General features: G+C 43.0%; 1 protein-coding gene and 1 pseudogene across 2 annotated transcripts; one reads left to right on the top strand and one right to left on the bottom strand.

Annotated features, from left to right (window-relative positions):
* Positions 1–219,564: 219,564 nt before the first annotated feature.
* Positions 219,565–851,654, bottom strand: LOC126299018 (uncharacterized). Of its 2 annotated transcripts, none has more exons than XM_049990655.1 (8): positions 851,620–851,654; positions 465,707–465,769; positions 404,190–404,328; positions 361,629–361,771; positions 328,721–328,841; positions 318,084–318,230; positions 313,665–313,810; positions 219,565–226,367 (listed from the first exon to the last, which is right to left on the bottom strand). In XM_049990655.1, the coding sequence occupies exons 2-8, from the start codon at positions 465,765–465,767 to the stop codon at positions 226,009–226,011; spliced, it is 1,116 nt and encodes a 371-aa protein (XP_049846612.1). In that variant the 5' UTR covers positions 465,768–465,769; positions 851,620–851,654; the 3' UTR covers positions 219,565–226,008. The 2 variants fall into 2 exon arrangements, with proteins under 2 accessions (XP_049846612.1, XP_049846611.1); XM_049990654.1 differs by lacking the exon at positions 851,620–851,654 and adding an exon at positions 708,430–708,462.
* LOC126299638 (5S ribosomal RNA) lies at positions 491,367–491,484 on the top strand (annotated as a pseudogene).
* Positions 851,655–1,153,433: the final 301,779 nt, after the last annotated feature.

The following is a 1,153,433-nucleotide window of genomic DNA, read 5'->3' as shown; positions in this document are numbered from 1 at the left end:
AAACAGAAGTTATGTATGGTGGAAATGGAAAAAAAAATGATTTTTTCAGCTCTGACAGTTTAACATCAGTTATAAGAAACAGGGAAAACGTAGATTGACTAACTGTAGCGTGGATGAACAAAAGATGCATCACAACAAGGAAAGAGAAGCACAGTTTAATGCAGTTCAAGTATACTCACAATCACGTTGTGGACTACTATGAAGTGAATTTTTGTAAACGAGCTGACGAATTGTTTTCGTTTTGTATTTTTCTCCACGTCTCGACAATTTATTTCTACGGTTACTGCTGATTCTATGTTCATTGGACCACCTGTCAATTAGTTCCTGCAATTCTTGTTCTTCTTTACACCTGTTTTCTTCGCTCATTAATGTTTGCTCGGATCACGTACTGTTCATTGAACCACTATTTCGTTGACCCCGCTTAAATAATTCGACCAACTCTTCCCGATTGCGACGGTTAGTATTTGCCTGGATTTTCTTGAATTTAATGGGTACTTTTTTCTCTTCCTAATCTTTTAAATCAGCACGAATGGTCCTATCTGAACTGGCGTTACTGCCTGATGCCAATATCTTCTACTTGTTTCTTTACATGGAAAACGTCGGTGAATACATCCATCAATTCCTTAATGCTGTCAAAATCCTCTCGTAACTCAACGCCCGATTTCTTCACTTCTTGAATTTTCCTGCCGGATTTATTCTTGCAATTGCTAACCTAATTCTGATCCTAACTTTTGTTCTGATTTCTTAAGGTGATCACTGTATTTCTTAAATTGATCTGCAATAGTTTTAAAACGCGCCACATTTTTCTCGTTTGCCTACTTAAAATGTTCGTCTATATTTTTAAAATTTTCGTTTGTCTTTTTAAAAGTTTCGTCTGTCCTTTTGAAAAATTTCTCTCTATTATAGTACTGCTTATCTGCCTTTTAGTCTGTCCTTTTGACCTGTTCTTGGCTAGTTACTAGCACCCGATATAATAGTGACTATACATAAGCATTTGATGATAGGGAATAATTTAGTGGCGATAGGCAACACTCTGGTTACGTTCTCGCGACCACCGGCTGAGGAATCTTCTGTTGCCTGCCAAATTGTCACATTCACTTCACTTAACACCCCTGTTTCTGCTTGTTCTATATTACTACGTAAGTGGTTTGTTTCCCTATTTACGTGCATGGCTCGCCTATATTACTCTCCCGACTACCCATTACTTCAGAACTGTGCGAACTGCCTTGTTGGATATCCATGCTGTGTTAACGGTTTACTGGTTGACTCGTTTCCTTCATATCTACCGTACTCATTCTCTCTTGCTCTATGTGCACGCGCATGAGTTATTCTTGACATAACCAAATACTGACACATAAACCACGCAGTTTTTCCCAAATAACCAAAATTCTGACCTACAAGCCAGACCTAAATTGAAGTTCTTAGCCACACTCGCAAACACATAAAAATATTTTCCCCGAAAGTCCAACGATGTGAACTCTGGACAACGACGGACTTTCACTCACCAACGTATTGTTGTTTTGTACAAAAAAGTACAAATTACTAACGTGCTTGTATTTAATTTTAGTTTAGATTTGGTGATGTTCAATTGTTATTGAGTGTTAGTCCTGCTTTTCCGGTTAAAATCAGTTAAAAGAAAATCTGACTACACACATTAGCGTGTCCAGGCTTCGAAGAACCTGGGTAAGTGTCGAAAAAATCTTACGTGGGTTGTCGGCTGTGGTTGGAGCATACCCCTATTAGTATTATATACGATACGAATCTCTGCTGATCAACAGACTGAGGAACCACTCCAAATGACCACCCCAATAAATTTAAAACAAGGATACTCGTCCGCAATGGAAACGTCTGATTTGAATGAAAGTTAATAGGGGTGGCCTAATTAAGCATGAAACAAATGGTACCACACCACTCATATAGATATATTAATGGGAGACTATAAATGGAAACAAATGGTCGCTGTAACAGTTAGATTTATTCTCTTACGAAACGACAAAGACATGCTTCGAAGGGTTGTAGGGGTTGTATAGGGTGTTGTGATGAACAAATTGAGGATAGGAACCCATGTCCAGAAACAAATGGTCACTGTAACTGCAGAGCGTTGAAGTTACAAGCGTCAGCGTCTGCTGGTAGGCCACCCCTTTGGCAGCAAACTTGACTGTGTACGCCGACAGTCCGTAGGCGGAACGTCTCGTAATGTTGCTTGTTATTCAGTGATAGCAGCTGATTGCCACGATCGGCAGTGGAAAAGATGGAAGTAACTGCTGCGTAGACAGGCCTTGTCTCATATGAATGCGATGCTGTGTTGACACGGTGGGTGACGGTTCCAGACACTGGTTTCCACCTGCAGTTTATTTTTCTCCTGTATACCGAAAAACATTGAAGATTTTAGAGGGTTCCAGGAGAAAAATATACTGCAGATGGAAACTCGTGTCCGAAAATGTCATTCACTGAGGCAACAGAGCATTCATAGGAGACAAGACTTGTCTACACAGAAGCTAGCTGCATCTTCTCCGCCGCCGATCGTGGCTATCAGTCATGATCACCGAATAACAAACGCCATTGCGAGACGTTCCACATACGGTCCATTAGCATAAAAGGTCACGTTTTCTGCTGAAGCGGTGACCTAGCGACTGACGCTGGCCCCTATAGCTTTAACGAGCTGTAGAGTCTTTGGATGACGTTCGCAAATGCGGATTCCTATTCTCATTTTGTTCCTCACGACACCATCTACAACACATCGAAGTTGTTTGGTGGCGTTTTGTAACACCTGATATTTTAAAAAGAATCATTGACAAGTGGACAAGTGATTATAGCTCTAAAGCATGACTTTGGCACTGGTGGGTGGGGAAGATGAAGGACAGTTATGCTAATAATTCGAAGACACAACCAGTGATTGCAGAAGTTGTTAATTAAATATACAAATCACACGGAAATATAGGATTGAATACCATAAGATTACTAAAATGTCCATTGAGAGCAACAATCTACATGCATCACTTTAAAACTGTCCAGATGGCTACTGAAGGGAGTTAACTAACTTCACGTCTGAGCGTCTGAACGCCATTGGCAGGTATGATGATAGCGCATCTTGCCAAACCCTTGGAGCATGGCCGGGCGGAGTGGCCGTGCGGTTCTAGGCGCTACAGTCTGAAGCCGAGCGACCGCTACGGTCGCAGGTTCGAATCCTGCCTCGGGCATGGCGACTGATGACCTCAGAAGTTAAGTCGCATAGTGCTCAGAGCCATTTGAACTTTGGAGCATGATAAGGAAGGCGGTGGCAGCAGCGGCTGGAGATTATGTGTTTAGCCCTCACTTTGTACTAAAGAACAAACATCTTTATGGTGGGAGCTAGGTTCGTCTCATCACTCACCTCTAAAGAAGTCTCTCTCCTATCCTAAATTTTACAAAAGCCCAACATGAAGTCTTTACTCTGACAAAGCCTAATGTGAAGTTGTTTACTCTTTGAATCTCTAAAGTGAAGTGTACTCTTCCAGACCTTAACGCTCTGTGGCTTGGTTGTCTTTTCGCCAGAGCGGGAACCTGCCACCCAATGAGCCCAAAGATAGTGTGTTCCGATAAATGAACAATAGGTAACTGAGTCAAGCAATACTCAAAGTTTTTCTATCTCATTATTCTTAATCCAATCAATCGGAAGGGAAAATGGAGCCAGAAGACGTCTCCCATTCCATGGCATGATTTGGAAGCCGACAAATGGCAAATTTGGCACATAGGCCTGAAATCAAAAATGCGCGAAACCTTGAGAGAGAGAGGGTAAGCCATTACGACAGCCGGTCGCCGTGGCCGTGCGGTTCTAGGCACTTCAGTCCGGAACCGCGTGACTGCTACGGCAGCAGGTTCGAATCCTGCTTCGGGTATGGATGTGTGTGATGTCCTTAGGTTAGTTTCGTTTAAGTAGTTCTACGTTCTAGGGGACAGATGACCTCAGATGTTGAGTACCATAGTGCTCAGAGCCATTTGAACCATTACGACTTCTGCATTCTGAAAATTATGAACAGATGTTTGCTGGAATGGCCATGGACTCAACGCCTTTTTCCACAGAGGGCTAAGGGAAGCAACACTTCTTTAGAAGTTTTTTATCCGTTCGAAAGGGACCTCCTTCCAGAATGTTGTGTCTTTCAGAGTGAACACATTCGGTGCCACAGGTCGTACGGGATGTTAAGGGCGCTAGGTGAATGCCGATCTGGCTGCCTTCTGAAGCATACTCAACAAGTTTACAACCCTGCTGATGTCCTTTTAATAAACGCCTTTTGCTCTCCAGCCATACTCTCAACTTTTTAAAACTCCAGCTTAACACTGAAAGAAGGGAAGAAAAACAACGAAATGAAAGCAGCCACTGCTGAAGCTGCCCAGCTCTGGAGTTACAGGGCAGTGTAACTGAATGACTTCTTGATCAGGGGAATTTGTTAGTTAAATCTGTTAGTGGAAAACGTCAAAGAAAAATGGCCACATAGCATCATCATATTGTATTTTCAGCCAGAAGGATAACTGCCCATCTTGGATTTCCTGCCAGTTTACAAGTAGGATAATCACCCTGACTCCACAGTGACGTCATAGGAATGGGCGAAAAACCCTTCCTATTTTGAATTTCCTACCACTTTTTGAATTTTTAACCATTTCACACAGTGAGGAATAGGCCTATGTCAGAGGGGTGAGGGAGGGGGAGAAATCTGGCAACAATGCATGACGTCAATGTCGTAACGCCAAGTGGAGGTAGAAATTTAGCAGCAATGCAGGCTGTGCCAGAAACCGCCTAACAATGCTAGTAACTCCTGACCACACAGGCTGTGGCAGGTGCGTTAAGATCTATGTTATGAGTTTTAATGTTTTTTCACCGTACCTTAGTCTCTGTTAGCAGTCTTTACTACCATCCGACACAGGAAGCGATAATAGTCTCCTTTAGAACTAATGCTGGAAGACAATCAACAATTTAGTTAATGCTATCTAGTTTTTTTCTCACGTTGAGAAAATAGGCATTCCTCATTGAAATAATATAATTACAGCAAAGATTACAATTAGCATTTTTATGAGTTACATTTAATCGGAGAAGTTACGATCAGTGGCATAGAATATTGGTGGGTAAAAGTAGAGAGAGGTACGAATGTGGCGCTACGGTAAGGCACTTGACACACATTCCAGATGGTAACCGTCACCCAGATGTGGAGTTATGTGCCTTTCCAAGGTCGCTAAGTAAAAACGTTATATTGATTTCTTTGTCAGGCCGCAGCTGATTTTTTTCTCTATTATTCTTCCACCCGAGCGTGCGCTCCGTGTCTAGTGGTGTCTTCATCAATGGAACATCAAACTCTATCTCCCTTCCTTCCAAGATTATCAACAGTAAAAGCAAATTAACTGTGGGAATCTACTGAATTGACACGACTTATCACTTATTCACAAGAATTCTGCCTACATTCTGAGCTTACACGACAACACCTACTGCACTTCATCTAAATAACCTGGAATCGTTCACGGAGTTAGGTGCTTTTCCATTGAGTTCTTTCTTTCCAGTTTGTGCGTATAGAGCTCTAGAAACTGGCGAGTCCTGCCTCTGTCACTAAACGAAAAAACTAAGAGACTAAAGTTACTTAACTTTTACCACAGGAATCCTGAAAAAGAAACTGTCCGGGAATTCACAATGTCAGGGAATAATGGGAGTGAAAAGTCAAAATCAGTCCTATTTTAATTGCTGAGCATCGTCACCAAGGTGGTGATCCTCACACTGATTTCTTGGCAAGGGCCCAATGGGGATGGCGTGTTAGTGTCTTTTCTCTCCTCTCAATTAAGTACGAGAAATTCCAAAAACACACCACGAATGAATTATCCGAATGGGATCGAGATCCAATTTGCGCCTTAGATCGTCAAATTCCGAGGTAGTGGGGGGGCCCTGCCCATAATGCTCCAAACGTTCTCAATTGGTGAGAGATCTGTTGACCTTGCTGGGCAAGATGGGATTAGATAAGCACGAAGACAAGTAATAGAAACTCTTACCGTGTACGGGCGGCCATTATCATGGCGAAATGTAGGCCCAGGACGGCTTGCCATGAAGGGCCGTCTACGCTATTGATCGGGGCTTAATATGAAGCGGGACTCATCACTGAAGACAATTCTACTTCACGCAACGAGATTCCAGGCAGAAGACGTGTCTGGAGACGCCCAGGACAGTAGTAGGATACTAACCTGACTGTCACTCGCCATACGATCCGAGAATCAAGGGTGGTCGTCTGATGTGCCATTTCTTTTCATAGCAGGACTTCCTTGGTTGTCATTCGCGGCACCCTTTCAGCACAGTGGTACGTCGATGATTTTCTGCGGCTAGTTTTGGTGCTCCTCATGGCAAATAGTACAGGGCTTACATTTCAGCAAGATAATGCCCGCCTGCATACGGCGAGATTTTCTATTGCTTGTCCCTGTGCTTGCCAACTCCCACCTTTGCCAGCATGGTCGCTGAATCTCTCGCCAGATGAGAACGTTTGTAGCTTTTTGGGCTGGATTTTCCAACTAGCTCGAGATTTTGACGATATAGCGTCCCAGTGGGACAGTTTTGGACACGACATTACTTATTTATTTATTTATGCATTTATTTTACCTGGCAAGATTAGGGCCTTCAGGCCCTCTCTTACACCTAACCAGCCATACTAAGATTGAACAAGTTACAGTTTCTACATAACATTAAGGGCATATAGCCTATAATGCAGTATTGACGTTAAAGAAAAAAATAGATATTATAACAGTAGTACAATGATAATTATAACAATGAAAATAATTATAACAATCAAGAATAATAATGATAATAATAATAATAATATTACTCTGGCGGACACCCAACTCTATCAATCAATGCCAAGCCGAATAAATCGTTGCATAAGGATCAGAGGTGTAATAACGCGTTATTGACTTCCTCAATTCGTGAAACTCTTTCTCTTGAATAACTCACCCAATTTTTCTGAAAGTGTTATCATTTGTTCGTCTGTACATGTTCATCCCCTCTACAGATTTCCATCCCATTTGGATAATTCTTTCTTGATTGGAGTGTACATTTTTTCTTTTTTTTTTCTTAGAGTGTGTAGGTGTGGGTAAACGCATTACTGTTTGTTCGGTGTCGGTTGGATTAGTGCTTTCATGGATGAGTATGGAGTAAAAAGAGTGGAATGAGTAAAAGCTGCAGCTAGTGTGTATCCAGGTATCTCGAGTAGCAGTGGGGGGCGGGAGGGGCGGGGGGGGGGGGGGGAGGCGGGGGGGTCAGTGGCACTCCGTTTTCTCTCGATACGGCACTGTAGTAGACATGTAACCTAGAGCATAGGCACACAGCTACATGATCTTTTAATTCTGCGCCATTTCGTTTCTTCCCTTGTCAGTAAAATAATGGCAATGTAATTTACTATCACTGAAAGGATTTAAAACATCTACTTATGGGCCACTACTTGGTGGTTTCAATCATGTAGCTAAATGTAATTAGTGCTTACGTTATTGTTTTATTCGGCTTTGCTAATACACTCCTGGAAATTGAAATAAGAACACCGTGAATTCATTGTCCCAGGAAGGGGAAACTTTATTGACACATTCCTGGGGTCAGATACATCACATGATCACACTGACAGAACCACAGGCACATAGACACAGGCAACAGAGCATGCACAATGTCGCCACTAGTACAGTGTATATCCACCTTTCGCTGCAATGCAGGCTGCTATTCTCCCATGGAGACGATCGTAGAGATGCTGGATGTAGTCCTGTGGAACGGCTTGCCATGCCATTTCCACCTGGCGCCTCAGTTGGACCAGCGTTCGTGCTGGACGTGCAGACCGCGTGAGACGACGCTTCATCCAGTCCCAAACATGCTCAATGGGGGACAGATCCGGAGATCTTGCTGGCCAGCGTAGTTGACTTACACCTTCTAGAGCACGTTGGGTGGCACAGGATACATGCGGACGTGCACTGTCCTGTTGGAACAGCAAGTTCCCTTGCCGGTCTAGGAATGGTAGAACGATGGGTTCGATGACGGTTTGGATGTACCGTGCACTATTCAGTGTCCCCTCGACGATCACCAGAGGTGTACGGCCAGTGTAGGAGATCGCTCCCAACACCATGATGCCGGGTGTTGGCCCTGTGTGCCTCGGTCGTATGCAGTCTTGATTGTGGCGCTCACCTGCACGGCGCCAAACACGCATACGACCATCATTGGCACCAAGGCAGAAGCGACTCTCATCGCTGAAGACGACACGTCTCCATTCGTCCCTCCATTCACGCCTGTCGCGACACCACTGGAGGCGGGCTGCACGATGTTGGGGCGTGAGCGGAAGACGGCCTAACGGTGTGCGGGACCGTAGCCCAGCTTCATGGAGACGGTTGCGAATGGTCCTCGACGATACCCCAGGAGCAACAGTGTCCCTAATTTGCTGGGAAGTGGCGGTGCTGTCCCCTACGGCACTGCGTAGGATCCTACGGTCTTGGCGTGTATCCGTGCGTCGCTGCGGTCCGGTCCCAGGTCGACGGGCACGTGCACCTTCCGCCGACCACTGGCGACAACATCGATGTACTGTGGAGACCTCACGCCCCACGTGTTGAGCAATTCGGCGGTACGTCCATCCGGCCTCCCGCATGCCCACTACACGCCCTCGCTCAAAGTCCGTCAACTGCACATACGGTTCACGTCCACGCTGTCGCGGGATGCTACCAGTGTTAAAGACTGCGATGGAGCTCCGTATGCCACGGGAAACTGGCTGAAACTGACGGCGGCGGTGCACAAATGCTGCGCAGCTAGCGCCATTCGACGGCCAACACCGCGGTTCCTGGTGTGTCCGCTGTGCCGTGCGTGTGATCATTGCTTGTACAGCCCTCTCGCAGTGTCCGGAGCAAGTATGGTGGGTCTGACACACCGGTGTCAATGTGTTCTTTTTTCCATTTCCAGGAGTGTAGTTTTCGTCTAGGTAACAAAATGGTTCAAATGGGTCTGAGCACTATGGGACTTAACTTCTAAGGTCATCAGTCCCATAGAACTTATAACTACTTAAAGCTAACTAACCTAAGGACATCACACACATCCATGCCCGAGGCAAGATTCGAGCCTGCAACCGTAGCGGTCGCGCGGTTCCAGACTGTAGCGCCTAGAACCGCTCGGCCACCCCAGCCGGCGTTTAGGTAACAAATGCGGACCGTATGGTTTTACATAACAGGTTAGTTGTATGGAATTCCTATACATTTCTGTTGCTATTTCTTAAAATACTCATTTTTTGTTGTGATATCGTGCCCTGCCGACGGACGATCGTTCCGACAACGAATTGATCTGCACCTGTTTCTGCTAAGCAATTTATGATCCTTAATTAAGTAATACCTCTTAAAATTACACTCTACCTAATTTTACGAGAGAAGAAATATAATACAGAAGTATTAGTAAGGAACTAATCATAATAAAACGTACGACAGAGAGAGGAAATAGAAGACAATAGAAAAGAAGAAATATAAGAAAGACACTGGGCAATATTACTAAAAATATTTAGGAGACGACAGTTTTTCAGTAATTTCAGTGGCTAGGGTACTCCATCTCCAATTTGCTTTCTGCAGTAGCTGAGGAACAACGTGGATCCGAAAGCAAGCCGATGGGCCCTTGAATTATTAGCATTTCATTAACTGTGTGACAGGTTAGATACTGGAAATCTGTCTGCCACTCTAACTCGGTGTCGGATCGAAAGACAACTCTGCTTCTGATTCAGATACATGTTACTGTTTACAGGTTGTATTTGCCTTCGTTCTGCTTCTTCTTTTGTTGGTATCGAGCACTGACCTTATTCCACAGATATAATTCTTGCACAGGGTACATAATTAATTACACAGTCGATCACCAAATCGGAGGTTCAATTATATCTTTACCGATATTTAAATTGTATGAGGACAACCAACGCTAATGCTGTTTTTGGCATAGTATGCTGTAGTAGAAAGACTGCTCTTCCATACGCAGGTGCGCCGCCTGTCTTGAATGAGCGAGATACGCTTCTTTACGGCCTGCCGCGATATATGTGTTTCCATTTTGTCCCTGAGGCTGAGTAGAGATAAACGGCAGCGCTTTTAGTTCTGCAGCCCTGGGGACGGAAGAGAAAGCGGGCGGTAATGAAACGCCACAGAAGTAGCTGCTGATTTGCATCGCAGCCTTCCCCGCAGTCGACGGAGAACGCTCCGGTTCTCCGAGGAGCGATAAATTTCGCCATCCTGGAATTACGCTTTTCGTCCACGGTGATGGTCGATTATTCAGGACGCTGATGAAACTTTCATATTAACGAAAAATTATTCCAAAGAGAGCTCGTACATAATGAGAAAGTTATAAATTTTGTATCCCGCTGGGAAAAGGGCACGTCGCTCCCGCCAGATGATTTTTAGTTCCGACTGAGACTTGTACTGGTGTCGCGCCCACTCCACAAACTCCCGTCCATGCGGCAAGTACATAAATTGCTCTACAAAAACTATGTACGGAAAGAAACTTCCTGGCAGATTAAAACTGTGTGCCCGACCGAGACTCGAACTCGGGACCTTTGCCTTTCGGGGGCAAGTTTTTTTTTTTGACTGCGCGCCTCTTTTTTTGTTTTTTTTTTCACCTATCTAACCTAAAAACAAAGATAGTGCCACCGCCACTTTCATCCTACAGTTAACTAGGACGGCCGTTCGCCACCACTTTAGATTTTGCGAACGCAACAAAAATTAAATATGCCTCTGAACTTTTAATATAAAAAAATAATAAAAGGAGAAAGGAAAGGGTATAATACGTTATTATATTTGATTTGTTGTTCATTTTGTTCTTAGTTTGTTCTTGTGTATTTATTAGGATTCTAAACGCAGGTCTCCTGCCCACTTTTTTTTAATCTTTTTTTTTGTTTATTTATATAGGTATCAATGTGCGAACAGCCATAGTTAATCAAGCCTGGAAAACTAAAACAGAATGTAGACACCATCGAAGATATTAAACGTAAATAACATGAAAAAGAAAGCTACCACGTCGTAGTTAGGCTTCCCATTGACTGCGCCCACTGATAAAGATTGTTCAATATATGCTCGTTTGCAGTTTGTTCTGACCTCATCTGCCACTGCCTGGAACATTCCAGCTGCACGGGGGGCTGTGAAAGGCGCTCCATAGGTAGTTTGCGAAGCATTGTCGATATCTGGTATGCCCGGAAATAGCATGATGTCTTTCTTGCAAATAGAGCCAGAAGTCAAGGAAATTCTTGTGTCCGTCACGACAGAGGTAATGGACCGCATGTCCACGTATCCAGGTGACGGAGTTGGTTCGAGTCTTGGGGTAAAATGTCTCATCCGGAAATAATAACGTGCGTGCAGATATATGCTCCGGCCTAACTCGCAAGACATAAGCCAGCATCTGCCGCACTAGGTGCCAAACCGGTTCCGCCTCTCCGCAGCTGAGGCGGTGCTCGTCAGAATCTACAGTGTTACAACCCACACAATTAGGAGATTCTGCCATGTGGATATTGTAGAGACGTTCTTGCGTCACCAGCTTCCCATTAACGACTACGTACCATTGGGAAACAACGTCGGAATCAAGCATGGCATCGTGTACAGTCTTCCACACAACGCGCCACCGTACGTCAGGATATTTTAGTTCGACCACATTTAGGGGGTGGCGTTGCATCATGTCGTGATAAATGCGTCGAGTCGTGGCCATTTGTGGTGTCGTGAGCGCTACACTGCAATAACTTTGTTCTAAATAGAAACGTCCTATATAAAAGAGGGGCGCTGGGATGTCTTGTAGTGGCACCGGCGCACTTAGTGAAGTAGGTCGTAGCGCCTTCAGAAGCAGACTCGTGAGGCTCGTAGGACAACGGCGCAGCAGACATAAATGTGAGCTAACATAGAGGGCAATGGCCCTATCATGGACGTTGACTAGGCCGAGACCACCTTTTTCCTTGGGGAGAGTAAGAGATACGTATCTGATCTTCAGTAACATACCAGCAGTGACGAAGTATCCCAGCGCTGCCATAATGCTACGAGCCAAGGGTTTCGGGATGGGTTGCGTTTGGGCGACATGCGGTATGCGGGACGCAAGGTATACATTGGCATAATACGCCCGCTGAACGATGTTGAGGGATCGCAAGCGCTGATTTGCAATTCCGGCCCTAATTTGATGAAGAAGGCGTCGATAATTGAGCGTCGTCGCGCGTCGCATGTCGTTCATGAAATCTAAGCCCAAGCAGCGGACAGTATCACTGAAGTGTAAGGGGGCAATGTGTTCCTACGGTAGCCCAATCCCGATGCTCAAGGCGACAGATTTGTCAACGTTGATTTGGCTACCAGAAGCTGTACCGTAGGTAGCAATCCAGTCCAACGTCGCGGCCATATCGTCAGCTCCTCGTATGACGACCATCAAATCATCCGCATATGCGGTGCAGCGATAGATGGAGCCGCCGAACTGTATCCCAGTGAGCCTGTCTCGGAGACCACACAACAAGGGTTCTAAGGCCAATGCAAATAACAATGTTCATAATGGACATCCCTGTCGTACTGATCGGCGGATCGGCATGGGTGCCGTCAGTCTTCCATTAACAAGAACTCGAGAAGTAGCCCCATGCAGAAGGCGTGTCAACACTGTGATAAAGGGGTCGGGATATTCCATGCGCCGTAGAACGACAGTGAGGAAAGTGTGGCCCACACGGTCAAAAGCCTGGCTAAAGTCGATAGACGCCAGGGCTGCCGGCAAACGTCTCACCCTTGCAAGGGAGATGAGATCTCTGTAACGACATAACGCAGTTCTGATGTTGTTGGGTCCCCCCCAAGGACATCTGATCGCTGGACAGGACGTGCAATAGTGTGCCCTAAAGACGTTCTGATAGCAGCCTCGAAAAGATCTTGAAGTCGCTGTTCAATAACGTTAAGGGGCGATAATCGCGGACATTGCAGGCAGCGGTATACCCGGGGACATCAATTCCTGACAAATTTCAACCCAACACGGTACCAACAGTTGTTTAAATGCTCGATAGAACTCTAATGGTAATCCATCGATTCCTGGTGATTTATGGGGAGCACCTTTACCAATGGCGTCGAGCACTTCCTCTTCTGTCACTTCTCCCAGTAAAGTCGGTACCATGTCTGGTGGAACTGTACCGTGGACATGTGCTGAAACGGAGTCTACCGTCGCCATATCAGGGAGCACTGCTGAATAAAGTTGAGCGTAATGCCCATAGAAGGCTTCTGCTATATCTGCTTGTTCTGCCACGTGTCGTCCGTCGTCCGTTATCATGTCGGTTACCAGTGCCCTACGGCGCCTCCTGCGTTCTAGGAGCACGTGGTGCATAGATGGCCTTTCTGATTGTATCATGTCTGGAGCACGCGACCGTATAACAGCGCCTTGTAAATGATGGCGTGCTAAGGAGATGAGTTGCGCTTTCGCGCGATTGACTGATCTGCCGGTCAGGTGAGGGCTCCATAGCAAGACATTCCCGTAGGACGGTGTAATAAAAGTTTTCCGTGCTCCTCCTCCATGCCGCCGCTTCTCGGCCGTAAGCCATGAAGGTGCGCCTAAGAGCAGGCTTCGCACATTCAATCCACCAACTGAGGGTCGATCGGTAACGACCACGACGCTGTAAGGACGCGTTCCACGACTCTTCGATAGCACGTTTACATGTCGGCTCGTCCAGATGGGCGACGTTCAGTTTCCAGGGGGGCCTACTGCGCCACACACGTGCAGCTGGGAGGGCAATGGTGCAAATATAGGCTGTGTGGTCGGTGAATGCAGTGGGCCAGAGCTCTGCTCCTCTCGTCGCCGTCGAAAGAGTGCTTGTGACGTAAATCCTGTCTAACCGACTTGATGAATGACTTGTATAGTGGGTGTATCCAGGAGCTGGGCCATGGATATGGCGCCACGTGTCAATCAGGTGGAGGTCACGCACTAGCATTTCCAATTCCGCACACGGGACGTGATGTGGCTGCTGATCAGACGGAGATAATGTACAGTTAAAATCTCCTCCGATCACCATATCGTCTATGCGGCCCATAAATAGACGTGTGATATCTTCCGAAAAGAAGCGGGCCCGATCTCTCCGTCTCCCTGATCCTAAAGGGGCATAGACATTGATGAGTCGTACACCGTTGACAGTTACTGCCATGGCTCTTGCACTCGGAAAGTACAGTACGTCCGTAGCCTCCAAACCGTCCCGTAGCAGAACAGCCACACCACAATCGGTAGAAGAGGCGTGGGAGATGTGGGCGGTATATCCGTAGAAGTCAGGGAAACTAGCGACACATACTTCCTGTAAGAGGGCCACGTCGACGTCCGCCGCATCAAGCATGCGTTGTAGCATTGTCAGTTTGTGTGGTGCCCTTATCGCGTTGATATTGATTGTGGCTAGGCGAAAGGTGTGCTGCCTAGCCTCTTCACCTAGGGTAGACCCCATGGCAATCAAAGCTAACCGCAAGAGATGCCGGACCTACCAAATTCGTTACAAATTATGCGTCTTTTACGATAGGAGTGGCATCTCCAATGCCACCCCCTCCGCTGTCACCCGTGCCCTCTTTAGGAAGTTCCTCAACATCGTCCGACCACAGTGGCTGCAACACGATGCTGTGTAGCTGATCGGCACCTAAATCTCCCGCACGTACGTCGTCTTTGGTAGAGGTAGACGGAGCGCCATCCATCGACGCGACCTGCTGAATCCGTGGTGCAAGAAGTAACTTGGCACTCGTGGTATGGGCAATTGAACCGTCTACACCACTTAGATTCTCAGCAGGCGCAGCATCCATGCCGTCTGAGGAGATGTCACCGTCTTGACCGGCCGTGTGTAGGAGGCAATCGTCTGAAGGGGTCCGCCGACGTCGCTTCCGTCGTCGAGGCGAACGTTGCTTGCGAACGTGGACATCCGTATCCGAATGTGGGAGGCAATCCAGCGTCGTATCACCTTCCGCTAGGAAAGCCGCGGTCGGGACAATGTTCGCGTCCACGTCCATCGCGTTCTGGATGTTACGTTGCGTCTGGAGTCCGTGGGACTGTTGCTGCTGTTGTTGCTGTGGAGGGGGCGACATATGGGTTGGCATCGGGGGTCCTTCCTCTTCCTCCCTTAGTACTTCTGGCGTCGATGGGTGTGTCTGATCGCCCGTTTTGTCCGCAACTATGGTGCGCATCGTCGTCTGAGCGTACGTGAGGGGCAGGATTGTCGTCCCCGTCGGGGAAACGGAGTCTCCCACTGGTATCTGCGTAATTCGACGTTGTAAGCAGCTCGATCGAACATGGCCTTCCTGCCCACATCCGGAACAGGTACGCGGGTGACCGTCGTACATGATGATTGCACGACAGCCACCGATGTTCAAATAGGACGGCACATGTTTCTTGAGCTCAATTTTAATTTGGCGCACACCATTGTAGACCTTATACGTCGAGAACGTTTGCCACTTTTCTGCAACGTGGTTGATAACATTGCCGTACGGTCGGAAGGCGGCCTTGACAACTTCCTCTGGGACCTCGAAGGGGAGCTCAAACACCCTTACAGTCCTTAGGCCCATGCCTGCATGATCCACCGTCACTGCACCGATATGCCCGTCAGAATGTTTGAATCTGAGAGAGTTCGAGTATTTAGACACCACTCTCGCGCAGACCTCTGCACTGGTCATTTTAACATAAACCACGCTCGCCGTTATAGAAAAATGTATTCCGACGACAGTCGCCGGATTTAAACGTAGATCGTCTCGTATGAACTGTTCTATTTCATAGGCTCGAGGACGCGCGTGATCTGGTTGGAAGGTAATTTTGATCGTATCGTGGCGCCATGTGTGTGCCATAGTCGCACCGAACTTGAAACTAATACAACTCGCGCCGCGAGAAGGTAAACACAAGCAAGCGCTCACGGTCGCGCACGGCGGGGCGCAGCGGACGTCCTCGCCCCACCGCAGCCGAAAGCAGACTGACAAGTGCTCTACCATCTGAGCTACCGAAGCACGACTCACACCCGGTACTCACAGCTTTACTTCTGCCAGTATCCGTCTCCTACCTTCCAAACTTTACAGAAGCTCTCCTGCGAAACTTGCAGAACTAGCACTCCTGAAAGAAAGGATATTGCGGAGACATGGCTTAGCCACAGCCTAGGGGATGTTTCCAGAATGAGATTTTCACTCTGCAGCGGAGTGTGTGCTGATATGAAACTTCCTGGCAGATTAAAACTGTGTGCCCGACCGAGACTCGAACTCGGGCGTGAGTCGTGCTTCGGTAGCTCAGATGGTAGAGCACTTGCCCGCGAAAGGCAAAGGTCCCGAGTTCGAGTCTCGGTCGGGCACACAGTTTTAATCTGCCAGGAAGTTTCATATCAGCGCACACTCCGCTGCAGAGTGAAAATCTCATTCTGGAAACATCCCCTAGGCTGTGGCTAAGCCATGTCTCCGCAATATCCTTTCTTTCAGGAGTGCTAGTTCTGCAAGTTTCGCAGGAGAGCTTCTGTAAAGTTTGGAAGGTAGGAGACGGATACTGGCAGAAGTAAAGCTGTGAATACCGGGCGTGAGTCGTGCTTCGGTAGCTCAGATGGTAGAGCACTTGCCCGCGAAAGGCAAAGGTCCCGAGTTCGAGTCTCGGTCGGGCACACAGTTTTAATCTGCCAGGAAGTTTCATATCAGCGCACACTCCGCTGCAGAGTGAAAATCTCATTCTGGAAACATCCCCTAGGCTGTGGCTAAGCCATGTCTCCGCAATATCCTTTCTTTCAGGAGTGCTAGTTCTGCAAGTTTCGCAGGAGAGCTTCTGTAAAGTTTGGAAAGTAGGAGACGGATACTGGCAGAAGTAAAGCTGTGAGTACCGGGCGTGAGTCGTGCTTCGGTAGCTCAGATGGTAGAGCACTTGCCCGCGAAAGGCAAAGGTCCCGAGTTCGAGTCTCGGTCGGGCACACAGTTTTAATCTGCCAGGAAGTTTCATATCAGCGCACACTCCACTGCAGAGTGAAAATCTAATTCTGGAAACATCCCCTAGGCTGTGGCTAAGCCATGTCTCCGCAATATCCTTTCTTTCAGGAGTGCTAGTTCTGCAAGTTTCGCAGGAGAGCTTCTGTAAAGTTTGGAAGGTAGGAGACGGATACTGGCAGAAGTAAAGCTGTGAATACCGGGCGTGAGTCGTGCTTCGGTAGCTCAGATGGTAGAGCACTTGCCCGCGAAAGGCAAAGGTCCCGAGTTCGAGTCTCGGTCGGGCACACAGTTTTAATCTGCCAGGAAGTTTCATATCAGCGCACATTCCGCTGCAGAGTGAAAATCTCATTCTGGTATGTACGGAAACTTCCACAACCGGAGTGAAGACATCTAAAACTCGCAAGCGTTAATGCAGTAGACATGGAAGTAAGTTTCATTACTAGCATTTATCAAGTCAATGAACGTGAAGTAGTGGTATATAGTAATACATTACCTGACTGTCAACTGATTTCCTGTGTTACACTCAAAATTTGTCCATAGAATCACAGCGTCATAGAATGAGACATTATTGGTGGTTACTCGATGCCATTTGAATTGAGCATAGGAATAATCCCTTTCCTAGCTCATACACTGGTGTGTAAAACTTAAGGACGGAAGCAGCTTTCTAGGGATGTCTCACTGCCATATGAGGGTACGTAATACCCTCAGGAATTTTCTCGAAGTCGGCCTCGGTAGCTGTACGGTCAGCACGGTAGGAGGCTAACCAACGAGGCCTGGGTTCAACTCCCGCTCTGGTCGGAGAGTTTACCCTTTGGTGACTTGCTGTTGTGCTGTACTTACATTCGTATCGTCATAACTGACATTCCACTGTTGAAATGAGTGTATGGGCACGAACCGAAAGCCAACAAACTTATAAAAAAAACACACATTACCGAAGATGGTTATTCTGGTAGTCCAAGTGTTATTGTACGGGGAGGTATAATGCCGCTTGGACATACAGACCACCAAATTCGGTGTACTCACCGGTCAATGTTGTTCTGAGACTGTACTCCTTCCTCCCGTGGGTCTCTTCAGGGGTGCGTTTGGCCCCGACTTCATTCTTATGGATCTCAATGCGCGACCACAGGAATAGCGCAGATGGATGACCTCTTAGAACAAGAGGATATTAGGCGAATGGATTGCCTGCCAGTTGCGCCTTCTTGAATCCCATCGAGCTAACTCAGGTTAGAGCTCACAAATTTTATCCATGCAGTATCGAGCTGAATACATTCATTGATTTTTAAATGCCGTACACTGCAGATCTACCTAAGTGCGGGGATATTGATAGCTACGCTTCATCCGCTGTTCCAGTCTCTGACATTTCCAATGGATTAACATCGAGTTATTAGCGGGTCTGTCGATGTGCGATGGATTCGTCAAACCAGGAACGTAGCGTACAGTCTTGTGAACAGTTCTGTTGTCATGCTGGAATACAGCAGTGTCCTAATCATGAAAATGTGGAAGAAAATGCAACACCTTGTAGCTGAGAATATTGAAAAACACTTCACGGTTCCTGTAGGCGGTAACCTGACGAGTGGGCTCAGGACATGGAACTAAAAATACTTCCAAACCATTTGAGAACCAAATGTGACATGAACGAGGCAAACTGCTGATTAAACGGGTCATTGTCGGTGCACTCGACGCCTTGCGTCTTTTGAGAAGCGGAAAAATCACGACTCGCTATATCACAATATATGTCTCCACCCACCTAATTACGACACACATACCGCTCTCAGTGCTAAGTTCAGGCTTTTGTATGCCCATCTCCACCTACAGGTGATACCACACTTCATGCCTAATGCATACTCGGTCTATTTTATTTGACACTTTTTCGCAGCGAGAACTGTTAAATTAAGGTATGTACTAGATATTTAACAATTAATGAGCAGAATATATGGATATAACAAAGAATAACAATTTGTCATTTCTTGATATTATATGTATAAGAGAGTTCTGCTATAAAAATTGGCAAGATATATTGTAAGAATAAGTTGGTATGCCAAAGAGAAGTCGGCGGAGGTCCACAACAATCTTGCGAGCTCGCTTACACTGAGTTCAGTGGAATGCCAGTTCTGATACAGTTGCAGACAGTAGGCAACAGACACGGCACAATTTTCCTGAAAAGTTATTTCCCGATTGTCCTCAATTTGTGGAGACTTTTCTATATTACAAGAAGAAAAACCAGTTGTCTTTTATCAGCAGGAAAACCGCAGCTTGTTTAGTTGTACCGATTAACTTGTGTTTCGCCACAAACAGGTCTATTGGAAATGTGGAAGAAACGGGTTGCGCATTAGATATTCTAAATGGCAGAAACTGCACAAAAGACAGATCGTAAGACAAGATTCATCTTGAGTTCTATGATGTGGTTATTGACGAAGTCAGTGAAGGCGTACTAAAGCCCAAAATTAGTAGCTGTATCACTTGTTGAGACGAACCCATTCTTTCTGTTGAGTGATTCTTTGTAATAATAATGTCTTAAAATTTTAAAGTGCACTGTCGTGTGAACATTTCTATTCATGAAGATCAAATTCAAACTATTATCCTTTTCCCTGTTTTGAATCGTTACATACCACAGCTTATTATGCCAGCTATAATGAATGAAAATTTAACGAAGTATATTATGAAGTGATTGGTTATTTAGCTGAACTGAAGTTGACGTGATAGTATATCATAAGTACATAATGACGCTACAGCTACTACAGACAACAAAGGATGAATGATTCATGAAGTGTTGTGAATCCAAGCCGTGGTGAAGACAGTGAATGTGAGTACAATTGCCACAAAAATGTCCAAATGTGTGTGAAATCTTGTGGGACTTAACTGCTAAGGTCATCAGTCCCTAAGCTTACACACTACTTAACCTAAATTATCCTAAGGACATACACACACACCCATGCCCGAGGGAGGACTCGAACCTCCGCCGGGACGAGCCGCACAGTCCATGACTGCAGCGCCTTTTCTTTTTTTTATATATGAATTAACTATCACTTGTTGAAAACCACTTGTTATTACCTTTATCTTTAAAGTTATAAAATCCCAAATCTGTAAAGATAATCATGGACAACCTGTATAATGGTTAATAATTAATTGTACCTGGAATGATTCTTTCACAATGTTGCACAGTACGTGTCATCACATAACATCCACACTGAACACGTACTAAATGCAGAAGCTTGCCCTTTGTGGGAATTTCTCTTATGAAATAAACTGTACAGACTTTATCTTTCTTCAAAGGAACATTTTCAACAGTGACTAAAAGCTAATGAACATTTGTGACAGGTGATACATGACATTTGGTATGAAATTTTCACATAAAAGCCATAAAAATGTGAGGGCAAAGTATGCCCTCACAGGCCATAGACCGCTGGGCTAATCCCACGCGGCACTATTGCCACACTTTTCAGTTTGCGTTGCATAGTTTTTTCGCATAAGACATGGAATGTTGTAACATCAGTTATTCTTATTGGCATGACGTTATGTCGATATCATATTTGTTTCTGATTATTGTAGTAAAGATTGCTTCTTACAAATAGTAGCCCCCACAGAAAACACAGTACCTTCTGTATAACGTGAAAGATTTACAGTCAGTATCTTGCATATATTATTTTTAAGATAAATGTTACTGTGTGTCCTGTTTTGTGTTGTTGTCATAACTTGTAAGCCCCTATGAAAGCAGTGACTGTGTTAGTATTGAGAATACTTCTTCATAATCCTCTTAACATCCCAGCTAGTATAAAACTTATGATCATTCCAGTATCTCCTTCCTCTCACTTTGTTATTACACACTGTCCAAAGAATTAATATATTGATCTGTAAATAATTGTAACAATGTGATAGTAAGTACGTGCAGTATTTATACGACAGCAGATTAGTGTAGCTTAACTGAATGACTAATTATTACATGAAATGTGCTCGCTGTGGTCTGATAGCCCACGGTCTGTGCAAAACACCTCCTTAATTAAGAGCAATGGCCTTTTGTGAGATACCAGTCACCAGACTACAAGTATTCATTCCATGCAGTTCCGAACACAGTGTTCACTGGGAAACTGGTTGAGATGGACCAGTATTCATTAACAGAAGCAGTTTGTGTCAAATTCAAGCCGACTGTCATTGACAAAGAATACCACAAAAGTCTAGTCCACGTCGGTCACGTGGTTGCGAGAGGTGCAGCATTCCTTGCAGACAGTTTGGTAAGTGACCGTTGTTCCACAAACAAAAGGAACAGCTTCGTTCGGGGTGTGGTCAAGAGCAAATCCAAACACGACAGGTCGGCTCTCTACGTCGACCCATCTTACCACAGTGAGTCCACTGGCACATATACATCACTCCACTGGCATGGCTTAAGTCTGTGGTGGAGGATCATGTGATTATCTAGTACCCGTCTTATGCCATCTAAAGTGCATCAAACCGAGAAGTGTGCTGTTTTAAGGGGGTGATTAATACACCATCTTATCAAAAATATCCGAACATCTATTAGTTGAATTAAGATAGCGATAAGTACACCCTTCGCATTTATGGCACCTTGAGCTCTCCTGGCCGGCCAGGGTGGTCGAGCGGTTCTACAGTCTGGAACCGCGCGACCGCTACGGTCACAGGCTCGAATCCTGCCTCGGGCATGGATGTGTGTGGTGTCCTTAGATTAGTTAGGTTAAAGTAGTTCTAAGTTCTAGGGAACTGATGACCTCAGATGTTAAGTCTCATAGTGCTCAGAGCCAATTTTGGACTCTGCTGGGGACATTTTTAATAAGATGTCTCAATGTTTGCGAAGGAACGCACCCCTGCCTCAGGATCCGAAATCATAGAAGGTAGTGATTTTGGACGCTAGGGTCTGGAGCGAGTCGACGTTCTAAGTCTTCACAAAAGTGTCCCACTGGGTTCGGGTCGGGGCTCTGGGTGGATCTGTCCTTTTCAGGAATCTTATCGTCTCACAGACGCTGCTTTATGCCAGGGTGCTCTGTCATGATGAGACAAAGAACCTTCGTCTTCGAAATGTTCCTCTACTTTAAGCAGCACACAGGGCTGTAAATGCGTTCACGTGCTTCCACGTTTAGCGTTTTGTAAAGCGCACCAAGGAAACCATACCCCAACCATGAAAAAAACACCCCCATGCCGTAACTCCATCTCCTCGCTACTTCACTCTGGGCACTACACGTGGTAGCAGGTCTACAGCTGTACCTACATGATTACTCAAAAATTCAGAATTGAGTGGCTGGCAGAGGGTTCACTGAACCACCTTCAAGTTATTTTCGGGCAAAACGAACACTTAAATCTTTCCGTTTGAACTTCGATTTTTCTTATTTTGTCACGATGATTATTTATAGCCGTGTATGTGGGCTCCAACAAAACATTTTCGCACTCTGAGGAGGACGTTGGTGACTGAAATTTCATGAGAAGACCATGCCGCGACGAAAAACACATTTGTTTTAATGATCGCCACCCCAATCCGCGTATTATATCCGTAGCACTCTCTCGCATGTTTCGCGACAGTACAAAATCAGTTACCCTTCTCTGTTTTCGATGTCCTCTGTCCAACCTAACTGATGCGGATTTCTCACCGCACACTAATACTCTAGAAGAAGGCGGAAAGCGTAGTGTAAGCAGTCTCTTCAGTAGCCCTGTTGCATTTTCTAAGTGCCCTGCCAACAAATCACAGTCTTTTGTTTGTTTTCTCACAGCATTATCTATGTGATCGTTCCAGTTTCAGTTATTCGTAATTGTAATACCTAAATATTTAATTTAATTCACAGCCTTTAGATTTGTACCATTTGTCGTGTAACCGAAATTGAGCGGATTACGTTTAGCACTCATGTGGATGACCTCCCACATTTCATTATTTGTGGTCAATTGCCAACTTTCGCACCATAAACATATCTTTTCTAAATAGTTTTGCAATTTGTTTTGATGTTCTCATGACTTTACTAGACGAAAAACGACAGCATCATTTGCAAACAACCTAAGACGACCGCTTAGATAGTCTCCTGCTTCGTTTATGTATATCAGGAACAGCAGCGAGCCTTAACACTTCCTTGTGTGACCCCAGATATCATTTCCGTTTTACTCGATGACTTTGCGTCAGCTACTACTATCTGTGATCTTTCAAACAGGAAATCACGAAACCAGTCGCACAGCTGAAACGATACTCCACAGGTACGCAATTTGGTTAGAAGTCGCTTGTGAGGAACGGTGTAAAAGTCTTTTGGGGAATTTAAAATATGGAATCAGTTTGACAACCCCGGTCGATAGCACTCGTTACTTCGTGAGAATTTCACAAGAACGACATTTTCTGAATCCATGTTGCCTGCTACATCTGCATCTACATGACTACTCTGCAATTCACATTTAAGTGCCTGGCAGAGGGTTCATCGAACCACGATCATTCTATCTCTCTACCATTCCACTCTCTAACAGCGCGCGGGAAAACGAACACCTTAACCTTTCTGTTCGAGCTCTGATTTCTCTTATTTTATTTTGATGATCATTCCTACCTATGTAGGTTGAGCTCAACAAAATATTTTTGCATTCGGAAGAGAAAGCTGGTGACTAAAATTTCGTAAATAGATCTCGCCGCGACGAAAAATGTCTTTGCTTTAATGACTTCCATCCCAACTCGCGTATCATATCTGCCACAGCCTCTCCCCTATTACGTGATAATACAAAACAAGCTGCCCTTTTTGCACCCTTTCGATGTCCTCCGTCAATCCCAACTGGTAAGGATCCCACACCGCGCAGCAATGTTCTAACAGAGGACGAACGAGTGTAGTGTAAGCTGTCTCTTTAGTGGACTTGTTGCATCTTCTAAGTGTCATGCCAATGAAACGCAACCTTTGGCTCCCCTTCCCCACAATATTATCTATATGGTCTTTCCAACTGAAGTTGTTCGTAATTTTAACACCCAGGTACGTAGTTGAATTGAGGGCCTTGAGAATTGTACTATTTATCGAGTAATCGAATTCCAACGGATTTCTTTTGGAACTCACGTGGATCACCTCACACTTTTCGTTATTTAGCGTGATCTGCCACCTGCCACACCATACAGCAATCTTTTCTAAATCGCTTTGCAACTGATACTGGTCTTCGGATGACCTTACTAGACGGTAAATTACAGCATCATCTGCGAACAACCTAAGAGAACTGCTTAGACTGTCCACCTGATATCACTTCACTTTTACTATATGATTCGCCGTCTGTTACTACGAGCTGCGACCTTCCTGACAGGAAATCACGAATCCAGTCGCACAACTGAGACGATACCCTATAGGCACGCAGCTTGATTCGAAGTCGCTTGTGAGGAACGGTGTCAAAAGCATTCCGGAAATCTGGAAATACGGAATCAACCTGAGATCCCCTGTCGATAGCGGCCATTACTTCGTGCGAATAAAGAGCTAGCTGCGTGGCACAAGAACGATGTTTTCTGAAACCATGCTGATTACGTATCAATAGATCGTTCCCTTCGAGGTGATTCATAATGTTTCAATACAGTATATGCTCCAGAACCCTACTGCAAACCGACGTCAATGATATAGGTCTGTAGTTTGATGTATTTCTCCTACTACCCTTCTTAAACACTGGTGCGACCTGCGCAATTTTCCAATCTGTAGGTACAGATCTATCGGTGAGCGAGCGGTTGTATATGATTGCTAAGTAGGAAGCTATTGTATCAGCGTTATCTGAAAGGAACCTAATCGGTATACAATCTGGACCTGAAGACTTGCCCGTATCAAGCGATTTGAGTTGCGTTTTCTTCTGGACAGTTCATTGTGTTCGAGCACAGAATAAGTTCCAAAATACTACTGCAAGTCGGTTTTAGCGATATGGCTCTGTAATTCAGCGGATACTCCCGTTTTCTTTGTTGGGTGACTTGTGCAACATTCCAGTCTTTAGCTACGGATCTTTCCTCGAGCGAGTGGTTCTGTCTGATTGCTAAGTATGGAGCTACTGTATCAGCATACACTGATTTAAGGTGCTTCTATACACCGAAGATATCTACTTTTTAGTTCTCCATACATATTCCAAACTCAAACCCTTGCACCGGACTGCCACAGGTTATAGCATGTCTCATCACTCCAGATCACCCGTTTCCAGACATCCACGGTCCAGGACGTCGCTCTCTGCACCATCTCAAGTTTCGCTTGGCATTGACAACAGAAGTATGTGACTTACGAGTATCTGCTCTACTGTTGCATCTCATTATTTTTTACCCCCTATGCTCAAACATTGCTCTGGCCGGAGTGCTTGTATCATTTTGGAACTCAAGAGTGATTTCTCCCAACGACTTTATATGGCTTTTTACAACCACTCTCCGGAATGTTCGATAGTCACTGTCCGTAAGTACGTGAGGTCTGCCTGATAGTGGATTAGCTGTAGTTCCTTCGCGTTTTAACTTCAAAATTGCCTTACCGGCAATCGACTTGGGCAGTTTTGAAAGGGTCGAAACGTACTTGATGGATTTGTTAGATGGCGTCCAATAAGCACCTCACGTTCAAAAACACTGAGCTCTGCTGACCGACCCCGTCTACTGTTACTGCTTCTCTGCTGACAGCCGGCCGGTGTGGCCGATCGGTTCTAGGTGCTTCAGTCTGGAACCGGGCGACCGCTACGGTCGCAGGTTCGAATCCTGCCTCGGGCATGGATGTGTGTGATGTCCTTAGGTTAATTAGGTTTAAGTAGTTCTAAGTTAGAGGGGACTCATGACCTCAGATGTTAAGTCCCATAGTGCTCACAGCCATCTGAGCCAAAAAGACGGAAAAAATATTCTATATGTCAAGAGCATCTCTTGTTACACACCTCTGTTACAGGAGGGTCCGTTTCACCATCCACAAATAATCACCGAAGGTGACAGAATTCTATATACTATATCTGCTTTGCATGGGGAATTTTTGACGCAAGTTATTGGATGCAGAACAACTTACATTTAAAGCTCTTACAAAAATTCTCATCAGATTAAGTTGGCTTTTTGGAGCAACAGATGCACCTTTCAAGGAAACAGCACTCGTATGCCGCGCGGGACTAGCCGAACGGTCTGGGGCGCGGTGCGGTCATGGACTGTGCGACTAGTCCAGGCGGAGGTTCGAATCCTTCCTCGGGCATGGGTGTGTGTGTTTGTCCTTAGGATAATTTAGATTAAGTAGCTACCAGCACGGTAGCTCAGCGTGCTCGGTCAGAGGGTTAGCTACCCTCTGTAATAAAAAACTAAGTGAACGTATCAACAAAGATCCTCAACGGCTGTCATCGGACGTCCACCACGAATAAATTCATCGACCAATATAGAGCAAAATGAGATCTAAAGACTAATAAAATAAAATAAAAAAATTAATAAAAGTAGTTTGTAAGCTTAGGGACTGATGACCTTAGCAGTTAAGTCCCATAAGATTTCACATACATTTGAACATTTTGAGGACTCGTATGAAACACATGAAACACAACTCGCTCTGGTCACGCTAATATCTTGAAAAGAGTCGATATACGTGAACAAGTGTATTCCACACTCCCAGAATTCCTTAAGGTGTTCGATTTGTGCCACATCGCCAATTGATAATCAGGATATGATCGTACGAAGTATCTTCTTAAGTATATGATTTGATTGCAAAATTTTTGAATAATAGAGCCTAGTACGGTACACAAGCGGAAAATGCTTAGCAGAAAAGAAAATAACATCGAGAGTGCCAAAACGTACCCTAACAGCACCGCTAATACTCTGCTAGATGATAGCACACTCCTCAGAAATGCTAATTCACTCACTACATACTGTAGTAAAATTAGATCGGAAGTCAGTATATGTTAAATTTCTACTGACAGTAAACCTATTTTGTGGGTTTACAGTGAAATGAATACCCTTAGCTGCATACAGGCGTTGATATAAGTAACGGGGACAGTTGAAAATGGTTGCCCCGGCCGGTACTCGAACCCGGGCTCGCCTGTTTACATGGCAGACGTTCTATCCATCTTTGCCACCGACGACACAGAGGATAGTGCGACTGCAGGGACTTATCTCCGGCACGCCTTCCGTGGGACCCACATTCGCAACTTATGGTCCCGCACTATATTCATAGTGCCCCTGCCCATTATACTCATTACTCACGGCTTCCCTTAAGAGATCGGGCACTGTTTGTGCATCAGCACAGAAGGAGATGGTCAAATGGTTGGTGAGCCTTTATATATGAAGATGGTATCTGTTCTTTCGCACATGTCCGAAAGAACAGATACCATCTTCATATATATTTTGTAGGTTTCTGTATGAGTTATAGTATATTAAGTTATGAATTTTATCATACAGTAATCCATTTGAGGCGCTGAGAACCATAAGGGCCTAAGGAAAATCACCGTCAGTTGTGAGATTGCAGCATTTATTCATGCTTCCGAAATCTGTTGATCTTATGGTTAGTCAGGTTTATGTGTGCTGTAGGCCCACACTGCATATACGATAATTCATGAAAAGCTGTATCACTGGTTTCTCTGATATTCATTTAAATGTTGGCTCGACGGCGGCGTGCTTTAGGTCCTTATGGATTTCAGCACATCATCTGCATTCTAGTCAAGTGAACGTTTTAGTAGACATTTCCAAAAACGGCACTTTGTGTCTGCTGGTTGTTTACTGTGCGGGAATCGGCTTTCGTGTGCAGTGTAAACACTATGTTGAATCTATTTTAAATGCTGACAGAAAAGTTCAGTCGGAAGAGCACTTGTCCACGGAAGGGAAAGGTCCAGAGTCTCGGTCTGCCACACTGCTTTAATCTGCCAGATAGTTTCGTATCAGTGCACAATCCACTGTAGAGTGAAAATATCATTCTGGGAGTAGAAAAGTAAATTGCCAGAAAAAGTCAGCAGTGAAGGAACAAGTCCTCAGAGAAAAGATCCTTTGACTGAGAGAGTGACGAAATTAAATAAGCGTGACTACAGGCGAACATTTAACAAGGAAGTGTAGAGTTAGCACAAGTAGTTGTTTGGTTCAGCATAAGAATATCTGATTTTCAGCCTGGAAGTAAATTCGTGAACTAATACATCTCTTAGGGATCTTGTAAATTTGTCCGAAAAAGTGGAAAAGCACGAAAACTCCAACTTACGCCAAAATGCGAAATCGAGAGTTGTGAAAGCTTACACATTATTTCGTTATTGTCCTGAACAGTACTTAATTATGTACAAAGCAACAAAATTCCACGAAAACAATTCTTTCTTTTGTCAGGTAAGTTATGCATCATATTATTATTATTATTAATTTTGTTATTATTATTGGCAGTGGCTGTAGTGGTATAAATTTGTTGTTAAGCGTAAATGATATACAGCAGATGCTATTAATTTCACATTTTCAAATCTATCTGAATCTAAAAACTTCTGAAGACTCTGAAGGAATACGCACGAGCCTCACTGCCTATCGCGGAAGTAAGTGATGACTTTCCCCCGGTTGTATAAAAGCGAGCGGTCACTGAATGCCTTGGGTGTTGTTTAAAACCTCTGCTCCAAAAGGAAACAGTCGACAGCCTAAAGTGCCTCTCCGTTTTATGACTAACCTTATTGTGTCTTGTGTAAAAGTTCTGGACAGGCCACTCCGGGATATTAAGCTGCCAGACATTGGTGTATTGTGACAGCCAACTTCATCTCGCGTTTGAAGGCATTCAAGGTCATACAGACCCATTGTATTAATGGAAATCGCCGATGATTAGTCACGATTAAATGCAACTATGTATCGTCTTTCAAAATCAGGGGAAAAGTTACTCTGTATCAACATAACCTATTCGCCCGTCGTCGTTTCATACATAAAACTGATTTGCAAATACGGGCTGAACCGCACAATAACCCTGGGTTCGGTGTGGTGCGGTGGTGGGGGTTGGGGAGGGGGGGGGGGCGGTGGACTGCTGAGGCCTGTTGTGGGGTTGTGAACCACTGAGGGTTAAGGCGGGACGAAGCCTTTCCGTCGTTTCTACGTCCCCGGTTTAATACACAATTGAATGCAACCAGTTTGTGGGATGGAGATCCATGACTGTTGCACCTGATTAATCAATACAGGGACGTCTAACGTGGGTTGTGGATGATCCTGAAGTCGTCGTGCGATGATGTCCATTATGTGTTCGATTGGACACAGATCTGTTGAGCGAGCAGGCCAAGGCAGTACATCCCCACTCTGTAGAGCACGTTGGGTTACATCGGCGGCATGTGGGCGACAGCTATCCCGTTGGAAAATATCCCCGGGAATGCTGTTCATGAGTGACATCACAGCAGGTCGAATCACCAGACTGACATACAAATTTTTAGTTAGGGTGCTTGGGATAACCACCAGCGTGCTGCTGCTATCATAAGAAATCGCACCCCACGCGGTAACTCCTGGCGTATGTGCAGTGTACCTAGCACGCATACAGGTTGGCTGCAGGTCCTCAACTAGCCTCCTTCTAAATAACACACGACTATCACTGGCACCAGCTTTCATCAGAAAACACTAAATATCTCCAACCTGCCCTCCGATGAGCTCTCGCTTGACACCAATGAAGTGGCAAATGGCGGCATTTTGGGGCCAGTGGAATGTACGTTACAGGGCGTCTGGTGAGGAGCTATCTTTGACGTAACTGTTGTGTCACTGCGGTGCCAACTGTTGCTCAAATAACTGCTGCAGATGCCGTACGATGCGCCAGAGCCATGCACCGAGCACAATGGTCTTGCTGCTCAGTCGTGCAGATGTCGTCGTCCGGTCGTCTTGGGACAGTACATTCTCGGGACCACCACTGTACAGTGCCTATATTCCTGCCAAGACTTCCTACAATATCGCAGAAAGAGCAACCAGTTTCTCGTAGGTCTGTTACACGACCTCGTTCAAACTCAGCAAGGTGTTGATAATGGCGTCTTTGTCGCCTTAAAGGCATTCTCGACTAACATCAAGTAAAGCAAACCCGATTTGCATCCTCAAAGTCACGCTACTAGCGAAACACTTATGCGATGGCGCGAAATTGGAAAAGACATCATCTTTCTGATTCAAAAACACTTGTACCAAACTTCATTTATGTCGCACACCTCCTTCTTGGTGCTGCGACTTTTTTCCGTCAGTGTATGCACAAGATGATCTCTTTGAGATGTCAGGGAAGTGTAACACATTATGTATATATCTTTGAGCAATTTTTCTATAACGTGTGTGAAGATGATGGACGTTAATAATGACGGACCGTGCTCTGGGAGGCGAGCCAACAGCGAGTAATTCACAGCACAGACACAAAATGTCAGAAAAACATTGTGCAGAGGTGGCACAAATTATCGTGCCCAGTGTTTCTCGATAGTTAAGTCAAAATAGTCGTTTCGCGATGACAACTAGATCAGTGTGTCGTATGATATGCGAAATTTTCAATTGTGATAGAGACCCAGCGAGCTTTCAAACGCCGGTACAGTGTTAAGTATGTCCGATCCCGTCGATACGTTGTTAAATGATTAAACATGTTCTTGGAAAATAGATTGCAGATTCCTCACACAGGCGGAAGGCAAGGTGGTAGAAACAAGGAGGAAGATATTCGAGAAGCTATGACTCGGAGTCCACGGAAGTCACTCTGCCGTTTATCAGCATAGCTGAATACACCATACACAACATGTCAGAGGATTGTTAGACGGCACTTTAACATGTATCGATACCGTATTCAGCACACGTAAGCAGTGACACAGCTGAATTTCGGAACCGACTGCAATTTTTATGATGATATGTGAGCAGCAGCAAGCGGACGATAAATGATTAATGCGGTGGATGTTCACGGACGATGGCATATTCATATGAGTGGCCGTGTCAACACGCATTACTTCATCATCTGGGACACCGGAAGTTCATATGTCTCATAAGAATTCGAAGAACCAGCCCTAAAGTGAATGTGTTGTGCGGACTGAGCAATTAAAAAGTCTTCGGCCTACACTTTTTTTGTGGAGGAGACTGTTCGTTCCGTCAGTTACCTTGAAATGATATAGCAGTATTGTGTCATCATTTACAGCAAGACGAGATAGTGGACCTCATTATCTGTCAACAGCACGGTGAACTACCGCACTGGGCTCTCATAGTGCGGGAACAATTAAACCAGATATTCAACTATCGGTGGTACGGCTGTGGTGGACCTATTTATTCCATGGCCTCCTAATAGCCCCGAACTAACGCCTATAGATTATTTTCTGTGGGGCTATGTCAAATAAACAGTGTATGCACAATGACTATGGAGACAGGTTACAGAGGCCTTTCAGCAAATCACTGTTGAAATACCGCGCACCACGTGGCGCAACATGGACGCGAGGTGTGATATATGCTATGGTGGACATGTGCTAATGTGGTCTGGTACAAACTTCAGACACAAACTCCACACTCTCCTACACATGTATGGACCGTTAAAAAGCTATAAGTTAGCATAGTTTCTTGTAATATAGCGTTTAACTCTTCTGACATCTCAGCTGGACCACCCTGTATATATATTCCTTTTTGTACCATTCCTTATGATCTTAGCTGCCACTACTTCTTTCTGAAGTCACACTGACTGCCAGTAACTTTTTTCATACATATTGCTGCTATCATGCAGAGAACAAACTCTTTCTGAGGGTTCCTCTTAGTCTGTGTCAGAAATGTGCGTGTGTGGGCGTTTGCAGTCTATAGGTTAACTAAATAAACTAGAATAAGCCTGTTAATTGGGGGACTTCAGAATCACAGATCATTCCCTTGATCAGCTCTACCTTCGTCAAGTATTTGTGTTTGGGGGTAGGGGGTGTTCGGTAGTGTGCCGGCTACACCCAGTCATGCACGGCAGTCGCCTGAAGGGTTCATTCATCGTCAGAGGAGCAGCCCTCTTACTGTTTCCACTTCCACTAGCTACCCAGACAATTCGGGGACACGTGCTAGTACTTTAGTACTCTCTCTCTAATTCACATTCTTCTCAGACATTTCAGCAGCTTGACATTGACAGAGGTCTCTCTCGCTCTTCACATTTTGTTCACCTAGTGGACCTGCCAATGTCTGTACAACATTTTACAAACTTAGATATTAAGCAAACACAACCCCAATACTACCTCCAGACCGTAAGGAAATTAGGCCTTCATTACATGTGTAGAAACGCGCCTACCAACTTTCATTTATGTCGCACAACTTCCTCTTGATGTTGCAATTGTTTTCCGTCAGTGTAGTTTTCTCCCTCTCTCTCTCTCTCTCTCTCTCTCTCTCTCTCTCTGTGTGTGTGTGTGTGTGTGTGTGTGTGTGTGTTTCACTTTCGGGCTGGTTCTTCGAATTCTTATGAGACATATGAACTTCCGGTGTCCCAGATGATGAAGTAATGCGTGTTGACACGGCCACTCATATGAATATGCCATCGTCCGTGAACATCCACCGCATTAATCATTTATCGTCCGCTTGCTGCCGCTCACACCATCGCACGACGACTTCAGGATCATCCACAACCCACGTTAGACGTCCCTGTATTGATCAATCAGGTGCAACAGTCATGGATCTCCATCCCACAAACTGGTTGCATTCAATATTCTGGTAGTTAATTATTTTTTGATGTTGTGATTTCTTTTATATATATATATATATATATATATATATATATATATATATATATATATATGCGTAAACTGAACAGAAGCAATATTTAGGCTAGTTCTTTTTATCTTCTGCCTTTTGTACTGAGCCAGTCTTGTAGGGATATTTCGTTTTGGTTTCGGTAAAATATTTTTGAGTACTCGTTTCTTGCTTGCATATGTTTAGTGTCTATTTTTAGTTACTTGGTTTCAGTTTGTGTCTGATAGATAGTAGGGAATTTTATTTGCTGCAAGGGTAGCTAACCTTCCATTTGGAATCCTTGGAGGGAGCAGGTTGTAACACATCGACTTTTTGAAGACATTTAGAAGACTTGGCGAAGTCTCAGCAACTGTCCAGCCCACGCCCGTTACAGAGAGAGAGAGAGAGAGAGAGAGAGAGAGAGAGCAAAACAACAGTTACGAGCTCGTTTCACAGATGCAGATTTCTTATGCAGTTAAGAGTTCACTGGTAGGGGGCACAAGGCTGCACACCAATTAATTAAAACATTGATTTATTTTAATCTGCTTATTTATGTATTCAGTGCATTCTTTCTAAAAAAAATGTTTGAGGGTACTCCGACATGGGATATAATGCAACGAAGATTAGTTATAACTGAAGCATGGGATATCACCCGTCTGCTTTTAGCCATGACGTCAACAATGTGTCGAACTACAAAAAAAAAAAAAAGTATCGCACTCTTCAGTTGACTATACAGCTCAAATGAAGCAGGCGATACCGACAAACACACAAAGTGGTATCGAACACTTGAGTTTACATCACCTCAAATGAAGCATGCGATTTGAGCCTACGCATATCCTTTTAGCACTACCGTCGCCCACTATTAGCGGGCGAAGGCACTACACGCTTGTCGAACTGGTTGCCAGCGATTCAATCGTCGAGAACGGTGGCCGCAGCTTCGAAATGCTTGAAACAGTCAATGACATCGATTTTACCAACAAAAACTGCAGTGGTATCGTTCGTATTGCAGTTACCAACACGAAAAAATAAAATGAAAAATTTACGTCCGTGAAATAAATCTTTGGCACTCTTCCAAGTTCTCAACATCGTAAAAAAATTACTTTGTCGACGAAAAAGTTTAGGGGTACGCATCCCCCAGGTTGCCCCCGGAAAAACAGCACTCTATATATTAAAAGTAATTTTTCCAAGCAAACACAGTGGGGACAGAGCGATTTACCTGATCACCAGTCATTTAATTCATAAAATACTCAAGATGGCGTATATCTGCACATTTTACAGTGGTCGTTAGTTTCAAATTTATGCTAAGGCAACAGCGGCATTGAGGCAGACTGATACATTCTGCAGTCAGATAACTGGCGCCATCCCACGACCATCAACCTGCATGCCGGGGAGGCCAAAATGCTGCTCGGCAGTAAGATTCAGTACACTTCCGCCCCAGTCATGTTGACTACACGAACCTTTTGTCTATCGGAGGAAGCCCACAGTTTTGCAGTGTCCGATGTAGCAGAACTTCTGAGAGGCGCCCTCTCATTCTCTGTTTGCTGCCATTCTTGGTAGGTATCACTTCGTCGCTAATATTAGTGCGGTAGTTACCACCAATTTTGTGTCACATTTGTTGGTTCCATCAGCCTGGAAGAAAACATGCACTGTTACGTTCAACTTTTGTCAAACATTGGCGGTAGAATGCTTTTAGCAACTCCACTGTGATTGAAATGCAAATACTCGATTTGCACCATGAGAAATCAGCATTAAGGCTCCACCAATGTTAGAGTGGTGACTTTGTCGCGCTGCCCCTGTTTGCATTCTCGCATCTCGTGTCTATTTATGGCTCATTAGTTTTGCCCGTGATTCCAAATTCCTAAATTCATCTCTGGTATTCCGATCAGTACTGTCTGCAAGCATTGCACTAGTTATCATTACTTCTCATGTGTTTCTACGTACTTTCACGTACTTTTGGTTAGCCTGTAGCAAGACTTCAGATCACCGTGTAGTCAAAATTTATCGACTGGTAGGTTCCTTTTTTTGGTGACGAGCCTGCCTCTCATTTGTATGTGTTATCAAGACCTAATTGTAGCTCTCTGCTGCTGGGCTGTAGGTTCCCTGTATTTCCTACATTAATCAAGTATTGGATGTGGCAGTCTAATTCCTTCTGTACGAGAAGTTGTCCAGTGTCTGCATTGTCCAGGGAGCTGAAGAATGTCGGGTGAGATAATTTTATCCTGATGATAGAGAAAACGATGACAGGCAGAGCCCCTCGCATTTCTTCGTCCACAACAACCACCAAATCTACAGACTTGGTGATTGTGACATGACGGGTAGAGAAACAACCCACGATACAGTGCTGATCGCAAGTCACTCTTGTAGATTTCGAAACGAGGCGCTCTAGTAATCCAATACTCCGTCTAATACGAAATTTTAGAGTTATTTGCTTGAGATATCCATACGTTCCTGAGAATGAATAGGAGGATTTCTGCACAAATTAGATATCATTAAGTGCATGTTTGAATAAATTTACAATAGTTGTACAAGTAGTATGGGTTTACTGGTGATTAATACGCCTGATAGTGACGCAGCAATGACTGTACAAATTTATTAAGCACAATTGGATTAAGCTCGATTTTATTACATAATGAAGAGTGGAACACGACACTGCTGATAGGTCAAAAAAAATTAGGAGGCATTAAATGAAGCAGAATAGTTAGGCATGCAGTAGATCCTGTTCGAGCTCTCCAATGACCCCAAAGTCGGCTGTTAGAAAATAATCGGGAATGAGGTGCAATGGTAGAAACTGCTGCAGTCATAATTCAACCATTCATTTTAGGTTAGAATAAGAACATCACTTGATAAAGAAAGTTACATTTATGCTATTGATGTTTATGAAGTAATTTTTGGATACAGTGAGCCACAATGAAATTAATAATAACGCATGGTGCAGAAACGCCCTCCAAGTGAATTAATGTTAGTCCATTTAGCTAACTGTTACTAGTATTAATGTGGTAAGAATATCATTGGAACCGCAGGTCAAAATTTCAAATTCTTCAGCTTTGATTGCCAGAATTCAGAACCTATAACTAACACTTTTTCCGTCATTATGAAAAACATTCTCTTCTTCTTCTTCCAGATCAGGTAGCCAAGTGGGCGCTCCTACCGTTCGAAGCTGCTCTTCTCCTCCGCCAAGAAAGCTGCACAACCTGACCAATTAGGAGGATTCATTCCTCCCTGTTAATGATCTATCATTACTTCGTTAATTGTTACGAGTTTCGCGATTAAACTAAGATACTTGTGGTATCTTCTGAGTTCAACATGTCTGAACTGTTCTATGTCTTTCCTCTCTTGTCTTTCATCAATTTAATTAGTCACAACACTACTTTTGTGTGTAGCCTCGTCCTCACAGACAGGCCACTCAGGTCATTGTAATCCACTGTTTCCCACGCCTGGGTGATCCTGTTTGGTGCCAGTAAGTCTCAGCTTCACTACGGTACATTACAGATCTGAAAGTGAGCGGCGATCCCACCCAGCCTGCCGACCAACGCCTCTCATTTCCTCTGTGGAAGTCTCCAAACCACTTCTCTACCTCGATAGAATAGATTCTCCAGTGCTTTGTATCTACCTTATTTTATCTTCATATTATATGATACGTAATACCATGCACCACTGAAATATGCTGAGACTCTTGTGATGTGCACAGCAGGTCGTACCATATTCCGTGAAGAATACAAGAAGTGATAGTAAGCTGATTCAGTTAAGCGTACTGATAGTACTCGAGGCCCTAAAAGATACTTACCAACCATTACAACTCGCTGACTGTTATAATAACTAGCATGCTTCCAGAACTAATTTTCACTCTACAGTAGAGTGTGCACTGATTTGAAATTTCCTGGCAGATTAAACTTGGTACCCCTACCTTTAATGTGAAAGTGTTCTGCCAACTGAGCTACCCAAACACGACTGACGACCCACCCTCACACTTTCATTTTCGCGAGTTCTTATTTGTACCAGGGGCTCCAGTTCCACAAATTACGGAAGAAAATTTCTGTGAAGTTTGTAAAATATGAGATGAGGCACGGTCGGAAATAAAACTGTGAGGGTATGTCGTGAGTCATGTCTGGATAAATGTCAGTACAGCACGTAGCCACGAAAGATAAAGGTCCCAGGTTCAAGCCCCGGTTTGGCACACGGGAAGTTTGAAGTAGTATCCAAGTCGCCCCCCCCCCCCCCTCCTCCCCTTGGTGATCACACGTACGTCGAAGATGGCATAATTAACATCTTTATGAAGAAATCATTGCATAATTTCTACAGGAAGGCCAAAATCGCATATGCCAACTGCTGTACATAGCGAAAGTAGTGTACGAGTAAGCTTTACGCCTCCAGTATCCTCCAGTGGTTACGTGACCTCTGCCCAAGTGCTGGTCATAGCGTGTTTGCTGGTTTGAAGTGCGTAATTACACGCCTGTGTCACGGGATCCTTATACTCAGTGTTCTTACATTCCTCCTGCCACCAACACGCTCAGCACGAAGATTCCCTGTTCTCGAGAAAGTGTAACAGGGGTTCTGTGGAGTGAATGTGAATGCAATTAACAAATAAATGACGTGTTATCTGAATACCTTCTTAATAAATAATGATCTTCAGTGTGTCACTCGATTGTGCATCAAAGCCATTTAAGTTCTTCCTTGGGAAACGATCGCCGATCGATAAAAATCTCTCCATCTGTCCATCCAGCATTGCAACTCTTTTTTCCAAAGGGTTAGCATTCCCATTTCAGAGGCTTATATGCCTTCAGTCGCACCTCCATTTCCTAGGTGCCATATTTAATCCGTCTCATTATTTTTCTTGAAGTTTACATTGACTTAAAGTGACAGTATTATATCAGAATTATAAAATTTTTCATTTCCTGATTTCTTCTGCCTGTTTCTTCACTACTGTTTTCTTGAAAAAAATAGCACAGTAGCAACATAGAGTACCTCTTGCTTTCTGAACATTTCAGTAAATTCCTGCTTGATCAAGTATTTACTTTTATTATATCCGTTAGGCAGTAGTATCACTTTTAACACTTCCTTTGTTTTGTTAAATCTATGAGTACTTCTTCCAGTGTACCACAGCCATGTTGAGACGGCTTTCTCTTCGCTGTTGTGTCACAGCAGAAGTAGTTGCTCAATAGTGCGTCAATTTGCTCTCTTTTTAATTTGACTTCACGATATTTTCTAGCGCTAGTTGAGATTTCTTCCAATGTCACTTAGATTTAGTCCCCCGTTTTCAACTGAGAGGATCAAAGCGTCAAACTTTACTTCGAAAATTTTAACACGAGTTATAAAATGACCCAAAGCTGAGAGAAATCTTGCTGCTGTGTCAGGTGGTACGTGTAATACATGTTGCATGTCGTCAAGTACTCTCGCGCTACGTTTTGACGCTGGTTCGCACGGTTGCAGGGAATTTCCTAGAGTTTGCAGCTATAGTATGCTTCATATCAGACTTGTTTTCGATACCTAGAATTTGCATGTGGGTGATCACATTTAGTTCTTCCGTGCTTTGCAAGGATATTCCGCGCCCTGTATTCATGGTACGCGATTTAGTTTTGCTTAGCTTCACACATAATACAAGTTAGCATTTGCTAATGACATGCAATGTCTTCTCCACGTCACTTTCACCGATGGTCACAAGACCCACATCATTATATTCTGGCCGTGTATGCACAGCCCTCGTAGCTGTTTATGCAGACTGGCTAGCAGGGGATCAATGACAATGGCAAACAAGGCCATCGACACAGGACGACCTTGTCTCACCGAACTCGTGAACGCAAGTTGCCTAGTTCGCTGACCATTAATCATTATTTAAATGTGCTGTTCTTCAATAACTGAGAAAACATTGAGAAGGTGCTGGTGGCTCACCCTATCGAAAGCCTTCTAGAAATCAAACGTCATTACAGCGCACGAAAGTCTGAGAACATCTACCGTCGCTACTATGTCCCTACATTTTCACACAGTCTTTATCAATACTAGTTTGATATGGGCCATAAATCATCATTTTCTGTCTTCGGGCAGGAAAGCTCGCCCAAGTTTTGTAATCACTATCCAGGGGAGTAATTGGCCTTAGGTATTTAATTGACTCGCTGTGTGGGTATTTCGGAATTAGCATTACAGTAAATTCTATAAATTCCTTTGAGATTTCACTGTCAGAGTCCATTAATTCATAGATACGAGGAGCAATTTCGATTTCATTTGCGCCTGGAAAACCTGGTAAAGCTCTGCTGGGAGGCCCTCAGGCCCGGCTCTTTGTTTCTGGGTCTCTGAGCAATTGTCGTTACCAAATCATTGTCAATCTCTACTATAAGACTTCGAGACGCAGCAATGCTAAGTTTGCCTTGAAGATTTTCTAACACGTCTACTTGTGCTTCGCAACTATCAGAACTGCCGGACATTAGGTCGACAAGGTGGCCATAGATTTCTTTTTTTATGTCATTCTATGTTGTGAGAATAGTCCCGTCAATTCCTTTCATTTATGTGTTTATTTTTCTAAGTCCCTCTTCTTTGCGCGTATTTTAGTAATATCGAAGTTTTTTCCAGGTGAGTCCAGTTTGTACAGGTCCTGCAGACACTAGAAATAAATCTCGGCTATTTTCCTGTAGCGAAATCTTTTTTCCCGACAACAGTGGATTAATATTTTCTTCAATCGAGGTTTTGCGCATTTTAGCCAGCAGGTCAGAGAAGCAATGTAGGACGTGAACTAACTTCCACATTCCTGTCAAGTTTTGTGGAAACACTCGGGTCGTTCGGCATTTTGCAAGTGTGCAAAGTTTAGCTTCCAGTTACTTCTAGCGCGGGAGGTGTCCTGTTTGCCCATATTAATTGTGCATATACACTGAAGAGCCAAAGAAACTGCTACACGTGCCCAATATCGTGTAGGGCCCCGTGAGCATGCAGGAATGCCGCAACACGACGTGTCATGGACTTGACTAATGTTTGAAGTAGTGCTGGAAGGAACTGACACCATGAATGCTGCAGGGCTCTCCATAAATCCGTAAGAGTACGAGGCAGTAGAGATCTCTTCTGAACAGCACGTTGCAATGAATCCCAGATATGCTCAATAATGTTTAAACTCAGAAGAGTGCCCCTGGAGCCACTCTGTAGCATTTGTGGAAGTGTGGGATGCTGAATTGTCCTGCTAGAACTGCCCAAGTCCGTCGGAATGCACAATGGACATGAATGGATGCAGGTGATCAGACAGGATGCTTACGTGCGTATCACCGGTCAGAGTCGTATCTAGACGTATCAGTGGTCCCAAATCACTCCAACTGCACACGCCCCACACCATTACAGAGCCTCCAACAGCTTGTACAGTATCCTGCTGGTATGCAGGGTCCATGGATTCATGAGAGTGTCTCCATACCCGTACACGTCCATCCGCTCGATGCAATTTGAAATAAGACTCGTCCGACCAGCCAACATGTTTCCAGTCATCAACAGTTCAATGTCGATGTTGACGTGCCCAGACGAAGCGTAAAGCTTTGTGCCATGCTGTCATCAAGGGTACATGAGTGGGCCTTCGGCTAGGAAAGCCCATATCGATGATGTTTCGTTGAATGATTCGCACTCTGACACTTGTTGATGGTCCAGCATTAAAATCTGCAGCAATCTGCGGAAGGGTTGCCCTTCCTTCACTTCCTTCACCTCGGACGATTCTCTTCAGTCGTCGTTCGTCCCGTTCTTGCAGGATCTTATTCGATGTCGGAGATTTTATGTCTTAACGGATTTCTGATATTCACGGTACACTCGTGAAATGGTCGTACCGGGAAAATCCCCACTTCATCGCAACCTCGGAGATGCTGTGTCCCATTGCTCGTGCGCCGACTGTAACACCATCTTCAAACTCACTTAAATCTTGATAACCTGCCACTGTAGCAGCAAGAACCGATCTAACGACTGCGCCAGACACTTGTTGTGTTATATAGTCCTTGTCGACAGCAGCGCCGTATTCTGCCTACTTACATAACTCTGTATTTGAATACGCATGCCTACAACAGTTTCTTTGGCGCATCAGTGTAAATGCAGCATGGTCAGTAAAGGTGGTGGGCTTCACTTCTGTGTACAGGATATTAGTTTTTAAGTTATTAGATATGTGTATCCTAGGCAGGCAGCAATTAGTGATGTAATTAAAATCAGGCGCGTCACATTTTGTGCTCTTCCGCATGTCAGTTAAACTGAACTCTTTAATTAAGTAATTCTAGTTCAGCAGAGTGTCTATAATTAGGGATTTGATCTTTGGTACGTCGCAGTGAAAATCGCCCGCTAAAACGATGTTATCGTAATGCGCTCTGGTGAGGAGGACAAATTCATATTTAAAAAAACTTTGCTCTGTTGCGTTGTTTCCTGCCACCAGATTGAGCATATATATTAACGATCCAGGTGTTGTAGGTAGTACAATTTCAAATGGTTCAAATGGCTCTGAGCACTATGGGACTTCACGTCTGAGGTCATCAGTCCCCCAGAACTTAGAACTACTTAAACCTAACTAACCTAAGGACATCACACACATCCCTGCCCGAGGCAGGATTCGAACCTGCGGCCGTAGTGGTCGAGCAGGGTAGTACAAGTGATACCTCTGCTATTCGTGAATTTTTCAAAGTGATTGACTATCATACCCTCCTTCAAGAGTGTCGCTGTCCCAAGTTCACTCCCAGTTCCAGCATTAATCACAGCGATATACCCAAATATATCCTGTATCGCAGTGTCGGTTACTTCTTGTAGTAAAATAATATCAATGTATTCCACATATAGGAAGTCTTTCAAGCCATTTAATTCCAGTAAACGGCGTATGCTGTTGATGCTCGAAGTTATAATTCTGTAGGCTTGAGAAGGGTTCGTAATATGCTTTATAAGTTCAGTTCTTTCATCACACGCATTTAGTATGAAATCTGGAATGAAATTTTCACTCTGCAGTGGAGTGTGCGCTGATATGAAACTTCGGCAAATTAGCACTGTGTGCCGGACCGAGACTCGAACTCAGGACCTGCAAGGTTGGAAAGGTTCGCAGGAGAGCATCTGGAAGGTAGGAGACGAGGTAATGGTGGAAGTAAAGCTACTAATATGAAGAATAGATATAATTGTTTGGAATGTCTTTAATTTCTTCATTTGTAGTTCTGCAGGAACATCGACATATAGAAATTCCTTGCCAGTCGTGTTGTATAGTACTGACAGTTCTCAGCTTAGGATTGTCACGTAGGCCACTAATAAGCAACTGGCAGGTAAGAATAAATTCTTTGTCTTCCGATCACTTACCAGTTGTTCCGACTGTTCCTGGCTTAGCGGAAGAACCATTGTGTATCTACTTATCACAAAGGTGCAAATACAACTACATCAACCAACGCAAAGTAACAGGGCCATTCGACATGATTCAGAAAAGAAGAACAGCACGAGATTGGATTTGGAAGGATTCTTAAATCCTAAAACCAAGGACATTAAAATGTCAAGTTTGTTGATCAGGGTAAAGGGTTATAACAAACTCCTGAAATTTCCTTACTACCACACGCTGCCCACGAGCTGCATTATTTAACAGTTACCAGAGAAGTAGACCCCATCCCCAATCACAGAGTATCCAAATTTACTTCCGGGGCCGTTACTGGCAATCGAGCTATTCATGAAGGTATGTTTCGTCTATGCAACTAAATGAAAGGCAGTTCGTTTTCCTCCATACGCGTTTCCCTTCTTTTATTTATGTAGCATCTTCAGTGGCCTGAAATTCATATAATAAATATATTATGTATTATTTACAATATGCTACTATGCTACATTTTGCCATGTTTTTCTCTTGTTTTTCAGATTAGAGAAAACTTCTGTAGCACAAATTTCGTGGGGTTAAGTGATCGTTTGGTGTTACTTACGATGTAGAGTGTTATTAGTCCATATGTGAGGTCTCGGGGATGTGTTCATTCCGTCCCCATGCTCCAGTTGGCCGATTTCCTGGGTTTTTTTCATCCACACGAATTACAACCATCACCCTCACTTTTCATTTAGTGACCAACATGTGGTGTTAACAGTGTACAGTGTCGCCAACTGTCGCTGTATTTTTGTCTTTTGTCTTTTTTTGTGCTGTGTGTATGGTTTGAAATTTTTCATTAGTTTTGTGTGTCTGTTTTGTTGTGTGTGAATGTGTCGTTCCTTGTGATAGCGTGGAAAATTTTGGGAATAAAATGCTCCAGCAAGGAACGGCACATTCACATATAAAAAATACACACGTACAGTCACACACACACAAAACAAATGAAGAATATTAAACCACTCACACAACACAAACAATAGACGAAAGACAAACACACAGCGACAGTTGGCAACATTACACACAATAAACACACACATGTTGATCTCAAAGTGAAAAGTGAAACTGATGTGTCGTAATAAATGTGGGTGGAAAACCGCCTGAAATCGGCCAGCTGCAGCATGGGGACCGAATGAACACATTTCCAGCACCACACATATGGACTAACAACGCTAGAAATCGTAGCACCAAACGATAGCTGAACCTCACGAAATTTGTGCTACAAAAGTTGTTTCTAATCTGGAAAACATGAGAAAAACATGAATCATATAACACAGAAACATATTGTAATTATTACATAATACATTTATTATGTGTATAAAAAGAAACATGTATTACAGGCCACTGAAGATGCTTCATAAATAAGAGGAACGCAACGCGTATGGCAAAAAACGACTTCAATTTAGTTGCATGGATGGAACATACCTCCACGAATTATGAAGGAACCAGGGAACGACGGAAAACGGAAAAAATGACGAGTAGAACTATTATTCGTGTCCCAGATACACTGTCCAATCACATCAATGTCACCACCTCTCAGAAGATTGAATAAGCAGCACCTTTTGCAGCGCATACTGCTGCGAGACGTGCAGGAAGAGAGACAGTAACGTTCCTGCAAGTTCAAATGGTTCAAATGGCTCTGAGCACTATGGGACTAAACAGCTTGGTCATCAGTCCCCTAGAACTTAGAACTACTTAAACCTAACTAACCTAAGGACATCACACACATCCATGCCCGAGGCAGGATTCGAACCTGCGACCGTAGCAGTCACACGGTTCCGGACTGAGCGCCTAGAACCGCGAGACCACAGCAGCCGGCTTCCTGCAAGTACCGACAGGGATGCGGAGCCATTCCGATTATAGTGTGTGGCCAGCTGCACTAGATTTCTCCTTTAAGAATCCATGGCACCAACAGCGCGCTCGAAGCGATCCCACAGGTTGGGTTTTAATCTGGTGAGTTCGGTGACCAGGGGAGCACGGTAACAACCTGGAGCTCTTCGAACCACGCACATACTCTGCGAGCTGAATGACACGTTGTATTGTCCTGCTAGTAGATGCCATCGCGCCGAGGAAAAACAAACTGAATATAGGTGTGGACTTGGTCCTCAACGGTAGGCGCATACTTGTGTTGATCCATTGTGTCTTCCAGAATGACGAGATCACACAGCGAATGCCACGAATACATTCCCCCGACAAGAACAGATGCAGGACGTCTGCTTTCGACATTTCACACCGTGCACGCCAACGGCCACCTGTCAGATGCAGAGTGAAACGTGATTCATCTGGAAAGGCCACCTATTTCCACTTATTGGACGCCCAGTTGCGGTGCTTGGATGCAAATTCCAGTCTTCGTCGTCGATGAACAACAGTGAACATCGGTGCAAGCGCCTGCTGTGGAGGCCCACACGCAGCAACGTTCGCTGAACGATCATTGAAGAGACACTGTTGATAGCCTCCTGGTCCATCTGGGCGGTCAGTTACTCAACAGTTACACGGCTATACGCCCGTACTCATCTCCACATCCGTCATTCACCCCAGACATCTATGGTCCGTGGTGCAACGTAGTTGCCTCGGCGCCGGTTTTGGATAACACCATTTTGCCATGCACGGTATACTTTAAACACCGTGGCACGAAAACTGATTCCAGACTTGGTTGTTTCGGAAATGCTTCCATCCTCTAGGACGTCAAATACATCGCTCCGTTTCCGCAATATGACAACACCTGCATTGTTTTCCGCGTCCCTCAGAAGCTATATACTCGTATATATTTTCCACTGCTAGTATTTACACCTGCCATTTATGAGTAGTTATTGCAGGTTGACGTCGAACTGTGGCGGTGGTTAAAGGAATGTGACTGAACCGCGTAATATCCAGTAGAACATGATTTCATTTTCATCCCATGAAAAAGAATAGCACAGTCTCTCTACGTACAGTGGAACGTGAACTGAATCGAACTGTATTCGGCTTGTGTTAACAGGCAACCGGCATCGTACTGGCCAACAACAGTTAATGCCCCTACGAGGTGCTGGGTAGTATAAATGGTTCAAATGGCTCTGAGCACTATGGGACTCAGCATCTGAGGTCATCAGTTCCCTAGAACGTAGAACTACTTAAACCTATCTAACCTAAGGACATCACACACATCCATGCCCGAGGCAAGATTCGAATCTGCGAACATAGCGGTCACGCGGTTCCAGGCTGAAGCGCCTAGAACCGCTCGGTCACTGCGGCCGGCCTGGATAGTACGTCGACTTACGGTTAGACTAGTGGTTAGCAATCTTAATTTATTCCCTAGTACTAAAGTATATTTTTGCAAAGGGTAGTGTACTGAAAATATTGGCGCCCGTCTCGTCAGCAATATGCAACACCCACAAAGAATGGCGTGAGTGAGTCAAAACTCAAATAATGCGTAGAACATTGCATCTTCTATACTAATAATAAAACTGTAAAACCACAGTGTCTGTCTGTTTGTCTATTTGAATGTGCTAATCTCCAAAACTACTAGACGAATTTTCGTTGGGTTTCCACAGGTAACGTAAGCGTAGCTTGCTGCAACGTATAGGCTTTATTTCATCAAAATCGGTAACGAAAAAAGAAAAGAAAAAAGATATTGTGATGTAAAGTCTTACCCAAAACATCGTGTCAGTCTGTTTGTCTCTTAGAAAACTTTGATCTACTGAACTGCTAGACAAATTTTCATGGAGTTTTCACAGGTAACTCGTGTTTAGCTTGGGGCAACATATAGACTTTCAAATGGTTCAAATGGCTTTGAGCATTATGGGACTTAACATATGAGGTCATCAGTCCCCTAGAACTTAGACCTACTTAAACCTAACTAATCTAAGGACATAACACACATCCATGCTCGAGGCAGGATTCGAACATGCGACCGTAGCGATCGCGCGGTTCCAGATTGAAGCGCTCTGCCACAACGGCTGGCTATAGGCTTCATCTCGTCAAAATTCTAACACAGGAAAAAAGGTCCGTAATTTAAAGTTTCACCTAAAATCGTGTGCTCAACTAAGTAGTTCGAATGTTTAATAAGCACAGCGTTGTGCACCAAAATACTAATAGAGTGCACTTTTGATTTCTTGGTACACCGGAGGATCAATAGATGGTGTCTATTTTTAACTGAGGTAGTTTATGTCAATGAAAGAATTACGGGCCGAAATCTTATCTTTATTTGATTACGGTATGCGGATTTACTGATTTCGATTTATTTATTAAAAACGTAACGAGAATGCTTTGTTTCCTTCTATATGTTTTCATTATATTATTTGCTAGAAAAACGAATTTATCAAGTTTTCTTCGTGATTTAGGTGTCTACTCATTACATTTTGAGTTAGTATTGTTTACCGATAAAACTCCTGGAAACGGTCGAGTCTTTCTCAATACACTAGAGATGCTAAAAGACAGAACTACGCGGTCTCCAGAACCCAATGAAGATCGTGAGGTGAAATTAGCTGCAGCTCGAGAACATCAGGCTTTATCTGTACCTAATGGAAACTCGGAAACTCCTCCTGAAGTGATGAGCGACGTAACTCTTATCGAGAGCATCTCGCATTATCTGACACCTCGGAACCCTTCAGTCAAAGCGACTTAAAGTATTTTCTCTCCAACATAATATCATAGAACCGGAAATTCTAATGGGGAGTGGCGCACGCGAGCGAGTTATTATACATTGAATTCATATCATACCTAATAATTCACCATTTCGCATTTAATGTGCACATTTCCGGTGAACGTACTTTATGTCATCGCTATAAATGAAGTACAAGGTCAGGCGCTGCGCGTGCGGGTGGTCTCGGCGGAGGTTAGAGTCCTCCCTCGGGCATGGTTGTGTGTGTTTGTTCTTAGGATAATTTAGCTTAAGTAGTGTGTAAACTTAGGGACTGATGACCTTAGCAGTTACGTCCCAGTCATTCTGTCTGTGTGCTACTAACTTGACTTGACTTGACCATGGAGCACTGGTATTGCCGTGGACATGTTTGTATCAATGGTTGAAGTTGCACAATGAGAAATGGCTGATGGCATCGAATCGACTTCTGTCGCTTCTATTATACAAACTTCATAAACGTAGCTGGCATGGTGCATGGAAGAATTTTCTCTTCTCGAACGAGTCCTGCTCCAACCAATTATGCGGTGATGGCTGTTTACATTTTGGACGCTACCCTGGTTACCACAGTTCGGCAGTCTGCGCTGTAGTGTCTTAGTACACTATGTTGGATGACGTAACCGATAAACACCAAGTGTGATGATTTGGTGTGCTGTAACTAATAGGTCAGAGGTGAAGCCAGAAGAACTAGCTGGTAAATGTAAGCAAACAGTAAAAGAGCGGAAGCTCTCGCTACTGGTGTCATGGAGCATATTATAAACATTCATCCCATGACTGCAAGGCCCTAGTGAAGGCAGCTGCCGCCTTAAACGAGAATCCACTGTTGGTCATGTGTAGGTTACCGGCGACACAGTTTTATCATGCTTGCCGTGAGGGCATGGTTGCTAGATGCTGCTCTTGAAAATGCATAACACAGCAGCCTCTTATGCTTCGGAACATAGACTCAGACTATACAGTGTGAAGTTTCCCACTTTGTCGAAAAAGATACAACATCAGTCAGACTTGCCTCGATTGAGCGCCGTGCAGATGACAACAGTTAATAGCATTCACATCATAAAAGGCAATGTACCCGCCCTCTTAGGGCAGGCCATAGGAAACAGATGTACTTCGTATAGTTATGCATCGGAAATGCGTGATACAGAATTTGTCGCCTGTCACCGTCTCAAGCGTGGTTTAAGAAGCTAGTCCATAAAACTGCTTAAAAAAATTGAAATTGAAAGTTCCATTCAGTGTCAGGATAGTTGCGCAAAATCTGTGACGCTCGGCTCACGACCAGAATCAGGGGTGACTTTGCAGTTCGTGTCTTGCTCCTCAGGTACTTGCGTAGCTCATTTACACCGCCTACGTTCGTCTTGTACATCTGTCTGCAATCAGTTACAGTAATAGCTAGTTTTTTACTTCAGTGTTGGTTCCTTGAATTTCTTGCCCAAACTTTTCTCGACAAGCCGAATACAGTGCAGGTTTGTGTACCAGATCACCTCAACTCTCAGCGTTAATCTGGAGCAGGCCGGTGTTGAGTACTCGTAATGTGAAAGGTGACACGCAGACCTCTGGTCCTGACAGCGCCATCAGATCACTACTCCTTCGTAATAAGGGAAATATGAAAACCATCCTCAATATCGGGTTGATTTTGAGCCTGAGGAAAATTTTTTCTCAAGAAATCTAAAATTCTATATTTCAACTGGACAACGTTCAGCCACATGAGACAATGACTATATTAGTCTGTCTGACAGGTAATATTGATTTTCTATTTTGCTCATTCATCTAACGTGTGACCCATTGAGCATATCTGGGAATTGTTTCGGTAACCACTGTCGACTCACAGGAGACTGGCACCCAACTGCGTGGAAGGAGCTTCGCAGGGGGCTACTGAGACCTCTTTCATCCCATGCGATGGCATATAGAGGCACTGGTCACAGTATTTGGGGGTTTGGCTCAAATGGCTCTGAGCACTATGGGACTTAACATCTGAGGTCATCAGTCCCCTAGAACTTAGAACTACTTAAACCTAACCAACCTAAGGACAGCACACACATCCATCCCCGAGGCAGGATTCGAATCTGCGACCGTAGCGGCCACACGGTTCCAGACTGAAGCGCCTAGAACCGCTCGGCCACGTCGGCCGGCCATTTAGGGGTTTCAAAATGCTCAGAGTCAGTGACCATCTACAGATTCGTCATCTTAATCATTTGTGTAGGTCGTCTTTGGTATAAGGCCCTTTTCAATCCCAGGTACAATTAGGTATTGCAGTCGATGTTGCTGTGTATTTGCAATAAAGATTCTGTACTATTATCTGTAAATAAAGAGTTTTTAACATATTTTTCGCCATGTTTAACGTTTCCACGCGCTCAGTAATAACAATGTGATGTAACACAAGAAGAAGCCTTGATTTATTAATGTCAACCTCCGCCCATCGACATCTAACGGAACTGAGTGTACGGCTGAAAGGATTGTGCAGCCGCGAGGGCTGTCGTGGTCGCTCGTCGCTATTCCACTGAGGGGCGAGCAGCTATCGATTGGAGTAGTCTTTGGCAGAGCCTCTGCTCACCCAGCCGTGAACAGCCGCCCGCGCACTAACTTTCTGCCAAGTCTCAAGGCCTAGCGCCAAATTACTTACCCTCTCCTCTCACGCCGCTCGGCACTAATATTTCGATACAGATACTAAGCAACAGACCATCAGGTCTCAACAGTGCCATTAGATACTTATTCCTGGAAATTATGAAAAACAATCTCAACATCAGCGTCCTTTACTCCAATACCGATTTTGCTTCTTTTGCTGTAACTCATCCTCCTCGCCACAGACAGCCGGAGATGGGGACTCAGCGGCAATAGCTCCATTTACTCCTCAACTTGAGACACTTAAAATACACTGGTTTGCAAAAATTAAGGACGAAAGTAACTTTCACATGATTTGTCGCTGCCAAGTAACACAGCTCGATGAAACTTGGACCATACATAGAAAGAACTGCTGCATTATAGTAAAGAAGAAATACGAAATGAGACGAACGGAATCGACATTTTTATTGGTTCAAATGGCTCTGAGCACTATGAGACTTAACATCTGAGTTCATCAGTCCCCTAGAACTTAGAACTACTTAAACCTAACTAACCTAAGGACATCACACGTCTATGCCCGAGGCACGATTCGAACCTGCGACCGTAGCGGTCACACGGTTTCAGACTGAAGCGCCTAGAACCGCTCGGCCACCACGGCCGGCACATTTTTATTCAAAGACATTATTGAAATTGAAGTCACCGGACATTAAAAAAGGCAGGACATCGTTCTTAATAGAGTATGTAATCACCACTGCATGGTGTGAAACGTGCTCCCACCCTGGTCACAAGGTCGGTAAGGAGTGCTTCTAGTAGGATGTTGCAGTCTTCCACCTGTGCAGCTGACAACGGCTGGAAGGTCATTGGTGCATCTGGACTTACTGCAATGCGTCTCCAGAATACCTGTACCACACAAACGATCATGTTCGTTAATGTAGGACTTGCCTTCATATGGTAGCCGCCAGGAACGTTGTCGACCTAGATCGTTTTGGTAGTACGGGTGTTACGGTGTGGGGCAGCATAATGTTGCATAAGCGTGCTGACTTCCAAATCGTTGAACATAGTGTCCTCACCAGTCAACGTTATGGTGACACTGTAATATTTCCAAACGTGCATCTTTCCATGTGGGCATTGGGCCATTACTTTATTTTTATGGAGCACAGTGTGCCAACAAATCTAACAGTGCTGGTTTAGGAGTTCTTGGAAGAATAGAATAATCGGCGGATGGACTGGTCTTCTTGTCCCCCCCCCCCTCCCCTCCTTAAATCTCATCGACAACGTATTAGGTGCGTTGTGAAGACTTCTGAAGCACGGCCACCTGCAACAGCGACTAATCCGGCATTCATCAACCACGCTAATGGAGGAATGGATCGCCCTACCACAAGACTCCTTACCAACCATGTGGCCAGCATGGGAGCTCGTTGCAGAACATTTACGGCCGTCCGTGGTGATCATACATCCTATTAAGAAAAATGTTCCGACTTTGTAATGTCCAGGGGATCATCGCGAATGGCGGTGGCTTCAGTTTAACTACTGTCTTTGAATAACAGTCTCATTTCCGTTCGTCTCGTTGCGTATTTATTCTGTACTACACTGTGCAGTTCTTTCTGTGAATGGTCCAGGTTTCTTCGAGCTGTGCTATTTGGCAATGTCGCATTACGTGCAAATTACTTTCGTCCAATATTTTGCACACCAGTTTATATACAAGTTCCTTGTAGGAGACACTCACTCACTCACTCACTCACTACACACACACACACACACACATATATATATATATATATATATATATATATATATATATATATATATATATATATATATATGCGTAGCCCTATTGCTTCATGATTATTTGCATAATAACTAATTTCTTGCACTTATATGTGAGGAAGTAAAGATTAGTGTTCTCTTTTCTTCGGCGATTAGATTATTAGAAAAGAATCTGACAGTGGCGCTGGGGAAGCGAACCGGCCGTGTCATTTTCTTTGGAACCATCACAGCGTTTGTCTTAAGTGGTTAAAAGAAAAGAAGAGAATTCTATATCGTGATGGTTTTACAGGGGTTTGCGTGTCCAGTGTCTTACCACTGTACCATTCCTCTCAGTCTGAAGTTTTTGGTGGTGATACTGGAGGTGCAGGGCTTTGGGACTGTTGGAATGGATGGAGGGAAAGTGGAATATGTTGATCATGAATATCAGTTGAGCAGTACTGTTAGGTGGTTATAATTTCGCACCTTACAAGCACTCATCCACATACTTTGCCGTGATCTAAAAACACCATTAGGTATCATGTGATACGTTGTACATCGTATATATGAATATATAAAGGAAACTGACATTGTCACGTACGTCTTGTAAATAATCGTTAACGCTTATTGAATGAAAGGTGACGGAGTGTCTTTATTATCAGAACGGCGTAATGAATGATTACCTAACTCATAGAGGTTGGAACGACAGTGGAAATGAAACGGCAGGCGGAACTCAAGCCCAGGGTGGAAGGCCCACTCAGGTGTGGTGGTCCAGCTCCACACAGGAAGTGCCGAGACGGACAGTCCGGACACCTGAGCACGAAGACAGAATACAGGGGCGCTATTGTAATAGGGCGGAAGGATAACCGGATAATAGTTCCGAACTCTGGAAAGCTTGGACGCAGCTGAGAGGAACGAAGTAGTATCACCTCAGAAACCACTCAGGCTGGGTTATTTCCAAGGATTTTTACTCAGAAGCGTACCATTGTACGAGTATAGGTATTTCCTCGCAAACTTGCCGCGCTGGATATAAAAAACTAAAATATGGTTGAAATTTCCTGGCATATTAAAACTGTGTGCCGGACCGAGATTCGAATTCGGAACCTTCGCCTTTCGCGGGCAAGTGCTCTACCATCTGAGCTACCCAAGCACGACTCACGCCCCTTCGTCACAGCTTCACTTCTGCCAGTACCTCGTCTCCTACCTTCCAAACTTTACAGAAGCACTTCTGCGAACCTTGCAGAACTAGCACTCCTGAAAGAAAGGATATTGCGCAGACATGGCTTAGCCACAGCCTGAGGGATGTTTCCAGAATGGTAAATATGGTTGATCGGCATATGGAAGAATCTGTAGAGAGGGTATTCCGTGGTTTCGGCAATATGATTCGCTTTCGGAATTACATGGGTGGGGAGCCGAATCATGCTGGGACTCCAACGGTGGAGAGACAGGGTCTTCCGTTGTGAGCGCCCATGTGGGACGGTCGCTGAGTATCAGTTTTTTTGGTACAGATGGACTTGCTGTCTTTGCCCTCAGTAGAGTTTATAGTTAGGACAGTTAGGCACTGTACTGTTGCGAACCTATAGGATTCTGAACTTCACCTCCAGGTTGGAAGTCGTCGTTGAGTACGCAGCGTTCAATAATTGAGAGCACCTCTTTTGCCTATACTTAACATTGAGACGTTATCTGTACTCCGTCCTTGTGGCTGGGAGTTCGCGTTTCTCGTCTGTACAACACAGAGAGGAGAAGATAGTATTAGAGTGTATTAGTCACAGGACTGCCTTCTTCCGTCCTAGTGTTTGAAAGAGTTTATTTGTGGCTGGAGGTCTTCCATTGTCGCAGACGAGTACGAAAACCATAACTTCGACGCACCGGATGCAGTACATATGGTGATATCGCAAACTGCTTCGGCTTATAAGGGCTATAAAGCTAAACAGCTGGGATCACGTTAGTTTATTTCCACTGAGGTTCCACACGATCGTAGATCATCTTTGAAAGTAGTGTCTTCTACTGTTTGGTACGTAGAAATTGTCAGTAATTTCGCTTTAGTGATATTAGACCGCGCAATCATAATAAGGGGCAAAGTTAGGCAATTGATTAATGATTTTAGTTAGGAAATATAGACAATTGCACTTAAAGGGCTGCCGCGCGGGACTAGCCGAGCGGTTTCAGGCGCTGCAGTCATGGACTGTGCGGCTGGTCCCGGCGGAGGTTCGAGTTCTCCCTCGGCATGGGTGTGTGTGATTGTCGTTAGAATAATTTAGGTTAAGTAGTGTGTAAGCTTAGGGACTGATGACGTTAGCAGTTAAGTACCATAAGTTTTCACACACATTTGAATTTTTATTTGATTTTTATCTACACTCCTGGAAATGGAAAAAAGAACACATTGACACCGGTGTGTCAGACCCACCATACTTGCTCCGGATACTGCGAGAGGGCTGTACAAGCAATGATCACACGCACGGCACAGCGGACACACCAGGAACCGCGGTGTTGGCCGTCGAATGGCGCTAGCTGCGCAGCATTTGTGCACCGCCGCCGTCAGTGTCAGCCAGTTTGCCGTGGCATACGGAGCTCCATCGCAGTCTTTAACACTGGTAGCATGCCGCGACAGCGTGCACGTGAACCGTATGTGCAGTTGACGGACTTTGAGCGAGGGCGTATAGTGGGCATGCGGGAGGCCGGGTGGACGTAACGCCGAATTGCTCAACACGTGGGGCGTGAGGTCTCCACAGTACATCGATGTTGTCGACAGTGGTCGGCGGAAGGTGCACGTGCCTGTCGACCTGGGACCGGACCGCAGCGACGCACGGATGCACGCCAAGACCGTAGGATCCTACGCAGTGCCGTAGGGGACCGCACCGCCACTTCCCAGCAAATTAGGGACACTGTTGCTCCTGGGGTATCGGCGAGGACTATTCGCAACCGACTCCATGAAGCTGGGCTACGGTCCCGCACACCGTTAGGCCGTCTTCCGCTCACGCCCCAGCATCGTGCAGCCCGCCTCCAGTGGTGTCGCGACAGGCGTGAATGGAGGGACGAATGGAGACGTGTTGTCTTCAGCGATGAGAGTCGCTTCTGCCTTGGTGCCAATGATGCTCGTATGCGTGTTTGGCGCCGTGCAGGTGAGCGCCACAATCAGGACTGCATACGACCGAGGCACACAGGGCCAACACCCGGCATCATGGTGTGGGGAGCGATCTCCTACACTGGCCGTACACCTCTGGTGATCGTCGAGGGGACACTGAATAGTGCACGGTGCATCCAAACCGTCATCGAACCCATCGTTCTACCATTCCTAGACCGGCAAGGGAACTTGCTGTTCCAACAGGATAATGCACATCCGCATGTATCCCGTGCCACCCAACGTGCTCTAGAAGGTGTAAGTCAACTACCCTGGCCAGCAAGATCTCCGGATCTGTCCCCCATTGAACATGTTTGGGACTGGATGAAGCGTCGTCTCACGCGGTCTGCACGTCCAGCATGAACGCTGGTCCAACTGAGGCGCCAGGTGGAAATGGCATGGCAAGCCGTTCCACAGGACTACATCCAGCATCTCTACGATCGTCTCCATGGGAGAATAGCAGCCTGCATTGCTGCGAAAGGTGGATATACACTGTACTAGTGCCGACATTGTGCATGCTCTGTTGCCTGTGTCTATGTGCCTGTGGTTCTGTCAGTGTGATCATGTGATGTATCTGACCCCAGGAATGTGTCAATAAAGTTTCCCCTTCCTGGGACAATGAATTCACGGTGTTCTTATTTCAATTTCCAGGAGTGTATAATAAATATGTATTGAACAACAACGTTTATCATTTAGTAGTTTTAGCTGCCTTCATCATTCATTTATGTATAGATTGTAATTTCTATGTAAAAAAGAGCGTTTTGGAGTAGCAACTTTTTTTTTAATCCATACTCCGCAAGCCACCTGACGGTGTGTGGCGGAGGGTACCCTGAGTACCTCTATCGGTTCTCCCTTCTATGCCTGTCTCGTATTGTTCGTGGAAAGACGGAATGTCGGTATGCTTCTGTGTGGGCTCTAATCTCTCTGATTTTATCCTCATGGTCTCTTCGTGAGACATACGTAGGAGGGAGCAATATATTGCTTGACTCTTCGGTGAAGGTATGTTCTCGAAACTTTAACAAAAGCCCGAACCGAGCTACTGCGCGTCTCTCCTGCAGAGTCTTCCACTAGAGATTATCCATCATCTCCGTAACGCTTTCGCGATTACTAAATGATCCTGTAACGAAGCGCGCTGCTCTCCGTTGGATCTTCTCTATCTTTTCTATCAACTCTATCTGGTACGGATCCCACACTGTTGAGCAGTATTCAAGCAGTGGGCGAACAAGCGTACTGTAACCTACTTCCTTTGTTTTCGGATTGCATTTCCTTAGGATTCTTCCAATGAATCTCAGTCTGGCATCTGCTTTACCGACGATCAACTTTATATGATCATTCCATTTTAAATCACTCCTAATGCGTACTCCCAGATAATTTATGGAATTAACTGCTTTCAGTTGCTCGAGATTCAATTGCCATTCCCTGCACCATGCTCCAATTCGCTGCAGATCCTCCTGCATTTGAGTACAATTTTTCATTGTTGCAACCTCTCGATACACCAAACCATCATCTGCAGAAAGGCTCAGTGAACTTCCGATGTCATCCACCAGATCATTTGTGTATACTGTGAATAGCACCGGTCCTATGACACTCCCGTGCGGCACACCTGAAATCACTCTTACTTCGGAAGACTTCTCTCCATTGAGAATCGGTTCTAGGCGCGCAGTCCGGAACCGTGCGACTGCTACGGTCGCAGTTTCGAATCCTGCCTCGGGCATGGATGTGTGTGATGTCCTTAGGTTAGTTAGGTTTAAGTAGTTCTAAGTTCTAGGGGACTAATGACCACAGCAGTTGAGTCCCATAGTGCTCAGAGCCATTTGAACCATTTTTTTCCATTGAGAATGACATGCTGCGTTCTGTTATCTAGGAACTACTCAATCCAATCACACAATTGGTCTGATGGTCCGTATGCTCTTACTTTGTTCATTAAACGACTGTGGGGAATTGTGTCAAACGCCTTACGGAAGTCAAGAAGCACGGCATCTACCTGTGAACCCGTGTCTAAGGCTCTCTGAGTCTCGTGGACGAATAGCGCGAGCTGGGTTTCACACGACCGTCTTTTTCGAAACCCATGCTGATTCCTACGGTGTAGATTTCCAGTCTCCAGAAGAGTCATTATATTCGAACATAATACGTGTTCCAAAATTCTACAACTGATCGACGTTAGAGATATAGGTCTATAGTTCTGCACATCTGTTCGACGTCCCTTCTTGAAAACGGGGATGACCTGTGCCCTTTTCCAATCCTTTGGAACGCTTCGCTCTTCTAGAGACCTACCCACACCGCTGCAAGAAGGGGGGCAAGTTCCTTCGCGTACTCTGTGTAAAATCGAACTGGTATCCCATCAGGTCCAGCGGCCTTTCCTCTTTTGAGCGATTTTAATTGTTTCTCTATCCCTCTGTCGTCTATTTCGATATCTACCATTTTGTTATCTGTGCGACAATCTAGAGAAGGAACTACAGTGCAGTCTTCCTCTGTGAAACAGCTTTGGAAGAAGACATTTAGTATTTCGGCCTTTAGTCTGTCATCCTGTGTTTCAGTACCATTTTGGTCACAGAGTGTCTGGACATTTTGTTTAGATCCATCTACCGCTTTGACATAGGACCAACATTTCTTAGGATTTTCTGCCAAGTCAGTACATAGAACTTTTCTTTAGAGTACATTATGCGAGTTTTGATGGAGAACGTTTTGGAAAAGTAGTGAAACGAAAATTATATCCTAGGAATGTTCTGGGGTGGACTAGAGAGAAGAGAAGGCCTGAAATGAACTTGTAGGTGACTTAAGGAAAGCCACAGTAAACATAAGTGTTGATGGCTGGATGCCGCGCGGGATTAGGCGCGCGGTCTGAGGCGCTGCAGTCATGGACTGTGCTGCTGGTCCCGGCGGAGGTTCGAGTCCTCCCTCGGGCATGGTTGAGTGTGTTTGTCCTTAGGATAATTTCAGTTAAGTAGTGTGTAAGCTTAGGGACTGATGACCTTAGCAGTTAAGTCCCATAAGATTTCACAGACATTTGATTTGATAGCTGGATGGGGCTTGAACCGCCGTCCTCCCGGATCCGAGTACAGTGTAGTAACAACTGCGTCACCGAGTTCGGTACGAGAAGTGGAATGCGAAATAAAACGATTGGTTTTTGCTGGAAGTGTAGGAAATTCGAAGATGTTATAACAACAATTTTTTTCCTACACTGTACTTTCGATCCCCTCTCTCTATATGAACGGAGGTGGGCTTTCATTTGTACAAACTTACACCTGTTCAACTTAATGGTATTAGAATAAAGTAGTTTTTACATTATAATTAAAAAATTTGAAACATTTATATTCGTATTTAGAAATATTTTAAAGAAAATTTTCAGAGGGAGTATAAAAAATACAAAAGGCGAGGAATTAATTGCTTTTAAATTTAGAAAAGCTAGTAAAAAATTGGTTAAAACGGCGCGGAAAGGCGGAATATTTTGAGAACACACACTGCGAATTCACTGAAATTTGAAGGATCTGCTCAGGCAACAGTCTGAGTTAGTTGTGGCTGAAAACGAAGGGGTTAGGTAGATGATGAATGTTGATGGAGAGGCGGGAGTGGATAGTGGGAGACAGAAACGGAAGAGAAAGAATAGGGTTAAGGATGAGCCATGTTATGAAAAGGAAAGGAATAGGGAAAGAAGGAATGGGAGTAAGAGAGCCATGGAAATACTGTGGGAATCCTGAAGTGGAATAGGACAAGGGAGAAAGAGAAAGAGAAGGAGGAAGAGAGAGAGAACGTCGTAGCGGTCTAACAACGGCTCGCCTAAACGACCGTTGAAAGGAAATCCAATTATCAATTGGAGTGCAACCAGATTTTTGATTCCATGTGTTACTCCCGCAGTTAGTGAGTATTCTGAGTCTAAACACTCTTTCGTCTCTCGCGGGATGATTTACTTGTCACCACAGCAAGCTTTTAAAATAAGCAAGGAGGAGAAATCGTAAACGCTATCTGTCTCTGTTTTTTTTTTTTTCCTTCACCTGTCTGGGTATTGTTTTTCTAAGATGGACTTGTGGAAATAGACACATATTTGCTTAGACAGGAATGGGAAAGCACATAACAGCACATTTTGTCTGAGCAATGCTCTTCATTTCTGTGCGAGGATTCGATAGAGATGAAGCTTAACGTCTCGATTTGTTAGCTCAGCTGGAGGCAAGAAGCGGGAGTAGTGCTCTCTAAAGTCATTCTCGAAATGGCCTAAAATTACACAGAATGGACTATATCAGTCTGGTTCACCAGAAATGGATTTTCTTTCCAAAATATTTAGCGGGCTAGTGCAGTGGTTCAGAGAGGGTATGCGCTATCAGACAAGTTTACTGTGGTTTCCCAAAATCGCTGACGCCAAATGTACGCCAGTGTAACTAACTCATCAGTACCTCTATCCAAGTATAACCCATAGGAGAGATTCCATTGCATGTAGATTCGAAACCGTTGTCACGTGATGCTAATTACAGGTGTGAATCAAAGAGTCAGTTGGTACACCGATTAGCCAAGATTAGTTACTGGGATATATGTCACAAATGAACGCCGTTTACAGTCATAATACTGGGAAGAGCCCGAATTTGATGCGATAATTGAAGTATATATGCACAGAAGAATTTAACAAACAAATACTTTGCACAGAAATTGGACGAAAAGAGAGTGCTAGTAACTGTCGGGAGTTTTCACCGGCTAACAAAAAGATGAACTAAAAAAAAAATTACAAAATTAATAACTTCTAATACTTAGAAAGACATTATAATGTTTCAAATGGCTCTGAACACTATGGGACTTAACTTCTGAGGTCACCAGTCCCCTAGAACTTAGAACTACGTCAACCGAATTAACCTAAGGACATCACAAACATCCATGCCCGAGGCAGGATCCGAACCTGCGACCGTAGCGGTCGCGCGGTTCCAGACTGTAGCGCCTAGAACCGCTCGGCCACCCCGGCCGGCTAAAGACATTATAGGATTGACAAAAAAAAAGTTAGGGTTTAACGCCCGGTTGACATCGAAGTCATTAGAGACGAAAGGGCTGACAGGAGTGAGAGAGAAAAATGCGATAAATTAGAAGCGACTGTGGTACATGACGGCATATTACGTTGTCTGTAGGCTGAAGCGTTACGTGTTGGCTGCTTCAGAAGGCTGATAGCAGTGGGACTGACAAGGGGACCACACGACAATCCGATTTTTGTAATTTTCTTGTATTTATGCTACGTGAAGACCAAAACTCCAATATTATTCACCCAAAATAGCTCGATGCCACTATCTAAAATTCTCGAGAAAATCGACTTTGAAGTTTCCGACCGTTTGCAATATGCTAGAGCAAGGTCAGTTTTTATTGACAGGCCGTGTGGCTGTGAGAAAGAGTACTAGCCTACCACCGAGGCGTTTCAGGTTAGATTCCTGGCTGATGCAATTTCTACGGGGATGGCCCCTCCCAGGCAAGTCAGTGAAGTTTAAAATATCTAAAGACGGGAAGAAATCAGCAGCGCTTAGGACTGGTAATGGCGGGTTCGAGCCTCGTTTAGACCTGTATTTCTTTCCTTTTTTCGTTCAGTTCGAATACCTATGCCATTTAAATATAAAATTCGTCAAATATATGCTAACAGATACCTAACTTCTGTTTTTATTTAAAATTCACCTTCTCTTATTTATAATTACTAAGTACATATCTCACAGAAAAATCCAGTTTTCATTGCAAATATACATTCTTAATTAGTGATCCTTTATATAAAGTAGTTTATATATAAAAAATTACAGATGAAATTCTTTTCAAAACCTTACTTATTTCTCGCTTAATAGAAATGTTCATAGAATATGCGCCTTTGTTTGATATTTTGACAACGCTGGAAATCGAACTACGCTACACACGTGGTAGGTAAGCATTCTACCACACAGCCACACCTCCTGTCGAGAGAAAGCGACCTTGCTTTGAAATGTTAAAGAGAAATCGATTTTATCGAGAATTGTTGAGAGTGGCATCGAACTGCATTTGCTGACTGATATTTGAGTTCTGAGATGCACGTACCGTACATTTCAAAAAATACGGAAATCCGATTGCCATGTGGTCGCTATGAGACTGAGTCACTGGCTTCTATTTACGATCTCGGCCTAGCATCTAGACAGCATTCTTTCGTTCAAAAATGGTTCAAATGGCTCGGAGCACTATGGGACTAAACTGCTGAGGTCATCAGTCCCCTAGAACTTAGAACTACTTGAGCCTAACTAACCTAAGGACATCACACACATCCATGCCCGAGGCGGGATTTGAACCTGCGACCGTAGCGGTCGCGCCGTTCCAGACTGAAGCGCCTAGAACCGTTCGGTTACACCGGCCGGCGGCATTCTTTCGAGGTTGGCATTATTTCTTGAGGTTACCGTAAACGGACGTTCCTGCTGCAAAATAGGTCACTTTTCAAGCGCAATCCGGGGATTGGGAGGGGAGGTGGGGGAATTACTGGAGAGATTATGGGTTATCGACCTCACCTCCAAATGACAGTTGAAATTACTCGCCTGACAGTTAGCCAACAGGAGTGGGACGGCAGAAAACATTCCAGCCAAATATCAACAGAGGCGAAAACGACCAACAGAAACGGCGCTCTGGCCATTTGCACATTCATATAGCCATAGTCCAGAAACCTGTGTTAGTGATTGCAGTGTCAAGTAAGAGCTGATAATGCTGAGTAAACACAGTGATTTTATTTTATGTAAATTGTTACGTCGTCAAAGTTCTGAGACTCTATTGTTAAATCAGTTGCATAGCGTAAGTAACTTTAAAATTTTTGGACATATGCTTTACAAGTAATTTGTGCGACAATTTCTTGAAAATTATACTAAAGCGATTTACTTAACGTTGACATAAGAAAAGCCCATAAATTTTCTGTGTTTAAGCAACTAACTGAAATATTCTCATAAAACATATTTAAAACTATTAAATATGCTACATAAAAGAGTAATACGAGCAATAAACGTAACGACCACAGGTTTTCTGATAAAGTGGAACCTATGTTTAGTATGCAGACTGCATTCATTTAATTTCTGATATCTGCTAAGGTCCGCATTTCTAACATGAGCGTGCTGGTCGCGGAATATACTCCGTTGTTGCTCACAAAAGGTCGGTGTGGTTTAAACGCAGCAGATTCGTTATTTTGCCGTGGCTTACAACCTTTTCAAATGACAGGTTAATTTGAAGATAGGGAAAGTTTATACCAAAGGGGCTGAATCAAGGGTCGGACAGAGCCTGCACTTGTGATATCTTAGCAATCCCCACTTACTGAATAAATGCTTCAGTTCAGTCATCATAACCTTTCATCTCATAGGCTTTAAAATTATCTAATACCCAATGGACAGTCACAGATCCTCAGGTTGCCATATTACGTTTTTAGGGTCAATGTCATATGAAATATTTCATGATACATACACTTTCCGAGTTTAGGTGCAATAAATGCCTTTAGTTATGAAATTCCTGAAGTGGCTTTCTTATTCTGTAATTTCAAATTACTGATACGTTTCCTACTATCTTGGTTCTTCCTGCCTTGCAACATAGTGTCTCCTCTTTCTTGAATACTTCAGTTACCTCTGAATGGTAGAATGACTTCGAGCAATAAGTAACCGAATTTCTCTCAAACAGTTGCTCTGAAGTGGAACTTTTTCCGTTAAATTGTTTTCCGCCACAGTTACCTCGCCGCTACCACTGGCAATTTGTACGTCATTTTATGGATGATATGTGGGACGAATGCTTTTTGAACAAGTGATTTTATTTAGTAATTGCAGTTTCGCATGTTGGAGTGCATCTAATTAAAGGTTTGAAGTGGACAACCAGAGAACGATACTGCTATTCTCACAAAGCGGTGGTGTGTGTTTTCATTCTTTTAACGTGGCTGTACTGCTATAAAGTGCTTAATGCGCAGACAGGAGAAAGGCGTGAAAAATTCTTCAACTGTTTCATGGGCCATTTTTGTACCGGTTTAAACCTAACGTGTTAGATATTTTACAAAGGTAACTATGAACCTTGCGCTCTTCTCTGTCATCTGCATATACATGACTACTCTGCAGTTCACACAGGTTCCTGACAGAGGGTTCATCGAACCATCTTGAAACTATTTCTTTGCCGTTCCATTTCCGAACAGCGCTCGGGGAAACGATCGCTTAAATCTTCTCGTGCGAGCTCCGATTTCTCTTATGTTAGTGTGATGATCATTTGCCCCTGTGCAGGTGAGCGTCAAGAAAATATTCATTCATTCGGAGGATAAAGTTGGTGATCAATATTTCGTGAGAGATCTCGTCGCAGCTAAAAATTTTTTTTTTGTACCGGTTTAAACCTAACGTGTTAGATATTTTACAAAGGCAACTATGAACCTTGCGCTCTTCTCTGTCATCTGCATATACATGACTACTCTGCAGTTCACACAGGTTCCTGACAGAGGGTTCATCGAACCATCTTGAAACTATTTCTTTGCCGTTCCATTTCCGAACAGCGCTCGGGGAAACGATTGCTTAAATCTTCTCGTGCGAGCTCCGATTTCTCTTATGTTAGTGTGATGATCATTTGCCCCTGTGCAGGTGAGCGTCAAGAAAATATTCATTCATTCGGAGGATAAAGTTGGTGATCAATATTTCGTGAGAGATCTCGTCGCAGCTAAAAATCCCTTCTTTATGATTGCCGCACCAACTCACGTATCATATCCCCTCTTCCGTGATAATACAAAACGATCCCGCCATCTTTGAACGTTTTCAATGTCCTCTGTCAATCCTATCAGGTAAGAATCCTATAATGCGCAGCAAAACTCCAGAAGTGGACGGACAAGCGAAGTGTAGGAAGATTCTTTAGTGGATTTGTTTGCTTCTTGTAAGTGTTCTGCCAATAAAACGTAGTCTTGGGTTCGCCTTCGCCACAACATTACAATTTACTTCGTTACAATGTAAGTTGTTCGTAATTTTAATCCCTAGTTACTTAAATGAAGTGGCAGACTTCATATTTGTGCAATTTATCGTGCAACCGAAATTTAACAGATTCCTTTTAGTGCCCAAGTGGATGACCTCAAACTTTTCATTATTTTAACTCACTTTCCGCACCATACAACCTTCTTGTCTAAGTCATTTTGCAACTGTTTTTGATCTTCTTATGTCTTTCCTAGACGATATACAAAACCAGCATGTGCAAACCGTCTAAGCTGCTCAGACTACCTCTTCAATTGCTTATATTGAGGGAGTGAACAAAACTGGAAATACCACGGGAATTGCGTGCTTTAACATAAATGTAGGTCACACTATTGTATTTGACCACGAAAGGCACCTGTACCATGTCCTGAATACGTTGCAAGTGTTAGACGCTGTCAGGACAGTGTTCTGTATAGTTGTGAGTGCCTTATGACAGAGCTATGTGAAGTCGAACTTGAGCAAATTTTTGGTGCTCGTATGGTGGGTGCTTCCGTAACCATCCGCTAAGTCACGATACGGATGAAAGCATATGTCGACTAATAGTGAAAGACGATCATTGAATAAGACTGTGAAGAAAAATAAGAGGACGACAGCTGCAAAAGTCACTGCAGGACTAAACGTTGCACTCGCGGACCATGTCAAAACCAAAACAATCGGAAAGGAGCTCCTTAATTAGGGAATAGCAGGGCGAACTTGAATTCCAAAACCATTCATCGGTGATGCAAATGCCGGTAACAGTAAACCGTGGCGCCGAAGTTATAAAACGTGGTTATGGAGCAATGGAAGGATGTCATTCGGTTGGATGAGTCTTGTTTCACAGTATTTCCAACTTCTGGCCGAGTTTACGTCACAAGAGTGAAACATGACGAGGTTTCAGTTATGATGTGAGCATCCATATCGTGTTATTGCATGGGCCCCACAGCCATGTCGTGTTGTTGCATGGGCCCCATGGCTTCTCTGCAAGGTTGTATTACTGCCAAGGATTGTGTGATCGCTTTGGTTAAAGAGGTCTGTCCCATGGTACAATAGTTGTTCCTCAGTGATGATGCCTTGTGGTAAGATGACAATGCGCTGTTCACACAGGTCACGTCGTGCAGGACTTGTTTTGTGCGCATGAGGGGGAGGAATTGTTGCAGCTTCCCAGTCCACGACACTCATCAGATCTCATATTATTGACCCTGTCTGGACTACTTTGGAGCGAAGGGTGCGTGATCGCTACCCACCTTCATTATTGTTACGTGAAATTGCCAATATTTTGCAGGAAGAGTGAAAACTTTACAGGACCCGTATCTATCCATTACGAGACGACTGGAAGCTGTTTTGAATGCTATCAGTTGTCCTACACCGTATTAGGCATGGTATTGAGCTGTGTTTACGGTGTTTCACATTTTTGTCCATCCCCTGCAGATTAAAAACAACTCGATGACTTTCGGTCAGTTACCACAAACTGTTATTTTTCTGACAGAAAATCATGAATCCAGTAGCATAACTGAGGTGATATTCCATAGTTACGTAGTTTGATTAGCATCTGCTTGTGGGAAACAGTCTCAAAATCCTTCTGGAAATCTAGAAATACGGAATCAATGTGAGATCCCCTGTCGATAGGCGACCGGTCTACCCGACGGGGGGCCCTTGCCACTCGACATTTCTGTTCAGCAATAAACATTTTTGTGAAAAAAACCAGCTGTCTTTCGCAAGAACGATATTTTCTTAATCCATGGTGACCGTGTCGTAGATCTACATCTACATCTACATCTACATGACTACTCTGCAATTCACATTTAAGTGCTTGGCAGAGGGTTCATCGAACCACAATCATACTATCTCTCTACTATTCCACTCCCGAACAGCGAGCGGGAAAAACGAACACCTAAACATTTCTGTTCGAGCTCTGATTTCTCTTATTTTATTTTGATGATCATTCCTACCTATGTAGGTTGAGCTCAACAAAATATTTTCGCATTCGGAAAAGAAAGTTGGTGACTGAAATTTCGTAAAAAGGTCTCGCCGTGACGAAAAACGTCTATGCTGTAATGACTTCCATCCCAACTCGTGTATCATATCTGCCACACTCTCTCCCCTATAACGTGATAATACAAAACGAACTGCCCTTTTTTGCACCCTTTCGATGTCCTCCGTCAATCCCACCTGGTAAGGATCCCACACCGCGCAGCAATATTCTAACAGAGGACGAACGAGTGTCGTGTAAGCTGTCTCTTTAGTGGACTTGTTGCATCTTCTAAGTGTCCTGCCAATGAAACGCAACCTTTGCCTCGCCTTCCCCACAATATATGAAGTTGATCGTAATTTTAACACCCAGGTACTTAGTTGAATTGACAGCCTTGAGAATTGTACTATTTATCGAGTAATCGAATTCCAACGGATTTCTTCGAGGTAATTCGTAATTTATGAATACAGTATATGTTCCAAAATCCTCGTGCAAATCGACGTTAGCAATGTGGGTCTGTAGTTCAATGGATTACTGAGTTGGGTTGTTTTGGGGGAAGAGACCAAACTGCGATGTCATCGGTCTCATCGGTTTTAGAGAAGAACGGGGAAGGAAGTCAGCCGTGCCCTTTCAAAGGAACCATCCCGGCATTTGCCTGGAGCGATTTAGGAAAATCACGGAAAACCTAAATCAGGATGGTCGGACGCGGGATTGAACCGTCGTCCTCCCGAATGCGAGTCCAGTGTGCTAACCACAGCGCCACCTCGCTCGCTCTGAATGGATTACTCTTTTTTCGTTTACTGAGTATTGATGTGACCTGTGAAACTTTCCAGTCCTTGTGTACGGATCTTTCGTTGAGCAAGTGGTTGTACATGACTGCTAAAGATGGAGCCATTATATCTGCATACGCTGAAAGGAACCTAATTGTTGCACAGTCTGAACCGGAAGACTTGCTTTTATTAAGTGATTTGAGATGTTTCTCTACGCCGAGGATATCTACTTTTAAGTTTCTTATGTTCGGGGTTGCCCTTAGCTCGAATCATGTTACTGGGCTAGTGGAATATTTACCTCGTCGTCTTTGGTGACTTCCATCGGTACCATAACCGTAGCTACCGCTCAGTGAAGCTTCTGGTGTACTTTACATACGACCAGAATATATTTGGATCTTCTGCCAGATTTCTATACATATTCTCGTTGTGGAAACTATTAAAAGAATGTTGCGTTGGAGTCCGCGCTAAATTTCGAGCTTTAGTAGAAAATCACCATCTTGGAGATTTTGTGTTCTTTTAAATTATCTACATCTACATCTACATCTACATGACTACTCTGCAATTCACATTTAAGTGCTTGGCAGAGGGTTCATCGAACCACAATCATACTATCTCTCTACTATTCCACTCGCGAACAGCGAGCGGGAAAAACGAACACCTAAACCTTTCTGTTCGAGCTCTGATTTCTCTTACTTTATTTTGATGATCATTCCTACCTATGTAGGTTGGGCTCAACAAAATAATTTCGCATTCGGAAGAGAAAGTTGGTGACTGAAATTTCGTAAAAAAGTCTCGCCGCGACGAAAAACGTCTATGCTGTAATGACTTCCATCCTAACTCGTGTATCATATCTGCCACACTCTCTCCCCTATAACGCGATAATACAAAACGAGCTGCCCTTTTTTGCACCCTTTCGATGTCCTCCGTCAATCCCACCTGGTAAGGATCCCACACCGCGCAGCAATATTCTAACAGAGGACGAACGAGTGTAGTGTAAGCTGTCTCTTTAGTGGACTTGTTGCATCTTCTAAGTGTCCTGCCAATGAAACGCAACCTTTGGCTCGCCTTCCCGACAATGTTATCATGCTGTTTTCGTTGTTTCTGCAATAGTGTCCTGACCTGTTTTCTATACCATAGGGGGTCAGTTCCATCTCTTACTAATTCACTTGGTAAAAATCTCTGAACTCCGATCTGTTCTATTTATATTAATGCAAGCCACATCTGGTCTACGCTTACATAGTTAGTTTGGAAGCAGTGGAGAGTATCTTTTAGGAAATCATCAATCCAGTTTTTATCTGCTGTTTTAGACACTTATATTTTGAGTTAATTTTGGGTCGTTTGTGATGTTACGGTATTCAGTCTCGCTGCAACGACCTTGTGGTCACTAATACCTATATCTGGCATGATGCTCCCTATATGCTCAGGATTATTTGATGTTAAAAGGTAAAGTATGTTTTTGCAGATATATACATTTCGAATAGGCTCCTGAACTAAGTTTTCAAAATGATGTTCAGAGAAAGTATTTAGCATAATTCCGGATGATATTTTATGCCTACCACCGACTTAAAACACGTATATTCGCCGACCTTCATTTATCTATCGTACGGCAATACATAAACAAAGATTACAAAACTGCTACATGCGAACATTTAAGCACAGCTCTCCAGCATAAAATAACACAAATAACAACAGCTATATACGAATATCAAGATCTTTTATGCATTTTATCACATCACTAGCCGCTGTTAAGAAATTTTCGAAAGGACCCTTGTAGGCACGTACGGGATATGTTGATACAACCTGTAGTTCGGCACCACAGTCACACGATGGCGATGAAGATTTGTCCTACTTGTAGATAGTGTTTGCATATCTACCATGGCCCGTTCGGATGCGGTTCAGGGTAGTCCAAACTGCCCGAGGCTGGTCGAATCCATCACGTTTGTTCTGGATGCAAGGCAGTTTCAGGCACTGTGCAGGACAGTTTTGTTGCCAGCAGCGTTTCTATTCTCCGATGATATTGAATTCAGTTTCCGTGAGAGTTCCGGCTGGATGAGTGTGGGATGTCTGATCTAGGCTGGTCTGATGAATTGTCGGGCTTTAGTATTGCTATGATTTTTCATTGTTCCATTTTTTTGCGGGGCTGATCCAGATATATAACGTCAGCGAACAAATCTGCCAGCCATTTTTTTGCGTAGTTGCCATTATGCAGATGAAATTCTGTGTGGATTCCATCATTTCCCAGTGCCTTTCCAGGTTTTAGTGTTTTAAGAGCAGCAGAATTTTCTGATACAGAGAAAGCTCTTGAGAATTCGTATTGTTCATTAGTGTTTTTTTTAGCAATATAAGTTTGCGTCTGATATGTCTTGTACGAAGTTTATCTCTTGGTGTTGTTGATGTGGACAGTAAATGTGATCCTATCCTATTAGTTGATATGTGAGTGTTGTCCCTTACTTTAATTATGTTTCCATCCAACTTCCTTAGTAATGACCACGCTTCTCTACTTGATGTCTGAAAACTGTGTGAGTCAACAGTATCTATCCACGTAGTACGTCTGGCTGTATCGAGGTTACGAAGTAAGTTATCAGCTATTTCCGGGTTCCTGCTTTTTATAAATTCATCTTACTGTTTCTCACTAGTTTCATTCCAACCTGGAATATATAGCTTTCTGTAAACCCTAAAGATTGCCGTCTTCGCTGCATTTATCGTAGCTTATGCATTAAAAGCATAGACTGAGGTTATAGTCCTGACTCCATGCTGCTAGTAGAAATATTCCTTCACCCTTTGCATCAAACACCAGATATAAGCTATTGTCTATAACTGTTTGAGTGGGCTACCTCTTTGAAAGAAACTTAAAAAAACTTCTCAACAAAACAGGGATATGAACATCAGCATCCCTCCTCGCAGAAGCAAACACAAGTCACCAGCAACCAAAACAAGAGCGTGGAGACGTGGAGGCAACAACTGATGCTGACCACAGACTCTCCAACGGACATGAATCCCTCATTAGTTGTAACATTGTGCAAAAAAAAAAAAAAAAAAAAAAAAAAAAAAAAAAAAAAAAAAAAAATTGCCTAACAGATTAAATCGGCGATGCGTGTTTCTATCGTCTCATGGTCTACAATGTGGTGAGGCACATCCAACACCAACATTTCTATTGGGCAACAATCCAAATAGCGACCTCTCTTAGAGTAGAAGAACTGGCAGAGGAAGCCCTGCGTGGAGAACACCTTAAAAACAACGCACTACACACAACAGAAGTCCATAAAGATGACGATAGACATGCAAGATATGGTCATGCCCACTAAGAGCAGGACCATGACACAATCGTTAAACAGAACACACGACACTTAACAGACGTACATAACAATGACAGCAGACGTCCGAGACACGATCAGTCCCATACATACCAGAATAATGACACAGGCATAAAACCAGTACATCTAGACACACCGAAACAACATAAACTTATATTAATTCTTCCCTCGCCCGAGGATAGGTTACCGTATAATGAAACAACAACTTCAGAAAAACATGAATATGACACACCAAAATGTAAACCATACACGCAAGCTACACATTTCGTCTACAGCGGCAATACGCACGAAAAGACAACTCAGGTGCAAGTAACAGTTATCAGTGAGGAACAAACGTCAACAGAAAACTTCAATCAACAAAAATTGATCACACACAATGTGGACACTAAAAGCAACATGAACACACACAGAGCTCACACTAAAAAATCACAACAATCTTCAACTAACTAAGACGTCACATCACCCAAAACCGGAAACTACGCCGACCGCGGTGGCCACGCGGTTCTAGGCGCTGCAGTCCGGAACCGCGCGACTGCTACGGTCGCAGGTTCGAATCCTGCCTCGGGCATGGATGTGTGTGATGTCCTTAGGTTAGTTAGGTTTAAGTAGTTCTAAGTTCTAAGGGACTGATGACTACAGATGTTAAGTCCCATAGTGCTCAGAGCCATTTGACCCATTTTTTGAACCGGAAACTACACAAAGAGACAAACACCATGACCCAGTTAATCAGAGTCACAAAACCATGAAGTAAGAAACAAAACAGACTACTATGACATCGAAGAGAACTTGTGCCTAAGTCGACTGAAAAAGTAAGGAGTTTTTCAAACCGCAGTAAGACTGCATCACCAACTCAGCGACCCTATTTGCTACCCCACGACTGAACAAACAGATAGAATGATTCTACCAACCGAAAACCTACCAACAGATAAACTCGAGCTCTGTAATTTTTTACGCACATCACGTGAACGCAGAAATGAAAACCTTAACCTTGACAATGTCTACAAGGACCTGGTAAGGGCGCATACCTCGATTACACCCATAGCAGGCCGAGGTTCTTTGTTTTTACTGAATTTCCACAGCAAAAATCTTGCAGCTTAACTGTATGGGTAGTACGACGGTGGTCCTAGAGCTTGGTAGGCTGATGAAATAGGTATGCGCGGACATATTGTGTCTGCAAGAACCGCACACACAAGATGGAAGAATTCCAGGCCTCCCGAGGCAGTACATGCAGATCACAGGCACGAACAAGGCCAAGCCTGCAATCATTGTACTAAACAATAACATTACAGTAACATAAATAATGCAATTACGCACGCAACAAACGGTTACAGTCGAAATAACTTTAAGCATGAAAACATGGAGCATCTCGTCGATCTACGCCCAGTACTCATTTGATATAGAGCCTTTTCCTGAAGTAATAAAAAATATTGCTCAATTTTCAAATGGCAGACGACTAATTTTCTTAACAGACATAAATGCTAGGTCAACCCTCTGGCACTCTGACAGAACGGACGCCAGAGGACAAATAATAGTCGACGTTATACACGAATGTATACAGGCCAGCCGCCAACTTAGCACGGAAATAGTAGAGTAGGCAGCAATGTCAAAGTGGTTCAAATGGCTCTGAGCACTATGGGACTTAACATCTGTGGTCATCAGTCCCCTAGAACTTAGAACTACTTAAACCTACCTAACCTAAGGACATCACACACATCCATGCCCGAGGCAGGATTCGAACCTGCGAAAGTAGCGGTCACGCGGTTCCAGACTGAAGCGCCTAGAACCGCATGGCCACTGTGGCCGGCGCAGCAATGTAGACATTTCTCTGGCGGACTGCGCATCATTAATACAGGTAGGTAACTGGCAGGTGCTCGATAACACAATAATCATATAAACTAAAACAAACACAGAAACAGACACATGACAACACCTAAGGTTGCTGCTACGCAAAGCAAACTGCCAAAAACTAAGGCACGTGATTGAAGAGTTTCCTCTACATGTTTCCCAAGGAAGCATAGATTACAGAGCTCACGTTATTGCAGACGTCATACAGAGAGCACACGTTGCAGCAATACGTGCAGGGCGCGACGCACCCAAACAAAGGACACCATGGTCAGCATTATTAACAAGACTAAGAAAAAACGCTCGTGATGAACGACGATATTACAAAAAATCAAAGGCAGCACGGCAAAGAGAAATTAGACTTCAACATTATCGTGGCGCTAAAACACGATACAAAGACGAACTACATGCTATCGGGAAAGACCACTGGGAACACATATGGTAGGATAAACTTATATAACAACATCAGGGAGGAACCGTTTAAACTGCATACTGAACGTATTAAGGCTCCTACGGCTTTATCAACACTGAAGAAACCAGATGATTCTACCACAAGAGGCTGGAGATGCACAGCACAGTATCTCCTCAACAAACTACCTTCTGATAATGAGCACACTCAGGACAACCAGCTTCACACCACCCTTCGCAGACTATTTTATGACAAATATGAAGACGAAAGTATCGCCATCCCCCTTTGCTCGCGAGGTAATACACAAAAAGGCTTCGGGCCCTGATGACATTCAACCCCAAACCATCAAACAAGCTGCTCCACTTATCGTAGCATTCCTGACAGACTTATTGAAGCATGCTCTGCTAGAAGGACGAATGCAGAATATATGGAAGACAACAAATGCAGTTATAATCAAGAAAGCGGAGGACAAATACCCGACTGACCCCAAGACATACAGATCAATATGCCTCATTGACATTCTGGCAAAGGTACAGGAGAGACTAGGTGCGACAGACTTCAGTCGCACCGGCAGCTCTTCGGCCTTAGCCCACATCAGTTTTTTTGCGACCACATAAATCCATCGACGACGCGGTAAAGAAGGCCATAGAAATGATACAGCCAATACAAGAGAAATACATAGTAGCAATTCTAATTGACATATATGTTGCTTTCGTCAACCTTTGACGCTGTCTGCAAGACTTAGAGACACGAGTGTTCATTTCGCTCTATACAACAGCCTTAAATATTTTTGTAAAATCCGTATAGTGGAATGAAAGACTGGTCGCCAAAAGGTTATAAAGAGGGTAACAAAGGGTTGCCCGCAAGGATCCATACGCGGATCGATTTTCTGGTACATAGCTAGAGAACCATTACTGAATGCACTAGAAGATAACGACGTGGCTAACGGAGTGACTGCGTACGCTGATAACCTTATGGTCAAGGTATCTGCAAACACCAGGTCCCAGTTAGAGAATAAAGCCACGCGACCCCTTGCGTTCATCGGTGAATGTTGCACGAACAACGAACTCACAATAGCAACAAACAAAGCTGTTTACCTACTTCTAAGAGGCACGCTGAAAAGAAATTCAATTATTAAGTTAAACAACATATCTATAAATGGGAAGCCGTGACAAGATACCTTAGCATTTATATTGACGAACATTTTTACTTTAAGGAACATTCCAGACTAACAATTAACAAAGCGACGAAACTCATGAATAAACTTGCAAGACTGAACACTATAAGATACAGACTACCTCTTCAGACAATGAGGACATATTACACAGCAAAAAAATTGTTCAAATGGCTCTGAGCACTATGGGACTCAACTGCTGTAGTCATCAGTCCCCTAGAACTTAGAACTACTTAAACCTAACTAACCTAAGGACATCACACACATCCATGCCCGAGGCAGGATTCGAACCTGCGACCGTAGCAGTCGCACGGTACGCTTAAAACCATTGTGAGGGGCTGCCAGAGGAGTATTCTACTCACAATCCCGGGGGCTTTCGGGACGACTTCGATTTAGGCACTGTGCGTGGTAGTGGGAGTTTTCCCTATAATTACAAATGGCCACAGCAACTGCCTCCTGGCTGACGTGACAAAATAAGAGGAATAACTGGACAGGACATAACGGAAGTTAAACAAGTGGAGAACTGATACATAGCAGATAGAATGGGACACAGCTGATAAGGGTAGACGAGTCTACTCTTTCTTCCTCAGTACACGAAAGCGGATGAATTTGAAGTTCATAATTCCAACGCGTGTGGTGACGCACTTTCTCACGGACCATGGCCCGCATCCTGTGCATCTCCACAGGTCTGGTGTAAAACAGACTCACACTTGTGTCAGTGGTGAGAATGGCACACCTAAACACATAGTGCTCATCTGCGATGCCATAGGACACATAAAACCGAGTTTAGTAAACCAGGACATAGACAGTTAATACGCAAACAAGATGACTGGAACTCTATAAACAACATTACAGAAGAAGTGTTGCGAGCATTATATGAGGTATAAAAACAGGAGAGACCATATGCTAGAATAAGACAGCTTCCACTTCGGACAGATCAGCAGTACATAGTAAACGACAAAGACACAAGCACAGACACGGAATCGTATACCATATCACACACAGGAAGTGAATACGATGAAGATACAAACATAGCAAAGGTAAGCGTAGGTTCTACAACACTAAGCCGAATCAATCTGGAAAAAAAGCTCTCTGTGTACTGTATGTTATACCAGTTCACAGCCTGTAACATTATCTGAGGAGGTGACATTTCTTCTTCTTTCGCTGCAACGGGTGTGACTGGCTCGAAGTTTTACCGAGCCCTCGCACCTGATACGGCTGACTATGACATTTTAAATCAACTCTCAAGCTCCACTGTTACCTTAAGTTCGGAAACACATTATAACCTAACTAATCTATCGCTTGCGCCTTTGTCCCTCATTTTGGCATGTTAATTTGAAGGGTTGGCCGGATGCCCTTCTTGCGGCCACCCCGTAACCCACGGGACGGAAGCAGAGTACCCCATCTGTCTGCGTCTAGTGTAAATGTGTTTAAAATGTCTGTGAGTCTTGTAACTGAGGCGGGACGTGGGGACCAGCCCGGTATTCACCTAGAGGGACGTGGAAAACCGCCTAAAACCCACATCATTAATCCGGCAGGCGGATTCGATCTGAGGTACGCGCGCCTACTGGAGTCCAGGATGCAGCGCATTAGCGCTCTAGGCTAACCTGGCGGTACAACCTAACTAATCAAGATAGTAAATTAAGTACACCACTTGTAAGACAACATATGTAACAGACGTAGCCACACACCCAGGAAGTATCAAGAGAAGATATGCCACATCATATCTAAATCAAATTTCCATCTCTTGTGTCTTCTATTAAATGCACATTTAATTTTAATTTAAAACCTATTAGGTATCTTATTTATCATCATTATCTAAGTTAGCAACAAGTTTGAACAAAATTGTGTATATGCATTTGTACTTTTTTAAATGTATCTTCCTCGACACCATGACATCTACCAACAGGACAATGCAATTTGTCATACAGCTTGCAGTGTACGTGGGAGGTTCAAAGAGCACCAGGATCAGTTGGTCATAGTCTTCTGGCCATTCTTCGCATTAAAACCCAGTCGAGAATCTGTGGGACCATCTCGATTGGAGAGTTCGCACCATGGATCGTCAGCTGAGACACCTAGCACAGCTGGTCATGGCACTGGGGTCGGCACTGCTCGACATACCTGTTGGTACCTTACGGAACCTCACTGACACTCTTCCTGCACGTCTCGCAGCAGTCACCGCTGCACAGTGTGGTTATTCAGGCTATTGACAGATGGTCACATTAACGTGACTGGAGCGTGTAATACTAGCCAGATAGAATGAGTTGGACATTACGGAATTAGATCAAAATAGATAAGAGATTGTGCGGGTTTCGCTAAGCCGTTGTGAGGAAACTGAGGAGCTGGGAGAGTGGTGTGATGAGCACATGCCCCTCCGTATCCGCATCTAGTGACGTTTGTGGTGCTGAGGGTGACACGGCGGCCGGTCGGTACCATTGTGCCTTGATGGCCTGTTCGGTAGAAGTTTAGCTTTAGATAAGAGATTGTAGTAGACTGAGAGTAGGTCATGTTTCCTACTAAACAGATAGCCTTCATAGACAGTTTATCTGAGACAGAACTATCAGAGTGAAAAAAGAGAAATGTATACAGGTAGTGTTAATATGGAAGGGGATATGATGGTATCGTAGCACATTGACACGATTGTGGCAATTAGAAATTCTAACGTAGAGGGTAGTGTCAGAGTGAACAATACAGCACAGAGAGGTACTCAACTGAGTCTGGCACCTCACCGCTAAGGAGAACATAGGACCCAAAGGATGTTAACATTGGAATTTCAGAATTTAAAAAAATGTATGACGAGGTAAAAGAGGCAAGGGAAGAAGCAAAACATGGAAGAGAAGAAATGAAGAAATGTCCAAGTGTTCTGGATCAGGAAATAAAGGAGCTGCGAAGGAGGCAAGAGAGAACATTTTGTCTTAATGAAATTCAGTATAGAGAGGGGTACTTGAACTGTGCTTGACTTTGCAACTGGCGTTAGCTGGTGAAAAGAATTAATGTGATACAGTGTATAGTTTTGTTGATGCCAGTGGAGCATCAGGACCGTACAGTAAAGAGAGTTTGTGGTTAGTGTTTATCCAAGGGAATTGTAAGGACCAATTGGGGAAATAAATGAAGTATTGTGATTTCATCCAACATTGCAAGTGCACGTGGGTCTTTGTTATACATTAACTGGGGACATTAAAAAAAAATTATTTGGAGCATGGAATGTGTGGGTGCTGCAGTTTTAGTAAGCAAATTACTTGACCTACATAGTTCGAAAGGCCAACTACAAACAGACACAATCCAATACTCATATCCTGCATCAAGATGACCAGCATTCGATAACGAACATTACAGATAACCGTGAAACTCATGACTCAGCTGGAAGGCCAATTGAAACTTATTGTTTTTGTATTTTTTCTGTGCAAGCAGTGGAAACTTATCTAATGGAGACTGAGAAAATAAATGGAAATGAATGGAAGGAGGAGTAATGCATGTGTTTACTAATGACTAATAAATCTAATAATACTAACCTAATAACATCTAAATGACAGTCCATTTACAATGTAAATATAGTACTACGTTAAATGTATTCAATTTCATTCACTTACACATAAAAGGATGAAATAAATAAGTGACAAATAAGAGGAATATTGTCGAGTAATTCAGTCAGAATTCAGTTTTTAATCAAACTAAATATTGTAAATAAATGTAATTAGAATACAAAACATGCGAAGGGCAGCGAAATCAAAATAATTTGCAATTTTTAATCAAATTAAATATTGTAAGCCAATGTAGTTGGGATACATAACATGCTAAGGCAAGCTAACTGTGAAGGTATAATCCATAAGAAAGCAAACAGGTATCATTGTATGTATAATGAATTAACAAGTAAGTTAGGGTAAGTTTAAAGGTTCCTGGACCTTGAGTAGTGTGCCGCATGCTGAGTGAGAACGCAAGCCAAAGACATGGACATTAGTCAGAGTTGGCAACCTGTGGCGTCGCAACTAGTGCGCGATCGCCCATTTGTTTATTAAAAGCTTTACTTCAGAATGTATATGGGCTGCAATGTAAGCCGGTAGAGTATTATACGGTCAGTAACAGACGAATTGTGTCCTGCAGACTGACGTCACGACCATCTGTTGCAGCTGCGCGTGTGAAAGCAGTGAAGTAGTGCTGGCAGGCCACTTACATTATACGAAACTAAAAATATTAATAACTAATAAAGGAATAACCTGAGGAACTTCATATTTGATGTACATCCTTCTGTTGTGAAAAAAAAAACAATATGTCAAAGTCTGAGACCAAAAATAGTTGTATTTTGGAAGGTAGTAAAATTCCAAAGAAAAACTAATTTTCCGACAGTCAAGAATTTAAATAAATACAGTGATGTAGTAGTTCACATTCAGTGACTATGTACGATGATCTGATAACACTTTCAGTGTTCATATATAAATTTGGAAAGTTTTTAGTTTCAGAAAACCTCTGTGACTTTTCTATAATAATAATTTCCATAATTCTAAGTAAATATGTGTATTCAGTGTTAGGGAGCGTGAGAGTATGTGGGACGTTCGGCATTATTACAAATCATTCATGTAATTCTCTGCAGGAACTGGCAAGTGTTCCAACTCTGTAACGTGGGAACGAATCCACTATTGTTTTCCCTGGCAGTGAATGTCGGATGTCCAAGTATGTATGCTTATGTATAAGACAGCCAGAACATTCGCGACTACATAATAAATTTCCAGATATAGAGGAAAGCTTATAGTTCATTTTGTTTTGTTTATTTAATTAGAGAGTTTTGTGTTACTTAATTTGATGACGTAAATGAGCCTATAGAAGTGGTTAGTGCTTGCTAGATTTTGGCGCGAGCCGCGCCCTGGAAGTGAGTTCTCATTGGTCGTAAGTGTTGACAGGCAATGAGAAGCGAGACGGTTGGCCGCCAAGCGAGGAGATATAGTTTTGAGTGTGGGACAGTGAGGAGAGTCGCGAGCTAGCTGGATGTGACTTTTCGCATTATGTGTAAGATGAAGTCTTGGGATGACTTCCGCGTTATGGTCCAGTGTTAATGGTATCTGGTACTGACCAGAAACTGTTTATGAAAACTTTAGAGTGTTATGATAATTCGTTCCGACGAAAATCGCGAGTGAACTTTGAATTATATAGCGTGGCGGTACTGAGTATATTCTTACTGAGTATTTTGTGGCGAGCATAAACTTTTACTAAAGACAACCACTGAATATCGTGTGCAGAAGTAATTGGCCGATCATTGACTGTGTTACAAGTAATTGGTTTCGGAATTTGGGAAGTTAAAAGTTCTGGCTGTTTTAGGTATGGTGATAACTGTGAGCAGAAACTTTAGTAATTTTCGTAAATGTGGACTGATGATCTTGCTTAACGGCAATTAAGATCTATTGAAGGTTTAAATTTGAATTTCATGTTTAAAGTACGAGTGACATCCCCTTTCCGAATCATTTCTTTAAAGTACATATACATTTCAGCAAATTTTACTTATAGCGGCCTCCGGCGTGTAGCTATGAGTTTACAGTTTCCTCAACACAGCTTTTCTGTGATCTCGTAAGTAGCTGCAGTCAGGAGTTTACGTGCGAAGATCTACCGCTGTAAAGAGGTAGGTGAACAAAAATTATAAAAGAAATTGCATTGCAACAGCAACGTATAATCCGTCGCAATTGGTGCATCGCACGCACGCACGTAAAAAATCCGTCGCAAACCTCAGGCAAACAGACGTCGCCATGCGATGATGTGGCCCTTTCTGGAATCGGCGGTAGCAGCATGCAGCTGCGCTAAGGAGAAAGGAGGAAGCAGCTTACAGGTGTGCGGCAACAGCTTCTGTTTGCACTTGTAATGGTGTGAGTGAGCCGCTTCAGTGCCGAAGAGCCTGGCGGGGCGACACTGAAGGCAGATTACCCAGGCCACTGCACACTGGGGACGAGCTGCTGCCGCAGCCGCACATACCCCCATCAAGGACACTAGCAGGCGTCTCACCTACAGTGCTAACTGCTATTAACTCGTGTAATGGCAACATGTAACTCGCCTCGCGTTAGCGCACCACAACAGAGAAGGAACATTCATATGCAGCTTTGCACACGTTAATAGATTAAAGCAACGCAAAACCAAACACCACACATGTTCCTTTTCTGACAACGACATTGGCTGTATATAGCAGCACTATGCTGTAAATATTTCCAAGTCTTCTCCACCTTGAGAGAATTCACATGTGCTACCACACATGCACAAGCTGTATGAAAAGCATAAAGTCTTTTCTTTACTGTGCCTAGCAACCTTTTTACAGCTCATTGTTGTCAGACAAGAGGAGATCAAGACTCAAATTCCGGTATGATGTCCGCTACACCAAGGAGGAAACTGAACAGTTCAAATTCCTAGGTGTTCAGATAGATAGTAAGCTGTCATGGAAAGCCCACGTTCAGGATCTTGTTCAAAGACTTAATACTGCCGTTTTCACTATTCGAACGGAATCGAAATTAGTCTACTTTGCTTATTTTCATTCACTTATGTCGCATGGTATTATGATTTGGGGTAACTCTTCCCATTCTAGAAGGATATTTTTGGCTCAGAAACGGGCGGTTCGGGCAATAAGTGGTGTGAGTTCACGAACCTCTTGTCGACCTCTGTTCACGAGTCCGGGTATTTTGACATTGGCCTCTCAATATGTATATTCCTTATTGTCGTTTCTTGTTACCAATATTAGTTTATTTCCAACAATAAGAAGTTTTCACTCGGTTAATGCTCGGCAGAAATCGAACCTCCATTTGGATCGGTCTTCCCTAACTCTTGTGCAAAAAGGTGTACAGTATACTGCTTCATCCATTTTCAATAAGCTGCCACTCGAATTCAAAAATCTTAGCAGTAATCCACGCGCTTTCAAATCGAAACTTAAGAGTTTCCTAATGGGTCACTCGTTCTATTCTGTCGAGGAGTTACTTGAAAAATTAAGCTGATTCTCATTGTATTGCTGATAGCGATTGCTTAAACTTATGGACTGATTTTCTTTCAGGTTCATGAACATTTATTTTGGTCTGTTATTACTTTTATGGTGTAAGTTCATGTACTGACACGTTCCATGACCTTGAAGATTTGCTCCTCAATTTGGTCCTACGGAATTTGACATGTAAAAAAAAAGTTACAAAACAAACACTTTCTTTCTCCATGAACCATTAAGAAACCCTGGTAAAAAGCAGAGACGTTGAGAACAGGAAGCAAACGTATTATCTACACCTTGCCAAAGCCACCACTCTTCACCACTCCAACATTGACCCTGCCTGGACGACTCTTCCGCTCAGAGAAGGAGACCTGATCGATAATAGCACGTTCTGATAAGCCTACTTAACCGACTGCACACTACGGCTATGCACCTACGATCAGTCAACCCAACTCGAACTGAACTTCGTTTTATATGTTTTTCTTTTTTTTCATATTTGGGTGCCAGTGTCCGTACACTCACATGTCGTGTGCCGAACTCAACGTATCATATTTCTCAGGACAAGTTAGGTTCCTTGGTGTAATTATGTATTATGTGGCAAAATAATATCAGTCGATTTGTGTGTGAGGGATAAAAGAGAAATCCTCCTTTTCGTTGTAAAATTTTTTTGTGATTTGTGTATATGCATTTGTGTAACTATATCTGTTTTCACACTCGCCTTAGCTGCACCCTTTTCAGAACACTTTCACATTTATGAATTTTTACCTTTCTGTTATTGTTTAATGACAACTTGTAACATGAGCTACATAACAAGATCTGCTAATTCCTAAATTATGATGTGCTCTTACGAGAAACTTTTATGCCCATATATGAATAAGTGACATGCACAGAAATCCTTATTTCGGGACATAGTATTGAATAATTCTTGGTACAAGTTTACAATAGTGAATATTTCAGGGTCTTCTTTAATAATAAAAGTGATCTTCAGTCATTGTTTTACTGAGATACATCTTCACATGTGATTTAACGTATTATCTTTTCTATTGTATGTACTTCATATATACATAAAACAGGAGTAATATCTAGTGGAATCAGGTGGTTAGGGCGGAACAGAGTTAATGTTTGCTAACGTTTCAGTGAAACTCACTCTGGCTTTTCATTACTAAGCAGAAATGCACAGTTGTATGTAATACCATTTTCTGTTTCCGGCATGATCACGCGATCACGGGTTTCATGTTCAGCGATATTAGTTTGTCAGGAAGTTGATTTTCAGCAAACCAGTTTACCCATTAAATTATCTTTTCCAACCCTACGACTGCCGATTATAACCTTGTTTCATGTCTGACTCTGGCGCTTTGTTGTGTGTTCCTATAGAAATCTTGTAACGTCCTTCATCAAACTGTGCACTCTAAAATTTTTTAATAAATGTTGAGACTGAGATTATAGAAACGAAAGAGGACATAGAGGAAGATGATATAGGAGATTCGAGATGCGAGAAGAATTTGACAGGCCAGCTCTAACACTGAACAAGGCCCCGATGGTAGGCGACAACCCCATCAGATCTACTGATCACCCTGGCAGAGCTAGCCATGACAAAACTCTTCCATCTGGTGTGCAACATGTATGAGGCAGGGTAAATATACTCAGACTTCAAGAAGAAAATAATAATTACAATTCCAAAGAAAGCAGATGCTTATAGGTGTGAATATTATCGGACTATGAGCTTAATAAGTCATAGTTGCAAAATACTAACAGGAATTGTTTACAAAAGAATGGAAAAACTGGTAGAAGCCGACATTTGGGAAGAACAGTTTGGATTCTGGAGGAATGTACGAGCACCGAAGCAATACGAACCCTACGACTTATTTTAGGAGATAGATTAAGGAAAGGCAAATCTGCATTTATAGCATTTGCAGACTTAAGGAAAGCTTTTGAAAGTGTTGATTGGAATACTCTCCTTGAAATTGTGAAGCTAACAGGGAAAAATACAGGGAGTGAAACGCTTTTTACAACTTTACAGAAAAAAAGATGGCAGTTATAGGCATCGAGGGGCATAAAAGGAAAGCAGTGGCCGAGAAGGGAAGGAGTCGGAGTTGTAGCCTATCGGCGATGTTATTCAATCTGCACACTGAACAAGAAAAATTTGGAGTAAGAATTAAAGTTCAGGGAGCAGAAATAAAAAACTTCGAGGTTTGCCTATGAGACTGTATTTCTGTCGGAGACTGCAAAAGACTTGGAAAGGCAGTTAAATGGAATGGGCAGGAAGATTGAACGGAATATGTAAATGAACATCAACAAAAACAAAATAAGGATAATGGAGTGTTACCGAATTAAACCAGGCTATGCTGAGCGAATTAGATTAGGAAATGAGACGCTTAAAGTAGTAGATGAGTTTTATTATTTGGGAAGAAAAGTAGCTAATGATGGCCACAGTAGGGAGGATGTAAAATGTAGAATGGTAAGAAATGAGTTTCTGAAGAAGAGAAATATAGTTTTAAGTGTTAGGAAGCCTTTTCTGAATGTATTTGTATGGAGCCTAGCCACGTATGGAGGTGAACATGAACGTTAAACAGTTTACACAGGAAGAAAATAGAAGCTTTTGAAATGTGGTGCTACAGAAGAATGCTGAAGATTAGATGGGTAGACCACGTAACTGGTGAGAAGCTGCCACGTAGGACTGGGGAGAAAAGAAATTTGTGGCGCAACCAGACTAGAAAAAGGGATCAGTTTATGGGAGCAATTCTGAGACTTCAAGGGGTCCCCAATTCAGTACTGGAGGGAGATGTGAGGATAAAAATTTTAGAGGCCAGGCGATGAATGCAGTAAGCAGATTCAGAAGGATGTAAGTTGCAGTTGTTATTCGGAAATGAAGAGGCTTGAGCAGGATTGAGTAACATGGAGAGATGCATCAAAACTGTCTTCAGACTGAAGACCACATCAACTATACTGGGATTTACCTGGACCCAATTTTTGATTTGTAGTTAATTACTTCCTTTCATGAAATTACTCAACAGGAAAATTATGGGAATACTGGTACCTGAAGTTCAATGCTAGGGCCATCTATTTTCATTAACTTTCTTAATTAGATTCGTTGTGTAACTTATTTAAACATACGAATTTCGGGGAGTGATCTGCCTTTCGCGAGGCTCACTGATGCAAATCAAGTAAAGGGCTCATATATGTATTTCACAGATTTCTCATATTTCTCCTGTGTGGTTGAAATGCCCTCCACCTCAGCAGAAGGCTGAGGTTATGCATTAGCTCATATATTTGCAATAGGAAAGCTTCCTGAAGTCCTCATCTTGGACAACTCACCCTAAATCCGATCTCAAACCTTCTCAAATTTCTGTAACCTTAATGAGATAAAGTATCCAGCATCCGCTCCATTCCATCCTGCAGGCGCCTTCCAATGATCTACCAGAACATCTGATGTGGACAATGAAGACACGTATGGCCCAGACAATGCAGGAGACGAAGTGTGGTACAGCATTTACCACCTTAGATATACGTAATATGCTACACTCATCAATGAACGAATGACCAGCAGAACTGATTCAACGTAGACAAGCAGGGATAGCGCCTGGCATCATGTATCCGGACATCACTGTGAACCCAGCATACCTTCAGAGAAGAAGATGAAGTTCTCATTAGTGGGTATGAGTGTCGATCTCTTTGGCTCCTTGGTACTATTATCAAGTTCTAATATCCAGCAATGGGTGCTGCGCAAATCCAGATCGGAATGGTTCAGCGACACATTAACTAGATCAGGGTCAGCCATGGCAAGAAAGCAAAACTTCATGCATGCACAATTTCTACATCTACATCTACATCCATACTCCGCAAGCCACCTGACGGTGTGTGGAGGAGGGTACCTTGAGTACCACTATCGGTTCTACCTTCTATTTCAGTCTCGTATTGTTCGTGGAAAGAAGGATTGTCGGTATGCCTCTGTGTGGGCTCTAATCTCTCTGATTTTATCCTCATGCTCTCTTCGCGAGATATACGTAGGATGGAGCATTAGACTGCTTGACTCCTCGATGAAGGTATGTTCTCGAAACCTTAACAAAAGCCCGTACCGAGCTACTGAGCGTCTCTCCTGCAGTCTTCCACTGGAGTTTATCTATCATCTCCGTAACGCTTTCGCGATTACTAAATGATCCTGTAACGAAGCGCGCTGCTCTCCATTGGATCTTCTCTATCTCTTCTGTCAACTCTATTTGTTACGGATCCCACACCAGTGAGCAGTATTCAAGCAGTGGGCGAACAAGTGTACTGTAAGCTACTTCCTTTGTTTTCGGACTGCATTTCCTTAGGATTCTTCCAATGAATCTCAGTCTGGCATCTGCTTTACCGACGATCAACTTTACATGATCATTCCATTTTTAAATCACTCCTAATGCGTACTCCCAGATAATTTATTGAATTAACTGCTTCCAGTTGCTGACCTGCTATATTGTAGCTAAATGCATACGTGGCGTCCGAGGACTAACCTGTCTCGCTCCTACACAGTATATCTCAACGTTTCTCGATATAGCGCAGCATTTCATTTAGCATTGCAATGCTACGCTTTCTCCCAGCATTTTTTGTGGGATTTTTCTATCGGCACAACTTTCTTCGGTTCGGCTGAATTGTTGTGTAAGTTCTGTTTATCCTTCCCCGTATTTGCGTGGTATAAAGGAAATTCGCAGGTCCCCTGTCGATCTCACAAAAAAGGCAGTCTAACCATCGATCATCAAAATCCTTTAAAAATGCGTGCCGTAGAAGACAAGTCTGAAAATGCGGAGTATGTGTTGTAAGAGGCACCCAGTCCTACGCTGTAAACTTCTACTGTTTTTCTGATATGTGCTACGAGGATATGTGGGGCGTCTTTTGGCGCTAATAAAACAAAATTAGTTATTGCTCAATTTATTGTTCAATATACGTCTCGTAGCTGTTTTTTCTGTGACGGCCGGTTTCTGCGTAGGTTGTAGTAAAACTGCTGTCATCAGTTGCAGACTGAGCTTCCCATGTGGCAGATCCACGAAGGAGGCGTCACCGTGCTTCATGTATGGCTAATTTACAAGCCGCCCTGAGAGTGCTCTGTCCCTCTCTGGTCACAGCCAGCATTGTCCCATCAGGTGGACCTCTCTGTCAGAAATCATGAAATCTGATGTCGGCGATGTGTGCTGAACGCGGCCCACTGGTTAGGATGGGCCCTCTGGTCTGTACAGTGCCAAAGTATCTGCGTGCAGCTTGCATCCTAGACTATGGCGTCGGTTATCCGTAGTTAGGGAACTCCTGTCATTACAACAGGCAGGGAGAGTATGACTACACGGAACAGTCTTCCCCAAGATGTTACAATACAGCAATCAGAGAATCGATTGGGAACAACATGTATGCCGTCAATCCTCAATCCTACTGATATGGTGCTTTTAAGCTGGCTGATCTGTGAATTTATATTTAAGTGAGGACAGATTTTGCTGTGAGACGTTGTTCGTAATGACCGCATCAGTCCCGTCTACTTCGAGTCGTTAGCAGTCTGCAGTGCCACTACAACGGGTGCCTCATAGGTCTTGTTGCGTCCTATCTACGAGGGTCGGTCAAAAAGTAATGCCTCCCATTTTTTTTCTACTTAAAAAAATTAAGTTAAGTGAAAAATTTGAATTTGGCGCCATTCCTCAAACCTTCTGCAATCCACTGCAGTAGTAACTTTCTGTGTCAACAGGTGGCAGCACAGCAGAAGTTTGTAAGATGGCCGACATCGATGTTCGTTTGAGACAGCGTTGTGTGATTGAATTCTTGAATGCAGAAGGTGAAACGCCCATACGCATTCATGAAAGACTGAAGAAGGTGTATGGTGTTGTGACAGTGGATGTCAGCACTGTTAGACGATGGGTTCGTCGTTGTAAGGAAGCTGAAGGGCAAACACCGTTGACTGACGAAAAGCGGAGCGGCAGGCCGGTGAGTGCAGTGACTGCACACAACATTCAGCAAGTTGATGACATCATTCGTGGTGACCGTCGGGTGACTGCAGATGAAGTGTGTCGCATTATTTCTCTTAGTAAAGGCAGTGTGATCACGATTATTAAACAATTGGGGTACTCAAAAGTTTGTGCACGGTGGGTTCCAAGAATGTTAACCGCTCAGAATAAAGAGGCAAGGAAAACAATAGCCTCCCAACACTTGCAGCACTTCCGTTTGGAGGGAGATGAGTTTCTGAAAAAAATTGTGACCGGGGACGAAACATGGGTGCATTTTTTTGAGCCCGAATCAAAGAGGCAGTCAATGGAGTGGCGTCACACAAGCTCGCCGAGGAAGAAAAAATTCAAAACTGTGCGATCGGCAGGGAAAGTTAAGGCAACAGTTTTCTGGGATACAGAGGGTGTGATTCTGGTTGATTTTTTGGAGCAGGGATGCACAATAAATTCTGTTCAATACGTCACAACCCTCAAAAAACTTAAAGCACGTCTTCAGCGAGTTCGCCCAACAAAATCAATGGCAGATGTTCTTCTTTTGCATGACAATGCAAGACCACACACCAGTCGTCACACCTCTGACAAGATTGTCAAAATTGGATGGGAAGTTTTGTCTCATCCCCCATACAGCCCTGACCTGGCACCATCAGACTTCCATCTGTTCGGGCCACTAAAAGAAGCTCATCGTGGGATTCATTTTGAAGATGAGGAGGCCGTCAAAACATCCGTGCGTCAATGGCTTAGGAAGCAGAGCTGTGATTTTTACCGTGCTGGGATACATGCCCTTGTTCAAAGATGGACCAAAACTGTAGAGATGGGCGGAGATTACATTGAAAAATGACAAAATGATCCTCAATGTTGTGGTTTTCAACCTATGTAATTGCATTTAAATTTCCTGACAATTAAACGTAGAAAAAAAATAGGAGGCATTACTTTTTGACTGACCCTCGTAATGGATATTACTTAATGTTACGATGGCAACGAAGGCATTTTGGTGTGGTCCTGTCTTACACTTTTCAGCTCCTACTCTCACTCTCACACTCACACACTCTCACACTCACACTCACACACTCTCACACTCTCAAGCAGAAGCGCCCATGTCACACTCTAGGTGACTGAGTAACCGTATCGAAATTTTACGCCTTGTGGCTGGCCTGAACAGACACATCCAGGCACTGAAGCAATGCTGGGCTGTGGGGACTCTCCTGCTTCAGTAATATCTCTGTGCATAACACTCTCCTCCTCATTTCCCTTTGTTTACTAGTTTGATATCTAACATATGCACAATTTCTTTTACTCTGATTATCCGATTTCTTAAATCAACGGTTAAGACCTTAAGCAGTTTTACATTATTTTCCTACTCTGCTTCGTAATTCATTTTTCTAGAATTAGCAATTAACTTACTGCTGTTTCCGGCAAGAAAATGGAACAAATCCAATGATTTCCAATCCGCTGAAAGTTTGTCTGTGGCATTGATATTATGCTCTTGCATTCTGGTACTTCCATTTTCCCTAGGAGCAGCTGAATTTCACACGATCGCTAGTCAATCCGTACCATCTGAGCTGCTGGACAAATGGTGACTAATTCCTTGAGACAGCTGCTGTGATCTCCTATTGACATAACAAAGTCGGAATCCCTTTGTTCCAAAAGTAGTAATATCCCGGCTGTTTGAACCTGCACCCATTTATTAATTAGTTTACATTTGAGTGGATACGGATGGATCGTAAAACACTGGTATCGAGCATTTAAACTTACTACTGGAAATTGTATATCACTATATATCATAGCCTGATACGTATAGATCTTAACCGTAGAAATGTGATAGAAAAATGCTATATTACTAGAAATAAGATTTGTCGGAACCCTGTTGCAAATTCTTTTTCCGCTTCTTATAATCATAATAGAAATTGTTGTGGAGTTAACAGCGTTGCTCTTAGCTGTGTGTGTGTGTGTGTGTGTGTGGCATGGTGAACTACTTCCTATACCCTCTCTACTTCTATTGTGGCATTTCCCAGCTACTAGTCAGTTCTCGTAACAATTTGGCTGTTACTAATCTCTCATCTAGTATACTAAAATGATTTCGTGTCTCCTTCATAACTTTGTTTGGTGTATCCATAGTTTCTTCTGTATACTGCTGTAATTCGGTTTTTATTTTACGCATTGTTTTAGTAGTGTTCAACATACCTTGTTCTATATTCGCGATCTGTGTCGTATGCTGACTTACAGTTGTTTCCGTGTTCTTGGCTATTTCCTGCACCATCCCTCCTGTATTATTTAAGTTCGTGATGTCCTCACTGTCTGCCCTACCAGACATTGTTTTCAGCAGCTTCAGATCAGCGTCTAACCAACTTAACTTCTTTCGTACTGATGACTCCAGAGTTACTTCTGGCAGTTGCTGTAACTGTGTCCTTAGTTTCTCGTAGGATAATTTCATATCCTGATATTCATTCCGTATGTCCGCTAGCGTTTCACCTTTGGCTGCCTCACCAGATAAGTCTATGAACATATATTGTAATCGTCGTACTTCATTTCTAATCTTCCAAATGATAGATGTGAGCTTTAGTGGCCACTTGTAGTTTGTGAGCAACACATTTGCTTGCGGTGAGAATAAGATTCCAGTTTACAAGGATTGGTTCTTAACCACATTTGCCTGACATACGTGTAAGAACACTACGCTCTCGATAATACTTCTGAACATCATCGTCGACACCACCTAGGAGAAAGGAACTATCATGAATCTCTTCCTTCCTTAGTATAAATGTGTATCTCAAAAGGAAATGACAAGCGCTATATCAAACTAAGCAAAATAATGTTAACCTAGGTAACCTAACACAAAACTAAATACCTATAACCTGATAGTCTATTACCGATCCCCAGATCTCAGCTGATATGGTACTTTGTATGTTCGTTTCATCCAGCGCAGTAGCTTCTCTTAATGCTGTAAACCAGAAGGTACTTGTGGTAATGTATCATTGATACCCTTAAAAGGTTTTATCCAACTGGTATGGACTACTGACGTTTTGGGTGGTAACTTGACGTTTACCAATGAAGTCATCTTCACTACATAATATGGTCATTGAAACCACCCTAGTCAAGAATTTCTTAGCTTTACCCTTTGGGATATGAGGACTTGCTAGTAAGACATATTATACACCTCTGTACTAAGGTAACGTACTTGTAATTTGACCAATGCGATATTTACACTCCAAAGTTTTCGTAATAGCACATTTTACTCGTTGTAATTCCTCTTTCAATGTTTTTGCTAATTGTTTCAAGTGTTCGCTATGAGTTCCTAGCTTTGGCTGAATCATGTCAAAAGGTGACAGCATTTTTCGCCCATACACCACTTCCTATGGCGAAAGACTTATTCCTCTCTATGGTTTAGAGTTTTATGTGCTCACTACACAACTTAAGTTCACACTCTAGTCTAAGTGTTAGCTAATCACGTAATGATTTAAGATTTTAGCTATGTTACAGTGGACTCACTCCATATGATTATTTGCTTGTGGGTGAAATGGACTGGTAGGCAACATATTATGTTCTAACAGGCAACATAAATGTCTAATCGCATCAGACATAAAACTGGTTCCTTGATCTGTAACTGTGGTTACCAGTACTCTGAATTTAAGCACCCAGTTGTTAACCATGGCTTGAGCTACAATACCCGCTTTTTGATCTGATATCGCTACCACTACTAGGTATCTCGAAAAATGGTCCATAATCGTTAGTGCATATTTACTCCCTGCCGAAATTCAATTAAATTGTCCTAAAAAGTTTATTCCTATCATTTGAAATGGTTTCTCTGGTTGCAGAGACCTTTGGAGTTGTATTTTCTGGTGATTCAAGTCTATTCAGTAAGCACATGGGATGCAGTTTCTGACATATTGTTCCACATCACCACGTCGTTTTCGCACCATAATCTTACTGCAGTTCGTCTGTCGTTCACTTTTTTACCTCCATGTTCTGACAGCACCTCGAGTGCCTGTCATAGCACTTCAGTTTGGAGTGTTGCAGGAACGGTGACACGTGTTCCACATTTTGTTGACTTGCACAGTAAACATTTGTGTATTAGAAAATGTGGCTGCTTGATGTACTACTTCCAGTCTGTCAGCCTCAACCCAGATGTCTGTAATATCCCGAGTTTTCTACTGATGTGTCCACATTTGAGTGCTTAAATCCAGGCTTGCGGAGTACTTCGTATTGAACCTCGCTTGACTGCAGTGCGCATCTCGTGAGTCGATTTGAAGGGTGCTTCAGTTCCAGTAACCACTTCAAGGCTGCATGATCTGAAACAACTTTAAATTTACAACCATACAGGTAACAGTGGAAATAGGAAGCATTATATCCTCTTTTAGTTACCACATTAATTCGCGTCAGCTTCGTTTCTTCCGGTCTTTCTAATATTCTTTCATTATCATAATTTTCAACCTCCTTCACCCTTCTGTCCATGACGATTTTTTTCTCGATCTAATTCCGTCCTCAAAATCTGTCAAAACCTGAAGTTTTGATTTAAAAATCACGATGATGTGTCTTTCTGCTTCCTGTGTTCCCATGTCTTCTAGATCCCTTTGTACCTCTTGAATCTAGAACACTGTTCTCTTGTTCACGAGAAACTGTGTTATTTTCTGTCCTAATCTCCCCTGGTCGATTCTAAGGATATGTCCGAAGAACTCTCTCCTCCTTTTCGTGGTGATGTCTGAAATTCTCTCTATCTTGGTATACCATTCTTGAGTCATTCGTCATCTAAATTGAGTATCTTCTGTTCTTCGAGGTCCCAATATCCTCCTGAGGATTTTTCAGTCCACCAGCTCCAGTTCCATATGTACTCCTGTTCTTACTGGGTTAGGAGTTTCTGCTGCATGGAAGGCCTTAGGATGGATCACGGTGTGGTAATGTTTCAGTTTTGTATAGATCGAAATATTCTTCTTATTTTAGACCTTCATTGTTAGTTTGAATGCGAAATTCATTTTGTTTATTTGCTTCCTTTTTTTGTCTGTGCTGTTTATATCCATTTTCCTAGGTATTTAAATCTCTACCCTTCTGAATTTACCGTCCTCCTATTGTCATCCATATAGGAACTGCCTTGATGTTTGTCATACACTGTGTCTTCTCAATAGAGATCTATAGGCCTGCTGTAGTTGCTTGTATCTGCAGTTACTTGATTTGTTTAACCATCTGTTTTAACCAGTCTGACATAATCACTATTCCGGCTGCGAATGCTAGACAATCTACTCGTATTCCTTTTTCCTTGCACCCCAGTCGCATTCCGCCCACTCCTTTCATTTATCGTCGCCATACCCTAATCACATTATCAATTACACTGTTAAAGACCAAAAGAGGTGTGTCCATTTCCCTGTCTCACTCCAGGTTTTATCTCGAAGGCCTCTGAAAGCTTTTCTAAACTTGTTCTTGGATGTCGTGTTCTTTGAAGTCTGTTTCATAATTTCACTGGATCTTCTATCCAAACTCATCTCGTTTAAAATTTGGCACAGTGTTCGTCTATCTACTGAATGATAAGCTTTTTTGAAGTCTAGGACTGTGATCGTGAAATGTTTGCTTCTCTGTTTTTGATACGCTATTAAGAGGTTCAGATCCAAAATTTGTTCTACGCATGATCTTTCCTTTTTGAAGCCTCCTTGGTACTCACCAAGTGTGGATTTCATTGTTTTTCCACATTGTTCAGAAATGACTTTCATAATGCTTTATAGGCCACTGCTATTAACGATATTCCTCTGTAGTTCCTGGCCTCCAATTAAACTCCTTTTTTGTGTGTGGGATGTATTAATGCTAACGTCTACCCTTCATAAAGCTGGTCTTCTTCCCAAATCGTACTTGTAATATGTGTCAGTTGGATGATCGCATTCTGATTCGAATACTTCAAGAGTTCTGCAGTGATTCCCTCTTTCCCCAGGAGCTCTGTCAATATTCAGTGTATTTATGGTACTCCCAACCTCTTCTATAACTGGTGGTTCAGAGTCGGCATTTGGTTTTTCTCGTTGTAGCCGAATGTCTCAGTTGGCACTTCACAACTTAGGAGCTCTTAAAAGTACTTGGCTGAGATTTGACTGTTCTCCATGTCTCCAACTGCCGTTTGCGTTCAAAGAAAAGGTAAAAAACTAAATTAAATCAATGCTAAGACAAGATGTAGTAGAAGAAGCGGTCACTTGTTATAGCAGTTCCCTGTGGTCCGTCACGAACAAAGACAGATCTACCCGGCTGGTACTTGATCCCCAACATATCAACACCATAGACGAAACAGACAGATAGACTAGAAACGCTCGAGAAATTACTGTAGCGATTACATGGTGTGCAGGTCCTTACATCCATGAAATTCCGCGTACGTTACTAACAGGCAAAACTGCATTTTGTGTGCTGACAGTACATAGCATTTTTATGTTACAACGGAGTTATCAGTTTAAGGAGTCACCATTAGGACATTCACTAACGGCTGCCTTCCTAGTCCTGGAAGCATTGCGGAACAAAGTGACATTTTAGTTCGATGATGCTTTTATTGTAGAAAAGACTTGGGAAGATCATAATACCATTTTAGATCAGTTACTTAATACTTTCAAGGATCAAAGAGTCACATTTAACTTAATGAAGTAAGAGTTTGGACGCAACGAGGTAGGATCCCTGGGGTGTGTAATAGCTGATAGTGGTATCCAGCTCGACATGGGAGTAAAGTGGCAACATTCGTTGCAGTGCACTTTGTTAGTGCGATTTTCCTACATCAGGAGAAAGTATGCACTCAAGAGCTAACCTATAGTTCTCCTTTGATTGACAGGTCCTTAACCTATTATTCTGCTAAGAGGATTATGACCCCCTTGGGATAATCATTCCTTTTGATTGATAGATCCTTAGCCTATTGTCTTCCCGCCACCCCCCCCCCCCCCCCCCCACCTCAACCCATCAGGAAACCTCCAGCCCATCCACTCACTGATACAGGTACACTTTCAGGTCTGAGTTATTCAAATAGCCCCCTCTTACTCTTATCAATTTGATTGATTACTTAATTAAATTGATCAATTAATTAATCCCTCCCCTCCGGTAACCCACGTCTGCAAATCACCCACTCCTCTCCCCCTCTCCTCCTCTACCCGGAAGTTGGCAGCTCTGTGGTGGACAGGTAGGGATCTCATGACAGGAAATTCAAGGATATGTTCTTTCCATATAAAAAAATTCAGTTTGCGGGGGTTGGATTTCTCTTGCTCATCATTCTCTCCTTTTTCGAAAGATGCAGGTCTTGTAACAAGTAATTAAGTCGGTCGCCTTTCTTTTTAATCCAATCGTGCAGTGAAAACCATCATGAAACACCTATCATTACACAGTATAAATCTTTCTATCGCAAATCATGTACCATCCACTCGACTGCATGGAATAACCAACACACATGCTGCCAGGAGTCGGGGTACAACAGTGGTCCCTGCAAAACGACAACGCAGCCATCAGCTGCCGAGCCATGCACAGGTGTCCGTTTGGATCCCACAACTAACAGATTTGATGTGACGCTAATCCTCCAACTCAAACAAAAGCATGTGACAGCTGCATCCCTTTCATCCTTGACTCCTCAAAAATTTCTGTCAAAACATGTGTTTATCTTGCCAAAGTGGCTAACCCATCCCCTTTTTACCTGTTGGTCCAGCGCCAGCCTAATTGCCAACCGAGCTGTTTGCCTAGCAACCCACCCTCGCAGGTGCAGCTAAAAGATTGCCAGTGCTATACTTACGTCTCAGGTCTATGTAAATAACAGCCAAGTCTCCCTTTGGACGTGCTATAGAAGGTTTTTGCAATGCTTCCACAAACTGTTTACCAAAATATCCCAGAATAGCACGAAATGCATTCCTCCTGATGGTCCTAATGAGGCACCCCGTCCATCACGTTACCATTCCCAGAAATTGTAACATCCTGCTTCGGACAGAGTACCTGTACGATATTCAGTCTTCCTAATTTTTCAGATAAGGAACACCACCGTAGCTGTTCATACTGCCTTTTATACTACCTCATGTTGCGGAAGCAGGCTTCGTTTGGCGCTGACGTTACACATCACACACGGTTGGCAGATCTATGACAACATGTTCCCATTTCCACCGAATGTTCAAAACATGTTCCTGTCGCACTGAATCAGCTTAGCCTGTTTATACATTGGTTGCAGGATGTGGTACATATAGATCTCCCTGACTTCTGCTCAATTCTAACTTAAATTGGAACGATCACATGTGTAAAGCTGCACTGATAGTAGGGTAGCGTCTGAGGAGCAGTTACAAGATGTATAGGGGCTATCTAAAGCCAAGTTTGAATTTTACTGTAACAGACAGATTGGAAAAAGGTGACTCGTTTTGAGATATGAGAGTGCCACGAACATGATTCTATAGTGGCTGTGATCATTAAAAGATTTCTCCATAGAACCCAACACAGGTATGTGTTACATGGAAAGACTTGAGTGCAAATCGCAGACAGAGTTTCTACTGGAAAGCATAACACTAGAGATCTGGAAAGCCTGTTTCCATTTCTTAAGACCGTTATCAGCACACCGTCTACTATATGTGATCATTCTCTATCAACCATCACCTATAACCCAGTGGATATATCGCACAAACTCTGATGTGGCATTGAGGCAGAATTTGTACAAATACTGGAGAAATATCCGACCTGATAACTGAATGGTCAGCGTGACAGATTGCCAGCCTACGGGCCCGGCTTCGATTCCCGGCTGGGTGGGGATTTTCTCCGCTCAGGGACTGGGTGTTCTGTTGTCTTCATCATCATTTCATCCCCATCCGGTCGCTCAGTGTCGCATCGAATGTAATAAGACCTGCACCAAGGCGGCTAGACCTGCCCCGTAAGAGGCCTCCCGGCAAATGACACCAAACGCTCATTTCATTTCCACTGGAGAAATATCTAGCAGTGGCATGAGGGAATTGCAAACACCTGCTTTATACCAAGTTCCTTAGCCGAATATCTTTCTAAATTCAGTGATTTTATTAAGAGCTTACACTGTGGGCGACGTGTAACCGCACTGTTGGTCTGTTAATATACACTCTGGCGATCACCGTCTCTATTCAGTGTCGCGATATTTGTGTGGAAAAAGCACTTCATTCAGAGGTAATTTCATACACAGATTTATAAGGCTTATATAGTTTTTTTAACAAGAATATCGTTAGTAATGCTTGTGAGCACCTTAGAACCAAGACCGATTGTAACAGTAAGATGAATGTTACGATCGTGTTTTTAACATCTGGCGGCTTGTAAGACGATTACGCTTCTCCTTCTAAGACACAGTGGTACCACACGCAAGAAAACTTATGAGACATGTCCACCAATCACTTATTTTCGCTCAGTATTGTTTCGTATCGGCAGCATTTAGTTATTGGCCAAGTATTGTACTTAGTAGTAGGGAATGTGTGAGCATGTGTGTGTGCGTGTGTGTGTGTGTGTGTGTGTGTTCTGACATGTGCAAAGAAACTGGACATGTCCTGTCATAAGGGAAGGTATGACTTTGACGTGCAATACTGCAATAGCGACAAAGGGAATTACAGATTTTTTTGTCAAGACGTAAGAATGGTATAGATATTTCTATTTCCACAGCCACAGTCGTCAGAAGAGGGCATTCATGATAGTTCACTCATTGTTGAATGTCACCCAATTGAAGTTGCAATCGTAATATTTAAGTGTAAGTACAGTGATCAAATGTATGTGTCCGGTTTCCTAGTAATATAGATGTGTGGGGGTGCATGGTGCGAGGTGGCGGTGGCCAGTGGAGGGAACGATTGACATTTCTGGCTTATGGCCAGTTGGGGCACAGGAATACAGCTAACCCAACTGTGTAGCCCTCTAGATTACTGAATAGCGAACTAATTCTCATTATGTGTTTCACAGCCATTGTGATCGCATGTGTTCTCCATAGAAATTTGTGAAGATTCAATATGGACGTGTGTTTGCGCTGGAGCATTAATACCTACCATGTAAATTGTCCTGTTGACTGCTTCTGCACATTTCGCGTCTTTATTTGGTTGGGAGGACATCTATTGTGTTGTGTGTTGTGTGCATCTAGGAGGTGAAAGACGGGTGGAAAACACGTTTGCTGGTTCTCTAGACATGAGAAACACCTTAGTGGACTTAGTAAATTATAAGGATGACTTGGAATCTGTTATATCACCAGCATCGGTATTCGCGAGTTTTCACATAAAGCTACTCACAGACGCAATAAATTTCTCGTTCTCTATGGTTTACAGCACGTTCCACTTCACTGCACTTTGCTAAGGTTTTGGGTTTCTAGGGAAATAATTTCCAGCCTATATCCTCAAAATTATACTGTGCAAGCGATACTGCCATGCAAGCGATATTGCTAAGTGCTTGATATCGAGAAATATCGCTTAAGTGGTATGATATTCCGGTAAACCATGTGAAATACATGTGTTCTTGTAATTCCAGAGTCTGGAGATGGGTGTAGAATGCAAGCAAGCAAGCAGGTCGGGGTCAGAAAGAGTAATACCTATGTGAGGAGGTGAACCGACCCAGCCTTCATACAACAGCTGGGAAAGTGATCTTGGTACTCTGAGGGTGCTTTGGTTTTACATCGGGTCAGTGTGTGTGTGTGGGGGGGGGGGGGGGGGGGGCAGATGACCTGTGACCGAGGGCTGCGATGGATGACCACCCGACCTCGTGGCAAATATCTAGTGCTGTGAGGAGTATATGCGGCTTATGTGCTTATGCTATCTGTCTTTGTGGTATGTGTACAAGTGTTTGGTGGTCGGTAGCTTTATGCACGATGCAGAAATGGTGATTTTGTATGGCGTAGGCTAGGAACTGTGTTTTAACCACATTGATATGTGATGTGGTGAAATAACTGGTTTGTAGATCGGCTTCATGCTGAAATATTCAAGCTTTCCTTGACACTAGCAGAGCTGTGTAATTGAGAATGTATCTTTCCACATTTGAAGATCTTTTGCAGGCTTTACCTGTCAGTGCAATATGGCCATCTGTAAAAATTAGTTTTGCCATTGAAAGTCTCGTCTGCAGAAAAAATGGCGGACAGTGCTCCCTCACCGGCAGCAGCAGCAGTTTGACAGGTAAATTCAGTAAGAGCCAATTGGAATGCTCCATTCATTCACAAGACATCTTTTTTGCAGGGGCATAGGAGCCTCTACACAATAGTTCGAACAAGGTGTGGGCAAGGTATCTACGGAAAGTTCTGAGAGTAACGTGATGTCTTCTTTGTTCAAATGTTCAAAGACAAGTTGAAACAGACCATCCATGTCTGGCGGGATGCTGTCTGTTATCCGCCATTGTGGCATTAGGACGTCTTCAGACCAAGAGCTGTAGGACACCAAAAATTCCAGTCAATTTTCTCTTCTGTAGTACAATGCTTCGAATTCTGTTTGTGTAATTGTTGTGATTATCCTGTCTGTGCTTATACAGTGCTCTCTTTCCAAACACCAAGAATGCTTGTATGATTAACAGTGTTTTTGCCAGCTTGCACAGACATGGTGAAGACCTTTAGCGGTGATAACATGAGCGAACGTTTACCATTTCTGAGACGTATGTTGATAGCAAGATATTACGATTTCTGGGAAAGCTAACACGTGATGGACGGGGTTCCTCGTTACTACCACCAGTAAGAATGCAGTCAGTATTATTCTGGGATATTTTCGTAAACAGTTTCTGAAAGCTTTGCAAAAGATTTCTATAGCGCGTCCAGAAGGATACTTGGCTGTTATTTACATGGACTTGAGACATCAGTATAACACTGACAACCTTTTAGCTGTCGCACAGGAGGGAGAATTAAGCAAACCATCGCATTTGGTAGATGCGTCCTGAGCAAAGCTGAAAGGAATTACTCAATGACTGAACTTGAGGTATTAGCAATTGTGTGAGGAGTTACTAAATTCTGGTACCTACTGATTAGGAGATTAACAAAACTTCACAAAGTTCTAGAATTACTGATGGCTGCGAAATTCACTCACGGATGCCTTGCCCGCTGTGACCTTTATCTACAAGAATTCAGGTTCTATGCTGTGCATGTCCCAGGAACAGGAAACATTGTAGGAGATGGGTACGCATTAGAACTAACAGAACTAACACGTCTGAACAATAATCAGTTAAAGAACATTAATTTTGATGTGCTGTACATACGGAGAGTAACGCGAATTTTGTGGGAACCACACTTACTGATAGTGGGAAGAGGTAAGCCAATAATTCCATCTCGAGAAATGAGAGCAAATAGTTGTTGTGCGTGCCGATAGAGTTCATTAATAAATTAATCTTGTACACACATTTGACAAACGCGCATTTCTGGCTACATAAATGCGCGATCACTTCAGCAACATGGATATGTGTATAAAAAGGGCATTAACCAGTTATGTGCTATTTCAGAAAGCCAAGCGTACAAAAGTCATATACCAACTAACCACATCCTATAATCCCAAGAGGACTACGAGACGTCGCTGCCACCGATTTTTTGGCCAGCCTTGAGAACACTTAGAGGCTCCGAGTACATACTTGCGACCATAGAGCTCATTCCTAGAATTGTTACCTCCACACACCACTTAAGACTGCAAGTGGTAGATCGGTAACTACAGCTTTTATTAACCATTTTCTACCCGTGGTAGGTAGAGTAAAAAGAATGTCATTGGACAACGGACCACAGGTCCGTTCGAGGTGTTCGAAGATTGTCGTGAGTTAGAACAGGATGAAAACGATATACACATCTGAATTAAAAACAGGCTTGGATGAAATTTATTCTTTTATTAACAACGCTTTTCGTCTTCGTGCTGCATCTTCATATTATCCATAGGAACAACAAATTAAGCAAAAATTAGGATATGGTCCTAGTATGCTCGATTCTAAATGTGAATAAAACATTATTATTAGTCTTAATTTTTTCCATTTACAGTATTTTAAAAACCATAAAACGATTCTGTGCTGGATTGAAGTACACATCAAATCAGATAAGCCCACAGAGACCTAGTCAAAAACAACTAATATAATAAAGATAATCTCAAGGTGTCCCACGGAGGCGAGACGCGTTGTTAATAAAATAGTAAATTGTAACCAAGATTGTTTTTATATTAGATATTCTAAACGCGGCTGCAATACCAGACCACCTAATGGAGCGGAAGATATTTTATGATAAACATAGTCTTGCGGTTCTAGGCGCGCAGTCCGGAACCGTGCGACTGCTACGGTCGCAGGTTCGAATCCTGCCTCGGGCATGGATGTGTGTGATGTCCTTAGGTTAGTTAGGTTTAAGTAGTTCTAAGTTCTAGGGGACTGATGACCACAGCAGTTGAGTCCCATAGTGCTCAGAGCCATTTGAACAATTTTTTGGATACACATATCCCATGCCACCTGACCTCGAATCACGCAGAAAGGATTATGCAGGACATAGTGTAGGGATTCTGATTCTACTGCCATCATCAACACAGATCTTGGAGTAAATACTTAGCAGACATTCAGAAGACAATATATCATCCGCTACATGAGGTTACAGGGATGGTGCCAAGACTACTACTTCTGAACTAGCCACAGTAGATACAGTGAGAGGAATTTTGGGTATCCACCTGTTGGATAAAGACATCATCAACAAATAGTATATTTAGCACTGGAAAGGATAAATAAAAAGCCCGCAAGATTCAAGGAAAGCAAAGGGGTTAATACAAAAATGAAGTTCACCATGTGAGGTAAAGTATTACTGAAACCAAGTACAAAGTAAGTAAAATAAATGCTTATATTGCATCATTCACAAGATGATTCTTTTACATATTTTGTGGACCGTTCCGTGTGCAAGGGAAAATACACGACAATACTGTAGAACTGCACTTAATGTGAAGATGCAAATCAAATGGGAGGAAGCACACACTGAGGTGACAAAAGTCTTGGGATATCTCCTAGTATCGTTCAGACCTCCTTTTGCTCCGCACAGTGCATGGACTCAACAAGTCGTTGTAGGTCCGCTGAAGAAATACTGAGTCATGCTGCCTCTATAGCCGTCCATAACTGCCAAAGTTTCACAGGTGCAGGATTTTGTGAACGAAATAACCTCTCGATTATGTCCAACAAATGTTCGATGGGACTTAGGCCGGGCGATCTGGTGGCCAAATCATTCGCTTGAATCGTCCAGGACGTTCTGACTGGCGCATTGTCATTCATAAAAATTCTATAATAGTTTGGGAATATGAGGTCCATGAATGGCTTCAAGCGGTCTCCAATTAGCCGAACATAACCATTTCCAGTCAATGCCGGTTCAGTTGGACTAGATGACTCAGTTCATTCCATGTTAACACAGCCCACTCCATTATGGAGCCACCACCAGCTTGCGCAGTGCCTTGCCGACATCTTGGGTCCATGGCTTCGTGGGGTCTGCGCCACACTCGAACCCTACCATCGGTTCTTACCAACTAAAAGCTGGACTCATCTGACCAGGCCACGGTTTTCCAGTCGTCTATGGACCAACCGATATGGTGACGAGCCTAGGAGACGCGCTAAAGACGATGTCATGCTGTTAGCAAACGCACTGGCATTGGTCGTCTGCTGCCATAACCCAATAAATCCAAATTTCGCCACACTGTCCAAACGAATACGTTCGCCGTACGTTCCACACTGATTTTTGCTGTTATTTCACGCTTTTTTGCTCGTTTCTTAGCATTGATAACTCTACGCAAGCGCCCTGCTCTCGGTCGTTAAGTGGAGGCCACCGGGGCGTGCGTTGTCCGTGGTGAGAGGTAATGTCTGAAATGTGGTATCCTAGGCACACTCTTGACACTGTGTATCTGAGAATATTGAATTCCCTACTAGTTTCCGAAATGGAATATTCCATGCGTCTAGTAGCTCCACCTACCAATCTGCGTCCAAAGTCTGTTAATTCCAATCTTTCGGCAATAATCACATCGGACACCTTTTCACACGAATCACCTGAGTGCAAATGACAGCTCCGCAACGAACTGCCCTTTTATACCTTGTCTTCGCGATACTACCGTCATCTGTGTATGTGGATATCGCTATCCCTTCACTTTCATCACCTCAGTGCATTTCAAACTGGTTCAAATGGTTCTAAGCACTATGGTACGTAACATCTGAGGTCATCAGTCCCCTAGACTTGAACTACTTAAGCCTAACTAACCTAAAGACATCACAGACATCCATGCCCGAGACAGGATTAGAACCCACGACCGTAGCAGCAGCGCGGTTCCGGACTGAAGCGCATAGAGCCGCTCGGTCACAGCGGCCGGCCAGTTTATTTCTAAAAAAAATGGTTCAAATGGCTCTGAGCACTATGGGACTCAACTGCTGTGGTCATCAGTCCCCTAGAACTTAGAACTACTTAAACCTAACTAACCTAAGGACATCACACACATCCATCCCCGAGGCAGGATTCGAACCTGCGACCGTAGCAGTCGCACGGTTCCGGACTGCGCGCCTAGAACCGCGAGACCACCGCGGCCGGCCGTTTATTTCTCACATCAAGATTTTTAAGGAGTAAGAAGATTTATAAGAAAATGCAAAGACAGTACATCTGGTCTCCTGATGTTTAAAAGAAAGTGTGTATATGTAACGAGGAGGTAGTCTGACCCATGCAACGGGGTGACGCAAGATGGTACTCAATATTTTTGCCTATAGGATAGTTGCAATCGTGATCATATGGAATCACAGAGACTGTGAGGATAATCCAAAAGAAGAATCATTGGCCAAACCACGGGATAAATTAAACAATGAGGGTGATTTACATATATTATTGATAATGATTTTTAGTAAGCCCAGTGTGGAGGTAGCACTGCACTGGATCTCTTAGAGATTAGGTATTAATTGAGCCATTGTGAGGTAATGATGAGCTTTTGTGTGAACCTGTTGCGAGGTAGCACTGTACCACGGTATGAGGATGATTAGGAAGATACACAATTTTTATATGAAGATACGTAAGTACTGTAAGAGCTGAATGAGTAAATTTTTTGTACGTTTTATTGCACTGTCAACACGATTGACGCCTGCGCCATTGGAGCAAACCCATACCGAAATGTGGAAAAAGGAGATGTATTCTGAACGACGAGAATTTTAGGCACGGTAAAAAGGAGGACTACAGAACGACTGATAAAAAGATAATTAGCATTCGGCTCATTAAAGTAAAGAAATTCCATGATTAACAAATTTTGATACGACCAAAACAAGGTAAGAAAGTAAGAATGATATTATGTGGTCAGATAATCTGTGACATAAAATAACTATGTCGTCTCGTATTTTTACTGTGAATGGTGAACAGTACTATGAGTACAGGAAAATCATTTGGGAGGGAGTAATTGCAAAAAGTAATTGCATAGAAAGAAGAGCATCAGTTGAGCAGCAAATGGGAATTGGATCATCGGAGATGAAGTAAAAGTGAACAAGAAGACTGATACGGTAATATTGACAGGGCGTGTAGAGTGGTCACGTTAATGCGTTTTCACAGTAGTTGATTGTGAACTAGAAGGTAACAGCAAGATGCTTGCGTCAATATCAGTAGACATTTGAGCTGTAATAATGTAGTGCATGACTGAGTGAATAACAGCATGTAAACTAACCCATTAACAAATCACACCGGACAGCCCAACCTATACTCCTTAGCAACAAGTGTGACAACTGTTATACGTTGAACTCAGTATGAAGCAAGGAACTTGTACAGTCTTGTTCGTGGTTGATCTGTATGTAGATAAAGCCAGTGTGAATTATGCGCTTAGATTAAGGTTTATACAAAATAATTGTGGAACAGGAAAGTTTAGAGTAAACTTTGTAGGCAAATAATATTTTGTAATCTTCATGAATTAATTGTACGAAAGAGGAGTAGTCTATTATGAAAGAAGGAAACAGTGGTCTTTTTGTAATGTATTTTTGCAACACCGTTCGAGGTTACATGGGTTACGCATCTATAAGAGGCACGAGAGAGCTGCAGCTGGATTGAGATAGAAATTACTGGTTAACGATGCATCTGGCGCACCGACGCTGACATGGGACAGTGGCCTTGGCCACACCTGAAATCTGGCAGATGAGTCTGGCATAACAATAATGTCGTATGACACACGATACCACAGTGCACTCAGCTGACCCAAAACTGCCAGGCACGGAGACGAGCAGTGCAGTAGAGGGGCTGTAACGTAGGGCCATGCACCGAATGATCACTTGCTGGCTGCCATGAGCTGACTGTGGAGGGAGCCATCCTGGAGTCCTGCCACCACTACACCACAAGCACTCATTCAGCGACTGTCTAACATCAACAACAAATGAGCCACGCATACTTCAGCAGATCTGGTGGGTGACCGTGCACGTGGGGTCTGCACGTGGATGTTATAAGATATCAATTACATGCTGCCCATAGAACACAATGAACTCATCCTCACGTGTATCACGCATTGACCTACGACGATTCTGATTAATCAACATAAGGTACTGTGCATGAGATATAATTTACGCAAGACACATGAGAGCTGTACACAGGGATGAACAGTATACTTATTTTGAGGCAATGTTGTTTGCTAAGTGAGAAGGGACCATGTAAGTCGTCTCACCATCAGGCATTCCAACTCTTAATCAAGCGGAAGAACATCACAATCTGCTTACGTTTACAAGACATTTATAGCATTACTGAGAGACTGAACATTTACTAGGTAGCAGGAACTTTTACATAGCAAAAACAAGCAAGAATAGTAGAGACCAAATCATAGACTCGAAGAGTTTTTGAAAAAGGTAGGTTGTGGTTGTAAACAATATGAATACCTGGCTGAGTGAACATACACCGATGCATGACGATAAGAGTACAGGAGAGACTTTGTGCTGAGCTGTATCGCGCAAGTTCATTCAATAATTACAGGAAATCAATTCTCCTTTGCTAATCAATGTACATTCAGTCCAGCGAACATTAACTTGTAACTTTAATTCATTTTTCACATGCTGAGCTAGTGGTAGGAACTATCTCGTGTGACGAACAAATCGAATGACCTCGAACCACTAACAGATATTTGCGTTTACGGTATCTTACTGGACCTGACTAATAACTTTCAAGGCGTTGTATATGTTGTAACATCGTACCACAGGAACTGGTCTGTAGGCAGTAATAATAAACAATAATTCGCTGCGTAGTTAAAATGTAAAGGAATTGCCACTCTGATGGCGAATTAATCATGACATTGTCACAGGTGTAAAGGCACTGATCAATGAATATTAGTTATAAAATCTTGCATTAATCAATAATATTGAGCTCCATGTGGACGACATAAACCTTATGCTGTAGTGTAATTCTTACACCATTTTATGTGCCCCATTTACAGTTACCTACTTATGCTCATGAACACATAAAAATTAAAATGAATCTTGATATGGGTCAGTGACGAATTTAAGTAAAGGACAATGATTGCAAAACTGTTCTAAAAGGATGAATGAAATTTGTGAGCTGGTGCTCCCTTTGAACACGATGTTCCCTGTAATAAAGTTTACCTTCACACCAACAATTAGCGTGAATGTGTGGTGGCTTACAATAATTGTGAATGCATTATATGGTAGGATATATCTTTGGGGATAATCCTTTCTCTTACCTAAAAATCCATATCATGACAAGCACACGAAAACCAATGCCATATAAAGAAAATTTCATTTAGGTACTTACGCCATGTCACGTAAAAGCATAATTTTGAAAAAAAGGGAGGACTGATGTTACGTAACTGTTTTCGTCAAAACTACCGTGTACCATAATAAAACTCCAGTAAATTGATAAGCCCACCTAATTTAAATCAATCAAGGCGAAGGTGGTAATATTGACTCATTAAGGCAGCAAGGTATGTTAATCGTTCACTGGGTGTATCTGATGTGGATTACGAGCAGAAGACTGATCGAAGCGTCTATCAATCCAAAAACATCACCTCAAACGTACATATGAAGCTGAGTACCTGCGCTGTGTTTGGCAACAAGATAAGTATATCTAGAGGAGCTGTGGATTTGGGAATCTAAGTTGCTTGTGGGAGGGGTCAATAGGAGTTCTACATCTACATGAATACTCTGCAAATCACATTTAAGTGCCTGGCAGAGGGTTCATCGAACCACCTTCACAATTCTCTATTATTCCAATCTCGTATAGCGCGTGGAAAGAATGAACACCTATATCTTTCCGTACGAGCTCTGATTTCCCTTATTTTATGGTGGTGATCGTTCCTCCTTATGTAGGTCGGTGTCAACAAAATATTTTCGAATTCGAAAGAGAAAGTTGGTTCAAATGGTCCAAATGGCTCTGAGCACTATAAAACTAAACTTCTGAGGTCATCAATCCCCTAGAACATAGAACTACTTAAACCTAACTAACCTAAGGACATCACACACATTCATGCCCGAGGCAGGATTCGAACCTGCGACCGTTGCGGTCACGCGGTTCCAGACTGTAGCGCCTAGAACCGATCGGCCATCCCGGAAGGCGAGAAAGTTGGTGATTGGAATTTCGTGAGAAGATTCCGTCGCAAAGAAAAATTTCTTTCTTTTAATGATGTCCAGCCCAAATCCTGTATCATTTCTGTGACATTGTCTCCCATATTGCGCAATAGTACAAAACGTGCCTTTCTTTGAACTTTTTCGATGCACTCCGTCAGTCGTATCGAGTAAGAATCCCACACCGCGCAGCAGTATTCTAAAAGAGAACGGACAAGCGTAGTGTAGACACTCTCCTTAGTAGGTCTGTTACATTTCTAAGTATCCTGCCAATAAACCGCAGTCTTTGTTTAGCCTTCCCCACAACATTTTCTATGTGTTCCTTCCAATTTAAGTTCTTCGTAATTGTAATACCTAGGTACGTAGCTGAATTTACCGCTTTTAGATTAGACTGATTTATCGTGTAACCCAAGTTTAACGAGTTCCTTTTAGCACTCATGAGGATGACCTCACACTTTTCGTTATTTAGGGTCAACTGCCACTTTTCACACCATTCACATATCTTTTCTAAATCGTTATGCACTTTGTTTTGATCTCCTGATTATTTTATTAGTCGATAAACGACAGAGTCATCTGCAAACAACCGAAGACGGCTGCTTATATTGTCTCACAAGTTGTTTATATAGATAAGGAACAGCAAAATGCCTATAACACTACCTTGGGGAACGCCAGAAATCATTTCTGTTTTACTCGATGACTTTCCGTCAGTGACTACGAACTATGACCTCTCTGACAGGAAAGCATAAATCCAGTCACATAACTGAGACGATATTCCGTAAGCACGCAATTTCACTACGAGCCGCTTGTGTGGTACCGTGTCAAATGCCAATTAAAAATAAACATCAAGTAGATCTCACTGCGTCATTATCCTTCTAGCTTAGGAAGATTTCCACGTGCCACATATAGAAGCCCCTGGTCGTACTTTTCAGTACGAGTCGACTCTAACTAGTACTTTAGTTAATTTTGTCGTTTATATATATACTTTTTTAGCTTTCATCAGTGTTCTTACGAACTATTTCAGTTTGTTTTAATTAGATGTAATCGCATTGAACATATTACATGGTCTTTCATCACGAGCTGTTTTACAGGTCTTGAAAGAGTAACGACAGTTATTCTAAACTAGTGAACCGTTAGCCGTATTTATTGTGAAGCTTCCTGAAGTGCTGTTTCGTTCAGCTTCCGTTTAAATTAATTTTGAATTGCGTCTGTATTCATGTTACAATAATATTTCTCTATCAAAGAAGTAAACGGCTGTGTTTTTAAGAACTGCATGTTGACCACGTAAGTGCTTAATAAAAAATGCAGAGAGAAAGAAAATGGTCTTTATCTGTTGATGAAAACAGCTACCTATTATAGTCACTAGGGAGTGGCAGCATTTGTAACTCCTGTTTCATATTACTTGCTAAAATGTGCCCATGTATTTACTTTGCTCCTTCCTACGGATATTAGAATACACAAATATTTTCACTTCACTCATATTTCTGAGGATCTCATACATTTTTCTCGGTGGCAATGTTACTGTCTGCTCCGATACCGCTCCAGACTGCCATTTCACTCTTTGTTTCATGGCCAGTATTACTGGGACTTCATTTTCTGTTTCATGCCCTCTATTTCCTCATACGTTAATAATATTATGTATGTACCACTCACGGGAACCCCCACACTTCGTTTATGCTGCTGTTCTGACTTCCTTTCCTAACAAGCACTCAGCAGACGCAATAGGTCTGTCGTTTCTCGTTTCTAAACGACTCTAAAATATTGCTCCGTTGCCCGTTGCTTTTTCTCGGAATTGCCCCTCTCAATGGCTTTCGCTGAATGCAACATTCGGATATATCTCATAGCTCTGATCTTTTATACGTCCGTTTTACATTCATCTTTGTCTGAAATAAAGTGTCGCTGTTCAATTTTATCGACTCATAATGCTCATTGTTAACTGTCTTCAGTCTATAACACTCTCACTGTTATTCGCTCGCAGTTGTGTGGTATGGCCTGAAAAGAAACAAAAGGCCATTTACCTCGTAGAAAGATTTTACTGCTGTCATGCCATTTCTGTGTGAGTAACTTTCATATGCGGCTATGGTCTATCGGTGAGAATGTCCTCCGCACATTTCTAATTGCCTTTTGATCTTTCATTTACTGTGTAGTTGTATAGTCAACCGATTGTTTTAGCCGTGAGTGCTATCCGCAGCTAATACCCATTGTAGGCCTTGAATATTTTTTCATTGATACCAATTCTCTCTGAAACACTTATTCAGTACACCAAATAAAAGGATCTCTTTCACTCGCCAGCGGCTCGCTATTTCTTGTTTGCCGGAAATTTATGACGACTGCAAGGATCAGTCTTCATTTGTTGGATGAAGTTTTCATGAGAAAGCAAGTGAGGTTGTAGCAGCGACGTGCACTTCACTTTCTGAATAACATGTGTAAGACGCGACAAAAAGTTTCCGTTTGAGAGAGTTGCTCCACTGCATATATAACGTAGCGCGACTCCGATGCGAGTATGTAAGCACCGACATGTAGGTAAAGGATTAGTGTGACATTCATGTCTTTCCGACGTACGTGCGGCAAATGCTGAAACGTGAACTATGGCGACATTATTGTCAGTCAGTATCATTGTGCTGTTATTCTTTTATTGGTTGCCGAAGGACAAACACTGGTAAACATAAATAGGCAATCCGTCGTCAGGCCACGAGTAGCCTACCGGGACCATCCGACCGCCATGTCATCCTCTGTGGAGGATGCGGATAGGAGGGGCGTGGGGTCAGCACACCGCTCTCCCGGTCGTTATGATGGTATTCTTGACCGAAGCCGCTACTATTCGGTCGAGTAGCTCCTCAATTGGCATCATGAGGCTGAGTGCACCCCGAAAAATGGCAACAGTGCATGGTGGCCTGGATGGTCACCCATCCAAGTGCCGACCACGCCCGACAGCGCCGAACTTCGGTGATCTCACGGGAACCGGTGTAGCCACTGCTGCAAGGCCGTTGTCCAGATATAAATAGGAGAACTAAAAATGTGTAATGGGCAGTACATCTGTGGAAAACCGTCGATTGGGAATGATGCAACAAGGGATGCAGCTACTTCATGGTAATAACGCACGCCCCGATATAGCAAATATTGTCGCGCAGAAGTTACGCCGATTCAAGTGAGAGACATTCGAACACCTGTCCTATGGTCCTGATCTCATCCCATACTGTCATCTCGCTTTCAGTGCGTTGAAAAAGGCCGCGAAAGGTCAACGATTCCTGTCGCATGAGGATGTGCAACTGGCAGCTACGGACTTCTTCGCACAGCAGGAGACTGTTTTACTAAACGGGTATCTTCAAGTTAGTGCGTCGAGGTGACCATTGCCTCAATGCCCAAGGTGATTTTGCCTGATTGGCATACCGATTCTGGACTGAACGGCCTTCAAACGTAAACTTAGCAGGTGTAGAAGTACGAAACCGGAATTTCCCTATAGCTGATGCTAGCCGTCAGTGTAGGGACCGTGAGACCGCGTCTGCAACACCATCTGCTTCCTGTAACGGCTGACGACGAATGTGAACATATAGCAACCAAAGTTCCATACATCAGTATCGGTTTCAAACCCGTAAACATGTCACGTTTTGGTGCCTTCAAACTACCATTTGCGGACAGCATTAGTTTTCTGTTATCATTTGAAGAAAACTGCTGCAGAATCGCATCGAATGCTTGTCAAAGTTTTCGGCGAACATCTTCTCGGGAAACAGTGTATTTCGAGTGGTTCAAAAATTCGAATGTGGTGATATTGACCAGGCAATCATTGTAGGCAAAACCTCCCCTTCCTTCTGCCTCCTTGATTTCTATCTAACCATGTATGTCCGTCCTATCGCCCTCACCCCCACCCTTAAGTACCGCGGCATCACCCTCGACCGTCGCCTCTCCTGGACCCCCAATCTCCGGATAATCCAAGATAAGGCACGCTCCTGACTCCGTCTCCTCAAGCTCCTTTCCGGCTGTACGTGGGGTCTGGACCCCTCCATCATATTCCACACCTATAAATCCCTCATCCGCCCTATCTTCTATTACGCCCATCCTGCCTGGATCTCTGCCTCCCTACCTTTTACAAATCCCTTCAGATCCTTGAACGCCATGCTCTCCGCCTCGCCTATCGTATCCATCTCCCTCCCCCACGCAGATCCTGTATGATCTCATTCCGTTCCCCCACCTCCTCCTTTTCCTCGAATGGATACTGATCCTCTACACTTCCCGTAAACTCGATCCTCCTCACCCGCTTGTCTCACCCATCCTCTACCACCCCCGCCCACTGCCTCGCCTGTATTCCCACGTCCCGCCTGCTCTCCATCTCTCCACCCTCCTTACCCTCTCCCAAGGTGGCTTCCGCCAGCTCCCCGTCCCTGATGATGCCCTCCTCCCCTCCATCTACCGCTCCTACCAACTTTGATCCTCGCCTCCCACTTCCTGTGTTTCTTTCCTTTAAGCATCCTCCCTCCCTTCTCTCTCCTTTTCCCTCCATGCCCCCTTCCTCCACCCCTCTTCCCCCAGGCTTCCCCTCCCCCCCTTCTCCCTTCCTTCCTCTCCCTATCTCCCCTGCCCTTGGCATCTCTGCTCTCCCCTCTCCCTCTCCCACCCCCCTCCTCCTCTCTTGGCAGGTCCCCGGACTCGTACATGCTCAGTGGACATTCGCGCGCCGGAGATCATCGCCTCGTGTTTCTGTGTGTGACGGCGTTCGTGCTCAAGTGTTCCAGTGTTATTCGCGTGTGACAATTTTCGTCTCTGTGAGTGTCCACGTGTCTGAACAATTTTATCCTGGACTCTACACCCGTGAACGGCTCCATGTATTTTAAAAGGGTATGTCTCTGTTTATATATCCATCATATTTATTCTATAATTGTCTTCATTTGTATCTTTTGTTTTCTCTGTGGCCAAAGAGCAGCGTACTATGCCGCTGATGGCCTACCTGTAACAGGCATAAAAATAACAATAAAGAAAAAAAATTTGACCTGAGAAACTCCAAGCGCAGGAAACCACAGAAGAAGTTCGAAGACAACAAACTGGAGGGTTTATTGGATGAAGATGATGCTCAAACTCAACAGGAACTCGCGGAACAATTGAATATGACGCAGAAATCCATTTCTCTTCTGTTGAAAGCTATAGGAAAGGTGCAGAATGGCGGAAAATGAGTTCGGCATGAACTGAATAAAAGACACCAAGCAAATCGAAAGACCACTTGTGAAATGCTGCTCGCCAGCTCTTCATCGAATAGCGACAGGTGAGGAAAATTGATATATTTTGAGAACCCTGAGCGTCGTAAATCGTGGGTGAATCCAGCCAAACCATCGGCATTCACTGCAAGACCAAATCGCTTTGGAAAGAAGACAATGCTCTGTGTTTGGTGGGATCAGAAGGGTGCCATTTATAATGAGCTGCTAAAACCTTAACACTGATCGCTACCTACAGCAAATGATCGACTTAAATAGAGCTTTACGTGAAAAACGACCGGAATATGGAAAAGGCAACGCAAAGACGTATTGCTCCATGATAACGCCCCATCACACGCAGCAAAACGGGTCAGGGAAATCATCGACACGTTCAGTTGGGAAATACTAGGGCATGCGGCTTATTCTCTGGACTTGGCTGCATCCGATTATCATCTGTTTTCATCACTGGGACACGCTCTCGCTGAGCAACCCTTCAAAATGTACGAAAATGGCTCGCTGACTGGTTCGCTTCAGAAGAAGTACAGTTTCTTTTGGCGTAGTATTCATAGTCTGCCTGAGAAGTGAGAGAAATGTATAAATAGCAATGGAGATTATTTTGAATCAAATATAGTTTACCAGTTTCAAACAGCAGACGTATAATTCTTGCAACCAAATTCAGGTTTTATACTTCTACACCTGGTATTATAGCATCTTATAAATAATCGAAACTGTTCAAAGTAAAGCTGATTCATTCATATCAGTGAGAAAATTAAGATGATAAAATTATAGAAGCAGTATTAAGAAAGGTACTAATAATTGAAATGCTTTCATAATCGGTGTCTAAGGGCGCTTATGTTTTATTTGAATTTTTGTTGTAATCCTTTGTGTTTGGTGGCTATTGTTTCCACGGTTCTACTGCTAACAGTCCTACTCAGAAACACAAATTATTACTCATCTACTTTCGGGGCAGGAGCTACTGTCAGCGACGTTATTTAATGACTAAACAATTGCAGTTCTTGCACTTTGCGAATTACACTATCGCTAATTTTTTCATTGTTCAGCACAAAGAACACAACACACATATTATGAAGAACGCGAAACCCCACAGTCATAATAAATTAGCAACCTGTGAAAAGAAACGAAGTATATAGTTACCTTGGTATAAACATCGACGAAAAGCAAAACTTTGACCACTTTTAGAAATTGTCTGGCAGACAAGCATTAAAATCTTGAACAAAATAACAGCAACTGACCAAAGAAGGTTTCAGCTGCCACTAAGTGCCATAGGAATGTACCACAGGAACGTACCACAGAGACAATCTTAATCGTCATTGTAGGCTACGGGACAAGCATTTGGGGTCACATAGCCGGAAAGCTAAGGACAGCACTGGTTCTACGACGAGCACAGCGAAGTGTACTCTGCCCTTGACAGACGAGTACAGAATAACGCTAACTGAGGCGCTGCTGGCAACACTAGACTTGCTACCTCTAGACCTAGTAGTAAGAAACAGAGGTGCACAATATTGGCCCAAAAAGCGGCTGTGATACGGTACACGAAATACTGGGCACAAGAGCCACATCGAATGAAGAAGTAAAGGTTTACATTATTATGAACGGCAAGAAATGTGGGACAGGGCAAAACAGGGAAGTGAACTTTCCATTTCCTTGAATCAAGAATGTCATTCTTTCTTCCGACCAGGGGAGCAACGCACTACCTGTCGGGACGTAGGCCGTATCACGGCCGGTTACTGAAAATACGACAACGCACCACAGAAACTTGTGAATGTGGAGCAAAGGTCTCCCTTGGTAGGTGGTAGCTTTTTGTCGGTCTCAAGGATACTAACTGCTATCCTACAGCGCAGTATGAGGTGATCTATTTTACATCCGTTGCTTCTGTATAGATGGCATTTTGAACAGGTACATCAATTACATGAGCAGTGATGGAAAAATATTTTTTGCCTCTTACAGATGTGCAATAAAAGGATATGTTTTGATCAGTACGGTCAGCACCTCTCATATGACTGTTGTAAGCTTGAAACACTTTCGGTTGAGGCACTGTCACTCACTGTTTCTTTTCGCCGAAATAACATCCAACTTGTCTGAAAGCCAAAACTTGATCACAGTTTGTGGCAGTGGTAACAATGTTATTACCGTTCTGTCGGACGATCGAAATACCCAAGCAATGGAAAATGAGTATGATACATACATACCTGTGCTTCAGTGCAAAGTAACTAATTTTCTGAGTACTGACGTGTTTACCTGACCTTTTATCTGAGCAGGATTAGTATGAACCTCTCCCTTCCTTCTTGAACGTTTCCAAATTCGGTCAGTATGCAGCGCTTAGGAATTTGGGTTTGATGAGTAGTATCTGGTATACTGATACCTCTTCTCTTCTTATCTGGTAAATGTTCAATACTAGTAAACTGATTATCAAAAAATTTTCGATATGGTACATCACAAACCAACTGACCGGCATAGGTCATTACGACTCCGTTTCCTAAGCATTTGTCAGCATATTTTTCATACCAAGTTCCAGCTCATTGGTAAGGTTCCAACCATGCAATTGAACTGTCATTGGACGCTCCAAACCGGAATTTGTACCCACACTGAATCGGCTTTCCTTTGCTAAAGTAACTGAATCCATGACTTCCAAAACAGTGAAGCATAAAGTCATCTTCAGAATGACGTTGTTGGTGTGGTGCAAAATGTTTGAAATTCTCATTCAGCGTGCATAGTAGCTGTCGGATTTTTGAAAACGATCATATTCATCTAGTGGATCGTTGTTACAAACATGCAGTTTTGTCGTAATAAACTCTTTGTGACTCTCATTTCCTGCTTGCCAGTACATTTTCGTCATTTGGAGATATCCCATAAACACAAGCACTTCATTTTCACTGCAATCATCTAGACTGTTACTTTTGGCGGCATACTGATTTATGTATATAACCATTATCCTAATTATTTCTTCATCAAAAATTTTGGTGAAATAATTTGATGGAGTTTTGCCTGCTTTTACCGGGAGTGTAAGCGTGACTGGCCTTCCAATATGACATGCTGCTAAATCATCCTTTGTTTACTCATACTAAATTTCTGTTTTTTTCTATTATTCTGCAATCAGGAGGAGGTGGAGTTGCAGAGCGTGACGCCTGACTTTTGTTTGACGATTAGGATAGTCCGGAAACATTAACAGCTGGTGCTGATGATGTTGTACTATTATCTGTGTAGTCATTGATGGCTGCTATACTTCGATTCACAATTCGTTATGAAAACAATGGAATACAGTTGTTTCGCTTGTAAATTGTCAAGACGTAGATTTTTCTCAGGGCCAGAATCTTCATCAACCAGGTCATCAGTTGCATTATTGGGTGAAAAAAGTTTCACATCTAGTCTATTTTCTGGGACATCATCAGCACAGTACAGTATTTCGCACAGATCATACAACGTAATTCGTTTCCTGCAAACGAAAAAATCTACATCTCATCATCCTAACATACTTCTGAAATGATGACAAGAAAAATATCACTCCTATTCCCGCCAAGCATGTGCACATCCCAAAAATATTCACGGATAACAAAGCTATAACATTCTCGCTACTATACAACATATGTAGTGAACTTTAAATAATTATCGAAATCATAGAACATATTCTTACCCATCCAGAATTATGTATATCCACTAATCCAGTGCAGCTACACATTGAACTTCCCACTATTCAGACACAATACGCAATAACGAACTGATACACATCTCAACAATGTGCATTTAAATTATATTTCATTGTTGAATAAAATTGGTGATAAAATTAATAACATGGAAACAAAAATATTATTTTAAGATTGTTCAGGCCTTGTGGAATGACGCCAGTTTCATCTGGGTTATCCATCGTCATTACGATGCACTTGGTACACATGTTATCACTTGATATACACTTTAAAAAATACAGTAATGTATATATTACATAAATTACAAAAATTATGTATTGATGCGCCTGAGTTTTAGACCAAGAACTACTTCCGTTCCAACACTGTCGCCCCTTTTAAGCGGGAATTTCCAAGGGATATATTAATATGGGAAGGAAATCGGAAATATTTCATTAACTACGTAGTCATATGTTGCGTTAAACGTAAAGAAAAGTAATTTTAAAAACACGATTAACAGATTTTAAGTAATATGATTTTGATTGAGTGGCTAGTATTTCTTATTCAATATGTTGGCGAAATTCGGATGACATTCTCCGCAGTCATCGACTTAAATCCTTTTGTTGTTCTTCCAGCGTGAAACGTTTCTTTAAAATACTCTAAAAATAATTGCGACTAATACATTCCTCATTCATCCACTTGAAGGGAAATATAATACACACTTAAAGTAATGAAAATTGTACTTTTGAGCATCTGTGGTCAAATTTGTAGTCTCATCACATCAAAAACTTCGAAATTCATATTTTTTTCGACGTTCTGTTTTAATTAAGGGAAATAATGAACGAAAACATTTTATTCCTGTGGGACAGAGCTCGTCTGTCTGTCTGTCTGTCTGTGTGTGTGTGTGTGTGTGTGTGTGTGTGTGTGTGTGTGCTAATGTATTTCACAATCACTTTAACATGTTTATTACGTTTGCAGTTTAAAAGGCTGTCAAGGACCAGGCCACTGCACAAGTGCCCAATAATTTAATCTGCTTAAGAAAGATTGCGCGTTAGGAAAATGATAGCTTCGTTGTATCGCTTTGACAGTAACACAGCTGAAAAAATGCTTCAACTGTCAATAAATTGCCTTCGTGAATCTAGGAAACTGCGAATAGGTGTCCGTCTGGCCAATAACGAAGGGCGTCCACAGCTAAGAATTGTGTTCTGCTGGCAGGCCAATCGTGAGGTGATTCTAAATATTCCACACGATAAAGGATGACAGCCAAAACAGTTGCAGGATAAAAAATTTATTAAAATTCTTGACCAAGGTTTCCGTACATATAAATATACCTTCATCAGAAGTAAAAAATCTAAAATTACATCATGCAATGGAGATTAATAAATCAATTGTGCCAAAGGCGCAAAGTTTAAAATCTTGAAATTCTAAATATTGTTCTTTGTGTCTCTGTGCAGAGTGATTCAAAAAACGTTTACAAACTGACATGGCACGTCTGACATACAGTGAGGAGCTATAACCACACAGGAAGCGGTGATCGTAAAGGTCATCCGGGGCTACTAAATGGCGTTGCGTTTATTTAGTCACATGCTACAAATAGACGCCCGCTACAGGAGACGCTCAAAGTTTTAACCAGATCCATCGAGACACACTTGACATCGGCGGTGCATTGGGTGCATTGAACGGCGCACCCTCTCAAAGATACTTGGTGTATCTCGAAGACATTCTGCCGTCGCAACGATCCTGCCGACTAGGTCCTCCGGCGATATAACAGATGTTTCATACACAAGGCCTTCCAGACTCCCCCACAGGAAAAAAATCTATTGGAGACATATCGGGTGATCATGGTGGCCATGCGAGTGGTCCACGCGACCAATCCAGTGGCCGGGTTGGGTTGCCTGCAAATGTGCATTCACTCGTCTGCTGAAATGCGCGGTGACTCCGTGGTGCTGAGATTGTGGCGACGAATAGGCATGGGAACATTGCTCAGCATGTGCGGCACGAGGTACGTGCTACAGTCAAGGCGGTCCGGGAGAATGCACAGCCCAATTAAACAATCTCCGACGATACCAGCCCGCTAGTTACGAGTAAATTTGCGTTGTCAGGCATGCGAACGTGAAACATGTGAGTTCACATCCGCCGACGCATGCAGGTTGTGAATGTTCATCACGCCTTCAAATGAGAACGCCGCCTCATCGGTGAAGAGGACAATCGCTGTGAAGCTTCGGTCTGCTGCGGATTCCTGCAGGAGCTACCCCGCAAATGCCATAAATTGTTGTAGTGCCCGGTCACAATGGCTGGACGCGTTGGAAATGATACGGACGCAGTCCGTCGTGTACAGTGCGCCAGACGGAAGGTTGGGGAGTATCAGTGGCTCGGGATGCACCACATGTACTTGTTGACAGTGTACGCTGTGCCCTTTCGAGAGCGCTTTCTTACGCCACAACTGTCCATACTGTTCGTTGGGGACCAGCATCCGGCTTCTACACAGTCATGAAACTAGCCATTTTTCGCAATCAGCAATGCAGGATGGTGAATAACGTGTGGCACGGTACCTTTCTATCGACATATTTCGCACGATACAATCGCACGGCTTCTTGTCCATTGCAGATGGCCACGCCATAAATCAAATGCACCTCAGCCATTTCGCGATACCTGTATCTAGCCATGTTACGCCCAACGCTTCCACGGCGTGAATGGCGACAGTCTCCGTGCGTTCCGTCCGTGTTTCTATAACAACGCTCTCTCGTCATCGCAGCGCCCTGTCGTGGCTGTGATTACTGATACTTGTATATTCGATGTGTTCTGTCAGTTTGTGAACTTTTTTTTAAATAGCCCTGTATATACGTGGTGAAGTGGAGGGCGGGTACCAGCCTGCATTTACCTGAATGAATGTGAGAAACTGCTAAAGGGTATTCGAGCCAAAAAGACCTTTCATGCCTTTTCTGTGAAGCTACATTACAACATACGATGTCCCTTGAGTGAAGTCGGTTTCATTCCGTATTCTAAGGATTTTGTACAATATGTACCATTTTGCTCTATTGTCGGCTTAGCGGCTTCGCATGTCACTATATAAAGTACTCACAAACGAAGCTGATAGCCCAATCTGAAGCATCCAAACAATGTTTGTAAGTTAACGAACTTAATCGAACATGTAGGTGACACTATGGCAACTCCGTGCTACTGCGACTGTGTGTATGTGTGTTTGCGGTGGTAAAACGTAGGAGTTAAGTGATTTAACATGCTTGTGATTCTGTCTGCCTGTAATTTGATACCATACACTAGGTTAGGAACCGAATTTGATTCACCTCACAAAGGCAGTTCGAAGGAAAGAATGCTTATAGCTACGACAGGAATAGGGTTTTCCTGGAAACTGCCCTTTAACTGTTTATCGGCAGACATCTCGGTGTACAGTAGTAGAAATCAGTATAAAGATATTGGTTTTTGTAGGAAAATTGACTTTGTCGGATCCAATATGCAGCCAAACGGTATCGCATTTGTTGTCAGCAGTACAGCACATAATAGCTATTCAGATGGTGGAGGATGGGACCCGGTATAAGGGCAGTCGGCTGTGTGCGCTGTTAGTGTGTGCCTTTACTGCAGGTCGGACACAGTCACCACTAGTGACAGAGCGTGCTGTGTACGTAAACCATGACTGTGACCGTGCTACACGGAAAACAGTTGTCATTTGACGAAAAGGCAAACATCGTTACGTACAACGAAATGGAATACACTAATAGAGAAATCGGCAAGAAGTTGAACCTCTCAAGTATATATGGACACAACGGAAAATATGGTCAAGGTAGAAAATTATCTGACACATGGAAATGCTTAGTGTTGGGGAAAGCAAGGGCCACAAACAGTTATTCTTCTCAGCTTTAGCTGATTTAGCTGTCAGTAAGTGCGAGACATGTAAGACAAATATTGTAGCATGACAAATATCTAGCATTCAAGAAACGACTGCAGAAACCTTCTATGCCACTCAACCAAAAACAGGCTAAAGTGGAGTTTGCTGAAAAACGTATGACATGGACGTTGGGATAAAGTGATCTTAAATGATAAGAATAAGTTTAATTTAGGTTGTCTGGTTGGATTTCAGCATTTAGACATGATCTGGAACAGAGCAACTGATAAGAATGTACAGAAGAACACTAGAATGAACTCTAAAATTTACACTGAGATGCTAGAGACAGAAGTAATTAGAATGTATGATGACCTAGGGGACGAAAGATTAATGTTCAACAAAATAATGCATCTGTGCACCTTTCTGCTACAACCAAGAAGTACTTTGAAGATAAAGATATCTATGTATTGCCCTGGCCTGCATGTAGACCGCATTTGAACCGCGAGGAGAACCTTTGCGGAGTACTTTCAAGACGTGTTTATTACAATGTAGGGCAATTTCAGGCCATTTGTGAACTGAAAAGTGTGATACGAGGAGAGTGGGTGACAATTTCACTTCAAGAACTACGAACCCTAACAAAATCAATTCCAAAGAGAATTTTTGAGGTAACCAGGAATAACGAAGGTTGGAAAAAGTAATAGCAATGCAGTAATACAGCAGTATAGTGAGTACATTAATACTAATTTACATCCAGGAAATACGAACGACTTATTTTGTTACTCATGTTATGAAAGAAACAGTGCAATTTCGTCATGATCGCTTATGTCTTACATGTATCTACCACTTAAATTTGATACATGTTGCTTCAGGCATAGCAAATTACTTTCGTAGGATCCCTGCCTTTATACTGACTTCCACTGCTGTATCTCTCTGAGCTCTAGGCCGTTCATCTGAACAGAGGAAAATTCGGTCTCTGGAGAATGACTGGGACAGACCAGTACAACTGCAGCAAAACGCCATTAGAAAATGGCAACTCACCGTCCTAGAAGGAACTTTCAATGACCAGATCACATGTCACATAGCGTATTGATTCAAATGGCTCTAAGCACAATGGGACCTAACATCTAGGTCATCAGTCCCCTAGACTTAGAACTACTTAAACCTAACTAATCTAAGGTCATCACACACATTCATGCCCGAGGCAGGATTCGAACCTGCGACAGTAGCAGCCGCGTGGTTCCGGACTGAAGCGTCTAGAGCCGCTCGGCCACAGCGTCTGGAAAAGAGCGTACTGCTGTGGGAACGTGGTCCTGGTGGAATTCGTTTGATGAACGAACAAAGTGGCATAGATAACAGGTAGTGCGGGAGACGATTTTGTAATGCGACAGCCCACTGAGTGCGGAAAGTGCCACGAAAGAATCAGTGAAAGAAACCCATGGAAAAAGGAAGAGCAAAGGTGAGACAACATTTGACGAGAGTTTTCTGTTTGGTTGGTGTTCAGTCCGCAACCATCGACTGCACATTGACCAACGAAGCGCCATGAAACGTCATCAAGAAGACGCTGACCCGCGAGCCAATAGAAAGAGTCCAGCGCCCCCTGTCAGCCCTAATGCAACCAGCCGCACATCGCTGGTCGGCCCCAGTTCTGTCGCTGACTTCGAGAGCATCAGCACTGAGTAAAAGGACGACGTTACTTAGTCCGCGTTCTGCGAGTAGTAATAGCGAGTAAAGTAACTGCATGTAAAAGGCACAGGAAGCACAGAAACCAAGTTGAGTTTTGTTTCATCCCTTAAAAGAAATGAAGGTTTGTATTGTAATTCTTCATGCTTTCCCGGCGATCTGTTGACATCTTGGATATTCGGGAATCCAGCCGGATGTTCGCGTCGTTCTCGCACGATATTTCAACAGCGTGCCTCGCTGTCTTCTTCAGGTGCTACCTGAGACTGGTCCTTGGGTCGATCGAGTCCAGTATTTATGTCTGAGAGGAGCTGGGCGTTCCCTAAACGGTCCGCGCCGAGTCGAGTGTTCCATCTGTGGTCCGAGCCAGGTGGGCGAGCCGATCCCGGTAGCCATCCCAGTGTGTACGTCGCAGATTCCACCGTGGCGTCTGCGGAGGAAGATGGAGGTTCAGTTGGAAAATGACAGGCAGATGGTTGGAATTTAGAGCATGTCGCACTTCTGCCGTCATAAACTGATTCAGTCCCTTGGTGATAGCGATGTCCAGGACGTCTGGATTGCCTCTGGAGGGGTAGCATGTCGGTTCATCGGGTCCACAAACGTGCGCATCAGCTTGCTCGAGGACGTGGAGGAGTCGCCGTCCGTCATAAGTGGTGGTAAGTGAGTTCCACGCCGCAAGCTTTGCGTTAAAGTCACCGGCGAGAAACAGCTTCCCAGGAAGGCGTAACAATGCCTTCGCATCGTCGACGTCAATGTGCGGCTTTGGTGGGCGGTAGACGGCCACAAATGTGACAGTGTCGACCGAAGTCTCGACGGCCACAGCTGTTGCTTCCATCTTCCGCAAAGGAGGCGTCGGTACAACATAGTGCGAGATCGTCCTCTTGATGTAAATGGCTGTACCGCCACCTTGAGTGGGGCGATCTTTCCGATAGCAGAGATAATTTGCTATATTAGCCCTCAGGTCCGGCTTGAGATGCGTTTCACTGACCATGCAGATGTCGACATGCTCATCTTCTAGGAATTGGCGAACCTCCTGTAGGTCGTGGTAAATGCTATCCGCATTGTAGGTGGCTATACATAGGTCTTCATAACGTCTGGGCCTAGGCATGTTAAGCAGGTGTGACTTCGCTGGTGGCTTGAAGCGAACTTCGAATGGCCGCTTCAACTGTCGTGGCAAGAACGGCCGGGAGTGCTTGAATTGCTCGGCTCATCTCGGTGACGGCTGTCATCATGGTCTGCATGTGCGCCAGAAGTTGGTTGACGTCAGCTGCCGCATTTATCGGTTGGGGACGTCCGAAGTCATTGCGCCGGCCGCGAAGAGGCGGAAAAGACGCCGAATTATTCTCAAACGCCGCTGGTGGGGTTGCTGCCGGAGAGGCGTTGCCCCGCAAGACATCCGCTGCTGTCGGAGACTGGAGGACGTAAGCTGCGAGCCGTTGCATCAGTGAAGCTCGCTCCTGTTGCAGTGCATCAGTGTATCGCCTGCTGGCAGGTGTGCTTCGGACGACGTGGTTCCCAGCTCGTCTATTCTTGGCATACGTTCACTCCACCGGATGCACCCGTCGATGTTGCCACGGTGGAGTTCACCACTGTTGTTACCACAGATCTCTGGCAGTCCACGCCACAGGCCCGACAGCAACAGCCACTTCCTCCAGGATTACTCCCAGGCGTCCTGGATCTTATTCGTCTCCGCAATCATCTCTGTAAAGACTGGCGTCTAACCAGGGATCCGGACCTTAAGAGACGTGTCAACCAACGTCGGCGCGACATCAAGGCCGCCCTCATCGCCCACAGGAACCAGCAGTGGGCCACGAAACTCGAGACCTTCACACCGGATGCCAGTCACTGGGATACGGTTCAATTTTTCACTAAACGTCGGACGACTGTTCCTCCGTTGGAAGTTCCTGCAGGTCTCGTCTACACCCCTGAGGACAAGGCCGTTCCTCCGTTGGAAGTTCCTGCAGGTATCGTCTACACCCCTGAGGACAAGGCCAACGCCATCGCCGATGTATGTGAAACTAACTTCATCCCTGTGAACAACCCGATTGACGTCAGTCACGTTCAGCGCGTGGAAGCCGAATTCCGACAATACCTGGAAGAACCAGCTGCTGCGGACGAGAACCAACTTCCGCCCGTCACGATGGAAGAAGTTCGGACATGCATCGCTGGTCTGAACACCACCAAGGCACCGGGGGCAGATGACATACCCAACAGAGCCCTGAAGGAACTTCCTCCAGCAGCCTATATCTGGCTGGCTGCAGTTTATACCTACATATTCCGGACGCTGACGTATCCGGTGGCATGGAAACGAGCTACAGTTATCCCCATTCAAAACCGGGGAAGAACAGGAAGGAACCGGCCAACTATCGACCCATAAGCCTGCTCCCTCATATCAGTAAGGTGTTCGAACGGCTGCTGCTACGACGAATCCGCACCATAATGGATCAACGGAGGATACTCCCGCCGGAGCAATTCGGGTTCCGAAGAGGCCATTCCGCTGAACAACAGGTGATTCGAGTCGTCGAAGACATCACACTCGCCTTCAACAACAGGGAATACTGTGGAGCAGTATTCCTAGACATTTCCAAGGCGTTCGACAGCGTCTGGCATCAAGGGCTCCTATGGAAATTGAAGCAGTACGGCTTTCCCCGATCGATTTTGGGACAGTGTCATTAAAGAAGCCATTGAGATTAAGGTCACAGACAATCTAATCAACCGTGACTCGGGATACCAAATCAGCACTGCCTGGAATCCAGCGCTTAAGCTTGTGAAAACTCAACGCAGGACACTCCGGGATTCCACAAAAAAAAAAAAAAAAAAAAAAAAAAAAAAAAAAAAAAAAAAAATAGAAGTGGAGACTGAGAGAACAGCCGTGAGACAAGGTGTCGGACATTATAGACCAGATCTGACACACCCCAGATCGTGAACTCGACTTCAGAAGACGGCCAGGCCGAGCGCGGACGGTGGAGGGAACACTTTAATGACACTGTCCCAAAATCTTGAGGTCTGTGTCACAATCTTGGTGTCATTGTAATCCATTGAGTGGCCAAGTTCCAGACAATGCACTGCTATGGCTGATTTAGTTGCCTGCCTGAGCCTGGTATGTCTCTGGTGTTCTTTACACCTGATGTCCACAGTTCTGGTGGTCTGGCCAATGTGTGACATCCCACACTGGCATGGTATATTGTAAATACCTGGCTTTCGTAGCCCCAGGTCATCTTTTACATTCCCCAGCATAGCCCCAATTTTGGTGGGTGAGCGGAGGGAACATCGGCGGCCAGAGAGGGACAATGTGGCCGCGTCTGGCGGGCGCGGACCTCATTCGGAAAACACGGCGCGGCGCGGACCGATTAGGGGCGCACAGCACGAAACAGAAGTGGAAATCATAGTAACAGTCATGAGATAGAGTACTCAATATCTCAGATCGGGTCTGACACATCGCGGATGACAACCACAACCATTGAGGATGGCCAAAACGGGCGCCGACGGCAGTCGGAACATCCGCGACTGGAGAGGTCCATTGAAACCGAGTCTGGCGGGCGCGGACCACAGATGGAACACTCGACTCGGCGCGGACCCATTAGTGAACGCCCAGCTCCTCTCAGGCATAAATACTGGACTCGATCGACCCAAGGACCAGTCTCAGGTAGCACCTGAAAAAGACAGCGAGGCACGCTGTTGAAATATCGTGCGAGAACGACGCGAACATCCGGCTGGATTCCCGAATATCTAAGATGTCAAGTTTTGTATTAATTATAAAGTTTTCTGTACAGATTATTTTGGACTTCTGCCACCAGTCCTCGCAGCTTCTCTCCTTCCTTGTCTGTGCCAGTGCTGACTCCCACAGTAGAGGACACAATAACTGGAGCCTTAGAGATGCCGATGATGATGTTTGGTTTGTGGGGCGCTCAACTGCGTGGTTATCAGCGACCGTTCAAATTCCCAACTTTTTCTCAGCCCAATCTCGCCACTTTCATTAATGATGATGAAATGATGAGGACAGCACAAACACCCAGACAGGAGCCTTAGAGAACATACAGAGACAGAGCTGTTATGGTCAGTATTATCATCGCCATTGTCTCTCAGATTCTTCTGCTACCAGCGTCGCGGTTGTTCCTTCTGGATTAATCGCAGCTAGCTGAGGACGTTGCGCACAGGGCGCTCACCCGAGGACTTCCTTGCTACCTGCTAACTGCATCTGCCGGCTGTCTCAACAAGCTGTAGACAACTTCTAATCCCATACAGCAGGTGCCTCTGGTGTTACGCACACTAAACACCCTAGGAGAATTTTGCACAGCTGGTCAATAATTTTGATAGCCAATAGTTCAATACATGAACTTACTAACGTTTAAGTTTCAATGCCTGGTATATTGTAACTCCGAAGTTCATTCTTAACGTATCTCCCTTAGAAATTATGCTCATTGTAACATGTTTTAATTGACTTGTAGTAACCAGCCTGGCACCCAGATCAGTGATGTAACTGAACTTCTTTAGCATAAACTGACCTAACAAAAATTAATTATTCTAAAAATTCAAGTCTTGATGTACATTTTATCTGATCAGGCCATATTTTTCTGCGTTTGAATCATAGGGCTTGGCATTCTACGTGGAGCGAGATATAACGATCTGACATAGAACAAGACGTGGTTTTTAAATGTGAGGCGCATTCTGACGTTAAAGCTTTTCATGAGCAGCTGAAGATACCCATGTGTAGATTGCATGCAATGACAGGTCTTGTCGAGCAGCACAAATGCATGGAATGTAATTGTGGGAACAGCACTAGTGTGTCTTTTCTATGTCAACTTACCGATTTATGGGTGACGTAATCCTTTTGTCAGTATTTATGCATGTTGTCAGATGGCCCATGCTTTTAAGAATTGGAAAAAGTATTACAATTAACTCAGAGAAAGTAAACAAGGCCAGGGAAATAAATCCAGCAGCTGAAGTCCTTGTAATGTCCTGCGGTCTGCAGGAAAGAACTAACCATCAAATTTGAACACACTTTATTTGACTGAAACGCCTTCTCGACGTGCACTAATTTCCAAGCTCAAGGTCAACAAGAAAAACAATAATTCTTGTGGTGATAAAAGCCAGATAAAAGTTACAAGACCATGAAAAGAAATAATAACAACCAAAATACTATGGTACATAATTCCAAAGTGGCATTACTCCCAACAAGATACAAATTTCTACAGAAGACTACGGCGAGTGTCTACTCGGCCAGATCTGGCGTAGCTATTGGTCGGAGCTGTTCTGGCTGTAGGCACACACTGCCGCTCTGACTCTGCTGGCGCGCTTATAACAATGATTCTGTGGAGTGCTACACTTAGTCACATTAGTTCCAATTCGTGGATCTCTGTCACATGGCTTTTCATGAAATAGTGACCCGCTTATGCGCAAGGTCTGTTGGTGTTTACATTCACTGGCGATCTTTTGATGAGTTCCTGAAACGAGGTCGGCAGCCCATCTTGTTTGTCTGTTGTGCAGACCCTCTAACTGATAAGGGGCCGCTACGACAGTCATAGTCAGTTACACTGTGAGGGAAAAAACAATTACTTCTACGGAAAATTTATCAGTTGCTCTAGATTCAATGCCACTGGTAAATCGTAATCTGTTAAAAAACTATACTTCCGTAAGTAAACATCCTCAGTGCTGGCACCACTTCTTCTTGAGGTACAATGACATGTCTTTATCAGAATTACTGTGAAAGCAGGGTTTTTATTTTCTTTTAAATTTTCTTCATTGATGCCTTGGACCTATGCTCTTTTCATGTGCAACATATTCTGTTAAACGCAGTGTTACGTTTGTTTCGTGTTGTGATAACTTTTACTTCTGGTGTTAAAAAGACATAATCTTATTTCATATCATCAGTTAGAAGTCACATGTGATTTGGACCAAGTTGCCATTTTCTACCTCCTTTCTTGACGGAAACACTCCGTCAGAGAGCATCAGGAGCTGTGAAGCGCTCAATTGCAGGACGTCTTCACTTGTTGAAGGCACGCGTGTGTGTAAACTCTCCTGCTTCTGATGGTAGCATTCGTGTAATATCATATACACTGTCACTCACGGATATACAGTAGACTTGCCTTCAGTTCCCTGCAGCATTCAGCATCAGGATGAGCGTAATGAGGTAGGCAGTCTGCACTACTCAATGGATTTCTGTTGTGCGCTAAGTAGAATCTGTAAATAGATACTTAGCTGACGTGAGTAAAATGATGCAGATTATTTCGTTCTCTGATTCGGGGGAGGGAACCAAACAGCGAGGTCATCAGTCCCATCGGATTACGGAAGGATGGGGAAAGAAATCGGCCGTGCCCTTGCAAAGAAACATCCCCGGCATTTGCACAAAGCGATTTAGGTAAATCTCGGAAAACCTAAATTACGATGGCCCGAGGTGGGTTTGAGCCATCGTCCTCCCGAATGCGAGCCCAGTGTGCTAACCACCACGCCACCTCCCTCAGTGATTCTGATTTAAAAACTGAGATGCCGATTAGGATCCGCTATGGTAAAAAGAATCCGTATCGTATGATCCTTGAGGAAATGGATGGGTATCCAGAACATCTGCAAGGCGAAATAATTGGAAAGCTGGATGAGCACTCTTCTATTCTCGCCATACGTGTCGGTGGATCAGTCGGTATAATTATGCTTGCATCCAGTGAGGTCAATAGTCGTGGGGTCCGCCCAGATAGCTGAGTGGTCAGAGACATGGACTGTCATGCCAAGTGGCTCAGCTTCGATTCCCGGCTGGGTCGTTCAGGGACTGGGTGTTGTGTTGTCTTCATCATCATCATCTCATCCCCATCGACGCGTAAGTCCTCGAAGTGGCGTCAACTCAAAAGACCTGCACCAGGCGGCCGGTCTACTCCCGCTCGGGGCGGAGTGGCACATCAGCCGCCGCCAGGTCCAATGGTTAAACACAGTGGGGTGAGACCTGTTTAGGGACTTCCAGTAGCACTATCTTGGTTCACTGCCAGGGCACTGGGAATGCTACAGATTTTATCATTTCGTTTTGCTATTGGGTGAAGGAAACAAAAGAAAAATTCGGAGTAGGTATTAAAATCCATGGAGAAGAAATCAAAATGTTGAGGTTCGCCGATGACATCGTAATTCTGTCAGAGACAGCAAAGGACTTGGAAGAGCAGTTGAACGAAATTGATAGTGTCTTGAAAGGAGGATATAAGATGAACATCAACAAAAGCAAAACTAGGATAATGGAACGTAGTCGAATTAAGTTGGGTGATGCTGAGGGAATTAGATTAGGAAATGAGACACTTAAAGTAGTAAAGGAGTTTTGCTATTTGGGGAGCAAAATAACTGATGATGGTCGAAGTAGAGAGGATATAAAATGTAGACTGGCAATGGCAAGGAAAGCGTTTCTGAAGAAGAGAAATTTGTTAACATCGAGTATAGATTTAAGTGTCAGGAAGTTATTTATGAAAGTATTTGTATGGAGTGTAGCCATGTATGGAAGTGAAACATGGACGATAAATAGTTTGGACAAGAAGAGAATAGAAGCTTTCGAAATGTGGTGCTACAGGAGAATGCTGAAGATTAGATGGGTAGATCACATAACTGATGAGGAAGTATTGAACAGGATTGGGGAGAAGAGAAGATTGTGGCACAACTTGACCAGAAGAAGGGATCGGTTGGGAGGGCATGTTCTAAGGCATCAAGGGATCACCAATTTAGTATTGGAGGGCAGCATGGAGGGTAAAAATCGTAGAGGGAGACCAAGAGATGACTACACTAAGCAGATTCAGAAGGATGTAGGTTGCAGTAGGTACTGGGAGATGAAGAAGCTTGCACAAGATGGAGTAGCATGGAGAGCTGCATCAAACCAGTCTCAGGACTGAAGACCACAACAACAACATTTGCTATTGGATGACAAATATTATTCCACATTTGTTTTCATTTTGTATAACAGAGAAGCTGGTGATCTACGGACTTACTCACATTTGTTCCTTCGTTAACTATTTCTTATCCTGTCGCGCTACGTTGATAATCATTACTTTAGGACCATCTAATCACAACTATATAGCACTATTTTTTCTTTCCATAACAGTTTCGTCTGTATTATTTGTCAGACATCATCATTTGTCGGTAGAGCACTTAGAAGATGCGACAAACACTCTAAATAAACAGCCTACATTACACTTGTTGCTGGAATATTGCTGAGCGGTGTAGGATGCTTACCAGATGGGGTTGCCGGAGGACATCGAAAAACTGCAAAGAACGGCAGCTCGTTTCGTGTTATCGCACAATAGGGGTGAGAGTTCACTGATATGATACGCGAGTTGGGGTGGCAGTCACTGAAACAAAGGCGGTTTTCTTTACGGCGAGATCTATTTACGAAATATTTACAAAAATATTTTGTTAACACCCACCTACGTAGGGAGAAATGATGATCATAATAAAATAAGAGAAATCAGAGCTCGAACGGAAAGATTTAGGTGTTACTTTTTCCCACGCGTCATTCAAGAGTTCAACGGTAGAGAAGTAGTATGAAAATGATTCGATAAACCCTCTGCCAGGCACTTAAATGTGAATTGCAGAGTAACCATGTAGATGTAGATGTAGATCACTCGTCTGTAACATATAGGTACATATTTGTCTTTAAACTAATTCCCTTTATAATCTGGGCAATGTACATTGAGGTTATAAACAGTTCTGGTACCGTCTGTTTATCTATGATGTGTCCATCCATATTATAAAAATGGATGTACATATGTCTGTTTCACATATCCTCCTAAACCACTGGATCGATTTCAACCAAACCAGACAGATTTCTTACTGTCTGGTAATACTTTGGATGTAAGAGCCACTTACCTCTCAAAGGGTTGGTTGTGGGAGTGGGGGTGAAAAAGCAGTATAGCTTTCGACGTGCAGATAACCAGACTCTGTTCATCCTATATTTGAGAATGACAGAACTTAGTTACTAACAACCAACTTTACACATAATTTCAAATCTTTACCACAGTTATTCTGGCTGACATCTCCACGAAATGATGAAAGGAAAAAATACCGCTTACTACGTTTTCGCTGTTGATGCAGTGAAATTACCACATCAACACATTTTAGACAGTATTCACATTTACGTCTATATATACATGCAGAAATGTATTACTGTATGCCACATAGTTCAGGAGATATGACGTCAAATACTGAGTTCCACATACGAGAACAAGTCTTAAAGATTTTTCTTTCCACTTACCGTTCCTTGCCACATGATGGGTCACTAGTAGAATTATTACACGTCCGCCATCACCGTACCCAGTTGCATTTTCTGCTGCTTCCGCGGAAACTATTTATTCTGCCTTGCCAAACAAAGTTTTAGCATCAGGTGAAGTCTTTTTTATAAGGTTTCTGTCAAGGAAATGCGTAGGGACTGCAGCCACAACAAAAGTCTTGGGATATTCATTTTAAATCATTCAAGATTCCGCTGGGCTGCAGCGGAGTCACTAGAACCAGCTGTGGCGCCCTTGTGTCAGTGATTCTGCTGTACAATTATTGCCCACAGATAAAGTATGTTGCTGGGGTCCGCAACAGCAGTCATCTCCGCCTCTATGCCTGTCGTGGCGTGCACTGTTCAGCGTGGTAGCAATGAAGATCGAAGATACGCCGCCACCGCCACCGCCCCCGCCCCTGTCGCTGACATCGCCCACGTCAGCGCCCGTCCTGCAGCCTGAGCCAATGTCCAAGGAGGTGCCGCCCCCAGACGGCCATCACGCCGCCTCAGGAGATCAGTTTGCTGTCAACCCGACCTCAGCATCTGCGCCACTGGATGCGGGGACCGGCCGGAGTTCCCAGTAACTTGCAAGATGGATACCGGGGTCGAACAGGGAACTGCCATCGTTTGTCGTTCCACTTCCTGTCTCCTCATCAACTTCCGCATTCAGTCTTCCCCCCCCCCCCCCCCAGACTCCCCCCCCCACTCCTCCCCGCGCCAATGTCACGTGACACAGCGCTACACGATGATGGTGCGGAGATTTGCGGAGAAGAAAGACGTCCCGTGGTAAAGTGGGTACCTCGTTACGGAACAACAAGTAAGCACAGTCGCTGCCAGACGCGGCAACAAATGATAAACATCAGGGTAGATACACCATCACGAGCTTACATACCCCACCGCTGCTGAAGATTTACTCTCGTCAGAGAGAAGTGCTGCTCAGCCCATTCTGCAGTCATACTCGAAGACGACAGCATCGTCTCACTCCAGAGAGAGCAGCACGAGAGATGTATTAGACAGAGCTAAGTAGCAAAGTTTACAGTCAGTTGTATATTGAGAGAAAAGACTTATCTCTTACTGTATCAAATGATACATCAACGTTCAGTGACAGTTACAAATACGCATTGTCATTCCTTTGGAGATGGATTGTTTCACAGTTAAGTACTTCATCTTGTTCAAGTTATACTTAAGTAACCTAATATTTTGTGTGTTTTAGTGTCCACTAGGCCTCTTCCAGAAGGAAATCTAAGACCCTACCACAGTGCCAACGTGTATTTTTTCGTCCGGTACAACAGTGGAGATGGACAGACTGAAAAGCAGAAAGGATCATATGGACACAGATAGGGGGAGGGGGGGGGAAGGCGGATAGAGAGGGGAAGGGGGAAATGGACAGAAGTGGTCTCCTCTTTGTAGGGAAACGTACAGAGAAAGGAAAGGGGGATATGGAAGAGAGAGGGGTTAGTTATAGATAGGCAGACACAGTGGGAGGAGGAAATGCACAGAGAAAGGGAAGAAGAGGAGATGGACGGGAGGAGGGGGAAGGAGGAGACTGTCTAATAGAAGACTGTCATAAATTCATACCGAGCCAACGCCGGGTACTCGGATAATTGATAGCATAAATTTCTGTTTACAGCCTTCGTAGATGCTGATCTATATGTGTTCTTATTCCTGTTATACAGCTGTTTATCTCCTGCCATCTGCCATACGGAATTTCATTTTCACAGCACTAGCAAATGAAAATTTGTTTATAACCTAAATATAAAACATTCAAAATATAAAGCAACATAGTTTAAATCAAAAACGTATATACTCCAGGTCATTGAAGAGGCCTTGCAAATACTAAAAGCGAAATGCCTAAAGCAAGAAAACATTGTTTTATACAGTTGTGATTAGATGGATCTGAAGTAATAACAATCGTCGCGACATAACGTTTGATCGTGCTTACTACTTCATTCGCTTATTGCAGTATTTAAATTTCGTTATAAGTATATTGCTCGTATCATCTTTGATTTTTGTCGAATATGTAATACTGGATGATGTAAATGATTCGAACTTTAGTAAAATGTTAACTTTCACGGCAGGAAATGTCACAATTCATAAAATGTTCCTGGCTATTATGTCGTGGTCGTTTGGATTTCGCACTTAAACCCAACGTGGATTTAAACTTGAAATCTACGCTACCAAGGCATAACAGTTGGAAATATTTTGCTCAGTGTCATTTCCGGTCGTGAAAGGCTACATTTAACAATTAGACACCTCTACGGGGAGGATATGTCAAGATATATGAGGCACATGGAAGGTCTCCAGAAGAAGAAAATGCAGCGTTAGTGTTCCCTCACATTTCTCTCTCGTTGCAGAGCGGTCAGTGTGTTCCCGCAGTTTCTGAGGATTAAGTGACATGTAGCTCGGCCAAGGCGTAGCGGATTTTCAAGCGGATGGAAGAGGCTTTCCTACGAGAGCGGATTCAACAAGCCCGCCGGGACCGCGCAAGCATGTACTGCTAGTTACTATCTTTCCATATTACTACCAGCAACAAAATGTGTAGTGGTCTGGGGTAGAATTGGCAGACTACTTCATGATAATATTAGAAAACGTATGTTAACAATTTCTAATAGACAGAAGAAGAAATTTGATATTGTAACCCGATCAGACGATCCGCCATTTAGACGCTTCCCGCATGGTTATCAATTTATCCGGACATTCGTTATCTGACAATGAGAGATCTGTGCTATCCAGGGGTGGAACTTTTGCTATTAGTCCGCAAGTTGTGCCCTCGGAAGTAATAATAGCCAGTGTAGAAGCAAACATTCGTAGCATCAACACGGCTACAGCCGAAGAAATCCGTATAGAAACTGTAAGAGTACTGGTTGGCGCAGAGCCTCCAAAAAGTAATTTAACTGTGATAGGAATGCCATAAAACGCTGGAATGAGGGCTATAGTACTATCATTCTCTCCGCTGACTAGGCGAATGCGACGGTTATTTGAATGTGACCGACTATCGTGGTAACATTAACGACTTACTAGGTACGCAGACGTATAGAAAACTGAGTGAAGTCCCCATTGACAAAGTTCTTAGAACTTTATACAGTTGATAAGAAAGTCCTCCAGCGAACAGAGCGTTCAGAAAAGTCTGTTCAGTTCAGCTGCGCAACCTCCAAGACTTTGCGGGTCGACGAAGGTACATAAGGAATATGTTCCTCTAAGACCTATAGTGACTGCTACTTGTTCGTCCATCTATGTGATTTCCAGGTTTTGACAAAATTATTACGACCATATGTCGGCCAATCGGATTCTTATATCAAGATTCGGCACATTTTACCAGTAAATCAAACGGCATAATGGTCCAGCTGGAGGACATATTATTTAGTTTTGGTGTGATACTGCTATTTACTACGGTTCCGCTCAATGACGTGTTACTACAGGTGAATAGAATTTTTCCTCACAATATTGCAGAACTATTTAAATATTGTCTCACAACCATATATTTCAAATGGAACGATGATATCTGTGAACAGACGGATGGCGTGGGTATGGGGAGTCCCTTAAGCCCAGTTGTAGTGAATGTTTTAATGGAAAGATTCGAGGAGCAGGCACTGGAAACTGCCAACAAGAAACGGAATACTTAGTTTCCCTACTTGAATGATACGTTTGTATTGTGGAGGCATGGCAGAGAAGAACTAGGTTGTTTTCACAAGCACCTCAGCGGGAGGCAGGAGGAAATTAAAGTTTCTTGATGAACTAGTTTCCAAGAAAGAAGATGGCATCTTAGACCACACAGTTTACCGAAAACACACACACACACACACACACACACACACACACACACAGACCGTTACCTGCAACGAGAATCGAACCACCACCCACAACAAAAGCCAGGTATCATAAAAACGTAGAATATGGAACATCTGCGAACATAGAGCTGCTTGAGGCGGAATTAAAACCTTTCACTAGCGCATTGCTCAAGAATGCGTACTCGTCCGCTGACGTAAACACAACATTAAGACCACCGCGCAGAAATCACAGCGATGCACAAGCGTCTGTAGCATCGAAATTTTCTCTGCCTTTCACTAAGGACGTTACTAACAGCATAGGAAAAATCTTGAAAGAAAAAAGAACATCGCTGAAATCTCCAAACCCACTCGGAAGATACAAGAACACGTAAAATTGGCCAAGGATGCTCGCAAACCGCTGGAAAAAGCAGGAATCTGCCAGGAAGGTTCATATCAGCGCACACTCCGCTGCAGAGTGAAAATCTCATTCTGGAAACATCCCCCAGGTTGTGGCTACGCCATGTCTCCGCAGTATCATTTCTTCCAGGAGTGCTAGTTGTGCAAGGTTCGCAGGAGAGCTTCTGTGAAGTCTGGAGGGTAGGAGATGAGGTACTGGCAGAATTGAAGCTGTGAGGACGGGTTGTGAGTCGTGCTTGGGTAGCTCAGTAGGAAGAGCATTTGCCCGCAAAAATTAAAGGTCCCCAGTTCGAGTCTCGGTCCGACACACAGTTTTAATCTGCCAGGAAGTTTCAATGTGAAAGTTGTCAGTCATTCCGCCTGTCAAATAATTTAGGTGATTTTGCCTGATCAAGTCTGACAGAGTATCTTTTCTTTACCTGCATTTACCATTATTTTCCGTTCTCGTATTTTCCATGCCGCGCTGGGAGATCACACTGGGACCGGAAATTCTATGTTTTCATTCTCACTTTAATTACAGATGACAGTCAGTACACCACGTAGCTGTTACTACCTGTCCAAAACATGGCTGCATGTTCACTTTGAATGAATGTGGGTGTAATAACAAGTCCATGTAACTAGACAACTTCAGACCGAGGCTCTTGGTTTAGTTTTTTCATTACAGCCTGGAAAGCAGTTGAACTCTATTTTTGAAGTAAGCAATGGTGGCGTCAAGCCGGTGCGACACTATGTCGCCAGATGCAGCCTCGTGGAGTCGTATGTTGGCCATTTCGTATCCGACAACTGAGACGAAGTCTCCAAAATAAAACTAAACTCCTCCCGCACAGGCCATAAGGCCCAAAGGTACCGACCGACCGCCGTGTCATTCTCACCCCACAGACGTCACTGGATGTGGATATGGGGGGGCATGTGGTTAGCACGCCGCTCACTCGGCCATATGTCAGTTTCCGAGACCGACAAGTCTTCAAAAGACGCCTTCAAAATTTCAGCCGTTCAACGGAATGGAACATGATAGGCAGACAGAAGAGAGCGTTTCCTCTATCGTCTTCTGACTGGACAAAACGCCACCTCTTCCTAAACGAAGCATTATGGGGTCGGTCAATATGCCCCCACAAAGTTTCGTCGTACTCTGTATGCAGAGGCGAGGCAGTTTAAGTTTTAGAGAAACTTTAGTGGTTCAGGACTGGAGTTATTTTCTATTTCGAGTTAGTTTGCTCAATAACGATGAAACTCCATCATTAGTAGAAGTGCGTATTTCTCACGAGTGACGATTTCAGTATCTTTTCACATAAATTCCGATGGAATTGAATCGGTGTTTGATCGGTCATGAAGCAGCTCCTGCAACGTATGCCAATTTAATTATGATGATTCTTTCCGCTGTGAGTCACGAGATTGCTTTGACGATTCAGTTAGTATTGGAAAGTGGTGAATTTTGGTAGAAAATCTTTGTGTGTGAGAAACTGCGCTCCCTTAATCCACTCGTCCTTTTACTGTCAAATGATCGGTATGTTAGTGTTATTTGGTTTAGTATTTTTATGTGTGCGCCATGTAAATGTAGTTTCAAAAGTATGCTCCATTTGTGAAATAAACGTTAATAATGCAGCTGCTTAGTTCGCTAAACTTCACTCAAAGGTACGCCACAGCACATTTCTCCATTTCCTGTAATCTTTAGCCACCCTCTGAGAGAAAAATACTTAATATGTTTAGAAAAGGGTGATCCCTGATCGATTGTTCTCTAGTTCACTAATTAAATACCGTTGCACAGTTTTTTCTTTAGGACAGAGAGTAGGGTTGATAATCAACTGAAATTCATGGAACTTCAGATGACGTGGAACTCAGAGCTAAATAAATAATGTCAGTCATATGCTTAGTGAACAAATAGCGCTCGGCTACCCAGAGTCGTTGTTGTAAGGCGAAGTGAACCATTTTCATCAGAATTGTCAACCACGTTTAAATGCACTTAAAATATAGAGTATTTCTCTTCACCAATGTCATGCTTTGATCCTTGGATATACTAGTTACTTCTGTATAATAACAGTTTACGAAACGCATTACCATTCAGTATAGTGGAAATACGTTCGCACTATACTATATAGTATCATGTACAGACGTGCCCTTCGATGTAGAATAGTTTTGTTGTACAGTATTACGTGGCACAATAATTGCTTATTCTGTTGTAATATTACTAACAACACGCAGTGGCAAATGCAGTGCGATTCAATGAAGGACAGTATACTCTTTCCGTGATAAGAAGAAATGAAGCTGAATATCAGTGCTGCCAAAAACTGATAACATCACGTTCCTTATCGAGAAAATACAAAAATAGATGCAAACAAAAAATGAACAGTAAGCTTACAACGTAACTAAATCGCACAATACACACAAACAAAAACGAATATTGGAATCATACAAAAAAAAAGTAATGGAATCACAATTAATAAAATGTTCCGAGCTGTTATGTCGTGGTCGAATGGATTTCACGTTCAAACCCTACGTTTCGTTTCCATCTGTGGTAGACGTTTACAAGGGGGATCGTAGCTTCTTTGAGAGACCGACTCAGACCTTGGCTCGCTACTGACTGCAGCAAAATTCCGCTTCCGCATGCTTCCGCTCAGTGGAATGACGTTACATTTTTTGAATGCCTGAACGCAACTGGCCTTTGTCGATTGCAGTTGTCCGCTGCTGCTATCACCCCATCGTGGAGGACTGGTACACATCTTCTTCAGCACCGGGATCTAAATGACATTCAATTTCACGTCGTCTTCCTTTCTACTGAAATTCCTGGGGTGTTCTACAGTCTCTGTGGCCTCTCTGTGGCCTCTCTGTGTATCGTTTCATGGTATCCGCTTGTGGCTGCCAGTACTTGGAGTCCTATCAAAATGAATTTGGTAGTCTCCTGGCTGCGAAGCATGTTCCGCAAGAGTTGATCAGTGAAGTCTCCCTCCTTTTGCAATTGCCTTTATTCTCTGATAGTCATTTTTTGACCGTTCTTTTTTTAGTACCGATGTACACCTCTACACAATTACACCTATCCCAAGAAGTCCTAAAGTAAAGTTAAAAGTAAATGGGATTGAAACAGTGAACTGTATTAATACAGGATCTCAACATACCACACTATCGGACGGATTCCTTCAGAGAATCATTGCTACTAACGGAAGTATAAAGATGATTCTGACATCTGGTCTTGTTTTAGTAGATGCCTCTTGCCTAAAGAGAACAGATGTGCAGTAGTTCGTTTGAGTAGGTACGAGTGGATGGGCAATGTAGACAGGGAATCCGCGCTAGGTGCTAAAGGACAACTGCACCATAGGGGCAACCATACAGTATTCAAGACAGTTTTAATGACCAACACTCTTCACACACTCAGACATCACAGCACATATATCCCCAGTTTTTCTAAATATAGAATGGTGGGATATTCAAACAGCAGTGGAACTGAGTGGAATGATTTATGATTGTTATGTAAACAGACACCAACCATCATCCTTATCTATCGATCTATCGCCCCGGTTTCCCTCTCACAGTACACTACCTGGACTGTTACCTGTTGTTTATTTAGGATCTAATTTATGACTCCATATGACTGTTAGATGTTTTCCAAGGTAACTTCATCCTGTAGTTTATGACCCAGTGTGTGCATCACTCTCAAACATGGCTCCCCAGCTAAGTCCGACATGGTGACATTACCGTGAACATAGCCCAGTGAAAAAAAAAAAAAAAAAAAAAACCTACGGCGCGAAATTAAAAGAATCTAAATATATTTTTGGTCTATTTATTCAGGAGCGATAAGCGCAGTGCTAAATATAAAATGGCATGTAATGCCAGACTTTTTAATTTTGAAACAACTGCTGCTTTATTTAAACATTACAAGTTCGTCATCCAAAGGCACATGTACGGGGACGTACTAAAACTAATGCCCCCGAATTTTCTATTCTGTTCTCAATATTGTTTGAGCGATTACATGTCACGCATATTACTCGGTTGACTTTCCCGCTTCGCTGACGCAGGATGTCGCTAGAGAGCTCCGAATTTTAGTGTGTAACGTGGTGGTGTGTAACGTAAGTTTGTCAGTGTGCTAAAGGCACCACCATAAACTCTGCACCATACTGCGATACTCTCAGAAAACTGAAAGCATGAATCTGAGGAGTTCTTCCATACCTGGACACCTTCTCTTTCAGCATGACAATCCCAGACAACACACGAGCACTGTGACATGTGCAACAATCTGACGCTTTGGGTTCACTGTCATCGACCATCCTCCATACAATAACGACTTGACCCCATCCGATTTTAATCTGTTTCCAAAATTTAAAGGACACCTTTGAAGACATTTCTTTGATAGAGATGAAATGAGCAAGCAGAACTGATATTGTGGCTCCGTCAACATATTCAGACGTTTGACGGTGATGGTACCAACAAGCTGGTCTCTCGTTTGGAGAAATGTGTTTGTTGTTTGGCCTTCTATGATGAGAACCAAATATATAGATATAAATAATAAAGATTTAGAATGTAAATAAAGTATGCTTTATTTAAAAATCTTTAAATTTTTTGACATAAAAAGTTTGGAGGCATTACTTTTCATGCGACACTTTCACCATTTAAACAATAACTGCTCGGCACTTGTTGTAGAATAGAGAAGAACAAGAATGTTTATTAATTGAAAGGCTCAGAGACTCTGCTGCTCTGTTGGCCAAGCACCGAGAGCCGACTCTATGTAGCGTCGAGCGCCACCAGTATAGACTAAACACAACACTTCCAGCCAGCAAAAGCACCTGCCGGCTGCCGCCTCATCTGTCTGAGTCAAAGGTCCTGTCCGGAATGGCTCTAAGCGGCCCATTCACAGCCCGACCAGTGCGTCGATCTGCTCACCGACCCGTCTGCCAGTGTGTGCACGCAGCAACTGCTTGTCGAGCCCTACCTGCCTAATCATTCGGAATGTGGGCTGCTGGAAGTGGTCGGTGCTAGAAGGTAGTGGTTCACTGAAGGGACGGGGAAAACCGAACTGTTAAAACCGATACCGGTATTTTAGTTCTGAATAACTGATATTTATCAGTACTTGTTTGGTGTCGGTTATAAAAAGTTTCTTTTTATTTGTTACTAACAACAAGGTAAAAAAACGAAATATCAATTAACTAGCAGCAATGCTAAATTTTTTGCCTTTCAGGTAATTTTTTTTTAAAGTTGGGTAATTTCTATGTGTAAAATTTCTATTGTCTTGAAATATTGTTTTATTATAGCAAATGAGAAAAGCTGCCACCGATTATTTAATAACAATGCCGACAGAAAAGAGTGACAAACACATGGTATGAGAACTGGCACAGCATTGCAGAGTTAATAATGTACTTGTTACCTTGTGCAATGGCCTGTTGGGTGGTACACAAGTACATGCAGTGTGGAAGATTTGCCCCATCTGGTCCATATGTTTGTTTCATGCTTTCGTCGTCAGACTTTAGTTCTATTACAGACTGGCATCATCCCTGGTCTCGAAGTATTTTACGACGTGCAGTATCAGGGAAGCACAAGGTTCCATTTGCTCTAAAAGAATAAAAACTGGGTGACCGGCAACAAACTTGCAACAGCATATACCGATAAAACTTAACAATTTATTCAAAGTTCACAATAAAAATAGGAAGAAGCTGATCTGTTGACAGCCTCTACATAATATGCCTTTATCTGCTTGTAGCCCTTGAAAACGGATAAATTAACACGAAAACTACAGTTCGCCAACTTCAGTTTTCACCTAGCACTGGCTGTTTGTAATGCCCAAATAGTGGTATGACCCTCGATTACAATCCAATTTTTGTGTAGAGTTTCAAACAATTAGAATCAATAGGAGAATACTGATGATTTTATGTGGCGTCTAATCACTTACCAGTTTTCAAGGAAAGCACGAATGGTTAACAGTGTAAGTGTCCTTTTATTTGCCTATTTAATTAAAATACTTTAATTGTATACACCTGGAAACTGAGGAAGTGAAAGTTTTTCAATCTTTGTCATATTTTCATTTTTATTGCAGGAAATAACACGAAAAAAGCGGGGAATCGGTCATTTCAGACAAAGGTTATTTTGAGCGCTTTTAACACTCAGGTTAAAATGGCGTTGAAAAAAAAACGATGTAATCCAAAGCTGGTTGTTTCAGCGATAACCACCATCCCTAGTTTGCCACCAATCTGACGCATCCAGACCATGGACGCGCGCAGCTGCTGTAAGATTGCCCACACACAAGCGAACGGGGCGGAGCAGACTCACTCAGCAGTGGGGGTGGGGGTAGGAGGAGGTTAGGACGCCGACTTATGGAGGCTTTTCAGTGAAGGGCGAGCAACTGCTGGCGGTACACTTAAATTAACACATTATGCGTCCCATCCCGTACCCCATCCCGACAGCAGTGAATTTTTCGTCTCATACCTAGAAAGGAGCGCAAATATTGTTTGACGCCTATTATTTTGGGATCATAGTGATCTAAGCACGGACACTGAATGAGAGGGTTCGAATATTCGAATAAGATTGTCTAGAACGAGCGCTTCCATGTACATAACGTTCACTGATTTGGATGCTCTCTTGGGCGATGGGTTAATAGCACAATGAATATAACGCAATAACTGAACTGAACTAAGAGTTGGTACAAAGGGTAAAGCGAAGTCAGATTAGAGTTCCAGGGAAGCCAAACTATCTAAAGCAATGCTGGATTATATCATACTGCACATTTCCCTTTTTGACTTCCTAATATCTTTAAGTACGTTTTAGCGCTGCATGTACAGTGATCTCTCGTGGTTAAATACATATGGATGGAATGGGGACCGGTATGGATGATAAAAAGTCATTTGTACAAGCAATATATTTTTTTCTTTTAAAATAGCTAACATTTAAGAATCCAAAGGAATCGTGGCAACAACGTTATTGAATACATTCGGTATGTTCTATTCATGGCACAAACAGGTTCACTGGATCAAAATTGAATAGGAGGTAGCTTAACACATTATGTGGTGGAATCCCTTGTCTAACGGTGTTTCGGGGTAGTGAACACAGTCTAAGATCAGAGACTGTTTAGTTCACTACTAGACGGCAAAATTATGTAACTCGCCCACACTTACATAGTAAAAAAACTTGCAACATTTTATTCTGCTCGCTACTGTTTCTGATACAAGCAGAGAACGAACGCGGGAGTTCGTTGGTGATGTAAAATCAGTAAAATAGTGGCTGGACAATCATTGGTAATCCATGAAGGTGGTCGTTCTGTTTCTGTTGTTATGTTCTGGGGGTCTCCCCCATTAGAAGATCCATTTCAACGTCAGATATTTCCACTTTATATGGTATAACCACAGGATTTTTATATTTCTTCGAAATAGTTTCCAGTGCTTCCTTGCCGATTTTTTCTCGTATCCCTCGAGCTTTGACACTGTCGTTCCTGTGTAGGAGAAAAGGCAGCTTCAACTTGACATCATGTGTTGCACTTACTATGTAGACAATAGTAAAATGAGCCACACATCTCCTTCTTTAACATTACAGACTGTCCCTTTCTAATTGTTCTTGACAGTGCACTTGGGCACAGAATTTAATCACCGTAATGTTGTCGCAAAACGGTTTTGTAATAAGTGTAAGCACTTTAACTTTCTCCTCCCTAAGTAGTTTACTGCTTTCGGTATAATTTATGTTGCCAATGTCAGTAGCCATATTATGCAGGTTCTGCTGTAATAACGACAAAGCGAAGCGTTCGTCCGTTGGTCTTGTCTTCCTCCCTAATAGCTTTTATATGGTAAAGATCCAAGACGGTTGCACTTCCGATCACGTGATTTCCAGTCATACACTCTGCTTACTTCTTACAAGACCTGCATCTTTCCAAACAGCAGAGAATGATGCAAAAGAGAAATTCAACCCCCGCCAAGTGATTTTTTTTATAAATGAACAATATAACCTTGAATTACCCTTCGTGAGATCCTTCCTCTCCACTACAGAATCGCCAGTTTCCTGGTAGAGGAGGGGAGGGGGAGAGGGAAGGGGATCAGTTAGGGGAGGGAGTGGAGTTACTAGAGGGGAGAGGTTAATCAATTGATGAAATAAATACATAATCAATCAGATTGATAAGAGTGAGAGGAGCTATTCCAATAACTCAGACCTGACAGTGTATCTGTAGCAGCATGGAGGAGGGGGTGGTTTAGAGGTTTGTTGAGGGGGGGGGCATAGCGTAAGTACCTGTCAATCAAAGGAAGGATCCTGTTACTAGAACAATAGATTAAGGAGCTGTCAGTCAAAGGAGAACAACAGGTATGCCACTGAGTACATATCTGTCCCTGATGTAGGCAACCCACACTAACAAAATGTACTCATGTTGGCCTTGTCCCACTACTGCGGCGTTGTTGAAGATTTGACGTTGTACCACATTCCTGATAAATCACAGTATACTCGTGAAATGATCGTATTGGAAAATCCCAAATTCATCCCCACCTCAGAGATGCTGTGTCCCATCACCAATGCGTCCACTATAACACCACGTTCAAATTCACTTTTGATTTTGATAACCTGCCACTATAGCAGCAGTAACCGATCATAAGACTGTGCCAGACACTTGTTGTTTTATATAGGTGTTGCAGACTGCAGAGCCGTCTTCTGCCTGTTCACATATCTCTGTATTTGAATACACATGCCTGTACCTACCAGCTGTTTGGCGCTTAAGTGTGTAGGGAATACACAATCACTAGAAAGAGGATATACCAATAAATAAAAGAAAAAGTCAGACAGTTTCTTCTCCAGAGACTACTGGTCTGCCGAATCGGTAAATGAGCAAACAAGAAAATCAGCGTTACAAGTTCACAAAATACACTCCTGGAAATTGAAATAAGAACACTGTGAATTCATTGTCCCAGGAAGGGGAAACTTTATTGACACATTCCTGGGGTCAGATACATCACATGATCACACTGACAGAACCACAGGCACATAGACACAGGAAACAGAGCATGCACAATGTCGGCACTAGTACAGTGTATATCCACCTTTCGCAGCAATGCAGGCTGCTATTCTCCCATGGAGACGATCGTAGAGATGCTGGATGTAGTCCTGCGGAAGGGCTTGCCATGCCATTTCCACCTGGCGCCTCAGTTGGACCAGCGTTCGTGCTGGACGTGCAGACCGCGTGAGACGACGCTTCATCCAGTCCCAAACATGCTCAATGGGGAACAGATCCAGAGATCTTGCTGGCCAGGGTAGTTGACTTACACCTTCTAGAGCACGTTGGGTGGCACGGGATACATGCGGACATGCATTGTCCTGTTGGAACAGCAAGTTCCCTTGCCGGTCTAGGAATGGTAGAACGATGGGTTCGATGACGGTTTGGATGTACCGTGCAATATTCAGTGTCCCCTCGATGATCACCAGAGGTGTACGGCCAGTGTAGGAGATCGCTCCCCACACCATGATGCCGGGTGTTGGCCCTGTGTGCCTCGGTTGTATGCAGTCTTGATTGTGGCGCTCACCTGCACGGCGCCAAACACGCATACGACCATCATTGGCACCAAGGGAGAAGCGACTCTCATCGCTGAATACGACACGTCTCCATTCGTCCCTACATTCACGCCTGTCGCGACACCACTGGAGGCGGGCTGCACGATGTTGGGGTGTGAGCGGAAGACGGCCTAACGGTGTGCGGGACCGTAGCCCAGCTTCATGGAGACGGTTACGAATGGTCCTCGCCGATACCCCAGGAACAACAGTGTCCCTAATTTGCTGGGAAGTGGCGGTGCGGTCCCCTACAGCACTGCATAGGATCCTACGGTCTTGGCGTGCATCCGTGCGTCGCTGCGGTCCGGTCCCAGGTCGACGGGCACGTGCACCTTCCGCCGACCACTGGCGACAACATCGATGTACTGTGGAGACCTCACGCCCCACGTGTTGAGCAATTCGGCGGTACGTCCACCCGGCCTCCCGCATGCCCACTATACGCCCTCGCTCAAAGTCCGTCAACTGCACATACGGTTCACGTCCACGCTGTCGCGGCATGCTACCAGTGTTAAAGACTGCGATGGAGCTCCGTATGCCACGAAAATTGGCTGACACTGACGGCGGCGGTGCACAAATGCTGCGCAGCTAGCGCCATTCGACGACCAACACCGCGGTTCCTGGTGTGTCCGCTGTGCCGTGCGTGTGATCATTGCTTGTACAGCCCTCTCGCAGTGTCCGGAGCAAGTATGGTGGGTCTGACACACCGGTGTCAATGTTTTCTTTTTTCCATTTCCAGGAGTGTATTAGATCAATGAAACTGAGCTGATGGACTCGGATGATTCACCGTATTTTCTTTCTCAGCCGTAAACAATGCTACGAATGCGAAACGTTACGTACACTGTGTGATTAAGAGTATCCAGATACTTGGCTGAAATTGACTTACAAGTTAGTGTCGCCCTCCATCGGTAATTCTGGAATTCAATATGGTGTTGGCCCACCCTTGGCATTGATGACAGCTTCCACTCTCGCAGGCATACGTTCGATCAGGTGCTGGAAGGTTTCTTGGGCAATGGCAGCCCATTATTCACGGACTGCTGCACTGAGGAGAGGTATCGACGTTGGTAGGTGACGCCTGACACGAAGTCCACTTTCCGAAACATCTCAAAGGTGTTCCATAGGATTCAGGTCAGGATTCTGCGCAGGCCAGTCCATTACAGGGACGTTATTGTCGTGTAACCATTCCGCCACGGGCCGTGCACTATGAAAAGGTGCTCGATCGTGTTGAAAGATGCAGTCGCCATCCCCGAATTGCTCTTCAACAGTGGGAAGCAAGAAGGTGCTTAAAACATCAATGTAGGCCTGTGCTGTAATAGTGCCACGAAAAACAACAAGGGGTTCAAGCCCCCTCCATGAAAAACACAACCACACCATAAAATCACCGCCTCCGAATTTTACTGTTGGCACTACACACGCTGGAAGATGACGTTTACCGGGCATTCGCTATACACACACCCTGCCATCGGATCGCCACATTGTGTACCGTGATTCGTCACTCCACACAACGTTTTTCCACTGTTCAGTCGTCAAATGTTTACGCTTCATACACCAAGCGAGGCGTTGACTGGCATTTACCGGCGTGACGTGTGGCTTATGAGCAGCCGCTCGTTCATGAAATCCAAGTTTTCTCACCTCCCTCCTAACTGTTATAGCACTTGCAGTGGATCCTGATACCGTTGGAATTCCTGTGTGATGTTCTGGATAGATGTCTGCCTATTGCACATTACGAGCCTCTTCAGCTGTCGGCGGTCTCTGTCATTCAACAGACGAGATCGGCCTGTACGCTTTTGTGCTGTACGTGCCCCTTCAGGTTTCCACTTCAGTATCACATCGGAATAAGTGGACCTAGAGATGTTTAGGAGTGTGTGAATCTCGCGTACAGCCGTATGACATAAGTGAGACCCAATCACCTGACCACGTTTGAAGTCCGTGAGTTCCGCAGAGCGCCCCATTCTGCTCATTCGCGATGTCTAATGACTACTGAGTTCGCTGATATGGAGTATCTGGCAGCAGGTGGCAGCGCAGTGCATCTAACATGAATAACGTATGTTTTTGGGGGTGTCCGGATACTTTTGATCACATAGTGTATATTACAAACGCCGATTTAACATGAAATAGATAATGCTCAAAACAATAACAGCGTCCGAAAAATCTCAAAAATGTACATTTATTCGCTGTGATACACACTGAAATTCGGGATGAATTTCATTAATCGCAAATAGTGATTTTCTACGAAATACGTTAGCTACAACATTTGTAACTTACAAAAATTTTCTAAAATTTGGGTTTTTAAGCGTCCGAAAATTCTCAAAATAAACCTATTCATCACGTAATTATACACTGAGGTGACAAAAGTCATGGAATAGCGATATACACATATAGAGAAGACGGTAGTACTGCGATCGAAGATTTATGAGAAATAATCGAGACCTCAGTTATTGTACAATATCCTGCACCAGTAATACTTTCGTAATTATGGATGGCTATAGAGGCATTATGGCTCAATCAACTTTTGATCACATATTGTATTTATTATTTGAAGTCTTTTGAGTGAGCGCGCCAAGTTTCCGTCACTTCCGACAGCATAGCAGCACAACAGTTTCAAAATGGCGTCCGTAGGTGATGTACGTTACAAGCAACGTGCTGTCATTGAATTTCTCGCCGCAGTGAAAGGAAGTGGGGGAATATTCACAAACCCTTGTGCGAAGTCTATGGAGCATTGCTGTCGACAGAAGTACAGTTAGACACTGGGCACTGAGGGTGAGGTCATTAGAAGGCGGTTAGGTGTGCAGCGGTCGGGGAGGCCATCCACGACTGTCACACGTGACAGCCCTGACCTAGCCCCCTCGGACTTCCACTAGTTTGGACCATTAAGGGACGCCATTTGTGAAAGACATTTTGAGGACGATGAGGAGGTGATTCACACAGTGAAGCACTGGCTCCGCTAACAGGAAAAGGATTGGTGCCGACAGGGCATTCACGCCCTTGGTTCGCGCTGGAGGAAGGCCACAGAACAGTATGGACATTACGTGGAAAAATAGAGTATGTAGATAAAACACCATCCCTTCGTGTGTGTAATTTTCATTGCGCTCAGTAAAGAACTGTTGAAAAAAACAATGCGGTGCATTACTTTCTGGACACCCTCGTAGTTCCGATCACCACTGCTAGAATGCTGCTTGTGATTGCGCTGCAGTCACACTCCATGTGACCTACATTAAAATGGCAGAGAAATGTTAAAATGCAAGCAGTAACCTTATGCTCTATCCCATGTTCAAAAATGGTGGGAAATTCAAAATTGTCCTTTGTTAAAATGACCAATATCCCACTTGAGATCTAAAAACGTTTATACTGAGGCCGAGCGGTTCTATGCGCTTTATTCCGGAACCGCGCTGCTGCTACGGTGGCAGGTTCGAATCCTGCCCCGGGCATGGATGTGTGTGTTGTCCTTAAGTTATTTAGGTTTAATTAGTTCTAAGTCTAGGGGAATGATGACCTCGTATGTTAAGTCCCATAGTGCTTAGAGCCATTTGAACCATTTTGATTTACAAATCTACTCAGGTCCGTGAAAAATATAGCGAATATAAATGGCAGAAAGTACCACATTGTGAGGCAGTGGCACTTAGTAGGCATCATCTGCATAGTAGTTCGACATAAATAAACTGTCACCAGTGTCAGACGTTGGACCACAGCACATGTTGTCAGCATGGTCCGCACACTTCAGATGAGAGGGCCCCCCAAGATTCTTGTAATGGGAGATGACGGTATCAGCATAGCGAAGCTGCAGTGGAAAGATAAAAATATAGAAACGCAGCATGAAATGCTTGCTTGAACGTAGCTACAGATGCTAACCAAGCCTGAAAACTGATCTGTTGTTCTTGAGCAAGAGTGGAACCTGCATAATGTCCTTAATGCGTTTCAAGTGTCAATCGTGGCCGCAACACTGTTCTGTGGAGCTGAGAGTGCATTATGTTGGACCTCAGTGTATTCGACCGCCGCCAAATGCCTGGCGCTCGTATAGAGCTGTAACCAAGCGAGCCGAAGTATTTGGCGTTTCAAGAGGCACCATATCGAAGATTCATACCACATACAGGGAAAGAGTAAAAACGCCATCCACTAAGTCACAACGAGGACGAATATTTGTCCCAAATAAGCGCCACTGGCAGTCACTGCCGAGGATTGTGACGAAAATAAGAGGACCAGAGCTGCAAAATTCACTGCAGAACTGAGTGTCGCACTCGTGAACCTTATCAGCACCAAACAACACGAAAGGAGCTACAAAAGCAGAGAATTGCAGAGCGAGCTGGAATTCCAAAACCATTTATCAGTGATGCAAATGCTATCAACAGGGAGACGAGGTGATGCAGATGACTATGGCACAATGGAAAATGACGTTTGGTCGCATGAGTCTCGTTTTACACTATTTCTAACTTCTGACCAAGTTTACATCCCAAAAGTGAAACACGACGGCGTTCGGTGACGATTTTGCCAGACGTATCTTGGTATTCCATGGCCTCTATGTGTCCTCTGCAAGGTCACATTATTGCCAATGATTATGCGACCACTTTGGCTGATCAGGTCTATTCCATAGTAAAATATTTGTTGCCCAATGTTGACGCTCTCTTCCAAGGCATGGCCCCTGTCCACACAGCTCACATCATCTAGGACTGAATTTGTGAGCACGAGGATAAATTGTCGGCAGTTCCCGGCCAACAAATTCATCAGCTCTCAGTATTAAAGAGCCTTTGTGGTCTACTTTGGTGCACAATCGCTGTCCTCCTCTATCATCGTTAACTGAACTTGCCGCTACTTTGCAGGGATTATGGTATATGGTTCCCTTGGATCTGTGTACATGCACTCTCACCTGAACTGCGTTTCTCGATGATGCCAAGTTACAGTTTATAAGGAAGAAAAGGCTTTTCCCATACGAATATTTGGAATCGAGGAATAAACTTAGCGAAATGTCATATCGGTTGCGAAGTATGGGCATGTAGTGACTGCTTGATAGGAGTTCAACATTTCTAATTTAGGGGAATATACAGAGCTTTATATGGACACAGATGTATGCTTGCTTAGAGAAATTCCCGCTATTCTATACTTAGGACAGCTAGGGATACACATGCTGTGATGTTTGAGGGTGTGGATGGTGTTGTTTATTAAAACTGCAACATCTTCGAAAGTGTATGGTTGCCCGTACAGCACAGTTTCTCCTTAGCGTACAGTGTGGATAGCCTATCAACATTGCCCCTGCACTTGTATGTACTACACTCCACTACTACTGATTCTATACATAATAGGAAATGCGATTAATACGATTTGTGTGGTGGAATTGTTTATTACTGGACTGAGTTTAGACGTACTCATAGGAGTCGACGTTCGGCCTGAAAAACAGCACGTCGCTCACTCGGTGTAGTTGAGCCCCATAGTGCTCAGAACTATTTGAACCAATTCTTTTTGTTCACTCGGGAAGAAAAACAATAAAACGGTTACTTTCCGAAGAAACACTGCGGGCAGACTAGGATAAAAACGTGGGTAAATATTCCATCAGAATATATATAATGGCTGGCCACTGTGACCGAGCGATTCTAGGCGCTTCAGGTTCGAATTCTGCCTCGGGCATGGATGTGTGTGATGTTATTAGGTTAGTTAGGTTTTAGTAGTTCTATGTTCTAGGGGACTGATGACCTCAGATGTTAAAGTCCCATAGTGCTCAGAGCCATTTGAACCATCTTTATATACACTCCTGGAAATGGAAAAAAGAACACATTGACACCGGTGTGTCAGACCCACCATACTTGCTCCGGACACTGCGAGAGGGCTGTACAAGCAATGATCACACGCACGGCACAGCGGACACACCAGGAACCGCGGTGTTGGCCGTCGAATGGCGCTAGCTGCGCAGCATTTGTGCACCGCCGCCGTCAGTGTCAGCCAGTTTGCCGTGGCATACGGAGCTCCAACGCAGTCTTTAACACTGGTAGCATGCCGCGACAGCGTGGACGTGAACCGGATGTGCAGTTGACGGACTTTGAGCGAGGGCGTATAGTGGGCATGCGGGATGCCAGGTGGACGTACCGCCGAATTGCTCAACACGTGGGGCGTGAGGTCTCCACAGTACATCGATGTTGTCGCCAGTGGTCGGCGGAAGGTGCACGTGCCCGTCGACCTGGGATCGGACCGCAGCGATGCACGGATGCACGCCAAGACCGTAGGATCCTACGCAGTGCCGTAGGGGACCGCACCGCCACTTCCCAGCAAATTAGGGACACTGTTGCTCCTGGGGTATCGGCGCGGACCATTCGTAACCGTCTCCATGAAGCTGGGCTACGGTCCCGCACACCGTTAGGCCGTCTTCCGCTCACACCCCAACATCGTGCAGCCCGCCTCCAGTGGTGTCGCGACAGGCGTGAATGGTGGGACGAATGGAGACGTGTCGTCTTCAGCGATGAGAGTCGCTTCTCCCTTGGTGCCAATTATGGTCGTATGCGTGTTTGGCGCCGTGCAGGTGAGCGCCACAATCAGGGCTGCATACGACCGAGGCACACAGGGCCAACACCCGGCATCATGGTGTGGGGAGCGATCTCCTACACTGGCCGTACACCTCTGGTGATCATCGAGGGGACACTGAATAGTGCACGGTACATCCAAACCGTCATCGAACCCATCGTTCTACCATTCCTAGACCGGCAAGGGAACTTGCTGTTCCAACAGGACAATGCACGTCCGCATGTATCCCGTGCCACCCAACGTGCTCTAGAAGGTGTAAGTCAACTACCCTGGCCAGCAAGATCTCCGGATCTGTCCCCCATTGAGCATGTTTGGGACTGGATGAAGCGTCGTCTCACGCGGTCTGCACGTCCAGCACGAACGCTGGTCCAACTGAGGTGCCAGGTGGAAATGGCATGGCAAGCCATTCCACAGGACTACATACAGCATCTCTACGATCGTCTCCATGGGAGAATAGCAGCCTGCATTGCTGCGAAAGGTGGATATACACTGTACTAGTGCCGACATTGTGCATGCTCTGCTTCCTGTGTCTATGTGCCTGTGGTTCTGTCAGTGTGATCATGTGATGTATCTGACCCCAGGAATGTGTCAATAAAGTTTCCCCTTCCTGGGGAAATGAATTCACGGTGTTCTTATTTCATTTTCGAGGAGTGTATAATGGTGGTATGCTGAGACGATTTATGGAGACTTTTGCAGAAGGAAAACGGAAACGCTTCGATTAGCGAGAATACTGCTAGGAAGAATGCCCGAAGAATCGTTCAAAATGGTTCAAATGGCTCTGAGCACTATGGGACTTAACAGCTGAGGTCATCTGTCCCCTAAAACTTAGAACTACTTGAACCTAACAAACCTAAAGACATCACACACATCCATGCCCGGGGCAGGATTCGAACCTGCGACCGTAGAGGTCGCGCGGTTCCAGACTGAAGAGCCTACAACCACTCGGTCACGACGGCCGGCGAAGAATCGTTCAGGTTAGGAACTATTTCAGAGGAAATAACACGGGAGATAGCGATCTTGAATCACTGGAGCTAGAATTGAGTTTGTTTAGAGTGCAATATGTGAGAGACATGCGAACAGGACGCTGAAGGGGGCATTCAATAAGAACAGCTTATTGTATCAAAAGGAGAAGAAAGATGATGAGAATATTCTATGGAGATACTGGCAAATATTTTGGTTCGTCTCAGACAAATTCTTCGAGTACAGATTTCATGCAAAAGACCAGAAAAACCTGGTATCTTGAACTTAAGTAATCAGTATAGAGATGCGTTGCAGAGTGCAATAGCTGCCATGGAAGATAATAACGTTATCAAGAACGTGTTATCAATCCACTAATCACTGCACCTAAAACGGATGACGTTGTTCGATGATGTCGAGATCTAAGTGATTTAAACAAAAAGGGATAGGCATATGATGAGAGGTATAAAGTCTGCGCAGATAAAAGAAATACTATTCACGCACCTAAGACATTTATCCTCTTGTATTAAAGTATTTTAAACCACTTTAACCCGTTCGATACCCTGGAAGTCTGACAGCAGCTTGCACCTGGTCTCAGTTGTCCTTTGCTGACGTCAGACATCGTAATTTTCGTTTCGTAGACTAAGAATGTGGATAGTGATCATGATCACATTTTAATTCAACATCGCCGTCCGCACAGTCCTCGGAAGGTCCAGCGGCATCGACTGATCGCCGTGTCATCCTCAAGTGATAGACGTCACTGGATGCAGATATAGAGGGGCGGGCGGTCAGCACACCGCTAAACCGGCCGTTGTCAGTTTCCATGACTGGAGCCGCTACTTGTCGAGCAAGCAGCTCCTACAGTCGCCTCACAAGGGCTGAGTGCACCGCGCTTGCCAACACCCCTAGGCAGACCCGAATGGTCAACCATCCAAGTTCTAGCCAAGCCTGACAACGCTTAACTTCGGTTATCGAACGGGAACCGGAGTCACCACTGCGTCTAGGCTTTAGGCCCTTAATCCAGCGTAGTGTGACATATTCTTCAGACGTTCCTTAATTTACAACTTTAAGTCACATTCACCGAGAAAAGTTTTGTGATATTTTCTGCAGTATATTTCATTAACATTGGGAAGTTAAATAAAATGGTGTTACAAGTTGTCGTCGTATCATGTTAAACGTTAGTTACAGAGGATGAACGAAAATCCGCTACTCGGACGTCACAGTGCAAATCCTTGCATACTAATAGCAAAAACATGTCTGTCACAAAATTTCGTTCCGTGTATATTTGCGCTAGAAAATACGTAGAAAAAGGAAAATTTGGCAACACTGTAATCACGTGAACACCAAATACCTTTATTCCATTTAATGGAGCAGTGCTGCACAGTTTGTGCAGTGGGTAGTTCTGCTTTAGAATACTCGAATTCAAGAGTTCGATTTCTTTTATTTTCTAGGCTTCACGATGTGGTATCGGGCTTCTCAATCGTTATACAGCAAGTGCTACACAAAACATGTGCAATTATTTAATATGAACACATAAATGAGGCTCTTCGTGGACGATGCTGTTGTTCATAGAGAAGTCACAACGTTAGAAAATTGTGGCAGCAGGAAGGCCTGCACAGGATCGGCGCTTGGTGCAGGTGTAGGCAGTTGACACTCAACATAAGAAAATGAAATGTGCTGTGCGTAAATAGGCACGACGACACATTATTGTATGATTACACGACGCCAAAAAATTACCGGGAGCAATCACATCCATAAAGTACCTAGGAGTTTGCGTGCGGAGCGATGATTTAAAGTGCAGTGACAATATAAAACTAATCGCAGGTACGACAATGCCAGACTGAGATTCACTGGAAGAATTTTCAGTTATTACAGTCCACCCGAAAAGAAGGTAGCTTACAAAATCCTCTTTCTGCCAATTCTCGAATATTGCTCGTCAGGCTGGGATCCGTATCTGATAATAATGACAGAGGAAACAGAGAGGATGAAATGAGACCAGCACGTTTCATTACAGATTCATTTAGTGTACGGGAAAGTGTCACGGAGATGCTCAACCAGTTCCAGTGGCTGACGTTGAAAGACAGGCGTTCCGCATCACGGTGTGGTTTACTGTTCAGATTCGTAACGCATATGTCCGGCGGAGAGTAAACCGATGTATTTATTCTTCCTGTGTACATGTCGAGAAAAGGCCGTGAACGTAAAATTAGAAAGATTCGAGGTCACGCGAAAACTTACCAGCAATCCTTCCCGGACCGGAAGAGGACGGAAGTGACAGAGGTCCACAAAAAAATCCTCCACTACACGCTATAAGGTGCTTCGAAGTGTAGATATAGATGTTGAATTCAGAGTACAGTCTTTTTTTGTTCCTCCACCTATAAAGACTTCTTTTCCTTGAAATGTTAGCTCTGTTGTCTTCCGCTCTCTAACTCCACCACGTTTTCCAGTCCGCAGTCAGCATTGTTTCCCTTTTCTTCACTTATACCCCTCCTCAAAAGTACGAAAAGGAAAAAACGCCGACTCCATACCTCTTTATCTTGGTCTATCCCTGCTTCTTTTCTTCTAAATATTTCCCCTGCAACCATACAAAGCACATCGTCCAATTACAGAAAAACGAGACGTGTATGCATCGAAAATCACAAATCGTACACATTTGTGTGCTAATTTATTGTATTAAGCGGGACATGCCTAACATGGAATCGGAATGCAAGTTTTCAAACTTAATTAATAATTCATTGTATAATGTGGAAAAGAGCTTATACAGTACTACTGTATTACAGTGTGCGTTAGTTATTCACGACCGTACAAGGACGCTACTTTTAACACAAAGACAGACAACCCTGACAACGCTGTCAAGCGGCGTAAAACAAGAAAAGAGATTCGGCGCAGCGCCGCTCTGTGCAACAAGGAACAAGTTACGCACCGTGTCGGTACATCAAAGGAAATGGTTCGTTCGTAAGCGCTGTGCTTGTCGGCGTTTCTCGTTTTCCGTTATTACTGAAAGCGCGCGGTCGCACTCTGTATCGCCGGCCGATGTGACCGAGAGACCGCTACGGTCGCAGGTTCGAATTCTGCCTCGGGCATGGATGTGTGTGATGTCCTTAGGTTAGTTAGGTTTTAGTAGTTCTAAGTTCTAGGGGACTGATGACCTCAGCAGTTAAGTCCCACAGTGTTCAGAGCCATTTGAACCATTTTAAACACTCTGGAACACTGTTGGGCACCTACGAACACTCTGCTGCCGTCTGCGCAGTGAAGGAGGTGGATGTTGTTCAGTTAAACAACGGCTTAACTCGGCAAGGTCAAGCATTCCAGAGAAATACACTACCTACACTATTTTCTGCCAGTTTCAGCTGACGAGTAGCAGTTTAAGCGATAACATGATGTCGAACGAAAAGTATGTGTCGCTAACATGTAACCAAAAGATTAAGGTAATAAAGGTGAGTTAGAAAGATAAACACTCTGTGCGCGAAATAATGTTGCGTTTCAAGTGAGATAAAACTCAAATTTAATAAAAGCTTGGAAATACAGAGTTTAAGGCATCCAAGGGACGCCTGGAGAGTTTCAAAGCTAGGCGCAACATTCTGTGAGATGAAGCCTGTGGGGAAGCTAATGATGTGCAGGAAAGGGCAGCAACAGAATGGAAGACAATATCGTACAACATAAAGCGAATTATGACTCGAAAGAGGTGTTCAGTGCCGATGAAACTGGACTGTTTAATCGCGAACTGCTTTCAAAATTTCCAACAATTCGAGGTGAAAAGCGCACCGGCGGAAAAATGTCCAAGGAAAGACTCACTGTACTGCTGTGTGGAAACATGTTGGGTGAAATGGAGAAGGCACGGCTGATCGACAATGCTGCAAAACCACACGTTTCAAAAACATAGGCATCAGTAAGCTTCCAGTCACATGGCGAAGCAATAGAAAGGCGTGGAAGCAGTGCGTCCTTACGGAAGAATATCTGGGCTCTTTTAATACCAAAATGAAAAAAGGAAATCACCAAGTTCTCATTTTCCTGGACAATGCAACCTGCCACCCTAAAGTCAAGTTATCAAACATTAAATTGACATGGTTCTTGCTGGATTCAACCAGCCTCACAAAACCCATGATCCAGGGATTTATTTACATATTCAAGTCCCATTCTAGACGTTTACTGATACTGTTTCCTATACTTAGTGTTGAAGAAGCCGAAAGTTCATTTGCTCTTGCACGGTCAGTGGATTGGCTTGACAGTAAGGGGAACGTTTACCAAGTGTTCCGACAAAGCTGGGTTTGGAGGTCAAGAACAAGACGCTTCTGTGGCAGTCGAAGCTCCAGAAATTGCTGAATTAATTAAAATGAGAAACATTTCATGTAGCGCAAATGACTAAATTCGTTGTGATGACAATGTGTCAACTCACTCCATATTTACTTCGGCCAGAGATTTAATAGAAATTCGCAACACAGAAAATGATCAGGGAGAAACAAAGGAAGAAGAGGAACAAAATGATGTCCCTAGAAAAATTAATTCGTCTGAAGAAGCTTTTGCATGCATAAAGGATGTTACGAATTTGCAGCACACACAGCTTCTCCTAAGCTGTGTTCCAGGACCATAGGTACCCGCTCATACAGCTCGTATCGTCCAGAACTGATTTCGTGAGCACGAGGATGAATTATCGAACATTTCTTGGCCACCACAAGCACATGATCGCAATATCATTGACGCTTTGTGGTCTACCTTGAAGAGAAGGGAGCGTGATCGCTGTCTTCCTCCATCATCGTTAACTGTAATTGCCACTATTTGAAAGAAGAATGGTATAGGGTTCTCTTATCTATTCCGAGACGACAGGAAGCTGTTTTGAATCCCACCGTGTTTCCTACACCATATTAGGCATGTTAATACGTTTCCAAATTTTTGGCGGTCTTTTGTATACATTATGAGAATGGGGGAAACACCAATTTTAAAGCGCAAGTGCTAAATGAGAAGACAGGCATCCACTAGATCTGTTTCATAAGATTTAACTTTTTTGTACTGCCGCTTCCACTCCTCACTACTTAGGTGTGCCAGGAGCAGACATCGAGGAAGGAGGATTGCCTGTTTATTCATTTCATTTATATAAAAAGTATCAGCATTGTTTCTCTCACCCCCCCCCCCCGCCGCCCCCATCTTGTTCACACATAAATGTGAAAGTATGATAGTAGGGTGAATGAACGTATCTTCATTCCTATTTTCGCCCACCTGCTTGTCCGTGGAGATGAATGTAACTCAAAAAGTGTTTGATTGTGTTTTCTTTGGATGAAAGGTAGTATTTTCTATTAACATAGGTACGCCAAACTTAGAAGCTTAGTGCGCGGACAGAGAAGCTCTTTAAGTGTAGTAGTCCACGGGTGCTCCAGCTAAGTTGGGCAGAACGAGCAAAACTTCTTTGAAGCACTTTTCCCCATACACAGCCATGAGTAGCCAGTAAACGGAAATCGTTTACGACAGCACTTACGGCTTGGGTACTAGATAAGATAGACGTGGATACTACCCACTCCGTATTTGGTATGTACCATTAAGATATTCTAATTTTTGCTTTGGTGTGTTATCATCTTAATTAATCATTTTCCTTTCAGTGTTTAAATATTAGTCGAGGATTCAGTGTTCAGATGTGTATAAATCATGCGTTTAGCGGAACTTTTTATTTTTTCGCGAGATTACTGTGTGTGTTCGACCGCTGGCGACGTCTAATGATTACAGAAAAAGAGTAAATACCTGTTTAACGTTTCCTGTAATAAATCCGCTCCTGATTCTTAGAAATAACTGTTGTGAGCCAATGCGCTCCATTCGAGGTCACACTTCAAGTTCCCTTTCGAGTTACTGAACTTAAAAACTCAATGTCTTAGTGCCCTTGTACGATCGCTTGTTAACGTGTCTTGCAGTGCGGGTTCTACTGAACGCGGATAAATTAGTAGAGAATTCGGTTATTCTTCGTATTGTATGGTAAGATTTATTTGACTGACAGGTGCTTAACCTATTGTTCTGCCAAAGGATCCTCCCTTTTGATTGATAGGCACTTAACCCATTGCTCCCCCTCCCACTCCCCTCCCCCCCTCTCAGGAAACCTCACCCCTCGCTACTACAGGTACACTTTCAGGTCTGAATTATTGGATAGCCCCTCTCACTCTTATCAATTTGATTCACTACTTTATTAAGTTGATCAATTAATTAACCCCCCCACCCTCTGATAAACCTACTCCCTCCTACTCTTCCTCCTGTAAACTGGCGGGAAAAAGACTCAGTTTATCGATCATTTGGAGGTAATTTGATTGTAGTGTATGAAATATTGTTCAAACAATTTACACATTGTGTGGAATACTGTTTATTTGAACAATTTAGGGGATGCAAGGCAGTGTATGGAATATATGGAAATTAGTCAAGAGGAAGGATCTCATAACAGGAAATTCAAGGGTATATTGTTTATTTATAAAAATTTGAGTTTGTAGGGTTGGATTTCTCTTGCTCATCATTCTCCCCTGTTTGGAAACATGTAGGTCTTGTAAGAAGCAATTACATGAGGCAAACATGTTGCATAACTTAACACGCGGCACTGCACTCTGGGTGTCTTAACCTAATGTTTGGGCCTCTGTCAGCACTTAACCTATTGTTCTGTTAACTGGTTTTCCATGTAACCCCCATTTCCTTAAACTACTGCACTGCCTTTGATACCAAATTAAGTAATTACTTATGTCCTCCCACCATTTTCTGGTACACTTCTCGAAATTCACATGCTTTTGAATGCCATTATTGGCGCATTATTCTTTGCCACCCACCCCCTTTAACTATTGTACTGCTTTTTACATAAAAATATGCAAATTAACCAAGTGTTCTGCACTTAACCTGCTGTTCTGCTCCATTTCACCCACTCAAGCACACCCTCCCCTTAACTATTGTACCACTTACACCATGTTGGCATAAAAAATTAATGCAAATTATTTAAATCGGTATTCTTCAAATGTATAGGGTAGTCCTTCTTAATTCGCAGCATCCTATTGGTCGGAGAACTCGATGGAATATAGTTTAAGCAAAAGATCACTAGTAAAGGAAACATCTGGCTACCCGACGCCTGACTCCGACACTGGAGCCCAGGTGCATCAGCAAGCCCCACAAAGTGGTGATGTGGCCATCAGCTGCCAAGTGACACACAGGAGTCCATTCGGATCCCACAAGCATGAGGCGGTGGCATCCCTTTCGTACTTGACACCTGAGAGATTACTGTCTAAATACGTGTTCATCTAGGCACCACTGCTGGCGTGATGATGCATAGCTGCAGTGTGGGTCCAGCGCCGAGAAATGTTCCAGTGCTTCCCAGAATAGCACAGGGTGCACTGTTCCAAGCGATCCTAACAAGATACCCCACTCATCACTGAATTTACCCGTCAAACAGCTGCTGTTGCTGGTGTGGGAGCACCATCCACCATGGATTTCTGCAGACGAGACATTCAGCGCCAAAATTATTTTGTACAGATCGCTACATTGCACTGACAGTTAAACCCTGCAAAAGTTGGCTACAGATCATCAAATACATACAAGACTCACAAGATTATTGGGAGCTAGGAATATATTTACCAGTGTAACTACAATTAAATATTACGATTACTGCTACAGTCTGGCACCGATCGATCTATAGGTAATGTCTCCTCTTGATGGCTGTGATTCTGGAATGAATCTCAGTATCTATAGCGCACATAATTTTCCACATAAAAATCTCTCTCATACCTTCGCTGTTATCAATGTGCTGAATCTATACTTCCCTCATGATACGACGCATACTCGTCTTCTCTGATTATGCCACAACATAAGCCACAGTAACTTTACACTGCAACATATACCCTTTTCAGACAAACAGTGCAGTTATCTTTTATATCTGTACAACACCCGATAAAATTATGGTACCCCTACACTCGCACTGGCTGTATGTCTCGATGTCCTTCAGTCCTAGGAAATTATGTGATAAAATCTTTGAATCAGCCCTTCTGGAAGGTGTTGCATCCTACCAAGATTCTCTCAAATAAGTGTTATGAAGGACGGGCATCTGGCACTATGTCTAATAATGAATGCCGCACCTGCAGATGTAATGCTTGGAAAGACATCACTGATGCAGGTTGGTGAACTGTAATCAACATCAGTATCGATAGAATAACAAGGAAAATCCGAGGGTATGCTTAGGGGTGCTGCTGAGGGGATGTATTGTTACAGCCATTTTGCCCATCCTGTTTGTACTCTATAGCAGGTCCAGTTGAACACTTGCATAGCTATATTGTGCAGCCGTTTACGAAATGAATCCATCACCACTTACATTTGGGTATACTCCTCAGTGCACTGAAATCACAGTTCACCATGTCCAAGGCCACAGCTTGTGGTCTTGCAGTAGCGTTCTCGCTTCCTGCTCATGGGGTCCCGGGTTCGATTCCCGGTGGGGGTGAGGGATTTTCTCTCCATCGAGATGACTGTGTGTTGTGTGTCTTCCATCATCATTTCATCCTCATTCACTCGCAAGTCGCCGTAGTGGCGTTAAAGAACTTGTGGAGCGGCGGCCGAACCGCCCAGCGAGGGGTCTCCCGGCCACCAAAGCCATACGCTCATTATTATTATTACCACGTCCAATTGCACCAGCAATTAAACCCTGCAAAGTGGCCTACAGATCGTCATATACAGAAAGACTCTTACTCAGTTACACTGCTCTGCCACTGAGGAAAGGAGCTTGAATATTAGAGTGTGAAACCGATCTCCAACCCAGCAGTATATTACCGCGTACCATGTAGATGTAGTAAACATACAATTCGTTTCTTGCACCAAACAAAAATCTCTCCTTTTACATAATTCGTATAGCTTTTGGCCACCAGGCACTCGTACATATACTGCGAAGACAGACAGCACTGTATATACTCCTCGCAGCACTAGATATTTTCCCGCAGCCGACAGTCACAAGTCATCCACTCTAGACATTTGACAAGTGCGCCCTCAGTGAACTAAAGTCACTCTCAGAACTGTTCTGCAAATTCAGGCTCGTTTCCCTTCAGCACAAACGTGTTGCTGTTTCTGGCCCAGACCTGCTAGCTTGTTTGCTTGCTTGCTTTTCTACACCCATCTCGGGACTCTGGGATTACAAGAACACATGTATTTTTGCATGGTTTGCCTTAATATTATAGCCGTCCAGAGTGGCCGAGCGGTTCGAGGCGCTTCGCCTAGACCGCTACGGTCTCATTTCGAATCCTGCCTCGGGCATGGATGTGTGTGATGTCCTTAGGTTAGTTAGGTTTAAGTAGTTCTAAGTTCTGGGGGACTGATGACGTTAGAAGTTAAGCCCCAGAGTGCTCAGAGCCATTTGAACCATAATATTATATCATTTTCGCGGTACTTCTCGATATCAAGCACACAGCAGTATCTTACTGATCGCTCACACAACATAATTCCGAAGATATAGACTGGAAATTATTTCTCTACAAACCTGAAACTTTAGCAAGCTGGAGCGTGATGCAAACCACCGAGTAAGTAGAAACTTACCCCGTCTGCAAAGACCTTTACGTGAGAAATCGAAAAACGTAGAGAAACTGATATTTCTACTGACGAATACCGATGTCAGTGATGTAACGGATCCCAAATCATCCCTATAATTTACAAAGTTAAATAAGATGTTTCTCATGTCTAGAGATCCAGCAAATGTGTCTTCCATCTGTCTTTCACCTGCTAGATTCACACACTACAATCGATGCTCCCTCGTCTAACCAAAGGCGCGATATGTACAGAAGCAGTCAACTGAACAATTTACATGGGAGGGAATAATGGCCCTGCCAAACTCATGTCCATATTGAATCTTCTCAAATTTCCACGCGATCACGAAAGCTGTTCAACACATACTAAGTATTAGTTCACTACTCAACTGTGCAGAGGACAACATGGTTAAGTCAGCTACATTCCTACACTCCAACAGGCCTTTCCATTCAGACGATTCCTACCGTTAATGGGAAACGTCACAGGTCACCAGCAATGCACACCAAGCGCGCATAGACAGACTCGTCCTAGGAATAAAAACCGGGTTCATATATATTTCATCCTGGTACTTACAACTAAACGTTATGATTGAGGTCTCAGTTGAATGACATTAGACAATGAGTGAAGTATGGGAAATACACCCTGCTCACAGCTGTAGCTCTGGAAATAGAAATATTGGTACCATTCTTATGACTTGACATATTCTTCCCTTTGCTATCACATTACTCCAAGTCAAATCTATACCTTCCTTATGACTGGACATAGTCATTTCCTTTGCAAATGTCGTAACACAAGCACATCTGTTATAAGCCTGATGCTCAAGGCGAACCTACAATGCACCCCCTACTACTAAGTATAATTCTTCATCAATAACTGATTGCGGGCGCTACGAAATAATACTGACCAAAAATCAACGATGGATGGACATGTCTCATAAGTTTTTCTTGTGAGTGCTACCGCCATGTCTTAGAGAGAGAGGCGTAATTGTCTTACAAACCACTGTATGTTAAAAAAACACAACCGTATTACCATCACAATCGGTCTTGATTCTACAGGTGCACACAAGTATCCATGTTAAAAGCTATACCAGCTTTATAAATCCACATACGGCATTACCTATGGATGATGTGCTTTTTCCAGACACTTAGTGAGACAGTGATCGTAGAAGTGTATATTATCAAACCAGCAGTCTGGTTACACGTAGCCCACAATGCAACCTCGCGATGAGATCGCTGAATTTTGAAAGTGATTCGGCTAAGGAACATGTTACGAAACTGATATTTGCAACTCCTTCACGCCAGTAGACATTTCTCCAGTATTTGTAATGTATTCTGTCTCGATACCATGTCAGAGGTTCAGTGATACATCCACCGAGTTATAGGGGATAACTGATTGAGAAGGATCACAAACAGTAGTAGATGTTGTGCTGATTGACATCGTAAGAAATGTACACTAGATTTTCAGATCTCTAGTGTCACACTATCTGTTAGAAATGGTGTCTATGATTTGGAATCAAGTCTTTCCATTCAACCACATAGCTGCGTTGGATCTTATGGAAAAGTTCTTTAATGATTACAGCCAGAAGTGAATCATATTTCTAGCACTCTCATATCTCGAAACGAGCCACCGTTCTCGAACCTATCTGCTACAGTAAAATTCCAATATGGCTTTAGGTAGCCCCTATGCATCTTTCAACTACCCCTCAGAATTTGCGCTACCATCCCTGCAGCTTTGTGCATGTGATCGTTCCAATGTAAGTCGGAGATGAGTAGAAGTCAGAGAAAGCTATATCTACCATCTTCTGCAACCCGTGTAGAAAGAGGCGAAGCTGAGGTACTGCAACAGAACTTTGTTTTGACCATTTGACAGAAACGAAGCCTGCTCCTGCAACATGAGGTAGAATAAAAGACAGTACGGGAATTGGGGGAGGGACTACAAGCAGGTACTAAAGATCCATGTCCCTCAGGGCCCATTCACGTCTATCGACCCAGTACTCTATCGTCTTTATTCTGAACCATCCACCAAAGAAAAATTACAAACTATAAAAGCTCCACTAAGTTCATCCGATAGAGAACTTAATAAGATTTTTATTGCATCTCTGTCTTCCCATATATCGAAAACAAGTACTGCATGCATGCCAGCGATGACCACATGTAACAATCCTCTTAAATATACAGGTACTGATCAGCTGCACAAAAGTTTCATCATCTGTATTGTAAGAGGATGACTGTATCCCATAGACTATACTGTAAGTTGCAAGAGACACTCCCTGTTACCTTTACTGAGAGTGACTTCAGTCCGCTGAGGGCGCTCTTGTCACTTGTCGGGAGTGGATGACTTGTGACCGTCGGCTGCGGAAAAATATCACATGCTGCGAGGAATGTATACGGTGCTGTCTGACTTTGCGGTATATATACAGGTGTCTATTTGGAAACAGCTACACAAATGATGTGCCTTATGTTTTGGCATGATCAGAGAAGATGTTTCAAAAATGGTTCAAATGGCTCTGAGCACTATGGGACTTAACTTCTGAGGTCATCAGTCCCCTAGAACATAGAACTACTTAAACCTAACTAACCTAAGGACATCACACACATCCATGCCCGAGGCAGGATTCGAACCTGCGATCGTAGCGGTCGCATGGTTCCAGACTGTAGCGCCTAGAACCGCTCGGCTACACCGGCCGGCAGAGGAGATGAGCATGTGTCCTATCATGAGGGAAGTATAGATTCAGCACATCGATAACCGTGAAGGTATGAGAGGGATTTTTACGTGGAAAATTATGTGCGCTATAGACACTGAGATTCATTCCAGAACTACAGCCATCAAAAGGAGACATTACCTGTACATCTATTGGTGTCAGATTGTAGCAGTAATTGTAAAATTTAATTGTAGTTACAGTGGTAAATATTTCCTGGCTCCCAATATTCTTGTGAATCTTATGTGTATTTTATGATCTGTAGACAACTTTTGCGGGGCTTAACTGTCAGTGCAATGTAGTGATGTGTACAAAATAATTTTGGCGCTGAAAGTCTCATCTGCAGAAATCCATGGTGGATGGTGCTCCCACACCAGCAGCAGAACATCTCTCGGCACTCGACCTACACCGCAGCTGTGCATTATCGCGCCAGCAACAGTGCCTAGGTGAACACGTATTTCGACAGAAATTACTTAGGTGTCGAGTAAGAAAGAGATGCCACCGCCTCATGCTTGTGGGACCCAAATGGACACTTGTGCATCGCTTGGCAGCTGACGGCCACATCACCAGGGGAGGGGGTTTACCAGAGGGTGGGGGGAGGGGTTAATTAATTGATCAACTTAATTAAGTAGTGCATCAAATTGATAAGAGTGAGAGGGCTATTCAATAATTGAGACCTGAAAGCATACCTGAAGCAGCGAGAGGTAATTCGTTTGTAACGGCTAAGTGCTTGCAGTGCGAGAGCTGTGTTTCACAGTATCGAAGATGAATTATAGCTGATAGCTCTTAAGGTAACAATTTTAAAGTTCATGTGTACTGGATATTTTTTTCGTTTGGATCCATACTACCATCTCTCAAAATATGGAATTCAGTAACACTTCCTATCGCCATCAAAACCTCCTGAGAAGTTGTGAACTGTACCTAATTCGTAATGGTCACTTGTTAATAAGGCAAAGAAATCTTGTTTGTGTAGAATTGGTATTGGACGTACGGTAGCTATGGGACAGTCAACCTGACATTACCTAAATAACCTTAGTCCTACCTTAGAACGATAGCATCAGTCAATTGTTGTGTTCTATAGGCTCAAGATTTGGCCTACTGATAAGATTGAACCTTTTACATATTTCACGCTTGCCACTCGGTGAACAACCTCATTCATATTCTGTATACATTCTTACTGTTGAAATATTGTGACACGTATCCACATCTACTTGCACGATATCCTGTACAGTTCCAATGTTTGTAAATGAGTACAGATTGCTATTCGAGAAGTCCTGTTTGGATGCCATTATCTGGTTTAACAAAGTTATATCTTTTAACATTCCCTGTTGCAGTGTGCATATCTATGATGTGATTTATATGCGCACGACTGCATAAAATTAATCATGAATATTTTACCACTTTAATTATTTGTCATTTTAAATGCATGAACATTATTGCAGGGTTCAAAAAAACTAAAAACATCATATGTGTTGTGTATGAGAAAGTAAGATGACTAGATCTTCAGCGATCAGCAATGCACAGAATGTGTCAATATCTAATACTGATTGCGAACACACACACTGATATACACTGAGGTTACGAACTCGTGGGATAGTGATACGCACATAGGCAGATGGCTGTAATATCGAGTACACAGGGTACATTTGTACTTCATTCATGTAAAAACGTTTCCGATGTGACTATGGCCGCACGGTAGCAATTAACAGACTTCGAAAGGGGAATGGTAGTTGGAGCTAGGCACTTGGGACATTCCATTTCGGAAATCGTTAGGGAATTTAATATCCAGAGATTAACAGTGATAAGCGTGTGCAGAATATACCAAATTTCAGGATTACCTCTCACCATGAACAACGGAATGGCCGACGGCCTTCACTTAACGACCGAGCGCAGTGGTATTTGTGTAGAGTTGTCAGTGCTAACAGACAAGAAACACTGCGTGAAATAACCGCAGAAATCAACGTGGAAAGTACGACGAACGTATCCGTTAGCACAGTGCGGCGAAATTTGACGTTAATGGGCTATGACAGCAGACGACCGATAGGAGCGCGTTTGCTAACGGCATAACATCGTCTGCTACGCCTCTCCTGGGTTCGTCACCATATCTGGTAAACCGTGGCCTGGCCAGAACAGTTACGATTTCAGTTGATACGAGCTGATGGTAGGGTTCAAGTGTCGTTCACCCATGAAGCCATGCACCCAAGCTGCCAACAAGGCACATTTATGGGACATAGCCGAGAGACCAGTTCGTGCCCAAAATCCTGGACCGGCAACACTTCCGCAATTGCAGAAGGCTATAGAGGCAGAATGGCTCAGTATTTCCGCAGAGAATATCCAATGACTTGTTGAGTCCATACCAGGTCGAGTTGCTGCACTACGCCGGACAAATGGGGGTCCGAAACAATATTAGGAAGAGGCCCATGACTTTTGTCATTTTATTGTACTTTTAATTGCATAATCATATCACCATATATATGCTTCAACAAGTATTTTATCATTACACATTTGCATAAATCCTGATTTCCTGCATTAATAACCTAGTTTATGTGGTACTGTTAGGTATATATTTATTTTCCGTTCGTGTTGCGATTCACCTTATGTGCCTGATGAAGAAAAGCATATATATAAGTTATTTTTGTTAATTTACCTGTTAATTTGTTTTATCGCCAAAAAGTTAGTTTACACGTCACTACTGTACAAGAATAGTGATTTGGTAGGGTTCGGGTTAAAGATGTTAAAAGACCCATCGTAAAGATACGACGATGACATGCATACATCTCAGAAGATTTTCGCATTCTGACAGATGCTGAAGCATACCCTTTAATAAAGTCCGCCGGCTGGTGTGGCCGAGCGGTTCTAGGCGCTACAATCTGGAACCGCGCGACCGCTACGGTCGCAGGTTCGAATCCTGCCTCTGGCATAGATGTGTGTGATGTCCTTAGGTTGGATATGTTTAAGTAATTCTAAGTTCTAGGGTACTGATGACCTCAGATGTTAAGTCCCATAGTGCTCAGAGCCATTTGAACCATTTAATAATGTCCATAAGGCAGAAATTGTCATAATGCAAATAAATAGCTTCTGGAGTCTAAGGCGACTATGATGTCTTTTGCAAAATTGTGTTTGACTCTGAGCCCCAACCACAAAAAGTTAATAACTACACTTACTGCCCCACTTCTCTAGTAGTAAACTCACAAATGGGAGGAAGTGAGTATGGTATGCTTCAATTCAACACATATGAATTGAAAAAAATTGTACAAAAAACGGACCAGAGTAGCCATTCCATGTTCCCGCGACAGAAATGTGTGTCCGTAGTCGTGAACGAAGCAGTGAAGTGATTTGTTATGTGAGTGGTTCGGTTCAGGCGTGGTATAATTTTAATCACTGGTGTCAACAGTGCATACGATTCAATCCAGAACGGCACTTTGAGGGAAAGAACAGCATACCGGCACTACAAAAACGTCTTCCTGAAAATGACCTGTCAGTTGTTTGTCAGAAGATGTCCCTGAGAACGCTATGCAATCCATTTCGACAGTGGAAATGTCGCTCTCTGGAGAATGAATGTGGTAGACGAAGATGCCACTAGAAAATAACGAGCAGAAGGGAATCTGGCCGTTGTAGAAGGATCTTTCCAAAAACGAGAAGCAGGTGGAAGATAAGAATGCAAATTTGTGATTGCAAGGTGTTTGTGGAGGAATTATTTTTGGCTTACGGATATTTACGCGTACTGGAGATGCAGCCTGCCAATGTGTGCCACTGCCGCCTTTTCCACACTCTGCCGCTGCTGACCTCATGGGTGTTCCATCCCTGACCCTATGTTCCAAGACCTACCACATCATGAGGGTGCCAGGCACTCAGTCTGCTCGCTAAGGCTGGTCTAAAACGTGACTTTCCGTTAGCAGTGCTTTCTGTGAATGCTACATTTCTTTAAATGGTATTTTTAATTGTGATTTAAAATAACATTTTACAAATTGACAGGTGTATTCCTCTGCGCTGCACCAAACTTCAAATATTCCTCCCGTTATTTGCACTGTTGTACTGTGATTAGTCATAAGTGACAATAGCAGACACTGTGTCGATGCAACGAAACTGATACAAAGGTGGACAAAAATATGAAACACCAATAACGCAACACATTAACATGCCTGATACGGTATAGGAAATCCGTTGGTATTCAAAATAACTTCCAGTGGTCTTTGAATGGATAAATGCAAGTCCTGTTTGGTTTCCACCACGTTTCACACTTGGGACGTAAACTCAGACAGAAGTTGGAAATAGCGTGAAACAATACTCATATAACCAGACTACTTCCTTCCATGGCTCCACAGTTCTTCCTTTTTGTAGTCCACTAATTTTTCGTTACAGTCCTCTTCAATTACCGTCCGTCACTACCACTCAACACGCACTCTCGTCCGCCTTGTGACTTGGTAGATGATGTTTTTATGCCTATCCTGCATGCGGTATAAATCTTCGAAACGGTACCTCTTGGAACACCTCGGCTACCTTGGTTACGGAAGTACCATACGAGCACGCTAGAATTTACTTAGCTCCGGCAAAAAAGTGCATGGAGACTGACGCTGACGAACACGGTTCAAGCCGTGACTGACACTTGCAACGTGTTGACGATATTGCCCATGTACCGTTGTTGGTCAGATACAACAGCGTGACCTGCAGTCTGGGCTAGCAAAAATGGTTGAAATGGCTCTGAGCACTATGGGACTTAACTTCTGAGGTCATCAGTCCCCTAGAATTTAGAACTACTTAAACCTAACTAACCTAAGGACATCACACACATCCATGCCCGAGGCAGTATTCGAACCTGCGACCGTAGCGGTCACGGGGTTCCAAACTGTAGCGCCTAGAACTGCTCGGCCACCCAGGCCGGCCCTGGGCTAGCATCTGGGTTTATTTTCAAGCATGCATATCTCGCGGTGTTTCCACATTTTTGCCCAACCTCTATATGTTATCGTCTGTACAGGCGAGTACTTGTCAGGACCTAAGGATAATGTTTTCTGTAACGAAACTGATAATAAGTTAGTTGTTATGACACTGTAAATATTTGCAACCATTCTTCCCAAGTTGTTAAACGCCAAATATTTAATACATGAGAATTGGCCTCGTTTATGCGCAGTGAAAATTTCACACCAGCAAAACAGTCTGGCTTTAAAACTTTTTGGTAATGAAACAGGTATGAAAGTATTAGTAGCCTGAGGTTGAGAATGATGACATAAATTGCCACACAATACAGTGAGAGTTCCTGTTTATAATATGGATTTAGTCGCTTTGTTACGTTCACAAATGTCTCAACTACGTTTTCAGTCACTCGATAAATAGATATAATTCAAAATATTATTGACAGTAGAACTGAAGAAGTTGCCACTGCTCCTTTGGACTGTCTTCGTCTGAAGGAAGGTTAGTTTATGAGTTTGTGAATGACCTTAACTGAGATTGTATATTACAAGCGTGCAACGTAGAAAACTATTACGAGATGTCATTCTGTATTGAAACCGTAGCTTACCGTGGAACCAGCTGACGCCGGCTACTAGGCCGAGCGAGCCGTGTGAATAATGATGCTGCGTGCAATACGTTACACATACTCTCGATTAATCTGAAGAAGTACTCTTAAATATTAATGGATCTTTTTCATACTTAGTATCGATAACACAACCAAATTGTTAAAATTTCAAATCAATAACTTCCATACTTTTGGAGATATAATTTTTTGCAAAAACACTTAATAACCATGGTGGCATTGTAAAACTGAGCTAAGGACTGTAATGTATTCGTATATAGTATCAACTGAAACTACAACCAAGCGGATAGGTTCACATAATCTAATTTTCTGGAATTTTCTTTAGTTTCATTACCACAGATTTGTCACGTAGTTAAGAGTACTTTGGAAAATTGTTATCTCATTGTGTTTTGGTTGTGTGAATGTTTTGAGAGACTGAGAGAGTGAATGGAGGACATGCGTAAAGTGAGATGTGATATTTTATTAAAACTATGTAAACTTATGGGTGAGCCGAGCGGTCTAAGGCTCTGCAGTCATGGACTGTGCGGCTGGTCCCGTCGGAGGTTCGAGTCCTCCCTCGGGCATGGGTGTGTGTGTTTGTCGTTAGGATAATTTAGGTTAAGTAGTGTGTAAGCTTAGGGACTGATGACCTTAGCAGTTAAGTCCCATAAGATTTCACACACATTTGAACATTTTTGAAATTTATGGGTGAGAAAGTTGTTCTGCAATTTGGGGATTTGTAATTTACGTCCAAGTGAGTTTGAGATTGTAAAAGGCAGGCAGCAGGGGCATTGAGTATTAAATTTATTAGTAACTTATTTTGTGGAAACAAATCATATTTTGTTTAATTAAATTTTATTCGGTTTTGGAATTACGAGATTTCTAACCTAAATTACTTATGGTGTGACAGGCTGACATTAGTAATACCGCGGGAATAGAAGTGCTCAAGATGATCTGACTGGCTGCTTAACATAGTAGCCAATAGGAATTTAGCATTTCCGCGCGTTTCAGTATGGCTTTGTGTTTCAGATCTGTGAGTTGAGATAGCCGCTCAAAAGTCGTCTTCTAGAAAACATCTATGTTGAACTGCGCTGATCAAATATGTACCAAAATGCAGAAATTTTGGCATTTGATCGGTCGGTTCTCGTGTCGTTGACGAAAGGTGACTATTGGGAGTTTTGTGAAGGTTTGAGCCTTGTGCGGTTTTTTTTTTTTTTTTTTAAAAAAGGTATTCGCCTATGAAATTTCATGTCGTACATAAACCCCGCATGGCATGTTGCATGGCGTGTTTCGTGCAGACTGCGGGAAATTCTGGCTAGCACTTCTGCACAAGAGGTCCACTGAACGACGGAATATGTTAACTCACAAGTAGTCGTGGGTGAGTGACTGTTTAGGAAGTTCAAAACATTCAGTCGGACTAAATATATTCTAGAATGAGATTTTCACTATGCATTGGAGTGTGATATGTAACTTCCTAGCAGATTAAAACTGTGTGGCGGACCGAGACTCGAACTCGGGACCTTTGCCTTTCGCGGGCAAGTGCTGCAACGTTCGCAGAAGAGCTTCTGTGAAGTTTGAAAAGAAGGAGACGAGGTACGGGCAGAATTGAAGCTGTGAGAATAAGTTCTGAGTCGTGCTTGGGTAGTTCAGAAAATGTTAGAGCAATTTCCCGCGAAAGGCAAAGGTCCCGAGTTCGAGTCTCGGTCCGGCACATAGTTTTAGTCTGCCAGGAAGTTTTAAATATATTCTGACTGCTTTCGTGTTTGAAGTTGTAACGGAGGCAGTCAGTAACATTGCATAATTGGTGTCGAGATATCAAATATAAACTTGACAGCCATTTTCCTTGTTCTAAAGACAATAAAGCAGCTTAAGAAATTTTTTTAATTTTTTTCAAACCAGTCATGCAACACTACAGAAAGCTTGATAATTGAACTAACTTTCAGAAACTGCTCATGGACTGGAGTTATGTGGTCTTTGCGTGGTAGGTATTTAGTCGAATTATCGCCAACGCTGCTTTTGTCGGATATAACCAGTATCTACCATCCAGACATGTGGACCGAATGCTCAAAAGGTAGTGAGAGACCAAGCCGCCCTACTGCAAGCGTTAAGACCTCCCCCATTCAACCGCTTTCGTAATCATAAATATTAGCAGTTTTATACCGTAAATTACATTACTAGTAATCAGTAATAGTATAAAAGCTCAATAGTCCTCGTGATTTTCCAGACGCAGTTCCTACTCTGATCACTGGCTGCTCTACGTAGCCCACCACAAGTAGGAAAGAGAATATCGAAAAGTCAAGACAACTCTGAAGAGATCGCAGCTTGAAAGAGCCGTCGCTGATAACATAAGTGTGCAGATTGAGTACTTGAATAGTCTGTCATTGAAGTAATTTTGAAAGCGATGACAAATAAATGTGAAATACACTATGAGTGAATAACCCCAAAATTTTCTGCCATCTAGTTGCTAATAAAGACTTATGTAGTGTAGCAGCGGCACATGGGAACAGTAATGTCAGCATTTCCAGGGTCAGATTACAGCTAGGCAATTCTTCTTGTTATGAGCAGGGTTACTCCTCCCCTTCACCCCTTCCTCGCTTCCCACCACCGCCGATTTGCTCGGCCAATCGCCTAGGCGCCCCCTCTTCTCTCGGCCAAGGAGAGTCATTTCAGGTTGGTGCTTTGGAAAGAGAGGTTCATTTTGCTACAAAATATAAAAAGATTAATTTTATTACTATTCTAATTACGTGAGCTTCAACAGCCAAAATCTTTACACTATAAAGAGAAGACCAGGAGCAGTAGAATTATCATACCTGCAAATATTACCATAATTTATGAGGTAAGCCACTTTGACAGTATAAATTGATCATATACTGACATATTCTTCAAAATGATGGTAAATATTAATGTAAGATGTTTTGGCATTACAATGTGCTATAATTTAATAACGGTATGGAAAATTCTGCGAAAATATTTGTTTTATAGGTGAGCTGTATATGCGTGTGTGTGTGTGTGTGTGTGTGTGTGTGTGTGTGTGTGTGTGTGTGTGTGTGTGTACGACAGTGTGCCATCCCACCTAAAAATGCCAATGCATTGCTAACGGCCGGCCGAGGTGGCGCTACAGTGTGGAACCGTGTGACCGCTACGGTCGCAGGTTCGAATCCTGCCTCGGGCATGGCTGAGTGTGATGTCCTTAGGTTAGTTAGGTTTAAGTAGTTCTAAGTTATAGGGGACTGATGACCTCAGGAGTTAAGTCCCATAGTGCTCAGAGCCATTTGAACCATTTTATCGTTATTCCAATAATTCAGCACTCCAAGCATCAACTGTCATTGACACAGTATCTGCGAATTCAGTAATGTTGGCAACTGATGGGTTATGCATGGGGATCGTATCAACCTGTATAGCATCAAAACAGCCTGAAGATGACGCAATGAAGCGTCGAAACTGGTAGCGACAAAATAAAATAAAATCATAAGGACGGCTGTAGGTGTTTTTATTTTTTGTCACGATAGTAAACGGGCGTCGTCCCAAAGACGTCTTGCTAAAAGGATGGACATACAAAAGCTAGGGGTATTTTTTTCTCTGCGTCGTGCTTTTCTAATATGAGACCCCTTTGTTTCTCACTACCGGGTTGCTTTTTTTAGGTCATTTGCATGGAAAATGTTTCGCAAAAAATAGTCACCATTTCGAATATTTGCTTATCATTTTTCATCGGTTTCTAACCCCTTTTGTCGATAACAGCGCCATCTGTCACGCACCGGAAAAAAGTTAAATAAAAGAGTTACGTTTTAGTTACGTATTTTTTGCCGGAGATCCGAATACGCAATAATAAATGGGGGTTCCTATTTAAGATTTCAAAGTTGAATCCATTCCCGCCGTCTTGGGGTGTGGCAGGGGGTCGAGTTTGGTGTCATTAGACTTCCCCTTTTGAGACGAATAACTTTTATTACAACCTTTCTTATCCGATTTGTAGTTTTCCAGGTATTTACAACAACAGTTTTAAATGTATCAACCAGTATACATAGATACATACCATTCACTTTTATTTCATGTATTGATTTCAAGGTGTTTTGGGGCTGTTAGCCATACCACAGTACCAGCAGTATCTTTCTTATTGTGTGGTTGTGTGATGCTGCCGAACACTCATTATAATGACTTTTACTGAACTCATGATAATGACTTACACTGAACTCCACATTCAGGCTTACGATTGCCAACACACTGAGCATGCATATGAATCAGTTTTAAAGTATAATCATCCAAGTGACATTGCATTCGTAAGTGATATACATCCCTTCAAACACTGTATAATCACCAATGGCAAGTTTGCTTCATATTCTTACCGGATAGCTATGAGTTACATTCGCAGTCAATGAAAATTTATCATTTCTTAGTGTCTTAACCTACTGCTCTTACAACTTACACAGCACTGTACATGGATGTTTAGGATTTTCAAGGGATCAGACATGCTACAGTGGGTTCTTCTAGGTATCTGAATTACATGTTTACACAGCTCTCATAAACTGAGGCTGCAGGGCCAACATCCAGTAACGCTTGCAGATGCATTCAGATCAGACGAATTTGACGACTAAGATATCAACGTTAGCAGCAGGTGAGATCTGAATTTATCTGCATGCTGCTGATATTCTACTAACACTGCGAAAACAACGGAACACTTACTTACCCCGATCTCTCTCACAATAACGACCAAGCACATTGTTAGAAAAATGTGTGCATTACACCCTCAAACTATCATACCATAACATGATTTGTTTCTTATAGCACAAACACAGCTATTACGCTGGAAAACAGAACACAGTTCTTTACTAGCAGAAAAATGATCATATCGAAGCACAAAGAGGCGAATATGCTCCTGTTCATGAAAAGAATGACTGAAAAGTGAGGTACTAGCTACCTCCTTCAAGCTTCCTCAGCGCCTTCAGAATTTTTCCCAGATTATGTTTCTCCCGCATAAAAAAGCGTGAATATGTTCACATGACAAATTTTTTTTGGAAAATGTGTAAAGGTGACGAGAAAGATAGAATGAGGCAGCTGGTATCCCACTTTTCAGTCAGAGTCCTTAAAAAACAGCAGGATATTCGCCTTTTTTGTGATGCAATTGGAGGTTTTTTTTCAGCAGGTTCCTTTCTTTTCCGTGCCACAGCATATCATGTCGCTCATATGAAAAGAACTTTATAGGTCAGTAAAATTTCAATAGCTTAATTACGTGAAATCGAAATAACGCTAAACTATGTAATTTTCACCTCATACCGGACTCTGTATCCAAAAACATCTTACATGTGCTTTTGTACTACAAGACCATGGGGTTCCCAGAGCACTTCTGACGATAACGGAGGCTCTTTATACCATATTTCTCCGTGCTACGCACTTTATAAACTACGTTTCCGCCTCACGCCGTATTTTACGTGCTTATATTGCGTGTACAAGTAGGATAAATTTGAGCTTCTATATCTCAGAAACGGCTAAAGATATGAAGAAAATTTCCATGTTTGTTCGAGATCCGGGTCTTATGAATATATAGGAAAACTTTCAGCAATTTCCTGTGCATGGGTGTCTTGGAATACGTGGCTGGGTTTTGCAAACCAAAAACCATGTTTTTTTGGGTGTTTCTCTGTATAATGGATTTCGAAAAATTTACTTTACATATCACTCTCCATCTGATGACAAGACGTTTAACGTTGGAGAGAGTAGCACCACGTTCATTGGTGCACTGTGCAATGCTAGTGGCGTAGGCTTTGGCGATCGTGAAAACTCTAAGTCTGCAAACATTTCTGTGTGCTGCCCCAATATATACTTGATCATTAGTAAGGTTAATAAGCCTAGCCGCTTTGGATGAGTGGTGGAAATGTTTTGATGTCTTACGTGAAACGTAGAACACTTAAAAATGGAATGCTACCCTGCACATTAGATCGCGTTCTGTTTATAGGAAGGTTGGCTTAAGTTTAATGTGTCACCTACATCAATATAAAATTTCCAGTGCACCAAGGCACATCTACAGCGGGAATCAATGTTAGTAAAGGAATAATACTGTCGCCAGTCACAATAGTGTGTGGTGGCTGAGGTGCAGATGGTTGAGAATCTATGCTTATAAATCTACTACTGCAACTAGGTGGGAAACTACTGCAATTAATAGTATGAATCTACTGCTACTACCTCACTGAGTTTGCCATTGCACCTACTAACTGAATGTATGGAATGAATGTACCACTAGTACTTTACTAACTGAGCAATATCGATCACACTCATTTAACAACTTCCGTAGCACATTTTCTTGCACAAACGACCATATAACTGGCTGTGATCTGAGGATCACCAACATTGATGTCTTAGCCATCAAATCCGTCGGATCTATTTGCTTCTGGAACACTGCTGGATACCGGGTCTACACCTGCAATTTATGGGAACTGCGTGTAGACATTCTATGTCACATACCTCAGGATGAAATCCTTATAGAAGTGACTCATCAACATCCAGATCCTTGTCCAGAAAAAGACTTCCAGCACAAGCATAATCTTGAACGGATCAGACCCACATTCATCAGATATTATTTAGAAATGCTGCGGAAACGTTTGACTTTTATGTTTGTCGTTTACGTGTATTGAGATGAAAGTTATTTACAGTATAATGTAAAGAACTGTGTTCTATCTTCCAGCAGGATGAGTGTGTCTATGGTACAAGGATCGAATCGTGTCGCAGTACGTTAGTTTCAGGATGTAATGCACACATTTTTCTAACCATGTGCTTGGCAGTTATTGTGAGAGAGACCGGGATGAGTTTGTGGTCTTCTCTTTTCACAATGTTAATACAATATCAACAGCATACACTTAAGTTCAGACCTCAGGCGATACTGACGTTGATATTTTAACCATCAAATTCATCTGATCTAAATGCGTCTCTGACCCTTGTTGGATACTGACTGTGCAACCTCATTTTACGAGGGATATGTAAACATGTAATATCAGATACGTTCCAGCGACAATCTAAAACATCCATGTAGTGTGTAATGCAAGTTGTAAGAACAATGAGTTAAGACACTGAGAAAGGGCACATTTTCATTGACTGTGAATGTAACTCCTACACCTAATCAATCTTACGAAAACGCTTCTCAATAGTATCTAGAAAGAATATGAAGCAAACCTGGCACTGGCGATTATACAGTGGTTGACGGAATGTGTTCCACAAACAAATGTAATGTTATTTGCATGATTATACTTTACAACCGCTGCAGAGTGTTGGCAATCATAAGCCGGCATGCGGAATTATATAAGTCGTAATGACAGACGCTCATTGTCATGAGTGTTCAACAGCATCAAACCATCACAAAATAAGAAACATACTGCCGGCACTGCGATGGTTGACACACACCCAAAACACCTACAAACGCTATACATTGATATCAAAGGATGTTTTTTTTTAAAATTTTTTAATAATTCGACTTACAGAAAATGTTTTCTGTACAGGAGACAATTGCTAGCTTGCAGACTGTTAATAGCATATATTCGTTGTGTGAAAGCATTACATTTAAACTGCTGTATTGTGGTTTCCGACTTTTCCACTACATTGAAGCTACAGCTTGTGGATAAACCTGTAACCACACGTATTTACATTGTACGCTATACAGAACAACATCACGTATGCCATGGCAGAAGTCTGACAAGTGGTGTTGATGTTGGTGATAATGGGAACACTTCTAGTATGTCAGTCTGTCACTCTGCTGCAGTGCATATACTAACTGTATCTGTCCTTGGCTAGTGGTTCAGGTATATGCTGTGTTGCATGATAATCAAACGGCTGTTATTCTTAGAAATTATTTTAAAAACTTCTGTATGCTTGTTGTCTAGCCTCATTTTGCATCTTTGGGGTTATTAACAAGCATCTTGTAGTGTTTTCGAATACTGAACAGTGGTTACACATGTAGCAAGAGTTTACTTCTTTAAATAATGCGTAGTATTGTACTTACGTGCGTTGTTCCTTTATTTTTTTACTCTCCCTGAGACTGTTGGCATGGTTACCATCATTTGCTGGTTTATCCACAACGGTTGACAGATCTCATACACACATCAAAAAAATTAAGTAGCATCTCGGTTCCGAGAGTTCCGGAACCTGTACAGAAAATTGGAATAGAAATCAATGTAAATATCATTTTCCCCTTTTTGTTGCTCATGAAAACCACACATTGCATGTTGTACCAACATACAGCGAAACCTTCAGAGGTGGTGGTCCAGACTGTTGTACGCACCGGTACCTATAATACCCAGTAGCACGTCCTCTTGCACTGAAGCATGCCTGTACTCGTCGTGGCATACTATCCACAAGTTCATCAAGGCACTGTTGGTCCAGATTGTTCCACTCCTCAACGTCGATTAGGCGTAGATCCCTCAGAGTGGTTGGTGGGTCACGTCGTCCATAAACAGCACTTTTCAGTTTATCTCAGACATGTTCGATATGCTTCACATCTGGAGAACATGCTGGACACTCTAGTCGAGTGATGTCGTTATCCTGAAGGAAGTCATTCACAAGGTGTGCACTATGGGGGCGCGAATTGCCGCCCATGAAGACCAATACGTCGCCAGTATGCTGCCGATATTGTTGAACTATCGGTCGGAGGCTGGCATTCACGTATCGCACAGCCGTTACGGCGCCTTCCATGACCACCAGCGGTGTACATAATGCCACGCCAAATCAGCAGGGAACCTCCATCTTGCTGCACTCGCTGGCCAGTGCCAGTGCCTCCAAACACGTCTCCAAAGAATGTCTGGTTGAAGGCATATGCGACACTCATTGGTGAAGAGAACGTGATGTCAAACCTGAGCGGTCCATTCGGCATGTTGTTGGGCCCATCTGTACCGCGCTGCGTGGTGCCGTGGTTACAAATACGGACCTCGCCATGGACATCGGGAGTGAAGTTGTACATCATACAGCCTACTGCGCACAGTTAGAGGCGGAACACGACGTCCTGTGGCTGCACGAAAAGCATTATTCAACATGGTGGCGTTGCGGTCAGGGTTCCTACTAGCCATAGTCCGTAGCTAGCCGTCATCCACTGATGTAGTAGCCCTTGGGCAGTCTGAGCGAGGCATGTCATTGACAGTTCCTGTCTCTCTGTATCTCCTCCATGTCGGAACAACATCGCTTTGGCTCACTCCGAGATACCTGGACACTTCCCTTGTTGAGAGCCCTTCCTGTCATAAAGTAAGAACGCGGACGCGATCGACCCACGGTATTGATCGTATATGCATGGTTGAATTACAGACAGCACGAGCCGTTTACCTCCTTCCCAGTGGAATGACAGGAACTGATAGACTGTCGGACCCCCTCCGTCTAATAGGCGATGATCATGCATGGTTGTTTACATCTTTGGGTAAGTTTAGTGACATGTCTCAACAGTCGAAGGGACTGTGTCTGTGATACAATATCCACAGTCAACGTCTATCTTCAGGTGTTTTGGGAACTGGTGTGATGCAAAAGTTTTTTGATGTATGTATTAGTGTTTGGATACTTTTGACATTAAATAGTTTATGCGGTTTGCTTATTCCTAAAATGTAAACAGGGTATCGAATAAAATGTGAATACAACCATCCCTGTAGTCGTCAAGAGACACCTGCTGCGGCCTGTGTAATCCTGCCTGGACAGACAGGTATGCTGATGGCAAACATAACGTGTGTACGACTGTGTGTGGTACCTCAGAAGTGACCCATGGACACCTGACACGCAGGATGCTTGCATCAGCCTTGCAACTATTTTCCTTTTTTGGCAGAATATGACATGGCATCATTAATTTATACTGTCAGAGTATCTTAAGTCACAAATTGCAGTAGGATAATTCTGTTGGTCATGGTATTCCCACTACAGTGAATGACAGAACTCGCATAATTGGAATAATAATAAAATCAATTTATTTTTGTATCTGGCGATTGGCCAACTCTCAGATTATAATGGTACGTGGAGTGCTTACAGAAAGAAATGCTCAATACCATGCTGCTAATTGTCTTAATTATGATACAAATGTTGAAGGCAGCTGTTAATTATGCAGCAATATGCTACTGATATATTAGTGATGGGATAGCGTTGCATCAGCGATGTATTCGCGATTTTATGTGAGATGACACACTGTCTCTCTCTCTCTCTCTCTCTCTCTGGCGATTGGCCAACTCTCAGATTATAATGGTACGTGGAGTGCTTACAGAAAAAAATGCCCAATACCATGCTGCTAATTGTCTTAATTATGATACAAATGTTGAAGGCAGCTATTAATTATGCAGCAATATGCTACTGATATATTAGTGATGGGATAGCGTTGCATCAGCGATGTATTCGCGATTTTATGTGAGATAACACACTGTCTCTCTCTCTCTCTCTCTCTCTCTGGCGATTGGCCAACTCTCAGATTATAATGGTACGTGGAGTGCTTACAGAAAGAAATGCCCAATACCATGCTGCTAATTGTCTTAATTATGATACAAATGTTGAAGGCAGCTATTAATTATGCAGCAATATGCTACTGATATATTAGTGATGGGATAGCGTTGCATCAGCGATGTATTCGCGATTTTATGTGAGATAACACACTGTCTCTCTCTCTCTCTCTCTCTCTCTCTCTCTCTCTCTCTCTCTCTCACACACACACACACACACACACACACACACACACGCAGACTTTTCACCTAGAGGACTGAGATTTTTGCAGAGTTTACAATGACATCTGACATCATTAAATTACATGCACACTTTAATGTGTATGTCAAAGCATCCTGACATTGGCATGACATCATTAATTTATACGTCAATGTTTATTACCTCATAAATTATGGTAATATTTTACCAGGTAGGATAACTCTGCAGTTGATGATCCCCTCACTACAGAGTACAGACCTCGAATGGCTCCCATTGGCCAAGAGCAGTGAGGGACCCGCAATGATTGGTCAAGAGCGTCGTAACGCGAGCTGACCGATTACCGCACCCCTACCCAGCCATTTCCTCGCCTCAACTCACCTCCCCTACCAAGGGGTGATCTTGATTATCAGAAGAACAACTGCCTCAGCTGTGATCTGACATGTGAAGTACTGACTTCGCTGTTCCTGTATGCCCAGTGCTACACTTATACTCGATTAAGTATTGTTAAGATTTATGAAGTTCAAGTGAAATCAATTGTAAGTATGGATACTCCAGTTTAACAATGTCATCGGGAATAGTTTAAGTGCGATACTTGAAAATAAGCAGAAAAACTTTGCCTGTGTACTGTAGTGTTGAAAAAATTTCTGTTTTGTGAATACATAATTGTTAAACAAGTGATAAAAGTTACTTAGTGGATCCTTTTTGCATTTTTCGTAGTTTATATCGGTATATGTGCATAACGCTTCAAAATACTTGCCCAACATTGTCAATTATCTAACATACGTTTTCTGAATTGATCTTGCAGTTCCAGTGGTTATGCTGGAAACTGCAATGAATCTCTTTAAATAATGTAAATACGAGGTTACGCTACACGTCAGTCTGTTACCACTACCTCTGTTTGGCATTCACATCTACTGCCTTACCAACTCACAACCAAGTTATCACCTTTCAAACTAAACTAGACCTCGGGTTATGCTTCAGATCCGTCGGCCACCACAATAAAAATTTGAAGAGGGTGCAATGTTACACTCTAGCCAAACATTTCAGTGCTGCTGACAGCTAAAGCACCAAGTGAAAAATTGTACTCGGTGCATTTCTTCGACCATGAATGGATTATACATCAATAACATTGGACGCAAGGTTCTTAGAACGTCAGTCAATAGACAGCACACGACGCTGAATATTGTAATGCTTCTTTTAATTGTTACTTGTAACTTTTAGTTGTAACTGAAATCACAGCCAGTGCTGATGACTTGTTATTGTGGAAACTGTGACTTCTTGACACTTGTGATTTGTAATAGATACTTAATTTCTTCCCCTCCTGTGCAATCTTCTGAGAACTTACTACTACCTCCCTCTGTCGACAACCTGTGCCAGAGATGGTGAGTAGTAATCTGCCTTTCAATAAGCTTCATACCTGTACACAACAACTTGTAATCCAGTACAGCTTCCTCCTCTAGCGATACGCAGGTAAAACACTCTCAGAGAATTTTGCTCAGACGTACTCCGCAATCCACCATACGGTGCATGGTAGGCAGTACTTTGTGCGGATGCTGGTCATTCCGTTTCCTGTTCCACTCGCAAATGGCGCGACGGAGAATAACTATTTGTACCCCTCCGTACAAGCCGTAATTTCTCTTATCTTGTTTTCGTGGACCTCAACGCGGCGTTGGTGGCAGTATAATCGTTCTGCAGTCAGCTTCAAACACCGGTTCTCCAACATTTTCTCAATACTGTTTCGTAGAAAGAACTTCGTCTTCCGTCCAGGGAATCCCATTTTAGTTTATAGAGCGTTTCTGTAATGCTCGAGTGGCACATAACGGCAAAGAATCGAGCAGCACGCGTCCGAATAGCTTCGATATTTTTCTTTAATACGACTTGGTGGGGATTCAAGACACTCGTGTAATATTCAAGAATGGTGGCACAAGTGTTCCATATGCGGACTCCTTTATACGTAAGCTACACTTACCTAGAATTTTCCCAATAAACGGAAGTCAAGAAATCGCCTTCCCTGCATCTGACACTATGTGCTTGGTCCATTTCATATCGCTTTGCAAGATAACGCCTATATACTTGATTGACTTGACTGTGTCCACTAATAATGTAATCAAACATTACAGAACTGCTACTTCTACTCGTAGTACTGACTTATATTTTTCTACGTTTAGAGTAAGCTGCCGTTCATCACATCTAATAGAAATTCTATTATAAAAATTAATCATCCTGTATCATTCTATTGTCACTCAAGTTCGATACTTTCCCGTACACTATAGCGCCACTAGCAAAGATTAGCAGTTTGTTGCTCACCCTATTCGGTACTTGTAATTGCTTATTTCCGATGGCTCAATACGTATACTTTCCTACGTTAACGTTTCATTGCCTGATAGCCCATATGTCCATATCACAGTTGCAATGTCTTGATGTGAAGGATACGCTTTGTAACATCGATAATTAGTTTGTAGCAACCAATATGACGTCCAGATCTATGAACTAACTGAGCTCTTTAAGTATAAACTAACACGTATATATTAGTCATCCTTGAAAAGCCTTAAAGTGTATTTCATCAAACTGCAATATATTTGTCTATGTGAGATATACCCTAACAGGTACGTGATCCTTGTAACGCTAAAGCACACATAGGCTCTAAAGCATAATTACGAATCAATTTCCCTAATTTCATTTTAGTGCTCGGCTCTGTTCTACGCTGTAGTTTTTTTCTGTGGAAATGTAGGATTTTTAATCTTTACTCCCTCTTCACGAAGCCGAATCTCACAATTCACTATTGATTTTTGTGAATGAAGCAGTAAAAGCAGACACACAAATTGACATCATTGTTGTCAAAATATTTGTTACCACCTTTGCTGTAAATTTCTCTTAGTTCCGGCGTTACTTCTTAAAATATCTGTTGTAATATCAGTCGAAAATGTTTGCAGAGAACTTTTTGTATTCAAACGTAAAATAATACTCAAAAGTCGTTTGGAGAGTACTGAATCTGTTTGACTATTTGAAGTTCCTTTTCATAAACATTCACTCATGCTGAATTCTCTAAACCTTATGTTCCAGGTACAGAATGCCAAAAACCCAACGTTAGATACTCCTAATCTGAATCAGTTTCAAATAACGTTGTTTTCACGTAAATAAGTGTATGTGATCGATAGTGTATGAAATTAAATAAGACAGACTGATAAGTTATTAAATGCAAGACAAATATAAATTATCATTTGAAAATGTTTACTTAAAATAAGACAGTAATAGCCATTTAATAAATTTGGCTCTACATATTTGTTTACAATTAATTTTGTGTTACTTACATCTGTCTATGAAAGGAACTGTTGAGAGATCTTCTGAAAGTCTCTTGTATACTGACTGCAGATTGAATGAAACTTGAATTTTTTTCTACATTTTCGTCAGTAAGTAGTTACTATTGTAGAGCTGTTCCCAGTAAGAAGCGAACACCCAGTTCACTGTAGAACAACTGAGCCTTCATTATCAATTTAAAACGTAGCAGAAATTCTTTATGTGAGCATGAGGAATGCAGATGGCTTCAACAGTAACAAACTAAATTTTTAATGGTTCAATGCAGTATGAACAACACTTATACTTTAACATAACGCTGAATGAGTATTTACAACATAGTCCATGTGCTAAATGAGTCGAAGTCTAAGCAAACATTTTCCTTACATATTTAACATTGTATTTGTTAATAGCTTTTGCCGATGGTACGTAAATGCCTGTGAGACGAGAAGACATCTGTCTTGTCCCGCACACAGACATGCTATTTCGTATTTTGATGCTACCTAACGACAACAACGGCGTTGCTGAAGTTTACAGAACCAGACACTTTGGCACGTCAGGTTTTTCGACATCAAATAAATAATTCTCTTAATTTTAAAGGAGATATTGTATCCTAAGAGGAAAAAACTTGTAACCATGTCTTGTATGATACAGCAACCTAGACAGGACGTTTCGGATCTTGCAAGCCGTAAGCAGCGTGTACGCGCTACGTGCGAAAAACAAACACTCTCAACTCCGGTCCAACTGATATTAGCTACAATAACAGCGAATTAGTGGTGATGTGTATGCAGATTCATCATTCTGCATCTTTTTACAAGTTGCTAGCTATATCCGGCGAACTTCGTTCCGCCTCTGAAAATCTTAATGTGTCATAGTTGACCCGACAAACGTTGTTTTGCCATATAAACTATCTCTTGTCTATAAGAATAATGTATATGTGTAACACAATGTATACGTGTAACACAATAGCCGTTGTTGGCGGGAGCTCGTGACACAAACAATAATAATTGCCGAAAACTGTGTAAGGAGTGAGAAAAGGCTTAGGGGGAAGTCCGGCAGTATCGGCCACTATTATTTCTAGCGTTCCTACGGTAGATCGCGCGGATTTAACAATTGCAGCCGGTACACGGCTCGTCCATGAGCACACAAACATAGCGGCAATTTCGTGTCGAAACGTGTTAGCCAGCATTATGAATAAGGCCAAGCACACACGCATTGATTTTTATCGTACGTTAAAATATTGTACGATTAAATTCTTTTAGAGGAACAAACGAGAGCATAGAAACTTCTTTGTTCCATTAAAAGAATTTAATCGTACGATATATTTCCGTACGATAAAAATCGATGCGTTTGCGCTAGGCTTAAATGTTGCTTTGGCGAAAGAAGCGTGCTACCTAGTTAAAGTTCTCGGTCTAGTTATGTCGATTGAAAGAGGGATAGTCGAGTCGTTGCTGTACGTTTTCTTCAATTACCTATCTATCGAATAGTGAAAGACTATCACGGTAGACACCTGGCGGGGATAACTGATCAAGTGATAATTGATCAGTTATCGACCAGGGTTGAAAAATTATTAAATTACTAAAATCGCTATTAAAAAATAGGGGTTGGTGGTAAAAGGGCGAAAATTTAGGGTTGTGTGTATTTTGTAATGCCACATCACAAAAAATTAAAATAAAAAGTTCTGTCCAAAAAAATAAGAAAATTTTTTTGGGTGTGGACCACCCTCATCACTTAGGGGTATGAAAAATAGATTACGACCGATTCTCAGACCTACCGAATATACATGTAAAATTTCATCAGCATCGATAGAGCCGTTTCGGAAGAGTATGGCAACTAACACCGTGACACGAGAATTTTATATATAAGGGTTTTATGAATTCTAATCAAACATTGTGGTGTTCTTGTATTTTTGGAGTATAGTTCCCCTTATTTTCTGTAAGTAAACCGTAACACATATACTTGTCATTTCCTTATACTTATACTTGTCATTTGCTGTCTAACGTGTAAACGACGTCAAGACCAACCATTGAAACATCATTCACGGTCAAGTGGAGGAATAGTGACACATTCCATACTTTACACAGATGAGACAGGAGCCATAGAAGAGGACATCACTTGAGGTACCTTTGGTACTTCCGTGCACGACTCTTGGAAGACCTTCCAACACACATATTCTCTGCAGCTACCTATCGTTTGACAGTATTCAGGGCGATTTCCACCTGCTTACGAACGCAAACTAACTCGTCCCATGTTCTATAACAGCATTCACAGCAGGTCTGCATTGTGGCTGTTGCAGCGTTTTACAGAGCAGTGAATAAATAACTTGAAACAAAGCCTCATTATCTTTTAACCTGTTTACCTAAAAATATTCCTAATTCTATTTAAGGTCTGAGGCAACTAGTACAAAAAGGAGAATTCCATTGAGGCAACAGATAAACATGTGTTAAAAATTATTAGTTTTCTATAACTGTTTGATGCTGTAGTTGCTAACAGACTCAAAAGAAACCTTCATTTAAGTTAAATGTAGGAAATATTCACTCCTCTTGAAAGGAAAAACTAGATGTAACATGACATGTAAAATGAGCTGCTGTAAGTGCAGTATGTGATCAAAAGTATCTGGGCACCTGGCTGAAAATGACTTACAAGTTCGTGGCGCCCTCCATCGGTAAAACTGTAATTCCACATGGTGTTGGCCCACCATTAGCCTCGATGACAGCTTCTACACTCGCAGGCATACGTTCAATCAGGTGTTGGGAGGTTTATTGGGCAATGGCAGTCCATTCTTCACGGAGTGCTGCACTGAGGAGAGGTATCGATATTGCTCGGTGAGGCCTGGCACGAAGTCGGCGTTCCAAAACATCCCAAAGGTGTTCCATACAGGGATGTTATTGTCGTGTAACCACTTCGCCACAGGCCTTACATTATGAACAGGTGCACGATCGTGTTGAAAGATGCAATCGCCATCCCCGAATTGCTCTTCAGCCGTGGGAAGCAAGAAGGTGCTTAAAACATTAATGTAGGCCTGTGCTGTGATATTGCCACGCAAAGCAACAAGGAGTGCAAGCCCCTCCATAAAAAAAAACACGACCACACCATAACACCACCGCTTCCGAACTTTACTGTTGGCACTACAAACGCTGGCAGATGACGTACACAGGGCATTCTACATACCCACACCCAGCCATCGGATCGCCAAATTGTGTACCGTGATTCGTCACTCCACACAACGTTTTTCCACTGTTCAATCGTTCAGTGCTTACGCTCCTTACAACAAGCAAGCCGTCCGTTGGAATTTACCGGCGTGGTGTGTGGCTTATGAGCAGCCGCTCGACCATAAAATCCGAGTTTTCTCACCTCTCGCAAAACTGTCGTAGTACTTTCAGTGGATCCTGATGCAGTTTGGAATTCCTGTGTGATGGTCTGGATAGATGTCTGCCTATTGCAAATTACGACCCTCTCCAACTGTCGTCGGTCTCCGATAGTCAACAGACAAGGTCGGCCTGTACGATTTTGTGCCGTACGTGTCCCTTCACGTTTCCACTTCATTATGACATCGGAAACAGTTGACCTAGAGATGTATACGAGAGTGGAAATGTCGCGTACAGACGTTTGACATAAGTGACACCCAGTCACCTGACCACGTTCGAATTCCGTGAGTCCCGCGGAGCTCCCCATTCTGCTCTCTCACGATGTCTAATGACTACTGAGGTCGCTGATATGGAGTACCTGGCAGTATGTGGTAGCACAATGCACCTAATATGAAAAACGTATGTTTTTTGGGGATGTCCGGATACTCTTTATCACATAGTGTAATCACAAACACCGATTTAACATGAAACAGATAATGCTCAAGACCATAACAGCGTCCCAACAATCTCAAAAATGTGCATGTATTCGCTTTGATATACACTGAAATTCGGGATGAATTTCATTAACCGCGAATAGTGATCTGCTACGAAATAAGTTAGCTGCAACGTTTGTACACAAATTGTACAAAAATTTTCTAAAATGTAATTTTTTAAGCGTCCGAAAATTCTCAAAATAAACCTGTTCATCTCGAAATTATACACTGAGGCGACAAAAGTCATGGGATAGCAATATACACATATACAGAAGACGGTAGTACTGCGATCGAAGATTTATGAGAAATAATCGAGACCTCAGTTATTGTACAATATCCTGCACCAGTAATACTTTCGTAATTATGAACGGCTATAGAGACAGTATGGCACTATGTTTCTGAAGGGAACTTCCAACAAGATGTGAAAGGGCATTGCATCGGTGAGGCTGCCACTTGTACTCTGGTGATTCATGTCAGAATGTTTTCGCAGATTATGGCCGCACGATGGGAATTAACAGACTTTGAAAGCACAGTGATAGCTGGAACTAGGCACATAGGACATTCCATTTCGGAAATCGTTAGGGAATTCAATATTTGGAGATCCGCAGTGTCAAGAGTATGCCGAGAACACCAAATTTCAGGCATTACGTCTCACCACGGTCGACGGTCCCTTAACAACCAGGGGCAGTGGCTTTTACGAAGAGTTCTCAGTACTAACGGACCACCAACACGTCGTGAAATAACCGCAGAAATCACTATGGAACGGAGGACGAACGTATCCGTTAAGGCAGTGAGGCGATATTTGGCGTTAATTGGCAGACGACCGACGTGACTGCCTTTGCTAAACAGCACGACATCGCCTGCAGCGTCTCTCCTGGGCTCGTGACCATATCTGTTGAACTCTAGATGACTGTAAAAACATGGCTTCGTCGGATGAGTCCCAATTTCAGCTGGTAAGAGCTGATGGTAGGGTTCGAGTATGGCGCAGACCCCACGAAGCCATGGGCCGAAGTTGTCAACAAGGAACTGTGAAATTCGGTGGTGGAATCAGAACGGTGTGCACCGTGTTTACATGGAATGGACTGGATCCTCGGTCCAGATGAACCGATCATTGACTGGAAATAGCTATGTTTGGTTACTTGGAGCCATTCATAGACTTCATGTTCCCAAAAATACATGAAATTTTTGACAATGCGCCATGTCACTGGGTCACAATTGTTAGCCATTGGTTTTGAAAACCATTCTGGACACTTCGAGTGAATGATTTGATCAACTTGGTTACCCTGCAAGAATCTCATCGAAGATTTATGAGAAATAATCGAGGCCTCAGTTATTCTACAAAATCCTGCACCAGTAATACTTTCGTAATTATGGACGGTTCGTAGAGGCAGTATGGCTCAGTGTTTCTGCAGGGAACTTCCTACAACTTGTTGAGTTCATGCCACGTCGAGTTGCTGCACTATGCTGGGCAAGAGGAGGTGCGACACGATATTAGGAAGTACCTCATGACTTCTGTCACCTCAGTGTACAAACCGCGAGTTAGCCCGATATCTGTCACTAGCCACACGTGATGTATCCTGGAACCAGTACTCGACTGGTGCGAATATATCATTTTCCTTTCACATTGTTGTTAATACTGGTGCGCTGCCAGTTCTGCACAGCATATTCAAATCCGTTTTTCGAATGACTGGGTTATTTGCAACTCATGTAGTCAATCAATTTTTTTTTCTCATTAGGCTACTAAAAACTATTTAGGCTATAGGGCACAGTTTTTACAATAGAGCGGGAAATGACCTCAGAGAGTACATGCTAGTAGTAGTGGAACAAGAACATGGCTCCACTCTGCAGCGTTGCAAAATTTATTCAAGATGGCGGCAATAGATGTGGCAACGTCAGAATCACTCACGGCAAGGAGTTCAAATTTTGGTAGGAAAATAGATCTATCGAGCTACCTCCACAAACCTAACACCTCGTCTGGCGAGAGGTCAGTCGCTTGACGGCGCGTTTCGGCGCGGGCCCGCCCGTTACCGGCGCTCCGTAAGGTACGGAACCTCGCACTGGGGCGTATCGCTTCCAGTTGGGCGTGCCGCGGCAGTCCTCACTCGGGGAAGTGATGCGTCTCTTATAGCCTCTCCTTCCCAAGTGGCTCTTTCCGCCTTCCCGTGGTGCCAGATGTCAAGCTCGGCTTCCGCCTTGCGACAAAAGGGAGAGCTGCGACCCAACTCGATGCGAAAGCGAAGGGTGCGTGGCACAGGGGGAGCTGTGTCAGAGGACTGAACACCAGTCCCTCTCTGTTCGCAGGGCACAGACCATCAGGTGCTCTGCATGCCGGAGACCTCGTTTGTCGGCGTGGGATCGCGGCGTGACTCGGCAAGTGTGCTTCGCCGCGCCCCTGGGTAACCGGGGCGTGTTCTGACAAACCCAGGAGGTGGTGACATCGCCTGGGCTAGGTTAGATGGGTCCAGACCGCCGAACGACTGGGCGACCGACCCACCACCTGAGTAGGAGTGGGTCCTTGGCCGAGAGGTGGAAGCTCGGGCTAGTAAGCGGCGAAGGGCGAGAGGTGCATCCGCCTCTCCGGAGTGGGGGGTGCACTTGCCTAGAAGCGTCGAGTGAAATCGACGATGACAGAGCCACCGAAGGGGACCAGTGCGCTGGCAATGGCGCGCTGAACCCTGCAGTTCGAAGAGTCTCCTTGGCCTTGGGGCGAGGCTGGTGGGCGAACTGCAACATTCCCCCCCCCCCCCCCCCCCCCCATGCCAGAGGAGCCGGTCCGGGATAAGAGACGGGCTCCCAATCTTTTTTCACTCATCTACATACATGGCTGACCAAGAGACGAGTGACTCGTGTGCGACTTCGAGGGCGAGTATGTCTACTGTCCCCACCTCACAGGAGGAAATGGGACATGAAGATGAAATGTATATGACAGACACTGTCGAATAAGCCAAATTTTGGACTCAAGTATAAAGAATGGAAAAATAAGCCAGGCCGCGGTCCTGGCAATAAAGAACGAGCTCGCTGCCTGGGCTATTGCCAATGCAAAGCTTGAGGGGCGTCTCGAAGAGTTAGAGAAAGAAAATACAAGACTTAGACAAGAACAACCGGTCAAGACATGGGCTGGAGTGGTGGCGCAAGCCGCCACGAAGGCCCAATCAACCAAAGAAACAATTGCAAAGATCTCCAAGAAACCAGACACGGCAATCTTTCTAAGGCCCCTGCCTGGACAAACCATCAAAAACGTGCAAGAGATCTTCACAACTACTATCGACCCAGCAAGAGACAAGATTAAAATTAATAAACTAAAAGCCACAAAAATGTTGTAGTTGTAGATCTTGCCATGGAGGAAGACAGGGACAAAATATTAAACAACTCAAAATTGAACAAAGCCATTAAATGCGAACCACCCAGAAAAAGAAATCCTTTGGTAATACTGTATGACATATCGGTAGCATTAACAGAAAGCGATATATATGAAACCATGTATAATCAAAACTTTGAGGACATTGAATGGGAAACGTTCAAGAACGAATTCAAACTGCGTTTCAAAACGGGACCTGGGGAACGTGATGTTGTCCATCACGTAGCCGAGGTCTCTGGCAAGATGTGGCGCAAGCTAACCGCTATGGGGAAAATATACATTGGTTTCCACGCAATTAATGTTAGAGATTATTTAGTAGTCCCCCGTTGCCACAACTGCAGCGATTTGGACCATGTCCATAAACACTGCGAGAGGAAGCCGGCCTGCTCCAGGTGTGGAGCAGAGGACCACGCAAGGAAAAGTTGTAATAAGAATACAACCTGCATTCCATGTACAAAAAGGGGAAGAAAACCCTGTAATACCACGGGTAGGAACTGCCCAACGTACAGGATGCTAGAACAAAGATTAATTTCTCGAATAGACTATGGCTGAGGCTATACCTGAAATCAGGAAGCCAAAAAGGAAATCCCCAAGCAAGAGGCTGAGGGACGCTCTGAGGGCGAACAAATTTAAAAAATTCATACAAAAAAATCACGCAGTCGCCATCTCTGGTGATAACTATGAAAGACGTGTGCATACAAACTGACCCATGTGAAGAAGATGCTCCCTCTCCTCCCTGCTGGGAACCTAGGTCGAACCAAGATCACTCTCGACCACAAAGGCATCCTGTGCTTGGGAGTTCACTACCCCACAGCAAACAAATAGTAGCCTAACATGTCCAATGTAGGGAAGTGACCAGTACAACCCCATCCTCAGACCCACCTTCCCAGGGAGGAATGGGAATTGATCCCTTACGAGTATACCCCAACCTGGAGCACGCACTGCAACTATCCAGATTGGAGGAGCCGGCAATCCTCACCACTGCACTAAGACATGTGGTACGCGTCGGCCACGAGTATGGCAGAGACGTCACCTTTCCAGTAATGGAGGCTGTAGACAGAATCCAGCTCAAGACAATGAATCTCCCCACTGACTTCAGGGCCCTGCGAGACCTAGTCAAAAAGGTATTTGAAAGCAGGAATGAAAAATTTGACATAAATGAATTATACCACCAATCAGTAATAACAAATGGCAGAGTAGCCCACGACGGGTCCAAAAACTGGCCAGAATCACATATTCACACCTATTTCCCACGTGAGCCAATTAAACGTGGGTCAGATCAACACACACAATAGTAAGCTAGTCCTGCAGGAACTCCGGAGGGTGGTGGAAGAGAAGAGTCTAGATGTACTCTGTTTGCAGGAACCATACTCCTAAGTGGGGCGGATCCCATTCATGGCTCCCAACTGGCAAATAATACACTCTGATACAGAGCCAAGAGCTGTAGTGGTAATCATCAATAGAACATATAGAGCCACCGTACTTGCGCAATATTCTGGCGAACACTGCAATGTTGTGGAATTGCAAACACCCACAGGAGTGATATACATCACCAACATATACTTCCAGTATGGAAGAGAAATAGACGTGTTTTTGGAGACACTCATACAAGTTGCCACGGCATTGCAGGGACGCAGGATGCTCGTAAAGGCGGACATAAATGCAAAGTCCCCCCTATGGTTCAGTGGCACACACGACGAACGAGGGCTCAAGGCCGAAGAGACAATCATGGCACTGCAACTGGTGGTTGCCAATCAGCAATGGTCCCCCCGACCTATTCTGGCGGGGGGGGGGGGGGGGGAGAAGGCACCAATATTGATGTTACATTAGTGACACCAAACCTTACAACAAAAGTCGCTAATTGGAAAGTATGGGACAGAGCAACCACGAGCGATCATAACCTAATAACTTTTACTATTGGAGAAAGGGAGTGCCACTGGGACTTGGGGTGGGAGCTGCAGCTCAATTATAATAAGACTAACTGGGACCGTCTTGCGGAAGAGTGCAACCTTCCGGCATTGCTGGAGGGTGACGAAAACGTGGAAGAGTACGCCCAAAAACTGGTACAAGCGATCACCAGGGCAGTGCGTGCTGCTGTACCAACCAGGAGGAGAGCCGTTGCGGCCACCCCCACACCATGGTCGGTCGAATTAGGACAGATGCGGCAGGCTGTAAGGAGGGCAAGGAGGTACTACCAGCGGAGTGTCGTCTGGGGAGAAAAACAAAGATGGTTGCGGATCTATAGAGAAAGCAAGGATCAATTTCAGCAGGAGCTTAGGGCAGTAAGGATCAGAAGCTGGGAAAATTACGTAAAAAGCCAATTGGCTACAGACCCTTGGGGCGTCCCGTACAAACTAGTACGGGAAAAAATAAGATCACCTATGGTGCTATCCACCGTCAGGGACGGGGACTGGATGACGGGCACATGGCAGGAAACTGCTGAGGCCCTCCTTCGGGTCTTGTTACCTGACGACGAAGAGGAAAACGATACAGAAGAGCAGAAAAGAACAAGGAGAGAAGACCTAAGGGACTATGGCAATAACATCGGAACTTACCCCTTCTCTGAAGAAGAGGTTGCTGCCCAGATCAAGTCCCTCAAAAGGGGAAAAGCTTCTGTCCCAGACGGCATTAATGCGGAAGTGGTGCAATTCCTTGCCCCCCAGCTCGTAGCTCCTCTCACTAAGTTATATAACGAGTGCCTGAGACTCGGGAAATTTCCAGCAATATGGAAAAAGGCAAACATAATCATTATCAAAAAGGGTCCAGAGAAAGATCCCGCCGAAATCAAGTCATATAGACACATCTGCCTGTTAGACTCACTGGGAAAACTTTTTGAGAGGCTACTGGCAAACAGACTGACAGCACACCGTATGCTGTGCGGGATGTATGACAGACAATTTGGCTTCCGGTCTGGGCGTTCCTCATCTGACGCAATCGCCCTGGCCGCCGAGGTCTGTGACTCCACCCCGCACAAGTATGTCGTCGGCATCATGGTGGACATTAGTGAAGCCTTCGACAACCTGTGGTGGCCCTCACTCTTTTCCTGCCTGCGGGATAAGAACTGCCCAGGGCTACTATACGGCTGTCTGAGGAGCTATTGTGCAGACAGGGAGGTCTGGCTATCGGCCCCCAGCGGCATAGTCTGGAAGACTGTGACAAAAGGATGTCCTCAAGGCTCTGTACTAGGACCTCTCTTTTGGGACATCAACATGGAGCCATTACTGGAAGACCTGAAGAACAGTGACGATGTGCTAGAGGTCATAGCATACGCAGACGACCTCCACCTGTTGGTCGGCGGCCGAAGCCGCGAGGACTTAGAGCCCAAGGTAGAGAGAGCCATAAACGTACTTACATCATGGTGTCACAAAACCAAAATGACGATTGCGCCTAGTAAGTCTACATACCTACTTCTTAAACGCCAATTGGTCAGGAATCCAACAGTGAGAATCAATGGCACACCAGTTCTTCGGCGCCGCGAGGCCCGTTATCTGGGTGTAATCATCGATGAGAGGTGGAACTTTGCATCACATATAGATACCGCATCCCAAAAATTCCTGGCATTACTGAACAACCTCATTGGAATTGGTCATAAACGATTTCACCTCCCACCAAACCTAACCAAATTATACCATAATAGCATCTTGACTTCAATACTAGGATACTGATCAGGGGTCTGGGCACACAGACTCACGAGGGTCATGCCTGCCATGGCCGTAAGAAGAGTGCAGCGGAAAATGCTCCTACGTTCAGCAGGGGCCTACAGGACTACACCTGGAGGAGCGCTTTTAGTGCTAATGGCGATATGTCCGCTGGACATAAAAATTCGTGAGCAGGCCGCCTGGTACTGGATGAAGAAGGAAAATCTGGACAAAATTAGGGAAATACTTGGGGTCTATGCTGGGGATAAAAACGCCATCAAAAAGAGAGGGATGGAACTGTGGCAAGAACAGTGGAGCAATGAGGATACGAGACGCAGAACTTATGAATTGCTTCCGGATATAGAAGAACGGACAAAACTCACATTTTTCACGCCAACGAGAGGAATGCTGCACTTTCTTACTGGACATGGACCATACCCAACACATCTATGTCGGTTTGGGAAGCAGGCTACACCAGCCTGTAACTGTGGTGCTGTGCAAGGCACCCCAGAACATGTGGTGTACGAGTGCCACCTCTTCGATGATGTAGCCCATGATCTCAGACAACAATTACCAAATAACGACACGTACCATCTAATAAGGCATGATAACACGTTCAACATACTAAACGAACTAACAAATGAAATATCAAAGAAAGTCCTTAAGAACTTCCTAAGGGACACCCACTAAAAGTAATAAATTGATACCGATTAAGACCTAGTGCACCCCTCCTGCACCGCGCGGTAAGGACATGGCCAGTCGCCTCACGGCTGGAATCCGCCTTGCCCTGGACTAGGAGGGAGGGGGGTACAAAAACACCGGATTGAACCACACACCAACAACGACTTATGTAATTTTTGAGAATAGATGTAGAAGATAGGATAATACTCTAGAATAGACTGCAGCATTAAGTCCTTAGATTAAGTAGCTTAGAACCCCATAGCGGTCAAGTTATAGTATTAACAATAGTAAAATTACCTGTAGTGTAGCGTAGTGTAGTTAGTGTAGAATAAAAAAGCTGCAATTCGTTGTATCATTATTAGGACCCACTAATGTAGTTAGGTAGTGGGTCATTATGTATAATACAATAATTGAATAAAAAATTTTTTAAAAAAAAATCCTAACACCTCCCTTCCCCCAACTCCCCTCTCTCACCCGCTCTTCCCCACCAAGAAAATGCTGGTAAAATTTTGGCTGGAAAAATGGTGGGAGAAAATCAATTTGTCTCCCTCCACTAACCTAACTCGTCCAACCACCACCTCTTCCTTGGAATTGGTGGGAAAAGAACTGAGTCTGATATGCACTGCTAGATAGGATGAATGTAAGTCAGTATTTTACATGCATTGTTTATTTAAACGTTTGATTTGTCATAGACAGTAGCTTCATCAAATGTATTCACCATGAGGTCCAGAGTCCAACTAATGTAGTACACAGTGCCGCCACCAGAGGGCCCTGCCATCCTTTCCATGACGTAATCGAAGATGGTGTTCAGGGTAAGAAATGGCGGGAAAAGTAATCATTCTGTGTCCAGCTGCTGGAGAGGAAGGAGTGTACCTGATTTATTTTTAGTGGAAAGTTGTAACAGTTTATTTAGGCATGGATTTGACATAGTTTATTTATTACACTGATACAAAACACTCACCCTGACGTGCTTGGAGTCACAATAAATAACCTACAGATCTGCAAACTGCTCGTAAATTACCGAAATAATGCAGTACACTGGTGTACAGACAATCAAACAACTTGTAAATTGCCAAAATAATGCATATAAACCCTCTGCAAACACGCTCACTATTTGTAAATTGTCGAAATAATGCACTGCACAGCGTAGACATGTTCACAAAATAAAATACACTGATATACAGACACACTTACTACATGTAAAAGTGTCATAATAATGCATGTATAACACTTCGCAAACATGCTCACAACGTTTAAACAGCCAAAATAATGCAGTGCACAAATTCTCATTACATGTAAAAACGCTTTCGAACTATCTTCAAAAACTTCGACAGCGACGTTTCAGCGACCTGTTTCCTACAGAGGTTCGAGGCAGAATGATGACTGGATGTGTGGACATTCACGGCGGCTCAGCCTGTCCCCTACGCGAGATGCGTTTGGCCTCGCAAATGTTTACCATTGCTGGTGCGCTAATGCATCGCTTTTCTACCTGCGGGTTCAGCGCTGGCCTAATTGCCGAGCGAGATGTTTACCTAGCGACTCACCTTGACAGTTGCAGCTAAAAGGTTGTCAGTGTTATACTGACGTCACATGTCTATGTAAATAACAGCCAAGTCTCCCTCTGGATGCACTATAAAAATCTTTTGCAATGCTTTCCCGGAATAACACAGGATGCATTCTTCCTAGTGATCCTAATGCGACAGCCTGTCCATCATATATCAACCCTTCCCAGAACTCGTAAAGTGCTGCAGAGATAGTTAACAGTTGTCTTTGTTGATGTAGGAGCTTCCGTGATGTCTCAGCTTGTCTGCATGGAAATTCTTGTCCCAACAGGGCCTGTTTACGAAAGTATCCCAGAATAACAACGAATGCACTCTTCCTGAGGGTCCTAATGAGGGACTCTGTCCATCATGTGTTACCCTTCCCGGAAATCGCAACGTCCTGCTTTCAACATATGCCTCAGAAACGACAAACGTTCACTTATATTTTCACAGCTAAAATTCTTCATCATGTCTGTTCATGCTTGCGGAAACACTGTTAATCATTAAACCTTTATTGTTGTTTGGAAAGAGAGCACTGTCTATGTATAGATGGAAAAATCGGAGCCGGCCGGAGTGGCCAAGCTGTTCTAGGCGCTACAGTCTGGAACAGCGCGACCGCTACGGTCGCAGGTTCGAATCTTGCCTCGGGCATGGATGTGTGTGTTGTCCTTAAGTTAGTTACGTTTAAGTAGTTCTAGGGGACTGATGACCTCTGAAGTTAAGTCCCATTGTGCTCAGAGCCATTTGAACCATTTGAAAAATCGGAACAATTACACAAACAGAATTTGAAGCACTGTCCCACAAAAGAGAAAAGTGGCTGGAGTTTTCAGTGTCCTACAGCTGCTACTCTGGTGATGTCCTAATGCCACTATAGCGGGTGAGGGACAGTTTCCACCCCAGAGATGGATGGTCTGCTTCAACTTGTCTTTGAACACTAGAACAAATAAGGCATCACGTTACTCTCAGAACTTTCTGTAGATACTTTGCCCCATCTTGTACGAACCAGACTTTAGAGACTCCTATCCTCCAACGCAAAGGATGTCTTGTCAATGAAGGGAACATTGTGACTGGCTCTTACTGAATTTACACTTCAGACTGCTGCTGCTAGAGTGGGTGCACTACACGCCATTTTTTATCTGCAGACGAAACTTTTAGTGGCAAAACTATTTTGCTCAGATCGGCGTGTCAGCAGAATTGGTCTACAGATCGTCAAATACGGAAAGAAACTTACTCAATTACGCTGCTCTGCTACTATCGGGGAAATCTCTAATATTTCAGCATGAAACCGATCTGATACCCGGCTATATCACCACATACCATATCTATGTAGTAAACACTCAATTCGTATCCTCCACCATACAGAATTATTCCTTCTGCATCCTGCATCTAGCTGCCAACCACCAAACACACGTACATACAGCAAGAAGACAGCATAAGTAGATGCACCGTATATACTTCGCGCAGCACTACATATTTCGCACAGGGTCAGCTGGTCATCCACTGCAGCCGATGGTCACAAGTACTCTGACCCAACACACACACTGGCTTGACATGTGACCACAACACCCTCATCAGACCGAGGTCAATATCCAATCGGTTGTACAAAGGCCGGGTCTGTTCCCCTCGGCACAAAGGTATTACTGTTTCTCACCCTGATCTGCTATCTTTCTTGCTTCCTACAACCATCTCCAGGCTCTGGGATTACAAGAACATGTATTTTCACATGGTTTACCAGAATATTATACCTTTTCCGCGATACTTCTCGACATGAAGCACATAGCAATATCGCCTGCATAGCTGTGTCGCTTGCACAGTATAATTCTCAAGATATAGAGTGGAAATTATTCCTCTAGAAATCCCAAACTTTTGCAAGTGCAGCGAGATGGAACGCGCCGTAAGCCATGCAGAACGTGAAACTTATCTTGTCTGCGAACCCATTATGTGAAAACTCGAAAGAAAATGATAATTCTACTCATGAATACTAATGTTGGTGATATAATAGATTCCAAATCGTCCTTACAATTTACAAAGTGAACTAAGGTGTTTCTCATGTCTAGAGAACCAGTAAACATGTCTTCCACGCGTCTTTCACCTTCTAGATGCAAACAACACACACCACAATCGATCTTCCCACAACCAAATCAAGCAGTCAACCAGACAACTTACATGGGAGGGAATAATTCTCCAGCACAAGCACACGTCCATATTGAATCTTCTCAAATTTCCACACAGAACATATGCTAACACGTACCGAGTATTAATTAGCTATTTAGCTGTCTAGAGGGCGCCACGGTTAGGTCAGATATATTCCTGTACCGTAATCGGCCTTTCCATTCGGACGGCTCCTACCGTAGTCCAGGAACTTGGATAGTTCCCACCACTGGCTACGACTGCCGCACGCCGCTCGCTCCCAGACAGGATCGTCCTAGGAAGTAGGCCACATATATATTTGAAAGCTGTTCTTAAAATTAAATGTTACTATTGCAGCCTTATTCGACAATGTGTGAAGTTTCGGGAACACCCCCTCCTGTGGCTGTGGAAATAGAAATGTTCAAATTTGTGTGAATTCCGAATGGACCAAACTGCTGAGAACATTTGTCCGTACATTTACACACTATGTAAACTAACTTACGCTAAGGATGACACACACACCCACTCCCGGGAGAGGACTCAAACCTCCTGCAGAAGGGGCCGCGCAGTTTGTGACATGGCGCCTCTAACCACGCGGCCACTCCACGTAGCTGGAAATAGAAATATCTGTGCTATTCTTATGACCTGACATAATTTTCCAAATAAGAAAATATCTTCTATTCTCTCTGCGGCTATCGACAGGACATATCCATTTTCTTTGCACATGTCGGAACACATACACATACTTCATAAGCCTGATGCTCAAGGCGAATCCATCACGCATCCCCTAGTACTAAGTATAATACTTCGCCAATAACTGAATGCTGGCGATACGAAACAATACTGGGGGAAAATCGCTGATGGGTGGACATGTCTCGTAAGTTTTTCTTGTGAGTGATACCACTGTGTCTTAGAAAGAGAAATGTAATCATATTACAAACCGCCAGATGTTAAAAACACGATCGCAACGACTATGTTACTGTCACAATTGGTCATGATTCTACAATTGCTCACAAGTATCGCTAACGATATCCAAGTTAGGAACTATAGAAGCCTTATAAATCGAGGTATGTCATTACCTCCGAATAAAGTGGTTTTTCCACACAAATACTGTGACACTGAATGTCGGCGTTGATCACCGAAGTGTGTATTAACGGTCAGAAATTGCGGTTAAACGTCACCAACGTTGTAAGCTCGTAATAAAATCACCGAATTTAGAAAGTGATTTGGCTAAGGAAAGTGTTATGAAGCCAGTATTTGCAACTTCCTCATGCCGCCGCTAGATCTTTGTGCAATATTCTGTGATATGTCCACCGGGTTATAGGTGATGGTTGATTGAAAATGACCACATACAGTGGATGGTGTGCTGATTGAAGTAGTAAGAAATGTACACAGGCTTTTGTGATCTCTAGTGTGTCTGCGATTTGGAATCAGGTTGTTCCATTAAGCCACATTCTGTGTTGGATGCTATGGAGAAGTCTTTTAATGATTACATCCACTAGTAAATTATACTCGTGGCACTCTCATATCTCGAAATGAGTCACCTGTCTCAAACCTAGCTGCTACAGTAAAATTCCATCGTCGTTTTAGATAGTCCCTAAGCATCTTGTAACTGATTCTTAGACTCTGTCCTGCCATAACTGAACCTTTGCGCATGTGATCGTTCCAATTAAAGCCTGAGCTGAGCAGAAGTCTACCAAGTTCTGCAACTCGTGTCGAAACAGGCTCAGCTGAGTTACTGCGACAGGGCCGTGTTTTGACCATTCGGTGGAAATGAGAACATGTTGTTCAAATGGTTCAAATGGCTCTGAGCACTATGGGACTCAACTTCTGAGGTCATTAGTCCCCTAGAACTTAGAACTAGTTAAACCTAACTAACCTAAGGACATCACACACATCCATGCCCGAGACAGGATTCGAACCTGCGGCCGTAGCGGTCTTGCGGTTCCAAACTGCAGCGCCTAGAACCGCACGGCCACTTCGGCTGGCGAACATGTTGTCATTGCTCCACCAACCTTTTACGATGAGGAAGGTCAGCGCCAAACGTAGCCTGCTCCTGCAACACGAGGTAGTATAAAAGACAGTACAAACAGTTACGGTGGTAATCAAAATATCCACGGATGTACTGCCGGTCTATAGTGTCCAACGGGCACAATATTTCGGCGATCAAACATGTCGCCATCATCAGGTGAACTGACGGACTGAGCTCCTGTGAACGTGCCGGTACGGAGATCCGTACACTATGGCTGCTCAGGGGGAACTGGGTTCAGTCGCGGCGGCGGCCGATTTAAATACCCTCCGCCCGCGGCGCGCTCCCTCCGCCGTCCGCGCCCCGCGCCACGGTAGCGCGGTGGAACAGATTGCGACGGCGTCTGAGATGACCGAACCCAGTTACCCCTGAGCAGCCATAGTGTACGGATCTCCGTGCCCGCACGTTCACAGGAGCTCAGTCCGTCAGTTCACCTGATGATGGCGACATGTTTGATGGCCGAAATATTGTGCCCGTTGGACACTATAGACCGGCAGTACACCCGTGGATATTTTGATTATCAAGTACGCCGGGAGAAACTCAAGAATCACAGTTACGGTGGTGTTTCTTATTGGGAAAGTTAGGAAGACTCAACATATTACATGTACTGCAGTCAAAGGAGATCCACATACCTCAGGTTCCATTCACGTCTATCACCCTAACATTCTATCATCGTTATTCTGTACCATACAACAGAGGAACATTGCGAACCAAAAAAGCTCCGCTAACTTCATCAGATAGAGAACTCGGTAAGATTTTTACCACATGCCTCTCTTCCGATATATCTAAAACAAATACCGTATGCATGCCATAATCGAACATATGTGCCAATCGCATTAAATATACAGGTATTGATCCACTGCACAGACCAGTGTTAAGTGTCAAAGTCTGTACTGTAGGAGGAGGAGAAGGACCATATCCCACAGACTATCAGTGGCAAGAGAAGCTCCCTGTGACCCTGTGTCTTTGTTTGAAACATTGTGTTTTTTCTGCTGTAACACACTTTGTGCATTGCCATAAATTTTGTTTTTTCCACGATGACTTTGAGGTCTGTGTCAGGTTGTAACCTGATGTTAACAAGTTTCGATATATTACCTGTCACAGACTAGACGTCGCAGAGTGTAAACCATGTTGTTGCTGCTGCACCCACAACACAACACCCTCTCCTGTCCACATACACACACACTTGATGATTTTAAATAAAAGATAGTCACAACACAAAGGGAATGGAAGAGTTTCATACCATTGTGGAGCGTTTCCAAATTGCTCTCCATCAGTGATTGATGGCCTCTACATTTAAACTCATCTGTCACAGTGACATGATAGCTGGTGGCTCTATTTCCTGTTTCGATTGATCGTCATATTGCAATCATGTACAGTCGTGGACAAAACGAGCGAGACTCCTCGCCTCTTTGTTATGCTGATCCGCACAGCTTAAAAGTCTGCTACACAGCAAAACAGGCAAGGCGACGAAGTGCTACCAACATACTATGCACAGGCGTGAAATTGAAAAACTATCCGAACTTTGTCAGACTGTTTTCAATCATATGTAAGACTATATTAATTCTGATTAGTGTGTTAAACAGAACACGTAAATGTAAGATACAAACGAAAGAAGAAACGCTAATTAATATGAACTGTACTAATAAAAATGAATTTCAGCTTATCGAGATAGCATAGCTGTTTTGGTAAGACAAAGTACCCCAGATCGTTACGAATTAGCAAAATATTATGCGCATTCGGCCGTGAAACGGTCTGTGTCAACGTTCAGACCAGTCATACTGGATTTCCGTTGCTGACCTACCATGAAAGTGTGCAAGTTTAGCAATGCGTGAAGATTTATAACGAAATTCAGTTAAAAATCATTCAGTGCCACACTTCAGTCAATTCAATTATTGACAGAAGCGGAAAAAGTAGGCAGTAACAAGAATCAAATCCTACAAGAGTTTCATATTGACATCCACAGGGCGCCGATACAGAATAAAGGTAGCAATAAAACGTATTGGAGTCGCGAGAATCTCTTATAATTGCTCTACTGATAGTCTATCTGCCTCCATGGAGATTAGAACCCAAAAAAACCAGACCTCCCTTGCAGCGGCAAACACCTTTTACTACGCTAGCAGACAACCCAGGCAGACAGCTCTCTGTTATTACCCCAGACATGAATAAGCCGGCAATTTCGCAATGAAAGTGGCAAAATGATCTGCAGTTTCTGTTGCATACAGCTTTCTGGTCTCAAAAACATGAATTTTCTACCGTCATGTCACCACTAATTTTGCCATTTTCTTTGCGAAATTGCCGCCTTATTCATGTCTGGGGTAATAATAAAGGGCTGTTTGCCTGGGTTGCCTGTTACTGCAAGGGAGGTTTGGTTTGTTTTCAGTTCTAACCTCGATGGAGACAGATAGACTATCAGTAAAGCAATTTTAAGAAATTTTCGCGCCCCCAATACGTTTTATTGCTACCTTTATTCCGTACCGGCGTCTTTTATTCTGTGTAGCAGACTTTTAAGCTGTGCCGATCAGCATAACGAAAAGGTGAGGCGTCTCGCTCGTTTTGTCCACGACTGTACATGATCACTGTTTTAGTGCTAGCCATCCCGAGAAAGTATTGCCTCTCCACCAAGACTCTTTCTCCATCTCGAACAAGCGATGTCAGTCAATCATTATGTGGTAATCAATATGGATGGATGAGATGGAAAAGACGCCGTCAATGTATACTAATAATAAGCATAACAGTTGATAGTGCGAACAGTTTTAGCAATTCTACCATAACTTCAGCACCAACGAATGACACGGCAGCATGCTTCGCAGATTCTGTATCACTGCAAAACCACCCCTCCTCTACTCTGTGACTACCATTGCGAATGTACACTCCTGAAAATGGAAAAAAGAGCACATAGACACTGGTGTGTCAAACCCACCATACTTTCTCCGGACACTGGGAGAGGGCTGTACAAGCAATGATCACACGCACGGCACAGCGGACACACCAGGAACCGCGGTGTTGGCCGTCGAATGGCGCTAGCTGCGCAGCATTTGTGCACCGCCGCCGTCAGTGTCGGCCAGTTTGCCGTGGCATACGGAGCTCCATCGCAGTCTTTAACACTGGTAGAATGCCGCGACAGCGTGGACGTGAACAGTATGTGCAGTTGACGGACTTTGAGCGAGGGCGTATAGTGGGCATGCGGGAGGCCGGGTGGACGTACCACCGAATTGCTCAACACGTGGGGCGTGAGGTCTCCACAGTACATCGATGTTGTCGCCAGTGGTCGGCGGAAGGTGCACGTGCCCGTCGACCTGGGACCGGACCGCAGCGACGCACGGATGCACGCCAAGACCGTAGGATCCTACGCAGTGCCGTAGGGGACCGCACCGCCACTTCCCAGCAAATTAGGGACACTGTTGCTCCTGGGGTATCGGCGAGGACCATTCGCAACCGTCTCCATGAAGCTGGGCTACGGTCCCGCACACCGTTAGGCCGTCTTCCGCACACGCCCCAACATCGTGCAGCCCGCCTCCAGTGGTGTCGCGACAGGCGTGAATGGAGGGACGAATGGAGACGTGTCGTCTTCAGCGATGAGAGTCGCTTCTGCCTTGGTGCCAATGATGGTCGTATGCGTGTTTGGCGCCGTGCAGGTGAGCGCCACAATCAGGACTGCATACGACCGAGGCACACAGGGCCAACACCCGGCATCAAGGTGAGGGGAGCGATCTCCTACACTGGCCGTACACCGCTGGTGATCGTCGAGGGGACACTGAATAGTGCACGGTACATCCAAACCGTCATCGAACCCATCGTTCTACCATTCCTAGACCGGCAAGGGAACTTGCTGTTGCAACAGGACAATGCACGTCCGCATGTATCCCGTGCCACCCAACGTGCTCTAGAAGGTGTAAGTCAACTACCCTGGCCAGCAAGATCTCCGGATCTGTCCCCCATTGAGCATGTTTGGGACTGGATGAAGCGTCGTCTCACGCGGTCTGCACGTCCAGCACGAACGCTGGTCCAACTGAGGCGCCAGGTGGAAATGGCATGGCAAGCCGTTCCACAGGACTACATCCAGCATCTCTACGATCGTCTCCATGGGAGAATAGCAGCCTGCAGTGCTGCGAAAGGTGGATATACACTGTACTAGTGCCGACATTGTGCATGCTCTGTTGCCTGAGTCTCTGTGCCTGTGGTTCTGTCAGTGTGATCATGTGATGTATCTGACCCCAGGAATGTGTCAATAAAGTTTCCCCTTCCTGGGACGATGAATTCACGGTGTTCGTATTTCAATTTCCAGGAGTGTATTCCCAGCGCATGACATATACGCTTCTTGCAGCTTTCGCTGAGATAAACTGTGGTGACAAACTGTAAAATGAAAAAAACTGCTTTCTTAAAACATCGATTCTGTGTGGCATATGCACTCAGAAATTATACTACGTTTGCTTCAGTTCTATAGAAGATAATCGTTAGTAACGGAGAATACCTCTTACAAGGAAACATATAAAGGCGTAAAGTGGTGTATGACATGTGAAATTACACGTATACTTTATTTAATCAATTTGCGGGAGACAGGGCTTCCCCACTTGGTTAGATCTGAAATCTGCAACTCCCACCCCCACTTCCAATGATATAATAAGCACCGAGGAATGAAATGAAGTACGGTATAGGAGCCTCTATGAGAGGTCTCCCACATATGTGTCTATTGCTGGACCCCGTCACAGAGGTCAAAAACCACCCAATGTGATAATTACAGATCATGACACTAAGTACCACAGACCACGGACCAGATGTCAGCCTCCTTTGATCTCGCGACCCCAAACAAAACATCAGATGGAGGCAACTCTTTGATATTGATACCTGAGAAATTCCTGTCGAATCAAATGCTGTCTCTCTCTCTCTCTCCCTCTCTCTCTCTCTCTCTCTCTCTCTCTCTCTCTCAAGTGGCTACTTGCTACTCAACGAGCGTCTGTCATGTGCCACACTAACCCTTCTTTTGTCATGAAGAAAGTAGTGGATACCTGGTAAATAACCAACCGTGCATGTCTTGGAACTATCTCCTCACTCTATCAGTTTGAGTGTCAAATTAATTAAATCGATGCTCTCTGTGAGGGACAGTTTTTGCTTGTCTTCTATTAGTAAATGCTGTCACAGTTACAGTAATAGGTAGATCTGAAAATCCAGTGTATTGGTCATAAAATTTTGTACGTTTCTCACGACTTCAATTTAGCGTTGCATTTTTTAAGTGATTCCCTACATAGCGCAACATCTATTGTATGTGACCGTTCTCAGTCAACCATCATCCTCCTCGCGAATAACCCTGTGGAACCGATGTACACTGTCTACATGATACTGAGGTAGAATGCATTACAAATACTGTTTGATAGTGTGGGCATGAGAGAGCTGCATATATCGGGTTAATAGCACGTTCATTAGTCAAATCAGTTTCTAATTTCAGTGAGAGGGTAATTTTATCACGAGCTTACACTGCTGTCGACGTGCACCCACACCTTTGGCTGATTAATACACACCCATGCGATCAGTGTCTATATTCAATGTTGCAGTGTTTGTATGCATGACCACTTCATTCAGAAGCAATACCATATGTCAATTTATAAAATATTTACGTTGTTCAACATGGATATTGTTAGCGATACTTGTATGTGCCTGTAGAACCAAGAATGCTTTATATGCAGGGTGACAGAAACATAGTCATTGCGATTGTGTTTTTAATAGATGGTCGCTTATAAGACAATTATGTCTGGTACCACTTGCAAGAAAAACAAATGAGGCATGTGCATCCATCGCGGATTTTCACTCAGTATTGTTTGGTGCCACCAGTATTCAGTTTTTGGCAATGTATTATACACTACTGGCCATTAAAATTGCAACACCAGGAAGAAATGCAGATGATAAACGGGTATTCATTGGATAAATATATTGTACTAGAACTAACATGTGATTACATTTTCACGCAAATTGGGTGTATAGATCCTGAGAAATTACTACCCAGAACAACCACCTCTGCCCATAATAACGACCTTGATACTCCTGGGCATTGAGTCAAACAGAGCTTGGATGGCGTGTACAGGTACAGCTGCCCATGCAGCTTCAACACGATACCACAGTTCAAGAGTAGTGACTGGCGTATTGTGACGAGCCAGTTGCTCTGCCACCATTGACCAGATGTTTTCAATTGGTGAGAGATCTGAAGAATGTCCTGGCCAGGCCAGCAGTCGAACATTTTCAGTATCCACGAAGGCCCGTACAGGACCTGCAACATGAGGTCGTGCATTATCCTGCTGAAATGTAGGGTTTCGCAGGGATCGAATGAAGGGTAGAGCCACGGGTCGTAACACATCTGAAATGTAACGTCCACTGTTCAAAGTGCCGTCAATGCGAACAAGAAATGACGAAACGTGTAACCAATGCCACCCCATACCATCACGCTGGGTGTTATGCCAGTATGGCGATGACGAATACACGCTTCCAATGTGCGTTCACCGCGATGTCGCCAATCACGGATGCGACCGTCATGATGCTGTAAACAGAACCTGGATTCATCCGCAAAAATGACGTTTTGCCATTCGTGCACCCAGGTTCGTCGTTGAGTACACCATCACAGGCGCTCCTGTCTGTGATGCGGCGTCAAGGGTAACCGCAAGCATGGTCTCTGAGCTGATAGTCCATGCTGCTGTAAACGTCGTCGATCTGTTCGTGCAGGTGGTTGTTGTCTTGCAAACATCTGCATCTGTTGACTCGGGGATCGAGACGTGGCTGGACGATCCGTTACAGCCATGTGGATAAGATGCCTGACATCTCGACTGCTAGTGATACGAGACCGTTGGGATCCAGCACCGCGTTCCGTATTACCCTACTGAACCCACCAATTCCATATTCTGCTAACAGTCATTGGATCTCGACCAACGCGAGCAGCAATGTCGTGATACGATAAACCGCAATCACGATAGGCTACAATGCGACCTTTGTCAAAGTCGGAGACGTGATGGTACGCATTTCTGCTCCTTACACGAGGCATCACAACAACGTTTCACCAGGGAACGCTGGTCAATTGCTGTTTGTGTATGTGAAATCGGTTGGTAACTTTCCTCATGTCAGCACATTGTAGATGTCGCCACCGGCGCCAACCTTGTGTGAATGCTTTGAAAACCTAATAATTTGCATATCACAGCACCTTCTTCCTGTCGGTTAAATTTCGCGTCTGTAGCACGGCATCTTCGTGGTGTAGCAATTTGAATGGCCAGTAGTGTACTTAGTTGGGTATGTGTGATAGATTCACTGTGATCGGCAGGATTATAAAGTAATTTGTGTGGTGGAAAATTACAGTAGTGACTGTTGTGGCACGCAAAAAGGAAAACAAATAGCCATAAGCAGGATGACAGATTTTACGTGGGAAGTTATGTCCTGTCAGAAGGAGGGTATTCATATTATTATCTCAATGTGAGACTCATCCCAGAGCCATAGCCATCAGGAGGATGTATTTCTGATACTTTGCTCATTGTGAAATGTCACCAGATTGGGGCTGCTATCATAATATTTCATTTTAATTGCAGTGACAAATATGTGACTGCTTTCCTCAGACGACTCTGTGAGCTGTCCATGTATGTAGCAGAGGTAACCAGTGTCCAGAAGGAATTGATGTTTCTGGCTTAAGGCTGTTGCGAGCTGCATGTAAAAAGGAAAGTTCTAGCTGTACATCTAGTCAGTTGTTGCCTGCAGGTGTGGGAGCAAGTCCTGGTGGCGGCGGCCCCTGCACAACTGAATAGTGAACCAATACTTAGTATGCATTGGGCTATCTCCACAGTCGCATGTTTTTTGTGCTTCCTACATGAAAAATTGAGCGATTAAATGCAATCACTGCATTGATGTGTGGATGTATTGATAACATCCGAACTCCACTCATCTCTGGATGCCATCCATAGCCGGGGTGGTGCATTTTGGCAGGCACATGCGTCCATGATTGTGGCTGCGGTCACTGCGGCAGTTTCGTCCGTCATCTGAGAATTGGCACTGGCGGTTTACAATAGGATGTATGCACTGTGTGTGGACATCTGGGAAGTGAGTGGGCTGTATGTACGAATGTTTTCATCGATTTCAGAATTCTATCCATGACAACTACTAGGATCGTGAAATTTCCTGGCAGATTAAAACTGTGTGCCGGGCCGAGAATCGAATTCAGGACCTTTGCCTTTCGCGGGCAAGTGCACTACCAACTGAGCTACCCAAGCACGACTCACGCCCCATCCTCACAGCTTTACTTCTGCCAGTATCTCGTCTCCTACCTTCCAAACTTTACAGAAGCTCTCCTGCGAACCTGGAAGTTTCATATCAGCGCACATTCCGCCGCAGAGTGAAAATCCCGTTCTGGATACTAGGATCGTGATTTAGTGCTCCTCAATACATTGCAGTGCCCTCAGTCTAGTACTGATATTTCTTGTTGTTACCATCTTATTACACAATAGACTCTTTCTTCCTCCTTATTTGCCCCCGTGTAGCTGAGAGAACAAACTTAGGAATTCGGAACTGCTTCACAAAATAAACTTAGCAGGCCTGTCGTGGTTTGGTATTCCACAACCATGATGATATAAATCTACGCCAAAACCTGAAATTTCAAGTATCCTATAACAGAGCATTACTTTCAATCAAGATGTCAAATTCCTGATTGATTAATAAATTTTTTCCAAAAGTTATACTGCTAGCGTACATTTCAGTCCAACCTCACTGCGGATGTTTAAGGACATAGCATGGAATAGAGCTGAAATTTAAAATTCTCAGCTACCTTCAACGCAATGGACTTCCTACCAAATGATGTAACTGTGACAGTATCCACCAATAGGATGGAAGAGAAATCTAGATGAGTGTGGAAAACGTTCAGTTGCAGGATCAAATCTGTACGAACACCCCAGTCCTAGTATCCACCAAAGGAAGCAAGAAAAACCTGTCCCACACAGAGGACATCGATTTAATTAATTAATCAGTCAATCAGTTAGAGTGAGGGAGTATCTGCAAGACATCCACACTTAGTGATTTACCAATTATCCACTACTTTCTTCACGACAAAAGAGGGCTTAGTGTGGCACATGACAAACGCTCACTAGGCGGGAAGTAGCCACTTGAGAGAGGGAGTTGCAGAGAAAGAGAGAGAGAGAGAGAGAGAGAGAGAGCATGTGTTTCGACAGGAATTTCTCAGGTATCAATATTAAAGAGTTGCCTCCACCTGATGCTTTGTTTGGTGTCGTGAGATCAAAGGAGGCTGACATCTGGTTCGTGGTTGGAGGTATTTAGTATCTTGATCTGTAATTAGCACATTGGGTGATTTTTGACAACCTTGACGGATCCAGACGACAGACACATATGCGGGATACCCCTCGCGATGGCTACTATACCGCACTTCATTTCATTCCTTGGTGCTTCAGTTATTACATGATGGGAAGTGGTGATGGGTGTTGCAGACATCAGCTCTACCCAAGTGGGGGAACCCTATATCCCGCAAATTGATTAAATAAATAATATGCATCAATATATTATTGACAATGATTTGAATTTCGTGTTTGAGATCCGTCCTCTCCAGCACAGAGTGAGTCTTTTTCCCATTAGTTTTTTGTAGAGGAGTGTGGAATGAAGGGTTGAGGTGTGGGCTATGAGACATCCTCTCATGGTAGTATCATGGACTAGCTCAGTCAATCCCTGCATCTCAAGGTGATCACACACACTAAAATTTTCCAACGAAACAAAACTTCCAATATGCAGGAGTGTAATTATGTAATTAGAACGTGTAGTTACTGGATGTGATCTTTTCCCGCCAAATAAAGAGACTCAGCCCCTGAAAATTTAATTTTATGCATAACAGCATATCCTCTGCAATGCCACTGACATTTTGTATCATGAAATCCTCCCTCTCCAGTACACACTGAGTCATTTTCCCGCAAGTTTCCAGGTCGGGGAGGATAGAAGGAGTGGGGATGCAAGTGGAGGACTGGAGGATATCCCAGAGGCGAAGGGGTTAGTCAAATGTTGAATTTAATTAATTAGTCAATTAATTCGATATCAAAAGTGTGCTTGTATCAGCAAGTGGGAGAGGGTTTGGGGATTTCCCAGAAGGATGGTGAGGAAGTTGGGAGAGGGCATTTCTTAGAGGGATGGAATGTTCCCAGGGATCATAAATCAACCCCCAGGGGTTCATAAATCAGTTAACAGAACAATTGGCTTAGTAGAGGGGGAGGGGTTACATGAAAAACCACTTAGCAGAACAATGGGTTGAAGTCTTTAAAATCAGTCAGCTGTCACAATTTAATTATTTTCCACATCCATTTGATATCAAAAGTGGGGTAGGAACTCTGTTAACCTACTACTTAAGTTACGGCCTGGGGAACGTTTTCGTCGCATTCCCTGTGTTATCTCGTCCTTCTGGAAGGCACAGTGCGTCAACACACGTACGCATCTATCCTTGGGGACTATATGGTACCTACCAGCATCGTGTTGCACAGCTCGCATAAAATGTGTCGGCTGAAGAGTACCAGGATGAGATTAGCGTATCACGTGCGCACCAGACTCCCTGGCTTTAAGCCATTCGAGAATCTGTGGTATCAACTTGATAGGGCTGTTTGCATCATGGATTCTCAACCGAGAAACCTAGTGCAGCTGACGACGCCACTGGAGTCAGCATGGCTTCACATCGCTGTCAGTACCTTCCAGAACCTCACTAACTCTCTTCCTGCAGGTCTTGCGCGAACTGCGCCACAACAGATGCTTATTCAGGCTTTTGACAGGTGGTTACATTAATGTGAAGGGACAGTGTAGTTCTACATGGTCATGCCGCTCATACCAATAACTTTAAGATAATTCGTCGAGCAAGAGAAAAAAATCGCACTCTCTTGTGCATCTCCCACACTGCACCGACTGCAATCTATGGGCTTTATTTTCATACCTATCTCTCCACTTACTATGAGCAACAGATTAGCAAATGGACAATCGACCACCCTGCGAGACCGGTAACAATTTACCAAGTGACAAAACTGTGTGGGAGCTCACTTTCCAGGACAGCTGTGATGGAAACAGTGGTTTTAAAAGAACCAGAGATTTTTCCTTTCACCAGATACACCATGCCAGAAGATTTATAGCTCCCTTCATAACAATGGAAAGGGCCAGGCCTAAACAACCACAAGCGGCTGCAGCGACAGAATCGTCCCCAGTCCCACCCTAGGCAGTGATAAATCTTCAATATCCTCAGGTCTTCCAACATCATTAACAGTAAATGATAGTTAACTGAAAACCTCAGCTGCCGGCAGGTGTTGTTGATATACCTCGATGGAGACAGCTGGAAATGAGTGCCCCAACCGGGACACGATCCCTGCATCTGCTGCCTACATGCCAGGCGCTCTATCCATCTGAGCCACCGAGGACACAGATGAACAGCGCGACTGCACGGACTTATCCCTTGCACGCTTCCCGTGAGATCCACATTCCAAACAAAACCTGATGGCAACTGAGGGTTTCAATTAATTATCATTTATTCTACAGTAGCTGCACGGTTATCAATGGTATATGTTCTTTCGAGAACAGTTACTATCTTCATATATATATAATTAAAGGCTACCCAGCCATTGACCTTCGTCTGTGCGAATGCGCACACGTTGCCCTAACTCTTACGGGAATCGTCAGCCTAGTGTGCGCGAGTAATGAGTGGATGGGCAAATATCTATTAGGTACACTACGTATGTAGATTGTGGACAGTTGGGAATGTGGGTCTCACGGGATGCAAGGGATAAGTCCCTGCAGTCGCGCTGCTCATCTGTGTCCTCGGTGGCTCAGGTGGACGCCGGCACAGTAGCTGAGCGTGTTTGGTCAGAGAGCTGGTTGGCCTCTGTAATAAAAACAACTGAGTGGAAGGATCAACAAATGAACTTTAACGGATGTCATGTGATGTCCGCAACGAACAAACACAACGTTCAACAACAAACAAAATGAAAAAAAAAAGATGGATAGAGCGTCTGCCATGTAAGCAGGATATCCCAGGTTCGAGTCCCGCAAACATGAAATGATAGACTGAGGCGATAATATTGTGAACCTGGGTGAATGAGTTTTGGTAATTTACTTTCCCTAATACAAAAATGCATTACTTCAGTTTAGTTTAATATCTGCATTGAAGAAACAATAATAAATCGGCAACAGCAACAAGAAATTGTTACTTTTTCGAGTACCTTACCCAATTTCACCCACCCCCTTTTTAAAATGGTAATTTTGCCTTCATTTTCAAAATTTATTCTTCCGAGCGTTAAGTAAATTATTTTAAGCAGTAGGATATATTTTAGTTGTCCATATAAGTCTAAAGAGAATAGCTGGGAACTGAAACTTTTGAATGTCCAGAATTTCGAAAATTAAAAAAAAAAACAGTTACAAGTACAGTAACCAATTTTGCCCCATCTGTCACCGATTTCCGCGCGATGAACTACCAGTGCTACTGGAGAACGCAATGAAATTGATAGATTGAGGCGATAATATTGTTAACCTGGGTGATTCAGTTTTGTTAATTTACTTTCCCTAATACAAAAATGCATTACTTCAGTTTAGTTTAATATCTGCATTGAAGAAATAATAATAAACCGGCAACAGCAACAGGAAATTGTTACTTTTTCGAGCACCTTACCCAATTTCACCCATCCCCTTTTTAAAATGGTAATTTTGCCTTCATTTTCAAAATTTATTCTTCCGAGCGTTAAGTAAATTATTTTAAGCAGTAGGATATATTTTAGTTGTCCATATAAGTCTAAAGAGAATAGCTGGGAAACTGAAACCTTTGAATGTACAGAATTTCGAAAATTAAAAAAAAACAGTTACTGGTACAGTAACCAGTTTTGCCCCATCTGTCACCGATTTCCGCGCGATAAACTACCAGTGCTACTGGAGAACGCAACACTTGGAGAAGGACAACGGCTGCGGTATGTGAACGACGGGGCACCATCCGATTTTCTACCGTTCGTGGGACAGTACCTCACTGCAACGTTTCATAGGCGATAGATTGGTCGAGGGAGTACGATATCATAGCCTCCTCGTCGACCGAATCTGAATCCGTTGCATTACTGGCGATGCTGATATTTAAGGGCACTGCTGTATGCCCAACCCATCGTCGACCTACATGGGTTACAAGAACGTGTGACGATTGCAGACCGCCGGGAACAAGTGTATTTGAGAAAGTACGTGATTCAGTGCGAAGGAGGGCTGAAGGATGTCAGGATTCGTAGTAACTACGTGCAGTGATACCGATAGTGTCTGCTTCAACGTAACAGACAGACGGGGATGAGAGGACAGATTGGCCAAAATCTAGTTTTGACCAGTACTATCTCCTGTACGGATATGTGACACACCCAGGATGTAATATTAGTAACAAGATGCTCATGTCATTTTACATTCACGAAGTATTAGTGTTTAGTGTTTTGGGGTATCTTACGAAGAGAATTTTGAATGGACTAATACAGCAAATTTGTATAGTGAACGAAAAATGCAAGTCGCAGCTACATAGTGGATCCCTGGAGATAACGCCGAGTACTATTAAAATTTTATTTGTGAGAGAAATTATGATAAAAGATTTGAATGGAAGGAAGGAAAGAATTTTTTGGTGTGACAATTTTGTGCAATAAAGGAAGAACATAGGAGTTTGTCGTTTTGTCAATGACGAGGCCATCACAGGCGGTACGCAACCTCGGATCACACACAGATGTGGAAGGAAACTGATCATACCTTTTACAAACTATTCACTCCAGAATTCGCCGCGAACAATTCAGAAGCACCACAGAGAAGATAAATCTATATAGCCGGAGAGAAATTTGAATCCCAGTGCTCCCGAACGCATGTCCTGTGCCTTAGCCCCTCAGCACCGCTTCTTTGCACGATGTGATAGTGACTGAGAAGTGAGTTTATCATTCTTTACAGAGCGTCAATACGGTATATACTAAACTATATCACTGGAAGCAATCGTAACATAAATTAATTTTATGGGTGAAATAAACTGTCGTAAGAAGTAGAATTAATGACTGTCGGAAGTTTCAGAATCAATGTAAAAAGAGGATTGCTACATCATTTGAGTCGTTAGTAAGTGCAAATTGTTTCGTTTCAGTAAAACTTAATGTAGGCTAGTTTCTATTACAGAAGAGATTTCTGCGTGTAATATAAGAACGAACAGTCGACACAGAGAATGTTTCCCTGTGTAGGTTAGTTCGAAACTTGTCGTTCGGCGAGTTCTATGATAATACTCTCGCGCAGTTTATAATAGCCAGGTCTGGAGAAAGTAGGTTGGTGCGGATAAAAAGTAAAACGGGTAGTGCGGATAAAAAGCGAAACGGGCAGGTGGCTAGCGGAAACAGAAAGCCCCATACAGCAGCGCGCTTTAATAGGAGTGGCTCGCGCCGCGCCCTTTGTGTGCGTGGGGGGTGGAAACCAACTTCCCCGGGAACGAGAACTTGCAGGGAGAGAGATGTGCGATGCTGAGGTGTGCTGGCCCCGCGCTCCCCCAAACGTTCCCCGGGGGATGGTCGGTACAGCCGCGCGCAAATGACATGAAGCACGCCTCGAGCATCGGCGCCACGTTAAACAAGGGCCTACAAACGGTAACGAAAATAAAGCTCCTGAGGCACCACAGAAGGAAGACAGGCGGAAAAGACCTTAAAGAGAGATGCGCTAGACGCATTCAACGTGTAACAGTGAAGCACAGGTTGAAGGTCTCCTACGGGAGGCACGTACGGGTAATGATGGCACCTTCTTTTTCCTTTCGTTTCTGAGGTCCTCAGCTGTTCCTATATATTTGTATGAGTAAAGTTGTTATTGGATGTTTCTGTGCTCTAAAAGTTGTTTTATGACACAATGTTATAATTTTTGCTTTCAACCACAGCAGGATTTAGTTCAAATGGTTCAAGTGGCTCTGAGCACTATGGAACTTAACTTCTGAGGTCATCAGTCCCCTAGAACTTAGAACTACTTAAACCTAACTAACCTAAGGACATCACACACATCCATGCCCGAGGCAGGATTCGAACCTGCGACCGTAGCGGTCGCGCGTTTTCAGACTGTAGCCCCTAGAACCGCTCGGCCACCCTGGCCGGCGCAGGATTTAGTCCCAGACTGTTTCATGAGAGTGGACATTATTGGATATATTTCTTCTGGTAGTATATGAAAGCTAATCTGAAATACGTTTCGCTGTAACAGAATCCAAGCTCTTCTCGTTTATGTAGTGAAAGGTCAGGGAAGTGAAGAGAATAACACGTACCACGCGATATAGGATCTTTTTCTAAGTAGAAAAATTACTAAGCTGAGTACTGGCCTAACTTCTAAATTATTATATTTACTGTTGTGTGCTCCAGGTGGAGTGTTCTCAATCAGCGAAAAAGCACAGATGTTGTCTTCTAGTATATTAAATGGCCTGTTAAATAGTATCTAACCGCTTTGATGAAGGGTAAGAGAATTAAAATACTTTTTGATACATATCACCTAGGAAAGAGTCGTAAAGTTTAGGAGGATTCTCAATTACGTGGAACTGACTTGAAAAGAAAACTTAGTTTACTGTGGCGAGAAGTGAAGTGTGTATGACTGGAATAAGTTCAATAGAGTAAAAGACAAGATAGTTCTCATTTTCGTCGCTTCCTAAAGTCTAGAAGAGCAGTGTACTATGTAAACACTGAAAAGTGTGATCATGTACTCGGTGAAAACTGCTGTGCTTTGGTTCGTGTACTTACGATGAACCTAGCAGTCCACACTTGTATAGAGACAGATTTACTTGTAAAACTACGTATGTGTACCGCACTCCGTAAAAAGAGATCGGTCAGGTGAGTTACAATTAAACGAAGTCGACCCCATAGTCTCGGCATACAAATAAGTTTGGATTTTAATAGACACACGCGTTCTCATTTTGATGTTTCTTGAGATGCCTATGAGCAGTTCTCACAACTTCGTCGTCAAGGGCTTTCGTTTTGCCAGTATCTAATCTCACTGAAGAAATGTAAACATTCGACATCGCAAGATGAAAGAGCAGTTGCTTTTACGTTAGGAGAGCTTTCATTGGTTCATAAAATTGAATCTCGGTGATCGAGCTATGAGCATTAGATGTTCCTCATTATATTCACTTTCTGGTTCATTTCATACAAACTCTTTCAGTTCCCAAAGAAATTTTTCCCATTCTGTTAAAAACGAAAAATGTATTTTAAAAAGTAAATGTAACTGTCAGTCTGGACTAGAGTTGACCTAAATCCCTACTAAAAACAGTTATTTTTCGTATATCCCCTCTTTCGGAAATTATTATTCCAGTTATTTGTGTCGGTGGTTGTTGAACTGTTGTTACTTTATTGACTCATTACGGTGTTAATTTAAACATACTATACATTTTAGTCTGTCATTGAGCACTAGAAAAACATTAATGTAGCTATTTTCATCTTTTTTGGAACCCTTCAAAATACGACGATTGACAGTACATTTTATAAATTACGTTGCCTTTAAGCTATTCGTTGATATATGAAACTGACATATTATTAGGCACTGCCCTCCTCTTGAGAAAACTAGTGATCCGTGGTGGTTAGAACCTGTTAAAATCGTGAGAAATACAGACATTTATTTTTATTTTCTGCAGTAAATGGGCAAATGTTTGAACATTTCCCGACCATTTAACACTCATATGCAGTTATAGACAGAAGATTTTTACTAGTGGAATTGAAACAGGCATATATCAATGAAGGAAGTCACAGCACATCACAGCTGGCACATTTTAATGTACCATACTGTTCTGTACGTGCCCGTAACCAATATAAACAACTGGTAGTTTAACCTTAAAACATTTTGATCTTTTGTGCATTTAATAATTAACTTCATTTATGAAAAAGAATAATAGGCAGTCAAGAGAGCGCAACACAGAAAACGGAACCTCGTGAAGAGCATCGCAATTCTCATTAGCTTGTTTTTCACTTAATGGATGTCTTCAAGAAAGTCCTTTCTTCTACGTTTTGAAAGCACGACGAGCATTCGTAAGTTTTAGAATTGTGTAAGATTATCAATAGAAAGACTTTTAAAGAAGTTTCTTCTGTTACGGCTTTGTACTCCTTCACACTTCCATTATCTATAGCTATCGCAGAGTCCCAATTTTGGAGTTTCCCCGTAGATATTCGCTTCCATATTGACTGATACGCTGAATGGCCAGATGAAAACGTCTGTCCTGGAATGTTTCTGACGTGAAAAGACCAACGCGAATTTCCACTTCTATCTGAGTGAAGTGAAATCATATTAACTGCCTTTACATCACATGTGCACGTCTCCAAAAGTGTGGACACGAATATGCACGCCTTGATAACGGCGTATTTCTATACTATTACGCGGACGAAAGAAACTATGCGTTGGTACTGAATGCTTCCCGCCTTCCTGTTAAATGGGGTGACGAAAGTGGAATGTGCGTTCTACTGTCGTAATAAAACATTCAAAAATAGTTGTGAGCAAGAGAAATGATACAGGTGATGTTCTGCAGGTACACTACCTACGCACACCGTCCGTTGTGTCGGTTATCGAAAAAGATTTAACATCTTATATTGAGATTAATTCTGTGACTGTTAATGATCAAAAATTATGTTTGCGTGAGTGCTAGGAAAAATATTAGCAAATGCCGAGAGCAAGCATGTCGCAAAAATAATCCCAGTACCTTGCCGTTCTAATGCAGGGTGATACTGAAGCGACATAAAATATTTACCTGTGTAGTCGGTTACCCGAAACAGCATTTTACCGTATTTATTAAGGCAAAGGACGTTTTTAACCGTCTTTGTATGCAGAACTACCTACAGGATTCAAAACACTGTTCCATCTTCTCAGCACAAATTTTATGCAACAATTTAGCAAAACTAGTTTTTCAAAATTTTTGCAGCATGTGAAACGGTTCAATGAACTGCCTGAATGAAGACAAAAAATGAAGACTCAAACCTTGCGATTGTGTTAATGAGGATCCTAACGGTATTTTGACGTTACAAAGGCTAATCGGTAGGAATATCGGGAGATCCGTATTTAACTTCCTGTTTTACACTAAGAATCGTACCAAATGATATAGTCACAGACAGCGTCTTCTCTGAATTCGAAAATAACATTAAAACGTTGTAAGTATAGTGTCAGACTACTCCTTCCCCTAACACTTGCTACTAAACAGTCAATTCTTACACATATTCTTGAATGCTTGAACTAATGCAAACCAGTGATGGGTTGGCGAGGCGCGGCGACTTGAATGCACCGAGAATTTCTCGAGCCTCTAGTTCTCAAGCAATTCTCGAGAAGCTCACGAGAAATGGCTCGGCGGCGTGTGCCGCTGCGCGCCAGTTGGCTGCGACAACATACGCCGCGCCGCTGTTGTATGAATTGAATGCCGTCGCTAGACAAACACGCTCGCTGTGCTCGTAACTAGTATGTCTCAGGTTTCATTCGAGTAAAGTTGTTATTCAAATCAATATGGACACTCGAAAACGAACGGCATGGTGCTGGCAATACTTTACGTGCAACATTTGTCGTAAAAATCTCCGTAATGTATCAAAAAATATAACAGGCATGATTAGACATCATAAACTGCACAATTTATCGAGCAATAAAACAGCGACGTCCGTGGATACAGAGGCTCATTCTTCCAATAGTGCGAGGCAGACAAAATATTCAGGTACGTGTGGTACAAAAAGTGAATTCCGTGCAAAAGTTCGGATAGTGTCCGAAGCGGTATGCCACGCTTAAAAAAATTGATTTTTTAATCGTACTCCGATAATCTACAACATACCCCAAAATCAAACCTATACTATTCTAGCTTTTGCACGATACGAAATGTAATTTTATTGGACTAGTTGTCGAGCATAACGTATCCCCTCGCAGGAGCACTGATCTAAATCTTACGTTTCTCTTCATAGAGGGAAGTAAACGGTAACAACAGCTAGATGAAGCTCTAGTGGCAATGATAACAGACGATTTTCAACCGCTTTCAATCGTCGAGGATACTGGTTTTCGACGTTTTGTTTCACAGTTGGACCCACAATACTCGATACCACAGCGAAAAAAGTTGTGCCTCATGATTGAGGACAATTACCATAAACAGAAAGAGGCTGTAAACTTGGCCTTGGAAGACTCTACTTGTGTTTCTTTAACGACCGATATTTGGACCTCACTCAATAGTGAGGCATATATTGCTGTAACTGGTCATTTCATTAACACTAATTGGTGCCTGAATGCCTTAGCTCTCGAGACATTCCGTTTCCCGGAAAAGCATACAGCGCTAAATATTCGTGAGGCGTTAGATAACGTGATTTCAAAATGGAACATGGAAAACAAAGTTGTAAGCATCACCACTGACAACGCCAGTAACATGACGGCGGCCGTACAACTTATTCACAGTGGCAACATAGATATGCAACATGTGCCTTGTTTAGCACACACTATCAATTTAGTTGTGAAAAGTTCTTTGAACAGCAACAGTGAGCACTGCATAATGCGGGAAAAGGCCAGAAAAATTGTTAGCTAGTTTAAAACAAGTTGCAATGCTAATGAAAAACTCCATGAGATCCAGGATCTAATAAAAAAACCTGTTCATAAATTGATTCAGGAAACCGAAGCCCGATGGAACAGTATGTTTTATATGCTACAACGTCTAGTGGAGCAAAAGGAATGCATTGCAGCCTGTTTATCAACTTTGTATTCAGTTGTAGAGAACGTCACAGCTGACGAGTGGCGAATTTTGAGCGAATATTTGTGTGTACTAGAGCCATTTGAAGTGGTAACAAGTGAAATCTCAACTGAAAACTACACCTCTCTTCCGAAAGCTATTCCAATAATCAGACAGCTAATCCTAACCGTATGCAATGGGAAGTGGGCTACCACGACAGCGCAAGAGCTACAGCAACAGCTGCACAACTCACTAATAGCCCGGCTAGGATTAATAGAAACAAACAAAGTCCATGCCGTTGCCACAGTTCTCGACGCAAGATTCAAAACATTACCATTTACGAATCCCATTCACTCAAAACATGCCATTGCAAACCTAATTGCAGAGTGCACAAACGTGGTAGAGACTGTACGATCTACTCATCCGGCTGCTAACAACACTAGCCACGAGTACCATGTCGTACAAAACGCCAGCAGTTCCTTATGGGCTTCTTTCGATGAAGAGGTTTCCAATAAAAATCTAATGAAATGCCATTGTGATAGCATAGACCTGGAGGTACAACGATATTTGGAAGAACCGTACCTGCAACGCACGGATAATCCTTTACACTACTGGGAAAAAAATGAAAACAGTTACCCAGATCTAGCTGTTGTGGCAAAAAAAATATCTTGCAATACCTGCAACTTCTGTTCCCAGTGAAAGAATATTTTCGAAAACAGGACTACTTAAAAATAAACAAAGAAGCAGACTAAAAGGCCAATTGGTTAATAAAATTATATTTCTTAACAAAAATCGACGGCAGTGTAGCAATGCGATGTAAAATTGCCTTCTGCTGAACAACTTTTGTTTCCTTTCTTTCTTCAGTAAGTAAACGCATGTACGCAGTTTCTGCATATAAAAGGCTATAGCACTTCTCTTTTACGTTTAAGCATACATGCAGAATGTACAAGGTAATTTATTTTTTAAGAATAAAGCTTCTCTTTTATGCGAATTCTGTGCTTTGTTTTAAACAACAATTCTATGATTTTTGTCTTATGAGACATATACTAATACTTCAGTAAACATTAATAACGGTAGTACAGTTGATATCAATCATAGAATTTCAAAGTTTTCCGAGCACGTACGTACGACAAGTACGACCGCTGCGGCTCAGTGCTTCGTGTACCGAAGGTTTGCGCAATTTCTCAGAGAGCGCAGCACTGTCAACTTTTCGAGCGTACCCGAGAAATTCTCGAGAAATTGCCTTCGCGTCGCGCATTTCTCGAGCGCGATCATAGCCCATCCCTAATGCAAACCAGGAGGTTACAGATGTACGTTTTATGAATCTGTCATGATAATCGCTCAATTCGTGTAGTAATTCTTCAGAATGCTAATGAAACGAAAATTTCTGTCGAGATATTTTCAATTAGGAACAGAAGTGTTGATCAACTGGACGAGTATAGCTGAACGCATTGTCCATCTTAATACATACACTACAACTACTGCTGTAGCTGTGGTGGTACAGTTCTTGTTACACAAGCCTTCACGGATTTCTGAACACAAGAAGTGAGTATGTTCGATGGTTACTTTCCTAACAAAAGAATTTGATCAGTTTTACTGATAATTTGCATGCTGCTAATGTGTTCGCCTTACGATCGGGATTTAGTAGTATTAAAAAGTATGTTTAAGAAACTATTTGGATGTAAACATTAGATAACTGTGTTAGCCGATAAACAGATTCCTTAGATAAGAGTAATTTGTGCCAGGGGATACCCAGTGGAGTTCCTTTATCAGCTAGAAGTATCCAAGGGAATGTAACAGTTGTGATCGGTTTTGATAGAAAACTAGCAGAACTAATAATAAGAGTCATAAAATGATTGACAATACAATGATGTTTATTTCGTACATTGTTTAATATATACACTGATGCTGCACTATGTAAATGGCATTTTGTAAGTAACACAGGATTAGACTAAAAGGCATCTCAGTGCCGAAATCATTCCATCATACTTAAACCTAAACTGATTTGTTGAAAGAAGATCAACTGACAAGAGAAAATACACAAACTGAACAATGTATAATTACAGCTAATTTATTAGAAAAATTTCGATAAAAAACACCTTTCATATACCAAAAACAAGTTGTAACTAACATCGTTGTTACTAATGGAACACTAAAACAAGTGTAGCCAACTGGTAGCGACACAGAAAATAAAAATATTACACAAACAATTTCACGCATTTTTAACAGTTTTAAGTAAAATCTAGTCTGCTGATGGATGCCAGTTGATAAGAGAAAGGAAATATTACTAAGGGTTCATTTATTCTCCTGTGTTTTGGACTGTACAGACTGCGTAAACCCTTCCATTTCTGTAATTATCTAGCAGCTGACAATTATAAGTAGAACGTTTCCTGTAAAGAGTTGTAAGGAATAACTGTTAGGCATCATCATCGTCATCATTAAAATTTATCTATCTGAAACCTCTAAATAAATACAGGACATTCGAAGCAAGTTTTTGATTTTCTTCATAGAAACGAACGAAGTCCTTAGAAATGGTCTATATTGAAAAGAAAAGGAAAGAAGCCACTGTTTCTAGCTAGGCTAAAATAGCACTGCAATACAAACTGATATTCTGCTATTCTGCTCTGTGAAACACATCTGAACATTTCATTTGTATTTGTGCTCACTCAATAGTTTGAGATACAAAAACTCATTTTATACTACACATTCAGTGTCTCGAGAAAAACAGGTAACTTAAGTAGGAAATTTAAACATTTAGTTTCTTTCAAAACGTAGAGCATGTGAATATTAATACTCGACTATGTCACATAATTCCGTTTATCTGATACTATTACAATTTTGCATACAATACTGCCAACTAACACAATTGACGTATATTAGGGTATTTTTGCTTTTTACACATACAGAATTTTTTCCCAAACTAGATCACATACGTACGGAACTACGAATGCTTCTTGTTCTTATAAATAAAATGAACACTGTCAGATTTCTCCTTTGTCACCAATCAGCAATCTCGTGAAAATTTAATTCGAAAATGTATTCCACTTGGTTGGCACACAAATACGTGAACCTCCATCACTTACATGGAGATGCACGTAGGGATTTAGGCCGAATGTAAACTCGTAGGCAGTCATGTGCTGTTAGATACTTCGGTTTACTTCTCACGACAAGTTAGCCAACTGCTGGACTTTTATCATATTTACACTTCGTAAACATAAAATTACTCGGGTATACCCCCACAAAACGTTATATCATTCATAAGAGCAAAATGATGTTTCTTTCCTATACTTGTCTACAAGAGTAGTTATGGATCACTGCCACCAATGCGTACATCAATTTTATCTGATAACTTAGTCAGTAACCACGTTCGACACAAATCAATAAAGTTAAAATGACATACCAAAACAAATTATTTATTGCACAAAATGAAAAATTACATCAATGCGATTTGTCGAAAACTTTAGTAAATTCATAAGTATAACAGCCAACATTTTAAAAAAGGGCTGAATTATCGAGTGAGAGTGATTAACTATTATTACTAAGCAAAAAAAAATTCTCTTTTTAAAAATTAACAGGTTAGTATGCACGTAAGTTAGATATGAGTATTTACCAGTTATGTCACTACATACCATTTTAATTTATCTTGACTAAAGCGACTCTGCAGTTACAGGACCTTTATGTTTATGTATTACCAGAGGGTATTTTGCTTTGAAAATAACTTGCTATGAAGTGCACATTAACGTTCTGCTTTTAATAGTTCTTTTATACCGAAAATTTCGTAAATGTGCGGCATACGTGGCAGTAGACAGAAGAGAGATGATACTTGTTCAGCTAATTCATCTGCGTACAAAAATATTTTTCTTTCATATTCCTGGTGATTCTGCAAGGATTTTCGGATGTTCCGATGATCCTGAATCATAACGTACTTTCATTTTTGCTAATCGTCTCTAGTTTTCAGACGTACAGTTTTCTTCAAAAAGCGTTATGTTTCAATTTCCCCTCGCTGCAGACAGCTGTACCAAGAAATCTGGACCTATCTTTTTATTGTTAGTGTTGTTTTTTATTTCTTTTTTCTGTAATATCGTGGTGTTTAAGATTCTACTGCGTTTACATTTCCATTCAGGTTTATACACTTTTTGTTTCTATTTTCGTAAGGATAATTCTTCCCAAAACTGTAGTTTGGATGCCTAAATTTTCTTCATTTGTGCTGGAATAGGGGTTCTTTAAACTATCCTGATGACTTCTGTTATATTTTTGTTGAATACGCTCTCCACACTAACAGGTAAGACATCACTGACTTTGTCAAGCGAGCACATCTTGCATAGTTCAGAATGCACTCTGGGTACCAAGCTAAGTTATCCCCTCCCCCTCCCCTCCCCTCCCTCATAACAATTGTAAAAGTCGTGTGGAAAGTCTAAAACAGAGAGAAAATGGGTAACTGGAAGTTTCTGTTCTGCAGTGCTATGATATAGGAGAACCAAGAAATCATCACGATGACTGTTACTTTAATGTTGTATGTAGAAAAGGCTTCAACTGAAACAGAAAACGTAAGCAGGAGTGTCCAGATCCGGAGCCAGCAAGGCAATCTGTGCCTCAAAACACAGACGTTCCGTACCAGTGTTTAACATAGTCCCACAGATTCCACTGTCAGACGCCAAATAACAGGACTGTGTCAGTAGCAGTGCATTTGAATAGGAAGGAAGAGGTTCAGTACCTCAGAGTTTCTCCCAGGAAGAACTCAGTGATCTCACATGAGACTCCAGTCTAAGAAAGTATCTGAACCCTTGAGATCTTCTTCCACAGTTCAGTGAAGGTGATAAAGTCGTGCACTGCAAGAATATTCCTGATCGACTTATTAAGATAGTTTACCGGAGTGTGGACCAGAGGATGGGAGGCAAAGCATGAAATGTGTGCTCTTACAAAATGGTAACTGCTATGCACCTGTTTCTATTGCTAAGTCAACACAGATCTATGAGTTTTATGGAAATGTAAAGATGCTCTTGCAGAAAATTTATGATTAACATCAGTTGCTCTCAAGATGGTAAAATTCTTGCTCTGGCTGCAAAGTGGGTATACGAAGTACTCGTGTTTCATATGCATGTGGGATAAGAGCGCACAATAGGATCATTGGAGAAAGATAAATGGCGTACAAAGGAACAAATGACACCTAGTGTAGTGAACATCGTAAACTGACCTTTGGTTGTCAGAGAGAAACTAATTATTTCATCACTACACATAAAACTAGGTCTAATGAAACAATTTGTGAAGACCATGGATAGAAATAGAAAATGTTTCACGTATGTCTGGCGATCCCTTCCTGGACTCAGCAATAAGCAGGAAACCTTCGATACTGCTCGTATTTGCAAACTCATGCATGGATCAAATTGCACTACCAATAATGACATTGTTTTTTCTCTGTTGTAGGGAACATCTTCGACAACCGTAAAATATGCACCTATGAAGGATTGGTGTGCAACATGCTTGCAGACTCTCAGAATTTGGAAGCTAGGATGAGGATGAAGTTCAGTTTATCCACAGCCACTCAAGAATATTTCATGAAAATTTTGGTAAGGTGAGAGGTTCCATCATGGCGCCAAAGTGACGGAGGAAAGGTGTAAGGTTAGACGGAACAGATATACCATACATCTGCTAGAATCTGCAACGTGTCTCTACTGGTAATTCGTACAGGAGAAATTCAAACAGACAGAAATTTCTAATCTCATATCCAGACTCCATTTCCATTGTGTGGTTCATATATACAGTTTGTAACGACTTTTTTAATAGCGAAAGCTATTCATTCAGTCTTATACTTTCGGTTCTATTTATGTATTTCTATAAAATGCGCATTATCTCAAAAGCTAGTGGGAATCAATCAAAATCAAAAACATATTTAGATTCAGCCTCACAAAGTAATCCTGAAATCATTCTTGTATAAATGGCGATAGAGCCATTGTTCCCCAGTGATATAAATATGAATTTTTCCAGTGAAGGTTAACATACGTAATTTCTTGTATAAAGAAACCATCAGGTACACGTTGGTGAGAGGTTATTTCCCCTTCCTACGCAAACACTGACATGCTTAGAACTTTTGAAACACAAAAAAGTCTTAAAATCTTATGAATGCTAAAGACATTTTTCTGCCGTAATATGCCAGTTTGTTCAAATCCATTCAAGACCAATAAAATGCGAATCAGTGTCTTAAAAGCTACTGTGTATTCCACTTAGTAAGCCTTCACATCCCATTATAAGTCAGCGACATATTTTATTGAAAATCACCTTCAGCGAAACTAAAAATCGGTAATGACAATGTAGGGGTTTAGGTGGCAGGGCGATCTGGTTTTTGACGTCCAAACTTAAAGGAAAGTATCTCGCTACGAGTGAACCAGTATTTAACATTAGAAAGAAATTTCAGTGGCCATGACTTCAACATACTCTGAAACCTACGTTCATTTAAACGCTTTAGGTGCGCGTCATGGCTCTGTTTTAAAATGACCTTGATTATCATCTTGAATAGCGAATTTAACTAAAAAAATGAATTATGTTGCGACAAAGATTTGTGATCACCTGTCTGTCGAAGTAAAATATACGACAGATCCCGAAGTTATTTCTTAAAATAAATTGAAAATATGTGTTTTCCTGGCAATTCCCTCAGTTGAATAGATGATTATATGTTTAGTAATATGTACAGTACAAAAGAATAGCATACGTATTTGCTATTGCTAAACTTGTATTATGGTGTAAATGGGCGCCTTCTTTTTAACAGACTTCAAAATTAATTCTAGAATAGCATTTAAGCCGTCTCATTCCACATCAGTCTGATATGGCGTGTAAATAATTTATGGAAAATTTAAGTAAATAGCTAACGAAGCAAGTAATTAACTAAATGGCGCACTAACTTTCGTCTTACACAATGAATACTGTCCTTAATGAGGAAGCGATTTTTCAGTTCTTCTTTACATATGTGTTGGTTAGTTAAAGTATAAAGACTTGAGTGAGAATCATACGGTACAAAACTTGAAACAAGTTCGCTAGGCCGTTCTATTGTTCAATTTACTGTCAACCACAAGCAAGTCGGTCTGTTATGCAAGTTCATCTTGAAAATTAAAAGGAGAACATTAGCGAATACTGATTTGTAAGTGACCTGGCAAATGGGCCTTTTTATATGAATGTGATTGTATAAATTTCTCTGTGACTGGCGTTCATCAGAAAAAATGAAATTGTATTACACTCAAGATATCATTTGTGACAGGTTAAAACTTTGGCGGGGACAGGCCGAGAGTCGAATCTGGACATCTGCGTTTTGTGAGCAGCAAACTTTAGATTGAGCCCCTGGTCGTGTCTCAAAAGTGATTAATGGGATAAACATGCCACGGGCTCACTTACATTCCTTCGAAACCTCAAAGCGGCTCTCTCGCGATGCTGTTGAAGTAGGACTCCAGGGAGAATATATATGGCTGTGAGTTGGATACCACTGAATCATGGCTGTAGCTTAACAACGATTTTTTTAAACTCTTTGTGGAATTTACTCTGTGTTGATTAGATTACTAAGGCGCTATATTCCTAAGGCACTAACCTTACAGGGTCGCAGGAAAGGTTCTTTGGAGTCTAGGAAGATTGGCGAAATTTTACTCTTGGAGGAGTTTATACGATGTTGATCCTAGAGGATCGTGGAAGCAGTTTTCGGTAGCGCCGGCAGAATGGCATTAATTTTGTCTCTGTGGAAGTCACACCGTATTGGTCACATTCCCTCTATATAGGATATTGTGAGAGGCTCTTTGGAGTCTGAGAAGAATTATAGAATTTTGCTCTTCGTGAGTTTGCGGGGTGTTGAGTACATTCCTTTTTGAGACCTGTCCCGCATGATCGTGGAGGGGGCTTCAGCTACGTCGGTTGGAATAGAGGTGTTTTACCATTAATCGATTTTGCGTTGTATCAATGATATTCCTAGGAGTACTAGGCAAATACAACAGCAGTAGAAAGCTGTCGGAATTAAGAAGAACTAACGAGAAGTTGAAGCTTTTACTCCTTCGCTGTTGGCTTGTGCGCCTCAGTCAGAAGAGAAATGTCGGCGGATGTCAAGTACTTGCGTTCACCTACTCGTGTGATATACAGTTTCGACATGTCGCAAATGATATGACAAATAGTTGTCCCACATTTGTAGAGGCTAATCGAAAAATATCGCCGAAGAAGAGAACTGAATGACAGATGTGAGAGTACAGTCTGGTGGATCTAGACATATTTCACATGTACACGACGCCCCTGGAGAGTGAGGTCCGCAGGAGCTGAGACCAGTTTGCTTATAAGCGGAGCACTAGGGCGGCGGCGAGCAGTGCCGAGGCGGCTGCGGCAGCCGGTGTGGGCTCGGCGGCGCCGTTGTCGGGCTGGCCGCCGAAGCCGAAGCCCGCGCCGACGGCGGCGTGCTCCAGGCCCAGCTGGTGCGGCGCGCTCGCCGTGCTGGCGCTGGGCAGCCACGCCGTGGGCGCCGCCTCGGCCGCCGCTGCCACCGCGGGCGACGCCGGCCAGTCGGCGGGGGGCGGCGGCTGGCTGCTGGGCAGCGGCGGCCAGCTCTGGCCGGGCGTCTGCCGGTGGAACGGGCTGGGGCTGTGCGTGCTGGCCGGGAACTGCGCCGTCCACGTCGACGGCACGTGGCTGCTCCCTGTAACAAACATCACAGCCCTCAACTCAACTGTCTATAACGAACACGTGGTCAGAAAAGAAATTTTGTGCCACAACTCATCATATCCTCTCAAATGAACAGATTCCACAGATACACAAGTGATTTCAATAGCACCGCAAAGACTAGTCACAGGAGTGTTACTGTTTACAAAACAGGATTATTTGTGGCTGTTGTATTACATAGCGATACATTGGTATCAGAATTGCAAGTTTCTGTTCAATGCCGGCAGCGGTCGCGCGCGATCGGGCGGGCCCGATGGTGCGCAGCCATTAAGCCACCCCTCCAGCAGTGAGGGCACTCTGCCACTGCGCTATAGGACAGCCGGCAGTAGCTGCTTAGCCCACCCGGGCTCAGTACCACATAACCACGTGACACTACACAGGCGCGGTCTAGTCGACACCACAGTTCGTGCTTAGTACAGCGAAACTCTTCCCCTTTGACATTGATGAGCTGGGCTCTGTTTCTTGTTGCAGTATTTATATACAGTCTTCCTACATTTGGAGAAATAAAAGTTAGGTAAATCTTCTGTTTTTTGTTTGCTAATCATTTCTGCTCCTGTCCAGCTTTCCCACGACAACAACTGCGGCACCACTTCCCAGCCATCCTCTCCTTACCACTAGGTATGAAACTGTACCCAACTGTAAGTACCTCCAGAATTTCGGAAGACGACTGCGCTAAAACCACAAGATGTACAGTAATTAGATACGTATCAGTGGATAGATCATCTCTCCAAGTTCTTAATTGACATTACAGGTGCTCAATATGGATACCGCTTGTCATGCACAAACGTCAATACACGTCCGCAGTTCACTGAAGCTGCTGCTCCAAATGCCTCTGATAACGCAAGGACAGCAGCCCCTTTTGCAAATACGTTGATTTGGTTGTGTATCTGCAGGTGTGAACTAATTCGATGTGTCTATATGGAAAACATAATTTATCTACATGTTCTGACGCACACGACCCCCTGGTGGCTGCTGTGCGACGACTGCGTGGAGCGTATTACGAACCGAAACTTGTTCAAATGTTCAAATGTGTGTGAAATTTTATGGGACTTAACTGCTAAGGTCACCAGTCCCTAAACTTAGACACTACTTAACCTAAATTATCCTAAGGACAAACACACACACCCATGCCCGAGGGAGGACTCGAACCTCCGCCGGGACACCGAAACTTGGATAGATGCTCTATCCACTGATATGTGTCCCTTCTATATATGTCTTGTAGTTATCGCAGAGTCGTCTTCTGAACTCTGTAGCTATTTATGAATAATCCTGTATACTCAGGGTGTTACAAAACAACACGGACAAACTTAGAGGGTTTGTAGCAGTGTCGTGAGGGACAAATTGAGGATAGGAGCCCGTGTCAGGTAACGTCAGCCAACGCTAATGCAGAGCGTCTAAGTTATAGGCGCCGGCAGCAAAAGGTGGAACGTCTAGCAATGTTATTTGTTATCCAGTGAACTCGACTGATTGTCACGATTGCCAGTGGAGAAGATGGAGCTAGCCGCTCTGTACATAGGCTTTGTCTCCTACGAACGGAATGCTCGCTGCATCGGTGGATGACAGTTTCGGACACAGGTTTCCATCTGCAGTTTATTATTTTTCTGTAAACCGAAAAATAGTGGATATTTCAAGGGTTCCGTGAGACAAATAAACTATGCCCGAAGCCGTCACCACAGCGGATCACATTCATGGGATACAAGACCTGTCTACGTAGCAGCTGCCCCATCTTCCCCATTGGCGATCGTGGCAATCATATCTAGGAGAAACCACTCGAAGTGATGTAAAGTGAAATGACCACATGAAACAAACAGTAGGAAAAGCAGACACCTGACAGATTCTTTGCAAGTGTCTTTAGGCAATGTATTTCGTACACGAAAGACGTGCCTTACAAAACATTTATTTGGCCGATTGTTGAGTATTGGTCACCAGTTTGAGATCTTTGCCAGGTTGGATTCATTGAAGAGATAGAACAGATCCAACTAAGAGCGGCACGTTTCGTCACGGGATCCTTTAATCGTCGAGAGAGCATTAAGGAGATGCTTAACAAACTCCAGTGGCAGATGCCACAGAAGAAGCGTTGTGCACCACGCACAGATTTACTATTGCCATTTCGCAAGAGTTCGTTCTGGAAAGAGTCGGCCAACACATTACTTTCTCCCACACACGTCTCGCAAAATGGCGACAATGAGAAAAACAGAGAAAGTAGAGTTGATTCAGAAGCTTAGCGACAATGATTTTTTCCATAAGTCATTCTCGAACAGAACAGGAAAGGGGGAACAGATAATTTAAGAGCAGAACGTTTCTCAGCAACTTCACCTACCTCATCATCTAATATTCGTAACTACCCAGTATACCATACTCGTATATGATCGTATTTAGAGAGAGTTTAGTGAATATATAATCCAACAACTATTAATTTATAGGAATATCTTTGTTTATGCCAACACACCAATAGAACACCTGCCCACCATCATATGCAAAAATGTTTCGAGTATTTTGTTTTAAGTTATACCAACCTGTCATCACTGTATCTCATTTTAAGCGTACCAGTTTCTATATTAGCTCACAGTTAAGTAAAAATGTCAAATTATACCATATGCTACGTATTGCTACATTGCTATCTCCCAAGTCAAGCAGGTGAAAACTAAGTGAAGCATCTCTGTCAACGTATAACATCTCTGAGTTACAAAACATTTTCAGAGCAACTATTGTTTATATGGAGTCAATCTTGTGTACATATTGTGATACATTGTGAAAAACTGGCATTCTAGTATTGCATATAGAGGAGATACACAGCGATATATTAGGAACCAGTGTCCTGTGCTGTGTCAGACTCACTTTAAAAACATTGTGAAAAGCGAAATGAGCTTGAAAGAGTGCAGAAAAGTGATACAAACGTGCGGACAGATAGTCAGCCACCACAGCAACCAGTAGACGTACATTGTAACGATCAGTACTCCCATCCAGCTATTGCAATAACTTCAAGAAGTTAGGCAATTTTTATCTCTGCGTTTGGCTTTCTGTGCTGCGCAGGGCGGGTGCCCCGAGTTCCTAGTGATAATACCGGTAGATCAAGCACACTACAAATTCTCGGAAATCACCGCCCTCTAGGCCACAACATGCTCTGGTAGGTGTCCACAAATAGCAAGGACAACTACGGCTGCCCACCAAATACTGTCTCACCAACTCACAGAACCAAGGGCGTGCTGAAAAGCAATTCCTCCGAAGTTTTAATGAGAAAACCCTTATTTGTTGATACCATCACTGTAGATAGAATGTTGGCTTTTTTGACGGAGTCACAACCTCGCCTCTGCTTGCACTGCTTCATCACAGTCAAAGTGAAGTACTCGAAGGTGTCCTTTATTTTTTGGAAACAGAAGAAAATCCGATAGGACCAAGTCGAGACTGAATGGAGGATGACCAATAACAGTTTACTGATGGCGTTGGATAGTTGCAAATGTCGCATCAATCGTGTGTGGTCTGACATTGTCATGCTGAAGAAGAGGGTGCTTCATGTATGGACGAACTCTTGGAATTCGAAACTCTATTACAGCACGCTTTTTCTCATACACCAACATAATTACGTTACATACTGCCAAGTTACTCGCTACAATTCGAGGCCCTCTAGCGACAGAGAGCTGCAAATATGTATACATGTGGAATAAATATGTATAATGTTAATAACGTTGGTTTTATTTAAAATGCTTTAATAGTTTTCACACCAAAAGTTCGGAGGCATTACTTTGTACCTTGCCCTCATAATCAGAGTAATAAACTAATATTAAAACTGACATTAAAAGGAGAGATATAGTAGCTTACGATACAGACAAGTCTGACTGAAGCAATAAAATCTTAATTTAACCTCGGCAAATACTGTAACATGACAGAAAAAGAAGACATGTTGCCGGTATGGTCGCACTGTGATTGACTGCCACTTACAGCAGTACATCCAGTCTGGCCAGGATTCTTTCCTACTTCCTTGGCAAACATGTTACGGTTCAGAGCTAGCGGAGACTGGGTGACTTTATTATCTCATGTAGGCTTATTGGGCTGAAAAATGTGAATGGCATGCCGTCCCGGTAGGTAGTAGCGGTGCTGAAACTCGTTTCTTTTCCGCTAAGCTTAGAAGACAAAGCTATAGCCCCCTTACAGTAGTAAGAGTTTTGTAGCTACAATTACTATTAGTCGTGTGTTAAAACCAGTAGCGTATTACACGTGCTGACTTTTGCAATGCTATGCTAAGGATTTTCTAACCGTTTGGGTACTGTAGATGTAATAAACTTCAGTGTGCGTTTTATTGAAGTCCTCACATTCCTGACGACCCGGTCATAGTTGAAATTTTAAAGTAATTGTCATATTTTCAACCTCTCGCTGCGTCTTGGTCGCTGTTGCAGGAATCACCCAACTACAAGCAGCTGTACTATGGATTTTCTCACACGAGTCTCATTAGTTTTCTAGGCGCGCAGTCCGGAACCGTGCGACTGCTACGGTCGCAGGTTCGAATCCTGCCTCGGGCATGGATGTGTGTGATGTCCTTAGGTTAGTTAGGTTTAAGTAGTTCTAAGTTCTAGGGGACTAATGACCACAGCAGTTGAGTCCCATAGTGCTCAGAGCCATTTGAACCATTTTTTTCTCATTAGTTTATAAGATGCAGAATCTTTTTCACAAAACCACAGAAAAACATTTTCATGGCAACACGTCGTTTTAACAAGAAACACACCACACAGTTCTACATTTGTAGCTACACACAGAAGAATATAAGCACTAACTCCCCTAGTAAATGAAATGGAAGGAACTGTAACATATTTTACCAAATATATTCTAAGACAAAAACGATGCACAATGAGAGGACTATCGGCATGGGGTGGAAATTGGTAGACGTAATATACATATACAGACAAACAAATTATTACAATTTCACAAAAACTGAATGATTTACTCAAGAAAGAGCTTCACAAACTGAACAAGTCAATAGCGTGTTGGTCCCTCTTGGGCCCTTATATAAGCAGTTATTTGACTAGGCATTGACTGATAAAGTTGTTGAATGTTCTCCTGAGGGATATCGCTTCAAATTCTTTCCAATTGGAGCGTTAGATAGTCAAAATCCCAAGCTGGTTGGCAGACTGTGCCCATAACGCTCCAAACGTTCTCAATTGGGGAGGGACACGGCGATCTTGCAGACCAAAGTAGCAAGCGCGAAGACAGGTAGTAGAAACTCTCACAGCGTGCGGGCTGGCATTATCTTGCTGAAATGTAAGCTCAGGGTGGGTTGCCATGAATGACCACAAAGCGGGACGTGCCGCGCGGTCTAGGGCGCCTTACCATTGTTCGTGCTGCTCCCTCCGTCGGGGGTTCGAGTCCTCCCTCGGGCATGGGTGTGTGTGTTGTCCTTAGTGTAAGTTAGTTTAAATTAGATTAAGCAGTGTGTAAGCCTAGGGACCGATGACCTCGGCAGTTTGGTGCCATAGGAACTTGCCACAAATTTACAGTGGAAGAGCATCAGAGGGGTCCTGCTGTCAAAATAAATGGCACGCCAGACCATCGCTCGTAGTTGTCGAGCTCTATGATGGGGTACAGTCAGGTTGATATCTCACTGCTGTCCAGGACCCCTCGAGACACGTCTCCGGCATGGGATCTCATCGGCTTTGACTTGAGTAGAATTGCCTTCAGTGATGAGTCCCACTTGGAAATGGGCCCCGATGACCAGCGAAGACGTGTCTGGAGACGGGAACAAATGCCTCCTTTTCCGTTCTGATACATGTCGAGCAGACCTTGCAATAAAATCTGTTACTACGTTAACCATAGTGGCTTATCGACTGTTTCGGGCACGTTCCGCTCGTTCTTGCTGATCACAAGCACACTGCAGCCTTGTTCAGGAAATGTATTTTATATTCGGGTCCAACCGAAGGTACTGGAGATATTTAATTTTCAATCCTTGATGGAGCCCTACCTGGAAGGAAACGTCAAAAGCCTCCAATCTAGCGTCCACAGTTGGAAAGCAAATCGTTACAAAATTAAACTGTATTTTTCCTCCATGAAACATCGTGGACAGATTTTGAATGTAGAGCAGGAATTTGATCAAGTTTTCTTTGGAATGAATGGTACGAACCCTCAACGGGTGACATGTTTCAGAATATGAAGAATAATAAAGCTGATGCTGAGCCTTTTTGTATCTGACACTGTAAGTAGTCAGATGCTTTTACTAAAGCTCTTCTTCTAAGAGGGATTACGTTCTACTTCAGAGTGACAATTATTGAACTATAAGAAATAAAATCGTTATAACTTCTGAACGGTTTGCGTTGAGAGATCAAACTGCACGGCTGGTCGCGGAGCTTGATGAGAATTAATATGCACATGTATGGTTTGGTTTAGTGACGAAGTCCACTTTCATTTGGATGGGTTCGTCAGTAAGTAAAACTGGCGCATTTGGCGACTGAGAATCCACATTTCGCAGATCGAGAAGCCTCTTCACCCTCGACGGGTGACGATGTGGTGTGTATTGTCTAGACACAGAATAATCTGTGCGATATTCCTTGATGGCGCGGTGACTACCGAATGGTACTTGAAGGTTTTGGAAGATGATTTCATCCCCATTATCCAAAGTGACCCTGATTACAAAAAGATGTGGTTCTTGGAAGACGGAGCTCGACCCAATCGAAGCAGGAGAGCATTCTACATCCTGGAGGAGCACTTTGCGGACCGCATTCTGGTTGAGACCACTGGCATGGGCCTCGATTGGCCGCCATATTCTTCGGATCCGAACAAATGCGACTCCTTTTTGTGGGGCTTTATTAAAGACAAGGTGTACCTCAATAACCCCAACACCATTACTGAGCTGAAAACAGCCATTCAGGAGGTCCTCGACAGCATCGATATTCCAACGCTTCAGCGGGTCATGCAGAATTTCGCTGTTCGTCTGTGCCACATCATCGCCAAATCCAAATATCTGTAGCAACGTTTACATGTTCAATAAAGTGTGGCACGCCGTAGTTTGTAACTAATTTATGTTTCTTTTCATATAGTTCAATAATTGTCGTCCTGTAAGTGCCTTCATTCAATGGACGTCATCATCTCCGTTTAATGTCTAGACATTTTCCCAGGGTAGTTCGACTCTAGGGTGCTACGAATTGGCGGCACTTCGAGATGCTCTGCAAGAATTTCAGATGTTCCTCTGTTGTTTGGCGTTTGGCCACAGTCAATTCAGTTGCGCCACAATTGGCGAAATAATTTCTTAAGATTATCTCTGACCTTGCGGAGAGATTGAAAATTAACACCAATATTTAACAGTTGAAATAAGGTGGCTTTCATTGTCCTGTACTAAGCATTTATGTACGTTTCGTTGAATTAGCGAAACTTCGTGAAAATTATTTTTCCGTGCTAACAGGAATCTTAGTGTCGTATTATTGCCACACTGTAAATACGAGAAATAATCGTGCGTTCTACGAGGTGACAAAATTCATGGGATGTAGCCGTCCATAATTGCAAAGTGTTTCCGGGGAAGCATTTTGAGCACGAACTGAACTGTCGAACCCAACTCTCCTGTTGGGCAATCTGGGTGGGCAAATCCTTCTCTCGAACTGTCCAAAATGCGCTTCAAATCAATCGCGAACAGTTGTCACCCAGTGAAATGACGCATTGTCATACATAAAAAATCCTTCGGTGGTTGGGAGCATGATGTCCATGAATGGCTGCAAATGGTATCCAGGTAACTGAACAAAACCATTTCCAGTTAATGATCAGCTCACCTGTACCAGAGGACCCAGTCCATTCCATGTAACCACAGACCTCACCACTATGGTGCCACTACCAGCTTGCCGAGTTCCTTGTTGACAACTTCGGTCCATGGCTTCGTGGGGTCTGTGCCATACTCGAATCCTTAGCAACCTCTTACCAACTGAAACCGGGACTCATCTGACAAGGCTACGGTTTTCCAGTCATCTAGAGTCCAACCGATATGGTCCCGAGCCCATGAGAGGCGCTGCAAGCGATGTCGTGCTGTTAGCACTGCGTCGGTCATCTGCTGCCATAGCCTATTAACGAATTTCGCCGCGCTGTCCTAATGGATATGTTCGTCGTACGTCCCACATTCATTTATGCGGTTACTTCACGCAGTTTTTGCTGTCTGTTAGCGCTGACAACTGTACGCAGACACCGCTGCTCTCGCTCGTTAAGTGAAGGCCGTCCATCACTGCGTTCTCCTTCGTGAGAGGTAATGCCTGAAGTTTGGTATTCGCGGCATACTCTTGACACTGTGGCTCTCGCAATATCGAATTTCCTAACGATTTCCGAAATGAAATGTCTCATGCATCTAGCTCCAACCGCCATTCCGCGTTCACTAGTCTGTTAATTCCCGTCGTGCGGCCATAATCGACTTCGGACACATTTTCACATGAATCATCTGAGTGAGAATGATAGCTCCGCTAATGCACTGCCGTTTTATACCTAGTGTAAACGATAGTAACGCCATCTGTATGTGTGAATATCGCTCCCCCTTGACTTTCGTCACCTCATTGTATAAGAGTTGTTAAAAACGTATAACAACATTGCAGTTGTTACTGTTACAAAATTAAACTGTTTTGTACCTGAAAGAAATTGTGCTCCATTTAATGTATTCGTGATTTTGTCGTGGTTCGTAGTTCCAGAGTAGAAAAAGAAATAATGTACAAAACTGCTGTAAACTTTGAATCTATACAAACAAATAATTTTTTTAATGATTTTTTGTATGTAGAATAAAGGTATCACATTAGAAGATTGCATTGTAATCTCGTGACACATTCTTACCATTATTTAAATTTGTAAGTAATACTTTGCCTACTGTGGCCACACTATATTCCCTTCTTTTCTCTCCCGTACGCAGCCTCTACTAAATTCCCCTTTTGCCTTTATCGGCAAGCAGGAGACCGACATGTGCTAATAGCGAGAGTTTCCCTGAAATTATTGTTTCTCTGATAAAAAAAGGTCAGTTTCTCATCTAATCTTTCTTTAATGTTTGGTCTGATGATTCAGAGATGGTAAACCAAAGATTAGGGGCTCGATTCCAGGCTAGTACAACCGTTTTCTTCGCTATAAGTGACTTCCACCTTTATAAATATGTCACGTATCTCTGGAATTTCTAATGTCCTTCGTTCGCCTGTTAATCATCAACTTAAAAAACCCTGCACACTCCCTCCCCGGTCCTTTCTACGTAAGGTGGCTTGCAAAATACAGACGTAGATTTATCTACCAGTTTATCACGTCATCACAACCACGACGCTCTAAAGGTTGCTTTTTAGGATGGGTATTGTACCTAATCCAAGAATTTTAATTTGCTACATCAAGGAGTTTCTAACGGCTCAAGAAAATCTATTCCGAAATGAATATTTGACTCCGTACTAAGTTAGGATATATCCAGACAGAGGAAAACTGTCATCTGGAGCGGGCCTAGTGTGCGGACGAGACGTACTGACAGATTTGAACCACTGAAAGCGTGTTCTGAGTCCCACCTGGAGAGCCCATTCAATAACACTTCCATGGAAAGAAAAATTCGAGGTTCGAGAGCTGTCCCAGCACACAGTTTTAATCTGTAAAATTTTCAAATCCAAAATAGCTTACTTTTATTTTATAATAGCGTGTGGGGGCCTGAGCTGCAGCACTCGCAGATCACAAAATTCGGATACTAGCCACGCCGAAGGTCCACTTCGTCAGTGGCATCGGCCAGTGAGGCAGATGGCTACATCTTATTTGGATAGAGGTGAGTTCTGATTTTTTCTAACTTCGAGTCAAACAGAAAATGATCCTTTTAATAAGGAAGCAGTGGGTTCCTTTGGTGAGTTCTTGTCCAACTACGCTAGTGTGACTCCTGTAAGAGCCACTTTCACAGCCATAACCAAGGTAATGATATCTTATATGTTTGTTTCATTAACAGAAACGCACAGCCTAGAGACACCGAAAACAACCCGTATCGATCAGAACCTCTTGACAGCGTGGCGGCAAGATATTTCACGAAAAACTACAAAAATCAATCAGTATAAAGGAAGAGTCGACAATTTTATTGCTCAGAACTTAACATGTAGCCTCTAGTGTCCATCCTTAATACCGAAAAATTTCGTAACTGTTATAGCGTGGTAATTATTGTAATATTCATTATGCTCATACTGATAGCTGATGATCATATTTAATAAAAGTTGACACATGGTGAATGCTTCACACATACCGAACCTAGGTAGGTTTTTAAACAGGTTAATTTATGCTAACGTTTGATTTACAGGGAACTTTGTTGTCAATATTGACGCTGATGATTTGAAAATGTGTGTTTGATAGTGGTATTTCTGATTCCATGACCGCGAATTATACTTATTACAAAAATGTTAGACTGCGTGGTGTTAGGATTTATAACTTACCTAACTGGTTGTAATTTATTATAAACATTATTCCAAGATCGCTCTTCTCACACCTCACAAGTAGCCATCTTTCATGGGTGTTTAACTAGCTTCAACGCTGAAATCTCGCTTAAATGGACGGAAACGAATAAAGCAAGAATTGATTTTTTTTATATTTACTCCATTTAAGCGCAAAGAGCGAGGTGACGCAGTAATAAGATATTGGAATCGGATTCTGGAGGATAGTAGATTTTAAGGCCATTCATTTAGGTTTCCCGTGGTTTCCCTAAATTGCTGAAGGCAAGGTTCCTTTGAAAAGGACATAGCAGATGTCCTACCCATCCTTCCTCAATCAGAGCTTAGCTTCCTCTCTAATCAACTTGTCGACAACAGGACGTTGAATCACAATCTTATTTCATTCGTTAGTCGTACGTCAGGAGGTCGACAAACGTTGAACCACGACTATCTACTCGTAACACTGCTGAAAGTCTCTTGCTTTTTGATTATTTCAACCGCCCCAGTCGGCTGGAAATATGTCTGACAAGTGGTTCAGGCTGACAAGTGTGAAGCAAAAAATATATCTAGAACACGGTAGCTTTATAGCATGATGGATACGAACTGAAAAGACAGGCAATTATTGAGTGCTGCGATGGAAATCTAGTAATGCAGCCAGTGGATCGACAGGACTGGTTCTTCGTTATTCTTTCTTACTCATTTTTCTGTAACTCACTCTTTCTTCTACTCCCTGAGACTATCTTTTCGGGTTGTTGTGAAAAGGGCCTGTTTTAGACACTTTTCGTGTAACTGTCATCTTCTCGGAATTAGTCTTACAGACTGGTCTTCTGCTATTTTTTATTATTATATTTATATGCTGGGAGAAGGACTGCTTAGAGACCCTTTTGTGTGTGTGTGTGTGTGTGATATCAGCAACCTGTTTTCCGTAATCCCCACCTTGAATAAGCTCTGCACTGTGTGATTGTGCGGCTAACTGAATCTGCGTATGTTCCAGTAGTGATCAGGATAGCTTTTCTTACTTCTCTCTGTAGAGTTTTAGGGACTTTCCGTTGAATCTTGTTCGTGCGTGGCCTGTAGACTGATGTGGCTGAGGACAACAGATGGCTCGCCTTTTCTCAACGTTCACGTTTCGTCAAGCAAGTCATTGAGTGAAGTCGTGGAAATTTTCCACCGAACTCCGTTGAAAATTTTGTCCGTTAAACTGGCGCGTGTGCTGAAGAACGACCTCAACCTTTTTTAGCGTCCCCCCGACTGGACAAACGCCTGGCGAATATAATTGGCGGTTTTTGCGATTGGTCCGCCACTGCCTCCTCCTCCCCCAGAATGTAATGATGCGAGGGTAACGGCGGCAAAGCAAGGTAGTCTGAAAGGTCTTGAGAGAACACTGTTCTGGCGATGGCGTGGTGAGTGAGTAGTGCTCTCAGAGGATACTAAGCTTAAGTTTGAATTTTGGCTGAGATCCGTTCACATTTCCCTTTTCAATGTAGGCAATCCTTGAGTTCACTGAAATTAACAACCAAGAGGATCGTGTGAAGTGAATATTTACTTAGATTCATTGCTTCCTTTTTGCGAAGCATGAGCGCTATCTCTGAATCAAATTATCACCTTAATTAGCGATAGTTGCTTTTCTTGCTAAGTGGAATGAATACCTGGGTATATGTCCAAATTTGTATGTGTCGACTTTTACTAGTCTTAATACACTTTTTAAGGCTTGATTTCAAAGTTAGTGTCTACCTACAATAGGACCATACAACTATATCCCACTCAGTTTCCTGATCAGAATGAATACTCACAAGCCAGAGAAAATGTTGATAGCTACAGATTTCTTGGAATTATTAGATCTTCAGTCACTATGGTAGACTTAGCTTCTTCTGCCCCTTGATATACATTTCTAATGATAGTGCATGCTGATACGCTAACCCTGTGCAACCTCCTTCCGTAGTATTTTCTTTTCTGACTTCTAAGCCGAAACAGGGAATCTAGCGTAGACGACATTCCCTTAGAAGTATTCAGATACTTAGAAGAACATACTATGACTAAACCATTTCAGCTGATATGCCAGGCATGAGAGACGGACGAGATACTGTCAAAAATCACGAAGAATGTAATAATTCCAAATACGTCAAGTAATGACAGGTGTAAACATTACATAAATATGAGTTTAATTAGTCTTCTTTGCAAAATACTGACACGAATTATTTTCAGACGCATGGATATATTGACACAAGCTAACCACGTTGATGATCAACTTGGGCTCCAGAGAAATGTAGCAACAGGCGAGGAATACTGAATTCATGACTTATATTATCATAATTTGAAGAAAAGCAAATATACATTTACTGCATTTGTAGATTTAGACGTTCGATAATGTTAAGTGGAATGTATTATTTACACTTCTCAAGGTAAGAAAAAGGTAAATTCCGCGTTCTGGGCTTAGATCCGCCAGTCGGTCCCTATCGACCACTATGTCATCGTCTGTCAAAGGCCATATTGCATGGGACATGGAGGGGCATGTTGTCAGCACGCCGCTCTTCTGGTCGTCTCAGGTTTCTTGACCTTGCAACCGCTATAAGTAACTCCCCAGTTGACCTCAGAAGGCTGACTACACTCCGTAACACTCCTAGGAAAAATTTCTGGCACTACCAGGAATCGAACTCAGGTCCCCATTGCACCAGTAAGCCTAGCTGATCACTCAACTATGGAGATGGACAATTTTGAAGGTAACAGGGAGAAAACACGAGGAGTAAAAGTTTATATAGTTATTGTACAGAAACCAGGCTGTAGTTATAAGAGTCGAAGGACATGAAACGGAATCGGTTGAGAAAGAAGTGAGACAGGATTGTTGTCTGTCCCCAGTGTTGTTCAGTCTCCATAATGATCAAGTGGTGAAGGAAATCAAGAAATAATTAAGAAAGGGGATCAAAGTTCACGGAGATTAAATAAAAATTTCGTGATTTGCCAAAAACGTAATTCTGTCAGAGTCATCAAATGACTTAGAAGAGCAATTGAACGGAATAAACGTCTTGAAAAGGACTTAGAAGATGAACATCAATAAAAGTAAAACAAGGATAATGGAATGTCGTTGCGGTCTTCAGTCCAGAGACTGGTTTGATGCAGTTCTCCATGCTACTCTATCCTGTGCAAGCTTCTCCATTTTCGAGTAACTACGGCAAATCTACATCCTTCTGAATCTGTTTAGTGTGTTCATCCCTTGGTCTCCCTCTACGATTTTTACCCTATTCACTTCCGTAATTATCCCTTGATGCCTCAGAACGTGTCCTACCAACCGATCCCTTCTTGTAGTCAAGTTGGCCACAAATTCCTCTTCTCCCCAATTCTAATCCGTACCTCCTCATTAGTTACGTGATCTACCCATCTAATCTTCAGAATTCTTCTGTAGCATCACATTTCGAAAGCTTCTATTCTCTTCTTGTCTAAACTATTTATCGTCCATGTTTCACTTCCATACATGGCTACACTCCATACAAATACCTCCAGAAAAACCTCCTGAAACTTAAATTTATAGTTGATGTTAACAATTTTCGCTTCTTCAGAGACGCTTTCCTTGCCATTGTCGGTCTACATTTTATATCCTCTCTACTTCGACCATCATCAGTTATTTTGCTCCCCGTATAGTAAAACTCATCTACTACTTTAAGTGTCTCATTTCCTAATCTGATCCCCTTAGCATCACTTGATTTAATTCGACTACAAACCATTATCCTCGTTTTGCATTTGTTGATGTTCATCTTATATCCTCCTTTCAGGACACTGTCCATTCCGTTCAACTGCTCTTCCAGGTCCGTTGCTGTCTCTGACAGAATTGCAATGTCTCAAAGTTTTTATTTGTTCTCCATGCATTTTAATTCCTACTCTAAATGTTTCTTTTGTTTCCTTTAGTGCTTGCTCAATATACAGATTGAATAGCATCGGAGAGAGGCTACAACCATGTCTCAATCCCTTCCCAACCACTGCTTCCCTTTCATGTCCCTCGACTCGTATAACTGCCATCTGGTTTCTGTACAAATTGTAAATAGCCGTTCGCCCCCTGCATTTGACCTCTGACACCTTTAGAATTTGAAAGAGAGTGTTCCAGTCAACATTGTCAAAAGCTTTCCCTAAGTCTACAAATGCAAGAAACGTAGGTTTGTCTTTCCTTAATCTATCTCCTAAGATAAGTCGTATGGTCAGTATTGCCTCACGTGTTCCAGTATTTCTAATGGAATGTTGTCTACTCCCGGGGCCTTGTTTCGACTTAGGTCTTTCTGTGCTCTGTCAAACCCTTCACGCAGTAACATTTCTCCCATTTCATCTTCATCTACGTCCTCTTCCATTTCCATAATATTGCCGTCAACTACATCGCGTTTGTATAGGCCCTTCATATACCCCTTACACCTTCCTGCCTTCCCTTCTTTGCTTAGAACTGGTTTTCCATCTGAGCTCTTGATATCCATGAAATTGGTTCACTTCTCTCCAAAGATCTCTTTAATTTTTTGTAGGCAGTATCTATCTTACCCCAAGTGATATATTCCTCTACATCCTTACATTTCTCGTGTAGCCATCCCTGCTTAGCCATTTTGCACTTCCTGTCGATCTCATTTTTGAGACGTTTGTTTGCCTTTTTGCCAGCTTCATTTACTGCATTTTTATATTTTCTCCTTTCATCAATTAAATTCAATATCTCTTCTGTTACCTGAGGATTTCTACTAGCCCTCGACTTTTTACCTACTTGATCCTCTGCTGTCTTCACTATCCTGCACCTACGGTACGGCTATCTGTATTGCTGAAGCACGCAAGCCTCCCCACTAACGGCAAGGTCCATAGTTCATGGGAGTAAATCAATCGATGCTGAGAGGATTAATCTAGGAAATGAGGCACTAAATGTAACAGATGATTTTTGCTGTTGGGCCAGTAAAATAACTGATTTAGAGAGGATAAAAAGTGCCGACTGGCAATAGCAACGAAGCGTTTCTGGAAAAGAGAAACTTGTTCACATCGAATGTCAATTAAATAAGTGTTACAAAGCCTGTTCTGAAGGTATATGTCTGGAGTGTAGCCTTTTACGGAAGTGAAATGTGGATGTTAAACAACTGGGACAAGGCAGCGAAGCAGAGAACACAAGCTTCTGAAATGTTTTGCCATACGAAAATGATGAAGATTAGATAGGTAGATCGGATCACTAGCTATTGAATGCAGTTGGGGAGGGAAGGAATTTATGCCACAACTTGAGTGAATGGAGAGATAGTTTGACAGATCATATTCCGTGGCGTCGAGGAATCGTCAGTTTGGTAACGGATGGAAATGTGGGGGAAAAATATTGTAGAGGCACACCAAGGCCTGACCGCAATAAGCAAGTTCAATGGATGTAAGTTTCACTAGTTATGCAGAGATGAAGAACCTTGCATAGGATAAATTAGCTTAGGGAGCTGCATTAAACTAGTCTTTGGATTGAAGCCCACAATAACAAGAATTAATAGTAGGAGAAGTAGTAGTAGCAGCAGCAGCAACAACAACACCATGACCTCATATACGACATGGCTAAGCGATAGACGTAATACTTTACTCCTGTAGTTATGCAGAGATATCGTGATTGTCCCGATGACCAGAACAGGAAAGAGAACAGATCCTTTATGTCCTTTCATGTGAAAGTAATGGTCCTCTCTGTGTCTCCATATGTTCAATACTTCGTTGTAGGTTCGAGTCTGTAGTGACAAACGAAAAATTGATTTTGTTACAAGCTTTACTCTAGCTGTGGTGCAACAGATACCATCACAGAATACTGTACTCATTTCTCAGTGGGATATCCCTTTACTTATGTACAGAAAATGACGTAGTAAAAGGATCGGCAGAAGAAACTTTAGAATCGCCATGCGGAAAACGAAATTACAAGGTAAGAAAGGGGAGAAATTAATTTCTCATTTGTGTCTCCCTTTGTTTCACTGACTATATATACATAGCCGTAAGCCACGGCGCTTGAGGTGCAATAATGAAGTCTTGTTTCGATTTGCCTCCTTTTTTTTCGCAAAATGAAAAGACGGAAGGCTCGTCTACCACTAGCGCTTTAGCAAGACAAGTAAACCGACTCCGCACTGAGCGAAATGCTTTTAGTGCTGAACCGTTCCACCTAAGTAACATGTCACGAACTGGGAGAACCCACATAACAGAACACATCTAATTACGAGCTCCAAATTGTTATTGAAGAATTAATATATCTAAAATACCAGAAAGGCTCATAAAATTGAATTTTCCTCAAAGAATTTGAAACCAAGCGTACCGAAATTTTTAAAAGTTTTGCACTGTTGATCGTTGATCATTAATTAAGTATGTCACAGCAACCTCGGAAAACATTTTCCATGTAATGATGACATATTCTCAGAAGAATATTACTTCGATGTTTTCTTGCAACCACATATTACTTCCAAATATTTTATAGTATGAAATCGTTGCACCGAATGTGATATACACAGCAATTTACAAGCATTTGAAAGTGAAATGGACGAACGGAATGACAGATTTTGAGAGCTGGCAAAGAGGAACGTAGTTTGCACTGCAGAAATCAAAACATACTATTTTGAATACTTAAAATGTAGCTCGTATAAACGGAATAGAAGGCTAAACGAATTTCAGTTTACAAAATTAACTGTTCTAAAACTTTATTCTGAAGCAATTTGGTTTGTTAGCTACAATAAATAAAATTACTTAACAGAGCAACTCATTGCATTCAGATACTGAAAACCTTCTTAATTTTAAATGAATACGTAATGTGCATTATTTCGCATTTTCTGTCGCTCAAAAATGTCTAGATCTCCCTAGAACCGAACATCGGGAATTTCACGGTACATTGATAAAGTGTCGCTTTCGCCATCTCTCGGCAGATTGCCGAATTACAAGCACATCGATTAGAAAACCGCGCTCTCGGCGATCTCGAGCGGAGAGAGACATTATACGCATTGTTGAGAGAAACAATCTTCCGATGAATGTGTTCCATGACAAAGATGCAAAATACATGTCAATTTACGCGGGTTTTTCGAAATATCACAGTTTAATCCGCAAAGAGGACAATGAGCACATAGCTGAAACTAACTGATAACCGTAAAATTCTTCTGTATTTAGGGCCTACCCGCTAGTAAAAACAGTCAGTCAACATTTGATATTTATTCTCAGTTCTAGTTTCTTATGATGACTGCTTGCTTCGGTTCTGCCCTACGGAATGCAAAGACTAAGAAAAGTTATATGGACCAGAGGCACTAACAGTTACTGAGTGGTTGTAATCATCCTTGGTCTATAGTTTACTTGGACTATAGTTGAATGATCGTTGAACTACCATAAGCCTCAAATAAAGTTAAACTCTTCCGAAAATTCATAAAATCCGTCAATATATGTGTCCGTCAATGAGCGCATTGGAACTAATCGTGTTTTTAACATATAACAATTAGGTCTACTTGCCGTATAATGTTAAATGTTGATCGGAAAGCTGTTTACAAATGGCACCAATGTATAACCGACAGGGGAAACCAATGAAACAATAGGAATATCTGTAAGTTGTCAACTTGTCATAAACTGATGACACACAATAACCATTTACATAATTAATTTCAAGATAAAGGAGAAAAACATTACATTTGGTTAATGGGCACCCTGTGTATAACTGTTCAAGAACTTAGGGATCTTAACTCCATTATGTGAATGTAGCGACCATATAAGATCTGCAAGAGCTTAATCAACGAATAATGCTAAACATTCGTTAAGGGAATAAGTTTTCTGTTTTGTTTTTTATTACTGCATAAATGAACAATAAAGTTTTTTCCCTTTGTATTGAACGATGCAGTCTACTTCAGTTTTCCAGAACACCTTTCCACCAGTAAATAGACAACACAGAAAAAAATTATAAATCTGCTTGTAAATAGCTAGCTTTCTGCTTCGCTTCTGAGTTTCCGTTTCCATTCTGTGTGCTGTACCAGAATTTGAAAAGAACGCCTGCGGACCGAGTGCTAAATGCGCTGCAAATCAGTATTTTCCGAATGTGCGCTGCCAGTTGTACGGCAGAGGCACGAAAACGAACTCAAAACTGATTGCTATCGGCGTCCGTTGAACGTAGAGGTGCACCAAATCCCCGATAATTGGATCTGATAGTCAGATATTGTTTTTAGGTCATTTCGGTTCGCCCTCTCGTTGGAATGCCTTGTGTGCCACCCAGAAAAAGACTAATTAACCGAACCAGGGAATGTGAGATACGCATTTGATGCACGGTCTTGCCGAATGCAGCGGAGCAGAAGCAACAAGCCTATGCTATCAGATTAAAAGCATGCGACATTAAAATGCAGCTCGTCTACCCTCGCCTTTATGACGGTTGAGCTCTGTTAGGAAAACTTTCGATGAATGTCTAAATGTCTATGAAGGAATTATATGTGACCTTGTCTGGGGTACTTCACTTAGCTTATATCCATAGATGGACCATCCTTCTGATAAACGTTGGGAGCTACAATCAAAAAACTTTCAGATGTATGATGGAGTTCACTACGGCGCTGTTAAGCCCGTATTCCAGTGATTTAAAATAATTATCGATGTTACTGAGAAACTGTCTGATTCTTGAGAAGCTGGCCGGGGTGGCCGAGCGGTTCTACGCGCTACAGTCTGGAACCGCGCCACCGCTACGATCGCAGGTTCGAATCCTGCCTCGGGCATGGATGTATGTGATGTTCTAGCGGACTGATGACCTCAGAAGTTAAGTCCCATAGCGCTCAGAGCCATTTGAATCATTTGATTCTTGAGAAACTAAAACCAGACTAGCTGCTCAGACTCAGTTGCCTGTATTGTGTGATTTGTCGTTTTTGTGAATATAAACTATTGTATTAGAAGAAGTCAACCACGAACAAACCTATTTACAGATTCTTGTAATCAGCTTTGAAACGTTTGTTCAAAAAATGTTTCAAATGGTTCTGAGGACTTCTGACTTAACATATGAGGTCATGAGTCCCCTAGAACTTAGAACTACTTAAACCTAGCTAACCTAAGGACATCACACACATCCATGCCCGAGGCAGGATTCGACCCTGCGTCCGTAGCGGTTACGCGGTTCCAGACTGAAGCGCCTAGAACCGCTCCGCCACACCGGCTGGCGAAACGTTTGTTACTAAGACGAGAAATCTAAAGCTCTTTTTGTAAGACAAGAGAAATTTTCTTGTTGACGAAGCACATTAATTTTCAAATGACAAGTGCGAAGAGATGCGAAAAAAAGTAGAACTATCAGGAAGAAGAAAATGATGCATGGAGACAGTGGCGGCGTTAGGCGTCTGCGACAGCGGCGACCGCTGACGGCCTCGCGCCGGTAGGAGGCCTCGCAAAAAAGTTATTGAGGGTGTTAAAATTTTAGTTTCTTATTTGTCCGTCTCTATTTCTGTACGAATGTAATAGTATTTATCTAGGGTCGTCTGGCAACATTATGCCAGTTAACCCAAGCGTACAAGTTTGGGACTGCAGACTGGTTGTGGTAGGCCTATTACATTACGCGATTGGCACGGGATATACCTGTCGGGAATCAGCGTATGCGCACTGGACGGTGACAATGCATGGAACTCGAATGAGACTGTTTTGTTGTAGAGTCGTTCACACAGACTAAAAAACTTTTTGTAAAATAAATTATTTAACTATATACTTAGAGGGGAAGTTGGTTGCCATGTTAAACGGAAAATACACTTACTTTCCTTTATACCATATTCACAGTCCTCTTGGTATGCACAGTTATTCCGAATTGACACTTCGATTCAACAACAAGCAAATGCACAATGCTCTGTGGAGGAGACAGTACAGGCACGAGCATTGTCTTGGCCAGTAGTGCCAGCTCTCTAAAAACCAGTCCTGCCAAGTGACACTTCACTCTTTATCAAGTTATTGAAGTGGTACAAGTCAACAAGTCTTTTATCTGTGAAGGTGCGGTTGTACCATTTTCAGCCATACATACTAAAGGAACCCAATCCTAGGGTAAGTAAGCATACAAGTACATTTCTTGGTGTGTTTATTTGGCTGCTATCACACATGCCAGAATAAAAACAAAATATTCTGCCATGTATGATAATCGCGCAGCCTATTCCTCTACACTATGACACTGAGTACTTTAAGTACCCTAATGTACTTATCAACGTATTTAGCACAAAATGTATTTAAATCATCATGTCTGGAGGGCCATCAAGAGACAGACATAGGGAGAAAATGGGAATCAGTTGCATCAAAAAGGAACAGAAAGGCTGAGATGATTATTTCACTTCAAGCTATGAGTCCGAGTATGATGAAATTTCTTAAGAAAACTTCAGTAGTAACTGCTCCAGAGGTTTCCGATGAAGCTCTTATCCAATGGCCTTTACTTTCTGAAACAGAACCAGCTTCAGGGTCGAATGAATCTGTTACCCTTCCTGATATAGCATCAGAGTTGGGTGCAACTGCTGTGATCCGAGACTGTGTGCCGAATAATGACTTCAAAAGTGATGATCAACAACAAACCGTTCATATAAGAGCGTCATTTATAAAATTAGATCCGTGAAAGTGGGTATTTCCAGTAACAGATCTGCAGCGTCATGATTTAATTCAAAATGATTCCCAACAAAACGTAGAGAAACATGATGAAAGTTACCCCAAAGATGCAAATATAAAACCTTTTACTAAATTTCATTTTAGTAGAAAACTGAGTAACGACGAAAAGCAACATCACAGCTTACTCCATATCTCAAGACAAAGTTTATTCCTTGCCGACGTTTTTCATATTTGCAGGCAGATGGTAAAAGAAGGATACTGTGACTGGAAAGATCTGAGCAGGATATTGCAAAGACGTGAACAAAGTTAAGGACACATGTAGTGCTTGATTAACTGGATGGAATTCTATAAAGGAATCAAATACGGGAAAACAGTAGGTAAGGAAAACGAGAGACTTATTAGGAAATCATAAAAGTATTGGAATAACTTGTTTGAAAGATTGATCGATATTATAAAATATAGCTTTACACAATCTGGCGTTTAGAGAGCATCGAGAATCACTTAACCTGAATCAAAACGGAAACAATGGAAATTTTATAGAGTTGTTTAAGGTGTTATCCAAATATGATCTAATACTAAAAGAGCACTTGCAACGTATTAACGAAAAGCAATTTTGTCAGCATTATCTGAGCCACAACATACAAAATTAACTAATTACAGTAATGTCCAAATCTGTTATCAAGGAACTCATAAACAGCCAAACAAGCAAAATATTATGCCTTCATGTTCGATTGTGCCAGGGATTCGAGCCGTGTGGAACAAATGTCAATAATATTAAGATTTTGTAATTCCTCAGCTGGAGAGGTAGGAACATTTCGCTGGGTTTATTGCTGTGTCAGAAACAATGGGAGAGTATTTAACAAATGCCATTTTAAAGGAACTAGAAAATAATGGCCTATACATCCAAAATTGTCGAGGGTAGGAGTATGATAAAGGTGTCAATATGGTTGGCATTAATAAAGGTGTTAGAACAAGAATACTCAATATTAATCCACCAACTTTGTTCACGCCGTGGGGATGCCATTGTTGGAATTTGCTTTTTCCAGATGCCGCTAACGCTTCTGCAACAGCTAAAACGTCTTTCGGCTACATCAGTAAAGTTTATGTGCTTTTTACAAAGTCAAGCAAGCACTGGGATCTTATAAAAACTAAATTGAAATTGGCATTGAAGTCTCTGTCTGAAACACAATAGGAAAGTAGAATCGGAGTTGTAAAAGCGATATTTTTGCAATTTGATGATATCCAAAGTGCAAGAGACCTGGAAAATAGAACTGATGATTCCGAAACTCTTAGCGACAATGAAGCAGTCTTGAAGAAAATGTTAACTTTTGAGTTTATTGTTGCAATATACGTGTGGTATGATATTTTAGTACGTGTCAACGATATAAGGAAACTATGGCAATCGGTTTACCTGAACTTAAAATTTGCTGTTGATACTTTACGTTCATTTCGTGAATGGATTCAAGAATTACGTAACACAGGATTTGAAACAAGCGTTGTAGAAGCTCGATTGTTACTACTAACTAAAATAGTTATGAAATTGAATATCAGTTTACAAAAACAATAACACAGAAAAAACGAATGTTCAGCTGTGAACAAATTGATGAACCTATGAAATCTGCTCAAATGCAGTACAGAGTTAGCTTTTTTTAACACAGTGATAAGACACTATAATAGTCGACACTGAAAATGGATTCAAAGCGCTCAACAAATATTTTGAAAGATTTGGTTTTGTTTACGACATGAATCATTTGAAATAGTTATCCAAGGACGACCTTCGTAAACATTGTAATGACTTAGGTACAATTCTTCGAGAAGGCGAAAATAACGACACATAGCCTTTCAAACTATATGAGGAACTCCAACTTTTAAAATCCAACTTACAGGACTCGATCAAAGACGCAAAAAAACATATTCAGTACACATTAGAAAATAATTTGCGAGAAGTATATCCAAATTTTTCGTAACAATCAGAATAATGCTCACAGTTCCGGTCAGTAAAGCTTCTGCCGAGAGAAGTTCCTCAAAGTTAAAATTGGTTAAGAGATACTTAAGAAGCACGATGTGCCAAGAAAGACTATCTGCGTTGTCAGTACTATCTGAAGTGGAAATAGCGGCTGGTATCAACTATGACGTAATCTTACAAAAATTCAGTTAGGCGAAAAGCCGGAAGTTTCGTTTATTTTAATGTGTGTTTGTTTAATGCAATTTTTATCACTGCAATAATCCTTGTATACTGTAATAATAAAATTTGTTTATAATTATTATTAGTGTATAATTCAACCCATTTAATTCAACATTTTTTTCTGAAAGTGAGAAGTTTGCAAACGAGACGCTGACTTGCACCAGCAAGTGAGAATGTCAATGGTAAAGTTCATTGACAGGTTTTGTACAAGAAAACGATACACCTTGCAATACCACGGAACGTATATCAGATTGTAATGCTGTTTTACATCCCACCAATCTGATTAAAGTCAGATAGTTCGAGGCCGAATTAGATGATAAAGAGACGTCAAATCAGCTAGGAGAACCGAACGTGACTGGTATAGCAAACGATGATCATCTAACTGTAGTCCTTTGAGTTGCAGGAGTTTCGCCTTCACGCGGCGAACTTCCATAATTCTTAAAGGGACGTCTCGAGCACTATCATAAGGGTCACGATGGACAGCATAATAAAATTCCAGAGTCCTCCACATTTCCACCGCTTTGACAGCGCTAAGCGCGTGAGTACAGTGCGAAGTCGAGGTTTGGCAATGGCAACCCACCATTCCATAACTGAGGGATAACGCATTTGGAACGGATTGCCGGCCCATGCGGCAGCAATGATATTGTCCAAAGATGGGTCCGCCAGATATAAAATATTTAGCTTCCAAGTAGGACGACATAGATGTACACGCTGCGAGACGTCCTGAAGAGTAATTGAAATAGCACAGAGGTGAGTGAAGCTGGTAGGGATTACATAAATTGACAAAAGCTGGTTACATAAGGAAGCAGACAAATAAGAACGGTCCAGTCGACTACTAGAAGTACCTATAAAATACGTAGAACGAACTAATGTGGGATATCTGCGTATCCAAGCATCGTGTAGACTCAACGACGCCACCCTATTGTTAAGTTCACGAAAAAAGTTATAGTCGGAAGGCTGATCCACAGACGACAAGACACAGTTGAAATTCCGCCCCCCCCCCCCCCCCCCAATGTTTCGCAGATTTTGACGAAGTAAATAAATGGCACCTTCCTTATAAAGCGCTAGTGGTCATATTTACGACCAGATCCAGGTGGAACATAAAGAAAAATTAAGGTGAGGTCATCAAATTGATACCCAATACCACGACCGTCATCCAGAGTTTCAAAGCCTGTCAAAGAAATACCGCCCTTATAAATCACGGCCATGCCAGTAGAACTTTCTGGCGCAATATTAAAAAAACATGGAATACCCAGGGAGACAAAACACATCAAATAAAAACTCTTGCAAACACACAACATCAGCTTGGGAATCATAACTAAACCGTTGTACGCAGCAGGCTATAATGGTGAGCTTATCATGTTACCATTTAGGGTAAGAAGCGCATATGCCCGCATTAACTAGAAAAAATATATACGCATCACGTCCCGCTCTCCACCACACCGGCAGACGGCAAAGACAAAAGTACTACATTGAAACCTCTCTACCAAAGGTTGCAGATTCCATGCTTTTTTTTTTTCGTCGTGACGCTGCACCGTCAGGTTCAAAACTTTGTTTCACACCACCCGTGACAACATAACGCCTTGAATAACTTCTTGACGCAGAAATACAGGGGGCTCATCAAGGTCCACTTTGGGGACGGAGGCGTCCTCAATGTGCTCAACGGAATGCGAGAAACACTACCGGGAGCGATGAGCTTCCTCATCATATAAAGAAAAGACAGACAGTACAGCGTCTGAAGTTGGCTGCGTCATCTGACTACCTGGAAGAGAATTCAGAGTAACCTGTTGCTCCAACGTATCAGATTGATGAAGGGATCGTATTTCACTAGAAAACTGTAAAGGCAGAACAGCAGACGATGTTTCCCACCGGAACAGACGTTCGTACGGGTGTAGGAAAGGACGCAGATGCAACATTCATTTCAACTCATCAGAACCACCCTCATCTCTGGCGAAACAAGAACCGTAATTGTCGTCGGTATTCAAAGCATCACCACTGGAAGAAGTACCTCCACCACCATCTTCTCTAAGAGGCGAGACTGGCGAGGGATTACATCCAAATCTTCACAATTGTGAGTACAACGGCGTTAAATAACGCTGCCGTTGCTGGCGCCTTAACGGGAACTGGTGCCGCATCTGAACGTGCCGGTAACGGCGGGATATCTTGCGGAGTAGGGGGTAATGTCTCTCGAACGTCCTCAAAAGCTAGAGAAGTACTGACAGCAGATGCAGAGACACTGATTCTGCTGCAGTCAACGAACAGTGTTTTTCATAGGACGACTTTAAAACCGTAACGAGGTGCGGACAACTGTATCCGAGATAGCCACTTTCACTACAAAGGAAGCAGATTCATTCTTGTCCTGTATGCGTAACATGAATCCAGTAACTACAGACATTCAGGTGTGAATGAGTATTCTTTTGAACACGCATTTCTACGATTAGGATACCACTGTAAAATTGCAAGAGATGTTGAGTGGACCAGCAATCTCGCCGGATAAGCCGAGCGACCCCCCCCCCCCCCCGACCCCCCCATGAACCTTGGACCTTGCCGTTGGTGGGGAGGCTTGCGTGCCTCAGCGATACAGATAGCCGTACCGTAGATGCAACCACAACGGAGGGGTATCTGTTGAGAGGCCAGACAAGCGTGTGGTTCCTGAAGAGGGGCAGCAACCTTTGCAGTAGTTGCAAGGGCAACAGTCTGGATGATTGACTGATCTGGCCCTGTAACAATAACCAAAACGGCCTTGCTGTGCTGGTACGGCGAACGGCTGAAAGCAAGGGGAAACTACAGCCGTAATTTTTCACGAGGGCATGCAGCTTTACTGTATGGTTAAATGATGATGGCGTCCTCTTGGGTAAAATATTCCGGAGGTAAAATAGTCCCCCATTCGGATCTCCGGGCGGGGACTACTCAGAAGGACGTCGTTATCAGGAGAAAGAAAACGCGTTCTACGGATCGGAGCGTGGAATGTCAGATCCCTTAATCGGGCAGGTAGGTTAGAAAATTTAAAAAGGGAAATGGATAGGTTAGAGTTAGATATAGTGGGAATTAGTTAAGTTCGGTGGCAGGAGGAACAAGACTTTTGGTCAGGTGAATACAGGGTTATAAATACAAAATCAAATAGGGGTAAGGCATGAGTAGGTTTAATAATGAAAAAAAAGTTAGGAGTGCGGGTAAGCTACTACAAACAGCGTAGTGAACGCATTATTGTGGCAAAGATAGATTCGAAGCCCACGCCTACTACAGTAGTACAAGTTTATATGCCAACTAGCTCTGCAGATGATGAAGAAATTGAAGAAATGCATGATGCAATAAAAGAAATTATTCAGATAGTGAAGGGTGACGAAAATTTAATAGTCATGGCTCAAATGGCTCTGAGCACTATGGGACTTAACATCTATGATCATCAGTCCCCTAGAACTACTTAAACCTAACTAACCTAAGGACATCACACACATCCATGCCCGAGGCAAGATTCGAACCTGCGACCATAGCGGTCACGCGGTTCCAGGCTGAAGCGCCTAGAACCGCTCGGGTACTGCGGCCGGCCTGGATAGTACGTCGATTTACGGTTAGACTAGTGGTTAGCAATCTTAATTTATTCCCTAGTACTAAAGAATATTTTTGCAAAGGGTAGTGTACTGAAAATATTGGCGCCCGTCTCGTCAGCAATATGCAACACCCACAAAGAATGGCGTGAGTGAGTCAAAACCCAGCCATCACGAGGCAAAGAAAATCCCTGACCCCGCCGAGAATCGATCCCGGGATCCCTGGCGGGGGAAGCGAGAACGCTACCGCACGATCACGAGACGCGGGCTAGTAGTCATGGGTGACTGGGATTCGGTAGTAGGAAAAGGGAGAGAAGGAAATGTAGTAGGTGAATATGGATTGGGGGTAAGAAATGAAAGAGGACGCCGCCTGGTAGAATTTTGCACAGAGCATAACTTAATCATAGCTAACACTTGGTTCAAGAATCATGAAAGAAGGTTGTATACATGGAAGAGCCCTGGAGATACTAAAAGGTTTCAGATAGATTATATAATGGTAAGACAGAGATTTAGGAACCAGATTTTAAATTGTAAGATATTTAAAGGGGCAGATGTGGACTCTGACCACAATCTATTGGTTATGAACAGTAGATTAAAACTGAAGAAACTGCAAAAAGGTGGGAATTTAAGGAGATGGGGCCTGGATAAACTGACTAAACCAGAGGTTATGCAGAGTTTCAGGGAGAGCATAAGGGAACAATTGACAGGAATGGGGGAAAGAAATACAGTAGAAGAAGAATTGGTAGCTTTGAGGGATGAAGTAGTGAAGGCAGCTGAGTATCAAGTCGGTTAAAAGAAGAGGGCTAGTAGAAATCCTTGGGTAACAGTAGAGATACTGAATTTAATTGATTTAAGGAGAAAATACAAAAATGCATCAAGTGAAGCAGGCAAAAAGGAATACAAACGTCTCAAAAATTGAGATCGACAGGAAGTGCAAAATGGCTAAGCAGGGATGGCTAGAGGACAAATGTAAGGATGTAGAGGCTTATCTCACTAGGGGTAAGATAGATACTGCCCACAGGAAAATTAAAGACACCTTTGGAGATAAGAGAACCACTTGCATGAACATCAAGTGCTCAGATGGAAACCCAGTTCTAAGCAAAGAAAGGAAAGCAGAAAGGTGGAAGGAGTATATAGAGGGTCTGTACAAGGGCGATGTACTTGAGGACAATATTATGGAAATGGAAGAGGGTGTAGATGAAGATGAAATGGGAGATACGATACTGCGTGATGAGTTTGACACAGCACTGAAAGACCTGAGACGAAACAAGGCCCCCGGTGTAGACAACATTCAATTAGAACTACTGCCGGCCTTAGGAGAGCCAGTTCTGATAAAACTACCATCTGGTGAGCAAGATGTATGAAACAGGCGAAATACCCTCAGACTTCAAGAAGAATATAATAATTCCAATCCAAAAGAAAGCAGGTGTTGACAGATGTGAAAATTACCGAACTATCAGTTTAATAAGTCACAGCTGTAAAATACTAACGCGAATTCTTTACAGACGAATGGAAAAACTAGTAGAAGCTGACCTCGGGGGAGATCAGTTTGGATTCCGTAGAAATGTTGGAACACATGACACACGATTTACCTCAGAAGCTAGATTAAGGAAGGACAAACCTACGTTTCTAGCATTTGTAGACTTAAAGAAAGCTTTTGACAATGTCGACTGGAATACTCTCTTTCAAATTCTAAAGGTGGCAGGGGTAAAATACAGGGAGTGAAAGGCTATTTATAATTTTTACAGAAAGCAGATGGCAGTTATAAGAGTCGAGGGATATGAAAGGGAAGCAGTGGTTGGGAAGGGAGTGAGACAGGGTTGTAGTCTCTCCCAGATGTTATTCAATCTGTATATTGAGCAAGCAGTGAAGGAAACAAAAGAAAAATTCGGGGTAGGTTTTAAAATCCGTGGAGATGAAATAAAAACTTTGAGGTTCGCCGATGACATTGTAATTCTGTCAGAGACAGCAAAGGACTTGGAAGAGCAGTTGAACGGAATGGATAGTGTCTTGAAAGGAGCATAGAAGATGAACATCAACAAAAGCAAAACGAGAGTAATGGAATGTAGTCGAATAAAATCGGGTGATGCTGAGGGAATTAGATTAGGAAACGAGATACTTAAAGTACTAAATTAGATTTGCTATTTGGGGATCAAAATAACTGATGATGGTCGAAGTAGAGAGGATATAAAATGTAGACTGGCAATGACAAGGAAAGCGCTTCTGAAGAAGAGAAATTTGTTAACATCGAGCATAGATTCAATTGTCAGGAAGTCATTTTTGAAAGTTTTTGTATGGAGTGTAGCCATGTATGGAAGTGAAATATGGACGATAAATACTTTGGACAAGAAGAGAATAGAAGCTTTTGAAATGTGGTGCTACAGAAGAATGCTGAAGATTAGATGGGTAGATCACATAATTAATGAGGAAGTATTGAATAGGACTGGGGAGAAGAGAAGTTTGTGGCACAACTTGGCTAGAAGAAGGGATCGGTTGGTAGGACATATTCTGAGGCATCAAAGGATCACCAATTTAGCATTGGAGGGCAGCGTGGAGGGTAAAAATTGTAGAGTGAGACCAAGAGATGAATACACTAAGCAGATTCAGAAGGTGTAGGTTGCGGTAGGTACTGGGAGATGTAGAAGCTTGCACGGGATGGAGTAGCATGGAGAGCTGCATCAAACCAGTCTCAGGACTGAAGACCACAAGAACAACAACAAGCCGAGTGACTCCATTAGGCAGCAACGTCACCTTAAGAAGTGAACTGTCCACTTCAGGTGGAAGACAGTAAACTCTAACCGGAATATATTCGAAAGCCGCATATCCATGGAGGACTGGACTAACGGATCCTTTACTATCTGTACAGATCACCTGAGAACCAACCCGACAGAGAAGACGGTCTGCTTATAACGGATAGTGAAACTCGACAAAAAATGCATACAAATCGGAATCAAAGTAAACAGTATCTATCAGATCAGATGTAACCCGAATCGTATCATTCAACCAATCGTGAATTTCTAGAGAGCTCGATAGCACATATACGTCTACATGACTACTCTGCAATTCACATTTAAGTGCTTGGCAGAGGGTTCATCGAACCACAATCATACTATCTCTCTACTATTCCACTCCCGAACAGCGAGCGGGAAAAACGAACACCTAAACCTTTCTGTTCGAGCTCTGATTTCTCTTATTTTATTTTGATGATCATTCCTACCTATGTAGGTTGGGCTCAACAAAATATTTTCGCATTTGGAAGAGAAAGTTGGTGACTGAAATTTCGTAAAAAGGTCTCGCCGCGACGAAAAACGTCTATGCTGTAATGACTTCCATCCCAACTCGAGTATCATATGTGCCACACTCTCTCCCCTATAACGTGATAATACAAAACGAGCTGCCCTTTTTTGCACCCTTTCGATGTCCTCGGTCAATCCCACCTGGTAAGGATCCCACACCGCGCAGCAATATTCTAACAGAGGACGAACGAGTGTAGTGTAAGCTGTCTCTTTAGTGGACTTGTTGCATCTTCTAAGTGTCCTGCCAATGAAACGCAACCTTTGGCTCGCCTTCCCGACAATATTATCTATGTGGTCCTTCCAACCGAAGTTGTTCGTAATTTTAACACCCAGGTACTTGGTTGAATTGACAGCCTTGAGAATTGTACTATTTATCGAGTAATCGAATTCCAACGGATTTCTTTTGGAACTCATGTGGATAATCTCACACTTTTCGTTATTTAGCGTCAACTGCCACCTGACACACCATACAGCAATCTTTTCTAAATCGCTTTGCAACTGATACTGGTCTTCGGATGACCTTACTAGACGGTAAATTACAGCATCATCTGCGAACAATCTAAGAGAACTGCTCAGATTGTCACCCAGGTCATTTATATAGATCAGGAACAGCAGAGGTCCCAGGACGCTTCCCTGGGGAACACCTGATTTCACTTCAGTTTTACTCGATGATTTGCCGTCTATTACTACGAACTGCGACCTTCCTGACAGGAAATCACGAATCCAGTCGCACAACTGAGACGATACCCCATAGCTCCGCTGCTTGATTAGAAGTCGCTTGTGAGGAACGGTGTCAAAAGCTTTCCGGAAATCTAGAAATACGGAATCAACTTGAGATCCCCTGTCGATGGCGGCCATTACTTCGTGCGAATAAAATAGCTAGGTGCGTTGCACAAAAGCGATGTTTTCTGAAACCATGCTGATTACGTATCAATAGATCTGTTCCTTCGAGGTGATTCATAATGTTTGAATACAGTATACGCTCTAAAACCCTACTGCAAACTGACGTCAATGATATAGGTCTGTAGTTAGATGGATTACTCCTACTACCCTTCTTAAACACTGGTGCGACCTGCGCAATTTTCCAATCTGTAGGTACAGATCTATCGGTGAGCGAGCGGTTGTATATGAGTGCTAAGTAGGGAGCTATAGTATCAGCGTAATCTGAAAGGAACCTAATCGCTATACAATCTGGACCTGAAGACTTGCCCGTATCAAGCGATTTGAGTTGTTTCGCAATCCCTAAGGTGTCTACTTCTAAGAAACTCATGCTAGCAGCTGTTCGTGTTTCAAATTCTGGAATACTCCATTCGTCTTCCCTGGTGAAGGAATTTCGGAAAACTGCGTTCAATAACTCCGCTTTAGCGGCACAGTCGTCGGTAACAGTACCATCGGCACTGCGCAGCGAAGGTATTGACTGCGTCTTGCCGCTTGTGTACTTTACATACGACCAGAATTTCTTCGGATTTTCTACCAAATTTCGAGACAATGTTTCGTTGTGGAACCTATTAAAGGCATCTCGCATTGAAGTCCGTGCCAAATTTCGCGCGTCTGTAAATTTTAGCCAATCTTCGGGATTTCAAGTTCTTCTGAACTTCGCATGCTTTTTCCGTTGCCTCTGCAACAGCGTTCGGACCTGTTTTGTGTACCACGGGGGATCCGTTCCATCTCTTACCAATTTATGAGGTATGAATCTCTCAGTTGCTGTTGCTACTATATCTTTGAATTTGAGCCACATCTCGTCTACATTTGCATAGTCAGTTCGGAAGGACTGGAGATGGTCTCTTAGGAAGGCTTCTAGTGACACTTTATCCGCTTTTTTAAATAAAACTATTTTGCGTTTGTTTCTGGTGGATTTGGAAGAAACGGTATTGAGCCTAGCTACAACGACCTTGTGATCACTAATCCCTGTATCAGTCATGATGCTCTCTATTAGCTCTGGATTGTTTGTGGCTAAGAGGTCAAGTGTGTTTTCGCAACCATTTACAACTCGCATGGGTTCGTGGACTAACTGCTCGAAATAATATTCGGAGAAAGCATTTAGGACAATCTCGGAAGATGTTTTCTGCCTACCACCGGTTTTGAACAAGTATTTTTGCCAACATATCGAGGGAAGGTTGAAGTCCCCACCAACTATAACCGTATGAGTAGGGTATTTATTTGCTACGAGACTCAAATTTTCTCTGAGCTGTTCCGCAACTATATCATCGGAGTCTGGGGGTCGGTAGAAGGAGCCAATTATTAACTTAGTTCGGCTGTTAAGTATAACCTCCACCCATACCAATTCGCACGGAGCATCTACTTCTACTTCACTACAAGATATACCACTACTAACAGACACAAGCGCTCGACCACCAATTCTGCCTAATCTATCTTTCCTGGACACCGTCTGAGACTTCGTAAAAATTTCTGCAGAACTTATTTCAGGCTTTAGCCAGCTTTCTGTACCTATAACGATATCAGCTTCTGTGCTTTCTATTAGCGCCTGAAGCTCAGGGACTTTCCCAGCGCAACTACAACAATTTACAACTACAATTCCGACTGTTCCTTGATCCAGCACGTCCTGTATTTGCCATGCACCCTTTGAGATTGCAGCCCACCCCGTACTTTCCCGAGGCCTTCTTACCTAAAAAACCGCCCAGTCCACGCCACACATCCTCCGCTACCCGTGTAGCCGCCAGCTGAGTGTAGAGAACTCCTGACCTATTCAGCGGAACCCGAAACCCCACCACCCTATGGCGCAAGTCAAGGAATCTGCAGCCAACACGGTCGCAAAACCGTCTGAGCCTCTGATTCAGACCCTCCACCTGGTTCTGCACCAAAGGTCCGCAGTCGGTTCTGTCGACGATGCTGCAGATGATGAGCTCTGCTTTCATCTCGTAAGCAAGATCGGCAGCCTTCACCAAATCAGATAGCCGCTGGAATCCAGAGAGAATTTCCTCAGATCCAAAGCGACACACGTCATTAGTGCCGACATGTGCCACCACCTGCAGCTGGCTGCACCCTGTGCTCTTCATGGCAACCGGAAGGATCCTTTCCACATCAGGAATGACTCCACCCGGAATGCATACGGAGTGCACACTGGATTTCTTCCCCTCCTTAGCTGCCATATCCCTAAGGGGCCCCATTACGCGCCTAACATTGGAGCTCCCAACTACCAATAAGCCCACCCTCTGCGATTGCCCGGACCTTGAAGGCTGAGAATGATCCTCTGAAACAGGGCAGGCAGCTGCATCTGGCTCAGCCAGAGGCAGTGCCTGAAACCTGCTTGTCAGACGCACCGGGGAGGCTTTCTGATCAGCCTCCGGGGACGTCGTTCGCTGCCTGCCACGCCTTGGAACGACCTCCTAATCAACCACAGGCTCAGCCCCACTGCGGGCAGCAACCAGGGCAACCACAGCGGCAGACCGGTCTGGGGACAGACGGGACGAGGTTGACATCCCCGTGATACCCAAGTCTGGCTCCCCACAGTGGTGCCCATTGGCAACAGCCTCCAGCTGCGCGACTGAAGTCAGCGTCGCTTGCAGCTGTGAAAGAACGTATGCCAACTCAGCCCTCATCAAAACACAGCAATCGCAGTCCCTGTCCATTCTAATGGATGTTGAATAACAGTTAATGAAATACGAGTCTGTGCCTAGATAATGCAAGCGAAACACTCAAAGAATGTATTAACTAACCTGTACGAATGCCTAACGACTGCGCTACAATCTGCCTGAATTTACGATTACAGTAACTAAAACTCGAAATTACACCTCCCATACGAAACTCACGCGCAATTTAAGTAAGAATCTACGAAGTAAACACTAAAGCGCGATGCTACAGCTCTCAAATACTATAATACCCCCGAAATTTATGAATTAAACAATGCAAGTACCCAAAAACACGGAAAGAAATTAATTAAACTATCTAACAAATAAGTAAGCTAGGGTTATACGACTTGCTGCTGCAGCTGCTTATCCAACGGCGGCAGGGATCACTCATGATGCGTACTCTTGTAAAAACTGAAATGAATGGTACACCGCCGAGAAATATTCTTGGAAGATTCGACAGACATCATGCGCGGGTAGAGAACGTCGCCGCCGAACAAAGAACAACGAACTGCGCTAGGCAAGAGGGATGTAACACCGACCGATGCACACACAAACATTCGACACATGCAGCGCCGCTCGACAGGTGAGAGTGAAGCTTTAGGCTAGAGTAGGAACGATCTGCTCGCACGACGTGCAGGGCCCAACTTATATAGAGGCAGCATGGCTCACCATTTCTTCAGAGGACTTCCAAAGACTTTTTGAGTCAATGTCACGTCGAGTTTCTGCACTATGCCGGGGAAAAGAAGGTCCGACACGATATTAGGCGATATCCCATGTCTTTTTTTACCTCAGTGTACATCGTGGATGTACAAGTGCAGGTTGCAGACACATGGTTCATGACATATGGAAGCTTAGGTCTGGCTGTGAGTAGTGCATCGATAGCCTAATGGTACCCCCGCACGGTAGCTCAGCGTGATCGGTCAGAGGGTAATAAAAAGAAAACTAAGTCAAGAAATGAACAACGAGCTTGAACGGGTCTCAAGTGATACCCTCCAGACCACATTTAACGAACAATTACGAACAAAATGGAGAAAAAAATGGTAAGACGACCGTTAGCGATAAGCGGCAGGCCGGCCGGGGTGGCCGAGCAGTTCTAGGCGCTTCAGTCTGGGACCGCGCTACCGCTACGGTCGCAGGTTCGAATCCTGCCTCGGTCATGGATGTGTGTGATGTCCTTAGGTTAGTTAGGTTTAAGTAGTTCTAAGTTATAGGTCCCATAGTGCTCAGAGCCATTTGATAAGCGGCATATCCCGGTTCGCATCTTGGTCCGACATTTGCCATTATGCAAATGATGGTTGTCCATATTCGCAACTACGAGTACATTTGATGACTTTCTCTATTTTGTCTCAGCGGTCGTCATGTCCTTCCTCCTCTGTGCGATTCCATTGACGTTTCTGCGAGGACTGCAGGCTTCTTGTTGCAGCTACATCGACAGTTGGAACATGTTGGTGTGTGTCTTCGTTGTGGGACACGATGATTGCGGAGTTAATCACTTCACTGATGGGTGTATAACGTACATCACTATCCAGGGCGACACTGTGTAGCTGGTTTTGAGAAATTTGTGTAGCATGGGGGCTGCAATCGCTACAGTCCCCGGTGGTGATCACAGCGTAGCAGAAGACTTAACGATTTGGCAGAGCCTATGGAACTACGTCAAATACTGGTACAAACTATCACTGTTTACGCTGCGTGACCGCTGCCCGAGGGCGCCGATGTTCTCTCTTCAGCGTCTCGGAGCGAACTGAACTCGTGAAGTTGAATAGAATGACGAGAAATACGACTTAATGCCCACGTATATCACCTACGTGAACGGAAAGATTGGATTTATCACTTTGACAAGAGCATCACTTTGGTGGACTCCAATGATTGGAAGTGAATGTGACAAGAAATATTGTGTTTAACGTGTCAACAGTGGAGCCCTGTGAGGTTCGCGAGTCAATAATAATATCAAGGGATAATACAATCGTGTTACATCGGCCGGTAGTGTAGAACCTCCTTGATCCCCTTTGTAGTTACCCGTTTTTCGGTGTAACATTCCAGCTTCGTTGAGTGCAGTACTATGAAGGAGGAAGTAAACAAGAACTGGACAGTGCAGGCGAGTGGTACAGGCACAACAGTGGCGAAGCGTCCATCAAGGCTCTATGCCTGAGCCTACCCAAAACAATGCAAAATAATTCGTCAGAACTGGTTTTAATCCGATCTAATCACGTAAGTTCGTAAATATTTTCAAATAGTTTGCGTTTTAACTTCGAATATGCGCCATCTAATATAATGATTCACTCCTCTAGCTCTGCAACCAGTAGCTGCAAGGAATTCAGTGCTTGTCAGGAGCGTGGGCAGTAAACCAATTTCTTTTGCCTTGCAGACTGGCTTTCTACAGAGTTGATATGATCTTTAAAAACTGACGTTTGATTTATTTCTTCTACACTACTAGCCATTAAAATTGCTACACCACGAAGATGACGTACTACAGATGTGAAATTTAACCGACAGGAAGAAGACGCTGTGATATGCAAATGATTAGCTTTTCAGAGCATTCACACAAGGTTGGCGCCGGTGGCGACACCTACAACGTGCTGACATGAGAAAACTTTCCAATCGATTTCTCATACACAAACAGCAGTTCACCGGTGTTGCCTGGTGAAACGTTGTTGTGATGCCTTGTGTAAGGAGGAGAAATGCGTACCATCACGTTCCCGTTTTTAATAAAGGTCGCATTGTAGCCTATGGCGATTTCGGTTTATCGTATCAAGACATTGCTGCTCGCGTTGGTCGAGATCCAATGACTGTTAGCAGAATATGGAATCGGTGGGTTCAGGTCAATGGTGGCCGAGCAACTGGCTCGTCACAATACGCCAGTCACTACTCTTGACGAACTGTGGTATCGTGTTGAAGCTGCATGGGCAGCTGTACCTGTACGGAACGCCGTGCTGGATCCCAACGGCCTCGTATAACTAGCAGTCGAGATGTCAGGCATCTTATCTGCATGGCTGTAACGGATCGTGCAGCGTCGTCTCGATGGAACAGATGGGGACGTTTGCAAGACAAAAACCATCTGCACGAACAGTGTGCAGCAGCATGGACTATCAGCTCGGAGACCAGGGCTGCGATTAAACCTTGACGCTGCATCACATACAGGAGCGCCTGCGCTGGTGTACTCAACAACGAACCTGGGTGCACGAATGGCAAAATGTAATTTTTTCGGATGCATCCAGGTTATGTTTACAGCATCATGATGGTCGCATCCGTGTTCGGCGATATCGTGGTGAACGCACTTTGGAAGCGTGTATTCGTCATCGCCATACTGGCGTATCACCCGGCGTGATGGTATGGGATGCCATTGGTTACACGTCTCGGTCACCTCTTGTTCGCATTGACTGCACTGTGAACAGTGGACGTTACATTTCAGATGTGGTACCCCCCGTGGCTCTACCCTTCTTTCGATCCCTGCGAAACCGTACATTTCAGTAGGATAATGCATGACCGCATGTTGCAGGTCCTTTACGGGTCTTTCTGGATACAGAAAATGTTCGACTACTGCCCTGGCCAGGACATTCTCCAGATCTCTCACCATCTGAAAACGTCTGGTCAACGGTGGCCCAGCAACTGGCTCGTCACAATACGCCAGTCACTACTCTTGACGAACTGTGGTATCGTGTTGAAGCTGCATGGGCAGCTGTACCTGTACACGCCATCCAAGCTCTGTCTGACTCAATGCCCAGGCGTATCAAGGCCGTTATTATGGCCAGAGGTGGTTGTACTGGGTACTGATTTCTCAGGATCTATGCACCCAAATTGCGTGAAAATGTAATCACATGTCAGTTCTAGTATAATATATTTGTTCAATGAATACCCGTTTATCATCTGCATTTCTTCTTGGTGTGGCAATTTTAATGAGCAGTAGTGCATTTTTCGCCACTAGGTGGATGCATGCCCGAGTGAAATGATAAGCCATTCAGCAGTTCGATAACAGGTAGCACTACTTCGCGTCGCGTAGCCGCAAGCCGGGCAGGATGAGAAACAGTACTAGCTCATAATTTAAGTTTTTATTTCAAACGCATGCAAAAATAACACATTCATATTTCATAGAAAATAAATATGAAGGCATCACAGAATGTTGTTGCAAGATGGCAGAAAATAGCTTACGAATTTTCTTGGTTCTCAAATTAAAATTTAGTAGCGTAGCCTTACTTATTTCATATGTTGGCAGTTCCGTAGCGTGTCAGTATGTGCTTACGTAGCTATATCGACTGCAGGGCTTAATTTTGGCCTGAACGCGTTCCGGCACCTCCCACAGACCCCCCGACACACGTAGAGTATACCCAAGGTAAGTTGAGTATCATTCCAGAGTTGTGATCGGTACATATCGCCTTTTGTTTACGACTGCCAACAACCTCAGCGATGTAGTAGCAAGGTGACGTCGTATGTTATATGTGTCAATGAGAAATAAATAACGTAAGCCGTGTTTGAATGTGAACGTCTGTTTAATGTACTTCCACGAAATCATTTTATTCCCTGTCGTAATTTATGTAATAGCTACTAATCAAATGTGCATATGGAACACGCATGACTAAAAGTTGGCAGCCTTCCGAGCCGATACGTCCCTTTGTCCACGGCACTCTTGACCTTTCAATCTTTATCTGCCCGCACCACTGTTAGAACATGGTTGACGTTATACAGTAGAGGGGAGCTCCCACAGTGGGCAAATTTGAATTCCCAATGCAGAACTGAGGTTTATACGTTTCACCCGTAAGTCTGTCTGTCTGTCTGCCGCAACATAGTTCTCAAACGAAAGTTCCAATTTTAAAGCCGTTTTCTTATTTGAAAGCTGGTTTAATCGGGACGGTTCTTAGCTATGTTTCTGAAAGTCTGTTCAGTCGTTTAAATTTCATCCGCTATATGAAATAAAAATGTTTTCCGCCAGCGTGCTCTCTTGAAATACGTTACGTAGTCCACAAGAACTACATCACGTTATGTAATGCCAGATTGTAGAGCTCAAAAAGATGAACCTAAATAAAAGATTACCGTTGATCGATAATGATGATTTTTGTGCTGAAGTTATTAGTTTCAGCACCTACAAAGCAGAAAAAGTGTGATTGTGACTCAACTGTGAAATACAAACATATGCTCTCGCTGACTTTTTGTGGTTCTTTTTGAGGTCTACAATTCATTACTACATCAAATGATTTTTCTCTAATAGTTTACGCAGCGTACTGCAAGAGAGCGCGACTGCAGCCCACTTTCTTGCGACTTGACTTACAATTATAGCCAAGCTTATTTCTTGTGCTACCTAAAGTAGCTAAATATATACTAACAGATAGTAAATGAATATATCTGTGAGTTAAAGAAAGAAACATGGAAATCACATAAGTGGTTCTCGAGTTATAATTGCCTATCTGTATGTCTGTTTGTAAATTCAGTCTTTGTAGTCCACGATTCAGACGGGTCGTGTCTACAGCTTTTTCAATTTGAATCAATTTACCTTGTTAGTCATCGATGCCTCACAGAGAAGCCAACAAACAGTCCAACAGGCACTTTCGGAATTCACATTCAACAATATTACTCACTCACTCTACGTACGTCAGTCGCTTGTTCTGCTCGGAAGCGACAGCATTGTTTCGGTTTGTTCGTAGTGTTTATTTACACATTGTGACTGTGAGTGGGCACGAGAGTTTAATAGTTATGTATGCCTTGTAATATTATTTAGATTTCAGATACTTTGCATATGAGATATTTGCCATAAAAGAAAAGGACAGCCAACGAGCTGTAGTTCGTAAATATGCTATGCATCACAGCGCGAGAGAAAAGAGATGAAATATATCTTTTAATGTGCGCCTATACCAAGACGCGCGTCCAGCGCTTAAATACTCTAAATAAACACTTTGGCCCGCTGGGCGCAGATATTTAAAATCATTGCCGCAACGCTTGATAGTAAGAAGCTGCGAAACAGAAGAAAGAACAATCTATCTTTTGATAAGAACTATTCTAGAGACTTCATTAACCCTTGTACTTTTGGTCGCAAACATGTTAAGACGTACTACATAGCCCTACAAGTTGTATTTTTATTTTGTGTAAAAACTATGTGAAACGACGAACAAACATTTCGGTAACTCGGGTGTGGACACAATGTACTTACGCACACGCAAGGACGTTTAATTTTAAGAAGGGACGGACTGACAAAGCGGCGATTATTGGACTGCGCCATTTACAAAAGAAATATCAGCTGTAAGTCATGCATTTATTGTGTATTTGTCAATGTGTAGAAGTTTAAAGCCAATTTGTTCAAAATATATAAATATTTTACGATGCGGCAATTTTCTTCTTATCCTTTTCTTTCACTAGCCAAAAATTATGTTCAAATTGTATATGAGCTTTGTTACAGGTTCGCTCTTTATCGCGGTGTCTCGATTCCATTTAGAAGACCACTAATATGTTCAGCTTCCGTTCTGTTAATCTTTCTCTTACGAAATTCCACTAATTTGCTTTAATTTCCATTTTTATATTCAAATAGGTCCGTTAGGTATTTTCATCGAAGATTCTGATTGCGTGAAGGCAATCCGGGTCGGAAGGTCAATTATTCGCGTAATCAATCCGTACGTCTCCTGAACACAATAGAGAACCGACGCATCGGTTATCAATTAATAATCTCTCTCTTTTAAAGTCGTACTAAAAAACAGCCACGCAGGATAGCCGTAAGTACGCAGTCTAGCGTTAGGTTGCATTTTGTCAGTAAACATTACCAACCAACAGTTACAGCATCTCTATTATTAATAAGCAAGTTCCTCTTCAAAAATTAGTGACTTCTTTAAACCTAATAGACAAAAAGTTAGTGACAGCAATGAAAACCGCAGTTTAGATGTATAATCTACGACTTCGACTGTGGCTGGAGAAGAAAATGCAAACAACAAAGCACACGGTCCTTCTCCTACGTCGTTGTCGCTAAATAAAAATTTCTCTAAGTTACGGTCAAAACATCTGTAGGCAGTAACGATAAATGTAATGGTGATGAAAAGCCAGATAGTTGGTCTATCGAACAATGTACAAATTATAAAGCTAAAAATCCGTGGTTAATTATTTAAAAAAACTAGGATGCCAAGTTTGTAAAAGTGTATCTACACTAGGTGCTGAAAAAACGAAAGGGGTAAAACAGAGTGATCAAAGGGTTTTAGCTCATATGGGACAAATGAAAAAGATCAACTAACGTCTCTTAGGAAAAAACTATTTGATCACCGCACATCTCAAGCTCACGGTTTAGCCAACGAAATCCAGACTAACGCAGAAAAACATCACATTCAGAACTCAGTTGCTTCCATGGTAAAGGAACAAGTAGTTACTGAGCGTGTATTTCGCACAGCTTATAAGCAAGCAAAGTTAAACAGACCGTTTTATGAGTTTGAGACAGAAATTGATTTCCAAATTAAAAACTGTTCGGATATGGGACAAATACTACATTCAAATGTTGCTTGCTCTAATATATAGCTTCATATTTCTAACCAGATGACATTTGTTGTTGTTGTGGTCTTCAGTCCTGAGACTGGTTTGATGCAGCTCTCCATGCTACTCTATCCTGTGCAAGCCTCTTCATCTCACAGTACCTACTGCAGCCCACATCCTTCTGAATCTGCTCAGTGTATTCATCTTTTGGTCTCCCTCTACGATTTTTTCCCTCCATGCTGTCGTCCAGTACTAAATTGGTGATCCCTTAATGCCTCAGAACATGTCCTACCAACAGATCCCTTCTTATAGTCAAGTTGTGCCACAAACTTCTCTTCTCTCCAATTCTATTCAATACCTCCTCATTAGCTATGTAGTCTACCCATCTAATCTTCAGCATCCTTCTGTAGCACCACATTTCAAAAGCTTCTATTCTCTTCTTGTCCAAAGTATTTATCGTCCATATTTCACTTCCATACATGGCTACACTTCATACAAAAACTTTAAAAAATGACTTCCTGACAATTAAATCTATACTTCAAGTGTCTCATTTCCTAATCTAATTCCCTCAGCATCACCCGATTTTATTCGTCTACATTCCGTTATCCTCGTTTTGCTTTTGTTGATATTCATCTTATACCCTCCTTTCAAGGCACTGACCATTCCGTTCAACTGCTCTTCCAAGTCCATTGCTGTCTCTGACAGAATTATAATGTCATCGCCAAACCTCAAAGTTTTTATTTTTTCTCCACGGATTTTAATACCTACTCCGAACTTTTCTTTCGTTTCCTTCACTGCCTGCTCAATATACAGATCAATATACAGATTGAATAGCATCGGAGAGAGGCTACAACCATGTCTCACTCCCTTCCCAACCACTGCTTCTCTTTCATGTCCCTCGACTCGTATAACTGCCATCTGCTTTCTGTACAAATTGTAAATAGCCTTTCGCTCCCTGTATTTTACCCCTGCCACCTTCAGAATTTGAAAGAGAGTGTTCCAGTAGACATTGTCAAAAGCTTTCTCTAAGTCTACAAATGCTAGAAACGTAGGTTTGCGTTTCCTTAATCTTTCTTCTAAGATACGTCGTACGGTCAGTATTGCATCATGTGTTCCAACATTTCTACGGAATCCAAACTGATCTTCCCCGAGGTCGGCTTCTACCAGTTTTTCCATTCGTCTGTAAAGAATTCGCGTTAGTATTTTACAGCTGTGACTTATTAAACTGATAGTTCAGTAATTTTCACATCTGTCAACACCTGCTTTCTTTTGGATTGGAATTATTATATTCTTCTTGAAGTCTGAGGGAATTTCGCCTGCCTCATACATTTTGCTCACGAGATGGTAGAGTTTTGTCAGGACTGGCTCTCCCAAGGCTATCAATAGTTCTAATGGAATGTTGTCTACTCCCGGGGCCTTGTTTCTACTCAGGTCTTTCAGTACTCTGTTAAACTCTTCACGCAGTATCATATCTCCCATTTCATCTTCATATACATCCTCTTCCATTTCCATAATATTGTCCTCAAGAACATCGCCCCTGTATAGACCTTCTACATACTCCTTCCACCTTCCTGCTTTCCCTTCTTTGCTTAGAACTGGGTTTCCATCTGAGCTCTTGATATATCATTCAAGTGGTTCTCTTATCTCCAAAGGTGTCTCTAATTTTCCTGTGGGCAGTATCTATCTTACCCCTAGTGAGATAAGCCTCTACATCCTTACATTTGTCCTCTAGCCATTCCTGCTTAGCCATTTTGCACTTCCTGTCGATCTCAATTTTTGAGACGTTTGTATTCCTTTTTGCCTGCTTCATTTACTGCATTTTTATATATTTTCCTTTCATCAATTAAATTCAATATTTCTTCTCTTACCCAAGGATTTCTACTTGCCCTCGTCTTTTTACTTACTTGACCCTCTGCTGCCGTCACTACTTCATCCCTCAGAGCTACCCATTCTTCTTCTACTGTATTTCTTTCCCCCGTTCCTGTCAATTGTCCCTTATATTCTCCCTAAAACTCTGTACAACCTCTGGTTTAGTCTGTTTATCCAGGTCCCATCTCCTTAAATTCCCACCTTTTTGCAGTTTCTTCAGTTTTAATCTACAGTTTATAACCAATAGATTGTGGTCAGAGTCCACATCTGCCCCTGGAAATGTCTTACAATTTAAAATTTGTTTCCTAAATCTCTGTCTTACCGTTATATAATCTATCTGAAACTTTTTAGTATCTCCAGGGTTCTTCCACGTATACTACCTTCTTTCATGATTCTTGAACCAAGTGTTAGCTATGATTAAGTTATGCTCTGTGCAAAATTCTACCAGACGGCTTTTCTTTCATTTCTTAGCCCCAATCCATATTCACCTACTACGTTTCCTTCTCTTCCTTTTCCTACTCTCGAATTCCAGTCACCCATGACTATTAAATTTTAAACTCCCTTCACTACCTGAATTATTTCTTTTATCTCATTATACATTTCATCAGTTTCTTCATCATCTGCAGAGCTAGTTGGCATATAAACTTGTACTACTGTAGTAGGCGTGGACTGCGTGTCTATCTTGACCACAATAATGCGTTCACTACGCTGTTTGTAGTAGCTTACCCGCACTCCTAACTTTTTTTTCATTATTAAACCTACTCATGCCTTACCCCTATTTGATTTTGTATTTATAACCCTGTATTCACCTGACCAAAAGTCTTGTTCCTCCTGCCACCGAACTTAACTAATTCCCACTATATCTAACTTTAACCTATCCATTTCCCTTTTTAAATTTTCTAACCTACCTGCCCGATTAAGGGATCTGACATTCCAAGCTCCGATCCGTAGAACGCCAGTTTTCTTTCTCCTGATAACGACGTCCTTCTGAGTAGTCCCCGCCCGGAGATCCGAATGGGGGACTATTTTACCTCCGGCATATTTTACCCAAGAGGACGCCATCATCATTTAATCATACAGTAAAGCTGCATGTCCTCGGGAAAAATTACGGCTGTAGTTTCCCCTTGCTTTCAGCCGTTCGCAGTACGAGCACAGCAAGGCCGTTTTGGTTAATGTTGCAAGGCCAGATCAGCCAATCATCCAGACTGTTGCCCCTGCAACTACTGAAAAGGCTGCTGCCCCTCTTCAGGAACCACACGTTTGTCTGGCCTCTCAACAGATACCCCTCCGTTGTGGTTGCACCTACGGTACGGCTATCTGTACCGTTGACGCACGCAAGCCTCCCCACCAGCTGCAAGGTCCATGGTTCATGGGGGGACCAGATGACATCATATCTAATAAATAATTTAATAAAGAGTGACTCCAAATTTTCACTTGTTTTGGATGAAGTCACTTCTCTTTCAAACAGAAACGCTTTGATTGTATACTTTAGAACCTTGCTAAAAGGAATGGAAAACCCCATGACAATTTTTTGACGCTTTTTGAGCTAAATCACACAACGGCATCTGGTATCTTGAAAGAACTTTTAAAGCAGTTAAAATCACAAGGTCTAGGCTATGACTTTTCCAAAGGTCATTTAATCGCTTTGACTTGCGATGGAGCTTCTGTCGTGTTAGGAAAAAAGTCTGGCCTCGCAAAGCAGGTGATGGAAACGTTTCCAAACTTATTCATCTGCCATTGTTTGAATCATCGTTTAGAACTCGCCGTGCATGACACGATAGAAGAAGTGGCGGGAATTAATCACTATAAAATATTCATGGATAAAATTAGAAATATCTTCAGCCGCTCTCCTAAAAATATCAGGAAGCTGGCAGCTGATGATGAAGGTTTGGAGCAAGAAATTTTAAAATCAGTAGTGTGCTTGAAACTTATTGGTGCCCTTCAGTTTATAGGCACTAAAAGCTGCATGGAAAGATTACAGGGCTCTGTACAATCAGTTTTTAGAAGCATCAGAGGACACGAAACAGGACTCAAAACAACGGTCTACTTTGTAATACATTCTAATCTACATATTTTGTCTCCAACCTAGATGTAATGTATGATGCCTCAGAAGAGTTGGTCGATCTATCCCTACAGTTTCAAAGATCAAGTATAAACCTTGTTCAAGTTCACAACGACATTACACTTTTAACAAAAGTGTTTGAAAGTCGGGTTGATGCAATGTGACAACATGCAAATGTAGCTAACATTGCACTGGAAAATATGAACTTTCAATGTGTCGAACCTTCTGAAAGAACAAATATTACTAAGATTTCTCATAAACAGTTTTATCGCAGCTTTGCAAATAATTTGTAATCTAGTCTGTCATCAGCAGTGAATGCATCTGAAAGCTACGATGTTGTTATGAATGACATGAAGGTCATTCACCCCAAATTCTGGCCTAAAAACGTATCGATCACTTACAGAGCAAACGAAATTTTTCGAATGTGTGAAAGATTTAAGATTAATGGCACTCGTGAAATAATAAAGGACTTGAGCGAGTACAAACAGGGTCTGAAACCGGTACTAAGCGGAGAAACGCCAACTATTCTTGTACAGCCACCAATGTTCAAAAACTCTTACCAGTAATAAACAGCATTGCAGTGTCGAGAGCTGAGTGTGGACGTGGCTTTTCTGCAATGAACTTCATTATGACACCAGTGAGATCTTCACTCTACATCAGCACTGTTTGTAGTTTATTACGCATCAGACTTCTGGGACACCTATACCTAGATATGAACCTGGGCGCCATGTAAAGTCTTGGCTGGCGAAGGGATATCGTTCTGCGCTTGCTACACAGTCAAAAGCACGAAGTGATAAAGTGCATAATGAAGACAATGTTGTATTATGGAAATGATTTTCTTAATCCATCTCAAACTGTTTGTGATTGTGTTTGAAATAATTTTGCAATGCTTGCTTTTTCTTCCTTAGTTTGAGTCACTGAGTATGAACTTAGTTAAAACTATGAGCTCAGTTAAAATTCAATACGTCTTACAAAGGTACTTTTTAACAATAAATAAACAACGTATATTCTGTATAAATTGACTGATCATATGCCACTGACTTTTGTAAGAATAACAGTTGTTTGTCATTTTAAGTTAATATGCTGTGTAATAAAATTTAAAGGGAAGTATTTAAACAAAGTTGTATACCCTTAGGTCAAAGATATACGCTGCATGTTGACAGGACTTGTTATTTCATAAGTGAAGGGAAATTAAATCCATATTTCAGACTACAAAATTGTAATCTCAAAATTAGCGCTGAATACTATTTATTATTAATGTGATATTCTTGATTTGGAATCATTTGCAATTTTATCGTAAATGAGTTACCAGGTCGATACCCAATCCGACCGATTTAGTTCATTGGTCATTAGCGTTTTAATTGTTGAACGGCAAATCGAGGCAAAAATCTACTGAGATGCGGGATTCTTAAAGTTTTGAACTTTTGCTTGAAATAGTGTAACATCTTCGTGCAGCCCACTGAAGTAAAATTGTTTAAATAATGGTTTAACGTACAAACCAATTTTTTATATACACAGTATATTGGAAATGAAAAAGTAATTTTAACAGAGCTGTAATGGAATTCTAGAAACTTTGATATTTTTGTGAAATATTCACCAAAGATGGATGATTGTTATAAGTGCGACCTTGAATGAAATGGTCGACTTCGCTGTGAAGTTGATTTTAATTTAAGTGCATGTTTATTTTTGTAATAATTCTCTCCCAATGCCAAATGCGTAGATTGCATTTCCTACAAGATGTATTCTAAGTTAAAACGATTTTCGGTCAGATTGTAATAACAGGTCCCTTTTGACAGTTTGTAGTTTAATAAATAAATATTCAGTTTACAGCGGCTATTCATGAAATATGTTTTTCTAAGTTAAAAGACAGTATGGGCTTGTAGCAAAGAACAAATCTGTCGTCTCTATGACGAGTTTATCATTTTCTGATTATTATAACGTAATGTATAGCGTCACAGAATTTCCCAGTTTAATGGTTAGTTCTGAATAAAATTGGTCATTTTTTAACAGATCTCTCTTTAATTGCTGTTGCTAACAACAAAATCCCACGATCCTTCAATTTTCATAATTGTTTTTCAGTAATTAATTTCTGTAAATATTTGAATACATTATTTTTGTGTGAACCTGTGCTATAGACAGAGAAAGCATTTCTTTGGTTATGCTCACTGCGGGAAGCAAGATATGGAAATATTTAAATTACATGGCATTTTCCACAACTATTGTTTTCGTTTAGAAACAATACCCGTTGGTGCGTATTTTGTAGCCAGGCATAATGTAACTTAATTGCATTACAGTTTTGTTATAGAAGTAATTTTATTTAAACTAATTTCTGTGGGGTCATAATAACCTGTGTTCTGTGTTTACAATAATATATATTCAATAGCGCGAGCAAAACAAAAGGTAATGTTTATTGAGCGATTTGGTAGTCTGTACTGACGATTGTTGAATACAATGTTTTGGCGTCGCCAAGTCCTTCATTTTAAAAAATTGTAAGACATTTCGGAATACAATTGTACAAATCGAAACGGTAGTTAAGTGGCAGCACTGTAAGGAACAAACTTTTTTAAAATTTATTTTGTGCTATTTGGAATCGATAGTGGCGATTAGGAACGGCGCGAGTTGTGGGCGAGGGAGGGGGGGGGGGGGGGGGGGGGAGGCGAAGGCAAAAAAGAGAGTCGATTTTGAATTTTCCTTTCGAACGATAAAGAGCATGAATGTTGTATTTCAGTTTTCATGTCAACTGTTAAATACAGTCAGCTCGAGACAGTAAGAATTGACCATGCTCGATCAGAAGCAACGCTCCTGGTAGCTTCATAACGGGAAGGTTGATCGAAACAGAAATATAACGAAGAGACTTATTTAGACTGTTTGTTTCTTAGCACGGCAAAACTTAGCTCTACGAGGCCACGACGAATTAGAGGTGTCAGTAAATAAAGGGAATTATTTAGAACTTTTGGGTTCCTAGGCAGAGGAAAAACCATACATGAAAGTTCATTCAGCATCCGATGGAGTGTTCAAAGACACATCCTGTGACAGACAGAATGAGTCAATAGCTTGTATTACGAGTATTGTCAAAGAACAAATTTCAAGTGTAATTGAAAACAATCGTTTCATACCAGTACAAGCCGACGAAACAACGGATGACTCAACTACAATCCAAATGAGTGCAGTTTTTCGTTATGCGAATTACGCATCGGGAGAAATAAAAGAAAGAGTCTTTGAGTTTTATGACGTATCCAAAGACCGGAGTGCATAAGGCAGAGCCACGGGTTTGTTCCACATGCAAAGCATCTGGAACATTGGTAAAACCAAATTAGTATTGCAAACATACGACGGCGGCAATGCAGTGGCAGGGAAAAGTTCCAGTGTCCATATTTTTAAACAAGCACATCCTCATTCTCTCTCTATCCACTCCTACGCGCAAAAGTTAAACCCAGTCCTTCTCTCTGCTTGTAAAAAATAATTACGCAAGTAAAGATTGCTGTGGCAAATCCATCAGGATTTCACGCATTTTTAGTTATTTCTGTAAAAGATGTGATTTTATGAGGGCAACTACAAAGTCCTTGTGAAACAACGTGTAATTTTAATTCACCCACTCTGCAAACCATTATTTTTCGCTATGTAGATCTGAAAGCAGCATTTAATGATTAATAAACAATGATGCTTGGAGTGATGATTGTTGACATCAAACAAGAGAGGTAAATAATATACCGGATGATCAAGCTTTTCTTTTTTTTTGCTGCAGCTGTGAAGTTCAAGTATCCAGCATACAAGTTTCTTGTTACACCTTGAAAAGTAAAACTGTGGACATAAGAAGCTGTAAGCTCGAAGTTGCAAACTGTATTACGGCTGTCGCAAGACTAAGATGTGAGGAAATGATTCTGAAATGCAAACTGAAAGCTTAGAGCCTTATAAATTCAGCAGGTGTACCTGAAATTAATTTTAACGAAACAGAAACAACTGTTCAGAAATTAACAAGACAAGCTTTCGAAATAACTGACACATAGTAGTAGACATGGAAACTATATTTAAGGACATTCAAGTAATAGATTTTACAAAACTTCAGGTTATAGTAGGTTCAAATGGCTCTGAGCACTATGGGACTTAACATCTATGGTCATCAGTCCCCTAGAACTTAGAACTACTTAAACCTAAGTAACCTAAGGACAGCACACAACACCCAGTCATCACGAGGCAGAGAAAATCCCTGACCTCGCCGGGAATCGAAACCGGGAACCCGGGCGCGGGAAGCGAGAACGGTTGTAGTAGGCCAAACAATTTCTGCACATGTGAGGTTGCATTACTGGATTAAAATATTTGTTCTCTGAATGTGTGGAACTACTGCTGTTGGGTATTGCCGTTCCAGAGACCTCCGGTTCTTGCGAAAGAAGCATGAGAACATTAACACATGTTAAAACCAATCTTCGCAACATAATGACAAATGACAGACTGTCAAACTTGGAGATTTTGGCTTTAGAGGGGGCGACTGTGAAATTTTCAACCAAACGGCGGTAGTTCGTATCTCGTTTTATCGATGTTAAAAAATGTTCAAATGTTTGTGAAATCTTATGGGACTTACCTGCTGTCATCAGTCCCTAAACTTACACACTACTTAACCTAAATTATGCTAAGGACAAACACACACATCCATGCCCGAGGGAGGGCTCGGACCTCCGCCGGGACTAGCTGCACAGTCCATGACTGCAGAGCCTGAGACCGCCCGGCTAATCTCGCGCAGCTTATCGATGTCGACGCCCACAAAAAGAGCAGGAAGGAGGATAGAACTAATTTAGAAAAGATATAACAGTGAGTTACCATGCATTATATTTTTATTAATGTGTAATTGTTTAGTATTTTATGTATTTATTTATAGCAATTTCTGTAGCAGATCTATGTAAACTCAGTAGAAGCATGCAACTGAGTTGCTTTTGCAGTCTTTTTATTTTACAAGTTTTTGTTTCAATAATTTTCTTTCTGTTCCTTCGACATTCGTAATCCTCAGCCTATCCTATAGAAAATGCCACGCTTCGCCCTTGAGGCACACGGTCGCTAAACATACATATCCCCTTACCCCATGACGCGCAAAATAGTTCGCTTACATGGCGACTGTGTTTTAGGATGTAAAATCCTCAGATCGACGTTCGGATCGCAGTGATTTACAAATTAATATTCACGCGGCAACGACGTCACGAGTGCTTTGTAGATTGGGGGACGAGTAACCTGGGTGCATGATACCACTCGAAACTATAGCAGGGCAGCGCTATGCAAAGAAATTGAGTTCAAAAAGGTGGCAATAGCTCTGCATAAACTTTCCCTCCATAGGAGACGAACAACTGAAAAAAGCAGGACTGCAGATAATAATACTGCGTGCAATGGAGGAGAAGAATAAACCCGTGGATGATTTGCTGTGACAAGAAGGAGAATTTCGTGAAGGGGATATGTAACCAGTTTTGAAAGCTGAGATTATTAGCGTGACGCTCTTTTAGACTCAGGGAAGCCTATTAATATGATATTGCAGAAGTTATACGTCTCCTGACTAAAACAAGAAATGAATATGTAGACTCTTTCACTGAGTGAAGTATGCATTGTAGCCACTACAGATGCAGAAAATAAAGCTGTAAGACACTGGCTGTGCCTTGTGCTGATGTTGTCCAGCATATTTTGGAAATGGATGGTGATGCATAAGGCTTGTTTAACGTTTGTAGCAGAAATGTGAAGGGAGTTAATGAAAATTGTTGGCAATGCAGCAGGGTCACTCAGAATTTCGTAGCGGAATATGAAAGATTGCTGAAAAGGAGGGCAACATTATTGTATCTAATGGTGTCGTCGTGATAAGAGACTCTATAGGAGCGACAAGACTGAGCCCTCCCATGGGATCACAGATTGCACCGCAGAATGTGTACAAAGCAGATGCTTCAGCACTGAACAGGAAGTAATGAGATGGGAAGACCACATCAAGGTTAAGGATCCTGGACCGGGTATAAGAAAGAAGAGAGCTTCATTAAAAGAAAGTTAGTTTGAAGAAATGAAAGATCTCGTCAGTAGATTGAAGAAATAGTGAAGTTCTTCAATTGAAAAAGACATCATCCAGACAGCAGAAGGTAAACAATAGCATGAACATTTGCTTGGGCAGCCATATCTATTGTCACAGGCCAAACGAGAATCTGTTCATTAAGAAATGAAGCAAAATGTGATGTAATAGTAGTAGAGAGATGACCAGTGAAAAAGTTAGGTCATCACTGAGAGACAAACTTCAGAACCTTGGAAGAGTTGCTTCCAAATTCTTGGAAAACAGGTACTGAGCAGTATAGATTTGAAATCTAACATTTTATGAAAATGAGTGATATAAGAATGCTTTTATGTTAAAAGGACAAGTTTATTCTGTCATTTTAAATTTTCAGGAATTACTTGTAAATTAATCAATGTGTGCTTATATTGCAAGTAATGCATGATAATAATAAATTTTATAAGGCTGTAACTTTGTTGCTTATATTGTATCAACTGTTACATCATACATTATGTTATACAGTGTTTACTGTTAAGATAGTATGTGTGACATGACAATGCACTGTTTACTTTCATTATAATAAGTCAATGTTGAAGTGCATTGTTTACTTTCATTATAATAAGTCAGTGTTGAGTTCATGATACCAGGCTGAGTATAAATATTGCTACATTCCTATGTCTAGAACTGAAGTTCATTATGTTAGATTTCATGTGCCTTTCAAATGTAAGGATGACCACAGCCGGTTAGCCTTCAATCTTATGTAGTAATCTGACTGGTAGGTCAACTTATAATGGGGCACTGACTGTGTGTTTTCATGCTCTGCAGAAGCCTGTGGCTGCTTCACAAGGCTACATGCTGGAGGAGACTCCCATGGTATCAGGCAATGCACCTTTCACTGTCAACAAATGGCCATGCTCACCGCACACCAGAAACAACAACCTCAGCCTTCCTCTAGCAGTCATTTAGTGAGTCACTGCCATTATTTTTCATCAGATGCTTCTGCGCCAGTGAAAGTGTCTTTCGTGTGCCGATATTTGAGAAATTATGGGATCTCTTAATTTTATTTCCACATCAGTGTTATACAAACTGCATGTGGTAGCACTGTGATGTAGGTATTTATGCATTAATGTATTTTTGTTAAACAAACTGCATTCAGTAGTGCTATAGTATTTGAGAGTATCATATGTTTTGTTTTGTTTTTGGTAAGTAGACTGCATTAGGTAGTGCTGTTTAATTTCTGTATCTTTCATTTGATAATTAATATTATGCAGAGTGTCCAGAAAAAAGGTTCCAATATATACAGAGGATGTAGTAGGCACCAGAGGAAGGAAAAAAGTTCCTATAAACATTGGTCATAAATCTTGTATCTCCAGCCTGTGTGTGTACGTGGAGGATATCTAACACAATGAGCCCTTTTTCCATGAGACAAACGATTAAACAGCATATGTACTAGATGTTTATGCAGAATAATGTGTTTGCATTGGTATCAAGCACACACCTAACACAAGAACATGTACAATATTCCACACAGTACTGCAGTATGTAGTGTATTGATCAGGTATACACTGATGAGCCAAAACATTATGACCATGTGCTTAATAGCTTGTTTGTCCGTTTTTGAAACGAAATACATCACTGATTCTGTGTATCAGGGATCTGACAGTTTGTTGTTAGGTTTATGGAGGTATATGGCATCATATGTCTACACACCAGTCCTGCAATTTGCGTGAATAATGAGCTGCTGATACACGATAGTGGTACATGACAGTGACCCAGATAAATACCATGGTATTTACATTAGTGGAATTTGTTCACCGAGACATCAATGTGAGTTCACTATAATGCTCCACAAACCGCTGTAGCACAGTTCTGGTTCCGAGACTTGGACAATTATATTGATAAAGATGACATTGCCATTGGGAAAGACATCAATCATGAAGGGATGCAGGTGGTTTATAGATGTCAGCATCTCTTCAAATACTACCACAGATCCCATGTAAGTGCAGGAGAATGTCTCCCACAGCATAATACTGCTCCCACTAGCCTGAAATCTGATTCACCCAAAGATCCAACACATTTCCATTGATTGATGGTCGAATCCTGGTGGTCACTAGCCTGAAATGTGATTCACCCAAAGAGCCAACACGTTTCCATTGATTGATGGTCGAATCCTGGTGGTCCTGTGTCCACTGCAGTTGTAATTGACAATGTCACTGTATCAACATGTGAAAGTGTAGGAGTGGTCTGTTGTGAACCTCCATGTTCATCAATGTAAAATTAGAAGTGTGCTCTGAAACACTTGTGCATGCTGACAGTTTCACTGTTCAACCTGTTTCCACAGGTGCTCACGACAGTAATGTGTGAACATTCATCCAGCTTCACCATTTTCGACATACCTGTTCACAGGCTGTGTGTAATAATAATCTGCCCTTTATTAAAGTCTATTTCTTACCACGCTATGTGCCCACAATGCCACCAGGTGGCATCCAGTGTCACACTGGGTGGTGATCATAATGTTTTGGCTGATCATTATTATTTTCAGACGATGTACCGATAGTGTTCATATGGTACACTGTTGGTTGTGACACAACAGTACTTTGCTGTAACTTGTTCCCGTGTCCGTCACTGGATGTACAGTTCTCAATGGAGGCCTACTATTCAACATAGGAGATGGCAGATATGGTCTTCTGCTACAGGTATGTAGATGGAAAGAGCCATCAGGCATGTAACCTATATGTTGCCAAATATCCATGATGCTGTACACCATCTGTAAAAATGTTTAGTATCCTGTTTCAGCTATTTTCTGAAACAAGATCTTTTGCTTCATGAACAACTCACACACCTGATGTGGAGTAATGGTATTAGAACATGTGGAGGACAATTCTGGAATGAGTGGCCAAAGAATAGCTGCAGCAGAAGGTGTTTTTAAGTATGTTATCTGGACAGTCCTCCATGAACAGTTGCTCTATTCCTATTATATGCAGCCGAGTCCAAACATTGCTGCCAAACAGTCAGCCCACTATATTGCAGTTCCACCAGTGATTTCTCCAAATGTGTGCTCATGATATGCAGTTCTCGGTGCAGGTGTAGTTTACTGAAGAGGTGGGTCTCACAAGAGACAGTATCGTAAATTAGCATAATATACATGTATGGGCCAATGCCAGCCTACATGTAGTTGAAGAGCAATGACACCAGCACGTATTTAGTATCAACATTTGAGTAGGCATCCACTCTGACAAATCACTAATTCCCTACATTCTACACCTCATGCTGAATTGTGCAACATACCATCACTTCATTTAGAACTAATTACCTGTGTTGCTGGAGAAATGTGGTACATGCATGATTGGGCCACTGGCCCATTTTCAGCTTTGCGTGAGTTGACACCTAACACAAATCTTTCAGGAACAGTTGATTCGTCAGGGAGGGCCAATACCTTCACTTGTCCATTCTCCTGATGTTAACCCTATAGATTTTTGGCTTCTGGAAGATGTAAAGATCTCAGTGTGTGCAGTCCCCATAAATAATATCGGTACACTATGAGAACACTTGTTCAATGGCTGTGATACAATCCAGCAACAACCAAGTGTGTTCCAACGAATGCGTGATTCCATGAGACAGAGTGTGGAAGGCTCCTGTGCAATGGATGCTGGTCAAATTTAGCACATGTTGAGAAGAGTAGTGCAGAGATGTAATGACCACTGATAATAGTCGCAGTAGTGGTAGTAGACCATAACTATGAAGATATGAGGTTTACAACCAATGTATGTAGGAACTATTTTTCTTCACCTGTTGCATACTATGTAGATACTGAAAACTTTTTTTCTAGACATCCTGTATACAGGGATTGCATCTGGTAGCACTGTGCATTCAGTCATATTCATTCTAAATACCATCTGCAATAAACTGAATTTGGTAGTGCTGTGACACCTTTTCACTTTAATTTCATTAATGTGTTTCTCTTTTGCTACTATGCCCAAATTCTCTTCCACATTCTCATGTTTATTGCATTTTTTGTAATTGTTATTTTGTTTTATCTGCATTGTAGGTCCAAATATAATAACGGCTGTTTTTCTGCACAATCTTTGTTGATAACTGCTTTGTCTGACACATTACAAACAAACTGTAAATTTATGTGAATGGCTATTGTTAGTCAAACCAAACAACATTAGTGCAATTTACTTTCTATATTCTCTGTACAAATGTTTCTTGGTTTCTCTTTCTCTTAGGTAACTTATGAGTACCAGAGTTCTCAGATCACCCCCCCCCCCCCCCCCCTCCAAGGAGGCTTCTCTTTCCTAAATTATTTCAGAATTTACAGAAAAGTTTTGAGGAAATTTAAGCATATATGTTGCTATCATTGCTGATGTCGATAGCTAAATCATTGCATTTTCTTTCAATTTTGTGTTGCGAGTATTTGGTAACACTTGATGCCAAGAAGAACAGAGACTAGTTAGTTAGCAGTTAGCTGTCTCACCTAACAGAGCCACTGAAGAATCAGTCTGATTGCAGAAAGATGTTAATTTTATGATAAAAAAGTACTCAGTGATGTGTATTTATATGAGCACATCATCTAATGGCAGAGGTGGTTTATGAAATGTGTAAAGTTGAATAGAATAACAAGAAATACGAGTTAGTGCTTGTGTGTGTTTCCCCATGCCACGTCAATGGAAAACTTATATTAATCACATTGCCACAATCAGTGATTGGAACTGAATATGACTCAAGAAATACGGTGTTTTAACATGTAAGCAGTGCAGCCCTGTGAAGCACACAAGTAAACTAATAATATAAAGTTCTAACACATTCATGGTACCCCAGTCAGTAATGAAGCACCTCCTTTATCTCTTCTGTAGATATCTGTTTGATGTCGCAACACTGCAGCTTTGTTGCATTGCAGTGCTGTGGAGGAAGAAGTAAATGAGAACTGGACAATGCAGGTGAGTGGGACAGGCACACTGCCATTAAACATACACATCCTCCCCTCACCCCACATCACCCAAAACAGTTCACTTACAGTACCTCTTCTACTTGACAAAGCATACTTTGAAAGGACATATGGTCTGTACCCATGGATCTATGTATAGTACACATAATGTACGTGAAATTCTTGTCATGCTAAGTAAAAGTCAAAGTTGCATATATAGGTGACATGAGTTGTATAAGTACATTGCTTCTTCTCCCACTCCTAGCACTACATTGCAAGTCCTCTGTATGTGACTTACAAAATGAAAACAATTTTCATTATAACAATAATTCTACACCTCATCCATACCTTGAAAACCTCTGTGAAGTACACGGCAGAGGGTACTTCCCATTGTACCAGTTATTAAGGTTTCTTCCTGTTCCATTCATGTATAGAGCACAGGAAAAATTATTGCTTTTTTAAACACCTCAGTGGGCACTGCAATCAGTCTAAACTTGTTCTTGAAATCCCTACAGCACCAACATTCTTAGATTTATCATTTACAGCTGGTTCTTCAAACTCACTATGTAGGCTTTCTCAGAGTAATTTTTCTCAACCTTCAGGTGTCTTGTCACTAAGTTTCTTCAGTATCTCTGTGACACTCTCCCATGAGTCAAACAAATCTGTGGTCATTAATGCTGCCCTTCACTGTATACACTGATATCCATTGTTAGTTCTATCTGGTACAAGTCCCACACATTAGAGCAGTGTTCTACGATGGGTCACAGCAGAGCTTTGTAAGCAATCTCTTTTGTAGACTTATAGCATTTGCCTAGTATTCTACTAATGAACTGAAGCCTGTCATCCAGTTCACCTACTACTGTGCCTATGCGATTGTTCCATTTCTTATCCCTACAAATTGTTATTCCCAGGTATTTGGATGAGTTGACCAATTCCAGTTATGACTCATTGATATTATAGTCTCAAGACAGTATATGTTTGTGTTTTGTAAAGTGCATAATTTTACACATCTGAACAAAGCAAGTTGCCAATCTTTTCATCACTTTGAAATCATATCAAGATACGAATGAATATTTGTGGAGTTCTTTTCAGATAGTCTCTCTTTATAGATAACTATGTTATCTGCAACAAGTCTGAGGGTACTAAAATACTGTATGTGAGGTCATCAATATACAACATTAACTACAAGGGTCCCAACACACATCCTTGAGGCACACTCAAAGTTACTTTTATATCTGTCAATGACTCTCCATCTGTGATAACTTTTTGCATTCCCCCTACCAAAATATCAATCCAATAACAAATTTAGCTTGATGCCACATTCAATTATGCTTTTGATAACAAGTGTATGTGTGGTACTGAGTCAAATGATTTTCAGAAATCAAGAAATACTGCATCTGCCTGACTGCCTTGATCCATGGCTTTCAGGATGTCATTTGAGAAAACTGTGACTTCGGTTTCCCCTGTTCACAGTTTTTTGAATCAACATGGAGGATGCCATTCTGTTTGATATATCTCATAGCAGTTGAGCTTGGAATATGTTCTAAGATTTTACAGCAAATGCATCTCATGGACATTGAAAATAAGTTTTTTGTTTCACTTCTGAAACACTTATTGTATGTGGGTGTGACTTGTGCTTCCTTCCATTGACTAGGAAGAGGGTTTTGTTGGAGGTATCTACTGTAGACTATGAAGAAAGAGAGGCTAACTGAGACACAAATTTGGTGTAGAATACGTTAGGGATTCCATCAGGTCCTGATGCTTTCTTCAGTTTTAGTGATTTGAGCTCTTTTCTCAACACCACTGACATATATCTATACCACACATGTTTGCAGTGGTGCGAGAATTAAATATTAGCAATACTTGTGGATAATTCTGCATATCATTGCAGTTAGTACCAAGTGAAGAAATATGATCATTAAAAAATTATATGTTAAATAAAACATACTTTAATAGGACTGAGTAGTCATCACAAAGTGATTTATGTCCCAAAATCAAAAAAATATATGGTGCCAATGCATAATGATTTTCATATTAAGACAGAGTACACATCATAAAAGAAGGAAAGGCAACATTTAAATGTTAAAGTAGTTAGAATGAGAGTCATATTCATATTTAAGAAAGCATACTATAAAATGTTACACAAAATTTTGGCACTCTTCCTCTTTTTCTGGCAGGAGCATGGTTTTTTATTATTATTTTTTTTTTATCTTGCTGGTCACGTAAATGACACCACTTATCACTTACATGACATTGCCGATGGTGCTTGGACATGACAGCACAATGGCTCACCGTGGAGTGTGGGGTGCAACTAGGCCATGACATAGTGAGCATGTAGTTTCTAGGAATACTGAGCACAAATTCCACAGATTTCTGGTTGGGTGCAAATTTAACTGGGTGCAGTTTTCATGTAACCATGTCAAACTATCAATCCAACTAATCCAGAAACACTTTCATGAGTTTGAATTTCTTGGATGCCAAAGGCAGTTTGAAACCTTAGGTCCATTTCAGAGTATACAAGTGTGCTGCAAGCAATTCTTTTCATACAATGGACTAGAAAGAAATGGATGATGCGGATGAAGTTCCATACTCCTCGACAGAGCATAGGGGAGTGATGCGGGAGACCCGCAGTGCCGTACTACTCATAGATTTAAATCTTAAAAACAAACAGTTGTGAAAAAATTCCTAAGTTAACAACTCCAAACAAAAAAAAAGAGATACAGTGTGCCACTTTAAAATTTAGGACCTGTCCACATTTTTGGCACTCCAAAAGTCTGTATAAGTTTGTTTGTGCCAGAGACCTCAAAAACATCATGGATAATGTTGAATGTTGACAAGTACCACCTCTTATTTTCTTTTTTGTGACGAATGGTTTTAAAGCCTTTCAGCAATCTAAAAATATGGAATCAACTTTATATCCCCTGTTGACGGCACTCATTACTTCATGATAATAAAGAGTTATTTGTGTTCACAAGAATGATATTTTGTGAATGTATCATCTGGTTAAGATGACATGTACCTCAGATCAGTGAAGTTAAGGTGGTGAATAACCAAGGTTTCCTATTAATCCATATTCCTAATAATAATATTGAAACTATCAGGTCTGTCATCTAAAATGATGATTTTTGCAACCACCAAGCTAAAATCATGAGAAATGTTCAGGAACTTTCCCACATTTTGACTACCCAGTTGAGGGCTGGTTGTATAAAGCAGTTGATCTTAGATTAGGACAGCAAATGAACTCAGATCAAATTGGACTCAGAAATCTGTATTGTATATATGAAGATCTGAGATTGTATAGATATGAATGAGGGTCATCTTTAACAGGCAAAATTTTGCATATCTAGTCAAATTCAACTGTAGTTATCAGCTCACAACCTGGTGACATTACAAAACATTTCCTTTGTCCTGGACAAATACTGTTAGAAAAGAAGCAAATAATAAAGAGGTTGTTATCATCAAAAAATAAGTAAATATGTGAATACCCTTCCCCCACACTGCTGAATCTTGAAAGATACATAGCAGTCAGAAACAGTCTGAAAAGTTTGTAAGGGTATTGCAGGGTAGGTTGGAAAGTATCAGCTATACAGTTAATAAATGCAGATAATAAATGTCATCATTCATTGAGATGGCTCAAATTTAGTATTATTAGTTTAAAAGTTTTCTATACAGATATAGTAGCACAATAAAAAGGGAAATTAGAAGTATTTGCAGTGAATACTACAGTATATGGAGTTTCATAGCAGCCAAGATAGTGGAACGGAACACCTCTTCCATAAATGCTCTTTAGTATCAAACAGAACTAGTACAAGTGCAATAACAAGAACATAATGCCCTATTACACACCAAATTCATCTAAAAAAATTAAACTGTTTGTATTAAAATGTGAACAAACCTTTGCACCTAACTTTGGGATGAAAATTCACATCATCATGGTAGAGGTTGGAATTAAGAATAAATTGTGGTTTCAGGGCTGCATTTAGCTTCTGTCCACCTTCTGTAACTATAGGCCTGACAAAATTACCATCTACAGTTTTTTGCATTTCATCCTTGTAGGGCTGTTGACCCTGTTTTCCTCTCAAGTTTATGCATAATTACAGAAAGATGAAATGCAATAACTGTAAAGTGCACCTTAAAATTATAGTACCTTGTCATGAATGAATGCATTCTTGGACCTTTTCTTTATAGTGTCATAACACATTTTCCAATTGTTCCACACACAACATGTCTCTGTGTTCCATAAATTGAAATCAGTGGCAACTTCTTCCCACATCTTTTCTTTGCTGGCAGTAGTAACTTCATCAGTTGTTTGCATTCCATCGTGTTGTTAAACTTACCCAATATGAGTTCCAGTAACAAATCTTCTTCAGTTGTGAGGAGCTGTGGAGGGCACACCTTTATCTGCTTGTTCTCTTCCATTTTTACAATTCAACACTTCTGATAATAAATACTGTCCATCTATAATGTAGGATTAGCATCTGTAGTCAAATAATCATGTCACTGTTTCATTTTATTAGTGTTGCCTAGTGTGTTTCGTATTAGTTTAGATAAACCTCATTCAGTCAGTTCAAATTTAGTGTTACACAACAAACTGGATTTCTAAACTGAGTTCAGTTTCTGAACCAAGGTCAAAATTGATCTCCTGTCAGTGAAGTTTACACAGTTGGTTGTAAATCTCTTGATCTGAACCTCAATGAAAATCTCTAGGATCACCTGGGACAATGTTGCAAATATTGTAGACAATATCCACAAAATCTGTTCACTGGGGCATATTGTTGCCACAGAAGGTGTTGAACATTAATATCTTTTACACGCATAAACTTGTACTGACCATGTACAGTTAACTGTTTTCAGGGTTCAACAGCATTGTAAATGGGAGGGGTTACTAGTTATTTTGTCCACTCAACTTACATTAAAACATGGTTAAAATCAACTTACATTAAAACATGGTTAAAAATGTGTGAAATGCTAAAAATTAAGGTGCAAAGTAAATGAGTAAATAAAGCCACACAGATCTTGCACATGCCACTTACAAAGCAGTAAAAATTAGTAAACAGCAGACATTTGTGATAGTTTAAAACTTTGTATTGCACCATATGCTAAATGCTGACACCTGCCTTTAGTGATCAGTTCTGCTACAGTTAAAACAGGAAAGAAAATTAGCATTTAGCAATCTGTCAGTATGTGTTCATTAAAGCTCAAGCAAAATGTCTTCCATTTGAGCTGACAAGGTAAACCAGATGGACAATGCAATGATTCATCTAGCCTATACCTCCTCTCTATTTCTTCCATATTTCACTGAGGCTCTCCCACTGTGCTGTCAGGGTAGCATGCTTGAAGGAGGGATACAGTTTAAGAGTGGCTTTTCACCACAGGTCTGAAGTTGATACTGGAAAGTACTATTGCAGTATTCATTGGAATATTCATTGGTTGTTATGTGAAAGAAAGAGAAAGGAGTTAAAAAAGAGCCACTTTGCATTTATCTGCATAACAAAATTTCTCAAATGCAGAAGTGTTGCACATGAAAGATAGGCATTTGCTTTGAGTCCCAGTATACCATGTCGTAGCAACTTCAACATTGCAGTGTATACTATGTAGCAGAGTAAACCATTTCATCTTAGCAATGTTATGAAGCTGTAAAGGTGTCACACATGCTACTACGTCTTTTCAATTAGAGCCCCTGAGTTGTACAGCCTCATTTGCAGTCTGGAAGAAACAGAGAGGAGTGACTGACAAGTGGAAGCTTGTATTCAGCTCACGAGTACATTTAGATCGTTCAGATGGAAAAAAAAAAATTGTGCTTGTGGAAGCAAGGGCAGATTAAAGTGGGAGAGGGGGGTGGGTATTGCCCCCTCCAAGAGTTGAAACTAAATTAAAGTCGAATGGTAATTTTTGTTATCTCTGACAATGTTAATCAATCGGATTTAGAGTTTTGGTCAGTGAATTAAATTCAGTATTCCCAAAGTCATCTTACTTTGTGTGTCCAAGAGAATGTACTACTTGTACCAGTGACTTCTGCCACAGCAATACACTTTATATAAATATATGTAGTGTGCCGTGCACATACATGAAATAAACTGACAAAAATATAACTGTCAACAAATTAAACTACAGTTTTAAAAGTATTTTATTCTCATTTCAGCTTATTTGCATTTAATTTGCTTATCAACTCGGTTTTAACAAAAGGTTAATGAGCTTGTTGCTGTGTGTTAACAGTTATATAAAAGAAGCTACTCAGAAAAAGGTTTTGAACGCTAGATAATTCAAGAAATTTAAAAGTTTTGTGTCAAAATTAAAACACATTTTTTCAGTTGTTTGATAAGTATCAGAACAGCTTAAAACAGTAGTTTTTGAAAGCTTCTTTCCTTAACTTTCAGGGAGAGGACCCCTGGGTCTATTTTGTCTACTAGACAACTGTCCCCACCCACAAAACTTCATTAATTTGCACCTCTGTGGAAGAGATCCCTGTGGAAGTCTGGACATGAGTGTACACTTCTAATGGCCACACACAATGCATTATCTATACTGTGCTGTGGATAAGTAAAGCAGTAACACTACGTGCATGCCCAAAATGTTTCCGTGAGAAGATCAAATACCTCCGTGTCTCGCTGGACCGGAAACTACTCTGGTAGGACTACACTCAACACATGACCAACAAAGCAAGTGCAAGGCTCAAACAACTCTATTCTATGCTTAACAGGCATAGCATACTGAATAGGAGGTTGTCCAGGTCCATGTATACCACACTTATCAGACCTCTGATGACGTATGCTGCTCCCGTCTGGGGATATGCTGCACCCTAACGTCGATGCCGTCTGCAGCTCATACAGAACAAAGTACTCAGAATCATAAACAATGCTGCACACTACAGACCACCGTGGATCTTCACCGGTAATATTGTCTAGATACCATTTTGCAGGTATTCCAAAAGCTCTCCACACGACTGTACAGAAACACGAGACACTCGCGTAACCTGTTTCTCCTTTCTCTGGGGAACTACGACCACAACCATAGATGGAAACATAATAGACCAAAGACACTATTATCAAGAAACTAAACATCTATGATCCATAGCACGTTAACACGACAGTACTGGCAAGCCCCTGCAACACAGCTACTGCTGGCAACCCCAGATGCTTGACCCACCAAAAAACAGGCAATCACAGGGAGGGTGTACTGTACACAAAACGCAAACCAGCCACACACACCCTCTACACTGTGAGCTGATCTATGGCTGATTGCCCAGTAATGTATGATGACCTTGAACTGTTACAGGTATGCAGCAGGCCCTACAACGAGCACCCGCAACAACAAAGGTAATGATGCACGATACCTCGTACTAACATAATCACACCTTGCATGCACTGTCACAGCTAGCAAGCTACTGCCCTTACTACCCATCCTACTACCGCAGAGTTTTTTTTTTTTTCCCCCTTGGCGCTTGCCTTGGCACTTTTTTCCCTCTGCCCTTACAAACTGTTGCCCTTCAATTGCTTTCATCCACTTTCTGTCTCCTGATGGACCATGTCAATGATTAATCCTACCCAGATGCATGGACAACATCACAGCCCACATCCTGTGACTCCTGTTAAGAAAAAAACCTGTTATATGGAGGTGACAATAGAATTTTTGGTTTGTTCACCACGTCGGTGTGGGCATGGAGAAGCCCCATCCTAGCCAAGTAAGGCAATGCATTTCAATAACGAAAACGAACAGAGAAGTGTTTTTCCATTCATAGCCAGCTTATTTTTAAGTAAATGTAGTGTCACTGCAGATACCAACTTATAAAGTGCCATTAATTCTATATTACAATAAACTGCTGCTTTCAGGTGGGCACATGAAGTATTTGATTAATGACTCAGTGGTCATACTTGGGCTGTGAACTCTAGCAAGAAGTGATAACCATAGCTAGTAAAGCTATTTAAATTCAAAAATATATTAAGTTCTTGAATTGAATTTATATGAGTGAAGAAAACAAGCAACATTAAAATGTTTCTGAATGAGATACCTGCTGTGTAATGAATTTATATGAATGAAGAAAACAAGCAACATTAAAATGTGGTTTCTGAATGAGATACCTGCTGTGTAATCTTCAATTATAAAGGGTGACTCACCTAACACTTACACTGCAAATATTACAGAAATCGAAAGTGCTGCAGGTGTGCAGTTCTCACAGAATGGATTGGTAGCCAGAGGCTCATATTGTTAGCCAATAAACAGATTGTAGTAACACTTAGAGTATGTATTTTTGTGCTAACATACACTTTGACATTTACTAACCAAGTGTTGGTTAAATTAGACTGTCAATGGTGTTTGTTGCAGGATTATAGTGAAGTCATTTATGACATATCATATTCTGAAAGGTTCCCACACCAAAACTAGTACATTACTGAACATTACAAGTTGTGTTCAAAATAACTACCAGCAGCAGCAATACATGCTTCCAGTTTGGTCTGCATTGACTGCTGCATGTTGTAGCGCCTCATTGGAGATGTCTGAGCAGGCTTAAGTAATTCATCATTGCATATTATCAAGTGTAGTTGATATGTCCTTGTAGACAGTATCTCTCAGATTTCCCCACAGAAAAAAGTCTACAGGCGTCAAATCTCAGGAACGAGCTGGCCAAGGTATAAGTCCTCTGCATCCAATACAATTATTTGGAAACAATTAATGAAGGCATGCTGTATTACTTTGTGCACTATAGACTGGACAGCCATGATGTTGGTACCATAGGTTCCTCCTTGTCTGCAGAGGAATGTCTTCTAGCATCCATGGAAGATGGTCTGTTAGGAGGCTGTGATACTTGAGTGTGTTCAGTGTTCTGTCTATGAAAAATGGGGCTATGAGCTGATGGTTCACTATCCCATACTGTGTTAACACTCCATGGCACTGACATTGCACCTGAGGAAGTCAATGGGGATTGTCAACAGATCAATAGTGAATGTTTTGCTGGTTTAGCACTTCATGATTGGTAAACATGGCTTCATCTTTAAACAAGATACGTGATACATCTGGAGTATCCTGTTTTAATGCCCATGTACAGAAGTTAATTCTGATAATTGTTTCCATCCAGCTCTTGATGGAGAGAGATGTGATAGGTATGGAACCTACATCGAAGGAGAATGTGTAAGACACTTGCGTGACTCATGCCCATTGTAGTACCAGGTATTAGAGTATCTCCTCACTCAATTCGCATATGGAGTACGGGAATAATGACTGTTTAAATGCCTAGGTGCATATTGTAATTAACATAATCTCATCCTCATGACCCCTATGGAAGCAATGTGTAGGTGGTTGTATATTTCTAGAGTCATCATTTAAAGCTGGCTCTTGAAACCTTGTAAGTTGGAATTTTTGGGATAGTTTGCGTCTTTCTTCAAGTATCTGCTAGTTCAGTTTCTTCATCATCCCTGCAACAGTTTCCCATGGGTCAAACTAACCTGTGACCATTCATGCTGCCCTTCTCTGTATATGTTCAATATCCCCTATTAGTCTTATCTGGTATGACTCCTGAACACCTGACAGATGCACTGAAGTTTTGTATACAATTTCCTTTGTATATTGATTGTATTTTCCTAGTATTTACCAATAAACTGAAGTCTTGCCACTGCTTTGCCTATGACTGAGGCTATTAGATCATTCCATTTCATATCCCTACAAAGTGTTTATATGAGAGGACCAATTGTAATTGCGGCCTACTGATACAGTAGTCATATTGCTTCATTTTGTGAAGCACAAAATTTCATAGTTTTGAACATTCAGATCAAGTTGCTAATCTTTGAACTATTTTGAAACCTTGTCAAGCAGGCAATGTTTCATTATGGATAACTGCATCATCTGCAAAAAGTCTGAGGAGGTTACTTTTAACATTGTCTGCAACAGCAGGAGTCCCAACACTCTTCCCTTGAGCACACCCAAAGGTACTTCTACATCTGCCAATGACTCTTCATCCAAGATAACATGCTGCATCCTTCCTGCCAAAAACAATCCTCAATTCAAACAAAAATTTCACTTCATACCACATACAATGATACTTTTGATAATAAGAATGGGTTTGCTACTGTGTCAAATGATTTTTTGAAATCTAGAAATACTACATCTACCTGGCTGCATTGTTCTTTGTTTTTGGTGTGTTATGTGAGAAAAATGCAAGTTTGGTTTCACATGACTGATGTTTTCAGAATGTATGATAGTTAGCATGAAGGAGATCATTCTGTTTGAGATATCTCAATATATGTGAGCTTAGAATATGTTTTAAGGTTCTACAACAAATAGATGTCAAGGACACGGGACACTTGTTTAGTAGATCATGTCTGCAGCCCTTCTTTTAGACGCTTGTGACCTGTGTTCTTTTCCATCTAGAGGCAATAGTTTTTTATTTGAGGGATCATGTTAATAATATTTAAAAGAAGATGTAACTCAGCCAAAAATTCAGTATAGAATGTGGTGGGGATTCCATCGGACCCTAGATCTTTGTTCAGTTTTGGTGATTTGAGCTGTTTCTTAACACCACTGAGACTAATATCTGTGTCACTCATCTTGGTAGTTGTGTGAGAACTCCACTGGGGAATACCTCTGAATTTTCGTTTGCAAAGGAACATTTGAAAACTGAGTTCAGTGTTTCTGCTTTGCTACCCTCAATTTCCATCCATGTCTCATCCATGACTGTCATCACACTAAATTTGCTATCACTAATAGCCTTTACATATGACCAGTTTCCTTGGGTTTTGTGAAGTACCACCACCTGGTGTGATGGTACAGAATACCATTGAATATATACAGGGTGTTTCAAAAATGACCGGTATATTTGAAATGGCAATAAAAACTAAATGACCAGCGATAGAAATACACCGTTTGTTGCAATATGATTGGGACAACAGTACATTTTCAGGCAGACAAACTTTCGAAATTACAGTAGTTAGAATTGTCAACAACAGATGGCGCTGCGGTCTGGGAAACTCTATAGTACGATATTTTCCACATATCCACCACGCGTAGCAATAATATGGCTTAGTCTCTGAATGAAATTACCCGAAACCTTTGACAACGTGTCTGGAGGAATGGCTTCACATGCAGATGAGATGTACTGCTTCAGCTGTTCAATTGTTTCTGGATTCTGGCGGTACACCTGGTCTTTCAAGCGTCCCCACAGAATGAAGTCACAGGGGTTCATGTCTGGCGAATAGGGAGGCCAATCCACGCTGCCTCCTGTATGTTTTGGATAGCCCAAAGCAATCACACGATCATCGAAATATTCATTCAGGAAATTAAAGACGTCGGCCGTGCGATGTGGCCGGGCACCATCTTGCATAAACCACGAGGTGTTCGCAGTGTCGTCTAAGGCAGTTTGTACCGCCACAAATTCACGAAGAATGTCCAGATAGCGTGATGCAGTAATTGTTTCGGATCTGAAAAATGGGCCAATGATTCCTTTGGAAGAAATGGCGGCCCAGACCAGTACTTTTTGAGGATACAGGGACGATGAGAATGCAACATGGGGCTTTTCGGTTCCCCGTATGCACCAGTTCTGTTTATTGACGAAGCCGTCCAGGTAAAAATAAGCTTCGTCAGTAAACCAAATACTGCCCACATGCATATCACCGTCATCAATCCTGTGCACTATATCGTTAGCGAATGTCTCTGGTGCAGCAATGGTAGCAGTGCTGAGGGGTTGCCGTGTTTGAATTTTGTATGGATAGAGGTGTAAACTCTGGCGTATGAGACGATACGTGGATGTTGGCGTCATTTGGACCGCAGCTGCAACACGGCGAGCAGAAACCCGAGGCCGCTGTTGGATCACCTGCTGCACTAGCTGCACGTTGCCCTCTGTAGTTGCTGTACGCGGTCGCCCTACCTTTCCAGCACGTTCATCCGTCACGTTCCCAGTCCGTTGAAATTTTTCAAACAGATCCTTTATTGTATCGCTTTTCGGTCCTTTGGTTACATTAAACCTTTGTTGAAAATGTCGTCTTGTTGCAACAACACTGTGTTATAGGCGGTGGAATTCCAACGCCAGAAAAATCCTCTGTTCTAAGGAATAAACCATGTTGTCCACAGCACACTTGCACGTTGTGAACAGCACACGCTTACAGCAGAAAGACGGCGTACAGAATGGCACACCCACAGACTGCGTTGTCTTCTATATCCTTCACATCACTTGCAGCGCCATCTGTCGTTGAAAATTGTAACTACTGTAATTTTGAAAGTTTGTCCGCCTGAAAATATACTGTTGTCCCAAGCATATTGCAACAAACGGTGTATTTCTATCGCTGCTCATTTAGTTTTTATTGCCGTTTCAAATATACCGGTCATTTTTGAAACACCCTGTATGATCATATACCTCACAATTTGGTACATTTCTGACACAATAAGGCCAGAAGCTGTACCTTATTGCAAAGTCTCCATGATGTTTTCTTTCAACAGGATAGTGTAGGACTGCATGTTGCCTCAGCCAGAGGGTGTTCAACTGTTGCCCTGGTCAGCATGTTCTCCAAATCTCTCACCAGGCAAAAACAGTTGTTCATGGGTTTCTGAGAGACTGGTACACCGCCACTCACTAACAACAATGATTGATGAACTCTGGCATAGAGTTTAAGCAGCATGGATTGACATAGAAACCCAAGCTCAGTTTGGCATGATGCTTATGCGGGCTACAGCCACTACGGCTGGCTGAGATGGCAGCTATGTGTACTACAAATGATCTAAAATTTTAATTATGTGTTTCTTGTATCCACATGCACCAACTAATATTACTTACAATAGTACAGTTTTTGAAAAATCATTGCATGCTTGTAAGGAGCAGTGAGATGGTAGCAATAAGTGTAGAAATAATGCATGTACATTACAGTTGTTACAACTGTTCCTAACAGAGTAGTCTCAGCCATACCTCTTCCATAATCATCAACAGTAACAGCAGCAGCAGGAGTAGTGGTAGTTGCATCAGCAGCAGTAGTAGTTGTAATAATAGTAGCTGTAGAGGTGGCAGAAGTAGTGGCAGCAGTGATGGTAGTAGTAGTAGCAGCAGCATCAGTACTAGCAGTGGTGCTAGTAGTAGTAGGAGTAGTAGTAGTAGTAGTAGTAGTAGTAGGAGGAGGAGGAGGAGGAGGAGGAGTAGGAGTAGTGATAACAATGGTAGTAGCAGTAATAGTACTAGTACTAGAACTACCATCTTCAATATCTTTGGGGGAAACTGAGTTCAGATATCACCATCAGATTCGTTGAGGTACCATGAGATGTTCCACCACCAACAGAGGCATCAGAGCAGCATGCAAATCAAGTGAAAAAATAAGAGTCAGGAAGGGTCTTCATTGAATAATTTCTCATATCCACCTACAATAAGGTTAGAAATATAGTTCAAAATTATCAGTCCATGTCGCAGTGCTTTAAACTAGAGGACATAAATAAATGGAAAGGATTATTAGTACTTTTGCCTATTGAGTGTGCACTATGGCTTGCTTAAAAGACAATTCGAAATAAATATACATCTTAAGATCAAATCATCTTGGCCTTAAGTTATATTAAATGTCTACGTATTTTCAAAAAATGGTACTAAGTACATGAATTAAACACACTAAATGCTATCCATTTACTTTGGTTTGTCGACACCCTATGATGCATACAAAATATATGACATTAAATTATTAAATTGGAAAAGAAGAGAAAGTTATTTCTTAAGTAAAAAGAAGTATTTTGCAACAGTTAGTACACTGTCATAGGGGGTAAAAATTTAATTTTGATGTCAATTCTACTAGATGAATGAAAATTCATTTTCTTATTTAATGGAATTTCCTGCAATTTCTTCAATAATTTCCTCCAAGTAAATACTGTACTTCATTTGGGCAATGAAAAACACTTACTAAATAACTCTATATAATAAATTCTACTATAACAATAACTATTAGAAGAAGTCTCCAACTCAATATTTTATCAAGTTTTAAGCTATAGAAAAAAAGTAATAAATTCAGATATACAATAATTCAAAACAACAACATGAAAAGTTCATATTATGTTCCTGATGAACAGAACACAAAATGATAACTCTTTTATAAGTACCTTAGAAACCTGTTGATTCACCTTGCAGTCATATTATATTCACAACAAATAATAGTGCCACCCTCTAGTGCACAGCAACAGGACTAGCCAGTTGGAAGAGAATGCTTGATAATTACAGAATAAAAACAAAAATATCAGTGCCTGATAAAAAATCAGCAATTTTGAGTAAAAGTGTTGGTGTGCCAGCCATAAATATGGCTACACATTTATGATTTGTAAAGGGGCATTGATCACTAAATGCTACAGTTGTCAACCTGGGCAGTATATCTCTGATGACAGTGTCCTCCACATCCATGTATTAAAAAGGTGTATTCCAGCTTGTAGTGACTGTATCACCCACAGCTCTTGTGTCATATTAGTTATTACTGATTTTGTAGAATGATTGCAATCCTTAACATTACATTTTTTCCAGCCTATGGATGCCTTCATTCTGGTAGTATTTGAACAGATATCCCTCATTAGAGGGATAAAATCAGTGTTAACTGAACTGATTGTTGCCTGTGGGATTTATTACCAGATGATTAGTGGGAAATAATAAAAATGTGAGAAGAGTTGTACCAGTTGTGTGTCTGAATAGGAGTGGACAGACAGTGAGTTATGCTAAATCAAACTGATAGATAAAGTTTGGTCTTGAATAGTGTGGCAACTAATAGACTCCAGTAATTAATGGATCAGTCGCACGGGTGGCTTGGATTTGCTGGGAAAACATGTCCAGAGTTGAGCCTAGATAAGTTATTGGGAAAAAACTCAAAATCCTGAAGAATTTAGTGTAGGTATTACCACTATCCCACTTTGTTGGTAGTGGGACAAGTCAGAGATAAAGAGAGGCAGAGTTACAGCAGTTCTAGTTATTGCTTTTGGAAATTTTGGAACATGTGAAAAGTTTATGGGGCAGGAAAATGAATGAGATGACACAGAGTAACGTGGCCACTAAAGTTAGATGCAGACGATCTGTAGAGGGAAGGTGGTGGAGTTAGGTGGACTAGGACTTACCATGTTAGCTATGTCTCTTGTATCTGATAGTTTCATTAGTAAAGAAGTTAAACAGGATCAAAGCAGCAACATAAATGTGTTTCCGTGACTATAGTAGCATAAGTAAAGGTGGCATCATCTGTTTATAAACAGTAGTACATACGGTCATGGAAGAGAGTAAGGTTGTCATCAAATGAACTTATAATTATCATTACTTTTATTTTTGGTAGTTAGTGTATCCTTTTTCTGTTTTGCTTATAGATACATTGCTAACTTAAGTATTTCTTAGGCATCTCATTACAATTCATGAATGCATGTCTAGAAATCATGTAGAGAAGCCAGAGGACCTGAGGGATTATTCAGTATTAGGTAACCCAAAAAATGACAGGGCACTAATCAGTAGAATAATGTTTTGATACTGCAGTGGAAAAAACAGCAGACAGAAGGATTATTAGATCAATTTTGTCAGCATAGCAAATAAAAAGTAAAGTGGTCAGTGTCTGATTCACTTGGGATTTGAGAGTGGCTTAGACTGATCTCAGATACCCCAGGGCACTTGAAAAAGATTCATTCCATTTCACAAGACTGTATCTTCAACATGAATGAAAACAGAAACTTGGGGAAGATTTCAACTTATGCAGCAAAACTAGAACTATACTTGGTATCAGTCGTAAGTTGTCAGAAGGAGTCCCCCTGGTGTAGCTAGTTTGCTCTCTCACTCATTCATCAGTTAATGTGTATCAAGTCAAGTTGGCATAGCCACAAAAACCGTTTTGCTTTCTCCATTTCAACAGGCACAATTCAATTATAGCAGTGTGGTGTAATTTTCATTAAGAATACGGCACTGTGCCTCCAAGAGCTCAAAGCAAGTGGCTTATTTAGCGTGTGTAGTCAAGTTGAAAATTTGTTTGCGTATTCTTAGTGCACTTGTTTAGTTAAATCTGCTGAATCATTGTGTAGTTTCATATTTAGCAGGGGCAGATTTGCATATTAATATCTGTGACGTGCAAAGTCACATACTCGTCTGTCATTTGTTTATTTCTTTCAAATAGTCTTTGTACATTACTGGCAGTACAGTTAGCCTTCTGCATTCTGCCGCCAAGCAGTGTGTCAGCAGTGTGCAAGTAGCAGCATTATTGCATTTACTAGGCAGTCTTGAATTTTAATAACAGTTTAAATTTTCTGTCGAATTGTTCGTGCTCTCTGTAGATTAGCTCAGACATTCTTTGTGCAACAGTATTTAGCATGGATAGGGACTGCAACTGCTGTGTTCAGATGCGGGCTGAATTGGCATCCCTTTGCTCCCAGCTTCAGGTAGTGTTGGCTTTGATCACACAGCTTGAGGCTGTTGCCAATGGGCATCACTGTGGGGGTCCGGACGGGGATCTGTCAGCAACAGCCAGCTCATCCCACACATCCCCCAATCAAACTACGGCTGTGGCTGCTTGGGATACTGCCCACATTGAGGCTGACCCCTCACCCATGGTAGAGTGGGAGGTTGTCTCAAGGTGTGGTAGGGGGCGAAAGACATTCCGGAGGGCTGAATGGAAGGCCTCTCCAGTTTGTCTGACGAACCAGTTTCAGGCTCTGTCTCCAGCTGATACTGATCTTTGGGCAGACACGGCTGCTTGTCCTCTTCCAGAGGTTGCCCCTCAGTCTGCAAGATCCGGGTGGGTGCAGAGGGTGGGCTTACTGGTAGTTGGGAGCTCCGACTTCAGGCGCATAATGGGGCCCCTTAGGGATATGGCTGCAAGGGAGAGGAAGAAAACCAATGTGCACTCTGAGTGCATACCAGGGGGAGTCATCCCTGATGTGGAAAGGGTCCTTCCGGATGCCATGAAGGGTACAGGGTGCACCCATCTGCAGGTGGTTGCTCATGTCGGCAACAATGATCAGAGGAAATGCTCTCTGGCTTCCAGTGGCTATCTGATTTGGTGAAGACTGCCAGTCTTGCTAGTGGGATGAAAGCAGAGCTCACCATCTGCAGCATCGTTGACAGGACTGACTGCGGACCTTTGGTATAGAGCCGAGTGGAGGGTCTGAATCAGAGGCTGAGACGGTTCTGCGGCTGTGTGGGCTGCAGATGCCTTGACTTGCACCATGGGGTGGTGGGGTTTCAGGTTCCACTGGATAGGTCAGGAGTCCACTACACACAGCAGGTGGCTACACGGGTAGCAGGGGTTGTGTGGCATGGACTGGGCGGCTTTTAGGTTAGATGGGCAGTACAGAAAGGGCAACAGCCCCAAAGGGTACGGGGCAAAGTCAGGACATGCGGGGACCAAGCAGCAATCGACATTGTAATTTGTCGAAGCTCCGATGGTAAAGTACCAGAACTTCAAGTGCTGATAGAAAGCACCGAAGCTGAAGGTACAGAAAGCTGGCTGAGGCCAGAGATAAATTGTACCGACATTTTTACAAAGGCACAGACGGTGTTTAGAAAGGATAGATTGCATGCAACCAGAGGTGTCATGTTTGTCGCTGTTAGTAGTAGTTTATCCTGTAGTGAAATAGAAGTGGATAGTTCCTGTGAGTTATTATGGGTGGAGGTTATTCTCAACAACCGAGCTAGGTTAATAATTGGCTCCTTTTACTGACCTCCCAACTCAGCAGCATTAGTGGCAGAACAACTGAGAGAAAATCTGGGATACATTTCACATAAATTTCCTCAGCATGTTATAGTGTAGGGTGGAGATTTCAGTTTACCAGATATAGACTGGGACACTCAGATGTTTAGGACAGGTGGTAGGGACAGAGCATCGAGTGACATTATACTGAGTGCACTATCCGAAAACTACCTCGAGCAATTAAACAGAGAACTGACTCACGCAAATAACATCTTGGACCTACTGGTAACAAAGACACCTGAACATTTCGACTCTGTAAGTGCAGAACAGGGAATCAGTGATCATAAGGCCGTTGCAGCATCCCTGAATATGGAATTAAATAGGAATATAAGAAAAGGGAGGAAGGTTTATCCATTTAGCAAGAGTAATAGGAGGCAGATTTCAGACCACCTAACAGATCAAAATGAAAATATCTGTTCCAACATTGACAATGTTGAGTGTTTATGGAAAATATAAGGCAATCATAAAATGCATTTTAGACAGGTACGTGCCGAGTAAAACTGAGGGACGGGGAAAACCCACTGTGGTTCAACAACAAAGTTAGGAAACTACTGCGAAAGCAAAGAGAGCTTCACTGCAAATTTAAATGCAGCCAAAACCTCTCAGACAAACAGAAGTTAAACGATGTCAAAGTTAGCGTAAGGAGTGCTATGCGTAAAGTGTTCAGTGAATTCGAAAGTAAAATTCTATGTACCAACTTGACAGAAAATCCTAGGAAGTTTTGGTCTTACTTTAAATCAATAAGTGGATCAAAACAGCATATCCAGACACTCTGGGCTGATAATGGCATTGAAACAGCGGATGACACACGTAAAGCTAAAATACTAAATACCTTTTTCCAAAGGTGTTTCATAGAGGAATACCACACTGCAGTTCCTTTTCTAAATCCTCACATGAACGAAAAAAATGGCTGACATCAAAATAAGTGTCCAAGGAATAGAAAACCAACTGAAATCACTGAACAGAAGAAAGTCCACTGGACCTGATGGGATCCCAATTCGATTCTTCACATAGTACACGAAAGAACAACTTGCCCCCCACCCCCCCCCCCCCCCCCCTTCTAAAAGCCGTGTACCGCAAGTTTCTAGAGGAACCGAAGGTTTTGAATGATTGGAAAAGAGCTCAAGTAGTTCCAGTTTTCAAGAAGGGTCATCGAGCAGATGTGCAAAACTATAGGCCTTTATCTCTGACATCGATCTGTTGTAGAATTTTAAAACATGTTTTTTGTTTGCGTGTCATGTCATTTCTGGAAACCCAGAATCTACTCTGTAGGAGTCAACATGTATTCTGGAAACAGCGATCGTGTGAGACCCAGCTCACTTTATTTGTTCATGAGACCCAGAAAATATTAGATACAGGTTCCCAGCTAGATGCCAGTTTCCTTGACTTCCGGAAGGCATTTGATACAGTTTCACACTGTCGCCTAATAAACAAAGTAAGAGCCTTCGGAATATCAGACCAGCTGTGTGGCTGCATTGAAGAGTTTTTAGCAAACGGAACACAGCATGTTGTTCTCAATGGAGAGACATCTAAAGACATTAAAGTACCCTCTGGCGTTCCACAGAGGAGTGTTATGGGACCATTGCTTTTCACAATATATGTTAATGACCTAGTAGATAGTGTCGAAAGTTCCATGCAGCTTTTCGTGGATGATGCTGTAGTATACAGAGAATTTGCAGCATTAGAAAATTGCAGTGAAATGCAGGAAGATCTGCAGCAGATAGGCACTTGATGCAGGGAGTGGCAACTGACCCTTAACATTGACAAATTTAATGTATTGTGAATACCTAGAAAGAAGGATTCTTTATTGTATGATTATATGATAGTAGAACAAACACTGGTAGCCGTTACTTCTGTAAAATATCTGGGAGTATGCGTATGGAATGATTGGAAGTGGAGTGATCATATGAAATTAATTGTTGGTAAGGTGGGTGCCAGGTTGAGATTCATTGGGAGAGTCCTTAGAAAATGTAGTCCGTCAACAAAGGAGGTGGCTTACAAAACACTCGTTTGACCTATACTTGAGTATTGCTCATCAGTGTGGGATCCGTATGACGTCAGGTTGACAGAGGAGATAGGGAAGATCCAAAGAAGAGCAGAGAATTTGCGCACAGTGTTATTTGGTAAGCGTGATAGCGTTACGGAGATGTTTAGTAAACTCAAGTGGCTGACTCTGCAAGAGAGGCACTCTGCATCATGGTGTAGCTTGCTGTCCAGGTTTCGAGCGGGTACGTTTCTGGATGAGGTATTGAATATATGGCTTCCCCCTACTTATACCTCCCGAGTAGATCACGAATGTAAAATGATTCAAGCGCGCACGGATTCATTCCAGCAGTTGTTCTTCCCGCGAAAAAACGTGACTGGAACAGGTAAGGCAGGTAATGACAGTGGCATGTAAAGTGCCCTCGACCACACATCGTTGGGTGGCTTGCAGAGAATAAATGTAGATGTAGATGTAGATGTAGCATTTAATGATGGCACCAGGAGTTTAAAGACAGGGGTTGTTTATGTAAGGGGAAGTCTACAGGTCACACTTAAGAGCTCTTTCAAGTCACTGTACATAGTAAACACAGGTATTCTCATTGTGTCAGCCAAGAGTTAGCCATTTCTGATGTATCTGTCTGGAGTGTTTTGTTTGTGTTTCATAATACAAAGGATTCAGTTGTTATAACCCTTTCAGGAAGGACATAAACAATGATGTGAAGAGTTTTGGGAATTCATCTGCATTTGGAAATGGAAGATAATGATTTCCTTTCATGTTTAGTGTACAATGGTGAGGCTACATTCAACTGAAGTGTAAAAGTGAACTGCCACAATGTAGAGTATGGGGAACACAGCACCCACATTCCATAGTCAAGCATAAAAGAGTGTCTCCAAGGCTTCATGTGTTTTGTGCTCATTCTCAATGCCAGGTTTACAACAGATTCCCTATTGTGGAAAAGACAGTTGCATGAATCACATATTTAGATATGTTGTAGATTTGGCTTTTATCACAGTCATGAGAACATGCCAAAAATGCATTTTTCTGCACCAGCAGAGCACCACCACATGAAGAGCATTTTTTATCAGTGAGCTGCCTTAACAGTGGTTCAGATGCAAAGGGTATGTGGCTGTCGTATAGGAGTTCAGGCTACTACCTTCATCACGGTACAAACTGACTGATGGAAAGTAACGCACAGACTAACATGTAATTTGATTGGATAGAGTGAAACTCTGTTTCACCATAAATGTGACTTTTGGCAGCTTAGGGAATCAGAGTATGCAGGAGAAAAATAAAAATACAAAGGATATGGTGAAGTTCAAATCATTAGATAAATATACATGTAATTCAGGCAGAGTATTTTGGTCCATAAACATGCACAAGGTTGGTTGAGAAAATTTAGAAATAATTATCAAAGTAATATTAATAGTAGTAGTAGTAGTAGTAGTAGTAGTAGTAGTAATAACAGTAAGGAAAATGAGATAAAGATGAAGATGGTACACAGAGAGATTCAGAGGATGAAGGTATGATGAGAAGTGACACACTGAATTGAGACTGAGTGAAGAAAAGTGAACAGCCAAAATCAGGTGTCTCCAAGTTGTCAGTCAAGAGAAGGAGGCAAGAGAGCCAAGTGGAGATGTTGAGGAGACTGTGTGCGATGTAACTTAAGGACTATGCTAAAAGAAATCTAAGAACTAAGAGAAAACACAATATATAAGTAGCTATGAGAAAGAGTATAAAGGCCAGACAAAAAGAGGCAGAAATAAAAGGTTAGGGATATAAATGGCGTATAGGACTAATGAGAGAAAGAGAATAAGATAATTGAGGGCCTGTGGTACTGGGAAGGTACAAGTGTGGATTCCTCATGCAGTTTGGTGGATACCTATATTTTAGGACTAATTTTTCCTGGAAGATTATCTAGTTAGATGACAGAATTGGGCTAGTAAAAGCTGTGTCAATGTCCGTGACATAATTCTGTAATGTATGTTTCCCCATAAGGCTCTGAAAATTATTAGTAAAGAGATATTTTCCATGTCCATTCATCTGTGTGACAAGTTTTATACGGGACATGCCTAAAAGTTGCTTAGAAAGATAGCCTGTAAGCTTCTAAGTCATATTAATTTGTTCTGAAGGTAAAATTTATTTATTTGATGACAGTGAAAGTGGTATATGTCAGTGGTTTATGAAGTAGGGTGAATTACATGAATGAGAAACAAAGAGTATTATGATGTTGATTTAGAACACTCCACCCTTTTCTCTCTCTTCCTTTTCCAGTATCATTTCCCATAGCCTCTTGTCCTTTATCCGCAATAATCTTCTATATCTTTCAGTCAGTTCATTGTCTCCTTCTTTCTTTGTGATTCCAATATCTGAACCTTTCTGAGCCGTGCTCATTGCTAATGTTCGGTTTGGCTTACTTGGTTGCTTTCATTGTAAGTAGATAGGAAGTGAAGTGAAAAGATAGGAACTATCATCAGTGTGATCACTGTTGGCCCATTCTATTACTACTCTTAATCCTCCTACTGTTGCTCCTCCTCCTCCTCCTCTTCTTCTTCTTCTTCTTCTTCTTCTTCTTCTCCTCCATTGTCATTATAATTAACTTTTGGCTGATTTAAAACATACATCTTACTTCTCTTCAACTGTTCTCACCTCTAATCATTTAGCTGAATGTATTATTATTATTGTTTAGTATTATTATTAGCTACTGCAGAACTGACTCTCATATACTAGAGCCAACTGTTAGCTTTGCCATATGTTGTGTTAGTCAGATGTTTTTATTGTAGTAAATATATGAATCATCACTCATTCCCCCTCATTTCTGCCATTTATTTATCACTTAGTTCTGATAAATGAATTGATTCTGGACCATGTCATACAAAACTAGGATCAGACCAAAGGGAGGGGAGAAAAAGAAGATGTTTGGAGCTTCTTAATCAATGGGTCTCAGCAGTTTTTCCAGTATCACAAACAATTGAAGAAGATAAAATGTTTCCTTTAATTTCATTCGCTATTATTTTATTGATTATTAATTTTTGAAAGATGCTTTTGTTTTAAATGGGAATTTCGCATTACATAAACACATGCCATGAAAATAGCATTTGATGTTTATCTGGGATCATCCTGTGGAGCAGTATGCATTTTAACTACAACTCCACAAAACAGTTCAAAAGAAATTTTAAGAAAAGCACATAATTACAATGCAAAAATTATCCACATTAATTTTCTTTAAAATTGCCTTTGACTCAAAAATAGTTGATCATGTTAGAGCAAAGATTCCAAATTATCATTCCCAAAAATATAAAATGTTTACCACTAACACATACAGAACTTCATTTAATTTTTTGTCTTCTTGATAATTTTTGTAAACATATCGGGAACAGCAGCAGCTTCAATGAAGTAGTAATAAAATATTATATAGATCAGTCTCGATTGCACAAAATCACTTTTATTCATAAGTGGTGACCAGTATCAACACAATGTGGTTCGTCTTCAGATCATACTCCAATGATGACCTGTGGTGGCAATGGAACAAAGAAGGAACTATTTCAGTTTTTTTTTTCAAATTTTAGTTTGCTGTCTGTCAGACATTTTATATCCCTCAGTAAGTGATCAAAAAATTTTGTTGCAGCCTTGTGCATCACTTTTTGTGCTAAGGACAACCCTAATGTGGGGTAATGAATGTAATTTTTCCTTCAGGTTCAGTAATTATTTACCTCATGATTCTTTTAAAATGTAGTGAATTATTCATGGTGGAATAAATATATTGTGAAGCAGTAGCCATGATGCCTAACTCCTTTAACAGATATATGTGAGGTTACTGTGGGTGAACACCACACATATCATTCTTACAGCACATTTTTTAGCTATGATGTCTTTCTTTCTTAAAGATGAGTTACCCAAAACATTGTTCCATTTGACGTTACTGAATGAAAATCTACAAAATATGTCAATTTACTGATTTGTCTCTCCATAAGATCTACAATAATTCCAAGTGCAAACAGCAAAACTATATTATTTTAGGAGTTGCAAAATGTGCTTTTTCCAGTTTAAATTCTTATTATGCTAGCATGATACAGAAATCCCAGTATAGTGGATACAGTGTATGTTACCAGTTTGGCTGTCAGTAATGCAAAATAAGTGCACCAGGCCTTTGAGAAACAATTTTCTTTGTGAATTTTTGTTATTGTTGTTGCCTTCAGCCTGAAGACTAATTTAAAAACAGCTCTCCACACTATTATATTTTGTGCAAGCCTGTTCATCTCTGAATAACTACTGGAACCCACATACATCTGAACCTGTGTATTGTACTCGTCTCCTGGTCTGCATCTGTCACTTCTATTCCCCATACTCCCCTCCAGTACGAAACTGACCGTTCCTTCATGTATTAGAATTTTTCCTACCAACAGATCCCTTCTTTTAGTCAAGTTATGCCACAAACTTCTTTTCTCCTAAATTTTATTCAATATCTCCTCATTAGTTATGCAATATACCCATATAATCATCAACATTCTCCTGTAGCATCACATTTCTAAAGCTTCTATTCTCTTCTTGCATGAACTGATTATTGTCCATGTTTCACTTCTGTACAAGGCTACTCTCCAGGCAAATGCCTTCAGAAAAGACTTCTTAACACTTAAATTTATATTTGATGTTAAGAAATATCTCTTCTTGAGAAACATTCTTCTTTCCATTGATATTCTACATTTTGTATAGTCTCTACATTGGCCTTCATAAGTTATTTTACTGCCCAGCTATCAAAAGCTTACTACTACTTTTAGTGTCTCGTTTCCTAATGTAATCCCCTGCCCATTGTCTGATTTAATTCACCTACATTCCAGATACTTATTTTGATTTTGTTAATATTCATCCTATGTATTCCTTTCAAGACACTGCCTTTTCCATTCATCTGCACTTCCAAGTCCTTTTCTGTACAAGCTGTAAATTGCCTTTTGCTCCCTGTAAATTACCCCTGCTATCTTCAGAATATAAAAGAGCTTATTCTGTCAACATTGTCAACAGCTGTCCCTAAGTCTTCACTGTGACAGGGTCTGCAGCTTTGATGAATGTTTTGAATGACTTCATGATGCCTTCCTCCACTGCCATTCTCTTTATTTGGTGTACATTTGTATAACTTCAGCCTTAGGGCATTTTCAAGCATTTTATGGATAATTTTTTAATGGTATATTATTCCACATATGTCCTTACTCCTATGACTCCATGTAATTGTCACAAAATAGTTTATAAACAGTTTTTTTCTATTTTAGGAGCATTTTGAGTTGTTGTTGTAAAGCTTTAAGCCTACAAACGCTATAAACATACATTCGCCTTTACTTATTCAACTTGCATCTTCTAAGAGAAGTCATAGGGTCAGCATTATTCCTACATACCTCTAGAATCCAAACTGATCTTCTCTGAAGTCAGCTTCTACCACTTTATTGCCTATTCTGTAATGAGTTTGTGTTAGTATTTTGCAACCATGACTTATTAAACTCAAAGTGCAGTATTACTCACACTAGTCAGAACCCACTTTTTTTGGAATTGGAATTATTACATTCTTCTTGAAGTCTGAGTGTATTCCTGCCATCTCATACATTTTGCACACCAGGTGGAATAGTATTGTTATGGCTGGCTCTACCACGAATATCAGCTGTTCTGAGGGAATGTTGTCTACTCCCGGGTCTAGTTTCAGGTTAGGTCTTTCAGTGCTCTGTCAGTTTCTTCTCACAGCATCATATCTCCCATCTTATCTTCATCTAATTTCTCGTCCCTTTCTATAATATTGCCTTGAAGTTTATTTCCCTTGCATAGCTCCTCTATATATTTCTCCCATTTTCAGCTTCCACTTCTTTGCCTAGTACTGGTTTTCCATCTGAACTCTTGCTGCATCTCTTTTCTCCAAAGGCCTCTTTAATTTTCCTGTAGTTGGTACATAACTTACCTCTAGTTATACATGTTTCTATAGACTTACATTTCCTCTCCAGTCACTCCTGCTTAGCCATTTTGAATTTCCTGTCAGTCTCATATTTTAATCATTTGTATTCCCTTTTCATCTGCTTCATTTGCTGCATTTTTATATTTTTTCCTTTCATGAATTAAGTTTCAATATCTCCCTGTGATGTCGAAGGATATCTACTAGGCCTCATTTTTTTACCTGAGTCATCCTTTGCTGCCCTCTATTTCATCTCTCAAAGCTACCAATTTGTCTTCTACTGTATTCTTTTCCCTGTTTCAGCCAGTTGTTGCCTAATGCTCCATTTGAAATTCTCAGCAAGCTCTCGTTCATTCAAATTATCCAGGTCACATCTTCTTCATCTCCTGCTGTTTTGCTAATTCTTCAGTCTTAATCTACAGTCATAACCAATAAATTGTGGTCAGATTCCACAGGAAATGTCTTACAGTTTAAAATCTGGTTCCAAAATCTCTGTCTTACCATTATATAATCAATCTGAAACCTTCCAATACCTCAAGGTCTGTTCCACATATACAGTCTCCTTTCAAAGTTATTAAACCAAGTGTTAGCAATGATTAAACTATGCTCTGTGCCAAATTTTACCAGGTAGCTTCCACTGTCATCCCTTTCTCTTGGTCCATATTCTCCTCTTATTTTTCCTTCTCTTCCTCTTCGTATTACCGAATTCCAGTCATTCTTCACAATTAAGTCTTCCTCTCCCTTAACTATCTGAATAATTTCTTTTATCATACATTCTTCCAATCTCTTCATCACGTGCTGAGCTAGGTGGCATATAAATTTTTTCTACTGTGGAGGAAGTTGACTTTGTGTCTATCCTGGTTATAATAATGCCTTCATTATGCTGCTCATAGTAGCTTATCTGTATTCCTATTTTCTTTTTCATTATTAGACCTATTCCTGCAGTAAATTATTTGATTTTTGTATTTCTAACTCTGTATTCACCCGACCAGAAGTCCTGTCCATCTTCTCACCAAACTTCAACAATCTCAACTGTATCTTACTTCATCTGATGAAGAATTAGAAATCTTTGTTTATTTGGGAGTCCCTATCACTTGCTCTTGAAGGTTTTGCAATGCTTCACTCCAGGTTACATGGACCACACACTTTGAGAACTTTCAACCTTGAGGTATGAATGTTTCATAAAACAGAAGAGGATGCTTGCATGGTTTATTTAAACTGTCTAGCAAAAAAAGTGAAGCACCCAGAAGGGAGGGGGGATGAAATCCAATTTCATGGGTCGATAGAGTATGTGATGTAATTTTAGTGATTACAAATTTGAGTCAGATTTACAAAGATCTTGATAGTATATGCTCATTTTTTAGTATGAAAAGATAGCAATCGCTTGGTGCAAGATCAGGAGTGTAGAGTGGGTGGTCTAAAACTTCCCAGCTTAAACTGTCCAATAAATTGCTGGTGTGACCTGCAGTGTGAGCTCTTGCATTGTCATGGAGAAGGACAATTCCCTTTGTCAGCATGCCGTGGCTTTTGTTTTGAATCACTCTGTGTAGCTTTCTCAGCGTTTGGCTGTATGCTCCTGCATTGATAGTAGCCCCTTGTTGCATGAAGTCAATCAACAAAACACCATGCCTAATCCAAAACATGACGCCATGATTTTGTACTGGGATACAGTCTGATTGGCCTTCACCTTTACAAGTGCGTGTGTATATCTCCATTCCATGCTCTGTTGCTTCAATTTGGGAGTGATATGCGAAACCCATGTTTCGTCTCCAGTTACGATCTGACTCAAGAAGCTGTCACCTTCTTCGTGATAACGAGTGAAGAACTTCATTGCACACTCAAATCCTTGGTTTTTGTGGTCCTCTTAAGGGGTTTTGGGGTGGGGCCCAATGGGAGCACAGTTTCCTAAACTTTAGGTGTTCAGAAACAATTTTGTAAAGCACTGATCTCAACACCTCAGGAAATTCATTTGAGAGACCTCTTATTGTCAAGCGCCTGTTCTCACGAATCCAACCAGACCAGTCCTCATCACGGATGTTGTCACAGCCATCTTTGAATTCTTGTATCCACTTATGCACTTTGCTTTCACTCATAACAGTAGCACTGTACACTTAGCAAATCTGTTGATGAATTTCTGCAGCAGACAGGTCCCTTGCTGACAAAAACCGTATCACTGAGCACACTTCACATGCGTGAGTTGATAGCCTTAAACATTTTGAAAGCACAGAACAGAACTGCACAGGTTAACTACAGAGCTGAAATTGAGCACAGTTGTTCCCGAGGCATGCCGGTACACGATGCACATGCTCATTGCAGTATGCACGCGAACTACTAGTGCCTACAACAAAACGGACATTACTTAAAATACATGCCTCATATTTAGTGTGTTCCTTATGGTCAAACACATAAGATACAAAGAATAGTAAAAAAAGAGTACAAAATTTCAATAAGAAAACATAAATCACTACTGTCACAAACAGACAGACTTTTTTATGTATTTGGTTTGCATCTTGGGTAACACTGACAACAAGATTGACAGCCAGAGTAGTGTAAATGTGCGTTCCGTGCACAGACAGAGGGACAATATTGTGCAATGTCACCAGTTTTCTCTCTGTCTCACTTGATATGTTAGGCCTATACCACATTCTTCAACTGATTGTTGCCTTAAGTGGTGCATCTCCCTACCTCCCACATTCTTACTTCCACTCTAGTACTCAGAAAAGTTTTGTTGCAACAAGGGACACCTAATATGTAGTCTACAAGATACTATGTAAATAGCAGTTATATATGGAGTACAATGAGTAGAAGTTCTTGCTCTAAATGACTGTTTAGTCAGTAACTGTACACATTTTCTGTACCCAGTCCAGGACTTTTTGGAAACTATTTTAATTACTAACAAAGCAGGATTCAGTTGTGACAGCATAATTAACATTATAAATAATTATGGTTGGATGCAATCCTGTGTGCACATCATCTACATCAGTTTTAGTTAATGAGTGTGCAGGTACCTTAGAAGTGAGTTGCGGGGTCTTACAAGGAGAAATCTACAGGGGTGGCATTGGCATTTTGAAACCATCTATGTGGTGTAAAAGGTTAGGGTCCCATGTATCTCATCCTGCAGCCATTCACCCTGGTGGGCCCTCATGCATGGATAATTGACAGAAAAAAAATTGCATGATGTTATAGAGCTGTAAAATAGAATTTTACTTATAGAGGGCTTGTAGCATAATTGTTAGCATATGAGCATGATGTGCTGAAGCTTATGGGTTCGAGTTTCACCAGGTGCTTCAAAACCTTTTATTTTTAAATTTATATCAAAATTACTTTGATAATTATTTTTATTCAATTAATTGATTTAAATATATATTTTTTAAATGTTTTAATCCTTTGTCACATCACTTCAATCATTGTATTAACTTTATCATTTGCTCTTGTTTTTTCTTCCTAACATTCTATTTTCATTTGGAATCTTTGTGAATGTGATTTTAATTACTTTTATTTATCTATCACAATATTTAAGCATTTGAAAATTCTGATCTATCAGTTAAAAAACAAAAGAAGTAATAGTCTGTTTATACTGACTGTACAGTGGTATCAAAAATGCATTTTTTGTTACATACAAGATGTACATTTGGATGGTACACTTCATACAGACATTAAAAACATAAATTACTGTTGCACTATGGACAAAATAAGGCAGCTGAAGATTCAAATGAGAGAAGGCATTATAAATAAGTGCACAAAATGAGGAACAGAAATGATCATTCCAATAACATGGACAAAAATGTAATTAATATGATGATTAAAATGATATGAAAAAAGAATTAGAATTTTTTAAAGCATTTAAATCAATCAACTGAATAAATATAATGGTCTAAGTCATTTTGCTAAAGATTAAGAAATTAAAAGAATTTGAAGCAGCTGACAAGATTTGAATCCACAACCTTCTGCACACCACGTTTGTTTGCTAATCACTATGTTACGCCTTAGCCTAAGGCTCTAGAACATAATACAAAATTAAAATTTTTTTCAGTAATTACTTCCAAATGAGGGCCCACCAGTGTGATGGGTGCAGGACATGATACCTGGGACCCTAACCTACATCACCATTATAGATGGGCACCTCTCCTGGTTAGCTTTTGTTTCATAGTGTGATGGGGAGTGTTAGAAACATCTAAAACTTGCACTACCATAGCTCCTTCAGAATATTTAATAATACATGGTTCATACATGACAGAGCACCAACCTATTTCTTTCATGGCATGTAATGCACATCATGTTGATTACAAAAATTGTGGATGGTCTGGAAGATGGGATTACTGGTGCATTCCACAGAATTTTTAATGTGCCTGGAGTGCTTGTAACAGGAAGGTAGTCAAAACAAAACTTTTATCAGAGTGAGTAGCACTTACTGGAAAGATCTCTGAGTGTTTAGCCTGTAAGAAGTATTGAAATAGCCTTTTTAAACATATCAGAAGCGACTATTTAGAAACTGGAAGGCTTTTTTCTCCCTCTTTTGGTCTCAGGAACACACTCCAGCAATTTGCATCATTGTTTGATTGCCAGTCTGTGTGTCTATCCACAAATGAAAATCATGTACTCATGTATAAAAGTGAATTGTGTTATGTATCCTATAAAAGACCTGTTTCACTTTGTTTAACTGTCTAACATGATGATTTGAGTTGCTTCCAACTGTTTCATTAGGATTATGGGAGTAGGTTAGGGACACGCAAGTCATCAAAGTGATGTCCAATTGAATGACTTACACCAGACCACTGAACCACATGAAATTATTGTTTTTGCACATACCTGACAGTGGGTTACAAGAGACAATAACTACACCTGGGAAGACAAGAAACTGAAAATACAAGGATGTGGACAGAGAAAGAATTTCATGGAAAACTGAATAGAAGGAAAGAGAATAGACAGAGCAAGGGATGTCAGTTAGAATGACATGCACATGAGTTTAAGGTTAAATTTTGGGAGAGGCATGGGAGCAGTGTATACTTCAAATAAGATTGGCATAGACAAGCATGCAGTCCCAAGGATTAAGCAGGAAGATGAGTCAGTCATGTTTTTGGCCAATATCATGTACAAATTTCAGTTATTTTTCATCTCTGTTGAAGGTATTTTACCAGCTGTATAGCACTGGAACAGAATCTTCTAATTTGTCACCTTACGCTAAGCATTTTGGTGATGGGTTTGTTTTTCAAGACTATAATGCACAAGAACACTCCTCTTATGAATATTTGCCTCTAGGAAGCAGGAACTAACCAAATGAAGTTGTCTGCAGTCTGCAGACTGTGATGACGACATGAACCAGAATGAGAATGTTTGGAACTAGCTGAACTTGCAGCATGATTACAAGAGATCCTCTATGGTCTTACCAGGCTAATATTAGGGACAAAGTCAGATTTAAGGACAAGTTCATTGGTAAATTTTGCATGACTGAGATCTGGGCTAAGACTATGATAGAATTCAATCTATCATTAAGTATTCATATTTACATACATCCCATTACCAACAGATACATTTTATGCAATATGCATGCCATTTAATAGATATGCAAAAAAAAAAAAAAAAAAAAAATTGGCTTGGAGAGTGTCCACATTTCAAGGGTACTATACAGTGAAACAGTGTTACTTTAATAAAAGACTGAGGAGTAGGACATGACATTTTTTACTGCTGTGTGCAAATATAAATGTAGCACAGTAATGACAGATAGCTATTTTGACAAAACTAATGTAGGAGTTATTAGTAATGTAGTTACTGCTTTATTTACACACTCCCGATAAGTTCTTAATCACCAATAAATTGCTGCTTTTATAATGACTTAGGTTATGAATCTTAGTTACAGTACAACCTTTTTTTTTTTTTTTCAAGGATAAAAATTTCTACCTGCAGTGGACTGCCATTTTGATGACATCATATCATCTGTTGATCGCTGCTGATGCACCAGTTCATTAATTGGTGAGTAATTGTTCGTCCTTGCCAAGTTGTCCATCGGTACTGTAGGAGGTGGTAAACAGTTTTCTGGATTTAATCTGAAACATTAATACAGAACTTCATATTGGTTATTACCATCATTCATTTAGTGATTATCATTACTGGGATGGTGACTTTGTTTCATCAGAAGATTTCTCTGAGCATCTCAGAATTTTCCATGCTGAAATTTCAAATTTCCCTGAATCAATTTTTGTTATATTTAAGAGCAAGGTTTACTTTACTAGTTTTTGTGTGTCCACATGACATATTAGTGATTATTCCAAGTTCAACTGTGATTAAAAACAAGATACACATGAAACTGAAGATTTTGTTGTTATTCAATAAATAATATTCAATCATTATACATTATAATGCAGTTACTTAAGCAATGTCACCCTCTCAACTACCTGCAGAGAAGAACACTAAATGAAGATCATGTATGCTCAGGACCAGATTTCAAATGATGTCCTGCAGTCTGCCATTGTCAACCTTAAACAAAGAAGCCACCAGACACCAGAATTCTGGTCGGCTGGTTACCATTACAGAATAACTGTGTGCTTCATAGCCATAACAACCAGTTCTGAATTTGATATGTATTTGCATCTTTTTGTGATACCAAATAAAACAAAATTAAAGACACTTTACTAGTGTAAATAAAATTACAGTGGAAGGGAAAAAAACAAATATTCATGCTTGTAGCGTATCAGTTTTTTTTTTCCACAACAAAGGCAAATTGAACACCATATGCAATTTTGAAAATAGAATACATTCTAGAGCCCAAATAATGGTCTGAAAATTTGCAAACCTGGAGCAACAATGGAAAACTAAGCTTCCTGATACAGATTTGTCAAAATAACGTAGGGACTGCTCCTAATTATGCTGTAATACTTTTTCAGTATCACTGACAAAACTAATGAAATTACAGAAACACAGTGCAATAAACTGTGATTTTCTGAATATACCGATGGAGAGATTAATACCTAAATCTCTACCTAGATACCAAATAGTGAAAATAAAACAACAATTTATTTACAGTTTTATCAAATATCCTATAAATTATATTCCATAATTAGCATAGTTCACCACAATTATGTGCTGTTTTATGACATTGTGTGATAATCTCAAGTTTGGTATATGAGAAATTCTCACAGGAGCATGACTCAGACTATAGACACATGAGTGTGATATCAAAAAAGTTTGATAGTAACTATACATCATGTTTCAGACTAGGAATGGTAATTGTTCAGCTGAAGCATGACACTATGACATAGATGAAAAAGTATTACTTTGTGCTGAAGTTACTAAAAAAGAATCAGAGCCTGAATATTCAATGCTGATCTACAAAATAAGTGTGTTAAAATATGGATCCATATTTGTAATTTGTGTACAAGCTTTCTATGTTCACATCTATGGTGAGAAACAGTAAAAGAGATTAGAATACAGAGAGGCTTCACTGCCCTGGCTCTGAAGCAAGTTGAACAATACTGCCTCATGTTTTATTTAGTGAAAAAAAGTGTGTTCTACGATACTAATGGATAATAGGTAAAAGAATGAAAAAATGACATCCTATGGTTAATATTTAGCTGTAACATTTAGAAATGAAAATACCCTGATTATAGTGGATAAGCACTTTATACAGTACTTCATCTCTCAGCAACATCAGTGATTTACATAAAAATGCTGTTGACACAGATTATCAGTTAAATGACTTTATCAAGGAGAAGACATTGAATCATAGTAAGATAACTTAGCTCTGCTTGCTATAATACCATTCCTAACAGAAATAAATTATTTTTTTCTGCTCTCTGTTCCAAAAGAAGTATACATAGGCCACTATGCATAGTGAAATATCCAAACTCTTATTCCAAGCTGTAATTTTAAAAATCTTATTATTCAGTATATAGATAACAGGTAGCCCATAACAGAGTAAATGGTTCATGTAAAAAATTCTTATTTAAAGAAATATACCAAATTTAGGAATCAAGAAACCCATGTGCACTTGCAAACTTGACTGGCTAATAATTATTTGTTCTATAATTTACATACCTTATTTGAAAGCTATCAGTTTCTTTCCTCTGGCTAATGTCTTGAATATTCTAAAACTGTGTAGTTACAAAGTTCTACCTGTGTAAAACTGTTATTATGGTAAGTATTTGAGAATATTCAAATCTTAGAGTGAGATCCTTTTAAAAATGCAATGTTATTGCCTGGTAGCTCTAATTTTTCTACGATATTGTAGGAACTTTGCATCATAATCAGAATAATGCAGGCACTGCAATATCATATTTACTTGCAATACTGGGAAGCGACTTGCAAGTACAGTGTCTGACCTGTAAGGGAATATAATGGATGTATGAGTACAGGTCATAGATGCATGGTTGATGACTTTGGAAGTTGGGGTCTGGCCATGAGTCATGCATGGATAGCCAAGCGATAAGCGGGAAATCCGGGTTCGAGCCCTGGTCCAGCACAAATTTTCACTCTCGTCATTCTGTTCTACAGCTGATGGTTGTCCTTATTCACAACTGCAAATTCATTTAATGTGTCTAATTTTTTGTTTCCAAAAATGTATAATTTTAGTAAAACAGAATGTTAGTTAATGAAATATTTTATCCGGAATATTTGAGTTTCCAAAAATTTCTTGGTGTGCTTTTCTGAATCTCAGGGATAAAACTCTGTCTCAAAAATTCCATGACAAGAAGTAGAACCTAATGTTTAGGTAATTTAGCAGTATTATACACATCTTTAAACAGGGATTGTGCACAAAACCAGCCAATCTGTCTGCATCCAGAATTCATAATAAAAAATTATTTTGTCATTCCATCAGTGAGTAAATTGTCATGATAATAGTATATAGAACATTTAATGAGTATTGACAATATATTATTGCCCCTTTTTAAATTTTGTTAGAATCCTATAAGTTTGTGTAGCTTAGTGATGTGTTTTAAGCATGATGCTTACTATTCAAAAGCTGATCACCATCAAATTGGGACAGTAATAATCCATGATGCTGTGTAAAGTTAGTTAAAAATTACCCAAAGCTGGCAACAATCAACAAATGGACTTTAGTAGAAGATGAAGACTTCTGAGGCACCACCCATCCATTCTGACACGTCATCAAATTTACATTGTTGAGTATAAAAGTGTGCTTAAACCTTAATGAGATTTAGTATACTCTTTTGTACACAAAATAGTGTTCCAATAAAAATCTTTATAAAAGTATGAATTGTGTAGGGGATGCTTGTGATCTACAACTTTCAGAAAAGCACACAGAGTTAATAGGCAAATGTTTTAGAAACAGTTTCCTTTCAGTTAGATGTAAATATCATGTAGTTCCATTAATCTGCATTTACAATCAGTGAAGAAAACTACATGATCAAATCCAGAATCTCAAATTCACAGATGAGATACATTATGGACTAAGCTACCTGATCAGTTGATATACTACAAAGTTTCTGGTTGATAATATGTCTAAAGAATTAAAACTTATCATAGTATCTTGAACAATTACATATAACATCTTTATCCTAATGAGTTTCTCATCTGCTGGTAACCTAAAGCCATATTTCACACTATAATTTCCCATGTACATTTGGATTGCAAGATTCAGTGTCATAGTCCAGTTCTCACCATGCTTGATGAACTTGATGGACTTTATATGCACTGAATTCTGCTTATGATTAGATATGGCACCACAATGGTTGCTCCACCTTTCTTTGCCTCTCTTCTCTTTGTTAATAACAATGTTGTATGATTGTGAAGGGCATCATATTTTTTTCTTTGAGTGTGTTACTCCAGTTTTATTACAAATATTGAATGAATGACCTTTTTTACTATAGCCTCAATTACATTTTTGTATATATATTATATGATTTTATTTTACATAACTAGAGATACTGGTAGTTATGCTTTTAGTATCTTGTACATACATGATTTTCCCATTAATTGTTCTAATTCAGTTCTTTTTTTTTTTTAAAAAAAAAAACCTTCTGTTTAGCATCACTTTTGAACTTGATGTGCTATATGATTTTGATGATGACTTGGTTGCTCTATAAATAAGGATAGACAAGTTTGTGTTACCATGTTTCATTGAACCAAATAAATGTCATGCATGCTTTTCCACAGCTGTAGTATTTATAATGGAAGTGAGAATACAGACATTCCAGTCTGGATGGAAAACTGATCAAACCAATAGCTAGGCCTACCAGAAAGTTAAAAATCTTTTAATATGGCTACAGTCTAGTGAATTTATTTCCTTTAAGGGCAAGTATTTCCTTTAAGGACAAGTATTTCCAATTATCATTACATACTATTCAAATTACAATTACTTACGGGTATTTGCTACACTGAACATGCAAGAAGTTCAGAGCCTTATCTAATATTTGTTGAGAGAATTCTACAGCAGACTCTGGGTCAGCTGCTGATCCACAATTACGTTTTGTTTCACTCAGAACACATTCACGAAACTGATTGTGGAAACTGAAAGGAACAAAAATGCATTAGATTATGTTTCTGAACTCACTGATGTTTGTATTTTGTGAAATATCCATAAATTTTCAACAAATAAGATACACTAAAACAAATATACTAGTAAACTGATGTAAAATGTTAAGGGCTGTAATGCATTATAGATTTACAGAACAAATATTTAGTTATCTTCAGGGAAAAAATCAAATCATATAAGATATTCATGTCCGCATTGTAAATATTATCTTTTATGAAACAAATATCATATGTAACTATAATATAGAAAAATATAGGAACAAAGGGCTAATATGCTTTGCTTTAAATAATTAAATATTCTATAAATTTGTTAGTTTATTTTTTAGCCCATAGACAGCTTTCAATCTGCATGAGGCATCATCCACATACATATGTGGTGTAACACTTTTCAGTTAAGCTTATGGTACATGAGCCACATTAAATTATATTATCTACAGTTGCCATATACATACTCTAAAGAATAACAGGGACAGAAGCTGTTTGTTTCAATTTGAATTAATAGATCATTTACATTACTTTTTACAAATGCATCAACAGTGTAGAAAGTTGTATCTTGCAGCCAGGTTTATATTGCCATTCTGAAATTAATAATTTTCATCCACCTCATCCCACTTGGTAATTTCTTAATAAATTTTTTTTTCCTAACTGCAGAAAGTTATACACGCTGCATTATAAAAAAATTAAAGCACTCAGAAGATGTGGTCAGGCATCAATTTTACATTGTACACATGCACACCATTACTGGGTATGTAAATGTTCAGAACTGAAATTCACTGTAAAAGATAGAATGGTCACCGGAATATATTTGTGTTGTTCATGTTTAGTGTCAGATGTTCAGTAATCAGTGGAAATACATAGAGATGCCACATATTCATGTGTGACAGTGTTATCAGCACTTTGTGCTGTTTTAAAGGGATCTTATGGAGGATTTTCATTTGGCCAGGTTGTCAAATCATGCAATATCCAAATTTGTGGGGCATTCAGATGTAACTGTTGTCTAACATTGGACAGCATGGGAACTTGAGGGCAGACATATTCATTGTCAAGTTTCCATTTGACAGCATCTGACCACCACAAGGGAGGATTGCCATAGTGTTCCTTCAAACCTGTGCCTGCTATTCAAGAACATGTAACCTTCTCCCAAACCATGCATTGCCTCCACCTGATCTTCATCATATGCCACACCTCACCTGCTCCAGAGCCTGTGTGTCAAATACCTAGCCTATGCATCTGCCACCCTTCCCTCCCACATTCCTAACCTGTGTACCTACATCTCCCTCCAAACTGTGAGGTAAATGACCAAAGGAGATTTATTCTGAAAGCCAGCAAGGTTTTCATTTTTTTGTGTGTGTATGTATGCCGACAACTCAGTAGTTCCACTGTTCAGTGAGAATATCCTTTACTCGTATATTTCTTACATTTTGCCACATCTTTTGAAAGCTAAACATGTGTCATATTTCAAGGAGGAACTTTGGATGTTAGATTTGGGAAAGAACATGTTGAGGAACTGTGGCTCAAGTTTAGAAGAACAATTGACCAAGCACCAACTAGATGTGTACCCAGTAGCAAAGTTCATTATGGGAGGGGCTCCCCATGATATACACTTCTGGAAATGGCAAAAAGAACACATTGACACTGGTGTGTCAGACCCACCATACTTGCTCCGGACACTGCGAGAGGGCTGTACAAGCAATGATCACACGCACGGCACAGCGGACACACCAGGAACCGCGGTGTTGGCCGTTGAATGGCGCTAGCTAGGCAGCATTTGTGCACCGCCGCCGTCAGTGTCAGCCAGTTTGCCGTGGCATACGGAGCTCCATCGCAGTCTTTAACACTGGTAGCATGCCGCGACAGCGTGGACGTGAACCGGATGTGCAGTTGACGGACTTTGAGCGAGGGCGTATAGTGGGCATGCGGGAGGCCGGGTGGACGTACCGCCGAATTGCTCAACACGTGGGGCGTGAGGTCTCCACAGTACATCGATGTTGTCGCCAGTGGTCGGCGGAAGGTGCACGTGCCCGTCGACCTGGGACCGGACCGCAGCGACGCACGGATGCACGCCAAGACCGTAGGATCCTACGCAGTGCCGTAGGGGACCGCACCGCCACTTCCCAGCAAATTAGGAACATTGTTGCTTCTGGGGTATCGGCGAGGACCATTCACAACCGTCTCCATGAAGCTGGGCTACGGTCCCGCACACCGTTAGGCCGTCTTCCGCTCACGCCCCAACATCGTGCAGCCCGCCTCCAGTGGTGTCCCGACAGGCGTGAATGGAGGGACGAATGGAGACGTGTCGTCTTCAGCCATGAGAGTCGCTTCTGCCTTGGTGCCAATGATGGTCGTATGCGTGTTTGGCGCCGTGCAGGTGAGCGCCACAATCAGGACTGCATACGACCGAGGCACACAGGGCCAACACCCGGCATCATGGTGTGGGGAGCGATCTCCTACACTGGCCGTACACCTCTGTTGATCGTCGAGGGGACACTGAATAGTGCACCGTACATCCAAACCGTCATCGAACCCATCGTTCTACCATTCCTAGACCGGCAAGGGAACTTGCTGTTCCAACAGGACAATGCACGTCCGCATGTATCCCGTGCCACCCAACGTGCTCTAGAAGGTGTAAGTCAACTACCCTGGCCAGCAAGATCTCCGGATCTGTCCCCCATTGAGCATGTTTGGGACTGGATGAAGCGTCGTCTCATGCAGTCTGCACGTCCAGCACGAACGCTGCTCCAGCTGAGGCGCCAGGTGGAAATGGAATGGCAAGCCGTTCCACAGGACTACATCCAGCATCTCTACGATCGTCTCCATGGGAGAATAGCAGCCTGCATTGGTGCGAAAGGTGGATATACACTGTACTAGTGCCGATATTGTGCATGCTCTGTTGCCTGTGTCTATGTGCCTGTGGTTCTGTCAGTGTGATCATGTGATGTATCTGACCCCAGGAATGTGTCAATAAAGTTTCCCCTTTCCTGGGACAATGAATTCACGGTGTTCTTATTTCAATTTCCAGGAGTGTATATATGGATAGAGAGATGCTAAATACTATTGTGGTGCAAAAAACACCATACTTTAATTAAAAAACTTGGGATAATGTCTGTATCTTAATGATTAATGAAGTTGTTAAAATGTGGTGATCTTTGTTGTTTGAGTCCGCGGCCACTCTCTGTCTTGGTGGAAAGAGATTACAAATATCTTTATTGAGTCAAAAGTTATTTCATTTGAAAATGTTAAGTGTATCACCCTGCACATAAATATTCCACTTTTACTATAACGTATCAGTCTTCCTCAGTGTTGCAACTGCCTGATGATGTCTCATTTGTGCTCTGACACTGTAGCAACATGTCATACATTACCACATTCTGCCTACCGTAATGACACAATGAATGAGTTACTCATAAGATTATATCACTCACAAGTGTGAATTATGATTCATCTATCATCCCTTCAATGCTTCCATTATTTGGAAACTTTATTAAAATTTACACTGAAGTGAATTACTATAAATCCTTAGCTTCTGTGAAACTAAATCTTTCTTAGAACTGGCCACAAAGGATATTCAGCTATCAGTCAGTAAGACATATATTCAATTTAATAGTTTTTTAGAATACTGCTAACTTTTGTGATGGACAAGGACAACCTTTTATCTCTCCTGTTCTCCTTCAGTATTAATGTTTGTGGTCAGAGGACTTTGTCAGTCTGGGCAGTGTAGTTTTTATACAGATGCTGTAATTCATATTCCAGCCTACCTTTGCATAACAGAAACATGTCTTTTTATTTATTTATTTATTTACATGTGAAGTTCCACAGGACAAAATTGAAGAGGAAATCTCCAAGGTCATGGAATGTGTCAGTACATGAAATTACAACATAAAAGTAAAAAATACCCAGACTCATGAACTGGGTTCAACAAGAGATTCATAAACTTACACCACTTACTGCTTGAACCACCCATTTCTGAGCCAAAAATATCCTTTTAGAATGGGAAGAGTTACCTCAAAATATAATATCATATGACATTAGCGAATGAAAAACACAAAATAGACTAAATTTCATGTCGAAAGATCTTTCAGTTCAGATACCGTTCGAATAGTAAAAATGGCAGCATGAAGTCTTTGAACAAGATCCTGAACGTGAGCTTTCCATGACAGTTTACTATATATCTGAACACCTAGAAATTTGAACTGCTCAGTTTCACCAATCATATGCCCATTCTGTGAAATTAAAATGCCAGGTTTTGTTGAATTGTGTGTTAGAAACTGTAAAAACTAAGCCTTACTGTGATTTAGCATTAGTTTATTTTCTACAAGCCATGAACTTAGGTCATGAAATTGAGCCAATGTTGCACACAATATCCTTTGCTACCATGCTAGTGTCACCAGCAAACAGAAATATTTGAGAGTCACCAGTAATACTTGAAGGCATACCATTTATTTAAATAACGAACAGGAATGGCTGCAACACTGATGCTTAGGGCACCCTGCCCCCCCCCCCTACTTGACTGTACCCCACTGACACTCCACACCACAACCATTGTCAACATTGTGAATAATGACCTTTTGCTGTCTGTTGGTAAAGTGAGAGGTGAACCAATTGTGAGCTACTCACCATATTCCATAATAGTCCAACTTTTGGAGCAATATTTTGTGATCAACACAATCAAATGCCTTAGTTAAATCAAAAAAATATGCCTAGCATTTGAAACGTTTTGTTCAACCCATCCAGTACCTCACAGAGAAAAGAGAACATAGCATTTTCAGTTGCTAAATGACTTCTAAAGCGAGACTGTACATTTGATAGCAAATCCTGTGATGTAAAATGATCAATTATCCTTTCATACACAGCCTTTTCATTAACTTTAGCAAACACTGTTGGCATAGAAATAGGTCTAAAATTATCTACATTATCCCTTTCTCTCTTTTTATAAAGCGGCTGTACTACTGGGTACTTTACTCGTTCAGGAAACTGATCATTTCTAAAGGAAAAATTATAAATATGGCTAAGTACAGGGCTAACATGCACAGCACAGTACTTCAATATTCTGCTAGGCACTCCATCATCTCCATGAGAGTCCTTAGTCTTCACTGATTTAATTATTGACTCAATCTCCCCCTTGTCTGTATCACAGAGAAGTATTTCAGACATAAATCTCAGAAAGGCATTTGCCAAAAAAGTTATATGATTTCCTGTAGAAACTAAGTCTTTATTTAATTTGCCAGCAATACTCAGAAAATGATTGTTAATTACTGTACATATATCTGATTTATCAGTAACATAAATATTTTTACTATGAACTGACTTTATATCATCAATCTTCTGCTGCTGACCAGACACTCCTTCACAACAGACCATATGGTTTTAATTTTATCCTGTGAATTAGCTATCCTATTTGCATGCCACATACTCTTTGTCTTCCTAATAACTTTTGAGGACATTACAGTACTGTTTGTAATGGGCTACTGTAGCTTGATTGTGACTACTTCTAATATTTTGATATAATTCTCGCTTTGTTCTGCATCATATCCTTATCCCACTAGTCAGCCACCCAGGCTGCCTATTACTGCTAGTACCCCGTTTAGAATGTTCTAGAGGAAAGCAACTCTCAAAGAGTATGAGAAATGTGTTAGGAAAGCACTATATTTATCATCTACGTTATCGGCACTATAAACATCCTGCCACTCTTGTTCCTTGACAAGGTTTAAAAAACACTCTATCAGTGTTGGATTAACTTTCCTACATAGTTTGTAATTATATGTGACATTTGTTTGAGTACAAAAGCCTTTTAGTGTTAAAATTTGTGCATCCTGGTCTGAAAGGCCATTCAGCCCTTCACTAACAGAGTGCCATCTTGTAATGAAATGAATAAAGGTTTTGTCATGGTTGTGCTACTGTTCCCCTGCACCCTACTTGGAAAAAACACAATCTGCATCAGATCATATGAATTTAGGAAATCTACCAACATCCTTTTTCTTGCACCATCATATACAAAACTTATACTGAAGTCACCACTTATAACCAATTTCTAGCACTTCCAACAAGTGAATCAGAACCCTCTCTAGCTTGAGCAGAAATGCTTTGAAGGCAGCGTTGGTGGACCTATAAACAACAACAATTAGAGGCTAAGTTTCACTAAGTTCAACGGCCCCTGCACAACATTAAAATATCTGTTCAGTACAGTGCCGTGATATGTCTGTGGACTCAAATGGAATACTGTTTTTTATGTACATAGTCACTCCCCCACCCTGCAAGGAAATCCTTGAAAAGCAGCCTACTAATCTGTACTCTGGTAAAGGATGTCATCTTTAATACTTAATTTATGTATATTGGGTGAATACAACAGTTAATATGATAGTATTGAAACTTACTATGGCCTATTTCATACATACATATTCCAAACAAAGCAACCAACAGCAAAAAAACAGAAGCAATTAACCAATAACAATCTACCACTGCAGCGACAGTATACATGACAATAGTTCGTAGAAACTCTAACTGAAGCACATTTTGGTGTGAAAAATAGGACAATGCATGGAAGAAGAGGAATAAACTGATTAAAAAACAGGATTACAGTCATTAAATGTAACTTTTATGCATATGACCACAATTGCGTGATATTACCTCACAGCAACAGCTGATGATGTGTACAATATGCAAAATCTGAACAACTGGAGTGTATGTGGGAGAAACTGAAGACAGAATGATAGTTTTGACACCAGGCACTAGCCACAGAGGTCAGTCTGATAATGATAAACATTATTATCTGAGGCCTTGAACGAGAACACACTGCACACACAAAATCTGTAACTTGTTGCCAGTAAGAAGAAATGGTCTAAAGATGGGATTTTAACATAAGCATTGAACCAATAATTTTGAAGGAGTATGAGGTAGGAAGTTAAATACTTGGCACTTCTATATATTATATTATATATTAGATAACACCTGATGATAGTAACAACACACCTAGAGGAAATATTGTACCAGGAAGACATTACTGCTTAGATCCAAAATCTCATAATCGGAATATTATTTACATGTGCTGTAGTACAAAGAATTTTGCTCTCTCTTTATTCTATGTGCTTCTTATCAATTTAGTTTTGTAATCTGGATTTATTATAGTGATGAAAAATTTCTCCTCAGGAAGGCATGTTCTGATGCAGTTTGGTCATGTGAACACTTTGTAAGAACTGAAGTGAGCATCAAGTCTAAACACTTAGGAATTTTGACAGATGCCATAATTCTGTTGCAGAGTCCACATGTTGCCAAGGTTGTTTCGACTACACTGCAGAAGTTTTGCTGGAAATCCTTTACACATCCTCCAAACAGTGCCAATCTACACCCATATGATTTATGTGTTTTTGGAGCCCTGAAGGAAACATTAACGGCTGTTGATCTGCTTTGGGCTAAGAGGTGCACATCTTAGTGCAATCATGGTCCTGGAGGCAACTGCAAACATTTTTCCATGGAGGCAATGACCATATTGTCTCACAATGAGATAAATGTATTAACAGTTATGTTGATTACATATGAAATAATAAAATGTTTACTTACTTTTTTTCCATATTTCTCATTTTCATTTGACTGCCCTTTATATACATTTCCATCCTTGTTTACATGCCTATCTGCCACTCAATGCTTCTACTACATGATGATTAGTTATCTTGACTCATCTCACTGTACGTATTCCACCCAGAATTTTCAAGTAGCATGTTAAATTTTCATATTTTATTATGATACATGTTATTGAAATATGTAGCTTTAAGATATAAATGGATTACTAGCAATTCTCATGATAACAGGGTCTTTTAAAATGGGTATTTCAATCTGCAGCAGAGTGTGCTCTATTCTGAATCTTACTGACAGATTAAAAATGTTGTATAAAACGTTGTCAGACTTCTTGTCATGACAGTTCAGGGTAAAACCATGAGCTTTCAATTATTTCCACCATTGATGCTGTCAGGAACAACTGACTGTCAAAATTCTTGCTGTGGTGGCCTTGTATAGCCCAAAGATGGAATCTGATTGGACTGGGACACGGTTTTAATCTGCCAGGAATTTTCAAAATGGTATATGCTACATAATGAAATATTCATTCTTGTAACAATCCCCTGCATGATGACTAAGCCATTTCACCACAATATCCTTCCTTCCAACAGTGCTGGTCCCACAAGTTATGCTGTAAAATGTCAGTGAGTTTGATAAATAGGTGAGAGATACTGACAGAAGTGAAGTTGTGGGGGCACACTGTGAGCTATGACTGGCTAACTTAGTCAGTAAGAACATTGTCCATAAAAGGTGAGGTTCCGGGCTTGAGTCCTAATCCAGCACAGAGCTTTAATCTGCCAGAAAGTGTGAAGGGGATCTTTTGCTTAATGTGTTTGCATGTAGGAACTGTTGTAGTATTTCATTATGAACACAAATAATAATGAAGTGGGTAACACATTTTTCGAAGCAGAATTGTCTAAAATACTACTAATGAGCCTAGCACTTTGGAGCTTTAATTCAAGTGGTTTATGCTATTTTTGGTTTAAGAGAAGATATAAAATGTTGGTAAATTAATAACTCTTAGGATCTGAAGCTATTAATGGAATTGAAGGTAAAGTAGTTTTCAATGTATGGATAATACACTCATGTTCAGAAAAAAAAAACAGAACACCTTGAACAACTAGAGATAGGACATTCCATTCACAGGACATGTACATCAGTATGTTCTGCAGAAATGATTAGCACTTGAACCAGGTCACCTGTGGATTGAATTCCAACATTGATATCGTGGCGCAATGCCACCTACCAGTGAAATGTACTAGCAGCTCTCATTGTCACTATAAACTGAAAGTAATGGATCAGTGTGACTTAAGCAGATGCGCATGATGCCTTGTAGATGTATGCGTGAACCATACCATCAATCAGTAAGTGTGAAAGAGGGCACATTATTGGCATGAGAAAATGTGATGCATCCATCCAGGAAACTGCTGCTCATGTGGGATGAATTGTTTTGGCAGTGCAACCATGTGTTCACAATGGTTCATGGAACGCTGCAGAACAGGATGAGATGGGTCAGGTCACACTACCCAGACCCCCCCCCCCCCCCCCCCCCCCGCCCTCCCCTCTTCTGAGAAGACAGACCTCATCCAAGTGGAATTGCAGGACAAATCTGTCTCCTCTTCAGCTCTGGTACAACTGTGGAAGAGTGTAACAAATCATTTGCTATCAGGAGTGGCAATCCATCACTGTTTATTATGGCATGGGTTACATGCACATTGTCTACCTCTCCACTTACCTTTGATGAATGTGCAGAAACATGTATGGAACAAGATCACTGGGGCCAGAAATGGCATCAGATACTGTTATCAGGTGAATCCAGGTTCTGTTTGTTTGAGAATGATGGCCGAATTTTGGTTCACCACAGACAGGGGGAATGGCATCACAGTGACTGCATTCGCAAAATACATACAGCACTAACTCAAGGCCTTATGGTGTGGGGTGCTACTGGGTACAGCCACAAATCACAGTTGGTACATGTCCAGGGCGCTGTGACCAGTGTGATGTGTAGCCATATCCTCTCTGCACAACACCCCAGATGCCATTTTTCACCAAGACAATGCACTACCACATGTTGCTGCATGAACACACACCTTCTTGGTGTCACAGGATGTCAGTCTTTTGCCCTGGCCTGCCAGATCACAGACTTGTTGCCAGTCACAAATGTGTGGAACATGGTGAAATGATGGGTGCAGCCCTGTGACACGGTGCCAACCACCACAGTGGAACTTTGGAAGCAGCTGAATTCAGCCTAGTGGGCTATACCACAGGATGCTATTAGCACCTTATATGCATCAATTTCATCATGCATGGGACAAGTTATCAGGACCCATGGTGGACCCTGTACCTACTAAGCAGCAGGACACATGCTGAACCAAGCTGACTGAAATGCTTATCATTTCTGCAGAACATACTATTGTACATGTCCTGTGAATATCAGTGTCACACCTCTAGTTGTGCAATGTGTTTTGTTTTTTTCTGAACATGGGAGTATTATTAATATATTTTTAATGAATTATGTTAACATTAACAATGATGGTGCAGATGAAATTACATTAAGGAAATAATTTAGCAGTATCTATACATCCAGAATATTTTGACCAATAACTATGTTTTTATGTGTTTGAGAGATTTGCTTTGTGTTACCCACATTGCTCCCAAACGTCTGTGTCCTCCTATCTTTTTAGATGCATGCCATGAAATTGGAACTTCAACAAAACTGAAAGGTGGTACTCTAACCAGAGTCATGCACTGTGCCATTTAATGAATAAACAATTTTACATAATTTTTTCTGAAGAATTTTAGATATTATTTATATGCTTCTTAGAATATTCTGCATGTTTCTTCTTCTAGAAAGAGCAGCACCAGAGATCAGCAAACATAATAGGAGTGAAACCAAAACATGTGTGTTCACAACTTACCAGCACAGATGCCCTGGTTCATTTTCTCCCATAACCTGATCTAACAGACGCTTATAATGAGGAGAACAGTGTCCTTCTCTCGTGATTGTTGACTGAATGCATGCTGCTTGTTGAAGGTACTCTGAAATTGTGAAAAGAATCCAGGTTTAGACTTAATTCTATACATTCTGGAAGTTTTTGAAAATTGAATAATGCTACTGTTAATACAATTTTTTCATGAAATCATAAAATACTTTGGACAGCATATCAGTGTATATAGAATGTCCAGATATTTGTTCAAAGCTCTTCACCATGTGATGCAATATTGAAGTTTAAAACAAAAATGGTTGTAATACATTCTGCACCATTTCTGAGGAAACCCCTGACAAAATGCATGTTGAGAGATTACTACTCAAAGTTACTACTCTAAAATAGTGTCAATAACTTTTATGTTATAAGTGAAAGGAGGACTTATTGTTTCAAATAGGCTAGGCAAATGTTTTGGATCTGAAATGTGTCATTTTTGATAGGTACATTTTTTAGATGTTTGCCTCATCTAAGCTCAAAAAATGTGCTCTTTCACTCATGAGAACCTGGTGGGAAAGCAGTTCTCAACTCAAAGATTTGTTTTAATATTGCACCTGTCAAAAGCATGAATAACCAGATTTTGTGCCACAGACTGCTGAAAGACATGCTGGTACCAACAGGGATGTGGAGCCATGCCAACTCCAGTGCCTCAGCCAGCTGTGCTAGCTTTTGACAATCCATGCTGTGAACAGCTGATCAAGGTGGTTCCATAGATGCTTGGCTGGGTTTAAATTTGGGGAGTCTAGTGGCCAGGGGAGTATCATAAACTCATCCTGGTGCTCTTTGAACCATACTCTCACACTGCAAGCTGTGTGACATGTTTCATTTTCCTACTGATAGATTCCATCATGCTAAAGAAAACAAACTGCTTGTAGGGGTGGACATGGCCCCAAGGATAGTTGCAACTTGTGTTGATCCATTGTACCTTCAAGAATGACAAGATCACCCAGGGAATGCCACAAAAACATTCCCCACATCATAATGCTCCCTCCTCCAGCCTGGATCCTTTTGACGATTGTTGCAAGATGTTTTCTTTCAGACATTTCGCGCCATACATGGCTTGGCCATCAGTCCAATGGAGCATATAATATGATTCATTTGAAAAGGCTACCCATTGCCACTCAGTGGACATCCTCTTGTGGTATTAGTGTGCCAATTACAGTCATTGACTCCAATGAACAGCAGTTAGCAAGGGTGTCTTTAAACAGCTGCCTGCTGTGGAGACCCATTGAGGAGACGCTGTTGGTAGCCGCTTGGTTCATCTAGGTAGTCAGTTGCTCAATAGTTGCACATCTATTCTCCTGTACACATCTCCACAGCTGTTGCTCACCCTGTCATCTAAGGTCCGTGGTGCACCACCAGTTGCCTCAGTGCTGGTTTTGTATAGTGCCATTTTGCAATGTACAGTATAACTTAACAACAGCAGTACATGAACAGTTTAGAAACTTAGCTGTTTTGTAAATACTTCCATCCTTTGCCTGAAAGCCAATGATCATGCCTTTTGGGCGTCAGATAAATAACTCCGTTTCCATGTTACAGCAGTGGCTGCACAGTTTTCCACATCCCCTGACACATTTCATGTACTCTCCACTGCTAGTGCTGCCACCTGCCGAGTGTAAATGTGTAAATGGTTACTGCACACTGACATCTAAGACAGGCAGTGGTCACATTAGGTGACTGGATCAAGTGTTGTAGGACACAATATGATCAGCAACTGGAGAAGCAAAACTTTGTAGCTGGTGGTCACTGTTGGTAGTGGCAAAAATGCAAAAGCCGCTGTTCAGTGCAGAAGGGCTACAGTTGAACCCTGACTGACATTAGTGATATTTAAACTGGTGTAGTGTTTCAGAAAGTGAATGAAAAATCAAGATGACGTGAAAGTCATTGTAAGCCAAAATCTATAATTCCAAGTCCATGAATATAAACAGGGAAGAGCACTGAGTCATTATGCATTTAGTAGGATACTATGTTACTGGAAGTCTCATTCAGTACTTTGCAGTGAATGTAGGTGAGCGTTTGTCATGTTGATAGATTCGTCTGTCATTGCTTGGTAGAAATGAGGGTTGAACCATGGACTTCTGATTTGTAATCTGACATTTACCTACTTACCTACTGAACCACATTTAAGGACTGACATTCTTATCAACCAGATCACTGCAGCAAAGATTTGGACTATACTAGGAACTTCAAGCAGAGTAGCACAACTGGTGTGATATGAGATCCAAATGGCACATTTGTTTACTCTTATCTCTAGTTACTCAGACAAAGAGACAGAACACTTATACAAGGATATAAAGAACCTGCATGATAAAAGAACTGACTGCCACTTCAGGTTTATAAATGGAGATCTAAATGCCAGAGTGGACCTTAACCTGAAGAAGTTAATGTGTACACTGTGAACTCTTTCATTAAGAAACACCATACTAAAAAGTAGCTCTAACTATGAAACAGACCATAAGCTCACTGACTATCAAAAATATGTTTCCATTTTAAATGACTTTAACACTAGAAATGACCATGGGTTGTGTGTGTACTAGATAGGCAAAAAATGATCAAGGAGAGGAAAATAATTTTGAATATTTATTATCTGAGTAAGAAAAGTTAGTAGCCTCACAAAATAGTTCAAGAAAGATTGTCAGACAAGTCATGTGGTGCAACTGAACATGCTGATGTGAGCTATGATGAAAATAGCTGCAACAAAGGAAAACACTAAGCTTAGTGGAAAGTTAAGCAATGAGACAAAAGGTATGCTATTAAGGAAAAATAAAGCAAAAATTCAAATCAGTAAGAGTGAAATAGAGTTGTGCCACACTGTTAGAAAGAAAAATAAAGGTGACATAATGAAGAAATACATCAGCACATGTGCAACTTCTACCACAATTTATCCAAAATATTGGAGGAGACAGAGCAGCTACCATAAACAGTAGGTAACCATGAAAGCAGCAGTACTTCCAGTAAAAGTACAAAAAAATGCCACTGAACTGCTGAAGAAAGGTAAATCAGATGGGTATTGTAATAAAACAGGGTCTGACAGAGTTTTCTCAGCTAATGAAATATGTGATAACACCTAAATTATAGCCAGATTTGGCCTTGTTTCTTTTATTTATTACTGTGAATGTTAACAAATGTTTCTAATTCTTGAGCATAAATTTTACAATAAATATATTTTTTGTTTATCCATTGATATATTCACTTTATGCAGAGATGCCTTTTGAAGATTAATTTTACAAAATTCATCAGCATATCCTGTTCAAACAAAACTAAATTACCTGCTAATAATTTTAACAGATTATTTAAACTGCAGATAAAATTTATGTCACCATTTATAATTGCATATTTATTCGGCCAATACGTAATTGATGTTGTAACATATGGGTAACAAAAAGGTTCCAGTTCTGATATTGCAAATGTTTTAATCTTCCTTACCAGCTGTTATCACTAAAAATCTTCACATAAATACATGTGCCACTAACTAACTAAACTAACTGTTCTCAAGAAACGTTCACTAAACTAAATTTGATGAATAATCTAAAAACTGAAACCGCACTGATACAGTATTGACTTATTGAAAGTTCTACAAGCCTCAAGATAAAAGAGCTTATATATTATTGTTCACAGATACTGTGTCAGACTGTTTTTGATGTGGACTAAGTTCACATCTGTAAAGCTCTTTGCAGTGTTTGCAGGAGATTGACAATGAAAAGAGTTCTGTGTTTTATGTGTTGAGATTTTCATGTGGAAATGTGAAACAGTGTGTTAACTTTCAAGTGGCATGATAAATAAACCACAATTTCTGACAGCATAACTATTAACTCTGTGCCATGCCATTTAATACCCTGGACCTCGAATGTGGCATTACACAACATCTGAACGTCTCTGGACGCTGACACCTTCTTAGAAGACTGAATGAGTTTTTTAAAAATTGTTCGATGTCACCTTTCTTGCACTTGAATATCCTTCGCTTGGTAAACAGTAAATATTTTTATGTAATGTCAGTGTGAATTATAAACACAAATTTTTTATTGCAAAAGCAAGGGAATAGCATCATAAGTAGGAGCTGCCACTGGGATTATGTGCTGCTTTGGCTGAAGTATTAATAGTTTTTGCATTACAGAGAAGTGCCACAGAAAACCACACTTCGCTGATGAATGTTTTGTAAGCAATATGCTATGAAGAAACATGGAATCTGGATACTGTAGGAACACTTGATTTGGATTTGAAAGCTGCAAAAGAACTTTATACGTGCACAAGCCACAAGTAAATAAAAGCAATTGAAATAAATCTCATGATCTTTGCACAAGGATACAGAAGCAATAATTACAAGCTCAGTATTCAAGAATTATTACAATTGTAACACTCTGGGGTGAAGTTTTTCTAAAATGACCAATATGAGTGCTAACATCAAAGGGAAAAACGGTGCAGAAGGAGTGGTGGTAGATGCAAGGCACAATATTTTTGATGATTCAAGTGATGTATAGGTGGATAAAAGATAAGAATCGAATGAATTGTTGAGATCTGTGTTAGAAAAAAATGGGAGAATTGGGTTCAAAGTTAGCAAATCTGAATCATCAAGGAATTTAAATAAAGGCCCTTTAAAAGAGGACTTGGAATCTTCAGTGAAGTCAAACAGTGAATTTTAAGATCAAGAATGAGGAAAATAGAATCTTCAATTAAAACAAATACTAACCAAATTATAGACTTTAAAAAAGAGATGGAGGCTAGTTTAAAATATATGGCTGCAAGAGTAGACGCTATTGAAAATTGATTAATAGCATTAGAAATTCATTAATTCAAGATAATAATCAGACTAAGACTATTGAATAGCTACAGATGATACAGAAAACTGTAGAAGATAAATTTAGTCATTCAAATACTGAAACAGTGAGACAATTATCTATGTTGTTGTTGTGGTCTTCAGTCCTGAGACTGGTTTGATGCAGCTCTACATGCTAATCTATCCTGTGCAAGCTCCTTTATCTCCCAGTACATACTGCAACCTATATCCTTCTGAATCTGCTTAGTGTATTCATCTCTTGGTCTCACTCTATGATTTTTACCCTCCACGCTACTCTCCAACGCTAAATTTGTGATCCCTTGATGGGATGCAATACAATTATCTAAATTAAATAAAAAGATAGAAAATGTAACAGGAACATAAACCATGATTTATATGTATTGGATAAAAAGTTAATAGAGGTCAAAGAACATTTTGTTACCAAAAATGTGTGTGTAAACGGTGGCATTATATGGTCCAACTTACCAGTTAAAAATTGTCCTAATGACAATTTGCACCCTGTTGACTTTCTACAACATTGTAAAGACAACAATGTGTCTGGTATGCAATACAATTTAAAAATTAAAGTTGTCAAAAAGTTTCTTGAAAGAGATGCATTGTCATGGACAAAATTTAACTTTGGTCAGTGGACATTATTTCAAGATTTTGAAAAAAAAATCTTAACTAAATTCTGGTCAGACTCAGAACAGGCTAGAATTCAGTGAGAATTTTTGAATGGTCATATTCACAGAGAAAGAAATGGCTCTATGCAAGATTTATGTTGGAATCAATTAAGGAAATTAGTTCATGTAGACAATGCCTTTGATGAAATGACAAAGACTGGTGCAGTTAAGAGGAGATTACCTCAAAGGTTACAGCTGGAGCAACTTCATGGGTCATGTGATTCTCCTGACTTATTTTTTAAATATGTTGATATATGGGACAATGTCTCTGGATAGAAATACTGGACAGAACTTTAACCAAGAACATAATTATGTTTGGGGATTGAATCTGGTTTTAATAGGGAAAACTATGGGACGTGAGATAATGGGAGCCACATATTTGGAAATCAGAACAGTGGGGCAAGTGACTATAATGGGAATGTAAGAGACAGGCAGTGGGGTAGAAATGGTGACAACAGGAGTAGAAGTTGGGATGAAGTACATGGAATACATCCAAATTGGAGGCAAGATAACAGAGAAAACTCAAGGCCACCTCAATTCAGGTCCACAGTTTTGGGGGGAACGGAATAAATAACTATAGCACCTCCAATGTTAACTGGAATGGAAGAGGGAAATTCAATGTCAACAGATGGGAACCGAACAGCCAGTATACTTACCATGTGAACAAATTAGAGTTTGATAAAACTATGGGACACCATGAAAGTTAATAATCGTTCAGAAAGTAAATTTGAACATAAAAGATACAGAAATGTGTGTTGGGATTCTACCTGAGTTTTGCAATTGGGCAGAACGTGAAGTAAAGAGTATAAAGAAGGAAGATAATGAGTGTAATAGTTATAATCTGGGGAGATTATATGAAGAGAAAGTAGGTGACTATATGAATACTAGTAACAGGCAGCCACGACCTGAGAATATGATGTTAATGAGATGGAGGGAAGGTGAGGGGAAGGAGGTGTGAATAGGTATACTGAGAGTGATTATGATGAAGCAAATAGAGATAAGTTTGCTAATAGTGAGGAAAGTGATGTTGAAATGGAGGATCAAGCTTATGTTGAAATAAATGTAGATGATGTAATGCAAGTTCAGTGGTGATGGAGTTTTGTGTAGTGGTATAGAAGGAAATGAGGTTACTAGGGAAAATGTTTCAGAGAAACAGATGTTGCCTGCTAATGCTGGTCAGCCTTTAGTCATTTAAGGATTGGGAAGAGAGACTGGAGGAAATTAGAGAGGAAAGGAGAAAATTTTTTAAGATTAACGTCGGATGCTCATAAGAAAAACAGCAGTAATTAAAAATTTTGGGAAATAATTGCTAAAATCAGAAAAATCTCTCATCCAAACTGGTGGAAAGATCTGAAAAACTGACTGAATAAAAATGGAGAACTATAAGTAGTTTGTTTTGTGTATAGCCCATGGTAGAACAAGATGATAAAAAGAAGGGTCATGAGTGGATGCTCTTAATCTATTTAAAACTGAAAGTGAAGAATTTCTTGAAAAGGATTAATTGGAAGATATAATTTTGCAAAAATGGACATAATGTCTTATGGGATAACAGCAATCAGTGATTTTATAATGTTACTTAAAAACCGTCTTGATATCAATTATTTTTATTCATATGACCGGTTTCGGTTCATTCAGAACCATCTTCAGATCTGATATTTCAGTTACAGGAGTAACCCGTCCAAATCCAGCAATTTTCACATGCTACATCACATTGCAATCAAGATGGTTTTTAAGTAACATTATGGAATATATAAATTTTAAAGGAACTGAAAATGATTTATTTTTTTAAAGGGGGAGGGAAAAGATGTAGGTGATGAGCTAGGCTACCAAAATATAAAAGTGAAAATAGATGGCAGGGAAGAGAAATGTTTACGTGACACAGAAAAACACAAAGTGCCTATATTTAAGAAAGAAGTATCAGAAAGAAAATTGCAGAAAATAAAAAGAGGGAGGAAGTAATAAGTACCCAAGGTTCAGAAACCTAATAAAGAACAAAGAACATTTACGTTAACCCTTGAGCAGGCCAGGCATACCTATGTATAAAGTGCACAAAAAAAAAAAATTACCATTCCATTATCGCTTCACAGTTGGGGCCCATACCTATTCCTTCATTAGTGCATCAACTAATGTGGTGATAAGTTGTGTTGTCTCCCATCCAAGTGTGCAGCAGTAACATGAATTACATAGCAAGCTATGCAAGAAAAAGTTTACAATCCATGTAATAACAAGCCCATAAAGAGGCAGTTGTCTACAAGTTAATTAGTAACTGAATAAGCAGTTGGCTGGGATGTGAAGTTACTGTGGTGTTTAATGCTCCAAGAAGGTCATTTCTTAGAGTGACACTCGCATGTAACAAAAGAGTGACACTGTGAAACTTTATTTTATTATTGTTTAATTAAACAGTGCTAGCTCATATAATGTAAATTTATTTTAATGTTATTAAATTAAATAAGATTTGACTGTGATTTTGCTCATGCATGTTGACATTGGTGACATAAATACAGCTACACTTTATAAGAGGGTTGGAATTTTAATAGTGGCAACTATTTATTTACATCAGGTTACCTTCCATTCAGAAAGCTGTTGCACTCAGCAGCTGTTATATTGACTTGTAAATTAAATAAAATTTAAAAATGGCAACTGATGACTGCAATCTATAATTTACAAGTATTTATTTACAGCTCATACAAAACAGATATGTGTTTCAAAGTTTTTCTGACCTTCAAAGTAGTCACCAGCACTGTGTAATTCGTTACCAGCAATGTGGAAGTTGCAGGATACTCCTAGCAGTGCTAGTTGTGTTGACAGTTCAAGCAGCATGGTGTATTTCCCAATGAATTTGTAGCCGTTCTGAAGTGAATGCCGTGAAGTGTTTTCTTCAGTTTAGAAATCGAGTTGAACTTATGAGGGCTTAAGTCAGGGGAGTGCAGTGGGTGGTATAGCACATAGCAACGCCATCAGTCAAACAGATCAGTAACAGCTTGCGCTGTATGTGCTTGAGCATTGTCCTGCAAAATGATGGTCAGGTCCTGCAGAAAGTGTCATCACTTCTGTCTCTAAGCTGGTTGTAGGTTGTGTTCCAAAAATGAACAGCATAGAGATAGAAGTGATGATGCTTTCTGCAGGACCTGACCATCATTTTGCAGGACAATGATCAAGCACGTACAGTGCAAACTGTTACTGATTTGGTTGACTGATGTGGCTGCTAAGTGCTATACCACCTACTGCATCAACCACCTACTGCACTCCCCTGACTTAACTTGATTTCCAAACTGAAGGAGAATGCATTCGCTTCAGAACTGCTACAAATTCTTCAGGCAATAGACAGGTCCGCTTGAACTGTCAACACAACTGGCATTGCTAAGACTATCCTATGACTTCCACATCACTGACAATGGTTTATACACAAAGCTGGTGACTACTTTGAAGGTCAGTATAACTTTGGAACATGTATGTATTTTGTACAAGCTGTAAATAAATAAACTATTAAAGTTCCAGCCCTTGTATGTTTACAAACAGCACCAAGTGCTTGCCCATGTTATGAAAAACAGTGACCCACTTCAGGGTTAAATGAATATGTGTGTAGTGTGTAAAAAATTACTTTTTCTGAAATGTTGGCTTGTGTGAAATAAAGAAATTTTTTGACATTTACATTGGCCACCTTGAAACACTTTTGAATTCTAATCCTAATGCTTATAGACTGGTCCATCACAAATCTAGAAAATTATTCGTCTGTGTAATATCACAGAATTGAAACTATAAAAATATGATCTCTAAAACTATATTCCTTGTCAGTTCAGTTATTTTACAAATGTCTTTGATTCAAACAGCAGATGCAAAGACCAATTAAAGTAATGCAAGAACACTTGAAAGCCACGCACATTAGCAGTACGTTATCATCCGTGAGAATGCAATATGAAAAGCAATAGTGTGAACATCCAATAGAGCCCACCCCAGGTGGGAGCCTATTAAAACCCTGCCGCTCCGTGCTCGTGGTCAGTGGTCACATTATTACTGCTTGCATATGTTTACCTTATCTTATTGTTTTAGTTGTATGTTATGGTGATTGGCATACATGCCACAATCTAATAAAGTTGTACTAACTTCTTGGTTGTGTTGTGTGTCAAAGTTACATGTGGCAATGAGGATGGAAATGTTCTCTCCACATTTTTCAATCTCTATTTGATACTCCATTGCATTTATGATGTCTGATAGTGCTAGTGATGAGTTTTTATGCCAGTTGGTTGATCAGTAAGGGATTCTTACTATGGCATTGGTGCATCTCAGTCAACAGCAGAAGGCGTTTTCCACAGTGCAACACAATAAAACCCAGATATTGCAAATGCTTGCCTCTGTTTTGGGCAGTCTGGGGCTGTCTAAGTCTACATCACCTCCTACATTGTCACTTGCATCTTCTGTTTTACCTGCCGCTACACTGGTTGTGTATTTCCTGCCGTTTCTGACTTACGATGAATCTGTTGAAAAACGGGAAGCCTACGAAAAATGGTTGTGCCAACATTTTCCTGTGTGTGGGTTGACTGATGTTACCTTATGCCTTGCTTTTTTTCATCTTGGTCATTGCCTCAGATGTGTCAACTCTTTAGCCAACTATCCCTCCTGTAGCATCCATCTTCACTCTCTTTTGATAACATGTGACTTTCTTTCAAAATACTACTGTAAACGGAGACACAATATTGTTGTTTGAGTTGAGTACTGTAGGTGTCACAATAAACCAGAACATTCCAATAAGACTTGGGCAGCTGATCTCCACGATTTAAGCCGTCATTGCTACTTTGTCACTGATGTACATAAGCAGCTGTGTGCCGACCAAATGGTTTGTCATTTGGTTGGGCCCTGATTGTATGGTTCGTGAGTGGGCCCTTCAATGTGAAAAACCCTCCTTCTCCAATGTTCTGACTATTGCACAATCATTTGAGGCTTCAAGGGCTGTGAGTGCTCAAATTGAATCGTGGTGTGAGATTGCAGAATTTCAACTCACTTACCCCTGCCATTTGTCCAACGGTTCACAAGGGGAAATATGGTGGCAGCAGTCTGTGTGTGGGCAAAACATCATAAAGGCTGGCCCAACTCCTTGCAGCCATGGCCACAACAGCAGCACAGCAAGCCTGGTAATGAGCAACAACTCAAGTGGTCCATGATTCCCTCTTATCTGTCATGTTTTGTCACTCATGATAGGCCGGCTTGTCCTAAGCAGTGGGTCTTTTGCCACAGTACAGCAAAACAGTCCACATTGCTCCTATTTGCAACACAAAATTCCAACAGCCTATTGCAGATGCTGTCATGAATGTCAGTTGTGTATCGGCAATATCCAATGAAGCCGGTAAGCTTTTAATTGATGTCAAGAATTCAGAAGGCCATGCACATGCAAGTCAACACTGGTTCTGTTGTATCACACTCAACTTGCAAATGTACATGGACTTAGGTTCTCCCCCTTTAATGCCACTGCCACGTACGTTAATCATTTACAATAAACAAAGCATTCCAATGTTAGGTAGTTTTAGGTCCCAGTCATACAAATTAGTGGTTCGTCTGCCATCTTTCCTGGTGGTAAACAATGCCCACACCAACAATTTTTTTGGTTTGGGTGCCTTTAAACTTTTTGGGTTTACTGTTTCCAGTGAAATTGATCTCATCTCTGATCATGTACCTTATTCACAACTCAACTCTTTATAGTCTGAATTTTCCACATTGTTTCTGTGGGCCACTAATTTCAAAGCCCACATCACCATGAAACCTTCAGCCAGACCCTGTTTCTTCCAGCTCACCCAGTGCCAATGTTATTCTACAACCAAGTGAAGGCAGAGCTTGTCTGCCTCTCAGCCTCCAGAGTCATCCAGCTGATTGCATCCAGTGAATGGACAACCCCCTTAGTCATCGTCAGGAAGCCATCAGGATGGCTACGCCTTTATTGTGATTTCAAAGTTTCTATCATTGGCATTTACCCCTTGGCATGAGCTGATGAACCTTTCACTAAGCTTGCTGGTGGTCAGTATTTTTTCAAGATTGACCTCTCTGATGCACATTTTCAGCTTCCCATTGATGCAGACTCTCAATGGCTCTTGGTCATTAACACACCTTTTGGCTTGTATCAATATTTGTGGTTACCATTTGGCGTGGCCAGTGCCCCAGTGATTTTTCAACAGTTTCTCAAACAACTTTCGAGGTCTGTGCCTGACTGTGCCAGCTATCTTGATGATATTGTGGTCTTCGGCTCCTCCACTGCTGAACATCTCAACAACTTATGTGTGCTCTTTTCAGTGTTATAGGACTCTGGGTCAAAATGCAATTTGGAAAAGTGCTACTTCTTTCAGCTTTTCTATTGTTTATCTTGGGTTCGAGGTCACTAGCACTGGTACGAAAACTCTTCTTTCTTCTTCTTCTTCTTCAGAATGTCTCTTCCATTGTGGCTCTTCTGCATCCTACATTGGTTACAGAACTCCAGTTTTTGAGTGGTCAGCATGACGGAATGTCATACCTAAAATACCAGGTTTGATTCCTGGCTGGGTTGGGGATTTTTTCCACTCAGGGACTGAGTGTTGTGTTGCTCATATCATCATCATTTCATCCCCATTGATATGCAAGTCACTGAAGTGGAGTCACCTCGAAAGATTTGCACCAGGCGAACGGTCTACCTGATGGGAGGCCCTAGTCACAGAGCATTTCCACTTTCCATCAGTTTTTGTGGTGTGGCATCAGTTGCACAATAGTTCCATGCCTTGCTGTACAAGGGAACATCTTTCCACTGGTTACAGTTGTATGAAACATCATTTTCCAAACTGAAGTCTATGTTACAACGTGCACCTTGCCTTATACCCTACCAATTGGGTCAACATTTAGTGTTAGCAACAGATGCATCCCAACATGGGCTGGGAGTGATGTTAGTTCATAAATATTCTGATGGCTGCAAGTGACCTATTGTGTATGCATTGAAGATGCTTAATTAGGATAAAACTGGTTATTCAGAAGTAGAGAAAGAAGCCCTGACCATTGTGTATGCCTCAAAGAAGTTTTATGTTTTCCTGTATGGTGTAAAATTCCATCTTATCATGGACCACAAGCTGTTAGTTTCTCTGTTTAACCCCTCAGTGTCATTGCCAGACAAAGCGGCACATTGCCTTTAACATTGAGTGCTGTTCCTCTCTCGGTACAACTATGAGATTCACTTCTACCCCACAGCTAAACATGCAACTGCTGATCTGCTCTCCTATCTTCCAGAGCCGGTAAGGACTCAGTTTTTGATCAGGAGGAATTACTCTCTTTCCATGTTGATGACTGTGCTCAACAAACTGTCAATGGTTTTCCAGTCACTAGCACTCAGATTGTGCTGGCTAGTGCTACCAATCCAATTTTATGGAAAGTGATACATTGCATACACCATGGCTGGCCTGAGGTGTCTCCATCACAGGCACTCAACACCCTCTGTAGCTGCTGTGTGACACCGGTAACATAAGCACATGACAAACACAAAAAGGTAACAGACACCAGGAAGGTAAAATTATTACCTTACACCACACTGCCCAATGCACTTTGCTCAGTCAGTATTCAGGGTTGCCACAGCAGCTCCCCGCCTCCATGGAAAGCTGTAGAAGCTACAACTAGAAAAAATGGCACATCGTGCCTCAACTTTCTTCTGCCCACCCTGAGGATTTTAAAGGAGGTAACCAACATATTCCTGTGGCAGGCTGCTGAAGTGGGGACATGGCTGGGCCAATTCAGAATGAGTTGAGGGTGGTAGAAAGGGGCAACCAACAGACAGTGCAAAAATATTGGTATAAACCTCAGTCAGCTAGGCAAAATTGTCCTGCTGCTTTATGTCCACATGAGAGCGTGGCATGCCAGGAACATCCAGGTACTTGCATGTGAGCAGTCTGGCTGTGCAAATCAATATGGGAGAAGTGTGAGCTGAGGCAGGAAACTATGCTGTGCCTTACACAGGTGTTGCTGGATGCAGAGTGGAGGGGGTGTGGCCATTGCATGTTGTTTTCATACTGGTGTTAATACCACATAACTGCTCTCATGCTCATTCATCGAACTATCAAGGAAAGCTGGTTTAAGTTGCTCAATGGACACAGTTTCATTCACACCACCATTGCCGATGACAAAGTTGTTCATTATCCTTGTTGTTACTTGATATAGGCCAGAATTTGGAGAAGTAGAAGGCACACATAAAGTGTCATCACACAGCCAAACATGTTGTGGTTTTCAAATGTGAAAATAAAAGGACAGTGTTGTTCATTGTGTTGAGGGTTATGTGGGCAAAGTTCTTGTATGAGCAATTCAAGTTGTCATAAAAAACCTGTGTGGTCACAGGAAAGCCAAGTGGTTGGGAGAGTTTGCATGATAAAGTCACCAGGAACACATAGCAGTTTACTGAATGCCACTTGCACCAACAAGAAAGACAAATCATCCTTTACAGCTGTGTGTAGGCCTAGCATAGCCCATGGCAATAAATTGATCCAGGCATCTTTGTGCCACTTGAGAAGAGATTTTAGAGAGTGATGCATGTGCTCCACCATGTCATTATTTGCAGTGTGATAGCTTGTATGACTGTGATGACTGCCACAAAGGTTAAGTAGCTCATTGAACAGAAAATCCACAAACTGATGTGCTGATAGTGAATTTTTGACACCATTGCTAATAATATAACACTCCCAAAGACTGTTTTCAAACATCTTGGTCAGTCACATCGAAGAATGTTGTCTTTGATGTGGGATAGTGCAGAGTCCCACATCCTGCTAAGAGGAAAAACCTTGTCTCTATTAATCAAGTTGCCTGCCAACCTAATTTTCATATCACCAAAGGGTTCCATTACACACTCAACATTGGAGCTCCCAACTACCAATAATCCCACCCTCAGTGACTGCCCAGACCTTGCGGACTAAGAGGCTTTCTCTGTAATACGGCGAGTGGCTCCATCTGACTCAGGGTCTTTGGCAACCATAGGTAGGACCTGAAATCTGTTTGTCAGACAAACTGGGAAGGCCCTCTGATTGGCCCCACAGAAAGCCTTTCACTGCCAGCTTTTGAATGGCCTTCCTCTTGCCCACAGGTGAGGTGTCAACCTCAGTGCAGGATCCGGGGTGGCCACAATAGCGGATTGATTGGGGGACACATGGGCCATGCCGGATGTCCCTTAGATTTGCACATCCAGAACCCCAGCAGCCAATACCAACTGGAGCTGAGTGAAACACAGCAATCACAGTTCCTATCCACAGAAAAGACAGCATAAATATATTCTAGGCAGTAAAGAAACAAATAACTGAAAATAAGTCACTCCTGTTTGAAGCTCATAAAAATATTTAACAAATGAATGGCATACTCACCTGATCTGCTGCAAGAATGTAAGGAGCTGTCTCACTCACTGTCTAACTGACACTGAACTGTTCTAACCAAAACAAATGACTGCCTGTGTGATACAAGAGTCGACACAAGCTGCGGTGCCTTACTATAGACTTCTATTTAAATGAAATTCTGTGCCTAGCAAGCACTCAGATGTGCAATAAATTTATGAATTAAACTAGTAGCCACACAGATAATCAAAAATAAGTTGCTCTGGTTTGAAGCTATTAAAAATATATAACGAATGGTTTAGTTGCGTGATGTGTTGCAGGAACGTAAGGAGCTGTCTCACTGTTGGTCTGACAGATACTCAGCTGAGTTTAGGAATTATGATGAAGAAGTAGTTCTACCAACGGACAAGGGAGAGCCATGGTTGTTTTGAAACAGGCTGATTACATCCTAGAAATAGATTGACTATCCAGTGACCTGGCTTACAGAAGATTATGCAGCTGCCCCGCAGAAAGGATTAAATGCAAGACTCTTTCACTTTCAAAATTAGCATGTTGTTGGAAGATTTGTGCAAGGAGCTTCATACTGCTACTGCCATTCTGCCAAGGTTGTGTGGTTTGCAAAATAGACATAAGGTAATGTTACCTTTATAGCTGTAGTTAGTAATTTGGGTGCACCCACTTACAACCTGGCAAAGTACTTCACATCTGTTCTTCACCCACTTGTTGGCAAGGGTGAAAACCGTAACTCCAATTCTGTGGATTTTATTAAACGGTTGAAATCTTTGAGGCTGCATCATTCAGATTTGTTTGTGAATTTCTATGTTGTGAGATAACACATCAAAACTCATGAGTAAATCTAAAGGATTCAGTCTCAACCCTGTTGAGTCAGTCTTCAACCCTGTTGAAGAGTCACTGAATTTAATAAGTGAAAAACTGAATGAAGATTTGGTGAATCTTTGCAGTCAGTGTTGACATGCATGTCTTTTTCATTTAATGGAAATATTTTTTAATGAAATGATGGGTTGGCGAGGGGTAGGATTTTGAAGTAGGGCATTAAGGACATTGGCTTTATAACCTGTGTGCTTCTGAAGATAAGTTTACTACACATTTTTTGCCTGGCACCATTTATGGAATTTTCTAAACTGATATTTGGACTCCTTCAGCTGTCTTCAGCCCAGTATTAAATTTACTGTGGAGATCAAAAGTGATGGACAGCTTCCATTTTTGGATGTAATGGTTTAAAAAAAAAAACAACAACATGATAGCACTTTGGGAAAACCAGCATATACCAATTGATATCTGTATGGAAAGGGTTGCCACTCATTATACCAACACAGTGTCATCTTTGTGGCTCTGTTACACAGGGCATATGCTATTTCTGATGCAGATGGTCTAACACGGGAATTTGCACACTTGGTGTATTCAACAGGCTATGCAAATTGGACCACATTTGGAGATGTATGAAGAGAAGCATAGCTCTCTGGCATTTATTCCCAATGCAGGAGACATATCCTTTAAGACAGCAGAATTTTAATTAAATTTGACATTAAAACTGTGTTTCATCTGCCTGCCAAGATCAGGGCACTATTGGGCTGTGTGAAGGATGATTTGGGGTTTAGGAAGCCTGGCATGTACGGAATTTCTTGTCAGCGTGGGAAAGCTTATGTTGACCAATCAGTTTGTACAATTCAGTAGAGGTGTGCAGCGCATCATCACGCTGCCTGACAAATCATCAATAGAGTACATTGTTTAAACAGGGAACATCGAACGAAATTTTGTGAGAGCAATATAGATGCTATTACATCTAGTTTTTTGAGCAGTGTTTACGAGGGCCTCCTCAGTTTGTCTGACAAACAGGTTTCGGGTCCTACCTATGGCAGCCAAAGACCCTGGGCCAGATGCAGCCACTTACCCTGCTACAGAGAAAGCCTCTCAGTCCACAAGGTCTGGGCATTCACTGAGGGTGGGATTAGTGGTAGTTGGGAGCTCCAATGTTGAGTGTGTAATGGGGCCCCTTGGGGATGTGGCAGCAAAGGAGGAGAAGGAATCCAGTGTGGAATACTGGGAAAAGTCATTCCAGATGTGTTAAGGCTGCTTCCATATATTATGAAGAGTGCAGCCAACTGCAGGTGCTGGTTCATGGGGGTACTAACAATGTGTGTCAATTTGGATTGGATGAGATTCTCTCTGGTTTTGTGTGACTAGCTGAAATGGTAAAGACTTCCTTGCAACATGAAGGTGGAGCTTACCATTTGTAGCATCGTCAACAGAACAGACTGTGATTTGTTGATACAGAGACAAGTGGAGGGTCTGAATCAGAGGCTCAGATGGTTCAATTACTTCCTCAACTTGTACCTTAGGGTGGTGGGTTTCTGGATTCAGATTAATAGGTTAGGGATGGACTACATACAAGAAGTGGTTACATGGGTAGTGGGGCTGTGTGGAAGGGATTGGGTGATTTTTTTAGGCTATAGAATCTTGGGAAACCACAGAAAAAGGGTGTCAACCTAAAAGAATGCAGGACAAATGCTGGAAGGTAGACCAAGCAACAATCAGTATTGGAGTTGTAAATGTCATAGCTGTGTTGGGAAAGAACCAGAGCAACAAGCACTAATAGGATGCACTAAAGTGCAAATTCTTACAGGTATGGAAAGCTGGATAAAGCTGGAAATAAGTTCAGCAGAAATTTTTACAAAGAACATAACTGTATTCTGAAATGATGGATTAAATACAGTTGGTGGTGGAGCATTTATTGCAATCAGAAGTAGTCTACTTTGTTATGAAATTGAAGTAGATAGTTCCTTTGAATTAGAATGGGTAGAGATTATTCTTGACAACTGAAATAAATTAATAATTGGTCCCTTTTACAGACTGCCTGACTCAGATGATACAGTTGCTGAACAGTCCAAAGGAACCTTGAGTCCCATTTCAGATAGATACCCTATTTATACAACTATAGTTGGTGGTGACTTTAACCTAGACTCACTATATTGGCAAAAATACACATTTAAATTCAGTGTTAGGCTCACAATATTGTCCGAAATCATACTGAATGTGTCGTTAGGAAATTAGTTTGAACTATTAGTTCAGAAGTCCACTCAAAGTGTTAACGTTTTGAAAGCATATTTGACCTCTTCGCAACAGATAATACTGAGCAAATAGGGAGCAATATGCTGGATACAGGGATTAGTGACCACAAGCTCATTGTAGTGACACTGAATACTATAACAACCAAACCTACCAAAAAATATGAAAAATATATGCAAAAAAATGAATTGCAAAAAAAACAACAACAAAAAACAGATAAAAATTTGCTTGACGTCTTCATAAGAGATAGTCTCCACTCCTTCCAATCTGACTATTTAAGTGTAGACCAGATGTAATTTGGATTCAGAGAAATAGTATTGACAGCAATCAAGAGATATTGATCAGATAAATTAATAAGAGGTGGTACTGATCACCCATAGTACACAAAGCAGATCAGAACACTATTGCAGAATCAATGAAAAAAGGACTGCAAATTTAAAAGAATGTAAGACCCCCAAAATTGGTTAAGTTATTAGAACGTTGAATTTTAGTGTTAACTTCAATGTGAGATGCTTTTAATAGATTTCACAATGAAACTCTGTCTCAAAATGTGGCAGAAAACCCAAAGAGAATCTGGGCATATGTCAGGTACACTAGCATCAAGACACAATAAATACCTTCGCTCCACAATACAAATGGTACTGATGACAGTGCCATTAAAGCAGAGTTACTAAGCACAGTTTTCTGAAATTTCTTCACCAAGGAAGATGAAGTAAATATTCCTGAATTTGAATTGTGAACAACTGCCAATAAGAGTAAATGAAAAGTAGATATCCTTGGTGAAGCAAAGCAGCTTAAATCACTTAATAAAGACAAGACCTCCAATCAAGGTTTTATACCAGTCAGGTTCCTTTCAGAGCACCCTGATACAATAGCTCTCTACTTAGCAACCATATACAACCTCACACCCATTGAATGATCCATGCCTAAGGACTGGAAAGTTGCACAAGTCACACCATTATGCAAGGAAACAAATAGGAGTAATCCTCTGAATTACACACCCATATTACAAACATCGATTTGCAGAAAATATTTCTCTTGTGAAATGCAACCAGCTCTTTATTCTCATGAAGTAATGAGTGCTACTGACAGGGGATGTTAGTAGGTTCCATATTTTTAGATTTCCAGAAGGCCTTTGACACTGTTCTTACAAGAGACTTCTAATAAAATTGCATGCCTTTGGGGTTTCATCTCATTTGTGTGACTGGATCCATGACTTCCTGTTATGAAGTTTGCAGTTCATAGTAACTGATGGGAAGTCTTCAAGTAGAACAGAAGTGATATCTGGCATTCCCCGAGTGTGTGTTATAGGCCCTCTGCCCTTCCTGACCTACATAAATGATTTTAGTGACAATCTGAGCTGCTCTCTTAGATTTTTTGCAGATAATGCTATGATTTAAAATCTTGTTAAGTCATTAGATTATCAAAAACAATTGCAAAATTATTTAGATAAGATATCTGTATGGTGTGAAAAGTGACAATTAACTCTGAATAATGAGAAGTGTGAGGTCTTCCACGTAAGTACTAACAGGAATCTACTAAATTTCCATTACACAATAAATCACACAAATCTAAAGGCTGTAAATTCAATTAAATACTTAGGGATTACAATAATGAATAACTTAAATTGAAATGGTCAATGATGACATATATACTGTTGTGGGGAAAGCAAACCAAAGACTGATTTATTGACAGAACACTTAGGAAATGCAACAAATCTACTAAAGAGACTGCATAGACTACTCATGTCTGCCCTCTTCTGGAGTAATGCTGTGTGATGTGGCATTGGAATGAAATAGGATTGATGGAGGACGTCAAAACAGTTCAAAGGGAGGCAGCCCATTTTGTATTTTCATGAAATATGGAAGTGTGTGCCACAGATATGATATGCAAATTGGGGTGGGTATCATTAAAATAAAGGCATTTTTCATTGCATCAGGATCTTCTCATAAAATTTCAAACACAAATTTTCTCTTCAGAGGGAAAAATGATCATCACAATAAGATAAGAGAAATAAGAGCTCACATGGAAAGATTTAAGGGTTTGTTTTTCCCACACACTGTTCGAGAGTGAAATGGTAGAGAAATAGCTTGAAGGTTGTTTGATGAGCTCTCTGCTAGGCTCTTAATTGTGAATTGCAGAGTAGTTATGTAGATGTAGATGTAGATGTAGATGTAGATGAAGGAAACAAATAGCTGCTGTCTCTGCAGAGGAGGTGTTATCCAATGGTGACTAAGCCTGATACAGCGTGTGGGACACTTCTTACCTAATTTCTTCTACCCAATCCTCAGGGAGGCTGCGTACTTCTTGTTCCACAGAGCAAATAAATTCTGTAACTGTAAGCTGCCTTGAAGCCAGAGCAAAATTTAAATGGGTTTCAAACACGTACACTGTGGGGCTGCCCAAACCCTTACTTGAAAGATTAATCACAGTGTGTCAATGTGTACCCCTTCTGACACAGTACAGTGACTGAAATGCCATTCAACTCTGGAGGACTGTCTGGTAACAATACTCCAATGTGCCACTCTGAGAGTATCCATGTGGAACCATCAATCCACTCCCAGATATCTCTTGACAACCATGATTAAATGCCCGAATGTAAGCAAAATAAATCTTTGCAAATAATACACAGCCGTCTATGGGTAAAACAAAAGGATTCCTCAATCAGCAGTTGACTTGCATACTCCTTAATCATATTAGCCCCCACACTATTAAAAAACTGAAAACATCTGACAAAATTAGGAATGGTACCTCCCTTATGCTATTTCAGTAAGAAGGTGAATGCACTCAGCACCTTCCCTTCCTCCCTTTATTCCTCTGAAGTTTCCAGCTTCTGTACAGGTTCCACCATCTCCTCCTCATAGAGGTACTTGATGCAACTGTATAGTTTCATAATAATTCTTGGCAGTCCCCTTGAGTTTGCTGCCATTTCTATTGTTGTGGCAAAAATAATCAATTGGGTGTAACTGAGTGAAAATTAAGACAACTGCCACACTTAATGCAAGGGACCACATAAGTAGGTCAGACTAGAACTGACTGAACATAATTCAGGCAATTTCCAGGAAGGTTTCTTCGAAAGGATGTGGCCTGTTTCCTCCCACCTCTTTAAACAAAACAATCCAAGATTGTGTTCCATTTCTAATGATGTTGCTGTTGATGGGACATTAAACCTTGATCTTCCTTCCTTCTTCTGAACATTATTCATCAGGGACTGATGCTGATACAACAAGAATTGCGCTATGACATCAGGTGATTACTACATTCCAGGATACAGCCAGAGTGGAGCTATCAGTGATGCAGCAGGAAGGCAGAGACATTATTGCATTTGTGGCTCAGTTATTTTCCATCCAAACCATGGACTTGTTGTGGCTCATGAAATAAAACCCAGTGCTGCAGCAAAACAAGGATGGGGCAGAGCACATAAATACTCAGCATTTTTAATCAAAGGTAGCGCAGTCTGCCAACCTGAGGAGGGACCTACTTCACAAGTCTACAAGTATATGTGTCTACATTGGTACCAGTCGCTGGCAGCCACAATGGGGCACCAAGTTGCTGGTGTCAGTGGCCGAACTTGCTACTGGTGCCATTGCTACCTTAGCTGCATGACACATATGAGCCATATGCTGACCACAGCACCTTCCACTGTGGGCTGTGTATGGTTCACATCTCATGGATGCTGACCTCACCGGGCATTGGCATGACTCTTGTCTTACTGAATAATAAATTTTTGATTTAGTAATGCTGTATCACTGATGACACATTGGACATCTGGCAGGCATGCACTCAATTCCTCATTGTTACCCTGCCTGGATGGTGGACTCCAGCATCTTGAGCTCCAAATACCCCATTCATTATTAATCATAGTGGTTGACAACCTCAGTCACTATACTATAATCAACATGACTCACTATTTTGTTTAATGAGCTATCTGCCAGCTTCAGGAGAGAATTTCCGCTGAGTTCCACTGAAAACTGATGTTAAATCCTTTCAGTTTAATTGTGAGTTATGGTGTGATATCTCTATTTGTCTGTTTTGAAGAGTCGCTGAGTTTTATGAGTGAAAAACTGGATGAAGAGTTGGTGAAGCTTTGTCGTCATGAGCTGACATGCATGTATAACCGTATGATGGCAATATTTATATAAGAGACTGATGGTTTGCCTATGGGTAGCCCTTTATCACCTATAGTTGTCAGTATATTCATGTAGGAATCTGAGGACAGGGTGCTGAGGACTTCGGCTTTGTAAGCAAAATGTTACTGGAGATATGTTGACTACACATTTTTTGTCTGGACTCATGGACGAAATGTTCTTAATCGATATTTGGACCATTTCAGCTATTTTTACTACAGCATTAAATTTACTATTGAGACTTAAAGTGATGGGAAGCTTCCATTTTTGTATGTAACAGTACACAAAAAACATGTTAGTACTCTGGGGCATAGTACTGATTGGAAACCGATACATACTGCTATATCCAAAGATTTGTGATAGGAAACCGATACATACTGCTATATCCAAAGAGTTGCCATCCATCATATCAATGCAGTGCCATCCTTAGGACTCTGATATACAGGGAATATGCTATTTCCAATGCAGATGATCTAACACAAGAACTTGCATCTTGGTGTCAGTGTTTAAGGAAAATAGATACTCCAAGAAGAAGTTAGGACCATAACTGGAGGTACATGAAAAGGATCATAGATTTCTGCCATTTATTCCTTAAACTGGGGGCATATCTTTTACAACTAAAGGAATTTTAAGTATATTTGAGATTAAAACTGTGTTTCATCCACATGTCCAGATTAGGGCACTACTTACCTCTGTCAAGGATGATTTGGGAATCAGAAGGCCTGGCATGTGCAGACTTCTTTGTCATTGGTAAGTCAATTTGCACAGTTCAGTACAGGTGTGTAGAGGATCATTGCCACATGAAGCTACAACAGCCTGACAAATTGGCAGTAGGGAGCACTGTTTAAACAGGAGACAAGGGATGAAATTTGATGAGAGCAAGATAGTTTCCAGTAAATTCAGTTTTTTGGACAATGTTTATAAGGAGTCAACTGAAATTAGGTTAGCAGACAACTTGACTAACAGAGACAAGAGTTTTCAGCTTAGCAGGGTGTGGAACTCTGTATTATCCTGCATCAAAAACATCATTCTTTGGTGTGGCTGGCCCAGATGTTTGAGAGCAATCTTTGAGTCTGATACACTGGTGGTGCTGGTGTTTTACAGAAAGTATCAGAAGTACAGTCTTGGGGACAGCACCTTTTATGGGCAGCACATGTACCATCTACGGTATGAGGGTCCATACAAGATAATGGTTTCTAGCTTTGGCATCAGTTTTCAGTACAACTCAGCAACAGAAGCATCTCTCCTGATGCATCACCAAAATATTGAGTCATGTTGATTTTAGGATCTGACAGCAAAATTTGAGGAGGCTACCAATGGATTATGTTACATTATCACTGTCTAAATCAGGAATTTTTCTGGATTTTTGTTTCATTTCACCCCTACGCTCACAATAGCAGGATGATTCTTTCTGCAAACTATCAGTCAGTGTCTCATTCATCTGATTTATGTTTAGTTAGGCAGAGGATTTATCATTTCCTTGTCTCTAGAGCACCACCTGCTTATTCATATATCCCATTATTAATGTTAGTTATTCCTCTTAATGAGAAATGGTGAGATAGCTTAATGAGAAAGTAATGGTAATAAGGAAGGATGCTGAAAATACTGTGACTACTATCTTGTAGGTGTGCATTTCTTAAAAGGCAAGCAAAAAGGTAATGTACTGAGAAATTGGTATGCCAAAAATAAAGTAAAACAGCTTTGTACAACATACAGAACTGAAAAAGGAAGGCTTTGCCCAAAAATTTTGGACACATAAAGAATCTGGTCAACAGCTCTATTTTTCTTCAGTAAACATATTAGAATTTAGCTCAACCGTATAAAATATATGCCAAGTTCACAAGTCTCATGACACATCTTGAGAGAATGCCCTCATCCTTCAGATAAAACGTACAAGAGACTTTAAAAAAATTGCTAATCTTCTAATGATAAAGAACAGTATAACTTTGAGATTTGTCTCTGCTTATTAAAGTATATATGTTTTTTTCTAATAATTCTTGTATATTTTACTTGAAGATGATAGCCTGCCTTTGGATGTGTCATGTGACTTATAATCTTTTTACAGATATTATGTGGATAAGTCAAATTTTAATATTTTACAGCTTACAGCTGAAACAGAAAACTCTGTATCCCACTTTTTGTATTATATTTATAATGAATACTTGTGAATATTTCCATTCCTTGGAACTACACTCCTGGAAATGGAAAAAAGAACACATTGACACCGGTGTGTCAGACCCACCATACTTGCTCCGGACACTGCAAGAGGGCTGTACTCGCAATGATCACACGCACGGCACAGCAGACACACCAGGAACCGTGGTGTTGGTCGTCGAATGGCGCTAGCTGCGCAGCATTTGCGCACCGCCGCCGTCAGTGTCAGCCAGTTTGCCGTGGCGTACGGAGCTCCATCACAGTCTTTAACACTGGTAGCACGCCGTGACAGCGTGGACGTGAACCGTATGTGCAGTTGACGGACTTTGAGCGAGGGCATATAGTGGGCATGCGGGAGGCCGGGTGGACATACCTCTGAATTGCTCAACACGTGGGGCGTGAGGTCTCCACAGTACATCGATGTTGTCGCCAGTGGTCGGCGGAAGGTGCACCTGCCCGTCGACCTGGGACCGGACCGCAGCGACGCACGGATGCACGCCAAGACCGTAGGATCCTACGCAGTGCCGTAGGGGACTGCACCGCCACTTCCCAGCAAATTAGGGACACTATTGCTCCTGGGGTATCGGCGAGGACCATTCGCAACCGTCTCCATGAAGCTGGGCTACGGTCCCGCACACCGTTAGGCCGTCTTCCGCTCACGCCCCAACATCGTGCAGCCCGCCTCCAGTGGTGTCGCGACAGGCATGAATGGAGGGACGAATGGAGACGTGTCGTCTTCAGCGATGAGAGTCGCTTCTGCCTTGGTGCCAATGATGGTCGTATGTGTGTTTGGCGCCGTGCAGGTGAGCGCCACAATCAGGACTGCATACGACCGAGGCACACAGGGCCAACACCCGGCATCATGGTGTGAGGAGCGATCTCCTACACTGGCCGTACACCTCTGGTGATCATCGAGGGGACACTGAATAGTGAACGGTACATCCAAACCATCATTGAACCCATCGTTCTACCATTCCTAGACCGGCAAGGGAACTTGCTGTTCCAACAGGACAATCCACGTCCGCATGTATCCCGTGCCACCCAATGTGCTCTAGAAGGTGTAAGTCAACTACACTGGCCAGCAAGATCTCCGGATCTGTCCCGCGTTGAGCATGTTTGGGACTGGATGAAGCATTGTCTCACGCGGTCTGCACGTCCAGCACGAACGCTGGTCCAACTGAGGCGCGAGGTGGAAATGGCATGGCAAGCCGTTCCACAGGACTACATCCAGCATCTCTACGATCGTCTCCATGGGAGAATAGCAGCCTGCATTGCTGCGAAAGGTGGATATACACTGTACTAGTGCCGACATTGTGCATGCTCTATTGCCTGTGTCTATGTGCCTGTGGTTCCGTCAGTGTGATCATGTGATGTATCTGACCCCAGGAATGTGTCAATAAAGTTTCCCCTTCCTGGGACAATGAATTCACGGTGTTCTTATTTCAATTTCCAGGAGTGTATATGCACACTTCTTGGAAATGTCTTTCAACACACTGATTTAGAATGTTGCACACTCTTCATCTGAAGAAAAGTGCTGCCTTCAGATCTTTTTGCTTTCCACGAGTGTCACATCACATGCATTGAATCAGTGAGGCAGCATTCACACCCTTGAAAAAGTTGACAGTTGCATTTATGTGAGCTTGTTCACTGTACTGGTGAAAAATGTATTATTTATTCTTGTTAAGTCAGAAAAGGCTTGCCTGTAAGTAATTGGAACTATGAAAGGTGTTCAGAAACAGTCAGGTTTTATACACCAACCAGGCTTTCAGGAAGACAAATTTTGTCTTTGGATTAATCATTCCTCATGCTTTATGGCTATATAGTATTTCTGAACAGTGCACATTGCAGTCCATGATATTTATTCTTGATCTGATCATCAAATCTATTCTGTTAAGGACATGCCAATCCATTTGTTTATTTATTAATTACATTTACATTTTTCTAGATTTCCCACTCAGGTAACCAATGAAAAACTTCCTGTATATTTAACCCTCAAAAGGTAAAAAAATTAACTGGTCATAGGGGTAGAAAGTACTTCATACAAACAAATATTTTATAATCAAGTGTAAGGTCATTTGAAGAGAACATTCAGTGGCTGGGGTACTGGATTGAATAAGAATGTAAGCTATGTTTGTGCTCTTCAGCTGGAAATGGAGATGAAGATATCCCAAATATGGAAGGAGGTGGCAAGACTACCAAGAGATTTATTCCTTGATTCACTGATACGTCATATCCCACATATTTGATCAGTAGTTGGAGCCTTTAGGGATGGAAAATGACTCAAGATACACAAATAAAATATCACACAAATGCAAATATTGTGTACTGTTTGTGTATGCAGCACTTTTGTCAATGATGTGCAGCTTCTTACATATAATGGACATTACTCATACTCTATATTTCGGAAGCTGCACATTAGCATCTCGCAGAGATAACACTATGTGCTGCAGTAAAAAATAATGCAACATTTCCAATAACATTCTTCAACTCATGTTCATTTTTCATTCTTTGCAATTTACATTAGCATCCTAGATCATCAGCTGTAGCTCTTTCATCTGGCTAAACAGTGCTCATACTAAAATAATTGATATACAGCTCGTCCACAGTGTGGATTCATCCCTCAAACATGCACTGGCTACTGGTCCTTAGTAACATTTCGCCACCATCCACAAGAAAACCACAATAATTGCTGAATTTGTGGACAAGAATAAAATAAATAAATAAATAACCCCAGTTACCAGTTCATTCAGAAATTTCATTACCTGAACCCCAGTGACTAAGATCTAGAAAACCATCATGGCACATAGCAATCAGCCAGCAGAACAGTAACTTCAAAATGCAAGACATCTGGAACAACAATGGTAAGAGCAAGCTTCCATGTAGCATCACCAACTAATCAAAATTCCTTGGGGGTGACCAGCAAGTTTTGATCTATCCTAATGACACTGGAGCATTCTGAATCAGATCAGAACTAACCAGAGCATATGTAGAGCATTGCTACACCAATGGGAATGGAAGTTGTGCCCTGAATGGGACTGTGATGAAAAGCCCCAAACATTACACCACACAACATTCGAATGTTTCCTCAGAGTGTTCAAGCCAACAGCTTTGCTGCAGTGGTAACACCAGTTCCCATCGAATCACTGAAGTTAAGCACTATCAGGCTTGGCTAGCACTTGAATCAGTGACCATTCAGGTTTGCCAAGTGGCAAGTGGGGTGCCCTGAGCCCTTGTGAGGCCAATTGAGGAGCTATTTGACTGAGAAGTAGCGGCTCTTGTCACAAAAACTGTATACAGGTGGGAGAGCAGTCTGCTGATCACATGCCCCTCCACATCTGCATCCAGTGAAGCCTATCAGCTGAGCATGACACGATGGTCAGTCAGTATCACTGGACCTTCTGAGGTCTGTTCAGGTGGAGTTAAGTGTAGTTTTTTTTCAGATTGTTCAAAGAACAATGGAGGGCGTAGTGGCATCCGACTGGATTTCAAACACGGACCTAGAGCTATGAACCCATTAAGAATTTTACATTGTGTGTTTGTATGTAGAAATGAATATATTTGTTTTAAATAGTTGTCTAATACTTCTACTGTCATCAGACAATAAAAAATAGTTTGCCCTGAAATAAACATCCTACATAAAATTCTTCCCATCCCTCACAAATTGTTGCTCTACCACCTGATCAACCAATTTGATATGTTCTTATTCACCCATGTCCAACCCATTGCCTCACGGGTAATATCTATGTGACAAACAAAGGTGCAAAGCCATTTCATTCAGCCAGTCACCACACTTTGTTCTGATCTTGTCACAGTTATGTCTTTATTCATGAAAGCCAAGGTCACCTCTAAGAGCACCCTCATTATATATCAACTCCACTGCAATTTCTTCCCAACTTTTTTGTGGGCATGACCATGTGAACAGGACAGAAATAAAAGCTTGTTCCCAAGAAATAAGTGTGATTCTTAGCCACATATGTAATAGCTCTCTGAAGCAGGGTATTTTCCCAGATAGACTGAAGTATGCCATTGTTATACCACTGCATAAAAAAGGGGCTACATCTGATGTCAACAACTACCACCCAATCTCTCTTCTGATTGCCTTATCCAAAATTCTTGAGAAAGTAATGTATTGTAGTAGCTTCACACCTTTGCAAAGATAAAGTTTAACAAAATGTCAGTTTGGTTTCCAGAAGGGGTTTTCAACGGAAAATGCTATATATACTTTCACTAATGAAATATTAAATGCTCTGAGTAACCGGAAGTCACCCGTTGGGATTTTTTGTGATATATCAAAGGCTTTTGATTGTGTCAATCATGGAATACTTTTAGATAAGCTCAAGTATTGTGGTATGAATGGGACAGTGCTCAAATGGTTTAAATCATACCTAACTGGAAGAGTGCAGAAAGTTGAAATAAACAGTTCACATATGCAAAAAAACTGGTGATTTCTCAGACTGGGGAACAATCAAGAATGGGGTGCCGCAAGGTTCGGTCTTGGGTCCTCTGCTGTTCTTAATATGTATTAATGACTTGCCATTCTATATTCACGAAGATGCAAAGCTGGTACTTTTTGCCGATGATACAAGTATAGCTATCACACCCAACAGACAAGAATTAACTGGTGAATTTGTAAACGACGTTTTTTAAAAAATCATTAAGTGGTTCTCTGCAAATAGGCTCTCATTAAAATTTCACAAAACACAGTATATACAGTTCCACACAGTAAATGGAATGACTCCGTTAATAAATATAGACTTCAATCAGAAATCGGTAGCTAAGGTAGAATATTCAAAATTTCTAGGTGTATGCATTGATGAGGGGTTGAACTGGAAAAAACACGCTGAGGATCTGCTGAAACATTTGAGTTCAGCTACTTATGCTATTAGGGTCATTGCAAATTTTGGCGATATATATCTGAGTAAATTAGCTTACCACGCCTATTTTCATTCTCTGCTTTCGTATGGCATCAAATTGTGGGGTAACTCATCATTGAGTAGAAAAGTGTTCATTGCACAAAATCGTGTAATCAGAATAATTGCTGGAGCTCATCCTAGATCATCCTGCAGACACTTATTTAAAGAGCTAGAAATCTTCACTGTAGCCTCACAATATATATATTCACTTATGAAATTTGTTATTAACAATCCGAACGAATTCAAAAGTAATAGCAGTGTACGTGGCTACAACACAAGGAGAAAGGATGATCTTCACTAATCAAAGTTAAATCTAACTTTGGCTCAGAAGGTGGTAAATTATGCTGCCACAAAAGCCTTTGGTCACTTACCTAATAGCATCAAAAGTCTGACAGTAGCCATAAAGCATTTAAAAGGAAATTAAAAGAATTTCTTAATGGCAACTACTTCTACTCATTAGATGAATTTTTGGATATAGTAAGTGGGTAATTTCCCAACCTCTCCCCCCCCCCCCCCCCATAATAATAATAATAATAATAATAATATTGAGAGTCATGTAATATTTTGTCTAATGTAATGTCTTGTATAGACACCTTTTATTAATCTGACATGTTCCACATCATTACAAACTATATCCAAGATATCTGAGAAAGTCTTATAGCTCAGAATCACAGTGTTTCTAGAAAAGAGCCTTCAACCAAAATGAATTTTCTTTCGGACTTTTTAATGACCTTAGTAAGGCTTTTGATCTCATTAATCATTCACTGTTGCTTCAGAAACTAAAATTGTATGGCATCAGAGGTACAGCAGATAACTGCTTTAAATTCTATCTCATCAACAGAACGATAATGCTAGAAATCACAAGCCCTGAATGTATAAAAATTTATTCTGGCAAAGACCTTATGAGCTGTGGAGTCCCACAAGATTCAGTACTGGGCACTCTCCCCTTCCTACTCTTTTATCAATTAACTTTCTTTAAATCACATAACACTTCTCCTGTATTGTTTGTAGATGACACAAAGTTCCTCTTCCAGTTAGACTTAACTCTGTAACTGAAGGTCAAAATTAATTACTGTTAAATATAAACATGACAAGTTGCACACACTTCTACTCATCCTGAAACCATCCTGTCTATATAGAACCCTTGCAGATTAATGGAAAATTGAACTAGAAGCAGAAACAAAGTGTTTTGGAGTCTAGCTTGACAGTTCACTCCAGTGGGATGAAGACAGGGCACAACTATTAAACAAGCTTGGTAGTATCTGCTATGCTTTCAGAAATCTTGGGCAGTCATGTAATGTAAACACATTAAAAACTGTTTATCATGGTCTTCTGCACTCAATAACAGCATGTGGCATCCCTTTGTGTGGGTGGGGGGGGGGGGGGGGGAGGCTACTCACAAAAAATTGTCATCATGCAAGAAAGGAATAATAAAAGTAAACAAAAGAGTACCAACATGATTTGCCACCAAGCCCATTTCCAAAGAGCTTAATATATTGCCAGTCCCCTGTATTTATATCCTAGAGACAGTTTCTTTTGTGAAAAAAACATCGATCTCTTTATAACAAATGGAGATATCCAGAACCACGACAAGCACAAAAGTGAACTTTCATCTGGTGAGACAAAGATTAAGCAAAAGTCACAATGGGGTGAGAAATATGTACAACCTACTTTCTAACAAACAACCCCTATCAACTACATCTACATCTACATCTACATGACTACTCTGCAATTCACATTTAAGTGCTTGGCAGAGGGTTCATCGAACCACAATCATACTATCCTACTATTCCACTCCCGAACAGCGAGCGGGAAAAACGAACACCTAAACCTTTCTGTTCGAGCTCTGATTTCTCTTATTTTATTTTGATGATCATTCCTACCTATGTAGGTTGGGCTCAACAAAATATTTTCGCATTCGGAAGAGAAAGTTGGTGACTGAAATTTCGTAAAAAGGTCTCACCGCGACGAAAAACGTCTATGCTGTAATGACTTCCATCCCAACTCGTGTATCATATCTGCCACACTCTCTCCCCTATAACGCGATAATACAAAACGAGCTGCCCTTCTTTGCACCCTCTCGATGTCCTCCGTCAATCCCACCTGGTAAGGATCCCACACCGCGCAGCAATATTCTAACAGAGGACGAACGAGTGTAGTGTAAGCTGTCTCTTTAGTGGACTTGTTGCATCTTCTAAGTGTCCTGCCAATGAAACGCAACCTTTGGCTCGCCTTCCCGACAATATTATCTATGTGGTCCTTCCAACTGAAGTTGTTCGTAATTTTAACACCCAGGTACTTAGTTGAATTGACAGCCTTGAGAATTGTACTATTTATCGAGTAATCGAATTCCAACGGATTTCTTTTGGAACTCATGTGGATCATCTCACACTTTTCGTTATTTAGCGTCAACTGCCACGTGACACACCATACAGCAATCTTTTCTAAATCGCTTTGCAGCTGATACTGGTCTTCGGATGACCTTACTAGACGGTAAATTACAGCATCATCTGCGAACTGTCTAAGAGAACTGCTCAGATTGTCACCCAGGTCATTTATATAGATCAGGAACAGTAGCGGTCCCAGGACGCTTCCCTGGGGAACACCTGATATCACTTAAGTTTTACTCGATGATTTGCCGTCTATTACTACGAACTGCGACCTTCCTGACAGGAAATCACGAATCCAGTCGCACAACTGAGACTAGAAACAAAAGCAATACTTCCAGGAAGAAAGTTAAAGATTTACTAATGAAATATACTTTTTAATCTGTTTATGAGTATCTGAAGGCAACCTTTCATTAATTACTTGTCATTATCCTCTCCCTCACTGTGCCCCACAGTGCTTGTAATTACTTTTTGTGCTTGCCTCCTGCTGAAAGCAGAATTTCTGTAAGTCACTGTTTGGTAGGGTTATATAGAAATAATGTGCTTGTACTCATATACAACCGTATTTACTTAGATATTACCATGTATCTTCTATATTATAGTATACTAAAAGTAGATGCTGAGTTTTTTCTGATTCATGCTATTGTAGCCACTATTTTATTTTGCACATTATACATGCTAAATTTTTGAGTATATTTTAATATATGTAACTGCCTAAGATAAATGTTATGTTATAGCTCTCATTAGTAAGTATCTGCTATTGATTGGAAATACAGTGTGTACAAATGTAATTAACCTCAGCCTCATATCTTGTGTAGCCACACAATATAAGATCTCTGGGCTTCTAATAAACAAGTAACTGTCCACACAGATGAATGGGAGCCTCAAATAAACAAATAGCTGTCCACACAGATGTGGGGAAATATGGGCCAATACAACAAGTATCAATTGTAATACATCAAATGGATGAATAAATAAATAAATACCCACTTACTGGGACAACATGTTCCTAAGTAGAACATAGATTACTGAGACTTCTTAATAGCTTATGACAGCTATTTTAACTTGACCCACCCTCTAAACATAGCCTCTTATTTCACTGTTTAAAATAAGGAACAACTAGCCTTGTTTGGTTGATTTCTCATTGGTGTCATATTTCTATTCCTTTCCTTTTCCTACCCCTCTCCTCTGCCTCCTTTTGCTATCTTCCATGTTCATTCCCTTGGCTCCACCCGTCATATCAGACTAGAATGAAAACATTTTTTTGTAACTCAGGCAGCAGTAAAATTAGGTATATAGAAAAATCTCTGTTTCTTAAAAACATTTGTTGGAAAAATATACAGTCAAGACTCTTGTACTTTTTATAAGTTACTTTTCTATGATATAAAATATCATATAGCTCTTACCTTGCTGGTACTGATGCTCAGTGCACATTCGATGGACAAGGTCCACTGGGCTTTCGACAGCTTTTTTAAATTCCTCTTGCTGGTTTTCTGTAAAGCAGTCCTTTGTATAGTCATTTATGCATTCTTCAAATCTTAACCATGTCCTAGAATGAAACAGTCATTTGATAATGGGAAAATAAGTACATTTTAAGGACACAGCAGATCAGATCTAATGGTGTGAAATCAATTGTAATATTTCATTCCTGTCATGTGATACCTCTGGCATAATAGTAGTTTGTGTGACTGGATTATGTCCTATTGTTTTCATTATATCACTAGGGAAGGCTGAAATGAACTCAAAGCAAAATACAGAGTGAACTTGAACTCTTGGTAGTTGTTGAGAGATACTGTCTGAGTATGATGGTGTAAGTGACGCACAGTCTCAGGTCATCTGTTACAGGGTAATAATGTAATTATGATTTCCTTATTTTTTATCACAGTGACCTTTATTTCTCTGAAAATAGTTTAGCAAAAATCAAAAAGCCTGTAATATGCAAGGACCAAAATATACTCCCAAAATCCTATAGCAGTGCAACAACCTGCAGATGCCAAAGAACTGCACTGCAGTTGCCGTAACTATGGGAACAGCACAGCATACTGAGTATTGTGTCAATACTTGTGTGTATTATGATATATTGTGCATTTTCAAACATTTGTGAGAGGTTTATAAAACTTGTGCAAGAGGCATATCATAAAATGTGAACTTAATTTACACTTTTTGGAAACTTTGGCAACGGTATCTTCATTGGAGAACAGATGGTCCCTAATTTCATCATATATTTGTGTGAAAAAGGTCATTTTTTTAGTTTTGGACTCTTACAAATATATATTTTTCATAATTTTTGTAAGTTATGAGCATTATGCATAACTTTCATACTAAATCAGCTTTTGTGGCTTACAGAAACTGTTTGTAACTAACATATTTTGACACATTCTAAGAGGAGTGAATATTGTCCGCGTTTATCATAAATTAACACTACTGCTGAATTTGTTAGTGATAGTCAACATAACATCACGAATGCTTCAGAGAAAAAGTAAATTTTATACCAAGTTTTTCTGTTGTTATAATAGATTTCTCAATTTGCTCTAAAAAGCTACTGATGATACTTACAGCATATCAGGCCAATAAATTAAAAGAGAATCAGCAAACTTAATTTTAAGTTATTTGTTTACTGTTTTGTAGAATACTGCACCACCCACAATGAAGCCCCATTGTGTATGCTTTTCTGAAGCATAAGATGTGTTAGTTGCTTTCTGTAAGAGCTGGAAATCACACTGACTACTGCCAAGTGATTAGAGGTTACTGCAGATGGATGTGTTGGGAGACTCACCAAGAGTGATTTACCAGATACCATAGGTACTATCCTCTCCTGGGCATACTGTCTCTTTTAAAGGATGTACAGGATCTGTCACTACTAGTCCACTTAACTGTACAGGAAAGACAGGGACCAGTGAGAACTCAGGGTATTACACCTATCCCCCTAACAAACAAGCCTGAAGTGCCATTTTCCACTGAAATTGAAACTGAGCCAGTGAGTCTCACTTCACCTGTTGGAAAGTGTTGTTTCTTCTGTAGGGGAGGCCAATGAAAAAGGACAGGACTCTGTTAGTCATTAGAAGTTCAACCACATGGCAAATAATTGTACCCCTTAGGGAAATGGCAGTAAGGAATGGGAAGGACCACCATGTGAACTCAGTGTGTATGCCTAGAGGCCTCACGCAATATGTTGAAGAGGCTATTCCAGCAGCCATTGAGGGAGCAGGGTGCATTAAACTGCAAGCTGTGGTGCACATAGGGACAAACAGTGTTTATCATGTGGGTCCCAAGCTCATTTAGATCATTCCAGCGACTGGCAGGGAAGGCTGAACATAGACCCCTGATTCTGAGTGAAGTGGAAGGCTTAAACCAGATTCTGCAAAGGTTCAGTGACAAGCTAGGCTGCAACTTTAGACTTGTGATTTGGGTTGAGAACTGTAAGAACCTACTAAATGGGTCAGATGTGTACTACGCATTAGAGGATGCTACCCACATAGCTGATTGTGTTTAGGATACACAAGCTACTTTTAAGATCACGTAACTTTCCATCCTGTCCAGATACTGATAGCTGTAGGAGACCCGGAAGTATCAGTGTAACATCCAAAGAAGTGCCCCCCCCCCCTATAGGTGAGAGTGCTAAAATCTTTATGGTTAACTGCTGAAGCAATTGCAACAAAGTGCAAGAGTTTGAAGTGCTCATAAAAAACAGTAAAGCTCACATAATATTAGGAACAGAAGGCTGATCAAAATCCAAAATTGATAGCAGTGAGACTTTTGGGGAAAGTTTAAGGATATATCGAAAAATAGGCTAATGGGAAATGGAGGTTGCCTGTTTGTTCCAGTGACAAGAAGCTCTAATCCACTGAGGTAGGAACTGAAGCTGCTTGAGAGATTGGTGGGGCATTGGATCCTTCTGTCAACCACCAGTCTTGCCTCCTGATGTAATTGAAAACTTTAGAGAAAACCTCAGTTCACTAGTATGTAAGTTCTCCTACAATGCTGTAATCATCAGAGGAAACTTAATCATCCAAGAATCAAATGGAAAAATTACAGTTTTGCAAGCAGTCGGTGTGGCAAGACACTGTGCAAAATATAACTAAATGCTTTTTATTGAAACTACCTAAAACAGATAGCTCAGAACCTCTCTCGTGATGGAAATATATTGGATTTAATGGCAACAAATACACCTGATCTCTTTGAGGATGTCCACAATGAAACTGGTATCAGTGACCATGAGGCAACTGTATTAACAATGATTACCAAAGTACAAAGTGCATCCAAATTATAAAGAAAGATTTATTTCTTCATTAAACTATATAAAGAAGCACTAGTGTCATGACTCAATGAGAAGCTTGAAATATTTAGCTCAGTTCAGGAACATGTAGAGTACTATGGCTCAAGTTTAAAAGAATAAGTGAGCATGCACTGGTCATTTCATGAAGGGAGGGACTTTCTACAGTATACAGTCACTGTAATGAAATGTCTAAAGAAAGAGAGACTACTGTGTTGTATGTGTAAAACGAATCATAGAGCTGTAGATAGAGAGATACTGAATGAAATGCATTTAGCTGTCAAGGGGGCAATGTGTGAAGCCTTCAATAATACTGTTGCAGAATATTATCAAAAGATCTTTCACAGAGCCTGAACAAATTTAGGTCATATGTAAAGGCTGCTAGTGGCAAAAAAGTTAGTGTTCAGATACTTGTGGATGAGACAGGAACTGATCCTCATGGTAGAAAAGCAACCAGATAAATGCTTAACTCTGCTTTCAAAAATTCCTTCACAAAAGAAAACCTAGGGGTTTAATTTTTGAACCACTGCAAAGATGAGTGAAATAGATATTTGTGTCAGTGGTGTTGAGAAACAGCTGTGATCATTAAAACTGAACAAAGCTCAAGGGCCTCATAGAATCCCTATCATATTCTACATCAAATCTGCATGTGAGCTAACCCCTCTTTTAAACATAATATGCTGAAGATTCCTTGAACAGAAACCCTGTGCCCAGTGGTGAAAAAAAGAGGCATGAATCACACTCCTCTACAAAAAGGGTAGCAGAAGTTATCCATTAAACAATTGTCCAACATCTCTGACATCTATTTGTTGTAGAATCTTAGAAAATATTATAAGCTCAAATGTAATTAGATATCTTGAGCAGACTGACCTCCTCCATGCCAACCAGCATGGTTCATAAAATGTTGCTTGTATGAAACCAAAATCACAATTTTTTCACATGACACCCTGAAAGCCATGGATCAAGGCAATGGGGTAGGTGCATTGTTTCTTGACTTCTGAAAGACATTTGGCTTAGCACCACACATATGCTTATTATCAAAAATATGTTCATATGGGGTATCAAACTAAATTGAGGATATCAGGGTATGTTATATTCCATGGAAAGTCATCAACAGATGTAGAGGTAATTTCAGGTGTGCACCAGGGAAGTCTGTTGGGAACCTTGCTGTTCATGTTGTATATTAGTGACCTTGGAGACAATATTAAAAGTAACCTCAGGTTTTTGCAGGTGATGCAAATATCAGTAATGAAGTACTGTTTGAAAAAACATGCACAAATATTCAGTGAGAGCTTGAGATGATTTCAAGGTGTTGCAAAGATTAGATGTTAAGAAATGAGAAATTATGCACTTCACAAAAATAGGTTGCATTCGATGACAACAATTTCAATGAGTCACAGCTTGAGTCAGTCAACTCGTACAGATATCTGGGTGTAACAATTTGTACAGGCCTGAAATGGAATGATCACACAGCTCAGTTGTAGGTAAAGCACTTGGAAAACTGCAGTTCATTGGCAGAAGACTAAGAAAATGCAATCAATCTGCAGAGTAAATTTTATATAAAACACTCATATGACCCATCCTGCTGAAGTGTATGGTGCCCATATGAAATGGGGAAAACAGATGATGTTGAAATTATGCAAATAAGAGCAGCCTGAAAGGTCACAGGTTTGTTTGAGCCATGGGAAAATGTCATGTAGGTGCTGAAGAACTTAACTGGCAGATTCTTGAAGACAAATGCAAATTATCCCATGAAAGCCCACTTACAAAGTTTCAAGAACCAACAAATACACTATGACCCCTATGTATCACTCTCATAGTGACTGATAAGACATGATCAGACTGATTACAGTGCCCACAGAGAAGTTTAAGCAAACGTTCTTCCCATGCTCCATACGTGAATGGAACAAGAAAAAGCCCTAATAACTGGTACGTACCCTCGACCAGGCATATCACAGTGGTTTTCTGAGTATAGCTGTAGATTCTGTCATTGTGCCACTCTTCCATTACATTCAGCAAACTGAATCATGAGGTGCATATCGGCAACTACTGAACAGTAGCTGGATCCAAAGTACCAAGTACAACTGTTAAAGTACAGTTAACTCCTCCAGAAAAACAAATCTGAGATAGAACCCAACTGTACTGAATGCAAGCTTGAAGGCAAAGGTCAAAGTGGTCCTTACTGTGTTAACAGCAAGTACTGTGAACAAATGGAACAGTTTAGTTTTCAGACAAGATACATGATATACCATTGACATACATACTGCTGTGCATATATTTTCAGTGCAATAGAGGTACAAAGATAAAAGAGGGGAGAGGTAAAAATCAAATTAAATGCAATTACTCTGTAATGAGTCACCAGAGACCATGTGTTTCTCATACCAAAACAGAAAATATCTCTGAACAACCTCTGGAATTTTGTCACTTGATTTCAGGTTCATCTTCCATACTAAATGACCACAGAACATAAGGCTGGTTCCTGGTCAGTTGCTCATCATTTATTAAAAACTGAAATGTTAACATCAGAGTTGAGGCAACTTTTTTATGAAGTAGCCAAAATACTAATACAAATCTTTGTCTGAGATTAGAAGCTCATCAAGATTAAAGCAAATTAAGTGGTAAAAGCAGTCTGAATGGTAAATTTAGATGCTTAATTGTAGACTAGGCACATTCTGGTTTACTGATAAGTTAGAATTATTGATGAAAACATTCAAGCATCTGTGTATATGTATGTGCAGACATCATAGATGTTTGAGGCTAGAAAAGGTCTCTGGAACCATATAGTTTCATTCTGTGTTTATCTGTCAGGCAACAGGGAAATTAATATGGACTTAAAGTTGAGCTTCATTTGACTGGGTCTGCTGATGTCATTGGAGGGAGCAGAACTGAGGGGAGTAGTGTTATCTCTTAGGTATCTAAATTCAAATTTGCTCATTTTTCTGGACAAATTCACTTGCCAAAACAATATTTTGCTTTAGATCTGCATAATAGCTGAATTATTTTTACATATTCCAGATCTCTGAAACATCATTTAAGCTACTACTTAAAAGAAATCTTAGATCTTGTGACAGTGTAAATTTAATTCACCGGTGTGACCACTGCAAGACAGTAAAAGTGACTGGGCTGTCTATACGATGTGCAATGCAACTGCAATCGTAATTAACTTGACCCACTTTGCTGTGTCATTTTTCTGTGTTGTGTCGAGTAGGTAAAACAATAATTTGTTGGAAGCTGTATAATTTTTCCTCGGTGATAATTGTGGAAACTGCATGTCTAATAACTTGCATGTGCAGAGGAAATTGAAAGTGCATAACTGAAAACTCAACTGTTCTGTGGAAGTTCAACTTTGGTAAACAATAGTTCTTGAACTTCCTAGCAAAGATTGGTTATCTATCCAGTGACATATAGCAGAGCATGTGGGAATGCTGTCACTCAAATGTTTCCACTTTTTGGAGTAATAGGAAATTTTATTGGTAGATGAGTAGCATTAGTGAGCTGACAATAGTTAATGAAAGGTTGAGAAACAATAAAAAGTACAGGTATGGGCTAAGATGAGCCACGGGGCTTAGGGTACATGGAAACTGTTCATAGATATCTTCAATAACATGTAGCCTCATGTTTATAATGTAAGGACTTGGAGATGTATATAGCTTCTCATCCTAGGTTAAATCGTTCACCATACAGCCTCTTGCTGTCTCAAATGTAACTTTCTGTCAAAGGATTAAAAACATGTATAAAATCTATGCACAGGAATGCCTTGAGGAAAAAGGCCAACTCGAATGGAAAATGTTAGCAGTACTCTCTATACTCCTTTATGTATATTTCAACAATGAGGATGGTGGTGAAGAACTATTTTTCATGGGACATAACTGCACAAGAGATTCTCGAAAGTGCTGACATTGTTATAGAGCTCAAACTAAATTTAGAAAACAGTGGATACATTCTAAATATTGAGCATCATTACAAGGAACTAATAAGACTCATCAGTTAGACCAACAAGAGATAACTTATGCATGCTGCCTCACAGTCGATCGAGGTGATCACAACTGACCTATGCTCAAGATGAAACACACTGAAAGAGTAGATGAACTAGAGAAGTAAATGTGATTGTGATGCCAGACAGATTAAGTGAATCAGAAAAAATGAATGCATGATTAAGTGAGGAACTGAAAAGTGGCAAACTGGCTGATGCTGTGTAGTTGGTTATCACAAAAATATGCACCTGATCTGTGAACATTTGATACTGAAGAGGAAATAAGTATATTTTCTATACAAACGCTGCATATTAGAACTGACAATATTACCAGATCTCCCTCCCCCTACCCATTTCAAATAGAGGTATCTACAGAAACTCTCATGGTTGCTACACAGCAATCGTTGATAAAACTATACCACTCACCAAAATATTACAACATTGTGATAAATGCCATACAATAATAAGGATATCCACAAAACAGATCATCTTTATCATTATAAGTAGTGACGATACAGAATGACTTAGACAGAATTTCTATATTGCTCCAATTGCAGAAAAATGTACGTTAATGCATATCATTAGGAAAAACAAGACAAATAAGGATGGTAGTTGGGAAGACGAATAGTTGACTATGGTTGTTTGTGGAAATTTTAGGAAAGTGTAGCTCATCTATAAAGGAGACTATGTATAAATCAATAGTACAGACTATTCTTAAGAGCTGCTAGAGTGTTTGATATCCTCACCAGGTTGGCTTAAAGGGAAGTATCAAAGCATTTCAGAGGCATGTTGCTAGATTTGTTACCATTAGGTTCGATTAACACACAAGTACTACGGAAATGCTTCATGAACTCATGGTAGTCCCTGAAGGGAAGATTATATTTTTTCCACAAAACCCTATTGAGAAAATATAGGGAACTGGCATTTGCAGCTGACTGCAGAACGATTTTTCTGCCGCCAACATACATTTTGCATAAGGACCACAACGACAAGATAAGAGAAATTTGATCATGTATAGAGGCATATAGCCACTCACTTTTCCCTTGCTCCCTTTGTAGGTGGAACAGGAAAGGAAATTACTGGTAGTGGTACAAGGTACGCTCTGCTGTGCACCATCAGCTTGCTTGAGCAGTGTGTATGTAAATGTAGCAGTACATTTGTCATGTACAGTACTACCTTCATATAAAACCTTAACTACACGAATCTATGGTACAAGCAACTGTCCTCCTAGGAGGAAAGAGGGCAAATCTGTTCAAGATTAAAGTGATGTAGTTGTCAAATTGACGAGAGAGGTTTGATGTAAAAGTATTATAAGATAGCAGCTGACATTATTAACACCCACCAGGAAGACCTCTTCATTTCATGATTGTGAGTCAGTAACTACAAGAATATCATGTCACATTAGCAAGGGCAACAATGACGAAAGATTAAATGAAGATCCAAACTGTCTACAACATTAAGCAAGCATAATGGTGCAAATTTAGGTTCGAATCCAATTACATATCTACCTACAGGAATAACGAGGAATATGAATTCTCATGAATTAGGCGCCGCTAAGCCACAAGGGAAAGCAATATCTAAGATGTAGTGGAACTGAGAGAGGCTTACTGGGTTGAAAAGGCAGGAATGCTCAAGAAAATGGCTATTTCAGGAAGTCTCCGACGTACAATGAGAGCGAGGTAGCTGAGTCGTACAGAGAATAGAAAGGAAAAATACAAATAGTGTAGTCTTCTGGGACAATGAGTCGTGCAGGTCAAGGCCTATGTGTATTTTGTTTGCTCTGAAGAAGGATTCGCATGAAAGCTAGCAAAGTTCTCAGTATTCTTTACCTGGCTGCGGACGACACAAGACCTCATCTAACCAGCGATTGGTTACCTTTATGCCTTACTTTGATTATAAACAAAAATACTGAGAGACAATCGATCTGAAATGGATATGGAGTATATAGATCTTGTCGAAGTGCTTTAGGAATCCATGAGGAACCTAAATCAGTGGATGGACCCCATTCCTCCTAAACAAGAGCCCAATGTGGTACCCACTTTTGCACAAAACAGAAAATACCTCGATGTGATTGCTGAACTGCATTAGGAGTCTCTTCGCAAGAAAATTTTTTGGCATAGTGAGAGATTGCGGAGGGCGACTGCAAGCAGGAACATGCTCCAGACAGAGTCGAATCCAGGATTTTGGTCTCAGAGGGGGGGGGGGGGGGGGGGGGGCTGAGCTCACAGAAATTTTGAGTCATCATTAATATAATATGTACATTTATGTTAACAGTAGCCGGCCACGGTGGTCTCGCGGCTCTAGGCGCTCAGTCCGGAACCGCGTGACTGCTACGGTCGCAGGTTCGAATCCTGGATGTGTGTGATGTCCTTAGGTTAGTTAGGTTTAAGTAGTTCTAAGTTCTAGGGGACTGATGACCACAGATGTTACGTCCCATAGTGCTCAGAGCCATTTGAACCATTTTGTTAACAGTAATGTAACCTTAGCATTTTAACAAAGTCTGAATCACACTTCTACCTTCAACCGTATACCACACCAAATAATAGCAAGGAAACTGTTTTGTAAGGACGCTCTCCGAATTCCCTAGAGTAAAAGAGTGTGTTTACTTAATCTGTTACAATAACCAACTACGACAGCTAGAAAATTTTTTCGAGACTGTTGAGTGTGAAAGCTATGTTGCAATGATACTTATTTATTTTCTTTTATCATTAAGAAGAAACAGATGTAGTTCTAGAAAAACACATGTGTCATGCAGTTTATTTAAGAACTGTAATAGCAACAAACTCTCAAAGCTTCATCAACGTCATAATTTACACAGTAAATTATCTGAGTGTGCACTCCCCATTATCAGTACCTCACTTAGCGCCACCATTGTGAAGATTTGTCTATATCTATATGTACACGATTACTCAGCAATTCACGCTTAAATGTTTGGCATATGGTTCACAGAACCCACTTTCAAACTCTTGGCATTCGGAGAAGAAGGTTGCTGACTGAAATTTCGTAAAAAATCTCGCCGCAACGAAAATCGACGTTGTTTAATGGTTGTCGCCTCTACTAGCTTATCATACCCGTCACACTATCTCCTATACTTTGTGATAATACAAAGTGAGCTGCTCTTCTCTGAACTTGTTCGATATCCACTGTCAATCCCACAGGGCGACAATTATTGAACTGCAGGTATACGAAAAAAAAGTAAACGTAAATTAATTACAAACTATGGCGTACACACACTTTATTCAACATGTAAACATCACTACAGATATTCAGATTTAGGTTATGACATGTTCGATATGCCTGCCACCATTGGCGATAATGTGGCGCACACGAATAGCGAAATTCTGCATGGCCCGCTGAAGTGTCGGAACATCGATGCTGTCGGTGACCTGAATGCGTGTTTTCAGCTCAGCAATGGTTTTGGTTTTATTGCTGTACACATTATCTTTAATATTGCCCCACAAAAGGAGTCGCATGTGTGCAGATCCGGAGAATATGCCGGCCAAACGAGGCCCATGCCAGTGGCCTCTGGGTACCCCAGAAAGCGGTCCCCAAAGTGCTCCCCATCAAACTCTCTCCTGCTTCGAGAAGGTCGAGATCCGTTTTGCGTGAACCACATCTTGTCGACGTCAGGGTCACTTTGGATAATGCGGATGATATCATCTTCCAAAATCTTCACGTACCGTTCGATAGTCACCGTGCTATCAAGAAATATCACACTGATTGTTTTGTATCTGGACTTTGCACATCAGACAGTCACCTGTTGAGGGTGAAGAGACTTCTCAGTCGAAATGCGGATTCTCAGTCCCCCAAATGCGCCAGTTTTGCTTATTGACAAACCCATCCAAATCAAATTGGGCTTCATCGCTAAACCAAACCATATACCTATCAAAGCCCTGTTCATCAATTCTGTGGACAATAGTGTTGGCGAAAAGCAACCGCTGTTCCATAGTCCCAGGGCTTAAGGGCTATTGCGTTTGAATTTTGTATGGGAAGAGATGCAGGTCTTCAACAACAATATGTTGCAGTGTGTCCTGGTTGATTTCCACCTATTGTGCAGCTCGTGTGATCGACTTCCTGCGACTGGTTTGAAACACAGCAGCGCTTGTCTTCTCGATGTTTCCAGGCGTTTTCACCGTTTTTCGGCGACCGACATTGTCAACACTGTGATCACGAACATTACCTGTTCTCTCAAACTTGCGAATCAAATTCTTGATTGGTAGCACACTTGGACCGGTTACCTTCAACTTGAACTCAATCACTAACTTTCTCTGAGCCACAGTTGGGCTGCTATTGCTCACATAGTAGGCCTTCACAAGCGTTATACGCTGCTGCACACTGTACCGTGACATTTTCACGTGCAAATGGCCGACAACGATAAGGTGCTTGGGTATACGCATACTAATTCCCACCACGCCCCGAGGACAACCGTGTAGTTTGAACGTCCTAACGCAAACCGTTCAGAAGTTATGACGATTTTATTTCATATAGTTCAATAACTGTCACCCTGTATCTGGTAAGGATCTCATCGCGCAGCAATACTCCAGAAGAGGACAGACGAGCGTAGCAAAGGCAGTTTCTTTAGCAGGTTTGTTGCAAGTCCTAAGTCAGCCATGGGGATCCTTTGGTAATCCGCGGGCCTAATTCACGTAGTGACTTAGGGCTAGCGCGCATGGGTGATTGTTTTCTCCGTGGCAAGAAAGTTTGTCACTGTCAGTCACCCCATAAAAGTGGAGCGCGTCCACAAAGGCTGACAGTCACTAAACTCGTTTTTGAAATCCAAGCGTCATTTGTCGATATGGGTTTTGTGGAGACGGTCATTAGTTACGAACTCATGGACGCTAAAGAAAATATCAGTAAAAAGAGTAGTGGGTACAACTCTTTTGGACTGCCGGGCTAATAAGTGAAAAGTTTTACACAATGTTTCATAAACTTCGACAAAATCAAAAGAATTTTTTTCAATATTTTCTAATGAGTGTAGCAACTTTTAATGAATGTCGAATGAGTGCTGCAAATTTTCATGAATTATTTCCCACTTTACCTGCATTAACATACAAAAATACGAACATGAAATTGCCCATCCTAGCTCTAAATAAGTTGTATCAAGCACTTAAAAATCCTTCAAGTTTCAGATTTATGTCTTAATAATCTGTTTTTTTTTGTCGAAAAGTGCTGGTCTTTTTTCCACTTTTTCTATAAGAATATCATCATCAGTATTGTCTTCGTCCACAGTGACGTTGTGTGAAGTCGTTGATACCATGATTGCGGGTCACTTTGTTGCACCTGTGCGCGCTAGCCCTTGAACTCCCGCGCCGCCTCGTCACGTGACGCGATAGCAGTGCTCCTAGTGTATAAGCTCAAAACTGTAGCGTCTGTCGACGGCAGTGCTCCTAGCGCATAAACACAAAACTGTAGCGTCCGTGACTTCCATGTTTATGAGGTTAACGCGCACGAGACCTCTGTAGCCAGCCATCCGCACCTCACCTTGCGCATGCGCAGAACCTGTTACCCGTACGGCTGCTGTGGCGCGGAGTGACAAATGCTGCTGTTTTTTGTCCTCACCTTGCGCAGGCGCAAAGCCTGCTCTAGCCTACAGCAGCCACTCATAATTTTCTTACGTCATGTATTATTCTTCTTCTTGTTATTATTATTATTATTATTATTATTATTAATAAAGCGTAAAATGTAGTCCCCTGCGTCCTCGCTCTGACGAAAGAATAAAGGCGCGACATTAACTAACGACGTGTTTCTATGAACGGTCGTTCCATTGACTCCTGTTAACATTTTCGCAAGGTAGGCGATTTTGGAGACAGCATGATCTTTAGAATAATAATACCAATATTATTGTAAAATGAAACATAAATAAAACTATGCAAATAACACCATGTGAAAGTAAAACTTTAACCTGCCTAATTGGATTCCGAGAAGGGTCTTCCTGCTGCGGTAGGAACATGCATGCATGTCCGAAGGAACATTGCATCGTTCTTGTTAACAACACGGGCACTACAGTACCGAATTTACCCGTCGATACCAGGCAGCAACTTTCAATTAAAATGCGTAGTGCGTGTGCGAGTACGTATTGGGATGCAGGAACGACGACATGTGGGAGTTTGGGCGCAGTCTAACGAGGGGAGGCCGCCAATTGTGAAATTCAGATTCGATTCATACTGCGCATAATAAAAGCTCATGGCCAAAGGTGTAATGTGGCAAAGCACCAAGATGCACTTCTCAGTCGTTGTCGAGAAAATCAACAGTTAAAAGAAACCGTTGTCGTGAAGTTCTCTTTACGACAAACAATTTCCTGTAGCGTCGTGGCGCAGCGGTAAGCGCTAAGGTTTCTTAATCCGAAAGTCGCCGGATCGAATCTCGCGCCATGCAACTTTTTTTATTATTTGTTTTTTGTAATTCAAATGTATATGTATACACACACACACATACATATATATACAGGGTGTTTCAAAAATGACCGGTATATTTGAAACGGCAATACAAACTAAACGAGCAGCGATAGAAATACACCGTTTGTTGCAATATGCTTGGGACAACAGTACATTTTCAGGCAGGCAAACTTTCGAAATTACAGTAGTTACAATTGTCAACAACAGATGGCGCTGCGGTCTGGGAAACTCTATAGTACGATATTTTCCACATATCCACCATGCGTAGCAATAATATGGCGTAGTCTCTGAATGAAATTACCCGAAACCTTTGACAACGTGTCTGGAGGAATGGCTTCACATGCAGATGAGATGTACTGCTTCAGCTGCTCAATTGTTTCTGGATTCTGGCGGTACACCTGGTCTTTCAAGTGTCCCCACAGAAAGAAGTCACAGGGGTTCATGTCTGGCGAATAGGGAGGCCAATCCACGCCGCCTCCTGTATGTTTCGGATAGCCCAAAGCAATCACACGATCATCGAAATATTCATTCAGGAAATTAAAGACGTCGGCCGTGCGATGCGGCCAGGCACCATCTTGCATAAACCACGAGGTGTTCGCAGTGTCGTCTAAGGCAGTTTGTACCGCCACAAATTCACGAAGAATGTCCAGATAGCTTGATGCAGTAATCGTTTCGGATCTGAAAAATGGGCCAATGATTCCTTTGGAAGAAATGGCGGCCCAGACCAGTACTTTTTGAGGATGCAGGGACGATGGGACTGCAACATGGGGCTTTTCGGTTCCCCATATGAGCCAGTTCTGTTTATTGACGAAGCCCTCCAGGTAAAAATAAGCTTCGTCAGTAAACCAAATGCTGCCCACATGCATATCGCCGTCATCAATCCTGTGCACTATATCGTTAGTGAATGTCTCTCGTGCAGCAATGGTAGCGGCGCTGAGGGGTTGCCGCATTTGAATTTTGTATGGATAGAGGTGTAAACTCTGGCGCATGAGACGATGAGTGGACGTTGGCGTCATTTGGACCGCAGCTGCAACACGGCGAGCGGAAACCCGAGGCCGCTTTTGGATCACCTGCTGCACTAGCTGCGCGTTGCCCTCTGTGGTTGCCGTACGTGGTCGCCCTACCTTTCCAGCACGTTCATCCGTCACGTTCCCAGTCTGTTGAAATTTTTCAAACAGATCGTTTATTGTATCGCTTTTCGGTCCTTTGGTTACATTAACCTCCGTTGAAAACGTCGTCTTGTTGCAACAACACTGTGTTCTAGGCGGTGGAATTCCAACACCAAAAAATTCTTTGTTCTAAGGAATAAACCATGTTGTCCACAGCACACTTGCACGTTGTGAACAGCACATGCTTACAGCAGAAAGATGACGTACAGAATGGCGCACCCACAGACTGCGTTGTCTTCTATATCTTTCACATCACTTGCAGCGCCATCTGTTGTTGAAAATTGTAACTACTGTAATTTCTAAAGTTTGTCTGCCTGAAAATGTACTGTTGTCCCAAGCATATTGCAACAAACGGTGTATTTCTATCGCTGCTCGTTTAGTTTTTAATGCTGTTTGAAATATACCGGTCATTTTTGAAACACCCTGTAATTCATGGCAATTAGTTGCAACAGTTATGCATATAATAAGTTGTTGAAAGTCGTTTGTAGTGGAAAAATAATACTTGAAATAAAACACAATATCACAAATAATATTCAAGTGGATACAATTTATTGAAAAGTTCGGTATACACTCGCACATAATTAACAATTAGTGACCAGAAGTAGCTGGAGTATAGCACGAACCAGAGTGATAGTTATCATAGAAACATGGAAAGCAGAAAACAGCACTACATCGAGCACATCTGATGAACGATGCGTTTTTACAAGAACAATAGTTTTTTAAATTATCTGTTGGGAAACACACCTGATTGACATTCCGAAAAATTGTTCTATCGTTCGTCAGGTTTGATGCATACCACGCGTATCGTATCATATCGGCAAAAATCGGAGAAGACAATTGGTGGTGGCCGATGGATTGGATTTTTATACAATCGTCTCTGGAGTTGATGTCACTGTTTCGCTCGATTAAAAAAGCACAATTTTTAAGGCGTTTGATCAAATTTTTTACCTGCCGGTAAAAATACACGTCACACGGTTGGACGAGATGAGTGCAGTTTGGTGGAATGACTTTTATAGTGCACGTTGGTAACTTCTTATCGTCCTGAAACATCTCATTGTATAACGCCGGGTGCGTTTGCCCACCCCAAGAGTCGATCAGAAGGAGAAATTCTTTCTTTTGTACGTATGGTTGCAAAGCATTACGCAAGAAGTCCATGAGCAAACCCGTTGTTAGTTTACCGGATTTGGAGGATGTAATAACAACGTTGGTATACTTCTTGGCGTACTCGTCGACTGTCTTCTGTACTCTGGGTCCAAACATACCTGTGGACTCTTGGAGGCATACGAAAACAAGAGGCAAGACTCGTCCAGACATCGTGATTTAATATTGTGCCGTATACGAATGCGTCACCTTGTTCATGTCGTGTCGGGTTACCAGGACAGCCTTTGACCCTTTTTCGGCGAGAGTTCTGTTGAACGTAGACTGGTACTGGCACCCTGACAAACAAAATATAAAAATATCGTTTATATAAGAAATATACACGAAATCTGTGTTGTCTATCATATATCAGATTATTATATTCTATCATCATGTCATATGACATTTGTGAACAGCTCTTTACGTACCTTGTGATCAGTATTAATTATGAAATCATTGTCAAAGTTAGTCGTCGACGTTCGCGTCTGGATCCGAAATGTGTCCGCTGCGGTAAAATTTCGTCTTGGATAGCCGTCTCTTTCCGGAATTTTGTGATTTTCCGTTGCCGAATCCCATGCTTCTTTTTAATTACGGTGACCCATGTTTTTGAAGCTTTGAAGTTGAAATCTGGGAACTGACTTTCAGCGCCCAAGGCCCATTGCTGCAGGTTTCTGGTAGTAACTTGCTGGAAGTTTTGTCGAGCTTCTACGAAGCGATCATGCACCCATGAATCGATGGTACAATGTTTATCAAATTTGCTACCACCACATTTGATTTGCTCTTCCCACCTGGATAAATAGCCCATATTTGTCAAACGAGAGCACCCCTTTTTTTGTAGACTTTTGAGACTCCAGCCTGGATGTTCTTTGGCCAGATTGACAGCTCTAAATTTGTAATCCAGAGAAATATAGTCGTACCATTTTTTTTCTCGTCCGGCACGTATTCGTCTGATGATTCGTTGGCAATGGGACTCGTCTCAACGTCTTCGTAGGCATTATTATCGTCGATTTCATTAATGTCTATCAGTTCCTCATCATTAACGAAGGTTTTTTCGGCGAGCATTTGCAGCGTATTCTGGAACATTTCTTCCCCAATTACCATGGCTTCTTCGTTGATTGATGATGACGGTTCTGGTGCGATGCGATTACTGTTACGAAGGAGGCTTTCAAAATACACCAACGCATCTTTCAATTGTTGTTTCGCCACTTCACTGTGTATAGAATCTTCTTCGATCACATCACTTTCACGCGAAGGGCCCGGATCGCTCTCCAATTGTACCGCCTCCATTTTTCCGTTTGTTTAACAGGGTGTACCAAAGCTCTCACGTACGCACTGATTTTCGACGATGTTGCGCTAGGGACCGGATCTACCTTCTTTCGAAGTTGGCGGGCAACTATGCTGTTATGCGGCGGCTCGTTTCGGCCCATTCAACATCTGTCCTTCAAGTATAACGAGCGAGTAACGGAGTATTTCATACGTGCTAAAGCAAATTTGTGTTCGTGGGCTCTCTATTCTAATTCGAACGTTTGGCTTACACTATACGTATTCATCAGTAAACACTTCTGGGCTAAATTGCCGTGGTCGATCTGTAGAACTTCTTCTCCCTGACGTTTCGTTCTCAACTACGGAGAACATCTTCCGAGGTGAGTCGACACCCGGAAGTGTTTACTGATGAAGACGCCGGTCGTGAAAGCCTACATGGGATGACTACGTATTCGTTTCGGAATATCATTTCTGTTGCAACTGATTGCCGGGAATTATATATGTGTGTGTGTGTGTGCGTATATACATTTGAATTACAAAAACAAATAAAAAAAATTGCATGGCGCGAGATGCGATCCGGCGACCTTCTGTTTACAAACGGGAGCGCTTACCGCTGCGCCACAACGTCTTATAAAATTTCTGCTCGTTGAGAGTATTTCACCGCAACGGTTTCTTTTAACTCCATTTTCTTGACAACGGCTATGATGTGCATCTTGGCCATGAGCTTTTATTATGCGCAGTATGAATCGAATGTGAATTTCACAATTGGCGGCCTCCCCTTGTAAGATAAACAGTCGTGAAACACTACAGGGCAAAAAGTCAACTTTGTGACAGCTTATGCGATACTAGCGCTCCAAACGGCTAGCCTGCAGTAACGCAAGAGTGCTTAGTCACTAAATATGGTGGTGAATTTTCCAATACTAATAGGAAAATGTAATTAATGTAATATCCCATATCTTGTTAATGTCAGTCTATAATAACAAAACATCAGTGCGGTGTAATACGTTTGGTTCACGGTAGCATAGTCGTAATTGTAACGTAAAATCGTTTAACCCGAAAAATGAACTATAGCCGGATGTGTTTAAGTCAAAAATGAACTGATTGTGATTGTGATTGTATTCGCGTGCTTTACCATATTTCTGGCTCATTTTAATACATTCAAAACTAGACATGATTTTTCATTCTTAGAGATTAGATCCTGCTTCTCCTTATAAACGCTCTTTTCGCCTTGTCGTTGCTTGTGTGCCTTGCGTGTACGTTCACGTTTTTCTTTCCTGCTTCCGTGGTATCAAACTGTATTTATCTCTTCAAGAATCTCTTTCCCAGATGCAACATTTAGTCCACCTGTCGAGCTTTCTTCTTATTTCATGCATATCTTAAACTACAGCTAGGACATGTTTGAAAATTTGACATTAACGTCACTTCGCCCCTACACAGATTTACAAGTTTTTCACTTTGAGAAAAATACTTCGCATTCTCTTTCAACAGGCCGGCCGCGGTGGTCTCGCGGTTCTAGGCGCGCAGTCCGGAACCGTGCGACTGCTACGGTCGCAGGTTCGAATCCTGCCTCGGGGATGGATGTGTGTGATGTCCTTAGGTTGGTTAGGTTTAAGTAGTTCTAAGTTCTAGGGGAGTAATGGCCACAGCAGTTAAGTCCCATAGTGCTCAGAGCCATTCTCTTTCAACAAACAGTGCAGCCTCTGTAATGGAGTCTGTATTCAGGACACTCACTGATGCACTCAATTCACCTCATTCAGTGGCATCCAAAAAGCATGACTTTTTGCTTTTTCTGCACTGGCGCAGTACATCCGTTCGGGAATTTGAGTGAAATAGCAGGGATTGGTGCGGAACACCAGACAATGTTGGCACTGCATTCCGCATTAATTTCTTCCTGTCTGCTTTTATGAACTGGCATGCCTCGAAATGGAGAGCATAAATCCTAATATTATTGTAGAAATACTGCGTATTCTTCTTCATAACGTCGCCCTTCTCGTACTTATAAGACACTTCTTGGTCCTGGAGAGTGAAAATAAACGATTCCTCTATGAAAGAAGAACACAACAAATGTATATTGGACCACAAAATACTTCCACACCATACGTAAAAAATTATAATTATCTCTTCGTTTATACCTACATAATGTAATGAGAATGATTAGACGACGATCAGTTTGGCTTTAGGAAAGGTATGCGCCAGAGAGCCAATTCTATCGTTGCGGTTGATAATGGAAGCAAGACTGAAGAAAAATCAAGACACGTTCATAGGATTTGTCGACCTCGTATGAGCATTCGCCAATGTAAAATGGCGAAAAATGTTCGAAATTCTGTTACAAATAGGGGTAAGCTTTAGGGAGAGATGGGTGATATACAAAACGTACAAGAGCCAAGAGGGTATAGTAAGAGTGGACGACCAGGAACGAAGTGCTCATATTAAAAAGAGTGTCAGACAGGGATGTAGTCTTTCGCCCCTACTGTTCAGTCTTTACACCGAAGAAGCAATGATGGAAATAAAAGTAAGGTTCATTAGTGGGATTAAAATTCAAGGTGGAAGGGTATTAATGATACGATTCGCCGACGACATTGCTATCCTGAGTGAAAGTGGAGAAGAATTACATGATCTGCTGAGTGGAATGTATAGTCTAATGAGCACAGAATATAGATTGAGAATAAATCGAAGAAAGACGAAGGTACTGAGAAGTAGCAGAAATGAGAACAGTAGTAAAAGATGGATTGTGGGAAAAGGATAACAGAAGAGAATCCAAACATTGGAGATGCGGTGCTACAGAAGACTGTTGGTCCGCAGCTCGTGGTCGTGCGGCAGCGTTCTCGCTTCCCACGCCCGGGTTCTCGGGTTCGATTCCCGGCGGGGTAGGGATTTTCTCGGCCTCGTGATGACTGGGTGGTGTGTGATGTCTTTAGGTTAGGTAGGTTTAAGTAGTTCTAAGTTCTAGGGGACTGATGACCATAGAGGTTAAGTCCCATAGTGCCCAGAGTCATTTTTTGAAGAAGAATGTTGAAAATTACTTTCTCTGATAAGGCAGGGAAGGAGGAGGTTCTGCGCAGAATGGAGAGGAAAGGAGTATGTAGAAAACACTGACAAGAAGAAGGGACAGCATGATAGGACATCTGTTAAGACATCAGGGGATGACTTCCGTGGTACTAGAGGGAGCTGTCGACGGGGAAAACTGTAGAGGAAGACAGAGGTTGGAATACATACAGCAAATAATTGAAGACGTAGGTTGCAAGTGCTACTCTGAGATGAAGAGGTTGGCACAGGGGGGAGAAAAATTGGAAATTTGTGGTAAGGTCTTCTGGGCCCAACTGCAGAGGTCATCGGACCCTAAGCCCACACACTTCTCAATCTAACTTACACTATGGACAACACACACACCCATGCCCGAGGCAGGACTCGAAACTCCGACGGGGGTAGCGGCACGGACCGTGACAAGACCCCCCATACCGCGCGGCTACCCTGCGCTGCTGTTGGCACAGGAGTGGAATTGGTGGTGGGCCGCATAAAACCAAGCAGAACACTGATGACTCAAAAAAAAGTAGCCTACTGCGGCCCAGAACGTTTCCTTGCCTCCATGAGCTTCTTATCACACGGTAATTTAACTGTTTATTGGATGTTTATACGCGACCATAGTGATTACTTGCAATTACGCGTTTCCTTACTCAATCTCGTAGGTAACCACAAAAATATACCGGTGTGTAGGTCTGTACTTTTTGTGAAATTGAAGTAGGTCCTATTGACAAAGTTGTCGATTGTTTACCTGCAATCGGCAAACGTCCAGACATTTTACACAGTAGTAACATCATGAAACGGTGGTTAAGATTTTGCGATTCTCATTAACAGCTGAAGTTCTAAAGACACTGCTAGTGAATGGAAATGTTATACATTTTCTCGCATGCCCGAAAGTATGACTAACCATCCTAAAACGAGCATTTGTTATTCGTAAAATTATTGACTTACCTCTCAGCATCCTCGTTTCAATCTAAAAAGATATATTTCCTGTTATATTTTTGATTGGTGCTGCAATGTATAGCGTCACAATAAGCTCCGAAATAAAATGGTTCAACTGACTCTGAGCACTGTGGGACTTAACATCTGAGGTCATCAGCCCCCTAGAACCTAGAACTACTTGAACCTAACTAACCTAACGACATCACACACATCCATGCCTGAGGCAAGCTTCGAACCTGCGACTGTTAGCGGTCGTGTGGTTCCAGACTGAAGCGCCTAGAACCACTCGGCGACACCGGCCGGCACTCCGAAATACGATTGCAATTTGAATGTGCTTTTCCCCTCAATACCCCTCCGTTTCGCAGTATCAAGGAACGGCGTAGTACGTTATGTTTATATAGACCAGCCGCTTGGCAGCGCTGCAGTAGCGAGGTTGCAGAAAATCTGTGGTAGTTTCGTGACCCATATGTTAAACTCTGGTTTCGGTATGGCCGTGAGACGTGCTCGCATAACCGAATCGCTTAAGGCGAGCGCTCGCGTAAAAAGGAAAATCCGGGTTCAAGTCTCGCTCTGGCACAAATTTTCACTATCGTCATCCTTTATATAGCTGATGGTTGTTTTCATTCACAACTGCAAATACACTTCATGTATTCGATGGATTCCTCTGTAAGGGCAATAAATGAGCAATTTTAATCTTTACTGTAGACACTATGTCACCGGTTTATAGTTTAACTTCTCTGGGGACAAAAATTCGTAAGAAATGTTAATCTGTCACCCTGGCTGACGTGCATGCAATCCAACGAGGGCGGGACGAGCGGCCGCCGTTTTGTTGTCCTACTAAAGCACCCCATCAGTTACACATCTATCTCGGGGACGGACTTCCAAGGCCAGTCACTGCTCTCCACATGGGGGAGGCGACAGTTTGGCGCCAGGTTGAAGGGTGACACGTTCCACTTGTTTTGAAGAAGGGAACGGTCTGTTGCTTTTCAAGTTCCTCTGTAAGGGCAATAAATGAGCAATTTTAATCTTTACTGTAGACACTATGTCACCGGTTTATAGTTTAACTTCTCTGGAGAGAAAAATTCGTAAGAAATGTTAATCTGTCACCCTGGCTGACGTGCATGCAATCCAACGAGGGCGGGACGAGCGGCCGCCGTTTTGTTGTCCTACGAAAGCACCCCATCAGTTACACATCTATCTCGGGGACGGACTTCCAAGGCCAGTCACTGCTCTCCACATGGGGGAGGCGACAGTTTGGCGCCAGGTTGAAGAGTGACACGTTCCACTTGTTTTGAAGAAGGGAACGGTCTGTTGCTTTTCAAGTTCTTGACTAAAGGAACGCGCTGAACAGACTGTCGTCATACCTGTTGCTTACAAACAAGCTTCCCATTCTTGGGTGGGAACGTCTAGTTGGCTGTTCTCAAAATTCTCTTAGGAGGAGATTTCGGAGTGTCGATCTCTGCTCATCTCATTGGGTAGCAACTGAGTACATATTTTGATTAGCTGAAACCAGTTTAGGCGCGGTTGTTCTCCACGGGTACGCTACGGAGAGTGGAGAGGTGAAGGTTTTCGACACACTGGTTCAGATTCCGACGGACGCAGACACCCGACTTTTCATCTGGTAAGTGCTGCTTTGTTTCAGTGGAAGTGGATAGGGTGTAGTTCCATGTAGGCGCATTAATCCTTAACTGATTTTTACGGGGACGCGTGATTTGTTCTGTTCCACCTCAATGAGTGTTATTCCTTTTTTCTGATTCGCGAGTGGACGTCATCTTTGTAAATTGCATCCACATATCCGCAAGATAGTAGTTCATACAGGGGCAAGTATGTTCCGTTAACGTCTTGCAGATCTGATGAACACCTCCTTCATATGACACGATCCCTGTAAGAGTTTCTACACCCACGTTGGATGCAAATCTGACAGAGATCCTTAGAGATGATAATTTTAATTTTGTTTTACCAACTCCCAGTGGCCCACTCACAAATATTTAATGTACACTCCTGGAAATTGAAATAAGAACACCGTGAATTCATTGTCCCAGGAAGGGGAAACTTTATTGACACATTCCTGGGGTCAGATACATCACATGATCACACTGACAGAACCACAGGCACATAGACACAGGCAACAGAGCATGCACAATGTCGGCACTAGTACAGTGTATATCCACCTTTCGCAGCAATGCAGGCTGCTATTTTCCTATGGAGACGATCGTAGAGATGCTGGATGTAGTCCTGTGGAACGGCTTGCCATGCCATTTCCACCTGGCGCCTCAGTTGGACCAGCGTTCGTGCTGGACGTGCAGACCGCGTGAGACGACGCTTCATCCAGTCCCAAACATGCTCAATGGGGGACAGATCCGGATATCTTGCTGGCCAGGGTAGTTGACTTACACCTTCTAGAGCACGTTGGGTGGCACGAGATACATGCGGACGTGCATTGTCCTGTTGCAACAGCAAGTTCCCTTGCCGGTCTAGGAATGGTAGAACGATGGGTTCGATGACGGTTTGGATGTACCGTGCACTATTCAGTGTCCCCTCGACGATCACCAGAGGTGTACGGCCAGTGTAGGAGATCGCTCCCCACACCATGATGCCGGGTGTTGGCCCTGTGTGCCTCGGTCGTATGCAGTCCTGATTGTGGCGCTCACCTGCACGGCGCCAAACACGCATACGACCATCATTGGCACCAAGGCAGAAGCGACTCTCATCGCTGAAGACGTCACGTCTCCATTCGTCCCTCCATTCACGCCTGTCGCGACACCACTGGAGGCGGGCTGCACGATGTTGGGGCGTGAGCGGAAGACGGCCTAACGGTGTGCGGGACCGTAGCCCAGCTTCATGGAGACTGTTGCGAATGGTCCTCGCCGATACCCCAGTAGCAACAGTGTCCCTAATTTGCTGGGAAGTGGCGGTGCGGTCCCCTACGGCACTGCGTAGGATCCTACAGTCTTGGTGTGCATCCGTGCGTCGCTGCGGTTCGGTCCCAGGTCGACGGGCACGTGCACCTTCCGCCGACCACTGGCGACGACATCGATGTACTGTGGAGACCTCACGCCCCAAGTGTTGAGCAATTCGGCGGTACGTCCACCCGGCCTCCCACATGCCCACTATACGCCCTCGCTCAAAGTCCGTCAACTGCACATACGGTTCACGTCCACGCTGTCACGGCATGCTACCAGTGTTAAAGACTGCGATGGAGCCCCGTATGCCACGGCAAACTGGCTGACACTGACGGCGGCGGTGCACAAATGCTGCGCAGCTAGCGCCATTCGACGGCCAACACCGCGGTTCCTGGTGTGTCCGCTGTGCCGTGCGTGTGATCATTGCTTGTACAGCCCTCTCGCAGTGTCCGGAGCAAGTATGGTGGGTCTGACACACCGGTGTCAATGTGTTCTTTTTTCCATTTCCAGGAGTGTATAATCAAAGTAATTTTTTGTATGTTTATTAATGGCTTTTGTTTCTTTTTTATGTAAATATCCTTTGTATTTCGTTTCTCAGTTGTCTGTTTATGACGGGAAATAACTGGGAAAATCTGGGCTTACTGTGTCTATTCCGTAGTTAGACAAACCTTGTCCCTGTCAGTTAATAATATATGCAACATCAGCACCCATGGTTCGCTTAGGAGGACGTTTCTCTTTTAACCATTGCGTGTTTTTTTTTCTTAATTATGTATCTGAACACAAGGAAATCGTTCTGGTTCCTACAAAGTCCAGACGGCATTAGGCATTAAACAGATAAGTTAAGTCGAGGTTCATATTCAGCCAGTTGCAAATGTAAAACATGGAATGCCGATGAATGGCGTCACATAGTATTCAGCAATAAATCGCGGTTCTGCACTATCCCAGATGCCCGCGTGGACGAGTATAGCTGCGACCTGGGAAGTGGTCTCATTCTTTCAATGTTTCAGAGAGGCGGAGTTATGTTACTCCTGGCCTCATGGTGTGGATTTGACTTCAGCTCGAGGCTGTACTGATTGAGGTAACACTGATGGCACAACAATGTGTCACAGGCATCCTGCGACCTCATGAGTTACCTCTGATGCAATTTTTCAATAGTACAGCACTTGTGTACACATCGTATATGTCTCTATGAACTGCCTGAATAAAGTAGCATGGCACTGCCAATACCAGTGGAGAACGCGCTGACATCAGCATCAGCGGTTTCTTATCTGTGGTGTCACATTATAGCTTAGAAACTGCATATGTCATATCAGCATCAGCACTTCCTTACCTCAAACGCTATGCTGGGAACCGCATACGGACACTTGCCAAGCCCATCTAGGAGGGGGGATAGCCGAACCCCCCTCCCCAAGTGCTCGGTAGCTATTGGCATGCTGTTTGCATTCGTATTGTTAGCATGAAGTTCCCCCACTCGGCAGGCAGTGGCGAGCAATATGCGTGTGTTGTCAGCCCGAAACGCCCCACACCTCTAGCCAAACACTGGTGTAGTCGCACGTGTAGCACACGTGGTACGTTCGCGTTTTCCTGGGAGCAAGGGTTGGCTGTAGTTCACACGTGTGCACGTGCTGCTACGTTCGTGAGTTTTGCGAGGGCCGTACTGGGAACTGCGATGGTGACCAGGAGCACCAGCAGCAACTCTCATGACAGTTACGAAGTGCGATGCCTACACTGTTCGTAGCAGCTACTTGTGCACATCAAGTGCATACCTAATCCGCCCTGCGCCGCACCGAGAGACACGGGCCACCGAGTGCCTTACCGGCATCAGCAAGAGGATACTGGCCTCACTGAAAAACCGCTCCTCCATCCAGTCACGAGTGAGTATGAGGCAGAAAGTCTTTTCCTGACTGTTCAAGCCAACCCAGGGACTGCTGCAGATACTTTCCCGTTGACGAGATTTGGCTGACTCGTGCGCCAACTGCTTGCGGTTTGTCACTTAACCTCTCGTTGACATGCCATTGCAAAAGACTGCGCTGGACCGAGAAGTTAGGTTTCGTAGTAGGCAACAGTTCTTAGAATGCTAATTCTTCCCATTTTAGTTCCGGCTCCCGAGAGTTAGTTGGAGCCTAAACCTCAAAACTGTATTTAGTTGGACACGCTGAAGAGAAGGAGTTAATTTCTTGTTATGCTTATTGTAACTACCAGTTTTTTGCAAGTTAATAAATGAGATGTTCGTAGCATCTACCGGGGCACTCTCCAGTGAGTAAGAGAAAGTAGGATTTTTCAGGAATCGTGACATCAGCGTCATCGCATCCGACCACGTTCTAAGACTATGGAGCGGGAGTGGAGAGTCCTCTCCGCCGCCTACCACCCGCCCCTACAGCCACCCTCCCTGCAAGTGCCCGCACCCCGCCCTCCGTGCCCCCCGTTCGCCGACGTCATCGCCAATGGTGTGCAAATTAAGAGACTCCCAACGCTTTCGAGCAATGTGCTTTCCATTCTAGCTCAGTGCTCGGGTATTTGTTACAATAACAAATTAATTTGATTTTTGTCCGTAAAATACACCCGAACGATTTTACGACATCTAACATGCTACACACAAACTGGTGTAACGGCGCGTCAACGTCCACATGTCATTTGGTGCCCAAGTACTTGAAGTATTTGTTAACAGTTCTCCATTGGACTCCTTTGCTCTGTAGTTATAAGCAAAGTAAGATCCTCTGACAGTATGAAGTGATGACGTGCTACAGACGTGAAATTTAACCGACAGGAAGATGCTGTGATATGCAAATGATTAAATTTTCAGAGCATTCACACAAGGTTGGCGCCGGTGGCGCCACCTACAACGTGATGACATGAGGAAAGTATCCAACAGATTTGTCACACACAAACAGCAGTTGATCGGCGTTGCCTGGTGAAACGTTGTGATGCCTTGCGTAAGGAGGAGAAATGCGTACCATCACGTTTCCGACTTTGATAAACGTCGGATTGTAGCCTATCGTGATTGCAGTTTATCGCATCGTGACATTGCTGCTCGCGTTGGTCGAGATCCAATGACTGTTAGCAGCATACGTAATCGGTGGGTTCAGGAGAGTAATACGGAACGCCGTGCTGAATTCCAACGGCCTCGCATCACTAGCAGTCGAGATGACAGGGATCTTATCCATATGGCTGTAACGGATCGTGCAGCCACGTCTCGATCCCCGAGTCAGCAGATGGGGACGTTTGCAAGACAACAACCATCTGCACGAACAGTTCGACAACGTTTGCAGAAGCATGGACTATCAGCTCGTAGACCATGGCTGCGGTTACCCTTGACGCTGCATCACAGACAGGAGGCCGGCCGCGGTGGTCTCCAATCCGGAACCGTGCGACTGCTACGGTCGCAGGTTCGAATCCTGCCTCGGGCATGGATGTGTGTGATGCCCTTAGGTTAGTTAGGTTTAAGTCGTTGTAAGTTCTAGGGGACTGATGACCACAGCAGTTGACTCCCATAGTGCTCAGAGCCATTTGAACAGACAGGAGCGTCAGCGATGGTGTACTCAAAGGCGAACCTGGGTGCACGAATGGCAAAACGTCATTTTTTTCGGATGAAGCCACGTTCTGTTTACAGAATCATGATGGTCGCATCCGTGTTTGGCGACATCGCGGTGAACGCACATTGGAAGCGTGTATTCGTCATCGCCATACTGGCGTATCACCCGTCGTGATGGTATGGGGTGCTATTGGTTACTCGTCTCGGTCACTTCTTGCTCGAATTGACGGCACTTTGAACAGTGGACGTTACATTTCAGATGTGTTACAACCCATGGCTCTACCCTTCATTCGACCCCAGCGAAACCCTACATTTCAGAAGGATAATGTACTTCCGCATCTTGCAGGTCCTGTACGAACCTTTCTGGACACAGAAAATGTTAGACTGCTGCCCTGGCCAATACATTCTCCAGATCTCTCACCAATTTAAAACGTCTGGTCAATGGTGGCCGAGCAACTGGCTCGTCACAATACGCCAGTCACTACTCTTGATGAACTATGGTATCGTGTTGAAGCTGCATGAGCAGCTGTACCTGTACACTCCATCCAAGCACTGTTTGACTCAATGCCCAGGTGTATAAAGGCCGTTATTACGGCCAGAGGTGGTTGTTCTGGGTACTGATGTCGTAGGATCTATGCACCCAAAGTGCGTGAAAATGTAATCACATGTCAGTTCTAGTATAATATATTTGTCCAATGAATGCCCGTTTATCATCTGCATTTCTTCTTGGTGTAACAATTCTAACGGCCAGTAGTGTACATATGGACCATCGTAAATAGGAGACTTATTTACAGAGTTTTGGCAGGGTAGAGAACACGAAAAAACGATTATTCTTGTACAGAATTACATATAAATTTACATACGGAAAGCAACCTTTTCTCTGTTAGTCTTTGGTATAGTTGTAGCGTGTGAGCGCAGTATGGCGTGGAAACAGCAATGTCAGGCAGTCACATCGCTGGCGTCGTCTCGCGCACCCAACCTTATTTAAGTGATGCGAGGACTTTACTTGCAATTCATTTGTACTGGGATAGAACACCACAGCATTTTGAATCCAAATAAAGAGTGCAATAGTATTTTATAGCTGGAAACACAATGAAATGTTCGTGGGACACTGTGCAAGTTTCCATAGTACCCCGTGCCAATTACTTCCGTGTAATATCAGTTAATGAATATCCTGCAGAACGGCTGGTGTGTGGTTGTAACCACCAAAGTCTCACCAACATGGATCTGCACAGTATAACACGACGCATCCCACAGATTTTAGGAAGGAAGACAGAGTCTACCGCCCAGTGCTTTAACATGGCGTTACTATTGGAAACCTGAATAATCTGACATTGGCAATACAAATCACACTGAAAAATGGTAAGAAGTGAAGTATGCTTAGACCCATTACGAAATCGTTTTGCGATGACATTATGCCAGTGAAATTCTGCGCTGTGAGGCACAGTACCAAGGCAAAGCCACCGTTTCTTCTACATGGGAATGACAATTTGACGGCAAAAGGAATATTCAAGATCACTACGGAGAAAAAGTAGAAAGTGGAAGTAGCCGACGTTGAAGAGAAAGAGTACGTACAATATTGGAACAGAAACATGTAGAGTACTATTACCTTTTAGCTTTGGACATTAAAGCAAGATTTTACTGGGATTTTTAATAAAACGTAGATGAACGGTGCTCTATTATTAGTGCATACCATCAATACGGGACCGCCTCCTATGTAAGAAGCAAAACTTAAACAAAAAAAGGACCTGTAAATATTACGAGGTATGGTACTCAAATTTAGTGTGTGTGTGTGTGTGTGTGTGTGTGTGTGTGTGTGTGTGGTCATGGCATTACCGGTATACATAGAAACCAAGATTAATAGCAGCCTTAGGCTTTGAGTAGCACGCCAAACTCCTGGAATACTTGAGAGTGCAAGACAATCGATGTTGTATCGCTCTAGATTGTTCCGTAATCATGACGATCGACATTTTGAGCAACAGCTGTAAAGATAACATGCATTTATTACGTGCTGTAGAATTATTACATTTCACAGTATAGATAATTGACTAAGTGGGTAATGTCTGAAGCAGTTAATTCCATAAATTATCTGGGAGTAGGCATTAGGAGTGATTTAAAATGGAATGATCATATAAAGTTTATCGTTGGCTAAGCAGATGCCAGACTGAGATTCATTGGAAGAATCTTAAGGAAATGCAATCCGAAAACAAAGGAAGCAGGTTACAGTACACTTGTTCGCCCACTGCTTGAATATTGCTCACCAGTGTGGGATCCGTACCAGATAGGGTTGATAGAAGAGATAGAGAAGATCCACGGAGAACACCCCGCTTTGTTACAGGATCATTTAGTAATCGCGAAAGCGCTACGGAGACGATAGATAAACTCCAGTGGAAGACTCTGCAGGAGAGACGCTCAGTAGCTCGGTACGGGCTTTTGTTGAAGTTTCGAAAACATACCTTCACCGAGGAGTCAAGCAGTATATTGCTCCCTCCTACGTATATCTCGCGAAGAGACCATGAGGATAAAATCAGAGAGATTAGAGCCCACACAGAAGCATACCGACAATCTTTCTTTCCGCGAACAATACGAGACTGGAATAGAAGAGAGAACCGATAGATGTACTCAAAGTATCCTCCGTCACACACCGTGAGAAACTCTAGAAAACTAGCGAAATGCAGGAACACCTGCAGAGGATTCACGTTGATGCATTAACTGACAGTTGACCCTCAACACAAAACAAATGTAATATATTGCTTGAAAAAGATGGAAAGGGTCATTACTGTATGATTAGACGGCTGCAGAACAGTCAGTGGAAGCATTCACCTCCAACAAATACCTACAGTTACGATCACGGAGCGATTTAAAGTGCAACGACATGATAAAGCTAACTGTAGAAAAGGCAGATGCCAGAGTGAGATTCATTGGGAGGTTCGTCATGAAGCGCAGCCCAATGCGTTGCATTACAGGATCAATCAGTAAGCACGACAGCGCCCCAGAGATGTGACGAACTCCAGTGGCGGACGCTGCAATGAGGCGTTCTGCGTCACGGCGCCATTTATTGTTAAATTTGCGAGAGGGTACATTCCTAGAAGATTCAACCAATATATTGCCTCCTCCTACATACATCTCACGCGAAGATCGTGATGGAAAACTTGGAGAGAGTTTTGAGCTCACATGGAGGCTTACCAACAACTGTTCTTCCGGCTAACCATTCGCGACTGGAACAGGAAAGGTGGGAAGTGACAATGGTTCACAAAGTGCCCTCCGCCATCCATCGTAGGTTGGCTTACGGAGTATAGATGTAGATGTAAACATAACAGACTGACCATACTGTGGCAGATGTTTACTGTTACGCCGGAAGGTTATTGTTTCGTTACTCCTTGCTTGTGCTGTGCGTTGTAGCGATAGAATAATACAGGTTATTTCACTGTTATGAGGCTATGTTCATAGAAACAAAGAAGACTTCGGTAACAAATTCAATAAACAATAATTACGTTTTTACTGTATGAAGAGATACATTAGACCACAGGCCCCCTATACAAAAATACTCAGAAAACTTCCCTAACGAAATTTTGTCAGTGGATTTCGGGAACACTTCGGATCATAAGTTCGTACCGTTAAAAAGTTTCCCTCTGCTGTAGTGAAGGCAGACAGAAATAGGGCACTGCATTTCCGCCTAAAAACAGAAATTTCCAGACAATGCCGTGTACTGTAACAAGTGTCAAAATTTTGTCCTACCTATGGTGATCGTCTGTAGTTGGCCCGTGCAGCTAATTTGACGTATGACGTTAAAAACAGTGACTCCATTTTGCACTTTCTAGAATGAAAACTAACAGGTCTCCTATGTGTAACAGCTTCCAACTGGCCGCGGGGTGTGCTTGCTTTTATCTCCGAGTGTGTGTGTGTTTGGCTAGTTGATACAGTCGCCGAGCGTGAAACCAACTGGCATTGCGGAGAGGGCATTTCGCGTCGCTTCTAAAACAGAGACGGTATTACATAAATCTAAATGTCACAGGGGTGGGCTATATGAAGTTATTATTACTATTATTATTATTGGAACATACTGCATCATTTCTCTCACCTACTTTGTTTGGGATTTCTTAAAATGAACCCAGTATGTAAATTTAATTCAGCGCTAGAAGCTGACAATTACAGCTGTGGTAAGAATTTTTCGTAGATTCTCAATCCTGCTTATCTAACATCTACTCGTATTTGTGTGTCGATACACTACTCGGTTATGGAATATAATTACGTTACTTCGGCAATTTTTAGCATTTCCGCACTGCTACAGCTGCTGTAATCACATTATTTCGTCTATGTTTCTGTGTATTAAGACGTTGAAACCGTCGTCTCTCTACAAACCGGTAATGTCATGATGTCTCACAATGCTGTAGTAGCATTTTTTTGTTTAAGCTATGCCTCTCACATAAGAGGCAGCCTCGTATTGATGTTATACACTAATAATAATTCACAGTTCTTCTTCATTACATTAAAAGTCGCAGCAAAATCTTACTTTACGCTGAAATGCAAAAGGTGACAGTCGTCTATGCGTATCTATTTCAATAATGTAGATACCTCTTCCATTTTAATGTTAGCTAATTCCAGTTTCTGTTTTTCTCCGAAGTGATTTCAAATATTCCTCTTGCCGTCACATTGTTAAGTCCCATGTAGGAGAAATGGTGGATTTGCTTGACATCGTATCTCATAGTGCAGATATTCACTGGCATAAAATCATCCTAAAACGGTTTTGTAATCGGTGTAAGCACATTTCGTTCGTTTCTGATAAGGCGATTACCATATTTCGTTATACTTTACGTTGCCAATGTCAAATTATCCAGGTTTTCCAATAACAGCCACATACCTTAACATCGGTCGGTTGAGGTCGTCTTCCTCCTAATAGGATTTATTTTTTGTTGTTATTTTCATTTCCCCTCACCCCAAGTGGCAGCGGTACAATTAACCCGCTCTTCAGCCAGTAGACATTGTTATCTAATAAGACGCTAAACACAAAACAAGGAGACATATTTACCATGAATCTCAAATTATTTTAAAAGATAATGTTGATGGAAGAATGTAAGAAATAACATTATCTTCATGAAAAGTTTAAAAACAGTGAATAAAATTACAGTACAGTACAGTTAAAAACACTCGAGAAACACTCGAACACTAAAAACGTGAAAAAAGGATAAGGGGCACAATAGGATTGCTGAAGTCGAGTTTGCGAATGGTATAGGTTATTCGGATGCGTTCAGTGTGAGTGGGGAGAGAATTTTTATGAGTTGGTAAAGGATCGTAGTGGGGAAAACTAAGGGAATGAAGAAAGTGAGAAGGAGTGCATGGCGTTCGAGGATCTGGAGGGACTAAGAGAACTTGGGTGTGGTGGCTATCTAGGCAACATTCGCATAGCATAGGATGGGGCGGATCAGGGATTTGTATGTGTGAAGGACCTGATAGGATGTCTCCTTTCATACTCTACAGACCCGTTATGGTGGGGCTCTGGTGGGTTACAACCACACAGCAGCTGTTATATAGGGTATTCATCAGCTGATACTACGTGGAAGTGATTGGCATAGGATACTATGGAGTCTTATACAGGCTCCCACGCATGATTCATTCTGTTTGCAGCTAAGACATTCTACTGCACTCTTTGTTTGGATTTCAAATGCTGTGGTGTTCTGTACCAGCATATAAGAAGTACAAGTAAAGTTCTAGCAGCTCTGAACTGGGGTTAGGTGTGCGACATGGCCCCAGCAGTGTGACTGCCTGCTTCAAGGAATGCCGCAAAAACCAATTCGACATTGTTTTTTTTTTTTCACGCCATGCCATGCTCATACGTTACAACTATACCAAGAACAAATAAAGAAAGGGTCGCTTTCTGTGTGTAAATGTATATGTGATTTTGTACAAGAATAATCGTTTTTCGTATTCTCTACCCTGCCAAAATCTCCCAAACAGGTCCTCTGTTTACGGTGGTCTATATCTATGCGTTGTAGGTGGGAAGCTGGGTGGGCTTGGACGGTAGGTAATTGAAAGTGTAGTAGAGTTCATTTCTTGTCTATACGACTCATTATTTCATACTGTCGGAGGAACTTACTCTGCTTCTCTTTAAGGTGCAGACGCCTCGAATGCAGAGCAACAGAGCATGGCTGATAGATACTGCAGGTACTTTGAGCACTAAATTGCTTATGAGCATTGACGCGATGGACATCTTTTCCCTGTTGCATGTGGCATGTCTTCGTATCGTTTGGGTATATTTTACAGGCAAGAGCAAAATTAATTTATTATCATAACAAATACCCGAGCACTGAGCAAAAATGGAGAGCATATTGCCTGAAAAACAGTGGGAGTCCCTTTCATCCATGATGTGCATACATGTGGTGACACCATTTTACCAATTATACAGCCTCTTTACTACTTTTTCTGGGTTGGACGTCCTACCAGGTTACCGATGCTATCACTTCTCACTTTTTTTGGTACCACTCGACTAACATATTTTTTGTAGACTATGCTGTGACCTCATAATTCCATACTGTCAAAGTATCTCACTCTGCTTTCACGATAGAGCAGAGGCGGCCGGAGTGGCCGAGCGACTCTAGGCGCTACAGTCTGGAACCGTGCGACCGCTGCGGTCGCAGGTTCGAATCCTGCCCCGGGAATGGATGTGTGTGATGTCCTTAGGTTAGTTAGGTCGAAGTAGTTCTAAGTTCTAGGGGACTGATGACCTCAGAAGTTAAGTCCCATAGTGCTCAGAGCCATTTGAACCATTTTGATAGAGCAGAGACCTTGAATGGAGAGCAATAGCGGAAAGGTAATAAATACTACATGTATTAAGAGAGATAAATTAATTATGGGCAGTCGTCCTTACGTTACACTGGTGTGCGAACACATTTGAGATATTGTCAGATCATTCGTATAGTTTTGGGCAATATTAATAAATTAGTTGTTGTAACAAATAACCGAGCACGGAGCTCTAATGTAAAGCGTATTGATCGAAAGCAGTGTGGGTTCCTTAACTTCCACGACATTTACGATGATAGCGACGAGCTGTGGGCGTGTAGGGTGTGGGGGGGGGGGGGGGGGGGGGGGGCGGTGGCGGGAAGGAGGAGTGCGGGCGGTGTGGGGAGCAGGCGACACGGGCGACCCTCCCCTACCCCCGTAACTTTGGAAAGAGGCCGGATGTGATGACGCCGATCGCGGTATGACCTTCGCAAGAGACGAGAACGTAGGGGTACTTGCAGACGACTCAGTCCCCATGAAAACGTGAATGTATCACGTGTGCTACTAATGCGACTATGCCAGTTCTGCATTAAAGGTATGGGGGCACTTTATGCTAACATGTCACATGCAAATTACACGCCATTGGCTGCCACGTGCAGACATACGGATGGCATGGGGTTGGACCCTCCTCCTATCCTTCTCCTCCATGGCCTTGCATGTGGTCATATGCAGGTCCCCATATGGCCTTGGAGAAAAGGAAGTGCTGATGCTGATACGACTGGTGCAACTGCCTCAGCTGTAATATGAGACCACAGATAAGACAAGGTTTATGCTGCTCTCAGCACATTATCGACCAATACCGACAATGTCACACTAATTGCGTGCTGTTGAGGTATCGAGAGCCTCAGATTGGTTCCCAGTAGAGCATGTGTTGGACCAGCTCAGATATTAACTCCGCCCCTGTGCCTAGTATCCATGATATCAAGAACCAGTCAATAAGATGTGGCCTGACTTGTCTGGAAAGGACACAACGGATTTATGACACTCTTTCCAGCCGAATCAGTGCATACATCCAGCCCTAAGTGGGGGTGCAGCGTCATATTGGTAAGTGGTCTCATAATGTCAAATTATTTGTAAATATGACTCGATTTTATGTTCATGGCAATAACATTACGTACTCTCTCATCGCACGAAGTTTCATTTGTTTTCCTCCTTCCCTTCTGCGCTTCACATATTTTTCCAGGAGGTGTAATTGTAGTTCACGGGTAATTAATTGATTTTATCATGTGACCGAAATTTCGAGGAATTTTTTAGTAGTCATGTAAAGCATCTCAGAGACTATGGCTACGCAGGAGTGTAAATGAGTGGAACGCTATTTATTTCTACCTTCAGGATGTGTGTTTTTGTTATTTTTTCCTTAGTCTTTCCTTTTATGTCTTGCCATGCTGATTCCTGTGGTTTATCGATTGTACCTGCAGAATATCGAACCGTGCCAGATTTGTTGTTGACAGAAAGGGCGCCTTTTCCTCCCTGGAATGTCGTCTGCAGGCGGTTACGCCGTGAACTCTTGACACGTGAGCAGGTTCTCGCACAAGCAACTGAAAATTATTCTATGTCTTGTAGTTTCTGGATTTTTTGCCATTTTAGAGACTTTTATTTTTCATTTTACCGTATTCTGCTAAAGTCAGCTGATAAAATTGGACTTAATATAATTGTGAAAAAATATAAACGCTCTTACTAAAATGTTTTCTGGGAGGCTTCGTGATCCACATGATCCCCTGCCCCTCGAAACCGTGCCTGTCCACAAGACGAGGGACGAGCAGCGTGGCCGAGCGTTATCATCTTTTGGGATGAATTTAGTACTTCTTGTCACTTATTTCTACTTTTTCCTAGCTTTCATCTTGTATCCTCACGGGGTCTGCATGTTACGATTTTGCAATGTTACCCCAGAGGGTGGGCAGATGCCCGCCCTGTCTCCACCGCTCCCCCGGGGCGGAATTTATGTACACCAGCTGTCTGTGTCTAGTGATGGTCCCCTTGAAAGTGTGCGAACGCGTTCTAAATGTCTGAAGAGCGTCTAACTGAGGTGCGACGTGGGTACCAGCCCGGAATCCACTTATTCGCACATGACAAATTGCGTAATCACCGCATACAGGCTGACCGGTACATCGGTACACCGAGCTGGTTCGATCCGCGGCCACCGCACTTTCGCAAATCTCTGAAGCGGCGTGCTAACGTGTTTGGCTATCCGGGCAGTTTGAGTACCTGTTGGCACATGATAAATCAGAATTCCGACTCCACTGCTTAAATTCATCGACGCGAACGTCAAGATGATTAATTTGAAACAAACATGTCCTTCTTCTTTTCCCTCTTTGTCCAATCTGAACAAGTGTTTCGTGTCAAACGATTTCGTCGTAGACGGAATGTTACTATAGTCCTCCTTCCTTTTACAAAATGTTCATATGTGTGTGAATTTATAAGGGACCAAACTGCATAGGTCATCGGTCCCTAGACTTACACACTACTTAAACTAAATTAAACCAGCTAATGCTAAGAACAACATACACACCCTTGCCCGAGGGATGACTCGAACCTGCGCCGGGAGTGGCCCTTCCTTTTACTTTCCATGGATGTGTCCTCAGGATTCGCCTGTCGCAAGAGATTATTGATTCTGTTTTTTAGTCTTTGGGCAGAGAAGCAGATAAAACGTGCGAGTGCCTCGATTGCTTCAGATCGTTACAGTCCTTTCATTACATTTGCAAATCATCCAAGACTCTCTCCAAGTACAATAAAGGCAAGGGCTAGAGTTATATGCTTTCGATGTTTACATTAATATATGGAAATACAGGGAAATAAAATCATAGTTTACACCAAATAACAAAATATGCTGCCTCTTTGGATTGCATCGGAGTGTTGCTAAGGCACACGGCCGTGCATCACTGAGAGGAACAACGTTCGGAGCTACGGTTGGTAAAGACCCAGCCGGGGCGTACCTCGTTCCATCCAGAGAGCTGTAAAGATATGAGTTCTAAATGTATTTAATTAGATCGTAGCTTCGTAACGATAGTAGCAATGCGGTGGCTGTAATGTGATAGTGCACAAAGGAATAAGAGCTTCACCATCCGAAGAAATGCAATTAGTTTGCTGGCAAGGCACGAGGTCTCAAAACACTTTCCCAGATGAATGAAACATACTTAAAAATTTTGTATAGTGTCTGTCTTTGTCCACAGATTTCTAAGAATGAGATTGAAACTTTTTCCCATTGTGGCCCAGTTATTCACTTTAATAGGTCATGAAATAACATAAGTCAGGTGCATAATTTTAGATTTTTATCACATAATTTATTCCTCAGTTTGAAATGAATTTTATAATATAGCTGATGATGACAATGAATTTTAACATCCGTTCAAGCGGATATATCAGAACTAAGTGTCACTGTTACACAGTTTGTTCTAAAACAGGGTGTGGCAGCTACGACAGGCCTCTCCAAATATACCAAGATCGAGTAAATTATTATGAAAAATTATTATGACACGGACTTTCTTTTTTTAAATGAAAGTAGTAGAGGAGAGGCCAACGGCCTTGCCGCATTGGTAACACCGGTTACCGTCAGATCACCGAAGTTAAGCGCTGTCGGGCTGGGTGACCATTCGGTCTGTCGAGCGTTGTTGGCAAGCGGGGTGCACTCAGCCTTTGTGAGGCGAACTGAGAAGCTACTTGATTGAGAGGTACGGCCGGGAGAGCGGTGTGCTGACCACATGCCCCTCCATCTCCGCATCCAGTGACGCCTGTGGACTGAGGATGACACGGCGGCCGGTCGGTACCTTTGCGCCTTCATGGCCTGTTCGGGAGGAGTTTAGCTTTTAGTTCAGTAGAGGAGAGAGTCTTCTAAGAGGACTTCAGCAACATAATTTGTGTGAAACTGGATCAAGTCGTAACAACTTCTCTCCCGCTGTCACGAGAAGAGATCCCACGAATTTCTGCCCTACTGTAGCATATCTAAAGCAGATAAGTAACCCAGTTACGGTTTGTATGCTTACCTGTTCTCTCGAAGTCTATCAGTCTGTGCTCTGGTGTTACAGTGACGACGCAACATGCTCGTGAAGGTATCCAGACTTTCGCAATGCACAAGACAGTCGAAATAATTTGATACGGTTTACGTTTACGACGAATGTCGCCAAACTGTAAGAGCGGCGGTGCCGTTGTATATCGATAAACATACCGATCAAGTCAAGTCCTAACGATCTGTCTTTGCAAAAATTATAAAAAAAGTTCAATAAATGTGAAGGAGGGAGAATAAATTGCGTAAATGAAAAAAACACAGCAACTGTCGAGAAAATTACAACTAAAATTTAAACTTTTCCGCAGGTATTGCCCTACAATTCGTAATATTTAAAGAAATTGGACAAGTGCGTGTATGATTAATGCTCTAAGGGTTCTGTACAAACTTAATTACGTAGATTGGAACTTAAGTAGTGGCAACACTGCTGTGGAGACACTATGCAATGGAATCTACTATTGTCGCTGATGGAACACGTTGTTGACATGCTTACCGTACCTCCGAGCAAATGGACTCACCCGTCCCACGTCACCGGCGTGCGCACGATCGAGGGAAACACAGTCACTTGTCTCACGTAACGGTGTCACTATGTTTTCGAAGCAGTAACGACGGAGTTGAATCAAGACTGAATGTGCCAGAGGTCGTACAGCACGACAGTGTCATCAAGGTCTTCAAGATGCGTACGGGGAATCGGCATTGCCGTACAGAACAGTGGCACGTTGGGTAAAAGCCTTCAGCGAAGGTCGGCAAACTGTGGCAGACATGCATCGGGCAGGTCGTTCTAGAGTCTCTGAAGAAGTGCATGCTGTTACCGCGTTAGTGGACAGTGATTGACGCCATACGATTCGTGAGCTCGCCACCGAATTAGCGCTTGTGACATTGATTTGATTCCGAAGATGAAGGAACCACTTTGTGGCATTCGCTTCAGAACTGTTCCAGGGATTCGACAAGCAGTAGACCGCTCCATTCGCACCATGTACAGAACAGGCTGTGCTAACGGTATACTACGCCTTCCACATCGCTGGCAACGGGTTCTACACAACGCTGGTGACTACTTTGAAGGACAGTAACAGGTGCAAACATATAACTCTTTTGTGTCGGTTGTGAATAAATAGTTGTCACTATTTAAGTTCCAACCCTTGTATGTACACTCATGCTCATAAATTAAGGATAATGCTGATACATGGTGAAACAACGCTCTGGCAGGCGGTTTGCGGGCTTAAAGCACCTCGGGGTATGACGATGCGGTGCATTTGACCTGCGGTCGTCGCACGGTGGCGCTGGCAGCAGTCCACATACGCAGAGGTGTGTTGGTGCATGTCAAAGTACGGTGCAGCGAGTAAGTGTGCAGACGTTTTCACACGTGCAAATTGTGACTGTGTGTTGAAAATGGCTCAAAAAACACATATTGATGACGTTATGAGGGGTAGAATACTAGGGCGACTGGAGGCTGGTCAAACACAGCAGGTCATAGCACGGGCCCTCCGTGTGCCACAAAGTGTGATCTCAAGATTATAGCGACGATTCCAGCAGACAGGAAACGTGTCCAGGCGCTCCAGTACGGGACGTCCACAGTGTACAACACCACCAGTGCCCGCAGAAGGCCACGGAGTACTGCAGGTAACCTTGCTCGGGACCTTACCTCAGCCACTGGACCAGTTGTCTACAGACACACAGTCTACAAACGACTGAACAGACATAGTTCATTCGCCCGGAGACCTGCAAGGTGCATTCCACTGACCTCTAGTCACAGGAGAGCCCGTAAAGCCTGGTGTCCAGAACACAGTACATGGTTATTGGAACAGTGGTCCCAGGTTATGTTCATGGACGAGTCCAGGCACAGACTGAACAGTGATTCTCGTCGGATTTTCATCTAGCGTGAACCAGGAACCAGATACTGACGCCTTAATGTCCTTGAAAGGGACCTGTATGGAGGTCGTGGTTTGATGGTGTGGGGTGGGATTATGATTGGTGCACGTACACTCCTGCATGTCTTTGACAGAGGAACGGTAACAGGTCAGGTGCATCGGGACGTCATTTTGCACCAGTATGTCCGCCTTTTCGGGGTGGAGTGGGTCCCACCTTCCTCCTGATGGATGATAACGCACGTCTCCACCGAGCTGCCATCGTGGAGGCGTACCTTGAAACAGAAGATATCAGGTGAATGGTGTGGCCTGGTTGTTCTCCAGACCTAAACCCCATCGAGCACGTCTGGGATGCTCTCGGTCGACATATAACTGCACGTCTTCAAACCCCTACGACACTTCAGGAGCTCCAACAGGCACTGGTGCAAGAGTGGGAGGCTATACTCCAGCAGCTGCTCGACCACCTGATCCAGAGTATGCCAACCCGCTGTGCGGCTTGTGTACGTGTGCATGGTGATCGTATCCCATACTGATGTTGAGGTACATGCGCAGGAAACAGTGGTGTTTTGAAGCACATGTGTTTCTGAACGGTTTTCTCAACTTATCGCCAATACTGTGGACTTACATATCTGCGTCGTGTGTGTATCGTATGTGCCTATGCTGTTAGCGCCACTTTTGTGTAGTGCCACGTTGTGGCACCACATTCTGCAATTATCCTTAATTTATGAGTGTATATAGATAGACCATCTACAAGTTTTGACGAATGAGTTTGTGACTATCAAAATATGTGACATAAACCGCCGTGTCTTTTGATTTCATCGACTTAGAAGCTTAAAATTTATACAGTGCCAAGTGTCCTTTTATCTTAGTATTTGACATAAATTTCAACTTGATATCTTTATCTGTTCCCTAGAAAAACGGGTCTTAACAGACGGATAGGCGTACGGACGGACAGACGGACAACAAATGGCAAAACAAATTTCTTGCGATACAGATTAATAGTTTCTCGGCTTTTGCCTTTATTTGTACTGTGAAACCTTACTCGTCGCCAAATTTCATGATTCTAGATCAACTTCAACTTGAGACTTTCACCCGATCCTGATAAACAGTCTTAATAGAGTGACAGGTGGATGGACAACACAGTGATTTCTACCGAATGAGGTACGGAAGCCTAAAAATCATGATTCACCTCAACGCAATCAAGTCTATGTTCTAAATATATGAATCTTATGTTCTAATTATTATAATTTCTCTGAAACTTCACGGTCTAGTCACACTGAAGTGACCACTAGCTATCTTCGACGTCAACGTGCAATAACCAATCCCAGATGGCAGGTGGAAGGACTATCAGTGGAGGGCATATAAAGCGTGTCAGGGGGACGCGGAAAACAGTGCGATCGTTGTCGTAATGCGGAACTGACGTTCACAATGGCATGATCACTTGCTTTTAGAACCAAGGTTGGAAGCATTTCCGAAACAGCTATTTTTGAAAACTATTCGCGTGGCGCCGTGGCTAAAGTATACTGTACATGGGAAAATCGCTCTATCCAAAACCAGCGGCGAGGCAACTGTGGTGCACAGCTGGCCGTAGATGACAGGTGTGAATGACGGATGCGAAGATGTGTTCGGGCGAGTAGACGAGTAATTGTTGAGCAACTTACCGCCCAGCTCAGTCAAAGGGCTACCAACAGTGTCTCATCAACGACCGCTCTAACAGTTCCGGAAATATCTGAGGTTAACAGCTTAGCTGAATCATCGATTTATATATACACACAGGGCGAAGAAAAATTTGCGCACTCGGACTTTGGAACACGATTACTCACAAAAATGTCTGTCAAAAAATTTCGTCCTGTGTATATTTCCGGTAGTAAATGGGCATTCAAGAGTGTTAGTCTGGCAGCACTGTAATCAAAAGTTCGATAACTACCACTGTGAGCCAGGGCTGTGCAGTTGGTACAGTGGCTGGCGTTTTGAGTTAGCATGCAGGAGGTCGAGGGTTCGATTTTGGGTCGAGGCATAATTGTATTCATTTGCTAAATGTGGTCTGCGTGGTACGATATCTGTGTCTTAAACGCCATACAGTGATAACAGTGGGTATTATACAAAACATTTGCACATACATTCTAAGAACACAGAAATGGAAGTACAATCATTTTCACTGGTCAGCTTTTAAAAAAGCCTTTTGCGCGTTGTGGACGTGAATTGTTTCACACCACTGCATCTACTAGATTACAAACATGTTTTCTGTGTACCCTCCCCCAGTTGTTCCATCGGTTAGTACCCAGTATTATCCTTGCCACATTCAAGTCCATTACATTTCGTTATGTCACCGGTAGGGCTAGCAAAGTGCTTTGCAAATAATTTCCAGAGACATACTTTGTAAACGTCGGATACACTTGGCTTAAAACGGTGTATACTACAGTATTACATGGCAGAATGAAATTGGCAAATGAAAACAAATACGCCATGGCCAAGAATCGAACCCCGACCTCCTGTATGCTAACCGAAAATGGCTATTCATCGCAACAACTGCACAGCATTACTGCTGCCTCCTGCCAGAGCTAGTTACCGTACATGTGATTCCGGTGTTTCCAGACGGCCAATAAATATATTGGCCGTCTGGAAACGCGTTATAAACTAGATTAATGTTAACATTTTGTGATTTTATTATTCTTAACTAGAGTGGTCTCCTACAAAGTGCATGTTGGTCTACTCACTTGCACATCTCGTCAATGTCGCGCTTGTTGTCCGGGAAGACGAGGTGGGCCTGCGTGAGAAGAGGGAGTGCCATGTTGAGACACGGCAGGTACTTCTCCCTCTCGCACAGCTCCACCCTCTGCGCCGCCAGGTCCCCCGCTGGAAATGACCAACACACATCTCTCATCTCTGCAGTTGACAGTATATCAGCTTTCATCTCTGCTGCAGAACGAAAAGTTAAGAGCGGTACAAAGATACTTCTGAATGAATCTTTCACTCTGCCGTTAAAGGTGCGCTTCCTAGTAGATCAAACGTATGTGACGGACCGAGACTCTAACCTGGACAGTTCACTTATCAGATTAGCTACCTTTCTTTTCTTTACGTTCATTTTTATTAACTCTAAGTTTATTCAACATTTTTTACAAAACTACGATGTAGGTAGTATTTGTGTGAGTAACAAATAAATGTTTCACGTATAGCAAAAACGAAGAATATATTGCCCAGAATGAGAATACGCAAGTAATTCGAGCTTATAACTGCTGTTGGTAAAACCAGAATTTATGGAATAGGTACCTAAAATTCAATTTTCGCAATTATATTTGGAAAACCAAGTTAATTCAACTTCTTTTTGAAAGGCATTTTCACTCTGATTCTTGAGAGCTAACATTGCTGCGTCTGCTCTCTCTTTTTCCGTGAGTATCGTTAAATATATTCTCGATGAGTGCAGGTGTGGTTCGTCTTCAATAAATCCAAATCTAGAGCTACAATTTTGCAAGGTTTTTCAGTCTTGTCGTTTTTATCTGCTGCGGCATTCTGGGGGAGACTTCCCACTAAAAATAATAAAATAAGAGGTCAAAGAAAAATTGAAAATATAAAAATATGTTATCTATACATATACGTATTAAGCACCACTATAAAGAAGTTTGGCAGTGGTAACACCGGTTCCCGTCAGATCACCGAAGTTAAGCGATGTCGGACTGGCCTAGCACTTGGTTCAAGTGGTTCAAATGGCTCTGAGCACTATGGGACTTAACTTCTGAGGTCATCAGTCTTCTACAACTTAGAACTACTTAAACCTAACTAACCTAAGGACATCACACACATCCATGCCCGAGGCAGGATTCGAACCTGCGACGGTAGCAGTCAAGCGGTTGCGGACTGAAGCGCCTAGAACAGCGCGGCCACCGCGGCCTGCACAGCGCTAATCTGCGCTGGTATGTGTTATGTATGAAACCAAATGGACCTGATTTATAAGGGGAGTAACAGTTTTTTCGCTAAGTGCCGTATACGACACTGCCTTCGACCTGTGTCCTTATTTTTCATCTTGTCGCAGGAAGGCTAGGAATGAAATGTACTGGAACAATATCTTTCGAAGAAACGGTCTTAGGGCCATCCTCCTGCACAAGGAGGAATGTAGGTGAAGTATCCTGTTGCCCCTGGAGCGGAGCTGTCTTACGGCTCTTTTCATTTTGCTTTTTTAAAGGCTCTTGTTTATATTAGGGACAAAATCAGCGTGGTAGCCATTAAATCGTGCTATGAATTGGGTGACCCTATATTCACGTTCATATACTATTTTAGATAATGGGGCGTTATGTAATCTATATAGCATTGACCGGCTATAAAGCTGTCTTTTATGCTGTAAAGGGTGGGAAGAAGATCTTTGAACAACCAAATCTGTGGTTGCTGGTTTCCTATAAATGTCATAATCAAAAGAATTCCTTGACACAGTGACCGATACATCAAAAATGGTTCATATGGCTTTGAGCACTATGGGACTTAACATCTGAGGTCATCAGTCCCCTAGAACTTAGAACTAATTAAACCTAACTAACCTAAGGACATCACACACATCCATGCCCGAGGCAGGATCCGAACCTGCGACCGTAGCGGTCGCGCGGTTCCAGACTGTAGCGCCTAGAACCTCTCGGCCACCCCGGCCGGCACCGATACATCCATAAACGGTAAAGTCCCATTTACACAATGTGCGATTGTGAATTTGACATGCTCATTGAAACCATTAAGATGATGGAGGAAATCGTGACATTCTATAGCAAAAAATAGCACTGAGCACTATGGGACTTATCATCTATGGCCATCAGTCCTCTAGAACTTAGAACTACTTAAACCTAACTAACCTAAGGACATCACACAACACCCAGCCATCACGAGGTAGAGAAAATCCCTGAACCCGCCGGGAATCGAACCCGGGAAACCGGGAGTGGGAAGCGAGAACGCTACCGCACGACCACGAGATGCGGGCACACTCTATAGGAGAACCGCTATATAAAAGAAAGATGTCATGAATGTAGCGTGACCATAGAAGGAGTTTACTGTAGTACACAGGTACATCAATGGAAATCCTTGGTTCTAGATTAGTCATAAAAGAAAATGCCAAACAAAATGGCGAAGGGGAGCCCATAGTTCCGAGCGCAGACGCCATCACCAACCTAAAAACAGTTGAAATTTAAAACTAAATCCGAGACTGTCAGACATCCTCCACCTTCTCTAGCGGTCTATCACTATAATGCTCCAGATTGTCCCTAACAATATTTTTAACTAGATTCATGGGATATGTAATATATGTCATTGGCATCTAATGAGACCATGGAGGGTAGTTTGCTAACCAATTCCTCTCTATCAGGGATTCTGAGATGAACCGGGTGTTTAAAGTTTTTTCCTAAATACTCGGCAAAAAAAAAAAATTCAGTGAGATAATCTGGTCCAATTTTTCGTTAACAATCGGACGGATAGGAAATCCGGTTTATATATCTTTACAACTCCAAGTAATCTGGGGGCACTGGCATTCATAGATACCAAAGTACATCTATTATGCTGATCAGGGAAAATTTTTAAAGCTGTCGAAGTCTTCTTTACGCTAGCTAGATATTTAGAGGTTAAGTTAAATCTTTTTTTTGTACTATTGGCTTCAAAGAACTTATGAACTTTGCTTACGTAATGCTTTTCACAAATAAGTACTGCTACTTTAAATTTATCAGTAAGTCTATAAGGCCCTCCTTGTCTGACAATTTTTTGTTAATACCAACTATAATACCCCATATCATCGGGATGACACCAGATAATTTTAATAAAATTCACCGCCACTCCATTTCGTAGAGCTGTGGTCAAGAAACGTTCATCTAGGTCTGACACAACATGGGCCACTAAGCTATCAATCAGTTGCTGTGATGCAGCCTGGTGTGAATTATGGACTAGACTTTTATTATGCCGTTTCATCTAGTGATGGCCAGAAAAGAACATAGTTAGATTTACCGTCTTAGGACAGACTGAAATTCACAATACGTAATAGAATTTTCACCATGGTATTTCGACACACTTAAGAGCCTGTTAAGTTTGTATTGATGGCATCTAGCTAAGCCCTTTCCTAGTTGCTGAATATACATGTCAATATGCGCACTGATACAAAGAAAAAGTTTGCTACTCAGCATCTGAAAAAGTAGCAAATGAGACACATACAAATCCTTAAGTATACTATTTTCCTTTACATACTGCATTCGTACTTCATCTCGTAAATTTAAGAACATAATTCTATGTTACATGGACCCCGACAGCGAAATATTCCAACTGAACATGTGTTTACATAGTTAGGAGTCACCTTATGTGTTACACTCATTTTATTAAACCTCATGTTTGCTATTACTTTTGCAAGAAATTTCTTGAAATTTAATTATTTATAAAATGCCCTTTTACCGAGCCTGACAGCCCTAAACATAATAATTTACTGGACAGGAATCTCCAGCCAAACTTTTGCACATTGAATAAAAGGCGCTGCAGCTGTTGTATATCCATTATTAAATACACGACCGGTTTAGTAAGTTAAATTACATCTTCAGGTGCAAATCTGTATAAAATTAAGGAGGAGACCGGAAACAATATTAAGCATGAGCCTATCACAGTGATACAAAGTGTCCGCAACGCAGAATATCTAAATAATAGTGGTCAAGCCAATTTTACACTCAGATCCCAAACTATTCTTCAAAATCAGAAATTTAGCAAAAAGTGATTGTCATGAATTAAAACGCGGCAATGTAAAAAGAAAAAGAGCCGTAGGGCAATCCCCTGCAGGAGACTGGCCCTAGAATCGTTTCTCATCATACGATTAAGTACTATGGAACTATTTCAAATAGAGTAGGTATATAGTTGACTACAAAAGACATTGTCCCAGCATATAGGAATAGTGGGCTGAGGATAAACGCAGGGCGAGGACGAAACGAGAGAGCAAGATGTCGTCAGGTATTTACATCACCTCAGTCCGGAGCTGGACGACCGCTACGGCCGCAGGTTCGAATCCTGCCTCGGGCATGGATGTGTGTGATGCCCTTAGGTTAGTTAGGTTTAAGTAGTTCTAGGGGACTGATGACCACAGTTGTTAAGTCCCATAGTGCTCAGAACCATTTGAACCATTTTATTTACATCACTACCTGTGATAATTGCTATATAGGTATATAGGCCAAACTGGAAGGTCCATTGAATTTAGGTTTCCAGTTTTGCTTTGAGTTCACATTCATCCGACACTAAATCACTGAGTATTCTATATAATATCTGGTCTTAAGAATACTGCATACCGAACACAAAGGTAACGTTCTTAACATCCTGGAAGAGATGGAGAACTTTCGTGCCTTAAGAAAATCTTCAAACCAAACACTTAATTCTGTAACTGAATTAAGGTATAAATCCATTTTGGCTAAGTTTGATTACTTAAATGTATAGCCAGGTTCATTCATCCCATTGCCCGCATCTCGTGGTCGTGCGGTAGCGTTCTCGCCTCTCACGCTCGGGTTGCCGGGTTCGATTCCCGGCGGGGTCAGGGATTATCTCTGCCTCGTGATGGCTGGGTGTTGTGTGATGTCCTTAGGTTAGTTAGGTTTAAGTAGTTCTAGGGGACTGATGACCATTGATGTTAAGTCCCATAGTGCTCAGAGCCATTTGAACCATTTTTTTCATTCAACCTCTCCACTTTCTTTTCTTTTGTGCCTTTACTAGGCCTATTCTCCTTTTTGAAAAAAAATTAAGATTTCTTAATTTTATTAGAATTTTTGAGATATTTTAATTCTAAATGTTACTTTTATAAATGGCCCAAAACAGGTTCTAAGCTGTTATACCTATGTCTTGAATTATTAAGTTGACATTTGCTATATTTATCAGCATGTTTATTTTTGTGCGTCCAGTTCCAAGCGTTTACGTAAGTATATCGGATATTATTATGCGTCCACGCATGCGCCGCTTCCGTCGCGGCCTTTCACTTCGTGTATGGCAGTCGCAGAGCTCCGTCCCGGCGCGGGCTCAGCTGAGGTACTGTCTGCTCTATGTTCGTTTTTCTGCCCCCTCCCATAATTCCAGTGCGTTTTATAATCTTTTCTCTCGTCCCATTTGTTATCAGATTCCAGTTTTATTGCCGTGTTTTAATCCATGATTATCGCTTTTTGCGAGCTTTCCCCAATTTTAAAGGAAGTATTCAGTCTTGCGGACATTTTTTGTCACAGTGATATGATCTTGGCGTAATATTGTTTAGAGTCTCTTTTTTTCCTTTTATTCAGCCTGACGATATAATTTAAGTTACGAAACCAGCTGTGATTTAAAAAAAAGTTTTTTTTCAGCATGTAAGTCACATTCAGGCATAAGTAGAGTACTATTTAACAAAAGTCTATTCTAATAATTATATCATGATAATTACCCTAAGAATTTTCTGTTGGTCTGTAAGTTACACTAGTATGAAACCATCAGGAATTAATTTAAGAGTAATTAATGCCATCTGCGAACCACTGCTTAGAAACTTCACGCCGTGCTTATCTTGGTGGACCTCTAATTGTTATTTTTGTTTCTGTCTGTCTTGTGTGTACTGTATATGGATGAACCCATTCATCAGATGCATTTAGCTTTTACTGATAAAGTAATAGCAGTGATTACATTGTAATCAAATGTTTAAGCCACAAAAACGAAAATAATTACGGAGCTTTTGTAAAGAAGGGTTACCCAAATAATTCTCTATTTTCTTAATTTATGGTGTTCATGTTGCACTTGATGATTCTGAATATTATTCGAAAGTACTCTATAGTTCCAGCCCCAAGTTACTGAAATGTATTGGCCTTTTCGTTTGATTAACTTTACGGTTGCCTCCTCTACGTCTTTGAAGTGCCAAGTATGAGGCTCTCAGGAAACTGCTCAGCTGTGGAAACACTCTTCCTGCCGCTAGCCTTACAAGTGGCAACATTTCCTAATACGTTTGTCAATAGTGCGGTCGTTAATTTACTTCCTGGAGCGGGCTGAGAATTAGCGTACTATATTCACTTGATATTTTCTTGTCATTTAGATTAAATATCCTGAACGTTTCTCATTTAATGGGTGATATGAAGTTAGAAAATCTATGTTTCTGACCACAGAAAGCTCGTTCCAAGTGGGAAATATACCTAATGTTAGCTTTTACGTTGCGAATTACCCGTTTCAACTGTCAGTGGCGAACTGACAGAGTGCTAAATGTGTGTTTACACAATTATGTTGAAACACTGTGCTGTGAATAAGTTGCTAAGAGGGTTTTGATATGCGTTTGCTTCCACAGCTACATTTTCGTAGGTTCGTGATAATCCTGTAATGTTACTTTAGCCGGCGAGAGTGGCCGAGCGGTTCTAGGCGCTTCGGTCGCAGGTTCGAATCCTGCCTCGCCCGTGGATGTGTGTGACGTCCTTAGGTTACTTAGGTTTAAGTACTTCTAAGTTCTAGGGGACAGATGACCTCAGATGGTAAGTCCCATACAGCTCAGAGCCATTTGAACCATTGTTACTTCATTACGCCTGTGAGTGCATGTAGACGCTGATCTGTTTGAGGTCAGAAGTGCATTATATATTGCTAATTCATGATGATTTGGTCATTCTCGTGTTAAGGATGCTTTGTTATATGAAATTAGACTTTCACAGTAAGGGTATTGTGGTGAGTTTTAATTATTTTGTATTAGTAGTTTGTAGTATTTTTCGCTTAGTTCAGTAAATAGAACAGGAAAACAAACGATGGTAATTAACATAGTCTTCCGCATTATCTAAAATAGTCTGACAATGCTCTGACAGTTTTTGATTTAACATTTGTAGAAATTTATAATTTTCGAGTTTAAGAGGTCACCGCATCAAGTTTTCAGCTCATCTTCCTGGTTATTATTGAGTACGGAGCGTAATAGGTAAACCTTTGAGGGTATAACTTCAGAAGCTGCTTCTGTGAAATCAGCGTTTAGTCAGCTTTCTCTACGTCTGGGGCTCTCAGGAAACAGCTCAGGTGTTGATACATTCTTCTTACTGCTAGCCTGATAAGTGGCAATATTTCGCAATATGTTTGTCAAGGGCGTGGTCGTCAGTTTACTTTCTGGAGTGGCTGTTGCAGTCTTGAGAATCGTTTTTGTTATAACCGGACCGCAGAGCATTTCTGCTGTTGGTAACAAACGAAGTCTGCGATGAACATACCTCTGGAAACAGTTCACAGTAGACAACACCTTCTTTGCACGACGAGATGCATAATATTATCGTTTTTAATTAACACAGGTCGTTGACTGAGATGTTTATTTCATTTACTCTTTTTGTTAGGCGTCAAACAATACTTTCTTTGAATGTAGGTAACACGAAGGCAGCATAACTTGACACCAGTCAAGATATTTGATTGGTATGCTCCATGATGCAGCTGATTATGTTCAAGCAAAAATGCGTATATGGTCACCGATATTTATTGCTTTGAATTAGAGCACATGGTATCACAACACACTTCGTTTAATAATTCGGTGTTGTCCATATTGATTTACGTTGACTACTCCCTACCCCATCAACATAATAAGTGAATTATGTTCCGTTCACTGACGCATAGACAACTCTCTTCATAATCATCAAATGTACAACATTCAATATGTCATCAGAAGAACAAAGCTATAAACTCAACAAAAAAATGATTATATGTGGTGTCTGTTCTTACGGACATGTCCGAAAGAACAGACTAATTTGATGCGATGACAGCCCATGGTCCCTTCATTGCTTACGCACACCAGGCCCGAGTTCTTAAGGTAATCAGCAACTTCGCGTGAATAATGAGAATAATGGGTGAGGGACACTACATTAGAAGTGTGTGAATAAGTCGAGAATTTGTGTCTGACGGAAGGCGTGCTGGGGTAGTCCGTGCACATGCGATGACCACTGTGGCCGGATGGCGCAGTGGTCAGTGCATCTGTCTAATCAGCAACAAACCCAGGTTCGAATCCTGGCACAAATTTTCGACTTTCCCCTTTGACACAAATCATATCTTGCTCGCAGCCAATGTCTGTAATTCCTTTGTGTCCTAGAAAATGACAGTTTATAAATAGACTTGTATCAACCTGCGTTACAACATGTCAAACAGAAATAAAAAGTAATTCTCCATTTGTACACAAATGGCTTCGAGAAATTCGTTTAGTGTCACAGTGCTCTGTTCCTTTTCTATACAGATTTTATTTTTTTAGGTTACGGAACAAGACCACGAATTACAAACGACTACAATAACATCTTCAGAGTGTTTGCGATCCTTCATAGTTATTAAAATTATATGTGCGTTACTCTCTTTGATGGCAAAAACAAATTTAGCAGCATATTGAAACGTAACATAGGTATGGTAAGACAGGACACAAACAATGTTATGTCATCTCGTAATAGTTAATATGCAAAATTTCTTTTTAGCATAGATCAGTTCCTTGAGTTGTCACTTCAAATAATCATATGTGTTTTGTATTACCGGCCGGAGTGGCCGTGCGGTTCTAGGCGCTAGAGTCTGGAACCGAGCGACCGCTACGGTCGCAGGTTCGAATTCTGCCTCGGGCATGGATGTGTGTGATGTCCTTAGGTTAGTTAAGTTAAATTAGTTCTAAGTTCTAGGCGACTGATGACCTCAGAAGCTAAGTCGCATAGTGCTCAGAGCCATTTGAACCATTTGTTTTGTATTAGTTCGGAACATGCTATCGTATAATTGTCATTAATTATTTTAATAACGTACTGACTTTGAAAGAAATGGCTGCAGCGGTAAAGGTTCACAATCGACTTCAAATATTTTTAGTTGTGGAGATTAATGTATGAGAATTATAAAGAAGGAGTTGGTTTAAGTTTTCCCGTTTCATCGCGGAAATTGTTAAATTCTTTTGTCTTATTATCTGCGCTCTCGAGACACGCTATTAATCTATCGAATAACCACTAAAATCTTCAACTCAAAGGATTAATTTTTTGTTGGTGCAATCAGAACTATTGTTTTCATATCGATTCACGAGGATCGGTAGATTATTGTATAAATAATGTATGCATAAATGAAATCGACAGCGGTGGCATCATTCGTTGCATTGAAATTAATATTTTAGTTGTCGTGTGTACCATAAGCGTTGAAACTAATGGAGACGACAAGTAATGTAATTTCACTCTCGAGCAAACCAGCAGCGACCAACCACAGCAAATATTGTAGCCTTGCTACTCCCTGGCAGTCCCGGCGGGTGGAAAGTGGCACTTGGCTGGTCCCAAAATGGTTGGGCTCAGTGGCCTCTAGTGACTCGCAACACAGCGTCTAAAGCAGGATCCCTGCAAAATCGGGTTTGCTTTTAATACCAGCAGAGATGGTTAGTGATTTTCGGTTTACTTAAACGTTCGACAAGTTGAAAAAACAGCAGAAATTTGTATGGATCTTATAACAACATGTCGAAACGTGATCTGGAATTTTTTACACGGGAAGAATACACCGAAGGATGTCAAAATTTTAGCTTCCCAGACGCACTGCAAGTTTTTTTTTAATGTTGAAAGTCGCCAAATTTGTATCTCTTCCGGCGACTGGAGCAATGTACACCTCTGTGGCAGGCGTAGCAGACAGCACACGAACATCACACAGCTGCACAGGTTTGGTTGACGGCGCATCCTTAAACAGATAACACCACTAAACAAAGCGAATTTCAGTTTCTGTTGATAGTTTCTCTGACAATTATTCACAGTTACTACTCGGTCGAGTTTGCAACTCATTTAATATCCGTAATAATTGTCTATCGGCATTGCAGTATCGCTAAGCGTTAACACTGGAGATAAAACTGAATTAATTTTCTTTGTGTTTTTTTCGTGTGTGCTTGCCAATAGCATCTGTCTTTGGCATGTTACAGAGTTTCACAGTGATGTGGAACCCAATTCACATTTTCAACCTTGCAAAGAAGATATGCGAAAACGTGGTATGCAATAGGAAACACCTACTTTTGCTGAAGACCTGCATATTTGTTATTTACTAGTTAATTTCTTAAACATTCATTCGAATAATGTTACTATTTCGTTACAAAATATTGAAACATTGGACACGACTCGCATTCGGGAGGACGACGGTTCAAATCCGCGTCCGGCCATCCTGATTTACGTTTCCCGTGATTTCCCCAAATCGCTTCAGGCAAATGCAAGGGTGATTCCTTTGAAAGAGTACGGCGACTTCCTTCCCCGTCATTTCCTATCCGATGGGACCGATGACCTCGCTGTTTCGTCCTTGCCCCCAGCCAGCTAACCAACCAACGAAACAGTAGAGGATACAGGAAATAACTCTGATGATTTGTGAACAGTGTTTCGAAAGATGATTGTTGTGCTAATGAAAGTCCAGAACATAAATACGATACCTTCCTGGCCCAAAACAGAACGTCACAGTAATAGCTTTCAGTGGCAAAACAGAGTTTGTAAATTTTTTAGTGAAATTAAGGAGGGAGAAAACATTTAGAGGGAAGCAATCTGCAAAGCTAGTTTCGTTTCACAAAATCTGAACGTAAATTGCATAAATGGAAGAAAGACTTACACGACATACAAAATATGCACCAAAATAAAACTCACAAAGTGTGAAAGAAAAACTATTCTACAGACTTAGAATTGCTCGTTAGAGTCAATGCAGCATTACCGAGGGAGATGTATGAGGATGGGCACTCAGAATTGTAAATGAGATAAATTTTACTAATTTTCAGACTTCTTCAACCTACAATGGTGTCTAAAATTAAACCAATAAACCACTATTTCCCCGGCCTGTGTCTAATTCGCGATATAATCATACAAACTGTCAACAGATGTCCGTACGATCGTGTCCTGTACGGAAGATGGCATTCTGATCTCCAGACAACAACGCCAGCGATGACGTCGGGACACTTATCAAACGGGATAGTGTTTGCTGCATAGTCCCACATCCGCAATCGCTGCGTACACAGTCACAGACGATGCAGGATGGCACAGAGAAGACGCCTACCAGACTCTCTGCGGTGGAGGGCCTTGGGAAGAATGGAAGCAGGACAGTCGCAAACTGATGTGGCCCGATGGATTAATGTTAATAGCTCTGTTGTTTTCCGGCTGTGGCGACAGTCTATAGAGATCGAAACTGTATCCCGAAGACCAGGGCGGGGCCGACCACGTGTAACATCAGAAAGAGAGAACCGTTATTTGGCTGTAAGGGCACGACGGTGCCGCCTTAATACTGCACTGCAACTGGCATCAGACATCGCAGCATCCACTGGACGTGTTGCAGCCAGGCAAACGGTGTACAGAAGACTTCGGCGGAGTGGCCTTCATTGTCGGAGACCTGCTGTATGTGTTCCTCTGACGCGTCTTTAGAAAAGGGAACGTCTGGATTGGGGCCGTCAACATGTCACCTGGACTGTTCTTTTGACAGATGAGTTCAGATTCGGTCTGGACAGTGATTCTCGACGTATTCGCATCTGTAGGGGACGTGGGAAACGATTTCGGGACCCAACCATTGTGGAAAGAGACTGATGTCAACGATGATTCCTAATGGTGTAGGCAGGGATGATGTTGACCTCTCGAACACCTCTTCATGAAATTGTATGGTTAAATCGGCAAGGTTTAACTGCTATCAGGTATCGTGACGAGATCTTGGGACCTCATGTGCGGCTGTTGCGATGTGCTGTGGACCCAGACATCGCACTGCTGGACGATGATTCTCGACCTTGTACAGCACTCGTGGTTGATGTTTTCTTGGAAACGGAAGATATAGCACACATGGTGTGGCCTACTCGCTGTCCCGATTTGAATCCCATAGAGTACGCCTGGGATGCATTAGGAACACGGGTTGCATCACGTCAACATCCACCAACCACTCTCCAAGACTTGCGAGCAGCGCTGCAGAAAGAATGGGCGTTATTGCCTCAACATGAGATTAATGACGTCATTCAGAGCATGCCCCGTCATTTTTCAGGCCTGTATTGCTACCAAAGGTGCTTACATCCCATAATGAGCGCATTAACCGGTTGTCGGAATGTGTGTGTAAACCCGTTAAGTTGGAAAAAATGAAGAACACTTTTGTCTACCGTTATATATGTGGCAGTTGTTTACGTTCTGTATTCTTTGCATTGTTTCTACTTTACTATCAACTGATATACTGATCTGTGGCAAAATAAACGCATCCTTCCAAAATTTCGGCTGTGCTTCAATTTTGGACACCAGCGTAGTTAAAAAGATTCAGGAGGCTGTACGGAAAAGGAAGTCGCAAAATTACGAAATTTACTTCAAATAAACATGTTGAGGAGATATCATTAATAGATAATAATACAGAGAAATTCGTAGTTGACGTGAAGATAATGCTTCTTCTTTCTTCCTAAAGTGCTGTGTATACAGCCAGTCAGGTTTTGTGCAAAAACTGTGTGCCAACCGTACTTTGTCATTTCGAAAAAAGAAAGACAGAGTAGCTTTGCAGTCGATGAATGCTATGATACATTCATATACAACACCATCAGCGATAAGTGTCAGTGGACTACTGTTTGCACACCTTCATATCTGTATGGAGGAAACACAAGGCAGATTAGAAACAAATAGTAAAAAAGATGACAGTTCGTCGCAAAAATCTCGTAATCATTGTAAAAAAATCTGGAGAAATGGAAGAGAATAAGTTTCACAACTATGTTTGAAGTGTCTTTTTACCAGTTGCAGAAATTAATTCATTGCTTTTGTTGGACTCCTGGCACACGAAACTAATAGGGTGATTCACCCTCTCGATAAAGAAAATTTTCAACCGTATAGAGCATTTCTGAATAAATTGTCTGACAATATAATTATCAATAAGTCTTTGTCATTTTAGGTTTATCACCGGAATAATATGTTTAAACTTCAGATATGAATGCACTGTCAATTCGTATCACTACGTTTTACGAATTTGACCAAATCTGCCTGGTACGCAGCACAACATTCAGAACAACGGGCACGAACATTTCTTAATCCATCCAAATTTTGTCTCAATAAAACCAACAATTACTGTGAAACGCCCCACTATCTAACTATACCTGCGCAGCCCCCGTAAGGCGTCAGGCGAAATAAAAAGTTACTGCCAAGCTACATAGGGAAATCTTTCTAGAAGATGTCTAACCTGTATAGCAGTGTATGCCCCAGAGGAAGGGAGAACGAAGGAAAGCGAGACGTTCTATGAAGATCTACAGAAAACACTGGATAGGATAAATAAGAATGACTATATTGTAATCGGCGGAGACTACAGTGCAAGAATAGGAAGGGAAAGAATAGATAATATAGTTGGCTTTGCTGGAGAGACTACAGTCAACAGCAATGGAACCATGATAAGAGATTTTGCAACTTTCAGTAACTTCAGAATATTAAACTCTTTCTTTAAACACAAAGACACACACAAATACACATGGTCAGCAGAAGATTTTCAGCTATTCTGTTTCAGAAAGCAGAGATGACATAAAACACGTAAAAAATTCCCAGAACAACCAAGGGAGGTATATAAAGTCTACTTATCAGAACAGGAGTCAATGAAATGAAATGATCGTATAGCATTGTTGGCCGGGAGGCCCCACGAGGGGAAGTTTGGCCGCCGTATTGCACGTCCTTTTTAGCTGACGCCACTTCGGCGACTTGCGAGTCATTGATGATGAAGAACACACAACACCCAGTCATCACGAGCACAGAAAGTCCCTGACCCCGCCGGGAATCGAACCCGGGACCCCGTGCGCGGGAAGCGAGAATGCTATCGCAAGACCAGGAGTCAATAAAGAATCTTTGTCAAAGACGCTTAGACACAATAATGGGCACAGTTCCAGAATCAGAGAGTACTGAAAATGAGTGGGAACAGATTAAGAACATATTAAGAACTGCAGTCAGTGAAGCTGTAGGTAAAACGAAAGACAGGAAGAAGAAAAAAAAGCCACATGATTTGCACAAAAGAAACTGAAGAGGCTGTTGAAATAAAGAGAAAACTATATAAAAATATCTACAATACCCACCTCAGGAGAATAATGAAGCATACAAGAAGCAGACAGCAGAAGTGAAAAAACTAAGTAGGAAGCTCCATCAAGACGGTTGGGATAACTTTATTGCCAGGATAGAAAACGATGTCCATGGGAAACAGACACTTGCAAATAAAATAGTAAGACACTTGAATAATAGCGAAAAGGATGTGGCAGATATCAATGTAATAAAGAACAAATACTGGCTGCATTACTACAAGGAAATGTGGACTGATGAAATGAACACAGAAAATGATGAAGATCTTGAATCAAATACAGGTCATCTTGAATTTCAAGAATTAGAACACACTCTCAGATATACAAAGAACCGAAAGCCAGCAGGAAGTGATGCCACTAATAGCGAACTAATAGAATATTCTTCAGTGGCATTTAAAAAAAGGTTCCTCAATTTTTTGAATATTTGCTTATAACAAAGGAAATACCAAAAGAATGGAAGATCTGGCTTATAAAACTAATATTTAAAAAAAGAGACAGATCAAAACCCGAAAATTTTTGAGGCATATCACTATTCAGAAAGGGAAGAAGCTATATAAACAACATATTTATGCTACAGCAAATTATAGAAAAAACATAAGGAATTCAATAAAGAAACACACATCCTTTTCGTCCATTATGTAAGGACTTTCGATAAAGTAAACGACAGCTATTGTGGGAAATTTTAATAAAAAGAGGTATACCAAACACATTGTAGATGTAGTTCAAAAGATCTATGCTAATACAAGAATCCAAATAATTGGGGATAATAAAGAAATAATAAAGGTTCTTACTTTAGGAGTTCGACAAGCTTTCAGCCTCTCTCCACTGCTTTTTAATATATACATTGACGACATTATATGGCAATGGAGAACGAAACTGAAGAACTATACATCCAACTTCAACGAAAAAGATTACATTATGACTTTGTTATTCGCAGATGACCAAGTGTTAATTTCGAATAATGAACATGGACTGCAGAGTTCTAGGGGACTTATGACCTAAGATGTTGAGTCCCATAGTGCTCAGAGCCATTTGAACCATTTTTTTTTTGAGTCATTCATTTTCTCGAGAACTGCTGTTCTGTGGAAAAGCGTGACAACCTTCTGTTGCCATTTTATTTACTTAAATTTATTTGCCATTAGCTTTCTCAAGATTCTGGAGATTCATTGCTCTAGCGGGCTGGCGATCGTTTAGTTATCCCTTTTCTAGTCAATCAGTGTTTTCTTTGTGTTATCACTTCGCAGCATCACGTGAGAGCACGAGCTGAGGTCCTTGTGCACGAACAGCGGGCCGGTGCCGCGCCTGGATGGCTGTGGGGGGGGGGGGGGGGGGTGTATCTTCTGGATGTGCTCTCTGAGACGCCCAACGAGCGTAGGAGTATCCACTTCTTCTCTTAGAGCTGCTTCTACGATATCGCAGGGTAGTCTCAGCACTTCCCCATATACTAACTCGGCCGAGGAACCACCCAGGTCGGGTCTGTAGGAGTTTCAGAGTCCGAGTTGGACGACTGGTAAGGCCTCAGCCCACCCAATTGCATGGCACATCAGGGCTGCGTTTAGGGTGCGATGTCATAGTTCCACCATTCCATTGCTTGCCGGGTGGTAGGTGGTTGTTCGAAGATGGTTCATGCCGCAAAGTACTGACAGCTTCGCGAACAATTCGGACTCGAATTGTCTTTTTTTTTTTTTTTACTGTAAGCTAAACGATGGAACTTTATTTTTATGTGCTGTGCTAAAATACAGAGCTCACGATTCTAGTAATGTGCAATAGTCTAGGCGAAGTTAGTGAGCTCCTCGTTGTTAGCGGTACTAAACACATGTGAAAGGAACGACCACTAGAGGGAGAGAGATAAAAAGCATAGCATAATTAACATACAAAAGGTAACAAAAACAAGGATTAAAGGACCCGCGCTTCTAGCGATAGCTAAATTCAGCGCCTCTGGAGGCGCTCACGGAACTACTGACGCACGCGCGAAAATTTGACACTCACGCACTGAAAAAAAAAAAAAACACACACACACACACACACACACACACACACACACACACAGACAGAAAGAGAGAGAGAGAGAGAGATAGAGATAGAGAGAGAGAGAGAGAGAGATGGTAGACGGCTGCGGGTCGCTAAGACTTTAACATTTTTCAAAAATACTCGCAGTGCGTCTTAGCAACTAAAATTTGTACAGTGTATTTATTTCGGCATATTCTTCCTGTGTGAAAAAGTTTAGCTTAAGTTTCGACATGTCAGATTGGACCATTCTTTCGTTAGTGGAACTATAAAAACTACGCTATCACATAACATGGTTCTCATGGAAACATAAAATCATGAAATATCTATGGATAAATATTGATAAGAGTTTTCCTGATGCTACTCCGAAGTTGTGGTTCGGTAAATAAATATGCTTACGAGTTTTTTTTCTCATCCTTTTCCGAAGTTTTGATCATCAGCTCCATAGCGACCAACGATACGTCCATTTTTAACGTATAATATGTTCGAAATGTGTCATCTCAAGTCTTATTGGTGCATCTATTTACTATCACTGTGAGAGACTTCGTAAGCTACGAATAACGTACAGTTCTAAATCAATATGACCGAAAAAGAGGGTCCAAAAAGCTGTGGACAAAAAAGAATCCAGCGAATGTGTGCAGTGCAGTTCTATTCTAGCGTCTGCTAACATGAAAAGAGAAGCAATTGTCATCAGAACGCGGAACAAGGAACACAAAATGCTGGGAGTGTAGTCTACAAAGAGTCATCCTTAAGCAAAATTGTTATTCAGTCCGTCAATACTGAAAGAATGACTCGTATCATTTACTTGTAATGATTGCAGTATAATCACTGACGATGCTTTGTCAATAAAAGCAAAGAGAATCTATGTTAAAGAGTTTCTCACCCTGCAGTAAACTTAAGACAGACAGAACCCGAATAATTATAGGTTCTCCAGGCTGACTGTGGTGCTCATTGTCTATGCATTGTCTCACAGTTGAGTATTATTCATTTACTCCTTGAGAGTTTCATATGAACGACGCCCCTAGGATAGCATAATATTCATATGAAGTGTAATGCGACGGCACAGATGGCCAAACGATTCTAGTATTTGCAGACCCTATCTGTTATATACCGTTCTTGGTGATGCACGCCGTAGTGGATGGTGAGTCCCTGGTTGAAATAAAAAAAAATGGCTCTGAGCACTATGGGACTCAACTTCTGAGGTCATCAGTCCCCTAGAACTTAGAACTACTTAAACCTAACTAACCTAAGGACATCACACACATCCATACACGAGGCAGGATTCGAACCTGCGACCGTAGCGGTCACGCGGTTCCAGACTGTAGCGCCTAGAACCTCACGGCCACCCCGGCCGGCGTGAAAGCAGGATATGGTAGATAACAACAGATTTTGCTGCCTGATGAGAGAATATTTAGAGGAAATATAGCCTATGCTCAAGTGTTGTTCAGGATTTTCGCTACAGTTAACGATCCTTTAGCGATGTGAAATCGCATATGTGGTCCGATTTCTTCTATCTTCGAAAATAACTCGTATAAAAGGTCGGAATCCACATTTCACGTGAGAAATTCGGGGTGTATTGACAAGACTACAGCGCCCTCTCTTGGTGATGTTTCGAACTATGTCAGTAGCTCTCTAAACATCAGGGTGAACACACAAAATTTGATATTTCCGCCAATAAATTTGAATTTCCCGCCATTTTTTGAATTTTCCGCAAAAATTTCAATTTCCTGCTATTTCCATTATCAGGATGGGGAGGGGAGGAGGGGAGAGGATAGGACCCACGTGCGAGCTGGGGAAAACCCACGAAGTCATCGGTAATGTGTGCGTGGGGATAATTAATTGTTCAATTAATTAATTTGCACAACTAATTTGATATCAAAAGTGCACTTCTTCCTGTTTTACGCTACTAATCTTGACAACTTCTGACACTTCGGACACACCGTGGACGATTCAATCTTTCCCTAAGGACATCTGGAGCCTGCAATCTCATGGAACATGCTCTCACCCCTTTGGAGTGCAGCGCGAACATATTTTTTGCTCTGGTATCCAGTGTAAAACCACTAGTGACCATCCAGAGCCGTTAGACGAAATTTGAATGTTATCTGACGCAACGAAGGGTATTTATGCTTTTTCAGACCTCCTGTTTCGTGGCCTCCTGTGAGGTAGGCCATTTACCGACTCCTAAGCACCGGAGGAATAGGCTGTCATTTCGTATGCATCAGAGTCTGGATGTGGCCAGCAGACAGTAGTGCAACGGCGTGACCCTACTCAGTATTGGTTACAGGACCACGATATTCTTAGAAACTGGCCTAATCGTCCGTAGGGTTGTCAGCAGTGTGAGGCTGTGAAGAATGTCATCCTGTTGTTCATCGCACTGTAGACTTGTTTTCGGAGGCGAAATGTCTGGGACTAAACGCCTCAAGGGAAGGACTGGGTTCATTGACGCCATTTATGCCACCTCCTGAGGACTTTTCGAATCAATTCTGAGCAGCGATGAGTCTGAAATGTTGTTATCGAGCACCCATCAAAAACCGAATGATTTCAACGCTGATGCCACTTTTCTGACCTCCATTGCAGAGGCATCAACAGAGGGGGTGAGATGTGGGTAAGAGTAGATGTGACAACCTTCCCATAGTCTCACGTCCGTGGTGACGTTGGTCAGAATTGAGGCGAAATTAGGTGCCAATGTGACATCATTAACTCATCTTCCATCTGACATGAACTTCTGAGCAATGGCCCCATTTTTTGCTTTTATTTTTTATTTCATTTATTTGCTTATTTTTTTATGTGTCGACACGTCGCTGTTTGAATTGTCGCCTAGCCTGAGGGTGACGTAACAGGGCGCCACTTTTAGGGAGAAAGATTGTAGGCAACTTTGAGCCCTATTTCTAACTGCTACAGCACAATTGGAGACAATTATGGGGTTTTAAAAAGTGACCCTTCAGTTCTGTTTCACAGTGTGTATATATTTCTTGTTTGGGAAGTACAAGTGATTTACGTCGACTTGTCTTACTACTGTGTCATCCTCACCTTAGTCATTGTTTTGTGATGTTGACAAGCCATGTCAAACGCCTGTGAATCAGAGTGCACCGTCTACTGATTTAAGTAACTAATGGTCTGTATATTTCAGAAAAGTGGAAGTAGGAGTGCATCGAGCTGAGTATTTACCTGACTGTAACATATATAACCTGTGTAGTGACTCATTTCAGGTGCAGAGCAGTAAGTAATATTTGTTAGGTTTTTATCTTCAGAAATAGTGCCATTACAACAGTGAACTCCGTTGTCAGTTTGTGTCTTTAGCAGCTCATAAATTGAGGATTATGTTCGTTAAGTCAGGTTACTGAAATTGATGTCAAATACAAGAGATGTTGTTTTCAGGTTGGTCTTCAGGTATGTTTGCAAATAGCGTTGCATGATTGAACTGCCCATTGAGCATGTTTGCCCTATCATATAATATGTAAAAATCGTGTTCACGACAAAAATAAAAGGCGAGATAAAGTGCGAAGCAAGCTGTGTTGAGTAGTATTACACAGTCCTGCTACATTAATGTGAGCATCGCCTATGTTGGACGTCAACGTGCCATAACCATTCACAGGCAGCAGCTGGTAGCACAAGCAGTGGAGGGGATATAACCATGTCGGGGGGATGCAGAAAACAATGCAGACATTGCTGAATTGTATAAATGGGGCCATTTATCTGACGTTCAAAATGGCATGATCACTGACTTTTGGACCAAGGGTGGCAGCATCTGCAATATAGCTAAGTTTGAAAACAGTTCGCGTGCAGCCACGATTAAAGTATACCATCCATGTCAAAATGATGCTATCGAAAACCGTTGCCAAGGCAACTGTAGTGCTGCACGGGCTATAGGTGACAGGGATGAACAACGGCTGTGGGGATGTGTACAGGCGTACAGACGTGCAGCTGCTGAGTAACTGACCGACCAGGCGAACCAAAGGGCTGCTAACAGTGTCTCCTCAACGAGCGTTCAGCGAACGTTGCTGTGTGTGGGCCTTCGCAGCAGGTGCCTGGTACATGCAGCAATGTTGACTGCAACAACAGTCAGAGGTTGGATTTTACACGCCAGTACTGCAACTGGACGTCTACTGAGTGACAACAGGTGGCCTTATCAAGTTCTATGCTCCATCGAATAGATGGCCGTTGGCATGTGTAGAGTGAAACGTGAGAAAGCCAACACCCTGCATGCGTGGAATGTTTTTGTGGCATTCGCTCTGTGATCCTGTCGTTCTGGAATGCACAGTGGATCAGCACAGGTATTCATCATTCCTTGGGGACAATATCGAGGCCTACATGCAGTTTTTTTTTTCTACAGTATGATGGCATCTAATAGCAGGACAATGCAATGTGTCACATGTGGTCGTAAAAATCGTCATATTTCGTGAACAGTTCAAGACAGCGAAACAATGCTTTTTGAAAATAACAGCACGCAAGACGGCGTACTTTGTCGTATGATTGACACTGGAAATGCTTTGGTCAATTACACAATTCGTTTTTGTCGGAATTTTTATAGGCCAACAAAGAGTGAGAAATGGACAAATGGGGGTATCAAAGTGACCAGCGTGAGGTCTACTTTTGCAAAACAAAATTGCTGGAAAGTATTGCGGGTAATTACGGAAAACGTAATAAGTGATTTGAAGGAAAATCTAATTATTTGACGAACAGCTGCTGCTAGCTTTCTAAATGAAATGTGAAATAGTTCAGCTCTTCAAGGCCTATCTATCTTGGGCACTGAAAGATACATTAGTGTGATATTTAATTGTCAAAAAGTCTTGTTTCGTATCAAGTACTAAATTAGTAATTTCTAGTACAGAAGACGCTAAGACGGCAAAGGAGGTGTCAATAAGATCATGTTTTCTGAATAAAATTTGAAAGTAAAAAGATTGAAAGAAATCAGTCAAATATTCTATGAAATTGTTTGTGTAAAAGAAATAAAATCTATCATAGAAACATTTGGCGTGCATTTGAATGATGCTCGAACTCATGTACAGCAAACGAGATGCCACAAATGTTTGCCTACTCTGCGTTATCCCTTAGTTTTAGACAAGTCGTTTCATAAAATGTTTGACTTTCTTTTAACAAAAATTGTAGACTTTATTTGTGGAGCCTATTTAGATTAATTGAAACACTTGGCATTAACACTTACTGCTGACGAATTACTTTCCCAACGACCAAATATCAGCAAATTTTCATGGCTGTTCATTGTATTTTACTAGAAATTTAATTTGTGTTGTATATTTGGCTAGGTGTGCGTAAGTTCAAGTATTTTGGGACGACCTTAAAAATATACTTTGAGATGCAGTGTAAACAGTGTAGATAAAAGTTAGTACACAGAATAGGTGATAGGATTGTGGTTGAATCTGTTAAAATGTAGAAAATATAGCTAGCTGAACCTGGGACTCGTTACGATCCCGAATTCCATCCTATGACAGTAGCCTTACACCACGGACACCTTCTGCAGTAACTTACTCATTATTCTGTATTTACGTTAGTCATTCCACCGCACTAAAAAATGGTTCAAATGGCTCTGAGCACTATGGGACTTAACTTCTGAGGTCATCAGTCCCCTAGAACTTAGAACTACTTAAACCTAACTAACCTAAGGACATCACACACATCCATACACGAGGCAGGATTCGAACCTGCGACCGTAGTGGTCGCGCGGTTCCAGACTGTAGCACCTAGAACCGCTCGGCCACCCCGGCCGGCTCCACCTCACTTATCGGCTTGTCGAAAGTTCTTGGCGACATAAGAAACACTCGTCTTTAATTTATTGATGAGGCAGTTCGACGTATCTCTACTCATCCACTTATAATTGAAGTCTTTGTGTGGTGCTGTTCGTAGTTGATGATACAAATTATGATATTCTGCGTGAAGATTCCTCCCTTTGTAAATTTTATGCACAGCACTCCTTTATCGTCTTATTTTATTAAGCAAAACTAGTTTTGTTGCCTTTCTCTCGACCTACTGTTTATAGGCGCTCTTTTATAAATAGCGGGAGATCGTCGCTTCCACGCGTGACACCCGAGTGTATCGCCCGATACTGCCGCTTGTAGCTGGAATGTCCCGTATCCAGATGTCGCACTCTGTCGGTAGCTTCTGGCACTTACGTAGGACGCTGCTGTAGGGCACCATCTCTCCGCAGCGGAGCGCTCGCAGCGTCAGTGCGTCGTTCGGCTCGCCACGTGAATACGCCGTAGTGTTCCTCACGGCTGCTGTATTTACGTTTGCCTCGGCAGCTGCGGGGTCAGTGCGGCGGATTGTCACCGGCTAACGGGTGCGATTCCGGCCGGGTCGGACATTGTCTCCGCTGAGGGACTGGGTGTTGTGTTGCCCGTATCAGCATAGTGATCAGTCAGTTCCGCACTCGCATCTGATAGTGTCGGTTCCTATCACAGCTATATTACGGACTATTGGATAACAACCTCGCTTGTTATTTGTATTTCCCTCCTCTCACGATTCGGATTGTGTCTCTCTTCGTCCTTGCCTGTTGACGACATTGTGGCGAAGGTTTCCGCTTTGCACTTCGTTATTTACATAGGTTTCTTTGGTCTGTGGCCTGTCCGCCGCTAGTTACCAGTGTTTACGTCAGATACCGCTTGGTGTGGTGTGCTCTTCTGCAGGCGGCCCTTCCACTTTGCCGCCTCAGGTGTTTCTATGATGCGTTCGGAAGCGAGCGCTGATGTGCGGCTACTAGCGGATACAGCAGTATAACCCCTTCACATCAACGCTGGCCATCGAAAAACAAATAATGGACTTCCTGCAACATTCTGCGCCATTTCGCGCCATTGCTCGTAGCCGAGACTAGGAAATTACCGAGCCATGAATCTGCTGCCGTTAACACAATAGCACGACGGCTGTGTATGCACTGGTGCCGTTACTGGCGGGTATGGATTTCTGACGAATAGCGTTGCACTGTGTTCCACGACGAATCGTCGTTCTGTAACGCCATGACATTAGGATATGCCAAGATGCGAAAGTATCAGGTATCCCTGTTAAAAAGGCAAATTTAAGGATGCAATTGGGTTAAAAATTCTTGTATAAAATCTTGTTACAGAAAGCTCCGCCGAATATAGCGTGTAGGACATGTTCCCAATTTGTCACGAGCAGAGAGCTCCCTGGTATTGAGAGCTGACAAAAGCGCCCCTAAGCTCCTGTGACATGTGAAGAAGTACTTTAGCCACGAACCAGCAACTTCATGTTTCACAAGCCTCAATGCAGGTGACGGTCACCCCTGGAAGAAGGGAAGCTCCTTCAAGTAGCAGTCGGGCACTCGTGTGCGCCATACGACTTTAATCTTCAGATACGCAGAGTTTGATCCACATGGACAGTAGATAATATAGTGAACTAAATAGCTGTAGTCAACGGAGGTCCTGCTGTGCATATATTAACTGTATTCGAAAGTCACTTTTTAAGTTTGTGTCTAAGAATGAGCAGCTCGATAGAAACTGTCTGTGCATGCTTGTTGATATAATTACGAGGAATGCTCTGAAGCTTTTACATGTTAGTAATGAAACCCGAACCTCCATCGATACGGTCTCATGTTCGAATCCTGCCTCGGGCATGGATGTGTGTGGCGTCCTTAGGTTGGTTAGGTTTAAGTAGTTCTATGTTCTAGGGGATTGATGACCTCAGATGTTAAGTCCCATAGTGCTCAGAGCCATTTTGAACCTACATCGATACGAAGTAGGAGAACACAGATATAGCTTAAATTCTGGATTCTGATTTTAATTTTATTTGCAAATTTCTTATCATGGGCCCCGCGGTCTTCGGAAAAAAGAATACACACTTCAGCGGGCTTTATGACACTACCTTAATAGCATGAAGTCAGCGTTAACGTTTTACAAGATTTATGACCTTGATCGTGCAACTAACAGATTTTAAGCAGCGGTAATGACAGTGATTAATATTGTGCAACCGAAACAGTGCGTACAAATATGTAGCAATCCGCCACGCTGACCGCACGTCTATCGGGGCGGACCAATTATTAACTCTTAATTCTTGTTTTCACATCCAGACGTTATAGATCATTGCACAAATAGTTCAAAAATGGTTCAAATGGCTCTGAGCACTATGGGACTTGACATCTGAGTTCATCAGTCCCCTAGAACTTAGAACTATTTAAACCTAAGTAACAGAAGTACACCACACACACCCATGCCCGAGGCAGGATTCGAACTTGCACAAATAGTCCACGCTGCAGTAAGCTGGTAGTGCCTCCATCCGAGGCTTATTTCAATTATATCTGCAGAAAATTTAGCTTCGCATCCACTAAATTGTACTGATATTCTAAAGGCTGGCGACTGACTGATAGCCGCTCATCTCTTGGTGCGGTCAAACGCAGGAAAAAAAAAAGAGAGAGAAAGAGAGAGAGTCAGAGAGAGAGAACACCTTTAACGACTAGAGATAGAACGTTCACATTCAGAGGACATGTACATTAGTGTATTTTGCAGAAATGATTAGCATTTCAATCAACTCGGTTTAGCACGTGTCCTGTTGCCTGGTAGGCACAGGGTCTGCCATGGGACCTGATAACTTTTTCCATGCGTGACGCCATCAACGCGTATAAGGCACGAATTGTGGCCTGTGATGTGGCCGGTCATGTTGCATTCACCTGGTTCCAGAGTTCTTTGTGGTGTTTGACATTTGGTCACAGCCTTGCACCTGTCGTTTCACTACATTCTACACATTTTCGAGCGGCGACAAGTCCGGTGATCTGGCAGGCCAAGGCAAAAGGCTGACATCCTGTTACACCGAGAAGGCACGCGTTCGTGCAGCAACATGTGGTCGTAGATTGCCTTGCTGAAAAATGGCGTCTGAGGTGCTGTGCAGAAAGGGTACGACTACGGGTTCAAATGGTTCAAATGGCTCTGAGCACTATGGGACTCAACATCTGAGGTCGTCAGTCCCCTGGAACTTAGAACTACTTAAACCTAACTAACCTAAGGACAGCACACACATCCATGCCCGAGGCAGGATTCGAACCTGCGACCGTAGCACGTGGTCGTAGATTGCCTTGCTGAAAAATGGCGTCTGAGGTGCTCTGCAGAAAGGGTACGACTACGGGTTCATATGGTTCAAATGGCTCTGAGCACTATGGGACTCAACATCTGAGGTCGTCAGTCCCCTGGAACGTAGAACTACTTAAACCTAACTAACCTAAGGACAGCACACACATCCATGCCCGAGGCAGGATTCGAACCTGCGACCGTAGCACTCCGGACTGCAGCGCCTAGAACCGCACGGCCACCACGGCCGGCTACGACTACGAGCCGCAGGATGCCATTCACGCAGGTCACACTGGTTACAGTGCGCTGAACATGCACCAACTGTGATTTGTGGATCTACCCAATAGCAAATAAGGCCTTGATTTGGCGCCTTATGTCTTTTGCGAATGCGGTCACTGTGATTCTGCTACCCCTGTCTGCGGCGAACCAAAATGCGGCCACCATTTCCAAAGAAATAGTACCTGGATTCGTCCGAAAACACTATCTAATGTCATTCCTGTCCCCAGTGACGTCGTTTAATACACCATTGCCGTCTAGCATGTTTCTGCAGATTCGTCAAAGGTAGGAGGAGAAATGGGCGACGTACACGTAACCCAGGCCGTAATAAAGGGCGACAGACTGAAAGCCCTGATAGTGTACGATGTGTTACACTGTTACACTATTGCACCACAGTCAAGGAGGAAAAAGATCCGTCCTGCAATGCCATTCGGACGAGGTGTCGATCTTTTCGAAGGCTGGTCTGGGTGGTGCGACCTGACCTTACTCTACGGCCCTCCGTGAACCATTCGGCACACACCCGTTGCACTAGCGAAACGCTTCGTCCCCACGATTTTCCGGATGGATGCATCACATTCTGTCATGCCAATAATGCGCCCTCTTTCACACTCACTGATTTGACGGTACGGTTCGCGGATACCTCTGCGAAGCATCCTGCACATCTGCTCAACTCACACTGACCCATTTTCGTCAGTTTATAGCGATAACGAGAACAGCAGGCACATTCTATTTCTAGTCGTTCTAGGTGTTCTGTTTTTTTCTAAACATGGGTGTACTTTGGCGCGTTAACCACCACCCATCCACTAATGGACTTCCCTATAGCTTTCCCTTTCCCAACCATACATTTCCACCTATGAATCGCCATGCGCGAATCAGAGGCAGACTCAACATTTTGTTATACATTAACCATACATTAAAATTATTCGTGATATGCTACAAACAATAAATATATGTATGTATATGAACAGACAATAATAACACAAAAACATTATATCAATGGCACAGTATGTTGGTGTTACAGATTCATTATAATATTTGCAGGTGAAGAGGCTACTTGCGTTTAAAGTAAGGACATAATGAACACAATAAGATAATTTTCGAGCCAAAACCAGTATTTCTTTTGTAGGAAGATGTGTAAAAACTGCGTTTGTTATGACAATCTCAAGTTCAGCAGTAAGTACGAAACGAATCGTCAAAATTTATGAAAAAGAAAGGGAAGAAGATCATGATTCTCTCTTTTACCGAGGAAGAAGTCATTAGGGATGGAGTACAAGCTCACGTTGCATATTAATTCCATTTTAGGAGACTAAGACAAAAGAAGAAATTGTAGTGACATCTGTTTATTTTAATTTTTACTTAATGAAGTCGGACAACCTATCAAAAATTTAGATAGAACTTCTAGTGTCAAAATTGTTGGAACATTAAGGAAATTAGTAAGGACAGTTTCATTTAACACAACACGATGAGTACACTCCTGGAAATGGAAAAAAGAACACATTGACACCGGTGTGTCAGACCCACCATACTTGCTCCGGACACTGCGAGAGTCCTGTACAAGCAATGATCACACGCACGGCACAGCGGACACATCAGGAACCGCGGTGTTGGCCGTCGAATAGCGCTAGCTGCGCAGCATTTGTGCACCGCCGCCGTCAATGTCAGCCAGTTTGCCGTGGCATACGGAGCTCCATCGCAGTCTTTAACACTGGTAGCATGCCGCGACAGCGTGGACGTGAACCGTATGTGCAGTTGACGGACTTTGAGCGAGGGCGTATAGTGGGCATGCGGGAGGCCGGGTGAACGTACCGCCGAATTGCTCAACACGTGGGGCGTGAGGTCTCCACAGTACATCGATGTTGTCACCAGTGGTCGGCGGAAGGTGCACATGCCCGTCGACCTGGGACCGGACCGCAGCGATGCACGGATGCACGCCAAGACCGTAGGATCGTACGCAGTGCCGTAGGGGACCGCACCGCCACTTCCCAGCAAATTAGGGACACTGTTGCTCCTGGGGTATCGGCGAGGACCATTCGCAACCGTCTCCATGAAGCTGGGCTACGGTCACGCACACCGTTAGGCCGTCTTCCGCTGACGCTCCAACATCGTGCAGCCCGCCTCCAGTGGTGTCGCGACAGGCGTGAATGGAGGGACAAATGGAGACGTGTCGTCTTCAGCGATGAGAGTCGTTTCTGCCTTGGTGCCAATGATGGTCGTATGCGTGTTTGGCGCCGTGCAGGTGAGCGCCACAATCAGGACTGCATACGACCGAGGCACACAGGGCCAACACCCGGCATCATGGTGTGGGGAGCGATCTCCTACACTGGCCGTACACCTCTGGTGATCGTCGAGGGGACACTGAATAGTGCACGGTACATCCAAACCGTCATCGAACCCATCGTTCTACCATTCCTAGACCGGCATGGGAACTTGCTGTTCCAACAGGACAATGCACGTCCGCATGTATTCCGTGCCACCCAACGTGCTCTAGAAGGTGTAAGTCAACTACCCTGGCCAGCAAGATCTCCGGATCTGTCCCCCATTGAGCATGTTTGGGACTGGATGAAGCGTCGTCTCACGCTGTCTGCACGTCCAGCACGAACGCTGGTCCAACTGAGGCGCCAGGTGAAAATGGCATGGCAAGCCGTTCCACAGGACTACATCCAGCATCTCTACAATCGTCTCCATGGGAGAATATCAGCCTGCATTGCTGCGAAAGGTGGATATACACTGTACTTGTGCTGACATTGTGCATGGTCTGTTGCCTGTGTCTATGTGCCTGTGGTTCTGTCAGTGTGATCATGTGATGTATCTGACCCCAGGAATGTGTCAATAAAGTTTCCCCTTCCTGGGACAATGAATTCACGGTGTTCTTATTTCAATTTCCAGGAGTGTATTCAGACCTCTTTCCTCCTGCCGGATATTTTAATAGCAGTATTACAACCAAGTGTTTTAGTGTGGCCTACTGCTGGTCGCCGGTGTAACAGTGGAGCACAGGATATGTACGGGATACTCCACGCCCGTGGTCTTGCGTCTTGCTGACACTGGGCTTTTCCCATGCCAGCATGTCAAGTCTTTTCCTCGAGTTTCACAATGAGATGAATATCGCCGCCTTCAGAATCAACTGCCGTGGCCTAAAACATGTTGATGACGGAAGTCAGCTGATAGACCTTGCTATGATCCTGTCGAGCGGTGTCGTTATCCTGAAGGAAGTCATTCACAAGATGTGCACGATGGGGGCGTGAATTGTCGTACATGAAGACAAATGCCTCGCCAATATGCTGCCGATATGGTGGCACTATCGGTCGGAGGATTGGCATTCATGTATCGTACAGCCCTTACGACGCTTTCCGTGACCACCAGCGGCGTACGTCGGCCCCACATAATGCCACCTCAAAACAGCAGGGAAATTCCACCTTGTTGCACTCGCTGAACAGTGTGTCTAAGGCGTTCAGCCTGACCGGGTTACCTGCAAAGTGCAAACACGTCCCCGACAATTGTCTGGTTGAAGGCATATACGACACTCACCGGTGCAGAGAACGTGATGCTAATCCTGAGCGGTCAATTCGGCAAGTTGTTGGGCCCATCTGTACCGAGATGCATGGTGTCGTGGTTGCAAAGATGAACCACGCCATGGGCGTCGGGAGTGAAGCTGCGCATCATGCAACCTATTGCGCACAGTTTGAGTCGTAATACGACGTCCTTGGCTGCACGAAAACCATTATTCAACATGCTGGCGTTGCTGTCAGGGTTCCTCCGAGTCATAATCCGTAGGTAGCGGTCGTCCACTGTAGTAGTAGCCCTTTGGCGGCCTGAGCGAGGCATGTCGTCGACAGTTCCTGTCTCTCGGTATCTCCTCCATGTCCGAAAAACATCGTTTTGGTTCACCCCGAGACGGCTGCGCACTTCCCTTCTTGAGAGCCCTTCCTGGCACAAAGTAACAATGCGGATGCGGTCGAACCGCGGTAATGACCGTCTAGGCATGGTTGAACTACAGACAACACGAGCCGTGTACCTCCTTCCTGGTGGAATGACTGGAAGTGATCGGTTGTCGGGCGCCCTCCGTCTAATAGGCGCTGCTCATGAATGATTGTTCACATTTTTGGGCGAGTTTCGTGACATCTCTGAACAGTCAAAGGGACTGTGTCTGTGATACAATAACCACAGTCAACGTCTGACTTCAGGAGTTCTGGGAACCGGGATGATGCAAAACATTATTTGGTGTGTGTAAATGTCTTGAAAACCAGGGTATGCACCAACAAAGGTTGTCCAAGTCAACTAAGTATGTCTAGATAGATTTAATAACGCATTCAACAAAAAGCAGTGGGTGTTCAAGCACCAGTGGAAGTGAGACTAAAAAGATTAAAGCACCTGCTGGGTGGATGTACTTTTTCAAGAACAGTGTATTGTGTCGCTATAAAACTCGTTACTACAATTAAAAATATGGGTAATGAGACAGTCATACTTACTGAATGTGAAGAGTTGTCGCTAACGCCAGAACTATTACGGAAACTCTCAGTAGAAAGAATGTGCACGATAGTGATGAGAGCGATTTTAAATTGAAAATCACGTCCCATCCGTCTCCTGCTAAAAAGCGGACGCAGACGTCGATACTGTCGTGCAGTGCACCAGTAAGATTGCGCATAGCTACACAGCAATGCCAACAGAGTTTCTGCAGATGGACCCTTGCTGTCACCTGTGTTTGAAGTTTTACAAGAGCCAACAAGTGCGTTTGTGATATGAGTAAAAAGAGTTTGTTTCATACTGACAGTATTTTTGCAGGCGCTTCATCTTCTGGAAAAGTGAACAAGGAACATTTATAGATGTGTTGACAGAAGGCGTTTTCTAAAGTCGTTCGAGAAGACAGTAGAATAGTTGTAGCCGTGGATTCATTTTCCGGCTACAAATCTTGAAAATACATGAACAGAACGAAGACGAAGACACTGCAGTTTCTACACTCCTGGAAATGGAAAAAAGAACACATTGACACCTGTGTGTCAGACCCACCATACTTGCTCCGGACACTGCGAGAGGGCTGTACAAGCAATGATCACACGCACGGCACAGCGGACACACCAGGAACCGTGGTGTTGGCCGTCGAATGGCGCTAGCTGCGCAGCATTTGTGCACCGCCGCCGTCAGTGTCAGCCAGTTTGCCGTGGCATACGGAGCTCCATCGCAGTCTTTAACACTGGTAGCATGCCGCGACAGCGTGGACGTGAACCGTATGTGCAGTTGACGGACTTTGAGCGAGGGCGTATAGTGGGCATGCGGGAGGCCGGGTGGACGTACCGCCGAATTGCTCAACACGTGGGGCGTGAGGTCTCCACAGTACATCGATGTTGTCGCCAGTGGTCGGCGGAAGGTGCACGTGCCCGTCGACCTGGGACCGGACCGCAGCGACGCACGGATGCACGCCAAGACCGTAGGATCGTACGCAGTGCCGTAGGGGACCGCACCGCCACTTCCCAGCAAATTAGGGACACTGTTGCTCCTGGGGCATTAGGCCGTCTTCCGCTCACGCCCCAACATCGTGCAGCCTGCCTCCAGTGGTGTCGCGACAGGCGTGAATGGAGGGACAAATGGAGACATGTCGTCTTCAGCGATGAGAGTCGCTTCTGCCTTGGTGCCAATGATGGTCGTATGCGTGTTTGGCGCCGTGCAGGTGAGCGCCACAATCAGGACTGCATACGACCGAGGCACACAGGGCCAACACCCGGCATCATGGTGTGGGGAGCGATCTCCTACACTGGCCGTACACCTCTGGTGATCGTCGAGGGGACACTGAATAGTGCGCGGTACATCCAAACCGTCATCGAACCCATCGTTCTACCATTCCTAGACCGGCAAGGGAACTTGCTGTTCCAACAGGACAACGCACGTCCGCATGTATCCCGTGCCACCCAACGTGCTCTATAAGGTTTAAGTCAACTACCCTGGCCAGCAAGATCTCCGGATCTGTCCCCCATTGAGCATGTTTGGGACTGGATGAAGCGTCGTCTCACGCGGTCTGCACGTCCAGCACGAACGCTGGTCCAACTGAGGCGCCAGGTGGAAATGGCATGGCAAGCCGTTCCACAGGACTACATCCAGCATCTCTACGATCGTCTCCATGGGAGAATAGCAGCCTGCATTGCTGCGAAAGGTGGATATACACTGTACTAGTGCCGACATTGTACATGCTCTGTTGCCTGTGTCTATGTGCCTGTGGTTCTGTCAGTGTGATCATGTGATGTATCTGACCCCAGGAATGTGTCCATAAAGTTTCCCCTTCCTGGGACAATGAATTCACGGTGTTCTTTTTTCAATTTCCAGGAGTGTATATTACCGGGTGCAAAAAGATACTGTCAAAGGCTGGATGTATTTGCCTTTCGCGTATTTAAGGTCCTTGTCAGCATGTCTAACAACTCGATACGATTCCTTGGCGACGATGTGAACTTCGGCCAGTGCAACAACATCCTTACAGGCAGCTGTGTGCACCAGTATCTCGGACAATTTTTCAGTACGCTTTGGTATCGAAGCGGCTACACCAGCGAGCGGCCAGATCACTTCGTACATCAAGTCAGATATCGTTTTGACATTAGTAACGTGCTTTTTTCATAGTGTCAAAGTGGGCGGTATCTAACATGCAGCTGGTGCCAGAGATCCCTTTGTTTTGACCATATTTATACTGCTATCCACAAATGTAGTATAAATGAATGAAACGAATGAGTGTGTCGTCAGAGAAGTAGTGAAACTATATTTAATTATGAACTTCGCTGTTGTGGGTTATTTTCTTGGATTGTAAAGCTGACAATGTTAAAGTGAAGTAAATCTACAGGAGTTGCGCCGTTCATCAATAGGAGGGCATTGGCTGCCACTCTGGTGGTACAGCACTTCGTGCTCTGGCGTTAAGCGGGAGCGGTGGGGAGGAGCGAGTAACAAACAAGCGACGCGCGCGCGTGTTTAAATCTGTACTTTCAGAAGGTCAAAACTACGTACTGTCAGAATAATGCCCCAAATGTTCGAGCGGGATGAATTGCTGGTAGTGACATCTTGCACCTGTGCTTTCTCTCATTAAAATACGAGGTGGAGTTGGTGATGTTTCCTTGTTATATGAATCGATGACAGTCACCATGCTTCAGAGCTGTGTTCCTCCCGGACGCTTGAAATATGGGTAAGATACCTGGTGCCCGTAAATTTAAAATATTTCGATCTCTGGAAAGTTGTGCAAAGGACAGTTTCATTGGAGTTCTAGGAAGGATGCTAGGCTAATTTACGACGCAACTAAACACACTGAAAAAAAATCTGATGAACTGTATCTCAAGAAAATATTTTTTCTCCATATCCTTAAAACATGACGTTATAGAACAAACCAGTATTCAGATATGACACAGCATTAAAAACTGTATTATAAAATTTATATATTTAGCCTTGTTTCGCGAGTTTACGCGAGGGTATCGAGCCCTATAAAAAGCTGTTTCAGGAAAATAGTAGTATAAACATTTGATGTTCGGCAGCGCAGACTGACAAAAAGTACCGAACTAACAACCGAAGTTCATGTAAAACAGTGTATCAAAGCCTTAGGTTCACCCCTACACGGACGAGAGGGGATGTTGAATTGCGTATTTTGAGACGGGGAAAATGTTTGTAAATGAATATTTCACGCGGTTCAAGTCTTCGAACGGTAAACGCGCTCGGACATGTGTTTATTAACTTTTGAAGGTTCATAACAAGTAACTGCTTGCTGCTAGTGTACGCCTTTTATCTTTATAATAAGGACTGCGTAGTCTACATAGAGCTTTGCGGATCAAAACAATACAGTCTGCCCGGGTCCTTTGTCGCAGTCCATAAGTGGTTCGAATGTCAGCACGGACGTTAGCACTTCAAACGACCGCCACAGCATTTAGCACATTGGAAGGATGAGTGTCACACTGAATTTAGTCAGCTACTAAAGGTCAGTCAAAGGAAGTAGAAGTACCAAAGTGTCAGTAATTTGTAATCCTCGCAGACGACAAACAGTGTATGTCTATGAATTTGAATGTGAACAGTGACCGATCTCCGAAAGATCGGTCAGTTTGACACACTGTGCCATTTTAGCTCATACAACGGTATGTTCCCACGACAGTGATGGTTGAATGGAATATTGAAGGCAATTAACAGAAAAGTACCTCACGCAGTGACGAGCGGGCACTGCACCATTAAATGCAACCAAGGTAGTGATGGCGCACCATGTCCGCAAGCCCTACACCTCCTTCCACTTTGCTCGACGCTGGACTATTGTGGAGATGTCTGTGTCGACAGTTAGACTTAGTCAGCGACAGGCTGAACTGGAGCACGCATGCCACTGTGTATCCTCCACTCTCCAGAAAACATAAGGCCTAAAACTGCTACGGCACCTGAGTACTGTGGCTGGCGTGCTGACTGACAACATGTACGGAACTTACAACCGTAGATCAATGTACAACAGTCTATCAAACCTTTGTGACCACCACTATACGGACGAGAGGGGATCTTTCGGAAATGAATATTTCACGCGGTAGGAGTCTTCAAATGGTAAATGCGCGTGGGACACGTGCTTGTTAATTGTTGAACTTCATAACAACTAACTGTCTGCCGTGTCGACGTTCGTGGCGTTACCTTGAAAAACAAAAGGACGGTCCACCATCCCACTTCAATGCAAATGTCCACGAGCACCAGAGCAACAAATAAGTTAGTCACTGGATTTGAATAGCTGGGCCCATCCCATTATCCGCGCATTCGTCGGATCTCACTCCATCGAATTTCTTTCCTGTGCGGTTACATGAAGCTGTTGGTGTAAGAAACCGCGTAATAAACGGAAGCAGAACCGGTTGATAGGGTCATAGGGTCATTGTAATGTACTCATAGAGACTCTCTGTCGTCGTTTTGGACTGTTTCTGTCGGCTTAATTGTCGTAATATGGTTAACTAATTATTATCAATAAAAAGATAAATATTCAGTTACAACCAGTAGTTACTTATGTCAAAGTATTCAGTTCAAGATTCTCTACCATCTGTGTAGTTTTAGTCCTACATTTCGATGATGCCAGTCGTTCATGTATTATCACGTACCTAATCTGTAATATAGAGTTCGTTTAGTCACATGTATCCTTGCAGTTCTCACCAACACTAACAAATACAGAGCGAGGCAGCTAGGCAAGAGCATCTGAAATGTGTCCAGAACCAGTTACTATACCGAGATTCAGTTTGTGCTGCGTTATAGCGGACATTGGAGCAAATTTGATAATGTACTCAAGTAATATCTAACGTTCATAGCGGTAGAATTACGACCTTACTTACGTACATCAGAAAATTCACCGCATTGTCCTCAGCATCTTAGTGAAAACTTCACCTTAAAATATTCAGGCATTTTGCGTGTATTTGAGCTGGACTGTTTCAGCTGCTTCTCTGTGTATACAGGGTGGACAGAAACAGTCTGGAAAGATCGCAAGGGTGTTGGAGGGTAGGTTGGGCTAAGAAATAATTATTAAGAAAAAATTCGAGACGTTGCGTCGTTTCCGAGTTAATTACCGCTGAACTTAGCCAATCAGGCCTTCATTGAGCACTCAAATTAAAGTGGCCCGCCAAAGACGTTATCGCCAAACGTATTCTTCATTTGGTTTCTTAAAACCAAACAAGAGAGCGATACAAAAATTGGAAATGGGGCGGTAGTAAGGATCAAACCCGGGCCAAAGGTTGAGCAGCCTCATGCACTATCATATAGGCTTTGAGAACAACTGGCATTAAATGCGATTGGCGTGCCACTTGAATTTGCGCATGCAGTGTGCAAGGTATCCCGTTTGAATTTTTACATGCAATGTGTAAGGTACCCCTTATTTGCAGACAAGAACATATTTTACTTTATTTCCAGTTTTGCTTTTTCACATCCGTGAAGTGAATGTATCAGCGCTGCAGTACCGGCGGAGTTATGAGCGAGCGGTAGGTTTCCTGGCTGGCTAGCAGAGGCGGTTGGCCATCTGGCCCTTTCAAAGCCACTGAGATGAGGTGCCGATGCAGAAATCGCTCGTGATGTCAGGAAAGAGATACGTACAGAAAACGCATTTATTCTGGTAGGGAAACAAGTAACATATTTATAAATATTTTCTAACAAAAGTTGCCTTTTGCCACTCAGACATTAGGCGGAGTCTGCGGATCTTAAATGCCATCTTTCAGTAATTTTACAATGCCAGGAAAAGGTGATATTAATATATAAATGAATAACTTTGACATGACCGAAGACGTACGATATTATACGAACTAAACCGATTGTACCCCCATGTCACAGACTATGCGCCACAGTCGGCAGTCGTCGATAGGGCGCCTTTCGATCTAACCGTGTGGTGGGCCATACTCTTGTACCGTTAATAGTTACCTTATAATCAGTGTGAACAAGTTCATTTTACGGTGTTCCTTAATTAATCGCATGATAATGGCATCCCGTGTAAGACATATGTGCACAAAAAACTGTACCGAGTGAGGTGGCGCAGTGGAGTCGCATTCGGGAGGACGACGGTATAATCCCGCGTCCGGCCATCCTGATTTAGGTTTTCCATGATTTCCTTAAATCGTTCCAGGCAAATGCAGGGATGGGTCCCCTGAAAGGGCACGGCCGACTTCCTTTCCCGTCCTTCTGTAATCCGATGAGACCGATGACCTCGCTGTTTGGCCTCTTCCCCCAAACAACCCAACCCCAACCCACAACAAACTTCTTCTCGCTTCATTACGTAAAACATAGACAGGAGTATTGCACTTTCAGAATCCGACGCGCTGCTACGATTCTACAAGTGGACATAAAGATACGAGAGCACCTCCACATGACAGGTAGGAAAAATTCCTATGCGTTGGCTCAGTAAGTCGGATCAAGAACGGACTGGCTTGACTATCGCAAATTCAGGTGGGAAAGTGTGCTTAGTTACACTGTACGCCCCTTATACCACCATCTACCGACTCACTGGCTAAACTGAGACATTTCTAGAGGTTTAGTGCGCGTGTAATGGGTTCTTGCAAACGGCCTGACTAGTTAAATTCAATGATAATTAACTCGGAAGCGGAGCAACGTATCGATTTTTTCCTTAACAATAATTTATGAGTACAACTTACACTGCATCACTTTACAAGCTTTTCAGACTGTTTCTGACCACCCTGTATATACACTGCTGGCCATTAAAATTGAAGCGTCATGAAAGTAGCATGCAACAAACATTCAACTGGGATAAGGGTACTACATATCACGATACGCAAAAGATTTGTAATGTAGCGCAACTATAAATGGTAGCTACGGGTAACACGAACTCCATGATGCATAGGCAGAAAGATTGCGTAGTGGGTTTTTCATATAGAGATCACATTTGATTGTTAGTGAGAAGATAGTGCTGTACCTAGTGTAAGAAGGAGAACGACTACTAGCACGTGTCGGAATTTGAGAGCGAGAGTCATGTTCTATCGAGATTGCTGTTTACCGTTCCATGTTATTGCACCGTGTCTTGCAGAGACCCAACGACTAGCACGTGGAAATGAAACTGATGGGTTCGGGAGAAGATCAAATTCAAAGCCATGCCGGATCTCAATGCCCCGCGCGACTAGAGCCCTAGACCACCAATATCTTCATCTGCAGGGTGATTATAATTAAACTGCTGCTACTCACAGATATCCAGTATGGGCTGTAATTGTTATATGGCAGAGAAACTTGGTGGATACAGAACCGATTCAAGCTGTAAAAAAAATTAGTTCCAGTTTTATCACCAGGTGTAAACCGGACGCTGTGAATGCAAGAAAGACATATACAGGTTGGTTATTCTCATCGTGTATAGACTCTAGGGATTGATCGATGAGGGGATAGGGAACAAAAAAGGTCTAATGAACTTATGTCTGGAAACGCATGGTTTTCATACTAGAGACCATTTATTGAATTGTACATTGTTACAGAGACTGTAGTCTACTACATGCACTCACAATTACAGTATGTGCTGAAAATGGTTTCCATGTGCCTCAACGCATGCGAGTACACGCTATAGCATGTTATGCCCCACACTTTCACATCGGCTAGGCTGCATCCGGACCGTATCAAAGGCAATATCAATATGTGGCTCCATTGTCTCCTCATCTAGAATGGGCTCTGAGTACACGATACTTTTAAGATGGCCCCATAACCAGAAATCGCACGGGTTGAGATCTGGCGGACGAACAGGCCATGCAACTAGACCCCGTCGTCCAATCCATCGACCGAGGAAGATACGACGAGATGCGTCCGGACGTTAACAGCGAATTGAGCTGGCGCACTATCATGTACCAACCACATAATCCTTCCAATCATCAATGGCATTTCTTCTAGCTGAGGAGACAAAGTCACCCGCAAGAAAAGCCGATAGTTCCGGCCTTTTAGGAGACGTTTACGGAAGACTGGTCCCAATTTACGGTCGCCTATTATCCCGGTCCACACATTCCGACTGCACAGATGCTGATGATTCGCTGTCACCATACCATGGGGATTCTGCATACTATCCCACAGACGACTGCTATGAAAGTTGAAGATACCACTCTGCGTAAAGGTAGCCGCATCTGTGAACAGGAGGATGGATGACACATATCCCAGAATCGTGGTGGCCTGGTGAAGAAACCAGTGACAAAACTGCTCCCAGTGTGGAACGTCAGTCGCTAGCAAGCCCCGCACACGCTGTACATAATAAGGATAGCAACAATTGTCATGGTGAAAGTACCACACGGTCGTCTGACTTACCCTGTACTAGCAGGCCAGCTACCTGGTACTACTGACCCGGCGATCGCCTTCCACAACATTAATCACATTTTCCTCCAAGTCTGGTGTCCGAACATTTCGGGTACGTCCTTCATGACTTCCTGCTTCCTGAAACGACCCTACCTCAATCAAACGCCAAAATACTGTTGCAAGCATTGGATGCTGTGGTTGTTGTCAGCGGGGATAGGTCTCCTGGTACGACCTTGCTGCTCGCCGCCTGTCCCTATTTGCCTTTCCGTAAGTAAACACCATGTCGCCCAGCTCACGATTTGAATACGGAACCCTTGTGTACAACGCTGTATCACATCCACTACACGAGGAGTAAGCATGAGAAGTGAATGGCCCAGTAGCTAGCACGCTGGACTCACATTGGGAAGGACGACGGTTGATTTACGTTTTCCGTGATTTCCCTAAATCGCTCCAGGCAAATGCCGGGATGGTTCCTTTGAAAAGGCACGGCCGACTTCCTTCCCCGTCCTTCCCTAGTCCGATGAGACCGATGACCTCGCTGTCTGGTCTCCTCCCCCCAAACAAACCAACGAGCCAATTACTATCGCAGAAGAGGGCGCTAGGACATGACGTATGAGGAACAGTACCACCCTCTAGGAGGAAACCATGCATACTGTAACTGTGGCTGCGTGGTACAGCACTTATTAGATTGCAGTCTCTGTAACAAAGTATGGCTGAATAAATCATCTCTAGCATGGAAACCATGCATTTACGAACATAAGTACATTAGATCTTTTTTGTTCCGTATCGTCTCATCGATCACTCCCTATAGTTTGTACATGGTGGAGAAAATCATCTTGTAGAAATGTTTCCATATGTAACGTAATAGGAACAGGGCGAGTTCATAGAAGGTCGAATAAGTGAGAAAGGCTTAATTCTGATTTTGATATTATCCGCAACTTACACAGTTTATTCAATATGAGCACTGGAGACATCGACTAGATGCTGTACATCGCCAGACTTGCACATGGTGGACAAAATTGGAACCAATTTTTGTTACAGCGTAAACGCTTCCTCATTAATGGATTAGCATTTCTACCAAGTTTCGTTGTCGTACTATAATTACAGCCCATACCGGACCGCCGTGAACAGCTGCACTTAAAATTAAAACCATCCGGTAGATCTGTATGATTACTCACTGTTCCACACAGCCAAGTTATGTACCTTTAGCCAGGAAATAGGGTTATTTGCAGCCAAGACAGGTACCCACAGAGACAGAGCGACAGAGTCTGTAGTACCACGGATAATTAGCAAGGCGACCATTGTTGAGGTTATCATTGACGTGGCAGCAGAAAGAGGCACACACATACTCTTTGAAGATGGTAACAGTTCCTGCGCAAAGGATCATGATGGGCGTATCCGCATGTTGAGGCTTCGAAGGGAACGAACGTTGCCAGATTGCTTTCGTCATTGTTGAAAGGACGCAGCACCCGGCGAGAGGGTAAAGTTAGCCGTTGGCTACGCGACACGATCATCTTTGGTTCTCATTGCTTATCGGGTGGACAGCAGTCCTGGCATTTCCGACACATTAAGGGCTGTGGCTGCGTCACACCTTTAACGTTACCGTGACATTATCTTTCAACAAGATAACGCAAGACCGCATGCTGTCGTGTTGCCCCGAGTTACCTAGATATAGAGGATGCTCAGCTGGTGCACTGGCCTTCTTCACATCTCTCATCCATCGAAGCCTTCTGCTCATGGGTTGCGAGAAACTGGTGCAGCGCAATTCGTCAGCCACAACGGCTGATGAGCTCTGGCATAGAGTTCAAGCAGTATGGAATGACGCACCCTTATCCGTCATCCAAGTGCAGTTCGACTCGATGCCATTGTTGTTGCCAGTAGTGGCAGCTCAGAATACTAAATTTCTCAGCCTATACGTCCCCAACTCACCTAAAAATTTAATAAAGTATTCTTCTCCCTATACTTTATACAATGAGAAAGTCTTTGTTATTTGACATCCTTTCTGGTGTTGCAGTTTTAATAGCCACAGTGTTTTAGAGAAACTTGTCGCTCCTTGATACCAGCAGCTTTACGAGTACATTTTGTCCGTGGGTAGCTTAGAAGACGCACCCGAAAACAGCCATTTACGTACAGCATGTTGCATCTACATCGGAAACTCTGAACGTATCTAACTCACCAACTAAAATTGATAGAAATTTAATTAAAATTGATTTATATGCAGTTAGTTTAAATACATTAGCTATCTGACTAAAAATCTTAATGTTCTACTTAAAAACTGATAACTTTCCTGACAATAACTAAATAAACTACGGTCATATCTCTACAGAAGGAGTAACGTTTCTTATGTTCACCTATAAGGGTCCGTTAATTATCACACGCATTAAGACATTTATCCCACAAGGAGACGAGACTACCAATTCCTGTTTTGTTGACCGCGATCGGACGCTGATGGATCAACATCCGCCCACAATCTTGCACCTCCTTGTCCGACTGAAACCGAAGTCCATGCATATATTTCTTCAGGGCTGTAAAAATTTGAAAATAATTCGCTGAAAGATGGGGGCAGTTGCATTGTTTCCCAACAAAATCTCTGAAGAACGGGCTTCGTAAGATTGGTATTCTGAGTGCGGGCGTTGCCGTGCAACAGGATGATTACGTCCGACAGTATTCCTTGGCGCTATGAAGGCTCTTTGCAGAAACTACGGCGCACCATAGAGCCAATAGGCCCAGGAACTCTGTCTGACGGGATCATACTGTTGCGCATAACGCCCGCCTCCAAACTGTCACTCGGACGAAGGTTACGCTTCAGCGATTTGGTTGAGAAACACGGTAACATCCTCCGTACAGCTCGGATTTTTCAGTATGCGATTTTCACATCCTTAGCGACCTGAACAAAGACATACGTGGGCGTCTGTTTCAGTTGGACGAGGAAGTGCAAGAGCGGGTGCGGTTGTGGATCCGTCAGCGATCGACCGCCTTCTGTCTCGTCTCACATTGGGAAAATGTCTTAACGAGTGTGGTGATTACTTTCGAATGGAACCATACCATGGTCCCATTGCGGTAGGCGTTCTGTTTTCACTTGAATGCCCTCATCTCTAAATAAATATTCCGTCCCCTTATTATTTTGTAAGTTACAGAGAAAAACATATTCTCTGAAACACACTATATAGGCACATCTGACAAAAATTTTGTCACCTCCAGGAGACATCCCGCAGATACCAGCCGCATCAAACCAGTCAGTAGACTGATGACCAAAAAAAAAAGTCTTACAAGGGATGCCATTATCATGCGATTAATTAAGGAACACCGTAAAATGAACTTGTTCACACTGATTATAAGCTAACTATTAACGGTACAAGAGTATGGCACAGCACACGGTTACATCGAAAGGCATCCTATCGACGACTGCCAACTGTGCCTTGATAATGGGCTCAATTCGGTGAAAGTGAGCAGCTTCATGCACGGTGTTATCAAGGCCAAGTTCTAATAAGATAGCTCCTTTCTGACGTTCTGCCACGTCTCCGCATTGACGTATCTGACCGTGCTGATTCCATACAACCCATCGACGCAAACACAGTACACACCACTTCACTGCCATGGTTTACGTCAGCAATGGTGGGTTACAAGGCCGTCATGTACCAGTTTCATACACGCCATCTACAGTGTTCCAGTGTGCTCTTTCCATGGGGTGGCTAATATGACCGCTGAGAAGAGTAAAAACTACGACCAACATAGTAGAGATAAATATAAATGGAAAAGATTGGCTGTATCGACAAGGTATTGCAAATAGTGAGAATGATATGATAATGATGATGATAGGTAGCTGGGTTTTGCTCATGTCAAGTTAATAAAACTATCATTATCATCATTCTCCGTACGTAATCCCTTGCTGATCTAACCAGTCTTTCTTGACTTTCTTTTCAGCTGTTTCTCTTCTTTGATATTCCTCAGGCCCATACTACAATGTAAACAATTTTTTGTCAATTATCTTCTATAAAATATGTTTTATAAAATATTTCACGTTGTACTGGGGTATTTTTCTCATATGTTGTATCAAAATTATGATCCGATCCCAGGTTTTATAAAAGATTTGTCGAAGAGCTTTTAAAACTTTAGGAATTCGTGGTGCTGCAGAATCAGGTATCAGTAAATTTGGTGTTTCTTTTTTTTTGTCATGGATGTCATTTAGCTCTGTCTCATTTGTTTCCCTTTCTATTCAAGAAGTTTTTGCTATTATTTTGCGTACCAACATCTCTGCTGCTTCTAAATTGTTCCTTCCTGTTTTCCAGGAGCCATAGTATGAAATATTGTAAATAAGTGACTTGATAAATTCTTTCTTTGTTCCTAAAATAAAGTGGCTGTTGGCTAAAATGATACTTTTAGTTCTGAAGGCAGACAGCCACAGTCACTGTGATTCTTCTGATATTCCTTACGTTCCTGTGGGCAACAGTCACTACAACTAAGATAGGCAAGCTGTGGTGATATTAGTACCGACGCTTACAGCCGTTATATTTCACTTTTGTGTCCACTGTCTAGCGGCCTCGAGAGGGCACTGTACGACACAGTGTAATTAAATTTAGATGTAGTATGTCAAATATGGAGACAAATCAATCATATATTAATGCAACTAGTAACTGTTTGAGAAGGCGCCATCTCTAGGAAACTGATCGACATTGCATGTGTCCTCCCAGAGTATTTAAAATTCCGTCAGGGAATTGACCGAGGTGGCATCTGACCTCCCACAGTATTTAAAATTTCAATGATGCAAGCATCACAATAGGAAAACTTAGTTTAAGTGTAAGACGAGTCTTTTCATCGAGCGACGTGGCACAGAGTTAACACGCTGAGTTGGAATTGCGTGCAGCGTTCAGATTTAGGTCATGCGTGATTCCTTTATATTACTCCTTGTAAATGTCGGAGTCATTCGTTAGGCCCGACCGAGAGAACAGGTACTCGGCACTTAGCAGTCCAGCACGCAGTAACAGACAAGGTAGTGGGCTCGAGGTACAGAAAGTCCTTCAAAGCAAGGTGTGGTGGACAGCTCTGCAAAGCGTAGCCAGTGGGCGTGCACGCCGACAGAGGCATCACAGCTGAGTCACAGCACAGCGTGCACACATTCGCTTCCTGTAGACGTAGCCGTACAAATTCAGCAACTATTTGCGGATTTCCTGTTGAGCATTCCGCAGGCCAACGCTAGCTAGAGAGCCATGCAATCAGCATGTCATTCACGTAGACACGATTGCGGACTGCCTAATTTTCATGATGAAGGAATTTACTGGATTTATTGTCTGTAGTTGAGAACGAGACAAAATATTAAGAGCCAAAAGGTGTGTGTTTAGGAGTAGCGATATGTGAATTTATTCACGAGAAACGCGTTCTTAAGCTTAGTGTAAGGGGTTGACTAAGCGTCTCTGAATTCCTACTCTGCCAGCCTTGTACATCTACTCCTTAAAAGCTTCGTAAGTAATAACGTGAACTCATTCAAACGAACTGTAGTAATAATTTTTTCAGTAATTACCAAGTAAAGGAATCGCAATACGCGGAGCAGAAGGAGGTCTGACAAGATATTAGGAGGTATCTCATGATTTGCCCCCTCAGTGTTGACCGGTTTGCGCTACTCTGCAGGCTCCATTTTCATAGGCTTCCAGCAGAAGTAAGTACTTTGGGCGTAAACCGCAGATCGACAGATCTACTCGCATGTTGAAAGGCTTCCTTGTGACACACTCGTTGTCTGTCTTCAGCTACGTTATTTATTTCTAAATACCAAAGAATATCGTTGTTTTTGCATTCTTTTAAATTATTTTAATTGTAAATCTTTAATGATCAATCGATAAATAATTTAGGGACTTGTGCTCTGTGCTGTTAACTTCAGCTGACTTAATTCCACGGAAAATGAGGGGAAAAATGAATAAATAAACAAGACTAGCTTGTATTTCATGAGCCTGACTCCTTGTAGCGGGCTTCCGAACGATTCCAGCTTCTGCATAAAACAATCAAAGTGAAATTATTTACTCTCGTATTCGGAAAGTCTTAGCGAAATTTAAATCAACTAGTAAGTACAACTTTGCGACTAGTGTGGGAAAAGGAATCTATTGGACCCAGTTTGCATTTCGTCAGGTGTGAGAAATAGACGTTAACCTGCAACATAGTAAACATTTTTATTTGTGACCGTGATTCATATAGATACGGTGAATCCAGAATGGAATTTTCACTCTGCAGTGGAGTGTGCGCTGCTATGAAGTTTCATGGCAGATTAAAACTGTGTGACGAACCGAGACTCGAACTCGGGACCTTTGCCTTTCCCGGGCAAGTGCTCTAAAAACTGAGTCTCGGTCCGACAGACAGTTTTAATTTGCTATCAAGTTTCAGGTACGGTGAAGCTTTAAGAGCCATAAACAGGAAGTTGGTATCGTTAATCATAGAATTACTGACCTACAAAATTGCTGTAAGGAATAATATACGTTGGTCAAGGAAAAAAGAAACTTTGTAGTACCTGTCTAATAGTCAAATACGAATTCAGATGGAACGATTTTCTTTCCGAGCAGTAAAAATTTAGGGAAAAATTCATCTAATGATTTTTTCCCCCAGCTGCACCAGACCTCTTACGTGTGAGGGAATGCACTAAATTTTGTGCGCTTTTGACATTTCTGATCATGTAGTAACCCTATTTTGCCAACATATTGAGGAGAAAAACTATATATAGGCCTGCTATGAGATCACGCACAGGCTTGCTTCAAGTTGCAGTAGTAGCCGTCAGCATTGATAATCATAATGTTCCGTATTCAGATTATTTGCCTTTATGGTAGGGTTCATGTGACAACGGAAGTGTCTCATTTCTGATACTCAATCACAAAACCGAAGATTGCAGCTCTCTCTCTCTTTCTAAGCATTTATCCCGACCAGCGAGGTCTGCTGGTTAATCAGATGTGTGATGTTAATATGAAGGGGTGGCCTGATGCCCTTCCTGTCGCCACGCCGTACCCCCCCCCCCCCCCCTGGGAAGTAATTAGTGTACACCAACTGTCTGTGTCTACTGTAATCCATGGAATAGTGCGAATGTGTTCAGACGTCTGAGAGACGTGTAACTGAGGCGGAACGAGGGACCAACCCAGTATTCACCTAGCGGGATGTGGAAAACCGCCTAAAAACCACATTAATCCTGGCCGTCACACGAGCCCTCGTCGTTAATCCACCGGGCTGATTCGATCTGGGGCTGGCGCGCCTACCCGAGTCCAGGAAGCAACGCGTTAGTGCTCTCGGTTACCCTGGCGGGCTTAAAACTGAAGGTTGCTGCTGTTCTCACTAAATTAACAAGTAAAGTATTGGTTGTAGCCAATCTCAAAACAGGTAAAGCCATAATTATAAGAAATAAAGATTTTCCCATCATTTTGAATAAATTCTTAACTGCCTGTAGAAATACTGGCAATGTAACGGCGCCAACTCATTTTTTCTACATCACACACACACTGATACAATATGTAAATGATAGGTCCTAATTTTTCTGTGAAAAAACTTTATTGGGTACTATAGTAGCTGTAGTTGCACATTTTCTTTGGACACACTATTCCATGGATATAACAAGTACTGTTGTACAGTCTGGCACTGACAATGTCATCATTTACTACTGTACTTTAAACATATATTTAAATATTGTAGTACAGTCAGTTTAACCTTTTTTATGCGCCATTTGTTTTATTTAAATTGATCTATGCGCCCGTGGCTGTATTCAAGGGTTTCGGCTGAGTGTCCCTTCCTTTCCATGTAAGAATATGCCTTGAAATCGTCCTGATACATGAACATACACTAAGTGCCTCTTTAGTAGTAGACACACGGATAATACTTGCAAGTGCTATGGTTTTCTTCGACCGCGACCTCTTTTTGAGAAACTGCCAAGTCACGAGGTTTCGCGCAGCACTGAGATAAAATAAACAGCTTTATAAGAGATTATGCTTAAAATTTGTTTGGAATTATTATCAAGAAATGATCAAGTATCTATGTAATAACCATAAATGTTTTTTTATTATTTACTAAGTATGAGTACCTCATTTGCGCTGCGGAGTGACATCGTTCGTATACTGGATATAAGCACCGGATTCTAATACTAGTAGCGGCTCAGTAATCTGCATGATATATAGCACAAGGAAATCCCAAAATTTATAATCCAGAATAGCAAAGTATTTTCATTAAACAGTGCAGTAATTAGAAACAGTAAGGGCCAAAAGTGAGGACCAGAAACAAAAATCCAGCTATAAATTGGTAGAGTTTCTTTCCCTTACAAACGAAGTTAATATCGTCGTCTGAAGTCTTACTATATATAAGCTCGCCAAAGAGTCAGTCACCACCGAGATCGAATTTAGCACACACTTACATGTCAAACCGTAAAGTATTTAAGTATAAGTATATATTCAGGACAGATAGCGTCACCTTTCAATGAAGAGTGCCATGGAGTGTGTGCAATTTGTATATGAACAGACATCTTATTTTCAATATTGCAGAGCGTGAAAATGCTATCCTGACTTGAACAATTTTGTAGATTTTGTTACGTCTACATTTTACATAGGCAGTCACATAGCAATATAGCTCTAGCTTCCGCAGGATCAACCGAAAACAAATCAACCATTCATGTGGCTGAGGTTCATATAAAATCGAATCATGTGTCAGACACGAGCTACGCACTCACCAGGCAGATCCTACGGGGTTTTACGAGCTATAATCATAAAGTTGTAATATGAATTTAAAAAAAAAGGAAAATGATTTTTTTGTTTGTCCACAGTCATATTAATTGAACTTGCCACGCCACAGTGCAGCAGCACGCCACTTGAAGAAAAAAAATGCACAGCCCATTGATAGAGTATCCTACAGTAATTATTTTTTTCTGAAGGGTAGCAACGTGGTAACAATCCATGCTGAGTCGGTGGAGGGATACGGCAACAATCCACTATCATATCACACAGTGTCCACCCCCCGGTAGCTGAGTACAGTCTGCCTTCGGCGGTGCTACGGCACGGACGTCTGTTTACGTCCCTGCCGGAGTAGTTCGCGCTCGCGCATTTGTTTACCTCTTCGGAGTACTCGCGCGTTTAGACGACTCGATACAGAATGGCACATGCATACCGAAAGTCGACTCTCAAGATTAGTTTTTCGAATGTATATGCGAGACCGAAAGCCTACGAAATAGAAAGGTTCCTACGAGACGAAGTTAAACTTGACTACAACGAACTTATCGGAATCCACCTCTCCATAGTGAGCAGTGTCGTTTACGTCAAGCTGATTAACGATGCAGTATGTGACAGAATCATCCGAGATACTAAACATGGACTCAAATTTCGTCACTCTGATGGACATGTTGGAGAAGTAACTATTGATCATGCAGGACTGGGCTTACGAAACATACGCATTTTCGAACTTCCCTTCGAGGTTCCGTCTGACTTGGTCATTGACGCCTTACGCCCGTATGGAAGAGTGCTTAGCCACGTTCAGGAAAAATGGTCCAACTTCATGACTTACCCCGTTCTCAATGGGGTGCGTCAAATCAGAATAGAACTGACACAACATGTACCCTCGTACTTGATCATCGGCGGATGCAGAGCTATAGTCATCTACGATGGACAACCCAAAACATGCTCAGGATGCGGGAAAGAGGGCCATGTGCGTTCCGAATGTATGCAGCGGAGGAGAGTGCAAGTTCCAAATGGCGAACCTGTACCTACGTCCACGTTGACGCCGTTGCCACTAACGTATGCGGACGCATTCCGAACAGATCCCATCCCGAAGAATGACCAGGTACAGAATCCTGACAGTTTACGGCAACCGACTGCAGCAGAGACCGCCTCCAGTGACGAAACGACGCACACTTCTGCCGCTCCGGCGCCGACGACGCCCTTAACCGAGCGGAAAGGATCGGTAGGAGATATGGAAATTGATCCTGCGGTTGTGCCGACAGCTGCTTTCGTCCCTGAGCACCGGGAGTCACTTCCGCACTCGGATACGGAGGCGCACACGCGCAAACAACGGTCGCCGAAGCGCCACAAGAAACGACGGCTAGCGCCGTCGGATACCTGCTTACTGCAGTCCATGTCAGACGATCTTGGGTGTAACGTCGATACAGTGCATCCGGAGGCGCAACGGGAGGTTCTACCCCCCACACAGCAGTACGACGCGAATCACGCTAGACAGGGGTTGAATACAGACACACCGGACGGAAAGCCGACGGAAGGAGACCCTCCACCCACCGCAGCAACGCCACCGCCTTCGGTCAGCCCGGCCGGAGAGACGCGACGGGAGCTGGACCTCCAGCACAGTAACTGGGCCGACGAATCCGATGCTGACCCACACACTGACGACGCACCCGCAATGGCGAGTGCTGCGTCCACCGGATGTTAACCGCGCAGAAGATGCAGATTGACGCACAGACATCAGGTCACCGGGCAGCAGCACACAAATTAACATAAGCGTTCATGTGCGCTTTACGCACTGAGGAACAGCGGCAGGCATATCGAAAAGCCTCTATTAATATTAATACGATCAGAACGCCTGTAAAATTGCAGTTATTACGAGACATGTTGCATGCGTCAGACGTCGACATCGTTCTGCTGCAGGAAGTATGTGTTGAGAGCTTCCCCGACCTCTAAGAGTACGATACGTACATTACACCTACTACCGACGGCGGCAGCGGAACAGCGATACTTCTACGTAGTGGCATAGTAGCCGAGGACGTGGTGTACCGGCCGTCAGCGCGGGGACTGGCTCTCACAGTGCTGGGAGTACGGGTCGTTAACATTTACGCACCGTCGGGGTCCGACAGACGGCGCGACCGATCCCGATTTTACGCAGAGGAGATTGCAACACTATTCTTAGGTCGGTATGAAAATGTCTTATTTGGAGGCGACTTCAACTGCGTGCTCGCACCAAAGGATCAACACCCACGTTATACTTCATGCCCGGAGCTGCGACAACTCATACAGGACATGAATCTCATTGATACATGGGAGAAGATACATGGCGACAGACGTGGATACACCTACGTCACGAGTCACTCTGCAAGTCGGCTCGATCGCATTTACGTAACACGTCGTCTCGAACCTGCGATCCTCGATGCGGAATTGTGGCCTGTCGCCTTTTCAGATCACATAGCATATATTTGCACGGTCTCCCTGAGTCGTCAACAAGTTTGGAGGAGTCGCAGTGTTTGGAAACTGAATACAGCACACCTCAGGGAACCTGAGTGCAGACGCACAGTCGAAGATGCTTGGCACGTGTGTGAACGAGGCCTCCCGACATATCCGACGACGTTGCAGTGGTGGCTGGAATGCGTTAAGCCTGCATTGCGCCGAGCGTTAGTTGCATACGGAAGAGAGCAGATGATGTGGAGGCGACACACGACGGAATTTTATTTCACGATGCTCCGCGATCTTTCTGTACAAGCACCTTCACAGGAGCGTCGAGCCGGTATAAAGCGAGCACAGGCCCAAATAATTTCCATAACGCGCCGCCGTCTGGAGGGAGTCGCAATCCGTGCAAGGGACTTTGAACGAGTCCGTGGAGAATCACCGTCGATGTATCACGTTATCAGAGAAAAACAACGTAGCCGCAGAACCTTAATACAGACGGTCGTACTGCCAGATGGTCGCCGCATGACAACGCAAAAAGATATTGCCAACGCTTTCGTGGAACACTACGGTCATCTCTATGAAGAAGCGGAACACGATCAGCCAGCCTTTCAGGAGGTCCGACGAACGCTCTCCGCGTGTCTCGACGAGCCGGCCAACCTGGAGTTAACAGGTGAAATCACAGTTGACGACGTAATGGAAGCGATTGATAAGGGAGCGTCGCACAAATCGCCGGGGCCCGACGGGTTTCCGTTAGAGTTCTATCGTACATTTAAAGATCTCATGATTCCACGATGGACTGCCACGTACTGCGAATTGATGTCTCCCAACGTGCCTCTTCCACCCGCCTTCGTGGAAGGAATGATCATCCCCATCCACAAACCATCTGGCGGCACAGGGATACAGGCCTACCGGCCACTGACCCTTCTTAATTGCGACTACAAGATCTACGCCAGGATACTTGCAGCACGTTTTAAACGCGTAATACGCCAAGTGATTTCACTCGACCAAACCCAGCTAGGAGGAGACAGCAATACACAAACGGCACTCAGTGACTACCACGATGTTATCGCACTGGCATCAACATGTCGTCTCCGGGGTGTATTGGTATCGATAGACTTCGATCGCGCATTTGACAGGCTGAGTCATGCTTATCTCACGGACGTTATGACAAAAATGAAGTTTCCGGAAAGTTTTGTCACCGTCGTTATGAGACTACTCCACGGAGCCGCATCCAAAGTGCTCATCAATGGACGCTTGGTGGGGCCCATCACCATCTCACGATCGGTCAGACAAGGGTGCCCGCTGTCAACGATATTGTATGCCATCGCTGTCGAGCCCCTGCTCTGCGGGCTCCGGAATCGACTCCAAGGAATGACGATAAGGCACAACAAGTTTATATGCCGAACATACGCAGATGACCTAGTGTTTTTAGCACGGTCAGGAGACGAGGCAAGAGCCTCCTTGCATTGGATTAATTTGTATTGTATGGCTACGGGAAGTCGCCTGAACATGGCAAAGTCGGGAGCGATGAACATCGGGAGAGGACTCCCGACAGGAAGTGTAGCACCATTACAGCCGATCAACAAGATGAAATGCCTAGGAATTATCTTCACTACAGACGTTCGACGCACGGCGGCACTGAGTTACAGACATCTTCTGCAAACAATTCGTGCGAGTGTCCGAAGTCACAGGTTAAGGGCACTGGATATGATACAACGGGTCACCTTTGCCAACACTTATCTAGCCTCTCGCATCCCCCACCTGGCACAAGTTCTTCCTATGCCGGTGGTGCTGGACCGCCTAATCCTGGCGGCACTAGGATATTTTGTGAGCACGGGTCTGCTTTTTAAGGTAGGATACGAAACCCTCACCCTTCCTCGTAGTCGTGGAGGTCTTGGACTAGTCCACGTACGCGACCGAGCAGTGGCTATTTATGTAACCACAATGATAAAGATGTGGACACGACACCAGACATGTCTGACGGGCACCTTGATAGACGAACTCGCTCCACCTTCGCGTTCGGCTCCGGTAGCGGTGGCTCACATCTCACCATCGCTTACCCATATGCGAACCTTTTTTGTGGAACACAGTTATGTACATATGGAACTACCGACTACCAGGACGGCAACGGCACGTGATATATATCACATCTTAACTCGACGACGGCCGAACAATGCCGTGGAGCGCCGCCAACCAACAGTTACGTGGTCAGTGGTATGGCGTACAGTGCACCATCCACACCTTCATACGGGAACGCGCGCACTGTGGTATCAGGTGGTAAATGGGAAATACGTGACTCGTTCCAGGTTGCATACAATTCATATGGCGGACGAGCCACTGTGTCCGCAGTGCAATGTTATAGACACAGAGGAGCATCGCCTGATATACGGTCCTTCGGCGGACGTATGGTGTTTGGTCAAAAAAATGATCGCCTTCCTCCTTCGGGTGGGGCCGCAAACAGTAGAACCACGCACATTACTTCTCCCAGATAGGACGTATTATCCCCGAACAAAGACAAACGCAGTGACTTGGATTCGAGGTTTGACTGTGCGTTATCTTTTCCGAGACGGCAGTAAGAATGTGCTTGACTTCTGGGCCTTATTACAGGAACATCACTCACAGCTTATGAGACATCCGAGATATAGAACATATTACGCAAATTTTTTAGGGAGTGCCTTGCTTGATCCCCCACCCAGTTGGGGTGTCCCGGGTAGGAGAATGTAATTATTACCTATAAGTATTAGAACAAGGAAGGACCATGACAGTGGAGAGGATCCACAAACACACGTGAAGACGTACCCGACACCAACGCAAGGTATGACGGGATTAGCGAGGTACGCGCCTGAAAGAGGAACGTAGACCGTTGTTGTTTTGTCCTGACGGAAGCAGGATTTTTTTTTCACACTTATATAAAAAAAAGGTGGAAAGTCCACTTATTTACGTTTCCCAGAAAAAATTTATGTTATGAAGTCATCGTCTTCTATATTAAAAAAAATGCTAGAAGCAGTTTATGTTTGTTATTGCAAAAAAATAAAAATAAAATAAAATAAAAAAAAACAAAAAAGTGGCCGAGCGCTTCTAGGCGAAAAAAAAAGTGGTCAGCGCGACAGACTGTCAATCCCACGGGCCCGGGTTCGATTCCCGGCTGGGTCGGAGATTTTGTCCGTTCAGGGACTGGGTGTTGTGTTGTCCTAACTATCATCATTTCATCCCCATCGACTCGCAAGTCGCCGAAGTGGCGTCAAATCGAAAGATTTGCACCAGGCGACCGGTCTACCTGACGGGAGGCCCTCGTCACACATTGCTGATATCACACAGTAGTTGGGTGGTCAAGTAAGTCTCAATGACGAAGAACCATCTCTATGTGTCTCTCTCTATATGATCATCTCTATGTGAAACATGTGGATTCATCAGTGTCGAGCAAGGCGGAGACCCAACCATCATCGGGCAAGAAGATGCTGAGTGGTATTTGGGACTGTCATGGTGTAGTGTTAATAGATTATGCCCATAACGAACAAATCGTCACTTGAGTGTACTACCGAACTCTTCTGACGATGTTATGGGTTGCTGTCCCAGAGGGTGTTTTTGATATTGCCCAATTTCATTCTGCTCAGGACACAGCCACACGTGGTACTTCTTTGAACTATCAAGTTAAGATTCACTCCCCGTATTCCTCTGACATGGTAGCCAATGCCATCTTACTCTTTCGTCGAGTGAAGAAACTACTGCGTGGCAGACGTTTCCACAATGATGACGAGGTGATTTTCGAGATGGAAAGTTACCTGGTCAGCCAAAATTCAGACTTATACAACCAGTGGCTCTTGCACGTCACCAATCGTTGGGAAAAGTTTGTCGCATTGTGAGGTGAGTATGCAGAGCAGTATTAAGATCATCACCACGTTTCGTGGTTGCAGCTAGATTATTTCGAGGTGATGATCAAAACTTTATGACTATCCCTCGCTAACACTCCCCACAGCACATATATTCTCATGAAATTTGCTGTTAACGGTTCACTATAGTTTGAGAGTAATACAATACTAGAATCTAAAATAACCTGCACTTCCCTCTAGTGAATCTAACTTTGATGTTGAAAGATGTGGAACACTCAGCTATAAATCCCTTTGGTAATCTGCCTATTGAAATCAGTAGCTGTCTTCAAACGTAGATTAAAGTTGTTTCTTATTAACTCCTATACCATAGAGAAATTCCTGAGTGGAAGAAATTAGTCAATTACCTATCTGTAAACGGCCAGCTTTTAGCAATATAAATATTTTAGCTGAGTATCCAGCGTTGCACGGACATATATTTATTCCAGTCTTCTATTAGTTCATCTTGTCCTTCCCCCTCTCTCCATCTACTCCTCTCCCGCCTGGAAGTGGTTTTTAGGCTCTTTAACACATCCCAGTAGGCAAATATGAGGCTTGTTCCCATGTTCCGCCTCAGATACACGTTACACAGACATTTGTAAATCTTTCTCACGGTTCCACACAGAAGGCACTGTTAGTGAAGCTTTACTATCAGGATGGAGATCCTCTACTGCAGCTTTGCGATTCTGTCGCCATAAGAAGAGGATTCGAACGGGTAAAGGTCCTGTGACAAATGTCGCTGTGAAGAAGATGATAACGAAGTTCGAAGCCACGGACTGTTAAGACGAGCGGCTCCGTTGCAGGCGACCAGACACGAATGCTACTGCTTCTCGGGCAGTTCAGGAAGAAGTGGAGACTTAGCCGATTCATCTCCGCATGGTGAAGTCACAGCTCGTGAAGTCGCACGTCACACCGGCATTCCACATACTACTGTTTGGAGAGCATTAAGGCGTACTCTTCAGTGCTATCCGTACAAAATCCAACGTCATCATAAACAACTAGCAACCGATTTTGTAAAGCGGAGAGCGTTTGCGTTGTGGGCACTTCAAAAAATATGGGAGGATGACGATTGGTTGTCTAACGTGTTGTGGACCGACGAAGCCCATTTCACACTCCGACACTGTCGACACCCAGAACCGCATAATTTGAGCTACCGAATATCCTAGAACTGTCGTGGAACTCCCACTGTATGACGAGAAAATCATGCTGTGGTGTAGATTTTCCACATCAGTCGTCATTGGATCATTTTTCTTCGAGGAAACAGAGTGCTGTTTTTAGAACTATCAGAGTGATGTTTGCGTGGTACGCCGATATGTTACAGAATCGCAGCATTCCTAGTCTGGTTGATAAAGATCTGCTGAAAGGTACGAATTTTATGAAACGTGGCGCTCCACCCCATATTGCTATACGTGTGAAAGATCTCTTGCGCACATCGTTCGGTGAGGATCGCATGCAGAGTCGCCACTTCCGTCATGGAAAGTCTACCGCAAACGTACGACCCCATTAACGATGACGAAAGACAATATCCGATGCCAATTTGTCACCACACCTACTGATATGCTGTATACTGCTGTTCACAACATTGCCCGTCGACTACAGTTATTGTTGATGAATGGTTCAAAAATGGTTCAAATGGCTCTGAGCACTATGGGACTTAACATCTATGGTCATCAGTCCCATAGAACTTAGAACTACTTAAACCTAACTAACCTAAGGACATCACAAAACACCCAGCCATCACGAGGGAGAGAAAATCCCTGACCCCGCCGGGAATCGAACCCGGGAACCCGGGCGTAGGAAGCGAGAATGCTACCGCACGACCTGTTGATGAATGACGGCCGATATGCTGAGCATTTATAATAGTGTTCTTTCCTAAAAATCAAATATTAAGTTAATTATTGTTTTAGTGTCATATGAAGAGCCACCTATTGAACATTTTGTGCACCTTTTTTGGTTTCAATAAAACCCAATGTCATTTGAAGCGTGTGTATCAGTTTTTATCTTTCTACCTACATTATTTCGTAAGTATTAAATTTTCAAATGTTAAAGGTCTTTTGGGCCCTCCACTTATTTCCGCCAAAGCTGTTAGCTGCGATACGTGGACGATACTTTTGTCACTAGAGGGAATGGAGGAGAAGAGCTGCATAAGTTTTATCAACATATCAATAGCCTGCAAAGAGCATTCAGTTTATGTTAGAACAAGAAATCAACGGTGTGATGCTAATCCTCGACGTGGAGGTGCAGAACTACCAAAGACAAACAGCGACCCAATGATGAGCAAAAACCAACTATAAAGGATGGCCAGGCTGTATGAGAATTTTTAGAGTTTCATACAAACTTTTATTTCAAATTTTTCAATTGAGTCTTTCAAGCAGTCTCCCAGCATAACTTCACTGTGTCTTATGTGCCAAGCCAACCAGTTATTCAGGACAGAAACAGCTCATTCCGTTAAAAGCTGCTGACAGGGTACGATTTTCAGCCCTCTGCTGCATAAAGTAACTACTCACACTATCATGTTTAACCAGTGGGAGACGTGAGAATGGAATCATGATTGGTGGCATCTTGGTGAGTAGACTAGTGCTGTCTCTCTCTTGCGACCCACACTTCCAAGAGAGCAGACGACTTCCAGCCGCTCGCCTCTGACTCTGTCCTCCAGGACCAGCCACCAGCAGGACCTGACGTGAATTACCTTCTCTTCCTCTTCCTATTCCTTTATTTCACGATCACCTAGACTGGAAACTACTCTCTCTCTCTACCTCTTGTGCGCCCATCTGTATCGCATACTATCGGAATACATTCCAAATTTACTTTATTTCTCCCTTTTATTTCAAACCACTTCCCTTCCAGTGCCCACTTCTCTCATACTTGACACAGGCAGCCCCTGAATTCGACCGAGCGAGGTGGTGCAGTGGTTAGCACACTGGACTCGCATTCGGTAGGACGACGGTTCAATCCCGCGTCCGGCCATCCTGATTTAGGTTTTCCGTCATTTCCCTAAATCGCTCCAGGCAAATGCGGAGCTGGTTCCTTTCAAAGGGCACGGACGACTTCCTTCCCCATCCTTCCCTAATCCTATGAGACCGATGACCTCGCTGTCTGGTCTCCTCCCTCAAAACAACCAACCAACCAACCCTGAATTCGGCACGACCTGTACACAAACCATACCACATGGCAACTACACGCCGAATACTGCTCAGAAGTGTTCTGTCCTACACATGCTGACTGCCTGAACCCACGGTATGGATGGTGCAAACAATATAAAACAAGAAGTGAAACAGGTGCATAGCACCTTGTATTGCATGGAACTGGGGACCTAGAAACGGCGGAGAGGCGTCGTCCCTGCCTTAGCCCACAGCGGTACACAACCCCACAACAGGCCACAGCAGTCCACTCACCCCACCGCCGCCCCACACCGAACCCAGGGTCACTGTGCGGTTCGGCCCCCCAGTGGACCTCCTGGGAACGTCTCACACCAGACGAGTGTAACCCCAATGATATGGTGTGCGCGTACGTGGAGAAAGTGTTTGAGCAGCAATCGCCGACATAGTGTAATTGAGGCGGAGTCCGCCGCTCGTGGTCGTGCGGTAGCGTTCTCGCTTCCCGCGCCCGGGTTCGATTCCCGGCGGGGTCGGGGATTTTCTCTGCCTCGTGATGACTGGGTGTTGTGTGATGTCCTTAGGTTAGTTAGGTTTAAGTAGTTCTAAGTTCTAGGGGACTGATGACCATAGATGTTAAATCCCATAGTGCTCAGAGCCATTTGAACCATTTGAACTGAGGCGGAATAAGGGGAATCAGCCCGCATTCGCCGAGGCAGATGGAAAACCGCCTTAAAAACCATCCACAGACTGGCCGGCCCACCGGACCTCGACATTAATCCGCCGGGCGAATTCATGCCGGGGACCGCCACGTCTTCCCGCCGGGAAAGCAGTGCGTTAGACCGAACGGCTAACAGGGCGGACCGCATAGCACATTACTTGTCAACAGATACGAAAGCGAAACATTAAGAAGACCTACAGATTATAACATGAAGAAAGAGGAAGCAAATGAAATAAAAGAACAGCAGCCCATGCTGGAGATTCACAGGAAATCCAGTTTTAGAGACCCTTGGCACCCATAGTTCTGGTTGTTAAATACCGCAACCTTCGTCAGGAGTTCATATTGAGCTTAACCTCTACTACACCAAGTGAAGATGCAAATGCAAAACAATAATTTGCTGTTGATTGCATCGATTATATTTTATCTTCTTCCCCTCTAAATTGTGGTGCAGTATTTCTGAAAACTTGTAAAAACATTAGGTGCTGACATTACATTTTGTAACATAGCATCAGAGTGAATTGTCAACAGCCTTTGTGTCTTTAGGTAACGCTGTAACTCTTATAGAACAGATTAAATGTGGAAATATTTAATTTGAGGGTGCAATGTGTCTTACACCAAGAGTAGGCTTAAATAATAACATGATTCCGGTAAGAAGGGTAGTAGGAGTAATCCATCTAACTACAGACCTATATCATTGACGTCGGTTTGCAGTAGGGTTATGGAGCATATACTGTATTCAAACATTATGAATCACCTCGAAGGAAACGATCTATTGATACGTAATCAGCATGGTTTCGAAAACATCGCTCTTGTGCAACGCAGCTAGCTCTTTATTCGCAAGAAGTAATGGCCGCTATCGACAGGGGATCTCAAGTTGATTCCGTATTTCTAGATTTCCGGAAAGCTTTTGACACCGTTCCTCACAAGCGACTTCTAATCAAGCTGCGGACCTATGGGGTATCGTCTCAGTTGTGCGACTGGAATCGTGATTTCCTGTCGGGAAGGTCGCAGTTCGTAGTAATAGACGGCAAATCATCGAGTAAAAATGAAGTGATATCAGGTGTTCCCCAGGGAAGCGTCCTGGGACCTCTGCTGTTCCTGATCTATATAAATGACCTGGGTGACAATCTGAGAAGTTCTCTTAGGTTGTTTGCAGATGATGCTGTAATTTACCGTCTAGTAAGGTCATCCGAAGACCAGTATCAGTTGCAAAGCGATTTAGAAAAGATTGCTGCATGGTGTGGCAGGTGGCAGTTGACGCTAAATAACGAAAAGTGTGAGGTGATCCACATGAGTTCCAAAAGAAATCCGTTGAAATTCGATTACTCGATAAATAGTACAATTCTCAAAGCTGTCAATTCAACTAAGTACCTGGGTGTTAAAATTACGAACAACTTCAGTTGGAAAGACCACATAGATAATATTGTGGGGATGGCGAGCCAAAGGTTGCGTTTCATTAGCAGGACACTTAGAAGATGCAACAAGTCCACTAAAGAGGCAGCTTACACTACACTCGTTCGTCCTCTGTTAGAATATTGCTGCGCGGTGTGGGATCCTTACCATGTGGGATTGACGGAGGACATCGAAAGGGTGCAAAAAATGGCAGCTCGTTTTGTATTATCACGTAATAGGGGAGAGAGTGTGGCAGATATGATACGCGAATTGGGATGGAAGTCATTACAGCAAAGACGTTTTTCGTTGCGGCGAGATCTTTTTACGAAATTTCAGTCACCAACTTTCTCTTCCGAATGCGAAAATAGTTTGTTGAGCCCAACCTACATAGGTAGGAATGATCATGAAAATAAAATACGAGAAATCAGAGCTCGAACAGAAAGGTTTAGGTGTTCGCTTTTCCCGCGCGCTGTTAGAGAGTGGAATGGTAGAGAGATAGTATGATTGTGGTTCGATGAACCCTCTGCCAAGCACTTAAATGTGAATTGCAGAGTAGTCATGTAGATGTAGATGTAGATGTAATTCAGACAGTCTATTTGTGTTTGCCTCCTTAGCAAAGTATTTTAGGTAGAATGTATTTTCTGCTTGGTGAGTATGTGTGTATGTGTGCGTGTGTGGAAAATAACAATGCGATAAGTGACACGAACACTACACTTTTTGCTTTGCTGGCATATTTCTGCAGATATTTTAAACTTGGAAAGAAAATTGTGACTCTCGAAAAGCAGTATAGAACAATTTAGATGAGGAAAATAATTAATTTAACCCTTTCAGACCCGTTGGCTAGAATTGTGTACACTAATTGTTACTGTGTGGTATTGACAACAGAAATATTCTTCCTCAAAGGAAACCTCATTTACACGTTTGTGAATTTTTTCATCGTGCAGAAGTGCTTCCACCTGTCGCGCATCGCTATAAAAATATCAGAATGTAAAATCAGCAATATTTGTGATGTAGACAAAAACAAATATTATCCGTCTGTAAAAATTAATACCATTATTTTCTATAAACTTGCCCATCACTCGCTATATCAGTTTTCTTTTTTCGATATATGTAGTATGCGAATAGCCAAGAATACATGAACTGGTTAGTTAAGTATATTATATCGTATAACTGAATGTTCTTATTTTTCTTTTGCACGGTAATTATTGAATGATCTAACTATTCAAATGGCTCTAAGCACTATGGGACTTAACATCTATGGTCATCAGTCCCATAGAACTTAGAACTACTTAAACCAAACTAACCTAATGACATCACACAACACCCAGCCATCACGAGGCAGAGAAAATCCCTGACCCCGCCGGGAATCGAACCCGGGAACCCGGGCGTGGGAAGCGAGAACGCTACCGCACGACCACGAGATGCGGGCAATCTAACTATTACAGCAGCGAATATTACAATATTAATTATTTATTTCCATAAAATGAAGCGTTGGGCACAAAACATATTTTAAAAATGGATACATATATTTGAAATAATCTTGCTTCTAAAGTTAATCAGAAAAACACGTAAAAGGATTCGATCACGAAAAATTTTATTCCTCTATATAAAAAAAAAAAATTCAGGTCTGAAAGGGTTAAGGCTCAATTGTGCCTTACATTATGTATCGTATACAGATCGAACTTTACGCGGTTGTTAGTGCAATGTGTGGTGCATGTACTCTTCACCACAGGCATGGATGTTTTCTTCCCAGAGACTACCTAAGTGGACAAGTGGACAGCGCCATCTCACCACTTACCAGCAAGAGAATGGGTAGTTTCTACCCTGAGGACATCGAGATGCACATCCCCTTCCACACCACCATAGCCCCAGTTCGACAGACATCACCAGATCCACGCTGCAGAACAGTATCCCACTCAGTGAACCAGACGTCATCACCCGGGTCATTTTCGACCCTATGTGCCGAACCCGGGGTATTTTGCAACGCTATCGATACTGCACCTCCAGGGGCAGCTATGTAGCTGGGGCAATCGCTCACTTGGAGGCTGCGCGCCACGGACCGGGTACAAGGCGGTGATTTCATTGACCACACTCACGGACAATGGCCTTGTACAATTGGCAACAGAGGGCTACCATAGCAGTAGCGGTCACCAGCACGCTGCCTACCTACGAAGTATAACGGATTGCTTGTTCAACGACTAATGCTGTTACACTACTTGGATTTCACTCAAGGATTTAAAAAAATAGTTCAAATGGCTATGAGCACTATGGAACTTAACAGCTATGGTCATCAGTCCCCTAGAACTTAGAACTACTTAAACCTAACTAACCTATGGACATCACACAACACCCAGTCATCACGAGACAGAGAAAATCCCTCACCCCGCCGGAAATCTAACCCGGGAACCCGGGCGCGGGAAGCGAAGACACTACCGCACGACCACGAGCTGCGGACCTCAAGGATCCTACGAGAATTATTGGTGATTGTGCTGCTGACAACGCTTGATTACGAAGTAGTTTTTGAAGTGAATAGTATCTCGTCACTCCAGGTGACAAATAATAGTTCACTTCCGTAAATTATTTGTGCTCAGGATTAATGCGATAAACTGCGGATGCCGCTCGAGGCAGCCCTGCGGTCTGAGGCGTCTCGTCACGGTTCGCGCGCCTCCCCCCCTCGGAGGTTCGAGTCCTCCCTCGGGCATGGATTTGTGTGGTGTCCTTAGCGTAAGTTAGTTTAAATTAGATTAAGTAGTGTGTAAGCCTAGCGACCGATGACCTCAGCAGTTTGGTCCCATAGTCCTTACCACAAATTTCCAAATAAACTACTGCTGTGAAACGTCAGTAAAATATCAAAGGATGTACACATTCATAGGGTTCTTCCGTTTCTTGGTGCCTTGGATAACAGTTTTTCTGGCAACGCACTAGTGAATTCCCTGAAATTCCGTGTGTGAGAGGCATCGGATTCAACACAGCAGAAAAAAAAAGAACTAAGAACCTGTGTGATTTGAAGTCTGCTGTAAATGACTTGTTGCTACAGCTGAATTAAATTATAGTTTTGAAAGTGTAACTTACATCTGCACGTGGTGAGCACTACCAGCAGCGTCCACACCGAATTGATGTTACCCATGGCCATATCTGTAACAAAACCATGCACATTAGTTTTAGAGCAGAAAGATATAAAGGCTGTTTACCCTACCTAGATAAAATGGGACGATACACTGTTTTCCCCAAATGCAACACTAACTATATTAATTTAGTTCACGTTAAAGCTAATACTTTCATTCACAGCTACGAAATTATTCAGGAGGTCATGAACGCTATTACGTGCCATTTCAAGATTTCAATTGTTTGGTTGCAGTAGCGAAAACAGTTATGCAACTTCACTCTTCATCTTCGACTGAGGCAGTTGACCGTGGAAGTATTTCTGTTGGTCCTTAAAACTAGCACCGCAAGGAATATGATACACATCTCACCGCCTCACAGACACAAATGTAGCCTTAGTGTATATCTGTAGTTCGACTAACCTATGCTCCGCAGAAATCTTACTGTCTTATTTCCTTCTTGACGATATCTTTCATATGATGCAGGTAGCTAGATCGGCCAAGTAAGCCCTGTTCAAAGTAGTAGTTACTGGTTGGTCTAGCCACATAATGTCAAATGTGGGGCGTTTATGAAGTCTGCGAAGTTGTGAAGACTAGCGAAGATGTGGAAGCTATTTTTTAGTTTTGATATCAGTCACCTGGGTTTCCCGATTCAAAAGCTCTCATTAAGGAATGATAAATTTTGTAGACTATAACACTATACTTATATTTAGCTATAGTTTATGCTCACAAAGGAAACACAAATAGTAGGGAGTTGCAATTGTGGCTTACTTTATGTCACGAAACTTCCGACAAGTAATTCTTGTGCAACTAAAAAACAGAAGCCTTTTTAGGGAAGAAATGATCATAGCGAAGCAGACTATGTGCGACGAAGGTCAGAAAACAACATATCGATAGTGACTGTAAATTAGATACGAGTCTCTTTCGTTGTCGGTAGCCACTCGCGCTATGTTTTATTGACCTATTCACTGTGCGGCCCAGTGCGCCGTAAAGTTACTAGAAAGAACCAACGAGTTGCGTAGCTGGAGAGAAATAAAAGGAAGAAAAAGAGAAAAAAATGCAGAGTGAGAACAGGTTAGACTGGTGCGTGTGCACACCACGTTGCATGAAATTATTCTTCAGCTTTTAAGACTCCTTGGTCTGCCTCCGGAACTGAGTAGTCAGTGTAGATGGCTGCCATGCGGAGAACCAGGATTCGATTCCCGGTATTGTCAAAGATTTTTCCTTGGTGAGAACATAGAAATGGGATCCACTCAGCCTCGTGAGCCTAATGGAGGCGCTACTTGAATGATAAGTAGCAGCTCGAATGTCTGTAAGGCCGACAACGATCAAGACAGTGGTGGGCTGATCTCACGTCCCTCCACATCAAATGCAGGTGACGGCACTGCCTGAGAATTACACGGCAGTCGGTCGGCCCCGATTGGCGCGTCTGTAGCTTGTGAGACTCGTTCCCAGAGCTTCGCCGTAAGTTTCACTATTCGTGGCTCCGAGAAGCGTCCCTTCCTTACTTCTACTCTCACGAGGTAAGGCCGTGCTGGGCAGCTGTAGGATGCTCCATCACGTAGGTGCGCGATAGTATGGCCCAAGTAGTCCAATCAAGGAATATCGAAACACGTTAGCACCTCTTAATAGGCATACAGCGCATAATAAAGGAGGGATCAGTTCTTTTGTTAATTCGTCGACCCAGGAGATTATGGGTCTTGGTGATATGAATTCTGCAACTCTAACAGTTACCACTAGAACAAGAAAACTGTTTGTTAAAATTTGATTCACGCTTATGTTTCCCGCTTCTACCGTCGACGTGAGATATATCGAGCAGACATTGTTCTGTCTCCGATGCAAAGCTCGGGCTTTGATCAGGTGCGTACTTGGTTCTCAATCATACGAAAAATTCAGGACGGTATCTCTAGTGAAATCATTGTCAATGAGGAATTCCATTCAGGCTGCCTTGTATTGATTTTTCATATATCTAGATGCGCTTCGGAGAAGATAACGAGAATTAAAGTGAATGAAACCTGCTGGATTTTAACAACAGCGAGATGGTTTACAGGAGATAAGAGACAACCACATCTTAAAATATTATAAATTACTGGATGTATAATATTATTTACACCGCAAACCAAGCACTCTCTTGTACCATATCCTCCAAAAACGACGCCTACCGATACCCTCACTGCACATCTGACACATTTACCTCCTCCTGTCTTTCCCACCGTCTACAGACAATCCTGAATCTTTAACGTCAATATTATGCAAACGACAAAATTCTTAAACTGAGCATTCCGTACAGACCTACGACAAATAAAAACTAAATATACTGTTGAATTATCGATATCCTTTTATGAACCTTGTCAAATTTAAACAAAAAAAGCTCCAACTGTTAAATTTTCAATAACCTGTGTAGAAAGGACTTGTCCAATATTTCCTGGTACACTACGAATTAAGGTTTCGGAAAACAAAATAAATGGACCATAAAAACCATGAAAACAGAGTATACTCTGAAGTCTTTTCTGTCGGATTGTCAATGGAATAAGTGCAGACCGTATACCGAATAGAATAAGAAGTAGAAACGATCAGCTGTCAATCGCGATTCCGATCCACTGTCTGAGAACACATAACGTGATTTGTTGTTTCAGACAATGTTCTTTCATTGTTCTAACAGCTTATTACTTACGTTACAGCATCACTTTAATCAGTTTCTTGGTCCCTGGTTTATCTACTGCACGTTTTTCATCCAGTGTACGAATCGTGCTGTTAGTGCCGTAACTAATAGATGTCAGGCTAATCCAAAATTTCTTTCATTAGCTTTCCGTTTTGATTTTATCATTCGCCCAAAACATAGAAACTACATACCTGTCAATATTTTAGAATTTTCTATCCATGTTGGTTTTTTTTACCTCACAGATCTTTCTATTTAGACACTTCATCACTCACTAGTGAACGAGGTGTTTGAAATTTTACCGATGTCTTGTGGTTAATACGATGAAAGTGATGACCAGTAATAATCATTATTCTCTCAAGAGCATTCGTCACTAGCTATACGTCTATTTTGATAGCTATAGCCAAGGAACTTCTTAGCCAAGTACGGAGGTTAGTTCATTTCTTTCCAGGAGGTCACACTACAACACGTTACTGAATTTTCTTGCAGTCTGTAAAACAGCTCTAGCGGTAATGACGCCCAGAGATAGCAAAAATCTTAGTGTTGCTTAAAACTATCACCCCATTCATTCCTGAATATTATATAAAGCTAATGAATGGCTTATAACAAAATTCCTAATGTATTAGGTTCGTGCATAAGTTCGTAGCGTTTTTGTTTTGCATGCTGGTTTCTGGTTGCTATAGGCTTATTTATCGATTGTCATTTTTCATCTGTAGTTCACTGTTGCTATTTGAGTTTACATATTGCCATTTTATCACTTGGAGAGAATGAGTGGAGCTGCAGACGCTAGAAAATGTAGTGCCAAATCGAGAAATCGGAACATTTCCGATATATTCTTTCGTTTGAGTGGTGACAGCAGCGGGGGCAGTAGGAAACATTTGCGACGTATGTGAGGATAATGCGATTGGGCACAGCACGGCAAGAAAACGGCATATTTTCAGTCAAGATCAAAAATGTTCAAATGTGTGTGAAATCTTATGGAGCCTAACTGCTAAGGTCATCAGTCCCTAAGCTTACAGACTACTTAACCTAAATTATCCTACGGACAAACACACAAACCCATGCCCGAGGGAGGACTCGAACCTCCGCCGGGACCAGCCAACCAGTCCATGACTGCAGCGTCCTAGACTGCTCGGCTAATCCCGCACGGATTCAATCAAGTGCTGGAAGGTTTCTTGGGGAATTTCAGCCCATTCGTCACGGAGTGCTGCACTGAGGAGAGGTACCGATGTCGGTCGGTGAGGCGTGGCACGAAGTCGGCGTTGCAAAACATCCCAAAAGTGTTCTGTAGGATTCAGGTCAGGACTCTGTGCAGGCTCGTCCATTACAGGGATGTTATTGTCGTGTAACCACTCTGCCACAGGCCGTGCATTATGAACAGGTGCTCGATCGTGTTGAAAGATGCAGCGTGCATCCCGGAATTACTCTTCAATAGTGGGAAGCAAGAAGGTACTTGAACCATCAATATAGGCTAGTGTTGTGACAGTGCCACGTAAAACAACAAGGAGTGCAAGCCCCTTCCATGAAATACACGAGCACACCATAACACCACCGCCTCCGAATTTTACTGTGGGCACTACATACGCTGGCAGATGACGTTCACTGGGCATTCGTCATACCCACAACCTGCCATCAGATCTCCATATTTTGTACCGTGATTCGTCACTCCACACAGTTTTTTCTCCACTGTTAAATAGTCCTTGCACCAAGCTAGCTGTCTTTTGGCGTTTACCACCGTGATGTGTGGCTTATGAGCAGTCGCTTGACCACGAAATCCAAGTTTTCTTACCTCCTGCCCAACTGTCGTAGCACTTGCAGTGGATCCTGATGCAGTTTGGAATTCCTGTATGGTGGTGTGGATAGATTTCTGCTTAATACACATTTAGACCCTCTTCAACTGTCGGTGGTCTCTGTCACTCAACAGACGAGGTCGACCTGTACGCTTTTGTGCTGTACGCGTTCCATCACGTTTCCACTTCACTATCACATCGGAAACAGTGGACCTAGGGATGTTTAGGAGTGCGGAAATCTCACGTACAAATGTATGACGCAAGTGACATCCAATCACCTCACCGTGTTCGAAGTCCGTGAGTTCTACGAAGCGCCCCATTCTGCTCTCTCACGATGTATAATGACTACTTAGGCCGCTGATATGAAGTACTTGGCAGTAGGTGGCAGCAAAATGCACCTAATATGAAAAACGTATGTTTTTTGGGGTGTCCGGATACTCTTGATCACACAGTGTATATACGTAACTCTGCTTGCTCGCTGTCAGTTGGCTCTTGACCAACACCGACCATTCCTATCCTGTATTGTTTCTGGTGACGAGAAATCTCGTCTTTATGCTAACATAAGAAAAGGAAAGGAATAGACGAGCCAAACCAATGCAGTGACTCCCCGTGGAAAGATCTGCGCTCAGCGATAAAAAATTGCCCGCGAAAGGCAAAGGTCCCGAGTTCGAGTCTCGGTCAGGCACACAGTTTTAATCTGCCAGGAAGTTTATTATCAGCGCACACTGCGCTGCAGAGTGAAAATCTCGTTCTGGATTCATCTGACAGTTTTTTGGTAGGTTTGTGGAGGAATGCGGCATTAAATGTCTACGCTCTGGTCATGTAATTCGCCTAAATAACGGGCCGCTGATTTGCATACATGGTAATGGCACCGGGCAGAGACTCAGGTGGATTCCATAGCATTTACATCAGGCGAATTTGGTCGCCGAGATATCATCTTGAGTTCACTATAATGCTCTCATACCACTGTAGTTCGGTTCTGGCTCCGAGACGTGGACAATTTTACTACTGAAATATGACATCAACGGCGGGGGAGACATCAAGCAGACGGGATGCAGATGGTTCGTAGGTGTCAGCGTGTCTTCGATTACTACCATAGGTCCCATACAAGCGCAGGTGACTGTCTCCCATAGCACAATGCTGCTCCCACCCGCCTGCGTCCCTGCCGCACTGCACATTTCGAGCCGCCGTTCATCTCGATGACGACGTTTGTGGATACGACCATAAAGCTGGAGTAGCAAAAATGTGATTCACCCGAAGAGCCCAAACGTTTCCATTGATCGACTGTCGGCTCCCAATGGTTTCCTGCCCACATAATCGCAACTGACGATGTCGTTCGTTCAGCATATGAACTCGTAGGGTTCTTCAACTGCGGAACTCCATGTTCAACAGCGTACGATCAACGGTGTGCTCTGAAACACTTGTGCATGCACGAGCATTGTGCTCTTTCAGCAGAGATTCCACAGATCACCATCTTCCATAATTTACAGAACAGAGAAGCCTCAGAAATCCATATTCTGTGAAGAGTCGTGGACGTCCAACCATTTAGCGCCTAGATGTAGTTTCATTGTCCTTTTACCTCTTTCAGTAGATGCTCACGGCAGTAGCACGTGAACATTCGACCAGTTTCGCCGTTTTTGAGATATTCGTTCACAGACTCTGCGTAATAATAATCTGGCCTTTGTCAAAGTCACTTATCTCAATGTATTTCCCCATTATAGAAGCATCAATCTTTCACAAAGTACATAAATTTAGCTGAGGAAATCAGTGACAAATTGATGTTGCAGCATAATTTGATCATTGGATTAATAAATAAAGGAGGTATTAAAGGCAGGATCCCTGAGGATAATGATGTAGCCTAGCCGCAGGATTATAGTTTACTGTAAATTTATTAGGTTCAGTCACAGAGTTACTACGAATAGTGGCTAACTCAGGTCGATACTTAAACGCAGTAAAGCAGTAAGAAGTCAGTTGACTTACTTAGCAGAGCAATCAGAGCAAATTCAGGCAATAACGAATGTAAACCATAGCCATTATGCAGTTCAGCCAAATCACTCAAACTGAATTAAATTCGTAAAATTCATTAACATAAAACACACAATTCACTATGGCAATTACACTAAAATATTTCTAAATCCCTAATAGGCGCACATCGACATAATTCTTTATCTCAACCAACGATTAACCTCATGCGGCTCGCCGGCCGCGCCAACCTTATCAAAACAACCTTACCCGAAGTCGTAATTTTCCTGATTATGCCGTTGTAAAAGGGGATGATTTCCACTTGCCAATTACAGATTGGGAGCGTTAACGCTATCAAATTTGATGTTAGAGACAGGGGCTCACGTGATGATATTCCGAAAATCTTGTTTGAAAATTACTTCGAGCAGATAATTAGAGAACCAACTCGAGAAGGCAACGTCTTAGACTTCCAAGTAACAAACAGATCTGAACTTATTGAATCAGTTAACGTAGAGGACGATATCAGTGATCATAAGGTTGTGTTAGCAACTATGATTACAGGTATTCCAAGGAAGTTAAGAAAGACAGTGCAATATTTTTGTTTAGCAAGACTGGCGGGATAAAAAGTGTAATGTAACTGAGTAGTGAGCATCAAATATTCAGTGTTAATGGCGAGGATGTGGAGCACTAGTGGAAACAGTTCAAAAGCATCATTCAATATGCCTTACACAACTATGTTCGGAGCAAGATATTAAAGGATGGGGAAGACTCACCGTGGTTTAACAGACGTGTTAGAAAACTGCTACCTAAACAAAGAAAGCTTCATCACACATTCAAGAGAAGTCAAAACCTAGATGACCAACAAAATTTGGACAAGTGAGAATGTACGTAAGGAGAGCAAAGAGAGAAGCGTTCAATGACTCTGAAAGAAAATTTTTGTCAACAAAAAAAAGTGTGTGAAATCTTATGGGACTTAACTGTTAACGTCATCAGTCCCTAAGCTTACGCATTACTTAACCTAAATTAACCTAAGGACAAACACACCCACCCATGCCCGAGGGAGGACTCGAACCTCCGTCGGGACCAGCCGCACTTTTATCAACAAATCGGAGTAAAAACCGAGGTTTTGTTCTTACTTAAAATCAGCGATTCGAAATTCTCTGTTCATTCTCTCAGTGACAATACTTCCACCGAAACGGATATAACATAAGAAAGGCCGAAGTATAAAATTTGGTCTTCCGAAATTGTTTCACCGTGAAGATCGTAACACAGCCCGTCCTTTCAATCATCGTACGAAGATCGAAATGGCAGATACAGAGATAATTCATCACGGAATAGAAAAGCAACTACAACCGCTTAGTAACAGAAAGGCATCAGGACCAGATAAGTTACACATGACATTCTACAACGATTATGACAAAGAACTTGTTCCCCTTCTAGCAGAAGTTTATCGTAGATCGATGGATCAACGAAGGATACGCAGCGACTGGAAAAAAAGCATGTCATTCCCGTTTCCAAGAAGTGTCGTAGGACAGATGAACACAATTATACGCCCACTAGCTGAGAAGCCCGGCGTTGCCCAAGTATCCATTTATTCCAAACTTCTATTAGTCCATCTCCTCCTCGCTCCTCCCTCTGTCCGTCTCCTTCTTCCGCACTCTATGTCAATCTCCTCCTTTTCCCTCTTCTTGTCCATCCATTCCCTTCTTCCCGTCTCTCTATCCACTTCTTCCTCCCCTTCTCTCCTTCCATCCCTTACCTTTCCCTCTCTGTGTTAATAATCCTGGGTTCGGTGTGGGGCGGCGGTGGAGTGAATGGACTGCTGTAGCCTGTTATGGGGCTGTGAACCACTGATGGCTACGGCAGGGTCCCCGGTTCAATACAATGCAGTACCCCAAGGAAGTGTTATTGTTTATAATATATATAAATGATCTAGTAGAAAGCGGCGAATGCTCTTTAAGAATGTTCACAGATGATGCGGTTGTCTATAAGAAGGTGGTACCGTCAGAAGTCAGTATCGATTTGCAGAATGACACGCAGAGGATTGATGAATGGGTCTGGCAGTTGGCCCTGAACGTAAATAAATGTAACATATTGCGCTGATAGAAGAAAATAAAACCGCTACTGTACATCTACACTATTGATGACAAATTACTGGAAACAGTTTCAATCATAAAATATATAGGAGTAGCAATGCAGAGCGCCTTTAAGAGGAATGGCCACATAAAGCAAATAGTAGGAAATACAGATGCCAGACTGAGATTCATATGGAGAATCTTAAGGACATGTAACTCAAACCACGAAGGGAGTGGCTTACAAGGTGCTTTTTCGACTGTTTTTCTGGTCTGCATGTTCATCAGATATGTCACTCAAGGAAAAATTTGGGGTATGGTTGATCGACAACCACTGCTGATGATTCGGTGACGCTCTTGTAAGCTGAATGCAGGTTTCTATTCAGTACTGCATGGTTCAAAACTGAATTGAATTCCGTAATATAAAGTGGATGACGTAGTGGGGATGAAATCTAGGAATATGCAACAAGATTAGGAAATTGAGATTCAGAAATATTGAAATCCCTTGTAATGAATTATGTTCTATCTAGTGAAAATTTGTGCCAGACCATGACTCCAAAGAAGCATTTCCTGCTTTTCTCAAGCAGTCCCCTCAGCAATTACGTTATGCGAATTCATGTCCAGACGTGGCGAAAGTTTTCACTGTTTGCTTGGATCAGAGAGGATATCGTCAGGAGCGCCCCATGGAAATGTGATAGGACTGCTTTTGTTGTGTACACACGTAAAGGATCTGACGGATAGGGTGAGCAGCAATCTGCGACTATTTGCTGAAGAAGTTGTAGTGCACGGGAAAGTGTCATTTTGTGACTGTCGGAGGATACTAGATGACTTAGAAAGAATTTTTATTTGGTTTGATGTGTGGTAGCTTGCTGCAAATGTGGAAAAATATAATTTAATGCAGAAGATTACGAGAAACAACATTGCAAATTTTGGAATATCTATATTGGTGGTGTACTGCTTGAAACTGTTAGGACGATTAAATACCTAGGCATAACGTTGGAACACCATCTGAAATGGAGCGAGCACGTAAGGTCGCAAAGTCAGTCTTCGAGTGTGCTATGCCACGTAAGACAGACCTCTGCACCCGAGCGGCCGAGGCAACCGCCTTACCGCCCAGGAATTGGCCGATCGCCTTCCGGCTGTGTTTGCCCTGCAGGCGGCCCCATCGGTCACGCCGTGTATGACGACCCCGGCGATGGAGAACGGCTATTCGAGTACGACGATCCAGGCTATGGAGGCAGGACTACCGTGTACGACGACACACGTTTTGGCGGCAGGACATTCGTTGGTGACAACCCAGGTTTCGGATTTGGCTCAGCAACAACGAAGACCGATGGAAGGCCTGTGCCCCACCTGTGGGCAGCCACACCACGATCGAGGCCAGGCGCCAGGCGCAGTTCAGCAGGGAGGACCGTTAGACTTAGTGGTTACACTCCTCCTACTATTACCATTCAACGCCGGCTAGGAGACAAAGATCATATTATCACCGATCCAGACAGGAAGAGGCGGGATCAACAGGCCAGAGATTTAACCGTCAGGCGCGGCTTGAAAACAACTGATCTCGATAAAGAGGAATCTTCTGAATAAGATAGCAAGCGCGTCTCGTCACCGGGGACCGATCCGGACACTATGCAGTCAGCCGACTACAACGATGACGACCAGGGCTTTCGAAGTTTCAGCCATAAAAAGGCGGGATTGAAGGGAAAAAGTTCTCAAGATCTTGATGAGGTCTCCAGAAGGGAACAACCACTATCGATCTCGATCAAATTCGAACCCCTCTCTGACGAGGGCGAACAGATCGACTTGTCGACGACATCCCCGCAACCGATACTTCAAGCACGGCTCCACCTGGCGCAGCCGGCCGGCAGGTTCGAATCCTGCCTCGGGATCCTGGATGTGTGTGCTGTCCTTAGGTTAGTTAGGTTTAAGTAGTTTTAGGTCTAGGGTACTGATGACCTCAGATGTTAAATCCCATTGTGCTCAGAACCATTTGAACCATTTTGAATCCACGTGGCACATCACAAGCAACAAAAATATCGACCGTGAAAGTTACCCCAGTCACAATACAGTACACAGGAAAATCTCTGTCCCTAAAAATGGAGTTGAAGAAATATGTCACTGAGTCCATCAGAGCTGTCTATAAGGGTGACACTGTTAAGTACCATTTCGAGTACTTGAACGAAAAACGACTGGTACTGCGATTCTTACAACAACCTACAACCCCTTTCTTCACGCACCAGTTACCTGCAGAAACCACAGCCAAAGAAGCTGAAGCAAAACTCCATACCAGGGGCTTCCCCCAGGCTACGGTTCATCAATTTAAGTCCAAATACGACAAAACCAACAACGTTATAGCACAACCTGTCTACTGCGTCTCACTGCCTGTAGGTCCAACTAGCGACTCCATCTACGACATATATCACATAATTGATACAAGAATTAAAGTTGAAACCTACAGTGCAAAGGATGGTCCTTCCATAGTGTAAACGCTGTTTGAGATTCTTCTACGGCACCTTCTGCTGTACCTTGCCCCAGATGTGTGAAGTGTGGGGGCAGACCCCGGTTGAAGAACTGTTAGTAACCACACACTCAGAAAGCGAAGTATGCAAACTGAGAAACTAATCATCCAACTACATGGCGCGGCTGCACCACGCTTCACCAAGCTCTGAGGACCTACACAACACAAGGCCAAGCAATCAGGACACGAGAATAGCAAACCACGAAAGTGGCTGTACAACCGAATATCTCAAATCCTAAGGACTTTCTAACGCTGCCAGCTCACCAGGCCTGGGCCACGATGTCTGCCAAATCAACTGCCTCCCCGAGGGGACGGTCAATGCTGACCACTTCCAATGACAGACAACCATCATATGACGTCTCGGATCTTCATGGAATATTTAGTGGCCTGAAGGACTTCATCACGTCACTACAAAATGGGAATATTTTCACCATGATTGAAGATACCTTGTGCAAATTTCAGGCCGTACCTAATATCCTTACGAAATTAATGGTCCTTTTTGAGAGCGTCATGTCTGTCTTTATCGCCAGCAATGGCCCATAGATCTGGGAGGACCACCCACTACTCACTTTATATATTCAGTGCAAATGGGATTATGCACAAGAAACTCATCGCTTGGTATCGTATTGAAATATTTTCGCCACTTAGACTCCCCTCCACCCCACCCCGATCACCATATCGATTACATCACCACGTTAGCTGCAGCATACCGCAGCCCCCAGTGGACGTTTGATACAGGCACCGAGGTAGATGCCCTTATCCTTGACTTTCGGAAGGTGTTCGATGCAGTTCCGCACTGTCGCCTGATATACAAAGTAAGAGCCTACGGAATATCAGACCAGCTGTGTGGCTGGATTGAAGAGCTTCTAGCAAACAGAACTCAGCATGTTGTTCTCAATGGAGAGACGTCTATAGACGTTAAAGTAACCTCTGGCGTGCCACAGGGGAGTGTTATGGAACCATTGCTTTTCACAATATATATAAATGACCTAGTAGATAGTGTCGGAAGTTCCATGCGGCTTTTCTCGGATGATGCTGTAGTATACAGAGAAGTTGCAGCATTAGAAAATTGTAGCGAAATGCAGGAAGATCTGCAGCGGATAAGCACTTAGTGCAGGGAGTGGCAACTGACCCTTAACATAGACAAATGTAATGTATTGCGAATACATAGAAAGAAGGAGCGTTTATTGTATGATTATATGGTAGAGGAACAAACAATGGTAGCAGTTACTTCCGTAAAATATCTGGGAGTATGAGTACGGAACATTTTGATGTGGAATGATCATATAAAATTAATTGTTGGTAAGGCGGCTGCCAGGTTGAGATTCATTGGGAGAGTCCTTAGAAAATGTAGTCCATCAACAAAGCAGGTGGCTTACAAAACTCCCGTTCGATCTATACATGAGTATTGCTCATCAGCGTGGGATCTGTACCAGGTCGGGTTGACAGAGGAGATAGATAAGATCCAAAGAAGAGCGGCGCGTTTCGTCACAGGGTTATTTGGTAAGTGTGATAGCGTTACGGAGATGTTTAGCAAACTCAAGTGGCAGGATCTGCAAGACGGACGCTCTGCATCGCGGTGTAGCTAGCTGTCCAGGTTTCGAGAGGGTGCGTTTTTGGATGAGGTATCAAATATATTGCTTCCTCCTACTTATACCTCCGGAGTAGATCACGAATGTAAAATTAGAGAGATTCGAGCACGCACGGAGGCTTTTTGGCAGTCGTTCTTCCCGCGAACCATACGCGACTGGAACAGGAAAGGGAGGTAATGCAGTAGCACGTAAAGTGCCCTCCGCCGCACACCGTTGGGTGGCTTGCGGAGTATAAATGTAGTGTATATGTAGGTGTAGGATGATTTGCAAGCACCTTCAACCATTATCCGAAGGTGCCGTTGTGTGGTGATCTTAGTGCCAAACGCTACGTGTGAAACTCGAGGTGTAACAACCTATGGTGGGGTTCGCCTTTACCAATTGGAGGAAGTCTGGAAGCGATGACATTTGGCCCAAAGGGTCCCACCCACATTCCGTCGAATCCAGCTCACAATTCCAATCTTTTGGATACCTCGATGTTAAAGGACTTGAGGCTGGATCTCCGTCTACAAACATTAAATGATTTGACATCTGACCACCATCTTATGGTTGGTGTGATATCAGGGGATCGCTTCCACCTGCCTACCCCGTCATCAAATCTAATTCACTGGGAGCAATATGAGCGGTGGCTTAGTAATAATGTTAACCCTACTGAAGATATCTCTACAACTGAACAGATAGATGATGCCATCTCTACTCTCTGAAGCAAAATCCGACGTGCTTCCCAACGGGCCTTCGTCGCAGTGGAACGACATGCACCATCGAATGGCACCTATTCACCACTGTTGCAAGAGTTGAAAACCTCGAACTATGGGAAAGTACGATAGATGCCCTTGAGCTTCGGTCACGTGATCACTGGAGCTGGTCTGCAATCGCAGAAACCCAAAGTCACTTTCAAGGGTGCTTAAAAGTCCAACAGGCCTCTATGATCCACTGGGAAAAAAAGAACTTTTGGTTTCTATCCTTGGGGCTCAAAACACACTAGGCGAGTCGGGGAGTGATTCGGATGCCGAACAGGTTTGTCAGAGAGCTCACGAAATTCGAGAAGCAAACCATTGTACTGACCCAGACCTTAGAACGCCTGCAGAAATCCGTAATATCATAATACACTTGGGATCTCAGTCAGCCCGTGGGCCAGACGTACTCGCCTTAAGCATATCCCACGGAAACCTCTTGTGCACATCACGGGGATATATAACGGTTGTGTAAAGATTGGTTACTTCCGAGACCCTTGGGAGGTCACACGTCACGCTCCGCATAAATTTAAAATGGTCACGACCTGTTCACCTCTTTCATCCCGTGTCGCGATGTTGATAGGCCTTCATTTCAGCTCCACAACGAGTGGAATTCACATCAAATTAAGAGTCGCATACCGTTCATATTTCCAGGCCGTTTAATATTGCCACGTACCTAATCTGCAGTATGCAGTGCTATACCTTTCGCAGTGGTTTATATCATATACAGGGTGTCACAGGAGGAATGGTCAACATTCAGTGATATGACAGGAATGATGTTTCGGCGCCAAAAAGTCTAATAAACATGGGTGCTAAAGTGCGTACCTTAAGAGCTATAAGCAATTCATTTTAGGTAGTGTGAAACACATCTCTTATACTGAACAAGTGCTCACAGCTCTTATGTTATGCATTGTAGAGCCCATGTTTACTAGACTTTTTAGCTTCGAGTATGTGTTTCTGTCCTATCCCTAGATATTCACCACTCTTCCTGTGACATCCCATGTACGTAGATTTAGCTGTAGTATAAAGTTCATTTAGTGCTATAATTTTCGCAAATGTTTGTGTAAATGACTGCCGTATATCCATATTATCATTACCTTTCATTGTACGTAAAAGCTACTCACAAATCCTCTAATGAATAGAAATTAGAATTAACAAATCATTTACATTTCTTTATTTTGCATCTTTTGCTACTTACCTGTACGAGAGGTAGGGTAACTCATGAAAAGTGAAGATTAATTTAATTCCTCGTCTTTTGTGTAAATAAAGATTAATAGGGCCTATGCAGTCTTTTAACTGTAGGCAGCTGTTAGTGATAAACTCCATAAGTGAGTACATGAACTGTGAAGCCTTTCTGCTACGTCCAGGTGCCTAAATTAATTTCCAAAGGATGTCTGTTTCTGTAGAACACACATTAACTATTAAAAATAGTAGATCACAGTATCATCCCAGCTTCAACTGTAACATCTCTTTTAATTTTGAATAGCTCTGAGCAGATTCGAGAGAGTGGGTATATTCTAGTAAGTCTGTGGGCCTTCCAGCAGAAAGCGGACATGGTCTTTATTTTATCTCTAGTTCATGAGCCACAAATACAGCAAAAGCTTTAAAATTTGAATTTTTAAAGTGAAATCAGTTGGAGATAGTTGAGGGTTGAATCTGTAAGTCGGCTTAGGAAGCGAGCACCATATCTCAGATGCGCATACAAAGCATTGATATGAAAGCCAGTTTTGGCCACACATACAATTTTAACAAGTTACAGTTGTTATTCGTGGATTCTGTTTACCAGTTCAAAAATGTTCAAATGTGTGTGAAATCTTATAGGACTTAGCTGCTAAGGTCATCAGTCCCTAAGCTTACACACTACTTAACCTAAATTATCCTAAGGACAAACAACACACACACCCATGCCCGAGGGAGGACTCGAACCTCCGCCGGGATCAACCGCACAGTCCATGACTGCAGCGCCTCGACCGCTTTCTTTTTTTTTTTTTTTTTTTTTTTTTTTTTTTTTTTTTTTTTTTGAGGGAACCTCGCTGCCGTCCTACCATGCAGCATGAAATAACAACAAAATCAAAGTGGGGCTACCTCCGGCACCCTAAAGAAAAGTATTGTTAGATACGAAAACAAAATTTGAAGTACATCCATTTGCTAACTATGCAAGCGTTAGTTTTTCCTAGGTCTCATATTCGCATAATGTTCTTAGCCGATCATTTTACTTAGTCGGTTTCACAACGACAGCACCGCCGCTGATCTTTGCGCACCCGGCACACCCCAAGTATATGGCGGGTCCGCAAAAACCGTTACTAGGAAATTGCCATACCAATCCTTGTACTTTTGTAGCCGTAATAGTTTTGTGTGTCCATCCTGCAAGTATTGCCAGTAATCCAGGACGTTCAGTACGTTCGTACGTGTGTCTCTATAGATGTAATGGACCGTCATATCTGTGATCCACGCCACTGCGTTCGTCGTATGACGCGGAAAGTACGTTTCCTCTGGAAAAAATACTATGTTAGAACAGACTGCTGTATAGATAGTGCGCCGCATGAACGCTATTATCTTTCTTGCGAGAGTCCAGACAGCGAATGCCTCGCCGCAGACCAGCCGATGGTCTTCTGTATCCAGCACACCGCATTGCTGACACAAGGGCGAATCCGCCAAATGTATTGCGTACTTTTTATCATTCGTAGGGTATTTTTGGTTCACGACAATGTACCATGTTGATCTGACTGTTGTAGGTAGGTGGGGCTGGTGGACCGTGCGCCACACCACGTGCCAATTAGCAGCTGGATGTTCCCCTTCCACCCTATTCCGGGCGATCTGTCGAAGAAGCAGATGGTACACGTCCTTCGATGTCGACTGTCGGGTCGTCGGTAAACGCTCTCGAACGTAACTGTGTTCCACGATGAACGTGTGCACATACGTTAAGCGGGGCGATATATGGCCGACACTGACTGGGGGGAAGATGCGATATTGGTACTAGTTCTTCGATGATCGTCCCCGTAAGCGAGTGATTCCTGTTGCGCCACCGTTTGAACATAGTATTAATATACACGGCACGTGCCTTCTCGTGCACGTTCACTAAACCAACGCCTCCCTCTCGCGCTGGGAGGGTAAGCGTGTTGTACTGTGTCTTAAAGAGTTGTCCCACGCATACACAGTACCCAAAAGCCGCCTGAAACCTCATAGCCATCGTGCGCGTCAAGGGGAGAAGGTGTGTCAGGTGGCACATCATGGGCGCGAGATAAAGGTTGACGAGTAACACTCGCTGCAGCATATCCATCGACCGTAGGACTTTTAGTCGTACTGCCGTGCGGACTCTGAGTAACAGTCTTCGGTAGTTGTCCGCAGCCGTTCCCGCTGTCTCCTTATGAAAGGTGATACCCAAACAGCGGAGGGTTTACACCGCAAGTAAAGGTCCTTCCGTTCCTGGTTCTAGTCCACGCCCCACATGCATGAATTGTGATTTTCGGTAGTTGACCACACTTCCAGCTGCCATCCCATACGTCTTTAGACAATCCAGTGCTGTTTGAGTCTCCCCCTCATTCCGTACGAGGAACACAATGTCATCCGCGTATGCTCTGCATTTGAATGATAAATGCCGTAGGGAGATCCCGGTAAGACGGCGTCGAAGGCCTGCGAGGAATGGTTCTAAGGCGATCGCATAAAGGAGGATCGACAAGGGGCAACCCTGTCTCACTGATCTTAAGATTTTAAAATACTAAGTTCTCCCTCAGTTGACCACCATCGCTGATCTGGCGCCATGCAACAGCCGCATCACAGCAGTGGTCAATAATGGCAAGACACCCATCCTGTTCATCACCGCCACGAGGTATGCATGATCCACGCGATCAAAAGCATGATAGAAATCTACTGCAACCATTGCCCCCGCGGAGGCGGCATGCAGAGCCGCGAGGGGGACGACGCCACGTTAGTCTCCCAAGGCTGTGTGGATATTACTGATGCCGCCAAGACAAGTCTGATCGGCATGTATTCGATTCACCAGCGACTTTTTGATACGACTGCCAGGGTTCGCATGAAGATCTTGTAGTCACTATTAAGGAGGGTCAAAGAGCGAAAATCACAAGTCCGTTTGCCACCACGGGGCTTTGGTATCGGTATCGTGAGCCCTTTCGTGAATTGAATGTGAACCGGTACTTCTTGCCGCAGAAGCTCATTAAACATGCATAGCCACATCGGTGTCATAATGGTCACAAAGGCACGGTAAAATTCCAACGGGAATCCGTCTGGACCTGCGGACTTGTTCCAGGCACTTCGTGCAATCGCTTCCTCCAGCTCTTCACACGTAATTTCAGATAACCTGTCCGCTTCCCCGTTCACACACGTCGCGTCTGGGTTCTCTTCCAGGACGTTCCCCAGCTCCCTCTGACCCTCCCAGTTGCTCGCATAGAATCTGCTAAAATGAAACGTGAACGCCTGTGCTATGCACCTTTGTGTTGTAAAACGACGGCCATCGCCGAGATCCATCTCATGTATTAAATTCCTTCGTCATTCCTGTATCACATAATGCATCGAGGGAACCTCTTTGGGCAGGAAATCCTGCGACCTCGCGCGTATCAGCGTACCTGCCATCCTCAGCGTCGCAAGTTGTACCAGCTTCTCCTTAACTCGGTGGACGGCTGCCTGGCGTTCTGGTGTAGGTGGTTGAGTCGTAAAGTAAAACTCAGTAGTCGTGCGCTGCATTGAGAAACCTCCTTCCCGTAACCTATTAAGGTCCTCCGTAAAGCTGGGTTCGCGCACTCGATCCACCACTGCAGGACAGAACCGAAAGAATTTCGTCGACGGAGGCAGCCATGCCACGCGTCCTCTACCATGCGTCGGCATTCTATATCTCGCAGGTGGGAGACGTTCATCTTCCAATTACTCCTCCGTCTCCATACCAGCTGTCTATCAAGGTTAACCGTACAAATATATGCCTCGTGGTCTGTAAACGCTGTCGGCCATATTTCCGCGTCCACCGTCGACATTGCTAACGCCCTTGAAACGTAGATCCAATCCAAACGGCTCGCGGAGTGGCTAGTAAAAAATGTATATCCTGGTTGGTTGCCATACTTCATGTCCCATGTATCGACTAATTCCATCCCGTTGACCAGATCCATAAGTTCTTGGCTAGTAGTATAGTTAGGTTGTTGGTCGTTTCTGTCGAGCACACAATTAAAATCTCCCCCGAGTATCCAACCATCGTATCGTCCCTGGAACTACGGTGTAACCTCATGGGCGTAAAAATCTGCTCTGTCCCTTCTCTTATCCAAGCCTGACGGTGCGTATATGTTGATCAAACGTATTCCACCTATGGTCACGGCCGTACCACGGGCAGAAGTCAAAAACTCCACTTCGTCTGCAAGTATCCCTTCCTGTAATAGTATAGCTGTGTCAACGCCTCTCTCGTCACACGGGGAACAGTAAATGTCGTAACCGTAAAAGTTCGAGGGGGGAAGTACCCGAACTTCCTGTAATAGTGCTATGTCTAAATCCGCAGCCTTTATCATGTCACTGAGCATCTTGGTTTTTACCGGCGTCCCAATGCTATGTTAGCAGACCCTATCCGATAAGCTTGTTGCATGGCTGTCAACCTAGATAGGGTACCGTACGGTCGCTAATTCTTCCGTACATAGGCTGCTGTCGTTCTAAAAGTCCCCCGCCGTCCCCTTATATGGTCTGCCGTTATTCCGTGCACCCTTCCAGTCTTACACAGGGAAAGTGCGTGGGAGCAGTTCCTTCGGCATCATCTGTTCCCCACGGGGATGGGTTTTCTGACCAGTCTCCTAGTGTCCCATCGTTGTCGTGCGGTACAGGCGCCGTAGCCTCCTTAGTAGCCTGTTGCCGTCGATCGAACTCCGTCGCTGTGTTTGGAGGATCGTCAGCGGTAGGTTGAGTCGCCGTCCCGCTGGCCACCCTTGCATCCACGCTAGGCAGTTATTCTGTATCCATGGTCGTCTGCTCTGGACCCGGAAACGTCTCAGAATTGACTGCTAGATCAGAGTGGTCGTTCTCCACCGTGAGGCGGCTCTTCTTCCGGCGTTTTGGTGATCGCTGTTTACGTTGCCGGGCCTCGGAATCAGAAGTCAACATGATCTCCAGTTGTTCGTGGGGGACGTCGGAATCGTGCGCCGTCGTATTATCGACGTCTAAGTGCCTTATCTGAATGGGCTGCAAGCGGCACCGAAGAGAGGGCGTCCTGTGACTGCGGCAGGCGGTCCAGCGCAACGTCGGCCTTCCGTGGCTCGCCACGATCTGCCGCTGTCTGTGTGTTCTGGTACGCGTCTGTCTCGCGGCCCACGTCATCGCGTAATGCGGCGACGTAAGTCATGGGGAGCACATTCGGGTGCGGTGTGAGGGGTGGATCATCTCGTGGCAGCTGTAATAACCTTCGTTGAGCACACTCGGAACGTACGTGTCCCTCCTTCCCACACCCAGAGCACGTCCTTGGTAGTCCGTCGTAGATGACAATCGCCCTACAACCAGCGATGTAAAAGTATGACGGAACGTGTTTTCGGAGTTCGATCCGTATTTGTCCGACGTCATTGAGGACAGGATACGTCTTGAAGCTCGCCCATTTTTCAGCTACGTGGGATAGGACCGTTCCGTAAGGACGCAGGACGTCTGTCACCATTTCTTCTGGCACTTCGAATGGAAGCTCAGAGACGCGGATCGTTCGGAGTCCCACGCCGGCGTGTTCAACTGTTACCGCTCCAACATTCCCGTCCGAATGACAGAAACGAACTCCTTGTCGGTGTCGAAGTAGTAGTTCGTCGCAGGCCGCTTCATTTATGAGCCTGACATAGACCACGCTGTTGACTATAGATAACGGTATTCCACCTAGAACGTCAGGTTCGATTTTCACCTTTTCCCGTAAATAACGTTGAAAGGTATCTGGTGGATTCCTTTCATGTTAATTTCTGAAATCTGTTGTCATTTACGGCATAAATTCCTCTTCTAAATTTACTGCGGTGTTTCTGACTATCTGGGAGGAGACTGAGCAGTGAAACGTGTTACTTTTACACATAAACAAGAACGACCTGTCACACTACTACACTTTAAAACACAGTTTATATGTAATTCATGTCACACAGTCTCATACGGTACCTACATCCGCTTTCTTTTATATACTGTATATGATAAGATACTGTCATTGCCCTTCCCTTCTAGCCTGTCTGCTAGAGAATAGTAGGACCAACGTCGGAACAGGTAGCTACGCTTTCTAAAAGCAAAGAGGTTTCTATCATTAGTATGGTCCTGTCCGTCCCTTGTCATGTTGGTATAGGAAGCTGCCTCTCTGGTCACTTCCGTTTTGTATACGGAAGCCCCCTTGGTAGGAACCCAGGTCAGTCTGTCCGCGGCGAGCGTCTGAAGTGGTAAGATCTCCGGCTAAGCGCGTTTCTGCTAAGTCCGCAGGACAATGGATTTCTTAAGTTCAGCCTAACTGAAAATATAATCACCTTTATTTCAGGTTTAGCTCTAAAATATCTGATGTTATCTTAAATTGCAACGCAGTGTATTTCGAGTGTAAGCTTCAGAATATCTTCCAGTAGTTGCTTTCTCACTACTTTGTGAGTAAAGTGGAACCACGTGTTGATCAGTAACTCTAACTAAGATCATCAATCTTAAATGCGAATGTGCGTGAGATTATAGCGCCTCGTCTTAACAATATTTTAAATATAGCAACTTTTCTTTATGTTCAACCCACGTGGGGTGTATTTTGTGAGAGCAGTACCAGGTGCTTATACAATTGTTTGACCCATCAGGTTAATAGTAAGACGATAGTAACCAGTTCGAGGTTTTTCTTTTGTAAATTGCTTTTCGATCTAATTTATTTTAATTATGAAAATTATTGTGGAGTTACACTCTTTGTGTAAACCAAGCTGACCACGTGAAGCATGTGGTGTAATCATCAAAGTAGCCCTCAGCTATTCTTTTCGGGAAGATTTCACAGAGAGTTAGAGTGAATTTAGTATACCAGTACGTGGTAATTACATGACGGACAGGACTGCGGTACGAACGTAATTTCTTTGGGTGAAAATTGAATAGGTTGGTTGTGGTTAATTTCCTCTTGCATATGTTTCAACGTTCTTCGTGTGTTATTTTATGAATGCAGTGTTGTATGCAGTCTCCCAATCTTGGCTCCATATTTGATGTGTTCCATAACATTACAAACTCACATTTTCACAATCCTAAACAAGGCACCAGTTCAGTTATGAATCAAGTTTAATATGCTGAAATTTCAATGATCAATGTTAAAATAAATTTCCAAATATAAACTGATTTATTTCTTTTTATTTAAAATTCTCATATATATATATATATATATATATATATATATATATATATATATATAAGATTATAATTAAAACATTATAATTAATGTTAGTCTGGTTGGGAATTTGGCAAGCTAACTGGATACCTGGTGAAACAGTTGCGCAGTAATGCAAGGTTAACTTCCTCAGATAGTTCACAGGTTGTAACCCACTTTTATGGTCTTGAATAGCAGCACGGCTTTCATAACAAATTAAGCAAGAACATTACAACGTTCGTTCTCATAAGCCTTCGGTCGAGCATATTCGTTAACAAAACCAAATTTCAGTGTCGATTTGCGGAACGACAAGGCCATGGTTCGTTCTATGTATACCGCGGCACACCGCTACACACTTAACGTAAAGACCTCTTGCGCAGAAGTGCGGCAGGGACGTAAACACCGTCCGAACCGCTGCGCCGCTGAGGGCTGACTGATCGGCTAATCCCGCGCGGCTCTGTTTACCAGTAAAGTACTGTACATGCTGCTGGTGATTCAGCACATGTATTGCGATTTTCTCTCGGTGCATATTAAGTTCAGTGTTGGTCCTATGTAGATTGGTTGACGTTGCCCACTATGGAAACCTACTTGAAGATCATCCTCAAACTTGCGGCTTATACCAGCAGTATAATATACCCATTTATAGAGCAAGTAATAATACAGGTTTAGAAATGCAATTATCAGAGAACGTAATGGACTAGCTACCATGTTCGTCCGATCTGAACCTTGGTGAGCGTTTCTGAAAGATGTGACCGACCCCATAAGTTTGCCATCGTGCAGCCGAAGAAAAGAAGATGGATTAAGATTTAACGGTTCGTCGACGACAAGGTCATTAGAGAAGGAGTACAATTTGGGCTTAGGGAAGAATTCAAAAAACAATTATGACAACTGGCCATTTCCTTTTCAGAGGGACATTCGTGGCCTTTGTGAGCAGCATATAGAAGTAACGGAAAATCTGCGTCAGGATGGCTACACGGGAATTCAAACCGCTGTCTTCCCGAGTGCAAGTCGCGTGTTCTAGCATTGCATTTCCTCGCTTACTCGTTAGTTTAGTGTAATCGTGTGTAATGCATTTTGCAAGGCGCTTCTTGTTTTTATCGTTACAAGACATGTCAGATATCATTATCGTCACCGTTAATCATAGAATAGGTCTTAAACCTCCGTCATGCAACAACGTTTCGGTCTTTCCACTTAACGTTTCACGTGAGCTCTGTAGTCGGTATTTGTAGTGGTAATCTGCCGTTTTCTTCAGCCTCAGATGAGCCAACAATATTTCTCCGTAGTTCCTTGTTACGTCATTAAGTATGGTCATAGGAAGTTGTCTGATATCTTCGATTCTCTGCCGGTGAAATCCTGTTCCACCTTACACTTTTAACACTCCCTCGGAATCTCATTTCAAACATTTGTATTTGTTATATCTTCTTTTTCGTGAATGGTTACGTATCAGTTCTACAAATCAATAAGCTCACCGACTAGCAAGATCAATGAGGGTAAATAAGTTCATTATGAGATTAAGTTGTTATAGATGCTCAGTCTAGGATGGTGATACGTCTTGTACAAGCATATTCCTGTGCTGTATAACTTTAAGGGGAAAAACACACTTTCAATTAGACTTTCGTGTTATTGGTAAGCTGAATCGCGTTTCTTTTTATCAGTCAAAAGAAGCGACAACGTACTGAAAGGCCATGCAGCTTCCAAATTACTGAGGAATGTCAATAAATGACAATTTGCAAACATTTTGTAGGGACTTGCGGGCTCCGGGTGGTTTGCGTGCAGAGGTGACGGGTTTCCGCTGTTTATGCGGCTGGCTTTGCTAGCAGTCGCGCCGTTGCTTTACCCAGAAGGTCATCGCCACAATCTTGCATACGCTTAAGCCTGTCACGGGGCAGTCCGCTCAGCACGTTGCGTGCATATGTCTAAATTCGTCAGAACGAGCAACAAAAGAAGCTCTCCATCTTGTGGACAAGAATAACTATAACTCTTGCTCTGAAACTGTATTGACCAGACATTTTTCTTCTACACCTTCTTGATCTACAACAGAAAGGAGTATCAAATGTTTTTTATTCCAGTCTTTGATCACAATCTCAATTCCTTAGACGATGACCGGTTTCAGTCCGTAATGACCTTCCTCAGATCTACAATATACAAATATATTCACCTAGTGAGTGGTGTGTCTTTCAACATAAATTGAAATGCGTATCACAATATACTATTATACAACCAGGGAAATGTACAGATAAAATACGGTAAAACGTACCTTTTTTACACCATGTCCTAAAGTGCTAAGGCCATATTGGCATTGTCAAAACATACAAATATAATCAGCACAGCACCATCACATAGATCTAAAATAAGGTGTCGAATAGGCCACATCGTCCACACAATGATTATTGCAACTGGCTACTGAAATATTAGTAGCTACCACAAATCTGTTTGCCTACATCCTCCCTAGATGTCGCCACTGTGGGCTTAGATGAAGTCATCATTTAACGCAACAAACATAGTCTGATAAAAACACATTATATAAAATACATGTAGCAGACCTTTAAAATTGATAACTATCATGTAAACAAATTGTGACACATTAAGACAAATAAAGTTACCCATATAAAATTATTAAAAAGAAATATATGAAGAGAATAGGTCCGACCCTTTTCATGGTGAATTTATGGTGAACAATTAACATACGTAATACATTGCCTGTAGCAACCTATAAATTGCCTATGTAAGATAAATAGGCAATTTATAGGTTGCTACAGGCAATGTATTACGTATATTAATTGGCACAATTTCACTTTGGCTGGGCGCGACATTGCATTTGGTCTCTATACAGCCAGAACTTCAAGGCGAATCTGTATAAAATTGAGACATTTTGCCTACACGAATCGTAGTTTCCGGTGTTCTACTTTTGAGTACGTTTCCAGTTGCCGCGTCATTTCGCTCTCATACTGTGATGCATGTGATCCGTACCGCAGCAGAATTGTCTGCAGGAAACGCGGAACATGTACTCTCTTCTGACATAGCGCTACTGTTGTTTCTGCACGGGTCTTACTATGGAACGACATGTGTAACTTATTTTTTGAAGTCCCCTTGTAACTAAACAATCCCCGGACTTTGATTTAGCTGTTTTAGAAGTATTCACAGGTGGATGGGAAGCAAAATCCCTTTGGTCGTTTAGGAATTCTGCGTGGCAATTCCGACGTTTTTTTTTTTCTTTTCTTCCTAACATTTAAAGCCGTCAAAGTATCTGTTCTCTCTGTTCTCAGTGCAGGATATCGACATCTGTGGAATATCTGTGGTTGTATTTTATACAAAGCCTTGCAAAGATGGAGTCTGTTTTCTTCCATTATCAGCACCTATGTGTTGTCCAATTATGTGCTTTGAATAAAGTGCTTAGTCCTTAAATACTGAGAGACTACTGAAACAACACGATACCTCACTGTCTAACGTAAAAAGAAGGACGCATCATGAAGGAATTATCCGGATGGGACCGAAATCGGTAGATGTGATGTACATGTACAGACAAACAAATTAGTAGATATTGAGAAAAACTGGATGACTATCCAAGCGCTTCAAAAATTGGCATTGATTGATGGAGTTGTTGGACGACCTCCTGAGGGTTATCGTGCCAAATTCTGTTCAACTGGCTCGTTAGATCGTCAAAATCCCGAACTGGTTTGAGAACCTTGCCCATAATGCTCCAAACGTTCTGAATTGGGGAGAAATCCGGTGACCCTGGTGGCCAAGGTAGGGTTTGGCTAGCACGAAGACAAGCAGTACAAACTGGCGCCGTGGGGGGGGGGGGGGGGGTGCATTGTCAGCTTACGATGGTTTGCCATGAAGCGAGTACAGTCCCCCTTCTGTGTCTATTACTTGTCCTCAAGGTCACTGAGCCACCAGTTGCACTTCGGATCGATGATACTGACGAATCCTGAGCTCTGAGCGCCTGTCCGATAATTGCTCGGTCCTCTTGTTTTGTCGTCTCCTTCTTGAGGCTGAGGCAACGGCCTTGTCACAGTGGATACACCGGTTCTCGTCAGATCACCGAAGTTAAGCGCTGTTGGGCGTAGCCGGCACTTGAATGGGTGACCGTCCGGGACACCATGCGCTGTTGCCGTTTTTTGGGTTGCATGCTAATTGAGGAGCTACTCGACCGAATAGTAGTGGCTCCGGTCAAGGAAAACCATCATAACGACCGGGAGAGCGGTGTGCTGACCACACGCACCTCCTATCCACATCCTCAGCTGAGGATGACGCGGCGGTCGGATGGTCCCGATGGGACACTTGTGGCCTGAAGACGGAGTGCTTTTCTTGATGCTGTGTTAGGCCATGGTTCACCCATTCCTGTCAACATCGCCGAATAGTGGCATAGCTCCAATTGAAATGTCGAGTGAGCCCCACTAAACGTTCTTTCTAAAATACTGATATCTGCTTAATGAGTACACGGAATAAATTCGCAAAGACTTTATTCCCTGGTGTCGACATGTCCCCTATTTACTACCCGTGCCAGCTGCGCTATGAAACAGTGCTGAGCATCACACATTCATCCATCGCGTGTCAAAGTTTTCAATTTTCCATTTTCCGTCGATACCTTTATGAATATGATTTATGATCAATTTGCATATCTCTTACGTGGTGCGTCTCTTTTTTGAGAGTAAAGCGGCTGCATTTCAACTGTAATCTAAGTTAGATATTACGTCATAAATGGCTCATATCAGTACGTTTTCCTTGCTGTATGCTGTAAGATCTCAATGTATTTCTAACTATCATATAGTATCCCATTGGTTGTTGTTTTTGTTTTGTAGTACGTCAGAAAACATGGATGACCTCTATGGAACAGTGACACAAGGAAAAGGGCTTGTAATCAGAAAAGTAGACCGTGGAAATTAAAAAGATACGAAATACAAGAAAAAAGTGTGTTTCCTATTAATAACTACTGTGTTTTATCACGAAACAACGGTGAAATCGGATAAAATGATTATTTTCCTAAATTGTTTGTTTAGTGCTTATAGGGATTCCACACGCTTCACCCAGTTCATACGGGAAACAGACTGGCTAAACAACCAGAAAACATCATAAACAAAATATGTCTTGGCAACTTCGAGAAAATTCTGCTTCAGCAACCTGCAATGCGTTTGTTGTTTGTATACAGTTTGTAAATGTTAACTTACGTGCATCTCCCGTTAAGAGATTTTTATAATAAAAAATACTTTCAATGGGCAACTTTTCATTACTGAATTAGAACGTAGTCCTGTAATTTTGGATTGCGAAACTTTTTGTCAAGGAGGAGATATGTGCAAAAATGTTCCTGACTGCATAAATAAAACTGTATCGGGAAAAATCGGATGCGTTTTGTGTTACTTTGTTTATTACTTATTCGAATACATTAGGTGTAGTTGTCAAGCAACAGCTCCTTGGTGTAAAGATTTATCTCGCACACTCGTTGTATAGTAGCTACTGCAGGCCCGTGACCGTGCATTTCTCGAATTTTGAGTTGAATGAATGAAATACTTATGGAAGCACACATTGATCGAATCTGTATGGTTTTTCCAGCGAAAATGAAAAGGCAGTACTTCCTTGTTACTACCCTTTTCGCAACTGGCTGCCACTGGCAACATATATTTTACAGATACAGCCATAAGCTTAAGTCCATATGAAGCAAGTAAGTAGCTCGATAGTGGCGCGTTTAAACGACTAAATCATAGCGACTCACCAACAAGTCAGCGTGAAAGCTGATTTAAAATTAACTTCATTCATCGTAATCGATACTATTACAAACCCCGAAACTGTGTCAGTAATGACTTAAAGAACAAAACATTGCACCAAAGTATTGTGCCACCTTTATTCGGCAGAAATTCAGACAGTAACGAACAATCATTCACACTGACTGTTTACGTGAGATCGAAATAAACACACACGCAGACATGACTATTTACTGACTGTTTACGTGAGATCGAAATAAACACACACGCAGACATTACATAAAATACCAACGTAACATGGTTGGTTGGTTGATTTGGAGGAGGGGACCAAACAGGGAGGTCATAGGTCCCATCGGGTTAGGGGAGAATGGGGAAGGAAGTCTGCCGTCCCCTTTCAAAGGAACCATCCCGGCATTTTCCTAAAACGATTTAGGGAAATCACGGAAAACCTAAATCCGGATGTCCGGACGAGGGTTTGATCCGTCGTCCACCCGAATGCGAGTCAGGTCATAGGTCCCATCGGGTTACGGGAGAATGAGGAAGGAAGTCTGCCGTCCCCTCTCAAAGGAACCATCCTGGAATTTTCCTAAAACGATTTAGGGAAATCACGGAAAACCTAAATCCGGATGGCCGGACGAGGGTTTGAGCCGTCGTCCACCCGAATGCGAGTCTAGTGTGCTAACCACTACGCCGCCTCTCACGGTTACCAGCGTAATTTGCTGCACTTGAAAAGAGTAATAAATTCCCAAATGCATCGTATTGTGCATGATAAAACGTAGCAGAGTGCAATGTTTCATTACTTAAAGCTGAATTAAAATATTAGCAAGGTTCGACAGTTTCGTCATTCTTATGAAACTGATTGGTTGATTTGGAGGAGGGGACCAAACAGGGAGGTCATAGGTCCCATCGGGTTAGGGGAGAATGGGGAAGGAAGTCTGCCGTTCCCTTTCAAAGGAACCATCCCGGCATTTTCCTAAAACGATTTAGGGAAATCACGGAAAACCTAAATCCGGATGTCCGGACGAGGGTTTGAGCCGTCGTCCACCCGAATGCGAGTCTAGTGTGCTAACCACTGCGCCGCCTCTCACGGTTACCAGCGTAATTTGCTGCACTTGAAAAGAGTAATAAATTCCCAAATGCATCGTATTGTGCATGATAAAACGTAGCAGAGTGCAATGTTTCATTACTTAAAGCTGAATTAAAATATTAGCAAGGTTCGACAGTTTCGTCATTCTTATGAAACTGATTGGTTGATTTGGAGGAGGGGACCAAACAAGGAGGTCATAGGTCCCATCGGGTTAGGGGAGAATGGGGAAGGAAGTCTGCCGTTCCCTTTCAAAGGAACCATCCCGGCATTTTCCTAAAACGATTTAGGGAAATCACGGAAAACCTAAATCCGGATGTCCGGACGAGGGTTTGAGCCGTCGTCCACCCGAATGCGAGTCTAGTTTGCTAACCACTGCGCCGCCTCTCACGGTTACCAGCGTAATTTGCTGCACTTGAAAAGAGTAATAAATTCCCAAATGCATCGTATTGTGCATGATAAAACGTAGCAGAGTGCAATGTTTCATTACTTAAAGCTGAATTAAAATATTAGCAAGGTTCGACAGTTTCGTCATTCTTATGAAACTGATTGGTTGATTTGGAGGAGGGGGCCAAACAAGGAGGTCATAGGTCCCATCGGGTTAGGGGAGAATGGGGAAGGAAGTCTGCCGTTCCCTTTCAAAGGAACCATCCCGGCATTTTCCTAAAACGATTTAGGGAAATCACGGAAAACCTAAATCCGGATGTCCGGACGAGGGTTTGAGCCGTCGTCCACCCGAATGCGAGTCTAGTGTGCTAACCACTGCGCCGCCTCTCACGGTTACCAGCGTAATTTGCTGCACTTGAAAAGAGTAATAAATTCCCAAATGCATCGTATTGTGCATGATAAAACGTAGCAGAGTGCAATGTTTCATTACTTAAAGCTGAATTAAAATATTAGCAAGGTTCGACAGTTTCGTCATTCTTATGAAACTGATTGGTTGATTTGGAGGAGGGGACCAAACAAGGAGGTCATAGGTCCCATCGGGTTAGGGGAGAATGGGGAAGGAAGTCTGCCGTTCCCTTTCAAAGGAACCATCCCGGCATTTTCCTAAAACGATTTAGGGAAATCACGGAAAACCTAAATCCGGATGTCCGGACGAGGGTTTGAGCCGTCGTCCACCCGAATGCGAGTCTAGTGTGCTAACCACTGCGCCGCCTCTCACGGTTACCAGCGTAATTTGCTGCACTTGAAAAGAGTAATAAATTCCCAAATGCATCGTATTGTGCATGATAAAACGTAGCAGAGTGCAATGTTTCATTACTTAAAGCTGAATTAAAATATTAGCAAGGTTCGACAGTTTCGTCATTCTTATGAAACTGATTGGTTGATTTGGAGGAGGGGACCAAACAAGGAGGTCATAGGTCCCATCGGGTTAGGGGAAAATGGGGAAGGAAGTCTGCCGTTCCCTTTCAAAGGAACCATCCCGGCATTTTCCTAAAACGATTTAGGGAAATCACGGAAAACCTAAATCCGGATGTCCGGACGAGGGTTTGAGCCGTCGTCCACCCGAATGCGAGTCTAGTGTGCTAACCACTGCGCCGCCTCTCACGGTTACCAGCGTAATTTGCTGCACTTGAAAAGAGTAATAAATTCCCAAATGCATCGTATTGTGCATGATAAAACGTAGCAGAGTGCAATGTTTCATTACTTAAAGCTGAATTAAAATATTAGCAAGGTTCGACAGTTTCGTCATTCTTATGAAACTGATTGGTTGATTTGGAGGAGGGGACCAAACAGGGAGGTCATAGGTCCCATCGGGTTAGGGGAGAATGGGGAAGGAAGTCTGCCGTTCCCTTTCAAAGGAACCATCCCGGCATTTTCCTAAAACGATTTAGGGAAATCACGGAAAACCTAAATCCGGATGTCCGGACGAGGGTTTGAGCCGTCGTCCACCCGAATGCGAGTCTAGTGTGCTAACCACTGCGCCGCCTCTCACGGTTACCAGCGTAATTTGCTGCACTTGAAAAGAGTAATAAATTCCCAAATGCATCGTATTGTGCATGATAAAACGTAGCAGAGTGCAATGTTTCATTACTTAAAGCTGAATTAAAATATTAGCAAGGTTCGACAGTTTCGTCATTCTTATGAAACTGATTGGTTGATTTGGAGGAGGGGACCAAACAAGGAGGTCATAGGTCCCATCGGGTTAGGGGAGAATGGGGAAGGAAGTCTGCCGTCCCCTTTCAAAGGAACCATCCCGGCATTTTCCTAAAACGATTTAGGGAAATCACGGAAAACCTAAATCCGGATGTCCGGACGAGGGTTTGAGCCGTCGTCCACCCGAATGCGAGTCTAGTGTGCTAACCACTGCGCCGCCTCTCACGGTTACCAGCGTAATTTGCTGCACTTGAAAAGAGTAATAAATTCCCAAATGCATCGTATTGTGCATGATAAAACGTAGCAGAGTGCAATGTTTCATTACTTAAAGCTGAATTAAAATATTAGCAAGGTTCGACAGTTTCGTCATTCTTATGAAACTGATTGGTTGATTTGGAGGAGGGGACCAAACAAGGAGGTCATAGGTCCCATCGGGTTAGGGGAGAATGGGGAAGGAAGTCTGCCGTTCCCTTTCAAAGGAACCATCCCGGCATTTTCCTAAAACGATTTAGGGAAATCACGGAAAACCTAAATCCGGATGTCCGGACGAGGGTTTGAGCCGTCGTCCACCCGAATGCGAGTCTAGTGTGCTAACCACTGCGCCGCCTCTCACGGTTACCAGCGTAATTTGCTGCACTTGAAAAGAGTAATAAATTCCCAAATGCATCGTATTGTGCATGATAAAACGTAGCAGAGTGCAATGTTTCATTACTTAAAGCTGAATTAAAATATTAGCAAGGTTCGACAGTTTCGTCATTCTTATGAAACTGATTGGTTGATTTGGAGGAGGGGACCAAACAAGGAGGTCATAGGTCCCATCGGGTTAGGGGAGAATGGGGAAGGAAGTCTGCCGTTCCCTTTCAAAGGAACCATCCCGGCATTTTCCTAAAACGATTTAGGGAAATCACGGAAAACCTAAATCCGGATGTCCGGACGAGGGTTTGAGCCGTCGTCCACCCGAATGCGAGTCTAGTGTGCTAACCACTGCGCCGCCTCTCACGGTTACCAGCGTAATTTGCTGCACTTGAAAAGAGTAATAAATTCCCAAATGCATCGTATTGTGCATGATAAAACGTAGCAGAGTGCAATGTTTCATTACTTAAAGCTGAATTAAAATATTAGCAAGGTTCGACAGTTTCGTCATTCTTATGAAACTGATTGGTTGATTTGGAGGAGGGGACCAAACAGGGAGGTCATAGGTCCCATCGGGTTAGGGGAGAATGGGGAAGGAAGTCTGCCGTTCCCTTTCAAAGGAACCATCCCGGCATTTTCCTAAAACGATTTAGGGAAATCACGGAAAACCTAAATCCGGATGTCCGGACGAGGGTTTGAGCCGTCGTCCACCCGAATGCGAGTCTAGTGTGCTAACCACTGCGCCGCCTCTCACGGTTACCAGCGTAATTTGCTGCACTTGAAAAGAGTAATAAATTCCCAAATGCATCGTATTGTGCATGATAAAACGTAGCAGAGTGCAATGTTTCATTACTTAAAGCTGAATTAAAATATTAGCAAGGTTCGACAGTTTCGTCATTCTTATGAAACTGATTGGTTGATTTGGAGGAGGGGACCAAACAAGGAGGTCATAGGTCCCATCGGGTTAGGGGAGAATGGGGAAGGAAGTCTGCCGTTCCCTTTCAAAGGAACCATCCCGGCATTTTCCTAAAACGATTTAGGGAAATCACGGAAAACCTAAATCCGGATGTCCGGACGAGGGTTTGAGCCGTCGTCCACCCGAATGCGAGTCTAGTGTGCTAACCACTGCGCCGCCTCTCACGGTTACCAGCGTAATTTGCTGCACTTGAAAAGAGTAATAAATTCCCAAATGCATCGTATTGTGCATGATAAAACGTAGCAGAGTGCAATGTTTCATTACTTAAAGCTGAATTAAAATATTAGCAAGGTTCGACAGTTTCGTCATTCTTATGAAACTGATTGGTTGATTTGGAGGAGGGGACCAAACAGGGAGGTCATAGGTCCCATCGGGTTAGGGGAGAATGGGGAAGGAAGTCTGCCGTTCCCTTTCAAAGGAACCATCCCGGCATTTTCCTAAAACGATTTAGGGAAATCACGGAAAACCTAAATCCGGATGTCCGGACGAGGGTTTGAGCCGTCGTCCACCCGAATGCGAGTCTAGTGTGCTAACCACTGCGCCGCCTCTCACGGTTACCAGCGTAATTTGCTGCACTTGAAAAGAGTAATAAATTCCCAAATGCATCGTATTGTGCATGATAAAACGTAGCAGAGTGCAATGTTTCATTACTTAAAGCTGAATTAAAATATTAGCAAGGTTCGACAGTTTCGTCATTCTTATGAAACTGATTGGTTGATTTGGAGGAGGGGACCAAACAAGGAGGTCATAGGTCCCATCGGGTTAGGGGAGAATGGGGAAGGAAGTCTGCCGTTCCCTTTCAAAGGAACCATCCCGGCATTTTCCTAAAACGATTTAGGGAAATCACGGAAAACCTAAATCCGGATGTCCGGACGAGGGTTTGAGCCGTCGTCCACCCGAATGCGAGTCTAGTGTGCTAACCACTGCGCCGCCTCTCACGGTTACCAGCGTAATTTGCTGCACTTGAAAAGAGTAATAAATTCCCAAATGCATCGTATTGTGCATGATAAAACGTAGCAGAGTGCAATGTTTCATTACTTAAAGCTGAATTAAAATATTAGCAAGGTTCGACAGTTTCGTCATTCTTATGAAACTGATTGGTTGATTTGGAGGAGGGGACCAAACAAGGAGGTCATAGGTCCCATCGGGTTAGGGGAGAATGGGGAAGGAAGTCTGCCGTTCCCTTTCAAAGGAACCATCCCGGCATTTTCCTAAAACGATTTAGGGAAATCACGGAAAACCTAAATCCGGATGTCCGGACGAGGGTTTGAGCCGTCGTCCACCCGAATGCGAGTCTAGTGTGCTAACCACTGCGCCGCCTCTCACGGTTACCAGCGTAATTTGCTGCACTTGAAAAGAGTAATAAATTCCCAAATGCATCGTATTGTGCATGATAAAACGTAGCAGAGTGCAATGTTTCATTACTTAAAGCTGAATTAAAATATTAGCAAGGTTCGACAGTTTCGTCATTCTTATGAAACTGATTGGTTGATTTGGAGGAGGGGACCAAACAGGGAGGTCATAGGTCCCATCGGGTTAGGGGAGAATGGGGAAGGAAGTCTGCCGTTCCCTTTCAAAGGAACCATCCCGGCATTTTCCTAAAACGATTTAGGGAAATCACGGAAAACCTAAATCCGGATGTCCGGACGAGGGTTTGAGCCGTCGTCCACCCGAATGCGAGTCTAGTGTGCTAACCACTGCGCCGCCTCTCACGGTTACCAGCGTAATTTGCTGCACTTGAAAAGAGTAATAAATTCCCAAATGCATCGTATTGTGCATGATAAAACGTAGCAGAGTGCAATGTTTCATTACTTAAAGCTGAATTAAAATATTAGCAAGGTTCGACAGTTTCGTCATTCTTATGAAACTGATTGGTTGATTTGGAGGAGGGGACCAAACAAGGAGGTCATAGGTCCCATCGGGTTAGGGGAGAATGGGGAAGGAAGTCTGCCGTTCCCTTTCAAAGGAACCATCCCGGCATTTTCCTAAAACGATTTAGGGAAATCACGGAAAACCTAAATCCGGATGTCCGGACGAGGGTTTGAGCCGTCGTCCACCCGAATGCGAGTCTAGTGTGCTAACCACTGCGCCGCCTCTCACGGTTACCAGCGTAATTTGCTGCACTTGAAAAGAGTAATAAATTCCCAAATGCATCGTATTGTGCATGATAAAACGTAGCAGAGTGCAATGTTTCATTACTTAAAGCTGAATTAAAATATTAGCAAGGTTCGACAGTTTCGTCATTCTTATGAAACTGATTGGTTGATTTGGAGGAGGGGACCAAACAAGGAGGTCATAGGTCCCATCGGGTTAGGGGAGAATGGGGAAGGAAGTCTGCCGTTCCCTTTCAAAGGAACCATCCCGGCATTTTCCTAAAACGATTTAGGGAAATCACGGAAAACCTAAATCCGGATGTCCGGACGAGGGTTTGAGCCGTCGTCCACCCGAATGCGAGTCTAGTGTGCTAACCACTGCGCCGCCTCTCACGGTTACCAGCGTAATTTGCTGCACTTGAAAAGAGTAATAAATTCCCAAATGCATCGTATTGTGCATGATAAAACGTAGCAGAGTGCAATGTTTCATTACTTAAAGCTGAATTAAAATATTAGCAAGGTTCGACAGTTTCGTCATTCTTATGAAACTGATTGGTTGATTTGGAGGAGGGGACCAAACAGGGAGGTCATAGGTCCCATCGGGTTAGGGGAGAATGGGGAAGGAAGTCTGCCGTTCCCTTTCAAAGGAACCATCCCGGCATTTTCCTAAAACGATTTAGGGAAATCACGGAAAACCTAAATCCGGATGTCCGGACGAGGGTTTGAGCCGTCGTCCACCCGAATGCGAGTCTAGTGTGCTAACCACTGCGCCGCCTCTCACGGTTACCAGCGTAATTTGCTGCACTTGAAAAGAGTAATAAATTCCCAAATGCATCGTATTGTGCATGATAAAACGTAGCAGAGTGCAATGTTTCATTACTTAAAGCTGAATTAAAATATTAGCAAGGTTCGACAGTTTCGTCATTCTTATGAAACTGATTGGTTGATTTGGAGGAGGGGACCAAACAAGGAGGTCATAGGTCCCATCGGGTTAGGGGAGAATGGGGAAGGAAGTCTGCCGTTCCCTTTCAAAGGAACCATCCCGGCATTTTCCTAAAACGATTTAGGGAAATCACGGAAAACCTAAATCCGGATGTCCGGACGAGGGTTTGAGCCGTCGTCCACCCGAATGCGAGTCTAGTGTGCTAACCACTGCGCCGCCTCTCACGGTTACCAGCGTAATTTGCTGCACTTGAAAAGAGTAATAAATTCCCAAATGCATCGTATTGTGCATGATAAAACGTAGCAGAGTGCAATGTTTCATTACTTAAAGCTGAATTAAAATATTAGCAAGGTTCGACAGTTTCGTCATTCTTATGAAACTGATTGGTTGATTTGGAGGAGGGGACCAAACAGGGAGGTCATAGGTCCCATCGGGTTAGGGGAGAATGGGGAAGGAAGTCTGCCGTTCCCTTTCAAAGGAACCATCCCGGCATTTTCCTAAAACGATTTAGGGAAATCACGGAAAACCTAAATCCGGATGTCCGGACGAGGGTTTGAGCCGTCGTCCACCCGAATGCGAGTCTAGTGTGCTAACCACTGCGCCGCCTCTCACGGTTACCAGCGTAATTTGCTGCACTTGAAAAGAGTAATAAATTCCCAAATGCATCGTATTGTGCATGATAAAACGTAGCAGAGTGCAATGTTTCATTACTTAAAGCTGAATTAAAATATTAGCAAGGTTCGACAGTTTCGTCATTCTTATGAAACTGATTGGTTGATTTGGAGGAGGGGACCAAACAAGGAGGTCATAGGTCCCATCGGGTTAGGGGAGAATGGGGAAGGAAGTCTGCCGTTCCCTTTCAAAGGAACCATCCCGGCATTTTCCTAAAACGATTTAGGGAAATCACGGAAAACCTAAATCCGGATGTCCGGACGAGGGTTTGAGCCGTCGTCCACCCGAATGCGAGTCTAGTGTGCTAACCACTGCGCCGCCTCTCACGGTTACCAGCGTAATTTGCTGCACTTGAAAAGAGTAATAAATTCCCAAATGCATCGTATTGTGCATGATAAAACGTAGCAGAGTGCAATGTTTCATTACTTAAAGCTGAATTAAAATATTAGCAAGGTTCGACAGTTTCGTCATTCTTATGAAACTGATTGGTTGATTTGGAGGAGGGGACCAAACAAGGAGGTCATAGGTCCCATCGGGTTAGGGGAGAATGGGGAAGGAAGTCTGCCGTTCCCTTTCAAAGGAACCATCCCGGCATTTTCCTAAAACGATTTAGGGAAATCACGGAAAACCTAAATCCGGATGTCCGGACGAGGGTTTGAGCCGTCGTCCACCCGAATGCGAGTCTAGTGTGCTAACCACTGCGCCGCCTCTCACGGTTACCAGCGTAATTTGCTGCACTTGAAAAGAGTAATAAATTCCCAAATGCATCGTATTGTGCATGATAAAACGTAGCAGAGTGCAATGTTTCATTACTTAAAGCTGAATTAAAATATTAGCAAGGTTCGACAGTTTCGTCATTCTTATGAAACTGATTGGTTGATTTGGAGGAGGGGACCAAACAAGGAGGTCATAGGTCCCATCGGGTTAGGGGAGAATGGGGAAGGAAGTCTGCCGTTCCCTTTCAAAGGAACCATCCCGGCATTTTCCTAAAACGATTTAGGGAAATCACGGAAAACCTAAATCCGGATGTCCGGACGAGGGTTTGAGCCGTCGTCCACCCGAATGCGAGTCTAGTGTGCTAACCACTGCGCCGCCTCTCACGGTTACCAGCGTAATTTGCTGCACTTGAAAAGAGTAATAAATTCCCAAATGCATCGTATTGTGCATGATAAAACGTAGCAGAGTGCAATGTTTCATTACTTAAAGCTGAATTAAAATATTAGCAAGGTTCGACAGTTTCGTCATTCTTATGAAACTGATTGGTTGATTTGGAGGAGGGGACCAAACAAGGAGGTCATAGGTCCCATCGGGTTAGGGGAGAATGGGGAAGGAAGTCTGCCGTTCCCTTTCAAAGGAACCATCCCGGCATTTTCCTAAAACGATTTAGGGAAATCACGGAAAACCTAAATCCGGATGTCCGGACGAGGGTTTGAGCCGTCGTCCACCCGAATGCGAGTCTAGTGTGCTAACCACTGCGCCGCCTCTCACGGTTACCAGCGTAATTTGCTGCACTTGAAAAGAGTAATAAATTCCCAAATGCATCGTATTGTGCATGATAAAACGTAGCAGAGTGCAATGTTTCATTACTTAAAGCTGAATTAAAATATTAGCAAGGTTCGACAGTTTCGTCATTCTTATGAAACTGATTGGTTGATTTGGAGGAGGGGACCAAACAGGGAGGTCATAGGTCCCATCGGGTTAGGGGAGAATGGGGAAGGAAGTCTGCCGTTCCCTTTCAAAGGAACCATCCCGGCATTTTCCTAAAACGATTTAGGGAAATCACGGAAAACCTAAATCCGGATGTCCGGACGAGGGTTTGAGCCGTCGTCCACCCGAATGCGAGTCTAGTGTGCTAACCACTGCGCCGCCTCTCACGGTTACCAGCGTAATTTGCTGCACTTGAAAAGAGTAATAAATTCCCAAATGCATCGTATTGTGCATGATAAAACGTAGCAGAGTGCAATGTTTCATTACTTAAAGCTGAATTAAAATATTAGCAAGGTTCGACAGTTTCGTCATTCTTATGAAACTGATTGGTTGATTTGGAGGAGGGGACCAAACAAGGAGGTCATAGGTCCCATCGGGTTAGGGGAGAATGGGGAAGGAAGTCTGCCGTTCCCTTTCAAAGGAACCATCCCGGCATTTTCCTAAAACGATTTAGGGAAATCACGGAAAACCTAAATCCGGATGTCCGGACGAGGGTTTGAGCCGTCGTCCACCCGAATGCGAGTCTAGTGTGCTAACCACTGCGCCGCCTCTCACGGTTACCAGCGTAATTTGCTGCACTTGAAAAGAGTAATAAATTCCCAAATGCATCGTATTGTGCATGATAAAACGTAGCAGAGTGCAATGTTTCATTACTTAAAGCTGAATTAAAATATTAGCAAGGTTCGACAGTTTCGTCATTCTTATGAAACTGATTGGTTGATTTGGAGGAGGGGACCAAACAAGGAGGTCATAGGTCCCATCGGGTTAGGGGAGAATGGGGAAGGAAGTCTGCCGTTCCCTTTCAAAGGAACCATCCCGGAATTTTCCTAAAACGATTTAGGGAAATCACGGAAAACCTAAATCCGGATGTCCGGACGAGGGTTTGAGCCGTCGTCCACCCGAATGCGAGTCTAGTGTGCTAACCACTGCGCCGCCTCTCACGGTTACCAGCGTAATTTGCTGCACTTGAAAAGAGTAATAAATTCCCAAATGCATCGTATTGTGCATGATAAAACGTAGCAGAGTGCAATGTTTCATTACTTAAAGCTGAATTAAAATATTAGCAAGGTTCGACAGTTTCGTCATTCTTATGAAACTGATTGGTTGATTTGGAGGAGGGGACCAAACAGGGAGGTCATAGGTCCCATCGGGTTAGGGGAGAATGGGGAAGGAAGTCTGCCGTTCCCTTTCAAAGGAACCATCCCGGCATTTTCCTAAAACGATTTAGGGAAATCACGGAAAACCTAAATCCGGATGTCCGGACGAGGGTTTGAGCCGTCGTCCACCCGAATGCGAGTCTAGTGTGCTAACCACTGCGCCGCCTCTCACGGTTACCAGCGTAATTTGCTGCACTTGAAAAGAGTAATAAATTCCCAAATGCATCGTATTGTGCATGATAAAACGTAGCAGAGTGCAATGTTTCATTACTTAAAGCTGAATTAAAATATTAGCAAGGTTCGACAGTTTCGTCATTCTTATGAAACTGATTGGTTGATTTGGAGGAGGGCACCAAACAGGGAGGTCATAGGTCCCATCGGGTTAGGGGAGAATGGGGAAGGAAGTCTGCCGTTCCCTTTCAAAGGAACCATCCCGGCATTTTCCTAAAACGATTTAGGGAAATCACGGAAAACCTAAATCCGGATGTCCGGACGAGGGTTTGAGCCGTCGTCCACCCGAATGCGAGTCTAGTGTGCTAACCACTGCGCCGCCTCTCACGGTTACCAGCGTAATTTGCTGCACTTGAAAAGAGTAATAAATTCCCAAATGCATCGTATTGTGCATGATAAAACGTAGCAGAGTGCAATGTTTCATTACTTAAAGCTGAATTAAAATATTAGCAAGGTTCGACAGTTTCGTCATTCTTATGAAACTGATTGGTTGATTTGGAGGAGGGGACCAAACAAGGAGGTCATAGGTCCCATCGGGTTAGGGGAGAATGGGGAAGGAAGTCTGCCGTTCCCTTTCAAAGGAACCATCCCGGCATTTTCCTAAAACGATTTAGGGAAATCACGGAAAACCTAAATCCGGATGTCCGGACGAGGGTTTGAGCCGTCGTCCACCCGAATGCGAGTCTAGTGTGCTAACCACTGCGCCGCCTCTCACGGTTACCAGCGTAATTTGCTGCACTTGAAAAGAGTAATAAATTCCCAAATGCATCGTATTGTGCATGATAAAACGTAGCAGAGTGCAATGTTTCATTACTTAAAGCTGAATTAAAATATTAGCAAGGTTCGACAGTTTCGTCATTCTTATGAAACTGATTGGTTGATTTGGAGGAGGGGACCAAACAGGGAGGTCATAGGTCCCATCGGGTTAGGGGAGAATGGGGAAGGAAGTCTGCCGTTCCCTTTCAAAGGAACCATCCCGGCATTTTCCTAAAACGATTTAGGGAAATCACGGAAAACCTAAATCCGGATGTCCGGACGAGGGTTTGAGCCGTCGTCCACCCGAATGCGAGTCTAGTGTGCTAACCACTGCGCCGCCTCTCACGGTTACCAGCGTAATTTGCTGCACTTGAAAAGAGTAATAAATTCCCAAATGCATCGTATTGTGCATGATAAAACGTAGCAGAGTGCAATGTTTCATTACTTAAAGCTGAATTAAAATATTAGCAAGGTTCGACAGTTTCGTCATTCTTATGAAACTGATTGGTTGATTTGGAGGAGGGGACCAAACAAGGAGGTCATAGGTCCCATCGGGTTAGGGGAGAATGGGGAAGGAAGTCTGCCGTTCCCTTTCAAAGGAACCATCCCGGCATTTTCCTAAAACGATTTAGGGAAATCACGGAAAACCTAAATCCGGATGTCCGGACGAGGGTTTGAGCCGTCGTCCACCCGAATGCGAGTCTAGTGTGCTAACCACTGCGCCGCCTCTCACGGTTACCAGCGTAATTTGCTGCACTTGAAAAGAGTAATAAATTCCCAAATGCATCGTATTGTGCATGATAAAACGTAGCAGAGTGCAATGTTTCATTACTTAAAGCTGAATTAAAATATTAGCAAGGTTCGACAGTTTCGTCATTCTTATGAAACTGATTGGTTGATTTGGAGGAGGGGACCAAACAAGGAGGTCATAGGTCCCATCGGGTTAGGGGAGAATGGGGAAGGAAGTCTGCCGTTCCCTTTCAAAGGAACCATCCCGGCATTTTCCTAAAACGATTTAGGGAAATCACGGAAAACCTAAATCCGGATGTCCGGACGAGGGTTTGAGCCGTCGTCCACCCGAATGCGAGTCTAGTGTGCTAACCACTGCGCCGCCTCTCACGGTTACCAGCGTAATTTGCTGCACTTGAAAAGAGTAATAAATTCCCAAATGCATCGTATTGTGCATGATAAAACGTAGCAGAGTGCAATGTTTCATTACTTAAAGCTGAATTAAAATATTAGCAAGGTTCGACAGTTTCGTCATTCTTATGAAACTGATTGGTTGATTTGGAGGAGGGGACCAAACAAGGAGGTCATAGGTCCCATCGGGTTAGGGGAGAATGGGGAAGGAAGTCTGCCGTTCCCTTTCAAAGGAACCATCCCGGCATTTTCCTAAAACGATTTAGGGAAATCACGGAAAACCTAAATCCGGATGTCCGGACGAGGGTTTGAGCCGTCGTCCACCCGAATGCGAGTCTAGTGTGCTAACCACTGCGCCGCCTCTCACGGTTACCAGCGTAATTTGCTGCACTTGAAAAGAGTAATAAATTCCCAAATGCATCGTATTGTGCATGATAAAACGTAGCAGAGTGCAATGTTTCATTACTTAAAGCTGAATTAAAATATTAGCAAGGTTCGACAGTTTCGTCATTCTTATGAAACTGATTGGTTGATTTGGAGGAGGGGACCAAACAAGGAGGTCATAGGTCCCATCGGGTTAGGGGAGAATGGGGAAGGAAGTCTGCCGTTCCCTTTCAAAGGAACCATCCCGGCATTTTCCTAAAACGATTTAGGGAAATCACGGAAAACCTAAATCCGGATGTCCGGACGAGGGTTTGAGCCGTCGTCCACCCGAATGCGAGTCTAGTGTGCTAACCACTGCGCCGCCTCTCACGGTTACCAGCGTAATTTGCTGCACTTGAAAAGAGTAATAAATTCCCAAATGCATCGTATTGTGCATGATAAAACGTAGCAGAGTGCAATGTTTCATTACTTAAAGCTGAATTAAAATATTAGCAAGGTTCGACAGTTTCGTCATTCTTATGAAACTGATTGGTTGATTTGGAGGAGGGGACCAAACAAGGAGGTCATAGGTCCCATCGGGTTAGGGGAGAATGGGGAAGGAAGTCTGCCGTTCCCTTTCAAAGGAACCATCCCGGCATTTTCCTAAAACGATTTAGGGAAATCACGGAAAACCTAAATCCGGATGTCCGGACGAGGGTTTGAGCCGTCGTCCACCCGAATGCGAGTCTAGTGTGCTAACCACTGCGCCGCCTCTCACGGTTACCAGCGTAATTTGCTGCACTTGAAAAGAGTAATAAATTCCCAAATGCATCGTATTGTGCATGATAAAACGTAGCAGAGTGCAATGTTTCATTACTTAAAGCTGAATTAAAATATTAGCAAGGTTCGACAGTTTCGTCATTCTTATGAAACTGATTGGTTGATTTGGAGGAGGGGACCAAACAAGGAGGTCATAGGTCCCATCGGGTTAGGGGAGAATGGGGAAGGAAGTCTGCCGTTCCCTTTCAAAGGAACCATCCCGGCATTTTCCTAAAACGATTTAGGGAAATCACGGAAAACCTAAATCCGGATGTCCGGACGAGGGTTTGAGCCGTCGTCCACCCGAATGCGAGTCTAGTGTGCTAACCACTGCGCCGCCTCTCACGGTTACCAGCGTAATTTGCTGCACTTGAAAAGAGTAATAAATTCCCAAATGCATCGTATTGTGCATGATAAAACGTAGCAGAGTGCAATGTTTCATTACTTAAAGCTGAATTAAAATATTAGCAAGGTTCGACAGTTTCGTCATTCTTATGAAACTGATTGGTTGATTTGGAGGAGGGGACCAAACAGGGAGGTCATAGGTCCCATCGGGTTAGGGGAGAATGGGGAAGGAAGTCTGCCGTTCCCTTTCAAAGGAACCATCCCGGCATTTTCCTAAAACGATTTAGGGAAATCACGGAAACCTAAATCCGGATGTCCGGACGAGGGTTTGAGCCGTCGTCCACCCGAATGCGAGTCTAGTGTGCTAACCACTGCGCCGCCTCTCACGGTTACCAGCGTAATTTGCTGCACTTGAAAAGAGTAATAAATTCCCAAATGCATCGTATTGTGCATGATAAAACGTAGCAGAGTGCAATGTTTCATTACTTAAAGCTGAATTAAAATATTAGCAAGGTTCGACAGTTTCGTCATTCTTATGAAACTGATTGGTTGATTTGGAGGAGGGGACCAAACAAGGAGGTCATAGGTCCCATCGGGTTAGGGGAGAATGGGGAAGGAAGTCTGCCGTTCCCTTTCAAAGGAACCATCCCGGCATTTTCCTAAAACGATTTAGGGAAATCACGGAAAACCTAAATCCGGATGTCCGGACGAGGGTTTGAGCCGTCGTCCACCCGAATGCGAGTCTAGTGTGCTAACCACTGCGCCGCCTCTCACGGTTACCAGCGTAATTTGCTGCACTTGAAAAGAGTAATAAATTCCCAAATGCATCGTATTGTGCATGATAAAACGTAGCAGAGTGCAATGTTTCATTACTTAAAGCTGAATTAAAATATTAGCAAGGTTCGACAGTTTCGTCATTCTTATGAAACTGATTGGTTGATTTGGAGGAGGGGACCAAACAGGGAGGTCATAGGTCCCATCGGGTTAGGGGAGAATGGGGAAGGAAGTCTGCCGTTCCCTTTCAAAGGAACCATCCCGGCATTTTCCTAAAACGATTTAGGGAAATCACGGAAAACCTAAATCCGGATGTCCGGACGAGGGTTTGAGCCGTCGTCCACCCGAATGCGAGTCTAGTGTGCTAACCACTGCGCCGCCTCTCACGGTTACCAGCGTAATTTGCTGCACTTGAAAAGAGTAATAAATTCCCAAATGCATCGTATTGTGCATGATAAAACGTAGCAGAGTGCAATGTTTCATTACTTAAAGCTGAATTAAAATATTAGCAAGGTTCGACAGTTTCGTCATTCTTATGAAACTGATTGGTTGATTTGGAGGAGGGGACCAAACAAGGAGGTCATAGGTCCCATCGGGTTAGGGGAGAATGGGGAAGGAAGTCTGCCGTTCCCTTTCAAAGGAACCATCCCGGCATTTTCCTAAAACGATTTAGGGAAATCACGGAAAACCTAAATCCGGATGTCCGGACGAGGGTTTGAGCCGTCGTCCACCCGAATGCGAGTCTAGTGTGCTAACCACTGCGCCGCCTCTCACGGTTACCAGCGTAATTTGCTGCACTTGAAAAGAGTAATAAATTCCCAAATGCATCGTATTGTGCATGATAAAACGTAGCAGAGTGCAATGTTTCATTACTTAAAGCTGAATTAAAATATTAGCAAGGTTCGACAGTTTCGTCATTCTTATGAAACTGATTGGTTGATTTGGAGGAGGGGACCAAACAGGGAGGTCATAGGTCCCATCGGGTTAGGGGAGAATGGGGAAGGAAGTCTGCCGTTCCCTTTCAAAGGAACCATCCCGGCATTTTCCTAAAACGATTTAGGGAAATCACGGAAAACCTAAATCCGGATGTCCGGACGAGGGTTTGAGCCGTCGTCCACCCGAATGCGAGTCTAGTGTGCTAACCACTGCGCCGCCTCTCACGGTTACCAGCGTAATTTGCTGCACTTGAAAAGAGTAATAAATTCCCAAATGCATCGTATTGTGCATGATAAAACGTAGCAGAGTGCAATGTTTCATTACTTAAAGCTGAATTAAAATATTAGCAAGGTTCGACAGTTTCGTCATTCTTATGAAACTGATTGGTTGATTTGGAGGAGGGGACCAAACAAGGAGGTCATAGGTCCCATCGGGTTAGGGGAGAATGGGGAAGGAAGTCTGCCGTTCCCTTTCAAAGGAACCATCCCGGCATTTTCCTAAAACGATTTAGGGAAATCACGGAAAACCTAAATCCGGATGTCCGGACGAGGGTTTGAGCCGTCGTCCACCCGAATGCGAGTCTAGTGTGCTAACCACTGCGCCGCCTCTCACGGTTACCAGCGTAATTTGCTGCACTTGAAAAGAGTAATAAATTCCCAAATGCATCGTATTGTGCATGATAAAACGTAGCAGAGTGCAATGTTTCATTACTTAAAGCTGAATTAAAATATTAGCAAGGTTCGACAGTTTCGTCATTCTTATGAAACTGATTGGTTGATTTGGAGGAGGGGACCAAACAAGGAGGTCATAGGTCCCATCGGGTTAGGGGAGAATGGGGAAGGAAGTCTGCCGTTCCCTTTCAAAGGAACCATCCCGGCATTTTCCTAAAACGATTTAGGGAAATCACGGAAAACCTAAATCCGGATGTCCGGACGAGGGTTTGAGCCGTCGTCCACCCGAATGCGAGTCTAGTGTGCTAACCACTGCGCCGCCTCTCACGGTTACCAGCGTAATTTGCTGCACTTGAAAAGAGTAATAAATTCCCAAATGCATCGTATTGTGCATGATAAAACGTAGCAGAGTGCAATGTTTCATTACTTAAAGCTGAATTAAAATATTAGCAAGGTTCGACAGTTTCGTCATTCTTATGAAACTGATTGGTTGATTTGGAGGAGGGGACCAAACAGGGAGGTCATAGGTCCCATCGGGTTAGGGGAGAATGGGGAAGGAAGTCTGCCGTTCCCTTTCAAAGGAACCATCCCGGCATTTTCCTAAAACGATTTAGGGAAATCACGGAAAACCTAAATCCGGATGTCCGGACGAGGGTTTGAGCCGTCGTCCACCCGAATGCGAGTCTAGTGTGCTAACCACTGCGCCGCCTCTCACGGTTACCAGCGTAATTTGCTGCACTTGAAAAGAGTAATAAATTCCCAAATGCATCGTATTGTGCATGATAAAACGTAGCAGAGTGCAATGTTTCATTACTTAAAGCTGAATTAAAATATTAGCAAGGTTCGACAGTTTCGTCATTCTTATGAAACTGATTGGTTGATTTGGAGGAGGGCACCAAACAGGGAGGTCATAGGTCCCATCGGGTTAGGGGAGAATGGGGAAGGAAGTCTGCCGTTCCCTTTCAAAGGAACCATCCCGGCATTTTCCTAAAACGATTTAGGGAAATCACGGAAAACCTAAATCCGGATGTCCGGACGAGGGTTTGAGCCGTCGTCCACCCGAATGCGAGTCTAGTGTGCTAACCACTGCGCCGCCTCTCACGGTTACCAGCGTAATTTGCTGCACTTGAAAAGAGTAATAAATTCCCAAATGCATCGTATTGTGCATGATAAAACGTAGCAGAGTGCAATGTTTCATTACTTAAAGCTGAATTAAAATATTAGCAAGGTTCGACAGTTTCGTCATTCTTATGAAACTGATTGGTTGATTTGGAGGAGGGGACCAAACAAGGAGGTCATAGGTCCCATCGGGTTAGGGGAGAATGGGGAAGGAAGTCTGCCGTTCCCTTTCAAAGGAACCATCCCGGCATTTTCCTAAAACGATTTAGGGAAATCACGGAAAACCTAAATCCGGATGTCCGGACGAGGGTTTGAGCCGTCGTCCACCCGAATGCGAGTCTAGTGTGCTAACCACTGCGCCGCCTCTCACGGTTACCAGCGTAATTTGCTGCACTTGAAAAGAGTAATAAATTCCCAAATGCATCGTATTGTGCATGATAAAACGTAGCAGAGTGCAATGTTTCATTACTTAAAGCTGAATTAAAATATTAGCAAGGTTCGACAGTTTCGTCATTCTTATGAAACTGATTGGTTGATTTGGAGGAGGGGACCAAACAGGGAGGTCATAGGTCCCATCGGGTTAGGGGAGAATGGGGAAGGAAGTCTGCCGTTCCCTTTCAAAGGAACCATCCCGGCATTTTCCTAAAACGATTTAGGGAAATCACGGAAAACCTAAATCCGGATGTCCGGACGAGGGTTTGAGCCGTCGTCCACCCGAATGCGAGTCTAGTGTGCTAACCACTGCGCCGCCTCTCACGGTTACCAGCGTAATTTGCTGCACTTGAAAAGAGTAATAAATTCCCAAATGCATCGTATTGTGCATGATAAAACGTAGCAGAGTGCAATGTTTCATTACTTAAAGCTGAATTAAAATATTAGCAAGGTTCGACAGTTTCGTCATTCTTATGAAACTGATTGGTTGATTTGGAGGAGGGGACCAAACAAGGAGGTCATAGGTCCCATCGGGTTAGGGGAGAATGGGGAAGGAAGTCTGCCGTTCCCTTTCAAAGGAACCATCCCGGCATTTTCCTAAAACGATTTAGGGAAATCACGGAAAACCTAAATCCGGATGTCCGGACGAGGGTTTGAGCCGTCGTCCACCCGAATGCGAGTCTAGTGTGCTAACCACTGCGCCGCCTCTCACGGTTACCAGCGTAATTTGCTGCACTTGAAAAGAGTAATAAATTCCCAAATGCATCGTATTGTGCATGATAAAACGTAGCAGAGTGCAATGTTTCATTACTTAAAGCTGAATTAAAATATTAGCAAGGTTCGACAGTTTCGTCATTCTTATGAAACTGATTGGTTGATTTGGAGGAGGGGACCAAACAAGGAGGTCATAGGTCCCATCGGGTTAGGGGAGAATGGGGAAGGAAGTCTGCCGTTCCCTTTCAAAGGAACCATCCCGGCATTTTCCTAAAACGATTTAGGGAAATCACGGAAAACCTAAATCCGGATGTCCGGACGAGGGTTTGAGCCGTCGTCCACCCGAATGCGAGTCTAGTGTGCTAACCACTGCGCCGCCTCTCACGGTTACCAGCGTAATTTGCTGCACTTGAAAAGAGTAATAAATTCCCAAATGCATCGTATTGTGCATGATAAAACGTAGCAGAGTGCAATGTTTCATTACTTAAAGCTGAATTAAAATATTAGCAAGGTTCGACAGTTTCGTCATTCTTATGAAACTGATTGGTTGATTTGGAGGAGGGGACCAAACAAGGAGGTCATAGGTCCCATCGGGTTAGGGGAGAATGGGGAAGGAAGTCTGCCGTTCCCTTTCAAAGGAACCATCCCGGCATTTTCCTAAAACGATTTAGGGAAATCACGGAAAACCTAAATCCGGATGTCCGGACGAGGGTTTGAGCCGTCGTCCACCCGAATGCGAGTCTAGTGTGCTAACCACTGCGCCGCCTCTCACGGTTACCAGCGTAATTTGCTGCACTTGAAAAGAGTAATAAATTCCCAAATGCATCGTATTGTGCATGATAAAACGTAGCAGAGTGCAATGTTTCATTACTTAAAGCTGAATTAAAATATTAGCAAGGTTCGACAGTTTCGTCATTCTTATGAAACTGATTGGTTGATTTGGAGGAGGGGACCAAACAAGGAGGTCATAGGTCCCATCGGGTTAGGGGAGAATGGGGAAGGAAGTCTGCCGTTCCCTTTCAAAGGAACCATCCCGGCATTTTCCTAAAACGATTTAGGGAAATCACGGAAAACCTAAATCCGGATGTCCGGACGAGGGTTTGAGCCGTCGTCCACCCGAATGCGAGTCTAGTGTGCTAACCACTGCGCCGCCTCTCACGGTTACCAGCGTAATTTGCTGCACTTGAAAAGAGTAATAAATTCCCAAATGCATCGTATTGTGCATGATAAAACGTAGCAGAGTGCAATGTTTCATTACTTAAAGCTGAATTAAAATATTAGCAAGGTTCGACAGTTTCGTCATTCTTATGAAACTGATTGGTTGATTTGGAGGAGGGGACCAAACAAGGAGGTCATAGGTCCCATCGGGTTAGGGGAGAATGGGGAAGGAAGTCTGCCGTTCCCTTTCAAAGGAACCATCCCGGCATTTTCCTAAAACGATTTAGGGAAATCACGGAAAACCTAAATCCGGATGTCCGGACGAGGGTTTGAGCCGTCGTCCACCCGAATGCGAGTCTAGTGTGCTAACCACTGCGCCGCCTCTCACGGTTACCAGCGTAATTTGCTGCACTTGAAAAGAGTAATAAATTCCCAAATGCATCGTATTGTGCATGATAAAACGTAGCAGAGTGCAATGTTTCATTACTTAAAGCTGAATTAAAATATTAGCAAGGTTCGACAGTTTCGTCATTCTTATGAAACTGATTGGTTGATTTGGAGGAGGGGACCAAACAAGGAGGTCATAGGTCCCATCGGGTTAGGGGAGAATGGGGAAGGAAGTCTGCCGTTCCCTTTCAAAGGAACCATCCCGGCATTTTCCTAAAACGATTTAGGGAAATCACGGAAAACCTAAATCCGGATGTCCGGACGAGGGTTTGAGCCGTCGTCCACCCGAATGCGAGTCTAGTGTGCTAACCACTGCGCCGCCTCTCACGGTTACCAGCGTAATTTGCTGCACTTGAAAAGAGTAATAAATTCCCAAATGCATCGTATTGTGCATGATAAAACGTAGCAGAGTGCAATGTTTCATTACTTAAAGCTGAATTAAAATATTAGCAAGGTTCGACAGTTTCGTCATTCTTATGAAACTGATTGGTTGATTTGGAGGAGGGGACCAAACAGGGAGGTCATAGGTCCCATCGGGTTAGGGGAGAATGGGGAAGGAAGTCTGCCGTTCCCTTTCAAAGGAACCATCCCGGCATTTTCCTAAAACGATTTAGGGAAATCACGGAAACCTAAATCCGGATGTCCGGACGAGGGTTTGAGCCGTCGTCCACCCGAATGCGAGTCTAGTGTGCTAACCACTGCGCCGCCTCTCACGGTTACCAGCGTAATTTGCTGCACTTGAAAAGAGTAATAAATTCCCAAATGCATCGTATTGTGCATGATAAAACGTAGCAGAGTGCAATGTTTCATTACTTAAAGCTGAATTAAAATATTAGCAAGGTTCGACAGTTTCGTCATTCTTATGAAACTGATTGGTTGATTTGGAGGAGGGGACCAAACAAGGAGGTCATAGGTCCCATCGGGTTAGGGGAGAATGGGGAAGGAAGTCTGCCGTTCCCTTTCAAAGGAACCATCCCGGCATTTTCCTAAAACGATTTAGGGAAATCACGGAAAACCTAAATCCGGATGTCCGGACGAGGGTTTGAGCCGTCGTCCACCCGAATGCGAGTCTAGTGTGCTAACCACTGCGCCGCCTCTCACGGTTACCAGCGTAATTTGCTGCACTTGAAAAGAGTAATAAATTCCCAAATGCATCGTATTGTGCATGATAAAACGTAGCAGAGTGCAATGTTTCATTACTTAAAGCTGAATTAAAATATTAGCAAGGTTCGACAGTTTCGTCATTCTTATGAAACTGATTGGTTGATTTGGAGGAGGGGACCAAACAGGGAGGTCATAGGTCCCATCGGGTTAGGGGAGAATGGGGAAGGAAGTCTGCCGTTCCCTTTCAAAGGAACCATCCCGGCATTTTCCTAAAACGATTTAGGGAAATCACGGAAAACCTAAATCCGGATGTCCGGACGAGGGTTTGAGCCGTCGTCCACCCGAATGCGAGTCTAGTGTGCTAACCACTGCGCCGCCTCTCACGGTTACCAGCGTAATTTGCTGCACTTGAAAAGAGTAATAAATTCCCAAATGCATCGTATTGTGCATGATAAAACGTAGCAGAGTGCAATGTTTCATTACTTAAAGCTGAATTAAAATATTAGCAAGGTTCGACAGTTTCGTCATTCTTATGAAACTGATTGGTTGATTTGGAGGAGGGGACCAAACAAGGAGGTCATAGGTCCCATCGGGTTAGGGGAGAATGGGGAAGGAAGTCTGCCGTTCCCTTTCAAAGGAACCATCCCGGCATTTTCCTAAAACGATTTAGGGAAATCACGGAAAACCTAAATCCGGATGTCCGGACGAGGGTTTGAGCCGTCGTCCACCCGAATGCGAGTCTAGTGTGCTAACCACTGCGCCGCCTCTCACGGTTACCAGCGTAATTTGCTGCACTTGAAAAGAGTAATAAATTCCCAAATGCATCGTATTGTGCATGATAAAACGTAGCAGAGTGCAATGTTTCATTACTTAAAGCTGAATTAAAATATTAGCAAGGTTCGACAGTTTCGTCATTCTTATGAAACTGATTGGTTGATTTGGAGGAGGGGACCAAACAAGGAGGTCATAGGTCCCATCGGGTTAGGGGAGAATGGGGAAGGAAGTCTGCCGTTCCCTTTCAAAGGAACCATCCCGGCATTTTCCTAAAACGATTTAGGGAAATCACGGAAAACCTAAATCCGGATGTCCGGACGAGGGTTTGAGCCGTCGTCCACCCGAATGCGAGTCTAGTGTGCTAACCACTGCGCCGCCTCTCACGGTTACCAGCGTAATTTGCTGCACTTGAAAAGAGTAATAAATTCCCAAATGCATCGTATTGTGCATGATAAAACGTAGCAGAGTGCAATGTTTCATTACTTAAAGCTGAATTAAAATATTAGCAAGGTTCGACAGTTTCGTCATTCTTATGAAACTGATTGGTTGATTTGGAGGAGGGGACCAAACAGGGAGGTCATAGGTCCCATCGGGTTAGGGGAGAATGGGGAAGGAAGTCTGCCGTTCCCTTTCAAAGGAACCATCCCGGCATTTTCCTAAAACGATTTAGGGAAATCACGGAAACCTAAATCCGGATGTCCGGACGAGGGTTTGAGCCGTCGTCCACCCGAATGCGAGTCTAGTGTGCTAACCACTGCGCCGCCTCTCACGGTTACCAGCGTAATTTGCTGCACTTGAAAAGAGTAATAAATTCCCAAATGCATCGTATTGTGCATGATAAAACGTAGCAGAGTGCAATGTTTCATTACTTAAAGCTGAATTAAAATATTAGCAAGGTTCGACAGTTTCGTCATTCTTATGAAACTGATTGGTTGATTTGGAGGAGGGGACCAAACAAGGAGGTCATAGGTCCCATCGGGTTAGGGGAGAATGGGGAAGGAAGTCTGCCGTTCCCTTTCAAAGGAACCATCCCGGCATTTTCCTAAAACGATTTAGGGAAATCACGGAAAACCTAAATCCGGATGTCCGGACGAGGGTTTGAGCCGTCGTCCACCCGAATGCGAGTCTAGTGTGCTAACCACTGCGCCGCCTCTCACGGTTACCAGCGTAATTTGCTGCACTTGAAAAGAGTAATAAATTCCCAAATGCATCGTATTGTGCATGATAAAACGTAGCAGAGTGCAATGTTTCATTACTTAAAGCTGAATTAAAATATTAGCAAGGTTCGACAGTTTCGTCATTCTTATGAAACTGATTGGTTGATTTGGAGGAGGGGACCAAACAGGGAGGTCATAGGTCCCATCGGGTTAGGGGAGAATGGGGAAGGAAGTCTGCCGTTCCCTTTCAAAGGAACCATCCCGGCATTTTCCTAAAACGATTTAGGGAAATCACGGAAAACCTAAATCCGGATGTCCGGACGAGGGTTTGAGCCGTCGTCCACCCGAATGCGAGTCTAGTGTGCTAACCACTGCGCCGCCTCTCACGGTTACCAGCGTAATTTGCTGCACTTGAAAAGAGTAATAAATTCCCAAATGCATCGTATTGTGCATGATAAAACGTAGCAGAGTGCAATGTTTCATTACTTAAAGCTGAATTAAAATATTAGCAAGGTTCGACAGTTTCGTCATTCTTATGAAACTGATTGGTTGATTTGGAGGAGGGGACCAAACAGGGAGGTCATAGGTCCCATCGGGTTAGGGGAGAATGGGGAAGGAAGTCTGCCGTTCCCTTTCAAAGGAACCATCCCGGCATTTTCCTAAAACGATTTAGGGAAATCACGGAAAACCTAAATCCGGATGTCCGGACGAGGGTTTGAGCCGTCGTCCACCCGAATGCGAGTCTAGTGTGCTAACCACTGCGCCGCCTCTCACGGTTACCAGCGTAATTTGCTGCACTTGAAAAGAGTAATAAATTCCCAAATGCATCGTATTGTGCATGATAAAACGTAGCAGAGTGCAATGTTTCATTACTTAAAGCTGAATTAAAATATTAGCAAGGTTCGACAGTTTCGTCATTCTTATGAAACTGATTGGTTGATTTGGAGGAGGGGACCAAACAAGGAGGTCATAGGTCCCATCGGGTTAGGGGAGAATGGGGAAGGAAGTCTGCCGTTCCCTTTCAAAGGAACCATCCCGGCATTTTCCTAAAACGATTTAGGGAAATCACGGAAAACCTAAATCCGGATGTCCGGACGAGGGTTTGAGCCGTCGTCCACCCGAATGCGAGTCTAGTGTGCTAACCACTGCGCCGCCTCTCACGGTTACCAGCGTAATTTGCTGCACTTGAAAAGAGTAATAAATTCCCAAATGCATCGTATTGTGCATGATAAAACGTAGCAGAGTGCAATGTTTCATTACTTAAAGCTGAATTAAAATATTAGCAAGGTTCGACAGTTTCGTCATTCTTATGAAACTGATTGGTTGATTTGGAGGAGGGGACCAAACAGGGAGGTCATAGGTCCCATCGGGTTAGGGGAGAATGGGGAAGGAAGTCTGCCGTTCCCTTTCAAAGGAACCATCCCGGCATTTTCCTAAAACGATTTAGGGAAATCACGGAAAACCTAAATCCGGATGTCCGGACGAGGGTTTGAGCCGTCGTCCACCCGAATGCGAGTCTAGTGTGCTAACCACTGCGCCGCCTCTCACGGTTACCAGCGTAATTTGCTGCACTTGAAAAGAGTAATAAATTCCCAAATGCATCGTATTGTGCATGATAAAACGTAGCAGAGTGCAATGTTTCATTACTTAAAGCTGAATTAAAATATTAGCAAGGTTCGACAGTTTCGTCATTCTTATGAAACTGATTGGTTGATTTGGAGGAGGGGACCAAACAGGGAGGTCATAGGTCCCATCGGGTTAGGGGAGAATGGGGAAGGAAGTCTGCCGTTCCCTTTCAAAGGAACCATCCCGGCATTTTCCTAAAACGATTTAGGGAAATCACGGAAAACCTAAATCCGGATGTCCGGACGAGGGTTTGAGCCGTCGTCCACCCGAATGCGAGTCTAGTGTGCTAACCACTGCGCCGCCTCTCACGGTTACCAGCGTAATTTGCTGCACTTGAAAAGAGTAATAAATTCCCAAATGCATCGTATTGTGCATGATAAAACGTAGCAGAGTGCAATGTTTCATTACTTAAAGCTGAATTAAAATATTAGCAAGGTTCGACAGTTTCGTCATTCTTATGAAACTGATTGGTTGATTTGGAGGAGGGGACCAAACAAGGAGGTCATAGGTCCCATCGGGTTAGGGGAGAATGGGGAAGGAAGTCTGCCGTTCCCTTTCAAAGGAACCATCCCGGCATTTTCCTAAAACGATTTAGGGAAATCACGGAAAACCTAAATCCGGATGTCCGGACGAGGGTTTGAGCCGTCGTCCACCCGAATGCGAGTCTAGTGTGCTAACCACTGCGCCGCCTCTCACGGTTACCAGCGTAATTTGCTGCACTTGAAAAGAGTAATAAATTCCCAAATGCATCGTATTGTGCATGATAAAACGTAGCAGAGTGCAATGTTTCATTACTTAAAGCTGAATTAAAATATTAGCAAGGTTCGACAGTTTCGTCATTCTTATGAAACTGATTGGTTGATTTGGAGGAGGGGACCAAACAAGGAGGTCATAGGTCCCATCGGGTTAGGGGAAAATGGGGAAGGAAGTCTGCCGTTCCCTTTCAAAGGAACCATCCCGGCATTTTCCTAAAACGATTTAGGGAAATCACGGAAAACCTAAATCCGGATGTCCGGACGAGGGTTTGAGCCGTCGTCCACCCGAATGCGAGTCTAGTGTGCTAACCACTGCGCCGCCTCTCACGGTTACCAGCGTAATTTGCTGCACTTGAAAAGAGTAATAAATTCCCAAATGCATCGTATTGTGCATGATAAAACGTAGCAGAGTGCAATGTTTCATTACTTAAAGCTGAATTAAAATATTAGCAAGGTTCGACAGTTTCGTCATTCTTATGAAACTGATTGGTTGATTTGGAGGAGGGGACCAAACAGGGAGGTCATAGGTCCCATCGGGTTAGGGGAGAATGGGGAAGGAAGTCTGCCGTTCCCTTTCAAAGGAACCATCCCGGCATTTTCCTGAAACGATTTAGGGAAATCACGGAAAACCTAAATCCGGATGTCCGGACGAGGGTTTGAGCCGTCGTCCACCCGAATGCGAGTCTAGTGTGCTAACCACTGCGCCGCCTCTCACGGTTACCAGCGTAATTTGCTGCACTTGAAAAGAGTAATAAATTCCCAAATGCATCGTATTGTGCATGATAAAACGTAGCAGAGTGCAATGTTTCATTACTTAAAGCTGAATTAAAATATTAGCAAGGTTCGACAGTTTCGTCATTCTTATGAAACTGATTGGTTGATTTGGAGGAGGGGACCAAACAAGGAGGTCATAGGTCCCATCGGGTTAGGGGAGAATGGGGAAGGAAGTCTGCCGTTCCCTTTCAAAGGAACCATCCCGGCATTTTCCTAAAACGATTTAGGGAAATCACGGAAAACCTAAATCCGGATGTCCGGACGAGGGTTTGAGCCGTCGTCCACCCGAATGCGAGTCTAGTGTGCTAACCACTGCGCCGCCTCTCACGGTTACCAGCGTAATTTGCTGCACTTGAAAAGAGTAATAAATTCCCAAATGCATCGTATTGTGCATGATAAAACGTAGCAGAGTGCAATGTTTCATTACTTAAAGCTGAATTAAAATATTAGCAAGGTTCGACAGTTTCGTCATTCTTATGAAACTGATTGGTTGATTTGGAGGAGGGGACCAAACAAGGAGGTCATAGGTCCCATCGGGTTAGGGGAGAATGGGGAAGGAAGTCTGCCGTTCCCTTTCAAAGGAACCATCCCGGCATTTTCCTAAAACGATTTAGGGAAATCACGGAAAACCTAAATCCGGATGTCCGGACGAGGGTTTGAGCCGTCGTCCACCCGAATGCGAGTCTAGTGTGCTACCACTGCGCCGCCTCTCACGGTTACCAGCGTAATTTGCTGCACTTGAAAAGAGTAATAAATTCCCAAATGCATCGTATTGTGCATGATAAAACGTAGCAGAGTGCAATGTTTCATTACTTAAAGCTGAATTAAAATATTAGCAAGGTTCGACAGTTTCGTCATTCTTATGAAACTGATTGGTTGATTTGGAGGAGGGGACCAAACAAGGAGGTCATAGGTCCCATCGGGTTAGGGGAGAATGGGGAAGGAAGTCTGCCGTTCCCTTTCAAAGGAACCATCCCGGCATTTTCCTAAAACGATTTAGGGAAATCACGGAAAACCTAAATCCGGATGTCCGGACGAGGGTTTGAGCCGTCGTCCACCCGAATGCGAGTCTAGTGTGCTAACCACTGCGCCGCCTCTCACGGTTACCAGCGTAATTTGCTGCACTTGAAAAGAGTAATAAATTCCCAAATGCATCGTATTGTGCATGATAAAACGTAGCAGAGTGCAATGTTTCATTACTTAAAGCTGAATTAAAATATTAGCAAGGTTCGACAGTTTCGTCATTCTTATGAAACTGATTGGTTGATTTGGAGGAGGGGACCAAACAAGGAGGTCATAGGTCCCATCGGGTTAGGGGAGAATGGGGAAGGAAGTCTGCCGTTCCCTTTCAAAGGAACCATCCCGGCATTTTCCTAAAACGATTTAGGGAAATCACGGAAAACCTAAATCCGGATGTCCGGACGAGGGTTTGAGCCGTCGTCCACCCGAATGCGAGTCTAGTGTGCTAACCACTGCGCCGCCTCTCACGGTTACCAGCGTAATTTGCTGCACTTGAAAAGAGTAATAAATTCCCAAATGCATCGTATTGTGCATGATAAAACGTAGCAGAGTGCAATGTTTCATTACTTAAAGCTGAATTAAAATATTAGCAAGGTTCGACAGTTTCGTCATTCTTATGAAACTGATTGGTTGATTTGGAGGAGGGGACCAAACAAGGAGGTCATAGGTCCCATCGGGTTAGGGGAGAATGGGGAAGGAAGTCTGCCGTTCCCTTTCAAAGGAACCATCCCGGCATTTTCCTAAAACGATTTAGGGAAATCACGGAAAACCTAAATCCGGATGTCCGGACGAGGGTTTGAGCCGTCGTCCACCCGAATGCGAGTCTAGTGTGCTAACCACTGCGCCGCCTCTCACGGTTACCAGCGTAATTTGCTGCACTTGAAAAGAGTAATAAATTCCCAAATGCATCGTATTGTGCATGATAAAACGTAGCAAAGTGCAATGTTTCATTACTTAAAGCTGAATTAAAATATTAGCAAGGTTCGACAGTTTCGTCATTCTTATGAAACTGATTGGTTGATTTGGAGGAGGGGACCAAACAGGGAGGTCATAGGTCCCATCGGGTTAGGGGAGAATGGGGAAGGAAGTCTGCCGTTCCCTTTCAAAGGAACCATCCCGGCATTTTCCTAAAACGATTTAGGGAAATCACGGAAAACCTAAATCCGGATGTCCGGACGAGGGTTTGAGCCGTCGTCCACCCGAATGCGAGTCTAGTGTGCTAACCACTGCGCCGCCTCTCACGGTTACCAGCGTAATTTGCTGCACTTGAAAAGAGTAATAAATTCCCAAATGCATCGTATTGTGCATGATAAAACGTAGCAGAGTGCAATGTTTCATTACTTAAAGCTGAATTAAAATATTAGCAAGGTTCGACAGTTTCGTCATTCTTATGAAACTGATTGGTTGATTTGGAGGAGGGGACCAAACAAGGAGGTCATAGGTCCCATCGGGTTAGGGGAGAATGGGGAAGGAAGTCTGCCGTTCCCTTTCAAAGGAACCATCCCGGCATTTTCCTAAAACGATTTAGGGAAATCACGGAAAACCTAAATCCGGATGTCCGGACGAGGGTTTGAGCCGTCGTCCACCCGAATGCGAGTCTAGTGTGCTAACCACTGCGCCGCCTCTCACGGTTACCAGCGTAATTTGCTGCACTTGAAAAGAGTAATAAATTCCCAAATGCATCGTATTGTGCATGATAAAACGTAGCAGAGTGCAATGTTTCATTACTTAAAGCTGAATTAAAATATTAGCAAGGTTCGACAGTTTCGTCATTCTTATGAAACTGATTGGTTGATTTGGAGGAGGGGACCAAACAAGGAGGTCATAGGTCCCATCGGGTTAGGGGAGAATGGGGAAGGAAGTCTGCCGTTCCCTTTCAAAGGAACCATCCCGGCATTTTCCTAAAACGATTTAGGGAAATCACGGAAAACCTAAATCCGGATGTCCGGACGAGGGTTTGAGCCGTCGTCCACCCGAATGCGAGTCTAGTGTGCTAACCACTGCGCCGCCTCTCACGGTTACCAGCGTAATTTGCTGCACTTGAAAAGAGTAATAAATTCCCAAATGCATCGTATTGTGCATGATAAAACGTAGCAGAGTGCAATGTTTCATTACTTAAAGCTGAATTAAAATATTAGCAAGGTTCGACAGTTTCGTCATTCTTATGAAACTGATTGGTTGATTTGGAGGAGGGGACCAAACAAGGAGGTCATAGGTCCCATCGGGTTAGGGGAGAATGGGGAAGGAAGTCTGCCGTTCCCTTTCAAAGGAACCATCCCGGCATTTTCCTAAAACGATTTAGGGAAATCACGGAAAACCTAAATCCGGATGTCCGGACGAGGGTTTGAGCCGTCGTCCACCCGAATGCGAGTCTAGTGTGCTAACCACTGCGCCGCCTCTCACGGTTACCAGCGTAATTTGCTGCACTTGAAAAGAGTAATAAATTCCCAAATGCATCGTATTGTGCATGATAAAACGTAGCAGAGTGCAATGTTTCATTACTTAAAGCTGAATTAAAATATTAGCAAGGTTCGACAGTTTCGTCATTCTTATGAAACTGATTGGTTGATTTGGAGGAGGGGACCAAACAAGGAGGTCATAGGTCCCATCGGGTTAGGGGAGAATGGGGAAGGAAGTCTGCCGTTCCCTTTCAAAGGAACCATCCCGGCATTTTCCTAAAACGATTTAGGGAAATCACGGAAAACCTAAATCCGGATGTCCGGACGAGGGTTTGAGCCGTCGTCCACCCGAATGCGAGTCTAGTGTGCTAACCACTGCGCCGCCTCTCACGGTTACCAGCTTAATTTGCTGCACTTGAAAAGAGTAATAAATTCCCAAATGCATCGTATTGTGCATGATAAAACGTAGCAGAGTGCAATGTTTCATTACTTAAAGCTGAATTAAAATATTAGCAAGGTTCGACAGTTTCGTCATTCTTATGAAACTGATTGGTTGATTTGGAGGAGGGGACCAAACAAGGAGGTCATAGGTCCCATCGGGTTAGGGGAGAATGGGGAAGGAAGTCTGCCGTTCCCTTTCAAAGGAACCATCCCGGCATTTTCCTAAAACGATTTAGGGAAATCACGGAAAACCTAAATCCGGATGTCCGGACGAGGGTTTGAGCCGTCGTCCACCCGAATGCGAGTCTAGTGTGCTAACCACTGCGCCGCCTCTCACGGTTACCAGCGTAATTTGCTGCACTTGAAAAGAGTAATAAATTCCCAAATGCATCGTATTGTGCATGATAAAACGTAGCAGAGTGCAATGTTTCATTACTTAAAGCTGAATTAAAATATTAGCAAGGTTCGACAGTTTCGTCATTCTTATGAAACTGATTGGTTGATTTGGAGGAGGGGACCAAACAAGGAGGTCATAGGTCCCATCGGGTTAGGGGAGAATGGGGAAGGAAGTCTGCCGTTCCCTTTCAAAGGAACCATCCCGGCATTTTCCTAAAACGATTTAGGGAAATCACGGAAAACCTAAATCCGGATGTCCGGACGAGGGTTTGAGCCGTCGTCCACCCGAATGCGAGTCTAGTGTGCTAACCACTGCGCCGCCTCTCACGGTTACCAGCGTAATTTGCTGCACTTGAAAAGAGTAATAAATTCCCAAATGCATCGTATTGTGCATGATAAAACGTAGCAGAGTGCAATGTTTCATTACTTAAAGCTGAATTAAAATATTAGCAAGGTTCGACAGTTTCGTCATTCTTATGAAACTGATTGGTTGATTTGGAGGAGGGGACCAAACAGGGAGGTCATAGGTCCCATCGGGTTAGGGGAGAATGGGGAAGGAAGTCTGCCGTTCCCTTTCAAAGGAACCATCCCGGCATTTTCCTAAAACGATTTAGGGAAATCACGGAAAACCTAAATCCGGATGTCCGGACGAGGGTTTGAGCCGTCGTCCACCCGAATGCGAGTCTAGTGTGCTAACCACTGCGCCGCCTCTCACGGTTACCAGCGTAATTTGCTGCACTTGAAAAGAGTAATAAATTCCCAAATGCATCGTATTGTGTATGATAAAACGTAGCAGAGTGCAATGTTTCATTACTTAAAGCTGAATTAAAATATTAGCAAGGTTCGACAGTTTCGTCATTCTTATGAAACTGATTGGTTGATTTGGAGGAGGGGACCAAACAGGGAGGTCATAGGTCCCATCGGGTTAGGGGAGAATGGGGAAGGAAGTCTGCCGTTCCCTTTCAAAGGAACCATCCCGGCATTTTCCTAAAACGATTTAGGGAAATCACGGAAAACCTAAATCCGGATGTCCGGACGAGGGTTTGAGCCGTCGTCCACCCGAATGCGAGTCTAGTGTGCTAACCACTGCGCCGCCTCTCACGGTTACCAGCGTAATTTGCTGCACTTGAAAAGAGTAATAAATTCCCAAATGCATCGTATTGTGCATGATAAAACGTAGCAGAGTGCAATGTTTCATTACTTAAAGCTGAATTAAAATATTAGCAAGGTTCGACAGTTTCGTCATTCTTATGAAACTGATTGGTTGATTTGGAGGAGGGGACCAAACAAGGAGGTCATAGGTCCCATCGGGTTAGGGGAGAATGGGGAAGGAAGTCTGCCGTTCCCTTTCAAAGGAACCATCCCGGCATTTTCCTAAAACGATTTAGGGAAATCACGGAAAACCCAAATCCGGATGTCCGGACGAGGGTTTGAGCCGTCGTCCACCCGAATGCGAGTCTAGTGTGCTAACCACTGCGCCGCCTCTCACGGTTACCAGCGTAATTTGCTGCACTTGAAAAGAGTAATAAATTCCCAAATGCATCGTATTGTGCATGATAAAACGTAGCAGAGTGCAATGTTTCATTACTTAAAGCTGAATTAAAATATTAGCAAGGTTCGACAGTTTCGTCATTCTTATGAAACTGATTGGTTGATTTGGAGGAGGGGACCAAACAAGGAGGTCATAGGTCCCATCGGGTTAGGGGAGAATGGGGAAGGAAGTCTGCCGTTCCCTTTCAAAGGAACCATCCCGGCATTTTCCTAAAACGATTTAGGGAAATCACGGAAAACCTAAATCCGGATGTCCGGACGAGGGTTTGAGCCGTCGTCCACCCGAATGCGAGTCTAGTGTGCTAACCACTGCGCCGCCTCTCACGGTTACCAGCGTAATTTGCTGCACTTGAAAAGAGTAATAAATTCCCAAATGCATCGTATTGTGCATGATAAAACGTAGCAGAGTGCAATGTTTCATTACTTAAAGCTGAATTAAAATATTAGCAAGGTTCGACAGTTTCGTCATTCTTATGAAACTGATTGGTTGATTTGGAGGAGGGGACCAAACAAGGAGGTCATAGGTCCCATCGGGTTAGGGGAGAATGGGGAAGGAAGTCTGCCGTTCCCTTTCAAAGGAACCATCCCGGCATTTTCCTAAAACGATTTAGGGAAATCACGGAAAACCTAAATCCGGATGTCCGGACGAGGGTTTGAGCCGTCGTCCACCCGAATGCGAGTCTAGTGTGCTAACCACTGCGCCGCCTCTCACGGTTACCAGCGTAATTTGCTGCACTTGAAAAGAGTAATAAATTCCCAAATGCATCGTATTGTGCATGATAAAACGTAGCAGAGTGCAATGTTTCATTACTTAAAGCTGAATTAAAATATTAGCAAGGTTCGACAGTTTCGTCATTCTTATGAAACTGATTGGTTGATTTGGAGGAGGGGACCAAACAAGGAGGTCATAGGTCCCATCGGGTTAGGGGAGAATGGGGAAGGAAGTCTGCCGTTCCCTTTCAAAGGAACCATCCCGGCATTTTCCTAAAACGATTTAGGGAAATCACGGAAAACCTAAATCCGGATGTCCGGACGAGGGTTTGAGCCGTCGTCCACCCGAATGCGAGTCTAGTGTGCTAACCACTGCGCCGCCTCTCACGGTTACCAGCGTAATTTGCTGCACTTGAAAAGAGTAATAAATTCCCAAATGCATCGTATTGTGCATGATAAAACGTAGCAGAGTGCAATGTTTCATTACTTAAAGCTGAATTAAAATATTAGCAAGGTTCGACAGTTTCGTCATTCTTATGAAACTGATTGGTTGATTTGGAGGAGGGGACCAAACAAGGAGGTCATAGGTCCCATCGGGTTAGGGGAGAATGGGGAAGGAAGTCTGCCGTTCCCTTTCAAAGGAACCATCCCGGCATTTTCCTAAAACGATTTAGGGAAATCACGGAAAACCTAAATCCGGATGTCCGGACGAGGGTTTGAGCCGTCGTCCACCCGAATGCGAGTCTAGTGTGCTAACCACTGCGCCGCCTCTCACGGTTACCAGCGTAATTTGCTGCACTTGAAAAGAGTAATAAATTCCCAAATGCATCGTATTGTGCATGATAAAACGTAGCAGAGTGCAATGTTTCATTACTTAAAGCTGAATTAAAATATTAGCAAGGTTCGACAGTTTCGTCATTCTTATGAAACTGATTGGTTGATTTGGAGGAGGGGACCAAACAGGGAGGTCATAGGTCCCATCGGGTTAGGGGAGAATGGGGAAGGAAGTCTGCCGTTCCCTTTCAAAGGAACCATCCCGGCATTTTCCTAAAACGATTTAGGGAAATCACGGAAAACCTAAATCCGGATGTCCGGACGAGGGTTTGAGCCGTCGTCCACCCGAATGCGAGTCTAGTGTGCTAACCACTGCGCCGCCTCTCACGGTTACCAGCGTAATTTGCTGCACTTGAAAAGAGTAATAAATTCCCAAATGCATCGTATTGTGCATGATAAAACGTAGCAGAGTGCAATGTTTCATTACTTAAAGCTGAATTAAAATATTAGCAAGGTTCGACAGTTTCGTCATTCTTATGAAACTGATTGGTTGATTTGGAGGAGGGGACCAAACAAGGAGGTCATAGGTCCCATCGGGTTAGGGGAGAATGGGGAAGGAAGTCTGCCGTTCCCTTTCAAAGGAACCATCCCGGCATTTTCCTAAAACGATTTAGGGAAATCACGGAAAACCTAAATCCGGATGTCCGGACGAGGGTTTGAGCCGTCGTCCACCCGAATGCGAGTCTAGTGTGCTAACCACTGCGCCGCCTCTCACGGTTACCAGCGTAATTTGCTGCACTTGAAAAGAGTAATAAATTCCCAAATGCATCGTATTGTGCATGATAAAACGTAGCAGAGTGCAATGTTTCATTACTTAAAGCTGAATTAAAATATTAGCAAGGTTCGACAGTTTCGTCATTCTTATGAAACTGATTGGTTGATTTGGAGGAGGGGACCAAACAAGGAGGTCATAGGTCCCATCGGGTTAGGGGAGAATGGGGAAGGAAGTCTGCCGTTCCCTTTCAAAGGAACCATCCCGGCATTTTCCTAAAACGATTTAGGGAAATCACGGAAAACCTAAATCCGGATGTCCGGACGAGGGTTTGAGCCGTCGTCCACCCGAATGCGAGTCTAGTGTGCTAACCACTGCGCCGCCTCTCACGGTTACCAGCGTAATTTGCTGCACTTGAAAAGAGTAATAAATTCCCAAATGCATCGTATTGTGCATGATAAAACGTAGCAGAGTGCAATGTTTCATTACTTAAAGCTGAATTAAAATATTAGCAAGGTTCGACAGTTTCGTCATTCTTATGAAACTGATTGGTTGATTTGGAGGAGGGGACCAAACAAGGAGGTCATAGGTCCCATCGGGTTAGGGGAGAATGGGGAAGGAAGTCTGCCGTTCCCTTTCAAAGGAACCATCCCGGCATTTTCCTAAAACGATTTAGGGAAATCACGGAAAACCTAAATCCGGATGTCCGGACGAGGGTTTGAGCCGTCGTCCACCCGAATGCGAGTCTAGTGTGCTAACCACTGCGCCGCCTCTCACGGTTACCAGCGTAATTTGCTGCACTTGAAAAGAGTAATAAATTCCCAAATGCATCGTATTGTGCATGATAAAACGTAGCAGAGTGCAATGTTTCATTACTTAAAGCTGAATTAAAATATTAGCAAGGTTCGACAGTTTCGTCATTCTTATGAAACTGATTGGTTGATTTGGAGGAGGGGACCAAACAAGGAGGTCATAGGTCCCATCGGGTTAGGGGAGAATGGGGAAGGAAGTCTGCCGTTCCCTTTCAAAGGAACCATCCCGGCATTTTCCTAAAACGATTTAGGGAAATCACGGAAAACCTAAATCCGGATGTCCGGACGAGGGTTTGAGCCGTCGTCCACCCGAATGCGAGTCTAGTGTGCTAACCACTGCGCCGCCTCTCACGGTTACCAGCGTAATTTGCTGCACTTGAAAAGAGTAATAAATTCCCAAATGCATCGTATTGTGCATGATAAAACGTAGCAGAGTGCAATGTTTCATTACTTAAAGCTGAATTAAAATATTAGCAAGGTTCGACAGTTTCGTCATTCTTATGAAACTGATTGGTTGATTTGGAGGAGGGGACCAAACAAGGAGGTCATAGGTCCCATCGGGTTAGGGGAGAATGGGAAAGGAAGTCTGCTGTCCCCTTTCAAAGGAACCATCCTGGCATTTTCCTAAAACGACTTAGGGAAATCACGGAAAACCTAAACCCGGATGGCCGGACGAGGGTTTGAGCCGTCGTCCACCCGAATGCGAGTCAGGTCATAGGTCCCATCGGTTTTTTTTTTTTTTTTGGGTCATCAGTCTACTGACTGGTTTGGTGCGGCCCGCCACGAATTCCTTTCCCGTGCTAACCTCTTCATCTCAGAGTAGCACTTGCAACCTACGTCCTCAATTATTTGCTTGACGTATTCCAATCTCTGTCTTCCTCTACAGTTTTTGTCCTCTACAGCTCCCTCTAGTACCATGGAAGTCATTCCCTCATGTCTTAGCAGATGTCCTATCATCCTGTCCCTTCTCCTTATCAGTGTTTTCCACATATTCCTTTCCTCTCCGATTTTGCGTAGAACCTCCTCAATCCTTACCTTAACACTCCACCCAATTTTCAACATTCGTCTATAGCACCACATCTCAAATGTTTCGATTCTCTTCTCTTCCCGTTTTCCCACAGTCCATGTTTCACTACCATAGAATGCTGTACTCCAGACGTACATCCTCAGAAATTTCTTTCTCAAATTAAGGCCGGTATTTGATATTAGTAGACTTCTCTTGGCCAGAAATGCCTTTTTTTTCCATAGCGAGTCTGCTTTTGATGTGCTCCTTGCTCCGTCCGTCATTGGTTATTTTACTGCCTAGGTAGCAGAATTCCTTAACTTCATTGACTTCGTGACCATCAATCCTGATATCTCGCTGTTCTCATTTCTACTACTTCTCATTACCTTTGTCTTTTTCCGATTTACTCTCAAACCATACTGTGTAATCATTAGACTGTTCATTCCGTTCAGCATATCATTTAATTCTTCTTCACTTTCACCCAGGATAGCAATGTCATCAGCGAATCGTATCATTGATATCCTTTCACCTTGTATTTTAATTCCACTCCTGAACCTTTCTTTCATTTCCATCATTGCTTCCTCGATCTACAGATTGAAGAGTAAGGGCGAAAGGCTACAGCCTTGTCTTACACCCTTCTTAATACGACCACTTCGTTCTTGATCGTCCACTCTTATTATTCCCTCTTGCTTGTTGTACATATTGTATATGACCCGTCTCTCCCTATAGCTTACCCCTACTTTTTTCAGAATCTCGAACAGCTTGCACCATTTTATATTGTCGAACGTTTTTTCCAGGTCGACAAATGCTATGAACGTGTCTTGATTTTTCTTTAGCCTTGCTTCCATTATTAGCCGTAACGTCAGAATTGCCTCTCTCGTGCCTTTACTTTTCCTAAAGCCAAACTGATCGTCACCTAGCGCATTCTCAATTTTCTTTTCCATTCTTCTGTATATTATTCTTGTAAGCAGCTTCGATGCATGAGCTGTTAAGCTGATTGTGCGATAATTCTCGCACTTGTCAGCTCTTTCCGTCTTTGGACTTGTGTAGATGATGCTTTTCCGAAAGTCAGATGGTATGTCGTCAGACTCATATTTTCTACACACCAACGTGAATAGTTGTTTTGTTGCCACTTCTCCTAATGATTTTAGAAATTCTGATGCAATGTTATCTATCCTTTTCTGCCTTATTTGACCGTAAGTCCTCCAAAGCTCTTTTAAATTCCGATTCTAATACTGGATCCCCTATCTCTTCTAAATCGACTCCTGTTTCTTCTTCTATCACATCAGACAAATCTTCACCCTCATAGAGGCTTTCAATGTATTCTTTCCACCTATCTGCTCTCTCCTCTGCATTTAACAGTGGAATTCCCGTTGCACTCTTAATGTTACCACCGTTGCTTTTAATGTCACCAAAGGTTGTTTTGACTTTCCTGTATGCTGAGTCTGTCCTTCCGAGAATCATATCTTTTTCGATGTCTTCACATTTTTCCTGCAGCCATTTCGTCTTAGCTTCCCTGCACTTCCTATTTATTTCATTCCTCAGCGACTTGTATTTCTGTATTCCTGAGTTTCCCGGAACATGTTTGTACTTCCTCCTTTCATCAATCAACTGAAGTATTTCTTCTGTTACCCATGGTTTCTTCGCAGCTACCTTCTTTGTACCTATGTTTTCCTTCCCAACTTCTGTGATGGCCCTTTTTAGAGATGTCCATTCCTCTTCAACTGTGCTGCCTACTGCGCTATTCCTTATTGCTGTATCTATAGCGTTAGAGAACTTCAAACGTATCTCGTCATTCCTTAGAACTTCCGTATCCCACTTTTTTGCGTATTGATTCTTCCTGACTAATGCCTTGAACTTCAGCCTACTCTTCATCACTACAATATTGTAATCTGAGTCTATATCTGCTCCTGGGTACGCCTTACAATCCAGTATCTGATTTCGGAATCTCTGTCTGACCATGATGTAATCTAATTGAAATCTTCCCGTATCTCCCGGCCTTTTCCAAGTATACCTCCTCCTCTTGTGATTCTTGAAGAGGGTATACGCTATTACTAGCTGAAACTTGTTACAGAACTCAATTAGTCTTTCTCCTCTTTCATTCCTTGTACCAAGCCCATATTCTCCTGTAACATTTTCTTCTACTCCTTCCCCTACAACTGCATTCCAGTCGCCCATGACTATTAGATTTTCGTCCCCCTTTACATACTGCATTACCCTTTCTATATCATCATACACTTTCTCTATCTGTTCATCTTCAGCTTGCGACGTCGGCATGTATACTTGAACTATCGTTGTCGGTGTTGGTCTGCTGTCGATTCTGATTAGAACAACCTGGTCACTGAGCTGTTCACAGTAACACATCCTCTGCCCTACCTTCCTATTCATAACGAATCCTACACCTGTTATACCATTTTCTGCTGCTGTTGATATTACCCGATACTCATCTGACCAGAAATCCTTGTCTTCCTTCCACTTCACTTCACTGACCCCTACTATATCTAGATTGAGCCTTTACATTTCCCTTTTCAGATTTTCTAGTTTCCCTACCACGTTCAAGCTTCTGACATTGCACGCCCCGACTCGTAGAACGTTATACTTTCGTTGATTATTCAATCTTTTTCTCATGGTAACCTCCCCCTTGGCAGTCCCCTCCCGGAGATCTGAATGGGGGTCTATTCCGGAATCTTTTGCCAATGGAGAGATCATCATGACACTTCTTCAACTACAGGCCACATGTCCTGTGGATACACGTTACGTGTCTTTAATGCAGTGGTTTCCATTGCCTTCTGCATCCTCATGTCGTTGATCATTGCTAATTCTTCCGCCTTTAGAGGCAATTTCCCATCCCTATGACAAGAGAGTGCCCTGAACCTCTATCCGCTCCTCCGCCCTCTTTGACAAGGCCGTTGGCAGAATGAGGCTGACTTCTTATGCCGGAAGTCTTCGGCCGCCAATGCTGCTTATTTATCAAAATTTAGGCAGTGGCGGGGATCGAACCCGGGACCGAGGACGTTTTGATTATGAATCAAAGACGCTACCTCTACACCACGGGTTACTTAAAGCAGAATTAAAATATTAACAAGGATCGACAGTTTCGTCTCCATTCCCACTTGTCAGTGGCGTCGCGTCAATGAGATACTTGTGCACAATGAAGTGTAATTAACTGGTGATGTTTGTGGAGTTCCAACATTCCTAAATAAAGTATGCTAATGAATTGTTACCTTTATACCTATTATCTACTTTATGCATCAAACGGCTGTTCTGTTTGCTTTTCTGAACCCAAAACCAAGAAGCTGTATTTCACAAATTGCTACACTATTTTTTCTCGTTGTGTGTTTAACCCTCATGCTCGCTGCAGAGCCAGCTGTGATGGTTCAGGGAAGCAGTGATCTATCGAAGGAAGGCAGAGCAGATATAGTGGCGAGAAAGGGTGTTATAATCCTCTGGGCTCTGGTCCTACTCATGTGCAAGAATTTTCCCCTTCATTGATCTGTTTTTCGAGTTAACAGAAATATTCTGTTTCTGCTGGTGCTACACAAATTGGATGAAAATCAGTGTGGGTTTAGGCCTCTCAGAGGTTGTCAGGACCAGATCTTTAGCTTACGGCAAATAATGAAGAAGTGTTACGAGTGGAATATGGAATTGTATCTATGTTTTATAGATCTAGAAAAGGCATATGACCTGGTTTCTAGGAGGAGGTTATTATCTGTTCTACGTGATTATGGAATAGGAGGCAAACTTTTGCAAGCAATTAAAAGTCTTTACATAGATAGTCAGGCTGCAGTTAGAGTTGAAGGTAAATTGAGTCCATGGTTCAGAGTAGTTTCAGGGGTAAGAAAAGGCTACAACCTGTCTCCACTGTTGCTCATATTATTTATAGATCATATGATGAAAACAATAGACTGGCTGGGTGAGATTAAGATAGGTGAACACAAAATAAGCAGTCTCGCATATGCGGATGACTTAGTTGTGATGGCAGATTCTATTGAATGTTTGCAAAGTAATGTTTCAGAGCGAGATCAGAAATGTAAGACTATGGTATGAAGATTAGCATCTCCAAAACAAAAGTAATGTCAGTGGGAAAGAGATATAAACGGATTGAGTGCCAAATAGGAGGAACAAAGTTAGAACAGGTGGACTGTTTTAAGTACTTAGGATGCATATTCTCACAGGATGGCAACATAGTGAAAGAACTGGAAGCGAGGTGTAGCAAAGCTAATGCAGTGAGCGCTCAGCTACGATCTACTCTCTTCTGCAAGAAGGAAGTCAGTACCAAGACTAAGTTATCTGTGCACCGTTCAATCTTTCGATCAACTTTGTTGTATGGAAGTGAAAGCTGGGTGGATTCAGGTTACCTTATCCATAAGGTTGAGGTTACGGATATGAAAGTAGCTAGGATGATTGCAGGTACTAGTAGATGGGAACAATGGCAGGAGGGTGCGCACAATGAGGAAATCAAAGAAAAACTGGGAACGAACTCTATAGATGTAGCAGTCAGGGCGAACAGGCTTAGATGGTGGGGTCATGTTACACGCATGGGAGAAGCAAGGTTACCCAAGAGACTCATGGGTTCAGCAGTAGAGGGTAGGAGGAGTCGAGGCAGACCGAGGAGAAAGTACCTGGATTCGGTTAAGAATAATTTTGAAGTAATAGGCTTAACATCAGAAGAGGCACCAATGTTAGCACTGAATAGGGGGTCATGGAGGAATTTTATAAGGGGGACTTTGCTCCAGGCTGAACGCTGAAAGGCATAATCAGTCTTAAATGATGATGATGATGATGATGATGATGGTGCTTGGAAGATCTGATCTTGCGAAGACTTTATATCTTTAAATTCATTCTAGTTTCTAGTGTGGATGACCGAGGGCAGACTTACGGGCAACGTTTCGTATGCGCAATATAAGTTAAAATTGGTTAAACAACTGCAGCTGTCAGTTTAAAGCTGAAATTTTTACAACTGCACAGCAAAGAAAATGAAATCGGCGGTTGCAGGGTGCAGTCGTTTAAAGAATTTTTTGCATTTGTGGACCCCAGTGTTAGTATACCTGTTGAAGGGATTCAGAAGACATTTGCTGTACTAGTTTTCCATTTCACCGGACTAAGAACGGCTATGTATATGTTATGACGTCCCATCTAGTGCAAAGAAATGAAGATTAGGTTTTAACGTCACGTTGACGACACCATTACTAGAGACGAAGCACAAGCTGGGATAGGACAAGTATGGGGAAGAAAATCGACCGTGTCCTTTTAAAAGAACCATCGCAGCATTTGCCTTGAGCGATTTAGAGAAACCACGAAAATGTAAGTCAAGATAGCATGGCGGAGATTTCAATCCCTTTCTCCTGAGTGCAAGTGCATTGTGCTTACTACTTATTAGTCGGGTCAATTACGGTGAGATCATTGTAGAAACGTTATTTAGCCTTTGAAGTAGTTAAGGATGCAAGCAGTCGCTTAGAGATTTTTCAGCTGACAGAGATATGATCACAAAAACTGCCTTTCAAGGTATATGATTTCGGAAGGTTTTCTGACATTGTTAATGAAAGTACAGCAGCAGAAGCCAAACCGGATTAACTGCTCAGTTCTCTCGATGACTAAAATTGTCGTCTTCACCGAGAGAGCCGGCGCACTGGTTAGCACACTGGGCTGGCATTCAGAAGGACGACGCTTCAAAGTCGCGTCCGGCCATCCAGATTTAGGTTTCGCGTGATTTCCCTAAATCGCTCCAGCAAATGCCAAGATGTTTCCCTTGAAAGTGCATGGCCGATTTCCTTCCACATCCTTGATACAATCCGAGCTTGTGTCCCGTCTCCAATAACCTCGACGTCGACGAGATGTTAAGACCAATCTTCCTTCCTTTCGCTTGGTCGTCTTCGCAGGGATGACCATGAGTAGAGATGGTCTTAGACGTCTTGCCAGGATTCTTACCAGACAGTGAGTTCCTGTGGCGTTATAGACTAGTTCGATTTCTGGCTCTCGTTACACACTTAGGAGCGCATATGTTCCCGGTGCTTGTTTTCTGAATCGCACATCACTCGGCGTTTTCACGTTTGACAGAAGAAATGTCCATAGAGGTCCTCACGAAATTCAGGGCCAGATCGCAACATTTTGCTTACGAACGAAAGATGTACGTTTTATTGCTGCCAGTACGGACACCGGAACGCCAAGGACGCAACGAGCACTGGGGAGCTTCGGCAAAATTTGGTGTAAATAGCTGCCTGGCCTCAATGGTACCTCACTCTTTGCCGTATAATTGTAAACTAAATTCCGTTCGAACAGGCCTCGAAACTTTCAACGGCACTGAGCGACGGCCGTGTCGCCCCCCAGCGGATAGGCGTCACTGGTTGCGGATACGGAAGGACATGTGATCAGCGCCGGCCGCTGCGGCCGTGCGGTTCTAGGCGCTCCAGTCCGGAGCCGCGCTGCTGCTGCGGTCGCAGGTTCGAATCCTGTTTGGGCATGGGTGTGTGTGATGTCCTTCGGTTAGTTAGGTTTAAGTAGTTCTAGGGGACTAATGACCACAGTAGTTGAGTGCCATAGTGCTCAGAACCATTTGAACCATGTGATCAGCACACAGCTCTCCCGGCCGTTGTCAGTTTTCGTGACAAGAGCCGCTACTTCTCAGTCAAGTAGCTCCTTACTTGGCCTCACAAAAGCTAAGTGCACACGGCTTCCCAACAGCGCTCGGCAGACCCTGACGGTCACACATCCGTGTGCTAGCCAAGCCCGACAGCGCTTAACCCGTGTTACCAATGCGGCAAGGCACCCTTTCCGTATGCCTTCTCTAAGTATACTGATGACACTGCCTACCTTGCCACTCATGAAACCCTTAATTCATCCAAATTATCCGTTCGTCTCCATGACAAGTTTACTTCTTGGTGTAAACGATGGTAACTTTACGTCAAGTCTGCCAAAACGCAGGCAGTAGCTATAGTGGCCCGTGATGTACGTACTTTACGGGGTTTAGCGATTGTAGTCACTGGGTTGGACACGAAAGGGTCACTGGTTCGATTCTCGCCTCCTGCATATAATATTTGTTGTTTACGGAAGTTGCTAGGACTTACGTATTAATAGGATATCGGTATATACAAGAACATTCTAGGAATCTTAGTTAGGCGGTTCAGCTCCATCTTTACGGTCATTTATGCCTAATAAATGTGCTTTCATCGTGAAATGTTATTTTCCACTTGGTACCTGACTCCGGATTCTACGTGACGTAGTTTGTTGGAGATGAGGGTAATTTCAGACACTAACGTTGTCGTCGCTCCAATAAAGCTACAAAAAAGTAGTCGCCTTCTCGGACAGGATCCGAAATGCAAAGAGTAAATTTCGCCTGTAGACCTAATCGACAAGATACAAACGGATAAAGAAGCATCGGTGAGTCAAATGCACATCAGGTATCCAGCAGTGTATTCAGGAGACACTGGCCACGATCCGACAAAGTGGCTAAAACGACGTGATTGTGTCGTTAAAAACAACAGGTGGGGTGATATGATGTTTCTAACCAACTCTACTTTTACTCACATAGTACAACCCAGCTGCGATTTCGGGAACAACTGGGAAATCTCAAGTGCTGGCGACATCGGGGCTCAGATCCATATTGCTCAAGAACAAATGAAGAACAGAGCCCGTCGCCAGAGGGAGACTATACAGTTGTGCTGTCTCCCTGCCAAGAGAAGTCGCAGCAGCTTGGAAGCACGTCAGTTGGTGCTGACGCTACAACGTGAACTACCAACATTGCCCAAATACAACTTTTCCAATTACTCCATGTCTTTCCTAGGGTAAGATCAATCACTTCCCCCTCTCAGAAAATAGAATCATCTCCGAGCTCTAAATCTCTTATCATCAACAACCCATCCCATTCCTTCCTCCCCAAATCAAACCTCCAACCCATCGACTTGCATTTTTTCTTTTGCTAAGAAGGGTTAAAGCCGGAGACTTAACCACTGTCTGCATGCCTGCTACAGGAGGAATATACACTCCTGGAAATTGAAATAAGAACACCGTGAATTCATGGTCCCAGGAAGGGGAAACTTTATTGACACATTCCTGGGGTCAGATACATCACATGATCACACTGACAGAACCACAGGCACATAGACACAGGCAACACAGCATGCACAATGTCGGCACTAGTACAGTGTATATCCACCTTTCGCAGCAATGCAGGCTGCTATTCTCCCATGGAGACGATCGTAGAGATGCTGGATGTAGTCCTGTGGAACGGCTTGCCATGCCATTTCCACCTGGCGCCTCAGTTGGACCAGCGTTCGTGCTGGACATGCAGACCGCGTGAGACGACGCTTCATCCAGTCCCAAACATGCTCAATGGGAGACAGATCCGGAGATCTTGCTGGCCAGGGTAGTTGAATTACACCTTCTAGAGCACGTTGGGTGGCACGGGACACATGCGGACGTGCATTGTCCTGTTGGAACAGCAAGATCCCTTGCCAGTCTAGGAATGGTAGACCGATGGGTTCGATGACGGTTTGGATGTACCGTGCACTATTCAGTGTCCCCTCGACGATCACCAGAGGTGTACGGCCAGTGTAGGAGATCGCTCCCCGTACCATGATGCCGACAACATCGATGTACTGTGGAGACCTCACGCCCCACGTGTTGTGCAATTCGGCGGTACGTCCACCCGGCCTCCCGCATGCCCACTATACGCCCTCGCTCAAAGTCCGTCAACTGCACATACGGTTCACGTCCACGCTGTCGCGGCATACTACCAGTGTTAAAGACTGCGATGGAGCTCCGTATGCCACGGCAAACTGGCTGACACTGACGGCGGCGGTGCACAAATGCTGCGCAGCTAGCGCCATTCGACGGCCAACACCGCGGTTCCTGGTGTGTCCGCTGTGCCGTGCGTGTGATCATTGCTTGTACAGCCCTCTCGCAGTGTCCGGAGCAAGTATGGTGGGTCTGACACACCGGTGTCAATGTGTTCTTTTTTCCATTTCCAGGAGTGTATATACAGGGTGATCCATTGATAGTGACCGGGCTAAATATCTCACGAAATAAGCATCAAATGAAAAAACTACAAAGAACGAAACTTGTCTAGCTTGAAGGGGGAAACCAGATGACGCTATGGTTGTCCCGCTAGATGGCGCTGCCATAGGTCAAACGGATATAAACTGCGTTTTTGAAAATAGGTACCCCCATATTTCTTTACATATTCGTGTAGTACGTAATGGACCACTTTTTGCGCTTTGTGATAGATGGCGCTGTAATAGTCACAAACGTATAAGTACGCGGTATCACGTAACATTGCGCCAGTGCTGACGGTATTTGTTTTGTGATACATTACCCATGTTAAAATGGACGGTTTAGCAATTGCGGAAAAGGTCGATATCGTGTTGATGTATGGCTATTGTGATCAAAATGCCCAACGGGCATGTGGTATGTATGCTTCTCGGTATCCTGGACGACATCATCCAAGTGTCAGTACCGTTCGCCGGATAGTTACGTTATTTAAGGAAACAGGAAGTGTTGAGCCACATGTGAAACGTCAACCACGACCTGCAACAAATGATGATGCCCAAGTAAGTGTTTTAGCTGCTGTCGCGGCTAATCCGCACATCAGTAGCGGATAAATTGCGCGAGAATCGGGAATCTCAAAAACGTCGGTGTTGAGAATGCTACATCAACATTGATTGCACCCGTACCATATTACTATGCACCAGGAATTGCATGGTGACGACTTTGAACGTCGTGTACAGTTCTGCCACTAGGCACAAGGCAAATTACGGGACGATGCCAGATTTTCTGCACGCGCTCTATTTAGCGACGAAGCGTCATTCACCAACAGCGGTACGTAAACCGGCATAATATGCACTATTGGGCAACGGAAAATCCACGATGGCTGCGAAAGTGGAACATCAGCGACCTTGGCGGGCTGATGTATAGTGCGGCATTATGGGAGGAAGGATAATTGGCCCCCATTTTATGGATGGCAATCTAAATGGTGGAGTGTATGTTGATTTCCTACATAGTGTTCTACTGATGTTAGTACGTTTCACTGCATGACAGAATGGCGATGTACTTCCAACATGATGGATGTGCAGCACATATCTCGCGTGCGGTTGAAGCAGTATTGAATAGCATATGTCATGACAGGTGGATTGGTCGTCGAAGTACCATACCACGGCCCGCACGTTCACTGGATCTGACGTCCCCGGATTTCTTTCTGTGGGGAAAGGTGACGGATATTTGCTATTGTGATCCAACGATAACGCCTGACAATATGCGTCAGCGCATTGTCAATGCATATGCGAACATTACGGAAGGCGACCTAATCGCTGTTGAGAGGAATGTCGTTACACGTATTGCTAAATGCATTGAGTTTGACGGACATCATTTTGAGCATTTATTGCATTAATGTGGCATTTACAGGTAACCACGCAGTAACAAAATGCGTTCTCAGAAGTTATAAGTTCACAAAGATACAAGTATCACATTGGAACAACCGAAACAAAATGTTCAAACGTGCCTACGTTCTGTATTTTAATTTGAAATACCTACCTGTTACCAACTCTTCGTCTAAAATCGTGAGCCATATGTTTGTGACTATTACATGGCCATCTATCACAAAGCGAAAAAAGTGGTCCAACTAAAACATTCATATTTATTTACGTATTACACGAATATGTAATAAAACATGGGAGTTACTATTTAAAAAAACGCAGTTGATGTCCATTGGACCTATGACAGTGCCATCTAGCGGGCCGACGATAGCGCCATCTGGTTTCCCCCTTCAAGCTAGACAAATTTCGTTCTTTGTAGTTTTTTCGTTTGACGCTAATTTCGTGAGATATTTGGCCCGGTCACGATAAATGGACCACCCTGTATATTCTAGTAATTCAGACAGTAAGCACACATATGAAGGCATCGGTCCATAACTGTGCGCTCCTTATAAGGCTGATTTTAGAACTTCCTCTCGCTTTGAGCTCGTGCTCTACGTGACGTCACAGTTTTACACACGTGCTGCTTGAGCGTCTATGCAGCTTGCGATGGCTTGGTATCGTAGGCGATCACGCTGTGGTTGGCCAAGCATTCACGATCAGGTAAACATTTTCACTGAGCTTGAGGCAGATGGGTGTCCTAATGGTGGAATTGGAAAACACGGCCAAGTAATTGGCGCAAGGACATCTAAGAAGTGAAAGTCAAAGAAAAATGCAGGGAGCATCAGTTCTATCCTTTACTAAGTTCAACTGACTACACTCTAACAGGACCCTGAAGTCATATAGAAGGAAATGCAGTGGTTAATTTTCTAGTACGCAGCAGCTGCCAAGTAATGCATAAAATCATATCGACTGCCTACAGAGGACTCTGAATCGAACACTAAAACTGAGTATGCACTTACCATGGGATTTTCTGTATCAGGTAACACGAATACCTTAGGTCTCAGAAAGGTTAAGAGGATGAGCATGACCTCTACGATAGATATACCGTGGTATGTCACGGTACCGACAAATCAACAACTTGATCCAGGGGCCGCTCACCGTAACACCAGCTGCTGTGCTAAGCTTGTTATTACAGAACACTTATATCGCAATGATTTAAGGGTTTCTGAAAGACGTTAATGCAGACAACCACGAACAACGATCATTAGTATCCACGGCCAAGCAAGTCTATTAACATATCATAAGAAATGAGTTCAATATGCAGCTACAAACATTTCTCATTATTTGCCCAATAATATAAAACCTTAGACAGTTAGCAAGTTAAGTTATAAACCTAGTATAAAATATTTTTCCTGGACAACTACTTCTGTATCATGGAAGAATTTTTATGTAAAAACTCGTAACACGTAAAACAACCGGAAAACCTAGCTTTTAAGTGTAGTGCTAGAAAATTATATGTTCATTGATGTTAACAGTGAATGAATTCTTCACTATGAAGCGGAGTGTTCGCTGATGGTACTGTATGCCACAGAAGGCAAAGGTCCCGAGTTCGAGCCTCGGTTCGGCACACAGTTTTAATCCGCCACGAATTTTCAATGTCAACTCTAAGTGTATATACACTCCTGGAAATGGAAAAAAGAACACATTGACACCGGTGTGTCAGACCAACCATACTTGCTCCGGACACTGCGAGAGGGCTGTACAAGCAATGATCACATGCACGGCACAGCGGACACACCAGGAACCGCGGTGTTGGCCGTCGAATGGCGCTAGCTGCGCAGCATTTGTGCACCGCCGCCGTCAGTGTCAGCCAGTTTGCCGTGGCATACGGAGCTCCATCGCAGTCTTTAACACTGGTAGCATGTCGCGACAGCGTGGACGTGAACCGTATGTGCAGTTGACGGACTTTAAGCGAGGGCGTATAGTGGGCATGCGGGAGGCCGGGTGGACGTACCGCCGAATTGCTCAACACGTGGGGCGTGAGGTCTTCACAGTACATCGATGTTGTCGCCAGTGGTCGGCGGAAGGTGCACGTGCCCGTCGACCTGGGATCGGACCGCAGCGACGCACGGATGCACGCCAAGACGATAGAATCCTACGCAGTGCAGTAGGGGACCGCACCGCCACTTCCCAGCAAATTAGGGACACTGTTGCTCCTGGGGTATCGGCGAGGACCATTCGCAACCGTCTCCATGAAGCTGGGCTACGGTCCCGCACACCGTTAGGCCGTCTTCCGCTCACGCCCCAACATCGTGCAGCCCGCCTCCAGTGGTGTCGCGACAGGCGTGAATGCAGGGACGAATGGAGACGTGTCGTCTTCAGCGATGAGAGTCGCTTCTGCCTTGGTGCCAATGATGGTCGTATGCGTGTTTGGCGCCGTGTAGGTGAGCGCCACAATCAGGACTGCATACGACCGAGGCACACAGGGCCAACACCCGGCATCATGGTGTGGGGAGCGATCTCCTACACTGGCCGTACACCTCTGGTGATCGTCGAGGGGACACTGAATCGTGCACGGTACATCAAAACCGTCATCGAACCCGTCGTTCTACCATTCCTAGACCGGCAAGGGAACTTGCTGTTCCAACAGGACAATGCACATCCGCATGTATCCCGTGCCACCCAACGTGCTCTAGAAGGTGTAATTCAACTACCCTGGCCAGCAAGATCTCCGGATCTGTCCCCCATTGAGCATGTTTGGGACTGGATGAAGCGTCGTCTCATGCAGTCTGCACGTCCAGCACGAACGCTGGTCCAACTGAGGCGCCAGGTGGAAATGGCATGGCAAGCCGTTCCACAGGAATACATCCAGCATCTCTACAATCGTCTCTATGGGAGAATACCAGCCTGCATTGTTGCGAAAGGTGGATATACACTGTACTAGTGCCGACATTGTGCATGCTGTGTTGCCTGTGTCTATGTGCCTGTGGTTCTGTCAGTGTGATCATGTGATGTATCTGATCCCAGGAATGTGTCAATAAAGTTTCCCCTTCCTGGGACAATTAATTTTCGGTGTTCTTATTTCAATTTCCAGGAGTGTATGTATTCTGTAAACTGATTCGTTCCACATCATTTAGGTAAAATATATAGTTAAAATAACCTGTGGGCTCATCCTCTTTGTTACTGTGGATGCGTGAGGCGTTTTTTCTTATCCGAAGGGATGGCAGTCAGTCTCTCCGTAATCTTCGTAAATGGGCTATTGCTGGAGTCTACTATGCTGACACAGAGGTGGCTGATTTGCCATGATGACAAGTATTTCTTAGAACGTGCTGGAAAGATCGCTTTCAAAAGACCTAGGAGCTCTTTGCTGAAAAGTTCCATTAGCTGTAGCAAGAAATGACCAATGTGGAAATGCCTAAATTGGGTGCCGGCCGGAGCGGCCGAGCGGTTCTAGGCGCTACAGTCTGGAATCGCGCGGCCGCTACGGTCACAGTTTCGAATCCTGCCTCGGGCATGGATGTGTGTGATGTCCTTAGGTTAGTTAGGTTTAAGTAGTTCTAAGTTCTAGGGGACTGATGACCTCAGCAGTCAAGTCCCATAGTGCACAGCGCCATTTTTGAGTCCTAGCACCTTTTGCCGGAAAGTTCCATTTGCTGGAGCAAGAAATGACCAATGGAAATGTCTGAATTCCGCACTTGAGCCTGACTACCTGAAAGGGCAAAAATGGTACAAGAAATTGAGAGGAGTTTTTTGGAGCTCGTAAAATCGAAAAGTCGGCTGACATCCTTCCCGGGTTAGAATCGTTCAGCAGTCAGCTTCAAATGGCGGTTCTCAAAATTTTCTCAACAGTGTTCCTGGAAAAGAACTTCACCTTCACTCCAAAGATTCATCTCCAAAATACTTGCGTGTTGTTCAAACCTAGCGGTAACAAATCTACACACATGTCCAAAATTAAAACAGCAAAAGGAAATTTTTCAAGGTTGCTTTTAATTTGCCACAAAACAGCATAAATACGTGTCAGTAAATTAAAAACAATGTAAAGAATACAGAACACGAAGTACAGCAACATGCATACGGTAGACCAATAAATCTTCGTTTTTTTCCAAACTACGCGGATTTGCAGACACATTCCGACAACTGATTAATGTGCTCAGAATGAGGTGTGACCACCTCTGGCTGCAATAAAGGCCTGAAAACGACGGGGCAGGATGTGAATGATGTCATCAATCTCATGTTGAGGCATGAACGCCCATTCTTCCTGCAGACCTGCTTGCAGTGTGGTCGGTGGATGCTGACGTGATGCAACCCATATCCCTAGTGCATCCCGGATGCTTTATGGTACACAAATCGGGAGAGCGAGGACGCCACTCCAAGAAAACATCAACTATCCGTACTCTATGAGGTCCAGCATTACAGTCCATCAATACGGAGTCTGGGCACACAGCGCCTCGATAGAACCGCACATGGGGGCCCAAGATCTCGTCACGAAAACTTCACAACAGTTAAACCTTACCGATTCACCCATACAATATCATGAAGAGGTGTTAAAGTGGTCAACACAATCCCTGATCACACCATCAGGGATCCTCTTCGATACCGGTCTCTCTCCACAATGTCTGGGTCCCTAAATTGTGTTCCGCGTTCCCTCCAAATGAGAATCCGTCAAGAATCACTTTCCGAACCGAGTCGGTACTCATGTGTGAGAAGAACATTGGCCAACTGTTCGACCGACTCCTCTCTAGACGTTCCCTCCTATGAAGACGTGTCAGAAGTACACATGCAGCAGGTCTCCGACAGTAAAGGTCACTCTGCCGAAGCCATCTGTACACCGTTTGCTTCGATACAACACATCCAGTGGATGCTGCGAGGTCAGACGCCAATTGCCGTGCAGTACTAAGGCGGTACCTTCGTACCCTTACAGCAAATAATGGTCCGCTCTTTCTGACGTCAGACGTGTTCGGCCCTGCCTTGGTCTTCGAGATACAGTTTCAGTCAATATGAACTGTCCCCACATCCGAGAAAAAATAGAACAATTCGCATTAAGCCACCTGGCCTCATTAGTTTGCGACTGTCCTGCTTCCATTCTTCCTATAGCCCTCCGCTGCACAGACTCCCGAAAGCGTCTGTGACTATATACACATCGTAGGACTACCCGGCAAACACTATCACGTGTGATAGGTGCTCTGACGTCATCGCTGGCGTTGTTGTCGCTTGACTGGAATGTCATCTGCCTTGCAGAACATGGTCGTATGGACGTCTGTATGATAATATCGTGAATTACACACAGGTCGGGGAAATAGCAGTTGGTTGCTTTAATTTTAGACACCAGTGTAGCAGCTCGCCTCTGAATTGTTTCGATGTCATCCTTGAATCGGACCTGGTGCGGATCCCAAAAATTCGAGCAGTACTCAAAGTACATTGAGGTGATAAAGACATGGGATGTTTCCTAATATCGCGTCAGACCTTCTTTTGCCAGCCGTAGTGTACCAGTTCGACGTGACATAAACTCAACAAGTCGACGGAAGTCCCATGCAGACATACTGAGCCGTGCTGCTTCTATAGCTGTTCATAATTGAGAACGGGTTGCCAGTGCAGGATTTTGTATGCGACCTTACCTCTCGATTATGTCTCATAAATGTTCCATGTGATTCCTGTCGGGCGATTTGGGTGGCAAAAATCATGCTCTCGATTTGTCCACAATATTCTGACATACTCCTTTGACATCCATAAAAACCGCGAGGAGTGGCCGCGCGGTTAGAGTCGTCATGTCAAAGATTGCGCGGTCCCTCCCACCGGAGGTTCGAGTCTCCCTCGGGCATGTGTGTGTGTGTGTGTGTGTGTGTGTGTGTGTGTGTGTGTGTGTGTGTTGTTCTTAGCATAAGTTAGTTTAAGTAGTGTGTATGTCTAGGGACCGATGACCTCAGCAGTTTGGTCCCTTAGGAATTCACACACATCTGAACATCCATAAAAATTCCATTGTTGTTTCGGAACATCAGAGCCATAAATGGCTGCAAACTGTGTCCAAATAATCGAGCATAACCATTTCCAGTCAATCATCGGTTCAGTTGAACCAGGGCACCCAGTCCAAGCTATTATGGAGCCACCACCAGCGACAGAATGCCTTGTTGACAACTTGAGTCCACGGCTGGGGTTTGCGCCACACTCGAGCGCTATAATCAACTCTTACCGACTTAAGTCGGGACTCATCTGAGTAGGACACGGTTTTCCAGTAGTCTAGAGTCCAACCAATATGGTCGCGAGCCCAGGAGAGGCGTAGCAGGCGATGTCGTGCTATTAGCAAAGGCACTCGCGTCGGTCGTCTGCTGCCATAACCCATCAACTCGAAATTTTGCCGCACTGTCCTAACGGATGCGTTCGTCGTACCTCCCACATCGATTTCGGCCATTATTGCAAGCACTGTGGCTTGTCTGTTAGCGCCGACAACTCTACGCAAACGCCGCTGCTCTCGGTCGTAAAGTGAAGGTCATCGGCCATTGCGTCGTCCGTAGTAAAAGGTAATGCCTGAAAGTTGGTGTTCTAGGTACACTTTGGATCTCGGAATATTGAATTACCTAACGATTTTCGAAATAAAATATGTCATGCGTCCAGCTCCAAATTTCACTCCGCGTTCATAGGCAGTTAATTAACGTCGTGCGGCCATAATCATGTCGGAAACCCTTTCTCATCAATTACCTGAGTACGAGTGACAGCTCCACCAGTGCAATGCTCTTTCATACCTTGTTTACGCTGTACTACCATCATCTGTGTCTGTGCATATCGCTATCCTATGTCTTTTGTCACCTCAGTGTGTAAGCGGTCTCCTTTACAGATGAACCACACTTTCCTAAAATTCCCTCAGTTAACCGAAGTCAGCCATTCGCCTTCTCTAGCACAGTCCTCACATGCTTTTTCCATTTCATATCGCTCTGCAACGACATACAGAGATATTTAAGCAATGTTACTGTGTCAAGCAGAACAGTACTAATGCTGTATCCGAACATTATGGACTTGTTATCCCTACTCATCCGCGATCACTTACATTTTTTAGATTAGAGCTAGCTGCCATTCATCACACCAACTAGAAATTTTGTCAAAGTCATCTTGTTGCCAACTACGGTCACTCAACGACGACACCTTCCCGCACACCATAGCATTATCAGCAAACAACCGCAGATTGCTGCCAACCCTGTCTGCCAAATCATTTATGTATATAGAGAACAACAGCGGTCCTATCACCCTTCCCTGGGACATTCCTGACAATAACCTTGTCTCCGACTCTAAGAATTCATACTGTGTTCTACTGCTTAAGAAGTCCTCGAGCCACTCACATATCAGGAAACTTATTCCATATGCTCGTGCCATCTTTACCAGTCTGCAGTGGAGCCCCGTGTCAAATGGTTTTCGGAAATCTGGAAATGTGGAATCTATCTGTTGTCCTTCATCCACAGTTCTGAGTGGTTAGTTGTAGGTGATGTCGAATAAAAGTGAAGGAAATTGCGAGTTTTAACTGAAGCCACTAAATTCCATTGAAGTGTGGTATTGTGTGTTTTTTTGACCAGTTGACATTGAACTCATGTTTTGTTGTTGTGGAGACTGTCAGCAGAAGTTGCTAAGAGGTGGCGTATGAGCTTCCAGAGATGTACATCTTCCTGTGCAGTGATCGGATCGAGGAATATTTCATGAAGCAGATAGGATGTTACAGGGCATTTATTAGTGGTATGAGACTGGTGGCAGTTTTAACATCGTCGCGCATGTTAAAACGAGGTTGTCGTCTATTGTTTATACTGAATTAATTGTGAAGCAGTTGATAAGATAAATATGGGTCCGCCCATAAACGTTTTCCAGTTAAACTACAAAGCAGTAAGTCGAGAAATTAGTTTCGCGCGCCACCCATCGCTGAGAGTGCGTGGGTTCCGTCCGCGAGTGGCACTTTACGGAATACCTTTGAACCTCTGAGGATGAACAAAAGAAAGGCTTCCGTCTGAAGGCATAGCACATGAGGTTTAACATTCAAGCCAAAACGGAATGCAAGAATTACCACGAAGAGAAGTATCGAGAGCAATACCTGCCAATCTGATTGGAGTCCTGAGCCTTAGGACACATATGACAGTCAACTGCTATATTTAAAAAAAGACCACTAAATCAGTTGTCGAAATTTTGTGTGTAATGACGGAATCATCAATCCGGCTTGGCAACTGAAAACGTATCGTGTATCATACATGCTGCTAAAAATTTAGAAATTTCGCTCAAAAAAACACTGACGAAAAAAAAAATCGCAACTCCGCTCAGACGTTGTGCGACATAAGGTTGGTAAGTGTGTTTCTGTATCCTAAACATGACGTCTATTAAAATTTTGCGCCATTCGAATAGGAGAGTCACTAATAACGTCACTGTGTTGATGCAAATAAGGTTTGCTTAAAATACACGCTGTAACGATCGTGAGCGTTAGTTACCTTTGAGATTGGACGTGGTGAATCAATGTTAGTCAAGAATGTCTTTAAGACGACAAAGACACCATTACCAACACCTCAGTGAATTTGAACCTCAGTAGCCTGTAACATGGCTGCGAGAAGCGGGATACTCCTTCTGTGATACTGTAGAAAGACTGGGCAGGAATGTTGCCACTGTATATGACTGCTGGCAGCGGTGGACACGAGAACATACGGTCGCAAGAAGACCGGGCTCCGGACGGCCACGTGGCACTACCGACAGGGAAAACCATTATGTTCGGCGTGCGTCTCTGGCGCATCGTACTACACCTGCAGCAGCAATTCAGCAGCAGCTGGCACCATAGTGACGCAACGAACTGTTACAGATCAGTTCCTTGAACGACAGCTCCGGGCCAGACGCCTGTAGCATGCATTTCACTGATCCCAAACCACCTCCATTTGCGACTTCAGTGGTGTGAAGCGAAAGATCGTCGGAGTGCAGGGTGGAGATCTGTTGCGTTTTCTGCCACGCTGCCAGTAATGCCCGTTTGTTGGTTAGAAGGAGGCCAGTTAAGAGCCTGGTTTGCATGCTAGACACATTGGACCAACACCTGGAGCTATGATCTGGGGAACGATGTCGTATGACAGCAGGAACACTCTCGTGATTATCCCACGCACCCTCGCTGCAAAATTGTACGCCAGTCTATGGATTCGACGTGTTGTGCTGTCATTCATGTACAGCATCCCAGGGGGTGTCTTTCAACATGATAACGCTCGCCCACATACCACTGTTTTAATCCAGCATGCTCTACAGAGTGTTGATGTGTTGTCTTGGCCTGCTCGATCACCAGACCGGTCTCCAGTTGAGCAGATATGGGACATCAGAGTCGTCCGCAATCAATATTAACCGGCTCTGTATTGACCGACCAAGTGCAGCAGTAATGGAACTTCATCCCACAAACTGATATCGGCACCTAAACAACACAATGCATGTTTTTATTCAACATTGTGGCTGTTACACCGATTGCCGGCCAGTGTAGCCGAGCTGTTCTAGGCGCTTCAGTCTGAAACCGAGCAACCGCTACGGTCGCAGGTTCGAATCCTGCCTCGGGCATGGATGTGTGTGATGTCCTTAGGTTAGTTAGGTTTAAGTAGTTCTAAGTTCTAGGGGACTGATGACCTCAGATGTTATGTCCCATAGTGCTCAAACCACTTTTTTTTTTTTGTTACACCGACTATTAATGTACCAGAATTTCACATTTGCAACTTCTTATCTCGCGCTTACACTAGCCTGTGATCTTGCAATGTTAATCACTTACATATGTTACCTAGACAAATGTAATAATTACTCCACATTAATTATTTTTTGGTTTTGCCACTTTTTTCCACCAGTGTACCTACCCCTACGTATGTGAGTAGCTAGAAGGATTCTTGAAGTGTATATCCGAATCTAAATTAGCGTCGGGTATGCTCCGATGAATTTTGATAGAGCCTCTGTCTTCTCTGTATAGTCTGATTATCTAGAACATTATGACGAACCCTCGACCGTCGGCATCAGGATAATAATAACCTAGACGGAAAATGATGTGAGAAGACTGGTGTACGACAGGTGTTGCAAATACAGATAAATCGTTCTATTGACTCATTACGCAGAGAGGTTGGAGTGCAGGTGATTTAAGCGACTTTGATTAACGAGTGACAGAAAATAAGTGTCATGAAAACGGTGTGGCACAGTCTGATGTTTACGTTCACAGGCCAGAGGCGGAATTAAGGCGCAGTGGATGATTTTTTTGGGGCCTCCATGAGACCTGTGGTTGTTATGCGACGAGTGCTATGCACTTCTACGCTATTACTCGCCTTTTATCTAATATCTTCTATTTCGTCATTGACCACTGATCTTTGCATCGCTGCCACCTCCACATCGAACATGGTATTCAGCAGCAGCAAAAATGCCGATAATATATTGCTAAATTACTGATTCATTCAATTCCATTTGATTTTACGGCGGCAAAAACGCTGTGTATCAGAGAGTGGGATAAATCAAGAATAACGCTTCGATTGCAATCAAGCATCTCGTAATCGATTAACAGAGCGCATATTACGAGCCATTATGATAGATGGTTATTCGAGAATGGTAAATTATGGTTTCGTATAAATCTTCGAGATGCTTGATTACGGCCTTGAGAAATGGCTATTGTATTTCATATAGGGTCATGGTGGTTTCCTGCTGCTATCTGCGTACCGATGGCCTTTGCGTGGGCTGAGCCTCCTATAAAACAGCGCACAGAGAGATTAGCATATCGTGAAAAGTTAACGACGTATCACGGCTTAGAACCGGCTGCACTAAACTTATACTGAAGGCGCAGTGCTAGTCAAGCACTTTATGGCCTGTGAAGTGCGTAGATAACGGGACTTGCGTGCAGCGTAGTAGTACACAAGAGCTTGTAATGTCATATTATACGTTCTAAGTTACCAGATCATTTCAAAACTAACGCACGTTATTTTTATTTTATTTGTATGTTTGATAGTACCTCCACCAAGTCCTTCAGTAAAATCTCCCTGCTTTTCAATTATCGCATTATGTCTCGAAAGCTTTACGTTCTATCGAAGACACAATATCCACTGATCTGTTGAGTGGCTCGGATAACGGCGACAGAAGGCTATTCCACAGAAGGAAAACGAGCTCCGCGTTTAAATCGTTTCAACTTTAGGAATGAATCAAGATCTGATGGACACAAGTCAACAGAGTAGTTGGCATGAGGTAACATCCTCCAGCTCCAGCAGCTGCGCGAGGAGTTACGGGTTCTCAAGAAGAAGATGCTTGCTCCGCCCCTACCACCCCTGCGGGGCGCCCGGTGGGGATGGCGCCGCCACGCCGACGCCCATCGACTCGCCCCGTGCAGAAATGCAGGTGGCGTTGGACGTCGAGTCGCCTGGACTACCTCCCGCCATGGAGACAGTCCCACGAACCAGGGAAGAAACGCCGTCTGCTTCCTCCCACACCGAGGAAGAGGCATTCGAGGAGGACGAGCTGCCCCTGTGCCTGCCGCTCCCAGATGAGCGCAATGTGCGGCCGTTCATTAAGAAGGTTGCTGCATCCATAAAGGATAAGTCGTACCCGCACTGGGACAACCTGTATCCTTTCACGCCGCCGGACATTCCCAAGCCTCCGCTTCCCCTCCACCCGTGCGACCTCCGCCACACCCGTGGCCTGTTGCACGAGGTGGTGTCTCGGAAGGAGCTGCGAGCGATCAACGCAACCCCTATCTTCAGCCCCATCCCATCCCAAGACTTCAAGACTTGGAGCACATCTACAAGGTCGAGGAGAGGTGGCTGAAGGAAGAATGCCGGTCCGGCAGGAGACGGCCTGCCCCTGAAGACCTAGCCGCCGTAGCCTACTTCCAAAACCGAAGGAAGTAGAATGATGACCATCCGACAGAGAGGCAATCGCTACCATCAGAGATTACAATGGATGAACAGCAGCTATGCTGCTTAGACTCCTGCTACACCGGACTCGATGTACAGTCCGTGACCTAGTGCGACCGAGACCGAAATCGACACTTCGCCTCAAGATGGCAAGTAAGAAACTTGATGAAACGTTGCACAAGAACAACGTATTGACTCGGCTGTCAACCCTAGAAGATTTAATCGTCGAGATTTGCTGAGAAAGCCTGCATTGTGATATGTTCGTGCTGTGTAATGTGCTGCGAATACATAGAAAGAAAGATCCCTTATCATTTAGCTACAATATAGCGGGTCAGCAACTGGAAGCAGTTGATTCCATGAATTATCTCGGAGTACGCATTAGGAGTGATTTACAATGGAATGATCATATAAAGTTTATCGTCGGTAAAGCAGATGCCAGACTGAGATTCATTGGAAGAATCCTAAGGAAATGCAGTCCGAAAACAAAGGAAGTAGGATACAGTACGCTTCTTCGCTCACTGCTTGAATACTGCTCAGCATTGTGGGATCCGTACCAGATAGGGTTGATAGAAGAGATAGAGAAGATCCAACGGAGAGCAGCGCGCTTCGTTACAGGATCATTTAGTAATCGCGAAAGCGTTACAGAGATGATAGATAAACACCAGTGGACGACTCTGCAGGAGAGACGCTCAGTAGCTCGGTACGGGCTTTTGTTGAAGTTTCGAGAACATACCTTCACCGAGGAGTCAAGCAGTATGTTGCTCCCTCCTACGTATATCTCGCGAAGAGACCATGAGGATAAAATCAGAGAGATTAGAGCCCACACAGAGGCATACCGACAATCCTTTCCACGAACAATACGAGACTGGAATAGAAGGGAGAACCGATAGAGGTACTCAAGGTACCCTCCGCCACACACCGTCAGGTGGCTTGCGGACTATGGATGTACATGTAGATGTAGATATATTATTTCTCAAGTCAACATCCCCTTTTCTCAACATATACTAATCGTGCAGAGATGATGACGTAATGTTAGAAAGGTTTTAAACCGACTTCTGACATTGCTTTCCGATTTTGCGCTAAAAATTACTATTTGTGTAATATATTATCATAAAAGAGACTTTTAACTATCACACGAAAACGGGTATCATGGATGATTTTTGGTGGCTTGACGTTCGTCGTCGATCGTAAGGGTGAAACAGTCAAGAGAGTTGGTATACGGTAATGTGGTCATACCTATTTTTTACGAAGTTAACTTATTAATCACAAATAATGGACTCTCTTTTCATATTATCTTATTATAAATACCGTTTGGTTTTTAAAGTTCTTATTAACTGGATAATTTGTATGCAGCATTGTCATAGATAATAACCGTGCCCTCTGCGGTAACCCATTATGTCTGCCCGTCATACAAGTTCACTTTTCTAAACGAGTATACTTTCCAAACGACAAACATATCTATCACTGTCGCCTTGAATTGTGATTTCTACTGCGGAGTAACGTGCTTACATGAAGTACGAAGCACAATTAAAATCTCAAAATAGAGTTAGAGGTTATTGTGGCCCTATTGATGTATCGGGTAAGAAACTAAAAGTACGTTCTAACGTATACATTCCGAATTTATTTACTTCTTTGCAGTACATATTCGTATTTCTCGTTAAACTGCTCTTCAACAGCAGTTAAATGTAAATATTAGGTCTAAAATTAGAAGTTACAAGCAAGTGCTGACAGTCAAATGTTGTCATGAGCAGTAAATACCATTCCTTTACTTCTTTATTTTGTGTTTGTATTTGCTCATTAATTACCAACTTTTGTCAATAAAAGGCTGGTGTAAATACTACTGTCATAAACAATGAATGACAAGTTTACGATGCTAAGGAAAAAGAACATTAGAAGCTGCCAGTGAGAAGAATCGCTCCAAAACCACGAAGTGCTGAGTTCTATTGACAAGGGATTTCAAACTGATTCCGTATTTCTAAATTCCCGAAAGACTTTCGCCGCTGTACCACACAAGCGGCTTGTAGTGTAATATTGTGCTTTTGGAATATGGTCTCAGTTATGTGACTGGATTCGTGATTCCCTATCACAGGGTTCAAAGTTCGTAGTAAGTGACGTATAGTCACCGAGTAAAACTGAAGCGATTTCTGGCGTTCCCCAAGGTAGTGTTATAGGCCCTCTGCTGTTCCTTATCTATGTAAACGATTGAGGAGATAATCTGAGCAGCCGTCTTAGGTTGCAAGCAGATGACGTTGTCGATTGTCGAGTAGTAAAGTCATCAGAAGTTAAAAACACATTGCAAAAAGTTTTAGAAAAGATATCTGAATGCCGTGAAAATTGGCATTTGACCTTAAATAATGAAAAATGTGAGATCATCGACATGAGCTTTAAATCAATCCTTTAAACTTCGGTTACACCATAAATTAATGTAATCTAAAGGCCATAAATACAACTAAATACCTAGGAATTACAATTACGAACAATTTCAATTGGAAAGAACATGTAGGAAATGTTGTGGGGAAGGACCCAAAGTCTGCGTTTTATTGGCAGGACACTTAGAAAATGTAACAGACCTACTAAAATCCTCTTTTGGGGTACTGCAGCGGAGTCTGGGATCTTTACCAGATAGGATTAACGGTGTACATTGAAAAAGTTCAAAGAAGATCAGCACGTGTTGTATAATCACGAAATGGGGAAGAGAGTGCCATGAACATTACACAGGATTTGGGACGGACACCATTAAAACAAAGGCGTTTTTCGTTGAGGCGGAATCTTCTCACGAAATTTCAATCACCAACTTTTTCCTCTTAATGCGAAAATATTTTACTGACGCCGACATACATAGGGAGAAGTGATCATTATAATAAAATAAGGGTAATGAGAGCTCTCACCGAAAGATTTAGGTGTTCGTATTTTACCTACCCTGTTCTAGAGTGGAATAATAGAGAATTATTGTGAAGGTGGTTCAATGAACCCTCTGGCAGGCACTTAAGTTTGATTTGGAGAGTATTCTTGTAGATGTAGAAAACGGTGGCTGTAGCTCAAACATCGACTGAGATACAGACCGAGGTATTTTAATGCGCTGTAAAGAATTTTGTTGAAAGCTATGTGCAACGAAATGTTTATACAAAGGTGTGTCATAAATTCATTACATATTATTATTTCACGCCCTTCGGTTCATTTTTAAAGCTGTTTTCTCTTCATTCTCACAGCTATCTTTATGCTGACGACTACTCTTGTACCAAATGCTGTCATTATTTAAAACTATAAAAGTAAGAAAGCTTCGCACGGGTGGCCTGGTATGTTACGTTATTGCTCTACTAGACGCTAATAATAAGTACGTGAAATCAAATTAAGCAGAGGTATTGTCAAAAACCAGTTACAAGTTAAAAAGATTCTGAAATAGAATCAGTTTGAAATTAAGACAGATTTTCATTTTTAATACAGATAAATTTGTTAAGGCACTGAAGAAATTGTGTTCATTTGCAAGTATAACATCATTCATTGTAAAAGACCTTCTTCTCTTTCAAACTGAAAAAGGTTCCACGACCGACGAAGTACAGTTCTAAAAATATACAGTATTTTACTCACTATCAGGTCTGTACCTGAAGAATTAACAATATCCGAAATAGCTTTAATATATTATGCAGCACTTAAATGTACACTCTAACAAGGAACCCCTCGAGTGCGAGCTCGCAAGTTTAATATTTAGTACGGCTTGTTTGAAAGTGTTGTGTTAACGATTATGACAGGAAAAGTACTAGCTGCTAATGACTCAACACGTGCATTAAGAGGTCAACTGAAAATGAGTGTGCACGAGCTGTAGAGATCAACCTCCTATGGGGTATAGGTATTACACTTCACAAAACGGACATCGTCGACATTCATGAAATGTTGAAAACAAACCATTAACCTGTGAGCACTGAATGAAAAATGGCACGCTACAATGATCACAAAGGTTCGCACCCTCAAAATCGAAGGCGAAGTCCTTCGGAATTATAAACTGTGAGGGCGTTTATCTAGGTACCCACTCTTAAGGAATGCATACAGAATCATGTTGGTGTGACGGGGTGACGAGAACTGATCGGAATGTGATTGCATGCAACTGAATGCGAAGCAGTCTGTCGTGGAGCTTATCGTGACACTAGCTATTATATGGATGCGTGGCATCTGTTCTTTTGAACATGTCTGAAAGAACAGACACCACAAATTCATATAATTGATTCGCCTAGATGAGCAATGGATCCATCTTCTTCCGTGCGGATGTACGAGTACAATTACGTCCGACCGCCTGCGGGAATCTGACAATGAGAGTAACGGACCGGTCGGAGTGGCCGAGCGGTTCTAGGCGCTTCAGTCTGGAACTACGCTACCACTACGGTCGTAGGTTCGAATCCTGCCTCGGGCATGGATGTGTGTGATGTCCTTAGGTTAGTTAGGTTTAAGTAGTTCTAAGTTCTAGGGGACTGATGACCTCAGATGTTAAGTCCCATAGTGCTCAGAGCCTGGGTTCCAACCCCAGTCGGGTACACATATTCATTTGTCGCCGCTAATTCCGCGTAATATTCCGACGCAGCTGACATCAGTTATTGCTTCCATTTCCTTTCTTTTCTCCCTCCATCCATCCACCTTCAGTTTACATGTAATAAAACTTGGAAAAATTTGGAAATTTGTGGTAAGGTCTTATGGGACCAAACTGCTGAGATCATCGGTCCCTAAGCTTACACACTGCTTAAGCCAACTTAAACTAACTTACGCTAAGGATAATACACACACCCGTGCCCGAGGGAGGACTCGAACCTCCGACGGGGGGAGCCGTGCGGACCGTGACAAGGTGGCTACCCAGCACGGCAATAAAACTTACTATCCTTGAAGGTGTAGTTACAGACAGTGCAATAACAAGTTTTATACACACAGAAAAAACAGATTTCCGGAAGCTGAATTTGTCCAGTGGTTCTGGGTGGTATGAACTGCAATGTCATTCATTTTTCAGGTGGAATAATTTACTCTAAAGGAGTGTGATTTTTATACCAGACCAGGAATCAAGCAAAAGCAAGTTATTTTGACCAGCTATTAGCCAAAAACAGTATTCGTACCATAGTTGTAGTTCTCTTATCCCCATTTTCCCACTCTTGCTTCCTGTGACGTAAATATTTCCTACTACCCGTACAGAAGCACGCACACGAGGATGAATGGTAGAGGGCAGAGCACCTCCAATTTCTAGCTGCACAGTACATAACTTTCCGGCCAGTTTACCATCCAGATTAAGAGTTGGCCTAATTGCATACAAATGCGTTAAGGCATTTGTGTTAGTTGATCTCTGATACAAAATGTAGACTGGCAATGGCAAGGAAAGCGTTTCTGAAGGAGAGAAATTTGTTAACATCGAGTATAGATTTAAGTGTCAGGAAGTCTTCCCTGAAAGTATTTGTATGGAGTGTAGCCATGTATGGACGTGAAACATGGACGATAAATAGTTTGGACAAGAAGAGAATAGGAGCTTTCGAAATGTGGTGCTACAGAAGAATGCTGAAGATTATATGGGTAGATCACATAACTAATGAGGAAGTATTGAATAGGATTGGGGAGAAGAGAAGTTTGTGGCACAACTTGACCAGAAGAAGGGACCGGTTGGTAGGACATGTTTTGAGGCATCAAGGGATCACAAATTTAGCATTGGAGGGCAGCGTGGAGGGTAAAAATCGTAGAGGGAGACCAAGATATGAATACACTAAGCAGATTCAGAAGGATGTGGGTTGCAGTAAGTACTGGGAGATGAAGAACCTTGCACAGGATAGAGTAGCATGGAGAGCTGCATCAAACCAGTCTCAGGACTGAAGACCACAACAACAACAACGATCTCTTTATAACTCCCAAGGTACCTCTAATATCCAGGGTTCGTTCCATATGCATTTCGTTTCCAAATACCGCTTCGTCAGATTTGAAAACAGACTCTTTACTGAACGGTGGGATAAGTTTGTTTATCTCATCTACAATTTTTCGGGTCTATTCAGCAGTTTTCTGCTTATCATCAGGTTGAAGCTTTTTTGAAATTTCGTCATCTTACGTCTTCAAATTCTGTAGCGCTGTTTGAAGTTATGCAACCATTTACTGCTTCCCTTGAAATCACTGTAATCTATGCGCTCTCAGTTTAATGTGCGTAACGTAGTAGACCACTATCATGCACATATTGTAAACTGTACCGAGCAGCCTTCAAAAAAGCGCAAACACTGCTTTTTGTAACAAGTGCGCCCTGATCTGTCAAGAGTATCGGTAGGTTTTCTTGTGTACTACAAGGTTATATTCGTGAGGACTTATTCGAAATCTGTTCATAATTTTTTTTTGCTGCGCTGCAAATGATCTTCCATGTACGTAATTGTTTCTTACCCGCTTCACGGATTACGATTGTCTTTTACTACGTTTCACTGCAGACTGGATTTGTGGCCCCCTGTCCGACAAGGGTGTAGAACTACATAGCCTGTTGCAATATCCCTTTCACTTGTTAACCATGTATCCTCATCATTGTACTACACATGAACACTGTCTGTCCGTGCAGTCTATCGTATACGACACCACACATTCCACAGACGCATCTTACAGAAACGCTAATATTTCATCTGCCATTTCTTTCTCACTGCGTGGAGTTCCTTGGATTCCTTTCTGACAAAATGTCAGCTTCGACAAGTGTTATTTTAGATATAATACAATATTTGCTTTGTTTATCGTTCCCATTGCTTTTCTTTGTATCCAAACCACTAACACTGTATGTAGCACTGTTGTGAGTTACTCGTCGGCTAAGCAGTTAAAAAAAAAGACACATCACGAAAGAAGAATCCGAATTGGACGAAAATTGTTAAGTGTTATGTACATTTAAAGGCAATCAATTTATTGCAATTTCAGGAGAATTACATCACTTATTCAAGAGAAAGAGTTTCACAAACTGAGCAAGCCAATAACGCGTTGGTCCATCTCTGGCCCTTACGCAAGTAATTATTCTGCTAGGCATTGATTGATAGAGTTGCTGGATGTCCTGAGGGATATAGCGCCAAATTCTCTCGAAATTGGAGCATTAGATGGCCTAAATCCCGTGATGATCGGAGGGATTTGCCTATAATGCTCCAAACCTTGTCAGAGGGCGAGAGATGCGGCCATCTTGCCGGCCAACATATGGTTTGGCAAGCACGGAGACAAGCTGAAGAAACTCTCGCCGTCTGTGGTTGGCATTATCTTGTTGGAATGTAAGCCCATGATGGTTTACCATGAGGGACAACAAAACGGGGTGTAGAATGTCGTCGACGTACAGATTTGCTGTAAGGGTACCGCGAATGACAATCAAAGGAATCCTGCTAGGAAATGAGATAGCACCCTAGAGCATCATTCCTGGCTGTATGGCGAGCGACAGGCAGGTCGGTATGGAATCTTATTGACTGGAGTAGAACTGTCTTCAGTGATGAGTCCCACTTTAAACTAAGCCCCAAGGAGCAGTGAAGATGTGTCTGGAGCCGCCCCAGACGGCTGTGGGATACCAACGTGACTGCCGCCCACCATACGGACTGACAAGCAGGAGTGACGGTCTGGGCTGTCATTTCTTTTCATAGCAAGACTCCTCTGGTTGTCATCTGCGGTACCCCTGCAGAACAGCTGTACGTCAATGATATTATAAGCCCCGTTTTGTTGCCCTTCATAGCAAGTCATCCTGAGCTTAGATTTCAGCTAGATAATCTCCCCCCCCCCCCCCCCCCCCCCCCGGCACTCGGTGAGAGTTTCCACTGCTTCTCTCCGTGCCTTTTAAACTCTATCTTGGCCAGTAAGGTCGCCGGATCTCTTCCCAATTCCCGCTCAGCCTGCGGAGAGATACGCATCGCTGCTGTCGCTGTAGCTGCTCGAGATGTCGGGACGCGGAAGGGGACGCAAAGCTGCAGCCCTAGCGGAGTTGCTGCTCACGCTAGCAGGAACGTCCGGCAACAAGAAGAAGAGTGCAGCGCAGTTGCGTGCTTGAATTGTGTGCAAGCACATGACATACGCGACTGCAAGAAGCAGAACACCCCCTGTACCTGCGTCAACTGTGGCGGCGCACACGCGGCGAACGCCCGATCCTGCGCCTACAAGAGGAATTGGCGCGGACCGGACAAGAAGAAGACGCAGAAGCAAGTGACCACCACACATGAAAAGGTGGTCTCTTGTACAGAAGACGTCGTCTCCAGGCGTCGAAAGGACGGTGCACAAGAAGCCATGTCCACCTTCAAATCCGTCATGGCGGAAGAGAGGGCGACCGTGTTGGCGGAACAGGGCGAGGCTTGGCGTCAGATTGCTGTGCTGACGCAAGAACTTCGCTCAGCCAAAGAAGACTCCGCCACAACAGAAACACCGCCACCCAAACGACTCCTGCTCGAGAGAAGAAGTTCGCAACGGTGGCCACGCAAACCGACAAGTCTGCCGAAGGGAAGCGACACAGCAAAAGGACACCGAAGCAGCTGCACAAGAGGAAGAAGAGTGGGACGAAGTACTATTCCTCTCGCTTCCGGACTTGTACAGCGCAAGTGCTGTACTGAAGAAGATTGCTAGTTCGCTTCGCGGCGGTACATACCCCCACCACGAAAATCCCTATCCTTTTGTTCCACCAAACCATCCAAAACCGCCACCCCCACATCAACCAGTTAGCTATCCAGAAGGCCTTGTACGACTTTCGAGGGAGGATTATGAGCTGATTATTTCCTACCCTATCTTCACTACTCTGCAGATGCATTGTGTATCCATTTCTCTGATTTACGAGAACAACTAAAGACAGAATACGTTACGTATCAAGCAACACCGAGGAACAGTCCTCAGTCACCAGTAATGAGAAAAAGAAAAAGCTCACATCGACAAGAACAAGAAATACACTCCTGAAATGGAAAAAAAGAACACATTGACACCGGTGTGTCAGACCCACCATACTTGCTCCGGACACTGCGAGAGGGCTGTACAAGCAATGATCACACGCACGGCACAGCGGACACACCAGGAACCGCGGTGTTGGCCGTCGAATGGCGCTAGCTGCGCAGCATTTGTGCACCGCCGCCGTCAGTGTCAGCCAGTTTGCCGTGGCATACGGAGCTCCATCGCAGTCTTTAACACTGGTAGCATGCCGCGACAGCGTGGACGTGAACCGTATGTGCAATTGACGCACTTTGAGCGAGGGCGTATAGTGGGCATGCGGGAGGCCGGGTGGACGTACCGCCGAATTGCTCAACAAATGGGGCGTGAGGTCTCCACAGTACATCGATGTTGTCGCCAGTGGTCGGCGGAAGGTGCACGTGCCCGTCGACCTGGGACCGGACTGCAGCAACGCACGGATGCATGCCAAGACCGTAGGATCCTACGCAGTGCCGTAGGGGACCGCACCGCCACTTCCCAGCAAATTAGGGACACTGTTGCTCCTGGGGTATCGGCGAGGACCATTCGCAACCGTCTCCATGAAGCTGGGCTACGGTCCCGCACACTGTTAGGCCGTCTTCCGCTCACGCCCCAACATCGTGCAGCCCGCCTCCAGTGGTGTCGCGACAGGCGTGAATGGAGGGACGAATGGAGACGTGTAGTCTTCAGCGATGAGAGTCGCTTCTGCCTTGGTGCCAATGATGGTCGTATGCGTGTTTGGCGCCGTGCAGGTGAGCGCCACAATCAGGACTGCATACGACCGAGGCACACAGGGCCAACACCCGGCATCATGGTGTGGGGAGCGATCTCCTACACTGGCCGTACACCTCTGGTGATCGTCGAGGGGACACTGAATAGTGCACGGTACATCCAAACCGTCATCGAACCCGTCGTTCTACCATTCCTAGACCGGCAAGGGAACTTGCTGTTCCAACAGGACAATGCACGTCCGCATGTATCCCGTGCCACCCAACGTGCTCTAGAAGGTGTAAGTCAACTACCCTGGCCAGCAAGATCTCCGGATCTGTCCCCCATTGAGCATGTTTGGGACTGGATGAAGCGTCGTCTCACGCAGTCTGCACGTCCAGCACGAACGCTGGTCCAACTGAGGCGCCAGGTGGAAATGGCATGGCAAGCCGTTCCACAGGACTACATCCATCATCTCTACGATCGTCTCCATGGGAGAATAGCAGCCTGCATTGCTGCGAAAGGTGGATATACACTGTACTAGTGCCGACATTGTGCATGCTGTGTTGCCTGTGTCTATGTGTCTGTGGTTCTGTCAGTGTGATCATGTGATGTATCTGACCCTAGGAATGTGTCAATAAAGTTTCCCCTTCCTGGGACAATGAATTCATGGTGTTCTTATTTCAATTTCCAGGAGTGTAGATTATCGGCACTCATTGCCAGTTCCAGATATAATAAAACAAGAATGAAGCTTCAAAAGATTCTTAGTGGAGTAAAGGCCAAATAGACCACAAACTTCCTCTTGAGCTTCCCCACAGAGAGAAAAGCCAAAAAGGAGCAGAGAGAGTTCCCAATTGAGATCGTTTCGAGCACTGTGGGCAGGGCGCTTGAGCCAGCTTGAGATTTTGACGATCTAACGCTCCAATTGGACAGAATTTGGCACGATATCCCTCTGGAGGACATTCAACAACTTTGCCAGTCAATGTCAAGCCAAATAACTGCTTCAATTAGAGCCAAAGGTGGCCCAACACATTATTGGCTTGTTCAGTTTGTGCATATCTTTTTCTTGAGGAAAACATGCAATTTTTCTGAAATTGTAATCGTTTGTGTGTCTATACATTTACATCATATCAACCAATTTTCGTCCCATCGGATAATTTCTTCGTATTTTGTCTTAGAGTGTATTTACAATTGGTGTCTAAAAACAACAAAAAGTGTAAAAAGTGGCGGAAGCTGCTAATGGCAGTCTGTAGTGAGCACTCCTTCAGGTGATTCTAAAATCAGTCGCTAGCCTGAAATACCAACCAAAAACATTGTGTGTTCTTACGCAGTCTATCCTCTAGGTGCAACACTCTCCCCTATCTACTGTCCTTAAGCTAGTGGCAAAAGCACGGAAGAATAATTGCAATTTTTTGTTGATACTCCCTTCTTCAAACGAAACAGCGTCTAAATCCCTTCTTCAAACGAAATAGCGTCTAAATATTAGTTCAGTAGCCCACTTTACAGAATTTTGATTAAAGTCGTGACAGTTGTCGGATTGAGACTACCAACAAATATGTTTAGAAAAAGCGTTGAAATTTGAAAAATTGTAAGTTGTACTTGTGTCCGCAATCGGACGCAGCACAAAGGTGTGATCACATAGTGAGATACCTCCGCAAAAAAATGGCTGAATTATTCGTGTTCAGAGCGAGGCCACTCCTTGAAGACCCGAAAGACCTTGACTAGCCGTTACCGCGATCGCGTGCTGCAACTGTTTCTGTGTCACGAATGAATACTGAAGTAGCGAGCACCGAAAGCCTGGCGGCAGACGGCTCCGTTCCCACACGAATACGCGGATCTGGGAACGTGAACCACTACGTCAATCGTGTATTAAGAACCCTATGAACAATGGTATTGATAGTACTCATCGATTATTACCTCACCCACAATGTTGCCCTGTAATGCTTCAGGGCTCAAGGAATGCCGGTGATCGAATTGCATACGAACCAGTACAATGGAGACTTGTAACATTGATTCATGTTTTCTACGGTTACCCTAAATTAGTTCAGTCGAGTGTAGTGACGTTGTCTTAAAGGTCGCCGCTAATTCCTTCCCAGTTCCCGTGGTCCGTCTCCAGCGAAGAGGCCCATGAAGTAGCGTTAAACTTTAAGTTACCTTTTTCTTTTTCACCTCGAGGGCTACAAAATGATCATGCTTAACGTCCATTTGAGGGCAGGCACACTAGCAACGATTTCCTCTGTCCTTATTCAACAACGGTGCACAGAAGTTCCAACTTTCGATCCAAGTGATTAGTTATTAACGTGTTTGAAATGGGGCTTCCAACCCTAGCTTCCCTTCATCACCACTGTAGGCCACGTCACCATTAATTGACACCTGTCTGTCCACAGGAATCGAACCAGCTATCTCCAGATCAAACATCACTACGTAGTCCACTTTGTGATTAAAAGCTCAAGTTCAATACACTAACGTCTCCAACACAGCTGCTCTCCCCCTCGTCACACACACGCACGCACGCAGGCACACACACACACACACACATGCCCACCTCAACGCTGTTCCTTCAAGTTGAAGGTCAACATCCTGTGCCAAGAACATTTTGTCTTTCAGGGCATCGAATCAGCTAACTCTGGGTTGTATGCCACCATCTTCTCCTGAAGTGAAGACTCGACTAAGAGAAGTGCAAGTCGGGCTCTGACAGCTGGAATGGAGACTGTTAGTCACTATTAATGAGGATTCCTAACTGCTCACGAGAGGAGGAGTGACTGTCAGTGCCGTGCGTCGCCTAGTAATCGCGCTGATGCATTATTCAGGCTGGCCCGCCTCTTCACACGAGACGTACCTATTCCGGCAGCTGATGCTTATGAAACGCTCGCCGCGGTCAATAGTGCTGCCAACCCGCCGTGTCTGCGACAGACACCCATCGGTCGCTCTTCTGCATAAAGTGCGATGCCCTAACCTCTACTAATAGCCTCCGCAAAACCTTTTCTAAAAAATAACAAACTTTTTCGTCGCTTTTCTTCAATGGGAGAGATTTTGCCAAACCTGTATCATACTTTGAATAGAAAAAAAGCGAAATTCACTGAATACGGTCATCATCATATACATCAGACCATAGCACGTAATTTGAGGAATACCATTCTGAAACTAATTCGTGCCCTCGTGTTAACGTTTTAATTAATTCGCATTCAATGAAACACTGTCCTGTGTGGGAAACTTGGTGTCTGAAATGAGGTAACTTGACCTCATGCTTTAGTTGAGATATTTCAGTTATTTTATATATCTGTTCCTAGACAGTAGCCGAAACTAAGTGGTACAGTGATTGAGCATTGTTTAGCACGGTAAGGTCATCGAAGCTGTTCCCCCACAAAATTTCTTATCTCACTATGAGTAAAAGATGGTTCGAAGTGTCAATAAAAGCCGGCCGCGGTGGTCTCGCGGTTCTAGGCGCGCAGTCCGGAACCGTGAGACTGCTACAGTCGCAGGTTCGAATCCTGCCTCGGGCATGGCTGTGTGTGATGTCCTTAGGTTAGTTAGGTTTAAGTAGTTCTAAGTTCTAGGGTACTGATGACCACAGAAGTTGCGTCCCATAGTACTCAGAGCCATTTGAACCTTTTTTGTCAATAAAAGCTGGCAGTGTTTGGCATAAATTTTTTAAAGAATAACAAAAGTGACAACTTCAAAATGTTCAAATGTGTGTGAATTCCTAAGGAACCAAACAGTGACTACTTGTAACATCTACAGACATACGACTGAGCAACTGTATGTAAAATATTTAGTATCCAAATGAAGAGAAATATCAAGCAGTCGTCTACTGTAGCCACAGCGTATATTATGTTACCACAGAATCAAATTCCATGTATATCCATGTGGTTTAGATATCTAAAATGAAAATCGATCAGTTCAATCTGTCGAGCTTTGGAAGTAGTAACTGATGGATTCATTAGAGTTATGGGACAACTGGCACGAATGAGACTGAAGTGAGCCATGTGCAACAACGAGAGTTTTCTGTACCTCTGTATGGGTTATCTTGGATGGACACTCATCTTCATATGCAGACGTAACTTCAGGTTGACCCCACGGAAGTGTGTTGGGTCCCTTGCTGTTCGTGGTGTATACACTATGTGATGAAAAGTATCCGAACTTCCCCAAAAACATACGTTTTTCGTGTTAGGTGCCACTGCGAGGTGGGCGGCAGCACAATGCGACCTCCGTAGTCATTAGACATCGTGAGAGCAGAATGGGGCGCTCTGCGGCTCACGGATTTAGAACGTGGTCGAGTGATTGGGTGTCACTTGTGTCATACGTCTGTACTCGAGATTTCCACACCCTTAAACATCTCTAGGTCCACTATTTCCGACGCCATAGTGAAGTGGAAACGTGAAGGGACACGCACAGGACAAAAGCGTACAGGCCGACCTCGTCTGTTGACTGACAGACACCGCCGACAGTTAGAGAGGGTCGTAATGTGTAATAGGCACACATCTATCCAGACCATCACACAGGGATTTCAAATTGCATCAGGATCCACTGCAAGTACTGTGACCGTTAGGCGGATGGTGAGAAAACTTGGATTTCATGGTCGACCGGCTGCTCATAACCACACATCACGCCAGTAAACCCCAAACGACACCTCGCTTGGTGTAAGGAGGGTAAGCATTGGACGATTGAACAACAGAAAAACGTTGTGTGGAGTGATGAATCGCGGTACACAATGTGGCGATCCGATGGCAGGCTGTGGGTATGACGAATGCCCGGTAAACGTCATCTGCCAGCGTGTGCAGTGCCAACAGTAAAATTCGGAGGCGGTGGTGTTATGATGTGATCGTGTTTTTCATGGATAGGCTTGCACCCCTAGTTATTTTGAGTGGCACTATCACAGCACAGACCTACATTGATGTTTTAAGCACCTTTTTGCTTCCCACTGTTGAAGAGCAATTCGGGGATGGCGATAGCATCTTTCAACCACATCGAGCACCTGTTAATAATACACGGCCCCTCCTCAGTGGAGCACTCCGTGAAGAATGGGCTGCCATTCCCCAAGAAACCTTCCAGCAACTGATTGAACGTATATCTGCGAGGGTGGAAGCTGTCATCAAGGCTAAGGGTGGGCCAACACCATACTGAATTCCAGCATTACCGATGGAGAGCGCCAGGAAATTGTAAGTCATTTTTAGCTAGGTTTCCGGATACTTTTGATCACTTATTGTATTAATGACATTGCGGACCATATTAAAATAGCCCCAGACTTTTCGCAGATGATGCCGTTATCTACAATGAAGTTCAGTCTGGAAGAAGCTGTACAAGTATTCGATTAAATTTTGAGGAGATTTCAAAGTGGTGCACAAATTGATAACTTCGTTTAAATGTTCAGAAATGTAAAAGTATACGCTTCATAAAATGAAAAAAAAAGTATTAACATATGACTACAACATCAATGACCCACAGTTGGAATCGGTTAACTCATACAAATACCTGTGAGTGATACTTTGCAAGGACATAAAATGGAACGATCGCATGATTCATTCGTGGGTAAAGCAGGTAGCAGACTTCTGTATATTGGTAGAATACTGGGGAAATGCAATCAGTTTACAAAGAAGATTGCTTAAAGTCACTCGTGCGACCATTCCTAGAATATTGTTCAAGTATGTGGGATCGCTACCTGGTAGGACTAACAGGGTGTATTTAAGGTATACAGACAAAGGCAGCACGAATGGTCACAGGTTTGTTTGGCGGGAGAATACTACAGAGATGTTGAAAGTACTGAAGTGGCAGACATATGAAGACAGACGTAAACCCTCTACATATCGCTCTCATAGAGATAGTGAGGACGAGAATAGATTAATTACAATACGCACGAAGGCATTTAAGAAGTCATGCTTCCCGATCTCCATACGTAAATGGAATGGGAAAAAAACTTTTATAGCTGATACAAGGTGACGTACCCTCTGCCAAGCACTTCACAATGGTTTTCAGAGTATATATGTAGACGTAGATTTAGGTTGTTGAAGTGAGCACAAGATCGAGTCAAATTTATAAAGCATTTAGCACATATCTTTATGATGTTGCACCCTGTGCGGCCTAGATGCATACACTGATTCAGTTGGGAGGGGCGTTATGAATTCTTCTAATCCTCTCCTCAGGCAAGTTGGACCACAACTATTGTAACCGATCATTGAATATTCTGGATATTGCCACTGTTTCTGACTGGAAGTCCTAGCTATTCACACATCTTGTATCGGGGACACTTCTGGAATCTTGCTGGCCACAGGAGTACTTCAGCATCAAGAAACACAACACATAGAGACATGTGCCCTATGTTGACGAGTGTTTTTCTGTTGCGATACAATCTCACGAGAGGTAATACATGACATACCGTTGCGCGGTCAGAATTCTCTCAGTCACTACCACCAGAGACCTGAACCGATGGACACCCACACCGTCATTCCATGAGCAAGAGAGCTTTACCTCTGCAAAGGGTAGTACGGAAGCGCGATTCATCGCTGAGTATAATGTGACGCCATTCGGCAGCAGCGCATGCGTCCTGCTCACAGCAGTACTCCAGATGCATCCGTTTGTAATGCTATGTTAGTGGTAACCTACGGAAGGGACGGCAATTCCTTGGTTTGACTCCTTCTAGTCTGCCACTAGTGGTACAGGATGATACAGAATGTTCCAGAGTCCATTACCTTTTCTCGGATGACTGACGCAGATGTGAAGGGGTTACGATGTGGCTTGTGTATAATACGGCAAGCCTTCCTTGTGGTGGTCGACTGGAACCTTGACGATGAATATGCCTGCCCTCAGTTCCCACGTAGTCCAAAATATATCCCTCTTATGGAGCACGGGAAGATTAATTGTTCAGATGCCTCCGTGCTTGCTGTAATTAATCTAATCTTGTCCTCACGATCTCTATGTGAGCGATATGTAAGGGGTTGTAGCGTATTCCTAGAATCTTCGTTTTAAGTCGGCTGTTGAAACATTGTGAGCAGGTTTTCTAGGGATAGCTCATGTGTCTGGCAGTTCAGTTGTTTCAACATCCCTGTGACACTCTAACGTGGGTCAGACAAACCTGTGACCATTCATGCTGCCCTTCTCTGTACACGTTAAATATTCCCTGTTCGCCCTCTCTAGTAGGTGTCCCACATAACTGAGCAATATTCTAGAAGGAGTCGCACGAGTGATTTGTAAGCAGTCTCTTTTGTAAATTGATTCCATTTCCCTAGTATCCTACCAATAAAGCGAAGCCTGCTATCTGCTTTACCCATGACTGAGTACATGTCATCGTTCCATTTTATGCCTGTACAGATTATTACGTAGATACAGGTATTTGTATGAGTTTACTGATTTCAGCTGTGACTCGTTGATACTGTAATCATAGGCTACTACGTTTTCCCGTTTTCTGAAGTACACAATTTTAGATTTCTGAAAATTTAAAGCAAGTTGCGAATCTGTGACACTGAAATCCTGTCAAGATCTGACTGAATATTTGTACTTCTTTCAGACTGTACTTCATTGTAGATAACTGCACTGTCTAAGAATGAGGTTAAAGTCAATATTGTTCGTAAGGTCATTAATAACCAAGACGGACCTATAGAATAAAGTGCCACAATATGATGAAAGACCCTTTTCCAGACTTAATGTCTTCGATTGACTAACTTTAGTGCCACGAACAGTGTTCCAGCGTAACTATAGGCAACGGTACGGAGATGAAGAATGCAAGAGCAAAGAAGGCTGTGAGACGACGTCAGCCAATAGCTCGCTGACAAGGACCGCAGCATGATAGGAGCGCCCTCTAGCCGAGGAGTATAAAAGCGCCTGTCCTGCCAGCCTCGGCCACACCGTACTCGCACAGGGCTCGCAGACTAGCACAGTACTAGGAGAGCACTGTGACAACAGTGACGTGTGGTCCATATCAATTGATCACATAGACCTTGATACAGCAAAGGACTGTAATTGTTTGCATATCGCTCATCGCTTGCGACACCGTCGTAAATTCAAAGTTAAGTATTGTCAATCTCCTTATTTGTAATAAAAACGATCAATGTGATTTGCTTGAATTGTTTTATAGTATTCCGAGAACACAGCATCCTTTACACACACACACCCTATACGAGACGAGTGACCAGGATCTCACATACAGCCCTTACATACGACCAAAATTTCATTGGGTTTTCCGTGAGATCTGTGTTCTGCTATAGTAGTCATTGTTTTCTTGACGGCAAGAGCGCTCATACAAAAGTTTACGAGGAGGGGGGGGGGAGGGGGTAGACCAGGGGTATGGATTATTTTTAATATCTTGGAAGACGAATGGCGACTTGTAAGTAGCCATAAAATAGTTTCCGTTCCGACCGTATTAAAAACTTGCGTAATAACAACTTTTAGATCACTTTCTTGAAAGAAAAACACCTTACTACACTATAATTTTTCCTTTCCCTGAGATTAAGGGGGTGGGAAGGGGGCGTGGCCCACTCCCCTTTCCCCAAGATATGGGAGCCCTTGCTTGACAGCCAGACACGTGTCATTCAGCATCTCTGTATCTGTAGCGCCATGATTTGTTTAGTAGTCTCTGATTATTTAGAATTTTCTTTACAGTGACTGTCTACCATGCAGGATCTCTCCCATTAAGAACTGTTTTACTGGGTACGTGTCTACACATTACATGGTCAACTATTCTTTTAAACATCAGCCATAGTTCTTATAGCTGCTCTTTTCCTGAATTAAAGTTTCAAGTTCCTCGTTCAGATATAGCACCACTGCTGCTTTGTCTAGTTCGCTGAGTATATAAATGTTTCTACTTGTCTTACTCAGCCTTTCTACTTTGATACTGATTCAACATATAAATTTCGATGCAGACATCCTCAGAAAGGTAAGGCCGTTTTGTTGCCATTATGACATCACACACCTTGTAAACTTGTGAAGTTTCATTTCTGTTTCTCGTCCCCTTCTGTGTACTTAACTTCTTTTTGCCAGGCAGTGTATATGGAAGTCGTTCGCTCCCTCTGTTTCTTGAAGTTTGTGCCCGCCTCAAATAGCTTTCTTTTCAATCAAATTTTAGCACCAGGTTTTAATCAGAAGCACAAGCGAAGGTGGTTAAAAAGGGTGGAGGATGTTAAGGGTGCAGTATCCTATCAACAACGAGTGTACTGTTGTACTGGGAAGGGGTGCGACAGCCAATAGAACACAACGTTTCCGAAGGAAAGATCGAATTCGCTGTGATGTTTTCGGAGGAACCACGAGGAGCCTAAACCTTGAGGCTAGACAACAATTTGAACTCCATTCCCCCCGATTATGATTCCAAAACCTTCACAATTGCGCCACCTTGTAACTTTCCATCTCCTCTGCCTGTCACGAAACCGTAAAGCTAACATCGACAACTGTCGTAAAAGCAATCCAAACTATGACTGACGTATGCGATTTCGCTATAAGACGTCGTTACGCCATGGTATCTGAAGGTGGCACTAATCGGCAAACTCGAGCCAACTTGTTAAACTCCTAAATCCGTAAGCACTTATGTTGAGAGACGCTTGTCTTGCTTTGAGCGAAAAACAGGATCAAATAGTTGCAACTCCGTCACCAGCGATATGAATCGTGCACCAGTATGATTGCACAAATATTCCAAGGTCTAGCCACTCAGCTGGAAATCAACCAGTCTCCTATTAACCTCCAATTTTTTTTCTTATTAACTTCCCGAAAAAACGAAGATATTTCAAAATTAAGAGGCTCGAAACAGTTACTCAACTTCAGACATTTAAATTTCTCGGATGCAACCCTGTTTACATTCATATTGGAAAACCTTGTCAAGTCCAGTTTTTCGAGAAGCACTTTCATCGTCTAGATATTAACCCAACAATCTACCTCTCGGCTGACGTTCAATATTAACACCCACCGCATGGGACTGATTACAAGACACTCGACTCTCAGAATAACGTCTTTCACACAGATATCACCAAATTAGACTGCCGTCGTAAAATCACGCAAGACTTCGCTACATTCTAACGTATGTCTTCGAAATTTCAATAAGATGATAAAATTTCACGCCCCCGAAGGAGAATGTTATTGCGATTTCACGCTAACTCGCATATTCCGCAAGCCACGATACAGTGCATGGCGGATGTACCACTGACTGACATTTTCTTTCTTGCTCCACTTTCAAGTGGAGCAAAGGAGTAACGACTATATTTATACACTACTGGCCATTAAAATTGCTACACCACGAAGATGACGTGCTGCAGACGCGAAATTTATCCGACAGGAAGAATATGCTGTGATATGCAAATGACTAGCTTTTCAGAGCATTCACACAAGGTTGGAGCCGGTGGCGACACCTACAACGTGCTCACATGAGGAAAGTTTCCAACCGATTTCTCATACACAAACAACAGTTGAGCGGCGTTCCCTGGTGAAACGATATTGTGATGCCTCGTGTAAGGAGGAGAAATGTGTACCATCACGTTTCCGACTTTGATAAAGGTCGGATTGTAGCCTATCGCGATTGCGGTTTATCGTATCGCGACATTGCTGCTCGCGTTGGTCGAGATCCAATGACTGTTAGCAGAATATGAAATCGGTGGGTTCAGGAGGGTAATAAGGAACGCCGTGCTGGATCTCAACGGCCTCGTATCACTAGCAGTCGAGATGAGAGGAATCTTATCCGCATGGCTGTAACGGATCGTAGAGCCACGTCTCGATTGCCGAGTCAACAGATGGGGACGTTTCAAGACAACAACATCTGCACGAACAATTCGACGACGTTTGCAGCAGCGTGGACTATCATCTCGGAGACCATGGCTGCGGTTACCCTTGACGCTGCAGCACGGAAAGGAGCGCCTGCGATGGTGTACTCAACGACGAACGTGGGTGCACGAATGGCAAAACGTCATTTTTTCGGGTGAATCCAGGTTCTGTTTACAGCATCATGAAGGTCTTATCTGTGTTTGTCGACATCGCGGTGAACGCAAATTGGAAGCGTGTATTCGTCATCGCCATAATGGCGTATCACCCGGCGTGATGGTATGGTATGCCATTGGTTACACGTCTCGGTCACCTCTTGTTCGCATTGACAGCACTCTGAACAGTGGACGTTACATTTCAGACATGTTACGACCCGTGGCTCTACCCTTCATTCGATCCCTGCGAAACCCTACGTTTCAGCAGAATAACGCACGACCGCATGTTGCAGGTCCTGTACGGGCCTTTCAGGATACAGAAAATGTTTGACTGCTGCCCTGGCCAGCATATTCTCCAGACCTCTCACCAATTGGAAACGTCTGGTCAATGTTGGACGAGCAACTGGCTCGTCACAATATGCCAGTCACTACTCTTGATGCACTGTGGCGTCTTGTTGAAGCTGGATGGGCAGCTGTACCTGTACACGTTATCCAAACTCTGTTTGACTCAATGCTCAATGCCCAGGCGTATCAAGGCCGTTATTTCGGCCAGAGGTGGTTGTTCTGGGTACTGATTTCTCAGGATCTTTGCACTCAAATTGCGTGAAAATGTAATCACATGTCAGTTATAATATAATATATTTGTCCAATGAATACCCGTGTATCATCTGCATTTCTTCTTGGTGTAGCAATTTTAATGGCCAGTAGTTTACTTCCATATGAGGCCTAATTTCTGTGATCTCGTTTTCGCGATCCTTAAGCGAGGTGTCTTCAGGCGGTAGTTGAATCGTTGTGCAGTCTGTCGTAAATGTTAGTTCTGTATATCTCCTCAATAACTATTAACGAAAAGAAAGCCTGCTTCCTTCAGGGCTTCTGGTTTGAGTTCACGGAGCATTTCCGCGATACCCGTGTGTTGATCTAACGTACCGGTAACAAATCTTGCAGCGTGCTTCAAAATTGATCCCATATCTTCCTTCAGTCCCACCTGGTGGGGATCGAAAACACTCGAGCAGTACTATAGAATGTGTCGCAATTGTATTGTATAGGTGGTCATTTATATAGATGAGCTACACTTTCCCAGAATTCTCCCGTGTTGAAGTATATTGCTTCGTCACGTGTATTCCAGATATTTATCGTCGTGGCTGTGTCAAGCAGCACGCGTCAATACAGAATTCGAACAGTACAGGGTTGTTATTTGTACTCATGTGCATTAACTTATGTTTTTCTACATTAGAGCAAGCTGTCATTCATCACACAAAATAGGAAATCTGTCTAAGTTATTCAGTAACTTCATATAGTTACAAAACAACGAAAGTTTCCCGTTCACTACAACTTCTTCAGAAATAATCACAGATTGCTGCTGACCCAGTCCATCAGATCCTTTATGTGTACAGAGAACAAGAGTGGTCCTGTCACTCTTTTGACAGGTAGGTGGTTTTTGGCGCTACAGCGAATATTTACAGACAGTAAGTGATATTTGTACCGAGCTTGGTTGAAATCGGCCCGGTGGTTCCAATGGTTCAAATGGCTCTGAGCACTATGGGGCTTAACATCTGAGGTCATCGGTCCCGTAGATTTAGAACTACTTAAACCTAACTAACCTAAGGACATCACACACATCAATGCCCAAGGCAGGATTCGAACCTGCGACCGTAGCAGTCGCGCGGTTCCAGACTGAAGCGCCTAGAACCGCTCGGCCACAAAGGCCGGCAGCTCGTGTCACTAGGAAGTTGTCCATGCCTTCTGTGATCATAAGAAACCCTCAGATGTTCCGTTGAGATGCAAACTGAACAATATCGAGACTGATTTTCGTATGTTACATACCCTCTGTGGCCAAAAATAAACGGATAAGATAGGATATGCTTCTGATAAACCATTCTGGAGATCCTGATTCGATTTAGTTTATAGTTTATATATTTATCTTACCCTGTATCTTCTGTATTTAGGACATCTCTTATTGTATCAGGTGAAACTTCAAAGCGGAAAATATAAAACTGATACATCGTAAGCGTAAAGCGGAATACGTAAGTGCAGTCGTATTTGGTGAACTATCATGGTGCTTAAAATATCTGTACCGTTAGTATTTTGCACTTGCCTTAACTTGCATTTCGCAAATTCTCCTTTTGTAATGTTGTTCATATGAACTCTAAAAAAAAACCTTTGTCATTCATTTGTACTTCGTTTACCAGCCGGTTCTAAATGTAGACTGTAGATGGACGCTCACTATTATTCTCAAAGCTCGACCGTAAAGTAGTTTTCCATCGAAAGGGCATTTTTAATTGACTTAACAATTACGACGCTACCACGAAAGGAAACGGCGAACACGCTCGCTGTAAACACGACAGTTAAGTCAGCAAGGCCGCACAGCTCCGCTGCACACCACAGCGGCCAAGAACAGACTGTGTGGTAGCTGCGCCACTACCAGCGTTAAAGCTGAGATTTTATGATCAGCATCATCAGCTATTTGACATTCATCGCTGTATAAACGCCTCCCTCTAGATTTTTCCATGGTTTACAGTGTTCGATGATACATATTTATGCTGCTCCCGTATGTTCAGTAACCTGCCAATATGTCTTGTCAGTGTATTGATTATAGCAACAGAAATAAAATGTCTGCCGTCAGCTGCACAAGAATGCCTTGATTTGGTTCACTTTACCGGTTTGCACGGTTTAAACTGTCATCTTCAGAACTGAAACAGGCTCAAATCATTGGTAAGCCAACGTCAAAATAAGAATCGGATGGTAGTGTCCTTTGCTACGGAATTAGTAATTCTGTAACAAAGGACACTGCCGCCCTATTCTTATTTTGACATTGGATTACTAATGATTTGAGCCTATTTCACTTCAGAAGATGAAAGTTTAAACTGTCGAAACCGGTGAAGTGAACAAAATAATTTTTTTATGTGCTCCGGATTACTGTTTTTTCATCTTTGTTGGAATATTCCGCAGCTGCTGAACCTCAACTATGAACAAAATAATATTCATTATATATTACATCAGTCTTTTACAGCCAATTGTCCTTCAGGCCAGCTGTCGAACTTGCTTCATTAGATGCTTCCAGTAGTTGTTGAAGTTATTCTGCTTAAAAAGCAAACAGTACAACGTTACCAGTAAACCAAAGGTGCTTCAAGTATGTTCCATTAACTTACATGTCTTTCACCTTTATAAGGATCTAAAAATTCCTTGCAGGAGAGCTGATAATAATTTTGATGGTATATAATCTCTCTGCCTGACTCTTCTTCCAGTTCTGATTTTCCCAATGTCTCGATGAAGCCTAATAACTGGAGCAGTGATGCACATATTCTTCAGCGTGCTAAAAGATGGGATAAAATCTTTGTCTGTTAATAAAATTTTTAAGAAACGAAGTCAAACAAAAGCATTTAAAAATATACAAATGGCAAACAAAGTAATAGTTCATAATCAGTATTCCTTTCATTCACAGCTTTTTGATGATGGCCATGACAGCGTTTTCATTTGCTTGATTAAAATTAGTTGTTTTATTTTCTATTCGGTTGCTGATAATTTAAGTGAATGTCGAGCAGTTACGGAGAGGAAGCCTAGATCTATAGCAACGTCTCGTCCGCATGTTTTGTACCTCACGGAGAGCAGGTTGATAGGTCTGTAGTTTGATATGACCTGTCTCTCACAGTTCCTGTGAAGTAGAACAACTACACCATTATTCCAGTCTTTGGTTAGTGTAGTAGCCGATTTTTTGTAAATGATTTTCTATATCCTGTTGTACCACTTTGCCTCCAACCTTACAATCTATTGAAACCTCATCAGCTCCAGGCGCCATTTCTCTCTACATATAGCTAATTATTATACAAGGTGGACAGAAACAGCATGAAAAGCTTGTAAGGGTGTTGCTGGGTAGGTTGTGCTGATAAATAATTATTAAGAAAACAATTCGATACATTGCGCCGTTTTCCAGTACTTAGAGCTGTATTTATCCAATCCGGCCACTGCGCGTACAAATTCAAGCCCTCGGAAGAGACGGTGTCCCAAAACGTGTTCATTGTTTGGTTTCCTAATACCGAACAAAAGAGCGATACAAAAATTGGACATGAGATGGCAGTAAGGCTCGAATCTGAGCCAAAGGCTGAGCAGTCCCGTGCGCTATCATCTGCGCTATGAGAACATCTAACACTAATGGTATCTGGCGAGCCGTTTGAATTTACGCGAGCAACGACGTGATTGGTCAACTTCAATGCTAATTAACTCGTAAACAGTGCAACGTATCGAATTTTTTTCGTAACAATTGTTTCTTATCACAATCTACCCTGCAACACCCACACAAGCTTTACTGACTGTTTCTGACCACTCTGTATAAACCTATTCTCATATCAGTTACGGAATGTAAATATTTTCCTTATTTATTACCTGTGTCCTGAGTCATCTCTTGAGCTATATATATGTTATTGAAATTATACATACCGGCATAATTTTCTCTTTGTAGTTTGTTGGTGTACCTGCAGCAACCTTAAATGATGAAATGTGATATCTGCCCAGCGTAAGTTCCTGTTCTGGTTTCTTCATATTGTTATTACTTACCAAAGCTGCCCTTATTAAATAGGAACTGCAGCTTATCATACTATGTTGGAGTTGTTTCCGAATGAGTTAGCTGAATTCTCTACCTCATACAAATTTCAGATTGTTATTTATTGTAAACTCTGGCCTTCTAGTTAATAGCTGTCCTGATCCAATTAAGATTTTCTTTTCATTTCCTTTGTTCGTACCTATAACGTCTTTTGCTCTTCACATAAATGCCGTTGTTAAATAATTGTCCCTGTAGACGTCTATGTAATCTTCATTTTCCAACATTCTGAAATTGTTGCTTAATTTGATATGATACCTCTGCTCATTCTTTAATAAATTGTCATAATCAAGTGCTTTAACTTGTATTTTTTCTTGTTCTGCATATTAAGAATGTATTATTATCAGCGGTAATGCCTAAGGAGGTAAGGACTGTCACAGCCTATAAAATTTCTTTAGTATTTGATAAAATAAATTCAGTTACAATTTTAGTTCCGTTTGATGCTTGGCAACTGAAATCAAAATTTGATATCTTGCGGCAGATTGCGTCAAGAAAAACATATTGTTTTTTCGGGCAAATTCTATCAGCTTACGACTTCTGCCATTTGTAATAGTCAAACATTCCCACAGAAGAATGCACCATTATCTTGCAACAAGATTTGATGCCATTTATTAGTTTCTGTAACTGTTCATAGAGGAAATACCTCTACATCGATATGAACGCAAACCACTCCACTAGTATTACTTTACTAGTCGTGTTTATTGAGTACAGACATTGTGGAACAATCAAGGTTTGTGTAAAGTTTGTGAGTGCTGAGTAACGTATTTTGCGAATATAGTAAATCAAAGTCTTTATTGATGTATTTCGTTTTTTTTTCACCATTTAAGGCTAGTTATTCGAACGCCTCTTGATAATTCAGTTTCTATATGAAAAAATACGGCAGTAATTGTTGCAATTATTATGACCATGTATTGCACTTTGCATGGATTGCAATATTGCTTTCGAAAAAATTTTAGTATGTTGCTGATCACGCAGTTGCAGCGGCGAGATTAGGTAAATCGTCTATTGCGTAAAGGAGCGTTGTAGAAGAGTTGTTAGAAAAAATTTTAAAACTCGCAGTCAGATATTTGAGAATTGATTCTTTTATGATTAATTTCTGTTTCTTTTGTTCTCAATCAGAATTCTAATTGTCACAGATGCAGCGTCACATATTTCCGTTTGTCTTTCACCAAAACAAAAAATAATTAAAAATAATTACCAATCAGTTTTACCTGTCGACCTGCCTGCCAGGATTTCGTTCCTTTGAATGATTTCGCAGTTAAAAATGATTCCTCTTGCTACTGCATTTGGAAAATGTTGTGCAATAGCACCTGGTCAGTAGTTGCTGAATAGAATTTCTTGTTGCTCGTGCGCTTCTTCATGTTAATTCAAAACTTCTTATTTCAACAATTTTCTAGTTCAGGATTTATTTTGTAAAACTGAAGTCAACAGTTTTGTGTCACATAGTTGTTTCGCATTTTTATTATTTTCTTTATTGCTACAACGACAATGAAAAGGAGGGCACAGTGAGTAATGGACAGGACTATAGAAACAGCTTCAAATGAAGTGTCAGAAAATTCGAAACATAGTGTAGAAAATTCTTAGCATAATTTAGTCAGGGAACTTTCGAATAATACTGTGGATATTCAGAGTGTAGACTATTATTTGCCAATCATGCATGATGATCTGCAGGAACCTCACGTAATTCAGGAGATCAAAATACCGTGACAAAGTCCGATTTTGTTACGAGGGATTCAGATATTGTTTCTACTTCTACAGAGCAAAATAATTTTGCCTTCCCCTCTTTCAATAATAATGTTGCACAATTAATACTAGCTCAACTTGATGAGATGAGAAAATCCAATAATCAATTGTTTAGAAAATACAACAATGAAATTAGAGAATTTAATAATGAGATTTAAAAAATTTACGATGAACTTAGTGACGAAATAAATGACAAGCTCAAGGAGTCTAGTAGAAAACAGGAAGAGAACACCAAATTGTTTCGGGATGAAATTAGTCTATTGCGAAACGTGTCGAAGAGATACCCGAGAGAGTGACGGAATCGAACAATGATTCAGACAAAAAGGCAGACGATACTCAGCTGGTTCCGCTCGCTAATACCCAAGAACTTCAGTCTCTGCAACGTTTTAAAGAAGGGCATCAGCAAAATAAACGTGACGTAAGAAAGATACAGGAACAGCTTGCCTATATCGAAGAAAATATCGAGCGTGATAACGATACCAGTAAGTTCAATAATCATCATGTTGAAAATCATAATGAACCTACTAATTTTGGAAATGCTAATCACTTCCTTCGTGAACGTGATATATTTACAGAACACAATGAGCGGAATGCGAGTTATTGTATGAGACAAAACTTATGAGTTCAGAAAAAAGATGATTTTAATTACAAAGATTTTCTCGAAGTTAAGTTACGGGATACATGTTACTTCAGTAATATGGAAAAGCGAATTCGTACTGTCTTGGCAAAATGCAAACTTTGCCAAAAGCAAAACCACCTACCCCGCTACGCACAGAACACCACCATTTAAGATCATTCCTATCAAACTAAGAGAATTGGTTGCTGTTGACATTTTCGATTCTCTTGCGAGATCTAAGAATTGCCATTTTTTTTTATTTTTCTGTTGAGCTTACCTCTAAATTTGTGTCATTCACACCTTTACGGAAAGCTACTGCAAAGTCTGTTTCTATAAAATTCGTCCAACAATTTCATGAAAGAAGTAGGACATGTTGAGAAAGTAATTTATGATAATGGCCCACAATTTCGTTCTAATATATAGCTAAAACTTTGTGACGTAGAAGACTGAAACCAATATTTATATCACGTTTTATGCCATCTTGCAACCCTCCAGAACGCACTATGAAAGAATTAGAAAACCTTTGTAGACTGTACTGCTATCGTCAACACAGAAATTAGGATTTACACCTATCTGATTTTCAATATATCATTAACGAACTACCGACTCCACTCGTTGTATTAGGGAATAAACCACCACCACCTCGTATAAAACAGTTAGTTGCCGTCCCTACACAACGACGTTTAAGACACCATAAAATGATTAATTTAGCATTGTAAGACATCAGGAAAACCACAGAGAAAAGGAAGAAGCTACAGAATCCACGAGAGAACGTCAAGAGTTTACAGGTAGGTCAGAAAGTGTTGCTCAAATAGCATCGTTTATCTCATAAAGGGAAGCCATTAAATAGCAAGTTCTCCTTGCTATATGAAGGTCTTTTTCGCATACGACGAATGGCACATGCAAATACTGTGTAACTTGAAACCATACGCAAACATAAATCACCTGGTCTTCATCGTGTATCGAACATCAAAGTGCACAAAGAATAGTACCTTACGGGGGTTACTATACTTTGGTACACATAGTGAGCTTAGGTGCCCCAGCTGTTGCCGTGCGTTTTCTTACTTTAGCTTTCAGCACTGTTTCATGCTAATCTGTAGATCTGTCAATGTATCTCTTACTGTCAATCTACTTAGTAAATAATTTTAATGTGTGGTGGTGATCTATGATTTGTGTTGTGTGGAGAAAAGTACTTTGAATTTGCTAAGCACAGTCTGACAAGGTGATAATACAGTGGCAATAGACAATGTTTTTGCACCTATATTTCACTACGATAATATGGAATGGTAAGCCATCTGTGAACAGCTAGAATTCCGTTGGTAGTGTTCTGAGTTTACTGGTATAGCTTCTGGTTGAAACGCAATACTGTTGTCTTATATCATGAATTTGGAACCTTTTTTTTTTAGATTTTGGTGTAGCGGAGTACACTTGATTTTGAGGTTCAAAGATAATCATTTATCTCTTCAACAAGATATTTGTACATAATGAAGTTTCTTGTCTTGTCGTAGCTTTACCATTACCAGACAGAATACTTTGTCATTTTTGATTCTAGAGGTATAACTACTGACTTTTTTATGAGAGACTGTATGAGTGCTTCTGAATTGAGAAAGGTATTTCTGACGGGCAGTAGGAACATTCCTGGCAGGTGCTTGTTCGCATACTTAGGAAGCATTTTGAAGAGTGATAATTTCAGAGTTTTATGCATACACATGATGAATCTAGGGAATACTTTATAGGTATGGAAAATGATGAAGAATTTTGCTTTATGATTGCCATGTGAGGCTTATGATGTTCTTATGGTTTATCATGGTGCTACTATGGTGTTATGGTGCCATAATGATATATCATATGAAGTGGATTATGATTCGTAGGATATTATGCTGAAGATTAATGAAATATTTTGTTCTGAGGGAGACAGACGAGGCGTTATATACGATTTAGTGAGGAAGAATTTTTTGCAGCTATTTATGGAATAAGACAAGGTAAGAAATGTACACTCTTTAAATGAAGCAGCCCAAAGCTGTACTAGAGGAGGTTCTGTTTGTACACACTTTACTTGAAGGTAGAGTCACTGTGATATCTTCAAAAGAGATTTATTTTGTCATGAAAGAATTTCTAAGGGGAAGTACTACTGAAACTGTGTTGCTACTGACAAGATGTATGATGTTAAGAGCTATCTATTATTGAGAGAACACGAATTACAGTTTGAGATACCAATCAGAAAACTCCAGAAAACACGAGACCCTTACCTTTATGAAACAACAGCGTTTGCAGATGACACATTCTCTTTTCACTTAATTAAAGAAAAGAGTGCATGTGTTGATGTATCTATCGGGTAATGAGCAGGGATATTTTTACAAAGATTTTTTCTCTATTGCTGAATTATGTGCGGTATGTGTGAAATGAATTTTGTAGCTTTGCGAAGTGCTAAAATGTAATTGTCTCAGTGAAAAATTTTGTTTTTCTACTTATTACTGTTTACACTTATTATACATTATTTTTTGTGTGTGACATGACCATAATTGAATTTTCCCTGTTGCAGAAGAGATAGGAAAAACACAGAACTCTATGCATTTGTACGAAACAAACAATGTTTTCAGATCGGGATATAACGTAGGTATCTAGCGAGTCACGCTCTAACAGTACGAATGTTGCAGTGGTCCGTTACGGAGAACTGGACATTCCAGAACTACTCAGTCGTGTTAAAAATATTGATCTATGACTTGCCTATAATAATATGTTATGCATTTTGACAACTTTTTCTTTTCAGCTTGTAGTATTATTACACCTTGATGCAAGTTGATCAGCTACATTTTTATGCTTGTTGTAAATAACTGCGTTAAATTAGTTACTTCAATAACAATTTTATTTCAGACTTTATCTTATGGTTCTACTACAGCAGTGATGCAGTGCCGATGTAGCGAAGCTCAAGAAAAGTTATTTGCTTCATTTTTGGTTAATAAATTATTTCTTTCAGCTACTACTCAACAGTTCGAGGATAAATCTTTTTTGTGTTGCATATTTCAGTATGTTATGTCATTATTATTTGCTTTATAAGATATGTCTTTTGGATGTCGTATTTATTTTGGTGTTGTGATTAACTATGTATGGGCCATACGATTATGACTCCATTCGACTCTGACTGCATACAATTCCACTCCACACAGACAAGTAGACATTTAACATCTAATGATACTGACCTTGTGATGCTACTTACTATTTTCTATCTGATGATCATCATCTGAACGTTACTATGTTTTTTACAAACGAAATAATTCTGTTGTAATACTAAGAAAGTACTTGTGATAATCACAGACCTATTACTCAGTGATTGAGTGTCTAATACGTTATGAGAAAAAAAATTGTTTATGCAGTCATAAAAAATGACGTTCTTTACTATCTTAACGTCGACTGGAGTTCAAATCACTCATACTGTATGAGAAGGAATTGTAGGTATACTCACATATGTTTTTTCTTAAATATCTACCACAGAAATTGGATTATATGACCTTCATATTTTGATTGTTTATCTGTAATTTTACTGTGTATGTGAGCGTATCTTCGCCCAGTGCTAATTTTGTATTATATGAAACAAGTTGCCACTATGTTGTTGGCCTGAACTTCATATTTACAACTGTACTTCAAGAAACTTGCCACACTAATGTATTTATGTGTGCTCATACATATTTTGAGTCTTTGACTGAGGACTGAGCTTATGTGCTTTTTCACATAATGTTGACTTTTGTATTCAAATGTATATAACTATTATTCATTTATTCACTATTATATGTTTCTGTTATTGTTCATATACGAGACTTTTGATCTTCTTGCTTCCTGCTTCCTCAAAGGGGTACAACGTCAATGCTTTTAGAATCTTCATGAATTCTTTGGCACTCAACAAAGTATACTTGTGCCTTATACTATTACTACTGATTCTACACAGTATCTTTATCTGATTATGGAAAGGTGTGCCATACAGAAACATATTGGTGTGGTTATCAGTCGACATAATGTATGTAATGAGTCGCTGAGTCAGTTTACATTTCAAATTTGTGTCGTCAAATGAATATATTGATTTTTTGGTTTGTTGTCAGTGAACATACTGTTTGTAGTGGGTCCCTGAGTCTGTTTACATCTCAGACTTGTGTGTCGTCAAATGAATATATTAAGATTTCAGTGTGGTTGTCAGTGGAAATAGTGTGAGTTGTCCCTGAGTCTGCTGCACCTAAAAATGTTTTCCTTTACCTGGTTTTCTACTACCAGATGATTTTTACTCTCTTGAAGAACTGTAAATAACATTTTGTTATGAGCTTACCTGCACAATGATACTTGTATGTTTATTTTCTCTCTCTTTGCACTATTTGCAATTCTATGTAATATTTGTATCCACACAACTGAAAGACATTTTTTTTACATTCTTTGAGAACTAGAAGTAATATTCTGTTATCCTGTCAGGTAAAGCAATATCGATGTCAATTGGAGATGAGTGCTTAGCGCATTAGATGATACATGTATATTATTTTATCTTGCCTACACAGCTTATAAATTTCCTATTATGTACATAATATATGTAATCCTCTGTTTATTTTTATGTATTCTACCACTTTCGTGAAACATCTAATGCTACTTTTCTCAATTTTGTTATGTAAGAATTTTGAGTTTGCTTCTTACCATGTTCTTATCTATAAACTTTTTTCATTTCCTCATTTGATGGGGGAGGGGGGCAGCGAGAAAAAGTTTCGTAAGAGATTGAACTTATGTGTAAAGTTTTCTGCAAGTCAGTATGTGCTCTCATTGTCAAATACTGGATGAATATATTCTGGGTATATGTGCGGCGATTTACGCTGTATGAAATTTAGTTTTTAACTAAAATACTTGTCTTATTGTGTTAAATATTTAACATAAGGTTATACCTCTTAATGAATGGGATACAACAGCGTTTTAAATTTGTAAATTCGGCCAGTAATTACATAAAATATTGAAAATCAATTTTTTTTGCCCCTGGAAGCCGTTAGACAGGCAACGTGCAACTGGTATTGGGTACTATGAAAGGGGTTAGCCGTTTAGAAATATAGATTTGGGACTAAAGTTAAAAATTCACTGAACAGTAGAGGCGTAAATATGATGCTCCAATGCCTGTGTTGCAGTGTTCCATCGGACATTCGCGCATGTTCGAAGGAACATTGCATCGTTCTTCGTAACAACACGGATATTGTAATATCGTATTTATCCTATGATACCAAGCAACGACTTTCAATTGAAATGTCGTTTCCCGTACTGGAGCTGCACAATTTGTGAACTAGTACAGGTTGTGGTTGAGGAACGACGACATACGAAGGCTTAGGTGTGGCCTTGAGTCGTGCACGGATAGCCAAAGCGCTTAAGGCGACCGCTCGCGTAAAGCGGAAAATCCGGGTTCGAGGCCCAGTTTGGCACATATTTTCACTGTCGTCATTCCCTTACACAACTGACGATTGTTCGTAGTCACATTTGCGAATATGTTTGATGAATGTCATCGAAAGGTATATAAAGAATATTGAGAACATGGTAGCTTTCGGACGAACCCATTTTCGACTCACTCACACATACACACACACAAGCGCGTGGTACATATATAACGAAACTCGAAAAAGGACACGTTCGAAAGTTAACAAAGCTCGAAGTGTGCTTTAAGTGACTTTCGACGACTCAGCGGCACTATTGTTCGGTGGGTTGTTAGCTTCGCTCCTAAATTATGTATATTCGACAGATGTTTGGCAGTAGTGTTGCCAGTCAAAGCCTAAGAAGACACGGAAGATGTGGACGGCAGAAAAGAAGGAAGCTTACAGAAAAAGAATGCAAGAATCGGGCCAATGTTAATTCTTAAGAAAAAACGGCTGACAGAAATATTATCCAGAGCATTCTGTCTGGTAAAATCATTTGATGAAATTAGTCTCGCCTGAGATTGGAAAAGCATATAAACTTTGTTTTCGTAGTGGAGTAGCCTTGGAATAAACTTTGTCCAGTGTTGCTTCTTGTAAGTCCTGTTAAAATTGTGACTAAGTTTTAACATATGGGAGCTTCGACGAAGAAAAATATTTGTTCACCGCCAGGATCACAATATAAATATTTGGTGATTAAGCGCTTAAGGTTTATAGCAAACCATCTTCAAATCTGAAAAAGATGTTATTTTGCTTAATATCATTGAAGAAGATATACAGAGCGTCAGTCGTGTTATTACGCATCGGCAGTATTAGATAGACAAGCAGCAGTCACAAGAAACAACTTCAGAAGTGGATCGTGATAAATGAGAAACTAGAGAATGCAGCTCCGCTGCCTTCCGCCAGAGAAACATTTCAGAAAATTACGTGCCTGACGAAGACGTACAGCGCCAGCGCATGCGGTGGCTGAGAACCTATATTTTATGAGCTGTCGCTACTGCTGGCCAGGAAGAAATTAAAGCAAGGAGCAGCCTTGCGACTGGCTGAGTAGTCGGTTGCCGCTGCTCGCTGGGCGCGCAGAGATTGTATGGCTGCAGCACCGCCTCTCCGGCAGGCGCGCCTCCCTCTGCACTACGATTCTCCCCACTGCCGGTTTCTCTGTCTCTCCCTCAACTTTCCGATACGCTACAGGGGAGAGGGGACGCGAGAGAAATCTCCTGCAAGGCGCGCGCTACTCACGCACTGCGAGCCGTTTTCTCGCTTCAGATTAATCTACACTCGTGCGCAAAACTTGAAGACTAAAATATATCTCGCGTGATGTGTCACTGCCAAGTAACATAGCTCGATGAAGCTTAGACCATACATAAAGAGAGCTGCTAAAGTATAATACAGAAGGTGAATGAAAAAAATATGCAATGGGAGGAAAAGAAAAATATGGTTCAAATGTCTTTGAGCACTATGGGACTTAACATCTGAGGTCATCAGTCCCCTAGAACTTAGAACTACTTAAACCTAACTAACCTAAGGACGACACACACATCCATGCTCGAGGCAGAGCTCGAATCCACTATCATAGCGGTCACGCGGCTCCAGACTGAAGCGCCTAGATCCGCTCGGCCACTGCGGCCGAAAAAAAACTAATTGTGGCCGAGCGGTTCTAGGCGCTTCAGTCTGGAACTGCGCGACAGCTACGGTCGCAGGTAGACGTCAAATTACATTTCCTCGATATGCTTGTTCTTAGAAACGAAAATGGTAGTTTGGGCCACTCTGTACACCGCAAACCCACCCACACGGACCGTTATTTGCACCGGGATTCGAACCACCACCCACAGCAGAGGCGGGGTGTTATCAAGATGTTAGCCGACGGAGCTAGAAATATTTGTGAACCTGAGTTGCTCGACGCTGAGATGGGACATCTCCACAATGCACTTATGAAGAACGGATATTCGTCCGCCGAAATAAAATGTGCGTTGAGACATACACGCAGAAATCAGAGTGACGTACAGGCTACTGCAAAATGTAAGGTTTTCCGTCCGCAGCTCGTGGTCGTGCGGTAGCGTTCTGCCTTCCCGCGCCCGGGTTTCCGGGCTCGATTCCCGGCGGGGTCAGGGATTTTCTCTGCCTCGTGATGACTGGGTGTTGTGTGATGTCCTTAGGTTAGTTAGGTTTAAGTGGGTCTGAGTTCTAGGGTACTGATGACCATAGATGTTAAGTTCCATAGTGTTCAGAGCCATTTGAACCATTTTAAGGTTTTCCTGCCGTTTGTTAAACATGTAACGGAAAGAATAGGGAGGATCTTGACGAAGCGGTATATTACCGTAATTTACAAGCCCACCAGAGAGATACAGGAATACCTTAAGCCTGCCGAGGACGCTCGCAAACCATTGGAAAAAGCTGGAGTATAAAGGATCCCATTGCAGCTGCGGGTACCACTAAAAGAACGGTTTCAAAACGTTTGAAAGAGCACAAGGGCAACTGTAGAAGAGGATAAACGGAACGATCAGCTGTTGCGGAGCATGCTTTCCAGCCAGGTAATCAGCATATTCGTTTCGAGGAGGCGCAAGCACCAGCGACCACAAGCGGATATTAGGAAAAGCTCTACAGGGAGGCAATCGAAATCGCCAAACATCCTAATAATTTCAACCGAAAGGAGGAGGGCGTGAAATTAAACGGTATATGGATGCCGGTGTTGAAGAAGATGTGTACCACCCGTCCACTACTGGGTGATGGCAACGGCGATCGACGGCAGCGGACGGCGGCCAATTGCACTGTTTTCAAAACACGTGATGTCACGCCGCGGCGCTTGGAGCGCGCTGACACGGAATTTAGCGGCAGCCAGTAGCGAGCCAGTGGGTGTGTTGGACCTTCCATCGAGCTACAGACACTCTTGAAGATGTCCTCCGCAGACGGGGACGAAACGTTGGGAATTGACACAGAATTCATCAACCGACCACAGCATAACAGCCCGGATAATTATAATGGACATGACATGACATTGAAAGTCTACATTTTAGTATAGGAAAAGAAATGTCATTTTTATTCGAAGACAATAATTACACTGTAGTCATTGCGATTTATGATGGTCCCCTGGACATTATAAGAGAAGGAACATGGTTCTTAATAGGCTGTGTGCTCACCACGGACGGCAACGCATGCTCTGCGACTTGCTCCCAAGCAAAGGCTGGTAAGACGTTTTTGTGGCAAAGCGTTCCAGTCCTCCATCAGCACGGTTGACGCCTTTTGCATGGTCGTTTGTGCACGTAGACGTGCTACAAACGTCTCCTTAACCAATACCACACGTGTTTGTTGGGACTTAAGTAGGGAAACGGGCAGATCAGTCCATTTTCCGAATATCCTCTCGTTCCAAGAGCTCCTCCACCCGCGTTATCAGAAGCGCTCGTACATTGCCAATGATGTCAGGGCCGAATGCACCCCTGAAAAGACGCACAGACGGAAGGAGTACAGTGTCACAATAACTTCGACCGATGAGTATACTGTGTTCAAAGAGCTGGAGGTCAGTACGCCCATGCAACATAACGTGTCCCCACACCGTAACACCTGGACCACCAAAATGACCATGTTCGGCAATATTACTGAGTGCATTACGAATTTCCACCTCTCGCCATATGAGGGTGCATCCAGAATCACTACACAGAATGAATTTTTTCTCATCTGAGTAAAGCACGCTACCCCATGCTCTTGGCACCATAGCAAATCTTTGAATACGGTACACTCAGTGGTCAACGTTATTACGATATTGTAGGCCTTTCTCATTTGTGTCTTTTCAGGGTTACATTCGGTTCAAATGGCTCTGAGCACTATGGGACTTAACTGCTAAGGTTATCTGTCCCCTAGAACTTAGAACTGCTTAAACCTAACTAACCTAAGGACATCAAACACAGCCACTCTCGAGGCAGGATTTGAACCTGCGACCGTAGCGGTCGCGCGGTTCCAGACTGTAGCGCCTAGAACCGCTCGGCCACCTCTGCCGGCGGTTACATTCGGTCCTGACTTCATTTATTTGGATGAAAATGCTCGAGCGCATCTAACAACGTAGGTGGAAGAGCTCTCGGAAGGACAGGATATTCGGCGAATGGACTGGCCTGCTCAATCCCCAGCCTTACATCCCAGTCCCGTCGAACACATGGTGCTCTCATCAAGCTTGTGGTCAGCATGGGAGCACGTTGCAGAGTATATATTGTCGTCTGCTGTGGTCACACTCTCCAGTAAGAACTTTTCTCGCCTTTTGTAATTAACTTTCGAGCTCCTCGTCTAAGCCGTGTAAGCCCAAGGGATATCTGCCAGCTGCCATATCATCCTCTGCCTTGGGCCGTTGTGGAAGCGATATGGAGGGGCATACCGTCAGTACACCGCTCTCCCCGTCGTTTTCAGACCTGGGGCCTCTACTGTTCAGTCAAGTAGCTACTCAGTTTTCATTACGAGACTGAGTGCACCCCGTGCCAGCCCTCCAACCAACGAAAAATCCTTGGCAGTACCGGGATATGGCACAGTGCCCTCCGCATGGCAGCCATCTACGATGCCCACTCAGCTACGGAGGTGGACCGTAGTGTCCATGGAACTATCATAAATAAATCACGTGGAGTACAGCATAATTATTTTCTTTCATTAAAAATGTCATTTCTGTTCGTCTCACTGCGTATTTCTTTCATTTACATTACGTACGAACTGTGTTACTTGGCAGTGGTACATTATGTGAAAGTTACTTCAGTCCTTATGTTTTGGAAACCAGTGTAATCAATAAAAAATTTAGAGATGTAAATCCACTTGTAATATAGACATTTAAAGACAACCTCGAAGGGCAAACATGGTGAAAAGTCCACACTACAGACAACCTGAACGAGTAACATAATACATTTCTTCAGACCCTTAACACTTTTCGTGATAAATATTTTCCATTCAAAAAAGTTTCAGACAGATATGAAATATTAACAGCGAACTGATTTGGATAACTAATGTAATTAGAATATCGTGTAGGAGGAAATGGGACTTCTACCACCATATGAAGGATTGTTAGAGCCGGTTATATAATTTCACTACAGGTAATAGTGAAAAGCACTGAAGAATGTCAAAAGAAAGGCTACAATAATGCATTACTTTACGAACACAGAAATCTCTCACAAGAAAATTAAAACTGTATGGTCAAATGTGAAAGAGCTCTCAGGGCAGAATTTGGTTGCTCAACATGTTACACCTCTCTTGTGTAAGAATTAAGTTACTAGTAATCCACCAGAGCTATACAAAATATTTGAAAATAAATTTCTGTTAATAATTTGTAAGTTAAATCAGAAAATTTTTGGTACAGAACTCCTTAAAGCTGTAGTTCCGAGACAGCTATATCACATACAAGTACAGGAAACAAACTGTGATTACAGTGAATACATAATTAAATCACTAAAGATCATACACTCTCGTGAATATTAGGAAGACCCAAATTCAGCTCCTTGGTGGGAGGACTGGAACGGGATTCATTCAGCCTCGGAACTACTTGAGTGAGATGTAGCGCTTCCAAGTCATGGCAAGTTGACAAAGGCTCGGAGAGCGGGATGTTGACCACATGCTCCCTCCGCATGTCATCTGAATTACAGCATAAGGTAGAGGACGATGCAGCGGCCGATTGGCATCATGCGGTCCCTTGGACCTGATCGAGAAGTGAATTTTTTTTATTAAATCAGTAAAGTGTAAAGATGCCTACGCGGTAGATGAAGTATAATTAGGATTATCAAGATCGGTACAGCTGGTATCAGCTCTATACTCAGACATTTGTGCAATGTATTTTTCAGGCGTGGTCAAGTTCCTGACGGATTGATAAACTCGTTAGTAGTACCACATTTTTTTAAGAAAAAGGGGAAGAGGTAATGTAGACAATTACTGGAAAATTACTTTGCTGCCAGTTTTCGAAAGTTTTTGAGAAAGTGATGTGCTGGCGAGTTTCGGCAGATTATTGTCTTTCAGATTCGTAGGTTGGCTTCAGGAAAGGAGTATCGAGAGCAAATGAAATGTTATCTTTTGTGTGTGAGGCACTAGCAGGGCTAAACCGCTGGTTGCGGACAAAAGATAATTTCATATACAATTTCTGACACCGAATCATATAGTTTGTGTCTGAGAATTTGTTTATGAAACGACGTGTAGATGATGAAAAATGGAAAAAAAAACCGAGGCTCTATCCATTTATACTGAACTCATTCCCGTTCTTGTGGGCGTGCTGTCTTAAACAGCTACTGACTTCCATATTGTATGTTTATTGCCTAGAGATTTAGATACTGAATTAGAAATGAAAGTTGGGACGCTTTCGATTCTAAGTAAGATAAATTACTGATGCGAATTTAATCCCCTTGTGTGCGTGTGTCAATGTAGTTAATGTCTTTTTCGAAAAGATATGACATCATCTGATTACAGTCCTTATACGTCGTTCTCGACATTTGCTAAGCTTTCGGAGATGCGTCCCACACTTACACCGAACAAGTTTCCTGCATCCTTATGTTCTTTGTGCAATGAACCTTTAGTGAAGAATCAGTCTGTGACAGTAATGGTACCGTTGTCGAGATGCATTTCCAAAGTCTCTTATTATCAATTCAAGAAACATCTTGGCTTTATTTTCGCACCGCGCTCGAGATTTAAGTAACACGAAATGAAAGAAAACAGCGTCCGAACGTGTGAAAAAAGTGTTCATACAGTTAAGTTTGTTGTCCCCTTAAGCTTATCCACAAGGCCTCTCAGTGGTTTCATCATGCACATACGATTGAGACAATTGTTTAACTCATATTCCTCCTGGACATTTAAGGAAAAAATTACACCCAAATTACAAATGTTGTAGCTGATGTTGTCTGTTACCGACATTCCTTTTTATAGGACGCTAAAAATCCTGCTTCAGATACGCATGTAAACGCGTAAATCACTTCGGGCTGAAGTGAGGTTGATCAAATACTGCAGTAACACCATGCAATGAAGAGAACGTTGCAATAAACATCCATCTCACAACAACTATTTGATTCAACATACGGTGAAGGAAGGACAAAGAAAAAAAGGGTTACAGATTTAACAAGTGTGATAAGAAACTAGCGATATCATTTACAAAACTAGCCCAGTTTATTTCTCAAAATAATATTCGTCCAGTGTATTCCCAATATCTTTTTCTTTCAGTAAAAAAGCAGGTGTTGTCCAGCTCTGCAAAATCATCACTAATGGGATAGGTCACTTCATTATGAGATGTAAATTTCTTTCTACTCTTAAGGTGAGAAACTGGAAGAGAGTGGACGAGAAATCGAATACGCCCTATCACTGCATCATTGCCGTTATAGTGTGCTGTGTCTTCCGAACAAGACACAGCCAGGGTAAAAGCACCATAGGCGCAAAGACAAGAGCTGATAGAAGTGCCATAGAGACTCGCCACTTGCGAGAGTTCCGACAGCGTCACGGGCACGGGTGGCGCTGAGGATGAAGATATCGACTTCCCCTCGGCCAATTGCCGGCCGAGTACGATCGGCCAATGACCGGACGACAACGGACAGAAGCCTACTCGGAAGATAGAAGAGCTCCCGCCCACTTAGTTATAGGTACCGTCCAGGGTTGACTTAGACAGAGAACGTCGTTTAATGAACTCTTAGAAGTGAACGGACAGTTGTTGTAAGTTACATTTGCTATGTACTGTGACGTTTACCTACTATTATTTGAACGTAGCCATCGAGGGCCTTTTTTGTGATATATTACATGCGCTGTTGCAGACTTCATTATTCAACTACGCACAAGCATAAGTAAACATTTTAACTCAGTTGTTTCTAATTTGTTGGAGTGTTGTAGAACCTTCGTTCTCCTATCCTGTTACCAGATCCTCGGGCATAGCAGTGTAATAGTGGCAGAGCTGGACAGTACAAAGATAAAAACAGTGTTTCTAGTAAAGTAAAAATTGGTTCGTCGAATTAACTAGAAAATATCTTTAGAACGTGGCGTGTGTGAACATCGATTTCAAATGCAAGCACATGTAAACAGCAAGGAACACACAATAATATTGTGTTTCTGATCGGTCTGATGAAGTTTTGTCATTGTGATTTTGGTTTTCATATGAGAGGCCTATCAAGCCGATTTACATACAGTGTGTTTCAAAAATGACCGGTATATTTGAAACGGCAATACAAACTAAACGAGCAGCGATAGAAATACACCGTTTGTTGCAATATGCTTGGGACAACAGTACATTTTCAGGCTGACAAACTCTCGAAATTACAGTAGTTACAATTGTCAACAACAGATGGCGCTGCGGTCTGGGAAACTCTATAGTAGGATATTTTCCACATATCCACCATGCGTAGCAATAATATGGCGTAGTCTCTGAATGAAATTACCCGAAACCTTTGACAACGTGTCTGGCGGAATGGCTTCACATGCGGATGAGATGTACTGCTTCAGCTGTTCAATTGTTTCTGGATTCTGGCGGTACACCTGGTCTTTCAAGTGTCCCCACAGAAAGAAGTCACAGGGGTTCATGTCTGGCAAATAGGGAGGCCAATCCACGCCGCCTCCTGTATGTTTTGGATAGTCCAAAGGAATCACACGATCATCGAAATATTCATTCAGGAAATTAAAGACGTCGGCCGTGCGATGTGGCCAGGCACCATCTTGCATAAACCACGAGGTGTTCGCAGTGTCGTCTAAGGCAGTTTGTACCGCCACAAATTTGCGAAGAATGTCCAGATAGCGTGATGCAGTAATCGTTTCGGATCTGAAAAATGGGCCAATGATTCCTTTGGAAGAAATGGCGGCCCAGACCAGTACTTTTTGAGGATGCAGGGACGATGGGACTGCAACATGGGGCTTTTCGGTTCCCCATATGCGCCAGTTCTGTTTCTTGACGAAGCCCTCCAGGTAAAAATAAGCTTCGTCAGTAAACCAAATGCTGCCCACATGCATATCGCCGTCATCAATCCTGTGCACTATATCGTTAGCGAATGTCTCTCGTGCAGCAATGGTAGCGGCGCTGAGGGGTTGCCGCGTTTGAATTTTGTGTGGATAGAGGTGTAAACTCTGGCGCATGAGACGATGAGTGGACGTTGGCGTCATTTGGACCGCAGCTGCAACACGGCGAACAGAAACCCGAGGCCGCTGTTGGATCACCTGCTGCACTAGCTGCGCGTTGCCCTCTGTGGTTGCCGTACGCGGTCGCCCTACCTTTCCAGCACGTTCATCCGTCACGTTCCCAGTCCGTTGAAATTTTTCAAACAGATCCTTTATTGTATCGCTTTTCGGTCCTTTGGTTACATTAAACCTCCGTTGAAAACTTCGTCTTGTTGCAACAACACTGTGTTCTAGGCGGTGGAATTCCAACACCAGAAAAATCCTCTGTTCTAAGGAATAAACCGTGTTGTCCACAGCACACTTGCATGTTGTGAACAGCACACGCTTACAGCAGAAAGACGACGTACAGAATGGCGCACCCACAGACTGCGTTGTCTTCTATATCTTTCACATCACTTGCAGCGCCATCTGTTGTTGAAAATTGTAACTACTGTAATTTCGAAAGTTTGTCCGCCTGAAAATGTACTGATGTCCCAAGCATATTGCAACAAACGGTGTATTTCTATCGCTGCTCGTTTAGTTTTTATTGCCGTTTCAAATATACCGGTCATTTTTGAAACACCCTGTATAATTTTAAATGTTCTTTCTGCCTAGATTCGAACCAGCGATCTATGGACATCATCTTATAAAATTAGAGGTTCTACCGCTCAAACAACTGAGCTACCAAACAACTGAGGTGTAGTTGGATCAACGACAATTTTCTCTAGGCGTTTAATTTCGTTGAATGGTGCTATCCTTCGTTGTAAAGTGGGAGAACATATCTCACAGGTACGTTAATGTTAACTTCACAGTGAAACACATTTTAATTAACTTAGTGAACTTGTGAGTCGGTATGGTGGCAATTTTCCGGTACAGTGCAACCACACTTTACCCATCTTCTCATTCCTTGGAACACTAAAAAACAATAGGAGTTTTTATAGATGTATTTGTACAGTATGGTACTACATACCATTTGTAACCCATTTCCCGAAACGTAAATTCCAAAACAAGACATCACTGTGAATTAGCTTTATGACAGTAGGAGCTGCGAGCTAGCCAGTGACGTCACAGGCATCACATGACTCGAATGGAGCGTTTTTGCGGGCTTTGAAATTATTTGAATTTCATTTCTGTTTTTATAAAAGAATACTGAAATTAGAGAGGAAAAAAGCATTTAAGACAATTTCCAGAGAACAGACAAATACCCTAATGTCTTACTGCACAACAGAGAGCATGAATATTCGAGAGCCTGTCGTTTGATTCCATGCACCATTGCACTGCATGCCTTACGACTGACAGTTAGCATTTGAACATTTGATATGAGTTTCAGCTGATCTAGAAATTATAAAATCAAATAACAGAAGCAATTTTAGTATCTTCGTGAAAGAAACACTTAACAGATACAGTAACACACAAGCAATCGAGTCACCCAGTTTGTCAAAATTTTGCAGTCATCAGACGTATGGCATACAGACGCCGTAGAAGGCCTTAGAACATTAATAACTATCAAGAAGAATGAAGCACGATCATCAAAATAGCAAAAGATAATGGATACGATAGCAAAATACCACACTAGCTACACAACATCATTAGAAAGAAGATTGAAACAGAACAATTTGAATACACTAAGTCTTAAGGCATAGAGCCCTCTCACACCAAAAATCTCAGCCCACAACACAAACAAATGCCACACCATAATATCATCATACACAAAGAAATCGGCAACATCTTTAAAAAAGTAAATGTAATTATAACTGCCTTCGAAGCTAATATTATAATTTAAAAAATGTAAATAGTGACAGAAAAGAAAGAGTAGTACAATAGCTCATAGCTCTATGAATTAAAATGTAATAACTGCAGCTCCATATATATTGGGATCACAACTAGAAGGTTAAGTACTAGATACGAAGTATACATAATGACCCACTTCAGCTATGAAAAATATTTAATACAAGAAAATCACCACCACATTACAAGAGCAGGAAGGGCGTGCTCACTATCCAGGAGGAATATTTAATACATAAGGAGACGAAAAAAAAATTACTCTCATTGGCCAAAACATCCTTACCGGAGGAACAATATTTCCATTGAATGACAGCTTACCACAAAAATGTATACAAGGAAAAAGTTCACTAAAAAGATGAAAACACAGACACACGAACACATTCAGGGTGCCCCCATATCTACACTGTACAACCAAACTCCCAACTCCATCCCAATGTCTTACTCCGCTGCTGTCCTCCACAGTTCCCATGGTCGCTGAGACAAGCCAGAAGCAAGTTCACGTGCAGAAGTCAGAAAGACTAGAACATAAAGGTTATAGGCCGTCAGTTGGAAGATTGAGGAAAGGAGTTGATTTAAAGCTTATAAAAAATGGACCCCAGAAGTTCTTAAGAGCCAGCTGCATAAGATTAAATTTTCTATACTGATTACCATCGTCATGCAATTGAAGAATTGCACGCATGTTATCAGGAAACGCCATTAGTATGTGATGAAGAAAAAAGTATAAGTAATGCAAGTAAAATTACGATATATGAAAGGAAAGCATTCATAAAACATCATAGAATTACAGCATACAATGTAGTTTGTCGTCTGAAATGCAGATGCCGCTGAAGAGGACCATGTATCCGGTGCTAGTTCTGCAACAGAGTAAAAAGTAGAAGGTATACGCTATTAAGTAGCTTGCGTCGGTAGATATAATAACATGGCGTAGTTTCAGTATCTGGAAGCACCACATAAACAAGGTTACAGAATAATTGATGTGACTGGAATATCCTATAATTTTTCGAAAACTGCGGCAGGCATATTACGTTTCCTGTCAGTGAAAGGTGAGTGGGAGTCCATCAACAGGCATTGTGGTTGCTATTAGTGCATTTCCTTCAAACTCGACAGAATAATTGCAACTTCAACCAACCCAATTATCAGGGGTGAATCATAATAACTTACTGTTACTGTAATAGTCTGATTCGACGTAATCTAGTATGTGGACACTGATACACAAATTGGGTATTTGAACACTAACGTGAAAAATTTAACAGAAGACTGCATCGCAGTCTCGCTTTCCACAGCCTTTCTTAGAACATTTGGTAATACCGCTCCTGGCCTAGTATGCTCCAAGCTTATTTCACAATTGGGAACCATCAAGTAGGAATATTGTTTCTTACTGTGACTGGTGACTGCGAGTTACGAAATCGTGGTGTTATTACTGCTATTAAGGGGACACAATGGAAAGCTTGTTTCGTAATGCCGGTTCTACAAAACAAAGAGCGTCGTCCCAGTGGTATATTGTTAGCGAGGATACAATTGTGGAGGAATCATTTTGAGACCTAAGATGTACACGCAAGTGATTTAGCAACTTCATTTGCAGATTCTGCTATCTTCATCAAATGAGAGAGATGCTGGCGTAAATCCCACATCTTGGGAAAGGTGGACACGCATCTGGACATGAAGATGAAGCATCCGTCGCCGCTTTATCTGTTACGAGCCAATTGTCGGAATATTGGCCATCTATCAACGACGTGCTACTAACATGCGCGGTGCACATTAGCGTGAAACAAAGGAATGGAGACGAAAAAGGCTCTGAGCACAATGGGACTTAACATCTGAGGTCATCAGTCCCCTAGAACTTAGAACTACTCAAACGTAACTAACCTAAGGACATCACACACATCCATGTACGAGGCAGGATTCGAACCTGCGACCGTAGCAGCCGTGCGGTTCTAGACTGAAGCGCCTAGAACTGCTCGGCCACACCGGCCGGCAACTGAGAAGACATAAACAAAATGTCTTAGTCTACATTCAGAATAATACTCACTGGCCACAACATATTTTTGGCCACGTTTGTAAAGGTGACTGATATGTTTTCGAGTTTCTAGCCGAGTCGAAGATTCGCTTTATCGCGATATATTTTGACGGCTGACCTAGTGATCATCAGGTACTTATGTGAGCTGGCTGTTTGGATTCAAAACAGAGTAAGGAATAGTTGGTGCCGCGCATTTGTTTATTGGAGAGTTTAAAACTCGGAGAACCCTATGCACAATTATATTTAGTGAACCTCTGCCATTTTCTGTGATCAATCACCCCCAAGCCGTTTTTGAACTCTGGCGGATGATCTGATTGGCGAGATCTTAATGTACTGAATGGCGGAGCAGAAGCCTTGCTTCAGTTCAAACCTTCGTCTCTGTTTATATTCTTGTCCAAAGTTCTTGTTTCAATATGCTCACTATCCACATTGCAACAGCAATTTGGGACCTACAACACGCTTTTGTGATCTTACTCCAGGCAATGCTCAATCACAGCTCATTTGATTGCATGTTGCAGTCGTTGTGTCGTAGCACTTAATGTCGGTTTCAGGAGTGATGCATCTTCGTTAACATTAAAAGAGCGCTGTTGTATACTTATTGACAGGTGATAAATGCAGTGGTGGATATGAGATCATTGACTTTTCTATCTATTTCTTGGTTTTGATCTGTTCCACAATTGAATTTGGCAACAACGCCCGCTAGATTTTTTCGGTCTCAGCATCCATTCCTTTATAACATTGTTCTGAGCGTTGAAGTTCTTCCGCGAACTTCTCTCAGATGGTGTCGATTTTGACGTGTTAGAGGTCTCAGGATGGCATTTCATTGTGACGGATTCTGATAGCTGAAGACGTGATAATTTCGGTGTCTCGAATTTCTAAATTGCAATGACTTCACGGAGGTTGCAGGCGGGGGGGGGGGGGGGGGGGGGAGGGGGGTGTAGTGGGAGAAGGGTGGGATGAGGTGGATGAATCACAATGTAGAAGCATCTCACCAGAATCTGACACAACAGACACCGGAAGAGACGTCTGCATGATTCGCGCACTTTAGGTTGATAATTCCTAATGGAGATACCCGTCCAAGAAACATACAATATTTGCAACTCAACGAAACATGGAGCTTGCAGATACTTCGAGAGATATGAGTAAACTAAGAGTTACTTTGCAGTGATTTTACAACGGACATTTTTTGGGACGTGTGTGGCTTTTAGCGTGGAGGAAACAGGGTGTGCTTTAGATCAATGAATACCGCTATGGGATAATTCGTCTGGTGAGACGTATAATCTGAACTAGCTAATAAAATGCAAGAGGAGCACCCCGGGCGAATTCTGAAATACTCCAGGGGAGAGAAGAGACAGTTTGGCATTCTTACAACGGGACAGTTCGCTGCATCACTCCAACCACTGATGAAAATACACTCAGCAGTGGTTTTGAATGTAAGAAGTGGCTACCAACCAGACTTATCGCCTGTACACGACTGTCACTACCACACAATCTGTGCTCCAACTGATAAAATGGTTGAAATGGCTCTGAGCACTATAGGACTTAACTTCTGAGGTCATCAGTCCACTACAACTTGAACTTCTTGAACCTAACTAACCTAAAGACATCACACACATCCATGTCCTAGGCAGGATTCGAACCTGCGACCGTAGCGGTCTCGCGGTTCCAGACTGAAGCGCCTAGAACCGCTCAGCCACTGCGGCCGGCACCAACTGGTAATGTAATGCACAGATATGTACAAGTAAAAGGCTGACTACCGCCATTCCGTTTCTCAAAGAGTGATAACTAACAACAAGAAAAGCACACCTGATATAATTATTAATATAATGAGCACATACACTCAGGTGACAAAAGTCATGTACGCACATATGCAGATGGTGTGATATGCGCATATACAGATGAGCGAGGTATAAAAGGGCAGTGCATTGGAGGAACTGACATTTGTACTCAGGTGATTCATGTGAAAAAGCTTCCGTCGTGATTATGGCCGTATAAAGAGAATTAGCAGACTTTGAACGCTGAATAGTAGTTGGAACTAGACACATTGGGCATTAGATTTCGGAAATCTTGAGGGAAATCAACATTTCGAGATCCACAGTGTCAACAGTGTGCCGAGAATACCAAATTTCATGGACAACGCATTGGCCGACGGCGTTCACTTAACGACCGAGAGAAGTGGCGTTATTATAGGGTTGTCAGTGGTAACAGACAACCAACATCGCGTGAAATAACAGTAAATTCAATGTGTAATGTACGACGAAGATATCCACTAGGACAGTAGGGCGAAATTTGGCGTTAATTGGCTATAGCAGCAGATGACCTATGCGTGTGGCTTTGCTAACTATACGACATTGTCCGCAGCGCCTCTCCTTGGCTCGTGACGATATCGGGTGGAACGTGGCCTGGTCAGATGAGACCCGATTTCAGTTGGTATGAGCTGATGGTAGGATTCGAGTGTGGCGCAGACGCACGAAGCCATGGACAGAACTTGTCAACATTGCGCTATACAGCCTGTTAGTGGCTCCATAATGGTGAACTGTGTTTACATAGAATAGACTGGATCCTCTGGTTAGACTATAGCGATCATTGACTGGAAATGGTTATGCTAAACTATAAACAACGATGACCTTTTTTGTAGCTGACAATGTGCCATGTCACCGAGCAACAAATGTTCGCGATTTGAATGATTTGGCTACGCAGGTAGCCCGACATGAATCCCATCGAACATTTATGGTACATAATCGATAGGTTAGTTTGTGCACAAAATCCTGCATTGGTAACACTTTCGCAATTACCGAGAGCTATACAGGCCGAATGGCTAATTATTTCCACAGGGGATTTCCAACGACGTGTTGAGTCCATGCCATGTCGAGTTGTTGCACTACACTGGCAAAACGAGGTCCAACACGATATTAGGAGGTATTCCATTACATCTAACATCTCAGTGTAATTGCTATCTTTATTTACTTAATCTTAGATAAGGAAGATGCAAACTATTTCAGAATAAGGCATTAAGTAGCTATGTAATTAGTAGCTACAATGAATCTAACCTTGGTTCAAAACAGATAAATTTTGTGGAAACCTAATTACATAGGACGTTAATTACATCCCTGCAGCTGGTGTTCCTAATATAATCTGTGGCAGTACCATGGGATACACAATCCGTATACAGTGTTCAGCCAGAACATTGTGACCACCTACCTAATAAGCAGTATGTCCAGTTTTGGCAAGGATAAAGGACACGACGCGTTGTCGCATGGAAGGAATGAGGCCTTGGTAGGTCACTGGAGGGAGCTGACACCGCATCTGCACACACAAGTCACCTAATTCCTGAAAACTGTGGGGAGGGTGGCAATGAGCTCCTATGCCACATTCAATCACATCGTACATGTGTTCGATAGGATTGAGATCTAGCAAGTTAGGGTTCAAATGGTTCAAATGGATCTGAGCACTATGGGGCTCAACATCTGAGGTCATCAGTCCCCTAGAACTTAGAACTACTTAAACCTAACTAACCTAAGGACATCACACACATCCATGCCCGAGGCAGCATTCGAACCTGCGACCGTAGCGGTCACGCTGTTCCAAACTGAAACGCCTAGAACCGCACGGTCACACCGGCCGGCGCAAGTTAGGTGCCAGTATATCAATTGGAAGTCGCCACTGTTCCTCGAACCACTCCATCAAACTCCTGACCTTATGACATGGCGAATTATCTTGTTGAAAAATGCCACTGCCGTCGGGAATCATGTTTGTCACGAAGGGGTGTACATGGTCGACAACCAGTGTACGATACTCCTTGGTCGTCATGTGGCTTTGCACAAACTCCACTGAATCCATGGATGCCCACGTGAATGTTCCCCTGAGCATAACGGAGCCGCCGCCAGCTTGTCTCCGTCCCGCAGTACAGTTGTCAAGGAGCTGTTCCCTGGAAGACGACGGATTCGCGGCCTCCCATCGGCACGTTGAAGAAGATATCGGGATTCATCAGACCATAAAACGCTCCGCCACTGCGCCAACGTCCAGTGGCGATGGTCACGTGCCTATTTCAGTCATAGTGGCCGATGTCGTTTTGTTAACACTAGCATATGCATGTGTAGTCGGCTAAGGAGGTGAATCGTTAGGAGTGTTCGGTGCACTGTGTGTTCAGACATACTTGTACTCTGCCAGCATTAAAGTCTGATGTTAATTCCGCCACAGTTCGCCCCCTGTCCTGTGTTTACCAGTCTCCCCAGACTCCAGTGTCTGTAATGAGGGGTGGCCGCCCAACCCCACGACGTCTGGACGTGGTTTCACCTTGTCTTCTCCACATGTTGAAGACACTCACCACAGCACTCTTCGAACACCCAACAAGTGGTTCAATTTTCGAAATGTTCGTGCCGAGCCTTCCCCATTCTGCACACTGATACTACATGCACCGTGCGTGTGTATGACTAGTAGTCGTCCCTCATCAGGTGACGCTGCTGTCCCCTGGACCGGTTTGTATCGATTGTAGGTCGGTGGTCATCATGTTATTGCTAATCAGTGTAATTTGTGAGAGGTTTTCAACTTCTGGATCCCAATTGTCCTTTTTATTTAGTAAGACCAGTTTCGGTAATCGTGTAATACGCGTGAGCATAAAATCCTTCGTACCATATTATGGAAAAATACGTCTTTGCATTTGATCAGATAACATGAAGTTTTATGGATGATTATACCAATGTATGCCGACTTCTTAAAGATATTATTTCCATCAACGACAGACATGGTCAGCTCTAAATAGTTAAACATTATAGTAATGCAGTTGTATTTTATGTACAAAATAATGGAAAGATGTTATGTTCCCTTCTAATTTTTCGGTGATTTCACGTAATGGCTATAAGATAAGACAACATCACGATCCTGTTAAGCTCAGAGGCAATTATGTCATTTTGTCATCCACTGCCGATCAAAAACTTCACTGAAAATTATATATAGGCCACAAGGTATTTATCTCAATGAATATTTCAAGGAATACAACTGGAAATAATTAATGTATGTTCTGCTTTATGGCATGGCTGAACGCCGCGTGTAAGATTCACTGAATTTTCATGTCTTATTCGAACCGTAGATCTTACGATGCTTTTCGAAGAAAACTGAATCCAAAAGAAAATAACTTTTGTGACGCAAAGGTGCGGTTGATCAAAGTTCACTACAATAATGAGCCTGGTTAAGGCACTAGTCTTCATTTAATTTTACTAATACACAGAGAAAACGTAACTACCCGGCTTGTTTCTAGTTCCATTGTAACATTTGTGTTAGGATGGATAGAAATGACAGAGTTTTTCTATCCCTTGTAGCCATAGCCCAAAACTTTTGTCCTCTTTTGTGTCTTTGTTTCAACGTGTACCATGTACAGATTCGTCTCAACGGATAATGAATTAAGTGAGCGGAGTATAAAAACGAAATACACTATCCAGTCACATTAACGTGACCACCAGTCGACCACCTTCAGCAGCGAGGACCGTTGAGAGACGTGAAGAAAGAGGTTCTGGGAAGTACCGACAGGGATATGGTGCCACGCTGACTGCAATGCTGTGGTCAGCTGAGCTAGGTATCTCGGTTGAAGATCCATGGCAAGAACAGCCCATTCGAGGTGGTCCCACAAATTCTCGATTGGGTTTTAATCCGGCGGGTGTGGTGGCCAAGGGAGTACGGGAAACTCATCTTTGTGCTCTTCGAACTATACACGTACACTGCGCGCTGTGTGACTCGTTGCATTGCCCTGTTGGTAGATGCCATATGCCCGAGGAAAAACAAACCGCGTGTAGAGCTGGACATGTTTTCCAAAGATAGACGCATGCTTGTGTTGATCCATTGTGCCTTCTAGAATGATAACACACAGGGAACGCCAGGGAACATTCCCCAGACCATAACGCCACTTCCTCCGCCGTGAACCCTTTGGACGTTTGTTGCAGGGTGTTTAACTCCCATCTGATGGAGCATAAAATGTGATATATCTGAAAAGGCCACCTGTCGTCTCCCAGTGGACGTCAAATTTCGGTATGGCCTACAAATTCCAGCTTTCGTCACCGATAAACAGCAGTCAGTATGGATGCACGAACCAGTGGACGTCAAATTTCGGTATGGCCTACAAATTCCAGCTTTCGTCACCGATGAACAGCAGTCAGTATGGATGCACGAACCAGGCTCCTGCTGAGGAGGGCTATACGCAGCAACGTTCGCTGAGCGGGCGTTGGGGAGACGCTGTTGGTAGCCCTTGGTTCATCTGAGCAGTCAGTTGCTCAACAGTTGCACGTCTTGTCGCCCATGCAGATCTCCGTAACCGTCGTTCACTCTTGTCATCTATGGCCCATGCTGCACCACAGCTGCCTCGGTAACGATTTTGTATATCGCCATTTTGCCAAGCACGGAATACTTTAACCACGGGGGCAATCGCACAGTTTACAAACTTAGCTGTTGCGTTTCGGGTTTCATAAAAATGGCTCTGTTTCCGCATTACGACAACCACTTCACTGTTTCCGCGTCCCCCCGAAACGATTTATATACACTCTACTGGTAGTGCTGCCAACGGCCGTCTGCGAGTGGATATTGCACGTTGACGTCGGACATAGGCGGTGTTCAATTTAATGTGACTGAACCGTGCGCCTTTATTCGACTTCAAAATAGTCTCTATTGCTCACTTCTTAAAGGTGTTGGAACCCCTGAATGAAGGCTTCTTTTGCAATTGATCAAAAAGTTCATATCACACTGTAACGTTACTGGCCATTTTCGGTCCCTACTGTTGTCCTTTATCTGGATCTATTATTTTTTACTGAGACTCTTCCATTACTGTACTGTCTCGTACAGTATCTTATAGAAGTACAGGATCGTGGAGAGAGTCTGTTCGTACGGCTGGAGGTAGGCAGAGCAGCATATTATGTCACGAGATGCGGTGCGTATAACGGGCCTGGGATGGGAGGAGCGGCTCGCAGCATGAGACGATAGCTTGCAAGCTGACAGATCTATGACAGGACGATGACACGGAGAATGGGCGCAGAACAGTAGAAACTTTAAATATAAATATTAATAGCAATAAATCATATTTCATATGGGAAAAGTCTTCGAACCACTCACATATCTGGGAACCTAAGCCGTATGCTCGGACCTTCGTCAACAGTGTGCTTTCCGGAAATCTAGGAATATGGACTCCGCCTGATGACCTCAATCCATGGTTTGTAGGATATCATGTGACAAAAAGCGGGAGCTGAATTTCGCACGAGCGACGCTTTCGAAAACCTTGCTGGTTTGTGGACAGAAGCTTCTCCGTCTCTAGTAAATTTATTATACTCGAACTCAGAATGTGTTCACGAATTCTGCGGCAAACCGACGTTAAGGATTTTAGTCTGTAATGACGCGAGTAAAAGAGCTGACCCGCATAATGACAGACCAATGACCTTAACGATGACTAGTATTGGTACAAGGTATCCTATGCCATACACCACACGGTGGCTTGCGGAGCTGAATGTAGGCATAGATAGAGAAGTACGCAATGTAATTAAAAAAGACCACATGGCTGGGTGAATGCCCGTTTTACCCGCGTAGCAATGGCGTCTGACATCGCGAAAGCCTCTACCCGCCGTTACGCATCTTGACTCCAGGATTAGTTCTTACAATAGTATTACATGTATTTGCATACACGATTGAAAGAGCGGAGCACAGTTCGGTAGTTCTTTAAAGATTTAAGAGAGTTGAGCTGTTTTTCTCGAGCGAAACGAATTCCCAAAATTAACTGCCAACATCTGTCCAGCTTGCTCGATGCCATCTCGACATATTCGTCGGCGGCACACCCGAATATAGTACGTTATGAACACTTTCCATTCACTTCTGAAATCGTTTGTAAAACTTGGAAACACATTTTCTGCTCGCTGATTCTGTTCTGTACGCTTGTGTCAATGTCGTGTATATTTCTGCTGTCATTGTTTGCTATTTGTTGCAAAATTTGATCTTTGTACATTGTTTGATTACACTACGACAAGTCTTCGAAATCACTGTGTCCACTACGCCACAGCAGGGAGCCTTCTTCAGCTTAGTCTATTTGACTGTAAGTGCGGTTTCTAGACTATCTCTGTATACGTACATGTTTGGGCGCATTTTTATCCATTTTGAGATTTAGGTATAGGTAACTTCAACAGTACTTTTTAGATGCACAATAGACAGAAGAGACTGCAGTGAGGCGGAGGATGCGCTGTCTGAAGGCCTTCAGAAGAAAGATAATTACTTCATAAAATGGAACGTGCAAAGTAGTCCACTAATGGCACAAACAGCTTTGACCCACTTCAGTAATGAGAAGGTATACTACCAGACACTGGGCACATTCTCACTCGTAAATACCTCGGTATTACCGTAGACAAATTCTTACGCTATCAGTACTATCCTTAGAAACTGGCTGCTTGACTTAAAAGCCGTAATATGCGTATAGGACTATATGAAGATTTATAGGAACTATACTGCCCCACAAAGATAAAGGGTCACTGTTTTGAAAACCCATCATTTTGTCCCATTGCGACTCAGAAGTTCAAAATTTAACTGGAATATGCCTACAACCTTCCTTTGTTATAGGTCAAAACGGGGTGCCCTGTGATGTCACCCTCGAGATCGGCGATACTTCAAACATCAGGGTGTCTACACGTGTAGAAGAAAGGTCAGAACTCAGTAGTTCATGCGAAGTGTAATTTGAGTTAATGATGTCACATTGGCACCTCATTTCACCACAAGTCTGCCCAGTGGCACCGCGGACGTGTCACATCACGGGACGTTCGACACACCTCCGCCTATCCACATCTCACCCCTTCTCTTTATGCCTCTGCGTCGGTTAGTAGGACCGCGCCCTGCGATGAAATCACGTGGTTTTTTATAGGTGACCGAGGAAATCATTTAAGACATACCACTACTCATAATCTATTCGAAAACGGCTCAGGAGGTTGCACACAGTGTCTGACTGAAACCACCTCTTTCCTTCGGGCGTTCATTTTTACACATTTTCGATCGGAAACGGCAGTTCGCACTGCCATACAACGTTCTTGGCAACCTTTGACACTAATGACACCGCTAGGGCGATTCAATCCTTCTTTAAGTACGTAGCGGGGATGCGACACCAATGAACATTGCCTCTCCCCTAGCGTGCAGCATCACCGCAATGTTTTCTCTGGTATACAGGGCGGAGCCGTTAGGGGCCGTTAAAGAATAAGAGGGTAAGTCAATTATTACCCGCAAAGTAGTTATAAAATTTTATTGTAATCAAACAGGAAACTTACAAGAACATCATATTTCGACATAGTCTCCGTGTGTTTCAACGCACTTGGTCCATTGTTATACAAGCTTCCTGATGCCCTCATAAAAGAAGGTTCTCGGTTGAGCTGCGAGCCAGGAATGCACCGCTTCTTTCACTGCTTCGTCCGAGGCAAATCGTCGGCCCCTTAATACCTGTCTGAGTGGACCAAACAAGTGATAGAAGGGGAAAGATCGGGACTATATGGAGGATGATCCAGTACTTCAAATCTGAGATTATGGGGTGTTTCAGCAGTGTGGGCAGCAGTATGCGGATGGGTACTGTCGTGCAAAGCCACAACTCCTTTTGACAGCAATCCTCGGTGTTTGCTTCGAATTAAGGACTTTAGCCTGGCAGTAATCATCTCAGTGCAACGTACAATGTTTATTGTTGTGCCTCCTTTCCCCACAATGTTCCAGTACTGGACCTTGTGCGTTCCAAAAAACCGTAAGCATCAGTTTTCATGCGGACGGTTGGGTCTTGAACGTTTTCTTGTACGGAGAATTTGGATGTTTCCATTCAATACTCTGCCGTTTACTCTCCGGCTCGTAATGATGGATCCATGTTTCGTCACCAGTAATGATCCTGTCTAAGACGTGGTCCCCTTCGTTACCGTAGCGATCCAAATGTTTTTTACAAATGTCCAAGGTAGTTTGTGTTGCAAAAATGAACAGCATAGAGACAGAAGTGATGAAACATTATGCAGGACCTGACTATAATTTTGCAGCATAATGCTCAAGCACGTACAGTGCAAATTGTTGCTGATTTGTTTGACTGATGAGGGTGCTAAGTGCTATACCACCTACTGCACTCCCCTGACTTAAGCGCTCGTGAGTTCAACTCGATTTCTAAACCGAAGGAAACACTTCAATGCATTCGCTTCAGAACTGCTACAAATTCGTAGGGCAATAGACCGCGCCGCTCGAAATGTCAACACAACTGGCACTGCTAAGAGTATCCTGCATCTTCCACATCGCTGGCAACGGGTTATACATTATGCTGGTGACTACTCTGAAGGTAAGTAAAACTGTGAAACATGTATCTATTTTGTACGAGCTGTAAATAAATAGTTTCCACAACTAAAGTTCCAACCCTCGTAATATGGCAAATTCAAATTACGCGTTTTCCGTGGTAATTGTGATATCACGGCTTTTTTTTATCGCACAATAAGTGTCTGAGAGATTCAAGTAATGGAGTATTAATACTGCTTTACTTTTCCCTTTAACTTTAAGAATCCGACGAGGTGCTTGAATTCCTGGGGACTGGGCAAAAGTTCTGTCCTTCTCTTAAGCTGGAGTAAATGGAGAGTTGCTGATAGATCGTTCTGCGTGGGTGGTCCGGCGAGAGAGAACTCAAGGACAGGCAGAGGACGCTTGCAGAAAGAGGGTCACGGTTTGTTTTTACTATCTGTGCGAGATTCCAAGTGCTGCGCTGTGGCGTCTGCGATTGGGAGAATATAACGAAGCTAAGACCTCTTAAACACACTGCGGTATGCCCGGCAGCCTGGCGGCAGTGGGGGCTGTCGCGCAAAACGTTTTAATGACAGATGAATGCAGCAAGAAGAGCTCGCAGTTGAGATGCTGTCATTCCCAGCCTCGTGAAAGTAGGACACCACTTAGGACTATATGTCCAGCTTTCAACCTGCATTCCTGTGTGGGAGGTAAAACGTACGTGTGTCTGTAAATGGAGTGGTGAAAAATTTTGGTGCTTGTATGCCATTATGTAAGTGTGCCCGATTGGCCACCAATAGTAGCCGCACTTGTGGGAGTTAAAACACCGATACGGAGGTTTTGATTGGAAGGTATGTCTGTCATCTGCCCAACTATTCCGTTGTTTTCCGAGGCTAATTGGCTAGTCACAGTTACATTTTGATTTTGGTATGGCTTCATACTCGGGCTCCGACTGCTGTACGCACTCAACTCGCGCTTCTGAACATTAACACTTGGCACCAAAACACCAACTTCAAGCGCTTCTTTGCATGCTAAGGTTTTCGGTGAGCCATAGCTCATCATGTACAAAGTCATAGTTCACCGCTTTCGCTGGGAGGAACTGCCGACTTCATCCGGTTGCACCGACGGTATGCGGAAGCGAACATCATTAGCAAGTGACTACCATATGTTGCTTGCTGACCAGGAGCAGCCGCAACTCGCTGTTGCAGTACATCTGCTACTTCAGGTGCAGATTCATCCATGGTAAGGACGCTGTGCTATGCAAAGCGTCGAGCGTATATTTGGTGGAGTTTCAGTATAGTCATCCGGGAATTCAGCAAGCAATAAGATGTCTGTAGTGGAGAACAGAACTCAAACTTGTCCCTTTTGTCCTAATTCGATCACAGTCTTGTCTCCTCATTTGAAATTACATCTCGGATTTCGTAGTTTTTTTCGTGTTTAATTTTGTGCTAGTGTAATCTTATCTTGTTTTGCACGAAAGATCAAGCAAGACAAAATCTCTTTCAATTGCGTAAACCACTTGTAGCAACACGAAATTTATGTTTGCTCTTAATTAATAAAAACTTTTTACTGGATCATATCTTCCATTTAATAGTAATCCAAGTTATTAGAAAAAATTGTGTTAGTATGGTTCTGCAACCACAACTTAACGTCACAGCCAATTTTAACTGCAGGTTGAACTCCAAGGAATATGTGAGTAGCGTTTCCCAAATGCGCAGACTTAGTGAGTGCTGAAGTTAGTGGGTTCAGGGTGTTAGGGCTAAGTGCCAACCTCAGGTTACGTACAACTCGAGCGGGCATACTTACAGTACTTCTATATATCTCATTTTTTCGCACCCTGCTTTGGCGTTTGCACGGAGGGGGGGGGGGGGGGGGGGCGGAAGTGGGACATTGACACCTGCGCGAACAGAACCTCAAAGTGTTCATCTCACACACCCCAATTCATTGGGCGCTTTAAGGTCGACTCTTCACACTTATCCATAGAACCTACCCACCGGCAGTATAGGCAACTCTTTCTACAGCCCTCAGATTTCACATGAGCCCAGCAGATGCTAATGTGTAAAAATTAACGCCCCAAAGGAAGGCATGGTTTCATTTGAAGTCTTTATGACACCTGCTGAGAATTTTCCGTGACCATTCTTCTGTGTGTCCGAAATATTATCCTCGTAATAGAGGCGTCATGAAAAGGGGTAGATGTGAGTAAGGGGAGTTGTAACGACCTACCAAGGGTGTAACACGTCCACGGTGGCGTTAAGCAGAAATCTGGTGTCAATGCAACATCATTAACCCACCTTACACCTCACATGAACTACTGAGCTCTGACGTTTTTTTTTTCTTTTCTTTTTTCGCCATCTCGCTGTGTGAAGCGTTGCCGGATCCGAGGGTGACGTCGCAGGATGCCACGCTTTAGCACAATTGCAGAAAAAGGCTTTAGGCACCTTCTACCCAAAATTCGAACTTCTGCGTTGCAAAGGGAGAAAATGATGGGGTTTCTAAAAGTGAGCCTTTAATTTTGTTGCACAGTGTAAATGCCACTACATTACGAACAACTGCTTCAGCATTAGCATAGTCACAGCTAAATATCACTATACCCGCAGATAAAATACACATTTTTATCTTATCTTCTCCTAGCAATTGCATAGCTGCCACGGAAATATGTGGATTACGCGCATTAAACTTACGTAGAATCATCTAGTTGAGAATTCGGTCACCACGTTACTTCCGTTGACACAAATTTTCGGAAAAAAATTCTCTCCGCCAACAGCATTGCAACCAGCTTGTGGCTGAGGAGCTCTCTCACTACATAGACTGATGTGCAACTGTGCCACTCATCGAGAATCATTGCTGATACGGTTCTCGTAGCTCCAGTTCAATCGTTGCCCTTATTGAGCAAAACCTAGCCTCCTCAAACTGGACGGTAAAACGCCTTTGTCGGATTATGTTGCCCTAAAGAAGGATGCTTGACATTGTTACTCATTTCTCTCACTAATTAATCGTTGATTTTTACTTGGAGTACAGGCGTAGAACATTTCATACTGGTTACGTGCGATACGCATTTTTAGATGAAACATATTCATCGTACACTCTCCCTCTTTATCGATTCTGTATCTATGAAACAAAACGTTTCTATTATGTCGTCTTCTTGGTTTTGCAAACGAGAAAGGAACACCTTTGATCCTTTTACAACCAATTCGCATTTCTGCATGTTATGGTCAACATTTCATTTACATTGCAGTCACAGTCACGTCTTCCACCCTCGTTATCTCCTGGTCAATTTGTTTGTTTCCTGACCCCTATTGATAAATCCCAACATGTACCTCTCCGTTTCCTGTTGACCACCTTTTTCATTTTTTTTTGCACTGAAAATTTATGTCTCGCTGTCATAAGTCAAAATTAGAAATTGGCGTAGATTGCCAGTATATCGTTTCACACACATTGGAAATTTAGTTTTGAAAAAAAAATTATCAAGTTTACCAAAAGGACTTCAACCACTTCTTTACTGTTGTGTTCTTTCAATTCACTGTTGATATAGTCGTCGATTTCAACTGCTATAAATTCAAAAGGTCTACAATTCTTTCTATGGATTCTTTCTTAATTGTAGAATTTTCTTTCCGATATGTCAATTGCTTACTATTTTCGTCTTTTTTTCGGGCCCTCTTACAAACCTGTTGCATTAAGTTCGTCCGTAAGCTGCTGAAGTTTATACATGCCCTAATACGGAATCTCTTCTCTGACTCCTCTTTCATTTCTGAATTTCTCAATATCCAGATGAAGTCTAATGGAAGCTGCAGCACTGCGCATAGATTTTTCTGTATATGTACTAACGCTAAATCAATACCTCGTCCCTCCAAGGCTGTTATGTAATATTTAGTTAAGATTGGGTTAAAAGCGTTCCCAGAATCTATTAGTTCCAGGCTTTACCCAATTCTATAACTTCATTCATATATCTCCTGAAAAGTCGAAGTCGTGTGCCTCCTAAACAAGAAATATTAACATTCATATGACTAAAACAAGAAGTATTAAATAATGTTAAGTACTCAGTGTTTCCCTCCTATACGATCTGATTTTTGTACAAAATGTTAATGTGATAACACTTCTTCATTGTAAGAGGCGTGGTGCAATAAAAAACCTCAAAAATACATAAGCAGTTCGGAAACTGACCTATATGATTCATACAAAAAGGACCAATTCCTCACCCTTTCAAATTATTTCCTGTTCATTACAGGCTCACTATACCCGCAGATAAAATACACATTTTTATCTTATCTTCTCCTAGCAATTGCATAGCTGCCACGGAAATATGTGGATTACGCGCATTAAACTTACGTAGAATCATCTAGTTGTGAATTCGGTCACCACGTTACTTCCGTTGACACACATTTTCGAAAAAAATTCTCTCCGCCAACAGCATTACAACCAGCTGCTACTAAGAGAGGCGCCATCACGATTTAGCGACTTGTCGGACAAGCGTATATATAGCTACTGTCGCCAACAGCTCCCTCTGGCGTGCTGCCCGAGGAATTTCTCTCTCTGTGCGGCTGCCGTTAACAGTCGACGCATTTACGGAAATATGCGAATGGCTTGTCAGCGGAATGTCCTCCTCCGTAGCTGATCAGCGCAACTATCACCAGGAGGGCTCGGGAACGGTTCCTCATGCTGCCAAGCATTTCAGCAACAACGCAGCGCCAAACATTTTGTGAAGGCTTGGTACCACGTCTAGGTAGTGGCCATAGCTAAAGTTGGTAAGGATCTATACTTGCCAAGAGCTACTGTTTCACAAGCCTGCTGTCAGGCGCTTTCGAGGGTTAATGCGCTCTATCTTCCACGCGAAACCCAAGCATAACAAAACCGAACATATCACGGATTACTGAACACCAATCGCTAAGACTAAGCAATTTCATTGAGGAAATGAGAATGTGGCCAGCCAGGGAGCAGATTTCATACACTTTTCTAGCTTCAAGAACCCCGCCTAAGAAACGAAAGACTACTGAAATGTGGCTGCTTTTTTTAGAAGCTGATTGAGGGGGGGGGGGGGGTGTATGGTACTTGCATTTGGTATACATTTACCTTGTTTATTTATATTGCCCACATACGACTGGAGCTCCTCCAAATCCTTGGACACAGGTATACTGTACACTACTTCGACGTGGATCTAATACGATCTTTGCTCATAATTTGACCGATGAACTGAATGTTCGGTTGGAAAAAACTACACTTAATTAACTTACGTTTGAGCCGGCTAGGTGCAAGCCTCTTAAATAGTGGTTTTAAGTTGATGAGCTGCTGCTTCCTGCTAGGACCGGTGACCATAATGCCATCGAAATAGTCTGCAGCTTGAGATACACTAGCTTTATAAACTGCTCCAAATATTTTTGAAATATAGCTGTGGTACTCACAACACTACCTAAACTGCGTATTGATCACCAAAAAACGCTTTGAGTATGCATCTAAGAATAATTCGAGTTAAGTGTAAGCTACATGTACTGTATTTTAGAATAGAACCAGTGACCTGATAACTTAGTAGCTCTTTTGGACTAGGAATCAGGTAATCATCTACATTGGATTTAAGCACTGAGCAATGTTTGAAAATCGCAGCAAATCCTAAATCTACTGTTAGGCTTTTTAGTTACCACCATGGACGTCAACTGTCGTTTTCCTGCGATCGGTCTAACATCATCTGAAGCCTCTAAACGATTGTGTTCCGCTTTAAGTACTTCCCCCATAACAAAACGCATGGGCCTAGCCCACCCTACCTACAAAAAAAATTAAAAAAATAAAAATAAAATAATAAAATAAAATAAAATAATAATAGGGGTAGCATTAAGTCCTAACGATATGGGCGCTTCAGGTATTTGCGCACAAACCAGCTTCGATTCAAATCATAGTATTCCTTACATATAGTTTTCAAATTACTACACGAAATCATATTACATATAACGTTAAGGGGCTCCGCAAAGGCCCTGTTTGTCCTATGATAAAATAGCGCTTATAAATTACATGTTTTCTCAAAAAAGTGTTTCATGTCAGTGAGATAATATGTTTAAGCTAAGTTTTAGTATGAGCTTATTGCAGATTTTTTTCACGAAATTTCAATCACCAACTTCCTCCTCTGAGTGTGAAAATATGTTATTATCGCCAACATTCATAGGGAGAAATGATAATCATAATAAAATAATACAAATGAGACGGCAATTTAAGTGTTCATTTCTCCCACGCTCTGTTAGAGAGTGGAACGGTCGAGAAATAGACTGATGGTGGTTCAAATCAAAATGGTTCAAATGGCTCTGAACTCTATGAGAATTAACTTCTGAGGTCATCAGTCCCCTAGAACTTAGAACTACTAAAACCTAACTAACCTAAGGACATCACACACATACATGCCCGAGGCAGGATTCGAACCTGCGACCGTAGCTGGGCCTCCCGGGCTGGCGAAGGTGGTTCGAAGAACGCTCTGATAGTATCTTAAGTATGAAATGTAGAGTAGTTGTGTAGATGTACATTATGTGATCATAAGTATCCGGACACCTGACTGGAAATGACTTACAAGTTCGTGGCGCCCTCCATCAATAATGGTGGAATTCAATATGGCTTTGGCTCTCCCTTAGCCTTATGAAAAACTCGATCGAGTTGAAAGATGCTATCGCCATCCCCGAATTGCTCTTCAACAGTTGGAAACAAGAAGGTGATTAAAATATCAATGTACGCCTATGCTGTGATAGTACCACGCAAAAAAAACAAGGGGTGCAAGCCTTCTCCATCAAAAACACGACCGCCTCCGAATTTTAAGGTTGGTACTACACGCGCTGGCAGATGACGTTTACAGGGCATTCGTCATATCCGCACCGTGACATCGGATCACCACATTGTGTACCGTGATTCGTCACTCCACACAACGTTTTTCCATTGTTCAGTCGTCCAATGTTTACGCTCCTTGCGCCAAGCGAGGTGTCGTTTGGCATTTGCCGTCGTGACGTGTGGATTATGAGCAGCCGCTCGACCATGATATCCAAGTTTTCTCATCTCTCGCCTAACTGTCATAGTACTTTCAATGGGTCCTGTTGCAGGTAGGAATTCCTGTGTGATGAGGCTGGATAGATGTCTGCCTTTACACATTATGACCCTCTTCAACTGGCTGTCTCTGTCAGTCAACAGACGAGGTCAGCCTGTTCGCTTTTGTGCTGTACGTGTCCCTTCACGTTTCCATTTCACTATCACATTGGAAACAGTGGACCTAGCGATGTTTAGGAGTGTGGAAATCTCGTGTACAGGCGTATGACACAAGTGACACCCAATCACCTGACCACGTTCGAAGTCTGTGAGTTCCGCAGAGCACCCCACTCTGCTCTATCACGGTGTCTAACGACTACTGAGGTCGCTCATATGGAATACCTGGCAGTAGGTGGCAGCACAATGCACCTAATATGAGAAACGTATGTTTTTGGGGGTGTCCGGATGCTTTTGATCACATAGTGTAGATGTAGAAGAATTACCGCCGCCGCCACCAGCATCACCACCACTAATAGAATATCTATCTTCACCACGTTGTATTTTTGTGTAAGTCTTCATTGAGTGGGATCATATACTTACATTCCTAATATGCTCATTTGAGTCTTTGGCTGATGGTACCACGGTATCTATAGCTGAAGAAGTGGTCACGTCATCGGTTGACTTAAATAAAAGAAGGAATGTTAGAGTTTATCTTATAGTCGACAGAATTGCCATCGGAGATGTAGCACAAACTCGGACTACGAAAGGACGGTGCAGGAAGTCGGCCATTCCCTTTTTATAGGAAACATCCCGGAATTTGCCTGGAGCAATTTAGGGAAGTCACTGAAAACCTAAATCTGGATGTGGACCGTCGTCCTCCCGAATGGGAGTGCAGTGTGCTAACCACTGCGCCATTTCGTTTGGTAGTTCGCTTTAGGGAACTACACTGTGTAGGATGCCATTTCGATTGACTGACCTGTGTGAAGTGGCTCAGTCTAGGATCAGGCTTCCTCGTCGGCAGCTAGATTCACAACTACATTCCACATTAAAGATTCTGCAGAAGAAAAGTTATGCAAATTTATCCAAAACAGTAGATTTTCAGTTTTCGAGTAATAATCAGTTTTTGACACTTTTATAGCTCATTAAATACTGTCAATAGAAGAATTTTAATTATGTAATATTTATTATCTCCAAATGTCCCCATCTTCCATTTCCTGCAGGAATAGATTCAAAGCCATTATTTTGTCAAAGTAAAACTAGTAGTTCTACAGTCAGCCTTTGAACCATTTCCACTGCTTACTGCATGATTACATAACATTTATTCCCATTCTCACATACGTAATTAACAATAACTACTTAATTTAACATTCATTTTCACTAACCACTGTCCACTAAGACCCTGCAAGTTGTCTAACCTAGACATTTACTACTGGTTTACATTCTTCTGACACTTGTTAGAATTTCGATCTGGCAGCTGCTACAAGCGGTTGGTTCTCGAGAAGAATGGACGACAAACTACACAGGAGGTCGAGTGACAAGTTACTAGGTTCTGCGAGCAGTTGCATTTTGGAGACCAACTCGTATGTGAGACCACTAGAAGATAACACAGCAAACTAAAACGAGTATCAGAATTAACTATCCATCCAAAACAGCAGAAACCGTTGGAGAAACGTATTCTAACTTTCAATTGAATCAACAGACACCCGAAATGCAGGTGCTGACAACACTGGCGTAGATACCAGTGGTGCTTATGCTGTCAGCAGCACGTTGACAAGTCTGCTGTACGCTTCAGCAAGTCTGCTGTACGCTTCAGCAAGTCGCTTGCTGTTACTGTTGTACCTCGAACTGCCTCTTAGTTTGCCGTAGCTGTTCCTGTTGTTCCATTTGCAGAATCAGCTATTGCTGCCGTATTTCAATTTTTTTCCAAGATACACTCACGACGCGCTGGAATTTGAGTTACTCGTCACCACTTTCGCATCATAGTCTGACAGAAAGTAATCAGGCCATTACAGCAAATGACGTAGCTCGTGAATACTGAGGTGGACACTGGGTGGAGGGCCGAAAACACGGTAGAGATCGAACACTACGACTGGGTAACTTGACTTCGAATCAGTACCGATGATCAAAGCCACAATCATCTTCAGCAATAACACACGATATAACTTCGTAATAAAGGTTCAGGTCCAGCAAGGGAAAGACCCCTGAATCACTGCAACGAAGGCTTCAAATACGAGATACGAACGGACGATGCGGCCTTAGTGCCGGGAATTTATTTCGTGTTGCGGGTCGAAGGCCATATTCACGTGGTGTGTTTGTCGCGACCCCACAAGTCACAGCAGCCGAATACTGAATCATCTGCCACGCAAATAATATCGCCGCCACACTGTTTTTTTCTGCATGTTGCAGGAGCAGCGGGATGTTAGACATGACAGATACTGTGGACGCGGTGGTTTTACAATATTGTCCCCGTATTCAGCTTACTCCGCAGAGGGGAACGCAGTGGTATACAGGATGGTCAGAGACAATCTAAAAAGTCTGTAGGGGTGTTGCAGGGTAGGCTGTGGTGATAGACAAATGTTAAGAAAAAAATTCGATACGTTGCGCCGTTTCCCAGTTTCGTAGCGTTAAAGTTAGCCAATCAGGCCATTGCCAGAGAAAATTCAAGAGGCCCGCCAAACGTTTACATCGTTTGGTTTTCTAAAACCTAAAAAAAGAGCGATACAGAAATTGGACATGGGACAGTAGTAAGAATGGAACCCGAGTCAAGGGTTGAGCAGTCGCATGCACTATCATCTACGATGTGAGGACAACTGACGCTATTTGTGTCTAGGGGGCCGCTTGAATTTCCGCGCGCAACGACCTGATAGGCTAAGTTCGTTACTAATTTGCTCGGAGCCGGCCGCGGTGGTCTCGCGGTTCTAGGCGCGCAGTCCGGAACCGTGCGACTGCTACGGTCGCAGGTTCGAATCCTGCCTCGGGCATGGATGTGTGTGATGTCCTTAGGTTAGTTAGGTTTAAGTAGTTCTAAGTTCTAGGGGACTAATGACCACAGCAGTTGAGTCCCATAGTGCTCAGAGCCATTTGAACCATTTTTGAATTAGCTCGGAAACGGCGCAACGTATCGATTTTTTTTTCTGAAAGATTATTTCTCAGCGCAACCTACCCTGCAACACCCTTGCAAGCCTTTCAGAATATTTCTGACCAGCCTGTATACGCCCAGCATAAGCGTTCGTGCTGATCCATGACGGATGCAGTAGATTGGTGGCGAAGCATTCGCAACGGCGAACAGACACCCCGAGCGAGTGTGCATGGAAAAGAACTTGAGTGTCACACTTAGCACGCGCCTACCTCCATTGCACCATGCATTAGGGTTCCTTTTCGTTCCACTCGCTCTCGGAGCGTGGGAAGAGTTAACGCTTAAACGCGTCTGTGGGTTCTGTATTTAGTCTAATCTTGTCTTCGGGCTGGAGTACATTCTTACGTTTCTCGTTTAATATTGATTCATAAAATTTTAGTCAGGCTTTTGCGGAATAGCTGACAACCGCCTTGAAGCTCCTGCTAGTAGAGCTGTTTCAGCGTCCAACAATCCTAAGACTAATCGTGCTGCCCTTTTCTGTATACTTTCAATATCTACTTGTAGGTCCCGTTTAGTATGCGTCCCACAAAGTATTCTAGGACGGTTCAAACGAGTATTCTGTAAGCAATATCATTTGTGGGCTGACTGCATTTTCCTGTTATCCTACAAGTGAACCGAAGCCTGCCACCTTGTTTGCGTACAACTGAGTCTATGTAACTGTTTAATTTCATTATAGGTTAAACGTTCCGCCTTTATGCCAAAATACTGGTTTTCCTTTTTACCCAAACAAGTTTACGCACCTCTTTGCCATCATCTGTGCGTTTTGTTTATTGGTTGGTTGGTTGATTTGTGGGAAGGGACCAAACAGCAAGATCATAGATCCCACCTGGTTGGGAAAGGATGGGGAAGGAAGTCGGCCGTGCCCTTTCAAAAGAACCACCCCGGCGTTTGCCTGAAGTGATGTAGGGAAATCACGGAAAACCTAAATCAGGATGGCTCGACGCGGGTTTGAACGATCGTCCTCCCGAATGCGAGTCCAGTGTGCTAACCACTGCGCCACCTCGCTCGGTTTTGTTTATTGAAAACTGTAAAAAGTGAATATATTGTAGGTTGTAACTCATCCAACAAAGTAAGGCCTAAAGAAAATTTCCGTTCGTTTCTTTCTTACCGTGGTTTTATATTGTATAGTTTTGCAGGACCATCTCTATGGTGTCCTTCACTGATAGCTTGTCATCTGCGAACCAAACGATGTAAATGTGAATTTCACCAGCGAGTTAAAACATCCCTTGATTTTTAAAAATAACGTATTTTGGCGTAGCAAAATGTTTTGAATATATATATTTGTTATTACGCACATTTTGTCGTGACTGATGCTCCTTCTTTTGCGTTCTGGGAACACTGCACACATGTTAATGTACTTTGTGTGATTTCGTTTGTTACAAACGCCTTTTCGCTTCTCAAAACGCGGTGAGCGCTATGTTGTATTTCCTAACGCCGACGGCGTTCATGTATTCCAGAGAGAGTTTGGTGGTGAAAAATTTTGTTTACTTTTTCTCGCTCTTTCTGTGTCTGTGTGTGTGTGTGTGTGTGTGTTTTTACAGAGTGTAGCGTTTTTATTTAAAACTTGTTTGCCTTGTGCTATTGCCTTCTGTATGTGGAAGTTCTCTTCTACTGTCAGACTCATACATTAATGAAATAGCAACCGTACTCAAGACCATAACAGCACAAAATTACTTTACGTTCAGCAAAAAACTTTATTCCCAACATCAAGGCCTGCCAGTCGGGTCACCAATTAGTGGCCTCCTATTCATGAACAACTTAGAGAACAAGATCTTCACACACATAGTAAGATCAAAAAAATACAAAGTGGTATTCGATGACATAATATGTCTGCCTGATGACCCCCCTCCCCCCCCCCCCCCCCCCCCCACACACACACACACAAAACACGAACAGGGACTTCAAATAGGATACAGGACAGCCAACACAGAAAAAACTCAGAACACAGGAGACACCCACAGATAAATTCAACAGATCAGGAACATATGAACTCAGATGCAACACTTGATCTTCGCTGCGTGGAGTGGCCGCGCGGGTAGGGGCGCTATATTAGTTATTGCGCAGCCCCTCCCCCCGGAGGTTCTAGTCCTCCCTCGGGCATGGGTGTGTGTGTTGTTCTTAGCATAATTTAGTTTAAGTAGTGTGTAACCGTAGGCACCGACGACCTCAGCATTTTGGTCCCTTAGGAATTCACACTCATTTCAACTTTTTTGAACTTGTCAATTAGCATACATAGGAAACACAAGGAGGAACGTTAAAGCTAGGTACTCAGAAAACCTCAGAGCCCTAAAAAGCTCACCGCCTGATAGCCCATAAATGAAATAAAGCCACAGCCCATACCACAAATTAAAATAGAAGGTAACTTTCAAATACAGAAGGCAATAGCACAAGGCAAACAAGTTTGAAATGAAAACACTACACTCTATAAAAGTACATTAATTAACACATTAAAGGAACTTTACAGAAAAGGAAACACAAACAGATAAAGGAACTTAAACACACACACACACACACACACACACACACACACACACACACACACACACACACACACACAGAAAGAGAGAGAAAACGTATACAAAATTATTCGGTGCCAAACTCTCAGGGACAAATGAACGCCGATGGGGTTAGGGAACACAACAACATAATGCTCATCACATTTTTCGAGGCAAAAAGGCGTTGGTAACAAACTAAATTACACAAAGTACATTAATACGTGTGTGCAGTGTGGTGCGCAAAAGAAGGATCAGTGACAACAAAATGTGTGTAATAGCAAATATATATGCAAAACAATTTGCCACGTCCAAATCACTATTTTTTATAATCAAAGTATGTGTTAATTCGCCGATGAAATTCACATTTGCATCGTTTGGCAGATGGCAAGCTATCAGTACAGGACACCATAGAGATGGTCCTGCAAAACCATATGACGTAAAATCATGGTAAGAAGAAAAACGAACAAAAACTTTCTTGAGGCCTCACTTTGTTAGATCAGCTGCAGTCTAAAATATGTTCACTTTTTTACAGTTTTCGATAAACGATACCCACTGATGATTGCACGTAGGTGCCGGAACATGTTTCGGTAAAAACAAAAAACAGTGTTTTTGCTTAAAGGATGAATCTATAACTTATAGTTTTACTGAAAACACGGAAGGAAACACAAGAGCTGCAAATCTAAAAGATGAATATGTTCCATTTCATATCCCAACAAACTGCTACATCCAAGTATTTGTAAGAGTAGATCGATTCGAAAGATGACTCATTGATAGGTTGGTTAAAGGATACTACTACTATTTTTCGTTTTGCGAAGTGCACAATTTTACATTTATGAACATTTAAAGCATGTTGCCAGTCTTTACACCTCTATGAAATATTATCAAGACCATGCTTCGTTATAGGCAGCTGCATCACCTGAGAAAGGTCTGAGGTTACTGCTTCAAGGTCATTAATATACAACATGATCAACATGGGTCCCTAGACACTTTCCTGAGGCTCATCTGAAGCTACTTCCACGCCTGTTCATACCCTCTAGGGAAGACAACATTCTGCATCTTCCCTAACAACAAACCGTCAATCCAGTCATGAATTTCGTTTGATGCTGCGCCCCATGTGCTCGCTCTTACGATAGTCGGCCAGAGTGGCCGAGCTGTTCTAGGCGCTTCAGTCTGGGAACGCGTGACCGCTACGGTCGCAGGTTCGAATCCTACCTCGGGCATAGATGTGTGTGTGGTCCTTAGGTTAGTTAGGTTTAAGTAGTTCTAAGTTCTAGGGGACTGATGACCTCAGATGTTAAGTCCCATATTGCTCAGAGCCATTTGAACTTACGATAATAAATGTTCGTGTGGTACCAAGCCGAAAGCTTTTCCGGAGTCGAGGAATGGTACATGTACGTCATTGCCTTTATATATTGTTTTCAGGATGTAATACGAGAAAAGCGCAAATTAGGCTTCGTATAAATCATGTTTTTGGAATTTGTGTACGTTAGCATAGGGAGAACAGTCCGTTCGAGATAGTTATTACGTTTTTTGCTCAGATTACGTTCTTGCTCGCGTATATATGAAAAGGGGACGAAGTCAGTGGGTATACTGTACCACATACAAATAAACTGTTTCCGACTACAAATATCTCGCGAAAAAACCATGAAGATAAAATTAGAGAGATTCGAGCCTACACGAAGGCTAACCAGCAATCGTTCTTCCTAATAACGATTCGCTACTGGAACAGGAAAGGGTGGGGGGGGGGGGGATGACAGTGGTAAACAAATTACCCCCACCACATAACGCAAGGTGTATTGCGGAGCATAAATGTAGATGCAGATATGATACTCACTGCTAAAGCTGGCGCCGAAAGTCTCACACAACCTTGGAAAAAGGCAGGAACAAAGTTTAGGGATTAATGTTCGGCGTCATACAGGTCATTTGAGACGTGGCACAAGTTCAGACTGTTTCAAGGATGGGGAAGGAAATTGGGAGTGCTATTTTCGAAGTGAACATTCCTGCACTTGCCTGGATTGATTTAGGAAAACATAAATTTATCCTCACGCGGATTGGAACTGTCACCCTCTCGAATGGGAGCCCAGTGTCCTAAAAACTACGCCCCCTTGATCGGTACAGGACATTTGCAGTAGCAGCGTATAAGAAGCTGCAACGACTCATTCTCGAGTGCGTAGCAGCAATCTGGGAAAACGTGGATGATACATTGACCGTTCACACAGCTGTAAAATCGAGTTCTGAGAAATAGTTTGCAACAATCTCGTGATTTCCAGACGGCCAATATGCCGATAGTCTCAGGCGATCGGCTGGTGGCTTCTGCAATCAATCTAGAACATTCGAGAACCGACAAATCCGCATCCTGCGTACTAGGTTTGATCTCTGTAACGCCACTAAGTGCCCAAATATGTTGGTGGCCTCATCTTTTTCCTTCCGGCATATTACTATAAAAGTCGTCCGGGAGGCATGGTTTCTCAAGGTTGCAAAAGGGCCACAGGTGTCTGCCGTGGGCCCGCTATTGCTTTCACAGTACGTCAGTGATTTTCGTCCTCCTGTAATCATCATTTTTATGCCGACGAGTTTTACATCCTTTCCAGACCGAAAGATACCAATATTTCCTTCGTCCAGATGTATGACGATCTGTCTTCAGCGTTCAGATGGGCACAAAACCTGATACTTAAATCGAATGCGAAATTTTCACAGTTAATTTTAGTATCCCATCAGACATTAAATTGGTCTCTTTTCCACGAATACCTGCCCCCGAACTTCCTCTCTTTTCTTCTTTTTCCTGACCTTTCTCGCGTATCTTCAGGTAGTCTGTATGTTAATTATTGGATTTGTCATCCCCACAGCAATGAAATCGGAATTTACGTGCCTCAACATTTAGTGTACCCCATGTGGCAATGTGCAAACGTTTTTTAGATGTTTTCGAAACGTGCAACTGAGGCGGGACATGGCTACCAGCCCAATATTCACCTCTTCGGATCTGAGAAACCACCTAAACGTTCACTAGAGGAGTAGGTGAAATATTACAACAAATATGTGTGAAACATGCTAAATACAGTGTGATATTTTCCACAGTGTACAAACTCTAGGGATTGATCGATGAGAGGATACGGAACAAAAATGGTCTAATGAACTTATGTCCTGGAATGCATGATTTCCATGCTAGAGAACATTTATTCAATCATACTTTTTTACAGAGACGGTGATCTGATAGGAACTGTACCATGCAGCCACAGTTAGAGTATGCATGGTTCCTACTACAGGTTGGTACTGTTCCTCATCCGTCCTGTCCTAGCGCCCTCTCCTGCCATAGTAATTGGTTATGTTGTGTCTGATTCACTTCTCTTGCTGACTCACCTTGTAGCGCATGTGATACAGCGTTGTACATAATGGTTCTGTATTCGAATCGAGAGCTTGCCGACATAATGTTTACTTACGGAAAGGAAAATGTCAACTGGCGGCTGGCACCAAGGTTGTATCAAGAGACCTATCCCCACTGACAGCAGCAACAGCGTTCAATGTTTGCAACAGTATTTCACCGTTTGTATGAGATAAAATTGTTTCAGGAAGCAGGAAATCTTGAATGGCGTACCCGAAATGTTCGGACACCAGACCTGGAGGAAAATATGATTAACAGTGTGGAAGACGACCGCCGTGTCAGTACCAGGCAGTTGGCCCGCCAGTGCAGGGTAATCCAGACGACATTCTGCATGAGAGTTGATACTACCTTTGTCACTTACAGCGTATGCAGGGCTTACTAGCGACAGACTTTCCACATCGGGAGCAGTTTTGTCTGTGGTTTCTTCACCAGGGAACCACAATTCTGGGATTTGTGTCATCCATCCTACTCACAGACGATTCACCTTTACGCGGAGTGTTATATGTCGCGTAGTATGCAGAGCCCCCATGGTATGGTGACAGCGAACCACCAGCATCGGAGCAGTCGGAATGTGTGGGCCAGGATGACTGGTGACTATAATTTGGGACCAGTCTTCCTTTGCACGTCGCCTAACAGGCCGGAACTATCGGTGTTCCTTGCCGGTGACTTTGCCTCCCCTGCTGGAAGATGTGTCACTGATGATTCGAAGGGGTTATGTGGCTGCTATATGATGATGCGCCAGCCCACTTCGCTGTTAACGTCCGCACGCATCGTAATCGAGACTTTCTTGGTCGATGGATCGGACGATGGGATCCAGTTGCATGGCCTGCTCGTTCATCGGATCTCAACTAGTGCTATTTCTGGTTATGGGGCCATCTCAAAAGTGTCGTGTATGCAGAGCCCGTTCCAGATGTGGAGACAATAGAGAAGCGTATTCATGCTGCCTTTGATGCTGTTCGGATGCAGCCTGGCCGATGTGAACGTATGAGACAGAGCATGCTACGGCATGTACACGCATGGGTTGAGACACATGGAATCCATTTCCAACACATACTGTAACTGTGGCTGCATGGTACAATGCGTATTAGACAGCAGTCGCTGTAACAATGTATGATTGAATAAATGGTCTCTAGCATGGAAACCATGCACTTCCGGACATAACTTCATTAATCCTTTTTTGTTCCGTATACTCTCATCGATCAATCCCTAGAGTTTGTACATGGTGGAAAAAATCACCGTGTATATGTGAAATATATGTGGCATGGGCGAAGTGGGCAAATCCACGGGTAAAAAATTCCTCCTAAGCTCCTGGGTCGATTTCCATCGAATTTGGTACACATAGCATTTACTGTGTGGAAGAAATACTGTGGAGCTAAACCAGCACCCTCCTCTTGAGGTGGGGGTGGTAATGTGTAGAGAGAAAGAGGAGGAGAATATTAATAGACAGGGAGAGAAAGTAGGAGATGAATACATATAGAGGAAAGAAGGAGATGGACAGAGAGAATGGGAGGGTGAAATGGACAGTAAGGGAAGAGGAGGAGATGAACAGAGAAAGGAAAGAGGAGGATATGGAAGATGAAGTATGAGAGGGGTAGAAGAAATGGACAGCGGAGGCGGTGAGAAGATGGACGGATAGTGGGGGAGGAGGGAACTGACTGAGAAAAAGGAAAGAGGAGGTGATTGTAAGAGAGGGGGAGGAGAAGACGAACAGAGAAAGGAAAGAGGAGTGGGTGAACAGAGAGAGGGGGGGAGGAGGTGGACAAAGAAAGGGGAAGGAGGCGATGGACAGAGAGAGGAGGAAGGAAGAGATGGACTTACAGAATACTGGAATAAATATATGCCTGAGCAACACTGGGTAATTGACAGTAAATTAATAAAGTATTTATTCTATTTACGTTTACAGTATTTCAGATCTACAGCAAAGAAGACAATCAACAAAAAGAATACCACTAACAAGACTTCGAATGGGTTCAACATCACAGACGTTGTTAGAATGTGTTTCCAGAAAGAACCAAGTGAGTTCGAATGGGGTACCACGGTAGCGGACCTTATTTTTGGGCATTTCGTCAGAGAGAATTCATAGACGTCACACGCGCCCTGGTTAACGATTTTATTGAGAAGTAGAAGAAGTAATTGTCTTATTAAGATTTCAGGTGTGCCGCAGGGGAGTGTCGTAGGACCGTTGGTATTGACATTGTGGATAACATCGGAAGTTCACTGAGGCTTTTTGCGGATGATGCTGTAGTATATCGAGAGGTTGTAACAATGGAAAATTGTACAGAGATGCAGGAGAATCTGCAACGAATTGACGAATGGTGCAAGTAATGGCAGTTGAATCTCAATGTAGACAAGTGTAATGTGCTGCGAATACATAGAAAGAAAGATCCTTTATCATTTAGCTAAAATATAGCAGGTCAGCAACTGGAAGCAGTTAAATCCATAAATTATCTGGGAGTAGGCATTAGGAGTGATTTAAAATGGAATGACCATATAAAATTAATCGTCGGTAAATCAGATGCCAGACTGAGATTCATTGAAAGAATCCTAAGGAAATGCAGTTCGAAAACAGAGGAAGTACGTTACAGTACACTTGTTCGCCCACTGCTTGAATACTGCTCACCGGTGTGGGATCCGTACCAGATAGAGTTGATAGAAGAGATAGAGAAGATCCAACGGAGAGCAGCGCGCTTCGCTACAGGATCATTTAGTAATCGCGAAAACGTTACGGAGATCATAGATAAACTCCAGTGGAAGACTCTTCAAGAGAGACGCTCAGTAGCTCGGTATGGGCTTCTGTTGAAGTTTCGAGAACATACCTGCACCGAGGAGTCAAGCAGTGTATTGCTCCCTCCTACGTATCTCTCGCGAAGAGACCATGAGGATAAGACCAGAGAGATTAGAGCCCACACAGAGGCATACAGACAATCTTTCTTTCCACGAACAATACGAGACTGGAATAGAAGGGAGAACCGATAGAGGTATTCAAGGTACCCTCCGCCACACACCGTCAGGTGGCTTGCGGAGTATGGATGTAGATGTAGATGTAAAGAGGAAATTAAACGATAAGATACGTCGAACTACAAAGTACACTACACGAATCAATCGACAGACATATTTTTCAGCTACTGTAGACGACTTCCGTTGCTGCTCAGCCCACGTCAGTGCGAGGATTTCGGTTTTCAAGGTCATGCTGCTGCCCAGAAACCACTGAACAAAAGGAGGATTCTGCGATTTGAGTTACAGGAGTGCAAAGGACGTACTGAATGAAGGAGGAAGAGGATATTAGTGTTTAACGTCCCGTCTACAACGAGGTCATTAGAGACTGAGCACAAACTTGGAGTAGGGATGAATGGAGAAGGAAAGCGGCCGTTTTATTTTGAAGAAACCATCCCGGTATTTGCCTCAAGCGATTTAGGGTAATCAAGGAAAACCTAAATGAGGATGACCAAACGCGAGTTTGAAACGTCTTCCTCCACTGTGCTAACCACTGCGCTACCCCGCTCGGTGTGAATGAAGGTTTTATGGGATAATGAGTCATACATAGTGTGACACTTAGACGGGAGTTTCTTGAATGTTTCGCTGTGTTGGCTAACGGTATTTGCGTGGTGTGTTGCCAGGATAGTGAATATGGTGGTGATGGGAGGTCTGGAGCTGTTTTCATTGGTTTACGCTCCGCCTGTCAGTTTTAGTCTGCGGTATTTAAGGAAACATTTCAAACAAATCTATGCTGCTCACGCTGTGGAAATAGTTTGGAGTCACATCTTATTTGTATCCGTTTTGATAGTAATGCTACAGAAAACGTTGATTCGAAGAAAATCAGGAGATTGTGTTTAAATGGCCTGCTGAGAAGAATTATCCTAAACAGTATGGAACATCTTCCAGAAGAATTTACAACACCAACAACTGATGCCATTAATGTAGCTAATGCTCTATTATTATTGTCTGTTAATAAATACATATATTTATTCATATCTGTAGTAATGATGAATACTTTTATGTATATTTTTACGTGGAAAATTTGGCCTTATTACTGATTTATGCATAGGGATCGGCAGGTAGTAATGTGTATTTAGGGAAGGAAGTTCTGGAGCAAAGTTCGTCTGTATGTAGGAGGTGGATAGCGCACCAAAGTAAAAGGCGTAATTAACGCGCCAAGAGAGGAACGTTCACCAGTCTGTCTCTAGCCTTTAGACTACCAACACAAGATGTGGAAGGGTTATATTAGAGCAGTCTGAATGGTGAACCACGCTTGCGCAATAGTAGTCAACACCATCACCTTCGCCGTTCAACGTACCGTCGCCCCTACGCAATATACAGTTTCATTCGATTTATAAAATTGCAAGAATCAGTACCTCATTTGCTGTGATCTATTACATTACTGGAACTTAATCTTTGTGTGTTCCAAGGCAGCTGTGACCCTACTCACGTAACCTCTATTGAGGTCCTATTCCTAATACCAAAAATTATCTGACTGTCAACGACGTTGAACGTAATTATAAAAAGACTGTTTGGTGCTGTTAATGATAACAACGGAAATGATAAAAATATGAGTAAAACCATTATTAAAATTGAAAGAAGACTGATTGCATAACCTAAACAGAACCTTTGTTTGTTGAAGAAAATAACTAAAGTCGTATTCCATTCCGTTTTGACGCCATCCTTAAGTAAGTAATTGATACAAACATCGCATATTGTGCAATTTGTATTGTACTGCTAGGGCTACCCTGCCACCTATCCCATATTCTAGAAAAAAGTTGATTGCTTGAAAAGATGTTGTAAGAGAGATATTCATTCAAAGCTTGACAGTTCAGTTAGGAAATGTTATTGTAAGGGAGAGATTTGCTAGTCTGTTAATGTCTCATTGTAAAGAGATATATAGACGCTGCCGATAATGATTGATTTTGAGAACCTGTGCCGTTTTTTTACCGTATTACAATTAATTACAACTGCTAAACGGGTCCCTGTTGAAGTACTACCTTCGAATCTATGTTCTCCTGTGTAACATAATGTTGTGTTTAGTGGATGAAACCGATAGGCTAATTGCTTAAACTCCAGTAGTTACACGATCACGGTCACAAATCCTGTAAAATGGTAACACTAACTTGCATTATAGTAATATAGTAAAGGGGTGTCAATAACTATATCGTAGCGTTGCGTAGCTGACCGTGTCGCCCAAGCACCTGACAGAATTTATTCGCAATGTTTCACCAAGAATGGAAACACTTTCCCATTGGGTAGCATATTCTAGAGGAGAATCCTCCCTTAAAGCCTAGATGCTGCAATAGCAGAGGACAGACTTAGAAAAAAAAAACAGGATATATATATTTTGTATTCACGATTTGGATGAGGGGTTGGGTACTGTAGAACGGAATAAATAGTTTTTTGTTAAAAATTAGTATAGTATAAACTATAGGGATAGAAGGATAATCCATTCTCTTCATGCGAAGCACGAAACGGAGTAGAGTAGTCAGCACTGGCAGAATCATACAAGAACCCTAAACCTGAAAGTGAAAGGCACGGCTGCCCATTCTTAACACTGCTATTTAATTTGCATACTGAACAGGCACTTAGGGAAGGAAAAGACTATTTAGATGTGGGAATTGTCTATCACGGACAGGAAATAGGCACGAAACGGTTTACTGATCCGTAGCAGTGGTCACCTAAAGTGAACAGGGATTGGCTCAAATGGTTCAAATGGCTCTGAGCACTATGCGACTTAACTTCTGAGGTCATCAGTCGCCTAGAATTTAGAACTAATTAAACCTAACTAACCTAAGGACATCACACACATCCACGCCCGAGGCAGGATTCGAAACTGCGACCGTCTCGGCTCCAGACTGCAGCTCTTAGAACCGCACGGCCACTCCGGCCGGCCACAGGGATTGAATCGGGTGCTTAATGACACGGAGCATGAGCTAGCTGATACGCACACAAAGGAAAATAAAGCTAGGGTAACGGTGTGTATATCAGGTGAACATGCTGGATGGTTAAATGTCACGTTAGGAGTGAACGAATGTTGCTATCTTGGAAGCAGTATATATGGAGACGGATGGTGCAAGGAAGACATAGTAGCAACGATCGCAGAAGAAAAAACGGCTTTCTGTAAAAAGGAGCAGCTGTTAACGACGAAAAACAGAAATCTTGAGACCAGTACAGATTAATGAAAAGATATGTTTCAAGCTCAATTCTGTACTGGTGTGGAACATGAACAGTGCGGAAGACAGAAATGAAACAATCAGAAACCTTTGGAATGTAGTGTTACTGGAGACTTTAAGATCAGCCAGATTGACAGAGTATGGAATAAAGACGTTCTATAATGAGCCAACTAGAAAAAATGCCTCATAAGGAAAATAATAAGTCGAAGAGATTGGTTGTTGTGAATTAACGAGCATTGCACTATCATTAAAATGTATGGCCGAAAGAGTCGTCCTACAGGAATTGTGAAACGAACCCTGTCGTCGAGGATCGTGTACCACAAATGGCACAGATTCACCACGAGATGGGGAAATTCACAGGCGTCTGTTGTCTGTTGAGGCCTAAGCGCTGTAGTGTGCGAGTGAGAAAGCCGAGAGCCGGCCGCGGTGGCCGTGCGGTTCTAGGTGCTTCAGTCCGGAACCGCGGGACTACTACGGTCGCAGGTTCGAATCCTGCCGCGGGCATGGATGTGTGTGATGTCCTTAGTTTAGTTAGGTTTAATTAGTTCTAAGTTCTAGGGGACTGATGACCTCCGATGTTAAGTCCCATAGTGCTCAGAGCCATTTGAACCATTTTTTTGAGACAGCCGAGAACCTACGTCATAAGGAAACCCGGTAGAATCCGCTTGTGGCTGCGGAGACGTAGCAGTGTTAAATATAGCGGACCTCAGATCGGCTACAATGGAAAACATTTATGGAAACTATTTAATTCTGTAGTAATGCAGGGAATGAAGCAACGGTAATTTTAATCTGCCATCCTCCATAAATTTTCATGGTGATCCCAATTAAGCTTGAATATTGATCATATCTATAATAGTTTAGGATTTACTGTTAAGGTGAAATTAACAAGTTTTGTAACGAAGACCTGAATGCTAAAATCTGAACGCTTTAATCGATCTTAACGATCGACATTTCATATAGAAGCGCATCATTAAAATGACAAATGTTGTAAATATCAACTCTGTAACTTTATTTTTTAAAAGATATAGTAAATTTAAATTATCAATATTTTTAGTTAAGTATCAGATCGTCATTTCCTCCACACAAAACACATTGAACGATGGCAGCATGCCTCCTTATTGAATCATTAGGTAAGAGAATATTTGTTGTAAGGTTTAGTCCATAATAGTTACTTTTGTAGTTTATTTATTTATCAGAAAGCACATTGGGACAAGGCTCCTGGTCGTGACATTCAAAGTTAAGAATGAAATTGTATTGGTTTCACATAAGAGAATTAACGCTTATAATGTAATGGCTGTTATTGTTACTTTATTTAGAACGTGAAAGTGGTCAAGCTTTGATTATTTAAACATGTTAAAATATAAAACAATGTAGAATACGCTGTAGCCAATCACATGGATGGCTTCAGGAAAGGGAACTGCCCTAGTCAGTTGAGCGATATTCGGTGCGCCGGAAACGCGGCCGGGGACGGATAGGCGACTGTTCTTATTGAGACACGAAAGCGGACAATCTGTCTATAGACAGCTGGGAAGTGAAACGACTTAGAAAATTTAACGTTGTGTGGTATCGCGGGACTTAGTCTCTGAGCGGTGAGCAGCTGCGCCCCTGATGTGAACTCCAACATTTCGTGTAAATAACGAGGTGGAGATTGTAATGATCGAACTGTGTCAAATGGATATGCGCTCGAGTGTATCAGTAATTCTAAATACGACCACTCTCGCTATTAGTTTCCTTTCTGAATAAACATTACTGTAACCAATTCGCAACTGTGTGGGCCTACATCGTTTATGGGTCGTTAATTTACATGGTTCAAATGGCTCTGAGCACTATGGGACTTAACATGTGAGGTCATCAGTCCCCTAGAACTTAGAACAACTTTAACCTAACTAACCTAAGGACATCACACACATCCATGCCCGAGGCAGGATTCGAACCTGCGACCGTAGCGGTCGCGCCGGTTCCACACTGAAGCGCCTAGAACCGCTCGGTCACCACGGCCGGCGGTCGTTAATTTATCTCGCGATATTATTATTACTGTTGTTGTTTGTTATATTAACATTGTATGGTTTATACAATCTCGCAAACTTGCCATCAGCCAGACAATTTTAACAACGGCTCACAAGTGTCTAACTTGCGGCTCAACCCCTAGAAGAGTTTGAGCCAAGACATTTCGCCGAAAAGGAACCGCATGTGAGTCCGAACATCTTTGGGATGTCAGCTCCCATTGTTGGAAAATATAGTGAGTATATGAGACAGATCTTCGATGAAGCAGGATGCAACTGTTGTGCTGAAATAAAGATGACAGCTGGCTACCTGGCTAGCGACACGGATGGAGAACTGTATCAGGCCAATGCTAAGGTTAAGGAGGCAAACAGACGCAAAAGAAGGTCCTACACGGTCCCATGGCTGGCGCCTTTCAGTGTCAGGAAGTTTCACCACACGTTTTAATAACAGAGTAAGTAGCGGGTATGAATACGTGCCTAATAGCAGAATCACAGAGGATGCATTTCCGATGGGAGCCTATTGCCAGTAAGAAACGTCTCTGCAAGATGCCACAGTCTGCTGGTGGTAATTTCCCTTTAACTCTCTAACTCCAGTTAAGGATCATATTCGTAGCTGAACTGGCCAATAGTACTACCACAGTCGAAATTACTTTCATCTTACTAGTTATACTCTGAATTTGAGATACACTGAACTAGAGTGTAATCTTCTTGTTAGTTACTACTGGAAAGCATGTATAAGGGTGAATGGTTGGCCTAGAGCACGGAGACATTGTACGGAGCTATCCGACAATGAACATTCTGCATTTTGTTAAAATTCGTATCCTCATTTTTAGTCTGTGAATGAAAATAATGAGCTAGGTCTTTGGGTTTGTCCCAGGTTTGAAACACATTTAATGAAACACTTGCAAGCGATACCTAAACTGCTTGCACGTTAATACCAGTCTGTGAAGACATACGGCGCCGAGGGTTACTACTTGGATCTAAGCCAAATTGAATGTACTCAGCTGCAACGTCTACATGCACAGATTGTCACTATTCCTGTGTTTCCAAAACTCTGTTGCCCGTGCAGACACCTATCTGAACTCTCGACCTTCCTGTTGCTGACATTTGCAGTTAATGCTATTGAATACGGTACTGTCACATTGAGAAAGTCTAGCAGCTATGCCTGTAATTGTGATCCTAATTCTCCTCATTAAAATTAGACACAGACTGTCACCAGCTAATTATGAAGAGTATTTGAAAGTCAGCAGAAGAATCCTCGTGCGTACTGATACATTAAAAGTTCATTAGTCCCACAGCCCATGTAGAAGGGAAGAACAATAATTATCCGAACGTCATATCGCTGAAGTGGGGCTATGGGGCTACGATTGAGATGTCTGGGTACTTCCTGGGGTATTCATGAACAATGTTACTAATGATGCTTTGAGTGTTCTACAGCTACATTTGATTCCATGGCATTATCAATCATTTGGGAGTAATTAAAATGAACTGCTGAATACCATTTCTTGGGGTCTATGAACGGGTGAACAGAAATTAATGACTGTCGGCGCTGCGAGCGAATTTAGCGCCATGTATTTCTGGCCCTACTTTAAATTTCCAAGTAGCAAGGTGTTTCCCTTCTTAATTATTCCGTGGTGATGAGGAATGGGGCGGTGTACTATATGCAGCGACCACGCGATGCCACGCTAAGCAGCCCGCGGCCGTCGACCTGTTACGTCTAGCAGGAAAATACTCGGATTCACTGCCTGCTTTTTCGTACTGGTCGGGCTTCTCCATCTTCCGTCCTTATTGTGTTGCTCATGAGTAAGTGGTTGAATTGATACTTCTCGAAGCGAATGAGTTCTTCGCTAACAAGTGATTTCATGGTTCTTGAAATAAAACACATCATTTGTCAGTTAATTTGTAATTTTACTCGCAGAACCAGTTTCGATCCACCTAAGAGTCATGCTCAGCTGCTTATGGGAACAGAAGTATATTCTCCAAAAAGTGAGGGGTTAAAAGAAGAATATAGTTGCAAGACGAATTAAGAAAACACGAACAAATATATCTTAAGCGTATGCAGCTCATTGTTACACTGATGATGACATCCGGCTCGAAATAAATTAAAAGTACTACATGAGGAAGATCGTTAGAGTTAGTAACGATGTATTTCCACGTTAAGTTTTTTGCATGACGTAAGTGATGTATCCGACGTTGTGTAGGTACCAATAATTTCAGTTTGTAACTAACAAGCGAGTTTCAAGTGGTAAATAGCGCTACGAGTTTTTTCTGACCCTTTATACTAGCAACTGATTGAGAATTATTCCTCCACTTACTCCAGTTACAGCCTCCAGCCACACGATACGCTTCAAACTTCGTTTTCGCCAATAGCTTCCTTGCTAGCACGCTACTAACTTCACTACATTTGTTTCCGACAGTATTTCCTAAACTTTCCATCCATAGCGACACATGTCATTTGCATTAACTTATTTTATCTATCATTAGGTTTTTATATGTTACTAAATACGCTGGTTATGCACACTTACATTTTCGTTTATGTCATATGGCAACTACAGTTATACTGTTATTTTATTGTACGTGTAGCCCCTCTGTGACCAACCTCAAAGTATGTATGTCGTTAGCTGATTAGCTCAAATTGTGGAGATGATGTCTGCACATGTGTTTTTTTTTTGTTTCCTTATGTTATATTTGGACAAGTATTATGATCGTCATGTGAGCACTTAAGAGCTCCTGTTGCATTAACTGATTTCATTGTTGTATAACACAGTGTTCTCGTTTTTTTTAGGTCTATCGAAGTATACTGAATATACACCTGCTACTTTTAACGCTAGCTAATAATGCGATTATTTTAAGGATGTTCAACAGTTTTGCCATTAAATTTTTAAACTTCTCTTTCTTAAAATTTAATAAATAGCTCATATTTATTTGTGGTATATTTTTCTGTACAGTCTTCCTAAGAAGGGCTCTAGGTGCCTGAAACGGGTAAAGAAATAATGATTTTTTCTGCAAAAAATAGTGCATAGCCATGTAAGAAGAAAAACGAACATTCACGGGAGCGTCATAAGTGATTAAAATATTATCTGTGGATTGCAGGATAAAATTGGAAGCTACATGAAAACTTACGTCAAATGGTTATGCCGAGAACAGTGTGGTCACATAATAAAATACAGGGGATAAAAAATTTAGTGTTTAAAGGAGATAAAAAGAAACGCTTTTGGTATGTGACAAAAATGTAACATGTGATGCGTTTCAACGATAGAGGTCGATGAAGGTCTTGCCGCTGGTAATGTTAATTTCCGTGTGATAAACATTGCTTTAGAGATATTTCTGAGAATTTCATCTGTTTGCAGTGATCTACAACTGGCATCTAGGTGCTAATGATTGTCTGACTCTCTCGGAACAGCCAGGTGTTTCACGAATAATGGCTGCAGCTTCAGCCAAATGGGCAACAAGCCCCTCTGGTGTGCCTTCTAGGCTATCGTACACCCCCATAAAAGAAATCCATAGCAGTGAGGTCGGGAGAACGTGGTGGCCACAGCATTGGCCCACCCACCCTAATCCAACAGTCAGGGAAAACATTTCCTAAATATTCTTTGATGGTCAAATGGCTCTGAGCACTATGGGACTTAACATCTGAGGTCATCAGTCCCCTAGACGTAGAACTACTTGAACCTAAGTAACCTAAGAACATCACACACATCCATGCCTGAGGCAGGATTCGAACCTGCGACCGTAGCAGCAGCGCGGTTCCGGACTGAAGCGCCTAGATCCGTTCGGTCACAGCGGCCGGCTAAATGTTACATAAACGGCAAAATGAAATGGAGCATCAACATGGTGGAACTACAACTGTTGTCTGAAAGCTAGTGGGATATTCTCCAACAATTTCGGTAGTATTTAATGGAGGAAGTCACGGTAATTTCATCCACTGAGCGTTTTAGACAGAAGATACGGCCCAATGACATGGTAGTAAACGATATCAGCTCGACATATCTGTGGTTAATCTCTGTTGAAGATGGAACACAAGACTTGTCTTATAATTTTCCAAACTCTAGACGTGGCGGTTGTGGCTGTTGAATATTCGATCCCTTGTGAAGGCAGTGTCAGTAAAGTAAACACACATTTCTAAGACAGGGATGTTTAAAAGTTGGAGTAGATACCATTGACAGAATTACACTCGTTGGGAAGGTCATCAATTGATAGGTCTCGTAACTTCTGACACTTGCATGTATGCATGTTTATCTCGTGCAGTACTTCCCACACACTGACGTTTGAGGTATTTATCTTCTTGAGTACGAATCATGTACTAGTCTTGTTCTCAGTCAATAACACAGTTTCCTCAAACTGAAGAGGTCGCACCCTGTGAATTCCACCAGTGTCCTTTTGCTAAAGTCTAAGGGATCCTCTCTTACGATGATAGCCATCAAGCCTTTGAAGTGTGACACGATTTAGTAACCTCCTCCTTGGAAACTGCTCTGCATACAAGCGCCTTGTCACTCGAGTGTTCTATCGTGCCTTCCCATAGGTCAATGCATGTCAGCTAACTCGGTTAGCATGTAATCAGCTCAGTAGAAAATTTCACGTAACACGACATACCATAATAACAATGCAATTGTTGATCCAGGGACTTGGATACTGCTAGTAGTAATGAAAACTTACCATTCCTACCACTAAGGTGTAATTGTGTTGCAAATCTGATTCCAATGTTAACTTAATGCACACAGAGCAGTCGAAACAATTTCAAGTACATCTAGAGGAAAAACGTTACACCTGTGAGAGTTGTGTTATATAACACAATTATTTCTTTCTATCTACTCTAATATGTCTACAAATTTGTATACATATTTTTTTCCACCATGTATATACAATAGGACCATAGGATCTGATATCAGCTGCAGTAAAAAATTGGCAGTGGATTATGAAATGTGCACAGGAGACAGTGGCTTGTTATCTTATCGAAAGATGTAACCGCAGACTTCCAGAGTTAAAATTACTCTTGCCAAAAGTACTCAGTAATTAATGAAAAGCATGTAACTACGATTTTGCTTTATTGATAAACTGTTCTGTCACATTAGCGTGACCTCCTGCTGAAAGCCTGAACAACCACGTTTTGCAGCGTCGACCGTTGCAAGATGTGTGTGAATAGAATCAGTGAGGTTCTGGAAGGTACCGACAGGCATGTGGAGTCATGCCTTCAGTGCCGTGCACAGTTTCCTCGGGTGAAGATACGCGGCGAGAAAGGTCGGATCGAGTTGCGCCCACAGCTTCTCGACTGGGTTTAAGTCACGAGAGCATGCTGGCCGGGAGAGTGTGGTTAACTCATCCTGGTGTTCTACGAACCACGCACGTACACTGAGAGCTGCGTGAGACGTTGCGTTGTCCTGCTGGTAGATACCATCATGCCGACGAACAACAAACTGCACGAAGGTGTGGACATGGTCTCTACGGATAGACGCATAGTTATGTTGATCCATTGTGCCTCCCAGAAAGACAAAACCCCCCAGTAAATGCGACGAAAGCATTTCCAAGAACATAACATTCCCTCCTCCGGCCTTGGCTCCTCAGACGATTGTTGCAGGATGTATGTTTTCTGCGCGATGGAACATAAAAACGTGATTGATCTGAAAAGGCCAGCTGTCGCCACTTAGTAGACGCCCAGCTATGGAACTGGCGTGTATATTACAGCCTTAATCGTCGATGAACGTCAGTGAGCATGGGTGCATTAACCAGGTGCCTGCTGCGGCGGTCAATACGAAGCAACGTTCGTTGAACGGTCGTCGAGGAGAAGTTGTTAGTGGCTCCTTGGTTCATCTGGGTGGTCAGTTGCTGAACAGCTGCACGTTTATTCTCCCGTACACATCACCGCAGCCGTCGTTCACCCCTGTCATCTATGGCCCGTGCTGCACCGCAGTTGCCTCGGCGCCTGGTTTAGATAGCACCATTTTGTGATGCATGGTATACCTTAACTACGGCGGCACGCGAACAGTTCATATTCTTCGCCGCTTCGGAAATGCTTCCACACTTGGTCCGAAAGCAAATGATCAAACTGTTTAGGAGGTCAGATACATCGCCCCGTGTAGGCATTACGACAAAGATTGTAACGTTTTCCGCGTTTCCCCGACACGCTTCATGTACCCTTCACTGCTACTGCTGACAGCGGCCGTCTGTGAGTATTTATTGGACGCTGACGTCGAGCATAGGCGGTGGTCACATTAATGTGACGGGACTGTGCATATTCAAATATAGCAAAGTAATAAGGGAGGATGGGAGGAAGGGCGGGAGGATAAAACAAGAAATGGGGCGCAGCTGGCAGAGGCACGGGGAGGGGAGCGCAACGTCCAAGTCCCTTAGGAATTCACATCTATTTATTGCTCATGAAAAATAGACATTGCATGTTGTACCACCATATAGCGAGACATTCAGAGGTGGTGGTCCAGATCCCTGTACACACTGGTACCTCTAATACCCAGTAGCACATCCTCTTGCATTCATGCATGCTTGTATTCGTGGCATACTATTCACAAGTTCATCAAGGCACTGTTGATCCAGATTTTCCCACTCCTCAACGGCAATTCGGCATAGATCCCTCAGAGGGGTTGGTGGGTCACGTCGTCCCTAAACAGCCCTTTTCACTCTATACCAGGCATGTTCGATAGGTTTCATATCTGGAGAACATGCTGGCCACTCTAATCGAGCTATGTCGTTACCCTGAAGGAAGTCATTGACAAGATGTGCACGATGGGGGCGCGAATAATAGTCCCTTGATGACGAATGTCTCGTCAATAAGCTGCAGATATGGTTGCACTATCGGTCGTAGGATGGCATTCACGTACCTTACAGTCGTTACGGCGCCTTCCATGACCACCAGCGGCGTACGTCGGCCCCACAGAATGCTACCCCAAAACAGCAGGGAACCTTCACCTTGCTGCACTCGCTGGACAGTGTGTTTAAGGCGTTCAGCTTGACTGGGTTGCTTCCAAACACGTCTCCGATAATTGTTTGGTTGAAAGCATATGCGACATTCATCGGTGAAGAGAACGTGATGCCAATACTGAGAGGTCCATTCGGCGTGTTGTTGGGCCCATCTGTAGAGCGCTGGATGGTTTCGTGGTTACAAAGCTGAACCTCACCATGGACGTCGGGAGTTAAGTGCAGCCTATTGCGCACATTTTGAGTCGTAACACGAAAAGCATTATTCAACATGGTGGCGATGCCATCAGGGCTCGTCCGAGCCATAATCCGTAGGTAGCGGTCATCCACTGCAGTAGTAGCGCTTGGGCGGTGTGAGCGAGGCATATCATCGACAGTTCCTGTCTCTCTGTATCTCCTTCATGTCCGAACAACATCGCTTTGGTTCACTCCAAGACGCGTGGACCCTTCCCTTGTTGAGAGACCTTCCTGGCACAAAGTAACAATGCCGAAGCGATCGAGCCGCGGTATTGACCGTCTAGGCATGGTTGAACTACGGACAACTCGAGGCGTGTATCACCTTCCTGGTGGAATGACTGGAACTGATGGGCTGTCGGACCCCCTCCGTCTCATAGGCGCTGCTCACGCATGGTTGTTTACATTTTTGGGAGGGTTTTTGACATCTCTGAACAGTCAAAGGGACTGTGTCTGTGATACAATATCCACAGTCAACATCTATCTTCAGGAGTATTGGGAACCGGGGTGATGCAATGTGTATCATTCGAAATAATAAAGGGAAATGAGAGACATTTGATTTCGTACGGAGCGTTACCAAAATTCGGTCTTACCCACGCACCATTCTCTAAGGGAACAGGAAGATACTGGCAAAAAAAAATGCTCCGACACACATTGTAAAGTGGCTTTGGAACATGGATAGATGTACCGGCTGCAGCATCAGGACGGACGACGCGGGATGCACGGCCTTGTGGAGAGTAGCCTATTTCCGCAGTTCGCGTCACCGGTCGAGGTCTTTCATTACTCACACCAACAGTTTCCGTGTACGTTGTTACTGTGGTTTCTGGGAACATATTTTGAAGTGAATTGCGGTAATACGGGAGAAACGGACCACGCGATTTGTTTTAGAAGATATGTCGAGAGGAGAACATAGAGAAGCAAGGGCGATAAGGTTGTAGCACATCGAGCATTTTAGTCTGTACAAGGAGCAAGCAGTAAAGTAAACAGGGGAAGCGATCACATTCCGCGGAGAAGTAATAAAAACTGAAAGATTTGCCAAATACGTAGTAATTCTGTCAGAGAAGGATAAAGACTTGGGTGATGAGCAGAATTGAATGAATAGTGTCTTGAAAAGAGAGAATGATATGAACATCGACAAAAATAAAACAAGGGTAATGGATTCTACTCGAATTAAATCATGAGATGCTGGAGGAATTTAATTACAAAATGAGCCACTAAAGGCAGTAGCTGAGTTTTGCTATTTAGGCAGTAAAATAACTGAAGATGTCTGAAGTAAAGAGGATGTCAAATACAGTCTGGCAACAGCAAGAAAAGTTTTTATGAGGAAATGAACTGTGCTAATACTGAATAGAAAGTGAAGTGTTAGGAGTTCTTTACTGAAATTATTTCTTTGGACTGTATGCTTATATGGAAGTGAAACATGAACGATAAAATGTAACAGCTATAAGACAGCAGAAGTTTCTGCAATGTAGCGCTACAGAAGAAAGTTGAAGAGGTGGTGGACAAATTAGATAATTACCGAAAAGTTACTAAATCGCATCGGGGAGAAAGAAACTTTATCGCCCACGTTGACTCGAAAAACCGCAGCTCGTGGTCGAGTGGTTAGTGTTGCTGCCTTTGTATCACGGGGTCTTGGGTTCGATTCTCGGCCGGCTGGGGGATTTTCTTCTCTCAGGGACTGGGTGTTTGTGTTATCCTCATCATTTCATCATCATTCGGGAAAATGGCGAGACTAGACCTTCAAAAGGTTGCGAATTTGTAACGGGCGCTGATAATGGCATCGTTTCAGTAGTTAATTTGGTAACCGAGAGAACTAGAGGGAGGGGGAGGGATAAAATCTGTAGAGGGAGACCAAGGTACGAGTACAATAAGCAGTTTCATGTGTATGTTCGTAACACTACTTATGCGGATGTGAAGAAACTTGCACAGGACAGACTAGAATGGGGAGCTGCATCAAACCATTCTACATCTACATCCACATGGATACTCTGCAAATCACATTTAAGTTTTGGCAGAGGGTTCATCGAACCACCTTCACAATTCTCTATTATTCCAATCTCGTACAGCGCATGGAAATAATGAATACCTATATCTTTCCGTACGAGCTCTGATTTCCCTTATTTATCTTCGTGATCATTCCTCCATATGTAAGGCGACGTCAACAAAATATTTTCGCATTCGGAGGAGAAAGTTGGTGATTGGAATTCTGTGTGGATATTCCGTCGCAACGAAAAACGCCTTTCTATTAATGATGTCAATCCCAAATCCTATATCATTTACGTGACACTCTCTCCCATTTTTCTTTATAATACTAAACGTGCTGCCTTTCTTTGAACTTTTTCGATGTACCCCGTCAGTCCTATCTGGTAAGGATCCCACACCGTGCAGAAATATTCTAAAAGAGGACGGACAAGCGTAGTGGAGGCAGTCTCCTTATTAGGTCTGTTGCGTTTTCTAAGTGTCCTGCCAATAAGACGCAGTTTTTGGTTAGCCTTTCCCACAACATTTTCTATGTGTTCTTTCCAATTTAAGTTGTTCGTAATTGTAATACCTAGGTATTTAGTTGAATTTACGGCTTTTAGATTAGATTGATCTATCGTGTAACCGAAGATTAACGAGTTCCTTTTAGCAATCACATAGATGGCCTCACACTTTCCGTTATTTAAGGTCAACTGCCACTTTTCGCACCATTCCGATATTTCTTCTAAAGTGTTTTGCAGTTTGTTTTGATCCTCTGATGACTTTATTAGTCGATAAACGACAGCGCTATCTGCAAACAACCAAAGACGGCTGCTTAGATTGTCTCCCAAATCGTTTATATAGGAAAGGAACAGCAAAGGGCCTATAACACTACCTTGTGGAACGCCACAAATCGCTTCTGTTTTACTCGATAACTTTCCGTCAATTACTACGAACTGTGACCTCTCTGACAAGAAATCACAGATCCAGTCACATAACTGAGATGATATTCCACAAGCACGCAATTTCACTATGAGCCGCTTGTGTGGTACAGTGTCAAAAGCCTTCCGGAAATCCAGAAATACGGAATCGGTGTGAAATCCCTTCACGTGAATAAAGAGCTAGTTGTGTTTCACAAGAACGATGTTTTTTAAACCCATGTTGACTCTGTGCCAATAGACCGTTTTCTTCGAGGTAATTCATTATGTCCGAACATTATGTTCTAAAATCCTGCTGCATATCGACGTTAACGATATGGGCCCGTAATTTAGTGGATTACTCCTACTACCTTTCTTGAATATTGGTGTGACCTGTGCAACTTTCCAGTCTCTGGGTACGGATCTTTCGTCGAGCGAACGGTTGTATATGATTGTTAAGTATGGAGCTAATGCATCAGCATACTCCGAAAGGAACGTAATTGGTATACAGTCTGGACCAGATGACTTGCTTTTATTGAGTGATTTAAGTTGCTTCACTACTCCGAGCATATTTACTTCTACGTTACTCATGTTGGCAGCTATTCTCGATTCGAATTCTGGAATATTTACTTCGTCTTCTTTTGTGAAGGCATTTCGGAAGGCTGTGTTTAGTACCTCTGCTTTGGCAGCACTGTCTTCGGTAGTATCTCCATTGCTATCGTGCAGAGAAGGCATTGATTGTTTCTTGCCGCTAACATACTTCACATGCGACCAGAATCTCTTTGGGTTTTCTACCAGGTTTCGAGACAAAGTTTCGGACCGAAGACAACAAAAATACAGTTACAGAAATAAAATGCTGGTGTTCGTGAAACAATTACCAAAATACGTAAACGGCACTGTAGAGATAGAAGCCGCGAGGAGTGGCCGCGAGGTTTGAGGCGCCATGTCATGAACTGCACTGCCCCTCCCGCCGGAGGTTCGAGTCCTCCCTCGGGCATGGGTGTGTGTGTGTTTGTGTTGTGGCCGCGCGGAGTGGCTGCTCGTTTAGAGGCGCCATGTCACTGGCTGCGCGGCCCCTCCCGCCGGAGGTTCGCGTCCTCCCTCTTGCATGGGTGTGTGTGTGTTGTTCTTAGCATAGGTTAGTTTAAGTAGTGTGGAAGTCTAGGGACCGATGACCTAAGCAATTTGATCCCTTAGGAATTCACACACATTTGAACATTTTTGGAGATAAAAAGCTGCTATGCTTCTAAATATAAGGTATTGAATAGTAGCGAACATAGCAATGCTTCGTAATTGTTAAGTATGTGTTTCATCTGGGTGTAGTACTAATGTGGGGTATCTCTTAAAAATTGTGTCAGAACGAAAATTTCGCCTTCTCGTTGAGATGGAACTTGAAATTGTAATAGATCATATACAATATGAATGAAAATAGATCTCTAAAACTTCTTGACTGATTTACTTCAAATTCTTACACGATACTATAATAAACGTCCAGACATACATAGGCCATATTTATTTTAAACAGTTCAGAGATCTTCTGCGACTGCGAGATAGAAAATGCTGTGCCGTGGAAATGTATGGTTTTGTTTTCTTTAACAGAGAACCTATACGTAATTCTTTAAACAAATATGTGGATTACGTCCGACGGAATGTTTATAGAGTATAATGTAAAAATTGGAAGTAAGTCGGTCAAGAACTTTTCGAGATTTTTCTAACAACGTTTAACAACGACTTGCCTTTAGTGTAGTAGTATAAATATCGTCCTGGAGTCTGCCGAAAAATCAGATAGTGTAAATCCCATTATATTTCATGCATGCAATTGCTGCAAGAGCTTGACTGAGCAGTGCGTGTTAGGCATACGATATCTCATTAAAACAAAAAGTCTCCCACTCCCACAGAGGTTTATTGTAGTACTTTTAAAAATTATGCACAGTCATCTGTGGTGTATCCACGGTGGAGTTTATCACTGTTTACAGTCCGTAACTCCTTGTCGAAGATGGAGTGTTACAGGGTCTTGCAGACGTACATTTAATATGTGGAGCAGCAGGATGAATGCTTGGAAAGCTGAACGAATGTGCAGAGGAAAATATTGCAACAGGCATCACCCTAACTACAGGACATTTTGCGACGTGGTTAGAAACTTACGAGAAACATCATCGTTGAAAATACAGAGAGATGGTCGAGGTTGTCGGTCAAGAGTTATTGGCACAGTACAAAGTTGAGTTTGAGGGGAGGATGACGGTGTGTATAGGTGAGGCTGCATCAATAAGGACCTGTGAAACGTACACTTCGATTAATACAATATGGTGAGTAGTGGTGGTGCAGTATCATAAACAATGCGTACTAGCGAAGGGATCAAATGGTATTAGCCACTGTTCATTTATGTCAACGTCTTACATTTTAATACGTGCACTGATACTGTCGATCGTCACTTTGAACAAGTGCTAAAAGCTTGAGTTTTGCTACAAGTTGCAAGTTAGTTATGTCAGCAAATAGACTACATATAGTATTTCGTCCATCGTCAGCAACAGTATTTCTATTTGTTGAAATAATCAGCAACCAGTTGTACAAAAGAAATTTTATTCCCTTACCGGTTTCAGGTATATAGTGTCCTTCTTCAAAGGCTGTGCAGAAAATATGCCACAAATAAATAGAAGTTAGATAAGAATATTAAAATATAAGAACTAAAAGTTTAAAAATTTAAAGATAAAAAGATGGTAATTTCTTATAACTGTCGCATTAATTGCGAACGTCAAAAGTAAGATGTATGCAGCATGTTGCTGTGGTCCTGGAAAATGAACGAAGAAAATATAATATAAGAATGAATAAATCAATGCAAAATGAACTCGTAAAGGCTTACATGTGGTTCGTACAAATATGCTACGGCCCTACTGACCTCACTACACTTGTTTCGGATATTAGTTCCCAAACTTCCCATCCATAGCGCCGTTGGCCTTTTGTATTAACTTATGTTATTCAACATTAGGTCTTTATATATTGCTTATTACCTTGCTTATGCGCATGTACATTTTCCTTGAAGTCTTATGGTCTTTTATTATTTTATCGTACTTTTACTCCGCCCTGAGACCAACCCCAAGATAAGCATGTTATTAACTGTTTAGCTCCTGTTCTGGCATAATATCTGCATTTGGTGTTTAGTTTCCTTATACCATTTTTGTAAAGGTGAATTAACCACATGTAGGCATCTACTATCTCGTTTTGCGTTAATGGCGTCATTATTGTATTACATATTGTTCATGTATTTTATAGGACCACAGCAATTTGCTACATGCATCTTACGTTTGATGCTCGCAAAGAATACAATAGTTGGAAGTATGTGCTATTTTTCAACTTTTAGTTTTTAAACTTTTAGTTCTTAAATTTTAATATTTTTATCTAACTTCTACTTATTTGTGGTATGCTTTTCTGTACGGCCTGAAACTGGTAAATGAATAAAATATCTTTTGTGCAACTGATTGTTGATTATTTCAACTAAAAACTTAAAAGTTCATTTTCGACCATTAATTCTTTATCTGAAAGTATTCTGTTCGTGATATCTCTGCCAGCTGTATAATTTCGACCGTAAAGACCCGGGACTCCTTTTAAACCAAAATTAAGTATCCGTATTTGTAAAACAAAATTACATATGTAGCGCGTGTAAACAAATAGTGTTAAGTGAGGTTGAGATTCCAACAGCGACGATTAGTGAAACAAGATACCACTGTTGATGACACAATGCAAACAGGGGAGCAGTCTGCGAAGTGTGACTGACTATGCTGTTTTGATAAAAGAGTTCCCATTTAACGTGACTGTAAAACACTACTCTGTCTGACTGTAAAAAAGAGAGAAACTGAAGGATATGCATAGAGTTCCGTTGAATATTCGGTGTGTGGAGTAGGTGTAAGTCATTGTGTGAGCAGCGGTAGCTTAGTCATTGCGACACGTGTGTCATGCTACGTCGGCGTCCTCTCCATTGTAGGCTGCGTCGCTCGGCGCTGTGCAACGGGGCTTGACTTCCGGTGTACCGCGGACATTGCACACGCGCTCTTCTCTTTGCGAAACTGGTACCAACATTGTAATTTCTTATACTTATTATTATTAGTATTATTATTATTTCTTCGCCGGCCGATGTGGCCGAGCGGTTCCTGGCGCTTCAGTCTAGAACCGCGCGACTGTTACGGTCGCAGGTTCGAATCCTGACTCGGGCATGGATGTGTGTGATGTCCTTAGGTTAGTTAGGTTTCAGTAATTTTAAGTTCTAGGGGACTGATGACCTCAGATGTTAAGTCCAATAGTGCTCAGAGCCAGGTGAACCATTATTTCTTCCTCTTCTTCTTTACGTCATTGACAGCCAAGAACCACGTTAATTCGTTTGAACTTGTTTTTTCTGGTCTATATCCTTGTCCAGTGACCCGCCACGTTAGCCGAGAGCGCTAATGCGCTGCTTACTGGACTCGGGTAGGCGCACCGGCTCCGGATCGATTTCGCCCAGCGGATTAACGACGAGGGCCTGTGTGCTGGCCAGCCTGGATGTGGCTTTTTAGGCGGTTTTCCACATCCCACTAGGTGAATATCGGGCTAGTTCCCATGTCCCGCCTCAGTTACACAACTTGCAGACATTTGGAACATGTTTGCAGTATCCCACGATTTACACTAGACGCAGACAGCTGGGGTACACTGATTCTGTCCCATGGGGATATGGGGTGGCGGCAGGAAGGGTTTCCGGCCACCCCTTCGAATTAACCATGCCAAATCCGATTGTAACAATGCCGAAACTGCGGGACAAAGGCTCAAGCAAAAGACTATTCCTTGTCCAGTATCCGTTCGCTCTCCTACTTTGACACTGATTTCACTCTTGTGTTCATGATTTATTTTTACTGAGTTTAATTCTATCGTGGAAGTCTACGACAACCTCAGATTTTAATTTGAAATTTACCTGTTCCAAATGTCGTTTTCCTGTATGCCCATACTGTTCATGCCTTTATACCTCTTGAACCAGTGTATTGTGGTTAACACTTTCGATAATTTTGTTTTCCACAAAACGAGGAAAACAGACCCAGATCAGACCTCCAGTAAAATTCACTCAGGTAGATAGCGTTAGCAAAACAACAGACCGCTTCGGACTTACTTGCCTGACTACTGCTTTATGTGCTGTGGCTCGCTGGTCTATCTAAACGCAGCGATAAGGAAACTGCGCCCCGATGCTGATGTGGGCGGCTGAAGCCCGGCTGCCAAATCTTATTAGCCGAACTTCACTCGATTTCTTCGAAAGCTCAGGAGTCTACAGCTGTGATAAAGTGCAACAATATTGCTTATGCTCCACATTTAACCCCACCACACAAATTTGGCTTTCAAAAGTTTCTAATTATACTGTAGATGTTGCATAATAATCTTTAAATACGAATCTTTCCCTTTCCAGCCATACTTTTAGGCATCGATTATGGTATGGAGGCTTTCATGACTTGTGACCTATGGATGGTGCCTTTGACAAACATGCCCGAAAAATTTGTTTAACGTAAAACATATGTAACATACTTTTCCCCATACATACTGTATTGAGCCCATTCCGTCAAACCGCAAAGGTAAAAATGTTTTAATGGAAGTGTGCACAGAATGACACATATATCTTTACAACTGTCTGAGGTTGTGTAAGACTTGTAGTCCAGAAGATTACGAATGGGGCTTGCCCCCAGTATTTTCAAGCCATCCTCGGTTCGTTTCGACGGCTACGTGGACTGTTGAAAGCAGCTTTCCGGCATCAAGCTCTGGGTGCATGCACGGCTCAGTATGTGCAGCATCGTACCCAAAACAGATGGCGTTCGTTTGGCTTGGAGCCAAGTGGAAGGTTTAAATCATAGGGTCAGGTGATTCTGCACCGATCTCGGATGCAAATTTACTAACCTTCGCAATCGATGGGAGAATTGTAGGGACCCATCAATACGTCAGCGCGTACTACACTAAGCATCTACTCTGGTGGGACAGTACGTGTGGAGTCCACATGGCGATTTCTCAGATTAGAAAAACTGGTCTAAAGTGCGAATAAAGAATTTTCTTGCTAAACGAAGATAGATTAGACATATTACTCGTAACAAATAAATACCCCACTCATACGGTTATAGTTGGTGGGGACTTCAACCTACCCTCGGTATGTTGGCAAAAATACTTGTTCAAAACCGGTGGTAGGCAGAAAACGTCTTCCGAGATTGTCCTAAATGCTTTCTCCGAAAATTATTTCGAGCAGTTAGTCCACGAACCCACACGAATTGTAAATGGTTGCGAAAACACACTTGACCTCTTGGCCACAAACAATCCAGAGCTGATAGAGAGCATCATGACTGATACAGGGATTAGTGATCACAAGGTCATTGTAGCTAGGCTCAATACCATTTTTTCCAAACCCATCAGAAACAAACGCAAAATAATTTTATTTAAAAAAGCGGATAAAGTGCCACTAGAAGCCTTCCTAAAAGACAATTTCCATTCCTTCCGAACTGACTATGCGAATGTAGACGAGATGTGGCTCAAATTCAAAGATATAGTAGCAACAGCAATTGAGAGATTCATACCTCATAAATTGGTAAGAGATGGAACGGATCCCCCGTGGTACACAAAAAAGGTCCGAACGCTGTTGCAGAGGCAACGAAAAAAGCATGCGAAGTTCAGAAGAACGCGAAATCCCGAAGACGGGCTAAAATTTACAGACGCGCGAAATTTGGCACGTACTTCGATGCGAGATGCCTTTAATAGGTTCCACAACGAAACATTGTCTCGAAATTTGGTAGAAAATCCGAAGAAATTCTGGTCGTATGTAAAGTACACAAGCGGCAAGACGCAGTCAATACCTTCGCTGCGCAGTGCCGATGGTACTGTTATCGACGACTGTGCCACTAAAGCGGAGTTATTGAACGCAGTTTTCCGAAATTCCTTCTCCAGGGAAGACGAATGGAATATTCCAGAATTTGAAACACGAACATCTGCTAGCATCAGTTTCTTAGAAGTAGATACCTTAGGGGTTGCGAAGCAACTCAAATCGCTTAATACGGGCAAGTCTTCAGGTCCAGATTGTATACCGATTAGGTTCCTTTCAGATTACGCTGATACTATAGCTCCCTACTTAGCACTCATATACAACCGCTCGCTCACCGATAGATCTGTACCTACAGATTGGAAAATTGCGCAGGTCGCACCAGTGTTCAAGAAGGGTAGTAGGAGTAATCCATTTAACTACAGACCTATATCATTGACGTCGGTTTGCAGTAGGGTTTTGGAGCATATACTGTATTCAAACATTATGAACCACCTCGAAGGGAACGATCTATTGACACGTAATCAGCATGGCTTCAGAAAACATCGCTCTTGTGCAACGCAGCTAGCTCTTTATTCGCACGAAGTAATAGCCGCTATCGACAGGGGATCTCAAGTTGATTCCGTATTTCTAGATTTCCGGAAAGCTTTTGACACCGTTCTTCACAAGAGACTTCTAATCAAGCTGCGGAGCTATGGGGTATCGTCTCAGTTGTGCGACTGGATTCGTGATTTCCTGTCAGGAAGGTCGCAGTTCGTAGTAATAGACGGCAAATCATCGAGTAAAACTGAAGTGAAATCAGGTGTTCCCCAGGGAAGCGTCCTGGGACCTCTGCTGTTCCTGATCTATATAAATGACCTGGGTGACAATCTGAGCAGTTCTCTTAGATGCTGTAATTTACCGTCTAGTAAGGTCATCCGAAGACCAGTATCAGTTGCAAAGCGATTTAGAAAAGATTGCTGTATGGTGTGTCAGGTGGCAGTTGACGCTAAATAACGAAAAGTGTGAGATTATCCACATGAGTTCCAAAAGAAATCCGTTGGAATTCGATTACTCGATAAATAGTACAATTCTCAAGGCTGTCAATTCAACCAAGTACCTGGGTGTTAAAATTACGAACAACTTCGGTTGGAAGGACCACATAGATAATATTGTCGGGAAGGCGAGCCAAAGGTTGCGTTTCATTGGCAGGACACTTAGAAGATGCAACAAGTCCACTAAAGAGACAGCTTACACTACACTCGTTCGTCCTCTGTTAGAATATTGCTGCGCGGTGTGGGATCCTTACCAGGTGGGATTGACCGAGGACATCGAAAGGGTGCAAAAAAGGGCAGCTCGTTTTGTATTATCACGTTATAGGGGAGAGAGTGTGGCACATATGATACTCGAGTTGGGATGGAAGTCATTACAGCATAGACGTTTTTCGTCGCGGCGAGACCTTTTTACGAAATTTCAGTCACCAACTTTCTCTTCCGAATGCGAAAATATTTTGTTGAGCCCAACCTACATAGGTAGGAATGATCATCAAAATAAAATAAGAGAAATCAGAGCTCGAACAGAAAGGTTTAGGTGTTCGTTTTTCCCGCTCGCTGTTCGGGAGTGGAATAGTAGAGAGATAGTATGATTGTGGTTCGATGAACCCTCTGCCAAGCACTTAAATGTGAATTGCAGAGTAGTCATGTAGATGTAGATGTAGAGGTAGACTTACGTCTTTGCCGATCGGAAGCATAAAACGATTAGTGACTGCAGGAACAGCTATGGTAAAGTCCAAGAGTTACCACTCCTAATGAAAGTTAACAATTCTCGGATGGTATCAGAAACGTAAAATTATCTATAATCGGAACTGAATACGACCGAAATCATTAATTCAGTTTGGAATTACACTATCTGATCAAAAGTATCCGGACTCTTCTATGCAATGCTGAATTAACCATTAGATGCCACGAGAGGCTGACCAACCACAATAAAAGGAAGCATGGAGTGTTTTGTTGTCAGTAGAGAAGCGGTAACTGCAGAATGGATCGGGCAGGAGTCCTCAGTGACTTCGAACGTGGAGTAGTCAATGGATGTCACCAGAGTAACAAATCCATCAGCAGCATTTCAACCCTTCTCAAGGTGCCCATGTCGACTGTTAATAATGTGATTGTGGAGTATAAACACGAAGAAACAATAACAGCTAAACCAAGCCCAGGCAGACTCGTCTACTGACAGACAGGGACCGACGACTATTGCAGAGCGTGTTTGTAAATGATCACATCAAGTCAGTGGAAGGAATAAATCGTGAGTTCCGAAATGCTACCAGCAAATCAGCTTGTACGATGACTGGGTGCAGGGGGTTAAAAAGAATGCGGCACAACGATAGAGCTGACTCTCATACGGCACTTAGTTTGGTAGACAATGCTAAGCGACGTTTCGGCTGGTAAAGGGCAACGCCACTGGGCAGTGGACGACTTGAAACCAGTGGTTTTGAGTGATGAGTCACGCTACGCCCTATGACGATCGGATGGAAGTGTCTGCGTTTGGCGAATGTCTGGGGAATGTTACCTGTCATCATGTGAGTGCCAAGGCAGTGCAACACAGAGGAGGTGCTGTCACTGTATAGGGCTATTTTCGTGGCTAAGGTGTGATGATGTTATTGCACTTAAGAAAACGCTAAATGCGGAAGACTATCAACACATTTTACAGTGTTTTGTACTGTGTACTGCAGAACTAGCACTCCTGAAAGAAAGGTTCGCAGGACAGCTTCTGCAAATCTTAGAAGATAGGAGACGAGGTACTGGCAGAAGTGAAGCTGTGAGAACGGGGCGTGAGTCGTTCTTGGGTAGCTCAGATGGTAGAGCACTTGCCCGCGAAAGCCAAAGGTCCCGAGTTCGAGTCTCGGTCCGCCACACAGTTTTACTCTGCCAGGAAGTTTCATATCAGCGTTCACTCCGCTGCAGAATGAAAATCTCATTCTAGAAACATCCCCCTGGCTATGGTTAAGCCATGTTTCCGCAATATCCTTTCTTTCAGGAGCGCTAGTTCTGCAAGGTTCGCAGGAGAGCTTCTGCAAAGTTTGGAAGGCAGGAGACGAGGTACTGGCAGAAGTGAAGCTGTGAGTACCGGGCGTGAGTCGTGCTTCGGTAGCTCAGATGGTATAGCACTTGACCGTTAAAGGCTAAGGTCCTGAGTTCGAGTCTCGGTCCGTCACACAGTTTTAATCTGCCACGAAGTTTCAGTTCGGAGAGTTGATTGTTGGTATCAGCATGACAGAGCGCCATACCATGAAACAGCATCTGTGAAGCAATAATTTGTGGACAGTAGTATTCGTGAAAGGTACTAGCCTACACAGAGTCTCGACCTCAGCCCAATGGAACACCTTTGTGATGAGTCAGAACTTCGACTTCGTTCCACACCGCAGCATCCAACATCACTACCTTCTGTAGTTTCAGCTGTTAAAGCACACACATACAGACATCGCATGAAAAGCGCAGCAGGGTTCAAGCCGCCATAAATGCATCCGGATACGTTTGATCACGTAATGTACTGCGAATTCAGGCAACGATTATACCTGAGATCATCACTCACATCATTTGAAGAAGGCTACTAAGTCAGGCGTGGGAACATTGTGCGTAAAAACGGAATCATCATTTCGGCTAGGAGCCTTTAACATACAAGTACTGGTACCATTAATTTAAATAGCGCCGAGAACGCAGCGTTGCTTGATCAGATCTTCAGCAGTTCCTGATTTTCATATCTCGCATCCTGCGTATTGCATAACTTAGACTGGTACAATTCTCCTCTTGGTATTTGCCATCTATATACTATGCGAAAGAAGGTGTTCCACAATGTTCTCAGTGCCCTCAATGAAATTGGCGTTTGACAATCGCAAGTGGCATTTCACAAAGTCCGGTAGTCTTTTGTGATGCATCTGCTATTTAGAAGTTTGGAATTATAAGTAAAATTTTAATAAATTAAATAAATCTTGCTTAGTCGCACTACCGAATTTTAACTTTTTATTTAACCTTCCTAATCAGCTCGTAAAGGTTCCTATATGTTTGACCTGATCGTGCAATCGGTTTATTCCATAGACAATGTGCAACTCCCTAACATCTTTCGAAAGAAAAGAAACGTGCCTTAGTCATAGCCAAGTCATTCCATTTCATACAAACTTGCATTGCCACTGTCTTTTGGTTTTTTTTTTATTAATGGACTTTAGACATTATCCAAATATTTTACAAATTATAGTGAGCAATGCTTATTTTAGTGAGTAAAAAATACTAATCACACACACACACACACACACACACACACACACACACACACACACACACACACACACTGTTGCTGATAGCTTTGATCCGGTTGTATACTCAGAAACATACATTTTCCCGTTGTCTGAGGTTACCGTTCTGGAATTTGACCGTAAGAATATGATACTTTTTCTACGCTGTCCAGTCACGTAAATACGGACACCTGTCAAAAGCCTGAATAACCATCTTTTGCAGCGAGGACCGCGGTGAGACACTCTTTAGTGTAATTGAGATTCTGGAAGGTACCGACAGGGATGTGGAGCCATGTCGATTCCAGTGCAATGAGCAATTGCTCTAGCTTTCTCGGTTCAGGATCCATGGCACGAACAACCCGATCGAGATGGCCCCACAGATTCATCCTTGGTTTTTTTTTAATCCGGGTAGTTTGTGGCCAGGAGAGTACAGTAAACTTATCCGGGTGCTTTTCGAACTCACACCTACACTGCGAGCTGGGTGACACGTTGTATTTTCGTGCTGGCAGATGACATCATGACGTAAGAAAAATTCACACCACAGCCGCAGAAGGGCACTGAAATAAATCCAGTGGAGACAAGTGAAGATTTGTGGAAGATCAGGACTCAAGCTTTTATTTCCCACCTTAGGCCTTAATTGTTTCGGCTATCAGAGCATGATTCACGTTCAGCCAAAATTCTCAACTTATCACACACTGCATATGTAGCGGTTAAGGCGATTGCTCGCGTAAAGCGGGAAATCCGGCCACGAGCCTTAGTCAAAATGGTTCAAATGGCTCGAAGCACTATGGGACTTAACATCTCAGGTCATCAGTCCCCTAGACGTAGAACTACTTAAACCTAACTAACTTAAGGATATCGCACACATCCATGCCCGAGGCAGGACACGAATCTGCTACCGTAGCAGCAGAGCGCTTCCGGACTGAAGCTCCTACAACCGCTCGACCACAGCAGCCGGCGAGTCTTAGTCCGGAACAAATTTCTATTTGTCGCTATTGGATTTATTTCAGGGACAGATTACGGCTCAGGTTACAGTTTCTCTTCCGTCATGTATATATACAGCAGCGCAATCAAAAAATCGTGTCTTCCAACCATTACTGTGGGCGTTTGCATTCAGACGTTTCACACCGTACACTCCAACGGCCATCTGATCGATGGAGCATATAACGCGGTTCGTCTGAAAAGGCCACCTGTCGCCACTCAGTGGACGTCCAGTTGCGGTACTGGCGTGCAAATTCCAGCCTTCGTCGCCGATCATCAGCAGTCGACATGGGTGCATGAACCGCGTTCCCGCTGCGGAACAACCCATCGCCATTTCAACTGATACATCTCATAATTGCGCATGGAGGTAGCTCAGCTGTCCATATTGTCACCAATTTGTGCAGTTCCATTCGCCTGAAATTGCCGTAGGATACCTTCTATCAACGGTTTGTTGTATACACTGCCTGTCCGTTGATGTTATCTTCAGTCTTGTTCACATATGAGTCAGCATTAGGAAGTGATGGAATATTATATTTTCAGAAATATACATTTTAACGTAGATGAAAATATTCATACTACTACCCACATCAGATACTGCTGGCAGTTTAAGATGAATGTACACTATGTAATCAAAAGTTTCCGAACATCTCAAAAATGTTTTTCATGTTAGGTGTATTGTGTTGCCACCTACTGCCAGGTACTCCATATCAGCGACCTCTGTAGTCATTAGACATCGTGAGAAAGCAGAATGGGGCGCTCCGCGGAATTCACGGACTTCGAACGTGGTCTGGCGACTGAGTGTCACTTGTGTCATACGTTTGTACGCGAGATTTTCACACTTCTAAACATCCCTAGGTCGCTGTTTCTGATATGACAGTGACGTGGAAACGTGAAGGCACACGTCCAGCACAAAAGAGTACAGGCCGATCTCGTCTGTTGACTGACAGAGACCGCCTACAGTTGAAGAGGATCCACTGAAAGTAGATCCTAATGTGACAGCTACGCGGGAGGTGAGAAAATTTGGTTTTCATGATCGTGCGGCTTCTCATAAGCCACACATTACGCCGGTAAATGCCAAACGACGCCTCGCTTGGTGTAAGGGGTGTAAACATTGGACGATTGAACGCTGGAAAAACTTTGTTTGGAGTGACGAATCACGGTACACAATGTGGCGATCCGATGCCAGGGTGTGGGTATGGCTAATGCCCGGTGAACGACATCTGCCAGCGTGTGTAGTGCCCCAGTAAATTCGGAGGCAGTGGTGTTATGGTGTGGTCGTATTTTTCCTGGAGGGGGCTTGCAACCCTTGTTGTTTTGTCTGGCACTATCACAGCACAGGCCTACATTGATGCTTCCCACTGTTGAAAAGCAATTCGGGGATGGCGGTTGTACTTTCCAACAAGATCGAGCACCTGTTCGTAATGCACGGCCTGTGGAGGAGTTGTTAAAAGACAAAAATATCCCTGTAATGGACTGGCCTGCACAGAGATCTGACTTGAATCCTATAGAACACCTTTGGGATGTTTTGGAACGCCGACTTCGTGCCAGGCCTCACCTACCCACATCGATAGCTCTCCTCAGTGCAGCACTCCGTGAAAAATGTGCTGCCATTCCCCAAGAAACCTTCCAGCACCTGATTGAAGGTATGCCTACGAGAGTGGAACCTGTTATCAAGGCTAAGCGTGGACCAACACCATACTGAATTCCAGCATTACCGATGGAGAGCGCCACGAACATGTAAGACATATTCAGCCAGGTGTCCGGATACTTTTAATCATATAGTGTCTGAGTTGGAATGGTTAGTAACTATCCATTAATACCGTATCTTCTCTCAGTACAGGTACTATATACAGGTACTATATACAAGGACATTGTTCGCAACAACCTTCTAGACCCTGTCGACTCGGTTCTGCTCACGCAAATGAGAAAAAAATTTAAACGAGAAAGATTTTGTTTTCGTCTGGGTAATCTGTCCTTGTACCTGTAAAAATATTTCTGATGCATCCAGTATGATTGACTTCTCATAATTTTTTTTTTTTGCGCTGCTGACGGAATATGAGAACACTTCAGGTTTTTGTGGGACTGTTGCGTGGTTAGAGAATTAGAGGACCGCGATGAACCAGCACAGAACCGATTACCGATTGCCTGTTTGTCTATCTCACCTCAACGCCTTTGTATTTTGTGACCGCAAAGGACAGTTGACTACGACATCCCAAAACATCACTCTTCACAGTCCCTAAAAGAAATCATACGACACAGTACAGCTTATCCATTCTTCCACAGGCTCACAGAGAAAGAAGATGTAGGCGAAACGCAGCAACGCTAGTGTGAAGTGTGTGTGTGTGTGTGTGTGTGTGTGTGTGTGTGTGTGTGTGTGTGCTTTCCTGGTTAAGAAATGAACGCTCCTCGATAAGACGATCGTTCCCCGTTATTCATACATTTTAAAATAACGTCATGTTTACGTGAAAGGTAGACTGCGACATGTCTCTGAGTAGGTCTTTAGGGGAGACAGTGGATTGCCTAAAGTAAACAATATAGGTTGCTATTTAAAGATGACATACTGTTGTTCACATCATCGCAACGAACGAAGTTACAAGAAAGACAATCGTGCAGGTTAATGCCTCACCAGTAGCTAAACAACATTTGCTCGATATATTTTTTATTTTGCTTCTGGACCAGAAGGTATAGTCAAGATAAATAAGACACCTTGTGTATGTGGATCTTGAAATAGTAGAATATGTCGCTGTGATTCCGTGTTAGCCCAATATCACAACAAAGAATGTGTTAGTTGTGGGACGAGCTGACGCCAGACTTGGAGCACAAGGCCGAGCTGCATTTTGCGGCAGCGGAGGGGGAGCGACAGCGAGAGGGCGAGGGGAGGGCCGGATCTCATCAGGGGAGAGAGCCCCCCAGCTGTCGCCGGCCCCCACTCCGGCCGTTCATGGAATTTGCTCGCAGCACTTTCCCCGCAGATGAAATCCGCCCGGGTTGCACCACATATTTCTCCCGGTCCATAGAGAAAGAGACGAATTGTAGACGTTACGCTCGAGGAAATCGATGCGCAGGCTCCGTTGTTCCTCACAGAATGCAGCCGCGTACATGTTACTGCAAAATACGGTCTTCTGTTTCTGTAAGGGCTCTTTTATTTTTGGGAAAAATTGTGAGAGCTTAACTGTACACGTGTATAAACATGGAATTGTTACGCAATATAGTGAAAAAATTTCTACAACTTACTTTAAACCAATTTTTACAGTTGCTAAAATACGAAGAAGTAAACAACTGGATAGAAAACTTACTAACCAGACAAAACTCAGTATGTCGTCCTTAATGCAAACTTAATTATATATATAGATAGTTAATCCATATCGAGGATCGAGAATCTCAACAGTTATTCCTTGTTATCGATGTCTATACTGGCGATATATCTGTTCGGGGAATTCCAAGGCTTTAGAGAATGTATCAATATTGAGTTTAAGTTTAAATTTTTGTGTGCTTTCGCATACGCTATTGTAATTTTTCGTTTATTTTATTAATTTTGTTTTATATTAACATGATTTGCTAATCAACAATTGCAGACGGTTTGACTTCGTTTGTCCTCGTCCCTTTTGAGATTCCTGATAACATTTGACTGAAGTCTTCAGAGAAGGAAACGGTGCAACCAATCGTAGGGCTTCTGTTGTTACGCAAATTTCGTTTCTTATGTGGAACACTTCAATGAGCATTTTATGGGATACAGGAACCTCATTTAAAACAATGGAAGTGCCATACTACATTATTTTGCTTTGAAACATTACAGATGCTGGACGTGTTGTAAGCATACATAGACTGTAAGGGAATGTTTCTAACAAGGGAAAATACCCATCGCACCCCTCTCAGATTTAGTGGTAAGATGTTCCAGTGGACTGTGCATCAAAATACATAGATAAAAACAGGAAGAAGGCGTATTGAACTGTGAAAAAAGAAGCAAAATCGAAGCAATGAACGGTCAAAGCTTAAGATGCGCAACATTTATCAAATTTTTTTTTATCTACGGTGTCGTGGTTATGTGGTCACGGTGTTGGACTGCGAATGGGGACCTCCGTGTTCAACTCTCCCTCGTGCCCCATATATATATATATATATATATATATATATATATATATATATATATATATATATATATATATTTTTTCACAAAATTATGAGCCGTCCTTCCGGTCATTGACGTGTCTATTCGCTGTATTCAAATTTGTCAAATTTGTGTATGTGTCTTGGTATGACGTCCGTTTGCAACAGCTAGATGTAAGGAAGGGACCTCCAGGCGTACGTACCTCCTATTGGTCCTACACAAGTACTACATTTTATTACTCTTGCGTTCCGTTTTAAAGTTTTGACTCTTGACTTCCTTTGTTGTAACGTAGTTCGCACACGTTTATTTGTTGTTTTCATTTCTGTGAGAGGTCTATGCGGCATCTCGTTTGCTCTCACTAGTCATCACATTTACATTCACATTCATAATCTATAACCACTGTATAGTATGACAATTGACAATATTACAAAAGGAGAACAGATACGTCAATGACCGGACGGAAAGTTCATAATTTTATGAAGATGAAAATATTGGGACACGAACGATATCTCAACACGTATCTCTTGCTTTGTAGTCCAACACTGTGACCACACGACCACGAGGCTTTCGTTCTGGCCATTCGCTCGATGTTGCACGTCTGGAGCTTGGACCGTTCACTGATTATATTCTGCTTCTTCTTTCAGATTTCTGCACACCTTCTTCCTGTTTTCATTCTTGATCTGTGTTCAGTTTTCGACGGGCTATCCACTGGGCTACTTTACCACTAAATCTAAGGTGGGTGCGATGGCGAGTTTCTCTTGTAAGGTAGAACGAGGCGGCGTGGCGCGGAAATCGGGCGGCCTTAATCCTGTCATTGCTAGATGACAATGGGGTCATTTTTATAGCGGCAGAAGATTCCAGGTCATCGTAGCAAGAAACATTTGTAAATTACATATGCAAAGTTTCTCCGTAAATCACCCTTCTATTACTAAAAAACAGATCAAAATCCCCACTATAGTTCATGAAATTTTTGACAGAAAACGATGGCAATGTAAGTTTGCAATAGCAAAAAAGAAGACATTTTTATGTAATATAATTATAAACTAACAATTTTCGTTTTTTTTTCCCTTTACTTGCACTGTGAAAGCTTGCTTCTTGTCAAATTTCATGATTCTAGGTCAGGTTTTTGGTTAGTTGGTTTGCGAGTACCAAAAAATGGCCGGATCTTTTTTATCGCTTTGACACAGAAGCTAAATTTTTTTACAACGCCGTAGGATAATATACCTTAGTATATGACATAAGTTTCAACATCATACGTCGAACAGTTCATGATTAAAAGGGGTCTTAACAGTCGGACAGAGAGACAGACGGGCAACGAATTGATCCTATAACTATTCCGTTTTTAGCGACTGAGGTTCGAAGCCCTAATAACGAAAACAGATTATGGTAGAACGTCCCGTCGACGACAAGGCCAATCGGAACGGAGAACAAACTCGGACTGGGAATGGATAGGGAAGGCAGTAGGCAGCGTCCTTTCCAAAAAATTGCCTTAAGTGATTTAGGGAGACCACGCAAAATCTGGATAACCGGAAGGGAATCTGAACTGCTATCCGCCCAAATGCGGCCCCAGTGTCGCACCACTGTGCCATCTCGCTTGGTCTGTTCTTTGAGAGGCATTGTGAGAAGCAAAAATTGGGTTCTGCGTACTTCAAGCTAGTTAGATAGGACCTCTTGTGCTTATGAAGTACGGAGTGATTTAGCTAAGCTGTTCACCTCAATTCTTTCTGGAGCTGCCTAAGATATCGTAATTCTATTTTCACCTAGATGAACTATGAAAAAGTCCTCACTAAAACTATGTTAATTACAAAGACATCGGTATCATCTCCGCTTTTTAAAATGGGACTATAGTCATAGTGCCCTGCTGGGCCTAAAAGAGAAGAATTAAACAACGTTTCACCCTTCAAAATCCGATTACTAGCTTCGGAGCTGTTACAAGTCGCTTGTGACTAGGTAAGGGTTCACGTAGCGTTTTCCTTGGTAGCTGGATAACCTACAGAGGCGTTATCAGTTGGCCTGCACGGTCGTTTTATTTGACGACACTGAACTTTTTTGTCTGAGATAAACTCAAAGATAAAAGCTACACACTATTTCAGACGATCCAATAGGATTTAAAACATCGGATTGTTGCAGCATGTGTAATTATATCGAAGGAATCTCTTCATTCTGTCCAGAGGTCCTTGCACCAGTGACTGCAAACATATGTTATTGGAATAGACGGTGGGCTTTTAGAATACTGGATGACATGAAAGGAATTTTAAGGAATTTTTTATGAAAAAATTCTTTGCAGTTTCCTGTTGTTGCTAAAAGTTCTGTCAATATCTGAAGTGAACATTTAGCGTAATCACACTCTGTATGAACGACATGGCAGATAAAGGTTGTAAACTTCTTACAAAATCCAGGACTTTCAAGTAATCAGATCCTGATACGAAGTCTGGCAACCGACTCTAAATGTAAATAACTGCAATTTAAGGAGCGCAAATAGATGAGAAGATCCGTTACCGTCTGAGTACACGACTGACGATCAGTCACTGGAAAGAGTGACTCTTTTCAAACATCTAGGAGTTTGTGTGCTGAGTGATTTAAGATGGAACTACCACATAAATCTATCCACGAGGAGGACAACAAAAGATTCAGATTTATTGGAAGAATCCCCAGGAAGTGTAATTCACAATGCCAAAGACCCGACTAATTCTTGAGTACTGTTCGTAAGTCTGCGTCCCTTAGCAGCTTGTATTAACGAAAGAGATAGAAAATATTCAAGGAAGGGCAGCACAATTCTTGAAGCGATTGTTCAGTCAGCATGAGAGAGTCACGGAATTGCTTAAAACATTGCTGTGGGAGACTTTATAAAAGAAAAGACCAGTATCACCGTAAGCCTTACTCATATAAAGCCGAGAGACCATGTTCCACAACGAGTCAACAAACACACTGACTCCTTCGACGTACATCACTCATTATGACAAGGTTGCTAAAATTAGTGAAATTTGGCTCCATGCGCAGAGGCACCAACCGTCTTTCTTCCCGCGTACCATCCGCGAATTGGGTGGGGGTAGTGGAGTGAAAGAGGGGAGCTGCGGTTGGAGGAGGGGAGGCGGGCATGAGAATAGTATACGGGCCTCCAGTCGCAAACCGCTTTATGAGCTTCAAAGTACAGATGTAGATGCAGAAACTGATTGTTGTTTCTAAAGCGTATGTGTTGACCGTGGTGACTATGATCAGTATGTGTGGAGCTGTTGATGGCGATGAGAGATGGTGAAACCACGTTCCGGCACCAGGTGTTCAACAAGAAGTGGTCGCTGAGCTTAGCCTCCCCATACAGCTGATGGTTCACACTGAACAGTGGCTGCTGGTATAACCCAGTCACTTGAGCAGATTCTTCTGATCAGGGGCCACAATCTTTCTTGGTGACAAATACTGACGATGAAAATTGTTACAGCCAATACTATTTGAAAGTTCGTCTGCCGATATACGAAATGGACCGGGATCTGTACGAAATTCTTGTGGATCTATATAAGACAAAACAAAGTAGGGGACATTTATTACTTGGCTAAGTGATTTTAATAACGTGCTACCCAGGTCAGGTGCGGAAATGCCACTCATCGGTTTCTGAGAAAATGGAGTGCCCGTAATGACTAAGTGCTCGATGGCGAAAGCAATACGCAAATCGAACAGGAGAAACCGAGAGTAATCCAAAACGCGAAAGTCAAGAATCTTCAACAGAATATAAAGCCACAATAGCAAACTGAGAGAGAAACCAAGGACAAGCGACTAAATATGTGCGAAAGTAATGTCAACGACCGGGAAGTTTCGGAAACTTTATCAGAAGTGGGAGAGGTAGGAGCACACACTTTCTTCCTAGCTTATGTCACCAGACGGTCTTGTCAACTGACACGAATTGCTTCTTACGACGTTTCTGATGATGTGCACGTAGCACCTAAGACACGGTTGTCTCTCTGCCATCCATTCTCTCATATATTCAGTTTTTTTTATGGTTCAGCCTTGTGACGTCAATGGACCTGTGCCACATTTTCATTTTCATTCCATACATCACTGCCCGTGGTTTATTGTTCCTGCCTAACTTTTTAAGACGGGTAGAGTCACAAGGCTGATGACGGATCCATTAACTTTCCCCTTAAGACGGTGGAGCACTTCTTTCCCACATAGAAAGCTACTGACTTAGCGCCATTTCAGCCACGCAATATTTTGCTGAGTGGTTGATTTTGTATGACTATGGTGCTGTCACCTGAGAGCCACACCATCATAATAGATAGCCAAACACTCATCAAAATTGAAAATTATACAGTTTCAATACACCTGTTTAAATAGCTCTGTATTATTGTTGGGAATGTACGATATGGAGATAGGCTGATGTCTGAGCGTAGCCCGAGGTGTAGGAATGAAGGGTGGGTTGTCAATTACTGAAGCCAATTGATGTGATGTCATGTGAAGAATTTGAATTCTTCTTATGGCGGGTGTTTAACGCATATTGAATTTCGAAGAGCATATTATGTCTACCGTTATGGTGACGTCGTTGGTCAAATCAGACGAGAAGTATAGCCAGGGTGAATATTTCCGGCTTGTGGACAGCTTTAGCTTCTATTTAACCACATGATAGACACCATGTGTTAGGTATGTCCTTATGTGTAGACTGAAAACATGTCATGCTGTGTTACTGTACGTCGTATAATAAGTTCTTGATTAAAAATGTGTATTGTTTCCTATTGACTTACAAGGTGCATATGTGTTCTGTGTTGTACTATTATAATGCCAAGAAAACTGATGATCTGTATGTTGAATGCTATAATGATAGTTTCTATGCGTATCACTGAGTTTAGTTGGTAGCTCAGAATGATAGTCACTTGGCACCACGTCATTTCTGTTTATCTGCAAGTATATGAAAGTATATTAGCAAAAGGTCTGGCAGAGAACCCGAGAAAATTCTGGTCCTATGTAAAATCGCTAAATGGGTCTAAGGCTTTCATCCAGTCACATTTTGAGCAGCCTAGTGTGGCAGTTTAAGACAGCAAAATGAAAGCCAAACTTTTAAATACGAAGGCCGAAGGTTTAAATGTCACGTTCAAGAAATCGTTAACGTAGAAGAATCATACAAAAATACAGTCTGACCATCGAACGGACTCCCGTATGGACAACGTAGTAACAAGCATCCCTGGCGTAGACAAACAACTGAAAGAGTTGAAAACAAATACAGTAATTTACCAGGACCGGATGGAATCCCAATACTCCACAGCATTCGCCCCTTACCTAGCTTTCATTTAACGCGAATTTATCCCCCAGTCCCCACGTCCGGAAAAAAAGCGCAGGTGACTCCTGTATATAAAAAGGGGGAAAGAACAGACCCGCAAAATTACAGACCAGTATCGCTAACATCGGTCTGCAGCAGAATCCTTGAACACATTCTGAGTTCAAATATAATTAATTTTCTTGAGACCTGGGATCTTATGTCCACGAACCTGCATGGTTATAGAAAGCATCGCTCGTGAGAAACTCAGCTTGCCCTTTTCTCACATGATACACTGTGAACTATGGATGAACGGCAACTGATAGATTCCATATTTCTAGATTTCCGGAGAGCGTTTGAAAAAGGGATCCCACTGCAGGTTGTTAAAGAAGATACGAAGTTATGGAATAGGTTCACAGATACGTGAATGGCTTGAGGACTTCTTAAGTTATAGAACCTATTACGCTGTCCTCGACGGAAAGTATTCGTCAGAGATAAGGATATGGTCAGGAGTGTCCCAGGGAATTGTGACAGGACCGTTATCATTTTCTATGTACATAAATGATTTGTCGGACATATGGACAGCAATCTGGGATTGTTTGATGATGTTGCTGTGTTGTATAGGGTGTCGAAGTTGGCTAACAGTACGAGGATACAAGATGACTTAGACAATATTTCTAATTGGTGTGATGAATGGGAGCCAGTTCTAAATGTAGAAATAATGTAAGTGAATGCGGATGAGCAGGAAAAGCAAACCCGTAATGTGCGGATACAGCATTAGTGGTGCCCTGCTTGACACAGTCACGTCATTTAAATATCTGGGCGTAACGTTGCAAGACGATATGAAACGATGCGAACATGTGGGGATTGTGGGTAGGGAAGGCGAATGATCGACTTCGGTTTATTTGGAGAATTCTAGGAAAGTGTGGTTCATCTGTTAAGGAGACCACATTTAGGATGCTAGGGTGACCTATTCTTGAGTATTGCTCGAGTGCTTGGGATTCGCAGCAGGTAGGACTAAAGGAAGACATCGAAGATGTTCGGAAGCGGGCTGCTAGATTTCTTACTGGAGTTTCGAACAGCATGCAGGTGTTACGGACATGCTTCCGAAACGAAATGGGAAGCGCTGGAGGGAAGGCAACGTCTAGTAAGGTCATCCGATGATCAGTATCAGTTGCAAAGCGATTTAGAAAAGATTGCTGTATGGTGTGTCAGGTGGCAGTTGACGCTAAATAACGAAAAGTGTGAGATGATCCACATGAGTTCCAAAAGAAATCCGTTGGAATTCGATTACTCGATAAATAGTACAATTCTCAAGGCTGTCAATTCAACTAAGTACCTGGGTGTTAAAATTACGAACAACTTCAGTTTGAAGGACCACATAGGTAATATTGTCGGGAAGGCGAGCCAAAGGTTGCGTTTCATTGGCAGGACACTTAGAAGATGCAACAAGTCCACTAAAGAGACAGCTTACACTACACTCGTTCGTCCTCTGTTAGAATATTGCTGCGCGGTGTGGGATCCTTACCAGGTGGGATTGACGGAGGACATCGAAAGGGTGCAAAAAAGGGCAGCTCGTTTTGTATTATCACGTTATAGGGGAGAGAGTGTGGCAGATATGATACACGAGTTGGGATGGAAGTCATTACAGCATAGACGTTTTTCGTCGCGGCGAGACTTTTTTACGAAATTTCAGTCACCAACTTTCTCTTCCGAATGCGAAAATATTTTGTTGAGCCCAACCTACATAGGTAGGAATGATCATCAAAATAAAATAAAAGAAATCAGAGCTCGAACAGAAAGGTTTAGGTGTTCGTTTTTCCCGCTCGCTGTTCGGGAGTGGAATAGTAGAGAGATAGTATGATTGTGGTTCGATGAACCCTCTGCCAAGCACTTAAATGTGAACTGCAGAGTAGTCATGTAGATGTAGATGAACACTATTGAGAAAATTTAGAGAACCGGCATTTGAAGCTAACTGCCTCCATCATACATTGCTCGTAAGGACCATGAAGATAAGATACGAGAAATTAGGGGTCATACGGATTCATATAAATAGTCGCTTTCCTCTCGCTCTGCTTGCGAGTGGAACACGAAAGGAATGACTAGTAATGGTGCGGGATACCCTTCGCCACGCACCGTATGGTGGATTGTGGAGTGTCTGTGTAGATGTAGATGTAGATGTAGATGAAAGACTTTGAGCGTGTTTGATATTTGTTCCATTGGATTGGGATGAAATCGATTTGAAATCACAAGGCAGGACCACTACTTTTTATCGTTTATGTAAAGCAGTAATCGCTGTAAATCGTATTTATACAAGTAGTTGCACCGTAGACAACGTACCGAGCGAGGTGGCGCAGTGGTTAGCACACTGGACTCGCATTCGGGAGGACGACGGTTCAATTCCGTCTCCGGCCATCCTGATTTAGGTTTTCCGTGATTTCCCTAAATCGCTTCAGGCAAATGCCGGGATGGTTCCCTTGAAAGGGCTCGGTCGATTTCCTTCCCCATCCTTCCCTCACACGAGCTTGCGCTCCGTCTCTAATGACCTCGATATCGACGGGACGTTAAACACTAATCTCCTCCTCCTCTTCCCGTAGACGGCATAACAGAAGAGCCTGTGCAGATGGCACTGATGTAAACTTCAATAAATCACTGTCAACTCACCTTACTGTACTGCAGTACAAAAAGGGTGTCAGTTGCATTATTGTTGGGGTGCAACTGAAACTTTCATATCCACACGATTATATGACATATTTTCGACGTCTGGTGCAAGTATTTTTATTTCATGCCACTTCGTCGACTTGCATGTCAATGGTGCTGAAATGATGAGGGCAACACTACACCCAGTCCCCAAACGGAGGAAATCTCTGACTCGGGAGGGAATGAAACACGGGCCCCTCGCATGGCAGTCAGCCACGGTGGTGGCTCGCCTACGGAGGCGGACATTTGTCACATTAATGAAGCACCATCGATATGAAATCCAGTGCATGACGCATAACCAAGCATGGAACCCGCAGATTGACCAACCCGGTTCTAAAAATCGTTGTCGGTGCCCAATAGATTCATGAACACTTCTTTAAGGTCATTGAATTAATGTTGTACCGCTATAAAGAATAATCATATGGTGATGTGGATCGCAGCTAATTTGATAAGATTTTTAGGGCCACGCTACTAAGTCAATGGCTCTGCATCGTAATGAATACCGAGAATTATTATGAGTGGCATAATTCAGCACTACTAGGATTTCCCAAGAACCCTAACTTCCTGGCTGTTGAGAGCCTTCACATAATTAATCATGAATTCTTGTCAGTAATTTCCGTCATAAATTCTATTACTGACGTGCGTTTTGACAGCTGCGGTACGGAACTCGATGACCTTCAGACCTCATTGAACTGAGCGCCACAGAAAGCGGTGTGTAAAGAGGACACTGACCCCCATTCTCACGAAACAAACTGTGCACTCGTGCATAATAGCCGTACGTGACCATTAGCGTTAACACGAGCCGCGTGCACCCTAGGGAAGTGAAGCTAGAGGCTGCTTTCCGACGATGAATCATAACTGCACGATGGGAAATGCACCAGTCGTTGCATGGGAGTTATCACAGCACAGTGGCAATGAACCAGGCGATAACGCTAGTCCTCTCTGACATTCTACAGCCAGTGGCTCTTCCCTCTCGGCCGATGCACTTCGCATGCTAAGCTACACACCGTCACGCTCACAAATTTCTTTCACCGTGCAGTGACACTTACCATTGTGCGATCTATTCAACAAGCGCATTGCAATATTCCCCGACTCGGTAGTATTATGTAAACAATCTTTCTGTGATCACTACGCGTAATATTTTATGCTCCTACAGTAAAATACAGGGCGATTCAGATAAGCTATTCACCTCAGGTATTTCCTGAGCCGTTTAAGATATCGAATAAAATACGATAAATTTTGAAACAGTCCTCACTAAATTACGTATATTTTCTTTACATAGCGATATGAATTACAGAGATATTGGTATCAACCTCACTTTTAGAAATGGAATTGTACTATCCAGTCTGGATGATTGACTGATTTGGCCTTGTAACACTAACCAAAACGGCCTTACTATGCTGGTACTGCGAACGGCTGAAAGCAAGGGGAAACTACAGTCATAATTTTTCCCGATGGCATGCGGCTTCACTGGATAGGGTAGCATGGAGAGCTGCATCAAACCAGTCTCAGGACTGAAGACCACAAAAACAACAACAACAGTAGTTAATATTATAATTTATCAGTTCTGATACGGAAAGCAACCGCTGTCTTATGCGGAAGTTCGTGTTCTTATACGAAACTGTCGCCACAGTCTGATGAGGAGCTCGAGCCTGAAGCTGGTAAGAGTGTTTACTTACAACAGCGGAACACTGGAGAAAAGTTTAGTTAAAAACTAAAATTAATCACCCTTCTATGCATATGGTTGGATGCAAAAAGATGTAACATCTAAGGAAGGTTCACCAATTAACTACAGTGACAGTCCTGTTCTTGTTTCTCCCAGAGTCTTGAAAGAAAGTTGCATGTCAATAATTGAATGGATTCATGAAACAGCTAATTGGATTATAGAGATTGTTAAATAATAACTTCTCGTCATGGGTCAAGATACAAACTCACATTGCAAAATTATATCAACAACAGTAACAAAAACAAATTCACGAAATTATGTGAAAAAAAACACTTGCTTATAATTCCATTCTTGTCGTGAACTGCCGGCCGCGGTGGTCTCGCGGTTCAGGCGCTTAGTCCGGAACCGCGTGACTGCTACGGTCGCAGGTTCGAATCCTGCCTCGGGCATGGATGTGTGTGATGTCCTTAGGTTAGTTAGGTTTAAGTAGTTCTAAGTTCTAGGGGACTGATGACCACAGATGTTGAGTCCCATAGTGCTCAGAGCCATTTTTTGTCGTGAACTATTCGAATTGCCCAGCGTCTAATTTTCACTTCCTTCAGTATCACCGTCAATGCTCCAACAATGTGGTGTTCTAATTCTTCGCCGGCCTCTGTGGTCGAGCGGTTCTGGGCGCTTCAGTCCGGAACCCCGCGGCTGCTACTGTCGCAGGTTCGAATCCTGCCTCGGGCATGGATGCGTGTGATGTCTTTAGATTAATTAGGTTTAAGTAGTTCTATGTCTAGTACACTGAAGACCTCAGATGTTAAGTCTCATAGTGCCTAGAGCCATTTGAACCAATTTGTTCTAATTCTTCTTGGGTTTTGGAAATTGAACATAAACTTCGCCTAAGAGTTTACCGCAGAGAAAAAGTCCAGTGGGATCACATCAGGCGAACGAGCAGAGCAAGTGCTAATGCCTAGACATCTTATCCAGGGACCTGGAAGGAACTAGATGAGCGACTTCTTAGTCACAAGCGAGTAATTAGCCGGACAACCATCCTGCTTATACCTCATAAATCTACGTATTTCAAGTGGCTCTTCCTCTATGAGTGAGCTAGTAACACTTCAGTAAGAAATTTTCCGTATCTTTTACCCGTTAATCTTTCTTCAATGATGGAAGGGCCAGCCACAGAGCATCCAACAATCGTGCAGCAAATGTTCATGCTCGCCTGCCTCTGATGCTTATGTGCCTAAGCCGGTGCGGATTCTCACTCACTGGCCCTATACTGCAAAAATTCTAATGTTTAGTTTCTTATGATTTGCAAAGTTAACGTCATCGGTAAAGAAAATTCTTTGAAGAATGAATCTATTGTCCCGAAGTCGCACCAGAACCGAGTGTCAGAATTCCATGCGTCTTATACTGTACAATCCCGTTGTTAATCTCCCGCTGCTAATCTTATGATGAAGTGACACATTTCTGGAGTCATAAAGAAAGGCATTCGTGGCAGTCGATTTCATAGATACAATCGTGGTTCCGTAGGCAACCGCAACATTTTTCCATGAAGACCGTCCTGTCTCATAGTGGGATAAACGTGTTGACAGTTATGGCAACAAATTTTGAAATGACAAACAGTTTTCTTAATCTTTTTAAACTTTCTCATTTCCATTCAATTGCCCCTTACAGGTACGGAGCTAAGCAGAAGAAGAAAGTGAAGCGTAAATTTATTCAGCAGCATTTAAATAAGACAACCGTATGAAAAGCAAGAAGCACACACTTGCGCTTTGATGACGGAGTGCCATGGACTGCCGAGACAGCTTCACTCACTGGCGTTCAAAGGCGATTCAAACTCAAGGCACGCTCATCTCACTCGATGGTGTTTCAGTTATGCTCCATGGAACAGAGGCCAGGAGGCCACAAAAGCACATTTTAAAACAATTCGAGGGTGATGGTGTGGTAAATTATATTGCTAAAGATACAGATACATGCGGATACAGTCGGCGAAGAAACAGATACACACATAGGACAGTAAGTTTCTGTTTCGCTCACTGATGGCAGAGGATGGCAGTCATATCAGGATTCCGATTTCCTTCCATGTTAACAACCCGCGACTCTCTCACGAGAATACCTGTCTGAACGATGATTTATCATCACGTGGAATGCATTGTGGCATGTGCTTCCCTAAGTTCTAGTACTCTGCCATCGAAGTGTACCAAAGTTTTGAGTCTTCTAGCGTCCAATGACCATTTCTACGTCCAATGACCTTTTCCACGCCAGCATTAGTTTCTGAGCCCTATAATGTACATTGAATAGAAGTATACCTGTAGGCAAGTTTCTTTTATACCCCACGAAGAAATGGTGGTTCTTAATGATATGCCTTTTCATCGGTTGAAGCCGACCAGCAATCATTAGCGAGTATTTTGATGAATTGTGGCCTGTCTATCCATTCTTTCCATTGACCGCAATCGGCGGCGACTTCTGTCACCAAACGCTGACGACATTTGACCCTGGCAGCGACAGTTTTTCTCCTGACTGAGTTAATGACGGTATACACTTGAAACGATGGCACTTGAAATGCGCAGTCGATCTACGATATCGGGTATGAAGTGTTGTATGCGTCGGGCTTCTACTATCTGCCCGCGACCAAATGTGTTGGTTTTGCATGTCTTGTCCATCCTTCACTCGATTGTCATGCTGATGATCAGCAGACGGCCTGGCAACGTTCAGTCATGTAACACGCCGAAGTATTCAATTCACTGTAACGACAGGATTGCGTTCCCTCCAACTCAGCAGATGTTCCTTATACGATTGATCACGAGTGTAGTATCGCACTCAAATAGTTCTTTCGTGCAGGATGCAAAGAAATTAATAACGAAGGCTTCAACTGCAGCGGCGGCGGTCACCGAACTCGGGTGGTAGGGTGGCGAGGTGGTAATGACCAGTTCACTGACCACCCTTCACGAGGCTCCGAGAAATACGACCGCTTTTGGCGCATATCGACCGCCTGTCCGAAGGGTACAGTCGCTACCTTCTGTTCTTACTCGGTGAAATGTAGAGTGGACGGCGCACCGACAACGCTTGTTGCCTATCGCGTAAGAAATCCAATCTTGACGTTTTCGGAAGTAATTAGAGACAGATCTTTGCCTTCGTTTCAATTACTTTACTGCCAGCGCTTTGCGAAGCGTAACGAATATTCATGAGTCATCTTTCGCTGCGTTAATGCGGTTAAATTTTTAATCGATTCCAGGAAGATTGAGGACGTGCAAATCAGCTTAATTTTGTCCAGTTAGGTAATAGCTTTCATACTTTTCGCGTTGAAAATAAGGAACTGAATTCCAATGACGTTAAGAGTAACTCCGACACGTATATGTGTTCGACTAGTAGCAGCTTTAATTTGGGTTCTTAGGATCTTAATCTACAGTAATATAATCCTCGGTCGGCTGGAGTGGCCGAGCGGTTCTAGGCGCTCCAGTCTGGACCGCGCGACCGCTACGGTCGCAGCTTCGAATCCTGCCTCGGGCATGGATGCGTGTGATGTCCTTAGGTTAGTTAGGCTTAAGTAGTTCTAAGTTCTAGGGGACTGATGACCACAGCAGTTAAGTCCCATAGTGCTCAGAGCCATTTGAACCATTTAATATAATCCTCCCCGAGTGACATGCCGCAGTAGCAGGAACTCCGGGTTTGACATCTCTATGTGGCCATCCAGAGTTACGTTTTACCGAGGATTCACTGAACACTGAGATGGTTGCACGTAAAAAGGATACTGCCGATTTGTTTCCCATTATAACCTCTCGCCCGGGCTAAGATAATCAAAGTAGGTCATCGAACTTCACGTAGAAACCTGTTCTGCCAAATTTTCAGGCAGTCGCAGAAAATCATGAACTCGAGGAATATGGTAACAAATGTTTATATTATCTGTTTTAGCTTCTCGAGCAGTTAGCGAGTGGAATTCACGATTAGTAAAACATAGGTGTCCATGTGCCTATAGCGTTCTGGGCCACAGTATTTTAGATTTAAAAAAAAAGTGATAAGCCGTGCAGTCTACCGTTGCCACCACCAGAGCTACAATCTTCATTTGTACCTCTGCGCGTGCTATCCGGGCACATTTACGTGGCCAGAAATACTCTCTGTTGACTCTTCCATGCGCCGTCTGTTATTTACTATGCAGGGTTTCACAAACTGTGTTCCGTGGAGCACTGGTGTTCCACAGGACGTGGATAACAACTCCATGGCGGTTTTCTACGACCTTTTGACGATGCTAATTACTTTCTAAAATTTTATTATGATACCTATGTTATTAACTAAAGTTTAAGATTGAAGTAATCGCTGAATGAAACCAGTTTTTCTTATTTTTCAAATTTTTGCTAGTGTTCAAAATAAACGAGGTGTTCCACCAAAGTACCATGATTTTCAAAGTGACCCGTCAGAGTACTGCCTTCCTTCCACCTCTAATCTTCCTCTCGCCATTGAAATACTTTTAGAGTGGATACCTGAGTTGTTGACATGTTCACGACATTCTTCAGTGGGGTCGGAATACAAACGCTGAGTATCTCTCGGCCTCGATGTCTTAATGACTGAGGCACATTTACATACCGCGGCGGCAATACGATTTGTGCAGCCAATAGTGGTACGCCAGAGAGAAGATTTGCTCGTAGCCACCCACGCAAGGCGCTGACAAATTTGGTTGGCGAGGCGAAAGGCTTTAGGCGGCGAGGCGGCGCGCCGGGGCCGGTCGCGTGCGTGACTGCGCGTCGTGCTTAATCTGGCGGCTGGACGCGGCGTGGCGTGCCGATTGTTATCCCGCAAGGTCAGTGGCCGGCCAGTGCGGATATCTGCTTGGCCGCCCAGCGGAAGGCCGCGCCCCGAGCCCCGAGCCCCGAGCTGCCGCCCACACTCGCCTGCACCCCACACGTTCTCGGCGATATCACCTCCTCCATGGCGACCAGAACGAATTTCAAAAACACCGACCACGGGAAACCCAACGCGGGCTCTTCCAGAAGTAGTTCAGACAAGTGGTGATTCTTACAAGGGAACCTCCCCATCGCACCCCCCTCAGATTTAGTTATAAGTCGCCACAGTGGATAGACCTTGAAAAACTGAACACATATCAATCGAGAAAACAGGAAGAAGTTGTGTGGAACTATAAAAAAATAAGCAAAATTTACGAACTGAGTAGTCCATACGCAAGATTAGCAACATCAAGGATAAGTAAAACTAAGGAGCGCCGTGGTCCCGTGGTTAGCGTGAGTAACTGCGGAACTAGAGGTCTTTAGTTCAAGTCTTCCTTCGAGCAAAAAGTTTAATTTTTTAATTTCAGACAATTATCAAAGTTCAGGTTCTCACACATAATCAACTTCGCTGTCCAAAATTTCAGGACATGTTCAGATTTGCTTGGACATATGTAGGATTTGAAGGTCTACACACGGAAAAAATTTGAAAACGTTAAAAACATACGTTTTGACAGAGCACAGGGAAAAGTGTGTGACTGTGAGACTTTTGGATTCATTTGTTGCCGTTTATGTGACAAACTCTTATGTTTTTATCACTTTTTTGGGAGTAATTATCACATCCACAAGAAAACCTAAATCGGGCAACGTAGAAGAACATTTTTACCCATTCGCCAAGTGTACAAGTTAGGTGGGTCGACAACATATTTCCGTCATGTGACGCACATGCCGTCACCAGTGTCGTACAGAATATATCAGACGTGTTTTCCTGTGGAGGAATTGGTTGACCTATGACCTTGTGATCAAATGTTTTCGGTTCCCATTGGTGAGGTACATCCTTTCGTCTACTAATCGCACGGTTTTGCGGTGCGGTCGCAAAACACAGACACTAAACTGATTACAGTGAACAGAGATTTCAATCAACGAATGAACAGATCATAACTTTGCGAAAATAAAGAAAAATTTTTCGCATGAGAGGAGACTTGAACCAAGGACCTCTCGTTCCTCAGTTGCTCACGCTAACCACGGGACCACGGCGCTCTTGAGTTTTACCTATTCCTAATCTTGCATATGGACTACTCACTTTGTATATTTTGCTTTTTTTTTATAGTTCCACACAACTTCTTCCTGTTGATCTGTATTCAATTTTTCAAGGCCTATCCACTGTGCCAACTTATAATTAAATCTGAGGGGGGGGGGGGGGGGGGGGGGGGTGCGATGGGTAGGTTCCCTTGTTAGCGGAAAGTTCTGTAGACGTTTTCTGACAAGCTTTGTATACAGGGTGATTCAGTTGCCACTACCGATAGATAGGTTGGTTTTATGCAACCCACACCGCCTTCAAAACCCACTCGCGAAATTTTTATATTCTAAAGATGGCTCTGAGCTCTATCGGACTTAATATCGATGGTCATCAGTCCCCTAGAACTACTTAAACCTAACTAACCTAAGGAGATCACACAACACCCAGACATCACGAGCCAGAGAAAACCCCGTACCCGCTGGGAATCGAACCCGGGAACCCGTGCGCGGGAAGCGAGAACGCTGCCGCACGACCACGAGCTGCGGACTTACATATTCTCTCGCTCACTATCTACAAACTGCTAGTCCTACATAAAAGTGAATAGAACAGTTTTGTAGAAAATATAATCTAGTTAAAATTTGTGCTGGGATACATTTTCGCCTGGGGGGGGGGGGGGGGCGCACGGTTCTCGAGTTCTTGAAGAAAATCTTGTTTGAAAGTCATTTTTGTACTTGTTCTTGAATAATTCGAAAGCTACAGATTCTAGTGAAGACGTATTCCAGTACAGAATTTAACTGCAACGAAATTCCTACAAAAATGTCCTGTTCATTTTTTCTGTACGACTGACAGTTTGTGCATGATGAGCAAGAGAATATGAAATTCTTGCAAGTTGTATTTGAATGTGTTGCGGGTTGCATAAAATCTATGTGTAGGGCAGCTGAATCACCATGTACGATTTTGCGGATGCTAAATCCGAATTTTCGCAGTATCATCAAAATTTCAGCCCAGAAGTTGATCAGAAACGGAAAAACCGTAAATAAATGAAACTTACCAGGGTTTGTCGCTTATAATTTGGAAACGACGCAGTTTATGGCAAAGTTGTCTATTTATGAAAATATAGAGGATAACATTCACAAACTGAATTTCAGTGACTCTTTTTTTCAGACTAAATATATGTGGGGAGCGCTCATTGAATTTATCATTCTTTCGGGCACTACCACCCCACAACCCAACTCGTCATCTCTCAGTATGCAACGATGTTCATTCAAATGGCAAAATGAAAGCTTTCATCACATCTGCAATAAAAGGGGGTTCAAATAACTTTTATGAATGACATAATAATTGTTCTTTGTTTAAAATTTGGTAGCAATAATAATAATTATAATAATATTATATTATTAATACAATAATTTTAAAAAATTCGAAAAGGTTTCATCCTCTTCACACGTCTTGCACCACTACCCTCGTCAATCAACTGAGGCAAATAACTGGGTGTAACAATTTGTCAGGATTTGAAACTGGGAGATCACATGGGCGCCATCGTAGGTAAATCAGGAGATCGCTTTAAAAGTACACTTGTTACTCATGCTAGAATAGCGCTCAAGTGTGAAGGAACCATAACACATAGGACTGGTAGGGGATACTGAACGTATGCAATGAGGGGCAGTATGAATGGTCAAAGTTACTTGACACAAGGGGAAATGTCACGGACATGTTGAGAAACGTAAGTGACGGATTCAGGGAGAAAGAAGTCAAATATATCCCTAAAGAATTGACCAATTTGTTAAGTTTCTAGAACAAATATTAAATAAAGAATGGAGACATACACTACAGCCCCTACAGCTCCTCAGGCTAATTAACAGGGTGCACCGATGCATTTAGGCAGTCACTTTTCCCGCGCTCTATACTCGAATGGAACGAAATGGAGTTCTATTGCGTGGTGCTGTGGGAAGTACATACTGCCGTATACTTCACAGCGGTTTTCAGAGGGTGGATACAGATATATGTAAATGTAAATGTACTTGTAGGTATCTCAATAAGTGCTTGAAAACGCTGCATAAAATAGTGCCACGCTCGCTCAAATGTCCTTGTTATCTGTTTACAATGTGACAGTCACCAAGGGCCCTACCAAACAATACTTCTGAAGTTTTTGCTGGATTTTCACATCCTAACGACACCATGTACCACATAGGAAAAAGTGAGATCTGGCGACCTCGAACCCATGGGACGGAACTTCCCCTTCCAATCCCACGATGAGGGTATCTTATTCACACGCGCAGGATCGACACCCTTACCCTCACTAAGATGTAATACAGGCAATTACCCAGCCCAAAGTAGTCTTTTCAGCCTATATACCCATCTAAATAACAGCTCCTCCCCTCCACCTGCCGGCCGCGGTGGTCTCGCGGTTCTAGGCGCGCAGTCCGGAACCGTGCGACTGCTACGATCGCAGGTTCGAATCCTGCCTCGGGCATGGATGTGTGTGATGTCCTTAGGTTAGTTAGGTTTAAGTAGTTCGAAGTTCTAGGGGACTAATGACCATAGCAGTTGAGTCCCATAGTGCTCAGAGCCATTTGAACCATTTGAACCCTCCACCTGACTCCGAGCTCCAGATAGAGACAGGCAAGTAAAACATTCACTTCCGCTCTTCTTACCAGCGGGCTATTTCAGTCCCCTCCATTGTTAATGAACAACTACACTCGTGACCAAATTTGTCCCAAAATACCCAAAAAGTAGTATCCGAGCTCCCATGTAGTCCAGAAAGCCGCTGTGGTTCGCGCTTCTCAGTAAGTAGAGCCAACTGCCACATAGTAATTAAAACGCCTAAAATTAGTCTCCCGTCTGAAATCCGGACCGAATAATTACTCGTTTGGCAAACGATCACTACTGATGTGGGAAAGGCAAGTTGCAACAAACATTGCGCAGGTTCCTAGGGTTCGTCTCATGTACTTAGGTAAAGAAGAAATGTGCCACGGTTTACGTTACAGCAACACTTTCACGCATTTTGCGAAGGACGAGATGACGTTGTGCTACGGACGATAGCTTTAAAAGAACACGTGTGATTCATGCTAAAATAGTGTTCAAGTGTGAAGGAACGGAGCTGAGCTCAGAAGAAGTGTATCTGCTCTTTGAATTATCGCACTGGGATAGAAGACATTGCATGGATTTGTCGAAGAGTACAATTCGCGCAGTAAAATGGATTTCAACCAGGTCGCACTGTGGGTCTGCAAGGGACACGACAGTGCCTTGCGATGAACTGTGCCGCAACCACAGCTTCAGCAGAACTAAGGGGAATCTATGCGATGCTGGTGTCCAGGCTTCCCGCAGACCTCATTACTGGGCTGCAAGTCTTAGGTTGTACAGTGAATTGCGCAGCTACATGTGATAGGTGCAAACTCTGACACACGGTCACTAACTGTCACTTGAAAGTTCAGCGATGGTCACAAGAACAGTAACTACCGTAGCGTATCACGCAGAGATACATACTGCTTCTCACCATGACACCCAGAGATGCTCGTAAGTTTTCAGCTATGCTATTTGATAAGGGAGTACTGAATACTACAAGATACGTCCTCAACATCATCCGACGGTTTCTGCTGTTAGTGCAACTGTGCAACGTCAGTGAGATGTGCAGTCCCATCAAAATAATTATTGTCGCTTTTCTTAACTCTCTCTTAAAAATCGTAAGCTACTCTCACTGACAACGTTACCAGATATGTCTCCAATCGAGGATATGTTGGACGTAATAACACAGCAGGCTCTGTCCACATGATTGATATCACTTTATCAGTTGCAACAACAGGTTGCAAAAGCGCGCAACATCTGTCTCCCAAATTCACATGCGGCCGGGCGATTATGGGACTCGATCGTAGCTAGAGGAGGCTATGCAGGGATATAGGAAGGAAGGACATTCAACATAATATGTACTCAGATATATGATCCTGTGACTATGATCAAATACCGTGTATATATTGCGTAATATGTGGAATAAAACTTCATTCATGTGAGACAATTACTCAGAGTTGTTCATTTTTATTTCGTTTTGCTCAGCACATTGGACTGAGTGTCTAGTAGTAATATACCGTGGGACATGATCAGAATCGAAAGTACTTAGCAGTGGGATTGGACTGTACTTACCGGGTGTCCCAGGAGGAATGGTCAATATTCATAGATATGACAGCAACGATCGCTCTAAGCAAAAACGTCTAGTAAACATGGGCTCTAAAATGCATACCTTAAGAGTTATGACCACTTGTTCCGTAGAATAGATGCTTTTCACAACAGCGAAGATGAACAAGTGCTCATAGCTCTTAAGGTATGCACTTTAATTCCCTAGTTTACTGAACTTTTTTTTTCGTTTTCCGTACTACACCTCTCAAAACATGGAAAGCAAAGAATCTGCAGTAGAAGAGATTTGTTCCACAGTATCAAAGATGCTGTCATATCCCTGAATACTGACATTTGCTCCTGGGACACACTGTATAGGAGTAGGGCACAAATAGATGCTGGTCTTTCTTTTGCACCAATTACAGTCACACACAATATTCACAACGATGGGAACCCATTCCCCCTGGAATAAGGTTAAACAACAATATCAGAAGTTGAGTCCGCCTTTATGCAAAACACCTTGTTATATGTTTAATTTCTTTATTTTCCCAAACTAGCCCACACGCGCGAACGGCAAGATGGCGTAATACCCGCGAGCCAAAACAAAGTGCAAAAGTTTTGTTTTGTGTATATAAAAGCGTCTCCACACCATCCAACGAACTTTGCAGATGACATGATGTTCGTGAATAAAAACGGGGACATAAGCACGGAGTAAATATGTTGCAAACAGCAAAAATAATGCTCAAAAACATTATGTAACTTGCAATAAATAAGATTAAAAAAAGCCCACTGATGATGGTGATATTTGTCGCCGAAACTAGTTTGGGAAAATAAAGAAATTAAACATATAACAAGGTGTTTTGCATCAAGGCGGACTCAACTTCTGATATTGTTGTTTTTCTATGCAAACACGGACCAAAATGGAAGAGTTCCAAGATAAAATTATGGAATAAGGTTGCTAATTAACAAGTTATTCGCAGAGAAAGAAACGGAATACGTAACTTGTTTATCAAAATGCCACACAAAGTTTCAACTATATTCAGAGCAGGCAGCTGAGGAGGCTACACCAGGTGCTTGACTTCACTATGGTTTTCATCAAATCAGTCTCCAACAGTTCCAGAAAAGTGAATTGGGCATTAATATCTTGGTTCAGATGGTTCAAATGGGTCTGAGCACTATGGAACTTAGCATCTGAGGTCATCAGTCCCCCAGACTTAAAACTACTTAAACCTAACTAACCTAAGGACATCACACACATCCATGCCCGAGTCAGGATTCGAACCTACGACCGTAGCAGCAGCGCGGTTCCAGACTGAAGCGCCTATAACCGCTCGGCCACAGCGGCCGGTTAATGTCTTGGTATACAAGTCGTTCAGATGGAAACAGTTTTCAGCGTTGAACGAAAATGGTTGACCAGAATACTGACATAATCCTACCCTGTAACACTAACATTCAAGACAACAAACCGATGAAGACGTCGGGCTCCACAGCACTGCTGGACCTGCGTCATGCTTCATTTAACCAGATGAAATTCCCACATCCTGTGACCAGTTTGTATGCTCGCGACACCAATTTCACCGTTTCGAGAAGTTTTATGGTGTAATCAATGGTTCTGAAATAATCTCTTTACCGCGAATGTTTGGTGTATGCAGTACCTGCCGGATAGGTCCTGATGATGCAACTTCCTGAAGATGTATATTCAACTCAAATGTTATCTGAGATGCTGTTGTCTTATACTGTCATTCCGCTTCAAAAGCTTTCTGCCACTGTATCAGATACGTAGTTGACTGTACTATATTCCTACATTCCTGACTTAATACTGTTCTTGAAACTATTAAGGAGGCTTCTGCATGTAATTTCACGACTATTTTCAAGCAGTGCTATTTTGTAAGCAATCTCTGTTTTAGACTCGCTGCGTTTTCCCAGTGTTCTTCCAATGAACTGGAATCAGACACTTGGTTTACTTAGGACTCAGTCAATTTGATCATTGCATTTCACTACCTCACAATTTCTGTTTGTCAAAGTTTTATTGACTTGACTGACCCCAGCTACAGCCTACTTATATTATAGTCATGGGATACGACATTTTACATTTCTAAGCATTTAAAACAAGTTATAAATTTTTCACTTGACTTTTAAACCTTATCTAGGCTAGCATTTGGATGGGTGACCATCTGGGTCCACCGAGCGTTATTGGCTTGTAGCGTGCACTCAGCCGTTGTGCCGCCAATTGAGAAGCTACTTGACTGAGAATTAGCGGCTGCAGTCACGCAAATTGACAACGCCCGGGAAAGGGGTGTACTGATCATATGTCCATCGACATACGCAGACAGTGACGCCTGTGGTGTCAGAACGACGCAGCGGTCGGTCGGTACCGTTGGGCTGTCAAGGTCTATTCGCCAGGAGATTGTGTTTTTGAAAAATTATCAAGATCTGGCTGGATACGTGTGCATCTCTTTCTGACAGTACTTCATGGCTGATAACTGCATGATCTAAAAAAATCTGCGGTTAGTATTAATGTTTCCTGCCACGGCATAAAAATACGACAGGAGCAGCAAAGGTCCCTACACACTTCCTGGAGCGCGCCTGAAATTACTTCTGCATACAAAATATTATACTGTGTTCTCTCTACCAAGAAATCCTCAGTGCAGTTGCAAATTTCGTTTGATATCCATTATTTTACTTCCATCCATAAGGAACGGCGTGGTGCTACTACTCTAGCAAGGCAAACTGGCAACAACCATGCATCTTTTGAAGTCTGTAATATCAGCTGGAATGAAGTTTTAAAATTACAATACAGTATGGTCATTGATCGTGACCGGGTCAAATATCTCACGAAATAAGCGTCATACGAAAAAACTACATAGAACGAAACTTGTCTAGCTTGAAGTGGGGAACCAAATGACGCTATGGTTGGCCCACTAGATGGCGCTGCCATAGGTCAAACGGATATCAATTGCGTTTTTTTAATAGGAACCCCCATTTTTATTACATATTCGTGTAGTTCGTAAAGAACTCTTTTCGCTTTGTGATAGATGGCACTGTAATAGTCACAAACATATGGCTCACAATTTTAGACGAACAGTTGCTAACAGGTTGATTTTTTAAATTAAAATACAGAACGTAGGTAGGTTTTAACATTTTATTTCGGTTGTTCCAATGTGATACATGTACCTTTGTGAAGTTGTCATTTCTGAGAACGCATGCTGTTACAGCGTGATTACCTGTAAATACCACATGAATGCAATACGAACAGTTGCTAACAGGTTGATTTTTTAAATTAAAATACAGAACGTAGGTAGGTTTTAACATTTTATTTCGGTTGTTCCAATGTGATACATGTACCTTTGTGAAGTTGTCATTTCTGAGAACGCATGCTGTTACAGCGTGATTACCTGTAAATACCACATCAATGCAATAAATACTCAAAATGATATCCGTCAACCTCAATGCATTTGGCAATACGTGTAACGACATTCCTCTCAACAGCGAGTAGTTCGCCTTCCGTAATGTTCGCAGATGCATTGACAATGCGCTGACGCATGTTGTCAGGCGTTGTCGGTGGATCACGATAGCAAATATCCTTCAACTTTCCCTACATAAAGAAATCCGGGGAGGTCAGATACGGTGAATGTGCGGGCCATGGTATGGTGCTTCGACGACCAATCCATCTGTCATGGAATATGCTATTCAATACCGCTTCAACTGCATGCGAGCTATGTGCCGGACATCCATCATGTTGGAAGTACATCGATATTCTGTCATGCAGTGAAACATCTTCTGGTAACACCGGTAGAACATTACGTAGGAAATCAGCATACATTGCGCCATTTAGATTGCCATCGATAAAATGGGGGCTAATTATCCTTCCTCCCATAATGCCGCACCATACATTAACCCGCCAAGGTCGCTAATGTTCCACTTGTCACAGCCATCGTGGATTTTCCGTTGCCCAGTAGTGCATATTATGCCGGTTTACATTACCGCTGTTGGCGAATGACGCTTCATCGCTAAATAGAACACTTAATTTCTCTTGTGCCTAGTGGCAGAACTGTACACGACGTTCAAAGTCGTCGCCATGCAATTCCTGGTGCATAGAAACATGGTAAGGGTGCAATCAATGTTGATGTATCATGCTCAACAGCGACTTTTTGAGATTCCCGATTCTCGCGCAATTTGTCTACTACTGATGTGCGGATTAGCCGCGACAGCAGCTAAAACACCTATTTGGACATCATCATTTGTTGCAAGTCGTGGTTGACGTGTCACATGTGGCTGGACACTTCGTGATGCCTTAAATAACGTAACTATCCGGCGAACGGTCACGTCACGTGGATGATGTCGTCCAGGATACCGAGAAGCATACCTAGCACATGCCCGTTGGGCATTTTGACCACAATAGCCATACATCAACACGATATCGACCTTTTCCACAATTGGTAAATGGGCCATTTTAACACTGGTAATGTATCACGAAGCAAATACCGTCCGCACTGGCGGAATGTTACGTGATACCACTTACTTATACGTTTGTGACTATTACAACGTCATCTATCACAAAGCTAAAGCAGTGGTCCAACTAAAACATTCATATATCTTTACGTACTACTCGAATATGTAATGAAAGTAGGGGTTCCTATTTAAAAGAATGCAGTTGATATCCGTTTGACCTATGGCAGCGCCATCTAGCGGGCCAACCATAGAGCCATCTGGTTTCCCCCTTCAAGCTAGACAAGTTTCGTTCTTTGTAGTTTTTTCGTTTGACGCTTATTTCGTGAGATATTTGGCCCAGTCACTATCAATGGACCATCCTGTATATTACGTATTCGACAGCTATCGTTGGAAGTAACAGACCTACGTAAGTTCCTACTTGCTAGGAAGCACGCTTCACCATCAGAGTGTGAGAATAGACGACAGATTTTTTTGAATGCTGATTTTGCAGTTTTTCATATTAATTTGTCTTTTCCTTCTATGGGAATTATTTAGTGGATATTGTCTGTATTTCTGTGTGATTATTTATGGACGGCCTTTTCGCAAACAGAAATGGCTTTATCTCTGTAAAAGTTCTGAGCAATATAGGACAACTTAAAAAAATCCTGGCTGCTGGCAGTCAAAAGGAATGTAGTGCGAAATATCATTACACCATTACAAAACATCAGTAGTGAGACATAATCCTGAAATACGCAGAGGTGCACCTGCGAGACAGATCTGCCGAGTAAATCCAATGACAAACAGAGGAAAATGACACACAGCGATTTACTGGTGATTTCTGATAGCGTATAACAACGGAAACAGTAAAGTCACTAACGAAGCTATACAGAGAATTAATCGTTCTCATACTTATTAAGTGTCAAGTGTTTGCTGCATCAGCATGCAAGGACAAATAAAATTCTCATGAAACTCAGGTTAGCGGCATACAGCCACAGATGCATATCCTGCATTCATAGAGAAGGTAAAACTATAAAGCATCTTTCAAAAATACTTTTATAAACTTTGGGGACAGCTCCCTTTCATCAAAACAGGAAAAAAGCAAACATAGGCTATAAAATGCATGCCTTACGAGCTACAAGCACATGTTCATCTTTGTTACAATGAAACATCTCTTCCACTGAACAACTGCTCGCTGCTCTTAATTTATGCATTCTAGAGCTCATGTTTACTGGCCTTTTTTCTCGATTTGGTCAACATTATCTCCTTACAAAATCGGGAAAGCGTTAGAAGAGACCGGTTTCACAGTATCGAAGATGAACAAATCATCATAGCTCTTGAGGTATGCATTTTAGAGCCCATGTTTACCACATATTGTTTTATTATTTTGGTGCAAGGAACCTGTCCCCACAGTTTGTAAAAGTAGTTTCAAAGCACCCTGTATTACTAAACACTTAATTCGACTAAAGATCGTAACAACGAAATCCATGAAGTTAAGACTTATACAGAATTATTCTGGGCCGTTAATATTCTCACGCACCATTTGCGAACGACCTGGGGTGGTGCGCAAGTGGTATTTCTACACTAAATCCATCTGCCATTACTATGAGTCGGTGTTTAGAACACAACTGTTAATATCCTTGTAGATCATTTTCTTCTAATTTAATTAAAATGCAGAAATGAATTATAGCAGTTTCTGACAACTTTTGACACGCTAAATCTATTTTTATCGAAAGTGTAACTAATTTAATAGTACAGGATTTTAAAATAAATAGAAAAACCCTATCGAAGCTATCGGTCTACAAATCTAGATGGCTCCTAACCGTAGTAAGTTAACGATTAATCGACGTCGGCCACGGAAGAAACAAGATGTTATGGAACGTCAATAACTAATCAGAGGATGATCGTCATGTTTTACAGAAACTAAACATAAATGTTATGATTTTTCTGCAGTGCAACAGTACATGAGGTCTATTCCACTTCTAAACTCTGTCTCGAGTGATATCTGGGACCTTCATAGCCAAACAGCTTTCCACGAAGAGAGCTAGCTACTAACTAACACTGTTTCGCCAGCAAACTATTATTTCAGGATGTTGCGATGACTGCTTCACACTTTTAAACTTGACGTAACTGTATGGTTTATGACAGTTTACATATACTGTTAAAACGGCTTAGTGAATCAAACATAAGAATATGTTTATTACATGTACATCATATTCCACAAGCCATCTAACAGTGTGTGGCGGAAGGCACTTCTGGTACCACAAACTGATCCCTCCTTCCTTGTTCCTCTCGCCGATGGCGCGTGGGCGTGGGAAGAATGATTGTCGGTAAGCCTCTGTAGTAAGCTCTAATTTGTCGAATTTTCTTGGCTTGGTCATTTCGCGAGATATATGTGGGAGGAAGTAAAATGTTGTTTTACTCTTCCCAGAAAGTGCTCTCTCGAAATTTCAATAGTAAAGCTCTTCGTGATGTTCAACTCTCTTGTAGCGCCTACCACTGGAGTTTGTTGAGCATCTCTGTAAAGCTCTCGCGCCGACTAAACGATCCTGTGACGAAACGCGCAGCTCTTCGTTGGATCTTCTCTACCTCTTCTATCAGTTCTACCTGCTAAGGATCGCACATTGGTGAAGGACACTCAACAATCGATCTAACAAGCCTCTTGTAAGCCATTTCCTTCGTGGATGCGTTAAATTTCCTTAAGATTCTTCCTATGAATCTCAGCCTGGTTCAAATGGTTCAAATGGCTCTGAGCACTATGGGACTTAACACCTGTGGTCAACTTAGAACTACTTAAACCTAACTAACCTAAGGACATCACACACATCCATGCCCGAGGCAGGATTCGAACCTGCGACCGTAGCAGTCGCGCGGTTCCGGACTGAGCGCCTGAACCGCTAGACTACAGCGGCCGGCAATCTCATCCTGGCATGTGATTTTCCTACTATTTATTTTTTTGTTGGCATTCCACTAGTGGTTCTCTGGATAGTTACTAGATATTTTACGGCAGATACTGGTTCCAAAAATATGTCATCAATAGTGTAGTTGTACAAAAGTGGATTTTTTCCCCTATGTATGCGTATTAACGGCCTTGCCGCAATGGATACACCGGTTCCCGTGAGACCACCGAAGTTAAGCGCTGTCGGGCGTGGTCGGCACTCGGATGGGTGATGGTCCAGGCCACCATGTTCTATTGCCATTTTTCGGGGTGCACTCAGCCTCGTGATGCCAATCGAGGAGCTACTCGGCCGATTAGTAGCGTCTTCGGTCAAGAGTACCATCATAACGACCGGGAGAGCGGTGTGCTGGCCCCACGCTCCTCCTATCCGCCCCTCCTATCCGTATCCTCGACTGAGGATGACACGGTGGTCGGATGGTCACGGGAGGCCAATCGTGGCCTGAAGACGGAGTGCTTATGTATGTGTAGTATGTTACCTTTATTTACGTTCAGGGTCAACTGTGAGACCCTGCACCATTCACCAATACTCTGAAAGTCTATACTGTTTTCTGGCGTTGCTGCTTTCTTATAGACAACAGTATCATCTGCGAACAATCTGAAAGAGCTTCAGAAGCTCCCTACTGGATCACTTACATACATTGTAAACAATAACAGTCCTACTTTTACAGCTGTCGATTTTGTTCCATTAAGAGCGAAGTGTTGAGTTCTATCTGTAAGGAAGTCTTGAATCCAGTCAGAAATATAGTCCGATTCTCGGTAAGCTCGTATTTTTTAAAATCATTAAACAGCAGTGCGGTACTGTGTCAATGGCCTTCCTGATGTCAAGGGATTAACCTGAGCATCGCTGTCTGCCGCACTATAGATCTCATGGAGAAAAACGTCATAATTCTTGAACACGAAACATGATCCACAATTCTGCAACAGATTGACGTCAACGATATAGGCCTCTAATTACTTGCAATTGTCCTATACTTTTGTAAAATACTTTTATGCCTTCTTTAGTGCATTGTACAATAAGGTACGTAAACGCTGTGCGATGTGTTTGTCTTCCTGTTTTGATTAAACCGACTTATAAACGTAATACGTTATTTCTAATGAAGAAGATGCTTGAAAATTATTAATGTAATTTCATATTTCCTATAAACAAGATCGTTACCTCAGTAATGAGACACTAACTATGCTCAAGACCAACGGAATGAGAGATGGCTGCTGTCGTACAGAGCATAGATACTTCGGGATGTCAAGTGACTGGTCGTCGGGCACATTATGGTCAAAACGAGGCATCTGTGAGCCTCTGATTGTAGACGCCCGACACACTGCTGCTGAGATCGCGGGGGCGTGTCAAGGTTGTTAGGAATGTGCTTCGATAAGGGAAAATCCGTCACCGCTAGAATTGACTACTGTCGGCAGCAACTTCTTGGTTGCTGCAGTGTCACTTAAGCGGAGTTGGTAATAGATCTATAGAACTCATAAAATCCCAATAACCTAAGGATGACTACTCTAACGGGACGTTTTACATTATGAGAAGAAAACTTGAAAAGCAGAACGGTAAGACATAGTAGAAGCTGATTATCGGTTAACGTAAGAGCAGCTGTTCCATATCTAAATCATACGGCGCTCATGAATAATTTATCATTCGAAACTGAAAATTGTGAAAGTTTATCGCAAATATACTGATAGTATATGAGATCTATAGTACTTAAGCAATCATTTTGGGACGCATATTAACTGTAACATCATGTGCACCACGACGGATTCACATACCAATTACAGTTTAGTTATACGTGAAAATACTTAAATTGCTTTGTTTAAGGTGACCAGTTTCCGTGACACATTGCACCGTCTTGTGCATCAATGTGACAACAACATTAGTCTTCCAAGAAACACAGTATATACATAAAAAAATGTTAAAGTGAATGCTACCAAATACTCTTTCCTTAATAAACAATGTGGTACCTCAAACCACTGAAGCATGTCATCAGTTAGGATGAGAAAATTATACTCGTGATTTGTTCCATCCAGTAATAAAATTAAAATTATTTCTAAATTTCAGACGAATGTTACCTAACTGGATTAGCTAGTCATTGAGTAAATTAACGTTCGAGAGAGACGCGCGGAGTAGTGCCGCGGTCTAAGGCGCCTTACCACGGTTCGCGCGGCCTTCCTCCGTCGGAGATTCGAGTCCTCCCTCGGGCATGGGTGTGTGTTGTCCTTAGTGTAAGTTAGATTAAATTAGGTTAAGTAGTGTGTAAGCCTAGGGACCGATGACCCCAGCAGTTTGGTCCCATAGGAACTTACCACAAATTTCCAAAAATCCTTCGAGAGTAAGCACTAACAGTAATTTTCAATTCAAAATGGCCGCAAAACAGGACTCTTGCTTATAGATAGTAGAAATTGTATATATTGGACACATTAGTGAACCAGTTCCAACAGGAACAAAGTATCTCATCATTTATATACGCATTGACTGTCTGCCAGGTTCCACTATTTGTGTTCAATGTAGGTAAAATGTGAGAAAATGGTTCTTAAGTAACAACAAGCATGAAAAAATAGCCCCAACAACACAGTATATAAAATTCTTAAAGACTTCCCTCCAGCCTATAAAAAACCGCACACCGTCTCCGCTCACCTCTGAAGTGAAGTTTACAGTCACCGAAAAATAGGATCACGAAACAAAATCCCTCTATAAAACCCTTCTAAATCCGTCTTTCAGACCTGACCAATACAGCGCGCTGCAAGGTACGGATATCACATGAGGCAGGTAAATTCGAATTCAAACTTAAGCTGTGTGTTGCCTCACTAAGCACGGTATCATGCTCACACAAACTACCATGTTCCACCTGTTGATGCAGCTACAAGAGACCTGCAGCCCTCGCAGTAACGTCAACCGGAGCGGTCAGAGGAGGAAGGACACGACGGCCAACGATATACATTGGAGCAAGTATTAAGTGCCGACACTACCCATGAAGGCACCATCAGCCACGTACTTATACAGTGATCAGCCAAAACATTATGACCACTGCTCACCGAGACATTCGTTGACGCCTGGTTGCGTTGCGGGCAGGTGGCACGGTAACAGAAGTATGTAAGGGGATTAGAGGGGCGCCTCGTAGCCGCGCGGTCAATGGCGCCTTGTCATGGTCGGTGGGGCTCCCCCCATCGCAAGTTCGAGTCCTCCCTCGGGCTTGGGTATGTGCAAATGGTGCAAATGGCTCTGAGCGCTATGGGACTTAACTTCTGAGGTCATGAGTCCCCTAGAACTTAACACTACTTATACCTAACTAACCTAAGGGCACACACATTCATGCCCGAGGCAGGATTCGAACTTGCGACCGCAGCGGTCGCGCGGTTCCAGACTGTAGCGCCTACAACGGCTCAGCCACCGCGCGCGCGCGCGTTTATGTGTGTGTGTGTGTGTGTGTGTGTGTGTGTGTGTGTGTGTGTGTGTGTTTTGTCCATAGCGTAAGTTAGTTCAAGTTAGATTAAGTAGTGTGTAGTCTTAGGGACCGATGACCTCAGCACTTTGGTCCCATAAGACCTCACCACAAATTTCCAAATTTTTTTAAGCGGAATAGACATTGACGGGGGATCAGCCTAGCGGTATTGGATGCAAATGAGGAAATTCATTGACATAAGCGACTCTGAAAAAGGCAGATAATTATTACGCAGGGCCTATGAACGAGTATCTCGAAAACGGTAAAACTGGACGAATGTTCACGTGCTATTGTCGTGAGCGTCTACGAAAAGAAGCAAAAGGACAGTGAAACTACCGCTTGGCGCTAATTGGTTGGACGTCCACTACTCTTCACAGAACATGGGTTTCGGAGGCTTGTCTGGTCTTTAAAGTAGCGTAGATGGTGATCTGTGGCATCCCTGCTGAAAGAGCACAGTGCTGGAGCACAACAAGTGTTTCGGAGCACAAAGTTCATCGTACATTGTTGAACATGGAGCTCCGCAGCAGACCGCCCCTATGTGTTCGCATGTCGGCCCAACGACATCGTCAGTTACGATTGCATTGGACACGGGACTGTAGGGATTCGACCATCAATTAACGGAAACGTCTCTGCTCTTCAGGTGAATAACATTTTTGCCAGGTCATTGGTCTTCTCCACAAACGCCGTCACTGAGGTGAACGGTGGCTTGAAACGTGCAGCGCGCCACAGACGAGGTCTGGTGGGAGCAATATTATACTACGAGAGACATCCTCCTGCGCTTGCACGGGAGCTGTGGTGGTAATCGAAGACAAGCTGACATCTGCGAAACACCTGAAACCCTTCATGCTTCATGTCTTCCTCTACGGCGATGTCATCTTTCAGCAATATGATTGTCCGTGTATCGGAATCGGAACCTGGCTACAGTGATGTGAGGAGCATTATAGTGACCTCACGCTGCCGCTCTGCGAACAAATTCGCCTGATGTAACTCGTATGGAACCCATATAGGTCGCTATCGGACGCCATCACCACGTACGCAAATGAGCGGTCCGTTATCTCTGTGAATTACATGACCTGCACCTAGACATCTAACGCCACATACATCCACAAACCTACCAACACACTGTCGGATCCCTGACGTACAGAATCAGTGATGTATTTCGTACCACAGACGGACAAACAAGCTATTAATCAGGTGGTCATAATGTTTTGGCTCATCAGTTTAAGCTACAATGTTAACTTATATCCATCTACTGACGAAGGGCCTTTCATCTTATTTGTTGAACGTAGCAACAGAAACATAGGCATAATCCACCCTATGGCTCTAGACAAAATTATTAGACGCGAATGTGAATCATTTCTCGACATTACTGCGACAGAGGAAACAGTGTCAAGATTGAGACTGCGTCGGGGTTAGCTGCAAATGCCTTGGTTCAAAATGGTTCAAATGGCTCTGAGCACTATGGGACTTAACTTCTGAGGTCGTGAGTCCCCTGTAACTTAGAACTACTTAAATCTAACTAACCTAAGGACATCACACATCCATGCCCAAAGCAGGATTCGAACCTGCGACCGTAGCGGTCGCGCAGTTCCAGACTGTAGCGCCTAGAACCGCTCGGCCACCTCGGCCGGCCTGTCTTGGTTCAACATTATTTCTTAGACATAACATATTTGGAGGCCTCTATTCAGAAGTTGTTTCCTGCTAAACAAGCAGTCATCATTAACGCTGAAACCTCCCTTACGGAGGACGGACTGCTAACAGAAATGAGGTGTTGATGAGATTTTATTGCCATCAGGTGATTTAGTAAAATTATAAACCTGAAAGGTAACAAAGCCTTTGCCTGTTCGTGTTGTGTTATTTGGATCACAGGGTCTCCCACAGTTTGTTTATACTCATGGAGTTCGCTGTCCAGTGGACGTGTATGTGCTATAACTGTTCGCAATTTGGACATGGCAGCAAACAGTGGAGAGGTAACACAAGATGTGCGTGCTGCGCAGGCCCAGGCAGAAGTTATTCCCGTGGGAGGATCAATCAAGCAAGCTGTATTCATTGTGTCGGTGGTCTTTGACCTCTCCAATATATCTCAAACACAAGGAAATTAACAAAGTTATGACTCTCAATAATATTACCTTTCCACAAGCAGCAGTGTGTTTGAAAAGAGGCCTTATGCAAATGGAGCTACTTCTCCCAAAAACATTATGAGACAAGGTACAGAATTCTTGCACCTTCCGTCTCAACATCGGCTCAGTGAAAAATATCAACCGTGCCACCTACGGTCCGCAACAACCAACCCATGCCATGATGACAATGTCGTCAGGAGCAGTGGCTGCCGTGGATTCACCGCCGATACCACCAGCTCTTCCTCTAATACAGCATGCTCAACTAGACCACCAACAACTCGTAAATTCTATGGAACATAGGAGACGACACCAAAGCGCTGTTCTCCGGGACCAACTGTACTAACCAGAACTCTGCCTTGCTCTTACTCCAATGTGTCCCAGCCCGTCACCCACTATAATATCATAGACTCAGTCAACTAGCATGTTAACAACATTTTAAATATAATTATGGCTGTAATGTATGATATATCATACCAACATGCTAGTAATGGACCCACTCCAGTACTACAAACAGATTCAATCCCGATGTCAATCTAAAATATGTTGACCCCACTCCTTGCACCCCAAAATGCATATAAAATCACCCAATGGAACGCAGTATCGTTCCAGGCAAACAAAGACAACCTTAGACATTTTCTGCTCGAAGTTAACGTAGATATTTGTGTTATCATTGAAACATGGTTTAAACTGAAAGTCGTTAGAGACGATAAGTATGAGGGCTATAGCGGGGCAGCGTTGCTGGTAAAACAAGATGTCCACTTTTCCGCTGCCAGCACTGGCAGTGAGTAAGAGACATTTAAATGGGAAGTATCCGACTGCTGATCACGGACCTCCATCTGAATTTGGTCTCAACATACAAAGCACCTAACAAAACACTTTGCAGACGACAGTTAACAACAGCAATTGACTCCTTCGGGAAACCCTTTCTGCTACTAGATGACTTTAACGGTCATCACACAGTGTCGGGCCGCAGAAATGCTAACGCAAAGGGAAAAATACTAGTGGATGTACTACATTTGAAAAACCTTACAGAACTAAATGGTCACTCACCAACATGGAACAAATCAAGTGCCTACGGCAGTAGACTTGAGGATAGCATCCCCTGCACCGTCTACCGGAGCGACATGGCAAGTGATACCGGAAACTTTAGGTTCGGACCATTTACCAATCCAAATCATAATAGTGGACTGTCAACACGCAATCAGCCGGAAACGAAACACAAACAAAGCCAATTGGAGTCGATACGAAACATTACTGGAAGAAAAACTGGTGTCGATCGTCAAAACAGAGGATTCCAGAAGAGTCTATGGGCTTGGTATCGCTTTTCAGTGAAACAGCGGAATTTTCAGTATCTCAAAAAGGACGTAAGTGGACTGCTCATGGACTATCACCCTATTGGTGGGATTCAGAATGTGACGCAACCCTGAAGGGACAATGGGAAGCATTACGGTAATACAAAACAGTCTGTAATGATACCAACTTTATTGCTCTTAAGAAAAGTTGAGCAACAGCCCATGACATATTGAATTACAAGAAAAGGAAAGGTGGAAAAATTTCTGACTGCAGTCTGCAAAGAAACACAACTAACTAGGATTTGAAATGTAATAAGGAACATGAAAAGCGGTCTGACAGTAGACATGAACACATCTGTATCCTGTGTTACATTTTCGAATTGTTTAATCGTTTCAGTATACTGTGGATGTAAAATTTGTTTTATGTCGGAAACTCTCCTTTGTTAAGCCTATGTAACTTCGTACTAGTGTACTTAATCTAATGTCCATTCTGAATTGTCGAAACATTCTGTAGTATAATATTTCCAATGATGCCATTGCAGTATGCACACATTCTGAAAGACAATAAATTAAAAAAAAGATATTGACAGTCATCATTTGTGTGCTGATGCAATATATTCCCTTGATGACATGTGAAGTTGGTTTTAGTTATGTATTCCACACATTATATTTACGATGAGCTTTGTGACGTGGACTGTGTCGCGTGAACAAAAGTTGAAGAATATCCTTAGAAAAATATTTTTATAGAGGTAAGGGCTCACCAGTTGCATATTTTCAACTGACTACTGAATTCTGTTTAAGAACTTCTGTACAGTATAGAAGAAGCTGTCAAGTAGAAAAAAGTTTAATTTTTGTATTTGAAAACACTGTTGCACAGTGTCAGACATTTTATTCCTGTGGGCAGTCTGTTAAAGAATTTTATAGCCCTGTATTTTAAACCTTCTGTGGTAAAATGAGCCTCTGGTTGTGCAGATCACCCTTCGTCCAAGCACTCTACTTTTTAACATTTCTGTTATTCTCAAACTACGCTGGATTGCTGATAACCAATCTCATCAGTGGAAAATTTACTGTGACGTTGTTAATATTCCCAACTGATAAAAAAGATACATACAATATTTACTTGTGTGAACCCCACACATAGTTCTCATTACTGTCTTTTTACATGAGTGAGGGGTTACTCATAATTTCATCCGATATGATAGCGATGAAATTCAGTCTCCAACGTTTATCCAGTATACACATAATAAAAAAATGATATGGAGGGGCACATATAAACCCAATGAAATCAGATATAGGCCCAAATGCGTGTGATTAATGATATATCTACCTACGAAGCCAATATATTAGGGTGTCTACGTGCTGGCGTTCGCTGGCGCCGCATACCATGCAGCATGGAGATTATGAGAGTATCGATGGAGGCCAACGATAGACTAGCTGGAAACAAGACGCCAACGCCCTCTCGGCCGCCAGTATTTAGGATCGCCACCGCGTACCGGAGGGTCAGTTAGTTCGAACCTGTACGATGTGTGAATTCCAGTGTGTCACCGAGACGGAGCCGCAGTCACAACCTCTAGCTTAGAATCAGACAGCACATAGCAAACAGAATAGTGTTCATAGCCGACTTTGTACTTCACCAGCATTGCGGCTAAAGTGGACAGAGCAGAGAGCTTGTACTACAGCACATGGAAGGTTAAGTTAAGTAGCTCTTTTTTATGTTAATAAAGAACCCAGTTAATAATTGCGTGCAGTTTGTGTTGTAGATAGAGGATACCGGCCACCAAACAACTTCCTCTCCTTGGTCCCATGGCACAGCTCTACAGAGACAAGGAGACGACGTAAAAGATAGCGACAACGAGGATTCAACACCTGCTATCAGCGACGCCAAACTACCAGACACCAAGTAAAAGTAATACTGTATTCAATAAAATTGTAAACAAATCGATAAATTAAAAAAAAATGAGAGTGGCGCCGCCTGCAGCGGTGGTCAGGTGAGTTAGTTACAACTAAGTGTTGTATCCGAACTGACCTTCCCTTCAGATTACTCAATCAATAAAAATTTGCGTAAATCTGTTTTGAATGAAACGATAATACGTAGGAAGAGAGAATCTGCATGTCAAAGCCATTGCGGCATACATTATTATGGAGTTTGAACAATGTACCAGTCTTCGAAAAGACACTAACGGTAGATCGAAGTCAATTCTTTCAGGCTCATTAAGACTATGAGGTTTTGCTTATTCTTTCTAGATTGTTTATTATTGTACCTTAAACTAAAGGAAAAAATAAAGCAGCGTGAAATTTCAGAAAGAGCCAACATAAAAGATAATTTTATAAGCAAATTGCTTAAAAAACCTTGTATATTATTCTCATTTTCCAGTGACGTCATACTTACGTACTGAATCGTCACATTCTTACTGCTACTGTGACCCGCACGCAACAAAACGATTACATGAGTTATCTCAACATAAGATTACAGGTGGTGCTAAAGGCAGTAGTCAAGGCCGCTAGTACGCTGTTCTAGAAGTTTGCTGGTCACGCGTGGCGTGCAATACGTATACCTGACACCCCTCTCAGCTGAATTTACATTTACATAGGTTCTCCGCAATCCACTGTCTGCTCTACAAGCCAAGAGCACAAGACACACAACATATACTGCAGTAATCTATGGACTCTTTCGTGGCAGTCAGAGTCATTACCACGCATCTTATTTCTTTTATATATTTGTTACTGTCCTGAACATGCTCTTCTCGTGCGTTTATCTCTGTTCGTTTTCTACTTTCCCTACGTCTTGTCGCTATTATTTCTGCATGAAGTACGTGAGAAGGTTAAAGTAAAGATCCCTTCACGAAATTCGATTTATTGCAAGCGTATCTACACCTCCCCCCATACGCCTCAAATTGACGAGTCTCCAACATTTTCAAAGAAATTTTACGTTCATTAACTACATTTTCAACAAAGCACCATACCCTTTTTCTGTTTCTTAGCACACTCTAATAACCTCCCTCAGTCTGGTTGAGTTAAGCGTCATATAGTAATGAGAAATTGATTTACAGTTCCCATTCCATCCCTATAACGACGGCGACGTATCTTGACAAAAACTCCACGGTCCAACTCAACCGCTGGTAAAAACTAAAAGAGATTGGTGGAAACTATGTCCAAGAGGGACACATCTGTGTAGATGGCATCCAAATATATTAAATAGGATAAAGGTCAAGTGACCTTGGGGCTACACGAGCACTGTCATATCGTAGATTTACCCACAAACGTCTGCCACGATACGTGAAGGATGAAGGTGTTGCATTCTCATGATGTAGGCGAACGGAAGGATGTACACCATTAAGCAGCAGGAGCCTGTATCGTACGCCGTTGAGATGATCGGGGTCCCCATGTACACTACTGGCCATTAAAATTGCTACACCAAGAAGAAATGCAGATGATAAACGGGTATTCATTGGACAAACATATTATACTACAACTGACAGGTGATTACATTTTCACGCAGTTTGGATGGATAGATCCTGAGAAATCAGTAGCCAGAACAACTACCTCTGGCCTTAATAACGGCGTTGATACGCCTGGGCATTGAGTCAAACAGAGCTTGAATGGCGTGTACAGGTACAGCTGCCCATGCAACTTCAACACGATACCACAATTCATCAAGAGCAGTGACTGGCGTATTGTGACGAGTCAGTTGCTCGGCCACCATTGACCAGACGTTTTCAGTTGGTGAGAGATCTGGAGAATGTGCTGGCCATGGCAGCAGTCGAACATTTTCTGTATCGAGAAAGGCTCGTACAGGACCTGCGACATGTGCTCGTGCATTATCCTGCTGAAATGCAAGGTTTCGCAGGGATCGAATGAAGGGTATAGCCACGGGTCGTAACACATCCGAAATGTAACGTCCACTGTTCAAAGTGCCGTCAATGTGAACAAGAGGTGACCGAAACGTGTAACAAATGGCACCCCATACCGTCACGCTGGATGACACGCTAGTATGGCGATGACGAATACACGCTTCCAATGTGCGTTCACCGTGATGCCGCCAAACACGGATGCGACCATCATGATGCTGTAAACAGAAAAAACAGAAAAAATAATGTTTTGCCATTCGTGTACCCAGATTCGTCGTTGAGTACACTATCGCAAGCGCTCCTGTCTGTGATGCAGCGTCAAGGGTAACCGCAGCCATGGTCTCCGAGCAGATAATCAATGCTGCTGCAAACGTTGTCGAACTGTTCGTGGAGATGGTTGTTGTCTTGCAAACGTCCCCATCTGTTGACTCAACGATCGAGACTTGGCTGCACGATCCGTTACAGCCATGCGAACAAGATGCCTGTCATCTCGACTGCTAGTGATATGAGGCCGTTGGGATCCAGCACGGCGTTTAGTTTTACCCTCCTGAACACACCGATTCCATATTCTGCTAACAGTCATTGGATCTCGGCCAACGCGAGCAGCAATGTCGCGATACGATAAACCGCAATCGCGACACGCTACAATCCGACCTTTATCAAAGTCGGAAACGTCATGGTACTCATTTCTCCTCCTTATACGAGGCATCACAACAACGTTTCACCAGGCAACGCCGGTCACCTGCTGTTTGTGTATGAGAAATCTATTGGAAACCTTCCTCATGTCAGCACGTTGTAGGTTTCGCCACACGTGCCAATCTTGTGTGAACGCTCTGAAAAGCTAATCATTTCCGTATCACAGCATCTTCCTCCTGTCGGTTAAATTTCGCGTCTGTAGCACGTCATCTTCGTGGTGTAGCAATTTTAATGGCCAGTAATGTAAACATCGTTCACACGAGAATACCTCCGTCAACTTCCTGGACGTTGCTTGTTGGAAATGTACGTCGCTTGTTTTGGTTGTATCTTCCCAGTCCATGCGACATTCTTCGAGCGTCCAGTGACGGGGCTGAACTGACGTACAGTGAGGAAAGGTCCAGTACCAATCATTTAGCCGCTATCAAAAGTGTTCGTCTTGCCCATTCTACGTTCAACGGTTATACAGAGGATTAGTCGAGACTTTCACGACATCCTAGTCAAGTGACACGCCAGTTATTAATTCACCGTGTAACAGGAACGCTCTCTCACCGACCAGAACAAAAGTTTTAGAATTCATATGCCTCCGCATCTCGTGGTCGTGCAGTAGCGTTCTCGCTTCCCACGCCCGGGTTCCCGGGTTCGATTCCCGGCGGGGTCAGGGATTTTCTCTGCCTCGTGATGGCTGGGTGTTGTGTGATGTCCTTAGGTTAGTTAGGTTTAAGTAGTTCTAACTTCTAGGGGACTGATGACCATAGATGTTAAGTCCCATAGTGCTCAGAGCCATTTGAACCAATTCATATGCTCGCGAGTGTGTTATGCCAAAGAGAAACGTTTTCAGAAGTAGAAATAGAAATGTATGTCGTCTCGAATAGAACAAACAACTTTTGCTCTTGATAAGTAGATAATATGCTGCGTCACGCAGCATTTGAAGGTTGCTGTGTGTGGACGGGTTACTCCTGTAACCGAAATTGCAGGTCTGAAGATGGTTCTAGAGAAACCGAAACCGGTCATGTGAATAAACATTTTTGCAATCAAGACGGATTATAAATAACATTACAGAAAATAGGTTTTGTTTCTGCTTTCTCAGACTCTAGGTTCTGCAGTGCTCTACACAACTTACGGTAGAGCTAGATAAAGTAGCGTTAGATATTAAATGCTCGGTGGGTATGAATGAAGTGTGGAATCATTTTGTCAGATGTCTCCCTGTTGCGTACGGAATGTTGGACGTCACACTGTGTGAGGTCAGCGTGACTACAGCGCCAAATGGGGAACAGACAATATGTCTCAGTCAGCGTTTAGCTACGATGCACTGTGGTGGGGTTCTTCATTACATTTGGATGCCTTCACACAAGGAAGAATCAGAGGAAGACTGGAGAAAAGACGAAGTGTGGCAAGTGTAACTCAGGAGTTTGGTGTTTGCTCACAGCATTGTTCACGCACACGAAGTAAGTTCCGAAATAGAGACACTGCTGCCCGAAGGAAACAAGACAGTCGACCACGGTCAACTACGGCAGCAGATGACCACTACATTGTGCAACATGCAGGAAGGGACCCATGTCAAAGACCGGGTGTAATTACAACCACATTTAACAGGACTGCAAGGCACGCAGTCTCACTCTACACACCGGTACGTGGACTACATAGGTTAGCCTATTTGCCCGACGGCCTTGTGTTCCGTTGACACTCGCACAGCGGCCGCACAGTTTGCGATGGTGACAAGGGCATAGGGAGTGGACAAACGACGAGTGGGATCGCGTGCTCTTCTAGGATGAGAGCACATTCTGTTTGAGTAATGATTCTGGACGTACACTCATGGGGCGACAGGTGAGAACACGTAATGCATGCAGGAACACTGTCGAACATGACAGTTTTTATGGTTGAGGTATTATTATGTTGGACGTCTGTTCAAGGTAACTGAAGTTCAAGCATTCTGTGGAATATTTTAGTGACTACGTCAGGTTTTGTTTTGAAATTTTCAGTGACTTTTGTGGCCATTAGAAATGTCTTAAACTATTTTTAGTATAGAAACACACATAAAAATAGTGTAACAACTTCTCCTTATTGTCAATAAAAATTTATGTGGCACGTGAAAAATACTGTCACGAAAATATTGTCGCTTGTACCGGTATGACACTGAAATGCTTAACATGTTTCAGGTACGTCAGCATTCCTTTGACACAATTACATTCAACAAAACGACGAGATTATTTTGGAAATTTTATGTATGACACTGATTTTTATGTAGATATTTCCTTTATATCGATGCTTCAATGGTATATTTCCTTTTCTATCCAGAAGCATCATCTTCCGATGAAAACGAAGATCATAGCCAGCCAGAAAAAAACCTAACAATAAAAAAAATTAATAACGCAGTTGAAAAGCCGTGCGTAGAAGCGCCTCTCATGAAGAAACTCAAGAAAATATTTTTTTAAAAAAAGAGAAAAAGGAACGCTGAACCATGAAAAGTGAATAAAAGAAAACACCTAAGAAACCTGGGGCTATAATATACATCTACAACAGGAAAAATGATGCATGCAAGAGTCATCCAGCCATTTCAACATATCTGCCGATATGAAAGCAGGACTTTACCACAAGAAAGGGCGAAGAACTATCCATGAAGAGTTTTGGGAAACTGGTTCTTTGCAGCAACAAACGTCCTTCAGAGTAAAATGTGTTTCAACTGCCGAACGAAGACGTCCGAATCAAAACTGTAAGAAGTCAAAAAGACAAAGTACTGTCATTATCCTGGATGGTAATCGAGCGTGTAAGGAGTTCTTTCTGAAGACATTAACTATAAGAAATCGCCGGTTTACAACAAGTGCATTATACAAACCAAGAGTGGAATACCTATCCCCAGTTGATCAACGTGGTAAACATGCTCTTGCATGGAAATAAAGTACCAGACGATCGCCTCATTACCATAAGGAACGACATATAAAGCTTTCCTCATTACACAAGTCACTATTCTCGTAGACATAACCCTAACAGGAAATACCTGTCGCCAGAGTTATTTGTCTCAAAAATTCATATGCTTTATACTAAGAAGCGCGAGGAAGAAAACATTTTGCAAGTGAAGGCCTGCATTTACCGCAAAGTGTTCAATTGAGAATTTAATCTATCATCTTATAAGCTAAGGAGTGACACCTGCAATACTTGTGACCGACTATAAAATTTAATCAAAGCAGAGGTAGATACTAGTAATATTAGCAATCTAAAGATGGAGAAAGAGTTTCACCTAAGGAAAGTTCAGCAAGCAAGGGCCGCTAGGAAAGGAGATATACAGAAGTCAAAAGAAGGCTCAATACATGACTTGTTTTCGACCTTGAAAAAACATTGCCACCTCCAATGCTAACAACCAATGTTCTTTACTACGAGAAATAGCTTTGGACATTTAATCTAGGAATACATGACTAGAACAGATCATGGTTTTCTGTATATATGGTCTGAAAATACTGCCTCACGTGGACCTTCAGAAATTGGTTCTTGTTTACTGAAGTATGTAAAATCATTGTCATCTGATATTAAACATATTATTGCCTACAGTGATAGTTGCGGTGAGCAAAACAGAAATCAAATAATCGCCCTATTTTGGCTCTATATTGTTGCTCATACTTCTATTGAAATTTTTGATCGTAAGTTCCTTGTACCTGGACATAGTTACCTTGAAAATTATGCTGACTTTTCTCACACGGAAACGAAGAAACAGCAGACGTAATTTATATTTGTGCCACAGGATTGGATGAAGTTGTAGAAAATGCCAGGGTCACATTTCATATGAAAGAAATGGAGCAAGATGATTTCCTACATACAGAATCAATTGCAAAACTTCTCATCAACAGAAAAATATACACTGAGAAGCGAAAGGTTAACTGGTTGACACTGAGATGGATGCAATACAGAAAATCTGAACCAAAAGCTTTCTTCATCAAGGAGACATTGAATGAAGACATACAATTTCGAAAAGTAAATCTTGCACGGCCATGTAGGTCTGGGACAATACCTGAACAACTTACACTATTTCGACATGGACCAGTACGTTTAAAGCAAGCAAAAATTGATGATTTGACGTCGTTGTTACAGTTTATTCACCGAGCGAGGTGGCGCAGTGGTTAGCACGCTGGACTCGCATTCGGGAGGACGACGGTTCAATCCCGTCTCCGGCCATCCTGATTTAGGTTTTCCGTGATTTCCCTAAATCGTTTCAGGCAAATGCCGGGATGGTTCCTTTGAAAGGGCACGGCCGATTCCCTTCCCAATCCTTCCCTAACCCGAGCTTGCGCTCCGTCTCTAATGACCTCGTTGTCGCCGGGACGTTAAACACTAACCACCACCACCACCACCACAGTTTATTCCTCAAGTGCAGCACAACTTCTGTAAGAGTCTAACACCGATTGAGAGCTCACCAGGACGTCGTGGCCAGCCTTGTGGTCGTCCTCGTGATCGTGGCAGAAGTCAGCATCACATTTCACATGTTCCACAGTACATTGCACAGCCAAGTGATGAAGAATGCTACCCTGACAACTGTGATAGTGTTGAAGTAAATTAAAGCGAGTGAGAGGAAAGAGTTTATTCTTTAAAGGCATAGTGTTACAAGTGACTTTTTGTGAAGACATTTTGAAACCATATTGGGACAAGTGAACTTTATGAATATTTTAAACTATGATGCCTTACACCAGGGACCTTCAGATACTTATATGTATGTCTCTCACATGTAAAACTTTGCATAAATCTAATTTTGTATAACCTCAGACTTTATATAAACACTGAAATGCTTAAAGTCGTTTTTTTCACTATAAACTCTGTGCTATTTTGTAGGGAGAACATTGTGCTCATGTGGGAGCGATCTAGATGCTTGTAAAATAATAAGCTGGTAGCCAAGATCGCAGGAATTATTCTTATTCCATGATTACCGGTTTCGGCGAAACTAAAGCCGCCATCATCGGATCCTGTACGTGTCCTAAGATCCGATGATGGCAGCTTTAGTTTCTCCGAAACCGATAATCATGGAATTAAACGAATTACTGCGATCTTGGCTACCAGTTTATTGTTTTACAAACTCTGTGCTAGTTATACCATTATGTGTTTCAGCGGTTCAATTGTGCCTATACCAGCATTGTATTCCGTCGTGACATCTTCCACAGATCGCCGCATGTCCCGGTTTACAGATTGGCAAACCTCGAATTTCCACGTCCTGTGATGAACCATGGACGTCCAACACTTTCTCGCCTACTCGTGGTTTCACTGTCCTTCAATCACTTGCCGTATATGCTTACGAAAGTAGCATGCGAACTGCTGACCAGCTTAGCCGTTTCCGAGATTGCAGTTCCCAGGAAGCCGAGCATAACAACTTGTCCGCTATAAAAGTTCCTTATGTCAGTGGATTTTCCCGTCTGCGACACACATCGTCGCAAGGATGATACCCCATTCGTCTCTGCTGCGCATTTATACTTTCTGAACCTTGTACGTGCCCGCAATGCCAGCGAACGGTGTTCCTCCGTATTGTGGGCTGTGGTCAAACATTTTGGCTCGTTAGTGTATCTTACCCAAGTATTCATAGATAAATCGAGTAGTCTGAAGTTTACATTGCTTCTGCAAATTTTAAGGACTTCACTATAGTAGAGATACGACACAACTAGTTACTGGCCTAGTTTTGATTTTGGTTTAGGTTTAGGTGGAAATATTTTTTTTAAAGTTTTGGAATTGAATGTAAGCAAAAGGGAGAGTTCCTGTATTCTGTGAAAGCCTGTTCTGCCCAACTGAGTTGTCCATACATTGTTGGGGGAGATCTTTTACTATTTGACACTTCTGTCTATTTTAGACACAATCACATTTATAATATGATAAAAATCATTACCGGTTTCAGCATATATTGAACATCTTCAGATTCTACAACATAAAAAGAAAGAAGAAAAAACCAAAATCAAAAGAAAATGGCCATACGACATAGGCGAACAAAACGAAAATTTTAGGGATTTTAAGTTTGTAACGTTGGTTTTTATTTTCATGTTCTATTTCCTGAAGAAGAACTTTGTACGATTGGAAACGACTTTGATTATTATCACATTATTAATGTGATTGTGTCTAAAACGAAAAGAGTGTACAAACGTCATTCTTCTTCACAGACAGAATGTCGTTTTCATCTAAGATCGTTCATTGTATTAACAGGATAGCAGCATCGAGGAGTATGAAGGAAATGGCTGCAGGAAAGTGTCATTCCGTCAGATCAGGTTTCGTGATTATATGTTAATCTTGTGGTCTAGGTGTACTGTTTCTTATCATTTTTCAGAATAAACGCTAATGGTTTTCTCGTCTCTTGTTTAGCATAAATGTATGCGAAGGCCTGCGGAACGACCATGTCTTTGTGCGGCCAAGTGATGGTCTGCCGGAAACGGGTGTCCGGCAGTCCCTTGCTAGCTGCGCCCGCGGCGGCCGTGGCACCGACTCGCAGGAACAAAGGCTCCTATCAGATTGTCGTCAGCTCACTACGGTTACCTCGTAGACACGCTTTCTAGGCTTTTGAAACCACCCGAGGGTCCGCAGCAACTGCTGAAGATATTTCAAACACGTTCATTGCTGTTTTCAAAATGGTTCAAATGGCTCTGAGCACTATGGGACTCAACTGCTGTGGTCATCAGTCCCCTAGAACTTAGAACTACTTAAACCTAACTAACCTAAGGACAGCACACACATCCATGCCCGAGGCAGGATTCGAACCTGCGACCGTAGCAGTCGCACGGTTCCGGACTGCGCGCCTAGAACCGCGAGACCACCGCGGCCGGCATTGCTGTTTTATAGTGACAATTTCTTAGACGGTGATAAAAGCGTAAGAGTGTTTTACAGTGTCACAGTTTACCTCGTGCTGACTCGCTAAAGTAATTTAGGTTCTGCTTCATTTCTCTTAAGCACTTTATGTGCAAGGCGAGGTCTTCCCCTCAAAATGACGACTACAGTTAACAATATCTCAACCCTGTCAAACTGAATTTTATACTGTGTCTCCATGGTCTCACAGTCGATGAGATGTTAAAAGCTTGAAACAGACAAAAATACAATTTAGAAGGAAATGAAATTAAAATTCTTGTCTTTCTCCACAGACTTTCCAGGGGCAATTAATGTAACAAATTCTGAGCAGTGGTTCTCTTGCTACGGCGTTTGGAAACTAGAATTTTAATTATTGGCACCCTCTAGACGTTTTGTCGTGAATAACGAACAATTCTAGTAGATACTTTCACATTTATAATGGAAGATGACAGGAATAATTATACTGAATTTAGAGGCCTATTTTTCTTCTCTGTCCTTTGCCATTTCGAGCTTGTGCTCCACGTATAATGATGTCGTCCACAATTGAATAATAAGCACTAACAGTTCTTCTTTTCGCTGTATCCATTCAAACAAAATACGTTACATCTGCCAACAATCAAATTTAATAGCCTCTTATGCGTAGGAGATGACTATGGAAACAAAAGCGAAGATTTTGAACGATGGAATGCTGTCACAGATGGAGCCAGTTTTGGAGTTGGCTTTGATTTTCCCTCGAATATTAAACCTGTGGCAACTGAATATCAACTGTAGGCAGACAACAGTCTTACTAAGCCATACTACCTGTGATAATGCTTCAAACACACTGTTTTACAACAAAAGACAAATTTCTATCGAATTCCTGTCACCGTGGCGTAAAAAACCTTTCTGTAATGATTTTTGTGTAAATTTCTGTCCTTTCAGCGATCCATCATAGGGAATTAAGCTTCTGTCAGCTGAGGCAATTCTAGGTTACCTTGTTCGTCATACGATGCTGCCAGCACGATCCGTGGTGTCGATTTTAGAGCATTACGAATTCTTCAATGTTTGCCAGTATAGTCTACTGTAAATACTTAATGCAACTTTAATTGTGGAAATTCAGCTCCTCGCTCTAAAAACTAAAGAAAAAATGTCGGAGACTTGTTTCTGTGTTGAGCTTGCTACTTGTATCTTCATATTGTCCAGAGGCATCCATCCCCTTTACTGAGTAGTCGGTAGGTCTGACGGTCATGCAGCTGGTCCTGGTTCCATTCCCGGCTGGGTTGGAGATTTTCTCCGTTCGAGGACTGGGTGTTGTGTTACCATCGTCTTCATTTCATCATCGACTCGCAAGTCGCATAATGTGGGGTTAACTACCAAGATTCTACTCAGCTGTCGAACTTCTCCAATTGGGGGCTCCCGGCCTTCAATGCCATACAATCATTTCATTTCATCGTCCGGAGGCCGTGAAAATAAAATCTGATAAATTAGCACGTTCGGCTGGAAAACGGGGCTTTGATGTCCAGTCGAAGACGTCATAAATGGCGAAGCGCAAGCTCATACTGCACGACGATAGGAATTGAGATCCAAGATCTCCATTCGAAAGGAACGATATAGAATTTCGTCATAAGTGATTTCGAAACTCCTGGAAAACGTAAATCCGACTTTCGAGAGGGTAGTTTGAACCCCTTCCTCTAGAAAATGAGTTCGTTGTCTCAATCACTTCAACATTTTTTTATTGCATACAGTGCGTGTTTCACCCGAAATTTATTGGAATTTTGATAATTTAAATTTCCGGGTCGAAAATTTTCTAAGGTATCTCTTGTTATTTCCTCATCTTTTGGAGAAGTGGCCCCGCGGAGTGGCTGCTCGTTTAGAGGCGCCGTGTCACTGGCTGCGCGGCCCCTCCCGCCGGAGGTTCGCGTCCTCCCTCTTGCATGGGTGTGTGTGTGTGTTGTTCTTAGCATAGGTTAGTTTAAGTAGTGTGTAAGTCTAGGGACCGATGACCTAAGCAGTTTGATCCCTTAGAAATTCACAAACATTTGAACATTTGGAAAAACCACGTGCAACAAATACGTCTTGCCATTTACTGTTATATTACGAGAACAGTGCGTCAGAGATCTACAGTTTTAGGGATGCGCACTTGGAATGTACTGCTTGACGGTTTGTAGGAAGAGGAAGGTTAGTTATCAAAACAAAGAAGAAAAAAAATGAATAGGCAGTGACGTGACAGGCTGGAGATGTTTAACGGATCGTCACTCAGAGGTGAATTCCGATGATAGTAGATACTGACCTCCAGTACAAAACAGTTTCTGCTTGACGCGGTTAGGAGCAGAAGCACCGGCAGAGCGAATCCTGAGAGGCTGACGGCGCACGCCGGAACTGAGCCCCGTGTTCCGTTATCCCAGCCACCGGGCGTGCGCGCTTCGTCGCTACTCCCTCACCACGATCGGATTGCTGCTTTTTATTTACTGTAAAACTCCATTCACGGTGGACCACAGAGAGGTCGAGCTCTGTTGGTTTGGTCCTAATATCGTCGTCTGTCGGATATTTGAGACTTGCTCCATCAAACATTTTCAAAGATGGCGCTCGTTGGCTTCGCGGCATACAATCGCGTAAACCTTGAGAAGCGCAGGTGATGATTTTTCAGAGTAAGTCAGTTGTGAAGAGCTGTTTGTTGCACTAGTGCTGTTCTCCCTTCATAATCAAGACAATAACCGAAGTAATTATGAAATTTGTTCAGACTAGACAAGGAACTGTTTTTGTTGCATTTAGTCCCAATTTTCCGTAAATACTGCACTTTACTGACAATGCATTTAACATTTTAGCTCATCTAAATAGTGTCGGTGCTGCTTTGTTACGCTGACGTGATTTAAGTGATGGAAAATTTCGGATTGATGGCATTGCTCTCACTGATTCGTGGTGCTGCTTCTTCCTCTACACGTCTTTATTTCGTGAGGCCGACAATAATTACTTAATATCTATGAATTATGGGTTCCAGTACTAGAGCGTAAACAGTCTGGTATACATATTTCAGCGAGTTCGTCATTGACTGCTAGAAATTCCATCCTATTACGTTCCTTAAATTCACGTTATGAACTGCGAAATACCTCACCGTTTATTTTTTGAAATCACGATATCTTGATCTTCAAAGTTTTTCTGATCCGGCACAAACTGACGCCTCGTCAGTGACAGATATTTTTAGGGACTTTGTGAGAACGATGAAGAAAAACTGATCGATCTTTACTCTTATAGGGTTTGGGTTGAAGCTGTGAATTGAACGGTAGTCTAGTTCCAAATGTCTGGAAAAGCTTTTAGCGGTACATTTCTGTCGCTCCAAGGTCTACCAGTAAATGAATCAGTACAAGAGCACCATCGCATCTGAGAAAACGAAAATATAGAGCAAATAGAAGCTCGTGTGTTCACCGAAATGTCAGTGTGGTCAAAATAAAAGCGAGAACCCAAATATGGTAGTGTGTCAGGAAAATCAAGCAAGCCATCAGAGACACTCGTACTTGTTTACAAAGGTTTTGTGTTGCTTCTGTATATACTGACGTCCACACGAGACAGACGCGCATCTGGCACATTAGTCCATAGACTGGAGGAAAGATATGGCGCAGCAGTTTATTTCCTCCAAGAAGTGAACTAGGATATTGCGTATTATTGCCCTCACCTACTAGTTGTAAAATGTAAATTTCCACGGCCGGAACTATCGCAATTAATAAAATATTCCGGGTATTATACTGTGGTCGGATAGATTTAAAACCCTACATTTCGTCACAATCTGAGGACATTTTCAAGGGGGATCGCAGCTTCTTTGAATGTCCGATTCACACCCTGCTGAATCGGACATTCAAGAAGCTATGATCCCCTTGAAAATGTCCTCAGATGGTGCCGAAACGTTAGGTTTTAAGGGGATATCCATGCAACCACGGCATAACAGCCCGGAATATTTTATTAATTTTGAGATAAGGAACTAGTTTTGTGTCGCGTAGATTGTGACAGAGTACTGACATTGAGGACAACAGCAGCATTTCAGTAGCAGTGATGTAATACACGAAATCAGAATTATACCAGATATCTTCGAAGACGTTCCTTTGCCAGTTGTCTGAAGAGCTCTATCCCAGTTCTGGTAGCAAGTGTGGGTGTTTTGCACACGAGGAGAAATGAGGCGAATCACGGAAGCAAAGGCTAAACTTGTGTTCGAACTAACAGAGTAAGTGAGGTGGTGCTGGTGAGCGGGGATGCACGTGGTGCGCAGAAGTGCAGAGCAGGGAGCAGGGAGCACTCACCGAGCGCGGCGCGACGCGGCGGTCTGGCGGCGGCGGAGTGAAAGCCAGGCGGCGCGCATCAGAAGCAGAGGCCGCCCCCGCACGCATGCGTCCGGCCCGCCGCCACCAGACCGTGCCAGCGCGCTCTCCTACTCCCGCCCCTCTCCACAGCAGCTGCTGCTGCTTATTCCGTTGTTTCGCGCGTTGTTTGTACGCTGTCGTGCCACATTGCGCTAGCTTTCTGTTGGTACGTAGCAACTAGGTGATTTAGACGGGCTAACTACACTGATTCCCACGGCTGATAAATGGTACGTGAGAGCATATTCACGTATGAAACACAGCGATTGAGAGGACCCCAAAAACGGCCGTTTGGTTTAAGATTTGTGAACATATGGGAGCTTGGGCAGTTCAAGAAAATAAACAGTGGGCGCAATATTGGACATCACTGCCGCTTTTGACAACGTTTCTGAGAGATCTCCAAACCATGAAATACCCTTGTATTACACTACTGGCCATTAAAATTGCTACACCAAGAAGAAATGCAGATGATAAACGGGTATTCATTGGACAAATATATTATACTAGAACTGACATGTGATTCACGCAGTTTGGGTACATACATCCTGAGAAATCAGTACCCAGAACAACCACCTGTGCCCGTAATAACGGCCCTGATACGCCTGGGCATTGAGTCAAACAGCTGCCCATGCGGCTTCAATACGATACTACAGTTCATCAAGAGTAGTGACTGGCGTATTGTGACTAGCCAGTTGCTCGGCCGCCATTGACCAGACGTTTTCAATTGGTGAGAGATCTGGAGAAAGTGCTGTCCAGAGCAGAAGTCGAACATTTTCTGTATCCAGAAAGGCCCGTACAGGACCTGCAACATGCGGGCGTACATTATCCTACTGAAATGTAGGGTTTCGCTGGGATCGAATGAAGGGTAGAGCCACGGGTCGTAAAACATCTGAAATGTGACGTCCACTGTTCAAAGTGCCATCAATGCTAACAAGAGGTGACCGAGACGTGTAACCAATGGGACCCCATACCATCACGACGGGTGATATGCCAGTATGGCGATGACGAATACACGCTTCCAATGTACGTTCACCGTGATGTTGCCAAACACGGATGCGACCATCATGATGCTGTAAACAGAACCTGGATTCATCCGAAAAAATAATGTTTTGCCATTTGTGCACCCAAGTTCGTCGTTAAGTACACTATCGCAGCCGCTCCTGTCTGTGATGCAGCGTCAAGGGTAACCGCAGCCATGGTCTCCGAGCAGATTTTCAATGCTGCTGCAAACGTTGTCGAACTGTTCGTGGAGATGGTTGTTGTCTTGCAAACGTCCCCATCTGTTGACTCAGCGATCGAGACGTGGCTGCACGATCCGTTACAGCCATGCGGATAAGATGCCTGTCATCTTGACTGCTAGTGATATGAGGCCGTTGGGATCCAGCACGGCGTTTCGTATTACCCTCCGGAACACACCGATTCCATATTCTGCTAACACTCATTGGATCTCGACCAACGCGAGCAGCAGTGTCGCGATACGTAAACCGCAATCGCGATAGGCTACGATCCGACCTTTATCAAAGTCGTAAATGTGATGGTACGCTTTTCTCCTCCTTACACGAGGCATCCCAACAACGTTTCACCAGGCAACGCCGGTCACCTGCTGTTTGTGTATGAGAAATCGGTTGGTAACTTTGCTCATGTCAGCACGTTATAGATGTCGCCACAGGCGTCAACCTTGTGTGAATGGTCTGAAAAGCTAATCATTTGCAAATCACAGTATCTTCTTCTTGTAGGTTAAATTTCGCGTCTGTAGCATGTCATCTTCGTGGTGTAGCAATTTTAATGGCCAGTAGTGTATATACGATACCGCAATGTTATGTTCGAAGGAACACTGTATCGTAATTAGTCACTGACACAGGCCCTGCAATATCGTACATGTCCGCCAATAGCGAGCAAGTGACTTTCAAGTAAAATGTCTCCCTGTACGTTAATATACATAATGGACGTACTAGTACAGGTTGTAGACACATGGTTGACACATGGTTGACGACATATGGAAGTTTGGGCTTGGCCGTGACTCGTGGTCGGACAGTCTATGGTAAGTGGTAAATCCAGGTTCGAGTCGCGGTCCAGCCCAAATTTTCGTTGTTGTCATGCCATTATACAGCTGATGAGGGCTCATATTCATAACTGCGATTATTTTTACGTCTTTGTATTAGTCTGGTAGACTACTGCAAAAGACGAACTGTTAAGTGGTGAGGTGACCACCTAAAGATTATCAAACACACTACCAAATAATGAACACAAAATACTGTCTCCGGTCCATATTCTTTTATTTCGTCATCGAACCGTTGCTAGCCATGCTGGATGGTCAGAATGATGTAGAAGCTGCCATCGTATACTTAGATGACATCCTGCTAGGCGTCTCAGAAGACTTGACCAAAGCTGCTTCATGCGTTCTATCGGTGATGCAGCGAATGTGCATAAACGACAAATTGGCTATAGTTACTCACTAGACAACCTTTTTACAGCTTAAAAGTAGATTATCCCTAAATTGAAAACTTACCCTCAAATTTGGAGTAATTTCTGGTCATAGGATTTGAGTAGGTACGTCTACAGCTACATGATTACTCTGGAATTCAAATTTAAATGTTCAGTAGAGACTGCATAGAATCACTTTCAGACTATTTCTCTACTGTTCCTCTCTCGACTAGCACATCGGAGAAATGGACATGAAAATCTTTCTGTGCAAGATCTGATTTATCTTATTTTATCACGATAGTCATTTTTCCATATGTGAATATTTTGACATTCGGAGGTAAAGGTTCGTGGTTGATACTTCATGTAAAGATCTCACCTCAATGACAAAAGGTTTTGTTTTAATGATTGTGACCCAACTCGCTTATCATATCCGTGGTATTATGTTCCTTGTTCCATAAAAATACATAACGAAATGATCTTCTTTAAATTCCTTCGAACTTTTTCGTCAGATATGACCTGATACGGATCATATACCACGCAACAATTCTCCAGAAGAGGACAGACAAGTTTTATGCCGAAAAAGTGCAGTCTTCGTTTTACTTTCGCCACAATATTTTAATGTGATTGTTCCAGTTTCAATTGTTGGTAACTGTAAGCGTATAAAACTTTCGAAATCATCTACAAGCTACCTCAGGCTGAAACTGTCACTTTTAAATCACCATTGTCAGCAAGGAGACAATACTATAGCACCATCTTTATTATCATTGTTGGATTCACAGCCAGGTAAAATAGTTGCCCCGTCAACATGAGAAAGCACACTTTAGACGTAAACAGTGAGGGTCACGTATAAGATCAACAGGACCATTTCGTACAACACCTTTAGAGGCATAGTTAGAAATTTTGGAAATGTATTCTGGCGATATAATTGTCAGGTAAAGATCTGCATAGTACTGGTTGCGATAAGGAGACACTGAGCAGCTGGGGCAGGTCACTGGGAACAAAATCATTGTTGCACCACAATTACATCAGGTGCGATTAACTGTTGCTGCGATGCTTCGCAAAACGACATCATATAGAGTGAAGCGAACGTCAGCCCGAAGTCCAGACACCGTTTCACAAGAAGGCGTATCAGGACGCTGACGAAGCCGAAGAAGCTACGCAGCACCTCTGAAGGTCGAAGCTGAACCAAATTACAGCTCAGGCTCCTGCAGGAACTAACCAACAAGAAAATCAGGACAAATGAAGGCATCGGCACCAACTGACGACAGTCAGCCATTACAGCCTGTTATGCCTTTCGGTGTGGGAGTGCTGCTGTTGGATGAGTACTTGCCACAGGGTCTCATAAATCCCCCCCCCCCCCCACCCAAAAAAAAGTTTCCCTCACTCTCAGATGTTCTCAGATGCTCACACACATCTTCCATACACGACTGTATTGTGGTGTGTACGTGATGCCGAAAATTACCGTCTTTGTCAGCTGTTGACTTCGAGGTGAAGACCACTGCAGTGACAGAAGAACCATCCACTCACCTTCCAAGGACTTATTCATCTCCGCAAGCTGCAGGCATTTGTCTGAGCTCGGGATCGTAAACAAACTACTTGGTGCCTTTGCACCACTGGGTCACCTGACGGCTACAGTTGCCCAGTCTCTCTGTAGCTGTTCACCAGTATCTGAGGGCCACCCTCGTAGTCGATCACCAGCCAGTACGGGCATATGCCTTCGACTTGGGCCATACTGGGTACTACAATTTAAACATCGTCCTTTGCAGTGTGTCGACCAAAAGGCAGTCAGGCTGCCAGGAGCCACACAAGGCACGAATCAGCATCTCTGCTGGCGCTAACGCCCGTCGCTGGTAACGCATTCTGTCTGCCGGGCCGGCATTGCTGTATCAAATGGAATAAACGCTTATTTTAAACAGGGATGTTTCGTTAACAGCCCGCCGTGCGGTTCAGCCACCACTACCTCTACTGTCTACGACCACGCGTAACTTGCGAACAACCGATTCCTCCACCACTGTTGGGGTCAATTTTCAGTGCTAACACTATGAACAAACTTCAATGAAATTGCTGGAGTCTGGTGAGTGGCAAAGGAACTATGACAAAAACCAGAACGAGTAAATATATAGGGGTGAGATTTTCGCTAATTATAGAGGATAATGTGGTGATGTTTCTGACATGTTGCAATTGTTTATATTTATAGCTGCCGAATTATGACATTTTCTTTTCGTTAATAGAACTACATAATTTTTTCTGTGGAACTGGTAAGGCCCTTCGAAGACAACTTCAATGAATGTCGAATTATTACACTTTGTTTTTGTTAATGGAACTACATGATTTTTTTTATATGGAACTGGTTAGGCCCTTTGCAGAGAACGTCAACGACATAAAATTTGTATAACGTGACTAAATTATAAAATTATAACAGAACTTCAAACCACTGTCATTCCATCAAGCGAAGAGTGCCCGCTAACATCTGCTCTATTGATCCAAACGTAAGCAAAGACGTACGTCAGCAGCGGTTCGTGTGTTTATTATTGTGAGTGTCATATAAATTGCTCAGAATCTTAACACTGAGCAATGAAACATGCTATAAAGCGATTCCGGACAGACAGCACTCAACGTTGAATATCATCTAGAATTAGAACAGAATAGACCCTTCTTTTAAGCCATTTTATGTCTTCGGTAATCAAAATGGCTCTGAGCACTATAGGACTTAACATCCGAGGTCATCAGTCCCCTAGAACTTAGAACTACTTAAACCTAACTAACCTAAGGACATCACACACATCCATGCCCGAGGCAGGATTCGAACCTGCGACCGTAGCGGTCGCGCGGCTCCAGACTGTAGCGCCTAGAACCACTTGGCCACTCCGGCTGGCTTCGGTAATCGTCGACGTTACCGTGTAGACCTCTCGTTTTAATTTTCCTCGCCTGAGATGTATAGACTGATGCTATGTTTTTTGTTTTCTGAACACAAATTCAACGATCTCTAAATATTCTGCTAAGAAGGTATATAATTACCTTTGTCGACTGGGTAGATCGGCCGTCATGTTGGTACTATATGGATTGCTAGATATCCCTTGCGACGTATTCTAATAACTGCGGCATCATATTTGTTATGACTTGTAAATACTTGTGACCATTTATAATCCTATGAGTAAGACCAGCACCATTCACACCACACTGTTTATCAATGTCTCTCAGCCAGCGCAGATTTTCAACTGACTGTACATTGCGAAGATTTAATGTTCAGTCTCTTTGTCTGTTCAGTGATGTCACTAAACCTGTCCAAAAGATGTGAAAAACCATGCATGAGCAGCGCCTATTAGACGGAGGCGTTCCGACAGCCGATCAGTTCCAGTCATTCCACCAGGAAGGAAGAACACGGCTCGTGTTGTCTGTAGTTCAACCGTGCCTAGACTGTCAGTACCAGGGTTCGATCGTGGTCGCATTGTTACTTTGTGCCAGGAACGGCTCTCAACAAGGGAAGAGTCCAGGCGTCTCGAAGTGAACCAAAGCGATGTTTTTCGGACATGGAAGAGCTACAGAGAGAAAGGAACTATCGATGCTTTACGCCGCCGAAGGGCTACTGCTACAGTGGATGACCGCTACCTACGTATTATGGCTCGGTGGAACCCTGTCAGCAACAGCACCATGTTGAATAATGGTTTTCGTGCAGCCACAGGACGTCGTGTTAAGTGTAAAACTGTGCGCAATAGGCTGCATGATGAACAATTTCGCTAGCGACGTATAGGGCGAGGTCCATCTTTGCAACCACGACACCATGCAGAGCGGTACACATGGGCCCAACAACAAGCTGAATGAACTGCTCAGTATTGGCATCATGTTCTCTTCACCGATGAGTGTCGCATATGCCTTCAATCAGACAATCGTCGGAGACGTGTTTGGGGGCAATCCGGTAAGGCTGAACGCCTTAAACACGCTGTCCAGCGAGTGCAGCAAGGTGGAGGTTCCTTGCTCCGTGGGGCTGGCATTATGCGGGTCCGATGTACGGCGCAGGTGGTCATGGAATGCGCCGTAACGGCTGTACGATACGTGAATGCCATCCTCCGACCGACAGTGCGACCACGAGGCATTCGTCTTCAATTTGAGCCCCTGGGAATGACTTCCTTCAGGATAACGATATCGCTAGACTAGAGTGGCTATCATGTTCTCCCTATCGATCATGCTTGGGATAGATTGAAAAGGGCTGTTAATGGACGACGCGACTCACCAACCTTTATTAGGGATCTACGCCGAATCGCCGTTGAGGAATGGGACAATCGGGACCAAAGGTGCGTTGATGAGCTTGTGGATAATATGTCACAACGAATACAGGCATGCATGAACGCAAGAGGACTTGCTACTGGGTGTTAGAGGTACCGGTGTGTACAGCAGTCTGGACCACGACCTCTGAAGGCCTCGCTGTATTGTGGTACAACAGGCAACGTGTGGTTTCCATGAGCAATAAAAAGGGTGGAAATGATGTTTATGTTGATCTCTATTCCAACTTTACTTCAGCTGACCACTTGCCGATATTCCGCTGTATTTGGACTTGCCGGTCGTAGTGGCCGAGCGGTTCTAGGCGCTTCAGCCTGGGACCTCGCGACCGCGACGGTCGAAGGTTTGAATCCTGCCTCGGACATGGATGTGGGTGATGTCCTTAGGTTAGTTAGGTATAAGTAGTTCTAAGTTCTAGGGGACTGTTGACCTCAGCAGTTAAGTCCCATAGTGCTCAGAGCCATTTGAACCATTTGAACTTATAGTAGCTATTTTCCTTAATGTATCTGGCTCTGGGGCTACAGGAACTCCCTTCATTTGGGACAGGCTACAGATGAAGATTTCCAACACAAGGGCCCAGCCATCAGTCGAAGTGCCGTTTTCACAGTAGTAGGCCACAGAAATAGCCGAGCACGTCTGTTAGCGCTAATCCTGCATGTACTCTAGACAATGGGACAGAAGGACGTTAGAAGAAGCGTTGAGTGCTTTCAGTAGCAGAACGGGAGACCGGTAGTCGTAGGGGCGAGAATTCTGCCTGTTACTAAACTTTCGGTGGAGTCTTCAGCTGACCACTTGCCGATATGCCGCTGTATTTGGACTTGCCAGCCGCAGTGGCCGAGCGGTTCTCGGCGCTTCAGTCTGGTACCACGCGACCGCTACGGTTGCAGGTTCGAATCCTGCCCAGGGAAAGGGTGTGTGTGATGTCCTTATGTTGGTTAGGTTTAAGTAGTTCTAAGTTCTAGGGGACTGTTGACCTCAGATGTTAAGTCCCATAGTGCTCAGAGCCATTTGAACCATTTGGACTTCAGACTCCGTCTGTCTAATTCTGCCTTTCCGTGAGAACACAGAGCTAAGCTCACCCAGAAATTTTCAGAATCTCTTATAAACAAGTACGGTCATGGGAATGAGGTGCCACTCCATTCTCATTTGTGAAAACACCGAGCTCATTGGTGGATACAACATTCACTTGTTGGTGGGAGCTAGTGAACTGATTTCCAGATCCCTTATTGGAGGGGCACTTAGGGCCCCTCAAGAGATTGGTTAGAAAGATTGTGCCGGGTGCCTTTCCGAGGTCAGAAGAAAGGGTATCGAAAATTACAGAAGCATTCTCACTTGGAAAACTGGTACTTCATGCTACTCACGATTCCGCACTCATCTTTGTTTTTTGGCTGAGGTCTTCTGCTGATTTTTCAAAGCTTAACACTAAACTTAGAGATTTTTCCATGCCCAAGATCGGCAATCATGAAGATGATTAGGTCCGCAGCTCACAATCACAACATTTCGGTATACACCAGCCACATTTAGCAGCCACTGCAGTACGCTGCACGGCGACCTGTCATTAATCGTCTCAGTCGCAACCACAATAAGACCGCTACTGCAATGTGCTCATAAGTCTTCGTAATCGGTGATAGAGTGAAGTGAGAGAAGGTCATGTCCGACTTATGGCCGTTGGTAGCGTATCATACGCTATATGCGACCAACACTTTTTAATGCATTTGTTCTATAGTTTAATTCCTGTTTTAAGGGGATCTTTTTCCGTATTCAGATAGCACTCGTGTTTCGATGAAATGTTCAGTTTATTCACAGGAGCTGACACGTCGTATGACGACTTTTCTGATCTTTTCATTATTTATTTTTTTGTAATTTTTCTTATTATAAATATTTATATCACGGTCTGAAGCTTCAGTTGTTGTTCTACATGTGTCTGGGCACCACGTCATTGGCTATCATGCTGGTGACGACGATAACAAGCACTCACATTTTTTTATTGTCTCATTCTGTTCAAGTACAGTCATTACAAAGCGCTTGTTAATTTCACCTTTGACGTGTTCTGCTTGATTCTTATGTTTTCTGAGTGTATCTCGTTTACCAGATCGAACTCTTTGAATCTGTAACTAATAATTTAGCCAACTGAGTGCCCAGGTCCTCCAGTCATAAGCAATAGACGAGAAGCCTGACATATTCGGGAACTTCATTTATGGCGTTTCCAGTGGGCGTCGCAGTTGATTTTTCAAGCAGCCTATTTACTTCATGGTCATTTCATATGATATGGAGTGATGGACTGAAGGAGCAACTGTTGAGCAAGCGAGCTGTGCTCACAGCACACCCAGCTCCTGAAAACGTGAGTAACAAATGCATCCGGGATATTTCAATCCTTCTACAGCTGCTCAAAGGAACAATTTCAGCTAAACGAAGACCAGCAGATCTTATGTAGTGACAGACAGGAAACATAAAGCACTGCAGAAGGTGACTGTAAAAAGTCGCGTGAAATCATCGGAAGTAATTACTCGTGAGTTTCAACGTGCTACCAGAGGTCCAGGTGGCTCAATCACTGTGGAGTTAAAAAGAATAGGGTACAATGGTCGATCAGCTCTCCATAAGCCACACACTTCTGTAAGCAGTGCTAAGCGATGCTTGAGGTGGTGTGAAGAGTAATGCCAGTGGACAGTGGATGACTGGAAACGAGTTACTTGGAGCGATGACTCACCTATACGCTGTGGAAATCGGATGGTAGAGTTTTGGTTTGGCGAATGCGTGGAGATGGTTACCTGCCATAATGTGCAGTGCACACAGTGAGATACAGAGAAGTCGATGTTACAGCATGGTTGTGCTTTTCGTGGATAGGTTATGGTCTGCTTATAGCGGTTTAGAAAATTCTGAATGCTGAAGGATCTGGACACATTTTAAAGCAATGTGTACTGCATTTTACAGTGGAAAAGAATGGAGACGATGATTGATTTTTCAGCATGGCAGTACACCCTGTCACAAAGCAGTGTTTATGATGCACTGGTTTGTGGACAGAAAGATTCCTGAAATGGGATGGCGTATTGAGAGTTCCGACCTGAACCCAGTGCACCACCTTTGGGTTGAGTTCACCTTCGCTCCAGACCTCAGCGTCCAATGTAACTATGTTCACTGACTTCGTCTCTTGAGGAAGTGTGGGCTGCCATTCCTCCACAGACATTCGCCTCCATAACGGCGAAGCGTGCTGACATTCCATATTAATGTCAATAAAAAGGTGCACAAATAATTTTGATCAAACAGCTTACAAAACACTCGTTCGACCAATGCTTTGAATATTCTTCATTTGTGTGCCATAGTGTCCGTAGTTGCTTTATAATTCTTGAGGGTATTTTTCTTCTGTCATTGCAACTACAAAAATGCATTTTTTTTCAAAAGGAGCGTTTCGCTTTATTGAGGTAAAGCATCATCACTGGTCTGTACTTAAGTTATTTACATTTTGAGTTGCTTTTAGACCGAAAAACAGTTCGTTAGGAATAAGTTGATTTGTACTTACGGTGATTTTAGGTTGGTTTCTCGCTTACATCAGAACACAGTGGTGTGCATAAAAGTATGTTGTGAAAACATAAGAAATGCATAGCGCTGCAGAACATCTAAAAATTAGACCAAAATTATCGGTGTCTAACGCAGCAAACGATGTGCTAGCAGACGGCATTTCCCGATGTAACTGAGAAATCATCCGACAGTCACCGTAAGTACAAATCAACTCATTCTTAACGAACCATCTTTTATCTGAAAGCAAATCAAAATGTAAATAACTCAATTACAGACCACTAATAATGCATTACCTCAATAAAGCGAAACGGTGAAAAATATAAAAAAAAAACTTTACGCATTTTAGTAGTTGTGACGACAGAAGAAAAATACCCTCAAGACTTTAATATTGCTTGTCAGTCTGGGATCGATACTAGAAGGGGTTTCTAAAGGTAATAGAAAAGACACGCTCATTTAGTAAGCGTGAAAGCGCTATATGGATGCCCAGCCAACTCCATGGGCAGACACTGCGAGAAAAGAATTCTGCATCACGGTATGTTACAGTTCCGAGAGTGCTCGTTCCTGGAACAGTCAACCAATATATTACTTCCTCCTACCACGCGAAAATACCATGAAGATAAAGTCAGAGAGATTTGAGCCCACGTGCAGGCTTACCAGCAATCGTTACTTCCGCGAACCACTCGCGACTGGAACAGGAAAACGGGGAATGGTACTGGTACTCAAAGTACACTCTGTCACACGCCGTGAACTGAGTTGCGGAGTCTCGACGTAAATGCAGTTCATAATGTGCCAAGCCAGTCTCCGGCCGGAACATTTATTTCATTCAGGGAGGTTCTGAAGAATACACACTAAATATGCCAACAGCGAGGAAGACAGAGGAGTATAAAATGGGGATTTACCACAGAATGTTTAAAATATCGTAAACATCAAGAGTAACTAACACCGAAGTACTGCGAATTATTCGCAATCAGCGAAATATCTTAACAAATGTTTAAAAGCAGAAAAATTGCTGACGTAGGACATACATTACGGAACACCAAATATATGCTTCTACAGTTGATAACAGAACGGAACGATGAGGCGGAAAATAGGGGGAGGGGCGAAGAAGTACGAGGGCGTGCTGAAACGTAACGCCTCCGAATTTTTTATGTGAAAACTCTTATGGGTTTTTAAATAAAGGAAACGTTATTGACATTCTACATCTTCATTCTTCACGTCTACATATTTGCCGGCCGGAGTGGCCGTACGGTTCTAGGCGCTACAGTCTGGAACCGAGCGACTACTACGGTCGCAGGTTGGAATCCTGCCTCGGGCATGGATGTGTGTGATGTCCTTAGGTTAGTTCGGTTTAATTAGTTCTAAGTTCCAGACGACTGATGACCTCAGAAGTTAAGTCGCATAGTGCTCAGAGCCATTTGAACCATTTTTTTCGTCTACATATTTGAAGCCCTATGCCGCTTGAGGGCTCTGAATTGTAACGTGTAACATGGCGGTGTGTAACGTAACTATATTGGTGCGTGAGAAACAGCGTGCAGTAATGAGTGTCCAAGAGTTCGGCTACACATGAAACACTCTCTCCTTCAGCATAACAATGCCAAAACACACACGAGCGTTGAGACATCTGAAACAATCCGACGCTCTGGGTTCACTGTCATCGATCTTCCTCCATACAATGCCGACTTGGCGTCATTCGATATTCATGTCTCCAAAACTTAAAGAGGGGGCACATTGACAGTGATGACGCGTGAGGGCGCAGGTGAGGCCGTGGCTCGATCAAGAAAGCCTAACATTCTACAGTGACGGTATCAAGAAAATGGTCTTTCATTGAGAGAAATGTGTTGATTGTATGGGTGGCTATGTTGAGAAATAAACATGTAGACAGAAGAATAAAGTTGTAGAATGTTAAAACGTTTGTTTTGTTTAAAAAGGCTTAAGAGTTTTTACACAAAAGAATCGGAGGCATTACTTTTCAGCACGTCCTCGTATATCTTGATTAGATAACATAAACCAGTGGACAGGATTATCGAGTGCAGATCAACTATTGCTTACTGCAAGTTCATAGAATAAAGATGCATCATGTACTCGCCAACATCCATTAATGGATAAGCAAAAGAAGAAGAGAGCTAACGGACCTAGGCAAATAAAAAAGAATTTCTGGATTTTTGGCTAAGGAAGACGGGACTGTGGGCCGCAACTAAAAAAATGGTTCAAATGGCTCTAGGCACTATGGGACTTAACGCTGGAGGTCATAAGTCCCCTAGACTTAGAACTACTTAAACCTAAGGACATCACATACATCCATGCCCGAGGCAGGATTCAAACCTGCGACCGCAGCAGCCGCGTGGTTCCAGACTTAAGCGCCTAGAACCGCTCGGCTACCGCAGCCGGCTATTGCAACTACCCTCCGAGTCTGTCTTCATATTGCTAGAGTGGTGGATTATCAGAAGAAACTTAACTGAAACAGTAATACAGCAAAAATACAACTGAAAACAAAAATAAGATTAGGTAAGGCACTCGGATAGCATTACGGCTTACCGGTCTGTCTGTACGTTCTAGCGACATCCAGAAACAAGTGTCTCTGAACATGCTTTTATGCATATCACGCGTCCTGGTAGGGCAGCACTCTACACAGCTTACCTTTGATACTGTTTGTTAATCGTTTAGATGATCGATTTCCTGATTTCATATGCCACTCAGTCTTATCTCGATCTTGCACAGCTGTTACATTTCGACTACTCGCTGATTTGCTGGATCGTTTTAGGCGCGAAAATCTGGCCGTCCACTCTTCTGAAGAATCGCTGCAGGAGGGCTAGGAAATGAGAGCACATGTCTCGAGAGACTCCTGAACTTCTTGCTGCATTTCTCACAAACCATGCGCTCAGAAACCGTAGAAAGCAATACGCTCGGAATCTTGCGGAATAAGCCAACAGCAAATTTGTGATTTTTCAGGCCTGCAACACGAAACAAAGCACGGGGAAAATTCTGTCATTTCATTTAAGCTGCATCAATTATTATAAATGAGTAGAAGAGTACTAAACCCACAACTTTTGCTGCTTATTGCGCCGAAGAGGAAACTAGGGGCTCGAAAGCTGTCTGTTATATTTGGATTGTTGTCAGTTACCAAAAATTCAGTTAATTTCATATCGATTATCCATGAACAAATGTTTGCCCTTGCCTCTGAAAGCAGCCTCTGCTACGGTAGTATCTCTGCTGAACTTTTTTGCGTGAGCAGCCTAAAAAAATGTGGTCCGAAGGCGAGCAGACACTAGACATGTTTCTGACGAGTTTCGAAGGTGATTTTTCTCACGGTATGAAATGGTGTGTTACTGACAGTGGTCGCATATGCATGGTGGGTCAGGAGGAAAGATACATGCTCTGAGGGGTTACAGTAATAGTGATCGTAGATAGAAGACATCTAACCTCACTTGCGTAGGTTTTTCTTGAATAACTCAGAAACTGCACCCTCCAGCAAAAACGTGTTACAGTACAAAATCAAACTACATTTCCTACAAAAAGGTCCAGTTCATTTTTATCTAGCACCAACAGCTTACGCGAAGAGAGCGCGAGAACAACCGAATTAAAACAATCGAGTATCGGTTGAATTTTTCATTCACTCTTTTGTGTGACACCAATCAATGGGAGGAACAGAATTAAAACAATGGAATCAGTCGGCTGTGGTTTTACATATCGGTTGGATTATTGTTTATTCATTTCTTTAGCGTGGAACCAGTCTGTGAGGGCAATCGAAAAAAAAAAACAGTTAATACAGTCCGGTGTTGTTTTGCGTACTGACTGAGTTATTCATTCTTTCGTTTGAAGCAAACCAATCAGTAGTTTTTCTCTCTGTAGAACCATGTATTCATTCGTTCATTGAACTGACCGCACTTTTTAGTGGTTTAGTTGACTGAGTTATCCAGTTATTCTTCTGAGAGAAACCGGTTTATGATACTTTCGTTAGGCGAAGCAAAACAGTGATATACAATAAAAACCGGTGTACACATAACCCCGGATGGTATAGCCCCACCCCAGGTGTACGCGAAGACATTTTGATGGATACACCGAAGTTAAAATAAGCAATACGTATCCTCATTTAACTATGTACAGAAAGCTAACTGTTTTCTCACCATTTAAAAACTGGCAAATAGAGTGCTGGGCATTAAACTGGTGCAATTAACAACGCAAAAGCTTCGTTTGAGAGTCCGAAGTTGAGCAAGCAATAGAAGCTCTCTTAGGGGTACGTCAACATGAAAGAAACTTCGCCAAATTTTGCGACTGTTTTCATTTCGTTTTACTGAAAAGGTATAATGATGTGCATTATTATTATTAATTAAATAATTAAAAATTTTAATAACCTCCACGTCAGCGTGCTGCTGCCGTCCGTGCCAGGACGGCAGACGGCGGTAGGAGGTAGTCAGTGACAGCACTGCGATACTGTGCTCGCACCGGCCACCGCGCCACCTCCTCGCGCCATGCCACGCTGGACCTGGCGGTAGCAGCGGGAGGTACGGCGACGGCACCGTCGCTCCCCATGCAAAAGGAAGAATATACGTGAAATAACTCAAACCCACAGACTGAGTGAAAACATTCATATAACTACGTAACCGATACATACTTGTGACAGTCGGGAATCCCACATTACGTGGAACCTGGCCGCAGACTACTTTCATTTGTTTGTTTCATTCGATTGAAAACACCGACTAAAAGAAAACTGGAGCATCGGTTGTTGAGAACAGTCGTTTGTCCGATCACTACGCGAGAATATTGAAAATCGCGCGTTGCATTCATGCGCTGTAGCTCAGCTACTTATTGTAGGCCAGTTTGAGGTACTTTCCCGACTTGATAGACCACAAGTGTCCAGTATCTACATCTACATCCACGTGGCTACTATGCAATTCACACTTAAGTGCCTGACAGAGGGTTCATCGAACCATTTTCATACTACTTCTCTACCATTCTACTCTCGAATGGTGCGTGGGAAAAAGGAAAACCTAAATCTTCCCGTTCTAGCTCTGATTTCTCTTATTTTATTATAATGATCATTTCTCCCTATGTAGTTGGGTGTCAACAGAATATTTTCACATTCGGAAGAGAACGTTGGTGATTGAAATTTCGTAAATAAATCTCGCCACCCCAACTCGTGTGTCATATCAGTGACACTCTCGCCAATAGTGCGCAATAACACGAAACGAGCTGTCCTTTGCACTTTTTCGATGTCCTCAGTCAATCCCACCTGGTAAGGATCCCACACCGCGCAGCAATATTCCAGCAGAGGACGGACAAGTGTAATGTAGGCTGTCTCTTTAGTGGGTTGGTCGCATCTTCTAAGTGTTCTGCCATCAAACCGCAGTCTTTGTTTCGCCCTCCCCACAATATTATATCTGTGGTCTTTCCAATTTAAGTTGCTCGTAATTCTAATTCCTAGGTACTTAGTCGAATTGACAGCCCTTATATTTGTGCGATTTATCGTATACCCAAAATTTATTGGATTAATTTTAGTACCCATGTGGATGACCTCTCACTTTTCTTTGTTTGGTGCCACTTGCCGCTTTTCGCACTACACAGAAATTCTCTGTGGATCATTTTGTAACTTGAATTGATGGTCTGATGATTTTACTAGACGGTAAATTACAGCGTCATCTGCAAACAATGTAAGAGGGCTGCTCAGATTATCACCTACATCGCTTATGTAAATCAGGAACAGCAGAGGGCCTATAACACTACCTTGCGGAACGCCATATCACCTCTATTCTACTCGATGATTTGCCGTCTGTCACTACGAACTGTGAGCTCTCTGAGAGGAAATCACGAATCCAGTCACACAACTGAGACGATACTCCATATACATGCTATTTGATTAATAGACGCTTTTGAGAAACGGTATCAAAAGCCTTCTGGAAATCTAGGAATATGGAATCGATCTGAAATCCCTTCTCGAGAGCACTCATTACTTCATGGGAATAAAGAGCTAGCTGTGTTGCACAAGAACGATACTTTCTGAATCCATGTTGGTTATATATCAACAAGTCATTTTCTTCAAGGTGATTCATAATGTTCGAGTACAGTATATGCTCCAAAATCCTACTGCATATTGAGGTCAGGATTTGGGTCTGTAATTCAATGGGCTACTCCTATTTCCTTTCTTGAATATTGGTGTGACCTGTGCAATTTTCCAGTTTTTAGGAACAAATGGTTCGTCTCAGAATCCTCTACACAACTGTTGCACGTTATAAACAATGGCAATGTTTGAATAATACAAAAAACAATGTATATTAAATGTGTTCTATCTTGGGACTCACTTGGAATAGGACATATGTTTTTTGTTCAGAATCACTAATGCTATACCCCAAACGCATGTACCTTTCCTTCTGATTCCACCTGTGACATGACGAGAGAGAGAGAGAGAGAGAGAGAGAGAGAGAGAGAAAGAGAGAGAGAGAGAGAGAGGCGGGGGGGGGGGGGGAGCAATACATGAAGAGCCATATCAAATTATCGACGTCTATCCTCGTCAGCCATTGAATGTTATGGTAGTGTGGCCTAAGTGGTTACGTTTCGGTGGGTCATATTTCGTTCTGTTTACGAATTGGACTTAGTTCGCGATCGGTTTTAGCAGATCGGTATTTCATTCACCTAACATGTTTTCCATTTTCAAACGTATGTTAATGAACTTGTCTTCGTATGATTCCGCTGAGAGCAGCAGGTGTTCTGAGTAACCTTAATTGGTTTGAACTACGTAAGACTTTTGTAATTTTGAAGCACAATATTAATTATAAATTTAATGCAAATCTCATATCTGTTCCAGTTCTCATCTTCCATAAATTTAACTAACTGAAGTATCAGCTTTATCAGATAGTAGAAGAGAGCAAGCATGAGGCGCAGCACAATGCCTAAATGGAAGTGGCCGGCCGCGGTGGTCTCGCGGTTCTAGGTGCTCAGTCCGGAACCGCGCGACTGCTACGGTCACAGGTTCGAATCCTGCCTCGGGCATGGACGTGTGTGATGTCATTAGGTTAGTTAGGTTTAAGTAGTTCTAAGTTCTAGGGGCTAATGACCACAGATGTTAAGTTCCATAGTGCTCAGAGCCATAAATGAAAGTAATTAAACTAAATATTTTCATGCCTAATGCAAATCAGCTTTTCAAACAAAAACATTTCTGCTCATATTGTATGTTCACAACGAACAACGTTTTGGATTAATGTAGTAACTCCATCTTCTGGTGTGTATTACTAAGCGCCGACGTAAGCAAGTGCTCTCTTTCCTGTCAGAGGACGTGATCTTCGGAACATTTATGAATGGATTCTATCAGTTGAGACGGCTTCACCGCCGATATTTTGTCCCAAAGTTCAGGACGTGGCGTCACCATACCGGTTTATCCAAAATTCTAGGATATTCCACAAATTTTCAACATATGTAAATCAGAAACATAATTTTCCTCTACATGCAAACTTAACATGTCACCGTACAGTCCAAAGCGTACTTCATGTGTTGCTGTTTTTTAATCCAAATCTAGTCTTTTCCCATTAGTGCACGTTTGCCTTCGGTACACCAATACGTCACGTTACCCGTAGTTTTGTAAATCTAGCCCAATATATTATGCACCCCCAAACTAGCAGTGACTCACTTTAATCTTTATAGTTAGAATTGTTGTACATGTCTGAGCTGCAGTACTGTTCGTGCAAGGTGTAAAGTTAAAAATATAAAGAATAAACTAAATAATGTCTCCCCTGTAAAAAAATTATATTGCTTTTGTAAAGAGCTGCATGAACCGAGTACTAATAACGTATATTATTTCTACTGAACGTATAACGGAAAAACTGTTCTGTTCAGGGTGGCGGTTTTTCTTCCGACTTCGCATCTACCATCTTGAATACCAAATTTAGAACAAAGACGGCTCATAGATTATTCCTAATTCAGTTGAAGATCAAACAGAACTAGGAACAATGGGAAACAATGAAATACGTTTGTTTCTGAATTACATCGAAACTGGGTTTAGTTCTACGGATTTTTTTTGTAAATAGACTTATTTCCATTTTGACTCGTAACAATTGTGCCAGCATATCAGCCAGAAATGCAGCCATTTAAAGCCGCATATCGATATGTGCCACTGCAACGAATAACAGTTGATATTACGCTCGAAGCAACCGCGTTCGTGACCGCAAAACCACTGTTAGTCGATATGCGGCTTAGCTAAAGTTTCCATCGCTACTCTGAAGAGCGTCCACTTCCAATTACTTGTCACCGCCATGACCTTTACCTCCTCAAATGAACTTTCTGACGACTGACGAAGGTAACAGACACTTGCTGGCCGTGAACGGTGAGTGAACTTTCGCAATCTTTACACAGTCCAGCCGAAAATCAGCCTCTAAAGAATTCACGGTTCGTTCCCATACTAAATCTTTTATCACATGAGGTTTGTACCGTTACAACACAAAACCTGACAAAAAATGTACAAGAATAACAATCATATACATAACACATCATCGGTCTGTTCTCTTGACATCGACGTCTGAAAACCAACCAAATGTCGGCTTTAGCACGTACGGATGCTCGTATTTATTTGCTCTTCGATAACCTTCAAATAATATCCATGCTTGACCATCAAAAGAATTAGTAGTGCCTTTGAACAGACGCCTTCTCATCTTTTCACTAGTGGCTGCGTTTTACCATGAATTCATATTAATCCACTTTTTGACTCTGACAGTTTCAGTTGAGAGAGTAAGGGCAATAGCAATGTAACCCACATGTTTAAAGACTGGAGGAAAAGCAAGTTAAAGTTACATGATTGTGTTTTTTCTTAGAATTTTAAGATCCCAATTCTGTTGGTTGTAGTAAGTTAGATGATCCTTAATCAATTTAACTACAATAATATATAAAGTTTCGTATTGTAGTGTTAAACGCACAGCACTCTAATGATTATGCTATTGCACTTTTTCTTGGTTAGACCACTGTTATACTGAAATGTATGTAGGATAGGACAAGAAATTTGTTTACATCGAAGTTAGACTTTTTACATAAAATGAAACGCTGTTTAATCCTACAACTTTAATAAAAATTTAGCAAAGAGATTTTCAAAAAAATTCGTCAATGAAGATCCCAGTGACAAAGGGAGTTATTCCAAACATACTGTGGAAACGGTCATTTTTTTGCACGTAATCAACTCATGCTTTGTGAAACTTTAGTTTCTCGCTGTGTATGCAATGTTGAAATAACATAAGGGGATGCAACTAGGTGACTTCGTCGACAATCGCCGATATTCCGACTGGAACATACCCTGCCTTTTTCAATGCAAAACTGCAGCAAGTAAGCACTGTGCAAGCGAATTTAAAACATCGGTTTTTAAAGAAACTCCGTACACAAACACACACTGTAAACACTGGCGCCATCACAAGCCAAACAGACCGACGACAGAAATTATCGATGCAATATCTCATAAGTCGCTAGTCTGTATATGTGGAGTTAGCAATGCTTGCTGCATGTCCAATATTGCAACTTTCTTAGAACTCTGTTCTTTCGAATAAGCTACATGAGCTTTTAGATTGTTTTATGTTGCCTGTGCCTTTAACTGGTGCAAGTTTAACTCTTCCTGCGGTTTTCTTGTCGGCATCATTGTCTGAAGCTGAAATTTTAGACGCAGAGAGTCACAAACCCCGCCACTGTTATTAAATGGGGCAGAAACGGAGAGATTGAATTTTGTGTAGAAAATCTCCCTGTAAATATGGTCACTAATAAAACAATATCATAGGAATCATGTTCCTGTGTCGTCCAGATAACATAAAGTTCATACACAATAGAAACATTTACACTTTCAGCCAAGTGCTTTCTGTTTGGAGCAGAAACTATACAATAGTGAGACTCTTGTAGTGGGAAACTATTAATATGATTTACGACAAAACAGTATTCACTGGGTAGGTTCGCATAGCATCCACGGCCATCAATTTTTTTGATATTCCTTCACTCTGCGTCTTTTGTACTGCTCTAGAAAGTCTCCCATTATCAATCCCAAGCTTCTTTATAAATCCTTTTTGTCACAGCCCTGAATTGAAATAAGGTACTCGCATGTGTTCTGTCTTTTGCTTTCATTTCCATTAGCACTATACCTTCTCTTCACACCTTTTACTTTAACACATCCACTAAGGAACGCATTTTGCGTACTAAAATCACCAATATCCCAGAACTGCTTGAACACTACTTCACGTTCTTATTCCCTAAAACATTCGTAGCTCTTATGTTCACAACTACATGGAGTCCTTGACTTTCTTGCTAGTTCTACCTACATACTATTCTCCTGTATTTCTTTGCTGCTTTTTAATGTTTCTTGTCCAAGAAAGTATTCGTACATCCTTTGTTCTTTTTCTTGCACGTTTTTGTGAATTTTTCGTGTTATTTTCGTAATTTTCAACGCTTGAGAAGTCACTATCATCTCGAATATCAGCCATTTTGTTGCTGTTACACGTGACGTGGTTCTCAATTTTCATTGACTGTGTGAGGTTGGACCAGTGCTGCGCTCAAAGAGAAATGAAATACTTTTAGGGGAAAGATTAAAGGTTGCATTACAAGATACATATTACGAATTGGAATAATCCACTTGGTAGGAAGATGGTTCATCCCAATGGCAGCAGACGGAGTCAATATTTCAGTTTTCGCCTCGGAAAGGGTTAAACCCTGTTGCGCTGACCCTCTCATATTGAACTTGACATGCTTCATTTAGATTTGCTTTTGCTGGAAAACGTATGGGTCAGTAAAACGGTGTGCACTCTAGTTTTTCGGTTCTTTTTCTAACAGGTCATAATACCAACACTCATTTCCACCGTTCTTTACAGCAACTTCTCTTTGCTCAAAAAGTATATCTGGAAATATCTGCGCAATTTGTCATCCCAGTATTCAACATGTGTACTCTGTCGCGCCATATTATTTTCAGTCCCTGAAATTCCTACGACTACAGCACTGGATACGCTGTCCGTTCTCATTTGAATGGCGGACTTCTCTGCGTGACGGAAGAGGCGGGTCCATGACTTCAACTGTGGACTTGAACTGTATGACATTTTTACATACAATATTTTAAGGTATAGCTTTGATGATAGTGATAAATTATTCGTTGCTGACCGTGAACTGGAAGTACGTTTTGCACAAGCACTCGGTTAAGTGACTTGGCTTTGCATTTACTTTATTCAATTCAGTAACCGGTTTCGATCGTTATCATCACCATTAGATTGATCCACCTCTTTAAACTTAGTAAAGGAGCAAACAAAATTTATTGTCATGATTGGCATACTCTCATAACACAAAAAAAGATAGCACTGTAATGGACACTCGTGACCCTAAATGTACGGCACAGTTTCTACATGTTTATATATTATGTAACAATGTGAATGACAACTGTATGTTTCATCTGCTCCTTTACGAAGTTTATGGAGACAGTTCAGTCTAATGACGATCACAACGATTGAGAATTGTTACTGAAATGAGTAAAGCAAATTTGGGATCGTAGATTATTTCGGTTTCTATGTGTTTTCATACACTTATTACCCGGCAAGACGAAATGGTAACTCGGCATAGCAGGAACTAAGTTGGATCTGACTAGGTACATCCACGTTCCAATGCAAAGTAGCCCGCGTTGTTTCTTACAGTGAGAGCATGAAAAGTTCTCGCGGAAAGCGAACGCGGTAAGTAAGTATCTTCACGGGAGGTGTGCAAATTACGGAGGAAGCAACACGATGTAGGCAGATTTTATTGTATTTTCAAAGTATTTATCCACCAGTAGTCATCAGACATGTTTTTATCGTGAAAAACGGTCTTTCAAGTTGTCTATCGTCATTGGAAACGGTAATGACGGTAACCAAAATAAAGTGCTGTGTGGTCTAGTGATTACAGATTTTAGATCATAATACCTAGCTAACAGTTCGATTCCCAGCTACCACTTCAATTTTTGTTTTGTTTTGTGGAAAGGTTTGGAAGAAAGTCAGCTCAGCCTTGCGAGACCAAATGAACCACTTGAATATAAAAGTGGCGACACTGACGAGCAAGTCACCGAAGTAGCGTTACACCAAACTAGATGAGAGATTACTTTGTTATTAGTAAAGGTATCAACCGTGCCGAGCAAATTCAAGTATCTGCCCAAAATCAGAACAAGTGAACTCGACACAAATAGTATTTCATTGACGATGTGGATAAATGTAGTGTTAAAAATCAATTTCTGCAATTTTATGAACAATTCAAAGAAAATCGTCTTGGTAATAACGTCACAGATCATGTCGCCCAGGACTGGACATACAGGCTAGAAAAGATAACCTGAGAAACAGCCGTTGCGTCTATGGGACTTGATTTTGAAAGGTGCCTGAATTCTTCGTAGACGCTACACTTCTGTAATTGTTGAAAAGTGACAGCTTCCGACGCGTGTTGTGAAACAACAGTTCCAGGCAACGTTCCAGTGTTGTTAATGTAGAATTGTGTGTGGTAGTCATTTCTCCTTTATGATTGTAACAGGAAACCTTCCGAATATTATATAGAAACGGACAGAAAAAATTAAAAATACGTGGACACAAAGAAAGCCGAACATTTGGCATTGGTTTAGGAGCGCGAAACCTCTCCTCTTCATTCCACTGAAAAATCTGCAGTAAATTTGCCACTTCACCATCTAGTTCTAAATCTGGCGTGGAACTTTGCAAGAAATAGAATCTGCGGTCGTAATACGTCAGTTATCTCGCTCTTTAAACCGGTTAAATAACGGGTTTTGCTGCTAATACATATATACTGTGTGTCACCTTCCCCTTTGCCGTAACTCTAATTCGGTTACTTACGCGCCAGTTTCGCTGCCGTTATATTCAAGTAGTATTTCAGTTGGCCCTACAAGGCTAAGTGAACCGCCTTGCAGGCACTTCCACGAGAAAAAAATTCGAAGTATTCGGTGGGATTCGAACCTGTAACTTCAGCATTAGTAGCAAGAGCACTATCCCGTAGGCCACGCAGTCAGTAAGCTTCGAATCCTTTTAATCAGCTTTTAGAATTGTGACGATAGAAGAGATGAAAGACCAAGTATCACGCCAAATGAGTGTGTGATAACTACTGGACAATAGATAATTTAACGAACGAGGAACCTGAAGTATAATAAAATTGGTCGGCATAGATCCTAACAAAGATTCTGCGTTACCATCCGCGACAGAAACAGCAGAAGACGAACGAACAGGCACCGCTGTGTAAAATTGTCAAATCACTGGAGAAGGTAGTTTTACGGATACTGTCTCCGATACGTCGTGAGTAGCAGAGGTCACATATCCTTTACGTCCTGTTTCTGTTCTTGTCCCAAGTAGACGCTTCATTCAGTGGCACGTATGAACTGTAGTGTGTGACAGCTCTCCACTTGCAAGAATACCTGAATGTCCGGTGATGCTGTCTCCCCTTCCTGATTTTCGGGCGTACATGGGATGGTGCCGCCATCCTGGTTAGAAGACCAGTTCGCTTCGCCAGGTAATACCTTCAGGGTAACCATATCACCCATCATCAGTTTCCATTTATTTGTTTGTTCTTACTCTATGGTGACAGAAATTCATTACATGTTTTGCGTTTTATGGTGACTGAGACAACCTTTTCCTACGGATGTACAGGGGTTGCAGTAAGTATGGCAACACCACGAGAAATGCAAGTTCGAACATAAATGCAGATGCTAGCTAAGCCTGAACGTGGCGCTGTTGTATTTGACGACGAACGCCACCTATGCGGGTGCTTCTGTAACCGAGGTTGCTGAAGCGTTTCAAGAGGGGCCGTGTCGAATATTTATACTGCATACAGGGAACATTCACAACTCGGAAAAAAGTGTGTGTTGTGTGATCGTGAAATAGATTACTGAAGAGGATTGGGACACAAAATAGCAGGGCGGCAGCTGCCGAAGTCAATGCAGAAATGAATGTCGCACTCGAGAACTCTGTCCATGGAATTACAGGGCGAACTGGAATTCCAACACCACAAATCAGCGATGCAAAAGCCCGTAACAGGAACACTTTGTACCGAAGCGATAAAACCTTGACTATGGAGCAATGGAAGAAAGTCATTTCGTTAGATGAGTCTTGGTTCACACGGTTTCCAACTTCTGGCCGCTCGAAACCCACGACGCAAACTGCTTGTCATCAGGAGTGAATATGGAGGGGTCTGGTGTTGATCTGGGTAACCGTATCGTGATATTCCATTGGGATCACGGTTTTTCTGCAAGGTCACATTACTGCCAAAGATTGAGTGACAATTTTGGGATATTAGGTACATCCCATGGTATAATATTTGTCACCTAATGGTAATGTGTTCCAAGATGGCATTGCTTTTATTCACACAGCTTTCATCGTCTTCGACTGGTTTTCTGAGCACGAAGATGAGCGATCCCATCTCTTCTGTCCACCACAATCACGAGATCTCAGTACTATTGAGCCTCTGTGGTCTACTTTGGAGAGAAGGATGCGTGATCGTCATCCACCTTCATCGCCGTTATCTCAACTTGCCATTATTTTTGCAGGAAGGATGGTATGAGAATCCCTCGACGACCATATGGGACCTGCATTTATACATTCCAAGACGACTGGAAGCTGTCTCTAAAGTCAAGGTTTTCTTATATCATATTAGGCGCGGTAATGTTTTGTGCTTCTAGTGTACCCATATTTTGCATACCACTTCTATGTAAGCCATTTATGTTCACTCAGTTTTAATTTTTATTTATTTCAATATATGGCTGACCTTTTTGACTAACTTCACACTCGTTCAATTAGTACTGATGTTTCATGTAAACAGATTATTAGTGAGAATTCTGTTTCTCTCCTTATTTGTAATATTTCCTGTTTAACTTGTTAACTATTAGTATGAGGCTATGCTAATTTGTGTTAAGTACGTAATTTGGAAATAATAACAAATAAATTATTGTAACTGAAACATTACACTCCACACACACATACACACACACACCACACACACACACACACACACACACACACACACACACTGATGAGCCAAAACACTTTGGATACCACTGACTGGAGACGGAACGCCACCTGGTAGCGTCGTGGTCATGTCAGACGGTAAAGGAAGACAAGTACATAGGATGGTTAGAAACATTCTGAAAATCTTATAACGTTGTTGAGGGTTAGGCTGAAGCTGATACGTTTCGTCGCTTCTGAGTTAGCTTTGAGGTTAGCCAATCAGGCCGTTGCGCTCGAAAATTCAAGCGGCCGACACCAGATGCAGTTAGTGTCAGTTTTTCTCATAGCGACGATGATTGCACACGAGATTGCGCAGCCTATGGTTAGGGTTCTATCCCAACTGCCGTCCCATGTCCAATTTCTGTATCGCTGTCTTGTTCGGTTTTAGCAAACGAGAGGAAGACGTCGGGCCACACCATCTCTGGCGAGCAACTCGAATTTGCACTCGCAGCGGCCTGATTGGCTGGCTAACTTCAATGCTAATTACATCGGAAACAGCGCAACGTATCCAATTTTTCTTCTTAACAATTATTTTTCGGCGCAACCTACGCTACAACACCCTTTGCGTACAGCGGGGCTATTTCACTGACGGGGCCAATCCGCCTCAAATAGGAAATGTTGGAACAGTGCTCTAGTTCCTCACATAGTCAAGACCGTTTTCCCTGCAGTGTGCACCAGTACCTGTGTCGCCCATATTATTGTAGTAATGATGTTTTCTGTTATGATATTGACAGGACAGAAGAACAAACTTTAGATGTAAGCGCATTGTGATAGATTAGTGCCGTCGTTAAAGAATGCAACTTAGGAAATTACGGTGTATCATGCAAAATAACGTGACATTTTAAACTCTTTATGTTATCTGTAGAAGAATGCAAGTTATGCAGTGTATGTGTCAACAAATATTGCTAGGTTTTTCTCAAAGATCTGATTTGGCGCGTCTTTCGAAATGTCGGACATGGGGCTGTTTCGCCCTGTACACGTGGGGCTATTTCCACTCAGTCAAATTATTAGCTTCATCGATGTTTAATGAGAAATTCTATTTATTCATTTTATTTATTTACACGTCAAGTTCCGTAGAACCAAATTGAGGAGCAAATCTCCAAGATCATGAAACGTGTCAGTACATAAATTGCAACATAAAAGTAATAACAGATAAAAATAAATGTTCATGATCCAGATAAAAAAGTCAATCCATAAGTTTAAGTAAACGCTATCAGCAATACAATAAGAATCAGCCTAATTTTTCAAGGAACTCCTCGACAGAATAGAATGAGTGACCCATGAAGAAACTCTTTAGTTTCGATTTGAAACCGCGTGGATTACTGCTAAGATTTTTGAATTCGAGTGGCAGCTTATTGAAAATGGATGCAGCAGTATGCTGCACACCTTTTTGTACAATAGTTAAGGAAGTCCGAACCAAATGGGGGTTAGATTTCTGCCGAGTATTAACAGAGTGAAAGCTGCTTGTTCTGGGGAATAAACGAATACTGGTAACAAGAAACGACAATAAAGAATATACATATTGAGTGGCCAATGTCAAAATACCCAGACTCGTGAACAGAGGTCGACAAGAGTTTCGTGAACTCACACCACTTATTACCCGAACCGCCGGTTTCTGAGCCAAAAATATCCTTCTAGAATGGGAAGAGTTACCCCAAAATATAATACCATATGACACAAGTGAATGAAAATAAGCAAAGTAGACTAATTTACGTGTCGAAGTATCACTCATTTTTGATACCGTTCGAATAGTAAAAATGGCAGTATTAAGTCTTTGAACAAGATCCTGAACGTGGGCTTTCCACGTCAGCTTACTATCTATCTGAGCACCTAGAAATTTGAACTGGTCAGTTTCACTAACCATATGCCAGTTCTGTGAGATTAAAACGTCAGGTTTTGTTGAACTGTGTGTTAGAAACTGTAAAAACTGAGTCTTACTGTGATTTAACGTTAGTTTATTTTCTACAAGCCATGAACTGAGGTCATGTACTGCACTACTTGAAACCGTGTCAATGTTATGCACAACATCAGCAAACAGATATATTTTAGAGTTACCCATAATACTAGAGGGCATATCATTTATATAAATAAGGAACAGGAGCGGCCCCAACAATGATCCCTGGGGCACCCCCCACTTGACAGCCGTTATCAACATTATGAATAATGACCTTTTGCTGCCTGTTGCTAAAGTAAGAGGTGAACCAATTGTGAGCTACCCCCCGTATTCCGTAATGGTCCAACTTCTGGAGCAATATTGTGAGATCAACACAGTCAAATGCCTTTGTTAAATCAAAAAATACGCCAAGTGTTCGAAACTTTTTGTTTAGCCCATCCAGTACCTCACAGAGAAAAGAGAATATAGCATTTTCAGTTGTCAAACGACTTCTAAAGACGAACTGTACATTTGATAGCAAATTGTGTGATATAAAATGATCAATTAACCTTACGTACACGGCCTTTTCGATAACTTTAGCAAACGCTAATGGCATAGAAATAGGTCTAAAACTATCTACATTATCCCTTTCTTCCTTTTTATGAAACGGCTTTACTATTGAGTACTTTAATTGCTCAGGAAACTGACCATTCCTAAAGGAAAAATTACAAATGTGGCCAAATACAGGACTAACATGTGCAGCACAGTACTTTAATATTCTACTAGACACTCTATCATAACCACGAGAGTCCTTAGACTTCAGTGATTTGATTATTGACTCAGTCTCCCTCTTGTCTGTATCACAGTGGAGTATTTCAGACGTCAATCTCGGAAAGGCATTTGCTAAGAAATTTATATGATTTCCTGTAGAAACTAAATTTTTATTTAATTCACCAGCAATGCTCAGAAAACGGTTGTTAAATACTGTACATATATCTGATTTATCAGTAACAGAAATATTATTACTGCGAACTGACTTTATATCTTCGAACTTAATCTGCTGACCAGACGCTTCCTTCACAACTGACCATATGGCTTTAATTTTATCCTGTGAAGTAGCTATTCTATTTGCATACCACATACTCTTTGCCTTACTAATAACATTTTTAAGCACTTTACAATACTGTTTGTAATGGGCTACTGTAGCTTGATTGTGACTACTTCTAACATTTTGATATAACTCCCGCTTTGTTCTACATGATATCCTTATCCCACTAGTCATCACTCGGGCTGCCCATTACTGCTAGCACCGCGTTTAGAATGTTCTAATGGAAAGCAACTCTCAAAGAGCATGAGAAATGTGTTATGGAAAGCACTGTATTTATCATCTATATTATCGGCACTATATACATCTTGCCTCTCTTGTTCCTTGATAAGTTTTAAAAAAAACTCTCTATTGCTGTTGGATTAACTTTCCTACATAAATTGTAATTAAATATGATATTGGTTTGGGTACAAAAGCCTTTTAATGTTAAAATTTGTGCATCATGGTCTGAAAGGCCATTAACCCTTTTACTAACAGAATGCCCATCTACTAATGAAGGATGAATAAAAATATTGTCTATGACTGTGCTACTGTTCCCCTGCATCCTAGTTGAAAAAACACAGTTTGCATCAGATCATTGGAATTTAGGAGATCTACCAACAACGTTTTTCTTGCACAGTCATATAAAAAATTAATACTGAAGTCACCACATATAACTACTTTCTGGTACTTCCTACAAAGTGAATCAAGAACTCTCTCTAGCTTAAGCAAAAATGCCCTGAAGTCTGAGTTATGGGACCTATAAACAACAACAGTCAGAAGTTTAGTTTCACTAAGTTCAACTAATGCTGTACAACTTTCAAATATCTGTTCAGTGCAGTGTCGTGATACGTCTACGGACTCAAATGAAATACTGTTCTTTACATTCAGAGCCACTCCCCCACCCCGCAAGGAACTCCTTGAGAAACAGACAGCTAATCTGTAGCCTGGTAAAGGAAGCCTCTGAATTATCAAATTATTTAAGTCGTGCTCTGATATACCAATAATTTCAGAGTTAACATCTATTAGCACGTCATTAACTTTATCTCTAATACCTCTTATATTTTGATGAAATATACTAATTCCTTCTCTACTTGGAAAGATTACGTCCTCTGGAGGTGAGCCCTTAGTTAGAGGCACTTCCTTTAAGCAGGTATACCTATCAGTTGGCTTCAATCTAAAAGAGGTGCAGCTCTAACACCAACTACTACAGGAATTTTTCCATGAGTGATACCACTACCACCACCACCCACTACACTGTCACCTACAATCTTAGCCAGCCTCACCTTCCCATACCTATTGAGGTGCAGGCCATGCCTAGTGAAACCCCATCTACTGATAGACCCAACTGGCACCACTGAGATGTGGTCCATGCCCTCTGCCATCAGTGCCCTCCCCAGCCCCACATTAACGCGCCTAAAAGCCGTATTAAGGTTAGACCGATCATGACGCTAAACAGTTGCACGAAATGCACATTAGTACCACCAGTTTGAGTAGCTATCTTAACCAAGTCACCACTGACATTATATTCCCCGTCCCTATCGAGACTGTTCCCTGCTCCACCCACTATTACTACCTGATTCTCCTTCGTAAAATTCTGACATAACTCCCCTATGCTTTCACCCTGCACTAAGCTTCACAATGCTGGTGACCTGGTACTTACTCCCCAACACTTCCTGCAACTGCTGGCCCACACCTCTACCGTGGGAACTACCTTGCATCAGAACCTTCTTACTGCTAGACTTTGCAACCAACCTAGATCTAACAGCTGAGGACTGCTGCAGGTTCCCTACATCTACAGCTACACGAGGCTCCTCTCCACTCAACTCTGACAGTTGGTCGTATCTATTACATGTATGCAAAGTAAAACTGTCTTCCTAGATACCTTCTTGCCAAATGCCAGTTCCCAATCCCCGCCACCCTTCACCCTCCCCAACCTATCTAGTTCCTCCTTTGCGCATTGTAACTGCAACTGAAGGGCACAGATCTTACGCTCCTGCTCCTCTATTAATTTGTTTCTACTACAGATTCTACATTCCCAGGAGAGGATCTCCCTAAAATGACCACTGGATTCCCCACTGCATTCCCCCCAATGAAAATACTTTGAACAAATCCCACACCTTAATGCACTACTCACAAACCTACGACAGAGCCCACGCTTCTCACTCATGGTAAATTTTTACAGTTACTGAAAAAAAAACTATACGTCTACGTTACCAAAGTTCAGTTACACCAGTAGAACTATTTAAGAACTAACAATAATGGTCTCGAAATTCTCTGCCTACTAAGAAAGCAGCTTCTTGTATTAACACTACTACAACACAGCCAATACCAATACCAGAAAAACTTCACAAAATTATTAGCTAAAGCCAAAAAATTAAAAAGGCCACTCTAACACTAACCGTAGTTAAAACACTGAATGAAAATTTTACTGAAATATTTCACTATAAAGAATAATAAACTTCAGTTGAAAACTAAAGCACGAAATTTACTAAACGACTTCAACACACTGAAAACTCTAAAAAACACAGCGAGCGAACGATTACAAAAGTTTATTAAGTCGTTATTTCGCCACAAACGGCACGCAACACCGCTGAAATCTATTAAATTTAAGAACTGTATTACAAAGGACGGAAATACGGAAGCGTCCGATCCATGAAATCACAAATATGGCGAAGACGACCATAAACCACGATTCCAAAATGGCGTATATAAAGTTGGTACGTACACATTATGAGGACGAAAATACATCGAAAAACAAACACACACACTTTCCACAAAAAGCCAAATGACACTAACGGGAGAAGCGCGGGAAACTGAATATTTTTGGGTGTGGGGACAAACTAAATATAAACAAATTTAGACACCCACCCCTATACTAAACCACACAAAACGACGAAAAAAAAAACGACATCACAAAGCTCCCCAAATACCACTAAACACAATATCATCTAGAATCGGACACTTCCCTTGACCTATAAAGCTCAACAGCAGCTCCTGATCCCACAAATTAGCCGGCCGCGGTGGTCTCGCGGTTCTAGTCGCGCAGTCCGGAACCGTGCGACTGCTACGGTCGCAGGTTCGAATCCTGCCTCGGGCATGGATGTGTGTGATGTCCTTAGGTTAGTTAGGTTTAAGTAGTTCTAAGTTCTATGGGACTAATGACCACAGCAGTTGAGTCCCATAGTGCTCAGAGCCATTTGAGCCCATAAATTAGGATCAAACACTTCCCTTGGCCTATATAGCTCAAAAATATCTCCCGATACCAATATCAACATACACAGCCACACAATGGAATCTAACACTTCCCTTGATCTGCGCACTGTTACTTTTATCCGTCATATCCATTCCTGAACAAAAACAACAAGAGATTAATTTTACTAAAATTACCACACGGTGTACAGCGAACAACACCAGATTAACTTTCACACAAAATCGTTAACTCACTGAAATGAATTGCACTACAAACACAGCCGACGCTCGAACAATTCTGGATAATGAGCAAAAGCAAACTGAGCCCATTGCACCACACAAACGAAAACCCTGAACATACCACCAGAGAGCACAACAAACTATAACACGACGACATCTACAAACACACCACACCCATAAACCAAACTCCGCGCCGTCATGACGTCACACACGACAACACCCTTACGTCACGGGTCAAAGACGACGCGTGGGATCGGACGCTTTTGTCGACCCCAGAGCACAAATAAGTTTGTCAGTACTTAGATTATAACCGCTACAGTTGCAGTGCACGCCGCAAAATGTAAACACACTATTGAGGCGCGAGGCTTAGACGAACGACGAAAGCACTCTCACGAATAATAGACCATTCGAATCAATAACACAGTAAGAAAGACTGAGATTAATGAAAATCCACTAATAAGTTACTTTTACGGCAAATATTAACACAAATAGAGTTTAAAATAAGTAAATGAAGTCTAAAATTTATAAAATATTGACGAGCTATTTCAACAGCAGTGCAGCACACGTGACGTCACACCAAAGAGATAACATGTTTTCTTTGTTTCTTTTCAAATGATCCGTACACACAAAAGGGAAAAGCCAAGCGCTTCATGGTCAGAGGAGAAATGAGAGACGCAGTAACAAGTGTTATAGGCGGAGACATGAATATGAGATGAGCAGCTACATCGTTCGAAATTCCTTATTCGACACTTAAAGAGCGAGTAACAATTTTAAAACGTGATTTGGCAGTGGGAGAAAAGAAACCTCATAGACCAGCTGGTCATCCGACTGTATTCAGCCCAGAAGAACAGGATGATTTAAGTTCTAGGTTGAAAGACTGCAAGGGGTTTTTGGTTGCATTCCTGAACAAATTCGAAGAGCAGCATTCACGTATGCAACGACGAATAACACCAAGCATCGCTGGAGCATGGAATACATGATTGCAGGTAAATACCCGTTTACTAGGTTAATGAAGAGGCATAGTGATTTATCACTCCGAAAACCACAAGGCTTGTCAAAAGCTAGAGCGAAGGGGATGAATAAGTAGGCTGTCACTGCATGTTTCGATATGTATAGGAATCTGTCTGAGCAGACTGGAGTTCATGGTAAGTCTTATCTCATCTTCAGTGTTGACGAGAAGTATTTGCCCATTAATAATTCTCCTTCTATAATAATGACAGCATAAGGTACCATGCAAGTAGTGAAGATAACAAACATGGAGCTTGTTGTAGTGCTAGTGGCGTTTTTATTCCTCCTTTTGCTATCCTCAGAGGTGCTGGATTTAGACAGTGGTTCAGAAGCCACTATGTCTGCTAAAACCATCATGCTGCAAAAACTTACATGCTTTCGACATAGAAGGTTTAGTCAACAAGTTTAACTTCGGAGGAACTGTTTTCCACAACTTGGAATAAAACTACCATCGTTGGAAATGGTGTTAAAGTATTTAAATGCACTGTATTGTTCCATTTAAATCCGCTAGTTATTTCCGAAGACAAATTTCTCCTCTCAGTCATTTCCAGGAAGATATTTCCAGTGGGCCATCATGTTGCCTTCCGCAGATTCCCCAATGTTCCCAGCTGACACCTGAGTCCCCTTTGCTAGGACCCTCTTCCTCCGTTCATCAGAAGACTTCTAGTTTCAATGCAATTATTTTCAGCCCAGCAAAAAGAATATCCCAAAGGATATCACAAAAGGTAGGAACGGAACCGAGGCATTTGACCTCAGACACGAACTACGAAGCGACGAAGGCAAGACGCAAACTAAAAATGGAGAAGAAAAGCAGAGATAATGCAAGTAAAAAACGTCGTCCTCACGTGCGTGAGTCGGATGATGACTTACAGCCAGCGGGCCGTAGTGGCCGACCGGCTCTAGGCGCTTCAGTCTGGAACCGCGCGACCGCTACGGTCGCACGTTCGAATCCTGCCTCGGGCATGGATGTGTGTGCTGTCCTTAGGTTATTTCGGTTTAAGTAGTTCTAAGTTCTAGGGGACTGATAATCTCAGATGTTAAGTCCCATAGTGCTCAGAACCATTTGAACTTACAGCCAACTACAAGCGAAGACGGTCATTAGCACACCCATTGTAGCTTTTGCGGTCTGAAATATTATTAGAATCGGTCAAGAAGGCAGACTGAATACAGTGCCAGCAGTGAGCTACATGGTTTCACGAAGAGTGTGTGGGTGCAAAAAGTGAAAAATGTTTACCTATGGTAAATGTTTATGATCTGGACATTAAAATATCCCCACCATTTTGGTGTATTGTGATTTCTACCTTCTTCAGATATTTGTTCAATATTTTATTCTTGCAAACATATTTCCAAGTTTTATACACTCCTGGAAATTGAAATAAGAACACCGTGAATTCATTGTCCCAGGAAGGGGAAACTTTATTGACACATTCCTGGGGTCAGATACATCACATGATCACACTGACAGAACCACAGGCACATAGACACAGGCAACAGAGCATGCACAATGTCGCCACTAGTACAGTGTATATCCACCTTTCGCAGCAATGCAGGCTGCTATTCTCCCATGGAGACGATCGTAGAGATGCTGAATGTAATCCTGTGGAACGGCTTGCCATGCCATTTCCACCTGGCGCCTCAGTTGGACCAGCGTTCGTGCTGGACGTGCAGACCGCGTGAGACGACGCTTCATCCAGTCCCAAAATGGCTCAATGGGGGACAGATCCGGAGATCTTGCTGGCCAGGGTAGTTGACTTACACCTTCTAGAGCACGTTGGGTGGCAAGGGATACATGCGGACGTGCATTGTCCTGTTGGAACAGCAAGTTCCCTTGCCGCTCAAGGAATGGTAGAACGATGGGTTCGATGACGGTTTGGATGTACCGTGCACTATTCAGTGTCCCCTCGACGATCACCAGAGGTGTACGGCCAGTGTAGGAGATCGCTCCCCACACCATGATGCCGGGTGTTGGCCCTGTGTGCCTCGGTCGTATGCAGTCCTGATTGTGGCGCTCACCTGCACGGCGCCAAACACGCATACGACCATCATTGGCACCAAGGCAGAAGCGAGTCTCATCGCTGAAGACGACACGTCTCCATTCGTCCCTCCATTCACGCCTGTCGCGACACCACTGGAGGCGGGCTGCACGATGTTGGGGCGTGAGCGGAAGACGGCCTAACGGTGTGCGGGACCGTAGCCCAGCTTCATGGAGACGGTTGCGAATGGTCCTCGCCGATACCCCAGGAGCAACAGTGTCCCTAATTTGCTGGGAAGTGGCGGTGCGGTCCCCTACGGCACTGCGTAGGATCCTACGGTCTTGGCGTGCATCTGTGCGTCGCTGCGGTCCGGTCCCAGGTCGACGGGCACGTGCACCTTCCGCCGACCACTGGCGACAACATCGATGTACTGTGGAGACCTCACGCCCCACGTGTTGAGCAATTCGGCGGTACGTCCACCCGGCCTCCCGCATGCCCACTATACGCCCTCGCTCAAAGTCCGTCAACTGCACATACGGTTCACGTCCACGCTGTCGCGGCATGCTACCAGTGTTAAAGACTGCGATGGAGCTCCGTATGCCACGGCAAACTGGCTGACACTGACGGCGGCGGTGCACAAATGCTGCGCAGCTAGCGCCATTCGACGGCCAACACCGCGGTTCCTGGTGTGTCCGCTGTGCCGTGTGTGTGATCATTGCTTGTACAGCCCTCTCGCAGTGTTCGGAGCAAGTATGGTGGGTCTGACACAATATTGTATTAGATGGACTGATTCTTCTAAAACGTTTAATGTTATATTACATACATCTTATAGTTTAAATAAGCATAATAGCCCCCGTGTACCATACAAGCTTTTCCGACTATTTCCGACAATACTGTATAAACGGAGGAGAGAACCGTACTAGCGACAATTTGGGGAAACCCTCCGACATTTACAGAGAGCAAATTGCCTTTTGCTTGTGGACTTGATAAGGAATCGGTCTATGTGCCTCGTCTTCCAACTATGAACTGTGAAATCATGCAGTCACAGCAGTAAATGCATCAATTCCAAACATTGTCGCTAAAAAGTGTGGGACGAATGTAACTATCGTCTGGATGTCTGTCGTCCGTTCGATGGAGGGAACAACGAACACTTCTGAAAGGTAAATGATAACTTTGACAGTACATGAAATTTTAAAAAGCACCTTAAGTTTGCATGTGCATACACGTCAAACTCACACTGTTGTCAAATCGGATAGTTCTTTTAGAAACAGAAACTTTGTAGTCCAAAGCTTAAGTTAAAATTCCCCACAACACTATCATTGTTCATGCAGAAGATGTATCTTGTACATTGAATGAATTTTTTTGAAACATTCTGTATTTTGTATGACTGTTCACAATTTTGCGATTTCACTTTAGCTATACATTTTACATGCTACTGTACAAATTTAGTTGAAGTTAAATGTTCTTATTCTTTCTACATCCCAGTGGCCACTTGATGTTTAGTGTCCTTACTGAGTAATAGTTTTTTCTCTGCCGTGTAGTTGCCGTTAGCAACAGGCATTTTGACCCAAAAAAATTATCCATCATATTGTTTTGTTCGCCACGGAGGTGTATTATTTATATTCCAAGAATAAACGATCCAGAAAAAGTCGGGTAACGTGAACATCCTCTGACGTCTATCTTCGGAAATTACAGTGACAGAAAAATGACAGCTTTGGAATCTTACGGAAGGTTACCGACTGTTGTTTTCTGCGCGTACCATTAGCATAATGAACATGAAAGTGCAGAAATGCCAGTGTAAACCAAATTACCCTCAGCCTATGGAATGCGGAGTATAGATGTAGACGTACAGTGCTGCAAACAATGTTATCATTGGCCTGTGGATTTCCGGGTATTAGTTTTATGGACTGTTGAGTCACGATAGCCGATGCTCGAATGAGCAGCTGTGTACTTGGTGAATGCTTGGTCAATCCTTATTATAAGAGTGTGATATGGCGATTGTGACATTCGGTGGAGGTTTTGTGATTCTCTGAGACCATGCTAGCATTGGGAACCGGATCCTTAGTTTTCACAAGTTCCAGTAAGAAGCAACTGCTTTTAAAAACATTTCACGCAATAATATGCTTTCCACTTACTGAAAATAGTGTGAAACAGGGAATTCCGTCTACAGCATGATAATGCTCAAGTCCACAAGGCTTGGACAGTTTCGCTGCAGCTCACACAAAACTGCAGAATTGGCATACTCACTTCACCGACGTGATCTCTGTCGTATATCTTTGGGTGGAACAGAAGCGTCACTTGTTTGTCGAATTTAATCACCATAGCGCTAGCTGTTATTAAACTATTTATTTGCTTATTAGTTTCATCTGGGCCGGTCGCTGTGACCGAGCGGTTCTAGGCGCTTCAGTCCGGAACTGCGCTGCTACTACGGTCGCAGGTTCGAAAGGATCCACCACATTCCGTGCGAGTGCACAATTACGTCTTACGTCCTGCGGTAATCCCAAAGTAGGGAGCATGGAGGACACGGACAGGGTCTGTGACTACGTGGGAATGTGGTTTGGCCGATAGGCGTGCCAAGATAGTTGCAATAACCACTGTGTCCGGGTAGCGCAGTGATTAACATCACTACTTAGTAAGCAGGAGATCCTGGGTTGGAATCCCAGACCGGCACACATTTTCACTCACCACTGCTGATGTCACACAATGTCCTGATGCATCTGATATCCCTCGTTCCACTTACACAATTTCAATCAGGAGTCAGAATGACTGGAATAATGGCAGCCCCGTCTTTCTCAAGAGCCGAAAACATAGAAGGTTTTGTGATGTTGGACGCTGAAATCTGCAGCGAATTAGATGTTCTAACTCGTCCCTAAGGTGTTCCACTGGGTTCAAGTCGAGACTCCCAGCAGTCCAGTCCATTTCACTAATCTTATTGTCCACAAATCATTGCGTTACAGACGATGCCCTATGATAGTGTGCATTGTCATATTGGAACAATCATCGGCTCCTAACTATTCCTCTGCTGCGCGCAATAAAATGTGTTCATATCATTCTGCATTTAGCGTTTTCGTACGTTCAATAAGTGGGCCACAAGATACACTCCCATACCTTAACACCAACTCTCCGTACTTCAATGATGGCACTGTATGTAAGGGCGTAAGGGCAGGGATCGCTCTCCAGGCTATCTCCAAACCCAAACCTCTCCATTGGATTGTAGCAGGGTATAGTGTGAGTCATCATTCCATTCTACTTGTTTCCAGTCACCCCCTATTCAGTGGCGACGTTCTTTACACCACCTTAAGTGTCGCTTAACATTGAGTACTGGTAGAGCTTTGAAATTCTACATCTACATCTACATTTATACTCCGCAAGCCACCCAACGGTGTGTGGCGGAGGGCACTTTACGTGCCACTGTCATTACCTCCCTTTTCTGTTCCAGTCGCGTATGGTTCGCGGTAAGAACGACTGTCCGAAAGCCTCTGTGCGCGCTCGAATCTCTCTAATTTTACATTCGTCATCTCCTCGGGAGGTATAAGTAGGGGGAAGCAATATATTCGATACCTCATCCAGAAACGCACCCTCTCGAAACCTGGCGAGCAAGCTACACCGCGATGCAGAGCGCTTCTTTTGCAGAGTCTGCCACTTGAGTTTGCTAAACATCTCCGTAACCCTATCACGGTTACCAAATAACCCTGTGACGAAACGCGCCGCTCTTCTTTGGCTCTTCTCTATCTCCTCCGTCAACCCGACCTGGTACGGATCCCACACTGATGAGCATTACTCAAGTATAGGTCGAACGAGTGTTTTGTAAGCCACCTCCTTTGTTGATGGACTACATTTTCTAAGGACTCTCCCAAAGAATCTCAACCTGGTACCCGCCTTACCAACAATTAATTTTATATGATCATTCCACTTCAAATCGTTACACACGCATACTCCCAGATATTTTACAGAACTAACTGCTACCAGTGTTTGTTCCGCTATCATATAATCATACAATAAAGGATCCTTCTTTCTATGTATTCGCAATACATTACATTTGTCTATGTTAAGGGTCAGTTGCCACTCCCTGCAGCAAGTGCCTATCCGATGCAGATCTTCCTGCATTTCGCTACAATTTTCTAATGCTGCAACTTCTCTGTATACTACAGCATCATCCGGGAAAAGCCGCATGGAACTTCCGACACTATTCACGAGTGATTCCTTCCGTTGATGTCACGCTGTTTTTTACGACCACCCTCCGCAATACTCGACAGTCCTCGTCTATCAGTAGATGACGTCTGCAGAAGACTGGTTCAGCTGTTGTGATACCTTCACGTTTTCACTTCAGGATAACATCACTAATAGTCGGCGTGGGCAGCTTTACAAGCGTTGAAATGTCCGTGATGAATTACTCAGGTGACAGCCAATAAATAGTCCACGTTAGAATTCACTGAGCTCTCCTAACCTACCTCTTCTGCTTTTACCGCTTCCTTACTGACAACACAATAACCTCCGCACCGTTTAATAGTGGCCTTCGTGACATCTAGTGGTCAATTCCGCAATACGTACGGCTCTACGTATAGTTTTTATCAGGTAGTGTGGGAGAGTAAACGAAAGAAGGTGGTAGCATATTCTTTATTATTTGAGACAGGGAAAAGTGGCCATACACGTTAATTTTGGGGGAAACGTTATGAGGGCGCTTCGTCTTAAAAGAAACAGGCAATTTAATTTTATGCACTGTGCAGGGTTGCTCGTTCTAGAGGTGGAGAAAAGCAACAGAGAAGGAGTCTGCGAATGTTTTTGTTTTATGGGTAGCCTGGCATGCTACGTAGTTAAGACCCTTTGTTTTAATTAAGATGGGATGAGATGTACTCAACCTGCGACGCGAGGTATTAGGGTGCACATGCACTGAGGTGCCGATGAAGTAAGTAAAGCGTATAGTAATCGCGTAACTTGTCTGACCCCCATCCAACCTAACTGGAAGTATACAGCACTGACACTGTCAAATGGACGGATTTTGCGGATGTATTAATAGGCAAAAATATTACTGCACCTTGGAGTGAGGGCACTTTGGTCGGCTCCTTTGTTTCCCTTGAAGCCGATCAGAATGTGCTCTGCTGTTCTAACGACCACACAACTTGAACGACAGTCGAAAACTTTGATGTGGTTTTTGTTTACTGTCATCTCATCGTCCGTTTACGATAACGGCCGTGGGAGGGCAAGTGCAATAATATATTGGTCGAGTAGTAACCCACAGAAGCATTCACAGTTATTTTCAGAGATCGAGTGCTCTCACTCCTCGTGTCATATTGGATTACACTGCAACAGTGGAGGTTCGGTAGAACTGGTGAATGCACTCGTTTCCATTCAACACTGTGTGGAAATACGTTCCCAAACCGTTTACGGGCACAAAGGCAAGCGGAAGTCTTCCTGCATGATGCGACAGTATTTTTTGCCTCGTAGAGATGTTAATCCGAAATTACATCCAGCTTATTAACTGCTTTTGATAAGGTATTGGAGTACCGTCGGGAAGTAAACGAAGCAATTGCTCGCAGAATTGATAACTTATTAATTTCTGATGGGATACTAAAATTACTGCGGATTTTTTCGCATTTATTTTAAGCCACAGGTTTTCGTGCCCACCTTACCACCAAAGACAGATCATAATTCATTTAGAAGCTTGCAGTATTGATGTCTTCAGATCTGGCACTTAAATAAAGGTGGAGGAAATTGACATGGAAAGATGAACGTTGTTAGCATAGAAATGGTATCTACATGAGGATAGAACTGACGAGATATAATCCAAGTACAAGGAAAACAGTAGTAGATCCCTGACTGACCAAAATGGTGCTTCCTGGAGAATATGCTTCCAGGACAATTTTTCATTCCCACAGAAAACACTTTTCTGTCTGTTTTACAATCAGCTTTCAAAACACTTCAGCCTACTGTCTGACAGTTTTAGTTGTCTCATTTTCCTGAGCAGTATGGCAGCTTGAAATGATTTGTTGAAGTCTAGTCGTGTCAATATTATGGCCTCGTGGTTGTCCATGGCACATTTTAGGTCATTAGTTACCTTAATTAATGCTGTGTTAGTACTGTGGTGTTTAAGGAAACCGTACTGATTTTTTGTCACCTATGTTTGCGTCTCCAGTAATTTGGTCGTCAACAATATATTCCATTTCTTTCTATACGACGGGTAATCAGAACGTGATTGTAGGGTTTGGCTCTTAGGGATAGATCGGACTAAGCTTTTCCGTGGAATGGGATATGTTGCATTCATGAGAGAACAATTAAATATATCTGTTGAGACAGATTCGACACTATCTACAACATTTTTGATTAGGGTTATGCTGATACCGTCGTTAACTATCGCTTCAGAAGGGATTTTCGTAATTCTTTTTTGTGGTTATTGCAAGGTGTTTTATGTGGAAAGTATTGTTGTTAGTTGTCTAGTCCGTGGATTCTTGCGGGCGATAATTTTTTTGTAGCAACGGGGTTGACTTGTGCTACAAAAAATTCACTCATTTGATGAACTGACGCCTGAAAAAGTTTCTGGTTATGCCTTTCCGACATCCAAACTGCTGGATTCTTGGACAGAATCACCGGCGTCGTATCGCTGCGCACAAGGGAACGAGAGTGCCTCATTTTTGGGCTGCGAACCCGTTGTTTTACTCTGTTTCGCAGTTTTATGTATTCTTCTTAACGTTCCGATTTCGGATATGTCTTCAAACGTCCACGAGCAGCATGCATGTTGTTTATCATTTCAGGTTAGTTGCCAACCTAGGAACAGGAATTTTTCTTACACGGATTGTACGCATAGCAGCACTTTTGTCGTGGAGAGCTGTGAGTTTGTTATTAAGTTCACTAGTTCAGTCAGCTGTTCCTACAAGTTATGTGACGCGATTTGAGCTTCGGAGGCTGTGAGGAGTAGAACAGGAGCATTAATTCATGTGCTGAAAGGCTTGGAGCAGAGTTTTGACCTATATTTCTTACTTTATAAATCTTTTTTGTTGTGATTACATCTAAAGGGTGTAAACAGTAACTGTTTACCACGTTCCACAAACGTGCAGGGAAAGTTGAGACGCACAATTTGGTATATAATACTTGCAGTCTATCAGTCAGTAAAATAATCTCAAATTGGCCTTCAATAGCCGCCTAAGATAAAGATTATGCGTGTTGCCCGAGATTTTCAATATATTCTCGCTCTCTTACATCACTGAAGCGCTCGTCTATTTCGGTACCATTTGTAATTTAAACTTTCCGTGAAGGTACTGAAAGAAAAGAGACTTTTGTAAACGCTATGCAAAAACTAATTTCGTCTGCAATTCGATCTAAACTTAACATTTACAAGCACAGTAGCTTCGTAGTAAACAGGTCATATGAAGTCCGCCTCGGCAGCTGCGGGCTTAGCTCGGCTAACCGAGCCGGTTCGGAGATTTTCTCCGCACGTGGACAGGGTGTTGTGTTGCCCTTACGTTCGTACCGTATTGACTGGAAAATCGTCCCCAATATACTGCCCTATCGTCTGCCCATTACTGAGCTGGATCAATGGGCACGACCCGAAAGCCAATAAACTGAATAAAAATCAGACAAACAAAAGGATTTAATTTTTAATTTTATGCATTAAAAATTCACAATATTTTCAGCTGAAATTTAAGCAAACGTCCGGCTTAATTCTGTGAGTAAAAGAGCAAGTTGTGTTTAATATTTAATGGCGATTAATCAGGGTACAGCTAGTCTGTGTCCTGATACATCTGCCTGCTTCCTCCAACTTGGATTCTTAGCCTTATTATCAGCGCCTACAATTTAAAACATCTCCCAACAGTGGGTCGCTCATAACTTACCGAGTACTCTGTCACGAGCATCTTTTATCTGATATATGTATTTAAAGGCGTGATACCTCTCATTCAAGGAATGGGATGTATCACTACAGAGAGAGAGAGAGAGAGAGAGAGAGAGAGAGAGAGAGAGAGTGTGTATGTGTGTGTTTGGTTTAGTGTCGTTTTCGTGTTGGAGATGAGAGAAGGGAGAAGGGGGGAGTGGGAAATCTGGTGCCTGCATGCGACCCACGCCTGTCGAATAGCATTAAGGTGCCGCCGAGCTTCACGTTCCCATCCGACGGAAGGATTGTCAACAGCAGGGTCGTATGCCCTCACTTCATGAGGCAATGAGGAGGGATTTGGAATTCAATCCAGGACTTTGGTGTAAGCACTGGTGATCAGGGACTTAACACCACCATCCATCTGCCACAAAGTCAAAGGAAAATTGCTAAGATCATGCGGCGTACTCTGATGATCACCCATCGAAGAACTGCCTATGCCCTATGACGCTTAACTCTGGTGATCTGACGGGAACCGATGTATTCACCTCGGCAGGGATGTGATGTTATCATTCTAATTATTTATTTTACTTACTTTTTGTTTAATGTTTTAAAATGTTACTTTACGATTTAAATTCATGTTTTTCGTGTTTTTAGTTTACCGTTTCACATAGCTATTTAAAATAATAACTCACTATAATGATATCAAATGGCTCTGAGCACTATGGGACTTAACTTCTATGGTCATCATTCCCCTAGAACTTAGAACTACTTAAACCTAACTAACCTAAGGACATCACACACATCCATGCCCGAGGCAGGATTCGAACCTGCGACCGTAGCGGTCGCGCGTTTCCAGACTGTAGCGCCTAGAACCGCTCGGCCACCCGGCCGGCAACAATGACAATCTGTAAAGAAATGCTTAAAACATACCTTTTTACAGCATGCCCATAAAACGAACGAAATTTCTTTACATTATACACACGACAGAATGGGCAATAGAAAACAAAATTCAACACGATTCTCAAATTGTGGCGGGCGATCCTCTAAATATCCTGATTTTTACCACCCATATTTCAGCACAATTTAATATCTCGGCGAAGAGAATTGATTGTGTACTAGTGGCTGCAGTTTGAGTATATTGTTTCTCAAGTGGAGATCGACACCATAATCAATCAACAGAACTAAATCTGAAAATCAACTCAGCAAGTTCTTCCAACATCGAAAGCCATATACCACCAATGGCTGTACCTGTCCCGTCGGGCCACTTGCGATCACCAAACGAACAAGTTTCTTAACTTGAGGTACGATGTTCAAAACTGTTCTTTTACATTGACCACCCCGAGAACCTAACAGTAACACAGACTTTTTTTTCCTCTCACACTGGGAAACATAACTTCTGTGAAACATCCTTTGACGTGATCAGACGTTAGTTTACCAGATTCCAATGCCGTCGCAAGAATATTTGGGGCTTCAAAACAAGATTATCGAATTCTCTGTCCAAACTCTGCAGCTGGCAAGTTGCTTATGCCCCTTTTTTATAGTATTAAAGAAACAAATGGAGAATTTGCACCTAGAACTCAAGAACCACGTTTTGAAGTCACGAATGTTCTTGTGACGGCATCGAAATCTGGTGAAATAACGTCTGACCACGTCTGTAGATGTTTAATAGAAGTATTCTTTCCCAGCGCGAGAAAAAAGTATGTATTATTATTAGTTTCTTGGGGATGACGATAAGAAGGAACCGCTTTGAGTGTCGTACCTGAGAACAAGGAACTTGTTCATTTGGGGATCCTAACAGGATCGACGGTGATATATACGGCTTTTGATGCTGGAAGAACTTTGTGAGAATATTTTCAAATCTAGTTCTTCTGAATGACGTGTAAGTAACCCAATCAATGAAAAAGCTGTGATCGCAGTGCTTCTGTTACAGACAGATGGAGCATCTCACGGCAAAAGAGAAACAGAGATGTTAGCAGTAACTAATATTAAATAATAATTACAGTTAATGTTAATAATAATAGAGTTAATATAATAACACTCGTTGATACTATTATGTGCTGTGATCGCAGTGCTTCTGTTACAGACAGATGGAGCATCTCACGGCAAAAGAGAAACAGAGATGTTAGTAGTAACTAATATTAAATAATAATTACAGTTAATGTTAATAATAATAGAGTTAATATAATAACACTCGTTGAGACTATTATGTGCTGTGATCGCAGTGCTTCTGTTACAGACAGATGGAGCATCTCACGGCAAAAGAGAAACAGAGATGTTAGTAGTAACTAATATTAAATAATAATTACAGTTAATGTTAATAATAATAGAGTTAATATAATAACACTCGTTGAGACTATTATGTGTTCTGCCCGAAGGTTGATCTTCACACGTTTGTTTTCCGCCTTCTTCTGTCGTCTGCTGCTCACTACATTCCCACGTAATTCCACGTCAATTTTTATTATCCACTATCTTGTATCTTCTTCTTCCTTTCACTTTTCTCCCACACATTATGCCGCCCATTGCATTCACCATCGAACAGCTCGAGTGACCAAGCCAATACTTGTTTCTTTTTCTCTCCCCTATTCTTTCTCTTGTGTCTTCATTAGCCACCCTCTGTACTCAGTTAATCATTTCAATTCTTCCGCTAACTTCTTTCGCTAAATCCTTCCTACCTCCTCTCGTCCCCTCTTCTCAATGTCCAAATTTCAGCTCCTCGGGGTGCCACGCTCAAGATGACACACTTAGTGTTGTGGTTGTCAGGAGAGCCAACACAGGGTCACCAAAGGAGGCCGAAATGCACGCGTTTCAGCTCACGCAGGCTGGCGTGAGGTATGATTTACAATATCAATAGAAACTGATAATGGCGCCTTGCTAGGTCGTAGCAAATAACGTAGCTGAAGACTATGCTAACTATCGTCTCGGCAAATGAGAGCGTAGAAGTCAGTGAACCATCGCTAGCAAAGTCGGCTGTACAACTGGGGCGAGTGCTAGGAAGTCTCCCTAGGCCTGCCGTGTGGCGGCGCTCAGCCTCCAATCACTGATAGTGGCGACACGCGGGTCCGACGTATACTACCGGACCGCGGCCTATTTAAAGGCTACCACCTAGCAAGTGTGGTGTCTGGCGGTGACACCAAACTTAGCTATTCCCTTCTTAGCACTTTTTTTAGGTTTGGACATAAGAAGTTTCTCTTTCTACGGGAACCGAGCGAGGTGGCGCAGTGGTTAGCACACTGGACTCGCATTCGGGAGGACGACGGTTCAATCCCGTCTCCGGCCATCCTGATTTAGGTTTTCCGTGATTTCCCTAAATCGCTTCAGGCAAATGCCGGGATGGTTCCTTTGAAAGGGCACGCCTGATTTCCTTCCCAATCCTTCCCTAAACCGAGATTGCGCTCCGTCTCTAATGACCTCGTTGTCGACGGGACGTTAAACACTAACCACCACCACCACCATCTTTCTACTGAAAGTTTCTCGGCTGACGCATTTAGAGATTTAACCTCTTCGTAGTAATTTAATTCTTACGTTCTTTTTCCCCAGGTATTTAATAGCTGTCACTTGGGTTTTTTAATTTTTCCTGCCTTATTGTCGGCTATTTTACCTCTTTTGCACTTTGTTTTTCTCTTATTGATCTTCATATCACATTTTTCACAAGCTTCATTCAGATCTTTCAACATTTTTTGTACTATGTTCACTTTCTGCTTTTAACATCATATTACCTACAAATTGTATACATGCAATTCTCTTTTCTCCTACAGAGACTCCATTATTCACACAGCGACCCGTCCAAATAGCCGTGCGTGGTAATAATGATCGGGAAGGTGTGTCGGCATCGGATCGAATCCACCTGACGGATGAGCGAGGATCGATGTGCTGGTTAGTGTGTGTTAGTGTTTTTTTTAACATCCCGTCGACAACGAGGTCATTAGAGACGGAGTACAAGCTCGGGTAAGGGAAGGATGGGGAAGGAAATCGGCCGTGCACTTTCAAAGGAACCATCCCGGCATTTACCTGAAACGATTTAGGGAAATCACGGAAAACCTAAATCAGGATGGCTGGAGACGGGATTGAACCGTCGTCCTCCCGCATGCGAGTCCAGTGTGTCGATGTGCTGGCCAGCTTGGATGTAGTTTTTAGGTGGTTTCCCCCATCCCAGTAGGTGAATGTCGGACTGGTACCCAAGTCCTGCATTAATTATACGATTCGCAAACATTTATATAACTTCCACACATTTTCACACTATTCTCAGATGGGTCTGGTAAACTTATTCCGTCCCGTGTGAGGCTGGCTGGATATGGGTGGGAGGGGGGGGGGGGAGTCGTGGGGGAACGGAGTGAACAGAAAATGCATTCACAAATACAATACAATTTTTTACAACTTATTAGTAGTCCAATTCCATCTCATGCTTCTTTACCCTTTCTAAATGATCCAGGCACATTAATGTGACCACACTTTATGTTCGATGTCAACGTGCAATAATCACTCACAGACTACTGGAGGCAGCACTAGCGGTGGAGGGAATATAAAGCCTGTCGGGGGAGGTGGGGAGAGGAGGAAAAGGGGGGGGGGGGAGGAGGAAAATAGCGCAGTCGCTGCCGTTATATGGAAACGGAGTGGTTTATCTGACTTCAGAGAGGACATGGTCATAGGATTTCGGGTCAAGGACCGAAGTATTTCCGTAAAAACCAAGTTTGTAACTGATCGCATGCTGCTGTGGTTGAAGTCTGTCGAAATGGCTCTGTCCAAAATCAGGGCCAAGGCAGCTGTGGTGCCCCACAGGCCATAGATGAAATGAAATATCATGGGGCTAGGGCCACCCATCTCGTAGACCGCCCGCCTGGTGCAAGTCTTTTTTAGTTGACGCCACTTCAGCGACTTGCATGCCGATGGGGATGAGATGATGAAGACAACACAACACCCAGTTCCTGAGCGAAAAAAATCTCCGACCCAGCAGGGAATCGAACCCGGGCCTCTTGGCATGGCAGTCCGTCGTGCCGAGCACTCAGTTATCGAGGCGGACACAGGCCATAGATGACACCGCATCCGTCGCTCCCTGCTGTCATCATCGCAGGCCATAAATGACAGTAGGGACGACGGATGCGGATATGTGCACGGGGGGAAAAGCGTGCACCTGTTGAGCAATTGACCATCCACATGAACCATGGGGCTAGCAACAGTGCCTCCTCAAGGGGCATTCAGCGAACCTTGCTGTGTATGGGTCTCCGCAGCAGGTGCCTGGCTCATTCATGCGTCCATGCTGACTGCTATTCATCGGCTACGAAGGCTTTAATAATTCCCACTGAATGGCGGCATGTGATCTTTTCAGATGAATCATGTTTTATGCTCCATCGGGCATTGTTTGCAAGTTAAGTATTTCAGATTGTTCCAACTTTCACAACGGTATCTAATATTTTGTGGTATAGTAGTGTCCACTCGACCTTCTCTAGAAATAAATCTAGGCTTGCTATGACTCTCTACCGTGGCGCCGCGTCTGAAAGAAAAAACCTGCAACGGTCGTCGGAAAGGTCAAGACCGCAGGAGGGAGCGTTATGGTCTGGGGAATGTTTTTGTGGCATTCTTTTGGCGATCTAATCATTCTGGAAAGCAAAATGGATCAATTCAAGCATGCATCTATCCTTGGGGCCATGTCCACCCGTTAATGCAGTTTGTTTTTCCTCTGCACAATGGCATCTACCAGCAAGACAATGCAACGTGTCATATAGCTCTCACCTGTATATACGTGGCCCGAAGGGCACTAGGATGAGGTTACCGTACTTCTCTGGCCACCAATCTTTCCGTATTTAAACCCAATAGACAATCTGCGGGACCACCTCGATCGGATTGTTTGCGCCATTGATCCTTAGCCAAGAAACCTAAGGCAGCTGGCCACGGCGCTGGAGTCAGCATGGCTCCAAATCCCTGTCGGCATCTTGCAGAACGTCACTGACTCTCTTCCTGCAAGTCTCGCAGTGGTCCTCACTACAAAATGTGGTTATTCAGGTTTTTGACAGGAGGTCACATTAATGTGGCTGGACAGTGTAAATCAAAACTGTTTCTCTACAATGTCGTGTCGTTCGAAGAACGAGGTCCCACCTCAAAGTTAGTACCTCACGACGAAACCAAAAGTATGGACAGTCGCTGCCTGGTGCAACAACGAATGAGAGACGTAGCGTAGACACTCCCACAAGAAGTTCCATACGCCACCGCTGCCAGTATGTTACTTAAGTCAGAGCGCAGGGCCGTTCATCCCGCTCTGCAATCATAGCTTACGAAGACAGCCTCGACTTACTTCAGATCCTGCAGCACGAGTTGTATTAGAAGCCTGAACTGTATATCGCAGTTTATAGTCAATTGTTCATTGAGGTGAGACTATTCTAGCCGGCCGCTGTGGCCAAGCGGCTATAGGCGCATCAGTCCGGAACCGCGCTGCTGCTACGGTCGCAGGTTCGAATCCTGCCTCCGGCATGGATGTGTGTGATGTCCTTAGGTTAGTTAGGTTTAAGTAGTTCTAAGTCTAGGGGACTCATGACCTCAGATGTTGAGTCCCATAGTGCTTAGAGCCATTTGAACCATTTGAACTATAATTCGGTATTGTATTAAGTGACAAGTTATTAGAGCGCAACGACAGTAACAAAGGCATAAGTGACCTCCCTGTTGACATGGATTGTTTCCAAGTTAAGTATTTCAGATTGTTCAAACTTTAACAAGGGAATCTAATATTTTGTGTATATTTTGATGACCGCTCGACCTTATCTAGAAATAAATCTAGGCTTGCTATGACCCTCTACCATGGCGCCGCGGTTGTTTCAAGTGTGTTTTCGTCAGGCTTTACATACAATGTGCCAATCTAGCTTTTCATATAATCTGCTGTTCAGCCGACCGAATAATATTTTGGCAGCATGAGTAAACTGATATTTGTATGTTCTTCACACCTTTTTACATTATTCTTTTTCCCAATTGCCACTCTCCTGTTAATGTAACTACAAAATAGTATTTAAGAGAACAAAGGATATTACACATGTTTTGTAGCAAACTAAGGGACGCAGGCGCTTGAGGTCATAGCAGTAGCCAGCAGCGGTGGTCTCGCGGTTCTAGGCGCTCAGTCCGGAACCGCGCGACTGCTACGGTCGCAGGTTCGAATCCTGCCTCGGGCATGGATGTGTGTGATGTACTTAGGTTAGTTAGGTTTAATTAGTTCTAAGTTCTAGGCGACTGATGACCACAGATGTTAACTCGCATAGTGCTCAGAGCCATTTGAACCATCATAGCAGCAAGTTACGGCTGCTGAAGATGGGCATATAAGAGCCCGAAACCTGTTGTGTGTTAATAAAAGGACCTTACAACTGTATCGGTATTTTAAACCTCTGGTAAGGGAAGTAGTGTTAATTTTATAGCATGCCCGCGTAGTTTCATTTGATGTTATTTAGTGTTTGTAACTGTTTTCTTCCAGCTGCGGCCTTGACAATTAACCTACCATCGTCGTTCCACACATTCTGAAGGCCGAAATGGGATATGGCGTTGTTAAAATCTTTATCCTTTAGAGTGTCAGATATTCTCTTATTGTTAACCTTGTCTTTACTAACTTTCTATCCTTCGTAAAGATCTCCGCCGGTCTTCGATATGAGACGAACTTAATATTATTGACCGAAGTTTAATAGTGCCTAATACTCTTCATCCAACCAAAAGGTCCTGCCGATGTATACCTTAATTAATTCCATGCCTAAATTTCACACGCATCCTGTGTGAGGAGGTTGTCTGTGTCTTCCACCTCATTGTTTGCTCCGCTGAACCGGCTATTCCGCTTTGATACTATTGTAGTTATCAGTCGTAGCACACAGTTTTTCTTGCAAAATCTCGTGTCTTTTCTCATACTCAGGCGCTTTTTAGAGCACTAATTTCTGCAGTATTGGTAGCAACAGTCACCCATTTTAACTACGACTGCTGACCCGAGGTGTCACCTTCCGCCGTGAGCCGGGCCGCCACATCTGCTGCTGTGCTGTTTCAGGTGCTGTTAGTAACTTTCCTGAATACCATTTCTTCCACGGTAGGTATTGGTGGAGCACAGAAAATATAGCTCTCTTTGCGAAAATACTGCTGTTTACTTAAGTTTCACTTAAACTAAACTGAAGAGAACACACCGAGCGAAGTGGCACAGTGGTTGGAACACACTAGTCGCATTCGAGAGGACGACAGCTCAATTTGCCGGCCGGGTATCCATATTTAGAGTTTCCGTGAGTTCCTCCAGTAGATGAAGGCAAACTGCGGGATGGTTCCTTTGAAAAGGGCATGGCCGATTTCCTTCCTCATCCTTTCGTAATCCGAGCATTTGCTCCGCCTTCAAATGACCACTTTGTCGACGAACGTTGCACTATAACCTTCTCCCTCGAAAGAACACCTTGCTTCAAAATGAATATACTAGCTCGTGCGAGATCACGAACGAGGCTGATATTGTACTTAATACACATGCAAGACTAACTCAAATTGTTCAAATGGCTCTGAGCACTATACGACTTAACTTCTGAGGTCATCAGTCGCCTAGAACGTAGAACTAATTAAACGTAACTAACCTAAGGACATCACACACATCCATGCCCGAGGCAGGATTCGAACCTGCGACCGTAACGGTCGCTCAGTTCCAGACTGTAGCGCCTTGAGCCGCACGGCCACTCCGGCCGGCGCAGGACTAACTGCCGGCCGCGGTGGCCGAGCGGTTCTAGGCGCTCAGTCCGGAACCGCGTGACTGCTACGGTCGCAGGTTCGAATCCTGCCTCGGGCATGGATGTGTGTGATGTCCGTAGGTTAGTTAGGTTTAAGTAGTTCTAAGTTGTAGGGTACTAATGACTGCAGATATTAAGTTCCATAGTCGTCAGAGCCATCTGAACGATTTGAACCAGGACTAACTCCTGCAGCCGTAAACCCACTTGAATATCTGACCGAATTGCTCCAGACCCGCATTGAAATAGAAGTTTGTGTTTATATTAAATTTACGAAGTGCCCGAAACATTTCCACTGCGTCGATGTACTTACTGCAGAATCAGGGTTTCCCTGACTGTGTCTCGAGTAACACTTCTGATCCGCTGGAAGTGAATAAATGCTCCACGAAAAACTACATCTAGCGGTTCTAGGCGCGCAGTCCGGAACCGCGCGACTTCTACGGTCACAGGTTCGAATCCTGCCTCTGGCATGGATGTGTGTGATGTCCTTAGGTTAGTTAGGTTTAAGTAGTTCTAAGTTCTAGGGGACTGATGACCAGAGTAGTTAAGTCCCATAGTGCTCAGAGCCATTTGAACCAAAAACTACAAATAACGTGGCGGGATATTTTTCGACGTTTTGATGGTACTAATTATTTTTAAAATTTTATGAAGATTTCTGTGTTATTAGTTATGATTTGAAACTGAAATAATCAGTGAATAAAACAAACTTTTCTCGTTTTTTAAATTTTTTTATCAATTTTCACAATAAAGAAAGTGTTCCAGCAAAGTACCAGTTGTCTCACAATGTTTCGTCATAGGAAATATTTGGGAACACCTTGAAACCTTCCCGTCTCCTCTATATCTCTCTTTTGTTGTGCAACCTTCCCTTCTACCATAATCTATGAAACCTTTCCTTAGGATTTCTATCTCTTGCTTAATAATAACAAATGAAATCTTCCCTTTGAAGTTTATTCTCTTTCTCAATATTCGCATACAAATAAAATTGCTGCTTATTAAAAGTGATTTTCTGATTATATCGACGAAACATAGATTGTGTCATGGTCGTGGCTCTCAGTCGTTATCTGCAATAACCCAAAACTGTTCCTTACCTATTTTACTGTTACTGGATCGCCATCTGACTGCTACATCGAACTGCGACATTAATATACTTTCTCTGGTTTACTATACTCTATTAACTGCTGGTGCCGACCGCGGTGGCCACGCTGTTCTAGCCGCTGCAGTCCGGAACCGCGTGACTGCTACGGTCGCAGGTTCGAATCGTGCCTCGGGCATGGATGTGTGTGATGTCCTTAGGTTAGTTAGGTTTAAGTAGTTCTAAGTTCTGGGGCACTGATGACCTCAGATGTTAAGTCCCATAGTGCTCAGAGCAATTTTAACTGCTGGCGGGCTGTCATAATAAGTGGCTGTATTTATTACCAAAGCTGACGTTATTCTTTAATAGCAAAGCTGACGTTATTCTTTAATTAATTTGACTGAAGTTACGTAATTCATAGTGACAATTTTTCTTGACAACAATAAAATTTTTGGAAAGTTTTACGTTGATGACTTTTGGGATGGATTATAATCAGTAATGTAACATTGCTGGCAAAAATTAATTATATTCTGAAAACGCTTCAAATATTTACTGTTGGTAATGAAATGATTTTACAAACGTGCAAATGGGACTTACTTTTTACAATAATCTTACAACTAGCATTGCGCAAACATACCTTCAGTAGTCTTCAGTTTCGCAAAAAAAAAAAAAAAAAAAAAAAAAAAAAAAAAAAAAAAAAAAAAAAAATCAATAATATTAGTTCCTCTTATGATAATAATCAGTTGATGTCTCTGTACATCCGTTTATAATCTCTTGTAAATCATAGCTGGTGGCTGGCAGGCACACTGCTCCTCTCAACCTCTAGCTTCAGACCTGCTTCCAACTCGCTTCACATCTCGCTTCCTACGAACGCTAAAGTGCGGTCTCTCTTGCCAACAATGCTTTCTGGTGCAGACAATCCCTGCTACCATAACAAAATGTATCAATGAGCGGTCTTTCCCGCTCTTTTCTTCAAATGTATCTATACGCGGTCTCTCCCGCCCTTTTTAAAATTATATCAATTTGCGGTCTCTGTTGCCAACAATACTTTGGTGCAGACATTCCCTGCTACCACAATTATTTCCAACATGACAAATATTAATTATTCCTACTTAATCCTGTCAATAAAATATAAACATCTTTCATAAATTGTGTTTTAACAATAGACAATAGAAATATACACGTCTTACAACCTGCTGTAGATCATAACTCCGATCACGGAGGTGCTCAGTGAAGAATGACCAACAGCTTACACTATTATCAGAGGAAACGTGTATAGACCAACGGGAAGCAACTTTGGGCAAAATGAATGGGTGTATGAAACTTACTGTAGACGTGTGGCTGCGTTATCTGGAGAACCCATTACGAACTGATACCAGCGAGCAGATCCAAAGACAGTTTAGTTCATTCAGTCAAACGTACTAAAAGATATGGATCCTGCACGTGAATGAGGAGAAGCTCAGTGTTGCATGTTTTAACCTGCGAGGAAACTGCGGGCAGTGCGACGTGACGAAGCTGCTCCTGGAAACGGAATGGCAAAATACTGCTGTAAAAACGAACTGATCCGTTTTTAAACATATCTTAATGTTTGTGAGTGTAAAATTTGGCGTTCTATTTAACTACATACTAATTTTCTTGGATCCTATAAAGTGTATTGAGTATGACACAAAATCAATCAATTCAGAATGAATTGGTACGAATTCCGATTTCTGTACGTAAGGTAGTTCTGAAGATTAAACGACGAAATCGAAGCAAATAATAGCTATGAAACTTTACAAGTCACATAGTTTGCTGGCTTCTTTGGAAGTATGGAGATTTTTGACAGCACAATATACGTATCTTTAGCACGAGCCAAGCAAGAGTTTATGGCATCTTTCTGCTATAGGGAACGGCTTGTATATAGAGCATCCCAGAACTACAGTAAAAATTAGAAAAATGGTAGAGGATCGTAAAGAAAAAAATGCTTTGGAATAGGGATTTAACGACCGAAATCGAATATTAATTTTTTTATATAAATGAACAAGTTACACCTTAGAGCAACATAAACTCATAGCACATGTTCAGTGTGACGAAGTCACTCTGCATTAAACCATAATCCACTGACAGAACTGAAAGCAGGGTTCAAAATCATTTGGGCCCAGCGCTTGTACATGTTGTTCATGATAAGATTCTAAATACGGCCCCACCCGTTGTTGTTGAATATTTTCCGTCACAATCCTCAAATTATGGCGAAAGAGCAGTTCTTTGTCGAGATTCTTGGCTCTGAACAAGCAGGATCCTTAGTTTTTATCCAAGACGATGAATTTTTTTCTAATTACGGTAACACTTATTGTTAAAGGTTCTTCTGTACATTTATTGACTTTCCGGGTACTACACCTTGCTCCATCAAACATTAAACACATGTCTTCAACTTCCTTTAACGAGTAATCCTGTCTACATTTATGAACTATAGACAGTAGTCAACTTCGCCGTAGTAAGCTGAATGCTGTATTGGGGTGTTGCTGAATCACTAGGTTGTTCCTCACAATTCCACACGATGAGTGTACCGTCAACACGGCCGTAACGTACTGAGGAATTTAAGATGGCGACTCCAGGAACTAAAATTTGACCCGTGGAGTAAAAAACAATGTCAGAGACAGACTGTCAACGGTTTCATCGTGTGATGAAGTAAATGAGCAGATTCAGCAGTTTCATTAGCATGGCTCTTTACAGACGTTAGCAGGGTTTCGGCAAGTTGCACTGGGACTTGTATCATAGCGCACGGTTATAATTAAAGTGCAGGTACTCACACAGGTCCAGTGTGGGCTGTAATTATCGTATGGCAGAGAAACTGTGTAGATATTCTAAAAAAATTGGTTCCAGTTTTGCTCACCAGGTGAAAATCTGGCGCTGTGAATGCAAGAAAGCCGTATATGAATGTTTCCATACATAATGGATCAGAAACTTAACATGGGCTGAAAGGATCAAACACATGAGAAAGGCATAATGTTCATTTTCTTATTAATCACCACTTGCACAATTTGTTCAGTATGAGCGCTAGAGTTGTTAACGAGACGCTGCATCCGCAAAACGACGTGATTAACAAATGATCGCAGCAGTTCCGGTGGAATAGGAGTGACGTGTTCCTGTACGTTATCGTGCAGATTAGGTAGAGACCGAACATGTCCCTAGTAAATCCATCCCTATAGATACCCTCCGAGCCAAGATTCTGAGCATATCATCTTGCGTCTGGAAAACTGCTGGAGATAACATGTTCGTGGCAGATTGCATTAAGCAGAGCTTTTACTGGACGAGCAACGTAAGGTGTTGCTGCATCTTTGCATGAAAACAGTGGATTCCACACAGTTGCGCTCTTCCAAAGCAGGAATTACATGCTGTACTAGGAGGTCTCGGTAACATGCACACGTGAACGTATACCTGACAGGCCTTCTGGTTGTATTCTCTTCTAAGAAGAACGGACCGAGAATAAAAGTTCTTGTGAATCCATACCACACAGGAAAATTCGGCGAGTGCAATGAATCTTCGTGCACAACGCGCGGTGTATCAGAACTCCAAATTGGGCAGTTCCGTGTATTCACTGCATCCTCTAGTGTAAAATGTGACTCGTCACTCCATATAACCTTGCCCGGCCACATGTCATCAACGTCGATGCGTACCAGCAACCCAAGAGCAAATTCAGAACGGTGTTGCAGATCATGGGATTTCAGTTGCTGCACCGTCTGGATACTGTACAGGTACCAATGTTAATTAGACCGCAGAACGTTCCGTACTGTTGACCATGGGATGGACATTCTCGCGACACTGCACGGGCACTAGGTGCTGCATGGTCAGTTACAGAAACAGCAACATCGTCAGTAACTTCCTCTGGTATAGAACGTCTTCTTCTTCCAGGTGCCACGCCAAGCTGACTCGTGATTTGAATTTCATTATTATCTTCTATAAACCACTTAATGACAACATTGCTTTCCTTACACCTTTCAGCCGGCGATGCTCTCTCAACGCAGCACTGTAAAGCACACTGTCTCTCTTCTCGATAACCATCTGTTCACTCACATTATTGCTTGTGAAATTACAACGTGGACGTCATACCAACAATGAACAATGCCATATTTGCACCTGATGGCCACATCTGGATCTATTTTTTTTCTCAGCGTAAATCTGTTCTGCATTAGCATATCTACCATGTTTCGCTGTTATACGATACTTACAGCTCCCAATCGACTTGCAATTTAATTATAAGCATCTGGTATATAATTATAGCCTGTACATTCCTAGCTAAATTAGGGACATCACAAACTCACGTGAGAACGTCATTCAGGTATAAATGAAGAGTGTGCTGACAATATCTATGGAGCTTCCTGGCAGATTTAAACTGTGTGCCGGTCCGAGACTCGAACTCGGGACCTTTGCCTTTTGCGGGCAAGTGCTCTACCATCTGAGCTACCCAAGCACGACTCACGACCTGTCCTCACAGTTTCAATTCTGCCAGTGCCTCGTCTCCTACCTTTCAAATTTTACAGAAGCTCTTCTGCGAACCTCAGATAGTAGAGCACTTGCCCGCGAAAGGCAAAGGTCCAGAGTTCGAGACTTGGTCCGGCACACAGTTTTAATCTGCCAGGAAGTTTCATATCAGTGCACACTATGCTGCAGAGTGAAAATCTCGTTCTGGAAACATCTGTGGAAACGAACGGTGACAGGATATGACTGTCAAACCCCTTACCACCATTGCTGGAAAACTATATGACAGCAGTCACAATATTTTGACCATATACTGGGGATTGGAAAAAATAGCCTTTGTAACTAGATGCCCCGAATGTTCACAAATCAACTACAATAGTATTGGTGTTACATTTCTCATCATGACGTGGGATGCATATCAGGACTCACGAGCTTTGAGAGGGTGGATTGTAAACAGGGAACTAAATATAGGTACCATACTTCGATCTAGAAATGAAGCAGCATCAATAAGGAATCAGTGAGCAATGTCCTTTTCACTGTAGAATTTATTGTTAGTGATGTCGCAGGTTGCGAGGGTTCTTACTGATCTAATTCGTGTATCAACGTTCTGCTGACACATACTGCGCCAACTTCATTCAGAACATGTCCTCCGGGATCACTGCAGCATGTTGTCAAATGCACTCTTGCAACATTCTGTTCTAGCCTGACAGTATACCATGTCAGACGGTAGAAGGAATCGTTTAGGCTGTTCATTTCCGTGGCTTCTCAACCATATTGCTTTCACCTTACACTCTACATGGATGAGTAGCATGCTGTGTGGTAAGAAAGTTTGCTGTGATGGTGATTTACTCGACCGAAATCCATAAATACCCACAAGCTTTTGCTCGAGTCAGACATTCAAGGGTCGCCACCTGTATTTGAACCTGTTTTAACCATGTATTGAATTTGTGACATGCAATAGTGATGTGAATTTGGTAGCCACTGACGAAACGCAAAAATGTGTCGCCATATGCTAGTGATGAAATAATAACTTGTCTGAAGCAGAACATTGTTAGTCGAGCATTATCAAGCATACGTAGCCCTCGAGAATCATGGACAATATATTTTAGGGACTAAAGAGTTAGAAAACGATATTTTAGATACACTGCAGTTAGTATTCGGAAAAGGTTTCGTTTTTTTCTTGACATTGCATTATTTGCTCCAGTGTAGATAAACTTCAACAATGAAGGAGAACACGTAATATAACAAGTTTTAAAGTAGACATGCATGTAAATTGCAACAACACTAAAATGATGTGCAATGAACAGCGTGTTCATTGAACCATATGTGGAATTTTTGTATTTACAGCAGTGAAAGATAACGACTGGATGTTCAACACTATAAATGAACAGATGTTCAAAAATGCCATGCTTTTCGTAAACTATACTTCCTATGTGGCCGAAACGGAAAATTTGAAATTAGTATGTGTTGAGCGCTTTGCCTTGTGGCAGTGAGACACTGTATGTTAATACCAAAAACATTCAGAACTTACCGGTAGCCTGCCAGCAACGGAGAGATGCACTTTAGGAACGACTATGAAATGACAGAAAACAACACAAATGGATGAGCCAACAGGCAGGAGATGACGCACTGGCTATGAACCTGATTGAATGAACCTGATTGAATGAAATTTCCATAAGTTATAAAAAGACCGACATGAAGAAGTCATTGAAAGTGGATAGGACTCATTAAAAACATGTGTCAGTCACATGGAACCAAATGCATGAAGACCGTAATGCCCGGAAAACGCTGCAGGAGACCTTTTTGATGCAGTGGCTGGTGATGATGAGACGACAGCGCATACAAAGAAAGAGCAATCAATTTGGTTCCAAATGCTGAAAGCAGCCGCAACGCGACGGCTTAGCGTAGTACCGTATGGAGTTGCGCGAGCTCGCCTCTACGGCCTTTGGAACATGTTGCTACTACTTCTCAATGATAAGGCACGTAGTTTCGAATGGTGCGCACTGGACGTCTGTTTCCACGTTTGATAAACTGGTGGTCTAAATGAAATGCCTACACACAAAGTCGGTGAGTTTGACAAGCAGCTTGGTCCGTGCTAGGCTGTTTGATTATACCATGATTTCGACATCAAATCCCACTGTTTTGAGACTGCATGATCTGCCCACCAACCTAAGAAGATATACCTACTTGATTGTTCTCTTTTTATGCATGAGTGGCTATACCAATACATATCCCTGTATTTTCTCACACCTTTGCCCTGGCGACTAATGGAAGATTATATGTCCCAAAGTATTTATTACGTGATGCTACTGATATGCATCCACAGTTATCCCAATTTTTAATGGTGTTGTGGAAGTGCGTACTGTCTTAAATATACTACAAACCGACTAGATTGTCTTTCTCTTAGGTTAAGCCCATTGAGTACGTGTTATACTGCTGATTTTGAGCAGCATTATCCATAATGCTTGCTGAAGCAGTTCAGTAACAGGTAAACAGTCAAAAAACTTGTCTTGTTTATTATAGAATTACCTTCTTAAAGATATCATAACCTATCTCTTTGTGCTTTTCGCACAAGGCAGCGTGTTATCTACACTTATATAGAGTGCATGTTGATCTTTGACAATTCACTACTGCTGTAAAATGATTATACATGAAACATAAGTTGAGTACTGTTTCTAGAAGGCCGTTAAGCAGAACACAGGAGAAGCCACGGAGATCCAAGGTCCACTTAAATTGCTTATCTGCTGGCATAACATTGTGGACATTGTTATCAATACTTTAAACTTTTGTGGACAATACCAAGAGTACGTGTGACTTCTATGGGTTTCTGATTACATGCCGGTCTCTTTCCCAGTTGAATGCTTTAGAAACTGCTATCATTGGTTAACACAGACTGTTATCTGAATATAACTTACAGAAAAGTACTCAGAAAACTTCCGTGGCATTGTGGGTTATCATCTGAGGATCGAGTGTCAGAACACTAGCTGGTGGTGTCTTCCTTACTTGCAAATACTGGCTACTCTCCTAGCGGTGAACGTGCATTATGCCGATACTGAAAATGGATGATATTGTTCACATGTTTTTAAGTATGGGGCTCAGATTTCGTCCTCAACCAACATGGGTGTGACATTATTAAAATACTTCCACTAGTCAGACAGCCACTATTTTACTGTTATATCTTTTTAATGAAGCGTAACAGCACAAATAACTAGCTTTACAGAACTAGACGTGAATCATGAATCTGAGAAGTCAGTATGGCGTGAAACTCAACGTGCTGCAGTTCCATGTTCGATGTGGGCTGTATTAGAGTCTACAAGACACCATCAGTGAATGTTGAAAGGCCGTGATGCACAGGTAGCGGATCAATCATTTTCTACAGTTTGTCATTTGTGCTACTTATCAGTCCCTGAAGAAGGCTTACTTATTCGTCACCACACGTGTCACGACATTTTTCTCATGAACAGTGATATGTGAAGAGGACCAGTATTTTGGGTTCTGTTACTACCTGATTTAGCAGTTGCATTTCGGATGATCTTCAATGGTAGGAGCAGAGGTAGCATGTTGTCTCTAATAACGCACCAAAATCATCACACTTCGAACTGCTCCACCTTGTCTCTCACTCGTGTAGACTGTGAAACTGCCCTCACTATGCTTATGTTTAACCCAGATGCAGTCATCAATAAATATCAGTTTGATGTACGTCTTAAAAGGAAGGAAGACTTGCGTTAAATGTTGTGTTGACATCGTGTTCATTAGTTACGGAAGTAGGTCTTGTCCAAGAACGCTGTTGACTTCCACTCAGGCCACCAATGACGGCATTCACATTCTAATTGGAACCTGAGGCGACTGTGAAGCCGGCACAGTGGCACATAGGTGCCAACATGTTACATTGCTTTGCCCATAATCTGGATGGTGTACATTTCATTATGGCCGTGCAGAAGAGGTGGCAGCAGTCACGTGCCGTAGTGACTCACCACCGCGCGGCACTGCATGCGACCCTTTTATTTCTCTGTTTCCACATGCACATCTGTACCGTAGCCGCATGCTCTGTACGAGTCTAAATACTTAGATAGTGCTTGCGTTAGTGTTTCCGCTATGCCAGCTCTTCATACAATGTGGCACTCACCCCTCCAGCCAGACAAAATGGTGCTACTGAACTCACGTATACAATATCCCTTTCCAATTATAATAACATGTTTTTGGTACATTGTTCCAAACATGAAAGCTTGTATTCATACGTTCAGTTCTTTCCGGCTGCTGCAATTTTCACTTGTGCTAGTTTTTTAAGAGTGGGTCTTCTTTCCAATATGCAGTGGAGTCTGTGGGTTTATTAAGGTTCCTACCAGATTAAGACTAAGTCAGACTCGGAATCGGACCCTGAGTTTTGTCTCTAACATGCAATGTCGTTGCTACTATGGGCACCACTGAAGACCCTCCTTAACCGCTTATATTCTGCCAGTCCTTCTCTCTTTAGCATATGAGAACAGTTCAAGACTTGTTCCGTAGCTGAGGCAACTAATGGTAGCTATCGCATCCCTACTGTCCAGTGAATTTTAAAAAATACTTGAACTTGCATTATTTGTACGGTCCCTTGTTTCACCAAGGGCGGATACAAGACAAAGGGGTGAAGGTAAATATGAATCATAGGTGGAGCAACTGCCCACAAAAGGTAGAACAGGGATTGGGTCGTGTGATATGAACACCAATGAAGATATAAACGGACTGGACAGAGCCTTGAAAAGAGGGTATAAGATGAACAACAAAGATAATGGAATGTGGTCGAATTAAATCAGGTAATGCTCAACGATTTAGACTGGGAAATGAAACGCTAACAGTAGCGAATACGTTTTAGTACCTAGGCATTCAAATAACGGACGATAGCTGAAACAGATAGGGTATAAAATGCTGGCTGACGGTGGCAAGAAAAGAGCTTCTGGATAAGAGAAATTTTTTAACATCGAATAGAAACTTAAATGTTCGAAAATCTTTACCAAAGGCCAAATACGTAAGTAAAACATGAACATTTCAGAAAAGAAGAAAATGGAATTTTTTTAAAGATGTTCCTACAGAAGAATTTGGAACTCACGCAGCGCCGCCTCTATTTCTTGGTATTATTGCACAAGCTAGCAGTTCTGCCACAGGAATGGAAAGCAGCAGGCAGATGTTAATGTGCCGGCACGTAAGTTGTAGCATCGGGGCTATTTAAACACCTCGAGGGTCACTAGGCCAAGCACCAAGATATTGCGGCCGCAGTGGTAAAACAGAGCTCATGCGGAACGTGGCAAGCCTTTTCCGCACTCCCAGGTCACGGATATGTTGTACCAAGCGCAGCTGGAAACAGCGTGTCGACACAATCAATGGACCACGAACGAGTATAAATAACCATTAATTTGAGCATAAGGGACAGCAGCCCAGCAGCAAGTATGGAGATGGGAGAGCATGCCGAACGATCGGGTGATATGGTCCAGCACACTGCTATAACAAGTTCGGGCTTTCAGCGCCGCACATTCTGCTAGCGCCTAGTCCTCCTACTTCACTGGCGGGTTACCCCCAGGCACACTCTAGCAGACTCCTGCCTTGTAAGGCAATAGAGCGAGACTGGGGCAGTCAACATCACGCCGCCACACGCCGTGATGCAAGGGGGCGTGCCCAACGCCTTCACGGAGGTGCAGCAGTGCGGTTCCGGACTGAAGCGCCTAGAACCGCTCGGCCACAGCAGCCGCCAATGTAGTTGAACATGAAGGGGGTTGCACGCTATAGATTAACGTGGAGAGTTCAAACCAGTCTTTGTACTGAAGACTACAACAATAGCATGAAACATGAAATGGAAAAATAAATCATACAAAATAGTCAGTGTGACCAGGACTCACTCCTCCTGGAATATGATAGCTAATCCAGAAAGTGTCCTTGGGAGAGGAAATCGACAGAACAGTTTGTCTTCTAAAATACTGTACTAAGATTCAGTTACGTCCACAAGATGTGCTGAACCTCATCATCGCCTTCAGTAAACCATTCTCGAAGCATTCCAGAAGTATGGTTGAAAACAGTATTTTCCGATACACAGGAATGCAGATGCACATGGAGTACAGTTTTAAGCGCTGGATGAAGATAGTGCCTCAGGGTAATGAAGTTATTCCTTGTCGCAACCCGTCCATGCAGGACAAATGGTCCAAGATATCATGCCCCACACCATTGTTGAGCCCGGCTGAAACCTTACAGTAACAGAAAAGATATTTGTCTCTTGCTTGAGAATAGTGTGAACGACGATTCTTTTGAGCAAATGACATCTCCCATTGTTCTTGTATTTAATTTGTATACACTCAACACAGACACTTTAGTTCCAAGCAATCACACAATTTTGAAATATCGTCCTTACCGTGTATCTCTGTCTCATGAATTTCACACCACATATATTTTGGCGATACAGCTACTTCTAGTTGTGAATTCGTCAGATGGTGTCTGGAATGTTGTTGTCTTTTGCTTTCATGCCACAAAATACGTGTCAAACCCCTTCTATTTCAATCATCCAGCTTCGAATTTCGGTCTCTGTTTCGCTTGGGAGACGCAGGCTTTCATTATATTCAACAAGGTACTTCACCCGACACGAGTAACGGTGGCCGTTTTTGTTACTAAAGTTTCGGTGGAATGGCCTCCAAAACTCATTCCACTGTCGAAACTTCAGAGATCTGTCATAATGAAATTTTAACACTGCAATGTATTTCGTAACGGACGCTATCAGTGCAAACAACAGACAGATGTGTGTACATTTTCGCCCTCTAGGTGGTGCGCTCAGACACTGGATGGACGGATGTATACGACATGTTTCCTTTGAGCACTGTTAATACACAAATGTCCATATTCTTTTCCCTAATTACTGCACAACTGGTCGCTCATAAGCGGACGTAACTGTACACGCTGAGTTATTTAGCCGATTTTCGCTTATCGATATCAACTGCACTTACCTTTGGAATTGTGAATTGACCTCTTTTTTTGTATTGAGTACGTGTGATGATAGAAGTTTCTTGGTTTCGTAATGTGATATATACTGAACTCGCGATATAGTAGTCGAACGATAGCCCTTGTATACCTCTCCGGTTACAGGCTTGACATAGACCAGTCCTTCCGCACTATCCACTGATTACGATGATAATCTATGTTTTTAGAATCGGGACGTGTATCTGGCCAATAAGTGATGTAGGGATGGCATCGTCAAGTGCCTTATCAACAAACTATGAGCAAATTACCTGGGTTAAATTTAAATCTCTCTACGGTGTCGCGTGAAGTGTGGGAAAATGATACTGCCGCTGTAGATTCGACCTTGAGATGAGGCCGTTGAGCTCAAGAGCAGCCTTGTTGGTGGTCGATAGTCGGCTGTATAACGCCAGCAGACCTCTTAACAGTTCTTTCTTTATGTTCCATGCTCAACTACTATAACACATTTACTACACTGGTCTGCAAAAACATCACAACTGAAAGTGCATAGCTGATACTATATAGTTGACTTGAAGAAGAGAACGGCTAACCACCTCCACCAGGACCTCACTCTGGATGTCTATTTGGATTGCCGTTTTCTCATGTACGTCCTTCGAATTGAACTGGTAGATGTGATGTAAATATACAGACAAACAAATGACTACAATTTCAGAAAAATGAGAGTAAGAGCTTCACGAATTGAGCGAGTCAATCATGCGATGGTCCACATCTGGCCCTAATGAAAGCTGTTATTTAAAAAAAATGGTTCAAATGGCTCTGAGCACTATGGGACTTAACTTCTGAGGTCATCAGTCCCCTAGAACTTAGAACTACTTAAACCTAACTAACCTAAGGACATCACACACATCCATGCCCGAGGTAGGATTCGAACCTGTGATCGTAGCAGTAGTGCCTAGAACCGAGCTGTTATTCGGCTTGGCACTTATTAACAGAGTTGTTGGATGTCCTCATAAGGTATATCATACCAAATTCTGTCCAACTGGCACATCAGATCGTCAAAATCCCGAGCTGGTTGGAGACCCATGTCCATAATGCTCCAAACGTCCTCAGATGGGGAGAAATGCAGCAACCTTGCGGCCAAGGAAGGGTTTGGCAAGCACAAAAACGGGCACTGCCGCGGATGAAAATAAAAGTTCTGCTATGAAACGAAACGGCACCCCAGACCATCACTCCTGGTTGTCGGACCGAATGGTGGCCGACAGTCAGGTTGGTATCTCACAGCTGTCCAGGGCGCCTCGAGACATATCTTCGGCCTGGACACTCATTGATTGGAGTACAATTGTGTTCAATGATGAGTCCTGCTTCGAACTGAGCTCTGATGACCACCGAAGACATGTCTGGAGACGCCCCTAACAGCGGTGGGATACCAAGCGACTATCGCCCGCAGTACTGCCCGTCAATCAAGATTGATGGTCAGGGTCCATTTCCTTTAATAGCAGGACCCCTTTGCGTGTCATCCACGACATCTTCGCAGCACAGCAGTACGTCAACGACATTTCATAACCCGTTTTGTTGCCCTTCTTGGCAAGCCTCCCTGGGCTTACACTTCAGGAAGATAATGCCCGCCCACACACGGGAGAGTTCTACTGCTTGTCTTCGTACTTGCCGAACCCTATGTTGGCCAGCAAAGTCGTCGGACCTCTCTCCAGTTGAGAACTTTTGGAGCATTGTGGGCACGGTCCTCACACGAGCTCGGAATTTTGACGATCTAAAACACAAATTGGACAGAATTTGGAGAGATATGCCTGAAGAAGATATCCAACAACTCTATCGATCAATGCCGAGTCGAATAACTGCTTGCATAAGGGCAATATCAAATGGCTCTGAGCACTATGGGACTTAACTTCTATGGTCATCAGTCCCCCAGAACGTAGAACTACTTAAACCTAACTAACCTAAGGACATCACACACATCCATGCCCGAGGCAGGATTCGAATCTGCGACCGTAGCAGTCACGCGGTTCCGGACTGAAGCGCCTTGAACCCCTCGGCCACAGCGGCCGGCATATGAGCAATAGGTGGTCCAACACTTTACTGACTTGCTCAATTTGTGAAACTCTTTCTCTTGAATAAATCATCCATTTTTTCCGAAATTGGCATCATTTGTTTGCCTGTACACGTAAATCTCCATAACTAATTTCCATCTCATCCGGATACTTTCTTCGTCACAGAGTGTATATGGTATGATGAGAAATACGTATTCTTCATCAGCTGTGAATCAAGTACTTCCTGTTGTGATCTTCTTAAAGAAGTGTTTTTCTTTATTTACAGAAAGATGTGTATCCCTCGTTTCAGATCTTACAGAGTTATGAGCCTGAGCGGTCCTGTAGCTCAAGAATTGCACTCTTATTCAGCAAATGCAATCCGAGCCCCCTTTGGTGCTTACCATTTCACTCCATGTATACCTTCAGCAACTTATTGGACGCCGAGAATATTATTTGTCAGCTATACATTATTTGCGAAGCTTCTCCCAAAGCATCATTTGCACGCACCCTAAATTACAAATTTAAAAATTAATTCTGACATGATAAATCTAAAAGAGGTAAATATCAGTCTTCACGAAAGTATCTTTTTCGTATAAAAAGGATACACAACTCAAACCTAAAGCGGTGCGGCCTTTGTTTCGAAATGTTTCTTTCTTCTGGAACAAATAGCTTGGCAGTATATTGCACAGGCTGGGGCATTAGAAGAGAGCTACATGCGTCTCACATTTTACTCTTTTACATGCATTGTTGCTTCTTCTTTATAATAGTGCGAAACAGATTCACATAAATATAGTAAGTAGGTGGGCAACAATGCTTCTGGACCAACCTTAGAGATTTGACCTTAGGGGTGCCTTTCTGCAGGGGCATGGGCAATGAATTTTGACCTTGACGTTAAACGAATGACATCATCAGTGGCCTTGAAAAGTCAACTTGACCTTGAAAGTCTCCTTTCTCCTGTCTCCTCACTTGTTCTTTCTTCCAATTAAGCCTAGTAATTTTACAAACCATTAAAAGCGAAACAGCCAGTCAGTATGTACTCGAGCACCTCCATCATGTTCTATGTACTGAGCTTGGTAACATTTTTCAACTCCTACTTGCACCATGCCCTTGTCTTGGAAATACACCAGTCAGAGATCTTCTAAGTCAACACACATATTTACGTCTGTCAATGAAAGCCAAGTTTTCACTGGCTATTAAAAACGGAACAGCCAATCAGCATGTATCTCAGGGTAGGCCATCTTGTGAGCATTCACACTGGTTTATCAGCAGAACCATTGCTTTGACAAGTCTTGCCTGAGACACTGCTGACTTTGCAGGAAACTGACACAGCTTTCACATACTGTCTCTCTCTCTCTCTCTCTCTCTCTCTCTCTCACACACACACACACACACACACCTCTCTCTCTCTCTCTCTCTCTCTCTCTCTCTCTCTCTCTCTCTCTCTCTCTCTCTCACACACACACACACACACACACACACACACACACACACACACACACACACACACAGACATACAAACAAACATTCTGCTCTCTCAAGCACACTTTGCAACAGCCTCTTTCTTGGAAATTGTAAGTCAACAATGTGTCTGTCAACGAAGTTCAAAGTAGCGTGATAGGTATAAATCACTAGGAAAACACTGCGACATCTAGCTCAGTATAAAGTGTTATTGAACATTGTACAAGGACATGCTGAAAGGTAAAGGTTAAAAATATTTAATCTGATGAATCTTAAATTTTTTTGAATACAACTACCTTTGTTGACATTCTACATCTTTATTCTACATGTCTACATATATATTCCTTAACATAATCACCATGGCAATGAATATCTTTCTCCCAATGAGAGACCGGTTTGTTGATACCACCACTGTAGAATGTCTGACTTTGTTGACAGAGCCACAATCTCACCTGTGCTTTCACTGCTTCATCATTATCAAAGTGAAGTTTTCTTTAAGTTTCGGAATCAGAGGAAAATCAGATGTGGTCAGTTCGTGTCTCTATGGAAGGTGATGGACGACAGTGAACTCAAGGCAAAGGCTTGTTGCAAATGTCGCAGCCCTCGTGTGTGGGCATTGTCATGCTAAAGGGTGCTCCATGTGTGGACGAGCTCTTCAAGTACGAAACTCGATTACAGCGCGCTGTTTTTACGCACTGACATAGTTACATTACATACCGCTATGTTACACCCCACAATTCGGATACCTTTAGCAGCATAGGGCTGCAATTATTCAGATATGAAGAATAAAGATATAGAATATTATTAACGTCTATTTTATTTACAAAGCCTCAGGCGTTTTCGCATAAAAGTTTGGAGGCTTTACTTTTCAGCATGCCTTCATATTGTCATAATACAGGGTATCCCTAACTGAAGCTCCAGATTCAAAATACAGTAGAAGGAGAACTACTGCTCAGAAATACGTCAGATTTGGATAGAATATTATTGACTCAGGAGAAACTTCATTGAACAAAAAAAACGAAATTTAGCCAATAGATGGCGCTACAAGTGTCAGTATATGCACACCAGCAGACGTGTGGCTCTCGGCTGTTCCTCAGATTGCGTCCGAGGCAGCCAACCTGACTGTCTCCATGAAGGGTCGCGCCCTTCTGGTGAAGCACTTTTACATGACCGGTGACTGTGCGCCAGTAGCCCTGCAGAAGTCCAGGACACTCAAGGGCATGAAAAAAGCCATGTGCAGAGGGAGGACATCAGTTAATCGGTCGTCTGTCGAAGATGTGACCATAACATTGCAGGAGGGATCGAGCGGTGGTATGCAAACACGCAGTGCACGAGGCATTTCCCGAACATTGGACATGCCTGCGAGTACGGTGCATAAAATCCTACGAAACGTCCTGCATTGCTGTATATACAAAATCATCCATGTTCAGAAACTGCTTCCTGCTGACCGGCCAGCAAGATAAGTGTTAACTCCCAAATTTCTTACTCACGTGGAAGTGGACAATGCATAGCTATGGAATATTCTGTGGACAGACGAAACCGATTTCCATCAGCAACGACATGCCAATACCCAAAATTACAGGATACGGGCAACGAAAAATACGCATGCACATCAATCTGTACCACTTCATTCTGCAATGTTTACTGTGGTACGATTTGACGCAATCGTTTATCGTAGGGCCGCACTTTTTCGAGATGAATCCTGTGGGTTCCGTTACCTATGAGAGTCTTTAGCGCATCAGCATCATTCCAACCCTTCAACGGCGTGGGTATGTGGCTAGGATCATTTTTATGCAAGGTGGCGCTCCTCTGCACATTGCACAGCCAGTGAAGCAGCTGCTGCAGAGGCATTTCGGAAATGCTAGAATTATTAGAGGTCATTTCCCAATAGCCTCGCCATTTAAATCATTTGATCTTAACCCGTGTGACTTCTGCTGTGGAGTTATCTGAATGATGTTCTGTTGAGCACTCCCGTTACGAATGTGACCACCGAGACATTCCGATCTGTTGTGAAACATGTTGTTTCTCGATTTCAGTTTGTGGCAAAAAACGTTGGACACTTAGAAACCGAAGTCATTTTGCTTTTTATGCGGTTTTAACCCAGGACAATTAAAAACTGATGTCATTTTGCTTTTAATGCGGTGGAAAATATCTGAAAGTGACAGAAAATTAAAAATCGATATTTTGCGTAGGGTGTTGTAGAGGCCATGGCCAATGACTATTATGTGTCGTAAGGTCCGTCAAAATACCGATATAGTTATTAGAGCGGTCGCAAGGAGCAGCACTGTGTAAGCCCCAGCTAATGAGTGGAGAAGCCACCTTGTTCTGAACAAATTACCAGTTCCTGACATAAAACCAGGCATTTAACTAGCAACAAGGATACACATTGCTGTTAGTATATCTTTAGGGTAATAGAGGGAGAGACAGCCATATGGGGGAGGCGACCAACAGCTGTGGTTCCCCAACTACCCGCATTCCAGCAGTACCAATGAATTGATATGGACTCTTTGTTGTGGGTGACATATTGATACTTCCCTTGACTTTTTATTTCATCAAAAAGGAAGTATTTTTCATGATTTTAATTTTTAATACACCTTATTATTATACAGCATTTTAATACTTTTCCATTTTTCCATAAGTTAGACTTGAGTAGTTATGTAAACTTACATTTCAGGGCTTTATATATATAGCTGCATACTGCCATTTTGTTTCCCTTTGCGTTCTTGTCCACCATGTTTGATGACACGCTTTGGGAGAAATTGCCAAATAATTTTTGGGATAGTTAGCCACCCTGTAAAACTTGATTTATATTTTAGTTTTGATGGACGTTCAGTTTTTTTACAGATGCTAACTGAGTACATTCCCTAGATTGATTCTCCTAAATGCAGATGAAGATAAGACCTTCAAATTGTTATCAATAAAGTAAAAAATGATAGTTATTCAGCCAGAAAAGTTTCTGTATCGTTTAATATTCCAAGGAAACCATTATTAAGAAAAATAAAAGCTGTTTCCTATTCAAAAACTACAGTGGGTCCAGGTTCCTGTTTGAGTTTAGCCAGTCAGGGACAACTTGTGTGGCTTTCTATAATTTTCTCTACAAAACTTACCTGTTACAAATAATTCAATAAAACAATGTAAATGCTATTGAATACTCCTTTAATATAACTTCCTCTTTGTTTCTAAAGTGCTTTGCCAATTGGCATGCAATCCCTTGCATGTCTGGCCATCTAATCCTTGCAAACAGGTGAGATGGCCACGGTATACGTAATCCAAAAAAAATGTTGCTAGTGTTCAGATTGATGTGTCACTCACAATTGAGGCCCTTAGAAAAACAGTGAGATGATTGCACGTGAAACTTAAGTGATGAGAAAAAAGTGGAAACAATGACAGTATAGATTACAGGGCCGAAAAAAATAAACTGTAGAAATGACAATCAGGAAAGTGTTCTCAGGGACATTTTAGTGGCTTTGCTTCAGAATTCATAGCCATCCAGTTGAAAAAAAAAGTGGCACAAGAAAGAATTCCAGGCAATGCAGTGAACAAATCAAACAATTTGACCTCACTCTGCATTTCTATACCCCTAGGGGATATAGATTTGTACGCTGTATATTTCTTTTGCCTCACCAGAGTATTCCTCATGATCAGGTATCATCAGTAAATTGTGAGCCAGGCTATCTACAGGAGGTTTTCAACTACCTAATACATAGTACCAGCGACAAACGATATATTAAAAAGTGTGAACTTTTAGGAAACAGCTTGTGTGGAACAACGACAAAACTGTGTGTAGGCTATGTTGATTTGGGCAACACTGTGAATATACCTGTATAGCTCTTTGGTTACTGGAGTTGAGTCAGAACTCAGCACAACCTAATTCAACGATATGGTGCACCAGCAAATAAGAAATGCATGGGTACAATTCCATGTACACTTACTACACAGTTGAGTCACATTAACATTTACATTTTTTCCCTCCAATTTGGGTCAGCTTATTGTTGGGAGGATTATGTGTTTCGTACCTATTAAAAGCAAACCCGCAGTCTATCAGAATGCTGTAATTTCTAATCCTGGTAGAGTCGCCATTTTGTCATAATCTCACCCTTATATCTGCACAGTGAGTGTACTAATGTGTGCAATCTTAGCTTACCACGTAGCGCGCACATGGGTGAAACATCTGAACTGTCTTCTCAAGCCTAGGATGTTAAACAGGCGTTCTAAATAAAAATGAACTTGGCCCTGTAAGGCAGCTAATATCAGGTGTGTATCATAACAAAAATCATTAGAAATGCTGCTATCACGTAACTAGAATGCATGAATTAATAAAGGTGAAAGTTTGGGGTCTATTCTACAAAGACAAAACAGCTGTTCCCTTTTTTTTTATTCTACATATAATTTATCAACTGTGCTTTCAAGAGTCAAGTGATACACAACAATCATATTCAATTACCTTTTGCCGGCCGCGGTGGTCTCGCGGTTCTAGGCGCGCAGTCCGGAACCGTGCGACTGCTACGGTCGCAGGTTCGAATCCTGCCTCGGGCATGGATGTGTGTGGTGTCCTTAGGTTAGTTAGGTTTCAGTAGTTCTAAGTTCTAGGGGACTGATGACCACAGCAGTTGAGTCCCATAGTGCTCAGAGCCATTTGAACCATTTGAACCAATTACTTTTGACACTCAATAACAAAATATTTAACTCTTCGACATATGGAACTGACGTATCTGTAAATATGAAAAAAAATTTATCACAGGAAAGAATGATTAAAATCTTCATCAGCTCATTTACATCTATGTTGTCCTAGCTGGTCAATGCACTGAATAGGTGGAGAGTAAATTTTACTTTTTGAACCAATGAAAAAACTCTCATGTACTTAATGTGAGGGTAGGTTAGTATCTAAGATTTTGATATTCAGTGATCAAAGCATATGCAGGTTGGTGTGAGCAAAATCTAGATTCAACATTTACTGTGGCCTAATGTGCGATGTTACTTTACCAAGCGGCATCTGCAACGATGTTGTCTTCGTGCTGCATCTGAAAAGCTAATTCCCTACTCTGGCCTTGACTGAATTCACTGTCTCAAATTTCCTGCATTCCGCAGAATTTTTATCTTTCCCTAGTCGAAGTAATGGCTATTGCGCACTTGCTAATGGTCAGAGCGACATGCACAGTTACTTTGCTGTAAACATTCCCACGGGAATAATTAACTACCTCTTTGCTATCTGTTGCCACAATACGTGATGCGTATCGTCCTCACTTCACAGAAAGCAAAACTCTCAACACCCTCACTTATTTCCACGCAGTTGTGCGGTCCGCTGTCGGAAAAGAGAGAGATCTAGCCATTTTAGTTCTCAAAATGATTTTATATAATGGGGATCTTCCCACTGTGTTGCGTCTGAATCACCCAGTATTGCGTAAGCCAATCACCGTCTCGCTAAAGGTGAACTTTATTTTTCTTCCTGGGTCGCAGCCTGGCCCTGTTAATGCCGTGCGGCCACTTACCGTCGGTCTTGGCCATATTTACGTTAAAAGGAATAATGTATTGTTCTGGCCTTATCCCTTTCTGCACTGAAGTTCGCCGTTCTCTTGTTAAATGGGGTTTCCCGATGTAATTAACCACCTGCCCGGTTCGTCTCCAAAATGCGTTTCACTTTAACTTGTTTATTCATGCCGCTGTCTATATATTGGTAGGTATTGTTTTGTTAGTGTCCGGTGCATAAAATTAACTGCAATCGCCTTTTGTTGATATAATATAATTATTATTTTCTGAGAATCTCATACTGTATTGTACTGTCATTATGGATCAAGCTTATGTAAGGTCTGTAAAATCTGGACGCCTTACAAGTATGCAATCCCACTACTTTTGAGAAACATAAGAGTAATGATATTACAATCGAAGTGCTTTGGACACCTTCAGGTCGCTTTGGCACGCATGGGAGATCAAGCACTTCAGCTGCACTAGCCATTCTGTTTCGGGTGTTCCTCAGAGCTGGACATGTATCTCTGTTTCGGACGGACATGTCATACTTGATATTGGAAGTTTTCAGGAAAATTATCGTACTATTAAGAAAGTTATGTCGAGTGTTGTAGAATACAGTGTAAAAGGCGATATCATAAAATATAAATAAACAGGATACATTAATGAGGCGTGTCGCCTACCATCATTGTCAAATATTACAGATTTTGCCCTCTGTAGATACAAATACCAACTTGGGCAAGTGGCATCCCACAAAAAAAAAGCACAAACACATGTTCAAGTTCGACATGACAGCATAGCAGCCTCCGCCGAATCAGATCCCACGACCGACAGCTGTCTTCTGTGCTGGGGACACAACTTTAAAAGACGACAGGTTGGTGGAAAGAACGGTTAGGGACTCTTATTCAATCTCTAGAGATCTCTACAGTTTCCATATCTGACTTCCAACACGACAACGTATAATTTATAACATCCTTGCAACAGATTCCAGTCGTTCGACCGAGATCTAAGCAGTTTCATACTGTGCAAAACTTTCAGTCACCTCATTTCGCTCCTGGAAACAGTATTCGTTAAAGTCAACGAACGTGTATCTCAGTTATTCTAAGTTAGGAGACTGAAGTTCAATCATTGACAGGTAAAATCTAAAAGCTATGACAATAGCAAATATAAGCGATAGTTAACAACACATTGTATATTAATAAGCACTAGATGACACACGAACCATTGACATTGCCGCAGTGGATGGTTTGCATGCCACAAAGACACATACATTCTAGCTTTACAAGTACCCACATTGAAGGAGTATCTTTGGACAAGCCAGGCTAACTTACAGGTGCTGAAGATGGACAGCAAATTTTTCGGTGGTTGCAGTGGTAGCTCTCTTAGAAGATGGAGTGATCTAGCTTTATAACATTCATCAACATGACTTTGGTATGTTGGGGCTACGAACGGCTGTAAACAAAGCGAAACTACAGCTGTTATGTTTCACCGAGGGCAAATATCTCTAGTGTATGGCTTAATGAAGATGACGTCTTCACGTATAAAATATTCTGTAGTTAAATTGCCCTCTATTCAAATCTGCTACTCAAGAAGATGATTTTTCTTTTATTTTTGAATTTAGGCAACATCGACGATGCAGAGAGCAGTAATAGTAACTGTACTGACTGAATATAAACATTAAGTTAAAGCAAACTGATAGATTACGCTCATCATTGTGAATACTACAATATACTAAGGAGATATTAATGTAGTCATGATTTCATTACGTACAAGTTGGTTCTTCGTGTAGCTTCGTATGCAGTATCTTACCAAAACAAGTTTGAATCTTCATATACAAATACGTTTTCTTTATTTAAACGGTCTACAAATTCACAACGCAGTATTGCAGTAACCAGGCTATCACCATAAGATTACCCGAACTAAGTGAACTTCCGTACATTTTACTAAATTAAAGTCCCTCGCCGTGTTTTACCACACGAGGCAGCGCAGTGGTTAGCACAATGGAGTCACATTCGGAAGGACGACGGTTAAAATTTCCAACCGGCCGTCTTGATTTAGGTTTTTCTGGATTCCCCTACGTCGCTTAAGGTAAATTCCGGGATGGTTCCTTTGAAAAGGTACGGCCGGTTTCCTATTTCATTATTCGTTTATCCGAACATGTGCTCCGTCTCTAATGACGTCGTTATCGACTAGATGTTAAACATTAATCTGGTTTCCTTTTTTTCCGCCGCGCTTTTCTGCTTACATGTGAAGGATAAAGTCAGACATTACTGTAGGGTTTTTTGATATGACTGACGAGGAAGATTTGTGTGTATAATTTGCAAATACTTCGTGCCTACTGGCTGAACTATGGTGAATTAGTCCCTCACCGAACGTTTCTGTCTTATGTGAAGGCTAATCTCAGGAAGTACTGTAGGACTTCTGATACGATTTTCAGTAATACATAGACTGATTCACGAGGAAAATTTGTGTTTATAGTTTGTAAATATAATAATGAAGAGTGTGTGATATTTGTATTGTTATGAGCTCCATATTTCACTGGTGTTTGGAGTAACATCTCGTGGCAATGATGAGAGCAACGACCTGGTCTGCTGCAACAAAGGGGCCGATATCTGCCGACAGAAGCAGCAAAGTAAACGGCCGCTGCAGCGCCAGAGAGCAGCTAAGCTTGACTGGAATCTGTACGTATCTGTATGTCCATCCGCATTCTTCTTCTTCTTATGCCACTCAAACGATACACCTGGCGACTCTTCCTGTCTCATCATCTCTTCTTCGGCCTTCCCATAATTCTATTGCGCTAGTTTAGGAAGTCTTTATGGCGGCATATGAAAATACATGTTCTCTCCATTTTTCTTTGCATTTGATTGCATTTTGGTTACTGGTTGCATATCTAGTTCTGTCTTATTCCTTTGTTGCTAATTATTCTCCCTAATGCTCTCTTTCACAGATCTCAGAAATTTCATTTGTGACACCTCTAGTTACCGTAAATCACGATTTATCAGCGTCCAACTTTATGCACAATATAATAAAGCGGCAACTACAATGACTCTATAAAATATCAATTATGTCTCTGTCGTTGTTCCTTTCCCACCCCTCATTGTGCCACGTATGCAGTGGTATGCATTAGTTTCCTTCTGTGTACCCATTATCTTGATCATATGACATATCACACCCTAAATACTCTATGTGATCAAAAGTATCCGGACTGCTGGTTAAAAAGGACTTACAAGATAGTGGCGCTCTCCATTGGTATTGCTGGAATTCAATATGGTGTTGGCCCACCCTTAGCCTTGATGGCAGCTTCCATTCTCGCAGGCATACGTTCAATCAGGAGCTGGAAGGTTTCTTGGGGAATGGTTGCCCATTCTTCACGAAGTGCTGCGCTGAAGTGAGATATCAATGTCGGTCGGCAACGCCTGGCACGAAGTCAGCGCTCCAAAACATCCCAAAGGTATTCTATATTCTACAGGATTCAGGTCAGAACTCTGTGCAGGCCAGTCCATTACAGGGATGTTATTGTCGTGTAACCACTCCACCACAGGCCGAGCATTATGAACAGGTCCTCGATCGTGTTAAAAGATGCAATCACCATCCCCGAATTGCTCTTCAACAGTGGGAAGCAAGAAGGTGCTTAAAACGTCAATGTAGGCCTGTGCTGTGGTAGCTCCATACAAAACAAAAAAGGATGCAAGCCCCCTCCATGATAAACACGACCACACCATAACACCACCGCCTCCTAATTTTACTGTTGGCACTACACACACTGGCAGATGACGTTCACCGGGCATTCGCCATACCCATATTCTGCCATAGGATCGCCACATTGTGTTCCGTGATTCGTCACTCCACACAATCTTTTTCCACTGTTCAGTCGACCAATGTTTTCGCTCTTTACACGAAGCGAGGCGTTTTTTGGCAATCACCAGCTTGATGTGTGTTTTATGAGCAGTCGCTCGACCATAAAATCCAAGTTTTCTCACCTCTCGCCTGTCATAGTACTTGCAGTTGATCCTGATGCAGGGTGGAGTTCCTGTGTGATGGTCTGGATAGATGTGTGCCTATTACACATTACGACCCTCTTCAACAGTCGGCAGTTTCTGTCATCAACAGACGAGGTCAGCGTGTACACTTTTGTACTGTACATGTCCCTTCACGTTTCTACTTCACTATCACATCAGAAGCAGTGGACCTAGGGATGTTTAGGATTGTGGAAATCTCGTACACAGACGAATGACACAAGTGACACCCAATCATCTGACCACATTTGACGTCCGTGAATCCCACAGAGCGCCCCATTCTGCTCTCTCACGATATCGAATGACTACTGAGGTCGCTGATATGGAGTACGTAGCAGTAGGTGGCAGCACAATGCAGCTAATATGAAAAACGTATTTTTTTGAGGTGTCCGGATACTTTTGATCACATAGTGTATTTGAATTGGACTACATGATCTGCAGGTGTGCTGTTGACGAATACTTTTTTCGTACTGGATGAATGCCAAAAGGGACCAGGGTTTTAATTTCATTTATATTGCCAGATTGTAGATTTCGCTTATCTCATATACACTCCTGGAAATTGAAATAAGAACACCGTGAAGTCATTGTCCCAGGAAGGGGAAACTTTATTGACACATTCCTGGGGTCAGATACATCACATGATCACACTGACAGAACCACAGGCACATAGACACAGGCAACACAGCATGCACAATGTCGGCACAAGTACAGTGTATATCCAACTTTCGCAGCAATGCAGGCTGCTGTTCTCCCATGGAGACGATCGTAGAGATGCTGGATGTAGTCCTGTGGAACGGCTTGCCATGCCATTTCCACCTGCCGCCTCAGTTGGACCAGCGTTCGTGCTGGACGTGCAGACCGCGTGAGACGACGCTTCATCCAGTACAAAACATGCTCAATGGGGGACAGATTCGGAGATCTTGCTGGCCAGGGTAGTTGACTTACACCTTCTAGAGCACGTTGGGTGGCACGGGATACATGCGGACGTGCATTGTCCTGTTGGAACAGCAAGTTCCCTTGCCGGTCTAGGAATGGTAGAACGATGTGTTCGATGACGGTTTGGATGTACCGTGCACTATTCAGTGTCCCCTCGACGATCACCAGAGGTGTACGGCCAGTGTAGGAGATCGCTCCCCACACCATGATGCCGGGTGTCGGCCCTGTGTGCCTCGGTCGTATGCAGTCCTGATTGTGGCGCTCACCTGCACGGCGCCAAACACGCATACGACCATCATTGGCACCAAGGCAGAAGCGACTCTCATCGCTGAAGACGACACGTCTCCATTCGTCCCTCCATTCACGCCTGTCGCGACACCACTGGAGGCGGGCTGCACGATGTTGGGGCGTGAGCGGAAGACGGCCTAACGGTGTGCGGGACCGTAGCCCAGTTTCATGGAGACGGTTGCGAATGGTCCTCGCCGGTACCCCAGGAGCAACAGTGTCCCTAATTTGCTGGGAAGTGGCGGTGCGGTCCCCTAAGGCACTGCATAGGATCCTACGGTCTTGGCGTGCATCCGTCCTTCGCTGCGGTCCGGTCCCAGGTCGACGGGCACGTGCACCTTCCGCCGACCACTGGCGACAACATCGATGTACTGTGGAGACCTCACGCCCCACGTGTTGAGCAATTCGGCGGTACGTCCACCCGGCCTCCCGCATGCCCACTATACGCCCTCGCTCAAAGTCCGTCAACTGCACATACGGTTCACGTCCACGCTGTCGCGGCATGCTACCAGTGTTAAAGACTGCGATGGAGCTCCGTATGCCACGGCAAACTGGCTGACACTGACGGCGGCGGTGCACAAATGCTGCGCAGCTAGCGTCATTCGACGGCCAACACCGCGGTTCCTGGTGTGTCCGCTGTGCCGTGCGTGTGATCATTGCTTGTACAGCCCTCTCGCAGTGTCCGGAGCAAGTATGGTGGGTCTGACACACCGGTGTCAATGTGTTCTTTTTTCCATTTCCAGGAGTGTAGTTTGTGTAATATCATTTGTAATTTATCTTCGTTGTATGATAACTTGATCATCCGCAAATAACATTCTGTTAATATGTGTATTCCTCCCAAGATTTATGCCTGATTGTGTTCTACCCCCTTTTCATTTTCTGATCATGTCATCCATAAGGAAATTGAATAATTTTGGTGACAAGCTAAATTCTCGTTTTGCTCCTTGTTTTTTTTTTCTTTTCGTATTTCTGATGTTATCTCTTTACCTGTCTGAATTATATTTCTGATGTTCATACACTGGCCTTTTGTGACTTGTATCAGATTTTTGCGGATTTCCCTTCTTTCCATATTGCCTATCGATTATCTCTGTGAATTCTGTCAAATAATTTTTGTAACCACAAACGCTAGGTCAGTTAGCAGATTAAATTCTCATCTCTTAAGTATTATCTGTATCAGTGTGAAATATCATCTACGCATGACCTGCCTTTCCGCCACAGCAGCATCGAACTTCTGCCTCGGAAGGAAGCAGCTCACAGATAGGGAGGTACTGCGGCTATCCCTCTGCACTAGGGAGAGTTTCTAACCCTGCAGCCGTGGCCAGATAGGGGAACCCAGTAGATGTATATGTCACTGGCCCTCCTCATTCAGGGCCACATAGTGTTAGCTCAGGCGTCTCCTGCTTAGTGAGGTAAACGGTGTCAGCAAAGCAAGACATGGAGGTCAAACGGTTATCCAACAGCACCAGCCATCCAGGTTATCAGCGTCACCTGTGGACGACGTACTTGCAGTCACCGAATCCATGGGCGTCGCCTATCTTGCAGCGGAGTTTACCTAGCCAGCCCAGGCCACCACCACCACCTCTACAACACAACACTCTACCACCTCTACACCATAGTGGGCCCATTCACCCTGGGTATTTATAGAATGGTGTCAGAAGTGCTTCTGGACCTCACGTGGCAACTGGTGTCAGCACAGTCAACCTCCACACGGCAGTCAGTTTTATCAGATATTGGAGTTAGTGAGCAGATTATTGATTTTTGTGTTTTCTTCCTGTTTTATGTGTAGAGGCCATGGAGTGCAAATGAGTGATACACACTGATTTGAGGGTGTGTTCTCAGTCAAGTGTTAAACAGAGAGGAGCATCCGGTAGCATAGACCTCCAGGCAGTTGAACAGAGCAGAGGAAAGCTACTCAACAACAGAAAATAAATACGTAGTATACTGTATGAAATCATGTATTTCAGGTGTTATATGTATGGAAACAGGTTTAAAGTAGTTTTGTAGCATGCAGCCCTCAAGTGGTTGTTGGGGCTGAAAGACACTTTTAGTACGCTGGCTAGATATCCATTGAGATTAAATGAATTTTAGTATAGTGCTATACACACACCTGGTAAGAGACACATAAATGCAGATAGTTTAAGCCGAAAAGTAGAAGTGATAAAGGCACTGGGTCACGACCTTACACCATGGTTGGCAGTGCAGTGGGCAGATATGGAATGTAACCAGTATGCGTCACAGTCACAGATCACTGCCGCGATGGGTTATTGTGAGAGACAACGAGGTTGGAAGTGCTGAAAGAAGTGCATGAACACTAATGTCACAACATGGTGTCTGTAGAACAACAACTAGGTGACTAGTGGAATGCTGCTGCTGGAAATCTACAGAAGAAGATGTGAATCGGTATGTAAAGGGCTGCATGCAATGTGTGCAGTGGGCAGATATGATCAATAAGTTAATAGCTTTGCAGAGGTTAATAGAAGTAAAAGAGCCTTTTAAAATGATTGGGTTGGACATTCTTGGGTCATTTGACAAGATTCCAGCTGGCAATAGATTTGTGTTAACCATTACTGATCACTGTTTTGCATATGTGCACAAGCACTGGCAACCCGCTGGGTGCTCAGATTTGGAGTACCAGAAACTATGATCACTGATAAAGAGACAAACTTTGTCCAACTTGCTAAAGTGGCTTGTAATATTATAAAGTTTAAGACGTTAAGGATGAGTGCATTGCGCACTCTTGCTGATGCTAGGATGGAACATCTGCACAGTTGGGAAGATATTGAGTCATTACGTGGATATACACTATAGTGTTTATGATGTATATTTATCTAACGTTGTGAGCACATATAATTCAAAAGTCTATTCTGTGACATTTTTATCACCACTTGAGGTAGATTATGGGAGGTGCATGCCATCACTGTGTTTCACAGTATAAGGCCAAAAGATGACAGAGCGATTTTATTAAGAAAGTGAGGGAAAATTGGAATTGTGTTCAGGAAGCAAACCCCAGAGCCATGGAACATCAAGAGCAGTTGGGGAATTTTGTGCACAGATTACTACCATACAAAATCGGTTAGTGGATAACGTTATCAAGCTAGCACATTCCGAAGACTCATACAGCTGTTGTACATGTGGACATCTGAATCGATGTCGCAGGTGTCATCATCTGTTGAGGATAGGAATATGGGTAATAGTATGAAGAGGATGCAGGGAAACCTTGCACGATCTGTTCAGGGCATTCCATATGGATTAATACCAAGGAAGTAGGTGGGAATAGTTTACATTTGGGTTAGAGTACACCTATCATTTAGAATCATAAGGGATTAGCATATCAGCAGATGATAAGGGTAGAATTCTAGATAAACTGCCATTGGAAATACATATTCCAGGTTATATCAGCTGTGAACCTGGAACAAAGCTTCAGAAACGCTTGGCACAAGGTGATAAGGGGTTTAATCTGCTCGACGAAGCGTGTATGGAACATTAACTGCATATACTGCAGATAAAGATCTCTCAAGCCGTCATATTTCAGATAGGATTTTAGCTGATAAGGCTAAGACGATACGGAGGAGAAATGATATTGGTGTAGGTCGACGCATCGCAGCATTTGCAGTTGATAAAACCACATTTGGAAAAATTGAGTTGGTTTTAGGGGTGATGAACTACAAGCGAGTCATGAATGCTGGACGTTGTGCACTAAGCAAGAAGAAGGACAAGGGCGGAAAGCAGAGCTGTTTGAAAAACTGTATCCTGACAGCAATGTATGCAGCTAAAAACGCACTGAAGTAGAAAGGTGCGGGAAGAAGAAGAACAGGATCGGTTAAAACACATCGAGTTATGCCAATACACAAGACGTCTGGTAGTTTTCTTCCCTTTCTCATACCAGCGCTCTCGGCGGTAGGGTCCCTCGCTGGTGGTGCTGCAGCTATTGAGTCAGGAACGTGCAAAACTCCTAGGCGCAGTTACAAGAGGCAAGAAGACAACCGCATGATGGAAGCCGCAGCCATCAGAAAAGGACTATACTTGAAACGGTACAGGAAAGGGCCTGGGCTATTCATAAATTTAAAAAAGACATTAGCGGTCCTAACAGATCGACCACTGACAAATAGTGATCTTCTTAAGTTTGTTAGAAAAAATTCAACATTCCAAAATTCCGTGGTGTGTTTATGTGGGATACATTACCGAAGACTATGTGGAGAACTGGTGAATATGGTACTGTGAATTTAAATGTTGCTGGTGGCTCCGGCACCCACTGGGTGTCATATGTTATGAAAAATGCAGATACCGTCTACTATTTCGACTCATTTGGTGACCTATAACCGCCAGAAGAATTACAACGATACTTCACTCACAGAAGACGTGTGTTCTGCAATTTTCGGAGCTATCAGGACTTTAATACACACCTCTGCGGACGTGTATGCGTCATGTTTCCTTTGACGTTTACAAAGAAGAAGAAGCAGACCATATAAGGAGCAACTTTAAATATTACTTCATCAGTTGAGGTTCAGAAGCAATGTCGTACATTTTGACGTTAAAAGAACGATCATCTGCATTGCGTGCAAATTAATTCCCGCCAATTGATTTGAACATTGGTAAGTGGAATATTGCATTGATTGGACTCGGGACGTACAACAGTACCCCAAATATCAACGAGATTAACAACTAACTGCATCTGGATATTAATGGTGAAAAAGATATTGTGGAAATAGAAGCGGGTGCATACAGTATCGACGACTTAAACGAAGTCTTAAAACAGTATGGAAAAGGTATTGAGTTACGTGCAAATATCAGTAGACCTAAATCTGAAATAAGGACTTTAACCAGAAAAGTTCAAAAGGGCACCTGCTGGGTTTCACAAAAGTCTGATCAGACTGTGGACCTACTTCCCGTCAGCACAATCCGAGTTGAATGCAACATTGCAACGAACTCCTATCTCAATGACAGTCTGGTTCATACTATTTACGGATTCTTCCCCTCAGGTGCATCCGGGCATAAGGTTGCCAATGCAATATACCTTCCAGTGACAGCTCAGACATTGGACTATTTTGAGCTGTGTATAGTGGACCAGAATAATCAACTTGTTGACTTTCGTGGTGAGGAAATCATTGTACGGTTACATCTAAGACAGGTTGGGCGTACGGTATAAAACAAGTGCACGGAATCCACAACACGTCACTTCGGTACCGAACCGCAAAGTGACAACACGTGTGAACTACGAGCTTCTTAAATCAGTTAGCTTGAAACCTCGCAGTGACGTCCTCACTCAATGTAACCAGTCAAGTGGTGTATGATGAGAGAATTATACGTTAGGAATACTTCTGGCATAAACCTTACGCATCATCCACATTAAACAAGAACAATGGAAGCAGGATTGTCATCCAGCACGAAGACGCACTGACGCTTCCATGTAAGAGTGTCATATATCTAGAGGGGGCATTCAAGAAAACCGACGGCAGCGATACAGTGGGACCCAAGCTTACACATAACGCTTTAGCATTCCTGTACCAAGAGATACGCTATGAACTCAGTGGGTCTGAGATTGACCGTACACGCAATGTCGGCACAACATCAACCCTAAAAAAATACGTCTCTGTATCATCCGCGGATTTGCATTGTTTAGAAAAAGCGGGATGATTCATAGACGATCCAGAGGATAGAACAGTTGCAGAGTACAAGCGATTTACTCCATGCATACCTCTAAAAATGCTTATGGGCTACTTTGAGGACATGAGGCAGATTATTAAGAACGCTAAACAGCAACTCATTCTGGAAGGGGGTGCGATGGTTAATAACTCGTACCTTCAAGGAGTTCAAGGGGAGAATATGATCACAATCAGCAAGATAATATGGAAAATGCCTCACATCGGCTTAACAGATGAGGAGCGTTTGAAGCTTTTAAAAGTCCTGAATTCCGGCACATTTCTATCACTGACATTTCCCTCGTGGGAGGTTTTCAAGTACCCAGTGTTACCGACTGCGAGCAGACAAACACGAGCTATTAAGACCTCTTTGCAGCTAGAGACAACTAGATTCATCATCCTTCCGTTTCAGACTGATAGAAGAGGGAATATAGCAAATGATTCTACGGTGTTCGACAACTGCAAGTTAACTAATGCCGAAGTCTACCTGAATTCAGAATTCTACCCATATGGCAATTTATACGTGCAGTGGAATGTAAATATATACAGTCTGGAGTACGACATGTGTGCAAGGTTTCGTGCTTCTTACTATGAAAGTACTGAAGAAGAAGGAGGTGGGTGCCCACTCAGTCCACGGAAGTTCAAGGAGCTATCATCGATCATTTTAATACGAGGGTTGGAACTTTAATAGTGGCATCTGTTTATTTACAGCTCGTACAAAATAGATAAGTGTTTCGAAGTTTTACTGACCTTCAAAGTAGTTCAGATGGTTCAAATGGCTCTGAGCACTATGAGACTTAACTTCTGAGGTCATCAGTCCCCTAGAACTTAGAACTACTTAAACCTAACTAACCTAAGGACATCACACACATCCATACCCTAGCCAGGATTCGAACCTGTGACCGTAGCGGTTATACGGTTCCAGACTGTAGCCACTCCGGCTGGCTTGAAAGTAGTCACCAGCATTGTGTATCACCCGTTGTCATCGATACGGAAGTCGTAGGATACTCTTGGCAGTGTCAGTTGTGTTGACAGTTTTAGCGGCGTGGTCTATTGCCCACGAATTTGTAGCAGTTATGAAGGGAATGCCGTGAAGGGTTTCCTTCAGTTTAGAAGTAGGGTTGAACTCACGAGGGCTTACATCAGGGGAGTGCAGTAGGTGCTACGGCACTTTGCAGCCCCATCAGTCCAACAAATCAGTAACAGCTTGCACTGTAGGTGCTTGAGCATTGTCCTGCAAAATGATGGTCAGGTCCTGCAGAAAGTGTCATCACTTCTGTCTCAATGCTGTTCAGTTTTGTAACACAACCTACGACCAGCTTAGAGTCAGAAGTGATGACACTTTCTGTAGGATCTAAACATCATTTTGCAGGACAATGTTGAAGCACGTAAAATGTAGGTTGTTACTTATTTGTTTGACTGATGGGACTGTTAAGTGCTATATCACATCGCTGGAAACGGTTTATGCACAATACTGGTGACTACTTTGAAGGTTAGTAAAACTTTGAAACAAGTAAATATTTTGTACGAGCTATAAATAAATAGTAGCCACTATTAAAGTTCCAATCTTCGTAGATTGCTCGAAACAGAACGAGATAATTAAGTCTGGACTTATAGATGTGCTAATTGAATTTGAATCTTCGAGAAATTACCGAGAACGCACTGCCGTGTATGCTCTACTTCTGCATGACAGTGTGATCAACTTCTGCTCGTTCACTGGTGTTGTGCAACGAGCTGTATAAATGAACAGGTGCTGCACTATACGTAGATCATTTCACAATGGTATGTCAAGGAGCGAACATCATTGCGGACGCACAGGGTTTCTATGATGGTGAGCATAGACAGTTCATATTTAAAGATGTTGTATTCGTAGCGAACACAGAAGGTGCAGGAATAATAGAGACATTCTCAGCAAGCATAGCATCACCGAGGTCTTTCAAGTATGTGAAGTGTGCTAGGACATGGAATAGTGCAAAGCGGTTAACACATTTCTATCATGGAATACTGGTATCATCGTGGCATACCGTATAAACATATGGTGACGTCACTTCAAGTATTTGACCACATGGATACCATCATCTACGTAAAGGGTAAGGAGATCTCATGTATGCATCGAATCTTTAAGTTAGCTGCTACTCGAGACCTGGAATTCTGTTGGTGTCCTTCTGCCCATCGACTCAAGAAAAGAAGAAGAAGATATGTGAAATAGTGTTACTGTGTCTGCTTATGAAAATGTAACATTACTTTTAAGTTGGATGAGAAATAAATGAATTTTTACCTCATAACGTCTGTGTTCTTTTTTTCAACCCTCTTCCTGCTTTGACAGTGTACAGTTTTAACCACATGCTATGTCTGTGGTTTTAATCAAGAACAGGAAATATCATTTTAGACATGTCTGTTATATATCTTTGGAACACGGTCACATGCCTCCTGCTCCCATAACTCAATTCGTGCTGCATGTTAGGGGTAATTCCATGCAACCATTCTATATACACTCCTGGAAATTGAAATAAGAACACCGTGAATTCATTGTCTCAGGAAGGGGAAACTTTATTGACACATTCCTGGGGTCAGATACATCACATGATCACACTGACAGAACCACAGGCACATAGACACAGGCAACAGAGCATGCACAATGTCGCCACTAGTACAGTGTATATCCACCTTTCGCAGCAATGCAGGCTGCTATTCTCCCATGGAGACGATCGTAGAGATGCTGGATGTAGTCCTGTGGAACGGCTTGCCATGCCATTTCCACCTGCCGCCTCAGTTGGACCAGCGTTCATGCTGGACGTGCAGACCGCGTGAGACGACGATTCATCCAGTCCCAAACATGCTCAATGGGGGACAGATCCGGAGATCTTGCTGGCCAGGGTAGTTGACTTACACCTTCTAGAGCACGTTGGGTGGCACGGGATACATGCGGACGTGCATTGTCCTGTTGGAACAGCAAGTTCCCTTGCCGGTCTAGGAATGGTAGAACGACGGGTTCGACGACGGTTTGGATGTACCGTGCACTATTCAGTGTCCCCTCGACGATCACCAGAGGTGTACGGCCAGTGTAGGAGATCGCTCCCCACACCATGATGCCGGGTGTTGGCCCTGTGTGCCTCGGTCGTATGCAGTCCTGATTGTGGCGCTCACCTGCAGGGCGCCAAACACGCATACGACCATCACTGGCACCAAGGCAGAAGCGACTCTCATCGCTGAAGACGACACGTCTCCATTCGTCCCTCCATTCACGCCTGTCGCGACACCACTGGAGGCGGGCTGCACGATGTTGGGGCGTGAGCGGAAGACGGCCTAACGGTGTGCGGGACCGTAGCCCAGCTTCATGGAGACGGTTGCGAATGGTCCTCGCCGGTACCCCAGGAGCAACAGTGTCCCTAATTTGCTGGGAAGTGGCGGTGCGGTCCCCTACGGCACTGCATAGGATCCTACGGTCTTGGCGTGCATCCGTCCGTCGCTGCGGTCCGGTCCCAGGTCGACGGGCACGTGCACCTTCCGCCGACCACTGGCGACAACATCGATGTACTGTGGAGACCTCACGCCCCACGTGTTGAGCAATTCGGCGGTACGTCCACCCGGCCTCCCGCATGCCCACTATACGCCCTCGCTCAAAGTCCGTCAACTGCACATACGGTTCACGTCCACGTTGTCGCGGCATGCTACCAGTGTTAAAGACTACGGTGGAGCTCCGTACGCCACGGCAAACTGGCTGACACTGACGGCGGTGGTGCACAAATGCTGCGCAGCTAGCGCCATTCGACGGCCAACACCGCGGTTCCTGGTGTGTCCGCTGTGCCGTGCGTGTGATCATTGCTTGTACAGCCCTCTCGCAGTGTCCGGAGCAAGTATGGTGGGTCTGACACACCGGTGTCAATGTGTTCTTTTTTCCATTTCCAGGAGTGTAGTTTGTTGTCTTCCATCTTAGACTTTACCTCCTTAATATCAATCATCTTCAGCAAAACTAATGTCATTTGGGACCTACACAGCATTTACATACTTATACATACAATGCAACAGGGAAGAGTTTTATTGTAAATAACAACAACAAAGACGTATAGTGACGAAATTTTTTTTTTGTTCGTTTATTCAGTTCACACAAATACTATAGTATTCTTGAGGTATAAATTGACACTGCTATTCCAATGCAGGAATACTTTTAACTTGCATGCTACAACAGTAGCACTGGTCGGAATTTTCTTTAAAACCTATATAAAAAAGAAGTTTTGCGTCACCTTAGTTCCGGAACTTGTACAGAAAATTGGAATACAGATCAAGATAGACATCATTTCAGCCCTTTTTATTGCTCATGGAAACCACACATTGCCTGTTGTACCACAATACAGCGAGGCCTTCAGAAGTCGTGGTCCAGACTGCTGTACACACCGGTACCTCTAATACCCTGTAGCATGTCCTCTTGCATTGATGCATGACTGCATTCGTAGTGGAATACTATCCACAAGCCCATCAAGACACTGTTGGTACACATTGTTCCACTCCTCAACGGCGATTCGGCGTAGATCCCTCAGAGTGGTTGGTGGGTCACGTCTTCCATAAACAGTCCATTTCAATCTGCCCCAGGGATTTTCGATAGGGTTCATGTCTGGAGAACATGCTGGCCACTCTAGTCGAGCGATGTCGTTATCCTGAAGGAGTTGATTCACAGGATGTGTAAGATGGGGGAGCGAATTGTCGTCCATGAAGACGAATGCCTCGCCAATATGCTGCCGATATGGTTGCACTATCTGTCGGAGGATGGCATTCACGTATAGTACTGCCGTTACGGCGCTTACCATGACCACCAGCGGCATACGTCGGCCCCACATAATGCCACCCCAAAAAAGCAGGGAACGTCCACCTTGCTGCACTCGCTGGACAGTGTGCCTTAGGCGTTCTGCCTGACCGGGATGCTCCAAACACGTCTCGGACGATTGTCTGGTTGAAGGCATATGTGACACTCATCGGTGAAGAGAACGTGATGCCAATTCTGAGCGGTCCATTCAGCACGTTGTTGGGCCCATCTGTACAGCGCTGCATGGTGTCGTGAATGCAAAGATGGACCTCGCCATGGACGTCGGGAGTGAAGCTGCTCATCATGCAGCCTATTGCACACAGTTTGAGTCGTAACACGACGTCCTGTGGCTGCACGAAAAGCATTATCCAACATGGCGGCGTTGTTGTCAGGGTTCCTCTGAGCCATAATCCGTAAGTAGCGGTCATCCACTGCAGTAGTAGCCCTTTTGCGACCTGAGTGAGGCATGTCATGGACAGTTCCTGTCTCTCTGTATCTCCTCCATGTCCGAACAACATCGCTTTGGTCCACTCCGAGACTCGTGGACACTCCCTTGTTGAGAGCCCTTACTGGTACAAAGTAACAATACGGAAGCGATCGAACCGCGGTATGAACAGTCTAGGCATGGTTGAACTACAGACAACACGAACCGTGTACCTCCTTCCTGGTGGAATGACTGGAACTGATCGGCTGTCGGACCGCCTGTATCTAATAGGCGCTGCTCATGCATGTTTGTTTACATCTTTCGGCGGGATTAGTAACATCTTTTAAGAGTCAAAGGGATTGTGACTGTGATACAATATCCACAGCCAACGTCTATCTTCAACAACTCTGGGAACTGAGGTGATGCAAAACTTTTTTTTATGTGTGTAAATCTACACTAAAATCTATTTCAGAGATACTTTCCCAAATAAAGTAATTTAAGATTTTCAAATAAGTTTTCGCAAACTAATAATGAAAGCGGTGCATGTGAAGTTTGGATAGGTCTAGTACGCACATCCCCACATAAATAAGTTTCGTATACTCTTCTGCGGTCTTAGTCATCTCCACAGCAACAAAGTTCTTATTGAATATGGTGATCCGCTTAAAATTCGGGCTGGAAATGCATTTTCTTACGCCCGCCATAACGCCCATCCCATTCGGTTCTAATAAAAATTTTGCGTCTTTCCCTCAGATTCTCCATTGTTTTACCGAAAACGGAATTATTCATGAATTTGTAATAATTTTTCTCAAAGTAACACTTTGCGGAAGCTTTCTGTCTCTTATTCAAATCAATATATTCCTTCAACCAGGGAGACTGCTTGAAGGAGATAGCCCGGGGGATTCTAGCGAGCTCCATACCCAATCTGAGACACTGCTGGAGATTACGGTAATGAATAATGTCTCCACTTATCCCCCAACTTTGTCATCAGTTCTGGCGTGGAGCCGCCTTGTGGCACTAGTTGCTCTGGAAACAGTGACAAATCGGTGTGCGCATCATGCAAGCTAATATGGTACGTGAGGTCTGCCTCCACCACATAGCCTACATCAGAATCAGCTGCCACACCCGCCATGATGTTTCCACCTAATCCCTTGCATTCGGGCACCCGTCGAAACTCACTAATTGGCAGTGATTGCTGTATGCAGTGCCCATATAAGTTATTTACGTCCAGGTGCATTATGTAACTCGAATCAAGTAATGCGTTGAACCTGTCACCCATCAGCGTGCCTATGGACACATTGGCAAAGTCCCCCACAAATCCCTCGCTCAAAGAAAAGAAGCATGTCAGCATCGGTCAATAAATCAATGCTGCACTTTTCTTGAGCATTGCGTCCCAAGACAACCCAGGTACCATGTAATAAAAGGCAGAATCCAGAGATTATATGGCCATGCATTGACTCCGGGATTTCTCTAAAATGTTCGCAAGCAAGCGCACGTCTGTGTCCATGTAAAGTTGTGCGTACTCTCCTAAAGTGGAGATATTGAATTCCCGCCAGACATTCACGGCATGCTCGTACTCTGCGTCCGTTATGGCATCGCCTGCAACGTTGCTGGAGAATGCAGCTACGTCGGGTAGCCTGGTTTCGTTCAGTTTCGCCATACTATCAACAAACGCATATGGGAAAACCCTCTTCCTAGTCACAAGTTGAAACTTTTCCTCGTTGGGAAATGCAGCTCGAGTTATATGCATATCCTCCCGAGGTAGAGTTTCTACGAGTTTCTGGAGAGGCGCCTGCGTAAAACGTAGCGCATCAAGGAAGCGGAGCATAATTCTTGGCGTTATTCGTTTGGAGAGTGAAATGTATTTCTCGACGCTCTCAGGTAGGGCACTGACCTGTTTTTTCTTCCAACCGAAATCAGCCAAGTCATACCCACTTAAATTGTGAAAGAAAACGGGTATGTGCCTTGGTAGCTGATACTTCAAATTGCAGACATTGTGAGCTGCACCACGGAACTTCCCCGTAAGATGGCAGTGGTCCCTACGAGGAGTTTCCGCTTTTCTGTCTAGCGGCAGCCCACAAATATGATAATCAACCGTGTTATTATAAAAATCTTCATTTTCCTTAGATTTGGTCATGGGAACGTCATCGCTGTAAAGTTTATCAACATCACGTGAATGTTTTTCGAGCTCAGCCAAACCACAGGTTTCCGCCGGCAAAGATTAGCAGCGGTTAAGACTGGAATCATAGGACGAAACAATTTCGTATGCTGCAGCTTCCTTTGTAAAGGTGGTGTGTGAGGCTGTAGGGTCACATTTACAACGGGTCACAGGAGCGGGGAGGCATTCAAAGTCAGCGCTCACTACAAACGGACATGGCTCCTAGTGGTGAGCATTCTTGAACTTTGTGAATTTGTTTTCCTCAGTAGGCATAATAACACGTATCGGGTCCTGGGAAGCGCAGTCTACTAGATGCGCCGCTAATAACTTGTCTGAGGAGAAATAATTCAGGCACCTTAAGCATATATGCTGCTTATGTCCATGTTTATTCGTCCGGGCGGAAAAGAGTCGGGACATGTCCTTGATCCAAACACAGAGATCATTATCACCTTCAGAGAAGAGCAGCATGTTAACATGTAACCCAAACTCTGGGATGTAGTTCTGAGTGCGGCTGCTTCAAAAGACTCCCCGGCAAATCAGAGTGCCAGGCTGTGACGTCGTGGGAAAATTAGCATTCTCTGCCGGCGTGTTTTCGAGTTGCCCCCAATTGAAGACAGCGAGCGACTGCAGAGTGAGCTAGCACTGTCGCTCGCTGACGGGAGATTTAAAAGAGCCGTCCCTCCCGTGGCTGCGAGCAGCGGGCGGCGTGCTGAGTCTTCTTCGTGAAATAATTGTCTGAACTCTTCCTGCTGTGTGTGGATGCCGTTTGCGTTCCACGCAGATCTCATGTTTCATTGTCTACATTATTGTAGACTGAGTTGTTGGCACATAGTCTGGAGCACTGTTAGTACCGCGAGTGCGATAAGTTGGGGCACTTCCTTCATAATTTCCGAGAATCGTATCTGTGGTCTGTTGCATCATGTGAAACATTTTAAGCAGACCTTGATGGCCAGTAGTGGTAGCTCTGGTCGCCAGTAGGTCGGGTTCCGTCGGCGGTTTCGCGACTTTGTGCATCACGAGCTGCTGCTGTCCCGGGGCGTTGAGAGCTATTAGCCGTTCTTCGATGACTGATGACTTTCGTGGTTGGTAGAGACTGGAACTTCGTGGATTGTGAGACTGGTAGTTCGGTGACCGGTCAAGCCCCGTGTTGATGTGTCCGATTCAAGGCTGTAGATTGAATGTAGCTGTAGCTTATTGTAGCTGCGTAGAATGAGGAGTTCTTGAGCCTAATAGCAATTCGTTTGAATACCTCGGATCCTATTTACCTGGCGACATGTCCGGGTTGACTGCAGTGGACGTAGAAGGCGTTGTTATCCTCCTTGCCTCGAGTGCAGTCCTTGCTGTGATATTCTTGGCAGCATTTTACGCAGGCCATTGGCATAGTAATCGTCAGGCATCGGAAGCATTTGGGGGGCCCTCAAGTTTCCCGGAGTTATCTCGCATGCTGTGCAGTTTGCCAGAGTCCTTGGTTATTCTCATCATAGGAAGTAATAATCAGAACTATCGGCAATGCAGCAATTGTGTACGGTTATTTCATCCTATTGACTGAGTACACATAATTACTTTGCGATCGTAGTTGTTGTTTTACGGCAGTCATGGACATCTTGAGAGGCATGCCCCTGTAGACGACCTTGAATGACTTTTCTAACGTCTGTAACAAGCGCAGAAGCCACGTTCTGCAGTCACACCAGCGACACGGTATTGGTCTGTCGCTGCACGAAGGGATATTTTATGGATGCCTTTTCAACCCATTATGGCTGAAAACGGATTTCTTTGCACCGTCTGCTTCACAAGATGGTAGAGAGTCGCGTAATCTGCATAAAAATTGGTGGTGGAGGTGTGCCTCGGTCCCATGGGGCGCCGGTGCGTGACAGTTCATCATTTTCTGCAATGTCTTCCAGTGGTTCGAAGATATTATTGGTTGTGCAGAGTCTGCTGCCGTGAGATTGGAAGTACGGGCTGTTATGTGAGGTTGCTCAAAACATTCTTTAGCCTCAGCTGGTGGACGAGTAGACGTGGTGCGTTTTTTGGAGGCCTTATTGGTTGTGAGAAGAGTAGCACTCTTGCTGCTAGAGACGGCGGATGATTTCTTCGTGTGTGATGTTTATCTTCAGTAGGTGGATATTTCCATCTGACGTGCTCTTGTTTCATTTCTTCTGCTTCCACATGGAAGATAGAGGACGCAGGAGTGACTCGCATTAACATCCACTGAAGCGCCAAAGAAACTGGTATAGGCATGCTTATTCAAATACAGAGATACGTAAACAGGCAGAATACGGCTGCGTGGTCGGCAACGCCTATATAAGTCAGCAAGTGTATGGCGCAGTTGTTAGAACGGTTACTCCAGCTACGATTGGAGGTTATCAAGAACTAAGTGAGTTTGAACGTGGTATTATAGTCGGCGGGCGCACGAGCGATGGGGTACAGTACTCCGTGGTAGCGACGAAGTGGGAATTTTCCCTTACGACTGTTTCACGGATGTACCGTGAATATCAGGAATCTGATAAAACATCAAATCTCCGACATCGCTGCGTCCGGGAAAAAATCCTGCAAGAACAGTTCCTACGACGACTGAAGAGAATCGTTCAACGTGACAGAAGTCCAACCCTTCCGCAAATTGCTGCAAATTTCAATGCTGGGCATCAACAAGTGTGAGCATGCGAACCAGTCAACGAAACATCATCACCATGGACTTTCGGGGCCGACGGCCCACTCATTTACCCTTGATAACAGCACGACACAAAGATTTACGCCTCGCCTGGGCCCGTCAATACCAACATTGGACTGTTGATGACGGGAAACATATTGTCTGGTCGGACGAATTTCGTTTCAAGTTGTATCGAGCGGATGGAGGTGTACGGGTACGGAGACAATCTCATGAATCCATCGACCCAGCATGTCAGCAGGGGACTGTTCAGGCTGGTGGAGTCTTTGTAATGGTATGGGGCGTGTGCAGTTTGAGTGGTATGGGATTCCTGATACGTCTGGATACGAATCTGACAGGTGACACGTACATAAGCCTCAAGTCTGATCGCCTGTATCCATTCATGTCCATTGTGCATTCCGAAGGAATTGGGAAATTCCAGCAGAACAATGCGCCATCCTGCAAGTCCGTAATTGCTACAGAGTGGCTCCAGGAACACTCTTCTGAGTTTAAACACTTCCGCTGGCCACCAAACTCCGCAGACATGAGCATTATTGAGCATAACTGCAATGCCTTGCAAGGTGCTGTTCAGAAGAGATCTCCATCCCATCGTACTCTTAGGAATTTATGAACAGCCCTGCAGGATTCATGGTGTCAGTTCCCTCCAACACGTCTTCAGACATTAGTTAAGTCTATGTGACGTACTGTTGCGTCACTTCTGCGTGCTCGCGGTCTTCCTACACGACATTAGGCAGGTGTACCAGTGTCTTTGGCCCTTCAGTGTATCAACTCCATCATCAACGCGCGAATATGTCCAATTCGTGGTGATGTCCATTTCATCGGCTGTAACTCAGACTGTCGCTTATTGACCGGCCGATACAAGTGTCGAACGGCCAACACCCGTGCGTCTGTGGCTGCAGCCCGCTCATTCGCCTCGCTGCTCGCAACGCGAGCTGCACTGGTGTGGCGCGCCCGGGCTCGGTTCGCCGCGCAGAAGACCTCTTCTCTCTGAAAACATCGCTGTGCTGAGTACTGTGTAGTCCGACTGTCGTGACCAGTCTCGTGTTAAAGAAGAGAAATATCCCGCACTGACTCTGAAGAAGTCGGGTTATTGTGTAAAATTCTTCCGACTACTGATAGTGAGACATCGTAATGGTCTGAGCAACAGAGGGTCAATGTTTGACAAAATCTACGCAGCCACGGTGAGCGAAGAATACAAATAACGACCAGGAAGCCATTCCGGTGGTATGACGATAGTATTTAATGAACATTCCCCCACTCATGCTGTGACTATTTCGCTTTATATCCACCAAACGTAGCCGGAAGAATTTTACCCAATAACCCACTTCTTCAGAGTAAACGCAGAGAAATTCTCCTTTTTTAAATAAACGTGACACTCGTTGGTTGGTTGTTTGGGGAAGAATACCAGACAGCGAGGTCGTCGGTCTCATCGGAGTAAAGAAGGACGGGGAAGGAAGTCGGCCGTGCCCTTTCACAGGAAGCATCCCGGCATTTGCCTGGAGCGATTTAGGGAAATCACGGGAAACCTAAATCAGGATGGCGGGACGCGGGATTGAACCGTCGTCCTCCCGAATGAGAGTCCAGTGTCGTGACACTGGTCTTTGACAGTAGTCAACTGTGAAAACCAGAAGACAATGAAGATATCCGCATCAGAGAGATCGAAACGTAGATCGTGAAGAAACTGAGAGAGAATATGACGCAGCATAACAACCCAGAAAATGTTACCTTGTAAACTATATATTATTTGTAAAATTTCTTCCGGGATAAATAGCATTTTTGAATTTTTAATTACTTCATTTATTATGACATCTAAAGTTTTCGAAAATCCTCGATATAAAGGTGTCGAATTTTCGTAAGTCAGGAACGTTTTTTCAGTATCGAATTTCAGGAATGTGATGCATTGTTGCCCTTATGAAAGCCACGCTGTGTTCGTGGTGGCAGTTCCTGATTTTCTGCGGGCCGCGGTGGCCATGAGGTTCTAGGCGCTGTAGTCCGGAACCGCGCGACTGCTACGGTCGCAGGTTCGAATCCTTCCTCGGGCATGGTTATGTGTGATGTCCTTAGGTTAGTTATGTTTAAGTAGTTCTAAGTTCTAGGGGACTGATGACCTCAGATGTTAAGTCCCATAGTGGTCAGAGCCATTTGAGCCATTTTGAACCTGATTTTCTAGCAGCCATTCCAAGCGGAGATTTATTAGATATCCAGAGGTCTTACCCAGAGTTGACGGTGTAATTGGTCTCTAAGATGTTGCTCGACCAAAACCTTTCCCATATTTTAAGAGGGCACTATTATATAAGTTCTCCAATCATCTGTAACGATGCCTTCTTTCCAAATATCGTTGAAATTGTCCACGACAGCGCGTTCAGCACTGTCGTACAAGTCTCTGATAATAAAATAACTGATCTGGTTCGTATCCATGTAGTCACCGAGCATTGTAGAACTTTGACTAATTCGTCGACGGGGAAGCGTTTGGTTCAATTATCACTCGACGTAATTCAGTTGGCTTGGACGCTGAGGGAGTAGATATATAGTGTCAGCAAACTCTTCCGTGCCGGACAACAACTGCCTGGGAGTGTGAGCGGGGGTGAGGCGCGGGTTTCCTCGTGAGTGAGAAAACCGCTGCCCAGAACTGACTCTCGGGAAAAATTCTGATAATTTTTCGCAAAATTTCTTTCAGTGTTCTTTCCTATAAATCTTGAGATAGCATTTGGTGGTGGAATTCATCATTTTATAAGAAAAGTAGTTCTTCCATGTAGTATGTTGCTTCAGTAGACTGGATGTAAGTGCTGTTGTGGCTTCTTATCACGAACATTCTTTATTTCACCAGGTACTGGTATCCATGAACACCCTGTTTTGTTGAGTATTAAGTGATGCTACTGGGTTAAGATGATCCATGGAGACACTACATCGTTGCAGAGAATTCAAGCTAATAAGGGATAACATTTTTGGATCCATTATTTCACTATATTTAGACCAATCACCTTCCTCAACATTGCATTACAATCGCTGATTTTGATGCGTACCGAGGTTGTCAGGCGGAAATTCTACTTAGTCTGATGTGTGCCAATTTTTCATAAGGCAGCTGAGAAGGTCAGCTGTCGTGAGCGTAGTCGGTAGCGTCGTTTGGTATAACTTTTTTGCATCAGAGTGAGGTATACACTTGATTGTTTTAGTCTCTTTAACGGTTTTTTGCCTCCGGAAATATTTTGTAGCCTCGATCCCATATTACGCGGGCATCACCACAACTGAAGCAGAATTCCTCTTTATAGGCTGCTTTGACCCATGCTGTACAGTTTGCCTACCTGTTCCATGTCAGAGTTTTGTAGCCATGTTAGTGACATTTAAACAGCCCACGAGTTTGGTATATGCCCGTATGGCCGCACTTTCAAACGGAGGTTCAAAATGGCTCTAATCACTATGGGACTTAACATCTGAGGTCATCAGTCCCCTAGACTTAGAAATTATTTAAACCTAACCAACCTAAGGACATCACACACATCCATGCCCGAGGCAGTCGCGCGGTTCCGGACTGAAGCGCCTTGAACAGTTCGGCTACCGCGGCCGGCTCAAGGGAGGAATTCTGCCTTAATAAATTGCTGCAGATTTGGTGAGTCAAAGGATAGAGTAAATGATGAGCTTTTTTGAAGTCACCATTGACGCTTTTCACGATGTTTCGTTCATCTATTACTCGCACTTCATACCATTCCAAAGACAATTCATTCATCTTGCGAGTGATATAATCTTCTGAAGAAGGGCACTAAGTGTCCGAAATCGGTAAAGAAATTAAATTTCTTTTATACAACTGATTGCTTAATATTCCGTTATAAACAACTACAGTTGCTGAGGATGGATAAATTACTAAATTTTGGTCCGGGTTATTTTTAATGCAAACTGTAATTGTCGGTTATGACCAGGACGGCGGTGACCGTTATAGAGAAGTCTTGTTCTGAAGAAGGCGCGAGGATCGCAGGGATAACGTCCTATGAGGTATCGGACGGTTATAACCAGTCACGTAATGGCATCCCAACGGATCTGGAGAGTTTCGTCAAAATTCGCTTCTAAGGCGATATAGCCTTTTTCAGGAAAGCACTTGTAGGGCAGCCATAGGGAGTAGTCGCTCACTGACTGTCTAACATTTTATTGCTGGAACCGAGTTTTTAAATGGGATTGACAAAGGCCACTGGGCCTTATTTTCGTCCGTGTCCTGGAACAGTCAATGAGCAGCGTTTGCGTAATCTGTGTCCATCGCAGAGGACTAGGTGCCATGTTGATGAAAGTCTGGCTCTAAGACCTAACCCACTTATAGCAACAAGAAGAACCTTTGAAAACCAATTGTGATGTTTACTATTCACACGATCGGAAGACAACTGCTGGCCGCCGTCTGCACAGCACGGCGTGATGCTAGGCCTACAGGCTAGATAACACGCCATCTTACACCATTCTTGCTCCTCATTCTCTCTCTCGCCCATCTCAACCCTATAGTGTCTTTCTAAATTGATACTTGATCACTTGTGAAACCTGGTACGGAAGTCTACTGTATTGTTTCCTACAGACTTCAGACCTTAATATTAGTTTTCCTATTTGTTTGTAACCTGAAATCCAGAATGCATTTCATTAATGAGTGAAATTTGAATTCCTCTTTTGTTACGATTGTGGCACTGCCCTTCCTGTTCACCTATAGCCCCATGATAAGCCTTGATTGCTCGGTCTTCAGGCACTTACTGTCTGATTCACGCCTGTTAGTAGGATTGCTTCAGATCTATTAAAGCCCGTATACTATCACGTGCTTTGGGTTCCATCAGATAGAGGAAGAGGGTGGTAGGTGAAATGTACCACTACAGCTGTTGACGTATGTATTGCTGATTGCTCTAGAGAACTAGCCTGTCGACCTGTCTCCGGTGGTTGGGTGTTGGATGCAGCTAGTGGTCCACCCGATCCTCCGAGGGATTTTGTATTTACAGACCAATGAGCTTGCTCAAATGTGTGGAAACTCCTAAGGGACCAAACTGCTGTGGTCATAGGTCCCTAGACTGACACACTACTTAAACTAACTCATGCTAATAACAACACACGCATCCATGCCCGAGGACTCGAACCTCCGGCGGGAGTGGCCGGGCAATCCGTGACATGGTGCCTCTAACCGCGCGGCCACTCCGCGCGGCACCAATGAGCCATTTCGGTTCCACGATCAGGTAGGGAAATTAGGATGCACCCAGACATAGCTCTGCTTGCCTGAGTAACTTTTATACAGCTGAGGTGCGGAAGGTTCCCCAGAAGTTACCCGCTAGTGACCGTTTCACGTCAAGAAACAACCATCCTATCGGCATGTAGCACACCCTGAAGCTGAGGTCCTTTTTATATATTTATTTATTCCTGTAATCCGGACGGTTAAGCTAATAATCCTGTTCCCAGCGACATACAGTTTAGCAAGAAATTATTGTGATCAGGAACAGTCACAAAATATCCCCGAGTACGCTTACGAAAAGATTTAGCTTCGCACGACTACATAAATCTAGTTATATGAAAAGCAGATGCTAATCTCAGATTCACTGGAAAACCCATAAGGACATTAAATTCATCCACAAAAAAATTTGTTTGCAAAACTCTATTCCTACTGTTACTCGAGTATTGCTCCTCAATGTCGGTTCGTTACAATGTAGAATTGATATAAAAATGTTATACGAGGAACAGCAACGATTTTCGTCACGGATTCGTTTAGTAAACCGTGAAAGCCACCCAGAGGTGCTAGGTCCAGTGACGGAGACATTGTAGTAAACCCTTAATATTCCGAATGCGTAAGTTCTTAGAAGAGTCGAACAACACAGTGTTTTCTCCTACCTATATCTTGCGAAAAGATCATGAGAGAAATTCGATCCCACTCGAAGGCTTATCAACAATCATTCTTTCCGCCCACCATTCGCGTCTGGAACAGGAAAGGGGGACGTGTCAGTGATACGACAGGTACCGTTTGCTGCACACCGTAAGGGGGCATGAAATTTGGAAACAGATGCTCCAGATACTTTTGTGGCAGTTCTTCACACGTTCATTTCCGTATGACTTACCAGCGAGGTTTCGAGATACAGGTAAATGAGGAACATATTTCCAATTTGAAAACGCAACCATGGTGGAGATGAGTCGTAAAACTGGTAAAAAATAAATAAATAAAGGAAATAATACAGAGCCTTCAAGATGGCTAAAGTATGTGCCTAAAGGCAGCAGGTAAACATGCTTTACCGCGCAGGGTAGCCGCGCGGTCTAGGGGCGTCTTGTCACGGTCCGCGCGGCTCCCCCCGTCGGAGGTTCGAGTCCTCCCTCGGGCATGGGTGTGTGTGTTAGTCCTTAGGATAATTTAGGTTAAGTAGTGTGTAAGTTTAGGGACTGACGACCTTAGCAGTTAAGTCCTATAAGATTTCACACACATTTGAACATTTTTTTTCTTTCACTTAATATTTCAAGAGTGTCATTCCTTCTTCCTCAAAGCTGTAGAAGTGGGTTAGTACAATAGGGGTTAATCACGAATTTGGCCAAATGTGATAAAATTTTGTTGAAATGTCAATGTGAAAAAAATTGCCTAACTTTCAATTGCTGTCTGTTTGTCAGCTTATTGACTACGTCATCGCACTAAATATACTGAAAACAACATGACCTCTAAAAATGAAACGTAAACTTATTTTTGCGAGGACCCGCCCGTAGTTAGGATCCCGGGCCTGCACAATTAAATCCTCGTGTAATTATGTCTCGAAAATGGTATCGTATCCAGAGGTAGGTATGGTATCTACCTCATTAACAGAAATCGGAAATACTGTGGTTCCCATTATTGCTTTCAGTAATGCAGAAAGCAAATATTCGTAGCATAAGCGCCAGCAGAATGTTCCCTGGGACAATTTAAAACATTTCAAACCTATCCCTCAACAATTACTCCATGACTTACATTAAAATTCGCTGATGTAAATTCCTTTCTGAAAATATATAGATTTTTATGAAAAAAAACTTATTGGTTGCATTAAATATCACGCCAAATTTGACGCGGTAATAATACCAATCACATTTTGTGCAATGAATAAGGTGCAAAAGACTTCGTTTGCCTACGAAGATGGACTCAGTTGCAAATTATCACACCTTCTGAACTACACTGTTGATCATTAAAACTGCAGCATCATAAACACGGCTTCCAACAAATGATAAATTGGCATGACGTGTGCTACTACAAACTTACATAGATTAAATGATTATTATTGCTGCATCGCAAGAAGTGGGTAGTAGCAGTGCCACATATATTCATAAAACATTTGAAGGGGCAGTGGATTTTTCCATTCAGTAATAACATTTGAATATTGGTTGTTTCTGAGAAGATTGTGTTATGCGTTGTATAACACGGAGAATATCTAGCAGCACGCGTTGGAATTCGACAGCTCAGGACCGTTCCCCATCGATGCAGCAGTATATGTTCAAAAATGGGTCAAATGGCTCTGAGCACTATGGGACTTAACATCTGAGTTCATCAGTCCCCTAGAACTTAGAACTACTTAAACCTAACTAACCTAAGGACATCACACACACCCATGCCCGAGGCAGGATTCGAACCTGCGACCGTAGCAGTCGGTAGGATTCCTATTGTCGATTCGTTTCTCAAGACATCCTCTACAACCCCTTGAAGTTCGTTGCAACATTTCTGGGACCCCTGTATTGTTCTGCAGTTTTGCTGCTCGCATTGGTTGAGTTGGGTTTTTGGGGTAAGGAGACCAGACAGCGAGGTCATCGGTCTCATCGGATTAGCGAAGGATGGGGAAGGAAGTCGGCCGTGCCCTTTCAAAGGAACCATCCCGGCATTTGCCTGGAGCGATTTAGGGAAATCACGGAAAACCTAAATCAGGATGGCCGGACGCGGGATTGAACCGTCGTCCTCCCGAATGCGAGTCCAGTGTTTAACCACTGCGCCACCTCGCTGGGTGCTCGCATTGGTCACGATTCTATAACCGTTATGCCAATATAGAATCTATGATTTTGAGGGTGCATACCCAATGCTATGGGGGATCTCAACGGACTAGCGTGATTAGCGGGTGAGAGGACAGACATGTTCACTCGATCGTCTGGGATCGTATAATTACCTTACGTACCTTGAGTCAAGAAATCGACTTATATGCAGCCATACAAATATCCAGAAGGAGGGTACGACAATGTTGAAACAGCACGGACTGTTATCTCGGTGACTATACGTATTGCTGAGGCTTCCCTTGACGTGGCACCAGGCAGAGGCTTCCCAACAGTCAAGCGTCTAACGGCAACACTGCACACAGGAGTGGCAGCACTTCGTCTTTTCGGACGAGTCTTGTTTCTAAGTAAAACATCACAATGTACATAGTCCTATGTGGAGACCCCGAGGAGAAATAGTTGCCATGTTGCATTCTTTGTCGTCATACAAGCCAAGTACCTCGCGCGATAGTATGCGGTGACGTGGAGTGCAAAAGGAAATCATCTCTGATTGATGTAGCTGGTAATTTGGACAACATCCTTTACATTTATTTCGTGTTGAAGCCTGAGTCTGTGCCCTATCATCCATGGCTTTATCTTTCAGTAAGATAGCGCAAGACCACAACTGGACCGTGCTGTCCCAACCAGCCCAATACGAAAGGCATTCCACTGTTGGCCTGAAAATATCAGTTCATAGGTTGCCGAGAGACTGGGACGCCACCACCCGCCAGGCACTACAGTTTATAGACTCTGCCACACCCGTGAGTTGAAACAGCATGGAGCGACATTCGCATATCTGTCATCCAAGACCAATTAGACGCGATGCCGAGCTGGGCTGGAGCCGTTGTTGCTACCTAAGATGGGAGCTCTGTGCACTAAACTATGCACCCTACAAATTAAACGTTTTTTCTTTCTCTTAAACAGCATAAGGAGAAGGAGATTAGTTTTTAACTTCTCGTCGCCAATTAGATCAATAGAGAGGGAGCATAAGCTCTGATTAGGAAACGATAGAGAAGGAAATCGGTCGTGCCCTTTTCAAAGGAACAACGCTGGCTTTTGCCTGAAGCGGTTTAGGGAAATCACGGAAAACCTAAATCCGGATGGCTGGAAGTGGATTTGAACCGTTGTCCTCCTGAATTAAAGTCCAGTGTGCTAACCACTGAGCCGCCACGCCCGGTCTACACTGGAGTGACAAAAGTCATGGGACAGCGCTATGCAATTATACAGATGGCGGTAGTATCCTGTACACAAGGAATAAAAGAACAGTTCATTGGCAGCCGTGTCATTTATACTCAAATTCATGTGAATGGACTATGGTAGCAGAAAACCGACGTGAATGCCTTTGCTAGAGTGTGGCGCAGACCACACGAAGCTATGGACCCAAAAAGAGGAAAGGCCGCTGGTTCTGATGGGATACCAGTTCGATTTTACACAGAGTACGCGAAGGAACTTGCCCCCCTTCTTGCAGCTGTGTACCGTAGGTCTCTAGAAGAGCGAAGCGTTCCAAAGGATTGGAAAAAGGCACAGGTCATCCCCGTTTTCAAGAAGGGACGTCGAACAGATGTGCAGAACTATAGACCTATATCTCTAACGTCGATCAGTTGTAGAATTTTGGAACACGTATTATGTTCGAGTATAATGTCTTTTCTGGAGACTAGAAATCTACTCTGTAGGAATCAGCATGGGTTTAGAAAAAGACGGTCGTGTGAAACCCAGCTCGCGCTATTCGTCCACGAGACTCAGAGGGCCACAGACACGGGTTCACAGGTAGATGCCGTGTTTCTTGACTTCCGCAAGGCGTTTGACACAGTTCCCCACAGTCGTTTAATGAACAAAGTAAGAGCATACGGACTATCCGATCAATTGTGTGATTGGATTGAGGAGTTCCTAGATAACTGAACGCAGCATGTCATTCTCAATGGAGAGAAATCTTCCGAAGTAAGAGTGATTTCAGGTGTGCCGCAGGGGAGTGTCATAGGACCGTTGCTATTCACAATATACATAAATGACCTGGTGGATGACATCGGAAGTTCACTGAGGCTTTTTGCAGATGATGCTGTGGTGTATCGAGAGGTTGCACCATTGGAAAATTGTACTGAAATGCAGGAGGATCTGCAGCGAATTGACGCATGGTGCACGGAATGGCAATTGAATCTCAATGTAGACAAGTGTAATGTGATGCGAATACATAGAAAGATAGGTCCCTTATCATTTAGCTACAAAATAGCAGGTCAGCAACTGGAAGCACTTAATTCCATAAATTATCTGGGAGTACGCATTAGGAGTGATTTAAAATGGAATGATCATATAAAGTTGATCGTCGGTAAAGCAGATGCCAGGCTGAGATTCATTGGATAAATCCTAAGGAAATGCAATCCGACAACAAAGGAAGTATGTTACAGTACGCTTGTTCGCCCACTGCTTGAATACTGCTCAGCAGTGTGGGATCCGCACCAGATAGGGTTGATAGAAGAGATAGAGAAGATACAACGGAGAGCAGCGCGCTTCGTTACAGGATCATTTAGTAATCGCGAAAGCGTTACGGAGATGATAGATAAACTCCAGTAGAAGACTCTGCAGGAGAGACGCTCAGTAGCTCGGTACGGGCTTTTGTTAAAGTTTCGAGAACATACCTTCACCGAAGAGTCAAGCAGTATATTGCTCCCTCCTACGTATATCGCGCGAAGAGACCATGAGGATAAAATCAGAGAGATTAGAGCCCACACAGAAGCATACCGACAATCCTTCTTTCCACGTACAATACGAGACTGGAATAGAAGGGAGAACCGATAGAGATACTCAGGGTACCATCCGCCACACACCGTCAGGTGGCTTGCGGAGTATGGATGTAGATGTAGATGTAGATGTTGTGAGCCCGCATCTCGTTGTCGTGCGGTAGCAATCTCGCGTCCCACGCCCGGGTTCCCGGGTTCGATTCCCGGCGGGGTCAGGGATTTTCTCTGCCTCGTGATGGCTGGGTGTTGTGTGATGTCCTTAGGTTAGTTAGGTTTAAGTAGTTCTAAGTTCTATGGGACTGATGACCTAAGATGTTAAGTCCCATAGTGCTCAGAGCCATTCTTGAACCGAAGTTGTGAATAAGGCACTATGCAAGTTGGTGGTGGTTCCATTAGAGTTTGGTTTGAAGAACTTCCTGAACAATTCGGGTGAATGATTTGGTCACTCAGACCACCCTACATGAACGCCATAGAACATTTATGGGACATAATCGAGAGGTCAGTTAGTGCACAAAATCCTACACCGGCAACACTTCTGCTATTATGGACGGCTATAGAGCCAGCATGGCTCAATATTTCTGCAGGGGACTTCCAGCGACTTACTTAGTTCATGCCAGGGCAAGCTGCTTAACTACGCCGGGCAAGAGAAGATCCGACACGATGTTAGGAGATTTCCCATGCTTTTGTCACCGCAGTGTATACTGCATAAGCACAATATTTAGAAGTCCCTTATTTGTCATCCTTCCTGATGATACAGTTTTAATAGTCATCAGCGTATCCCTTATCCCTATTTGTTACGAAAACCTGATTGATAGTGTAATGTGTCTCGCAGTGCTGCAGAACCGGCTTCATACTAAAATCACCGAAGATTTACAAAATATTTTCGAACAGGACGCGGCTCCATCGCACTGGCGTGGAAAAGTTTAACGATATTTCTATTTATCTGCATCTCATCTGTGGACAGGAAACATCGGAAAAAGAAACTGTTCATCGATGTCGCACATCACGCGCTGGTTCTTAAATGAAGCTGTTTATGTGCTGCTTCTACCAACATCGTTGGATGAACTAATAGATAATTTAGCAGCTGCAGTGAAATCAGTAGCGCAGGTTATGTTTTAGCGGTTGATGAGTCGTTTTAGTTGCTACCGAAATCTTGACAATTTAACATGAGGGAAATCGTAAAACTTCTAAAATCTTTCATTTCAGAATAATCAAATGGAAACCACATCATTCATAAATCGTACATAGTTCATTAAATACATTCAGACGGTCCAAAATTAGCGATGATCGGACTGCGACCTATAGCCTGCCCCCGTTGCCTTCCAAAGTGTAGTTGTACCCGTGGCAAATGACTAAAGTTAACCGAAGCTTCCGCGTGGCACGCCAATACTAAATCATGTGTGAACTGGAAAGAGGACAGCGGCGGCAGAACTCGTGCTTCACGATGTATACCATGACGCCAAGGGCAGGCTACTGTCCGAGTGTTTACATGACAGACTTGGAGGTAGTAAGCAATAAATTACTAAGGGCAAGCAGACAATATGGTCAGCTGCCTATGTCTGAAGCGAACTAGACGGCTTCTCATAAATACTTACCATCACGCTGTGTACACGCAATTCCAGATTGGACAAAGAACACACTATACAGCTGTCCATGTTCCTGTCCATTCACATCACCGTTATGTAACTACTTACAAACATAAGCGAAACTAGATTAATAATTAATGTTCACAATTCGTTCTTTCCAGACACAACTTCCGACGCGTCTTGTGGGAAACCAGTACCTATAAATTATTGTTGCGTCCTCTTAATGATTCCTCCGATGTAATTGTCCACTGTCACTGAGTTGTCACATTTTAATGAAACCTATCGCAGCTAAATAACAAGATTTAAGATCGAAAAACTGTGACAAACTGATACGAAACAATAGTGTAACGCGAGCACCCTCCATTATGTTAAATCAAGATGTTATCATTGGTCTATAAGTCTTTGTGCTGTTGACTCGACATGCATATCCAAAGGTTATAATTTTTATTTGGTTCGTTTTTCTAATAGAAGAGCACGTATGAAATTATGTAGTGCTATTTTTAAGATTTTTTCGCAGCATCTCTTCATACGTTCACCGTGTTTCTGCTTCGTTTCTTGTGCTGATCCTGTAGCTTGTAGAGGGTATTATTCAGGAAATTTGTGACTTTTAATTAGGATTCTGAATTTTTTTATGTCTTCAAATATCTTTTTGTGTATTTCAATTTTCTCTTGAACATCTTGTATTTGTATTAGCCGCGTGTGTCGCTTCTTTATCGAATATGCTATGTTCAGAATTTTCTTAATGACCTGTTGTTCAGTCTATATAAATGACAATAAAATTATAATTGCCGTTTGAGACTGGTTATGTGACTTTTTCCTGTAGTATCATACCAGTCCTTTGATTCATTCAACTAAATTTCTTTTTCGCATTTTAGTCTTACGATTGTTCTCAGAGGTTTCCTTTCTTCTTTTTTGATGTTTTTAACTGGGTTTTTGCGACCAGTGATAACACTTTTAAACGAGTAATATGTTACTGTTTTTACAACTGTGTTGTAATCTTGCAGTGTTGGCTGTTGCCATAGAGAATTTTTTTTTAATCTGTTCCAAGTGAGTTTGTATGATCTCTATAGTTTTGCTAATCTTTGTTAGTTAACTTTCTCATTTTCTCCAGTCTAGTGATCAACGGACATTTCCTGAATATGTGAGATGGGGGCCCTGCCGCATACTGCGACCGTAGCAGTCGCGCGGTTGCTACCTCATGTACACTCCTGGAAATGGAAAAAAGAACACATTGACACCGGTGTGTCAGACCCACCATACTTGCTCCGGACACTGCGAAAGGGCTGTACAAGCAATGATCACACGCACGGCACAGCGGACACACCAGGAACCGCGGTGTTAGCCGTCGAATGGCGCTAGCTGCGCAGAATTTGTTTGCACCGCCGCCGTCAGTGTCAGCCAGTTTGCCGTGGCATACGGAGCTCCATCGCAGTCTTTAACACTGGTAGCATGCCGCGACAGCGTGGACGTGAACCGTATGTGCAGTTGACGGACTTTGAGCGAGGGCGTATAGTGGGCATGCGGGAGGCCGGGTGGACGTACCGCCGAATTGCTCAACACGTGGGGCGTGAGGTCTCCACAGTACATCGATGTTGTCGCCAGTGGTCGGCGGAAGGTGCCCGTGCCCGTCGACCTGGGACCGGACCGCAGCGCGCACGGATGCACGCTAAGACCGTAGGATCCTACGCAGTGCCGTAGGGGACCGCACCGCCACTTCCCAGCAAATTAGGGACACTGTTGCTCCTGGGGTATCGGCGAGGACCATTCGCAACCGTCTCCATGAAGCTGGGCTACGGTCCCGCACACCGTTAGGCCGTCTTCCGCTCACACCCCAACATCGTGCAGCCCTCCTCCAGTGGTGTCGCGACAGGCGTGAATGGAGGGACGAATGGAGACGTGTCGTCTTCAGCGATGAGAGTCGCTTCTGCCTTGGTGCCAATGATGGTCGTATGCGTGTTTGGCGCCGTGCAGGTGAGCGCCACAATCAGGACTGCATACGACCGAGGCACACAGGGCCAACACCCGGCATCATGGTGTGGGGAGCGATCTCCTACACTGGCCGTACACCTCTGGTGATCGTCGAGGGGACACTGAATAGTGCACGGTACATCCAAACCGTCATCGAACCCATCGTTCTACCATTCCTAGACCGGCAAGGGAACTTGCTGTTCCAACAGGACAATGCACGTCCGCATGTATCCCGTGCCACCCAACGTGCTCTAGAAGGTGTAAGTCAACTACCCTGGCCAGCAAGATCTCCGGATCTGTCCCCCATTGAGCATGTTTGGGACTGGATGAAGCGTCGTCTCACGCGGTCTGCACGTCCAGCACGAACGCTGGTCCAACTGAGGCGCCAGGTGGAAATGGCATGGCAAGCCGTTCCACAGGACTACATCCAGCATCTCTACGATCGTCTCCATGGGAGAATAGCAGCCTGCATTGCTGCGAAATGTGGATATACACTGTACTAGTGCCGACATTGTGCATGCTCTGTTGCCTGTGTCTATGTGCCTGTGGTTCTGTCAGTGTGATCATGTGATGTATCTGATCCCAGGAATGTGTCAATAAAGTTTCCCCTTCCTGGAACAAAGAATTCACGGTGTTCTTATTTCAATTTCCAGGAGTGTAGTTCTTCTACAATCTGAATAGTTTCTTGTCTATTATACTAGACGATTACAGTCTTATCATCAAAAGCTGGGCAATCAAGGTGAACCTTTATTAAACATCTGCAGTTTTTATGCCCTTATTCATTTTGCCATTTCTCCAGAACTAAACTGATCAGTAGTGAAATAAGCCACTCGTTTGTCTGATCCCTGTGTTGAGCTTGAATAGTGCAGAAAGGTCACCTAAGACTTTTGATTTGTGTCTGTCAGACTTTGGTTGATTGATTTCCAGCTTTTGCGATAACTTGGAATTCTTATAGTTTGTTTGTTACTCAGTCTGTGTGTAGAATTGCACGCTTTTTTGCAGTCAAGAAATATGACACCATTGAGACTACATTTGGTATTTCGAATGTGAAGGACTGTTTTAAGGGGCAGGAGTTATATTAAATACGAATTAATTTTTCGAAACCCTCCATGATATTCGCTAATTATGCAGCATATTCTTTTATAATGTATTCGGTAGGGATTTAGAGTGGATTTTTTAACTGACAGACAGTAATGAGTCTTCTGTAGTAGTTTACATATAATTTGTCACCGTTCGCCTGAAGTGACTGAATTATACCATTCGTTCCTTCTTTGGGTATTTGAATAGTTCACTAATTATCCTGTGGTCGTGCGGTAGCGTTCTCGCTTCCCGCGCCCGGGTTCCAGGGTTCGATTCCCGACGGGGTCAGGGATTTTCTCTGCCTCGTGATCACTGGGTGTTGTGTGATGTCCTTAGGTTAGTTAGGTTTAAGTAGTTCTAAGTTCTAGGGGACTGATGACCATAGCTGTTAAGTCTCATAGTGCTCAGAGTCATTTGAACTAATTATCCTGTAAAATTTCTTGAAGATTTTGAGCCAGTACGTCACCACTCGTTATTGTTATTATTGTTTATCGTGATGCACACATTAATGATAACTATAAAATCATTCTAGGCATGATATGTATGACATGTATAGGTATACATGGCAAAAGAGCGCTAATTATATGTTCGGCTATGTGATTCTATGCAGTGAATTTCATATCGAGTTGGTAACATAAAGTCTAACATTTTTCTCCGTACATACGGATACTAGGGAAGAGTGTTGTACCTAGAGGGCAGCGTACCTAGGAACAGACACACATTTCTTTTCGGTACTTCCGTCTAGTGACTGATTTTAATATCACATGAAGGAATGCGCACAAGACACCGCCATGAGCAGTTTTCTCCATTTTCTCCATTTTTTGTTGTTGTTACACATCAGGTTGTCTTTTGCACAGCATTTGAAAATATTTCAAGTTCTACACATTTAGTACTGTATAATATATCATATTTAGAATATATTTTTAATTATTCGGTACAGAATTTTATGGTGTGCAAAATGATATATATTTGAGAACTTTTAATGTACTCACGTCATTTGAGCCATACTTCGTTGCCCGTGCACCAACTTCCACACTTAAACAGAAGAAGGTCTTCTACAATGGAACATGTGATACTTCGAAATGAAGAGTTTCTTTAATGTCTTAGCAATTTTATCTGCCTTGAAAATGGAAATTTGTGTTAATTCCAAATAGTTTCTGTTACAAAATACATTTAACTTTTAACTGGATTCTGAAAATGCTTCTGCTTAAGTTGATTCCCCTTACTGATATTTAGTAGAATAACAATGTATCAGATATACTGTTATATACACAACTGACAATATTTCATCGACTGCAAAATTTCAGCAGAATTTTATTCCTAGGTACATGACCATGCTGTACTTTGTAATATGTTTTCACATTTGAAAAATTTTGTAACTCCAAAAAAGATCGCAACACTTAAAAAGTGAATACTATCATTTAAAAATGAAATAAAAATGTATTAATCTTTCATTGCACGGCTTGCGAGAGGTTAAAGTGAGATAAATGTTGACTACTGAACAGACAGATAAGCAGCGCTACATCTGTACTGATCTTGTTGAGATTCTCCAGCATTTGACGAAATATTCCTTACAAATTGCCAGATAGGCATGAATTCTGTGAGGATTAGAAGATATTTCTTTGAAACGATGAGATTGTTCAGTGATAGTTCTTGGAGCTACTGCGTTCAAACCTACGAATTTTCGAGAAGTCTCAATGAGTATCTCTTTACGGCGATGTCCATTGTCATGCAGTCGCTTCCTCGTTAGACATCAAACAGGTTAGTACTGTGTGTCTGGCCGCGAGTCGTGCCCAGACGACGAAAAGTGCTCACTGCCTGAGACAGCTCGGGAGGAATATTGTCCGAACATCCGTCCTTCAGTCCTCGTTAAGTTTACCATGGTTTTACTAAAATACTGCAGGCAAAAGCTGACATGGTTCCTTCAAAAGTTAAACCCATTTCCTTCCCCAAATCCTTTTGCAACTGAACTAGAGCTCTATGTCCAATAATTTCTTGGTCAACAGGACATTAAACACTAACTTCTCTTTTCAGTTTAAACCCAGATTCCTTTGTTCTTCCTTCAGTGCGCTTCGAATTGGGCGTATGAGCCCCTGTGTTTTTTTTAATCCTCTCCGGTGCTCACTACAGGGAATTTCACGCCGGTGTCTGAATATTATAATCATGGAACTATTAACATGTTTGTGGAATTGTCATATACGAATTTTATGCAGTTTTTCGAAGTTTACTAATTGAATCTGATTATAGGAGAATGCCGGCTGTTCGATCAATTTCACTGATGGAATCTTGTCTGATTATCAGCCGAATTGTAAAGTGTGACGTCGTATTGTCACAGCTTCCCGATGAATATCCTACTCGTCATTTTCAAGTGAAGTGTCGGATTCACGTCCAGTCGGTTTCTTTACAGATAAGTGGACCACAGGCCCCTCTGCCGAGGGGCCACGGATGGGTCAGTCAGACAAAGCTGTCCACGGCCCATTTGGATGGGGTGGCGGGGGGGGGGGGGGGGGGGGGGGGGGAGGAGGGCGGGAAAGGGGTTGTGGAATGGGGTCCGGACCTCGAGTGCCGATGCTGCCTGCCTATTTCTCCCGCGGTCTCCGCCGCTTTCACGTAAGATATTTCGTGACGTAATTTTGGTAGCACTATAAGAAAGCAATACAGATGAAGAAACGAAGCGCCTGGCGTTTCTTCCGTGTGCACGTCCTCACATAGCCAAGACTGCCAGTATAATGGAGAAGCGAAATATAATAACTGCTTTTGCTCAGAGGTTGAAAAATGAATATGATGGGTTCAGTCAAAGACCGACTAGGGCAAAGGACACCTGGCGACCACAGAATCTGCTGGGGGTGTGACAGGCTCTAAGTCGGCTAGACGCGGCGATGGACCTTGCAGCACTGTTCAGAACGTAAGGAGGGATCGTATTCGGCCATATAGACAAGTCTGCAGTGGCAGAGCACAGCATCAGCGAATGACACATGTTTGTTTTTCAACGGACAAACGTGCTGTGCTTCACGAACAGGTTCTAGGATTCGGTCATCAAAGAAGTGGTGGAAATATGAGTAAACGACAATCTTGTCAACTATGACAGCGGTATCCAGCTGAGCTCTGCAAAAATGCGTTGGGAACGCTCTGGTGTGAAAGTGACGCAGGCGAGGGGTGAAATACACAGGCTGCACCAGGACTCGACCCCGGACCCCCTCCAACTCGCCGGCCCTCACCCATATCTCCCCGCCCCCAACTAACGGCCACGACATCTCTTCCAGAGGCAGGCAATTAGCCCACCCGCTGGGCCCTCAGCGTACGAGTCTGCGTTATAGCGGCTACAAAGGAACCAAATGTACATGAAACCGACACTTCGCCTGAAGCTAATGAACAGGAAACTCGTTGAAAGGTTGCGACAGCACTAGGCCACGACTCGGTTGATAATTCGAGAAGATTTCATAAATTACTCCTAGTTGATTCCATTCTCCGCTACGCCTATCTTATCTATAGGCGCATATAACAGGAAGTCTCTCTCAACAACACACATATACAGGGTTGTTCAGTATGCTCTACAGTCTTTCAAATGATTTCAAAACTTTTTGTATTGAGATTAGGTACTATATGATTATATTTATGGAAACAGAAACTTAAGAAGTTTTTTGAGCCATGTTCACAAATGTTCACATTGTGATCCGTTAGTCATACAGCACACGTCCAGTCTATAGTCCAGTTCGGCCTACACTCATGCTAATGTGTCCGCTTCGACGGCAGTCAGAACTACCCTGCTATGTCCTCTTTAGCCAGCGATGTTTTGGGGAAGTGGAGGTGTGGAAACCGTGTCTTTGATATGACCCAACAGGTTTAAATAACACGGTATCGGGTCTGGTGAATGTGGGTGCCATGCCAGTAACTGGAGATTGCCAGCTGATTCACAGCCAATCCATCACTGTTGCAGTTCACTATCCCAAGAACTCACGAACGTCGTTGTAGAAGTGCAGTGGGGTAGTAGCTGGAGGCCACTGTAAAACAACAAACTTCTTGAGTTGCTGTTTCTATAAATATTATCGCATAGTACCTTACCTCAAAACAAACATTATTTACACTCCTTTTGAAGTGTTTTAGTTATAATCATCATCATCATTTAAGACTGATTATGCCTTTCAGCCTGGAGCGTAGTACCCCTTATAAAATTCCTCCATAATCCCCTATTCAGTGCTAAAATTGGTGCCTCTTCTGATGTTAAACATATTACTTCAAAATCATTCTTAACCGAATCCAGGTAACTTCTCCTTGGTCTGCCCCGACTCCTCCTACCCTCTACTGCTGAACCCATGAGTCTCTTGGGTAACCTTGCTTCTCCCATGCACTTAACATGACCCCACCATCTGAGCCTGTTCGCCCTGACTGCTACATCTATAAAGTTCGTTCCCAGTTTTTCTTTGATTTCCTCATTGTGGACACCCTCCTGCCATTGTTCCCATCTGCTAGTACCTGCAGTCATCCTAGCTACTTTCATATCCGTAACCTCAACCTTGTTGATAAGTAACCTGAATCCACCCAGCTGTCGCTCCCATACAACAAAGTTGGTCGAAAGATTGAACGGTACACAGATAACTTAGTCTTGGTACTGACTTCCTTCTTGCAGAAGAGAGTAGATCGTAGCTCAGCGCTCACTGCATTAGCTTTGCCACACCTCGCTTCCAGTTCTTTTACTATGTTGCCATCCTGTGAGAATATGCATCCTAAGTACTTGAAACCGTCCAACTGTTCTAACTTTGTTCCTCCTATTTGGCACTCAATCCGTTTGTATCTCTTTCCCACTGACATTACTTTCGTTTTGGAGATGCTTATCTTCATACCATAGCCCTTACATTTCTGATCTAGCTCTGAAATATTACTTTGCAAACTTTCAATCGAATCTGCCATCACAACTAAGTCATCCGCATATGCGAGACTGCTTATTTTTTGTTCACATATCTTAATCCCACCCAGCCAGTCTATTGTTTTCAACATATGATCCATAAATAATATGAACAACAGTGGAGACAGGTTGCAGCCTTTTCTTACCCCTGAAACTACTCTGAACCATGAACTCAATTTACCGTCAACTCTAACTGCTGCCTGACTATCCATGTAAAGACCTTTAATTGCTTGCAAAAGTGTGCCTCCTATTCCATAATCTTGTAGAACATACAATAACTTCCTCCTAGGAACCCGGTCTTATGCCTTTTCTAGATCCATAAACCATAGATACAATTCCCTGTTCCACTCATAACACTTCTCCATTATTTGCCGTAAGCTAAAGATCTGGTCCTGACAACATCTAAGAGGCCTAAACCCACACTGATTTTAATCCAATTGGTCCTCAACTAATACTCGCACTTTCCTTTCAACAATACCTGAGAAGATTTTACCCACAATGCTGATTAAAGAGATACCTCCGTAGTTGTTACAGTCTTTTCTGTTTCCATGTTTAAAGATTGGTGTGATTACTGATTTTGTCCAGTCTGATGGAACCTGTCCCGACTCCCAGGCCATTTCAATTATCCTGTGTAGCCATTTAAGACCTGACATTCCACTGTATTTGATGAGTTCCGACTTAATTTTATTCCAGCTTTGACTCCTGACAGGTAGGCTAAAACGTCCAGCCCCATCTTACTTGCAGTCTCTGCCAGCTCTACCTTCTTCCCAGAATAGCCCCCATTGATATTAATAGCTTCCCATCTCATTACCATTTGTTTGCCAAGTCGTATCTTAGGAGTCCCTGGTTTGTCAGTTAGAGGTGGGACTCCGTCACCTCCAAAGGTCCGAGGCATTTTGCTCTGATTGTTGCCAGCATCATATTTAAAGTACCAGGGAAGCAGGTTGCTAGCCTTACTTACCCCGAGTCCCATTGGGTTTTACCCCTAACGGCTGAGGGACTAACCGGTGGATTTGGTAGTCTTTGCCGTACGCGCACAAAGGTGAGCACGACTCAGAATATGTCCGAGATGCCCAGCCTTATTCCAAAGTAAATGGTATCCCGACTGTCGGGACCACTTACATGGCCACTCATACGCTGCCCGTGGTTCATGAACTAGGACATGACTGCAGGAACCCACACCATGAACCAGTTGGACCACTTTTTTCGCATTGTGATGGATGGCGCTGTAATAGTCATAAACGTATAAGTACGTGGTATCACGTAACATTACTCCAGTGCGGACGGTATTTGCTTCGTGATACACTACCCGCATTAAAATGGACCGTTTACCTTTTGTGCAAAAGGTGGATATCCTGTTGATGTATGGCTATTGTGATCAAAATGCCCAACGGGCGTGTGCTATTTATGCTGCTCGGCATCATGGACGACATCATCCAAGTGTCTGGACCGTTCGCCGGATAGTTAAGTTATTTAAGGAAACAGGAAGTGTTCAGCCACATGTGAAACATCAACCAGGACCTGCAATAAATGATGATGCCCAAGTAAGTGTTTTAGCTGTTGTCGAGGCTAATTCGCACATCAGTAGCAGAGAATGGGAATCTCAAAAACGTCGGTGTTGAGAATGCTACATCAACACCGATTGCACCCGTACCATATTTCTATGCACCAGGAATTGCATGGCGACGACTTTGAACGTCGTGTACAGTTCTGCACTGGGCACAAGAGAAATTAAGGGACGATGAGAGATTTTTTGCAAGAGTTCTATTTAGCGACGAAGCGTCGTTCACCAACAGCGGTAACGTAAGCCGGAGTAATATGCAATATTGGGCAACGTAAAATCCACGATGTCTGCGACAAGTGGAACATCAGTGACCTTGGCGGGTTAATGTATGGTGCGGCATTATGGGAGGAAGGATAATTGGCCCCCATTTTATCGATGGCAATCTATATGGTGCAATGTATGCTGATTTCCTACGTAATATTCTACCGATGTTACTACAAGACGTTTCACTGCATGACAGAATGGCGATGTACTTCCAACATGATGGATGTCCGGCACACAGCTCGCTTGTGGTTGAAGCGGTACTGAATAGCATATTTCATGACAGGTGGATTGGTCGTCGAAGCACCATACCATGGCCTGCACGTCCACCGGATGTGATGTCCCCGGATTTCTCTCTGTGGGGAAAGCTGAAGGATACTTGCTATCGTGATCCACCGACAACGCCAGACAACATGCGTCAGCGCATTGTCAACGCATGTGCGAACATTACGGAAGGCGAACTACTCGCTGTTGAGAGGAATGTCGTTACACATACTGCCAAATGCATTGAGGTTGACGGACATCATTTTGAGCATTTATTGCATTAATGTTTTATTTACAAGTAATCACGCTCTAACAGCATGCGTTCTCAGAAATGATAAGTTCACAAAGGTACATGTATCACATTGGAACAACCGAAATAAAATGTTCAAACGCACCTATGTTCTGTATTTCAATTTAAGAAACCTACCTGTTACCAACTGTTCGTCTAAAATTGTTAGCCAAATGTTTGTGACTATTACAGAAGCATCTGCCACAAAGAGAAAAAAGTGGTCCAACTAAAACTTTCATATTTCTTTACGTACTACACGAATATGTAATAAAAATGGGGGTTCCTATTTAACAGGACGCAGTTGATATCCGTTTGACCTATGGCAGCGCCATCTAGCGGGCCAACCATAGCGTTATATAGTTTCCCCCTTCAAGCTAGACAAGTTTCGTTCTTTGTTCTCTCCTGGAAATTGAAATAAGAACACCGTGAAGTCATTGTCCCAGGAAGGGGAAACTTTATTGACACATTCCTGGGGTCAGATACATCACATGATCACACTGACAGAACCACAGGCACATAGACACAGGCAACACAGCATGCACAATGTCGGCACAAGTACAGTGTATATCCAACTTTCGCAGCAATGCAGGCTGCTGTTCTCCCATGGAGACGATCGTAGAGATGCTGGATGTAGTCCTGTGGAACGGCTTGCCATGCCATTTCCACCTGCCGCCTCAGTTGGACCAGCGTTCGTGCTGGACGTGCAGACCGCGTGAGACGACGCTTCATCCAGTCCCAAACATGCTCAATGGGGGACAGATCCGGAGATCTTGCTGGCCAGGGTAGTTGACTTACACCTTCTAGAGCACGTTGGGTGGCACGGGATACATGCGGACGTGCATTATCCTGTTGGAACAGCAAGTTCCCTTGCCGGTCTAGGAATGGTAGATCGATGGGTTCGATGACGGTTTGGATGTACCGTGCACTATTCAGTGTCCCCTCGACGATCACCAGAGGTGTACGGCCAGTGTAGGAGATCGCTCCTCACACCATGATGCCGGGTGTTGGCCCTGTGTGCCTCGGTCGTATGCAGTCCTGATTGTCGCGCTCACCTGCACGGCGCCAAACGCGCATACGACCATCATCGGCACCAAGGCAGAAGCGACTCTCATCGCTGAAGACGACACGTCTCCATTCGTCCCTCCATTCACGCCTGTCGCGACACCACTGGAGGCGGGCTGCACGATGTTGGGGCGTGAGCGGAAGATGGCCTAACGGTGTTCGGGACCGTAGCCCAGCTTCATGGAGACGGTTGCGAATGGTCCTCGCCGATACCCCAGGAGCAACAGTGTCCCTAATTTGCTGGGAAGTGGCGGTGCGGTCCCCTACGGCACTGCGTAGGATCCTACGGTCTTGGCGTGCATCCGTGCGTCGCTGCGGTCCGGTCCCAGGTCGACGGGCACGTGCACCTTCCGCCGACCACTGGCGACAACATCGATGTACTGTGGAGACCTCACGCCCCACGTGTTGAGCAATTCGGCGGTACGTACACCCGGCCTCCCGCATGCCCACTATAAGCCCTCGCTCAAAGTCCGTCAACTACACATACGGTTCACGTCCACGCTGTCGCGGCATGCTACCAGTGTTAAAGACTGCGATGGAGCTCCGTATGCCACGGCAAACTGGCTGACACTGACGGCGGCGGTGCACAAATGCTGCGCAGCTAGCGCCATTCGACGGCCAACACCGTGGTTCCTGGTGTGTCCGCTGTGCCGTGCGTGTGATCATTGCTTGTACAGCCCTCTCGCAGTGTCCAGAGCAAGTATGGTGAGTCTGACACACCGGTGTCAATGTGTTCTTTTTTCCATTTCCAGGAGTGTAGTTTTTTCCTTTGACGTTTATTTCGTGAGATATTTGGCCCGATCACTATCTATGGACCTTGTTCGTTAGAAGAGTTGTATTCCAAAGTACCGCAGATGAACAAGTGCTCGTAGCTCTTAAGGTATGCGTTTTAGAGCACATATTTACTAGATATTTTTTCTTGGTTTGGTCCATATTATCCCTTCTCAAAATATGGAAAGCACAGAGCTTAAAGTAGAAGAGATTTGCTTCACAGTATCGAAGATGAAAAACTGCTCGCAGTTTTTAAGATAAGCATTTTCGACCCTATGTTTACTGAGATTTTTTGCTTCTAGTTCGTGTACTGTCAGCTGCTTGTCAGCTCCCATGGAACAAAAATGTTATACTATGTTTCTGAAGGATATATGAATGTAATTCGTTTCCGAAGGAAACGTGGATGTAACTAAATTTTGAACTTCAGTACATTTGAATTCTTTGTGTGAAAGAAAATAACTTCTTTCACTGAAATGTTTTCGTATTCTACGTATAATACGACACCAAAAAAAATATTGTGTTAGTAATCATTTTAGAAAAGTCTGTCATGAAAATTTACTTTAACTGAGATGTATTCTCAGCAAATTTAAATAAGAAAAGTGACCATTGAATTTGTTCATTGCTCTTTAGCTCTGAGGGAGCAAAAATGGATCAAATGGCTCAGAGCACTATGGGACGTAACATCTGTGGTCATCAGTCCTCTAGAACTTAGAATTACTTGAACCTAACTAACCTAAGGACATCACACACATCCATGCCCCAAGCAGGATTCGAACCTGCGACCGTAGCAGTCGCGCAGTTCCGGACTGAGTGCCTTAACCGCGAGACCACCGCGGCCGGAGTGGGAGGGAGCACTCAGAGTCATGTTCTTACGGTTTTTATGACAACTAGAATTTGTTGTAATTGTAGATTTAAAGAATAACATTTATATATTCAAATCATCACGTGAAGTTACTTGTACAGCGAAGACAGGAACTTGTTAAGGCAAATAGCAATTTAAATACACTAGTTTAACTTTTCAATTTTCCAAAACTGTTTCAGATATTCTGAAATACTGGATGAGCTCTCAAACAGTTCTGATACTGAAACTTCGTGGCGGATCAAAACTATGTGCCGGACCGAGACTCGAATTCGGGACCTTGGCCTTTCGCGGGCAAGTGCTCTACCATCTGAATAGTAATTTATTTGCATCACCTTGCACATCAAACCAAGCTGCATTGGCGTGAAACGCCTGCAAATACCGTGAATATTCATCAACAAAGCAAAATTATTAAGACTATTGAAAACTTCAAGAACGCAAATGTAAACCCTATAGATATGAATAAACATGAAATATCTCGCGGAATTAAGAATAAAGTTTATTCAAGATTGTACTGAAATTACATACGGTGAAATCCTCCACACGGGGTTGAAAAAAGCTACACAATCTTATAACTGAAACGAAATGAAAAGTAGAGGAAATAAAACACATACACACCAGAAAAGTTCACACATACATTCCATACATTGCAAAAGAGAACTCAGACAGCTTAATTTTAAACCTGTGCTGAGCAACGAACTTCCTACACCACGTGTTCTGCTTACACAAAGCGAGGATCGGAAAAACTTACTACATACAGGAATAAATACTCGTGACTACACTCTGAAAAATATAAGTATTCGTCTACCGAACTTTTAAATCAACTAGCTGATCAAACGTGTACGTCAGTTGGAATAGCTACACACCATCACACACTGACATACCCACTAGTACCAAGTCGCTCTTTAGAGTACCGTCTTCACTCACCAAAGGTCCACTACCGAGCGCCGAGAGCATACTCTTCCTGCAACGAACTTCCGCCATGTAGCCGGGAGAGACCAGAGGGGTCGTTTCAGCCACCAGCTTAACTACCGTAGAAGGACTACCGAAAGAATACAAATCTCTTTGCCTTGACTGAGAAAGCTACGTTGGCTACACAGTTGCTACCACAGCAGACAGGCGGATGCTGTACTGACAAACTTCTAAGAAAGAAAACAAAAATCAACAATCTAAACCTAAGGTATGTATATGAAAGTTGAATCTGACTGTGACACTGCAATATACTGATTTAAACTATCAAAATAATGGTTTTCCTCGTTGTTTTTGTGTGAGTGTCATAGTGGTTGAATTTGTTTGTAGTAAACTTTTCTAGTTCCGTAAACCGTTGTGTAAGGGACTGTAGTTAGTCGTAAATAACGCTCTGTATCTGCAGGTAGCAGCGACACTGAATTTACTCAATTTCCTTACCAAATCTTGTACAAGACATATCTTGACAAATTTCTCAACGTAAATAATATTTTAACTATATTACGTAAGAATTCACTTTATTTTCTAAATTTTCACTCCATCTTACATATGAATCTCGCTAACATTTCACTCATACAAGTAAGCTTCTAAGAAATAAATTCATTTCTTTTGCACATTGAAATATTTTCTAAAGCTCGATAATTTATTCATATAAATTTTCTTATTTCTTTCATTTTATTTTATTAAGAAGGCCCACCTTGTCAAGCAATTATTGGGGCAGTTTCTCGTGTATTAGTTTTAAGTCAGTAGTAGAAATTTCCTTTGTAAATTCTGTAATGCCTGTCTGAAGTTATTGTGAGATGTTTCTCAGTGCTGCTTGAAACGAGCTTCGTGAGCTGGTAGCATCTGTTGGAGGTTCTGCAGTTAAGAGCATAGCATCTGCAGTTACGACGGATTTCTCAGGTGCGCTGATAACAGACGGAGTCCATCCAGTAGCGAAAAAAGCAGACCTGCGGGGCGAGGGGGGTGGTGGGCCCACCGCCCTACTTCGCAGCACCGAACGATGGCGGCAGACGGCAGACGTAAGGGTCGTGGCTACCTGCTACCTGTCAAGCCGAGGCCCACGACCGAGGACATGTCAACAGGAGAGGATGTCAGCTGGCCCCCCAAATGCAGCGAGCTCAGTGACAAGGGGGGGGGGGGGAGGAGGGGGGGTGCCACTCAACGGCGACTTACGTCAAAGGGCGACTATATCTCAATCGGGGGCTCGGCGCAAAGGAGACACCAACTGGCTTTTCTGTGTGTTGCCCTCAGCAGCAGAAACATCAGTCGAGGTGCAGTCGCCGATTGACATAAGTCGCCGTTGAGCGGCACGCCCCCTTCGCACAAAGCGCACCAAGTTCGGGCGTGGCTGCCGGTTGACATCCCTCCTGCAGACTCGGGCTCAGCCGTAGGCCTCAGCTTTGCATGTAGCCACAACCGTTAAGTCCTCTGCCATCGTTCGGAACTGGAAAGCAGGGGGAGGCGGGCTAGTGGTCCCCTCTTGTAGGTCTGCTTTTCTCGCCACTGGACGGACCGCGCCTGCTATTGGTGCACCTCGGAAATCCATCATCAGCAGCAGATGCCATGCTCGTAACCGCAAAACTCCCAGCAGATGATGCCGGCTCACGAAAAAGAAAAATTTGTGGCACACGAAACTTTCGGTTAACTGCAGAGTTCCACACTGACTAGCTTCCCCAAGTTTCTGTTTGCAAATCACTCTCCAGATAACCATTCACCCACCAATAACCATTGATGCTCTGCAAAACCTACAAATATTTTGAGTTTTTACAACCCGTATAAAATCTTACGATACCTTTCTACCTTCAGACACGTGTCCGTTCCCTGCTCTAGCTTCAGAGCCTTTTTTTTAACTTCTATAGATTTTCTAATCTCTGGACGTTGCAAGGACCTTAGTTGTTCGATATGTATTCCTGATATTGTGATAATAATAACAATAATAATAATAACCCAAGGTGGGTTGGTCACAGGTCTTCCGCTGAAATGTTTGCATAGGGCTGCATTAGATGGCCACATACGAGCGGATTTTAGGGACAAGCCACGGATACTTCCGACGGATTCTAGAACACCCACAGTCTTCGCCTGTGCATTAGTGGAGACACAACCTTAACGACCGTCAGCTGCAGTTCTCGGAGCAGCCAATCCAGGCTCATCAGCTGGGCTCACACGTGCGTATCTCTGTAGCAACGGGTCAGGCCGCGTTCAGAAAGTTTGAAAACTTATGCAATTGTACCGCAAAAGACAAGGTTTGTGGAAAATGACCCAGGAACATTACACGCAGAAGAATACAAGAAGTAGGGTGCACGAAGATGTTGAAACTTTCTAGACGATTTTCCAGCTGTGGACCGAAGTGTAATAAGTTTCATAAAACAGTTGCAAAACGTGAAGGCTTTAGAAAATGCGGAAAAAGGGAAGGATGAATTGTATAAATCAAAAAAATTTGCTTGTACTATATTCGTTATTGTACTTCGCACTGCTGTGTTACATTGATCATTTTACATTATTAGTTATTTTTCTTTATAAAGATTCAAGAACACTCTGTTCCTAGCACATCAAACCTTCACGATTCTTACAGAAGTCCAGTCGATTGAGAAAGGGAACCCCCTCTTGTGTGGCAACTCATTCCCGCCTTCCTTGTGCTGTGTGTTTCGCTGACACGCCGCGCCCTGTTGACACCCTAGCTCGGACGAGTCGCCGGCCGTTTCCGGTACAGTTGAGCCCGACTATCGGCGATGCGGGTAGCAGAACGGAGCAGTCGGGCGCAGGCGGGCTCTCGCGGGTAAACGTGGCGCGATGCACGGCTCTGGTTGCCAGTAACCCTTTCGGATGAGAACAAATTTTCTAAGTAAGGCTCTACGCAATGGACAACCCCTTCTTGTATGATCGCTCACTGCAGTTTGTTCAGCACCTTTCTGACACTCTCGCGGTGACCAAACAACAGAGTAACGAATTGTCCTGCTCGTCCTTCAGTACAGATTGGCATGGAACCAGGACGGACGAACAATACCAACGAATTGATCGAACGAGCGTTTTGAAGGCGATCTTAGAGTTGTTTCAGCCAGTCTGGATCTGTCTTCTGCCTTCTCCATGGGTACGTTCATGTAGTCGTTCCAGTTTAAATAGTTCGGACATACACTTTTTGATACATGAAAGTTGTCACTGATTCCAGTTCCATTTCACCCACTTACTCGTAGACGGATACCAAGAAATTGATTACTATTCACTGTCAGCTGCCAAAACTTACACCTCGCGCTGATGAGCTGGAAGTCTGGGTACATTTCGAAGCAGGTTGAAATGGGGGTATTTCTCTTCTATCCTACTCTGTGTAGGTGGAACAGGGGCTGGTTAGCAATTGCCGGGTTGCGGTTTTTAACACTCTTATGACTGCGCCACCTCATTTGTTTGCATGTGTGTGGGCGCAAGCCGCATCTGTCGCCTGGAGCCCGAATATTTCTGATGCGTTCTCCCTACCGATAGTTGGGCTAGGCACAGAATCTTAGTCACTGTCGGATACTAAATTTTGTATTTTAGAAGTAAGATCATGACTTACATTTGAAACTCTCGTTACTTCCATGAATGTTTGGACATAGGGTGCGGAAATTCCCGTTAGAAACTTCTAGGACTTGTAGGCGGTGAGTGAGTGCATAAAATTTTGAGTAGGAACCGAGGTATCGAAACATGAGGTTTCTCTTTTCGACGGTTTCGAAAAAGGCTTCAAATGGGTCTGAGCACTATGGGACTTCTGAGGTCATCAGTCCCCTAGAACTTAGAATTATTTAAACCTAACTAACCTAAGGACATCACACCCACTCATGCCTGAGGCAGGATTCGAACCTGCGACCGTAGCGATCTCGCGGTTCCAGACTGTAGCGCCTAGAACCGTTCGCCCACTGCGGCCAGCCGACGGTTTCATTTCGGATGTTTAATCATCCACTTCTGCATGAGGAACTGCATTAGGGGTGACACAGTACAATTATTAGGTAACAATGTGAAAGGAAATACAACAAACATCCATTTATCACTTAAATTCATTTGTTTGTATTAACACTTAAAATTACGTTCTGTACGTACGACATGTTGGATTATGTTTCGTTTTGGAGTAATATAAACACATAATGTTTAAGTGTTAATACAAAGAAATGTGCTTAAGTGATAAATGGATATTCGTTATGTTTTCTTTCGAATTATTACCTAATAACAGTACTGCGTCACGCATAATTCCATTCCTCAATTAGAAGTGGATGAGTTACACATTTGCACTTAAACCATCGTATAACGAAGACGGGACGTTTCCTGACAAGTGGTACCTGTTTATTCAGTGTAGGGTAGTCGTTGCCTATCGTTTCAGACTAGATTCTCTATTTTTGCTGTTCTTGCTGTGTTTATTATAACTTGTTTTTGGTGGGAAGCGTCAGGGTTAGTTATTGCTTGTACCATAGCGCTGACTCATGGTAATGGTACACAATTCATGGTGCCTTTTTCTCTTTAATAGGTTTGTTCTTACAGCCTTAAGAGAACAAACGCATGTACTGAACGCGAGATAGCCACACAAAGCACGGTTTTATAGCGAAATCTGTGATACGTGCCCTACAAGCGCTGTTATCACTCTATCAGATTTACAGATGGCTGAAAGATCGATCGACCTGCGTTTGCGTCAGCTGCGTAATGGATGCGCTGCGGCCACGAAGCGTTAAGTAGTTTCGTAATAATTCCGTGAGCAATTTCGTCTGCAGCGCAAAGTTTAAATATCACGTAGTTTTAAAAACATTAAATATGGGTTTAAAACTTAATATTCATTTAACTGTTTACGTAATAAACGCCCTCTGCCGTAAGAATAAATCTGAAGCGTAAACTTGGAAGATAGACGTGGAAGCCAGGCATTTACTTGCATACAAAATGAAGAAGCAAAGCTTTCGTTTCACATTGTATGAATAACCTTTACCTTTTCCTCCCACCTTTTACTCCTGACATAAAAGCGAAAGCTTCTAGCGTTCTACTTCTTCTGCTTTGTCAACAACCTTTTTTGAGTGATCACGGGCATCTGACTTCGCTGTTTTGTTAGCCTTAAGCTTTATTTGTTCTAAGTGAGCACATGAGAATTTTCAATCAACGGAGTCCTCATTCGATTCAGATGAGAGCTCGGTATGTGCAGAAAGTACAATAGTGTTTTTAAACACAGCTTTAAAAATATATCCTGAATTATTGGAGAAATCACAACTCCCGGAAGCAAAGAGGAAGAAACAAGTCCTCGTGTACAACAAGTTTATATGACATTCCACCTGTCCTTGAAGAAAGCAAAATGTTTGTCAGAATCAGATGAGAGAAAGGTGCTCAGTGCTACAAAATTGGGCAGGGCTGGTGTTACTGGAATAATTGAAATTGTCAAGGGTTCAAATGAAAAAAAAGCTTTGATAATGAACTTCCTTAATGAAAAGGTGTACAAGGAAAACACTGTTCAAGAAGAAGAATAGGAAAATAATTTTAATATATATACTGTTCTTTAGACTGTGTTTCCAACAGTTTGTTGTATGCTTTCATAAATAAAATAATTCAAAATTCTACATTTTTTATTAGATCTGCAATTTTTTGGCCTTTTTTCGTGTCCTCTCGTAAGAATTTGCCTATCAGTTACAGGCCCCTCTTCATTATCACCTTCGTCATGGAAATCCTGTGCAGTATCATCAAAATCTTCACCCTGTAAATGTTTCATAACATTATGCACTATTAAGCAGCAATCTATAATTATTGCAACATTTGATAAGGCGACTCTAGACGCAAACTGTAAAATAGGAAAACGCCTCTTCCACTGACCAAAACACCGCTTTATTACAATCCTCTCTTTTGAAACTTGTTGCATGACTTGTGCCTTTCCTCTGCTGGATTGCAAAGGGAGGTCATCAACCAAGGTTGTAGGCCATGGCCTTCATCATAGATTCAATTACCATTCCCCCGACACTTGAATTTCTCCATACTCGTTTGTCATGTACTGACCAGGGCAAGTTAGCCTCAACACTAGTGAGCTGTCCCTTTACACTGCACATAGCCTGCACATTTCTACTAGCGTAACCCTCTCCATTCGTGTATTTGTCGCCATACTGCATAGGTTTCGGAATTCGCAAGTACGTTCAATCGATTACACCTATAGCACTTGGAAACTTAAATTTTTCTAGCCACACTCACATCATGTGGTGACAACGTAAATTGCATCTACAAGCCAGTTTTTCCCAATATCCTCGTAAAAACTCTACTTTATTTTAATAGCTGTAGTTTGATGAATTCCCATTTCTTATGCTATGCCGAACTGGAATCCTAGATCAGCTAGGTACCGAAGGAAAAACATTGTCCTCAGTTCTGACGATGACGTTCATCTCTTCTTTCTTGCCGGCCGGTGTGGCCGAGCGGTTCTAGGCGCTTCAATCGGGAACCGCGTGACCGCTACGGTCGCAGGTTCGAATCCTGCCTCGGGCATGGATGTGTGTGATGCCCTTAGGTTAGTTAGGTTTGAGTAGTTCTAAATTCTAGGGGACTGATGACCTCAGATGTTGAGTCCCATTGTGCTCAGAGCCATTTGAACCATTTTTCTTCTTTCTTCCGTGTGTGACGGAAAAGAATTCACAATCAGTTTAACATTTCCTTTCTTGAAACGATATAGAGTTTCATAACGCTCTCCAGGCAGATATCGACGCGTTCTGTAGTATTTTTTACAGGGTGAAGAAGCTGCTACTTGGGCCAATTTGCACTCTGCTGAGGTAAGTCCGCTACTGACCAGCCTTCACATTTTAAAAGGTATTGCTTCCAGAATGGAATCAGAGTTTCTCTTTATTCCTACAATTTACCTAATGCCGAAGCCACAGCTCAAGACGAAGATGAATATTTTTGTCCGTTTTGTCCCCTCGAGCTAAAGCTCTTGCTTCGCATTTTATTCATAAATTCTATACCTTATGCTTCGAAATTCGAAGGAAAAGCGTTTCTTCACTTTATTCATATGCCCCAGTGCCACAGAACTAGCATAACACACATCTGATACTTAAGAAAAAACAGAGGGTCATGCTACACAACACTACTGTTTACACAGGTAAGTGACAGACCACTGTGACAGGCAAATTCAAACACAGTTCGCTCGAGTCAGTCTCTGTGATTTAACTGTTCAGTATGTACGTTCGTTGTAGAATTACCATTGTAGTAGATTTCGTTCAAACTTTTAAATAAACTAGTGTAGTCGTGTACTAGTAGATGAATCTGACGTTGTTGGGACGCCTAACAATATCCAACGATTCTCTTCTTTTTGCATGTTCCATCTTCCACAATTATTCCGAGACACATCTTTCTTGTACCATGAACAAGTAAAGGAGTTGCCAGAGAAACACTAAAAACTGCTTCCATCAGCACATTCTGTTGCCTCCATCGTTCTACAACGTTTACATAAACGACTAAAGAGTCGGACAAAATGGTTCAAATGGCTCTGAGCACTATGGGACTTAACATCTATGATCATCAGTCCCCTAGACCTTAGAACTACTTAAACCTAACTAACCTAAGGACATCACACAACACCCAGCCATCACGAGGCAGAAAAAATCCCTGACCGCGCCGGAAATCGAACCCGGGAACCCGTGCGTGGGAAGCGAGAACGCTACCGCACGACCACGAAATGCGGGCAATGAGTCGGACACCGTGTTTTATCTGCAGAGATAACAAAGCATTTGCTGCCTAGGTTAATGATGAGAATCATATGAATTCCATTCCAAACACTGAAGCAATAGGAAGCTGAATGTAATTTGTTGAGGTTAGCAGCTGTCTGGAAGTGAAACCTAGACGAATTGGACCGTTTGGCAGATCTCTTGCAAGTCTTGGCTACTGTAAGATTTATGCTACGCCATTGAAAACCTGGAAGAGATACCATATCACCTCCACTGCGTGTCCTCACCCGTCTTCTTAACGTAAGAGACACTGGTGGATGATCGTAACGCTAGTCGTGTATTCTAATACTCAACTCTAACTAAAGGTGATGGTTCGAATAGGACTACTAATTTTCCCTATAAATAAAGTTCTTGCAAAACCTTTATTTGGCTTTTAAAGTATTAGACTCTACTGGAGACGAACACAGTGGTCTCTGGAAAGGGGGGGAGGGGGCAAATATAGGTAGAAACGTTATTAGAAAGAGTGCTCGCTGCACCTGTAACTCACCTTGACGCTTTGCACAGCTTCCTGCAGTATATTCATTGTTATTGTTTCCTTTTTCTTTTTGTTAACATTAGGAAGAGAACTTCAATTTGGTGAGTTGGTGTTACGTAAATTTTAGTAATTGTATTCGAATAACTCTCTGACATACATATAGATTACTCTTTGTAACATCTGTGAATGTTATATGTTGTTGTTAATTCCATGGTTGTAGTTAACAGATATTCGTTTCTGTTTTTGTTCTTGTGCCCTGTAAATTATCATCCCTTAAAGTAGCTGAACTGAAGTTCGCTATACATTGATTGTATCTGACGTGAGGATATTATGAAGAAGTGAAAAAAATACTAATTCTGCTACTCCATTACTATTTTAAATTGTGTGTCTATTTGCAATCAGAAACCGTTGTCACATATCTGGCGGATTACACTGAACAACTGTCTACGTCGATCATTCTACCACAAACCGATAGCAATTGCCGACATTTGTTGTAGTGATTTCTTTAGTTTATTTTCTACATCCACGTGCCAACGGACAAATATTTGCCCAAATATTAATAAAGACTTAACTCTACATTACGCTGCTTTGTGCGTCTGCAAAGCAGAGTCTGAACTGGATTTTCTTTGCTGCCAGTTAGAATTTAATATTGTTGACTACTTTGCTTATTTGAACTGACGCGCTTATAAGTGGGAATAAGGAGATGGCCACCAGTTTGCACTAGTCTCGACGTCACAGGACATTACGTGTCCCTGAGTGAACCTTCGTTAATGTGGTGCATGATGCCTTATTATATGGTGATTATTTGATATTCTGAATGAGAATGCGAAAAATAGTAAATGTTGCTCGTTTTCTATTATCTTTGGCGCTGTAACTCCGCACTTAACGTATAACTCTGTGATAAATAAGTAAGTAACACTTATACTATTTTGCTTTGGACATATGCGGTATAGTGCAATTACTTCTGCTTATGTACGTGTTATACACCCCTGGAAATTGAAATAAGAACACCGTGAATTCATTGTCCCAGGAAGGGGAAACTTTACTGACACATTCCTGTGTTCAGATACAGCACATGATCACACTGGCAGAACCACAGGCACATAGACACAGGCAACAGAGCATGCACAATGTCGGCACTAGTACAGTGTATATCCACCTTTCGCAGCAATGCAGGCTGCTATTCTCCCATGGAGACGATCGTAGAGATGCTGGATGTAGTCCTGTGGAACGGTTTGCCTTGCCATTTCCACCTGGCGCCTCAGTTGGACCAGCGTTCGTGCTGGACGTGTAGACCGCGTGAGACGGCGCTTCATCCAGTCCCAAACATGCTCAATGGGGCACAGATCCGGAGATCTTGCTGGCCAGGGTAGTTGACTTACACCTTCTAGAGCACGTTGGGTGGCACGGGATACATGCGGACGTGCATTGTCCTGTTGGAACAGCAAGTTCCCTTGCCGGTCTAGGAAGGGTAGAACGATGGGTTCGATGACGGTTTGGATGTACCGTGTACTATTCAGTGTCCCCTCGACGATCACCAGAGGTGTACGGCCAGTGTAGGAGATCGCTCCCCACACCATGATGCCGGGTGTTGGCCCTGTGTGCCTCGGTCGTATGCAGTCCTGATTGTGGCGCTCACCTGCACGGCGCCAAACACGCATACGACCATCATTGGCACCAAGGCAGAAGCGACTCTCATCGCTGAAGACGACACGTCTCCATTCGTCCCTCCATTCACGCCTGTCGCGACACCACTGGAGGCGGACTGCACGATGTTGGGGCGTGAGCGGAAGACGGCCTAACGGTGTGCGGGACCGTAGCCCAGCTTCATGGAGACGGTTGCGAAAGGTCCTCGCCGATACCCCAGGAGCAACAGTGTCGCTAATTTGCTGGGAAGTGGCGGTGCGGTCCCCTACGGCACTGCGTAGGATCCTACGGTCTTGGCGTGCATCCGTGCGTCGCTGCGGTCCGGTCCCAGGTCGACGGGCACGTGCACCTTCCGCCGACCACTGGCGACAACATCGATGTACTGTGGAGACCTCACGCCCCACGTGTTGAGCAATTCGGCGGTACGTCCACCCGGCCTCCCGCATGCCCACTATACGCCCTCGCTCAAAGTCCGTCAACTGCACATACGGTTCACGTCCACGCTGTCGCGGCATGCTACCAGTGTGACGGCGGCGGTGCACAAATGCTGCGCAGCTAGCGCCATTCGACGGCCAACAGCGCGGTTCCTGGTGTGTCCGCTGTGCCGTGCGTGTGTTGTACAGCCCTCTCGCAGTGTCCGGAGCAAGTATGGTGGGTCTGACACACCGGTGTCGATGTGTTCTTTTTTCCATTTCCAGGAGTGTAGAAATATTAAGTACGTATTTTCTATTCTCGAAGTAGCTTCTGGAACTTCTATTGGTATAAATAACCTGAGACTGAACCCATAATTTGTATGGGAGGAGGTAGACGTTAAGTGATGACAGATCATGAATTTATGGTGCTGGTGTATCCATTTGCAAACGAAGATGAACTAGATTTCGACGATTTTTCGGATGAAGATCCTACTGTAAATGCTATGGACCTGGAATCTACTATTTCAACCCAAACTCTCTTCCACGTAGGACCAGAATGAAAAAAAAAAAAAAGAAATCATTGCAGACCAAGCAACTTATATCCAACCAAGACCAAGAGACTGAAACACAAAAGATCTTAGCTGCCTCCAAACGATTGATATTAGCTCGCTTCCAACATTCACAAGTTTGGAAAACGAAAAGAACAACGTGAAAACTTCTCAACTGCAAAGGGAATACATACACTGATCAGCTAGAACATTATGACCACCGGCATACTATCGATATAAAACCGGCCAGGCCGTAGCATCGCCTCCTGGTGAGGAGGAATGACTCATGCACGGTGTATGTGGTCCGGAGGATCGGCACGACAATTTCGGGAACTGCTCGACGACTTGGTGGGTGTTCGAAGAGTGACGTCGTGAAACTAAGGTAAAACCACGTCCAGACGTCGTAAGGTTGGCCGGCCACCCCTAATTACAAATGTCGGACCTCGTAGACTGGGCAGACTGGTAAAACAGGACAGGCGGCTAACTGTGACGGAGCTAACATGAGGCTTTAATATTGGCAGAGTACAAGTGTGTCTGAACACACAGTGCACCGAACACTTTTAACCATGGGCCTCCAGAGTCGATGATACGTGCATGTGCCAATATTAACACCATGACATCGGCAACTACGACTGAAATAGTCACGTGACCATCGGCACTGGACGTCGGCGCAGTGGCAGAGGATTGCATGGTCTGATGAATCCCGATACCTTCCTCAACATGTCGACGGGAAGCCGCGAATCCGTCGTCTTCCAGGGGAACAGCTCCTTGACTCCTGTACTACGGAACGAAGACAAGCCGGCAGCGGCTCCCTTATGCTCTGGGAAAGGTCCACGTGGGCACCCATGTGTTCAGTGTGGCTCATGTAAGACCCCATGACGACCAAGGAGTATCGTACACTGGTTGCATACCACGTACACCCCTTCATGACGATAACGTTACCAGACGCCATTGGCGTTTTTTAGCAAGATAATGCGCCATATCACGGGGCTAGGAGTATGAAGGAATGGTTCGAGGATCACAGTGGCGAGTTCCAGTTGATGTGCTGGCCATCGAACCTGATCGAACACGTTTGGGATGTTAGCGAACGTGGAGTCCGAGCTCATTCCCTCCCTCCCCGAAATGTATGAGAATTAGGTGATTTGTGCGTGCAGATGTGGTGCTAACTCCCTCACTGCTTCCATTCCACGACACGTCACCGCTATTATCTGTCCCAAAGGTTGACATACCGGCTATTAGGTAGGTGGTCATAATGTTCTGGCTGATCAGTGTGTGTGTTGTATGAATAATGTGAAATGAACTTTGTCTGAATAAAGATAAAAACTGCTACTGTTCATTTTACACCTGTCTGACGAACACTAATTTGTAGTGTGGGAGCACATAACTGAAAGCTTTGGGGATTCTATTTCTTATAGTAATTTTTGTTTTCTATAAACTTCCGTTTAGTATTACACGGTTTCTATTTGTTTACATTTATGTTTGGGTCTTGCTAAATATGGCGGGATACAATCAGTTTCGCAGATTCGCTAAGTGATAAAAAAGTTATATTTCAGAAAAACATGAGTGAAACATTTTTTTAAAAAACTTTTCTTGTATTCGTTGACCAGGCTTGCACTTGAAAATAATTATTACCGGACATTTCTAGAAAGTTCACAATGATGGATCAAGCTAGAACGTCAGAACTGTCGTCCGAAAGGGGAGTGTACTTACGCCATCCTCGTGTCCTCTCGTTCAGGACTTAGATAACACTTCTGTCACGAAAAACGTGTGCCTTTGTCGACGTTAGCTTACTCTTAGATTTAACCAAAAGTCCTAAATTTGCTCCTAGTGGAAGTGATCTTTTATCATGAATGAATACTTAGTGTGCTAAGACGATCACCCTCTCTGGAGACAGGGTCGCCTCCTTCTCACCATCTTATGTCCCCCAGTCCGGGCGCTCCACGGCGTTACACTTGCTTTAAATCACCATCATAGCCCTTTGTTCATCAGCCGTGCCCTGCCATATTAGATAGTCAATGATGGTTAACTAATACATTCAAAACAATGTATCATTTCCCCTCTAAAAGGTTCATTTCGAGAGAATACACTTAAAAGTTAGAGAAGGAATCATATTTTAATTATCGATTTAGAAATTAAATGCTTTGCTGGATAAAAAATATAGGTATTAGATTAAGAAGTAATGAGGCAAATACGGGAAGGTGTGCCACAGACTGGGAACAAATATTGCCACTTGCCTCATATTCAGAGGTCATTTCGTCGACACGAAGGCTAATATGATATGTTTAAACTCTATCCCTGGAAAACAATAAAAACAGTATCTGCGAGCATAGTAACTGTCACGTAGAGTTCTTGCCCCTATGATCATACGACGCGCCTCGCTCTGTCCTTCTTCACATAGAACACACAGAATATGCAGCACCCACCACCCACATGCAGAAACATTCAACTCTAATCTTCCATAAAAAAAAGAGAGAGAGAAAGAAAGAAGACCGAAAAGCGCCCATTGTAGCAGAATGCTACCAATACTCACATCGGGAAAAGTCTTTCTGCTGAAGGCAGGGTCTATCCATCTCCTAGTTTCAACTGAATAAAGCTTTCGTGAAGTACATTGCTGGCCATTAGAGCTGCAACAGCTGTAAGGAAATTTTACTTGTCGCACATATACAGTGTAGTAGGAAGAATACACAACGTGATTTGGGAACATAGAGGATGCGAAATTTACACAGAATTGCCACTGGTTTCGGCAACACTTGCTTTAGCCCAGCTGGTCATCCAATCGAACAGTGCTTGAGCGACAAATATGTTTATGTCATTCCATGTTCCTTCAACTCGAAGTTAGAATTCATCAGTCATTGTGGCTGGCAAGTGGTGGTGTGCCAATCTATCATCAACCCGTGACGAAATGGTTTCAGTGTGTGAGAAATCTGGAGAATGTGCCAGGTAGAGTAACAGTCCAGTTCCCTCTGTGAGAACAGTGAGTCACTTTGAGTTCTTGTGTTGAAAGATAATGCCACAGAGACCTCGAAGACAGGGCACAACCACCAGCCTCAACAAGACGAAAATGTAGTGTTTAGTTTCCATTATGGCTAACTTGGACAGCACAGGTGGTCGTCTAGTGTATTCAAGACAGATGTGGTGCCCGCACTGTGATGACGAATGCAACTTTGTAACATAATTATCTTTGAAGATTCCATTCATCGATATGTCCATCATGGTTCTATACATAGAGCTGGGCTCATTTGAAAATTCGTCGTGACTCTACTCTTCTGTCCAGTGTTGTAGGGCATATCACTATTGGCATGTATCTCTCTGCTAGCAGTAGGTGATATTTTGGGCTACCACCTGACTTTTTCTCATAATAAGTTAAAATCTTTGTATATGACGAAATGGGGCTGTCCCAAATATCACCTACAATGAAAAAAATTAACTAATTACCATGAACAAATACTGGAAAAGTCTGTTAAATCATAGTTTTACTTGAATATGAGAATAATAGAAAAATCTGTTAAATTATAAATTAAACCGAAATTGAAAAAAATTAAGATCAGTTAATTATAATTATTTAGCTGAATAAAAAATGTCATGCGTGCTACAAATTTTTAAAATATAAACCCTATAAATATAGCCTTATTAATTTTTTAAAAAAAATATGAACTTTAAGAATATAAACCTAATAAAAATAAAACGTTTTTCATTTTTTAAAATATAATAAATTTCTTATCTTAAAAAGTAGTTCCCCAAATCTAGTATTCAGACATTCACAACTTACGTGAAAAATATAAATCAGTTGTAGCAATTTTAAAAATCTAATAAATTTTTTGTCTTATAAATTAAGATATATAAAACATGAGTGAATTATGGGAGCCATTGAAATTAGACAGAAATATTTTAGTTGAGAAATCAGAAAAGAAAAAAGTTAAATGTAATATTTGCAAAAATTATTATAAACAATCTTTAGTTATAGAATTATAATTATGGTACCGATTATTTTAAGTGGCTTTATGGAGAAGAGTTATATAAATCTGAATATAACTGTGAGCAAACATATACAGATATTTGGGAAGATATTGAAAAATATAACTCTCTCTTTGCTATGACTATAAAAAAATAGATGTCAGAAGATTATAATTTCCCATTAGATAATTTACCGAAAATATTGCAAAATTATGTTCATGGATATATAGCTGAAGCCAGAATCTAATACTAGCGAGGCGCTGTATTTCTAGTAGTAAACAATAATTTCACGTCACCCGTGGTAGAAATCGCGTCCGTATACGAGATATTTTGGACAATTACAATATTCTGGACAATTACAATCGCGAAGGGCATTTGAACAGCACAAACTTTGGGCCACGTCCTTTGTTTAAATCCTCTCGTCGTAAGATGTTTCACAGTTGCGGTTAAATTCACCTGGCGTACTACTCAGGTTACGTGTGAAAGCGCCTGTGCTCCAGGCACTCTAGACGATGCCGACTGGAATGTTAGCAAGCCTTCTAACCGAGCTTAACAGCGAGTTCCTGGAGAACGTTTTGCAAGTGTCTACACGCAGAAAATGCCCATTCCACTTCGTTTCCACTTCTCATGGACAGCTCCCTTTCGAACTTCATAGGCACCGGTTATTTAGTGCGTTCAATGCCCGTAGATATTTTAACACACGTTGCCATACTGCTTCGATTCACCTGTAGTTATAAGTTGCACAAATTTTGTTAAGACGGTGCTCGTTGGAGGGACTGAAATAAAACTAACGTTTTTTTTTTTTTTTTAATTGAGCATATGAAGAAAGATTATGCATATTGTTAAATACGATTCGCTTTATGCTACAAACTGATTTTCGGTGAACATTTAGTAGGACCCGTTGAGACATAATGCTACAAAGACAGAGGGGAGCCGGTCCCGCCTGGAATGCGTTAGAGAGGAGGGGGCTGTTTGAGGAAAGCGATGTCATTGTCCTGGCGCTGGTGGCAGGCGGCGTGTGGCCGACCCGCAACGCCAGCGGAGCGTCGCCGTCGCGTTTCCTGCCGCTTTTTTTGGCCCCCGCTCTCCAGAATAACGCACCTCTCCTGCCCGCCGAGCTGCTCCAGACTTCACTATCTCTAACGGTATTCACGAATACAGCTCTGTTGGCCAATGCAGAGGGTCCTACGGATGGTGGCCAAAAATATGAAAACACCGAAAACACAACAAATTACCATGCTTAATGTAGTGTAGGTAAACAGTCAGCATTGAAAACACCTTCCAATCGTCTTGGAATGGATAAATAAAGATCCTGTATGTTTTTAAATTGAAAGTTATCCCGTTATTCCCGCATATAGTGGCATATTCAGGTAACGATTATAGTGGTGGATAGCGATCAGGCACCCTACAGTCTAAAGTAGATCACAAAGGCTCAATAATACTGAAATCTGGTGACTGGTGGTTAGGAGGACTCTGGTAGTTCATCTTCACAAACCCTGTCCTGGACGATGCATGCTGAGTGAACAGGACGTTATTGTCTTGAAAAACAGCATCACTATTGCGGAACAAACACTGTACCATACGATGGGCGTGGTAAATTAAAATGGTCACATAGCCCTTGGAAAGGCCGGCCAGTGTGGTCGAGCTGTTCTAGGCGCTTCAGTCTGGAACCGCGGGACCGCTATGGTCGCAGGTTCGAATCCTACCTCGGGCATGGATGTGTGTGATGTCCTTAGGTTAGTTAGATTTAATTAGTTCTAAGTTCTAGGGGATTGAAGACCTCAGATGTTAAGTCCCATAGTGCTCAGAGCCATTTGAGCCATTTAATCCTTGGAAACAATGCAAACTTGCAATGTAACCATTCGGACTATGGAATACTAGGATGTAGATGCCCAAATTATCGACGAAATACCACTGTGTTTCACACTTGTGTCGTACACTCGGCCAGAAGTTGGAAGCAGTGCGCAAAAAGACTCACCGGACCAAATGACTTTCTTCCGATGTTCCATAGTCTAGATTTCATGGCTTCTGCGCCATGTTTTCCTGTTACGGGCATTTGTATCACTGTTGGGCGGTTTTGGAATTCCTGCTCGTCTTGAAATTCCCTGCTTCTGGAGCTCCTTTCGTGTTGGTTTTGTGCTGACAGGATTCGCGAGTGTAACATTCTTTTTGGCAGTGATTTTTGCAGCCGCCTCCCTCTTATTTTTCGTCACAGTCCTCTTCAATGGTCATTTGTTACGCTCTCTCAAGAAATACATTCGTCTGCGTTGTGACTTAGCGGATGATGTTCTTCCGCTTTCCCCGTAAGCGGTAAAAATCTTCGATGTGGTGCCTCTTGAGAAATGAAACACTTCGGCTACCTTGGTTACGGAAGCCCCACAATACGAGTACGAACAATGAGCTCACATTCGAAGTCACTTAGCTCCAACATAATACAATCACCACAGCCACGTTCTGACGACAGCTGACACACAGGTGCCGTTCGTGATCAAACACGACAGCGCAACCTGCAGGCTTGTCTAGCATCTGTAATTATGTTCAAGCATGAGCTTTTCGCTGCGTTTCCGCATTTTGGTCCACCCGCTTACGTCTAAGAATGTGTCATTTAGTTAAACTGACAGTGAATTGTACCCTCTTTATTTTTTGCAATTTTACCTTTGCGAAGTTGAGATGGCAGTCGCAACGATGTTGCTCGTGACTTGTCCTCTGCAAAACAATATAAGTGGGTTTTAATAACAATAATAATAAAAGATGATTCTGAGATACGTGATGTATTCATTAGTCCAAAGACTAGTTTGGTGCAGCTCTTCACGCTACTCTATCTTGTGCAAGACTTTTCATATCTGCGTACCTCCTGCCTCCTAATTCGATTTGACCTGCTTACTGTCTTGGTTCACCTCTACAACTCCTATTAGATTTAGATCTACATCAACGTCAACGCGAATGTTCCGAAAGCCACAGTATGGTACATGACTGAGGGTACCTTGCACCACTACTAGCAATTTCCTTTCCTGACCCACTCGCAAATGGAGCGAGGGAAAAATGACTATCTATAAGCCTCTATACAAGGCCTAATTTTTGTTACCTTATCTTGTTGGTCCTTAAGGCGAAATGCACGTTGACCGCAGTAGAATCATTCGGCAGTGAGTCTCAAATGCGGGACCCCTAAATTTTCCAATTCCCATAGGAATTCCCATTTGAATTCACGAAGCATCTCCATAATACTCGCGTGCTGATCGAACCAGCCGCTAACAAATCTAGAAGCACGCCTTTGAATCTGTGCGATGTGTTCTTTTAATTCGATCACGTGGGGATTTCACACACTCTAACAATACTGCGACCCACGCAGTAATATTCTATACGCTTGGTTCAAATGGCTCTGAGCACTATGGGACTTAACTTCTAAGGTCATCAGTCCCCTAGAACTTAGAACTACTTAAACCTAACTAACCTAAGGACATCACACACATCCATGCCCGAGGCAGGATTCGAACCTGCGACCGTAGCGGTCTCGCGGGTCCAGACTGAAGCACCTACAACCGCTCGGCCACTCCGGCCGGCTATTCTATAGGCTGTTTCGTTCACAGGTGAGCTACATTTTCCTAAAAGTCTCCAAATAAAACGAAGTCGTCATTCGCTTTCCCTGCTACCGTTATTAAGTGATCGTCCCGTTTCATATCGCTCTCCATCTGCATTGGTGTGTATGATGCTGTTGCTAATTTTAGTGATGACAACGTTGTAAAGTTCACAATATTTAGAAATCTAGGATAGAAGATAGATTTGAACATGGTAAGAACGTTGCCTGCTTTAGACAAGGAACGTCTTCGGGCTGCTGACAGGGCTGTAAATAGCCTATAAATACAAGTCAGAGTAAACACGAGGAGGACAAAGAGAAAGCTGAAGGAGGAGCTTGCAGAAGATGAAGATAACTAAAAAGGTAATCCAAACTTTGTCGCTCGATTCTCAAAAGTTTTATTTTGTCATACAAATTATATGTTTTCTCAGGATCTACCAAACCAACTTGCTTCAAATTTTCAGGAATTGTTACACAGTCTCTTCTGCGTAACTTAATAGAGAAGTCCAGAAAGAGATTTTCACTCTGCAGCGGAGTGTGCGCTGATATGAAATTTCATGGCAGATTAAAACTGTGTGCCCGACCGAGACTCAATTTAGGACCTTTGCCTTTCGCGGGCAAGTGCTCTACCATCTTTTTTTTTTTTTTGTCTCATTTTGTTCGCTTTTGTTCGTTGAATCTGCTCGGAGCGGACGTCGTAAGCCATCCGTTAAGTTCGATGTTGATCGATTAACTCAATTTTTTTGTTACAGAGGGCAGCTAACCCTCTGACCGAACAGGCTGAGCTAACGTGCTGGCGTCCATCTGAGCTACCGAAGCACGACTCACAGCTTTACTTCAGCCAGTACCTCGTCTCCTACCTTCCAAACTTTACAGAAGCTCTCCTGCGAACCTTGCAGAACTAGCACTCCTGAAAGAAAGGATACTGCGGAGACATGGCTTAGCCACAGCCTGGGGGATGTTTCCAGAATGAGATTTTCACTCTGCAGCGGAGTGTGCGCTGATATGAAACTTCCTGGTAGATTAAAACTGTGTGCCCGACCGAGACTCAAACTTGGGACCTTTGCTTTCGCGGGCAAGTGCTCTACCATCTTTTTTTTTTTTTTAATCTCATTTTGTTCGCTTTTGTTCGTTGAATCTGCTCGGAGCGGACGTCGTAAGCCATCCGTTAAGTTCGTTGTTGATCGATCAACTCAGTTCTTTTGTTACAGAGGGCAGCTAACCCTCTGGCCGAACACGCTGAGCTACCGTGCTGGCGTCCATCTGAGCTACCGAAGCACGACTCACGCCCGGTACTCACAGCTTTACTTCTGCCAGTACCTCGTCTCCTACCTTCCAAACTTTACAGAAGCTCTCCTGCGAACCTTGCAGAACTAGCACTCCTGAAAGAAAGGATACTGCGGAGACATGGCTTAGCCACAGCCTGGGGGATGTTTCCAAAATGAGATTTTCACTCTGCAGCGGAGTGTGCGCTGATATGAAACTTCCTGGCAGATTAAAACTGTGTGCCCGACCGAAACGCGGACTCGGGACCTTTGCTTTCGCGGGCAAGTACTCTACCATCTGAGCTACCGAAGCACGACTCAGGCCCGGTACTCACAGCTTTACTTCCGAACTTGCTAGTTCTGCAAGGGTCGGAGGAGAGCTTCTGTAAAGTTTGGAAGGTAGGAGACGAGGTACTGGCAGAAGTAAAGCTGTGAGTACCGGGCGTGAGTCGTGCTTCGGTAGCTCAGATGGTAGGGCACTTGCCCGCGAAAGGCAGAGGTCCCGAGTTGGAGTCTCGGTCGGGCACACAGTTTTAATCTGCCAGGAAGTTTTAATACAGAAATTTTCCAAATGCCTTTATATTGTTGAATTTATAAACAAAAAATGGCGCAAAAAGTAGTGAATTTTCGTTACAACAGAAAAAAATTAATCTCTAATAACTGAATTCAAATCTTTAAAAATCCCTGAGTTAGGTTGTAGCCAACACTTCACCTGTACGAACTTCAAATGTTGTAGCTCAAATACTTTCTGAGAAAATTTATAAGCGCTATTTTAACATTGGAAACATAAGGCTTTCCGGAGCCCCTTAAAAGTGTGTGTCTCTGGCTCAGTGCGTAATTTTCAGCCTACAGATCCAAAGCTCCTGAGTTAAATTCCTCTGCCATTTCTAATATTTTAATGCATCTTTCACCGTAGGCAATGGTTTTATAAGGGGAGGTTTACTATCTTTTGGTTAAAAAATCGATTTTTTTGAACTACATTTATGGATCCACAAAAGTGTTGAGATTCCACTCGTGAAACGGTTTTTCCGAATACGGAACCGAGATATTTGTTATTCGCAATTGAACAAAAAAATGCACCTGCCTGAAATTGGCCTTTTTCACGCACCAGTTTTTTTCTTTCGGAGGACGAGTTTTTGTACCGGTGCTTGGGAGGAAACACACAAAATTCAAATCAAAGTTTGAACGCGCGTGTTTGGAAGTTAGCCTCCAAGCATTTGCATTGCGGTGCGAAGTCTGTGGAGACTGTGACTTTCCTGGCAGTGAGCAGCTTCAACGAAGGGTATTCAGCAATTCTGAAGACCATAACAACGATGGACGTCACCCTGGGACTCTATTCGACACAGTTCGCCAAGCATTCGGACGGCAACCGGATTCAAGCTGCCAAAAACCGCTTCTCACCGACCGTACGAGCGGCTCTGGAGCAGTGCAGGATGGCCCAGATCGAGCAGAACGCCCTCTATGAGGAAGATGAAGGACTAGTTTATAGAGCCGGAATAGCAGATTGAACGTAAGTTGAATAATATTGCATTTATATGTAGTCAAAACTTCAAACTCGTTTTTCTCGAAATGTAATTTCTTTTATCGCACGATATGGTAATAGACACGAAGCCCACGCCTACTACAGCAGTACAAGTTTATATGCCAACTAGCTGTGCAAATGACGAAGAAATTGATGAAATGTAACCCCCCCCCAATGAAACATGGACCTTGCCGTTGGTGGCAAGGCATGCGTGTCTCAGCGATACAGACAGCCGTACCGTAGGTGCACCCACAACGGAGGGGTATCTTTTGAGAGACCAGGCAAACGTGTGGTTCCTGAAGAGGGGCAGCAGCCTTTTCAGTAGTTTCAAGGGCAACAGTCTGGATGATTGACTGATCTCGCCTTGTAACACTAACCAAAACAGCCTTGCTGTGCTGGTACTGCGAACGGTTGAAAGCAAGGAGAAACTGCAGCCATAATTTTTCCCGAGGGCATGCAGCTTTACTGTATGGTTAATGATGATGGCGTCCTCTTGGGTAAAATATTACGGAGGTAAAATAGACCCGCATTCGGATCTCCGGGGGGGGGGGGGGGGGGGGGGGAGAGACTACTCAAGAGGACGTCGTTATCAGGAGAAAGAAAACTGGCGTTCTACGGATCGGAGCGTGGAATGTCAGATCCCTTAATCGGGCAGGTAGGTTAGAAAATTTAAAAAGGGAAATGGATAGGTTAAAGTTAGGTATAGTGGGAATTAGTGAAGTTCGGTGGCAGGAGGAACAAGACTTTTGGTTAGGCGAATACAGGGTTATAAATACAAAATCAAATAGGGGTAATGCAGGAGTAGGTTTAATAATGAATAAAAAAAATAGGAATGCGGGTAAGCTACTACAAACAGCATAGTGAACGCATTATTGTGGCCAAGATGGACACGAAGCCCATGCCTACTACAGTAGTACAAGTTTATATGCCAACTAGCTCTGCAGACGAGGAAGAAATTGAAGAAATGTATGACGAAATAAAAGAAATTTTTCAGACAGTGAAGGGAGACGAAAATTTAACAGTCATGGGTGACTGGAATTCGATAATAGGAAAAGGGAGAGAAGGAAACGTAGTAGGTGAATATGGATTGGGGGTAAGAAATGAAAGAGGAAGCCGCCAGGTAGAATTTTGAACAGAGCATAACTTGATCATAGCTAACACTTTGTTCAAGAATCATGAAAGAAGGTTGTATACATGGAAGAAGCCAAGAGATACTAGAAGGTATCATATAGATTATATAATGGTAAGACAGAGATTTAGGAACCAGGTTTTAAATTGTAAGATATTTCTACGGGCAGATGTGGACTCTGACCACAATCTATTGGTTATGAACTATAGATTAAAACTGAAGAAACTGCAAAAAGGTGGGAATTTAAGGAGATGGGACCTGGATAAACTGACTAAACCAGAGGTTATACAGAGTTTCAGGGAGAGCATAAGGGAACAATTGGCAGAAATGGGGGAAAGAAATATAATAGAAGAAGAATGGGTAGCTTTGAGGAATGAAGTAGTGAAGGCAGCAGAGGATCAAGTAGGTAAAAAGACGAGGGCTAGTAGAAATCCTTGGTCAACAGAAGAAATATTGAATTTAATTGATGAATGGAGAAAATATAAAAATGCAGTAAATGAAGCAGACAAAATGGAATACAAACGCCTCAAAAATGAGATCGACAGGAAGTGCAAAATGGCTAAGTAGGGATGGCTAGAATACAAACGTAAGGATGTAGAGGCTTATCTCACTAGGTGTAAGATAGATACTGCCTACAGGAAAATTATAGAGACTTTTGGAGAAAAGAGAACCACTTGTATGAATATCAAGAACTCAGATGGAAACCCTGTTCTAAGCAAAGAAGTGAAAGCACAAAGGTGGAAGGGGTATATAGAGGGCCTGTACAAGGGCGATGTACTTGAGGACAATATTATGGAAATGGAAGAGGATTTAGATGAAGATAAAATGGGAGATATGATATTGCGTGAAGAGTTTAATAGAGCGCTGAAAGACCTTAGTCGAAACAAGGCCCCGGCAGTAGATAACATTCCATTAGAACTACTGACAGCCTAGGGAGAGCCAGTCCTGACAAAACTCTACCATCTGGTGAGCAAGATGTATGAGACAGGCGAAATACCCTCAGACTTCAAGAAGAATATAATAATTCCAATCCCAGCGAAAGCAGGTGTTGACATATGTGAAAATTACCGAACTGTCATTTTAATAAGTCACGGCTGCAAAATGCTAACGCGAATTCTTTACAGACGAATGGAAAAACTGGTAGAAGCCGACCCCGGGGAAGATCAGTTTGGATTCCGTAGAAATATTGGAACACGTGAGGCAATACTGACCGTGAGACTTACCTTAGAACAGTCTCGTCCAAACTGTGCCCCTGGGGCGCTAGCGCCCGCGATCGCCCGCGGCCAGCGCCCCGGTCGAATTGGTAAGTTCTCGCAGTGGCCGAGCCGTGTCGCTTAGCTGGCCGTGCAGACCGCCCGCCGAGCCTCGTCAACTGCTGTACGCAAATACTGCAATAGATCAAAATTTATTTTGCGACCACACATAGCGGTCCTATTCAGTGGAACTAGGGGACAACAGGATTGTAAAAAATTAATTGTATGTTATTTTCTGGCGTGCTACGAGCAGGAAACAGGTGGGCAAAGTCTGTGCGCAAGTTACAAATGATCGCTGAGAATTGGGAAAGCAGGGAAACCCTTTGCTGCTGGGAATCTTATTAAGGATTGCCTGGTAGACTCGGCGGCTTGTACTTGTCCACCAGACCTAACGGAAAAATTTGAAAAAATAGCTCTTTCGCCTCAAACTGTTGCTCACAGGTTCGAAGATATGGTCTCAGATATGGAGCAGCAATTAATGGAGAGGGCGGCAAACTTCAGTTCACTTTCTATCGCTCTTACTGAGTCCGCAGACGTTGCGGACATACCTCAGCTCGTCATATTCATTCGAGATGTCGACGACAATCCGCGTGTCACCGAAGAATTTCTCGATCTTATACCATTAAAAGACACAACCACGAATCTGGATATTTTTCTAGCCGTGGAAAACGTGTTAGAGTCAATGGGTTTAAAATGAGAACGCCTGACCAGTGTAAAAAGGGATGGAGCCCCTGCGCTACGAGGGATACGCACTGGATTTCTGAGTTACGTGAGGTAAAAAATGCTAAAGTTGGCTGTTCCTTATTCGCGACAGTCCATTGTATGATACACCAGGAGGCACTTTGTGCGAAGACTGTCAACATAAAAAATGTTATGGACACAGTTCTTCCAACGGTTAATTATCTTTTCTCGCATGGACTCACACATCGCCAATTTAAAGAATGACTGTCTGATATCGAAGCGGAATACCCGGCCATCCCCTACTACATCGAAGTAGGATGGCTGAGCAGAGGAAAGGTCCTTCATCGGTTTTTCTCATTGAGGGGCGAAATAATTACCTTTTTCGAAATAAAAGGACGTCCAGAAGAATTACTTTGTGATCCTAATTGGGTGGCGAATTCGGCTTTTTTGAGTGACTTTACTGGTCATTTAAATACTTTGAACATTTCACTCCAATGAGAAAATCACTGTGTCGTTGATTCAGTGCAGACGATTCAAGCATTTCCAAAAAAAAAAAAAAAACTTATTTTGTGGGAAAAACAATTGCGGGAGAAGAATTGTGGACACTTTCCTTCACTAGACAGCGTTAAAGAAGATGTGGATTTTTCAGATTATGTTGCAATCATTTGCGAATTACAAGAACGGTTTGAAAACAGATTTTTGGAGATAAGTGAGCTTCAATCGGCCTTAGATATATTTGTTCGCCCGTTTTCCCTTCGGCATAGGACGTCTCCCAAGTGCTTTAACTAGAGCTGATTGACCTGCAGTGCTATATCCGCCTGAAGGACCGCTTTCTCATGTGTAAAACTTTGGATGACTTTTACAGCTGTCTTCCACGAGAGAAATATCCTCTTTTGCAAAAGCAAGCGGCCTAAGTTCTCTCAATGTTTGGTTCCACGTATATCTTTGAGTGCATTTTCTCTCTTTTAAAGCTTGCAAAAACTAAGAACCGTTCATTACTTGGAGATAAAAATTTGACTAATTCTTTGAGGTTATTAGTCTCAGGGAATATTGTACTAAACATTGACAAATCCGTTTCCTCGAAAAAGAAAAAAGTGTAAAATCTCTTAATTGTCTTCTTTAACAATGTTGACTGTAAGAATTAAAGAACTTTGTAACCTTAATTCTAATTTTTAATAAATTTTCAAACTTGATCGGTTAAAATTATTACGTACAAAACAGCAAACTAAGGATCGGATTTCTTAACTCTGAAAAGGGATACAAAGAGATGTAGCCCAGAGTATAACAAAAAATATTTACTGGTAACTGCTAACAGTAAGAATGAGACTCTATATCCCTTACATAAAGTTATTTCTAAAATAAAATATTTATGACTCTAGAAACTGATATATTTTTCAGAAGACGCCTATTGTACATATGGCGAGTGTGCATGTGCAGTACTAATAGAATGAACCTGTGGGTCAGAAAACAACTAAGATGTTCTTCGATTCTTGTTCTGAATATTGTTGTCTAAAGCTTTGCCTAGTAATTCTGCCACACGAAAACTAGTTGTTACCTAAACGGTATGTGGTTTGCTTGTTTTACCGCTCATGGGCCTCTTGTACAGAGGCGTGCTTCCTCTCTTATTTTGTTTGCGTTGGATCTGACTGCGGGACACTCCACCGCAGAGCAGTGGTGTGCTGTCTCACTCGCTCCGCAGCTCTCTCTCTCTCTCTCTCTCTCTCTCTCTCTCTCTCTGTGTCCTATGCCGACACTAGCGACACACGGTCGCGGACGGGGCGCTGAACTACACTGCCTGGAGCCCACGTGGCGCAGGCGCAGGCGCGCCCGCCGGGCGCAAAACTTGGATGAGCCTGCCTTAGAAGATAGATTAAGGAAAGGCAAACCTAAGTTCTAGCATTTGTAGTCTTAGAGAAAGCTTTTCACAATGTTGACTGGAATACTCTCTTTCAAATTCTAAAGATGGCAGGGGTGAAATACAGGGAGCGAAAGGCTATTTACAATTTGTACAGAAACCAGATGGCAGTTACACTCCTGGAAATGGAAAAAAGAACACATTGACACCGGTGTGTCAGACCCACCATACTTGCTCCGGACACTGCGAGAGGGCTGTACAAGCAAAGATCACACGCACGGCACAGCGGACACACCAGGAACCACGGTGTTGGCCGTCGAATGGCGCTAGCTGCGCAGCATTTGTGCACTGCCGCCGTCAGTGTCAGCCAGTTTGCCGTGGCATACGGAGCTCCATCGCAGTCTTTAACACTGGTAGCATGCCGCGACAGCGTGGACGTGAACCGTATGTGCAGTTGACGGACTTTGAGCGAATTGATCAACACGTGGGGCGTGAGGTCTCCACAGTACATCGATGTTGTCGCCAGTGGTCGGCGGAAGGTGCACGTGCCCGTCGACCTGGGACCGGACCGCAGCGACGCACGGATGCACACCAATACCGTAGGATCCTACGCAGTGCCGTAGGGGACCGCACCGCCACTTCCCAGCAAATTAGGGACACTGTTGCTCCTGGGGTATCGGCGAGGACCATTCGCAACCGTCTCCATGAAGCTGGGCTACGGTCCCGCACACCGTTAGGCCGTCTTCCGCTCACGCCCCAACATCGTGCAGCCCGCCTCCAGTGGTGTCGCGACAGGCGTGAATGGAGGGACGAATGGAGACGAGTCGTCTTCAGCGATGAGAGTCGCTTCTGCCTTGGTGCCAATGATGGTCGTATGCGTGTTTGGCGCCGTGCAGGTGAGCGCCACAATCAGGACTGCATGCGACCGAGGCACACAGGGCCAACACCCGGCATCATGGTGTGGGGAGCGATCTCCTACACTGGCCGTACACCTCTGGTGATCGTCGAGGGGACACTGAATAGTGCAAGGTACATCCAAACCGTCATCGAACCCATCGTTCTACCATTCCTAGACCGGCAAGGGAACTTGCTGTTCCAACAGGACAATGCACGTCCGCATGTATCCCGTGCCACCCAACGTGCTCTAGAAGGTGTAAGTCAACTACCCTGGCCAGCAAGATCTCCGGATCTGTCCCCCATTGAGCATGTTTGGGACTGGATGAAGCGTCGTCTCACGCGGTCTGCACGTCCAGCACGAACGCTGGTCCAACTGAGGCGCCAGGTGGAAATGGCATGGCAAGCCGTTCCACAGGACTACATCCAGCATCTCTACGGTCGTCTCCATGGGAGAATAGCAGCCTGCATTGCTGCGAAAGGTGGATATACACTGTACTAGTGCCGACATTGTGCATGCTCTGTTGCCTGTGTCTATGTGCCTGTGGTTCTGTCAGTGTGATCATGTGATTTATCTGACCCCAGGAATGTGTCAATAAAGTTTCCCCTTCCTGGGACAATGAATTCACGGTGTTCTTATTTCAATTTCCAGGAGTGTATAAGAGTCGAGGGACATGAAAGGGAAGCTGTTGTTGGGAAGGGAGTGAGGCAGGGTTGTAGCCTCTCCCCGGTGTTATTTAATCTGTATATTGAGCAGCAGCAAAGGAAACAAATGAAAAATTCGGAGTAGGTATTAAAAGCCATGGAGAAGAAATAAAAAATAGAGGTTCGCCGATGACATTGTAATTCTGTCAGAGACAGCAAAGGACTTAGAAGAGCAGCTGAACGGAATGGACAGTGTCTTGAAAGGAGGATATCAGATGAACATCAACAAAAGCAAATCGAGGATAATGGAATGTAGTAGAATTAAGTCGGTTGATGCTGAGGGAATTAGATTAGGAAATGAGACACGTGAAGTAGTTAAGCAATTTTGCTATTTGGGGAGCAGAATAACTGATGATGGTCGAAGTAGACTGTCAATGGCAAGGAAAGCGTTTCTGTAGAACAGAAATTTGTCAAAATCTAGATTAGATTTAAGTGTCAGGAAGTCGTTTCTGAAAGTATTTGTATGGAGTGTAGCCACTTATGGAAGTGAAAAATGGACGATAAATAGTTTGGGCAAGAAGAGAATAGAAGCTTTAGAAATGTGGTGCTACAGAAGAATTCTGAGGATTAGATGGGTAGATCACATAACTAATGAGGAAGTATTGAATAGAATTGGGGAGAAGAGGAGTTTGTGGCACAACTAGACTAGAAGAAGGGATCGGTTGGTAGGACATGTTCTGAGGCATCAAGGGATCACCAATTTAGTACTGGAGGGCAGCGTGGAGGGTAAAAATCGTAGAGGGAGGCCAAGAGATGAATACACTAAGCAGATTCAGAAGAATGTAGGTTGCAGTAGGTACTGGGAGATGAAGAAGCTTGCACAGGATATCTCAGGACTGAAGGCCACAACCACAACAAGAACAACAACATGGTAACTTCAAATCTACTGAACTGATTGGCATGATTCTTTTTTTCCAATGAAGCTAACTGAATTGTTTAGTAGTTGTACCACTTTTACTCCGATCCAGCAACTGTAAATATTTTTACTTACGACGAAGTCGAAAAATCGATGAAAAACCCCTATTTTTTTTCAAATGGCCGCCATTTTGTTACCTACGGTCCAAATAACTTAAGCGAGGTACAACTCCTAAAGTATCTTATATACTTAGCTAACGTCAACTCAATTTTGATTTCAGACGAGCCGGCTGACCTGTGACATACCACGTGTGGAGGTCTACATCGAAATTTTGCTCCGTTCCGACGGCACTTCCGCCTTTGCTCTTCTACATTTCCGGTTGAAAAAATTCCAGTTTGTAGAGAAAATATCAATAAACATTGATATCTATAACACATCCCGGGAAAAAAATTCTCAAAGAAAATGCTTTTTTCGGGCCAAAGATAGGAAACCTCCCCTCAATGTGATCAGTGGATAGTTTCTACATTGATCCGCGTCCGCCTATAAATGGCTGGTTATGCCATCTCCAACGCCGAAAGAAAGAAAGGGAATACACTTCCAAAAGTATCATATTAACCCATGAGTTGAGAAGAGTTTGTGTGCTTCGAAAGGGACAATATACCAGTCTGCCTCAATTTTGCATAAATTTTGACAGCGAATAGTGTCAAATTGTAGCTCGGAGAGAAGAAATACTTGTTCGGCGTTCTCTAGTTTGGAGTGGTTTCTAAACTCATAAAGCTATATGTGAATTCCTATTGTTTAGTCTGGTTTTGTACTGGATACCCGTCACTACTTTCGGAATACGACATGCAAACAGGTAAACACCACTTGCAAACAGATGGCATCTACGACATCCCGTCCTTAACTGTAGAGTACATTGCTTGATAAAATCCTCCAATCACAGAAATAAGTGCCAGCGAAATGATGAGGGGAAGATTCTATACGTTCAGACACAGAGAAACAGGATAACATCAGGAAGAAAAATTTCAAACAATTGAAACGGTAGAAACAACGGGAACTTCCGTTAACTGTTAAAATGTGAACCTATGGTTTGAAATATTTTACTCCCTCTAACTGCGTGCAAAGCATTGATTCCACCTTACTTTCTGTATCTGATTATCCAGCACTACCTGTATATTGTGCCATCTCAAACAGTTCTCACACATCACCTCTCCTGTGTCTCCCCTTAACTTTACTGACAACATCTCGTTGCATCCCCACCCTTGAGAGCTCCTGATCTGTTGCATATGTAATAATGACTTCCATCTTACCTCATGATACCAGTCCAATCAAGTGCAACCGATCATAGCGAAATCATCCGCCAATGAATACTCCAGCTCACCCCTTCCCGCCTTGATGTCAATCCTGCCCACTTGCAGGTAACTATGCGAAATCCATCTGCCCTTTCCCACATCTACATCTTACGTAATTTCCATATTAAATCCTGTCCATTCCACTCCATCATCCTACTCTCTTCCTACCTCTCCCTACACGATAAATGTTACCAGAAAACGTCATAATTATTACCATCATGACAAAGGAAAACTGACATTACGAACAGTACCAGAAACACAGGTGCTGACAGAACAGACTGTTACCAAACCGTCGGTTAAGTAATTCATGGTGGTATAATTTAGCATCAATTATTTAGAGAAAGATGAAATGACTGAGAGAAAGCAATCTGGTGGAAGATCAGTTTGCGTTCTCGAGAAGTGTAAGAACAAGCGATTTTTCCTAGACGAAGGATTGACGAAAGACAAACCCTCATTTATAGGATGTGAATATATGCAAAAATATTTTAAAAATATGAACTGTGATACACTCTTCAGAATTATGGGGGATAAGATACAACAAGCGAAAGATTATCTACATCTTTTACAGACACCAAACTGCAATTCTAATAGTCAAACGACATGACTGGGTGGCAATAATCTATACGTATGTGAGATAGGGTTGCACCTAATATCTGATGTTATTTAGTCTGTAGACTGAGAAAGTTGTAAAGGAAACTACAGAGCAATTAGCTCAGGAATTGTAATTGTAGGTAAAAGATAAACGAAGCTTTAAGACTTGCTGACGATATTGCATTTCTTTTAGAGACTCGGACTGAGTTGTAAGATCAGTTGAAAGAAATGGATATGCCATTAAAAGGGGTACAAGTTTATCACAATAAAGGTAAAGCAAGAGTAAAGGTGTAAAGTCGAATAAAGTCACATGGTAATGAGGCAATTGTACTATTAAATGATACGCTGAAAGTTGTAGATCAATTTTGCTATTTTGGCAACAAAATAACTGGCGACGGCAGAAATACAGAGGATGCAAAATGCAGACTGGCAACAGAAAGAAAAGTATTCCCGAAAAACAGGTTATGTTAACATCGAATATTTAAGTATTAGGAAGGCTTTTCTGGAAGTATTTGTTTGGAATGTATTCTTATGTGGAAGTGAAACGGGGGCGATATGTACAGACAAGAAGGCAATAGAATATTTTGATATATGGTGCTGTAGAGAAATGCTGATGGTTAGGTAAGTAGATCGAGTAGCTAATGAAGAGTTAATGAATACAATTCGCAAGAAGAGAGCTTTATGGCACAACTTGAGTAAAATAATTGTTCCTTGATAGAACGCATCGTATGGCATCAAAGAACAGTTATTTTTGTAGTGGAGGGAAGTGTATGTGTCGGTTGGGGGGCGGATGGGGGGAGTCGTAAATATCCATATACGTATATGGATATGGTGTCTGTTGTTTCGGACATGTCCGAAAGACACCGTATCCATAGAAGGAAATGGTTATGGTCTGCTACTTGGACACCACTTGCAGTCATTCGTGGATTTCATGACAATGGGCCATGCCACCGGGCACAAATGTTCGCGACTGGTTTGAAGAACTTTCTGGGCAATTCGAGCGAATGATTTGGCCACCCAGAACGCCCGACATGAATCCCATCGAAAATTTATGGGACGCGGTCGAGAGGTCATTTCGTGTACAAAATCTTACACCGGCAACGCGTCCACAGTTACGGATGGATATAGAGCAGCATGGCTCAAAAGTTTTGCAGGTGACTTCTAATGACTTGTTGGGTCCATGGCACGTCGAGCCGCTGCACTACGATGGGAAAAAGGAGGAGGTATCCCATGACTTTTGTCAATTCACCATATAAAAACATAAAAATGAATTCAACTGATTTCTTATTAATAGGATTATCTTTTCCATCAATAAAGGGCGAACATTAATAAAACTGACAAACTGCAGGCACGGATTCCTGACTGGAAATGGAGGAGAAAAGATCCTATGAACATGTTTCCGGAAATGGATCATTGTCACGGTAGATGACGCTGACGAATGATTGTTCCTCTTTCTTGTGTGTTGCAGGCGCTGTGTTGCAGGCTGTGTGATTGACGCAGCGTACTGTAAGCAGCAGAGTTGTCCGATATTCATGTTGGGAACAAGCCGAGATAGTGTTGTGCACGGCCAAGCAGATGGAAATGGTCTAGAGACAGCACGGCTATACCAAAACAAATACCCTCACAGACACCAACCACATCGCACAACATCTGAAGCAGTTGTGGGCGTTTGTGTGATCATGGGCTCTTTCAGAGTGACGGATGAACAGGGAGGCTACGGACTGCGCGTACACCAGATACGGAGGAGCGTGTTCTACAGGACATTGAGACAAACCCTAGGAAAACCTAGTAAAAGCTCCAGGCAAGTGGTCTGTCAACATGGTTTAAGCCACAGTACGATTAAGTGTACCGTGCATGAAAATTGCTACTATTCCTATCACCTGCAATCCCATGGAGGCCACTTTGAACATCCGTTGTGATGTCGATTCGATGCAACTGTGTGCTGCGTTCCAGGACGATTTGTTGTTACATGCACACCGTCCATCTGGACACACTCTAGGCCGGCCTGAGTGGCCGAGCGGTTCTCGGCGCTCCAGTCTGGAACTGCGCGACCGCTACGGTCGCAGGTTCGAATCCTGCCTCGGGGCCGGCCGGGGTGGCCGAGCAGTTCTAGGCGCTACAGTCTGGAACCGTGCGATTGCTACGGTCGCAGGTTCGAATCCTGCCTCGGGCATGGATGTGTGTGATGTCTTTAGGTTAGTGAGGTTTAAGTAGTTCTAAGTTCTAGAGGACTGATGACCTCAGAAGTTAAGTCCAATAGTGCTCAGAGCCATTTGAACCATCTGACACACGCTAAGGCGGCCAGCTGGCAGCCAATAGGCCGACCGTCGACGACAGGGAAAGCTAACACATCGAAACCCGCTCAGCAATGAAGTTCCAGTTAGTGAGGCGTCACTGCTCACAGCAGTCGCCAGTGGCCTGGAAGACTGCTGGAATACTTGCAGGAGACGACAGTCTCTGGTAGTGGCACTCGCCTCTGAGGGGGGTGGTGCTAGGAGCCAGAGCCCCAGCACCAGCATAGAGGAGTGACTGATTACCACGCGGGTCGATCTGTTATAGTAGCTTAAGTGTGCATAGAAAGGCATCAATCCGGGAATGAAATTGCAATGAAATACAGACATTTAGCTGCTTACAGGCGTCGGTAAATATCAACGGGGACAGTTGATAATTTGTGCCCCGACCGGGACTCGAAACCGGGATCTCCTGCTTACATGGCAGACGCTCTATCCGTCTGAGCCACCGAGGACACAGAGGATAGTGCGACTGCAGGGACTTAACTCTGGCCGGCCGCGGTGGTCTCGCGGTTCTACGCGCGCAGTCCGGAACTGTGCGACTGCTACGGTCGCAGGTTCGAATCCTGCCTCGGGCATGGATGTGTGTGATGTCCTTAGGTTAGTTAGGTTTAGGTAGTTCTAAGTTCTAGGGGACTGATGACCACAGCAGTTGCGTCCCATAGTACTCAGAGCGATTTGAACCATTTTTTTGAACTTAACTCTGGCACACACCCCGTGAGACCCACACTTCCAGTTTACTGTCCACACACCACATTTGTAGTGCCTCTGCCCATCATACTCATTACTCGCGGCCAACTACAGATTCCCGCAAGAGTTCAGGCAATGTGAGGGCATCCGCACTGAAGAAGATCATTGGCCGGTAAACCTTACCTATACTCGAAGATGGTATCTGTTCTTTCGGGCATGTCCGAAAGAACAGATATCGTCTTCATATATATCAATCTGGGAAGGTGGACTTCGTGGTGAAGGCCCACCTTCGCAATGGCTGCTTGATGTCACATATAGCTCCAGTGCCTTGTGCAGCCCACTCGCCCTATGGTCGCTGTCAGGCTGCTGATACGTCTGGTATGACAACGAGAAGAAAGCGGAAGTGCGGCAGCATCACTGGAGTCACATTTCCGAATTTTCGTCATCACAGATGACGATAATGAAAGGCAAGAGAGAGAATTAGTTGGACGATTGGCTCAGTTGAGAGATACTAGGCCAGAAGCAGAGTTTACACTGGTTTTTGATCGTCGTGTGTGTACCTACATCAGACGGTTAGGGTATAACAAATCCCCTGGCCCTGATGCTGCCCACATCCCCGACCTAAAGCACCTATCTCCTCCTGCATTCATCTACCTCAGCACTATTTATAGTCAGTGCCTCCTCCTAACTTCCTTCATAATCAACTGGAAAACTGCCCAGGTTACCCAAAATTAACAAGAACCTTATCCTTCCACACAGTTACAGACACATTTCACTTTCGTGCTTCCTTCGAATAGTACTTGAGTTTCTTATCCATAAAACCCCACCTACTTCCTAAAAGATCGGAACATTATCACCCCTAAGCAGTTTGGGTTCCGTTCAGAACACAGCACTATCCACTAATCCTAAGTCTGGTGGAACACATGGTGAGAGATAGTAAGAACAGCACTGGAGCATTCTTTCTTGATATCAAGTAGCCATTCGATAATGTCTGACATGATGGCTTAATCTACGGTCTGTCCCAATTAGACATTCCAGAACACATGACCTGCATGACTGAGTCGTTCCTGGCAGGGAAGCAGTACTCTGTCAGGTGAGGCAATCATCTTAGCATGACGAGCTCGGTTTTGGCTCAAACGGTTTAAATGGCTGTGAGCACTATGGGACTTAACATCTGAGGTCATCAGTCCCCTAGAACTTAGAACTACTTAAACCTAACTAACCTGAGTACATCACACATATCCATGCCCGAGGCAGGATTCGAACCAGCGACCGTAGCGGTCACGCGGATCCAGACTGAAGCGCCTAGAACCGCTCGGCCACAGTGGCCGGCAGCTCGGTTCTGGGCCCCATATTACACACGCTATATTCCACTGGCGTGCCTAAATTGGCAGGAGGTGAAACTGCCGTGTGCGCATATGAAAGGGCGGTCTATAGAAACACCAGCAACCTCAGCTTCACTGCACAAAAACTGCAGGAAAATCTAGACGCTATTAAGTAATGGTGCAAGATCTGGAAGATAAAGGTAAATCCTGACAAAATCGTCGCAGTTCACAAACAAAATAACGCCTCCAACCCGCCAGATTTCTGTGGCAGGCAGATGGAACTAATCGGTGATCTGTCTTGGCCTTGAGCTACATAAACGCTTAACTTTCGCATAGAAAATCAACAGGGCAAGAAGCAGAGGTTGCTCTGTGTACTATCAGTTGTATATGCTCGTAAAGGGTGATGGGATAACAGTAGAGATTAAGATAAAGATCTACAGGAGTGTGAGCCTTCGTACCATGCTGTTCGGTCCATGGAGGCAGTTACACGCCTGAGCAAATTATAACCATTACGGAGCTAAATCTTCCGCATCATAGCCCACACCGACATTTACACGCCAAACACACACATTAGAGACATACTAGGCGAACCATCTACTGTATCTACGCCCATATTAGAAAGAAGTCAGAAAACCTCTGTCGGAAGGCTTGTTCTGTTTGATACACAATACCTCGGTGCTTCAGATAAAAGTCCCGTATCCACACTCACCAGACAATATGACTATAACATATTACAGAAAACAAATATACATAGATACAATCATTCACATCAACAAACATCGGCCATTTTGAATGATCATCAAAGGCATGCTAGAAGCCAGACGGGCAAACCCCGTCGTGCTTCTGTGGAATAAGAACGGTACCCGATGGTTAGACAGTTAGTAGATGTTGACATCCAGCCTTCCACATGTGAACTACACTCCTGGAAATTGAAATAAGAACACCGTGAATTCATTGTCCCAGGAAGGGGAAACTTTATTGACACATTCCTGGGGTCAGATACATCACATGATCACACTGACAGAACCACAGGCACATAGACACAGGCAACAGAGCATGCACAATGTCGGCACTAGTACAGTGTATATCCACCTTTCGCAGCAATGCAGGCTGCTATTCTCCCATGGAGACGATCGTAGAGATGCTGGATGTAGTCCTGTGGAACGGCTTGCCATGCCATTTCCACCTGGTACCTCAGTTGGACCAGCGTTCGTGCTGGACGTGCATACCGCGTGAGACGACGCTTCATCCAGTCCAAAACACTCATACGACCATCATTGGCACCAAGGCAGAAGCGACTCTCATCGCTGAAGACGACACGTCTCCATTCGTCCCTCCATTCACGCCTGTCGCGACACCACTGGAGGCGGGCTGCACGATGTTGGGGCGTGAGCGGAAGACGGCCTAACGGTGTGCGGGACCGTAGCCCAGCTTCATGGAGACGGTTGCGAATGGTCCTCGCCGATACCCCAGGAGCAACAGTGTCCCTAATTTGCTGGGAAGTGGCGGTGCGGTCCCCTACGGCACTGCGTAGGATCCTACGGTCTTGGCGTGCATCCGTGCGTCGCTGCGGTCCGGTCCCAGGTCGACGGGCACGTGCACCTTCCGCCGACCACTGGCGACGACAACATGGATGTACTGTGGAGACCTCACGCCCCACGTGTTGATCAATTCGGCGGTACGTACACCCGGCCTCCCGCATGCCCACTATACACCCTCGCTCGAAGTCCGTCAACTGCACATACGGTTCACGTCCACGCTGTCGCGGCATGCTACCAGTGTTAAAGACTGCGATGGAGCTCCGTACGCCACGGCAAACTGGCTGACACTGACGGCGGCGGTGCACAAATGCTGCGCAGCTAGCGCCATTCGACGGCCAACACCGTGGTTCCTGGTGTGTCCGCTGTGCCGTGCGTGTGATCATTGCTTGTACAGCCCTCTCGCAATGTCCGGAGCAAGTATGGTGGGTCTGACACACCGGTGTCAATGTGTTCTTTTTTCCATTTCCAGGAGAGTATTTCGTCGAATTTTGCTGACTTGGGCCAGACAATTGAGGTAAAAGATGTCACACAAAAACATTTCATTAACTGTTAAAATGACGATATTTGCTCACAACAAATCCTCCAATAAAAATCAGTAATGAATCAGCACTTAGAGCAGTTACCATTAGGCACAGAGGTGGACAATGAATGGAAACACCACGAACACAACACATGAAGAAGACTAATACGGTGCAGGCAAACCACTGGCATTCGAAACAGCTTCCAGGTCCTGTATGGTTATCAGTGGAATCTTATACCAATCTTGCTGCACAATAGTGACACTTTCAGATAACTATGATGGAGGTGGGTAGCGATCGCGCACCCTTCTCTCCAAATTAGACTACAAATGCTCAATAATATTGAGATCTGGTAACTGTGGTGGCCGTGGGGAGATAACAAAACCAGTCGTGGACGATACCAGCTGTGTGAAAAAGGGACCTGTTTTTTTGAAACACAACTTCATCAATGAGGAAAAAACAGTACCATGTAATGTACCTGAACAGCAGAATTCTATATCTTGGCAGTAATTTGACCTTACAGAGTGACCATTGGGACCATGGAATACCATGATATGGCTGCCCAAATCATAGCTGTACCTCCGCCATGTTTCACCATCTCACGACATTGTTCCATTGCTCCACAAACCAGGTTTAATGGCTTCGTAACCACGTTTTCCTCTTACCATTTCCATCACGGATGGGTGACTTTGGAATTCCACCTTGTCTTGCTTCTGGAGATCCATTCGCGTTGCTTTCGTTCTGACAGGATTCTTCAGAGCGACGTTCAGTTCTGCAGTGACTTTTGCTGCTGTCGTCCTCTTATTTTTCGTCACAATCCTCTTCAATGACCGTACGTTGCGATCAATCAATACACACTTCCGTTCGCGTTGTGACTTAGCGGATGATGTTTTTATGCTTTCCCTGTATCCGGTATAAGCTTTCCATACGATGCCCTTCAAAAAACCAGATTCCATACTTCAGTTACCTTGGTTACTGAAGCGAGTACCAAATAAGGACAAAAACTGTGCCATGTTCAAGTTCGATTAGCACCAACATAATGCACTCAAAACTAGGATTATCACTGCTGATGGTTCTATTCGAAACTTCTTTGGTTTTGGTGATGAGGAATGGCGCCATTCCTTGCTCGCTCCCTTCGTTTCTGGTTAGTGACAGTGAACCCAGGTTTTGTCCCCAGTAACAGTTCTTGCAAGGAAGCCATCACCTTCTCATTCAAAACGCCGAAGAATTTCTTCACAAGCATCAACACGTCGTTCTCTCATTTCAGGAGTCAGCTGCCGTGACACCCATCTTGCAGACACTTTGTGAAACTGGAGCACATCATGCACAATGTGGTGTGCTGACACTTGACTAATCTGTAAACATGCTGCAGTGTCATTCAGCGTCACTCGGTGGTTTTCCTTCACGATGGCTTCAACTGCTGCAATGTTCTGTGGAGTCACAACTCGTTGTGCCTGACCTGGACGAGGAGCATCTTCCACTGAAGGCACACCATTTGCGAACTTCCTACTCCATTCGTAGACTTGCTGCTGTGACAAACATGAATCACCGTACTGAACCTTCATTCGTCGATGAATTTCAATAGGTTTCACACCTTCACTGCGCAAAAACCGAATAACAGAACGCTGTTCTTCCTTGGTGCAAGTCGCATGTGGAGCGGCCATCTTTATACTGATACTGCGACGGTATGAGTGCATCTGCATTATCCTGGCACCTACAAGCCATTCTGCACGCTGTTTGTAGCACCCTTACCAACTTATAGGATAACGGCGAGAAATTTCGATTTGTTATTACAAATTTAAGGTTTTCATTTGACCCCTCGTACAATAGTGCAAACTGCAGGCTTGCCTAGCAACTACATTTATGTTCAAGCATACATTTATCGCAGTGTTTCCGTATTTTTGCCCAACAACTCTATATAGGGTTAATTTTCGATAAGAGCAAAAATTTTTAGCCCGTACGAAACGAATAAATCATGAATATAGCATAAAGTAAACATATAGTATATTTGCAATTAATATCAATATGCTATGGGTACTGTACACCTTAGCAGACATTATGGACTAAGCATATGGGCTCACAGACCGAGTACAATAGCGGTCCAGGTAATACGAAGGGTGTGAAGAATTATACTAATAAACTTAAGTGGAGGATATCGAACGACACCAATAGAGGCTTCTTTTATCATTCTTGGGATCTAGCCAATGGATTACACTGTATGCCTTAGAGGTAAAGAGTATTGGCTAAAAGAAAAAAAGAGCAGAGAGAAAGTTAAAGACATTATAGCAAAATATGCAGAGAGCAATTTGGAATAAATAATGAATATGATATTTGTGTGTATGTGTGTGTCTGTCTGTGTGTGTGTGTGTGTGTGTGTGTGTGTGTGTGTGTGTGTGTGTGGGTGGGTGTTTGGGTGAGGATGCGTAGATTTCCGCATACACACACACACACACACACACACACACACTTCTTTTCGGTGTTTAGTCCATTATGTTTTCTGGTCTTTTCCCTTTAGATTTATTTACTGTTCAGCTTCAACATTTCCAATTACATTACTACAACATCGTCAGAGTAGATATTTACTCTGTGCTTGCAACTAGTTCTCCATGTGTAACATCTTTTTCAGTGTTGCTCACCGGTAAGGGCGAGAATTGTACCTGGAGAATAGAATACATACGAACACATTATGTCTCGTTATCGGTATTTTAATCTAATGACTAAATTTAGATCACATGACGAAATTCGCACAAGAGACTCCCATAAGCAGTTTCCAACACTGCTGTTGTCCTTGTTGTCGTGAAACATGAGCTTGTTCTTTCTCGATCATTTATACGCTGAGGTGACAAAAGTCATGGGATAGAGATATACACATACACATATACAGATGCCAGTACTATTGTGTACACAAGGTATAAAAGGCAGTGCATTCATGGAGCTCTCATTTGCGCTAAGGTGATTCATGTGAAAAGGTTTCCGACGTGATTACGGCGGCACGACGGGAAACAACATACTTTGAACGCGGAATGGTAAGTGGAGCTCACACACATGGCACATTTAGTTTCGAAATCGTTAGGGAATTCAAGTGCATGCCGAGAATACCACATTTTAGGTATCACTTCTACCACGGATAACGCTGTAGCTTACGGCCTTCACTTAACGACGGAGAGCTGCGGCGTTTGCGTAGTTTTCAGTGCTAAAGCACAAGCAGCACTGCCTGAAATAACCGCAGAAATCAGTGTGGAACGCACGACGAACTTATCCATACGGCAGTGTGGAGAAATGCGGCATTAATGTGCTATGGCAGCAGCCGACCTACGCGAGTGACTCGGCTAACAGCACGACATTACCTGCAGCGCCTCTTCCGGGTTCGCGACAATATCGGTTGGACCATAGACGAGTGGAAAACCGTAGTCTTGTCAAATGACTGCCGATTTCAGTTGGTAAGAGCTGATGGTAGGGTTCGGGTATGGCGTAAACCCCACGAAGCCATTGACTCAAGTTGTCAAGAAGGCACTGTGGAAGTTCGTGGAGGCTTCACAACATTGTGAGCTGTATTTTCATGGAATGGTCAAAGTGAACCAATCAATAGCTGGAAATGGTTATTTTCGGCTACATGGAGACCATTTGGAGCTATTCATAGACTTCCTGTTCCCAAACAACGATGGAATTTTTATGGATGACAAAGTGCTATGTCACTGGGCCAGAACTGTTCGTGACTGGTGTGACGAACAACCTGACAGTTTCAGTGGATTATTTGGCCCGCCAAATCTCCCGGCATAAATCCGATCAGACATCTATGGGACATAATCGAGAGGTCAGTTCGTGCAACTATTACGTAATTAAGGACTGCTATAGAGGCAGGCCGGCCGGTGTGGCCGAGCACTTCTAGGCGCTTCAGTCTGGAACCGCGCGACCGCTACGGTCGCAGGTTCGAATCCTGCCTGGGGCCTGGATGTGTGTGATGTCCTTAGGTTAGTTAGCTTTAAGTAGTTCTGAGTTCTAGGGGACTGATGACCTCAGATGTTATGTCCCATAGTGCTCAGAGCCATTTGAACCATTGTTATAGAGGCAGCATGGCTCAATATTTCTGCACTGAACTTGTTGCGTCCATGCCACGTCGAGCAGGTGCACCAAGCCGCAAAAGGAGGTCCGACACCATATTAGAGGATATCCCATGACTTTTGTCACCTCATTGTAAATATTAAGAGTTCTGAATATTTAAGTGTTGTATAATAAATTAAAGATATTTGAAAGATATTGTTAATTCTTCAGTTACATAATTTGTGGTAAGTGAAATTTTTTTATATCTTTACTGAAATTACGTAACACGTGGAGAGCTAAGCCATATTCCGTCGACCGTGCACCATCTTGTACGTTGAAATTGATGAAGGTTTTCTGCTACGGATTACGTTATATTTGCAAATGATTTAAGTTTATTTAATGTCTTAATAATTTTCCCTATCTTAAAATGGAAATTTGCGTTAGTTGCTAATAGCATGGATTTCAAAATGTTTTAACTGGAAAGTGGTTTTCGATAACACTTCTTCGAAGTGTGACTTCATGCACCGGTTATTGGTGTGTAGAAGAGTAATAATGTTACTCATAAACTATTGTATAGAGTACCTGTATCTGCATGGTTTGCTCGATTGAAACAGTTTTAACTTTGAATAGAGTAATTTTTCGTAGGTATATGACTCTGTTGTACCTTGCAATAGTTTTTTCATTTGTATGGAAGTTATTCGTCCGACTAATTTTTATAATTTCGAAAAACAAGTATCGCACGTATAAAATGAATGCCATGCCATCACTTCAAAATGGACTAAGAAAATGTGTTAAAATCTATTACAGGGTTGGCTAGAATCCAAAGTCAGGAAAGTGTTCCCAGGTACAGCACTCTCCTCACTGATGCGATAGTCAGATGTATTCTGATGACACCCTTGTGCGCGAGAAACCGGTTAAGGAAATTAATAAATATTGTTGAACAACATTCCTTAATCTCTTCGCTAAGAGGAACTCGTTTAAATACCCAACTTCACCGTGGAACCCCTGGAATGCCTCTATAGCACATTTTAAAGCAAATTTCCGTAAATGGAGTGTTTTCAATATGAATGCCAATTACTTGAAGTAATGTATATTCAAAATTAACACATAGTTCTTAAAGTACCTTAAACTGACGAGGGCGTGCTGGAAAGTAACGCCTCCATTTTTTTACGTGAAAACTCTTAAAGCTATTGAAATGAAACAGACGTTAATAACTTTGCGTCTCATGTCTACAAATTCATTTCTCACCGTCGTCGCGCCAGGGATGAACACATCTCTCCCAACAGGAGACCAGTTCGTTAATACTGTCACTGTAGGATGTTTGACTTTCTTGACGGAGCCACTACCGCTGCATGTATGCCTCATCATTATCAGATTGAAGTTCACGAAGGTATTGTTTAGGTTTTGGAAACAGATTCAAATCGGATGGGGCCAAGTCGGGAATGTATGGGGGATGATCGATAAGAGTGAACCTTAGGCGTCGGCTTGTTGCACGTGTCGCAGCACTCGTGTGTGGTCTGCCATTGTCATGCTGAAGGAGATGGTGCTCCATGTGTGGGCGAATTCTTAGAATTCGAAACGCGACCACAGCACGTTGTTTCTCACACATCGACATAGTTACGTATATCGCAAACAGCCATGTTAGAAGCTAAAACTCAGAGCCCTCTAGCGGCAGAGGGGTGCAGATAAGTAGACGTGGAGAATAATGACGTGGAATGTTAATACGGTGGATTTCATTAAACAAGCTTTAAGAGCATAGTACGTTCGGAGACATTACTTTCCAGTACTCCCTCGCAAAATATAATCAAACAGAACTTTCAAGTATTAATTTTAATGAGAATAGTTCCTATTTTCGCATAAATACTTATTATTATTCTTTAGGGCTGCAGGTTGGATTCTCATGACAAGTTCAACGTCAAGAGTACTACAGTATTAATTTTTTGTCGGCACATAAACTGAGAATTCTATTTCACAGATGTGTGTGTTTTCAAACGATAAAAGTGTCAACAAGACAGCCTTATTCGCTCCAAGCGTCACAGCCGTACCGCCTGCTCAAATTAGTAAGGGAAGCTACGACTAGTTGACGTTCTCCAGAATGAGGGTCCGCCAGGAAATTTCCGTTGCCGTTCTACTTTTTAAATTTCGTACAGGCGTTAATTTTTTAACTCACGTCCTTGAATGTTACGAAAAGAGGCATGTAGTTTCGCAGAACCCTTGGGTAATCTTATGCACCCCAGGGCTCTGTAGAACAAATTTCGAGAACTGCTGCTGTGAAATATCCACAGTTTTGAGCTTTGCACTTTTAGTCAGGAAGTTGACTTTCACGCAGCGACAGACTAATCATTTAACAAGATATGTCTTCCAGAATGAGATTTTCACTTTGCAGCGGATTGTGCGCTGATATGAAACTTCCTGGCAGATTAAAACTGTGTGTCCGACCGAGACTCGAACTCGGGACCTTTGCCTTTCGCGGGCAAGTGCTCTACCAACTGAGTTACCGAAGCACGACTCACGCCCGGTCCTCACAGCTTTACTTCTGCCAGTATCTCGTCTCCTACCTTCCAAACTTTAGAGGAGCTCTCCTGCGAACCTTGGAGAACTAGCACTCCTGAAAGAAAGGATATAGCGGAGACATGGCTTAGCCACAGCCTGGGGGATGTTTCCAGAATGATATTTTCACTCTGCAGCGGAGTGTGCGCTGATATGAAACTTCCTGGCAGATTAAAACTGTGTGCCCGACCGAGACTCGAACTCGGGACCTTTCCCTTTCGCGGGCAAGTGCTCTACCATCTGAGCTACCGAAGCACGTCTCACGCCCGCTCCTCACAGCTTTACTTCTGCCAGTATCTCGTCTCCTACCTTCCAAACTTTACAGGAGCTCTCCTGCGAACCTTGCAGGACCGCGTGTGAGTCGTGCTTCGGTAGCTGAGATGGTAGAGCACTTGCCCGCGAAAGGCAAAGGTCCCGAGTTCGAGTCTCGGTCGGGCACACAGTTTTAATGTGCCAGGAAGTTTCAAGATATGTCTTACTTGTTACCCATTTAAATTTCAATTTTTGCTGACAAGGTTATAAGCAGACAAATTTCCTGTAACTTTACAGTACATATTGGTGTTTTATTCAACACGAAATCGTTCATGCATTGGCTGCTAGTGGTTTACGAGAAAATAGCGAACTTAAGTCAGTGTAGCTGCTTCGACATGGCAACTGATGTGGATATGTCTTGTGGACGCTGCTTATAAAGGTCGTGAAGGTCAGAAGTCGATCGGTTTCGTAATCCGTTACGCAGCCCAGCCAATACGCGACACGTGCCCTGACCTACAGCCGGCGGCCGCCACCACATCTGTATTATGAATGGCGGTCCACTTCTGGCGGCACCTTATCGACCGCCACCACACGCCCGTGGTCAGGAACGCCGCTGTCTCCATATGACGTATGCGGAAGCATTGTGTGTGTCACTGGAGAGCAGGGCTGCCAACCGTGAGCCACCGAATTCAAATACATTTGCTTTGAACACACTTCGTACGCCGTCATCGCAGTGTAGGCACTTTTATTATTCCAAGATGACCGGTTTCAACAATCTTACGCTGCTATCATCTCATCTAAGGGGAAAACATAAAGATAATAAGGGGGGAGGTGAATGGAGACTAAAATTCATATCAAGAATTATATAAAATATACCAAATTCAGCGTATCTTATGGAACTTGTTATAAAGTAGCCATGTTATATTTATTTTTCCTCCTTAAATCAGATGATGTCAACATAAGACTGTTGAAACTGGTCGTCTCGGAACAATAAAAGTGTCTGCACTGCGATCGTGGTATACGAAGTGTGTTCATTTCCAATCAAACAGATCGCCTCACAGGACGGCATGTGTACGTTACATTTGCTTTGAAATTCGGAATTATTGAGACACAGAAGTGTCAGATCTATACTAAATTTCCGGTACACATTCGCAAATACTGAAAATTACACTTATTTTGCAGGCCGGTCTGGCCGTGCGGTTCTAGGCGCTTCAGTTTTGAACCGCGTGACCGCTACGGTCGCAGGTTCGAATCCTGCCTCGGGCATGGATGTGTGTGATGTCCTTAGGTTAGTTACGTTTAATTAGTTCTAAGTTCTAGGCGACTGATGACCTCAGAATTTAAGTCGCATAGTGCTCAGAGCCATTTGAACCATGTTACAGTTATTTTCATTACATTAATGAAAATAATAAAGTAAATAATAGCACAATTTCACCTATTAAAAATAAAGAGAGATCCATAATTGTAAGAAATAAAGATTTTGACACTATACCGAAGAGGTTTTCAATTGCCTGCATAAAAAAATAATATACACTCCTGGAAATGGAAAAAAGAACACATTGACACCGGTGTGTCAGACCCACCATACTTGCTCCGGACACTGCGAGAGGGCTGTACGAGCAATGATCACACGCACGGCACAGTGGACACACCAGGAACCGCCGTGTTGGCCGTCGAATGGCGCTAGCTGCGCAGCATTTGTGCACCGCCGCCGTCAGTGTCAGCCAGTTTGCCGTGGCATACGGAGCTCCATCGCAGTCTTTAACACTGGTAGCATGCCGCGACAGCGTGGACGTGAACCGTATGTGCAGTTGACGGACTTTGAGCGAGGGCGTATAGTGGGCATGCGGGAGGCCGGGTGGACGTACCGCCGAATTGCTCAACACGTGGGGCGTGAGATCTCCACAGTACATCGATGTTGTCGCCAGTGGTCAGCGGAAGGTGCACGTGCCCGTCGACCTGGGACCGGACCGCAGCGACGCACGGATGCACGCCAAGACCGTAGGATCCTACGCAGTGCCGTAGGGGACCGCACCGCCACTTCCCAGCAAATTAGGGACACTGTTGCTCCTGGGGTATCGGCGAGGACCATTCGCAACCGTCTCCATGAAGCTGGGCTACGGTCCCGCACACCGTTAGGCCGTCTTCCGCTCACGCCCCAACATCGTGCAGCCCGCCTCCAGTGGTGTCGCGACAGGCGTGAATGGAGGGACGAATGGAAACGTGTCGTCTTCAGCGATGAGAGTCGCTTCTGCCTTGGTGCCAATGATGGTCGTATGCGTGTTTGGCGCCGTGCAGGTGAGCGCCACAATCAGGACTGCATACGACCGATGCACACAGGGCCAACACCCGGCATCATGGTGTGGGGAGCGATCTCCTTCACTGGCTGTACACCTCTGGTGATCGTCGAGGTGACACTGAATAGTGCACGGTACATCCAAAGCGTCATCGAACCCATCGTTCTACCATTCCTAGACCGGCAAGGGAACTTGCTGTTCCAACAGGACAATGCACGTCCGCATGTATCCCGTGCCACCCAACGTGCTCTAGAAGATGTAAGTCAACTACCCTGGCCAGCAAGATCTCCGGATCTGTCCCCCATTGAGCATGTTTGGGACTGGATGAAGCGTCGTCTCACGCGGTCTGCACGTCCAGCACGAACGCTGGTCCAACTGAGGCGCCAGGTGGAATTGGCATGGCAAGCCGTTCCACAGGACTACATCCAGCATCTCTACGATTGTCTCCATGGGAGAATAGCAGCCTGCATTGCTGCGAAAGGTGGATATATACTGTACTAGTGCCGACATTGTGCATGCTCTGTGGCCTGTGTCTATGTGCCTGTGGTTCTGTCAGTGTGATCATGTGATGTATCTGACCCCAGGAATGTGTCAATAAAGTTTCCCCTTCCTGGGACAATGAATTCACGGTGTTCTTATTTCAATTTCCAGGAATGTATTACAGAAATTTTAAGGGGATAGTAAATTGTCCAGTCTGGATTTGACTACTGGGTATGGCCAGATTAAGTTATCATAAAGTTGTAGAAAATACACGGTTTTCCAGTACAGCGGTAGATATTGACAGCATAAGGTATTGCTCTTCGTACTACATATACTGATGGCAGCATTCATACGAATGCTGGATTTCATATTAGGGGAAGAGTTATTGACTAAGAATACTGTTTGTGTGGATGACATAGTGATCGTTGCCAGCGATTGTCAGTTTTTAAGAGATGAAGAAGTTCTCTCTAGAGAAACTGATAGAGCAGGAAACTATCGAAAGGCTAGACACGACAAGAAAGTCATAACAAAAGAATATGTAGTGGAAGACGTGGTGCTAATCAGGATCCATTTTTTATGCTGAATAAAGATATATGTAGTAATCAGAATACCCCATCCAAACGCAATAGAAATGTCACATCCTGACTGCTAGTCAGTAAAACGTGTATATAACATGGTTGGTATTATGAAGAGTACCGCAGTAACTAGGGAAAGCTGTCTGTGACCGCCGGCCGCGGTGGTCTCGCTGTTCTAGGCGCGCAGTCCGGAACCGTGCGACTGCTACGGTCGCAGGTTCGAATCCTGCCTCGGGCATGGCTGTGTGTGATGTTCTTAGGTTAGTTAGGTTTAAGTAGTTATAAGTTCTAGGGGACCGATGACCACAGCAGTTGAGTCCCATAGTGCTCAGAGCCATTTGAACCATTTGTCTGTGACCAGCATGAATAACAGGTACTCTAAAGTGAACCTTTTTTCTAAATAAATAGAGATTGACTAAAATAGTTATATTTCAGATGAATATAATATGTATATTGTTAAGAAGATTTTATTGGCAAAACGCCACTGTGATTAAAATATTTGAATAATGTTTGTCAACATACGCGTAGCCACATGGATTGAATGGCCGCGTGAAAGATGCTCCGAGAGGGGTGTGACGTCAAGCGATGCATTAAAGAGGCACCACCCAAATGGTCCGCGTGATGCTAATACATCTCTGGAGGTGGCGGCCGACCGGCAAGGCCATCGCACAGTGACGTAAGTAGGGGCGCTTCACCACATGCATTGTTAGTAGGTGAAAACTATGAATACTGTTAATGTTAATGGATGTTTATAAACATTTAAACTACAAATAATACGAGGTGAGATCGGAAAGTAACGCACAGTAATTTTATTACCAAAAAGTTTGATAGGTAACAAAAGAAAAAAATTACAAATGAACTTAGATCTTGTACCTAGTCTTCTACATATTCACCAACGTTCTCAACACATATCTCCAATGCAGTTTCAGTGTTCCCTGTTCGTATAAGTCCGTTTGGTTGGAGTATAGCCATCTGCGGACTGCTGATTTCACCTCCGTGTCCATCGCGAAGCGTTGGTCCGCCAGGAATTTCCTCATGGGAACAAACAGATGTAAATCCAATGGTGCAAAGTCCGGACTGTATGGGGGGTGCTGGAGCACCTCCCACTGAAATTTGGCAATTTTATCACGAACAGGCGCAGCAACATTTGGGGGGGGGGGGGGTGGCGAACATTGTCATGAAGCAGTATGACACCATCCGCACAGATGCTGTGGCGTTTGTTACGGAGGGAATGACTCAAAAAGTTTTAATCTGGGCTGGGCATAACGCAACTTAAGCAAAGTTTTATATAGGCTGCAGCATTCGCAGTGGACCCGTGTTCACCAAAGTCCACCTATAACACACCACGCATAGCACAGCATACTAAGTAACTTTGAACCTTTTCTGAGGAACCAGCATATTTCCGCTCCATAGAGGCCTAATTGATTTCAGGCATGTAGTGGCACTGCCACGACTTATCACCAGCGATGATTCCTCTCAGAATGTCATGCTCTTCTGCTGCATAGCTCGTTAAGTGGTTCAAGCTTGTCGTCATTCGCTGGCCTTTCTGGCTGTCTGTGAGGTTCTTAGGCAACCAGCGAGCACTAGCTTTACGAAATTTTAGCGTGTCATGAACAATATCGTACACAGCACCATAGAAAATGTTGAACTGCTGTGATAAGTTTCGCAGTTGGACAGGCCAATCGTTCAAAATTGAAGGGTTTGGTGCAAGTAGGAGGCAGCTCCACTTTTTCCAGTTTGTGGCAAATTAAAAAAAAGTTTTAAAATTGAATTTTCACCAAAACGAAAAAGTTGTCAGCCTTGTTTTAGGCTATGGGGTGTCTAATACTACTGACGAGAATACATACAAATGCATGCACTCAGGTACGTGCAATAGAATTTTGAATTTTGGAGCTGCTTCCGTTTTGCTCCAAAGTGAATGAAAAACTCTTCGTAGGACCATTCTCGTCATAATTAACCACATTTCAGTTTAAAAAACATTTATTAATAAAGAAAGTACAACATTATTGGCATAATACATTAATTCTACAGTTCTTCTTCAGTCTTTTAGCTCCCCTTCAGTCAGCTCAGTTTCGTTTGAAGCATCGGACATCAGCTGGTCGTAAACCCACATTTCGTTTTGCCCAACATACTTTCTAGCCAGCTCTTTGACACCTTTAAACTTTTGGGCTTTAAGCGGGAGGAGACAATCATAAGCGTGATGAAGGTGGTCCATTGTTATGAGACTCGCAGGTCCTTGGTTGCAAATTTGCGCATTGTGGAAGACAGTCGTCCCTACGGTCGCACTGCATTGAATGATCCCTTTACCGACGTAAGGGTCTTCATAGAGGAATATTTTGTACTTAATGATTAAATATTTTCTTCTTTACTTGTTCGATAATGATACGTAAGGGTTCTTTACAAAAAATTTCTTCAACGTGTCAACAATGTGGAAAATAAATCTCTGGTCCACTTCAGTGACACGAAACGCGCGATGTATACAACGGTCTGCTGAATAATACGTAACACAACCTCCTTCCTGCTGTTGTTTGGGGGAAGAACGAGGCAGCTCCGGGAGCTGCCTCTGTTTTCATGTAAACTCGGAGTACAGGCAGCTCCAACTGTTGGATTTCTCTGAAACAAGTGGGTGGAGCTGCCTCTTTCTTGCACCAAACGAAGGGGCTTTGTTTTGTATGCGATAGAGTGTTCAACTCAATAGAGCCAAAACGTGGAGCTGCCTCCTTCCTGCGCCAAACCCCTCAATTGATGCCTAAGTGGCTCCGACATTTTGTGGGGTTGCAGTTGTTACCGGCCGCCCTCACCTTGGCGAATCACTAAGGTTCGTGAGAATCATTCCATTCTTCCACTGGTGGGATTGATAAGTGATGATAGTGATGATAGAAGAGATAGAGAAGATCAAACGGAGAGCAGCGCGCTTCGTTACAGCATCATATAGTAATCATGAAAGCGTTACGGAGATGATAGATAAACTCCAGTGGAAGACTCTGCAGGAGAGACGCTCAGTAGATCGGTACGAGCTTTTGTTGAAGTTTCGAGAACATACCTTCACCGAGGAGTCAAGCAGTATATTGCTCCCTCCTATGTATATCTCGCGAAGAGACCATGAGGATAAAATCAGAGAGAGTAGAGCCCACACAGAGGCACACCGGCAATTTATCTTTCCATTAACAATACGAGACTGGAACAGAGGGGAGAACCGATAGAGGTACTCAAAGTACCCTCTGCCACACACCGTCAGGTGACTTGAGAAGTATGGATGTAGATGTATATAACGTCCTATGAGGTAGATGCATACTATCCGCGCTTTATTGGTTTAAGCCCTGCAGGATACCCCCTGCTCTACATGTGGGTATGCATTCTACATCTACATCTACGTGATTACTCTGCTATTCACAATAAAGTGTCTGGCAGAGGGTTCAATGAACCACCTTCAAGAAGTCTCTCTACCGTTCCACTCTCGAACGGCACGCGGGAAAAACGAGCACTTAAATTTTTCTGTGTGAGCCCTGATTTATCTTATTTTATCGTGATGATCATTTCTCCCTGTGTAGGTGGATGCCAACAGAATGTTTTCGCAATCGGAGGAGAAAACTGGTGATTGAAATTTCATGATAAGATCCCGTCGCAACGAAAAACGCATTTGTTATAATGATTGCCACTCCAATTCACGTATCATGTCTGTGACACTATCTACCCTATTTCGCGATAATACAAAACGAACTGCCCTTCTTTGTACTTTTTCGATGTCATCCATCAGTCCCACCTGATGCGGATCCCACACGGCACAGCAATACTCCAGAATAGGGCGGACAAGCGTGGTGTAAGCAGTCTCTTTAGTAGACCTGTTGCACCTTCTAAGTGTTCTGCCAATGAATCACAGTCTTTGGTTTGCTCTACTCACAATATTATCTATGTGATCGTTCCAATTTAGGTTATTTGTAAATGTAATACCTATGTATTTAGTTGAATTAACAGCCTTCAGATTTGTGTGACTTATCGCGTAAACGAAATTTAGCTGATTTCTTTTAGTACTCATGTGAATAACTTCACACTTTTCCTTATTCAGGGCCAATTGCCATTTTCGCACCATACAGCTATCTTATCTAAATCATTTTGCAAGTCGTTTTGATCATCTGATGACTTTACAAGACGGTAAATGACAGCATCATTTGCAAACAATCTAAGATGGCTACTCGGATTGTCTCCTATGTCTTTAATATAGATCAGGAACAATAGAAGGCCTATAACACTTCCCTGGGGAACGCCGGATATTACTTCTGTTTTACTCGATGACTTTCCGTCTATTACTACGAACTGTGACCTTTCTGACAGGAAATAACGAATCCTGTCGCATAACTGAGGCGATAGGCACGCAGTTTGGTTAGAAGATGCTTGTGAGGAACGGTGTAAAGCCTTCTGGAAATCTAAAAATATGGAATCAATTTGACATCCCCTGTCGATAGCACCTATTACTTCATGAATATAAAAAGCCAGTTGTGTTTCACAAGAACAATATTTTCTGAAAGCTTGCTGACTGTGTGCCAATAAATCGTTTTCTTCGAGGTACTTCATAATGTTCGAATACAGTATATGTTCCAAAACCCTACTGCAAAGCGACGTTAGTGATATAGGCCTGTAATTCAACGGATTACTCCTACTTCACTTTTTTGGTATTGGTGTGACTTGAGCAATTTTCCAGTCTTTAGGTACGGATCTTTCTGTGAGCGAATGGTTGTATATAATTGCTGAATATGGAGCTATTTTTATCAGCCTGGTATACAATCTGGACCTGAGGCCTTGCCTTTATTAAGTGATTTAAGCTGCTTAGTTACTCAGTTGTGACGGAGGCCAAAGCAGCCTGGAACTGTGAGTGAAGGGTCGCCAACTCAGCTCGTATCTGTACACAACAATCACAGTTCGTATCCATTACTGCAGTCGCTCCTGTTTGAAGCTTGTAAAAATATGTAACAAGCGAACGGCCTACTCGCCTTATTAGTAGCAGGAACTAGCGATGCTGCTCTCACTGACGGTCTAACCGACACTGTGCTGTTCTAACTAAACAAGCAAAAGCCTGTAACGGTACGAGGGTAGATACAAGCGTCGATAACAACGGCGGTACTGTATGCTACACTGTTATTCAAGTAAAAGGTTGTGCCTAGTAAGCACTCAATCACGCAAGAAACTACAAAAATAAACTAGTAACTACCCAGATAACTGAAAAAAGTCGCTCCTGTTTGAAGCTCGTGAAATTACGTAACAAGCGAACGGTGTACTCGCCTTATTAGTAGCAGGAACTAGCGGTGTTGCTCTCCCTAATGCTCTAACCGACACTAAAGTCATAAAAATGAAAGACGCAGTGTCTAAACATTTGGAGGAGAGGATGACCACCACCTAAGACACCGAAAGAGCAGTCACATACCTGGGTGTAATATGCACCGCAAATATGATGAATCAAAGCTCTGTGTCTCTTCGAAAACGGAACACCGAGACCTTTGCTACCCAGTCACTGTGGAAGGTGAGATTAAATGTAGAGGTCATCACCTTTGGACAGGTGTTTGAAAACGCTCCACAGTGCTGCAAAGTCTTCCAGATTCCGTATATTGCGATGTTTTCCACATTTTTGTCAATAAGAAACACTGCCTCTCTCTTTTATGTCAATGATTCTGTGTTTTGTTGGAGCAGCTTAGTGTACACCATTTTGTGTTCAGCTTTCTATGACAGTCAATGCACTGGAACACGTTAATGCTGCCTTAACACTTGACACAGACCTCAAAGTCTTAGTAGAAAAACGAAATGTATAGTTTTGTTCACAGCTGAAGTCATACACTGTTTCGATGTGTTACAGCAAAAACCAGTGTATCAAACAGCTTATGAAACAACTAAACAACCCTCTACTGTGATGGATAGTCTGTGGGATATGGTCTTCCTCCAGTGCAGGCGGTGGTTAGGTTAGTGTCTAACGTCCCGTCGACAACGAGGTCATTAGAGACGGAGCGCAAGCTCGGGTTAGGGAAGGATTGGGAAGGAAATCGGCCGTGGCCTTTCAAAGGAACCATCCCGGCATGTGCCTGAAACGATTTAGGGAAATCACGGAAAACCTAAATCAAGATGCCGGAGACGGGATTGAACCGTCGTCCTACCGAATGCGAGTCCAGTGTGCTAACCACTGCGCCACCTCGCTCGGTCCCAGTGCAGGCGACAGAACTTCACACAGGGCCAGGGGAGCGACATCGATCAAAGACTGCCTGCTCCAATGGAACAATACATGCATATTGAATGGGTTCACTAAATATGCTCGATGTCAACACACAGACGGTATTTGTTTTCGATATGTCTGAAGAGAGAGACCCGGTAAAGTCTTATTGAGTTCTCTACCAGATGACTTTAGCCAAGTTTTTATAGTTCGTAGTTTGACTCCATTGGATGTTACAAAAACAATGAGGAGAGAGAGAGAGAGAGAGAAGCATAGTAATCATAGAAATACAATAAAGGAGATTAGGTTATGTGCAGGAGAATATTTATACTCTGGCATTTGGTATCGGTGAATTGTAGGTGTTGTGCTTCTGCATATCTTTGTGCAGTCCCCTTGTACTCTGCATGGTTGAGAATTTCCTCCCGTGAGTTAGTGTGCTACTTTTCTTATTGTGATAACTCTTTACTTGTCAGCTTTGTTACAAATGGAACAGTGCTGTCGGAACGCGATGGGATTTCGAGAGAATTAGTGAGGGTCTATGACTTGGCTAGCAGTAAAAGTTCTTCCTACTATGGCAAACGTCGACTATCATGCAAGAATGTACATAACAGAAATAAAAATCCTAAGGCTTTCTAATTCTAATTATGCCCTTTGTTCTTTGATGAATATGTTATAACGATGACATAGTGGGAGGGGTTTTCTACTGGGTATTGGGAAATGATACCCAGCGGGTGGAAGTGTGGACATACCACAATATTTCGGACGTTACACACCTATAAATGATAATCGAAAATGTGTATGTGTTGGAGTGCAAAGCTACTGTGGTCAGCGTACAAAGAAAATGACTGTCTGGTCGTCAGAGAGGTATAGATTTTATGTGGAAAACTGACACTTTCAAGGGGGTGAAAGATTTAATGTGGAATATTATGTTCAGTCATAAGAAGGATATAGTTTTACATTTGAAATTTATGTTTCCAGAACCACAGACATCAGGAGGAGGTGCTTCCGATACTACACTCAGCGTCGAATGTCACCAGATTGGTGCTACAATCGTAATATTTCGTTGTAATTACACTGATAAATAAGTGGCTGGTTTCCATGGAAGACTCTGCCTGGAGTCCAGGTGTGTGGCAGAGATAGCCATTGACCAGAACAAATGGACATTTCCGGCTGAAGGCGCGAGCTGCCCCTGAGCCTCCTGAAACTGTCAGGTGGGGTATGGGGGATGCAGTGGACCTCACCGTGTCGTTATTTGGGTGGGTGAATAGCCAACTAGTACTCAGTAGGTGTTGGGTAGTCTTGACGATCATGTGTGTTACGAGTATTTTCCGATTTTTACAAGGATATTTGAGAAGATTCAATATCGTTCACTAATAAGTATTGGCACTGGACGTTGATAACATGCAAATTCATACCACTCCAGTCATCCTGCTCACCTTCCACAGCCAAGTGGTCTTCTCCAGAAGATCGAGTAGAGCTGCAGACCTGGTGCAATGACTGACACACACATCCACTGTGGCAACTACCACCACGCGACCTTTGGCCTGGGGTGTCGGGTGTAGACATTTGGGCATGAGCGTGCAGGATGTACGAATGTTCCAGCGATCTCAGACATTTAACCATGACAGCTACTGCTACGGAATGGAACATGGTTGAAGTGTGTGGTGTTCACTGATTCTCAATACAGTCCAGTGGACTCTATCTTGCAGCAGAAAGGTGAGAGTGGTATTCGTTATTGCTACTACCCTATCACCTGATAGACCCTTCCTCCCCCTCCTCCTCCTCATTCTTTGTACTGGTATAACTAAAAGAATCAACTTGGGGGTTATATAGTGATTTAAAAACCAATAGCGACATCCATTTCCCCATTGATTTATTTATTGTTTCTGATGGTGGCATTGCAGGCACCCACAGGCAAATGCTGCTCCTTCTCCTGCAAACTGTATAAGGAAATTACATGAAATTGAACCGAAATTTTAAATTCTGGATTATCTTCAACATAATGGATTTCCTGCCAAACGACCTGCCTTTGCAAGTATCTGCTGACAGGATCCAAGGAAAAATCTGGAAGGGGGAAGAGTATGGTGTGGAAACTGCGCAGTTGCGGGGTCGAATCCTGGAATTCTCCACCACATATGCCGTTACTAGCAGCCATCAGTAGGATCCAAGGAAAAACTACGCCACACAGGGGGTATCGAGTCAATTAATTATTCAATCAATTTGATGGAGTGGGTGACCTAATTGCAAGATGTCCACAGCCCAGTACTTTTCGGAAGGGTTGGGGGTTTCCCAGGTATTTGCTTCTTTGTTCAGGAGAAGGGAGGAGTTACTGTGGTTTCTGGTGGCACACATCAAACAATACATAGTTCTTCTGGAATGCCTTTGTTCCATTTGCTACACGTTGCCACAGAGCCATCAACGTGAGAACAAAGGTATACAGGGTGAGTCACCTAACATTACCGCTGGATATATTTAGTAAACCACAACAAATACTGACGAATCGATTCCACAGACGGAACGTGAGGAGAGGGGCTAGTGTAACTGTTTAATACAAACCATACAAAAATGGACTGAAGTATGTTTTTTAACACAAACCTACGTTTTTTTAAATGGAACCCCGTTAGTTTTGTTAGCACATCTGAACATGTGAACAAATATGTAATCAGTGCCGTTTGTTGCATTGTAAAATGTTAATTACATCCGGAGATATTGTAACCGAAAGTTGACGCTTGAGTTTCACTCCTCCGCTGTTCGATCGTGAGTATCGGAGAGCACCGAATTACATAGGGATCCAAAGGGAACGTTGATGGACCTTAGGTACAGAAGAGACTGGAACAGCACATTACGTCCACATGCTAATACCTTTTTATGGGTCTTTTTCACCGACGTACATGTACATTACCATGAGGGGCGAGGTACACGTACACACGTGGTTTCCGTTTTCAATTACGGAGTGAAATAGAGTATGTTCCGACATGTCAGACCAACAGATGTTCAATGTGGTGGCCATCATTTGCTGCACACAATTGCAATCTCTGACGTAATGAATGTCGTACACGCCACAGTACATCTGGTGTAATGACGCCGCAGGCTGCCACAGTACTTTGTTTCATATCCTCTGGGGTTGTAGGCACACCACGGTACACATTCTCCTTTAACGTACCCCACAGAAAGAAGTCCAGAGGTGTAAGATCAGGAGAACGGGCTGGCCAATTTATGCGTCCTCCACGCCCTATGAAACGCTCGTCGAACATCCTGTCAAGGGTCAGCCTAGTGTTAATTGCGGAATGTGCAGGTGCACCATCATGCTGATACCACATACGTCGACGCGTTTCCAATGGGACATTTTCGAGCAACGTTGGCAGATCATTCTGTAGAAACGCGATGTATGTTTCAGCTGTTTGGGCTCCTGCAATGAAGTGAGGACCAATGAGGTGGTCGCCAATGATTCCGCACCATACATTTACAGTCCACGGTCGCTGTCGCTCTACCTGTCTGAGCCAGCGAGGATTGTCCACGGACCAGTAATGCATGTTCCGTAGATTCACTGCCCCGTGGTTTGTGAAACCCGCTTCATCGGTAAACAGGTAGAACTGCAACGCATTCTCTGTTAATGCCCATTGACAGAATTGCACTCGATGATTAAAGTCATAACCATGTAATTGCTAATGTAGCGACACATGAAACGGGTGAAAGCGGTGACGATGCAGTATGCGCCCGACACTACTTTGACTCAGTCCACCGGCTCTCCCAATGTCCCGTGTACTCATGTGTGGGTTCATGGCAACAGCAGCTAACACACCAACTGCACCCGCTTCTCCTGTTACGGGCCTGTTACGCACCCGTTTGCGTGCTACGACCATACCTGTTGCATACAGTTGGCGGTAGATGTTTTGCAATGTCCGGCACGTTGGATGCTCTCTGTCCGGGTACCGTTCTGCATACACCCTGCTGGCTTCAGCTGCATTTCGAAGACACTCGTCATAGATGAGTATCATCTCTGCCTTTTCAGAGTTCTAATATACCATGGTCACAGTACCTACAACACTGCACTATCACACACGTCTGGTAACAAGGTGTACTACAGTTGGTCTACGTGCGGAGACAAATGCAGAATAACAATAGCAGCAAGCGCTACATGCGGACACTGCGACAGCTAGACCAAACCACAACAGTGCACTACAGCCACACTCGTAAACACGGTCGTCATCGTAAACATGTCCCTGCAGATGCTGCTCGCCGACCGTGGCCCGTGTTTGTTACAACACGCAACTGAGCGTCGGAGGTTTCAAGCGTCAACTTTAGGTTACAATATCTCCGGATGTAATTAACATTTTACAATGCAACAAACGGCACTGATTACGTATTTGTTTATACGTTCAGATGTGCTAACAAAACTAACGTGGTTCCATTTTTAAAAAAACGTAGGTTTGTGTTAAAAAACATACTTCCGTGCATTTTTGTATGGTTTGTATTAGACAATTACACTAGCCCCTCTCCTCACGTTCGTTCTGTGGAATCGGTTCGTCAGTATTTGATGTGGTTTACGAAATATATCCAGCGGTAACGTTAAGTGACTCACCCTATATACTGACTACCAGCGCCAGGTCTTTGTGTGCACACATTGGTTCACTCACAAACAGCAAGTAGCCTTTTGACAGAGAGAGAGAGCAGTGCTGATTTCACAGGTATCAAATATCAAAGAGTTGCCAGCGCATAAAGCTTTTATCGACAGGAAGTAGCCTCTTGAGATGGGTTGACACATGTGCAGACCTCCAGTTTTGTCGCAGCTGGTGACAATGGCAGATGGTGCAGTGATGGCACAACAGCTGGTGTGTGGGTGCCTGAAGATACAATGTCCCTGCCAATATGGCCCCCGGCATATGTACCCTGTGGTGGGTGTGAAGTTGCAATTGGAAGTTTTTTATTTGTGTAATCACATACAGTGAATTATGCTGACGTTGATTTCCTATAGTATTCCTCACACAATCGAAAAAACATCCCTTTACATATTTAATTACTTCTTTTACATGTAATTTACAAGAACTGCATCTTACGAAATTAAATAAACAGCATAAAATGATGAACTTTTCCCACCAAAGAAAGAGATCTATCCCTGCAAATTGAATTTTATGAATGAAAAGTGTATTATTATCTCCTCTGCAATGTAGTTGAATTTCCTGTTGTGAGATATTTCCACTCCCTTGTCTCAGTGACTTCTCCCACCAATTTTTTTCTGGGAGGGCTAGGAAGGGAGAGGGTAGGGGGGGGGGGGGGGACATCCTCTGGTGGTGGCATTATGCACTAGCTCAGTCAATCCCTGAACATCAACGTGAGTATACATGTGAAAATTTTCCAACAAGACCACGCGTCCAATCTGCAGCAATGTAATCACGTAATTAGGACATGTAATTGCTGTACAGGATGGAGAGGAAGGATCACATGACAGGAAATTCAATTACATAGCAGAATGTATACTGTTTATATACAAAAAATTCAGTTTGCAGGGATCGGGTTTCTCTGGATCATCATTCTATGCGGTTTGGAAGATGCAGGTTTTCTAAGAAGTAATTACATCAATCGTTTTTTTTTTTAAATTCCAATCGCGCAAGGAATTCAGCCATAAAACACCTGTCACAAGTATTTACACAGTTAAACATCTTTCGATCACGAAGCACATACCGCCTTCCACTCCCTTTCCACTCTGGACCGCACATAACACCACCGCACTCAATGTCAGGAGTTGGGTTGCAGCGGCAAGAGCCTGCGAAGTGGCCACGCCACGCGCAAGTGCCCGTGCAGGCCGTGCAAATGACAGATGGGATGACAAGCTAATCCTCGAACAAAATCATCCGAGAAATTTCTGTCATAACACGTGCTCTTTCTCTGTTTCTTCTCGTGTCGTACCAGGCCTGCACACACTGTCGTTCACGGTCAGACCGCACCTCAAATAAAGCAGTGTTTACCCAGTAAACCCCCGCAGAATACCGACACCTGCGAGAACTCCATCCTTCCATGGCCAATTCCTGACTGAGAATAGATTCCGCCATGGGCTCTAAGCTGCTGTCCGTGCTGGAGGGAAGGGACCTCATGACAAGAAATTCAATTAGATAGCATAGGATATACTGTTTATTTATATAATTAAATCTACAAGGGCTGGATCTCACTTTTATTTGGTGGAAAAAGCTTACATTAAGCAACTACATGTCCTAATTATGTAATTGCACTGAAGCAGATTGAAACTGGTGTCTTATTGGAAAATTTCCCTGTATGCGCTCACCTAGGTAGCGGTCATCCACTGCAGTAGTAGCCCTTGGGCGGCCTGAGCGAGGCGTTTCATCGACAGTTTCTATTTCTTTGTATCTCCTCCATGTCCGAACAACGTCGCTTTGCTTCACTCCAGGACGTCTGAAACCTTCCCTTATTGAGATCCCTTCCTGGCTCAAAGTAGCAATGCGGACGCGATCGAACCGCTGCATTGACCATCTAGGCATGGCTGAACTACAGACAACACTAGCCGTGTACCTCCGTCCTTGAGGAATGCCTGGAACTGAAATGGCTGTCGGACTCCCTGCGTCTAATAGACGCTGCTCATGCGTTGTTGTTTACATCTTTGGTAGGGTGTAGTGACACCTCTGAACGGTTAAAGGGACTGTAACGGTGATACAACATCCACAGCCATTATCTATCTTCAGGAGTTCTGGGAACTTGGGTGATGCAAAACTTTTTTTGATGTGTGTGGGACTAATGTGAGGGTAGTATAATTTCTGAACCTCGACCAGATGGGAACAGTGGGCGTTATACACATGTCGAAATCTATATTGTGCATGTATCACAATGTATCGATCTTTTAAGGAAGTACTTTTTTCATTTCACAGTTTTTCACCATAGTTTAACGTAGAGAAATGTGCAAGGAGAATGTATCTCATGTGCAGGAAATATATTTCTTACTTTGGGATAGTAGCAGCATTGCATTAAATGTGACTGATAGTTCGGAATCCCCACCGCTCTAACATTATAGCCTGCTTTAAGTGCAGAACCGTGTAGCCTCTACGTGACTGGTAGTTCAGAAACTTCACCGCTCGAACATTATGGCCTGCTTTAAGTGCAGAACCATGTAGACTTAGGAGTGCATGTGTTTATGTTCTCTCTTACCAATACCTTCTTGGTACTGAGCCCAGACACTAGCACAATTCTTTAAAAGCGATAACGCATTTGATTTACGTAAAATGCTTCAGACTCGGTCTGTCTGGAGCTCTGTCATGCACAAAAACCACCAGTTTCTTGTTCTTCTTAACCGTCTGATATTACAGCACAACACTTTCATATCTACTACTATACACCAATAACGTGTGCTAAACTCCTCGACATGCACGCATATAGAGAAAACTTGTTCTCTCGGATGGATGTAGAACACAAGTTGCAGACTCGGCTCGATCTATTCCTTCACGAGAATTGGAATGTAGCGGTCTGCTTCTGGTCAGCTGCAGATTAGATCTGTGACAGTGCTGCAGTGAGGGTTGGGCAAAGACAATGAGAGGAGATCTTTGTCTCTAACTTTATACTAAGAATGCGAGAATGCCCTGTGACTTCCATCTGTATAGAGAAAGACCGTAAATTAGACATGATGCTCGAAGTGCTAGAAATATGTAAATCACTGTCTGGTGTACTTTGATGTATATTTTCGAGAATTAACAATGATTGGACGTACAGCACGGTCATCTATCTACGTTCGCAATGGTACTGGCAAAGTAGAGGAGGAGCAGTTTAGCGATGATACAGAAATTGGGAAGGTGGTGCCATGTCACTGCTCGGTGTTGTAAAAAACTGGTAAAATTGCTAAAATTGATCGCACTATCAAATGTGATACTTATTATTACAGTAAGTCTGTGGTGTCTTTTCCGTCCCATCTGTACACTGGTATGCTGTTGATTGACTGACATTAGTTGTTTGAGATGGAGAAAGAGTCTTGGGGGAGGGGCAACGCCTTCTGGGGATGGCTAGCACCGAAAAGGTGATCGTGTATGTGACTGTAATATGATTAATCAATCGAAACGGAACACCGAGCCATCAGCTGTCCCATAACTATGAAAGATAAGTTTAAATGTAGTGGTCGTCAATAGCTTTCGGACAGCAATTTGGAAACGTCCCACAATGCCGCAAAACTCTTCCAGTTTCCTTGTGTTGTGACTGTCTTTTATTTCAGTCATCCAGTGTGCGCGTTATAGGGGCAGCAGCAGCATGATTTATGCCGTGCAATGTCCAGTTTTTTTGTGAGACCCAATGGGTTGACACCCTTTAATGTCAGTTTAAAACCTGACACAGATCTCAAATTTGTGGCGGAAGAAACAAAATGTATGGCAGTGTACAAAGCGCGTAACAGCAGAAAAAAAAACAGTGTAACAAAGAAGAAAACAAGGACCGTCTCTTGTGGCTTATAGTCTGTAAGATATGATCCTCCTACAGTGCAGGTGATGAAACTTTACTCTGGTCTGTGCAGGCGACTTCAATCACTGCCACCTGCTCCACTGGAACAATACCTGTATATTTAATAGGATCACCACATATGTTCGATGCCGGCATTCAGACGGTAATTGTTTTCAGATATCGGAAGAGAGAGATGTGGTAAAAGTGTTAGCGAGTTCTCTGTCGGATGAAGTTAACAGAGCTTTTATAGTTTGTAGTTTTTTATTCTCTGTTGGATGGCACAAAATAACGATGATAGAATGTTTGGGTGACAGACATGAATGCCTTCTGAGGGACACAGATCTCCTTTGGACTGTAGTACCTGTATGATGAGGAGTCTTCCTAAATTTCCCGATGAGAAACATCTCTGTAACTGTTCGTACTGTGTTTTATTCTGCATTGTGTTGCAGGAGAAAGTTTCATTTAGGCTCTGACCTTACACATCGTACACCATTGGCGGAGCTACAGTAACTTGTTCCCATTTCCATTGAGTGGTCGAAACACAGTCCTGTCGCATTAACTCAGCTTATCCCGTTTCTACATGGGTTGCAGAAGATGGTAGACATAGCGCTCTCCAACTTCCGTTCAGTTACGACTTAAACTGGAACGATCATAAGCGCAAAGGCGCAGGGGTGGTGGGAAGAGACTGAGGAGCAGTTACAAGATACGGAGGGACCATCTAAAACCTCGTTGGAGTTTTACTGTAGCAGATAGGTTTGAAACAGGTGACTCATTTCGAAATAGGAGAGTGCCTCGAATATTATTCAGTAGTGGCTATAATCATTAAAAAGACATCTTCATAGGATCCAACGCCGGAATGTGGTTGAATGGGAAGATTCGATTCCAAACTGCATACAGTATTTCTACCAGAAAGCGTAACACTATCAGTGACTCTTGTGTGTACCTGTAAGAACCAAGACAGGTGACGGTAACATAGTCGTTGTTATGATGTTTTTAATAGCGCGGTCCTTACGCGTAACGTATGTTGCCTGCGGTAGACTCCTTCTGTGGTCGGTTCTCAATAGTGTTCTTCGAAAAGAACATCGTCTTCCCTCCAGGAATTCTCATTTTAATTACCTAATAAGCGAAATCCGACTACTGGAAAAGAAAAATTGCTCTGCATTCAATGTGACTCACATGATCAATTTAATTAATTAGCCTATTAATTTCATATTAGTCACATGCCGCCTGGTATAGCCGACGGCTAAGGCACCACAGAAATGATTCTTCACTTGGTGTTTTTGTCGTTGCGACGATATCTTTTAACGATATTTGAATCGTCCACCTATAGGGAGAGACAACAATCGAAATACGATCAAATGTGTTACCGAATTTATAAAATAATATGTAGTATAAAACTTACAGCTTCTTTGTGTTGTTACCTTAAGGCACTTCGCATATGGCGAGATATTTGGCTACCTTAAGAGAGAGTTCGAAAGTCACGGGGCGTCCTGTGAAAGTGGTACCTCTTAGTACCCCGTCATGAGTCAAAAATGAATTGACTATTCTAGTTCTGTGATGCGTGACATGACAGATAAGGAAATATATTTTTGTACTTGATGAAAGAATACTTAGAGGGAATATAGTCAGTGCCATAGTCCTGTACAAGAAGTAACGATACATTAACGACATGAAAACGCGTGTATTGTCCAGTTTCTTCTATCTTCGAACATAACTCGTATAAACGGGAGGAAATTACATTTCGCGTGAGAAGTTCGAGGTGTATGGTCAACAACATCACTGCTGCGGATTGGGTAAAATATATTTTTTGAACTGGCAGGACTATTTGGGGTGGGATTGTAGAACTATTGTATACGTCCAAGCTGCAGCTGCTTATTCCTCAGTGTACAGCGGCTGCCTGCAAGGGAGGTTACGAGGTGTCAGCAACCAGAAGAACCGGATTAGCTCAGCCTTTGACGTGTGTAAAGGATGTGTCTACCCGTCTGATTCTGCCTGCAGCAGATTATGGCCCGGAGGAAACCTGACAGCAACGCCGCCATGTTGAATAATGTTTTTCGTGCAGCGGCTGAACGTTGTGTTACGACTCAAACTGTGCACAATAATCTGCATGATGCACAACTTCACTCCCGAAGACCATGGCAAGGTCTATCTTTGCAACCACGACACCATGCAGCGCGGTACAGATGGGCCCAACAACATGCCGAATGGACCACTCAGGATTGGCATGACGTTCTCTTCACCAATGAGTGTCGCATATGCCTTCAACCAGACAATCGTAGGAGACGTGTTTGGAGGCAAACCGGTCAGGCTGAACGCCTTAGACACACTGCCCAGCGAGTGCAGCAAGGTGGAGGTTCCCCGCTGTTTTGGGGTGGCATTATGTATGGCTGACATACGCCGCTGGTAGTCATGCAAGGCGCCGTAACAGTTGTACAATACGTGAATGCCATCCTCCGACCTACAGTGCAACCATATCGGTATCACATTGGCTAGGCATTCGTCGTCTTCATGGACGACAATACGTGCCCCCATCGGGCACGTCTTGTGAATGACCTCCTTCAGGATAACGATATCGCTCGACTAGAGTGACCAGCATGTTCTCCATACATGAACCCTATCGACCATGGCTGGGATAGATTGATGAAGGCTGTTTATGGACGACGTGATCCACCAACCACTCTGAGGGATCCACGCCGAATCGCCGTTGAGGAATGGGACAATCTGAACCAGCAGTGCCTTAATGAACTTGTGGATAGTATGCCACGACGAATATAGGCATGCTTCAATGCAAGAGGACGTGCTACTGCATATTAGAGGTACCGGTGTGTACAACAATTTGGACCACCACCTCTGAAGGTCTCGCTGTATGGTGGTACGACAAGCTATGTGTTGCTTTCATGAGCAATAAAAAGGGTGCAAATGATGTTTATGTTGATCTCTACTCCAATTTTCTGTACAGGTTCCGGAACTCTCGGAAGCGAGATGATGCAAAACGTTTTTTGATGTGTGCATGTTGTCACGTAGAAGAAGGTGCAATCAGTTGAATAACGAACACTAACTTCACTTAACGAAGGTTTATTCAGCACTTGCACATTCAAGAGCGAAGAGCGAACTGCCTCCAGCTAGAACATATACAGAATATACACAGCTACAGAACATTCCAGTACAATCATTCTTGACGTTTGTGGATACTTCTAGAATGTACTCGAGCCGAATACAGAAATTAAAATTGTACAGGACTGGTGAGTTTTGAACACACGACCCTCCATGGAACAGTGTAGTATCATATATACTACACCACTGTGCTACTCAGCTTCTTGTGCGATAATATTAAATGATCGTTAGTATCCGAGAACACCTCTTACAAAGAAAGAGAGAAATGCATAGCAGTGGTGTTTGACATGTGAAATTACACATCACGCCACAACTAACTCCATAAACAGGACGTCTGTCAACCAGATGTATACACAGGGATTGCTGAACGGCAAAAAAGCTTGTCGCTAACTTAGAATCACCATAGTTATGAAACTGAAGACTCGATTTTATGCCCAAGATGTTGCAGGGGGATGAAGTATGTCGCACAAATCTTTGTTCGTGTACATGATGATGATGAATATGACGTTTGGTTTGTAGGGCGATCAGCTGCCTGGTCATCAGCATCTGTACAAAGTCCCAAATTTTACTCATTCCAATTTTTGTTCCACAGACCAATCTAGCCACTGTCACGAATGGTGATGAGGATGAAACGATGAGGATAACACAAACACCCAGTCTGCGGGCAGAGAAAATCCCCAACACGGCCGGGAATCGAACCTGGGACCCCATGATCCAGCTGCAGCAACGCTAGCCACTACACCATGAGCAACGGACGTTCGTCTGGAGGATTGTGTCGAAATACGATGCTCATGTTTCATCATACATGAGATGGAAGTCCTCTGATGACTGAGACGTTTGTCGTTGACGATCACAAGTAGACAGTGCTCTAAGTCACACATAGAACATGCACTTGTATACGAGTAGAACGAAGGTTATGTCACACAGCTGATGAACCCTGACACAACAACGGAAAAAGATGGTTAAATGACCTGCAGCAACTTCTCCCTCTCTCTCTAGAATGCATCATCAGTCTACCATTAAATCATACCCCGTTACAACTCCATCTCAACCGATTACTCCATCCACTCTTGGTGATCCTTTAGCGTAGATGCAAGTAAGTTTAGAGGCATATGATTCTCTTTTTCCCAGGAAAGCATCAAAGACAGCTGTCAACTCGCCTGTATCACTATTCCCTCGATGGACATAAAGTAGGATGTTGCCTTGACGAAAGAAATGACTCTTACCCTGGTTCCCAGCGCTTCCAGTCTCGTTTTCTCGTAGTCATCTTGCTGTTGCATACTCGTTCCCATGTACAAGAATTCTTCTGCACCAAGTAGAAGACGTGCAAGTACTCCCTCAATTTCCCCGCATTTTGACGTATTTTCCATCATTTTAGTGACTTTATCGATTTTATGTCACTTCTACCCATGTGATCATATCACTTCTCCTTCCGTATTCTAAAATTGCTTGTAAATGTAGTACAGCTGCCAACACCTACCGCAAATGCATTATATTTCTTTCAGGTGGCATAGCATAGCACTGTACTCGAAAACATCCAGTCACCTACTATCACATATTCTACAGTTGCAGTGCGACTGCTCTGCTTTCTGTATGTATAATAAAATCAGATGTGTTACCGAACTTATAAAGTGATACATAGTATAAAACTTACAACTTCTCTGTGGTGTTACCTTAACACACTTCCTATGTGGTGAGCCATTTGGTTACCTTAAGAGGGAGTTCGAAAGTGAGGGGGTGTCCTCTGACAGTTGTAAATGTTAGAACTTCGTTATGTGCCAAAATTAGTTTAATATTCTAGTCCTCTGACGCGTGTCGTGACAGGTAAGGAAGGACATTTTTCTACTTGATGAAACAATACTTAGAAGGAATATAGTCTATGCGAGGGCTTCTCAACGTGTGGTCCGCGGGCCCCTTAGGGGTCCATCGGCTCTTTCTAGGGGGTCCGCGGCCACCTTTAATCAAATCGTGTAAAATAATGAATAAAATTATTGAGTAAAAATGTGAAAATCTAATTCATTACTATTTTTTTGTGTGAAAAACATGTGTACTTTTACTTCAACTCGTATTCCCAAGCAGCCTTTGCGGTTCCTAAGTGAGAACGCATACACAGTTTAGTGCCGGAGAATGCGACTTCTCCGATCTACTGTTTCGCAACAATACAGGGGTCGTTTGTGCGCCGGTTCACGGCGCTAGATGCGCTGAAACATTTTACGCATCCGCGGAGCGAGCTTTGTCGACCAATCACAGTGCTCGCTGGCGCATATGCGGCCCCAGTCATCATTAAACGTTAAACTTGCTTTGTCAGTGCAGTATTTCATAAGTCGATTTTTTACCAGTTTTTTTTTCATGGATCGGTAGCTGAAGTCAGGACCATTGAAGAAGTGTGCAGTTTCTCCATGGCCTTCACAACAAGGGAAGCTTCCAGTTTAAATGAATGAGGAGGGAGGACGACCAAAGAAAGAGCAATCACAAGAAGCTCCACAGCCAGATTTATTATGTGAAAACGTTGCAAGTACTCCATTGGTTGCAATATCCCCTGGAAGTGGAATAACGGAGAAGCGTAAGTACAACGAAAGCTATTTAGAAATGGGCTTTATGGAGACAAAGGAGGGTAACGCTCATTGTGTGATTTGTGCGCGAGGCCTCAGTTCAATGGTTCCAGTTAAACTGCGCCGTCATTTTGACGGTACTCACCCGGATTTCCAGGCTAAGGACATCGATTTTTTCGAAAGGAAGAGTGCTGAATTAGCTACTTCTCAGCATTGCATGAAAACTCATGCAAAAACAATTAATAAAAATTCATTAAAAGTTTCTTTCTTGGGTAGTTATCGAGTGGCAAAAACAGGCAAAGCTTATATCGTTGCAGAAAATCTCATAAAGCCGTGTGTTAATGATATTGTTTCTTGCATGCTAGACGAAAAGGCAGTAATGCTTGTATCTTCGGTGCCATTATCAAACAATACTGTGAAGAGACACATTGTTGACATGTCAAATGATGTGAAAGACACTCTTGTTTCTCGCATTCAACACAATTAATTTTCTCTGCAGATAGATGAATCCACTGATGTTGCAGGATTAGCGATTTTATTGGCTTTTGTCCGTTATGAATATTCTGGATGTTTTAAGGAGGACATCTTATTGTGCAGACCACTATCTGCCAACACAACAGGTGTTGAAATATTCCGTCTATTGGATGATTATTTAAGATCTAACGAAGTTTCATGGTCTAATTGCCTTGATGTGCACACATATGGTGAAAAGCTATGACGGGTCCTACAGTCGGAGCAATAACGAAAATAAAAGAAAACGCCAAGAATTGCACCAGTAGTCATTGTGCTCTCCACAGATATGCTTTAGCTACGAAACAAATGCCTGTTTCGTCCAAGAAAATTTTAGACGAATCCATTCAAATCATTAACTACATAAAATGAAGGGCGTTGAAGTCAAGACTTTTTATAATACTGTGTGAAGATATGGGAAGCCTTCATCGTTCCCTGTTTCTCCACGCAGAAGTGAGGTGGCTCTCACGTGAGAATGCACTCTCTCTGTTGTACGAATTAAGATTGGGAGTCTTAGCTTTCCTCTTGGAGAATAACACCAAATTAGCAGACCCCATTAATGACGAAAATTGGTAGTGTATACTTGCCTATTTGTCGGATATTTTCTCCAAAATGAACGTAATGAATATTTCACTCCAAGGGCAAAGTGAAACAATGATCACTGCTATCGACAAAGTTCGAGCATTCAAGAGGAAAATCAATTTTTGGGCAGAGAGTGTCGACACTCTCGGGGTCGAGTGTTTTCCTCTTCTCAAGGACTTTTTGACAACAAAACATTGGCGCTTGGGAAGAATTTGTTTCTTCAAATCCTGGAACATCTCCGAAGGTTGATGCCATTTTTGGAGCCTTATTTCCCAACAGCTGAAAATGAGAAGCTGCAGAAATACGAATGGGTGGTCAACCCATTCACTGTATCCAAACATTCGAACATTCTATCATCAAATGAATATGAGTTGTTGATATAAATTGCCACAAACCCTACCTTGAAATCAAGTTTTGACATTGACGGTTACTCACTCTTTTGGATCCGCTTGGATAACAAGAAATACTACCCTCTGTGTGAAAGGCAAAACGTGTAATTCTCAGGTGCTACAACATACATGTGTGAATCTGTATTCTCTATCTATGCTGCCGACAGAACTAAGTACCGAAGCTGTCAGGATGCGGAACCAGACATCCATCTCCAGTTGTCAAGCATTGAACCCAACTTTTCAAAATTGTGTCAGCAGAAGCACCCGCAACCATCACATTAGGATTTCATTATTATTCCTACAGACTCATCTAGTAAAGAAGAAAGCATTTTTCTTCATAGATGCTCAGTGAACATCCCTGAGCTACAACTCTGTAGGAATTTTGTTTCTGTCTTCTATCATTTACAAAATAATTATTAATTGAATTCTGTTTTCATTGATATTTTTGTTATGAAAATTAAAATGATCTCTAAAGCTAATTTCTTTTCTTTATAATATATTCCGTCCTCTCAGTTAAAAATATTGCCTGACTATACTTCAATTACAGTTACTTGCTATTACTCTGACACGATATTGTGGCAGCTGGCTGCGAGCGTAAACAAATGAGGACTTTTAACGTGCCACCTTGTAAAAGGTAAACCTCCTCTGACTGAATTGTTTCCTTTGAGTTTTTTAGTCTTACGTTCTGTGAAATGCTTTTTCTTCTTATTTAGAAATAAGAGAGTCTGTTTTTTTGATTTCCTAATTTGTTTACAGTCGAGGCTGACTGCCACGATATAGTGTCCAAGTAGTAGTTGAAGTTGTCAGCTGTGGCTAAACTGTTGCCACGCCGCCTGCCAGCTGCCAGCTACCGACTGACAGTACACTGTTGCAGCGCCGACTGCTAGCTGCCGGCTATGGACTGATAGCTGCCGTTCAGTAGATACGCAAAGACGTAAAAATTACTATATTTTCAGAGCTGTTTACACGGGCACGAAAATCGGTTGTAGAACTGGAAAGCGGCTTTATAAAAGCAGATGTCCAGAATCGATTTTGAAGTGTTTACCTGACCAACCAAAAGCGGAACTGGGACATCGGCTTACGAAATCCGGTTTTGGAAACGCATGTGAACTGGGAGAATGTATTCCCACACGTTGCACAACAGTTGTCACAAAAGTCAATTAAAGGCAATTCCTTGGCCTCTTTTCTTTCGTGATGTGTTGGTATTTCGAATCATGGGTCTGCGTCTTCAACTCACAGCCGCGCAGAATGGCCACGCAGTCTCAGGCGCCATGTCGTGGATTGCGCGACAACTCCCGCCGGAGGTTCGAATCCTCCCTCGGAAATGTGTGTGTGTGTGTGTGTGTGTGTGTGTGTGTGTGTGTGTGTGTGTGTGTGCGTGTGTGTGTGTGTGTGTTGTCCTTAGCGGACGTTAAGCTTAGGTTAATAGTGTGTAAGACTAGGGACTGATGACCTACGCAGTTAAGTCCCATAGACTTTACATACATTTAAATATTTTTCTTCGGATTTCACGAAAAAACCACACACACCAACACACACTCACACACGTTTGTTACGAAATATGCACGCTCCTTACACAACAGTAGCCCAAAAGTGGAAGTGAACAGACCACATGCGGCAGCTTGTCAACAGCGAACAGTTTGGATGTGACTTTGCTCTTGGAGGAAGGCAGCTCCAACGTGTGAAATGTGAATTACCAAGTAATTTTAATCAGGCTATAGTGTGTTGAACAAAGGGAGTAAATCCTCTAGAGAGTGTCTGGATACAGTGGGAATTCAAATTGGATCGTAAATTTCAAGTTGTTTTCATTCATCTCTAAACCAAAGAGTATTGATACTTCGGGGGGGGGGGGGGGGGGGGTCATTGGGAACATGGCACTTGCATTAAGAAGCTTTCAGTTCCCATGGGTTCCGCTCTGAAATTTCAAGTTATTGTGCTCTCGACTGACTAGGGGTCCGCCATGGATTTTCGACTGAAGATGGGGTCCGCCAGCTGAAAAGTTTGGGAAGCCCTGGTCTATGCCATAGTCCTGTACTGGATTTTCACAACAAGTAACGATACTTTAGTGACTGAAAATGCGTGTATTGTCCAATTTCCTCTTTCTTCGAACATAACTCATATAAAGGGGAGGAATCGACATTTCACGTGAGAAACACGAGGCGTACGGTCGACAACACGCTGCCTCAGATTGGGTAAAATATATTTTTTAAACTGGCAGGTCTGTTTGGGGTGCCGGCCTTGCTGGTCTCGCGGTTCTAGGCGCGCAGTCCGGAACCGTGCGACTGCTACGGTCGCAGGTTCGAATCCTGCCTCGGGCATGGATGTGTGTGATGTCCTTAGGTTAGTTAGGTTTAAGTAGTTCTAAGTTCTAGGGGACTGATGACCACAGCTGTTAAGTCCCATAGCGCTCAGAGCCATTTGAACCATTTGAACCTGTTTGGGGTGGGATTGTTCAGAACTACTGTATATATCCGAGCTGCAGCTGCTTGTTTTGCAGTGTACCGCGCCTGCCTGGAAGGCCGGTCAAGAGGAGTCAACAATCGGAAGTACCAGATTAGCTCAGCCTTTGACATGTACATGGGATGCGCCTACCCGTTTGATCTTGTCTGCCGCAGCGCGGTGTGCGAAATGCCCAGTGTGTTGGGTAAGTACGACAGAAGCGGATGTGTGTGTGTTACATGAAAGAAGATTCAAAATGACGGATATTTGCTTACATCGGCGCTGGTGGTGTAACTGGGCATGAGGGGCGGGCGCGGGGGGGGGGGGGGGGGGGGGGTGCGCCGTATGTGGACCTCAGATCGGTAGCGCTCGGGGATGTGTGAGTGTTTCCAGCTGTCTCCGACATCTAGCCCTGACAGCTTATTGCCATCGACTGGATGGTGGTTTAAATGTGTCGTGTTTAGTGCTTCTCGGTACATTGCAGCGGACTCTGTCTTGCAGTGGTATTTGCTGTTGTTTCTATTCTGCCACAAAGGAGTGAAGAGAAGCAATAAGGAAGTCAATAGTACTTTATAAAAGTCAATCACAGCGCTAAATTCCTGATTGATCAATTTATTGTTTAGAATAGTTGTATTGTGTGTAAACATGCATTCGTTGCAGACAGGCATGGCGGATGTTCTACAGCAAACAAGAGCGGTGCTCAACAGCAAGTGGCGCATGCTTTGTGATTGCGAGTTTGGGTGATCGTCAGGATTTTTTTTTCACCAGCTGTGTTTAGTGAAGACATTGCGGTGGAGGAGGGTGTGCACAACACCTTGGATATATTTAGAGCTACGATCTATTTGTGACGAAAATTTCATTACTTGAGTTACATAATGTTTGCGTGTGATGCTCAAATGTTGAAAATACGTTTTATTACAAAGAAGGATCATTGTAAGGTGGATGTGAGTGTTTTAAGTGATCTATTTCACTCCTGTAAATTGCTGAACAATGAATTTGAGAGGGTAGTGAAAATAGATTATTTCACTCTATTTTTGATATCAAAATTGCGTCAGCTTTCCCTTTGTCTCCAGCATTAGCCAATACGAATACAGTATTCTGAGGACAGACAAAAAACAGTCATCTTCGTCTTTGGCGACATCAGTTCATACAGACAAGAATGGAGTGGTTTCTTGGGAGCGACAGAGATAGGAAGCGAGTCTGGAATTTGCCGATTAACAGAATGTTCTCACTTGATGCTTCAAAAGTGGCCGATATCCAGTCTTTGGCTGGTGGTATTTAGTAACGTGATCTCTAATTAGGACATTGGTCTGTTTTGACCTTCGTGGCGGTGCCCAGACAACAGATACTCACGCGGGAGAGCCCAAATGTATCGCAATTCATTCCATTCACTGGTGATTACGGTAATTATATCACGGGGAGCAAGCATGGGGGTCTACCCCAGTGAGGTAACCCCGTCTCCCACAAAGTGATTAAGTAATGAATGTGTGTCAATATATGATTGACTTTCATTTTAATTTCGTGTTGTGAGATTCTTCTTCTCCAGCACAGAGTGTGTCGTTTAGTTCATTGTTGTTACAGACACATTACTTATACACGTTTAGTTTAGGCTCAAAAATACGCATGCCCATACTCTCCCTACAAATTCACAAAGTGCTACTCTTTTATTTTTATGTATTTTTGCTGATCACTATTTGGATCTCTTCGACAAATTGAATTAGTCCTCAGTGCTACTTCCCTTATCTCGCACACTGCGTGAAAGATAATGTAAGTAGATGTGTTGTCACACTAAATACTATGATTATTACCTGACTCAGTCAGCAAGACAATAATCTCGTAAAGATGTAATTACTGCGATTTGTCGTACTATGATGAGTGTGGGTGATTGACTTGGTCTCAAGAGACGTTCAATCTGCGCGCACTATGTCGCGGAGATCGGGGGCGCGTGTCTCCGGGTCTGACGGTCACGTCAGCGCCATTCAACGGCAGCGTCACCGACCGGCAGCAGCGGCCGGCCGAGTCATGTGCTCCTCTTAAGTAGCAACGAAACGCACGTAATGCCAGTTTCGCCATCCGCACGCACAAGGACATCATTACACTATTTGATTTGTTCACCTGCAGCATAAACTACGATAGGTACCGAGAAGTAAAATGCGTCACATTAAAACGGCGATGAAAACATTTCTGGTAGTATACAGATACGTTTTGTAATTAATGTGTGTGGCAAGTTACAGCGCTGTCAAGTTTTATCCAACTGAAACTCAGTAAATGATTAATAACTTTTATATTTATGAGACAAGAAATATCAAGCCATCAAAGTGCAGTGCTCATTCACGCGCGTTGACTGAACTGTTCACAGGCATCACAGCGTAATTAATAAGCCTGAGTGGCACTTTTAACTGAACTTGATTTAAAATTCAACATGTAATTTAACACAAGACACCTACAAAATCAGCAAGGTTGTATGTGTTGGCAGACATAACATTAGTTCGTAAGATTTATATTCCTAATTGTATATTTCATTAATTATTTGTTAATTTGCGTAGATTTATCTGTAGCTTAATAACTTCAACAAAAACCAATATTAATTAGAAGGATGCTAATGGAAAGACCAGGAAAATTCCTATCAGAAAGTGATGTCATGTTTATTTTTATTGTAGGCAGAGAGATCATGAAATGATTGTTAGTATCGCAATTGTTTAAAATTAAATTTTGTGCAAACTGCTTTACATAAAACTAAGCGTGAGGTATCAATTTCGTTTAGCATGCAGCTAACGGCACATTCAGATTTCTGATATTACTTATGTGCAAAAAGCTGTAAATCAGGCTGATGATAACGTTAAGTCACTAAGTGAGTGGACTTAGGATGTTTCCGTACTGGGGGACGAGAACTGAAGCCTTCGCCTTAGGATCACTTTCATACCCTCCACCCCGATAGCTGAGTGGTCAGCGTGACGGATTGCCGTCCTACGGGCCCGGGTTCGATTCCTGGCTGGGTCGGGGATTTTCTTCGCTCAGGGACTGGGTGTTGTGTTGTCTTCATCATCATTTCATCCCCATCCGTCGTGCAGGTCACCCAATGTGGCGTAGAATGTAATAAGACCTGCACCAAGGCGGCCGGACATGCCCCGCCAGGGGCTAGCATTATCAAAGCATTAAAATGCCTTAAAGGCGGACTGCTATCTTCAGCTTTCTCACTGTTGAAGAGGCACAGTCTACGCTGCTCTGAGTGGTGTATCAGCTGCACATTTTTGATGATAGAAATTGTCCACGTCGTTGGTCGTGACACTGAAATATTTCACGTGAATTCTTTGGAAACTCAGAGCTATTTTTCAGAGGTCAGGACTTTGATTTATTTCCGGCGATTGTTCAGCAGAACTTTTAGCTTGCCAATGAGGACTTTAATTATTTTCTGCAGCTGATCGGCAATTATGATTAGGGTATAAAACGTCAGCTGGGCTTCTGTTTATTTGAGTTTGTGTGGAGTTTAGATTAGATTAACATTTAGCTGTGAAGACTACCTTCTTTTCTAGGTATTTTATTTATTTGTTTCATGTAATATGTTCACTAACTACTATATTGGGTGCGCGAGCTAATTTCAATTAACTTAACTGCTTCATGTAGCGACTTATCAGCTGCCTTCGAATTATTGGGTAAATTTACTAATAATAAACTTTATTAATTGAACTCTACATTATTTAACACTGAACGCATCTATGTTCAACCTAGCAATTATTTATTTACCGGTTAATACATTACAGGGAAGCTCATTATTTTATTCTTTTATTTTAAAAAGTGATCAGTATTAGGTAAAGACTCTTGTCACTCTCAGAATAAACAATAAGCCATATCAGAGTCCTTCCTGCTGAGCATTATTGCCATAGTACAAGCATGGTAACAATAATATTTCATGTCGCTTTACATGCATATACATTGCAACTTGTAAAACCACAAGGAAGGCACAAAAATGCTCGAATGTGAAGAAATCCAGTAAGGCAACCGAGGGGGCAACACGACTAATTGAGACAAAAATATGTGAAGAGACACTTCTTTCTAAATGCAGAATATATCTCTCTACCACCTATAGTACGTGATGTATAACATAAACACTAAAAAATGATGTAGTCAGACAATTGTAAGGTACTTTTGAACGTTATGGAGAGAGGACTATTTGGGCTCTACTTATAAAATTGCATACATAATGTTTTTGGAGTGCTGCTAAAACACATTAATAAGATAAAAGTCACTCTAAAAATAGGAAATGAAAATAGAGTACCATCTGTGGGAGTCCACCATACATATTACAAAATCAAGGTACTTACTCTTCCGTACAAATTGCAAGGGCAGTAAACGGAAGTAAAACAGGATACATTCTAAGGCTTGCTACTCTCTGTAATTAGTACATATAAGAGACTGTAAACAGTCTAAAAATATTTTGTTCCTTGGATCTTTCTGATAGTTCAGCAAATGGTAAGGGCAATTTTTGATGTAGTTATAAGTTTCTAATTCTTCAAGTGTTTCTTTGATTCTGCTTTTAGGCACCTCATGCAGTTTTTTAATGGCTGAGTCTATGTTATTAGCAGTATGTTTTCCCTAACTTATATGACTGCTGAAGGTAGAGGCACTATACTGTCTGCCTTATATGTTCTTTAAATCTGTCGCTGAACACATACCCAGTTGGTCCGATGTAACATTTAGTACATGTTGCACATTCTGTTCTGTGGATCACAGATCTTGTAAGCAGGTTGGCTCTACCAGTGTTAAGTATGTTTCTCTTTCCTGTATGAAAACTTATATCTAGGTTGCACCTAAGTAGGGTAGTTTTAGTAAGCAAATCTTTTGTGCTTGATATTTTCTCTCTCTAACATAATTTCAACCATTATATCTACATTCCCTGTTTTAGATCCCCTCTCAGATAGATCTATGGCCATTTCCGCTCTAAATAGCTAATTCTTACAAGATCGCGAGTTCCTTCTCAATTTCATTGTCGTCTAGTGGCAAGTTGCTGAGTAAATGTATCGCAGAATTGAAGTAGGCTCATTTGTGGCACACTGGATGGGAGCAATCGTTGCTCATCAACATTCAGTTGTCGTAGGCGTATGAACATTTCCAAATCTCTGTTGGCTGTTGAAATTAGGAAGTTGGAGGTTTAAAGAAGTTATACTTTTGTTAACTTCTGTTTATCTCATAAATTTTATTCTAGGACGTAAACTATTACGTTCGGCATCCATACTGTCAATATTAGTAACAGATCCATTAAAAAGTATTAATACATCAGCAATATATCATTTATACCACCGAATTCAATTTGCTGTTTGTTGTAAATTTGTGTAGGAATGTGTCTTTAAAATGTTTAGAAAAAGACCAGCTAACGTTCCTGCCAAATAACTGCCCATCACAAGACCATCTGAATGCTTGTAATATGAAATAATTCTGGGAAGTGATTATATCTTGCAGATCAATAAATTTGAAAATATTTCGCATTTTGAGTATTTGTTCTTAATTAAATTCTTCCCGATCCCTTCTGTTTCTGCTTAACCAGACATTCATAGATATGTTAGTAATTAGAAAAGAGGCATCTGTACATCATTAATGTCACATGAAGCCTCGTGTGAGTTGCACAGCATCTAGTTTCCAGATGTATAATACTCTTAATCTTTAAGCAGGACGTCAAGCTTCTTACTGAGCTTACAGATAGGGTTGTCGATACAGATTATATGTAGGTAAATTCAAACATCTTTTTTGTATATTTTAGGTTGAACCCTCAATCTTGATGCACTAAGGTTCATCTTTATACTCTATTTTGTTTTAGTACTGGTAAAAAGAAAGATACAATTATTAAGGTTTTCCTTTAAAGCATTATTAAACCATTTTGTCTGCCTTTGTGATTTATTTCTTTTTAAAAAACTGCCAAACCTTTTTACCATATTCTCGTTCAGCAATAATGACGACAATATTACCTCTGTCTTGCACACAAGTGTCTACAGAATAAAAGTTATGCTTCAGTACAACATCACGCATTTCTAAATCTAACCTTATTTGTGTTGGTGAACTTTATTTTATAATAGGCCTACACTTAACTGTTTTCTTATTGAAAATATCATAGTTCATTATTTGTGTACTTATCCTTTTTGGATAGTCTGTTTAATCTTCTACACATGTTAAGTAATCACACGTACAATTAATGTCTTATTGCACTGTAGCTATGTTAATTTACACAAATAATGTTACAAATACAGCCAAAAGCTCAAAATAATTTTTACATTGCAACAACAATGAAAGAAATATGGTAAATTTACAAGAAGAAACAATTCTTCGAAATACGAGGTTTCGCAATGTAATATTTTAACGTTAGATGATATGAGGTTTTGATACTTTGCCACAGAAGAGCTAAGCAAACCCCTATTTATCTACAGCGTTTTTCATCTGATGTGGGACACCTTTCTCAACACGTACAAACACGTAACTTAAAACAAACAATTTTTGATGGCCCTAAGCACTATGGTTCAAATGGCTCTATGCTCTATGGGACTTAACATCTGTGGTCATCATTTCCCTAGACGTAGAACTACTTAAACCTAAGTAACCTAAGGACATCACACATGTCTATGCCTGAGGCAGGATTCGAACCTGCGACCGTAGCAGCAACGCGGTTCCGGACTGAAGGGCCTAGAACAACTTTTGAGTTGTAAGTTTTTGTTGTCTTAACGATAAATTGGTGTAGTACATGGCCGAAATTGAAATTGCGCAAATAAAACTTTCTATAATTACTGCCAAATATTGAGGCCTGAAGTTGTCTCCTTGTGTATCAAAAAGATTTACATTCAGTTAGCCTCCAGGACTAAACATTTCATTAATGTCCAACACCAAGTCCTTTACACAACCACAGCGTTTTCAGTTCTGACACTGTTTTTGTTGTTTCCTTGTACTAAAGCATCCATAGAAGAGTTCAGAACCATTAGAACATTTGTGATCTTTGTGGTGTGATTCTGATTTCCATTCCCTTCATGTCATATCTTACAATCTGTCAACAAGAGCAGTTTTTCGATATTTGTTCAGTTGGTGCATCCGAAAACCTAATAGTAACATCTGGCACCAACAGCTACAGATTATAGAACCATAACACAACACAGAGTTCATGAAAAACATTCGACTGCTTCATTCAATAGCGACAGAAAAACTAAAATTCTTGATCGAGGCAGGCTGACATGGAAGTGTGTTGTTAACTCTCGTAAGAGGACCACTAGCAGCAAAGTGTCTGCTTAATTTAACAAGCGTCTAGAATACACAGCTTCAACGAAAACAGTGAGAAAATATTTCCGTACACAAATCATTCCTGGTAGAGTTCCTAGTTGCGGAAGCAAATAAAAGGCTTCAATGATTCAAGAAACACAAACGTGGATGATGGTCAATGCAGACATGTAATGCTCTCCAGCTATACTACTTTTCAGTTTTTGGCCACAGCAAGTCGTGTTTAAGTATCGAAAAAATGGTTCAAACGGCTCTGAGCACTATGGGACTTAACATCTAAGGTCATCAATCCCCTAGAACTTAGAACTACTTATACCTAACTAACCTAAGAACATCACACACATCCAGGCCGGAGGCAGGATTCGAACCTGTGACCATAGCGGTCGTGCGGTTCCGGACTGAAGCGCCTAGAACCGCTCGGCCACCGCGGCTGGCTTTACGTATCGAGAACACAATAGTAAGCACGCGCTCTAGACTAACTTCGTTAGTTGTTGAGTTTAGTGGAGGTTCTGAAATCGTTCAGGTTGCCATTCCATGGCTTTCAGTGGTTTTATGGGCGTACTGTATGGAAAGATACCTGTAGTGTCCATGAAACCATATCAAATTGCCCTCTCACTTACCCCAGCTGCGTACGTAATAGTAATGTCACCATTCACACAGTTCCAAATATTTGACGTCTTTCATGTGCATGGTGAATAACAGCTATCTTCTAGCTTCCACAATCACTGTAGCAGAATATTTTGTATGCAATGTGGTGTGTGCAGAAAAACAGTTAATGCCCCATTTGCAACTTACAGCATCTCTAAAGGATCTGGAACAGTTTCTCTGTGATACATGATATTAAATGTCACAACGCACATATTTCGGCTGGAGGAGGATTCAGAAAGTGTTGGATTCTGACAAACTGCTTATTTGCTTCTGTCTCGGGTTCTTCGGCCGACGTTCGTGTGATGATTTTGCTGACGTTTCGCCAGCACGAGTGGCTGGCATTGTCAAAGCTTCACCCTCCATTGCCGGAGGTGAACTGGAGCCGGGCTCGCGGCCGCAGACTATATGTACCTTGCGCGCCAACGTCCGAGGGCTTCTCCGCGGTCATTTCCGCGGTCATTTCCGGTGCGTTTCTCCTCTTGCTACCTGCTACGGTCGTTCTCTGCAGTACGGGAAGCCAGGGAAGATCAAAGAATGTCTTAGATCGGCAAAGGATAAAAGGGACCCACTTGCAATGTCAGGAATATACCGCTTACCATGCACATGCGGGAAAGTTTATGTCGGAATGACTGGAAGATCAATCAACACCAGGATCAAAGAACATAAGCGACATTGCAGGTTGGGACAGGTGGAAAAATCGGCCGTGGCAGAACACGCACTGAGTGAGACCGACCAGGTACATGTAATAAAATTCACCGACACGGAAGTTCTGGCTGTAGAGAAGCACTATCACACCCGCTTGTACAGAGAAGCTGTAGAAATACACAAACACGGGAACAGCTTCAACAAGAAAGAAGAAAGCCTTAAGGTAAACGGCTCCTGGCTTCCCGTACTGCAGAGAACGACCGTAGCAGGTAGCAAGAGGAGAAACGCACCGGAAATGACCGCGGAAATGACCGCGGAGAAGCCCTCGGACGTTGGCGCGCAAGGTACATATAGTCTGCGGCCGCGAGCCCGGCTCCAGTTCACCTCCGGCAATGGAGGGTGAAGCTTTGACAATGCCAGCCACTCGTGCTGGCGAAACGTCAGCAAAATCATCACACGAACGTCGGCCGAAGAACCCGAGACAGAAGCAAATAAGCAGTTTGTCAACAAGTGGCCACGAAAGTCTTAACAATTTTGTTGGATTCTACTGGAGCCCGTACACTTTATCATGAGGGTGTTCGCGCTTTTTACTAAATTCTTATTTTTTGTAATTTATATCGTATCACTTTCCTAAACCGTTGTGCTGGAGTAGTTATGGGTTGGTTTGTGTATCGAATTATTGCGCGACATAGTTAATTTATCTTCCCCACAATCACTGAACACACTACAACAGTATTATACAAACACACTATAGCGGTGTACTTCGTATATTAATTTCTGTGTACTTCCTTTTAAGTCTAGCGATAGAGTGTTCAACTGACAGGTGCCGATTCTGTTACAACGATTGTGCGAAATGTTGCTGCAGCATATTGTAAATTTGTGGAACGAAGCGACGGTCAGTACAGGAAGTGCCATGAGTGCCCTGTGCTGCTAGCCACCACTTCTTCTCATGTCGCTCATAATGGACAGTCACTGTCGTCCCCTCTGAAACGTGCATGTGTCACGCAAACTACTTTGCCTCATACTTCCATGTATTGCTTTCAGTTGCATTCATAACTAATGCTCTGAGGAAACCATGAAGTAAAACTTATCAAGCTGAAGCTTTGTTTGGGTGCCAAAGTGCTTTGGTAGCCTACGTCCTATTTGAGGTGGTATGTTTTCTGTCTATTCCTGTTACGAAAACGTGAACCGTAAACAGAGCAAGATTAAGCGTGTACTGTGCACTGAATGTGCACCAGTAGTGAAAACAAGCCAGTCCAGAAACAAAACTGGGTGGTTGCGCACACAGTGATATTACGACATACTGAACATTACTTGCAGCATTGAACAAGTGGTTACTGGCCACCTGGCAAACCTAATCCTGTGCGAAATGAGAGGTCTCCGTGACGTGGATAGAAATGGTGGCTGTCATAGTGAGATGCAGCACCTGCGAGTTGCCATCAATATCCGTTGTAGACGAGAATACTAAAATATGTGCTAGCCGCCACCTAGCTTTGATCTGAAGTTGAAACAGGCAGAAAAAATCAAATGACCGATTGGCTGCTGAACCTGTAGTTTACCACTTAACCACTAAGGCACCCTGCGACAGTAAAAAGCAACAGTGCATTAAAGTATTGCACTAGAAAGGTACTCTTATCCACATTATCAGAAAATGTAGTTATTGCATGTACTTACTCGATAAAGGACGGAAACCCTATATAACAATGAACGTACAGCAATTGATCCAGAGTCTTATCTTTGAGTCCAGCATGAGAATGTCATACCATTTCATTCTGTATACTTTCAGGGCTAATCACACAGAGCTATCAACCATCACCACATACTTAGATAACTATTTGTCATAGTATATATTTTGAAAGAAACAACACGTCTCACTGGCCTTCTAGGACATTCACACTAAAGAGACATCATCTGGTATTTTTATGATCTGAAAGTGTAGTATTTAATTATGTAGTAGTTGTTTTTGGAAGCGTTTGGCTTTACACATCAATTAAATGTTAACCAGGCTAGATTTATCGATAGGCAACTGAACGGGCTTCCTACCTGTCAGCATTTTAAATCTATATCTCTCGTATTCCCAAGTATGATTGATATCAAACTTCCTGGCAGATTAAAACTGTGTGCCAGACCGAGACTCGAACTCGGGACCTTTGCCTTTCGCGGGCAAGTGCTCTTCTGCGAAGTTTGGAAGGTAGGAGACGAGGTGCTGGCGGAATTAAAGCTGTGAGGACGGGGTGTGAGCCGTGATCGGGTAGCTCATTTGGTAGAGCACTTGCCCGCGAAAGGCAAAGGTCCCGAGTTAGAGTCTCTGTTCGGGGCACAGTTTTAATCTCCCAGGAAGTTTCATATCAGCGCACACTCCGCTGCAGAGTGAAAATTTCATTCTATGATTGATATCGATAGTTGCGAAATATCAGGGACCGTGGACTCTCCAGCGACAGAGGAGCTACAGCATATCATATGGGTACTGTCAGTGACACAGTGAGCAGTATATAGTTTAGAAGAGCAGCCAGAAACGGCATTGTCCTGTCTACAAACTTATCTCAGCTCTTCAATTAAATATTGAGTCATTCGTTTTCGTATCTCTCTTTGGTTACGTTAACTGATTTCATAACGATTCCTGCTTAGTCGACGGTTTAGATTGTTTTTCCTCTGCCGTCCTGAAACTGGCGAATTTTGCTATCCCGTTCTGCATGGATGTGGTTCTCAGTCACTGCTGACTCTGTCCGATGGTCGTGCGTGCGTTTCATCTTTAATCAAGGATAGAAAAGTAGCGACGAGGATTTTCTGTTCTCAAACGTGCTTTACTATTTACGTTCATGAATCCACACTTCCTTACAAATCAGCAGCAGCAGATCATGCTGCCGCAGCAACAGCAGCAACATCAGCAACAACAGCAACAGCAGCTCCAATAACAACAACAGCAATAGAAGCAGCACCTACAGCAGCTCCCACAACAGCAGGGCAGCATGCTGTGCTAATGTGGCTGTTGTGTCAGACAATTAGATGGTTGAACTATACCTTACTTCCATTCACCTGTCTTGACAAAGAAAACGAGGGACTGAACTCCACTGTAGAACAAGTAACATTGTTGATCCTAAAGGTCAAGTACATTCCTGTTGTCTTCAAGTACTCGCTTGTATGAAGTGGTCCAAACTTCACAGTCACTCTCAGATCCAGGTTTATGGTCATTTCAAGACCTTTGTGATTTGCTGACAGAAAATTACAGTCACAGAAAACATGTCATAACCTCTAGCTTAAAGTTTAACCAACGTTATCAACAAAAGGGGCATCAGCAGCACTGACTCATCGTGACTCTCTGCTGCATGAGATGCTGCTGAAGGATGCAGTCAGGCTGGCTAATGCAGTCAGGCTGGCTGGAGCACTTGCCAAAAAATACAGAGCCAGCAACTGAAACGTTTTATTTGTTAAATCATTGTTTGAAAGCCACAGAGGGTGTTCTAGTCTTGCCGGCCAGAGTGGCCGGGCGGTTCTAGGCGCTACAGTCTGGAACCGCGCGACCGCTACGGTCGCAGGTCGAATCCTGCCTCCGGTATGGATGTGTGTGATGTCTTTAGGTTAGTTAGGTTTAAGCAATTCTAGGTTCTACGGGACTGATGACCTTAGCAGTTAAGTCTCACAGTGCTCAGAGCCGTTCGAACCATTTTGTTCTAGTCTTAACAACACTGGAAGGCACTGGCATGACGGCGTGTCTATTGGTCAGGTGTAGACTTCACTCATCTACCTGTCCTGTCGTACCTGCTCCTTGAACCAGATGTTTTGTGCACAGTGTTTCACCACAAGGCGACGCCATATGCTCTAATGGGATACAGACTTCGCTGGGCCATTTCAGGGAGGCATGTGGTTGCTTGTAATGGATGCACACTCTTCGTTTCTTACTTGCCACATATGGCACCAACTACGACCAGAGCTACACCTGTGCCCTGGTAATGATCTTTGCAACTGAAGGAGTTCCCCACCCCTCTGTGTCTGATAATGGGCCTCCAGTTAAAAAAGGATTGAATTCGTGACCACTGCCATCTTTGCACCCGTCATCCGAGTCTGGGACACAATGACTGAGCGGGAATTTTAAAACACAAATGCGGAAAGTCACAGTACTGGTAGTAGTAGTAGTAGTAGTAGTAATAGTTTTATTCATTCATAAATCTCGTTTAGAAGGACATTGGACATGTACAGATACTACGTACTTACAAGTATGACCAGGATTAGACAGGTAGCTGGCTGTGACCTCATAGTAGGAACGAACCCGGCATTTGCCTGAATTAATTTAGGGGAACCACGGAAAACCTAAATTAAGATGACTGGATGAAGACTGGAGCCTTCACCCTCTTGGAAACAATCATACTCTGATTAAAAGTTTTAACTAATTCGTTTAACCCCTAGTGTGCAAATCAGATTTTTAATAATGTAAAGGGCTAATGCTGCACTGTCCATTCGTCACTGCACACACTCCACACACTGTAACACATTGTTTCATAACTCTACACACACTATCAGCTAAGTCAGGAACACTTTGTGCATAGTAACTTCCCATTTTCTAGCCTGAAAGCCTGAGGCAGCATCCCTTTACAACGAGTGACATGTTGAGCTCAGAAAAAGTATAAGATGTGAGTATTCTCAGTTACATAGCTTTGAAAGTAAGTATTTCGAAAAAAGAAAAAAAGAAGAAAAATATAATATGAAACTTTTATGTGGAATGGCAGATGATTTATTATCGCTGTTATTATTAATTTGTGTTTTTTAACAGACCCCTACTATATGTTATTTAAGTAACCCTTCAATGTGCAGAATGCATTTTAATAGGTAATTTATAACCACCTTTTTGAATAAGTTTGTTTTAGTTATCTCCTTGGTGAATATATTGAACAGCTTAGTTGCATAGTTGCCGTGCGGGATTAGCCGAGCAGTCTATGGCGCTGCAGTCATGGACAGTGCGGCTGATACCAGCGGAAGTTCGAGTCCTTCCTCGGGCAGGGGTGTGTGTGTGTTTGTCCTTAGGATAATTTAGGTTAAGTAGTGTGTAAGCTTAGGGGCTCATGACATTAGCAGTTAAGTCCCATAAGATTTCACACGCATTTGAACGTTTTTAGTTGCATAGTGGAAAATGCTATTTTGAATTTTATACATAAATGCTTTCTTGGAAATGCAAGATCAGTCTAGAGCTCGTTCCGTGGTCACAGAGTTCTTTGTGTAGTAATTATTAATGTTATTTTTGAAGTGTACAGCTCACTGGTAAATGTACTCACACGGTGCAGTTAAGACCCTAGTGTTTTGAGCAGATCATCACAGTGAGCGCGACTACTATTTTTGGTTATTATCTTTATGGCCATTTTCTTTGTTTTACTAAAAGTTTACTAACAGTTTGGACTTACTTGAGGTATGTGTTATCTCTACTCTTTGTACTCTGTTGCTTGGTGTGATCTAAATGACTCACTTGCAGAATGTCTTATTGCTAATGCGTCTAACCCCCTAACTTTCGAGATCGCAAAAGGTCAATGATGTTTACGTCATTCGACACCCCACATATTGTCTACCGCGCAACCACAATATTGACTGCTTATGGCTACAGGGAGCTAGACTGGAGGTATCCAATGGTGAGCACAGCATGAGGCTATGGGGTCTAGTTGAACTGCTCAGTCGATGAGTAACTCTCAACAGTGCTACAGTACTAGTAGCGTTGACACCATGCGGAGGAATTGTAACGATAAAGAAAGCAAACATTGCATTGTATCTACAACGAGAGTTGCCGAAGTTGACATTTCGTCAGCAAGTAACACCAAGGAATTTCGCAGATTAACAAAGTGGCAGATAAAATATTAGTGTTTCTCCAAGATGAGTCAGCGGAATGTGTCGCATACGTTCGACTGTACGGACAGTGTACATGAGGAGCACATTGATGACGATACGTGATCAACGAGTGGAAGGGATACTGAAACAAGTGTCGAGCCACGTAGTGCCTCATCCTTATCGGGCAGGGAGCCACAAATCCCATGTCCAGTGAACCGTAATAAGGGGCAATCGTTGTCCAAGGAGCTGGTACTAAACATGATCATATGCATCATAGCGAAAAAATATTATGAACAGATTTCGAATAAGTTCGCAGTAATATGACCGTGTTGAGCATAATAAAAGCTACGGATATTCATGTGAGGACAAAACACACTTGTTATTAAAGCTAGCATTTGCCCGTTTCAAGGATGCTCGTTACCGTTTACAGGACGTGCCCGATAGTGACCTCCTACGTTATGCACATCAAATTACGCGCTATACATATAATGGTGATTTCAAGGGAAGCAGTGGTTGGTTGCGTAACTTCGAACAGTGCTACATGATTCGAAGACAAAAGAAAACGAAATTTCAGATAAAGTGTCAACTTGACGATTCACAGAAAATTGTGGAATCGGCCCGAAAATTGGTGGATGACATAAACAAACTTATTCCATCGTTGAGAAAGGAACTTTTTTTTCAACTCCGACCAATCGTGATTTGAAGAGGAAATACATACGAAAGAACCCTGGAAATTAGAGGTACCAAGAGAGTTCAAAAAATGGTTCAAATGGCTCTGAGCAATATGGGACTTAACATCTATGGTCATCAGTCCCCTAGGACTAAGAACTACTTAAACCTAACTAACCTAAGGACAACACACAACACTCAGCCATCACGAGGCAGAGAAAATCCCTGACCCCCGCCGGGAATCGAACCCGGGAACCCAAGGGCGCGAAGCGAGAACGCTACCGCACGACCACGCCATGCGGGCACAGAGAGTTGTACCAAAATCAACTAACATCAATGCCTTAACTTATTCGTATAAAAAAATTGTGCCTTCTGTTAATCTGGATGATAAATTGGCTGGAAAGATATTTATTGTGCTGCGAGAAGTTGCGAGTGCTCTACCCCGTACGATTCTTTCTCGTGTCTTGATCTTGCAAGAGCAGAACGGAATATTTAAGTCATAGCAAGCAAGTGTGGCAAAATGGGCGTAAGAGAGTTACAACTATGGCATGAGCACTGCTTTTGGCCAATAGCTGGTCAAAATAACTCGTTTCTCCTTGATTCCTGGTCTGTGTATAAAATCATACTCCTTTAGCCCAAACTATCCCTCTCGAAAATTGTGTGACATTGCAATATTTACCACTTGGAACCATTGTACAGATTCAGCCTCTCGATGTTTGCTTTCCCGTTCCTATAAAATACGTTATTGCACCGTCTGCTACTAAGCCTTAAAGGACAGCCAGTTTCACGATAAGCTCCACAACAGACTGTTTCGCATTCCTTTGAATGGCATCACCTTCCATGTTTTCATGACCCCGCTACCAGTATAGTTCTATATACATTCCTTAAGAGTGGATACCTAATCCAGTGTCCTGCACGGTTTGTAACTTGCAAGGATTTCGGTTTTGGTTTTGATGGTGCGAAGTTTTATGAATACCATGGCGCGCCATTTCTCATTCGGTCTTCATGGTGCAAGTTAATGGTTTATTGTGAACATTGTTGGAGTACCGAAAGCATTAAAAAGTTCTAAAAATATGCCTGTGACATACTTATCTTTGTCAAGAGCATCAAAAATCATTTTTGTGACTTCTACTATGTCTGATTACGTATCTCTACCACTTCGGCAACCAAACCGATATTCACTTAAAATGTTGGATTTATTCACGTTATTAATCTACCTTTCGTAATTGACAATTTTACTTTTGAGAAAGTTGACAGCAGAGAAATGGATCAATAATTTTCTATGTCTTTTACATTACCTTTCTATTGATAAGATGCAACTCTTCCCTGTTTTAAATATTTCTGGAAATTCCCTGCTGCAAAGGATTCATTTACTGTGTTTGTAAAAGGAGCTTGGATACTCTCCATGCATTGTTTCAGTGGACACATTGATACTTCATCTATGCTTACTGACTTTTTATTTTTTAGTTTACGTATAGATTTGTTGAGTTCATGCCCTGTTGTTCGAAGTAACATTGAGATGTCCAGCAATAAAGCACTGCCAGCTTCGTCACAACATACACTCCTGGAAATTGAAATAAGAACACCGTGAATTCATTGTCCCAGGAAGGGGAAACTTTATTGACACATTCCTGGGGTCAGATACATCACATGATCACACTGACAGAACCACAGGCACATAGACACAGGCAACAAATCATGCACAATGTCGGCACTAGTACAGGGTATATCCACCTTTCGCAGCAATGCAGGCTGCTATTCTCCCATGGAGACGATCGTAGAGATGCTGAATGTAGTCCTGTGAAACGGCTTGCCATGCCATTTCCACCTGGCGCCTCAGTTGGACCAGCGTTCGTGCTGGACGTGCAGACCGCGTGAGACGACGCTTCATCCAGTCCCAAACATGCTCAATGGGGGACAGATCCGGAGATCTTGCTGGCCAGGGTAGTTGACTTACACCTTCTAGAGCACGTTGGGTGGCACGGGATACATGCGGACGTGCATTGTCCTGTTGGAACAGCAAGTTCCCTTGCCGGTCTAGAAATGGTAGAACGATGGGTTCGATGACGGTTTGGATGTACCGTGCACTATTCAGTGTCCCCTCGACGATCACCAGAGATGTACGGCCAGTGTAGGAGATCGCTCCCCACACCATGATGCCGGGTGTTGGCCCTGTGTGCCTCAGTCGTATGCAGTCCTGATTGTGGCGCTCACCTGCACGGCGCCAAACACGCTTACGACCATCATTGGCACCAAGACAGAAGCGACTCTCATCGCTGAAGACGACACGTCTCCATTCGTCCCTCCATTCACGCCTGTCGCGACACCACTGGAGGCGGGCTGCACGATGTTGGGGCGTGAGCGGAAGACGGCCTAACGGTGTGCGGGACCGTAGCCCAGCTTCATGGAGACGGTTGCGAATGGTCCTCGCCGATACCCCAGGAGCAACAGTGTCCCTAATTTGCTGGGAAGTGGCGGTGCGGTCCCCTATAGCACTGCGTAGGATCCTACGGTCTTGGCGTGCATCCGTGCGTCGCTGCGGTCCGGTCCCAGGTCGACGGGCACGTGCACCTTCTGCAGACCACTGGCGACAACATCGATGTACTGTGGAGACCTCACGCCCCACTTGTTTAGCAATTCGGCGGTACGTCCACCCGGCCTCCCGCATGCCCACTATACGCCCTCGCTCAAAGTCCGTCAACTGCACATACGGTTCACGTCCACGCTGTCGCGGCATGCTACTAGTGTTAAAGACTGCGATGGAGCTCCGTATGCCACGGCAAACTGGCTGACACTGACGGCGGCGGTGCACAAATGCTGCGCAGCTAGCGCCATTCGACGGCCAACACCGCGGTTCCTGGTGTGTCCGCTGTGCCGTGCGTGTGATCATTGCTTGTACAGCCCTCTCGCAGTGTCCGGAGCAAGTATGGTGGGTCTGACACACCGGTGTCAATGTGTTCTTTTTTCCATTTCCAGGAGTGTATTAAGTTCACCCCCGTTAATGGACGTAGCCTTGCTTATAGTTTGCGTGGGTACAGGTATCATACTATGTTAGATTTGATACACCAAGTTCATGCCTCGGCACGGAACTTCGGTAAAAATTTGTCATGGACTTAAAGGATCGTAGTAAACCATACAGGGCGACATCTACTTGACCTTGCGGCCGTTCAGGAGCTGTTCGCATGTCACCACAATCAGGTATGGCCATGACAATCTTTGCAAATAGCGCCCCCATTGCCTCGAAGCTAGGAACCACGCCACCATAGAACAGCTAATCACCTCAAAGACATGAGCCATTGCTATCTCTACAGTTATAAACATTCATGGTGGTGTCCGTTTGTTCTATATCGTGTCTCCCTACCACTTTCGCGCAACGACGCTCTGAGCGTGTTTTTTAGGGAATTGACTAGTTTGAACCTGGGACCTGTTGCTGGTAAGGAGACGCCAGACCACACATGATATGTAGAATTCAGAACAGTTCAGGGAGACTAGCGATGATGTAACCAAATACTAAATGATCTCAGCGTCAGCTCCACTGCACTCCCTGTAAAAGAATCTTAATACTAACTAAATTTAGTGGAAAGGGTTCAAGGCTTTCCTATTTTTAGTTAGCTGGTAAAATAACGTCGAAAAATCAGTAAAGTTTACCATTGGAAATTTTATTCTACTCACAAAACATCGTTTATAAATTGCACTATTAATAAAAGGAAATGTTTTAATACAGGATGGTAAAAAACCAACTGTGTTCAACAAAAATGTGAACGAATATTCCCTGAGTGGTTTTCCAAGTTCTACAATGGATTGAAGGATGACCTATGCCATATCACATCTATAATCTAGGTTTAAATTAAGTTTCACAAAAGATAAAACTATCAAAATGGTCTACAGTGACCCTCAATTATCTTTAATTACTTATCTAACTTGTCGTAAATTGCAGTGGCTGATGTGGCTTCTCAATAACTATATAAAAGAAAAATCATCGCGTTTCAGATCTGTTCTTCAAGTGACAAATGTGAACACTATGAGTTTTAATTAACGATCGACACTAGTATTACGCAAAAAAGGGGTGTAACAGATGAGTCTTCTGCAGTTCTGAGTGAAGCATTATGCGCTCAAAAATGCGGCATCGCGTGCGTTCCTTACCTTGTCGGTGTTTAGGCAGCGTCAGGGCGACAGCGGTCGGCGTACCAGCCATCCAGCTCGCCGTCTCGTAACTAACTCTCCTCTAACTTCTCCTTACTACAATTTATCGAAGTTAGTTTAAAAAAACTATCTGTCTATGTTTTCATCTGACCAATCAGGGTCTCAATGTTAACCTTAAGCTCCGCCTTCAAAAATTCTGTCTATCCAATGAGAAACGTTATACATTTCGTGGTGGGGCAATGTTTTTAAAGTTTGCAACGTAACAGAGACACTAAAAAGTCTCACACTAAAACCTGCAGCTGGTGTGGTACTTTTAGTGTTGTCGTAAGATCTATACTGTTCTTCTGGAGGGATCTATCTTTTAACATGGGCTGGAGGGTGGTCCTTGACGTACCTGAGACGCGAAAAAGTCTCAGGCTAAAACTTGCGGGTGGTAGTCTTAGAGGTAGGCTAGCGACGTGGGTGTCCAGTCCGTCCCTTATCGTCAGGCCTTCTAGCTTAACACGGTTCTGCTCTCGGCTTCTGTCCTCGTTTCTCCCCTCGGAACTGCGTCGGTCTCACAGTGGGAAGGTACGACATGTATTTAGGCATTCTTGTGTTAGTCTGTGGTATTCCATTTGCTCACTCGTTACTCGTATTACTTTGGTTAATTTAATGTCACGATTTATTCGGAGCTATATGACATACTACTGGATTTGCTTATCATTTCAGGGTTTTCATGGAATGTGTTGGATTTGCCTGACACCTTAGACAGTTAGCGTCTGAACACCACTGCAACCTACGACCCAGCCATACTCACAACGGTCCCAAAAAGATATTCCAGACCACTTGATGGAGGCACAAGGAGGTACGGTCGTTACCGCCAACCAGACAAATACGTCCACCCATTGTACCAGATGTTCCCAGTAGCTTCAACGCCGCGCGCTTCCAAACCTCGCAGATCTGACACAGTTGGCTATCTGTAAACGAGACATGCAACTGGAAACTTCGGCGAGGATTCTCCCAACAGTAACTCCTCCTACCATAATGAGTGTGATCCAGACCTGGCCATTTTCGTAACTACATGCTGATTAAACAGAGGAGGGATTTGTTATCCCGACGTAAGGCAACCCGTCTCCAGCGACAGAGACGCTATACCATTTACCTGGGTAGTATCAGTGACGCAGTGAGCAGTATACCAGTAGGAAAACAGTCGTAGACGGTACTCGATTCGTTTTGGGTATGTATCTCTGGCCAAGTTAACGTCGGATCACTGACATTACCGACATTTGTTGTCAATATCTGTACTGATCTGGTTCCCACTCTGACGCAGTGAGCAGTATACCAGTAGGAAAACAGTCGTAGACGGTACTCGATTCGTTTTGGGTATGTATCTCTGGCCAAGTTAACGTCGGATCACTGACATTACCGACATTTGTTGTCAATATCTGTACTGATCTGGTTCCCACTCATCATTGCGCCTGTGATTGTGGTGCACAAGATTCATCCATAACTAAAGACAGAAAACTCTTCAAATACACTATTGAGCAAAAGAATTAAATACAACTGCTCTGTCGGAAAGAGAGTTTTCCAGTCAGCACGGAGAACGGAGCAGTTAGGCGTATCACATTAGCGGGATGTTTTCAGACCACAAGCTGTCCATCAGTGTGTCAGCTGAGTGTAGGATGGGTAAGCCTAGCGACATTGGCACATACGGCTTCGGATATATTACGGATGCCCCACACATGGTACACTTAATTTCCGAGTAGTGTAGGTATTGGATTTATCGTATACTACCGTATAGTGCCGCAAATATCTCGACTCAGTGAAAACCCACTCATCCACAGTGATCTGAGATGTGCATAGCATTACGACAATGGTTACGGTCAAAAATGAGGATTGTAACATCGCATATAAGGGCCACAGTACACGATATCACTCCCTAAATCAATGCTGGATAATTATCCGGAGAGCAGGCGTACAATGCAGACCACTTCCTCTCTATGGAAAGAATAGCCGTCGCCCAACATTTGTGCTACTACTTCCAAAAAAATGGCTCTAAGCACTATGTGGCTTAACATCTGAGGTCATCAGTCCCATAGACTTAGAACTACTTAAACCTAACAAACCTAAGGACAGCCCACACATCCATGCCCTAGGCAGGATTCGAGCCTGCGACCGTAGCAGCAGTGCAGTTCCGGACTGAAGCGCTTAGAACCGCTCGGTCACATCGGCCGGCCTAGTACTTCGGCTGGCAGCAGGTCCCCACCCAATCTAGCCTCACGGTGGCAGTAGATAAACATATTTTAATTTAGTTAATATATTCCGGATCGAAGAAGAATCGTTTCTTCAAGTCAGAGGATGGGTGCCGGTCACAATCGGATATGGTTATCATTGATAATATAAACGTGTTAAGTCACAAATTTGATGATTTATTAACACGTAGCACTTAATAATACAAACTTTTACTTTCCAGTATTTAGCAAAATACAGCATTAATTTTGTGGCCGCTGCCATTTTATTTTTAACGCAACGCCTCGCACTAAAGCGAACTCACCAGTCACTACATTGTGAGGCTTAAACAATACTAGTTGCAGGCACTATAATCCATTCATCATAAGAATAAACCTGATGTAAACAAACACAATCGCGATGATTGGTCAGAAGCCGTAGCGCGGATACTCTGGTGTTGCTACGCTCTTGGAAGTAGGTCCTACTTATGTATTCCGGGTTCCCGGGTTCGATTCCCGGCGGGGTCAGGGATTTTCTCTGCCTCGTGACGACTGGGTGTTGTGTGATGTCCTTAGGTTAGTTAGGTTTAAGTAGTTCTAAGTTCTAGGGGACTGATGACCATAGATGTTAAGTCCCATAGTGCTCAGAGCCATTTGGAACTTATGTATTAGATATATTATTACTAAGTTACGTTAAATAAAACTTTAAGATATTCAAATTTTAAGTCATCAAAGGTTTTCTTAACCACGCTTTAGCTACGTAGTTTTTTATTACTAAGTTACGTTAAATAAAACTTTAAGATCTTCAAATTTTAAGTCATCAAAGGTTTTCTTAACCACGCTTTAGCTACGTAGTTTTTGTTTAAAAAATCGTATACAGTCACAGCCTCTCCAGCATTGTGCTCTGACTGTCGCGCTGTTAACGCGCACTATGAAAATGGCTGAGTATGTTTTCTGATCCGTACTGAAACACGTGCGTGGAACAGGGTTAAAAAGTGACAAGAAATAGGCTGTTATTAATGTTTTTCATAAATTTATGGAAATAATTGGCTTTGAAGTTTTCCCAACATTGTATATACTGCAGTTGATAAACAAACCAACCCTGGACATTTAGTGCAGTTGGTATCGCAGTTGGATGTGCGGTTATTCGTGCATTGATTCAAATCTCCCCAGTTTATTGTTTTTCCTCGTTCATTTTCAAATACCTACATCTCGCAATTATAAAACTCATCATCATTTTTTATGAATAATGCACGTCTTCTTGTTTCTAATTACATATTGGACGCGAAATTCCTGTTTTCATTTTTTTTTAATGGTTCAAATGACTCTGAGCACTATGGGACGTAACTTCTGAAGTCATCAGTCCCCTAGAACTTAGAACTACTTAAACCTAACTAACCTAATGACATCACACACATCCATACCCGAGGCAGGATTCGACCCTGCGACCGTAGCGGTCGTGCGGTTCTAGACTGTAGCGCCTAGAACCGCCACACCGGGCGGCTTTCATTTCAAATACAAATTCTTAATTACCGATGTCTTATGAAAGACCATTCATAAAAGTTGTTTAAATTAAGAAAACATAAAAATTTAATTTTTAAGACAAAAATGAAAAACCAAATCCTCTTTATTTGAACTAGGTCCATCGTTTTATACCACAGAGGTAGATAAGTATCGCAGAAACATGAAAAACAATCATTTTCACAGCATCGAGCACATCATACAAACACTACATTTTTACATTTGCTACTGTACCATTACAATATTCATCCAACAGAACTGTTCTGGAGCTGCGGGGTTTGGCCCGAGAAGTAAGAAGCTGTTAAGCTGCCAGACGTACTTGAACTAACGCACGCAGCTTTTCCACACGTCACAGCCGAACGCTGCCGGGATATAGAACGGCTCGTCATAAAAGAAGAAGATGCTGCGCCTGGTTAGCTTCGAGGATTCTGTTATTGACAGGCTCGTCATAAGCATAGGAGGTGACACTTCCATAACTGAAATGTATTTCTCGGACTCGGATAGGGAAGGAGCTAAGAGATTACCAGAGGACTGACTGTAAGTAATGCCTTCAGTGGCTTCAATATTTAACTATACGTTGAAATCCTTCAACACTCTCTTACCTTACACACACCTAATGCAGATAAAAGTCAGGAATTTTCATCATTCTTGATTTTAATTACAACAGTACGTTAGCTAAAAACGATAACGTGTTGCGGTTTTCGTCTAGTTGTCTAAGGAGTGTTTTGTGGGAGATTTGCAGCGTATCATTTCATTCTGCTTAAAATTTAAATGACATTCGAAGCCGTATTGGTCCTCTGCTCGTCTCTTTTTAGTGTGAACTGCAGCTGGCCAAGCCGGCCGGGTTGACAGAGCTGTTCTAGGCGCTACAGTCTGGAACCGCGCGACCGCTACAGTCGCAGGTTCGAATCCTGCCTCGGTCATGGATGTGTGTGATGTCCTTAGGTTAGTTAGGTTTAAGTAGTTCTAAGTTCTAGGGGACTAATGACCACAGCAGTTGAGTCCCATAGTGCTCAGAGCCATTTGAACCATTTTTTGCAGCTGGGCACGCCACTGCGGGCTAGCTGTAGCAGCTGACTGGCCAGTGCTGTCCAAGTGAAATGCGCCGGTAAAGGTGTTGCCCCGTATTATCGCTAAGTCTATGTGCGCGTAAGGCTAGGCGCAAATTGAGAAGCGTATAGCACGTGTGACGTGACACGACACTACAGTGCGACACGCACGTGCCGCACGAGTCTCGCGGGTCCAGCGCATATTGCGACGCGTACACCATACTTCGCACGCACCACTGGCGACGCTCTGCGCTGACTGAACCGGAGCGCGCGCACCCTGTTATCTTACTCAAACGATTATACAGAAACTATTTTCTGAAAATATATGATTTTTGCCTTACTTGTAGCGTTATATGTCAGCTTCGTGACAAAGTGTCCGTCACCTCGCTAATGACCATTCTTATTGTGATGTATACATTTTAGTAAGACACTACGCAAAACTCAAAAAAGTTTGCAACGAAAATTAGGGGTCGCTTTGATTTTGCGTTTAGTGTGTATTACACCGTATGTTGCTGCGTATGAAATTTAGCTAACATGCTGAAATTTTGTGTAGACTTGGGAGGAGATCTCTATCTGCTTCTGATCTCGAGAAAATGGATCCCATGTAGCGCGCTCACTTCCGATCTCACGTCCGCGAGAATGAAATACTCGCAATATCTCTCGTATCTCCTAAACCGCTCGTGACATCGAAACGAAAGTTTGGCGAATGATAGCACACAGGGAGGAGAATGTTTTGCCAATTATTAAACACACGGAAATTTCTTATCTATGGCGATATATCACTACTTATACTTCTTTTTTTATTTATTTCACTCCAGTGACTAATTTTTTAAGAGTAATCGACAGCTACCGAAACAAGAGCTTCCTAGTATGAAAATAAACATGAAATTTCTTCTTTTATGTTACTGCAAACCGATACTGTGAGGTTTGTCGTAAGCTATTGAGCTCTGTGATTGCCAATTACTTGTTTAATGAGGCCCTCCGTTTCGGAATTCTGTCTCAATAGCTGCTGTGAGATGAGTTTGGTAAATTACATTGCTACAAAGGAAGTACAATTAAACCAGTCACCAAGAGGAATGTGGCCTTTACTCATAAATGGTGATGCTTCTTCCAATGAGAAAAGGTTAACAACTCACACAAAAACAGATTGGCAATTCTGTTGGAATTTTGGTGGAATCCCCGTAACCCATCGTATTTTTAACACTGAGCGACGGGAATGGAAACTTACCAAAGGATTTTATTCCTTCTCTTGATCTGAGCAGTATTAAAAGAATGACGAGCGTTCCTTCAGGCGGAATGATAGGCACATGCCCGATACTGTTTACTCACCAAGGGCTTGCCAAACTGATAATGCGTGATCGCGAATAAAATAGTTGTTATTGATAAAAATAAACAATTGATCTGTCGCACAACACAATGGTCAGTATTGTCAGCAACGAAGGATAATGTGCGCAACAGGAATGCACAAGCTAGCCATGTGTTCCTTGTGAGGTGGAGTTCGAAAAACATTGTCATGAAAGTAGATCTGCCTTTGTTAGCAGCACATTTCAACAAATTAAATATATCTAATCATAACACTCTTTTAGGATATTCCTACTTTCCTAATAATACCGACCATTTTCTTCATTTGTATAGCCTGTTGTTGTACCATTAGTTTATTAATGCCGATAATGTCCATGCAACAACTGAAATGCTTTTTCTCATCACGGCGAACCAATTAAAACATTGTTATTTGTGACTGCTTTTCGACTGTTTCCAGCTTGCAGTGGAAATATGTTGTTCACATGCATGTAGTACAAAGGGATCACACCTGTGGAGATTATCCCCTTCTAAATCTGAAAACTTCGCGGAGGCATATGGTGCAATTCCAGCCGCCAATGGCTCATCAGTTACTGAAGTATCCATTTTTCTTAACAGAAGAAAACCAAAACAAAACTATGCAGATATAAATAACAGAAAAGTATAACGTGCTAACGAAGAAAGCTGGAGCGTAAATGGCGAAAAACGCAACACTACCCAAAGGCAATAAAATTCAGTACACAGTAAGGCAAAATTTATTGTATTGGCAATACTACCACTGCTGGTATGCACCGTTCCGATGTGAACATATGGCCGTGGTACTTTTCCGCTCCTCGCCTCAAATTTCCCACGGTGCCAGCGAGGCAAGCGCGACGCGCGGCGTGAGAAACTCTGCCGCAACCACAACGCCGCGCGACCTGGCGCAGGCGCGTGTCGCGTTCCAGTCGCGTCGCGTCGCGATTTGGGCGCTCCCATTTGAACCTGTGATGTTACAAAAACACGCGCTGCGTTGCGTCGCGCCACACGCGCTATACACGTCTCAATTTACGCCTAGCCTAACGCACAGTACAAAACGTACTCTTATTATCGTACTTGACAGTACTCAAGACTGCTTGGCTGCAGTCCCACGTGAAACGGAAATCCAATGAGTTCCAGCAGACGCGGAAGAATACATAGTAAAATGTTTAAATCATGGTTATGCTTATGTTGAATGGCTTATAGTGCGGTGCTTATTGTTACGTCACATTGTAACAAACCTTACATTCCCCAGAAGCCAAAATAAAATTTTTGTGAGCTATTTGGCGAGAGACAAAAGCTATAAAAATAAAAGCACAGGAATAAATATACTGACGGAAAAAACGCAACACAAAAAATAATTATTGTTGAGTAATGAAATTTTTGGAATACATTTGTCTAGGTAAGAAGTTTAAGTTATTAATACAAGATCACAGGTTAATGTAAGCGCGAAAAAGGCCATAGCAAAGGTGAAATGCTGGCACGTTAATAACCGGTTCAACCTACAGAATGTTGAATGCAAATATGTGTGCATTGTGTCGTGTAGTTACCGGATGTCATTTTGTGAGATGGAGTTCCATGCCTATTGCACTTAGTCAATACAATAACGGTTAATGCTCTTGGTGGATAACGCTGTAGTTGACGTCCGATGACCTGGTAATTGAGCTGGTCAACGCAACATGTCAACACACTGTAGAGCATGTTGTGTTACAACAGCGGCATGTAGGGGGAGCATTCTCCTGTTGAAAAACAGAATCTAGAATTCTGTTCATGAATGGCAGCCCAACACGTCTAATCACCAGACTGATGTACAAATTTGCATTCAGGATGTGTGGGATAACTACAAAAGTGCTCCTGCTGTCATACGAAACCGCACCCGCGACCATAACTCCAGATGCAGGTCCAGTGGGTCTAGCAAGCAGAAACGTTGGTTGCAAGCCCTCAATTGGCCCTCAACACTGGCCATCACTGGACAGAATCAGCTTTCATCGGAAAACACAAAAGACCTTCTTCTCGCCTTACACTGAGCTCTCCCTTGGCACCACTGAAGTCGCAAATGGTGGTGGTTTGGAGTCAGTGGAATGCACGATGTGCTGGACCCGCACTCCGAACACGATGATGGTCTTCAAAAAATGGCTCTGAGCACTATGGGACTTAACATCTATGGCCATCAGTCCCCTAGAACTTAGAACTACTTAAACCTAACTACGTCTCACAACACCCAGTCATCACGAGGCAGAGAAAATCTCTGACCCCGCCGGGGATCGAACCCTGGAACCCGGGCGCGGGAAGCGAGTGATGGTCTTCCCCCTCTGTAGTGCTATGTGGGCGCCTGGAGCCAGGTCTTCTTGCGGTAGTGTATTTTCGTAGCCACCGCTGCCAGCAATCATGTACACTGCCTACACTCCTGCCAAGTCTTTCTGAAGTATCATGGAAGGAGCATCCAGCTTCTTATAGCCTTACTACCATATTACACGACCTCGTTCAAACTCACTGAGGTGTTGATAGTGGGATCTTTGTCGCTTTGAAGGCATTCTTGACTATAATAAACTCACCAAGTCTAATCTCAAAGATAACTAAGGCTCACTACTGTTGCAGCGTAAAAAAATGATTCCCATCCTCGTAGTAGCGCTAGCAGCGCCACACTTACGCGCCTGACGATAAACTGGAATAGACATCATCTTTCAGATGTAAAAATACGCCTACCAATTTTCGTTTACGTTGCACAGCTCCTTCTTGGTACTGGGAATTTTTCCGTCAGTGTATGCGTTACAGAGCTTTGAGGGCCTGAAATGTGGCTGACCAGTACGGTAGCAAGGTGCTCCCCCACTTCGGCAGAGGTGCGAGAGCACCTGAAGAACGGCCATGTTTCAGCACTCTGCTGCTGGATCTAGTGCTGGTAAGACCTCTCTTAGGTGTGCTCCGTAAAGACAAAAGAGTGGAGACATGGTATGCATGTGAAATACTTAAGAGTAGTTTGGAGTAATAATTTCTCTATTTCAGGAACTTTTGTGGGGAGAATTGAATGTCAGGCAGGTAATATTATGCATGTGAAATACTTAAGAGTGGTTTGGAGTAATAATTTCTCTATTTCAGGAACTTTTGTGGGGAGAATTGAATGTCAGGCAGGTAATATTAAGGGGATCATAGTAATCTTCGGAAGTGACCAACGGTCACAATGAAACCACGTGTAGCAATAAGTTGAAATACTTCCGAGTGCTTCAGTTAAGCTAAATTACTAGCGTGTGTATTATAAGTTGGAAATATTTAAGAAATGGCGTGTGCAGGACTTGAAATTAGAGACGAGTACTTCCACTTGGTGAGTACTGTGTGAGTCTCAATCTGTGTATGAGACAAAGGATAAAGAGAAGTACTCGTCCATGGTATCAGTTGAGGACTCGCGTGTGTGATGAATATGTACCTAATATTAATTTGCGTGTTATCTTTCCGTGTGACGCTTGATTCAAACTATAATACTCTGAGAGGGAAGCAAGGGGAGTCTGCCGTCTATCCAGCAATGCCACTTGGCTTGCATTGTACAGGAAGACGTGCATATATCCTCTAGAGTTCATAGTAGGAAAGAAAAATTACGAAGTGGGGCAGTGTCGTGTAAAATTGGGATGAATTTTAATTGAAGTGGGAAAGCGGAAAGTGCTGTGATTATAACGTTGTGACTATTCCTTGTTTTGTATTTTATGTTGCCAGTGTCTACATCTACATCTACATCTACATTTATACTCCGCAAGCCACCTAACCGAGTGTGGCGGAGGGCACTTTACGTGCCACTGTCATTACCTCCCTTTCCTGTTCCAGTCGCGTATGGCTCGCGGGAAGAACGACAGTCTGAAAGCCTCCGTGCGCGCTCTAATCTCTCTAATTTTACATTCGTGATCTCCTCGGGAGGTATAAGTAGGGGTAAGCAATATATTCGATACCTCATCCAGAAACGCACCCTCTCGAAACCTGGCGAGCAAGCTACACGGCGATGCAGAGCGCCTCTCTTGCAGAGTCTGCCACTTGAGTTTGCTAAACATCTCCGTAACGCTATCACGGTTACCAAATAACCCTGTAACGAAACGCGCCGCTCTTCTTTGGATCTTGTCTATCTCCTCCGTCAACCCGATCTGGTACGGATCCCACACTGATGAGCAATACTCAAGCATAGGTGGAAAGAGTGTTTTGTACGCACTACATTTTCTAAGGACTCTCCCAAAGAATCTCAACCTGGTACTCGCCTTACCAACAATTAATTTTATATGATCATTCCACTTCAAATCGTTCCGCAAGCATACTCCCAGATATTTTATAGAAGTAACTGCTACCAGTGTTTGTTCCGCTATCATATAATCATACAATAAGGGATCCACCTTTCTATATATTCCCAATACATTACATTTGTCTATGTTAAGGGTCAGTTGCCACTCCCTGCACCAAGTGCCTATCCGCTGCAGATCTTCCTGCATTTCGCTACAACTTTCTAATGCTGCAACTTCTCTGTATACTACAGCATCATCCGCGAAAAGCCGCATGGAACTTCCGACACTATCTACTAGGTCATTTACATATATTGTGAAAAGCAATGGTCCCATAACACTCCCCTGTGGCACGCCAGAGGTTACTTTAACTCTGTACACGTCTCTCCATTGAGAACAACATGCTGTGTTCTGTTTGCTAAAAACTCTTCAATCCAGCCACACAGCTGGTCTGATATTCCGTAGGCTCTTACTTTGTTTATCAGAGGACAGTGCGGAAGTGTATCGAACGTCTTCCGGAAGTCAAGGAAAATAGCATCTACCTGGGAGCCTGTATCTAACATTTTCTGGGTCTCATGAACAAATAAAGCGAGTTGGGTCTCACACGATCGCTGTTTCCGGAATCCATGCTGATTCCTACAGATTAGATTCCGGGTTTCCAAAACGATATGATACTCGAGCAAAAAACATGTTCTAAAATTCTACAATAGATCGACGTCAGAGATATAGGTCTACAGTTTTGCGCATCTGCTCGACGACTCTTCTTCAAAACTGGGACTACCTGCGCGATGTATTTCATGAAATTTAAGTATGTGTGGTTGGCATGGGAGAGTAACAAGATAGTTTCAGAGGCAGTGGGTTGTGCATGTTCCTTTTTGTACCACCCGGTCTGGAGGAAATTCTCGTAATGATGGGTGTGAGAGTCGAAGTGTGAGATATAGAAAAAGATCCACCATCCTATCCAGAAAGTGCACTGTAGCGTTAAATAATTACGAGACCATAAGATAGAGAATCACCAATGTAAAGCCATGCCCACTGGGCGGAATTTCTCATGTGTTATTGTTGTAGGTTATAGAATTTGTGTGTTTAGGTTATAGAATTTATCGGAATAAATAAGATAGTGAAAGAAAAAAGATTCGTGGCCTTTTCCTTCGAATTGTATGTTGTCATGATATCCAGAATTTATAATGTGTGCGCCATTCATATTCAGTGCGATGGTCACGTGTCGATCAAAGCCGTTAAATAAGAAAGAATATGCGGTATTGCCAGTGCGTAATGAACAGTCAGAGTTGTGTAAATTACTAACAGTCAGTTGTGCGTTTCCGTTGCGTAATATTCATACAGGAGGATAATTTGTAACTTAATTGTGAGTACGAGAGTTCATGTTACTCGATAAATAAGAATGCATCCAATCGCTTGGTAGACCACTCATCTTGTTGGCCTGACTGCTTGATGCCACAGTATGAGCAAGGCATGTGGGTGCCTCTCAATATAAATAATACAAAATTGACTAAAAGATAAATAGACAGAATAAAATCAATTTGTGAAGCTCTTTCTCTTGAATAAATTATCTAATTTTTCTGAAATTGTTCAAAAAATTGCTCTGAGCACTATGGGACTTCACATCTATGGTGATCAGTCCCCTAGAACTTAGAACTACTTAAACCCATATAACATCACACAACACACAGTAATCACGAGGCAGAGAAAATCCCGAGGCAGAGAAAATCCCTGACCCCGCCGGGAATCGAACCCGGGAACCCGTGCGCGGGAAGCGAGAACGCTACCGCACGACCATGAGCTGCGGACTCTGAAATTGTCATCATTTGTTTGTCTGTACAGGTACGTCACATCTGCCGTTTTTAATCCCATTAGGATAATATCTTCGTAGTGCCCCGCTTCTCTTCTTTGTTTTAGAATGTACTTCTGCTTGAGATGAGCACACAAACTAAGGTGTATTGTCAAAGAACATAACACCGCTCCACGCTACACAAGACACGTTGATTATCGTTGTTAGAACCAGTAAGCATCGAGTAACATAGTCAATCTTTCGTTACTTCCGTCGAAATCGATAGGGTTAGGGCGGACTACCGTTTACGAAAAAGATTCTAGAGCGAACTGCGATCTTCACCTGAAGAAGCGCTGGAATAGTTCAACACATCTACAGTGATTAAGTCGCACTCGTGATGAATGGTGACTAGGTTTCTGTAATGAATGCTTTTGGTCGCAAGCAGTGTTCGGTTTGCACGCGCTCTGCGGAGTGGGAAGTGCTCGGCTCTAACTGAGGCTACGGTGGGCGTGTAGGCAGCGGCAGCTGCAGTAACAGGACCCACGCGTCGAAGAGGTTCCCTGCTCGCGCATGCGCAGTTTGAGTTAGGCTGCGACACGCAGCTGATGTGGGCACCGCCACAGCGTTGTACTAGCGACAAGTGCTGCGGCGGAAGACGTTCGACGGTGGTGTTCTACGCAGTGTTGTCGCATGATTTCAACCCAAAGGAAACTACAATGAGACAGTTACAGAAAGTAACACTCTATGAGTTAGTCTCTCAGCATCAGTGTATTTCGATTTAAAGCATTATAAGTACGAGGGCGCGTTGTTCCAGAACCGTCACAGATGGAAAAGAGGCACTTGTTCGAAAATTCCTTTGATTCATCCGCAAGTTTTTTGGTTCAAGCAACTGGGAGACAGTTTGTAGATAAATGCAGACACTAATTCTTCCATAATTCTGCTGACGTATTCTGTAAAGATTCGGAAGGAAAATGCTACAGATGGGTGTGATAAAAACCTGAAAATCTCCTGTTGGCAAAAATTTAGCTATTATGCTTTTTTACATGAACCTTTGCATGTAACAGTATCAAATGTCTCGGCAAAACAAAAACAAAAAAAAGGTTCAATTGGCTCTGAGCACTATAGGACTTAACATGTATGGTCATCAGTCCCCTAGAACTTAGAACTACTTAAACCTAACTAACCTAAGGACATCACACAACACCCAGCCATCACGAGGCAGAGAAAATCGCTGACCCCGCCGGGAATCGAACCCGGGAACCCGGGCGTGGAAGGCGAGAACGCTACCGCACGACCACGAGATGCGTGCGGCAAAAACCAAAAAGTGAGTTCTGTATGGTCAGTAGGTTTTCCTGGATACAATGCAACGTGAAAGAAAAGAAGTAAATTTCTTAATTTTAATTATGATACTTTGATCTGCGTATAGTTTCCGCATCTTTGCCTTTGGGAATAATAAATTTGGGCTGATAAAATTCTTGCAAAATATTTAAGGACAGGTCTAAATTTCGTTGAATCCACATGTGTTCCCAATGTAACAGCATTTCGGTCAATGTTTTACATGACTTTTTTTTCATCTTAATTACGGGTTTTCGGTTAAAATTTCACTGCTGTACTCCTAATACCGTGGGACTTTGAATGTCTTACCGTTTTGTAAACCGAACTGACAAATCCTGTCTTTCTGATTAAAATGTTTCCTTCCTCGAACACTGCTATAAAATACAGCTATGAAATATTTAATGTTGTTTTATTGCAGCACACAAATCATACAAATACTAATACAACGTGGGAAAAAAGGCCCTATATATTTCCTCGCCTCTCTCACAAAATTTTCCTCCGATAAATTCGTAAATTCTGACAGGACTGGTCTGTTTCGTTCCCCAATAACTTCCGATTGGCAACATTTAAACCTTTTTTGACTGCGGATCCACCACAAGCAGGACACAGAGAAAACAACTGAGTGATAGGAATTCGTGTAAGCGTTGCCATTTGGTAGTTATCGAGGAACAAAATTGACTAATTTTGCCACCGAATTTACGGGGAAAATATAGGTTTGTTTGAGAGGTAACCAAATCAGTTGTAATTTTTTTCCCACGCGGTACTTTTTATTGATACTGAATAACAAAGAAGCATTAAAAATTTTATAGCAGTAGGACTAGCAGTTTTGGAGAAAGAGAGCATTTTAGTTGGAAAAACCGGATTTGTTTGCTCTGTTTACAAAACAGAAAAACATTAAACCTCAAAAATTGTTAGAGCCATTGCAATGACATTTTAACAATGAATTTATTATTCATATTCCTCGTAACATCATGTAAAATATTGACTGAAATATTTTTAATTCAGGGGCACACATGGATTCAGCGAAATTTAGATGTTTCCCTAAACTTTTTTGCAAGCACTGTATTAATACATTTGACGAACTAAAACAGGAAATATTTTGTTCCAGACCTGTCTCCAATACTTGACTCTTTCAGTCGAAAGAAAAGACCGGCGGTATTGTTTCAAACATTGCGACTGATTCCAGGGACAATACAGAAGTTGAATCCATAGAACTTCAATTGGAAGAGTCTGAGATGAGACAGAGATACAAGCTCCATTACATGTTTCAGATGAACATAAAACTTCGCTACAGATAAACAAAGGTCCTGATCCAAGCGGCACAATTTTACGTAAGAGCAAGCAGGTGAGTGTTGCGGACAAGATGTATCTGTCGTCCGAAAACAATACAGGTTGAAAAGCAGAAAGCATCCGCAGAATTGAAAATAATATTCCTAGAGGTGCCTACAAAGGAATATGATGCAAATTTATTCCTACTGAACACGGGTATGGCTATAAGAACACTCCACCCCACTATTTTAGTTGAGTCTAAAAAGTATATGGAATATCGATATAAACGTCAACAATGAGAGTATGTCAGAAAAGGCTGATATCATTTGAGACTGGTGATCTTAGGAGCATGATATGTTACCTTTTAATATATAGTTAAAGTATGTGAAATTTTTTGTAAGTTTCTTAAAAGCTGCTTGCCATTTAATGAATACTATTTGTATTAAATTCTTTCTCTTCGTTGCTGTAAACGTGTGGTTGGCGGGAGAGTAAATAAGACTTTTATTGCAGTGATTCAGTGCTATGCTGGAGTTATTACCAAAACAAAATACAAGAGTGTTAATAAATAGCTATTTTACAAATGTTTCACTATCTTCACCTTATAGCGGAAATATGATAGCAAGTAACAGGATAGGATCAGTTAGCACATAGAAACATTCGCTATCAACTTTCTACGATGTGTGATAACTCAAAGAGTTGTTAAACCATTACAACTGTGACAAAGAGAAAAAAATTAATGTTTTTAGCGAAGAAGGAAACTACCGTCACTTCGAGTTTGTCAGCTGCATTGATAAATTTCTTGATCAGATTGCACTTTTTCCTGAAAGTTGCAAAATATGCGCAAATTAACCTAAAATGAAATCTCAATTTGGTGCGGTCGTTTAAAAGATGCGTGTTACTCAAAATTTTATAATGACTTTCACTGTTCAAATGGTTCAAATGGCTCTGAGCACTATGGGACTCAACTGCTGTGGTCATCAGTCCCCTAGAACTTAGAACTACTTAAACCTAACTAACCTAAGGACATCACACACATCCATGCCCGAGGCAGGATTCGAACCTGCGACCGTAGCAGTCGCACGGCTCCGGACTGCGCGCCTAGAACCTTTCACTGTCATGTGCCACAGAGATACTAATAATCTCCTCCTCCTTCATACCGTTTTAGAGAGACAATAATATTATGTTGGCATCCTCTTCTTCTTGTTATGAAGTATCTAATTAGACCTAAGACAAATCCAATTCGGCCACGCTTCTCTCCCACCCGTTGCCGACTGCCCGCCTGTGCCGCTGCTGCTCCTGGGCTGCTGTGGGGAACAGCGGCGGCTGCTGACGAAATTTCGGCCGCTTCGTTTTATAGCTGAGGAAGCAGGCACCCCTTTCGCCGCTTTGGTGAGGGGCGAGTGAAGGGGGGGGGCGGTAGGGGGAGGGGGGAGGGGGGAGGGGGAGGGGGAGGGGGGAGGGGAGTGGCGGGGGTTGTCTGTCGCTGCCTGCCTCAAGCAGATGTCGCGCCTCGGACAACTCCCCTATGTGCGACCGCGCAAACTGGGATGCGTGGCGTGGCGTTGTTCATGCGGTACAGTTTGCAGTTCCTTCGCCACGTTAATACTACGGGCGAGGTGATGTGGGGAGCGCGAAAGCAGTCCTCCCATGTGCTTCCTTCGGCACCGTGCATGTGGGCATTGGTAGTGGTGGCTGTCCGAAAAGTATTGCGTTATTACTGAACTTTATTGTCATTGATTAGCGTTCCGCTTTTTGTCAATTCAGCTCTCAAACCTTTTTTCATTAATAAAGTATATTTTTCAGTAATTTGCACCTGTATAGTTGCTGTTTCGTTTCTTTAATGTTACTTTTTGTCAGAACGACGTACAATTCAGTGACTGATGAGCCATTAGCCACTGGGGTCGCACCTTCTGTTCCCACAATTTCAGACTGCAAGAAGGGACAGACGATTCATCGTGAGGGGAAGTGAAATAGGAACTAATATTATGAAATCATATGATTAAGAAGCAAGGCAGGAAATTTTGAGTACTATACAGTGAAACAAGGTTGTCTACATGCTGTGTATTATGCTGGCGTATCTGTACGATCTATTTCGAAAATCGAAAAGTGCGATTTCCACAGGTGTATCCCCTTCGTGCTTCCGCTAAAGGGCGTCCAAGATCTGAAGTATATAAGTTTCACTGTGATAACTTGGATGTGGATGTAACAAGAGACATTATACTATATGGATGAAGACATGTTTTCATTATAAGCTGGAAGCTTTGTAGAAACGCCCATGAACGACAACGTTTTAACTGGTGCGTAGTGACGAGAAAAAGTATTTCAGTGGTTGCATACACGGTATCAGCATCTGTAAACTAATTACACAACAAACTACACAAATGAAGAATGTGGTCAAATTATTCTAAAAGTATGAGTATCCTGAATGCAATAATATTTTATTGACGCCAACTTACATAGGAAGAAAAGATCATCGTAAGAAATAAATGAGAACAATAACTTGAGGAACGCGCTTAAGTAGCGTAGGAAGTTTTGTTTTATTATTGATGACTTGTTTCAGACGGCTTTTCCATTACCAAATCATCCTGAAGAACAAAATAATGTGGATTTTACGATATATAGCAAGGAACGCTTAACAAAATTCCAAATCTGCTCGAAGGTCGATAATGGGCCATGTACATAAGTCTCGCATTACAACAAGACGTGTATTAACGTTACTGGCTACAAAACATATAAACGTTGCAAGATGCAATGCAGCGTCCACCCATGAACATCGATGTATGTCAAAACGTAAACTGGTACTAAGCGGTATCTGAAGCGACCACGTAAGCCAGGCCGGAGACCGCTAGGGGCGGTGTGCGTCATCGGTTTGGGAGTTCTTTATTATAACGCAAATACATTTTACAGAAATCATTGTTAAAATTAAATCTTATCATGTACTGAACAGTCTCCATTAATAAAACGTTATGAAATATAAAATAAAGTACTTCTAATACCGTGACACCACACTCGATGTACTCTAAAACTACGAAAAACGGCAACAAGGGAAGGACTTACGGCGAATCAACTACAATACAAACAAAGTAAAAGAAAATATAGTGTGTATAATACGGGTGTGGTGTCCCATATTATACAAAAAGATGTAGCCGTAGGTTGGTTCTTCCTGTGCATCAAACATAAACTGAACAGTAAACCATGCTAAAATATAAAAAAATATAAAAGAAGGGTAATGATAGCACTTATACTGTAGGGTCTGTACGTTTGTGTATTTGACAAAAACGAACAGGTACCTTGGGGGAAGCGTTGTGCAAACAGTAAAAAGCATAAAAAAATGGCTCTAAGCACGATAGGACTTAACATTGAGGTCATCAGTCCCATAGACATAGAACTACTTAAACCTAACTAACTTAAGGACATCACACACATCCATGCCCGAGGCAGGATTCGAACCTGCGACCGTAGCAGCAGCGCGGTTCCGGAGTGAAGCGCCTAGAACCGCTCAGTCACAGGGGCCGACACAAAGCACAAAGACATAAAACTGCGTAAAATATTGTTAAAGCAGAACTGCAGTAAATTAGAGTCACGATGGAGTAAAACCAGAAACTATGACGATCACATAAGAAACGTCATATGCCGTACAGCAGTGTGATAACATACACTAAAAAGCTAATGAGATGCAGCTATGTTCGATCGTCACTAGGTCGTAAATGTGGAAAGTAGGATCATTTTGAAACATATGTAAGTCTATATAGCGTGAGAGCGGTACGGAATGGACATGGACCACATTAAGTTCTGAAGCAGATTGTTGTTGTTGTTGTTTTTGGGTGGTGGTGGTTGTGGTTAGTGTTTAACGTCCCGTCGACAACGAGATCATTAGAGACGGAGCGCAAGCTTCGGGTTAGGGAAGGCTTGGGAAGGAAATCGGCCGTGCCCTTTGAAAGGAACCATCCCGGCATTTGCCTGGAGTGATTTAGGGAAACAACGGAAAACCTAAATCAGGATGGCCGGACGCGGGATTGAACCGTCGTCCTCCCGAATGCGAGTCCAGTGTCTAACGACTGCGCCACCTCGCTCGGTCTGAAGCAGGCAAGTCATCCTTCCATACACAGACGCATTTTATATCATTCGTGACAATAAAACTTTAGGGTCAGTAGCATTAAAATGGTAACCCAAGGACGCTAAAAGGTTAAGCAGATTATGTGATTTACTGCAGCGAACTAGAAATCTGTCCCATATCAGAGATATAATATCACCCTCGTGGAGCCAACATGTCCAAAGTATAAAGTATGTAGGCGTGTTTCTCATTCTGCAAAAAATGGTTCAAATGGCTCTGAGCACTATGGGACTAAACTTCTGAAGTCATCAGTCCCCTAGAAGTTAGAACTACTTAAACCTAACTAACCTAAGGACATCACACACATCCATGTCCGAGGCAGGATTCAAACCTTCGTCCGTAGCGGCCGCTCGGTTCCAGACTGTAGCGCCTAGAACCGCTCGGCCACTCCGGCCGGCGTCTGTTCAAATTTCGTGTCATATGCGTAAGAGTGGCGCTAGTATCGTCATTATGAGGCCGCAGATCAGGTTTCCTTTAAATACACGCTGTAAAGATATTGGGCTTTATTTACCTTTGAGAGTGGCCGTGGTGAGTTGATGTTAGTCGACAATGACTTTAAGGAGACAAAAACGTCGGTATCAACATCTCAGTGAGTTTGAACAATGTTGTGTAATAGGATGATAAGGCTACGAGAAACTGGATGTTCCTTCTGCGATACTGCAGAGAGACCTGGCAGGAATGTCACTTGTGTCGTGAAAATGTACGGTCGCAAAAAGACTTCGCTCCGGGTGGTCACGTGGTACTACCGAGGGGAAGACCATAACGCACTGCATGTGGCTCTGGCGCATCGTACTGCATCTGCAGCAGCAGATTGAGCAGCAGTTGGCTCCACAGTCACACAACGAATTGTCACAAATCGGTTACTTGAAGGACAGCTCGGAACCGGACGCCCTGTAATGCGCATTCTACTGACCCCAAAGCAACACCATTTGCGACTTCAGTGGTATCAAACGAGAGCTCATTGAAGGGCAAGGTGGGGGTCTGTTATGTTTTCTGGTGGAATCTTGTTCTGCCTCGATGCCAGTGATGGCCGTGTGTTGGCTAGAAGGAGGTCAGTTGAGGACTTGTACCCAACCTGTCTGCTTGCTAGGCACACTGGGCCTAAGCCTGGAGTTATGGTCTGGGGTATGATTTCATATGACAGCAGGAGCACTCTTGTGGGTATCACACGCACCCTGACTTCAAAACTGTACGTCAATCTCGTGATTCGACCTGTTGTGTTCCTATTCATGAACAGAATTCCAAGGGGTGTTTTCCAGTAGGATAACGCTCGCCCACATACCGCTGTTGTAACCTAACATACTCTACAGAGCGTCAACATGTTACCTTGGTTCTCTGGATCACCAGATCTGTGCCGGCCGCGGTGGTCTCGCGGTTCTAGGCGCGCAGTCCGGAACCGTGCGACTGCTACGGTCGCAGGTTCGAATCCTGCCTCGGGCATGGATGTGTGTGATGTCCTTAGGTTAGTTAGGTTTAAGTAGTTCTAAGTTCTAGGGGACTAATGACCACAGCAGTTGAGTCCCATAGTGCTTAGAGCCATTTGAACCAGATCTGTCTCGAATCGAGCACATATGGGACATAATCGGACGACAACTCCAGCGCAATCCACAAACAGCCTTAACCGACCAATTGCAACAGGCATGGCACTCCACTCCACAAACTAACATGCGACACCTGTACAACCCAGTGCATGCACATTTGCATGCTTGCATACGCGCGCTCAACATTCTGGTGGTTACGCCGGTTATTACTGTACCAGCATTTCACATTTACAATAGCTTATCTCCCGCTTACATTAACCGGTGATCTCGGGATGTTAGTCACTTAAATATGTTACTTAGACAAATGTATTCCTGAAATTGCATTACGCAACATTAATTATTTTTTGGTGTTGCTATTTTTTCCGTCGGCGTATTTCGTTAGGTTCTTTAACTTTAATCTCAAAAATGTCTAGTTCTTTCAAGATATCTAGGTGCTGGACTTTCGGTACGTAGTACTTCCAACGTAGAATTTATGTTACTCACCATATGTTCCTTTCTACGTAGATGTTAACTGAAAGCAGTATTATTTGTCGGGTGTACATGCTCCCTGAATTGGATGAGAAATAACATGGTCTGTATAATATTTGTCATATGATATGCATCGTAATTTGTGTACGCCTGAGGAGTGAGGTATTTTATATATTTATGTTTGGGTTAAAACTGGAGACAGGGTTTCAGCTGGAACCCACCAAGGAACCTATCATATAATAAATTTTGTGTACTATTGTGGTCACACATTTTCTTAGTTTCACTTTGGTTAGAGAAACCTTGTCTCAGTGTTGTACAGTTGCAACGATTTTGGGCTGTTTCTGTTCTTGAATGGAACAAATTATTGCGATCAAAGAAAAGTCTGCAGCCAGCATGTATTTCTTGGTAGCACTACCATCTGTATGTTTGTGTCAGGTTTCGCCCTGAAATTTGGCTCTAACTTTGTCAAGTCTGGATACCAGAGGGGATGGGTTTACAACCGACCGGTTGTTGGTACTCAGATGCCTTTGTTGATAGGAAATTGATCGAGGGAATTATGTTTGTTCCTGGTTGAATCAGGTTAGCTGACTGGCAGGAGAACTTGAGAAACGGCGCCTGAGGTCTGACCTGCAGCACTGAGGCAGGTCAGAGGCACACCACAGAAGACAACAAAAGGTGTAGTGCTTACTGGATGGGCTGTGTAATTGCTACTAAGAAATATAGTGCATGTAAATAAAAAGATTGGCCGGCCGCAGTGGTCTCGCAGTTCTAGGCGCGCAGTCCGGAACCGTGCGACTGCTACGCTCGCAGGTTCGAATCCTGCCTCGGGCATGGATGTGTGTGATGTCCTTAGGTTAGTTAGGTTTAAGTAGTTATAAGTTCTAGGGACTGATGACCACAGCAGTTGAGTCCCATAGTGCTCAGAGCCATTTGAACCATTTGAACCAAATAAAAAGATTGAAGAAAAAAAAACAGGAAAATATTTAGAGGACTTTAAGAAAAGTGGCTGGTCGACGTTTGATTCTTTTGTTTTGTTACTCAGAACCTTTGGCCACTCATGTCAGCATTATGGAAATACTGATGAATAAATGTAATTAGGGTAAGTTTAGGTAAGTTAGGGCAGGAAGTGCTGGCGCATAAGATAATGTAATGACTTGTTCATTTCCATTTTTCTGCTATGGTATGTAGAGTTTATTTTTGCGTATTATTTTGTTTCTGAGGGCGTAGATTGGGTTTGGTGCTACTTGCGACACCATGTACTGCGTTTATGGAGTAGCAAGTGGGGCATGAGCGTACAATCTGTGGCGGGAGTTTAGAGCGGCAGTTTTCCGCCGCAGAGTACGTGGCTGGCGGTTGCTAAGGGGCAGTGACAAACGGCTAGCGTTACGCGGCCTTGTGAAAACCCGAGCAGATGCTCGGTAGGGGCGCGTATGGCTGTTTGGTGCTAGGAGAAATTTATATGCCAGAGAAAAATTAGTAAAAACAAATCTAAGAGTGACAAGGAGGTTGGCACTCATGGAGAGAAAAATATGTAACGGTAAATTATATGTAATAGTATAAATTATATATAATAGTTTAAAAGTTATTGTTGTCTAAAAATTGTAAATTCATGAAAGTTCAAAAGCTAATATCTTGGCAATGCTTTGGCCGATTAATATGAACAAAGTGTCTACGGATGCGGCTAGTAGAGCTGCATCGAGCAATCGTAGCCGATGTAGCAAAACATGTACCAGTTTTGAATGAGAGGTCAGAATATGGGATTCGACTGAAAGAAACTGTGTTTTTGGTAATAAATAAATTTAAAGAGACGAAATTAGCCGCAGCATTCTAAAGTTTAAAGAGGTAGGTGAGTAATTAAGTATGTAATTTTATTTGTTTATTTATGTTTAGTATAAAAAAATCCGGGAAAAGTAAAATCACTCCACAAGAACATTATTTGTGAAGAAACGGTGGTAGATCCATAAAATGGGACTTTAAATTGTTATTGGCAGGAAAATTTCCGTATTTTTCTGCACATAATATGTGTTTTTGTGTTTGGTTTCAGAATGTTCGTAATTTTTGTCAAACATTGCTTTGAGTTAGGCAGTCGTTTCGAGGGTTGGGGAGGTCGGCCATCTTTGATGACAGGACAGTTGGTTCTAAGCGAGACGTCCCGGGTTTAGGAACAAGTATTTATGTAGCGACGTTCGAAAGCGTTCAAGTGGAGCGCAATATAGAGATTTAGGACAGCAGACAAGAGTGTATTTTGTGAATTGTGAACAGACTGTCGATTGCTGTGGTCGTGACATACGAATTTTATAGTGAGTGTTAACGACCGCCCTTATGTAAGTGCACCTCAGACTACATTTTAAGTCTTTAGTGAATATACTGAAGAAAAATAAACTACTTGTCCCAATTATGAATCAACGTGAGTGACTCAATATTTTAAATTTCATCGCAATACCTGCCAGCATTGTTCTGTTAAATTTATTTCAGCTAAAAAATTGAGTTAACAACAGGTGTGAGCTGGCACCCTATGACGAAAAACGTAGCCAAACATTGAGACCAACCACGTCTCTGGGCCACTCAATTAAGCTAATTGTAACAAACTATTCAAAATTCAATGTGTAGTGCCCAGAACCGTCGTAACACGTCAAGAAATGGAAACGATCCCCACGTTCTTTGCCGTGGTGCTACTTTCCGATGAATCTACATTCACAAACGATGGAACGTTAACCGGCATAACATGCATTACTAGAGTGTAATTGGTAACGGCAAGTTGACCATCATCTTGCTTGGTTGGTTAACGAGTTGTGTGGCATGACGGGAAACAAACTCATTGGTTCGTGTTTTATCGACATCACGTTGAAGGACGCAAATATCGAACGTTTTCGGAACAGGAAATTGTACTTTCAGTATGAAACATTGGCCAGCGTATTATGCAATTGAAGCACAGGAGGTATTAGACCGTGTTCACACTGGTCGGTGGATCAGCAGAGATCGCCATATTAATCGGCCTGCTTGATCGGCGGATTTGGCGTCACAGGATTTCTTTCTGTAGGGATATTTAAAAGGTAAGGTGTACCAGTAAGTATCAACAAGCCGTGAAGACATGGTCGACCGCATCAGAAACACTTGTTTTGACATTCCCGCAGATATGCATCTGGGCTGCATACCATCATTCGAAAAGCGGATTATTAAGTGTATAGAAGTTGGTGGTACTACGTTTGAATGCTTACTCTAATTGGAAAAGCAGACTAGTGTTCCCCTCGAGCCACGGCTACAGTGGCGCGTCGAGTAGCCCCCTGTTCGATATGTTGGAGGAATACACTGCTGCGAATGGGATTTTCCAGAAAGAAGTTATGAAATACTGACCTGCCCTACCCTCTAAGCTTTGAGGTGGGGTCCCACGTTCCATAGGATATTCAAGGACCATGCAGTAGTACGTCAAATTACGATTGCGTACCCATCTCTATTCTTCCGACTACAGCGCCATCTGTGGCGAAACGAAGAAAATGTTTCAGATAAAACGTGTGTAGATTTAGCCATAATATCATAACCTGCATTAAAAAACTGGGATTCCCATTGAAGATTTCAAAGCTGGTCCCCTCAACCCACGCACGTGGTAGGGTGGTGGGGTTGAAGGTCGAGTGTGACATCATTAAGTGTTCCCTTCTTAGACAAACAAATTGGAATAACAACTTTTTTTGATGCGATGTGTAGTTTTCGAGATATTTCGACGTCTTCAATTAAAATGGACATCCTGTATACATACACTGACAGCTAAAAAATCACTACACCAAGAAGGAGTTGTGCTACATAAACGGAAGTAAGTAGGCGTGTTTCTACATGTGAAAAATGATGTCTATCCAGATTTCAAGCAATTCGCGTAAGAATGGCGCTAGCAACGCGACTATGTTCCCACTGCGATATTGCGGAAAGACTTGGCAGGAATGTAGACACTGTACGTAGTTGCTGGGAACGGTGGTCACGAGAATTTAGGTTACAAGAAGACCGGACTCTAGACATGGCACTATCGAAAAGAAAGAGAATCGCGTCTGTAGCAGCAATTGGAGCTCCAGTTGGCACCTCAGTGACAACGAACTGTTACAAATTGTCAACATTTTATATTCATTTGGGATCGCAGATAGTACATGTGAGTATAAGACATAGTGAAAATGAATCCTCCAAAACTGGCTCCAATACAGCGACATATTTTTAATATTTTACACGACAGATCTGTTTCGGCTCATAGCCATTACCGAGCGAGGCGGCGCAGTGGTTAGCACACTGGACTCGCATTCGGGAGGACGACGGTTCAATCCCGTCTCCAGCCATCCTGATTTAGGTTTTCCGTGATTTCCCTAAATCGTTTCAGGCAAATGCCAGGATGGTTCCTTTGAAAGGGCACGGCCGATTTCCTTCCCAATCCTTCCCTAACCCGAGCTTGCGCTCCGTCTCTAATGACCTCGTTGTCGACGAGACGTTAAACACTAACCACCACCAACTATAGCCATTATCAAGTGACCTGCGAAAGTAACATTGGTAACGTTATCTATATGTAAATCATGACTGCTTTATGTTTACATTTGCATTGGTATTTTCGTCTAGTTGGAAGTGATGACCACATTGCATCTACAGTAAATTTTTTCTGCCGTACCTTGATAAGTATAAAACTTTTTGTGGTTACAAACCCTAAAAATATACGTTTTTGTCAGATATTTTGACAGTTCTTTACTACGATACTGTATGTTTACAAAGTATATACAACTTACCAAAGATGATGTTACATTTCGTTAGTCTTACTTTTCTTTACATTTTACCTACGTTCTGTGTAAGTTTTGCTTACAATTTGAGTATTTCTTTTCGTATTCTATTATGTCAATAAAGTTTTCGAGGTACTATTTATGTTTAGGACCTGTTTCTCCATTTATAATTCCGTATGTAAATTTTCAGTTCTTCGAGAATGTTCATAGAAATCTTTTCGATATTTTGTGTAGTATTGATTAATTAACTACTGAACTAATTAATTTACCTCTATAGCAACCAGCTGTACAAAAAGAACTGAAAACACTGTTACACAGCCTACGGAAATGATTTTGATCCCGATATAGTAACAAAATTATATAAAAACATACAAAACCGAAACTTATCACAATACATGATGACATACGTCTTACCAGAGATATCTTACCTAGGACGAATATCAAATGAGATAAATGCACTATTTAAATCAACACACATACAAGTGGCTTTCCATACAAATAACAATCTTATAACAAACTTACGTTAAGGCACAACCAAAATCTCAGTATACGCCACTTCTTCGATATTTAAAATCACCTGTCACATTCGCAACACTTTCTGTACTGGCCAAACCGAACGAAACTTCAATACAAGAATTAATGAATACATTGGAAATCGCGATAGTAATCCATCAAGCGGATTTTTACATCTGAAAACTCAACACCACAAAGGCGAGAAGCCTGAAACTATATGACGTAAAATACCGAATGGACTTGCTACGAACATTCTCAAAGAACGGAAATTTATATTCATACAAGGAAAGGTCCATACGACATTCTAAATGAACACACAGATTTTAAACATAAATACTATCTCGAAAATTTTGACGACATAATAGAATACGAAAAGAAATAGTCGTATGGTAAACCAAACTTACTCAGAACGTGGATGAAATGTAAAGAAAAGTAAGAACAACGCAATCTAACTCATCCCGTATAAGTTGTATATACTTTGTAAATATACAGCAATGTAGTGAAGAACTGTCAAAACTGAACTGTCAAAATATCTGACAAAAACATATTTTTACGTTTCGTAACTACAAAAAGTGTCATACTTACCAAGAACAGAAAATACTTACTATAGATGCAATATGGTCGTCACTTCCATCTATGAGTAGATACCAATGCAAATGTAGACACGAAACAGCGACGATTTACGTATACATATACCAGTGTTATTTTCGCAGATCATTTGATAATGGCTATCAGCAAAAACATGCCTGTGGTGTAAAATATTATAAATATATTGCCTTACTGCAGCTAGTTTTGGAGCATTCATTTTCATTATGTTACAAATTGGTTACTTCAAGGACACTCAGACAGTCGCCTTGCAGCATTAATTCCACGGATCCCAAATCACAACTACACTCCTGGAAATGGAAAAAAGAACACATTGACACCGGTGTGTCAGACCCACCATACTTGCTCCGGACACTGCGAGAGGGCTGTACAAGCAATGATCACACGCACGACACAGCGGACACACCAAGAACCGCGGTGTTGGCCGTCGAATGGCGCTAGCTGCGCAGCATTTGTGCACCGCTGCCGTCAGTGTCAGCCAGTTTGCCGTGGCATACGGAGATCCATCGCAGTCTTTAACACTGGTAGCATGCCGCGACAGCGTGGACGTGAACCGTATGTGCAGTTGACGGACTTTGAGCGAGGGCGTATAGTGGGCATGCGGGAGGCCGGGTGGACGTACCGCCGAATTGCTCAACACGTGGGGCGTGAGGTCTCCACAGTACATCGATGTTGTCGCCAGTGGTCGGCGGAAGGTGCACGTGCCCGTCGACCTGGGACCGGACCGCAGGGACGCACGGATGCACGCCAAGACCGTAGGATCCTACGCAGTGCCGTAGGGGACCGCACCGCCACTTCCCAGCAAATTAGGGACACTCTTGCTCCTGGGGTATCGGCGAGGACCATTCGCAACCGTCTCCATGAAGCTGGGCTACGGTCCCGCACACCGTTAGGCCACCTTCCGCTCACGCCCCAACATCGTGCAGCCCGCCTCCAGTGGTGTCGCGACAGGCGTGAATGGAGGGACGAATGGAGACGTGTCGTCTTCAGCGATGAGAGTCGCTTCTGCCTTGGTGCCAATGATGGTCGTATGCATGTTTGGCGCCGTGCAGGTGAGCGCCACAATCAGGACTGCATACGACCGAGGCACACAGGGCCAACACCCGGCATCATGGTGTGGGGAGCGAACTCCTACACTGGCCGTACACCTCTGGTGATCGTCGAGGGGACACTGAATAGTGCACGGTACATAAAAACCGTCATCGAACCCATCGTTCTACCATTCCTAGACCGGCAAGGGAACTTGCTGTTCCAACAGGACAATGCACGTCCGCATGTATCCCGTGCCACCCAACGTGCTCTAGAAGGTGTAAGTCAATTACCCTGGCCAGCAAGATCTCCGGATCTGTCCCCCATTGAGCATGTTTGGGACTGGATGAAGCGTCGTCTCACGCGGTTTGCACGTCCAGCACGAACGCTGGTCCAACTGAGGCGCCAGGTGGAAATGGCATGGCAAGCCGTTCCACAGGACTACATCCAGCATCTCTGCGATCGTCTCCATGGGAGAATAGCAGCCTGCATTGCTGCGAAAGGTGGATATACACTGTACTAGTGCCGACATTGTGCATGCTCTGTTGCCTGTGTCTATGTGCCTGTGGTTCTGTCAGTGTGATCATGTGATGTATCTGACCCCAGGAATGTGTCAATAAAGTTTCCCCTTCCTGGGACAATGAATTCACGGTGTTCTTATTTCAATTTCCAGGAGTGTATTTGCGACTCCATTAGTGTCAAGTGAGAGCTCATTGGAGGGTAGGGTGGAGATATGTTGTTTTCTGGTGAAATCTGGTTCTGTCTCGGTGGCAGAAACTGCCGTTCGTTAGGAGGCCAGTTGTGGGACCACAACCACCCTGTCTGCGTGCTAGATTCACTGGACCTACATCTGCCGTTATTGGGGTGGGATTTCGTACGAAGCAGGAACACTCTACTGGTTCTTCCACGCACCCTGAATGACAATCTGTACCTCACTCTGGCTCAGCCATTCATGTATAATATTCCAGGCGTTGTTTTCCAAATGGTTCGAATGACTCTGAGCACTATGGGGCATAACTTCTGAGGTCATCAGTCCCCTAGAACTTAGAACTACTTAAACCTAAATAACCTAAGGACATCACACACGTCCATGCCCGAGGCAGGATTCGAACCTGCGGCCGTAGCGGTCGTGGGGTTCTATACTGTAGCGCCTAGAACCGCTCGGCTACCGTTGTTTTCCAATAGTATGGCCCCCAGCCCCACACCGCTGTTGTAACCCAACATGCTCTACAGCCTTGGCCTACTCGATTGCCAGATCTGTCGCCAGTCGAGCACATATGGGACATCATTGGACGACAACTCCAGCTGTGGGGTGGCGGGTAAATAATCTAACAGGTCTTTACTTCGATTCGTTGTTATGCAAAGACACTTATTTTGTCTGTCCGTGCCGTACACCTACCTTCGATGTTTACAAGAGTCTGAAAACTATTTTTGCGGTCAACGAAGAAGCGATGGAGAACATACTGACCATAATTTCCAGCCCATAAGTCCACATTACTCATTGTGCTCACTCAAAGAAAATGTTCAAATCAAAAATGTTCAAATGTGTGTGAAATCTTATGGGACTTAGCTGCTAAGGTCATCAGTCCCTAAGCTTACACACTACCTAACCTAAATTATCCTAAGGACAAACATACACACCCATGCCCGAGGGAGGACTTGACTCTCCGCCGGGACCAGCCACACAGTCCATGACTGCAGGGCCTGAGACCGCTCGGCTAATCCCGCGCTGCAAAGAAAATGTCAGTGGGATAAGGAACAATGACTAAATAAAAGTGACTTTTACCTGATCGATATATTCAGTAAAAGTTCACACGCACAAAAATAATATTCCTAATAATAATAATAATAATAATGATAATTTCCCTAATGGAATCAGCACTATTAACAGTTCAGAGGCGAAACCTACGGCAAGATCCTCGTATAATGGTCTGTCGCCTTGATTTACAATTGTCAAAAGTTTATTGCTCGCCGTGAAAGTGGACACGCGTTTTCGTCAACATTACGGGAGGCACATAAACAGTTACTTCAGTGAAATCTAAGTGATCCAGGACGGTGTACAGTCCGCGCGAGTACACTTCCTACTTTTACCGTAAACGCTTTTGAAAACTGCCCGGCCGTGATGTCATCCGAGGCACAACGCACTCACGCGTTCGACTGACGTGGACAGATCGATATCTCGGAGCGAAGTGTCTCTGTTTAGATGTGGGTGCAGCGGACTGCCGAATGGAACATCTATAAACTGCTCCAGGTATAGGTAGCAACATCTAACTGGCCCCTTTCTCGGACACAAATTAATTAATATCTCTGTAGTTTAATAATTGACAATCTTCTTAATTTTTTATGATTAGAGTTAAGTTTGCTTTAGTTACTGAAAAAAAGTTTTAGTTCGACTGCGTTGAAACTTTCCCGGCTAGAATTTTTAGAACGGAACTGACAGTAGAACTTGACCTCTGAACTGGCGCTTTAAGATTCCTTGTAACTGTAGTTGTTTACAATAAAGGAGAGGGAAGGGAGTTCCAGGAAATACATTCCGATTCCAGGAAGGCGAGTTTGTGGCCAGAGTGCTCAGTGATACCCTATTAATGCTTGATATATGCTGGTTGCAGGCCGTAACACTAATGATATCCACATATCAACAGTACAACCTGCACAATGTAAAGCATCCACCTACTAATGACGTTATGGCTCTAGAATTATTTCGTGAACTTAACTGTGTAGCCAAAACGACAATTAAATCTTTGGAGTACAGTCATGTTCTCAGTGTGATACTGGAGGCTAAAAAGAAAGATAAACACGTTACAGTATGCGGCACACACAAACTTCGATCTGAGACGTGATGGGATTCTGTAGCAATATGGTTTGATAGCTTGTTAGAGAACGAGGAAGCTACAGTGGACACAATTTTTTGTCCTAATGTTCAGTTTGACAAGGCCACAAAGGCCGCCGTGCTAGGGGATGAGACATGCGAGAAACTGGAAAAGGCTTCTCTGTCACTGAAATTATCAATAGTGCTATAATCCGAGCAGAAGCAGATCATACTTTTTTTTACTGTGATTTCATGTAACGTAGAAACAGTCCTAAAAGAGGGTAAAATATTTTCTACAGTTTACAAATCAGCTACGAAAGCTGTCGTGAAAAGCAGGAAAGCTTTTACGTGCAAAAGGATCCATACTTTAACAAACTCTCTGTACCCACGGTATAAGTGAGGAGCTCTTGTTGTAAATGACGGAATTCAAGTAATGAACTATCTAACAACACTTAGTAATTTGCTTCAACTTGCTTCTGGAACTTTTGCTGGAAATCCAGCGGAATTTCGAGTTAATCTGGTTTTATTTGCGAAAAAATGTGTCTGGGATGCCGTTAATCACGTTTTTCCATTGGCGAGGGCTGTGTACTAAGCAGCCTTTGTGCACTTTGGTACCCAGGATTTGAAATGTACAGCCAACATCATCTACGGCAGCACACAACTGGTCCGTTCAGGGTCGGATTAACACAAAAGTCTAAAACATGTTGGCACCAAGAAGGACAGAGAAACTGATGTCCATGCATGCACCACCGATACACTTCTGACCTAGGTGGTATACACTTTCTACCAGAAGATACCTTTCTTTCATTATATTAATACTCAGTGTAATGCCCGTGTGAATATTGGAAACAGAGTCAATAAGTGTTCTCCCTCTGTTCGAGCTCTGAGCCTTGGATTTAAAATAATTAATTTACACAATAACTGTGAATTCTCAAATCTAGAATACAAACGCCAGCAATTGTAATCACATTATACTTTCCCCAATACATCTAATTTTATCATTTAAACTTAGCACATCAGTGTACGTAAGGCACGATCGAATAAAAGTAAAGACAAAATGGCGCCATTGCAAACATCAAGTGTCTTTGAAATAATGTCTTAGAATAACACATTATACGACTGGAGCAGCAATTAAAGGCCTATAATAAATTACGTGTGTAAATAATGACGTCAAATGATTTTGTATCCACAGTTGACTTCTGGTAATGTATTACCCATCGCAATATTGCAGTACCGAACTTCCCACGATTTATATTGTTTGCACGTGAGTTCTATTTCAACCGTGATTGTGTTTTCGCTGTCCAGTAGCCTTGTCTGAAATAATGAAAATAAATGTGGTAAGCTCATCTCAAGCCACCAGCAAACATTCTCTGTCAGCTTGTGGACTTCAACTGCACAAGATCAACTAATAGAACTGTTTGCTGACACCACGTATAAATGATGCACTTCAGATGATTTTCATTTGAAATGTGTTGTGGCTCTTGTTAGAGACTGCACTATTTGTTACCCTAGAGAGGGCAGAGTTTCAACAGGACAGCGCATCCTCCCACTTCAATGTTAATGTCCATGGGACACTGGAAAACATATACCTTGATGATTGGATTAGAAGGGGAGTTCCTGTACAGCGTTCAGGGCGATCAACGGATCTCACTCTTTGTTGGTTTCAAACTCCAGTAGTATTTGAAGTGGAACTGGTTGGGAGACACAGCTCTTTGTACAACACACATTACGGATATCTGAGGGAAGCTTGCAATATTTTAAGCCGCGCTATAATGCATGCATTGGGACTGGTGATCACAGTTTGAACATTTATTACGAGCTCAAACTGTTGCTATAAACTGTAAGCCATTTATGCCAAAAAAGGACTAAATAATCGTTTGAGCCCATTGGTTCCTAATCTGAAAGTACTTAGTTTTGAATCTCCTATAGTATGTATAATTTTGGGGATAAGGTCTTTGAACACCCTTTGCTTATATTTTCCAAGACTTAACATTTTCTCCTTCTTCTATTTCGACAGATAATAGCTATAGTTATTGGCATCTATGGGAAGAACTAAACTACATACACTGACTACTGTAAAAAAAATTTAATGGCAATCCGTTACCTTGAATCATATCTCGATATTTTTAAATATTCGATTAGTTTTCCTTTCTGTAAAGCAATTAGTAGAATTTTTTATTCCTGAACATGTAAAATACGTTAATGGAACAAAACTGCATCTTCTACAGAGTCAAGTGGAAGTTTAAAAAAAAAAAGATCCTAGACAAAAACATATGGTACAACATTAACCGATTGTTTCAGATTCAGAGCCGAGATTGCTAGTTAGAACGCAAAATGTTCCCAATGGTATGATTGCATAAAAAGATGATATATCGGACGGTGGTTTGGTGACTGAAAGATTTTCCGCTTAGGTAAACTCATGTCTGGCTGGCTGCAACTTATCTGACTGGCCGTTATAAGAGACGTGTAACAATTTTCTCTCGCGGTTAAGGCCTTAAGCACGAGACGAGACAAATAACCTCAGGCTACGGGACACAGGATCGATGGTCGTTAGGAGCGTCCGCAAGGGCTGGACGTGGCCGTAGTGCGACGTGACCGACACGGCCAATCGATGCTGTCTGGCTTTCAAGTCTGGTGGAGTCTTAACGAACCACCGCCGTAGTCATCTGAGAAGCACCTCCTGTAGCACTGCCACATAAATATTCAAGTCTTACTGATCTATATCGCGGTGGCCGTGCGGTTCTAGGCACTGCAGTCCGGAACCGCGGGACTGCTACGGTCGCAGGTTCGAATCCTGCCTCGGGCATGGATGTGTGTGATGTCCTTAGGTTAGTTAGGTTTAAGTACTTCTAAGTTCTAGGGGACTCATGACCTAAGATGTTAAGTCCCATAGTGCTCAGAGCTATTTGAACCATTTTATTGATCTATAAGTCTAATAAATGTGGCGGAGAAGCTCTATCGACAGACTACACAGCCATCGAACAATATTTGGAGTGAGTATGAGACACTGGCGGTACCATTTCCGTGCAAAATCAACAAAATATGCGATAAATCACGCAGCCATATTTCTCAATAAGTCAAAATATGAGTAAACTGTTCGAATCGTGACCGGTACCTATCACTTTTCGACAATCAATGGTCCCTTCCCAGTTCTTTCGGTTAGGGAGCAGTAGCGCCCGAAATCGACCTATTACTGTTTAGAAGCCTATTGCTGAAATAAAGTAGTGGCGCTGTCATCTACAGTGGCATCACTGAGTCAAGTAATAACTAGGGGATTGCAACATATTATTTCGGATCCTCATGAGACGAGACAGTTGAATTTTACAAGGGAAAGTGATTTTACTCTTGTTTGAGTCTGCCTCGAGACGCGGCCATCCTCTGGACGTGATCATGGCTGTCAGCAAGGCAAGAGGCGGCGCCTTGCAGTTTCCGAGCTCCATGCGTCTGACAGGTTCGCTTTCTCTAATAGTGTGCGATACGGGAACCCTACAGTGCATGTTGAATCTTATGTCCTCAGTCTGTCAGGCTCGTTGAGGGATATAGACTTTCCGATGACGTCAAGTATCCTACCAGCAGCTGAAAGTAGGAAATGAAATTTAGAGATTCCCGGAAGGTGCGAAGACAGCGCTTACCACAGAACGGCCATTAGTGGGAACAAAATGTGCGTGAATTTCTAAGAGACCGAACAGCTGAGGTCATCGGTCCCTAGACTTACACACTACTTAAACTAACTTATGCCAGGAACAACACACACAACCATGCCCGAGGGAGAACTCGAACCTCCGGCGGGAAGGACCACGCAATCCGTGACATGGCGCCTCAAACCACGAGGTCACTCCACCTGGTTGGGATCAAGAGAATGACCAAATACAGTATCCGGTGGGAGTTATAAGCCATTTCTTCTACACTGGAGCACCAAAGAAACTGGTATAGGCACGAGTATTTAAATACAGAGATATGTAAACAGACAGAATACGGCGCTGCGGTCGGCAATGCCTATGTAAGACAACAAGTGTCTGGTACAGTTGTTAGATCGGCTACTGCTGCTACAATGGCATGTTATCAAGATTTAAGTGAGTTTGAACGTGGTGTTATAGGATCGATGGGACACAGCATTTCCAAGGTAGGGATGAAGTGGGGATTTTCCTGTTCGACCATTTCACGAGTGTACCGAGAATATCAGGAATCCGGTAAAACATCAAATCCTGCAAGAACGGGACCAATGATTACTAAAGAGAATCGTTCAACGTGACAGAAGTACAACCCTTCGGCACATTGTTGCAGATTTCAGTGCTCAGCAATCAACAAGTGTCAGGGTGCAAACCATCCAACGAAACATCATCGAAGTGCTCTTTCGGAGCCGAAGGCCCACTCGTGTATCCTTGATGACTGCACAACACAAAGCTTTACGGCTCGTCTGGGCTCGTCAACATCGACAGTGGACTGTTGATGACTGGAAACCTGTTGCCTGGTCGGATTGTATCGAGTGGATGGATGTGTACGGGTATGGAGACAACCTCACGAATCCATAGACCCTGCATATCAGAAGGGGAGTGTTCAAGCTGGCTCTGGCACTGATCGATAAAGTTATTCTTCCTCTAAATAATGCTAACAATATTTCGCAAGTACACTGTTGGTGATTAATATGGAACACCAAAGAAACTGCACGCTACAAACGTGAAACTGACGTCAGGTTTTCTGCACACTTATACACAGTCCAGTCACATTAATGCGATAACCGACTGTGTTCATCGTCAACGTTCAATAAGCACTCACAGACAGGATGTGTTAGTACTAGCAGTGGAGGGTATATAAAGCGTGTCGGGAGGATGCGCAAGACGGTGCAATCGTTGTCGTTATGTGCAAACGGAGCGGTTTATCTGACATCGTAAAGGACGTTATCAACAGCGTTCAGGCCAAGTTTGTAAACTATTCGCTTGCCACCGTGGTTGAAGAATACCGTGCGTGGCGAAACGGCGCTATCCAAACAGGCGCCGATGCGATTGTGGTGCACCCGCCGCGACAGATGACAGGACTGAACGACGGCTGCAGATATGCTTGCTGGAGAAGAGACATGCAGTTGTTGAGCAACTGACCGTCTTGATGAGCCAAAGAGCTACCATCAGTGTCTCCCGAACGACTTTTCAGCGAACGTGGCTGCATGTGGGCCTCCGAAGCAGGCACTGGGTTCATGCACCTTTGCTGACTGCTGTTCATCGGTGATAAAGGTTGGAATTTGTACGCCAATACTGCAACTAGACGTCCACTGGGAGGCTACAGGTAGCCCTTTTTATATGAATCACGTTTTATGCTCCATCTGCCACATGGCCGTTGAAAAGTACGCCTTTATACGTCTAAAAGTAAACATTGTGGGAGCGTTATGATCTGGAGAATGTTTTAGTGGCATTCTCTGGGTGGAAGGCACACTTGACCAACAAGAATGAATCCCTCTTAGGGGACCAAGTCTACCCCGAGATGCAGCTTATTTTTCCTGGACCGATGACATGTATGAACAGGACAATGCAACGTGTCACACAGCTCGCAGTGTACGTGCACGATTTGAAGAGCATCAGTATGAGGTAGTGTCTGCCCTGGCCAAGAATCTCCTCGGATGTAAACGCATCGAGAATCTGTGGGACCACATCGATCGCATTGTTTGCGTCGTCGGTCCTCAACCGGAAAACCTAGCACAGCCGACCACGGTTCAGGAGTCGGAGTGGCTCCACATCGTTGTCGGTACCTCCCAGAACTGCATTGACTCTTCCCGGATGCCTCGCAGAAGTTCGCGCTGCAAAAGGTAGTTATTAAGGCTTTTGTCAGATAATCACATCAACGTGATTGGGCAGTATATTTGCCAATGGTTAGCCTATCAAGGCAACTGCAGGAAGTGGATAGGTATAGCACGGCCTGCATTCTTTATAGCAGGGTCACACAGCGGAAAGTCGTGTTATGCCTTGTGTAAGAAGGAGAAATGTGTGCCAGCATCTGCTGGAGTACGATAGTGGCAGGCTCGTCGCCTAACAAGGCTGCAGTTTATCACTTGGCGATATTGCTGCTGGCGTTGCTCCTGATCCCACGGCTTTCAAACTCAACGCCATGCAGACCGCAGCTGCCTCCACCCTTCTAGTGCCGGCGTGGAGAGATACATTATATTGCTCAGTCAGCAGTGAATGGACGTGCAGCCACGTTCCTTACCTTGAACCAGGATATGGACTCGTTTCCAGAGAATTATTCACACGCTCAATGCGCCAGACTGTCAGCACAGTGACCAATGTTGCAGCTTCCCTTGACGTGCAAGCTAAAAGAAGTGAGCCGACAGTGTCTTGCCCAACGGCTCAGCGGTGAACAGGAGTGACACCACATCGCCTTTTCAGATAGTTCCCGGTTCTATGCAGAGCATCACAATCAACGTATCCGTGTTTGGTGGCTGCGAGGAGAGCAGACGTAGCCATATATACATGGGCACAACACCAGGCGTGATGGTACAGGGTGCCATTGACTACACAATACCATCACCTCTGGAACGCGTAGCCTGTAATTTACACAGCTGAAGATACATTTTTAACGTGTTAAGACGGGTGGCTGTGCCCTACCATCGACGTCTCAACGCCAGTATCTTCCAACATGGTACCTCAAGATCGCATGTTGACTTATCTCGATACACAAGGTGTTTAAATGGTGCTCTGCGCACCACATTTTCTGGATCTCTCAACCACTGAAAACATTTTGTCACGCGTGCCCGACAGACTGACACGCCATCAGGCACAAGCTAGTATAAGTGATTAATTCTAGCATCAGGTTGAAGCAGCGTGGACTGAAGCACCCGCCTCCATCATCCATGCTCAGCTCGACTCGATGTGCAGTCCAGTTGGAGCCATTATTACTTTCAGATGTGGCAGGTCTCTATATTAAATTCTGCAGCCTGTGCACCCCTGAATCATCTATAAGTGTAATCGTATGTTCTTTTTATATCATATACATATATTAAGACGGAACGATTGTGGAGTGCTACCGACCGATAACCCTAGAGGATACTACACAAGAGATCAGTTCAAATAGATAAAATGCGTGGGAACAGAAATAAATGTATGACTGAGTGGATAATACCCATTATTGGAGTGACAGTTACTGGAAGAAGGCTGAAAGGAACGTAAAATGATCATTGGATTTGGATGGTGTACTTTCCATCAGCACAGCATGAGGATCAAAACATAGAGGAAACATATACAATAGTAGAGAAAACTATGGATGAAAATCGAAATTGTACCAAAGCAGTAATGGATGATTTCAATGCAATGCTCGGTAAGTACAGAGCCATAATACACAACCATAATGTTGGTAATAGAAGTGGCACTGGTGATATGATATACTCAGAGAAAGGAATCTAGCAATGGTTACATGTGGTTCGTGGATTGCAGCAGGTGTTTTCGAGGGGAGATTGTACAGGGCGAAATTTTGGACATTCTGATGTAGGAACCCATAGCCGGAAAGCCACACGTATTATAAAAGTGGATGTACGTATTTATATATCTATGTATGTCACACAACTCCTCCTAAGCCAGTGGACCGATTTCAACCATTCTTGGTAAACATATCAGTTACTGTCTGGAAAGAATCGCTATGGGGAGGGGAAGTAACAACCATCTACCGATCATAGGGGTGGGTGTGGGGGTGAAAAAGAAGTGTACCTCATGATGCGTGAATACTCAGAATTTATTCACCGAAAATTCGAGAATGAAAGCACTTGGTGATTTGCAACAAACTTTACACATAATTTCGAACCTTTACGAAACTTTTTCTAGCTGGAAATCCCAGCCATTTGATGCAAGGAAAAAAATTTATCCCATACTATATTTTCGCTGCTCATGCAGTAAACTAACGCAGACATCAAATTTTAATTTACTATTTATTTACTACTAATTGTATTCGTGACACATTTTGCAGACTGTATTCACATACACCGCTGAATATACCAGCAAAATTATATCACTGTACAATGACATAATCGTGAAAAACTGCCGTATCATGCATGACGTTCAACTCTATTACTTTTTTTGCTACTAACTCTATTCGCCACACATTTCGCACAAAGTAGCAACATGCAACAGTGACGGTACCTGTAAAATTACAACTATATCACTGTACGACACCTCAACTGCGTGAAATCGAAACTGTTGAGCGAATTTCGCTACAGATACGGATGGAATGTGTACAAATATGAGTGAAATACGATGGTCATTCGGAAAGTAAGGAACGATCGGTTGCGAAATGGAAAACACAGTGAAAATCCGATGAAGTTTAGCACAGGTATGTTGGGCAGTGTCTCTAGTATGCCCGTCGATCGCGTTAGTCGTTCTTTTTAGTTCTGACCACACAGGCAGCACATAACGATACCTAGAACAATAGTGTCTCCCGCCAAGAACGGGGGCCTGGTGAGAAATTTCGCCGTAAGCTATGCAGCCAACATTGCATAACTGTCGTGCATTTTCTTCTTCAAGACAAATCTCAGCCGCAGTCTGCAAGGACAATGAAGATGCTCCTGCATCGTTTTCAGTTGGAAATGATTACCCAGAATAAAGCCTGTAATTGTCTCCATCTGAGTTTCATGTCTGCTCACATGAACCGCTGGCAATGAAGATAACATTTTGGCACAGACATCGAGCTGTAGGCCAGCGTAGAGAATTGGCGGAAAGCACTGGCGGCTGCCTTCTATAACGGGGCTATTGTAAAGTTGGTACAACGCTACGACAAACGTCTAAGTCGGATCGGTCACTATGGAGATAAGTAGCTGAAGTTGTAGCTAGTTGTTGCAAATAAAATAGTTTTGATTTTCACTGTGGTTTCCATTTCGCGACCTATCGTTCCTTACTTTCTGAATAGCCCTCGTATATGTGACATGTAATTTCAGAAGTCAAACTGATGGAAAAAAGGTATAGGGACGGGATTAAAAAAACGCACATTTCACCGTAAGAATTTGTAAATAACAATCGTTATTTAGTACTTGCCGAAATGCAAATAAAATTGAAAAAATTGAAAAAGTATAGCAAAACAAAGAAGTTGGGCATAGCAAAATTAGCAAAGTAAAAGAAAGCGTATCTCAAGATTTACCAAGTGAGATTATCGATGCATTAAGCACACAAACGCCGGAGAATATCAATAAACAATGGATTAAGATCAGGGAAAGACTCATACAAACAGGATACAGAACATCAGGACATGTGAAGAAAAAAAGAACAAAACAGTGATGGGTCACAAAAAAACTATTTATGAAATGGAAGAGAGTTGGAAACACAAAGGCGAGGATAATGAAGAAGCAAGGAGAATATACAGATACTGAATAATAACCCATAAAGAGAAGTTGAATTAAGTAAACTGAGGAACTTTAAAGAAAATGGAGGGTATAATATTCTTTACGAAGGAATAAGAAGTACGTCATGGGCTAAATTTAGAAGTTCAGATGACATAATGAAATATATAACATTGGAGAAGTTTTCTAACTAGTCTAATGACCCAGTACCAACGAAAAAAGGCACCAGAAAATGTAGTGAGCGCACAACAATCAGCATAATTCCTTATTTACCCAATATAATTTTAAAGATCATAAACAAAAGACTGGAAAAATATTGGAAGAATACCTCTTTGTGGAACAATTAGACCGATAAGAAATCGAGGGAAATGAGATAGAGGGCGCTTACGCATTCTCGGAGAGATTTATTTACATGAGAAAGAGTTTATTTTATGTCTTTTGCAAACTTGGAGAACGTTTTGACAACCTGAACTGCGAGCACAACAAAGGAAAAGTTAGTGAGCTGAAAAGACAGACAACTTTTAAATGAACTATATCTTAACCAAAAAGTTTAGACTGGAAGACCAACTGGATAGAATCGTGGAAGGGTAAAATAGAAGGCTGTGATATATCACCTCCCTTCTTCAAAATAATTTAGAAAATAAGAATGAACGGTTTTTACAAGCGGAAAATGCATCAAAAATCGGTGGCTGAAGAATATTGTGTTTTTAATTTGCAGACGACTCGATTCTTTCAGATGCGGATGAAAATGAGGCTTCATATTTGATAGATGAGATCGAAACTGCTGGAAAAATACTGAATGAAAATCAACGTAAGAAAACGTGAACATTTATGATAGGAAGATATGAAATGATAAAAATATTGCTGAACGGGGACATGTGGTACGGAAGCGGAATTAACGAAAATAATGATGAAGTTTTATGTCCAGAGTGTCCTACGGTAGGGTGCCGAAACTTGAACCATGCAGAGGAGACACAGTACATAGGAAATAATGGGAAGTTTTGTAAATGTACACATGGTGGAGAACATAAAAACAAAATTAGGGAACAGAGTGAGAAACGGACAGGTGCGGAAGAGAGTGGGATAAAAAAGGCGTTACAATAAGGACAATTTAATTTTTCAACCTTCGATCGGTCGCGGAATGGAAACCACAGTGAAAGTTAAAAATGTTGCCAGAAGCCGAGTGTTCTGTGAACTCGAACTCTTCTTCATCAGGTGCGCTGTGGGTTTGCAGATTAGACTAATGCTGAATCTATCAGCCCAGATTATATTAAATGATAGATTACCCCCACGACGTGAACAGGTTACTTGAAAAATCAACCGCTGCGCGTATCGGAAAAAGTTATTTATTGAATTCCTGAACTCGTCAGGGGGTCTCGCCTGTTGCTTATGGTTGGACGACCTGGATATTTCAATTCAATAATTTAGCAACCATTAAGCTGCTAAATTATGCAGTTTGCTCTGGTAAAATAATATTTATTCAAACATTGTGTAAATATCAGTTATGACACATAAATGTCGTGGTTATGAAACAATTTGAGAATGAATGTACGCAATTAAAATATAACAATGATTATAAAATGAATGATTTTTAGAGTCGTCACCAGCATGATGCTGGAAAATTTCGGTTGAGATGGTGTCGATACACGTAAATAACACAAATTACGCTTTCAACTGTGATTGGAAAAGCTTAAAATTAGACAATACAGGTACGAATTCGAGCAGAACATACAACAGATCAATGAATAAAGAAAGAACCAGAAATTAACACAACAGCGAAGCAAATATGAGCGGTTATGAGAAAAATCTCCTTTGAACCAAGAATTACATTGCAGAAAAACATGTGTACCAGTGTGTGAAGCGCATAGAACAAGTTATGAAGACCAAAAAGTAGAAAAAAATTAACTAACTCCTCTTCCATCAACATGTCGCGATTCCCGAAGCCGGGAGTGTGCATTGATTTTGCAGTCATATTGTGACTGCCACTGAGGTGGTTATATGAATCTAAGGTGTCTGTTCTTTCTGACATGTCCGAAACAACATACACCCCCAATTAATTGATTCGCGTGGATGGGCAAAGACTCCGAATGCATCTCTCAATTTTTGCTAGCCTTTCATACCTCGAAAAGGCGCACCACAGAATCTTCTCTAGCTTGTCCCAGAAAGAAAGGGCCTAAGTGCTCTTCCATTCATTGATCTGGAAGTCCGTTCCCTAACTCCCACCATAAAGTTAAAATACATCTGCCAATGAGAAACGTGTACATGGAAACATGAGACGAGTGTCCTCCTATTCACGCGTTCTGACGTGTTTGTCAGAAATTCTGGAAATTTTGTTGGGCTTTGCGCACCGTTCCCACAGGAAGGGCAAAGTTTGGAAATTTGCAGACACACGAGTGGCCATATATTTTGCTTGAGGGAACGTGTCTGGAGACCACACACGGCAGCATGACGGCAAGTGGACAGCTGACGACTCTACCCGAAGTTTACTATCAACGCAGAGTTCGTACCCCTTTCACCAGTGGTTTCCCGTTCTGCTATTGAGGATCCCAGTTTCCCGTTCTGCCACTTTTCGGAATCTTGGGGAGGAGGATAATCCCTGCAAACGCTCGTCCAACTGTCCATGAGGCCCACTAGCGTCACACCCTGCCGATTCCCTACGCTGGTCGGCGCTCATTGTCTGTGCCAAAATGTTGTCCTCATAGCCGGTGGTTCATGTCACCAAAGACATGAAAATCAGAGGGAACCTAGTCCGGGCTATACAGTGGTGATCGAACACTTCCCGTCGAAAATGCTGCAGGAGCGTCTTCTTCGCACCTGCAGTATGCGACCAGGAACTGGCATGAAGATGGAAACGAATGGCAGTTACGCTATGTAGGCTGCATGGAATCAGGCGAATCCCCTCAGCAGGGCTTCACACTTCGCGATAAACACTGTTTCATGACTCGCATTTGCGTTACAACACGCCATTAATGTTACGCGCTGTTCCTGTTGATTGTAACCACGAGATTCCTACTCGTTCTTGGTAGCTCATGTTTTTGAAAGAAGCATCTTGTAAAAGAGTCCTGTTTCATCAGCATTATACAAGGCAACAACAGTTAAATTTTCTTCCTCTATTATCTTCCGTATCTTGCTTACAAACTCATCAATGTCCTTATCGTTAGCTGAGCGACTTTCCCCGGTGACTGTCAGCTGCCGAATGCCATGTCTTTTTTTCCAGTTTGATAGCCAACCTTCGCTCGCTGCAAACAAGTTACTACCGCCAAGTTGTTTGTTAAATGCAGCTGCTTTTCCTTTATAATCGGTCCACAGACAGGAATTCCTTTACTGCGTTGTTGTATGAACCACCTACAAACAGCTACGTCCAGTTCTTCATTCTCAATCTTCCGCAGAACCTTCCGTTTTCCCAACTCACTATCCATTTGTGTTGAGTACTGTCGAATAACATCTTCTTTCTTTTTGCTGTCTTAAATAGTTGCTCGTCCAACACTGAACTCAGCAGAAATGGCTTTATACGAAGAACTTCGATTTAACTTATCTACAAATTCGAGTTTCTGCTTGAGGTCTAGCATAACGTGTTTCCTTTTAGAAGACATGACTTCGAAATGTAAAGAAAGCTATAATTTCAAATACTGTACATAAAGCATTGTGTAAATAAGCATTGTTGCGCACGTTGATTCATTGTTCACGTGCTTTTGGATGTGCGCCGGATTACCATAGGTACCTAGAAGAGCGTAGCGTTCCAAAGGATTGGAAAAGGGCACAGGTCATCCCCGTTTTCAAAAAGGGACGTTGAAAAGATGTGCAGAACTGTAGACCTATATCTCTAGCGTCGATCAGTTGTAGAATTTTGGAACACGTATTATGTTCGAGTATAATGTCTTTTCTGGAGACTAGAAATCTATTCTGTAGGAATCAGCATGGGTTTCGAAAAAGACGGTCGTGTGTTACCCAGCTCGCGCTATTCGTCCACGAGACTCAGAGGGCCATTGACACGGGTTCACAGATAGATGACGCGTTTCTTGACTGCCGCAAGGCGTTCGATACAGTTCCCCACAGTCGTTTAATGAACAAAGTAAGAGCATATGGACTATCAGACCAATTGTGTGATTGGATTGAAGAGTTCCTAGATAACAGAACGCAGCATGTCATTCTCAATGGAGAGAAGTCTTCCGAAATAAGAGTAATTTCAGGTGTGCCGCAGGGGAGTGTCGTAGGACCGTTGCTATTCACAATATACATAAATGACCTTGTGGATGACATTGGAAGTTCACTGAGGCTTTTTGTGGATGATGCTGTTGTATATCGAGAGGTTGTAACAATGGAAACTTGTACTGAAATGCAGGAGGATCTGGAGCGAATTGACGCGTGGTGCAGGGAATGGCAATTGAATCTCAATATAGACAAGTGTAATGTGCTGCGAATACATAGAAAGAAAGATCCCTTATCATTTAGCTACAATATAGCAGGTCAGCAACTGGAAGCAGTTAATTCCATAAATTATCTGGGAGTACGCATTAGGAGTGATTTAAAATGGAATGATCATATAAAGTTGATCGTCGGTAAAGCAGATGCTAGACTGAGATTCACTGGAAGAATCCTAAGGAAATGCAATCCGAAAACAAAGGAAGTAGGTTACAGTAAGCTTGTTCACCCACTGCTTGAATACTGCCCAGCAGTGTGGGATCCGTACCAGATAGGGTCGATCGAAGAGATACAGAAGATCCAACGGAGAGCAGCGCGTTTCGTTACAGGATCATTTAGTAATCGCGAAAGCGTTACGGAGATGACAGATAAACTCCAGTGGAAGACTCTGCAGGAGAGACGCTCAGTAGCTCGGCACGGGCTTTTGTTGAAGTTTCGAGAACATACCTTCACCGAGGAGTCAAGCAGTATATTGCTCCCTCTTACGTATATCTCGCGAAGAGACCATGAGGATAAAATCAGAGAGATTAGAGCCCACACAGAGGCATACCGACAATCCTTCTTTCCACGAACAATACGAGACTGGAATAGAAGGGAGAACCGATAGAGATGTTCAAGGTACGCTCCGCCACACACCGTCAGGTGGCTTGCGGAGTATGGATGTAGATGTAGATGTAGATGTAGCGAGCGTCTAGTGTATCTACTTGCCTACTACATCGATTTTTTAAAAACATGTCTGTCAACTTATCAAAACTTTATAAAACACATTTCATAATAGCTGAAAGTAAAACATGCTCGTTGTTTTACAATTCCAGTGCCTCAGCACGGGCAGAGCGTGACGCAGCTGAAACAAAGTTACAATTTCCGATAACGATGAGGAGCGAGCGGGGCACGTGTTGGCTGAAATTGCTGACGTAACTCGTTTATAGGTTAATATCCACCTGTAGCCGTTCCAACGCTCGCATTAGTCGCTCAACGCTAATAAGTTGAATTACGAACCGATCTGCTCGCACAGTTCGATAACAGAAACTACGCATTGCTCGATGACAGCGTACGTTATCGCCCGAGCAGAGGCTTGAACAAGAGAGGAGAAAGCAGATATTGTACTGTTTTACAACCATTTACGATAACCGATCAAAGATCATTTCAAACATTTAATTAGTTCTAATATACCGATGCTTTCTTTCCGCATTGTTTTCATTTAATTTATGGATAGTTAACGCCCACCATTCTTATTTCTATTTTCCACTCGTACTTTTTTCCCCTTGGAAAGCAAGACACACATATAAGATGTGTAGTATCGATAAAGTTATTTTGGAGTCGAAGATAATCACTGAGTTAACTACGCTTTAGGCATACCTGTCATTTAAAAAAAAACACAAAGAAGCTTAAGAACGAAAAGGCGCTCTCTCTCATTGCAAGTGTAATGAACTTACATGTAAGACCTATGATTTCATTCTTGCAAGCAAGCTATTTTATTTCGTATTCTCTGATCCCTTTCAGCTAATCAGGGCGGTGCTCTGTAGAGGCTAGTGTAATTGCTGAGCTGGGAGAAAGTCGTCTTAAAACAGTAAAAGTGCAGCTTTCTTACATTTCAGTAAGTTTTTACTACTTACCAAAGAGATATTTAATGCAGTAATACACTTACCGATGTCTCATTCTTGTACAGTACCGATTAACAAAAGCCAATTAATAAATTGCAAAGATGGAAGACTAGGGTTAAACGGCAAATCTACGACGAGGCCATAAGAGAATGGACACAAGCTCAGATTGGGGGAAGATTAATAATGGAATTGGCTGTATCCTTCACAAAGGAACAACTCCAAAATTCGCCGCAAGCGATTTCAGGTGGACATGGGAAACCTAAGTCGGAAGGGCCAGCTGGGACTTGAACCGCAGTCCTCTCGAGTGAGAGTACATGTTTTTGGTAATAAAATACTTGTATCAGTGCCAGTCATTATGGATAGTGTAGTAAAATGAGGTTATTACTGTGCCCGTAACTGAAAGAGGGTTTCTTCTCATCTTCATGTTTCAATAACACTTAAGCGCCTGCCACCATATACTGCAGAAAGTGAATCTGACAGTTAGGACAATTATGCCACATTTCTGCAATTTTTGTAGAGTGCGCTCTACAGTCATAGAGAACAAGATGGCACAATCGAGTGGAGTGAGGTTCGAATCAACACCCAGCCAACTAGATTTAGGTATTCTGGGGTTCCCCTAAGGTGCTTAAAATACAAAATGAGGTGATAAAAGTCATGGGATACCTCCTAAGAACGTGTCGGCCTTCCTTTTACCCGTAGCAATGTAGCGACTCTAAGTGCAAGTACTCAACGAGTCGTTGGAAGTCCTCTGAAGAAATACTGAGCCATGCTGCCTCTGCAGCAGTCCTCAGTTGCTAAATGTTGCCGGTATAGGATTCTATGCACGAACTGACATCTCGATTATGTCCCATAAATGTTCGATGGTATTCAGTTCTAGTGATCCAGATGGCCAAACAATTCGAACTATCTGTTGTGTCCTTGTCGCCACTGTAGAATCTTGTACTATAGGTCTCAAGGGAGAGGATGTTGTCCGGTGGCCGGTATCCTCTTTCTACAACACAACTGCACATATGTATTAACAGGGTTCAAATGGCTCTGAGCACTATGGGACTTAACATCTGTGGTCATCAGTCCCCTAGAACTTAGAACTACTTAAACCTAACTAACCTAAGGACATCACACACATCCATGCCCGAGGCAGGATTCGAACCTGCGACCGTAGCGGTCACGGTGCTCCAGACTGAAGCGCCTAGAACCGCAAGGCCACACCGGCCGGCTATTAACAGGGTTCTGTATTTACTTGAACAGATGGCTGCTACTTAACGCTAAAAGTCCATGTGTTGTGGTATAAGCTCTTCACTAATAATCCGCGTTAGCCTCACTCCTGGCGAAGTACAAGCCCCGCTATGCGATGAATGACAGACGAAAAACTGGAATGCGAGTTAGTGCGCCAGTGACTGAGCGACTGCGCTAGTGCCTGAGACTGACTCAGACTGCGGTCAGCAGCGGCGATGTAAATACTTGCGGTCGAGAGGGCGTTGACGACGTGTTGCTTGCGAGTCTGTTTTTGGCCTCTCCCGACAGGCTCGCTTGCTCCAGCGCCAACTATCGATCTTCTTGCTACATCTTTGCCAACTTGTGTGCTGGCAACAGCTTACCCCAGCACACTGTCCAGAATGTTCTTTAAATCAGTTGTGAGCAGTTGTGGCCTGGTGATATGGTGCAGTGTCATCCAAAAAATTTCCATCATCGTTTGGGTACATGGAGTCCACGAATGGCTGCAAATGGTCTCCAAGAAGCAGAACTTAACCATTTCCAGTCAATGATCCATGTAAACATAGCTCACACCAATATGGAGCCACTACCAGCTTGCACAATGCCTTGTTGACAACTTGGGTCCTTGATTTCCTGGGGTATGCGCTAAACTCCAGCCCTACCATCAGCTATTACCAGCTGAAATCGGAACTGGGCCACGGTTTTGCAGCCATGTAGGGCCCAAGCGATACAGTCACGACCCCAGAAGAGGCGCTGAAGTCGGAGTCGTGCTGTTAGCAAAGGCGCTCGCGTCGATCGTCGGCTGCCATAGCCACTAACGCCACATTTCGCCGCACTGTCCTAACGGATACGTTCTTCGTACGTCCCATATTGATTTCTGTTGTTATTTCACGTAGTGTTGCTTGTATGTTAGTACTGACAATCCAACACAAACGCTGCTGCTCTTGGTCATTACGTGAAGACCGTCGGCCACTGCGTCCTCTGTGGTGAGAGGTAATGCCTGAAGTTTTGTATTCTCGGCACACTCTCGACACGGTGGGTGTCGCAATATTGAACTCCCTAACGATTTCCGCAACGGACTGTCCAAAACGTCTAGCTCCACCTACCATTCAGCATTCAGTGTTAATTCTTGTCGTGCGGCCATAATCCAGTCGGAAACTTTTTTACATGAATCACCCGATCACAAATGATAGCGCCGCCAATGCACTGCCCTTTTATGCCTTGTGTATGCGATACTACCGCCATCTGTATATGTGCACATCGCTGTCCTATAACCTCAGTGTATTTTAGTGTCGTGTCACGGTTGGCTTACTTCCTCAGCTTGTTCTAAGCTTTATGACACGCTTCTTTGCAAAATAATTATAATAATAATAGTTATTAAAAGCGCTCCTACTTTTACATTCAGGGTGGTCCGTTGATAGTGACCAGGCCAAATATCTCACGAAATATGCATCAAGCGAAAAAACTGCAAGGATCGAAACTCGTTTAGCTTGAAGGGGGAAACCAGATGACGCTATGGTTGGCCCGCTAGATGCCATAGGTCAAATAGATATCAACTACGTTTTTTTAAAATAGGAACCCCCATTTGTATTACATATTCGTGTACTACGTAAAGAAATATGAGTTTTGTAGTTGGACCACTTTCTTCGCTTTGTGATAGATGACGCTGTAATAGTCACAAACGTATAAGTAACATTCCGCCGGTGCGGACGGTATTTGCTTCGTGATACATTACCCGTGTTAAAACGTACCATTTACCAATTGCGGAAAATGTCGATATTGCGTTGATGTATGGCTATTTTGATCAAAATGACCAACGAGCGTGTGCTATGTATGCTTCTCGGTATCCTGGACGACATCATGCAAGTGTCCGGACAGTTCGCAGGATAGTTACGTTATTTAAGGAAACAGGAAGTGTTCAGCCACATGTGAAACGTCAACCACGACCTGCAACAAATGATGATGCCCAAGTAGGTGTTTTAGCTGCTGTCGCGGCTAATCCGCACGTCAGTAGCAGATAAATTGTGCGAGAATCGGGAATCTCAAAAACGTCGATGTTGAGAATGCTACATCAACATCGATTGCACCCGTACCATATTTCTGTGCACCATGAATTGCATGGCGACGACTTTGAACGTCGTGTACAGTTCTGCCTCTGGGCACAAGAGAAATTACGAGACGATGACAGATTTTTTGCACGTGTTTTATTTAGCGACGAAGCGTCATTCACCAACAGCGGTTACGTAAACCGGCTTTATATGCACTATTGGGCAAATCCACGATGGCTGCGACAAGTGGAACATCAGCGACCTTGGCGGGTTAATGTATGGTGCGGCATTATGGGAGGAAGGATAATTGGCCCCCATTTTATCGATGTCAGTCTAAATGGTGCAACATATGCTGATTTCCTACGTAATGTTCGACCGATTTTACTACAATTTGTTTCACTGCATGACAGAATGGCGATGTACTTTCAAAATGATGCATGTCTGGCACATAGCTCGCGTGCGGTTGAAGCGGAATTGAATAGCATATTTCATGACAGGTGGATTGGTCGTCGAAGCACCATACCATGGCTCGTACGTTCACCGGATCTGACCGACCCCGACCCCCCCCCCCCCCCCCCCCCGCATTTCTTTCTGTGGGGAAAGTTGAAGGATATTTGCTATCGTGATCCACCGACAACGACTGACAACATGCGTCAGCGCTTTGTCAATGCATGTGCGAACATTACGGAAGGCGAACTACTCGCTGTTGAGAGGAATGTCGTTACACGTATTGCCAAATGCATTGAGGTTGACGGACATCATTTTATACATTTATTGCATTAATGTGGTATTTACAGGTAACCACGCTATAACAGCATGCGTTCTCAGAAATGGTAAGTTCACAAAGGTACATGTATCTCATTGGAACCACCGAAATAAAATGTTCAAACGTACATACGTTCTTTATTTTAATTTAAAAAACCTACCTGTTACCAACTGTTCGTCTGAAATTGTGAGCCATATGTTTGTGACTATTACAGCGCCATCTATCACAAAGCGAAAAAAGTGGTCCAACCAAAACATTTGTATTCCTTTACGTACTACACGAATACGTAATAAAGAATGGGGGTTCCTATTTAAGGAAACGCAGTTGATATCCGTTTGACCTATGGCAGCGCCATCTAGCGGGCCAACCACAGCACCATGTGCTTTCCCTCTTCAAGCTAGACAAGTTTCGTTCTCTGTAGTTTTTTCGTTTGACGCTTATTTCGTGAGATATTTCGTCCGGTCACGATCAATGGACCACCCTGTATATCAGATTCTGCATTTCAAAGCTAACTTTCGGAGGATAACACAGCATACAAAATTGGGAGCCTCCAGAATTTCGAGATAGTGTTGAAAATTACCGGCTGTGTGTAATAGTGCATAAGTAATAAGGCAGGTGCAGGGTGCTTTCTGTGTAGAGGGACAAACATAACATTGCAGCTCCAATCACGACCAGTCTACATATAGCGTAAGTTCACCAGCTGCCTCAACCTTTTATTGTCTCTGTCTCTGTCCCGCCCCACAACCTTCAGCAACTGGCTACCATGGTAGCTAGCAACCCTGCGGTATGCGCCACATTGGGCCACTGTTTCTGCTTCTGGTTACCCGTACAAAAATCTGTGTGCTCGGAAACCTGTCGTTGTCTCTTCTTAACGTAATACTTGTATTTAGTTTCCTCCAATCACAACTACTACAATTGTTGCTCAGTACCTTCAGCATATCAAAACTAACATGCAAATCAACATCAAATGTTCTACGTGAACCCTGAAGTTCAAGGTACAGAATCACAAGGCAGAATTACTCTTCTGCCTGGAGCGTCACGCTGCAACTTTTCGTCACCGCCACACCCACCTTCTTACGTACACACCACATGAAACAGGATACTTTTCCGTTTCTTACCTACATTGATTATCTTATGTCTGCCAGTCCAGACAGGCGAAGGCGCCTATTCATAGGCTGGCTGGACTGCTGAAAAAGAGTCCTACATGCCACAAGTGTCTACAGATAGTACAGATATACCACAGGACGTTGAATAAGGCAAGGTCGAAAGGAAAATGCACTCTACTAGGAAACGTAATACAAAAACGTTGACTTTCCTGGATGTGGACGGAATCGACAGAAAGGAGCAACATTCCCCACAAATGCACACTCGGCAGCCATGGTCTAAAGACTTGTGTTCACGTCGTAGTGCTAAGTGAACGTTAGATTTATCTTACAAGGGGAAGGCCTCAGACACGGCCAACGGATTCGTCTCAAATTTGTCAGGTCGCTTGTGTACAACCTAAAACGAAGGAATCTAAGTTATTTTGGATCAACACCGCCGCGTTTTTGAGAAAATCACCCCTAAAGGTGAAGAGCAATCGACTCAAAATTGGAGGGATCGATAGATAATTGTAAATAGAGCATTTTTCATCATCGGGTATGGGGTCCGCAAACGCAAACTTATCCAGAAATCGAGGAAAGAAACTTACATAACTGCCACTTCTGTACCCACGTGGTAAACGCTATTCGGCGACAGCACTGATAGCGAACCGGCCGAGGTAACTGGCTGGGACTCGAAGAACCCGGGTTCGTATCTCGAAAGATATGACACAACAAACAATAACTAGTTACTACAGCATAAAAAGACGAGCTAATTACTACAAACTACATACAGTACTCGTCATATCTTACTTACGGAAGGACACTGTATTCATTCACAAAACGTATTTCATTCGGCGCATTAACGATGGAAAAATCACTACATGTATCCGTGAGGTTCTCGGCAGCCTAAGGACAGAAAACGATTCTTTCCGATTGACTTCTATAAGGCTCCTGCTAGACACATTCACTCTTCCTGGTTCACAACTATGATATTACCAAGAGGCAACCGGGACAACTTAACTCTCCGCGCGTGCATTCTTCACGGCGTTTGGGAAGTTAGTTTACCTACCTTATTATTATCATTCCTTATTGATTTACTTACCTTATTAACCCTCCTATCCCTATCAATTGAGATATGGAAAAATAAAAACGAAAAAAATAACATCCGCTAGGTTTCTTCGAGATTCGAACCAGGGTTCTCCCATTCCGAGCCAGTTACCTTGGCCATTGCGCGCTATAGGCGCTGCCGGCGAAAAGCGTTTTGTATGTCGGTACAGAAGCTGCAGTTGTAAAAAGTTTCTTACCCCCATTTCTGGAAAAGTATGCATTTTCGGACCACATACCTGATGATGAAAAATGCTCTACTTACAATTATCTATCGATCCCGCAAATTTTGAGTTGATTGCTCGTCATAACCTTTAGGGGTGATTTTCTCAAAAACTAGGGTGTGTTGACCCAAAATATCTTAGATTCCTTCCTTTTAGGTTGTACACAAACGACCTGCCAAATCTGTGCCGAATCCGTTGGCCGTGTCTGAGGCCTTCCCCTTGTTAGATTAATCCCCTTCTGTCAGCTGATTATCACCTTGTAAAGCAGAGAACCCACCAAGCACCAATCACGACCAGTCTAAATGTAGCGTAAGTTAACCAGCTGAGTAAACCTTTTATTGTCTCTCTTGGGTTTTGAAGTTCTCTCACAGCCAGTCTCCAATGTAGGAAATTACGACACGTGACTGTTTTTGTAACTAGCCTCGTCGTTTATCACACCACACAAACAGTCAGCACTGAACCACTATTATTGTTTTTTTGTCTGTTTATCTGTATTTTTGCATTATTATTTCTCGTTAATATCCTTCCTATTCACGTTAAAACACAGCCTTCCGAAATGCCTTCACAAAAGAAGACGAAGTAAATATTCCAGAATTCGAATCAATAACAGCTGCCAACATGAGTAACGCAGAAGTAAATATCCTCGGAGTAGTGAAGCAACTTAAATCACTTAATAAAAGCAAGTCTTCTGGTCCAGACTGTATACCAATTAGGTTTCCTTCGGAGTTTGCTGATGCATTAGCTCCATACTTAACCATGATATACAACCATTGTAGATGCACAGGTCACACCAATATTCAAGAACGGTAGTATGAGTAATCCACTAAATTACAGGCCCATATCGTTAACGTCAATATGTAGCAGAATTTTAAACATACATTGTGTTCGAACAATATGAATTTCCTCGAAGAAAACTGTCTATTGACACACAGTCAACATGGGTTTAGAAAACATCGTTCCTGTGAAACACAACTAGCTTTTTCTTCACATGAAGTGTTGAGTGCTATTGACAAGGGATTTCCGATCGATTCCGTATTTCTGGATTCCCGGAAGACTTTTGACACTGTACCACACAAGGGGCTCGTATTGAAATTGCGTGCTTATGGAATATCCTCTCAGTTATGTGACTGGATTTGTGATTTCCTGTCAGAGAGGTCACAGTTCGTAGTAACTGACGGAAAGTCATCGAATAAAACAGAAGTGATTTCTGGCGTTCCTCAAGGTAGTGTTATAGGCCATTTGCTGTTCCTTGTCTATATAAAAGTTTTGGGACACAATCTGAGTAGCCGTCTTCGGTTGTTTGCAAATGACGCTGTCGTTTATTGACTAATAAAGTCATCAGAAGATCAAAACAAACTGCAAAACGACTTAGAAAAATATATATGAGTGGTGCGAGAAGTGGCAGTTGACCCTAAAAAACGAAAATGTTGTGGGAAAGGCTACCCAAAGACTGCGTTTTATTGGCAGGACACTTAGAAAATGTAACAGACCTACTAAGGAGAATGGCTACACAACGTTTGTCCGTCATCTTTTAGAATACTGTTGCGCGGTGTGGGATCCAGATAGGACTGACGGAGTACATCGAAAAAGTTCAAAGAAAGGCAGCAAGTTTTGTATTATCGTGAAATATGGGAGAGAATGTTACAGAAATGATACAGGATTTGGGCTGAAAATCGTCAAAAGAAAGGCGTTTTTCGTTGCGACGGAATGTTCTCACGAAATTCCAATCACCAACTTTCTCCTCCGAATGCGAAAATATTTTGTTGACCCCGACCTACATAGGGAGAAACGATCACCACGATAAAATAAGGGAAATCGGAGCTCGTACGGGAAGATATAGGTGTTCGTTCTTTCCGAGCGTTATGCGAGATTGGAATAATAGAGAATTGTGAAGGTGGTTCGATGAACCCTCTACCAGGCACTTAAATGTGATTTGCTGAGTATCCATGTAGATATAGATGTAAAACTTGGAACGTAAGACAGCGCAGACAAGGAACAACTCGACCATAACTGTTTCCCTCGTCAGTACTTTTATATTAGATAATTCTTTCCTTTCGTTATGTCGTTACTTTCGCACTGTTCTCTCTTGTTAATGTATATTTGTATTCACGTTCAACTTGTAAGGAATGACAGCTCAGACGTGAAGCAACTCAACCATTATTGTTTTTCTTGACAATTTTGTATTTACGCTAGATCTTGTAAAGTAAGACACGTCAGCCCTGGCGCAAAAAGCGCGGCAGCTGCGGCAGCAGAGGGGCGACGTGAATGGAGGGGAGCAGCGCCCTCCCCCTCTCACCCGTCACCCGGGGCAACCACGGGCTGCCGGCAGTCGGGCCGCGACGGCCGCCCAGGCAAGAAGGAAGACAGCACAAGCCCACATAACCTCCGCACCGGCAGAAAACAGTTCTAGCGGTGCAAAAATCACGGAGAATAAAAAGCGCAACACCACACAAAAATATACGTAGATTCGGCTAAGCTGAAGGAACTGTCTTCATACTGCGCAACACGCAAAAAAGCTAAGTAACATACTGATAATGATAAATATACACTTCGATTTTATATTCAGTAAACTGCAACACATTCAGTGTTCTGAGAGTTAGTAGCTGTTGTAGTTAAAGCACTCCGTCTTCAGGCCACAAGTGGCTCATCGGGACCATCCGACCGCCGTGGCATCCTCAACTGAGGATTCGGATAGGAGGGGCCTTGTGGTCAGCACACCGCACTCCCGGTCGTGATGGTTTTCTTTGACCGGAGCCGCTACTATTCAGTAAAGTAGCTCCTCAGTTGGCATCACGAATCTGAGTGCACCCCGAAAAATGTCAACAGCACATGGCGGCCCGGAAGGTCACCCATCCAAGTGCCGACCACGCCCGACAGCGCTTGACTTCGGTGAGCTGACGGAAACCGGTGTATCCATTGCGGCAAGGCCGTTGCCGCTGTTGTACTTAAATTATACATTTACCTCTCAAATTTTCATACGAATATCTTTTCAGATGCTCAATTTCCTTGAATTGCTACTTCTTATGATACAGTGACGTACTAAGAAATGGTGTAAAAAATTGTTATTATATAAAAACATTTAATTTATTTTATTGTTATTGTTGGTGAAACCGTAAGTAATTGTGAAAAATTAAAAGTAGAGGAGACGGCATGTTATTTACGGGGGGGGGGGCTGATATCCCCTAGCTCGTAACTGAACCCTGTATCCACCCCTGCGTCGCTGTCGCCACTAGCAGAGCCGCTAGTTTGGGGGTTGCAGCAGTGCCCAGTGCTATAGCGGTGCCCCCATACCTATGCTGCTTCCGACTGCCCCAGTGTATCTGCCTAAATCAGTATCCTCAGAGAATACTGCAAGAATAGTCATCACTCTGTGCATTGCAGAAGATTAGCGCGGAGTATTTATACCGTGGACAGCAAGACGGGGAGTCTAGGGTTTAACGTCCCGTCCACGACTGGATCATTAAACGCACAGCAAAAGTTCACACTGATGAAGGATGGCGAAGGAAATCGACCTGGTCCTTTCGAAGGCATTATACCGGCATTTTTCTTAAGAAAAAAATGGTTCAAATGGCTCTGAGCACTATGGGACTTAACATCTGTGGTCATCAGTCCCCTAGAACTTAGAACTACTTAAACCTAACTAACCTAAGGACATCACACACATCCATCCCCGAGGCAGGATTCGATCCTGCGACCGAAGCGGTCACGCGGTTCCAAACTGAAGCGCCTAGAACCGCACGGCCACACCGGCCGGCTTTTCTTAATAGATTTATGGAAAACATGGAAAAACTGGATATGGCTGGCCAGACGGGTGTTTTAACCACCACTTCTAGGATGTGCCTCCAGCAGTCTTACCATTATGCCGGCCCGCTGTGTGACAGTACATGAGCTTCAGCTGACATCTTAGATTGAAGCGCCAAATAAACTGGTGTAGGCATTCGCATTCAAACACAGAGATATATAAACAGGCAGAATATGGCGCTGCGATCGGCAACGCCTGTATAAGACAACAAGTGTCTGGCGCAGTTGTTAGATCAGTTACTGCTTCTACAACGGAAGGTTATCAAGATTTAAGTGAGTTTGAACGTGTTATTTTAGTCGGCGCACGAGTGATGTGATACAGCATCTCAGAAGTGGGGATAAAGTGGGGATTTCCCCGTACGGACATTTCACGAATGTACCGTGAATATCAGGAATATGGTAAAACATCAAATCTCAGACATCGCTGCTGCCGGAAAAAGATCCTGCAAGGACGGGACCAACGACGACTGAACACAATCGTTCAACGTGACAGAAGTGCAACCCTTCTGCAGATTTCAGTTCTGGGCCATCAACAAGTGGTGCGAACCATTCAACGAAACATTGTCAGTATGGGCTTTCGGAGCCAAAGGACCACTCGTGTACCCTTGATGACTGCACGACTCAAAGCTGTACGCCTCACCTGTGCCCGTCAACACCGACATTGGACTGTTGATGACTGGAAACATGTTGCCTGGTCGGACGAGTCTCGTTTCAAATTGCATCGAGCGGATGGATGTGTACGGGTATGGAAACAACCTCATGAATCCATGGGTCCTGCTTGTCAGCAAGGGACTGTTCAAGTTGGTGGAGGCTCTATAATGATGTGGGGCGTGTGTAGTTTGGTTGATATGGGACGCCTGATACATCCAGATACGACTCTGACAGGTGACACGTACGTAAGCATCCTGTCTGATGACCTGCATTCATTTATGTCCATTGTGCATTCCTACGGACTTGGGCAATTCCAGCAGGACAATGCGACACCACAAACATACAGAATTGCTACAGAGTGGCTCCAGGAACACTCTTCTCCGTTTAAATACTTCCGCTGGCCACCAAACTCCCCAGACATGAACATTATTGAGAATATTTGGGATGCCTTGCAACTTGATGTTCAGACGAGATAGCTACTCCCTTGTACTCTTACGCATTTATGGACAGCCCTGTAGGATTCATGGTATCAATTCACTCGAGCACTACTTCAGGCATTAGTCGAGTCCATGCCACGTCGTGTCGCGACACTTCTAAGTGCTCGCGCGGGCCCCACACGATATTAGGCAGGTGTACACGTTTCTTTGGCTCTTCAGTGTATGTCACATGTTCTTCCTAGGCTGTCTGTGTTACTGGTTTTTCCTTTTTGTTATTTTTCCGAAATTTCAGCTCATTTCTCTTTAATTTATTGAATTTCAAGTGGCATTGCGTAAGTACTAGATTATGATCATTTCAGTGACCGCACCTGGGTAATTGTTGTAGTCGTTGACGTGGTTTCTGAATCTGTGTTTTATCAAAATAAGTCAATTTATCTCTTTGGACCCCTAGTACCATAGTACCATCTACATATACTTCCTTCTCAAAAGGCTATAGAAAATGTTACTCAAAGCGCCTAATTCACGCACAGCACATAATTCTATTAACCTAATAGCTCGCTTACTTCGTTTCCTGAGACCGAACTCTCTATTATATTCTATTCCCTACATTCCATAAAGATTGCCTTCCCGTCTTCCATTATCATTCATTTCTCAGCTCCTTCGACATATCAGCGTCGTCTGTATTTGCGTTTGAAATGTATATTTTAATGCCACCAATGTCTGTTAGATATCCATTAAGTTCCATCAAAAACGATTAATTTCCCTTTCAGACGCTATTAGAAAGGTATTTGTTCCACGAGTACTGCTCCTATCATCGATTAAATAAAAAAAGTAAAAAAAATAAAGAGGAAGCTTCTTTACAAACTGATATGTTGATGGAAGATGCACGTAAAATAACCCACACTACACTGATTATATCCACTATTAGTGAAACGTAGTATTGTTTACGATCACCTAGAAACACTTAGTTGTCCGCAGCTCGTGGTCGTGCGATAGCGTTATCGCTTCCCGCGCCCGGGTTCGATTCCCGGCGGGGTCAGGGATTTTCTCTGCCTCGTGATGACTGGGTGTTGTGTGGTGTCCTTAGGTTAGTTGGGTTTCAGTAGTTCTAAGTTCTAGGGGACTGATGACCATAGATGTTAAGTCCCATAGTGCTCAGAGCCAAACACTTAGTTGGCGGATCATCGTCTCACAGGAATTACTTAAAGTTTCGAAAACCAACGACATAGCACTTGTCGCTTTACTCGTAAGTGTCGTTAAACGATGCTGGGCAGGTTTTTAACTCGCGCAGCTGTGTACAGTCATTTTAAAGCAGTCTCTGTGGGTGCACAAGGTAGGATACTATGTACAACATTATTTGAACGGGACTACTAATATACAGGGTGGAGAAAAATTGTGTCACGAAATTTTAACTCTGGATAGCTGATGCCCGTAGGACCAAAATTGCTAATGTTATGTAGGTCGACAACGCACAATTTTTAAACTACGGAAACTTGGCGCCACGATCCCTTATTGCCCACGGGATTGCCCTGTTGTCGGATGCTCTGGACAACGCATAACTGCGAATGTTTTTCCTGCCGGATATCGCGATGAGCCCAAGCCCGCACGCTCGGTGGGAGGGAGGCAGGACACTGGACGTAGAGATGAGCGGGGGGAGGGGGGGGGGGCGTACTTCCGACCGTACCTTGCCATCTGGCTTGCGAGGCAGCAGGAAGATTCTCCGGAAAACTCCTGTCAGGGCACACGTCCAGGCCTGAGGGTGTGTCCTGGGGCGATGTCGGCGACTGCGCTGGCGGGTACATGTCCACGGGGTCGGCGAGCGCGGTCTGCGGGGGCGAGGGCCATTGTCCATCCGCTCCTCCTGGGGTGCCCTCCTGGCACCATCGGGCGGCTGCGAAGACCGCGCGGTCCCGTGAGGCCGTGAATCTGGGGGAAGAAAAGCGGAAGAATCAAGGGCAAATGACACGCACGAATTTGGTTCTGGTGGCGGCGCTGCAAACCGCCAGGATCGGCAATTAAATAAATATAAGAGCCAATGCGTTCCATGATCTTTCTCAGTGTCCACGGTTTCCACAAGCCCTGAAAAGATCAAGCGGCGCAAAGCGGGATTGGCGTCGCCGGAGGCTATGGTGGGTGTAGCAAGTACAGTAGCGTCCGACGGCGGCGGCCATGCAGAAGTTCCGCCGGTGATGGTCTGTCTCGTGGGTGGGAGCGATAGGAGGCGAGAAGGAGTTGCAGCGCATGTTCCCGTGTGTGCGTGGTGCGGAGCTTGCCCATCTGTTGCTTGAAAGGGCGTACGACGCAGTCTGCTTTTCCGTTGGACTGCGGGTGAAGCGGAGCTCTTGTTAGATGACGAATGCCATTGCATTTAAAACCTGTTCAAAATCACGTGAAGTGAACTGTGGTCCTTTGCTCGACACAATTACTTCTGACAAACCTTCTATGCAAAATATGGAGGAAAACTCTTGAATGGTGCTACGTGCTGTGGTAGAAGCCACAGACACTGCAAACGGGAACTTAATAAAAGTGTCCACCATTATGACCCACAAGTGTTACAAAAGTCAATATGCTCCCGTTGCCATGGCGACTGAGTCTTAGGCCAAGCTACGAATTCTTGTGGCGAAGCTGATTGGTTCTCCGCACACTGCGACGTCATCTGTACAATGTGGGCGTCCAGGCCCCGACAAGTACACGGACGTCGCCCTAACTGTTTAGTGTGAACAATCCTCGAATGTTCTTGGTGGAGCAATCGCAACACATCCTTTTGCAACATTGTGGGAATAAGCACACGTGATTTTCCACTGTCATTTTGAACTAGAATCACACCCTGTTGAACTGAAAGGTTGTGCCGTCGTATAAAATATCGGCACACAATTGAGTTCTGGATACTGTTCAATGAACGAGGCCAAGACGTGCCAATATATAGCAACAAAATCTTGAGATCTGGGTCTGCTTCCGTGGCCTGTGCTATTTTTCTGTAGAGCAAGGGCAAAGTTTCCATTAATTCAGAGTCCTGCTCATCGATTTGGCAACAATATGCCTCAGATGCATCAAAATCAGAGTCTGGGCCAATCGGAAGGCGAGATAGGGCATGCCATGCTTTGCAGTAGGTCTGTACACAATTTCATATTGATACTACGAAAGCAATAAATCCCAGCGTTGCAATTTTTGAGCTGAGCGTGTAGGAACCGGCTTTGACGAATGGAACAAGGACTGCAACGGATTGTGATCTGCCACTAAATAGGACTTGCGACCATACAAATAGTGATGGAATTTTGTCACACCATACACAATAACGAGAGCCTCTTTTTCTGTTTGAGAATAATTTCACTGAGTTTGCATTAATAACTTTGAGGCAAAAGCAATAGCTCTGTGTTGTGCACCAGTCCTTGAGAAAGCAAAGCGCCGATTCCGTAGGAAGAAGTGTCGACTTGCAAAACCACTGGCTTGGCTGGGTCGAAATGTACTAAACAACTGTCACTAAGCAAAGCATTTTTGAGTTTCTTAAATGCGTCTTGGCAGTCTTTAGTACATACAAAAGGTACATTTCTGCGACGCAAGCAATGTAATGGAGCCGCGATCTGAACCGAATGTAGTATGTCATTTTGCCTAATAATGACTGCAGTTCAGACACATTGCGAGGAAGAGGCAGGTCACGGATTGCAATCAAATGAGATTGGAGGGGGTGCACACCCTGACTGTTTATCTCATGACCTAAGTACTGTAGTTCCACTGTTGCACCTCTTCACTTAGAAAGGAAGCACTGATTTAACAGAAGTGAGCAATGAGAATAATACCATATTTTCACCAACACTCACTTGCACATGTTTCTTTAAGCAGTTAGACTTTCTAACTGCTTCTCCTTCATATGTACGAGATTTATTTAAAAAGTAACGGGAAATTGTGTAATGTTGTGTGTTCTATTAGTCCGATTCACACGATTTTATCGTTGTTTTGGTAAAACGTCGAAAAAAATCCGTATAATGTTTTCAACTGTCGAATACGTTGCATGTTTTTTGGTAGTATTGACTACTGTTCATTTCTTTATAAAAATATATCAGAAAACTTTTGTTAAATTGTGCTGTAAAAACTGAATGTTCATATGTGTGTGAAATCTTATGGGACTTAACTGCTAAGGTCATCAGTCTCTAAGCTTACACACTACTTAACCTAAATTATCCTAAGGACAAACACACACACCCATGCCCGAGGGAGGACTCGAACCTCCGCAGGGACCAGCCGCACAGTCCTTGACTGCAGTGCATTAGACCAAAAACTGAATGAAGTGCAGCAAGATACTATAGATGTTAAATATTGCTTTTGATCAGCTTGCTATGAGCAAAACAAGGCTTCAAGGATGGTATAAGCGTTATGAAGACGGCAGTGAAGATTCCCAAGATGATGAGCGCCCTTGACCTTCCAGCACATTTTCAACTAATGAAATCGTGGAAAAAGTTATGAACGATCACTGAATCACTGTCAGAGAAGTAGCTGATGTTTCGGAATCGACAGGCGGACAAAAACAGCATCGAATGTAAGATTTAGTCTCTCGTTTTGTAACAGTAAATGTAAATTCAGTCAGTCTGTAGCGCAGTAGATGCTCCCTTATTTGTTTTGAAGACGTTCGTCCGTTCGTTTCAGCCTATTAAACTAGTCACTCAAGCCCCCGCTTACCTGTGACACATCTCCGGCGCGGCAATTGACGTACGAGTATTTAGCTTTTCTTATAGTTTCCGAATAGTACATATCTAAAATTTCACGCGTTTTTCTATTTAAGAGTTTTAATCTCGCATTTTTCTAACTGCATGTGCAAATTCAGGAATTCTACAGAGCAGTTTTCATTTCTTCTGTACAGCCAACTATACAGCCCATTAAGGCATCAGCGTCTATTTGTGAGACGTCAGGAGGGTAGCAAGATGCACACCTAGGTTTCTGTCTGATCTTATAGTTTACTTCTGGAGTTAGTCTCGCTAGGATGGGCAGAGTGTGTACTTGCTGTGTGCAGACGCAGGAGGAGCTGACTGCAGTTCGAAAACAGCTGAATGCGCTTTTGGCTATGGTCAGCCGCCTCAGCTTGCTGCCTTGCGGTGTGCCGGCTGCTGTGACCGAGCGGTGCTAGGTGCTTCAGTCTGGAACCGCGCGACCGCTACTGTAGCAGGTTCGAATCCTGCCTCGGGCATGGATGTGTGTGATATCCTTAGTTTGGTTAGGTTTAAGTAGTTCTAAGTTCTGATGACCTCAGATGTTAAGTCCCATAGTGCTCAGAGCAGTTGGAACCATTCCAACCTTTCGGTGTAGCGATGTTAAGAATCTGGAGCATCGCATGGGGTACCTCTGGCGTTGCTTGTTTCACCCACGTGCTCTGCTGCCGAGGTCCCTCCTAGTGTATCCGATGTGGTGGATCCGCCTTCTCAGCAGGGTGAGTGGCGGGTGGTAACTCATCTGCGTCACTCGAGGCGAAGTGCCGATGTGGAGACTGGCTCTCTGGCCTCACCTATTTGCCCTATAAGTGAACAGGCGGCTGCTGCTTCTGCAGGGTCCAAGCAGGCACACGTGGGGAGACATTTGCTGTTTATCGGGTGCTCTAACATTGGGCAAGTTGTGGAGAACCTTTCAGGACTGGAAAGAAAGCCAATGTGGACTCGGTATGTCTGCCTGGTGGCCCCATCCCAGACGTGAAGGAGGCCCTCCCTGCAGCTAACAAAAATGCAGGGTGCAGTGATCTGCAAATTATGCCTCACGTCGGCACCAGCGACACCTGTCGCATGTGTTCTGAGGCCATTTCAGATCATACAAGTGGATGGCAGAAGTGGTGAAGGCTGCTGGCCCCGCGTGTAGGGTGCAAGTAGAGCACGCAGTTTGCAGTATGTCCCCAGAGCAGATAGGGGTCCTACGGTCTGGAGCTGAGTGGAGGGTCTTCGTCGACTCTGTGACGGTCTTCGCTGCAGATTTCTCGACGTGCGATACTGAGATTCGATTTGTAGAACTCCCCTCGGCGGGTCAGGTGCGCACTACACAAAAGAAGCAGCTAGTCGAGTATCAGAGTACTTGTGAAGTACATACACCGTCTTTTTAGTCTAGGTGGTAGTTTGAGGAGCTCTGATGCACACTCGCCAGACAATACATAGATAGCGAAAACAGACCGCTTTCACCGTGAAGACTCTTCGATTGTCAAAATTTTATCAGTAAATAGTCGAATTATTCGTAACAAAGTTTCCAAATTTGCTGCCTTCCAGGAAAGTCCTTCAGTTCAGATTATTCTTGGAACCAATGTAAGTAGGCTGTTTAGGTTTTTATGTTGGTAATACCATGTAGTCCACTGTGTGAAAATCGCTGACTGCGCTGCGTGCAGTCTGTGGCTGGTTGGACTCATTGTTGGAATATTCGCTATTGTAGTGTTGGGCAGTTGGATGTGAGCCGCCAGCAGTGGTGGATGTGGAGAGAGAGAAGCCAGAGTTTTGAGAGGTTACTATAAGCGGACAATCTGGACGTGTGTCTGCCAGAAAAGGATATTTGTAAAGATGGAGGTCATGAATTGACATATGCAGGCTGAGTCACCTAACATTACCGTTGGATATATTTCGTAAACCACATCAAATACTGACGAATCGATTCCACAGACCGAACGTGAGGAGAGGAGCTAGTGTAACTGGTTAATACAAACCGTAAAAAAATGCACGGAAGTATGTTTTTTAACACAAACCTACGTTTTTTTGAATGGAACACCATTAGTTTTGTTATCACATCTGAACATATGCACAAATACGTAATCAGTGCCGTTTGTTGCATTGTAAAATGTTAATTACATCGGGAGATATTGTAACCTAAAGTTGACGCTTGAGTACCACTCCTCCGCTGTTCGATCGTGTGTATCGGAGAGCACCGAATTACATAGGGATCCAAAGGAAACGGTGATGGACCTTAGGTACAGAAGAGACTGGAACAGCACATTACGTCCACATGCTAACACCTTTTTATTGGTCTTTGTCACTGACGCACATGTACATTACCATGAGGGGTAAGGTACACGTACACACGTGGTTTCCGTTTCCAGTTACGGAGTGGAATAGTGTGTGTCTCGACATGTCAGGCCAATAGATGTTCAATGTGGTGGCCATCATTTGCTGCACACAACTGCAATCTCTGGCGTAATGAATGTCGTACACACCGCAGTACATCTGGTGTAATGTCGCCGCAGGCTGCCACAATACGTTCTTTCATATCCTCTGGGGTTGTAGGCACATCACGGTACACATTCTCCTTTAACGTACCCCACAGAAAGAAGTCCAGAGGTGTAAGATCAGGAGAACGGGCTGGCCAATTTATGCGTCCCCCACGTCCTATGAAACGCCCGTCAAACATCCTGTCAAGGGTCAGCATAGTGTTAATTGCGGAATGTGCAGGTGCACATACGTCGACGCGTTTCCAGTGGGACATTTTCGAGCAACTTTGGCAGATCATTCTGTAGAAACGCGATGTATGTTGCAGCTGGTTGAAGTGAGGACCAATGAGGTGGTCGCCAATGATTCTGCACCATACATTTACAGTCAACGGTCGCTGTCGCTCTACCTGTCTGAGCCAGCGAGGATTGTCCACGGACCACTAATGCATGTTCCGTAGATTCACTGCCCCGTGGTTTGTGAAACCCGCTTCATAGGTAAACAGGTAGAACTGCAACGCATTCTCTGTTAATACCCATTGACAGAATTGCACTCGATGATTAAAGTCATAACCATGTAATTGCTGATGTAGCGACACATGAAACGGGTGGAAGCGGTGACGATGCAGTATGCGCATGACACTACTTTGACTCAGTCCACCGGCTCTCGCAATGTCCCGTGTGCTCATGTGTGGGTTCATGGCAACAGCAGCTAACACACCAACTGCACCCGCTTCTCCTGTGACGGGCCTGTTATCGACCCGTTTGCATGGTACGACCATACCTGTTGCATACAGTTGGCGGTAGATGTTTTGCAATGTGCGGCACGTTGGATGCTCTCTGTCCGGGTACCGTTCTGCATACACCCTGCTGGCTTCAGCTGCATTTCGTCGACACTCGCCATAGATGAGTATCATCTCCACCTTTTCAGAGTTCGAATACACCATGGTCACAGTTCCTACAACACTACACTATCACAGACGTCTGGTAACACGGTGTACTACAGTTGGTCTGCGTGAGGAGACGAATGCAGAATAACAATAGCAGCAAGCGCTACATGCGAACACTGCGACAGCTAGACCAAACCACAACAGTGCACTACAGCCACACTCGTAAACACGGTCGTCATCGTAAACATTTCCCTGCAGATGCTGCTCTCCGACCGTGGCCCGTGTTTGTTACAACACGCAACTGAACGTCGGAGGTTTCAAGCGTCAACTTTAGGTTACAATATCTCCGGATGTAATTAACATTTTACAATGCAACAAACGGCACTGATTACGTATTTGTTTATATGTTCAGATATGCTAACAAAACTAACGTGGTTCCATTTTTAAAAAAACGTAGGTTTGTGTTAAAAAACATGCATTTTTGTATAGTTTGTATTAAATAATTACACTAGCCCCTCTCCTCACGTTCGGTCTGTGGAATCGGTTCGTCAGTATTTGATGTGGTTTACGAAATATATCCAGCGGTAATGTTATGTGACTCACCCTGTATATATGTATATATATATATATGAATTTTGAACATTATTAAAGTAAATACATTGTTTGTTCTCTATCAAAATCTTTCATTTGCTAATTATGCCTATCAGTAGTTAGTGCCTCCAGTAGTTAGAATCCTTTTATTTAGCTGGCAGTATTGGCGGTCGCAGTATTGCAGTAGTTCGAGTAACGAATATTTTTGTGAGGTAAGTGATTCATGAAAGGTGTAGGTTATTGTTAGTCAGGGCCATTCTTTTGCAGGGATTATAGAAAGTCAGATTGCGTTGCGCTAAAAATATTGTGTGTCAGTTTAGTGATGATGAGAATAATAAAAGTGAGAAATGTCTGATTACGTTCAGTTTTGCTCAGCTGTTTGAAAATCAAATAACGTAAGAGGTTTCCCAGCAATGTCATTCATTAATTTTTAAAGGGGACGTTTCACCAAGAGCTGGCTGAAACTCGAAGTAGAAAGTTCTGAGGTACTTAGCGAGTCACGGAACTTATACTGGAAAGACATTAGACGTTATGGGAGAGGGAGTGCTCAGTGCAGTTGACAAAAATATTCTCGCTGTTGATGTTGAAATTGAGTGTGACAGTGAACTTATCTGGTGGCTTGCAAGAGGTCTAGTTGAAATAAAGTTAGTTGTAGAATGTTTTTACCGGCCACCCGATTCCGCTGTGATAGTTTTAGAGTCATCCAAAGAAAATCTACGGTCAGTAGCGTGTAAATACCCAGATCGTGCAATGCTAGGTGGAGGCGACTGTAAGCTACCACTTGTATGCTGGGACGTCTATAGAGTCACTGCAGGAGGTACGGACGGACAGTCTTGCAAATTACTTTTGAACTCGTTTATCGAAAACTGCCTTGAGCAGTGGCCGAGCGGTTCTAGGCGCTTCAGTCTGGAACCGCGCGACCGCTACGGTCGCAGGTTGAATCCTGCCTCGGTCATAGATGTGTGTGATGTCATTAGGTTAGTTAGGTATAAGTAGTTCTAAGTTCTAGGGGACTGATGACCTCAGATGTTAAGTCCCATAGTGCTCAGAGCCATTTGAACCATTTTGTCTTGAGCAACTCGTTTGGCAGACCACAGGCAATGAAAATATTTTAGCTCTTGTAGCTACAAGTAGGCTTGACCTAATCCATTGCGTCAGTATAGAGGTGGGTATTAGTGATCATAATATCATGGAGACTATGGTTACTAAAGTAAATAAATCAGTCAATAGGTGTAGGAGAGTTTCCGCTAGAAAGAGCAGATAAGCAGTTGTTAACATCTCACTTAAAAATTGTTGTTGTTGATTGTTGGTTGATTTGGGGGAGGGGACCAAACAGCGAGGTCATCGATCCCTGCGGATTAGGGAAGAATGAGCAAGGAAGTCGGCCGTGTCCTTCCAAAGGAATCACCCCGGCATTTACCTGAAACGATTTAGGGAAATCACGGAAAACGTGAATCAGGATAGCCGAACGCGGGTTTGAACTGTCGTCCTACCGAATGTGGGTCCAATGTGTATCACCTCGCTAAGCTTAAAAAATGAATGGACACCATTTAGTTCCAGTATGATGGACGTAGCGGAGTTACGGGGGAAATTAGAACTGATTTTCAACCGTGCTGTGGGGAAATATATGCCTAGTAAGTGGATTAAAGAAGAAATACCCACTGCGGTTTAACAACGAAATTAGGAAAATGCTGAGAAGCAAAGGCTGGTGCAAGCTCGGTTCAGAAGAGAACGCGCAAATGACGGCAGGCAAAGTTTAGTAGAGATTGGTGCGTCTGTGAAAAGATCCATACCCGAAGCATAGAAGAGCTACCATCATCATACCGTAACGAAAGATCTGGCCGAGAAACCGAGATAATTCTGGTCCTATGCAAAACCACTAAGAGGGCCTAAGGCTTCCATCCTGTCACTCGTTAACCAGTCCAATGTGGCAGTAGGAGATAGCAAAACGAAAGCGAAGTTTTAAATTTCACGTTTAAGAAATCGTTCACGCAGGAGAATCGTGCCAACACACCGTCCTTTGACCATAGCACAGACTACCGTATGGACTACATAGTAATAGGAATCCCTCGTGTAGACAAATAACTGAAAAAATTGACAGAAAATAAGTCACCAGTCCTGATGGAATCCCAATTCTGTCTTTACGAAGTGTAATTCTACGGCATTGGCCCCTTACTTAGCTTGCATTTACTGCCAATCTCTAACAGAGCGAAAAGTTCCAAGCGACGGTAAAAAAGAGCAGGTGACTCCTGTACATAAGAAGGGTAAAAGAACGGACCCGCAAAAATTACTAGCAAATACCCTAAATATCGGTCTGCTGCAGAATTCTTGAACATATTCTGAATTCGAATGTAATACATTCCATGAGATAAAAAGCTGCTGTGCAAGATTCAGCACGGTTTTAGAAAGTACCGTTTGTGTGGAAGTCAGGTTGCCCTTTTATCACACAATATACTGATAATTGTGGATGAAAGGAAACAGGCAGTTTCCATATTTCTATATTTCCCAAATGCATTTGACATGGTGCCCCACTGCAGACTGTTAAAGAAAGGTATCTGCTATAGAATAGGTTCTCAGATATGTGAGTGGCTCGAAGATGGATATGGAAAAGAAACTTGTATTGTTCGAATGCACCATTAGCAACACCATGCTTCACACAGTCATATAGTTCAAATATCTGGGAGTAACGTTGCGAAGAAATATGAAATGGAACGATCATGTGACAATTGTTGTAGGGAAGGTGAATGATCGACATATAGGACGCTCGTGGGACCTATTCTATAGCACTGCTCGAGTGTTTTGTATCCGCACCAGGTCGGATTAAAGGAAGACATCGAAGCAGTTCAGAGACGGGCTGCTAGACTAGTTGCCGGTATGTTCGAACAACAGACAAGTATCGCGAACATGCTTCGGGAACTCAAATGGGATTCTTCGAGGGAAGGCTACGATCTTTTCGAGAAACACTGTTTGAGAAAATTTAGGGAACTGGCATCTGAAGCTAACTGCAGGACGATTCTACTGACCTCAACACACATTTCGCATAAGGACCACTAAGATAACATACGAGAAATTGGCCTCATACTGAGGCATATAGCCGGCCGGAGTGGCCATGCGGTTCTAGGCGCTACAGTCTAGAGCCGAGGTTAGTTAGGTTTAAGTAGTTCTAAGTTCTAGGGGACTGATGGCCACAGCAGTTAAGTCCCATAGTGCTCAGAGCCATTTGAACCATTTATTGCAAAGTTGGATCAGGTGTTGCACAAGGAGGTCCGTATATCATGAAGGTGTCACTGTACTTCTACATCTACAAATACATCCATACTCCGCAAGCCACCTGACGGTGTGTGGCGGAGGGTACCCTGAGTACCTCTATCGGTTCTCCCTTCTATTCCAGTCTCGTATTGTACGTGGAAAGAAGGATTGTCGGTATGCATCATGTAGATGTAGATGTAGATGTAGAAGGAGGTCCGTATATCATGAAGGTGTCACTGTACTTCTAATAGGCCAGCGACGTGTCATCTCCTAGAAGAGAAATGGACCGAGAATGAAGTAGCTTGTGAACATACATCACACAGCAATACAAGCTAAGTGCAGTAGATGTTCCTGCACAACACGTGGTGGAGCTAAACCACATATGCAACAGTTCTGTGCACTCACTGCATTGTGCAGGTAAAATGTGCCACATCCATCTTCAGAATATTCCCCGGCTACATGTCATCTTTGTCCATGTGTTCCCCTTAGGTGGACACTCTCAAACTTGTAGGGATACCATTGCAAAAAGCGTCCCAAATTCTTTTGAACTCTTGACCAGGGGCGAGATAATTCCCGTGACACATCTCGAGCACTGGCTGCAGAATTTGAGGCATGTGCTGCGTGGGCGGCTATAGCTGCAGCAAAAATGAAATGAAATGTATGACTAGGGCCTCCCGTCGGGTAGAGCGGTCGCCTGGTGCAACTATTTTATAGGACGCCACTTCGGCCACTGGCGAGTCGAATAATTGCACCAACTTCAACAACAACTGCCATGGGAATGAGCCGCCTTCCTCCTCTGCTGCACCACCTAATTCACCTGTTCTGCACATTTCTTGGTCCTGTTCTTTAGCCCATTTACTGACGTGGGGCCCCTTCGCAGCTGCTCATGTTGGCGACATTCCCGCAATGCAGCGCAGCATGATAAAACAAATATACCAGCAGTGCACTGTCTTTCTTCTCAACAGCTGTTGTGTTTCGAATAGAAAACTTCAACCTTCTTAACTATTTACACGAACAGTCACTTCAACACACGTCGCCAAGTAACAAACAGCTTACTGACGTCGAAACAGGAAACATTTCGCACGCTGACTGCTATCGGCGCTGTATTTTCACCTGGTGGCAGAAAGTAAGCCTATGTTTTTTCATCATTTACCGCGATCACACCCATGACTACGATATTACAGTGTCCTACAGTGGTTATAACTTACACTGCAAGTAGCACTCGGAACTTTATCTGTTTAATTATAACCACCCAGTATGTATTCGTTTTTCAACGTGCTGTTGGTACAGTATCTTATACCTATCTCCAATAGCAGTTTTTCCTTTCATGCATTTCTTTAGCTGTGAGGTTTACTAAAGGGGTGAAATGTGTGACCGCGCGGAGTAGTTTAAGTTCGTTTAAGTAGAGTGTTAAGTCTAGGAACCGATGACCTCAGCAGTTTGGTCCCATAGGAATTCACACACACATGAAACGTGTGTTGACGTTCGTGTGACTTCTCATTCTGAATGTAATTTCTTGTGGTTCGTACCGTTATTTTCTCTTACGCTTTTTTTGAATATGTTTCGCTGCTATGTACATGCAATTTCTTTACCAGTGTTACGAAGATTATGGAATTTCCTATGTGAAGTGCTACATCCAACACAGTCTCATACAATATCATGTTCAGTGACTGTTTTTTCGAATATAACCTCTGCATTTCATTTACGAACCAAAACGTTTGTGCGTATAGTTTCGACTTTTGTGCGGGTGTACAACTGTTTTTAAAGCATACGTTTATGTTACTTGGAACTGAGTTGTTCTTCTTGCTACCTTGATTGAATTTTATGCGGTGTACCGTCTTATAGAGCTTCCGATACATTTTCTAGACTTTGTTGTACTTGTTGACAGGGGATGCTAGACATAGCTGTTTTCTTGTCGTCCTCAAGTGGGTGCAATATTACGTTAATAATTATTATTTTGAGTTCGCATACGTACGCCTGAAAAAAACGAATTTCTCGTGCCATATCCTTTTCACACTTATTATTAGACAGACATCGTTAGTGGTCTAAAGTGTCTGCACGTTTTTATTTAAAATATTGTGCTTTACACAGTTGACATTGTACATTCAGGTTATAAACAGTTCTTGTAATACCTGATTTTATTGTGACGTAGTACAGTCTACATTTATATTTACGAAATTCGAAGATACTGCTCTGCATGTGTTCTTGTTTTAGTTTAATATACGTTATTCTCCTTATTGCCAATCGCAATTTCATTTGTACAGCTCTATCGAATAAACACTCATTTACTTCAAGATGTTTTGGATGTTGTTGCCAGCTGTTGAATGTTATTGTCAACAGCTGGAAGTGTGGTTGGGATCTCTCTCTCTCTCACTCCCTCCCTCCCTCTGTGTGTGTGTGTGTGTGTGTGTGTGTGTGTGTGTGTGTGAGAGAGAGAGAGTGAGAGAGAGAGAGAGAGAGAGAGAGAGAGAGAGAGAGAGAGAGGGAGCGTTTTTTTTTTTTTCGCTGTAAGCGAATCGAGACTCAAGATTCTTAACAGGCAGTACGATCCTGCATGGTCGAGCAAATACTGTATCTATTCTCTCAGGTGCTAGACCGATGGGCCACTCAGATACTGTATGACACTGAGTATGATCCTCCTGAACCCATCGAATTCATTTTCACATTATAGTCGTGGGAGCTCAACCGGTGCGAGCAGCAGTATCATCTAATGATGAACCGCACTCTCGACTGGCCACGGTTCTGCCACTGTCATATTCTAGAATGTGCTATCAGACAATTCTTCATCTCCGATGGGATGTTGCATGATCTTCTCACAAAAAACCAACATTCAAATATGACTTCTGAATGAGAGCCCTTTGTGTCATCTTTCCTTATATAGAGAATGCACGAGAGCAGTCAAATGAAAACTAGACAGATGGAAACAAATTAAGTAAATTGTTTATTATTTCAAAGTCTTCCCTATAACTGTTATTAAATGTATTCCACTGTGACACAAGTTGGTCAATTCCTCCGTAGAAAAATGTTTTCGATTGCCTACCGTGACTGAATCCCCACGTTTTACGTCACATCAATCTGTACTTTTAAAAGCGACAATTTGTATACGATCGTTTCAAACTTTTTAATTAACAGCTTTTATAAAAGCGCTCTTTCGTGACCAGATTGTCTTATAACTGTTTGTTACATCAGTTAATATCGTTTAAATGCACCAAGTATATTCAAAATTGGTTCAAATGGTTTTAAGCACTATGGGACTTAACATCTGAGGTCATCAGTTCCCTAGACTTAGAACTACTTAACCCTAACTAACCTAAGGACATCACACACATCCATGCCCGAGGTAGCATTCGTACCTGCGACCGTGGCAGCAGCGCGGTTCCGGACTGAAGCGTCTAGAACCACAGCGGCCAGTCAAGTATATGCAGCACTACTGAATAACGAAAGCTATTACTCTGCGTAATCGGCCGCTGCGCTCGAAATCAGATGCTGAAGCTGCCGCCTGTGTAGTCGTGGTGCATGACCTTGACTGTAGCACTGACTGCAATTTTGTCCTTCACAAAAGCTATCAGTGAACATAAAAGTTTCGCCCTATTGCTCACTGGAGTATATGCATTGCATTTATTTAGGCACCTAACAATTTTATTATCAAGACTCCACGAACTTAAAGACATTAGCTGCCAGTGGGCATTGATTTATGTTAGTAGGACAAGTCGAAAATTTGAGCAGGACCAGGACTTGAATTTAGGTCTCCTGCTTACAAGGCAGATTCACTGATCTCTACTCCATTCGGACACAGTGACCACCACAACTGCAGGGACCACTGTAATATGCCTAAACCCACGGTGTCCAGATGGTGTACTTATCAGCGCATTTGCCTAGTAAACAGGAGACATAGGTTCGAGTCCGGGGCCAGAAAAAATTTTGAACTTGTCCCATTGATATAAATCAATGCCCACTGGCAGCTAAAGTCTTCAGTTCTCTTGTGTCTTGATTCATAGTGGCTGCTGGATCAAAATGGTGTATGTTCTTTCGGATATGTTTGAAGTACGGACACCACTAGCAGTAGACCAAAAATTTCATCATGGCGTTTTGTTATTGTGGGTTGCCTACATCAGGGCCAAGTATAGAGTCAGGGGCAAACCTACTGTTATCTTTTCATTGGCAGGTCCTTAATCTATTGTTCTTCTAAGTGAATTATGACCCACTGAGGATAATCTGTCCTTCTGACAAAACTCCTCCAACCATTCTCCCCTTCCTACCCCCAACCCCTCTGGATACCACCAACCCTCCCCCACCCCCTCGCTGATACAGGTACACTTCCAGGCTACAGTTATTGGAATAGCCCCCTCCCACTCTATCAGTTTGATTGACTAATTAATTAAACTGATCAATTAAGTAGCCCCTCCCCCTCTATTAAATTCCCCACTCCTCCCACTCTCCCCTCCCCTTACACTTAGAAATTGGCGGTTCAGTGCTGGAGAGGAAGGATCCCACGACAGGAAATTCAATTACATAACAGAGGGTATACTGTTCATTTATAACAGATTCATCTTCCAGGGGCTGGATCTCTCTTTCTCATCATTCTGTGCTGTTTGGGACGATGCAACTCATGTAAAATACTTTGAAAAGAAGTAATTAAATCGATCTCCTTTTTTTCGATTTGCACGAGGAATACCGCCTTGAAACAGACAGCGCACGTAATTACACTGTTAAACATAGTGAAGTATGGACCGTCCAATGCCCCCATCCGCTGGCCCGCACACAGATCGGCTTATGTCACAGCCTGCGCAATCCGCTCTAGGTACCCCAAAGTCTGTCGGCGGCGACGCCATGCGCCAGTATACAAGAGGTGATCGCTCTGTCCCCACGACTGAAAGATCTGATGTCGCGCTAGTACCTCAACAGAAGCATCAGGTGACAGCAATCCTTTGATACTTGATACCTGAGAAACTCCTGTCGATACAGCTCCTCCCTCCATCTGTCTCTCTCTCTCTCTCTTCCTGTAGCTTGCCACTGCCGGTCGATTGGAACCGCAAACGAATTATTGTTTACCTGGTAAACCCCCAATTGTGGATGTTTTGGAAATATCAACTGCCTCTATCAGACTGACTGATACCCTTTGTGTGGGACAATTTTTCCTTGCCTCCTATTGGTGGATACGAGGATTTCAATATCTGTCGGGATCAGATCATGCAACCACACTGTTTCCGAAACCTACTAATTTTGTTTTCCCCTTGCCTCCAATCAGTGGATACCGGTTCACTTAGGTGATTTGGTAGGAAGGTCATCGTTTTCGAGGTAGCCAATTACCTCACACGCCACCAGTGCCAAAGGTCAGAGGTCGATGAAAACTATCGCTGAGGCCGCATCAGCAGTCGTTTACGCCCGTGTATACCAGAGTGGATCACCCCAGGACATGGATGGTATCCGGGGATTATTGGAGTGGTAGGAGTTCGGTTGTTATCAATATGTCAAGCGAAAACACTTGTCATTTTTAATCTTCTCTCATGCAACAGTCGTCCGCTTCTATCCCCGTTGCCGGCCGCGGTGGTCTCGCGGTTCTAGGCGCGCAGTCCGGAACCGTGCGACTGCTACGGTCGCAGGTTCGAATCCTGCCTCGGGCATGGATGTGTGTGATGTCCTTAGGTTAGTTAGGTTTAAGTAGTTCTAAGTTCTAGGGGACTAATGACCACAGCAGTTGAGTCCCATAGTGCTCAGAGCCATTTTTTTATCCCCGTTCACCCAGCAAACTGTCGTCCGAAATATACACACATCAAAAAAAGGTTTGCTTCACCCCGGTTCCCAGAACTCCTGAAGAGAGACGTTGACTGTGGCTATTGTATCACAGACACAGTCGCTTTTACTGTTCAGAGATGTCACTAAATCCTCCAAAAGATGGAAACAACCATGCATGAGCAGCGCTTATTAGACGGAGAGCGTCCGACAGCCGATCAGTTCCAGACATTCCACCAGGAAGGAGGTACACAGCTCATGTTGTCTGTAGTTCAACCATGCCTAAACGGTCGCGTCCGCATTGTTACTTTGTGTCAAGAAGGGCTCCCGACAAGGGAAGTGTTCAGGGGTCTCGGAGTGAACCAAAGCAATGTTGTTCGGACATGGAGGAGATACAGAGAGAGAGGAACTGTCGATGACATGCCTCGTTCAGGCCGCCCAAGAGCTACTACTGCTGCGGATGACATCTACCTACGGCTTATGGCTCGGAGGAACGCTGACAGCCACGCCACCATGTTGAATAATGCTTTTCGTGCAGCCACAGGACGTCATGTTACGACTCAAACTGTGCGCAAAAAGCTGTATGATGCGCAACTTCACTCCCGACGACCATGGCGAGGTCCATCTTCGCAACTACGACACCATGCAGCGCGATACAGATGGGCCCAACAACATGCTGAATGAACCACTCAGGATTGGCATCATGTTCTCTTCACCGATGTGTGTCGCATATGCCTTCAACCAGACAATTGTCGGAGACGTGTTTGGAGGCAACACGGTCAGGCTGAACACAGACACACTGTCCAGGGAGTGCAGCATTTTGGAGGTTCCCTGCTGTTTTGGGGTGGCATTATGTGGGGCCGACGTACGCTGTGGTCATGGAAGACACCGTAACGGCTGTACGATAGGTGAATGCCATCCTCTGACCGATAGTGCAACCATATCGGCAGCATATAGGCGAGGCATTCGTCTTCGTGGATGACAATATACGCACCCATCGTGCACATCTTGTGCATGACTTCTCTTTTAGTAATAAATTATATTCGCAACCCTGTGGTCTAGCTATGGGCAGCCCGTTAACTGATATCGTGTCAGAGATTTATATAAAACCAATGGAGTAGATGTTTTTTCGGAATGATCAGGACCTGGCAAAAAATATAATTTTCTATGCGAGATATGTAGATGACTTGCTGTTTCTGTTCAAAGGTTCCCATGAATGCCTAGAACTGTTATTTACCACTTTAAATAACCTCCATGAAAAAATCAGCTTCACGCAAGAAATTGAGACAGCTGATAGGACCGTAGACTATCTCGATGTGACTCTACTCATTATTGGCAACAAAATAGATTTCAACGTTTTTCGAAAAGCAACCTATTCCGACGACGTCATTTAGTCCGTTCTCTTGATAAAGGTGCTGATAAATCATCCCTGTCAGTTGTATAGGAGACCACTTGTGATGAATGTCCCTGTTATTATATTGGCCAGACAGGAAGGGCTCTGTCTGTTCGGTTTAAAGAGCATCTTCCGACTAAAACCGGTGATGGACCACGAGTATCTACATTTGCTGAACATCTTGTACAAATGGCCCATGCTCCCAAGTCTCAAAAAGATGCAGAACTTTTTCATAATGTAGTCAAAGGATGTAAGTTAGACACCCTTGAAGAATTGCAAATTTTTAAACATCTTATTACTGATAGAGAATTTACTTAATGATCAGCTGCAACTAAACAATAGAAATTATTTCGAAGGATTTCAGCCTTTACTCCAGTGGAGTTGACCCACGGTCCTCTTCGAATGGCCGATGCTGTTTCCTATCTGCTTTGCCCCTTTATTATAGTGTGTTTGTACATTGTGTCTCCATATATTTTGTATTATACAGGTAATGACACTAGTTGCAAAGGTGTTTTTTAATTTGCCTCTTTTATGTTCAAGATATCTCATGCTTCGTACACCTGTGTCTCCCATACTAATTTGTTAGATACTATTGTGGGGTTTAACCCCCTTATTACAATATTTGAATGTAAATTTTCTTGCTCTGACTTAGTAGCTAGTTCTTAGGAAAATTGTTTAATGTACTGTACCATAGGTAGGCATTTGTCGATTTGCAGAACTGTTTCTTGTCACATTTTGTTTACAATTTACGTTGCGCTAAGAAATTTTGAGACAGCTTGTCTCTAGAGCTTGCGCAGGCCCTCGCGCATGGCTTGGCCGTTAGGTGTCCGAGGGGTACTAGGCGCTACAGTCTGGAACAGCGCGACCGCTACGGTAGCAGGTTCGAATCCTGCCTCGGACATGGATGTGTGTGATGTCCTTAGGTTAGTTAGGTTTAAGTAGTTCTAAGTTCTAGGGGACTGATGACCTCAGAAGTTAAGTCCCATAGTGCTCAGAGCCATTTGAATCATTTTTGCCACGGAGCTGCTCGCGACGCCTAGTTTCCTTGTTGCTTACGTGTGATCTTTATTCCTGGCTCGGTGTAGCTCCGTCTACGTTTTTCTTATTGTTTTTAGTATTGACAGACATAATCTTATGATTATGCGTCTTTATTCTGTACTAGTTTTATTCTGTGACATGGTCAACGTTTGGCCCTCATAATAATTTAATTTTTGTAAGTATCACGATTTTCCTTATTATGAAATCATTACATTAATGATGTATTTCGATGTTTAATATATATCCGTATGGGTTAATTGATAGGTTCTGAAGGCACTATTGGCATCGAAACCAGGTAAACTAAAAAAATTTTACCTTGCAACTGAAGGCTGAATTTTTTTATAGTCTGACACATAAATCACTTAGAATCAGTCTCATTATACTCCACACCTGTGCATAATTCACAGTTATCGACGCTACTGTCCGACTCAACAGCATCAACAGAGATTTCGTCTATCGTGAGTTCGACGACACCGTCGCGCCACCAGTACTCTTGTTCCATTGCTGGATCTTCCTGTGGTACCTTTCTCAATCATCAGTAGTTACTAACAGAAATGTCGTATCCTTTAAGAACCTTTCATTCACCCCAGTTCCATCACATTAAATCACAATTATAGGACGGCAAACGGACAACGGTGTGGTTTTCACTACAGCGAACGAATTTTTAGCAGCTCTATGTTCTTTAATTAAAGAGAACAGAGCCTGCTTCCTAACGCTCTCATTATAGGGAATACACATCTTTTGCAACCGTTGCGACATCGGGTGTGTGTATTGTCCTTAGCGTAAATTAATTTAAGTTAGATTAAGTAGTCGTAAGCTTAGGGGCCGGTGACCTCAGAAGTTTGGTCCCCTAAGACATTACCACAAATTTCCAATTTTTTTGTTATGGTATACAGCGTTTCCATCTCAATGACTGCCTTTGGAGGAAGATTTTAGAGACTCTTACTCGCAGTGCAGCCACAATTACCGCAACTAAATAAAAATAATGACAGTCATTTCTATAAAAAAGTAAAAAAAAAACTCACATCTTACAGGCTCTGAAATCACTACCTTGAGCATACCAGCGAAATATATCAACCGCTGCCGCTCTGGATTAGCCGAGCGGTCTCAGGCGCTGCAGTCATGGACTGTGCGACTGCTCCCGGCTGAGGTTCGAGTCCTCCCTCGGGAATGGGTGTGTGTGTTTGTCCTTAGGATAATTTAGGTTAATTGGTGTGTAAGCTTAGGCGCTGATGACCTTAGCAGTTAAGTCCCATAATATTTCACACACATTTGAACATTTATTAACCGCTACGCTAAGACAGGGGCCCAAAAATAGACACTGTAATTGCAGTTTTTGCCATCTAGTGGATCACAGGAAATTTATTATTTGATTACTCGTATACAAGGGTCCACAAGGGTAAATGATAGGGGTGTGCGATGTAATACGTGGGACCCTAAGCTACAAAATTCATCGGCTGAGGGAGAGAATGGAGCAACTCTTTATTTGAGCTTTCCTGCCCACAACATTCAGTGACATTACTGTCCTTCTAGCTTCACTACGTAATGTATGGACTGGAAAGAGCATCCGGCACTGCCCGTGATGGCCAGGAATCATTTCGTCGCTCATCAAGGTGTGTATTAGTTTTTTTTAATCTAATGGGACTTAACTGCTAAGGTCATCAGTCCCTAAGCTTACACACTACTTCACCTAAATTATCCTAAGGACGAACACACACACCCACGCCCGAGGCAGGACTCGAACCTCCGCCGGGATCAGTGTATTAATTTGCGACGTAACTCAACACGACACAACAGTCACTTCCCAATGACTACATATTACTCGGAAAAGCGAAATTGTTATCTCATCACGGCCGCAGAATCATCGTGTTTATGATCGAGAAACAGGGAGGCGAAAATAATACAGACGTACACTCCAATATCTTTACGTGTGGAGCGTTGTCATACACCGCTCGTCAATCAACACATTTACACGCCACACAGTTTGCCAAAGGCAAAAATCTAACTTCTAAATCCGAATTCAACGTTCGCTGTCGTTTTTATATGCCATTCCTGAATATATTTTGCTAACTCGATCAAGTATCGGTTGTCTAATGCCACTTGTCTAACGCGAAATGATTACGTAAATCTGCTGTTCCAATTTAGTCAACTCTGTGAAGTGAGATTATCTCCGACTCTGTAGTATTTTTTATTTAATGGAGAGATGAGGCTATTCAAGGAACGATATTCAAAAATCTTACCCATGCGAGACAGTTATATTATTCCTTCTGCTAAGCGGTCACTGCCTGAACATTATTGTAATCACACATTTTGGAACTCACCAATAACGAGAAATATTCTGAATAGATAAAGACTTGCGAGTAATCAACAAAAAGTATTTTGCATGATGCTCTGGAGCATTAAAATTAGCGGTGGTGAGGCATATCCATGTCGAGCCAGCGGTTGTCATTTCGAAAACCTTAGGTGCATTTTAATTTTTAAATCTTTATAAAAATGACTTTATTCACTATTTTTATTCAGTTAGTGTATTTTCATTTATTTTGTTTCCTCTCATTTTCCTTCATTTTAATCATCATATTAACCATTTGATGTGTTCAGCACTCTATGGATAGTTTCAAAAAGTCGAACCTCCCTCTCCTTGTGAGTTACTGAATTTTTGGCATCGGTAAATGATTGCACCCGAGAACGTTTGCCAGTAAAATAAAGTAGGTAAAATAATTTACAAATTATCGTGCTTCGAAGGATAAAACGGTTGTCGCCAATTAGTTTTACTTTGTGAATTTAGCATATATTTCACCGTTTGTGTGTCTTCTTTCGTCAAAGAAAGATAAAATGTGATTTTGCACAAATAAATAAAGAAGACTTCATGGTCTGTCTCTGAGTGATAGTCCGATGTTTTGGTTTGGTTAATGAAACACTTGTCACCGCCAATTTGCACAACAATTAAACGCTGACAGGAATTTTTATTCACCAATACTACTCGCACATTATTACTTTGCCAACATTTATTTATCGTGTTATGCATGTAAATTCATGTTTCGTCTACGTAAAACACTGACTGCTTTGATTTTCACGCTCCTTTCTTCCGTGAAAACCTAGTAGAATATGCTCTTTTTGCAGGTATCTCCTCTCGTTCGTATATGACAACAAATATACTTTGGCACCTTTTAAAGTTAAATCTCATAGACAGAACGATTTTTTATAAGTTTCCTTGTTAGCCTTGAAGTTTAGTTATGTGTGTCAAAAGCTGTGTAATTTTTGCATATTGGTTCTACATTGTATTGTACATAAAAATGTAGAAATCGCTGCCAGATAATTTATGAATCCATGTCGTCAATAGAATACCTACTGCGAGCACACTAATACTCCTTTGGTGAAGGAAACCTAAATTCAACTCTGCTCAGCATTGTGTTTTTGCTTCTGTAATTTGCAAACCATCCTCTTGCTCAGCTTTAACAGTTTGGCTGAACGTTCCGTCGCCTACCCTGCCGGTACGATAAATTCCTTCTCTTTACCTTCATTAACAAATGTAATCACTTTAACAGGAAGCCGTCGAGTCTGCCTGCGAATACATTCTCCGCGTTTACCTTCCACGCTTGCACGTAACAAAGCACACTGCTTCCATCGGAGCGTGACTGTACGTAGTCATGTAACCAAGTTAGTTAAACATGAGTGGGCAGGTGCCGACCGAATTGTACCGACTTCTGCCGATCCAGAAATACGGAGCCCTCGTTCACCTGTTTGTGAAAAAACTATAATAGTGTCTCAGAAATGAAAGAGACTTAAAGAAGATGAAGCAATTTTGGAGAAAACAGCAAATGGTGCTGGCAAGGGGGGGAGAGGAGGGGAGGGGAGGGGAGGGAGGAGGGACGAGTAGAAATTGAAATGGCAGGTGATCGAAAGCCCGCATTGGAAAAAAATTACAAATAAGTAAATATTACTGGCCATAAAAAAGCGCTCAAACACTTGGTGTTATTCACCTCTAGTGACGTCTGTAGCTTTAACGAACGGTGCAGTCGCCGACGCGTGACCTTTGTGCCGATAGCACGTACTAGGATCGTAAACTGTAATGAGCCGTGTTGAGGCACGCGAGCCTGTCGCCCTGCTATTCAACCATCAATATAAAAGCGCACACCTGCCTTTCCTTGGGGAAAGCAACACAGACAGCGCCACACCTGAACTGACTGTGTCTAAATATGACGTTACATTTCATTCGATACCACCGATGTATTTCGGAGGGTGATATTGAAGAAACCTAGCCGGCCGCGGTGGTCTCGCGGTTCTAGGCGCGCAGTCCGGAACCGTGCGACTGCTACGGTCGCACGTTCGAATCCTGCCTCGGGCATGGATGTGTGTGATGTCCTTAGGTTAGTTAGGTTTAAGTAGTTCTAAGTTCTAGGGAACTGATGACCACAGCAGCTGAGTCCCAGAGTGCTGAGAGCCATTTTTTTTAAAAAAGGAACCTATTTTTTTCAAGACGTTCATAAGGAATGTTCGTTGTTGTTGTGTTGTTGTGGTCTTCAGTCCAGAGACTGGTTTGATGCAGCTCTCCCTGCTACTCTATCCTGTACAAACCTCTTCATCTCCGAGTAACTACTGCAACCTACATCCTTCTGAATTTGCTTAGTGTATTCATCTCTTGGCCTCCCTCTACAATTTTTACCCTTCACGCGTCCCTCCAGTTCTAAATTGGTGATCCCTTGATGCCTCACAACGTGTCCTACCAACCTATCCCTTCTTTCAGTCAGGTTGTGCCACAAATTCCTCTTCTCCTCAATTCTGTTCAGTACCTCCTCATTAGTAATGTGATATATAATCTAATCTTCAGCATTCTTCTGTAGCACCACTTTTCGAAAGCATCTATTCTCTTCATGTCTAAACTATTTATTGTCCATGATTTATTTTCATACATGACTACTCTCCACACAACTACTTTCAGAAAAGACATCCCGACACTTAAATCTATACTCGATGTTAACAAATTTCTCTTCTTCAGATAAGCTTGCCTTGCCATTGCAAGCCTACATTTTATATCCTCTCTACTTCGACCATCAAAACCTCATCTACTACTTTAAGTGTCACATTTCCTGATATATCTCCCTCAGCATCACTTGATTTAATTCGAATAAATTCCATTATCCTCGTTTGTCTATTGTTGATGTTCATCTTATATCCTCCTTTCAAGACACTGTCCATTCTATTCAATTGCTCTTCCAGGTCCTTTGCTGTCTCTGACGGAATTACAACGTCATGGGCAAACCTCAAATTTTTTATTTCTTCTCCATGGATTTCAATTCCTACTCCAAATTTTTCTTTTGATCCTCTACTGCCTTCTCAATATACATATTGAATAACATCGGGGACAGGCTACATCCCTGTCTTACACCCTTGTCAACCACTGCTACCCTTTCATCTCCCTCAACGCTTATAACTGCCCTCTGGTTTCTGTACAAATTGTAAATAGCCTATTGTCCCCTGTATTCAACCCCTGCCACCTTCAGAATTTGAAAGAGAGTATTCCAGTCAATATTGTCAAAAGCTTTCTCTAAGTCTACAAACGCTAGAAACGTAGGTTTGCCTTTTCTTAATCTATCTTCTAAGATAAGTCGTAAGGTCAGTATTGCCTTTCGTGTTCCAACTTTTCTACGGAATCCAAACTGATCTTCCCCGAGGTAAGGCTTCTATCAGTTTTTCCACTCATCTGTAAGGAATTCATGTTAGTATTTTGCAGCCATGACTTACTAAACTGATAGTTCGGTAATTTTCACACCTGTCGGCATCTGCTTACTTTAGGATTCGCATTATTATATTCATCTTGAAGTCTGAGGGTATTTCTCCTGTCTCATACATCTTGCTCACCAGATGGTAGAGTTTTGTCATGGCTGGCTCTTCCAAGGCTGTCAGTAGTTCTAATGGAATGTTGTCAACTCCCGGGGCCTTTGATTGAAGCCGGTCGCAGTGGCCGAGCGGTTCTAGGCACTTCAGTCTGGAACCGCGCGACTGCTACGGTCGCAGGTTCGAATCCTGCCTCGGGCATGTATGTGTTTGATGTCCTTAGGTTAGTTAGGTTTAAGTAGTTCTAAGTTCTAGGGGACTGATGACCTCAGATATTAAGTCCCATAGTGCTCAGAGCCATTTGAACCTTTTTTTGGCCTAGGCGTTTCAGTGCTGTCAAATTCTTCACGCAGTATCATATTTCCCCTTTCATCTTCATCTATGCCCTCTTCCATTTGCAGAATATTGCTCTCAAGTACATCGCTCTTGTATGATCCTCTATATACTGCTTCCACCTTTCTGCTTTCCCTTCTTTGCATAGTGTTGGTTTACCACCTTAGATCTTAATATTCATACAGGTAGTTCTCTTTTCTGCAAAGGTCTCTTTAATTTTCCTGTAAGCAGTATCTATTGTACCCTACATACTTACATTTTTTTTTCTGTCCACCCTTGCTTAGCCATTTTGCACTTCCTGTCGATCTCATTTTTGAGTCGTTTGTATTCCTTTTCACCTGATCCGTTTACTGCATTTTTATATTTCCTCCTTTGATCAATTAAATTCAATATCTCTTCTGTTTCCCAAACATTTCTGCTAGCCCTCGTCTTTTTACCTACTTGATCATCTGCTGCCTACACTATTTCATATTTCAAAGCTACACGTTCTTCTCCTGCTGTATTAAAATGAGACTGACATGAAGTGCAAAATGGCTACTCAGGAAAGACAAGAGGACAAATTCAAGGACTTAGAAGAGTGTAGGACTATGGGAAAGATAGACACTACATATAGAAAAATTAAATGGACCTTTGGAGAAAAAAGAAGCAGCTGTATGAATATCAAGATCTCAGATGGAAAAGCAGTATTAAGCAAAGAAGGGAAAGCTGAAAGCTGGAAGGAGTATATTAAAGGGATACACAAGGGAAATCAACTTGAAGGCAGTATTATAGAAATGAAAGACGACGTAGATGAAGATGAGATGAAAGATATGATACTGTGAAAAGAATTTGACAGAGCACTAAAAGATCTAAGTCGCAACAAGCTTCTTGAAGTAGACGAGATTCCGTCAGAGCTACTGATATTCTTAGGAAACAAAACTATTCCACCGGGTGTGTAAGATGTACGGGACACTCTACCCTCAGAGTTTAAGCAGAATGTAATAATTCGAACTCCAACAAAAGCAGACACTGACAGATGACAATAATATCGAGCTATCAGTTTAATAAGTCATGATTACAAAATGCTAACATGAAATCTTTACAGAAGAATGGAAGAACTGGTAGATGCCCACATCAAGGAAGATCATTTTAGATTCAGGAGAAATACCAACCTCATAATTTCTCTTAGAAGATAGGTTAAGGAAAAGGCAAACCTACGTTTATAGCATTTGTAGACTTAGAGATATCTTTTGAAAGTACTGACTGGAACACTCTACATGCCGCGCTGGATTAGCCGAGCGGTCAGAGGCGCTGTAGTCATGGACTGTGCGGCTGGTCCCGACGGAGGTACGAGTTCTCCAGCGCTCCAGCGGACATGGATGTGTGTGTTTGTCCTTAGGGTAATTTAGTTTAAGTAGTGTGTAAGCTTAGGGACTGATGACCTTAGCAGTTAAGTCCCATAAGATTTCACGCACATTTGAACATTTATGAACACTCTACATGAAATTCTGAAGACAGCACGGGTAAAATACAGCGAGCGCAAGGCTGTTTACAACTTGTACGAGAACATGGCGCCGGTTATAAAGAGTCGAGGGGCAGGAAAGTGAAGCTGTGGTTGGAAGAGAGTGTGACATGATTGTAGCCTATCCCTGTGTTATTCAATCTCTACATTGAGCAAGTTATGAAGGAAACCAAAGAAAATTTTTAGGTTTGACGATGACACAGTGAGTCAGCAAAGGCCTTGGAAGGGCAGTCGAATGGAATGGAGATCATAAAAAAAAGTAAAGTTGGGGTAATGGGATGCAGTCGAATTAAATAAGGCGATGCAGAGGGAAGTACATTAGGAAAAGAGACACTAAAAGTAATTGATGAGTTTTGCTGTTTGGGCAGTAAAATAACTGCTGATGGCCAATATAGAGAGGATACAAAATGTAGAGTGGCAATGGCAGGAAAAGCGTCTCCTAAGTAGAGAAATTTGATGACAACGAATATAGATTTAAGTGTTAGGATGTCTTTTCTTAAGCTATTTATCTGGAGTGTAGCCTTGTATGGAAGTGAAACGTATACAATAAACACTACAGACAAGGACAGACGCTTTTGACATGTGGTGCTAGAGAAGAATACTGAAGATTAGATGGGTAGATCGTGTAACTAAAGAGGAGGTACTGAACAGGATTGGGGGAGACGAAATTTGTGACAACAGATTAAACGAAAAAAAAAAGGTTCAAATGACTCTGAGCACTATGGGACATAACTTCTGGGGTAATCAGTCCCCTAGAACTTAGAACTACTTAAACCTAACCAACCTAACAACATCACACACACCCATGCCCGAGGCAGGATTCGAACCTGTGACCGTAGCGGTCGCGCGGTTCCTGACTGTAGCGCCTAGAACCGCTCGGCCACCCCGGCCGGCACTAAACTAAAAGTTCAGTTGATATGACACATTCTGACAGCCGGGTGTCACCAATTTAGTAATGGGAGGAAGTTGGGGGAGTAAAAATTGTAGAGGGAGACCCAGAGATGAACACAACAAGCAGGTTCAAAAGGTCATAGGTTGCGGTAGTTGCAGCTCGTGGGTGTGCGGTAGCGTTCCCACGCCCGGGTTCCCGGGTTCTATTCCCGGCGAAGTCAGGGATTTTCTCTGCCTCGTGATGACTGGGTGTTGTGTGATGTCCTTAGGATAGTTAGGTTTAAGTAGTTCTAAGTTCTAGGGGACTGATGACCATAGCTGTTGAGTCCCATAGTGCTCAGAGTCATTTGAACCATTTTTGTTGTTGCGGTAGTTATACGCAGATGGAGAGTCTCGCTCAGGATAGAGTAACATGGAGAGGTTCTTGTTGTGTTCTTCAGTCAGAAGATTTCTTATTTTTTGACTGAAGAACACAACAAGAACCAGAAGTAAGGGGCCAATGCCGAATAGTACTCTCTGTAATCCGAAATGGGAATCCATCGGGACCTGACGACTTATTTGTTTTAAACGCTTTCAGTGGCTTCCCGACGCCAGGGATGCCTACTTACATGTAACCTTGATAGGGGTGCTGCGATGGAACGATGGTATGTGTGTATGTTTATACTGCGCGAATGATTTTTTATACGCAAAGCTTAAAACTTCGACTATCCTTATGCTGTCTTTTATTGCCAGAGCAGACTGGTCGAACAGTTCTGTATCGTCTTTATCTGGAGCAACTGACGGTCGGTGTGGTGACCTTCCGCAGCAATATACGCTGACGATTGGCCGCGTACGTCGTCTTCAAGCCATGCTACCACAGATTGTGTCAGCGTTTGCGCCGGGGTGCCAGCGTTCTCGGAGAATCGTAAACCATTCGGCAAATCTCTGCATCTACTCAGCGTGGAGAGCTCGCTTCCACGCACCACTAATTATTTCCGCTGTCGCTTTGTGAGAAAATATTCCACCGGGACAGCGAGTACAACCTTAGTGGTTCGCAGAATCGAGTTCACTATGCTGAGAAGATACAGAAAAATTCGCTGAATGGATTACGCACACACGGGAGTGATGACGCCACTAGCGCAGACGTTGACAAAATGTATGGCAGCATTGCGTAACGGTGACGTACGCCGATCTCTCACAAGCCATCTGTGAGCTGTGAAAGGCTACCACAGCAGCAGCTACGATCAGTTTATCTTTTCCAAGAGAAGGCTGTTGTTCATAGAAAACTTGAGGGTTTACCCAGATTTTACGCGGCAAGAAAAACGAGGATATTCTCTGTTAGAGATAGTGCCCTTGTTTTAATTCGGCAGTAATGTTTGAGATTTCCTTTTTTCATAAATAAATAAGCTAAATATGATGGCACTTCGAATTTTAATGCTTTCGTTATGATTACCTCACACCGTCAAAGGAAGCAGGAGGCGATCTTCTACATCTGAGAACCTACAATCCTTTTAGAACACTTTACTGCCTAGAGCGCAAGTTTTGTTATAGTTGCTCAGCCCAGCATACAACGTCTAATATCTTGCATGTTCTGTAATTATGCAACTGAAGATGGTCACTGAACACGCTGAAACTGGTTGTCTATGTAACGAAACTTGCTATCTTGGCAATAAAGTGTTCTAAATGGATAGTAGACTCTCAGTTAATGACTTCTTTGGGACTCCTTTCTACCATACAATACTAAGTTGCTTATTTTAGAGTTACGACGCCGATTGACGCTATCCTCTACAGGTACATCTCGAGGAAAACTGACAAGAGAGTTTCAACCGCAAACAGTTGATTCACTGAGTGATAAGCGAGACAGAAGAAAGCAAAGTGAAGTCCCCACGCTATGAATTCGGCTAGCAACCTGTTGCCATATCGTGAGTGCAGCCTACAAATAATAAGGCTAGAAGCACTCACTGCCCACAAGGAAAAAGTTTCAACTTTTTGCGAGGGGTAGCCATTCGTATTTTATCATCTCAAAAAAATACTTACGTAATTGAGTATCTGTTTGTTTGCAGATACACGTCTGCAGTCGCCATAAAATTTTAATTCCCTCCACCACAGTGCCGAACGACTTAGATAGAAGACCAAAACAAAATGCATAGCATTTTAATAAAGTGGGGTATCATGCTGTGATTTATTTTCCGCACATAGCCGAAATGTTACAGCTGTGTAACGCCTATCCACATGACTTCCTTGCTCATCTGCATTGTCCTGTCACAGCTACATTTCCGTTGCTGCCGAAGATAAATTACCGTCTATTAAACATTTATAACAAAAAAAAACACTACACTTCAAGCAGACTTATCAGTTACACAAGCTTGAGTGACTGAATTAGATATAGCTGCAGTGGTGGAGAGCGAATGCTCGAGTCACTGCGCGAGCGAAATTATGACTGGGATGTCTCAGATGTGGCCACCAGTGAGATAGTTATCGTCAGATGGTGCAGTGGTAAGACACTGAACTGTGGATGAAGGTAGTTGTAATCCTAGTCCGGCAAACCACATTTCGGTATTCCGTGATTTCCCTAAATCGCTCAAAGCGCATGTCAAGGTTCTAATATAATAGTTCTTGAGTCAAGATCATCTACTCTGCTGCAAAAAATATAGCACCATCAAGGACTGTGTTCAGTGTCACCAGATAATAATGTTGCATACTGAGGGCTTGCAGTGTTAGTGATTTATTTGTCACAGTCAACAGTAATCGGACGGTCCTCAGTTTGCTTGTCTGTGCCCCCTCTGTTTTGACTCTGCAGGCAGTAGCGGTGTTGAGGTTAGAGGCTAGCAGAGTTTACAACATTCTATCCGGGGTATAACCATGTCCTACAGACAAGTACGTATTTTAGTCGAACAGCTTCACCCATTTTAATGGCGTCTCATCGTGGATCTGCGGGAAGCTGGAGGGTCGTATACACTGATGGCTGGACCTGTTAGGCACAATGTATCGATGGTGTCCCGCTGTTTTCAGCAGTAGTCTGTGGAACATTCCAACACATGTAGGTCAGGTTCCGGAAGTAAAGATGCACCACAGTATCGATGCATTATGCGAGCAGCGTTGGCCCACCCAACATCATCCAAGGACGGACACTTTGTGTACTTTCTGTGTCATCAGTAACCACTGAAAACCGTCTGCATGAAGCAGGTTTAATATCACATGTTCCTCTGGCCAGGCTACCACGTACACCGCGATATTACCAAATATGGCTATTCTAGTGTCGTGAAAGAGTTGAGTGGAGAGTAGAGTAAGGCTCTGTTGTCTTCGTTGATGACGGAAGGTTTTGTTTCTACGCAAGTGATGGACAGACACGTGTATGCCGTAGGCATGGTAAGCTGCCTGTTCCAGAGATCATTCGCTCACGACATAAAGGTCCCATTTGTGGCTTTATGGTGTGGGGATCGTTAGTTATAGCTCGCGGTCACATTTGGTGTTTCTGCTCAGTAAAGTTACCAGTGCTTTATACATTTCACAGGGTGTTATCCCAGTGAAACTGCCATTTCTTCGGCAGGAAGATGACGTGCTATTTCAGCACATGCGGTTGCTGAGACGCAACCGGCTCTTCGTGATGTAAAACAATTGCTCTGTCCACCAAGACCACTTGGATGGGTCATCGTCCGGGTCTGATGAGTGCTGTTGGCAAGCGGGCTGCACTCAGCCCTTGTGAGGCCAATCGAGGAGCTACTTGATTGAGAAATAGCGGCACCGGTCATGAAAAATGAGAACGGTGTGCTGACCACGTGCCTGTCCACATCCGGTGACGCCTCAGGGCTGATGATGACACGGAGGCCGGTCGGTACCGTTGGAACTTCAAGGCCTGTTCTGACGTATGTGTGTGTGTGTGTGTGTGTGTGTGTGTGTGTGTGTGTGTGTGTGTGTGTGTATGTGTGTGTATGTGTGTGTGTATTACCGCCAGAGGGGAGGGGGGGGGGACTGTGTATTGATGCTAGTGTTTGGTCACCCTTTACTGTGATGTGTGTTTCATTTGGCCTAAATTTGTTATCATATACTCCTACAGTGACGAATTACCTGCCATCTCTCTTCTCAATAAAATGACCGTGTCCATGAGGGTGTTGCATTTTCCCAGCGGTGTACTGCAGATATTGTTTCAGCGTGCTATTGCCATCTTCAGATGTGATAATTAATACGCAAACAGTTTCGTCATGATGTATAAACTCGACTTACTTGTATAATGAATATCTTGAAAATTGTGTAAAATATGCCAATAAAATATGCATAATGTCATCAAATTGTAAAAGAGACTGAATTTAAAATACTTCTGTATGTCTACTTTATAGGTCTTAGAACATAGGGGAGGAAGAACTAAAGAATTACATGCATCCAAAGCGTGGTAGACGGCAATGCACTTTAGAGTGTGATTTGGTCTGCCCTGATTAAATTATAGCCTTAGTTTTAGAACATATATTGTGTTCGAACATTATATTTTACCTCGAAGAGAACTGTCTATTGATACACAGTCAACACTGACTTAGAAAACATTGTTAATGTGAAACACAACTAACTCTACTCACACGGAGTGTTGAGTGCTATTCACAAGGGATTTCAAATTGATTCCGTATTTCTAGATTTCCAGAAGGCATTTGACACTGCACCACACAAGCGCCTTGTAGTAAAGTTGCATGTTTATGGAATATCATTTCAGTAAGTCCACCCTGATTCGTGATTTCCTGTCAGAGAGGTTCCAGTTCGTAGTAACTGACGGTAAGTCACGAGTAAACAGAAGTGATTTCTAGTGTTCCCCTAGGTATGGTTATAAGCCCCCTGCTGCTCCTTATATACGATTGGGAAACAATCTGAGGAGCCGTCTTATATTGTTTGCAGATGACGCTACTGTTTATCAACTAATAAAGTCATCAGAAGATCAAAACAAACTACAAAACGATTTAGAAAAAATATCTGAATGGCGCGAAAAGTGGCAGTTGACCCTAAATAACGAAAAGTGTGAGGTCATCCACATGAGTGCGAAAAGGAACTCGTTAAACTTTCGTTACCCGATAAATCAGTCTAATCTAAAAGCCGTAAATTTAACTAAATACCTAGGTATTAAAATTATGAACAACTTAAGTTGAAAATAACACATAGAAAATGTTGTGGGTAAGACTAACCAAAGGCTGTGTTTTATTCGTAGGACACTTAGAAAATGTAACAGACCTACTAAGGAGACTGCCTACACTACGCTTGTCCGTCCTCTTTTAGAATACAGCTGCGCGGTGTGGGATCCTTACCAGGAAGGACTGACGGAGTACATCGAAAAAGTTCAGAGAAAGGCAGAACGTTTCGCATTATCACGAAATATGGGAGAGGGTGTCACTGAAATGATATGGGATCTGGGCTGGACATTATTAAAAGAAAGGCGTTTTTAGTTGCAACGGGATCTCCTCATGACATTCCAGTCATTAACTTTCTCCTCCAAACGCGAAAATATTTTGTTGTCACCGACCTACATAGTGAGAAATGATCATCATAATAAAATAAGGGAAATCAGAGCTCGCACGGAAAGATATGGATGTTCGTTTTTTCCGCGCACTGTTCGAGATTGGGATAATAGAGAATTATTGTGAAGGTGGCCAGGTACTTAAGTGTGATTTGCAGAGTATCCATGTAAATATAGATGTAGATGTCTGAGTACGTGTACTGTGACATAGGGTAGACAGTGCAAAAAATCACTCGCTAATCCAGTGCTGGACAACAACAGTCGCAACATCCAGAACAATGTAATCACAATGTGGAATGAAACCATTACGGTGCTGATATGCACCTGGTCAACTCTCCTCAAGGGAACAGATGGTATAGTGGTATGAGCAAAAGAAAGTGGGCGGTGGTGTGATATATGCAGTGGAAAAGAGCAGTGTACCATGTGACGATCCAGTCAATATCGTCATTCTGCCGTGTCTGCCTGTAGTGTGCATTTCAGTTTTCGCATAGAACATTTACAGTTGTTTTCATGTATGTTTATGTAAGATCAACTACAGGGTTCATTATAGGTGGCATAAGGCAAATTCACCCAACACGACAGTAGCAGAGGTATCTTGGGCTACTTTGACCAACTTGAACCCTTGTGAAATCACACACGTGAGTCACTGATCTTACCCACATGACTCCACACACAGGCTGCCTGTATGCAAGGTAAATGATGTCGCAATCCAAGATGTTTGAACCCAATACAATGGTGATGGAAAATTCGGACATGAAAGATGACAGAACTAGCCCAGTTGTGCAAAAAGTGTGGCATAGAAAGCGAGTCTGCTAAGCATTAAACAGGATAACCAAAAAGCCCGTTAACATTTGAAAATGCACTAATTTACTGGTTAATGTAGCTAAAGAGGTAAAACTTGACACGTCCGCGTGAAATGGCATGGTTTTTTTTAAAACCAAAAACGGGTGTAAAATCCAGCCAACAGATGGTAATGGATAGCAACACACCAGGGACGAAGCATGAAAATCGTTTATAAAACTGCGGCATTATGGATACCAAAAATCATAGAACTGTCATGAGAACCCCACTGCAATTCGAGAAAGTCACGGTGTGGTGTGTGTTTACCACAATAATCGTGATCGGACCCTTTTTCTACGAGGAAAGGTGGGTGTGTTTGTCAAACTGCCAGCGTGATGGGTGCTAGGTACATCGATATGTTACAGAATCGCATCATCCCTGATAAACACCTGCTGGAAGGTAAGTCTTTTACACAGGATGACTCTCCACCCCATATTGCTACATGTGTGGAAGATCTCTTACTCACATGATTTGCTGCGGATAGCGCACCGAGCCGTCACATCCCTCATGGTTCAAATGGCTCTGAGCACTATGAGACTTAACTTCTGAGGCCATGAGTCCACTAGAACTTAGAACTACTTAAACCTAACTAACCTAAGGACATCACACACACCCATGCCCGAGGCAGGTTTAAAAAAGGGTTCAAATGGCTCTGAGCACTATGCGACTTAACATCTGTGGTCATCAGTCCCCTAGAACTTAGAACTACTTAAACCTAACTAACCTAAGGACATCACACACATCCATGCCCGAGGCAGGATTCGAACCTGCGACCGTAGCGGTAGCGCGGTTCCAGACTGTAGCGTTTAGAACCGCTCGACCACCCCGGCCGGCACTTCCCTCATGTTTGGCCTCCCAGGTTGCCTGAGCTCAATCCGTATGATAACTTATTGTGGAAGTACTTGAAGTCGTAAGTCTACCGCGATCGTTCGACTTTATTAGGAATGCTGAAATACAACATCCGACGGAAATTTCTCACCATACCTACTGCTATGATGTGCAGTGCTGCTCGCAAAATTATCCCTAGACTACAGGTATTGTTGGCGAACAGTGGCCGACATGTTGACAATTTGTTATAAAGAACATCGTCTTTGTTATTTTTGGCCAATTATCGGTTTTGTATCATATGAATTGCCATCTGTTGGTCATTTTATACACCTTTCTTTATTTCAACAAAACCCTGTCATTTCAAGCATGTGTGTTAATTATTAACTCTATGACTACATTATTCTTTGTATTGTTGAATTTTCAAATGGTAATCGACTTTTGAGTCACCTTATATGAGTATCCAGGCTATGGCAGTGAGTTGCCAACAGACGATCTAGGACGCTCAGCTGATTGTAGTGGTCTAGCGACTTGGAAATCCTATGGTAGCAGGAGAGAACGTACCAGTGTGTGATTAAGGAAGTGAGGCTAAATGGTCCAGGAACTGACTCTGTTAAAACTGAAATATTCACTGAGACAATACAACTTTTTCCAGACATGTGACGAAAAATCTCGAGACAACCTTGAATTCGTAATAGTCGGATGAATTCACTAAAATTGTTACCGTATGAACAAATTATTATTAATGAAGATATTAACATTTACAATCAATATATGAATTTAGATGTAGATATGTATGAAGATGTGTATGTAGATCTTATGAAGCTATCTAGATCTATCTATCTACATATCTACATAGATATTAGATCTATATACGTAGATCCTGATGTCAGCTAGGGAATGGCCACAAATCTGTTATTAGTGAACAAAAACGCAAATAGTTATATATTATTCATTAAATAATCCGTATAAGAGTGCCAAAACAAAGATTTCTGCACAAGTACAAGGCGCTTTTCGCCAGCATAAGACGGTTATTCCATTATCCTATCAATTCACATGTTTAGTTAGTGAGAGTTAGTAACTTAACATGCTCGAATGTAAGGTACGCATGTAAATAGGTACACAGAGCAGAGTCCAAGGTCCTTTTGTCTTCATCTCATGGTCTCTGATGTTGGCTTTGGTAACATTTGTGCAACTAGAGAGCCAGTTAGGCTTTAGTGTTATACAGGACTTAGAAATATTTCGATGTACACTAGTTCGGAAGTCATAGTTGGGCAAACAGTAATTCAGTATCAAAGCCATGCTCAATTTGTTACTGTATAAAACCTTTCAGGTTTCGTTATAGATCAAATGAATTTATGTATGACACCAAGTTTTTAGTTCGCATTCGTTCTGCCTGCAAATCTTCTGCTTGCAGTGTAGTATCATTCTTGTGTCTATATTATGTTCAATAACAACCTTTGTGAGGCCACCATTCGGAATATATCTATGTGTGACTTAAATAAACGAATTATCAAAGGGTAATACTTGTAGCCCACGTTATTACCCTACAAGATCATATTTTCAAATTATTTTTCCTTTTAATGATCAGAATCCTTTTACTGATTTGTTTAATTATTTAACTCTGTTGTTATTGCTAAATTAAATGTAAAATCCATGCCTTTCTAAAGGATTAAAGTAACAAGACATGACGAAATCCCTCTCCATCAAATAGGCCCCATTCAGATTTAAAGTCGTGTACTAGCCTCTGGTGGTTAGCCAGTAAGGAATTGATGCTGACTGGCTATTAATTTCTCATTATTGTTAGCGACCCCTAGTGAAGCTTCAGAGGGCAATTTGAAAAATCCAAGCTGTCGGAACTAGTCCAATTACGCTTTGGGGCTCCCTATGTCACAGTCCAACATGGCGCCATGTTTAAAGCTATCCAATTGATCTTAATTGTGTAAATCGGTACCATGTTCAAAAGTATCTGAGCGACATGATTTACATAAATTGACCCCTTGTTCAAAAGCATCTGAACAACCTTAACTGCGTAAACACGACGGCCAGTCAGTATGTAGCCCAGCGCCGCCATCTTGGACATACTCAAAAGTATCTGAACAACTTGAATTCCATAAATAGTCGATATGTTCAAAAGTGTCTGCACGACCTGAATCATTTATCAGAAATTATGTATCTCTCACAGACATTTTAGACATGGAAATAACATTGACATAATCATTGTGAGTACTTTACATATTTTTGATAAGTGATACCGACATTTTCGATGAAATATTGCAAGTTACACCAGTATGGTGAATATCTTTACACATTTTGATAAATAATTCTGGTCATTTGTGTACTTTTGAACATGATGGGAGTTCATGAAATTCAGGTAATCTGGATACTTTTGCACATGGTGTGAATTTGTGCAATGTAGATCATTAAGATATTATTGGATACACTATGAGATCAAAAGTATCCGGACACCCCCAAAACATACGCTTTTCATATTAGGTGCATTGTTCTGCCACCTACTGCCAGGTACAACATATTAGCGACCTCAGTAGTCATTAGACATCGTGAGAAAGCAGAATGGGGCGCTACGCGGAAATCACGGGCTTCGGACTTGGTCAGGTGATTAGGTGCTACTTGTCATATGTCTGTACGCGAAATTTCCACACTCCTAAACATCCCTAGGTCCATTGTTTCCGATGTGATAGTGAAGTGGAAACGTGAAGGAACACTTACAGCACAAAAGCGTACAGGCCGACCTCGTCTGTTGACGGACAGAGACCGCTGACAGTCGAAGAGGATCGTAATTTGTAATAGGCAGACATCTATCCACACCATCACACAGGAATTCCAAACTGCGTCAGGATCCACTGCAAGTACTGTGACAGTTAGGCAGGAGGTGAGAAAACGTGGATTTCACGGTCGAGCGGTTCCTTACAAGCCACACATCACGCCGGTAAATGCCAAACGTCGCTTCGCTTGGTGTAAGGAGCGTAAACGTTGGACGATTAAACAGTGGAAGGAGTGACGAATCGCGGTACACAATGTGGCGATCAAATTGCAGGATGTGGTATGGCGAATGTCCGGTGATCGTCAGCTGGCAGTGTGTGTAGTGCCAAAAGTAAAATTCGGAGGCGGTGGTGTTATGGTGTGGTCGTGGTTCTCATGGAGGGGGCATGCACCCCTTGTTGTTTTGCGTGGCACCATCACAGCACAGGCTTACATTGATGTTTCAAGCACCTCATTGCTTCCCACTGTTGAAGAGCTATTCGGGAACGGCAATTGCATCTTTCAACACGATCGAGCACCTGTCCACAATGCACGGCCCGGTGCGGGATGGTTACACGACAATAACATCCCTGTAATGGACTGGCCTACACAGAGTCCTGACCTGAATCCTACAGAACACCTTTGGGATGTTTTGGAAGGCCGACTTCGTGCCGGGCCTCACCGACCGACATCGACACCTTTCCTTAGTGCAGCACTCCGTGAAGAATGGGCTGCCATTCCCCAAGAAACTTTCTAGCACCTGCGAGAGGGGAAGCTGGCATCAAGGCGAAGGGTGGGCCAACACCATATTGAATTCCAGCATTACCGATGGAGGGCGCCACGAACTTGTAAGTCACTTTCAGCCAGGTGTCCGGATACTTTTGATCACATATTGTATGTTGCCAACTTACACAGTTTCCTTTGTATAATTCTGGACATGGCGCAGACTTGGATTGTGATGTCAGAGGGGTTGCAAAGCAAAAGTGGACTAGTCCTGCAACCTTTGATTTCATTTAATTTCCTGCTACTGCAACTAGGATAGTTGACCAGTCTTGAATTTTTCAATTTACTGCCACCGCCATACTCGATTCCACCAAGTTACATTGTGATGTTATTGTCCCTGCATATTGACAACCAGCATGTGTGACGGCATAAGGCCAAGTACAATGACCCGTTCATTTAACCTCAAGATTTTTCATGATCAGTTAAAGTGGCCCAAGAGTAGACAGCTATACTACTCACAATATTTATAAACGACGGTGAAAGTTTACCGAGCACATAATTTTTTCTAGAAAAACTCAAAAGCAGGAATAATGGCCCAATGTAGCGCTTACCCCAGCATTGCCTTTTATGAGGACGGGCAACGGCTAAAATGTGGTGTATGGGGCAGGGACAGAGATTACACTGGTAACGCCAAGACGTATTCTCCGTCTCTCTCTGTGCAGAGCGCATCATGTGCCCACCTTCACATTTGCCCACCACCATAGAAAGAGACTAGGAAGAAAAATTTGTGTGACTAGATTCGTGATTCACTGTCAGAATGGTCACATTTCGTAGTAATTGATGGGAAGCCATCTAGTGAAACCTGAGTGGTATATGGGGCTCCCTAAGAATTTTTAGCAGGGAATTTGCTATTTTCTATGTTTATAAATGACCTAAGAGACAATCTGAGCAGCTCTCAGATTGTTTGCAGATGATGTTGTCGTTTGCATTCTAGTAGTCTCGTCAGAAGATCAAAACTAATTGCAAAATTATTGTACAAGATGTCTCCATGGTACTAAAACAGACAATTGACTCTAAGCAATTAAAATCGTGAGGTTTTCTACATGAATACTACGGAGATTGCGCTAAATTCCAATTACATGATAAGAAATGGAAATATGAAGGTTGCAGATTCAACTAAATACCTAGGGGTAAAATTACGAACAAATTAAGTTGGCCAATTTTGATCCCATCGGGAACCGTCGTGGACAACGATCGTAGAAGGAGAGGCACACAGCAGTCGGTAGCAATCTCATTAGTTTTTATTATGCTTGCAAATCTAGATTTCGTCTGTACACAGCCATCTTCAATGCATTTTCGTTGGACTTAAACAGACTCGCGGCAGTTAACGTCACCATAGGTCCTTACAGGTGCATAGGCAGGACACTCAACTCGAGTGGCCTTCTGCCTATACTCCTGTTAGGACCTATGGTGATTTGAACTGCCGCGAGTCTATTGAACTGCAACAAAAACGCACTGAAGATGGCTATTAATAGCCGAAATCTAGATTTTGGAGCATAAAAAAACTAATGAGACTGCGACCGACAGCTGTGTGTCTCTCCTCTCTAACTTAAGATGGGACCCCCACATAAAAACTGTTGTGGGGAACGCTAACCAAAGACTGAATTTTATTGGCAGAACACTTACAAGATGCAACAAATCTACTAAAGAGAATGGCTACACTACAGTTGTCCGTCCTCTTCTGGACTATTGCAGTACAGAGTGGGATCTTTACCAAATACGATTGATGAAAGACATCGAAAACGTTCCGAGAAAGGGATCTCGTTTTGTATTATCGTGTAACAAGGGCGAGAGAGTCCGGACGTAATAAATGAGCTGAAGTGGCAATCAATAAAACAGCATTTTTCGTTGCGGTGAGGTTTATTCACGAAATTTCCGTAACCATCTTCCTGTTGCGATTGCCTATGTATTTTGTTGACTTACACCTACAGAGGGAGAAATGACCATCGTGAAAAATAAAAGAAATTAGACATCGCTTGGAGACATTCAGTGTTTCACTTTTTTCGACGAGGTATTCGAGAATGGTATGTAGCAGAGTAATCATGTAGGTGTAGATGTAATATATGGTATGGTTGCTCACAATCCGTGTCTTGGGACTGCAGTGAGCTTAAGTATATCTGGGTTATGCCTGAAGTAGCGTTATCTCCTGGCGAATAAGTACTTGTGATGATGTGAGATCTTACGCTGTGTGTCCACTGATGTCCGGATAGCATAGTTGCTCACCTTTTTTGTCCCCTGACATGTAGTGACCACAAATTCATGTGGGGAGGAGGGGAGAGTGGTGCTGCACTCTGTGATAGTGAGGCTGTTATGAATGAGATGAGTGCTTACGCTCTGTGCCTCATGGGATGTGGTGAGAATAAATGCGCGTGGTGTGAAGTGGCAGATATGGGTCTGTGCCATGGCTAGGAGATAGTTCTGTGTTTAAGGGTTGCTCACACACTGTATTCCGTGATATGTACTGAGGTCTAGTACACATAACAGAGTAGTGAGAGTTTCAGCTCATAGTGTAGATGTGGTTTATGATGGTTTGGGTGTGCCTTATGTCCCAGAATGTGTGATGAGCATACATGACCCAGGAATCTGGGGTCCAGTGACAGATGAATTCCATGATGAAAATGTAGTTATGTATAACTGCTGAGGAGTTGTGCCGCGTCATGTGTCGTGAGCACACGTACACATAGAAAAAGAGGCTGTGACAGCTGTACCCCATGGAGAAGAGCTGGTTCTGGAAGCAAAGGACGCTCAAGCGCACTTCTCTGTGATGTGCAATGAACATGATACGCTCTGAACTGTGTGACGTGTGGTAAGTCTGAGTACACATGGAGAGGAAGAAGGGGCGGCTATAACAGCTATACCCCACGGTAAAGTCATTACTTTGCTGTGGGGTATAGCTGTTGTAGCCGCCCCGTCTTCTCCTCTGAATGATATGGCTACTCACAGGTTTTTGATATTCAGTACTGAATTGACAATGGTACTGCGGCGCGGTGGTTTATTTGTTTATTTCAATAATCCGAGGTTGTCACGAGAAACCCTCAGACCAACGTCTTTACTGTGTGGTAGCTGCAGCTTTTCCTCTGAGCGTGGTACTCAGTGTACGTCAATGCTTCACTAGTTGCAGTATTGTCCACAGACACTTTTCCCTTGTTTCCACACTGTCTGGCTGATGACAACAACAAAACAGGACGATTCTGGTCAAACCGATTATATTACTTCTTTTCATTTTATCTAACAGTAAATAACGCGCATTCTAGTCGTAATATTCGTGCGGGGAAATGCACTTACACATTGCAGGGTAGTCGGTGCTCACAACCGTTAGCTCAGAAGTCACAAAACTTGACATTTCTAACGAGAGACGATGGACGTGGTGTAGTTTCTCATGAGAACTTTGTTTTGGGGTAGCCTGTACAGAGATTTGGATAGACGGAAATGAGCGAGAATCGTACGTGAAAGTTGTACGTTTATTTATAATAACTTTTTAAAATATGAATTTAATTCCATGGACAAGTCATTCTTTTATTACTTATTATGGAGTGCATCGTCTAAATTTAATAAACAATATTGAAATTCGAAGATAACAAGACGGCACCAAGTCATAAGCGAAGTTATACAAAGCGTAATAGTAACAGTCTCTAAACCTGCTATTAGTTGACGCTTAGGTATTATAACAGTCACAACACTGTGGCGATCTTGAATTCGATTTCTAAGAAGATTGGATTAACTTGCGCTATGAAGTGTAAGGACATTTATCTAAAAGTATTCTGTATGTCGTTATAAACGTATTTAACTGCATCCCGTACTTCAATTGAGAGGGAAACCTATCATGACCCACACCTACATCACACAACCTTACCTAGCAGCAAGTGTTGTGCATAATGTGTTACCTTCTGCATTGACATATTTTGGTGCAAAACAGTAGGAAGGAGACTAGACAGAATCTATGAATTTTTATAGTAGGTTTTCCGGTACTACTCTCTCGTTATGCGAATTACGCTGAATGACTGATAGCAAGTAGAGCTTTAAAAAGTACTCCAACCTTGTAGGAACAGTTATCGGTTTCTACAGAGGATTAGAGGGTTTACAATAAATGCATCTTTTCAGTCGCACATCCCCTTGTCCCCTCTATTCACCCCTGTCCTATCCCACTCTCCCTTCCCCAAACTCTCCCTTTACATTGGTTTGTCCCCATGTTTTTCCTATCTGCTCTCTCTATCTGCTCTCTATTCGTACACACATCCTCTGGTAGATGTAGTATGACCATCAAATGCTTTAGAAATATTTAATGCATACATCCCTAAAGTTGGATGGTTACCACCAACAGTTGTGTAACGTATTAATGTATCGAACTACACTGAGATAGCAGAAGTCATACGATAGTGATACGCGCGTAAACAGATGTTGGTAACATCGTGTACACAAGGTATAAAATGGCACTGTACTGGCGGAGCTGTCATTTTTATTCAGGTGATGCATGTGAAAAGGTTTACGACATGAATATGGCCGTACGATGGGAATTAGCTGACTTTGTACGCGGAATGGTAGTTGGAGCTAGCCTCACGGGACATTCGGTTTCTGGAATCGTTAGGGAATTGAATATTCCGAGATTCGTAGTGTCAAGAGTGGACCGAGAGTACCAAATTTCAGGCATTGCCTCTCACCATGGACAATGAAGTGGCCGAGGGCCTTCACTTAACGACTGAGAGCAGCGGTGTTTGCATCGGGTTGTCGGTGTTCAGAGACAAGCAACACTGCGTGAAATAACTACAGAAATCGACGTGGTATGTACGAAAAACGTATCAGTTACGACAGTGCGGCGAAATGTGGCGTTAATGGGCTTTGGCAGCAGACGACCGACACGAGTACCTTTGTTAACTGCAAGACATCGCCTGCAGCGTCTGTCTTCGGCTCGTGACCATATTGATTGCAACCTAGGCGACTGGAAAATTGTGGCCAGGTCAGACGAGTCCCGATTTCAGTTGATAAGAGCTGAAGGTAGGGTTCGAATGTGGCGCAGACCCCACGAAACCATGGAACCAAGTTGTCTACGAGGCACTGTGCAAGCTGGTAGTGGCTCCATAATGGTGTGGGCTATGTTTACATGGAATGGTCTAGGTCCTCTAGTGCAACTGAACCGGTCGTTAACTGGAAATGGTAATGTTGGGCTACCTGGAGACCATTTGCAGCTATTCATGAACGTCATGTTCCCAAACAACGATGTAATTTTTATGGACGACAATCCGCGTATCATCGGGACACATTTGTTCTGATTGGTTTGAAGACCATTCTGGACAGTCGAGCGAATGATTTGGCCACCAAGATCGCCCCACATGACTCCCATCGAATATTTAAGGGGCATTATCGACAGGTCAGTTCATGCATAAAATCCTGCACCGCATGGCTGATTACTTCTGCAAGGGACTTCCAACGACTTGTTGAGTCCATGCCCTTCGAGAAGTCCAGCACGATATTAGGAGGTATCCGATGACTTGTCACCTCAGCATATGTACTCATACACATACTTATTGTTAGTCAAAGAGTGCACAAATTAGGCCATGTGAGAAACGATAATCAAAGGACAAATAAGAATGAGTGTAATCACGAATACATAGAGAGAGCACATCTTAATGGTGTCGGTATATTATCGTACGTGACGACATCTTCACGATAAAAAGGGACCTCTCATATGATGTAGACTCCCTTTTTATCGTGAAGATCTCGTCACGTACGATAATATACCGACACCACCGTCGACAGTAACGTCAAAAGCAAGAAGTGATGGTCGGACAAACTCAAACCAGGTAAGAAACTGGCAGGATGCAAATTCAAGGGCGAGTGCGAGGGGAAAAAAATGGCGAACAGCAACAATAACAAGCGTACATTGTAGACATGCCGTACCCCTGTTTGGAAAGCAGAAAATTTACAACACCAACAGCATTTGCTTCTTCGATTTCAGTATTCTACTTGTTCTCGTACAGCATCACGCATTTTTTGCGCCTTCTCGCTATTGTTATTCTCGTTTCATTGAGCACGCCGTGTAATGCTTGTTATTAGGTGTCGATTAAGCCACAGGATGAATTATTGATAGAATAACAGCTGCCATCTACAAACAAACCTCCCCCTTCTCTCCCAGTCAAGAATCTGCCTTAATAGTCAGCGCTGCGAAACATTCATGCGCAGAATGATGTGAGCTCATTTTAATTAACAGGAAATCGCTCTGTAATTTCTCACTTAAACGGCATTTCCTCCCAGGACACACAAACAGTGAATTAGTTTCTGGACGGCGTACATTTCAGCAGTAGCGGTTAATTCTAGTTTATCTCTACCCGCGCCGGTCAGTCCATAAAGCTAACACACCGCTGCTCGCTTCTGTGTGAAGCAGGAGATAGCCCAATACTTTACAGTTAGACAATTTTCGAAGCAAACATGAGTCTAAAGAATCAAACATCATCTGATTTCATTTTACGAACTGAACATAAGCGTTAATTTACGATGTTTTGTGAAACAACGGGTCATATTTTGTAATTAACATTTTTTATGAGTTACCAGAATGATTCGACTCTGACAAAGCACCAAAACCGAAATCTACGTTTACACTTTACATTCATTGTAATGTTTTACATCTCATAAAGATGGAGGTATTTCACTTCATTATTACGATTCGAAGCAACACAAAACAACTATTGGAGATTGTATCTAACTTTGAAATGTCAAATGCAGCCACTGCACTAATTTATTTCATGCCAATCCCAACGCAGTCTAACGAGAAAACAAAATAAGTCTCTGCCTGTGTGAGAATCACATAATTGTGTGAGCACTGTGGGTAGCAGACACTGGGACATATGAAAGTTTCGATCTGTCCGTGATGTGTGCTAGAATAGCCGAAGCAGTTAAGGCAACCTCTCACATAATGCGGTAATCTAGATTATAATCCCAGTCTGACACAAACTTTCATTTGTTTCCAGTACATTCTAAGGCTATGATTGTATCGTATTCGCAATTTGTGAATACATTTCATAACTAAAAATTGAACCTTATTGAAAGATTTAGTTTGTGATGTTTCATCGAGTCATGGACGTACAACTATTCCGTCTATGATAAATGTGTTACAGTTTAATTCATCACTAGAAAAAGATAAGAAATTATCTTCACCAGAAATTCTCCTATATCTACCGTAATCTTGCTTCTACATGGCAGAGAATTTCTTAAATACTAATAGTTCGAGCAACATAAACAGTAACATTATAGGAGACTAATCAGACATGTCATATAGAAACACCATGAAGGTAGTTGTGCAGCACGGGCTCTAGATTTAAAGGGACACTTATCTCAAGATAACAGGAGTTAAAGGCACAGATAACGAGATTTAAACGGACAAACGTCTGGTGATAAGACAATAGGATAGCTGCAGATGTTACCTCCCTTCCACCCCAGGCTCTCCCATGCACCTGATGGCGTCCACTATAAGTATGAGTACTATACTTATTATTATATTTTATTATTATTATTATACTTATTACTATAAGTAACTGTTCCCGAAAGAACAGATACCATTAATGACCGTGCAGCTTCTCTAGACTAAATGATAATTAATTGAAATCCTCAGCTGCCGACAGGTGTTGTTGATATACCTCGATGGGGACAGCTGAATATGTGTGCCCCGACCGAGACTCGAACCCGGGATCTCCTGCTTACAGGCAAACGCTCTATCCATTTGAGTCACGGAGGGCACAAATGAAAAGAAGTCATGACTCGAAGTGACGACATGATATAAAAGAAGGCTGTATACATGGAAGAAGCCTGGAGATACTGACAGGTTTCTGATAGATTATATAATGGTAAGACATAGATTTAGGAACCAGGTTTTAAATTGTAAGACATTTCCAGGGGCAGATGTGGACTCTGACCACACTCTATTGGTTATGACCTGTAGATTAAAACTGAAGAAACTGCAAAAAGGTGCGAACTTAAGGAGATGGGACCTGGATAAACTGAAAGAACCAGAGGTTGTACAGAGTTTCAGGGAGAGCATAAGGGAGCAATTGACAGGAATGGGGGAAAGAAATACAGTGGAAGAAGAATGGGTAGCTTTGAGGGATAAAGTAGTGAAGGCAGCAGAGGATCAAGTAGGTAAAAAGACGAGGGCTAGTAGAAATCCTTGGGTAACAGAAGAAATACTGAATTTAATTGATGAATGGAGAAAATATAAAAATGCAGTAAATGAAGAAGGCAAAAAGGAATACAGACGTCTCAAAAATGAGATCGACAGGAAGTGCAAAATGGCTAAGCAGGGATGGCTAGAGGACAAATGTAAGGATTTAGAGGCTTATCTCACTAGGGGCAAGATAGATACTGCTTACAGGAAAATTAAAGAGACCTTTACAGAAAAGAGAACCACCTGTATGAATATCAAGAGCTAAGGTGGAAACCCAGTTCTAAGCAAAGAAGGGAAAGCAGAAAGGTGGAAGGAGTATATAGAGGGTCTATACAAGGTCGATGTACTTCAGGACAATATTATGGAAATGGAAGAGGATGTAGATGAAGATGAAATGGGAGATACGATACTGCGTGAAGAGTTTGACAGAGCACTGAAAGACCTGAGTCGAAACAAGGCCCCCGGAGTAGACAACATTCCATTGGAACTACTGACAGCCTTGGGAGAGCCAGTCCTGACAAAACTCTACCATCTGGTGAGCAAGATGTATGAAACAGGCGAAATACCCTCAGACTTCAAGAAGAATATAATAATTCCAATCCCAAAGAAAGCAGGTGTTGACAGATGTGAAAATTACCGAACTATCAGTTTAATAAGCCACGGATGCAAATTAATAACACGAATTCTTTACAGACGAATGTCAAAACTGGTAGAAGCCGAACTTGGGGAAGATCAGTTTGGATTCCGTAGAAATGTTGGAACACGTGAGGCAATACTGACCCTACGACTTATCTTAGAAACTAGATTAAGGAAGGGCAAACCTACGTTTCTAGCATTTGTAGACTTAGAGAAAGCTTTTGACAATGTTGACTGGAATACTCTCTTTCAAATTCAGCAGTTAAGTCCCATAGTGCTCAGAGCCATTTTTTGACCTACACTCCTGGAAATGGAAAAAAGAAAACATTGACACCGGTGTGTCAGACCCACCATACTTGCTCCGGACACTGCGAGAGGGCTGTACAAGCAATGATCACACGCACGGCACAGCGGACACACCAGGAAACGCGGTGTTGGCCGTCGAATGGCGCTAGCTGCGCAGCATTTGTGCACCGCCGCCGTCAGTGTCAGCCAGTTTGCCGTGGCATACGGAGCTCCATCGCAGTCTTTAACACTGGTAGCATGCCGCGACAGCGTGAACGTGAACCGTATGTGCAGTTGACGGACTTTGAGCGAGGGCGTATAGTGGGCATGCGGGAGGCCGGGTGGACGTACCGCCGAATTGCTCAACACGTGGGGCGTGAGGTCTCCACAGTACATCGATGTTGTCGCCAGTGGTCGGTGGAAGGTGCACGTGCCCGTCGACCTGGGACCGGACCGCAGCGACGCACGGATGCACACCAAGACCGTAGGATCCTACGCAGTGCCGTAGGGGACCGCACCGCCACTTCCCAGCAAATGAGGGACACTGTTGCTCCTGGGGTATCGGCGAGGACCATTCGCAACCGTCTCCATGAAGCTGGGCTACGGTCCCGCACACCGTTAGGCCGTCTTACGCTCATGCCCCAACATCGTGCAGCCCACCTCCAGTGGTGTCGCGACAGGCGTGAATGGAGGGACGAATGGAGACGTGTCGTCTTCAGCGATGAGAGTCGCTTCTGCCTTGGTGCCAATGATGGTCGTATGCGTGTTTGGCGCCGTGCAGGTGAGCGCCACAATCAGGACTGCATACGACCGAGGCACCCAGGGCCAACACCCGGCATCATGGTGTGGGGAGCGATCTCCTACATTGGCCGTACACCTCTGGTGATCGTCGAGGGGACACTGAATAGTGCACGGTACATCCAAACCGTCATCGAACCCATCGTTCTACCATTCCTAGACCGGCAAGGGAACTTGCTGTTCCAACAGGACAATGCACGTCCGCATGTATCCTGTGCCACCCAACGTGCTCTAGAAGGTGTAAGTCAACTACCCTGGCCAGCAAGATCTCCGGATCTGTCCCCCATTGAGCATGTTTGGGACTGGATGAAGTGTCGTCTCATGCGGTCTGCATGTCCAGCACGAACGCTGGTCCAACTGAGGCGCCAGGTGGAAATGGCATGGCAAGCCGTTCCACAGGACTACATCCAGCATCTCTACGATCGTCTCCATGAGAGAATAGCTGCCTGCATTGCTGCGAAAGGTGGATATACACTGTACTAGTGCCGACATTGTGCATGCTCTGTTGCCTGTGTCTATGTGCCTGTGGTTCTGTTAGTGTGATCATGTGATGTATCTGACCCCAGGAATGTGTCAATAAAGTTTCCCCTTCCTGGGACAATGAATTCACGGTGTTCTTATTTCAATTTCCAGGAGTGTATTAGGAGGAACCCTACAATTCTGCACCCGATAGCGGAGGTAGAGAAATTTGCATCCGATACCGTCGCAGAGTCGTCTGAGCCTCTGATTTAGAACTTCCACTCTGCTCCAAACCAGAGGACTGCGATGAATTCTGGACACGATGCTACATATAGACAGCTTAGCTCGAACCCCAGTGCGTTGCTAGTTGCCTTCACCAAGTCAGCCATCCGCCGAAAGGAGCCGAGGATGGCCTCAGAACCCATGCGGTAGGCGTCGCTCGTGCCGACATGTGTCGCTACATGCAGCCGGTTGCACCCAGTGCACTCTATTGCCGCCGGCAGGGCCTCCTCCACATCACGGAAGAGACCTCCCAGCAGACATATCGAATGCACACTGGAATTCTTTCCCGCCTTGCCTGCTATCTCCCTGAGGGGCTCCATCACCCGCTTAACACTGGAGCTCCCAATGATGAGCATATCCACCCTTTGAACTTGTCCGGACTGGGCAGGAAAATCGACCACTGGACCAACAGGAGAGGCATCCCAGGCTGGTTCAGAGTTATCATCAACACTGGGTAGCAGCTCGTATATGATGCTAAGACGTAGGGAGCCAATCGCACGGCCTACTCCGTCTTTCGCCTTCCGCCCAGTGTCACGCAAACCCACCACTGTCTGCCACCCAGTCTGGAGTGAGGACGGGACGGACCGGTCAGATGTAATGTATCAGAAGCCGCAGCGACGTCCGGGTCACCAGAGGATTCCAGTGGCATCAAAGGTGTCGCAGGTCTCGTCAAATGGCTCTGAGCACTATGGGACTTAACATCTGAGGTCATCAGTCCCCTAGAGCTTAGAACTACTTAAACTAACTAACTAACCTAAGGACACCACACACATCCATGCCCGAGGTAGGATTCGAACGTGCGACCGTATCAGCCGCTCGGTTCCGGACTGAAGCGTCTAGAACCGCTCGGCCACCGGGACCGGCGCAGGTCTCGTCACTGGCGCCCCGACGTCACCGCAACTTTGAGCTTGTCGACGGTAGCCTACGCAGCTTCCAGCTGTTTTCGGACAGCAGCCAACTCTCCTTGTGTCCGCTCACAGCAAGCACAGTCCCTAGCCATATCATACTGTTTATAAAATATATATAAGGTCTCAAATGGCACTACTAAGTTTGAAATGTATACAAAATACACCGAAAGAGAATAACGTAACGCTAAAAATTGCTGTGTTGTTTCTCACTCTACTCTGAGATCGCAAGCTATTAAACAGAAATAAATTTCTCTACTGAAGTGGATGTATTTGCAGATATCTGTTATTAGAAATTCTCAAACTAGAATGCACTGATGAAACTGTATGCTGTCTGCTAGCACAAAATTAAAACTTCGTGGCATGACGGAGTTTCGGGCGACGGGAAAATTAACTCTAGGAAGCTGCTCTGCACACGGATATTTACAAGACTTACGCAAAAACAAAAAGCACGTTTCATTTTCTAACCACTAGTCTACACAGTAAAATATACACGTGTAGTTCACTTCTTTGCAGAGGCACGTGAAAAAAAAACAAAGACTTAATTAATTTACTGTTTATCAGACAAGTGCTTCTGCTGCTGCTGCGAGTCCTCTCGGCTCTGTGGCTGCCGCTTCACTCCATTCTTCAGTTTTTACCCTATTTATCTATATTTTGTAATATTTTTCAACTTTTTTCTAATTTTTTCCGCATTTTTCACTTTTTTCTAATTTTTCCATATTTTTATATTCTGTATGTAAACCTACGTAATGCTTACATTCCTTGGTGTGGGATGCTGTTTTTTTACCATGCAACTATGACACACAGTCCCAACCCAGCGAGAACACCTACAAACTCTGCTTCTGCTAAATGTCAACCCAAATAATTCTACCTGCCAAAGTATACTCTGAATCACACACACATACATGGATTGCTGTGAAGGTGTAGTGCTGACAATGTTACAAACACACACACACACACACACACACACACACCCTGGGTCTACTGCTCTGCTGGGGAATTCACCTTTGGACACTACCACAGAACGTTTATAAGTCGCAACACTTCCAAACATTCCCTATGACATAGTACTGGTTGGCCCACCTACGAACACTACCTCGGATGACTGGGTATTGTGTGCTGTCCTTAGGTTAGTTAGGTTTAAGTAGTTCTAAGTTCTAGGGGACTGTTGACCATAGCTGTTAAGTCCCATACTGCTCAGAGCCACTACCTCGGACCTACCGTGCGATGGACCAACTTTGATATGCTACTACAGACTTAACGCATTTGGATGTGTCTTCAGACTCTATCCTAGATGCAACACACTTGAATGCACGCTGTATGATATCCTGGGTGTAAAGTTAATGGACCCACTTTCGGATATTATCTTGGACTTAACATCAATAGCTCCACACCGAACTATACCCTGGACTTAATACTGGCGATTCTACTACTTCCAGATTACTTATGAACTCTATCTGTAACCTGCTTCAGACAGTGGGGCTCCCCATGGGAAATGAGTTGTACGTTTACATATGCAGTAAGGAAAAAAATCGAAAAAATGGAAAAATGCGAAAAAAATGGAAAAACTTAAAAACTTAAAAAATATGAAAAAATATCGAAAAATGGTAAAAACAGAAAAAATGTGCAACATAACGCAAATTACGGAGGTGAAAGGGTCATACAAGATATATGTATTTATAAAGAGGAAATTGTCGAAATTTGTGGCATAAACACTAGATGTTAGTGTCTGGCGACCTCATGGATACTTTCCTAGAGCGCTACAAGTCTGTATGAAGGTAGAGAACTATTTAAATCGCAGCACCATGTGCTTCCAAAATGGCAGAGATCTGTACTAAACATTGACAGTGCCCACAGACTAAATGAGAAAAATATCGAGATTGTATTAAAATCGCAGCACCATCTGCTCCCAAAATGGCATAGATCTGTACTAAACATTGACAGTGCTCGCAGACTACTTGAGAAAAATATCGAGATTGTTGTTGATACAATAAAAGTAGTAGCTATTTCTGGCATAAACATTATAACACACATACACTTAGTAATAAAAAAGCATTATACACAAATCCAAAAATGTTTTGCATCACCTCGGTTTCGAGAGTTCCGGAACCTGTGCAGAAGGCTGGAATAGAGATCAACATAAACATCATTTCCACCATTTTTATTGCTCATGAAACCCACACATTACATGTTGTACCACCATACAGCTTGAACATCAGAGGTGGTGGTCCAGATTGCTGTACACATCGGTACCTCTAATACTCAGTAACACGTCCTCTTGCACTGATGCATGACTGTATTCGTCGTGGTATACTAAACACAAGTCCATCAAGGCACTGTTGATCCAGATTGTCCCACTCCTCAACGGCAATTCGGCGTAGGTCCCTCACAGTGGTTGGTGGGCCACTTCTTCCATTAACAGCCATTTTCAGTCTATCCCAGGCATGTTCGATAGGGTTCATGTCTGGAGACCATGAGCGACGTCGTTGTCATGAAGGAAGCCATTCATAAGATGTGCACTATGGGGCCGCGAAGTGTGTCCATGAAGACGTATGCCTCGCCAACATGCTGCCGATATGGTTGCACTGTCGGTCGGAGGATGGCATTCACGTATGGTACAGCTGCTAAGGCGCCTTCGATGACCACCAGCGGCGTACGTCTGCCCCACATAATACCACCCCAAAACAGCACGGAACCTCCACCGTGTTGCACTCGCTGGACTGTATACTAAGGCGTTCAACCACCAAACACGTCTCCGACGATTGTCTGATTGAAGACATATGCTACACTCATCGGTAAAGAGAACGTGATGCCAATCATGAGCGGGCCATTCGTCATGTTGTTGGGCCGATCTTTAACGCGCTGCATGGTGTTGTGGTTTCAAAGATGGACCTCGCCAAGGACGTCGGGAGTGAAGGTGCGCATCATGTGACCTATTGCGCACAGTTTGAGTCGTAACACGACGTAGCGGTCATCCACTGCAGTAGTAGCTCTTGGGCGGCCTGAGAGAGGCATGTCATCGACAGTTCCTGTCTCTCTGTATCTCCTCCATGTCCGAACAATGTCACTTTGGTTCACTCCGAGACGGCTGTACACTTCCCTTGTTGAGAGCCCTTCCTGGAACAAAGTAAGAATGCTGACGCGATCGAACAGCGGTATTGCCGCCTAGGCGTAGTTGAACTATAGACAACACGTGCCGTGTACGTCCTTCCTGGGTAATGACTGGAGCTGATTAGCTGTCGGACCCCCTCCGTCTAATAGGCTCTGCTCATGCATGGTTGTTTACATCTTTGGGCGGGTTTAGTGACATCTCTGAACATTGAAAGGGGCTGTCTGTGATACAATATCCACAGTCAAGTAAGACCTTCGAGTTTGTTATTCTGTTCTCAGTATCGGCTGTGGTATTACATGTCATGCATATTACGTGGTCGACTTTCCCGCTTCTCTGACGCAAGTTGCAACCTTCTGCCGCAAGAAGACTGAATTGTAACACGTAACATGGTTGTGCGCAGCGTAACTATGTCGGTGCGGGAGAAACAGCATGCTGTAATTGAATCCCTAACCGTCCACAAAGGCCGTATCCTCTCTTTGAGAACGGTAATGCCAGATCACACACGAGCGCTGCAACATCTGAAACAGCCCTGTGCCTCGGATTCACTGCCATCGATTATCGACGTCCTGACTGGGCTCAACCCGATTTTCATCTGAATGACTAATTTCACTTTCGACAGAGAGCAACAGCGTTTGCATAGAAATGTCAGAGCTAACAAATAAACAGAACTGCGAGAAATAACAGTAGAAATCAATGTGGAATGTACGACAAACGTATCCATTAGGACAGTACGTCGAAATTTGCCATTAACGGGCTATGACAGCAAACGACCGACGCAAGTGCCTTTGCTAACACCAAGACAACGTCTGCAGCACCTGTCCTGGGCTCACGACCATATCGATTGAGCCCTACACCACTGGAAAACCGCGGACTGGTCACATAAGTCCCGATTTCAGTTGGTAAGAGCTGATGGTAGGGTACTAGTGTGGCGCAGACGACATGAAGCCATGGATCCGAGTTGGCAACAAGGCACTGTGCAATCTGGTGGCGGCTTGATAATGTCGTGGGCTGTATTTAGTCCTTTGGAGCAACTGAGCCTTTCGTTGACTGGAAATGGTTATGTTCGGCTACCTGGAGGCCATTTTCTGCCATTCATGAACGTCATATTCCCACACAACGATATAATTTTTATGAATAGCAATGCTCCTTGACACCGTGACTCAATTATTCGCGACTAGTTTGACAATTCGAACGAATGGTTAGGCCACCTTGATCGCCCAGCATGAATTCCATCGAACATTTATGGGACATTATCGAGAGTTCAGCTCGTGCACAAAATCCTGCACTGGCAATACTTCCGCAATTATGGAAGGCTATAGAGACAGCCTGTCTGAGTATTTCTACAGGGGACTCCCAACGACTTTTTGAGTCCATGCCACGTCAAGATGCTGCACCACGCCGGCAAAAGGAGGTCCGACAAGATATTACGAGATACCTCATGACTTACGTCACCTCAGTGTGAAACGTTACCAAACGCATCGATACACTACGACGACCCTCCGTGCAGATAGAACGTTACCAAGTTCTTTCATACAGTTGTTGGAATTGGGCTGTACTATTAGCTTGGGAGTAGCGTCTCACATTTTTTGTAGACTTCCGTTCTGATACGACAATAATTATACGTCACTCAATTCCTCCTTTATTAAACGTTTAGGTGTGCTGAGATGGCTATACATTCAAAAAAAAAAAAAAAAAACAATTACGTGTTGCTTTCATAGCTGGATTCACTCCTGCACCTAATCTGGTTCTGGGGTATCCATGTCACAGCACAGAATAGTGTAAATGGGCTATGAATTTTCAATTGGATTCCAAGTACAATCAAATTTAGAAGGTATGAGTGGAAGATCATGTACCCAGAGGTGTTGTCATCATGGTCTCTACCAAGTGGCGTTTGCTACTAGTGCAAATGTCATTACAAAAAACATTCTGATCGTATTGCAATGTAAAAACGCATTCCACTGTTTGTCCTACACAAATACAATTACTAAGACTGACTGAGGTGGGACCTCAAGCAGCATCTTTTGGCGAATTAGAATAAATGAATAGCCATTTTTAAAAAGGGCGGGTTTCACATGTTTTATAATTTTCACTTTTTACTGATTATGAAACCTTAAAGATAGATCTATCATTCTATATTAAAGGGGCAACAATATCTTAATTGTAAGTAAGTTTCAAATGCTGTCATTTCCTTCACGTTTAGTTAAAAGGTTGAATGTCCTGGACATCTGCCTTGTTTAATAAAATACTTCATTATAGCTTGTTATTGAGTTGGCAGTATATTTGGGTGCCTGTTAGTGAAGAGCACAACAACGCATTGTTGTTGTTGTTGTGGTCTTCAGTCCAGAGACTTGTTTGATGCAGCTCTCTCTGCTACTCTATCTTGTGCAACATTCTTCATCTCCCAGTACCTACTGCAACCTAAATCCTTCTGAATCTGTTTAGTGTATTCATCTCTTGATCTCCCTCACGATTTTTACAATCCACGCTGCCCTCCAACACTAAACTGGTGACCCCTTGATGCCTCAGAATATGTCCTACCAACCGATCCCTTCTTCTAGTCAAGTTGTGCCACAAATATCTCTTCTCCCGAATTCTATTCAGTACCTCCTCATTAGTTATGTGATCTACCCATCTAATCTTCAGCTTTCTTCTGTAGCGCCACATTTCGAAAGCTTCTATTCTCTTCTTGACCAAATTATTTATCGTCTACGTTTTACTTCCATACATGGCTACACTCCATACAAATACTTTCAGAAACGACTTCCTGACACTTAAATCTATACCCGATGTTAACAAATTTCTCTTCTTCAGAAAAGCTTTCCTTGCCACTGCCAGTCTACAATTTATATCCTCTCTACTTCGACCATCAAAAGTTATTTTGCTCCCCAAATAGCAAAACTCTTTTACTACTTTAAGCGTCTCATCCCCTAATCTAATTCTCTCGGCATCATCCTATTTAATTCGACTAGATTCCATTATTCTCGTTTCGTTTTTGTCGATGTTCATCCTATATCCTCCTTTCAAGACACTGTTCATTCCGTTCAGCTGCTATTGCAGGTCCTTCGCTGTCTCTGATACAATTACAATGTCATCGATGAACCTCAAAGTTTTTATTTCTTCTCCATGGATTTTAATTCCTACTCCGAATTTTTCTTTTGTTTCCTTTACTGCTTGCTCAATATACAGATTGAATAACATCGCGGATAGGCTACAACCCTGTCTCACTCTCTTCCCAACCACTGCTTCCCTTTCATTCCCCTCGACCCTTATAACTGCCATCTGGTTCATCTACATCTACATGGATACTGTGTAAATCTCATTTAAGTGCCTGGCAGAGGGTTCATCGAATCACCTTCACAATTCTCTATTATTCCTATCTCGTATAGCGCACGGAAAGAATGAACACCTATATCTTTCCGTACGAGCTCTGATTTCCCTTGTTTTATCGCGGTGATCGTTCCGCCGTATGTAGGTCGGTATCAAGAAAATATTTTCGCATTCGGAGGAGAAAGTTGGTGATTTGAATTTCGTGAGAAGATTCCGTCTCAAACGAAAAACGCCTTTCTTTTAATGATTTCCAGCCCAAATCCTGTATCATTTCTGTGACACACTCTCCCATATTTCGCGATGATACAAAATGTGCTGCCTTTCTTGAACTTTTTCGATGTACTCCGTCAGTCCTACCTGGTAAGGATCCCACACCGCGTAGCAGTATTCTGAAAGAGGACGCACAAGCGTAGTGTAGACAGTAGTGTAGGTCTGTTACTTTTTCTAAGTGTCCTACCAATAAAACGCAGCCTTTGGTTAGCCCTCCCCACAACATTTTCTATGTGTTCTTTCCAATTTAAGTTGTTAGTAATTGTAATACCTAGATATTTAGTTGCATTTACGGCTTTTAGATTAGACTCATTTATCGTGTAACCGAAATTTAACGTATTCCTTTTAGCACTCATGTGAATGACCTCACACTTTTCAATTGTCACTTTTCGCACCATTCAGATATTTTATGTACAAATTGTAAATAGCCTTTCGGTCCATGTATTTTACCCCTGCCACCTTCAGAATTAGAAAGTGAGTATTCTAGTCAACATTGTCAAAAGCTTTCTCTAAGTCTATAAACGCTAAAAACGTAGGTTTGCCTTTCCTTAATCTATTTTCTAAGATAAGTCTTAGGGTCAGTATTTCCTCACGTGTTCCAACATTTATACGGAATCCAAACTGATCTTCCCCAAGTTCGGCTTCTACCAGTTTTGACATTCGTCTGTAAAGAATTCGTGTTATTAATTTGCATCCGTGGCTTATTAAACTGATAGCTCGGTAATTTTCACATCTGTCAACACCTGCTTTCTTTGTGATTGGTATTATTATATTCTTCTTGAAGTCTGAGGGTATTTCGCCTGTCTCATGCATCTTGCTCACCAGATGGTAGAGTTTTGTCAGGGCTGGCGCTCCCAAGGCTATCAGTAGTTCTAATGGAATATTGTCTACTCCCGGGACCTTGTTTCGACTTAGGTCTTTCAGTGCTCTGTGAAACTCTTCACGCAATATCATACCTCCCATTTCATCTTCATCTACATCGTCTTCCATTTCCATAAACTGTCCTCAAGAACCTCGCCCTTGTATGGACCTTCTATATACTCCTTCCACCTTTCTGCTTTCCCTTCTTTGCTTAGAACTGGGTTTCCACCTTAGCTCTTGATATTCATACAGGTGGTTCTCTTTTCTGTAAAGGTCTCTTTAATTTTCCTGTAGGCAGTATCTATCTTACCTCTCTCATCCTTGCATTTGTCCTCTAGCCATCCCTGCTTAGCCATTTTGCACTTCCTGCATTATAGTTGTCAATACTTGGGCCCTGTTAGGTCAGACCACAACAATGCGTTATAGAATCAGCAACAGTGTGTGTAAATTTTACGGTTTGAAATACATTCAACACCATGGCGTCCTCTCGTGAAGTTGAATGTGTTTTTGTAAGGAAAAGAAAAGCAAACTTCCGGAGCTATAAGAGAAATATAATAAATAAAGCAACACTGAGACGGGTATCTTATAAGAATTACTCAGGAAAGAATGTAGATGCCAAAATAATTGGGGGAGAATGCATATAATTTTGTATTATGTAGTATTTCTTACCCTTACGTTAAATAAGTTTCATGATTGTGTAAATGCAAGTAAAGGCAATATTATTAGTATATTTATATAGGTAATGCTGTTCCCGTTGTAGATACTGAATAGAGTGCACAAAAAATACTGGGAACGATCACAAATTGGAATTATGTAACCTGCCATATGCTTTTAAAACCAAGGATGAACAAGATATTTTTTTCTAGGTGTCAATTGATGTGCAGAAAATGTTTTCGTAATTGCAAACATATATCTCCATCGGTTGTACATTGCAATAAAGTCAATGAAAGTTTTTGCCTGACTGGGCTGCGAACCCAGATTTCCCATTTTATGCGAGTGGTCACATTAACCACTTCGGCTATCCGTGCACGAATCACGGCAATACCCAAACTTCCATATGTTGTCGTCCACATGTCACAATCTATACTCGTGCTTTACGTATATTCCCGTCCAGGAATGGTATACTTTTTGAGAGTCGAGAGTCTGGTATTGGCGAATAAATACGAAATAACAGTGGCTTTGTTATTAATAAGTGCAATGCAGTGTTCCTTCGGACATACATGCACTTCCGAAGGATTATTTCATTGTACTTCTTAATAACACAGGCATTACTGTTTCATATTTGGGGTGGACTGTCTCAGCTACCTCACCCTGTATGTGCCTCTGTCATTTGATTCAGGCATTCTGTTAAACTGCGCTGTATTATTGGGACCATATCATTTACAATAAGTGTACGTTTCAACTTAATCTGAATATCCACTATCGAAAGTACACTTTGCAAGTGCAGAATTCTTCATCTATATTTTCCGAAATCTATTTGGCTCTCATAATAAGATTGGATTGCAGATTAAAACTGTGTGCCGGACCGGGACTCGAAAGCTTGAAATTTGCTTTTCGCGGGCAAGTGCTCTGCCGACTGAGCTACCTAAGCACAACTCACGACCCATCCTCACAGCTTCAGTTCCGCCAGTACCTCGTCTCCTACCTTCCAGACTTCACAGAATCTCTCCTGCGAACCTTGCAGAACTAGCACTCTTGGAAGAAAGGACATTACAGAGACATGGTTTAGCCACATCCTGGACGATGTTTCCAGAATGAAATTTTCACTCTTCAGCGGAGTATGTACTGATATGAAACTTCCCTCGCAAATTAAAATTGTGTGCTGGACCAAGTGTCGACTCGGGAACTTTGCCTTTTACGGGAAAGTGCTGTACCAACTGAGCTACCGTACCGTAGCATGACCCACAACCCCCCCTCACAGCTTCAGTGACGCCAGTACCTCGTCTCTTACCATCCAAACTTCACAGAAGCTCTCCTGCGAACCTCACAGAACTAGCTCTCCTGGAAGAAAGGTATTGAAGCTGTGAGGGCGGGTCCTCACATGGGTAGGTCCGTCGATACAGCACGTGTCCGTAAAAGGCGAAAGTCCCGAGTTCGAGTCTCGGTCCGGCGCAGAGTATTATTCTGCCCTGAAAGTTTCATATCAGCGCACATTCCGCTGCAGAGTGGAAATTTCACTCTGGAACCATCTCCCAACCTGTAGCTAAGTTATGTCTCCGCAATATCCTTTCTTCCAGGAGTGCTATTTCTGCAAGTTTCGCAGGAGAATTTGCATGAAGTTTAGAAGGTAGTAGACGAGGTACTGGCGGAACTGAAGCTGTGAGGGTGGGTCGTGAGTCGGTATAAAACTTGTCCTCGAAAGACAAAGGTCCAGATTTCGAGTCACGATCCGGCACAGAGTTTTAATCTGCCAGAAAAGTTTCATATCAGCTCACACTCCACTGCAGAATGAAAATTTCACTCTAAAGGCTATTCTTGTGTTTCCTAGACTGTGGAGTATGGATGTAAATGACACTATCTCTACAGAGGTAGTTCGGAAACACAGGATGTAAATTAAATTTGCACATCATTTTATTCTCTCGTTCGGTAATGTAACCACTCACCGCCTCGTGTCGAAAGTCTTCATCCTCTGAGATAACAGAGCATCACATTCATAGGAGAGAAGGCCTTTCTACGCAGTAGCTACCTAAATCTTCTCCATTGGCGATCGTGGAAATCAGTCACGGTCACAACATTGCGGGACGAATCCGCCTACGGTCCGTCAGCGTACAAAGTCACGATTGCTCCTCCTCAAGGCACCTTCTACAACCACTCCACGTTTTCCACAACATTTCTGGAACACACTGTATCAAGAAACTAGACCATTTCTATTTCCAAAAATTAATTACATTTTAAATCTTAGATATAGTTAATTTGTATATTCAGTAAGAACTAGTAATTTTAGGGACATACGGCCATCGCCAATGGAAAGTTCAGAAAAAATTCTATGGAAATGAATGGGCTCATGCTTAGTTTTAATGATTGCTTTTAAATGAATTAGAGTGTAGTAACTCATGACAAGATATATTTAATAAATGATTATCGAGACAGAGCAATAAATGAAATGCCGCCGTATTTCATGCCGGCGGATGCAGCTTTGAATGCAACATACTGTAGTGCCAATAGTTTTAATCTATGTTGCAAGATGTAATTTTTGTCTTCATTTTTTCTGTATTTTGGCATTAAAAGTACAGGATTTGAATGCAGTGTGTAGGCGCAGGTTGTACAGGATGATTACACCGCAGATATTAAAGAAATGGAAAGTGCTATTGATGTGCGCTTATCACAGAATGGGTTGGTAGTCAGGGTGTTAGCCAGTCAACAGATTCTAATAATACTTAGAAACTGTATTTTCTGTTAAAATATACATTTTTAAATGGAAAAATGCCTATTAACATTAACAGACTAAAAGTAGAGTAAATTAGAAAGTCATTGGTGTTTGCTGCAGGATTCTAGAGCGAGTCGTTTGCAAGATATCGTATTTTTAAAAGTTCCACGCCGACCTTTGTTTTTGTTTGTGCCATTCAACGTGCGTAATTGCTAGATACGATTTTTGTATGATTGCTTACAGTGTGTTTGTGTGTTGCTTGAGTGCATTGCGACTTGCTAGTCAGTTAGTGTATGACAGTCCAAGCAGTAGATGATGAGTGGACGATGGGACTTAAGCAATGCAGAAAAAGCCGATATGCTCATGGTGGATGGAGGGTGTAGGAAGAATGCAGTTCGTCCGTATACGGTGTATGCGGCATGGTTCCCCAATAGTCATCAACCATCTCGGCAATTATTTATAAACCTCTTCAACCAGGCCGCGCGGGATTAGCCAAGCGGTCTGGGGCGCTGCAGTCATGGACTGTGCGGCTGCTCCCGGCGGAGGTTCGAGTCCTCCTTCTGGCATTGGTGTGTGTGTTTGTCCTTAGGATAATTTAGGTTAAGTATTGTGTAAGCTTAGGGACTGATGACCTTAGCAGTTAAGTCCCATAAGATTTCACACACATTTTTTTCAACCAGCTACTTGAAATAACACCTAGACAACGTAACAGAAGGAAACTAGTGACGACATAAGAATGGAAAATTAATGTTCTTGCTGCTGTTGCAGTTGATGCGCACGTTTGCTTCCACGCAATCGCACGAGGTAGTGGCATAAGTCAGGCAAGTGTCCTACGCATTGTCCATCAACTTAGGTTCCATCCCTATCACATCTCTCTCCATCAAGAGCTGCATGGCAACGATTATGAGTATCGTATTGAAATGAAATGATCGTATGCCATTGTTGGCCGGGAGGCCCCATGCGGGGATGTTCGTCCGCCGTATTGCAAGTCCTTTTTAGTCGACGCCACTTCGGCGACTTGCGAGTCAATGATGATGAAATGATAATGCAAGACACACACAACACCCAGTCATCACGAGGCAGAGAAAATCCCTGACCCCGCCGGGAATCGAACCCGGGACCCCGTGCGCGTGAAGCGAGAACGCTACCGCAAGACCACGAGCTGCGGACTGTATCGTATTAAGTTCAGTATACTCCAGTGTATCATGTATCTTGTGTAGTGATGAAGCCACATTTACCAATCCCGGCCAGGTAAACTGCTGAAACATGCACTGTTGGTCTACTGACAATCCCCGCTGGCTTCGTCAAGTGGAACCTTAGCGTCCATGGTGTGTAAACTTGTGTTGTTGGATAGTGAGCCATCAGCTTATAGGTCTGATTTTCACAGATGGAAAACTGAACTCGCACAAGTATCTCAGTCTCCTAACAGACCATCTTCCACGGATGCTAGAAGACGTTCCTCTGCAGACTAGGAGGAACCTGTGGTATTACTGCAGCATGTCTTCGGTAATTGTTTCCAAACAGTTGGATTGGACGCAGAGGACCTGTACCTTTGCCGAATGGTTCATCAAGTTTGAGGCCTGTAAAGTATCTTCCGTGGGGAAAGCTGAAGAATATTGTCTACAAGGACGATGTGTTAGTGCAGCCTGTTCGGACATCTCCGCTGAATTGCTTGCACGTGTGCAGCAGTCGTTGCATACCAGACAGGAATCTCGTATTGCCGCTACCGGTGGTCATTTTGAACACAGCCTTTGGTGGTCAGTAGCCTCGTTATTGGTCAGAATCCACATAATTAGTGTATGCACTTGTTCTTTGGTGAGTTCTACCACAGGTATTGTACAAGAGTTAGTGTGGGAACTTTTCTGTATATGATATCTCGTAAACGACTCGCACTAGAATCCTGCAACCAACTTCACTGACATTCTACTATACCGTACTTTTAGTTTGTTAATGTTAATAGGCAGTGTTCCATTAAGAAAGTGGTATTTTTGCACAAAAATACATTTTGTAAGTATTATTACAGTCTGCTGATTGGCTAACAATCCCTGACTACCAATCCATATCTGTGAAAACCGCACATGAACCGCCGTTTCCATAGCAAGCTGTAGGTGATTGCTTTAGGTGATTCACCCTGTATCGGAGCTGGACGCCCTGAATGAGAGACAGGGTGTGACCCAGGGGTTACCTGAGTGCGCTTCGCATGTTATTCGAGTCGGAAGTTTAATGGAAGTTAAGTAAACAGAGTCTGAGCAACTGGAATACCGCAGCGTTGAACTTTGTACAATTCGTTGCGGAAGTGCAAGTTTCAGGCTTCGCAAAAATTAGTGTGCGGTGGCACGGAACTCAGTTATGCGTGTGGCACATCGCATTGGACTTAGCAGATTTTGTGGCACCAGATATTAGCGATTTAGGCTCAGTAGTCGTAATACTGAAATTTACTGGTTAGTTAGTGATTGTCCTCAGATTATTTTATAGTGGTGAAATCTGCGAAATGATTTGGCAGAAAACTGCAGCTTAAATCTCAAAGGTAACCTCTCTGCCACCCAATCTTATACTGGACTAGATGCTCATGCGTCTACTCTGTTCGCCAAACTGCCAATATTTATGTGCAGATTCTGCTGATTAAACGGAACACCAAAGAAATTCTGTTGTGTCGTCTAGATTATTTGTTAACCACTTCATATATTTTAGTAATTACTGTTGTAAGAAGCGGAAACTATGAACATGAGTGGAATAATGTGCGACCGTGTGTGGTCACTCCTCTAGACAATCAAGAGCAAAACAATTTGGCGGTCTGACAACGTCCCAGCCGTCTTGTTGCTGGTAAGAACAACATATTCCCGTGAGTCGAATGCTATTGCAAGAACCAATAACGAGAAAGTAATTAAGAGAGATTTTAATATTAGCGTACTAGTTCAAAAAAAATGGCTCTGAGCGCTATGTGACTTAACTTCTGAGGTCATCAGTCGCCTAGAACTTAGAACTAATTAAACCTAACTAACCTAAGGACATCACGCACATCCATGCCCGAGGCAGGATTAGAACGTGCGACCGTAGCGGTCGCTCGGCTCCAGACTGTAGCGCCTAGAACCGCACGGCCACACAGGCCGGCTACGTACTAGTCTGATTGCTTTCCTCGTTCTCAATGGCACTAAAAATATTTGTGTGCACAAGAATAATAGCACACCTGTACAAAAATAAGATACGATCTCACTTTGGATTAGCAGTAGTTGTAGTAGCAGCAGTCGCAGTACCATTAGTATTAGTTCTTTATTATTTCTAAGTCAGTACTGTTTCTCATGCTGCCGTTAGATACATTCAAATCCTTTTTAATTCTTTTAAGAATTTTTGTTATTCTATATCATATTAAGATTGTCATTTCATAAATAACTATGATGTATTTTTTTAACAAATACGATATGTGTGACATCCTGATTCGATGCAAAAGAGGACCTAAACGCCCTAATCAGATCATGTTAAATTATCAATTAAAAACTACGACCAGTGTGTAGTAAGGTACTGTGGAGTTCATCCCAACTTTCGGGATGAGTGTAGTATTATTAACTTACATTAATTTTTTTAATTGATATTTGGGGTTGGCCTTTAATCTTTGCACCAGATGCTAATCGTCAACAAGGCCTTCTGCATTATGTAATGTCATCTCCTGTCCACACAAAATGGCAGTCTGCGGACATACTCAAACAGCAATAGCTTCATCGGCTGTCATTCACATGCATCACACTACGTTTATACACGCCAGGAGCTACTTTCGCTACCGCTGATGCCTGACCATTTAGAACGACATACTGGCTTCACTTCGCGAAGAAGTCATCATACGAATCGGATATTCGAGTATACACGTATTTTGTTTCCTGGCCGAAGTTGTGGAGCTCTAAATAAGGCTTTGTGAAATGGAGTGAATATGGCGTCAATCTGAGAGTATCTATTGCCTTATTCGTATTATTTACGAATAGAGCAAATTAAGTTACACTTCGGCTATTGCGAAAACCATGTGTATTCTCATTGATGAGGTGATCTGTTACCAGAAGTGTCATCTTGCGCAAGCACATTACATTTTCCTCAGTGCTACAACATATTGAATGCAGTGAAATCCGTCATAGATCTGAGGGACGGTCCATATTGAAAACCGAAACCATCCAGCCACGAGTTGCCCTTCCTTGTACCAGCGGCTTACAATAAACTGTTGCTAGAAGTAGGCTCAGGTCATCCGCAGATTCATTGTAGAATATAACGGGCACCTCGTGGGTCCAATGGCATTTACTGTCTCGAGTGACTTGAGCTGATTGTCAGTATCTCGTACTCTTATTTCTGTATCCGTGTGACGGTCGAAAATTGGAACTACATTGTGAACCTTCATCGCTAAACCAATTAACGAATATAGAATTCGGTATATTAGCGTTAATGTCAACGTCTACCTTTTCGATGCCACTATGGTCATGAGCTTCTGGACAGACGACTTTGTTCCACTAACTGATTTTACATAGGACGAAAACGTTTTCTTTTTCCTTTTAAATGCTTAGAAATGTATTGCTTGTACTGTCATTACACGTGAGTTAGTAAGATAATGAGGAAACTAGCTGATGATGGTGATTCTCTGTATATGGCGCATAACGGCACGTCTCTTCATGTGACTGTAAAGGACTTGGCCTTTTATTTCGCCAGTATTTGTCGATTCTAATTGCTAAACATCACTATGCCCACCACTGATTTCCCCCTACTCCTTCCCATTGCTGTTTACCAATTACTGTTTTAACAGAGACAGCAGGGTCAAATTCCCACAATCCCCATTTCATGTCTGAAGTCAACTTCCGTGATTTTCTTTTCCAAAGGCCTAGTGACTGCACCGTCCGTCCCCCCCCCCCCCCCCCCCCCTTCCTCCTCCTCCTCCCCGGTCATCACCCTACTTGTGCTTTTACTTTGCCTTAAATGAAGGAATATTACATTCTTATATTCCTTCCTTAATACGGCAAGAAACAGCCTCTGGAACGGCAACAGTCGACTCAGTTCCAGGAGAAATATGTGAGCGCGATAATTTTGACAAGTGTTGATAGTGTCCAATCGAAATGGGAGTTGCAAATTGTGAAGTCAAGTTCTCGAACATCAAAAGCCTGGAAAACATTAAAACAAAACACACGAGGTGAAAACACCAAATACACAACACATGTCTAATTCTGTGTAGGGAAATCGTTGGCATTCGAAACTGCTTCGAATCGTCTTGAAATGGGTAAATACAGATCCTTATCAAGAGAATCTTCTACCACTGAGGAACAAACATTGTACCATGGGATTGGCCTGATCAGCCAGGATTGTCACATAATCCCTGGCATTAAAGTGACCGTGCAGAGTAATGATATACCCCGTGGAATACCACGATGCGGCTGTTCAAATCATAAACGAACTTCCGCCGCGTTTCACTCTTGGGACGTAAATTCGGCCTGAAGTTGGAAACAGAGGCGAACAAGACTTATCCGACTGAATGACATTCTTCCATTGCTCCACACTCCATATTTTATTGCTTCGACACCATGTCTTGCTGTTAAGGGATTTTGCATCACTGATGAGTGGTTTTGGAATTCAAGCTTTCCCTGCCGTTCCCAGCTCATGGGGATGCCTTCGTGTTGTTTTGATGTTGACTGGGTTCGCGAGTGCAACGTTCAGTTCTGCAGTGGCTTTTGCAGGTGCCATCCTCTTATATTTCGTCGCAATCCTCTTCAATGACCGTCCGTCACGATCACCCAACACACACTTCAGTACACGTGGTGGCTTCGAGGATGAGGTTTTCCCACTTTCCCTGTATGCGGTATAAATCTTCGATACTGTGCCTCTTGCAACACCGAATCCTGCGGCTACATTGGTTACGGAAACACCAACACCAACACCTCACGAGCACCAACAATTCGCGCTTGTCCGAATTCATATAGCCGTGATATACTGCACTCACAACGACACAGAACACTGCTCTCACCACGCTGACACCTGCGACGTATTGAGGACACTGAATAGGTGCCGTTCGTGGTCAATACAACAGCGCAGCCTGCAGATTTGGATAGCATACCCATTTAAGAACAAGCATGCATTTCTCACGTTATTCCCAAATTTTTGTCGAACCGCTGAAAGTATCAGAAACAAGCAGACTTCAGTTTTAAAGAAGGAGGATTTTTGCGTTTAAAGAAGGAAAAGTTTTAGTTGTGGAGAACGAAGGATTTCCAGTTCTCAAGAAAGAAGATATTTCATTTTTTAAGATCACAAAATTTAGTTTTAAGAGGTAGCTTTTGGTTTGAAAAATATGACTTTCCCGTTTCAGTAAAGAGGTTCGGAATGTAATCCAGGATATTGACTCAAAGTCTCTTGATTAGGTTATCTATACTTCCACCTCTCCTCCTCTTGTCGATCACATACTGGAGGCAAAAATATGTTCACCACTAGGATTCGACACGAGCCAGCTAAATCCGAGGCGCACGCCATCGTAGAAGCGTGCTTTATTGATGCAAACCAAATTTTTTTTGCCTCCATTTACCCCTTTAGCCCAACCTTTGAGTCACCAATTTCGCCGTTAACGACGCTGGCTCTTGGATCACCTCCTTGTTGGAAGCCTACTTTCTATACGGGAAATGCAGGTATGATGTTTTATTATGTTCTGGCATATGGAAGCAACCATCGAGCCATTTCCCGTGTGGAATAACAAGCTTCCATTTTGCTGGTAAGCGCAAAAATAAAATTACAATATTAAAACTAATCATATTTCCGATAGAACTAATGTGTGCGCTGCACTTACTCAGAATTGCGAATACGATTTACAGTAACGACGCCAACAGGTATTTACTGCATGCTCTATTGATGGCCAATAACAGACGAATGTCTCCTCATTTGTTCAAATCACTCTGTACTCAGTCAGTAATAACAAAGAGCTTGCAATAGCTTCCTCAGTCGTGAGGTTGATTTTTTTTTTATTTCAAGAAAAGGCTTATATTGGTGGCCAATGGTTTGTTCTTGGCCAATATAAGACTAAAATATTAAATTTAAAAATTTGTGTGTTCTTAAAATTTTAAGCAATGTTCTAAATGAATAGACTACTGTTTATGTTGGAAAATGACTGAAATATGAGTGATGTTAATGAGGTCCCATACTCCAAGGAGCGTAGGGAACGATGCGGGAGACCCGCACCGCCGTACTAGGCAAGGTCCTAGCGGAGATGGGCTGCCATTGCCTTCCTCCGACCGTAATGGAGATGAATGATGATGATGATGAAGAGGACACAACAACACCCAGTCATCTCGAGGCAAGAAAAATACCTGACCCCTCCGGGACCCAGTGCGCGGGAAGCGAGAACGCCACCGCAAGACCACGACATGCGGAAGAAAACATGTGTAGCATTCAGAAAATTCAGTACCAGGCACCTAAACATTATGCCGTTGGAACGTGAAAGTACTGATCGTTGCCGAATGTTAACCATCTGCCACACCGAAAAGAATATATTGTCGTATTGTAATGATGAAATACACACTCAACTATTCGTTATAGTATGACATATTGCAGCACATTCCAAACAAAGTGTAGTCCTAAATCCCTAAAAGGAAACAGATTTAACTTTATCCGTCGAAGACATGTTGACACTGCAATAAACAGATTCCTTCAACCAGATCCTGTCACCTGCTAAAAACATGCAGGAACGAAAACAGGTGATGGACAGGAAGCACATGGTGTAAAGTATTTGCTACAATCAGGAACTGTGAGATAGAAGAAAATAGAAGTGGGGTGTAGTATATATGCTACATAAGGACTGAGGAGGGTAGAAAAAAATTTTTGACAGTAAAAAGTAAATCCGTATGGCGTGAATGGCTGGGAAACCCCGAAAGGTAGCCTCAGCCGTGTGATTGGAGAGGGTTTCCCTATCCTTCGTGCCCTCTGGGAGTTATGTATGTAAGTGTATGCGACTGTAATGGCCGTGTGTAGAGTGTTGGAGGTGATGGGAGAACGGAGAGTGTGAATCCCGGGGCCAACCCAAAGTTTATTCCTCTCGTAAAGCACCAAGGGGGCCCGCTAGGCTTGACGTCCCCATCCGAAGGACAGATCACCGACAGTGTCACATGCCCTCACTTCTTGAGACACTGCGGAGAGGTTTGGAATTTGACCCAGTTCATTGGTACAAGGACTGACGATGAGGAACTTTATGTCACCATCTCTCCTCCCAGCGTCGGCCAAATACTGGCAGTAAAAATTTCATCCAACAAGAGCTTCTTTCTGAGTCGAGCACCACTGCACAGACATGTACTGTCGATCTCGGGTGCGGATGTCGGGCTGTTTCACACCAGCGAAGACGCACATAGCTCATAGTTCTTAAAGTGCCTTGTGTAATCGACATTCTTTTCTTCCTCTGTTCCATTCTACAGTAATGGAGCAGCGCTACGTTCACATTTCTCTAGTGTGTTTTCAGTATCTGATATAAGGTCTTGTAAGATGTCAGTCAAATCCAACACCTTCCATGAAAACCCTGACATGATAAGCATATCAAGTGGTATGTCACATAGCTCCGAATAAATCGTGACATTAAATTAACCAAAGTAATACGAGTAACGAGTGAGCAAATGGAATACCACAGACTAACACAAGAATGCCTAAATGCATGTCGTACCTTCCCACCGTGAGACAGACGCAGTTCCGATGGGAGAAACGAGAACAGAAGCCGAGAGCAGAACCGTGTTAAGCTAGAAGGCCCTACGATAAGGGACGGACTGGACACCCACGTCGCTAGCCTACCGCTAAGACCACACCACCCGCACGTTTTAGCATGAGACTTTTTCGCGTCTTTGTTACGTCAGGGACCACCCCCCAGCCCATGTTAAAAGCTAAAGCCCTCCAGAAAAACAGTATAGATCTTACGATAACACAAAAAGGGCCACTACCACCCTCAAGTTTTAACGTGAGACTTTTTCGCGTCTCTGTTATGTAGGACCACCCCCCCAGCCCATGTTAAAAGATAGAGCACTCCAGAAAAACAGTATAGATCTTACAATAACGCTAAAAGGACCACTCCAGGTGCAGGTTTTAGCGTGCGACTTTTTCGCGGCTCTGTTACGTTGCAAACTTTAAAAACATTGCCCCACCACGAAAAGTATAACGTTTCTCATTGGATAAACAGAATTTTTGTAGGCAGAGCTTAAGGTTAACATTGAGACCCTGATTGGTCAGATGAAAACACAGCCAGATAGTTTTTTAAAACCAACTTCGGTAAATTGTAGTAAGGAGAAGTTAGGGGAGAGTTGCTCCCGAGATGGCGAGGTGAGCGGAGCTGTGCTGCCCGCATTCTGCCAGAACACAGACAAGGTAATGAACGCACGCGTTGCCGCATTTTTGAGCGCATAAGGCGTCACTCAGAACTGCAGAAGTCTCATCTGTTACACTTCCTTTTTGCGTAATACTAGTGTCGACCGTCAATTAAAGCTCATGGTTTTCACATTTGCCACTTGAAGTAAAAATCTGAAACGCGATAATGTTTCTGTTATATAGTTATTGAGAAGCCACATCAGCCACTGTAATTTACAAGTTAGATAAGTTGTTAAAGATAACTGAAGCTCACTGTAGACCATTTTGATAGTTTTTCTCTTTTGTGAAACTTAATTTAAACCTAGATTATAGATGTGATATGGCATAGGTCATCCTTCGATCCATTGTAGAACTTGGAAACCCATTCAGGGAATATTCGTTCACATTTTTGTTGAACGCAGTTGGTTTTTGCCATCCTGTATTAAAACACTTCCTTTTATCAATAGTGCAATTTATAAACAATGTTTTATGAGTAGAATAAAATTTCCAATTGTAAACTTAACTGCTTTTTCGACGTTATTTTACCAGCTAACTAAAAATAGGAAAGCCTTGAACCCCTTCCACTAAATTTAGTTAGTATTAAGATTCTTTTACAGAGAGTGCAGTGGAGCTGACGCTGAAATCATTAAGTATTTGGTTATATCATCGCTAGTCTCACTGAACTCTTCTGAAGTCTACATGTCATGTGTGGTCTGGCGTCTCCTTACGAGCAACAGGTCCCAAGTTCAAACTAGTCAATTCCCTAAAAAACACGCTCAGAGCGTCGTTGCGCGAAAGTGGTAGGGAGACACGTTATAGAACAAACAGACACCACCAAGAATGTTTAGAGTCTCAACGCTTGTTTCACGTGAAGAGAGATTTCAAAGTATATTGTGATTAGCAATTGAACGATGTATTTCATTTTTATACAATTACATTGTTATGTATTTAAAGACATACTTGTGAAGTCTGGTCCATTCTTAAATAAGAAATAATTTGTTATACTCAAAACAGTGCTACTGAGTTAACGACATTGGAAAGTCTTCAGGCCTTTGTGAACTGCCAAGCTTTTTCTCTGCTAGTTTCCGTTTTTGGAACGCCTTTTCTACGGAGGAAATATGCTGTAGATTGACTTAGAGGATGGTGTCGGTGTAAAGTTGGCAGGTCTCCTTGTCGTTTTCGTTCCTGGAACACCTTTTCTTGGGAACGAGGCGTACGGCAAACAGAATGAAGAGGGAGAAGTAGCCAGTTAGTAGTGGTTGAGTGAGCTCATGTGGTGCTGCGCTCCTCAACAGTTTAATACATTGAGCTAACTATTGTGCAATTTCTGGAGGAACGCGATAATTAGATTTTTACAATAATAATTCGACTCGAGTAAATTGTAACCATTGATGCCAGATGTCTCCAGGAAAAGTTCTACTGCTGCAAGAACTGTACCGTCTTACTTCAGAATGGCTCCAAATGGAACACAGTATGATGTGTTTCATTGTCCAAATGGTACACAGTATGATGTGTTTCATTGCGTCTGTCTAAATAATATGAGACGTGAAGCTACTGGGGAAGCAATGCTGCTAACAAGGCAAGCTATTGACAGTTTATTTCACAATTATTGATGTAACAGGAAATCCAGACTTTGTTAACAGAAGTTGTGGCGATTGTACTTTTGGATTCATGCCGTAATAGCCAACTATCAAAAGTGTTACCTTCTTATTTCAGGTACTTTATTCTTACTTTGGTTAAACCCTATCATAAAATTATTATTTGTTCATTGGAAGAGTGATTGCATTTATTTATTGCTAATTTCTTGCCGTTCATTTTCCTAAAGAAGTGTAGATAAGCAACTTTTATGCGTCGTATTTTAAGAGTACCTGATTAAATTTATTTGCTTAGTGCCTCAACAGAAAAGTAAATTCTACTTGGGAAGAATAACTTGCTTGATTTCTATTTTAAAAGTTTAATAAGGTGGTTGTTGAAAAAAGAATTCGTTAAAGATCCCGTGAGTATCACTCTGTACAAAAAGTAAAATTACATTTATTAAAAGATAAATTCATTAACTGCTTCAGGTTAGACGAACAGAATTATTTTCAAAATTCGTCCCATCAGGAGTGGCAATCGGTATTAGAAGACAATATCATTTATTTCCAGAACGTAAGTTTTCAAGGTGACTTGGTATTGTTTCCTGGCTCAGTTGTTAATACTTGCACTGTGCTTTAGTGGGGAAAATATTATGAACACGACAGGTAAATGTAAGGACTGAAGTGAAGTGTTAAAATTTGTTTCTGGGTTAAACAACACCTTTTTCGCCAAACGATCCGAAATGACTTTGATTGCGCAAATGATTTTCAAACAGGTTCACACTCGGTTAGCTGTTGTAAGAGAGTTTAGTTCAAGTCAAAACAAATCTCAAAGTGCAAATTTTGTTAGTCTTTGTGAGTCAGTAATTAGACGCTACGAAAGCGACTACAGTTTGGAGCAAGGTCATACAGCTTTACAGAAACGACCAGACACTCGTAGTAAAACAGCCTGTATTTTTCTCCGTATGAAAATTGGTGGACATAGAAGGATCATATAATTAATAAATAAATAAGGAATAATAAAAAGACATCAACTTGGGTTAAGGGAGAATTAAAGCTTTAACCCTGATTCACGTTCACGAGATTTTTTGTATGTTTTTGACATCTCTCAAATGTTTACATTTCCTTTTAACTGCTTTTTCGGAAATGAAAAAGATCATTCATAATAATTTGCCATGTAGACCTCCGATTATTATGCTTATAATTTTTAAGGTTTTTCATCCTGTATTTTTTATCCTTTTGCTTTCTGTCACACATCGTGCATCCACATTCAAGATTTTGAACATAACTTTAGCAAGCATTGTCATATATCTTTTTGAAGTATTATGGAAGATGTTACATGAAAACTATGAAATTTGAAGTACATAAAATTTCCAAAAATATAGCTTTTCGTATCAAGAAAAGTGCAAATTTCCACATTCTGTGGCACTTTCGATGGAAAGAATATTCCCTTGAAAAAGCTTCCTAAACCTAGCACTATGTATTGCAGCAGTAAGCACTATTTCAGTATTCACTGAGAAGATAACGATAGCCACACTCGCAGTAATACTAGTTTTTTTTAATTAACTTGTCACTGGAAGATTACAGTTGTCACCAGGAAACAGCTACCAAATCCTGACATAGGTGCACCTTACTTATTTTTGCGTGTAAAATCTTTTACCCTCTGTATTCTGCTAATGAACATTTGCCCACCGTGACAATCGCAAGGGAAGGTAGCTAAATATTATTCGACCAGAAATTATCTGCATGAAGAATCTCAGCAGAATGCACCTTCGGAATAATAACTGCCGAATCCAGGATTTTGCTCAAGGCCATAGAAACATCTGTTGGCAATCCAATATAAAAATTTTAAGTTGCCTTTTGTATCATATTACATTAGAAATGGACGGCTATTCAACAGAATCATCATAAGCAGTTAACCAGCCTGAGACATATAGAAATGTTGTTTTTCTTTCATCAAGATGGAACAATAAAGCATCTAGTACCGATATTGCTTCCCTTATTTTTCTGCTAATATATAAATGACATATGCTTGACTACGTACCTAAAAAGTGTATGTCATTATTTTAAAACACGGAATGTTGGTAATTAATATTATTATATAAATAAATTCCTTTGAGTACGGACATTTACTGGGATTATTCACATTTCTTGCAGTTGCCTCCTACTCCTGGTCGGAATTGAGATGACTTTCGTAATATTCATTTATCTTATCCCACGCAAGTGGACGTGAGCGTACTCGTAGAAGTAACTGATCTTCAGAAATCATGGAATTTTTGTTGCTGATTGTGTGTATGTGTGTATTGAATCGGGGATCTAGAAGCCAAGGAGAGGCTTCATCCCGCCATAGCCTTCAGTGATTCACAACCCCACAACAGGCCACAGCAGTCCACCCACATCACCGCCGCCCCACACCGAACCCAGGGTTATTGTGCAGTTCGGCGTGCAGTGGACCCCCTCCCCCCCCCACCCCCACCCCTCCGGAAACGTCTCATACCAGCCGAGTGTAACCCCAAATGTTTGCGTGGTAAAGTAATTATGGTATTGATGGTATACTTGCACAACGATTGAAAAACAAACCAGTATGTTCCTTGTCGCGTCGGTCGTACGTAACGCGATCCAATAATACAGGGCACAACGCTTACTAGCGCGTTTCTGAATTGTTCGTTGATAGAAGAAGAATAGTACTACAGAAAAACAAACCTTTTTTGTCACGCAATGCTGCGTCGCCGCATCCATTCCGTCTCCGTTGAGGACATTTGCCGCCTCTTCTTGAATATGACTGATTGGTCGTGCGAGGAAGTGTAGATCATCGATTGTCTGCTCTCTCACTTACCGTCAGTTAGATCGTAGCCTTAGTTCTGCCTAGAGATGGCCCCTCAATCTGAAACGCTACAGAAGAATAATATTGCTATCTACCATCTAACGGAATCAGAATGATTGCTAATGTTCCTCCATCACAGACGTCGACACAAAGCCAGCTAAGCACATAGAAGTTCCGCCACTTCCTGACGTCTCCATGATATACTTCGGCCAACTATATACGGAAATAGATCACAGAGTATTAGAGCAACAGGTAGCTTCTGATTATGGGGAGAGAAGAAGTCGTTGAAAGCTTCAGTATACAAACAAATCTGAAGCGGCAAGACAACCGAGAACCACATATCCAGCATTTAGCAGTACTGAATACAGTTTTCTCTAAACTAAACCTTTTTCTCAAAAACGTTAGTTGGTACTTTCCTCCGGATCGATGATATTACAAATCATTTTTCCTGATGCTGAGCCCGCAGCTCGTGGTCGTGCGGTAGCGTTCTCGCTTCCCACGCCCGGGTTCCCGGGTTCGATTCCCGGCGGGGTCAGGGATTTTCCCTGCCTCGTGATGGCTGGGTGTTGTGTGATGTCCTTAGGTTAGTTAGGTTTAAGTAGTTCTAAGTTCTAGGGGTGATGACCACCGAAGTTAAGTCCCATAGTGGTCAGAGCCATTTGAACCTGATGCTGGTTAGATTAGAAATGCTTAAGTGAAGAAATGTGAAATTTTCATGATAAATGCCATGCTTAAAATTTTATTTATAATGATGTAAAGACGGAAAGAACTTTCCATCAATTTCTTGTGGGTGCGCCCTGGACGTTTGTCTTCGGCACTACTCTAGTACAGGAATGCAATTTGCTTAAGTCAGTCTTGCAAACTATTCTTACCAGTGCTCGCCTATATAAGCCTAGATATTGTTGTTGTTGTTGTTGTTGTTGTCTTCAGTCCTGAGACTGGTTTGATGCAGCTCTCCATGCTACTCTATCCTGTGCAAGTTGCTTCATCTCCCAGTACCTACTGCAACCTACATCCTTCTGAATCTGCTTAGTGTACTCATCTCTCGGTCTCCCTCTACGATTTTTACCCTCCACGCTGCCCTCCAATGCTAAATTTGTGATCCCTTGATGCCTCAAAACATGTCCTACCAACCGATCCCTTCTTCTAGTCAAGTTGTGCCACAAACTTCTCTTTTCCCCAATCCTATTCAATACTTCCTCATTAGTTATGTGATCTACCCATCTAATCTTCAGCATTCTTCTGTAGCACCACATTTCGAAAGCTTCTATTCTCTTCTTGTCCAAACTAGTTATCGTCCATGTTTCACTTCCATACATGGCTACACTCCAAACAAATACTTTCAGAAACGACTTCCTGATACATAAATCTATATTCGATGTTAACAAATTTCTCTTCTTCAGAAACGCTTTCCTTGCCATTGCCAGTCTACATTTTATATCCTCTCTACTTCGACCATCATCAGTTATTTTACTTCCTAAATAGCACAACTCCTTTACTAATTTAAGTGTCTCATTTCCTAGTCTAATTCCCTCAGCATCACCCGATTTAATTTGACTACATTCCATTATCCTCGTTTTGCTTTTGTTAATGTTCATCTTATATCCTCCTTTCAAGACACTGTCCATTCCGTTCAACTGCTCTTCCAAGTCCTTTTGCCGTCTCTGACAGAATTACAATGTCATCGGCGAACCTCAAAGTTTTTACTTCGTCTCCATGAATTTTAATACCTACTCCAAATTTTTCTTTTGTTTCCTTTACTGCTTGCTCAATATACAGATTGAATAACATCGGGGAGAGGCTACAACCCTGTCTCACTCCTTTCCCAACCACTGCTTCCCTTTCATGCCCCTCGACTCTTATGACTGCCATCTGGTTTCTGTACAAATTATAAATAGCCTTTCGCTCCCTGTATTTTACCCCTGCCACCTTTAGAATTTGAAAAAGAGTATTCCAGTCAACATTGTCAAAAGCTTTCTCTAAGTCTACAAATGCTAGAAACGTAGGTTTGCCTTTTCTTAATCTTTCTTCTAAGATAAGTCGTAAGGTCAGTATTGCCTCACGTGTTCCAACATTTCGACGGAATCCAAACTGATCCTCCCCGAGGTCTGCATCTACCAGTTTTTCCATTCGTCTGTAAAGAATTCGCGTTAGTATTTTGCAGCCGTGGCTTATTAAACTGATAGTTCGGTAATTTTCACATCTGTCAGCACCTGCTTTCTTTGGGATTGGAATAATTATATTCTTCTTGAAGTCTGAGGGTATTTCGCCTGTCTCATACATCTTGCTCACCAGCTGGTAGGGTTTTGTCAGGACTGGTTGTCCCAAGGCCGTCAGTAGTTCTAATGGAATGTTGTCTACTCCGGGGGCCTTGTTTCGACTCAGGTCTTTCAGTGCTCTGTCAAACTCTTCACGCAGTATCGTATCTCCCATTTCGTCTTCATCTACATCTTCTTCCATTTCCATAATATTGTCCTCAAGTACATCGCCCTTGTATAAACCTTCTATATACTCCTTCCACCTTTCTGCCTTCCCTTCTTTGCTTAGAACTGGGCTGCCATCTGAGCTCTTGATATTCATACACGTGGTTCTCCTTTCTCCAAAGGTCTCTTTAATTTTCCTGTAGGCACTATCTATCTTACCCCTACTGAGATAAGCTTCTACATCCTTACATTTGTCCTCTAGCCATCCCTGTTTAGCCATTTTGCACTTCCTGTCGATCTCATTTTTGAGACGTTTGTATTCCTTTTTGCCTGCTTCATTTACTGCATTTTTATATTTTCTCCTTTCATCAATTAAATTCAATATTTCTTCTGTTACCCAAGGATTTCTAGCAGCACTCGTCTTTGTACCTACTTTATCCTCTGCTGCCTACACTACTACATCCCTCAGAGCTACCCATTCTTCTTCTACTGTATTTCTTTCCCCTATTCCTGTCAATTGTTCCCTTATGCTCTCCCTGAAACTCTGTACAACCTCTGGTTCTTTCAGTTTATCCAGGTCCCATCTCCTTAAGTTCCCACCTTTTTGCAGTTTCTTCAGTTTTAATCTACAGGTCAAAACCAATAGATTGTGGTCAGAGTCCACATCTGCCCCTGGAAATGTCTTACAACTTAAAACCTGGTTCCTAAATCTCTGTCTTACCATTATATAATCTATCTGATACCTTTTAGTATCTCCAGGGTTCTTCCACGTATACAACCTTCTTTCATGATTCTTAAACCAAGTGTTAGCTATGATTAAGTTGTGCTCTGTGCAAAATTCTACTAGGCGGCTTCCTCTTTCATTTCTTAGACCCAATCCATATTCACCAATTATGTTTCCTTCTCTCCCTTTTCCTACACTCGAATTCCAGTCACCCATTACTATTAAATTTTCGTCTCCCTTCACTATCTGAATAATTTCTTTTATTTCATCGTACATTTCTTCAATTTCTTCATCATCTGCAGAGCTAGTTGGCATATAAACTTGTACTACTGTAGTAGGTGTGGGCTTCGTATCTATCTTGGCCACAATAATGCGTTCACTATGCTGTTTGTAGTAGCTTACCCGCATTCCTGTTTTCCTATTCATTATTAAACCTACTCCTGCATTACCCCTATTTGATTTTGTGTTTATAACCCTGTAGTCACCTGACCAGCAGTCTTGTTCCTCCTGCCACCGAACTTCACTAATTCCTACTGTATCTAACTTTAACCTATCCATTTCCCTTTTTAAATTTTCTAACCTACCTGCCCGATTAAGGGATCTGACATTCCACGCTCCGATCCGTAGAACGCCAGTTTTCTTTCTCCTGATAACGACATCCTCCTGAGTAGTCCCCGCCCGGAGATCCGAATGGGGGACTATTTTACCTCCGGAATATTTTACCCAAGAGGATGCCATCATCATTTAATCATACAGTAAAGCTGCATGTCCTCGGGAAAAATTACGGCTGTAGTTTCCCCTTGCTTTCAGCCTTTCGCAGTACCAGCACAGCAAGGCCGTTTTGGTTAATGTTGCAAGGCCAGATCAGTCAATCATCCAGACTGTTGCCCCTGCAACTACTGAAAAGGCTGCTGCCCCTCTTCAGGAACCACACGTTTGTCTGGCCTCTCAACAGATACCCCTCCGTTGTGGTTGCACCTACGGTACGGCCATCTGTATCGCTGAGGCACGCAAGCCTCCCCACCAACGGCAAGGTCCATGGTTCATGGGGGGAGGAGCCTAAATATTATCATATCAAATTAAATATGTATATGTTTAAATATTGGTAGTAAGCTTTTTAATTAACATCTAAATAAAAATATATTTGAAAACTTACTTTTCCACATTCGTAAGGACCATCTCTGTGATGATTTGTCGAAGAAACATTAGCGTTTAACTTGTTTTGGATAGCTGTTGTAACGTTACTGGTGTGTAGGCGAGTTATTCGGCCACATAGAATTGGTACGTGGTGAGGCGAGTTTATGAAGCTAAACGCAAGCGGACATCCCCACGGCTATGGCCCGGCATGGCCCGGCGGATAGTCCAGCAGAAGCAACGGCGAGGCCCGGCCGCAGGTGCAGAGGTGGAATGAGTAACAGGAAGAGGATACACCTAGGTTCGGGAAATTTGGACGACGGTTGGTCACTTAGCAGAATGCTGAATGTTACAGCTTTTAGAAATTCGACAATAAATCACAATTACATAGTAAAGCAAATCTAAATACATGTGAAATCTCAGATAAATGAGGTGCATCCAGTAGGACAACAATAATTTTCAGTAACTTTAAAACTACAGTGATGTACACTAATTAAACATTATCACAATGAACCTCTGAATTAACAGCTTTTAAATGCTTCATACAGTTTCAACAAACGTCATCACGGGTGACAGCATTGAACTATAGCTACCATGCCTGAAAGCTACATACCTGTATGTAACTTCTTTTTCGATTTTTTACGTATTTGTTTCTTTTTTTTCATCAAATATTCTATAGAGTGTCGTATTTCCTGCAATAGCACAGAAAAGGAACGAAGCATGAGTACATCATAAGTTGTCACGTTTGTGCATTTATTTAATAAATATATTACTGTTTTTGTCATATATTTATTTAACTATTGATTACTCTTGCTAATACAAAATCATTATGATTTACAACTGGTCAATCGCGTGTGTCAGCTGACACCACTATTCAAAGAGAATCAAAAGACACTTCTGTGAAGCAGACCTAAATAATTGTTTGAACAACGTTTAACGACAATCTCTTGTCATTTAACGTGAGAGCACTTGCACGATAATACTGGCTTATTTATTTAATGACAAACCTTTATTTATATTTATTGTGCAGGGTCAGAGTGTGACCGAATGTTTACAACATTTCTTTATTTAATATTGTTCAAAATGTTCGAATGTGTGTGAAATCTTATGGGACTTAACTGCTAAGGTCATCATTCCCTAAGCTTACACACTACTTAACCTAAATTATCCTAAGGACAACACACACCCCCATGCCCGAGGGGGAATCTCCACCGGGACCAGTAGCGCAGTCGACGACTGCAGCGCCTTAGACCGCTCGGCTAATCCCGCGCGGCACTTAAATATTATTTTTATATATTAGTTACAGCAGGAAATGGTCATGTTAAGTCAAATCATGTCTGTAGAACATAAGAACGATGTACTTTTGGTGGACATAGCCTTCAGTCAACGGAAAAGAAGTCAGTGGAAGAACGCCACTGGAGTCAAGCCGAGGAGGACAGCTTTCGAATATTGCGCTCAAGGGAGCGATTCAAGGCACTGTTCCGTTAGGTCTTGAAGAACATACTTTTACACTTGTGCTGCAAGAAGGCAGACATCCATGAGGTGACATGAGTTATCCGGTCGTGTAAGTGATTGATCCCAGGTAGCGAATAGCCATTGTATTACATACATAATACCAATACATATACATAATATATACATATACGTAATACCAATTGTATTACGGAAGTGAGAATAAACGGAGTATGATTTTGTACTCGTTATGTCATGTGTGTTAATTTACAAATCGCCATATTGAACTCTGAACTGTTTTGAGCTTCTGAATATTTCGTGAATGGTGAACATGAAATGAACTTAGTTTTCGTGTGTCTTTGATGACTATTTAGGTTGGGGATTCTGCTACCATTGTCGTGCTGCATTCGATAAGGTTAATGTCTATCTGTATTTTAGTTAGATACTCTAGGACCTCGATCCATTTAGTTGAGATATGCTTTCATGAATAAACATCAATAAACATAATTATCTCTGATCTACATCAATTACATGCGTCAGAATAGAAACCTTTTTATTAATTATTCATTTAACTTTAATTTTATCTGTCTCTTTATTTCATTAATTCGCAATTCTAGCCAACACATGGACTATTCGACTGTAGTGTCACAGTTACAGATTATCATTTGCAGCGAGTTAGCCGCTGGGCATCAAAGCAGACATGTGTGGTTCACCCCTGTGACTGTATCGAGCTATTCTTTTTAAACACAGCCGGACGTATTCCAATTACCTAAGATACGAGCAACAGCAGATAAGTCACAACTGGTTTCAGCGTGTAGGATGCTGCTTAGCGAGCTTCTATTCAGCAGAAAATCGTTAGGCAACCTCGAAAGGTATTACGTATGTTTTGTATGTTCCACATCCTTCACGGTCACCTCTTTACGACCCAATGGAACAAACAGTCTATTTAACGTAATCTAAGCGCATTAACTTCCTCTTCCAATATTTCGACTGATAACAAACAGCCATGGACAAGGAGAGTACATGAATAACTTCCTACTGCCATTCACAACGTGAAGTCGAAGTATTTGAAGCCATACTAACTTTTTCTCGGATGTAAATTGAAATATGAAAGAAAACTTCGAGAATCACACGAAAATAATTTTTTTCACGTTTACTGCATTCAGTAAATTATTGTTTTCTGCTTAACATAAACAAATAAAATTCTTAGACCGGAAACAATATATTTGACTGGAAATCACCATAAAGTCACACATTGGGAAGATGTGGACACAGTACCCTCCGTTCATAGATGATATGATGGTTGACGTACTTTGAATAACATTTCTGCTCACTCGACTGTAAATGGGACTTCACTCACATTACTTTTCTGCGGAGGCACAGTATATTTATAGTGTCCCATAAGAAACATAAAATTATAGACTGAATGTGGGAACCTGACAGCGGCAGACATATTTCGGAGTGTCCACAGAGCATTGTACATGGCGCACGAAGATGTTTAGAACAAGGTGATAAACGTGTTGAATATTGCTACATCGAACAGGTGTATTCTTTTGTCGTAATGAAGGAACAAGAAAATTGTGGATCTTTTGTTCTAAAATTCCAAAACTAAAGTTTATTTAATGTATAACGAGCAACAAAAAGTCTTTTCCTCGCTAAAAAATTAACAATTGTCACATATTAGCCTTTCGCCTACAACATTTCTTTTTCTTTCCTTCAGTATAGCTTAACCCGTCAGGGTCAGAGAAATTGTTTTGACGTTAATATCTTAATTATCGAAAAGGCTTCCCGGTAATAAATGTTCAGTTCTTGAGAGATTTGTTCAGCCTTATTCATTTTCGATCTTCCCATTTCAGATTCCGAAGTGGGCCACGTTTCATCCAGCGTACAGGACATCACTCTCAATGTGAGGCTCACCAATGAGTTCGACGACACTTCCCGAAAATCTCGCACATATAGCTTTCGAGAGAGACAGACTGATGTGGGAGACACCATATGTAGCTCAGTTACTTCTTGATATTTCCTTTCCTGTAAACTTACAGCGAGCTGACTGAAAACAGAACATCAACCTAGATGGACTGTACAAACATTCGAGTTGAGAAATTTAGGACACTGCGGAAAATATGTTATTCGTTCAAAGCAAAGAAATGGTTCAAATGGCTCTGAGCACTATGGGACTTAACAGCTGTGGTCATCAGTCCCCTAGAACTTAGAACTACTTAAACCTAACTAACCTAAGGACATCACACACATCCATGCCCGAGGCAGGATTCGAACCTGCAACCGTAGCAGTCGTACGGTTCCGGACTGCGCGCCTAGAACTGCGAGACCACCGCGGCCGGCCGTTCAAAGCAAAAAAAATAACAAAATTATTATTGTATATTTACTAATCTACTATAATTGTTCTGCCATTTGCTCCGAAGACTATATGGAACGTGAAAATAAACGGTAAACGTAAGTTTGCTGTCATTTTTAGAATCCCACGTGGCAGCTGGCTCAGTCTGGTGTTTCCACGAAGTGAATTGTGGGAGCAGGATGTAGTTAATTTGGGAGAACAAAGTGAGCTGCAGTGTCCACGGGTGCATAGTGGAAACGCCCGTGCGTGGCAGAGAAACGAGCTCGTCAGGTGGCATCGATCGGTGATGTCAGTGAGGCAGCCGATACGAATGACTGCCGCACTCCTGGTGCACCACGCTGCGCGCATCTCCAGTCACGCCAACGTTAATTTCTAAAACACCCTGACTCACACCAGTTTCACTTGCAGATTGTTACTCTTTGGGTAGACCTATCTTGTGTACAGCTATGGAGTCCACCCAGGAACAGCTTCTCCTTCCATGTAACGCGTCAGGTTTCGCCAGCACGTAGATAGTGCGGGCTCGATTGCAGTCACTGGTCTGCGAATAAGCCACACCGGCCCCAGTTCAGCTGCCTCATACATTACTGGTCGTGGAATCCAAACTGATTATTTTCTAGTGGCAGGCAAGGTTATTGTAAAAACTTGATGTCTTCCCATGTCTAGCGATAGGAAGCGCAACTATTACAAAAATAAAAGCAGAAAGAATCGTTGGTAGATTCTACACATGCTCAGTATACTTGTAAAAGCAAAGTTGTTATATACAGTGATAAATCGAAACATTACGACCACTGCTCACCGCGAGATTGAGTGCGGCCTAGTGGAGTCGCAGGCACGTGGCGCGGTAAGGAAGTTCATAAGCGGAGCAACGACGAATCGGAAATCATTCGAGCGACAATACCGGCCGCAATTTCCGAAATCCTCTGACATAAGCGACTTTGGCAAACTATGTATTGTTATGGCCCGACGCCTGGGAATGATCATCTCGGAAGGCTAATCGGGTTCGCATGCTGCAGTCATGAACATTTATGGAAAGTGTTTGAAGGACGTTGAAGTGACGAGTGGGTGACAAGGTGTTCTACGTTCACCTCTCGTCGCAGAACGTGGCTAGCTCGATCTGTAAAGCAGGATAGATGGAAATCTGTGGCACATCTAACAACAGAGTGCAATCAGTGCTTATGTAGGCCGAAATGTTTCGGAGCACATCATTCGGCGAACATTGTTGAACATGCGGTTCCACAGCAAATGCTCCCTATGTTTCGTTATGTTGACCTAACGACATCGTCAATTACGATTGCAGTGGGCAGGGATAATCGAGAATGGACGTGGATCAATGGAAAAAAATCGCCCGGCCAGATGAATCACGAGTCTTGTTACACCATGTTGATGGTGTAGTCGGGATATGCCCACATCCAGAACAGCTGCACGAACCATGTGCTGTGCATGGATGCAGGCCGTTGGGGCAATATTATGCTACTGGGGATAATGGTCTCGACTTCCATGGGACCTGTGGCAGTAATCGAAGGCACTATGGCAGCAGTAAGTAGAATTATTATGAGAACTGAAGCTCACGTTGTTTACATTTGTGACATCGTATGACGTAGGTCATTGACTTAGCTACGTCATCATCCCTATCAGTGCAGGCATCAGTGGTATTATCGGTATTAACAATGACACCATCATCCTTATCGGTGGTGTCATGGCTCTTATCAGTGACATGGTCACCCTTATCAGTGGCGACATCACTGATGCCGTCTCTGTCATAAGTGCTGTCACCACCCTTATCAGTGGGAGGCGATGTCCTTTTCTGTCGCCCTTCCCCTCCTCGCCTTGTCTCCAGCCAATCACAGTGCAGTGTTAAAAAACTCAAGGTGACGGAAGTAGCCCAACTGCGTTAGTGGAAAATTAAAATCCACGTCCTCCTTCGCATATCTCCAGCCAAACACAGTGCACTACTGCTTATCTCTAGCCAATCATGGTGCAGTGTTAAAAATACAAAATGGTGGAATAGCGCCATTTTATTAACGGAAAATTTAAAATCCTTCCATCCTTATATGTAACCAGACCTATTGTGTGATTTTAGCTTCTCTTCCCCCTTCCTTTTTCCAAACAATCACAGTATAGTATTGAAACGATGTGCCAGATAAGCATTAAAATTACGTAACATCAACTTGGAAGCTCCATTATTTCTTCGAAAGTCAAAGATCTACATTATTTCCGGCGTAAAAATAATAGGATCAAATTACATTGTCTATATACAGACCAATTTTGTGATTTTTAGCCCTCCCTCTCGTCTTTTCTACCAGTATTAAAATAATATGCAGAAAAAAATCGTAACCCTTTGTTTCAAGTCAAAGATACATCCATTATTTCCATGAAAATCACATACCTCTGCGTAACATTAAATTGGAGACAGGGTCAAAGCTATGCACATACATGTCTGGCGTAATATTAAAATTATTCCAAGGACAAAGATTTGCATTATATACGTAAAGATGTCATCTCTGTAATTTATGTACAGTCAAAAATTTCTTTAAGGTGACAAAGAAGTCATTATCAGCACTGCACTGAGTTTGAATGGGGTCAATTAATTGGGCTACGTGAAACTGGATGTTCTTTCCGCGATAGTGCAGAAAGACTTGCCAGAAATGTAGCCACTGTACATGATTGCTGGCAGCGGTGGTCACGAGAATCTACGGACGCACGAATACTGGGCTCTGGATGTTCACGTGGCACTACCGAGAGGAAAGATCGTCGTGTAGGGCGTGTGTATCTGGCGCATCGTACTGCATCTGCAGCAGCAATTTGAGCAGCAACTGGCACCACAGTCACACAACGAACTGTTCGAAATCGGTTACTTCAAGGACAGCTACGAGCCAGACGCCATGTACCGTGCGTTCCACTGATCCCAAACAACCGCCATTTCTGACTTCAGCAGTGTCAAGCGAGAACTGATTGGAGGGCAGGGTGGAGGTCTGTTGTGTTTTCTGATAAAAGCTGGTTCTGCCTCGGTGCCGGTGATCGGCGTGTTGCGGCGGAGCGGGTTTGAATTGTGGCGTAAATGTTTGATCACTGTCTGTCGTCTTTCTGATCACGGCAAAAGTTCCACCTACCTCAGTACGACGTCTGATCCGCAGCCCGTTTCTCTGCATACGTAGATACTGTCCAGACGATGTTAAAAGCAGCGTTGAAGAAAAACACCGTCAATCCTTACGTTTGCTAAGTCCTCGTAAACTCTGGTAGCAAGCTATCCTGTAATATCTTATAACAAATTTCGGGCGGAGGGCTATTGCTTCAACTCTTTAGAAAAATGTCAAAACTCTGCAGCGAGTTCTTTTATTTCTTTCGGCTCAAAATAAACACTTGCCATCAGCCCGTATTTAATTAAGGGATAACATCACTGTCCTCAGCTCACAGTTCATGCAACCTAGTATACACGCAAGGCGGCCAGAAATGTACTTAAGTCCTAGCCGAATTATTACGCGATTTACAGTAATTACTCTTCTACAGTAAATGAGCTTCATATTCAGTCCGTTTTCAATGGATTTCTAATAAAGAAATTGCTCGCCAAATAGTCCATAGACGGATATGAACCATGCCACGCGGAATTTTACAAAGGCCGAAAGTTCACACGCCTTTATCTCTTTAACAAATCAGTTCACCTAGCTCAAATTTTCACAGTCTGTCCATAAATGCAACTGCTTTCACGGCAATACAATCTGGACGAGAGAAACCAGTAACTTCTTTGTTTTACTTATTTTACTCATAACGTAGAGGGACACGTCCAACATGACCTGCACATCCGATAGTTAGCCAGCGACTGCTCCACTACTGTTCCTTCCAGGGCCTATAACTACTTGCAATGCGCGGGAAATCCTTAACTCTGATAGGTTGTACAAAATGACCAGCCAATCAAAACAACCCTTATAGTTATTTCTCACGCTAAAACTGTCCTATGCCAACCAATAGTCACAGATTCATTTACGTCAATTCATCATCAAATATTAACAAAACGTTTAACAAAACCAAATGAAAAGGAAACTAATCTTGAAATAACTTTAGAAAACTATTACTCTGCAAATGGCTATTCTGGCTGCATTCTTACAACTGCAAGTACCGTTGGACATACGTCATCAGCACGGAGGGGAAATTACGTTTTTCATTGCAACTAGTTTGCTTACCACTTTCCCATGACATAGTTACGTAATGTTTAACATGAGATAATATTGAATTTTCACGTATGTCCCACATGCCACTCTCACTTATTCTCATTTACTCACACAACATCAGATTAAATGAATACTGACCCTTTCTGAATTTTTTATCACGAAAACGATAAATAGTCAACGTTTTTAATTATGAAAATTCAAACAAATTGACCTAACATTTTGTGAACTTCAGTAATGATTTCAATTGATACTAAAAGACAAACTGTTATGATCCCTAACTGACTTTATTCTTACAAGTGTCAGTTTGGGGTGTTTTAGGTAATTTTCTCTAACTCTGAAAGTATTCCAGCTAGAAAACAGAGATTTTTACACAATCTTCTTTTTAACAACAAAGGGCAGTATATTGAATTTTAACTAAATTGAATAATATTTGATATAGTTTATTTAGATTCATAAGGGCTTGAATATTCTGTCGCTCGAATTGACGCAGGTACGGCTTCCCACAGCTACGCTAGCCACAGGTGCGAAAGAGTCACGTCAAGATACAAGCTGCTGTTTCTATCGCTGCCAACGGCTCCAAAGCTACGAGTCGTACTGCAAAGTAGTGCAATAAATGCTACTGTGTATTGACTCGCGACGTTACAGTGTGTTGATTAGGAGGAGGCGTAGGCACACTTGACCTACACGTGGAGTTGTGGTCTGGCGTGTGATTTCGTAAGACAGCAGGAGCACTCCTGTTGTTATCCCACGAGCCCTGACTGCAAATTGGAACGCAATTCGACCTGTTGTGCTGTCATTCATGAGCAGCTTTCCAGGGGGTCTTTTCCAACAGGATAACGCTCGCCCACATAGCGCTGTTGTAACTCAGCATGCTCTACAGAGTGTCGAAATGTCGCTTGGCCTGCTAGATCACTTAGTCTGTCTCCAATCAAGCACATGTGGCACATCATAGTACGGTAACTCCAGCGTCAAACAGCAGTGACTGTCCCGGTATTGACCGACCAAGTGCAACAGACACGAAACTCCACCCCACAAACTGAGATCCCTGACCTCTCGATAAAATGCATACACGTTTGAGCTTTTCATTTAGCATTCCAGTAGTTACACCGGTAATTAATGTACCAGCATATCACATTTGCAATGACTTCTCTCCCGTTTACATTAAACTGTGTTCTTACAATGTTAATCACTTATATATATGTTAACTAGATACAGGTGTCCACGAAATTTCATTGCGCTACATTAATTATTTTTTGGTGTTGCGATTTGTTTCCGTCGGTGCATTTAAAAATTGATGTACTGCTTCCTGCTCGCGTGTTTGAAAACTTTCGTGGTGTTTGCCTGAAGACGTATGAACTGGACCCTGCACATTATATTACTGCACCTGGTTTGGCGTGGAATACTCTGCTGATAATTACCAAGAGGGGTTGCAGCTAATAACCGATATCGAGTACCTTCAGTTTGTTGAACGGGGCATCACAGGAGGAACTGTTCACTGTTGTTCCATTCATGCAGCTGCATAAACATATTATTGTCTTAATATGATGACAATACCGATGACTTTTTTATAATTTATCTCGACGTGAATAGCTCGCACAGGATGGTTAGTAACAATCTGGAAAACTTGTGTGTTGCAGGGTAGGTTGCGCTGAGAAATAAATTGTTAAGAAAAATTTGATACGTTGCAACGCTTCCGAGATAATTAGGATTCAAGTTAGCCAATCATGCCGCTGCGTGCCCAAATACAGTAGGCTCACCAGTTACAATTAGTATCAGTTTTCTCTCAGCGTAGATAATAGGGCACGACACTGCTCAGCCTTTGGCTCAGGTTCGATCCTTACTAGCGAACCGTCTTCAATTTTTGTACCGCTCTCTTATTGGGTTTTAGGAAACCAAAAGAAGAACGCGTTAGGCGACATCATCCCTGGCGAGCCGCTTGAATTTGCACACGCAACGGCCTGATTAGCTAACTTGAATGCTAATTAACTCGGAAATGGCGCAACGTATGGAATTTTTTTTAACAATTATTTCTCAGCCTAGCCTACCCTGCAACACCCTTACATTGTTGGTTTGGTTTGGTTGTTTGGGGATGGAGACCAGACTGCGTTGTCATCGGTCTCATCGGATTAGGGAAGGATGGGGAGGGATGTCGGCCGTGCCCTTTTAGAGGAACCATCCCGGCAATTGCCTGGAGCGATTTAGTGAAATCGCGGAAAACCTAAATCAGGATGGCCGGACGCGGGATTGAACCGTCGTCCTCCCAAATGCGAGTCCAGTGTCTAACCACTGCGCCACCTCGCTCAACACCCTTACAGGCTTTTCTGTCTGTTTCTGAGCACCGTATAAAAAGTACTACTGTATTTATTCTCAAGCTGTCGACAAAGATGATGATGGTGGTGATGATAATGGCGATGAAGGCGACGTCCACGAATTATAGCTGGTCTTTTTTTACTGCTGCTTATACTGCTCATTCAGGATGAAGAGTGTAATAGATTCTGTACCACTGAAAAAGAAAACATGCGTGAGTAATCAGTAACACTGTTAATAGTAAAATATGTATTAAATAACAAAATAAAAACATGCATTAGTTATCAGAATGTTAATATTGATACGTATATTTCTCAGACGTATATTTTTTTATTGTGCAGGAGCTGAAACGTTAATGACAACTACATTGATTGCTGTTGTTGTTGTTGTGGTGGTGGTGGTGACGACATACCGACGGCTCAGCATCAATTCCAAGCAGCTTAGCCAGATTGTTTTTCAGGTTTTATGGTATGTATCCCTGATGAATCACCAGGAATTTCTTATCGCATATGCTGAATCAGGTATTGCACAATAGCATTTCCGGAAAGACACGTTTCCCGTAAACGCCAAAGACGACGAAAAAGATAACCCTAAGTACGCTGAGTGACTTGTTTTTTGCTCGAGACAAGAAACAGTTTAGCTGTAACTTACAAAGGTTAATCTCACTCAGCTTCTTCTCCCGACTGCAAGCCTCTAGAGAGAAATGTAGGAGAAGTTCTGCATTAGCAAATAATCACAGCACGAAGCACTTCAATATCCATTTGTAGTCTTGAGATAAAATTCTCACATAATGATGCAATGCTGCAGCTCATTCCTTAGCAGCGACGGAAAGCCACTAGTGCCCTTGCAAGAGATAAGACTACGTCTGCCTGAAAATATCTGGAGCACACTTATTTCTTTGACTCGGTTCACATTCAATAGTACTGACTAAATTCTTCCACGGAAGCCAATAATTCATTGCGTGCTGTTCGGTCCAAATCAATAATTATGTGGACTGCTTCCGAATTTATCCCTTCACTCTTGTTTTTTCGTCAGGCAATAATAAATGTTTCGCCGAAGATCTTCCAGTTGTTATTATCTCAGTCCCGTGTGAATTATTGCCCTTTTCTTTCGAAGCTAACAAGAATACTGATCACTCTCGCCAATTCATTTTAATTATTCCAGTGAATAAATCGACGTGTGCTAATGATTCAGTGGAAACTGTCTTCCAGTGGCGAATTTCATCCACATTTGCATTCTCTTGTATGGGACCTACTAAATTGAGTTGTGACACTGAGAGCCACAAGTTAACAAGAGTTGACAGTGATATAAGGAAAGTAAATTTGTTTGTTCAGAGCGAATAACAACATTTTTTTGTGTTTCTTTCCTTGTTTTGAATTGAGTTGGTTTATTTTAGTTTCCTGTTGGTTGGTTTTGGATTTTGATTCCGGCGATTGGTTGATATGATTCAAGTATGTAAAGTGAATTTTGCTTTTAGTGGCTCCACTATTAATTGTAGATGGTTTACCTGTGAGGATGAGTGTACATGTCTTTTACGACATGAGAAGGCCAAACTAACCAACTCAGGGGAACCGTGTTATGGGTATCTGTTGTAGCCTCATTTCTATTATTAATTTTATGTGTTACTATCTCTTCTATTCTTCGTACGTATGTACGAGGATCTTTTACTGCTCGCATGCTTATTGTGAGATTGTTTTAAATTACTTACCATCCGAATGAGAATATGTATTCCCAAGATGTAGATAACAAAGTTAATTACCCCATGTCCTTATCTGAGTAATGCGAGAGAGGGGAATGTCTGTGAGGACGATTTGCTGACGGTGTGTCTAAGGGAGTTTGATTGCTTGAATAATGTATTCGAGACATTGGTGGTATGTTGGAGCCGTTGAAAATAAAATAAATCCGATTTGTTTTTGGCTGATTTATGCATATGATGTCTGATGGTTGTTGTGGAGCGAGTTAGAGGAAAGGTATTAAGATTTTGATTGATTTGTGTCATCCTTACGAATAGTGAGATGAGTAGTGATGAACAGTGATTTCCCAACAGATGGAGATGGTTATAATGCTTCTTCTTGTAGTTTCTTGGTTGAAATTTGGGCAGTAGTATCCTCAGTTTGTGCTGTATTTATACTGCTCCTAGAATATCAATGTAGAAGGTATTAGCTGATGTAAGAAGCACTACAGCATATTATGGATAATTTTGTTGAAGTTACCAGCTGCTGCAGCGACAGATCTGCTTATTCGCCAGTACAGGATGCACTACAGACGGTTTGAGATGATTTACGGTTTGTTTCTTCTCTGTACCGTGGAGTATGTCTAATTAATTGGCTACGGGGACTGAAGAAAACAGAGTTTAAGGTATCAGGTGTGAAACATCCCAAATTAACTGCTTGGACGGTAGGAGAATCCAATTGTTGTGTGACGAATGCAAGTGTGGATGGATACTATTTTGTAGAGTACGAGAGACCACAGTTTGCAATTGACTTTATGTTACATAGAGTATGTAATCAGGACCAATAAAGACAGAAATTCTGCCGGATTACTATGAGAAATATTACAATATATGTCAAATTTCAGCGTCCATGCAGCTCCAGTATCATCGAACAGGAAAGGAATGATGTAGCGAAGGAGAACTCCAAACCAACTGGACACAAATATGGAGTAACACGAAGTAAACAGGATGTAAATAGTAGCGAAAATAAAGCTATTAAAGCTAGACAGAGGATGATATTCCAGGGCACAGTTACGGTGATGAGATCAAGAAGAAATGTGAGACTTACGGATGCAAGAAACACAGAGAGTAATTTAAGGGACTAATGTTATTTGAATTTAGGAATATCCCAAAGTTACTTTAGCAATATGGTTATGGTAGTGCGGTGTTCTTTTCTTTTTCTGAGCATGTATACTAAGCTGTGAATTTACCTTTAACAAGAGACTTGCAGCATAAAGGTAAATAGTATAACGAGGGCCTGGTGGAGTATATTCATCAATAACATTTTAACATTTTCTTTCCCAAACAACACAGTGATCCTTGCTACCATTAATGTACATATATCTGTATAGTTAACAAGATTTTAAAGTTCATCACCGCCATTTGATAAGTATACATACATTATAGTCCGGTATAGTTCTTGAAATATAGTCAAGTCGAATTTATTTTGAACATTTTGTAAGAGTTTCGTAGCTATTAATGTGATATACGATCAAAAGTACCTGTAAAGATTTGCAGCTGACAGCCTAGTTAATGAAGCATATTCTTGTGAAGAACAATTTTGTTTTATGAATAAATATTGATTATTAAAAAAATTTTAAATGCTAATTAATACATTAGTCTTTGTAAATGTTTTATGTACTTAAATTAGTTTTTTTATCCAATATTTGTAAATTTATGTGAAGAAAGACACACGAGCGATCGAAGACACTCTGACAGTGAGCAAGAGATGGGGCTGCAAACTGATCCAGCATTCCAATGACCGTCCCAGTAACTGCACTCAGCGGAGAGCGAGACGAGCAGACTCTGTGAATGGGTCGCCGCTAGCACCCAGCCACGGTGAATGGAGCACGGCAGCCAGAGGCGCAACTCGCCTTCGATCGTATCAGCCGCCAGCTGTGGACACGCGCTCCGGGAGACGGGCTTTTCGAGGACTTCTGCCCCGACTAAAACGAGCGCCCCCTACCTCGCGCTGCTTCCGTCGGCTCACCTGTCACTTGTTTCACTTATCGTTAGGAACAGCTCGGCCCGAAACAGGAATAACCAATAGCATTTTACGGCGTTCGGGACGTCGCTCAATTGCTAGCTTGAAGATATCTTATTGGATTTCGTCGTATTCTGTATTTTCTTTATTTTAACTTGCATGTTATGACAGCATGCCGATGCAAGGCAACGGCACATCGACGATGTATCCCAAACGTCACTCTTTGTACGATTTACTGAAAATAAATTTCAGGCAACGACATATTATCAATAAAATGGCATAGTAGATTCTACGTTAAGCAATATTAAGGCCAATATTTGGTCTTGTGGTTAGAGGCGTGTGTTGTGGTGCCGGAGGAAGCCGGTTCACACCCAAAACGTATTTGCAATCAGTTATCTTTGCATTTTCGAGTTCGTAACAGACTCAGGTTTCTTTTTATTGATGAAATAGAAGTATGGTCTGCAATATTTGATGCTATATAGATGTAAAAGCGTGCTCTCTCATGAGCGACTTCCTTCGATTTTTTGACATCTGTCTGATTAAAAAACGAATGATGAAACTCAAGGAAGTGAAACAACCGAGAATGATATTTGTATTCTAGCATGTTAAGAATACTTAGCTGTGTATTCCGCATATATATCACGATTTCCGAAGGCGTGGTCAGGCAAAAACTAAGGAGGGCAGCTCAAATTGCTGCAAATGAAAGGAGCAGGAAAGACATTTATATTCTCGCTAGTGACAAATATTTGGCCGCCTTCGAAATCGCTAACAATACTTTCGTAAATTCAGCGGTCAAGAGAAAGATCGCATCATACAGCTTATGATAATGAACCTTGTGCAAAACAGAGATAGGACATTGATGTTATAGTATCCCGAATGTGATTTCTATCATAATTTACACACTTCATGTTTTACGCCTCCCTCAATGATCATTTAAAAACCAAATATAAACTTAATTGTAGCAAGCAACACTATTCACCTAGACAACTATTAAATACACTGGCTGCTACAAATTATAATACAGTATTCGGTGAATCTTTATAACACATGAATGTTCCAGTAACAGAAGCCAGCAACATGAACACTCACGTACTGAAAATATAGACCAAGTTTTATATCCTTCTCTTTTTCCACAAAAATAGCTGCAGTGACAAAATACACTATTATATGAATCGTTTTCTGAAAAATTGTTTCAATGTTCCACTCTAAACATCCAGTCTTCGTTATGTCTGCTACAGTGCCCACAGAACACCAAAGATAAAAATATCTTCCCGAGAACTTACACAGGCTCATCCGAAGTGAAGCAATCATATTGTTTCTCACTACCCTCAAACGCTACTGGTTTTTGACGTTCCCAATAACCCTGTGTACGGTCTGGTGGAGGCATTTTTATCTTTGATGCTCTGTGGGTGCTGTGGCAGACATGTAAACATTCAGCTTCCGTTAAGCCAGCTGCAGCGTCCACAGATACCAAAGAAGAAATGCCTCCGTCAGACAGTATACAGGCCCATCCGAGACGAAGTTCTCACTCACCTCAAATGCTGTTGGTTATTCACGATTTGGACCGAGCTGTTTCTAACGATAAGTCCAATTTCTGCCGCACCCCTCTGCAAGGCCTGAAACCCCAGCCACTAAACACGCCTCGCCATTGGTGACACGACGACTCGATATTGAGGTTGGTAAACTGAGTTTCATGCTGGGACCCTCTGCAGCGAGCGGAGAACCCGACTGGGCACGAGCCACTAATTTGAATGGAAGTACGGTTGATGGCATGCGTGCCCAAGTCTTGCTTTTCTCCAATCAGTGAAGTAACGGCCTCACCTGAACTCCGTTGCTCAAGCAAATGAACGCCTTAATTCCTGCTAGGTGTTTGCCTGTGACCTCCTTGACTTATGTGCCTTGAAAGTGTCGATCGAACAGATGTAGGGACATACACAAATTGTGTGTAATCTGTAAAATTGTAGGCAGGATTTTAAAATGTATAAACCAAAGTATAAGTACACAATTCCAGCTGTAACTAAAGTAAAATAATTGCAAAGTAAATTACTGATTTAACATGTGATGCAATTGAATTTAGTTACATGATTTATATACATATGACAATATTGCCCCTTCGATTGTATGGTTTTGATAGTGTTGATAATCTTTGTGGTACTGATGTACCTCTAGGAGTAGAGTTAAATGCTACTACAAGTACCCATTTATTCTTGCAACATTTATTTTTATGGGTTTCTTTGTTTGTCCATTTTATTTTATTTCCGTGATAGTATATTAAATGTACACTCTATTTAGCTATTCATATTGATTGATCCTCCAGAAGTCATAATATATTTTCCATAGACGTGTACTATTCTTCGACCAGATCATTCCTTTTTTTGTAATGAAGATACTATCTCGTAGCCTGTTTTTAAGTACTGAAGTTCATTGGTTCTCCAGAATGCATAATAACATTTTCGGTGGTACTTCGTGTTTGTTATTCTTTTGATTTTTTGGATAATATTACTTTCTTGTGTGACAAAATTATGTTTTCAGTGTTTCGATGTATTGATACTAATTTTTGCTCGTAGGGTTCATCACGTTTTGTCTTGCGTGAGTAATCTCAGTATTTCATTGATATGTATGGTACTATGAAATTGATTCTGTATGATGAAATTGATGGTAGTGATATCAAGTAAAGCGTCAGTGAGTTGACTCTTTGTAAGGGTATCGCATTAGGTAAAGTAACCCTGCAACACCTCTAAAAAACGTATGAATCTAGGGATTTGTGTGATCAAATACTGCAGGCATAAGAGTGAATGGGCGAGTGAGTGACGTCAAAAATACTGTAAACTGAAAACTAGGACCGACTGAGTGTGGCATGGGAGTGCATTTCATTAACTTATCTAATGTAATTTGCGTGCACTTAGAATTTGCGTTATTCAGTGAGTAAGTGAGATTAGTATTTAAGCAATCGTAAATAAACACTAAAATCATTTGTGACCACACTCACTGCCCCATTGCCGCTCCATAAATGAAACGTGAAATGAAGTCTGATTACATTGTAACCACAAAAATTCTTGTGATTCTTGAGTTTCTCCCGGCGTATTTGATATTCAAAATATCCACGGATGTACTGCCGGTCTTGCGTATATCACCTCTTAGCGAGACAAACGCAACCACATTGTTTTTGTCCGGCGCGTCATGTGGTGTAAGGAACCTACTGAACTGAGATATAGTATTGACAGCAATCTCTATTCATGTGATTTATTTAATTACTACACTCTAATGGGCGAGAAGGTTATAATTTTTAGAAGCAGTTGCGGAAGATCAGTGCATGAAATTCTCCTTTTCTACCCTCTGATTTTAAATGTAGATGGATCCCCATGCCTGGAGAGAGTATGAGCAACACTTGTTAATTTTATTATTCGATATACAGTTTAGAAATTCCGTAAAAGTTGGCGTTTAGCCTCAGCTCATAGATTGGCTCCGGCGTAGTGAGTTTCCTTGCAAAGAAGGGGCGCATCACTCACGGGAGATACGACTCCGCCACACAGAGCTCTCTGTTAGCCGTGCTGGAGGCCAGCGCTCGGCAGAAAAGTACATAATACGTGATTTCTGTGGACTCTGGGAGCTCGAGAAAGAGCAAGTGTGGCATGAGAGCAGATAAGAAAAGGATGGCTCTAGATGATTACCCACACAGTGGCGACCGTGGCTCGATGAAACGGCTTGACCACAAATTCTTCACTGCAATTGGAGGCTTAACAATACGGGTCGGTAGTTTTACAGACTCTTTCTCGTCTACAGGAAGGTCAGAAATAGTGTGAAACGTTTGTAAGAATGTTGTTGTGTAGGTTGGGCTGAGAATTAACTGTTAAGGAAATAGTTCGATATGTTGCCTTGTTTCCAAGTTAATTAACATTGGAGTTAGCCCATCAAACAGCTGCATGCACAAATTCAAGCTTCCCGGCAGACACATAGTCGCTAAACGTGTGCTTTGCTTCGTTTCCTAAAACCGAAGAAGAGAGCTATAAAAAAAATGGACATCAGAAGATGTCTGATGTCCAATTCCTTTATCGCTCACTTCATCAAAAGATCGAAACCGAATCACAGGCTGAGCAGTCTTGTGCGCTATCATCTACGCTATGAGAACAACTGACACTAATTGCACATGGCAGGCAGCTTCAGTTTACGCGCAACGGCCTGATTGGCTAACTTTAATGCTAATTAACTCGGGAATGGTGCTACTTAACAAATTCTTTTCTTCACAATTATTTCTCTGGACAACCTACCCTGCACTTACAAGTCTTCTAGACTGTTTCTGATACTGTGTATACTGCATATAGAGCCACCATTGAAAAACTGTAATTTTACTGGCTACATTATGACTTCGGAAAAAGTGGTATTCAAATAATACACCACAAAACCCAGTTACAAGGAGTCGGCTACGAATGTGTATGAAGCACAGTGGTCCACCGCTAAATGCGCACAGGAGGAGGATATTAGTGTTTAACGTTCCCCTCGACACCGAGGTCATTAGAGACGGAGCACAAACTCGGATTGGTGAAGAACTGGGGATGAAATTGGACGTGCGCTTTCAAAGGAACCACCCCGGCATTTGCCTGAAACGATTTAGGGAAATCACGGAAAACCAATATCAGGATGGCCGGAGACGGTTTTGAACCGTCGTCCGCCCGAATGCGAGTCCAGTGTGGTAATCACTGTTCCACCCCACTCTGTAAGTACACAGAGCCCTTGCACCTCAACTAATCTGTGGAGCAGAGCCTGTCGGGATGAAAGTCAATGGATCGACTACACAGAAAGTTTTCTCTTAGGTTGTTTGGGGATGTGCACCAAAATTATTCGTGTTAAGTATCCTTCTACGAAAAACGGGGAACAAGGTGTGATTCTCGAAAGCGTAATCCATGAAGGTTCGTGACTGCAGCCGAATGAAATCGAATTGTTGCCACGATATTTCGGCTGACAACCGTTCAGCCCTCTTCTGGTGAGTGTTTTGCACTGAAGAGTGCTATTTTTTATTTATTTATTTATTTTTGCTTTTTATTAGGTTAAGGTACAGCGTCACCAGTGGATCTCGGTCTTACTGTCTTGGAGGAAGGGTAAAAGTGTTCTAGCCTACAATGACATCATTCCGATGACATCATTGTAGTGCAGTTTGAAGATATAGCGGTGGGATCTGAAGTCCCGTGCCACCCTCCGACGCTGGAAGTTCAATGTAACAGGCTACAGGGGACACAATTGTATAGATACTGATATTGGTGGTCATATTATGGACGTCACATATCGAGTGGTCGTATCAAGACGGACACTGCATTAGTGGCCGTAACGGAACTATCGTTACGCATTATCTGAATATGATTCCTCGAGGATGGTAAGAGGAACAGGGTGTCAGTGTCAGTGTCGGGGAGTCGTGGTGCAAATGTAGTGTAAACCAGTGACCGTGTCGAGGTGGGCATCCACTTTGTCATAGAGACGCCTTATCCTCTCTCGAATGGACGTCTGTAGAATTACCATGTTTGTTTCCTCGTGGAGGGCAACAACCCTCGTGAAGGGAGGAGCATGGAGGATCCACTGAAGCACCTTATTCTGCAGACGTTGCACTAATCGGGGCCCACGCAAAGGAGCCATAGGTACGGGAAGGGTGAACAACCGACCGGTACAGGCGGAGATTGGTTTCTAACATCGGTTCCCTGCTGCTGAAGAGTGGGTACAAACCTTTTACCAGCTTCTGTCCTTTTGGAGTGACTAATTCTGCATGTCGATGGAAGAGCAGTTTTTTATCCATCCGGACACCTAGATATTTGGTATCTACCGACGGCGCTGTTTGGTGAACTACACTGCCGTAGTTTTGGCAGCATTGAGGCAATCTTGTAGGCTGTCGAGTCCACCTGCCTCTGGATACGATCAATGAGCTGGTCTGTGTTGCTGTCAGTGGTATAGAACGCCGTATCATCGGCGTATTACGCCGGGTGGCAGTGAGGGAGGACTGGCATATCATTATCATAAAATGTTAAAAAAGATGGGACACAACTCAAAGTCCTGAGGGGTACCCATCGACAAGTGACGCAAGCTGGAGCGTTGACCTTGCTGAGTAACCAAGAAAGTTCTATCGTGGAGGAATTATCCATGATCTTCACATAGATGTTGGGGATGGTTGTTTGTGTCAGCATTTTCTACACAACATTGTCCTGCCAGACGCGTTTTGCAGTCCCAGGAAAACCGCTGGCGTCGACATGGTGGAGTTACAGTCCTTTCTGTCATGTTCTATGATCCTAAGGACTTGGAGTTCGGCCGATAGGCGGCAAGCGAATCCAAACTGTTCCAGAGAGATTGTCCCAGCCGCCGCTAGAGGTTGGGCAATGTGGTGGAGGATCAAAGATTCTAGAACCTTGGCCATAGTATTCAGAAGGCTAATGGGCTTGTTGTTAGCAGGGATCGTAGGATCCTTCGAGGGCTTGGGGATGGCAATCATTTTGGCCTGCTTCCACTGTGGGGGAAAAACGCCAGTTGTGAGACAACGGTTGAGGATGCTGGAAAATAAAACCAGAGGCTTAAGTGGGAACCGACCGCCCTCGCTTCCGCCGGAGGATCCATTGGATTTCCGCGGATGTAAGGTGAGGGGCAGTGAGAGGTGGTCTTTGTATGAAAGAGGCAACAGCCGCTGGAATATTGTGTGCCGCTAAAATATTGTGTTTATCTTGGAGTTCATCAGGCGTGGGGTTCTGGATGACCATTGGTTTTGGGCCACAAACGCATCGGCCAGAGTTTCTACCACATGAAGGGCATCATAAGTTAAGCCTTCCAGTGTGCAGATGGCAGTGTTGGTCTTCACTGCAGAGCGCTTTAGGGCTCAGACAAAAGCCCATTCAAATTTATGGTGGAGGAGGAAGGCCGACGTCTTGTCCTCCCATTGTTCCATTTTCCAATCGGTGAGCCGGCGGCAGAATTCACTCTGGAGACATTTCATGCGATGCTTATTCCGAGGATCACGAAACTGCTTCCGCCGCCTGCGGTAGCGGTTCCTCTGGACTTTGAGTTCGCGCAGGAGGGGAGGCGTGGTTAGGTAATCAACAGCACTAACCATACTGGCAGGCGTTGTTAGGTCTAGATGCTGCCAAGTGGTGTTATTAAGGATCCTGGAAAATTTGTCGCAATCCATGATGTTCAAGGCAGAACAGACATCTAAAGACGGAGCGACATCGGGAAGGTGCATGAGCACGGGTTCTTGGTCAGAGGCCAGTTCGTGGAGTGTTTCCAACATAAACTAAACAGCAATGTTTTTCAAAATGGTCACATCCAGTATGTCTGGAGCAGATTGGTATATGGCTGGGCGTGTGGGGGTCAGAGACTGACAGAGCCAAAGGATCTTCTAGGACAATGAGGAGTGTGCCCTTGGTATTAGCAATGTGAGAATGCCAAGCGGGATGCTTGACATTGAGATCTGCCCCAACAATCAGTTTGTCAAAGGTGTCAAGGTATGGAGGTCAGCTTCAAGAAGTGGTAGGTTAGGGCCCAAATAAGCCACAGCAAAAGTTATAGCACCAAGGCGGGTAGAAACAGTGACTACCGTAGCATCTATGTGTTCAAGTGGTTGGAGAACCTCATGATCGTGGATGAGTGACTTACGCAGAAACACTGCCATGCCCCCACCTCAGCGATGGGGTCTGTCAGTGCGATAAAAAACCATGTTGTGGAGACGAAAATCGTCAGTGGGTTCCAGGTGGGTTTGTGAGACAAGTAAAATGTCCACATGGTGGTCGTAGAGGAAAGTGTTCAGTTCAGTCTTCATACCTTTAAGGGGATCACAACGTGGTTCAGGTGGAAAAAAATCGATTTTCAGTTTTCATCATATTTCGATAAATTAAGGTTTTATTTAAGTACTCTGAAAAGCATTTTGCTGAATAAAATGGTTCGAGCATTTAAAGAGCATTTTCTTACCACATGTGTTTATGTGCCACGCCCACTTTTCAGTCACCCACTTTTCTGGACATATTTTAGATCTTTATATCCCCTAAATTGCACGTTAGGGTTTTTTTACTCCCGAATGTGTTGGCTATCCTTGGAATACAACGGTCTGTATTCTTTTGTTTCTTCTGTTTTTAAACAACACGCTTTCAAACACGCGGTAAGTTTTGTTCAAGTGCGACTGCGAGTAATTGTTATAGAAAACGTCGAGGTATACTATGGGTAGGCAGTTAGGAGAAATAAAGAAAATATAGAGACAATGAAGAGAGATGTTTGGGCCATATTCTTCCATAAGTCCTCCACTGATGATAAGCCATGTCATGGATTGTGTCCATCAGGAAAAAATTCGTTGTGCAAATACAATAGGGCTCAGGCAACTGGAGAATCTTATTCTCACCAGCAGTCTCTTCCTTCTGCTGTTATTATAGCAATTAAATCTATTTTCAGAGACTTGGCTCATCCTGACCTTCTAAGGAAATGTCTGCATGGGCAGACACAGAACCCATATGAATTTTTCAACAGCATAATTTGGAATCGCCTTCCTACAACTGTATTTGCAGGAATGCATATAATGATGAAACGTCCCCTTAGAAAAATTATACAAGACTGGTCTATGTGAAACGTCTCCTTTGAACAATTATACACGAATGTGCTTAAGCTGACACACAATATTTTTAGCGCAACGCAATCTGACTTCCAAAAATCCCTACTAAAGAATGGCCCTGATTAACATTAACCTATATGTTTCACAAATCACTTACCTCACAAAAATCTTCGTTACTCGAACTACTGCAATACAGCGAGCACCACTACTGCCAGCTAAATAAAAGATTCAAACTATGGAAGGCACTAACTACTGATAGGCATAGTTAGCGAATGAAAGATTTTAATAGAGAACAAACAATGTATTTACCTTAATAGTCATAATATATATATATCAGTTCATGACACCAATTCTTACATATTTCAAAACTCCGCCATCTCTCTCCCCACGTCCACCACTGTTGGCGGCTCACCTCCATCTGCACAACGCTATGCGCTGTTAGCATCCAGCTGCCGCTGCCCAACACTACAATGGCAGACAACAATGCAGACTAAACACAGACTGCACACGGCACAGCCAGTGATTTTTTCATACCGAGCGCTATGTGGCGTTACCAATAAGAAAACCTAAACAGCCTACTTACAATGAAACTAGGAGTTCATGATGCCGTTATTACATTCAGTTGTGGTAATATTGGTAAGTGCTGGGCAATGAAAAAGCTGGGAATTAATTCTGGTGAAAATATGATTACTGGGCTGCAACATTGCGATAAATTGAGGATAGCCGATGGAGACAGGTCTGCATCTAATATCGCCAAGAAAGAAAGACAAACATCCAGGAAAGTGAAAAAGAAACTGGAAGACTTGCTAGAGGCCACAGAAGGGCCATCATAAGCAGCAGGACAGTTTTAATTAACTGCAAGTAACAAATTTCAACAGTTGTTTCTTTAAAGTCAACTTCCCACAAACTAAAATTTTCAGTACATATGCCATAGTATGTCAGAAACTATCATAGATAAATGAATGAAATTTTCAGAGACTCTGCATAACATAAAAAGCCACCTCTGGTACTACATTCATTAATATTTCCCTATTGGGAAGTTCACAAAAAAAAATTTCTGCAGGAAAAACTTAATATTTTTTGGTTGTAAATTTAAAAATAGTATTTTTAAAAACTATAAAGTGGATAAAGTAGATTTCAGTACAGTTGACTCTATTAGCATCATGTAACATACAGTAAAAATATTGAGGTCCTGCATCAAATAGTTTTTTTTTCAGAAATGGGTCAAATACTTGCCTAAATTGACATGGGTTAGCTAGGCAGGATGTGGTCCCCTTACGACCATTAGCATAAAAAATACAGACAACTAGATCCCGAGGCGGCTGATGGTTGTGTGATGGGCGATTCGCCATTATAACAAAATCTGGCTTAGCCCTTCAACAAGAGCGATGACCGTAGTGAGGCTGCCCTCTGACTGACGGATCTTCTGAGCTGTTTCACGAATGACAGCCCTGATGTGGGGCCGCGTGAACAGAGAGATGACCTGGAGGATCTCCTGCATGTCATCCCGGAAAGAAGCATCAGTCTCCACCACTGGAAGAACATCCCGGTTGGGCTGCTTGACCCTGCGACGGGCTGGGATGGACGTGGTGGCTGGTGGAGAAGGCGCCGCAATGGAGGGTTGTGGCACTTCAGCAGGGGGTGGGAGGAGACTGGATGAGCAGGAGGAGACTGAGCTCCAGCAGCGGACGTGGTCGTAGGGGATGGAGCTGGAGGGGCCTCCTCTGGCGCAGATGCGTCAGGCACCTGAGCATCAGTGGTGGAATGGTCGTCGGGTTTTCCCCACAAGACGGGGAAGTGGGTGCGGTCCCGTGAAGGCGGGGGTGGCCGATTCGTTCTTGGTTTCCTTCGTGGAAGGTGGGAAGACTTCATAAACTTCTGGTATCTAGGACAACCCTTCCAGGAAGCCAAATGGTGGGGATAATGAGAAGTGCCCAAAAAGCGGGCACACGTGGGTTTTCTGCAGCTGGGAGTTTTCAGTCCTCTGACGGATGCGACATACAAGAAAGGTAGTAAACAGTAATTCCCAGTGTGGCGCAAACGTTGACACCTGCGGCAGATGGAGGGGCTGTTGCAGCCTTCATACGATTCAATACGCACCTTGGTGAACAGAAGATACCTGATTTGGTAAATGCGTTCGACGTCCTCTCTCCTAAGAAGGGAGACAACTTGGGTGGGCATAGGGATTAATTTCGGGGTCTCAGGGTCCCTCTTGTTGTTTTGGTGAACCATAGGGTCTAGAAACTTGAGACAGAGTAATTCATACCTGACGTCTGTTTCTGTAACTTCGCAAGGAAGGTCTCGCCAGAAGTCTGGTGAGTGTAGTAGTCCATAGCCCTGGACTTCACAAAGTTGAGGACTTGGAGATAATCATCCATGGTGTCAAGCAGGTACTTGGTATACTGCACTCAGTTGGCCCACAATAAGGCGTTGCAGTTCGGTGTTCAGTTTAATGTAGTTTTTGGAATTGTAAACAACGATAGGAGGGATGTTCTCCTTCTTTGGAGGTGGTGGCGGTGGACTCCGAGAAGTGGGATCGGGAGGGTGACCTAATTCCTGGTCCATGGCAGTGAAAGGGTGCGGAAGCATCTATATCAGAATCTCGGCGCAAGATCATTTAGATTGTTGACCAGGGGACGACCGACAGGACCCTAGAAGGCCTGTTGGGCCGAAAAGATGGTGGAGACGAAGCACCATCCGATGGGGCGTCCACGTGGCGGTCGGTTGTATTAATGTTGGGGGCCGACATGGCTTGACCGTATCTAGGCGAGAGGACGAAGAGGAAGATCGTTCCCTCACACGACGCTGTGTACAGGGTTCACGTGAAACGGTATCACTCTCAGTGGTTATCGGCGACTTATGGCGGGAGGCACGATGCGCTCGGTCCTTATCTCGATGGGTGGTGTCAGTATCAGCGCAGCAGGCAGCTTGCCGGGACGGTGTCGAGCGCCCGGTGACACATTGCCGCGCGAAAGGGCGGCGGAAGAGTCGCCTACACGCTGATTCCTGTCTTTGGCCCGACTGACTTAGTCAGGGCGCTGGCAGGCTACAGTCACGAACGTCTGTCTCCTATTTATACCCGGTACAACGGGACGCGTACGAAATAGCAACTCTTCCGTAAAAGACGAACGACAAATCAACGTCAATTTAGCCACTACGACTACACAACACTGAGCAACACTCGTGACCGTAACGATCCAAAAATGGTTCAAATGGGTCTGAACACTATGCGACTTAACTTCGGAGGTCATCAGTCGCCTAGAACTTAGAACTAATTAAACCTAACTAACCTAAGGACATCACACACATCCATGCCCGAGACAGGATTCGAACCTGCAACCGTAGCGGTCGCTCGGCTCCAGACTGTAGCGACCAGAACCGGACGTCCACTCCGGCCGGCTCTTAACGAGCATCGCGCACGTACTCGCAGGTAAACACTGTCAGGGCTCCAACCTAACAGACGAGAGATTGCTAGTTCACAACGCTAACTTTATACCAAAACTTAGCGCGGAGACGCATGCGCAGAGGCATCCGCTGAATGAGCGACCTCTGTCGAGTTTGCTCCATCTATGGCGAGCCCGTGCATGCGTAACAGTAATACTACGCACGTCAAAAAAAGTTTTGCATTACCTCGGTTCCCAGAACACCTGAAGATAGGCGTTGACTGTCGATAACGTATCACAGACACAGTCCTTTTGAGTGTTCAGAATTGTCACTAAACCCACCCAAAGATGTAAACAACCATGCATGAGCAGCGTCTATGAGACGGAGGCTGTCCGACAGCCGATCAGTCCCAGTCATTCCACCGGGAAGGAGGTAGACGGCTCGTGATGTCTGTAGTTCAACCATGCCTTGGTGGCAATAGCGCGGTTCGATCGCATCGGCATTCTTACTTTGAGTCAGGAAGGGCTCTCAACAAGGGAAGTGTCCAGGCGTCTCGGAGTGAACCACAGCGATGTTGTTCGGACATGGAGGAGATACATAGAGAAAGGAACTGTCGATGACATGCCTCGCTCAGGCCGCCTATAGGCTACTACTGCAGTGGATGACCGCTACCTATGGATTATGGCTCTGAGGAACCCTGACAGCAACGGCACGATGTTGAAAATGATTTCGTGCAGCCACAGGACGTCGTGTTACGACTCAAACTGTGCGCAATAGGCTGCATGATGCGCAACTTCGATCCCGACGTCCATGGTCAGGTCCATTTTTGAAACCACGAGACCATGCAGCACGGTACAGATGGGCCCAACAACATGCCAAATGGACCACTCAGGATTGGGATCACGTTCTCTTCACCGATGAGTGCCGCATATCATTTCAACCAATCGTCTCGTCGGAGTCGTGTGTGGGGGCAATTCGGTCAGGTTGAACGCCTTAGACACACTGTCCAGCGAGTGCAGCAAGGTGGAGGTAGCATGCTGTTTTAAGGTGGCATTATGTGGGGCCGACGTACGCTGATGGTGGTCATGAAAGGCGCCGTAACGGCTATACGATACGTGAATGCCATCCTCCGACCGACAGTGCAACCATATCGGCAGCATATTGTCGAGGCATTCGTCTTCATAGACGACAATTGCCGCCCCGATCGTGCACACCTTGTGAATGACTTCCTTCAGGATAACGACATCGCTCGACTAGAGTGGCCAACATGTTCTCCAGACATGAACCCTATCGACATGCCTGGGATAGATTGAAAAGGGCTGTTTATGGATGACCTGATTCACCAACCACTCTGAGTGATCTAAGCTGAATCGGCGTTCAGGAGTGGGCAATCTGGACTAATTGGTGAACCTGTGGCTAGTATGGCACGACGAATACAGCGAATACAGATATGCATCAATGTAGGAGGACGTGCTACTGGGTATTAGAGGTACCGGTGTGTACAGGAATCTGGAGCACCACCTCTGAAGGTATCACTGTATGGTGGTACTGTGATGTCGGCAGTCATACGACCACACCGCAACCTGAGAAATTGATTCGCCGGATGCGATTCTCTCGAAAAACGGAACAGAAGAACGGCTGTGCTAGCCAAAGAGTACACAGCCAGTCGCAGTACTTAACTCGCCGCGAGGCGCCACTAGGCCACTTCATGTGTAGCAGGAGTGTAGCGCAGTTGTGCCATTCTACAGTACGTAGCCAGCGCCGATGTCGGTCAACGTCTGCAGCTCAGTCATTGCTGCCATCAGGTCTTTGTAGCTCGGTTGTAAAGTTCCGTAATAGTACTACAGTAAAGCGAACCATGCTAAGTTGGCAGTTATAAACAATTCTACGTTCTGTCATGTCAACAGCCAAGTTAATCTTCAAATTCACCGGATTCGACATTCAAGATTACGAGAGATTGATTCGTCACTGCAAGATTTGTGACTTGTAAATTATTTCATTCTATAGACGCTTAGTCTAGTCGCGTATTCTATAATTGTCAACCAACAGATCATGACTACAACAAAGTTAAGTAGTAAATACTAACTTATTTTGTACTCCTGCTAATTAATTGTGTCTGCCAAACAATCTTGGCATAGTAGAACACACGTTTCCATCTCCTTAGCTACCTCATATTTGCTTCCTCATGTTGATGGACTCGGGTATGGTGGAAGATCAAGAGAAATCAGGTACAACATGCAATGTGCGGTTTTCATGAGCAATAAAATGGGCGGAAGTGATGTTTATGTTGATCTCTGTTCCAATATTCTGTAAAGGTTCTGGAACTCTCGGAACGGAGGTGATGCAAAACTTTTTTATGTGTGTATATGCACGCTCTCTGTCATATCATTATTTATAAAATGAAGAAATTAAAGAAATCACCGGGTCCCACGCCTCATCTAGTTGAAAGTCGAAATTAGCAGAACCTTAATGGAACATTGTGTCAAAGTAATGTTCCGCCTTCCTACAACGACTTGGGGTCTTCTCAGTTCGGAAAAGTACGATCCCGGATTGCGGAGGGCTGGAATTTACAGAATACATTGACAGAGCAGCAAAGCCTACATTGGTCAGACAACACGCACAGTGCATGAAAAATGCGTTGAGCATTATCGCCACATATGCCTTTCGCAGCCCAGTAAGTCAGCCGTAGGAGAGAATTGTATCTCCACAGGACATTCGATGGATTATTCTCCCACGGAAATCTTGGGATCGACGAGATCCTTCTGGGATTGAACCATTCAGGCAACAGTGGAAGTATGTTTGGCGGAAGATCTTATTAATCGTGATGGCGACCTTGAACTGGATAAGGAGTGAGGCACGGTGATTTCTTTAATTTCTTCAGAAAGAAAACATTTTACAAGTAATGACTCGCCTCGCTACAGTTAATTTTATTAATTCTTTCTCCTGAATTTCAGCTCCACGAGTGCGTGTTCAGACAATGAGCGCGCATGTAGTATCACCTTTACGTATGCGCCTGCCCGCCATAGACGGAGCAGTACTGGAAGAGTGGTGCGAAACTCGAAAGCTGTCGTTCATGTAGCGGTTGCTTTTGCGGATGCGTCGCCGCGCCAATTTTCAGAATAAAATTAGAGATGTGAACTAACAATCCCCAGTGCAAAACACTCACCTGAAGATGGTTGGCTGTCAGCCGAAATTATCGTAGCAAGAAGTCGACATAATGCGGCTGCCATCTCGAAACTTCATGGAATATAGAAGAAGATGCTTTCAACGGAATGGCCAATGTAACGGCTGGGAGCCATCTTAATTAAAAGCCGAATTAATTAAGAGGAATTACTATCAACTTGAAAATTAATACCTAGACACACACTGGACTCGCATTCGGGAGGACGACGGTTCAATCCCGTCTCCGGCCATCCTGATTTAGGTTTTCCGGGATTTCCTTAAATCGTTCCAGGCAAATGCCGGGATGGTTCCTTTGAAAGGGCACGGCCGATTTCCTTCCCAATCCTTCCCTAACCCGAGCTTGCGCTCCGTCTCTAATGACCTCGTTGTCGACGGGACGTTAAACTCTAACCACCACCACCAATACCTAGACACAGCAGCTGCTACCCGCTCGTAACACTTCTTTTCTCTCCGTAACATGGAAGACACGTTTTGTTGTATCAGTAGTTGAGGTGGTCAGTAAATACAGTCAGACATCTACAGAGAATTAACACATTATTTAGTTTATTTGTAAAATCTACACTTAATAATTGAGTCATACACAACTTTGAATGCAGAAAATTAACACATTATTTAGTTTATTTATAAAATCTACTCTTAATAATTGAGTTATATACAACTTTGAATGCTGCAGATTCTTCTGTGTCGCTCGGTTATATACAATTATAGTAATGTTCTTGATAGAACCATACAGTCTCGAATGCTAATACACTTACATAGGGTGAGTCAGCTACCCCCCCCCCCCCCCCCCTCTGTCGTTTTATACAACCCTCACTGTTATAGGTGGCCTTCATAAACCATGCGAGTGATTTTCATATTCTCTCGCTCGCTACCCTTTAATCCCGCAGAAGAAAAGAGCAGGAGCTTCTTGTACGAAATTTAATGTAGTTGCGTACTGTAATGGGATACGTTTTCGCTGGAGGCCTTGGTTTTCGTGTCATTCAAGAAAAACGTACAAAAGTGACCTTCAAACGCACCTCCACACCACACTCATATTTCACAATTCACGGTTTCTAATAGTTGTTCGTGGCACTCCCTCCTACTACTGTACAAAAGTTCCCGATATCGATTCTGCCGTTACGACACCAGCATAATTAGCTACTTCGTTAATGTTATTAATTTAAGGGTTCCTGTGAGAGTAAACGAATTTTGTAAACGACCCGCTAAAACTAATTACGTTTAAAATTCGATCCAAACTTAACCCGTACAAGCATGTAGGTTCGAAGTCAGAAGGCCTGACGAATTCAGTGATGTAATTGTTAACTCTATGCTGTAAAAATTCACAAAACTGTTAAATAAAATTCACACAAACGTCAGTTTTACGATTTGTAAGTGCTCGACGAAACCAGCGACGTTATAATGCCAGTCAGTGAAGACTGAAAAAAGTCTCAAATATTTGTACAGTGGTAAGAGGGAGTGCCATAAACACATACTAGAAATCCTGACAGGTGGGGGCTGAGTGTGGGAGTGGGGTTGCGTTTGAAGGTCCCTTTTTTAAGTTTTTCTAGAACAACTCTAAAACTACTGTCTCTAGCGAAAACGTATCCCAGTGCAAAATCCAACTACGAAAAGATCTGTTCATTTTTGGCTTAGGATTAATAGTCTCCGAGTAGTGAGTGAAAGAGTGTGAAAATGTTGCACGTGGTTTATGAAGGTCAGGTGTAACAATACTATTTACATAAAATGACAGCGGTAGGGGCAGCTGAATCCCCCTGTATGTGTCTCTGACAGTTAGCAACGTTTAGTAGGGCCGTGCGACGATGATATATTGTCCTCACTGCAGTCTTCCCTGCTAATGTTGATGAGTCTATAGATCTGCGGGCGAAGATCTAAATTGTTGCTGCTAAACAGCTCGCCGTTCAATCAGAGTAGCACGCAGTCACATCGTGTGATTTTATCGTCCTCTTGTGGCGTTTATGTATCCCACTTAGGAGAACAGCGAGCGAAGAAAGAGTAATGCTCGACTGGCGCTGCCGTCTCTCCCGTAGCTGTTGCCCTCATACCCTCCATCTACCCCTCCTACCAACTTTGATCCTCCCCTTCCTCCTTCTGTGTTTTTCCCCCAGGGCACCCTCTCTCCCTTCTCTTCCTCCTCTGTTCCTCCCTCCCTCCTCTCCCCCCGGGCTTCCTCTATCCCCCTTCCTTCTTCCCCTCCCTTCTCCACAGCCACTGGCATCTACACCCTTCCCCTCGCCCATCTTCCCAAACCTTTTCCCTTTGGCAGGTCCCCGGCCTTGTACGAACAGTGAATATTCGTGCGCCGGAGATCGTCACGAATGTTTCGTGTGTGTCTTCGTGTTAGTGCTTAAGTGTCTCTACGTTCGTGCTCCACCTTTCACATGTGTAATTTCCGTCTTCTCTGTTTGTGACCAAGTGCTGAACGTTTTTTATTCGGACATTGCGCCTCTGAACGACTACATGTATTTTGATATGTGTGACTACCGTTTTTTATGGACCATGTTTGTTTTGTTTTTTCGTCTCTAATTATGCTATGTGTGTTAACTGTGGCCGAAGAGCGGCATAGATGGGCTCCTGCCGGCCTAGCTTTCCTGTAAAAAACAATTAAGAAAAAAAATCCTAGATGTGAGTGGCGCGGGGAGCGCCGGGCTAGGTCGTAGAACATTCCGTCCATACCGCAGATCTACACATCAATAAAAATTAAAGGGAAAGATCGAAATCCTACTTAAAATTTCTGCGTAAGGATACATTACATTCATGCAACACGATCTGTGTTGAAAATTGCTGTTCTTGTATGGAACCAATAAACTGTGATGTCATAAGCACGTTAACTATTCAGCTGTCTTAGTATGCAGAATAATGTAACCTAACTCGTACAGTTCACATGCCAGGAACTGATATGTGACGATATTCTGAGCTGTCACATATTGGGTTAGCTAAACATCTTATCTGAACAGGCAGTTGTGCAAGGTTTTCTGTGAAGGTATTTTAAACTTGCGGGGATGATGTACACTGAAGCGCCTAATACCTTGTAGGGCCCCCGTGAGCAAGCAAAAGTGCCACAACACGACGTGACACAGACTCGACTAGTGTCTGAGGTAGAGCTAGAGGGAACTGACACCATGAATCCTCCAGGACTGTCCATAAATGAATACGAGGGCGTGCAGGTCTCTTCTGAACAGCATTTTGCGAGATAAGCTCAATAATGTTCGATTCTTGGCCAGCAGAAGTGCTTAAACTCAGAAAAGTGTTCCTGGAGCCACTCTGTAGCAATTCTGGACGTGCGGGAGTTTGCAATGTCCTGCTGGAATTGCCCAATTCCGCCGGAACGCACAATGGACATAAACGGACTCAGATGATCAGACTGAGTGTTTATGTACGTGTCGCCTGTCAGAGTCGTATCCAGACATATCAGGGGTCCCATATCACTCCAACTGCACACGCCTCACACCATTACAGAGCCTCCACCAGCTCGAATAGTGACCGAGCGGTTCTAGGCGCTACAATCTGGAACCGCGCGACCGCTACAGTCGCAGGTTCGAATCTTGTCTCGGGCATAAAGGTGTTCTATAGGATTCAGATCAGGACTCTGTGCAGGCAAGTCCATTACAGGGATGTTATTCTCGTGTAACCACCCCGCCACAGTCCGTGCATTTTGAACAGGTGCTCGATCGTGTTGAAAGATGCAATCGCCATCCCCGAACTGCTCTTCAACAGTAGAGAGTAAGAAGGTGCTTAAAACATCAGTGTAGGCCTGTGCTGTGATAGTGCCACGCAAAATAACAAAGGGTGCAAGCCCGCTCCATGACAAACACGACCACACTATAACACCATCGCCTCTGAATTTTACTCTTGGTACTACACAAGCTGGCAAATGACGTTCACCAGGCATTGGCCGTACCCACAGCTTGCCATCGGATTGCCACATTGTGTACCGTGATTCGTCACTCCACACAACGTTTTTCCACTGTTCAATCGTCCAATGTTTACGCTCGTTACACCAAGCGAGGCGTTGTTTGGCATTTACTGGCGTCATGTGTGGCTTAAGAGCAGCCGCTCGACCATGAAATCCAAGTTTTCTCACCTCCCGCCTGTCATAGTACTTGCAGTGGACCCTGATACAGTATGGAATTCTTGCGTGATGGTCTCTATGTCTGCCTATTACACATTACGACCCTCTTCAACTGTCGGCGGTCTCTTTTCAGTCAACAGACGAGATCGGCCTGTACGCTTTTGTTCTGTACGTGCCCCCCTTCACGTTTCCACTTTACTATCCCATCGGAAACAGTGGACTTAGGGATGTTTAGGAGTGTGGAAATCCCGCGTACAGACGTGTGACGCTAGTGACACCCAATCATTTGACCACGTTCGAAGTCTTGAGTTTCGCGGAGCGCCCCATTCTGCTCTCTCACGATGTCTAATGACTACTGAGGTCGCTGATATAGGGTACCTGGCAGTAGGTGTCAGAAAAATGCACCTAATATCAAAAACGTATGTTTTTGGGAGTGTCAGTATACTTTTGATTACATAGTCTATATGTATTTGAATACGCGTGCCTACATCAGTTTCTTCAGTGTAGAAGGACAATGTTGTACCTGTCGGTGTGATTAGGTGGATGAAGGCGCAAGCACTTATCAAACACAGTAGAATGATTAAAACATAAATGTATTTCTTTACAACATATACAACATTAAGCATACATAAGAATGTACCCTTCAGTCTCACTCTCTGCTTCACTAGTACTGGATTACTATATTTAATTGCAGTCAGAGTAGCAATACTATAGTCCTACGTTCGTAAGGTCTCACTCCACTGTCTTCTGTCATCTCGGCGTGATCGGAAAGTAATCTGAGAATAATCTGACACGGAACTCTGAGTTCAGCGGCTTTAGACCTGCGGTACACACAGAACTGCTGGCAGTGAGGTGACGCGTGTAGCGTCACCCGGCAGTATCAGCCCGCTATAGCAACGGCTTGCGGCTGGTTTAAAGTCCTCTGCGGACATGTGAGCGGCGCGCAACGCGTCGTGTACCGTCGACGAAGAACCGTAGATATCTCAACCAAATGTATCACCTTGAGATAGAGAACGCACTTAAAACGGCTGGGTCGAAAATTATAAGTGGAAAAGAGGAGATATTAAATCTAACATTGGTCTACTGACGATGTTAAAAATACAACTAGACACTTTTTGCAGTAATTTTATTTATCTACACAACTTGAACAACGTACTACGTTCATAACAGTTGCTTACGTTCCGTAACGTAGCTTCCATACAGACGTGATATCGTCACACGAAGTTTTGTTGTACCTGTTCCAACACCACCAGTTGTTTTTTTTTTCAGTATCGTCGCAAGTATTGAGAATTCTTTACTCACGACATCTGCCTCCTACTGAACTCTTTTGACATGAGTACAAGAGAAGATATAAAGGAAGGTCAGATCAGGAAAGTGACCCTGTAATGAAATAGGACCTCACGATTTTATCCTAAGTTTACGGAGTGCATGACGCTGCAGGTTCGGCATATCTGAATGGTTTGCATTCAAGTCGTCACATGTCATTGCAACAACAGTGCTTTGAGCTCCATATCGATTCATGCATCCCATTTAGTGCATTTAATTTATTACATATACATCTGCTGTGACAGGGTGAATCACCGTCCTCCATCTAGTCTGTTTCCCCAGTGGTGCTATATCCACATAACTCATCGGAGAACCTGTGGCAGTAGGGTTCGGAATTCAAAGGTGGAGACACGAGAGAGAATGATCGGGCCTAAAGGTATATAAATTGTATGGGCTTAGTCTTAATACCCTGACATTATTCCCCCTAACATCCAAAGTTTGACCCATGAGTGAATAGTAACACGATCTAAGTTAGATTAAAAAGATATCCGGAAGTAGGAAGTGCTTTCACAGCGCAGTGATAAATACAGAAGATCGTGGAAATAGATTTAAGACACGACTACGACCAGCAAACCCAAACCTGTTAAAACAACCTGAATTTATGCCGTATCGTCTCTTATAGAGAGTGTCCATGCGATGGCGATGTAGACTCCTCGTTGTATAGCCTAACACCTACTTATTGCATCAACATCGAGTCATACCAGTGTTGTGTTTGTGTCGGTTCTGGAGCGCCACGACCGACCTCATTTGAGCTCTTCTGTCAGGAGAGTCAATTTGGAGTTGGAACGGCTTCTTTGATCTGGTGCAGGGTCACACATTGGTGTGGGTCCTGTTGATTCACTCTGTAGGTAGGACTATACTAAACATGGCCTACACCTCAACAAGAAAGGGAAGGGCAAACTGGCTGGGCTCATAGCAGGAAATTTAAAGGGGGGAGGAACTACATCTCATGGTGGAAACTCTTTTTTAGTGTAAGATCAGTGTCCAGTGGGAAACTCAGGCTGGCAGGTGCTGAAGATGTTAAAAAAGTTAAAGATACAAAAGTAAAGTGAAAAATAATGTTAGTACATTTCATCAAAATATTGGGGGATTGAAGAATAAAATTGATGAGCTTCTGCTTTGTTTAGCGTATTCATTGCTCAAAAACGTGTAATCAGAATAATTGCTGGAGCACACCCAGTGTCATCCTGCAGACATCTATTTAAGGATCTAGGGATCCTCACAGTAACCTCACAGTATATATATTCACTTATGAAATTTGTTGTTAATAATCCAACCCAGTTCAAAAGTAATTGCTGTGTGCATAGCTATAACACCAGGACAAAGGATGATCTTCACTATGCACCGTTAAATCTTACTTTGGCACAGAAAGGGGTAAATTATGCTGCCACAAAAGTCTTTGGTCACCTACCAAACAGCATCCAAAGCCTGACAGATAGCCAACTAACATTTAAAGATAAATTAAAAGAATTTCTAGATAAGAACTCCTTCTACTCATTGGCTGAATTTTTAGATATAAATTAAGGGGGGAAAAACAAAAAACAAAACAAAAACTCAAACATAAGTGTCATGCAACATTTTGTATAATGTAATATCTTGTACAGACATCTTTTATTAACCTGACACGTTCCACATCATTACAAAGTGTCGTATTCATGATCTATGGAACAAGTATTAATCTAATCTAATCTAATCTAAGAACTGTTAATCACAATAGTCACTCTCAACATATTCAGGATCAGCGCGTGTATCGAAGTTTTCAGGCGCTCGGACCAATCTGATGCTTTTTGTAATAAGCATGTAGAAAAATACTTGTATTACCTGCCGATAGCAGTTTATCTGAATAATGATTCCACTGAAGGCAGAAAGTACTCAGTGAAGTGAGGTCGCACAAGTTGCGGCTTTAAACAAAGCATACGGACGCACATGGGAGCAGACCATGGCAACGTGTAAAATTATAAGTGGTTTCGGTATGAAAAGCAATTGAAGAGTATTCGACATTACTTTTTGCTCATAATCCAAGAAATAAACACGAAAATTTATTTAACGAAATTCCATATGTCTTATATGGGACTAAGTGGAATACATAACCACAAATCATCAAAAATAAAACAAAAAGGAACCCCATATAATCTCTAATCACCGTAGTAATATTAAATAAGTGGGGTAGTAGCGTGAGATACAGTTTGCATTCAGGGACAAGTTAATGAAATACCTACAGTAATCCTTGAACACGCAACAACGTTCATCGCTCGGAACAACAGATTTAACCTTAGTCCCAAAGAAAGCACAGCTATAAAGCTGAAAAACCATGCAAATGAAATATTACACCAAAGCGCGCTAGCAAGCACGTCCTCATCATAAATTCCTGTATGTAACACTGTAAAAATGGCTATCAAAATGAACAATTAGACATAGTCTTAGATTTTGAACCAGCAGAACGATGAAAATTACAAGCAGCGCCCATGTGATGTGACTACCCTAGCAGTCGGCGGAAGCTTGGTTCAAATGGCTCTGAGCATTATGGGACCTAGCATCTTAGGTCATCAGTCCCCTAGAACTTAGAACTACTTAAACCTAACTAACCTAAGGACATCACACACATCCATGCCCGAGGCAGGATTCGAACCTGCGACCGTAGCGGTCACGCGGTTCCAGACTGAAACACCTAGAACCCCTCGGTCACAACGGCCGGCTCGGCGGAAGAAGAAGTGTTCTTTTTCCCTCCGTCCACATGAGTACACTAGCTCATATCTCAACCATCCGTTTGGTCAGTAAGGTACCGCTCCAAAGTACCTTGTACAGCTAATATCCTTCCGCTATTCAAGCAAAGACTGTGATTTCCCTAGCAGACGAAAATAATGCTTATGGAGACTTTGCAACGCGCCAGCGACTTACAACTCGCGCTAAGGTATATTTCGAAGAGACGACTTTCAACTCAAAGATTAGTTTGAACACCACTGCCCCTTACCAGACATGGTCCGGTTGCAAGTGTTATACCCTTGCCTGTCTCCAACCTTTGATCATATTTAGAGATTTATTTGAGGATCTACATCTAAAGTGGACTCCGAACTATAGCGCAACTTGGAATTTTTAGATTAGAAAATCGATTGCAAAACATGAAAGAACCAACAAGTATCAGAAAAATCATTAAAAAAGAAGAAATATTAGAGTTTAACATCCCTTAGACAACGCAGTCATTAGAGACAGAGAAAAATCCTAGGGCCGACTGGGATCTGAAAGCGGATCCTTTGGATTTATACTCTGGCACTTATCCACTTTGTGCCAGAGCAACACATCAAGAACAATAAAATTTTATTGTGACTGCAGGGTATTCCCGTTTACACGTTTGTATGCAAGACACATAATATGAAACTGGTATCATCCAAAGATAGCGTTGTCACACCAAGGCAACGCACATCGATACTACAGACATTAGCGGTTTCTGGCTGCAATCCGTAATGACGAATGGTAGAGGCTGAAGAAGACACGCCCTCTCTCAACACAGTGGCGCCCTCGCACGGTGGTCAACACTGAGCCGATCATAGAAGCACTGTGCCGCACTTCGTGACCTCAGCTGAAGCAGTCAACATCAGCAAGTGGGTCTTAAGAGTTATTCAAGTCTCAGCTGGAAATGTACTTCTGTAAGTATCGATCATTGCACTTCAAGACAACTGTTTGTTAATTAGTGCATGAAGTGATGCTTTAATAATCAATGACTGCCGTAAATTATCAAGCACTCCTGTGACGAAAGATTGTATTAACTTAAGTAAATCTTTTTATAGTTCATATAATAAAGTGAACTATTATTTCATCTGTTGTAGTCCAGATGAGCCATCTTCCAGAGCAATCAGAGAATCCACAGTTATGTCCAGATGAATGTTATTTCATCCGGTCATAACAATGAATACTTTGAAAGTGTATAAACAAAATTATTCAGCAGCGCAAGTTGACACTTGACTTGCTTAACTTTATACGCCATGAAAATTTCATAGAAGCCTCAGTTTCTATTCCTAGCACAATAATAGCTGGCCTAATGGCAACGCCTCCATGCACCTGACTGGAAGCTAAACCACGCTAAAATTATGTTTGTTTACCTTTGCTGTTGGTGGCACATATTATGCTCAGGATCGAACTCAGGTAACACGGCGACTTATCTTACGCTACAATCGTCGTCCGCCAAATTAAATTCCACCTTCCTGCAAATCTAGCGTCTGACTTTAAGAAAGGAAGAATCCCGATACTTCGCTCTCTCCTTCATACAACTATAGTACGTCGAAAACAATTAACAAAAATAGGCTAGGAAGGCTGATGATTAAAGCTACACGCAAATTTAGAATCAAGTACGGTATAAAGACAATTTATTTTTGCTATGTGGTGACCAGTAATACGCTTATTTGACATGAGTTGCGGTTTCTAGGTAGTCTGTATTTGCCATTATGTCATAAAGTGCCATTTCGGAGAACCGTAAAATTAAAACAAGCCTTCCCTACGAGTTCTGTTCGATGGAACACATAATTATTACGGTAGCGTGCATCATTACTTACTCATGAGGTTACGGAGATGTAAAGGCGTTCTTTGTCGCACCAGTCTTGAAACAAAATTGTACAAGATTCAAAATACTGTTTCTACAATAAGAAAAAATCACATAACGAAATTTAAATGATAATATTCATTTACAGATCACAGTGCACTACAGCCAAATGGTCATCAGCGGTGTAAACACTCAACGAGGAACGGAAACGTCTCCCACAAAGTGCATGCCGTAGGCACACTTTCTTGGTCTGGAGGGAAGCAACGTCTTTTATGAGCGTATCAGTCTTGTTCATTGTTTAAGGTTCACGTCAAAACAAACTAAACTTCTGAAAGCTGTCTGGATTCTAACTGGCAGCTCGTATTAGTAATCTTCTGCGACTACGGAACGTGATCGCTGCAGGCCTTCGCTGCGCAGCAGCAAACCGGCGACTCTCTCCACCATCCGCCTGTCCAGTTTTTACGTCGCCCGCATGCCAAGCCTCCGGACAAGCGACTGGTATACCTATCTGTTACCTCGGTCCAACTATTGCACCGTCCTGTGTCATTACACATATTGCGACTAACTCAAATTTAGGTGTTACCATCACCTCTGTTAGATGTTAAACATCAAAATGACGTTACTCTCACTTTATTTCTTCGTTAAAACTGTTTCTCCTTACCGTTCTTTGTTTCTGCCGTCCCCACTCAGGTGCGATGGAAGATTCCATCCTGTCGTCTGAGGGTGTTTTCGTATATTTATTATACGTTACATTTCCTGGAAACAGTAACTACACTTTTGTCCACATTCGAGGACTTAAATCGTGTGCCATCAGGTGTCCAGCAGAATTGTTGATTCCATTCTTTTGCACGATATATCGATAACTGACCCAGCCGACCTCTTCAGATTCTGCGAACTGAGATATTAAGCAAACTCACTGCCTGGTCTACAGTCTGACTGTGAATTATTGTTGGCGTCGTGAGTTCGACTCATGGAGTCCACTACGACCTATGATTTGTTTTCAGAGCCCGCCTCGCTACTCCGCGAAGCTCATTTTCCCTTGGAATTTTCTAGTCGTGATGAATGATTTGGCCGACGAGGTCTTAATAAATCTAATGCAGGATCCCAAACCTTGCTTAAATTGAAACGTCCGTCACCGCTCATCAGGCTTGCACACGACTTTATTTCGGTAGACTCCATAATTACGCTATGCGGAAACTTGGCGTTTGCTCCACGAGCTGATTTCGTTGTATTTTTCATTCATGATTATACTCGAGGCAGCACTCGGTGACAGCTGATATGCTTGGTTGTTTTAGTAGGTTGTGTCGCGTATGTTCCTCTTCTTGACTGCACTGGTAGTCTACCACACTCAAGACAGGTCACATTCACATATAACGCAATCAGAGAACATAGCAAGCCAGGACGTATGTATCAATATAAGCAAGCCTTGGGATCTGTTACTCAATTTCTTAAGGGGAGGTTTACTATCTTTAGGCGAAAAAACCATGTTCTTTGAGAATTTTTTCCTCTGGATGTGTTATAGATATCAATGTCAAATTTGTTCAAAATGTTTATTAATATTTCCTTTACAAACAAAAGTCGAAGAGCAAAGGCGGAAGTGGCGTCGGAACGAAACAAAATTTCGGTGGAGACCTCCAACGCGCGGTATGTCACAGGTCAGCTGGCTCGCCTGAAATCAAAATTGAGTTGACATTAGCGAAGTATATCAAATTCTTTAGGGGTTGTACCTCGTTTAGGTTATTTGGACCATAGTAAACAAAATGGCGGCCATTTGAAAAAATAGGGTTTTTTCGTCGATTTTTTGACTTCGTCGGACAAGTAAAAATGTTTATAGTTGATGTATCGGAATAAAAGTGGTACAACTCCTAGACAATTTAGTTAGTTTCGTCGTAAACAAAGAACCATGCTAATCGGTTCAGTAGATTTGAAGTTACCATACCGCATTGAAAAAAAAAAAGGTCATTCCGATAAAAACGCGTTTGACGTTTTGACTATATATAAATGCAATATTATGCAACGTACGTTCAATCTGTTATTCCAGGTCGATAAAATAGTCCTTCCTCACAGAGGGCGTTCTGCTCAATCTGGGCCATCCTGCGCTGCTCCAGAGCCGTGACAAGCGGTTTTTGGCTGCTTGAATCCGTTGGTCGTCCAAATGCTTGGCGTACTGCGTCGAATAGAGTCCCAGGGTGACGTCCATCGTCGACATCGTCTTCAGAATTGCTGAATACCCTTCGTTGAAGCTGCTGACTGCCAGGAAAGTCGCAATCTCCACAGTCTACGCACCAGAATGCAAATGCTTGGGGGCTAACTTCCGAACACATGCTTTCAAACTTTCATTTGAATTTTGTGTGTTTCCTCCCAAGAATCGGTACAATCACTCGTCCTCCGAAAGAAAAAAACTAGTGCCTGAAAAATGCCGATTCCAGGCAGGTGCTTTTGTTTTGTTCAACCACGAATAACGAACATTTCCGTTCCGTATTCGGAAAAACCGTTTCAGGGGTGGATTCTAGACACTTCTATGGATCCAAAATTGCAATTTAAAAAATCGCTTTTTTGAGCCAAAAGATAGTAAACCTCCCGTTAAAGTGTCGCCAGCCAGGAGGCGTCGAAGTCTCATTACCGACAATACTGGATGGAGTCCAGGCACCCAGTCAGCATTATAGCGAAGCTCATTTTAACTGAAGAATAGACTAGTCTGGCCGTCGAAATATCGAACAGGAAAATGAAATCAACAAACGCATCTCTATACCCGAACGCAAACCATTTACCAATCGCTCTGAGAGATCCTGAAAGATTGCATTCTAGAACGTTCTCGGTGTCATAAAGAGAGCTTCCACGTGGACACCTTCGAGAGAGTTTCCGACATGTTCTCCCCCAAAAAAATGTTCAAATGTGTATGAAATCTTATGGACTTAACTGCTAAAGTTACCAGTCCCTAAGCTTACACACTACTTAACCTAAATTATCCTAAGGACAAACACACACACCCATGACCGAGAGAGGACACAAACCTCCGCCGGGACCAGCCGCACAGTCCATGACTGCAGCGCATGAGACCGCTCGGCTAATCCCGCGCGGCTGTTCTCCCCCACACGTCAAGGTTGATCCTCTTATGTCATCACCTCACATGTCTCTGGATGCTATTCCCTGCTAAGGGCTTAATCAAACCATTTCCTGTGTGTCCCTCTGCGTTATGGAGTCAAGCGCAATTCATTTACGTACTACTTGTTTCATCCATTCCTGAAATCATTACACATTTCATCTCGGAAAAGTATCTCCTTTCTTATATAACTATTGTGAACCCCATCTGTTGATCTCAAGCAAAAGTTACTTACATTAAATCTGGCATTAGTTTGAATACCACTGTGATTTGATAAGCATGTTTCCATTGGAGGTGTAGTGCCGTCCTGTCTGTAAAATGACTCACCCAGCCAGTTACAGGAAACCTACAGCTAGACGTCGACTCTGAATCGCGGTGCAACACCTCATTTTTCACATTAATAAACATTGCCGAACTTGGAAAAAGTGATAAGTTACAGACAAAAATCCTAGGACCGACCGGTGATCGAATTTGATACGTTTGTATCCGTATTCTGGCACTTTACCATTGAGTCTCAAACCCACTCTGCTGGTTTTAAATTAAGATGAATATTTATGTTATTGTTGAGGTACGGAATGTATCTTGTGCGCGAAGATTCCATATTAGCTCAACGTATAAACAGTGTCGAAATTCCACGCTTCACCTAGGTATAACACATGTCCATATGTGTGCCTTCAGGTGAAGACGCTTGTCGGTAGTCGGGAGCAGCAGATCCAAATGTGGCCCCAGCCCCTCGTGCCACGTGGCGACACAGTCTCGCAGCGAGACGCAGCTGCTACGAGCAGCCGAACATAGCTTCCACGCTTGCGTTACTTCGGCCCTCTCTGGACGGTTTCAGACACTGCTGTGGCTTCTACAGGGTGTTACAAAAAGGTACGGCCAAACTTTCAGGAAACATTCCTCACACACAAAGAAAGAAAATATGTTATGTGGAGATGTGTCCGGAAATGCTTACTTTCCATGTTACAGCTCATTTTATTACTTCTCTTCAAATCACATTAGTCATGGAATGGAAACACACAGCAATAGAACGTACCAGCGTGACTTCAAACACTTTGTTACAGGAAATGTTGAAAATGTACTCCGTTAGCGAGGATACATACATCCACCCTCCGTCGCATGGAATCCCTGATGCGCTGATGCACCCCTGGAGAATGGCGTATCGTATCACAGCCGTCCACAATACGAGCACGAAGAGTCTCTACAATTGGTACCGGGGTTGCGTACACAAGAGCTTCCAAATGCCCCCATAAATGAAAGTCAAGAGGGTTGAGGTCAGGAGAGCGTGGAGGCCATAGAATTGTTCCGCCTCTACCAATCCATCGGTCACCAAATCTGTTGTTGAGAAGCGTACGAACACTTCGACTGAAATGTGCAAGAGCTCCATCGCGCATGAACCACATGTTGTGTCGTACTTGTAAAGGCACATGTTGTAGCAGCACGGGTAGAGTATCCCGTATAAAATCATGATAACGTGCTCCATTGAGCGTAGGTGGGCGAAACTAAAATGAGCTCTAACATGGAAATTAAGCGTTTCCGGACACATGTCCACATGACATCTTTTCTTTATTTGTGAGTGAGGAATGTATCCTGAAACTTTGGCCGTACCTTTTTGTAACACCCTGTATGCAACAGAGTGTCCCGCATAAAAGTCGCCATGCGCATTTTCTCTGGTGTTTCGGCAGATATTTGTCGAAAGTCTAACTGTAGGTTTCCTGTAACTGGCTGGGCGAGTCATTTTACAGGTCGGAGGAAGGCAACAGGCCAGCAGGTGTGGCCGAGTGGTTCTAGGCGCTTCAGTCTGGAACCGCGCGACCGCTACAATTGCAGGCTCCAATCCTGCCTCGGGTATGGATGTGTGTGATAGCCTTAGGTTAGTCAGGTTTAAGTAGTTCTAAGTTCTAGGAGACTGATGACCTCGGCAGTTAAGTTCCATAGTGCTCAGAGCCATTTGAACCATTTTTGAAGGCAACGGCACTACAAACCTCCAAGGGAAACATGCTTATCAAATCACAATGATATTCATATCTGGAGTCAGCCCAAACTAATCCTGTTCGTCACGTCTTCCACGGGACGCCCAGTGACTACGAAAAGCCCCGGTTTTCCAGTTTGTAGCCGCCCTCCGTCGATCTGCTGTCGTTGACTTCTCTGACGGAAGATACAATGTTATTATCTATTGTGTATATTCGACTTTTAGTTATATCTATAAATCAGATGGAAGAGACACAATCATCTTCACTGTAACGGCGACCAATTTTTCTGGTATCATAATAATTAATGTTAACTTTTTGGCTCAGCCGATCACCCTTCATTTGTTGCTGCGTTACCGAAAACAGTATAGTTAGTAACGTTTTTGGATGTTAGTTATTATTCACCAACACACACAAAGCTAAGTGTCCAGTCCCGTTCTTATATTCAGTTTAAAGTCCCTTCGTATAGTTCACAGATCCTATTATCAGTTATTCGACATGTAATATAATTTAAAACTGAGCTCTACTTTTTCTCGCGCATACAGTTTCTCAGATATTCTTAGTCAGTGATCTTACGGCAAAAGTCTGTCCCGTAAAAATTAACTAGAGTCAATTTACTTGTAGTTTAACGAAAGTGTTCTGAATTCTTCCGTAGCATATCACACGGTAATTCCCACTATATCGCACGCCGTAGCTACGTTGACGTATTCAGAGCGAATAAAACAAGACAAGAGAACTAAAAATACCCGCGCGTGTTTTATATACTAGGGTTTAGAAACAAAAGTAGCCGCGTTAAATCCTCTTTGATTTCCCTGAGGCGCTACTCTGCTGCGGGCGCTATTCTGATGAGAGATTATACACTCCTGGAAATTGAAATAAGAACACCTTGAATTCATTGTCCCAGGAAGGGGAAACTTTATTGACACATTCCTGGGGTCAGATACATCACATGATCACACTGACACAACCACAGGCACATAGACACAGGCAACAGAGCATGCACAATGTCGGCACTAGTACAGTGTATATCCACCTTTCGCAGCAATGCAGGCTGCTATTCTCCCATGGAGACGATCGCAGAGATGCTGGATGTAGTCCTGTGGAACGGCTTGCCATGCCATTTCCACCTGGCGCCTCAGTTGGACGAGCGTTCGTGCTGGACGTGCAGACCGCGTGAGACGACGCTTCATCCAGTCCCAAACATAGTCAATGGGGGACAGATCCGGAGATCTTGCTGGCCAGGGTAGTTGACTTACACCTTCTAGAGCACGTTGGGTGGCACGGGATACATGCGGACGTGCATTGTCCTGTTGGAACAGCAAGTTCCCTTGCCGGTCTAGGAATGGTAGAACGATGGGTTCGATGACGGTTTGGATGTACCGTGCACTATTCAGTGTCCCCTCGACGATCACCAGAGGTGTACGGCCAGTGTAGGAGATCGCTCCCCACACCATGATGCCGGGTGTTGGCCCTATGTGCCTCGGTCGTATGCAGTCCTGATTGTGGCGCTCACCTGCACGGCGCCAAACACGCATACCACCATCATTGGCACCAAGGCAGAAGCGACTCTCATCGCTGAAGACGACACGTCTCCATTCGTCCCTTCATTCACGCCTGTCGCGACACCACTGGAGGCGGGCTGCACGATGTTGGGGCGTGAGCGGAAGACGTCCTAACGGTGTGCGGGACCGTAGCCCAGCTTCATGGAGACGGTTGCGAATGGTCCTTGCTGATACCCCAGGAGCAACAGTGTCCCTAATTTGCTGGGAAGTGGCGGTGCGGTCCCCTACGGCACTGCGTAGGATCCTACGGTCTTGGCGTGCATCCGTGCGTCGCTGCGGTCCGGTCCCAGGTCGACGGGCACGTGCACCTTCCGCCGACCACTGGCGACAACATCGATGTACTGTGGAGACCTCACGCCCCACGTGTTGAGCAATTCGGCGGTACGTCCACCTGGCTTCCCGCATGCCCACTGTATGCCCTCGCTCAAAGTCCGTCAACTGCACATACGGTTCACGTCCACGCTGTCGTGGCATGCTACCAGTGTTAAAGACTGCGTTGGAGCTCCGTATGCCACGGCAAACTGGCTGTCACTGACGGCGGCGGTGCACAAATGCTGCGCAGCTAGCGCCATTCGACGGCCAACACCGCGGTTCCTGGTGTGTCCGCTGTGCCGTGCGTGTGATCATTGCTTGTACAGCCCTCTCGCAGTGTGCGGAGCAAGTATGGTGGGTCTGACACACCGGTGTCAATGTGTTCTTTTTTCCATTTCCAGGAGTGTATATTGATAATTTTAATTAACACTTTTTCAATGCTATTAATTATACTGATATTATCGACCACCTCTCTCTTGTATGAAAATAAGCGTGATAATATTGTACTTAATTAAAAGAGAGGTTATAAGTTACATACAAATTGAATTTTAAAGCGAAATGTTACGTGCCCATTCGATAGAACGGCCCCAGATTCGTCTAGTGCAATATTTGTTTTATCGATTTGTATCAACACGAACGGCAAAGCCCGAAGAATAACAAGTACCCGAGCAGCGACAGGACCGCTCTTGCGCCCGCTGACTGTTACCGCCAAGCAAGCAGCGCTGCTGAGTCGCTACTGCAGTGCTGTTTATTATTCGTGTTTCATTGCCCAGTTTGATACATATCGACAGGCCGAATATCGTACTAGACTAGTGTTCGACCATCTACTGTATGGACACGTAAAATTCAGGTTCAAAAAGCATTTCGTTTATAACTGGAAACAGCAGCAACTGTTTAAGCCGACTCCACCTACACACTTCAAAAACGAAATTTCAGATAACTACCAAAACAACAGAGGAAATCAGCCTGACCACTCTAAAAAAATTGTTCAAATGGCACTAAGCACTATGGGACTTAAGATCTGAGGTCATCAGTCCCCTAAACTTAGAACTACTTAAGCGTAACTAACCTAAGGACATCACATACATCCATGCCCGAGGCAGGATTCGAACCTGCGACCGTAGCAGTCGCGCGTTTCCAGATTGAAGTGCCTAGAAACGCTCGGTCACAGCGGCCGTCTCTGACTACTCTTTTAAGAGACACCTTGTACAAGCAGAACACCGTGCCAGCCGCGGGAGGCAGTGATTTTAAGTCCTGATGACGCTGGCGGAGACAGCTATCGAAATCTTGAGTATTTTATTCGAAAATCAAGGAGATTTTCTTGAGGAGAATAGTGTTTACAATATTCTATTCATTGTAGGGCACAACTAAGCCTCACGGATAAGTACATACTCCTGTTGTGAACAGCTTCAGCCATTTGAAAGGGGTCGCATTTTGACCCTGCAGGAAGCTGATTGTACGCATCGACGGATTGGCTCTAAGCACTATGGGACTTAACAGCTGAGGTCATCACTTCCCTACACTTAGAACTACGTAAACGTAACTAATCTAATGACATCACACACATCCATGCCCGAGGCAGGATTCGAACCTGCGACCGTAACAGCTGCGTGGTTCTGGACTGAAGCGCCTAGAACCGCTCGGCCATCGCGACCGGCATCGACGGATTGCTGCGAACGCTGGACGCAATGTATCGGCGGTGTATTCTGTGGAACATTCCCACACCTCTCGATCAGGCTCTGGATGTCAAAGTAGTACAGATGCACGTCAAGATAGGCGCATTGTGTGAGCAGCTGTAGCCAACCGAGCACCATACAGAGCCAAAATCCGGGCACGTGTTGCACCTGCTGTATCATCAGGACCATTGGCAGCCGTCTGCTTGCAGCAGGATTAAGATCACGTCTACCTCTGGCCTGGCTAACACTGCAACTACGACACTGCTGATTATGGCTACTCCCGTTAGTGAAAGAGTTGACTGTAGTGGGATGGCGCTCTGTTGTCTTCAGTGATGAGCGTAGGTCCTGTCTGAATACGAGTGACGGATGTTCACGCGTATGACGTAGACTTCGTGAGGTTATTGGATAACATGGTTGTGGACATGAAGCAACGATTATTATGATTAATCAATTATTCAAAAACAGTCTTAATCGCATTTATTATTATTATACTGCCAATCGGTTTCAACCCGACGTAGGGGTGATCTTCCATTGGTCGACTGCTGGTGGTGTCACTCCTGTCTAACAAATGTTTTTGAGTAATTGACTTCGTGAGCTGCTTATTCTCGACTGTGTTCGCCCACGACACACAGGTCCCATCCCAGGCTTAACGATGTTGGCGCCATCAGTTACATTCGGTCTTTCAGTAGAATGAAGTAATCAGTTCCAGCTACACTGAACAGGATTTTATTCCCACACAACTGTCTTTTCTTCTATAGGATGATGACGTGCTTTTTCAGTAGGACAATGAACCTCCACATAATGCCGCTGCGATTCAACGTGCTCTTCGTAGCGTACAATTATCCTTGCCAGCAGGATCATCATATTCCTCGCCAACTGAAGGATATGGGGCAATGTGAAGTGAGAACTTAGTCGTTCTCCGGAGTTTGCAAGTACCATTGCCGAACTGCAACAAAAGGTGAAGGGAGTGTTTTTTAAGTAAGTACTGTTTCGAAATTAAAAAAAGACGTGCTGAGATATCTCAATAATTTTATTTTTACATCTACTTTTCTACATAATATCCGTCAATATTGAGGCACTTGTCATAACGTTGTACAAGTTTTTGAATACCCTCCTCATAGAAGTCTGCCACCTGACTTGTTAACCACTGCATCACCACTGTTTTGACTTCGTCATCGTCTTGAACACGTTGACCGCCCAGGTGTTTCTTCAAGTGCAGGAACAGATGTTAGTCACTGGGAGCAAGATCGGGGCTGTACGGAGGATGATCAACAGTTTCCCATCGAAAAGATGTGATGAGATCTTTGGTCTGATTTGCTACATGCGGAAAGGCATTGTTTTGCAGCTACTTGCTTGCTCAACTTCCATGGACTGTTGCTTTGATTCTGGTGCGACGTAGGCCACCCACGTTTCATCGCCCGTAACAGGTTGGCTTAAGACATCATCACCGTCGTTGTGGTACGGCTCAAGGAAAGTCAATGCACTGTCTAAACGTTTGGTTTTGTGCACATCCTTCAACATTTTCGGTGCCCAAAGTGCACACAATTTTCGGTAATTCAAGTGCTCGGTCACAATGGCGAACAAAACACTACGGGAAACAGGAAAATCATCCCGCAAGGAGGAAATCGTAAAGCGTCTGTTTTCTCTCACCTTAATGTCCACTTCCTGCGCCAAACTTTCATTAACGACCGAAGGACTCCCACTCCGTTGTTCATCATGCACATTTGTGCGGCCATCTTTAAATGCTCTCACCCACTTTCTTACCATTCCATTATTCATACTGTTTTCTCCATAAACTGCACAGATCTCACGATGAATGTCGATCGCTTTTAGGCCTTTAGCACTAAGAAATCTTATAACAGCTCGTACTTCACAGTCGGCGGGACTCACGATTATCGGAAGCATCTTAAACACTCAGTAAAACGTAAACAAGGAAGAATCAGACTGTAATGGCCTCAGTGCGTAGGTTAAGGTAGAGGATTTCATGTAAAAATAAAATTATTGAGATATCTTAGCACGTCTTTCTTCAATTTCAAAACGGTACTTACTTAAAAAAAAAACTCCTCGTACTTGGGACACACTATCGCAGGAAGGCATTCAGCACCTTTATGATCGTTAGCATGCCAGAACACACGCCCGCGTTGACGACAGAGGGAGGTGCACTGTGTATTCATGCGACTGTTTCGTCACCCTTTCCTGTGCCATGTGTGTTTCATTTGGTCTGAATTAGTTATCGTATACTCCTATAATGATGGACTACCTGTCACCTTACTTGTCAGTAAAATGACCTTGGCCTGCCGCTGTGGCCGAGCGGCTCTAGGTGCTTCAGTCCTGAACCGCACTGCTGCTACGGTCGCAGGTTCCAATCCTGCCTCGGGCATGGCTGTGTGTGATGTCCTTAGGTTAGTTAGGTTTAAGTAGTTCTAAGTCTAGGGGACTGAGGACCTCAGATGTTAAGTCCCACAGTGCTTAGTCATTTGAACCATTTGAAAATGACCTTATCCTTGAAAGTGTTTTTTCCGGCAGCATGTTTCATTGTCCGACTCTATCTCCGTCCGAACAGGCCTCGGAAGGCCCAACGGTACTGAGCGACCGGTGTGTCACCTTTAGCAGATAGGCGTCAGTGGATGCGGATAAGGAGGGGAATGTGGTTGGTACCTCGCTATCCCGGCCGTTGTCAGTTTTCGTGACCAGATATTTCACTGTAATTTCAAGAAATCGAGAGTCATTGGTTGACAAGCCTTTCACAGTTGTTTTTTATTGATTCGCCGTAACTGAATAAATAATGCTTTTGAAAAACCGTGACCCCGTTTGATAAAATGAAATAAGACACCATATGGATCAAATACTTATTACTTTGAATCGAATTAATAAATATGATGACACGGAGGTGTTTTTCATTATTTGCTTAAGTCGTTAATTTTTTGCCAGTAATGACTCAGTACGCCACCTCGTTATACTGTGATTCAAATTCTACAGTTCTCGCGTTGATATTTTCCCAGCTCTGTTAGTTAGCTCGTACCGAAGTTCACTGATCCCTAGAGTAGCGTATAGATATATTGACTACCTTTTCTTCTTCGCACACATGTGAATAACCATTATGACGCTGACAGACATTCCTTATGTTAAGAGGGAGGAAGGCAATTGCAGCGCGCCTACCATTCGCACGAAATTGCTGCTCCGAGCGTTATCACTTGGCGACGTTCTGCGAACTCTGTCGCAGAGCATAACAGCCGCTTATCTTATCGAGCGCACACCCTTCTAATACATGGCCGTTGTATAGTAGAAGCCGTCTTTTGAACGCGCTGCATGTCACCAGCCATTCATCGTATCACACGATCTTTAATGCTTTGCTCAGAAAGGTACTTGTTCCGACAGAATGGTTGCTGCATTATGCCACTTGTCTAGAACGCTGACCCACAATAATATTTTAGTGTGCAAATTTTCCAAGGAACTTATGTTCCTGGTAAAGAAGGAAGGAGTCGCATGGAACTGTTGCCTGCGTAAACCAAAGGTGTGGACTCATCCACCTAATTGGAAAGGTTTGCCAGCTTCGTTCGTTCACAGTATTATGTTGCTTTCGCGATGTGTGAGGATTGTGTCTTACGTTCCTGTCCATCGTAGGTGACTATGGCAAATGCGTATGGGGTTTTATGTCTTGTTTTAATGACGACGTGATGTTGCCTTCTGTGGCAGCAAGAATTGGCGATGATCAGATCATTTTCCAACAAGATCGCTCGCCTATTCATATGCCACGTGTGGTTAAGAGGTGGTTTGACGACCATAGTAATAGTACTGTAATGGAATGGCCACCTAAAGGAGCTAACATGAATCCCATTGAGAATATTTGGGCAAAAATGTTCAGAATAATACGGGAGAACGGACAGTCACCGTCGACTCGCCGACAGTTTTCTGATGTGATTCATGACGCTAGGAATGACCTACTTGAATCTCCTAGTTATGTGGCTAAAGATGTGGGCTCAATGCTCAACAGATTTCGAGCCGTTGTGGAAGCCGAAGGAGGCTACACGCGATACTTAGTAGCATCAGCATAGGTGTTTTTTTTTCAGCCCTTAACCAATCAGCTGCAACAGATGTTTCAAGTTTTCTTTTTTTTACAGATGTATATTTCATATAATTTTAAGGCAACGCAGTAAGTGGAATCTGGGCAAATTAATTAATTCACAACAAGATATGTAATATTTAATTTGGTAAGACAAAAAATACTCACGTTATATATTCATGCAGTCTCTAAAAACTACATGACACACGTGTACATGCAAGAAGGGTAAAAAGCAATACAGCACGAATGAAAAATATTGAGGAGAACCTCGCCGATGAAGGCGTAATTGGAGAGCGAAGGTTGGGCCAGAAGGGGAGGTAAGGAGGCCCGAAAAAGAAGAGAGAAATCAAATACCCAATAGACTTCGAGTCGTTGTCGCAGCAGAGGGCAGTTGGTATATGCGATTCGGAGAAACAGTAGAAGAATAGTTTTATTTTCTGATTTTTAACGCTTTATTTTGTGACGGCTGAGCAGTGCTCCTTGATGAGACCAACCACTTGTCCACATATGGCTAAACATCAGAGGTGTAAAAAATTTTGAGAGGTACCGAAGTTCTCTGGAACAGTAACGTGTTTTAGAGAAGAAGAAGATTTTTAGCCTATTTCATTTTAACCATTCACAGGATGCTTTGAAATTCTAATCTAGGATTTTATTTTATTATTATGTATCTTTTCTTCAGTGAAAGTGAACGGTAGTAAATTTCAAGATATAAAGAATAACTGGAAGTTTTTAATTTGTGGAATAGCGTATTTAACAGTTAATATTTTCAACAAATATGTAGTTATAGGACATACTAAGAAGCAAGTCAAAAATGGCATTGTGGAAAGATCAGGTTGGTCTTTAAAGGGTGAAGACGGTCAAATAGCAAATACAAAACTATAGGTAACAACTATTGTTGATGGTGAGGAGCCATAATCGATATGCCACCATTCTGAAGTTGTATTTCTGAAGTTTATCGTCGATCCCAGGACTGAAACCGTTACTCTGTTTTACGTAAAGGATATAACCTTTAAAATTTACGTAGCAGCGCAGAATATTAATACACAGTTTATAGATCAGGAACCTAATCCCACAGCCTTTAATTTTATTCTCATGGATGACACTGAGACAGTAAATAACAGGAGGAATAACAAAACACTCATAATCAATATAGAGATTATGTCCGGTGGATTCAAAAGTTTGCTATAATATCGAATAATTGTTTTCACTGCATCCTTCATGCCCACGTTTTCTCAGTCACACAATGTCTGAAACTAGGACTAGCAAGATAAAACATTTTTACACAAATTTTCAGACTGGAAGTCGAAGAGCAAGTTACATAAATTATGATAACAAACGTTTATCAAGTACACTGATCACTGTAGCCATCCAACGCTTTTATTGTGTGTTACATGCGCAGTATGTAAACTAGCAACGCCACCACCACACAATACCACTAAGCTCTGAAACAACAGTAGCAACACAGTGCATCCTCGTTGTCCATGTGATGGATAAGACGACTAATTCGCAACATAGACGTCAATGTAAGAAGCAATTTCTGTTGGTACTTGCTTCCTGGACCAAATAACATATATTTCCTGCGTCTTCAGTGCGAATCATGTAGCAAATGTAATTTAAAGGACATAATTATGAACCACTCAAGAACTTAAATCGATGGTCACATAGTTTTCAAACGTATTCTACGGTGTTGCCATTGTCCATTAGACTAGCAACAGGAAGAAAACGTTCGCTCAGCTGATGTGCTGAGATAGCTGGCTCCGGCGAAGCTCGCGCTTCGAAGACGCTTCAGCATCGTCTGCCACCAATTAGTGGGAAATGAAATACCTCAGGTATAAGCCAATGTGTTGTATTCGCATATCTGTGACAATGACTTGGCGCCAAAGTGTGGTTATGGATAGCACGTATGCTCAGATTGCGAATCTAACATCATAAATAAAGACAAGCGGAGATGAATTAGGCGTCCTTGCTCTTCCGTAACATCAAATATATTTCAGTTATTCTATCTTAAATGAACTGCACAGAAAATCATTCACCAGAAGTGAATACCTTTTCATCAACACCAGATGATATTAACAGCTTGCCGGCGCGGGTTAGCCATGCGTTCAACGACGTCATATCGCGGACCGCGCGGCTGCTTGAGCCGTCAATTCGAATCCTTCCCCGGGCATTTATGTGTGTTAGGTTAGGTAGGTTGAAGTAGTTCTAGGTCTAGCAGTTTGGTCGCATAGTTCTTAGAGCCATTTTTGACTTTTCGCGTAAATTTTATTTACATAAACGACCGTATCTTTATATTGCGTTGACATAGCTCACTTTTTTACACCACCAAGGGACCGTATACCGAAGGAAGTGCGATACATTTCCACTTATTATGTCTATCCGTACTCGAGGTAAACGAATTTTAAGGTTTGGGTAGACAGATAGACGGTCAAGAAAGCGACTACGAGGGTTCCATTTTTACCGATTTAGGTGACGAAATCCTAACAACGAAAATAGCTACGACAGTTACTGAAGATGAGGGCCACATAAATAATTCCCCATGCTCTTTATTCGAAATGTTCTAGTTGCAGTCGATACATCAGCATATGACTCGTAGCTACGCTTTAGATCCAAATCACGTTTACAGGAATGCAAATAAAATCCATTTGCCTATACACGTGATAATTCAGATCTCAGTATTAATGCCACCGCGTTTTAGAAGTGTGAGCATTCCCATTGCTAGCTAGCTTAAGAAACACTTTGTAACACCATAGCTCTAATACTGCAATGATTTATTTTGGGTTTTGTTTCATTTAATGTTACATCACTGAGCATCTGTAAATGTGTTTGTTTGAATCGATAACATAAAATTGTATACTCATTTCTTTGTAAGAACTTCGATGTCATGATATGATTCTATGCAATGTAGTGTATTTGTCATTTAAATTCTTTGTTCCATTTGGAGGGAACAAAACTTACTGTATATAATTGTGATTTTGTGTGAATAATTTCTTGCATCAATGTCAATATGTGCAAATATTCTGTTTTATTTAATGTATTTGGTTACTGTTATGTAAACTGCTAATCCTCGCTTAGGGTTCTTAGTGTGTATGTAAAAGGTGTTGTGGTTCCCCTCGGGAACGGAACTGTGTAACGCGTGCAAATTGTGGTTGGCCCATGTAGAAAAGGTGGAACAAGAGTCAGTCGGGGGCGAGCCACCAGTCGGGGACGAGCTACCAAACTGTGCACTTCCATGTAAATGTTGGATACTGTGCTGGTCCCGAGAGAGGCTTTTTATGCTACTTTCCAATGCCTCGGATGGATGGATAAATAACTGGAACTATTCTGGAATCTGTATCTATCATCGCCACCAAGAAATGACAGAGTCCAGCAATTCTACCTGCAATTCCACCTACCGACATGCAATCGCCACCACATTGCGCAATCACTGTAATGGAGCACTATAGCAATGTACAGTGAAGGATCAGCTAAATGGATGTGTTAGTGTGCTCAAATATAAGGTAATTTATAACTGAGTTTATGTACCTACCTTGATTTTTCTCCTTATCATAACACCTCTCAGGTTCCTCTCCGTTTGAACTAAAGTGATTTCCGAGTGTCCCTACAGAAAGAACATTAAAGACCAGTGTTTTTGCTAATTAATGCCTCTTGAACATAAAAAAGAAAGTTAATGAAAGTAATTTTCCTAATAAAACTGCTTATTAATGTATTGTTGCCAACTTCAAATTAAGAGTTCGTAACACTGAGACTTATAAAGTTTTGCTTCGTAAATGATCTCATTACTGCCTGTTGTAAATCACAGAAGGTGAGTCAGTATCTTACATATATGTTAATTTTGTGTCTCAGTGTAGTAAAAGTGGAAAACTGCAGTGTGGAACGTTATATACTCAAGTTTGCTAAGTGTTTCTCTCTCCTGTGTATTAGAAGTGCTTATTAAAAATATAACAGGATCCGCAGTTGGTCTATTGGGTTAATGCTCGGTAACAAGTAACAGAAAGACCATTAATTATGAAAACCATAATTTCTTTATTGAAATGATAGTGAGAAGCAACCTGTTATTGGATTCCAATTAACTTTCATTTTGAATAGTAAAGTATTTAACTGAGAGAGACTTAACTTATATCCAATTAATGATTCTGCAGTGAATAGTAATAATAACGTTATAAAGACCATCCAGTTTGTGTAAGCCCTGAAAGTAATAGTGTGTTCCGATATCAGTTACAATTTTGCAAATAGTTTGTGCTGCTCCAGTTGTTAGCTTCAATCTTAAAACATACATATGTGTCAAGAGTTCACTGCACTCACGTGTGACAAAATATAGGTTGTGTTTATTCATTAAAGTTACTAATAACTATTTTCTTGAACGAGAATGTTAATCATTTTCTTGCCTAGTTAGGCTGGCGACCGTTTTCTTTAGCCGTTAAACAGTACAGATAGGCAAAATTTTGTTTGTTACTGTTCAAATATTTCCGTAATTCTGACTTTCACTTCCGACAAGCCACCTCCGTTAGGTACAACACGGTCAACTCTACAAAATTCCTCTCAGAGGGTAACACGGCTCTGTTGCGTTATACCATAATTGCTTTAATGAGATTGTTTTGTTTCACAACCTGCTTTAAGGTTATGGTACAGCAGTGACAGACAGAAGCGTTATAACTTCGGCTAATAAACGTTTTCTGGCTGTGGCGAGTCTTAAGGAGAATTCGAAACATTGAAGAATACGTTTGGCAGCTATGTAGCCGTTTGTTTCCTGGTGTGGTGCAGAATTATCTTACTAAATTTACTACCTAATAACAGTATTTTGTTATTTCGATAAACATCCCGAATGATTGTCACATAAGCGTTGACATAAAGGTAGGAAATTCATGTGTTTGAGTCCAGAAAGCTCTATGCAACAGAAACTGCAGATCATTTTGCCATTTTAATTGCGAAATTGCCGACTTATTCATGTCTGGGGTAATAATAGAGGGCTGTTTGCCTAGGTTGTTTCCTAGCGTAGTGAAAGGTGTTTGCTACCGCAAGGAAGGTCTGGTTTGTTTTCGGTTCTAATCTCGATGGAGGCAGATAGACTATCAGTAAAGCAATTTTAAGAAATTCTCGCGCCCACAATACCTTTTATTGCTACCTTTATTCTGTACTGGCGCCCTGTGGATGTCAATATGAAACTCTTGTAGAATTTCATACTTATTACTGTCTACGTTTCCCGCTTCTGTCAATACCCGAATCGACTTAAATGTGGCACAGAATGGTTTTTAACTGAATTTCATTATGAATCTTCACACATTGCTAAATTTGCACACTTTCATGGTAGGTCAGCAACAGCAATCCAGTATGGCTGGTCTGAAAGTGACACAGACCGTTTCGTGGCCGAATGCGCATAATATTTTGCTAATTTGTAACGATCTGGGGTACTTAGTCTTACTAAAACAAGCATGTTATCTCGATAAGCTGAAATTCATTTTTATTAGTACAGTTCATACTAATTAGCGTTTCTTCTATCATTTATATCTTACATTTACGTGTTGTGTTTAACACACTAATCAGCATTAATACAGTATTACACATGATTGAAAACAGTCTGACAAAGTTCGGATAGTTTGTCAATTTCACGCCTGTGCATAGTATGTTGGTAGCACTCCGTCCCCTTGCCTGTTATGCAGACTTATGCAGACTTTAAAGCTGTGCGGATCAGCATAACGAAAAGGCGAGAGGTCTCGCTCGTTTTGTCTACGACTGTACATAACATGTGAAGTTGATTTTAATTAGAGTCGGGGTTGATATTCAATTTAATTTAATGGTAAAAACAGAAGGTATCAATTTTTGGTTCAATCACAAGACTAAAATATTATTAAAAACTTTTTCTTTTATCTCTGTTTCGTCAGACTCTAATATTTATCAGATAAGTGCGCAGTAATTACTTATAGTTTATTAAACACGAGTATCAGTCCACGATGCGGTGCAGCGGAAGCCACAAGCTATGCAATTCAAGCACGGAGGCAAGCACAACTTATCACAACGGTTACAGCATATTCCTTGGCGCTGCACGGCCAATGTTTCGACAGAATTATCGTCTCACTCATCATCCATCGTTTCGCTAGTCAGTTGTTCATTCACCGACCGGGCCACTATTAAGGAATAATGTATTTGTTTTCAAACTGTCATACCTTGCGCATTTTCTTGGCTCGACTTGAATGCGTTTATGATGAATATTTTAACAACGTGAGGAAAGGTTCCAGTTTGCTTCGAAAATTGAAGCTCTGTCGATGCAGAGATAAGGCTGGCGAAAGTGGCTACAAGCTCTCAAACTCCATGAGACACTGCGGAATTTATTTCATTTTACTGACGCAAAGTCTGGTGATCGGGAACTTCAAGTCATTACCTCTCCAAATAATGACTGTAACTTCCATCAGCTAGAGCCAAACCCCATACCTCGCGCTGAGCGTTATTGCACAGCGCGCGGATGCGAAATTGGGTACTATAAACAGACTTACGTTAAATGTACACACAATTGCGAATATGGACAACCATCGGCAGTAAAATGGAATGACGATAGCGAAAATTTGCGCCGGACCTAGATTCTAAACCGGATTTCCTGCTTATCTTTTTTTTTTTTTTTTAATGGGGCTCAGAGGGCAGAGTGGGCAGGGGTAGAAACAGGAGGCCAGGCCACAGTGTCCCCCTCTCCGCCACGGAGTCTGTGGAGCAGAGGAAAGTGGGAGACACAGGAATCAACAGAAGTGGAAGCCGTTGTTGTTGTTTATTTATTTTCATTTTTTGTAATTTTCACTATTATTATGAAATTATGTGGAACATACGTCATCGACATATAAAAAAATGCTAGGTAAAGGAAAAGAAAAGAAAAAAGAAATAAAATCCGCACATTTAAACGTGCACTCCCGTCGTCGGAGGTCGGAGGTTGAATCGACCATAGGCGGCTCAAAGTAAGACACCACAGGGGGGAGGGGAGGGGGGGATGAAAGCCCTCACACCCCTCGAAGACAGTTAGCAAATAATGTTCGGTAACGTGGCGTGTTTTGGAGCGCTGCACTTGCTGTTCGTGAATAGGTCCAGAAGTGAAGGTGGGATTTAGATCCCCACGGTAGAGGCAACCGATCGTCCACCCCGTGACCCACGTAATGGCATGATGTTAGGCGGCGGGATATTGTTTGTCCTCCAGGTATAGAAACATTCGCGGTTCGATCGTGTGTGATGGCAGGCAATGATTTGCTGCACGAAGCGCCAGACATCTTGCAAAGGAGACAAAGAGAGGACTCCAGCAAACTACTGTTGTGCAGTCACTGTTTTGTGGCCAAATTCCTGTTGACTATGTGATACCACAACGGCCGGACATCCGTAGGGAGGAAGGGCTGGTGGATGGTATTCCGCACTATGGGCCACTGGATAGAGGAGTGTTTGGTTCCCATCACATTCCAGGGAACACGGCGCAATAGTAGGCTGTAAAAATTCTGAGTCCTTGGTGGACGCGTATCTGGAAGACTGGTATGTGTGTAACTGTAGTCGACGAAAAAGGTCGAAATATGAGACAAATGAGGCACGATGTGGCCGACAGACAGCGGTGATATGGTGGACGCAGGCAGGACCTCAAGCAGGCTCCGTGTTAGAGATGAACCCCGTCTGGTCCACACATTACTCAGCATGGTACTCATATACAAGGCCGCAGCTCACATACGGACGTTGACCAACCTGAGGCCACCATCCAGTGGGAGCGGGGTAAGTGTGTCATAAAGGTCTTTAAACATGGAACCAGCCGTAAAGTAATAGCCAAAGGCCGCCTGCAGGTTGCGCCCAGTCGCCATCAGCAGAGAGAGAACTTGCGCCATGTGGACCAGTTTTGATGCCACACAACGATTAAGAAACTCAATGCATTGAAATGTGTCCTGGCGGCGCAGGCGGTTCTGGTGGACGTCGTTAGGGATGACGTGTAACAGGTGACAGAAATTCGTTGCTGCTGTGAGTGTGACCGTGGGGGTAAAGATAATGCCCAGGTATCGAAATGTCCGCACAAGCGACAGGGATGCCACTTCATCTTCCTGGAGGCCTTGTCCAGCGCACATAGCAGAAAATTGGGCGACATTCGTGGCGCTGCTAGCGGCAGCCCCATAACGAGTAGTCAATTCGAGGACTGTTCGAATCTCAGAGCTGGAGCAGATGAGGAGGAGGATGTCACCAGCATATACCCGACAGCGAAAAGTGTGTTGGCGAAGGGTGAGGCCAGAGAGGTCGGTCATCAGGCCCCCAATGAGGGGCTCTTGGGCAATGGCATACAGGAGGGTAGAGAGGGGGGTACCCTCGCCAAATGTAATGGAGGAGGATGTCACCAGCATATACCCGACAGCGAAAAGTGTGTTGGCGAAGGGTGAGGCCAGAGAGGTCGGTCATCAGGCCCCCAATGAGGGGCTCTTGGGCAATGGCATACAGGAGGGTAGAGAGGGGGGTACCCTCGCCAAATGTAATGGCGTATGGGTACCAGCCCTGCTAAATGTCCATTGACTTGGGCTCGTGAACTGGCATTATTGTAAAATCGTCGTGGGACGTCGATGAACGGAGGGGGATGCTTATCCGGACTGCCGCCGAAAACAGGAAACGGTGGCGCACTTTATCGAAGGCGCTATTGAAATCTGTAGCAACGTCCGCTGCACTGAGTCTGCAGGCTGCCGCCTTCGCAATTACGTCGCGGCATTCCCATGTGGCAGTCTGTATATTAACCTGTCCTCCAGGCGTCGTTTGCTCTGGGGAGAGGACATGAGGGAGTATTGTTTGGAGACACAGTGTCAGTAAGCTAGTGAAAATCTTGTAATTGCCGTTGAGTAGGGTGAGCAGTCTATAGCTCATGACCATCGAACCACGGGCTGGTTTGTGGACCACAATGATGATACCCTCAAGAAATGCTGGTGGTTCAAGTGGTTCAAATGGCTCTGTGCAGTATGGGACTTAACATCTGAGGTCATCAGTCCCCTAGAACTTAGAACTACTTAAACCTAACTAACCTAAGGACATCACACACATCCATGCCCGAGGCAGGCTTCGAACCTGCGACCGTAGCGGTCGCACGGTTCCAGATTGAAGCGCCTAGAACCACTCGGCCACCAGGGCCGGCAAAGCTTGGTGGGATTGTTTGGTCAGATGTCATCAGTTCTTGAAACATAGTCGTCCACTGCGTCGCCTTCCGGTCCCAGAAGGCTCGGTAAAACTCACCTGGTAAGCTGTCAGTGCCGGGCGATCTGTTGACTGCACCCTTGTCGATTTCATTGTCGACTTCATCTCGTGTGACCGCCACTGTCAAAGTATCCACCTCTGTGCGTGTGCGGGGTAAGGAGGAGGGGGAGGAGGGGCTGCGCGTGACGTACTACTCCAGGATCAGCATCTCTTTCCCTGTAAGTACGACGGTAGCGTTTTTACGAATGCGTGAAAGATGTCATTCTGATTGGTTACCTGCGGGCAGTGAGGCGTGAGCAAAGTGTTGATGATCTGCCGACGACGCCGTCGTTCGTCGGAGACTAAATGATGCATAGATGGAATTTCCAATCCCGCATGATCGTGGCGCCGTGTCCGTATCACCACTCCTTGTAATTTGCAGCGTACCAGCGCAGTTATCCTCACCTTACTTCTTTGCAGTTCCAACTGGTTGTCTGGGGTTGGGGGATGAGTATCTGGATATCAGAGAATCGCATAGTAGAAGTCGACGGTGTCGCGATGCCGGTCGGCCAAGTCCTTCCCGTAACTCATTAGTGTCCTCCAGATCGCTGGTTTGCCGCAGTCCACCCACGATGTCAATGCCGAGTGGTAACGAGGAAGGTGTCGATCGCAGACTGCCCATGTCTCAGTGACTTGCTGGCAACAAGTCAGGTCATGCAGATGAGAAGTACTTAGTTTCGACAGCGCACGGCTGCACCATGCAGATTGGGGTGGAAGGAGGACCGTGGCCAAGCGGTTCTAGGCGCTTCAGTCCGGAACCGCGTAACTGCTAAGCTCGCAGGTTCAAATCCTGCCTCGGGCATGGATGTGTGTGATGTCCTTAGGTTAGTTAGGTTTAAGTAGTTCTAGATTTAGGTAGTTCTAGAATCGCTCCCGGGCCCATTGCATGGGAGGTGTTTCAACACCATGACAACTCCCATTAACGGTTAGACCAAATTACCACGTCGACCAACGACGCCACTGAAAAATCAATTCCAGTCTTCGGGTCAACAAAATAATCAGGTTCGCCCTTGGCTAAAATTTACAGACGCGAGAAATTTGGCACGGACTGCGATGCGAGATGCCTTTAATAGGTTCCACAACGAAACATTGTCTCGAAATTTGGTAGAAAATCCGAAGAAATTCTGGTCGTACGTAAAGTACACAAGCGGCAAGACGCAGTCAATATCTTCGCTGCGCAGTGCCGATGGTACTGTTACCGACGACTGTGCCGCTAAAACGGAGTTATTGAACGCAGTTTTCCGAAATTCCTTCACCAGGGAAGACGAATGGAATATTCCAGAATTTGAAACACGAACATCTGCTAGCATCAGTTTCTTAGAAGTAGATACCTTAGAGGTTGCGAAGCAACTCAAATCGCTTGATACGGGCAAGTCTTCAGGTCCAGATTGTATACCAATTAGGTTCCTTTCAGATTACGCTGATACTATAGCTCCCTACTTAGCACTCATCTACAACCGCTCGCTCACCGATAGATCTGTACCTACAGATTGGAAAATTGCGCAGGTCGCACCAGTGTTTAAGAAGGGTTGTAGGAGTAATCCATTTAACTACAGATCTATATCATTGACGTCGGTTTGCTGTAGTGTTTTGGAGCATATACTGTATTCAAACATTATGAATCACCTCGAAGGGAACGATCTATTGACACGTAATCAGCATGGCTTCAGAAAACATCGCTCTTGTGAAACGCAGCTAGCTCTTTATTCGCACGAAGTATGGCCGCTATCGACAGGGGATCTCAAGTTGATTCCGTATTTCTAGATTTCCGGAAAGCTTTTGACACCGTACCTCACACGCGACTTCTAATCAAGCTGCGGACCTATGGGGTATCGTCTCAGTTGTGTGACTGGATTCGTGATTTCCTGTCAGGAAGGTCGCAGTTCGTAGTAATAGACGGCAAATCATCGAGTAAAACTGAAGTGATATCAGGTGTTCCCCAGGGAAGCGTCCTGGGACCTCTGCTGTTCCTGATCTATATAAATGACCTGGGTGACAATCTGAGCAGTTCTCTTAGATTGTTCGCAGATGATGCTGTAATTTACCATCTAGTAAGGTCATCCGAAGACCAGTATCAGTTGCAAAGCGATTTAGAAAAGGTTGCTGTATGATGTGTCAGGTGGCAGTTGACGCTAAATAACGAAAAGTGTGAGATGATCCACATGAGTTCCAAAAGAAATCCGTTGGAATTAGATTACTCGATAAATAGTACAATTCTCAAGGCTGTCAATTCAACTAAGTACTTGGGTGTTAAAATTACGAACAACTTCAGTTGGAAGGACCACATAGATAATATTGTCGGGAAGGCGAGCCAAAGGTTGCGTTTCATTGGCAGGACACTTAGAAGATGCAACAAGTCCACTAAAGAGACAGCTTACACTACACTCGTTCGTCCTCTGTTAGAATATTCCTGCGAGGTGTGGGATCCTTACCAGGTGGGATTGACGGAGGAAATCGAAAGGGTGCAAAAAAGGGCAGCTCGTTTTGTATTATCACGTAATAGGGGAGAGAGTGTGGCAGATATGATACACGAGTTGGGATGGAAGTCATTACAGCAAAGACGTTTTTCGTCGCGGCGAGACCTTTTTACGAAATTTGTCACCAACTTTCTCTTCCGAATGCGAAAATATTTTGTTGAGCCAAACCTACATAGGTAGGAATGATCATCAAAATAAAATAAGAGAAATCAGAGCTCGAACAGAAAGGTTTAGGTGTTCGTTTTTCCCGCGCGCTGTTCGGGAGTGGAATAGTAGAGAGATAGTATGATTGTGGTTCGATGAACCCTCTGCCAAGCACTTAAATGTGAATTGCAGAGTAGTTATGTAGATGGAGATGTAGATGGTAGAAGCGACGAATGCTCCTCCGCGATCAGGGTCAGCTAGGTGGCTCTTCGTAGGCTCAAGTACCGGCCAACTGCAGAGAACTTTGATGCCATTCGATTAGCGAAGATGAAATGTCTCCAAATTATCAGAGAAAGCAAGAAGACATCGTGTCAACAGTTTCTGAACACCAAAAACATATCAGTTGAAAACAGTAGTACGAATAATTAAGACACACGGTATAGCCGTGTGGTCTTGGGCGCTTTGCTACGGTTCTCGCGGCTGCCCCCGCGGAGGTTTAATTCGTCCCTCGGGCATGGGTGTGTGTGTTGTTCTTACGTAAGTTAGTTTAAGTTAGATTAAATAGTGTGTAAGCCTAGCGACCGATGACCTCAGCAATTTGGTTCCATAGAAACTTACCATCCCCCGAACGAATAATTCAAGCAGAGACTAACATTTTCCTCTAACTGAGGAGAACTCTTGGTTATCACACTCACTAACAACAATACAACACTTTATTTACAGAAAATTCTGAGTCTATTTATCGTCATGTCAAATATTCCCATTTTTAATCTGGTTTTAGTGCCAGTTCAACTGTATATCATATATATATTTGATAAATCTATATTATTTGTTGATTTTGTTATAAACAATTTTACCCATTGGCGTCCGTAACTTTCGGAATGTTTATTATATAAATTTGGTACTAATTTTATAGTACTCGTCTCTACATTACAGATCCAATGCTGTTGTCAGTTACTCTGTAACTTGCTTGGAAGTGATTTTACTGTCTTCGTGAGTATATGAAGGTTTAGTTTTGACAGTCAGGATCTCGCCAAGGTTGCATAGAGTCCATAACCACGTGGCGGCTGAGTTTTACATCTGTCTCTCGGGGCAGTAAAGTTAAGCAGCTTCGGCTGTCCTCGGGTTCTCTCGAGAGCGCCAGTCCGCGAGCTTCACGCATCTCCGCTCGACTGAATAGGAAAAGGTGCACACACGCTGCCAGCAAGTTACACACTTCATCACGAAATAGTGAATACTTTCACCATGAAAACAAAGCTCTCACTACTCATCCTTCAAGCTTATTATTTAAGCGCGTAAGCACAGTGGACATTATAAAATTTTGCATGCTACTTTACATATTCAGCGAGAAATTGTATTATTTTCTTCGCTGAGTCTGTAAAGTAAGTGTGTAAAACTTATAATGTTCACACATCTACATATAAATTCTGCAAACCGATTACGGTGTGTGGCAGAGGGTACTTTTGGCACAACTACCTTTTCCCCTCCTTCCTGTTCCAGCCATGAATGATGTGTGGGAAAAATGATTGGAGATTAAGCCCCATATGACGTCACTCTAACTTCCTCGTGATCAGCGTCTGAGGGAGAGAGCACCAGGTTGCCCGACTCTACTTGGAACGTAAGATATCTCAGTTTTGACAGTGAACCATTCCGTTATGCATAACGCCTCTGTTGTAGCATCTGCTACTTTGTTGAATACCCTCGTAACGCTCTCACGCGGAGTAAACAATCTTTTGACGAAACCCCCCCTCTTCGTTGGATTTTCTTTTCTGTTATTCCTACTCGATAAGTGCACTAGGTCGATGAACAATATTCTGCAATCTGTTCAACGAGAGGTTTGGAAGCCACGCCTTTCGTGGGTGAATTACACTAACTTACGATTCTCCCAATGAATCTCAATCTGTATTTCCTTTTGTTTGCTCCATAAGGTCAGTCCACTTCAGGTCGTTCCAGATGGCTGCGCCTGATATTTTATAGTAGCTACTGTTTTCAGTCATTAATCGTCAATATTCTAATGGAATAGTAGTGGATTTCTTTGCCTATTTATGCGCTATAAGTTAGATTTATTTACGTCCAGAGTCAAAGACGAGTCCCTGAACCAGTCATCGATAGTCTGCGTTTCGCTAGTCTTCTAGCATTACATTGAGGTGACATAAGTCACGGGATATCGATATGCGCATTTACACATCGCGGTAGTATCGAACACACAAGGTATAAAAGGGCAGTGCATTGGCAGAGCTGTCATTAGTACTCGGGCAATTTATGTGAATAGGTTTCCCACTTCATTACGGCCCCTTGGCGGGAATTAATACTTTGAACGGGGAATAGTAGTGGGAGCAAGACGCATGCACATTCCATTTCGGCAATCGTTAGGGAATTCAGTATTCCAAGATCCACAGTGTCAAGAGTGTGCCGAGAATACCAGATTTCAGGCATTGCTTCTCACCACGGACAATGCAGTGACCGACGGCCTTACTTGCCCACCGAGAGCAGCGGCGTTTGCGAACAATTGCCAGGTTAACTGCGTGAAGTAATCACAGAAATCAATGTGGAACGTACGATGAACTTATCCATTAGGACAGTGGCGGTAAAATTTGGCGTTAATGGTTTATGACAGCAGACGGCCGACGCGAGTGTGTTTGCCAGCAGCACGACAACTACAGCGCCTCACCTGGGCTCGTGACCTTACAGGTTGGACCATAGATGACTGGAAAACTTTGGCCTGGTCAGATGAGTCGCGATTTCAGTTGGTAAGAGACTCAGGTGTACACGTACTGCTGTCCAAGTTTCCCTGTTAGTCAGGCAAGGAAGCTGCCGCACGTTGTCAGCAGAATGGGCAGGCTGCTTTACTCCTATCGAAGCTTTACTCCCATGTCCAATCCAATACAGGCTACAGGAGTCTTGCTTGCCTGCCACCCTACATAGCAATCCATGTAGTGTTATGAGTAGGGTTCGAAAGTTAATGAAAATACCAGAGTGTCACAAGACGACGCTCAATGAAATACATATTCATTTTGGATGATTATAGGCCATAAAATGGAGGATTTTATTTTCCTTTTTTCCTTTTGGGTCTATTTTGGGCTTATTCATTTATTTCGATATGACCATTTTTCTTTGTAGCTTCAACCTCTGTTGATTAGTACTGGATATTCTCAATATGAATTAGCTTCTGGTCATATCTAGTACACGGTTTGTGTAATAGTAAGAAGCATCTCTGAAAGTCTAGATCCTTTGTACCTAAGAAACTGACGGTGTCTTTCGTACTGCAGTCCCAACTAAAGTATGCTCTTGGATTCCGGGCGGGAAGGAGCGCCGGTTCCCGGCACGAATCCGCCCGGTGGATTTGTGTCGAGGTCCGTTGAGCCGTCCAGTCTATGGATGCTTTTTAGGCGGTTTTCCATCTGCCTCGGCAAATGCGGGCTGGCACCCCTTATTCCGCCTCAGCTACACTATGTCTGCGATTTCTGAGCAGACAAGTTCTCCATGTACGCGTACACCGCCATTACTCTACCACGCAAACATAGGGGCTACACTCGTCTGGCGTGAGACGACGTTCCGAGGGGGAGGGGGGGGGGGGGTCCACCGGGGGCCGAACCACACAATAACCCTGGGTTCGGTATGGGGCGGCGGAGGGGTGAAGTGGACTGCGGTAGTCGTCGTGGGGTTGCGAACCACTACGGGTGCCTCTCCGTCGTTTCTAGGTCCCCGGTTAACATAACATAACATATCATTGTCTTGGAAGTGTAGTTACGTAATCTTAATGTGCTCGAGCCAAACATGTCCCCACTAATACCAGTTTCAATTACTTTTTCGAGGATGTGTATTGCGTGTTCACTGAATTCATTCTAAATGGCCAAAATACTTCATTCTAATTACCTCGAACACATTTTAGCAAATACGAATTTCATTTTTCATATTATGTTAATCTAAATAGCACATGTATGAAAGAAGAAGCGTTTTTCTTCTTACTAAGTTTTCTTCCGATTACGTTGCATACCATTAGAATGGAGTTTTTAATATCCACTAAGCAATTTATTTTCCCATTTCAATCAATGTTTGCCCTAAATTTAGAAGTCCTATTTATCGCTAAATAGCCTCAAGTACGTAGCACGCATTTTCACTCATTTGTCAGCTACTAAGCCTTTGTCTCCTTTCAAAATATTTATGGTGTGTTCATTGACTTTTTACGCAATTTGCATTGCGAGACACGTACCGATTTATTTGAAGCTGCCTCATAAACACACGACAGCTTTTCAGCTATTGGAATTGTGCTCTGTTTCGTGATTGGTGTATGTTCCCCAATTCTTAATTTTTCTTCAATCTGCTTTAAGTTTGGTTTGTTCATTTTGCTGCTCCCACCTTGAAGATAAATGAGCTGCAGTGAAAATTCCTGCACAGACATATACCCGGCTAGCCGCGTTGGATTGATAGCGCAACCTGTTGTCAGGTGCAGACGGCTGAACGGGTCCCGTGAAGCTTGCCACGCTTGCGAAAAACCAAGCTGGCCTGCTTTAATCACTGTACTTCAGTACACATGTGCTCTTGTGTCTCTGTGGCGATGGGTTGAGCTAAAAATGCTTCAAATGGCTCTGAGCACTATGGGACTTAACTTCTGAGGTCATCAGTTCCCTAGAACTTAGAACTACTTAAACCTAACTAACCTAAGGACCTCACACACATCCATGCCCGAGGCAGGATTCGAACCTGGCCGGTGATGGGTTGAGTTGCTTTAATCGTTGCGGCGGAGAAAGGGTCAGGCAGACTGGAAGAAGAATTTGTACACCTCTGGCGCAGACCCCACAAAGCCATAGACCCAAGTTGTCAACAAGGCGCTGCCGGACGGGGTGGCCGAGCTGTTCTAGGCGCTAAAGTCTGGAACCGCTACGATCGCAGGTTCGAATCCAGCCTCGGGCATGGATGTGTGTGATGTCCTTAGATTAATTAGGTTTAAGTGGTTCTAAGTTCTAGGGGACTGATGACCTCAGATGTTAAGTCCCATAGTGCTCAGAGCCATTTGAACCATTTTTTTGACCTACGATAAACTGCTGCTAGAAGTAGAGCAAGTTCTTTCATATAAACTCAATAAAACCCTCAGCGGCGAACTAGCTGCCTTTCCACTGTTACGCAGTTAATTGGTTTTCTGTTCTGCGATCGCTTGTCTCTGTATATGCTATTTCTGTATTTGTGCGTCGATTGAAAGGAGGTACTGTATGGTCCTTCGCGGTGAAACTTTTTCGGAAGATCAAATTCACTACTTCAGCTTGCTCCCTGTCGTTTTCCGTTTCGATGCTAGTGTGCTCACTGAGCGACTGAATAGGTGATTTCGACCCGCATACTAACTTTACTTAAGATCAAACCTTCTTAGGATTTATAGTCAGATCGTTGGGCAAAATTTTACTTAGACATTCACTAAATGCTTTTCGCGGCAGTCTCTCCGAATTCCTTTTGGTATCATTCAACTTCTGTCGACTTCGCTTAAACAGGAGATGAATCTCTCTCTCCGAGACTGAATTCCACCTGGTGATGTTGCAGGCACGTGATGCGGTAAGAAAATTACGGCGGAGTAGAGACGGATCGGTAATCATTCTAGCAAAGATACAGGCTGCAGATGGTGAAACCCACTGACATAAGCAACTCTGAAAACGAAGATTATTATGCCCGACGCCTGAGAAGGTAATATCGGAAACGGGGGAACTGAACGGCTGTTCGCGTACTTATGTCGTGAGCATCTATGGAAAGTGACTGAAGGACACTGAAACCACCGACAAAGTGTTGGACGTCCACGCCTCATCACAGAACATGAAGTTCGGTGATCGTTGTCAGATCTGACGACAGAGTACAGTGCTGGATTTTTCGGCGAACGCCGTTCAACGTACATATGTGAACACAGGGCTCCGTAGCAGACAACCCCTACGTGCTCCCACGTTGACCCAAAGACATTGTCTATTACGACTGCAGTAAGCAAGAGACCAGTGAGGTTTGAACGTGGATCAATGAAAACGTATCACCTCGTCAGATGAGTCACAATTCTTGTTACGCAAGACCGATTGTCGAGTCCGGAAACGCCAGCATCCAGGAGAAAGGATGCTCGAAATGTGCAGCGCGCCACGGACGCGGGACGGTGTGGGCGGTGTTATGCCATGGCGGAAATAAACTGGGCCTCCACAGAACATGTGGGCAAATATGATGAGTATGAAACTCGTCGAAACGTTGTGACAACACGAACGACGACTCGGTTGATTACCCGAGAAGATTTCATTAATGAAATTCGTCTAGAAAACGTGTATTCCCACATACACTGACGTGACGATAGTCATGGGGTAGCAGTATACACATATAGAGATGGCGGTAGTATTGCTTACACAAGGTATAAAAGGGCAGTGTATTGGCCGAGTTGCCATTTGCACTCAGGTGAGTCATGTGGAAAGGTTTCCAACGTGATTATGGCCGCATGACGGGAATTAACATACTTTTATCGGTAAATGGTAGTTGCAGCTAGACGCGTGGGACATTCCATTTCAGAAATCGCTCGGGAATTCAATATTATAAGATCCACAGTGTCAAGAGTGTGCAGAAAATACCAAATTTCAGGCAGTACATCTCGCCACGAACAACGCAGTGGCCGACGGCCCGTTACTTAACGACCGCATGCAGCGGCGTTTGCTTAGAGTTGTCAGTGCTAACAGATAAGCAACACTGCATAAAATAAGAGCAGAAATCAATGTGGGACGTAGGACGACTGTAACCTTTAGGGCAGTATGGCGAAATTTGGCGTTAATGGTCTATGGCACCAGACGACCGACTCAAGTGCCTTTGTTAACAGAATGACGTCGCCTGCCTGCAGCGCCTCTCTTGGACGCATGACCGTATCTGTTTGACCCTAGACGACTGGAAAACCATGGCCTGTTCAATTTCATGTGGTAAGAGGTGATAGTAGGGTTCGGGTGTAACGCAGATCCCACGACGCTGGTGATATGTTTCTCTGTTTGTTCAGCAGGGCCAGGGGACATCGGCTGGTAAGTAATTTTCAATGGCAATAAACTTCACCAGCAGCCGTATACCGGGTGATCAAAAAGTCAGTATAAATTTGAAAACTGAATAAATCACAGAATAATGTAGATAGAGAGGTACAAATTGACACACATGCTTGGAATGGCATCGGGCTTTATTAGAACCAAGAAAATACAAAAGTTCAAAAACGTCCGACAGATGGCGCTTCATCTGATCAGAATAGCAATAATTACCATAACAATGTAAGACAAAATGGTCCAAATGGTTCTGAGCACTTAACATCTCTGGTCATCAGTCCCCTAGAACTACTTAAACCTAACTAACCTAAGGACATCACACACATCCATGCCTGAGGCAGGATTCGAACCTGCGACCCTAGCGGTCACGGGGTTCCAGACTGAAGCGCCTAGAACCGCACGGCCACACCGGCCGGCTGTTAGACAAAGCAAAGATGATGGTCTTTACAGGAAAAGCTCAGTATGTCCACCATCATTCCTCAACAATAGCTGTAGTCGAGGAATAATGTTGTGAACAACACTGTAAAGCATGTCCGGAGTTATGGTGAGGTATTGGCGTCGTATGTTGTCTTTCAGCATCCCTAGAGATGTCGGTCGATCACGATACACTTGCGACTTCAGACAACCCCAAAGCTAATAATCGCACGGACTGAGGTCTGGGGACCTGGGAGGCCAAGCATGACGAAAGTGGCGGCTGAGCACACGATCATCACCAAACAACGCGCGCAAGAGACCTTTCACGCGTCTAGCAATATGGGGTGGAGCGCCATCCAGCATAAACATCGTACGTTACAGTAGGTGTTTATCAGCCAGGCTGGGGATGATGCGATTCTGTAACATATCGGCGTACCTCTCACCCGTCACGGTAGCAGTTACTGACGTTTTGCTGCCCAGCGCCATCTGTCGGACATTTTGTGAACTTTGTTTTTTTTTTTGTTCTAATAAAACCCCATGTCATTCCAAGCATGTGTGAAAATTTTTACCTCTCTATCTACATTATTGCGTCGTTTATTAAGTTTTCAAATTTATACTGACTTTTTGATGACCCGGTACTTCAAAATACTTTATTTTATTCTGAAAGCAACCAGTTTCGGCATTTTATTTTGACGTCTTCAGGTCCCATTCGCTTTTATGGAAATACACGAACTTGCATAGCACCATAAATCACTGAATATCGTGAATTCCAATCGTTATACAATTGCTTCATACAAAGAAGTAACAGTACGATATACAGTGATTTTTGGCGCTATAGGACTAGTTCGTTTATTTGGATGGGCCCTGAAGATGACAAATGAAATTTCGGAACAGGTGGCTTTCAGAATAAAATAAAGTATCTTAAAGGATACGGCTGTTGGTGAAGTTCATTGACATTGAAAATTGACGTAAGTTGTTAACAAGGCAGTGTGTAAGCTGGTGGTGGTTCCATAATGGCTGTGTTTACATGGAATGAGCAGGGTCCTCTTGTACAAATGAACTGATCATTGACGGGAAATAGTTATGTTCAGCTACCTGGAGACCACTTGCAGCTATTCATGGACTTCATGTTCCCAAACAACAATGGAATTTTTATAGATTACAATGCAACATGTCACCGGGACACAATTGTTCGCGACTGGTTTGAAGAACATTCTGGACAATTCGAGCGAATGATCTGGCCACCCAGATCGCACGACGTGAATCCCATCGAACGTTAATCGGACAATCGAGAGATCAGTTCGTACACAAAATCCTGCACTGGGAACATTTTTGCAATTATGGACGGTTATAAAGGCAGCGACACTCAGTATTTCTGCAGGGGACTTTCAACGACTTCTTGAGTCCATGCCACGTCGAGTTACTGCACTACGTCGGGCAAAAGGAGATTCGACACGATATTAGGAAGTATCCCATGATTTTTGCAACCTCATTGTAGTTCATGGACCTTCTCATGATATTGACGATGTTTTACAGTCGTACCTTCTTAAAGGGACAGCATCATCGATAGACATTCACGGGTGCGACCACTTGCCGTTTTTCTGTCTCTCGTAACGCGGCCCCACCGCGGGCGCCACGAAACTCCCATGATGTAGGATGGAACATTGATTTATTACGTTGTAGAATATTTATTATGTTGTAGAATATTTATTTAATGTTAATATGTTCACGCCCGTGAAATATCCTTTACAACCTATTCCCGTCTTTCCTGAAGCGATGTCAGCCAATAGTTTGGAAGCAGACAACTCTTGGTAAACTTTCTTTCCTTGGGCTTGAGTGGCAGAGATCGACCACAGGCCAAACTTTGTCAAAGAGAATGTGAGAACATAGGATTTAGCGGGGAGAGGTTGGTCAGGCTACCTCCTCCACCGAATACCAGAGCCTCTCAGGAGCTCTGCAATGGTAAGGGACTGTTCTGCGAAGAAAGGGTAAGCGAGTGGACGTGCCTTCAGCATGTCCGTCTCGATTGTTAATGGAAAAAGGTCTTGGACTACTAGATATTGGTGACTGACCCACTCTTTTTCAGCCCAGCGTTGAATAGGGAACCCAATGATTCCGCTCGTGGTTATTTTGATTATTTTCTGTTGCATGATTTTTGTGTATTGAGAGTGATATATGTCTGTCTTTGTGTTCACGCCACGTGGTAGGCAACGTTAGGCTTGGATAGTGAAACTGTCCATCTATGCGATAGTTAGGTAACAAACTGTGTGACTTTCAATTTGTTTATGTGTGTTAGGAATTTTGGAAGGGTTTATTGATTTTTAATGTGTGTTTTCTGTGTACAGTAGAATCCCTCTAATCCGACCTTGGATGGTTCGTCACTCCGGTTAGTCCGACCATGCTCAGGCTCGCGAACCTGTGCCGACTTGTCACTGACTGGACGCCTGTTGGGCCATTGTTGCGGTGTCTGTCGTTGTGCATATTGTTATACTGTACGTTATTGTGCAGTTTTATCCTTTGTTGGGATTAAAAAACTTCGTTGTTTGCTTTATTCCGTGTTCTCTACCGTACTTATTACTGTAGATTCACTGCCTGTACAGTTGTCTGTTTTTCAATATGTCTGGATTCGAACGTAAACACGTAACTCTTTCACTAAATGAAAAATTAGCAGTGCTACAAAGACTGGACAAAGGAGATTCGCTCCTAAAAATTGCAAAGAAACTGAATGTAGGCGTTACGACAATTAAGGATTGGCGGAAGAATCGGAAAGACGTTCACTCCTATACAGTTACGATTATGGTGATAACACTCTGAAGAATCGCAAAACATTAAAAAAGCCTTAACTTGAATTGCTTGATAACGCATTGTGGATGTGGTTTTGTCAAGAAAGAAGGAAAGGAACTCCAATATCTGGGCCAATTCTCAAAGAAAAAGCAATATTTTTGCACAAAAAACTGGAAGCCAAAAGTAAATTTGCTGCCAGTGAAGGCTGGATTGATCCTTGGAAAACTCGTCAAAAATGTATCCCTGACTCTTTTTCCAAAAAAATTGTTTTCGTTTTTACTGTAAAAACAATGCATACAGTTTAATCATTTCTTAGTTTATACACACAGTAGTTTATTTCTTTGTAAAAAATTTCTTTTTTATATACAGTGCTATAAACATTTTTTAGTTTACAGTATATATCAATTATACGTTATTATGTACAGTATGGTACTGTAATTTGTTTTCGTTTTTCCTTTTAAAACCAATACATATTATAGTGTATGTAGACGTTTTTTAGTTAATATACTGTTTAACACTGAGTAAAAAGCATCTTTTTATATTACTGTAGACATCTTTTAGTTCTTAAATAGTTTAATTTTTTGTACTAAATGTCTTTTTATATTTTTTTGCAATAAATATTAGGTTTTTCGGATAATCCGACCTTTTTCTCGTTACGACCATCGTCCTGGTCCCGAAGGTGACGGATTAGAGGGGTTCTACTGTATTACAAATGGGGGCCGCGTGCTCCACGTGTGACGAACTAGTAACAAGGCAGCTACGCTCGCCTATAGAGAAACTGGAGTAGAAGCAATAGATTATTTGAATAAACTGCTACCGCCTCACGGTACAGGCATTTTCACAGTTTCAACCGTTTGATTAAACTCTTGTAAGCATGTATACATGGAAGAATCCTGGAGATACTAAAAGGTATCAGATAGATTATATAATGGTAAGACAGAGATTTAAGAATGAGGTTTCAAATTGTAGGACATTTCCAGAGGCAGATGTGGACTCTTACCACAATCTATTGGTTATGACCTGTAGGTTAAAACTGAAGAAACTGCAAAAAGGTGGGAATTTAAGGACATGGGATCTGGATAAGCTGAAAGAACCAGAGGTTGTACAGAGTTTCAAGGAGAGCATAAGGGAAAAATTGACAGAAATGGGGGAAAGAAACACACTAAAAGAAGAATTGGAAGCTCTGAGGGATGAAGTAGTGAAGGCAGCAGATGATCAAGTAGGTAAAAAGACGAGGGCTAGTAGAAATCCTTGGGTAACAGAAGAAATATTGAATTTAATTGATGAAAGGAGAAAATATAAAAATGCAGTAAATGAAGCAGGCAAAAAGGAATACAAACGTCTAAAAAATGAGATTGACAGGAAGTGCAAAATGGCTAAGCAGGGGTGGCTAGAGGACAAATGTAAGGATGTAGAAGCTTATCTCACTAGGCGTAAGATAGATACTGCCTACAGGAAAATTAAAGAGACCTTTGGAGAGAAGAGAACTACGTGTATGAATATCAAGAGCTCAGATGGCAACCCAGTTCTAAGCAAAGAAGGGAAGGCAGAAAGGTGGAAGGAGTATACAGAAGGATTATACAAGGGCGATGTATTTGAGGACAATATTATGGAAATGGAAGAGGATGTAGATGAAGACGAAATGGGAGATAAGATACTGCGTGAAGAGTTTGACAGAGCACTGAAAGACCTGAGTCGAAACAAGGCCCCCAGAGTAGACAACATTCCATTAGAGCTACTGACGGCCTTGGGAGAGCCAGTCCTGACAAAATTCTACCATCTGGTGAGCAAGATGTATGAGACATACGAAATACCTTCAGACTTCAAGATGAATATAATAATTCCAATCCCAAAGAAAGCAGGTTCTGGCAGATGTGAAAATTACCGAACTATCAGTTTAATAAGTCACAGCTGCAAAATACTAACGCGAATTCTTTACAGACGAATGGAAAAACTGTTAGATGCGGACCTCGGGGAGGATCAGTTTGGATTCCGTAGAAATGTTGGAACACGTGAGGCAATACTGACCTTACGACTTATCTTAGAAGAAAGATTAAGAAAAGGCAAACCTACGTTTCTAGCATTTGTAGACTTAGAGAAAGCTTTTGACAATGTTGACTGGAATACTCTCTTTCAAATTCTGAAGGTGGCAGGGGTAAAATACAGGGAGCGAAAGGCTATTTACAATTTGTACAGAAACCACATGGCAGTCATAAGAGTCGAGGGGCATGAAAGGGAAGCAGTGGTTGGGAAAGGATTGAGACAGGGTTGTAGCCCCTTCCCGATGTTATTCAATCTGTATATTGAGCAAGCAGTAAAGGAAACAAAAGAAAAATTTGGAGTGGGTATTAAAATTCATGGAGAAGAAGTAAAAACTTTGAGGTTCGGCGATGACATTGTAATTCTGTCAGAGACGGCAAAGGACTTGGAAGAGCAGTTGAACGGAATGGACAGTGTCTTGAAAGGAGGATATAAGATGAACATCAACAAAAGCAAAACGAGGATAATGGAATGTAGTCAAACTAAATCGGGTGATGCTGAAGGAATTAGATTAGGAAATGAGACACTTAAAGTAGTAAAGGAGTTTTGCTATTTGGAGAGCAAAATAACTGATGATGGTCGAAGTAGAGAGGATATAAAAAGTAGACTGGCAATGGCAAGAAAGGCGTTTATGAAGAAGAGAAATTTGTTAACATCGAATATAGATTTATGTATCAGGAAGTTGTTTCTGAAAGTATTTGTATGGAGTGTAGCATTATATGGAAGTGAAACATGGACGATAACTAGCTTGGACAAGAAGAGAATAGAAGCTTTCGAAATGTGGTGCTACAGAAGAACGCTGAAGATGAGGTGGGTAGATCACATAACTAACGAGGAGGTATTGAATAGGATTGGGGAGAAGAGGAGTTTGTGGCACAACTTGACTAGAAGAAGGGATCGGTTGGTAGGACATGTTCTGAGGCATCAAGGGATCACAAATTTAGCATTGGAGGGCAGCGTGGAGGGTAAAAATCGTAGAGGGAGACCAAGAGATGAATACACTAAGCAGATTCAGAAGGATGTAGGTTGCAAAAAGTACTGGGAGATGAAGAGGCTTGCACAGGATAGAGTGCATGGAGAGCTGCATCAAACCAGTCTCAGGACTGAAGACAACAACAACAACAACAACAAGCATGTGGAAAGCCACTTTGAACCCACGTGGTTATAGCCACAACGTGCACATGTAGTATCCTTTGATACTGGCTAAATTATAACTGAAGTTGCTATACAGTACAGATTAGGAGTATAGAAAATAAAGCTTTATCGTCTAATGCCAAGCCGATCTCTGTCCTCACCCCATTGCATGCTAGTATTGAATCTGTGCACTAGGTGCAAGTTTGGTTCAAATGGCTCTTAGCACTATGGGACTCAACTGCTGTGGTCATCAGTCACCTAGAACTTAGAACTACTTAAACCTAACTAACCTAAGGACATCACACACATCCATGCCCGAGGCAGGATTCGAACCTGCGACCGTAGCAGTCGCACGGTTCCGGACTGCGCGCCTAGAACCGCGAGACCACCGCGGCCGGCTAGGTGCAAGTTTGAGCTCTTGTCTATCCTGTCCTATGTGTTTTAGTATTAAAGTAGCGGGAACATTACTAGTGGCTGATGAGATGCAATCCCGTCTGTTAACAATCCCACCTTTCCCAGAAATAGCGTGCGTTTTGGGTGTAGTTATGTAAAATAAGAGGCTTCACCTCCACCTAACATTATATTAAATTAGGAGATACATCTATGAAATAAATAAAGCGAATTTATTCAGAATAACTTCAGTATGCGATGCTTGAACAAACCCTATACCCCTTTAACAATTATAAATATTAATGGCACAGACTGCCAATAGGTATGCTGCGTTCTGTGACGGGAAACTCCTTCATTGATCCCTCCAAAAGAATCCGTTGCGCATTATTACCAATCAGGGTCTAAATATCGTTAGACACTGCCATAATTGCCGGCAGTCTTGTCGGTTTCTACTGGCTGTGGACCAGCGTGTTTAATATCCACACCCATAGAGGGCTGTAATACAGATGGAGGTTTCTGAGAACGTAAGACAAAAAGCAGTGTAAACTAACTGCAAAATTCTTCCTTATCGTTAAAGAAAGTAAAATATCCCTAAACATACCTATAACTAAGAATAGATCATTTCCCCACAAACAGATAACTTTTAATGAAGGCAACTTCTGCCACATTCTGTTTCAAGTAATATACCCCCAGCGACAGTCCCTTTTCAATATCAACATTCTGTTTCCCGATCAGCCATCATGAATGTTATTTTTTAATTATTGAATTTGATATTATTTCGCTTCACCTCTCAGCTTAGTACGTAACTTATGGTGCCTGTATAGAGAGTTCTCTATCTTAAAAATCCACATCCGCATGCACATGCCACACGCACTGTTACCCTTGTAGCCACTTTGTTCGTGTAGTGACCGATTTATGGGGGTGCTAATATGCTCCACAAGATAGAGGAGGTCGAGAAATCCTCATCCAAGATCATTGCAGAATCGTCTGAACCTCTGGCTTAAGCCTAGATACTCGACTTCAGTTCGTGGAATTCAACTCCGAATTCTGAAACTTTCACATTATTTTCTGCTCTGAATTCCACAAATTGTAAACTATTGCCTTCAATTCAACACTTTTGTGATAATACATATACCTTATCATTCAGTATCCAGCCCATCATTACGAACACATAACTGAGCATCAACTGTTTCAAAGGCTGAAACAAAAGAGATAAAAACTGAGACATATCATAACAGCAACAGTTCATTAGATAATCTTTCAACAATGCATTTTTTACCTCTTGCGTATTCAGTCTCAGCTAACATCATCGTATATAGACAATTTTATAAGAGAATTCTTGAGATAAATTATGTAATATTTTCTTCTAAAATTATTAACATCATAGTCAATTATAAATATTAATTTTCTGATACAAGTTAACCACTATTTTCAGATGAGTTACATATTACGTTACCTTATAAAATATCTTACTTATATTGCCTTCAACTTGTATTATTTGTGTCTCTATAACCCGCGTCCGCAACTCGTGGTTTCGCGGTCGCGTTCTCGCTTCCCGAGCACGGGGTCCCTGGTTAAAAAAAATGGTTCAAATGGCTCTGAGCACTATGGTACTCAACTGCTGAGGTCTTAAGTCCCCTAGAACTTAGAACTACTTAAACCTAACTAACATAAGGACATCACACACATCCATGCCCGAGGCAGGATTCGAACCTACGACCGTAACGGTCGCGCGGTTCCAGACTGTAGCACCCAGAACCGCTCGGCCACTCCGGCCGGCGTCCCGGGTTCGATTCCCGGTGGGGTCAGGGATTTTCTCCTGCCTCGAGATTACTGGATGTTTGAGTTGTCCTCATTATTTCACCATCATTCCTGAAGTGGCGAGATTGGACTGAGCAAAGGTTGGGAATTTGTACGGGTGCTATAATCGCGCAGTTGGGCGCCCCACAAGTAAAAGATCATCATCAACCTCTATCATCTATCACCCGTACAACGTTGGGGCTTCCAACGACCAGCAATCCGTCTCTCTATCCTTGTCCTGATCTCTCAGCAAGATCGGCCCAGGTCCCGACAGACTAAATGATCCTGTGCTGCATCAGATATTTTTTCCAGCATTGGGCAAGACCTCAAACCTATAAAGGGATAACTGTGCGGCCAGTGCTCACTTTTTCTTTCCGCCCAGAGAATTACGGCCAGGTAACTGTTGGCCATTCACACTCAGGTGAATGGAGACCGGCCAGGTCGAGCGAGTCTCAAGCCACTTCAACATTTTCGGCTTTACATTAGAACGAACATTTGCACGCACTCAGCCCCCCAACAGGCCCCTAGATCAACTCTTTCCTCCAACATAGATCACCAAATGAACAAATGAAAGAGATCGAGACGCAAAGGGTGGTGTACAAATAGACGTTATGCTGTCTCATGCGTCCTTCAATGCCAGTTGAAAAAAAAGTAAAAGTGAGTTAACAACCAAATACAGCCTATTTAAGTGTGAAAAACAACTAAATGTCATTCTCTGTCTTGCTTCACTGGTCTTCTCCCAGACAGGGAGTCGCAGTTCGTCCCAACGGACCGAAAAATTGACGTTTCACAGACAGTCAGGCAAGATTCCAGGAATTTTTGTGCCGCAGCTGCAGCCTACCAAATATAGCCTACGTCTAGCCAGTTCCATATTGCTTTCAATCACTATCCGATCGGTCTTTCTGGCGCATGAGAGACTGTGAGGCTTTATAAAATACCTTGCAGTACCAACCTAATCTCATAGAATTATTCCAAGAGACGGCAGCAAGTCTCACTGCTTGCATTACAACGTAATCCATTGATATAACTGAAATTAGCTTACACATATTGTTTATGATATGGCTTTAAATAATGCTCCAACTGTACTTTATACACTGTACTCTTATAAGTGCGCATCTCATGGGGACGTTGATAGCTGCCTCTTGATGAATATTCTCCCACACAATGTAACACTATATGTCCAAATTCTAGAATCTAAATAGTTAATTATCGATTAGCTTGGACAGCTCTCTATGCTTCCGGATTCGAGTCCATCAAGGTTCACAACAAAATCCATTAATTGTCTGCATAGCTTAAAACTTCTTCATTAATCGCTGTTTCCCCGCAAGCTGAGTACTAGGGGCGGAGAGTAGTTGATCCGTTAGTCAGAAGCTCAGCAGTGTGTGTTCCGTCATGGCAGGTCATTTTGTACAATGATTATCGTCGCATATTCATTTCCAGAGAAACTAGTAGCCGGTACCATCGATGAAAGAGGCTAGTTTGGTAATGTTTTTGGGAGGCTGCATGTTGAACGGATGTATGCAATTTCTTCCAATCGTTTGTAGTGATTAGAGGTGACCGTAAGACCCTAGTCGTACAGATATGAGACACCTCGGTGGATGAATTGAACACAGGTGATAATATGGACTACATAAACTAGACAAAGATGTTTCCGCATATGAACGCAACAGAGCATTTCTCAGGTGCTTTGAAAAGACGAAATGCAACCTGTCAGCCACCACTATGGTGTCCCGTAGGCCTGTATGCACAGTTTCTTGTTAGCAACGGCGACAGAGTTCACAGGGAGCGTAAGTGTCAGCTAAGAGTGTCCATGTTCTTATTAACTCTTTTGTTCTTGTGGTAGAGATATAACAGTTTTGTTACCTCTTTCTTTTACAGAGTATGCTGATACAATAGCCCCATACTTAGCAGACATATACAACCGCTCTGTCATCGAAAGATCCGTGCCTAAGAAATGGGAAGCTGCACAAGTGACACAAACACAACAGGAAGGAAATAGGAGTAATCCGCAGAATTACAGACCCATACTGCTGACGTCAATTTTCACTAGAATTTTGAAACATATACTGTGTTCCAACATTACGAATCATCTCGAAGAAAACGATTTATTGACAACTAACCAACACGGATTCACAAAAGATCGTTCTTTTTCAACACAACTAGCTCATTATTCTCATGAAGTAATGACTGCTAACGACAGAGAACGTCAAATTTATTCCTTAGTTTTAGATTTCCCGAAGGCTTTTGACACCGTTCCTCACAAGCTACTTCTAACCAAACTGAATGCCTATGGAGCATCGTCTCAGTTGCGCGAATGGATTCATGATTTCCTGTCAGGAAGGTCACAGTTCGTAGTAAATGATAGAAAGTCATCGAGTAAAACAGAATTAATATTTGCCATTCCCTAAAGATGTGTTGTAGGTCCTCTCCTCTTTCTGATATATATAAAGGATTTAAGAGATAATCGGAGCAGCCTCGGAGATTATTTGCAGATGATGCTATGATTTACCGTCTTGTAAAGTTATCCGATGGTCAAAACTAATTGCAAAATGGTTTAGACAAGATATCGATAGGATGCAAAAAATGCCAATGAAAATTGCGAGGTTATTCACATGAATATTAAAAGGAATCCGCTAAATTTCGGTTACACGATAAATCACACAAATCTAAAGGCTACAAATTCAACTAAATACTTAGCGATTACAATTACGAATAACTTAAATTGGAACGATAACCTACGTAATGTTGTGGAGAAGGCGAACAGAAGACAGCGATTTATTGGCACAACAATTAGAAAATGCAACAGTGTACTAAAGAGACTGCTTACACCCCGATTGTCTGCCCTCTTCTAGAGTATTTCTGTGTAGTGTGGGATCCGCATCAGTTAGGATTGACGGAGGACATCGAAAAAGTCCGAAGAAGGGCAGCTCGTTTTGTATTACTGCGAAATAGAGGAGGGAGTGCCACGGGTATGATTCGCAAATTGTGACGGCAACCATTAAAATAAGGCGTATTTCATCGCGACGGGATCTTTCCAAGATATTTCCATTACCAAATTTCTCCTCAGAATGTGAAAATATTTTGTTGGCGTCCAGCTACATAGGGACAAATAATTGTTCACAGTAAAATAAGAGAAATCAGAGATCGTACGGAAAGATTTAAGTGTTCGTTTTCTCCTAGCGCTGTTTGAGGGTGGAACGGTAGAGAAATATTTGAATTTGGTTCGATGAACCTTCTGCCAGACTTAATTGTGAACTGTAGAGTAATCATGTAAATACAGATGTAAATGTACATGTGTACCTCCAGTTGCAGAAATTTTCTAGCTTTGGGTTTGGGCAGTGTTTCTATTGAACGGCTTGTGATTAGTGTTACCTTGTCCCGTAACACTTACCGTCCAGAACACACGGTCTCATTTCTTGAAACGCGTAGTTTGTGGACGCAGCGTGGACCGGTTGCCTGGGATGCGCCGCTGCAGGCAGCTGTCCCGCTCATCGGCATTCTTGGCGGCGTGGCCTTGCGTGACGTCAGAGCATGTGTGACGACACACGGCCGGAAGCTGTGCGGCTCCAGCGTAGCGCCTCGCGCCTACCACGCCCGTCACGGTCTACACAATTGTCGCGCCACAGTGCGAATTGTTACAGCGCCGGGAGGAACACCTGCACGTCCTAGCTCATCCCCTCCTTACTCCGAGTTTTTCCTCATCAGAGCATCGAAAACAAGCTTTTGTTTGTCTTTGCTCCTCATTCTAGTATTTTTTTATGCTTTCACTACAGCTCCATTCTTCCTAGGTGTTCTTGGCATAGCCAGCTATTTATTTCATACTGAAGAGACTAAAGTAATTCGAAAAGTATACTAAGAGTGCAAGTAAATCTTTAATTATTACCTCGAAAAATTTAAGTTCCATATTTAATTTCTTGCTTGCTTGTTAGAAGGTGTCTGCAGTGTGTTCCCCGCCCACAGTACATGATTTTTTCTGTAAGCATACCCATCTCCCATTGCTATTTCAAAAAATGGTTAAAATGGCTCTGAGCACTATGGGACTTAACATCTTAGGTCATCAGTCCCCTAGAACTTAGAACTACTTAAACCTAACTAACCTAAGGACATCACACAACACCCAGCCACCACGAGGCAGAGAAAATCCCTGACCCCGCCGGGAATCGAACCCGGGAACCCGGGCGTGGGAAGCGAGAACGCTACCGCACGACCACAAGATCGCTACTTGCTGATCACATAATCAACGTAGTAGTAGATATATTGCAGTTCGCAAGGCTCAAAAAAATGGTTCAAATGGCTCTGAGCACTATGGGACTTAACATCTAAGGTCATCAGTCCCCTAGAACTTAGAACTACTTAAACCTAACTAACCTAAGGACACCACACACATCCATGCCCGAGGCAGGATTCGAACCTGAGACCGTAGCGGTCGCGCGGTTCCAGACTGAAGCGCCTAGAACCGCTCGGCCACACAGGCCGGCTTCGCAAGCCTCGACATCATGTAGCAACGTAGGTTTATATCACAATACCCATGCAACCTGTAGTTTTCTGTAGAGTATGGAGGTAGGGATGCTTCGACACCAATGTACGTTTGATCTATGCATTCTCAGATTTACTGTAATGGAGACAATGACTTTCATAAATGTAACAAAGGGGATCGCTATACTTCCAGTTACTGAGTTTCGACTAATTTGCAGGCCACCCAACAACCCAGTGCTTTGCAAGATAACTTACCAAAAATTGCACGTACTATTCTGTCTGCATGTGCTAAGGCCATAAAGGATAAAGGGGAGAGCCCCCTGCCCCCCAGCCAACTGCATGTAACTTCATCTCCCCTCTCTTCGAGTAATGTGTCTTATAATAATTTGATCGCTAGTATGTCATCATTTGCTATCCGGCATGAAGCTCCGCCAGCAAAAGCGATCGGCTAGGAAGAAGACTATCGGTATGTATTATGTCAATCCATTTCTGATTATTATTGTTATTACTGTGTATGTCGTTATACTTAGGGCTTTGTTCTTAATATTTTACAGTCCAGGACACGCAGGTGCTGCACACGACACAGCAGCAGCCATTGGCCATGGAATGATTTCCCGACCTGGTGTCGTCCGACTATGACGTATCACAGCCAGTGTCGTACCGTGGCAGCGGCAGGGAAGGTTACCCCCAAGTGCACAGACATAAAAGGGGAGCAAAAACGGACCAGAAAAAGAGACGACATAATAATGAACCGGAAGAGGTACGTGACTCCTCTTGGACCACATCTTACTGCCTGCCTGCGAGAAGAAGCATTTCTCTTGAGCCGAGACTGTAAAAGCACATTGCTGCCATAGTGTCATTTTGTCCAAGTACCATTCATAAAGCAAAGACTACTTACAAACGAACAGGCGTCACACAGGTTATCCGTGGACAGTGCACTTGATCATACAGCTGCCACCTACACAGCTCATGTTGAACAGTGGAGGTTGAGCTGCAACTTCGTTACGGTATGTAGAATCTCAAAGACTGGAGAGTGGATGCTGAAGAAAATTTGCTATCTGACCGAAGATTTCCGATTTTTGCCAACTGAGATCTTGAGTGAAACTGTTTAAGCTAAAATGCCACAAATTATTTGACAGAGTAAAAAGATAAATGGAAAATAGATCTCACATATAATATACCATTTCATCTCACTTTAATTTCCTGCCAGGACTGCCTTAAATGAGAGTTCTACATCTAATTTTGAAAAATATGCAGCAGATTTTGGTACCAAATGTAGCAGAAATTTTGATACAACTGACCTAGTTAATGAATTAGCGGCTTTCAAATTCCAATAGAAAAAACTGCTAAAGAGCCCTGACACAGGTTTCCTTTTGGATATTTTGAAGTTTGTTTTTTTCTTCAAAGTGTGGGTTACGAGATGTTTAGCCAAACATCGGTTGAGAATATTGATGACATTTCTAGTGTCTGCAGTATCTTTTCAATGCAATTTCAGCAGATTAAGGTTGACAAAATTAAATTAAATGATAATATAGCATTGATGGTTCGAAGCCCCCGCCACATTGCAAGTCTTTTCAGTCGACGCCACATTGGGCCACTTGTGTGCCGATGATGATGAAATGATGAGGAGGACAACACAATACCCATTTCCTGAGCGGAGAAAAAATTGCGACCCAGCCGGGAATCGAACACGAGCCCACTGAATAGCAGTCAGACACAATGTCATTTTGTTCGTTATTGTTCGTTGCAGTTGTTCAGGGCGGATATCGCATGACACCCACTGAATTTCATCGTTGATTCATTCACCCAGTTTTTTTTAATTATTTTTTATTACAGAGGATAGCTAACTCTCTGACCGTACACGCCCAGCTACCGTGCCAGCTACGACTCAGCTGAGGGGGCGGATGAAGATTTGCAAAAAAAAAAAAATGCTTACGGTAGAGTATAAGTAAAATATTGTCAAATTTCACTGTATTAACAACAGAATTCGACACAATTGCTAAGTTTCACTTCAATTTCATACCGAATGAGCTTGTTCGCTGGAAACTAAATTACTACAAAACATAATTCTTTGAACGAATATGTTCTCAACAATTATTATAGAGAACTTCAAAACAAACATATTTAGTTATCGTACACGTGGTCCCCGATGGCAGTTTCTGATGCAAGAGGTGATTTACACAGAAGGTAGTTTAGCATACTAATTACAACATTGTCATTCACAGTAATAGGTCAAATGCGTTACCATTGGCCTGTAAGTTCACAGTACATCAATGGGCCATGCATTATCGCGTCCTTTCGAAGACTGCTGGCATGTCCGTAATGGTATCAGCTACGAGATCTTCATCTTTTTCCACAATGGTTACATAAAGCAGCTGCTTCGTTTGCAGAAATCCAGACACGTGATGTCAGGTGACCTGGGTGGCCATACCACAGGAGCACCTCGGTCGATCCGTCGATTCCTGAAGATGGCTCTCGGATGATTCCTCATAGCAATGATGAAATGGGTTGGCATTCTATCATGCTGGAAATACATCCTTTGTCTAACATTCATATGTACACGCCAGCGGCCTTGCGACAGTATTAAAACCTGTTTCCGTCAGGTCACCGAAGTTAAGCGCTGTTGAACTTGGCTAGCACTTGGATGGGCGATCCGTCAGGTCACCGAAGTTAAGCGCTGTTGAACTTGGCTATCACTTGGATGGGTGATCGTCCTGGCCAACCAAGCGCACTTGGCAAGTGGAGTGCACTCAGCCCTTGTGACGCCAATTGACGAGCTACTTGATTGAAAAGTAGTGGCTCCGGTCACGAAAACTAACAACGGCCAGGAGAACGGTCTGCTGATACCACGCCATCCACGTCCGTATCCAGTGACCTCTTTCGGCTGACGATGGCATGATGGTCGATCGGAACAGTGGGACTTCTGAGGCCTGTTCTAACAGAGAATTACAGAGGTACGTCCTCCAGCAGTTCCTGGCAATACTTGTTCCACGAATATGGGACATGTCCGTTCGTCGAGGGGAATAGAAGAATTTAAGATCCAATTAACCTATTACTGACAATGCCGTCCTACATATTAACACCAAATCGCCGTTCATAAGGACGAGATCGAGTCCTCGTGGCTTCACATGTGGCCAAGTATCCGAAATGGGGATATTTGAATGTCAGTACATATGCCCAGTCAGCGACTCTGACACAACAGCTTACGTCAGCACTACTAACAAAATGTTCCCTAAAATTACAGCCATATGTACCTTATCGAAATGTATTTGTTTTGATGTTCTCTAACTCCCTATTAATTTGATCGAATAGTTTCGGGACCAGCTGAATATGCACTCTAAGACAAAGGAAAACGACGCAACACAAAGGAATGACCCAAATGGGACGGAAATCGGTAGATGTGATGTAAATGTACAGACAAGCAATTGATTAAAATTTCCCAAAAATTGGACGAGATTCTAGAGAAAGAGATTCATAAATCTGACAAATCAATAATTCGTTGGTCTACCTTTGCCCTTTATGCGAACAGTTGTTCGGCTTCGCATTGATTGACAGAGTTATGGTTGTCCTCTTGACGGATGTCATGCCAAATTCTGCCCAATTTGAACGTTTTACCGTCAAAATCCCGAGCCGGTTGGAGGGAACTGCTCGTAATGCTCCAAACGCTCTCGGTTGGGGAGTGATCGACGTTCAGTTGTATCTACTGATGAAAGCTGGTTCTGCCTTGGTACCGTAATGGCCGTGGGTTGCTCATAAGGAGGCCAGCTGAGGACCTGCAACCGACCTGCCTGTGTACTATACACAGTGGGCCTACACCTGGAGTTATTGTCTGTATTGGATTTCGTATGACGGCAGAAGCACTCTCTTGGTTATCCAACTACCCCTGATTGCAAAATTGTGCGTCAGTCTGGTGATTAGACCTATCGTGTTTTCCAACAGTATAACGCTTGCCCTCATGCCGTTGTTGCAACCCAACATGCTTTACAGAGTGTCGACAGTTTGCTCTGACCTGCTCGAGCGCCAGATCTGTTTCCAATCGAGCACATAGGGAACATCATTCGGACAAATCCGCCGTCATCCACAAACAGTATTAAACGTCTCCGTATTGACGGACCAAGTGCAACAAGCATGGAAATCCATTCCACGAACTGACATCCGGCACATGTATAATACAATGCATGTACAATTGCATGCTTACATTCAACATTCTAGTGGTTACACCGGCTATTAACGAACCAGCATTTCATATTTGCGGTAGCTTATCTCTTGCGTACATTATGCTGTGATCTTGCAATGTTAATACACTTAAATACGTATGTTGCCTAGACAAATGTATTCCCTAAATTTCACTGTGTTGTGTAGACTTCGTAAACGACAGTAATAAGAGGTGGGCAACAGAGTGGTGTGGCAACTGTCGTCGTAGGAAAGCTGAACAGGAGCAGAAATGATTAGCGAACCAATTATCACAATGAAAAGAACATTTATTTAACTTGCATTGCTCCAAAAGTAGGAAGATTCATTTCAAAGAGTGCAGCAAGAAACATAGTCCAGTTCATCATTGTCAACAAGGAACAGTCTCGTTGCGGTAGGCACGAACGATGAGGTCAGAGACGTGGCTAGGCGGCGTCTGCATAGCGAAGTGGCTCCGAGAGCAGTTGGACTGAGTCTCTGCTGCCGGTCATCCCATGTCATGGCGGCAGAGGGCACTATGGTCCAGAGCTACTGGAAGCGTAGTTCAGCGGGCGTGCTCCATTGGGTCTGCTGCATCCCGCACGATCGCTATCGGCGTTGCATGAAAAATTGCATTTCTGTTGCCAACTGTGATACGTCAGTAGGGTGGTATCGATATATATCACACATTACTCTACATTAACTTTTTTATGATGAGAATTTTTTTTATCAGTGTAGATGGAAACGTACAGTCATGGACAAGACGAGCGAGACCCCTCGCCTTTTCGTTATGCTGATCCGCACAGCTTTAAAGTCTGCTACACAGTATAACAGGCAAGGCGACGAAGTGCTACCAACATACTATGCACAGGCGTGAAATTGAAAAACTATCCGAAATTGGTCAGACTGTTTTCAATCATCTGTTAGACTATACTAATGCTGATTAGTGTCTTAAACACAACACGAAATATAAGATATAAATCAAACATGAAACGCTAAATAGTCTGAACTGTATTACTAAAGTATGTCAGCTTATCGAGACAACATAACTGTTTTAGTAAGACAAAGTACCCCAGATCGTTAGGAATTAGCAAAATATTATGCGCATTCGGCCGCGAAACGGTCTGTGTCATCGTTCAGACTAGTCATACTGTATCCTATCATAGAAGCTCACTTTTTTACACCACCAAGGGACCCTATGCCACAGAAAGTGCGATACATTTCCGCTTATTATGTCTACTCGAGGTAAACGGGTTTTAAGAGTTGAGTAGACAGACAGACGGTCAAGAAAATGAGACTAGTAGGGTTACATTTTTACCGATTTAGGTGACGAAATCCTAACAAAGAAAATAGCTACGACAATTACTGAAGATGAGGGCTGCATAAATAATTCCCCCTACTCTTTATTCGAAATGTTCTAGTTGCAGTCGATACATCAGCATATTAATCGTAGCTACGCTTTCGAATCAAAACCCGTTTACAGGAAAACAAATAAACTCAATTTGCCTATACACGTAATAATTCAGATCCCAGTATTAATGCCAATGCGTTTTAGAAGTGCGAGCATTCCCACTGCTAGCTTGAGAAACACTTCGGCTAATGATCGTTTTCTCTCTGTTGCAAGCCTAATGGAGATATCGAAACATTGTAGAATACGTTTGGCAGCTATGTCGCCGTTTATTTCCTGGGGTGGTGCAGAATTATCCTACTAAATTTACTCGCTAGTAACGGTATTTTGTTATTTTGATAAACACCCAGAATGATTGTCACATGAGCGGTGACATAAAGTTAGAAAATTCATGTTTTTGAGTCCAGAAAACTTTATGCAACAGAAAATGCAACTCATTTTGCCATTTTCATTGCTAAGTTGCTGGCTTGTTCATGTCTGGGATAATAATAGAGGGCTGTTTGCCTGGGTTGTCTGCTAGTGTAGTGAAAGGTGTTTGCTACTGCAAGGGACGTCTGGTCTACATCTACATCTACATTTATACTCCGCAAGCCACCCAACGGTGTGTAGCGGAGGGCACTTTACGTGCCACTGTCATTACCTCCCTTTCCTGTTCCAGTCGCGTATGGTTCGCGGGAAGAACGACTGTCTGAAAGCCTCCGTGCGCGCTCTAATCTCTCTAATTTTATATTCGTGATCTCCTAGGGAGGTATAAGCAACATATTCGATGCCTCGTCCAGAAACGCACCCGCTCGAAACATGGCGAGCAAGCTACACCGCTATGCAGAGCGCCTCTCCTGCAGAGTCTGCCACCTGAGTTTGTTAAACATCTCCGTAACGCTATCACGGTTACCAAATAACCCTGTGACGAAACGCGCCGCTCTTCTTTGGATCTTCTGTATCTCCTCCGTCAACCCGATCTGGTACGGATCCCACACTGATGAGCAATACTCAAGTGTAGGTCGAACGAGTGTTTTGTAAGCCACCTCCTTTGTTGGTGGACTACATTTTCTAAGGACTCTCCCAATGAATCTCAACCTGGTACCCGCCTTACCAACAATTAATTTTGTATGATCATTCCACTTCAAATCGTTCCGCACGCATACTCCCAGATATTTTACGGAAGTAACTGCTACCAGTGTTTGTTCCGCTATCATATAATCATACAATAAAGGATCCTTCTTTCTATGTATTCGCAATACATTACATTTGTCTATGTTAATGGTCAGTTGCCACACCTTCACCAAGTGCCTATCCGCTGCAGATCTTCGTGCATTTCGCTACAATTTTCTAATGCTGCAACTTCTCTGTATACTACAGCATCATGCGCGAAAAGCCACATGGGTCTTCCGACACTATCTACTAGGTCATTTATATATATTGTGAAAAGCAATGGTCCCATAACACTCCCCTGAGGCACGCCAGAGGTTACTTTAACGTCTGTAGACGTCTCTCCATTGATAACAACATGCTGTGTTCTGTTTGCTAATAACTCTTCAATCCAGCCACACATCTGGTCTGATATTCCATAGGCTCTTACTTTGTTTATCAGGCGACAGTGCGGAACTGTATCGAACGCCTTCCCGAAGTCAAGAAAAATAGCATCTACCTGGGAGCCTGTATCCCGTCAGGTCCAGTGGACTTTCCTCTGTTGAGTGATTCCAGTTGCTTTTCTGTTCCTTGGACACTTATTTCGATGTCAGCCATTGTTTCGTATGTGTGAGGATTTAGAGAAGGAACTGCAGTGCGGTCTTCCTCTGTGAAACAGCTTTGGAAAAACGTGTTTAGTATTTCAGCTTTACGCGTGTCATCCTCTGTTTCAATGCCTTAATCATCCCGGAGTGTCTGGATATGCTGTTTCGAGCCACTTACCGATTTAACGTAAGACCAGAACTTCCTAGGACTTTGTGTCAAGTCGGTACATAGAATTTTACTTTCGAATTCACTGAACGCTTCACGCATAGCCCTCCTTACGCTAACTTTGACATCGTTTAGCTTCTGTTTGTCTGAGAGGTTTTGGCTGCGTTTAAACTTGGAGTGAAGCTCTCTTTGCTTTCGCAGTAGTTTCCTAACTTTGTTGTTGTACCACGGTGGGTTTTTCCCGTCCCTCAAAGTTTTACTCGGCACGTACCTGTCTAAAACGCATTTTACGATTGCCTTGAACTTTTTCCATAAACACTCAACATTGTCAGTGTCGGAACAGAATTTTGCGTTTTGATCTGTTAGGTAGTCTGAAATCTGCCTTCTATTACTCTTGCTAAACAGATAACCCTTCCTCCCTTTTTTATATTCCTATTAACTTCCATATTCAGGAATGCTGCAACGGCCTTATGATCAGCGATTCCCTGTTCTGCACATACAGAGTCGAAAAGTTCGGGTCTGTTTGTTATCAGTAGGTCCAAGATGTTATCTCCATGAGTCGGTTCTCTGTTTAATTGATCGAGGTAATTTTCGGATAGTGCACTCAGTATAATGTCACCCGTCCTACACATCTGAGTGTCCCAGTCTATATCTGGTAAATTGAAATCTCCACCTAAGACTATAACATGCTGAGAAAATTTATGTGAAATGTATTCCAAATTTTCTCTCCGTTGTTCTGCCACTAATGCTGCTGAGTCGGGAGGTCGATAAAAGGAGCCAATTACTAACATAGCTCGGTTGTTGAGTGTAACCTCCTGTTCTAATCTCGATAGAGGCAGATAGACCATCAGTAAAGCAATTTTAAGAAATTCTCGAGCCCCAAATACGTTTTATTGCTACCTTTATTCTGTACCGGCTCCCTGTTGATATCAATATGAAACTCTTCTAGATTTTCATAATTGTTACTGCCTACATTTACCGCTTCTGTCAATAGTTGAATTGACTTAAGTATGGCACAGAAATATTTTTAACTGAATTTCGTTATGAATCTTCAGGCATTGCTAAATTTGCACACATTTATGATAGGTCAGCTACAGTAATCCAGTATGACTGGTCTGAACGTTGACATAGACCGTTCCGTGGCCGAATTCTCATAATATTTTGCTAATTGGTAACGATCTGGGGCACTTTGTCTTACTAAAACAGTTAGGTTATCTCGATAAGCTGAAATTCATTTTTATTTCTACAGTTCATACTAATTAGCGTTATTCTTTCACTTATATATTATATTTACGTATTGTGCTTAACACACTAATCAACACTGCCGGCCACTGTGGCCGAGCGGTTCAGGGCGCTTCAGTCCGGAACCGGGCGACTGTTACGCTCGCAGGTTCGAATCCTGCCTCTGGCATGGATGTGTGTGATGTCCTTAGGTTAGTTAGGTTTAAGTAGTTCTAAGTTCTAGGGGACTGTCGACCTCAGATGTTAAGTCCCATAGTGCTCAGAGCCATTTGAACTAATCAGCATTAATGTAGTCTTACACATGATTGAAAACAGTCTGACAAAGTTCGGATAGTTTTTCGATTTCACTCCTGCGCATAGTATGTTGGTAGCACTTCGTCGCCTTGCCGGTTATGCTGTGAAGCAGACTTAAAAGCTGTGCGGATCAGCATAACGAAAAGGCGAGGGGTCTCGCTCGTTTTGTCCACGACTGTACATACAGGTTGGACACCAGAGGAGAAATCACATCCTGCCTCGTCTTATTCGATCTGACCTATTTATTGACTTCCTTATAACTGATCTGGAGGACCATATGCATAAAGTTATGTCGTCTAGTCACATATTCAGAATTAAATGTGCTTTGCACACCAGAATAATAAATGTAGTATTAATGATCTGGAGGACCACATACATAAAAGTATGTCGTCTAGTCACATTTCAGAATTAAAATGTGCTTTGAACACCAGAATAATAAATGTAGTATTACTATACTGAATTTCTGAAACTGTACAACGATTGTAAATAAGGAGTATCGTCGTGGCTGTGGTAGTCATTCTAGTAAAGCAGCAACACATTATCTCCAATTGGTACATTAATTGCAGCTTCCCCCCATGAACCATGGACCTTGCCGTCGGTGGGGAGGCTTGCGTGCCTCAGCGATACAGATGGCCGTACCGTAGGTACAACCACAACGGAGGGGTATCTGTTGAGAGGCCAGACAAACGTGTGGTTCCTGAAGAGGGGCAGCAGCCTTTTCAGTAGTTGCAGGGGCAACAGTCTGGATGATTGACTGATCTGGCCTTGCAACATTAACCAAAACGGCCTTGCTGTGCTGGTACTGCGAACGGCTGAAAGCAAGGGGAAACTACAGCCGTAATTTTTCCCGAGGACATGCAGCTTTACTGTATGATTAAATGATGATGGCATCCTCTTGGGTAAAATATTCCGGAGGTAAAATAGTCCCCCATTCGGATCTCCGGGCGGGGACTACTCAGGAGGATGTCGTTATCAGGAGAAAGAAAACTGGCGTTCTACGGATCGGAGCGTGGAATGTCAGATCCCTTAATCGGGCAGGTAGGTTAGAAAATTTAAAAAGGGAAATGGATAGGTTAAAGTTAGATATAGTAGGAATTAGTGAAGTTCGGTGGCAGGAGGAACAAGACTTCTGGTCAGGTGACTACAGGGTTATAAACACAAAATCAAATAGGGGTAATGCAGGAGTAGGTTTAATAATGAATAGGAAAATAGGAATGCAGGTAAGCTACTACAAACAGCATAGTGAACGCATTATTGTGGCCAAGATAGATACGAAGCCCACACCTACTACAGTAGTACAAGTTTATATGCCAACTAGCTCTGCAGATGATGAAGAAATTGAAGAAATGTACGATGAAATAAAAGAAGTTATTCAGATAGTGAAGGGAGACGAAAACTTAATAGTAATGGGTGACTGGAATTCGAGTGTAGGAAAAGGGAGAGAAGGAAACATAGTAGGTGAATATGGATTGGGGCTAAGAAATGAAAGAGGAAGCCGCCTAATAGAATTTTGCATAGAGCACAACTTAATCATAGCTAACACTTGGTTTAAGAATCATGAAAGAAGGTTGTATACGTGGAAGAACCCTGGAGACACTAAAAGGTATCAGATAGATTATATAATGGTAAGACAGAGATTTAGGAACCAGGTTTTAAGTTGTAAGACATTTCCAGGGGCAGATGTGGACTCTGACCACAATCTATTGGTTATGACCTGTAGATTAAAACTGAAGAAACTGCAAAAATGTGGGAAATTAAGGAGATGGGACCTGGATAAACTGAAAGAACCAGGGGTTGTACAGAGTTTCAGGGAGAGCATAAGGGAACAATTGACAGGAATAGGGGAAAGAAATACAGTAGAAGAAGAATGGGTAGCTCTGAGGGATGTAGTAGTGAAGGCAGCAGAGGATAAAGTAGGTACAAAGACGAGGGCTGCTAGAAATCCTTGGGTAACAGAAGAAATATTGAATTTAATTGATGAAAGGAGAAAATATAAAAATGCAGTAAATGAAGCAGGCAAAAAGGAATACAAACGTCTCAAAAATGAGATCGACAGGAAGTGCAAAATGGCTAAACAGGGATGGCTAGAGGACAAATGTAAGGATGTAGAAGCTTATCTCACTAGGGGTAAGATAGATACTGCCTACAGGAAAATTAAAGAGACCTTTGGAGAGAAGAGAACCACGTGTATGAATATCAAGAGCTCAGATGGCAGCCCAGTTCTAAGCAAAGAAGGAAAGGCAGAAAGGTGGAAGGAGTATATAGAAGGTTTATACAAGGGCGATGTACTTGAGGACAATATTATGGAAATAGAAGAGGATGTAGATGAAGACGAAATGGGAGATACGATACTGCGTGAAGAGTTTGACAGAGCACTGAAAGACCTGAGTCGAAACAAGGCCCCCGGAGTAGACAACATACCATTAGAACTACTGACGGCCTTGGGAGAGCCAGTCATGACAAAACTCTACCAGCTGGTGAGCAAGATGTATGAGACAGGCGAAATACCCCCAGACTTCAAGAAGAATATAATAATTCCAATCCCAAAGAAAGCAGGTGCTGACAGATGTGAAAATTACCGAACTATCAGTTTAATAAGCCACGGCTGCAAAATACTAACGCGAATTCTTTACAGACGAATGGAAAAACTGGTAGATGCAGACCTCGGGGAGGATCAGTTTGGATTCCGTCGAAATGTTGGAACACGTGAGGCAATACTGACCTTACGACTTATCTTAGAAGAAAGATTAAGAAAAGGCAAACCTACGTTTCTAGCATTTGTAGACTTAGAGAAAGCTTTTGACAATGTTGACTGGAATACTCTTTTTCAAATTCTAAAGGTGGCTGGGGTAAAATACAGGGAGCGAAAGGCTATTTATAATTTGTACAGAAACCAGATGGCAGTAATAAGAGTCGAGGGGCATGAAAGGGAAGCAGTGGTTGGGAAAGGAGTCAGACAGGGTTGTAGCCTCTCCCCGATGTTATTCAATCTGTATATTGAGCAAGCAGTAAAGGAAACAAAAGAAAAATTTGGAGTAGGTATTAAAATTCATGGAGACGAAGTAAAAACCTTAAGGTTCGCCGATGACATTGTAATTCTGTCAGAGACGGCAAAGGACTTGGAAGAGCAGTTGAACGGAATGGACAGTGTCTTGAAAGGAGGATATAAGATGAACATTAACAAAAGCAAAACGAGGATAATGGAATGTAGTCAAATTAAATCGGGTGATGCTGAGGGAATTAGATTAGGAAATGAGACACTTAAAGTAGTAAAGGAGTTTTTCTATTTAGGAAGTAAAATAACTGATGATGGTCGAAGTAGAGAGGATATAAAATGTAGACTGGCAATGGCAAGGAAAGCGTTTCTGAAGAAGAGAAATTTGTTAACATCGAATATAGATTTATGTATCAGGAAGTCGTTTCTGAAAGTATTTGTTTGGAGTGTAGCCATGTATGGAAGTGAAACATGGACGATAACTAGTTTGGACAAGAAGAGAATAGAAGCATTCGAAATGTGGTGCTACAGAAGAATACTGAAGATAAGGTGGATAGATCACGTAACTAATGAGGAGGTATTGAATAGGATTGGGGAGAAGAGAAGTTTGTGGTACAACTTGACTAGAAGAAGGGATCGGTTGGTAGGACATGTTTTGAGGCATCAAGGGATCACAAATTTAGCATTGGAGGGCAGCGTGGAGGGTAAAAATCGTAGAGGGAGACCGAGAGATGAGTACACTAAGCAGATTCAGAAGGATGTAGGTTGCAGTAGGTACTGGGAGATGAAGCAGCTTGCACAGGATAGAGTAGCATGGAGAGCTGCATCAAACCAGTCTCAGGACTGAAGACAACAACAACAGAAATTATTGCTACCTATCCTTTCTTTGAAAGTGGGAACCTCCGCGCTTCATGCCTGTTACTTTAATTTAAGTGAAGTACTTTGCAATAAGTGGTTCAAATGGCTCTAAGCACTATGGGACAGCTGAGGTCATCAGTGTCCTTGAACTTAGAACTACTTAAACCTAACTAACCTAAGGACATCACACACATCCATGCCCGAGGCAGGATTCGAACCTGCGACCGTAGCGTTCACGCGGTTCCAGACTGAAGCGCCTAGAACCGCTCGGCCACTGCGGCCGGCTTGCAATAAGTTCCCACTCCAATGGTAAAAGTGTGCTGGTTTGCTAAGTATGCTCTGATATGTACGAAAAATTATAATTCACTGCGAGAAAAATTAATTTCTTCCTTTGCACTAGAAAGTAACTGAAACAACGATAAAAAATATCAGCAACATTCCTGTACCACAACCATGATACATTTCGTTTACACATGCACTTTAATTGAAGATGTTCTTGTTTGGAACAGAAGTATCGTAAAATAACTAGCTTGTCATTTTCTTTTATACTTTAAGACGGCGGGGGTAAGTTACCTTTGAACTCTTTTTCAAATGTATCAGTCTTTTCTATGCTTTTTATTCTGATTGATGCGTCATTTGTTTTAACAGATGATCAGCGTGCTTCGACTATTTACTGGAATTTGTGTGTTTCATGCTTAATTTGAAAATTATTGGCAATGGCAACTCACTCCTGGGAGAGAGTGCTCTTGTACGTACAAAACATCGAATATTGCACAACACTTTTCTTAAATTAATGACAAGGTCCCACAATCTTTTAAGAAAATAAAAAAAAACTTTTAGCAGAAGCAGGATCCGTACCACCGTTCAGCTACAGTTTGTCTGCTAACTTTGTATCTCTATCGTGTCGAACGATTACTTACTTCAGACACCGTTCGAATAGCAAAAATGTCAGCATTAAGTCTTTGAACAAAATTCTGAGTGTGGGCTTCCGACGTCAGTTTACTATCTATCTGAGCACCTAGCAATTTGAACTGTTCAGCCTCGCTAATCATATGCCCATTCCGTGAAATTAAAACGTCGGGGTTTGTTTAATTGTGTGTTAGAAACTGTAAAAACTGAGTCTTACTGTGATTTTGCGTTAAATTATTTTCTACAAACCATGATATTATGTCATGAACTGTATTAACTGAAACAGAGCCAATGTTGCACACAACATCCCTTACTACCACGATAGTGTCATCAGGAAACAGAAATATTTTATAATTACCCATAATACTTGAGGGCATATCATTTATATAAATAAGGAACAGGAGTGGCTCGAACACTGATCCTTGGGGCAGCCCCCATCTGACCATACCCGACTCAGACCATGTCAACACTGTGAATTATGACCATTTGCTGTCTGTTGTTCAAGAGGGGAACCAATTGTGAGCTGCTCCCCATATTCCGT

This window comes from Schistocerca gregaria, chromosome X (genome assembly GCF_023897955.1).
Source record: "Schistocerca gregaria isolate iqSchGreg1 chromosome X, iqSchGreg1.2, whole genome shotgun sequence".
NCBI lineage: Eukaryota > Metazoa > Arthropoda > Insecta > Orthoptera > Acrididae > Schistocerca > Schistocerca gregaria.
This window is presented reverse-complemented; position numbering and strand designations above follow the sequence as displayed.

Coding starts and splice junctions, on each gene's coding strand:
- LOC126299018 (XM_049990655.1), bottom strand. CDS start 465,767: ATGGCCATGGGTAACATCAATTCGGTGTGGACGCTGCTGGTAGTGCTC. Junction 328,842..361,628: donor TGAGCATCAGTACCAGCAAG/GTAAGAGCTATA, acceptor TCACAATTTCAG/AGTACCTTCAACAAGCAGCA. Junction 313,811..318,083: donor GTTCAGTGTAGCAAATACCC/GTAAGTAATTGT, acceptor TTAATGTTTCAG/ATTAAATCCAGAAAACTGTT.